The 1145429-nt window shown below is 44.2% G+C and overlaps 28 protein-coding genes, 3 long non-coding RNA genes, 1 other non-coding gene and 1 pseudogene across 69 annotated transcripts; 17 read left to right on the top strand and 16 right to left on the bottom strand.

The window, feature by feature from the left end:
- LOC124503975 (glyceraldehyde-3-phosphate dehydrogenase-like) overlaps positions 1-5370 on the bottom strand; it is a 14613-nt pseudogene extending 9243 nt beyond the window's left edge.
- A 13975-nt stretch (positions 5371-19345) lies between these two features.
- On the bottom strand, positions 19346-31191 carry SLC5A6 (solute carrier family 5 member 6). 6 transcript variants are annotated; one of them, XM_047068235.1, is made up of 18 exons: positions 31063-31191; positions 29955-30021; positions 27565-27648; positions 26246-26917; positions 25830-25895; positions 25443-25494; positions 24999-25066; positions 24526-24680; positions 23964-24104; positions 23629-23758; positions 22974-23062; positions 22433-22545; positions 22020-22087; positions 21520-21606; positions 21191-21372; positions 20872-20975; positions 20504-20622; positions 19346-20155 (listed from the first exon to the last, which is right to left on the bottom strand). In XM_047068235.1, exons 4-18 carry the CDS (start codon positions 26636-26638, stop codon positions 20003-20005), a joined length of 1920 nt encoding a protein of 639 aa, XP_046924191.1. In that variant the 5' UTR covers positions 26639-26917; positions 27565-27648; positions 29955-30021; positions 31063-31191; the 3' UTR covers positions 19346-20002. The 6 variants fall into 6 exon arrangements, with proteins under 6 accessions (XP_046924191.1, XP_046924190.1, XP_046924193.1 ...); XM_047068234.1 differs by lacking the exon at positions 31063-31191 and adding an exon at positions 30203-30568; XM_047068237.1 differs by lacking the exons at positions 27565-27648; positions 31063-31191 and adding an exon at positions 30203-30568.
- ATRAID (all-trans retinoic acid induced differentiation factor) lies at positions 30659-35440 on the top strand. Of its 3 annotated transcripts, none has more exons than XM_047068241.1 (7): positions 30659-30895; positions 31588-31709; positions 33898-33969; positions 34181-34252; positions 34353-34474; positions 34775-34872; positions 35095-35440. In XM_047068241.1, the coding sequence occupies exons 1-7, from the start codon at positions 30797-30799 to the stop codon at positions 35197-35199; spliced, it is 690 nt and encodes a 229-aa protein (XP_046924197.1). In that variant the 5' UTR covers positions 30659-30796; the 3' UTR covers positions 35200-35440. The 3 variants fall into 3 exon arrangements, with proteins under 3 accessions (XP_046924197.1, XP_046924198.1, XP_046924195.1); XM_047068242.1 differs by lacking the exon at positions 30659-30895 and adding an exon at positions 30984-31067; XM_047068239.1 differs by lacking the exon at positions 30659-30895 and adding an exon at positions 31354-31374.
- Positions 35441-35527: 87 nt separating this feature from the next.
- CAD (carbamoyl-phosphate synthetase 2, aspartate transcarbamylase, and dihydroorotase) lies at positions 35528-58539 on the top strand. 3 transcript variants are annotated; one of them, XM_047068231.1, is made up of 45 exons: positions 35528-35948; positions 36202-36341; positions 38187-38316; positions 39399-39538; positions 39710-39851; positions 40056-40227; positions 40431-40616; positions 40800-40912; positions 41249-41394; positions 41658-41789; positions 41929-42162; positions 42296-42517; positions 42722-42910; positions 43194-43318; positions 43493-43623; positions 46378-46490; positions 47174-47418; positions 47630-47876; positions 48238-48336; positions 48525-48749; positions 48830-49012; positions 49207-49425; positions 49740-49907; positions 50504-50686; positions 50815-50919; positions 51344-51583; positions 51814-51895; positions 52184-52350; positions 52518-52682; positions 52855-52986; positions 53197-53398; positions 53759-53949; positions 54051-54191; positions 54418-54519; positions 54969-55065; positions 55352-55402; positions 55691-55735; positions 55840-56009; positions 56121-56195; positions 56718-56930; positions 57107-57232; positions 57429-57584; positions 57672-57773; positions 57983-58077; positions 58175-58539. In XM_047068231.1, exons 1-45 carry the CDS (start codon positions 35867-35869, stop codon positions 58275-58277), a joined length of 6726 nt encoding a protein of 2241 aa, XP_046924187.1. In that variant the 5' UTR covers positions 35528-35866; the 3' UTR covers positions 58278-58539. The 3 variants fall into 3 exon arrangements, with proteins under 3 accessions (XP_046924187.1, XP_046924185.1, XP_046924188.1); XM_047068229.1 differs by having other exon boundaries at positions 39396-39538; XM_047068232.1 differs by lacking the exon at positions 55352-55402 and having other exon boundaries at positions 39396-39538.
- Positions 58540-67628: 9089 nt separating this feature from the next.
- Positions 67629-75519, bottom strand: SLC30A3 (solute carrier family 30 member 3). Its single transcript, XM_047069961.1, has 8 exons — positions 75425-75519; positions 71341-71522; positions 70720-70866; positions 70471-70624; positions 69677-69875; positions 69342-69447; positions 68948-69082; positions 67629-67777 (listed from the first exon to the last, which is right to left on the bottom strand). The coding sequence occupies exons 1-8, from the start codon at positions 75517-75519 to the stop codon at positions 67629-67631; spliced, it is 1167 nt and encodes a 388-aa protein (XP_046925917.1).
- Positions 75520-86253: 10734 nt separating this feature from the next.
- Positions 86254-87998, top strand: DNAJC5G (DnaJ heat shock protein family (Hsp40) member C5 gamma). The gene is given in 5 exon segments (XM_047068096.1): positions 86254-86366; positions 86586-86593; positions 86596-86882; positions 87305-87446; positions 87946-87998. Coding segments are annotated over 5 exon segments (603 nt in total).
- A 2507-nt stretch (positions 87999-90505) lies between these two features.
- On the top strand, positions 90506-112635 carry TRIM54 (tripartite motif containing 54). Its single transcript, XM_047069223.1, has 8 exons — positions 90506-90673; positions 106936-107108; positions 107631-107802; positions 110875-110970; positions 111410-111643; positions 111918-111940; positions 112053-112177; positions 112310-112635. The coding sequence occupies exons 1-8, from the start codon at positions 90506-90508 to the stop codon at positions 112633-112635; spliced, it is 1317 nt and encodes a 438-aa protein (XP_046925179.1).
- A 610-nt stretch (positions 112636-113245) lies between these two features.
- On the bottom strand, positions 113246-115304 carry UCN (urocortin). Its single transcript, XM_047069464.1, has 3 exons — positions 115217-115304; positions 114008-114325; positions 113246-113754 (listed from the first exon to the last, which is right to left on the bottom strand). Exon 3 carries the CDS (start codon positions 113739-113741, stop codon positions 113361-113363), a length of 381 nt encoding a protein of 126 aa, XP_046925420.1. The 5' UTR covers positions 113742-113754; positions 114008-114325; positions 115217-115304; the 3' UTR covers positions 113246-113360.
- MPV17 (mitochondrial inner membrane protein MPV17) lies at positions 114938-125395 on the bottom strand. 3 transcript variants are annotated; one of them, XM_047069461.1, is made up of 8 exons: positions 125374-125395; positions 124797-124871; positions 117938-118053; positions 117625-117717; positions 117435-117530; positions 117145-117177; positions 116854-116906; positions 114938-115861 (listed from the first exon to the last, which is right to left on the bottom strand). In XM_047069461.1, the coding sequence occupies exons 2-8, from the start codon at positions 124864-124866 to the stop codon at positions 115792-115794; spliced, it is 531 nt and encodes a 176-aa protein (XP_046925417.1). In that variant the 5' UTR covers positions 124867-124871; positions 125374-125395; the 3' UTR covers positions 114938-115791. The 3 variants fall into 3 exon arrangements, with proteins under 3 accessions (XP_046925417.1, XP_046925416.1, XP_046925419.1); XM_047069460.1 differs by lacking the exon at positions 125374-125395 and adding an exon at positions 125165-125301 and having other exon boundaries at positions 114938-116701; XM_047069463.1 differs by lacking the exons at positions 124797-124871; positions 125374-125395 and adding an exon at positions 123984-124758 and having other exon boundaries at positions 114938-116701.
- Positions 125396-128133: 2738 nt separating this feature from the next.
- On the bottom strand, positions 128134-151029 carry GTF3C2 (general transcription factor IIIC subunit 2). Its single transcript, XM_047068558.1, has 19 exons — positions 150942-151029; positions 141813-142083; positions 141328-141649; positions 140454-140739; positions 137688-137782; positions 137197-137274; positions 136977-137075; positions 135669-135896; positions 135384-135495; positions 135075-135183; positions 133961-133986; positions 133648-133777; positions 131324-131468; positions 131057-131218; positions 130768-130855; positions 130387-130515; positions 129738-129887; positions 129480-129587; positions 128134-129181 (listed from the first exon to the last, which is right to left on the bottom strand). Exons 2-19 carry the CDS (start codon positions 142057-142059, stop codon positions 128963-128965), a joined length of 2733 nt encoding a protein of 910 aa, XP_046924514.1. The 5' UTR covers positions 142060-142083; positions 150942-151029; the 3' UTR covers positions 128134-128962.
- Positions 151030-155882: 4853 nt separating this feature from the next.
- On the bottom strand, positions 155883-162430 carry EIF2B4 (eukaryotic translation initiation factor 2B subunit delta). Of its 7 annotated transcripts, none has more exons than XM_047067687.1 (13): positions 162282-162430; positions 160921-160964; positions 160464-160599; positions 160061-160267; positions 159705-159787; positions 159447-159538; positions 159097-159211; positions 158814-158890; positions 157524-157626; positions 157155-157282; positions 156839-157016; positions 156252-156432; positions 155883-156130 (listed from the first exon to the last, which is right to left on the bottom strand). In XM_047067687.1, exons 2-13 carry the CDS (start codon positions 160948-160950, stop codon positions 155931-155933), a joined length of 1530 nt encoding a protein of 509 aa, XP_046923643.1. In that variant the 5' UTR covers positions 160951-160964; positions 162282-162430; the 3' UTR covers positions 155883-155930. The 7 variants fall into 7 exon arrangements, with proteins under 7 accessions (XP_046923643.1, XP_046923644.1, XP_046923647.1 ...); XM_047067688.1 differs by having other exon boundaries at positions 160061-160264; XM_047067691.1 differs by lacking the exon at positions 162282-162430 and adding an exon at positions 161346-161451.
- Positions 161639-167324, top strand: SNX17 (sorting nexin 17). Its single transcript, XM_047067697.1, has 15 exons — positions 161639-161831; positions 162300-162374; positions 163385-163502; positions 164026-164090; positions 164369-164479; positions 164586-164676; positions 164841-164928; positions 165169-165238; positions 165522-165614; positions 165710-165913; positions 166033-166158; positions 166322-166399; positions 166528-166602; positions 166694-166735; positions 166829-167324. The coding sequence occupies exons 1-15, from the start codon at positions 161769-161771 to the stop codon at positions 166940-166942; spliced, it is 1413 nt and encodes a 470-aa protein (XP_046923653.1). The 5' UTR covers positions 161639-161768; the 3' UTR covers positions 166943-167324.
- Positions 167325-167430: 106 nt separating this feature from the next.
- On the bottom strand, positions 167431-170800 carry ZNF513 (zinc finger protein 513). Its single transcript, XM_047067695.1, has 4 exons — positions 170670-170800; positions 170266-170427; positions 168697-169284; positions 167431-168601 (listed from the first exon to the last, which is right to left on the bottom strand). The coding sequence occupies exons 1-4, from the start codon at positions 170722-170724 to the stop codon at positions 167775-167777; spliced, it is 1632 nt and encodes a 543-aa protein (XP_046923651.1). The 5' UTR covers positions 170725-170800; the 3' UTR covers positions 167431-167774.
- Positions 170801-171512: 712 nt separating this feature from the next.
- PPM1G (protein phosphatase, Mg2+/Mn2+ dependent 1G) lies at positions 171513-190852 on the bottom strand. The gene is made up of 10 exons (XM_047067694.1): positions 190569-190852; positions 177399-177468; positions 176800-176885; positions 176088-176220; positions 175023-175438; positions 173945-174079; positions 173365-173599; positions 172852-172981; positions 172452-172554; positions 171513-172127 (listed from the first exon to the last, which is right to left on the bottom strand). The coding sequence occupies exons 1-10, from the start codon at positions 190686-190688 to the stop codon at positions 171921-171923; spliced, it is 1635 nt and encodes a 544-aa protein (XP_046923650.1). The 5' UTR covers positions 190689-190852; the 3' UTR covers positions 171513-171920.
- Positions 190853-205616: 14764 nt separating this feature from the next.
- Positions 205617-216554, top strand: NRBP1 (nuclear receptor binding protein 1). The gene is made up of 18 exons (XM_047068224.1): positions 205617-205724; positions 209137-209366; positions 209530-209652; positions 209843-209944; positions 210325-210414; positions 210555-210595; positions 210962-211056; positions 212555-212638; positions 212828-212886; positions 213041-213139; positions 214357-214489; positions 214671-214776; positions 214924-214974; positions 215062-215197; positions 215399-215452; positions 215537-215600; positions 215864-215919; positions 216004-216554. Exons 2-18 carry the CDS (start codon positions 209157-209159, stop codon positions 216106-216108), a joined length of 1608 nt encoding a protein of 535 aa, XP_046924180.1. The 5' UTR covers positions 205617-205724; positions 209137-209156; the 3' UTR covers positions 216109-216554.
- Positions 216555-216661: 107 nt separating this feature from the next.
- On the top strand, positions 216662-218262 carry KRTCAP3 (keratinocyte associated protein 3). 3 transcript variants are annotated; one of them, XM_047068227.1, is made up of 7 exons: positions 216662-216748; positions 216888-217072; positions 217160-217219; positions 217390-217596; positions 217724-217858; positions 217944-218056; positions 218177-218262. In XM_047068227.1, the coding sequence occupies exons 1-6, from the start codon at positions 216721-216723 to the stop codon at positions 218049-218051; spliced, it is 723 nt and encodes a 240-aa protein (XP_046924183.1). In that variant the 5' UTR covers positions 216662-216720; the 3' UTR covers positions 218052-218056; positions 218177-218262. The 3 variants fall into 3 exon arrangements, with proteins under 3 accessions (XP_046924183.1, XP_046924182.1, XP_046924181.1); XM_047068226.1 differs by having other exon boundaries at positions 218172-218262; XM_047068225.1 differs by having other exon boundaries at positions 217944-218262.
- A 5-nt stretch (positions 218263-218267) lies between these two features.
- On the bottom strand, positions 218268-252658 carry IFT172 (intraflagellar transport 172). Its single transcript, XM_047069222.1, has 48 exons — positions 252620-252658; positions 250001-250144; positions 249633-249745; positions 249153-249192; positions 248797-248862; positions 248509-248588; positions 248209-248296; positions 247086-247300; positions 245816-245939; positions 245321-245416; positions 244270-244431; positions 243843-243896; positions 243513-243616; positions 243252-243337; positions 239282-239394; positions 238277-238444; positions 234559-234695; positions 234216-234323; positions 232769-232853; positions 232373-232465; positions 231584-231661; positions 231123-231371; positions 230865-230943; positions 230547-230667; positions 230246-230390; positions 229433-229522; positions 228746-228843; positions 228440-228575; positions 228238-228354; positions 227774-227916; positions 226866-226959; positions 226688-226752; positions 226312-226492; positions 225965-226074; positions 225726-225855; positions 223417-223515; positions 223140-223249; positions 222953-223016; positions 222747-222833; positions 222342-222458; positions 221388-221498; positions 220864-220983; positions 220257-220352; positions 219976-220035; positions 219793-219891; positions 219317-219470; positions 218705-218796; positions 218268-218497 (listed from the first exon to the last, which is right to left on the bottom strand). The coding sequence occupies exons 1-48, from the start codon at positions 252656-252658 to the stop codon at positions 218408-218410; spliced, it is 5250 nt and encodes a 1749-aa protein (XP_046925178.1). The 3' UTR covers positions 218268-218407.
- Positions 252659-255202: 2544 nt separating this feature from the next.
- FNDC4 (fibronectin type III domain containing 4) lies at positions 255203-257107 on the bottom strand. The gene is made up of 6 exons (XM_047067803.1): positions 256987-257107; positions 256794-256909; positions 256360-256564; positions 255819-255908; positions 255402-255526; positions 255203-255238 (listed from the first exon to the last, which is right to left on the bottom strand). The coding sequence occupies exons 1-6, from the start codon at positions 257105-257107 to the stop codon at positions 255203-255205; spliced, it is 693 nt and encodes a 230-aa protein (XP_046923759.1).
- Positions 257108-259347: 2240 nt separating this feature from the next.
- GCKR (glucokinase regulator) lies at positions 259348-270168 on the top strand. The gene is given in 19 exon segments (XM_047069221.1): positions 259348-259407; positions 259737-259757; positions 259759-259893; positions 260084-260150; positions 260768-260844; positions 261146-261222; positions 261578-261644; positions 261824-261877; positions 262855-262949; positions 265231-265336; positions 266434-266497; positions 266779-266884; positions 267539-267649; positions 267934-268031; positions 268420-268496; positions 268871-268967; positions 269160-269257; positions 269349-269432; positions 270031-270168. Coding segments are annotated over 19 exon segments (1632 nt in total).
- A 15740-nt stretch (positions 270169-285908) lies between these two features.
- On the top strand, positions 285909-322087 carry CUNH2orf16 (chromosome unknown C2orf16 homolog). The gene is given in 13 exon segments (XM_047069219.1): positions 285909-286052; positions 302628-302706; positions 303327-303381; positions 303586-303681; positions 304246-306071; positions 307191-307922; positions 308454-311014; positions 311016-312579; positions 312829-314067; positions 314233-314372; positions 314493-315189; positions 315691-321580; positions 321964-322087. Coding segments are annotated over 13 exon segments (15147 nt in total).
- Positions 322088-322556: 469 nt separating this feature from the next.
- ZNF512 (zinc finger protein 512) lies at positions 322557-357124 on the top strand. Of its 2 annotated transcripts, none has more exons than XM_047068817.1 (14): positions 322557-322672; positions 323195-323253; positions 333032-333213; positions 334402-334497; positions 335177-335260; positions 335909-336033; positions 336552-336638; positions 337052-337150; positions 337763-337930; positions 341110-341304; positions 348191-348292; positions 349219-349281; positions 350683-350781; positions 354997-357124. In XM_047068817.1, exons 1-14 carry the CDS (start codon positions 322643-322645, stop codon positions 355303-355305), a joined length of 1698 nt encoding a protein of 565 aa, XP_046924773.1. In that variant the 5' UTR covers positions 322557-322642; the 3' UTR covers positions 355306-357124. The 2 variants fall into 2 exon arrangements, with proteins under 2 accessions (XP_046924773.1, XP_046924772.1); XM_047068816.1 differs by having other exon boundaries at positions 333029-333213.
- A 2795-nt stretch (positions 357125-359919) lies between these two features.
- On the bottom strand, positions 359920-363386 carry CCDC121 (coiled-coil domain containing 121). Its single transcript, XM_047068559.1, has 2 exons — positions 362877-363386; positions 359920-362184 (listed from the first exon to the last, which is right to left on the bottom strand). Exons 1-2 carry the CDS (start codon positions 363344-363346, stop codon positions 361215-361217), a joined length of 1440 nt encoding a protein of 479 aa, XP_046924515.1. The 5' UTR covers positions 363347-363386; the 3' UTR covers positions 359920-361214.
- A 144-nt stretch (positions 363387-363530) lies between these two features.
- On the top strand, positions 363531-383713 carry GPN1 (GPN-loop GTPase 1). 2 transcript variants are annotated; one of them, XM_047068679.1, is made up of 14 exons: positions 363531-363647; positions 364353-364446; positions 366454-366493; positions 367960-368026; positions 368905-368942; positions 371393-371471; positions 371682-371776; positions 372705-372750; positions 373384-373530; positions 374622-374704; positions 376217-376256; positions 376908-376998; positions 381308-381415; positions 382894-383713. In XM_047068679.1, the coding sequence occupies exons 1-14, from the start codon at positions 363537-363539 to the stop codon at positions 382977-382979; spliced, it is 1125 nt and encodes a 374-aa protein (XP_046924635.1). In that variant the 5' UTR covers positions 363531-363536; the 3' UTR covers positions 382980-383713. The 2 variants fall into 2 exon arrangements, with proteins under 2 accessions (XP_046924635.1, XP_046924636.1); XM_047068680.1 differs by lacking the exons at positions 366454-366493; positions 367960-368026 and having other exon boundaries at positions 363558-363647.
- Positions 383714-386055: 2342 nt separating this feature from the next.
- Positions 386056-399389, bottom strand: SUPT7L (SPT7 like, STAGA complex subunit gamma). Of its 2 annotated transcripts, none has more exons than XM_047069352.1 (6): positions 399135-399389; positions 398311-398411; positions 397077-397683; positions 389640-389964; positions 388381-388618; positions 386056-386958 (listed from the first exon to the last, which is right to left on the bottom strand). In XM_047069352.1, exons 3-6 carry the CDS (start codon positions 397487-397489, stop codon positions 386696-386698), a joined length of 1239 nt encoding a protein of 412 aa, XP_046925308.1. In that variant the 5' UTR covers positions 397490-397683; positions 398311-398411; positions 399135-399389; the 3' UTR covers positions 386056-386695. The 2 variants fall into 2 exon arrangements, with proteins under 2 accessions (XP_046925308.1, XP_046925309.1); XM_047069353.1 differs by having other exon boundaries at positions 399160-399389.
- A 157-nt stretch (positions 399390-399546) lies between these two features.
- On the top strand, positions 399547-442658 carry SLC4A1AP (solute carrier family 4 member 1 adaptor protein). 4 transcript variants are annotated; one of them, XR_006960262.1, is made up of 15 exons: positions 399547-400387; positions 400844-401039; positions 403163-403285; positions 404705-404765; positions 405097-405236; positions 411875-412035; positions 414252-414321; positions 414689-414875; positions 418656-418767; positions 420714-420954; positions 423909-423995; positions 425228-425295; positions 426940-427009; positions 429163-429305; positions 442253-442658. XR_006960262.1 is itself a non-coding variant. In XM_047068986.1 (14 exons), the coding sequence occupies exons 1-14, from the start codon at positions 399725-399727 to the stop codon at positions 429210-429212; spliced, it is 2229 nt and encodes a 742-aa protein (XP_046924942.1). In that variant the 5' UTR covers positions 399547-399724; the 3' UTR covers positions 429213-429497. The 4 variants fall into 4 exon arrangements, 1 of the variants encoding a protein (XP_046924942.1); XR_006960261.1 differs by lacking the exon at positions 442253-442658 and adding an exon at positions 435928-436555; XR_006960260.1 differs by lacking the exon at positions 442253-442658 and adding an exon at positions 430083-430991.
- A 51052-nt stretch (positions 442659-493710) lies between these two features.
- On the top strand, positions 493711-505789 carry MRPL33 (mitochondrial ribosomal protein L33). Of its 5 annotated transcripts, XR_006960096.1 has the most exons (7): positions 493711-493868; positions 495846-495941; positions 496799-496817; positions 499039-499145; positions 500655-500754; positions 501354-501450; positions 505484-505789. XR_006960096.1 is itself a non-coding variant. In XM_047067713.1 (5 exons), the coding sequence occupies exons 1-5, from the start codon at positions 493844-493846 to the stop codon at positions 505332-505334; spliced, it is 270 nt and encodes an 89-aa protein (XP_046923669.1). In that variant the 5' UTR covers positions 493711-493843; the 3' UTR covers positions 505335-505477. The 5 variants fall into 5 exon arrangements, 2 of the variants coding, with proteins under 2 accessions (XP_046923669.1, XP_046923668.1); XR_006960095.1 differs by lacking the exons at positions 500655-500754; positions 501354-501450 and adding an exon at positions 500436-500586; XR_006960097.1 differs by lacking the exon at positions 501354-501450 and having other exon boundaries at positions 493712-493868.
- RBKS (ribokinase) lies at positions 500132-600242 on the bottom strand. Of its 4 annotated transcripts, none has more exons than XM_047067708.1 (8): positions 600086-600240; positions 583551-583683; positions 571602-571665; positions 570609-570671; positions 567103-567267; positions 559293-559384; positions 552208-552396; positions 500132-501000 (listed from the first exon to the last, which is right to left on the bottom strand). In XM_047067708.1, the coding sequence occupies exons 1-8, from the start codon at positions 600172-600174 to the stop codon at positions 500884-500886; spliced, it is 912 nt and encodes a 303-aa protein (XP_046923664.1). In that variant the 5' UTR covers positions 600175-600240; the 3' UTR covers positions 500132-500883. The 4 variants fall into 4 exon arrangements, with proteins under 4 accessions (XP_046923664.1, XP_046923663.1, XP_046923666.1 ...); XM_047067707.1 differs by lacking the exon at positions 500132-501000 and adding an exon at positions 507490-508466; XM_047067709.1 differs by lacking the exon at positions 500132-501000 and adding an exon at positions 549774-550974.
- Positions 600243-600594: 352 nt separating this feature from the next.
- On the top strand, positions 600595-1001156 carry BABAM2 (BRISC and BRCA1 A complex member 2). Of its 2 annotated transcripts, XM_047069870.1 has the most exons (13): positions 600595-600672; positions 603982-604133; positions 639777-639853; positions 686668-686762; positions 720802-720996; positions 741026-741100; positions 817406-817515; positions 912999-913098; positions 916643-916713; positions 919271-919353; positions 966965-967118; positions 998318-998494; positions 1000839-1001156. In XM_047069870.1, exons 2-13 carry the CDS (start codon positions 604006-604008, stop codon positions 1000900-1000902), a joined length of 1329 nt encoding a protein of 442 aa, XP_046925826.1. In that variant the 5' UTR covers positions 600595-600672; positions 603982-604005; the 3' UTR covers positions 1000903-1001156. The 2 variants fall into 2 exon arrangements, with proteins under 2 accessions (XP_046925826.1, XP_046925827.1); XM_047069871.1 differs by lacking the exon at positions 998318-998494.
- On the bottom strand, positions 721491-721595 carry LOC124504425 (U6 spliceosomal RNA). Its single transcript, XR_006960407.1, has one exon. It is a non-coding gene; the product is annotated as a U6 spliceosomal RNA (small nuclear RNA).
- Positions 842868-849629, bottom strand: LOC124504382 (uncharacterized). Its single transcript, XR_006960391.1, has 3 exons — positions 849485-849629; positions 843762-843815; positions 842868-843291 (listed from the first exon to the last, which is right to left on the bottom strand). It is a non-coding gene; the product is annotated as an uncharacterized LOC124504382 (long non-coding RNA).
- A 50779-nt stretch (positions 1001157-1051935) lies between the features above and the next one.
- FOSL2 (FOS like 2, AP-1 transcription factor subunit) lies at positions 1051936-1075728 on the top strand. 2 transcript variants are annotated; one of them, XM_047069726.1, is made up of 4 exons: positions 1051936-1052884; positions 1062711-1062962; positions 1068410-1068517; positions 1070942-1075728. In XM_047069726.1, the coding sequence occupies exons 1-4, from the start codon at positions 1052786-1052788 to the stop codon at positions 1071458-1071460; spliced, it is 978 nt and encodes a 325-aa protein (XP_046925682.1). In that variant the 5' UTR covers positions 1051936-1052785; the 3' UTR covers positions 1071461-1075728. The 2 variants fall into 2 exon arrangements, with proteins under 2 accessions (XP_046925682.1, XP_046925683.1); XM_047069727.1 differs by lacking the exon at positions 1051936-1052884 and adding an exon at positions 1052891-1054848.
- Positions 1075729-1085405: 9677 nt separating this feature from the next.
- Positions 1085406-1087165, top strand: LOC124503284 (uncharacterized). The gene is made up of 2 exons (XR_006960144.1): positions 1085406-1086822; positions 1087104-1087165. It is a non-coding gene; the product is annotated as an uncharacterized LOC124503284 (long non-coding RNA).
- Positions 1087166-1087971: 806 nt separating this feature from the next.
- Positions 1087972-1109301, top strand: LOC124503463 (uncharacterized). Of its 4 annotated transcripts, none has more exons than XR_006960180.1 (6): positions 1087972-1091086; positions 1091224-1091382; positions 1093391-1093557; positions 1101343-1101386; positions 1103190-1103478; positions 1109266-1109301. It is a non-coding gene; the product is annotated as an uncharacterized LOC124503463 (long non-coding RNA). The 4 variants fall into 4 exon arrangements; XR_006960179.1 differs by lacking the exon at positions 1109266-1109301 and adding an exon at positions 1104861-1105810 and having other exon boundaries at positions 1103190-1103404; XR_006960177.1 differs by lacking the exon at positions 1109266-1109301 and adding an exon at positions 1105123-1105810.
- The last annotated feature ends 36128 nt before the right edge of the window (positions 1109302-1145429 follow it).

Genomic DNA, 1145429 nt, shown 5'->3' with positions numbered 1-1145429 from the left:
ACCGTGTGTTAACTATAGTGGAATTAACATTTTTTTTAAAAAGGGCAAAGATTTGAACTGACAATTCACCAAAGAAGCTACATGGATGGCAAATAAGTACATGAAAAAATGCTCAAAGTCATTAGTCGCTAGGAAACTGCAAATCCAAATCATAATGGTGGGGGCATCTGGGCATCATAACGGTAGGGGCTCAGTCAGTTAAGCATCCGACTTCGGTTCAGGTCTTGATCTTGAGGTTCATGAGTTCGAGGTTCTGCTGTCGGCCTGTCAGCACAGAGCCCGCTTTGGATCCTCTGTCCCTCTCTCTCTGTACCTCCCCCACTCATGCTCTCCCACACACAAAATAATAAATACTAAAAAAATCATAATAGTATACCACTTCATAACCAATAAAGTGGCTATAATAAAAAAATACAGACAACAACAAGTGCTGATGAGGATGTGGAAACACTGGAACTCCAATACACCACTGATGGGAACGTGAAATGGCCCAGTTGGTGTGGAAAACAGTTTGGCTGTTCCTCAAAAACTTAAACATAAATCACCACACGATCCTGCAAACCTACTCCTAGGTATACACCCAAGAGAACTGAAAACACGTTCACACAAAGACTTACTTGCACTTGAATATTCATAGCAGCATTATTCATACTAGCCAGTGTGTAGAAATAACCTAAATACGTGAGTGATGAATGGATGAACAAAATGTATTTCCACCCCAGGGGATACCACGCGGCCGTGACAAGGAATGAACTATGATGCACACTGCAACATGCATAAGCCTTGAAAGCATTATGCTAGGTGAATGAAGCCAGACACGAAAGGCCACGTGCTGCATGATATGATCCCATTTATATGATTGTCCAGCAGAGGCAAATCTATAGAGACAAAAAGTCGATTAGTTATTGTCAGAGGATGGGTGTAGAGGGGATTAGTAGTGACAGGGCTTCTGCTGTGGGTTATCTTAATCAACTGCAGCTGTCATAGCAAAATACTGTAGATCGGGTGGCCTAAACAACAGAAATTTCTTTTTCATGCATCTAGAGGCTGGGAAGTCTAAGATCAAGGTGCTGGCAAAGTAGGTTTTAGTCTGAGGCTCTTGGTGTGTGCATATGGAGAGAGAATCCTCTCCACCTCTTCTTATAAGTGCACGAATTCCATCAGGGGGGCCCCACCCTCATAACCTCATCTGTCTCTAATTACTTCCCAAAGATCCCAATCTCCAAATACCTTCAACTTGAGGAAGAGGACTTCAACATGAACTTGTGGGTCAATTCAGTCCAAGCAGGGACTGATGGAAATGTTCTAGAATAAGATAGTGGTGGTGGTTGCACAACTTTGTGAATATACTAAAAACTATTGAATTTTATGCTTAAACACACACATACACACACACACACTAAGATGCCACCATCTACCTGTTAGAGTGGCTAAAGTTAAAAAAATAAAGAAATAAAACAAAACACATATGACAATACAGAGGGCTGCTGAGAATGTGGAGGAACCAAAACTGTCACATATTGCTCAGGAGGGTGTAGAATAGTTCAGCCACTCTGGAGAACAGTTCGAAGGTTTTTTACAAACTTAAACACACACATACCACAGAACCCAGAAATCTCACCCCGTGTTATTTGCCCAAGTGAAATAAAAGCCTGTATTTACAGAATAACTGAAAACCACTTCACAAATGTTGACAGTAGCATTGTTTGTCGTCACCAAAACCTGGAAACAGTCCAAAAAATTGTAGCACATCTATAAAATGGGTCGCTAGTCATTAGGAAAATTGCACTGATACCACAACACAAATAACTCTCAAATGCATTATGCTCAATGAAAGAAGCCAGATTCAAAAACTTACAGGGGGCGCCTGGTGGCTCAGTCGGTTAAGCATCCAGCTTTGGCTCAGGTCATGATCTCGCAGTCTGTGGGTTCGAACCCCACGTCGGGCTCTACGCTGACAGCTCAGAGCCTGGAGCCTGCTTCGGATTCTGTGACCCCCCTCTCTCTGCCCCTCCCCCCGCCCCTCGTGCTCTGTCTCCCTCCATCTCTCAAAAATAAATAAGTGTTAAAAAACAATTGAAAAAACCTTACACACGGTATGATTCCATTTACGTAATATCCCGGAAAGGCAAAAGTGTAGGGACAAGACCCAATCAGTGGTTGCAGACAGACACCGTACCTTCGGTTCCTGCTGGCCAATTAGCTTTCTCTTTATTGGTGTGCCCTCCACTCCCCACCTCCACCTGCCGCAGCCCTCCCTCCCATGAGCGCCCTTAGGCTTAAGCTTCTCCGTTCTACTAAATCAGTTATATTACTCCTCCGCCGGCTTTCATTTTCCAGAATTGTGTTGACATTTCTTTTTTTTTTATATAATTTTTTAAAGTTTATTTATTTACTTTGAGAGAGAGAGAGTGCACGCACAAGCAGGGGAGGGACAGAGAGGAGAAACAGAATCCCAAGCAGGCTCCAGGCCATCAGTGGAGAGCCTGCTGTGGAGCTTGAACTCAGAAACCGTGAGATCATGACCTGAGCTGAGATCAAGAGTCAGATGCTAAACCGACTGAGCCACCCAGGAGCCCCTGTGTTGACATTTCTTTTTTTTTTTTTTTTTTTTAATTTTTTTTTTCCAACGTTTATTTATTTTTGGGACAGAGAGAGACAGAGCATGAATGGGGGAGGGGCAGAGAGAGAGGGAGACACAGAATCGGAAGCAGGCTCCAGGCTCTGAGCCATCAGCCCAGAGCCCGACGCGGGGCTCGAACTCCCGGACCGCGAGATCGTGACCTGGCTGAAGTCGGACGCTTAACCGACTGCGCCACCCAGGCGCCCCAACATTTCTTAACTCTTATCATCTCCTCCCCCCTCTTTAGCCCTATAGGTTTATGGTCTTTTTATTTCTTTACTGTTATTACAGTGGGGATTTGGAAGGGAAACGGATAAATGCACAGTCAATCTGTCACGTTAACTGACACAGCTGTTCTTTAATCAAGTCTACAACATAAATACAGTTGAGGAAATGGATACTATTTTCTCATGAATATATATAAAGTTTATCACTAGCCAACCTGAGAAAATATAGATGTTTAGCAGATAGGATCCCAGTAAGGATGTCCATGCAAGCCATTTGATTTTTGACTCCCAGAGGGGACACCCTGAAAAGAGTTGCCTCGTGGTTTCCGGTCTGTCAGCCAGAATTTCCAACAGCTGCCTAGGCTATGGGCCAGAGTTCATGAGAGTCTGGCAAACCAACAGTTTTATACGGGCCTGTGGGAGCTGGGGCAGCCCCCTAGCAGTGGTAAGCTGGTGACTCAGCAAAGGAGTTGTAGGTCTGCGTGTATCTATCAGCAGAGTCCCAGGAATCACACTTAAAATCAAGACCCAGAAATGCCTTTTCATTACTTACATCATAATCATCCCCTCACATAAATGCGTAAAACTTGTGTTGAAATAGCACTGACTCCCAAAGGAAACATTCCTGTTCTCTCTCGTTTCTATGGCACTGTGATCTTCGGTCTCAAGCAGTCTTTGAAAAAGGCAGTAATACTCAAATCTTCCACATCAAGATCACATCAAGTTCCACAAAAACGCCAGAGTCTCAGGAAGCAGCTGGGCTGTTGTTTCCCCCTTCTTTAGATGTCCCACAGAAAAACTGAAGCACACTAGGTGGTGGCTTTTAAACCTTTGGATCCCCCAGATGTCAATTGCAGGTTGTGATTGCATCTTACTCTGTCACTGTTCATCTTTGCCAGCTGACCCTGAAAATTGAGATTTTCCTCTGTAATACTATAAAACTGTGATCTTGTATCTCACTCCAGCACACCACCAATACACAGAAAGAGAGATAGACATACAGACAGAATTGGGTGCCTTTGTGTTTATGTGGAAACTCCGGGCCATGTAAACCAGGGCTTTCTTTTTTACGTGTGAGGGTGTATAGTGTACTTTATTGATGGTACGTGACAGGTAGGGCTCCCTAAATGCCTCCCCTTCTTCAGGGGGTTTGGAATGGAAACTGTGTTGAGGACAAGCGATTTTTCAGTATGTCGAGGGACCCCTGTAGGGCAAGGACACCCCAGCAGCTGAGGGCCTCTCTCTTGCTCACATGCCTCTCCCTGGGGCTGGTGTTCCCAGGGTTCTTATTCCTTGGAGTCCGTGTGTCCATCGCCCTATTGCTAGAGACAGATTCATTTTCATCAAAGGAAATAAGCTTGACAAAATGGTCATTGAAGGCAATGTCAGCCCCAGCACCAAAAGTGGAAGAGTGGGAGGGACGCCTGGGTGGTTCAGTCAGTTAAGCATCCCACTTTGGCTCAGGTCTTGATCTCGCCGTCTGTGAGTTTGAGCCCGGCGTCGGGCTCCGTGCTGACAGCTCAGAGCCTGGAGCCTGCTTCGGATTCTGTGTCTCCCTCTCTCTGCCCCTCCTCCACTCATGCTCTGTCTCTGTCTCTCAAAAATAAATACACATTAAAAGTTTTTGAAAACCACATTAAATAAAGGTGGAAGAGTGGGTGTCACCGTTAAAGCTGCAGGAAACTGGTCCGTAGTGTAGCCCAGGATGCACTTGAGAGGGCCCTCTGATGCCTGCTTCACCGTCTTTTTGATGTTGTCCTATTTGGCAGCTTTCTTCAAATGGTAGGTCAAGTCCATGACCAACACATTGTGGGTGGGGATACAGAAAGTCATGCCAGTGAATTTCCCGTTCAGCTCAGGGATGATCTTGCTCACAGTCTTGGCAATACCAGTAGAAGGAGGGATGATGTTCTGGCTGGCTTCTTAGCCATCATGACATAGCTTCTCAGAAAGGCCATCTATGGTTTTCTGGGTGGCCGTAGCGACATGTACTGTGGTCATGATTCCCTCCGCGATGCCAAAGTTGTTATGGACGATCTTGGCCAGGGGCTCAAGCAGTTAGTGGTGCAAGAGGCGTTGCTGACTATCTTGAGAAAGTTGTCATGCCTCTTTCTCTTGGTTCAAGTCCATCACAAATATGGGGGCATCAGCAGAAGAGGCAGAGATGATGACCCTTTTGGCTCCACCCTTCAAATGAGCCCCAGCCTTCTCCAGAGTAGTGAAGATACCAGTGGGTTCCACAAGAAATTCAGCACCAACCTCACTCCGTGGGATGTTAGTGAGATCTTACTCCAGGGAGACTGAGATAGGCTTTCCATCAATGACAAGTTTCTCATTCTCAGTCTGGACTGTGCCATTGAACTTTCCATGGGTGGAATCATACTGGACCAAGTAGACCATGTAGTTGAGGTCAACGAAGCTGTTATTGGTAGAGACAATATTTACTTTGCCAGAGTTAATAGCAGCCTTGGTGACCAGACACCCAACAGAGTCAAAGTCATTTACTTGGGCCTTCACCATCATGTCTCAGGGACACAGCTGTTGTCAAACAGGGAGGGGCAGAGAGCCAAAAGGAGCCAGGACTTTCTTGAACAGAAGTTAAAGGAAATCTTGTAAAGCAAGGAGGCAGATGGTTGGTTGCTACTCTTAGGCACTACTGTCTTATTCTTGCTAATGAAACGCTGATTTTGCGAAGTATGGTCTGGCAACAGACTCAGGAATGAGGAAGGTGTCACCCAGCAGCATTGCCGGAGTCTCAGAAAAAAAATATAAACACACCCAGTTAAAACTGAATTTCAGACAAACAAGGAATTTGCAGCCCTATTCACCACCTCCTTCCGAGGACGAACTGTGATTGGTTAAGACGAACATGGTAATTCCTTCTCCCCTTGCTAGGGATTGGTTTGGAGGTGGGCATATAGCACACTTCTGACCGATTGCATCTGGGGGAGAAATCTTCTGGGGGCTTCTGGGAAAGATTTTCCTCCCTGATTAAAAACAGGAGAGCTAGGGGCGCCTGGGTGGCTCAGTCAGTTAAGCACTTGACTTCAGCTTCAGGTCATGATCTCACGCTCTGTGAGTTCAAGCCCCACGTCGGGCTCCGTGCTGACAGCTCAGAGCCTGGAGCCTGCTTCAGATTCTGTGTCTCCCTCTCTCTCTGCCCCTCCCCTGCTCATGTTCTGTCTCTCTCTGTCTCAAAAATAAATAAAAACATTAAAAAAAAATTTTTTTTTAAACAGGAGAGCCAGCCTGTGAGCAAGGGAGAGAAAGCACGAGAGCAAGCAATGCGGGAAGCTCTTCATGCTTCGTGCCTTCAGTAACCTCATGTGAGGATATGGTGCTGGGACCAGCAACAGTCACTTTGTCACCATGAAGAAAAAGTCATGAGGAAATCAGAGAGACCGAGCCAGAACTCTGCCATTGTTGAACTTCTGAATGAGGCAGCTCTGGAATTCTCTTTGCCAGACTTCTTGTTTTGTGAAAGAATGAATGTCCTCACTGTTTACGCCTCTTTTAGTTGGGCACTCTGTTTATGCTGCTGGAAGCCTCCCAAACGATTCACCTGAAGGTATTTTGAGTCTCGCTCGGTGTTAAAATGGCTGTGGTTCACAGGCCCAATCTCCTGTCCAGATCAGCAAAACTATCTTGTTATACCATCTACTGGCCTAGCAGTATCGCATGGATCTTTCTCAACTTCTCACAAAAGAATCACAGAAACCCTCCCACGGACTTTGGAGGTGGGCAGGGGACTGTTTCTTGCCTCTTAGGATGGAGTAACTATGAACAGTTCTCTGTGTCCTCAATGTCACTGACAGCTTCAGAGATCTGAACTGGCTGCATGGGGAGTGCTAGCCAGGCAGGCCAATTTTATGGGAAAGACGGATGCTGTTTCACAACTGTGGGTATAAGATAAGTAACCTTTAGCCCAGAAGAAGTTGAGGCTCAGCATCAGTGGCGTTTGTGCTACTACTTTCTTTTTTTTTTTTAAGTTTGTTTGTTTGTTTTGAGACAGGCACACGGGCGCATGCCTGGCCAAAGCAAGTGGGGGAGGGGCAGAGAGAGAGGGAGAGAGAGAGAATCCCAAGTAGGCTCCGCCCCGTCGGCACAGAGCCCTACGATCTCACAAACTGTGAGATCATGATCTGAGCTGAAATCAACAGCTGGACGCTTAACCAACTGAGCCACCCAGGCACCCCACTTTTAATAATACCCACTATTGGTTGGTTCTACTTCCAAACATTCTAAAATTAATACAGTTTATCAAATGTTTGATGGCCACAGTTTGTATAGGTGGCAAACATTTTTACTTTTTAGAATTTTGAGGTGTGCCTGTGTGGCTCAGTCGGTTAAGTGTCCAACTCTTGACTTCTGTCAGGTCACGATCTCATGGTTTGTGGGTTCAAGCCCCACATTGGGCTCTGTGCTGACAGCAAGGCCTGCTTGAGATTCTCTGTCCCCCTCTCTCTCTTCCCCTCCCCCACTCATGTGCACACACGCTGTCTCACTCTCTCTGTCTTTCAAAAATAAACATTAAAAAAAAGTTTTCGAATAGATTATAGATGCATGTGGCATATGTAGAACTCAGACCAGTAAGTTCCCCATCCATCCTCGTCTCCTTTTTCCCTTCTCTAGAAGCAACCATTGTTACCAGTTTCTTGTGTACCTTTCCAGACTTTTGTATACATGGACGAATATATAAATATGTACAGCTCTTTTAAAGTACAAATGATAGAACATAATGCACATTAATTATATCTTGAAGATTCCCCAACACTATTAGTCTTTACACTACCTTACTTTGTTCAAGAACTGCATAGTGTTCTAATGCATGGATGTGCCATAATGTATTAGGTACCTCCAATTGACAGACACTTTAGTGGACATTTGTCATGTTTTCTGGTTTGCCAACTCCTTTGGAATACTTTTCTTATTTATTTATTTATTTATTTGAGAGAGAAGGAGACAGAGTATGAACTGGGGAGGGGTAGAAAGAGAGGGAGACACAGAATCCAAGGCAGACTCCAGGCTCTGTGCTGTCACCACAGAGCTTGACGTGGGGCTCGAACTTGTGAACCATGAGATCGTGACCTGAGCCGAAGTCGGATGCTCAACCAACTGAGCCACCCAGGAGCCCCTGGAATACTTTTCATGTTTGTGGAAATACACATTCTGCAGTCTCTGAAACTCCACCAACCAGTTGCACCCATGCCAGTCTCCAAATCAGAAGTGGACCCCAGGAGGAAACGGGCTTTGTGCAGGACGCCTATTATGCTGGCAAGGGTGCGTCACAGCCTTATGGCCTTGGGGGCAGCATGGGTTACAAAATGAGTTCCTGATGCAAAAGAGACATTAGTGGTGCGGGTCTGAGCGACAGGTGCGATTGCAGTCAAGTTCTTGGGGGCATTGCAAATACAGCATCTAGTTTTTGGTGGCAGCAGAATGTTCTGGGCCTTTTGTTCACCAGGCTATTTATATATGTGGTTTGTGGCTTTAATTCTTGAAGATTGTCATCAAGCCTCTTCTCTAGCCCTCTCAATGGTTTTCTTTATAACAAATGACTTTCTGCTCATCAGCCAGAGTCACTTCTGCTTCTCGCGACCAAGAGCCCAATCTGAGACAAACATTTTGTGTTCTTTCTAATTTGTTGTTTTTATCGTCTAATTTGTTATTTATATTATTTGTCCATATACATCTTTGTACCTGTGTGCAAGTAAACCTGTGGCATAAAGTCCTAAAAATGGAAATGCTCTGGAAAAGCATATTTGCAAAAGATATGTCTGATAAAGGAGTATTATCCAAAGCATACAAAGAACTCTCTTTTTTTAATGTTTGTTTATTTGTTTTTTAGAGAGAGAGAGAGAGAGAGAGAGAGACATAGAGCATGAGTGGGGGAGGGGCAGAGAGAGAGGGAGACACAGAATCCGAAGCAGGCTCCAGGCTCTGAGCTGCCAGCACAGAGCCCAGTGCCGGGCTCAAACTCACGAACTGGGAGATCATGACCTGAGCAGAAGTCAGAGGCTTAACCGACTGAGCCACCCAGGTGCCCCGGAAATGCAAATTAAAACGAGATAACACCACACGCCTATTAGAGTGGCCAAAGTCCAAAAAACTGGCAATACAAAAGCTGAAGAGGATGTAGAGAGTAACAGTAACTCTCACGCCTTGCTGGTCGGGTTGCAAAATGGTACAGCCACCTTGGAAGAGAGTTCGGCAGTTTCTTACACAACTAAACATACAGTCTAGCAATCATGCTCCTTGGTATTTAACCAAATGGGCTGAAAACTTATGTTCACTCAAAAACCTGTGCACGGATGTTTATAGCAGCTCTAATCATAATTGCCAAAATTGGAAGCACCAAGCTATCCTTCAGTAGGAGAATATATAAGCAAACTATGGCCCATCCATACAATGTAGTATCACTTGGCGATACAAAGAAATGAGCTACCTAGCAGCAAAAAAGACATAGAGGACTTTTTTTTTTTTAAGATTTAAAAAAATTTTTTAAAAAGTTTATTTATACATATATTTTTGAGAGAGAGAGAGAGAGTACAAATGGAGAGAGAGAGAGAGAGAGAGAGAGAGAGAGAGAGAGAGAGAGAATCCCAAGCAGGGAGCCCTATGTAGGGCTCGAACGCACAAACTGTGAGATCATGACCTGAGCCGAAACTAAGAGTCCAGCATTTAACCGACTGGGCCACCCCAGGTGTCCCCCCCCCTCCCTTTTTTAAAGTAATCTCTACACCCAACATGGGGCTCAAACCTACAACCCTGAGATCAAGAGTCACGTACTCCACCCACTAAGCCAGCCAGGCCCCCTGACATGGCGGAACTTTAGAAAGTGTGTTGTTAAGTGAAAGAGGCCAATCTGAAAGGGCAATGTACTATAGGATTCCAACTGTATGACATTCCAGAAATGACAAAGCTATGGAAGACAGTAGTAAGATCAGTGGTTGCCAGTTGTTCTGAGGGAGAGAGGGATGACAAGGTGGAACACACGGGATCTTTAGGGCAGTAAAACGATCCTGTATTATACAGTAATGGTAGACACATGTCGTTATACATTTGTCAAAACCCAGAGAATGTACAACACGAAGAGTTAACCCTAATATAAACTATGGACTTAATTAATAATAATGTATCAATATCGTCCATCAATTACATGTATTACACATTGTATTACACATTAATACAAGATGTAAACAATGGAGGAAATTGTGTGCTCAGGGAGAAGGGATATGTGGGAAATTTCTGTACTTTTCAATTTAGATTTGTAAATCTAACGCTGCTCTTCAAAATACCAAAAAAAAAAAAATGGGGTGCCTGGGTAGTTCAGTTGGTTGAGCGTCTGACTCTTGATTTCAGCTCAGGTCATGATCTCATGGTTCGGTTCAAGAGATAGAGCCCTGAATTGTGCTCTGCGCTGACAGTGTGGAGGCTGCTTGGGATTCTCTCTCTCCCTCTCTCTGCCCCTCCCCCAGCTTGCACACATGCTCTGTCTCCCTGTCTCAAAATAAATAAATAAACATTTTTTAAATATCAAACCCCCCCCCCAAAAAAACCCCAATGAAAACTTTCTTACACCTACTAGGATAAAAAAGATGGGCAATAAAACTTGGTTAGGATGTGGAGAAATAGGAGCTCTCATACATTGCTGGTGGGAATGTTCAATTTGCAGCCAGTTTGAAAAACAGTTTGGTAATCCCTTAAAAGTTGAAACATAGAGTTACCGTACGATCCAGCATTTCCACTCCTAGGTATATAACCAAGAGAAATGGAACCATACATCCACATAAAAACTATCCAAAGACAGAGAGGAGCCCACTCTAAGCACCATCTGTGCTTTGGATTTTGAGGCTCCCTTGCAGAAAATTCATACAGAGCATGGCTTCTTGGGATTGCCTGTCAGAGTCGAATGCTAAATATCCACGAAGGAGATTGCATGGAAAGTCACTCACATCCAGTACTTACATCACCCAAGAAAAGCTGTTTCTATGCTGTTGCCATCCAGGACAATCAATCTATAAATGTAATGCAATCCCAACCAAATTTTAAGAGAATTTTAAAATTGGAATTCAAGAATTCTGATTCTTTTCTGGAAGAGAAAATGTTCGATAACAGCCCTCAAAATCTGAACAGGATTATTGAGTGGGAATTCACTCTATATAGATGAAAATATAAATGTAAAAATATATCAAGCTATATGAATATAACCCAAGCAGATTTAACAACATACAATAAAGGGATAATTATAAATCAGTGGAACAGAATAAAGTGCAAACGGATCCATATATCTGCACAAATGAAGCTTACATAGAGGCAACATGTAAAATCAATGAAGGAAGGGTGGCATTTTCAGTAAATCATGTGAGATAATTGACTATCTACTGAGGAAAAATGACATTAGATTGACCCTCCTCCCCCATCACATCAAACACAGCTGGTACAAATAATTAAACACTTAGGGGCCAAAAGTTAAAATACTTTAAAGGTTTTAAAACCAAATTTTAAATAATATTGGGGTGGAAAATGTCTGCCTAAACGATACAAAATCCAAAAGCCGTAAAAAACTGAGAGATTTGTAGGTGTGCCTGGCTAGCTCAGTCAGTACAGCATGTGACTCTTGATGTCAGGGTTGTGAGTTTGAGCCGCCTGTTGGGTGTGGAGTCTATTAAAAAAAAAAAAAAAAAGCAGAGAGATTTGTTCTCAAAATTTAAAACTTCCGTTAAAAGAAACACTATAACAAAAGTTATAAGAAAAGGGAAAGTTGGGGGGGGGATTGTTGCATGGAATTAGTACCCAGAATATATACAGAATTCTGGCAATTATTTAAATCATTTTTTTTTAATTTTTTTTTTAATGTTTATTTATTTTTGAGACAGAGAGAGACAGAGCATGAACGGGGGAGGGTCAGAGAGAGGGAGACACAGAATCTGAAACGGGCTCCAGGCTCTGAGCTGTCAGCACAGAGCCCGACGCGGAGCTCGAACTCACGGAGCGCGAGATCATGACCTGAGCCGAAGTCGGCCGCTTAACCGACTGAGCCACCCAGGCGCCCCGCAATTATTTAAATCAACAAAGGAAATGACCAGGAAACTCACAGAAAAATCCAAACCAAAAAAGAAGGAGGTAGAGAAGGAAAAAAAAAAGGAGGAGAAGAGGAGGAGGGGGAGGGGGAAAGGGGGAGGAGAAGGAGGAGGGAGAGAAGAAAAGAAAAGGTGCTCAAATTCAATAGTAATCAAGAAAAGTAAATAAAATGAGGTGGAGTGTTTTTCCCCCATCAGCTTGTTCAACACTTAACCAACTGAGCCACTTAGGTGCCCCAGATTGTTCAACACTTAAAAGATTGCTTGTCTAATTGCTCTGTAATGCTTTAGTTGCAATATGATTCTAAAATGGTTTATAATTGCCAGTATGATTTTATTTTTAATACAGGTTTATTTAGAAGGGTTATTTAAACTTCCAGATGTATAGGGATTTAAAAAATATTTTAGTATTGGGAATACATGAATTGTTCAAAATGAAAACGTATAAAAAGTGTAGAGAGATGAGACACAAGCTGCCCCCCGCCAACCTGTCTCCTTGTCATCTCATCCCCTCTCAACAGACAGGGAGACTCCCTTCTTCATTGGTGTAAGCTTCTTTTGTGCCCCTTCCAGAGGAAGTTTGTGCATACACAAACAAGTAGGAATGTATTCTTTTCCACATCATTTTACTACAGTGACCTACATTATTCTGCACCTTGCTTTTCTTCTTAATATGTGAGAAGGGAGAGCTATGTCAATGACCATCATATGATATTTAAAATTTTTTACTGAAAAATATACATAGAACATATAAGACATACTTTAATGGATGTTTAAAGTGATCCTTTGTGGGTGCCTGGGTAGCTCAGCGGTTTAATAGCTGACTTGGGCTCAGGTCATGATTTCATGGTTCGTGAGTTCAAGTCCCGTGTCGGGTGAGCTGAAGCCCCGCTTTGGGTGAGCCCTCCTTCTCTCTCTCTTTCTCTCTTTCTGCCCTTCGCTCGCTTGCACCCTCTCTTTCTCTCAAAAAATAAAATAAATAAAAATAAAATGATCCTTTGTGGGGCACCTTGGTGGGTCAGTTGGTTGTGCGACCGACTTTGGCTCTGGTCATGATCTCCCAGTTCATGAGTGCCAGCTCCAAATCAGGCTCCCTACTCTCAGGATGGAGCCTGCTTCGGATCCTCTGTCCCCCTCTCTCTCTGTGTCCCTCCCCCACTCTCTCTCTCTCTCTCTCTTAAAAATAAATAAAACATTAAAAAAAATAATGGAAGTGTGCGTGGGTGGCTCAGTCAGTTAAGCACCCAACTCTTGGTTTGGGCTCAGCTCATGATCTTGCAGCTCATGGGTTCAAGTCCCACATCAGGCTCTGCACTGGCAGTGTGGAACCTGCTTGGAATTCTCTTTCCCTTGCTCTCTGCCCCTCCCCCACTTTCACTGTCTCTGTCTCTCAAAATAAATATACTTAATGAAAATAAATAAGTCATGTGACCCTTTATGATATTCCCACTCAGTGTAGCACTAGAATATTGCAGGTGGCTGCAAGCCCCTTCCTGATCACATCATCCGCTCTCTTCCCTTGAGGTCATCTCTCTTCCTGGCTGTAGGGTTAATCATTTCTTTGCTTTAAAAAAAAAATGGTTTTACCACCTTTGTATGGGTCCATAAACAATAAAGCATAATTTTTTCTGTTTTGAACTTTAACAAATGGAATTACGGTGTTTTCTTCCATGACCTGCTTTCTTTTGATCAACATTTTACTTGTTGATGTGTATGGTTGTGGTTAATTTTTTGTCATTGCTGCACAGCATTCCTGTAAGAATATAACACTAGTTTTTATGGACTTCGGGGTTGTCTCCAGTTTGAGGCCACTATGTTGCTAAGAAAGTTCTTGTACATCTCCTGGTTTAGGGCAACAATTCCCAAAGTGTGGTCCATGAACCCCTAGGAGTGCTGGAATGTTATCAGGGAGTCATTAAAGTTAAAACTATTTTCTTTTACGCTAACACTAAGATGCAATTTACTCTTTTCGCTCTGTGGACATTTGCACTGATGGTACAAAATCAATGATGGATAAAACTGTAGTCACTTAGCACAAATCAAGTCGATAGCGCCAACCTATACCCGGAGTCATTTTTTGCCAGTTTGGTTAAGAACGTAATTGCATATTATTTGGGTTTTAATTGGAATATTCCTGGTTATGAATAATATTGAGTTCCTTTCCACATATCCTTGATTACTAAGAAGACTGAATTCTTTTTCACATATTTGTAGACCATTTGGATTTCCTTATTTATAAACTGTCAATTCAAATCTTTTCCTCAGTTTTAATTATTTGTCCTTTTTACATTGACTCGTAGCTCTTTATGTCATATGTTCTTTAAGTCAGATATATTTGTTGCAAATAGATTTTCCCTACTTTTTGTATGCTTTTTGTTTGTTTGTTTCTTTATTTGTCATGTTAGCCAACATTCAGTGTAGTCTTGGCTTCAGGTGTAGATTCCTATGATTCATCACTTACATCCAACACCCAGTGCTCATCCTAACAAGTGCCCTGCTCAATATCCATCACCCATTTTCTCCACCTCCTCAACACCCCACCCCCATCAAACCTCAGTTTGTTCTCTGTATTTAGGAGTCTCTTATGGTTTGCCTCCCTCTCTGTTTGTATCTTATTTTTCCTTCCCTTCCCCTATGGTCTTCTGTTAAGTTTCTCAGATTCCACATATGAGTAAAATCATATGATATCTTTCCTTCTCTGACTGACTTATTTCACTTATACCCTCGAGTTCTACCCACATTGTTGCAAATGGCAGGATTTCATTCTTTCTCATTGCCAAGCAGTATTCCATTGTATATATAAACCACACCTTCTTTATCCATTCATCAGTTGATGGACATTTGGCCTCTTTCCATAATTTGGTTATTGTTGATAGCACTGCTGTAAACATTGAAGTACATGTGCCCCTACAAATCAGCACTCCTCTACCCTTTGGATAAATTCCTAGCAGTGCTATTGTTGGGTCATAGGGTAATTCTATTTTTAATTTTTTAGGGAATCTCTACACTGTTTTCCAGAGTGGCTGCACCAGTTTGCATTCCCACCAACAGTGCAAGAGGATTCTCCTTTCTCCATATCCTCACCAACATCTGTTGTTTCCTGAGTTGTTAATTTTTAGCTTTGGATTCTGTGCCCCTCTTTCTCTCTGCCCCTCCCCCGTTTGCGCACACACACTCTCTCTCTAAAAAATAAACATTAAAATTTAAAATTTAAAAACAAACAACTTTGATTATAGTTAAAGAAATTAAATTATTTTTCCTTTAATTTTGGTTATAGTTTTAAAAACTTTGTTGTAGACTGTTTTCATAGATACACTTAATCAGGTTGGGGAAGTCCTTCTTAGTGCTAGCTTTTCTCCTAAATGAATGTTGAACTTCATGAAACCTGTTTCTGCATCTGTTGAGATGATAATGAGATTTTTACTTTCATCTGTTAACATGGAGGATCATATTATTTGAGTTTCTATTGTTAAAGCTACCTCCTATTTCCGAGATAAACGCAATGATGATGATATATTATCTTTTTTATATACATTGCTGAATTCAGTTCACTAATATTTCATGATTTTGCAGCTATGTTCATGATAATATTGACCTTTATACTTTTCCTTTCTGCTTATGCTGTCTCTGCCTGGTTTTGATATTGGATTGATGCTATGATAAAAGATACTTAAAATTTCATGCTTTAAATGTCTGTTGCTGCGTGTGCCTTGGTGGCACCAACTTGGTGCCTCGGTTAAGCATCCAACTCTTGATTTCGGCTCAGGTCATGATCTCACGATCAGCCCTGCTTATGGAGCCCTCCATGGGGTCTGCACTGACAGTGGGGAGCCTTCTTGAGATTCTCTCCCTCTCTCTCTGTTCCTCCCCCACTTATGCTCTCCTCTTCCTCTCTCTCAAAATTAAATATTAAAATATTAAAAAACCTTTTTAAGAACTTTAAATGTTTATTGCTGGAAAAGAGAAAATGCATTCAGGAAAGTTCCCTCTTCATCTATACTCTGGAATCGTTTATGTAAATTTAGAATTAGTCATTCCTTGAAAGATTAGAACTCAGCAGTGAAGCCATGTGGGCCCGGGATTTTCCTCACGATTAGAGGTTTTATTTAATATTGTTTCTTTTTACTGGGAATAGGGCTATTCGCATATCCTATTGCTTCCTGAGTCCGTTTTAGTGATATTTTTCTAATAATTTGTCCATTTTCATCTAAAGTTTCATATTTGTTGGCCTAAAGTTGTTCATAATCTGATTACCATGTTAATGTCTACAATATCTGTCATTATGTACCCTTTTTGTTTCTGGAATTATTTGTGTCTTCTCTTTTCTCTTGATAATTTTTGCCAATTGGTTTTATTATTCTTTTCAAAGTCCCAAATTTTGCCTCGTTGAGCAATGTGAAATTGGACTGCAAATCTAATGAGAGCGGATACGAGATTTTCCAGAGATTTTTTTTCACTGCTTTGTTTGGGTCTAATCCAACTCTCCTTGCACTTGGCTGGCCCCTCTGTGGATGTCTTCATCACCCTACTTAGGCTGACACCACGCCCCAGGCTACCTCACCCTTCTTGGGCTCCCATCTGACCACAGGTCTTCCTCCTACACAGATGTCCTCACTTCACTCGGGTTCTAACAGCTCAGGCTGGGCTGCTCACATAGGCAGATACCCTCTTCATTCTGTTTGAGTTCTGCTTCCCCATGTGGGACACATGCAGACACACGTACAGGCTGGCTCTGACAACCCACATCAAGCCACCCTCCTTGAGGATGCCCTCCTCATGCTGCTCAGACTGACGCCCCACATCAAGCTGCCCCTATGCACAGACCCCCTCCTCCCGTTCCACTCCAGCAAACAGCCCACACCAAGTCTTCTTTTGTGGGGGTGTGTGGGGTATGTCTTTTTCATGCTCCAACCCCTCACCAGGCTACCAAACCACACGGACACTTTCCTCTTCCCAACTTGGGCTGTAACACCACACGGCAGGCTGTGCCTCCATGTGGTTGCCCTCCTCATCCTGCTTAGACTATGATGTCTAAGCTGGGCTACTCCCATCCATGGTCTCCATTTCACTTGAGCTCTGACATGCACACCAGACATCCTCCAGCACCGATGCTACTTTGCACTGCTCCACCTAATGGCTTTAGGACTGAATTATGCAGCAAGAGAAGGGAAGAGGAAGAGCTCAGATAACTATACCCAGAGGTATTTTTTCATGAAAGGTCTTAGTAACATAATGCAATATATGAGTGGACTGGATCATAACGTGAACATAGTCCTACTGTGGGTCTGTCAAAGGTTTGAAAGCCACTGATCTACAAAGGTTCTGGAATGATGGCATAGTAGCACCCCACATTTAGTGTGTTATAGTTGTCTGGACTATCTCAAGATTCCCTGTCACCTGTGGACACCCCATCCAAACTGACATTCTTCCATGGCAACAGAGATACAGCTTTGATTCTAGTCCTACAACCTGGGTTCTAGTTCTGCCCCTCAACCTCTCACTAGCCATGTTATGTTACCTTATATATTAAAAATGCAGATGTTACACAATGCACTTCTCTCCCAAGGCATAATACGGGGTAGTACATGAAAAGTGTCTTGAAAACTACAATAAACACGGTCACACTGACATCAAAGGAATGAATAAGTCCTTTACATGCAATGTAACTAAATATTTTTTTGTTTATTTAAGTAATCTACACCCAACGTGGGTCTCAAACCCACAGCCCCAAGATCAAGAACTGCACACTCCATCAACTGAGCCAGCCAGGCGCCCCTGTAACTAAATTGTTAAACAGCTCTGTGAAATTCACATTTAATAGATGAAAAAACTAAAGCTTAAGGAGGTTAAGTGGATGAACCAGCATTTGAACCTAGATCTGTATACTCGACTCCACCATCACCAGTGGTATTTTTAAAGATTCAATTTTTAAGTCATCTCTACTCTCAATGTGGGGGTAGAACTCACAACTCTAAGACCAAGAGTTGCGTGGTCTTCTGAGCCAGCTAGAGGCCCCCTAAGTGGTACTTTAAAAATGTGCAAATAAGTTTACTTTGTTAAAAGCAGAGCATCTTTGTTCTGTTATGGACTTTGAATTATTTACACGGAGTACCAAATGTTTTAACCCTCTCCCCTTAAATGTCATAATCCTTGAAACCTTTGAATCCTGTGGTTTTTCCTCTTTTCTCTGCTAACATGCAAGGGTTTTGGACTGAGGCAACTTTGAAATAATGGTGGCACCTGGTGCAGGGTCCTGAGGTGGCATAGTCATTTTCTTGGATGCAAAATGGCGGTCAACTTTAACGCCCTTGCATGTAGGTGATGGATAAACATGTTGAAAATGAACAAAGCACAGCATGGTTAGATCTAGAACTCTGATAGCTTGGTGCGTGGGGGTAGTCAGCCAGGAGCAGCACCCCCTTTGCCCCCAGGTAGAGGGGCTATCAAGAAGGCAGACCTCAGGGCAGTCAACTTGGCATTTCCTGAAACTGTCCACAGATCTGCCTGAGGGGCCTGGAGAGCTTATGCAGAGTTACTTCTGTGCAGTTGGACAAGGCCAGGCCAACCGAGGGCCTAGGGTACATGGGCTTGAGCTGTGCTCTTCACAAGAGTCCAGCTCCAATGTTCTATTTTTATTATATATTTTTTTAAGTTTATTTATTTTGAGAGAAAGAGCACAAGCAGGTGAGGGGCAGAGAGGAGAGACAACCTCAAGCAGGCTTAACACCACCCAGCAAGTAGCAGCATTCTCCCAACAGCCTCCAAAGTGAAAATTTGAGCAGCGGTGATTGTACCAGTCAAGGACAACATGGGTGGGACAGGAGACGGACTGAGCTGCAGGGAACGAACAGCAGCAGAGGGAGTGTGCATCTTCCACCCAGATAAGCACAATGCTGCTCCCTGAAGACATGACAGCCAGTCTGTGCAGGGGTAAAAGGGGCTCTATCACTGCCATGGACGGGCATGGGGTGAACCAGAGCAGCTGTGAACAAATAGTGCAGGAACCCCGATTCTAGGCCCATTAAGCTTTTATTTCCTAGGAACAAAGATATGTGGGAAAGAAACTCCAAAAGGAAACGAGTACAAACAACAAAATGACACTAGGGTGGTGTGCCAGGTGGGTGGCACACTCCACAGTGGACCTGGTCATGCCCTGGTTTCTTGGATCTACATCTGTCCCGTCCCCAAGTGCCCATTACATAGGTGGAGGGTGCGGGCAGCAAGGTAGAAAGCTTCCCAACTTTATGCAAAGGAGATGAATGTACCGATCCTTTTTGTTTTCTTTTTAATCTTTTTTAAAATGTTGTTTGTTTGTTTTTTTTGAGAGAGAAATTGAAAGCATGAGCAGGGGAGAGACACAGGATCCAAAGCACAATCCACGTTGACAGCAGTGAGCCCATGTGGGGCTCAAACTCATGAACCGCGAGATCATGACCTGAGCCAAAGCCAAGACGCTCAACTGACTGAGCCACCGAGGCACCCCGTACCGGTCTGTTCTGAGAGGACTCTTGGGGACAACTAACCCTCTGCCTCAAGAATGGAGGTAGACAGGTAAGAATGAGAGGAGCCTCAGTGTCACGGACAACCTGAAAGTAGTCACGGGCTCTCTGTGGCTGACAGAAACTATGCTCAAAATAGGACTGCAAGAGAAGTGACAGCTGGCCAAGGCAGCTTTGTATTTAACGGTAAACATGGCCAACCTTGTCAAATCAGGCCCCAGAACAGTGATAACCAGCACTGCAGTTTCTATTCACTTCAAAGGATCCTGACGATGATTAATCAGAAGCCATTACCCACTCCCCAGAGGATTTGCTTCTATACCCTTTGCTAGCAAAATCCTGTCCAATGCAAGCCCGGTCTTCTAGAGAATAGACTGTCAAGGGACAAGTAAAAACCCTGTCCTGCCCTCACACTTCCCATGTTATGATGGCTTCTACTGCAGCCCAAACATCTAAGAACAAGGTCCTTTGGTGGGCTAGGTAATCTAGTCCTTGATTGTCTCTGCATTATGCATCACATAACTCATCACTATACTACAGGCTGCCTCCGGGACTGGGACCGAGCTCAGATCACAGTGAGGTCTCCTGCAGGATGAAGGTGGGGCTGCTCCCCTGGTGGGCTGAACCTTCCTCAGGCACGGCCATGGCCTCCTTGTCTCTGCTATTCTTCAACATCCCATTACTCATCTTTTCTGGAAACGCAGGGGTATCCACCGAGAGATCCTGGAGAACACACAGACCAAAGGGAATGAGACACTGCTTTGATCCTTGCTGGAAGGGAGATCAGCAAGGGGCAGCGGGAGAGAAAGGGAGAAGCAAAGCACACGGTGAGCAGGGAGGCAGGAGAAAGGAAAGGCCAGCATGTTGGGCACCTCTCCGGGCTGAGACCCTTCTGTCCACCAAGCCAGCACTCCCCCATGGGTAGAAGCCGGGGGGTTGCTGGGGGACGGTCCAGGTTCAGGCAAACAATCAGGTTTGCTGGGGAGAAAGGAAAGGGATGGAAGGAAACCTAGAAGGTCTGGTAATAATCTGGAGAGGTAAGGGAGGGTATAATCTGGGCAACATAACTGCTACCTGGCTGTAGCTTTTGCAGTGAAATCGCTTCTGACAAGACAGGGGCAGGAGATCAACAAGTCTTGAAAACACCGGGGAAATGGTCCGAGGGTTCAGGGTCCGGCCCCTCATTCCCCCTGAAGGCAAAGGCAAAGGCACTTCTGAGTCTCCTACTCAGTAACCAGTGCACACCCAACAAGCCATCTGTTCTTGGGGCTCTGAGTTCTCAGCCCCTGACAACCTCCCAGAGCTCAGCCAAGAAGTCTGACTGTTAGACACCCAGGAGCCCAGAGGGCAGGGTCCGTTCTACCCCAGAGTCCAGATTCCCTGATTAGCCTCCCTCAGCCTGTCTTGCTTCTCTGTGCCCCCATCCCACATGCCCTCACCAGTGAGCCAACTGACAATCAGGCCCACCACAATGACTGTGGTGGAGTTGTGAGCGCTGTACCATAAATACGACAAGGAGTAGAACCGTTGCAGTCCTGTAGGCCTGGGGAGAACAGGAATAAGGATAGTTAGCAATTTACTGACAGGGCATTCCTCAGGGACCTGGTTCTACCCACCTACACTGTCCTAGGGTCTTGGGACCCAACTCTCAACACTGCCCTGAGGACTCTGGTGGTCCATCCCTTAGCAAGGCCCCTGGGAAACCCCTCAAAAATGAGCTATTCTCCCCAAGTAGAAAGTGAGTGAACCCCAACTCACCTGGAGCGAGTGGTTGAGGGCATCAGTGTGGTCATGGCAACGGTGGTCAGGTTACTAGGCAGGGAAAAGCTGGATATATTAGAGGGAGAAGGTGCCACGCCAAAGGCCATCTTGGTCACTATGCTCCCAATGCCAATCCAGAAGGCCATGACAAGTCCAGCCAATAGGCCCACAATGGCACCCTGCCCAGAGACACAGCACATTCTCCAGTTATGATGCCAGCCCTAATAAACCTTCACACCAGTTCCCAGAACTCACGGGGAGAGCCTTGCCAAGCCATTCCCCAGGCCCACCCCTGTAAACGACTGTGGAGCCAGACGGTCACTCACAGGAGGGTTGGCACAAGGAAAGAACATCCCAAGACAGAAGAGTCCGAGCAGCGGCCCCCCAACCATGCCAAAGATGCTGAGTGCTGCCTGCGGAGGATAGGGTTGAAGAAAAAAATAACAGAGAATATTCAGGCTCAGAGACCCCCCAGCCTCACCAATGTAGAGTACAGCCACCCGTCAATGGCTCAGCGCCCCCCTTGTCAGATCTGTGTCTTCTACGTGAAAATGTTAGAATGCAGGATTCCAGAAGGCATATGGGTAAGGAAATGTGCTGTGGGTTCTCCTCTGAGGCTAAAATAATCCCCAGATGTCTGAGCCAACAAGGACCTGGGAATGACTCTGGAGAAGGCTACTCACAGCTAAAGGTGGTCCATCAAAGACGAATTTTTGACACCCATCCCTATACCATTCCCTTCACATCAGTGGTATTCCTCAACTTCCCATCTCAATCACCTCCTTATCTCCCTTAACAATTGCTTTCTTTTCTGCACAGTCCTTACCTGCAGCACAGGTCCCATCTGAGAAGAAATATAGGCCATTCCCAGACAAAGTAGCCCATAGCCAAACGCTGGGGGAAAAAAAGGGAGAAAACACGCAGAGGTGAGTAAATAGAACTAAAAGAAGAAAAAGCAGAGGAAAGCTCCTTCCCCAAACCGCTACCTCTGTGTCCCTGGAAACAGGGCATATTACCTCCTGCCCCAGCTCCAGGTCCCTCCCACCCGGTCCTCACGCTTATGGGACTCAGAGACCTTCCCAGGAAATGCCCTGAGATAATAAACAAGGTTGTGTGCTTCATGTGGCAAGCGCCAAGCCAAGGCTAAAGCCGGTGACGTCAAGCAGACTGATTGATGACAGTGCTTCAGGTGTGTCTTAGAAAGAATACAACTGAAAAGATGAGGAAGCATAATCCCACCGAGGATTCTGGAAAGCATGATGGCCTGGACTTCAGAGAACTGAGGGAACCAGGGTCGGATCAGATCTTCCATCGTAACAGTTGCCAATGAATTAAAAGCAGAGGATATGGTGCTGAAAGAAGGAAGAAAAAGATGAGCTGTGTTGACTCTGGGAGCTGAGAGGCAAAACCACCAGGGGCCCTACTAAGGGAGTAGCACTCTAAAGGCAGGAGAAAACATATGCAGCCAGAAGCCATCCTCACAGTTGGCAGCCGAGGAAGAGGCCTGGAAGGCAAGGACACCTGTCCTTTTCTGAGTGGGGTACAGGTTTTGATCAAGTAGAATCAATTCCTGGTGTCGTAAAAAGAAGAATCCTTCACCAAAAGGGGGGCATCTCCTGGAAGATGATATGCTCTCTCCTACACAGATAAGCTGTCCCTCATCATCCACAGATAAAAGGGCACATTGAGAAACTCAGAGAGATCCCCTCCTCCACCTGTCACCTTGTGTCAAGCAGGGATCAGCTGCACCAAGCCTGAGGAAAATGGTCAAAGAAGGTACCTGAGGGAACCACTGAAGAGGCAGGCAACAAAGAGCCCAGGCAGGCCCGGCAGGCCTTTCAGGAGATCCATCACAAAATACAGGACGAACTGCAGGCAGAGCAGAAGTGCATAGCTCTCTTGAGAGAGGAGCCCTTCCCCAGGGCAAGACACGTGAGAAGCCCCCTACATGTGCCCCTGCCAGCCTACAGAAACCCGGTGATTAAGAAGGGCGCTAAGCACTGAAGGTGACCCACAGGAAGTAGAAAAAAACGGGCTCTGGAGACAGAACACAGTTCGCACCCCAGCCATGCCCAATTAGCAGTGTGACGAGCATGTGGGCCACCCTGATGACTTTTTTCCATTCTATAAAATGAGGCTGTTGTGGGGATTAGACGAGACCGGGTACGTGACAGCTCCTAGCAAAGCGCATCACACGGTGCATAGTGGTGAGCCAATAAAGGTAGGTCCCCACCCCAGCAGGGTGAGCACTGTGATTAGGTGATACTGGGAACTGGGACCCTCATGTGCCAGATTGTAGAATCCCACAGTGAAAAGCCACTTACATCCATTTCCTACCCAGGGTGGGAGTCCTTTCTGCAGCCAACCAGACACTCCTCTTGGGGGCCTAGGTTGGCCCTCATGGGCACAGAAGAGTGCCAGGGAGGCCTTCTCACCTGGTCAGGGGCTGCTTGAGCCTGCTGGGTGCTCATGGGATACTTCTGGTAATAGGCAAACATGACCAGGCCAATGAGACAGCTCATGCAGAGGACCACCTGCTGGCAAGGGAAGACTGCATAGCAGGAGCTGCAAGACACCAGTGCCAAGGAAACAGAGACTGTTAATAGACATCTTCAGGCATGTCCCCAAGTTCCAAAAGGCAAACCTGTATCCTGACCCCAATGGGTATGTTTGCGCTCTGGCATCATGCCCCCACCCAACTGCCCCGTAGAACAGGGTCCCACCATCTTCTCTAGCCCCTGCTCCCTGGTCTTCCTGTCCCTGCACTCACAGTATAGCAGCCTTCTCCGTGCGGGAACTGAGGTAGCGCTGCACCTGAGCCTGGTTCACCCCATACAAGGAGAGCATCATGAAGACACCCCCAAAAGCCAACGTCCAGAAAGTGTGCCGTACAAAAGGATCTGGATTCAGCCTGCAACAGATGCCAAATGGTCACTGTGGCATAGCTCCCAACAGTCTCAGCCTTCCTCGCACTCCTACAATGAGGGTCAGAGAAAAGCAGAGCACAGACGCTGCTGCAAGGGCCAAGGAGCTACCGAAGGCAAGAACTGGGTGGACACGAGAGACGGTGCAGCAAGATGGAGGAAGGGTTCTATCCCTCCAACCCACAGCCTCATTCCAAGTACCAAAAACATCCTGCCCCTCCTTACCCTCCAGCCAGATTCCTGTGATCACCCTCAATCTCTGCAGTGCCAGCTTCCCACCCATCTCAGTGATGCCACCTAAGGCTTACACAGCTTGTCCTCTGCTTACTGCAGCCCTGAGTTCAGGTTCTAGGATGGGCTCGGCTCAGAGGCACTACAGACCCCAGCCAGGGGAAGGGGTACACTTACTCAATCCCAGAGATGCGGCCATGCTGGGAAGCCACTTCCCATGCATTCCCCAAGCCGCCCACCCTGGTTGATCCCACAATGATAACCACCAGCTGCCCTAGGAACATGACCAGCGTCTGGAACACATCTGTCCAGATGACTGCCTTCAGACCACCCTGCAGGGAAAAGAAAGCATACCTAACACGGATGTCTTTAAAACCATCCACAAATTAAGACACCTGACCACCAGCAAGGGCACTATACCACCAGGGGCCTAATTCCCACCCCACCCCCTACCTTCAGTATGCCGTCCCCTCTCCTACGTCCCACTTCCCACCAAAGTCCTATCGCATCTCCTACGTATTATTTCATCCCACTCTAAAACTCCATCCCATCTTCCCACCTACATTTTTACCTCATCCCTTCTTTTTCTTCCCATCTCCCCTCCTTACTTGACCTCTTCCTCTCTCTCTTTTAAGATTCACCACACTTACCAAAGCAGTGTAGATAGTACAGACAATGCCTAGGGTCAGCACTGACAGCCACAGATCAAAGCCAGTCACTGCAAACAAGTAAAAACCACAATTCTGTCTCTAGAAGAGGGTTTCCCAGAGACTAGAAAAAAACCCAGTAAGACATGAAACGTGCAGTCATCAAGGATGTAATAAATCATTCACTATAATCGAAAAAAATGTTCGAACCCCACCAAAAGGTACTGATTAACCAATTCAGACGAGACATGGTAATGTCTGATTAGCTTTCAAGTGAGGCGAACCAAGGTGCTTCCACCTCCGGCAGAGACAAGCCAAGGGCCCATGCAGTGAAATAACTCCCCGGCCAAGGTCAGATTCTTTTCTGCACACTCTCCTCTACCTGCCCCTCCCAAAGGTGTTTTCCCAGCCTGCTGTGGCTGACAGCCAGGGGCTGTGACTCCTCACCTGCATTGAGGGCCAACGATGGTGCATAGAGCACAACCCCCATGTAGATCACCTGTCAGGTATGGAAAAGAGAATGTGAGGGGGAGGGGAAATGAGGGTGGGTACGGAAAGGAGAAAAGATGGACCTCAGCTCCTAATGGCCTCCCTTCATCTAGGCTCACTTTCCTTTCCCTTCTTCCAAATTTTAGCTTGCTGCCACCATACTGACTGTGCTGGAACCAGAAGGAATAGGAAACAGGATGCCTCTGGTGGCTTCAGGGACACTGACACCTTGCAGGACCTTTAATCCTGCCTGAGAGCAGAGGAAGCTCAGAGTGCTTCAGAATGCCTGAGTTTGGGTCCCCCTACCAAATCCCAGGCTCAAATTCTATCTTCATTTCCACTTACCATCTGAAAGATGAAGGTCACGGTCCCACAAATCCGCACAGCCTTATTGAAGCGGAGCTCCAGATACTAGATAGAAATATGCAGATATAGATATATAATTGTAGACATCTTTATACATTTAAAGGCATTCCTCCCCACTCTACCCCACAATTCACACACAGCATCCCTCAAGAAGTCCAGGAACATGAGGGAATATTCAACTCCTATCCACTCTGGGCCTCCATTCACAGTACCTTCCTTCTCTCCCCACTCCCACCTGACTTCACCCAGAAAGAACTTGGAAACACATGATGTGTCCCATCGCTCTAATTAGGCAGAAAAGGTCCAGGGGCCCAGATCCCTTGTATGTGCCCTCTTCCTCCTTTCCATCTCTGACCCTGGTGGTCCTATGTGCTCCTCCCTTCCTCTCTGCTCACCTCATAGGCACTGGTGAGATGCAGGCGGTAGAAGACAGGGATGAAGACGTGTGCAGGGATCACCAGCCCCAGGAAATAGCAGCAGCCCAGGAACCAATACTGGGTCCCAAATCGGTAGATCTCGGACGGCACACCCAGAATGGCCACAGCTGACTGGAAGGTGGCCAGCAGCGACAGAGCCACAGGAAGACAGCCCATTTTGCGGTCTGCCATGAGCAGCTGGCCAACAGTATGCTGGCCCCAGCCACGAAAGGCATGGTAGAGCCCAATGGCAAGGGAAAGAACCAGCAGCAGGGCAAACACCACATAGTCCACAAGGGAGAAGGCAGATGTGACCACGTCTGTGTCTGAGGCTGGAAGCAGGGGAGTAGAGGTGCTAACCCCCACACTCATCTTCACTGTGTCTGTGACCTACAGTCACTTGCTGCTCCTGGGCTCTGGGCTGCCACTCAGCTGGGCAACGGCAGGCAAGTGGCTACAACCTGGCTTCCGGCCACGATCTCACAGTCCTTCTCCTCCACCAAGTGACATTGTCCAAGGTGAGTTGCAAAGGAATCAGCTCCTAGTCAGGCCTATCTTGCCTTCATGCGCATCTGCCCTCAGGCCTGTGTATCCAACAACCATCAAACTTGGACCAGCCAGTTCTGTACAGCCCTTGGAGATCTGGAGGTCCTGGTATGGTTTGGTAGGGGAGGAAAGAAGCAACAGAGTGAGACAGCCAGGAGACAACTATTTGGCTAAGACCGTTTTGGGCAGACACAGCTGAGAAATATAAAAACTTTCTTAGGTCTCCACCCCAGTAACAAAAGAAAAATCAACTCGAGCCCACATTTCTTCTCAAAAAATTTCCCTGCCCCCACCTGCAGGCACAGACCCAGTCACTACAATGTACTAAGCCAGCAGACCCCAACCTGGCGCCACAGCCCAGCAGGGAAGAAGAAATGGAGACCGATAACAGCATGGCTTCCTCTATTTCCCCTAGCCTCAGCCCCCACCTCCCATATTCCTAGTGTCAGCTTCCTAACAGGACGCCTTCTTAGCCCTGATCCCTAGTTAGATTACCTTCATGGAAGCCCAAACTCCATTCCAGGCATCCCCAGGCCAACCACTTTGCTCTCTCCTGCCACCCACCTCCCAGCAACTCCCTGTAACACAACAGTCAATAGCAGATCTGGGAAGAGTGATAGAATTCAAAAGTGAGAGGGTAACATGCTGGAGCCAGGAGTTCAACTTATGATTATAGAAAAGCAGATCAGCCAGGGAGCTGGGGCAAGGGCAGCTGGGGAGAGTGCTCCTATCCTCCTGAGGTAGACACCTACCTAGAGAAGTAATCCTGTTCAGAGGCAGCACTGCCTGGAGAAGCTGTGTGTGTCTAGAGCTGGGCAGAAGCTGAGAGTCTGGCTCTGTAAGTGGTGGAGGTGAAATCGGGAATTAGGGGTGAAGTGAAGTTCAGCAGTTATTTGTTCTGGCCGCTTTAAGGAACCAATGTGATCCAAATGGCCCTATCACCCTATGGCCCCCAAACTCTAGCTCAGTCCTAGAGATTCCAGAATGGGGAACAGGGAGCTCACATTCAACAGCATTCCTAGCTGGATTAGGCTTTCGCTGTAAGTCACACTTGGCACTGTGTGCTAAAGGGAATTACAAAGAAGGAGCTGAGAGAAATGGGAAAGTTGCTTTTCTGACTCGTGCACAAAAAATACTAATCCTCAAGAATATAGCATTATCCTCAGAACAAGGACAAGATTATACACTTCAAAACTTAAAGGAATATTAAAAGATCACTATTACGACCCCTCGTTACCAACAAAGACACCGAGGCTCAGTGATTCAAGTGATCTTTCCAAAAACCACAGAGCTAATTATTGTCAGTCCAGATCAGAGCTCAAGTCTGGTGATTCCCATCCAGCCACTCTTCATTTATACCATAATGTCTTCAAAGAATATCTGTGAGATTCTCACTGATATGGAGAAAATACCACAGCATGTCAGATTTTTAGATAGCCTAAATGATGACAGGTAATGTTGTTTTCAGTATCTCTTTTTTACATTTTCTTAGTGAAGCATCTCACTTTTTGTAACCCAGCGGTATGCCGTGAACTTCAAAAACTCCAATAATGATAAATAAGGGAAAAAGTAACCATTACTCTCACTTTTAAAACACCATGCCTCAGTTTATGCACTTTACACAAACATTCTCTGATTCTCAAGGAAGCAGAGTTAGACAAGTTAAATAACTTGCCTAAGGTTACAGGGCACAATACAAAACAAAGGAGAAAGAGCGAGCACTAACTGCAGGTATGACAGGTGATTCACCTGGGGGGAGGGGGACATCCTTACTATTCCTAGAACCAGGGTAGGAGCAGAACATTAATTGCAGTCAGTCATTCGCAGAACAAAGTTTAGATTTAAACTAGTCTAGACACACATTAATATAACCTATGTCTTCTGTGCTTGCCCACTAGGAGAAAGATCAGCCTGGCTGTCTTATGGTTCTCCCACACTGTGTTCTTGGGCAGATGTTGCCTGGCTGGCAAGATACGGCCTTACACAGACCAAACCTGAACTCTGAACCTCGTGGACCCAACAAAGATAGGAAATCAGAGCCGGCAACTCTTGGATCACATGTTCTACGAGTCTCAAATGTTAGTTCCCAAAAAAGCGTTCCCACCAGGTCCCTCTGGTTTAACCTAAAGATTCCCTGTGGCTCCTCTTTGGCAAATTTGACTATGACAGAGGTGATGAAAAATACTAGGAGTAAGAGGGTGTCTGCTGTATGCAAATAAGAATGTGTAGCCTCTGTCTCCCTCTCTCTCTGTCCTGCTTGCTTTCTTCTCTCTCTCTCTCAAATAAGTAAACATTAAAAAAAAAAAAAAAAAAAAAGAACATGTAGGGTTAGTGACAAAGACAGAGCGGTTACAGAAAGGAAAAAAGTCTCGGTATAGACTAGAACACAGACTTACAGAACTGGTGACCCTCTACTTCTGGGGTAAATTGGTGGAGCTTCTTGATAGAATTCTATTAGCATGAGGTGCAGAGAACCTTCCCAGAAGGCTGAAGAGAGGCAGGCAAGACAGGTAAAACCTGACCCAGTGAAGTGTTCCTTAGACAGGATTCTGAGTCTAGGAACAGGAGAGTTAGTGGCTTTCCAAAAACTCTACACCATTGTAAAGCCCATGGACTCGCATCTGAGACAGTGGGAGCCAAAAGTAAGAGCTGAGTTGTGTCACTAAAACTGAAACACACAAGGCACAAATAGTGGACTGTGAGACCCCTTCTTAAAACTATAACACACACAGAAAGGGAAGAGAATCACTTACACCATCCTACACCCCCAACCCCTGCCTGCGCTGAACTGCCTGGACTCCTACAAAAGGCAAATGGGGCCACCGCAGGACCCACTGCCTTAAAAAGATTCCTTCAAAATCTGTCCTTGTGCCTAGAATTCCTCAAGGTCTGAAAGGGTTTAGTACCCTCATTAAAATGCTAATAACTACCAAAGCCTTAGAGAACGTGCCGCCAGCTGAAAGTAAATCCTTTTAGGAGAGTCCACGTGCCCGTGGATAAGTGCAAGGGAAGCCCGGGGGGCCACTCTACAGGAGTCAGCTTTGATGAGCTTTTGCCTGGCCCTCAGCAAAGGCACCACGCAGTCCCTTCGGGCGCGGGGCTCCCCAGGGCCACCCTCGGGGAGCGTTCGCCTTTCCCTTACCTCCGTGGCTCAGCCAGGGCTAAGAGAGTCCAGTCGTTTTTCTCGTGATCAGCATCAGCCCGTTTTTCTGGGAAGGGAAAGGAGATAAGGCAGCGAAGCGCGTGTCCCGCCCCTTCCTCCTCACCAAGCTCCGACAGCCACGCGGTCTCCTGACTGAGGTGACGGGGCCAGGGTGCCCAGGGCGTCCCCAGGCACATCTCCTCCCGCCGGGGTTTGCCCTTCACTTTTCGCTCTTCCATCACCCTTACCCTCTTTATTTGCTGGCTTCCCGCCTTCCCTCCACACGTGAGGTGGCTTAACCACTAGCACCACGAGGCTCGCAACTCAGATCTTCCCGCGCCTCCACGAGGGGGGCCGACTCGCCCCGCCCCTCCCTGCCTCGGCGCCACTCTCGGTAGCCTTTGGGCACTGGCCCCCTGGCGCCGGCCCGCCCCATTTGCCGGGTCTCCACGGTTGAGTGCGGCGGCGGTGGCAAAGCCTGGCCTGCCACCTGCCGGCTGAGTGACAGCGGGGCCCGCCCCCTGGCCGCCTCGCGTGGCGCCGCCATGTTTACTGAGGGCGGCGGGAGCTGCAAGTCGCTGCGGTGACGCGACCTCGGCATCCGGAAGCGAGGAACGCGGAGCTGAGACAGCGGCGGCTGGGAGGCCTTCGCTAACGGGGGAAAGGAGAGGGGGTTGGCCAGTCCTCTCTAACGGGGACTGGGACGCACTGAAAAGAGCTCTGACCTCCTCAACCCGCAGCAATCCCCCAGCCCGCTTCGGGCCGACTGGGCCACACCCGCGGAGGGCGGAGCCACACGCGCAAATCTCGCGAGGCGCTGAGAAGGACAAAGGGAGCGAAAAATGGCTCCTCGCGGGCCGGGTAGTCCTTCGAACCTGGTGCCTTGGGCAGCTGCCGTGCTCCTTGTTGTGGGCGCGAAAAGGGCCCTGGCGCTACCCGAGGTACAGAAACAAGTTAGAGGTCGGACTGCAGCATAGTTCCTGGGCAGCCTTGTTTCGCGCTCGCCCGCCCTGGTCTCTCGGCTCTCCCCAGCCCGCCGGTGGCGACGATTTCGTCCCTGAGGCTTCCCTCGCTGTAGCCCCGCCGGCTCCCGCTCCCGTGTACTCACGCTGCGTAGGTCCCCCAGTGACCTCGCCTTGCTGACGTGGACCTTTAAAATTTGATCTCCTTGCTCTTTTGAATAATTGTAAATTGTTCTTCTACCGACGAGTCCTCTGACTGTACTTCACCCTCGTCACGCGCGAATGCCGTATATCGTGCCCTGGCAGGACTGTACTTTCTGTAATGCTTGATGACTTCTTTGTATACCTGCAGTGCTTTTATACCTGGCCAAACCGGGTCTGTCAGATTGAGAAGTCACTGGATAGGGCATAATAAATATTGTCGAATGGTGATCCTCGAAGACGAGGGCCTGTCCTGGGTGAGCTCTGGTACAGAAAGTCTCTAGTGTGCTGATTTGGCTCCTGGCTCTAGGCGAAGAAATGCATCTCCTAGTCAAACTTGACAGAAAGATAGGAGACCTACCTGCCCATTGTTAAAGGAATTTTGAAGAGTGTACTGGTAGTTAACTTTTGACCCCTGCTTGTTCTTGGTTTTTCTTTCTGGAATCCTAATCGTTTTCTCTCCTCTGCAGATATGCATCCAGTGTCCAGGGAGTGTGCGAAATTTGTCAGAAGTGGCGCTTTATTGTAAGCAGACACCGGAGCTAATGCTGCAGGCCCGCTGCTGCCTGAATCAGAAGGGCACCATCCTGGGGTGAGAGAAGACAACCCTGGATACTGGAAGAGTTCTGGAACTGGATTCTTAAAGGCTTACCTGATTGGCTATTGGGATAAATATTGGTGCATATTTTGGAGTCATCCAAGCCATGATTCTCACACTTTAAAAAAAAAATTTTTTTAAGTTTATTTTGAGAGAGAGACAGAGAGTGAGCCAGGGAGGGGCAGAGAGAAGAGAGAATACCAAGCAGGCTCCACAGTGCATGGGGCTCGAACTCATGAACCGTGTGATTCTCATGCTTTTAAATGTTAGTAGCATTTTTAGCTAAACAACCCTGTTATTCTTCTATGCAGTTGAAACTGCATAGAAGTCATAATTTTTACCCACTTAAAAAAAAAAAAGGCTTTTATGGCTTTCTTTTAAAAGAAGCTTTGTTCTCTTGTTTGTTTTCAACTCTGGATTATTCACTGTGTGTCTCCATGAAATGACTCCCTTAGCCTCCAAGGCACGATGCTAACAGAATTTTCTTCCCTTCCAATTAATTCAAGTTTGTCTTTGAGGCAAATTCCTCTTTCATCCCTTACGAACATTAGTCTCTGTGTTTACTCCCTTTACGCTTTTGAGGCTCCACCTATTCTCATGACTTAAGCTATAACCACCACGCAGGTGTCTCTCAAAACTAGATCTCTTTTAGTATCCTTGGCCTTCTCTCCAAGCTGTACACATGGGCACCTCTAGCTTTCTATTAAGCATTTCCTTTTGAGAGCACCCTCACTTCAAAATCATAAATGTCATCTGTCTTCCATTCTCTTTCTCCTCTAATTACCTAAATACTTCCTTATAGGAAACTATCTGAAAACCATTTTTTCCCCATTATCCCTCCATTTTTAAAATTTAATTGTCTGTTGCCCTCAGGATAAAGTTCAAACCATAAACCACCACAGATTGGTTTCAATCCACCTTCCCAACATTTTTTCCCAATTATTTGTCCACTAAAATCCTTCACAAGGGTCTGGCTTCAGCCAGACTTGCCTACTTACAAAAGCATTCCACTTTTGTTTTCTTTGTTCAGGCCTCTCTCCTTACCTGAAATGTCCTTCCTCCACCAAATTAAAACATATTCATCCTTTAATTCCAGCATCTTCTGTGAATGCTCTCTACTACCAAATACCAGGGTAATATCTCATTTTTTTACTTCCTCTAATCCTTAGTGTTTGTACCACTTAAAGTTATTTATATACTTTCCTGTGATTTCTTTCATATCATACTTTAATGTTTATATTGCTTTTAAATTTTTGGTTATGGTCTTCCTCTGCTACGTTGTAAGCCACTTGAAAGCTAAGATACTGAGGGTTTTCTTTTATTCTCCCAAGTTTTGCAGTTAGTAGGTACTCAATAAATATTTGAAAAATAAAGGAACTAGCAATAGATAGTGAAGAAAAAAATAATGTGACATGGTCCTTAACATCCAGTAATTTATCTCCAATCTATGGTAGAAATGCATTTGGAGGGGCACCTGGGTGCTCAGTAAGTTAAGCATCTGACTTCAGCTCAGGTCATGATCTCACTGTTAGTGGGTTCAAGCCCTGCACTGGGCTCTGTGCTAACAGCTCAGAGCCTGGAGTCTGCTCCAGATTCTGTGTCTCCTGCTCTCTCTGCCCCTACCCTACTTGCACTCTCTCTCTCTTTCTCTCTCAAAAATAAATAAACACTTAAAATTAAAGAAAAGAAAATGCACTTGGAAAAGACTTTCATTTATGTGACTTGCATTTTTTTTCCCATTTGAAGGCCCTTTGTGAATCTGAGAATCATAATACAACGTGAGATTCACTAACCTAGACAAGAAACAAATTTCTTCCAATGCATGCACAGATGCATAGGTATACCGATGAGAACAGCACCGTCCAATAAAACTTTCTGCTATGATGGAACTGGTCCATATCTGTACTTTCCAATACAGTAGTCACTGATCACAAGGGGAGTGGTTACTGAATACTTGAAATGTAGCTAGTGCAAATGAGAAACTGAATTTTTTTCACTTAACTTAAATAGCTACATGTAACTAATGGTGACAATGGGACAGTGCAGATTAAAACATATATCACAGCATCTAGTGTGTGGCCCTGAACACAGCCGTGTTCACTTAATATTAGCTGTAAAAAGGGTTGTATTAGTTTACCATGAATGAAGAAGAGAGACATAATTGTACTGATTATTTCCTCAGGCTGGATCTCCAGAACTGTTCTCTGAAGGACCCTGGTCCAAACTTTCCTCAGGCACAGACTGCTGTCATCATGTAAGTGGTTGGTTATCCTCCCTCCAAAGGGCCAGTATGGTGAAAGGGTGATGGGAAAAGTCTTTAAGGATGAACTTCTAAAAAGATGTTTGAATATTAATGTCAAACGTGGGCAACTCAGAATAAGAACTGGATTGCCAGTCCAGGAAGATGTGTAAATGGAAGCAGAGTGTTTTCCTAGAGCACAGTGCTAACAACGTATGCTTTGCAGAGACCTGCAAGCAAACCCCCTCAAGGATGACTTGGCCAACATTTTCCGTGGCTTTACCCAGCTCCAGACTCTGTGAGTAAGGGTACAGGGTGTGGGAGAGAACCAAAAAGGGACAGTGCTGTGAGCGCAGCAATTTGGGGCTGTGTGTTATGACTGCCTGCGTTGTGTTCAGGATACTGCCACAAGATGTCAGCTGTCCTGGAGGTATTAATGCCTGGAATACTGTCACCTTTTATATGAACAACCAAACCTGTCAAGGACAAAGGAACCTTTGCAACAGCACGGGGGACCAAGGTATGTTGTCTCACTTCCATCCTTCTAGGAACTGCCTTTCTTCACGTCTACTCCCCATTTTAGGTCCAACTGTAAAGTTGCGTACGTGCCTCTTGTTCAAGTTTCTGAAGCTCTAACACCTTGAAAGGAAAGGCCATAAGATGCATTTTATTATTGTTGTTGTGTTCTGTTTATCTGAAATCTTCTTTCTTCTACTTTGACCTAGAAATAATTGAGAGAATGAATCTAAGTTGAAGCAGATATTCGAGAAATCTACATGATGAGATCCAGTGATTTTCTCTGTTTCTCTCTGGCTCCCAGAAATGTGTCCTGAGAATGGATCCTGTGTACCTGATGGTCCAGGTCTCTTGCAATGTGTCTGTGCTGACGGCTTCCATGGCTACAAGTGTATGCGCCAGGTGAGGAATTAGGCCTTCTTATTAGGAATAGGAGAAATGCATAAGGAAGAACCTCTTTGAAAGAAGAGCCATAAGACCAGAACTGATGCAAATCATCTAGAGAAGGAAACTCTAAGAGAATTGCCCTGGGTAAGGGGATTGGTATACTAGGAAAGAAATAGCTGTTAGGATGTAGTCCTTGATGAAACGCTGTATGAAGTTTTTTTGGTCTGTCATTCACAGGGCTCCTTCTCACTGCTTATGTTCTTCGGTATTCTGGGATCCACCACATTATCCGTCTCCATTCTGCTTTGGGGGACCCAACGCCGAAAAGCCAAGGCTTCATGAACTGCATAGGTCTTCCTACTGACTTAAAGATTATCTTGATCTGCCTTAGCCCAGCCAGGGAGATTTTCTACCTAGACAGGCATGGTGGCCAGCAGATCCTCCTCAAGGATGAAGCCGCCATTTGGCAGGAAGATGGGAAGTTGCATAGCTTTGGGGTGTTGTGGACACTGCAGTCCAGGAGTGGACAAGGACCGGTGCCCCATTTGTGCTTGACTATAATAAACATCTTTACTTGTCGTTCTTTTTTTGTTTTTTTAATTTTCTTATTTTTTAGGGAAAGACGTCGTGGATTTGTGTGTTTCTTGGAGTGGGAGAGAGTGCTTTGGACTAGTCGGTTGTTTTTCAGGTTTCCCGGGTCTCTGCGGTGGGGCGGTGTTGGGGAGGGCGGGGACAGGAGACGCCCACCACGCCGAAGTTAATTTGGCCCCGCCCTCTTACGTGCTCGGCCCCGCCCTTCACGCTGCCGGCAGCTCGCGCCGCCGCAGTCTGCGGCTGCCCAGCGCGCCGGGAGCTCCTGCGCCTTCCGCGGCCCGCGCTCCAGCCACCAGCGCGGTTAGCCACGTGGACCGACTCCTGGCGCGCCGACCTCACGTGGTTCTAGCATCGGCTGGGGCTTGCTGCGTTTCCCGCTTCTCTGTGCTCGCCCCCGCCTCTGAGCTCCGTTCCCATGGCGGCCCTGATGTTGGAGGATGGGTCGGTCCTGCGGGGCCAGCCCTTTGGGGCCGCTGTGTCGACTGCCGGTGAAGTGGGTAAGCAAGCTCGGGCCGGCTGCCGACCTCATCCCACTCTCTGCTGCCCCTCTCTGCCCAACCTGCCCTGCCCAAACCCGCCATTTTCCCGCCTGCACACCCAGCCTCCCACCCCCATTTGGTGCCCGTGTCCCCACCCTAGCCCCTTTTATCCCTCAAGGTCAAGGCAGCCTCCGCTGGGGCATTGTCATCGCTCAGGGCAGTGGTGGGAAGGGTGTCCTGCCCAAGCCCCAGCCCTGCCTCTTTCTTGCAGTGTTTCAAACCGGCATGGTCGGCTACCCCGAGGCCCTTACTGACCCTTCCTACAAAGCACAAATCTTAGTGCTGACATATCCTCTGATCGGCAACTATGGCATCCCTGCAGATGAAATGGATGAGTTCGGTCTCAGTAAGGTAGCCACACCCAATGCTTTCTGTACTTTATCTTTTCAAATCAGTGGTTATTAACTGTTAGTCAAGTGAAGACATTGACATTAAGTTAGGCATCCTGGAGAGAACAAAGATACACACTGAAGTGATAATACAAGTACTACCCACAGCTTAAGTACTTTAAGAGGCACAGTGCTGGAGGCCAAGCCAAAGAGTCTGGATTTTGGTAAGGAACCAGTGAAGATTTCTTAACAGTGGTGTGATGGGAGGAATGCTTTAAAATACATAGTAGGAAAGAGACTGGAAATTAGGGCCACACCCTTCTCAGTGGCTGTGGGTCCCAGTTCACCTACCAAACCAAGTTGGTAATCGTCTTGTAAACCTACTTTCCTTGCCTTGACTCATTTTTTGCCACTTTTCAGCGGAGTTCTTATCTCTAGATAAGAAAACTCAGTCTCCTCCCACAGTGAGGTTCCACCTATTCCTCCTCCTCTGGAATTTGGAAACTAAGTTGCGCCGTGAAAATTAAAGTAATGAAAAAAGTCCACAGAGATTAATAGTGGAAATCACCACAGCCTAGATACAGTATTCCTCAAAACTCATTTTGTCCTGGTATTCCACGCTTAGTGGGCCTTTAATTCCTTAATTCACCCTGACATTTAGGAGAGGGAACTCGAGATAAGGAGTGAAAGGACCATTCCTTATCACAGATCTGTAAATACACTGCATTCTAGTTTATAATGCAGTATGTTGGTTAACATATGGCAGTTTTTAGCTTTGTTAGCTGTAGACACACTGACAAAATGAGAGTTTATGAACCTGCAGAATTGAAGCCCATGACAGAACCAGGGTGAGTATGGCCTCCTAGAGCCTCTAGCCCACCATGGATACTTTTGTGGCACGTGTGCTGTGAATGCACCTGTCCACATGCAGACTTGTCTTCCTGGCCACAGAGGGTTCTGCCAAACTCTCCTTCAGATCCGTAAAGAACAGTCTCAACATCCATCTTCTTTTAAACCTCTACCGCTAAACAGATGTGATTTAAATATACCATTCCCTCCCATGTAAATGACCCATTTTTCTCTTTAATTATTAAATGTTTATCTACTGGGTAGCAAATTTATATTAACTTTATTATTATTATTATCCCTTACATGGAGGGGGGTAGAATCATGCCTAGCATTGTACCCTGAACCTTTATTTTTATTTGATGAGGTATTGTGCACCTATCTTATTTTCTGTTTTTACCACATTCTGTAATTGTGATCTTGTGTATTTGCATGTTACTTTATTAATTTTCAGGCTCCCTAAGTAGTAAATTCATATGGTAAGGACAGGGATCTTGTCTTTTTGCATACTCACTGCTCCTCCCCCAACATCTGTTACAATGCCTGAGTGGGCACTCTGTAAATGTTTGTTGACTGCTGCTGTGTGTCAGCCACCTTGTTCTTGCTGAGTTCACAGTTTGGTGAGGAAGACAACACAAACACATATACGATACAATGTAAGTAGCAAGAACAAGAGAAACAGTGAGTTTAGGTGAGCCCCTAAGGAGGAGGCACAAACTACAGTGAGTGAGGGGGTGGTATCTTCACAGAAGTAGGATTTGTAATCTCAGTTTTGGACTAAAGAAAAGGAAGGGAAGGAAAATATTTTCAGTTATTAATCAGGGCCCAGCTTTTGGTGTTTCATATGAGGAACAACACTGTTGGGAAAGGACAAAAGCAGGAGATGCTTGCTGTGTTAAAGGAATGACTGGGTCATTTATTCAGTGTGGGTGAAGTGTAGGGTCTCAGCCGTACGTTGGGAAAAGAAGATAGGAAGATGTGTGGCCCTCGGCCCCTCATGCTCTCTTCGTTCCATCGACAGTGGTTTGAATCCTCAGGGATCCATGTGGCAGGACTGGTGGTGGGAGAGTGCTGCCCCACACCCAGCCACTGGAGCGCCACCCACACCCTGCATCAGTGGCTGGAACAGCATGGCATACCTGGCCTGCAAGGTACGGTGCTAGCACAGTTGTGTCTGGGCAGAACACAGGTGCCTGGATGGAAAGAATCGAGATCGAGGTTGTGATAGAATGTATCAGATTTGGAAGGTTTAGAGTAGGGTCTGGGAATTGGAGAAAGAACTGAGTTCTCACTCAAATGGAAAATTTTGTACATACAAAAGGAAAGAAGAATATAATGAACCCCCAGCTTCTGTAATCATTAACTGAGGACTAAACTGCACCACCATGACTAGAACCCCCCTAATTATTTTGACGCAGGTCTCCATCGTTGTATCATTTCAGCCACAAATAGTTCACTAATCTATGAAAAAGGAGTCCTTTTTAAAAGAGCCACAGGGGCGCCTGGGTGGCTCAGTCGGTTGAGTGACCCACTTCGGCTCAGGTCATGATCTCACGGTTTGTGAGTTCGAGCCCTGCGTCGGGCTCTGTGCTGACGGCTCAGAGCCTGGAGCCTGCTTCAGATTCTGTGTCTCCCTCTCTCTCTCTCTGACCCTCCCCTACTCATGCTCTGTCTCTGTCTCAGAAATAAATAAACATTAAAAAATATTTAAAAAAAATAAAAGAGCCACAATAACATTATGGTACTTTTAAATAAGTAACAATAGTTGCTAAATATTCAGGTGATGTTTATAGATTTCTCTATTATCTAAATGTTTTTTATTGCTTATTTGAATTTGGATCTAAATAAGATTCATATATTGCATTTGGTTGGTATGTCTAATTTATGGGTATTGTAACCCACTTGACAAAAACAAGTCGGTTTTCCTTTAGAGTATCCCACAAGCTGCAATTTGTCAATTACGTTCCTGTAGCGTTGTTTAGTGTGTTCTTTTGTCTCCTGATATTATTTTCTGTAAACAAATCTAGAAGTCATGGTTCAATTCAGATGTGATATTTTTAGCAAGAATACTTCATGGTAGTGTATTTCCATCAGGATGGCCCAGGATTTTGATGCCCATAGAACAGCTGTGTGTGACTCAGGGCTCTGGAATGCAGTGCTCCTGAAAGTCTAACCTCATGCATGACTGAGTTGGGGGAGTGTGATCTCTGAGAGTGTGCTATTTTGACAGGAGTGGATACTCGGGAGCTGACTAAGAAGTTGAGAGAGCAAGGGTCTCTGCTGGGAAAGCTGGTCCAAGATGGAACAGAGCCTTCAGCCCTGCCATTCTTGGACCCCAATGCCCGCCCCCTGGTGCCAGAGGTCTCGATTAAGGTACAGAGGTAGAGTGGGAAAATGTTGCAAGCTATAGCACATCAGTTTTATTCTGTTCCTAATGGGTGAACACTTGAGGGCAAATCAGAAGAGGCCTCAAAGGCAGGGGTTGGTGTGTGTATATCTATACTCATTGATTACAACTGCCTGCTCTTGCCCTTTATTCTTCAGGCTCCACGGGTCTTCAATGCAGGGGGCACCCCTCGGATCCTTGCTTTGGATTGTGGTCTCAAGTACAATCAGATCCGATGTCTGTGCCAGCGTGGAGCTGAGGTCACTGTGGTACCGTGGGACCATGCATTAGACAGCCAGGGTGAGTAGCTGGGGCGTGTATAGGGCTACAGACAGGTAGCTTGGGTGGAAGATCTGTCCCTTGGTCCAGTCGCTGTAAGTCAACATGAATTGCAGGGAAGGAGACAAGAGATCAGGGCTTTTGCTCTGATGGTAAGGAAAGGCTGCAAGTTTGTCTCTCTGGTTAAACTACTGGTTTTGACATCATCTTTTCTGCCCACTCCAGAGTATGAGGGTGTCTTCCTGAGTAATGGCCCTGGTGACCCCGCCTCCTATCCCAGTGTGGTATCCACACTGAGCCGTGTCTTATCTGAGCCTGATCCCCGACCTGTCTTCGGGATCTGTCTGGGACACCAGCTGTTGGCCTTAGCCATTGGGGCCAAGACATACAAGATGAGGTGGGACTTGTGGGGAGAGGAAGGGCCTGAACTACTGACATGAGCGGTGGGGAGTCTTGGGGATGGGAATAGAGTTGGTGTTCGTTAGTGTTGAAACAGGAGCAGGGGCTGGTGAGGGTCCTAAGCTCAACAAAAGCTGGGTTTGGTACAATGGTGAAGGGAGGGTGAAGAGGGCCTGTGACTCAGTGTGCTTCCATCTCCAGATACGGGAACCGAGGCCATAATCAGCCATGCTTGCTAGTGGGCTCTGGGCGCTGCTTTCTGACATCCCAGAACCATGGGTTTGCTGTGGAAACAGACTCACTGCCAGCCGGCTGGCTTCCTCTCTTTACCAACGCCAATGATCGTTCCAATGAAGGCATTGTACATGACAGCCTGCCCTTCTTCAGGTGAGCTAGAGTGATTCCGGCAGGGTGACTGGATCTGTACAGCTTGGAAGCCCCGGGGTCTTGAAGATCAAAAAAGGAAGCGCAACAGTGGGCCCCAATCATCTATCCTGATGCCCGCTTCCAAGACTACCAGTTCCCAAGTCAGGGATAATGGCAGATTTCGTGATCCCATCTCTTCAACAGTGTCCAGTTTCACCCAGAGCACCAAGCTGGTCCTTCAGATATGGAGCTGCTTTTTGATATCTTTCTGGAAACTGTGAAAGAAGCCACAGCTGGGAACCCCGGGGGCCAGACAGGTAAGCCCCTGAGTAGAACTGGGTTTTGTAGAACTAAGTGGAAGTAAGAACAGGGTTGGCTCCAGGATGGGCATAAAATGGGCATGCCCTAGGAAACTGAGATCTGTTTGGGAGGTTAAGGGGATGAGGTGGGAAAGCAACCAAGCCAAGATGATTCATTTACTTCTTCTACTGAAAGGAGCTCCAGAGTCAAGAGTCCTGGGTCGTTGTTCCGCGTCTGCCACTCATTAGAGGCATGACCTGTTTTGAATTCTTCTGTAAAGTGTGGGAGTTAATACAGGTGATCTCTCAGGTCTCGTTCAGCTCTAACATTTATGACTTTCTTTGCCTCCACAGTTCGAGAGCGGCTGGTTGAGCGCCTCTGTCCCCCAGGGATTCCCACCCCAGGCTCTGGGCTTCCACCACCACGAAAGGTTCTGATCCTGGGCTCTGGGGGCCTCTCCATTGGCCAAGCTGGAGAGTTTGACTACTCAGGCTCTCAGGTAAAGCATGTCCATCCCTGCCCCTCTGGGTGTGTGACCCTCAGGAACGGATGGTCTTGAGGAGAGGGCTGAGGCATAAACATTGGTTGTAGGGAGAGAATGAATCAGGAGATCTGGGGAATGTTCAGAAAGGTGAAGTGCTAAGGAAAAGGAGTTGGTTATGAGAGACTGGGAGTACAGGAAGGGAGAGACACGTTGGTGGTTTCAGACTTGGTAGTCTTGCTTCTGTAGGCGAGGCTGGTACGCCATTTTTGTCTCCCTAGGCGATTAAGGCCCTGAAGGAGGAAAACATCCAGACGTTGTTGATAAACCCCAACATTGCCACAGTGCAGACTTCCCAGGGGCTGGCTGACAAAGTCTATTTCCTTCCCATAACGCCTCACTATGTAACCCAGGTATGACTGGCATAAGGCTGGACTGAGGAAGGGACCCACGTGGGCAGGGGTATTCTGTGGTCACTCTGGGTTTCTAAACTTCTTTGATCCACTCTATACCCCCAAGGTCCTAACGTTTGTTATTCCTCTTCTCCCTCAGGTGATCCGTAATGAGCGCCCAGATGGCATTTTACTGACTTTTGGGGGCCAGACAGCTTTGAATTGTGGTGTGGAGCTAACCAAGGCTGGAGTGTTAGCTCGGTATGGGGTCCGGGTCCTGGGCACACCTGTGGAAACCATTGAACTGACTGAAGATCGGCGGGCATTTGCCTCCAGGATGGCAGAGATTGGAGAGCATGTGGCCCCCAGTGAGGCGGCAAATTCTCTTGAACAGGTTCGAGGGGCGGTTGGGGGAAGGTGGAATGATGTCATTTTCTTTGTGTCTTATTTTCTCTGGGGCCAGGAACCCTCTATGCAGCAAGCAGTCGAGGCCTGATGACTGTGTTCATCTCTTCTGCTCGTTACAGGCCCAGGCAGCTGCTGAGCGGCTGGGATATCCTGTGCTGGTTCGTGCGGCCTTTGCCCTGGGTGGCCTGGGCTCTGGCTTTGCCTCCAACAGGGAGGAGCTCTCTGCTCTTGTGGCCCCAGCTTTTGCCCATACTAGCCAAGTGCTGGTAGATAAGTCCCTGAAGGGATGGAAGGAGATTGAGTACGAAGTGGTGAGAGATGCCTATGGCAACTGTGTCACGGTGAGTGATGGAGGTGGGCTGGGAGTAATGTCAGGCAGTATGAGCTCCAGTAAGAGCAGAGGTCATAGCTGAGATCTTTGAGGGTTCGATGTCCCTCAGACCCAGAATGGGTACTGTCCCAAAAGCAACAGGACCCTGGGATGCAGCCTCTTGCCTCTCTTGACTTCCTTTGGCAGTGACCTCCACGGGATCCTTCTTTCACAGGTGTGTAACATGGAGAATTTGGACCCATTGGGCATCCACACCGGAGAATCCATAGTCGTGGCTCCAAGCCAGACACTGAATGACAGGGAATACCAGCTACTGCGGCAGACAGCCATCAAGGTGACCCAGCACCTTGGAATCGTCGGGGAATGCAATGTGCAGTACGCCTTGAACCCCGAGTCTGAGCAGGTGAGACCCTAGGCCCTGGAGCTGATATTCTAGCTGTTGCATCTCCATCCATAATTTTGGGTCTTTGAGGCCAGGGGACTCTTTGGCCCTACAGACCTTGAAGTAGAAGTCAGGACTGTCTGTGGTAAGGTTGGACTGGGATGGGGGTGGTGCTTTTGTTATCTGTGCCTTTGGAGAGGGCTTAGTTTTCTGGCCCTTCTAATACCTCTCCTAGGTGGGCCTTCTGGGCCAGTTATCTGATGTCTTTTTCCCTCTCTCTCTCTCTCTCTCTCTCTCTTTGCAGTATTACATCATTGAAGTGAATGCCAGGCTCTCTCGAAGCTCTGCCCTGGCCAGTAAGGCCACAGGTTATCCACTGGCCTATGTGGCAGCGAAGCTAGCATTGGGCATCCCTCTACCTGAGCTCAGGTACAAGGGTGGGGAAAAGATCACAGAGATGGGGAGGGGAGCTGAAGAAAACATTCATGGGACAAGGAATTTAAAAAAGATATTGGCCTGGATGTGTGGGGTCAGAGGAAGCTATCTGGAAGCTCACTCTGCGTCTCCCACTCTGTCCTGACACCTCCACGTGACGGCTCCCAGGAACTCAGTGACAGGGGGAACAGCGGCTTTTGAACCTAGCCTGGATTATTGTGTGGTAAAGATCCCTCGCTGGGACCTCAGCAAGTTCCTCCGTGTCAGCACAAAGATCGGGAGCTGCATGAAGAGCGTCGGTGAGTGAGCCGTGCCCCAAGAAACCCTTCCCCAGGTCACTCTATGGGGTCCCAGCAGTCCTAAGAATCTAGAATATCATAAAGTTAGTTCCCTGGCATAGGCTTTCAGATCCTATATTAGCGGCAGCTTGGGAACATGGTTTCTTAGAACTCGGACATTTCAAACTCCGTGGTCCTCATCAAGAGCGGGAATCAAAGGCATCTGGAAATCTGTGCCAGAATACACATGCCACCTCCACTCCCCCGCCGTCTGTCAGAATCTCTGTGATGGGGTGATGGCCATCAAACTATCTCCTCTCTCTTGGTTTACAAATAAGTAAACTGAGGTGCCCGCAGAAGGAAGGTGACATGGCCGAGTAGAGGGTAGAGCCAAGAACTGAAAACTAGATCCGGTTGCTAGTTATGTGCACCTCTGTCCTACTATGTTGCCTGTCATCGGCAAGACCAGTTTCATGAAATTCTACCCACAGCCTTGCATTGCATTTTGCCCACGGCCTCATCACTAGGTTGTTAATGCCAGTGACAGTTTGTTCTCCATGTGACTTTAAATACTGATGCTTCGGGGAAATGATGCCTGTTGTTTTGTGAACCCTTGTATATCCAAGTTAGCACAGTGACAGTCGTCGTTAACGCCTATCAGCTTCTCTGGGTACTTTCTGCCATGATCATCCCCCAAATTTTTTAACATGTTTAAGATCAGAGCCGAACATCAGAGCCCTTTTTCATAAAAACAAGGAAATTTAGTAGCGAACAGCATGCAAGCAGTGGTAGAGTATGCTGGAATTGAGTTAATACGCTTCCCTGTAACGTCCCTTTAAGTCACGTTAGGCTGTTCTAAAACGTTTCAACCAAAGCAAGCATTTCACATACCACAGTGCCACCAGCCAAGGATAAGAGCATTTCATTGTGTTGCAAATATCCATTTACAGCAATAGCAGCCTTTATTTATTTTTTTATATATTTTTTAACGTTTATTTATTTTTGAGACAATGCGAGAGACAGAGTGCAAGCAGCCAAGGGGCAGACAGAGGGAGACATAGAATCTGAAGCGGGCTCCAGGCTCTGAGCTGTCAGCCCAGAGCCTGACGCCGGGCTCGAACTCACGAACCGTGAGATCATGACCTGAGCTGGAGTCGGAGGCTTAACCAACTGAGCCACTCAGGCACCCCATCAATAGTAGCCTTTAAACAAGCAAGTCTAAGTAAGCTCAGATATTATTTTGGAATTTTTAGAAATCTTACAAGACTGCCAACTTGTTCCTTCTGGAGATGAATTCCTGTTGTGTGAAAATTACGATAAACATGGGAATAAAGCCATAATTAAATTGTTGGTAAAAGAAGTGGACTGAAATAGGATGAAGATTAATCCCCAGATGAGATGTTTAATGTTTTATATCTATTCAGGTGTTCTTAGAACATGATCTTCTTTGATAACTTTTTGTGACTTTTATCGTGCAAGTAAGATACATGAACCATTGAGAAATTAGTAAAGTAGTTAAACCAAAAAAGAGTAATCCTCTGTAGTCTTGTTACACAGGGATTATTTGGGTATATATATGATTCCAGAATCTTCCTAGGCATGTATATGTGAATATGTTGGGTATCTCTCTTACTCAAAATAAGCATTTACAATAAAACCATACTACAAAGGAATTGAACAAAATCATTTATCATTCTCTTCCTTAACACTGCTATTAGCATTTTAGTGTTTTAAAGTTCTTTTGAAGAAACAATTAGGATTGTAAATAGAAAAATACAGTTAGTAAAAAAAGAAAGAAAGAAAACACAATTGGTAAGATGATCCTAGGGTAAATTGTCAGAGGACATTATAAAACTTTGTGGACGAGGAAATCAATAAGCAAATCTGGGGAGTTATAGGGAGAGGGGAGTTCCCTTTTATTAATAAATAGAAATCTAGCTAAAATGAGCAAATTTAAGAGAAAAATTGTTTAAAACAATTATATGTACTTCTTAGAAGATGGTGAAACTTATACTTGTAACCATAAACTTCTGTGAAGCAAGTAATACTTATTAAGACCCAGAAAATTCTTACCTATTTCTCCTGTACTTCTGCAAGTTTATCCTAAGGAGATAACCCAAAGCACTGAAGAACTCACAGCCTCACTTAGAAGGATGAACACTTCAAAGCTAGGTGTCCTTCCGTAAGTGAGTAGTTAAGTTATGGTAAATCATACAGGAATTAAACTGCCGGTAATAAGGTCACAAAGCAGTGTGGGAACATGATTATGATAAAAGAAAAAGCATGATAGAAATTGTATGTGTACTCTAGTCCTATATAAAACATATATTTGAAAGAAGTCCAGGAAGGAATACTCTAAAATGAGAGTTGTGAATGTGATTATTTCTGGATGGGTTCAAAGAGCAGTGGGATCATCTTCCTATTATTCAGACTGTTGAAAAGTTTTAAAGGATGAGACTGATCCCAGATGGTGTCATCATGATAGGAATAAAGCACATAACTGGATAGCTATCAGTGGTTGGGCCATTGTGATCAGCTGCGCTATTTCTAGTATCCACATGTCCATTTTAGGCATCTTAATTTCATAGTCCGTAATAAACACAAAACAGAAAATGGTAAGGAGAGAAGTTCCAGGTTAAGATTGCTCAATAACAAAACATGATAACATACCACTGCTTTGGTTCTTGTCCTGAGAATCTTCCAGAATCTTGACTAAATCATAGACATAGGAACTTCTACCTCCAGGGCCTCAGTTTTCACATCCTGTTCCTCCAGGTGAAGTCATGGGCATTGGGCGTTCTTTTGAGGAAGCCTTCCAGAAGGCTCTTCGCATGGTAGATGAGAACTGTGTGGGCTTTGATCACACAGTAAAGCCGGTCAGTGACATGGTAAGTGGCTCTCTTCCCCTGGCAACACCCCTGAAATGGACCCTCCTCTGTCCCCAGTCTGTGGACATGTTACCATTAATAGCAGCAGTCATTACTAGACATTTGCATTTTTCACTTGGCTCAGAATTTTGTGGTTCCTCTCATCTATTCTATAAGGATGTATTCTTTTTTTTTTTTTTTTCAGTAATGTTTGTTTATTTTTGAGAGAGACAGACAGACTGTGAGCAAGGGAGGGGCAGAGAGAGGGAGAATCTGAAGCAGGCTCCAGGCTTCGAGCTGTCAGCACAGGGCCTGATGTGGGGCTTGAACTCACAAACCATGAGATCATGACCCGAGCCAAAGTTGGACGCTTAGCTGACTGAGCCACCCAGGCCCCCCTCATAAGGATGTATTCTTAAACTTGTTTCTGTGGACATTGAAACAAGCCTAGAGAGCTTGTGGAACTTGCTACATTAGCTGCACAGCCAGAAAGTGGCAGAGGTAGGATTTATATACAGGTTTTTGCAATTACAGAGTTGCTGCTTTGGCTCCTTTTTTGCAGTGTCTTTTCCTAAAACAGTGTCACTCATGCTCTCAGGCTTTATGAGGTGCTAAAAATAGATTGGGAATGTTTTGCTTAACAATCGTACGTCTCCTCCCTCTGCGCAGTCCTTCCATATCCATCTGTCTGCCCTCCCCATTAGGAGTTGGAGACGCCAACTGATAAGCGGATCTTTGTGGTAGCAGCTGCTCTGTGGGCTGGCTATTCTGTGGAGCGGCTGTATGAACTCACACGCATCGACCGCTGGTTCCTGCACCGGATGAAGCGGATTATAGCACACGCCCAGCTGCTGGAACAGCACCGTGGACAGCCTTTGCCCCCAGACCTGCTACACCAGGCCAAGCGCCTTGGCTTCTCAGACAAGCAGATCGCCCTTGCGGTTCTGAGGTCAGAGGTGGTGGTGAGGGCCTTGGGCTGAGGATGTGGGGCAGAGAATCTTGGTACCAGTGAGGGGCCCTCGGAGAGATTGGGGTGTTTTGGAGGCTTCTGACCTTCATCCCTGGGTTGTTTTCCTCTTAAATTCCTGCCCTGGCATCGCACCCCTTTACTAAGTCTGAACCCCACCAGGGCTATATTTTTGACCCTTCTTCTCCTTTAGCACAGAGCTGGCGGTTCGCAAACTGCGTCAGGAGTTGGGAATCTGCCCAGCAGTGAAACAGATTGACACAGTTGCAGCTGAGTGGCCAGCCCAGACAAATTATTTGTACCTGACATACTGGGGCACCACCCATGATCTCACCTTTCGAACGCCTCACGTCCTGGTCCTTGGCTCTGGCGTCTACCGTATAGGCTCCAGCGTTGAGTTTGACTGGTGTGCTGTGGGCTGCATCCGGCAGCTCCGAAAGGTCCAAGAGCTAGTCTTTCCTACCGTCTTATCTGCTGTTCTATTCTTTTTCAGTTCCAGCAGTTGCCTTACGCCCACATTTAATCCTGGCACTTTCTGTTAATTGCTACGCTTAGAGCTTTGGGAAGAGTGTGGGGGTGGTAGGGGCGGGGGACTCCCCTTAGGCCATCTTGTGCCCCACACAGGGTATGTGTCTTTTCTCCCAATACTTTGTACCTGTCTCTCTAGTGCTTGGCCCCACTTCCCTCCCAAGGCAGGTGTCCCATACAGCTATTTCAGAGAAAGCTTTTTGGCTTTGCCTTAGTTTCTCCATGTTTTTCCTCCCATCTTATAGTTCAATCTCATCTCCCTCCCTCTCGCAGATGGGATATAAGACCATCATGGTGAACTACAACCCAGAGACAGTCAGCACTGACTATGACATGTGTGACCGACTCTACTTTGATGAGATCTCTTTTGAGGTGAGAGAGTTGAAGGCTGCTCGTTAGCCTGGGTGGCCAGGGTCAAGTGGGAATGGCTGGCTGACTTAAGATTCTTTGGGCTCTGTGGGGTTTGAGGGGACGTGGGTAGAGGGTGAGAAGCAGTGAGCAGGAAGGCTCAGATCCCTGACTACCTGCTACCTCCACTTGATTTCTCCTGTTGCACTAAGGTGGTGATGGACATCTATGAGCTAGAGAACCCTGAAGGTGTGATCCTATCTATGGGTGGACAGCTGCCCAACAACATGGCCATGGCTCTGCATCGGCAGCAGTGCCGGGTGCTGGGTACTTCCCCTGAAGCCATCGACTCGGCTGAGAACCGTTTCAAGTTCTCCCGGCTCCTCGACACCATTGGTATCAGCCAACCTCAGTGGAGGGAACTCAGTGACCTAGAGGTGGGCTGGGGCTTGGTTGGGGGCTGGAGGCTAGATGCGGTCAGGGGTGAGTGTGACCAACCCAGCTGCACCCTTCTTAGTCTGCTCGCCAGTTCTGCCAGACAGTGGGGTACCCCTGCGTGGTGCGCCCCTCCTACGTGCTGAGTGGCGCTGCTATGAATGTGGCCTACACTGACGGGGACCTGGAGCGCTTCCTGAGCAGTGCAGCAGCCGTCTCTAAGGAGCACCCTGTGGTCATCTCCAAGTTCATCCAGGAGGCTAAGGTAGGGCCTCAAACAAGTCTCTGAGGGCAGCCTCAGAGGAGACTCCTCTCTCTGGTCCTATAACAATTTCTAGGCACAGAAGGCTGGGAAGGATGGGTTGTATCAAGGCTCTTCAAGGAAGGGAGCCTCCTGGGGCAAGTGGGAGAAGAAAACGGTCCCTGCCCTACATCACATTGCCTTCACGTCCCCACTAGGAGATTGATGTGGATGCTGTGGCCCGTGATGGTGTAGTGGCAGCCATTGCCATCTCTGAGCATGTGGAGAATGCAGGCGTGCATTCAGGCGATGCCACACTGGTGACCCCACCGCAGGACATCACTGCCAAAACCCTGGAGCGGATTAAAGCCATTGTGCACGCTGTGGGTCAGGAGCTGCAGGTCACAGGACCCTTCAATCTGCAGCTCATTGCCAAGGTAGTAAGAGGGGGCTAAAGGAAGAGACTAACGGGCATTAGTACCTTCTTGCTCTGTGCTGGCCACAGTGCCAGTGAGCACTCACTGTCTCCTGCCCTCATCAGAGTAGGCCCAAAAGCTGGAGGGAGGGGGCTCCTAGCTAGAGCCCACAGTGTTGTAATGGTTTGTGACAGTCTGTTCACAGCCTGATCCCTGTTCCCCTGTTCAAGGTTGATTACCCACAGAATGGTAAATGAGGGAAAGAGTCCAGGTCAGTGGAATAGTGTCAGCAAGCCCAGCCTACAGAAAGTCTGACCAATCCCTGTCTGCTCTAGGATGACCAGCTGAAAGTTATCGAATGCAACGTGCGTGTCTCTCGCTCCTTCCCTTTCGTCTCGAAGACACTAGGTGTGGACCTAGTAGCCTTGGCCACACGCGTCATCATGGGGGAAGAAGTGGAACCTGTGGGGCTCATGACTGGCTCCGGAGTCGTGGGGGTAAAGGTACGGAGGATTGAAACCTTGAGGTTAGCAGTCAGAAGCAGGGAGACATAGTGGGAGAAAGTTCACTTACCACACATGTGAGTCCGCATGTAAACTGAGCACCTATCATGGGCCACAAGGGTGATAAGGGTCTTTGTCCTTTAAGAGCTCACACTAGTAATGGAGACAAGGGAAGTTGGGTTAAAAAATAGCTTGTTTCTAGAACAGTCTACGGTAAACCTGCGTAGTAAAGATAAGACTAAAATGCTATAGGAGTTTACAGACAAGAGATGGCACTTCCAAAAGGAGTAACCTAGGAAGGGCTGGGAGAGGTGGTATTTAAATGGAGTCCTGAAGGGTGGTCAGGATGTTTGATTGGCAGAGCTTGTTGAGGAAGTGTTCCAAGGCCAAGGAATTAGCTTGGTGGAAACTGCCGGAAGACCCGAACTATATTTGAGAAGCAGCTCACCTACTGGTGTAGAGCATAGGCAGAGCAGCAGCAGGCAAGGCTAACCCTGCCGTCTGGCTGAGACCACGGGAAAGGAACTGTGGCTGCTGCTTCTGATGAGGGGAAGTGGGCCCTCCTTGCCTTGGTGTCTCATATCCTGCTCCCACAGGTGCCTCAGTTCTCGTTCTCACGCTTGGCGGGTGCTGATGTGGTGTTGGGTGTGGAGATGACCAGTACCGGGGAAGTGGCTGGCTTTGGGGAGAGCCGTTGCGAGGCCTACCTCAAGGCCATGCTAAGCACTGGCTTTAAGATCCCCAAGAAGAACATCTTGCTGACCATTGGCAGCTATAAGGTACAGAATCCAGAGGCAGGGGCTGCCCAGAGAGGTGGGGGCAGATAGCCTTGGTTCTCTGGGCCTGGGCTGACCTTGAAGTGGAAGACAGAAGAGATACAACCACATCCTCCTTCTGCTTGGTTCAGAACAAAAGTGAGCTGCTCCCAACTGTGCGGCTGCTGGAGAGCCTGGGCTACAGCCTCTACGCCAGCCTGGGCACTGCTGACTTCTACACTGAGCATGGCGTCAAGGTACTGGGGCTCCCGCAACCTACCCCTGCTTTGTACCAGAGAATTCTGTGTTCTCTTGCTTTTTCTGTCATTGCATAAATCCTCTATATTTCGCATAGAGCAAATAGAGTATACAGAAAAGCAAAGAAAAATTTTCCTTACAGTCTCTCTACCACTCTTAACATTCTGGTGTATTTCTTTCCAGAATATCATTTCTATATGTACATGTATGGGCTCATATTGCACAGTCCTTGATAACCATAGAGTAGATGTTTTTCCTATCAAGAACGTACTCTGCCGATAATAAATAGAGGCAGCCCTGGTCCCCACCCTATAGGTCCTCAGTCTCTTCCTCATGGGTTCCTGGGCTACCTCTCCTCCCTTTGCTGTCCTTCGTGACTCCTGCCAGGTTCAGGTTGGCCCTGACCTTATCTCTGGGCCACAGGTAACAGCTGTGGACTGGCACTTTGAGGAGGCAGTGGATGGTGAGTGCCCACCGCAGCGAAGCATCTTGGAGCAGCTGGCTGAGAATCACTTTGAGCTAGTGATTAACCTGTCAATGCGTGGGGCTGGGGGCCGGCGTCTCTCTTCCTTTGTCACCAAGGGCTACCGTACCCGACGCCTGGCCGCTGACTTCTCTGTGCCCCTCATCATCGATATCAAGTGCACCAAACTGTTTGTAGAGGTACCTGGGACCTGGGTGCTAGGAGAGCAACAGCCAGTGTTAATGGGACAAGAGGGAGAAGTGAGTGTGCCATGGGGTTGGGAAATCTCAGTATGAAGCAGTTACGGTAATAACCGGGCTTTGGGGCTACAGAGAGAAGTTGGGTATTGAGAGGTAGAGCCTGGTTTATGCAAAACCTACAATTCCTGGGTTGCCCTTAAATCAGAGCTGACTGTGGTTTTCACCTGCAGGCCCTAGGCCAGATTGGGCCAGCCCCTCCTTTGAAGGTGCACGTTGACTGTATGACTTCCCAAAAGCTTGTGCGGCTACCTGGTAAGTGCATCTTCTGGGAGAACCCAGCTTCTGCACACTGGTAGCATCTGGCTCAGAGATCTGGGCTGTGGGACCCACACCCTGCCTGGACTGCATAGAGTGTGGGGGCCAGAATCTTTCTCACTGAGCTCTTTCCTCCCACGATCCTCTGTGCCCTTGACTGAGGAACCTTGCCACCTCTCACCCGTATCAGTGGCTGCTCATTTTCCTACCACCCCAGTTCACATCTTTGATGTCCTTTGTGTCTCTGAACCTTCCTCTAATCTTGCCACATCCATGTTCTCCCAGGACTGATTGACATCCATGTGCACCTGCGGGAACCAGGGGGGACACACAAGGAGGACTTTGCCTCAGGCACAGCTGCTGCCTTGGCTGGGGGCGTGACCATGGTGTGTGCCATGCCTAATACCCGGCCCCCTATCATTGATGCCCCTGCCCTGGCCCTGGCCCAGAAGGTGAGCCCTTGTACTCCTGCTTCACGGTGATCCAGACGTCTCTGCCTGTCTCCCAGACCCATCCTCCTTGTGCCCTCCCAGAAGCCTAGGGGCCTAGGCCACTGGTTCCCAGGCTGGCATGGATGCCAGGGGGTCTTATCTCATTATCTCATATGTATCTTCCCCAGCTGGCAGAGGCTGGCGCACGCTGTGACTTTGCCTTATTTCTTGGGGCCTCGTCAGAAAATGCAGGGACCCTGGGTGCTGTGGCTGGGTCTGCTGCTGGGCTAAAGCTCTACCTCAACGAAACCTTCTCTGAGCTTCGGCTGGACAACGTGGCCCAGTGGATGGAGGTAGGGAGTGGGCATGTGGGAGGAGGCAGCCAGTGTCCTGGCTTGAGGACCACACAGAGTGGGCTAACCAACAACAGTGAGGTGTCAGGAGCTCTGTGAGGGCTCTGGGCTCTGATGAGCTCAGAGAATTAAGGGCTCTGCACGCTCCCCGGTAAATTCTTTCTGTCCCCAGCACTTTGAGACATGGCCATCCCACCTCCCCATTGTCGCCCATGCGGAGCGACAGAGTGTCGCTGCCATCCTCATGGTGGCCCAGCTGACCCAGCGCTCAGTGCACATATGTCATGTGGCACGGAAGGAGGAGGTGAGAGTACACCCGGGATCCCAGTGCCCCTTCTGTTTTCTCAGTGACACCCAGAGGTCAGGGTCTCCTTGGGGGCCGGAGGGGGTGGGAAGCAGGGAGCCAGTACCCTCAGCATGTCTGCCCCGTAACTTTCCTAGAGGGGGTGTTGGCTGCGGAGACTTGGAGGGCAGGGCATGAGGGAGGCCCCTTCTAGATCTCCTGTCCCCCCAGATCCTGCTGATTAAAGCCGCAAAGGCCCGAGGGCTGCCAGTGACCTGTGAGGTGGCGCCCCACCATCTGTTTCTAAGCCGCGATGACCTGGAACGCCTGGGGCCCGGGAAGGGCGAGGTCCGGCCTGAGCTTGGCTCCCGCCAGGATGTGGAGGCCCTGTGGGAGAACATGGCTGTCATCGACTGCTTCGCCTCAGATCATGGTGAGAGGGCCCACAGTGTACCTTTCTGCCCAGCAGGGCTCGTGCCCCAGCTCAGGGCCCCTGGGCTCTGTGAGGATACAAAGGACTTGACCTTTGTAGCACAGTGCCTGGGCTGTGATGGGTGCTTGATAAATGCTCCCTGAAGGAACTAATGAGCAAATGATAAAAATTATAAATGAGAGAACATGGGTAAAAGGTGTAGTCCCCGGAAGGTGGTAGCTGTCATGGTTTATCTGTTTTCCAAATAACCAGAGGAGAGGAGCATTGAGATGTGTAGCGAGGCAGTGCAATCCTGGTGGCCTGTGTGACTCCCCAGATGTGGAGGCGATGGGGCCTGAGGGTGCTGCTCTCTTCCTTCAGCCCCCCACACCTTGGAGGAGAAGTGTGGGCCCAGGCCTCCACCAGGCTTCCCGGGGCTGGAGACCATGCTGCCGCTGCTGCTCACGGCTGTCAGCGAGGGCCGGCTCACTCTGGATGACCTACTGCAGCGGCTGCACCACGGCCCTCGGCGGATCTTCCACCTGCCCCCACAGGAGGACACCTATGTGGAGGTGTGGGCGTGTGGGCGGCTGCGGAGGGTGGGCGGCTCTGTATCCCCCGCAGCTGTCCCAAGGTGTGGCCCTACCCTAGCATCACCCGTGACTCTGGGCAGGTGGATCTGGAGCATGAATGGACCATCCCCAGCCACATGCCCTTCTCCAAGGCCCACTGGACACCCTTCGAAGGGCAGAAGGTCAAGGGCACTGTCCGCCGTGTGGTCCTACGAGGCGAGGTGGCCTATATTGACGGGCAGGTATGTGTGTGGCCTGAACCCCATCCCAGTAGTGACTTCCTTGGTGCCATTGTCAACTTGCTCTGGCACATCTCTGTGGTTCCAGCACCTCCTCCAGCTGCCCTGGACATGGGTGGGCACAGGTCCCCTGAGGCGTGTTTCCTTTTTGCTGGCTTCCGTTGCTTTAGGGTCTCAGTCCAGCTCTTTGCCCCCTGCTCACTCGCCTGCTCCTGCTTTCTGTCTGCAGGTCCTGGTGCCCCCGGGCTATGGACAGGATGTACGCAAGTGGCCTCAGGGCGTTGTTCCCCAGCTCGCACCTCCAGCCCCTGCCACCAGTGAGATAACCACGGTATCCACAGTGCTTTGGGACTGGAGGGGGGTGTTGGGGGATGTGGCCAGGAACAGCCAGCAGCACAGATGTTATAATTAGTGGTTTAGGGGTGGAAGGCTCTGTAGTTGACACTAAAAGTCCCCCACCTATCTCTTTGTCTACTACAAAACATAGACTTAACTCTCAGTTTAGGAGATTACCTACCTAGGGGAAACACAAGCCCCTTATTAACCCAACCAGAGGTTTATCTGAGGGCCTGTCATGGGGCTAGCACACACCTCTAGGAGGCTAGTTGGTCTTCCTGTGCCACAGCAGCATAGCAGAGGGATGAACCTGAGGGGAGATGACGGAGAACGGGGTCCATTCCATTCTCGCTACGGACAGTGAGCAATTTGGCTTTTCTCGAGGAATTAAATTTGAGGAGTTGGGTCAGTACTTTTTAAAATGTGAGGCCTATATCTCTCCAGACACCCGAAAGGCCTCGCCGGGCTATCCCAGGGCTTCCCGATGGCCGCTTCCACCTGCCTCCCCGAATCCACCGAGCCTCTGACCCAGGTCTGCCAGGTAAGAGGAGGGTCCTGTGACACGGAGGATGGGGCCACCTGGACTCAGAGATGTGTAGGGACAGGCTTCTTTTCCCCCAATGTCCCCCTGATGGACTGGGGTCGGGCTCACAGCCCCCCCACCCCCCACCCCCCCAGCACCTCACTTTGGTCCACTTACCCTGTTCTTCCTGCCTTTCCTTCATACTACTAGTCTGACCCGCTGTACCTTCCTTTGCCTAAATCAGTCTGCCCTCTGTGAGGTAGGTACCCCACAGCTTCTCACAGCCCTTTCTTGTTGTGGGCAGCTGTGTTCCTCCGCCCAGGAGCTGGGATCCCACGGGGCAGCAGAACGTGGGGTAAATCCAGGTTACTGGTTGGTGTGAGCCTGGCCGTTCCCCTTGCCTAGGATCCCTTTGCCACTTGGGCGGGCCCTGGGAGGGCACCACTGCTCTCACACAGCAGCCCCCGTGGGAAATCACTGGTGTGTCCCCAGGGCTACTGATCCTTGTTGTCCCCTAACCTGCTATAGCTACTGTTGTGTGAGTTGGTTTAACACAGACGCTATGATCCAGAGTGTGGGGAAATGGGGGTTCTTCACAGACCTTAGTTGCAGGCTTATATCTGTCCTGTTGCCCTATTTGTAGCTGAAGAGCCAAAGGAAAAGTCCTCTCGGAAGGCAGCTGAACCAGGTGAGACTTGCCCAGAGCCCACGCTCACTTTGGGGACCTGTCTGACCTGACCTCTGTAGGAGGAGCCCTCTGACCCACCTCTTCTGCCCCGTCCCTCACTGCAGAGCTCATGGGAACCCTTGATGGCACCTGCTACCCTCCACCACCAGTACCTAGACAGGCGTCACCCCAGAACCTGGGGACCCCTGGCCTGCTGCACCCCCAGACCTCACCCCTGCTGCACTCATTAGTGGGTCAACATATCCTGTCTGTCCAGCAATTCACCAAGGATCAGGTGCCTGGGGGAGGGAGGATGGGGACACCCAGAGCTTTGAGAATCTGAAAAGTTGGGGCTAGGACCCACTGGGGTCCACTGCCTTTCCAGCTGACTTGGGGTCTTTTTTAGATGTCTCACCTGTTCAATGTGGCACACACACTGCGTATGATGGTACAGAAGGAGCGGAGCCTCGACATCCTCAAGGTCAGGGTCAGGGCTGTGGGCTACAGATCCAGGACCCTGTCAGAGGGATCTCCCTCTCCTGCCATAGGTCACCTTGTGTGAGTCCAGGTCCTCCACTATAAGTTGCTCTGCCTTCTTTATTCTGGTAGGTCCTGCTGACCTAGACCCCTGACCCCCACATGTTTGCTCTCCTCTGACCAGTATTTAGCTGATTTGTGAGGCCCTGAGTGCCGGTGCATCAGCCTGCTAATCTGGTCACTTGCTCTGTGCAGATGTATTCAGTGGGATAGATCTGGGGTGTTTCTGTTCCTCCCAGAGAATGAATATTTCATTCAGATATTTACCAGCGGTGTTTCGGAGGCAGAGCCTTTAGCTCAGAGCGATGCTAATAGAAACGTCAGGGTTAGGACAGGTCACAAGGAGGTTTGCAGGGAGTTCTCTCAGTGTCCCTCCTATGTAAGTGGGCGAAGCAAGCAGCAGCCTATACTTTCCCCAAGATGAACACACACTTTCACACTGAATCTTGGCCCTCCCCCCCCACAGGGGAAGGTGATGGCCTCCATGTTCTACGAGGTGAGCACGAGGACCAGCAGCTCCTTTGCGGCAGCCATGGCCCGGCTGGGGGGCGCTGTGCTCAGCTTCTCAGAAGCCACGTCTTCAGTCCAAAAGGGTGAATCCCTGGCTGACTCTGTGCAGACCATGAGCTGCTACGCCGACGTCGTTGTGCTTCGGCATCCCCAGCCTGGAGCCGTGGAGGTGAGGCCAGCTGTCCACTGGACAGGGTTGATTGGGATGGATCCAGGGACATGACTGCAAGTCTCTGGTTGGGCCACATGGGTGAGGGGACCCAAGAAGAGTGGGACTCAGGCAGGGAGCAGGGGCCACTGGGATGCAGAAGATAAGGCTCTCCTTTCTTATTCCCATTTTCACAGCTGGCAGCCAAGCACTGTCGAAGGCCAGTGATCAATGCTGGGGATGGGGTTGGAGAGCATCCCACGCAGGCCCTGCTGGACATCTTCACCATCCGGGAGGAGCTTGGGACTGTCAATGGCATGACGGTGAGCGCAGTGGCAGGGGTTGGGAGCCTGCCCAGGCAGGGTCTGAAGAGGGGGGGCAGTTGGGCAGTACCTTCTCTGTTCCGAGGCATGCTGCATCAGGGAGGCCTGTGTCCTGATCCTGAGACTGAAAGCTTTGAAGTGGGGGGACAAGGTGCTTGATCTGGGGGCCCTCTTGGTGATCGGGTTCCTCCCCTAGATCACAATGGTGGGGGACCTGAAGCATGGACGCACGGTGCATTCCCTGGCCTGCCTGCTCACCCAGTACCGTGTCAGCCTGCGCTACGTGGCACCTCCCAGCCTGCGCATGCCACCCAATGTGCGGGCCTTTGTGGCAGCCCGCGGCACCAAGCAGGTGAGGCCCTGGGAGGCCATGGGGAGCTGCGGGTTGGGCAGTGAGAGCCTGGCACTGCATTCACTCTGACTCTGCCTCCCCCTCCAGGAGGAATTTGAGAGCATTGAGGAAGCGCTGCCCGACACTGATGTGCTCTACATGACTCGAATCCAGAAGGAACGCTTTGACTCTAGTCAGGAGTATGAAGCTGTGAGTACCAGGGCTGAGGCGAGGCCAGGGCTGGAGCCGTGGGGCATCCAGGCTAGTGGCCAAGAAGGCTGGGCCCCAGGAGCTTGATTGGGCCTCTCGGTTGTGATAACTGCATGTGGGTGTGGAAGGAACCCTGGAGGAACCCAGGCTTGTGGCCCTACGGCCACCCTGGCCCTGAGGTGCTGACAGGGCCCCCGTCTGCCTCGCAGTGCTTTGGCCAGTTCATTCTCACTCCCCACATCATGACGCGGGCCAAGAAGAAGATGGTGGTGATGCACCCGATGCCTCGAGTCAATGAGATAAGGTGACACGGCTTCAAAATTGAGGATACACCAGGGGCTGGCTGTGGGAGGACACTTAGTCTTGGACAGGCTGGGGTAACTGTTTTCTTTCTCTTGTAGCGTGGAGGTGGACTCGGACCCCCGAGCAGCCTACTTCCGCCAGGCCGAGAACGGCATGTACATACGCATGGCTCTGTTAGCCACTGTGCTGGGCCGCTTCTAGGGCCCAGCTCCTCAGACTCTTCTCGTCAGGCCCAGCTGCTGGGCACAGATTCTGGTGCCCCCCACGGGGGCAGCACACTTAGGAGATGCTCCGGGGCGTCCAGGCAGCTCACGTGCTCACACATACACATGCAGGCCACACTTGGGCACTGGACTGGACTGGAGCGCTCTAGCATGGGGGTAGGTCCCCATCTCCTTTATTGCACCGCAAACCTGTAAAGTCATTTTTCTACTGACTTAATAAATAGCTAAGCTGCTTGTAAGTGCCTATTTCCTTGCATGTATCCTGGCTTCAGCATAGAACACGAAGTGTAGTGGGCAGGACTTCTGGAAATTTCGAACAGCTGCCCAAATCCAAGAGCAGCCTTGCTGGGCAGGCTCTTGCTCTGGCCAGGGCTGAGCAGCGGGGCTCAGCGTTTTCAGAGTTGTGGCTCTTTGGGGTTCTGGGCGGGGGTGTGCTGTTCTGTTGGTGCTGAGTCCTGTGCTGCACTGACAGGTGTCCAGTGTCCTTCCTCAATTAAGTTGCACTCAGAGTTCTGAGTTATGGGAAAAGGAATGCCAAACAGCTGGGTCCTCTGGTGAGGCCTTCACTCTTCTCTCTTCTGTCTGGTTAGTTCTCTCCTTCAGAGGCTGAGGTGGCCATTGCGTCCTCAAAACCTGGCCTTGGAGTTCAGCTACCATCACTGTTAGGAGCCCCTCCCACCTACTATCCCTGGGAGCCTCTGGCTGACGCTGGACCTTCCAGACTGGACACGGGCAGACGCTATGGAGGCTGAAGAGCACTTGGCTTAGAGACCGTGGGATTGGGGACTGAGGTGGAGTAGATCCTGTGTCTTTGCGGTTCAGGGCTTCTGTGGATCATACAAAGTACGTGAGCTATTCCATTCCGTTCCATTCCATTCCATGCACGTTAGCAGCATTCAAGAAATTTGATCCAGGAGACTCCACCACCCAGGTACAAAGTACCATGTGCAGCGAGAGTGCAAGAACAAACAAGAGAATTCTCACCCTCAGTTTTGAGGCCTCTTAGCCAGTAAGGCATCCAATGACTACCACAGGTCAGACTGCTGCATGCTGGCACATGATGGTCTAAACTGCATTCGCATCATTCAAGAGGAACCTACTTCACACACACAGCTATTAGCACGTCACAGAGATGGGAAAGTGAGAAAGGCACTCATTTTCTGAAAACTGTGAGCACAGAATTTCACATATTCTCATGTAATCTTACACCAACTTTCTAACTATTTTACAGATGTAGGAACTCTGAAAGGTCCCTGGGTGGCTTATTCAAAGTCACGTAGCTAAGATTCATATATAGGACCACTTAACTCCAAACCCATCTCTCCTCTAGTAAGAAGGAAAAAGGAATTTCACGCGTTAAGGGCATCCAAAACCAGTGTGACAGACAAGCCACTCAAATCTAAACAAGGAAAGAAGTCTAAGATGGGAGCCAGTTTTCAGAAGAGAGATCAGCACAAACCTGGACCTCTGTCCACGGAGTGGGGTTTGGGGCTGTTGCCCGAGGAAAGGGCAGGTTGGGTGGGAAGAGAATCCTACTGCCAGCACCGCTTGAACGTAGGAGTGGCAATTCTGTGTCTGCGGCACAGTGAAGGGCTACACCCGGACCCCACAGGGAACACCTGCTTCATACTGTTAGGGATGAGGGTGACAGACCAGACCGAGAGGTCTGGGTGTGCTTTCCAACAGAAACAGGAATTCGTAACCACAGGTGCTGTTGGAGGGTGGAACTGGGTATGACTCTATCTGCTCCTGGAGAGCTGAGACCTCTCGCCCTGCTAATGTTAATCCTTCCAGGCTTCCCAAACCCTGACCCTGACCAGTTCTCCCTCTGGTACCTAGAGGACTTTGTTGGTTGGAAAAGAATATCATTTGGAGAACGCTTCTCCTTCCTAGAGCTCCGGTTACCCTTCTTAGGCTATTCAGACACGTCAAGAGATTATTTTCCCAAGTACCTGGGAATCTGCCACACACAGATTCCCATAGAACTCCGTCTCGGAGCCTCGTCCTCAAGGAGAAGCAGGGTTTGCTGCCAAGCGGCATACACATTCTACTCAGTTGCTAAGTGGTGGGAGGTGTTCCTGCTCTGTTCCTTTCCTTGACTCTCCTGATCATAAAACGGCTCCAAGTTGAATAAACCTCTTTTCCCTACAACCAGAAAGATCTTGGTACATTGGGCAATAAATGAAGCTATCAGCAAAGAATAAAAACAGTCCTTTAAACAAGATATATCTAAGGCTATTCCACATCCACTGAGAAACTTCGTATGTCCCATGTGGTTATCATTAACTATAAAAAGTTAAAAGTTTTCCGGGCTCCTGAGATACTTAAGCAATTTGATCTTTTTTTTTTTTTTAAGTTAACATAGCTCTAATTATGTGCCAAGCACTGTTCCAGCACTTTACAAATATTAACATTTTTTTTCACTTTTACTTTTGGATGAACCCTTTAAATATGCCGCTCTGTGAAAAAAAGGTCTGACCTAATGTGTTCACTCATTATCGTTGCAAAGTCACTTTCCCCAACTCTTCACTGTCTACCCTAGTGAAGAAGAAAATCTCAAAATAGGAAAATAGGTCTTCTTGGAGCTTTGCCACTTTCATCCTATTCCTACCTGTTAGGATTAATGAGCTACAACCATGGCAAGTCGGTGCAGCTTTGGGCTTCAGTTGAAAGCCTAGAGTTGGGAATTCCCAGGGTAACATTGTAGGTGTCTGTAATTGTGTAACGATATCCCATACACGGGGGGGGGGGGGGAGGGTGGGAGGGGGGGACACTGGCTGGAAGAGATGTGGTGCAATGACTGCTAGGATAAGGGAGTGCACAGGAAGACTAACCTGGCAACAGCATCGGGAAGAGTCCACCGTCGGGGAAGCCAATTAGAAGGCTATTGCACTAAAAGCAAATGACGGGTGAAAAGGGTCTGAGTGTTAGAAAATACGAAAATACTAAGGATAGGAAAGACTAGAAAATGACTCCATGGCATGGGACCTCGAAACTGGGAGAATGAGGGCTGATGTAGATCAGAGAGCCAATGTGGGGTAGGGAAGGATGAATCCTGTTTGGGCATGATACTTTTTAGCTGCTGTGGGACATATATGGAGATGTATAGATACTGAAGGTGGGAAGTTGGGGCAACGTGCAAGTTGGGATAAATATGTGTTTACATAACGACCTTACTCATTAATATATCCCAAGCACCAAGAAAAGTATTGAGTCCATAACAGGGGCTCAATCAATATTTGTTGACTGAATCATTAACAGGTAATCAAAGCTCTTCAAATATGTATCTCTGTATTAGTTCACCAAGAGAATGAGAGCAAGGAGAAATGAGCAGAATCTTAGTGTGGAGAAGAACTCTGAAGAAAGCCCTCAGAGTCCCAGGGTTGCAGGTGTGTGAGGTGTGGGGCGAGATGTCAGCGGATCAGATCCTGCAGTAGGTCAATGGGGCAGGGACTTGGTCACAGTAGTTACTCTGACGCTTTGTGGCTGTAAGGTGGACACCACATGTCATGCATGGGCTTAATGAGGGACTAGTCTGGAAGCTGAGGTCATTTGCCAAGAGGTAAGGAAAGATGGGTGTGGCATTAGGACCTGAAAGGTCCAGAAAAAGCTGGGAAAGCTGTGATGAATCCTCGGGAGGGTAATAAAAGGGTCACCGAGTGGGGCTCAATGGAAAGATAGACATCATGAGCTTGTAGTAGGGTTGGGGAAGCAATGTGCAGGGCAGGACCAGAGACAGGCATGTCACCCACCATGGAGGACTCTGGAAATATCAATCACTTCCTCTTTGGGAGGCATCTGATTAGTTACCACCAAATGCTGGTGCAGATTTACCCTGGAGAGTCCACTTGTAAGGCTCATTGGCTCGTGGGCAGGAGCCTAGGGAATTAAGATGGCAGTTTATAGGCTTTGTGTGACCCCGTGTCCATTTGTTTACCATCTTTTCATCCATTCACTCCACCAACACCTATTGCTGAGTATCTACTAAGTGCCAGGCAAAGGTAAGGAAAGCCAGTGCCTTCTTCTCTCCGGGGGGTGTGCGATTTACCGAGCAATCTCACCCCATCACTGTGCTTCCCAGAATTCTGTTCCATGTGACCGAGTCCTGATCTGAACCCTGCTCTGGTGCAGCAGGTGGGCAGGATGGAGAACAGGGAGGCAATCTCCGGGCCAGGGAAAGCAAGTTTGCTATTGTAGGGCCCGAAACCTGCTTATTTTGGTAAGCTTTAGCTGTCTTTTAGTTCCTGGGTTTGGTTCCATTGGTTTCTCCTTAGGCTTCTGGCTCCAGTCCTTTTAAAATTTATAGTGTGTCTTAGTTGAGCCAAAGAGAACAAGAGACTGGAATTGAATGTTCAGACTGTTTGGGTCAGAGAAGATGTCAGGCAGTAAGCCCTGGGAACCAGGTGCCATGGGCATAGCTCCCGATTGGAGAGAAAAAGTCAGAAGGGATTCACCTGGAGACCCCCATGCGGGGCTCTTCTGTTCTATTCTGGGAAGCTTGTATGTTTCCTTTTAAGAATGGAAAAGGAACCTACATAGAGTGCTAAGCTAAGGTGAGAGAGGACATTGCTGGCTGCACTTTCCTTCTCTCCCTCCTGAGGCACCCACTTAGGAATTGACCAGAGAGTCATCCCCAGGGAGTGGAAGATCTGGTGCAGGAGGGGAGGAGGGGAATAGCCCATGAGCGGCCATGGGATGTGCCCTTCCCAGGGTGGCCACCAGGGCCTCTATACTGGTGACTAGTGCAGAGGGTCAGCTCTGACACAAGGGGACCTGTTCTATGAGTGAGCTTCTCCAGGCCCAGTTGCTAGCTGCTTCCTGGAGCTTCAGGATGCTGTAGCCAGAGAGCAGGTGAGGGAGGCTGGGGCAGAGAGAGGGCAGGGAGTGGGGACTGAAGGAGAGAGACACAGGTCTGGCCACCCTGGGCCTATTCTTCCTGGGCATTCTCCCCGCCCACTTTCTCTCACTAGACGTAGCAACAGGGCCCACTTCGTAGGACCATTCGTGATCACCTCAGACTCTGCCCCACTGCCCAGCACCCCTTGTAAGGTATTGATCTAGTGGTGATGGGATGGCTCTGGTGCTCAGATCAGGGACTGAGAGGTCCTGGGCACTCCCAGAGTTGGGGATAAAGAGTCCTTCAAGTACAAAGGAAACTTCCTAAATGCAGTTCTCCACAGGGGTGGGGGAATTTGCCCTGAAGAGGGTGAGGGCTCTTCCCATCTAGCCTTGATTCTGAGATTCCCTCCAGAGCCTTCTGGTCTGGTCGCCTCTGCTGCTTATCATAGCGTGGGCCGCAGGGGGGCGCTGCTCTCCCTCTGATGGTCTGGCTAAAGGCGGCCGGGATGGGCTCCCAGCTCACTGAAGTTCCTGAAAAGACGGCAGGGTCACCAGAGGGAGGAAGATACCAATTTATCACCCAGTGCTTCCTCCCGGCCCGAGACAAGCAGTCCCCCGGTCCGCTGGGTCGTCAGGCCTTCCCCTTGGACAGAGAGGTTCAGCCCCACCCCGCCCAGAGGGCCCCAGGTGAGCCCCACAGTGAGGGGGCGGGGCCTGCCCATGTGCCCGGATGTTCCCACGCCCCCTCCCCACATCCACGCACCCCCATTCTGGCTTCTCCTTCTGACTGCTGGGTCTCATATCTCTCTCGAACGCTCTGACAATGGCACTTCCAGCATCCCGGCCTGTCCCTCTCTCCCCCCTGTCCACCCCATCTTTTTCTGGTCCCTGTCTGCCTCACAGGCGGCCGTCTCCCCTCCCATCCCCTGGTTAACCAGCTGTGTAAAGTGCTGCCAGGGCTGGACTGATGGATGGGCCCTTCCCCAGCCCTGCTCTTGCTCGTGCCTCCCCGGCAAGCCCTTTCTCCTCACCTCTCCCTCCACCACATATTTTATCATCAGGGAAGGACACCAAGAGGAAAGGACGTTCTGGATAAGCAAGTGGAGGTGGGTTGGGCAGATAATGGGGGGATGCGGGCAGCTCTTGCAGATAAGGGTTTCCAAGACTCCCTGGAGAGTGCTGTATGAATGAGGGAGAATGCCCCTGATCCTTCTGTCCTTCCATGACCCTGACTGAGCAAAGCCTGAAGCTGGGAGATGGATGGAAAGGGAGGGTGGTGCGTAAAAGGGCTGGGGATTTAGAGCAGCCAGAAGGGAATTTGCATCTCAACCCCAACAGTTATTAGCTGCAGGACTCCGGGCAGATACACCTCAGTTTCTCCATCGGTAAAGTGGAGGTAAAGCGGTCTATGGTGCCTTGCACCAGTGTAAGCTCAGTAAATGTTGGCTCCTATCCCTGCTATTAGGGTGCTGGGCCACCCTGTTCCCCTGAAATCTCTCTCACCCCTGCATCCTGGATTCCATCCAAGAACACCTATTCCTACATGCCCTTTATATACCAGGAACCTTCACATCCACACTACCATGTAATTCCTCTTTTTATAATTACAAAGGCAGGAACACAGAGAGGTTAGCTGGACCAGTGTATTAATAGAAGCTGAGGCAGAACCAAGAAGCCTGAGTCCAGAGCCCCAGGATCTGCCATGCTGGTGGCAGCAGGTTGCTGAAAAAGAAACTGAGCAAAGGTTTGCTGAGAAACTCCACTGGGCAAGAGCTTCAAAGAGGCCTGAGTGGGAGTGAGAACCCTGGTTCTGCTCCTGCCCCTGTCACTTGCAGGGTGACCTTGAGGAAGTTCTTTTCCCTCTCCAAGCCTCAGCTTCCACTTCCTCATCTCGCCAGGGTGTGGGGCAGAGGTGGGCCACATCCTTTGTGAAATCTCATTCCACCCCGAACACTGTGTTCCCTCCCCTACAAAGGAACCCAGCATTGTGATATATAGTGGGGCTGAGCTCAAGGCTGGTCATAGGGTGAAAATCTAGTCCTCATTTTCCTCACCCTTCCCCACCCCCATCATGTCGCTTGGGGCCTGTAACCAATGAGACGTAAAATGAGAAAGTATCAGGAACTAGCAAAGCATGGAGAGCAGCTGGGGCATCCTCGAGTGTGATGGACTGCCAGCCCTTCACCTCAGCCCAGCCTCCCGTGCCTGACTGACGCAGGCCAGCAGGCCAGCCGAGACTCACCCAGCCTGGGGGCGGCGGGGGGGGGGGGAGTGCAGTTGGAGATCAGAGTGGGGAGGCGTATTTTCAATGAGTCCAAAAGCCTCACCTTAAAAAAAAGCAATGAAATGTGTATGTATTGCCATGGAAAGATACATCCAGCACGTATGTTTGAGTCATAAAAGCAGGTTACGTGATCTCACCTATAAAGTGATCCCATCTATGTTATTACATAGAACTGTTGGTTCATACATAAAAATATGGGCAGAGAGACTCCAAACTGAATAGCAGTTACCTCTGGGAGTAATATAATAGGGGAAACATTCACTTTCTACTTTATACACTTTTCCTTTTTTGGACTCTTAAAGCAATCATATATTGCTCTTATAATAAAAGAAAGATCGTTTTATAATAAAGATATTTCCATTACGCAGAGGAAAGCCTTGCAGAAATATGCACGGGCTAATGAAAATGCTGTTTCTTTGCTTCAGGCTGGAATTGTATTAACCTAGGGTCGCAAGGTGTGAACTGCTGATCCAATGCACTAGATCTAAAATCGAAGCACAAAGAGTTTGATTTTTAAAAGAGAAAATCCACAATCCCTTAAGTTTAAGGGAGGCCTTAATAGTAATAATAATCCTTTAAGTTTGGTTTCTAAGACTAAATCTGTCCAAATATATGATACTTAGGGGCGCCCGTGTGGCTTGGTTGGTTATCTGACATTTGGTTTTGGCTCAGGTCATGACCTCACGGTTGTGGGATCGAGCCCCACGACAGACCAGACTCCATGCTGTAGAGCCTGCTTGGAATTCTCCATCTCTCTCTCTCTCCCTCTGCCCCTCTCCCCCACCCATGCTCTCTCTCTAAAATAAAACAACAACAATAATAATATGTATATGATTCTTAAAGGCAAAGGGAGGATAATTGTAAAAGAGGTGCTTGGTGGGGCACCTGGGTGGCTCTGTCGGTTGAGCGTCTGACTTCAGTTCAGGTTATGATCTTGCAGTTCCTGAGTTCGAGCCCTGGATTGGGCTCTCTGCTGTCAGCCTGTCAGCGCATAGCCCACTTCAGATCCTCTGTCCCCCTCTTTCTGCCCCTCCCCCACTTGTGCTCTCCCCAAAATAATTTTTTTTTTTTTAAAAGAGGTGCTTGGTGTCCACAGCCCAAAACTGGTCTCAGGATGAGGGCCTCTCCCCCTGACAGCTTATACAGCTCAGGAACTAGGCCCACAGCAGCATGTGGTCCAACCACTCTCCCCGGAAGGGACAAAGCTTCTCTATGACCAGCCTGAGGCCATGGTGCCTGCGGGAGTCTTTAGGAACGAGTCTCCAAGATCCCTTGGCTCCCTGCCTCCCAACTTTCTCCTGCAACCAGGCCCGTGGTGTGTGGGGCCTCTCCCTGAGCCAGCGACCCAGGCTGTGAAGTCAGGTAAGGTAATAAAAGGACTGGAGGGTTTTAGCCTACATGGGAATGGATATTGGAGGATAGAGAGGGTGGAGGGGCTGGGTAGGAGGTGGGAGGGCTGTGGAAGGAAGGTCACTGTGGCTTCATAATTCCTTTAACCCCTCCTGAGGAGTCAGTACAAGGGCTGAGAGATGCAGTTAGACACAAGTTTATTGGTGGAGCTGCAGCGGAGTCCTCCCTCTCTCTGGGATAGCCGAGGGCACAGCACCAACAGAGGGACGGACGGACAGACCCCCAAAAGGACACATGGATGGTGCAGACTCAGAGAGACTATAGCACAGCCACATAGGCACAGAGACACACAGGCCACAGCACCAAGAAACACACACACACGGAGACAAAACCACAGGGCTAGAACACACGGACAAAGTGCGGGCTTTGGGGCTCCTGCATAGACAGAGCGAGGGCCACGTGGGGAGGGGGCCCCTGCTGACCTCCCCAGGCATAGGCACACCAACAGCACACAGACAGGCAGATGCCCCCAGCCAGCCAGCCAGCCAGCCTGCCACACAGACAAATGAACTGCATGGAGAGGACGCTTGTGCTCCCCAGACCATAGAGTGGGGACTGAGGGCCTTCTACACACCCCCACCAATTGATTCCCATTCAGCCTGACTCCTGCCCGCCCCCCACACCCACTTTGGTCTTGCCCACTGGGGCTGGGGGCTGGGGCGCCGGCAGGTGGAAGGAGGGAGAGAGGAAGGGGTATGGGCCCAGTTCTGTCCCTTTTCGGAGAGCGGGGAGGCAGGTACTGAGAGTCCAGGGCTGAGCCAGGGCCTGGCAGTGGGGTAAGGGCAGGGCCTCGGCTCAGGCCTGGGGGGGCTCCCGGCAGCGCAGGCACTGGGCCATCTCGGGCTGGTACTGCTCAACCTGCAGGGTACAGCTGGAGAATCCAAACCGGGAGTGGAGCTGGGATGTGGCTTCAGCCAGGACAGCTTCAGGGTCGGCCGTGGAGTCTGTGGGAGAGTGATAAGAGGCAGCAGGTTCCCAGGGGAGTCGGGAATCAGGCAGGGGCCAAGATAAGGCCGGGTGAAGGGGACCCAATGGCTTGCACAGCATTAAAGCCAGGTTTGAATGAGAAGCTTTATTTTCTTTCTGTATTGTATGAACAGCATAAAAATGCCAAAGAAAAGGCTGGGGAGACTCACCCCCTAATCAACCATGCTACCAGGCTAAAACACCAAACCATTCTTATTTTTCTATTCTCTTCTGCTCTTTGAGTATTAACACGCAGCTGTATGTTTCAGCAGCCATAGTACCCGACTTTCCAAGACAATCCAGATGTTAAATATTTTCTCCCATTGTCCCTCTAGAGTTACCATCAACTATCCTACAAAGTATAATATTTTTGGCATCCAAATTGCATGTCTCTGATTGCTTCTTGCATCTGGAAGAAACTCAAAAATCCTTTGTCAGCTTGTGAGTCACCATATATATTTTTAATAGTTGAATCATAATGTAGATATAATTTTACATTCAGCTTTTTTCTCTTAGCTTTATACCATAAACATTTCTCCTAGTTGCCATACAGTGTTCATAATCATCATTTTGAATAGTTCCATGTTACCCCATTGTCATAACTTACCTAACTGTGCCCCGTCACTAGACCTATTGGTACTAGTAATCTGTTTTTTTTTTAAGTTTATGTATTTTTTTTGAAAGAGAGAAAGAGAGAGAGAGAGAAAGTGTGTGTGTGTGTGTTTGTGTGTGTGTGTGTGTGTGTGTGCATGAGCAGGGAGAGGGGTAGAGAGAAAGGGAGAGAGAATCCCAAGCAGGCTCCGCGTTCTCATTGTGGAGCCCCACACAGGGCTCAATCTCAAGAACCGTTAGATCATGACCTGAGCCAAAATCAAGAGTCGGACGCAGAGCCACCCAGGTACTAGTGATCTTTTAAAGGGTTGGTGATTCTCTGCACTACCTCAGAGAGGGGGAAACCTCCCCTCCAGAACACCCTGTCCAGGGTTCCTTGTCTCCAACATGCATGTGTGTGTAAGAGAGATCAAGAAAGAGACAGAAACAGCAATTCAGGCTACCTCCCTAGGTTTGGAAGGGGAGTGTGGGGGGTGGGGTTGGAAGATGGGGGACTGTTTCTAGGAGGTAACTGGCTAGGGCCAGTGAGGACTCACCGATAGCCAGGTGTGCGGAGGCAACATGGTAAGTGAGCGTAAGGGACCACAGGTGCAGCTCATGAGTTGCCCGGACTCCTGGCACTGACAACAGTGTGTCCCGCACGGGCTCAAACCCCACACTTCGGGGGGAACCTGCAAACAGCACCCGCCATGCTTACTGCCAGGGCCACTCCTGCCCAAAGGCAGCCCTCCCCCACCAGACTCTACCTCTCCTACCCTGTACCTGCTTACCATTAACCCCCACAATTCCCCCTGTGCCTGAATCCTCCTTCTAGCAATAGGCCCCAGGGCCCAGACCTTCTCCCAACATTCTCTTCAGGGAAGAGAGGTGGCTCAGAGCTGGAGGGAGATCAGAGAGGGCCCTGGGCAGGGAGAGTGGCATCTGATTTACCTTCCATAAGGACACGAAGAACATCTCGGAGGGTGGGAGCTGTGGATCCAAGGGCACAGATGGAGAAGAGGAAGGTGCTGATGGGGTCAGCTGCCTTGTACTGAGGCTATAGAGAAAGAGATCTCTAAGCCCAGGAAGCAGGATATTCCAGTGGAAGATCTAGGGGTGTCTTGGAAAGACAGGACCCGAGAGGCCCCTGAGAGCCCTGCTAAAGGGGAAGGGACCGTGACCTGGGGAGCTGGGAGTCGGCGGGGAGGGAGGCCAAGGGTCCTGGGAAGGAGGGGACGGATGTGGAGCTGGGGAAGGCAGCTGGGGCAGGCTTGCATGCACAGTACCTTGAAGTAGATGAGGACAGAGGCGGCCAGTACCCCAAGGCTCTGCAGGAGGTCCCCCAGCACATGCACAAAGGCTGCCCGGACGCTGGTGTTCCCCAGGGGCAGGGGCTCCCCCGGCCCCTCCTCCAGCGGTGCATACTCCGCCCCCCTAGACCCGTGGCTGTGGGGGGGCCCGGCCTGGTGCAGCACAAAGGCCATTCTGAGGGGGAAGCAGAGCAGCTCAGCCCAGGTGGCCTGTTTCTGGCCTCCTCTGCCCTATTTCCATGGCTCTCCAACTCACCTCCCCAGGAGCCCTTTCTCCACCTATTGTCTCCCTGTTTTCCCAACCCGGGGAAGAAGACAGCATTGGATAAGAGAGACAAATCGTGCAGCCTGGGGGGAAAAATACCGTACATGGTGCAGGAGACAGGGATTCAGATCCTGACCCTGCTACTTGGACAGCTGTGTGGCCTGGGCAAGTCACCTGACCACTTCTTGGGACCTATTTCATTAACTGTACGCTAAGGGCGACACAGTCTACCTCATAGGGTGGTTGTGGGCCTTAAATGAGACAGTACTGGATGAAAACCCCCCGCAGAGCAGCTGGCACACAGTAGGCCCTTCATAAATGTCCGCTGACTCTGACGTCTAGGTCTCTCTCCTGTCTGTTCTCAGGCAGCCCTGGGGCAGACAGTTGAGAACCGTGTGTGCGTGTTGCATGCCTGTTGGGGAGGGGAGAGAGCCAGCTCTCCCACCCTGGAGGAGGACCCCTTGCCCTGAACCCCGCATGGTGCCTGCTCCATGCTGGAACGTACAGCAGATTGGCACAGACTGCGATGCTGGCGGTCAGCAGCATTGCACCCCCCTCGATGTGGTAGTCGCTGTGCAGCAGGCGGATGAAGGCCAGGTACAGGAGGATGCCAGTGACCATCCAGAGGGAGACCACGGAGGCCAAAGCCCCCAGAGTCTCTGCAGGGGGAGACAAGCTATCAGAGACCCGCCCGGGACCCTAGGAGGTACCTTCTGGTAAGATCAGAGGCTCACTGGGCCACGCAGGGCCTTACCTGAGCGGTGCCAGCCAAAGGTCATGGTGCGGGTGGCTGGACGGGTTGAGAGCCAAAGGGAGAAGAGGCTGCCCATCATGCTGCCCACATCCGCCAGGAGGTGGGCTGCATCCGTCATGATGGCCAGGCTGTGCGCCAAATACCCACCTGCAAGGGCAAAGCAATGGACGGTCTGGGTCCAGTTGGAAGATATCATGCTCCGTGGTAGTGTGTGTACAAGCACGGAAAGATACTGTGGGGACGTGCACCAAAATGTGAACCGTGTTTTTCCCTGGGGATGAGATTACAGGGAGTTTTTATTTCCTTCTTTTCACTCACCCACGTTTTCTAGTTTTCCTATAATGACACATTTTGATATCAAGAAAATAGGACTTTAAAAAGACTAGCTAATGCCAAGAGGCCAGCCCTGGCCCTCTGCCCCCAGACCTCGCCCTAAATATCCCTCGGTGCTATCCCTCACCCTCTCCCACTTCCTGAGCCCCGGGCACCCAACTCCCCACCCCAGCCATCCCTTTCTCTGCTTGTCCACCCAGGAATATTATTGGGATGCTCTCTCTGGGTGGAGAGCGGCCGAGGCAGGTGTCGAGAGGATGGGGTCGGAGGAGCTGCTCTCCAACTTACCGACCACCTCCCCGGCCATGAAGACGCAGCACACAGCACAGGCCGCACACAGCTGCCTCTGCGCCTGCAGCCTCTCGGGGGTGAGGCCCGGCGGGGGCAGGGGGTCCCTGTGGCAATGGTGGAAGGGCATCTCCTCAGGTTTAGGTTCCTCAGGGAGGGGCTCCGAGGGCTCTGTGAAGAGACTGAGGCAGGCAGCACAATTCAACCTGGGGCTTGGCTACAGTTGAATCTGTTCCTCACTCCCAGGCCCTTGGTCCCCCAGACGGCCTTCATCAGCTATGGCCCCGCACTCCCTCTGTCTGTCCCCAGGCTTGCTCAAACCCGGGAGCCTCGGGGACAGAGGGCCACATGAGAGATGGGGGCTAAGCAAACAGCTCGGATCCCAGCTGCCCTTTTCCTTTCATACGCGGAGCCACAGAATCTCACAGCTGCAAAGCACCATAGAGGTAGTCTAGTCTAACATTTTATTACAGAAATTACAAGTCTGAGGCTCAGAGAGGGAGAGGACACATGGAGGCCACACAGCTAGTTCATGGTAGAGAGCCGACTCCACCATAACCAATTGATAGGCACCATAAGGCACACAAAGTCAGCAGGATCATGCTGATCTCTGGGAGCTTTTGGTGCACAAATGTGTACCTAAGTACTATGATATGTAGCAGAAGGTAGCTATCGCCATCAGAGCAGTTAAAACAAAGTGCTATCAGCACTCAGAGGACAGAGGGGTAGAGGAGTCCAAGAGGAACCAGGGAAATAACTGAAGGAGGCACCAAGAGAAGGGCCTTGAAGGATGGGGAAGGTGTTGACAGAGACAGGGTGAACATGCCAAGCAGAGGCAATATGACCAGGTGGTGTCAAAGTGTGAGGCCAGACGAAGCACGTGATCCTGGTCTGAGTGCCTCTCTCCCAGACCCATCTCCTTGTGCCTCCACTCCAGATCCTTCACCTGCTCTATCTAGACATGCAGCTGAAATGTGGCCATTTAAGAGAAGAGTGGAGGGCCGCCTGGGTGGCTCAGGCGGTTGAGTGTCTGACTTCAGCTCAGGTCATGATCTCACAGTTTGTGAGTTCGAGGCTGTCAGTGTGGAGCCCGCTTTGGATCCCCTCTCCCCCTTTCTCTGCCCCTCCCCTGCTCACACTCTCTTTCTCAAAAATAAATAAACATTTTAAAAAAAGAAAGAAAGAAAGAAACAGAGAGGAGGTGGAATGTTGGGACCCAAAAAGTCTGAGGATCCAGGCACAGAGAACTAGTGGCCGGATTCCACACTGAGGTTGTCACGGGGAGGACGAAGGACAGACTGCTGTGGATGGGGAGGCAGTGGTAGGAGCAGTGGATCTGGAGTCTGCTACATGTTAGCTGGACCTCAGTCTGACCATAAATGCCCAGTGGAGGCCGCCTTAACTGTACCGTGCCGTAAGCCTCCCTTGATAAGTGAATGGGGCTGGGTCCTCACCTGGGATGCCAGAGCTTGAGCTCAGGCTGAGTTTTAGGCTCTTTCTGGCCCAATTCTCAACCCTAGTACTACCCAACCTGAACCCCAACAAGGCCAGAACCTTCCACAGAACAAAGAACCTAACTGGAAAACACAGTCCTAGAAATACTCATGGAGGTGTGACAAAAATACCCATGAGTGAAAATGAAGGCTCCAGATAGAAATGTGATCACAGCAGTAAAGTGAGGAGGGATGCCTGGGGCCTTCTGGCTAGGGAGAGCTCTGCCAAGTGGGTGAACTGAGGTGTGAGGGAGGTGGGGGGGACATTTGGTGCTTGTAGGGAAAACTCAAGTGCTGGCAGGTAGATTAATTTCTCGGAATTTTCTTCCAAGACTTAGAATCTTGGTGTGTGTGATTCTGGGTGTGTTTCCAGAGGAGACAAGGAGGTGAGGGTGGCTTTGAAATCCATCCTCATTCTTCAATGAGGTAGACACATAGTTGGGTGCCCAGGACTCAGGTGGCCAGGCAGTGCACACATAGCGAAGCCCAGTCTAGTGGGGGAGATAGATGTGTCACAAATGACTTACTAGGCAAGGAGGGGTTTGGGCCAGGGGGATTTATGAACAAAGGACTTTGGAGCACCAGGCAGGGAATGATGGACTGTAATGGGGGTGAGGAGAACGTCACAGAGGGAGAGATGTTCAACACAAGACCTAGGTGAAGAAGGGGCTCCGGACACATGGAATGCCAATGACAAGATGAGTGGCTGGGAGTTTTAACTGTCAGGAGCCAGGGCAAGGGCTGAGGAGGAAAGTGAGGGCTCAAAGGAACATCAAGGGAGATATACTGATTGATTTCATATATCCTTCCCTAGCCCTGAGATGACCTTGCTGGTGTATATTAGCCTGGGAGGGAGAGAGGAGAGGAGATGGAAGGATCCAGAATAGATCAAGCCACAGAGCCCCTCCAGAGAACTTTAGGGGAGGGGCACGTAGGTAGGGAAGAGCCTCTTTCAGAAAATACTGCAGGATTTGGTGACTAATGGTCATATGAGAATGAAAGTGAGCTGGGAGTCCAAGATGCGGGTCTGGATAGCAAGCAGAGGCTGCGTGGCTTTGGGGCAGTGGGCAAGATGCCTTTTTTGTAAGGCACAGAGTAGCTAGTCATCAAGGTAGCCACCCATCAACAGGCTGCTCCCTTTTGTTATGCATGAATTGGGCACTAAAGAAGCCTCATTGTTGGGGTGCCTGGCTGGCTCTCTCGTTAGAGCATGCGACTCTTAATCTCAGGGTCATGAGTTCAAGCCCCACATTAGGCGTGGAGCCTACTTAAAAAAAAATACATTAAAAAAAAAAAAGAAGCTTCATTGTTGGTGTGGGTGTTGGGGGGGGGTTGTCTACATGCTGTTTAGAGAGAAGGAAAGGCAAGGCAGTTTTCTCTTGCTGGCCCTCTGAAACCCCCAACAAACAACAAATAATAGTGGGGTAGAGGGGAGGGTTAGAGGGGGCGGGTGTGGGCAGGGGACAAAGGCCTGAAGCAGAATCAAAAGGATAGGTGAAGAGACGCCAGTGCCTGGGCTGGAGCCCCCACAGCTGCCCACGTCTGCAGGCCCCTGCAGGAAGGAGTCAGACGGGAAGTCTGTCCTCCCTTCTGTTCATCCACTCCCCCACCCACTCAGGTTTATGGCCCCCACCCAGGGAAAGAGCGAGAAACACACAGAGGCATCACATCAGAGACAAAGGGAAAGGTGCTGGGAGGGAAACAGAACGATTATGAGAAATGAAGAAAGAGGAAAAGCCGGAGAGCCTGTCAAATTTCCGAGACAAACGGACGGTCAGCCAACAGACAAAATGGCCAGTGGAGGTGGCCAGGATGGGCCTGGCGCGGCCGCTCTGAGGGACAAGGCGGACAGAGCTGGCGGGCGCCCGGCGCGGGAGGCCGGCGGGACGCGGAGGAGGTTCTCCGGCCGCCCCCGGCCCGCTGTCCCGGCCGCTCCGCGCGCCTCATTTCACACCTCGCCGCCCCCGGCCCCGTCTGTGCGGAGCCGGGAATACCCCCTGCCGCCCAGACCGCACCTGCTCCTTCCCTGCCACCCCCTCGCTTCCCGGCGGCCGCCGCCCCCCAGGGGCCGGGAAGAACCGCCGTGGAGCCCGGGCCCATGGCCCGGGTGCGCACAGCTGGCCATGGCTGGAGGGGGCGCCCCGAGGCGCACGGAGGGAAGGGCCAGGGGCCTGCAGCGGGGGCTCCGAAGCCTGGGAGGCGAGGTGCTTCCACTGCCAGGGCCCTGGAGCAATGCAGACATCGGGGCACCTGGCGCGGACTCCAGCCCGACGGAGGAGCAGTTACTCGCGGAGAAGTCAGATGCGGCGAGGGCGGCAGAGAGGTCCGGAGGCTTGGGGGACCGGCCGGGGAGCCGTTTTGCGGGACCGAGAGAAAGAAGGTGGCCGGGAGGAGGCAAAGCAGGCTGCTGGGAGGGTCGGGGGGTGCTGGCTATGTAGCCGGAGAGGACAGAGCCGGGCGCCGAGAAGCTGAGGGAGTTGCGGTGCGCCCGGGTGGCCAGCCGGGGCCGCGCCGAGAAAGAGACAAACGAAATGGACGGATGGCATGAGGGTGGCGACCCCGGGCCGAGGGCCGGCCCAGGTCTGTCCTACCTCTTCAAGCGCAGGCCGCCACCGGCGCCGCCGCGGTCCCGGGGGCTCACCAGGCGAGTGGTCTCCGAGCCCCCTGTGGCAGGAGAGGGCTCCATGTCACCGCGGCCCCGACCGTCTAGGCCCCACTGAAGAAGCGAGAGGCGGGGCCGGCTCTGCACCAAGTCCGAGCGTCCAGCCGACCCCCGGACTCCCCGCAGGGCCGCGGGGCCACCACAGTGGAGGGAACTGCAGCGGCTGTGGCGCGGGGACTCCGAACTGCAGATCCCGCGGCCTTTGGAGCCCCGCCCCGCGTGGGGCGAGCTCCCCAAGCCCCGCCTCCAGGCTCCCGGGCCTCTCCCCCAAGCCTAAGCCTCACCCCCCGGAGCCCCGCCCCATTGCCAAGGCCCCATTTCCAGGCGCCAGAGCCAGGTGGGGGCGACGCGAGCCCTCTGCTCCCCAGCAGGGTTCTGGAGAACGCCTTATCTCTATAGCCCCACCCCCTGGGTAAACTAGCTCCGCCCCCACCCAAGCTCCGCCTGCCGGCTCCGAGCGATGTTCCACAAGCCTAGGCACCTCCAGAACAACCGTCTTCTAAGGAACATCCCCCCTTGCAAGCCTGCACGGGGTCGTCGCTCAGCCCCCCACACGGAGGTAGAAACAGGTGTGGGTCCATTATTACCCAGCTCGAGAGAACCAGAAAGTGTGGGGTGAGCAGTGACACATCCGGGAGAACTCCAGGGACTGCGGCCAGAAACCCCTCTGTGGAGGATGTGGGGTCGGAATTTGTAAGCAAAATCTGCTGCCAAGCACTGTACCGCTCATTATCATTTATTTTTATAGAGACATTGGGTGACAAGCTTCCTGCTCTCCTCCAATCCATTACTATCCCTATTTTTCGGATGAGTAAACTGAGTTGCCGAGGAAGAAGCATCTAAGGTCATGCAGCTGGTGAATAAAAGGCTGGGACTGGAGCCCCCTCCTCTTTCCCTCTCCAGTTCTGGGCGCTGCGCTGGCGACTGAAGAGAGCGCGCGTCGCAGTCTTGTCACTCAGGCTGGGGCAACCGGAGGAGGAAGGAGCCATGCCACCTCTCTGGTCACAAGCCACTGTTCTTGGAGGGAAGCTGCAGCTTGTCAGCAGGTGATTCTTTACCTCTGAATCCCTAGCACCTGGCTGGGCATTACCTCATTTTGCCTCATTTTAACGGAAGCCCCAGGGGAAGGAGTGACTTACAGCAAAGTGGGTGGCCAAGCCTGGAGTCAAACCTTCAAACGTTCAATGCTCTCTGCCCCTCACACCTGCGGCCACTGTAGGATGAAATGGGGGTGGGGATTGCAGTGTGCCCTCCAAGCTGTGACACTCTGTGAAGAGTCTGGAGGAGGAGGGAGAAAAGTGAGCTTGGAAGGGGAAGCGTGGAGGGTGGGAGTGGTTGGTGAGTCCGGCAGAGAAACCCATTAATCAATGGGCACCCTTCATGAGGAACACACTGGGGGGTCCGTCATGTAGGATTCTGGGAATAGACACCTAGCCCCGTTATTATCCCAAACATTGCGACCGCGTGTACACCCCCAAATAAACCATCAAACAAACATCAGGAGCACGTGCCAGATAGAGTGGTTGGAAGAGATGGGGTTAACCCGGGAGAGCTTCGCGGAGGAGGTGAGGCTTGAACGGATTAGGCAAGCTGGGCGGCGGGATGGCTGTTCGGGCGGGGGAGAGTGAGGCCCTTGCCAAGGTTTGCGGGCGGCGTGCGCTAAGGGAGCGTAGTGCTCCGGGGAACGGTGCGGAACGTTAGAACCAAAGGGTCTGCACTAGCCCTCGGCGCCGCGTCTCCACCCACGCCGCGCCGAGGGCCAGAGCACCCTCCCCCAGACTCCCCGCGGAAGGCCCAGGCCAAAGCCCACGAGTGAGGGTGGGGGTCCTTTCTCCCTCCAACCTCCCCTAGAGGAGTGGGGCCTCAGCTCCTTCCTAAGGTCGTGGGGGTGCAAACTGAGATAAGCAAGAGGGGAAGCCACCAGCCAAGGTCACCTTGTAGGTCCTTGTTAGAGCGGGGTGGAACTCAAGCCCAGCCCGCCTGGGTCAGGGCCCTGGCACGTCCCTCTTGGCGCCGTCGGTTTTCAAAACTCTGAATCGGGCCTGGGGCTTCCCCATTTCTGAGACCCCCCCGCCCCCCGGAAGTAGGATGCGGAGAGGCCACCGCGCACTCCAGGGCTGGGATGCTGTAGTCTCACCCGAAGCAGCCGGGGCAGGCAAGCTCGAGAATGGGGAGAAACAGCGGACCCCTGGGCGGGGAAGGGGCTTCTTCTAGCCGTGCCTCAGCAGATGACGACAACAGGGGACCTAACAACAATGGCTTCCTCTGGGGGATTTCCCTTCCTGGGCAGTCCACAGTGCGCAGACAGCAGTCCCGGGTTCCCGAGAGGGGGCGCAGACGCCGGCACACGCCCGCCCCGCCACAGGGCAGGGAGCGAGCAGGCGGCGGGGAAAGAAGCGTGGGAGCAGGTGGATTACAGGGCTGCCCTCTGACGCGCGGCTCCCTAGGTGTTGGGCCTTGGAACGTGCCGCCTCCAGAAACCGAGGGCACCAGCGGGGAGAATACCAACAGTTGCCTGTGCTTGGAAATTTATGCAAGAAAAGCCTGGCAGCGAAAGAGACTGCTTGCACCTGTTTCTCAAAGAGCCACCAAGTGGCCCTATGAAAATCTTTGCAAAGGGTCCTCTTGAATGCCAGGTCTGAGAAAGGCATTCTACACCTGGTTAGGAGCTACGAAAATTATGCAGGAGTTAGAAGGGCAGCTTAGGGCTGGCCGTAAGGAACTGAAATCTTGTAAGAACCATTCATTCAACATTTACTGAACACTTATTTCTTGCCATGTACTTTGTTAGGATAACTGAGGAGTCCTGGTGAACAAGATAGGTGCATTTCCTCCCCCTCCTGGCTTTAACGTGATTGCAAGAGATTTCTATTCTGCAGTCTTTGGTTACTGATTTAACCACATGTTCTTAATGTCTGTCCTGTCCTGCCTCAGGTATCAATTTTCTCTAAGGAGATTCCTTAGGCCACTTTGAGTCCCAAAGGGCTGAAGGAGACAGGAACCCCTGGAACTTCCCAGGAGGATAGGTCAGTGGTAGAGCAGAGGGTTGGGAGAACGGGTCAGAAGGCGGCTTCAGGGAACCCAGCCTGGACCAGTTCATACTGAGAGAGAAAGAGAGCAAAGTCCAGCCCTGAAGCCAGGATTTAGGCTGGGCTTGAGATCTCAGACGAGATTTGGAATCCAAGCACGCAGGCAAGGGGTTAATTAACACTTGAAAGGTCCAAGCCAGGCTGAAAGGTATGGGCAGAGGTAAAGAGGGCATCCAAATTCTGCTCAGGTGCTACCTCCAGGAAGCCTTTCGGGCTTCCCCACCAGGCTGAGTTATGTGCTGTTTTCTGGTGCTCTCAAGGGCTGCTGTGCTTCTGTGCTGGCAGCACTCAGCACATTGAAACAAAATGATTTGCTCGTCCGTCTCCTCACTAGAATACAAGCTCCCTAAAGGCAGGAATTATCTTTCTCATCACGGTGTCCCAAGCGCCCCCTAGTGGCTGACACACAGTCCTTGATAAAGCCATCCCAGGAAAAAGGAGCTGGTTGTTGGGAGTGGAAGAAAGCTGGAGAAAGCAGGATTTTAGTTGAAGATAGACAAGATGAACGAGGGCTGCAGCTTAAATGTCACCTCCTCCGGGGGGACTTTCCTGACCCCCAGCCTAGGTTAGTTCTCATGTTACACATTCTCACTGCACACTTCGTTTTCTTCCTCAGCATTTATCAGACTGTAATTACATCTTTATTTGGGAATTGTTTCTTCACTTGGCTTCCAGCGTACCCTATTCTTGTTTTTCTCCTATGTCACTGGCTGTTTATTTTCAGTCTCCTTTGCTTGTTCCTCATCTTCTCAACCCTTTAATGCTGGAGTGGTCCAGGACTTGGTCACCCTCTTCTCTTTCTACACTCCCATAGAGATATCTAGTCTCAAGCCTTAAAAATACTATCTAGAAACCACAGAAAGCAATGGTTGTTGAAGCTCAATGGTAGGTAGATGGGGGATCACTGTGCCATTCTTTTTTCTTTTCTTTTTTTTTTTTTTGAAATTTTCTATTTCAAAGAACTTAAAAAGGGGGCGCCTGGGTGTCTCAGTTGGTTGAGCGTCAGACTTCAGCTCAGGTCATGATCTCGCCATTCCCGGGTTCAAGCCCCATGTCTGGCTCTGTGCTGACAGCTCAGGGCCTGGAGCCTGTTTTGGATTCTGTATCTCCCTCTCTGTCTCTGCCCCTCCCCTACTCGTGCTCTGTCTCTGTCTCTCTCTGTCTCTCAAAAATAAGGAAACATTAAAAAGTTTTTTAATTAAAAGACCTTAAAAAAATAAAATGGCATCTATACGATGATCCCCAGATCTCTCATTGAACTTCAAACTCAAATACCCAAATGTCAACTTGACCTTACCTCCTTAACATCTAATAGGCATCTCCAGTTTCATTGGTCTAAAACCAAATTCCTGATTGTCACCCCATCCCAAACCTTTTCTTTCAGCTGTCCTCCCATGTCTGAACATGGTGGCTCTGTCCTTTCATTTGCTTAGGCCAGAAACCTTAGAATCACTGTTGATGCCTCTATTTTCACCCCACATCCAATCTGTCAGCAAATCCTGCACCCACCCTGGTCCAAACCACCATCATCTATCTTCTTGATTATTGCAGTAGCCTCTTTGGTTGTCTTCCTTTTTCCATCTTTATTGCCCTACAATCTAGTCTCAATCCAGTGACTAGGCACCTAGACCAGATCCATCACCTCCTCACGTCACTCAGTACCAGCCAAAGGTTTTCCAATTGCCTGCAAAGCCCTATAGGCCCCTTGTCTCATTTCATATTACTCCCACCTCCCTCCCCAGCCACTGTGGCATTCACGCAGGTCCTACAATATACCAGGCATTCTTCCACCTCAGGACCTTTGCATTTCCTCATCTATATGTAATGCAATCTGTCAGATGTCTTTATGACCCACCTGAGGACCTGCTTTAGGTCTTGATTCAAATATCACCTTTACCACCTCTCTCTGCTTATCCATTTAAAAACTGCAATCTTGGGGTGCCTGAGTGGCTCAGTCGGTTAAGTGTCTGACTTAGGCTCAGGTCATGATCTCACAGTTCATGAGTTCAAGCCCCGCATCAGCTCTCTGCTGTCAGTGTAAAGCCTGCTTCAGATCCTCTGCCCCCTTTCCCTTCCCCCACCTATGCTCTCTCTCTCTCAAAAATAAAATAAACATTAAAAAAAAAGATTTTATTTTTAAGTAATCTCTACACCCAACATGAGGCTCGAACCTACAACCCCAAGATCAAGAGTTGCCTGCTCCACCGACTGAGCCAGGCAGGCACCGCTGAATTATAGTGTTTTAATCAGACTGCTTTCCACCTAGCCCTTAGGGATGAGCTCATTTTATGGAGGTAATAGTTTTTATTAGAAATACTGAAGGAGAAGAAGTGAGACAGGTAATTTCAGAGTTCTGACTGTTTAGGGAGCCCTGGCAGGGATATTTTGGATAGTGAGAGGGCAGCATGAGGGTACTGTGTAGGGAAACAAGGAAATGGGGTTCTAAGAGGCTGAGAGAAGGATATAGAAAGGGGATAGAATGACAATTTGCAAATCTTCCTAGAGGAAGGATCTTGAGTTTTCCCTTCTTCCCAGAAACAAAATGAAAACCAGCTGCTCTCTTTACAAAACTGGGAGGTGATCAGATGGAAAGGATGATGATGATGGTGGTGACAATGACAATGACAACACAGCACTTACCATGTGCCAAGCACTGTTCAAATTAAATATTTAGTCCTCCTAACAACCCTAAGAGGTACACACTACTATCAAAGTTGTAGAGGTGAGGTGGCTGTGCTCTGTCAGTCTGCCCTTAGGTCTGCAGTCTGGGCACAGAGGACAGGGGTATGCAGCAGCCTCTCTGGCTGGAAGCCCTCCACCTCCCACCCCGGGCTGTCTGCCCCAGGGACGACAGGCAAACAAACTGGGCCAATGATGTTTCTGGGCACATGAAGTGAGCAAGCCTCCAACTGGAGGGAGGTAAAGAAGGACATTACCTGACATCATGAAAGGAGGTGAATGTCAACTACAACTTTGATCTCTCTCTAGACCTCAGTTTTAAAGTGAGAAGGGAGCTGGTGTGTATAAGGAGCAGTCACAGCACAGACACTTAACTTAGAAGACTTAGGTTAGGTCTGGACCTTACTGGTTGACTCTGAGCAGGTCAATCCTTCTCTCTGGGCCACACTTCCCTCAATTACAAAATGAAGGCATTAGATGGGAGTTAAGACTCGAGGTCTTTTCCAGCTCAAAAACTATACAATTCTAGAACCTAGTGGCTGGGTATGACAAATGATGATCTCTCTCTCCCACTGCATATGCTCAAGAGCATGATATTTTGGGTATAAATATGCCAATGTCTGCTGTCTGTCTGTATATGGGTATTCCAGCTATATGACTAAAACTTTAGCTGTTTGTGGGTAAATAAGGGATGGTTCTTGGTTTTCTCCAGGAGAGACCAAATGGCTCTGTGAGATAGTAAACTATAAGATCAGTGACTTAAGGGCAAATGATTCTAGAAAAGGTTTTAGTTTGAAATCATTCTTTAGCATAGTTATTTTTTTGTTTTTGTTTTTTCTGTTCTTTTTACAGCAAGTCTAATTTGGTTTTGACATCAACCCTGTGGAGGCACAGGTTTTAACAGAAGAGGGAAAAGAATCTCAGAGATTAAGTGACTTGTTCAAGATCACACGGCTCACTGGAGCCAGAGCCAAAACCAAGGTCTAAGGCTTCTGATTCTGGGATTGTGTGTTCTTCCTGGTACTGTGCTGGGTGTTAGAAGAGACCATGTGCAGAGAAAAAGAGCCACAAGGGGTCTGTTTCTAGGTGAAGGCAAAGTGAAGAGGCGAAGGATGCCAGGCTGACTTAACTGCTTTATTCCCATTTCTGCAGCCTGCTGGCTGCAGTGTCTTTTCATTCAGAGGAGAGGCTCAGAAGACTTAAAGATAATGGCTATTTCAAGAGCCAGCAAACTATGATTAGAATTAATTAGAATGTCAGAGGGCAATGATAAGAAGTAATAACATTCTGGAGCCTCTGGCAAGATCTGGAAGATATTTACTAACTCTTCTCAGAACCTAATTTGCCCTCTTTCTCCGGGCTCACTTCTACTATGGAGCAGGGATGTGATCACAGCACCTCTCATGGTTGCTGTGAGAATCAAAAGATATTATTAGGTTAAAGTACCTCTGAAAAGACACACAACATTTATTATTCATTCAACCTACCGACATTCATTGAGCACCTACAATATCCCAGGAACTGTGTTAGAAACTGGAGGAAGACTAAGACAAACAAGGACCTCAGAATCACCAATCCTATCTCCCCTGCTGCCTTATTTTTCTTAATTCCTTATGTCTCTTCTTGTCCAGGATCATATGAGGAAAAGAGGCACTGAGTCTTCCAATTCCCCAGCTAAGTGCTTCTGCCCTAGGGAATTCTTGCTATGGCTCAACCTCTAGGCCGACATTGCACCAGCAGAGGGCTCCCCCTACTGTAGCTCATCCAACAAATCATTAACTCACTTGCTGTGAACCAGGCATGGCTCTAGGTGCTGGGGAGACAACGGTGAACAAACATAAGGTCCCTGCCTTCATAGAGTTGTATTTGTTGTATTTTGTACTAGGGAAGGCAGACCTTAAACAAATGAACACACAAATAAACATACATTCACAAATCATGGTGAAGGTATTATGAGGTAGGGAGAGAGAAGTGGAACTCAATTTAGAAGGCCTGAGGATGGCATGCCTGGGTGGCTCAGTCAGTTAAATGTCCGACTGTTGATCTCAGCTCAGGTCTTGATCTCAAGAGTTGTGAGTTTAGGCCCAACCAGTTCTGCAATAGGCATGAAGCCTACTTTAAAAAAAAAAGGGGGTGGGGGGTGGGGGGTGTCTGGGTGGCTCAGTCGGTTAAGTGACCGACTTCAGCTCAGGTCATGATCTCACAGTCTGTGAGTTCGAGCCCCACGTCGGGCTCTGTGCTGACAGCTCGGAGCCTGGAGCCTGCTTCAGATTCTGTGTCTCCCTCTCTCTCTGCCCCTTCCCCACTCATGCTCTGTCTCTCTCCGTCTCAAAAATAAATAAAAATATTAAAAAAAAAAAACCTATCTGAGGATACATGAAGCTGAGATCCTAGAAGGATGAGAACTCAGCTAGCAAATAGCCGGAGGAGGAATCCTCCAGGCAGACTTAGGCCCTTGATGTGGGAAGGAACATGGTGCCTTCAAAGAAATGACAGAAAAGCAGTGCAGCAGAGACCAGAGCAAGCACAACAGTGATGCTTAACAGTGCTTAACAGAGCTAGAGTAAGAGGTGGGGGCCAGACCACGCGGGGCCTGGAAAGTAAGTGCTCTGCACTTCTGGTGCCTTCTCCTGTCTCCCCAGTGTAAAGAAACAGCCTGGGTTGGTCTGCTAGTCCTGACAACCATGACGGTGATGAAAGGCTGGAAGTTAGCTAGGGAAATGTATCGTAGTACGAACCACCAAAAAAAAAAAAAAAAAAAAAAAAAGAAATTGTCAGCCTCAGCTCCTTTGCTTTAGGTGATTAACCTATAAACTCCTCTTACCCAGAATCTATCAACTGGGTAACTGGGTGGTTGATGCCAAAGATTTTCATCCCCACCCCATACTCTGATCACAGATCCACAGAAATAAATTTGTTAATTCACTGGTCATTGTGCCTATAGCATATGGACTCCTTAGTTGACTCGGATGGCTCACATCTCTTGGGACGGATACTGATTTACCACTTAAAACCTAGAAGAGGATGTAAATGTGCACAGAAGACCGTATAAAGGGAAGAGAGTGATAAAAGCCACATGAGGTATAACAGAGAAATATTATTGAAATAACAAAGCTCTTTCAATCACATGTAATGGAAGCCATTGAGTGCTCCTCTGTAAAGAACACCAAAATTAAGAAGTCGTAAATTGTAAGTGGTGGAAAGACTGCCTCCTATAGGAGATCACAGGAAGTGAAGTCAGGTGGAGATTGGTGCTCTCAAGCCCTGCCTGTGGGGATGTAAATTGGTACCTGTGGTACCTTTCTGGGAAGAAAGTTGGCAACAAGGACTAAGAGTCTCAAAAAATTTTGCTTTGACCTATTAATTTCCCTTCCAGGAATCCACCTCAAAGGAGCAGGGAAGAGATTTATTTGAAGATTTATAGATAAGAATTTTCATTATAAGGTTTTTACACTAGCAAATGGCTAGGAACAACTTAAGTATCCAAGCTGGATTATACAAATACATTATGGCACATCCTCATGATATAATAGTATTTATAAATGAAGTTTTTGAAGAACAGTAGTGACTTTTGGAAATGTTCGAGCTATCGTTTTAAGGGAACGTGCAAATTAGTAATTACAATATAGTAATTGCTTTGACAGAGCAAGGTGGGAACAACTGGGGGAATGAAGGAAGGATTCCCAGGAATACCGACCTTCAAGTGGGTCTTAAAGGATGTGTAGGAGTTTCCACGTAGAAGGGAAAGAAAGGACGAAGTGGAGGCCCCTAAATTCTGCCAAAAAAGACTGGGAAGTGAATACACCTCTTGAGAAAGGATTGCAGGAGCCATACCTCTCACACAGCCACAGCGAGCAAGCCCATCATCTTAACCGAGTCGTTAAGCCGATCAGGACTGGTGATCCGCTCCCACGGGAGAAAGGATGGCCCTGGAGGCCACGCCCACCGGAAGAACTGGGGGGCGTCGCGGCCCGCGGGGCTGATCCCTACGCCCAGGCTTCCTTGTGAGTGAAATAAGTCCCAGCCTCCACGCAGCCTCACCTTCCAGATTTTCCGGCGGCGCCAAAAAGCGACCCGGAAGGTTGGCGCGGCGCACAAGCGCGGTTGCCCACTGGACTTCGGCGGTGTGAAGTTTCACACCCGGATGGAGGTTGTGCGAGGCCTCCCCAGCCGAGGAGGGCGACTCTGAGGTAGAAGTAGAGCGCCAGGCCGGGTGCGGAGTCCACACAGAGCCAGAGGGCTCTGGGAACCAGAGCATTACCTTCCGAGCCTGTGGCCTTGGCTGCCTCCCACCCTCTGGGGCCCTGCTCCCTGGTCCCTGTCTGGTCGGCCCCCGCAGCTACTCCTTTCGCTTGGGTCTTCATCCCTGGAGTCACCCCTATGTTCTCCCCGCTGCCCGCGCTCCGAGGTTTGAGAGGGGAGGCTAGGGAGAAGAAGGCCTCTGGCCTAGCTGCAGCAGCGTCCTCCGGCCTGGCTTTTGGGACACCTGACTTCTCAGGTGGCTCAGGCTTTGGTCTGAATTGTTTCTCTCTTGGGAATTGTGCATCTCCCCGATTCCAGACCTAGCCTGCACGACGACTGGGCTGCCGTGGTCTTTCCAACGCCGCAGTGAGCTTGGACAGGGCGTCTCTTCCGGGACTAGTCGTTCTGGATAAAATCCGCTTCTTCCCGTGGTTTGGGCCTTCCCTTGCTTACACCTCTCCGCGACGCGGGGTGTGCCTGGAGGGCTGTGTCGCTGAAGGGAAAGGGCTGTGGCTGGGAAATGTGAGGAGCCGTTTCCTCTTTAAAACTTGAATTTGGATGTCCTTTCTGGTCACCTGCACTCCTGCTAGTCACAGAGCCCGCTCACTGTTGTCTTGCGCTTGTCCCTTTGTAGTCATTTTACTTGACTGGCCAATGAAGGCATTGGGTTTCCTGTCACTAGGAGTCTCACTTCTCCGTGGCCTCCCCTGTGGCAGTTCTCACAAGTGCATCTCCTCTGACCCAGATCATGGCTCATTTGGATGAAGCGGCCCACCGGCTGTCCAAAAGTGGCACAACCCTCTATGCGGTGCTGGAGCTTAAGAAGGGCGCCTCACCCGAAGACATCAAAAAGGCCTACAGGTTTAGACTTCAGCCTCTTTCTAAGCCCTGGGATTTCCCCCCCTTAAACCCTTCTCTTTCTACCTTGCTTTCTGACCCATTTTTAAACCCTCGAGCCCTCACTTTGGGTCAGACAGGGCCATCATCCATTTCATTGTGGCGTGGGACAGAATTTAGACCTGGGTTGCTTGCCTCCATCCTTGGCACCACATCTCATGCATTCTTTCTTCACATCCAAAGGCCTGTCCCTGTGTTCATCCTGCCCTCCCTCCCCAGCCATTCCCTAGCCATCCTCTCCCTCCTTTTGCGTATTGCCTGGGTAGGAACCTGGCCTTGAAGTATCATCCAGATAAGAATCCAGGGGACGCTCAAGCAACAGAAATATTCAAAGAGATCAACACAGCCCACTCCATACTGAGTGACCCCAAGAAGCGGAAAATCTACGACCGGCATGGCTCGTTGGGAATATATATATATGATCACTTTGGCGAAGAAGGCGTCACTTACTATTTTACACTGAATAGTTGTTGGTTCAAGGTATACAATTCTTCTAGTCCTTTAAGAATAAGGAAGGGGGCGCCTGGGTGGCTCAGTTGGTTAAGCGTCCGACTTCAGCTCAGGTCACGATCTTACAGTCTGTGAGTTCAAGCCCTGCGTCGGGCTCTGTGCTGACAGCTCAGAGCCTGGAGCCTGTTTCGGATTCTGTGTCTCCCTCTCTCTCTGCCCCTTCCCCACTCATGCTCTGTCTCTCTCTGTCTCAAAAATAAATAAAAACATTAAAAAAAAAAAAGAATAAGGAAGGAGGGGTGACCCTCCTCTTCTTGGAGAGCTAAGCCTCCTCTCCTAGGACAAATGCTTCTGCTCTCTCTTATTTTCTGGGTGCTGGGGGGATTCAGGGAGGGGAACTGGAATGGAAATCTAAAAGAACTGGGTCAAGGCCATTCTTTCCCACCTTTCAGACACTTGTCCTCCTGTGTGCTCTGCTCACCTGTTGCTGTTGCTGCTGCTGTTGCTGCTTTTGCTGTGGAACACTTAAGCCACCATCTGAGGACGTTGCTAGAAGATATCAGCAGAATGTCCAGAATCAGCCCCACAGGTCAGGTGAGGACCATAGAAAGGGCCTGAGGTAAGAACTGGATTAGGAATGAAAGAATAGTTGGGAGTGAAACCGTGAACTCCTAATATGGGAGACTCAGGTCAATATTGAGGCAAAGTGAAGAAAGAGAAGGGGATACACCCGGTTTCTGAGGGGCTTTTGCCACCGACTGACAATTTGAATGTAATATCGGCCTCTCATGACTGTTAGGCTAAGGAACTGGGAGTCGGGGGGAGTTCAGGTAAGGAATGGGTGGGAGAGTGCCTAGAAAAGGCAATAGTTGGAGACAAGCTAGAGGATGAAGTTTACTGCCTTTACTCTAAAGGAAGATGACGTGCCAGATTATCCCCGCCCCAAGCAGTTAACTTTGTGTGGCTTGACTGAAGTTTACTGTAGTGCCACCTAGTGATGCTGATGAGTAACTGCAAAGTGATGCTTTTCTCACCCCGGGACTAAAAATTGTTATTAATTGTTGATATATGTGTTTTTCAAATTCCACCATAGGAAACAAAAGAAATTTTAGAAGAGAGGACGATGATAATGAATTTCATGGCTAAAAGATTAAGAGGAATGAGGTACATATGAAAACTGAAATGCAGCCAGAATCAAGGGATAAGAAAAGAAACATAGACTAACTTCTGATGAGTCATTAGTAGAAAGTTTATATTTTATACTGTGGATTTCATGTGTTTATATCCTTACCCACAGAGGGCTTGCTTTAAATTCTGGATCATCATTCCTTCTTGTTAGTAAGATGCCAACTTCTTTTGCCCCCAGGTGCTGACCCAGTGAGGGTGCCTTCTGCCACCCAATCCACTGGACACACCGAAGAGAAGAGCAAGTAGCCCTGTCCTGACATTGACCCTGATTTGCCCCTCTTCTTATAAGAATCCAAACTTCAGAAGCATTGATGGCATCTATCCTAGTGACGATGCCACGTCTGTCCTTGATGGTATCACTGACCCTGGCAATACAGGGTCACCCAGCCACTCTTCTTTTTAGCTCCAGTCCCAATTTTGATCTGTTTAGAGAGCAGCCTTTCCGTCCCTACCCTTATGAGGTCTCAGGCAGTGGTGACAGACTTTTCCCCAGCATTCTTTTTCCTGTGCCTTCCTTGGGATTTGAGCCAATTTCAGCCGGTAGGGTCCCTTAGCTGCTTGCAATATCTCCACCAAGATCCTGATAACTGAGCAGGGTGGATCCTTTCCCAGAGCTACTATAGCAGCTAACCTCCTTTGTTGCACCTCTGCACCAAGAACTCTAACCATCAGCCTCATTCCTATGCCAGCACACCTTTCTGGGGCTGGTCTCACGTTCTTCTGGTGCCCATGCACTTGTCGTTGTCAGCCTTATTCCATGCCACCATGAATCAACCCGGGCAAAGTATGAATGCATTTGAGATGTAGGGGTAGTTCTCCCACCTTTGGATTCTCCCTGGACTACACCACAGCACAGCATGCCTTAGCATGGGTCCTATGAGTTAGCTGAAGCTCACATATCAGTGCTTGCTTGCCTTCATTCTTTTTACCATCTTGTGCAGGCTGATCCTCATATATTTTGTTCTTAAAACAGGGGCGTGAAACATGCGATGGGGAGAAGATTATACTTTTCCAGACCCTTTTACCACTCATGCCTCTTCACACTGCCTGTTTGGTATACTCTCCACACCATTTATTTTCCTGTCCACCCAAGGTCAAAGCTAGTAACTCCTCAAACCTCTCTCCTGACTGGGAGAAGGGGTAAAGAATGTCAATAAATAAAAGAGCTTTTGTCCAATCCCAGTGCATCTGTTGGGCCTAAGAAAGACTAATTGTGCCTGGGATCAAGCAAAAGGCCCGGGGAGAAAAAGACAGAGGGCCAGTGCTCACATCTGAGACCAGCCTACCTTGGAGAGGAGGAGGCCAGGACAACTGTAGAGTTGGGGCAGAGACTTCCCGGAGCCTTGTGATTATGATTTTGTCAGTGCTCTAAAATTTCCCCAGAGACCAATTCCCCTGGTACCCAAAATAGGTTCCTGGCACTCAGGTCCCTTCTGCTCAGCTCAACTTCTCTCGATTTCCTAACAAATTTAAAGTCCTTGGAGTGGCTCCAGTGATGTGTTCATGGACCAAATTCCCACACTTTTTCAGAGGCACGCTCATGAGGTCGTTCCAGGCCCTGGTGCGACTGCCAGCTCTAGCCTCCTTAGCTTTTTTTTTTCCTAGGGTGGTATAAGAAGGTTCTGGGCAAGAACAACAATGGACCAGAAGTGTTGGACCAGAGCCTTTCTCTCTAGTCACCGATGCCCCTGTTCTGATTTATAGGGATCAGCAGAAGAAGGCAAAGGTCACTGGCTATGCCTTGGAGGCAGAAACTTTCACTGACTGTAGGTCTGGTGAGATCTTTCCTGCCACCCTGAGTCATGTATGGCTCCTCTCATCCAGGCCAGTTTATATTGTGTATCACTGCCATGGAAGAAGAGCCCAAGGCAGAGCATGGGGGTCAGGGGCTCATAGGAGCCTTCTGAGTGTGAGTGCCTGGCACCTTTGCAGACCCACCTTTCACCATAAACAGTGAAGCTCACCCCTGCTCTTGCTTAAGGGAGTCACCCATTCCCGAGTGAGTCAGGGTCACTCACTTGGTGACAGCTGTGGCTCGCCTTACATGAGCTAAATTGGGAGTTGGAATGTCATGCAGATGCCCCTTGTTCCCTACCCCCATGTTAAAATTAATCTCCTCTCTGGGAAGTAAGGGACAAACAGTGCTGCCCATAGAGGGAACAAGAGTCATTTGGGGAACAAAAGAAATTTCCAGGGACAGAGTCATTCAGGGAGGGAGGGATAGATAAAGCTACATGTGTCTGGCTGGGTTACAGAGCAAAGAATAGAGAAGTGTCTGAAAACAGCTATCTGAGGACGAGGTGAATTGTTGGAGGAGGGGACAGGAGAGATAGCAGAGCTATTTCAAGAGTGAGCAGTAGAAGGGAACAAGAATCCACGGACGGTCTAAGCGAGGAAGGGTCCAGAGGCAGTGAGGGAAGGCCAGGACCAGGGCCGAGGCCAGGGCAGGCACGATCGCTGAGGGGATGAACTTCACAGTGGGTTTCAAGCCGCTGCTAGGGGATGCACACAGCATGGACAACCTGGAGAAGCAGCTCATCTGCCCCATCTGCCTGGAGATGTTCTCCAAACCAGTGGTGATCCTGCCCTGCCAGCACAACCTGTGCCGCAAGTGTGCCAACGACGTCTTCCAGGTGGGCCAGGGATGGGGAGGGGGGAGGGCAGGGCCAGGTGACGCAGTGCGGATTTGCGGGAGACTTGTCATCAGGTCAGAGCTGAGACCCCAGAAGGGGATGGGCAGAGTGCTCCCGTGAGGTGGGTGCTGGCTGTCCTGGTCGAAGAGCAGAAGATTCGGGGTCCTAGTAGATCACAATGTAAGCATGAGTCAGCAGTGGCTCTGCAGGCTGGCTGACAGCCTATGTGTGCACAGACCGCGGCTGGAATGCCGGCATCTGCAGAGGAGAGAAGACCCCCATAGAAACTACAAACTGGGAGGGAGGTGATCCTACACCAGGCTGTGTAATAGTCTGTGCTAGACTCTGCACTCCAGTTTGGAGTTTCAGATTTTGAGAATGGTAGGGAAGATTTGGAGAAAATATCACTGAGATAATGAAACATTAAAAAATAAGCCCTGTGAGAAAAGCTCAGGTTGAAACTATTTGTACTTGAGACAAAGCTCAGCACATCCTCTTTTGGGGCAGAGTTAGTGGGCAGGAGATTGGGAATTCTCCCCAACTAAAAGTTCACACCAGTGCCCCACTCCAGATTGGTTAATAAAAGGGCCTGCTGGTTAGAAAGGATTGTGGTCACTTAAGCAGAAAGAATGCAGAGAAATGCAACCACCTTTGGTTTATGTGAGGTCATGGGGCAAAGCATACATAGCTAATCGAATTCACAAATGTCATTTTAGCTACTGGTTTCAAAAAGAAAAGCAGCATTTACCAAAATGGTTTATAAACGGGTTTTCTTTCTTGCCTTGTGCCACTGGAACAAAGATCACAGATCGTAAAGAGATCATAAAGGGGAAAGTTGTGTGCTCTTCCGTGCACGTGCGCGTGCACATGCACACACACACCTTGCAAGTGAAATAAAATCTCTGAATAGACCAGAGCTGGCTAGCTTAGTAGGCATGGCAGTGAGAAGGAACATTTGAACACGTATCCTTCAACCATATCAGAATTCAGAAGGAAATAATGTTGAACGCAAATGCTTTTTAACCTAATCAAGACTTTTTTTGGTTCTTTCAGGGTAGTGTGTTTGGGAAAAACCAATGGGCTGGCTAAGTCAGCCATTCCACAGCTATGCTCTGTGACCCACCCTTTGCTGTATGCCATCTTCCCATTGAGGCCCATTCTCATCTCCTATTCTGTGTGTCTAAACCTGCCATTACATTATTTGGCCCCAGAGTATCTCAAAGCCAGTGATTGTCTGTCTCTGGGAAAGGCTGACTGCTCTCTGTCTGCTCATCTTGGACATCAAGTCATGTACTAGAGGCTTCGCCTTGCCCACCATCTTAGTTTTCCCCTTGGTCTGAGTACCTTTCCTCCAGGCTGAGATGCCTAGGAGGGAATGGCAACAAGATTTTGCCATCCCTTCTCATTAATTTGTAGTGAAACATCCTGCCATTAAATCTTGAGATACATGAAAGCAAAGAGGAATTTCGAAAGTGAAGGTAATCTGTCCTATGAAAAAAAGTGGTCAGAATATTAAAGTGGGAGGCATATAGTATCAGGCAGAGGGACCCAGAGACAGTTCCCTATCTATAGGGAGGCTAGATGATGTTTAAGTGACCTCTCTTGTTCAAGTCAGTGCTCTGTACTCAGGCACACTGTTTTGGTTCCTTGAAGCTCTGGAATACTGGGACACCTGGGTGGCTCGGTCGGTTGAGCGACCGACTTCAGCTCAGGTCATGATCTCATGGTTTGTGAGTTCGAGCCCCATGTTGGGCCCTGTGCTGACAGCTCAGAGCCTGCAGCCTGCTTCTGATTCTGTGTCTCCCTCTCTCTCTGCCCCTCCCCCCACTCATGCTCTGCCTCTCAGAAATAAATAAACATTAAAAAAATTAAAAAAAAAAAAGGAGAAGCTCTGGAATACTGATTGGGCCCAGAGAGAAAGGGACTGAGTCAAACCCAATGGAGAATATTTAGGAAACAACAGGATTCCCAGAGGTTTGGGATGGTTCTGTGGATCTGGACTGATGTGTCTCTTTTTAAAGTGCAGAGCACCCCTGGGCACCCCCCCACCTCCACCACCAAGGAGAAGAGTGAACAGCTCATTTCCTTGCTCTGCTTTATTTGGGGCAGCCTGGTGGGAGGCTGACCCAGTTCTTTGGCTGCACTTCTGTATATACATCTCAGTAGATCTCCCTCTGAAAGATGAGCATATTTAGTTTTTTCTCACATTGCCTCCACATTTTGACAACTGTAGGCATAATCAGATTGTCTGTTTTCTAAGTATGGGAACAAGCTTAGGACTTTTGGTAATTCTATCTTAAAACCACTTAAGAAGAATACCCTGAGAACATTGCCTAGAAAGTTAATAGAACTTATAAAAGTTATACCGGTATCTCTCTCTCTCACTCTCTCTCGCTCTCTCTCTCTCTCTCTCTCTCACACACACACACACACACTTTTCTTTCAAATAGGAGTTTGTATCATGAAAAGTGGCAACCCCAGGCCCTCAGTTCCCTTCTCCAAATGGAGGTAGCCATTTCCAACTTTCTTGGGTATCCTTCCAGAAATTTTCCATGGATAGCTACATCTGAGTGTGGGGGGTGTGTGTGTTTAGACTCACTGTCCTACATCTGCCTTTGTTTGCTTTCTCTTGGTGGTTGTTCCATCTCTACACATTCAGATACACGTTTTCATTTTTAAATGGCTGAATAGTGCTCTGCTCCATTGTTCTGACTGGACCACAGTCTGTTTCATTGGTCCTCTAAAACATTTAGATGGTGTCCAGTGTTTTGCTGTCTTAACAACTGCTGTGATGAACAACAAACAAGAATTTCAGGGAACTGTGGCGCACCTGGCTGGCTCAGTCTGTGGAGCAGGCGATTCCCGATCCCGGGGTCATAAATTTGAGCAGCACTTTGGGCATAGAGATTACTTAAAAATGTTTAAAAAAAAAAAAAAACTTAGGGAATTGTGACTTTATAACATCAGGTTAACTAGAGAGTCAGGAAGCAAATTTGAATAACTAAAACATGTCATTGAAAATGTTGAATAGTATTAAAGGTTTGGGAGAAAGTCTTCCATTATCGTACTTTCCCAGCACAGTTACTTTCTCCTTTGCATATTACTTTCAAGCCCCTGTTGACATACGTATCTTTACATAGTTGCCATCACAATTTAACTAGTTTCCTTTAGAGCTGTAATACATCTCTCCTTCACCCTGACTTTAAAGAGAAAAGACACCAAAATACCACATTAACCCCCTCTAATTTCTCCCTCCCTCTTTCTCCACACTTGCACCCACTCAACTACCAAGCACTTTGACTAGAGGAAAGCTGTTGGTGTGGGAATTTGACACAAACATCTTCCCATGCGTTTCTGTATTTGTAAACTCTAGTCACTTCTAAACTCCTTTAAGCAGGCCTTCAGTTTATTTTTGTACCTGCCCCCACTTCACTGTGGGCACTCATTTATGAGCTGCAACCTGTTGTAATTTAACAGACAACCAGAGGGTTGTTGAGGAACAGAGTTTCTGGAGGGTGTCCATTTAGGGAGAGATTTACAGATACGGGAATATGAAGAAAGGGGCCGCCGCCGCCTTCTGTAATAAAGGGCAGTCCAGGAAAGACATGCCCTCTGGTTCACTCCACCTTGAAAGCCAGTTCGTTACCAGTTCGTTGTGAGGACCCGCTGTCAGGCCTGCCTCCTCCACCACTTCCCCTGCTCCCGAGGGACCTCCCCAGCCCGACCATGGGTGGGTCTCCTTTGTGAGAAATTGGTCCACTGCAAGTTTGTGAACGGCATTTACCTTATGGCAGTGTTAGGGGTCTTGCTTACTTGACGGGAGAAACTGGGTTAGTGGAGAGCAAAAACCTAGACCGAGACTCAGCTCCCGAGTTCTAGTCCCACCAGCCTCTTCCTTGATTTGCCGTGTGGTGTCAATCAGGCTATTTTACCTCTTCAAGCCTGTTTACACATACGTGGGTTAATAGGATGCTTTAAACTGATCTTTTTTTTTTTTAATTTTTATTTTATTATAGAGAGAGAAGCGGGGTGGGGGGGACACAGAGGATCTGAGGCGGGCTCTGCGCTGACAGCAGAGAGCCTGACGTGGGGCTTGAACTCACAAACCATGAGATCATGACCTTAGCTGAAGTCAGATGCTTAACTGACTGAGCCACCCAGGTACCCCTAAACTGACCTTCCATATCCTTATAATTCTAACAATCTGATTTCGCAAATTCAGGAAATTTTACTATGGATTTCCATTTTTTAAGTGTTTTCTATTCTGTTACCAGTGTCCTGACTTGTCTCTCTTCTGATTTTTGATCTTCCTTCCAGCCAGTCTCCTGCCACAGACCCCTTGTGCCAGGCTCTTTGCTTAAGTTCTGTCAGGCAAAGCTAACCCTCCACTCAGAATCCCTCTCCCACCCACTGGTGGCCAATATCTGGATTCTTCTAAGGCTCTTCAACATTTCTCCAAATGTCTGATCTTCTGTCTACCATTTTGCCATGGTTTCTCCAGTATATTGTGAAGGTGTGGCTCAAGGGACGTGCATGGTCCGCTATTCCTCATTGACGAGGTCACCATTTTGGGGGAAATAGCCTCCAGCAACCCTCTTGAACTCACAGAGCATCTTTCTAGACAGAACATTTCTATTAGATGCTATGGAATATTACAAAGAAAGGAAGCACCATACAGCCTAAAAGAGATAGCTCATGGAACGTATGCCATACAAAAGCTTGGAACATAGCCTAGAATTAAATTCCATTTATTTATTGCATTCCATTGTATCCTCCACAGTGAAGAAGGAACAGTTGTTTCATGACCTGTGGTTCTATGTGGTCATATACTTTTAGGATTGTTAACCACTCTTTGTGAAACGCTCTATAATTTATAAAGTACCTTCACATTCATGATTCCATTTGAGTTAGATAGAATGCATGTTACTTCCATTTTACAGGGACAACCCAAGAAACAGGTTATAGTCTTACAAAGGGACAGAGTAGGGACATAAATGTAGGTCTTCTGTTTCCTAGAGTGATGGAATTTTCTCTACACATCACCTCATTGGCACATGAAATTTTGCTTTATGGGGCTGGCTTTCTTGTGTAAAGGTAAGATTTAAGGAAAGAACAAAATTTAAGTGTGTAATAAAGCCTGTCAGTTATTTTCAGTTATTATTTTTAGTCTTTTTAAAGTACAGGTCTATTGCCATATGCTTCTACACAATTGTTTACAAAAGCTTGTATCTTAAGATACTAATTCAAAGATGCATTATATACAGTGTAGTTTCATTGAGTTAAGAACAGGCCTATTCCCATATGCTTCTACAACAATTGTCTACAAAAACTTGCATCTTTTTTTAGTGTTTTTTTTTTTAATTCCACTTAGTTAACATACAGTGTTATTTCTTAGTTTGAAATACAAAGATAAACAGAAGCAGAAGATAGGATTTTGCTACCTGGATATTAGTCAGCTGAGAAATCTTTAATCCAATGTAGAGACTGTCAGCTATGGAAATGTATTAAGAAAGTTGCCATCTACACCTTAGTGTATAAAATTCCTGTCTGTCATGAGACCATGTAGGACTCACAATCAGGGCAGGAAGTAATCTCTTTTTGGACCATGGACCCCTTTGTCAGTTTGTGAAGCCTGTGGACTCTAAGGGCAATGTGTGTGGTTTATGTGAGAAAAATGCTTTTATTTATTTATATTTTTAACGTTTATTTGTTTCTCTTGCAAGAGCATGAGAGCAGGGAAGGAGCAGAGAGAGAGGGAAAGAGAGAATCTAAAGGAGGCTCCATCTCACGAACAGAACTGTGAGATCATGACCTGAGCCGAAATCAAGAGTCAGACGCTTAATCAACTGAGCCACCTAGGTGCCCCCCAAAAATGTTTTTAAATGCATATGTACTACAAAAAATTATATGTACTATATATGATTATAAAGAAAATGGATTGCATTAGAACACAGCATGCATTCTCATACATTCTCAACGGGGGTGATATTGCCCCAAGAATATCCATGGATTAAAATTTTTTATTGTGATTGTATTTAAAAATTTTTATTTAGTTTTTGCTTTCACGTAAAACTTTTTCCCCCAGCTTCACTGAGATATAATTGACAAAAATTAGACATATTTAAGGTGTGCAACATGATGATTTGATACTGTGAAATGATTACCACGAACTAGTTAACACATCCATCACTTCACGATTACCATTGTGTGCTACTCTCTTAGCAATTGCCAAGTATAAAATATATAACTATTAACTATAGTCACCATACTGGACATCAGCTCCCCAGAATGAACTCATCTTAGAATTGAAAGTTTGTGCCCTTGACCAGCATCTCCTCATTTCCCACACCCCCCACCCCTGGCAACCACCTTTCTACTTCCTGCTTCTATGAGTTTTCACTTTTGTCGATTTTGGGTACTTAAATTTAATGGGGAAGGGATGGCTATTAGGGGCAAAAATGTCTTAAAAGCTTCCTGGAAGGAGCAGTCATGAAAAAAACCTGAGAAACACTGGAATATAATTACCAAAGTAATTAGAACATGTCTGACAGATCTCTGTCTCTCTCAAATCAATCAATCAGTCAATAATAAAGAACACGTTGGATAGAGTAATGTATGTGCTCCTTGATTAACACATTAAATAATGAGATCAAGCAGTGGGCCTAGTAACTACTATAGTTCAGAAGTAGTGATAAGCATAAATTATTTTTGGATGTTCGATCAACAACAATACTGTGATGTGAAAATACCTGTGATTTCTGTTGGTGGCAAAGTGCTCTAAAATTGTGGTTTGTTGCCTACATGTGTAATTGAGGGAAATGTCCAATTTATGCTATTTAATGAAAATAAAAATAAGATTTTTTTTTCTCACCTGAGTTCACAGAATTCTGGTCATGGATCTTTTGGGGCTACGGTCCCCAGATTAAATACTTCTGCATTACAGGCACCAGCATCTTCCCAAGCATCCAGGCTTGAAATGCTAGAATAGTCTTTGACTTTCTCCTCTCCCCACAGCCCACCCACATTTAAGTGATTGGCCAGTCCTACTGATTCCACCTCCGGCATCCCCAGTCTTCCCAAGATTTCTGCCACCACCTGAGGGCAGGCAGGTGACTTGCACTGACTACTGCACTTGCTTCCCAGTTGATCTGTGCCTTTAACCTCTCTCTCCCCACCCATGTATCCAAATTACCTGTGAGATTAATATTCACTCTTTTTTTTTTCATGTTTATTTTTGAGAGAGAGAGAGAGAGCAGGGGAGGGGCAGAGAGAGAGAGGGAGACACAGAACTTGAAGAGGGCTTCAGGCTCGGAGCTGTGAGCACAGAGCCTGATGCAGGGCTCGAACTCACAAACTGCGAAATCATGACCTGAGTGAGCCAAAGTTGGACGCTTAACCAGACTGAGCCACCCAAGCGCCCTGAGATTAATATTTACTCTTATTTTCTCTCCTAGTTCAGAAACCTTGGCTATAAAATTAAGTTCAGATCCTTACCCTTAAATTCAAAGCCCTCTGTGATTTTACCACAATTAAAAAAAAAAAAAATTAAAAGCCCTTCATGGTAAAACCCACCTTTCTAGCCGCCCCCCCCCACCCCCCACCATGACTCCCCTATTTGTAACCTAAAATCCTATAGTCTCTCTGGTCTCCTGAAACTCTTTCCTACCTAACCACCTGCTACCTGTCTACCCTGTCTTCAAATGGTATCTTCTTGGGAGCACCTGAGTGGCTCAGTGGGTTAAACATCCAACTTCAGGTCATGATCTCCCAGTCCGTGTGTTCGAGTCCCACATCAGCCTCTGTGCTGACAGCTCAGAGCCTGGACCCTGCTCAGGATTCTGTGTGTCCCTCCCTCTCTGCCATTTTTTAAAAATGGTATCTTCTTAAACATCCCTTCCTCTGAACTAACAAAGTTTTTTTGCCGCACTCCTGCTGGTTTATCTTCCTGGCGTTTATGGCACTCCAGCGCCCCCTCTCCATTTATGTCAGTACTGAGCATTGCAATTTTAAAAGGTAAAGTGTTTTTCCAAACTCCAAAATCTTTGTACAAAATTTGGAATTTATTAAAAAAAAGAAGAACCGAAAAATCCAAAATTCTATCAGCCAATGACAGTTACTGCAAAAATATTTAACTTTTATATTTATGCGTTTTAAAGGTAATTCAGAGTCCATAGAAATTTGGGAAATGTAAATGACTACAAAGAAAACTTAAATTACCTGTGAATCCCATCACCCATTCCTAAATTAGGACCCTACTGTCTATATTGATTTATGTCTTGCTTTTTTTTCATCTAAAATCATAACATGAAGGGTCCCTTGGTGGCTCAATTGGTTAAGCTTCCAACTCATGGTTTCTGCTCAGGTCATGATCTCACAGTTTGTGGGTTCAAGCCCCACATCGGGCTCTCTGCTGTCAGCACGGAGCCCGCTTCAGATCCTCTGTCTCCCGGTCTCTCTGCCCTACCCTGCTCACACTCTTTTTTTCTCTCTCAAAAATAAACAAACATTAAAAATAATAATGAAATTGTAACATGAGTATCTCTCCATGTTACAAAGAACTCTAAGATAATTACATAATAATTCCATTATAACTCATTTAATTCCTCCTCTGCTGTCAAGCAACCAGAATGTTTCCTATACGAAAAAGAAATTTTATTTATTATGATTACAAAAACAATACAGGTCCATTATATAAAATTCAAACTTCATAGATAATGCAAATGATAGAACGTGTAAATCCATCTAAACACCCTAGAACTAGGGGCTCCTAGCAGCTCATTTGGTAGTGTGACTTGTTTTGTTTTTTTTTTTTAGGTAAGCTCCACCCCAAATGTGGGGCTTGAACTCACAGAGCACTTGACTCTTGATCTCAAGGTTGTGAGTTTGAGCCTCATGTGGAATGTGGAGATTACTTAAGAATAAAATCTTTTTAGGGGCATCTGGGTGGCTCAGTCAGTTAAGCATCTGGCTCTTGACCGGTTCAGTTCACGATCTCACGGTTCGTGGGTTCGAGCCCCGCATTGGGCTCTGTGTTGGCAGTGCAGAGACTCCTTGGGATTCTCTCTCTCTGCCCCTTCCCCACTTGTGTGCTCTGTCTCTCTCGAAGTAAATAAACTTAAAAAAATAAACTCTTTTTTAAAATGTAAAAACAAACAAACACACTAGGACTATTTCAGAGATGGGATTTCAGGAACTGTTTATATCAGGCAGGAAGAGGGCACTCCAGGGCCAGCTGGGGGAGGCACAAACAAGTGAGATACTGAATCACAGGAGTCAAAGTTAAAGAGGGGGATGGTGGCCTGCATGGTGTGAGTGGGGAAGGTTGTTATAAAAACCACCAGCTCCCTTCCTTGTCCGATTAGGGTGTCTGAAACTCTTACCATATTATATCAGTCAATGCCCATTGCTCACAGAACATCAGCCCTTGAAGGGAGCAAGTGCTAAGTACAGATCCCTCTTTTTAGATCTGAGGAAATTGAGACCCTGAGAGAAATTATTTTCCTAAGGTCATAAATGGCAAATCCCAAACCAGATCTTCAGATCATTGCTACTTTCCCTATATAGTGCTGCATTAAATGCCTTCTGTTAAAATGCAGAGATGTTACCAAGAAGGGGTAAACTTTTTTTTAAATGTTTATTTGTTTATTTTGAGAGAGAACATGAACAGGGGAAGGGCAGAGAGAGAATCCCAAGCAGGCCCCACATTCAGCACAAAGCCCATGTGAGGCTTGATCTCATGACCATGAGATCGTGACCTGAGCTGAAATCAGAGTCAGACGTTTAACCGACTGAGCCAGCCAGGTGCCCCAAGGGGTAACCATTTTATCCACATATCCAGTACAGGTGACTTTCTCAAAGTAGCCACCCAGCATTTGCAAAAGGTTTGGGACACAAGACAAATAAGTTTCAATTGAGGAGGATGTCAGGAAAAGAGAGTGACTCCTCAGACTTGCTCTCATTTAGCCTTCCTGATTTTTGCCATAGCTGGGTACCACCTGTGCAATGGTTGATTATTTCCTTTAAAGGGGCTCACTTTTAAAGCTTAAATATTTACTTTATCTTCATTCTAAATGACATAATCCTTGAAAAATCCCTAGTTATATAGGCTGGTTATTTTTTCTAATACGCATTAAAATCAACACACAAAAATTGAAAAAAAAATTTAATGTTTATTTTTCAGAGAGAGAGACAGAGTGTGAGCAGGCGAGGGGTAGAGAGAGAGGGAGACACAGAATCCAAAGCAGGCTCCGGGCTCCAAGCTTTCAGCACAGAGCCCGACGCAGGGCTGGAACCTACAAATCACAAGATCATGATCTGAGCCAAAGTCGGATGCTTAACCGACTGAGCCACCCAGGTGCCCCAACGCACAAAAATTTTATTTTTTTTATTAATTTTTTTTCAACGTTTATTTATTTTTGGGACAGAGAGAGACAGAGCATGAACGGGGGAGGGGCAGAGAGAGAGGGAGACACAGAATCGGAAACAGGCTCCAGGCTCTGAGCCATCAGCCCAGAGCCCGACACGGGGCTCGAACTCACAGACCGCGAGATCGTGACCTGGCTGAAGTCGGACGCTTAACCGACTGCGCCACCCAGGCGCCCCTACGCACAAAAATTTTAAATGTCCATCCTCATACCACCTGAAGTCATCATGCCTTCATCAGTATGTGTACCGTATTTAGGGAAACACTGAGTTAGCTCATGAGGAACACAGAGAGGGCCTCTAAGCAGCATGAGTGCGCCAAGAGTTAAAGAGTCTGGGAAATCCAAAAGATAAACTTAACTATTTCATTACTAGAAATTTAGCCCTAGTACCAAAGGGCACCTTTGATACATATACCACAGACTGACTAGCAAAGGATATGGGGTGTGGAGTTGGAGGCGGGGGCATGGCTGAAGCAGTCACAGAAAAGAGGGGATGCCCTGGAGGTTAAGAGGAAAGCCAGCCAGCCAGAGGTAGGATGTGGCAGAAGGAACTGAGCTTTGGGAGAGGGAGGAGACCATGGGACCAGTGGACGACTGGGAAATCTGCTGTCAGCTGCGGTACCTGCGTCAGCACCAGCCCTTAGCCAAACTGCAAAGAAGGCAGACGTGCAACCCTTCCCTCCCACCTGCCTGCCGATGTCCTCTCCCCAGAAGGGTGCTCTTCAGACAAAGGATTTAGGGGAGACTGCCTGATACTGCTTGCCTCTCAGACCCCTGGGGCCCAGGAGAATGGCAGTGATTAGCCAATGGGATGAGCTGCTAAAATGTCTTTACCTGGTGAGGAAGTGGTGAAGAGGTATTGGGCTTCCCGGTCCACCCAAATCTGCTTCCTTGGCCCAGATGTCCCAAGTCATGATTGCTTTTTTTTTTTTTTTTAACTGTTTTTATATTGTGGTAAAATGCACATAATATAAATTTGTCATCTTAACCATTCTTTTTTTTTTTTTTTAAGTTTATTGATTTTGAGACAGCACGAGTTGGGGAGGGGCAGAGAGAGAGGGAGAGAGAATCTCAAGTAGGGTCTGTGCTGCCAGTGCAGAGCCCGACATGGTGCTTGAACTCAAGAAATCACAATACCATGACCTGAGCCAAAACCAAGTCCGATGCTTAACCGATGGAACCACCCAGGCACCCCAATTATCTTAACCATTCTTACGTGTGCAGTTCAGTGTCATTAAGTATATTCACACTGTTGTGTATCCAGAACTTTTCATCATTCCAAATGGAAATTCTGTACCCATTAAATAATAACCTTCCGCTTCCCTGCCCCTCAGCCCCTGGTAACCACCATTCTACTTTTTATCTCTATGAATTTGACTATTTCAGGTACTTCATATAGAGGGATCATACAGTATTTGTACTTTCGCAGCAGGCTAATTTCAGCTAGCACAAAGTCCTCAAGGTTGATCCACGTTGTAGCACATAGTCCTGATTGCTTTTACCCTGTTATTTTCCACTATGATCTATGTGACTTCTGCCAGTGTCTCCATTCTACTTCCTGCTGTAGTGTCATGAGTGAATTTCGCTTCTATGTTCGTAACATATTTTACTTGATTTCTTAATTCTGCCATTTCCCTTCACTTCTCCCAGCTTTGATCACTTATATCTCTTCTTTAATCAAAGAGACTATGTTTTCTTTCTTTTTAAAAAAAAAATTTTTAACGTTTATTTATTTTTGAGAGAGACAGAGACAGGATGCAAGTGGGTTAGGGGCAGAGAGAGAGGGAGACATAGAATCCGAAGCAGGCTCCGGGTTCTGAGCTGTCAGCACAGAGCCCGACGCGGGGCTCGAACCCACGAGCTGTAGATCATGACCTGAGCCGAAGTCGGACGCTCAACTGACTGAACCACCCAGGTGCCCCTGTTTTCTTTAAAAATGTTAGATTAAAATACTGTGTCTAGAAGCAGTTCTTCTCACAAAGCATATTCTTCGTCTGTCCGCTGCTTGTCATGCTTTCTTTTTCCTTTTTTATTATGTCCGTTTACATCTCCCGTTGGATCCCTTCTGCTTACCATTCCTCTTTGAATCAGGGCAGTTTTATCTGAGGCTGAGTATGAATTCGTTAGTCAACCCCCCGTCCACCTTGGCTTTCTTCCACGGTCCACTTAACTGTAAACTGGCTAGCTGGATGTTCCCATCAGTTTGCATCTCTGTTGCAAGCCCAGTCCTTTGGCTTCTGTGGTGAATTAGAGGGGTATGACCGGGGTTAGCAGGCAGCTGAGTGGCTCAATTTGGTTATATCGCCTCAGTATGTTTTTCACACAGAATCTGGTGAACTAGCTAGTCTGAGGGCATGTGGAGATCCATGGGCGAAGGTCTCCCTGAGATTTGAGCGGTTTCCTTTCCTTTTCACAGAGAAACAGGTTATTCTGGTTGCAAGCCGGACCCCTGTATTGCTTCATGGCACAAGGGGTTTTGGGTTGATGGGTCATATTTTGTTTACCTCAGCTCAAATAATCCACAGTTGCACAGCTCACTTTTAGGTTGTTGTTTCCTTTGTGAAGGGTTGATATTTGGCCTTTTACGACTCTAACTAAAATCTGTTTTACCTGAGATTCAGAGAGGCGAATGTTAGCTCTGGGCATCATCCTTCAGGTGGCCTAAATTATACTCCATCTGACAATGTACTATATTGATTTTTTTTAATGTTTATTCAATTTTGGGAGACAGAGAGAGACAGAGCACGAGCAGGGGAAGGGCAGAGGAGACACAGAATCCTAAGCAGGCTCCAGGCTCCGAGCTGTCAGCACACAGCCCGACACGGGGCTCAAACTCACGAACTGTGAGATCATGACCTGAGCTGGTTGAATGCTTAACTGACCAAGCCACCCAGGCACTTCTAGCATATTGATATTTAGAATGGACCCTGGGGTTAGAGTGCCTGAGTTCAAATGTTGGTTCTGCCATCTATTATCTGATGACCCCGTACAATTTATTTAACACCTTTGGGCTGCAATTTCCTATCTTTGAAATGGGGCTAATAGTAGTACCTATTTCAAGGGTCGATAAGAGGTTTAAATGAGTTAATACAGATAAAAGAGCTTAGAGAAGAACCTGGCATAAAGTATGTGTCCGGTTAGCCATTGTCACTATACTTCCTGTAGTCTTAGTTAGGGGGTTAATGTTCATGTCCTCCACCATATTTACAAGAAGTCCTTGAGGGTTAAATTCAATAATGTCTGGGAAGCCCATATAGCATGGTGCTTGACACATAATTGGCCCTCAAAACATGAGTTGAATGTTAAATAATGAGTATAGAGGAAGGGGGGGCTGTGAGGGAGGAAGGTGGAGGAGAGAGGCTAACTCAGAAGTTTGTGCTCTGGGCTAAGACTTTAGCCCATTCAAACATTCAACCATTTCCTGAGCACTTTTATATGCTAGCCACTAGCGAATCAAAGAGAAGTAAGATCCCTCCAGGAATTTGCAGGCTTGGAGTTCTCCCAACACCTCCTTGCTCACTTGGATTCTAAGTAATGAAAGGTCATTGTATTAAGTAAGCAAAAGCCCAGTGGTCTTACACTTTAACCCACACCCTAAACTCAGCAGGATTTATATACAATTGCAGCTACTGAGAAAGACAAAGGCACAAACGCAGCCTTGGATAATCTCAAAGTAATCGGTTCTGGCCTAATGTGTTAACTTCTTAGGATTCACAAGAAATTCCCCCAAAATGTGAGATTTGTGACATGCCAGTCACTCTCCCCAGTATAGGCTTGCCCACTTCCCAGAGGCCACATTTCCTGCCTTGCCTACATCTGTTGCTTCTAAAGGTTCAAAGAAGACTGCGGACTTGGATGCCCTCTGTGTATCCTGGGTGCTGTTGCACACATAAGGGTCCCTCTGGCTGATGTCCAGCGTGAGGATTTGGAGAATTTCATCAAACTCACCTTCAGGAAATACATCTAAGTTTTCAAAGTCACAGGTGACTATTCTCTTCATTAGTCTCTAGGAGTCCATGGCCTTCCAGCCAGCTAGGACTAAGTTGTGTTTAAGTGACAGAAAACCCAAAGTAGTAATGGCTTAAAGAAGGTAAAAAATGTGTTCTTTCTCTCAAGCAAAAGTATAGGTAGGCAGTCCAGAGACTCCCTCCTTTTATCTTGTTGCCATTCTCATCCTGTGACTACCTCATGGAGCCACATGGCTGCTTCAGCTGGAGCTACTCCATCTTCATTGTAGCCAACAGGAAGGAGAAAAGAGTAGGGCATATGCCCCTTCCATTAAAGATACTTCCTAGAAGTTGCATAAAACATTTCTGTCTACATCCTGTTGGCCAGAATGTAGCCACCTGTTCATACTCAGCCAGAAGGGAGACTTGACACAGAGTCTTGTTTGTTTTATTTATTTGTTTATTTTATTTGAGAGTGAGAGTGAGCGAGTGAGAGAGAGAGCACAAGCAGCGGAGGAACAGGTTGAGAGAAGGACAGAGGATCCAAAGTGGGCTCTATGCTGACAGCAGTGAGCCCTGTGCAGGGCTTGAACTCAGGAACCATGAGATCGTGACCTGAGCTGAAGTCGGAAGCTTAACCAGCTGAGCTACTCAGGCGCCCCGGACACAGAGTCTTTATTCCATGTGTCTTGCTAAAAACTCAGAGGCTCTATTACTGAAGAAGAGAAGGTGAATACTGAGGAACAACAAACAGTCTCTACCAGTTTTTTCTCTCTGCTGCTGTCCACAAGTTGACTTTGTGGTCTCCGAAGACAAGCCTTCCTGTTCATACTTTCTGACCCCTTGGGCTTTCCACTTCCACTTGCACAAGACTGTGTCTTTGCAGTGTCTCCACAATGTCAGCTCTCTGCCCAACTCCACAGGTCTTTTCAGTTTCAGAGCCGCAGGTGGTCTAGCCACCCCCACCTCTGTGTCTCAGTTCTAAATTCCTGGAGAGAAAATGTGATTGGTTCTGCTTGGGTCAGGTGATCACCTCCTCAACTCTGAGCCAGTCATCTGTGGCCTGGGCCATAGTGGGGTCTCCCTTTTAGGATGGGAAGGAGCAAGTTCTCTAAGAGGTATAAGTGATGAACATCTCTCGTACGTCTGCCTTCCAAGCTTGACTCTTGTCATAACCCTGCCTGCCAGATGTAGTTGTCAGTTTGCTTGTCCTCAGGGCAGGGTGGCTTTTGTTCATCTTATCCCCAGAGCCTCGAAATTACCTGGCACCCTCAATATTTGTTGTAGAATAAATAATCCAGTGTAGTCCTTAGTTTTCCAGACATCGAATGCTTGCTCGAATTTACATGGTAGAACAGTGTGAAGGGCAGCACAAGAACACAGGACTCCTGGCTCCCAGTCTCTCGAATGGTTTCCTAGGAATTGCCCGGCACGATGTGGCCTGTGCGCCTCATTATTCAGCACTTGTCTGGGCTTCCCTGCTGAGGGTTACAGAGAATCTCCCCTAGCTGTGGTCTGTGAAAGCCCCAGGAGGACATTGGCTGCACCACACAGAGTCCATTTCCAACCTTAACCTTCCTGCCAATGCCAATGTCTCCCCACACCTGCAAGTTGGGCCCCATTAGGGAGACCATCCTGACTGGGCCTTGACCAAAGTTGGGCTCTGGATGCAGGGACAGTTAAGGAGTAATGAGTCAAAAGTGGGAAAGAAGATCTCCATGGCCACCCACCGTTTTCAGAGGAGGAGGACCTCCCCAAGGAACGGAGCTGATGCCTCCCCTTCCACCATTCTCCTACATTTTATTTCAGCCCCCACAACCTTTCCCCCTGCCTCCTCCCCGTTCCTCCATGCCTCACCGTGCGTGTTCTCTCATGCTACTTGTCCCTACAGGCCTCGAACCCTCTGTGGCAATCCCGGGGCTCCACCACTGTGTCTTCCGGAGGCCGTTTCCGTTGCCCATCTTGCAGGCATGAGGTTGTCCTGGACAGACATGGCGTCTATGGCCTGCAGCGAAACCTGCTAGTGGAGAACATTATCGACATTTACAAACAAGAGTCTTCCCGGTGAGCTGTCAAGACCTCTTGTCTCTCGAAGGGGCAGGGCCTGGGACACAGAACAGAGAGGGGAACCAATCAGCCAGAAGGGAAGGGCTGAAAGGATCAGCCTCTTTAGCGATTAGAGGACTGGACCCTGGGAGGGGGAGGGATTTGCCCCAGGTCACCCAGCTGAGGCATCTCAGATCCTGGGCAGGGCTTCACCTGCACCCGCTCCACCTGGGGGAGGGGCTGGCAGTCCACCAGCAAGGCCCTTGCCAACCTTCTATGGCTTCCTGCCCTGTGGGACTTCCCTGGCCCCCTGGAACAGACGCTGTTCTTGGATCTAGGCCTCCTTTACCCCTTAGCTCTCTGTATTCCTCAAATGAAGGGCACTGTGGAAGTCGCTCACCTGCCCAGCCCCAGCTCCAGCTGTGATTGGTGGTTGGTGAGGGCTGAAGAGAAGGTGTTCATGGGGGCCTGCACTTGTGGGGCCCACCTCCCCCCAGCCTGGCCCCTGACCCTTCCGCCACCCTGCCCGCTCCCCTCCAGACCACTGCACTCCAAGGCTGAGCAGCACCTTATGTGCGAGGAGCATGAAGAGGAGAAGATCAATATCTACTGCCTGAGCTGTGAAGTGCCCACCTGCTCTCTCTGTAAGGTCTTCGGTGCCCACAAGGACTGTGAGGTGGCCCCCCTGCCCACCATTTACAAACGCCAGAAGGTATCAAGCAGCAGAGGGAGCAGGCATGTGGGACCAGAGATAGGACAGCCTTTCAGACTTCATCCTGTCACTCCACTTGGGTTTAAAAGTCACTGCACTTGGTTTTAAAGGCAGGCAGATCAGGGGGCGCCTGGGTGGCTCAGTCAGTTGGGCAACTGACTCTTGATTTTGGCTTAGGTCATGATCGCAGGGTCATGGGATGGAGTCCTCCCTCATGCAGTCTGCTTGGGATTCTCTCTCTCTCTCTTTCTCCCTCTCTCTCCCTCTCCCTTTCTCCACCCCCTGCTTCTCCCCTATTTGCTCACATGGCACTCAAGCCGTCTCCTCTCTCTCTCTCTCTCTCAAAAAAAAAAAAAATTATACACACACACACATGTAAAGGCAGGCAGATCAGGGCTACAGTCCCAGCTCTATGCATGACTCAGTGTGACCTTAGGTAAGTCACTTGGCCTCTCTGGCCCTGACTTTCCTTGCTTGTAAAATGGGGATGAAAATGCCTGCTTCTGAGAGTTGCTGTAAGGACACAATTAGATCATGGAAGATGTGAGCAATTTCAGTTTGGTGGCCTAGATGCTCTCCGGGCCCTCTCACTACCACACAGCTAGATTCGACATAAAACATAATTTAAAAATTATATCAGTGGGCACACAGAAAGTAAAGGAAATCTCCAAGTGGGGGTGGAGTGGGGTGAGGAAGGGGCAGTAAGCTGACCACAGAACCCGGGGTGGTAAGCACAGAAAAGGCCAGACTTCCCACGGGGTAAATGCTGGCAGTATTACTGAGCCAGAGGGATGAGACTACGTTGGGATGAGACTGTGTCTCCAGACCTCTGTAAGGTGGACACCTGAACTGAAGAAACCCAGGTTAAACTGGAATCCCAGGAACTAAGGTAGTCAGTCATGCCACCTGACTTTTGGCAAAAGCGAATGCAGATTCTGCCTGGAGGAAAACACCCTCAATTTAGGTATTTGGGTTTTCCTTAGATTAAGAACAACAAAATATCAATTCAAAAGTGAAGATACAGAAATAAATGTACCGCATGAGTGCAGGCGGTAGAAACAAAGTACAGATCAGACCCCTGAGGAATTCAGATATTGGAATTATTGTTTTTAATTTTTAAAAGTTTTTATTTAAGGGCGCCTGGGTGGCTCAGGGGGCGCCTAGGTGTCTCAGTCGGTTAAGCGTCTGACTTCGGCTCAGGTCGTGATCTCCCGGTTGACAAGTTCGAGCCCTGCATCAGGCTCTGTGCTGACAGCTCGGAGCCTGGAGCCTGCTTCGGATTCTGTGTCTCCCTCTCTTTCTGCCCCTCCCCTGCTCAAGCTCTGTCTCTCTGTGTCTCAAAAATAAACATTAAAAAAAATGGAAAAAAAAAGTTAAAAAAAATTTTTAAATTTATTTTGAGAAAGAGAGAGTGGGGAGGGGCAGAGAGAGAGGAAGAGAGAGAATTCCAAGCAAGCTTCACACTGTCAGCTCAGAGCCCAATGCGGGGCACAAACCCATGAACTGTGAGATTATGCCCTGAGCCGAAATCAAGAGTCAGACGCTTAACTGAGCCACCCAGGCACCCCTCAGATATTGGAATTATTAAAGAATAGAGTATCACTGTGTATAAAATGCTTTTTTAAAAACATGGAATAGGGGCGCCTGGGTGGCGCAGTCGGTTAAGCGTCCGACTTCAGCCAGGTCACGATCTCGCGGTCCGTGAGTTCGAGCCCCGCGTCAGGCTCTGGGCTGATGGCTCAGAGCCTGGAGCCTGTTTCCGATTCTGTGTCTCCCTCTCTCTCTGCCCCTCGCCCGTTCATGCTCTGTCTCTCTCTGTCCCAAAAATAAATAAACGTTGAAAAAAAAAATTTAAAAAAAAAAAAAAAACATGGAATAAAAAGGGTGCCTGGGGTGGCTCAATCGTTTGAGCATCCAACTTTGCCTCGGGTCATGATCTCCCAGTTTGTGGGTTTGAGCCCCGCGTCCGGCTCTGTGCTGACAGATCCGAGCCTGGAGCCTCCTTTGGATTCTGTGTCTCCCTCTCTCTCAGCTCCTCCCCTGCTCTCTCTCTCTCTCTCAAAAATAAATAAACATTTAAAAAATGGAATAAATAGAACAGGCAATAATAGATTATCAAAAATGCTGATTTAACAAAGAACCAAATAGAGATTTTAAAAATGAAACTCTAGGGGCACATGGGTGGTTCAGTTGTTAAGTGTCCAACTCTTGGTTTCAGCTCAGGTCATGATCTCCTGGTTCGTGGGTTTGAGCCCCATGATGAGCTCCAAGCTAACAGCACAGAGCCTGCTTGGGATTCTCTCTCTCCTTCTCTCACTCTGCCCCTTTCCTGTTCGCTCTCTCTGTCTCTCAAAATAAATAAAAATATTTTTTTTAAAAGGAAATTGCTTTAAAAAATGAAAATATAGGGGTGCCTGGGTGGCTCAGTCAGTTAAATGTCCAATTCTTGATTTCATCTCAGGTCTTGATCTCACTGTGCATGGGATGGAGCCCCACATCAGGCTCTGTGCTAACAGCTTGGAGCTTGCTTGGGATTCTCTCTCTCTCTCTCTCTCTCTCTTTCAAAATAAATAAATAAACTTAAAAAAATGAAAATATAATTGTTGAAATTTCACTGAAGAGAGAATTAGCAAACAGGAAGAGAGGCCTAAAAAAATAGCCCAGGATGCAGCACCGGGAGATGAGGATGAGAAGCTCTGACACATGCCTCCTCAGAGTCACAGAAGGAGAAAATAAAAAGAATGGAGAAGAGGCAATAGTATCCTAACAGATCATTACAAAGAATATTTCCAAATTGATGGAAGACACGAATCTACAGATAAAGCACTTAGCCCGAGGCCTGGATGTTTGGCAAATGTCTGCTCCTTTCTCATTTGGTGGTGGAGGGGCTCCTCTCTCCGCCTCCTTCCAGAACCCATGAATGTGCTTCCACACTTCTTAGATGGTTCCAAGCCATCTAGATCTCTGGAATAGCCCTGATGGTGGGGTGGAGGGGGTGCCCTGCCCGGATGGGAGGGGTACGGCTCTAGACAGGGCCCCCCAGTTCTAAGTGCTGGCCTGTGTGTGTGGCAGAGTGAGCTCAGCGATGGAATCGCAATGCTGGTGGCCGGCAACGACCGCGTGCAGGCAGTGATCACACAGATGGAGGAGGTGTGCCAGACCATAGAGGTGAGCCTGGGATGGGAGGGAGGGGAGATTTCTGGGTTCCTGGGGGGTGAATCACAAGTGGTGGGATATGCTTAGCCAAGCTGCTAGGTTTGAGTCCCAGCTGTGCCCCTTGCTAGCTCTGTGACTTTGGCCCAGTCACTTCACTTCTCTGTGCTTTGTAACTATAGTGACGGATGGTAACTAGACTTGTGATCCCTTCACAATATATACAGATGCCGAATCACTACACTGTACACCCGAAACTAATGTAATGTTAAAAGTCAATTATATCTCAATTTTTAAAAATCTTGTAACGGATATTACTGAGAAGACCCTGCCCTTGGCTGCACCTGTAGGTCTGCCGCTATGTGGGGTACTTTCTTGGCCCCGGTGGCTTCCCTTTGGCGGGGAGTGCTCTCCCGACCAAGAAGGAGGTCTCACCCTTGCTCCCCTCTTTCAGGACAACAGCCGGCGGCAGAAGCAGTTACTAACCCAGAGGTTCGAGGCCCTGTGCGCGGTGCTGGAAGAGCGCAAGGCTGAGTTGCTGCAGGCGCTGGCCCGCGAGCAGGAGCAGAAGCTGCAGCGCGTGCGGGGCCTCATCCGCCAGTACGGAGACCACCTGGAGGCTTCCTCTAAGCTCGTGGAGTCGGCCATCCAGTCCATGGAGGAGCCACAGATGGCGCTCTACCTCCAGGTGGGCCCCGGGGGAGGGAGGCAGGTCGCAGAGTGGCTGCCGTGGGGGCCCGGGCACCTGGAGGGCACCACCTGGAGGGCGGGGCTCCCGTCTTACCTCCAGCACCCGTCTGCCCCACTTTGCCTCGGGCGAGTCACCCCCGTCTGAGTCCACCTGCTCCTCAAAGAATTGGGATACGCATCCCCGCCCACCCCGCGGGACTGTGGGCACCAGAAACGGGACTTTGCCAGCGCTTGGCACGGTGCTTACGCTCCCCCTCCTTTCTTCCCTGCAGCAGGCCAAGGAGCTGATCAATAAGTGAGTAGGCCGAGCGGGAAAGGCAAGGAAGGGGCTGCCGGGGCTCCGCCGCCGCGCGGAGGGGGTTGCGGGTGCGGGGGGCGTTTCCAGCTGAGCGGCTGCCGCGCCGCAGGGTCGGGACAATGTCGAAAGTGGAGCTGGCAGGACGGCCAGAGCCGGGCTATGAAAGCATGGATCAGTTCACCGTGAGCGTGGAACACGTGGCCGAAATGCTGAGGACCATCGACTTCCAGGCGGGTGAGGGACGCAGGATGGGAGGGGGCGGCAGGCCGCGGGGACCGGGGGTCCAGAGGGGCGCGGTGGGGGGGGGGGGGTGGGCACGACCAGAGAAGCGGGACTCCCACCTCACCGCGCTTTCCTTGGGGCCAGGCGCTTCCGGGGAGGAAGAGGATGAGGAGGTGGCGTTGGAGGGGGAAGAGGGCAGCGCGGGGCCAGAGGAAGAGCGGCCGGATGGGCCGGAAGGTGAGTGTGGCCTGAAGGGCCTGGCGGGGCTGGCCCTACGCTCCGGTCCCCTCTTCGATGATGGCCTTCCTGTGGCACGGGGATCGCTGGGAGCCTCCCAACCCCCGGCAGGAGGGGCGCGCCCCCTAGCGCGCGTGCAGAAGTACACTTTCCCACCAGCCTTTACTCTGGGGCTTGGGAAGACCGAGTTGGGTCGGGAGGTAGAGGAGAAACCCACTGGGGAAAGTGGGTGAGCTGGGGTCCGGAGCCGCCAAGTACCTTCGGAGCGCCTGCCCACCGAGCTTTCTTTCCCAGGCACCGGCGGGCACTGACCCGCCCCCGCTTTGGGGAGCCCGCGCACCTGGGGCCTGGCGCTCGGGTCGCAGAGGACCTGCGCAGAGACCACCGCGCCACACAGCTCGGCGCCCCGCCGCGGGGGAGGGACTCAATAAAGGGCTAACGAGTCCAAACCCGCAGCTCCTTTCACTGCTCACTCTCAGCCTCGGCTTCGGAGGCGACCCCACCATCATCCCGCCCTTCTCCGGATCTGGGATCATTTGGGGGGGCGGAAGTGGAATGACCCCTGTAGGGCACGGGTTCGCTAGCCCTGTGCCAAGGGAGGAGTGTCGGGGTGGTGCGACGGCACCAGGACTGGAGTTCCTGGGGGCGATGGGGACATGGGGCCCTGGCTGAAAGCCGTTCTGCGGGAGCCCTCATGCAGCGTCTGGTTCCCTCCCGCCGGCATAGGAGGCCGCACTTTCCCCCGGGCTCCCATCCTGCCGTGGCTCCCTGCGCCCCACAACCGAGGCCAAAGGCTCTTCAGCACTTTTATTAAAAACTGGTGACGCACAGAGTGCTCAGGGCATCCCTGGGCCGCTATAGCCCGGCGGGACTGGGTCAGTTCCAGTCGCGCACGTCCCGGCCCAGGGGGTGGAGGACGGGGGTCGAGGTTCTCGTGGCCGCAGACCCACCCCGAAGATCACTTGCCCACGGACTCGAATATAATGCGGTTCTGCTCGGCGCGCTCCCGCTGACTCTGCGTCCGCGCCAGCTCCAGCAGGGTCCGCAGCAGGTGGAAGGTGAGGTCAATGGATAGCGGAGGGTCGTCCCGTCTCGGCCGCTCTCCCGCAGTCCGGGGTCCCCATCCTCCCGGCCCCGCGCGGCGCGGGAAGCGCTCGGCCAGCAGCAAGAGTAGCGCGCGGGCCCCGCCGTCCTGGTTCCGCGCCCCAGGGCTCCAGCGCAGACTCGGGTCCCGGACCCCCGCGACCGCCGCCTCCGGGCTCCACTGGCTGCTCCCCGGGCGCAGCGCCGCCAGGAGCAGCAGCGCCGCCAGCAGCGCCGCGCGTCCCACCTGCCTCATGGTGCCGCCGGCCCTGGACACACAGGCGTAGCGCAGGGTGAGGTGCGCCCGGGGCAGGTGGTGCCACTCCCCTTCCCGCGCTCATCCAGCTCCCCCGCCGGGCCCCTGCGGCTGCCGCCCGTGCCCACAGCCTTCCCTCCAGCCGCAGCCCAGCCCAGCGCCACCCTGTCCTCCCTCCGTCCCTCTGAGCGAGTCGCGATGGGTGAGCTATGCGACGAGTCCGGGTGCTGAGGGAGTCAGGGCGGATGCTCCTCCGAGCCACTCACAGGTTGCCGGGGAGCGTCTGCACGTTGCAGGACGGCGCTCCAGTCTCTGTCCCCCGGGCGGGCTGAGGGCGCCTTGGGGAACACGGGGTCTGTCCCGGGACCGCCGCCAGCCTTATATAGCTCCCGGACAGCTCCTACTGACGTCAGCGAGGAACATGCACTGATTGTAGAAGCAATGACGGCCGCAGCCTCGAGTCCGGCCACTTGCGAGACCCGGAGGGGCGCACCTCAGAACCAGAGACTCTGCGTTCTGGCGCCAGGGCTGGAAGCGGCCCCAGATTTAGGAGAGCGAGAAGCCGGCGGGGCTTAACGACTGCGCTGGGAGCCATGAGAGAGAGAGAGAGAGAGAGAGAGAGAGAGAGTCCTCTACCTGCCGGCAGGGACTAGGGCGATCCCCAGATCAGACCAGTCAGGTAGCCAGTCTCCCGTGGCACACAAAAGAGAGGCTGGACCGCTGGGCTGTCAGTGGCGCCCACCCTGCTGTTTGCCTCTAGAAGGGGCTGGAGGCACTGAGAGGTTGTGCTGCTCAGACCTAGCCCCTAGCCTGGCTAGCAGTTCCGCAACCTAAGGCTATCAGGAGCACAGCTGGCTCCCAGCTAGGACTCTGGTTACCACCCCAGAGGCAGCAAGGCAGGCGGGATTCTTGATCTTATTCCAGTCCCGTGGTCTAAATCCTAGGGCAGTCTAGGTGAGACACCATTAAGAGGAGGGTCTCTGGCCTCTGGGTGCTTTCAGACCACAAAGGTGGGTCCATCTACTGAGTTTGCCCCAAAGTGGTATTTTAGCCATGTGAGTTTTTCTTCTGGGAATCACAGCCACAGTTAAGATCTCCAGTTAAGAGACCTTTGACCTCCAGTTAAGATCACTTAGGAAGTCGGGGAACCTGTCTCAGTCTCTTCACATTGCTACAACAAAAATATCAACTCGGCGTCTTATAAACAAACATTTATTTGTCACAGTTCTAGAAGCTGGGAGGTCCAAGCTGACGGCGCTGGTTCTCTAGTGAGAACCCACTTGCTGACCTGCAGAAAAAGTACCTTCTCACTGTGTCCTCACATGGTGGAAGGGGTGAGGGATCTCTCTGGGGCTGTTTTAGAAGGACATTAATCCCTCATGACCTAATCACCTCCCAAAGGCCCTACCACCTAATGCCATCACTTTGGGCATTAGGTCTTTAACATGAATTTTGGAGGGGATACAAACATTCACCTATAGCATGTGGGTTCAAGTTTCCACTCTGCCACTGGTTGGTGGTACAGACAGGTCACCTCACTTATATGGACCTCGGTGTGCTCATCTGTAAAAGAAGTTCAGGGTTGGTGTCTCTTGACTTCTTTCCAGCTCTAGAAATTCCTACTGCCCCATAGGTTTCTGCTGCGTCCTACTCACCGCTTTTGCAGGTTTCAGACTACATATTTAATAGCATACTTCTGGAGGCACCACATAAAGGGTCTGTGGCCCCCAAAGAGCTGGAGTTACTGTAGGGCTGGGAAGGTTAGAGAACAGACGTGTCTCTGAAGAGTGGGGGGTGAGTGGCACTGCTGGGATATGAGTATAAACGAAGGTTGACAAGACCATACAGTACAACGAACGTTTATGGTGGTGGTTGTACAAAACCATTAGAAGGGTTTTAATGGTTTCAAGAGGAGGCGGGTGCAAAGCCCATTAAGTTCTGAGTGGCACGGAACCCCAGGAAAGCTGATGTGCGCACTCTGAGGAGGCTGTCTGGTGGCTCCAGGGTCAAGCAGCATCCCCACAAGTGCAGGCAATGGAGTGAGGCGGGCCTAGAGCCGGTGAGCCTTCCAGGACAGGTAGGAGTTCCAGAGAACAGCCACACACTGGACAACGGCCAGTCTACGGGACAGGAGGGGCGGTGTGAGGATGGTGAAGAATGGGGAGCAAGCAAGGGGGCGGGGAGAGCTAGGAAAGTGCAACAGAAAAGGAGGGCTTGTCTCTGAGAACGTCCACATTCAGGTCTCCTTCCTTCAGCCCTGGAGGGACGTGTGGCTCAGACCGGAGGACAAGCAGGTTGGGGTCTGGCACTGCCCCAGAGCTCTGTCTGCTGGACAAGAGCCTCAAAGTTGAACACCCTCATCTTGCCAAGTGTGGCTCTGATTCACTCCTGTCCAGGCTCCTTCTGACTACAGGTGTCTGTCTGTCTTATACCAGCTGGGATTTTATCTTCCAAAACTGCGCTGCCTGCCATGTAAAGTGGCACCTCCTTCTCCTTATTGTAAATTTACCTTTCTCTAGTTTCAAAGAGTGTTGCAAAGACTCTAATGTTGAGAATCTGCTCCCCAATTCTTCCTTTAAGCTATGCTATTCATGTCAATGTCGACTCTGTCCCCTCTGAAGAGTTCATATTTTTCCCTGTTCCCCAAATCCCTTCATCCCCAATAGTTTCAACTACTCACCTTGAGTTCCACTATATTTTTACTGTGGTTTCAGCAACTACCTTTATTACTAGGGTAAAGTAATACTCTGCAGTGGACTAACCTGGCCAGGTTCCCACTTGGCTCTTCCGTCTACCCTTCTGTCTAACCTAGGCTGTTGCCTCCCACCCCCACCCCAGGCACTGTCCCTGCAGATATGCCATCAAAGGTGGGAGCTCAGGTGGGACGGAGACAGGGCTGTGGAGCAGGAGCCTCTCCAGGAAGATGAAAGAAGGTCAGTGGGCAGGTGCTGGGACAGGCTCTGTAATGGATAAGAGGTTCTGAATAAAATGCTTGAGAGTGTGAGGCGCTGCGGCTGGGGCAGTGTTCTGGGAGGCTCTAACGTGATTCGAGGTTGAAAGGAGAACCGCCTTATGCATCTTCTTTGATGGGTGGGGGCAGAACCTGTCTTACCTGTAATGAAGGGGGACCAGGTAGAAGTTGGCTAACTGCACAGCAGGCCAGAGCTAGAAGAGAACGAAGGTAAAGGTTGGGGGGCTGCCTCCATCACCCGACCCCCGGACTCACTGCCTGGTCTCACTCCGACTTCTGCAGACAAGAACAAGGTGAGCAGCTGAGTGAGTGCTTCCCTGAGTGTGGTGCCCACTCATCCCAACGGAGGGGCTTCTATGTCAGGAGGACCCCCATCCCGGGCACGTCTGGACTCAAGAAAGCAGGACGGGCAGGGGCGGTGTCATCGCTTACATAGTAGTTGGTGATGAGGGCATCAGGATAGTCCTGAGGAGACAAAGAAGGAACAAACTGACCCTCGCACTTACTTCCAAGCCGCCCCCGCCTCCTGGTCTGCATGTCACACCCCACACAGACTTCTGTTCAAGGAAGTCTGTGCCACACCCCTCAGCTCCTCTTCTCCAGAGCCTGGGACTCTGCCCGGACTCGCACCTGGCTCGTCCCCCTGAAACCTGCCTCGTTCCCCTGGGACTGCCGGGCTGCCGGCCAGAGACCAGAGGCCGCCCCACACCTGCCCTGCTCACCCGCCGTAGCTTGGCCCAGTTGTCCTGGGCTGACAGTCCGTTGAGTGCTCCTACCAGTGGGAGGAAACAGCCTAGAAAACAAGGGGCAAAGCCCCCCTAGGGGAGAAGAATTAAAGGTCTGTGAGCACCTCAACCCCCGCCCTCCCCCAGCACCGCTCACCCCTCCTGAGCCCCTTCTCCTTCGGCTCACCTGATCCAACAGCATCTTCTTCAGCGCATCTACCTTGGTGGTGCCAGGGACGAGCCGGTCCAAAACCCTGTACCAGCCTCCCACTACGGGGCCCTGAAAGTGAACCCCGGGGAGAAGAGAGGGTGTGCAGTGAGGGAAGCACTTGGCTTTTGCATCACAAAGCTCCTCTCTTCAAGGATTAGAAACCAAATCCCAGTGGAAGCACACACTCAAGGTTGGCTTAGATGGAGAGAGGCCAAGGGAAACTAAAGAATGACATGGAACTAAGGCCACCGTCCGATCCTCCAGCAGCCCGGCTGTGGGCGGAACTTACCACAAAGCCACAGCCCACAGAGACCATGGTCAGGGTCCGGCCAGTCTGGTGTTCCCGCAGACCTCGCCTCTCCACCAGCTGCTGTGAGATAATGTCACCCAGGCCCATCAGGGACCCTGTGCAGGGTACACGGGTATTGTCAGGACACTCTTGGACATGGGCTGCCATTCCAGGTAGGGAAGTGAGTCCCTGAATGAGGCTCTGACACTCTGAGCCCAAGAGACTAATTCTGGGGCAAAGAGCCAGTCCTTCACTGCTGCTTCGAAACTCTCCTCTCCCAAAGATGGTGACATCTCCCCTGTGTCCTGTTAGAAACTGGGATGAGCAGCCTTGATCAGGCCAGGGCCCATGGACTCTGCACAGAGTAATAAAGGGAAGTCCCAGTCAGAGACTGCAGCTAGAGGAAGGAGAATTTAAGGTGCTTGGGGCTGAGAACCAAGGACGATCAGAATTGGAAAGGCCTTCCAGATAATCCCATCCAAACTCCTGCTTTACAAGGTATGGAAATGAAGGCCTGGGACCTCCTATAACCAGTAAGGGGCAGAACCAAGGCAAGAACCAGGTGGCCTGATTCCCTAGACAGTGATTTTTCCAGGACGCCACAATACGAAGAGATCATGTGTAGAATGGTAAGGAACCCTGGTTTCTTCCCCCCAGTCCAAGGCAAGACCCTGGACAATGTCCGTCCCCTGAGTCTTGAGGTCTCTACTTGTGGATAACAGCAAAAATAATTCTTTTTCTAAAACATGAGTGTTTAGGGGCGCCTGGGTGGCGCAGTCGGTTAAGCGTCCGACTTCAGCCAGGTCACGATCTCGCGGTCCGTGAGTTCGAGCCCCGCGTCGGGCTCTGGGCTGATGGCTCAGAGCCTGGAGCCTGTTTCCGATTCTGTGTCTCCCTCTCTCTCTGCCCCTCCCCCATTCATGCTCTGTCTCTCTCTGTCCCAAAAATAAATAAACGTTGAAAAAAAAAAAATTAAAACATGAGTGTTTAAATGGTCCCATGAGGGAAGATGAGTGGCTGAGCTGGTAAGAGTCCCCACAAGGAGGAGTCCTGGCTATCTCCTAGCATAATCAGGTAAACCCAGGCACCCACATTCACAACCTCAGACTGAGCTGACAATAGATATTATAGCCATTTTTCTCCCAGGCCTTTGTACCTGCTTCCCCTTCCGGCACTCACACAGACACCCCGCTCCAAGCAGCCTTAGTCAGACACCCACACCCAGAAACTGAGACAGAAATCGTCACTGTTTACAGAGCCCCCGTCAGTTATGGTGGCGTGATGGTTCCTAGCGAACACACACACATAGGGTCACTCGGGAGTGACTGTATGACCTCCAGCTTGCCCGTCCATCTCACTGAGTAATGAGGGCCCCCCCTCCAGTCCCATAGCTACCACTGTCCCTGTGCCCTCAATCAGCACTGGGCAAACACATCCTTTAACCCTATTCCTTCGTCCAGAGCTGGCTCTGACGTCCACACCGGCTGCACCCTCACTACTCTTCCTCTGCACCCTCTGCAAAGCCCTGCCCCTGAGCAGTCTCGTCAGAGGCAGCTGAAGAAGGCGGAGGGCCGGGGCTGTGATCCGCCCCCCCCCCCCCCCCCCCCGCATCACACGGGTGACGGCACTCCCAGGCCCATGGAGCAGCTCTGGGACCCCTGACAAAACCATCAAGGCAACCTCTCCCAGAAACTCTCAAAGTGGTGGAGGCTCTTCCCAGAACATGGCTAGCCACAACCTCCCAGAGGCCAAGGACAGAATCCTAGACATCTCTGTTCTCTTATCCCCTGCCACACCTAACCAACAGGTCCGCTCTGGGAAAGGCATGAAGAACTCCAAGTGTGAGTGCTCCCCAGAGTAGCCCAGCCCGCAGGACCACGTGTCAGGCTCAAGGTGTGAGGACAGGTGGAACTGAAGGCTTGCTCCCCCCTCCCTGCTCCACGCAGTTAGCACTTATCTCCCTACGCCCTCGCTCACACCCCCCCCAGGGAGGGGTTGCTGCTGTGGCCATGCAGAAAGGGAAGGGGACCCTGAGAAGCCCCGGAGAGGGTGGAACAGAAGGCAGTCACTTCTTAAATGAAGAGAGTAACAGTCTGACCTTCTACGTGGGCAAGCTGTTTAACTTACAAACGGCTCTCGCATATTCGATCCTCACGAAAGGTCTGGGATGTAGACTCACACCTCCATTTACCATCTTTGAGAGCTGAGGTGATTTGGTAAGGAGTGGAGTTGGGCTGAACCCAGGCCTTCTCTCAAGAAGGAGCAGGAAGCCAGGGAATCACGGCAGGGGCTGAGACTTGGGCTCAGGGGTCAGCGGGTGCCAAGAGGCCCCTTCGGCTGCTCTGCTACTCGCAGGGGGTTCCTGCCCAAACAAGGCCCCAAAGGCTGCACATCAAAGAGACTTCCTAGACTAATGCACTTCCTTTCTGTCTTCTACTCCCCAGGAGCTGACCCTCTCTGTTCCTTGTCCCCTTGTGGGGAGGGCAAGCAGCAATCTTCCTGGGTCACAAGAGCCACAAAGAGATGAAGGTGTGTGTTTCACTCTTCGTGGCTTGCCAACAGTCACCCAACAAGCTAACGGCAGAGCAGGAATGAAAACCACAGTCCTGGGAGCCAGCAGGACTTTGAGAAAGATGGCTTCCAGGCCCCCAGACCACGCTCATGGAACCCGAGGGACTCCTGAGCAAAGGGCAGCGGCGAGAGGCAGTGGGCACGTAGCTCTGTAGCCCCTGCCAGCTTTGTCCATTTCAGACAAAAAACCGTGCCCAGCAGTTCCTCCTCTGCCCACACATCAGAAGGACTCTGGGCCTGCAGCAACTCCAGGGAGGTGCAAGGCTTTGGTCTGAGCACAGAACAAAGCCTGGTCTCTGGGCCGAGGGAATTTGAGCAAGAAGAGCTGACATTCAGGTTCCTCATTCCACCTTCCCCAGTGCAGAGCCCAAGCAGGCCCCCACCAGGTTCTGGGAGGCCTCCTGGACATACTTGGTTGATCTAGATCTTTCCGTGCTCTGGCTCCCCTTTCCTTGGATTTGTTTCCAGAGGGTCAGGGCAGAGATGTGAAGCCCGAGCCCTGATGGGGCAGGGTGAGGGGCTGCTGGGCAGTGATGCCCCAATGCCAGGCTGGGCGTGGAGCCCAGCAGGCAGACGCTGGCGCAGGTGTGACATCATGCCCCTGGGTAGGTGCCAGTTCTCATGCCGTCACTCACCACCGGATTCAGCGGACTGAGGGGGTTGGGGAGAGGCTGCCTCTGAGCAGAGATCTGTTTGGGACCACCCCCTGCCCACTAGTGGAAAAGCCCCAACTTCTACACCCTCGTCTTAATTCCCCACTTGCCCCACTTTGTTCCCCTCCTGACTTTGTGTATGGGGTCTTAGAGGCAAGAAAATAAAACACTAATGGAAGATGAGAAGGATAAGTGAGGGGCAGGAAGCTGGAGTGAGGAGCAGGAAACGTGTCCTTGAGCGCAGAAGGCCTGGGGCAGCAGGTAGCGCTCCCGGCATGGGGCCCGAGGTGCTGTAGATTCACTCCTCCCCAGAAGTCTTCCACAATTAAATAGCTGCCTGGGCTAGGCTTGGTCTGATAGAGCCCAGAGGCAACTGAAGCTGGGCAGAGAGAGGGGAGAGTGTGTCCTCTGGGACTGGGCTGAATGCTCTCCCCACGCCTGGCCCGAAGCCATCCTACTGCTAGAAAACGAGACAAAATGGAGGGTTCTGCAGCTTTGTCAGGTATGGAAGCCCAGACCAGCTGGGGCTACGCTCCGCAGTCTAAGGCCCCAGAGGTCTTGAGTGCAGAGCACTGCATTGGGAAGCACCTTACGTTCCAATACCAGCTCTACCACCGGCCATGGGGACCTCGGTGCACATCACCCCTGCCCCCTGCCTGCTCTGTGGTATCAGGGGCTGGACTGGATGCTCCAATGCCTTTTGAGCCCTCACATCCTGGTGGAATTCAGATTCTAGGGAAACCAGGGTCTGTAGAAGCTTGGCTGTCTCCATAGCAGGACTAGAGTGGCCGGAGATGGATGGAGCTGGGCCCCGGGCCCACTGGAGACTGGAAGGGCCCTCCAGAAAGGACGGGAAAAGGCTGACTCAGACTCTGTACAACACGCTTCCCAGGCTGCTCTGTTCGTGACTCTGGCTTGGCCAACGCTGGGGGGTATCAGACACTTCTTTTGAACCATTTCAGATCTTGATTCACTTATCCCTTACTCCGGCCACTACTGCGGCTCAACCTGATCGATCCTGCCTCAGGCCTAAGTCATATCTGGGGCTGTGCTGTTGATGCTTTACCTGGGACCACGCACATGTGATCTGGGGGCGCACAGGTGTTGACATCCCATGTGGCAAATATTTGACCAATGTGGGGTGAGAGCTGGTGGGTAAAGGATTCTTCTTGTCTCCAGAAAAGACTATATATATATATATAGTTCTCCCATATAGTTCTAAGAGGCATTTCAAAGAGCTTCTCGGTCCGTTTTAAGGGATGAGGAGACACACGTCCTAAATAGTATGCAATATGATCTTTGTACTGGCTCTCCCTCTTCCCCTTGAGGATTAGTTGCTACTCCCTTACAAAGTACCTGCATCGAAACCCCAGGCTCTGCTATTTGGAGAGCCAAGGGTAAGATAGTCACCCATGATCAAATTTAAGGCAAATGGAACAAACTCAGCTGAAAAACCACTCTAAAAAGAATAGCTTGTCATTTAGGGTTGACAACACTCATGGAAAGGGCCAAGTCCAGGAGGCTTTATGTCTATTGAACTTTTTTTTTTTTCTTCAAATTTCTAAAGCCTTTTCACAGAGATAACTCCTACACTGACTCTGTGAGGTCATATAACTAAACTCAATTCCTAAATAAGGAAACCGAGGCTCCAAGAGGTTTACTGATTTACTTGCCTGGTTCACGCAGCTACTGAGTGCTATGGCTAAGATTCAAAACCTGGTCTTGGGGCGCCTGGGTGGCTCAGTCGGTTAAGCATCTGGCTTTGGCTCAGGTCATGATCTCACAGTCTGTGGGTTCTAGCCCCACATAGGGCTCTGTGCTGACAGCTCAGAGCCTGGAGCCTGCTTCCGACTCTGTGTCTCTCTCTCTCTGCCCCTCCCTTGCTCACGCTTTCTTTCTCAAAAATAAACATTACCAAAAAAAAAAAAAATTTTTTTTAAACAAAAACAAAACCTGGTCTTCTAAGTCCAAGTCTGAAATCTCTCTTCTGTCTTCCAGTGTGATGAGCTACCCCATGGGACCTTAGGAAGCACTGTGCAAGGATCTAAAAACAGCTCAATGAGCTAAACCCACCTCTTCCCTTCATCTGTAGTTTGATCCAAACACATTAGCAGCAGGGAAGGAGATGTCTGAGAAAAGTGCTACCTACAAGGTGCTTCAGGGCTGTGCGGAGACGATGCAGGTATAGAGCCACACACCCAGACGGAGATACAGGGCTCCAGCACCCCAGTCCAGTCACACATATGCACTTGGGCCCCTCTGAACTCTAGCTCCTCCCCTTGTCAATTGCACATCCCTTGGGAAGGGAAACACAGGGACTATCCCTCCCTCTCTATTCTTGATGGCCAGGAGGGGGAACCTTCCTTCCGGCCGTTAAGGGCCCTGAGGGAGTCTGAGGCTGGCAAAGGGCCCAGCGTGTCAGTCCCCATCACAGCCACACAGTCCAGCATGAGTCACCACGCGCGCAACCAGGTGAGTCATGCAGGCTGACGGACACTCTGAGGACAGGACATGGGGTGGTTGGGCACAGAGGTTGGAGAAGGGCCCGGGGAGGGGCAAAAGCGTCCAACCCTTGGCCAGTCACCCGGTGAACTTTCTAGTGCTGATGTGGGGCTATTCCAGTAACAAGACTGCTGTTCCTCCCTGGCTTTCATAGCTTGCCACTCCTCCTGACAGTCTTCGTTCCAGAAGCCCATGGTCCTCACTAGAATCCTGTTCCCTTCCTCTAAACATAGGCAAGACCCCATCTTAACCTGCTCACTCTTGCACTGCTCCAAGAGTCATAGACCTTCTAGTCCTCCCCCCCCCACTATAAAACTTACTTATCTCTGTGCCATCTCTGGATTTCTTAGCTAATGTGCAAAATAAAGATGGTAACAAATGCAGGTGAAGTCACTGGGTTGCCTTTGTGAGGTTGTTATCCAGTCACTGGATTTGGAGTAAACATAAATCCTTGATTAGTATATGGTTTGGGGATATATAAATAGGTAGTAAAACTATAAGAAAAGCAAAAGAGTTGTATAAACAAAACTCATGAAAATGGTCCTCTCGGCTATACAAGTCAAGTTAGGGATAGGTGCTTAAGGGGTCTCGAGCTGGGTACTGATACAAAAGTAATCAATTTTAATACTATTTAAACTGTACACACATCTTAACTATTCTTTTGTATGCTAAGATACATTTTACCAAAAAAAAAAAAAATACCACAAAGAAAATAAACTGGGGTAAAAGTCCTGATCCCAGCACTTATTAGGTGATTTAATGCAGACTCTCAGATCTTTGTGACGACCCTATGAGATAAATGTGTCTTGAAAGTGTTTTGCACACTGTAAGATGTTAGAGGAGCGTTTGCTACTGTTTTCTAAGTTAAGGCCTCCTGGAGCAATGCCTTTATCCCAAAGGGATGACTCCTCAGCTTTCTGAGGACTTTCAGATCCTACTTTACAACTAGGCATACCCTTTCCTTAAGAACAGCCTTGGGGACCCACCTTCCCAAAGACTGGGGACAACTTGGGATGACAGACAGCTAACCCTTCAAGGGGGCTGAATAGAAGGCAACTGAGGGAGGTGTGGTGGGGCGAGCTTTTGCCTCCCAAATCAGCCTGCTCTGGCTCCACTCAGGTCTATTCACTCACCAGCTGTCAGGACCTGTACTTTCCACGGGTGAACAGTCAGGGCTCGCTGGTATGCCCGCCAGAGTGCCATGATTCCTGTCAAGCCAAGAGGAGAGGGGGGGGGTTACCCTCATGGCCTCTCCCCACAATTAAAGAGACGCTTGACTTTCCGTTGTGCCCACTCCCTCTCCCCCTCCCGCTTCCAATATGTCCTAGAGGGGCAGAGGCCTCAGGAGAGATGCTTCCTGGACAACTTCCTGTTATAGGGATCGTCTTAGGCAATCAGGTAATAGAGGAGGGCTGTAAGCGGCTACTGAATGTTAGTGGCAGCTACCAGCCACCCCATCCCCCGCCCTGAAGCAAGGCCACCTGGGGACCTCCTTCCGTACCGAGACACGTAAGGACAGTTTGCTCAGGCTTTTACCCAGAGCTTGGTTGGTCCCCTGAGTCACTCTCGGTTGGAACCAGCCCGCATCCTTCCTGAGTCCAACCGGAAATAGGGCCTATCATTCCCTGGCCTGGAAGAGGTCACAGGCGCTTTAGGCGCTCTCAGCACGCGATGCTTTGAGCCCGGGACGGAGGATCACCAGCCACTCACCTGCTCTCGCGTCCAGCCCCTCACGTGACCCGACAGGAGGCGGGACTTCCGCCGCAAGCCCCGCCCTTCCGCCCGGCTGGCCTCCAAGCTTAACCCGGCTCCCGGGGCTGGAGTGGGAGTGGACTGAGCCACAAATACCCGTGGAGAACGGCTCAGCTCTCAGTCTGTGAGCAAACCCTTTTCCAAGTGTGCGCCCGGTCTCGGTGAGGGCCCCTCCTGCCATGCTTCTCACCTGACCTCTGCCTCCTCCTGACCCCTCTCCCCGTGGCCCGGGCTTCTCAACCTGGGTAGACCCTCACTGCTCCCGCGCCCCGGAACTGGCCAAGGTGCTGACGCCTTGCTCAATCTCGGGCATCAGTTTGGAAACATAGTTAAGTGCGTGTGTTATTTTTTCAGTGTCCTTGGGTTCTTCACTCGCCTTGATTGTGAGCTCCTGAATAGGTGAAACTGCGTCTTGTTTGTATTTGCCATCCTCTTAGCACCTAGTTCAGTCTTTGTCCACGACGGGCCTTTAGAAATGCTGCGCAGGGGCACCTGGGTGGCTCAGTCATTCTGGTCAGGTTGTGATCTCACGGTTGGTGAGTGGTTGGTGAGTTCCAGTCCTGCATGGGGATCTCTGCTGTCAGCGCGAAGCTCTCTGCGGATCATCTGTCCCCTTTGTCTCTGCCCCTCCCCCACCTACACTCTCTCTCAAAAATAAAAAATAAACATTAAAAAAAAGAAAAAGAAAAAGAAAAAGAAAAGCTGTGTAAAGAGGACTCCTCCCTGGAAAGCACAGGATTCCAGAACCTCAGAAGGTCCTTACTGGTTCCATAACTAGTGGTCTCTGCAGCCTTGGTCAGTACTAGATTTAAGATTCCTCATCTGTTTAACTGCTTTTCAAACCCCTCAGTTTTAGGGGTTTATAAGGAGACGTTTTGGGGGATATCACCACAGGTTCTTCTTTACCTCAGCTTTTAAAATGTATTTCTAGGAAAAGCCATTTTTAAACAAAGGGGCCCACAACTAAAAGTGTTTGGAAATCAATAGATTCGGTGATTTCTTAATCCCTTTCCAGCTCTAACATTCTAAAATTTTGTGAATGTAGTGAAACATCCTTTCTAGGGTGGTGGAAACTATGACCAGGTCCCTGGCAGTACATTTGTCAGGCTGGCAGCCTTTAACTATATCCAGGGAGCCCACACTTCAGGGAGCAGCCATACGGGACTCTTTCAGGCTATCTGGCTAGCTCTAGCTCCAGTTTACTCAATTCCTATATGATTAAGGCAGGGAGAATCCTGTCACAGCTACTGGAGAAACACAATGAGGAAGCAAGATAATTGGGTGTCACAAATATTTAACTAAAGGCTCCTATATACAAAACACTGTGCTAGAGTGAATTTACACTGGTAAATATAATAGACCAAATGAGGTAGGTTGGAAACAATTGTCCTCTGAAGTCAGGCTGTCTACATTCAAATCCCAGCATCACTACTTAGTAAACTGACCTTATTCAGACTGCTTAAACTCTCAATAATAGCAAGTAAAATGGGGCAGTACCTACCTCACATGATTAGGTAACATGCAAAATACCTGAAATAGACCAAGTGCTTAATAAACACTTGTTTATCCTTTTTTCTTCCTTTCCTCTTGAGAACACATGGGAGGGAGAATATTTACTAGAGAAATCTATGAAACTCCTTGATGAAAGGTGAGATTTGCATTGGGACCTTGAAGGATGAATAGGGTTTTTGTGGAGATGATGAAAAAGGATGCTCCTGGAGCAGGGAAGTGTGAGCAAACGCACAAAGAAAGAAAAGCACAGGCATCCATGGATAGTATAAAGTGTACACATTGGGAGGGAAGGTTGAAGTGGAACAGCCTGGGGAGAAGAGGGTTTATGGTGAAGAAAGACAGCAAGGGCTGAAAGCAACCTCCTGATTTTCTTTTGGAGGTGGAGACCAAGGCTAGAGTCCACAGGAGGAGCAAGGCTGCCAGCACCGACCTCTAGCCTCAACAGCAAGGGTCCCCAGGTCCCATCTTTTCTGCCACTGAAAGTGGAATCCCATGAGGCAGTGTTAAGGGGCTGCTGTGTAGAATGAACAAAGCTTCTCTGCAATGGAAGGCATTTCCCTGTCAGCTCAAAAACAAAAGTGGCACAACCAGAGCCCGATCACAATGGGACGGTAGAAGACTGGACTCCTTTGCACCGACATGGGTTGTGGTCCCTCTGCTGCTAATAGTCTGGTTGCCTCCAGCTTGTTTCCTCTTCTGTACAGGAAGGAAATTGGAACTGCTTGATTCCTTTCTTCTTCTTGACATACAATAAATTCCCAAATCCAAGAGGCAGAAAGCTATTCACAGATATTTGGCCAACCAGTCTACAGTGCCAGAGGGTTTTGTTCCAGGTAGGTGGTAAACTAATCTCCACTCCCTTCAGTTGGAGCTGGCTGTGTACTTCTTTCTGTCTTCCAAGGTCATCTGACTCCTCCCTCCCCTCCACCCCAAACTTGATTGTACTCCTATACATTCCAAGACTGTGGTTTGCCTATTTCTCATTGCTGGGGTCTGTCTCTGCTTAGGAGGCGGTACTGCAGCCCTAGGAGTCTGCAGCATCCCACAAGAGGACTCTAACAAGAGGAGATACAACAACACATTACTGTATTTGGGTTCTAAACACCTCCTATCTGGAGAGTTGAAATAAAGCAGCTAGACATGTTTAATAACTCAACGATGTGCCAGGATCATGAAGGACCAAAAATGATGACGTGTAAAGAATGGTTAAAGTAACTGAAGATATTTAATCTAGAGAAGAAAAGACTTGGGAAACACATGATAGCTATTTTTAAATATTTAAAAGGGCAATCACAGGGAAGAATGACTAGATTTCCTAATAATCATGGTGAAATGTATAGAAGTATACTCTTTGACTTGATATAAAGGAAGATTTTTTTTTTAAAACATGACTGCCTAGGAGTGTTCGAGTAAGGTCAGACGACCAGTGATTGGGAATATTTCATAAGCAGGAGCAAGTAAGATCTGAGCCACTGTTCTACTGGTAGGGCATTTGTGGTGTTCCTCAGTTAAAGAAGTACTATAAGCCGCTTCAATCCAATAAATTACTGTCACCCCTCATGGGCCTGTGTGTTGGTTACTTTGAAGAGGAAGTTGAGAAGGCAGTAATACTGGATCCTGGAATATAGTCAGACAGGAGCCTTCATACAGATACCCTTTCCAGTTCTCCAAACACCCACTCACGTGTGGTCTCAAAAACACCCAGTACCTTTACTCAGCTTTACCCACTTCACAATATGCTCAATATGAGCAATTTGACTCCCAAGCCTAGGTCAGGCCTGAGTGTTTCTCATGAGCCATAGTTTTAGGTGGAGGAGCCTTGAGAGTTTGTGGAGGGAGAGCCCCCCTGCCCGCAGGGGCCTGTGATGACAGAGTCTGTGGAAGGAGAGGTATCTAAGGAGTCCTGGCAAGGCAGGTCTAAAGGTCCAGGTCTGGCAGCGTCACTATCCAGGAAGACCCCAGTTCCTATGGCCCTGTGGTTGGGGGCCATTTGTTCCTGGCAGATTTCATTCCAAAGGTCCTGTGTGGACCACGACTAGGGACTGGGCAGAAGGCGATGGCTAGTTGGAGGGAAGCCGGGCCCTTTAATAGGGGAGGACGGCTGGAACATAGCAGTGAAGTGGGCTCGGCTTTCAAGCTGCATACGGTGGCCCAGTGGTGAGGTGAGTCCACGGACAAAATGGATCCGAACCAGCCCTGACTGTCCCCCAGATACCAGCCATCCATAGGAATCCAGGTTTGGGCTGAAGCGGACCTGTGCAGAGAACAGAAAACAAAAGAGAGATGCTCACAGTTGGTGCTTTAGGGTGAGTTGTAGCTGTAACAGGAGGAAAAAAAAAAGGGCCACAATCTGAAAGGATAAGACCACGATGGGGTGAGAGAGGTAGAAATGAGGAATGTCTATCATGCTTTGCAGAATGAAGTTGCCAGAGCTGTTTTCCCTTCTCAGCTGTCTCTGTTATGTGTTCATTGCCCATTTCATTGATCCTATGTCCAGAGTTGGGACGAAACGAGAGTGAAGAAAGGTGGAGAAGATGAGACCAGGCTTTTACCTTGTGGATAGCCTCCAGCTGCAGCCTGTCCAGGCAGAGCTGCGAATGCCCCTCTCCTTCCTGCATGCGCAGCATTGGCTCTCTGTGGAGCAGATCGTGGAAGGAACCCTGGGGAGGGGAGTACAACAAGAGAGAGAAAGCCAGGGGCTTCTTAGTCTTCCATCTTTGGGCTACAACTCCTTAGAAAGCCCTACTATACCAGGACTAACATTTTCTACTTTTTCAAATGCCACACCCATTCTCTTGGCCTCAATTTACCAAATCTGTGTCTTGAAAGAGCAAGTAGTGATGGCTGACAGTTTCAGCATAAGTTCGAGCCTTGGGAGGGTTGGGGGCCTCCGATGAAGCAGAACGGTCTCGACCTTCAGGGCTGTCCTGATATGGCATCAGATCTGCTTTATATATAGGCTAGAAAGGAGACCCTGACATTAGGTTCCATAATACTGAAGACGGAATAAAAGTAAAAGAGAAAATTGATTTTGGGTAGGAGAGACTTAAAAGATGGAAGAAGGTAGTATGTTTGAACATATGCTCAGATGCACTAAGGTAGAGAAGATTATGTACAACTCTGTGCTGAGATTTCCAGGGACCAGGCACCTGGGTGGCTGAGTCGGTTAAGCATCTGACTTCGGCTCGGGTCATGATCTCACGGCTTGTGAGCTCGAGCCCCGAGTCAGGCTCTGTGCTGACAGCTCAGAGACTGGAGTCTGCTTCAGATTCTGTGTCTCTCCCTCCCCCTCCCCCCCCTCTCAAAAATAAACATTAAAAAAGACTTCCAGAGACAATTTCAGGTCTGGGAGTCCTCATACAAATTTGTACCCTATTGTTAATTTATAGTTCTAATTTAGGAGATCACGTGGATTAGGACCCAACAGATGGTGCTGCCATTAAATATTCATATACGTACGAATCTTCGCTCTACAGGTCGCTTGACATTTATTGGGTTCAGTGCCATGTCTGGCAATATAGCTGCAATGAGCTCCCCGGATATATCTCCCGCGGCTATTGTCCCAAGCCAGTCGGATCCTGAAAGACTCTAATAAGAAGAGAGACAGATGTCTTTCATTCATTCATTCACTCATTGTTTCAGTTCTGTGAACTGGTAACAACTGCACACAGTCTGAGGTGGGCACACACACACATACAAATGAGCTTATGCATAACCCTTATCCCTGATGATACAGTTACCATACATCTCTCTTTTTCTATCCAAAACTACTGCCTCTTCCTGACCACCAGCAGGTGAGTAAAGTAATCGTTTTCCTGTGTAATGAAGACGGGGGCTCACCCAGACAGTGCCTTTTCGAGGAGCAGTGAAATAGGCCTTGAAACCAAGGTAACCAGCATCAATATAATGAATTCCACAGAGTCCATAACTGTAAGAGGAAGAAAAAAACACTTTCCTTTTTCCAAGATTGGATTCATTCCCCTTCCCCAGTTCCTTCCAGAATGCAGACTACCTCAGTGTTTCCTTCAGTGCCCAACTCTGAACTCCCCTCTCCCCACAACAACCTGGCACACTTTGCACCCCAACCCTTAGGGCCTGTCCCAGAGCCCCTATGTGTATCCTGCCGTACGAGGCATAGCAGTTGTCCTGAGCCACAGTGACACCATTGTAGGGGAGCAGCCAGGCCAGCTCTGTACTCAAGAAGCGCTTGATAGAGTTTATGGGTTCATAAGGTCGTCGAAGATCCCAGAATTTGATTTTGCGGTCACTTCCCGCAGAGACGAGGAAATGACTGTGGAAAGAGGGGAGAAAAGGGAGCAGATCAAATCTGAGCAAGGCTGGGAGCGCCAGCCTGCCCAGGCTTCACCTCCCACGCCACAGCTCTCCTGTCCCGTACCTGTTAGCTTTGCACCACTGAAGGGCACGCACAGCCTGGTCATGGGCTAGGAAACACTGGAAAGGGTAGAGTTTCAAGGAGCCATCAGAGAGCCGTATCCGCTGCAGGGGTGAGCTGGTGGGAAGGTTCCAGAAAACCACCATGCCTGAGGTAGGGATAGAATGTGTAGGTAATAAAGGCAAGTTCTCCCTTCTTTGCTCTAATGTTTTCCTCTGGGTTCCTAGGACCTTTGCCTTTTACCCTCAGATGTGACCCCCTTATGAAAGAATATGTGGATCACGATGATCTAGGCAACATTCCCTCCATGATATTTTAGCTCCAACTCTCATCAACAAAAAAATAACAGCTTAGTGTGGCACTTGCAGTTGAAAGCTGGACTGAATACACCCAGTAGCCTGGACTCCCTACTAAATAAAAGCAAAGGGCTTTTTAAAAGGCATAAACCCTCTAGGACAAGGGTTGACGAACTACAGCCCTTGGGCCAAATACAGCCTGCTGCCTGCTTTGGTAAATAAAGTCTGACTGGAACACGGTCACACCCATTCGTTTACCTCATGTATGGCTGCCTTCAGTTTTCAATGGCAGAGTTGAGCAGTTCCAACAATGGTCAAACAGCCCACAAGACATAAAATATTCACTATCTGGACCTTTAGAGAAATGTCTGCCAACTCTGCTCTAAGACAAAGAGAATAGGCAAGGAGCCAAAAGCAACAAGATGTGGAGAAACATAAAACAAACGAAGAAATAGAAACCAACTCTGCTGACCCAAAAAGCTGCCCCCGACCGGGCTGGCGGAGGAGGAGGTAATCAAAAGTAGAACTCTGATAAAAAGAAAAGAAATTAAGGAACAGTAAGAATTTAATCAACAAAAGCTGGGGAAAATATCTGTAGCTAAAAACTCAGGAAACGTAGCACCTCTGAACCTTTTTTGAAAAAGCTCATTGGCAGGGGCACCTGGGTGGCTCGGTTCAGTGTCCGGCTTCGGCTCAGGTCATGATCTCACGGTCCGTCAGTTCAAGCCCCACATCGGGCTCTGTGCTGACAGCTCAGAGCCTGGAGCCTGTTTCCGATTCTGTGTCTCCCTCTCTCTCTGCCCCTCCCCTGTTCATGCTCTGTCTCTCCCTGTCTCAAAAATAAATAAATGTTAAAAAAAAATTTTTTTTAAAAAAGAAAAAGCTCATTGGCAGTGAACTCCAGCCGAGCCGTATCAGTAATTTGGCAACAACGGCAGCCTGAGGTGAACGGACGGTGGACACACATGATCATTTCAATACAGAGTTAAGGTTAAATAACTGGGAATCAAGACAGCAAAACAGCATCAACAATGACAGCATGCAAATGATGAAAAATCACAGTACCAAAAGAAATACTGAGAAGACCGAGAAGACCAGGAAGAAGCGTGAGAGTGCTAATTTCCTGACCTCTGTAGGCTGAGGCTACTGATGAGGTCTGACCATGAAATTGTCACCTGATAACTCCAACTACTGGACTGCTCTTTATCATTCTTTCCCCCTCTTTTTAACCTCAAGAGGATCCTAAGGAATGGATGTCTCTGTGGTGAAGGAACATTTATGGGAAGCTTAGCCCATCTTTCAGTTTCCAGTCTTTTTCTTTTATAAAATTAAAGTGTAATTAAATTTCATACATTTTCATTTAAAATAGCTTATAGAGGGGCGCCTGGCTGGCTCAGGGGGTAAAGTGTGTGACTCTTGCTCTCAGGGTTGTGAGTCTGAGCCCCACGCTGGGTGTGGAGATTACTTAAAAACAAAATCTTTTTTTTTTTTTAAATTTTTTTTTTTTCAAAAACAAAATCTTTTAAACAGCTTATATAGGGGGCGCCTGGGTGGCTCAGTCGGTTAAGCGTCCGACTTCAGCTCAGGTCATTATCTCATGGTTCATGAGCTCAAGACCCACACTGGGATCTCTGCTGTCAGCATGGAGTCTACTTCAGATCCTGTCTCCCTCTCTCTGCCCCTCTGCCACTTGTGCTCTCTTTCTTTGTCTCTCAAATATAAAAAACATTAAAAAATATTTTTAAAATACATAGAATGATCCTACGGTCATAGAATTCTTTCTCTCGCCATCTGATCTTTTTATCTTTATATATACATACAGAACTCCATGAAATGATCTTCACCGACTCTTAATTATGGTTTTTTGAAAAGAAGATTTCTAGTGACTTTCTTCTTCCTTCTTTGTATTTTTTTTTACACTGCTTGAACATAATGCCCAACACTGAACCAAAAAAGAAACAACCAAAAAACAACAAGCATATATAAACTTTAAGTAGCAACATCCCCTTATGTTTTGTTTTGTTTTGTTACCATTATAGTAGCCAGCAGCCAGGTGGTGGTGGGGCCGGGTGGGCATCCAGGCCAGGCTAAGGCACTGACCACACTCAGAGGGGTCCGAAGCTTGCATAGACCCCACCTGAAGGGTCGCCACACATTGTACCTGCAGAGACAGAAGAGCCGGGCCTAGGGTTAGGAATACCTACCATTTGCCACAAAGGCTCAAATCAGTGTTTAATCCAGCAGGATGGGGGTTTTTCAGTGGCAGAAGGAGACTCACTGTGGAATCAGTAAGGGAGGCTCGAGAAGATGGAGCCTTGGCTAAGGTAGCAGATTCCTCACTCACCTTATAGATGGCGGGCTTCACTGCATCTGTGAGGGAAGAAGAGCGATGCTCTGAGAACAGAGGACTGAAGTCCTGATCTGCCTTGCTCTTACATCAGCACCCCTAATCTGACAATGACCTTCCCTTACGCTCATTTCTCCACCAGCACATTGATGAATCTACCTCTATCTGGCCCCATCCCCTTCCCCCACCCCCTTATAGTGAGCGTGTCCTTCCTCCTATCAGAATGACTAATTGCTCCACTCTGCTCTCTCCCCACTCTCTCACCTTTTCCAGAACTTTGCTCATCTGGTTATCTTTCGTTTCTCCTGAGCGATCTGCTTTCTCTCCCTAATGGATCATTCTCATATGCATATGTAAACATGCACTATAGTCTCCTAACTCAATAAAACAAACACACAAACAAAACCTTTCCTTTACCCCTTATTCACCTCCAGCCACCACCCTCATCCATGTGTTCCTCTTCACGGCCAACCTACTTGAAAGAATCGTCTACGCATCTGTCTTCACTTCCTCACTGCCTGTTCCCTCCTCAGCCCACTCCTCCACCAAACCACCAAGTATGGCATTTCTTGGGGCTCAAAACTGGGTGCCCTCTTCTTTAAATACTCGGGACAGTTGAAAATCAAGTTTGACAAATAGGAGATGTCTTTCCCTAACCCCTTCCTCTTCTTGCTCATCTTCAGCTCTACATTCTCTCCCTCTCTTCCCAATGAAGAAAGGGTGTTTATGTGTACACGGAGAGGCAAGCGTTTATGTGAAGAAAGGAGAGGTGAGTACGGGACTGAGGGAAGGAGAAGAGTGTGGCAGAGGAGATCAGGGGAGATCACGCTCAGCACATAAGCTGTGGCAGCAGGAGGGGAGGGCCTGAGGGCACACAGCAGGCAAGGGGGAGAAAGGGGGTATGTTCAAAGAGCCCAGTGAGAAGACTGCAGGAGAGAGTACCCCTTTTGCAGACTGCTAAAGAGACAGGTGGAGAACAAAAGGTGTGAAGTCAGAGTGGGTAGGATGCCGAGGAAGGCTTGGTCCTAGAGGCTGGGCCAGGAGGGGCTTCAGGGGAGATGGACAGACCCTGCTGCAGCAGCACCACCCCCTCGCCTGCTGCACTACTCACCTGGGGGCTGTTGAGCCAGCAGGGCCTCCGGATGGGGCAGACTGAACAGCAGCACCTTCCCATCTGAGCAGGCAAGAGCCAAGAGGCCCAATCGGGGCAGAAGAGGAGCCTAGAGGGGGAGACCAGATCTGTGCTGAGGCTTGCTGCCTTCAGAGCCTCTCAGAAAACTTTTGAGGTTTTGGCCCCTGGAAATGATATGGGGTTGCCGGGAAAACTCCATCCACCGCTCTCTGTCCCCTCTGAGAACTCGCAGGGCCTCTCTGTTCTGACTCTGAGTCCTAAAGCATCCCACAACCAACAGGGAGGTACCTTCCGAGGGGTGCCTGGAAGTTCCCATGCTCCACTGGGGCAGAACTTGAGGTCCCAGATGCAGCCATGGTCACAAGCAATCCCATAGACAAAGTGGGCCCTGTTGCCAGGACTGAGGAGAGAAAGCATATGGGGAGAATGGGTAGGGAGAAGGGGCCTAGGGCTGCCAGAGCCTGTGCTCTGCCCCATCTCAACCCAATCCAAGCGCCCCAGCGCCCCTGCCCAGCCCCATCCTTCTCTCCTCCTCAACCACCCTCCCACAGCAGCGTTCCAGCCCCACCTCACCAGCTTTCTTGCTGCAAGGTCCCGAGGCCCCAGAGTTGGAGCAGCCCGGGACCCGAATGAAGCTGGCTCAGTGCATGTGTCTCATTCATGTCAGGGCTGGAGAAAAGGGCCACATACTGCGAAGCTGATGCCCCCTCTGGCACTGGGCACCAATCCAGAGCCCAGAGGGGTCCCCCTGTGAAGAAGGACACATCCCAGCGCTCTGGGTGTGCTGTGATCGAGCTAAATCTAGAGAAAAGTCAAAGATGGGATGAAGAAAGGAATTAATAAAAGGTAATAAGGACTTCATAAGGTGAGTGGATAAGCATCCAAACAATGGAATATTATATGGCACTAAAAATAAATGAGCTATCAAACAATGAAAAGGCACGGAGGAACCTTAAATGCATGTTTAAGTGAAAGAAACCCACCTGAAAAAGGCTACACGCTGTATGAACCCAACTATGTAGCATTTTGGAAAAGGCAAAACTATACAGTCAAAAGATCAGTGATAGCCAGGGATTAGAGGGGAGGATGAGTAGCTAGAACACATAGGATTTTTAGGGCAGCAAAACTACTCTGTATGATCCCATCATGACAGAGATATGTCATTATACATTTGTCCAAACCCAAAGAATGTACAACACCAAGAGTGAATCCTGACGTACACTATGGACTTTGAGTGATGATGTGTCAATGTAGGCTCATTCATCGTAACAAATGTACCCTCTGGTGGGGGATGTTGATAATGGGGCAGCTGTATATGTATGGGGGCAGGGGAGTATATGGGAGATCTCTGCACCTTCCTCTCAATTTTGAACCTAAAACTGCTCCAAAAAATTAAGCCTTTAAAAAAAAAAAAAAAAAAAAAAGTAATGAGGACAGAATGGGAGCTCCACCTGGAGCTGGTATGAACTAGCTTAAGCAAGGGCCAGAATATCAAGAACATTCTACAGGTGACAATAGTCCTTAGCCACCATCTGTATCTTCCTCCTTTCGTTCCAAAGCCTGTCTAGCTTTAGTTCACCTTCAAAGATGACAGGCTGTGCATTCTGGTTTACCACAGGACTCTCCAGGGCGAGTGTGCCCAGGTCTATCTGAGTAGATGTGACCTTGTAAACGGGTTTGACCTTCCATCTCCGTAGCTGCCCTCAGTCTGGCCAGCAGTGATAAGCACTGCAAACTACCTGGGTTGACCAGGTCTAGCAAGGCTGCCCACCCTGGGACCAACTGGAATAGCATCAGGGGAAGAAGAGGGCCAATATGTCATCCCTTTCAACATTCATTTGTCCTGTTTCTCCTAGAACCAGAAAGAGATGCAATCTTCACCTGTTTATTCGGTAGAGTGTGCCATCTTCAGGAAGTCCTTCACGCTGTACAGAGAACAGTGGAGACTTCTCCTGCTGGGGCAGGTAGGGCGCCGCCTCACTGGGGGCAGGCAAAGGAAAGAGCATGAATGTGGAAGACTTTCACCCACCCCAGGATTCCCTGTCCCTCTTCTGATCCCAGGAGTGTCACCCCCTCCTCGGCTTCAGAATGTCTAACTTACAGTTCAGACAACAAGTGCCACTTCCAGGCTAATGGAATCCATTCTGCAAACTCCCAGTACGAGTGCTTCTGTTCTCGGCTGGAGGGACAGAAGCAGCGTTAGTGAAGGAGGAGAGAAATTCTTGGGCAGCTCTGTCCAGTAACCTGTGTGCAGTGATGGGAGGGATCTATGATGTGTGCTGTCCAACGGATACATTAGCCGCTAGCTTTAAGTGGCTATTGAAATGTGGCTAGTGCAGCTGTGAAACTGGACTTTTAATTTCATTTTAATTAATTTGAAATTACATTTAAATGGCCACACACACAGCTAGTGGCTTATGTCGGACAGCACGGCTCTGGAGCTCTTGCCTTTAGAGCGGTACCTTTTAATTATGAATGTCTTCAGTGTCCTGCCCCGTGAGTGCCTTCCCTCTTTCCCATGGCCCCACTTCTAGAAGGTCCTCTGCACGCCAACAACACCCCCGCATCCCCAGCCCCCTCCTCAAGCCTCACAGGTCCTTGGTGAGATGGAGGCACTTCCAAACTGGAGCCATGATGTGATTTGGTAAGCCATTGGGAGCCATTCCCCGGCAGTGTGGCTTCTGTTTCTGAGGATCAAATGGAAAAAAAAAAAACATAAGCGAGAGAACTTTACAGACTGGAGAAAGTCCCTGGAAGACAGCTTTCTCAGCTTTTACTTTTCTTGGTACTACCTCCTCTCTAGCCTCTGACCTGTCAGTGTCTTAAAAGATTGATGTTTCCACCATTACTAGGACTTCACCTTCTGCAAAACCTGTTATGTATTTTCTTATTTATTTTTTTGAAGCTTATTTATTTAGAGAGATTGGGGGTTGGGGGGGAGAGACAGCATGCACCAGTGTACACGAGGGAGGGGCAGAGAGAGAGGGAGAGAGAGAAAATCCCAAGCAGGCTCTGTGCTATCAGCGCGGAGCCCAACCCCACAAACCGTGAGATCGTGACTGGAGCCCAAATCAAGAATTGGGACACTCAACCAACTGAGCCACCCAGGTTCCTGGAACCTGTTACGTATTTTCTGTTCACCTTCCTCAGCGTCTCCATGGCATTTGGTTCAGAGGACTCACATTCGCTTCCTCAAACTCCTGCCCTATGGGATAGTGTCTCCTTGTTTCTTCCTGCCTCTCTAATATTCCTCTGCAGGCTCTCCCTCCTCTGACAGGTTTAGTTGATGATGGTATTTCCCCGACTCCCTCTGTCTTCTCCTCAACCCTCCATACACATACTCCAGGTAATCTCACCCCATGCCCATAGCTTTGACTTCCATCATTATGCCTGATTATCAAGTTTATATCTTAGAAAATGTAAGCTTTACTCAGTTTCAGCTTCTCTACAAATTCTAGACTTTTACAGTGATCCCAAGCCATATTACAGAGCCTAAAGCAAAAGGAAAAATCAGTAATACAGTTCCTGTCTTTATTTAAAACCTTGATATTTTTGTTCATCATAAATCTGTTGCATCAATTTTTATTTTTTATTTTTTTTTATTTAAAAAAATTTTTTTTAAATGTTCTTATTTATTTTTGAGACAGAGAGAGACACAGCATGAGCAGGGGAGGGGGAGAGAGAGAGGGAAACACAGAATCCGAAGTAGGCTCCAGGCTCTGAGCTGTCAGCACAGAGCCCGACGCGGGGCTTGAACTCACAGACTGTGAGATCATGACCTGAGCTGAAGTCGGACGCTTAACCGACTGAGCCACCCAGGCACCCCTCAATTTTTATTTTTTAAAATGTTGCATCAAAATATTTTTCTTGATTACTGAGGGTTTAGGACTCCCTTAAATGTTGCACTTGAGACAAGGCAGGCACTGATCCCACATACATGACTGGCTACCAGACATCTCTAGTAGGATGGCCCATGGCCCACAGGCCAATTCAACATGTCAGAAAGTGAGTTCATCATGGGGGGTTATATGTAAATATGAATCACAATTCCACTCCTGAAATCATTATTATACTATATGTTAACTAACTTGGATTTAAATAAAATTTAAAAATTAAGGGATGCCTGGGTGGCTCAGTTGGTTGGGCATCCGACTTTTGGTTTTGGCTCAGGTCATGATCTCACAGTTCATGGGTTCAAGCCCCATGTTGGGCTCTGTGCTGGCAGTGTGGAGCCTGCTTAGGATTCTGTCTCCTCCTCTCTCATTGCCCCTCCCCCAACTCGCGCTCGCTCTTTCTCTCTCTCTCTCTTAAAATAAATTTTGAAAACTTAAAAATAAATTTCAAAAGAAAAGGAAGTGAGCTCATCGCCTCACTGCTCCCCCACCCCCCTCCCCCACCCCCACTGCTCCTCTGTCCTGAAGTCCAGCACAAGAAAGCACCATCTAAGTTAGAAACTCTTACTCCTTCCTTTCCTGTGACTGCCAAGTGCTGTTAACTGTCTCAAACGTCTCTTGCATCCGTCCCCCACCTTCGCTTACTTCATGGCTTGATTCAGACACTCCCTATTACTACCTGGATACCTGAAGCTGTCTTCTAATTGTCCACTGCTGACTGACCTATTGTCCTAACTAATTATATTTCTACTTAAAAACCTTTGTTGTATAGAGTTTCTGTGTGTGATGATGAAAACATTTGGGAAATGGGTGGTGGTGATGGCTGCACAACACCAAGGACACGCTAACACCACTCAATCGTACATTTTTAAATGGCAAATTTTATGTGGTATATTTTACCACAATTCAACAAACGTACAAACACCTGTGTTGGCTCCCTCCAGTGGTCGTCCGGCCATCCTCTCGAGTTTGATCCCACCACTCTCCCCTAGACCCTCCGAGGTCCCGCTGGGCACTTCTGCACCCTTGGGAACTTGCTGAGAGCTCTCAATAGCCCTGCCTGCTCTAGTGTCCTGTCCCGGGAATTTCTGGGAAAAACAACCCCTCTGGCAAACTGCCACTCACCTCTCAAGACCTAGCCCAACCATCACTTCTCTGGGAAGCCTGAGTAGTTCACTGCCTTCCTCTACACGCCCAAAGCACTATGTTCAGTCCCGGTGAAGCACCTATCACACTGTGGACTTAGGCAGAATGCTGTTGCAGTCACATGTGTTTCCTAGTGCAGAGTAGATGCTCGGTATCTGAATGAGTAATCTGATGTACTTACACCCGCAGCCCCCCCGTGCCCCAACTGTTTTTGAGGGTGTCCTTTCTTCCTTTACCTACTTTGGCCATCAGTTACTAGGCACCCTGCAGACCCCCTAATAATCCTCCTATTTCCCCACTTTCTTATTCATTCAGTTACCCCGGAAGTGGATCCTCGTGGGGTGCTCCGAGGCACCGCAGGCTCAGGGTCAGATGAGATCTCGCTTGGAGCCTCGCTTTCATTTCCATCTTCAGCCTCAACCTGGAGAACAAAGTCTTCATCCCGTGCAGTGTTATTCTCTTCCTCTCCACCTTGACAGGCTGCCTGTGGCTGGCTTTTATTTGGTTGGGCAGGGCTGCTCACTTTGGGGCTCTCGGGACGGGGCACTGGAGCAGGCAGGGTTGTTGAGAGCTCTTCAGCCAGTTCCTGAAGGTACAGAAGTGCCCTGTGGCACAGGGCAGAGTCAGAGCCATACTCACAGACACTTAACTGAGAGCCCCTTTTCCAGATACTTAGCTGATTCTTATCTCACTGGATCCTCCCAAGGGCCCCTGCAAAGCAGCTATTAATTTTCCCTTCCCCTTTGATAAAGAACCAGAGATCCAGGGAAGTTACGGACCTGGCCAAGATAAGACTCAGATCATGTTTGTGGAATGTGAACCCAGATCTGCCAACTCTAAGTCCAAAAGCACTTTCACTCTACCACAGAGATCAGTAAGAGCCAAGGGAAGAATGGAAGGACACAGAGAGACTGATATATACTGGGCGGTAAAATTGCAACGAAGACCTGGAGGAAACTGAAAAAGGTGACAGGATACAAGGCACAAAAAGCAACCTCCTAGACAGACAAACTTAGCAACAGGTAGAAGTTGCTGCGGTAAGAGCTAGAAGATGGCTCAAGTCCCCAGAACCCAGACGTTACCCCTGCTTACCTGACGCCTCACCACAGCCTCTCAGCTCTCCAACATCTGTCCCACCCTGATTCCCTTCACCCCGACCCCCCCTCCACCGAGCTGCGCCCCACAATCCTTACACTTGGGCAGCCCTTCGGCGGGGTCGTTCCCCAGGAGGGGTCTCAAAGTCCTCAGGGGGCCTCTTTGGAGGTGGAGACTCTGGCTGATCTAGGTCTTTGGACAACTTCAGCAGTAGCAGCTCTGCCTTGGACCTTCGACCTCGTTTCTTAGGCATGGGGGCAGATAGAGGGCTGGATTGATCTAAGAGACCAGGAACCAGAGGGGCTGACGGAGGATTAGGTTGTTGGGGCCTTTTGGGGCCTTTCCGTGTCCTACCACCTCTCTTCCGGCCAGGCTTTGAGGCCCTAGGTTTTGAGACCTTTGACATCTCTGAAGAAAGATCTGTAGAGAAGAATATGGGTCTGTGAGACGGGACCAGAGCTCAAATCTCTTTGGCAGAGATTATACCATACCCAGGTTGGTAAGATCCTGTGAGCTCACCCTGCTCTCTGTCATCTGAAGCTAAACATGGGGAGATTAAAAGATTAAAGGACAAGGTACATACCTTGCTGTTCAAGTCTGGAGAAGCTTTCTTGTTCTGGAGGGAGCCTGCTCTCATCAAGAGAATCCTCAAATCCAGGCAAAGGTGGAGGTAAAGACATCTCTATGGAAGCCTCAGCACTGGTTATTTCTGAAGAGGCCGTGACATCAAACTGGTTTAGCACCTCTTGTCCAGGAGAGTCTACCACAGTCATGTTCCTCACGGGGCCGGCCTCCCCCAGGGCAACACAGCCGACCCCGCAGGTATCCATCAGCACCCCCTAAAATGGCTGTCCCTGCACAGAGACATACACGTGAGGAGAAGGCAAAAGCTATTTGCACTGGCTCAGATTTTTCTACTTTCCTGTCTTTTCTCTTCCCATCCCACCCACCGCCTCCCACTTCCCCGGGGGAACTATTTAACAATAATTACTAAACATCTTCTGTGTTAGGCACTATTCTAGGAATTGGGAGTATGACAATAAGCAAGACAGCTAAGGGCCCTGCTCTCATGGAACCTACACACTAGTGGAGCTGGCAATGAACGGATAATAAGAAAGTTACCATTTATTTATGTGCTTACTATGTGCCAAGCACTATATTGCTTAGCCAACTTAAAGCTCTTACATTTTCTTGTAAGGATAATGCAGTGAATGAACAATTATCCAACTCCTTGCCCTAAAGCCCAATGAAATAAATCACCCCTTTCCCCTCAAAAAATTTTAAAAAAGAAAGAAAAGAAAGGAAAGAAAGAAAGAAAGAAAGAAAGAAAGAAAGAAAGAAAGAAATCACCTGTTATGAATCCAGGGAAGGGCCACAACTTCCTAAAACAGACTATAAAGAATAGTTGCCAAATGCATAAAATTTAGACTGCATTGAAGGAGGATGCCCAGAGCTAATCCATGTTTGTGAATACTAGTTAAGGAACAAATTTATTTTATAAGTAAGAGTTATCTAGTGGCCTGCCATCAATCTTTCACCTGAATAGGGGAGGCGGATGGCTATGAGACAATTAAGGAACATCCTACTATATTAAGAGACCTTTCCCACATTGAAGAATGGGCTAAAGGTGCTCCTGGCTGGCTCAGTAGGTAAGAGCATGTGACTCTTGCTCTCAGGGGTTGTGAGTTCGAGCCCTATGTTGGGTGTAGAGATTACTTAAGAATAAAATCTTAAAAAAAAAAAAAAAGAATGAACTAAATAATTGTCACAAATCTTCATTTTTTTCAAACTCAGAAAATCAATTGTGTAACCATGGACCAAAGTAAACTGACAGAGATAAACAAAGCATTGACCACCAAACCAAAAAGCTGAGCAACACAGAACTCTGCAAGGGCCCAGTTTTTGGTTAGAATAACATACCTTTTTATGACAAAAAGGGAGAAATACCTCAAATCCTAGGAGGAACCCCCCCATAGGTCTGTACATGCCTTAAGAATAAATAATTCATTGGCCTCAGCTGAAAAGTGTGTTAATACAAAGACCATAGGAAATATACAAATTAAACTTCCCAATTGTCTCTCTTAAAGAAGCTACAGTCTAAACATATTAGAAACATATTAGAAATAGCCAATCCTCTAACTCAGGTGCTAAGGAACACTGTGCTAAAGACACAGTGTTATATCGCCAACGTAAATAGAGGTCAATGAGAATCCATCTACCCTGTTCTTTAGTAAATAGCAAGCCCTGAGAGTACTACTCCATTCAAAATTAGTAATAAACAAAAAGGATCCACATGAAATCTATGCATAGATACTACAGAAAGAATCAAAAGGACACAAACAAATGAAAAAAGATGGAAAGTATCCTTTCAAAGAAAGCCTCCAGAAAACAGAAGAAAATTTGCAACAAAAAATGTCTGTATAATACTTAAAAAAAAAAAAAAAGATACTGTGGAATCCAAGAAGAGATAAAAGAAGACAATGGGGAGGTGGAGACTGAGCAGTCATAAGGAAAGAAACTGAGTAAAATGGATAAGATCATCATGAAATGAAATGAAACCCAGGGGAGAAGCAAAATGTTGAAAACTGTACTGCTATAAAGAGATAAAAGTGATTAGTGAGATGATATAGATGAAAAAGAGGATGGAGGGAGTCAACACATGAATAACTGATGTTCCTAAACAAGAGAGAAGGAAAGGCGAACAGAAGTATTAAAAAAAGAAAGAAAAGAAAAGAAAAGGAAAAAAAACCACTTAACAGAAGAAAATTTCCTGAAATAAAAAACAGAATACTTTCCTGAAATAAATGAAGACCCTGGTCTATCAATCAGAAGAGCTTAAGGTGTAAAAGGCAAGTAAAAGTCAACAAAGAATCATCAAGACCAAGAAATACTTGAGTGAAGATACTAAATTTCTCCCACAAAGAGAAAAGTAAACATCAGGTCAGCCTCAGAGTTCTCGGAAACATTTGATGCCAGAAGATAAAGAAACACAAAGAGGGTCAAGAAAATTCTTTACTTAACTGAGACATCATTCACATAAAGGCAACAGGATGGTATTCTCAATATGCAAGTCTCTAGGAATTATAGTTTTAAAAAAATCAACTTGAAGACCTACTTCAGCCAATGAAAGACAAATCAATACAAAGAACTTTCTAAGGTTTTTAAATTTTTATTTAAGTTTGTTTATTTGAGAGAGAGAACACAAGTGGGGGAGAACGGCAGAGAGGGACAGAGAATCGCAAGCAGGCTCCATGCTTAGAGGCAGGGCTCAATTTCACCAACCGTGAGATCATGACCTGAGCCGAAACCAAGAGTCAAATGCTTAACCAACTGAGCTACCCAGGCAACACAACAACTTTCTAATGGAGAAGCTGTGGTATAAAGATTGCAGTAAGCATTTAACCCAGTGACACATTGAGTTTAAACAACTGTGGTAACTACCACTATAAAACAGACTCTAATTTAAAATTTTGAAAGGCACTGCAATGTAAAAATAAGAATTTTCAGACTGTAGTAGACCAAGACAAAGAAGTATCCTGCTTTTGCTTGTAAGATCGGTAACTGGAGAAGTAAAGGGCTATTAATACCATTTAGATATTTAACAGAACTAAAGGCAGTATACTCTGTTGCTTCCAAAATACCCAGCAGACCACAGAAACCAGAAAAAAAATTGTTTTAAAGGCTGTACAATAAGAGATTGAAAATAAAAGAAACACAAAAAAGAAAAGAAAAAAAAAACCTACAAAGAAGATAAAGATACGTATAACAATGACCAAAAATCAATCCATTCATTAAAAAAAAAAAAAGAATAAAGATTTGGATTGATTTTGAAAAGTCAAACTATATGCTTTGAAGGAGTGTCTAACACAGGGCCACCTGAGTGGCTCAGTCAGTTAAGCATTCAACTCTTGATTTCAGCTCAGGTCATGTTCTTGCAGTTTGTGAGTTCCAGACCTGCACTGGGGTCTACGCGGACAGTGCGAAGACTGCTTGGGATTCTCTCTCTCTCCTTTCTCTCTGTCCCTCCCCCACTTGCTCTCTCTTTCTCTCTCTCAAAATAAATAAATAAACTTAACAAAAAAAGATGTCTAATACAAAGGAACTCAAAAGAGCTGTAAGTCAAAAGATACATTAAAATATATAGGGCAAATGTAAGCACATAGAAAATAGGAGTTTTGGTAATAGCAGAGTTGAGTTCAGGGGGGAAGTATTAAATGAGACAAAGAGGGAATACTTTGTCATAAAACTTCAAATTATATAAAAGATAAATGTCATGAACTGTTAGACGTCAAATGACAGCATCAAAATAAAGCAAAATCTTCAGGAAATACAAGAACTACTTCTTTTAACCATTGACAGATCAAGTAGATAAGGACAGGAAGACATGAATAAAATGATTATTTGACCTCTCTATCGGTCCTGCTTCAGCTGCACAGAACAGAATCCTCTCTAGCCAGTTCAGCTAAAAGGAATTTATTATAGGGTATTACATGGTTCACACCAGTGGTTCCTAAATTGTGGTGGTCCAGGCAGCATCAACATCACTTGGAAATTTGTTAGAGTGCAGATTTCCAGTCCTATCCCAGACCTATTGAATCAGAAACTCTGGGATGGGGCCAGCACTTTGCGTCTTCACAAAGCCCTTCAGATTACGAGGAGGCACCCACAAATCACAAAGCTCCTGCCACAGCTGATGGCTCCATGAATTGCCTCTGCAATGATCAGAAAGTGACCTAACTGAACAGGAAAGACCCTTCTCTGGCTCCCAGATCCAAAATCATACCACTGCCACAATCTGAACCAATAATATGTATTGCCTCCTGGCCTGGCTCTCTCCTCTCTAAACTGAAGTTCAAATTTGAGTTCTTCAAGAGCACATTTAATTGGCAAGACCTCAATCATATTCAAAATCTTGGATGGAAAAAAATTCCAGGAAGTGAAATTTTTAGCTTTCCAGGCTCTCAGTGGAGGTTTTTCCTTCTCTCATGTCCCACTTACCCCAAAGTAGAAAGTGGGATCAGCGTCTTGTCAATTCGTCTCCAATGCCACTTCTAGACGAAGAGTTCTCCCTGTCTTGTAAAAACTGTTCTTGAAGCTCAGAACATTCAGCTAAACCATTGCTACTCACTTGCTGTCTCACAATGGACCCTGTCATCACACAAAACCTTTTAACCTCCAAAATCACAAAGACATCCCACTATCTGATCACAACCTCCCATCTTTATAGCCAGACTGCTCAACTACAATCTATATCTATTCTCCAACCATATCAAGTCACTATCTATTGATCTCTCCAATTTCTCCCTGTGTTGGCCACATCCTATCTAGCTTAGATTCCTTTATTTGAATCAGATTCTTGTTGATATTGTGAAGTTCCTTTCTTATCTTTTTGCTCTGCAAAATTGGCAAAATTTAAGCCCTGGATGAACCAACCATCCTTCTTTTCCATGTGTGCATCTAAGGTGCCGAGTGCTACCACTTACACGTTCTCTCTAGTCAGCCCCCACATTACCTCTCCCCCAATATCTGATGCCCTGGTTCTCAGCAGGTATTTTGCCTCTGATTCCCAAAACAAAACCCAGAAAGTCACTATGTGGGAAATACTTCAATGTCTGGTCAAGAAGCCTACTCTCTCCATCTGAACCCTTTATCTACTTTCTAAGCCCAACCTTCCACCTGTGTTCTAGTTCCATCACCCTACCTCCTAGGGACACTGGAATTGTTTATCCTTTTCCTTTCCATTGGCTATTGTCCAATTGGTTGCTTCCTTCCTTCATTTATTTATAAAGATTTTATTTTTAAGTAATCTCTACACCCAACATGGGGCTCAAACTCACAACCCTGAAAACAAGAGTCGCATGCCCCACTGAAACAGCCAGGTGCCTCCCCAACTGCATTTAAATGTCTGTAATTACTGGGATGCCTGGGTGGCTCAGTTAGTTAAGTGTCTGACTTCGGCTCAGGTCCTGATCTCACAGTTCGTGAGTTTGAGCCCCGCATTGGGCTCTGTGCTGACAGCTCAGAGCCTGGAGCCTGTTTCCGATTCTGTGTCTCCCTCTCTCTCTGTCCCTACCCCACTTGCCCATGTGCACTCTCTCTCTCAAAAATAAACATTAAAAAAAGTAACGTCAATAATTCTCATCTTAACACACATACAACTACCCTTTAACCCATGTTCCTCCTCCCTCTCACAGTCAAACTTTTAAAGAGTTCTCTGCATGTGATGTTTTAATTACCCTGCTTCATTCTGACTAGGATTTTGCCTTCCAACTCATCACTGAAGCTAAAGCCTCCAATAACTGCTGTCAACTAATTCAGTGGACACTTCTGTTTCCTTTAACTTGATCTCTTAGCAGCACTGATGCTATTGATCACTCCTTTCTTGAAACATTGTCTTTTCTTGAGAAGCAATTCAAGTGCAATAAAGTTTCAGATCTTTACAAAATTTCCTCAGTCTTTTAGAGTTGTCTCACCCACACCCATACACCTCTTTGTTTCTTTGCAAATGTACCTCTTTTGCCTTTCCCAAGGGATCAACTTAGTTTCCTTTCTTTTCTGAGTTGTCTTTATAATACTTTTAGTTGAAGTAGAATACTTGTAAATATGTGTAGAATATAAAGAATAATAATAAAGCACCTGTTTATCTGCCACATTACAACTTAGTTTTAATAGAAACAGTAATTCTTTCATACTCAAAATCTTTAAAATTTAAACAAATATCACAATAATATAAATATAATGACAAATTAACTGACATAAAAAATGTTGAGGACCATCACAATGACTCTTGGCAAGCATTCAACTCCACCAGTGAGAACAGTGATCAGGCCTATAGGAGAAAAGCCTATAGGCTTCAGGTATGCAGTGTGCCATGAACATCAGTTTGTATGCTTTACAGAGGAAATGGGGAATGTCAGTTAACACAGGGAGCTAGTTAAATAGGTATCAGTTAAGAGAACTTCTATGTATGTCTTAAAGAATTTCCACATCAGTGCACAAATACGTATCTCATTCTTCTTAGTTACTATCCAGTGTTCCATAGAATTATAGTTCATTCGGATATTCCCCATTTGATGCACAACTGAATCACAACACTATTACAGACAATACTGCAATAAATATCTAAGTACAGATCTCTTCGTTAATGAGAAATTATTTTCCAGAATAATGATATGAAGTGGAATTATTGTACTGGATTAAAGGATATACACATTTCAAAATTTAATAGATACTGCAAACAGCTCACCAAAACAAAAGTCAATTTGTAATCCCACTAACCATGTATCAGTACCCATTTTGCCACACCCTTGCCAATCTGATGGATGAAAGAATTCTTCCCTATTGTATTTATTTGCATTGTCCTGATAATGATTGAGGTTAGCAACTTCTTTTTATATATTGGACATCTATTTTTTTTTATGAATTGCCTGTACTTATAATTTGCCCATATTTCTACACTACAAAGCAATCTTTTCGGGGTGCCTGGGTGGCGCAGTCGGTTAAGCGTCCGACTTCAGCCAGGTCACGATCTCGCAGTCCGTGAGTTCGAGCCCCGCGTCAGGCTCTGGGCTGATGGCTCAGAGCCTGGAGCCTGTTTCCGATTCTGTGTCTCCCTCTCTCTCTGCCCCTCCCCCGTTCATGCTCTGTCTCTCTCTGTCCCAAAAATAATAAATAAAAACAAACAAACAAAAAAAAAAACAAAGCAATCTTTTCCTTATTGATCTGTGAAATTATTTATGTTGCAAATACTGTGTCTCTACTTTTTAAAAAAAACTTTGTTTAGGGGCACCTGGGTGGCTCAGTTGGTGGAGCATGAAAATCTTGATCTCAGGGTTGTGAGTTCAAGCCCCACACTGGATGTGAAGCCTACTTAAAATAAGTAAAATAAAAATAAAATATATTCTTAAAATGTTTATTTATTTTTGAGAGAGACAGAGAGACAGAGCACGAGAGGTGGCGGGTTGGAGACAGAGAGACATAGAATCCAAAACAGGTTCCAGGCTCTGAGCTGCCAGCACAGAGCCCGACGTGGGCTCAAACCCACGAACCCTTAAATTATGACCTGAGGCGAAGTCGGACGCTTAACCAACTGAGCCACCCGGGTGCCCCATAAAATATTTTTAAAAAAACCTTTGTTTATAATGTTTCTTGCTAAACTGAAATTATATTTACTGAGTTAATTTTTTTTCTTTATGACTTTTCCTTTATGACTTGTTTGTGTCTTAAAAAGGCATCTCCTACCCCACTGATATAAACATACCCTATTTTATGTTCTTCTAATACTTTTTCTAGTTTTGAATCTTAAATGTAGCTCTTTAGTCCATGTGGTATTTTCTTATGATAATAAGAGGTATGGGTATTCACTTACTCCATATGTATCTTCCCTGAAAGTTTCATAAGGATCTTGCCTGATTCACTACTGAATCCAGAACCTGGTACATGGTAAGTGCAATAATTAAACTTTGTTAATTGAATGACCACCTTCTCAAGGTGCAAAAATCCCTTCAAGAATTCATTTCTCTAGAAGGCAGCAGCAGGGTATGGTGGTTAATTTCCATTTATGATTTTATAATACAAATCCTAGACATAAGTAAAGGAAGGGATGTTTAATAAATTTTGCTAGAGTTTATAAAAGTTTACATTTGCACCTCAACTTGTTTGGAATGCTGCTTCAAGGCTGCCAGGATTTCCCTAATCAAGGAAAATGATTAGTTAACACAGTTCCTCAACTATGGAATTACTTTAAACACACTGTTTGGTCTAATACCAAAGTGTTCCTATGGTACAGCTGGTGGTATGCAAGATTATTTTAATGATACAAAAATGAGTTTTATTTTGATTGTGTTTTTAACTTGTATAAAAAACTCTAGTCCATGAAACCCATGGTTTCATCTTTCTTGCTTAGATTGAGACTAAAGCACTTAAATTTTAAAAATAAGCCAATTTTAAAAAACTACTAAGAAAACAATACATTTGATAAGAAGGGATGGCAAAAAGTAACCAAGGTACAGGAATGGCTGAAGTGTGTGTAACGATATGCCACTAGGGCGAAGAGGCTTCGCCAAACACTACACCTCTCTAACAAAGTGAGTTACTAGGGTGGGGCTGAAGTCGCCACCTCTGCCTTCCCCAGCAGTCAGCCAACTTGCTGCGGGATAAAAGGACTAGAAGGGAAACATAACTGGCCCTTGGCTGCGCCAATGGGGTTGCAGCGCGCGGGGCACAACCCCGGGGTTAAAAGAGCCTCATCGAGGAAGATGAGACACAGCCGAATGAGAATGACCCGCTACCACTCTAGGGGTGACCGTCTGCCCTTCCTCAGTCATGGGCGTGAAGGCAGCTTCCATCCCTAGCCTGGGCTGGGGGCGAGCCCTGAGTTTTCTGAGGCCGAGGACTACTGTAGGTTTGCTGAGTCCGAGGAATGTAATGTTACCAACGACGCGGCCAGAGCACAGGATGCCGTGTTACCCGCACCGCGTCGAGAAAGAAGGCAAGAGCCATGGTTAGCAGGGATAAGGGATGTCCGGTTGCACTACAGGGAAGGAGGTGGGGAGCGTGATGGTTTCTGCAGCAGCGCGGGGGCTGGAAATCGCGATGCTGTGCAGAGGGAAGAGAGGAGCCGGGAGCTGGTTCCCATTATCTTAGTGCTATGGGAAAAGGAGGAGGAGGAGGAATCGTGGGGCCCCCGCACACCCCGCTGCGGTACACTCACCCTCACCAAAGTCCTTCCGGAAGTCCAAGTTCGAAGATGGCGCCGCCTGTCTGGTCGCGGTTTTATGACGAAATCTGGTAGCTACTCTTTATTGTCCCCCCCTTCCCCTCCTCCTCCCCCCGCCTCCGCCCCTCCGGCCGCCAGTGCACAAGGTAAACACGTGAGCTTGGTGGGGACTTTGTGCCCGAAGACGTTTTCTCAGACTATGTATTCCACAATGCAGTGCGGCGAGAGTCCCGCGCCCTTTCGGAGCGGTTGAAGCTCCAGGGCTTTAGCCGCGCAGGGGACGCTGCGTGGCCTTCTGGGAATTGCAGTGTCAAGAAAGGAAGATTGACGCCTGCGCGGTGATGGTCGTCGCGCCCCGCGGATTCCCAAGGGGCCCGTACTAGAGCCTCGAGTGTGCGGCGCGCCCAGGCCTGGTTGCTGTTCCTGAGCACTGGAAGCCTGCCTAACGGTCAAGGCTGCCTGCCGCGTGGCGAGCCGGGCCAGGCTGGAGTGAAAGTAACTACGCGGCGCAGTCCCAGACGAAGACACAGACTGAGAGATGAGGAATCCCTGCCGCGGCCTGCCAGAGGATGACTGGGGCCTCCGCGAAGGGCAGCCACTTGTGAAGTCAAGGATGGGCCCTACTAAAACACATTAAGGGGGACTGGGCAAAGGACAGGGAAGGGGAGCCAGTAGAAATGTCTGGCGTGGGGACGCTGCTCTCGCCTCAGCCTCAGGCTTGGACCTTGGCCTTGGTTGGGCATAGGCCTTGCCGCATTCCCGGGATGTGGGATGCTGGTAAAGCGCCGCTCTTCGGTTCGGGTCATGATCTCAGGTTTGTGAGTTCAAGGCCCGAAAGAGGCTTTCTGCTGTCAGCAGAGTTGGCTTCAGAACACCTCCCCCCCCCCCCCCCCATCATGCTTTCTCTCTCAAAAATACACCTTAAAAAAACAAAAATGGGGGAGGTGGAATGCTGGTGGACAAAGAAAAAAAGGTAACAAATTTCGGCCCTTTCCTGAGACCTTTAAAGCCATATAAACTTAACAGGTCTCCACCTATCAACTGGGAGAATTCAAGATTTATAAATAGGGACCAGAAGAGGTGGAGTAAACCAGCCTTTCTCTTCCCCCAAAATCTCACCTATTACATTCCCTTGGTTACACAAAACATTTAAGAAAAACGTGGGAGGAGCTAGCTAAGATTTAAAAGCAGGAGTACAGGGACTCCTATCCCAACCCTCTTAGCATCCTAAAGGCAAAGTAAGGCTGCTCTGTGGCTTAGGACTAACTTTGTGAGAACGCAAAATTGGGTGCAGCCAAGGCTACAGTTCCCCGAGTAAATTACATCTGAAATGCTTGTCGGATGGACAGCTCTCAGCTTTAAACACTTCTGTAATCAACAAATGTCTCTCCACTCCTGTTGCCTCAGTTAGGCTATGTTTGACTTTACTGCAAAATCTTTTATATTAGTTGTATTCATTTTTGGAGTAAGATATTCGCATGGCTCAAAATTCAAAGGATACATAGGGTGTAAAGTGAAGGCCTCCACCTGTCTCTACATCCACACAAGCAGTTCCTTGTTACAGATTCAAAATATTTTATATATTCATGCACATATGCAAATGCATATATATCTTTCCCCTTTTAATTCAAACAGCAATTACACACTGTCCTGTATCTGGCTTCTCTTAACTCAGTATACTTTGGAGATTGTTTCATTTCTGTACATAAAACCTTCCTCATTCTTTATCATGACTGCTTAGTAATGATATGAATGTAGTATATCATTGACCTTGAACACAGGGGTTAGGGGTGCCAACACCAGTGTAGTGGTGGAAAAATCTACATGTTAACTTTTTCTTCCCCCAAAACTTAACTACTAAATAGCCTACTGTTGACTGGAAGTCCATACACCATCAATTAACGTGTATTTTGTATGTTAATATGTATTATATACTGTATTACAGTAAAGTAAGCTAGAAAAAGGAAAATGTTAAGAAAATCATAAGAAAATAATTTTATAGTTCTGTACTGTAATGAAGAAAACCCATATATAAGTGGACCCACACAGTTCAAAACTGTTGTTCAAAGGTCAACTTGCTAATATTATTGGATATTTAGGTGGTTTCTAGTCAATGCTGCTATAAATAACCTTGTTACTTCAAACATGAGCAACTATATGGGTAGGTAGCATAAATTCCTAAAGGCAGAGTTGCTGGACCAAAAGTTTAGGTGCAATTGTAATTTTGATTGACAGGCCATCTTTCAACTGATCTGTTCCTCTGCCTCTAATCTCTTATCAGTTACCTTTCTAAAGTATAGAGTTGACCCTGTGGATCTTCTGCTTAATTTTAATGATTAAGATGCTCAATAAATAAAAAACCCACGAGTTAATAATCCTTTAAAAAAGGGAGAGGGAGGGAGAGGGAGAGAAAGCCAACTAACCAAAAACTACTCATTGTATGCCACTGGAAATAGTGATCAATTTTTTGAAACAAGCAAATAAAAGGAAAGAAACATTTGTCTTTCCAAGAAGAACTATAATTCAGGATAACTACTGAAAAGGAATTCTTTTTAGATTACCAGCTAGGAAATATAGAAAGAAGGATAGAATTAGGGGGGAAAGTCATTTTGCAGCCCCTAATGAAATAATTCAGGCAATAACCACCAGTAGATAAAACCACTAAGTGAAAACTTGAGAGACTTTAATATTTAAAACTTTAAAACTGGGGGGTCTCAGTTAAGCGTCCAACTTTGGCTCAGGTCAGGATCTCATGGTTCATGAGTTCAAGCCCCACATCAGACTCTCTTGTTGTCAGTGCAGAGACCGCTTGGGATCCTCTGTTCCCCTCTGTCCCCCCTCCGCCCACCCCACTCTCTCACAAAATAAACTTAAAGGAAAAAAAAAAAGACTAAAACTGGACCTACTCATCACTGAACATGGAACAGCTATTTGCCTCCTGATGTGAGGCAGTATGAAACACAGAACCACCTAAGTATTCTTGCCCAAAAAGTTGAATGGAAATTGAGGGGTTAGAGGAATGAATTAAATGACACCACATGGAAACCAATAGTCAAATCCAGAGTAGGGAATATTTTATAAGATGATCTGATATCTGAACAAGTCAATGTCCTAAGAAGGGAGGTTGAAGAGACTGCTTTTGATTACAAGAAATTGAAGACATAATAACCAAATGTAATGTGTAGATTTGTTTGGATCCTGATTCAAACAAACCAACTGTAAAAAATCCAGTTTTTGAGACAGTCAAGGAAATCTGATTATAGACTGGACAATACTAAATAATTCAGTAAGTGTAACAATACCATGGTAAACTTCCATATTTTTTTTAGAGACACATACTGAGGTTTGTAGGAGTGAATCCCAGATACAATATCTGGGATTTACTGTAAAGGAACTTCAGCAAGGATAAAAAAGGAAAAAGAAAGCAAATGTGGCAAATCTTGGTAACTGTATCTGGGACGGGGATTCTTAGTATGGTTTACTCTATTGCGGAGCTATTTGAAATTTCTCAATAAAACACATGTACACACAAAATGGGTGACTCTCCATTTTTTTAGGCTAACCACAATGGTTAGGCTCACAATCTGGCCCTAACCCAACCTCCTTTGCAGCTTTATCATTCACTCTCCACATAAACCTCAGGTCTAGCCTCACCACACCACCTGACACATTGGAATTGGCCACGCATTTAAAATTTTTTTTTTTAGTATTTATTTCTTGGGAGACAGAGAGACAGAGTGCAAGCAGGGGAGGGGCAGAGAGAGAGGGAGACACAGAATCTGAAGCAGACTCCAGGCTCCGAGCTGTCAGCACAGAACCTGACGCGGGGCTCAAACTCACAAGCCAGGAGATCATGACCTGAGCGCAAGTCAGAAGCCCAACCCACTGAGCCACCCTGGCACGCATTTTAAAGCCTATTCTGTTTTTGTGTTCAAGCTATTCCCTTTGCTGATCTGCCTTCCCATTGTTTCTCAACTGGGAAACTCCCTACCCTCACAGGTCAGATGCTCCCTGTGAAGTCTTCAACCTTATTAGGTCTCTGGGTGTCATCCATGGTTGCCTCCTAGAAACTCTGTTCATGCAACTAGTAGAATTTCTGTCATACTGCAGATATTGTCTGTCTGCCTCCACCATAATGAGTGCCCCTCAATGGCAGACAGCATAAAAGTTAGGGGCAGTCTCTCCATCCAGAATGCCTGAAATCACAAGCTGCTTTTGTGTTACCCTGGACAGTAACTTAGCCTCTCTGTGCCTTAGCTATATTACCTAGGCAGGTAACCTCTCTGTGTCTCAGTTTTCTCACCTGTAAAATTTCTCTTCATAGAGCTATCTTAACCTTCCTAAATGGATCATAAAGGATTAGAGCAGTTTCTGACACAGAACAAGTACTCAATGCTGAGAATACGAAATACTTAATATGTAGTTATTTAAAATATACTAAAATACTAAAGATAACTCTCTAATCTGTCTCTATATTCCTCCTTATATCTAGTTCAGTGTCTGGCATGTACATGCTTGATAAATGGTTGATGACTTGGATCGGTTTTGGTGTCCATACTGACCTTCACTTTGGCCCCAAACTACTGACCTGGAACTAGTTACTGAAGAGGTTCATAAAGGTCTGAGATTGGCACAGGTCGTAAGAGGGGTTACAGCGGCGCCTGCGTGGTTCAGTTGGTTAAGTGTCCAACTCTTGATTTTGGCTCAAATCATGATCTCAAGGTTTAAGGGATTGAGCCCTGCGTCAGGCTCTGCACTGACAGCATGGAGCCTGCCTGGGATTCTGTCCCCTTCTCTCTCTGCCCCTCCCCCACTCACACACATGCTCTTTCTCTCTCAAAATAAATAAATAAAAGAAAATAAAAGAGGGGTTGAAGAGCCTGGACTTCTAACCTAAGTGATGACGATACTAAAATAGATACAAACGCAGCAAAGTTGCTGAATGTAGGGAGCATGTCATTTATTGACCCTGTGTTCCCCCACTCACTGGTCGCTACTCTTGACTCGTAGAACAACAGGTACAGAACTGCAAGGAATCATTCCCAGCTCCGTGATCACCAGATCCACCAGTTCCGGGGGGGTCACATCATAGACTAGATTCAACAACCGTAGGGACGGGTGGTTCTGCCAGTTAGCCAGGGCCACATGTTCTCCTCGCTCACACAGTAGATCGTCAGGGTCATCTGCAATGGGAGATGTATCCATTTATGTCTTTTTAGAGAACAAATCATAGTTCAACCCTCCCTCTCCCTCCCAAGTCTCAAATCTCTAGAATCTTCTCTCCTGCCCTCCTGGGCTCCTTACCTAGCTCATTAGAGACAAAGGCATCAGTCTGCACACGCTCACAGAACTTGTATGTTTCACAGCAGACCAGCACTGGCACATTATGGGCTCGTGCCACCAGGGCCAGCTGGGCTGTCCCTACCCGTGACATCACGGACCCATTGGCCAGGAGTGCATGAGCTCCCAATAGCACCTTAGAAACCTATTTGTTTTGAACAATGGAGAGGGGGAGAAAATGCGGTAAGTGATTAATGCGGAAAAAGGTTCCCCACTCCTGCCCAGGACAGCAATATTGAGTCAGTAACAAAACTTAGCAATGTTTCTTCTTGGAAAACATCTGGCCATTGAGGCATGAACCTCCCACAGGAAAATGAAACTCCAAAGTTACTTTTGTCCTGATTCTTCTTGGTGGCTGCTAGTTTAATATAATGTTCTTACAACAGCTATACTATTAACATGCTGTAGGTGTTTTTCCTATTAAATATAAACAGGCCTATAAAAACAGGGCTAGTATTTTTAAATAATTGTCACCCTAGTAAGATGGGATTATGTCTATACAACTACACCCTTTTACCTCCAACTTTGGAGTCCCTTTCATCTGCCCTCACCTCTGGGAGCACATAGGAGGCTGCAGGAATCAGCAGGTAGGAGGCAGGGACCCCAGCACGGACCAGAGAACGTAGTGTGTGCCTTCCCTCCAGCCGTGGCCGGCTGTCCACCACTACCACCCGAAACCGCCGGCCCCTAGCCCAAGCCTCCTGAAGAATTCGTGATACCAGAGATGAGCTGGAGTGAATGGAGAGGAGGATTCAGTTACAGATTTCACTAACAACCAACCACCTCATTCCTAAAGGGCAAAGGGGCACTCCCTTGTTCAGACTGTTTCACTCCCCAATTTTCTCAGTCATAGGGTCTGGACCATACCATCCATACACAAGGATCACATCTCCGGTATTGATCTTCTCATAAGCAAAGCGGGAAATTGCCTGAGCTGCAAGCACAATCTTCTCTTGCACATACCGGTCAATGGCTGCTTGAAGTTCTGACTTGGCCTAAACGGATTAAGATGTTTAGGGAACAAGAAATGGACATATTTCTTCCTCTGATCATTATGCTAGATGCTTGAATATGTGTATAATGATGGGTTCCAAGGGAGCCCAAGTCAGACAACCCAACCACTTCCTTAACCCTTGACCAGGGCAGAATGACAGCACTGTTCCTCCTGGGAGTCCTGAATGTCTTTCTCAGCTGGACCCTCAGGTGCATGCCTTGCTCATTCCTCATATTCATCACCTCCTCTTCCCGCTTAGAGCTGCTCACACCCGTGATCTCCTTGTTCAGGAACTTGATGGCGTTGTACATGCTTGCTGACAGGGGACGGCACTGAGTCAGGAAGCTACAAAGACAATACCTCACGTTTATGTGACTTTTTACACCTTACATTCACGTTTAAAAAGAAGACAGAAATATGAATGCAAACTGGGGCAGCTACTCTAGAAAACAGTGTGGAGGTTCCTCAAAAAATTAAAAATAGAACTGCCCTACAACCCAGTAATTGCACTACTAGGTATTTATCCAAGGGATACAGGTATGCTGTTTGGAAGGGATACATGCTCCCCAATGTTTATAGCAGCACTATCCACAATAGCCAAAAAGCCCACATGTTCACTGGTAGGATGAATGGATAAAGAAGATGTGTTACATAAATTCAATGGAGTATTACTGGGCAATCAAAAAGAATGAAATCTTGCCATTTCCAACTACGTGGATGGAACTAGAGAGTATTATCCTAAGCAAAATTAGTCAGAGAAAGACAAATATCATATCACTTCACTCATATGAGGACTTTTAACATACAAAACAGATGAACACAAGGGAAGGGAAGCAAAAAATAATACAAAAACAGGAAGGGGAACAAAATTATCATAAGAGACACTTAGATACAGAGAACAAACAGAAGGTTGCTGGAGGGGTTGTGTGGGGAGGGGGAGTGGGCTAAATGGGTAAGGAGCTTAAGGAATCTACTCCTTGCACCATGTGCTAACTAACTTGGATGTAAATTATAAAAAAATAAATTATAGAAAGAAAAAAAGAAAAGAAAGAGAACAAGAGAAGATATAAAAGAAAAAAAAAGCAATAAGAGAAAAAAAGCAATAAAAGAAAAGGGCTTGTCAAGAGGCTTTTGGATGAAAAATAATAATATCGGGACACATGGCTCACTTATTACAATTGTATATGCTTAGGAGACTATGGGCACAGTGTCAGAAATAAGAATTGACCTAAAACATCTCAGATCTGTGGTTACTATTTACGATATACAGCTTTGACAAAACACTCAGAACATTAGACTACTATAGTTCAGAGACCAAAGTGTCACTTTATGTAGTATGTTTTTTCTTCTGTATGTTAACAGAGGTCTTATGTCAAAATCCCACAATTTATTTGGTTTCTAACATTCCCTTTGCGATTTACTTTACAAAATAAAGGTTGGACAGAAAAATGAAACGAGGTAAAAGAGCAAGAGAAAAGGTACAAGAAGAGGACTTGATGACATGGGAGTGGGCTTACAGTGGTCCTTCTTACCTGAAGTAGGGCTTTAGCTTATTCACTAGGTCCCTTGAGAGTTCTTCATTGGGAGGTGTTGTATAATCCTGAATCACCTACAGGGTACACAGGGTGATCGGCAAAACGTCCCCTAATAAAGGTCTCTGAAGGAGGGGCAGGAGGGGAGGGCAAGCTTCACTGGGGAAAGTGTTCTGAGGATGCAGTCATCCCTTCTGTCCCCCAGAGATTACTTTGGGTGACAGAAGCGAACACAGTGTTGGGGAAGGTGGGATTGGGTCCTAGAGGGGACAGGACAACATACCTGCTGCAAGGCACGAAGCAGGGCAATACACCGGGCATTGGAGCCACTGACCAGGCCCTGGGAGTACTGCAGGCCGAGTCGCACCATGGCTGGGTGGATCACAGAGGATGGGATGCTGATGGGATGGCGGTGTCACACACTTTGCAAGGGAGCCTGAGCACCTACTGCCCACCTGCCCCTGATAAAAAGGAACTTCCTTCACTAGCACAGACATCCCCCTTTCCTCGAGAATTTTGCCTTGTGTGTGCGCTTCCTCCCACAGACCCCATCTCAAAGTTTCAGTCACTTTCAATCCTAAGTTACCAAAATTCCTAGAACTTAAAAGTTGTGACAATTTCACAGGGTCTTACCTCATATACTGAGTCAAAGAATTCTGTCTGCTATACTGGGGTAGGTGAGAGAAGAGACTGACTTTGGATCCATAATCATTTCGTGTAGGAACCTTGACAAAATAGGGGAACAGGACAGTGGAAAAAAGTAAACAGTGAGGCTGCCTTGACCCAAATATCCATTCTTCCCCAGGGTCTCACTTCCACCTGAGGACCTTTTCCCCCTCTTTCCCATCTTCCTTAGGCAATTCCTGGCCACACACCGAGACCACTTCCTACCTGTTGTTGCTCTGGTTTTTTAGCAAGCCTTCTCAGAAGTGTGAGGTCATCAACCTGAGTGTGCTCAGGGAGACGCTTCACTCCTAAAAGATAATGATTATGTCTTCAAGATGCTGTACGTGGTAATGAGAAATCTGCTTTTAAGGTATGAGGCACATCAAGAAAAACTGGACAGGGGGAGGGGGAAAATGGGACAAAAGGATAGAAGAAATAGAGACAGGATGAGGTTGAGAGGAAATTTTTGAGCTCTTGGCCCCAAGGCAAAGAATGGGAGAGGAGAGCTGTCTTACCATGGGGAAGCCTGAGCTAACATAAGAATTCGCATCAACAAAGGTCTTGAAATGAAGGGAAGGTACCTGGGAGGGTTTCTCCAGCTGTACTGGGGAAGGCCCTGGGAGGTGGCCCTCCTTGTTCGCCTTTCCTTGCCTGTTTCAGGGCCCGATCCGCCTCCTGCTTAGCCCGCCGTTCAGCACGAAGTTCAGCTTTACTTCGACCAGTTGGAACTTTCCCCCCAGCAGTGGCCTGCTGACTGCCAGGTCCTGCCGGTTCTTTGGTCGGGCCTACTAAAGATAGAACGAAGAGGTGCCCAAGCCCCAGGCAGGTAGTATCTATCTATGCCCCACCCAGTCAAAGCTCCTGTTTATCTAAACTTTTTCGCTCTTCACTTGCTCAAACCAACTTTGTCTTATCTCCCCCTCTGTTCTCCCACACATCCCTCTACCAGTTCCACACCCCAGCCCTTTAAACAAGCTTCGGCACCTTGACACTGGGCTGCAGGTACAGCAGAGCCAGTTTCTGGTTCTGCCCCCTTTTCCTCCTTCCGTTTCTTCTTCTGCTGTTTCTTTTCCTTCCGAAGCTGCAACTTCTCTTCTTGGGTCATCTCCCTTCCCCCTGCCTGAGACACAGACATAGAATATTGCTCTTCCCCAACAATTCCAAAGATGAAAAAACACTACTGGAGTCTTCCAAGATTCCCATAAAGTAAAGCCCCTAATCCTAACTCTAACCAGCTAGCTGTTACAAGCTTTCATCCCATAGGGATCGAAGCTTCTCCTTCAGGATCACAGTCTCATACTGTTAGGGGTCGAAGAATTCTGTAAAATCTGGCTTTCCCGAGAAATAGAGTGAAACGCGGACGGAAGCTGCGTTAGAATGAAGCTGACACAGCCTGCTGCGTAGCGCTTGACAGGGGTTTTGGAAGGGCACTCTCACTTACCCCAGGTCGAGTAGAAAGCTCCGCCTTCATCCTAGACCCCGAGTCTGCATCAGAAAACAGGTCACAAAGTGAGCCAGACAAGGTCCGGGAGGGTTTGGGGGGACCCGTACTCGGCGCGGCTGGCTGCTGGGTCGGCATGAGCAAGGCTCCGCCGCCAGGCGGGAGGCTAGCCAGGGATCCGCGTGGGGACGCAGTGCGCGGCAGGATCAAAAGGAAGGCGGAGGAGGCGGCCGGGAGGGGCCCCTACCCTTCTCTCCAGAGCCAGCCGGTGCGGGGCGCGGGAATGCGCCCCAGGCAGCGCGCACCAGGGCCCGGAGAGGCGCCGGAACGGAACGACAGGACCCAGAGGGACTCAGGGCTCAGTCGCGGGCGTCCAGCGCCCGGAGGCTCGCGTACCTGTTAGTGCGCCCCCGCCCTTCACTCACCCTCGCGAACAGCCACAGCCACGGCAGCCATCACCCTCCGTTCTAGGCTCCGCCCGCCGCGGTCCCTAGGCCTACAGCGCCACCTGGGCCGACACCCATGGCGCGCAGCTCCCAGCGGACTACAATCTCCAACGTGCGCTGGAGCTCCGCCCCGGGCTACGGGCACCGATGAGGGCCCTCTCACCTCGGGGCGCCCAGTCCTGGCAGTCGGCTCTTGCTCTTTAGACTACAGTTCCCAGCATGCCGGGGGTGCCGCGCCCTAGAGCGGACGTCCCACCACCCTTCCACCTCCGATCCCAGCGCCCCCCCCCCCCCCAAAATGGCGAGTGAGACAGCGGGGACGCGCTGAGCGGCGGAGGCGAGCGTGTAAAGCCGCTGCAGCCCTGTCAGTCCGGAGCCCGGCTGGGCCCTGCCGCAGGGAACATGCACTTTTCCATTCCTGAAACCGAGTCCCGCAGCGGGGACAGCGGCGGCTCCGCCTACGTGGTGAGGAGCGGCCGGAGCCGGGCCGGGCAGGGGCGGGGATAACGGGCCGGAGCCCTCTCCGAGCGGCCTCTGAGGCCTGGCCGCCACCCTTGGGGCCTGTTCCCAGGCAGCCGACTCCTGACGGCCTCGCTGGGAGCTTATATCCCGTCTCAGATTCCTCCAAAGGTCGCCCCAGCTCCTTCAGGTCTTTTGTTCGCCTGCGTCGCCTCCCCCCTGGCTGGGCCGCGACTGCTCTGGTGGGCGTCACTGGCCTCTTGGGGAGGGAGACTGCGGCACCAGCGCCCCAGTTGCCCTCGGGCTGGTCCTTCTGCTTTGGGACCTGGCCCTGGGGAGAACAGACGAATAAGCCCTCGGAAGATCTCGGTGCGTTACTCAGGCGGAGTTATGCCAGGCAACTTCTGGCCAGGGTTTTCAAGGGGGTCGCCCAGACTGCGACCCTAAAATGCTTGCCTGCTTTTGTGTCCTCAGGCCTATAATATCCACGTGAATGGAGTCCTTCATTGCCGGGTGCGCTACAGCCAGCTCCTGGGGCTGCACGAGCAGGTGGGACCAGCACCCCTGCCTTGAGGCAGCTTTCAAGCCCTTTCCTACAATTGGGCATCAGTGTCTCCGTTTTTCCCCCCTCGTCGCTTCCTCTAGGCCGTGTAGTTCCCCTTTAACTACTGCCACTGGGGAGGATCTGGTGTTTCATCTTATCGATTGACATTTCCGGGGAACTCCCTAAGAAGCTTACTGTCTGTTACTCTAACTGCTCCTCCTTATACTCACATCCGCCTTTTTGCTTCCTTGTGCCCCGTCTTACTTCAGCCTTTGCCTGTGCATGGAAAAACCGACCTCCCCCCTCTGCTGCTGAAGCACATTCCTTCCGTCATCTGAGCTGCAACTTGAAATTCTCTTCCCTGCTCATACAAACCATTCACCAATACCTTCTGTGCTCTTTAACAACTTTCAGTGGGCCTAGCTGTTCAGTTATCCTTATGTATCTGTGACGCAATGTTTCTATGTTCTCCTCACCAGATTGCAAGCTCTTTTCAACTCAGTACAGAGTCCTGATTCCACTGATAACTAACTGTGCAACCCTGACTAAGTTACCTGATTTCTTTGGGCCTTAGTTTCTAAGACTGAAAAATGGAGTTGTTGCTCTGCAAAGTCCCTTTAAGTTCTAAGACATTTTGTGTACATATTTGTCTATATTTAACCAGGCACATAAATTTTCCTTGTAAAGCCCTTTGCTTCTTGTGAGGGTTCAACGAACAGTCTTGCTAAATAATTAGGGGGCTCCCCAGGCCCCAGACCTATACAAACCGCACCCACACTGTGAAGGGGCTGACTGGTACATAGCAAGATAGGACACAACTTATATTTAGAACAGAGGAACACAGCTCTGTTGGTATGCTACCTTCACCACAGGAATTATTTCTTGGATGACCAGGCTAAATGGGGGAGCAGGGACTAAGGGAAGGGAAGGGAGACCAAGAGAACATTGTGAGTGTGGATTACCTCTTCTCATTTACTGTGTTTATGTGAAGGGTTGTATCTCTTTCTCCAAATAGCTTCGGAAGGAGTATGGGGCCAATGTTCTTCCTGCATTTCCCCCAAAGAAGCTTTTCTCTCTGACACCTGCTGAGGTAGAACAGAGGAGAGAGCAGTTAGAGAAGTACATGCAAGCCGGTGAGTGGTTGGAGGGAACTTTAAGCTAACAGTTGAGAACTATGGGAAGAGACTCAAAACAGCTGGTTCTGTAGACTGTCCTGAATTACTTTCTGGATCTGGGGAGCCTTTTGTTTTATCTGATACTTAATTAAGAAAAGTAAATAGCATACAAGGATGTTGTAGGTATTAACAAAGCAATTTGGTCAATATACTAATACAGTTTGGAAATACTAACATAATGTTAAATAGTCTCAAAGCAGTTCAGATTGGTGGGGAGAGCTTAATTTGTATCTGACGCGCTTTAGATTAACATCATTGTTATTTCCCTAGTTCTATAGACTGGACTCAACTAGATGGCAGCCAAGGGTGGGGCAGGTGAAGAATTTATGCAAACAGTGAGTGAGGTGAGGCCAGCTGGGGGATGTGACAGGCCATCACCAGCCCAGGAAATGGGGTAGGGGGGAAACCTACCAAAAAAAGAACTGGGGGGAGTCAAGAGGGAGCCCAAAGTTACTGCAACATCGTCTTCTTGTCCCCACAGTTCGGCAAGACCCACTGCTTGGGAGCAGTGAGACCTTCAATAGCTTTCTGCGTCGGGCACAACAGGTGAGGCTCTGGGTGCCACCAAGATTTAAGGGAAGGACTTTTCTGTAGGGTCATGTCATTTTAAGGCAGTGGCTACAAGAGTCATCCAGGCACCTTTTTTTATGAGGTAGGGCTTCTACTGTACTAATGAAATCAAGGAAACTCAGCCTGTAATTAAGCAACTGAGAATAAAGATGCTAGAAGGATCTAGAAATAGAGAGTTTAGGATGGGTCAGAGCTAGACACTGGGCAGGTATTAACAAGGCAGTGCCTCCATTCTCATGTATATTCACGACCAGGAGACACAGCAGGTCCCCACAGAGGAAGTTTCCTTGGAAGTGCTGCTCAGCAACGGGCAGAAAGTTCTCGTCAATGTGCTAACTTCAGATCAGACTGAAGATGTCCTAGAGGTGAGGCACTTGTGCTGCCCCTCCTCCCTGGCACCTCAGGGTCCCAGGTTTCGGGGTGATTGGAACCAGCCAGTATGATGAGCTGTACTTCCTTCCCTCTCCCAAGGCTGTGGCTGCAAAGCTGGATCTTCCAGATGACTTGATCGGATACTTCAGTCTCTTTCTAGTTCGAGAGAAAGAGGATGGAACCTTTTCTTGTGAGTTTCTGTGGACTTGACTGCTTCCCTGTGCATCTAGTAGTGAATTTGCCCCCCTAATTCCTCCCAGAATGTAACATTTCCTTACGGTCTCTCTCTTGGCTTTTCTCCCCTTGAGTCTCATGGCGTTTTCCTTTTTTTTTTTTTTTTTTTTAAACCCACAGTCGTACGGAAGTTGCAAGAGTTTGAGCTGCCTTATGTATCTGTCACCAGTCTTCGGAGTCAAGAGTATAAGATTGTGCTAAGGAAGAGGTCAGGGCTGGGTTTGGAGGAGGGGGAAGGGTGCTGGATTAGATTACTGGGCCATGTACTGAGATAGAATAACCTGGACAAGGGAGTAGCGTTGGGTGTTTTCTACCAGGCCTTCCTAGCTTCCTCCCACTGTACCACCATTTGCCCACAAATTCTAGATTGCTCCTGTTTTCTATTCTACCTCTCTTGCCTTACCCCAGCTTAGCCCCATTATCCCCTTTCCACCCCTTGGCCTCACAGTTACTGGGACTCTGCCTATGACGACGATGTCATGGAGAACCGCGTTGGCCTGAACCTGCTTTATGCTCAGGTGAGCTTGGAGCTGCCTCAGAACCCTTCCCCCGAAATGAATACTGGTGTCTCACTCTGCCAAGAAAACTCCGTGTCTTTACTCCCAGTTCACAGGGAAGTTCCTAGAATACTATCAGGGCACCTGGCACAATCTAGTCTCCTTATTTTGTAAGCTGATATAGTCAAGGACTCACTGCAAAGAGGTCACTGCTAAGGGTCAGGATGGACAGAAGTAATTGGACACTTTCCTTGGACCTCTGATTGGGAGCCCCGAACCCCCCCACCCCTTGTCTCTACTATAGACGGTATCAGACATTGAGCGTGGGTGGATTCTGGTCACCAAGGAGCAGCACCGGCAGCTCAAATCTCTGCAAGAGAAGGTCTCCAAGAAGGAGGTAAGTCTGCTTCCCTGTTTTATTTCAAGGGGGGTTGTTTTCTGACTCACCCCACTTCCCTTCCTGACCTGCCCCCTGTGGTGACTGGGTTTCAGTTCCTGCGGCTGGCTCAGACACTGCGGCACTATGGCTACTTGCGCTTCGATGCCTGTGTGGCTGACTTCCCAGAGAAGGACTGTCCCGTGGTAGTGAGTGCAGGCAACAGTGAGCTTAGCCTCCAGCTCCGCCTGCCTGGCCAGCAACTCCGAGAAGGCTCCTTCCGGGTCACCCGCATGCGGTGCTGGCGGGTCACCTCCTCTGTGAGTTGGGGTAGGCCTTTGAGATGGTGCTCTGGCAAGCCTTGAGCTTCAGGAATGGGTGGGTCAAGGACGGAGGCAGACTGGTCAGAATCTCAGCCTAACTCCCCTTTCTCTCCCAGGTGCCACTGCCCAGTGGAGGCACAAGCAGCCCAGGCCGGGGCCGGGGTGAGGTGCGCCTGGAACTGGCTTTTGAATACCTCATGAGCAAGGACCGGCTACAGTGGGTCACCATCACCAGCCCCCAGGTGTGAGCCCACCCTCATGCCTCCTCTGGAGCCCATTGCACCGCTCTCTTAAATACCCAAGTCTAGGGCTTCCAGGACTCCATGTGAGTGGGAGCCCTTGTCTTAGGGGTGCTGGGCTCAGGATGACCACTCTAGTCAGGCTGAGCTCTCTTCTTGCCCTCAGGCTATCATGATGAGTATCTGCTTGCAGTCTATGGTAGATGAACTGATGGTGAAGAAATCTGGTGGCAGCATCAGGAAGGTAAGCGAGAGGTGTGGACCAAGCAGCTGAGTGGTTGTGCTCTCCCTGCCTTTTGTCCTAGGTGGGAGGGAGGGGAAGTGATGGGGATTCCGAAGGGATTCTGCCCTTATCAGCGTCTCCATCCCCAGATGCTTCGTCGGCGAGTAGGGGGCACCCTGAGACGCTCAGACAGCCAGCAAGCAGTGAAGTCCCCACCCCTGCTTGTAAGTATCACTTTCTGATCAGTGCCCCACCTCCTAGCCTTGCCATACCTCCCCAGTGAGCTCTCTGACACCTCTACCTCCTCTTCCCCAGGAGTCACCCGATGCCAGCCGGGAGTCCATGGTCAAACTCTCAGTGAGTTTCCCATGAGGGTTGGTGAGGTTGGTGTTGGTAGGGGAACCTCAGGGAGGCTTGAGCCCTCTGACGCCAACCCTGCCTTTGTTACAGAGCAAGCTGAGTGCCGTGAGCTTGCGGGGGATTGGCAGTCCCAGCACAGATGCCAGTGCCAGTGATGTCCACGGCAATTTTGCCTTCGAGGGCATTGGAGATGAGGATCTGTGATCTCCAGTGCTCAGCTGTCTGCCCTCTGCCCCGGAGGAATGTTCAGAAACTTGCCCTGTGCCTGTATCCCCCAAGCCAGGGGGTCTCTTCCTTCCTTCCCTTCTCTCGGCCAGGGGCTTCCTAACCCACCTTCCTTTCCACTCCCCGGGCTGGCTGCACAAAGGATTGTTCTCTCTTTTCAAAGCCGGCCCTTAATGCCAAATTAGCATTTAGTATTTTGCACAAAGTCCAAGGGACCATGGCTACCTGCCTTGGGGAAGAACTACATCTTCCCCTCCGGCTGCTTCTGGCTTCTCGGGGCCATGGGCCAAGGGGATGGGCAGAGGTCTGTGTATCATCTGGCCCAGCTCCCCATCATTAAACTCAGCCTGATTGCTGCCTACCTCTGTTTCCCTTCACTGCCCCTGCTCCCCCATCACAGCACAGACTGCTGTGCTAAGGGTGAGGCGGAGCTGTGCTTGCCACTGCCAACTCAGCATAGACATGGCTTTGTTAGTGTTTCCTTTATTATAAAGCACTGAAATAAGTTAAATAAACAGGTGGGAGGCTGGGCAGTCCCCCAGCCAGTTCCTCTACTGCCCCTGGGAGCAGTGGAGGTAAATACAGGGCCCTTCTCACTGAGCTCATGAAGTGCATCAGTCAAGGCAAGGCCCCCTGGTCCATATGGGCCCCCCGCCCACAGGGTTTGGGCTGGTCCATATAGCGCCTAGGTTAGTCTGTGGAGCCCCTGGCCAGCGGGGGAGGAAGTAGAAGGTGGCTTCTGGTCCATCTGTATAAAACGTACAGGACAGTCAGGGCTAATCCGTAGGGCCCTGAGGGAGAAGGACCTGGTTCAGGGTGAGTCTGTATGGAGAGCCCGGCTACCAGCGGCACTCAAAGCTGTCGGACCCCGAGGGCTCAACACAGAGGAGGGGCTGTGCGGTGGGGCCCAGCCCTCAGAGGCAGAGAGGCCAGGCCCTCCTGCCCCACCATGGCCATGCACCTTCTGGTGGCGTTTGTAGTTGTCCCAGTGGCCTGTGGTGTAGGCGCAGGTGGCACAGCGGAAGGGCTTCTCGCCTGTGTGCCGCAGCATGTGGCGTTTGAGGTTCATGCTCTGATTGCAGCTGTAGTTGCAAAGGCTACACCGAAAAGGTTTGTCCCCAGAGTGGATGCGACCGTGACGCTTGAGGTTGGCCAGGTTGCCACAGGCATAAGGGCAGAGGGGGCACTTGTAGGGCTTCTCTCCCGTGTGGACGCGCTGGTGCCGTTTCAGATTATCCAGATGAGCAGAGGCATAGGGACAGCGGGCACAGCGAAAGGGCTTCTCGCCACTGTGTGTCTTCATATGCCGGGCCAGGTGGTTGGGATAATGAGTGGCAAAGGGGCAGAGGCTACAGGCAAAGCCTTTGTCACTGGGGCCCTGGGGCCCCCCACTGGCACCCCCTCCAGCCTCTCCTCGCATGCAGCGCCCACACATGGTAGCTCCCAGCCGACCACCCTCCCCCTCCTCCAGCTCTCGTCCACAGTTCCGGCAGGTCCAAGGGAACAGCAGCTCTGGCAGTGGTTCTGATCCAGTCCCACAAAGACCCTCTCCTTCACCCCGCAGCTGCCCACAGTCTGGCAGGAAACTGGCACCACCTGGTGGCACGTGGAGGCTCAAATCTGGAAGCAGCAGAGCATCTGTGGGGACAATGAGGCCTGGTCTATGAATCCAACCAAGTATCCCTAAAGCCACCCACCCATGTCCCAGGTTCTTTTGGTCTCTGGCTTTTTACCTTCAGGTCGCCGGGGCACTGCCCCCTCCTGCTCTGTGGGACTGGGAGGCCGGGTTGGACGTGGAGCACAGCAGCGGAAGCCACAGGTCGGGCAGGGAGGAGTGGGGGGCCCCGCGTGGGTGCGCTGATGCCGCCTCAGGTTGCCCAGGCTGCTGCAGGCAAAGGGGCAGTGGGGACAGCGGTAGGGCTTCTCGCCAGTGTGGGTGCGGGTATGTCGCGTCAGGTTGACGAGCTGGGCTGAGGCGTAGGGGCAGCGGCCACAGCGGAACGGCTTCTCCCCGCTGTGTGTCTGCATGTGCCGCTTCAGGTGGCTCGAGTAGTGGGACACGAAGGCGCAGAGGCGGCATGAGTATAATAGCCGTGGGGGCAGCGGGGGCCCCCCACCCGGCCCTCCTGCCCCACAACACGGCCCCTCACCTGTCGGCCCCCCACACAGCTGGCAGGCTGGGCCTGGCCTCTCACCCCTGGCCTCCCCTGGACCCCTGGCTGGCTCCTCAACTTCACTCTCAGCACTTAGTGGCCGGCCGCCCCCAGACTCGTCATCGCTCAGCCCATAGGGAAGCCCAGGCCTGGCCCCCAGAGAGTCTCCTGGTAAGACAAACGTGAGAAGAAACATCAACATGGAGTACAATCAGGCTCCAAACTTGCTTTCTCACTGGTGTCTCCCCACTTGTTTGGCCCCACTCTTCACTTCAGTGATCCTGAAAATTCAATGTGAATGATCTGCTTCTGAGCCTGGACTAACCTAGTGATGACAGCTGTACCTAATTCCACTGCATGGAAAAGGATCAAAGGCTCACAGTGGACCACAGACTGAAATGAAGAATGTAATTAGGTGATTCTTGGGATAAAAAAAAAAGTAAAAGTACACAAGGCAGAGGCCTGACATCTTATTCTAAGCTCTGTTTTAGTAAGGTCCTTTTTAGTACAGAGCTGATTATAAAATAAAAACTCAAGAGTGAAGCAAAATCTGGAGAGAAGTGAAAACAAAGTAATGTCCCTAAAGGATGGATTATTTTTTACATGGATTCCCCTCAATGACGTTCAGAAACATCCTTAGTACAGGTAGCATTAAGTGGGTAAGTGGTGCAGCAAATTAGGGTGGAGTGATGTTAACATCACAGGGGAAAGGAATGTGCAAGAATACTTGAGGACAGAGACCAAAACCTCAATACAAAAGGTTTATGCTGCAGGTGAAAGGAGTTAGATTAGACATAACTTAATTTGAAATAAATTGTTTTGCTGAACCTTTTCAAGTGAACTTCACATAAGGAATGTGCTAGGCAGAAGGACAAGGTTACTAAAAGGGCATTAACTTTAACCAGTTGCTCTGTCATCCACTGTGCTATTCATGCCGCCTTTGGACCAGGCCCCAAAACTTCACCTCAACAAAGTGATGGAGCTCATCGAACAACTGGGCAAATGAAATCCAGCTCAAATCTAAACTAAATCATCCCTGGGTTGTGGCACTGTTTCGAGTTTAGCTCACTGGCACTAAATCCTAACCTGGATCCTGAAGGGCCGAGGTTCCAGCGGTCACTAATCTTTAATCAAGTCCCTCAAACCCACCTTCAGAGTCTCTCTCGAAGCCCATGAGCTGGTCGCTGTTGCCGTCACCTTCCTCCTCTTCCTCTTCCTCTTCCTCCTCAAACTCCAGATCCTGGCCTAGTAGCAAGTCACTCTCCAATACCAGGGCCCCGGGTCCTTCGTCTAGGGAGTCTTCGGTATCCACTGAAGAGGGGAGGGGGCTTGTAGATTCTCCCTCAGGAACCGTGCCCATCATCCGCACCCCGGGAGCTAGCCTTGGCAGCCCGTACTTCCCGTACTCTCAGACCCTCTCGGGTTCTCTTAGTAGAAGCTAGGAGTCCAGATCGCCCACCCCATCCCTCAGGAGTCCCCCTCTACCCCGACCTGAACCCACTCCACTGACCCCACCCCCGTTCCTCCCCCCCTTGCGGCCCCTGACCCCTGACCTTTGACCCCCTCGCATTTCACGGGCTGCGGGTGGCTCTGCTTCCTTCGGGGCATCGTGACCGGCTCCAGCCCGACGCGCCTCCGGCCTGCGGCCGCCCGGCCCCGCCCCTCCCAGTCCGGCCCGCCCGCCCTTCCTTTCAGGGCCCGCGGGCCGCCCCCATGCAGCGGCGCGGGCCCCGGGCAGCCCCCGGCCCTGGCCCCGGCGCCCAGCTCAGGCCGCTCCCGCCGCCGCCGCCGCGTCCATTCATGGAGCCCCCTACCCCCCCCCTACGGAGACCAGCTGGTACCTCCGTCCTCGCTTCCGCTTCCGCTGCCGCAGAGTCACACGGGACGCGTAGTCCGTGGAAAGAAGCGGCGAAAACGTCCACAGCGTGACCAGGAAGTGATTGTGACGAAAGAAAGCAGCCGAGCCAATCACAGATCAGATAGAAAGCAGGCCGTTGAGGAGGGCAGGAGAAGCCTCGGCCTTGCTTTCAGTCTTAGTTGCCGCCTGGCTTATCCTAACCACCCCTTGCAGTAGCTAGTAAACTATTCCTGACACCAGGAGGGGGTGAGGATGAGCCATGACGCTACGCCAGCCTGCCAGCAGCTCAGGGAGTTGCAATACCTGGGCCCCCTCTGCCCCATATTCTTGGGACGGACGGACGGACGAACGGACACACACACACACACACACACACACACGGACGTGGGGCACATGCACTGTGGAGGGCGCGCGCACACACACACGCACACGAATACGCAGAGGGGCTTGGTAGAGCCATCAATGAGGTTGAGTCTGGGGCCAGGGAACTCTGGGTGGGCCGGACAGAACAGCAGTATTGAAAAAAGGACACCACGGGCACAATTAGGTTTTGGCCTTTAGTCTGAAAAAGTGTTGATTGAAAGTGTACAACAGAGAGCGGGTGCAAGCGGCTGGGGGCCATGGAGCCGCCAATAAAAAAGAATGTCCTTAAATAAAGTTCACAGAGTAAAAACCAGAACCGCCAGTCTTCCCTCCAACACAACAGAGCACAGGCACAGAACCGGTGATGAGCCCCAAGGAGCAAGGAGAAGGCCAGGGAAGACAGCAGAGGCTCCCAGGCTGCTGTGTGGAGGGAGAGCCCTCTTTGGAATGGGCTGAGTAAAGCCACCCAGCTCCCCCTGCACACCTCATAACCACTGCTAAGGCTAAAGGAAAAAGACAAAACTCAGTCTCAGGTCCAGAGGGCTCAGAAAACAGTCTAGGTGGGCAGGGGTCTGGATAACCGTTAGTCCCGCTTGGCTTTCTTCTTATTGTCACTGTTGCCATTTTCTTCAGCCCCCTCAGAAGAGAGCACCTCCTCCAGTTTCCGCTTGCCACTCTCTGGCTGAAGCTCTGCTGTGTTTCGAGGCTTGAAGCAAATGATGATGCAGGTCATGTTGTCACACCCTGTACCGTCCCCAGAAGTATCTGGTGCCAGGCACTGATCCAGCAGCTACAAAAGGGACGGACAGGGCAGCTCAGCTTCAGGGTTTGAATACCCTCCTAGGAACCTAAGCCCCCACAAGAGGGCTGACTGTGCTGAGACAGGGTGGTAGAAGGAGGGGAACAGGCAACAGATGTCCCAAACAGGCCACTTGCTAGCGTAAGAGGCATGAGGATATGTTAGGAAAATGAAGGAAGGTGGAACTTTCTAGTCAGGGTTTGGCATCAGTCGGTAATTAAGGATACTTCCCAGCTCTGGTCTTAGCTCTGGTCCAAAGACAAAACCTTGGCTATGCAGACCAGACACCCTCTTCTCCTCCACCCTGGCACTCACCTCTTCCACAATGGATGACAATAACCGAAGCTCCCCATTTTCATCACGCTGACTGATCTTTGATTGAATAAAGTCTATAACTTCCTGGCTGCTCATCACATTCCTGGGGTCAAAAACAATACTCTTCTTTAGTCCCAACAAAGCAGAATAGAGGAGTGTAGAGAGAGGTGATAGCCCCCCAGGGCCAATGCAAATACCTACAAAGATATCCTTAGCTCTGCCTTAGGCTTGGGGGTTTTGACACCAAGGTGTCTGCCTAGGCTCTAATTCTAGAGCAGCTTGAGAAAAGGTGCTGAATGCAGCCATTAGAGGGATGATAAAACCAAACCAGCTCAGAGACCTGTAAGAGAAGTAATGCTGCATAAAAGAGGGAATTTTAGGGCATTCCGCTGGTGCTCACCATATGCCATCACAGGCAATGACCATGAATTCGTGGTCGTCAGTGAGAGTCAGCACCTTGATGTCAGGAAGGGCTGAAATCATCTGTTCCTCAGGTGGCAAGTTCTTATTTCTCTTGTAGAAGTGGTCTCCTGAAGTAAAGGAACGGCTGGTTGATGAGTAGTTTAGGCACTCCCCACAGACCTGTGCTTAGGGCTGGTCAAGCCTTGCCATTCATTTCCCTTCTTGGCAAAGTTCCATAATCTAAGTGAATGAAAAACTGTGTTCCAGTTTTTCTAGTTGCAGCCCTATTTTCAGGTTGCTAAACCTTAGGTAGGTCACTCACCTTTTTCATCATCCAAAAATGACAGCTATCTTACCTATCTCACGGAGATGTTTTAAGGACAGAGGTAATAATAGATACCAAAGTACTTGGCAAGGTACATGGGCCTATTAAGATTAAAGTTTGCTACTAGGTAGTCTGAAAGAGAGAGTAAGACCCCAGAAGTCTTTCCCATGCTTTCCTGGCCCTTACCAATGGCTCTGGAGAGGTTGAGGCCCCCGTTGACTCGCCCATCCATGGTGACCTTGCCACCAGCATTCTTGATGCGTGCTAGCTCCACTTCATCCTCTGGTTTGTGATCATAGGACATGTCTAAAGCTTTGCCAGCCTCAGACACCACACAACGAGAGTCTCCCGCATTGGCTACAATCAACTGCTTCCCTCGTATCAGGGCCACCACCGCTGTTGTGCCGCTGTCAGAGCCAGGCTTAAGAGGAAGAAAGGAAGCATCATGGGATCTTCTGGACACAAGCTCCTCATTGGTACTCCCCAACCATTCACTTATGCTTTCTTCTCTCACTGGGACCACCAAGAGAGCTTTAACAAACAGGAGTGGCATGAACTTAATCTTTCCAAAGACCAGAGCATGCTCTCTTTCTTTTCTGAGCTAATTTTACCCTGAAGACCTAGTTCCACTTGTAGCATAAATCCCTGCATCACCAGGACTTCAGTACTAAGGCAGCAAGGAGATCCCCTGTCACCAAATGACAATCAGGGGAATTACATTTGCCTCTTGGCTTTTCCAGACTCCTTGCTCCCCTTCCCTACACACCTCCTCTTTGCCTTCCATGCCAGGCACCATCATCTCCTCTTCTTCCTCGTCTTCTTCAGCCTCCTCAGTGTCATCCTCATCTTCCTCATTCTCTGCTTCTTCACTGCTGTAGCCATCCTCTTCCTCACTGCATTCCTGCCAGAGGGATGATCCCAGGCTGCTGATACTGGGATGACCCCCTGCCCCCCTCCCCCCAACTTGTACTCAGAACCAAGAGCCCGGCCTGAACACGGATTCTGAGAACAATGAAAGATGCAACTATATGATCATGATAGAAAAATCCAGGGGAGGGGAGAGGGCCAGATGGGTATAACTGATATCCTAAACTGGGTTCGGAAGTCAGGAATAGTAAGTCCTGCAAAAGGCCAGGGCTCTCAGCCAAAAGCACCTTTCAGGAAACATGGCCAGAAAATAAGTGGCTCAGAGAAGGAAATATCCAAATATCTAAAGTAACAATCCCTACCTTCCTGTTCTCTCTTGGAGACAGACTCTGGGGCGCCTGGGGTGGCTCAGTCGGTTAAGCATCCGACTTCAGCTCAGGTCATGATCTCACAGTTCGTAAGTTTGAGCTCTGCACTGAGCTCTGTGCTGACAGCTCAGAGCCTAGAGCCTGCTTCAGATTCTGTGTCTCCCTCTCTCTCCACCCTTCCCCTGCTCACACTATGTCTGTCTCTCTCTCTCTCTCTCAAAAATAAACATTAAAAAAAATAATAATAATAATAAAAGACAGACTCTGAAAGGCTAGAACTAGATCTGTATGTTATAGTTTCGACAAAGGAAGAGGTTAGAGGGCTAATGGTTCCTATGTTGGTGGAGATAATGAATTCAAGTAAAGCCTGGAATATAGGCCTTGGGGGATCCTGTAAAAATAGGAGAAGATGGTGGGCACCAAGCTTAGTAGAGCATGCAACTCTTGATCTTGGGGTTGTGAGTTTAAGCCCCACGGTGGGTGTAGCAATTACTTAAAAAAAAAGAGAGAGAGAGAGAGAGAGAGAAGGAAAGGAGTTGAAAGCTATGTATGGTAACCACACAGGCCTTTTCTGCAAATTCAGTATCTGTCTGCTCCCACTGCCCTTACCTCACTGTCTTCCTCTTCCTCCTCTGCCTCATCTGACTCATCCTCACTGTCCTCAAAGAACTTGGACTTAGCAATTCGAGGCAGCTTGTCAGAGGCTGAAGAGCAGGAAGGCCCAGCCTCACCAGTGGGAGTGCCAGGTTCGCCACCTTGGCCTGCCTCAGTCCCACGTTCTGAGTTGGAGGAAAGGCCTGTGTGGGCCTTGGCTGTGGGGCCATTTTCCTCTGAAGAAGTTTCCCTAGATGGGTCCTCAGGTCCGGCTTCCCCATTGAGGCCCTGGGACCCTGGTTCCTCGCCTGTCCCAGCTCCAGATTTGCTGTGGGGAGCACCCTTGTGACAGTTCTGCCCGTAGCGCGTGAGCAGCTCTTCAATAGTCATGGTAGCCTCTTCATGCAGCAGCGCAGCTTCCTCATTGTCCACTGCAGGGAAGAGGCTGAATCAGTACCCCCACACCAGACTCTTCATAGGACCAGTCCTTTTTCCTGCCTCCCAGCCTTTGCAGGCCTGAGTTCCAACTTCCCCACTCCCTGGGGTCTCAGAAGACCCCTTTGGTTTCTTCTCAGATAACGTCTGCCTGCATAGACTTCCTTTAGTCTTTGAGTTTCACCCTCTTCTTAGTCAAAGGAACACTAGTTACTATAGTTCTCTTATCACCTCTTATTCTTGATTGATAAGTAGAAAGCTCATTATGGCTGAGGACCCAGGAAGCCCACAATGCTAGTCTTAGGCCTACAGCCCAGGCTTAAGGACTGGCTGCTGAGGCTAATGACAACTCCTGTCTAGAAAAAAGAGGTCACATAAACATTAACAGGAACCAGAGAGACCCTACCACAATGACAAAATATATATAAAATGCTTACAACTATGGACACTAGGCACAAAGGTTAATTTTTTCTCCCTTCATAACCTCATGTAGTGTAGCAGAACATAAGGTTCTCTAATGTGGGGACTCCCCAAGTCCGTATGAAGTCATCCTCTCTTAGAATTGACACTGAAATAATATATATTAAAGAAGAGTTCTTTAAAATGCAGATTTCCTCTCAAACAAGGGATGCCAGCAACACTCACCATCATCTTCATCAGCTACTTTTTCTTTTTCATCCTCATCCTCAGTGGGTCGCCCTGCAATCTGTGCCAACTCCTTTATGACTTCCTCAGTGGTCAGTTTGGCATCAATAGCCAAGAAGGCATCTTCTAGTGCCTGGATGTAAGCAAAAGAGTATAAGGCAAGTGTCAGAAAAAGTACAGGAGGTACAAAATAAATTGCCTATATACAATCTGGGTAAAAAAATGGCATGCAAGTTACAGGGTGATCTGCCACATGAGGAGACACTCACATATAAATAAAAACCAGTTCAGAGACCTGGGAATAATGAGGCAACTCTAAGAAGGCTCAAGTGAGGATAAGCTTGTTTGGGGCATAGAATTCTTTAAGAAATGCAGTAAGCAGGGGCGCCTGGGTGGCTCAGTCGGTTGGGCAGCCGACTTCGGCTCAGGTCATGATCTCGCGGTCCGTGAGTTCGAGCCCCGCGTCGGACTCTGTGCTGATAGCTCAGAGTCTGGAGCCTGTTCCAGATTCTGTGTCTCCCTCTCTCTGACCCTCCCCCGTTCATGCTCTGTCTCTCTCTGTCTCAAAAATAAATAAACGTTAAAAAAAAAAAAAAAAAAAAAGAAATGCAGTAAGCAGCAGCTTACCGGCAACAAGAAAGGAAAAACCACAGGACTGGAAAATAAGGGAGAGCCTACAGAAGTAGAGAAGGAGCATTACGATAAGACAGACCTTTTGTAGCTTGCCTTCTTTGTAGGCCTTCTGATCTTTGATGATATCAGGAAGATATTTGGCACAGTACAAGGCAACTTCCTCCCCTAGGAAACAGGTAAGGTCACCCAGAGCACTGCTTCCCACATATAAAGTTATATAATATTTACATGCCATACTGGACTGAACCCCAAGGGTTGAAGAAATGAATATCTTATACAACTGAAAGACAACTTACACTTTTAACTTATACAATTTGAAAGACAACTGTTTAGGAAGTTCTGATCCAGAAAATGGATTTCACCGTCAACTCTCTCAGGGCTATGTTAATATACCTTTTGTCTTTTCTTACCTGCATACTTAATTCTCAGTGGAAAAAAGATAAATTGTAATATAGGAAGAGGCTTTTCGGATTAAAACAAGGTCTGGTGAGATTATAAACCAATACAATATCCAGTTAGGAAGGTAGAATGGCAGAATAGAGAAAAACAGCACTAGGAATGGAAACGATATCTTACAACCAGAACCTTGGAAAGGAAAAGAACAAAGGACCTGTTCTTGCCCTCTAAAGTCTAGAACTAGGGTTCAAGAATGTCACCAATATGATCTGCTACCATTACCTCCATGTCCATCATAGACAGAAAACATTGCTGTCTCACTGTCCAGCTCAGGAATACAGTTGTGAGCATCCTAGGAAAAAGAGAGCATAATTAGCATTTCTCAAGATCAAAGGATGTTCTTCCTTGTGCCACCTCACTCAGGTCATGAGGATTTCCTTCACACCTTAATCTCACTAACCCTTCCCTGAACTACATGGCCTAGAAATAAGAAAGGAAACGGGATGATAAAATAAGAAAAGAAATACAGGGGAGGGAGAAAGGAAGCAAGGCAAGGGAGGGAAGTAGGGGAGGAAAGGAAGGGAGAGAAATGAATCAGTTCACTTTCTCTGCAGTCTAGCAGCCTCAGCCTAGGAGATCTCAGAGTCCAGATGGCAGAATGTTTGACTGTTGGAACTCTAGACCTGACCCTTTTGGTTTGTGGCAACTATGGGAAGAACCAGAAAAAAGGCTTTAAAGTCTCTTCCAGACCCATTCTATGAATCAGTGAACTTCAAGGAAGAAAATCCTAGGGAAGATAGCAAAAAGAGACCTGAGGGCATTACCAATCTGAAAAGTTTCTGGGAGAATCCTAAAACAGCCTAAGAGAAAGCACTAGGAATTTGTAAAACTATATACACTTATACTGCCACTTTCCCAAAGCACCATCTAAATAAATTATTCCCTCTTCTAAGTTTAACTCACTCATGAAGTTGCCCTCAGGTTAGGCAGAGGATATATTTACAAAAGAATCTTCCCAATAAATAATATTCTTAAAACTATACTGTGCTTAGATTTTGTTAACTAAAATTTACAATGTCCCATATGATCAGCCTTCCCACCTCCTACCCCCAGATGGAAATGACATATCATTCAACACTGATGGCATAGTACACCTGAAGAGAAGTCTGCAATGGCCCTGCTGCAACAACATCATGGTTGGAAGGCTGGAACTGATCAAATTCTTCTAATCACAAAACTCTGCCACCCCAAACAAATATTCTAGTCTGTGCCATAGTTCAAGCCAAGACCACTGAACCTAGGTGAGCATGTGCTGCAGCTTACTCTGCCCCATCTGGGAAAACAACCCCACCTCTCTTTTAGGTACTTTCTACAAACAAAAAGAATGCAATCAGCTATTTACTTTGATTGATTATCCCCGTGTAAGTCAATGGTTCTCCTCCTATTTCTGGCATTTAAAATTTTTCTAGTTGTATCAATACTTAGGAAATCAGTGCAGTGGTTCTTCTGTTGTCCCTGAAATAAGACTATGCCTTCGTTATACAAACGTAGAAAATAAAAGCTATTGTTCTTAAGTTTATTTATTTTGAGAGAGAGAGAGAGGGCATGCGTAGGAGAGGGGCAGAGAGAGAATCCCAAGCAGGCTCTGCGCTGTCAGCACAGAGCCCGATGCGGGAGCTCAAACTCCCAAACCGTGAGATCATGACCTGAGCCGAAATCAAGAGTCGGACACTTAACTGACTGAGCCACCCAGGCACCCTAAAAATAAAAGCTATTTCAAGGTAGTAAATGAGAGAATGGAAAAATAGCTATTTTGTATTTCCCTCTCATTGATTCCAGGAGAAAGTGTCCCAGAATCTAACGGGCTGCCATGGAGGGCACACAATGGCCTATCTAAGGTTGTCAATAACTGCCTCTGAGTCTCATCCCCAGGATCCAGAGAGCACTACCAACCACACATCATCTTCACCCTCTCCCAACCACTCCACCACCAGCCACACTGCCCTCCCTTCCGTCTAAGCCAGGGTTAGACCTTACTGAACCTACTCCTTCTCTCCATCTTTTGACCTATATGACTATCTATTGCTCCAACATCCTCCACCAGTGGTTCTCAGACTTCATTTGTTCATTCACTCATTTCTTCACCAAATATCTGACTATCCGCTATGTGCGAGGATCAGTTCTGGGTATTTGGAATATATCAGTGAATAAAATGAAGATCTGCACTTCATAAAAAACCTTACATTCTCATGAGGGAAATACACATAAACACAATAAATAGGTAAATCATATAGCATTACGATATAACACTTACAGAAAGAGGATGGTGCTATGGAATAAAGAAAAGGCAGAATGGAGGAGGACCGGGTTGGATTATAGAAAAGTGACGGGAGAACTGAATTGGCAAAGGTATGAGTGTGTAAAGGCTTGCTAAAGCCATAAGAAACTATACCTCAGCAGTCACTACCTAAGTCGTGCTGTGAGTGTCTAATGAGTTTGGCAAAACAGTTGTGTCATATTGACGTTGACTTTAATTCTGATGATTTTGTAGTATGGTTTGTTGGCATGGAAGTTATGCCCAGTTCTGTTTGTACACATTTAGGTAACATTAAATTAAAATTGTTTTAGTGAAATCTGGAGTTCCACAAGTATTGCTTTCCTTAAAAAAAAAAAAAAAAAAAATTCATGGAAGATCTCCAAGATATTTTGTTAAATAAAGAAAACAAAGTGCAGAAGGAAATCAAGTACAGAATGCTATATTTAGTAAACTGCTTTTGTGTAAGAAGAGGGAGCATGGAATAGATATTTGTCTTCTCACACTGTAATACCATACGGATACACAGAAAACTAAGAAAAGCAGGTTAACTGTGGGATGGGAGCAAGACTGAGCCATGGGAATGTTTAGCTTTTTCAAAAGTAAATTAAATATTTTTAGGAGACTCAATATTTCACTGAAATTTGAGAAATTAGTCCAACTAATTCCACTTTTTTGATAGGGGAGGGAAGATCAGTCTTCTTGTCCATTGCTTCCCAGTGGAATAGGACAATCAATCGGTCTTTCTCTGTCCTGCAATGCCACTCTAAGTCAAAGCTGCACCATCTCTTTTGAACCCACAACTCTATTCAAATTACCTTTTTCACTTCCTCATCTACTTCTCACAAAAGCATTGAAGTAGATCTAATCTCAGTGAACATATGAAAAAATACTTAACCTCAACAGCAAAGAAATGAACATTAAAAACAAGGAAATATCCTTTTGTGCAAATTAAAATAATGGAAAAGATTAATAATAACCAGTGGTAATAAGAGAGAAGTAGGGGCGCCTGGGTGGCTCAGCTGGTTGAGCGTCCGACTTCAGCTCAGGTCACGATCTCACAGTCTGTGAGTTCAAGCCTCGCATCGGGCTCTGTGCTGACAGCTCAGAGCCTGGAGCCTGCTTCGGATTCTGTGTCTCCCTCTCTCTCTGCCCCTCCCCTGCTCACGCTCTGTCTCTGTCTCTCTCTCTCTCAAAAATAAACATTAAAAAAAAAAAAAAAGTTAAATAAAAACACATTCCCATATCCTGATCAGCAAGAATATAAATAGTACAGCCTTCCTGGAGCACAATTTGGTAATATGTATCAAAATTTCAAATGTGCATGCCCTTTGATACAGTAATTGGACTTCTAAAAGTTTATTTTATGGAAGTAATAAGACAAGGGTACAAGAATATGTATAATAATGTTCATTACAGCATTATTTATAGTAAAGAACAACTATAAACATCGAAATATCCATGAAGAGATTAGATTACAAGTAGTACATCCTTCCAAAAGAATACATGCAGTTATTAGAAACAAATATGGTTGGGGCGCCTGAGTGGCTCAGTCAGTTAAGCGTCCGACTTCAGCTCAGGTCATGATCTCACGGTTTGTGAGTTCGAGCCCCACGTCTGGCTCTGGGCTGACAGCTCAAAGCCTGGAGCCCGCTTCGGATTCTGTGTCTCCCTCTGTCTGCCCCTCTGCTGCTTGCACTCTGTCTCTCGCATTGTCTCAAAAATAAATAAACGTTAGAAATAAATATGCGTTAATTTAGAAATAAGTCCACAATATACTAAGTGACAAAAAGACAGGAAAAAAAACACACATATGCTAGAAATCTGGAAGACCACATTATGTATCAAACTGCATGGAGAGTAAGAGTTGGGTAATAATAATTATTCTGCTTTTCTACATTTAAAATTTTTGTACAATATGCCATATTATTCCAGTTTGAATGCTTATGACAGTAAAACAAACCTATGAACTGTCTTCTGAATTGCCACGCTACAATATACCACATGATCACTGGCCAGTTATCTCTTGGTGTGCCTCCATTTTCTCTTCAATGATAGAGGAATCATCCATAGATGATGCCCAACATAGATTCACCTTATACCTTGAGGTGTCAGTTCCTAGAACTACTCCACACTACCTTCCCTTCTACTGCCTGGTGAGTCTTTGGATCTATATTATCACCTGGAACTACCTTTTCTAAGCACTTTCGTTTCCCCTTTTGCATCTCTGTTCATTGCCTCCATACCTTTACCTACCCTTGCTTTTCTTTCTCTCTGACCCTTTCTGAGCCAGAGCCAAGTCTGTCAACACTGTCTCTTAGCAATCTAGAAAAACTCATCCAACCTCGTATAACCCGACCAACTGCTTTCTTTACACCTGAAATCAGAGCCACTAAGTATTGCTAGTCATAAAATGTCATGAAATCATGTTGGTTGTTTGTGCACCTACTTCCATCATTCAGCATTTTTTTAGTGTTTTGCATTGACACTTAAATATATTGACTGCAGCCAGTCATAAACCTTTCCCACACTGTTCAAGTTCTCAATGCTCTTCTTTCACTCTTAGCAGATGAGCTAACCTCTTGCTTTACTTAGATCAAGGTCATATATCAAGAACTACTTCATCATCTCTATTCTACCTCAAAATTTTTCTACAGCTTTACTTAACCTCTCCTTCACTTCTGCCTCCAAAGCAGTGTTTCTCCCCCCCTTTTTTTTTAATTCAACAAAGCATCCATTAAACCATTTATTGGAAACTGGTTAAAATGATCTCTCTTCTTATTTTTTATTTATGTATTTATTTTTTTTAAATGATCTTTTTAGATTTACATGCTTAAACTCCTGATCTCAAAACCTTTTCCTTCAAGATCTTACTACACAGAGCAGGCAATAACCATAACAGCAACCCAAATAGCTATTTTGCAGGCTTCATTTTTCCCAACTATTGTATATAATTAAACAGTAAAAACCGTGTCAGCTTTCTTGAAAGTTCTCGTGGGTTCTGTGAAGTTCCAGTTGCCTGTTTCTATAGGATGCCTTTCTCCACTTCAAACTTAACATATATAAACAGAAACTCAGCAGTCTTCAAACACTCAGAACTTCCCCTACAGGTCTTATTTCTGTTCATGGAATCTTTCCTAGGCAACACTTAATACCAGACCTCCTTGACTTCCTGGCTCTCTTCCACCATCCATCACCAAGTCCTACTAAGTTTTCCTTCATGACTTTGTTCATGAATTACTTTACTCTTAATAGCATTTTATCTTCTCTCCTGCCTCTACTCTCTGTCCCTGTAGTCCAACCTACATACATCCAGATACCAGATTATACTTCCCAATATTTTATTGCTAGAAGCTTCAATGGATGCTACTGCATATCAGATTAATTCCACATAACTTACAAGCAGTTAAAGGCACTCAGTCATCATTCCTACCCATCTCTATAACCTAATCAATTACCTTTCATACCATTCCCCAAAAGAAACTACTCCACTCTTGAACTGATCGCCCCAACCTAGCAAGGTAGCAAGCATGCCTCAGTCTTCCCTCTTTCTAATATCCTTCTTCTTCTCCTTCCACTTTCCTTTCCTTTTGTCCCATTTTATAAACTCTCCGTAAGGTCCAGTTAGTCTTACCAGCTCTAAGAAATCTTTCTCAGTCACACCAATATTCTGATCATTCCCCTCTCTAAACTCAGAATATACCATCTTGTATTATTATCCAGCATTCCATGGGGGAAAAGAGACTCTTAGGTCCCAAACTAGATTGTAAACCAGCATGAAAGCAAAGATGGCCTTAAATGTTTTTATAGCTTAAAAAAAATAAATAAATAAAAAGTCTTTACAGCTTTTGGGCCTAAAAGTAGGTTCTGCAACATCATAGGACTTCCATGTCTGTTTTTGACAGTGAGTCCCCAGTTGCCTCAGGACAAATATCTTATGGATGCCTCCTCCTTCATTTCCTACTCTAAACCCAGAGATGTATCATAAAACAATAACCACTGATAGTCTGGAGGAGATGACTCAGAACACACAGGTCACCTGAGTCAGGACTCTTAGGCCTTGCCTTACTTAAATCATGTATCACACAGAACCTTTTGATCTTCTAGACAACCAATGGATCTGTATGAATAAAAGCCCGGTTATCCTGCCTGATGTCAATCTCCTAAGGTTATAAATACATCCACAAAAGTTCCTGTTTTCATGGATGACCAGCCATTTAGATTTATGATGCATAAATTTATCTAAATCTTTACAAACTAAGATTAAAAGGCTGAAGGTGGTTGGGAACTACATTTTCGGTTTTAAAAAGTCATGTATTACTATCTGACTTTTAAAATTATATGCATATATTACTTCAGTGCTACAGAATGAATGTTTTGTGTCTCCCTACAATTCCTATGTTGAAATGTAATCCCCAATGTGATGCTGTCTGGAGGTGGGGTGTTTGGGAGGTAATTAGGTCATGAGGGAGGAGCCCTCATGAATGAGATTAGTGCCCTTATAAAGAGACCCCAGAGAGCTCCCTTGCCTTGAAAATACATCTAGAAGGCAGCTATCTATGAACCTGAAAGTGGGTCCTCAGCAGACACCTTAGTCTTGGATTTTGCAGCAGGATCTTGAAGATGTATTTGTATATCCATGTTCACAGCAGCTTTATCCCTAACAGCAAAAAGGTAGAAACAACCTAAGTGTCCACCAACAGATGAATGGATAAAGAAAATGTGGTATACTCATACAATGGATACTATTCGGCCTTAAAAAGGAAGGACATTTTCGGGGCGCCTGGGTGGCGCAGTCGGTTAAGCGTCCGACTTCAGCCAGGTCACGATCTCGCGGTCCGCGAGTTCGAGCCCCGCATCAGGCTCTGGGCTGATGGCTCAGAGCCTGGAGCCTGTTTCCGATTCTGTGTCTCCCTCTCTCTCTGCCCCTCCCCTGTTCATGCTTTGTCTCTCTCTGTCCCCCCAAAAAATAAATAAACGTTGAAAAAAATTAAAAAAAAAAAAAAGGAAGGACATTTTGACACATGCTATAACATGGATGAACCTTGAGGACATTATGCTAAGTGAAACAAACCAGTCAAAAAATAACAAATGTGTCTTTCTATGAGGTACCTAGGATAGTCAAATTCATAGAAACCGGAAGTAGAATGGTTGCCAGGAGCTGGTGGCAAGGGGAATGGGGAGCTGTTTAACTGGTATAGAGTTTCAGTTTTGCAAGATGAAAACACTTCTGGAGACTGGTTGCCCAGCAGTGTGAATACACTTAACACTACTGAACTGTACAATTTTTAAATGGTTAAGATAATAAATTTTGTTATGTTTATTTTATCACAACTTAACATAAAATACACACACACATACACACACACACACACTTCCCACAAAGAAAAGTCCAGTCTCAGATGGCTTCACTGGTAAATTCTACCAGCTATTTTTAAAAGAATGATACCAACTCTTCACAAACTCTTCCAATGTATAGAAAAGGAGGCAACACTTCCCAACTCATTCTATAAGGCCAGTGTTATCCCGATACCAAAGCCACACAGACATTACAAGAAAACTACAGACTTAATATCGTAAAAGGTAGCAATACTCCTCAACTGATTCTACAGATTCAGCACGAGCCCAATCAAAATTCCAAGTGCCTTTTGCACAGAAATTGACAAACTGACCCTAAATTCATACAGAAATACAAGGGACCCAGAAAAGAAGAAACAATAAAAAGAACAAAGTTGAAAAACTCACACTCCTTAACTTTCCTAACTTCAAAACTTAACACAAAGCAATGGTAACCAAGAGAGTGTGGTACTGGCATAATGATAAGTAGATAGATCAATGAAACAGAATTAAGAGTCCAGAAATAAATTCCCATTACTTGTAGTCAAATGATCTTAACAATGATGCCAAGATAATTTAATGAGGGAAAAGAATGACTTTTAAAAAAATAGTTTATGTTTATTTGTTTTTGAAGAGTGGGGGGAGCAGGCAGGGGCAGATAGAGAGGGGAAGACAGAGAATCTGAAGTAGGCTCTGTGCTGAGTCCAACAAAGGCTTGAACTCACAAACCATGGAATCATGACCTGAGCCAAAGTGGGCCACTTAACCGACTAGACCACCCCGGCACCCAAAAGAATGACCTTTTTAACAAATGATGCTGGGACAAGTATATATCCATATGCAAAAGCATGAAACTGGACCTCTTCTTTACACCATTCACAAAAATTAATCTAAAATGGATGTAAGAGCTAAAATTATAAAACTCTTAATAGAGAAACTGGACTTCATCAAAATTGAAAGTTATCGTGCTTCAAAGGACACAAACAAGAAAGCAAAAAGGCACCCCACAGAATAGGAGAAAATCATATCTGATAAGGAAATTGTATCTAAAATATATAAAGAACTCTTACATCTCAATAAAAAGACAACCCAATAAAAATAGACAAAGGATCTGAATAAACATTTCTCAAAAGATATATAAGTGGCAATTAAGACAAGAAAAGATGCTCAAACGTGATAAGCTACCAGGGAAATACAATAACAACCACAATGAGATACCATTTCACACCCACTAAAATGGCTATAATAAAAAAGATGATAACAAGTGTAGGGAGGATGTAGAGAAATTGACACCTTCCTTCCTATATTGCTGGTAAAAATGTAAAAGGGTGCAACCACTTTGCCAAAGAGTTAGGTAGGCATCTCCTCAAAATGTTAAACATGGAGTTACTGTATGATGCAGCAATTCCACTCCTAGTATATATTCAAGAGAAATAAAAACTTATTTCCACGCAAAGAAATTGTAAATGTAAGTTCATACCATCATTATTCATCATAGCCAAAATATGAAAATACAAATATCCATCAACTGATGAATGGATAAACAAAATGTCCACACAATGGAATATTATTCAGTAAAAAGAATGAAGTACCGATTCATGATACAACATGGATGACTCTTAGAAATATTGTTTAGTAAAAGAAGGCAGACATAAAAGGAGACATATGCATAATTCCATTTATGTGAAATGTTAAAAATAGATAAATATATAGAATATCATGTAAATTAGTGGTTGCTAGGGATTAGAGGAAGGGAGATACGGAGTGACTGGTAATAAATTGTTTCTTCTTGGGGTGATAAAACTGTTCTAAGATTGATAGTGGTAATGGTTGTACAACTCTGAATATATTAACCATTGAAATGTACACTTTAAATGGATATGGCATGTGAATTACATCTCAATAAGATTCTTAAAAAAGAAGTCTGCATATAATTTTTTAAAGTTTATTTATTTTGAGAGAGCGTGCGTGTGCAAGTGGAGGAAGGGCAGAGAGAGGGAAAGAGAATCCCAAGCAGGATTCTCCACACTGTCAGCGTGGAGCCCCAATGTGGGGCTCAAACTCACACACTGTGAGATCATGACCTAAGCCAAAGTCGAATGCTTAACCAACTGTGCCATCCAGACACCCATATATACATTTTCAAGTACTATATATGATTAAAAGTTGATAGACTGCATCTTTGAACAGGATCTAAAGGGAAACCAAAAACTCCATTGAAATCAGTACTCCGTTTAAAGCATGTCATTACACATCAGTGATGCTTTAAGTTCAGTTCTAAAGGTTTATGCTTCCAGACAGCACAATTTTAATAACAGCTCACAATGGCAAGAACTACTGACCAGATCTATTAAACTTCCACACTCGAATTCAAAGCACAGTTCCTTACCTTACCTCTCAAAGTACAATTCCAAGATGATAACCCAATAGAGGATCAGGGTGGAGAAGCAGCAGTAACATCTGCTATGTGATTGGGCGATAGAAATAACTTATGTAAAATATTCTTGAAATCTTGAGGAATAAAATCTGATTGTAACTTCCTGTTGCTTAAGAACTTACAAAGGAATCATATAGTAGAAAACAATTTCTCCATATGCGTGGATATGTATTTGATTTCATGTCATACTATCTCTGAATTGTGAAGAATAGTTACGACATGCTAATCAAATGCCCTTTTATAAAAGTTGCTTAACTGCATCCTAGACAAAGGAATTCTGATCTGGTTCAATAAATAAAAAGTGCTTTAAGATACAGAGATGAGGCACTAATCTAAGAATCAAACAATACATGTTCTTCAGCCTCAGATACCCTCTCTTAAGTGGAACCCCACAGCATTCTTGTGGTATCCTATTTTATATTTTGCCCCATTAATACAATTATTGAAACTGTCATGTAGGTATCTTAAGAATTTTCTGCTTAACATGCTCTACATTCAATTCTAGGTGACCCCTGTATGACCACTAATAAGCCAGTTTCTATATGGCAATAAACAGCTAGTCTACTCAAAAGTGTATCCTAGGTATTGATAGTGCCTTTTAAAGAAGGCAAATATATTTCACAGAATTAAAAAGAAAAAAATTTAACTCCCCATAGAAAGCAGTTTTGTCACTTCCAGAGAACCTCACAACCCAAAAGTATCCATGTCCCTTAAAACTACATCAACTCAAACTATTTTCAGATTTGATTTCTCATTAGACACCAAAAACTCAGAGCCTTTCCAAATATATTTCTCAGGCACCCTTCCACAACCTACCTGTTAACCCCCAAAATACATACCTCAACCAGCTTGAGGATCCCTCCAAACCATGGAGAAGGAAGAAGGGAAGGGAACATCAACTGTGGTATTTTGTTTACCCCTCCTCAAAACACCCTGGTTCCACAGCAAGAGGGGCTGGAGAGAGGCAGAAAGTATAAAATGCCAGCTATTGATAGTTGCCATCCTTGCCTCAAGAGAAGGGGTAAAATAGTACTAAGACTGAATCTATTCATCAATCAGGATTTGAGCAACCTCTTGTAATGTGTATTGGCATGAAAAACTTACCTCAAAGGAATCATTAGGACCAAGCAATTAAGGTCAACATACTGAATAAACTGGTGGAATTGAGTCCTAAAGCTTAAGAGGAACAGGTGTGTACACTTTCTGAAAAGATAAGATTCACTAAGAGGCTACAGGTCATAGTTATTTTCTTGCCATAGCGAAGAAACTACGTTATACTTTGGACAGAAAGGAATCAAAGTCAGAAGGAAAACTACTGATGTAGCACAAAACTACTTGATATAGCCCCACACAGGGCTTCAAGAGGGTCTAGTTAAGTATATTTAACCATTCAAACGAAGGTAAATTCAGAAATAGCTTAATAGGAAGATTTTAAAACCCGAACTGGTTACCTCTCAGGAAGACTAGGATCTAAGGAATAGTCTAACAAGATCTCTACAAACCAAACAGCTGGTGATGAAAAAAGTCATTTTCTAATTACCAGAAGAGAAACCAAAAATAAAGGGAAATACCCTGCAGAGAAACAAACAGCACAGAACCACTGAGCAAACAACTTTGAAAACTAAATATCCAAACAACTCAGTTTGTAAAGAAAACTAGAAAGAAGGGTACCCCCAAAACAGAAAAACTGCAGCAGAGAAGAGAGTGGAAAACAAGGACTGAGAAACCTGCCAGAAAAGCCTTTTCACGGTAACATGAGAAGAAAGTCACCTCAGATCTTACAATAGTAACAGAAAATGCCATAGAAATGGGACCTCCAGACTAGCAACTAACCCAAACCCCAACCTTACATTAAGGTTTTCCTTTTGAAGCTATATCCAAATATTTCTAACACTCAGACAATTACATTCACCAAGGACCCAGTAAGCTCAATGCTGAGCACCACACTGGAATGTGAACGCTATGCTTCAGGTTGACACAGACGATAAGTGTCCAATAAGTGTCTTGAACAGTTTCATCCCACAGATTCTTTCCACCAAGAAATAAATGTCCTAACTTTTCTGGGCCTCAGTTTCTGAGCTGTAAAATGCGGGAGCCAAATTAGATGAGCTGAACCATAGGATCCCCTTCCTTCTTGAAATGTTATAACTACTGACAGAATTGTTTAAAGTCTGTTGTGGGTATGAAAGTGGAGTCTGAGAACAAACCATTTAAGTTTATACTGTCATTCCAGAGCTAACCACAGGGAGGAGCGAGGGATTTGAAGAAATTCCCGAGGGAGACACTATTAGGCTGTTAAACTGAAGCCCACCTAGTAAGTGGATAAACCCTTAATCCCAGAAATAATTAGAGCATTTCCCTGGCCCTTCTGCCTAGCTCTCACAACACTCTTCACAAAGACATGTCTTACACATGTCTTTCTACCTTTCCTTTCTACCATGGTTTTTCCTGTTCTCCTTGTAGTGTCACATCCATTTTGCCCAATATTACTCCTTTTTATCCAGAAATTTTCCACCTTTCCCTTTTATCCAGAAGAAATTTTCTAGAAAAGAAAAGTCAGTTCTTTACAGGTTAAAGTTCTTTATAGATTATGATGAAATGATTACAAATCAAGGAAACTATAAACTACAGTCAGCACAGGCAAATGACAATTACAGAGTAAGTTTCAGAAAAATCCCGAGGAAAAAAATATCAAGCATAATAAAAAAGTAATGATACCGAATGACAAAACTCAAGCTTTCCAAAGGTCGTAAAAGGCCCTGAAGAGAATACAAACGAGTGACAATTCTTAGGGGTCAGGGCGAGCTTCTGAAATTAACATTCGGTGCCCAGAGCCAAGTAACTAGGTGTTTAGAATTTCAAACAGACTACTTGCCTAGGCTTCCTTTCACTGTCAAACTCCTCGTCTAAAAAGGCCTCTCACATCACATATTTAAGGCGGGGGGGGGGTAGTCATTCCCGTCTATTCTCTTCGTCCTCGCAAAAGTAAATTAATAAATCGTCCCTCTTTTCATCTTAACTCCCACACTACACCTCACACCGTTTATGAGCCTGGAGGGCTGGGCTGGCAGAAGAGGATGGCGCGAAGGCACGAGGAGAGGGCGGTCAGTGGGCGGAAGGTGCCTCTCCCCACATGGCCGAGCTCTCGCCGCCAAACTGGCCACCGGCACACGGTCCCCAAGCACCGGCAGTTCCCTCTCGGCCCCGGGCCCACTCTCGCTGCCGCCCGTCAAACTGCCGCCGCAGCCAAAGCTGCACGCTCCCGATAAGGACCCTTCCCTGGGGATGACCCCATCCCCCCGCTCCCTTTCTCCGTCAGGTTCCCGCCCTGCAGCGGCCCGCCTCTGGGCCTCTCCCGCCTCACCTCCATGGAGACGCGCCAGCCTTGCATGGCGGAGAAACCGTAGGGCAGCGGCAGGCGCGAGGCGCCGACCCCGTCCCCAGAGCACTTCACCGTGTTGGGTTGGGAGAGGTAGGCACCCATGGCGGCTGCTGGCCAGCGGCCTCAGGAGCAGGCGAGCGGGACGCGACCCGTGCCGGCGCCGGAGCCCCGGGGGCACGCGTGGCAGGAGCGGGCCCGGCAGTACGGCCGACACAAGGTGCCGGTGAAAGGCGCGAGGCCGGCCAGGAGGCGGTAACGGGACGGGAGCAGAGACGGAGCGGAAGCGGAAACGGCGCCGCTCCAGACCCCGCCCGGCCGGCGCGGCGCGGCACGGCGCGGCGCTGCGGGAAGTCATTTCCTTAGCAACTCGCCCCGCCCGCGGGGACAACGGCCCGCCCAACGGCCGCTCCCGCGAGACTGGCGCGGTCACGCCTACCAACGGTGGCTCAGCCTGCCACCCGCGGTTTCGCCAGAGTTTGGCCCCCCGGAGCTGTCCCCTGCTGTCTCCCGCTATCCCCGCCCCACCTTCGCTGCCCTACCCTGGCCTGTCGCGTGTTTGTCTGAAGCTCTTTTGTGTCGGACCCGGCGCTCCGGATCCATCCTCCAGTGTGTCAGCTCCCTCTCCCCATCGCGGGCTCAGACTCCGCAAACCCGCCGGATTGGGCTCAATTAAAGTTTACTAGCATTTGCTCTGAGCGCTTGAAGTACCTGACCCGGCCTTATGAGAGTCTTTTGTGACAAAAGACAATGAAAACCTCGATTTGTAACACCATTCGAGTTAATACAATGCAGAAATGTTTGGCACAGTCTCTGCAGGGTGAGAAGAAACCGAAGGAGAGGAGACCGAGCTGTTGCTTGACGTCCTCAGGATGCCCCAGGAGTGCATTATGCGGGGGAGAAGAGAATAATGTTACAAGATTGCAGGGGTGAGAAAAGAACGTAAACTGCATTTGGGAGGATTTTTGAGGAAGCTGACTGGTCTCTTTGGAAAGGGGTTTTAACTAGTAATGTTACATAGAGTAGAGATTGTCGTAAGCGCCAAGATGGGTGATTTGGGCTTTACTGCTATTCTGGCATAGCATTTTAGGACTTTTGGTGTAGTCTTTGTGTGCAGTGTGGATTGGAGGAAGAAAGTCTGGAGACTAACTGGTTAAAGGGCTCTTAATCTAAGGATGAGATGAGAAGGGCTGGAACTGAGGTGGTGGCAGTGGTAATAGAGAGATGAACAAATGAGACAATAAGAAATCAGGATTTATTAATAGATTGGGTTCAGAGGATGGAAGAGAAAGGGGAAATTGGCCAAACTATGAGCAGATTGGTTCTTTTAAAATACAAAACTAATTATGCTTCTTTCTGCTCTTCAGGTAGTCCAAATTCCTTAACATAGTTTACCAGACCCTTCATGCTTGAACTGGCATATCTGTCCCACTTTCTCTCCATTTCCACTACTGCTCAAAGCCTCAGTAGTACATCTTTGTGTTCCTCCAAAGCCATGCTTTCTCCTCCTATGCCTTTACCTATGAAACACACCTCCGCACCCACCCATCTTCATCCTCCTCCAAGACGTCTTCTCTAATATCCATATATTAGCATGGGTTCCCCATTTGTTTCTCCCTTCATAAAGGCAGAAACCCCATCAAACCTAACCATTGTATACCCCAGCATCCCTAGCACAATTCTTGTATTTGTTCAATATTTTTGTTGAATAACACCAAGGTTTCGACCCTGAATGACAAAAATTGGTGGAGCCATTAATAGAAAATGGTGTGGCATGGGTGGGTGTGTGCTAGTTTGGGGAGAAAATGGTGGGTTCAGTTTAAGGGGACAACTAGATATCTAAACATTGAAAACATTGAAGTTGAACTATGAGGGTAGAGGATGTTACCTAGGCCCATAGGTCATAGTGAACCTAATGAGATCTCTGTACAAGGCAGTGTAACAGGAACACGAAATTGCTCAGCCTCTTTTTCCCCTCCTAAGAATGGAATGTGACATTGTGGGGGGGAAAATGAGTTTTGAAATATATTAACCTATGTGGTCTTTCACAAATTGTTATTCTCTCTCAGGCTCAGTTCTTCAAGGAAAACATACAATATCTACTTTTTCAGATTGCTTTAAGGATAAGAGGAGCTGAATACAAAGTGCTGAGTTTGCATAAATGCTGTATTCAACCACAGACTACATTTATTAAGTATCCATATACACATGCTAAATATGGGATGGAAATGACATTAAGTTATTTGAAATTATTTTTTATTTAGATTAAAAATGATCTGAAACAAAATGAATAGCAGACAAGGAAAAAAGTGGAAAAAATATGACTGAAGGAAAAATCAAGGTACTGGGAAGGTGGTGGTGTCTTAGGGGAAATGGAGATTGTAAAGGGTCTCATGGAAAGACCTGGGAAAACAATATGAAGATCATCTTCTCCCTATTCCATCCCCATCTCCCCCCAAACCACTAAAGTACACTAAGAAATACACAAAGATTTTGTGCTCTAATAAGGAGAGGAAAAGATTTTAACCAAAAATTCCACCCAAATGTTATATTAGTAGATTGATCTTCCTGAGTCTCTAACCTATGAGCTTCAGAAATGTGACTAATCGGGGCGCCTGGGTTGCTCAGTCAGTTAAGCGTCAGACCTCAGCTCAGGTCATGATCTCACGGTTAGTGAGTTGGAGCCCCGCTTCAGGCTCTGCACTGACAACCGGAAGCCTGGAGCCTGCTTTGGATTCTGTGTTTCCCTCTCTCTCTGCCCCTCCCCCACCAGCACTCTGTCTCTTGAAAATAAATGTTTAAAAAAAAATTAAATAAAAAAAGAAATGTGACTAATCAAACATAATAACAGAAGAGCTGAAGATGTACTTTAATGGCTGGCCTGAATGATAAACACTGTCTCTAAAATATATACCAAGTTTATACAACAAGGGATAAAGGCATGGGATTGATTTGCTGTGGATAGAAAAAAACTCTAAGCATTTGGTAATTCCTACACATATTCACTATTGTATGTCCCAGTATCATCTTTGCTTTTTTTTTTTAAGTTTATTTTAGTAATCTCTAGGGGCTTGAACCCATGACCCCAAGATCAAGAGTCACAGGCTCTTCTGACTGGGCCAGCCAGATGCCCCACCTTTGCTTTATTTAAAAAATCACTAGATTCCTTGTATCATCTCTCAAATTGGTCAAGCATTGAAGATAAACAAATACTAGTCATTTTTTAAAGTTTTTGTTTATTTTAGCCTCTCAGCCTCTTTCCAGTTACCTCTCATGAGAGAAGAGGAGAAGGTGGTTTAAGCCAGTGTTTTTCAAACATGAGAAATTGTGAACCACTGAGACATACTTCTGCAGGTCCCAAGAGATTCAAGGGACCACCCCTGCCCTCCCTTGTCCAAGGCCAGGCAACGTTGCCTTAAAATTAAAAGGCTAACTTCAAAGTATAATGTGACACCAGTTCAATTGTTAAACATAAACTCACGATCACTCAAAATATAAAATGTTAATCCAGATAATCCCAAATAGGTTTAACATGCTTATATTATAAAACTAAAAGCACAAAGCTTTAAAATGCGCAAAGTTTTAAAAATGCATAGTGCCTTGGAAATACAAGACCTCCAGAGGGTAGCAGACCACGGGCTGAGAAACTCAACCTGCATATGGAGGATGCTAAATGAGAGAATGAGAGAAGGGTGAGAAGTTGGGAAGTAGGTCTTCCCGGGCTTCCCTGCCCTTCCCAGGAGCTCCTCTGTTTTTGACTCTTTATGTACTTCCTTCAAATCCTGTTTCTGATTATATTTTACTATTCATAAGATATTGTCTTTAGAAGCTCAGCAGTTTTGATGTAGGATTTTATTTTTAAGTCCTCTCCACAACGAACGTGGGGCTTGCAAACCCAAGATCAAGAGTTGCATGCTATACCAGCTGAGCCCGCCAGTCATCCCAGAAGCTCAGCAGGTTTTTTTTTTTTAACTTTTAAATGTTTTTATTTATTTTTGAGAGAGAGACAGAGTGTGAGTGGGGGAGGGGCAGAGAGGGAGACACAGAATCTGAAGCAGGCTCTAGGCTCTGAGCTGGCAGCACAGAGCCTGATGTGGGGCTCAAACCCATGAACCATGAGACCAGGACCTGAGCCAAAGTCAGACACTTAACCAACTGAGCCACCCAGGTGCCCCTCAGAAGTTTTGATACATTCTTTCCCATGTGTGATTAAAGCTAGAATAATGATCCAAGGGAAGGAAAAAAAAAAAGTGTGGGCCAAGATTTAGAGCTATGAAAGAAGGAATGAAGATATTTTGAAGTTATTAGAAAAAAGAGGGGAAAGAGTCCATTCCTGAGGTTCTGGGCCAACCCATAGTCCTCTTTGTATTGTTTTAAAAGGTGGCCAATGGGGTGTGTGAGTGGCTCAGTCAGTTGAGGGGACAACTCTGATTTCGGCTCAGGTCATGATCCAAGGGTTGTGGGATCCAGCTCATGCTCAGCATGGATCCTACTTAAGATTATCTCTCTCTCTTTCTCTCTCTCTTTCTCTCTCCCTTTCCCTTGCTTGCACTGTCTCTCTCTAAAATAAAAAATAAAAAGCTGCCCAATAAATGCATTTTTTAATGTCAAAGAAGTGTTATATTTTAAGTTGGAGTCTTATATTTCTAGAAGGCCAGACATAAGTTCATCTTGCAGCTGTCTACCTTTACTCAGGGAAATCACCACAATGAACCCTCTACACATGCATAAAGGAAATACCTTATCCTAAAGAAAATCCTGAAATGACATTAACCAAAATTCAGATGTTTCAGACTGAGATGCTGGAGTTAATTTATTTATTAGTAATATAAAATGTTTTGCAGGACTATGCCCTTACAGAGAAAAAGAGATTATTTTTCCCCTAAATAAGAATATGGACTGGAATGTCTCTTAAAATCCTTACTTGTTCTTTGGAGACCTATGCATGTTTTTGTCCAACTGTTTGCTCGTAGATGATCACAAAACTGGAGCCACTCTGAGGAGTGTACAAATCTTACCTCTGCACCTCATATTAGAGGACAGGCTGGCCTGAACCACTGGCATATCAAAAAATTATGTTATATATACCCAGATTATCCAAAGTCTGGAAAATGTCAGTGACTCCTGGAATTGTGTTAAGCAGGCCAGCATTGAGCTTTTTCCCCCTAAGGAAAAGGATAGTCCCTCAGTCAAATATTCTAGAGTGGAAATATGCAGGCCTTAAAGTGGAAAAGAATGATTCTCTTTGGACCCATCCCTGTTGCTGGCATTAGGATTCTAGGAAGTGGCATAGCCTGGAGATAACTGCAAGGGGAAATGGGCCAGCTGAGCTGGCTCTGTCTTATCAGGAATCTGAAGAACAGCCACTTCTAGTGGCAGCTGAGGGCTCCTCTTTGTTTCTAATGTCTGACTCTGTGTCTTGTTACATAGTTTGGACTGAGCTAAACTTTAGGGAATAAAGTGAAGAGATCTTCGGTCCAGTGGGTGGAACCACGTGGAGAGCCCAAAGGAGGTGGTGGCAAAGTTCAAGAGCAGCAGTGGTTGGGAGCAGGGACAGCTGGCAAAAGTAATTTCCAGAGAAGATCTGTGGCACACTTACCCATTCCTTAGGGATTCCTCAAAATCCTTTAGTAAAAGATCTCCTTAGCTATATTGGCTATTGAGAATGGAGGACACAAGTTGAGTCTGACAAATTGGCACGTGAAAACCACAATGTTACTTAGAAAAACCCTGCTGCTTCTTGCAGTCACCATGGGGGCAAACATTCTTAACTGAGGCTCACATGCAAAGAAATGAATGACCTCACATTTGTAATCCCTCGGCTCTACAGTCTGCTAGGGACAGACAGCAGTAATAGGAAACCTGCCAGCTGGAATCCTATCATGTCCACCAAAATGGCTTTCTTTCCACTGGTCTGCCTACTCCTCCCAAATGGTTGTTTCCTCAACCCCGAGAGTTTCCTCATGTGTATGTTTAGCTCAGTCCACAGACAAAATCTTGAGAGGATTCTTCTACAAAGCTCCGTAGTTATTTCTCTGTGTAACTCCATCCTTTCTGGCTCTCTGCCCTGGAAATGTTAACTACCTTCGCCTCCCTGAACTCTCAACTCTGTCTTCTCAATGCAATGAGATTTTTAGGCTCTGTGTGGGTTTCCTCTCTCCACAATGTGGCCTGAAAACTCTTTCTAGGTAATAAGCTGGGGGTACTCATAGGATTTACTTAGTTTTCCTTCTCTCAGGGGCTATTATCCTGTGCTGCCTGTTATCCAATATCTGAAAACTGTTGCTTTATATATTTGATCCAGTGTTCTAGATCGCTAAGGCAGTGGTAAATTTGGTTCCTCTTATACCATCACAGCCATGTTTATAAATAGGTCTTTCAGTGAGATTGTGTGTGTGGGTTTCTTTTAATCCCTCAACTGTTAACTGTTTCTGGCATATCAAAATGTATTTTGCCTTCACTCTTTAATGACAATTTGGCTGGAGATAAAATTCTAGGTTTACAGGGAAGTGTTTTATCAGTAGGTTCTGTTGTTCTGTTGTTCTGTAGGTAATCTGTTTCTTTCTCATATTTCTAATAGCTTTTACATTTTCCTCTGTATCCTTGATATTTTGTAAATATCCCTCTGATATGTCTCCACATGTGTTTATTTTATTTGTACTAAAAGCTTTTTTTTTTTTAAGCATCTGACTTTTTTTTTATGTTTATTTTTGAAGGAGAGAGAGAGAGACAGACGTGAGTGGGGAGGAGCAGAGAGAGAGGGAGACACAGAATCTGAAGCAGGCTCCAGGCTCTGAGCTTTCAGCACAGAACCTGATGAGGGGCTCAAACTCACAAACTGTGAGATCATTGCCTGAGCCCAAGTCTGACGTTTAACCAACTGAACCACCCAGGCATCCCAAGCTTGGGTTTTTTTGTTTTCTTTTAGAGTTTATTTTGAGAAAGAGTGAGTGGGGGAGCACGTACACACAGGCAGATGAGGGGAAGAGAGAGACAGAATCCCAAGTAGGCTCTGCACTCTTAGCACATAGCCCTACACAGGGCTCGAACTCACAAACTGTGATACTACAACCTGAGCAGAAATCAAGAGTCAGACACTTAACCAACTGAGAACCCAGGAGCCACTAAAAGCTTGGTTTTTTTTTGTTTTGTTTTGTTTTTTGTTTTTTTTTAAAAAATTTTTAAATGTTTTTATTTATTTTTGAGACAGAGAGAGAGAGAGACAGAGCATGAGCAGGGGAGGGGCAGAGAGAGAGGGAGACACAGAATCCCAAACAGGCTCCAGGCTCTGAGATGTCAGCACAGAGCCCAACGACGCGGGGTTCAAACTCGCAGACTGTGAGATCATGACCCCAGCTGAAGTCAGACGCTTAACCGACTTTGCCACCCAGGTGCCCCTGTTTTTGTTTTTTTTTTGTTTTTTTTTTTTTTTTTAATTTGAGGACGAATGTCTTTCATCAAAACTTAAAAATTTTTATGTTTTCTGGAGCACCTGGGTGGCTCAGTTTGTTGAGCGTCCAATATCGGCTCAGGTCATGATCTCACGGTTTGTGGGTTCCAGCCCTGTGTTGGGCTCTGTGCTGACAGCTCAGAGCCTAGAGCCTGCTTCAGATTCTCTCTCTCTCTCTCTCTCTCTCTCTCTCTCTCTCTGCTTCTCCCCACTCGTGCTCTGTCTCTCAAAAATAAATAAATAAATAAATGTTAAAAAAAGTTAATAAAAGGGGCACCTGGGTGGCTTAGTCGAGCGTCCAACTTCGGCTCAGGTCATGATCTCACAGTCTGTGAGTTCGAGCCCTGCATCGGGCTCTGTGCTGACAGCTCAGAGCCTGGAGCCTGCTTTGGATTCTGTGTCTCCCTCTCTCTCTGCCTCTCCCCTGCACATGCTCTGTCTCTCTCTGTCTCAAAAATGAATAAAAACATTAAATAAATTTTTTTAATTAAAAAAAAATTATGTTTTCAGGGGCACCTGGGTGGCTCAGTTGGTTAAGTGTCTGACTTGGGCTCAGGTCATGATCTCATGGTTCATGGATTTGAGCCCCATGTTGGGCTCTGAGCTGATAGCTTGGAACCTGCTTCAGATTCTCTGTCTCCCTCTTTTTCTGCCCCTCTCCTGCTCATGCTGTCTCTCTCAAAAATAAATAAACATTAAAAAAAATTCTTATGTTTTCAAACACTGTTTAACCATCAATCTCATTATATTTTTCTATATTTTTCTAGAACTCTCATCATACATGTTGGGGCTTTCAATCCAGCCTCCCTCTTTTAACTATATCTGTCTTTGTACTATATTCTGAGTGAATTAACTTACTCTGTCTTCAGTTATACCTGGTTTAGAGTTCTTATTTTTAAAATATTTTATTTATTTATTTATTTATTTATTTATTTATTTATTTATTTATTTATAGCACAAGAAGGAGAGAGAGAGAGAGAGAGAGAGAGAGAGAGAGAGAGAGAGAGAGAGAGGGAAAATCATAAGCAAGCTCCATGCCCAGCACAGACCCTGATGCTGGGCTCCATGTCACTGTCATGAGACCATGACCTGAGTCAAAATTAAGAGTTGGACACTTACCTGACTGAGCCACCCAGGCACCCCTAGAGCTCTTACTTTTTATTTTCACGATTTTATTTCTTTTAGTCCCAAGCAAATCAAGCCAGGAGTTCCTTTACTTGCTTTTGGAGAAGGTTTCGTCATTCTCTGTTCCAAGCGTGCTCCAATAATAAACAAGTGTCCTTATCAGAATCTCTCTCTAGTTTTCTCATTTACTTTCTTAAGAATGTTCTCCCTGGAGAGATTTTTCTTCTTTCCCAGATGTAAGAAACTGTAAAAACAAAGGTCAAATTTCAAAGTGAAAAGCCAGAGGTGAGGTAAAGGGGAAAAAAAATAACACTTACATTGGAAATCTTCAACTCATAACTGCTAAAATGTGAGGCAGATGTCACAAAACTTGGAATGGAAAATCATAGGTTTTATGGTCTAATTCATATCTTCTGAGTCTGGAGAGTCAGAGAAAGGGAGAGTTCAGTCTTCTCTGGACTATTCTTCCCTCCTTTAACTGCAAGTTCAACTCCTATTCCTTTTTTTTTTTTTTACATTTATTTATTTTTGAGAAACAGAGTGAGACAAAGTGTGAGCCGCGGAGGGGCAGACAGAGAAGGAGACACAGAATCTGAAGCAGGCTCCAGGTTCTGAGCAAGCGGTCAGCCCAGAGCCTGATGCAGGGCTCAAACCCGCAAGCTGTGAGATCATGACCTGAGCCTAAGTCGGATGGATGCTCAATCAACTGAGCCACCCAGGTGCCCCTCCTGTTCCTTCTTTAAAATCCAGGTCACGGGGCGCCTGGATGGCTCAGTTGGTTAAGCGGCTGACTTCAGCTCGGGTCACGATCTCGTGGTCTGTGAGTTCGAGCCCCGCGTCAGGCTCTGTGCTGCCAGCTCAGAGCCTGGAGCCTGTTTCAGATTCTGTGTCTCCCTCTCTCTGACCCTCCCCTGTTCATGCTCTGTCTCTCTCTGTCTCAAAAATAAATAAATGTTAAAAAAAAAAAACTTTAAAACCCAGGTCAGACAGGTATTAGTCTTATTTTCTGGGAAACCTTATATTAGTTTCCTATGACTGCCTTAACAAATTATCACAAACTTGGTGACTTAAAACACCACAAATTAATTTACTTACAGTTCTGGAGACCAGATACCTGAAATCAGTTTCACTAGTTTAAAGTTAAGCTATCAGTAATCCTGGTTCCTTCTGGGGACTCTAAGGAAGAATCCATTTCCTTGCCTTTTCTAGCTTCAGGAGGCTGCCTGCGTTCTTTAGTGTCACTCCAACATCTTGCTTCTGTGGTTACATTTCTTTCAGTTCTGTAGTCACATCTCCTTCTGCCTCCCTCTTTTATGAGCACTCGTGATTATTTAGTACCTATCCTGATAATCAGGATAATTTTCCCATCTCAAAATCCGTAATCACATCTGCAAATATGAGGTAACATTTGAAAATTCCAGGGATTAGGATGTGGATATCTTTGGGGGCTATTTACTCAGCCTGCCACATCTTCCCAGGTATTTTTCTTCCATGGAGTCAGTCATGTCCTTCTCTCTTCAGCCTGTGGAACTTTATACATATTTCTGTCGTTGCTCTGTTTAAGTGTTGTGAATGTTTTTGTTTATACAGATATCTTTCCAAATAAATAGGAGCTCTTTGAAGACTGGAACTTTGTCTTTTTCATTTGTTATCCTACTGCCTAGCATGGTGCCTGGCACATAGTAAGCACTAAATAAATATTTAATTAAATTGAATTTTATTCTCAGATTCAAGCCTGGCAGTACAACTATAAGCTATAAAATAATGGAGTCTTAAACTATCAGCGCTAAAAGGGATGTCAAGTCCTTTCCTTGTAGTCTGAATCTATATTTTATCAGGAAATAAGTTTACATTTAGGAGAGTTGTCTTTATTACTACAACAAAGATAAAACAAAACAAAACAGAAAAGGTTACATTAGGGTTTTAGCTCAGAAAAAACTGGAATGACTTGATAATTATTTTATTTTCTTTTTTTTAAATTTTCTTTTTTTTTCAACGTTTTTTATTTATTTTTGGGACAGAGAGAGACAGAGCATGAATGGGGGGAGGGGCAGAGAGAGAGGGAGACACAGAATCGGAAACAGGCTCCAGGCTCCGAGCCATCAGCCCAGAGCCTGACGCGGGGCTCGAACTCACGGACCTCGAGATTGTGACCTGGCTGAAGTCGGACGCTTAACTGACTACGCCACCCAGGCGCCCCAATAATTATTTTATTTTCAAATTTTATTTGTTTTGTAAGAGTGAGTGGGAGGGGCAGAGAGAGAGACAGAGGCAGAATCCCAAGCAGGCAGAGCCCAATTTGGGGCTTGAACTCAGGAGCCATGAGATCATGACCTGAGCCAAAATCAAGAGTCCAACGCTTAACTGACCAAGCCACCCAGGTGCCCCTTGATAATTATTTTAAACTCACAACATTCCTGGGAGATAAGGCAGATAATTACCTTTAGGTCAGTAAAACATGGAGCAAAATATATGACAGATGAATTTGATTTGAGCATAATTGAATACCATTGTGGAAATCAAATAATCTCAGGTGAATTATTGATTTACATGGGATGTCTGGGTTTTTTATTCCCCAGTGCCCCTACTTAATCCATTATGTTTATCTTAGAAGTTGATTCAATTTCTTATGACATGACATAGAGGTAGAGTTAAATAATAATTCCTATTTAATTAGCTCAGAGGCCTAAGTTATGAGGCAATGACCCAAGGAATCATTCCTAGACAGGGATAAGGTTTGAGCTATGGTGATAGTTTTTACCCTTCAGCCTAATGACAGGCCAGGCTACTTGCATCAGAATCACCTGGGAAGATTCTTAAACATACAGATATCCAAATTCTCCTCCTCCCCCCAAATTTGGATCCAGTTGATTCAGGGAAGGTCCTGGGAATGTGTATGTTTTAAAGTACCTCAGATAATTCACAATTATCAAGAAATCTAGGCTTAGTTTTGAGGTCCTTAATTTGAGGTCCTAAAGAAATGTAAATGCCAAGCTTGGAAGAAAGGATCCATATGACCTGAGCCCAAACCAACAGTCGGATGCTTAACCAACAGAGCCAACCAGGCACCCTCAGCCAGGTAGTTTCTTATAAAACTAAAATAATCTTAACAATCCAGAAATTTCACTCCTTGGTATTTATCCAAAGGAGTTGAAAACTTACGTCCACACAAAAATTTGCACACAGATATTTACGGGAGCTTTATTCATAATTGCCAAAAGTTAGAAGCAACCAAGATGTCCTTTGGTAGGTGAACAGATAAAATGAACTGTGGTACATCTAGACCATGGCATATTATTCAGCGCTAAGAAGAAACGAGCTATCAAGTCATGAAAACATACGAAGAATTCTTAAATGCATGTATCATTAAATTAAAGTAGCCAATCTAAAAAGGCTGCATACTATAGGATTCCACCTACATGACATTCTGGAAAAGGCAAAATTATGGAGACAATATTAGTGGTTGCTTGGGATGGGAAGGCAGAGCACAGAGGATTTTCAGGGTATGCTCTGTATGATATAATGCTCTATATGATATATGCCATTATATGACTATCCAAACCTATAGAATGTAAAATACCAAGAGCAAACCTTAAGGTAAACTATGGATTTGGGGTGATTATGATAGGGCACTCTACACTCATCCTTAATAAAATGTATACAGTTCTGGTGAGTGATGTTGATAATGGGGGAGAGGCTATGCATAGGGGGTGCAGTAAATAATATGGGAAATCTCTGTACCTTTTTCTAAATTTTGTTGTAAACCTACAATTGCTCTTAAAAAGTCTTAACTTTACTCCTAGCTAAATGCGAATTAAAATATCTTTTTTTTCTTACTGTATCACCAATGTTGAAAAGATTGATAATATCCAGTGTTAGTAAGACTGTTGGGAAGCAGAAACCTAACAGACCTTTTTTATTTTTAACCCTAACATACTCTTGATAGTATTGTTATTTGATATATTTTTGAAGAGTAACTTGGCAATACCTATTCAAGTTAAAATGGTTTTAGCCCTTGACTTAGCAATTCCACTTTTAAGAATGTATAAAAGTATTTTTCACAAATAGCCAAAGATGTGTGCAAAAGGATTTTATTATAGCTTTGTTTATAATAATGTTGGAAATAATCCTGATGCCTCCTGGTAGTTATTAATTAAATGTTGGATAATGGAATACTCTATAGTGGTTAAAAAATTAAAGCAGTGCTGTATGAGCTATGGAAAAAAGTAACAGTAAATTGAAACAGGTTGTGAAGTATCGGCTTGCTTTCATTTTAAATTACATACTCATATATTAATATATGCATAGAAAAAATGGAGAAATATACATCAAAGTCTTAATTATTTTATTGAAGTAAGATTAGGAGAGATTTTCACATTCTTTTTTTTTTTTTAATTTTGATTTATTTTTGAGACAGAGACAGAGCATGAATGGGGGGAGGGTCAGAGAGAGAGGGAGACACAGAATCTAAGCAGGCTCCAGGCTCCAAGCTGTCAGCACAGAGCCCGATGCGGGGCTCGAACTCACAAACTGTGAAATCATGACCTGAGCCGAAGTCAGACGCTTAACTGACTGAGCCACCCAGGCGCCCCGAGATTTTCACATTCTATAACGATTGTTAATTCACAATATTTCATAGGATTCTTGTGAGGATTAAATGAGTTAATATGCCTAAGGCAATTCAAACAGTGGACCATAGCACATAGAAGCTATTAGATAAATATTGTTATGCTAAATACGTTTATTTTTTTAAAGCAGAAAAAAAATAAATGAGGTTGCAAAATGCAGTATTTGAGCATTTCAAACATGAAAAGTTAAAAATAAAATAAAAGCCAGAGGAGGCCAATGGGTTCTCTATGCATATTTGAAAGAAAGAGCTAGTTGAAAAGCAAAGGTGATAATGGTAAGGATCAGACAGAAGAGAATGGTAAACTATAATGATAATATCAACCAATATTTAATGAAAGTTTATAGTGGACCAGGTGCTCCAATTGATTCTGAACCCCCAAGGAAAAAAGGTTAACCTGGACAGGAGGGGGTACGTCTTTCCTCTGAAGATCAGAACAAAAAATTTTAACCTCAATTCTTCTGAAATTATATGCTGAATTTGGTGGACAAAATAATTTTTTAAATAACCAAAACAAGATTCATAACTTTCCTCAGATTTCTGAGAGTGTGTGAGCCCTCTCAAAGGTAAAAACAAACAAACAAACAAACAAAAACAAAGAAGGATGAAAGATTGGTTTTAAAAATAAGTTATCTTGAGGGGTGCCTGGGTGCCTCAGTCGGTTAAGCGCTTGACTTCAGCTCAGGTCATGATCTCACAGTTTGTGAGTTCGAGCCCAACAACAGGCTCTGTGCTGACAGCTCAGAGCCTGGAGCTGGCTTCTGTCTCCCTCTCTCTGCCACTCGCCCGGTCATGCTCTCTTTCTCTCTCTCAAAAATAAATAAACGTAAAAAAAAAAAAGTATTTTGAGATGAAGAGATGAGAAAATGAGGCTTTTGCCATATACAGTATTCTTCTTTGTATTAAGATTAGACATTCCCTTTAAGGACAGTGAAATTTCATGATTATGACATTCCCAAGTTCTGATGATTAATTCATCTTCCTCCCTTCATATTGTACGTACAATGGCAGAGTTAACTTCTTACCGCTCAGATTCAGCGTTTAGTTTTCGAAGATCAATGCGTTCACCCAGAATCTATCCTCTTTTCTTTCCACTTCCTTGAAGTCAATCCAAATTCTTTCCAAACATCTTTTCAAGTAAGTCTTTGATAAATCTTCCTGTTTAGGGATGCTAGATCTGGCCCTTATCAACTTTTAGTGAATAGCTTATGCCTCGGATTCAGGTTTTTTTTTTGTTGTTGTTGTTGTTTTTTTGCATTTGTCAACTAGCATTGGCATTAGTAATTTCAATTTCTTAGGAGGATCAAAGGAGTTATCTGTGAAAACCTCTTGCAAAGTTTGGGCAAATACCAGTGCTATGCAATCACGAAGCGTTAACTATTAATTTTTAGAATGTGTTCAGGGAATTTTTTACGCTTTCTGAAGAACTGATATCCTGCGCAGTCTCACCCCCAAATAATGAAAGTGGGTGGGCGCTCCTCTCAGATTGAGGCTACGTCTCTCTTTCCTTTTGTCTCTTAGTCGGACTAGAACTGTCATGGCGCCTTCAAGAAGAGAGGGAAGGCCGGCCTTTCGCCTAGCAGAATCATCGGAGGCACCTGGACTGGACGGAGGGGTGGACAGAGAGACCACCCCCAGTTGAGATCCAACACACCGAAGCCTCCAAGAGGTCTCGGCCGGACACGGTGAAGAGGAGGAGACCGTGTTGAAGACTGCCTGCGAGCGACCGTCTCCCCAGGGCACCGCCCATCGTGACCGCCTTATCCAATGGAAACCCAACGGCAGTGCGGCACCGCCCATCTGTTGGTCGGGACGCCGCGAGGGCGGGGCCCGCAGTTCGGTTGCGCTGCGGAGCGCAGCTGTGAGGGAGTCTCTCTGGTCCGCGGCCCCGAATCCGAGCTGGAGCTGAAGCACAGGCTGCGGGGAGCGGAGTCGGGAGGTGAGCACCGAGGGGAATGAGCGGGAGGGAGGGGTTCGGCGAGAAGGCGGAAGGGTCGGCCTCCGCGGCGCAGGGCGCTGGGACCCCGGCCGGCGGGTGTCTGGAGGCGGCCCTGCTCGGTCGGCGGCCGAGGCCCGGCCCGCGGGAGCCGAGAGACCACCTCGGCCCCACGGCCCCTGCCCGGCCCTCCCAGCCTGCCCTGAGTGGCGGCGACCCGGAATTCTGCCGGCGCGGGGCGCGAGGCCCTAGCGTTCGTGTCGAACTGGGGCTGACGAGAGGCGGGGCCGGCGGCGGGGGCGGGGGCGGGGGCGGCGGTGGCGGGCCCCGCGGCCTGCGGAAGCGCAGCGTCGGGGCCGCGCCTGCTGGCTGAGGCCGGCGCGCCGACTGCGCGGGGGCGTGGCCTGCGCCCCTGACGGCGCCGCGGGGCTGGCCTTTGATGAGGTGGCCGCCGCTGGCCCCGGGGCCTGCGGGACTGCCCCCGCTCCCTTGAGGACAGCGGGCTGGGCGACCTGTTGGAGCGTGAAGCCGTCCCCTGCGCTTGCTTGATGTCTGACGGGACACTCCTGTAGGTCCCAGAGGCCCTTTGGTCTGAACCGGGTGCGGGCAGCCTAGAGGCCTGTGGCCTGAGAGCTTTTGCTGAGGAGTTGAAATGCAGAGGGACTGCAGCCCAATAAATGAAAGTCTCGGAGAGAAACTTTGCGCGACGATCTACCCAACTTGCTCTGAAGTGAGCACACTATATTTCTCGGGTGGCTGGAGGTGGCGAGGAGGTTCTCTTTTAGGGGCGTACATGGCCTTTTCCTTCTGTGATCTCTTAAACCTCTGAACGACCCTGAGGCAAAACTCCCAGCAAAGATCTCTTCATCAGTAGGGGAAGTGCTGGGGGATTTTGGGCATTATCTTCATTTTGCCTGCTGGGGAAAGATTGGGAAGGGAGAAGACAAGCACATTCCAAGGACATGCCTATGACTGGTAAAGGTTTGGCTTCTCTTGTGGTGCTCTACTCTCTGTGCCTGGGTCCAGAAATTTCCTTAGAGCCCATTGGCTATATAGGCTTCCTGTATTAGAACTTCACTGGTATTTCCTATTGTAATCTAGCTGGAAATTATACTTAGCTGTTCAGATTCAAGATGCATCCTATAAATGTAGCTGCTCTAGAGAGTAATCCATATGAACTTTATTACCATTTTCTTAGCTACTTTTCAGGGGAACAAAAAGGAAAACAGTCTCTAACTTGTTTTCTGGTAGATTACTAAGACATACAGATAGTAGCTTTCTTGGCTGGTTGAATAAAATCTATTGATAGGCAGGACCTAGAAAATAACAGGGAAAGGAGTACCTGAGTGGTTCAGTTGGTTAAGCATCTGACTCTTGATTTTGGCTCAGGTCATACATGATCTCACGGTTCCTGAGTTTGAGCCCCAGGTTGGACTCCGCGCTGACAGTGTGGAGCCTGCTTGGGATTCTCTTTCTCCCTCCCCTTCCCCTGCTTATGCTCTTCTTTCTCTCTCTCTCTCTCTCTCAAAATAAATAAACATTAAAAAAAAATAACAGGAAAGAATATCTTGCCAGATTTTCTCTTGTGCTTTGTTGTCCTCTGGTATCGACTAGAATGTCATCTAATAAGAATCTCCTGATTCAGGTTAAACATAGTATAGGTTGAGAGCAGAGATGGGCAGAAGTGCGTATCCAAGAGCTGTAAAATAAGGGCTTTTCAGAGGTTTCTGTATTCTGAACTGACTTAGAGGAGCAAATCTACTTTCCAGGATGTCACTTCTTACTAGAACACCCCCTTGAGCCCAGCACACACAGGTTTCAACTCCTTCCCGCCCTTTGTTTTTAGACACATGGCATAACATTCAGTGACTGTCCTGTGACTGTCTGGACATGTTAGTGATGTTTAACTTTTGAGAATTTTTTTCTTCCAAATAGTCATGTGCCTTGAAAAAAATGTTATATAGTACTTTTTCCTGTAACGGCTGTTATCTTGAGTTATTTGTACTTGAGGGAAAATCTCTGTCAGATCTAGTACCTCAGAGGGTGGAGCCTTTGAGCCATGTGAATGAAATGAAAGCTGGAAGCTTAAAGTCCTAGATCTGTTGTTTTTTCTTTAAATTTTTTTAAATCTTTATTTATTTTTGAGAGAGAGAGAGCGTGAGTGGGGGAGGAACAGAGAGAGAGAGGGAGACACAGAATCTGAAGCAGGCTCCAGGCTCCGAGCTGTCAGCACAGAGTCCAACGTGGGGCTCAAATCCACGAGCTGTGAGATCATGACCTGAGCCGAAGTTGGACACTTAACCAACTGAGCTACTCAGGTGCCCTCTAGATCTGTTTTTAATTTGTGGCTCCATGAATGTGGGCATCTTATTTATTTTATTCACTATTATACCTCAAGTACCTAGCTCAGTACATGTGACATATGGTAAATGCTTAATAAACATTTGTTGAATGAGTGAGTGAAAAAAAAATGTTGCTAACCAATACCCATTTGCACGCTCACATCACAGGGAAGGTGAAGTCATCAGGGATGAAGTCACTAATCACTGCCAGTCACCTGGCCCAAGGGTAGCCTCAGCATGGACTGGCAGACTTGATCTGTGTATAGAAGGGCTGGATAGTGAATGCCAGAGTTAGTTCTAGTGATATAAATCAGCTGAGAGTTTCGGCTAGATAAATTGGGTGAGAGTGCTACAGGTCCAGCACTGATTTAGGGCTAAATCAGTAGAACATTTTGGGGTCTGGAGTCATCTGTTCTGAACAGAGCCCATGTAGGTTAGTTCTTGAACACAGTGGAAATAGGGGCAGGTAAGGATTCAAAGGGAAGGCTATTGGGTGAGTATTGCTGAGAAGGAATGCTGTCCCTGATTTTGGGGCGTTCATTTGTTCATTTGGACTTTACCAAGGAGGGGGGTTTCATTGTCCTAAATCTTAGGTTGGCCATTATTGGGTGGGTCATCTTCAACCAAGATAGCTTCCCTTCTCTAGGGGCACCTGGGTGGCTTTTGTTGGTTAAGCATCCAACTCTTGATTTTGGCTCAGGTCATGATCTCACAGTTTGTGAATTCAAGCCTCATGTCAGGATCCGAGCTGACAGTATGGAGCCTGCTTGAGACTCTCTTTCCCTCTCTCTCTGCCCCTCCCCAGCTCGTGTTTGCACACGCACGTACTCTCTCTCAAAATAAGTAAGTTTTAAAAAACAAAATATTAAAAAAAAAAAGATACTTTCTCTTCTCTAGATTAAGAGAGTAGTTAATGTTTCATTTTTCAGACAGGATTAATTTGATTTTGGATTTAAAAGAAACCTGTTTTATTTTCTTTTTAACCCCAGATGAGGTTATTAGGGTTAAATCTTTATACATGTATCCTGACCCACTCTACCTTCTCCCTCCAACTTTGCCCCCAACCAATGCAGGCCTGAGTGTTCGTTCCAGCATGTCGGAAGGGGAGTCCCAGACAGTAGTCAGCAGTGGCTCAGACCCCAAGGTAGAATCCTCATCATCAGCTCCTGGCCTGACGTCAGTGTCACCTCCTGTGACCTCCACAACCTCAGCTGCTTCCCCAGAGGAAGAAGAAGAAAGTGAAGATGAGTCTGAGATCTTGGAAGAGTCACCATGTGGACGCTGGCAGAAGAGGCGAGAAGAGGTAAGGTGGTGGTAATGTCATTCTTGTGGGAGTGAATTCTGAGAGGTGAGAAGTGGAAGGGGAAAGTCTCAGAGGGCAGCCCAAACTTTAACAGATATGTGGAGTATTAAAATGGAGGACTTATAAGGAAACTTTAATTATTCCTTTTCATTTGAATTCTCAGGTGAATCAGCGGAATGTACCAGGTATTGACAGTGCATACCTGGCCATGGATACAGAGGAGGGTGTAGAGGTTGTGTGGAATGAGGTCCAGTTCTCTGAGCGCAAGAACTACAAGCTGCAGGAGGTAGGTAGTGCTGAAAGGATGTAGCCTGTAGGATGTGACAATGCACGTGTTAAAGAGGGATTGGTGGTGGGAAGCTGCTGAGGAGGAGAGTACGTTGGGGTTAGATCATTTCTGGGGAGGGATAGGAATGCCTTTTCAGGATTACAGTGATTTATGAACCCTGTCATCTGACTGTCTCCCCTGCTTTCAGGAGAAGGTCCGCGCTGTGTTTGATAATCTGATTCAGTTGGAACATCTCAACATTGTTAAGTTTCACAAGTATTGGGCTGACATTAAAGAGAACAAGGCCAGGGTAAGAACTTTTTCTTGAGTTTATTGCAGAGAGTCTAGCTACATTTATTGTTCTTTTTACATTTAGAGATGAAAACAAGGTAGTTTTGAAACAAAACTGGAATTAGCTGTTAGGGAGATGAGAGTAGGACATTGCCTACAAACGGTGTCTTTTGTCTTGTTACAGAAGGGGCAGAAATGAGCAAACTTTTGTTTCCTTCCCATAGTTCTAATTGTTCATAATTTTCTTTGTCTTGTTAAATCTAAGGAAGTGGTACCAACAACCATAGGAGGGAAACTTAAAACAATAGCCACCACCACCCAGCTTCCAATGGTGTCTGTGTCACCACATAGGGGATCATTTCTACTGTAAGGCCTTATTTGAGTGCTTTGCCTCTCCAGGTCATTTTTATCACAGAATACATGTCATCTGGGAGTCTTAAGCAATTTCTGAAGAAGACCAAAAAGAACCACAAGACTATGAATGAAAAGGTATGGAGGGAGAGCAGACAAAGCTTTAGGCCGGTTTGGGGGTTTTAAAAAGATTATATTAATTATGAAGCTAATCAGGGGAACTGCTTGGAGGGTTAAGAGAGGGAATTACTGCTGACCTTTTGATCAAACTGTTCCAGGCTTGGAAACGCTGGTGCACGCAAATCCTCTCTGCCCTTAGGTAAGTAGGATCTGGTTAGTGTTTTTCCCCTATTTCCTGATTTAGTTCCTCCAAACAGATTTTAGGGCACTACTCTGCTGTTCTTTTCTGCCTCTGCCCACTTTTTTTGAGTCATATACTTTCAAGATTAGGCCCCTATGGTCTTTTAAAGGGTCTATCCTAATGCCCTAACCACGAAATATCTCCCACCTCTTTCTCCCCGTGCTTATCTGGCTATTTAACTCATCAGGCATAATGGAGATTCAGAGTGTGGGGATTATCTTTGTGGTGACCAGCAGGAGACCAGGCCCTTGCTCCTCTTAACCCTTGGGTTCCCCCTGCCCTTAATTTCCCAGTGGCCCCTCTAACAGCCCAGTGCCCCCACAGCTACCTGCACTCCTGTGACCCCCCCATCATCCATGGGAACCTGACCTGTGACACCATCTTCATCCAGCACAACGGACTCATCAAGATTGGCTCTGGTGAGGGGAGGGAGAGGTTCTGGGCAGGGGAGCCTCGGGAATTTGGGAACCATGGGGGTAAGATGAAAGGAGTGGGGAGAATAGGGCAAAATTCTGAGGTGTGGGCTGGTGGTAAGAGTTAGGACTTTGCTAGGGGTAATTCACAGGGAGAGGCCAGTCAATTAGGGGGCAGGGTCTAAGACCTTTTTGGAGGGAAGTGGGTTAATTTAGAGATCTTGATAGGTTGGGAAAGGGCAAGAGATGGGTCTAAGATCTGACTTGAGCCCCTGGGGCCAGACCCTACCAAAGGAGGTTCCAGGCTGTGCCTGCTGTGAGTGCTTTCATTTGCCGTGTATCTGTGTGCAGTGTATAACATTTCTGTGTGCCGTGTCTGTGTGCGGTTTGTGTGTCCATTTGTCTGGGGCTTGGCTGCTCCATCGCTCACAACTTTTCTCTGTTTTCCTCCCTCCCGCTTACGGGCTGCTCTGTTCCCAACAGTCTTTCATAGGATTTTTGCTAATGGTGAGAGCTCCCTGTTGCCCCACTTGGGGCTCTGTTTGTGCTCCCTCTGCTCCCCTTTGCGGCTGCCCAGTGCATGCAGTCGTGGGAGCAAGCCCTGTTGCCTATCTCCCCTGCCTACTTATGCCTGCTTGGCTTCTCCCTACCAGCCCTCCACCTGCTTGCCCTTCCATAACTTGCTTGTTTCCTGTGGATTCTGCCTGGCTGGCCACTTATGTCCTGGATTCTTATTCCCCTTCATCATCAGGCTGGTTCCCTGAATCATACTGTGCTCCCAGACTCTCTGTGATTTGTAGTCATTGTTTATGACCTGAGTGAGTCCAAACTGGGCCCGGCCCTGGTTCCTCGTTCAGCCCTGTGACAGCAATGTTGAAGAATAAGGGAGTAGAGCAGGAGTCTAAAATTTTGGTAGATCAAAAGTGAGACTGATTCAAGGGTATTGGTTCAACTATGAGCTGTTTTTGAGTTTCGGTCAGCAAAGGTGGGGAAGAAGGAGATTGTCTAATTGGTTGTATGTTAATCCTTCTTATTCTTCTTTATCCAAGTTTCTGTATCCAAGGTCTGTAATTGTTGCAGATTAGGAAGAACTGTCTGGGTCTTTATGCTATTTTGCAGGGTGGCTGAAAGAACTAGACCAAACATATTCATGTGTTCAGGGATTAGATATTCCTGAGCTTTGGGGAAGGTGAACAGGACACAAGCAAAAGTGTTACTTTAGCCTTTATTGCTCTTTCGCCAGCTTCCCCTATATACTCGTTAGTTTAGTGTGGAGTGTTCGTTGGTTCAGAATTCAGGACTTTAAATGAGAAGCGATAGACCTGAGAAAGGCGAAGTAGGTGGTATTCATGTTTAGTCTGTGGTTCATGATGGGAAAGGGACAGTTTTGCGCCTTGAGGGTTAGAGACTTCAGGAGAGAATTTGGCTTTTGGGGACCTCTCTCTGGAGTGAGACTATGCTGTGTTGATGGTGGTCAGATTGTGGGTATCTCCCCTACTCCCAGTGGCTCCTGACACTATCAACAATCATGTGAAGACTTGTCGGGAAGAGCAGAAGAATCTACACTTCTTTGCACCAGAGTACGGAGGTAAGGCATCTCAGTTTTCTCTGCCCTCTCCCTGTTCCCCAGGTTTCCCACCTTATAACCTGAGGCACAGAGGTAATATAACAAACTTCCAGTCCTTGTCTGCTGGCATACAAAAAGTTTTTAAAAGGTATTTCTGCCACTCCCTACCCCCATCCTTTGATTCACCAGAACCTTCTCTGTTTTCCCTAGAAGTCACTAATGTGACAACGGCAGTAGACATCTACTCCTTTGGCATGTGTGCACTGGAGGTGAGGAAACCACAAGCAGTGGTGATGGAAAGGGATCAAATTAGAAGACAGAAGGGGGAGATGGAGGGATGACAAGTAAGTTCTTGAGGGAGTGATTCTGGAGCGCTGAAGTTCTGAAGTTTCTACTTGTCTTCTCTGTTCCCCCTTGCTGCAGATGGCAGTGCTGGAGATTCAGGGCAATGGAGAGTCCTCATATGTGCCACAAGAAGCTATCAGCAGTGCCATCCAGCTTCTAGAAGACCCATTACAGAGGGTAAGAATCTTCTGGATCACTCCCTCCTTAACAGACTTTGAAACGTCTTTACGTTTTTATTCCGTTTTATTTACTGGTAATATTTTTTTTTCTAAGAACAAGAGAACAGAAAGCAGAAAGGACAGGCAAAAGCAGTGAATGTTTCCCTAGGTGGTGCCTACTTTGTTTTTTGTATACACACACACACAGGTTAGGGGTTTAAGATGGGTAGCATTGGGGGTAAAGGTTGTGTGGTAAAGGTCATGTGTTAATTTAGGTGTGTCTGCCTAGAAGTAAACTAACTTAATGTTACCTCAGGTAATTGGTATATGTTCTTCAGACAACCATCTTGATATTTTTAAACAAATTGATCAGTTTTAATTAAATCCATTATCTGGGGTTTTATATTTATATAGTTTTAGATAGGGAAAGTGCCCTAAAAAAACAAGCTAAGGTTTAAAGGGTATAAAGTTATGAATCAGTAGATGGAGTATAGTAAGTAGAGGTTGGACAGGAACGTCCAAAGGATAGTTTGTAAATTATTAGATAGTGTGACAGGAAGACTAGTGTGAAATCCTGAGGCTAGTGTGGATTGAATTTCTAGTTCAGCGTTAGGTTGGGGCATTCAAGTAACAGATTAGGTATATGACCTTGCTGGCTTTTAAGTTTCTAAGTAGGAAAAGCAGGTTAATTGTTATAGGACCTACAGGAGGTGGGAAGGAGGGGTGAGGCTTGGGGAAAACCAGTGAATTTAATAGATGATTATAGGAGACAAAGGAAATTGTAGGGTTGGGAAATAAAGGAATTTAATAAATGATTAATGAATTTAATAAATATAGGAGATAAGGAAATTGTAGGGCTGGGAAATAAAAAGATGGTGAATATTGTTGATCACAACAGAGAAGGTAACTTTGGTGAGAGTTGAGGAGCGTGTGGGCTAATAAAGCAGAGAAGTAGAAAATAAGGGAAAAGAATTCATAAGTTTGAATAGTAAAAGAAGTTTGCAGTTGGGGAACAGAAAAATAATTAAAACCAAAAAAACAGTGAACAGTAGCTTTCATGTTAATACCTTAAGAGTTTTCAAAGCCCTTTCATATACATTTAATAGTTTGCCCCCTTAGTCCGTGCAAACCACCTAGTATGTACAAAGTCTGTGCTAAGTATAGTGAGCGAGATAAAGATGAACCCAGTGGACTGGTTGCCAGATGTCTGTTCTACTTCCTTGTTCCTTTTTCTAGGAGTTCATTCAAAAGTGCCTGCATTCTGAGCCTGCTCGCAGACCAACAGCCAGAGAACTTCTGTTCCACCCAGCACTGTTTGAAGTGCCCTCGCTCAAACTCCTTGCTGCCCACTGCATTGTGGGACACCAGCGTGAGTCCCCTTGGCCCTGCTAGGAATTTTCTTCCCATCTGGAGCCTTAATAACTATCACGAGCATGCTCTTTTCTCTTCCACTTCCAAAAGAATTTTTTATCCCCCTGGGACCCCTGTGCCTTTCTATGACATTAATCTGACTACCCTTCTATAACTTCCCATTTCTTTATGCCCTCCAGACATGATCCCAGAGAATGCTCTGGAGGAGATCACCAAAAACATGGATACCAGTGCTGTACTGGCTGAAATCCCTGCAGGACCAGGAAGAGAACCAGTTCAGACTTTGTGAGTAACTAACTGAGAGGGTCTGAAAGGGACAGATTGGTCACTACAACCCTGAGGGTTGTCAACTGTCCATTCTTTGGTAATTGTTGAATCTGCTATTTTGCTTATTTCCTTCCTTTCACCTGCTTTCTCTCTTTTCTCTTGCAGGTACTCTCAGTCACCAGCTCTGGAATTGGATAAGTTCCTTGAAGATGTCAGGTGAGAGGAAAGGCTTGCTTGAGGAAGCGGGGGTGGCTGTCCTGGGGCATTCACAGAGCCCATGTGACCTGTCTGATCTCCCTCCAGGAATGGGATCTACCCTCTGACAGCCTTTGGGCTACCTAGGCCCCAGCAGCCACAGCAGGAGGAGGTGACATCACCTGTTGTGCCCCCCTCTGTCAAGACTCCAACACCTGAACCAGCTGAGGTGGAGACCCGCAAGGTGGGGCTTTGTGGGTGTGGATGTCTCCATGGTCATGGTAGAAGGGAGAGAGGACATGTCAAATTAGGCTTTGTCCTTTAGAGAAAAGAAGGTGTTTCTGTCTTAGCAGGCTTGTCCTGTGGACTGGAAAGCCTTCCAGCTGTTGGGGCTTTTTATTGACTGGTGTCTACTATAGGGACCCTCTCTGTGCCCTCTCTCTAGGTGGTGCTGATGCAGTGCAACATCGAGTCAGTGGAGGAGGGAGTCAAACACCATGTAAGGCTCAGGGCCAGGGCTGCATAGGGCTGGGTGGGCAGGAGGTGAAGAGGAGCCTCATTTTTTGACTGTCCTGTTTTTCAGCTGACGCTTCTTCTGAAGCTGGAGGACAAACTCAACCGGCACCTGAGCTGTGACCTGATGCCAAGTGAGTGTCTTCTTTCCCTCAGACGATGAGAGTCTGTGAGCCTCATCCGTGAGAAACCTTCATGGGGGTGGGGAAGGTTACAGGGCAGTAACACATGGGCGCACAGAACGAATATCTTAAATAGCTCCTAATACTAGAGGGTGGATCTGACACCATTGCTCGTGGTGTTCTTTCCCAGCCGGGGTAACCCAACTGGGGCTGTTGGAAGGGCTCTGGGCCCCTTGCTCCCACACTGTGCTCACCCTCTCCCGTTTCTCTGTCAGATGAGAACATCCCTGAGTTGGCAGCTGAGCTGGTGCAGCTGGGCTTCATTAGCGAGGTGAGGTTTCTGCCTTCAGCTGCTCTGGCTGCCTCCATTCTTCTCTCCTCTCTCGCCCTGTCTCACCGAGCTCTTCTCTCCCAGGCTGACCAGAGCCGACTGACTTCTCTGCTAGAGGAGACCCTGAACAAGTTCAATTTTGCCAGGAACAGCACCCTCAACTCAGCCGCTGTCACCGTCTCCTCTTAGAGTTCACTCGGGCCAGGCCCCTGATCAGAGCTGTGGCCGTCGCTAGATGTGCAACAGCCTTTCTGCCCCTTCCCCCCAGTCAGTATTACCCTGTGAAGCCCCTTCTCTCCTTTATTATTCAGGAGGGCTTTGGGGCTCCCTGGTTCTGAGCATCACCCTCCCCCTTCCCCCCTCTTCCTCCCCTCTGCACTTTGTTTACTTGTTTTGCACAGACGTGGGCCTGGGCCTTCTCAGCAGCCGCCTTCTAGTTGGGGGCTAGTAGCTGATATGCCGGCTCCCGCCCAGCCTGTGTGGAAGGAGGCCCACGGGCACTGGGGGAGCTGAATTCTACAATCCCGCTGGGGCGGACGGGGCGGGAGAGAAGGGTGGTGCTGCAGTGGTGGCCCTGGGGGGCCATTCGATTCGCCTCAGTTGCTGCTGTAATAAAAGTCTACTTTTTGCTACAAGCGTCGTGTGTGTGTGCGCCTTCCCCGCTAGGGGGAGCGAGCTCGGAGCCCCGCCCGGGGCGTGGGGTTGGGCCTCCAGGTGGCAGCCGGGCGGAACTGGTAGGGAGAGCGAGGGAGGGGCCAGGGCCAGGTAGAGCTGCCCTGCGGCGGGGCGAGGAGGGCCGAGATGAGGTGCTGCCGCCTCTGCAGATTCGGTAACTTCCGGCCCCGGTCTCGTTCCCCTGCGTCCGCCGACGACCCTTCCTACAGCCCCCCCCCCGTTCACGGGGCGGCCACGAGGGGCCCTCCGGTTCCTTTCCCGGCTCAGGCCTGCCCCTCCCCCGTGCTTTGCAGACGCGGCCCGCGGCCCCCGGCGGCTTATGCGCGTGGGCCTGGCGCTGATCCTGGTGGGCCACGTGAACCTGCTCCTGGGGGCCGTGCTGCACGGCACCGTCCTGCGACACGTGGCCAATCCCCGCGGCGCGGTCACCCCGGAGTACACCACGGCCAATGTCATCTCCGTGGGCTCGGGGCTGCTGGTGAGCGCGGCGGGGGGCGGGGCCGCGGCTGTGAGGGAGGGGGGCGGGGCGGAGAGAGGCGCGGGCCTCAGGCATTGTATCTTCCAGAGTGTTTCCGTGGGACTTGTGGCCCTCTTGGCATCCAGGAACCTTCTGCGCCCAAGACTGGTGAGGGGATTTTTGGAGCTTTCATGAGGTCTTGAGTCAGGGAAATGAAGACCTGACTCAGCTTCACCTTCAGGTGGGAGGAGGAGCCTCAAATAGAGAAACCAAGGTGTCTTAGCAGTGGGAGAGTCGGCCACTCACAGCTGCTCACCCTGATCTTCTGTCCCTGCCAGCACTGGGTTCTCCTGGCACTAGCTCTGGTGAACCTCCTCTTGTCTGCTGCCTGCTCCCTGGGCATCCTCCTTGCTGTGTCACTCACTGTGGCCAACGGTGGCCGCCGTCTTATTGCTGACTGCCATCCAGGGCTGCTGGATCCTTTGCTACCGATGGACAAGGGGTCTGGACGCACTGACTGCCCGTTTGACCCTACAAGAATCTATGTGAGTGCATGTTTTTTTCAGCCTTTTTGCAGTCTACAGGGCCTTGGTCCTGCCTTTTCAACCACCCCTACTTGCCACTCCTGCCCTGCTCCCTCTCAGTTCCCCACCCTCCCTCTTCACCTTTTAGGATACAGCCTTGGCTCTCTGGATCCCTTCTTTGGTCATGTCTGCAGGAGAGGCTGCTCTATCTGGTTACTGCTGTGTGGCTGCACTCACCTTACGTGGGGTTGGGCCCTGCAGGAAGGAAGGGCTTCAGGAGCAGGTAAGGAAGAAGAACAGGAAGGGCTCATTCAAAACAGACTGCCTGTAATTCAGGGCAGGAGTACTAACTCCATCCTCCCCTATAGCTGGAGCAACTGACAGAGCTTGAACTTCCTAAGTGTAAAAGACAGGAAAATGAACAGCTACTGGATCAAAATCAAGAAATCCAGGCATCACAGAAAAGCTGGGCTTAGGACAGGTAATCTATGGAGACTGTGGCCTGGGAAGGCGTGGAGGCAGGGAACCACTCTTAGAACTGGGTCATGTCCCCTGCCAGGCTGCTTGCCCTCTGACCCAGGTTCTCCCTTCTGCAGAACAGGTGCTGATCCAGAGGTTCAGTACACAAGGTTTTCCACCTCCCCAGGATGACATAAACAGTTATAATAAAATAACTCTTTTCTTCTACTTGATTATGGTTCCTTTTGGGGGTTAAAGGGCAATGGGCTGATATTGGGGATGACCTTGATCGAAGAACACAATGGTTTGGTCTGTTATCTACAAGTCTTTAATGAGGGAGAGAACCCAATAACTCTTCCTTGAATTCTATCAGTTACTGAAAGGAAAAGCTGGTGCTAGGTAACCCTCCACACCACTGACTAATGAATTTCAGCACATCCTGGCACACTGGGCTGTGGGAGGTCTGTGGACAAACAGAAGAACAGGAGAAGAGCTCAGTGCTAAGAAAAAGCATTCCTTCTATAAGGAAAATCAACCCTATCTTAGTATGGGGAGCAGAGTTCAGGGTTGCACCTGCCTTGTTGACATTCCCACCCACCCTTCTAGTGGTTTCTTATTTTCCTTCAGTGCTATTCTCCCTGCCCCGACCCTTCAAGTCTCCCTCTCTAACCTTGATCGCCATAAGGAACTTATTCCAGTTGTCCTTGTTAGCTGCCTTCCCTGGCCGCTTAAATTCAATTTTGTTCCTCAGAATGGGGTATCCTGTGGGGGAAGAAAAAAAGATGAACTGGCATTTGAGGGGGAAAACAAAGAACAATTTAGGAGCAGGAAGTAGAATGTTCGTGGCACCTGGCTGGCTCAATTGGTTGAGCATCTGAGTCTTGATTTTGGTCCAGGTCATGATTTAAGGGTCATGGGGTCGAGCCCCATGTCAGGCTCCATGCTGGCCATGGAGCCTGCTTAAGATTCTCTTTCTCCCTCTCCCTCTGCTCTTCTCCCCTGTGCATACTCTCTCTCAAAGGAAAAAAAAAAGTTCTGCCTCTTTTACTGAATCACAGTAAGATGTTTTTTTTATTTTTTATTTTTTAACATTTATTCATTTTTTGAAAGACAGAAAGAGAGCACGAGCAGGGGAGGGGCAGAGAGAGGGAGACAAAGAATCCGAAGCAGGTTCCAGGCTCTGAGCTGTCAGCACAGAGTCTGGGAAAACACTTTCTTGAACCTGCTGTTTGCCCCTCCTTTCCACCCACCACAGAACGTTGGGTGCTGTAGGGTTCTGTACCTGTAATGAGGCAGGGTAGTGCCCGAACTCCAGTGCTCGCCGCCACCAGGGAAGCCTCATAGGCACCGCGCTCATCCCGAGGCAGAACCTGCTCCAGCCGCTGGTCCATTGAGACTGTGAGTACCCAGTCTCGAACCTCTTCTCTCTGAGCCTCCTGGGAAGGACAGGGAGCAGCAGCCTCCTCAGCACCAGCTTCCACAGCAGGCAAGTGGAAGGCGGCGAGTTTTACTAAGCTGCTGTCCTGTGCATCATTTTTTACCCATACATGATCCTCCTTGGATGGCGTTCATGATCACCACCTTAGTTTTTTTTCTCTGCTTCTACTTTCGTTGGAGGAACAGTGAGAGCAGAAGCCCTTCCAAAGATGTTGCTAACTCATGGCCATTATAAAGGTTAGGAGGGCCAAATAAAGTGTCCTCCATTCACAACGTCCTAATACCAGTGAGGCCTCCCATTCTCCAATCTTGTGCCCTTACCGGTACGTGCTGCTTGGCTGGGAGTGGCACCTCAAAGGGAATGTCTGTATCCTGAAAGTCACAGTGGTCAAGGGCATCCAGAGTCCCTTCTTCGATTGCCTGTGGAAGAGTGGGCAGCCATGAGATAGACACAACTTGTGACAGGCAAAACTTCCCACCCTCTGGGCACAACTTTATGCTCACATCAGTCAGATCCAGAAAGCGGTTGAGGAAGATGAATGCCATGTTCTCCCAGCCAACTGCCTGCAACAGAGGAAAGTTGCAGGTGGGAGCCAGCAGCTGGGCTTGGATGCTGCTTTTCCAGGATGCAGGGGGAGGAATTCGGGAAGTCACAGGAAAGCGATATCCTCCATAACATCAGCCCCACCCTCAGCTTTGCTCTACCAGAGCACACGGGATAGTCTACCTTCCTTCCTTTTGATTTCCTTAATTCCTCGGCCACACCCTTCCTTGTCCCAGCTCACCTTGGTAGCAATGCCAGCTTCATAGAAGGCCTTGTCTGCAGGTAGTAATTGGGTGTGGCGTAAGAGTGAAACAGAAAGCTGGGCAGCCACAGTTTCCTACAGAGTAAAGTCAAAGCATTATGATCCTGGTATGGAAGGGACTGAGCTACCAGGCCAGTGATCTTATAACTAAGGCAGAACCAGAACCAGAAAACCAACAATCCGTATTAAATTGGTCTGGATCTCAAGCGGTTCTGGGTCTTAGATTTTTTTCATATGCACAAGAGAACTGGGCCTAGATTATTTCTATTATTCAAGTACACACAATAAATATACAATATACTATCATGAGTAGGCCAAAGGTATGTGTATATTTTAAGAGATCAACACAGAAGTTGTGGGATTTGAATGTTTAAGCATAATGAAGGTGGAACTGTGTGGGTAGAGAGCCCTGAGAAGGTCAGAGGAGGAGTCAGGAAGAAAACCATCTCAGCAAGGGTTAAAGATTTCTTTAAACAAGAGAAAGTAGGAAAGAAGTGGATCAAGCTTGAGAATCCAGAATTTGAATTCATTCAACTTCATACATCTAAAGATGTGTCCATAAGACTGGGCGCTACCCCCATCTCACCAGCTGTTTGACACTCTGGGCTGCCGAACGAGTGGCATAGTAGTGAGCAATCAGCAGCATCGTCTCAAACTCCTCATGGGCTGGAGAATTTGCCTCACTAGACTTCACCAGGTTTTCACACTAGAGTAGGAAGACAGCACAGCCTGGGTCAGGGGTCAGAGGAGTGCCAGAGCCACCTGGACAAAGGTGTAGGCCATCTGAAGGTAAAGGTATATGTTATTTATTTATTTTTTATAAATTTTTTTAACGTTTATTTTTGAGAGAGAAAGCCAGAGTGTGGGCGGGGGAGGGGCAGAGAGAGAGGGAGACACAGTATCTGAAGCAGGCTCCAGGCTCTGAGCTGTCAGAACAGAGCCCGACGCAGGGCTCGAACTCACGGACCGCAAGAACATGATCTGAGCCGAAGTCGGTCGCTTAACCGACTGAGCCACCCAGGCGCCCCTAAAGGTATATGTTATAAAAGACGTGAGGACAGGGACAGGCAGAGTGGTTTTTTCACTCTGTTGTGGACCCGACTTCCTCACCAAGTTGAAGAGCACATCCCGAAGATCAGCCCAGTTGTGATAGGCCTCAGCACTGTTGGTCCCTGGTGAGCTCACCATGTCCGTGAAGATCCTTTTGTAGATGTTGAAATTCTAGAGGTAATGGGGAAAGGAGAGCTGAGTGAGAAGGGATAACTAGAAGAGAAAGTACACATGGGCCCAAAAAGGAAACCAGGCTTTAAGTGTGTGGGGGGGAGCGGGGGAGGAGCTAGGGGACAGTGATGAAGAAAGTGTCGATCATTTTCAGAGAAAAGAAGAATAAGAAAATGACTTTCTTACCAATTGGTGCTTTGAGTGTGGGCAAACAGGTGAATGTGAATGCAGTCACGGTGTTAATGGACTGATATTCTAGAGAGCTGGGATGCTCAGACAGGAGAGCAATGTTTAGTCTCTTTAGGAAGTTAATGAGGCCCCAGAGGTGTGTCCAGGATTCATCTCTGAAAGACTGTTCCTGCATTAGCTAATAGTATGAGGATGCTGTTGAATGCTTCCTCAGATGGTAAATCCTGCGAGGCTGTACATTTCAGAAGAGGCTGGCAGGAGAAGGGGGGCTGTCTCTGGGCATGATGCTTTCAAGTTTTTTTGTTTGTTTGTTTGTTTGTTTTAATGTTAATTTTTGAAAGAGACAGAGACAGCATGCAAGTGGGTTAGGGGCAGAGAGAGAGGGAGACACAGAATCCGAAGTGAGCTCCAGGCTCCGAGCTGTCAGCACAGAGCCCGATGTGGGGCTCGAACTCACGAGCTGTGAGATCATGACCTGAGCCAAAGTCGGGGCACTCAACCCCTCAACCGACTGAGCCACCCAGGCACCCCAAGGGCATGACGCTCTCTTAAAAGAATCCTTTGGGAAGACCATTCCTAAGGGAATGGGTGGTTCTGAGGAGAAGGTAACAACTTCCTTGAGGGGAACATTCACCCCAAGAAGCAGGCGGGTACCTGTGGGTTAGCAGGGGCTCCGTGCTGCACATACAGGGCCAGTGCCTGGCCATAGTCACCCTCTCGGATCAGGTGAGTCGCATACAAAGCCACATACTTGTGCAGAATCTTGTAGTTCTGTCCCGGGGATGGAGGAAAAGCATGGGGAAGTTGGGATCAGTAAGAGCAGGCAGTGAGGGTGGGGTGGTGACTTGAGGCCGTGGATTTGTTTAGGAGGCCAAGGCATATGCAAGCCAGGCCCAGCTAGGCCTCTGACCCCAGTTTCAAGAGTGTGGAAGACTGACTCTCTGATGCTGGTTAGGGATCTCTGGGGTTGGGCTTTGGAGGAATTAAGAGAGAGACAGCTCTGGGCAAGTGGAGCCAAGGGAAATGTCTAGAAGGGTTGGGGATGGGAGAAAGCAGTACCTGCTTGGTGGCCGTTTCAATGCACTTGTCCCATTGGCCCTGCTCCACATACAGGTCCAAAGCAGCTACCACATCCACACCCACCAGCTAGGGATCAGTGGAAAAGACAGAGTTAAGAGGCCAGATGACATGAGTGGGGAAAGGAGGGAGAGAATCTCTTGAGTCTCCATGCATTCTCCCTCTTGCTAACTCTCTGCCAGTCTCACCGAGTCCACTTTGCCCTGGTTCTTGAGGAACTCTTTATAATGCTCGTCCACATAGTCTTCGTACCTGTGAAGATGTGCAGAGATCTAGCACTGCATGGTCCCGGGATGCACACCCTTCCCATGAGAACTTCCTCTCTTTACAAAAGGAAGTAAAAGAATTTCCCAGTAGAAGGGGTCAGAAGCTTACCGGGGATCTAACTCCTTGGCCACACGCTTGGCCTTGTTCCACTCCTCACCCTCAATGAAAGCATCGATCGCTTCCTTGACTAAGTCCAAGTTCAGATAGAGCTCTGCAGCCTGCACAGTGGGGAAAATGGAGCTCGGAGACCAGCTTTCTCCTCTGTTGCTGCAGAACTGCATGGGACACTGCCAGGAGCCCACCTCACACACCCTCCTGGGTGTAGCTGGTACTGTTCCACCCCTCTCTGTGGAACCTACTTCTTCAGTCCCAGCGCTCTACTTACTGCACTGTACTTTCTGATTCCAGTCAGCTGGGGTCCCACAGCCCGAACTACTTCCAGACAGCGCGGAGGAGGCAGAAACTTGATGGCGAGTTCAGCTGCCTGAGCGGTTGAACGGAAGATGACAATGGGTAGGAGAGACAAATACTGCTGGGCGCCCTCAGCCTGATCTGTTTTTTCCTTCCAGTTGTCGACGGTCTCTCTAGCACTCGCCTTCACCTTCTACCCTCCTGGGCAAAGCCTGTCTCACGGTCCATCAGAGCCTTTAAATGACCATCAGTGGACTTATTTGTTCCTCTCAGCTCCTGCTCTGTCACATACTCCCTTTGATGTCTGAGGTCACTGCATTTGGTCCTGCCATGTCTGACAAACTGGTTTCTCGAGTTCTTTGTCACAAACAGAATCTTGGTGGTGCAGGTATAGCGAAAGAAGGAATTCTGCAACTGTTTGTGCTGGGCTTTTCTAAGACTCAGTTTCTTCACCCATAAGAGTGATGGTTGGGGGCGCCTGGGTGGCGCAGTCGGTTAAGCGTCCGACTTCAGCCAGGTCACCATCTCGCAGTCCGTGAGTTCGAGCCCCGTGTCGGGCTCTGGGCTGATGGCTCAGAGCCTGGAGCCTGTTTCCGATTCTGTGTCTCCCTCTCTCTCTGCCCCTCCCCCGTTCATGCTCTGTCTCTCTCTGTCCCAAAAAAAAAAAAAAAAAAAAAAAAAAAGAGTGATGGTTGGTCCAGATTTGTATTGTCCAGAACAGAAGCCACTAGTCACATGTGGCTAGTCCCAACTTAGATGTGCTATCAGCTTAAATACACACTGGGACTTAGTATGAAAGAAGGAATGTAAAATATCTCAATAAATTGAGATAAATAAATATCAATAATATAAGCAATCAATAAAATATTGAGTTGAAATGAGTTTAATGTTGAAATGAGTTTAGATATATTTGGTTAGGTAAAATATAATTATTTTCTTGTATTTTTTTTTACTTGAGTATGGCTACTAGGAAATTTTTTTTTTTTTAAACTTTATTCACTTTTGAGACACAGAGTGAGCATGAGCGGGGGAGGGGCAGAGAGAGAGGGGGACACAGAATCCAAAGCAGGCTACAGGCTCTGAGCATTTGGAACAGAGCCTGACGCAGGGCTTGAACCCACAAACCATGAGCTCATGACCTGGGCCGAAGTCAGATGCTCAACCAACTGAGCCACCCAGGCGCCCCGGCTACTAGGAAATTTTAAATTTACATGTGTGATTTACCTTTGTGACTTGCATTTTATTTCTATTGGACAGTGATGCTCTAGATGATCGTGGAGACACCTTCCAACCCTAAAACTCAGTAATTCTACAAATCCGAGCGTTCTATACGTTTACTCTATTTCCACTGTGATGCTGACGTCCTCACCAGATTTTAATTTCCATGTACATAGTCCAGTTTTAGCTACAGTCTATGCTAATCCTCCTGGTCTTTCCCCCACCTATATATGCCTCACTTCACCTGCCAAACCCTTCAAAACTTAAAGTGCCCCATCCAGGAAGCTAATTTGCAGAAGGTATAGCCATGCACAGATGCCAATAAACAATGCTCCAGGGTAAAATATAGCAGATACTTAATAAACACTTGCTGGTTAAATCTGCTAAATTTTGCATAACCAACCATCAGTCCTTTCTACTCCCCCCGCCTCCCCCCGCCAACGTCTAGAGGCTATTCAATTACAAGTCCTCAGAAACCAGAGGGAAATTCTGCAGGAGAATCATCACACCAATTTTATTTAGGAAGCTGAATCAATCTCACCCCATTCACAACTCTGAATCTACGATGCATCATTTAAAACTTCACACGTACCCCAATTTCTAAGATATTAAAATGCAATTATATATGTTTTAGAGTTGATGAAACATACTGGTTTGACTTAATCTGCTAGATGCTTCTCTTCAGGAAATGCTGGGTAGAGGAGGAGCCTCTGCTTTCTTCATGGCCTCCATCCTCCCTCACAGAGCCTACCTGACCCCTCCCAGCCCAGAGGTCCCATCCTTCTCTGAACCCCAACTTGGATCGCACCCTTTAAGTCTTCACTGAGATACACAATTGAGCCGTGTTAGTCTGACTTGCCCAATTTCTGGCCATTAGGGTTCTGCCTTAGAACCCCCCCTTTTACAGCTTTCATTGCTCTAGCATCTCATAAGCACTCAGAAGATCTCTGCTGCTTGAGTAAAAACGAAAGACACAGAAGGAGAAAGAGGAATGTCCGAGGGGGAATGCTGAGTGTGAGGGCGGCCCGGGAAGCGGAAGGCCAGGAAGGGTGTAGTAGGTCTTACCTTCATCCAGCACTTTTCCATCAGGCTGCTGCTTCCTGAGTCCCGCACCTTGAGGTAGCAGTCGACGGCATGGCTATACTCTCCAGCCTGTTCCCACTGTCGAGCTTGTTCCACTAGCCCCTCCATACCCCTGATGAGATGAGAATACACATGACCAGGAACAGGACAGGCAGTGTGGCCTATCCTGTGCATACTGTGTGACCCACCCTGCCAACACCTGCTGCCTCCCGCCTTCATACCTGGCCCCCTTCTTGGTAGCTTCCCGCTCATACTCTTCCTGCAGAGCCTCCAGCTGGCCCGGCACATAATCCTTGCAGATCCGCAGGGCATCGCTCCATAATCCAGCCTCCTGCTCAGATTTCCAGGTATCAGGGAAGCAGAGGCAGGCATGACAGCTTCCCACTGCCACACAGGTGCTATGGGCCACTGATCCCTGGGTCCTTGGACCTCTCTTCTCCTTCTTGTCTCCTTCTTCCTCCCCAGTGCTAACTTCCTGGATCTCTCCTAGTAGCAGGGGTCGGTGTAGTACTCTCTGGGTACTCATACCCTCTCCCCTTCCCTCATGGTTCTGAATCCAGTGCCCCACCTTATAAAAATTGAGGGCCAGGCCCGGTCTCTGGGCCCGAAGCAGCAGCCCTTCTGCTTTCTGAAAGTCCTTCTCCTCCAAGGCCCCCCGGGCCTGCCCCACGAGCACCTCGGCGACGCTGTCTGGATCGTGGGCCTCGGCCACACGCTGAGCTGCCTCCCAATCCTGGTTATGGACAAACCTGCTCCCAGATGAGGACACAGGAGAGGCTAAGTGTAGGACTGAGGCCTCAACAGTGGGAGGCAAACAGCCATGTCACTGAGGGGAGGATAGAAGATTTATCGGTACGCGGTTCAGAGGAAGGTGAAGGGGACCATGCAAGGTCCTGGGACTGCGCCTGGGAGGTCAGGATTAAAGAATTTATGGGGTAACTCACATGAGAACTGCTTCCTTGGGTTTACCAGCCCTGATGAATTCAGCTTCAGCCTCTTCAAATTTACCCTGTAGGGACAGAAGGGCAGCTGTACATGATGAGAAGCAGATTGCCATCACAGGCAGCCACGAGAGGGGAGGAGGTCAGGGTCAAAAGCAATGGAGAGGGATCACATCCATACCTCATCCTCCAGGTACATAGCATATCGGAGATGAATCTCAGGGGTTTTGTGCTTGAGGGCCAGCCGAGAGAGTTCAAAAGCAAATTCAAAGGAGCTGAAATGGAAGGTGCAAATAAGGTCTACCTACTCAGTACTTCATTTTATAAGAGAAAAAGACAAACAGGGCAAGAGAAAACAGAAAGGGCAAGGATGGGGGGAGGAAAAAGGACAAATGAAGAAAGGTAATCCATATGAAGTGGTAGAGAAGCACAGAGAAATGTAAAAGAAGACGTGGATCAGGAGACACTTGGAAAAGCCTGTGTGTCCCGAGACCAGCTGATGTTAGGAGCACGGGACCGGCACGAGGCAGGGGACAGGAGTGAGCTTCACAGCACAACAGCTGCCAGGGTAGCAAGGGCTCCTTGTTCTCCCACCACCTCCTCCCAAGCCACAACTTCATTAGCAGAAAAACAGTCTCTCAAGAATGAGTAAGACGACCCTCAGCAATCTGATTTGATACAGGATTATTACTGGTCTTCCGTAACATTTGCTTAAAAAAAGCGTTTTGCATTTAATAGAATCATACTTCCATTCCTCAAGTAAGTTACTGGCTTACTGCACTTTAGCTTTAAAAGCTGTTCTCTCTGGGGCACCTGGCTGGCTCAGACAGTAGAGTGAGAGACTCTTGATCTCGGGGTTGTGAGACTGAGCCCCATGTTTAGAACAGTTAAACAAACGCTCATCTGAGCCCCCAAGAAATAGGAGCAGAACTACTAATTCATTCTTGCCTCTCCATCAAGTTCTACCAAGGATCTCTTCGCTCTTGCCTCAGTTTTTAGAAATGCTTCTCAGTTATACAACAACTTTTCTTGTCTATACAGAGGATCTGACTGGAATGGGGCCAGTGGAGAGAAGACTTAGGGCCTCACCAGTTGTCAGCAGCGTGGTCAACAGCAGCTTCCAGGAGTCCCAGCTTATTAAGCAGTCTAACTGCAGACTCTCCTCCCAGGCTCTTTGCCCACAGATAGGCCACGTGTTTGTGGGCATTAGTGCCTCCATGAGCCTTGGCCACCTGTGAAGCAAAGCCACTTGGCAATCCTCCCATGCAGGGACACATGGCTGCTCCCTTCTCACCTCTGACCTGACTTCAGCTTTGACAAGGATCAAGTATTTCTACTAGAACAGCAGGGAGAGGCCTAAGTTTCAGGGTCTATTAACCTGCTTAGGGTCCAAGGATGAGTTTTAGGTAGTCTACAAACCCTTCATATTACATGTGAAATTTTGCCGATAGGTGTGGACATTTTTCAAAGATACCCACTACTAGTTCAGAATTAGTTACCTGAGAGTGGGAAAGAGGGGTGGCCATATGCCCAGTGTGAACTGGACTCCTTACCCGGTAGGCCTCCTCCCAAAGCCCATTGGAGCGGTACATGTTCACTGTTGCCTTCCACTCCTGAGCCTCGAGGTAGTGATACTCAGCCTCCTGCAGTCGGCCTTCAGCCTCCAGCTCCTGGGGAAAGGTAGGTCAGGATGGAGAGAGGGGGCCATGGAGCCTGTTTGGGGGAGATATGGGCAGAGACAAGAGAAGGGCTCACCTTGCCCAGGTGGAGGTGTGTGTCACTGAGGAGATCTGGGTGGTGCTTCCCTACCAGGCGGATCATATCATCATACAACTTGTGCTTTTTGAACATGGTGATGGCAAGATCAGGCTCTTCCACTGTCACGTAGAGCCTGGGGATGGGAGATACACCTGGGGCCTCCTAGACCCAGATTCCTGCCGCCAGAGTCATTCCTAAGAGACCCTGTCACTGCCTTCTAGGCAGAGGGCACTTATCCTCAGACACCTTCCTCCCTGCAGCCCTGAAGCCTCCTCCCACACCCGCTCTGGGGCCGCAGCTCACCTTTCGGCCTCACGGTACTTGCCCTGCTTCTCCATCTCCTGAGCCTGGGTGATGTACAGCACTGACACGTCTTCTGGTCTCATGCACTTCATCGCCAGCTGTGCAGACACACAGAGCCAGAGTAGCCTCTGGTGCCAGTTTCCAAGGGAAGCAGAGGGATATGCAGAGCAGCCCGGGAAGCCGGACTCTGGGGCAACGAGTCTTCTCAGGAACTCTGAACTTCCCCAACAACCACAGGAGTTTGGTTACTGTTGCTTTCCTAGTCATTCCAGGGAACTCCAAGTCCATAAGGAGCAAAGTAAGAACTACATTCTGCTCAGGCAGAAGGGTCAGAGATGCCCTGTGCTGGGGGCATCCATCCCCATTCCCATATTCCCACTGTATCCACCGGGTTCAGGAAACAGATGCGAAACAAAGTCGTATGTGTGACCAGGGCTTGGGGAGTGGTGTTTCAGATGCCCCAGCTCCTGAGCCCGTCATGCCCGCTTCAGAATTACAGGTTTGGGAACAAGGGCCTCTTCATCCTTGCCTTTGCCTGTGGCTAGGGATCAAGGTTCTCCTGACTTCATTCTGGTACTCTTTCTCAGCTTTCAGGGAACCCAGTGGAGGAGGAGATCAGAGACCAAAGAAAGTGGCAACAGACGCTGAGAGGTGGGATTCTCTGATGAATGCTACCCCTCCCTCTACCTTGTGGGCTTGCTCCCAGCGGCCAGCCTGAGTGTACATGTCGATTGCATCTTTTGTCCGGTCTCCTTTGATGTAGAGCTCCTCGGCAATCTGTGGTTGAGAGAGGTAGACACAAAAGGCCAAGAGCAACAGAGTTAAAGCAGCCTGCGAGGGAAGGAAAGAACAAGCCTCAGCTGGGATGGAGGAGAGCTGGGGATACTACTATTGTATAATAACAGAGAAGAAAAGATGACAATGGGGGTCTCACACCTTCTACTGTTTTGAAAAAAAACAAGACTAGCCCAAACCAGAATGGGGAAGATGGGAGCTTAAAAGGGCTGTCGGTTAAGCATCCAACTCTTGATTTCAGCTCTGGTCATGATCTCATGGTTCGTGAGATGAGCCCCACATCCGGCTCTGTGCTCCCAGCACGGAGCCTGCTTGGAATTCTCTCTCTTCTCTTTCTGCCCCTCCCCTGCTCTCTGTCTCTCAAAATAAATGAATAAACATAAAAAAAAATAAATAAAAGGGTCTCCCACTTCTGCAATGTAAGGCAATTCTACACTGTAACTATGATGGAGTTACCATGAAGAATCACTCATGCTAGCATAGGAAGAGAGCTGGACACTAGCTTTATATATTTGGGAGAGGAGTCTGTGTCATGATGGAATGAAGGAAGGGCAGTAAACTGCTTTCTTCCCACTCAGGTGGCTGATGCGGCTGGGACCCAGGAAGAAGGACATGATGAGGTAGCCCCCACTTCCTGTTCTGGGTTCTCTCTTTGTTAATCCTGTACTGCGTTGCCTCAGGCTGAAGGAAGGGACTCTTCCTCACCTCATACTCCTGCAGAGATGCATAGTGCTGGGCCACACGGGGATAGTATTTGGACGCAGTGTTCTGGTCCTGTAGATCTAATATATAAATTGCCTTCTTCCACTGGCGGGCACCCAGGGCAGCCTCAATTGCTTTAATGGAGCACCTGGCATAGTTGGGAAAGGCACACGTATGTATGAGAAAAGAGGAAGACAGATGGAGGTAGGGAGACACCTCAAGCATACTCCAACCTACACTTTGTGATCTCTCTTCTTCTAGGCCTGGGTGCCCTTACTTGCCCCATCACCTTGCACCCCTTTACCTGGCTTCAATGTAGTGATTAATGGCTGCATCAAGCTGCTTCTGCTGCACCAAGTGATCCCCCCATGCCTCTTCCAGTCGCACCACTTCCACTGGGAATGCCAACCGAGCCAGCTCCACCGCTGCCAGAGACAGTGTGCTCGGTTAAGACTTCTGGGGATGGGACTCAGGAAAAGAAAGACAGGAAAATGGGGTGTGGAAAACAGGTGAAGTGGAGGAATGGAGAACTGAGCCGGTCGACCTGAACAGATGCACAAAATAGGTGCCAGGGGACCGTCTGAGCAAGTAACACTGAAGACTGGATTGGTGGTGGTAGTACCTTTCATGAATGCATTGCCTTTACAGTAGCACTCCAGGGCCCGCTGTGGATTTCGAATCTTCTCAAAGAGATCACCTGCCTAGTAACACATACCACATTACTACAATGATAGCCCTACCACCCAAAGAATCAAGTATCAGCCCCCAAAGGAGGAGAATCTGCAACCAGTCACAGAGGGCTATGTACTCCAGCACTCCTTGGGTAGGAGGGGGCACTGGGCCCTGGAGATAAGGGACAGGAATGGGAAGCCAGCCATACCCTTTCATACAGTTCCCCCTTGATAAGGGCTGCAGTGATATGTTCTACCAGCTCCGTGTTGGCTAACAGTTCCTCCCGGGTCAGCACCAGTCGAGCAGCTTTGGCAGGGAGCCCAGCTTTGAGGTAGAGGCTGATGGCTGCTAGTCCATCCCCTTGGCTCTCCTGTAGTTCACCTGCTCGCTCCTCTTGCTGAGTGTCCATCAGCCACTGGTAGTAACCCCGGCGCAGCTTCTCCAGGGCTGGGTGCCCCTGGACATGCAACAGAGAGGCAAGAGGAGTCACATCCCTCCTTCCTGCCCTGCTGCCTCCCATGCTTCTACAATCCCACTGTGACAACATCACCAATGTCCTAACTTCCAGCCCCAACCTTGTTCCAGTTGCTATAGCCTCCTTGACGAGAGGTTTCTGATATTGGTGGAACTGAGTTGTGGGCACTGTGGAGAACACAGAGCTGGTAGTACCTTGGCCTGAGCCACTGCGATACACTCATCCCAACGATGTAGCTCCTGGTACATGTCCATGGCCTCCTCAACGGCATTCTAGGGGAACCCGGGCAGAGCAAAGAGGGGCACCAGGAAGACATGAGGATCAGAAATCACAGGCTCTCCTTAGCCTCGCTAAGATGCCAGCCCATGTGAGGGGCGCCTGGGTGGCGCAGTCGGTTGAGCGTCCGACTTCAGCCAGGTCACGATCTCGCGGTCCGTGAGTTCGAGCCCCGCGTCAGGCTCTGGGCTGATGGCTCAGAGCCTGGAGCCTGTTTCTGATTCTGTGTCTCCCTCTCTCTCTGCCCCTCCCCCGTTCATGCTCTGTCTCTCTCTGTCCCAAAAATAAATAAACGTTGAAAAAAAAAAAATTATAAAAGCCTCATCCTCTACTTATGCACAAGCGGAGGTGGGTTTATTATGAAATTAAGAGACGCTTACGCCTCAGGGCACCTTAGTTGCAGAGCCCCCATTCCAAGGTATTTTTTCTTAAAGAGGGCTCCTCAAATTGTGTAAGCTTCAGGCCCCACAAACCTGGATCTACCTCTGTGCGCTAGAATTGCCAGGACAGGCTCTGGAGTACAGGGGGAGATGGCAGACAGTCGATGAAAGAAAAATGTAACTGTAAGGACTAATGCAGAGGGGTAAGTAAGCATTTAACTGTACAAACCTGTCTAAGTGCTCTCCCCCAGTGCTCTTCCCTCAGTTTGTTTTGCTTCCCCCCGACCCTGGTCCCCTCTTCAATCTGGTCCCCCTTCTCCCCATCACCTGTTCCAAGAAGATCATTTCAGCCAGCTTGTAGTTCTTTTCCAGCATGGCTAGGCGTGCTCGGACCTGGTAGAAGTCTGTTCCTTCTCCACCCTATGGGGAGGAAGAAGGTTCTGGTTATTCTGCTGCTGCAGGAGCCATTCTGTCTGCGTGAGCCTAGACAGGAAGGCTAGAGAGATGAGGAAGCTGAAAGATTTAGAAGCTGAAAAACTTCATGGGGCTTAGTGGAAGAGGTCTGGCAAGCAATTCCAGAGTGGTCCGACTCGAGGGTGGAGGTGGGATGGCCGGCCAGAACAGAGGAAAAGAGCCATGGCTGGAAAGCTAGGGATCAGGGTGCTGAGCATGAAGAGAAATCTCAGCTTGAGAGACTGAATGATTCAGGAGGATAATACTTGCATATTCCCGAGACACTTGATCTGCAATCTCATTGGTCTTGTGCAGGAATCGAGCTTTTGCTACATGGCCCAAAGCAGAAAAGCACCTGTAGTATGGAAGCAATAATGGTAATAAGCAGTATTAGTATAGAATCATCATGAATTCACTGGCTCAGCAGATATATACTGAACACTGATTATGTGCCAGACACTATTTTTGCCACTTGAGACACAAGAGGGTAAGATAGATGAGGGCCTTACTCTCAGGGAATTTAGTTTCTAGTGGAAACAAATAATTAGCAAACAAACAAAGGTATTTCAAAGAATGAAAAGGAAAATAAAGTAGTGTGATATCACATATAGACAGTTAAGCTGGTAGTCGGAGAAGGCCTGCGGAGCCGACATTTGAGCTGAGACCTACTATAAGAAAAAGTCACGGTGAGATGGGGAAAAACTATTCCAGGCAGAGGGAACAGTGAGTGTAAAGGTGCGATGGCCGGAGTGAGTTTGGTGTGCTCAACGGGCGGCTGGAGACTAATGAGGAAATAGGTACCTGGTATAAGAAGGAAGCAGAAGCCATATACTGTTGGGCCTTAGGACACGGCAAGGAGTATGGGTCTTATACTAAGTACAACTGGAAGGTTCTGAGCAAAAAAAAAAAAAAAAAAAAAAAAAGACATAATCTAATTTGTGGTTTAAAAAGTCACCTGAGCTCTCACGGGATGATGAATGGATGGTAGGGGTGTAAGAACAGTATCAGTGAGACTAATCAAGAGGCGTCTGCGACACCGCAGGTAGGAGAGGTGTGGTCTGTTCTAGGGTGGAGACAGTAGAGCTGGACAGTGAGAGATCCAGGGTATGTTCTGAAGATGCTGGGTCAGAGCCCCTGGGACTAGCTGGCAGCCTAGCTGGGAAAGAAGGGATACAGGACTCCCACACAAAATGGCAGCAACAGACGTTTACTGTGCACTTTGCACAGATTCTCTTACTTTCTTCTCTGCCACCATGGTTTTCTTTACCACTCAGTGAGGTAAATTCTATTATTACCCCGATTTTACATACAGGAAATTGAGAAACCAAGGCTTGGAAAGGATAACTGAACTGCAGGTTATACAAGCTGGTAACTGGAGACAAGACAACTCGAAGTCTGGAGACCCAAGTCTGTCCTACTAACTACACTCCTAATCCATATTTGTAAATACACAGTGATGCATGGATTGGAGGATATGGGTGTTAAAACTCTGAAAGGGCACCTAGTTACAAGAAGGGGAAGCAAAAGCAGTAAAAGACATACTCTTAGAACCCAGGACAGAAGAATGTTTGGAGTAACTACATGCAAGGGTTCTAGGATGACACTGTTGGCACGGGATGGAAGTGGTGTCTTGGCGCTTGGAGGAGAGGCCCACAGGCAAAATGCCCACTGGCCATCCTTCCTAGCTGCCCAGCACCTCAGTTCTGGTCTACCTCACCTCTCAGCAATGTGGAGCTGCCTTGCCTCTAGTGCCAGTTTGCTCAAGGTTTTCCACATTGCCTCTGTTTCTGGGGTCATTTCCAGAGTCTCCAAGAAGGCTGTTGCCCTGAAGAGAGAAGGAAGCAAAGCAACAGTCCACGGTCAGCAAGACACAGAAGAAGGCTGGTGAGGGGGCAGGGGGAAAGGGATAGGGAGGGTCAGGCAATTGTTTGCCCTTTTTGTCTAATCTCCTCCCACCAGGTTCTTTTTAGATGTGGCCGGTTTTACCACCCATTCCAAGTCCTCCTGCCTCAGAACCAGATTCTCCCACCACCTGGCAGGTTATCAGCCCAGACCCTCACCGGGTGTAGTTGCCGTCATCAATGGCTGTTCCAAACTCGATAAGGCCCTCATCCAGTGTGTAGGCGACTGTAGTCACACCTTCAGTCACCATCACCTCGGTCTTCCCCCCGCCTCGCTCCAGGCCTATGACCTCACCCTGTAAAATTTCAACGTTCCCCCCCACCCAATTCCAGGTTGGTGTTTCCACCGCCTCCACTGCAGAACAGACCCACCCTAACCCAACCCTCCTGCTCACACGTCAAGGGAATTACAGTGGCCCTTGTTTGCCTAACATTTAGTTTCTTTAAAGCAGGTAAAAATTCCTGATCTATGGTAATATCCTTGGGTTAAAGTACACTCATAGCTGTGCCAACACTAATGCCTGGAGGTAAACTGACAAAATGCGCATCCCCCTCTGCTTCTAGCTTGAATCCTCTTGTTAAAATACAACTTCAACCTGGGACATACTTTATAATGCATTAGTTGCTGAGTTCATCTGAAGAAATCACTAGGCATGCTTCCTACCCCATCTCCTACTGGAAGGAAGGAGGGAAAGAAGGAAGGGAACAGGGGAGAAAACAGAGGGAAGGGAAGGAGCAAAGGGAAGAACAGAAAGAAAAGAAGGAAAGAAAAGAAATAAAGAAAGAGATCAGTGTGCTAAAACCTGAGCGGGAAAAAACAGAAGCTGAGCAAGTAAAAGGGTACAGCTGCCCTGAAGGCACACACTTATGGAGAGAATAAATCATGGGTCCTCCAGCAGGATAGGGAGGCTGAATCTGAGACTCCCTCATGAATACTGGGAGCCTCTCTTCAATAAAGGGAACAAAAGTTATTAATATGCCTGATTCTTGCAGAAGCAAACAAATCATCTCTGCAGGAAAACAAATCCATTTTAGGCCCTTAAGATTCTAAAAGTTTATATTCAACATAACATGAGCTCAATAAAAAAAAGTACCAAAATACAAGTTAGCCACTATAAAGGAGGAAATAGTAACTACAGCAGTTTTGGACCTCCAAGGATTTCTGACATAAAAAATAATAGTAGTCATGATGGGGTGCCTGGGTGGCTCAGTCAGTTAAGCATCCAACTTCGGCTCAGGTCATGATCTTGTGGTTTGTGGGTTCAAGCCTTGAATCAGGCTCTGCACTGACAGCATGGAGCTTGCTTGGGATTCTCTCTGTCCCTCTCTCTCTCTGCCCCTCCCCAACTTGTGTGCATACATGCTCGCTCTCTCTCAAAATAAATAAAAATTTAAAAACTTGAAAAAAGATAGTTACGGGAAAAAGTTACGGAATATAAAATAAGTGTAAAACGTTTAAAGACCTAAAAAATGAAATGATAAGTTAAGCAATAAATAAGAGATTATCAAAAATGGCCATGTTGGGCTCACTTTGGTAGCGTATATACTAAAAAAAAATGGCCAGGCAGCCTGGAGAAAGAACCAAATAAAACCTTACGGAAAACTTAATATTTGAAGTAAAAAAACTCAATGGGTGGTTTAAATAGTAAATTAGACAATGATGAAAGTGAATTACTGAACTTTTTTTTTTTAAGTTTATTTATTTGGGGGAGAGAGAGAGTGAGCAGGGGAGGTGCAAAGAGAGAGGGAGAATCCCAAGCTGTCAGCACAGAACCCAACGTGGGACTCAAACCCACAAAACTGTGAGATCATGACTTTAGCTGAAATCAAGAGTTGGATGCTTAACCGACTGAGCCATTCAGGCGCCCCTGAAAGATTTATCTTAAGAAATAATCAGGAATGTAGCCTGGAGTGAGAAAAAGAAAGGGAAATGAAAGAGAGGTTACAGAGGCACAAAGACAGGACACGAAATTGAACATATGCCTAATTAGAGTCCTGAGGGCAAGACTAGACGGAGCAAGAGAAAAAGCAACGTCTGAAGAGATCACGGTTGAGAAACTGCCAAGCTTGATGAAAATACGTGTACTCACAGATATGCCACATACCACACAAATATATGAAGCAGGCTAAGTAAAAGGAAATAGTGAGACATTGTAATGAAACTTCAGAACACTGACGAAAGAAAAGACTTTAAAAGCAACAAGAGAGAAAAGACAGAAAGGGCTATTAATAAACTTCTCAGAAGAAAGGAAATCAGTCAGTGGGATGGTATTTGCAAAAGGCTAAGAAAAACGAACTGTCAATCGGGAATCGGGTACTAAGTCCGAGTATCTTTCAAGAACAGGCCAAATAAATACATTTTCAGATAGGGTTGCCTGGGTGGTTGCCCAGGGAGTATATCTGAACCCTGGGTTTCAGATCCAGGGTTGCCCTGGATCAAGCATCCAAGTCTTGATCTCAGGGTCTGAGTTCAAGCCCTGTCTTTGGCTCCATGCTGGGTGTGAAGCCTATTTAAAAAAAAAAAAAAAAATTTCAGGGATGCCTGGGTGGCTCAGTCGGTTAAGTGACTTCAGCTCAGGTCATGATCTCGCAGTTCGTGAGTTCGAGCCCTGCACCAGGCTCTGCACTGGTGAAGAGTGCTCTCTCTCTCTCTCAAAATAAACTTAACAAAAAATTCAGATAATTACATTTCAGTAATTTTCAGAAACTGAGCATTTATCTTAAAAACACTTTCTTTCAGGGGCTCCTGGGTGGCTCAGTCAGTTAAGCATCTGACTTCAGCTCAGGTCATGATCTCCCAGTTTATGAGTTCGAGCCCCGCATCAGGCTCTGTGCTGACAGCTCAGAGCCTGGAGCCTGCTCTGGATTCTGTGTCTCCCTCTCTCTCTGCCCCTCCCCCACTCACGCTCTGTCTCTCTCAAAAATAAATAAGCATTAAAAAAATAAAAATAAAACGAAACAAAAGAAAAACCACTGTCTTTCAAGAAGAAGAAAAGTAACTCCACAGGGAAGATCAGCAACGCAAAAAGAAAAAGTGAACAGAGAAACTGGTGCCATGATGGCAAATCTAAACAAATTATGGCTGTGTTAAAAGAGTAATGTCTAACTTTGGGGATGACAAAATACTGGACAATAATGGCAGAGGGGAGGTAATCAAAGTTAGGGGCCCTGTATTGTTTGCAGGGGGGGTTTAGATGCTAGATAACTTTAGACTGTTAGTTATATAGCCAACTTCTAAGGGTAACCACTATAGGAATGAAATGTATAACCTCCAAAGTAAAACAGTAAAAAACAAGTGTTTAAAAAAGGACAAAACAACCTAAAAAACCCCAAACTTAATTAGTCTAAAACGGCAAGAAAGGAGAAAAAAGAACAAAAGAGTGTTCTATCCATACCTATACCAATCATCCTAGCCTTACACAGGGGCCTCTTTGGTTTTCACAGGTTCCTCCCAGGTGTTGGGATATCACTGGAATGTGTGTGATGCTGGTGGGATAGGAAGGAGGGTCTGATCTTCAGTCTGATAAAAAAGAAGTTCTTCCTGGCTTACAACAGAGAATCAGCACACAGGAACTGCCCAGAACTGCCCCTCTTATTGGGGCTTTTCCAGCTTAAGAGAACTCCTCATTATGACCTGGTGAATTCCCAGGGCTGTAATAGACAGCCATACTCCAAGGACCTCATATAATGTCAGGAATCTGAACAAGGATGGTTTTGGGGCCTGGCCCGCTGTGGGGGAGTCTAAGCTTTACTTGCCAACTCCATCACAGAGATTATGGGTGGTGGGCCAGAGAAAACCAAATAACCTTTGGAGCTTCCTCAGGGCTCTAATCAGTCAGTCTGACATTATGCCTGAGGCGTCCTGGTGTCGACATACCCTAATAGAGGACATGGTGACCCTCTCGGGTGCCTCAATGTTGTACCACACACACAAGCTGTTTCGGTTCTGAGCTACCAGCACATCACTTCCTGGGACCCACTGCACGTACGAGCAGAAGTTGAGAATCATTGTCTTAGAGCAACCTTCAATATCATATAGATGTAACTGAAGGAGAAAGAGGTAGACAGCACAATTAGAAGGGGATATGGGGTATCTTCTGACCTTGACCATTTCCCTAATGGTGAAACATGGTGAACTAACCCACCAATCAGGTACATTCTGAATTTCAAAGCATTCTAATCTGCTACCCTTGAAATTTATATTGACTTGGTACATCATCACTCTGACGAGTAAGAGATGACCAAATGAGCAAAGATCTACACCCAGAAATTTAAGTTAGGTGATGGTTGGACTTTCAATCTTAAGAGTAACTCTGGGCCAGAGTTGCCACACTGGATCACAAAAGTGAGGCTATCAGGCAAATTAAATGGCCTGGATATTTGTGGTGTGGCTTTCACCTAACAATGGAAATGAAATTAAAAATCACCAGATTGTCTCTTTGCCCCGGATGTTGAACTCTTTGGTGGTACCATATTGAGATTAGAGTCAATAAGGGGCTGAGGGGAGACTATCCTTGAGCCAGTTTCAATGCTGTCAGGTAAGAGTAGCTGAAAAACACTGCAGCAGGTGTGGGTAAAGGTCAGCTAGGCATGCATGGGTGAGGCAGTTTCATGAGGGCATTAGACTTGTAAACAGTAAGAGAAAAAGCAGCTCCCAAATTCCTCTTGACTTTGGTGCCATCATGATACAATCTCATGGGTAATACAGGATGGGCTGTGATATCAGACATAATGTTGATTCTTCTGTGCCTTTTGCTATGTTAATGGCATAGCACCAAGGAACTGTGTCCCATCCTGCCCCCCACAATCCCTGGTGGCAGGCAGGCAGCACTACATCCTCTATGGACCACTCAATGGTTAAGGCTTTAGTAAACCTCCTCACACGAAGTTTCCGGTCTCTGAAGAGAAGCTTGTGTCCAGTTTCATTAAGTTCCAGCCAATCCACACGGCTCTCATGGCTGATGGTGCCAATGTTGTAGCCACCAATCAGATCCACTACAAAGCAAAGGAGATAGGGTTAAGCGAATAGATTCCATATAATCCTACACAGGACATGAGGCAGCCTGCAAAGGTCTTGCCTTCACTCGTCTGTTGGGCTTTACGAACGTTGCATCAGCCTAGAATATGAGGAATGCAAATGGCTAATGCAACATAATTTTGCGAAGATGCTTAAGATGCTAGATTTCTTCTAAAATTGTAGAGGTTTTGTTTAACTCTGTGGTTAACTCAAAGGTCTAGATCCATCAAGAAATGTGATTCTTCTCTGGGACTCCTGGAGTTGTCTCCTAGCAGATCAGATCAGAGCAACTGGCTTCCATTACTCACAAAATCCTCTGGAAGGCAGCACTGAGCACATTAAGGAAGAGCCCCAATTCTAGCACTCCAGTGAGGTAAAACTGATGGATGAAATGACCTTGATGATCCTATTTGCTCCAAGGAGTTACCTGCACTTTGAGTGCCTATGATGTAAGAACACTAAGGGGCAAACAGCGGTGAGGGCACACATACAAACCAGGAGGAACCTCTGACTACAGTTAGGCTGACCACACTGGAGATGGATGTTTGTTCGGTGTGAAGTCTGCAGACAATATGAGAAATGATAACATTTAGCACAGACCACTCAGGATCGACTAGGATGCTTTCAGAGACTCTCCTGAACACAGCCCACTCACAACTCTTCTTTATATATATTAACAACGAGCAACATCCTGTCTTGGTTATACCTGCTGAAGCTAAAGACAAATATCAGCTAATGTCTACAGCTGAGAAGACCAACTTGAAAATGAAATTTGCAGGGGTACCTGGGTGGCTCACTAGGTTAAGTGATCGACTCTTGACTTTGGCTCAGGTCATGAGCTCATGGTTCGTGGGTTCGAGCCCCACATTGGACTCTGTGCTGACAGTACAGAGTCTGCTTGGGATTCTCTCTCTCCCTCTCTTTCTACTCCTCCCACATGCATGCTTTGTCTCAAAATAAACTTAAAAAAATGAAATTTCTTTTAATTAAACAAACAGCAAAATCATAAGGCCATGTTTTAATGTCCCAATTTACATGTAAAATCATAGAACGCTAGAGCTGTGGGGGCCCTATGTCGGTGAACACCCTGAAATTATACACAAAATTATGTGTTTATATATATTCTTCTGGGAAAGGATCTATGATTTTAATTAGATACTCAAAGGGGTCAGGGACCAAAAAAGGTTAAGAGAAGAACTCTGTCATTTTATACACATTGAAGATGAGCCCTACGGAGTGTGGTGACTTGTCCAAAGTTTCATGGCTCATAGGCTACTGGACTATATTATTATTTCCATTACAGTTACTTGCATTTCTGAGGTCAATAATCTGATGTGAAATACAAAATTCATGAGATGTAAAAGTCTCCTAAGAACAGACCCATACATTGGGAATGCAAGCTGGTGCAGCCACTCTGGAAAACAGTATGGAGGTTCCTCAAAAAACTAAAAATAGAACTACCTTACGACCCAGCAACTGCACTACTAGGCATTTATCCAAGGGATACAGGTGTGCTGTTTCAAAGGGACACATGCATCCCCATGTTTATAGCAGCACTATCAACAATAGCCTAAGTATGGAAAGAGCCCAAATGTCCATCGATGGATGAATGGATAAAGAAGATGCGGCATATATATATATATATATATATAAAATGGAGTATTACTCAGCAATCAAAAAGAAGGAAACCTTGCCATTTGCCATGACGTGGATGGAACTGGAGGGTGTTATGCTAAGTGAAATTAGTCAGTCAGAGAAAGACAAAAATCATATGACTTCACTCATATGAGGACTTTAAGAGACAAAACAAAAGAACATAAGGGAAGGGAAACAAAAATAATATAAAAACAGGGAGGGGGACAAAACAGAAGAGACTCATAAACATGGAGAACAAACTGAGGGTTGCTGGAGGGGTTGTGGGGGGGGTGGGCTAAATGGGTCAGGGGCATTAAGGAATCTACTCCTGAAATCATTGCTTCACTATATGCTAACTGATTTGGATGTAAATTTTAAAAAATAAAAAATAAAGTTAAAAAAAAAAGAACAGACCCATACATATATGGAAACTCAATTTATGAGAAGTGATGGTACAAATTAGTGAGTACAGGATGGACTTCTGATAAGTGGTTAAACATGGAAAAAGTAAAATATGATCTATACCCACATTATATACAAAAGTTAATTCCAGGTGAAAAGCAAAATATAGGAGGGAGTTAGAACCTTAAAAAAATTTTTTTTCAATGTTTGTTTATTTTTGAGAGAGAGAAAGACACAGAGCACAAGCAGGGGAGGGGCAGAGAGAGAGGGAGACACAGAATCAGAAGCAGGCTCCAGGCTCTGAGCTGTCAGCACACAGCCCAACATGGGGCTCGAACCCACAAACCGTGACATCATGTCCTGAGCCGAAGTCGGAGGCTTAACTGACTGAGCCACCCAGCGCCCCAGGAGTAAGAAACTTTTTAAATAAGACCTCAAAAATCACCAACTATTTCTTAAAAAGTGATTAAATGAACTACATTAAAATTAAAGAAGTCTGAACACTAAAAGATGCTGAGACAAAGTATCTACAATACAAATAATAAGGTTATCTACACACATATACAGGACTCCTTCAAGTCAAGGAAAAGACAACCTGATTTTAAAAATAGGCAAGGGATAAGAACTGGCAATATGCAGAAGGAGAAATCCAAACAGCCAATAAACAAATGAACAACAAAAAATTAATACAATATTATTTCATATAAACAGATTGAGCCAAATTCGAAGTCAGGCAATTTCAAGTATTGGAGAGGATGAAGAACACTGGGACCTCTAACTGCTGGTGGGAATGTAAATTGGTACAATCTCTTTGGAGAGCAATTTGGAAATATTTAGTGAAATTGCAGATGTACCTCTTCTATGATTCAGCAATTCCACTCTAGGTATAAACCTCAGAGAACAGAAACACTGGAGACAGTGAAAAACCAACAACTTAAATGTTCCTCAATAAGACAAGAGATAAAAGATCCAAAGTAAATACAATGAGAGGTCAGGACATGACAGAACGGGGTGTGGGTACACATGTAATAATATTAATAGCTAACCTTTATTAAGTGCTTATTATGTGCCAGACACTAGTCTAAGTGCTCTTCATATGAGGTAGGTACTATTCTGATCCCCATTTTGTGGATGAGGAAATATGAGATACAGAAAAGTTATGAAACTTACCTAATATCACACAGGTACTAGGTACAGAAATGGGGAGGTTTGACTCCAGACCCTTGTTCTTAACAACTATAGTTCTTAACACTATACGGATATGCTATTCTCTATACTTCTTAGGGAATACTATGCTATTCTATACACATTTTCCTATGCTTGAAACATTTTATAATGCAGAGTTAATTATTAATATGTAGGATAAATTATGTGAACATTTGTGAAACCCAAATAAAGTCTGTCATCACTAGTTACTAATGACAAAATATGCAGAAAACAAGCCCCCTTCCGGTTCTAATAGTCTATTACCCTATGAAGTCTAGACAGGAAGATTCATAAATTTGCTAATGGTTCTTCTCTACAATTCACAATTTCCAGCCCTAAGATACGTGCCTAGAGAACATGAATAATTATATGGGCAGGACTATATATGTAGCAGTGTATCTGTATGCAGATATCTACATATAGACACACACACATACACCTGAACATTTCACATATCCTCTGTAAGAGCGGGGTCACACATTTACCTGGTGCCTCTTAGATTCCTATATTCTCCACTGCACACAATCCTGTGATATGGAAGTGTATATAAATATCTATTCTGTTATTAGAATTATGAGAAAGTCTTACTCACCTATAGCGATAGTCTTAATATCAATAAGATAAGCCAATTTCTTATTATCTTCAATTCCTCGTTGACGTCTCTCATTAATACGGACACTGAAACATGAAGGGTGAGGTAAGGCAAAATGGGCTTAGGCCACTGTAATATTTACCAAGGGCCCTGAAGTACCATACAGAATGAAGTTTTTAGATTAACCCAAGGTTATACGAGTTAGACGTTAAAAAGGAATTCTTTGGGGTTTCAAAAATTTAGAGAACCTTGTGGGGTTACCTGATGAGGTGGGGGTTCATGAATTCGGTACGTACAGAACCCAGGGTATCATTACTCCCGTATTCCACCAGGGTTAGCTCTCCAGCATTGAAGATCATGCACACCTGGGGATGAATGGAATTGTTATATGGTGGAAAGTTTGCAAGAAGAAAGGGACAAACAGTAGAGGGAGGTGTACTGTCAGTTCAAAGTGACTCCCACTTTTCTCTTTATTCTGTTCTTCTGCCTATTTCACCCTCCCCCTTTATCTGCTGCCCCTTTCCATCCTTCTGACACAGGAGCTAGAAGGAGGTTTATTGAGATGGTGATGGTTCATCAAGTTCTACTCACATTTTCATTTTCAAAGAAATACTTCTCATTGCCACCAGATCCCTGCCAAGCTACCTGTCAAGGAGGGAGGAGGGAGAAGACATAAGGAACAATGTGGGTGAGTATCCAAGACCATGCTGAGAGAAAGGGTAGGAGGCAGAGAGATCGAGTTTAGGAAGGCTTTGACATTGCACAAAAGAGGTGCTGTGTCAGATTTTGCCCTAGTCTCTAGGTTTCTGAGAGAGAGCATAAGAACAGTCCAAGAGTCCAATAGTGAGGATTCATATTCCAGGATTCTGGACTTCCTGAGTCTCACTCCCGGATTATCAGTTCCCCAGCACCAGAATGGTAGAGCTTTCCCCAGAGATCTTCCCTCCGGGGACCCTGGCTCGCCTGAAGTAGCAACTCAAGATGCTCCATTCCCCACCCCTCCATTTTTGGTTCTTACCTCACTAAGGCGATTAGTGTTCAGGTCCCCCAGCAGCAGTGTGTCTGATGTGTGGGCCACCAGGTAACGTTCCTTTCCCAGGATTTTCACCTCTTCCACCTCATAGCCATAGTGTGACTTGAGTACCACTCGGGTCCCCGATGACAGGTTCTTCACAATCACCTTGGTAAGGAACAAGTCTTGGTAAGTAACAGGCCTCTTCCAACCCAAACATGCCGTGCCCTTGGCCCACCTCCACAGTGTTAAACAAAGCTAACATCTTATTTTTCATCTGGCCTAGGATATTGTTGGTAAAAATGAAATCTCACATTCACACAGTGCTTTACTATTTATGAAATGCTTTCATATGTTATCTCTTTAGGTGCTCACAATACCTATGACTCTGTAAGTTCCATGGGGTAAAACCAATCACTCTACATTCCTGTACCTCTTTGTAAAAACCTCTATGATGACTTCAACCATGGTGTACTATATTGTTGTTTCATGTGTCTGTCTCCCTTGCTAGAATGATCTTCATTAAGGGACAATGTATTACAAATAATTATCTTGGTGTTCTCAATACCTAATAGTGCTCACACACAGAGAATGGAGAGAAAATAAAAGAATGAAGGAACCAATGAATAATAAATGAAAGGAAAAGGGTATAGAGATAGTGAAAAATGAGCTCAGGGACTAGGAAATTAGCTTGTAATGTCATACACGGTGAGTTCAGAGGCCCTAAAGCAATGTGACATACCCGTGTAATCTTATTGATCAAATTCCCCAGTTGACAGCATACAGGTAGTAAAGTTTTACACCAGGAAGATGTAAGTAGCAATCTCTGTACCTCTTAGGCCCTTAGATATGTTGTTTATAAATATTTTCTTGCAATAAGCTGGAAGAACTACAGCATAAAAGTTGCCAAGCAGTTGCCCTGACACATTCTGTTCTCCAGAACAGTTCTGCCAGGGATTAAGGTTGACACTGTGCCTACGTCCAGAAGGCAGGAAAGCATCACAAGGATGAATGAGCGCAGGCAAGACTGCGGTGAGGCAGGCCATCAGCTGCTTACCTGGCTAGGTCCCACATATGTCAACTCAAACTTGTTCTTGTAAATGCTCCTCCGGAGGCAGCAGTCAAACTGTTCCACTCCACCACAGAGTGTGCCCTAGGAGGAAGAGTGACAGCATAAAAGGTAACAGGTCTGGGGAGAGTATCTAGAGACACCCTCAAAACCTAGGTTCTAGAATCTAGAGAAGAGTTGGCAGTAAAAGGGCTGGCAGTTTTTGGAAGAACCAGATGGAAAGAGGGCAATCACAGGGCTCAAGGGTATCACACAGTGATGGGATGAAAGAGAGAAATCAGCTCTGCCTACAGAACTCTGTCTCTTTTGGCTTCAATAAAGTGTGAATTTCTCTTTCCTGCCTTTAATGTCATATTTTTAGGTTGGAGTCAAAATGGAAGAGGAGATTCTCTAGTTTCAGGAGAGAGTACTTTAGGTAAAGGCAAGATTTTTCCTAGTTTGGAGAAAGTCACCCATGCAGAAAGGGATTACTAGTAAACACACCGCACAGAGTCGTGAGCCATCCCGTTTCCAGGCCAAGGCAGTGACGGTGTATAAGTTGGCAATCTCCTTGGGCTTTGCCTCTTCCCAGATGCTTCTTCGAGGGCTCCAGTTGAGCACCCGAAGTCTGAAATTAAGTAGGTGGCTTTTAGAACAGAGGGAGGCTGAGCAAGAGTGGAAATGGGTGGGTAACTGAAGGAAATGAGTCTTGCTGTATCAGAGAATAAAAGAAGTAAAAAAGAACACACAGTCTAGGGAGTCTTGTAGCAGAGGACAGAAAGGTTCAATAGAAGGAAGTTGGGAAAATCAAGTCAAAAGTAAAGTGGGGTGAGTGATGGGAGTGGAGACAACAAAAGGAGATCGTGGCTGGTGAGAAAAATGAGCTGTCAGCAGCAGAGAAATAAGGAAAAAGGAGAGAGAAATGGTAGGAAACAAAGAAGGAAGAAAGAGATATACATGATATTTTTTTTTTTAATTTTTTTTTTTCAACGTTTATTTATTTTTGGGACAGAGAGAGACAGAGCATGAACGGGGGAGGGGCAGAGAGAGAGGGAGACACAGAATGGGAAACAGGCTCCAGGCTCTGAGCCATCAGCCCAGAGCCCGACGCGGGGCTCGAACTCACGGACCGTGAGATCATGACCTGGCTGAAGTCGGACGCTTAACCGACTGCGCCACCCAGGCGCCCCAGATATACATGATATTAAAGGGGATAGAAAGGTAGGACCGACAAAGCTGAGGTTAAAAGTGTTCTAGGGATATGAGGGGACCCAGACCCAGGGTGTTTATTTACTGTTACATCATTCATTCATTCATTCATTCATTCATTCACCAAACATTTAGGCATGTATTATATACTAGATGCTAATCTAAGCACTGGAGATTTAAAAAGAATTTTTTTGAATAGGCTCCTCTTCTCAAGGGCGTTTCAATTTAGCCAGACAGCTACAAACATCAAAGTGTAATATAGTGTAACAAACACTAAGTTGGTCTGAAAAGGGGCAATGGTAACACAAAGAAAGTAGAGATGAATTCTACTGTGGAGTCCCAGGGAGAGGCACAGAGACACAACAAGATGCTGGTGCATTCTAGAACTGCCAGAGTGCCAACGGATGGTGGGAGCAGGAAGAGGGAAGTGTATGAATTAAAACCTAAGGATCTCTTTCAACATACTCTTGATTCTCATCCAGTCTCCCACTCTGGTTGAGAATAACTGGGCTAAAGCAGAGTGTACACGGAAAGTGTGCTGAAGTGCATGTGAAAGGGGACCCACCTGTCATAACTTCCCAGCACAACAGACTGGCCCCCAGGACTTGCTGCAGCTGTGGTGAACTCCCGCTCCTGAGGGTCACGGCTGTAATCAAAAGTTTGTAGCACATGGCCTTCCTTTCCATAGGCCACAATCCTCCGATCACAGCCTGCAGCCACGATGCTGTTGGTTGCCCAAGCCAAGGCATAGGGTGGGCATGGGTGGTTAACCAACTTCCCCTAAGATAGAAGTAGAGGGTTTCAATCACTCTGACCCTGACAGCTCCAGCACTCTGACCATCCTACTCTGCATAAATCTTCCTCCCAACATTTTCCCACCCTAATAACATCCTAATCTGGAGGACTTCACAAACTTTCTTTCTTTTTTTTTTTTCACAAACTGTCTTTCTGTTGTATACTCTCACACACATACATATGACATATATACACACTTACTGACCTTGTGCTCAAGAGGAAACCTCAAAATACTTGTATGTAGGAGGTCTTAAAACACCTAGAAGGCCCTCCAAAGGGAGATGACCTACACATTAATCAACACTGGGTAGGCCCACAGGGAGCATATGACTTTCTTTTTAGGAGATGTAAATTTAATTATTACAAAAGTACAGTAATTCTTTTTTTTCTTTAAGTTTTAATTACTTAAGTAATCTCTACCTCCAACGTGGGATTTGAACTCACGACTCTGAAATCAAGAGTCACATGTTCTATTGATTGAGATAGCCAGGTGCCCCTACACAAGTAATTCTTAACGTAAGTAATTCAAGCAACAGAGAATTATATACAGTAAAATGTGAACATTTCTTTTATCTCCCATCTTTTTCCTTTTCCCTCTTGAGGGTAAATGGCTTTTTTTCCCTGTGAATTTATACACATAAATATATCTTTTACATAAATGAAAATAATCTCCTTACCCTCGGAATCAATCAACTTGACTCCCCGTTTCCCACAAACACTAAGCTCTGGCCTCCTGAACACAAACCCTGTCTGTGGCTGTATCCAAATGCCTCTCTCAGAAGTCTTGCTCCTATAGCCACATCCCTTGGGCATCTCAATCTGAATGTTCCACTTCCTCTGGGACGGATCTTGGGTTTCCTTACCCCCTATCCCAGAGCCTCCTTTAGTTATACCTGTGACTCTCCAGAGCCTTCATCATCAAAGAAATACCTAACGATGGTGCCATCTGCATGACCAGAGAGAATTCCTTTCCCAGAGCAACTAAAAAAGGAGAAAAGGAGGAAAGAAAAGAAATACAGGAAGAGATTATCGTTTCTCACCAAGAAACTCCCCTTCCCTGTCCCACACTACCCTGCCTGGGGTTCCTGCTACCAGTCCTCCCCAGCTTCCATATTATAGTCTCCCAGTCCTGACATCCCCAATGCTTCTTCATACATTTCCAAGCTCTTGGGGTACCACTCTTCCTTACTCACTTTGTTGTCAGTGATACAACGTAGGAATCTGTCCCATAGATGGTAGATGACTTATTAGTTTTAGTGTTTGCTAAACGAACCTGAAAATGGGAAAATGGACACAAATCTGGTTAGGCTACTTTCAATCTCACCCAGGTCCTAAGGGAAGAAAAAGAAAAAACAAAATGCTGGTCTTTCTGTATTCTCCCCCAACACACAACTTGACCCTAAAGGAGAAGTTTAACCATATTTCTCTCTCCAGAACCATTATCCCCACCCACAACCTCTCCTGTGTTTCTCTTCCTTTACCTTCCCTTCAGCCAGCCCAAAGACAATGATGTGCTCTGCTGGCCATTGCAGACAAGTAACAGCACTCTGTAGGAAGCAAATCATGGAAAGGATAACCTTGTCTATGCAGCTCAGCACAATTACAACAACCTGAACCTCCCTGCCACATGCTACCACCCCAGTTGCCTATAAGGAAGGAGAGGACACAACTAGGCTTTACTGGGGAAAGCAGATGGGGATGAGCAGCCTGGCAGCACCATCCTTGCAGTACAAAGACAGATTCAATGTTAAAAAATACAACACTTGGTTACATTTATAAGTAGATATACTGATACACGTTTGTGTGTTCTAATCTCCCAGATTGGTCTGAACTTTACCGTCTGGATGAACTTGTTACAGATGACTTTCTTGTCACCCCTGCCAAACAAAAGGAGGGAAAGCGTATTAAAAACACTTTCATAAAAATAAATTGCCACACAAGATGCTGGGGGAAGGGAAGAAAGAGCAGATACTTTCCCTGGCCCCGTAGTGTTCCCTACCATTCCATAGGAGCCCTGAAAGGAGGTATAAGAGGGAGCCTGAACAGCTTTGGAACAATAACAAAGATGCTGTATCACCAGGGCTCCCAGGATCTCACAGGGCCTCATGTTGACCTTAGGCTGATTCCTCCAGGGATGTGATGTCAGAACACATGGGGCAAGCAAAGGCAGGAAAGCAACAACAGACTCTGGAAGGCCTTTGCCTTCCATGTCTCAGCCTGGATCATCATCTTTTCTACTCCCCCTCCCTGGTAAGGCATTTCTTCCTGCCTCCCCCTTCTTTTCCAGGTCACCCCACATCCCAGTCTCTATCCTCACCAATCTTCTCCAATCTTGTAAACATAGATGATGTTGTCGGTCTGTCCTATGGCAATTTTAGTGGAATCAGGAGAAAAAGCCATGCCCTTCACCATATAGCTCTTCCTGCCATACTAAGAGTTCAAAAAAAAAAAAAAAAAAAAGAAAAAGAAAGAAAGAAAGAAAAGGAAAAGAAATAATGAGTACACATGGAAGAGAAAAGAGAAGAAAAGGGGCACGCGTGACCATAATGGGCTTGAGGGATTTATCCTGAGAAAAGACGAGGCAGGCCACTTCGCATGCTTATGGCTGGAGAGTCGGTTAGGAAGAATGCCAGGTTTGCAAGGCCCCAGTAACAGGTTAAGGTACACACAGAGTACTCTCTTCACCTTCATGTCAGCTGGTTTGGTGGAGAATTTATCTCTCCGCTCTCCGTGTTCATCATACAGCAACACCACTCGGTCCACTGTGCAGACAGCAAATTTGGCATTGTTCTGGGACCAAGCCATACAGGTCACCTTTGCAGCTCCATCCTGCAGAGGCAGCGGGGGCAAAAACAAACCCAGGCGCTCATTTAGAATGGCAGAAGCAGTTCTAGTTCCTTTAGTTCTAGGGTGACTTTGGTCAATTTTCCTCACCATAGTACTTAAAACAAAGAGATGCCTGTGACGCATCCTGGTCTCCAAGGCTATAAAACCCTGGACCAGGAGAACAGGTGCTTCCAGAAACTCATAATGCAAATACACTAAGAGGTGACAGTGCTAAATCAATTGTACCAATTTGCCCTGCAATGGCCTTGCTTCCTCATATTCCAGGTCTGCTGCTGAAGTAAATTCAATTGGTCCGATAAGTTTTGGTCTTTAGCCATTTTTTCAATATTTTGTTTGAGAAAGGCGCTTGGTCAGGGGCTGAAAAGGAGACAAAGAGCAAAATCTGATTCCTGCCCCAGGCTAAATAATATGGTGCAAAAACAGGAAGAGTCCCATAAAAGCGGCATGTACAAAGCACAATAATAGTTTGGAGAAGTTTGAGATAATTTTATGTTTAAAAGATCAACTTTAAGCTCTGAGGAATGGATCCACAAATGGGGAACTTATGACCAAAGGCAAGTCTGGTCAAGAAACAGTAATTTAATTTAGCTGAAACTATCTTGCAAATAGAATAGAGGAGATAAGGCAAGAAAAACAGAGCAAGGCCAGCTCAGGAAAGGTCTTTGAAGCCTGGCCAAGGAGTGTGGGTTTATTTGGTAGGAAAAGGAGATATGGTGAAAGTTCCAGAATGAGGAGTAAGATAGATAATCAGAGTTGAGACTTAGGATGAACAATGCCACCTGGTTAGTTTTTTGCATTTCTACCCTTCTCCCGTCCCTTAACAGAAGCCCAGGCTAGAAGTGATCATCTCCCAGTGACTTATTCTTGCCACGTCTGCCCACCACGAGTGTTGGTCCTCAATGGTTCTGCACTAGGGACTTCCCTCCTTGAAATAAAAAATTTAGTTTCTGCTCCAATTGTGTGATGAATTACTTGGGTTCTAGAAGTCTGGTTTAAAACTTTGGTACTTTTCACTCCTATCCCACCTACTTCCAAAATCAGAGGTAAAGGGTTAAAAAAAAAAAAAAAGGCCCCCTTTCATCAAGGTCCTCAAACCAGAGGCAGAAAATAGCCATACCACCACTTTTGCCACCCTCCAACTCTTGCTTAAATTCGGTTCCAAGGGTGGAGGATGCCTCAACAACCACTGTTCATCATCTTCATCATTTTGCCCAATCCTGGGCCTTTGCCCTTCCCGGCATCATGACATCTTATTTTGAAAGACTGAGGGAGGTTTTCATTTCCAATTATTCCACTAGGCTAAAGGAATTTTTAAATTACAGTTTTGGGGGCAGTTTACTGAGCAATGAGCACCTCTCTCTTTCATCCCAATTTCCTTCTATCCTCCTAATGCCACATCCTCTGTGAAGCCTTCCTGATTCCTCACAGCACCGTCATGAGGATTAAATGGGGCAGGAAACAATAATAATAGCTAACCTTCAACAAGATCTTACCATAGACTAGGCATTTTGATAAGCACCCGATATGCGTTACCTCATTTTACCCCCGTAAAGCTGACATAGATGCCATTATTATGCATATTTTACAAATGGGGAACCTGAGGTTCAGAAAGGTTAAGTAATTTGCTCAAGCTTACCTACACAGTTAGTAAGTGGCAGAACCATGATTTAAATCCATGTATGCTAGACTCCACAAACCACAATCCTAACTTAACTTATGCTGCCTTGCATAATAAACATATTAAACATACACGGTGGCAGGTATTATTATTAGCTTTGTATAATTTTGTTCTTTGAATTTTGAAAGTTCTCCTCTCTTGTCTATCAGTTTTTACACTGCTTTTCGGTTTACAGTGGACTTTGTGTACATTACTTCAACTCTTCCATCATATCCCCTAAGGTTGCTATTATTGTTACTTCCATTTTCCCAATGAAGTCGTTGGGTGAGTGCTCAGAGAGACTGTGGCCTGGGCTAAAGTCAGCGGTATTGGGTCATGTATTAAAAGTAGAGCTGCCACTAGGATTTAAATTCTGGTCTCCTAGCTCCAAAACCCAGTCTTTCTTCAGCATGGTTTAGGCTTTCTCCCTCAGTGCCCCGCCTCTTCTGAGTCTGAGATCTGCATCATCACAAGGAACGTAAGGTCTCCTACACTCCCTCTTTTGGGCCTGCACCTAAAGCGCTGGTTTATTTGGGTGCAGATTTATGTTCGTTGTTTACATCTGCGCCCAGCACGGGGCCCCGTACACAACTGATGTTAAAGGAAACGGAATGAAAGCTACCGAGGTTAGCGGTCCGTCTCGCCTACTGAACACTATCGGCCGCACACAGTCGGGATCATCGCTAGAGCCTTCGGTCTTCCGCATACAGTAGGCGCTCAACATCATTAAGTTTCCGTTCCCTCACTTTTCTTGGAACGTGAAGGCGGGTGGGGGTGGGAAGAGGCACGCAACTCCTCACCTGAGGGCTCAGCAGGGTCCTCAGGTGCTTCAACTGCATGACGAACACCTGTCTCTCAGATGCCACCAGTCAGCGACAACTCCCGTGGTTACCTGGACAACCCGCCACGCAGCCGCAGCGACTGCCGCTGACGCAGATGCGACCAGAGCGCCACACACTTCGCAAGGTCACCACGTAGGTTCGCGGCGAAGCAAACAGAACGTGCGCAGGCGCAGTGAGATCTAGGGCGGGACTGCGAGTGGAATTGAATCCTCTCAACCAATCCCGTCGTTGCCTGCAAGCCCAGGCTCAAGCCACGCCCACAAGCCCTCAGCAAGTCAGGGAGCTACGTAATCACAGTCTTTCTCGCGCCTTGATGTGAGTAAGTGTACCTGAATGCATTCTTTTAATCATCATAACCCTGATGGAAAGCAGGGCAATTGCTTTCATAGACGTTTTTGCAGCTGATGGAATTCAGCCCAAATACGTTATGTGACTTGCACGGGATCAAAGGCTAATAATGATAGCTAACAGTGAATGCTCAGCATGTTATCTGCCAGGTACTGTGCAAAGTGCTGTACATGCATTATCTCATTTAATCTCAAAGACACTTTTTGAAGGCGATGACATTATTAGTCCCATTTTACATAATAGGAGGCTCGGGATTAGAAGGGTCACGGACCCAAACTAACAGCCAGTAAAGGATGTAACTGGGATTCAACCCAGAGCTGGTGCATTTAAACACCCTTTATATCCCTTCTGAACTCCTGTCCCTCCATCTCCATGCCATGCTTCTATACCCTGTGCCACCCCCATCCCAAGAAATGATGTGTCCAGAGTCTGAGAGATGAGTGTTTTGGAACCCGTATCCAGTGAGAGGTAAGGTACCCTACTTCAGAATTGGGGGGCAGTGGATTAAAGACAGCTGCCCAGATCAGGATGCTTCTATGGTTCAACGTAGAGGGCAAACCGGAGCTTGGCTCACCTGATAGGTTAAGTCTTGTGATACCTGGGGTTGGAGCTTGTTTGAGTAGAAAGGATATTGACTTCTTGATCTCTCTTTGGATTGGGGCCCATTTCAGAATTATTGGTCTAAATTCTTGTAACATACCAGAGAGACTGAGATGCAGAGAAGGAGAGTTATTTATATACCTCCTCTGGAAAGATCCGAAGTTGAGAAGACCTGTACGTCTCCAGAAAATGTAGCATATGCTGTCTACACCAGTTCTGGGTTCTGAATCCTTTCCCCCACAGTGGATGCAAACGTCAACAGCTATTTCTCTCACTGGCACCACACCCCCCCCTTGGAATTTAGGAAAGAGTAGAGGACAGCCCCTATTTTCACAGGAAACAAGTCGCCCCAGAGCCCAAAGTAGAAGTCTTTTGACAGGGGGGATTCCAACCCCTCAGTTTTATTTCTATAATCCTCCTCTGAACATAGTGGCGGAGAGTGAATATAAACTCATTTGCACTTTACAGTTATTATTGACTTTCGACAGAATGAACAGAGACAGAGACGGAGACAAAAGGGAAAGTGAGGGCAGGGAAGAATAGGTACAGGAATGCACAGGATAGGAGCACGTGGCACCAAGGGATCCATTAGTGTAGCTGCTCTTTCATTTGTCCCAAGACACTGTTCAGTCCTTTTCTGAAAATCAACTCGGGGTGATGGAGGAATCAGAGGGATAAATGGTGAAGAGCTTGGGTGTCAACGTGGGCAGCGAACATAAAAAGGTTACTGGCCTTCTCGTGTGGTATAACCTTAGTTTCCACTGGTACGGGAGAACTTATATCCCCTTCTTCACCTTCTCCCCCTTCTCACTGAACAAAACAAAAGGAACTAGGGCTCTAGTTTTCTACACCCATTTCTGGCCTCTCTCCACCCATCCCAGGCTAGAGAATCAAAACAAACACCTAAAAATGATAGTGCTCCTGTCGAGTTGGTGGTGGTGTGAGAGGCCCTTATAGTCAGGGGAGAGGCAGTGGGGAAATGTCTTCAGCATACTATACAGTATACCATACAGTCAGCTCCAGTTTGTCCAAGAACCTTTATTGGAAAAATGTCCAAGGGGTGAGGTCACCAGCAGCTGGAGGGGCTACCGGGTGAGAGGGGGAGCACCCGAGGCTCCATGGAAGACATTGGAGTAGTGCAGTGCGGCATCTGCCTCCAGACCCAGACATTTCCTTTTATTTGCTGGGGGAGGGGGAGTCCCCAAAGAAACACCCCTCTCTGAGACCCAGAGGCAAGATGTAGGGGCAGCTGGGGATGCCGAGAGTCCTGATGCAGGTGAAATGGGGGTCCCGTTTGGGACCTAATGGGATACAGTTGAGTAAGTGACTCTCCCCTGGACCTGGGGGATGGAAGGACGTATCCCATCTGATAGCCATTCCCCAGGTCCAGGGGTGCAGACCCTAAGACCTACCTTCTGGCCCTGCTCACAGTGGAAAGAGGACGGGTACCAGGCCTGAGGTTGTGGGAGTGTCATTACCCTCTAGGAAACTGGGATCCTTCAGTCTTGGGCAGATCACCAGCTGGGGCTCTCCCTGACCCCATCCCCATCCCCAGGTTGCTAGTGCATCTGTTTTCTGGTTCTGTTTCTTCATTCATACATCGATGGTGTTGATGGATGGGGACTTTTTCTGTAAAAGAAAATGGCTTGAGTCTCTAATTGTGGCAAAGTTGTAGCCTTCTCCATCCCAAATATCCATTCTCCTTCTTTTCCTGCCCCTCCTTGCCCTTCTCCCTTTCCATGGCTGCTCCTAGAAGCAAAATCACCTTTCCCTCCCTCAGACCCCACATCACCTGTCTTGTCCCCACTGGCCTTCCCTGAGGACTCTGTTCCGGCCCCTTCCCCTTCTCCTTGGGGTTGTTGTTGGAGTCATTATCCTTGATGATATCATACTGGCGGCAGAATAGCCCAATTACAGCTGAAACACAACAATACAATCTGAGCCTTGATCTTGACCTCCCCACTCACAGCCTTGAAGGGCAGTGAGATAATCATACAGTTTCTAGAAAATCCTTGAATTTCTGGGTCCATGTACAAGCACCACCCTCTTAATCTTCCTCTCCTCCAACTTCTGCTCACCCCCCTCAACTAAGCATCTCCCCACTCCATTTCTCTCCCTGCCTTTTCTCCCAACAACCTTTACCATGTCCCGCCTTCACTGAGCTCCCCACCCCCCAATCCTTGGCCCCCCGGTCCAGCTGCTTACTCACCAGCCCACATGAGCAACACCACCACAATGATGACCACTTCCCCTGTCTGCAGCGGTCGCTCTCCATCCAGACCCTCCACTGTGATGTCACCTAAGAAGGAGGAGATAGACTCCAGGTTATGGGGGAGCAGCTACAGAGTTCTTCTATGATTCTGGACACTAGTGTCAGGGTAGACTTATCACAGGGTTGCCCCCGGTAGCCGCTCTCTAGGAAGCTATTGGTGGGCAGGTAGTTAGCGACCAAAAAACAGGAGGGCTGCATGCGAGTACTCACGCAGGCTGCGGTGGAGGCTGTGAACTGAGGATGGGTAAAAGGAAGCTTAAAAGCCCTTCCCCCAAACGATTCATTAGCAGCCTGTCTATATCCAGTCCCCTGCCAACCTTTTTCCTTCCTTTCTTGGCAGTATGATGAATTAAATCATCCTTTTATTCATCTAAGCTAGAGTGTTGCCGGTTTTGGGGAAATAAACAAGAGGCTAAAGGCCAGGTAAAAAGCCAGAGAATCCAAAGTTTAGGGAATGGAGAATAGCTGAGACCCTCACCTGGGCTTGAGCTGTTTGAGGGTAGCCGGTCAGAACCCTTGAGAGTTCGGAAGTGCACCCGAGGCCCTGGGGGGCTCTCTCCCCGCAGGCCGATGCTCCTGACCTGCACTGTGTAGTCACTGTCTTCAGCCAGGCCCCAGAGGGCACAGGCCCGAGTGGTGGTGTTCACCTCCCGGATCACACGCTGTCCAGGGCCATTCTGTCTCTGCAGGGAGATGATGGGACAGGAAGGCAGTCTCACACCAGTCCCAGGACTCTTGAACATCCAAGCACTCCGCGGAGTAGGGTGAAAAAGGCAGCCTGAGACTGAGGGAACACCAGGTCCCAGCTTCCCCCACCATTGGGAGGGGAGCTTAGTTCTGGGGTGGGGGTAACTGAAGGAATGTTCAGAGATCCAAGGACACAGGTTGAGGGAGCAGAAGGGTGATTCATACTTGCTGGGAAATGGAGTAGCCAATGACGATGTTGCCTTCTGGGACGTCCCAGGACACAGTGGCCGAGTTGGCTCTGAGGTGAGTGACTGTCACATTCACAGGAGAGGGAGGCCGGTCTGTGGGTGCCAGTGAGTTAACAGGTTAACAGGTACCGTCCACAAGCTCTGGTTAACCCCACGCCCCCTTTACTCACCTGCTCGCACAAAGCCCAGGTCACAACTGACCAGCAGGAGGACCGTGGGGCTTAAATATGGGGAGAGGGGCATCAGCGAAGCCATGGTCCCCACCGAGTCCGCTGGGAGGCACTGGGGCATCCGCTTGACATCCAGGCGGGGCTCCTGGAGGTGGCAGGAGTTGGGGGGGGGGTTCAAGGACTGCCCAGAACGCACGGTGGCAGCAGCTCTCCCGGGCTCCCCACCGCCCACAGCATCCCGGGAGCCCCCCTTCCCTCCACGTCTTCTCCGCCCCCGCATCACCCGGGCACCCGGGTGCGCGGCTCTGCCCTGCCCACACCCACCTCCGCCGGTCCTCGCGATCGGTCAGGCCTCGGGGGGCTGCTCGGTGCCCAGAGGGCGGCCCATCGCCCGACTCCGTGGCGCTGCCCCTACCCCATCCCGGCGCGGGCCCGGCGCGGGGGGCAGCGCGGGACCGAGCTGCGGGCAGAGGGCGAGCGGAGGCGTAGCGGGAGCCGGCCGCGGGGCTGCGGGGCCCCCAGAGCTCGGACGGGCCGCGTAGTCTGTCCTCGAGCAGGGGGCGGTGCCGGCGCGGCCTGGCCGCTGGCCTGAGTCCGGGTGCGGGAGGCAGTGCGGCTGCTCCGCCGGCCCCTGCAGCGGGATGTGACCGTCCCGGCCAGCCAGCCGCCGCCTTCTGCAGAGCTGGCCCCGCTCGCTCCGCCGCAGCCCGACCGGGACGTGCCGGCCCGCCCCGCCCCGCTGGGGTTCTCGCAGCCGTCATCCCCCTCCTGCCCCCCCCTTCGACCCCGTTCTCCCGGGGCTCCTCCCACGACCCTCCCATTGGCGGCCTCCCGGGTCCCCATCCCTCCGATCCCGGCTCCGGCCCTGGAGCCTGCGGGGGGCGTGGGGAGAGGCGCAGGTGCGAGGGTCTCCTGCACCTGGGAGGGCCCCTCCCTCCCGCGCTGGAATTAGCCAAGTTGGGAGAAGGAATTGCACCTCCCGTGCGGGAGGGATAGCGTGGCGGAGATAATTGTTTTAACAATCTCCTACTTGTAGACTGCGTCAGCTTTTAAATCTCTTCCCCATTCATAATCTGATATTGATTCTCTTCACTCTCTCATTCATTCTTTCACTTATTAAACAAATATTTATTGAGCGTCACCTATGTGTTCTGGCATGTTAAGAGCTGGAGATACAGTGATTATTAAGATTGCTGGGTGTATAGGGGGAAATCTAAAGAGCAGCGAGCGACCTATGGTTCTTGTTTTAGCTCTGCCACTTACTGCTTGGCATGGAGAAATTGGTCACCTAAGTCTCAGGTTTCCTACCTGCAAATCAGAGGGTCCCGAACTTCATAGGGCTGTTGGGAAGATCGAATGAGAAAATGTTGGGAAATGTCTTTATGAATCTTACAACACTATGTGAGTGAGAGATTATCAGTAATTTGTACTTAATCTGTTAGTTACTTCATTCATTCAACAAATATGTAAATCCTTAAGTTATTTCATGAGATCTGGAGTGACAACCTGGGTGTGAGTTCCAATTGTGTCAGCTATGTGATCTTTAGTAAAACACTTATCTGAGCCTCAGTTTCACCATCTGAAAAATGAGGGTGTCAATACAATCTTCTTAGTGTTAATGTATCCAATGAGATAAGATATGTGAAAAGTGCATTGTTCAGTGTAAATAAATGTTGGCTAATGTATATAGGGCAGATACTTTGGTTTCTAATTCTCATTGCAGCATTTCTATTTCTGTGGCACTTTCTCCTGTAATATCCAGTTCAGTGTGTGTCCCCCTGGGGCTCAGAAGCTTCTGTTGCCTTCCTTCTGAGATGAAAGAGTGAAATGGGGCAAGAGGGAGGACTGGGTGTTCTGAGCATGTGATCAAGCCATGGTCCAGGTCCTCTGACCTCCACTGTCCCTGAAGATCCTGATCTCTGGCCTCCTGATGCATCCTGGTCCCAGAGCACTCTTGCTCAGGGATTCTCACTGCCCTGGGCTTGAGCCTGAGCCTGAGTACTATCCTGCACTTCCAGCCTCCAGGTCATCCAGAGAAGAGGTCATTGTGTCCAAAGGGCAAGGGTAATGAACCTCAGGTTTCCTCTTTAGGGGCAAAGCAGAGGCTGGGCAGTCTGCATGCATGCAAAGAAGGACCCCAGGAGCTCCCCTGAGGTGACGAGTGGGCTGGGGGCCTACTGACCAGGAAAAGGTGCAGGAAGAGGTGCTCAGAGGGGGTGGTACTCAGAGAGGCCAGGGTACTTGGGTTAATCATCACTGTGGCTCAGATAAGGCCCTGCCATCTGGAAGCCGAGTTAGTGTGACAGAAAGGTTTGCGTGGCTGAAGAGGCAGGCATGACAGGGTGTCCACAGCGTGCCACCATGCCGGGCACAAAACGGTTTCAACATGTGATTGAGACCCCAGAGCCTGGCAAGTGGGAGGTGAGACCCCCTTCTCCATGTTGGTCTTCTGCATTGATTCCTAGAATCATTTCTTTTCTGGACTTTCCTCCACCCTTGGTTTCTGTTCTCTCCCTCCTCCTTCCCATCTTCCTTCCTGATCTTTTTTCCCTTATAGGCCCAGAGTACCAAGTGCAGGCTAAATCCTTGGGTGATGTGTGTGTGCATGTGTGTGTGCGTGTGCGTGCGTGTGTGTGTGTGTGTGTGTCCGTGTCCAAGTACTGCGCCTGCTGCCACTCCCACCTCTGGATCAGCAGGCATGAATGAAGCTTCGGCTTCCTGCCTGTATCTTTGTGCCCCCTTCCCTCTAGTTGTCTGGGTATGAGGCAGCCCCTGCCAATCACAGAGAAGTCAAACCCACTGACCCAGGACCTGGACAGAGCAGATGCTGAACAAATTGTTCGATTGCTGGGGCAATGTGATGCTGAGATCTTCCAGGAGAAGGGGCAAGTCATGCCCATGTACCAGGTGACCCAGACCCATTCCCTGGACACTGAAAATAGAGATGCCAACCCCAACCGCACCTTAACCTCTGCTCTCTGAGACCATAGTCCTTAATATTTGAAACCCTGAGAGCCCCTCCACCGCAACATTCATTCTCCCCCACCCCAATCCACTCTCTTTTTCTTGGCTTCTGATTCCTGCGTGTTCCCTATAGCGACTGTATAGTGAATCAGTTCTGACCACCATGGTACAAGTGGCTGGAAAAGTTCAGGAAGTGCTGACTCTTCATCTGCTCCCATCTGAACCTTCTGTTCTCTCCACCTTTCTCTTTTTTTTTTTTTTGGCCTCCACTTCTCATTTCGCTAGATCTCAGTTCTCCTTTCTCCCAGTCCTCCCCCTGGGATCTTTATTGTCATGTTATTAATCCACAGTAATTAAAATAACTATTATCTGCATAATACTTTATAATTGACCATGTACTTTCACACTCATTACCTTTGCAAAAACCTGTGAAATTAGTGTGATTGTCTCCTTTTTTTTTTTTCCAGATAGGAAAATAAAGAATAATCACAGTAGCTTGCCCAAATATATCCAGCTAATAATTGCTGGGTAGTGCTGCGTTACTGATTGATTGATTGGTTGATGACCAAGCTGCTCGGTCCTTTCTGGAATAAGTAAGGGTTGGAATAAGTAGCTAAGCCAGAGTTAGGAGCAGACTGAAGTTTCTTTCTCAAATCCAGGATTTTTTCTGCCACATTGTACTGCTTATGTTCTGTTCACTTTTGTCATAAGAGGCTTAAGAAGACTCCCTAATTCCTGTTCTGCTACTGACAAAGAAAAGAACATGCTTCCCCCAACCTGAGCTAGGCCATGACGACGTAGGCATTTTTCCTTTCTCAGGAGCCTGAGGGGGGGGGGAGGCTGGTGGTGTTGAGTGGAGGGGGCATCTCTGGCAGGATGGTATTCTTCATGTCGGTGAGTGCCCCTATCCCTGATTTTCCTCCCTCTGCCTTCTTGGGGTGACCCTCAGGACCACAAAGCTAATCATAGCTAAGCTCCTAGGTGGACCCCTCTATCCCTGGCTCCCTCTCTTCCAAACTGGATCTCACGCCATATGGAGCCCCATATCTTCTGTCTCTACAGCCCATTCCCCCCACCCCCAATCAATCATCTGCAAGTAGCGTTTTAAGTGCCAGCTTCCAGGCAGTACTGGCTTAAGCACTGGCCTGAGAGAATCCTTACACAGTCTCTACTCTCTAGGTGTCGAAAATCCAAGATAATTGCTCCTTTGCTTTGTCAGAAAGGTTTAGGACAGAAACCTCTTTATACCTACCTCATTGCAGGAGGTGACAGGTAAGCCAAATTGGTCTATGTTGGTCTATGAATATTTTGCTTGGCCTGGATAGTGTTTTTTAGAAATTTAATTTTAAGGCTTTTAGATGGAGATTGTATCCAGTTTGCTTTGGTCCCCATTGTTTCTTATTGCCTTACACTTATTGCCTTCACATACTTAAATTAAATGACTTGCCTTTGTAGGTATTTGAGTTTTTCAGCCCTATAGAGTATCTGTTATGGTGCCAAGCAAATAGTAGGTGTTCAGTCAATGGTAGCTTTCCCTTCATTCCCTTCTCTTAAAGCAGCCTGCCCTAATATACCATAGGCTTCTACTTCCAAACCAGTGCCACTGACCTTGCGTCTGTCCTCTTAGGTCTGTGGTGGCATCTAGGGAGGGGACAGAAGATAGTGCTCTGCACAGGATTGAGGAAATAAAGAAGGTCTGTGTCTTCCACTAAGAGTCAACCAGAGACCTCTGTTCCTTCTCATGATGACACGAAAGCCCCTATCTAGCCAAAGCCCATTCCCTTCCCCAGTCCTGCCCCTGACATTCCCACACGATAGGTTTGCATCCTAGAATCCTCCTGGTGGCACTGCTTCACCCATCCTCCTCTCCTAGGTGGCTACTGGGAAGAAGAGGGTGATTGTCACTGGCATTTCGGTGAGACTCTTTGTGAGTGTGAAGACAGGCTGGGTGGATCTATCCTATGGGGAGAAAGGAAGTGGGAATAGAATAGCATGGAAAATAGATTGATGAAGTGGGTGCTAGACAACAGAGAGGGTTTGCATAAGGAATTTTGATTTTACTCTCACTAATTAAGATCCAGTTGTATGAATGTGGGACAATGGGAAAGGGATCCTATTTCAGAATACCTGTGTATCAATCTGTTCAATAACCAAGATAGATGGACTAGTCCCAGGGTCAGCAGACTACACTGGCAGGTCAATCCTGCCACTGCTTGTTTTTGTAAGTAAAGTTTTATTGAAACACAGCTGTTTGTGTTTACGTAATATCTATGACTACTTCACCCTACAACGGTAGGGTTGAGTATTGCACAGAGATCATAGGGCCCACAAAGCCTAAAATACTTACTCTCTCACTCTTTATAGAAAGAGCTGACCCCTGGACCAGTCCCTTGCTACTTAAGTATGGTCTTCACACAGCGACATCAGTATCTCCTGGGATTTGCTAGAAATGCAGAATCTCAGGTCCCACCCCAGACCTACTGCGTCTGACTCTGCATTTTAACAAGATTTCCAGGTAGCCTGTTTGAGAAGCACTGGACTAGGTGACCCAAATTTTCCCTCACAACTGCAGCTCTCTGATTCTAACAATTCACTAAACAGAAACGAGTTCAGCGATGCCAGATGTGGAAGGAGGCACACAAGGAGGGCAGGACACTGACCTTAAGGAGCATACAGTTTAGTTGAGTAGTTTTTGAAATTTACCGTGCAGAGGACATCCTTGGGGGATCTTGTTAAAAATACAGGCCCTGGGCTCTCCCTTCAAATGTGGATCCAGTAGATCTTAACTGGGCCTGGGAATATGCGTTTCTAACAAGCATTCTGGGGGATTCTGATGCACTTGGGCCTTGGGCAACACTAGAGTAACCCCTCTCATCATGCCTATTTTTCTCTCCCTACCATCAGGCTCCCTTTGTGGCAGGCCAGATGGACTACTGCATGGATAACCCAACCATCTTCTTGCCAGTCCTGGTCGGTTTCAACCCCGTGAACATGGCCAGGTGAGCCTTCCGTGATGAACGGTGATGATTGGCCAACCCCCCAGGGGGAGGCAGAGAGGAACCCTGCCAAAATCCACAAAGGTGAGGGCACGGTTTTTCTGGTCTCATTAATCACATCTCAGAATATTAAAGTAAATATAGACTGTCCCTAAGCTTATGAATTTTGGTTTTTATTTTTGTGTTTTTGGTCAGTTGGTTGATTTATTCTCTTGTTTCAGAAAAGATTAAAAGCAGCTTACAAAGACCACATAAAATTCAATAAAGGATACATTCAAAACAGGGAGGGAAGAGACAAGGAAAACAAGGGCTAGAAGATAGAATAGGGTCAGGGAAATGCGTACCACAAAGTTCTGTACTTTCTTTCAAGTGTCTTTTCAAAGGAGTGTTGGGTACTGACTCCCTTTGCCCAGCTCCCTTATTTTAGCATCCATTCTCTTTTGTCATTCTGGGCACCCCTTCAGTCCCCTCTGGCTACTCAAATCCCTCACCCGGTTCCCCTTTCCTGAGAACTCTGTGCCACCAAATCACCTCCCTCTTATTCTCTAGGTGAACGGTCACTTTGATCTCAGAGAAGGTCAGCATAGGAAACCAATAGTGCTCAGGTGGTTCTGTGAATGTGCTGCCTTGAGAATGTTAAAGCAATAAGAAAGTAGATTCTTAGCCCCTTGTGTGAGAGCTCTGATGTTGTTGGTGTGGGGTAAGGCCCCGAAATATCTATTTTTTAAAAACATCCCTGGAGATTTTGGTGCACAGGCAGGTTTGGGGAACTCTGTAAATTAACCTTTGGAGTGGACGCCCTGATGAAGCTGAAGGCTTCCTTCTCTGGAGCATTCCAGAGAAGGCTTGTTGATTCCTCAAAAGCAGCTTTGCACATTCAATGGTGGTCTTGGAGGGAGGGACAGCTGGGTTCTTTCTGAGGCCCTTTTCTCAACTCCTAGATTCCAGGCTTGTAGTGTAATTCGTATGAACATATAAATGAGTCTGAGATACTTTTAACCCTGATTCTTTTAATGGAGGACTCTCCTTCACCAAAAATGTATCTGCGGCAAATGATGCTAATTTCAGGCACTGTGACTAAGTGAAATGAAGGATTTCAAACAATGTAGGCGTGGACATCTTCCAGTTGTTCCTTAAATCAGTGGCTCCCAAACTTGGCTGATCTTCAGAATCGTCTGGGAAGCATTTTAAAAATACAGATTTTTGGGCTCCTCTCCAGAACTCCTGAAGCTGATTCTCAGGGTGGGCGTGGTACTCAGAAATGGGTAGTTTAAAAAACAAACAAACAAACAAAACTCCCCAGGTGATTTTGATGACTAGCCAAGTTTAAGAATCTCGGTTTTAAACCACCCAGTGAACACTGTCTCCTCTCTCTGGGAGAGGAGTTTCAGAAGTAGCTTGAGGACAAATGATAGGAAACACTTAACACAATGGGTATGTAATATGTGAAACTTGTTTGCCCTCGAAGAAATACAGATGAAAAAATGTAAAAATAGTTCAAGAAGGGGTAGAACTTTTGCAGGGATGGGATGATTAGGGGAGGTTAGGGAGAACTCAAAGGTAACTCTTTGAGCTCCTGCCACAATAGGTGATTCGCTAATTATCTCCTAGCAGAATTGACAAGCAGAGATCAACTACAGAAGAACCCCATTCTTCGGAGATTCCATGGTTACACCTACGCAGCCAACAAGATTGTTACTCTCTTGTCCCATTAGCACATTGTTTTCTTCAGGATTCATTTATTAAAGGTATGTTTGCCAACTGTTAGGTGCTATGCCTCATATCTTGTAATCGGGTTCCTTCAGGAGGAACTGTTGTCTCGTCCCTCAGGTAGTGAGGGGTTTGCTATTTGGGGAGATTTCCCTAATGTATTTCCGGGAATGGGAAGGGCTTCTGATGGACCCTACGACTGAAAATAAGGTGGCAATTTTGACATTCTGATGATAGGTACTCCTCCAGGGGCCTACAGAGAGTGTGGGTAGTATGGTCATGACAGTGGAACATGTGCAAGGACCAGGATACAAGAAAGTTCTGGTCTCAGGCTGGAGTTTTAGGTTTGAGAGTTGGCTATGCTCTGGGATTAAATCGCTGAATGCTTTACAAACCCTTGTCCTTGGGGTTCAGGGACACAGCGCCCCTAAGAGCTCTAAAGCACACCTCTCTAGGAGGTTGTTGTCCTTGGACCCCAATCTCAATGTGGTCTTTGATCCTGACTCCCATCTGAAGCCCTTCGTTGAGATCCTCACAGATAATCTCCCCACCTCTGTCTCTCTGTGGGCCCCAGAAATGACCCCATTGAAGACTGGCGTTCGACATTCTGACAAGTAGCAGAACGGATGCAGAAACTGCAAGAGAAACAGGAAGCTTTTGTGCTCAATCCTGCAATTGGGGTAGGATCCTCCCCACCCCCACCTAGGGAATGCTTGCCACTTCCCAAATGCCTCCAATTTTAGGTTGTTACATCTGGTCTGAATTCCTGGCATTGTGTGTCAACTAAAATGTTGTAAAGCAAATCCTATTTTCCCCTTTCCTTGTTCACCTTAAGATGTGTTTCCATCCTGACCCTGCCTCTTAAATCAGTCATCATCAAATACCTAAGCCATCTAGGTCAGTTTCCTGTTTAAAGAACCTCTTCTTCATCTATCAGTAGAAAGAGTTGTTCTTTTGTGTTTTAATTTCAAAGATGGGCTTTAAAAAATATGGCATTCAGTTTCATTCTTCTGCTTTCTAATCTTCTCCAAAACTGAGTGGGCCTTCCAAGCCTCCTGTGCTCCTGTGCCTTTTTCTCTACATCGAGGATGCATGGCACTGGCATCGTCTATACTCACTTTGACTTGGCAGGAGCCTTGGCTGAATCGCTGTCGCTGCCCCTCCCTGCCTGTGACGGGCACGGCTGTGACGGCTGTGACGTTCTCCTTGATCTTCCTTTGGTGAGATGGGAAGGCAGGAACCCCACGTCACATGTGAGTGCCATATCTTTCATCTCTCAGGAGCTCCCCTCTCCCGCCTGCAGTTGTTTGCTTTTAATCTCCTTTTCTCAGACACTGCCTTTGTCCTGCTTTTTGCAATAATCTCTTTATGTTTGGTGTGTCGTGTTACCTACCTGGACCATTACAATGGCTGCTTCATTGATCTGTCCAAAGAACATGAAATGTGGTGTTTGCATTGAAAAACTGCTCTTTAAAAAATGGGGCCTTGGGGCGCCTGGGTGGCGCAGTCGGTTAAGCGTCCGACTTCAGCCAGGTCACGATCTCGCGGTCCGTGAGTTCGAGCCCCGCGTCAGGCTCTGGGCTGATGGCTCAGAGCCTGGAGCCTGTTTCCGATTCTGTGTCTCCCTCTCTCTCTGCCCCTCCCCCGTTCATGCTCTGTCTCTCTCTCTGTCCCCAAAATAAATAAAAATGTTAAAAAAAAAATGGGGCCTTGAGTGGGGAGAAAGTTCTTGGGGGGAAAAAAAGACCCTCAGTGAAAAACGCTTATCTCTAGCTAGCAGGACATCCAGTCCCTGTGGCTTCCTCCTCAGAGTCCTGAATGTACCATAGAAACGACCAGAGGTGGCCCTTACTCTCTCTCTTCTCCTTCTCTCAGTTAAGCCCTCAACCCAGCACTCCTCATAGCATACTGAGCACCACCAGTACTGCCATATGCATACCGAGTGACCTCTAACCAGACTGCATGCCCAAGAGTCACTACCTAGACTCCATGCCCAAGGGCCACTAACCAGAGCGCATGCCCGGGAGTCACTAACCAGACTGCGTGCCCAGTGATCAGTAACTAGTGAGCTCGGGGATTCTCCTTCCTCCCCAATTCCTCCTGGGTGTCATCACCTCCTCAGTCCCGGGCCTCAGTGGCTCATCCTGGATGAAAGGTGGAAACGCTACCAAGATCCTGTTGGAAACCCTGTTACTGGCAGCGCACAAGACTGTGGACCAGGGGGCATTGCAGCGTCAGAGAGGTAGGGAAGATCTGGACAAGAGAAAGCTCAGAGTCAGGCAGGGAGTGGGATGGTACAGGTTGGGGGGTGGCAGGTCCGGACTCAGAGACTGGCTAGTGGCAGCAAGGGTGAGAGGCGCCAGCAATCCTCCCGTGGGAAAAGAGCTGGCCTGGGGATGCCACTGTTCCCACCACGCAGTCCTAGAGTCTCGATTGTTTCCAGTGGACCCTGGATTCCTCAGGGCCCACTAATCCCTGTGCCCACCTGGAGCACCTAATCCCTGAACCCATCTGGGACATCCAAAACTAACCTAGCTTCGGAGAGTCTGTGACTTAGGGATGATCCAGATCAGGCAGGAAGAGCTCATTCTGCTGGGGGCTTCTTCCCTTACCAGGGTTTCTGGCCTGGCTCCCAGACTCTCCACCTACCTTCTCACCAGCTCTGATCCTATCCTTCTCCCATGTCCTTGTCCTTCTGTCTGGTCTTTGTTTTCTGCTCACTGAAACTTTTTCTGCCCTTCTGGAATGTTGTCGGGGTCCACTCACTGCACTTCCATGAAGGGCCAGTAGAACTTAGTTTTAAGGGAATTGTGCCTTCCCCTGGGCAGGGGTGATACTCATACTTTCTGAGGGGGCACTGGGCCCACCCTGGGAACTGCTAGCCTTTCTCCCAGATGCCTTCTGGAAATCCTGCGGACATTTGAGCGGGCTCATCAGGTGACCTATAGCCAAAGCCCTAAGAGTGCCACCCTGATGAAGCAAGCCAGCACCAGGTGTGTGGAAATGTGTTTGGAGGGGGGAAGTGGTGTGGATGGGGAATGTCCTTAGAACACATGTTAACATGGTGAGGGTAGCAGATCTGCATGGTGGAGGGTCATGGCAGGCTTTCTGTTGGTTTATTCCTGTGCTCTGACATATGCATCTTTCTCTGATCCCTGGCTCTTTCTTTCTTTCTTTCTTTCTTTCTTTCTTTCTTTCTTTCTTTCTTTCTTTCTTTCTTTCTTTCTTTCTTTTTTTACTGTGATCTCTCATGTCTTGACCTCTGGCCCATTCTCAGCCTGGAGAAAAAAGGCTGAGTGTACCTGGTTGGTTGGCAGACCCTTGGCATCATTGCCATCATGGATGGAGTGGAGTGCATCCACACCTTTGGTGCTGGTGGAACCCCAGGCCAGACTCTCTTCCTGGTTCCTCCTGATGCAAACCAGTTGGTCTGCTATCGAAACACTTTCCTACTCCCAACCCATGAGGGTTGCTCATTCAATGTCCATTCTTTTCTATCTGAATAGGCATTTCAGTCAAATACTCTTTCCTTTGAACCCCTACTCCGGCCTTGGTCCCTCAGTTCTCAGCCCTGCTTTAGTTGTGGCCTCTCATGCGTGCTACACTTCACCCTACACCCCACTTGCCACTTTCCTCCAAGCCCCATTAACATCTGCCCCCCCCCCCCAAGTCTGGAACCTTTCTTTCCCATAAAGCCCATTACTCCTCTCTTACTTTCCTTAAACTTACTCCTTAAACTTTCCTTACTCCTTAAACTTTCCAGATTTCCGAGATGTCCGTGGCTTTCTCATTGGTGATCACAGTGATATGTTTAACCAGAAGGCTGAGCTCATCAACCAGGTGGGAGGATGATGGGATGTGGGAGAGGTTGTGAAGGTGACTGGTGAGCAGGGAGTGGGAGGTAAGGAATGGTGGAGACAGGTCGGGGAGTACAACATGGTAGTCATCCAGAGAAGAGAATATGGGTTAGAGGTCAGGAGTCTTTGGGGGAAGCACAGGGAGGGTGGAAGGCTCTGGATTCGCCCTCTAAAGCTGGCTCTAGTCCCATGCTCTTCCCTCAACTTGCTGCATCATCTTGGGCAAAACACTACCTCCTTGAACCTTTCATCTATATACAAGAACACTGTATTAAAGGTCCTCTGAGGCTCTCTGCAGTCTCCAAGCCAATGTGCTGGAGTTTTTCATGGGGGGAACTCTCATCTCCCTCTGCGCAGGGTCCCCAGTTCTCCTTCTCCCAGGAGGACTTCCTGACTTCCATTTTGCCATCCCTCACAGAAATTGACACTGTGGTCTTCATTTTTACCCTGGATGGTAAGAGGGAAGATGGGAGCAGTGGGGTGAGTAGATGGAGGCAGTGGAGTGACTCAGGAACTGTCATTTTTCTGGGTCTTAAGGCACTTGCTCAGAGGCAGGGACAGGGGCATATGTCCTGACTGGACCCCAGGGTAACAGGAAGAACAGCTGAACAGCCAGCCTTTCAACTCCGGTGCCCTCCCCTTCTAGACAACCTCATGGAGGTGCAGATGCTGGTGGAGCAGGTGAAAGAGAAGACTGCCAACATCCAGGCCTTGGCACATAGCACTGTGGGGCAGTCCCTGCTGGTGAGGGTCCAGCCTTTAGGAGGGAACCTTGGGTGGCAGTTACAGCAAGGCCTTCCTGGAGATCTTCTTCTGTTCCTCTTTCTTTCTCCAGACCCCTCTGAAGAAACTCTTCCCCTCCATCATCAGTATCATGTGGCCACTGCTTTTCTTCGAATATGAAGGGCACTTTATCCAGGTATGGAGCATGAGAAAATATTATCTATAGAAAAGAACTCAGAGGAGGAGGGATTCCAGAAATTAGAAAACTCAAGGCTAGTGGGAAGAAAGCTTTGTTGGGCTTCCACAAAGCCAGCTGGGCAAGTTCTTGGGCTACCAGGTCACTGGTCAGAGTTTCCAAGGCAGTGGCTCAGTTTTCTCCAGAAATATGCAAAAAAGAAAAATGCAAAAAAGAAAAATGCAAAAAAGGCCAGACCACCAATCACTTGACAGATACTCATTGGTCCTTTGTTACAGGTTCACTGTCAATACCATAGTCCTCCTCACTATACAAAAGTCTTTATGGTATAGGTTTGCAAGTTTACTATGCTGAATTCACTGCAGGCAATATTACACTGATATGGATCCTGTTTACCAGTAAAATTATAATCTGGTACACCCATGATGATAACCACAGAAATAATAATCACCCTGGGTGCACTTTGCAGTTTAGAGTTTGAAGTGGACATCAGGACATCTGGGTGTCAGTTCAGCTGTGCCTTGTAGCCCAAGAAAGAAAGCAGTTTTATGTCTCTGGCCCTCAGTTTTCTCACTCAACACCTGTTTTCCATCCACAGGGCCCAACGAGGGCCCTGAAGGTTTGCCCTAGAGAGCCATGGTCTCATCCATTATTCAGATCACCTCCTCCAGGAAGTTTCCTAACTCGAGCAGACAACAGCTGGAATGTTGCCTTACCTGTACTCAGAGCTCACTAGAAGCCCTTCTCCCCCTGAGCCAGGGGATGCATGCTCCTTCCAACATGTATCTTTATCTTCCCTTCCAAATGCTGTTCATTCGTCACGTCTTTACTTTTTGGCATACCTTCCACATTCATTGTCTCCTTTGAGATCTCACATCTTCTAAGAAGTCTTCTCTGATTAAACCCACATTGTCTAGGCTCCTCCTTTATGTGATATACCTCTCCACACTTACAGGGTTTATTATACAGTCATCATACCTAATACACATGTAGGCCTCTGCACTTTGCAAGGTATTTCATTTATAATATCAGTTCTTATAACAGTCTCCTAAAGGATGTATGTTTAATGTCCCCCATATCTCAAATAAGGAAGTTGAAACTAAGAGATTAAGGGATTATAATCATGGCCACACAACTAAAGCAGGAGTCAGGACTGGAACCCCAGCCTTGTGACTCTAAGCCCGTGGTTGATTTCGCTGTACAATATACACTTTGGCCATACCTGTGAGTTGAGCCAGATTCTTTTATTATTCATTCAACAAATATTTTTTATACACATATCACATGCCAGGTACTATTCCAGGGTTAGGGGATACAGTAGAGAGTGTTAACCTGTGATCTTTCGAAAGATATCTGTATTTTTAAAGAAAATTGTAATTATAATAGCAATATTTTCATTGTAAAAACTTTAGAAAATACAGAAATCAAAAGAAGGAAAAAAAGTATCCATAACAGCCTTCTTCCCAAAAACCACTTAGACAAATTATGGAGAATGTCCCTCTAGACTTTTTATGCAAATGTAAGTATATTTATACAAAAACAGGACCATATTTGACATGCTGTTTTTAACTTGCTTCTCTTCATTGAAAATTATGAGCACCTTTCTGCACAATTATATCCACATCATCGTTTTTAATGTTAATGTAGTATCCTGCTGTATGGATGTACCATAATTTGTTCACTTTTCCCTCCATTGTTAGACATTGTAGGTAGTTTCGATATCATGGCTTTAATCAAAATACAGCACTGAACATCCTTCTACATGTATTTGACTGTTTCGTGAGGATAAGCCCTGGGATGAACCTCAAAAGTGGAATCACTGGGCCAAAAGGTGTGTAAAATGTTAAGGCTTTTTTTTTAATTAAAAATTTTTTAATGTTTATTTTTTGAGAGAGAGAGAGAGCACAAGCAGGGGAGGGGTGGAGAGAGAGGGAGACAGAATCTGAAGCAGGCACCAGGCACTGACCTGTCAGCGCAGGGCCTGACCCCAGGCTTGACTCGGGGCTCCATGGGACTCGAGCTCTTGGACCTCCTCAAGATCATGACCTGAGCCAGGGTCAGATGCATAACCGACTGAGCCACCCAGGCGCTCCAAGGCTTTTGGATACAGGTTGTCAAAGTGATCTAAAAGGTTTGTAAACAAAGTAGAAAATTGCTTGTTCCCCCATACCCTTTGAATACTGGGTAGCATTGCTCTTTTTAATCTTCACTAATCAGCAAAGAAAGCGAAACAGAACAAAAAGCACTCAGTGTTGTTTTAATTCATATTCCTTTGATGACTATGGGAAAGTGTGTGATGGGCATTGAAGAGGGCACTTGTTGGGATGAGCACTGGGTGTTGTATGTAAGCCAATTTGACAATAAATTATATTAAAAAAAAAGATTAAAGGGCGCCTGGGGGACTCAGTCAGTTGAGCTTCTGAGTCAGAAGCTCAGTCAGTTGAGCTTCTGAGCTGGGGTCATGATCTCATGGTTCTTAAGTTCTAGTCCCGTGTCAGGCTCTGTGCTGCCGGTGGGGATCCTGCTGGGGATCCCGTCTCTCTTTCTCTCTCTTTGTCCTTCCCTGCTTGCTCTCTGTCTCTGTCTCCAAAAAAAAAAAAAGTATATATTGGCCATTGAATTTTTTTTCTTTATTGAATTACTTCTTCATACCTTTTGGGAATATTCACCCATTCTTTTAGAAGTGTCTATTTTTCTTACTAATTATAAGAGGGAGTGTATATAGCAAGGATAGCAGCCATTTTTTCCTGTTCTATATTTTCCCCTAGTTTGTTACTATTTTTTATTTCTATGTTTTTGATGTAGAGATGATTTACATTTTTAGATAGTCACATCTAGCAATATTTTGTGTGTGTGTGTCTATGGCTTCTGTCTTTTGCTTGAATCCAGTTTGTATCTTTCTAAATGTATAGCAATTGTTTGAAATAAGGAGGTTTCTATTAGTAAATCTTTAGTTGCAGAAATATTTTTGATGTAAACTCCCACACATTTTTTCCTCCCACACTTTTATTTTGAAAATTTTCCACCCTACAGAAAAATTGCAAAAATAGGACTGTGAACACCCATACACTTTTCCCTAGATTAACCAGTCTTTAACATTTACCACATCTGTTTCATCCCTCTTTTCCTCTGAATTATTTAAAAGATACTTGGAGATATGATGACAATTGACATAAATTACTGTGTCCCCTAAGAACAAGGACATTTGCATACGTAACTGCAATATAATTATCACACTCACGAAAATGACAGTGAATACTATTATCTAACATGCAGACTGTATTAAAACTTCCCCAATTCTCCCTGTATTATTTTTTATTTCCAGGCCTAGGATTCAATCAGAGACAATGCATTGCATTTAGTCATCAGGTCTCTTTAGTTTCCTTTATTCTACGTGAGTTCTTTAGCTGCTTTTTGTGTCCCTTATGACATTGATAGCATAGAAATCTGGACCAATTTGATTTTAGAATGTGCTTCACCTTGGATTTGCCTGATTGTTTCTTCATTATATTCAGGTGAAGTTTTTTGGCAGGAGTACTGCATAGGAGTACTGATATCCTTTATCAGCCTATCACATTAGGAGGCACCTGATATCAGTTAGTCCCTTTATTGGTGATGCTATGTTTGATCAGTTACTCAAGGTAGTATCAGATTTCTTTGTATCCTGTTCCTTAGCAATCTTTCACCCAATGGTTTTAGCATGCACTGGTGATTCTTGGTTGAATCAATTATTACTATGGTGGTTTTAAAATGGTGATTTTCTATTTCTATACTTATTTCTCCATTTATTAGTTGACATTCTTCTGGAAAGAAAATCTTTCTCTTCTCTATATTTGTTTAGACTCTGTATGGACTCATTAATTTTTTGTTGTTGTTAAATGTGTTTTAATCCATTCCTGTCATTATTGATTTTAATGTTCAAAATGAGAGTTTATTCACGCTGGCCCCTGTGTCCTTGTGACATATCCCCATTAGTGTTTGAACACTCTTTGCTGTGTTTTGTTTAAAAATTTTTTTTTGAGAGAGAGAGAGAAATAGAGACAGAGTGTGAGCGGGGGAGGGGCAGAGAGAGAGAGGGAGACACAGAATCCGAAGCAGGTTCCAGTCTCTGAGCTATGTCAGCACAGAGCCTGACATGGGGCTCAAACTCAAAGGTCGTGAGATCATGATCTGAGCTGAATTTGGACACTTAACCGACTCAGCCACCCAGGCTCCCCATCTATGTTTCTTTTTGGAAAAAAAAAATTACCTTTCTCTTATGCAAAGGGTAGCATATTATAGTCTTCTGTGCCTTGTGTTTTTGCTTAACAAGACATTTTGGAAATCACTTCAGTTTCTAAATCTCTTAATTATTATTAATGTGTGTGTGTGTATGGACAATTGTGTACCCAATCTATGTAGGAGTACAGAAATGTCCCAGGTTCAGCCTGTACTTTCCTTGGTTCCAGCCCTGGCTGGAATCAGTAATTTTCAAGGAGCCCTGGTGGTTGTCAGTGGGGATTGGTACAGCAGTCCCCCCTTCTCCATGGTTTTGCTTTCCACGGTTTCCTTTACCCTAATCAAATAGAGTTCAGAAGCAGATGATCCCGCTGACGGATTGCCAGGAGGTCAGTAGTAGCCTAACGCTACGTTACAATGCCTGGGTGATTCCCCTCTTTCCATCTCATCACATAGCCATTTTATCATCTCACATTGTCACAAGAAGGGGGAACGATGAGTATAGTACAGTAAGATATTTTGAGAGAGAGAGGGAGACCACATTCACATAACTTTTATTAGAGTATATTACAATTGTTCTATTTTGTTATTAGTTATTGTTAATCTCTTACTGTGACTAATGTATAAACTAAATTTTATCATAGGTAGGTATGTATAGGAAAAAACATAGTATGCATATGGTTCGGTACTATCCATGGTGTCAGGCATCCACTGGGGGGTCTGGAACTTATCCTGTGGATAAGTGGGTACTGCTGTATTTAGAAACCTAGGTGCTGGGTAGGCTCACTGCTACTGATGACTTTGCCTCTTGGCCTTTTCAGTAGAAAGAACAAGGAAATACAGTTGACCCTTGAACAATGTGGGGGTTAGGGACACTGACACCCCATGCAGTTGAAAATCTCTATATAACTTTTGACTCCTCAGAAACTTTTCACTAATAGCCTACTGTTCACCAGAAACCTTGCTGATGATATAAACAATTAACCCATATTTTTATGTTATATGTATTATATACTGTATTCTTATAATAATGTAAGCTAGAGAAAAGAATATTAAGAAAATCATATGGAAAATACATTTACAGTACCACAGTGTATTTAAAGAAAAGAATCTACATATAAGCGGAACTGTGCAGTTCAAACCCTTGTTCAAAGGTTAACTGTATATGTTCTTTTCACATATGTACTTATATATACACATAGGAGAATATACATACGGCCTTCTTCTCCTTCCTGTTTTCCCTTGGTGAGAATGTTGATTTCCAACATCATCAAGCCTAGAGCCTGCCCTGCAGTGAACTGGTGTTTCTGGGCAAGTGAAGTGAAGCCCACGGAGGCTTGTTGGGCTAGCAGCACCTGTGGTGGGAGGAGAGGCCCAATCCCAGGGCCACCCGCAGCCCAGGGTGGGGAAAGTTTGGGGGTAGTTCTTGCTTTTGACCCAGTGGTCCCCACTTTCACTGGCATGTTCTGATTCTAGAAATAAAACTAAATGTCTTGTTTTGGAAAGTTAATCTTCCAAGCTCAGTAGATCCGAGTTAATAAATTAGAGGTGGGACAAGATGGGTGGCATGGGTTGGTCTCAAGAGCAGGTTTGTTTCTTTACTTTCCCCTGCCCCCCAAGCCCATTTCATTGGCCACTAATCCAGACCTTACTCCAGCATCTCTGTATCCAACCCCCCCCAACACACATGTAGGCGCGTATGTGCACGCACACGCACGTACGTGCTGCTCCCGCATAGAATCACACAAACGGGGAGAGGTGGGAATTTAGCTAATTCCAGAGGAAAAGGGAAGAAGTTGTGCCCCCAACATAGGCCACTCAGAAAAAGAGTCCCTGTTAGGCATGACAGGATCTTTGTCACTAGAATGCAAACTACATCCACACATTAGACCCTGAAGTGAGAGTTGCATCCCCTGTCCAAGTTTGTAAAGGGAACGAACATAAGGAACCCTGGGGGTGCTGAACAGCCTTTGGTGGCAGGACGCGACAGACACTGGAAACCTCAGTCTGTCCATTTTGCACCTCCGCTGTCATCTGTTTTGACAAATCAAAGGCACCCTTGCTCATCACAGACCCATACCAGCTCTTCAGTGGCTATACATAAGACTCTGATAGTAGACAGTGGGCTCCCCCTTGTGCCTGAGAAGTACCCAACTAAAACCTCTGAAGCTCACTGGAACTTTCAGGCAGTAAGGTGACTTTTAAGAGCCAGATTTGTTTGTTTGTTTTTTTTTTAAGTTTATTTATTTTGAGAGAGAGAGAGAGAGAGAGCACACACAAGTGGGGCAGGAGCAGAGAGAGAGAGAGAGAGAGAGAGAGAGAGAGAGAATCTGAGCAGCCTCTGCCCTGTCAGCACAGAGCCTGATGCAGGGCTTGAACTCACGCAACTGTGAGTCAGACGTCTAACTGATTGAACTACCCATGCGCACCCAGATTTTGGTTTTAGGATAAAGTAATCAACCTTTTAAAGGTAGCCATAAATGCCCTCGAAGTATCTGTGGGCCTCTATCTGAGCTCTCTTTTCCTGTTGTACATCGACATGTACCTGGTACCTTAGATCCTTAACCGGTACCGCTTTCCTCAACCACCACTCCCATGGTGCCTTCTCAGCATCATCCTTTTGGGTTTTATCCTCCACAAATGCTTCTTCCTAAGTCTGCAGCTCAAGATGTGTAAAGTGAGGAAAGGGTCCTTCAGAGGCTCTCTGCTTCTCTTTACCCAGAACTCTCTCCCTTGTGTTTTCATTGGGTAAATTCCTCTCTCTTCTTGGCACCGTGAACAGGGTCAAGTCAGAGAAGATACCCTGCTTTCGAGCACTGGAGAGGGCAGAGTACCCCATGATCCTGTTGATGATGCCAACATGTGCAGTAGTCTCACTCCCACATGTGAAATGGATATGGTGTAAGGTCAGATTTCTCCAAGGTTGGATGCAGGACGGTTCTAGAAGTCCAGAGGTTGTTTTGTTTTGTTTTGTTTTACTTGCCAAGTTCTTGGATGGTACAAAGATAGCGAGTGAATTCAATTCTTGTACAGTTGTGTATGATATTCAGCTGTTATGAACAAGGTGGAGGAGAGGCTGGATGCAGTCTGGCATTAGGAGGTCACAAAGATGGCTACGGTCTGAATCCCCACCCGCTAGGAATTCACAAGCACATATGAGTAATTCCCAAACAAGACAGAGAGAGTCGAAGTAGATTAGAACAGCAGGCTAGGTACAGATTGTTGCCAGAATTATTTGGGGGGAGATTACAGAGTAGGCCAACAGTTAGAAAAATTTGGGGGAAAAGGAGGTCAGGGTGGGGTGAAGGAACATCCAAAGAAAACCTGGGCATGTTTGGAAACTGGTACTTGTGTGTGGTTCCAGTATCAGAGAGTCAGATCATTGTCAATGGAATCTGACCTCAAGGCAGAACTAAAGAGGTTTAAAGATTTTTTTTAGAATTATCCAGAGACAGGGATGCCTGGGTGGCTCAGTCGTTTGAGTATCCGACTTCGGCTCAGGTCATGATCTCATGGTTCCTGAGTTCGGGCCCCACATCAGGCTCTGTGCTGACAGCTCAGAGCCTGGAGCCTGCTTCGGATTCTGTGTCTCCCTCTCTCTCTGCCCCTCCACCACACACTCTCTGCCTCTCAAAAATGAAGAAAACTAATAAAAAAAAATTTAGAATTATCCAGAGACAAATGGTTGGGTGACAACACTTAACATTATTTTGGAGAAAGCAAACTTCTGAGGGTAAGAAAGCTAGAGAGTAATCTATTATCAACACAATGCAGTAATTCTGTTGAAATGACTAAAGGTCAGTTCAGAAGACGAGGTTGGATTGTGGAAGATGAAGGAAACAATTTCCTGCTACACTCATTTGCTGGATCAAAAGTAAGAGAGAAAGGGTACAAGATATTTGGCTATTGCATGTACTTCAAACTTAATATATTAAAAAGTGAAACCCAGGATCTTCCATCCAAATCAGCTGATCTTTCATGAATGGTCTTGAATATTAGACAGGTTGGGTCCGGGCACATGGAACAGTAAGGCTGAAGGAAGATGTTGGGACCAGGTAGGAGATAGAGGGGCCCCAAATCTGGCTCCAGGGATGGGCCCTATGAATACAGCAAAATGTCTAAGATCCAATCCAGACTCAGCTCTGGTATGGACAAGTGGGTCAAATCCTAGGCACTGCATGCATCTAGGTAGTGGGAAATGCTACCATCTTGGAAGAGAGAAGAACTGGGCTTACCTGTCAACTAGTAGCTGTGGTGCTATGACTTGGGTGGAAGAGACAGGAAGGGGAGCCGGGAGCATCTTGTAGTGCCAGAAAGTAAAGAAATGCTCGTAAAAACAAAAGGATGAGGTCATATCAAAGGGACACAAGACCCCACCTAAGAGAGCCTCCCAATGGGCAAAGCTGGAACAATTTGAGCACCAGAATAAATAATACAGTATTGGACTGTAACACAAAGTACAAGATAAGTATGCATGAGTTCATTCGGATATAACAAGATAATTGAATAAATAAGAGGAAGAAACAAATCTTCCCTATACAAGAATTCCAAATAATGCATGTCGATATACCCTACTCCGAGAGATGAAGCTTAACAACCCCTCACTCCCTCCATCCCCACTGTGGGCTACACATAGGGGCTTGCTTCCAAAGAACAGCATATGGAAAGAGAAAAATAGTAGCAACATGGAATACGTGTTGTTACAGGTGGGAGAATCTGTGTTGCATGAATGGAGGTCTTGGTTCTTGGAATCCCCACGAAAGATTTACATGGGGATCTGTGCTTGAATAAAGATAGAAGGAAAGTAGCAAGCACAAAGCAGCGTATCAAGGACAGTACACGCTGAAGGTGGGAGAGCAGGCAGGCCCCCAGGTAGCAACTGCCCTGAGGCTACAGGGATCTTTTCTTTCTATGGGGGGGCAGGGTCTTGGGTGGACAGGGTCTTGGGTGGACAGGGTGAGGTGGTCTCTAAAGGAGGCTGCTTGCAATCTTTTGGGGGACTCCTCCCACAGGTTGGGAGGGGGAGTTTTTGACCCTACAAGGTTTGTACCATAACAGTTAGGGCAGCCTTCCCCTGTGTTTGGGGTGGAGGGAAGGCTAAAACCACAATGCAAATACATTATAATGAGTCTAGGGGTTACCTTGGGGCAGAGGTAGAAGAGGAGAGGGGCCTGTGCTGCACCTGTGGCTCTTGATCTGTTAGCACAGAGGTCTTGGAAGCCACAAAGTCAGGATATTGTTTCTCTAGGCTTCTAATATGTAACCTATTTATCACAGTCCTTGCCCCTAGCACATGTCTAACTAACTGCCTACTCTATCAATGCTCCAGTTAGAATTATTTGTTTTAGTGTTTTTTTTTTTTTTTTAATATTTGAGAGAGAGAGAGACAGAGAGAGAGAACATGAGTGAGGGAGAGGGGCAGAGGGAGAGAGAATCTCAGGCAAGCTCCATGCTGAGCGCAGAGCCTGACATGGGACTGGATCTCATGAACCTAGGATCATGACCTGACCTGAAATCAAGAGTCAGACGCTCAACTGAATGAGCACCCAAGGGGCCCCCAAAACCTATTTGTTTTAGATGTGTCTCTTGAAAATAACATACATTTAGATTTTGTTTATTTATCCAATATTAAAACGAAAAGATATAGAAAGGTTGAAGGTAAAAGAATGAGAAAAGATATACTATGCAAATATCAAACAAAAGAAAATTGCTATAGCAATATCAGTATCGGACAAAAGAACTAAAGGCAAAAAGTATCGTTAGAGATAAGGAGGGTCTTCATAGTAATACAAGATTTAATTCACCAGGAATAACTTATGATTTTAAATAACACTTAAAAATATACAAAGCAGGGGCGCCTGGGTGGCTCAGTCGGTTAAGCGTCCGACTTCGGCTCAGGTCATCAACTTGCTGTTCATGAGTTTGAGCCCCGCGTCCGGCTCTGTGCTGACAGCTCAGAGCCTAGAGCCTGTTTCGGATTCTGTGTCTCCCTCTCTGTTCCTCCCCAGCTCGCACTCTGTATCTCTCTCAAAAATAAAGAATAAAAATATTTTTTTAAAAATACATAAGGTGAGTATCCTCAGTAGTCACAGGAGAAATAAACAAATCCCCAATCATTATGAGAAATTTTACATACTTAGTAATTGGTGGAAAAAAAGCAGACAAAAGTTTAGGGAATAATATAGATTTGAACATCAAGATGAGCAGAATTGGGACGCCTGAGTGGCTCAGCCGGTTGAGCAACCAACTTTTGGTTTCAGCTCAGGTCATGATCCCAGTTTTGTGGGATCCAAACCCATGTTGGTCTGGATAAATAAATAAGTAAATAAATAATGTGCAGAATTGATCAGTCACAGAGACACTTCTGCCCAACCCCTCCCCTGACCCGACACAGGTAGAAGGGAAAACTCTGAAAAGACTATTTTTAACACCTGCAGAATATATCTTATGTTTAAGCACACAAAGAATTTTTTAAATTTATTTTTTATTTTTTATAAGCATTTTAAAAAATATTTACTTATTTTTGAAAGAGAGAGACAGAGACAGAGACAGAGCGTGAGCAGGAGAAGGCAGAGAAAGAGGGAGACACAGAATCTGAAGTGAATTCAGGCTCTGAGCTGTCAGTGCAGAGCCTGACGCAGGGCTCGAACCTATGAACCGTGAGATCATGAACTGAGCCAAGGTTGGATGTTTTTTTTTTTTTTTTTAATTTTTTTTTTCAACGTTTATTTATTTTTGGGACAGAGAGAGAGACAGAGCATGAACGGGGGAGGGCCAGAGAGAGAGGGAGACACAGAATGGGAAACAGGCTCCAGGCTCTGAGCCATCAGCCCTGACCTGACCTGGCTGAAGTCGGACGCTTAACCGACTGCGCCACCCAGGCGCCCCGGTTGGATGTTTAACCAACTGAGCCACCCAGGTGCCCGAAGAATTTTTTAAAATAGGATTTATTTTTTGTAAGCTAGTTTGTTTATTTACTTATTTATTTTTGAGAGAGAAAAAGAGAGTGTGTGTGAGCAGTGGAGGGGCAGAGAGAGAGGGAGAGAGAGAGAATCCCAAGCAGGTTCCACTGTCAATGCCAAGCCTGACATGGGGCCCGATCCTATGAACTGTGAGATCGTGACCTGAGTCGAAAACCAGAGTCATAGGCTTAACCAACTGAGCCACCCCTATTTGTTTTGTTTTGTTTTTTTGTTTTGTTTTTTTGTTTTGTTTTGTTTTAGAGAGACAGCTCAAGCAGGGGAGAGGGGCAGAGGGAGAGAGAGAGTAAGAATCTTGAGTAGGCTCTGTGAGGCGCCCAATGTGGAGCTTGATCCCATAACCCTGGGATCATGATCTGAGCTGAAATCAAGAGTTGGACATTCAACCAACTGAACTACCCAGACATCTCCACAAATAAGCTTTAAAATATTTTTAAAAGTTTATTTATTTTGAGAGAGACAGAGAGCATGTGAGTGTAGAAGGGACAGAGAAAGAGGGAGAGAATCCCAAGCAGGCTCTGTGCTGTCAGTGCCCCAAGAATTTTTTTAACTGACCAGAAACTAGGAATACTAGGATTTTGTGAACAGTTTGGGCCACAGTGCAACTTTGTTAAATAACTAGAAAATCCCCATGTCTGTGATAAAGGGTTAATATCCAAAATCTGTAAAGAACTTATCAAACTCAACACCCCTCCCCCAAAATAATCCAGTGAAGAAATGGGCAGAAGACATGAATAGACACTTTTCCAAAGAAGACATTCAGATGGCTAACAGACACATGAAGAGATGGTCAAGGGGCACGTAGGTGGCTCAGTTGGTTAAGTGTCCAACTCTTGATTTCGGCTCAGATCATGATCTCATGGTTCATGGGATCGAGCCCTGAGTCAGGCTCTGTGCTGACAGTGAGAGATTCTCTCTCTGTGCCCCCCACCATAAATAAACTTAAAAAAAAGATGCTCAATATCACTCATCATCAGGGAAATACAAATCAAAACCATGATGAGATACCACCTCACACCTGTCAGAATGGCCAAAATGAACAACCCAGGAAACAACAGATGTTGACGAGGATGCAGAGAAAGGGGAACCCTCTTGCACTCTTGGTGGAATGCAAACTGGTGCAGCCACTCTGGAGAACAGTATGGAGGTTTGTCAAAAAGTTAAAACTAGAACTACCCTATGATCTAGCAATTGCACTACTAGGTATTTATTCAAAGGATACAAAAATACAGATTTGAAGGGGTACATGCACCCCAATGTTTATAATAGCATTATCAGCAATAGCCAAACTATGGAGAGAGACTGAATGTCTATTGACTGATGAATGGATAAAGAAAACACACACACATACACACACACATACACACGCACACACATGCACAACACAATGGAATATTACTCAGCCATCAAAAAGAATGAAATCTTGCCATTTGCAATGACGTGGATGGAGCTACAGTGTATTATGCTAGGTGAAATAAGTCAGAGAAAGACAAATACTACATGATTTCACTAATATGCAGAATTTTAGAAACAAAACAGATGAACATATGGGAGGAGGGAAAAAAAAGAGAAAGGGAAACAAACCATAAGAGACCTTTAAAGATAGAGAACAAACAGGGTCAATGGAGGGAAGGGGGTGGGAGATGGGCTAGATTAGATGGTTGATGGGTATTAAGGAGGGTACTTGTTGTGATGAGTTCTGGGTGTTTTATGTAAGTGATGAATCACTGAATTCTACTTCTGAAGCCAATATTGCACTGTATGTTAACTGACTAGAATTTAAATAAAAATTTGAAAAGGAAAAAAAAAGAAAATTCCCCATATGTCTAGAAACTTAAAATGAACTACCAAATAACCCATGAATCAAAGAAAAAAATCATCCTGGAAATTAGAAAATAGTTGGAACAGAATGATAAAAATGCTACATATCAGGGGCCGCTGGGTGGCTCAGTCGGTTAAGTATCCAACTTCGGCTCAGGTCATTATCTCACAGTTTGTGGGTTTGAGCCCGGCGTCAGGCTCTGTGTTGACAGCCCCAGAGTCTGGAGCCTGCTTTGGATTCTGTATCTCCCTCTCTCTCTGTCTCTCCCCTGCTTGTGCTCTATCTCTGTCTCTCAAAAATAAATAAACATTAAAAAAATTTTTAAAATTCTACATAACTTGCAGGATGAAACTAAAGTAGTACTTAAGAGGAAATTTATACTTTCAAATGCATATATTAGGGAAAAAGGGTTAAAAGTGCATTTATCTCAGGAAGTTAGAAAAAAATGCAAAGTAAATCCAAAGAAGGTAGAATTGTCAATTATATCTCAATAAAACTGGGACAAGGGAGAAAGTAGAAGTAAGGAAATAATTAAGGCAAAGGGAGAAATTATTGAAATAGAAAGTAAACATACAGAAAGTTGGCTCTTTGAAATAATTAAAATGGACAAATGTCTAGCAAGATAGATCAAGGATAGGGAAAAAAGGAAAGACGAAAGACACAAATAACTAATATAAAAACAAGGAGACAGTACTGCATTTGAGTAATTTTATATCGATACATTTGAAAATGTAGATTAAATGGAAAAATTACTAGAAAATGTAAGTCACCATAGAAGACTCAAAAAAATTTACAAATTCTCTATAGTATTATAACCTTCAAATAAATTGAATATTTAGCCAAAAACCTTCACTCAAAGAAAACTCCAGGCTTTTATGGCTTTGGTGACAAGTTGTACCAAATGTTGAAGAATCAGATAGTTCCAATTTTATGCAAACTTTTTCATAACAATAAAAAAAAAAGAGGGAACATTCCTCAACTCATGAGTCTAGCATGACCTTGATACCGAAAGCCTGACAAAAAACAAGAGAGAAAAATTACAGGATGGTCTCGCTCATGAAAAGAGGTAACAAAAATCCCCAACAAAATATTAGAAACTGGAATGCAGCATTGTGTCTAAAAACAAAATGCCCAATTAACTTGTGAAAATGTGTTCACAAGTTAGTAGTTTAGTAATCAGAGGACTTTAAGTTAAGCAATGAAATACCATTTCCACATATACCAGATTGGCTAAAATTAAACAGCCTGAAAATACCACATGCTGGCATGAAAATGGAACAGGAAGACCTGCCATTCACCACTGGTGGAAATGTTGACGTAACCACTCGGGAAAAAGCAGTTTAGCGCTATCTACTAAAGTTTAAGTTACACATGCTCCATAACCTAGCTACTCCACTCCTTGGTAAATGCCCTAGAGCAGAGAACCTTAAAATGTAGTCGTTGGTCCAGCAGCATCAGCAACGTCTGGAAACTAATTAGAAATGCCAAATTCCAGAGTTCTATTCCAAACTTACTCAACAACTCTAGGGATAGAGACAGCATTCTGTGTTTTAACAAGCCCTTCACATGATTCTGATGCATGTTAAACCTTGAGAACCACTGCCGTAGAGAAATAGGAACAAAGGTGCACCAAGATACATGGACAAGGATGTTTTTAACAGCATTGTTTATAAAAGCCAAACTTGGAAAACAAGCCAAATGTCCATCAATATTGTAATGGATAAATAAGTTATGCAGTGGTTATACAATCCAATGAAATGATAAAAATGAATCTCAGCTGTAGAAAATAGCAGATGACTCAAACATAATGGTGAGTAAATCTTCGAGACACGAAGAACTAACTTTTATGTACATATAGAAAAAGGTGCTTGTAAAACCGTACAAACGTGTTTTAAGAACCAAATCAGGGGCTCCTGGGTGGCTCAGTCGTTAAGGGTCTGACTTCATCTCAGGTCATGATCTCACAGTTCGTGAGTTCGAGCCCCGTGTTGGGCTCTGTGCTAACAGCTCAGAGCCTGGAGCCTGCTTCGGATTGTGTCTCCCTCTCTCTCTGCCCCTCCCCCGCTCACACTCTGTCTCTGTCTCTGTCTCTCTCTGTCTCTCAAAAATAAATAAATTAAAAAAAATTTTTTTAAAGAAAGAAAGGAAAAAAGGAAAAAAGAACCAAAACAGTATCTCCATCCCTAACTTTAGAACTCTAGGCTGGCATATACTAGCACCTGCCATATAGTATGTGCTCCAGCATGACAAGTATAATTCTTTATAATTATGATTTTTATAGTGACTGCAAAGTATTTCATAATATGGACATAGCATGTGTATTTAACCACTTCCTTATTGATGGACTTTTTGAGAATATTACTTTGGCTGCCCCAGTAGACTGAAAATTCTATAAGGTGAGAGACTGAGAGACCGTGATTGTCTTTTTAAAAAAATTTTTTTAAATGTTTTTATTTATTTTTGAGACAGAGAGAGACAGAGCATGAACGGGGGAGGGGCAGAGAGAGGGAGACACAATCTGAAACAGGTTCCAGGCTCTGAGCTGTCAGCACAGAGCCTGACGCGGGGCTCGAACTCACAGACGGCAAGATCATGACCTGAACCGAAGTCGGATGCTTAACCGACTGAGCCACCCAGGCGCTCCACATGATTGTCTTTTTCTAAAACAGTGCCTTTTATTCAGTAGTTATTTAATTGAATTGATTTTCCAGATTAATTTTCCTATAAGAAAAAAAAATGTCCTGGCCAGTTTTATTTCTCTTGATTATAGCACAAGTTAATGCCTTATAAATTTTGTTTACAGTGAATTAACCACAGAGAATCCAGTTAGCTCTGGGTGTAATGACATAATATATGTTCTAGACTTGGAAAATGAGACCATGGATTCTGGAATACAGCAATCCTCTAAGGTGATTTAATTTCCCTATGTGACATCTCTTCTCTGTTTCAATGCTATAGCAACTAAGAAATGTGTCAAACCTTGGAGTTGGGAAACCATATATATCAGATTTTCTGAGAGTATCTACTGAAGATATCCTAGATTTCTTAAATGTACTTGACCCTCTATTCTAATTTGTAACTGGGAACATATGATACCATACCTGGACTCTAGGGAATGACTAGTTCCAGAGAAGATGCTTATAGGGCAAGACAGGCCACATGGAAGGCCTTCTTTAAAATTTTGCTTCCATACTCTTTACTTTATGCCAAGTTGTCCAGCCCAATCTTAGTGGAATTGTAAAGGAGGTCTTCCCTGAGCATTGGCTGTCAGGACAGAGCCTGTGAGCAGCTGCAAAAAGGAGCAGCAGATGGGCATGGCTCAGAAGAGACACTTGGGCAGCGTGCACATTGGCTGGGCCCTGTCAGGTTTACCTTGGAATGTCCATTGTGATGTCATATATAGTCACAACCTTGAGGGAAAACACTGTTTGGCTGAGAGGGGCATGGGGTTGAGTAATGGCGCCGATTTGGGGGCTGGCCATCCCACTGCCATCATATGTCAGCCTTCCACTATTATTTGGCTTCCTTGTTTGGGGGCTTTGGGGGCTGTTTTCTTGGAAACAGAGCACAGAGCATGTGGCAGTCAAGGCAGACTCAGAGGTATGTAATGCAACAGTCCCTTGAAATTCACTGCTCCCTGTCCCTGCCCCTGAAGCCGTGGAAACCCCTACATCTTGGACCATGGGAGGAATTAGGTGGGGGGAAGAGGGGAGTTGAGATAGGGCCTATGGATGTCTTCCTATAAGTCATGCTCAATCCTGTTCCCTTCAGTTTATTTCTTTTTCTTTTAGATATTTATTTATTTTGAGAGAGTGAACACGCATGCATGAGTGGGGGACGGGAAGAGAGAGGGTGAAAGGGAATCCTAAGCAAGCTCTGCAATGTCACTGCAGAGCCCAGTTTGGGACTCCCATCTCACTAACTGTGAGATCATGACCTGAGCCAAGATCAAGAGTCGGATGCTTAATCAACTGAGCTACCCAGGTGCACCCCCTGCTTCAGTTTATTTCAACAAACCTTGAACACCATTTATATATGGCGGTGTACTAGACATTGAGGAAGAATAAAACACCATCCCCACCTTCTAGGAGCTCGAGGTGAAGTGGGGGAGACAGTCAGTCAGATATGTACATAACACAAGGAAAGAGGAAATGATGAATTAATAGAAGTATAAATATTGCTGAAGAGGTGGGAGGTAAAGAGAGTCTTTTGAAGCAGCGTGATCTATAAAATGCCTCTGGGATAGCTCAGGTTTGAGTTGTGCTTCAGAGGAAGGGTAGGGCTTTGAGGGTGGATAGTGTGGATGAAGGAGGGTAGTGAAGACCTTCCAGATGGAAGGAATAGACGGGGGAAAAGCATGGGAAGCTGAAGAGTGTTGGATGTGTTTGAAGAGATGTGCTTGAACTTAAACAGATGGGAGTGTAGAAGTATAGGGAGCACAGTGAGAGAAAAGTTTGGAAAATTGATAGAGATGACATTGTGGAGGGCTTTGAATGCCAAGCTGAACACTTCCTATAAATATTAATTCTGTATGCAGTTGAAAGATGTCGAAGATCTTAGAGCCGGGTAAAAATGTGCTTAGATCCGTGCTTTAGAGCAGTGCTTCTCAAACTGTTACATGCATATGAATCAATCAGCTGGGGGGTCTTGTTAAAAAGTAGAATGGGGGAGTGGTGCCCGGCTCTCAGTTAAGCATCTGACTCTGGATTTCGGCTCAGGTCATGCTCTACCGGTTTGTGAATTTGAGCCCCGCATCGGGCTCTGCACTGACAGTATGAAGCCTGCTAGGGATTCTCTCTCTCTCTGCCTCTCCCCTAGTCATTGTCTCTCTCTCTCTCTCTCTCTCTCTCTCTCAAAATAAATAAATAAATAAATAAATAAATAAATAAACAAACTTAAAAATAAAGAAAAGTAGATTCTGATTTAGTAGCTGTGGGGTAGGGATTGAGATTCTGCCTTTGTAACAAGCTCCCAGGTGATGCTACTGCTGTTGGACCAAGGACCACACTTTTTTTCTTTAAGGAAGAAACATTTTATTTTATTTTATTTTATTTTATTTTATTTTATTTTAGTTAGTTTAGTTTAGTTTTAAATTTTAATTCCAGTATAGTTAACATACAGTATTATATTAGTTTCAAGTATACAATGTAATGATTCAACAATTTTATACATTATCCAGTGCTCATCATGATAAGTGTACTCTTAATCCCCTTCACCTATTTCACCCTCCCCTCCCCACACCTCCCCTCTGATAACCATCTATTTGTTCTCTATAGTTAAGAGTCTGGGGGGGGGCGCCTGGGTGGATCAATCCGTTAAGCATCAGACTTTGGCTCAGGTCATGATCTTGGGGTTCACGAGTTCGAGCCCCATGTGGGGCTGTGTGCTGACAGCTCAGAGCCTGGAGCTTGCTTCAGATTCTGTGTCTCCCTCTCTCTCTGCCTCTCCCCTGCTCACACTGTGTCCCCCCTCTCTCTCAAAAATAAACATTAAAAAAAAACCTTTATACTTGGGTCTGTTTTTTGGTTTGTCCTTTTTTTTTTTCAAAATGTTTATTTATTTTTGGGAGCAGGATGAGGGGCAGAGAGAGGGAGACAGAGGATCTGAAGCAGGCTCTGCACTGTCAGTACAGAGCCCAATGTGGGGCTTGAACTCACAAACTGTGAGATGATGACCTGAACTGAAGTGGGACGCTTAACCAACTGAGCCACTCAAGTGCCCCATGGTTTGTCTTTTTATTTTTCCTTTGTTCTTTTGTTTTGTTTCTTAAGTTCCACATATGAGTGAAATCATGTGGAATTTGTCTTTCTCTGCCTGCTTTATTTCGCCTAGCATTATACTCTCTAGATCCATCCATGTTGTTGCAAACGGCATCATTTCATTCTTTTTTATGCCTGAATTCCATTGTATCTGTATACCACATATTCTTTACCGATTCATCTTTCAATGGACACTTGAGCTGCTTTCGTAATTTGCCTATAGTAAATAATGTTGCTATAAACATAGTCTGCATATACCCTTTCAAATTAGCATTTTCATAGTTTTGGGGTAAATACTCAATAGTACAATTACTGGATTATATGTTAATTCTATTTTTAATTTTTTGAGAGACCTTCATACTGTTTTTCATAGTGGCTGCACCTGTTTGGATTCCCACCATCGGTGCGTGGAGTTCCTTTTTCTCCACATCCTTGCCAATACTTGTTTCTTGTGTTACTGATTTTAGCCATTCTGACAGGTGTGAGGTGATAGCTCATAGTAGTTTTGATTTTCATTTCCCTGATGATGAGTGATTTTGACCATCTTTTCATGTGTCTACTGGCCATCTGTATGTCATCTTTGGAGAAATGTCTATTCATCTCTTCTTCCCGTTTTTAATTGGATTATTTGTGGGTTTTGGTGTTGTGTTTTGTAAGCTATGAATTTTAGATACACTTTATCGGATATGTCATTTGCAAATATCTTCTCCCATTCAGTAGGTTGTCTTTTAGTTTCATTGATTGTTTCCTTCACTGTGCAGAAGCTTTTTGTTTTGATGTAGTCCCAATAGTTTATTTTTGCTTTTGTTTCCCTTGCCTCAGGAGACATATCGAGAAAAATGTCGCTGTGGTCAATGTCAAATTACTGCCTGTGCTTTCTTCAAGGATTTTTCTGGTTTCAGGTTTCACATTCAGGTCCTTAATCCATTTTGAGTTTATTTTTGTGTATGGTGTAAGAAAATGGTCCAGTTTCATTCTTTCACATATAAATGTCCAGTTTTCCCAACACCATTTGTGTAACAGACTGTCTTTTCCCCACTGCATATTCTTGCCTCCTTTGTTGAAGATTACTTGACCATATAATGATGGGTTTATTTCTGAGCTTTCTATTCTGTTCCTTTGATCTCTGTGTCTGTTTTTGGTGCCAATACCACACTGTTTTGATTACTATAGCTTTTTAGTATATCTTGAAATGTGGAATTGTGGTATCTCTAGATTTCTGGGTATGTGGGTGTGTGTGTTTTCAAGATTGCTTTGGCTGTTCGTGGCCTTTTGTGGTTCCATATACATTGCATGATTGTTTATTCTAGTTTTGTGAAAAATGCTATTGGTATTTTGATAGGGATTGCATGAAATCTGTAGATTGCTTTGGGTAGTATGGACATTTTAACAATATTTGTTAACAATTGTTAAAAAATATTTAACAATATTTGTTCTTCTGAGCCATGAGCATGGAATGCCTTTCCATTTGTGCCATCTCCAGTTTTTTCATCAGTGTTTTATAGTTTTCTGAGTGCAGGTCTTTGACCTCCTAAGTTTAATCCTAGGTATTCTATTATTTTTGGTGCAATCGTAAATGGGATTGTTTTCTTAATTTCTCTTTCTACGGTTCATTATTCGTGTATATAAATGTAGTGGATTTCTGTACGGTGATTTTGTATCCTGTAACCTGACTGACTCAGGACCACATTCTGAGAGGAAAGCTTTAAAATAACTCCAGGAAGCATCTATGGCAGTTGCCTGGGTAGCTAAGCCAATCGGAGGCTCTATTAATGATGTAGTGGGAAGAAGGGGAAAGGGAGTTAAAGAATTAGAGCAGAAAGGTAGGAGAGAGGTCTGGATACATTCCTCAAATGTTTATCACCCACTACCACCATATACAAGGTGCTACTGTAGGCACAATGGATACAGCAGTAAATGCAAGGGACAAAAATCTTTGCCCTCAGGGAGGTATTGTGGTGAAAGTTTGGATGTGGAAAGTAAAGCAGAAAGAGAGAGAAGGGAGTGAATCTTTTTTTCCTGATTGGATCTCAAATACAAGAGTTAATTATGAATATTATCATTGTTTTCCTACAAGGACTGTACTTATCTTTGTATCCCCTGTGCCTAGTATGCTGCCTGGCATTTAGTAAGTGCTCCCTATATGTTGGTGAAATGAATAAATGACTTCTCAACTTTAACCCTGAGTGAATGGCAAGATGATGGCATTTTGAACGATGTAGGAAACATTAGACAGAAGTTGTGAGTGTGGTAGGAGGCGGAACATGAACTATTACGTTTGAAGTACTTGTAAAATTTATGTGGAGATAGTCATCTAGCCACTCAAATTAATGGTATAGACCTGTGCTTTCCAATCTGGTATCCACTGACCACCTGTGGCCATTTAAATTTAAATTAATCAAATCACATAAAATTTAAAGTTCAGTTCCTTCATTGCCCTATTGACATTTCACTATCACATGTGGCTAGAGATTATCATATTGGACAGAGCGGAAGTAGAATATGTCCATCATCAGAGAAAAAAAATCTATTGGACAGCACTAGCCTACCTTCCAGATCTTGGAGATAGATATAGTTGTCAATGTATTTGGCCACAAAGTCTTTTCAGTTTTTTTCTCAGAAACATCTCTCAGATACAACAATCCAGATTATTATTGCCTTAACTAGGACTTCATGTATTTACAGTATGCTAGCTTGTCTCCTGCAAACTTTTTCCAGCCTAGTGCATAAAGAGACCCTGACTCTACAAGACAAAAACCACCCACACAAAACTTCCCGCAGCTGATTGCGTCACTCTGCCAAAAGTAACTAACTAAATGAATAAAATCTCTCAGCATCCTCTGCCTGCAACAGCATTTCCCAACCTGGTTTGACCCTCAAACTTCTTTCATTGTCAAAAATTTGTCAACCCCCTTGGGAATTTAAACATAATTTTCATCTCTTTTTCATCATATATGGTAAATGACTTTAGGTAAATAATATTTCATTTTAGACGAGATTGGGCGCGTTCAGGGTGGTATGGCCATAGACAATAATATTTCATTTTAAAACAGCATGGTTTTTAAAATTGCAAAGTTCACTTTAATACCATCTTTAAGAGAAAGAGAAAAGACAAATGTCCACTTTTTCCCCATGTAACAAGTGATGCATGATATCTAATTGACTTGGACAGGTATGAATTGTTCCACAACAATTAGGTATAAAAAAAAGGGCAAATATATTTCCTTGTCTGTTATCAAGTTTAATCTAGTTTAAACCTCCCATCACCTAGGTTGGCAAAAAAGTCCAGTATCAGTTTTAACTCCCCAACCTTTGTATTGTATAAGAACTTTGGAGTTTGTTTTTGTTTTTAATTTTTTTAAATGTTTGTGTATTTTTGAGAGAGAGAGAGAGAGAGAGAGAGAGAGAGAGAGAGAGAGAGAACGTGAGTGGGGGAGGGGCAGAGAGAGAGGGAGACACAGAATCTGAAGCAGGTTCCAGACTCTGAGCTGTCAGCACACAGCCTCACGTAGGGCTTGAACTCATGAACCCCAAGATCATGACCTGAGCCAAAGTCTGAAGCTTAACTGACTGAGCCACCCAGGCGCCCCAAGAACTCTGGAGTTTGTGCCATTTGTCCAAAATGGCAGAGGATCAGGTCCTTAAACCATGGGAATAAGTGTTGCTTTTTTCCTTGCCATCTGAAGGCAAAAACTGTGGCTCAATGCCTTTGTGCCAAGCTTGGTCACAGAGACGTTTGCTAAAGTCCTCAGTATACTACATCTGAGATGTTAACATCAGGAGGGCTAAATCCCACCATGCTCAGGGCCTCACTATTCCGGTGTATCAGCAGCCTCAGTGTTGTTTCCATTTCAGGGAGCCAGCTTCCTTTTCTTCTCAACCCTGAAAGCACTAAACTCTAAGCCTCTGGCACAATTCAGCTTAAAACCCCCCACAGATCTAGTCTTAGATGAGGGGTGTCTCTTACATTCCTGCTAATTTTTTCAGCATGTGAAACTTAACTCCCTGCCATGGATTAGGGGAACCAAGACCTTAAGAACAAAGGCCTAGTTGCCCTCTTTGGTGAGGGGAAACAGCAGTTTCTTTCCCAGAAGGATGTAGCAAGAAAACAAAGTGTAGTGTAAATTACTCAGTGTCACCTTGCTACATAATTAATAAACGTTCTTAGTACCTATGTATGTAAGAAAAAGCTTTTTTGTCAAATATACTTTTCAGTCAAGCATGATGATATACAGCAAAATGCACAGATCTTATGTGTACAGTTTGATGAGTTTTGATAAATTTATATACCCATTAACTAGCACCCCAATCAAGCTTATAATATTGCTATAATCATGGAGAGTTCCTTCATGATCTTTTCTAGTCTGTTTTCCTCCCACTCAGAGGCAACCTCTATTCTGATGTCTATGGTCATGGATTAATTTGCCTCTTCTTGAACCTTGTACAAATAAAATTATACATCTATTGGTATGTGAATGGATCAAGAACATATGTATATACACACTTAACTGACTGAACCACCCCAGACGCCCCTGCTGTGTTTAATTTTAGTAGATGATAGCAAACAGTTCTCTAAAGTAATTATACCAGTTTATACTTCCATTAATAGAGTACGAGAGTTCTAGTTTTTCCACATTCTTGTTAACACCAGCCATAAAACCCCCAAAACCTTGCCATTTGCAACAACATGGATGGATCTAGAGAGTATAATACCTAGTGAAATAAGTCAGTGAGAGTGAGGCGCCTGGGTGACCCAGTCGCTTAGGCGTCCGACTTCAGATCAGGTCATGATCTTGCGGTCTGTGGGTTTGAGCCCTGCATCAGGCTCTGTGCTGACAGCTCAGATCCTGGTGCCTGCTTCGGATTCTGTGTCTCCCTTTTCTCTCTCTCTCTGCCCCTCCCTGCTCACACTCTGTCTCTCAAAAATAAATAAAAATGGTTAATAAAAACAAATTAAAAAAAAACAGAGAAAGACAAATACCTTATGATTTCATTCATATGTGGAATTTAAGAAACAAAACAAAGGAACAAAAAAAAAAAAAAAAAGAAAAGAGAGACAAACCAAAAAACAGACTCTTAACCATAAAGAACAAACCCCGAGGGGAGGTGGGAGGGGATAGGTGAAATAGGTGAAGGGTATTAAGAGTATACTACCTTTTGTTTTGTTTTAAGACTCTATTTCTTTCTCTTTCTTTCTTTCTTTCTTTCTTTCTTTCTTTCTTTCTTTCTTTCTTTCTTTCTTTCTTTCTTTCTTTCTCTTTCTTTTTAAAGTAATCTCTACACCCAACATGGGGCTTGAACCTACAACCCGAAGATTAAGAGTCGTATACTCTACCTACAGAGCCAGCCATACATCCTAAGAGTATACTATCTTGGTGAGCACTGAATAATATACGGAAGTGTTGAATCTCTATACTGCACACCTGAAAGTAATATAACACTGTATATTAACTACACTGGAGTTAAAATTTTTAAAATAAGAATAAAAAATAGAGTAATACAGTATATATTGTTTTGTATCTGGCTTCTTTTGTTGAACATAATGTTTTTGAGATTCACATGTTGTTGACAACAAATTCTTTTTTTTTTTCTTTTTCTTTAATTTGAGAGAGAGAGGTTGAGTATGTGAGTGGGGAAAAGAAGCAGAGGGAGAGAGAGAGAGAATCCCAAGCAGGCCTGACTCAGGACCAATCCCACAACCCTGGGATCATGACCTGAACTGAAACCAAGAGTCAGATGCTCAACTGACTGAGCCACCCAGGCACCCTAGTTGACAACAAATTTTATTTTATTTATTTATTTATTTATTTATTTATTTGACAACAAATTTAAAAAAAAATTTTTTTTAAATGTTTTATTTGTTTTTGAGACAGAGAGAGAGCATGAACAGGGGAGGGGCAGAGAGAGAGGGAGACACAGAATCAGAAGCAGGTTCCAGGCTCTGAGCTGTCAGCACAGATCCTGACGCGGGGCTCGAACTCATGGACCGCCAGATCGTGACCTGAGCCGAAGTCGGACGCTCAACCGACTGAGCCACCCAGGCGCCCCAATTTATTTGACAACAAATTTTAAAGTAACATTAGGTCATGCTTGTTAGTTTGGGACCACAATGTATAAATAAATGTAGAATGAAATTTAACTGCCTGTTGTGGCATAAAAAATAGACAAAAAATTGCCTTTATGATCCAGTGGCTGGCATTCTTGCATACTGCATTTCAAAAAGTCAGGTATTTTTTATAATTAAAAATGTACATACCTGTATGACAAGATAAAGTCTCAAGATGTTAATTGTAAATGATACATTGTTGGTGTGGAACCCTATTTCTAATAGGATAGGAATTGCTTGGCCATATACTATGTTTAATTAAATTAATTAATTAATTAATTTATAAACTTTATTTATTTTGAGAGAGACAGCATGAGCAGGGGAGGAGCAGAGAGAGAGGGAGAGAGAGAATCCGAAGCAGGCTCTGTGCTGACAGCATGAGGCTCAGCACAGGGCTCAATCCCGCAAACCTTGAGATCATGACCTGAGCTCAAATCAAGAGTCCGTCACTTAACTGACTGAACCACCCCAGACGCCCCTGCTGTGTTTAATTTTAGTAGATGATAGCAAACAGTTCTCTAAAGTAATTATACCAGTTTACACTTCCATTAATAGAGTATGAGAGTTCTAGTTTTTCCACATTCTTGTTAACCCTTGACTTTGTCGACCTTATTAATTTTAGACACTCCAGGTATTATGCTTGCGTTGTGGTTTTAATGCACGTTTCCCTGATTGCTAATGATATTGAGAAACTTCCTATGTTTTTTGGCCATTTGAAAATCCTCTTTTGTGATCTGCCTGTCCAATTTGGACACAGAGCCCATTTTTAATGATTGGGTTGTCAGCCTTTTACTTATTAATTTGTGGGAATTCTTTAAATATTATAGATATGAGTTGTTTGTCGGCTATAGGTATGAAAAATAAACACTCCCACTCTGTGGCTTATCTTTTCACTCACAATGGTGTATTAATGAACAGAAGTTCTTAATTTTAATGAAATCCAGTGTATCAGTTTTTACTTTTATGGTGAGGCCTTTTTTGTTGTTGTTTCCAATGTAAGAAATCTTTGCCAGTCCCCAGGCTATGATGATAGTCTTCTAGGTTTCTTTCTTTCTTTTTTTCTTTTACATTAAGGTCTATGATCCATCTCAAGTTACTTTCTGTGTATGGTGTAATTTGTCTATGGTATAATGTATTGAAGTTCTTTTTTTTTTTTTTTTTTTTTTTTTTAAACTCTAGAGAAATATCCAATTCCTTCAGTGGGGCAGAAAGTAGGGTGAGATGAGTGAGGCATTCGCCTTGGGCACACAATTGAAGGGGCACCAAAAAAAACCCTTAGTAATCAAGGTAATCTTTAATACAATGTTATTTACAAATCAAAATTAATGTGGAAAATCTATGATGAACAAAATATCAGAATTTTTAAATCGGACCCTCCACTTGTATGACTCTGCCTCATCAGCTCACTCTAAATCCTAGTACTTTCTCCCAGCAGCATTTATTGAAAATACCATCAATTTTTTTACTTGCATTGTATTAGTCCACATAAATCAGGTAAATGTATACATGTGTGGGTCTGTTTCAGGACTCTTCATTTTGCTACGTTAGTCTATCTTTGCACAATACCTCACTGTATTTATTAATGTGGCTTTGTGGTAAGTCTTGAAATTTGGTTGTGTCTTACCACTTTTATCTTCTTCACAACTGTCTTAGTTATTCTCAGTCATTGGCATTTCTATATAAATTTTTGAATCATCCTGTTAATTGTCACGCAAAAACATGCAGGATTTTGATTGGAATTGCATCAAATTTATGGGTCAGATTAAAGATAATTGACATACTAAAAATAATGAGTCTTCTGTTCACAAATATGTGTGTCTCTCCATTTATTTAAGCCTTCCTAATTTCTCTTAATAAAATTTAGTTTTCAATAAAGAGGGTTTTATGAAGCTATAGTAAATGCTTCTTTTCATCTTTATTAGGGAAATTTTTAAACAAATCAAAAGCATGTAGAAGTGTATAATGAATAGGGGTGCCTGGGTGGCTTAGTTGGTTGTCTGACTGGATTTCAACTCAGGTCATGATCTCACGGTTTGTAAGTTCAAGCCCCACATCAGGCTTCATGTTAACAACATGGAGCTTGCTTGGGATTCTTTCTCTCCCCATCTCTCTACCCCTCCCCAGCTGATGCTCACACGGTCTCTCAAAATAAATAAATAAACTTAAAAAAAAAAAGAAGTGTATAATGAATTCGATAGAATCATGATCCCATCACCCAGCTTCAACTCTGACATTATTTTCAAGCAAATCTCAGATAATATAATTTTATTCATAATTAAATATGTATACCTAAAAGGTAAGGACTCTTTAAAAAGAAATAATCACAATATTTTAATCACAATGTTATTATTATGTCTAAAAACTTAACAATAATCTTTGAATACCATCAAATATCCATCAGTATTCAAATTCCAATTGTCTTATAAATGATATAAATTATTTTTTATAGTTTGTTTGACTCAAGATCTAAATAAGGTTCACATATTGAGATTGGTTGCTGTGTTTATTATTTTTAAAAATTTTTAAATTTAATTTAATTTAAAATTTAAATTTAAAAACATATTTATTTATTTTTGAGAGACAGAGAAAGACAGAGCGCGAGAGGGGGAGGGGCAGAGAAAGAGGGAGACACAGAGTCCAAAGCAGGCTCCAGGCTCCCAGCTGTCAACTTAGAGCCCGATGCCAGGCTGGAACCCACGAACCCGTGAGATCATGACCTGAGCCGAAGTCGGAGGTTTAACCAACTGAGGCACTGAGGCACCCCTAGAAATTTTTTTTTAATGTTTATTTATTTATTTTGAGAGAGAGAAAAAGAGAGTACAAGCTGGGGAGGAGAGAGAGGGAGAGAGAATCCCATCTTACAAAACCCGAGCTGAAATCAAGTCAGATGCTTAACCAACTGAGCCACCCAGGTGCCTCTGTCCTCTAGAGTTTTGTAGGCAGATTTTTACTGATTAAATACCCATGTTGTTATTTAACATGTTCCATTGTCTTCTGTATTTCCTGTAGATGGAGAAGTTGGATCTAAGACTTATCAGAATTACTTTTTTTTGGGGGGGGTGGGATTATTTCATAGGTAATGATGATCATCAGGAGGCACATAATGTCGGCTTTGTATGGTATTTGAAATGTCATTTTCTAGGGGCACATGCCTGGCTCAGTCATTAGAGCATGTGACTTTTGATTTCAGAGTTGTAAGTTCAAGCTCCATGTTGGGTGTAGAGATTACTTAAAAATTAAATCTTTAAATAATAAAAAATGTCATTTTCTAAATAATACCAATAGTTGGAAATAAAATAGATCTTTCGGGGCACCTGGGTGGCTCAGTCAGTTGAGTGTCCAACTGTTGATTTCAGCTTAGGTCATGATTTCCGGGTTGTGGGATGGAGCCCCATGTTGGGCTACACACTGAGGGTGGATCCTGCTTAAGATTCTCTTCTCTCTCTCTCTCTGCCCCTCTGCCTCTCTCCCCCACTCAAGCTCTCTCTCTCTTAAATAAAAAATAAATATTTCTATATTGACCTTTTACCTAAAAATCTTGCTAAATTTGCTTATCAATCCTAAAAATTTATCAGTAGATGCTTTTCCAAAAGCATATTGTGATATTCTACACGATCATATTGTCTGCATATGATAGCTTTATTCCTTCCTTTCTAAGCCTTATTAATTTTATTTCTTTTCTTTGCTCTATTGTACAGGCTAGGATTCCCAGTACGATGTTCAATGGACAGGCTAGGGTTCCCAGTACGATGTTCAATGGATAATGGGGATTTTTATCTTCTTTTATTATTTTTTTTTATTTTTTATTTTTTTACGTAGAGGAAAGTTTTATTTATGTGTAATATTTACTGTGTGGTTTTTGCTAATATTGTTTAGCAGATGAAGGAAGTTCCCTTTTATTTCTGGTTTGCTAAGGATTTTAGCATGTATGTGTATTGGATTTTATCAAGTGCTTTTTCTGCCTCTATTAAGATGTTCAAGGGGTGCCTGGGTGGTTCATTTGGTTAAGTGTCTGACTTCGGCTCAGGTTGTGAGTTCCAGCCCTGCATTGGATTCTCTGCTGTCAGCACAGAGCCTGCTTCAGATCCTCTCTCTGTGTCTGTCTCTGTCTGTCTCTCTCTCTCCCCACCCCTGCCCCTCCCCCACTCACACTGTGTGTGTGTGTGTGTGTGTGTGTGTGTGTGTCTCTCTCTCTCAAAAATAAATAAACATAAAAAAAAATGTTTGTATGGGGGTACCTGGGTGGCTCAGTCAGTTAAGCATCTGACTTGTGATTTTTGCTCAGGTCATGATCTCCAGGTTTGTGAGATGGGACCTCATGTTGAGCTCTGCTCTGACAGCAATGGCCCTGCTTGGGATTCTCTCTCTCTCTCCCTCTCTGCCCCTTCCCCCTATCCTGTCTCTCTCTGTCTCTCAAAAATAATTAAACTTCAAAAAAAAAAAAGAGATGTTCCTATGGTTCTTCTTGTTTATTCTATTAAAGTGCTGAATTACAATGAATTTTTAAAATATTAAGGCAACTGTGAATTCCTGAAATAAACATAACAGGTTTGTGATATTGTTCATGATCCTTTTTATATATTGTTTGATTAAGTTTGCTGGTATTAAGTTTAGGATTTTTGCATCTATGTTCTTGAAAGAGATTGGTCTGTAATTTTCCTTTCTAGTAGTGTCTTTATCAGATTTTAGAAGCAAGTTTATTTCAGTTTCCTAAAGTAAAGGGAGAAGTAACCTTTCTACCTCATTAGTATAACCAAGGCATTCCTATCACTCAGGAAATTTCAAGGGTTTTTAAAGCTCTATGTCAGGAATCTGGGACAAACACCAGTTATGTTCTTTACTATAACAGCACACAGAGACACACATGCACATGAGAGAGAGAGAGGGAGAGAGAGAGAAAAGAGAGAAGAGATTTTGAAGAATTGGCTGATATACTGTGAGAGCTGACAAATCCAAAATCCTTGGGGCAGGCTAGGAACTCAGGCAGGGTTTCTATGTTTTGATCTTTTAAAATAATTAATTAAATTAAATTAAATTAAATTAAATTTTAACTGAAGTATAGTTGACACACAATGTTACGTTAGTTTCAGGTATACAGCATAGTTATTCAACATATGTTTCAATCTTGAGGCAGAATTCCTTCCTTTTCAGAAAACCTCACACAATCTGCTCTAAGGCCAACAACTGATTGGAAGATGCCCGCCTACATTATGGAGGGTAATCTGCTTTGCTTAAAGTCTACTGATTTTGGATGTTAATCACATCTAGGGGCTCTTGGCTGGCTCAGTAGGTAGAGCCTATGACTCTTGATCTTGGGGTTGTGAGTCTGAGCCCCATGTTGTGTGTAGAGTTTACTTGAAAATAAAATCTTTATTTTTATTTATTTATTATTATTTTTTTTAATGTTTATTTTTGAGAGACAGAGAGAGACACAGCATGAATGGGGGAGGAACAGAGAGAGAGACAAAGAGTCCAAGCTCCAAGCTTAACTGACTGAGCCACCCAGGCGCCCCTAAAAATAAAATCTTTTAAAAAATGTTAATCGCATCGATGGGGCGCCTGGGTGGCTCAGTTGGTTGAGCGTCTGACTTTGGCTCAGGTCATGATCTCACCGTTTGTGAGTTTGAGCCCCAAATCGGGCTCCGTGCTGACAGCTCAGAGCCTTGGGGCCTGCTTTGGATTCTGGGTCTCCCTCTCCCTCTACCCCTCCTCTGCTCATGCTCTGTCTCTCTCTGTCTCTCAAAAATAAACATCAAAAAAAATGTTAATCACATCTAAAAAATATGTTCATAGCAACATCTAGACTAGTATTTGGCCACAACTGAATACCATAGCCTCGTACATAAAATTAACTACCACAATGTAAAATTAACATAAAACCAACGATCACATCCCTATAAAACTATAGTTTTAGCTCTTTGGTTTAGCTATTTGATACTTTTTGACTTAATTTTTGTATATAATGCAAAATAAGGGTTCAAATTCATTTTTTTTGCATGTGGCTATTCAGATGTCCCAGCACCATTTGTTGAAAAGACTATTCTTTCCCCATTGAATGGTCTTGATACCCATGAAAATCAATTGATTGCAAATATGAGGATTTATTTCTATTCTCAATTCTATTCCATTGATCTATATGTCTATCCTTATGCTAGTACGCATGATTTTGATTATTGTAGCTTTACCGAAAGTTTTAAAATCAGGAAGTGTGAGTCCTCTAACTTTATTCTTGTTTTTCAGGATTGTTTTTGTTATTCAAGTCCCTTAGAGTTCCATATGAATATTAAGAACAGCTTTTCCATTTCTACAAAAGAGGACATTGGGATTTTGATGGGATTAAACTGAATCTACAAATTGCTTTAGGAATATAACCATCTTAACAACATTAAATCTTCTAATCCATTGTTAAGAGATGTCTTCATTTATTTAGGTCTTCTTTAATCTCTTCAACAATGCTTTATAGTTTTCAGGGTACAAGCCTTACATTTCTTTGATTAAATTTATTTCTAAGTAAAGCAAAATTTATTCCTAAGTATTTTATTCTTTTTGATACTAAAAAAATGGAATTATTTTCTTAAGTTCCTTTTCAGATTATCCACTGTTTGTGTATAGAAATACAACTGATTTTTTATGTGCAGATATTGTATTCTGTAACTTTGCTAAATTCTTTTATTAGCTCTAAAAGAATTGTGTATGTATGTTTATGTGTATTTTTTAGGATTTTCTGTAAATAAGATTATGTTATCTGTGAAGAGAGATTGTTTAACATTTTCCTTTCCCATTTAGATGACTTTTATTTTTATTATTAATTGCTTTGGTTAGAGTTTCCAGTACAATGTTAAAGAGAAGTAGTGAAAATGAGCATCATTGTCTGTTCCCCACCTTGAAGGGAAACCTTTCAATCTTTTATTATTGAGAATGATATTACTTATGGGTTTTTCATAAATGCCCTTTACTATATTGAAGAAGTTTTCTTCTATCCCTAGTTTTGTTGAGTGTTTTCATTTTTAAAAAAATCATGAATGAGCGTTGGATTTTGCCAATGCTTTTTCTCCATCAATTGAGACAATCATTCAGTTTTTCCCCCTTCATATTATTAATGTGGTATATCTCATTTATTTACTTTCTTATGTTGAACCACTCTAGCATTCTTGGAAGAAATCTTGCTTTCAACACTTCCATCCAACACTGCTTAGCTGAACCATTTGGCAATACTGTGGATCATATCGTGTATGCTCTTCTAATACACTCTCAGAGACTGATGTCCTGATTCAAAAGGAAGAAATAAAAATCGTTTTATTTGAAATGGTAACAAATGTCATTTATGCCTTTAAAATGACCTGGAACACCCTTGCAAAACAAAACAAAACAAAACAAAACAAAACAACCCCAGGAGTTTACAAACTACTGATTGGGAAATTCTGACCTACAGGATAAAACAAAAATGCCACTGTTTGGCAAAATCTGGCTTCCATCTACATTTTCAGCTTTGCCTCTCACTACTTAGCAAAAGGGCACCTGACAATCATTACTTTATAATCTTCTTGGTGATGTTCCCACTTGTTTGGAATGCTCTTTCTTTATCCAAAAATCTTCTGCTGATTCTTCAAACTCCAGTACAAATGGCAACTTCTTGAGTAATTTTTCCCTTCTCTCGCAGGCAGTTAATTACTGTCCTCTTTATTCCCTAACACTTATATTTCTTTCTTTCTTTTTTTTTAGCATTTCTTTTTTGTTTTGTTTATTTATTTATTTTGAAAGGGAGAGAGAGAATGAGTGTGCACATGCACACACACACACACACACACACACACACACACACGGGGGAGGGGCAGAGAGAGGGAGAGAATCCCAAGCAGGGTCTGGCTCTGTGCTGTTAGTGTGGAGTCTGGAGCCTGCCTCATGGCTCAATCTCATGAATCATGAGATCATGACCTGAGCTGAAATCAAGAGTCAGATGCTTAACTGACTGAGCCACCTAGGCGCCCCTAACACTTATATTTCTGTTACAGCATTTACCACACAATATTGTAACTTGACTGTTTAGACATCTGTTTTCCCTATTAGTGTGAGTTCTCAGAATACAGGAATTATGTTTATCTTTGTTGTCCCAGCACTGGATATAATACCTAGAACTTAGTAAGTACTCATGAAATGATTCATGAATAAATGAATGGGGTCATAATTGTTGCTGTGGTTATGGATATCCACTGTATTAATATTTGTGTCTATAAGATGGACTGTGCTGTTGATAAATTCTCTAATCTAGAACGTTTTCTGATTTTATTTTTTCTTTTTGTGCCTCTCAAGACTTCAAAGCAGCATAAATTGAAAAAGATCAAGAAATTCACAGGTCAGAAAGATCCTATCCTTTATTCTTCAGCTCAAGGCTCATGACATCAACTATGGGTCTGCTTTAAGATTCTAGCCTTTAATAGTAGGTGGAGAGAAGGAGGTTGAAAGATTATGTAAATGAAAGAAATGTGCCTATTCTTTCCAACGTCTCTAAAGATGCTAGATTCTTTCTAGCAACTTCCAAAGAGATGTAAACAGCTTTATAATTCTATGCTTCCTTTCCTGATCTCCTTTTGTACACAACTCAAAGCACCAGGAAAGAAATTTGGTGAAATTAGAGAATACAGAAGGGGTAACTACCAAGAGTTTGGTGCAGGAAGTTTCAATACCTTTTTTCCCTGTCATGGACACTGGATAGACTCTCTTGGAGTAAAAGATATGTATTATGAATTTTATTTCCCCTATTCCAACTCCCTACTACCATGATTGTTCCTGCTCTTTCCAATGGCTTCCATCTACTACATGGTGAAGGCAACATAGTATAGTTTAAAATAGAAAACCTTGAGACCTAGGTTAAGTCTGAACTCTACCACTAATTAATTTTATGATCCTGGACATCATTTCACCATTGTTTCCTTATTTGTAAAACAAGGGGGCTGAACAAGGTAGTATCAATAATTTTGATGCTGATAGACTCTTTACCCCTACTCCCAGCTTCCCAGTGGGAAGAAAATCTCAGAATGGGTTGCCCTGAAGCTAACCTGACATGGTGAGTAAAGCTGATCTTCACTATCTATTCTTTCTCTCTTCAGCCTACCCTACTGATAAACTCTGTAAAATTAGGAGTAAGCTAGGACTATTTTACTTCACTCACTATGATAGCTGTTTCCTTTACAAGTCACTCTTCTTAATGGTTTCTTTACTAGTACTTTAATATCACTTCAACTGCACTGATACACTCTCTTATATCCAGTTTTTCAGGACTCCCTGTGGGATGGGCCCAGGAATATATACTCTGGTCAATGGAGAGAAGTCTTCAACAGATCTTCCAACACCTGGAATGTGCAAGGTCAGGGAAAGTAGTAGTTTCTAGGTGGGAACTGCAGCAGGTGGTAGAGCCCCCCACCCCCTTTTTTTAAGTAAACTCTTTGGGGCTTGAACTCAACCCTGAGATCAACAGTCACATGCTCTATGGACTGAGCCAGCCAGGTGCTCCAAAGGTGGTAAACTTTTAAGAGGGGGGAAGGAAGGAACTGAAGGAGGGAGAGTAGGAGAGAGGGAAGGAGGGAGGGAAAGAGAGAGGGAAATGGGAGATTGCTAGTTGGTTAGTTGGTTAGTTAGTTGGTTTGTTTGTTTGGCAGTGGGGATAAATTCTGGGTCCAAAGGACATTTAAGAACAACTGGTCTGTGGATCATTTCTGAATGGAATGGAGACAAATGCTTCCCTTTCCTCCTGATGGAGGAATTCTTTCCATAAGTAAATGATGTTGGGGAAAAGCAGCCTCTTTTGCTGTTGTAGTTCTCCTTCAGGCCAAAATATTTTGCATTTGAAATAGCCATTATTTTTCCCTTTTCCTACTTTTCCTACCTTTTTCTGCTTCAAAGCAAATGGAAACTTTTCTTTATTTCTCAGATCAAGTCTTTTGGAATTGTGTTTGCCTGAACCACAAGATAAGATTTCTTCCTCCACCTCCTCTGTGTTTGTGGCTCAGGAGCCTGTTCTACCCTGTTGTGGCTGTAAGAAGGCAAAACCTTCTACTGACCACAGCATCTCCTCTGGATCATTAAGCAACAACTCTAGCCTGTCACACTTTCCTGTCTTTTCTGAAGAAACAACCTGGCAACTCCGGAGCCATAGTTTACCTATTTTACCCAAGAAACAGCCTTCTGTGTTCAGGAGCCAAGGCACATTGCTGTCTACTTTTAGGCTCTCAGAGTTTGGGAAATCAAAACTTTTTCAGAATTTTACAGCACTTTCACCCTTAGGATCTCAAAGTTCTTTTATCAACTCTGTTCTTGAATCCCCAGCTCTCTGCCACCAAGAGAAAACAAAGAATGGAAGGAGGAGCAAGAGTCATTTGACATTGGATCACGGGCCAAATTCTGGCTCCAGGGAGAGACCACGATTCTCAGGGTGGGCTCCAATCCGTCTCTCTCCTTTGGCTAGGTGGGAGTTAGAGGGACATATGGCTTGGAAGGTTTGTACTTTGAGGGAACAAACAGTACCTCTGCCTGTGAGGGAATCATGGGCAATGCTGAATTATTTAATCGATGCACAAGGAGGAGTCCCTGAACCAGAGAAACCTCAAATCCAGGTATCTAAGCCCATTCATCAAAGCAGTAAACAAAGTATCAACAATAAATCCCCAAACTGTCCATCATTTCAGCTCCATGTGAATATTGGAGTGGAATCTGGATTAAAGAGAACAGAAACAAAAATTTCACAGTCACTTATCCCAGGTAAGCAGTCACAACCAGGGGATGGCCCCCAAATTCTTGAATCCAGGCCCTTAGTTACATCACTGGGCACTCCACCTCCCAAAAGTTTAGGAGTTGACATAAATCAAGAGGAAACCACTTTACTGCAGAAGGAGCCAAAACATGTCCTAGAGCTTAGTATAGAGCAGAGAGTCATAGGCCTTCCAGAAAAAAGGATACAGCAGCATAAGACCCAAGTGACTAATGTGGAATTGACCCCAAGGCTACCATACCAAGTTACAGATAACATAAAGGTAACTCCATTGGCATTACTTCAAGTCATGGATTTGATGGGGATGATCCCAGAATCACATTCAGAAGTGATAGAATCTGTGGGTTTGTTCCCACAGCCACCAGATGAAGTTGGGAAACCAATGGAAACCATGAAAAAAGTGAGAGTAAGCCCCAAACCATCATATCAAGTCACTAAATCAGTGGAGGTAATACCAAGTCCTCAGCATCAAGCTATGGAATCAAAGATGACCTCAAGACCACAGAATCAAGTCACAGATAATGTGAAGGTAACTCCTATAGTATTGCTTCAAGTCATGGATTCTATGGGGATGATTAAAAAATCACATCCACATATCACAGAATCAGTGGGAATAACCCCAAGAACACAATATCAAGCCATGAAGTCAGCAGAAATAAACACATCACTAGACCCTCAAGTCATACCACCAGGAAAGATGAGTCCAAAGGCAAAACTTGCAGTTGTAGAAACTGTGGAAGTGACTGAAGGGCCACAGCATGAAGTTACTGAATCAGTGGACATAACCTCAAAGCCACAAAGTCAAGTCATAGAACCATTGAAGTTTCTTCCAGAGCCAATATGTCAAAAAACAAGATCATTGGAAATGATCTCCAGTCCATCTCATCAAGTTATGGATTACATGAAAGTAACTCCAGTGGCACTATTACAAGCTATGGATTTCATGGGGATAATTCCACCAGCACAGCCACATGTTGTAGAATCTGGAAATTCGCAGTCTCAAATCGCAAATTTGACCCCAGGAGCAACTCAGCCAAATGGTTTGACTTCTAGCTCTCCTACTAGTATTGGTCCACCTGAGGTTGTAGAATATGTGGGTTTACCCTCAGAGCCATCACCTAAAGTCAAAGAATCAGTAGGGATAGTTCCAATGTCATCACATCAATCCATACATTCTCTAAAGGTAACTCCAATAACACCGGGGTCACCAATTGGAATGATCATAGCACCACAGTCACAAGTTGTAGAAACTCAGGATTTGACCTCAAGGCCAATATCTCAAGTCAAGGAACCTCTTGAGTTGACTCCTGGTTCATGGATTCAAGTGCTAGACCCTGTGGGGATGACTCCACAACCATATCATGAAGGCACAGAAACTATGGCATTAATCCCAGGGCCACTTCATCAAGTCATGGAATCTTCAAGGTTGACTCCATGGCTTCAAACCCTAGAATCTTCAGAGGTGAGCCCAAGGCAAAGCCATCAAATTACAGAAAATATGGGGTTGGCCTCTGACACATGGTTACAAATGAAGAAATCTGTAGAGTTAACACCATCACATCATCAAATAATGGAATCTTTAGGGACAGTCCCAAGGTCACTGGGTCAAAGTACAGCATCTAAGGGAGTGAGCCAAAAGCCACTGCATCAAGTCACAGAATCTACAGCAAAGACTACTGCATCACTACTTCCAAGTGTAGAGTATTTGGGGGTGCAGCCAATGCCACAACTTAAGGTTGTGGATTCTGTGAAGTTATCCTCAGGATTGCAAAATGCAAAATCTGAGAAACTGACCTTGGGATCAAGAATGCAAAATATAAAATCTATAGATATAACCACAGGTTTAGTCCCACAAGTGGTAAAATATGGAGAGCTGATCCCAACTGTGAATTCTATAGAATTGGTCCCAGAACTTCAACAGCAGACTGTAAAATCTGATGAGTTGTCCCCCATTCCACAGACGAAAAGTAGGAATTCTGTGCAGGTAGCCCCAGGGTCTCAGCTTCAAGGTGTGCAATTTATTCATTTAACCCTAGGAACACAACAACAAAGTAGAAAATCCACTGAGTTAGCCCCAGCACCACAGTTGCAAAATGGGAAATTGAAAGATTTGACCTCCAGTTCACAGTTGCAAGGTCTGGAATATGTTCATTTGGCCCTACCGCCAGAATTTCCAGATATAAAAGGTGTGGAGTTGACCCTAAGACAATTACAGAAAGATAGGAAATCTGTGGATTTGGCCCCCAAACCATGGTTACAAGATAAAAGATCTGAGGAGATAGTCCCGGTACTATTGCTTAAAGATGTGAAAATTCCTCAAATGGTAGAATGTAGAAGGTTGATTCCTGAAACACAGGTAGAAGATATGAAATATGAGGAACCAATCTCAGGGGCACACATTCAAGCAGTAAAATCTGTAGAGTTGAACCTCAAGCCAAATCATCAAGCCACAGAACCTGAAGGATCTACCCCATGGCATCAAACTTTAGAATCTTTAGGAATGATTGTACAGCCAAGATATCCAGGAACAGAAGCAGAGTTGACTTCTGACAATTGTCACTACAGGAAAGAATCTGTGGAGTTGAAACAGTCATCTTTAGGAAATACTCCAGGACCATTGAGTCAAACTTCAGGATCTATTCAGATGAACTCAGTGCCATTACAAGGTACCCGTGAGACAATGCTCCAGGGTGTAAAAGCCTTGGAGACTCCAGTGTCTCAACACTTAATACAAGAATCTCCAGAGTTGGTATCAGGATCAGAGATGCAAGGTATGAACCCACAAATATTGAACCCAGAGTCCCAAGGTATGAAGTTTGTTCATTTGAATCTAGGACCATATTCAGAATTTACGAACTATAAGGAGTTGATCTCAGAACCACAATTTCAAAGTATGAAATATGTCCCATTGACCCCAGAACCACAGCCCAACAGTACAAAACCTGAGGAGTTGACTCTAGGTCCATTAATGCATGGTAATAAATTTGTGGATTTAACCGCACCACTGGAAGAATCTAGAAGGTTAATTCCTGACACACACTTACATGAAGAATCAAGGAAACTGACCATGGAACCACATTTACAAGCAATTAAATCTGTGGGTCCAACTTCTAGACCATGGCATCAAGACACAGTATCTACAGAGTTAGCTTCTGAGATCTGGCCACAAGAGGAGGAATCAGTGAAGTTAATCCCACAGCAAATCATGGAAACTGCTGAGATGATGGCCAGGCCACATTTTAAAAAAATTTCAGAGATGACTCCAGGGCCAGGCTATCAAGACACAGAAGCCATGAGGCTGACTTCTGAGGCATTAACACAAAAACCAACAGGTCAAGTTATAGAATCTGCAGGAATGACTCTAAAACCACATCTTCAAGTTACTGAGCCTTCAGAGATACCTCTAAGGTCAGAAAAGACAGAAACTATGGGGTTGGCATCGTTTCAAGTTGAAAACACCCAAGAGACAATGCCATATTTTAAAAAAGGATCTCTGGAATTTACTTTAGGACCAGGGATGCAATATGAGAAATCAGAGCCACCACTACAAAATTTGAAATCTATGAAGTTAACCCCTGAGTCATCCCCATTAGTGGTAGGATCTAAACAATTTATCACAGGACCAAAACCACATGTTATGGAGTTGACCCCAGGGCCACAGCTCCAGGGAGTAAAGTCTATGCAGTTGGATCCAGAGCCACAATTACAAGACATGAAATATGTTAATTTAATCCAACAGCCAGCTACTACTGGAGTGGTAGAATTTGAGGAGCTGGTACAAGAACCAGTACTACAAAGTGTAGTATCAGAGGAATTGACTAAGGGGGCCCAGCCTCAAGGTGTGAAATTGACCCTAGGGCCACATTTGCAAAGTGTCAGATTTTCAGAGTTATCCCAAGGGCCACTTCTTCAAGGAGAAAAACCTATAGATTTAATTTCAGGGTCTCCACATCATGGTATGAAATGTGATGAACTGACCCCTGGTTCCCCAGTGCAAGAAATCAAATTATCTATCCCAGGGCCAAAGCATCAAAGTGTTATACCCATAAAATTGACTTCAAAACCACAAACTCCAGGTGTGAAATTTGTGGAACAAAACTCAGGACCATGCTTGCAAGATGTCAAATTTTCTGATTTGACCTCAGAACCAAAGCGTCAAGGTTTCAAACATTTGCAGTGTATACCAGGAACACAGCTTCAAGATATGAAGTCTACAGGATTTGTAACAGAATCATCTTTGCAGTCAAGACAAGGACCCTTGGGTGAAAATACAAAATCTCTTCTGTCTACTGAAGGACTACAGTTTCCTAGCACGAAATCCAATGAATTAACCTCAGAACTACAGTTGCAAAGTGTGAAATCTCAGGAACTAAACCTAGGGCCAAGGCAGCAAGATGTCAAATTTTCTGAATTGACTTCAGGGCCAAAGCTTCAAGGTGTCAAATTTGGGAAGCAAACCCCAGGATCTAAGTTTCATGGTGTGAATTCTGTGGAGAAGACTCCAGAGTTAGGGTTTCAAGATTCTAAATTAGCAAAGATGTCACCAGGGCTGCAGGGTATAAAACAAGTGGGGCTTAACCCAGGGCCATGGCTACAAGATGTCAAATTTTGTGATCTGATATCAGGAACTCAACCTCAAGGAGCGAAATCTTCAGAGTTAAACTTGGGACCACAACTACAGTGTGTGAATTTTTTTGAGTTGACCCCAAAGCCAAAGATACAAGGACTAAGATCTATGAGGTTCACCCCACAACCTGGAAAGCAAGTGGTCACGCCTGAGATGTTAGTACCAGAGACACTATTTCAAGGTGTAAAACATTTAGTGATAGACCAAATGTCAAGCTTTGAAGGTAACATTCCTTATAAATTTGTCTCAGAGCCACAGAAACCATATGCAAAACCTATGGAGTTGACTCCCGGGTCACAGTTGCCAAGTGTGAAATATTCTGAGTTGACTAGAAGACCAGAGTTACAAGGTATAAAATCTCCTAAATTGATCCAAGGACCACAGGTGCAAGATATAAAACCTGTGGAGTGGACCCCAATCTCAAAGCTTCGAGGTTTAAAATCTAAGGCACAGCTGGAAGATAGGAAATCTGAGGAGTTAACCCCAGGGCTGCATTTGGGAGGTATGAAATCTATGCAAACACCAAAGCCACAAATGGGAGATGTCAAGTCTATGGTGTTAACCCCTGGGCCACAGGTGGAAGGTGTGAAACCAATGGAGCTGATCCCAGGCTCAAAACTTCAAGGTTTAAAATCTGAGTTGTTAATCTCAGAGTCAGAGCTGAAAGATATGAAATCTGTGGCCTTAATTCCAGGACAGTATCTAAAAGGTATGGAATCCATGTTGCTAACCTCCAGTCCACAGCTGGAAGGTGAGAAATCTGTGGAGATAACCTCAGGGGCTGAAATAGAAGATGTCAAATCTGTGAAAGATACCGCAAATAACAAGCTTCAAGGTGAGAAATCTGAGTTGACTATGCATGCAAGAATTCAAGAATTCAAAACTGTGAAGTTGGTCCCAAGAACACAGCTGCAAGATATGAAAACTGTGGAATTGAAATTTGGGCCAAAGATGCAAGGTGAGAAATCTGTGTCTTTTGCACAAGGGCCATTGCTCCAAGGATCTGAACTGCAAGTTGTGAAACCTGAGGAATTGACTTTAGAGCCACAAATGCAAGATAAGGAACTTGTCGAGAGTACCCCATGTTTAAAGTATCAAAGTTTAAAATCTGTAGAGGAAACTCCAGATTCAGTGCTGCAATGTATAAAATCTGGGAAGTGGATCCCAAGGCCAAAGAAGCAGGAAGTAAAATCTGTGAATGTGACCAGAAGACCAAAGTTTCAAGGAGTAAAATCTGTGGATTTAGCCCCAAGGCAACAATTTCAAGGGATGGCACTTATGAATTTAACTTCTGGGCCAGAACGGGGGTGGCGAGATATCTGTACTCTCACCAAAGCAGCAATGTGTGAATTCAGAGCAATTGAAGAGAGGGTCTAAGTCAGAAGGTGAGATGTCTTTGGAATTAATTCCAGGGCTAAAATTTAAAGATGGAAAATTAGTAGAGTTCAATTTTGAGTTACAGTTTGAAGGTATGAAACCATGTGAACTAACTCCAGAATCAAATATCCAAGGTTTAAAACCTAAAGAGTTTAAACCTGAACCACAGTTGCAAAGCATAGTATCTCCTGAGTTGATCCCAGGACCTCAGCTGCACCAAGTGAAACCCTCAGCATCAGCTTCAGAGCCACAACTCTGTGTAAAAACTGTTGAGTTAAAGCAAGAGCAACTGCTTGAAAGTATGAAATGTATTCAGTGGATACCGGGACCTAAGTTCCAAGCTGTGAAATCTGTAGATTTAAATCTTGGGTCACGATCTCAAGGTGCTAAATCCGGAGGGTTGAAATCTTCAGTACAGTTAAGAGATGTGAAGTCATCTGAATTGACTTTCGGGACAAAAACTCAAGGTGCAACGTATGCAGATTTCAACCGTGGGCCACAGTTGCAGAATGTGAAAACTCCTGAGTTGTTCCCAGGACCACAGCTGCAAAAAGGGAAGACTTTGGCATCAACCTCAGAGCCACAGCTTCAAGATATAAAAACTATGGAGTTTAAACAAAAGCCACAGCTAGAAAGTATGAGATGTGTTCAGTGGATACCAGGACCTGAATTCCAAGCTGTGAAGTCTGTAGAGTTAAATCTTGGATTACAGTCTCAAGGTGTCAAGTCTGTAGAGTTGAAACCTTTAATACAGTTAAGAGATACAAAGTCATCTGCATTGACTCCAAGGCCAAAGCTCCAAGATACGCCATCTTTAGCATCACTCCAGGAACATCAGCCTCAAGGTTTCGATTTGAAACCTTTTCTACAGGTTAGAAGTATGAAATCATGTGACCTGACATCAAGATCAAAGCTCTGTGGTATAAAATCTATGACACTGAAATCTAGGCTTTCCTTGCATGATAAGAAATCTACTAAATTGACTGCAGGACCAAAGCTTCAAGAAGTGAAACCCTTACAGTCATCCCCAGGAACACAACCTCAAGGTGTCAAGTCTCTAGTGCTTACACAAGAGCCACAGCTTCCTGAGGTGAAATCTGGGGTATTAAGCCAAGGGTCACAATTACAAAGTGATAAAACTATAGAGTTGAACTCTCCACTACACTTGAAAAGTAGGAAGTCATCTGAATTGACTCTTCAGACAAAACTTCAAGGTGTGAAATCTGAGAATTTCAACTCTGGGTTACAGTGGCAAGGTCTAAAATCTTCTAAGTTGTCACCTGGGATAGAGTCCCATGATATGACATTTACTGAATTAAATCCAAGTTCACAATTGGAAGGTACAACATTTTCTAAACTGACTGTAGGGACAGAAATTCAAGGTTCCAAATCTACAGATTTCAACCATGGACCGTTGTTACAAGGTGTGAATTCTTCTGAAGGGACCTCAAAGACAAAACTTCAAAATGTAAAACGTAAAGAAAGCAGCCCCAGTCCCCAGGTGCAAGTTGTGAAATCTTCTGACCTGATCCTGGGATCAAAGCTTCAAAATGTGAAATTGGTGTTCAACCCTGAGCCACAATTTCAAGGAGTGAATTGTTCTAAGTTACTCTCAGAAACAAAGTTTCAAGATGTGGAATCTGCAAAGTTCAAACCTGGGTCACAGTTGAGTGGTGTGAAATCTTCTGAATTGATACTAGGGACAAAGCTTCAAAAAGTGGAATCAGTGGATTTCAAGCCAGGCCCACAGTTTCAAGATACGAAGTCTTCTAGGTTGATCATGGGTGTAAAGCTTCCAGATGTAAAATCTACGAATTCCAGGTCTGGGCCACAGTTGCAGGATGTGAAATCTCGAGTGATCACAAGGGAAAAGCTTCAAGGAGTGAAATCTGTAGAATTGAAACCTAGTTCAAAGTTACAAGGTGAGAAATCTTCTGATATGACCCTGGGGAGGAAGTTTTCAGGTGTGAAATCCAGCCCAAAGTTACAAGATATGCAATGTTCAGAGCTGATTATGGGTATAAAGCTTCGAGATATAAAATCTACAGGGTCCAATTCTAGATCACACTTTCAAGGTATGAAATCTTCTGAAATGATCCCAGAGTCAAAGCTTCAAGAAGTGAAATCCTTTGGGTTCAACCATGGTCCAAAGCTACAAGGTGGGAAATCTGATTTAACCCAGAAGAGGAAGCTTCAAGGAGTGAAATCTGTGGAGTTCAACCCTAGACCACAGAGACGAGGTGAGAAATCTGATTTGACGCTACAGTGGAGGCTTCAAGATTTGAAATCTGTTGAGTTAAAACCTGTTCCACAGCTACAAGGTGTGACATCTTCTGAGTTAACACCAGAAACAAAGCTTCAAAGTGGAGGATCTGTGGAATTCATCACCAGGCCCACGTGGCAAGATACGAAATCTCTTGAATTGAATCTAGGTACAAAGGTACAAGATGTGAAATCTTTGGGGTTCAAGTCAGCCCTACAGTTACAAAATAGGAAATTGTCTATGTTGACACCAGGGGCACACTTTCAAGGTATGAAATCTGTGGAATTCAACCCTGGGGCAAAGTTGCAAGGTGCAAAATCTCCTGAGTCCATAAAGCTTCAAATAGTGAAAACTACAGAAGTCAATCATGACCCAGAATTTCGGGTTGCAAACCCCTCTGAGTTAGCCTTGGAATCAAAGATTCACAGTGTGGTATCTTCTGAGTTCAGTGCTGGGAAGCAGTGGCAAGAAGAGAAATCATATAAGTTGAACCCACGGCCAGAGCTTCAAAGTGTAAAATTTATGGTATACAATCCTGGACCACATTTGCAACATAGAAAATCTTCAGAATTATGCAAAGGGACACAGATTCAAGATGTGAAATCTATGGAATTCAATCCTGAGCAACAGTTGCAAGATGTGAAATCTTCTGAGCTGTGCCAGGGAACAAGTGTTCAAGGTATGCAGTCTTTCCAGTTCAATCCTGGGCCACAGTTACAAGTGATAAAATCTGAGTTGTGCAAAGACATGAAGCTTCCATATGAGCAATTTCCGGAATTCAATCATGAGCCTAAATTACAAGGTGGGAAATGCTCTGAGTTGAACCCAGGGCCACAGCTTCAGTGTATAAATGTTATGGCATTCAACACGGGGCCTCAATTGAAAGGTGTAAAATCTTTTGAGTTGAATCCTGGGCCAGAGCTTCAAGCTATAAAACCTAAGTTGTTCTGCCTTGGGCCACATTTGCAAGGTATGAATTCGTCTGCATTTATTTCAAAACCGAACCTTCAGTGTGTAAATGCTGTTGGATGCAGCCCTGAGTCACACTTGCAAGTTGTAAACTCTTCTGAATTAACTTCAGTTTCAAAACTTCAAAGTAGGAAGTCTTCTGAGTTGAATTCAGGGACAGAGTTTCCAAGGAAGACATCTGTAGTGGTCAACCCTGGGATACATTTGCAAGATTTGAAATCTGAACTGATTCCAGGGCCAAAGTTTCTAGGTGTAGCACCTATGGGATGCAACCCTGGGCCACAGATGAACTGTATAAATCCTTCTGAGTTGAATCCAGAGCCAAAATTACAATGTGTAAATTCTATGGGGTGCAAACTGGGGCCACCTTTGCAAAGTGTACCATCTTTTGAGTTGACTTCAGGGACAAAATGTCAAGGTATGGGATCTGAGGTGAATCCAGGGACCAAGAGTCACAGTGAGACATCTGTGGTGTTCAACCCTGAACCACATTTGCAATGTTTGAAATCTGAATTGATTCCCGGGCCAAAGTTTCTAGGTGTAGCACCTATGGGATGCAAACCTGGGCCACAGACGAACTGTGTAAATTCTTCTGAGTTGAATCCAGAGGCAAAATTACAATGTGTAAACGCTGTGGAGTGCAAATTTGAGCCACCTTTGCAAGATATACAATCTTTTGGGTTGACTTCAGAGATAAAATGTCAAGGTATGGGATCTTTTGATTTGAATCTGGGGTCAGAATTTCAAGGTATAAAATCTGCTTTGTTCAACCCTGTGCAACATTCACAAAATATGAAATGTGAATTGACTCCAGGGACAAAGTTTCCAGGTGTAATGTCACAGGAGTTCAACTGTGGCCCACAGCTGCAAGGTGTGAATTCTTCTGATTTGAATTCAGGGTCAGAATTTCAGTGCATGAATTCTGTAAAGTTTAATCCAGGGCCACAGATGCAAAGCACAAAACCCTCTGAATTGAATCCTGGGTTAGAATCTGAAGGTACAAAATCTATTCTGTTCAACCCTGGACAATATTTGCAAGGTATAAAATCTTCTGAGTTAATACCAGGGGCAAAGTTTCCAGAAATCCAGTTTTGGGAGAATCACTGTGGGTCACAGCAACAAGTTGTGCAGTCAGTGTTCACTGTAGGCTCTCCATTAAATGGTATGAAATCTGTCTTATTTTTACCAGAGCCATTGCTTGAAGATGTAAAATCTATGAAGATAAGCAAAGAGCCATTGCTTTGTGGTGCAAATTCTGTGAAATGGATTTCAGGCTCTGAGCTGCAGGACTTGAAATGTGAGATGTTTGCACGAGAGCCATGTTTTAAAATAATGAAATCTGTGGATTTAAATTCAGGGCCACATCCTCAAGGTATGAATTCTGAGGAGTTGCCCTCACACCTCAGGCAGAATAATGTGAGATCCGTGGTGTTTTCACCACATTTTCAAGATGTGAAATCTTTGAAGTCAAACCCATTGCCACAGCCTCAAAGTGCTAATTCTTTAGGGTTGTCATCATGCCTCAGGTCACCATGTGTTAATTCTGAGGTCTTTGCACCAGAGTCATGTTTTCAAGATGTCAAATCCGTAGAGTTGACACCAGGGTCCCAACAGCAAGGTATGAATTGCCAAGAGTTGACTTCAGGATGGCAAGGTATGAAATCAGTGGTGTTGGCACCAGAGCCAGTTAAGAAGTTCATACCAGGACCGATGTTGGCTAGTGTTAAATTTTCAAGTTTGTCTCCAGAATCACAGCAACGAGGTGAGAAATCTTTGGAGTTTACTCCAGAACCAAAGTTGCAAAGTATAAAACATGTGAAATTGTCTTCAGCATCTCTGCAACAAGACATAAAACCTGTAGAGTTACCACCAGGGTCACTGCTTCCAAGAACAAAATCTGAGGAGCTAACTCCAAAAAGAAGGTATCCAATCACAAACTCCTCTGAGATAATCCCTAGGCCAGAGCATCAGTTTGTAGAACATGTGGAGATGATCCCAACGCCAATGCATCAGGTCCCTAAATCTGTGAGTTTGATTTCAATGCCAATTTATCACATCACAGAATCTTCAGCAATGGCACAAAGGTTGGCACACCAAGGCAAAGAAACCATAGAAGAATCTGTAGGGTTGACCCCAAAGCCAACAAGTAAAGCCATGGAATCTTCAGGAATGCCTCTAGGGCTAGATCTCCAAGTACCAGAATCTGTTGATGTGACTCCAGTGCTAAGAAATCGAGGCTCTAAATCCTTAGAATTAACCCTAAAGGAAAGCTACCAAATCCCAAAAACTCTGGAGTTGCTCCCTCAGTCACAGACTCAAGTTAAGGATTTGGAGGAATTACATACAAGGCTACTGCAGCAAGCTGTAGGATCTGAAGAGATGACCCCAGAGCCCAAGCATCACACTACAGAAACTATGGGCTTGACCTCCAAGGCAAGGCCAAAAAGGAAGGAATTCCTTGGAATGACCCCAAAGCCAATACGTAAAACCACTAGATATGCAGAGAGATTTCCAAGGCCCTATCCTCAGGCACTAGAATTTGTGGAGGTGATCTCTGAGAAAAGGCTGCAAAGGGAAGACTCTGAAGCATTGATTACACAGTCATTACATCATGTCCCAGGGTCTTCAGAGATGACACCAGGACTAGGATATCAAGTTCCTGAATCTATGGGTTTCACTTCTAAGCAACGGCTTCAAAGGGAGGAATCTTTAGAGTTGCCCCCAAAGCCGACAGATCAAGTTGCAGGATGTGCAGAATCTGTAAAGCTCATACCCGAGACATGGCAGCAAGGGGATGGATCAGTGGGATTATCATTGTCACAGAATCAAAGGATGAAATATTCAGAGATAGGTCCAGGACTACAAGGTCGAATTACAGAATATATGAGGATTAGTCCAAAGCCACCAGATCAGGTCACAGAATCTACAAAGACACAGCTTCACGTTGCTCAAGGGGTAACCCCGGTAGTTCCCCAAAAAGTTATTGACTATGTGAAAGTGACTTCTGGGCCACCACCTCAAGTTGTGAAATCTGTGGCATTAACACCAGGGCCAATCTCTCAAATGGTAGACTGTCTTGAGTTGACTCCAAAACTGCAAGATGTGAGATCTTCTGAGTTTACCTCAGGGCTATGGTTGCAAAATGTGAAATCTAAGAAATTAGCCACAGAGCCAACACACCAAATTTTGGAAACAATGAAGTTGACAGGGTTTCAAATCGTAAAGACTGTGTTAATCCCATGGCCACCACTTCAAATTGTAAAATCTGAGGAATTAGCACCAGGACCAATTCCTCAGGTTGTAGAACCAATAGGAGTAGCCTTAGGGTCAGCGATTGAAGCACTGGATTGTTTGGATTTATTCCCGAGGCCACAGCTTCAAGAAATGGTAGAACCTGTAGAATTAACTCCAAGGCCAAATACTAAAGTGAAATCTGCAGAATTACTCTCACAGCCAACATCTCCATTTGAGAAACCTACAATGTTCACTCGTGAACAAGGGCTTCAGGCCATGAAATCAGTAGGGACAAAAATAGGGTCTTCTCAAATCAGGGAATCTGAGGATTTGAATCTAGGACAGGTATATCAGATTAGGGAATCTGAGGATTTTACATCAAGAGAGGAGTTACAAATAGATAATTATATCTCTAGATTTCTGCACAACTCTTCAAACTCGCTTATCTCAAGCTCTGCCGAAACATCTGAATTAGGAAGCCTTTGGGATTTTGAGCTGCCGGAAGTATCAAGGACTTTGGATGTAAAAAACCTTGGGACAGATATTTTGGAGCCTGAAGAGTCCTTTATAGACTCTACTATGATACGGTCTTCAACCCTTACCTTGTCCCTTCATAATCAATCGTCTGATAAAATAACTAACATTGTAGAAACCCCACATTTTGAGATCCCAGGAGTGGGTGTCATATCTAAGGAGAGGACTAATAAGAAGCAGGTGGAAGAGCTAGAGAACTTACTCCACGACCTATCCCAACATCCACCACAAAGCTGGAGATCACCATCTAGGACGTTTCAGTCAGGATCGGGAACTCAAAGAGGCCTTACCTGGTCTGTCCTGGGGAGACAACAGAATGTCTGGGAGAATCACTCCTGGAGACAGCGACTACCTAGAAAATATCTCTCCAATATGCTAACGCTGGGGAATGTGTTGGGAGCCACTATGAAAAGGAAGCTCTATTCTCGAACATCTTTAACAGAGAGAGCCACTGCAGATGTCTGTCAGTCTATTCAGAATTTATTTGGGGTTCCAGCTGAACTGATGAAATTTTCCCAGAGTTTGCTAGAGAAGGGTCGAGGTACTATCTCTCAGCCTTCAGTGGTCAAAAACTACATTCAAAGACATACTTCATGTCATGATCATGAGCAAAGAATGGCCTTAAAGATGTGGACACGTGGTTCCATGTCCTCTATAGTACAGCAATACTCTGGGACTAGAATGAGAATAAAGAAAGTGAATTCAAGGCTCAATGATGTATCCAAGGAAGTCATTCAGCCCATTCCTGCTTCATGTACAGGGGGCCAGCCTCCTGCCCCAGTAAAGTTAGAGTCCTCCTTCGATATAGTTTTCACTAGGAAAGATTCTGTTCCAGTGGAAGAGAGTGAGAACTCACAGAGTAATTCACAGACAAGGATTTTTGAATCCCAACACTCTCTCAAGCCAAGTTTTCTTCCCCAGGCCAAAACTGACTTCTCAGAACAGTTCCAGCTGTTACAAGATCTGCAGCTAAAAATAGCAGCAAAACTGTTAAGGAGTCAAATACCCCCAAATGTTCCTCCACCTCTAACTTCAGGTCTGGTTTTAAAATACCCTATCTGCCTACAGTGTGGCCGATGTGCAGGATTTAGTTGCTGTCATAAATTACAGGGCACTCTTGGGCCTTACCTTCTTATTTATCCACAGCTCCACCTTGTAAGCACTCCTAAAGGCCATGGAGAGATTAGGTTGCATCTTGGCTTTAGGCTGCGAACTGGGAAAAGACCCCAAGTTTCAAAGTATCACAGAAGAGACAGACCCATCACACCAAGGAGTCGTATGTCACCATCACTAAGGAAAGCTAATGTCTACACTCGAGCTTCCAAGAGTCCTACTTCTACGATAGATTTCCAGTCTGGATCTTCCCAGGCTCCTGCTTCTCCTGTACAAGTGCACATCAGGCGAAGGCCGTATAGGAGCCCTGACCTAGTAGGAAAGACAGAAATTAGAGACCCTGGGCAATATGAATTTACTCAAGTTCACTCTTTACCAGATAGTGACTCTGAAGATGTTCAGGATGAAAAATGGGCTAACAGGAGAACCCAAAAGACCCATGATTCAAAATATCCAATGAAAGGAACCAAGGGAGGCAGAACACAAAACGCAGAGTTCTACACAAATGGTAGAGCCATGACACAGAGTCCTTCTAGGGAATTACCAGTCCAGTTTAGAAGGAAGAGGAATGGAGCATCTCAGGCAATGACTGCCTCGTTAAAAAGACAACCTAAGAAATCCTCCCAACCCAAATTCATTCAACTGCTTTTTCAAGGCCTAAGGCAAGCATTCCAGATGGCACACAGAATTATGGCTTTTGTTGGGCAGAAGCCTGAGGACAGATCAAGGCCAGACCATTTGTGGTCAAGCAAAAACCAGCATCCAAAACGAAAAGCCAGAGACTATTACTTATCAAGAGATATCAAAAGTGACGGGATGCCAGTTGTCAAGCTAAAGCCAACAGACCTAACCACTAAGCAGGAGAGCACATTAAGGGAAGAAACAGAGCAACTCAGATCAGTTCAACAACCAAAATGGGATAGCTCTTTCAAACCCAGACATACCCAACTGCCCAAGCGCATAGTTTCCCAAAGAAGTACCACTTTCAAAACCACTTCAAGCAGACAGTCTATGGGTGTTGTTCAAAATGACAGTAGCAGCAGAGCTAAGAAAAACTTTGGCAGAAGTGAAATCTCCATCCAGGAGTCCAAGAACTCCAAATCGGGAACCAGAGTTCAGGACCGAGGGAGAATTCTACAAGATTCACTTAAGAGAAACTCACACAGTCACCTTAAAGAGAAACTGACACCCAAGAAACGAAACCACAAAAGCTTCTTAAGGCAGAGAACCCCATGTAATTCCTCTGAAAGGAGCCATGGTAGTCCCTCTCAGAGGAGCCATCACAGTCTCTCTCAAAGGGGCCACCAAAGTCCCTCTGAGAGGAGATGTCGTAGCCCTTCTGAGAGGAGCCATCGAAGTCCTTCTCAGAGGAGCCATCGCAGTCTCTCTGGAAGGAGCCGTCAAAGTCCCTCTGAGAGGAGCCACCGAAGTCCTTCTCAGAGGAGCCATCGCAGTCTCTCCGGAAGGAGCCGTCAAAGTCCCTCTGAGAGGAGCCACCGAAGTCCTTCTCAGAGGAGCCATCGCAGTATCTCCAGAAGGAGCCATCAAAGTCCCTCTGAGAGGAGCCACCGAAGTCCTTCTCAGAGGAGCCATCACGGTCTCTCTGGAAGGAGCCATCAAAGTCCCTCTGAGAGGAGCCACCGAAGTCCTTCTCAGAGGAGCCATCGCAGTATCTCCAGAAGGAGCCGTCAAAGTCCCTCTGAGAGGAGCCACCGAAGTCCTTCTCAGAGGAGCCATCACGGTCTCTCTGGAAGGAGCCATCAAAGTCCCTCTGAGAGGAGCCACCGAAGTCCTTCTCAGAGGAGCCATCACAGTATCTCCGGAAGGAGCCATCAAAGTCCCTCTGAGAGGAGCCACCGAAGTCCTTCTCAGAGAAGCCATCGCAGTCTCTCTGGAAGGAGCCATCAAAGTCCCTCTGAGAGGAGCCACCGAAGTCCTTCTCAGAGAAGCCATCGCAGTCTCTCTGGAAGGAGCCATCAAAGTCCCTCTGAGAGGAGCCACCGAAGTCCTTCTCAGAGGAGCCATCACAGTATCTCCAGAAGGAGCCACCAAAGTCCCTCTCAGAGGAGTCATTGCAGTATCTCCAGAAGGAGCCATCAGAGTCCCTCTGAGAGGATCCATCGAAGTCCTTCTCAGAGGAGCCATCTCGGTCTCTCTGGAAGGAGCCATTGGAGTCCCTCTGAGAGGAGCCACCAAAGTTCTTCTCAGAGGAGCCATCACAGTATCTCCAGAAGGAGCCACCAAGGTCCTTCTCAGAGGAGTCATTGCAGTATCTCCAGAAGGAGCCATCAGAGTCCCTCTGAGAGGATCCATCGAAGTCCTTCTCAGAGGAGCCATCGCGGTCTCTCTGGAAGGAGACATCAGAGTCCCTCTGAGAGGAGATGTCGCAGTCCCTCTGAGAGGAGACATCACAGTCCTTCTCAGAAGAGCCATCGCAGTCTCTCTGAAAGGAGCAATCAAAGTCCTTCTCAGAGGAGCCATCATAGTGTCTCCAAAAGGAGCTGCCAGAGTCCCTCTGAGAGGAGATGTCGCAGTCCTTCTGAGAGGAGATGTCGCAGTCCCTTTCAGAAAATTCATCACAGTCCCTTAGGGAGGAGAGGACACAGCCCTTTTGGGAGAAGACAGCACAGACCCCCTGTGAGGGGTGGTCGCGGTTCCTCAGAGAGAACTCACTGCAGTTTCTCTGAGAGGAGCAGACACAGTCACTTGGACAGAGCAAACACAGTCATTTTAAGAGGGGTCAACACAGTTGGTCTGAGAAAACCCATCACAGTCCCCCTAAGGAGAGACTCAAGCGCAGCTACCCTAGGGAGAGGCTCAGACATAGTGTGTCTAAAGATTTCAAGGGCTACTCAAACACACAAAATACCAAAGCTGGGCAAGTTTAGAGTCCTGAAGCTAACAGATGAGAAGAGATCCGCCCCCCTTATTCACTGACTGGCTCAAGTCTTCACCAAGCTGCCCTTTCCTGGCTTCTTTCCTGCTAAGCCACTGCCTCCAATACCTGCGCCCTCAGCAAAGAGCGTCTCTGCCACTCTTCCTGGGGGAGGGAGGGCGGGAATGGGTCTGTAATATCTCTAAGATAAATAAAGGGGCAATAATTGATCTCCATCCAGAAACACCACTCGTCGTGCTGGGTGGGGAATGGAGGGTGGAGGGATATTTGGTGTCGCGCAAAAGGATGGAACGACAGGAAGGGGTTCTGAGGCCGTGTTGAGGTCCAAACCCCACCTACAGCCTCCTGGGGCGGGGTCTCAGAGGAGGGAGGCACGTCATGTGACTCACTCCAGCCGCAGCCCCCTCGGAAGCCGCCAGGCGGAAGTAGACGTTCAGATCTGGACTCGGCGGCGCCGACTCCACATCCGGGAGAGGAGAGGAGAGCGGAAGTGGCGTTGGTCTGGCCGGAGCCCTTGGGTGGATTTGTTAGGCGTGGAGAGGGAGTGATGTCTTCCAGGCTCGGTGCAGTACCCGCCGTGAGTTTCTCGGTTTGACCGTTATGTTTTAGGGGTAGCGCTGTCGAGCCCGCAACACGCGGTCCCTCGCTTTTGTGCCATGCTCAGAGTTGGTTTTATCAGAGCCCATCGTAGGCCCCACCCTTCTAGGTCAGATCTACCTGTCTCCCTTTTTCCCCCCAGTTACCGCTGACTGTTCCCACCTCCTTGGACTCAGTTCTTCGCTAGATTGCCATTAGTTTCTATTTCTTTTATATCCCCAGTACCTCCCATATCCGTTGTCCTCTCTTTTCGCCTCCCTTTTAGAGCCTCTATCTGGGACGGGGCTTTGAGAATGGGGAAGATGAAGGCTATGGTGTTGTCACCTGCCTTGGCTGGGTAGGAAGACAGGACGACACGCTTTTCCAAAAAAGTCTTGCTTTCTTCCGTTGGAGGTAGTTGCCCCGGGAGAGCTTCATTTCTTCTGGGCACAGGGGGATTCGTCTTTTTGTGGTCAAGGTTCAGCGGTCCCTAGCATTCACTCATGTGCTTGCGATTTGCTAGACTCCGGAACCCACATCCTTTAAGCACCAGAGGAGCACGAAGATCGTGGGAGCTAAGAAGTAAGTGAGATTTTCTGGGGTCCATTTATAATTGTGTCGCCAGCGCTGTCCAATGGAACTTTTGTGATGATGAAAATGTTCTGTATTCCCGCTGTAAAGGACCGTAGCCACGTATGGCTTTTGAGCACTTGAAATGTGGCCAGTGTGATTGAGGAACTGAATTTTAAATTGTATTTGATCTTAACTTAAATAGCCACCTATAGTTAGTGCCTACCTTGATTGGACAGTGCGGGTCTAAACCTAATGTAGGGGAGAAGAACCTAGCTTGCAAAGAAAAGCACGAATTATATTAAAAATGGAAGGTATGACCTCGTGTAGCCTCGCATATCCTCAGACATCAAGTATGTACTCATGAATACATTGATGAACATGGGAAGGATTGATAAAAATGCCTGGAAGAAATCCTTTTCTTTTCAGACTGCTTGGCTTTAAGACTGGTTTATTACTTTGTAGACCGAATGTGCTAACCTTTTTCATATTTGTTATTACAAAATAGATTCTTATTAACTAGATATTCACTGAAAGGGTTAATTCATTCAGATAACATTTACTAAATATCTGGTATGTGCCAGCTCTGTAGTAGGTTAGATATACAGGCAAGAAAAACACAGAACTAATAATCCAGAAGGGAAGATAGGCAAGTACATCAACATGATACAGTGTAATTAAATATTTTTAAACAGGAATTTAATATAGCATTTAGGGAGGGGGAGTGATAGTTCAGAAGGGAAGAGTTGCCAGAGCAAATCACTTCTAAACAGACTTGAAAATCAAGAAATAATGCAGTTAGCATAAGGAAAAGGTATTTTTCATAGAGACAGAATGTGAACAGGTGAAAGCATTTAATGGAATAATAAGTGGGTAATTGCTAAGAGATATAAAGAATAATAGGTCCTCATCTATTAATCTGAGTCAGAATCATTGGAGTTAGGGTATAGGAATCCTTATTTTTAACTGACTTTATAGGAGATTGTGAAGTTTGAGAACCATTGGGGAGAAGTGAGACTAGAAGAGACTACAGGATGAAACCCTGGAGAATGTCAGCATTTAAGGATTGGGTAGAATGAAGGGAGGCTGCAAAAGAAACTGAGATGAACCAAAATAATTTTCTAATGAAATCTAAGTAGTTGCACCTAGAGAGTGAACTACGGTCTTGTAAAAATTTTTGGTAGATCGGAGAGGAGTCCAAAATAGGTTAAACTTTTCTTCCTTGTGATTAGAAGCTGAGACTGAAAAGTAATGCCACAGACAACAAATTATAAAGTCACTACAATTATGATCATACTGTTTGAACTTTTTCTTGCCATAGTTATGGTAAGGGAAGTTTGAGATTAATTGGAGTTTTTGCAAGTAACCAAATACCCTCATTGGACAAGTATTGTAAAATACTTGATAATTGGTTTTGGTGAGTCCTCTAAAAATAAAAGAGGCCTAGAGGGAGGGGTTCTCTAACCACATTGACTTAATTCCCAAGATGCTAATCATGCTGATCATGTGCTTGTACTTATTCGTGAGACGGGATATGCGTCTGAGTCCTACACTGACCGTAAAGAAATTCCTATGAGGACAGTTTACTAAGAGGAGTCACATGGGACTTGACTCTTAATGGCTTGTTGATACTTTCAAGTCTTCCTGGTAGAGATTGGTCCCATTGTTTTGGAGGGTGGGTTTTGGCGCAGAGGACTGCCAATTCTTATTAAAAAAATTTTTTTTAATACTTTTATTGAGGTATCATTGAAGTACAAGGTACCATACATTTACATATTACATACCCACAGTTTACATATTTAAAGTAGACAGTATGATCAACGTTGACATTTGTAAATAACCATAACACTGTCAGCACAATCAAGATAACATTTCCATTTCTCCCAGAAGTTTTTGTGTAATCCGTTCCTTCCTCTGCTCCTGTTCTGGACACCACCGACCTTTTTCTGTCACCGTACAGTGGTTTGCATGTATAAATGCAAATCATATAGTATGTTTTTTATATAAATGAAATTTTTTTTTTTTTTTTTTATAAGAAGGTTTTTTTTTTTTTTTTCAACGTTTATTTATTTTTGGGACAGAGAGAGATAGAGCATGAACGGGGGAGGGGCAGAGAGAGAGGGAGACACAGAATCAGAAACAGGCTCCAGGCTCTGAGCCATCAGCCCAGAGCCTGATGCGGGGCTCGAACTCACGGACCGCAAGATCGTGACCTGGCTGAAGTCGGACGCTTAACCGACTGCGCCACCCAGGCGCCCCTATAAATGAAATTTTATATAAGTTATTTTATATAAATGAAATCATATAGTATGTTTTCTTTTTGCATGATTTCTTTCACTCAATATAATAATTTTTGACTGAAAATTAGTTTTTATTGCTGAATAGAATTCCATTATGGATATACCATGATTTGTTTAGCTATCTACCTTGATAGACATTTGGCTAATTTTATTTTGGGGGTATTAAAGCTGCTGTGAACATCCACATACAAGTCTCTGTGTGGAAAAATGTTTTTTCTCTCTTGATCAATGCCTACGATGGTATTTATTTACTAAGATATACCATTTTAGGTTGGTTGGGCCATATGTCAGGATTATGTTTACCTTTTTAAGAAATTACCTGTTTTCCAAATTGGTGGTATTATTTTATATACCAGCAGTATATGGGAATAAGCCTTAAATTTTGGCCAATTTTATGGGTGTAGAGTGGTGTTTCATTGTGATTTTGATTTGCATTTTCCTGATGAATAATGATGTAGAACATCTGTTCATGTGCTTATTAGCCATTCATGTATCTTCTGCAAAGTGCCTGTTCGTATCTTTTGCCCATTTAAAAAGTTGAGTTGTTTGTCTTACTATGGAATTGTAGTATTTTTAAAAATTCTGTTCTGAGTACAGTTCCTTTATCTGATAGATGTATCTTGAATATTTCCTTCCAGTCTCTGGTTTGCATTTCATTTTTTAATTGTGTCTTTTGAAGACCAAAAATTATAAATTTATCATTAAAAATGATTAAAATGTTATTATTTTTTCCCTTATCCTTCCTGCTTTTTGTATTCTGTTGAGGAAACTTTGCCATCCCTAATTGCAAAGATTTTCTCCTTTGTTTTTTCTAGAAGTTTTCTAGGTTTTACATTTAGGTCTGTGATACATTTAGAGCTAATTTTTTGTGCATGGTGTGTCATAAGAATCAATGTTAATTTCTTTTTATTATTTATACTGTTGTTAATACTTCCCTTTCCCTATTCAGTTACATTGGCACCTTTGTCAGAAATTATTTGAATATATATATGTGTGGGTCTGTTTCTGGACTCCTTATTCTGTTCCACTGATGTATGTATCTATCTTTTTGCCAATACTAAACTGTCTTGTAGGATTAGAGTAAATCTTGAAATCAGATAGGAGAAGTCATCTAACTTTATTGTTCTTTTTTAAAATTTTTTTTAGCTATTCTAGGTTCTTTGTCTTTTTATACAAATTCTAGAATCAGTTTATCAGTTTCTATAAAAAGAAGCATGCTAAAGTATTGATTGGTATTATATGGAATCAGTAGACCAATTGGGGAGAGTTGCCATTTTAACAATACTGAGATTTCTGATTTATGAACATGGTATATTTTTCTGTTTATTTAGATCTTTAACTTCTCTCACCAACATGATGTAGTTTTCATTATAAAATCTTGGTTATCTTTTGTTAGATTTGTTCTTAGGTATTTTATGTGTTTTTCATGTTATTATAAATGATACTATTTTTATAAGTTCATTTCTAGTTTGTTGTTGCTGGTATCTAAGAATACGATTGATTTTATGTGTTAACCTTGTGTCCTGACACTTGCTTAATTCATTTTTAGTTCTAGTAGTTTTTCTATTTTTTGAGATTTTCTTTGTAAACAAACATATAATCTGCAAAAAGGGGCAGTTTTCTTTTCTCCTTTTTTGATCTTTATGCCTCCTCCTCCCCTTTAAAAAGGTTAAAAGGGTGCCTAGGTGTCTCAGTCGATTAAGTGTCCAGCTGGTGATTTCTGCTCACGTCATGATCTCAGAGGTTCCAGATATTGAGCCCTGAGTTGGGCTCTGTGCTGATAGCAAGGAGCCTGCCTGGGATCCTCTCTCTCACTCTCTCTCTGCTCCCCCCCCCCCATAAACAAATAAACTTAAAAAATAAAAAATATATATATAAAGGAAAAAACCTTATTGCAGTGGTATTCAACAGTGGAATCAACCATTCTGGGTCTAGGGGTTTCTTTTTGGGAAATTCTAATGATAAATTAAATTTCTTTAATAGATCTAGAGCTTTTTAGAATTCCAGTTTCATGTTATGTCAGGCTCGATGCAGGGCTCAACCTCACAAACCGAGATCATGACCTGAGCCAAAATCAAGAGTTGGGTGCTTAACTGACTGAGCGACCCAGGTGCCCCAACAATCTGACTTTAATTGGAGTGTTGAGACCATAAACATTTATTTATTTATTTATCCATCTATTTACTTATTTTTAAAGTTTATTTATTTATTTATTTATTTATTTATTTATTTGAGCAATCTCTACACCCAATGGTTAGAACTCATGACCCGAAAATCAAGAGTTGCATGCTCTTCTGACTGAGCCAGCCAGGTGTCCTGACCATAAACATTTAAATTAATTATTGATATGGTTAGATTTAGGTTTGTTATTTTATTATTTGTTCTCTGTACCCTATTTTTTTGTTCCTTTATACATTATTTTGTTTTTAATTTTTTTTTTAGTCTTTATTTATTTTTGAGAGAGAGAGACAGAGAGACAGAGAGACAGAGGGCAAGCAGGAGAGGAACAGAGAGAGAAGGAGACACAGAATCTGAAGCAGGCTCCAGGCTCTGAGCTGTCAGCACAGAGCCCAATGCGGGGCTTGAACTCACAAAGTGTGAGATCATGACCTGAACCGAAGTCAGACGCTTAACCGACTGAGCCACCCAGGCACCCCTATACCTTATTTTGGATTATTTAAATATTTACTGTCTGATTTTAGTTTATATATTTAATTTTTGCTGTTTTCTTTCTTTTTTCTCTTTCTTTCTCTTGTGTGTAGTACTTGCTTTAGGATTTACAGTATACATATCTGTCGTTTCATAGGCTACTTAGAGTTTGCGTACTACCACCTTGCTTAAATGTAAACGCCTTACAACCATGTAAATTCCTTAACCCGGTCTGCTGACCATTAAGTTATAGCTGTCATATGTATTACATCTACCTATGTTGAAAACCTTGCCAGATAATGTTAAAGTTTTGTTTTAAAGAGGGTTTTTGGTTTTTTTTTTTTTTTAAATATGTTTACCCATTTCTTTTGTTCTTTCTTCATTCTTAAAAACCTAGCTTTCTGGTATCATTTTCCTTCAGCTAGAATAATCTCCTTTAGCATTTCTCATAGAGCAGGTCTGCTGACAACAAATTTTCTTTTCTTTTTTTTTTTTCATCTGAAGAAGTATGCCTAAAGGATATTTTCATGGAATACAGAATTTCAGATTGAGAAATTTTTCTCTCAAGATTTTATTTTTTTTTATTTAAAAAAATTTTTTTTAACATTTATTTATTTTTGAGACAGAGAGTGGCAGAGTATGAATGGGGGAGGGTCAGAGAGAGAGGGAGACACAGAATCTGAAACAGGCTCCAGGCTCTGAGCTGTCAGCACAGAGCCCGATGCAGGGCTCGAACTCACGGACCGCGAGATCATGACCTGAGCCGAAGTCGGACACTTAACCCTGAGCCACCCTGGGGCCCCAAGATTTTAAAGATGTTACACTGTTTTCTGTTCTCTTTGGTTTCTTTTTTTTTTTTTTTAAGTTAAAAGAAAATCTTTTTAATGTTTATTTATTTTTGGGAGAGAGCGCACTAGCAGGGGAGAGGCAGAGGGAGTGGGGGACAGAGTATCAGAAGCAGGCTTTGTGCTGACAAGCAGAGAGCCTGATGCAGGGCTTGAACTCACAAACCATGAAATCATGACCTGAGCTGAAGTTGGACACTTAACCAACTGAGCCACTCAGGCGTGCCTGTTCTCTTTGGTTTCTATTCAAAGTTTTGTGGTCATTCAAATCATTGATGTATATATATACACACACATACATATGTATACATATGTACATATGCATATACAGAAATATAATGTTATTTTTTTAAATTGCTTTCTAGATTTTTTTTTAACATTCGTTTTTGAAATTTTTCATTAAGATGTATCTGGGTGTATTTTTCTTCGAGTTTATTTTCTCGAGTGTTTGTTGAGCTCCTAGGATCTGTAAATTAATGTCTCATTAATTTTGGGTGATTTTCCACCATTATTTTTTTCAAATGTATTTTCATGCCACAGACTTTTTTCCTTTCCTTTTGGGATTATGGCTACACTTAAGTTAGACATTTTGATGTTGACCCACAGGTTGTTGGGGCTCTGCTGAGTGTTTTTCAGTCTTTTTTCTCTTTGTTCTTCAGATCGGTTAATTTCTATTGATCTGTCTTCAAGTTCACAGGCTCTTTCCTTTTTCATCTCCATCCTGTTATTGAGCCCATTCTGTTTTTATTTCAAATACTGTATTTTTAGTTCTAAAATTTCAGTTCTTTTTTTTTTTTTTTTTTTGGTTTCTGTTTTCTGCTGATAATTCCTATCTTTTCCTTCACTTCAAGTGTGTTTTCCTTTATTTCATGAAACATAGTTATAATAGCGTCTTTAAATCTTTGGTAGTTCTAACTTCTGGATCATCTTGGGGTGACATTTGTTTGTTATCTGTTCCTTTCAGAATTATTCACATTTTACTGGTTCTTTGTATATTGCATAATTTTGGAATTTATTCCTAATATTGTGAATGTTATTTGTATAGACTTTGGGTCCTTTTAGAATCTTCTGGGAGATCATTGCTGTTTTGTTTTATTTAAAATTTTTTTTTTAATGTTTATTTTTGAGAGAGAGACAGAATACTAGCAGGGGAGGGACAAAGAGAAAAGGAGACAGAATCCAAAGCAGGCTCCAGGCTCTGAGCTATTAGCACAGAACCCGATGCAGGGCTTGAACTTATGAACTGTGAGATCATGACCTGAGCTGAAGTCAGACACCCGACTAACTGAGTCACCCAGGTGCCCCATCATTGCTGTTTTTATTTTAGCAAGTAACCTGTTTACTGTTCAGACCATAAGTTCTGTCTTGTCTTCTGAGGGTATTGGTTCAATCTTAGTTCCATTATTAAAAAAAAAAAAATTTTTTTAATGTTTAATTTTGAGGGAGGGGAGGGGCAGAGAGAGAGAGACACACAAGAATATGAAGCAGGCTCCAGGCTCTGAGCTGTTGGCGCAGAGCCTGATGCAGGGCTCAAACTTAAGAACCGTGAAATCATGACCTAAGCTGAAGTTGGACACTCAACCAACTGAGCCACCCAGGTGCCCCTTAGTTCCACTCTTCTAAGTCTCTGCTATGATAGTTGAAGTCTGTTTTGAATAGTTTAGTGGTTTGTTGGAGACTTTTTCAGGTGTTTCAAGTCTTGATTCATTTCTCCAAGCTTTTGCTACATTGGATTGGGTCTGTCTTTCACTAGTAGCTCAGGGGTTAGTCTGAGGCTTGTGCAATTTGTTAAAATTTGAAGCCTTTGCTAAACTGGCTTGGGTCTGCTCCACACATACATGGCTCAGATTAAGCTGTGATTTGTATGAATTCAGACAGAATTATGCGATTACCTTCTTTGCATGTCTCTTCTTCACAGCTCTCTCACACCTTCTGGTCTATAGAGACCCCTTTTCCTAGTTTCTCTGGTCAGAAAGATAGAGTTTTTGTTGGAATGTAGGCCGCCCATGCTACTCTACAAATGGGCCCACCCTTATTGCAGAGCCACATGTGAGGGAAAACAAAAAAAAAAAGGGGGGGGGAACACATCCCATGGGAGTCACTTCTCCCAGTTTTGACTTCTCTCCACAATCCACCTGCTTTGTTTTCTTTTCAGAATCTAGGATTTTTAGTTGTAATAAGCAGGAGGGATGGGCTGTAGAGGGCTTATGCACCATGGCTGAATCAAGACTTTGCTGTATTAAATTTGTAATTTTGGATCTCATGTGCAGAGAAGTGAAAATCATTCTTCCCTGCTCAGAGTATACTGACATCATCAGTCCCTATTATTTTTTGTTTTACCTGTTTCCATTTCCATCTCCTTCCAGAGACAACCATGTTAGCAAGTGTGACATTTGTCCTTAAATATTTATGAATCTTTGTAAAATAGCTAGTGCTGTTTACACGTATATTTGTTTTTAATTTACGAAATTGACATTAGTCTTGTTCTGTTTCTTCTGTCATTCAACAGTATGCTTTTTGGTTATGTTCATGTCTCTATGTGTAGAAATGGTTTATTGCTTCTAACAACTACATAGTATTCCATAGTAGACATGTATCACATTTTACTTACATATTTCTTATGAATGGTCACCTAGGGGCACCTGGGTGGCTTAGTAGGTTAAGTGGCCAACTCTTGATTTTGGCTGAGGTCATGATCTCACAGTTCACGAGATTGAGCCCCACATCGGTCTCTGTGCTGACGGCATGCCTGCTTGGGATTCTTTCTCTCCCCCTCTCTCTCAGGACCGCTTTTGTGCCTATGTTCACACTCTCTCTTTCGAAATAAATAAGTAAACTTTTAAAGTATTATATTGAATCTGCCAATTTACGTCTACTACAAAACCTTAGTTCAAGTCCTTATCATCTCTTATCTATTCTATTACAATAAACTGCTACCTCTTCTCCCTTTATTCACTTTTCCTCCATGGGTCATCTAATGTATAGCATCCAGAGTGATCTTTCTGAACCATAAACCTAACACATGCCTCACACAGATCTTTAGCTGGAGAAGGATGTCTCAGAGGTTCTCGGACCACACTTTTTTTTTTTTTTCCAACGTTTATTTATTTTTGGGACAGAGAGAGACAGAGCATGAACGGGGGAGGGGCAGAGAGAGAGGGAGACACAGAATCGGAAACAGGCTCCAGGCTCTGAGCCATCAGCCCAGAGCCTGACGTGGGGCTCGAACTCACGGACCGCGAGATTGTGACCTGGCTGAAGTCGAACACTTAACCGACTGCGCCACCCAGGCGCCCCCGGACCACACTTTTGAGAACTGCTGCTCCTCTGTGCATTCTGAGCCTCCTAGAAGATAACTTTGTAATTACTCAGTCATGTTTGTTAACTACATAGTGACTGGTCTTAAATTTGGGAATTTGGATCCAGCTGTGTATCAGACTTGTCTGGCCAGCTTACCTCAGACAAGACAGCACCCTTCCTTTAACTGTGGGAACTAAGAATCATATTGCCTAAATAAGACAGGACAGCCCTGACACCAGGTTTAGGGAGGAGGCTAAGGGAGAGGGAAGAGGGAGCAGACTAGAGCCCTACAAACTGTTTTTTTCCTTCTTTATTCTCAGGGGTACTGTTTAGTTACTGTCCCTCTCTCAGAGAAATAGAGGTGCCTGGTTACAGATCCATGGGATCTTCTGAAGGGTCGTAGAACAGCCTATTACTTTGACTACTTTCTTTTCTTGGATCAATCTAGGAAAGAATGCCTACTTGGACTGCAGAGTGAGCACTAATGTGTACTGCTTTCTCTTATCACAATAAAGTATAATAATAATTTTATATGTTGCCTTTGTTCAACCATTGTAATTGTTAGATTACAACCTAATCCTGTTTTTATTATCAGGCTTCTTAGGTTTTGCATCGGTTACCAACTTCTTATGATATAAAATAATTAATAGGAACTTTACTCTTGTGGTATATATATTTGTGTCATATTAATAGCAGGACCCAGTGCTCCATAAAGGATAATAGTTTCCAGTACACTATTCCTCACGATGACTCCTTAAGCGGCTCGTCGTCTGCTTCTTCATGTGAGCCAGTGAGTGATTTTCCAGCATCCTTCCGAAAGTCTACCTACTGGATGAAGATGAGAAGGGTCAAGGCAGCTGCTGCTTCGCGTGTTGAAGGTACCAGTATCTCTGCTTTATTTCAAAGACAGAGCATTCTCTAGGTAGCTGTTGTAAATGGTTCTTAAAGTATTAAGCATCACCTATGTTTCTCACATCTGTGTTAGGCTGTCACACACTGTTAAGCTTTGTGAACTGTCCTTTTATTTTATTTTTTTAGTTTTTTTTTTTTTTTTTTTTTAATTTACATCCAAATTAGTTAGTATATAGTGCAACACTGATTTCAGGAGTAGATTCCTTAGTGTCCCTTATCCATTTAGCCCATCCCCCCTCCCACCACCCCTCCAGTAACCCTCAGTTTGTTCTCCATATTTATGAGTCTCTTCTGTTTTGTCCCTCTCCCTGTTTTTATATTATTTTTGTTTCCCTTCCCTTATGTTCATCTGTCTCTTAAAGTCCTCATATGAGTGAAGTCATATGATTTTTGTCTTTCTCTGACTAATTTCACTTAGCATAACACCCTCCAGTTCCATCCATGTAGTTGCAAATGGCAAGATTTCATTCTTTTTGATTGCCGAGTAAAACTCCATTGTATATATATACCACATCTTCTTTATCCATTCATCCATCGATGGACATTTGGGCTCTTTCCATACTTAGGCTATTGTTGATAGTGCTGCTATAAACATGGGGGTGCATGTGTCCCTTCGAAACAGCACACCTGTATCCCGTGGATAAATGCCTAGTAGTGCAATTGCTGGGTCGTAGGGTAGTTCTATTTTTAGTTTTGTGAGGAACCTCCATACTGTTTTCCAGAGTGGCTGCGCCAGCTTGCATTCCCAACTGTCCTTTTATTTTAGAGTGAAATTCTTACTCCTCTAGGTTATACGGGTATCAGCCTTTCCTCTTCAAATGATTTGAACTTCTTTCCCATTATACCAATTTCATCCTCTGTTGACGTTTAGAGGCCTTTATTATTCATGGGGAACAATTGATCAGTTGGGATGGAGAACAGTAAAAAAATGAAATGGGGAGGTCGAATGAGTTAGTGACGTTTTACCAACTTCCCTAAAACTGTCACAGACACTTCTGTGGGGCTTGTGTTTGCTGATGATCTGTCCTGTGATGACCTTGTGAGTGGTTTTTTTTTTTTTTTTTTTGGTGAGTGATATTTTGAAGGCTGGCCAGTATGTTCACTTGTAAGCCATACTGAAGGTTTTGTTTGTTTGTTTTTGTGTGGTATTTCAGGGTCAGGTGGAGTATCAACCAAAGGAAAAAGGAAACCCAGGCAGGAAGAAGATGAAGACTATCGAGAATTTCCTCAGAAGAAGCATAAGCTTTATGGTGAGGGAGTAACTTTGCTAATTCTTTTCCCTTGGGTACCTTGGCTTTATTCTTCAGGGGTAAAAGGGAGAGAGACCTGAGGTTTTGGCCCTTGGAGCACTGCTGAACCCTTTGATTTTTTGGCGAGGAATGGCTTTCATCCTACCTGACTTTTTTGTTTTTTTCCTGTCATAACTTTTTTTTTTTTCACATTTGCTCATTTTTGAGAGACAGAGAGAGACAGAGCACAAGTGGGGGAGGGGCAGAGAGAGAAGGAGACATAGAATCCGAAGCAGGCTCCAGGCTCCGAGCTATCAGCACAGAGCCCAATGTGGGGCTCGAACCCACGAACTGCGAGATCATGACCTGAGCCGAAGTCGGATGCTTAACTGGCTGAGCCACCCAGGCGCCCCTATTATTTTTATTTTATTTTTTTTAAATATGGAATGCTTATATGTGCTGCCGAAGCGAGCACTTTTTAAAAAAATTTTTTTTTTACATTTATTCATTTTTGAGAGACAGAGATAGAGCACAAATGGGGCAGGGGCAGAGAGAGAGGGACCCTGTCATAACTTAAGGGAGACGGTTGGTTGAGGGAGTGGGACATAGGGTGTTGAGAAGAGATGGGAGGAAATTTTGATAGTAACAGATTGGATAGCAAAGGTGATATGTTGGGCTTCAAGTTTCTGTCTTGTGTCAGGGAGGAAGCAACGGCCTAAAACTCAACCTAATCCTAAATCCCAGGCTCGTCGTATTCGGAAGGAACCACCAGCTTACGCAGCAGGTATGTTTTCTGTTGGAAGCTTTGGGGTATCAAGGTCTTGCACTCTGTTTTTTTTTTGTTGTTGTTGGTCAAGGAGTGATGTTATAAAGAGTTTCTTTAAGGAGGCAGTTATTAAGGGTATGGGTTTGGAGGCCAGTCAGACCCGCCTTTAAGTTTTGGCTCTTAACTCATTTTCTGGTCTGCCTTCATCTAGTTAACTTCTGCAGGCTTCAGTTACCTTGTCTCTAAATAGGGATAATGAAGGTAGTCAGAATTTTCATGGAGACTAAATGGGGATAAAAACATTTAAGAACATCTCAGACACACAGGAAACAGGAAATTGGCTGTTATATATCTAAGTATCCCATTATTATATGCTGCTGTGAAAATGTTGCCCCATTGTTGGTTATACCTCAGTAAAGCTAGAAAAAAAAATGTTGCCCAGTTCTTTAAGCTGCTGGGCTTTTGAATGGTTCTCAGATGGTTTTTGTCGTGGAGGACTGAGTAGGAGTATCAGAAACTCCTCATTGTCTGAAAAAAAATTACTTCTAGAAAGAGTCTTTTCCCCAGGAAGGAAAAAAAATGATACTTTTACTAAATTCCAGGAATACGTTTTCTGTTTCTAGAGAATTCTGCAAATTATGAAGTGTTTCTTTCTCTGCTTTGTAGGCAGTTTGGAGGAACAATGGTACCTAGAAATTGTGGATAAAGGCAGTGTCTCCTGTCCTACCTGCCAGGCGGTGGGGAGGAAGACCATAGAGGGCTTAAAGAAACACATGGAGACCTGCAAACAGGTTAGAGATTTTGTGGCGTTTCATAAGGGTTATGACCTTTTCCCATACCTCAGACAACTATCGCTGTGTCAGTGTGCTGATTACTGTGGAGAAGCAGCAGCATTGTGTTACAAGGAAAACAGAGGCTTTAGAGTCTGACAGACTTGGGTTTGAATCTTCATTTAGCCACTTGTTGTGTCATTTAGCTTTTTATGTGTGAACCTTGGTTTTCTCATTTATATTACAAATTATACAAATAATTTTATGTAGTCCCTGAGGGGATAAGAAAGAATACATGCTGAGTGCCCACCCCGTTACTCGGCAAATGTTGGCACTCAGTAAATGGTAATTCTTACTCCTTTAAAAATGAGTTACTTTTACTTCTTTACCCTTGAGGATGTGACACTGAGGTTGTGGGGTTTTGAGATTCTTTGGGTTTGGAAATAAAGGAGACACAGACGAGAGCATCCGGGTAGGACTTTGTTACATTCTGTTTCTCTGTTGAACAACTTGACACTGAGCAGTATTTCTTCCTGTAGGAAATGTTTACTTGTCATCATTGTGGGAAACAACTTCGTTCACTGGCAGGGATGAAGTATCACGTGATGGCAAATCATAATAGCTTGGTAAGAGTATCTTCTGTCCTGTATGAGCCTGTGTGTGTTTGGATGTCTTTACTTAGATGAGTGCGGATAACCCAGTGGAGGTGTCTAAGGCTCTGGGGCTTTATAGGGGTGTGAGTAAGAATACCTTTTTGATAGAAGTCATGCACATGAAACCTTTGCGGTGGGTATTTGTGTGTTTAGGTTAGCCCCAAAGGTTCGTCTCCTGGAAGATAGAGGCTCTCAGCTCTTATTTGCATTACATTTGCTTCCTTGTCTGTCTAGGAGAAGATGGAGAAAGCCAGGAGTCAGATAACTAAGCTTCATGGGCATCGGCTTAGGTGCTAGTCCAGTCCTTGATTCTCCTATGATACAATTTTTTTCTGTATCTGTCTTTTCCATGAATCATCTGCTTGTTTGCTTGTCTTGCTTTCTAGCCCATTTTGAAGGCTGGAGATGAAATAGACGAACCAAGTGAGAGAGAACGGCTCCGAACAGTTTTAAAGAGACTGGGAAAGCTCAGGTGCATGCGCGAGGTAAGAGCCCAGGGACAGTGTCTCCTTCTGCCTGGAGTCTTGAATCAATGTCTTTCTGTTATTTTGTTCCATTTCTTCTCTCTTGTAGACCTGGTTCTGTGTCATCTTACAGCGTAAGAGTGGCTCCTGCTTTTCCAGCTGTTTTGAATTCATTAGTAGCTCTTTATTTTCTTTCTCATCTCCACAAACTTATTTCCCCCCTCTTTCCCTTTGTTCAAAGGAGTTTCTTTACCATCCTTTTTTAGTGTGATGAAAAGGATCTTAGTATTCTCACCGTGAGGAGCTTTGCCATTGCTGGGTGTATGATACTGGGGTGGAGTCGAGTCACAGACCAGAGAAGAAGCTCTGCCACAGGGGAGACACACGGATCCAGTTTACTGAATGCCAACTAAACTGATTGACTGTCACGGTTGGTGGTGGACAGGACAGGCGTTCGGCCAGGCACAAGGGCCAAGGAAAGGTTGTGCCAACGGGAAGTGTTGGAGAGGGTCTAGTGATACCAGAGGATCTATTTACGTGAGGTGGTGGTTGAATGCTTTGTGGCTGTTGAGAAATTGAGAAATCATGTCAAAAGATGTAAGATTATAGTTCAGGCCTTTCTCCTGTGTTCAGAGTTGCTCTAGTAGCTTCACCAGCATCATGGGATATCTGTACCATGTCAGAAAATGTGGCAAAGGGGCTGCAGAGCTGGAGGAGATGACCCTGAAATGTCACCACTGTGGAAAGCCATATAAATCGAAGGCTGGACTTGCGTATCACCTGAGGTCAGAGCATGGGCCTGTGAGTACTGATTACTTTCCAGACCCTGTTTGGGGATCTGTTTTTTGGGGACTCCTTACTCCGACATCTTCCCATACATCCGCTGTTCCTTATTTGTATCCCCTTTTAATCTTTGAATACTTTTGTTTTCCTTTCCTTATTTTTCCTTGGTTCTCTTATTTCTGCCTTTTGAACATAATTAGGTTAGAGAAATCAAAGTTCAGCGTGTAATCTGTGCAGAAGTAAACTCATTATTATACTTTTAAAGCTTAAGGCATTCCGATTTAGCTAGAAATTTTGTGGAAATTTCTGTCTGGCTGGTTCTTCCATTCCAATTTTTTTGTCTTGATTTTTTTCCCCCTTGATTACATTTCTAGGCTTCCCCCACCTCATGTTTCTTTTTAGAATTCAGTTTCAAGGTATAATTTACATATGCTAATTAATGTTCACTCTTTTAATTTTTTAATTTTTTATTTTTTTTAATGTTTATTTTTTGAGAGCGAAGACAGTATGGGGGGGGTGGGTGGAGAGAGAGAGGGAGGCACAGAATCCGAAGCAGGCTCCAGGCTCTGAGCTGTCAGCACAGAGCCCGATGCGGGGCTCGAACTCACGAACTGTGAGATCATGACTTGAGCTGAGGTTGGACGCTTAACCGCCTGAGCCACCTAGGCGCCCCAATATTCACCCTTTTTAGTGTGCAGTTACGAGTTTTGACAAATACATAGTCATGTAGTCACCACCACAATCAAGATATAGAACGATTTGACCACTGATTTATTTTCTGTCCCTATAGTTTTGCTTTTTTCACAATGTCCTATAAATGGAGTCATACAATATGTAGCCTTCCTTTTGAGTCTGGCTTCTTTCACTTAGCATAATACATTTGAGACTCATCCATGTGTTGCATGTATCATTAATTTATTTTTTTTTATTTCTGTCTAGGATTCCATTGTATGGATGTTTCACAGTTTCTTTATCCATTCATCAGTTGAAGAACATTTGGGTTGTTCCCATATTTTGGCAATTATGAATAAAGTTGCTATAAACATTCACATAAAAGGCTTTTGTGTGAAAATAAATTTTAATTTCTCTTGGGTAAATACTTAGGAATGGGATAGCTAGGTCATATGATAAATGTATGTTTAACTTTATGAGAAACTGCCAAACTCTTTTTCAGAGTGGCTGTACCATTTTGCATTCTCACTAGTAAAATGTGACAATTCCAGTTGCTTTGTATCCTTGTTAGGATTTGCTATTGTTAATTTCATTTTTTTCTTAGTCCATTCTATTAGGTATGCGGTGGTATTTCACTGAAGTTTAAATTTGCATCTCCCTAGTGACTAATGACATTGACCATCTTTTCATTTGTTTATTGGCAGTGTCAGTTGTTAGTGAAGTATCTTCTTTTTTGAAGTGGCCATTGAAATCCTTTATTATTGGAGTTTTGTTGTCTTACTAGGAAGTTTTGAGAATATTCTGAGTTTTTTATATATTTTGGACAGAAGCCCTTCATTAGATACATGTTTTGCAAATATTTTCTCCCAGTCTATAGTTTGTCTTTTCATTTATTTACAGTGTTCTAAATTTTTTTATAAGTTTATTTATCTTGAGAGGGAGAGAGAGCACCCAAGCAAGGGAGGGGGAGAGGGAGAGAGAGAGAAGCCCAAGCAGGCTCTGCTTAGTGTGGAGCTTGATGTGGGGCTTGATCTCACAGCTGTGAGATCATGACCTGAGCTGATATCAAGAGTCAGATAGATGCTCAACCAACTGAGACACCCAGGCACCCCTATAGTGTTTTTCAAAGAGCATAGTTCTTAAGTTCGATTTATCATTTTTTCCTTTTATGGGTAATGCTTTTTTTGTTGTTGTTTCTAATGTCTCTTTGCCCAACCCAGTTTTCTTTTCTTTTCTTTTCTTTTAAATGTTTTTATTTATTTTTGAGAGAGACAGAGTGAGTGGTGGAGGGGCAGAGAGAGAGAGAGAGGGAGACACAGAATCTGAAACAAGCTCCAGGCTCTGAGCTGTCAGCACAGGGCCAGATACGGGGCTTGAACTCATGAACTGTGAGATCATGAACTGAGCCACCCAGGCACCCCCCAACCCAATTTTCTATTGCTGCTGTAAAAAATCACAAGGGGGCCTGGGTGGCTCAGTCGGTTGAGTGTCGGACTTTGGCTCAGGTCATGATCTCACAGTTCTTGGGTTCCAGCCCTGCATCTGAGCTGTCAGCACAGAGCCTGGAGGCTGCTTCTGATTCTGTGTCTTCCTCTCTCTCTGCCCCTTCCCCACTCACACTCTTGTCTCTCTCTCAGAAAATAAAACATTTAAAAAAAAATCACCACAGAATTAATGGCCTAAATAACACAACTGTATTGTTTAAGTGTGTTAGGCCCGAAGTCCAGGGATAGCACAGCTCAGCTGGCTTCCCTGTGTAGGACCTCACCAGGCTGGCATCAAAATGTCAGTAGGACTGTTCCTTTTTGGAGGCTCAAGGGGAGAATCTGTTTTGAGGCTCGTTAAAATTAAGACTTGAGTTCCATGCAGTTAGTTGTAGGACCTCATTTCCTTGCTTGCTGTAGGCCGAGAGTTGTTCTCTGGTTCTGAAGGCCATCTATGTTCCGTGGCTTGTGGTCCCTTCCTCTTCAAGTCAGCAGCAGTATCAAGTCTCTCTCACACTCTGAATCTCTCCTGCCTTTTCTTCTGTCGCACCTCTCTTACTTAAAATCAACTGATTCTGGACTTTAATTAGATCTACAAAGTACCTTCACAGCAGCACATAGATTAGCGTTTAATTGGATAACTGATGACTGTAGCCTAGCCAGGGTGACACATCAAAAAACCATTACACCCAGGATTACAAAAATGTCCTCCCTTTGTTTCTTCTAGAAGTTTTATAGTTACGTGGTTTACATTTCATTTTGAGTTAATTTTTATATGTAGTATGAGATAGGAATGGGTTGAGGTTCATGTCTTTGCACATGGCTATGTCTTGACCTTTACTTATTAAAATAGAACAGACTTCACCCTAAGAAATTTTTTATATTAGTAAAATACGCATGAAGGTGGTAGAGCTTTATGCTAGTGGTTAGCAAGCCAGTGAAGAGCTTTTGATACTTAGAGCAGGAAGGATAGCCCTTAATCATTGGCTTTGATGGAAGCCACTTCTCAGGCCTGTGTTTTGCTATGTCTCATTCTTGCAGATCTCATTCTTTCCAGAGTCAGGACAGCCAGAGTGCTTAAAGGAGATGAGCCTGGAGCCAAAGAGTGGGGGTCGAGTTCAGAGGCGTTCTGCCAAGATAGCTGTGTACCACCTGCAGGAGCTGGCTTCTGCTGAACTGGCCAAGGAATGGCCTAAGAGGAAGGTGCTTCAGGATTTGGTGCCTGATGATCGGAAGGTAAAGTAGAAATTTGCGTTAATTTTGAACCATGTCTGATGTTGTGCTTAGTACATACGGAAAAGTAAATGCACTTGAGTACGTGATAAACAGTATGTTGCTTCTTTTTTTTTTAATTAATTAATTAATTAATTTTATTTTTTTAAAAATATATGAAATTTATTGTCAAATTGGTTTCCATACAACACTGAGTGCATCCCAAAAGATGCCCTCTTCAATACCCATCACCCACCCTCCCCTCCCTCCCACCCCCCATTAGCCCTCAGTTTGTTCTCAGTTTTTAAGAGTCTCTTATGCTTTGGCTCTCTCCCACTCTACCCTCTCTTTTTTTTTTTTTCCTTCCCCTCTGCATGGGTTCCTGTTAAGTTTCTCAGGATCCACATAAGAGTGAACACATATGGTATCTGTCTTTCTCTGTATGGCTTATTTCACTTAACATCACACTCTCCAGTTCCGTCCACCTTGCTACAAAGGGCCATATGTCATTCTTTCTCATTGCCACATAGTACTCCATTGTGTATATAAACTACAATTTCTTCATCAGTATGTTGTTTCTTAATCCTTAGAGATGGAGTATGTCTGATCCAGCTTCAGTGTTTGGATTCATATGGGTCCTAGAGAGACCGTCTGTTTCAGAAATTCCTTAAGGAACCCTCTTAATTTTGAACTGCTTCTGGAGGGAATCCGAATTCCCAGATTAGTCTTTTTTATTAGTCTTTGTTTCCACTTTGTTAGTTTTTTGTTAGTCTTTTGTTAGTCTCTGTTTCCACTTTGTTAATTTGTATGTAGTAGTTTATATTTAGTTTAGATAAATGATTTCAGTTTGTTTTTCTAGCAACAGAACTCCTCTCCCCACCCACTCTTTTTTTCCAAATGAAAATTATATAAAACACCAATATGTAGAATAACTTAAAATAGAGTCGCTGGGGTGCCTAGGTGGCTCAGCTGGGTAAGTGTCCAACTTCAGCCAAGGTCATGATCTTGTAGTTTGTGAGTTTGAGTCCCATGTTGGGCTATCTGCTGATAGCTCAGAGCTTGGAGCTGCTTCAGATTCTGTGTCTCATTCTCTCTCTGCCCCTCCCCTGCTCATGCTCTGTCTCTCTCTCTCTCTCTCTCTCAAAAATAAATATTAAAAAAAAATTAAAAATGGAGTTTCTCTATGTAACTAGGGGTAGTGAGCCCAAAACTTTGCCTACTTGGCCTTCTCCTTGATACTTTTATCATTCCTTCCATGGCCCCAAGTGTACTTCTCAGGGTTACAGAATCTAGCTTAGAAGCCTTTGGTTTAAAATAGATCATAGACCAAAGGAACATATTTGGCCAAGAGGAGATAAGGAGTATATGACTATGGGGTAGTCATGGGAAGGGCTTGGGAGGATATACGAGTAAAGATTAAGGTTAGAGCTGAGGACCTGTTACTCTCCATGGTATCAAGAAAGATAGTTTAGATTTGGCCTAGGGCTTTGACTCATGAGGGGAATGTCATATATTATAAGAAAATGTCAATTCGTGGAAGTGGATACCTTTTATTTGGTCTAAAAATCAGTCCTACTGGTGTCCAAGGAGTTGGATCCTGTTCTTGAGTATCAGAGCATCCTTTTTTGTTTCAGACTCATTGCTACTTTTTTCCTGCCACAGGCTAAAGTATGTGGTTATCTAAATTCAGTTTAAATGTGAATTTTGTACAGTGGTATGTATCTTATGATATCGTAGTCCGTTTGCTTTCACTGTGTTGATCGGTGGTAGGGAATTAGACATAAATATTTGTTAACTGATTGATAAGGTTTGCTAGTCTTATCTAGCAGATACTCTCCTAAAATCATCAGTTTTATAGTTTGACATTGTGTAGGTTAAAGGCATTATTATTTTGTTTTGTTTTAAACTAAAAATTTAATTGGAATAGATAATATATTCTTGTTCAGAAGTCAAAATGATAATAAACATTGAGATATCTCAGTCTCACCCCATCCTTGTTCTAGCCTGTATCCATGGTAACCATTCTTACTGGTTTCTTGTGTGTCCTTCCAGTGTTTTTTAATGCAAATACAAGCAATATGGTCTAGGAAAAACTCTTGTGTTTTCTTTTACTCACATACTACTACACACTTAACACTTCTGACACCAGATGTGTGGTTTTTTCCCACACAGACTAATTTTCTAACACCACCTGCGTGTCCTACAATTTAATTCAGTCCTGACACTATCTACCTGGAGTTAGTGTCAGGTCCACAAGTTAAGGGCTCAGTCTCACAGGACTGTTCCAATTTCAGGTGCCAGTCACAAGTCCCAGGTTGTCATCTGTACTTCTGACTGACTGGGCTAAAAATTGGGGTTCCCATGCTCCCCTCCTTGGTTTCGGTAATTTGCTAGCATGGCTCACAGAACTCAGGGCAACGTGTTTACTGGTTTGTTATAAAGGATATAATAAAATCTGCAGATGAACAACCAGATGAAGAAATACAGAGTGAGGTCTAGAAGAGTCCCCAGCATAGGAGCTCCTATCCCTGTGGAGTTGGAGGTGTATCACCCTCTTGGTGCATATATATACTCTCTGAACCCCATAATTTTGGGATTTTTATAGAGGCTTCATCACATAGGCATGATTGATTAACTATCCCTAGCCCCTTTCCCTCTCTAGAGAATGGGGAATGTGTCTGAAAGTTCAAAGCTTCTAATCAAGGCTTGGTTTTGCCAGTGGCTAGCCCACCGAGGAGCCCACAGACTATTACCTCATCAAAACAAAAGATACTCCTATCACCCAGGAAATTCCAAGGGATTTATGAACTCTGTCCAAATACTGGTATTATTCAGAAAATTAGTAGGTGTTTTAGGAACTCTCTATCAGGAACCAGGTTCAGAGACTGAGTATTAGCAGGAACTGAGGGCAGAGACCAATAAATATTTTTTCTTGTTTCACAAATATATATTCCTTTCTTTTAAATGTTTCCATTTATTTTGAGAGAGAGAGCACATAAGCTGGGCAAGGGCAGAGAGAGGGAGAGACAGAATCCAACACAGGGCTCGAACTCACAAACCGTGAGACCATGACCTGAGCTGAAATCAAGAGTCAGAAGCTTAACTGACTGAGCCACCAAGACACCCCTATATTCCTTTTTCAAAAATCTTTTTATTTGGAAATAATTTTAGACTTACCGAGTCTTTGCAAAATTAGTACAGAGTTCCCATATGCTCTTTACCTGGCTTCCCCTAATGCCAACATCTTACATAACCAATAACATAGGATCCCATCAAGATCTCACATTTAATTCTCTTCACTGTGTCTCCTTAGTCTCCTCCCATCTGTTATCATCCTTCTGGCTTTATTGATCTTTTGTGCTCTTGACACTTTTTTTTTAATTTTTTTTTTCAACGTTTATTTATTTTTGGGACAGAGAGAGACAGAGCATGAACGGGGGAGGGGCAGAGAGAGAGGGAGACACAGAATCGGAAACAGGCTCCAGGCTCTGAGCCATCAGCCCAGAGCCCGACGCGGGGCTTGAACTCATGGACCGTGAGATCGTGACCTGGCTGAAGTCGGACGCTTAACTGACTGCGCCACCCAGGCGCCCCTGACACTTTTGAAGAGAACAGGCTCGTTGTTTTGTAGAATATCCCTAATATGGATTTGTCTAGTGTTTGCTCAAGATTAGATTGAAAGTTACATGTTTTTGTCAAGATTACCACTGAAGCAGTGTTTGCCTTTCTCAATGTACCATATTAGGAGGTATATGATGTTGATGTGTCTTTTTTACCAGTGATCACTTTGATCACTTGATTAGGGTGTATTGTCCAGTTTTCTCCAAGGCAAAATTACAGTTTTCCTCTCTGTAATTAGTGAACATTTTGTGGGGATAGTGACGCTGTGCAACTACCCTGTGTCTTATCATACCTCTGCCCACTTGCTGTAGCATCTGTCAGTGATTCATTCTTGCCTGCAACAGTTATTATTATGGTTGTTTGCCTAATGATGGTTTGTGTTTCCATTACTTCTTCCATAAATTATTAATTGAAATTCTGTGAGAAAATACGTCCTTTTTTTCTCTTAATCTATATCAGTATGGACTCATGGATATTTTATTGTAGGTGTATAATCCAGTGCTATTATTAATATTCATTTTTTGGCTCAAATTGTTCCAGATTTGGCCATCAAGAGCTCTTTGCAGTGGGCACCTGTGCCTTTTTGACATGCTTCTATCATTTTTTTGAGTACTCTTTGACAACATAAGGTGCTGTAGAGTCATCTTGTGTATTCCCTTCCCCTGCCCTGGAATCAACCATTTCTCTAAAGAATGCTGGTTTCTTTTATTGGAGAATATACTTAAAAAACAAGATTTGAATGCTGGGTGTACTCATTCCTGCTGGGGTGTCATTGCTTCTGGGCCCTCTTGGTGGCTAGAACTAGGATATATATGTATGTCTACTCGTAGATGAAAACACACACTCTGTGTTCATTTTTATGTCTGTCTGTATACATATTTAAAGCCATGATACCTTCATTTCCAGTCCAACACCACAAGTTTCATTCTTGCCTTCCTTTGTGCTTATTTGTAACTCCTTTCTCTAACAGTAGGAAAACCTAGCTCTCACTGTTTGTAATATATTTATTTATTTGCTTAGTCCTAGTATAACATAAAGTAGTTTTACAATTATTAAGCCATACCCCTGTAAAAACAGGTTTATTAGCTGTAGAAGAATATTTGTATATCGTTCTTTACATCTTCAGCCTTACAGTATATAGTCAAAGTACTGTTTTATTTTTTTTTAACTTACCTATTTATTTTGAGAGAGGGAGAGAGAGAGAGAGTGAGGGAAGGGCAGAGAGAGAGGGAGAAAGAGAAGTCCAAGCAGGCTCCACACTAACATGAACTGTGAGATCACGACCTGAGCCAAAGTCAGATGCTCCACTGACTGAGCTTCCCAGGTGTCCCTCAAAGTATTATTTTACGGTTATTTAGATTGGCTTTCTCCCTCGCTCCCTTCATTATGCTTCTCATTTGTAATCCTTAGGTTCATGTGTTACTTTTCTTTACATTTTGAGTTCCCCTACATCCTGTTTAATTGAAACTAGTCATTTCTCTTGGGGGGTATGTGAAACATTACCATAGTTCTAAAAGTCAGACCCCATACAAAAGGTCATCTTATAGAAGGGTCACTGCCCTCTCCCCAGCTTTCCCATTCTGAATACCCTTTTGTTTCCATCCTGTCCCCACCCTGCTCCCTGCAGAGACCACCACACTCAGTTTCTGCTTTGTCCTTCCTGTATTTTTATGGGCTAGATGACCAGATACATGCATATTTTCGTACATCTTTTTCTTTCTCACATAGATACTCTTTTGTAATTTGCTTTATTTCACTTAAAAGTGTATCCTGGAAATCACTCCATATGTGTTCTTAGAGATTATCCTCATTTCTTTTTTTTACAGCTGCGTAAACATGATAGTTTATTATATGAATATAATAGTTTATGCAAATATTCTCTTATCACTGTAAAAGGATTTTAGATGGACCTGTATACCCTAGCTGCAGAAGAGAGGGGTGCTTATAAATAAAGCCAGCTCTGTGCTCTGATTTCTCTTATAGATTTAGCGGAGTTCCTTTAGGCTGCCTTCCTTATTTCCCCTTACCTCTGGGTTTTGGTTCTGTTTTTCTGTCTCAGAAAGAGCATCAGCTTCTTTTCAGATACTTCCATTTTCCAAGCAGGAGGATTGTTTACTCACTGGAAATACAGCTATTACTTGTGGTGGACTTTGTAAGAACTGTCTCTACAGGTGCTAGCTGTCTCTTTTCTGGAAACTATAGTAGTTGTAAGAAGAGACTAACTTAGGGGCACCTGGCTGGCTCAATTGGTGGAGCATGTAACTCTTGATCTTGGGGTTGTGAGTTCGAGCCCCACGTCGGGCTCTAAATAAATAAATAAATAAATAAATAAATAAATCTAAAGAAAAGAGAGAGAGAGACTAACTTGGGTCAAGCATGTGAAGGCAAGTGTGAGGAGTAATTTTGCTTGCGCAGTATAAGTAAAAATCATGTGTTCCATCCCCAAGTTCTCTCACATCTTTGTTTTAGGTTGAACCTTAATTTCTTTGAGTTTTTTTTAAATGTTTATTTTTGAGAGAGAAAATAGAGAGAGACAGAACATGAGCAGGGGAGGGGCAGAGGGAGACAGAAGGGAGACAGAATACAAAGCAGGCTCCAGGCTCTGATGAGCTGTCAGCACAGAGCCTGATACGGGGCTCGAACTCACAAACCACGAGATCACGACCTGAGTCGAAGTCGGATGCTCAATTGACTGAGCCACCCAGGTGCCCCTGAATTTTTTAAATACCAAAAATTAACATGACACCTTTGAAGAAAAAGGAGAAATGCAGATAAGCAGGGAAAAATCATTAAAGCTACTCAAAATTCTACCACCCAGAGAGGACTACTGTTAACATTTTGATGTATAGCCTTCTAGCTTTTCCCCCATCTACATATATTTCTGTTGCATATGTTGTATATATATGTGTATATATGTACCATATTTATGAATATACCTATATTTTACAGTACATATTTGTATCTTTGTCTTTTTCGTAATGAGTATTTTAACTGTGTAAATGCTCTGTCACTAGCTTTTTAAAGCTGTAGATGTGCTATATCTGAAAGTCTCTTCTCCTGCCCTCTGTTAAAAATCAAAACTATTCTAAGATTAAAAAACAGACAGTTATACTTACCAGTTTCAGATAAATTTATATTTAAAGGGTCTTACATACTATAATATTTTTGGCACATGAAAATATGTTTGTCAGACTCCAGAATTACATAACCTAAAGAGTTGGGTATGAACCTTTTGGGGTATTTTGGTTGGAAGTTGGATTCCTCCAATAAAATATTTCTTGTCTTGTAGTTAAAATATACTCGCCCTGGGCTTCCTACCTTCAGCCAGGAAGTACTACACAAATGGAAGTCAGATATCAAGAAATATCATCGCATTCAGTGCCCTAACCAGGTGGTTCTTTCTCATTCATTTTTTCAGTAAATGTTTATCAAGTTTATCAAACTTCTGTCTCAGTTACTGATTCCTTCATGACAAAGTTATCTGAACCTTAGTGGCTTAAAACATTAGTTATTTTATTTGTTCAGAATTCTGTGAGTCAGTAATTCTGTCAGGGCTCAGAGAACCTTCTCCTGCTAAACATGGCGTCAGCTGGGATCACTCATGGGTTGTATTCAGCTGCAAGCTCAGATGGGACCTGAACGTCCAAGATAGCTTCTGTGCAGCTAATTGAGCTGGGAGCTTCGCTCTCCACGTGGCCTCTCTGTCCATGAGGTTGTAGTGGGTTACCAGCAGGGTACATGGCAACTGACTTCTTAGAGTGTTCCAAGAACATGCAGATGAAAGCTGTAGATCTCTCAGGCCTAGCTTCAGAATTTGTTCAGCAATATTTCCATGGCATTCTATTGGTCAAAGGAATCACAGGGTTAACCCAGATTCAAAGGGAGGGTGAATAGACTCCTCTTCTTACAGGGAAGAGTGGCAGAGAATTTCCATTATTTCTTTAATCCACCACAGCTGTATATGCAGTACTTTGGGAAGGAGGATATCTACCAGAAACAGGAGACATATTTATACTGAAGAAGGCAGATTAAAAAAAAAAAAAATCCAACCATGCAATTTTCTGTTTCTCTAAAAGTCAGAGAAAAAGTATCAGGGAAGGGAATATTTTAAGCCCTTCTTTTTTTAAAAAAATACCTTTTCATGGTTTTCCTTTTTCCTTTTGTGGCTTGTGTCTGAATTTTTTCTGTTTGGTTTGTAGTACAATTTATTGGGCTTCTTCCTCTAAATGTAGGGTTGGTCAGTGTGAACGGCCAGATTGCTAAGAGAAGGATGAGGTTTGGTATAATCTTTACATTATTTCTTCTTCTCTCTTTCAGGGTTGTGAGGCTGTCTACAGTAGTGTATCAGGCCTTAAGGCTCACCTGGGCTCTTGTACCTTGGTTTGTAACTTTCTGAATGCTTTATCTTAATGTGATCTCTCAAACAAAAGTCTGACATGGAAGAGAATTCAGTTTAGGCGAACAGCTAGTCACCCTGTTTACTGTTAAGTTCAGAGGCTTGTTTAGTTTTTTATGTCCTAAAGATTCTTTATCTGGTATTGGATGGGATGTCCTGATATGTCCAAGATATAGAAGAAGCCAACATAGCCTTAAGTCTTATCAATTAAAAAAGTTGGAGGAAAAGTATTATTATTAGTTTTGAGTCTATATCAGGGAAGTAACTTTTTCTACCTGAGTCTGTCCTGCCCTGGACCTGCCCTGTTTATTGGGCCTTAAAATTTCTAGAATCAGTTTACGTGTGCTTATCTGGATGATGAAGATCCTCTAATCCCACCTGAATTATATAGCCTCTGGGGATGGGAGGTAGATGCTAGCCCTGGGTGTCAGGCAAACAGATATTCACCTCACTGCATCTTTTCTGTGTTGACCCAGGTGCCCTCTGACTCACAGACATGGGGACTGTTGCCACTTTTTTTTTTTTAAATTTTTTTTTTTTCAACGTTTATTTATTTTTGGGACAGAGAGAGACAGAGCATGAACGGGGGAGGGGCAGAGAGAGAGGGAGACACAGAATAGGAAACAGGCTCCAGGCTCTGAGCCATCAGCCCAGAGCCTGACGCGGGGCTCGAACTCACGGACTGTGAGATCGTGACCTGGCTGAAGTCGGACGCTTAACCGACTGCGCCACCCAGGCGCCCCATGCTGCCACTTTTTAATTCCATTCAGAAATATCTCCTCACACAAAATTAGCACCATGGACACTCAGAGCTTCAGGAGGGGAGAGAAACCTCAGTTCAAAGCAGCAAGGGAGTGTAGGCATCCAACCCAGATCTGGCCACAAGTGCTTAGGAGTTTGTCATCATGATCTTAGTTTCTGAGTCCTTAAACTAGGCATTATGGACAATACACCTCTAATTCTGGATTTGCAAGGCACTCTTTAGAGCAGTGGATTATAGTGGGAAGAATTATACATTGGTGCCTCTGGTGAACTTCAGGAGTTTGATCATGTGGGAAGAGGAACCAAGAGAATCTGGAAGTGAAGTGACAGAAACTAGGGAAGATAGAAAAGGGTGATTTGTTACATAATAAAAGTAGGAATACTTTAGGTTGTGTTGAGGGGGTGGGGGTATTATGTATAGAACTATATTAGGATAGATTTCTAGTGGTAATAGTCTGCCTAAATCTGGTTTTCCCAAGTATATTGCTGTATTGGATTTTCTTCCTTCTTACCTTTGCTGAAGTAAAATCCCCTCTTTTCATCTCTAACAATCCCCACACACGGCCCAGGTACGTGTTCCTGAATTTACCAGTAATTCCCTTTTCTTTCTCTCTTGAAAACAGGGAAACTTTGTGGCTGGAAAATACAAGTGTCTTCTGTGTCAAAAAGAATTTGTGTCAGAGAGTGGTGTCAAGTATCACATCAACTCTGTCCATGCCGAGGTGAGGTCCCTGCTTTTCCCATCATGTTTTTGTAATCCCTGGAACCCATACATGTGCCCCCAAGAAAGGTGGAATTTGTGTGTTGTGTTGGGCTAGGACTGCCAAGGAAAGTAGCTTGAAAGTGGTTACTGGAGACATTGGAGTTAAAATACTTTGTAAAATTAGATGCATAATTATATTTTCTATGAAAGCATTTGTAGTCAGTATAAGTCTGAGCATCCTTGAGCTCTTCTGATTCTTTTAAATTCAGTTAAATCAGGCATGTGGGCAGTAGGCTGAGTTTACACCTTTGCAATTCTTGTTTCCTAGCGTTCTCCATACTTCCGTTTTCTAGTATTCTAATTAATGTTGTGGAGCAACCTGTTTTTAAGGTTGTTTAAAATACCGCAAAGAGGGGCGCCTGGGTGGCTCAGTCGGTTGGGCGACCGACTTCGGCTCAGGTCATGATTTCACCGTCCGTGAGTTTGAGCCCCTCATCGGGCTCTGTGCTGACAGCTCAGAGCCTGGAGCCTGTTTCAGATTCTGTGTCTCCCTGTCTCTCTGACCCTCCCCTGTTCATGCTCTGTCTCTCTCTATCTCAAAAATAAATAAACGTAAAAAAAAAAAAATACTGCAGAGAAACAACTATGAAAGACATTAATGAGACAGCTGGAGTCATTGGAATACAACTCTATTAAATAATCGTAATGAGTCAATGTTAATGTTCCCAAATGTGATCACTGTATTGTTTTGCAGGGGAATGCCCTTGTTCTTAGGTAGATATATGCTGAAATTTTTAGGGATGAAATACGCCTGAAAATAAATTGCAAATGGAAGAAGGAAGAAAGGAAAGAGAGGTTAACGATGGTAAATCTAGGTTTCATTGAACTATTATAACTTTTCTGAAGGTTTGTACATTTTGACAATTAAAAAATAAATTCTGTGTAAAAGTGTTCTAAAGTTCAGGGGTGCCTGGGTGGTTCAGTTGGTTGTGTCCCCGACTTCGGCTTAGGTCATGATCTCGCAGTCTGTGAGTTTGGGCCCCGCGTCGGGCTCTGTGCTGACAGCTTAGAGCCTGGAGCCTGCTTCAGATTTTGTGTCTCCCTCTCTCTCTGCCCCTCCCCTGCTCACGCGCTCTCTCTCTCTCTCTCTCAAAAATAAACATTTGAAAGAAAAATTTCTAAAAATGCTTTAAAGTTCAGAAAGCTGAGTCTTTTTTTTCTCTTAGGGCAAGTTTTTAGTAATATAGGTGAGTAGAGAAATTGTTTCCTGTATAATTAAATACCCGTATTGCAAAAGCTAAAGGAGTAGAGTGCATTCTCTTGGAATATCTGACTGCAGAAACTATTGTTGCCTGATAAGGAAAAATAGCAAGCACCTTCAGCTGTTCTCTGCCCTCACATTTAATAGTTTTTAACAATGTGGGCTGTAGTTAGTGTCATCAAATGTGGTTCTTGTTGTTTTACCAGTTTAAGCTTTGGGAGGCCCTTTCCATGTCTGAGATTTCTTCTGGAATGCAGTCCTATCTTTTTTTATAATAATAGTGTACCTTTTTATGCTTCAGGAAGTACTTAAAAGATAATTATCTCGAGGTCCCTGGGTGGCTCAGTTGGTTAAGTGCCTGATTGTTGATTTTGGCTCAGGTCATGATCTCATGGTTCCTTAGTTTGAGACCCGTGTCAGGTTCTACACTGACAGCTCAGAGCCTGAAGCCTGTTTCGGATTCTGTGTCCTCCTCTCTCTCTCTGCCTCTTCCCCGCTTGTGTACGCGCTCTCCCTCTGTCTCAAAAATAAATAAATAAACATTAAAAAAAAAAAATTATCTCCTGACAAAATCTGGCCTTTATGTAATTAACCAGTTTTCTCCAGTTTCCTCTTAAAAAGTTGGAACCAACAAATTTCACTTAGTTTGGGGCTTGTTCCCCAGGCATTTGTTCAATGATTTGTGCCTGTGTTTATGAATTATATGTGGTGGTAAAACATTTTTATTCTGTTCCTCCCTTTCTGCCTCGCATGTTCTTACACTACTTTTTTTTTTTAAACAGGAATTTTCAAATACATGAAAATGGACAAAATAGTGTAATGAATAGCATTAACAGATATGAATAGCTTTAACAGATTGGCCAACAAGTTTATGGCCAATCTTGTTTTCATTTATAACCACACCTACTTCTCTTGTTCCTTAAAGGCTTATTTTTTTTTTTAAGTTTATTTATTTTGAGAGAGAGTGTGCATGTGCACACAAGCGGGGGAGGGGCAGGGAGAGCAAGAGGGAGAGAGAAACCCAAGCAGGCTCCATGCTGTTAAAGCAGAGCCTGACTCTTGATCCCACCATCCTTGAGATCATGACCTGAGCCAAAATCAATAGTCAGGCACTTAACTGACTGTGCCACCCAGGTGCTCCTTAAAGGCTTATTTTGAACAAATTTCACATACCCTGTCACTGTCACTGCTTCTTTCACTGTGTCTAAAATATAGGAACTTTTAAAAGTATATGACCGCAACCATCATTACACTTAAAAAAAATTAACAATGATTCTTGCATATCATTATATACCTAGTTATTATTTAAATTATTTAAATTTCCCTGATTGCCTCATAATTTTTTTTCAGAGTTGGCTTGTTCAAATCAGGAGCAAAAAAAAAAAAAAAAAAGGTCCATATACTGTATGTTTTAATCTAGAGTGCTATCCAATAGAAATGTAATGTGAATCATGTATGTAATTTAAAATTTTCTAGTAACCACATTTCAAAAGTATAAAGAAAAACAGGTGATATTAATGTTGATAATATATTTTATTTAATCCAGTATACTATCTTTTGAACACGTAGTCAGTAAAAAATTTTTCATACTAAATCTTTGAAATTTCATGTCTATTTGTTATATATTGAAAGCGTAACAGGACGCCTGAGTGGCTCAGTCGGTTGAGCGTCCGACTTCGGCTCGGGTCACGATCTCATAGTCTGTGGGTTCGAGCCCCGCGTCGGGCTCTGTGCTGACAGCTCAGAGCCTGGAGCCTGCTTCCGATTCTGTGTCTCCCTCTCTCTCTGCCCCTTCCCCACTCATGCTCTGTCTCTCTCTGTCTCAAAAATAAAAATAAAAACATTAAAAAAAAAATTTAGAAAGCGCATCTCATTTTGGATTAGTCATTTTTCAAGAGCTCATTAGCCACATGTGGCTAGTGACTATCTCATTGGACAATGCAGGTCTAGAAGTTTCCCTTTCCTTTCCCCCCACCCCAAATTTATTTGTTGAAGAAACAAGGTCATATATGCACATTTTGGATTTTGTTGATTACATTCCTGTGGTGGTGGTCCTCTAGCAGAGTATTTCCTATAAACTGGTTGTTAGACCTAGAAGACTGATCAGATCACTTGATTTATTTATTTTTTTTTATTTTTTTTCAACGTTTTTTATTTATTTTTGGGACAGAGAGAGACAGAGCATGAACGGGGGAGGGGCAGAGAGAGAGAGGGAGACACAGAATTGGAAACAGGCTCCAGGCTCTGAGCCATCAGCCCAGAGCCCGATGCGGGGCTCGAACCCACGGACCGCGAGATCGTGACCTGGCTGAAGTCGGACGCTTAACCGACTGCGCCACCCAGGCGCCCCCAGATCACTTGATTTAGATTGAAGTCTTTCTTTCTTTCTTTCTTTCTTTCTTTCTTTCTTTCTTTCTTTCTTTCTTTCTCTTTCTTTCTTTCTTTCTTTCTTTCTCTCTTTCTTTTTTCCTTTCTTTCTTTTTTTCTGCAAGAATATTTCATAGTTGGAGTCCATGTTCCTTAACTCTTAATTTTTTAAACTGAGTCTTAGAGAAATTAAGTAATTTCCCCATGGTCACAGAGACAGAAACAGAGTTGAGATTTGCACCCAGGTGGTCTGGCTGCATGCAAATACTATCATGAAATAAAAATCTCCTATGACCCAATGCTTTATATCTCATGAGAGTTTTACAAAGGAGATAGATGAGTGGGATGATGCTAAGTGATCAGACTTCGTGGATCACTTATTGAAGTACCCTAAATCATGTCTTACACAATAAATCCTTATAATGACTGCTCATGATGAATTTCTTCAGTTTCAAGTACAGAGTTCTAAGCTATGGTTCCCTATCTGTTTCCTCCTTACTGTGTTCTGCCCTAACCGTGCCTTTTAGAGATTCTTCCCACACCCATTCTTTATGTTCTCTACTGTGTATTGATTGACTGGATGATTTTTCCATTTTGCCTCTGTAGGACTGGTTCGTTGTAAACCCAACCACAACCAAAAGCTTTGAAAAGCTCATGAAGATAAAGCAGCGGCAGCAAGAAGAAGAAAAGCGGAGGCAGCAGCACAGGAGCAGAAGGTCTCTGCGAAGGCTGCAGCAGCCTGGCATCGAGCTTCCTGAGGCAGAGCTGAGTCTTAGAGTAGGGAAGGATCAGAGGAGGAGTAACGAGGAATTGCTAGTGTCGACCTCCTGTAAGGAACCGGAGCAGGAGCCAGTGCCAGCACAATTCCAGAAAGTAAAGGCCCCAAAGACTAATCATAAACGAGGAAGGAAATAGGCAGGCAGTGTGAAAGCTCCTAGGAAAGCGGACATGATGCCATTGTCACGGGGGCCTGTGCTGGGAGGACTGAGTCACGGGGGCTGAGTGAGGAGAAATGTACTCTCTCAGCTGTTTGTGTAAGGCTGTGACTTTCTCAGCTCCTTCCTCCTGTGTAAATTTCACTGTTCTCCCTATTTATTCACTTTGACCCCCACCCCCACCCTCACCCCCTTTTTGGTAGGTTTTCCTGCTATTCCTCATTGGAGTCCTCTTGTTTTTCTCTTATCTTGCCCAAAGAGCTCCCTCTTAAGGCCAACTGTGGGCCCCTCTTGCCCTGTACAAAACTGAGAAACCTGTTTGGTTGTCCTTTTCCTTCCTGGGCTATAGAATGTTCTTGGAAGCTCCATTGATTAGTAGTCATTCCATCATCTTGCTTATAAAACAATTCCAAATTAATTTTTTAAAACCATACTGATTTACCATTTTGTATTTGTGATTTAACAATCCTAGAAACTAGAACTGTTGTCACTCATGTAAAAAGCTTATCCTGTCTCCTTGGGAAGCAGATTTTATGGAGGCTGTTTGTTCTCTCAATATGTAAGAAAATGGATGTAGGATGAAAAAGCTAGAACCTCGCTACACTGGTTTTACTGGGAAATGTTTTGTTTATCCCAAGTAGCAGTGACTGACTAGACCCACAGGCATGAAAAGCAGCCCAAACATTAAAATGTCGCAAACATTAAAATGATTGGAAAGAAGGAAGTAGAAGAAGCAATAAATACTGCCTCATCTTTCCTGGGGCTTGAGGCCTCATTGGTTGCTATGATCAGTGCCCTCCTAAAGCTTGTTTTCTCCCCCAGTTTTATGGATTGAGAAATACCACATTGCACTTGATGTTTTGACACAGAATCCTAGTGTTCCTGGTAATGCCACTAAGACTGGCAGCCAAGGTGCACATTCCTTCTCCCCCGGACTTGACCTTACCTGTTAGTCTATGCCGTGCTAAGTCTATTCCTCCCTTTAGCCAACCTCTGTCTCTTGGAATTCTCTGAGAATATTGTCCTCTATCCTCTTTTATATGTGGAGTTCTATCCTCTTTATATCTTGAGACTTTGTCACCAGATGTAGATATTTATCTGGAGTTGGAAAGAAAAATTCCTTTTCTGTACCTCATGCCTACCTGCTAATGTCTAGTGGGCTACTTCTCTTCAAGGCTGGCTTTCTCTGGAACATTGTTTAGACCAGCTCTGTTGTTGTGTTTCCACATTCTCTTCCCCTTTTCCATAAATATTGGTCTTATATATTCTTGCCAATTTTTGTGGCATATGCCACATAAAAAGCAAGGACCCTTAACCCTGATATGGATAAACACTACCTTTTCAAATTCTGAAAGGCTGTTACTACTCTTTAACTCTGTATTTTGTGCTGCTCCACATAGCTTTAAAATGTGGGCTTTTGTGAAGACCACTTTCAAACGGGAGCATTGAAACCAGATTTGGAGACTGCCAAAATAGATAGTTGTGAAACAAGTGAAGGACATGGTATGTCCACTCTACATTTTCATTGGCAGTTGCACCCTTAAAACCCTTTCAGTAGATGAGGATTGTCAGGGAGGAGAAATGAAGAAGCTATATTAATTTCTGGTGAGTAAGACTTGGGGAATGTTGGGCAATGACAAAAGAAATAAATGACTGTCGGTTAGAATGATGTTTCCAGTTCATTGACTCCAACCTGCTATTTGACTGCTTGCTGACAAAGTGTATGGGGGTAAGAAAACAGCTGAACGTGGGAGTGGGTTTGAAATAAGTTCCAAATGCGGCGTCTTAGTAGTTCTTTAGCTCCTGAAGTCTGCTGGTTAGTGAATAAATTTGTTTGAGATTAAAGTGAATTAGTGTAGAAAACTTGTCCAGTCTCATCCAGGACCCTCGCAGGCACTTTTAAAATTTTTCCTTCCTGAGGCCAGGTCTCACTCAGCAGGAGTATCCTAATCATACTATTGAGTTTTTAAGTTTTTTAAACAAAATTCATTTGAGTAACGAATTTGACAATATCAGGTATAGCCAGGTTGTGTGGAATGTGAACTCTCATGCACGGTTTGGAATTTAAATTGGTACAATTACTTTGGAAACAATTTGGCAGTATCTAGTAGAGCTGAAAATACGCCCCTAAGACTCGACAGTTTTACTCCTGGGTATATACAGAGAAAATCCTCTTGCCCAGGTGTACCAGGAGACATAAACAAGAATGATGTAGCAGGGTCTACTAACTGTCTGCCAAAATCTGCTGTCACTTTGCAGACCCCTAGGATTATAGGACAAATGGCTAAATTATGTTCCTGGCCCTCCAATCCCCTGCCCCTGTAGTGAAGGGTAGCTAACTAACTTCTCTCCAGTAGAACATGAATGGGAGTGATGTGTGATACCTCCAGGGTAGAAGTTTTAAGAAAGGGCACCTCTGTGCTTCTTTTCCCTTCATCGGGCCATATGAAGATAATAAAATGGCTTTAGGGGGTAGTAGAGCACAAAATGGAAAATGGTTGATGCCCTGAATCACCCCATGAAGGACTAATTGCTAGCCAGGAACATCTGAGACTATTAAAGAGAAAAAAAAATCTGTTTTTTGAGACATTATACATGCTTGGGTCGCTTTGTTAGCTTACTCTACTATATAATTTAATTGTCTATCATCAGAAGAGGTAAATACAGTGGAATACTGTATAGCTGTGAAATTAGGGCTTGTATCATGAATACATCTTAAAAATGGGAAAAGCAGGTTACAGAATGCATCAAGCGTACCATTTATGTGAGGTTTAAAAACGTAAAAATATTCCATATTGTTTATGGAAATGTATATGTTATATAATATATATTTAGTGTACGTTTATAGTTTACTATATATTAATATATATGTATATATATATGTACATATATATGTATATATAGCATGAAAACATGCACAGAAATGATAAACACCATATTTAGGACAGTGCTTCTGGGATTCAGAGGGACTACAGTGAATTTGTAAGTTCTTATTTCTTAAGGTGGATAGTGAGTTTGTTGTAGTTTTCTATATCGTGTGTCTGAAATACTTCATTTTATGTATTTCTTTTGAAAGAAAAATTTGAAAAAATTTGAAAAATCATTTGAAAAATCAGCTCTCACAAATTATTGCTCCTCTCCTTTTTAAAAGGGATCACTTTAGAAATTTTACTTGTGCTTCATTCTTTTTTAAAATGTTTATTTATTTGAGAGAGAGGAAGCACAAGTGTGTGGGGGAGGGGCAGAGAGAGAGGGAGAGAGAGAATCCCAACCAGGCTCCAGCACAGATACCAGACTGTGAGTTCATGACCTGAGCCGAAATCAGGAGTCAGATGCTTAACCGACTGAGCCACCCAGGCGCCCCATTTGTGCCTCATTCTTAACCTTTCATTTTCCTCTCCCCTGTAGTCTGCTCTTACCCCTGGCTCCTGTTCACTTTCTATTTCAACCACCCCAGTTCAAACCATCATCACCTCTTGCCTAGACGACAATAGCTTCCTAATTGTTTACTGCTGATTTTTACTGGCTTGGCTACACTTCCCAGAACAGCTGTAGTGAGTTTTTAAAATTGTCAGTCAGACCTCATTCAAGGGCTAAAAGCCTGATAATTTCCCAGTGCTCTTAGAATTCAAGCCACTCCCTTTCCTTGTCCCACAGGGCCTGCCACTCCCACTGCTAACCCGTTTAGCTTCCTCTCCCTCCCCTCCACCTAAATTCTCTGATCATTCCCCAGCTACACCTGAGCCACATTGACCTTTCTCTTCCTGGAGCCTGCTAAGCTCATTCCCATTTTAGGGCCTTTGCACTCACTGTTCCGTTGCCTGAAATGGCTTCTTCCCTGGTTTTTGTCCAGTAGACTTCACTGAATCATTTAGGTCTTAACCTAAATTTCCCCTTGGGGGTCTTTTCCATCTAAGTGCACTTTCTGTAACATCACCCTGTTTTAATTTTCTTCATAGCAAAGCAGACAAAAAGACTGACATGGTACCTGGCCAAGCTATGCTCACTTGCAGGTATGGATTTCAAAATACCTTTATCAGATGATTCACCCTCGAAAGTCTTCAAGCCCTTAAGAGAGGCCTCACTCTGAAAGGGACAGCCATAAAGCAATACACCAGATCCGTTATCTGGGATGATAGGAATTAAAAATAAACATAGGAGATGGAAGTTACCCACTTCCCAATTTGATCATCGGAACAGTAAAGGCAGGAGGGAAATTAACAGCAGAGTAAGATTCTAGATCACTCCTACTTTCCCAACCCCTTTTCAGCCTTAGTATATATTTTTCTGTGGTTTTTTGCATCCACAGAGAATAGGGCTTCAAATTTGTCTTGGTTACCATGTTTTTCAAGTTGAGTCTTTATGTATTTTCAGCTCAAGAACTGAAGTATTCAAGTTAAGGAACCTGCATACTATCTAAAATATTACTCTTCTGCGTTGAAATTGTGGTTTTGTTATGCGCATATTTGTAAGAATAAGACTTGCAGAAGTAGTAGTAAGAGAGAGGAGTGATGGAGTAGAAAATACATTACATTGGAAAAATAAATCAACAGATATATTAATATACATTTTATTTTTAATAACAATACACATTTAACAAAATTGTTAAAGCTAGAGGTAAAAGGCATTGAGGGAGAAAAAAATTTTTAAGCCAATTTTAAGTTCATTTTACATAGGAATAAAACAAAATTCATGAAAATTATTTTGTAGTTTCTTATCACTGACAATTTCTAGAAAACATAAGGTTGGATTATATTTCCCCATAGAGGAGTGATGTTAAAATATGGGGTTATATCCCTGTACTAGGATTTAGCATTCAAATAGTCTAATCATCAATATGTCATAAGTGTAAAAAATGTTTATTTTATATTTTTTAGTGCAAAAAAATTTCAAAAACTAAACGTCTGTACTAATTAAAAATCTTGTTTCCGGTTCTAAATAGACATAAATACAAGGCACATATTAATTACAAAAGGCATTTCATGTACTATCAAGTGCACACAGAATAAGAAAATGTAATAAGTGACCTAAAACTGAAGTACCTATTATAGTTAACTTAATTAAGTGATCTTGTTATCTTAGAATTTAGAATGTTAGGGAAATAGATATAAGACTCTTTAAAAAAGTCTTCCAAATATTTTAACACTTTTCTTGATATCTTTTCCTAAAACAAGCAGAGGCATTCAGAAGTGTTTCTTCACAGAAAAGACTGTCAAAAGTAGTTGACCGAATATACATCCCTTTTGCTCTTCCCTTCTCAATTTACCCAGTTGAGGGGCAGAGCATCAGACAAAAGGTCGTTCTGCCCAGTGCTTTTTTTTCTTCCTAGCTCTTCTCCGACTTGCAGTTTACTTTTTCACTCTTGACAAAACTGGGGGAAGTGCTTGGCCACTGCTTGTGAACTTGAAAAAGCTTAAAAAACACTTTGCCTTTGTGTGGAGCTGGTCAAGAGGCATGAGGATAATTGGTTGTTTAAAGAGCAGAAGGCACTATATAAAGTCAATCTGAAATGCTATTCTTAAAAGGTGTTTTTTATATAAAGAAATCTAATTTAGCTAGATGAAGTCACACAACCCTTTTCCTTTCATTTCCTCAAGGTGGTTTCCTTGAGCTAGTTTGAAGTACAGGTGTTTAGGGAATGGTATCAGGTTATCTGGAGATTTGAGGAACATCCTGTTCATCAACAAGATTAATTAAAGGAAAATCTAATTAAGGGATGCCAGTCACACAAATACCTAGCAGTACTATTGGAAGAAAAATCTTTGTTTCACACCTAATCTTTCACACTAACACATCATGATGGATGTTTTACCATAGCAGTCAGATCCCAAAGCCTTCCTAACCAGGTCTATATAGCACGTGAGAATTCTTACTCCAGTCCTTATATAATCAGTGTTGTTTTGGGAATTGCTTTGGATTAATATTTGATTTGGTGATTAGGAGAGGTGTTATTGTGGTCTTTGGAGCACCCTGTCCTGGGCACGGGTTATGCCTTCCCTGTAGTCGGTTCCTCCCCCGGACTAAGCAGTCCATATACCACTGTTCCTGCTGGAGCTGCCGCTTTTGATTTTTGAGCCAGCTCCTAATAGCCTCCAACTCCTGGCAATGCTGAGTTTGCTGCTGTAATTCCTTCTTTAACCGCTCGTTCTCTCTCCTCATGTCATGGTAGAACTCAAAAGTATACTGCTTTGCTCCTGCCTCCAAGGCCTGGGCCTTCCTTTCAAGCTCTTCTCTTTTTCTTTTTCCCAACTGCCTCGGGTCTGGCTCACTCAGTTGTTTTTCCAGTAATGCTTTTTCCTGGACCATCTGGAGCTGGACTTCCAATTTCTTTGCGTCGATCTCAGCTTGGGCTTCCTTTTTCTTCTCCTGTAACATCTGTATTTCTCTCTCCTGTTTCTCCTTTACTAGGGAAACATCCCTCAGTGCCTGCAACTGCTGCTTTAAATTGGATTGGAGGTTTTCCTTCTGCAAGAGCTCCCCTTTAAACACTGAGGTTTGTTTTGCATATCTGGAGGCTGATTCTTGTCTCCTTTGTTCAATCTCCTCATTTTTTTGTAAATAATGTTCCCATAGCTCTTCAGGCTTCCTTCTGTACTCCTCAATTTCCTTGTCTAGGTATTCCAGAAAGAATTGGTTTTCAGTCTGGACAAGTAACTTTTCATTGTATAGCTGCTCGGTTTCCTGCATTACTGATTCTTGCTGCATTCGAGTTTGTTTTATTCGGCTGTTCACCTTCCTCAGCTCCGTCATGGTCTTTTCTTTAAAGGTCGTCTCTGACTTTGTTAGCATCTGTGGCTTGAAAATTATATTTATTAAACTAACAGACGGTGCAGTGGAACTCCCAGAGTCCTTGGCAAACCTGGAGGAAGAACAAGTGAGGCATTCTCGTATCAATTCTTTTTGCTTTTAATTTTAATTTATTTTTGAGAGAGAGACAGTGCGAGCGGGGAAGGAACAGAGAGAGAGGGAGACACAGAATCTTGGGCAGGCTCCAGGCTCTGAGCTAGCAGCACAGAGCCGGACGCGGGGCTTGAACTCATGAACCATGAGATCATGCCCTGAGCCGAAGTCGGACCCTTAACCGACTGAGCCACCCAGGCGCCCCTCTCCTATCAATTCTTAATGAAAATTTAGTAAATACAAAATGCACAATTGTACTTTAATTCATACAAGAAAATATTTTTGCGTACCTATTATGTTCCTGACACTATGCACGGCAAGAGGGATACAGTTTATGGTAAAGGTAAATGAGTGTCGTTTACAATTTAAGTACACAGTCACTACAACCCTGTCAGGTATCACTTCCATTTTAAAGAGGAGAAAACCGGTTCAGAGACTTTAAATGACGTGGCTACGATTTACACCGCCAGCAAGTGGCAGAGCGTGGGTGTGAAACCCAACCTTGGGAGTTCCTGAACACTATAGCGGCTACGAGGGGGGCCACAGGCACAGTTGGGGTGGTCGGGAGTAACAATAAATTTCCCGGCTTTTCTACCACCTTTCCTGTTTCATGGACACTTCCGTCGAGGGCAGCGCCCCTTCAGTACCTACTTGCTCTGGGAATCCAAGAGTTCATCTCCAAGGTCTTCGTGTGATTCACAGAGGTTGACTGCCGAGGCGGCAGCGCTAGTAGTGCTAGGGTCCTGCGCCACGCGGAAATGGCGTCCCCTTGCGGAAGGTTTTCGCAATTTCTCTATTTTGTGCTCCTTGGGTCTCGGCGCTGCCCAGCAACTCTGGGGGTCGCACCTCACCCCAGCCCCGGCCGGTCCAACTTGGATCGGCTGAACCTTGCCGGTTGCCGAATAAGCCCTAGCTGCCGGTTCCCTTTCGGCTCCCTTCCTCGCTCCTTGGGGGTCCAAAGAGAAACGCACTGTCTTCATTTTCGAACTCTGGGGGCCCCGCTCTGGGGACCTCATTTCGGCTCGCTTTGGGGACAGGAACTCTGCTCTTCCCAGGCCCTTCCCTACAACGGTGAGTGCCTCTCTTTCTGGCCACCTCCTGCCGTCCTCCGAGCCCATCATTTCCCTCCTCCTGTCCCAACTTGGCGCGCAGCCTGGCCGGGAGGGAAGGAATCGCTTGCGCCCGCCCCACCCCATCGCCTTCCCCTTTCGCACTGGTTGGGTTCTAGCCTCTATCTCTGCCCCTCGCGTCACAGAAGCTTCTCTAAGCGCGCAGCGTCACTACGGTAGAGTGGGCGGAGCCAGGAGAAAGATGGCGGAGCCCGTAGGTGAAGCTGAGTCGCAGGCTTCTGGGGGTCTTCGGCCCCCAGTGTGTCTGTTGGTGTTGGGAATGGCGGGATCTGGGAAAACCACCTTTGTACAGGTGACGTACAGGGCGCGGGCGTAATAGGTGCGCGCGAGAGGTTGACAGTGGCAGGCGAAAGGCCAGGGAGAACGGGAGGAAGGTCTCAGGGAGTTGGAGGGGACCCGCGTGCGGCTTTCGAGAACTTGCCAGCAACTCCGGTTCCTTCTTAGGCTAGCCTTTTCGACTCTAGTCTGGTTTAATTAGGGCTAGGGCTCTCATCTGCACACCCTCAGTTCGTGCTTGGTACAACTTACCGCGTTCTGGAATTGTCTTACCGACAAAGTTGTCAGCTCCTCGAAGACAGTCTTACGAGTAACTGGCAATTAATTAATACAGTGCCAACACACGGACTTTTGGTGTAGATTGTTAAAGAATTATTTCTTGCACAGCTGTCATGTTTCAACCACCGCGGACGCAGCGAAATTGAGTTTACTAGGTTCCCGCTTTTTGGAGCTAATGTTTTAGTGGGAGTGCTAGAAAACACACAAATCAAGTAGATAAGTGATCGAGAGTAGGGGGAGGCTGTTAGGTGGGTGATAAAAGGTAGCGTTTCATCTGAGTTGAATGTTGGAGGTGGATATTGGGGGCGAATATTTCAAGTACTGAGAAGGGTAAGTGCAGAAGTCTTCAGGTATGATCATCCACAAAGGAATGGAAGTTCTCTCTTGGCCCCTATCATTCCCTCTTTGTCTCACTACATCCCTCTCCCCATCACCTCTGCAGAGGCTTACGGGACATCTGCATAGCCAAGGGTCTCCACCTTATGTGATTAATCTGGACCCAGCTGTACATGAAGTACCCTTTCCTGCCAATATTGGTGAGTAAACTGTACCAGAACTGGGTGAAGTCCCTCAGAAAATGGAAAACTTCCAGCTTGCCAGACTTCAATGCTTTCGTTTTTCATTTTTCAAAACTGCCAATTTTCATTTTCTGTGAATTTGCTAGAATCTCTAAACAAGTCTTCTCCCTTATGCACATTCTTTTATTTGTTCCCTAACTAAATTTGCTTCCTTCACACTGTTATCTCTCCCCTCTTTCTGACCCTAGGGTGTCAGGCTATTGTTACTTGGGATAGCGAAATGACAGAAAGTCAGTCCTCTCACTTCCAGGTCACTTCAGCAGGCTCTGGTACATAAACCTGTTTTATTTAGTTTCTTTTATCAAAAGTTGAGAGTTTAAGGGTTCTTGTGTGGTAGTTCATGTACTGATCTATAGGAACCTTGCTTCCACTCCCAATATACGCATTGCTTTGGAGAGGGGTTTCCAGTTATCATCAGGCTTTCAGAGGAATCTGTGGCTATGAAAAAAATTAAGAGTGGATATGATTCAGTGTCATAATTCTTGATGGGACCTGCGGGTCTCCTGATTTCTAGGCTGTCACTGTGCTAATTTTCTCCCTCCGTGTCTCTTAATCTTGTTAAGCTGCTCGTACCCTAGTTAAACTAATAAAGGAAAACCTTGTATTAAGCAGAGATCATTTTGGGAAGGGTTTGGGAAAAAATTGACACCTTCTCACTTAAAGGATGGACTTCGGTTGATAGATGAATGGTTCAACAAGATACAGTGTATGTGTGTATATATATATACATGCACCGTGGAAAATGACTCAACCATAAAATAGAATGAAATCTTACCATTCGTGACAACATGGATGGGTCTAGGGGGTGTTATGTTAAGGGAGATAAATCAAGACAGAAAGACAAATACATTATGATTTCATTTATATGTAGAATCTAAAAAACAAAACAAAGGAACAAACAAAACAAAGCAGCAACAGACTCCGATACAGGAAACAAACTGTTGGTTACCAGAGACAGGAGGATTTAGGAGGTGGGTGAAGTAGGTGAAGGGGATTGAGAGGTACAAATGTCCAGTTACACAACAAATTACAGGGATATAACGTACAGCCTAATATAATAACTTTGGTGACAGATGGTAACTGCACTTACTGTGGAGATCATTTTGAAATATGTAAAAATATCTAATCATTATGATATAAACCTGAAACTAAGATACTCTATGTCAATTATACTTAAATTTAGAAAAAGATGGAATTCTAATAGTTGGTGGGGTCTACAGGCTGATAGTTAGATTTAGTTAGATATTACTGGATGCATTAATTTTCCCTTTGAAAAATCATGTCTGCATTACCCTGTTACTAGTAGGCAGTAAGAAAACTTTTTCTTGATTTAGCTTTCTTTCTTTCTTGCTTTCTTGCTTTCTTTCTACTTTTAATTCCAGTATGGTTCAAATATAATGTTACATTAGTTTCAGGTGTACAATATAGTAACTCAACCATTTCATATTTTTTTACCTCTCTTTTTCTATGCATATGGTCACTGATAAGGTATTTAAGTTGTACAGAACTTTTCTCCTTATTTCAGACCATGTCTACCTTAACTTCCAAGCTCCTAGTCTTTGTCATGGGTGCCTTGCCAGTTATCCTTTGTAAGGAAGGAAAGCAGTGTGGAGCCGGAGGTTAGTAGAAGAGAACGCAGGCAAGAGAAGCCTGAAAAGCTGCTTTCAGCTTCTTGCTGGTAGAGAAGGTGCTTGCAGGGTGCCTTCTCCCTTTTTGTTCTCTTCACGATCTTGCTTTTTTCCCTATCACAGTTCATTGACCTTAGCTTGAAAATTTAGAAAACAGATTTGAAAACTAACTGAGATACCAAGAGAGAAACTTATTTCTTCTCCTCAGAGGAAGCAGAGGTGACCTGAGAGGCCTATTGGCTGAGGCTATGATAGGTGGAGGGTCTCAAACTTATTGTTTCTCATGTGTTAAATTCCAGTGAATTCTTTCCCCCCCTTCTCCGCCCCCCCCCCCCAGATATTCGTGACACCGTCAAGTATAAAGAAGTCATGAAACAGTATCCTTTTCTGTATCTGCCTCCTGTGCTGACTCATCACTGGGTAGTTATTGTCCATATTTTGTGGCTTTGAGAGAGTGTTTTTGTATCTTTGTAAAACAATAGTAGCAAAAGCATTTAATTGCTTTAAAGTAATTTTTTAAAGGATTTTTTTAAAGTTTATTTATTTATTTTGAGAGAGAGTGCCCATACGCACATGCAAGCAGGGGAAGGGTGAGAGAGAGGGAGAAACAGAGAATTCCTAGCAAGCTCGGAGCTCCATGTAGGGCTTGAACCCATGAATTGTGAGATAATGACCTGAGTTGAAATCAAGAGTCAGACACTTAACTGAGCCACCCAGACTCCTGTTTCAAAGTAATTGAACTAAGAGGATGGAAAGATGAATGTGAGGAAAGGTATTGTAGGTGATTAGAAATACTATTTCAGCTTGTGATTTCAGTTTTCTTACCATTTTCCTAGAATTATAGGCTGTGGTAAGGAGAGAGCACAGAGTGAGAGAGGCTAGCTGGTGCTGTGCCTGGGTTCCACAAAGTAGTATTTCCTTGGAGGCCACTACCTCCTCTGACTGGGAAACTCAGAAATGAGTAGGTTTAGTAGTAGGATCAACTCATAGTACATTGCTGTGTGAAATGTGTACTTTGAGTGTAGGCACGTCTAAGTGGGTTAACTAATTATAATCAGGTTGCTTGATCAGTAAAGATCAGAGCAAGCAGTGTGATACAGATGGTCTTAATGGCTAATGCCATTAGGCTGTCACTGCCTGATGCATCTATTACATTTTGGTCTCTTTATTTATGTATTTATGTATTTATTTATTTATTTAAAATGTTTATTTATTTTTGAGAGAAAGAGAGCGTGCAGGGAAGGGGCCGAGAGAGAAGAAGACAGAGGGTGTGAAGCAGGCTCTGTGCTGACTGCAGAGAGCCTGATGTGGAGCTTGAACCCATGAACCATGAGATCATGACCCGAGCCGAAGTTGGATGCTTAACTGACTGAGCCACCCAGGCACCTTTATTTATTTATTTTTAATGTTTGTTTATTTTTGAGGGAGAGAGAATACAAGCAGGGGAGGGGCAGAGAGGGAGACAGAGGATTTGAAGCAGGTTCTGCACTGACAGCAGAGAGCCCGATGCAGGGCTTGGACTCAAGAACTGTGAGATTATGACCTGAGCCGAAGTTGGACGCTTAACTGACTGAGCCATCCAGGTGCCCCACATTTTGGTCACTTTAATTACTTCATTTTGCCTAGCCATCCCTAAAATGACAAATGGATGAGGAAGATGTTGATAATGAATATTTCCTTGTGACGTTAGGGTTGTGTGGTATGTACTAGTCAAGGATTAGCTGCCAGTGTCCATTCATGGAACACTTAGTTATAATGCTGTTTGTGTGAATGATACCCTAAGTATGAACTTCATCATCTAAATTGATCTGTAAGTAATTTAAATCCTCAACTTAGTGTCCAGGTATGGACTTGGGCCCAATGGTGGTATAGTGACTTCACTCAATCTCTTTGCTACCAGATTTGATCAGGTATGTCTGTTTCTACTTTTATGACATGGCTGTGTAAAAACCTGTGACTTCTAAATGCTGTAGCTTGCTCACACTGGGAAAGAAGAGCAAGAAGCCTGCATATGCATATAGAAAATAAGTAAGTGTTTTGGTAGACAGAGAAGTGGGTAATGACAATGGTCAGTGATGTGAGATGCTTCATAGCCAGTAAAACAAAAATCCAAGAGACGTAGGTTCTTTTCTTGATCATGTCTTGGACGTTACCTTGAGGTTGGAGTGGAGGGTTGGGGAGTGGGATGGGCTAGTGGGTGTGGAATGGAAAGATAATGGGGCTTTTTGCATGTGACATAATTGTCATTGGTTAGCTTTTTCTCTATTTCTATAAAAGTGTTTTGTAGTTACTAATTAAAAAAAAAATTTTTATAACGTTTATTTGTTATTGAGCGACAGAGCATGAGCATGGGAGGGGCAGAGAGAGGAGGAGACACAGAATCCGACACAGGCTCCAGGCTCTGAGCTGTCAGCACAGAACCTGACGCAGGGCTTGAACTCACGAACCACAAGATCATGACATGAACCAAAGTCGGACGCTTAACTGACTGAGCTACCCAGGTGCCTCATGTAGTTACTAATTTTTTACCCTGATGTCACTCCATGAGACAGGCTATTAATATTTTACCAAAGCACCAAGAGATATGACCTGACAGTGACAGATCATCTTCAGCTTCTCAGGACCTTGCTTGCTGCTGATGTGGCTGTGTTTCTTCAGTTCATTGAGTTCATTAGTTGGTGTCCTAATCGAGAACACAGAGATTGAATAGTTGATAGTGCCTAAAAGGCAGGCCTCCCTGCAGAGGGATTTGTGATTATCTGTTGTAATTGGCATCTTTCTCTTTTAGGTCATGAAATTTATTGAGAAGGCCCAGAACATGTCTAAGTAAGTGATTTCAGCTTAACACCTATTTATTACTCTGTAATTGACACATCTCTAGAATTTCAGGGTACCATCAGGCTCTGAAAGAGTGTAGGTTGGGATAAAACCATTAGAAGTGAAAGAAAAAAGTGGGCTAAAAATCATTAAGATGCTATATAGTGTAGAGCTAAATTTAATAGTATCCTGCCACCGATCACTGTCATATAAGCCCACCACTTCCTAGGAGGCATTGAGACTTTGTCCAAATTCAGTCGTCTGCCTGCCTTCTCTTGGGAGACCACACTTGCTGGCATGAAAGTCTCTAAAACCTTTTTAACCCTCGTTTTAAATGAATATAATTTACGTGATTCAGAGAGAATAATTATTTCTTTAAATTTAAATAGTATCAAAATGTAAAATAAAATAACACTGTTATTATCTACATTTAACTGTCATTAGATGATGATAGGTTCACTTTTTAAAAAAAAAGATGATTCATTATTTTTGTTAAAAAAAAGACTATCTGCTCACTGTGGAGAATTCAAACCACACGTAATATTTAAAAGATGAAACTATCAGGGCGCCTGGGTGGCTCAGTCGGTTGGGCGTCCGACTTTGGCTCAGGTCAGGATCTCGCGGTCCGTGAGTTCGAGCCCCGCGTCAGGCTCTGTGCTGACAGCTCAGAGCCTGGAGCCTGCTCTGGACTTTGTGTCTCCCTCTCTCTCTGCCTCTCCCCTGCTCATGCTCTGTCTCTCTCTGTCTCAAAAATGAATAAACGTTAAAAAAAAATTTAAAAGATGAAACTATCACCCTGATTCCCACTAGAAGTAACTATCATTATTATTAACTGTTACATATTATTTTTTAGTATTTATAGTGTATGATACATATAAAACATTATTACATAATATTATATATGTTGTCATTGCTATCAGTGACTATCATTCCACATGTTTCCATGCGTATATACATAGAAGGATGGATGGATAAGGTGTTTTTACAGAAATGGGATTGTACTAGAGGTAAAAAATAATGGCTTTATTGAGATACAAATACACAAAGTGCACTCTAATTTTAAAGTATACAATGTGGTGGTTTTCAGTGTATTCGTAATGTTATGCATTGATCACCACTATCTAATTCCAGACCTTTTTCTTCATCCTCAAAAGAAATTCCATACTCATTAGCAGTTCCTGTTGTTCCCCCTTCCCACCCCCAGCTCCTGGTGGCTGCACCATTTTCCGTTCTCACCAGCACTGTGTGACGGTTCCTTGTCCACGTCCTTGCCAATTCTTGTTGCTGTCCTTGTTTTTGTTATAGCCATGTCAGTGGGCGTGAAGTGGCATGTGATTGTGGTATCACATTTGGTTTGTATTTCCTCAATGATTAGTGATGTTGAACATCATTTTATATACATTTTAGCCATTGGTGTATATTTGGAGAAATGTCTATTGAAAATTCTTTGCTCATTTTTAAAAATAGGTTTATTTAGATATGTAATTCATATACCATGTAAAGTGTTCATTTCAGTGGCTTTTACAGAATTATGCAATCATAACTACAGTCAATTTTAGAATATTTCTATCACCTCAAGAAGAAACACTGTATTCTTTAGCTGTCACTTCCTTATCCCTCTATTTCTCCTTCCCCTCCACCTTTACCCCACGGCTACCCCAAGAAACCAGATGGTTTCCCAGGATATTTCCCTTCCGGTTTTGCTTATCTCTCATTTTTTTAAAAGGTTTATTTATTTAGTTTGAGAGAGAGCATACGCATGAGAGAGAGAGCGGTGGAGTAGCAGAGGGAGAGGGAGAATCCCAAGCAGGCTCCGAGCTGTCGGTGTGGAGCCTGACACGGGGCTCAAAATCATGAGCCTGTGAAATCATGACCTGAGCCGAAATCAGGAGTCAGATGCTTATCCAACTGAGCCACCCAGACGCCCCTGCTTCTCTCTTCTTTTAATGCAGTGTGTTTCTAAAACTATCACAGTTTCCTCTGTGATCATTTGCCGCAATTTGAGGACCGCTGCTCCTGCTGCCTGGTAGTGTGAATACTGGACATTGAGCAAAGCCTGGGGGAATGTAGTATGCATTTTAAGGGCAATGGGAGGAAGTTACACTTGATAGTGTGAAGAGGTTATTCCAATCTTGGATGATCAGATGTTCAGTGTCTTGTGTGATGGAATCTCTTTCAGCATTGCACAAGTGTAATACTTCTTTAATGGTCTTTTTTTTTTTTTAACTTATTTATTTACTTCAAATGTTTGTTTATTAAGAGAGAGAGAGAGCGAGCAGGGGCAGGTGTAGAGAGAGTGGGAGAGACTCCCAAGCGGACCCTGCACTGTCAGAGCAGGCCCTGACACAGGGCTTGATCTCATCAATGGTGAGATTATGACCTGAGCCAAAATCCAGAGTTGGATGCCTAACTGACTGAGCCACCCAGGTGCCCCCCTTTAATGGTCTTTCTTGGCACAGATATGTCTTGATTGACACACCTGGACAGATTGAGGTGTTCACGTGGTCAGCTTCTGGGACAATCATCACTGAGGCCCTGGTGAGTATTCTAGGATTTGTTACTTAGAGTAACTAGATAACTAGACTGGTTAAGCATCTCTTTATTGCCTGGGACCTTAATGTGGGAGGGAGTTATGGAAGCTCTGTACACCCTGCTTCAAATGACTTTCCCTTGCTAAGGAAGGTTGGGGGGAGTTTGGGGATAGGTTATGAGCCCTTTGACTAAGGCTGTGGTATTTTGTGGCTTTAGGCATCTTCATTTCCAACAGTTGTCATTTATGTCATGGACACATCAAGAAGTACCAACCCAGTAACCTTCATGTCCAATATGCTCTATGCCTGCAGGTAATTGATTATTGGTGGGCATGGTATTACAGCAAGGTATGAAGCCTTCTCTCTCTTTTTTTTTTTTGTATTTGAGTCCTGAGTGCTTACCAACCTGGATTTGTGCTCATCCAAATTTGCTCCTCAGTTTAGTGGTTATGAGTTGGGGAGGGGTTAGAAGGGAAAAGAGGCACATGTGTTGGCATTCTCTATGGGCAACTTATCTTCCTCCCTTGCTTGTTACAGAAATAAGTGGAGTTTCTGGTAGTTGCTCCCAATTGAATGAAAGAAGTCTAAATAGAATAGAGTTCCCTGGTGTAAGTGCTCCTTTTCTGTGTTATGACAGGTAGAGTTAAATTATAATATGAGGGATCATGAACAAAGAGATTCATCTATAATTCCAAAAAGCACAAGTTTGCTCCAGGAATGGTGTCATTAGAGGCAGAAGGACATGCCTCACTCGGGTGTGTGAATGCATTAGACATAGGAGCAAGGCCAACTATTATTAAATCTGAGAGAGTTTGATTTTGGGAGTATACAGAAGCCACTGCCAGTATTCATGCCTCCTAATGTGACTAGGGATGTCCCTTCTAGTTAGACATAAGAAATCCTAATCGAAATAGAGATCGGATGACAGTACTTTTTGTTTGCATATTTATTGTTTAAAAGACAATTATTTGGTAAAAACAAATAACCAGGCAAAAAACATACACAAAAACCAAAATCAGTATTAAAGCATTATTACTCCAAGAAAGCGTGTGTGGTGTTTGCTTGATGGTGGTGATGGTTTTTCCTCTTGGGAGAGGAGAATGTGAGTGCTCTGCAAGAGTGGATACCCGTATGTAGAGTCTGAACCCATCCCCCTTCTCTTTACTCCATTCCAACAGAGTGACACAAGGCAAGCAAGAACTTAAGTGCTTTTACTAATGTCTTGATGTTTGATTTTCAGCATCTTGTACAAAACCAAGCTGCCTTTCATTGTGGTTATGAATAAAGTAAGTGGATCCTTCCTTTTGTGATTCAGTATTTCTTTTTCATCAGAACCTTGTGTTAATGGAAGGTTTGGGTAGGTGAGAAGGATTTTCACATGCTGGAGAACAGATTCAGACTTAGCGGAAACAAAGTCATGAGCACTTCTAGGAAGAAGATTCAGTCAGATTATATGAATATATGAATATGTATCACTGACTCTCATCAAAGTAGTTTTAAGCCAGATAGAGTAGCCCCTCAAGCATAGTGTGTGTTATCCCTCAGACTGTGCACGTGGGGGTGGAAGTAGCAATTAAAACAGATACTAAACTTCCCTGTTGTAGGGTTGATGACTAGTATTTAAAAGACCGTATCACTTCAGAGCTTAGAATGTGCTGGCATCCACTGTGGCCATGGTCACTTGGCTGTGGATAGTGGAGGGTCTGCGTCCATCAAGAGAACACCTATCTTCATTTAATTATTTACAACAGTCTTGGCTCTTTGTGATTTGTTGTAGTGGAGAAGGAAATGGGGGAATCAGAAAGGAACTATATGAATAATTGTTCTTTGTTATTATCACTTAATTAAAATTTTTTTTAGCATCGTTTGATGTCTGAACTCATCTCTGGTTGCTGATAGTTGACTTCTTTCTGGTACAGACTGACATCATCGATCACAGCTTTGCAGTGGAATGGATGCAAGATTTTGAGGCTTTCCAAGATGCCCTGAATCAAGAGACTACATACGTCAGTAACCTCACTCGTTCAATGAGCCTGGTGTTAGATGAGTTCTACAGCTCACTTAGGGTAAACTTTCTCTTCTGCTTATACTGACAGTCCCTTCAGACAACCTCTTAACCCATAGGGCTGGCTTTGAACATATCTTAGAAAAGTTCATTATCTTCATAAAAAAGCATCGAAAGCATTACTTATTGAAAACTGGTGGTTTGAAAGATAAATAAGCCTGGCTGGTTCAATTGGTAGAGCATATGATCTTAATTTTGGGATCATGAGTTTCAGCCCCATGTTGATTATAGAGATTACTTTTAAAAAAAGAGGAAAAAAGATAAGTAAGGTAAAGACCCTGCCTTCAGAGTGTATGGTCTAGTTTGAAGAGAAGGCTACACACATAATTGAAACATGATATATTGTGGTAAGGACGTTACAAAAGATTAGAGGTTGGGCCTGATGCTGGTGAGGGACACATCACTCTTGAAATGAGGGACTTTGGAGGATATAGCATTAGAGGTGTGCTTTGAAGGAAGGTTAAGATTTATATAAGCAAAAGAGGGTAGGTGTGGCAAGCAGTATGGTAATTGTCCAAGCAAAGACATAATTAACATCAGATAATTAACATGAGATACTAATTTTTGTAGAGAACAGACAGTGGTTGAAATTGACAGGGAATAGTGGAGAAGACTTCCTACTGTTCCTGCTAATTCTCTTTCTTTTCCAGTCCTCTCTTTTTCATAGACTTATTTCCATGGTTTTTGAGTATGCATGCTGTTTTGCTTTGTTTTAGCTTTACTCTTTGTAAGAGATATCTTGAAGTATCTAAACTTTTGTGAAGATTTTATGACGTTCGAACAAAGTAATGTATACCATTTAAAAATGTACACTTGTGGGGTGCCTGGGTGGCTCCGTTGGTTGAGTGCTGACTTCAGCTCAGATCATGATCTCGCAGTCTGTGAGTTCGAGCCCCGCGTCAGGCTCTGTGCTGACAGGTCAGAGCCTGGAGCCTGCTTTGGATCCTGTGTCTCCCTCTCTCTCTCTCTGCCCCTCCCCCACTTGTGATGTCTGTCTGTCTGTCTCTGTCTCTCAAAAATAAAATAAACATAAAAAATGTTTTTTTAAATATACACTTATTTCCTCAGTGGCATTAATGATGCTTTTGGCAGGTGGTGGGTGTGTCTGCTGTTCTGGGTACAGGCTTAGATGAACTCTTCATGCAAGTCACCAGTGCTGCAGAAGAGTATGAAAGGTGAGGATAAAGGAAAATCCTGTAGATGACATTCTTAGCAACACACAATCTGATACAACAGCAGTTTTACCGGGCAAAGCATTTTGGTTTTCATAGTGTAAGTATTCTATTTACCACATGTTACGTGTACTGGATCTGTATGTGTACACTTAGGGATAACAAGTCCCATTAACTTTTTTAAAAATAGGAGTATAAGACCTTCGCTATATTGAAAGATGAAGAGCAAGAATCATCAGACCTTTTTGTAAAAAGCCGGATAGTAAATATTTTAGGCTTTGTGGGCCATACAATCTTTGTTGCAACTGCTCAGCTGTCACTGTAGGGCAAAGGTGTCCACAGACAGTTTGTAAACAAATGGGTATGGTTGTGTTCCAATAAGGCTTTATTTACAAAAATACGCAGTGGGCTTGATTTGGCCTATTTGCCACATTGGCTGACCCTGGATTAAGAACGTAGACTTTGGAGGGGCACCGGGCTGGCTCAGTAGAGCATGTGACTCTTGATCTCAGGGTCATGAGTTCAAGCCCCCCTCTGGGCGTAGAGCTTACTTAAAAAAAGAATTACGAACATAGACTTTGGAGTCATACAGGCATGGGTTGGATTTGTTTCCCCCACTTAATAAATGAGTAGCCTTAGCAAGTTTTCATCATTTGTAGATCAGGGATAATAGCACTTACTGTTAAGGTTGTTGTGAGGATTATTTGTGAAAATACATCTGAAGCACCTAGCCCACTTGCTGACACGTAGCAAGCATACTTCATGATAAATGGTTGTTACTACTATTGTGGTAAGTACTGGAATTCTGTCTACCTAAAGGAAAGTGTCATCAGAGCACCTTTCCTTGGGCTCCTGGCATGATCATTGGCTGCTTACTAGTATGTTCCTCTTGGCTTCATACTTAGCAAGATTCTAACAACCACATGGTGGTTCTTATATACATTATTTTGATTTTGATTCATCAGACAAGGGGTCTTTTTGTGTGTTATCAAAGCCTCAGGATGAAGTCTTTTCTGTATCCTGTTGTTGCCCAGATTAGCCACATAATTATATATTGGGCTACCTGAGCCCAATAGGCCTTCCTTCTTTTATTCATTTCAAATGTTTACCCAAATGAGGCATGAGCTTGGGGCACAAGGCTGGCTCGGTCTGTAGGCATCTGACTCTTGATCTCGGGCTTGTGAGTTTAAGCCCCATGTCAGATGTAGCGATTGCTGGGAAAAAAAAAAAAAAAAAAAAAAAAACTTAAAAAAAAAAGATGAGCTCCTGAGTCATGGATGCCAGAGTTCATCTTTCCAGCCCTGCAGTCAGTCTTTTGTATCTTTGCTGGTTACAGGGTGGAGACAAGCACCTTGACTTTAATTCCAAAGGGTTAGAATCTAAGTGACTGAGACTTGTTACATCTAATGTTCAGTGAGGTCAGATCTTCTGTTATTGTCAGAGACCTAGGAAGATAGAGGGCAGATAGGACAGATTAATAAGCAAAAGAATTAAGAAAGCGTTTTCTCTTTCCAGGGAATATCGTCCTGAATATGAACGTCTGAAGAAATCACTGGTAAGAGAGGAGGGTTAGTGTACATTTTGGGCCACTAAAAAAAAATAACTTCAAACCATGTACTAATAATTCTGCCATAAATGCTTTTGTTTTGGCTATCAGGGTATGTTTTAGGTATTTGTTATTTTAAATTAGTAAATGTGTATGTGTGCTGTCTGGATGCAGAAGTGCCCCTTAATTATTTTCCTTCTCTTTATTTGAATTTTTAAAAATCTGATTTTTCTGTTACATTTGCTAAGCACTTCTTATGCCCTCCTTCACTTCTCCAAGGCTCATTTAAAGGCTGGTTATAGAATTTTAAGACAAAAGAGGTGATTCACAGTGTTGATTCCAAATAATTACTTGGCCTGCCCCCTTTGGCTGCACAGGGCCCCTTATCACTGCTGTGTCTTCTTGAGGGTTCTTTTGATGTGTTTTTGTGTCCTATTTCTGAAACCTCTAAATCAGTCTGCAGAGCCCTTCAGTCTGAATTTGTGCTAATCTGGGCCCATGGTATTTAGTGTTTCTGTCCCCGTATCAGCCATCTCTTACCTGCCTCAATGTCTAAATAGCCTTTAGTATTTGTATACTTAATTGTCTCCTGTTAGAAGTCTGGCATCTAACTCGGGGGCTCCTTTTTTAATATGAGGATATTTTTCTCTGTATGTACAGGCCAGTGCACAGAGCCAGCAACAGAAAGAACAACTGGAACGCCTTCGGCAAGATATGGGCTCCGTAGCCTTGGACACAGGGACTGCCACTGGTAATGGGGGGGTCTCTTGGTGTTAGGAACTAAAAGCAGAATATGCTTATTTCCACTGAGCAGGAAGATACTCACATTTAAGAGAGATAAAGAGAAAAGGATGAACATAATGTGGTGTTTTAGATAGATCAATTGATCTGTCACATTTACTTTGTGTGTATATGTATATATATAAGATGGTTTGGAAAGATAAACTCCTGAAAGTTGTATATATAACTATACGACTTTGAATTCTTCCTCTTGAGGTAGTTTTTGCTTTGCTTTGGCAAGATACTTGATATCTTCTCTATTTTCTTAAATACTTTTCACCCTCTACCCCCCTCTTTTTTTTTTTTTCCTTTTCTGTTTATTTTGGCCTGATTTCAGATTAACAGAAAAATTGTGTGGTTAGCATAGGAATTGCTATATGCCATTCATCCAGATTCCAAAAATGTTTATGTTCTACCACATTTACTTTATTCTTTCTTTCTCAATAGGTATGCAGTTATATTTCATATAAGCATATAAGTGTGTTTGTAAACAAAATGTTTATACATTATATATATATTCCCTTTTTTTGGACTCATTTAAGAATAAGTTACAGATTTACTCTTGAATATTGTTCTTGAATACTTTAACATATATTTCCTAACAATAGTATTATTTTATAGAACTCCATTATAGTTAACTAAAAATTAGGAAATTAACACTGATACTGTTGTCTAACGTGTAGTCCTCATTTAGAGGTAGCTGTTTGCCCTGTGTAGCAGGAGAAAATCCTGGATCTGCATTGCATTTAGTTGTCCAGTCTCTTGTTCTCCTTTAATTTGGAATAGTTCTGTAGCCATTTTTTGTATTTCGTGGCAGTGACAATTCTGAAATGTATGGGACAGATGTTTTATAGAATGATGCTCAGTTTGGGTTTGTCTGATGTTCCCTCAGTATTCAATTCAGGTGGCAGAACGTTACACAAGTGAAGTTGAGTTTTTTCCACGCAGAACATCTGGAGGCACACAGTGTAGATTTGTCCCATTACTAGTGATGTTAATTTTGATTACTTGCTTAAGTTGGTGTCTGCCAGATTTTTTTCATTATAAAGTTATTTTTTCCCTTTATGATAAGTATTTTGTTGGGTGATGCTTTGAGACCATATGAATAGCCTTTTAATTTTCACATGTTTACTCACTAGTTTTAATACCCATTAATGTAATAGGGGTAATATCCATTTTTCTGTGATGCAAGTTGGAAGTATTTTCTTCCTAGTTGTCAGGTTTTTTTTAAATGTTTATTTCTGAGACAGAGAGAGACAGAGCATGAGCGGGGAAGGGGCAGAGAGAGGAGATACAAAATCCGAAGCAGACTCCAGGCTCTAAGCTGTCAGCACAGAGCCCGACACGGGGCTCGAACTCACAAACCGCAAGATCATGACCTGAGCCGAAGTGGGTCGCTCAACAGACTGAGCCACCCAGGCGCCCAGTTATCAGTTGTTTTTTGACTTTGTTCATGGTGTTATTTTGCCAGGCGAAAGTTTTTATTTTGTTTTGATATAGTCAAATTTACTTGCTTTCTCTTTTACTGCATCTGGATTTTGTGTCGTAATTGTGAATCCCTTACCCATACTGTGTTAAAGAGGAATTTATTGTAGTTTTTGTTTTATTTTGTAGTTTATATTGTAGTTTTGTTTTATTGTAGTTCTTGTATGGTTTCACTGTCTATGTTTACAAAAATTTTTTTAATGTTTATTTTTGAGAGAGAGAGAGAGCGAGTGAGCAGGGAAAGGGCAGAGAGAGATGGAGACACAGAATCCAGAGCAGGCTCCAGGCTCTGAGCTGTCAACACAGAGCCCAACGCAGGGCTTGAACTCCCGAGTTGTGAGATCACGACCTGAGCCGAAGTCGGACGCTTAATCGACTTACCCACTCAGGTGCCCCTCAGTGTCTACATTTAGATCCCTGATCCATTTAGTTTATTCCTGGATATAGTGTGAAGTATAGCTCTGTATTACCTTTTTCATAAACAATTGTACCACAGTTTCTTTTTTAAAAAAAAAATTTTTTTTAACATTTATTTATTTATTTATTAAATTTTTTTTTTTTCAACATTTATTTATTTTTGGGACAGAGAGAGACAGAGCATGAACGGGGGAGGGGCAGAGAGAGAGGGAGACACAGAATCAGAAACAGGCTCCAGGCTCTGAGCCATCAGCCCAGAGCCTGATGCGGGGCTCGAACTCCTGGACCGCGAGATCGTGACCTGGCTGAAGTCGGACACTTAACCGACTGCGCCACCCAGGCGCCCCAACATTTATTTATTTTTGAGACAGAGCATGAACAGGGGAGGGTCAGAGAAAGAGGGAGACACAGAATCTGAAACAGGCTCCAGGCTCCGAGCCATCAGCCCAGAGCCTGATGCGGGGCGCAAACCCACGGACTGCGAGATCATGACCTGAGCTGAAGTCGGACGCTTTACCGACTGAGCCACCCCCACACTGTTTCTTAAAAAGACTACCTTTGCCTCAGCAATCTGAGATGCCACCTGTATCGTATACTAAAGTTCCATGTGTACTTGGGTATATTTCTGGACTTCTGTTTTATTCTTCTGGATTGTCTGTGTCTTTACCACACTATTATAATTACGTAGAGCCTGTATAAAATGTTTTAATGTCTGACAGGGCTAGTCCCTTTTCATATTTTTCTTTTGTAGTGTTTCCCTGGCTCTTCCTGTCTGTTTGTTTTTCTGTATGAACTTTAGCGTCAACTTATTTAGCTTGCTAAAACAGCTCTTTGGTGTTTTTATTGACATTGCATTATGTTCTTTAATATAGGGCAAACTGACAACTGTCACGTTGAGTCTTCCTGTCCAAGAGCAAGGAGTGTGTTTATATTTGTCAAATGTAACTTGATTTTTCAGGAGTGTTTTCCTCATGTGGTTTTTGCATAGTTCTTGTTAAAATTTTCTAAGAATTTTATCTTCTTTGTTAGTGTTGAAAATGGGATTTTCTGAACCATATCTTCTAACTGGTTATGTTTGTGTATATGAAGGCTTCTAATTTCCATATGTTAGTCTTTTTATGCTGCTACTTTATTGAATTTTTTATTTTTTGAATTAATGTTGTCATTGATTCTTAGGGGTTTCTAGGTTGGTGCTCATATTTAGAATATATGCACCCCCACCCAACCACACTTTTGAGTGGTATGGACTGGACTGGCCTTTAAAAGATTGAAGTTCTGTTGATGAAAGCTATTGCTGTATCTTTAGTAGAGAACAAAGCCACTTGGAGGAGGAAATGCTGGGTTTACCAGGAAACTGCCTAGGTTTACCATTTAAGTGAACTTGCCTGGCCATCCTTGTTGCACACCTTAGCAACGTAAATTTGTGTGCTGTGCTTCTTTGGAATCACTCATGAATATGTGAATCAACAAATGTGAATTAAATCTGCTGCCATATTCTGGTAATCTGTTAAAGGTTGGGGACTTTCAAGAAGTTATTTGGGAAAATCCCAAGTATAGTTGGACACAGAATGAAGCATTGACTGTTAGCATGCCACGTTGTCATCCTTTTTCAGGGCCACAGGCCTGTTGAAATTTGTGTCCCTTGATGTTGCTGCTGATGGCCACCTTTATTCCCCAGCTGATTTCTCTGAGACCAAGCTCCTGAAGAGTGGTCATGTCCTCCCATAGCTCTATGATACTTAGCATGGTTTTAGGTTCTCATAGAGCCCAACTCTCTCAGGCTGAATCCTCTCACAGGAATTACTTGATTAGACGTTTTCCTGATGATTGGCACTTAGTCCTTATTCAGTTTCCCTGAGTAGGGAATTTGGCTCTAAAAATAGATTCGATTTTCCGTTTTCCTCCCTCCCTCTTTTTCTTGAATCATATCCTGGCTCCTTTACTGTGTCATTTCACCCTCTGATCTCTTCAGACCCTCTGAACTTAAATTTCCACCAGGAAACTTCCTTAGTGCTGTACACTTTTACCCTGACTCTCCAGCACATGGCATCTGCTTAAATGTCTTTAGTCTTTGTAGGAAAAACTATAGCCTCTTCTAAGCTGGAAGCTAGTAAAAAGGAATGATGTTACTACCAGGAATTTTCTTAAGCTTGAAAACAGAACCTTTTAGATTCATGAAACATTGTGTGAACTAAACCACTGTAGAAATGTTAAGTGGTATTAACAATACATTTAGAAGAGATAAGATTCTGCATTTATATTTATTGTGACTACTTTCATCCTGCCAGTTTATAATCCTACTTACTCATGGATTGAAAATCACCTTTTTGAGGAGGCATAGGTTCATTACATGGTACTCATAGGTGTTTTCTCTGTAGACAGCTTATCTCCTGCACTCGACCCTTCTGACTTGATCCTGACTCGGGGAACTTTGGATGAAGAGGATGAGGAAGCAGACAGTGATACTGATGATATTGACCACAGAGGTGAGAGGTGGCCCATGAAAAGAGAATAGCTGCTTATCCTCACATTGTATGTTCAGGAGCTTTTTGTTATTGAGAGACACCTTATGTATGCAGCCAGTGACAGGGGAGAGAAGAGATGGCACTGGATACAGCAGCAGGCAAGAGTTCAGTATATTGAGTTCCTGGCCTTTCTACTGAGTAGTTAGTATTACAGGCTTTTTTATTTATTAATCTCATGTCTTCTCATCTTTAGGTCGTAACTCTGAGGAATCCAGGATTTTTGTTTGGTTGCATTTATTGTTTGAAGAATACATGAGAGGAAGGGGCACCTGGGTGGCTCAGTCAGTTAAGGGTCTGACTCTTCATGATTTTGGCTCAGGTCATGATCTCACAGTTTGCGAGATCGAGCCCTACTTCAGGCTCTATCTTGACAGCACGGGGCCTGCTTGAGATTCTCTCTCTCCCTTTCTGCCCCTCCTCCACTCATGTGCATGTGTGTGCACTCTCCCCTTTCTCTTAAAATAAATAAACTTAAAAAAATAAAAGACTACCGGGCGGGGGAGGGGTAAACAAAGAGTACATAAAGAGAGGCCTCGGCAGACTGAAACCAGTTAGAAGGGACTGTACCAGAGGAAACCCAAAAAGGCTCTCCACCTGGCACAGATTTAGGGACTGTGAACAGAATCGATTTCTTGAAACAACTCTTTGAGGTCAAATCAGTGACCAAGAGCAAACCTCTCTTTACCATCCAGTGTACCTCACTGACTCAGATTTATTGAGGTGTAATTTACAAACCATAAAGTCCAACCTTTTTACGTGTCTGGTTTGATGAGTTCTAACAAATATATGTGCACTTGTAAGCAGGCATCATAATCAAGATACAGAACACTTCCATCACCCCCAAAAGTTCCTTATGCTTGTTTGTTCCTTATTCCTTATTCAGTCCTCTTTCTGAACACTTAGTTTTTGGCAATCAGTAATCTGATTTCTGTTCCTGTAATTTTGCTTTTTCCAGAGTGTTGTATAATTGGAATCATAGTATTTAATAGCTTGCTGCATTTGACTTTTTTCAGTCAGTGTAATGCTTTTGGGATCCATCCATGTATCAGAAATACATTCTTTTATTGCTGAATAATGTTCTATTATGTGGCCATACCACAATTTGTTCATTCATTAGCTAATTGACTTTTGGGTTATTTCCAGATTTTAGTTATTAATAAAGCTGCTATATATATTTCTCTTGGTTAAAAATACCTAGGAATGGGACCTCATTCTAGTTACTTTATGAATGAGGTATTCTCATTTACAGATGAGAGAAATTGTGCATTTGGGCAACATGATAAATACAGCATGCTTCTGGGAGGTATTTCCTTACTGGGATTAGTGAACACTTAGTTTATTAGAAACAGAGTACTATTTCTGATGGACTGGTGACAGCAGCTCTAACCACCTATATAATGGGAAAGCTAAAAAGAATTGACCTTCTTTTTTCCTTGCAGTTATGGAAGAAAGCCGTGAAGAGCCAGCATTCCAGAATTTTATGCAAGAATCAATGGCACAATACTGGAAGAGAAACAACAAATAGTTTCTAGAAGTTCAAACGTTTGGAACTCTGTGAAGGAACTATTCTTACCTCTGATTGGGGGCTACTATAAAGGACAATTTTGTTGAGTAGCAGAGTTTCTCTAATAGGGAAATTTGACTCAGATGAAGCCAGGGTTAGGAGACTCTTGGACCTGGCAGGTAGATGCCAGTTCCCCTTGGCCTTTTCCTTGGATTTATGCAAGGAAGGATATGGACTGTCCTTGGATGCTGATACCCCTTCAAGCCTAAAGCTTCCAGTTTTATTGTTTGAACTTACGTACTTTTGCTGCTGATGGATGAAACAGAACTTAAAATTCACTTCAAATCTCTATTAGGCTGGATCTATACTTTACTCTCCCAGCATCTTGCCCTTGATCCTACACCATGAGTTCCCCTCCTTTTAGCAGAAAGGGAGAGAGAAAACATGAGCTTGCCCAGAGTGGCAGTGGAAGTCTCCTTGGCAACCAATCAATGTTGGGTATGAAATGTGTCTCACGTGGGGTAGCTAACATTTTAGGACACCAGTTCGTTGAAGAAATTGAGCAAAACATAAGATTGAGTAAGAATCTTGCTTTTGATGGTGACTTGGATAAAGAGTTTTTAATTTTAATTTTGTTGTAACCCTATCATAATTTCAAATAAGAAAATTATATAATTGCACATAGGTTCACTTTTGTTCAACACAGAGGTTTAAAGCCACCTGTCCAAACCTGTCTCAGTAAAGAGGGATGTTTACTAAAGCCTCCTGTGTATACATACCTAGTAACCAGGTACAGAGCCAGGCTGTTTGTATTGTACTTTATTTTTAAAATTTATATATTTTTTAAAGTAGGTTTCGTGCGCAGCACGGAGCCCAGTGCGAGGCTTGAACTCCCAACCCAGAGATTAAGACCTGAACTGAGATCAAGAGTAGGACTCTTAACCAGCTGAGCCACCCAGGTGCCCCTGTATTGTACTTTAAACTTAAAGTATCCTTGGTGATTTCATCAAAGGCCATGGATTTGGGTCAGGTGCACATTCCATACATAGTAGACATGGTAAGGTTTGCCTTGCTTGCACATTCTTCCTATTAATATAAAACATAGTGCATTTCCTTTAAGGAATTTTATCCCTGCCTAATCTGCATTCTGATTCAGTGGTTCTCAAGTGTGGCCAGTGGACCAGAAGCATCAGCATTACCTGGGAAATTGTTAGAAATACAACACTCAAGACCTCAATCAGAAACTGTGGGGGTGGGACCCAGAAATCTGTTTTAATAAGTCCTCCAGGGGATTCCCATGCATTTAAGTTGGAGAACCACTGCTCTAACTCAAATAGCCTGTGACAGTTCTAGGCCAGGAAAATCTCAGGTATCCACAAAATGACCTGCTTTATTAAGAGTACCCTAACCTTGACCATCTGGTGCTTATTCTCCAATTTAAACGTTCTAAAAGTAAAAATATTTTATTTTGCCATTAAGTATCAATTTCAGTATTCTATACCTATAGGTTATAGACCTATATAGGTCTATAATTTGAACATAGCAGAACTGCCATCTTCCAGTAATTTTCAAAATGACCAACACAAACGGAAAGAGGAGTGGTACCTGCCATGTGTTCTCTAGGCCTTTTAGAAAGCATGGAGTTGTTCTTTGGCCACATAACATGCAAATCTATAAGAAAGGTGATATTGTGGACCTCAAGGGAATAGGCAGTATTCAAAAAGGAACGCCCCACAAATTTTAGCATGGCAAAACTGGAAAAGTCTACAGTGTTGTCCAGTATGCTGCTGCCATTGTTGTAAACAGGGCAAGGTTCTTGCGAAAGGGGATTGTACATATTAATTCTTCAGAGAGCTTCCTGAAACGTGCGAAGGAAAATGATCAGGAAAAGAAGGAAGCCAAAGAAAAAGGTACTTGGATTCGGCTGAAGTGCCAGCCTGCCCCACCCAGAGAAGTACACTTTGAACCAATGGAAAGAAGCATGAGCTGCTGGAGCCCATTCCCTATGAATTCGTGGCATGATAAATGTAAAAAATAAAACGTTAAAAAAATTTTTTGAACCTGTTCAAGAGGAAAACATTTACAAAGCAAACTGAATATATTTGGTTTTTCTGCTTAGTGCCTTTGAATACTTCTTTAAAAAATAACTTGTCTGAAAGCTCCATAAGGACAGGGACACAGTCTTACTCATCTCTGTATCTCTTGCACAGGAACCAGTACATAACAGTTGCTCAATAAATGCCTGCTAATTGAATGGATTAAATACTAGATGGCTACTTTATGGAAACTGCTTGATGTCTACTTTCATAAATAGGGGAAAGTGAAGGTAACTGAGTCTGGAATAGGAGTTTAGATAAGCATGCTAAACGTTGTACAGTTAGCAAATTTGTAAGTTACCTGATAGTTTGTAACCTCATTTTACTGCTGTTGCATTCATTTTTATTCTCAGCACCTGGGACACTTAAGGCATTCAATAATGTACTAATTAAAGCCATGCCTTGATTTTGGTCCCTATTAAAAGAATGTGGTAAATTTCAAAAGACTGTACCCAAAATAACAACCTGTAGCAACAATCGTGTCCTGTAGCAACACGATGCAGATGTGGAATTCTGGCAAAGGAAGGACTGCTGTCCTCTGATGGCCAAGTAGATGCAACAAATGGAATCCGTGCAAGTCTGTCCTTGGACAGGTCATGTTTACTTCATTCCCAATAAAGATAAGAAAACAACTGAAAAGTACATAGTGAAATATTTTTAAAAGCTGCATGGAAATGAGAAAATGACAAAGGATGAGGTAGATGGAGTAAGTCTAAAGAAGGAGAAGGGTGCCTGCTTTTGGTAGAGCATGCGACCCGTGATCTTGGGGTCGTGAGTTCGAGCCCCATTTTGGGGGCAGAGATTAAAAGGAAAAAGGAGGGGTACCTGGGTGGCTCAGTCGGTTGAGCATCTGGCTTTGGGTTGGGTCATGATCTTGTGGTTTGTGAGTTCGAGCCCTGTGTTGGGCTCTGTGCTGACAGCTTGGAGCCTGGAGCCTGCTTCGGATTCTGTGTCTCTCCCTCTCTCTGCCCCTTCCATACTCATGCTCTATCTTTCTCTGTCTCTCAATAATAAATAAATGTTAAAAAAAATTTTTTTTTCCCTAAAGGAAAAAAAAAAAAGCAATGTGGATGAAACACGGCTGCCAAAGAAGCATCACACACCCCTGGGTTCAGGAGACCTCATGGGCAGCAAAAACTGTTCAAAAAAGACCACTAAAAAGGGGATTAGCTATTTTTTGTTAGGTTTTAGTACCGGGTTCCCACTGATTCGACCCCAAAGTGAAGCAAGTTCAGTGAAAAAACTGATATATCAGCATATATTTACTTGTGAGTCTTTGCAAGCACAGCTTGGACGTCTGATAACAATCTCAATCTGTACAATATCCGTGCAGTACAGGGCCAACCAGTATGTACTTCTTAGCTGTGCAATGGTAAGGATGACAGGGACAGTGCTCTGTCTCCTGATTATCATCCCAGTGTCATGAACGGTCTGTAAAAGATGGCTTCGTTGTGGAAAACTACAAAACTGGATGTAAAAGTAAAATGCAAACTTGTTTCGCTAAATCCATCTCCATTGAAATCCAGAAATTGCTCTGTGGTTGAGGGTAAAAGTCAAATCACCTTTTATGGAAATATTTGAATACATCAAGGTTTTCTGTTGGGTCTTATGGATCTGGACAGAACATCTCCCCTTTTCCTTTTATATTTTCCTCATCCTCTTCTTGCAACGCTGGTTGAAAACAGGGGAGGACCCCATGAGGCTATCAGTGGAGTGGGAACCATAGCTGCTGTCTGAGTCATCGGGGCTCTGGGGGATTCCAGCTTCACTCATCCCGGACATGGGCTCCTCGAAGACATCACTGCCCAGCACACCATGCCCAGAGACGTTGCCTTCTTCACTCTCTTGAGGCTCCATTTTCACATGGGCCAGATTCCAAAGAGGGGAAGCATTTACCTCCGTGCCTAGCAATGGAAGAACACACAACTAGTAGAAAGCCAAGGTTGGAACACAGCAAAACAAGTATTTTACCCAGGGCAGCCTTTAAGCTCAGTTTTTACTCTGATTCTGCCTGGCTGGAGAATATGGTTGTTATCTTCTGTTCAAAAAGCTACCAGCTCCAGGGGTGCCTGGGTGGTGGCTTAGTCAGTTAAGTGGCTGACTCTTAATTTCGGCTCAGGTCATGATCTCATGATTTGTGGGTTCGAGCCCCACATTGAGCCTGCTTAGGATTCTCTCTCTCCCTCTCTCTATCCCTCCCCAATCACCTTCTAGCTCTCTCTCTCTCTCAAAAATAAAAATTAAAAAACAAACTACCAATTCTGAATATTTTCCTTTCCACTTCCTCTACTCTCCTTTACCCCACCTCACCCACCCTCCCATTTTCCCTAAACCAGGGAAGTAAAACTACACAGGTACAAAGATTCCCTGTCTCATGGCCCAAAGGCAGGCACAACCATGGTTTCTTGTTCAGGTATTGTTTCTTCTTTTCTTCCTTCTATAAAGCTGTCGTATTTTCCTGCCTTTTGAGTCCCTGGTCCTCTCTCATATTATGAACTTAATGATCACTACAAAATGCTGGCAGCAGTTCCCAGAATGCTGAAAAGAGACATGGTTCCCAAGTCTGCAACAATTTCTCCTCGGCCCTCCTGTCTGTGTTCTAGCAACACTGTTTGTGGTTATTACTTCTTCCATGGTGAAAGGTTCTCTGCTCAACACTTAAAACGATGTGGCCTAATTCTGTTTAGGATTTGTGCATTGATGAAATGGCCATTTATATTTGTAAAAAAAAAAAGACAACACTGAGTATCTCGACTAATTTGCAATCTACCTAACTTAAGAATTGCTCATCCTGGTTCCTAAGGTGATCACAGAGTCTGGAAGAAGAAGCAGGCACCTCTAACTGGATAGCCCTATTTCAATCCCTTTCAGCTACAATTTATTGGGAGCACTCTAGCAAGGAAGCCCAACTATTCAAACAGCCTTGAGCAATTAACATTCCTCTATTTAATCTGGACGTTGTCTAATGAGTAGAAGCATCAGGAAAAAACAGTACAGCATACTAAGTGATAAAGGGGGCATCTGCCCACCCATATGGGTCAGCTAAATTAACTCTGGCAATCAATAGGATAACACATACTGAATCTATATCCTAACTTGGAATGATTTTAAATAATGCCTGTACAGTTGCGTTAGTCCTCCCTTCACTGATTACAAAGAAAAGAATGTTGGTATCACTAGATCAATGAGGCTGTATTTGTTTTTAGACTTTCCAATCTCCTGCCACCCACACTTTTTTTTCCTCTCATCTCCAGAGTTTGATTCCAAAATGCAGAGTGCTGAGATTGGCAGATCTCCCAGAATCAGAGTCGGTTGATTTCTCTTACTTGAAGCCTGTGGCGAAGCCTCGACCTCCAGGTTAGATGGGAAGCGCTCACTCTGAGCCCCGAGGACTCCCATGGGCAGTGACTGGTCTCCAGAAGTAAGGTCAGCCTCCAGCTCCTCACTGACGGGGAAGGTGATGTCACTTACAGGTTCTTCCTTGATCTTTACAGGTTTAGTGTCCTCTGTGGCCTTCTCAGGATTGACAATCCTTTCATACTCCTCAGATAGTTGCTTACTAATCTGTTGGCAAGCAAGAGTCATTTTTCCAAAGGAATGTTAAAAGCAAGGTGGATAGTCAGCTTGTGGCATCCCATGGAAAAAACAACATCATGTGAATATGAATAAAGCAACCACTGCCAATGGAAGGAAATTTTTTTTTTTTTTTGAGCATAGTTGACACATGGAAGGAATTTGTGTAGGGTGTTGAGTTTGCATTTGTAAATGACAGAGACATGTAAAGAAAAGTTGTTTGCAGAGACTTTGTGTGTCATTCATTAAGCTACACAAAGGCAAAAGAGGCTTTGTTAGAGATAAATCAGAATGGGGACAAAAGATTATATTTTTGTCTGTAAAAACTGTTGACATATGCACCGTAGGTGGATAATGAATGGTGCAGGAAATCTGAATCGCTTAGCAAAGACTTTTTTGTTGGGTGTTAAAAAGTCCTTATCATATTTTAGATTTGGGAAAAACAAAACAGTGAACAAATGACTTAAGGCCACATAGGTTAAAGAGATTAGGTATTTCTGGTTCTAACCCAAAATGGTATCTCTGCCCCCTCTTCCACCCTTGGGCAGTATCATCTCATTCTGTTTGGTTCTGTTTTTCACAGCACTTAATGCCAGCTGAAACTGTTTTGATCATTATTTATTTACTTGTTCTTGTTTCCCTCTCAAGAATACAAGCTGAAAGAACTTGTTCACTGTTGTATCCCACAGTGCCTGACTCAAAATAGGACTCAATAAATATCTGTTGAATAAAGCATGCTAACCACATTCTCTCAGACTCTACATACCCGTGTATAATTTCTTCCAGAGGAAGTGTGATCAATAAATGGAGCCACTCATTGGCTAAAGAAGGCCCCTGGCTCTGGCCAGGTCAGTGATGAGGCCGATGGAACACAGCCAGGGCCAGGAGGAGAGCATGTCAAGTCCACTCTGTTCCAAGACCCTGTACCCTGCTCTCTAGGGTAAGTGTTGTGGGATCCTGCTAACACCCCTACATTACACACTTTTACCCACTTCTCATGGGGTCACCTCACCTGTAGCATGTAACTGTGATAGTCCTTGATGCGGTGCTGCCAGAACTTCTGGAGGGAGAGCACACTGCCAATGCCCACTTCATGGAATACTTGCTCCATAACGTCAGGGAAAGGAGTCTGCCCCAGCCGGGCCTCCCGATCCACAGCGAAGCGCAGCAACTTGGTGAATTTAAGGCAGTACTCGTGTGCCACATCAGTGAGGGTCTCCAGGACACTTTCATTAGCACACTCAAAGCCTGCGTGGGCCAGGATTGTGGCCACTGCCTGGTAAAGGAGCTGCCGACAGGAGTGCCAGCTGAGTTCCGTCACAGGTTCCCCCTTCCCACTGAAAGGGGACACATGGCAATGTTATCAGTGCTCTCGCACAGGGGTCACCTGTCCTGTTTCCCTAGGAGTTTTATAATTTCGGTCAAGCCGCTGGCCCAGCTTTCTAGGGGATTCTATGCAGATTACAGAGCCCAGTTTCATCTTGCTGCGGCCAGCGCAGGTCTCAACAACTCACAGTCATCTCTGAGCTCCTCCAAGTACACAAAGCTTTAATAGGCAATACATGTCTATAACAAACAATATAAAAGAGTGTCAGGTAAATAGGAAGCTTCCTTTTACCATCTTGATATTGATCATTTGTAGGAGATAATAAAATTTAACACTAGAGCTGAAATACTGCTCAGTGGTGCTCTAGTTATTTCCCCACAACATAGTTTCCTCATATGCTGGGTGATAAATGGACTTTCAGAAATTCACAGTCCCAATTAGGAGATTCTTCTACAACTAAAATAGACCATTTGTGAAACTGGGAAAGCAACTCAATTTTATAAAAACAATTTAAAATACATACAGTCTCCAAAGCATTTTTATCCTACCCTGTGTAAAGAAATGGGTAGGGTCCCTATTATTCCCATTTGGCAGGTGAGGAAATTGAGGTTCAGAGGGGCTGGCCTGCCAGAAGTTGTACAGGTATTATCAAGAGGTTGAGCTTCTAACTTCAGATCCTATGTTCTTCATAATACTGTGCTTGCTTTGGCAGCATATAGAATATGTTCTTCATGATACACCATTTTGTCCTAATCACTGCTGTAGAAATCTTTTTTTAAATTAAATTAAATTAAGTAATTGTCTGAGAGAGAGAGCGAGAGAGAGAGCGAGAGCGAGAGCACGAGTGAGGGAGAAGGGCAGGGGGAGAAAGAGAGAATACCAAGCAGCCTACACACTTAGCATGGAGCCCAATGCGGGGCTCGATCCCACGACTCTAGGATCATGACCTGAGTCAAAATCCAGGGTCGGATGCTTCACCCACTGAGCCACCCAGGCACCCCTGTAGAGATCTTAATCTGAAAAAAAGAAAAAAAAAAAAAAAAAACAACCAACTTAAAAAAGCTGCCTGGTCTCCTAAAAATAACTTCTAGCAAACTTCTAATTACTTAGAAAAATATAAAATTCCTGTCTTCTGTCTCCCTCTGACAAAGGAAGCAAATGGATAAAATAAGGTACATACTTGGCATGTGTCCCCATGTGCTGTACAAGGGGGCTTGAGGAGCTATCCACCCACTTTACTATCATCTGCTCAGAAGCAACTACTGCAATCCACATAATAGCTGGAAAATGAAACCAACTGCGAAATAACTTTTCATTTACTATTTCCACCATCATTTCCCATGGCCAGGCTCCCTAGGCCAAAAGCTAAAGGCTCAGAAGTACCTAATAAATAGCTAAACCAGTATTGCTTTATTTGAGTAATGCATGGACTTATTTCATTTTTTTTTTTTTTAATTTTTTTTTTTTTCAACGTTTATTTATTTTTGGGACAGAGAGAGACAGAGCATGAACGGGGGAGGGGCAGAGAGAGAGGGAGACACAGAATCCGAAACAGGCTCCAGGCTCCAAGCAGTCAGCACAGAGCCTGACGCGGGGCTCGAACTCACGGACCGCGAGATCGTGACCTGGCTGAAGTCGGACGCTTAACCGACTGCGCCACCCAGGCGCCCCCGCATGGACTTATTTCAAAGGACAATAATTTTTTTAGCACCCCCATAGCTGATGCAAATTATTTCTGTTAAACAGTTTCTTAAGTATGTATAAAACAAACTAGTTATAAGCTTCTGATGGTTACAGCTCTTCCTAACAATTAAAATCAGAAGTTTGAGATTGGAAGAACAAATATTATTAAAATGCCTATACTACACTAAGCAAACTACACATTTAATGCAATCCCTATCAAAACACCACCAGCATTTTTCACAGAGCTAGAACAAAATAATTCTAAAATCCTAAAAAAGACCCTCAATAGCCAAAGCAATCTTCAAAAAGAAAAGCCAAGCCAGAGGATCACAATTCCAGACTTCAAGTTATATTACAAAGATGTAGTGATGAAGACAGTATGGTACTGGCACAAAAATGGAAACAGAGATCAATGGAACTGAACAGAAAACCCAGAAATGGATCCACAACTAGATGGTCAATGAATCTTTGACAAAACATGAAAGAATATCCAATGGAAAAAAAAGACAGTGTCTTCAACAAATGGTGTTGGGAAAACTGGACCACTTTCTTACACCATATACAAAAATAAATTCAAAATGGATGAAAAGACCTAACTGTGAGACAGGAAACCATCAAAATCCTAGAGGAGAACACAGGCAGTATAACATCTTTGACATTGGCCGTAGCAACTTCTTAATAGATACGTCTCCTGAGGCAAAGAAACAAAAGCAAAAATAAACTATTGGGACATCATCAAGATAAAAAGCTGCTGTACAACAACAAGAAACAACAAAACTAAAAGGCAACCTTCAGAATGGGAGAATATTTCAGAATATTGCATATTTGCAAATGACATGATAAAGGGTTAGTATCCATCCAAAATCTATATAAAGAACTTATAAAACTCAACACCCAAAAACCAAACAACCCAGTTAAAAATCGGCAGAGGACATGAATAGACATTTTTCCCAAGAAGACATACAGACGGCTAACAGACACATGAAAAATGCTCAACGTCAGTCATCATCAGGGAAATACAAATCAAAAGTACAATGAGATATCACCTCACACCTGTCAGAACGGCTAAAATTAACAACACAGAAAACAAGAGATGTTGGCGAGGATACAGAGAAAAGGGAACACTCTTAACACTGTTGATGGGAACGCAAACTGGTGCAGCCCGCTTTGGAAGATAGTATAGAGGTTCCTCAGTAAGTTAAAAATAGAATTACCCTACGACCTAGCAATTGCACTACTAGGTATTTACCCAAAGGATACAAAAAACTGATTTGAAGAGTTAAAAGGATACATGCACCCTGATGTTTATAGCAGAATTATCAACAATAGCCAAATTATGGAAAGAGCCCAAATGTCCATCGACTGAGGAATGGATAAGGAAGACATATATATTTTATATATATATATATATATATATATATATTATAATATATACACATAATATATATGTATTATATACATACATAATATATATATATTACATACCTATAGTGGACTATTTCTCAGCCATAAAAAATGAAATCTTGCCGTTTGCAATGACATGAATAGTACTAGAGAGTATTATGCTGAGTGAAAGAGGTCACAAATACCGTATGATTTCACTCATATGTGGAATTTACGAAACATATAGATGAATATAGGGGAAAAAAAGAGAGGCAAACCAGAAAACAGACTCTTAACTATGGAGGGCTCAAACTGAGGGTTGCTGGAGTAGAGGTGGGCAGGGGGATGGGTTAAATGGGTGATGGGTATTAAGGAGGGCACTTGTGATGAGCACGGGGTGTTGTATGTAAGTGATGAATCACTAAATCCTACACCTGAAACTAATATTACCCTGTATGTTAACTAACTGGAATTTAAATAAAAACTTGAGGGATACCTGGGTGGCTAGTCGGTTAGGCGTCTGACTTTGGCTCAGGTCATGATCTCACAGTTCGTGAGTTCAAGACCCACATTGGGCTCTGGGCTAACAGCTGGGAGCCTGATCCTACTTCGGATTTTGTGTGTCCCTCTCTCTCTGCCTCTCTCTGCTCATACTCTGTCTCTCTCTCAAAACTAAATAAATATTTAAAAATTAAAAAAAAAAAACTTGAAAAAGAAAAAAAAATTAGAAGTTTTACACACAACTACAGAATTCTAAATAATAGCATTGGGCACCTGAGTGGTTCAGTCAGTTGAACATCCGAGTCTTGATTTCAGGTCAGGTCATGGTCTCAGGGGATTGAGTCCTGCATCAGGCTCTGTGCTGAGTGTGGAGCCTGTGTGAGATTCTCTATCTCTTTCTCTCTCCCTTTGCCCCACCCCCCTACTCTCTCTCTCTCTCTCACTCTCTAAATTAAAAAAAAAATTTTTAAGTTAAAAATAAGTAACAGCATCAATTTAATAGGATGAACAACATAATTTTGTTAAAGCTAAACTGCCTTCAAAATGTCAATAGGGTACTGATCACCACAGAGCAAGTTTTCTTGTGCCATGCATGTAATGACACAGTTTTCACTATTCCTAGGACTTTAGAACCTTCGATTATACAGTGCCCCAGGACATCATCTGGTCTCCATCTGGCCCAACTGCAACCCTTACTTATTAAGCCTATTTCTGTTCTTTTCTCATTAATTTGGGACAATTAAAATAGTAGTAACTATTATCATCAATAAGCACATGCAATGAGTAATATGCAGTATTATTTATGGGGTTGGTTTTTTTTTTTTTTGGCTAAACACATATTTAACCTGAATCTAATCTCGAGGTAATAATCAGCAAATCCAGTGAGTGGGACATTCTATATTCTAAATGACCTGAACTCTTAAAAAAGATTTATATTGTTTTTTTTTTTTTTTTTTAAAGAGGAAGCTATTCTGGTTTAAAAGACACTAAACAACCAAAGGCAGGGGCGCCTGGGTGGCTTGGTCGGTTAAGCGTCCGACTTCGGCTCAGGTCATGATCTCACGGCCCGTGAGTTCGAGCCCCGCGTTGGGCTCTGTGCTGACCGCTCAGAGCCTGCAGCCTGTTTCAGATTCTGTGTCTCCCTCTGTCTCTGCCCCTCCCCTGTTCATGCTCTGTCTCTCTCTGTCTCAAAAATAAATAAACGTTGAAAAAAATTAAAACAAACAAACAAACAAACAAACAAAAAACAACCAAAGGCAATGCATGAATCTTTGTTAGGTTCTGGATTAGGGAAAAATATATCTACAAAAGGTATTTTGGAGAACTGGAGTAATCTAAACTGGGCTTATATTATTTACTTAGTGTTCATTTGCTTTGGTGTGATAATAGTATTGAAATCACATAGGAAATTTTCCTTATTCTTAGGATAAGGTGAAGAATTTAGAGGTGAAAGAATGCTTAGGAATTAAGGGGTGAGGGGCGCCTGGGTGGCGCAGTCGGTTAAGCGTCCGACTTCAGCCAGGTCACGATCTCACGGTCCGTGAGTTCGAGCCCCGCGTCGGGCTCTGGGCTGATGGCTCAGAGCCTGGAGCCTGTTTCCGATTCTGTGTCTCCCTCTCTCTCTGCCCCTCCCCCGTTCATGCTCTGTCTCTCTCTGTCCCAAAAATAAATAAACGTTGAAAAAAAAAAAAATTAAAAAAAAAAAAAAGAATTAAGGGGTGAAATATTGGGATATGTGCAGCTTTAAAATATTTGACAAAAAAAGTGTGTATGTGTATATGTTACATATATATTTATATGTGTATACACACTTATACATATGTGAGAGAAAATAAATGTAGCAAAATGTTAACAATTGGTAAATCCTGGTAAGGAGTATTTGGGCATTTTTTGTACTATTTAAAATTTTTTTCATGTTTGTTTATATTTGAGAGAGGGAGACAGTCAGAGTGTGAGTGGGGGAGGGGCAGAGGGAGAGGGAGACACAGAATCTGAAGCAGGCTCCAGTCTCTGAGCTGTCAGCACAGAGTCTGCTGTGGGGTTCAAACCCACAAACAATGAGATCATGACCTGAGCCGAAGTCGGATGCTTAACCAACTGACCTACCCAGGCGCCCCTCCTGTACTATTATTTAAACTTTTCTTTGGTCTGACAAACTTCAAAATGAAAACAAAAAGTAATTATTTCGCGCCAAATGCAAACTTACACACTGAAACCTAGTAGTAGCATTAGGTTATAAGGCAGTCATTCAGAGGACTTGGAATAGGGCTTCTCAAACTTAAATATACACACGAATCTTCTGGAGATCTTGTTACAATGAAGATTCTGATTCAGCAGGCTATGTAGGCCCTGAGACTCTGAACTTCTAACAAGCTCCCAGGTGATGTTGATGCTGTTAGTCTCCGCCCAGGTTTTGAGTAACAAGAATCAAGAACATTTTTATATTCTTTCTTAAATGATGTTATCAAAATGAAAATACAGTTGATCCATGAACAATGTGGGAGTTAGTGGTGCCAGCCCCCCGCCCACGCCATGAAGTAGAGAATCTGCATATAGCTTTGACTCCCCCAAAACTTAATGATTAATGGTTTACTTTTTTTTATATTTATTTATTAACGTCTTTTTAGTAATCTCTATACCCAACACAGAGTTCAAACTCACGACCCTGAGATCAAGAGTCACATGCTCTTCTGACTAGGCCAGCCAGGCACCCCAATGACAAATAGCCTGCTATTAACTGGAAGCCTTAGTGATAACATAGAGTCAATTAACACATATTTTGTATATGTATTATATACTATGTTCTTACAATAAAGTAAGCTACAGAAAAGAAAATGTTACTAAGAAAACCATAAGGAAGAGAAAATACATCTACAGTACTGTTCTGTAAAAATATCCGCATGTAAGTGGGCCTGCACGGTTCAAACTGTTGTTCAAGGGTCAACTGTACACAATTTAAACATCTTACATAAAACTTAATGGATTTCTGAGAATATGAGAATAAGTCCATGAACCTAAATTTTAAGACACTGAGCTAAATCCATAATATACATTTTAAATGAAATAGAAAGACTACACTCTGTGGATTGTGAGGCCATGGCTTCTTTCACATACCGGGGTAGTTCCTTGCTCCTAGCAAAGTGGCTGGTATAGAATAAGCACTCAATAAATATTTGTTACCTCAAAAATAAAAGATGCAGGGGAGGCTGTGTGGCTCAGTTGGTTAAACTCAAATTCTTGAATTTGAGCCCCGTTGTCGGGCTCTGTACACTGACTGCATGAAGCCTACCTGGGATTCTCTCTCTGCTCCTCCCCTGCATGTGCTCCGTCTTTCTCAAAATAAATAAATAAATAAACTTAAAAAAAATAAATAAAAGATACAGATTCTGGATTTGAAGATCAGTTCAAGTCTTAGACTTCCTACTAATTACCTGAGCAACTTTGGCCATGTCAATTACTCTTATCCTCAGTTTCTTCACAGGGATGTTATTACATGCTGAACAGTGTTGTGAAGATGTTTTGAGAAAAGTAAGATAGAGCAAAGCCTTGTCTTACCGATAAAAGTCACTCTCTGGATCACTGTGCCGAATCTGGAATGGTGCATTGGGATTCTTACAGTCTAAAGGCAGGAGGTCATCAGGAAGAGGAGGTGACCCAGGGCAAGAGGGAAGAGGTTCATTCTCTTCAGTCTTTACACCTTCTGTCTGCTGCTGACTCTGGGCCTGAGCTGTGGCAATGAGGTTGCGCAGACGTCGGTTGTGCTGGATCAGCTGAATGGTATGGATGGTGAGGCTGCATGGCTCTGAGGGGATGTCCAGCATAGTGGGGGGCTTGGGCTTATTGGCTGAGGGTTGATGCAGGGGTGGGTCATGGACTTCCACAAGACGGAACTCCCGTGGGAGCAAATCAAAGGAACTCCTGTTGGTCTGGCTTGATGAGATTGGTATCTCTCCCCAGTATCTCAACATTTTGGAATAAGAAAGAACTTTCACGTTAAATGTAGTGATAACTGAAAGCAGTGTTCTTAAATCTTAAATCTCTTATAGGCTTCTGAAGTAGAAAAATATGAAGTCTGGCCAGTTATTGACATAAAAAGTAGGCTGTTCAACACGACTTAGAATATGTCAGTGTCAGCAATGCTGTAGGACCAAAGACGTTCTCCCTGAAGAAATTAAGAGAGATACAACTGTTAGATGCCAGTCACCACAGTCACACACTATGACAATTCCTACTGGACTGAGCCATAGGTGGCATTTGGGTCATTAGGAGACTAACAGCTGCAATAGTATTGGGAGCTCTAGTGTCTGTGTTTTCCATCTCACCCCACTAACTCATTACTAGAACTATCGTGCCCAATCTTGAGCAATTTGCAAGGCAAGATACTTAAATGACACCTGGAATATTTCTCAGAGTATCTTGACACATCTGTCCTGAATCAGTAGGAGAAAAGGGAGTAAAGATAGGAAGAGGTGGTTCTTATTCTGTGTATGTCAAAAACATGAGCAACATTTCAATGGATCCTGGTGGAAAAATTTATTGACCAGTAATCTAAATGGTCTTAGGCATTGAACTTCTGACATACATAGGGAAGAATCTGAGTGATTTCTGCTGCCTCCTAATTGGCATCCCTTACTCCAGTCTCTCCTTGTGTCTAATCTATTCTCCAGTGCTGCTAGACTTACTCTTATTACAACTCAGATCTAATGGCTTCTCATTGCCTATTGGAAAAAGTCAGCCAGAATTCTTTGGTCTACCATTGATCAAAATTTGCAATCTGACTTCAACCCACCTTTCCAGATTCATTGCCCATATGTCTCTTTAAGTTGAACACATGTTTACCAAATGCCACGCATTATGGAAGAAGACAAAGACCACTGCCAGATCCCCGACCTGAGGTGAAGGAGAGAAATATAAACAGACTATTTTGATATAAAAATGTGCAGAAAGGGCTGCTCTAGAGACACAGACCTGGTGCAGTGGAATAACAAAGAGGGAGCTTCCTGGAGGAAATTACTACCCTAGTTCTAACATACATCATTCTACTCAGTTTCTTGAGAATGCCATGTATTTCCACAAATTGACTCTTTAAGTTGTGATCTGCCAGAAATGCCCTGCCACCCACTACATTCTTGGCAGACTTTTATTCATTCTTAAGTATAGGTTAAGTTACCACTCCCCATCATCTCCCCAGTAAATCTCCCTTTATTATATTCTCACAGCACTTCTGGTGTTTCCATCACAGCATTTAGGCATGGGTTTAAACTAGTACTTATCTCAATCAATTTTATTCTTTCATCTATCTCCCACAACCATGATCTTTGTACCGTGTCTGGCACACAGTATACCCGGCATTTAGTGAGCGCTTACTATGTGCCAGGCTTTGCCTTTATTGTTTGATTCGGTTTTCCCAACTACCTCAGTTTTTAAGGGTGGAAGCTAAGGCCCACTGTCTTTCCCAATATCACAAATGACCGAGGGAGACAATCCAGATAGGCTCTTAACCACTACACTATACAGTCTCAATAACTGGTTTTGGAAAACAAACAAAAGAATGAACAAAGAAACGGATCAATGAGGGGACACACAAAAAATCGCCCTCTTCCTTAATTTCACCGAAAAGAGGACGAAGAACAGGCACCAAGCTCAAGGAACGTCCAGGTCCCTCGGGGCTCCTCGGTCACGGTCAGCAGGCACAGGCGCCAATCACAGGATCCTGGGGTCTCCTGATGCCCGGAGCAGCCGGGAGACGAGGAGGTCTGGACCTGGACGGAGGCACTATTCACTGCCGCTTCGCAGGAGCTGGGCTGCGCGACTATACGACTCGGAAAGGCCCGAGGCGAGGGTCGCGCCAGGCCCGGAAGACTGGCTTTCGGATTAGAGGTCCCAGGCTGCCGGAAGCGCTTCTGCTCAATCTGGCTGTGCCACAGGAAGTCATTACTATCCGGTTGCAACCTCTAAAGATGTCCCCGTGCTGACAGCTCCTCGGCCGCCTTTTACTGTTTTGTTTTTTGTTTTTGTTTTTCTTATTATGACCTGCCCTTGATATTCATCTCTTCGTAACGTGGCAGGTGGTGAAGGAACAAATCCGCCATCGGGGTTCAGAGAAGCCACCGGGAGCTGGGAGAGCGAGGCGTGGAGAGGAACCTAGAGACCGAAGGGGGAGGTTTCCCAGGAACAGATTCCGAGACCGCACCCGATTGAGGATGGCCGTTAGCTCCTCTAAGTCCGAGCCTCCGGCTTTGCAAGAGCTCAATGACGATTTCAAGAAACCAACCCTGCCGGTGCCCCCGGCTGTGCGGGGCAGGGCTCCCGCCACCAGTCCTTCAGACCCTGAGGAGGTGAAGAAGGAAGGGCCCACGGCACTGCTAGACCCCGATTCCGTGGAGCCTGACGTCCCGCCAGTGCGGCCGGACAGCGGGGACAACAGGAGTCCACCGGAGGAGCAGCCGCGGCCGCCCACAGCGGCTCCATCCCCTGGTGGTCCGGCCCGGGCTCCCCCATACCGAGAGCCGCCGTGGGGCGGCCCCGCCACGGCCCCCTACAGCCTAGAGACACTGAAGAGCGGCACCATCCTTGGCACCTGGAGCTTGAAAGGGACAAGCTACTGCCTTTTCGGGAGGCTGTCTAGCTGCGACGTGTGCCTGGAGCACCCTTCGGTGTCTCGGTACCACGCCGTGCTGCAGCACAGGGTGTCCGGCCTCGAAGGAGAATGCGACGGCCACGGGCCTGGCTTCTACCTTTACGATCTGGGAAGCACCCATGGCACTTTTCTTAACAAAACCCGCATCCCACCCCGCACCTATTGTCGCGTCCACGTCGGGCATGTTCTTCGCTTTGGAGGCAGCACCCGGCTGTTTCTTCTTCAGGTAAGTAGAAAAACCTAGGACTGAAATCTCCGGAGCGCACCGGTCTGGGTTCCAGAGCTCCTTAAGCTTTCGCGGAGGAAGGAGATTCTCCCAGTAAGCGATTACAAAAGTGGGAGAATCTGGCCCCTTTCCAGGCCTCTGTACACATTGCCGTATTTTTTTCTTTTCTTTTACTTTAATGTTTATTTATTTTTGCGAGAGAGCGAGAGCTTGAGCAGGGGAGGAGCATAGAGAGAGGGAGACACCGACTCCGAAGCAGGCTCCAGGCTCCGAGCTGTCAGCGCACAGCCCCACGCGGGACCCGAAGCCACGAACTGAGAGGTTATGACCTGAGAGGAAGTCGGACGCCTAGTCGACTGAGCCACCCAGGCGCCCCCACATTGCCATATTTCTGAAAGTGAGATATGAATTCAGCGATCCTGAACTCTGAAAGAATTCTTTCTCTTGGTTCATCAGGGACCAGAGGAAGACCGAGAAGCAGAATCCGAGTTGACAGTAACGCAATTGAAAGAATTGCGCAAGCAGCAACAAATGATGTTGGAGAAGAAGATGCTAGGAGAAGATTCAGATGAGGAAGAAGAAATGGATACCAATGAAAGGAAGAGAAATACTAGTAGTCAAGATGATGAAATGGGCTGCACCTGGGGAATGGGTAAGAAATTAAAATTGCTGCCAGAGGTTAATATTTTAAATTCATTACTGGTGGTATCTTTAATTGTTTTCTATCATATGCCTTTCATGACTTTTTGAGATAGATGGGACAAATACAATTTGCACACGAGACTACCAAAACCCACAGAGATTCATTAACTTTTCTGATGTCAAAAAGGTGAATTACAGGCACTATGGATTTCTTTTCTTCTTTCTTTCTTTCTTTCTTTCTTTCTGTCTTTCTGTCTTTCTGTCTTTCTGTCTTTCTGTCTTTCAAGATTTTACTTTTAAGTAATCTCTACACTCAGAGTAGGGCTCAAACTTACAACCCAGAGATCAAGAGTTGCCTGCTTTGTGGACTGAGCCAGCCAGGAGCCCAGTCTTTTAATGTATTTTACAGTCCACTCCCTTGTTGTAAACTCTTCCTCAGCATACAACCAATTTATTATTTTTACCATTTAAATGGTACTGGCCTTGACTATTATCATTGGAGAGGATAGAACTATATTCAGTCAAGTAACATGGAATGTTCAATATAGGATAGTCCTTCGAATTTTTGTACTTTGTGTAAATTCCCTGAAATGCGAAATAGCTTAATCAGAGAAACCTCATCCTTTAGCCAGAGGAATAAATTGAACTTTCCATAATACCAGACATTTTGGACAATGGGTATTCAGGGGCTAGGAATATAAAAAAAAGAATGCCTCAATATGTTGTTGGGAAGACTGGATAAATATTATGAAATTACTTTTGTAAGTGCCAAACAAAAGCTATAGAAACCATAAGTATGCTAGAGTAAGGGTTCAGAGAAGGGAGTGATCACTAAGGACTTAGACCCACACTGTCCAGTATTGTAGCCACTACCCACATGTGGTTATTGAACACTTACAGTATGGCTGGTCCAAGCTGACTTGTTTTATAAATGTAAAATACTCACTGGATTTCAAAGACTTAGTGTGAAAAAACAATATAAAATACCACATTCATAGTATTTTTATACTGATTACATGATAATTTTACTGGTTGCTCCTTTTTAATGTGGCTACTAGAAAATGAAAACTTTCATGTATGGCTTTCATTATATTTCTTTTGAGCAACACTGACTTAAAATTTGGGAAAGTTTTTAAGTCTACAAACAGACGGGTCTTGAGTTGGAACTTGAAGGAAAGAAAATTAGCACTTAGGAAGCTGAATATCGAATATTCAGGGTAGGGATTGATGATTTTATTTATTTATTTATTTATTTATTTATTTATTTATTTATTTATTTATTTTAATGTTTATTTTTGAGAGAGACAGAGACAGTGTGAACAGGGGAGGGGCAGAGAGAGGGAAACACAATCCGAAACAGGCTCCAGGCTCTGAGCTATCAGCCCAGAGCCTGATGCGGGGCTCGAACTCACAAGCCATGAGGTCATGACCTGAACCGAAGTCAGACACTTAACCGACTGAGCCACCCAGGCGCCCCGTATTATTTTAAAATGTTTATTTATATTTGAGATTGAGAGAGAGAGAGAGAGAGAGAGAGAGAGAGAGAGGGGCAGTGCATGAGCAGGGGAGGGGCAGAGAGAGATGGAGACAGAATCCGAAGCAGGTTCTAGGCTCTGAGCTGTCAGCACAGAGCCTGACGTGGGGCTCAAACTTACAAGCTGTGAGATCATGACCTGAGCCAAAGCTGGACTCTTAACTGACTGAGCCACCCAGGTGCCCCTAGAGATTGATGATTTTAAAGGGGTAATGAGAAGGCCAGTCCATCTGGCAGATATGGTAAATATTAAGAAATTATATCGGAGACAGAGTATTAGACCCAGGTGATAGAGAATGAGAATGCCAGGCCAAGAAGCTTAGATTTCTTCCCATGGACAATGTGGTAGGTAATTTTGTTTTTGAAATATAGTGATGGGGGAAAAACAAAAGATGCCATGAAAACAAGTTTTAATTTGTCACACGATTTAGGAAACCTAAAGATAATTATATTGGTGGTTTTGTATGCCCCCTTGTCCCCCACCCCCCACCTTTCTTTTCATTGATAACTGTGTCTTTATGCAGGCTAAATGAAAAGTGGGTGTCATTCAGATAGTCTCTTCTTATGTCTGTCTTTTCTTTCTTTACTGTATCCTGTAGGAGAAGATGCTGTAGAGGATGAGGCTGAAGAGAACCCCATTGTCTTAGAGTTTCAGCAGGAAAGGGAGGCCTTCTATATAAAGGATCCAAAAAAGGCTCTCCAAGGTTTTTTTGACCGAGAAGGTATGTAAACAGATTCTGACCCTGCCAGTGAAAGGTTTCCACAGCAGCATTGTCTTGTAGATCTTCAAGGTACTTAGAAATGCTGTGTTTTATCTGCTGCTCTCCTTGCTCAGTTCTTGCCCTTGTGGTCAGTTGCTTCAGGTTTATTTTGAAAACAGTAAAAATCTTGTTAGTCTTTCTTGGAAAGTTGGAAAAAAGGGACTACTTTTTTCCGACTTGTCTGGTCTCATTATTCTCAGAAGATCCTAGACTTGGGTGGTGGGGAGATTGACCTAACTTCTTAAAATTCTTTGTTTCTACTTCATCTCATCTTTTATAATTCTTTTTTTTTTTTTTAATATTTATTTATTTATTTTGAGAGAAAGAGCGTGCGCACAGGCAGGTGAGGGGCAGAGAGAAGGAGACGCAGAATCCCAAGCTGGCTGTATGCCATCAGCGTAGAGCCCAATGAGGGGCTTGAACCCACAAACCACAAGATCATGACCTGAGCTGAGATCAAGTGTCGGAAGCTTAACAAATTGAGCCACGCATGCGCCCCTCATCTTTTGTAATTCTTAACATGGATGTTCACCTTATATAATTTAAAGAATGTTTCCACAGAGGACTGTTTCAGTAGAAATGCTTTGAGAGAACGTGTGTGTGTGTGTGTGTGTGTGTGTGTGAATATATATATGAACTGGTTGCATTCTGCCCTTGATATTTGTGCTTCTAAAAATTTTTTTTTAATGTTTATTCATTTTTTGAGAGACAGAGACAAAACATGAGCAGGGGAGGGGGAGAGAGAGAGGGAGACACAGAATCCAAAGCAGGCTCCAGACTCTGAGCTGTCAGCACAGAGCCTGATGTGGGGCTCAAACTCACAAACTGCGAGATCATGACCTGAGCTCAGGTCAGATGCTTAGCCAACTGAGCCACCCAGGCACCCCAATATTTGTGCTTCTAAAAACCAAAGTGACAACTTACATCTGCACTTATAATAAGTGTAAAAGTTGCTATGTAGTGGACAAAGCTATTTATGGCAAGCTGATTGTTCTGGTCTGAGTTTGCTTTTCTTTGCCTCAAGTTCCCCCTTATTTTATTATCAGATAATAATTCCTGGAAATAAGAAGTGAAATGCTTTGAAATTTAGTGTTAAATGAGGTATGGGAACTTGATATTCTATTTTTTTAAAACGTTTATTTATTTTGAGAGAGAAAATCCCAAGCAGGGACAGCTCAGAGCCTGATGTGGGGCTCAGTCTCATGAATCGTGGGATCATGACCTGAGCTGACATCAAGAGTCAGACACTTAAACTGACTGAGCCACCCAGGTGCCCTGGAACTTGATATTCTTTTATCAACCTTTCCTCTCTTTTCCCTTTGTCTTAACTAGTAATTTTCATATACTGTTAAAATTGTTTTGTCTGTCTTCCTCCCACAGGAGAAGAATTAGAATATGAATTTGATGAACAGGGGCACAGCACTTGGCTCTGTAGGGTGAGGTATGTTCTGTTCTCATTAATGTCCTTTTGTGAAAAGTGGCCAATTTTAGGTAATAGACAGTAGACCCAAAGAATAACTTTAGTCTTATTTTTAGGCTACTCCTGAATTTGGGCCTTGATAGTTTAATAACATATATCATTGGCAGGTGGGGTGGGATGGGTCAGAGGCATTAGGAAAAGATTTAAGGTCCAACCTTGGCAAGATATAACAAAATGAATGGAGAGATTAAAAAGCCATGTCAAAAGAAATGACTATTTTCACTGCATATTAGTTTTTTTCATGAGAATTGGAGCTTAGTACTATGCTATGATTCACTCCAAACCAATACAGATTACCTGTGGATGATTCAACTGGAAAACAACTGGTAGCTGAGGCCATTCATTCGGGAAAGAAAAAAGAAGCAATGATCCAGTGTTCACTGGAGGCTTGTCGAATCCTTGATACTTTGGGGTTGCTGCGGCAGGAGGCAGGTGAGTATATGGGAACACTTTGTTTTTGGAAGGAAGGAAGGAAGGGACAGAGAGAGAAAAAGGGAGAGAGAAAAAGAGAAAGAAAGAAGAAAGGAAGGAAGAATTTAACACAAAAGGCAATGAAATGACTTTTTTTTTTTAAATTTTGTTTTTTTTAACGTTTATTTATTTTTGAGACAGAGAGAGACAGAGCATGAACGGGGAGGGTCAGAGAGAGGGAGACACAGAATCTGAAACAGGCTCCAGGCTCTGAGCTGTCAGCACAGAGCCTGACACGGGGCTCGAACTCACGGACCGCGAAATCATGACCTGAGCCGAAGTTGGCCGCTTAACTGACTGAGCTACCCAGGCGCCCCATGAAATGACTTTTTAGGGAGAAAATGTAAATTGCGTGAAATTCTATGAGCTGAAAAGAAAATATTCCATATCTCAGTACCCAAAGGAAGGCATATTTTCTTTTTTAAAAAAAAAAATTTTTTTTTTTTTATGCATTTTATTTTTTGGAGACAGAGACAGAGCATGAGCAGGGGAGAGGCAGAAAGAGAGGGAGACACAGAATCCGAAGCAGGCTCCAGGCTCCAAGGCATCAGCACAGAGCCAGATGCGGGACTTGAACTCACGAACCACGAGATCATGACCGGAGCCAAAGTCAGACACTCAACCGACTAAGCCACCCAGGCGCCCCTTAGAAGCCATATTTTCTTAGAAATTTTTTATGAGTATAGATATGTGTTTGGAACTAGATACTTTAATAAAAAGCAAACTTCATACACAAATGCATTTATTTATATTATACTCTTTCATGACTTAGAATTTTAATGTAAGAATGTATCATGGATATTGTCTATATAATTGCATTAAATTTATCTCATTTTTTTTTTTAAATTTTTTTTTTCAACGTTTATTTATTTTTAGGACAGAGAGAGACAGAGCATGAACGGGGGAGGGGCAGAGAGAGAGGGAGACACAGAATCGGAAACAGGCTCCAGGCTCTGAGCCATCAGCTCAGAGCCTGACGTGGGCCTCGAACTCACGGACCGCGAGATCGTGACCTGGCTGAAGTCGGACGCTTAACCGACTGCGCCACCCAGGCGCCCCAAATTTATCTCATATTTAAAAGCCTGTCAGGGACACCTGGGTGGCTTAGTCAGTTAAGCATCTGACTCTTGATTTCGGCTCAGGTCATGGTCTCATTGTTCTTTATGGGATCAAGCCCCATGTCGGGCTCTGCACTCTCAGCATGGAGCCTGCTTGGGATTCTCTCTCACTCTCCATCTCTCTCTGCCCTGCTCCCTTGCGTTCATTCCCTCTCTCTCTCTCTCTTTCAAAAATAAACTTCAAAAATAAATAAAAATAAAAAGCCCTTCTGGCTATATCATTTATTAATAAAGGCTTATGTTATATTTGTGTTTATTCTAAAATTAGTTTGTATTATCGCAAAGTAACTTATGTATTATTTAAAACTACCAAAGGCTTGGGGCACCTGGGTGGTTCAATCAATTGATCATTCGACTTTTGATTTCAGCTCAGGTCATGATCCCAGGGTCATGGGATCAAGCCCCATATTAGGCTGTGCACTAATAGCCTGGAGCCTGCTTGAGATTCTCTCTCCTTCTCTCTCTGCCCTTCCACACTCACGTTCTTTCTCTCTCTTTCTCAAAATAAATAAAAATTTTAAAAAACCCAAAAAACTACCAAAGGCTTACACAAAATATACTTGTTCCTTGCCCTGCCTCTCCCCAGTCTTCAATCTTAGAAGGCTTTTAACTCTTTTAATTATTTTTTCTGGCATTTAAAAATATCCGTATTTCCCAAAAGGAAGAGTATGCTGTTTTATTTTGAATATTTTATTTTATTTTATTTTATTTTATTTTATTTTATGATTGAACTTTTTATAAGTTTATTTATTTTGAGAGAGTGCGCAAGCAGGGGAGGAGTAGAGAGAATGGGAATCCCAAGCAGGCTTCCTGCTGTCAGCGTGGAGCCGGACGTGGGACTCAAACCCACTAACCGTGAGATCATGACCTGAACCAAAATCAAGAGTTGGACACTTAACCAACTGAGCCACCCAGGTGCAACTGAATCACTTATTTTATTTTATTTTATTTTAAAAAAAAAAATTTTTTTTTTCAACGTTTATTTATTTTTGGGACAGAGAGAGACAGAGCATGAACGGGGGAGGGGCAGAGAGAGAGGCAGACACAGAATCGGAAACAGGCTCCAGGCTCCGAGCCATCAGCCCAGAGCCTGACGCGGGGCTCGAACTCACGGACCGCGAGATCGTGACCTGGCTGAAGTCGGACGCTTAACCGACTGCGCCACCCAGGCGCCCCTTGAATCACTTATTTTAAACATTATGTACTGACTCTGTTAAATTAGTATTTAATATTTACACGATTATGTTTATGCAAATATTAGTTAAACTGAGGAGTTTTTTCTTTTTGTTTTTCCTAAAGTTAATAATTGTTTGTTTTTCATGTGTGTGGATTTTTTGTAGCTCTGTTCATTCTTTCCACATCTTTCAAGAGCCTTTCAGTATATTTTTCCACATGGTCAATCACATCAAGTAATTGATCAGTTCTGATTTTTTTGGGAAACATTTCTCCTGAAGAGCAATGTTCTTTCAGGGCTCACTATTCTCTGAACCTACTGGAGCACTGTCATCTGGGACCTCATTTTGCTATCATCCTTGACATTTCCTTTGTCTTTCTCCAGGGTTGGAATTTCTGTTTCTTGATTCCCAGATTCTCATGTTTCTTGGTTTATTCCCTTGTTTTAGTGGAGCACATCTTTCTGTAGTTTTGCAGATTAAAAAGCTGGTACAACAGTAGAGGTCATGGATGATGATAGTCTCCAGTGGATTTCACTTCTTTCGTTGTTCTTGGTCTACTCTTTCATTTTGGTGGACATGTAGTGAATTCTTGAGAAAGGATGTATAGCAAGTAAACTATATTAAATTCCCCACTCTGAAAATACAATTATTCTAGCTTTACTCTTGGTTAATTGTTTGGCTAGGAATAGAATTCTAAATGGGAAATAATTTTCCTTCACAGCTTTGAAGGTATTACTGTTACCACCTTATATTCAGTGTTGCTCTTGCAGTCCTAACGGGTTCAGAATCCTTATCTAGTGTGTGTCATTTCCCATCCCCTACACACACACTAGGAGTTTGTAGGAGCTTCCCTTTGTTCTCAAGCTTCTGAAACTTAACTATGATGTACCTTTCTGTGGGTCTATTTTCATCCATTTTTCTAGGTACTTGTTGGGTCCTTTTGATCTGGAAATCTTTGATAGTTAGAAACATTTCTGGAATTATGCCATTAATCATTTCATCCTTCTGTTTTCTCTTTCTCTCTTGAATTTTGTTATTTTGATATTGAACATCTTAGACTGACCATTTAAGTTTCTTATCTTTTTTCTTTCTTTCTTTTTTTTTTTTATCGCTATGTCTTTTTATTCTTTCTGGGAGATTTCTGCAGCTTTATCTTTACACTTTGCAATCAAGATTTTAATTTCCAAGGCTCATTTTTGTCCTTTGGGTATTCATTTTTAAAATATAATATGCTATTGTTGTTTCCTGGATTTTAAGTATCTCATCTTGCTGCTAATCTCTGCCTTTTCTTTTTTGTGTAGTCTCGGTCCTGCATGTTAGAGGTGTTTCCCAGTTTTTGTGTAGTCCTTGGGTGTAGATTCTTATTTGGGGACAAAAAAGGTGATTGACAGCTTGGAATATATAGGTGGGGCTTATTACCTTTGAGTAACACTATAGATTAATGTGGGCCTTTTGTTGGGGAACTCCTCATGTAAGAATCGTTAGGTTTTTTCCTCTTCTGCTGGCGGGATTCTTCAGAGAGTACTCTTCTGACTTCCTGCATGAAATTCTTAGAGCTAAGTGCTGGAAGATGGCTGAGCAGATCCTCAAAATTCAACTATTTTCAGGACAGTACTATTTTTAGAATAAATAAATACATATTTAATATGTAGAATATAGAACATAAACTGGGCAGTCCACAATGCAAAGACTTTTTATCTTACCCTTTCTAGGGATTAACCTCTGGATTTTTTTTCTGGGGATGAGGAGGTAAGTAGTCAGGGAGGAGGATCTTTTTCTCAACCAGCTTTTACTCAGTTCTTTTTATTTTAGCACTATTGTCTATCCCCGGTTCCAGATCCTTTTGAGGATTCTGCAGTATCATCACATTGGTTCTCATCTTTCCCCACTGTTGTTTTAGGATTCATCTTTTTTAGTTCTGCTAAGTTTCCACTTGTCTGTCTGTTTTATAATTTCCAAAAATTAGGTATTGTTATTCCTTCTCCTGTTCTGTCTTTGTAGATTAATGTTTGTTTATTTATTTATTTGTTTGTTTATTTACTTATTTTTAAGTAAGCTCTGTACCTAACATGGGACCCAAACTCACAACCCCAGGATCAAGAGTCCCATGCTGTGCCAGCTAAGCCAGCCAGGTGCCCCAGTAGATTAATGTTTTTAAAACAGATCTCTTTACCACAGCTTTAGTGGGATATGGGGAGTGAGTGAAATTACATATGTATGTTCAGTGTACCATCTTAACCTGGAAATCATGAAGTTTTTTAAATAAGGACTGTTTTGGTTGTAAATAATAGAAACCCAATTCAGACTAGCTTAGGGAGAAAAGTTATTAGCTCCATCTCCACTATTGTCCATCTCTTCTCCAGGTTGAGAAGAATTGCTTACAGGATTGAAGGAGGAACTGTATGAACTAGGACCTTAAGTTCTGGTCCTATCAAACCAGGAGTCTCCGTGTCACAGGACACCATAAAAGCTGTGTGTGTGTATGTGTGTGAGTCTGTCACATGAGCATATGGTTTTATTTTGCAGACAGATTCTTACCCCATGCAAAAGAGCTGGCTGCTCACTGCTTAGATTTGTATCTTCCCTCTTTCATAATCTCATTGGAAAGAGAGCCCTTTTTTGCACGTATCTAAATATAAATATGAGGGAAGGATTCTTACTGATTTGGCTTTGGTCACGTGATGCCCCTAATCCAGATGGAATGGAGGAGGAGTATTCTAGAAGAAAAGGGGTACTTTTAGCATAACAAGAGGAGTAAAATGGCATAGGGTGGACATAAGGTGGACAAAAAAGTAATAGCTAACATAGTTCCCTATTGATGGGCTTTCCAGATTTTCACTGTTACAAATAACAGGGCATTGATACCCATAGGATAAATTCCTATAAGTAGAATTGTTAGATCAATTACATTTGACGGATATTGTGAGGTTGACCATCAAAAAGATTGTGTAACAGGGCACCTGGGTGGCTCAGTCGGTTGAACATCCGACGTCGGCTCAGGTCATGATCTTGAGGTTAGTGAGTTTGAGCCCCTCATCGGGCTCTTGTGCTAACAGCTCAGAGCCTGGAGCCTGAACTCCCCCTCTCTCTCCGCCCCACCCCTGCTTGTGCTCTGTCTCTCTATGTCTTTCAAAAATGAATAAACATAAAAAAAGAAAGAAGATTGTGTATCAATGTATATTCCCATCAGCTGTTTGAGAGTCCATTTCCCCGTACCCTTGCCAAATTGGGCATTATTAACATCTTATAAAGTGTTTTGGCCGTTGTATTTCTTTTTCTGTGAACTGCTTTGATTATTCTTTCCCAAATTTTCTTTTAGATTATTGATCTTTTCCTCATTTATCTTTTTCCTTTTTTACTCATTGATTTTTGAGAGCCTTTTGCTCTTTAAATAAATTAGCCCTTTGTTTAATTTTTCTTAATGTGGTAAAACATACATATCATAAAATTCACCATTGTGAGCATTAAGTGTATTAAATACATTCACATTGTTGTGCAACCATTGCTATGTCCATCTCATTACTTTCTCATCTTCCCATATTGAAACTTTGTACCCATTAAACACTAACTTCTCATTCTTCCTTCCACTAGTCCCTGATAATTACCATTCTACCTTCTGTTTCTCTGAATTTGACTGTTCTAGTTAACTCTTGTAAGTGGAATCGTGTGTCTGGCTTATTTCACTTAGCATAATGTCTTCCAGGTTCAACGCTTTGTTGTTGTTGTTTTTAAGTTTGTTCGTTCGTTTATTTATTTATTTATTTATTTATTTATTTATTTATTTATTTATTTATGAGAGGGAACCAGAGTGTAAGCAGGGGAGGGGAAGAGAGAGAGGGGCAGAGAGAGAATCCCAAGCAGGCTCTGCACTGCCAGCATGGGAGATCATGACCTGAACTGAAATCAAGAATTGGATGCTTTACCGACTAAGCCACACAGGCACCCTAACCCTTTGTTTTTTTTTTTTTTTTTTTTTTAAATTTTTTTTTTCAACGTTTATTTATTTTTGGGACAGAGAGAGACAGAGCATGAACAGGGGAGGGTCAGAGAGAGAGGGAGACACAGAATCGGAAGCAGGCTCCAGGCTCTGAGCCATCAGCCCAGAGCCCGGCGCGGGGCTCGAACTCACGGACCGCGAGATCGTGACCTGGCTGAAGTCGGACGCTTAACCGACTGCGCCACCCAGGCGCCCCTTTAACCCTTTGTTTTTATATGTAGTTTGACAGCTTGTTGAATCTTTCAATAATTGAAAGATTCTTTTTCTTTTTAACTTATTTCATTACCACTTTTTTTTATCTCCTTCTAGTATCTCGGAAAAGGAAAGCCAAGAACTGGGAGGATGAAGACTTTTATGATAGTGATGATGACACATTTCTTGATCGGACTGGCCTGGTTGAAAAGAAGCGTCTGAACCGTATGAAGAAGGCTGGAAAGATTGATGAGAAGCCAGAGACATTTGAATCATTGGCAAGTTTTATTTATAGAAGTAGCTGTGGTAGTTTAATTTTTTTAATAAGATAATATATTATTTAAATTTGTTTTATAATTACAATTTTTAAAGCAGTGGTGTTGAAATCTGGTACTCAAGTATAACTTTCTTGATCTGTAAATTTGATAGTAACAAACAACTAGTCTTACACAAGTTGGAGAAAAGTTTGGCTTGCTGCTAGAGACTCTGTCTGCCTCACAGTGGATCTTGATCCATTCATAAGCATTCTTTGGGTATGATGTTAATCTCACAAAAAGAAAGGAAAAAGTTCCAAATTTGGACATTCTGAGGTGAAATCAACTTTAGACTTCTGGCAGTCAAGAATTGTGAAAGGAATTTTTTTTTTTTTAATATATATATGAAATTTATTGACAAATTGGTTTCCATACAACACCCAGTGCTCATCCCAAAAGGTGCCCTCCTCAATACCCATCACCCACCCTCCCCTCCCTCCCACCCCCCATCAACCCTCAGTTTGTTCTCAGTTTTTAACAGTCTCTTATGCTTTGGCTCTCTCCCACTCTAACCTCTTTTTTTTTTTTTTTTCCTTCCCCTCCCCCATGGGTTCCTGCTAAGTTTCTCAGGATCCACATAAGAGTGAAACCATATGGTATCTGTCTTTCTCTGTATGGCTTATTTCGCTTAGCATCACACTCTCCAGTTCCATCCACGTTGCTACAAAGGGCCATATTTCGTTCTTTCTCATTGCCCTGTAGTACTCCATTGTGTATATATACCACAATTTCTTTATCCATTCATCAGTTGATGGACATTTAGGCTCTTTCCATAATTTGGCTATTGTTGAGAGTGCTGCTATGAACATTGGGGTACAAGTGCCCCTATGCATCAGTACTCCTGTATCCCTTGGATAAATTCCTAGCAGTGCTATTGCTGGGTCATAGGGTAGGTCTATTTTTAATTTTCTGAGGAACCTCCACACTGCTTTCCAGAGCGGCTGCACCAATTTGCATTCCCACCAACAGTGCAAGAGGGTTCCCGTTTCTCCACATGCTCTCCAGCATCTATAGTCTCCTGATTTGTTCATTTTGGCCACTCTGACTGGCGTGAGGTGATACCTGAGTGTGGTTTTGATTTGTATTTCCCTGATAAGGAGCGATGCTGAACATCTTTTCATGTGCCTGTTGGCCATCCGGATGTCTTCTTTAGAGAAGTGTCTATTCATGTTTTCTGCCCATTTCTTCACTGGGTTATTTGTTTTTCGGGTGTGGAGTTTGGTGAGCTCTTTATAGATTTTAGATACTAGCCCTTTGTCCGATATGTCATTTGCAAATATCTTTTCCCATTCCGTTGGTTGCCTTTTAGTTTTGTTGGTTGTTTCCTTTGCTGTGCAGAAGCTTTTTATCTTCATAAGGTCCCAGTAATTCACTTTTGCTTTTAATTCCCTTGCCTTTGGGGATGTGTCGAGTAAGAGATTGCTACGGCTGAGGTCAGAGAGGTCTTTTCCTGCTTTCTCCTCTAAGGTTTTGATGGTTTCCTGTCTCACATTTAGGTCCTTTATCCATTTTGAGTTTATTTTTGTAAATGGTGTGAGAAAGTGGTCTAGTTTCAACCTTCTGCATGTTGCTGTCCAGTTCTCCCAGCACCATTTGTTAAAGAGGCTGTCTTTTTTCCATTGGATGTTCTTTCCTGCTTTGTCAAAGATGAGTTGGCCATACGTTTGTGGGTCTAGTTCTGGGGTTTCTATTCTGTTCCATTGGTCTGTGTGTCTGTTTTTGTGCCAAGGAATTGTGAAAGGAATTTTGAGGAATGTAGTTTGGTAATAGTCTTAAGTAGTATATCCTTCATGAAATCATTATAAGATAGCATGTCTTTTCACTATAATTAGTAGTATTCAGAACTTAAAACATTACCCAACATCTGTTGTTTTTTTGTTTTGTTTTGTTTTGCTTTGTTCTTTGATTCATCAGTGAAAAGAAATGACTTTCTTCTGAGTAAAGTCAAGTCTATGTTCTGTACTTTCATTCTGTTAAATTCTGAATTCAGAAATTAACTCAGCTTGAATCATATAAACGCATGAAAACGTTAACTCCATAAAGAGCACATTTAATTACACTTCTGATTGAATCCTCTTAAACTTGTAACAATAGTGGAAATAAGATGAGGAAGACAGGAAAGCTACCATATTTTGAAAGAAGAAAAACATTTGTTAACCCTGTTAATCTGGGCACTACAGGTTGCAAAGTTAAATGATGCTGAAAGGGAACTCTCTGAAATTTCTGAGAAACTGAAAGCGTCAAGCAAAGGTAAGTTAATGACCCATGAAATAAATATGTATAGGGCATCTCCCATAAGTATTGCACTCTTCCAGGCTAGTTAGTAAGATGTACAGAATATGGAGCCTTTCTAAGGAACAACAGAACATCTTAGAACTATAAGGAACATTATAAATTATTTGGTTTAAACTTTCTATGTAATAGATGAGGGGAATGAAGTGCATTAAGGCAAAGTGATGTCCCAAGGTCTCCAAGCTATAACCTGTTTTCTTATTCCTAATACCAGTAATGTCCTCTGTCCAACTTTAAGTTACTGACTTTTCTACAGAAACTTTGGCTGAGTTTTAAAATATTTGAGGCAATTTTTCTAAACATGTATTATCTTTTTCTTGGACAGCTTTATCAGAGTCGCCATCTCAGGACTCCTTAGATGCGTTCATGTCAGAAATGAAATCAGGGAGTGCATTGGATGGTGTGTCCCGGAAGAAACTTCACCTGAGAACTTTTGAACTGAGGAAAGAACTACAGAGACTTAAAGGGTTGATAAAAATTGTAAAACCAGCAGAGATTCCAGAACTAAAAAAGTAAGTCAGTCTTAGTTATACTTGAAATTTTAAATAAACATGTTTGCACAGATAACATTTTGAATTATATCTTTCTTTTTTTAAAATTGTTTTTAAGTTTATTTATTTTGAGAGAGAGAGAGAAGGTATGAGTGGGGGGTGGGGGGCAGAGAACAAGGGAGAGAGAATCCCAAGCAAGGCTCTCTACTGTAAGCGCAGAGCCCGACTCATGGTTCGAACTCATAAACTATGAGATCATGACCTGAGCCAAAGTTGGATGCTTACCGACTAAGCTACCCAGGAGTCCCATTATATCTTTATTTTCTTAGATAATCATTACAGAATAAAAATAGACTAGGGAGCCCTTTAAAGCACAGAAGGCAGTGATTTCATAGAGTAAAAAGCCATTTCATTTGTGAAATATAGACTGCTGTAGGATTTTTAGAGAAAACTATATTGATTCCTTTTTCATTGGAAAGCTCCGATTTTTTTCTTAATTTTTAATGCAGAGTAAACTTCTTTATTTTTTATTTTTTTATTAAAAAGATTTTTTTTAAATGTTTATTTTTGAGAAAGAGAGAGAGAAAGAGCATGAGAAGGGGAGGGGCAGAGAGAGAGGGAGATGGATTCTGAAGCAGGCTCCAGGCTCCGTGCTGTCAGCACAGAGCCTGACGCAGGACTTGAACTCATGAGCCGTGAGATCATGACCTGAGCTGAAGTCAGATGCTCAACTGGCTGAGCCACCCAGGTGCCCCCAGAGTAAATTTTAAAGAGCAACATGCACAAAAGGCTAATTTCCCTAATCTATAAAGACCTTCGAATAAGTAGACAACCATCTACCAAAGAGAAAAATGGGAAAAGGATATCAACTGACAGGCCACTGAAAAAGAAATACAAATAGCTATATAACTATATAAAATGATGCTCAATCTTGCTCATAAGAGAAAGAGAAAGACAAGTACAACAACGTAATACCATTTTTTTTATCTATGATTTTAAAACCACAGATTGTCATTTTAACACCTGATTTGTCATTCCTAAGAACCAGTTGACAATTTTAATGTATTTAAATACTTTTAAAGTGGAATTTCTTCCTTTAAAATGGGGGAAGGCATAATCCCCTAAAGTTGATTTTGGGGAAATTTTTGGAAGAAAATAACCCAAATCCATTTGTAGAAATCGAGAAGATTTTTTAGTAATTTGTGAACAAAATTTTGGGAATAATTTTTCCCAGACTTGACTAGTATTCATGAATGTATGAATGTGCGTGTCTGTGTGTGTGTGTGTGTGTGTGTGAGAGAGAGAGAGAGAGAGAGAGAGAGAGAGAGAGAGAGAATAAGGTCCAGTCTTTCAACTTGACAATATTTTCAAATTTTGTTCTATGTGGTCTCAACAAATTTTGAAAATGTTGAGTAGGTTGTTGCAGAAATAAGCCACTTTAAGTGAGCGCAATCCAGGACAATCCAGGTGGGCATCTCAAAAAGTGGCTTTGCCCAGATGGGTACACACACTTAAGAAGGTAATTAATTCTAGAAAGTTTCTCATTTTCTTTTGATCTGTGATGTCCTTCCTATATAGTACCCATTAGTCTTATGTGATATTAAAATGAAATGACATTGCAAATTCAGTTCTTCAGACAACTAGCCACATTTTAACTCCTCAGTAGCCACACGTGGATAGTGGCTACTGTATTGGACAGTGCAGATGCAGAGCATTTCCATAATTGCAGAAAATTCTGTTGGACGGCACTGCTTTAGATTGTCAGTATGCGGCGCCTTACCCCTGTGTACAAAACCTGTGACTTGATGCTGGGGGCATTGTATAGATAAACATCTAGGTACTGGGGGACAATTTTTATGTTGAGATGTAAAGATAAAATGTATCTATGTATCTGGAGCCCTTGATTGTACAGAAAATTTGTCCCTAAATTACTAGCAGTTTTGTTAAAAGATTTATGTGTAGTTTGGTTATTTAATGCAGTGATTGATAGGTCAGTCCACAAAGGTCTGTTTGACCCTGGTGGCATTTGATTTACTGATAGTGAGGAGGGGGGTTAGCACTCAAGTTAGACTCCCTAGCTTTCATTCTCAGCTCTATCAATTACTTTTTGGGCATTTGGAGGCAAATTATACAACTTCTTTGACCTTCCCCTTCATCATCTGTCAATTAGAAGTACTGGTGATGTTGCAAAGATGACACGAACAGCACTTGACAAAGTGTCTGTATCATCATTGTGATCATTGTCCTGTTTCTGTTATACCTAGCAGTTATTTGTAACATTGTGTTTGTGGAGAAAGGGTAAAAACTCTGGAGGTATAGCTGAGGGCAAACAAATTAACAGTGAATTTTAATTCCAACTCTGAAATCCTTTCCCTTGCTAAGTCATCCCTTCCAGAGAAGGTATGCCAGTCTCCTCCACAGCCTCCCTTCCTGCTGTCTGTGTGTCTGCTTATTTTCTCCTCCCTCTCCTACTTTATATCCTGGACTTCAGATGTGTGTACCTTGTGCTCATTCAGCAGCACATGTACAGATGTGTGTACCTTCTCCCTCCTCTTCTCACTTTGGTTGACCTTCCAACCTTTCTACCTAACACCCCTCCTGCCCCTGCCCAAGCAGCTCTTGATTGGGATCCTGTCTTCTGCCATTTTGTCTCCTTGGGGTGACTTTGCCCATCTTCCAGACAAGCCAAGCTATTTAATGGAGCTGAAGAATATCTGGGTTGCTCTTGCTTTTGTCTTCTATGCTAGAACCTTCCCGAGACCTGTAGGGAGGGGCTGTGAAGGATAGTATTTGATGAAAAGTCTTTACAGACAAACAGGCAGGATTTTTCTGGTGGCCTTAGCAAGGCAATGGGTCCGTCCATGGTAGAGAGCAAGGTGGTGAGGCTAGGCCCAAGAGCACCACTGAGGGGGTAAGACTTAGGTAGAAGAAGGTAGTAGTGACAAATGGGGCTTCAGTATAGAGCAGCAAGGTCATTTTCTCATATGGCTCACTGTGTGTCTTGAGTGCCAGTGCTGTCCCTGTATTCCAGAATGCAGGCCTGCCCTTCCCTATGTCTCCTCATGCTATCTTGTCATCGTCACCTCTGCCTACTCTCTGAATGTCTTGTCAACTCAACTACATCCTTTTTGTTTTTGCTGTGTCCTTTTTTTTGCCCCTGCTGTTTCCCAATTTCTATAATCTCTTGTTTTTGCTCTTCCTTAGCTTTACCCTAGTGGGCTTAGCTGTTATAACTCTCTCCAGCCAGTGAGACGCTGACAAACTCACCAGTTGTAAGGTCTCTCATTATGTCCTTGTCATTACTCACCACGCAGCGTAGCCCCTTCACAGAGGTTTTTTTGTTTTTGTTTTTTTTAACTTCTGTGATCAGAGCCTTTGTCCATGGTTATGATAAGTGTGGACTCCAGGCAAGACACTGTTGGTCCTCTTGCGAGGTTGGTGGAAAATAGGGCTTTACTTTATGGACCCCTCTCCTGCCACTTAGTGGGAATGGGATCTTGCCCCATTTGCCAGTGACCTTCGTACTGTTAGCATCATTTTATGAAGGTGAAGTCATGTAGCATGTTGGGACTTACTGAAGTTAAGAACCTCATCTCACCCTTAATAGTCCTGTGTCTGTGACAGTCAGCAGTATCATTGTGCATTCAGACTCTGTTGGCCTTTTCCTGTTGGTATATGCTTAGATATTCATTTCGTGGAAATTTTTGTTTCCCAGAAGTTTCTTTGTCAGAGTCCAGAGTGTTTTTAGATAAAATTTTGGCCTCACTGGAATAGACATGTACAATTACTCTTTCTTCTTAGGACTGAAAGTCAGACTACAGATGTGGAAAACAAAGCTAAAAAGCTTACGTTGCCTCTCTTTGGTGCCATGAAAGGAGGAAGCAAATTCAAATTAAAAACGGGAACAGTAGGGGTAAGTTGTGGGTCACGGTGTTAAACTTTTAGCTCTCAAGTCAATTTGCATATAACTGATTTGTACATTGAACATCAGTGTATTAATTTGTGATGGATGTTGCATTTAAGAAGTGTCTCTTTTCCTGGTGGGACTCAACATTTGTTAGTTATATAGTCACTATACCCGGCTCTGCCATGTGGTGTTCCTTACTTCATTTAATCCCTTCAACACTTGCTGACTTGTGGGAATTATTACCTCTCGCAGGTGAGGAAACAGGGTCAGAGAAGTTAATTACGGGACACATCATCATCATTAAGTGACTAGACTGGCAATCAAATCCAGGTCCTCTCTTTTTTGAGTTTTGTGATCTCTCTGTTATCCTCTAACACTTCACTGGTGAATGTTTTTGTTTTATATACATCCCTGTTTACAGGTCCAGCTTTTAGAAGGTTTTCATCACCCCAAAGAGCTGAATCTTGTGTATTAGTGTGCAAGGGCTGCCCTAACCAAATACCACGGACTGAGCGGCTTAGAGGACAGAAATTTATTTTCTCACAGTTCCAAGATCAGCGTGCCAGCAGGGTTGGTTTCCCCTGAGGTCTCTTTCCTAGGCTTGGGGATGGCTGCCCTCTTCCTGCATCTTCACGTGGTCACCTGTCTGTGCACTTGCACCTGTGGTGTCTCCCCTCTCCTCCTCCTCTTATAAGAGTACCAGTCATAGTGGGATGCCTGGGTGACTCAGTTGGTTAAGCGTCTGAATCTAGATTTTGGCTCAGGTCACTATCAAGGTTCGTGAGATTGAGCCCCAGGTGGGGCTGACAGTGCGGAGCCTGTTTGGGAGTCTCTCCCTCCCTCTCTCTCTGCCCCTCCCCTGCTTTTTCCTTCCATGCATGCTCTCTCTCTCTCTCTCTTTCTCTCTCTCACCCTCTCAAAAAAAAAAAAAAAAAAATACCAGCCATATTGGATTAGGGTCCTACTCTAACTGCTTTGTTTTAACTTACCTCTTTAAAGATTTTATCTCTAAATATGGTTACTTCTGAGGTACTAAGGATTGGGACTTCAACGTATGAATTTTGTGGGGACAGAATTCAGCCCCCAGCACCTTCAATTAGGGTAAACTGCCATCTGGGGGAAGAAGCAGCCATGTGGTTGACCTGAGATGGAGGTTTTTCTGTGAGGATGGGGGGACTGGAAATACTTGTGTTTTAGTTAGCGGAAAAACTCTACTTAAAAACTCTCTTTAGGGGTGCCTGGATGGCTCAGTCAGTAGAGCATACAACTCTTAATCTCAGGGTCATAAGTTCAAGGCCCATGTTGGGCATGGAGCCTACTTAAAATAAAATTAAAAAAATAAATAAAATAAAAAGCTCTCTTGAAAGGATTACTGAATTAAATCCTTTATTTAAAAAATGATATGCCCAACGTACACTTTGGTACTTTTTATTTCTTAAGCTGCAATCAACTTTTTCTAGTAATTACTTTTATTGAGAGGTCTTGATCAGAATATTTGACTTTATTCTTCAAGGAATGTCTTTTCTTCAGGATCTGTTTTACCGATTTACATGTCTTATTTCCTTAAATTGAGTTAAATCTAAAGTGAAAAATCTAGGCAAATAATCTGTTTCTTAGATTTTGTGATGAAGATCCTTTAACCCCCTGAGGGGTAACAGGACAGAATTCCTGCAGCAGGTACTCACCTGGAATAAATGTTTTCATTCCCTACAAGCTGTTTCAAGTGTTTTGTACTTAATATTCTTTGGACCCTAGAAACTAATAAAGATATGTGTTAAGGGTCCACAGATGGATAAAAGCTCATGTGCAGGTCCTCCTTCCAGCAGACTTCTGCAGGGTTCATCAACCTGGAGGGGTTAGACATTCTCCACATTTAGCTTAACCTCCTTGAGGAGAGTTGTCTCTTTCTCATTATGTGGAACTCTTCATTCATGGTTTTGTTTCCTTTATAGAAGTTACCCCCCAAACGTCCAGAGCTCCCTCCAGCTCTAATGAGAATGAAGGATGAGCCTGAAGTAGAAGAGGAGGAGGAAGAAGAAGAAGAAGATGTGGGGAAGGAAAAGGAGGAGGATGAAAAGAAAAAAATGGAGGCTGAGAGCAGTAGGTTACAGGCAGAGATAGAGCCGGAAGAAGCAGTGCAGGAAGCGAGGCCTCCCACTGATCTCACATGTTCTAAAGAAACAAAAAACCATGGTAAATCTTTCTTCTCCTTCCTATGCTGTTCAGTGGGGCATTTGCATTAATTGTGCAGAGGTCTAAAAAGCAAAGCCAGTTCTTGCATGTGCATTTTGACTTTGTGGCACTTTATGATATATAACACAGCTGACTCTGTGGAAACATATTTTCTTGGTCTTCCTTTGACTGTCAGTCATTATTTATCCTCATTGCAAAATAAGGGCAGGCATTTCCAGTGTATTCCAGAGTTGTGAAACTTTGAAAGCTGTGGAATCTGAAACCACAGTTGCTATGAGATAACCCTGAGCAGCTGCCACTGTGTGATTGGAGGGCAGTGGACTAGGTTCATGATGAGGCCTGATTAGGTGGTTTAAGGATAAACCTCCTCTTGCTCTTTTTTTCCCCTATCCCTAAAACAGAGGCTAAGCATAATTGTACCCACTGTGCATACTGCTCAGGAAGCATAATGCCTTATTCATCTTTTTGTCCGTGGTACCTAGCAGAACACCTAGCAGAGACCCACCTCAGCAAAGGCTTGATGAAAAAGAGGGAATTGATTGGCTTTTGAATATGTTTTCTTCTGATTATAAGAGGAAGATAAATTCATTTTAGAAACTTCTGATCATACATCAAAGTCTAAAGAAGAAAAGAGAGATCTACTGCAGTCTCACCCCTAGAGATAATTGTTTATCATTTTAGTATCTTTCTCTCCTTGTCCACTGCAGGAGTTACTTTCCTGCAGGGTGGCCAAACTGTCTGGCAATATTAAGACTTCACAGAAAATAGAGAGCTTGACGAAAAACAAAACAAAAACTGACATTAAATATGTGTGGGAAAGTTTGCATGTCTACTTCCAAAACAAACCAGGCTTATCTACATAAAACAACAGGCCTGGTATGTAGACATTCTCTTGAATCATCCTCAGTTGTTTGAGAAAAGAAAAGTTACTGTTTTTTCATCTGCGAGAGATCTTTTGTTTTTGCATTCTCCTTTTGTTTAGTTATTGGCAAAATGCTTAGCCTTTTCAAACAAGGTGCGAAATACATGCTTTTTTAATGAGTCTAGTCTCTGATCCATATATTGTGAGGGTGGCATATAAGCAGGCCAGCAGGAAGGGGAGCAATAAGTATTGTATTTTTTTTTTTTAAAGGAGCAAAGGAAATATGTGTGTGTATAAAAATAGAAGATTTTAGGGGCGCCTGGGTGGCGCAGTCGGTTGAGCGTCCGACTTCAGCCAGGTCACGATCTCGCGGTCCGGGAGTTCGAGCCCCGCGTCAGGCTCTGGGCTGATGGCTCAGAGCCTGGAGCCTGTTTCCGATTCTGTGTCTCCCTCTCTCTCTGCCCCTCCCCCGTTCATGCTCTGTCTCTCTCTGTCCCAAAAATAAATAAACGTTGAAAAAAAAAATAAATAAAAATAGAAGATTTTAAAATTTGGTAAAGATACATTAATTAGTAAATTTGCAGCTGATTAGGGATTACTCTAGGCCTCTTTTTTTTTCACTATTAGGATTATGTTGTACATGCTATTTTATAATCTATTTTTTTCTCTGTCTTGACATGTTCTTTTATTTTTTTAATTAATTAATTTTTTAAATTAATTTTTTGTTTTTAATTTTATTATTAAACAAAATTTTTTTAAAAATTTACATCCAAATTAGTTAGCATATAGTGCAACAATGATTTCAGGAGTAAATTCCTTTTTTTTTTTTTTTTTTTTTAGTTTTTATTTTTTTAATGTTTATTTTTGAGAGAGAGACAGAGACAGGATGCGAGTGGGTTGGGGCAGAGAGGGAGACACAGAATTGGAAGCAGGCTCCAGGCTCTGAGCTGTCAGCACGTGGGGTGCAAACTCACAAGCTGCGAGATCATGAGCTGAGCTGAAGTCGGACGCTCAACTAACTGAGCCACCCAGGCGCCCCTTCAGGAGTAGATTCCTTAATGCCCCTGACCCATTTAGCCCATCCCCCTCCCATAATCCCTCCAGTAACCCTCTGTTTGTTCTTCATATGTAAGAGTCTCTTATGTTTTGTCCCCCTCCCTGTTTTTATATTATTTTTGCTTCCCTTCCCTTATGTTCATCTGTTTTGTCTCTTAAAGTCCTTAAAGTTCCATATGAGTGAAATCATATGATATTTGTCTTTCTCTGACTAATTTCACTTAGCACAATACCCTCCAGTTCCATCCATGTAGCTGCAAATGGCAAGATTTCATTCTTTTTGATTGCCGAGTAATACTCTATTGTATATATATACCACATCTTCTTTATCCATTCATCCATCAATGGACATTTGGGCTCTTTCCATACTTTGGCTATTGTTGATAGTGCTGCTATAAACATTGGGATGCATGTGTCCCTTCGAAACAGCACACCAGTATCCCTTGGATAAATACCTAGTAGTGCAATTGCTGGGTCATAGGGTAGTTCTATTTTTAAGTTTTTGAGGAACCTCCATACTGTTTTCCAGAGTGGCTGCACCAGCTTGCATTCCCATGTCTTAAAATGTTCTTTTAAAATGTGACTTCAATAAGCATAGTGGTCCATCATATGCATGTGCCATGATTGATTTAATCAACTCCATATTGTTAGACCTGTACATTATTTGTTAATTTTTGCTATTATAAACATACTGTATGTAATAAATCTTGGTATTCATCTCTGATTATTTTCTTTGAATCTGTTCCTGGAAGTAGAATTTCTAGGCCAAGGAATATGTACATTTTTAAGGGTTTTGGTAAGTACTGCTGAAAAGTTTTAGCTCAGAGTTGGCCAGTTTTTAAAGTGGAAAATTGGTTTCTCTGTTAGACATATGGAGGTACTTTTTTTTGAAAATCTAATTAAGGTTATTGAAGCTAATGATGGTAAGGCTGGATGATTCTGTATTTACTTAGCTTTTCTTGCTTTTGCCTTTGTTTTCTTGGTTCCCTCCTATGAATTAAATAATAACAGTACACTCTGGTTCTGCATTTTATAGAAAACATGTCTCAACTCAGCCAAGTGCAACAGAATAAAGATTATCAAGAGATTAGTGAAACAGCTGCATCATGTGAGGAACCCTCAGGCAAGTAGCGTAGCCGCCTCCTTAGCTGCTCTGCACATAAGCAACCAGCTGGTGTCAGAGGAGGGGTTGGAGTCGAGCTGAAGCAGCACAGAGCGTGGCCTTTCACAGAGCATGCTGGGGGGAGACGCTGCTGGAACATATGAGAGGTTATGTTTGCTGCCATCCCATTTGCCTTTCTTTATTCCTTTTCTGCCTCTTGGGTTCCATTTTCCTGACCTGCAGAATACCTGATGCCTTCACTCTTCCCATGGCCATGCATAGCCCTCCACAATTTTCCATCTCCCAGAGATGAGTCTGTGCCTATCATGGGAGTGATTCCAAACCTATTAAAAGAAATTGGTTGAAAAGTTGGCCTTTTAATAAAAAGGACTGGTTTTCTACTGCCTTTTTTTTTTTTTTTTTTTAATGTTTATTGGGGTGCCTGGGTGTCTCAGTCGTTTGAGCGTTGACTTCAGCTCAGGTCATCATCTTACCGTTTGTTGTTTTTCATGTTTAATAAACATTAAAAAAATAAATAAACATTTATTTTAATGTTTATTTATTTTTAGAGAGAGAGAGAGAGAGAGAGAGAGCATGAGCAGGGGAGGGGCAGAGAGAGGGAGAACAGAGAGGATACCAAGCAGGCTTGACACCAGCCACCCAGCACAGAGCCTGATGTGGGGCTCGAACCCACAAACCATGAGATCATGACCTGAGCCGAAACCAAGAGTCAGACGCTTAACCAGCTGAGCCATCCAGGCACCCTGCTATATTTTAAAAAAAGTGTTTATTTATTTTTGAGAGAGTGAGGAAGGGACAGAGACAGAATTTCAAGCAGGCTCTGCACTAACAGTACAGATATGGGCTCAAACCCACAAACCGGGAGATCATGACTTGAGCCGAGATCAAAAGTTGGATGCTCACTGACTGAGCCACCTAGGCACCCCTCTACTGCTTTTAACTGTAATGGTTGAACTGTAGAATAGTAAAATCAGCCCATTTTCCTTTCCTTTTTCAAATAGTGCGATTATATTCAAGCTCTAGAACAGCGTTTGGATTTGAAAGCTAGGGTTATTAGCAGAGGGAAAATTCTCTCTTTAATAGAATCTTGACAGTAGAGGGAATTTTTAAGAATTTGATTGTTACGTGTTTTCTTCAATTTTTATAATGTTCTCTAAGGAGGAATTTTTCTTTTCTATTTTACTTATTCTGAAATAGCTATTGCCTCTTTTTTTTTCTTTTTCTCAAATTAGCATCAAAGAATGAATATGAGAAAAACAGAAATGAATTGAAGAAAAAGAAAGCTCCCGGTCCAGGCAAAGTAAGTACCTTAGTCATAATCTTCACGTCTCTAGGAGTAAAAATGAATCCCCTTGTCATGGACCACATTCAGAAGAGTGAATTTTTAGGGATCACCTTAGCAGAGTTCCCAACTGCCTAATACCTCCTCTTCTAGAAGTCTGGGCTCTCTTATTTTTGAATTTTTGTTTTCTGAATTCTCTGTTGTCTTCATCCACACTGTTCCCTATAACTGTGCATATACCTCTTTTATTAATTTGTGAATCTTTGTTCATATCCTTTTATGCCATACAAAGACATTTGAATAATATATTCTTATTTGACCTTTTATTACACGGAAAATAGAATGTAATGTACTGCATTATACATCTTTTTTTTTTTTAACCTATTGTGGAAATCATAATAGGTATTGGTATACCAAGGGCTTCCTACTGTATGGATGTACTATACTTAACCATTTCTCCATAGATTGATGCTGGGTTGTTTCTTCTGTTTTCTTTTTAATTTTTAAAAATGTTTATTTTTGAGAAAGAGATAGAGCACGAGCAGAGAAGGGGCAGAGAGGGAGAGAGAGAGAGAGAGAGGAGACAGAGAATCCAAAGCAGGCTCCAGGCTCTGAGCTGTCAGCACAGAGCCCGACATGGGGCTCGAATCCACAAACTGTGAGATCATCACCTGAGTCGAAGTCAGACACTCAACCGAATGAGCTACCCAGGCGCCCTGACGCTGGGTTGTTTCTAGTCTCTTATTATAACAGTGCTATAAGGACGAATCTTGTGTGTACAAAATTTTGTATGGATACAGTAAGTTTCCAAAAGTGGGATTGCTAGTTGTGTTAGGAGGTCCGTAAGACCACCCTCAGGCTAGATAATTCATAGGAGGCCTCACAGGACTCAGCATGTAGTTGTACTCACAGCCGTGATTTACTACAGTAAAGGATACCAAGCACAGTCAACAGAGGGAAAAGGCACATGGGGCAAAGTCTGAGGAAACCAGGCTAAGCTTCCAAGAGTCCTTTTTCAGTCGAGTCACACAGGATGTGCTTAATTCCCCTAGCAGTGAGTTGTGACATCTTGTGAAATGTTGCTAACCAGCGAGGCCCATTAGAGACTCAGTGCCCACTGGGGACTGATCATATGGGTACCTCCTGCCTGGCATGTACTCCAGTTTCATTCTCCAAGAAGGAAAGTAGATGTTCAGCATGAACCCTATTGTTTTTTACAGACAGTTTAGGCATAGTGAGCCACTTTTATCAGGGTAGTAGGAACTCTCCTGAAATCCAAGTCCCCAGAAACTAGGCGAGGGCCAGCCTTGCAAACAGGCCTTTCAAAGGATAGCAGTTAGGCTTGCTCTGTTAACTCTTTTCTCCACCTAGCTCAAAAGACAAATACCAAAATTCCCTGTATGGAGATCATACCATTAGAACTCATATCTCTGTTAACTGCCTCTTTTAAAAAACCTCACTCACTCTCACTGGCTGAAAATCAACTTGTTGAGGCTTTACAGGAAAAAGTCAAGGTTCAGAGATGTTCTGCCATTTTTTGGTTACTTATGCGAAGGTAATTAATGGAAGCTGCTCTTAGTTTTTGTTTGCTGACAGGCATAGGGATAATAGTTCTTAGAGTTAAAATTATTTTCAGTAAAATAACTTATGTTTTCTTTGCAGCTTCCAGCAACACTTTCCTCCAGATATCCAGAAGATGACCCAGACTACTGTGTGTGGGTCCCACCTGAAGGTAGATTGTATTTACTTTTCTTCTCTTCTGAGACTTATTCTCCTTAAGACTTATTTATATTTCTGAGTAGGTAATGTATGTTTAAGGTTCAAAATGTGAAGTTTTTATAAGAGTATGAAGTGGGAAAATTCTCCCTTCTAGGGGAACAGGTAGAGTAAAACATCTAAAGAGATACATCAACCAAGTATAATTTGTGGATTCTGCTTGGATCCTTATTGGAACAAACCACTATTTTTTTTTTTAATTTTTTAACATTTATTTATTTTTGAGAGACAGAGAGAGATACAGCACAACTAGGGGAGGGACAGGGAGAGAGGGAGACACAGAATCCAAAGCAGGCTCCAGGCCCTGAGCTGTCAGCACAGAGCCTGATGCAGGGACTCAAACTCACGAGCCATGAGGTCATGACCTGAGCCGAAGTCAGACGCTTAACCGACTGAGCCACCCAGGCGCCCCTGGAACAAACAACTATTAAAAAAGTTACATACGAGTTGGATAATTTTGCATACTAGCCAGATGTTTGATACTATTAGGAAATTATTAATTATTTCAAAGTGTGAATTATGTTTTTTAGAAAAAGTTCTTCTAGGACTGTGTACAGAAGGTTCACAGGTGGAATGATAATTGAGATTTGCCTTAAGATAATGCCTGGGTGGCTCAGTCGGTTAAGTGTCTGACTTTGGCTCAGGTCATGATCTCGTTCATGAGTTTGAGCTCCATGTTGAGCTCTGTGCTGACAGCTCAGAGCCTGGAGCCTGCTTTGGATTCTGTGTCTCCACCTCTCTCTGCCCCTCCCTCCCTCCCTCTCTTTCTCTCTCTCAAAAATAAATAAACATTAAAAAAAAAAAAAAAGATAATCCAGTAGAAGCAGAGGATGAAGGAGTAGTAGACAAAGCAGGATTTGCCACATATTGATAATTGTTTTAGCTGGGTGATGAGTACATGGAGGTTCATTGTATTTTTCTCTTCTGCATGTATTTTAAAATTTCTTTCAAGTTAAAAAACAACAACTTCTGGTTCTACCTCAGCTACTCAGTATTTTCCATTAAAGCCAACAAAATATCACTTTCTTATGACTTAAAAAAAAATGTTTATTTACTTATTTTGAGGGGAGGGTAGGGAGAAAGAGAATCCCAAGCAGGCTCCACACTGTCAGCACAGAGCCTGACTCAGGGCTCAATCTCACTGTGAGCTCATGACCTGAGCCGAAATCAAGAGTCAGATGCTTAACAGACAGAGCCACCCAGGAGCCCCTCTGTGACTTCTTATATGTGTCACGTGAAATGCCTGTGTAAACAATAAAATACATGATATTTCACCACCTTTTTTACACAAATAGAAGCATATTCTGTACCTTACTGTTTTGTACTTATCACTCTATGGATATCCTTCCGTATCTATTTATAGATTTCCCTTTCTTTCTTTCTTTTTCTTTCTTTCTTTCTTTCTTTCTTTCTTTCTTTCTTTCTTTCTTTCCTTCCTTCCTTCCTTCCTTCCTTCCTTCCTTCCTTCCTTCCTCTTTCTTTCTTTCTTTCTTTCTTTCTTTCTTTCTTTCTTTCTTTCTTCTTGTAGCATAGTTCTTTTTTATGGTATAGATATACCTTTACTTATTTAACCAGTTCCCTCAGTGAATATTTGCTGTTTTCAAGTTTTGCTATTATAAACAACTCTGCAGTAAGTAGTCTCTAACATAACATAATTTTGCAAGTGTAGAGTTGTGTGTGTAGAAAAAAAAAGTCGTAAAAGTTAACATACTGGATGAGAGACTATAAACATTTTTGAGATTGTGAATTGCATTCTATAGAGAGTATACAGCTTATGTTCATACACACGCACTTAAGGCAGTATATGAGGTGCTTGCTCCCCATAAGCTTATCACAGGTTGCTTTTTCTATGGATCAAGTTTCTCATACACTAGTAGTTAACAGAAATTTTGGTACTAGAAATGTTTGCTTTTTATCAGCTAATAAATGTGAAGGTAGACATGAAAAGACGACCATGTTTTGAAATCATATGCCAAAGGGCAGAGTTCTGGAATAGAAGAAACCTCTTTGTCTGTTTTACTTTTTCGGACACTAATGTCTGGGTATCTTTTCCCTCCTGACTTTGGAGAAGTGAATGTATTTCTTTTTTTTCTTTATACTTTGATCTAGGCCAAAGCGGAGATGGCAGGACCCATCTTAATGACAAGTATGGCTATTGACTGCTTCAGAATCCTAAAGGAAGACTTGTGGACCATGTGACATGGGATATTTAGGATAATATATCAAGTTGAATGTCCAGAGAAGGAGTTCAGGTGATCTTTTGTAAAATCTGGTGACTGGCCTTTTCTCCCATTCTGTGGCTCCAGAAATTTATCTACTCCTCTGCTTCTTTTGAATTTGGCATTTATGTTTAAAAGTGTTTGTGTATGTATGTAAAGAGAAACCATATATTTTGAGAATTGGTAAAGTGAGAGACATGACTCTATTAAAAGAGAAGGTGAAGATGTCTCATGTTTAAGGCCACAGTGTCTTTCATTCGTTAAGTTTTAGGAACTGTGCTTCTGAGGAATAGGGTGCTTCTGGCAGTTGGGCTCTAGGATTCACTGATATGGCCTCCTCCTCCAATAAGTGTTGAGATAGGAGGTCATGCCATGGTGTGACCCTGGGTGTCCCTGTCATTCCTGGAACTGAAAGTAGACACAGAGGGAGAGCTTCCTACCCCCTCACACTGCCAGGTTTGAGGACAGACCCTGATTTATCAGGATGCAGTCCGGGACCGTGGCACACCTTGTGCACTCAGGCACCAGTCCTGATAAAAACTCAGTCCTTTGAATGTCCTGGACTCAGATCAATCAGATTAGTTTCTCTTCCTCCTGTGGAAAGGTGCAAATAAGGTCTTAGAATGGAAAGCTGGGTGTGTTCTGTCCAGTATGGGGCTTCTCACTTCTGTGGAGAGGAGAATAAAATTTCCTTCCTCTCAGAAACACAGAGAAATGCGAGAAGATGTCTTCTCTCCCCCAGTGCATCCCCTGCCCCCAACCACCGCCCCCCCCCCGCCCCCGACATTAACGAATGCCTCCCTTCCACAGGAAGGAAAAGCCTCAGAGTGGAAGCAAGGTGGAGAGTTGGTGGATTAGGCTGGAAGCAGACCCAGTGAGTAGTCAGGAGAAACACTGTGACCGAGCAAGAGAGTGGATGAGGGTGATATTTTCCTTTTTTTATACAGTATATATTATATATTTTGCATTACATGATATGTGTGAGTGAGGCAGGGAGCAGTAACAAGAAATGTCAGTTACCCTGTCAGATGTGGGAAGTCTGGTCTGCTGAAAGTAATGCCTTTCATTTCTCAAAAAACAGTACCTATATTGATATTATGAGAAACTATTCTTTTGGACTTCGTTAAGACCAACAGGGAAGAACTTGATGTAAGAAGTGACAGGAATTTGGGGGCAGAGTGACCTTGCTATCTTGGATTGAAACGGTAAGCAAAGGTCCGAGCCATGTCAGTGGTCTTCAAAGGTGGAACTCTTTATTCACACAATTGTATGTGGGATCCTAATGCTTGAACAGGTAAAAATACACCTGCTCTGGTTTAAGTGAGGGCACAGAGATGGGATCTATAGATATACACCTACATGCATCCTCTCCCCTGACCTGCATCCTTACCCTCTTTCTCTACCCTGACAGTGACCATGACGAATCCTAGTGGCTCTGCAGAGCATAGTCTATTTAGGAAGGCAGGTTTCTAAATGCTCTGGAGACCCTGACAGCAAATAGGACTCCGTATGCCAAAATAAGTCATAAATACGTAACTTGTACAATGAGCATCGGTAATTCAGAAGACATGCACGTGAGTCTTAGCTCCCTCTACTAAATAGGAGACTTAGGGGGACATGACTTAAATCTCCTGAGCCTCGGTTCTGTCATGTGTGAAGCAGGGACAGAAGTGCTTCCTGCTCTTTGAACCTCAGATTTGTCCTAAGAATCAAATGAGAGGCGTGCCTGGGTGGCGCAGTCAGTTAAGCATCTGACTTCGGCTCAGGTCATGATCTCACAGTCTGTGGGTTCAAGCCATGCATTGGACTCTGTGCTGACAGCTCAGAGTCTGGAGCCTGCTTTGGATTCTGTGTCTCCCTCTCTTTCTGCCCCTCCCCTGCTCTCTTTCTCTCTCTCTCTCTCTCTCTCTCAAAAATAAATAAATATTTAAAAAAAAAAAGAGTCAAGTGAGATAATATAGAGGGATGTGCTGTATAGGGCTTTGTAGATATTAGTAGTTGTTGCTCATTACAAACAGGAGACAAATCCTGGCGTATAGGCTTGACTCCTCATCTATGAGACAGGAGACTAGATCAAATCAGTGATTCTCAACTGTGGCTGCATATTAGAGTCACTGAGGGAAATTTTTTGTTTCTAAGTTTTTAATATTAGTGCTTAGATTCCACCTCAAATCAGTTTAATCAGAACCTCTGATGTGAGCCCTTTTAAAAAGCACTCCAGGTGACTTTCACGTGCAGCCCAACCTTTGGAGCATAGTCAGCAAAACTTTTCTGTTAACGGCCAGGTACTTTAAGCTGTGCAAGCCATGCAGTCTCTGTCACAAGCATTTGACTCTGCCATTGGAGTGCAGACAGCATAGTCAGGACACAAACGGGTGAGTGTGACTGTGTTCCAGTAAATATTTATGAAAACAGGTGGCAGGCGTGATTTGGCCCTCAGGCCGTTGTTGGCCAACCCCTGCTCTAGGCTAATTCATCTTCAAGGTTCCATCTGGCTCAGGGTGTTCCTTACAGGAAATTTAAGAAGTAAATATCTCAGTTCATGGATATTTGAAGTTTCTATTCGAAAGGCTAGTTATCCCTTCCTGAACTGGGAGGTTGTAGTTTTATGGTTACTGGGAATCAAGGTGACCCAGTCTCCTTATCATAGAAAGGAAAATAAGGTTATTAGTTATTATAAAAAATACTGTTACAGCAAGAACACAATAGGTTAATTAAAAGCAAAGTATCCCTGGTCAGCTGTCCTGGCCTCCCCAGGAGTTCTGTATCACATCTGCCTTTATATTTAAAAGGCAGCGGGAAGCCATTTGGGTGTTAGTGATGGTGAAATGAGCAGATTTGGGTTTTTATTTTATTATTTTTTTAAATGTTTATTTATTTATTTTTAAGAATAGGAGAGTGAGAGCATGCATGAGAGCAGGTGAGCCGCGGAGGGGCAGAGAGAGAGGGAAAGAGAATCCCAAGCAGGCTCTGTGCTGTTAGCACAAAGCCCGACGCAGAGCTCGAACTCACAATCCATGAGATAATGACTTGAGCAGAAATCAAGAATCTGATACTTAACTAACTGAGCCACTCAGGCACCCCCAGACTTTTTTTTTTTTTTTAATGTTTGTTTATTTATTTATTTATTTATTTATTTATTTATTTATTTTTTTCAACGTTTATTTATTTTTGGGACAGAGAGAGAGACAGAGCATGAACGGGGGAGGGACAGAGAGAGAGGGAGACACAGAATCGGAAACAGGCTCCAGGCTCTGAGCCATCAGCCCAGAGCCCGACGCGGGGCTCGAACTCCCGGACCGCGAGATCGTGACCTGGTTGAAGTCGGACGCTTAACCGACTGCGCCACCCAGGCGCCCCAATGTTTATTTATTTTTGAGAGACACAGAGACAGAGCTTGAGCGGGGCAGGCAGAGAGAGAGGGAGACACAGAATCCGAAGCAGGCTCTAGGCTCTGAGCTGTCAGCACAGAGCCCGACGCGGGGCTTGAGCCCACAAACTGTGAGATCATGACCTGAGCCGAAGTCGGGCGCCCAACCTACTGAGCCACCCAGGCACCCCCAGATTTGGGTTTTTAAAAGAACACCCAAGCTACAGTGCGGAGGAAGGAGGGAAGAGATCAAGAGGATGCAGGAAGCCAGGTTAGAAGCCTGCTACAGAACACCAGGGAGAGATTATGGCAGTTTGTACTAAGTAGAGATTGAAATGCAGAGAGGTAAATGGGTCTTAGCAATATTTTGAAAAGTGCAGTAGCTGAGACTGAGTGACGGATTGCTGGGAGGAGGGGGTAGAGCCAGAGGAGAATAAAAGTTCAGTTTTGGACAAGTCGAGCTTGATGTCCCATTGAGACATCTAAGTAAAGATGTCAGGAAAGTAGTTAGATCTAGAAGTCTGCATCTTAGTAGGAGAGGCTGGAAAACAATTGCAGTCTTCCACTAGATGGACCTAAAAGTCAGGGGGCACCAACAGCAGGTGGGGTTAAAGACCAGGTGGCAGGTGGGAATTTTGCAGGCAGACCCCAGTCTTGAACAGCTAGTTGCCCTTTCTTTGGTATTGGGAGCACTTTTTTGTGGTATGGGGCCTCACTTATTGGAAGAAAAAGATAAAGTAGTGCCATAGTGAGCAGGATTCTGGAGAGAAAAAAAGGGTATATAGTTAACATTAAAACAAGTCTCTTTCTTTGCTTTAGGAAATTTCTAAGGAGCTTGCCCAGTGTCTGGTACATTCAAATGTTTGTTGAGTGGCTGCTATAAATATTTTCCCTGGAACTTCCCCAATCTAGGATAGGAATTATGAAGCCTCACTGTCTCCTTGTAGCCTAAGCCTTTACCCGTTACCACTTCTGGAACTGGATGGAGTTAGCTCTTTTGGGAAATATGACACAATTCTCAACAAACTTTGAAGCTGTTAGCCAGGGCCTCGGCATCTGTTGCTTTACCATTGAAATGCTGCCACCTTCCGGATATGGTGTGACAAGGAGCCAGCAGCTGTGGCCGGCTTCCTGAGAGTGGGAGCCAGAGGGAAGCCCGCCAGCCCAGCCCCATGGTAGTCAAAAGCAGGAATCCAAGCCCCTTGGGCAGGGGGCGGGGGCGGTATTCCCATACAGGGTTTGATCCAACCCTGTTTGGACCCAACCAGGTTTGACAGACTGCTGGGAAATGACATAAAACTCTCCCTGACCTTTGGGAAGTAGGTCACAGCATCAAACTGGCATGGTCTCTTCTGTGACAGGCTGCTCTTTGATCCTGAGATTCTTCACTTGATGTGGGCATTGAGAATAATTTTCAAGATTTCTTCTCTGGTCTTGGAGTGACTTTGGCCTGCTTGGTCTTAGAGGTTTGGCACAACCATGGTCCAGGGTGGGACTGAGGCTTCCATTCCATGGGAGACCAGAAGTTTCCCTTCTTCCAGTAAGACCTGGTGTTGAGAGGTGGGTTGGAGAGCTCAGCATGGGAGGGGACAAGGGTTCCCACCAAAGGTAGTTCCATTTTCTTCATTCCCCCAAGTCAGTCTTAACAATTTCTGGATGTAGAGGTTTTAAGATTCATCTCTTTGCCCTGACCACTGCCCTGATCCCAGCTCCCCTTATCCCATGACTCTTCACAGAGCTCCCTTCCTCTTATCCCCGTATCACCAAGCTCTCCTTCATACATCTGAGTTATCTTAAAATGCATCCCTGAGCAGAATCCTGTGCTCTGAAATCTCAAATGTTCTTCAGTATCCAAAAGCTGAGGTCTAAATTCATTTGAGGCTTTTAAAACCCTTATTACAGGGTTGGTGTACTTTCTAATCATATACCCCATATGCCCTTATCCCTTCCTTTCTGCCACCTGACCCGGTGTACCTGATACTCTAGTAATAATAGACTATTTCCTCAAGTGCACCTTTTGCTTTTATTTCTTCCTATATTTTCTATCAGTTTTGCTGTACATGGTCTTAAGCCTCGGTTTCCTTGTCTATCAAATTGAGAAAATAATGCCTCATAGTCTTGTGGAGATTAAATAACAGATATCTATAAAACCTTTTAGCTGCGCTTGACACATAATCAGTTCCCCCCAAATGTAGCTGTTGTTAGTTTCATTGTGGTTTTCCTTGCTCATGTCTGCTTATGCCTGTCATTTTTATTTTATTTTATTTTTTTAAATTTATTTTTTTTAACATTTTTTTTTTTTTTTTTTGAGACAGAGAGAGAGCATGAACAGGGGAGGGTCAGAGAAAGAGGGAGACACAGAATCCGAAACAGGCCCCAGGCTCTGAGCTGTCAGCACAGAGCCTGACACGGGGCTCGAACCCACGGACTGCGAGATCATGACCTGAGCCGAAGTCGGACGCTTAACCGACTGAGCCACCCAGGCGCCCCTATGCCAGTCATTTTTAAAAAGTCCAGCTTGAGTCCAACTTCAGCTCAGGGCATGATCTCACAGTTTGTGAGTTCCAGCCCCGCGTCGGGCCCTGTGCTGACAGCTCAGAGCCTGGAGCCTGCTTCAGATTCTGTGTCTCCCCTCTCTCTCTCTGCCCTTTCCCTGCTTGTACTCTGTCTCTCCTTCTCTCTCAAAAATAAACATTAAAAAAAAAAAAGTCCAGCTTGAGTCTCACTACCTTCAGAAAACCCTGATCCCCATGGTCGTCATGAATCTCTCCTTCCCTCAGCAGCCTTGTACACGACCCTTACTCCAGTGCCCCAGTGTCTGTTAATTATATGTGTGCTTTGAGTTATTTACACGTGTAAGCTTTATGAGCTTTTGAGAACAGGAATTCTCTATTTTATTTTATACCTCCCCCCCCCCCAAACCCCGTGGCACCTACTCACGAAATGAGGACTCAGTTATCTGTTGCTTTAAATGAGTGGAGTTTGGAAGTTCTAGTCCTGGCCCTTTCTATTCTTGGATCATCTGGGCAGAGAAGGTGATTCAGAGCTGCCTTCATTTCCAACATCTTGCTTCAGACAAACTGGACAATCTAGGAACTGATGGTTTTAGTAGGGTTAATGCAGACAGACCGCCTGGATTCCTGTCCTGTTTGGGGCAAAACCGGGCAGAACTACCCTTTCCCGTCAAGGAGCTCTGGGTTCCAGCAGCTGGCTTTAATTTGGGCTTTAAGTCCTCTGCTGGCCCTGGAAAATCTTGATCTTGAGGGTTGGCTCTGGTTTCCTCAGGCTGTCACGCACACCCCTTCAAAAGTCAATGCAGCTGTGTCTGAGAACAGCCACAAGAGGGCAGTAGAGACCCATTACTATGCAGTCAACTTGCACGCTGGGCAGAAAGCCAGAAGAAAATGTTTCAAAGCAGAAGAAAGACTACAAATCAGAGAAGAAAATAAAGATTCTGCAAGAGATATGCGCAGCGAGCTGGTTCAGTTCACCAATGTTTTCCTGGGCCCGTGATCTGAGAGCAGGAAGTCAGGGATGCTGGTAAGGCTCAAAGGGTGCTCTCCAAATCTCTTCCCCACCTGTCGTTGCTGGTGCTTCACTTCACCTTGAGAAAGTCATTCTCCAGCAGTGATGCCAATTCTATGGAGGAGTTTGGGCATTATCTATTTAGTACTTACACGTTATATTACAGCTTTACGGTTTGTTTTTTTTTAACAGAGGACTTTTCACACCCGTTTCCCCCATCTTTATTGAAGTATAATTGACAAATAAAATTTGTATATGATTAAGGGGCACAGCTTGATGTTTTGATGTGTTTTAAAAAGAAATGAATCTCCTGTTAGTCTTAAGAGGTAAAAAGAAGAGATGTTATCATCTCTGTTTAAGGAAATTGAGGCTCAGAAACAAGAAGTGACTTGCCCAAAGGCATGCCAAGTTCATGGTGGAACCAAGTCTAGAGTTTCTCTGATTCTAGACCCTTTGCTTATTCCTTCTAGTTTTCGGTTGTTTATGTTTGTCAGATCTGAGTTTTTAAGAGCAAGGACCGGGGCGCCTGGGTGTCTCAGTTGGTTAAACATCTGATTTCGGCTCAGGTCATGATCTCATAGTTCGTGGATTCGAGTCCCCCGCCGGGCTTTGTGCTGTCAGCATGTGGGGCCCGCTTCGGATCCTCTATCCCCCTGTCTCTCTGCTACTGCCCAGCTTGTGATCTCTCTCTCTCTCTCTCTCTCAAAAATAAACATTAAAATTTTTTTTTAACAGTCAGGACTACCTCTGATTCATCTTTATGTCTCTGAATGGTGCCCCCTTTCATCTTTAGGGCTGTGACTGGCAGAAGGCCCTGCCCCTTGGGAGTTGGCTTCCATGATCTCTTTCTTATCCTCCATGATTTAGTAACTCTGTGCTTTTGAGGCACGGCCCTAACAACAGTGTGAGCCCTGAGCCATCCCACTGGTGGGGCATTTCAACAAGGGCAGCCACTTGGCTGCCAGCCTGGGAAGATCCGTCCTTAGTAACACAAGGTTGATGGAAGACAGTTGGACAGTTTCTCAAAGAGTGCACTGGCATCCCTGGTGTTATCTAGGAGTTGACTTTTGGGGATGAGGATAAAAATGTTTAATTTTAGCAGTTACACGTACAAATATATACATATATTATTTATACATATATACGGGTGCATACATACTGTTGCTTAGAAGGAAGTCCATTTTTTGAGTTTATCTAAAGAAAATTGTTAAGTAAATAACAGTATGGTGGCATGCAATAGCCAAAAAGCATGAAGCAGGTGTACCAATGACTGAAGGTCAAGGAATTGTCATGAGGTGGGAAGATGGAACTAGAGTCATAAAATTCATTTCAAGTCTGGCTCTGTGACCCTCGAGCCATGTAGCCCTGATTAACTTGCTGACCTTAAATGAGTTTTCTCATCTGCAAAGTCGGAGAAGCATTGCTTTCCGTAACTCAGATGAGAATAGATGAGAGCACACTGAAGCCTGGGAAACGTCTGTGCAAATGTCCAGTGGTGCTAATATCCCAGTTCCCTGTTTTACTGAGGTTTCTCCAGGACCTTCTGTTGACCACTGTAGAAGATGCTTCCTAACTAGCACCCATTTCCCAGGATCCCAAGGACTGAGTTTAGTTCAGTTAGTTGTCCACACCTAGGGCTGCCATTCTGAAGACTGGGAGGAGGGAGGGGCTGGAGAAGCCTGGAATCAGGGCAGGAACAAGTCCTAACACATGTCACTGTTTGCTTTGTCATCCTGATTCAATGACCTCATACAAGGAAGGGAGGGAGCAGAAGGAGCTGTTCTCTTCCAGATACCTAAGGAGGCTTCTGACATCTACTGTTTTCCTTGGCATGGAAGGAGCAGGCGCCGTGCTGTGATTTTTAAGGTCTGAGCTAATCTTGGAAGTGAAGGAGAACAGCACCTCCCACAGCTGGCCAGACTCTGCTTCTTGGGGAGCTGCCTGGAGTAAAAGGGCAGAAAGGGAATGATCCCAGGGGCTAGGGAGTGTCATCATCCTCACACACTCATACATTCAACGAATACTTTCTGAGTATCTACTATGTACCAGGCCTTCGGGGGAAATGAGGCAGCCATGTGTATCAAAGGGCTGCATAGGACCTTAGAGTCACCTTTTTACCATCCGGACTCCTTTTGTCATCCTAGCCCCATCCCCTCTCCCACCCTAGGCTTAATTAAGGTTTCAATAAATTATGTTGTCAGCCAAAAAAGCCCCTGCATTTATTAATTATTCACTTCTAAGTTTTTGGTAATTGATTATTTATGTAACTGCAAATGAATGCTTTTGATCAACACAAGATAAGAACTAGCATTACGACACCGAGTAGGTATCCAGTCAGACAAAAGCAAAGAAATCAGCATCTCGGCTATCTCGTTTGCCACGGTTGGGCTTTTTAAAATTTGGGAAGTGGCTAGCAGACTATGTCGGGAGTCAGTTCGTTTTAGAGATGGCGGCATGACTGCTGCATTTGGAAGGATAAGCTAGAGTCCCCAAGCAGAGAGAAAGAGGACACTGCAGGCAGAGGGGGCAGGTCAGTGCCACTACTGTGCACCTCCTCCATCCTTGGGCTGATCGGGTGCATCAGGCTGTGGCATGAACTCAGTGGGTGGAAGCTGGGTTTTGGAATGGAGCTAATGAGGGTGGAGGTGAGAACTGGAAATGTTATGGTCGAATGTTCTAGTCTTCCCACATCATGGTCCTGGAGAAACTGAGGCGGGAAATCCCACTGGAGTCCCTTTGGTTCCCAAGGCAGGAGGGAAAAAGACAGCAAAGGATAAGCCAGAACTCTGCCCCAGAGCTGGCCTGAAACCTGTCTCCCACCCTGGCTGCCCCGCCCCTTAGCTCCAAGAGCAGACCATTTTTCTGTGATTTTTTGGCTCATCTCATAAATGTTCCAGTGTCAGAACAGGCTGTGCCATGGCTGAAACAAACTTGTTGAACAAATAAACAAGGCAGGCTGAGGGGCTGGGGAAGGCACCAGAACTGGGCCCCCAACCGGGTCTATGGGTTCTGGCAAGTCTGTCCTGAGTCTGGACCTCTGCTCCTTCCTTCCAACTCGAGAGGTGGGAGCGTGGGATTTTTGGGGTCCCTTCCAGCTCTGTGATCTAAGCAAATTGCCCACAGAGGGGTAAATGCCAGAGCTGCAAGTTCAAAAGAAACCTTCCTTTCTGTTACAGGGTACTGCGAAGGGCTGGGAAAGGGTAGATCTCCTCATGGCAAATATTGAAACCCAGGGATACCCATTCCCTTGTTCACTCATCAAACACTAATGGAGGTCCAATCTGTGCCGCGTGCTCCACGGCCCCTCACCTCAAGGAGCTTTCAAGGAGTTCTAAATGCTCTCACAGAGGAGAGAATGTCACAGTTCCTTGCCTGCACTGAGTTCTTGCCCACTCAGGGCCTCTGCCCTTGCTGCTCCCACCACTGTCAACCCCTCCCTCTTAGTTCGTCAGTCTTGGCTTAAGTGCCATTTCCTCAATAAGGCTTTCCCTAACCCCGCACCCCCATATGCGGTACGGTCCCCCAGTTCTCCTGCCACAACTCCATGACCCCCATAGAATGTATGGCAACTTGTAATTATATGTCTGCCTGTTTTGGTTATTTATTTGCCACCTTTTTAACGACAGTAAAAGCTGTGTAGGGGTAAGAATTCTGCTTGTATTTATCACTTCAGGACCCTTAGCAGCATATACTTGCAGAATATGAGAATAATACATTGGCATGCGCCAGATTCATAGACTGCCTCATTTAGTCCTCTCGATAACCCTAAGAGCAAGGCATTATTATTACGTACATTTTGGAGTGAAGAGACAGAGTCGAGGGATTTTAAGTATCTTGCAGTTGGTAGAGCTGGGTTTGAACCTCGTCTCCAAGTCACGGCTCTTTCTACTTCACCATGTAAGGCTCTGTACCTGGCACCCCCCGCCTCTGGCTGTTTTCTCTTCCTTACATTGTATTTTAAAATAATTTCAGCTGATCAAAACCTGCAAGACTAGTACAGAGGACTCCTGTGTACTGTTTTCTCAAGTTCACCGGATGTGAGCATTTGTTTTAATATTCTGTCTCTCTCCTGGCTTGCGTTTTTCCATGTTCATACTGATTTTCTTTTCTTTCTTTTTTTTTTTTTTGAGTGATTTTAGAGTGGGTTGCACACATTGTACATCTTTACCCTTAAATACTTCACTGTGTTTTTTTTGTTTTGTTTTGTTTTCTTTGAGAGAGAGAGAGAGAGAGAGAGAGAGAGTGTGTGTGTGTGTGTGTGTGTGTGTGTGTGTGTGTGTGCATGCGCAGGTGTGCACGAGCAAGGGAGAGGGAGGGAGAGAGCCCAAACAGGCTCCATGCTGTTAGCACAGAGCCCAACGTGGGGAACCATGAGATCATGAACCATGAGATCATGACCTGAGCCGAAATCCAGAGTTGGAGGTTTAACTGGCTAAGCCACCCAGGCGCCCCAACTGTGAATTTCCTAAGAATGAGGATATTCTTTTACACAAAATCAAAATCAGGAAATTTACATCAATACTTAAGGTACAATATGTATTAAATTTATCCAATTGTTCCAATAATATTCTTTATAATACTTTTTTAGTTTAAGATCCAACCCAGGATCACCCATTCCTCTTTAACTATCATATCCCCTTGGTTTTAAATTCAGAACGGTTCCTCAGCCTTTCTTTCTCTTCCATGACATAGATACTTCTCCAGAGTATAGGCCATTTTGTAGAATGTCCGTCAGCTTTGTGTGGTGTGATGTCTTCTTGTGATTAGATTCAGGTTAGGTGTTTGTGGACAGGAGTTTCAGAGAAGTGATGCTTTATCCTTCTTAGTGCATCCTACTGGGAACCACGTGATGTCTGCTTGTTCCAGTATTGGTGACATTAACTTCAAAAACTTGGTTAAGGAGGTGTCTGCCAGGTTTCTCCACTGTGAAGTTACTGGTTTTTTCCCTTTATCATTAACCAGTAATTTAAGGAGAGATACTTTAAGCCTGTGAATACACTGCTCTCACCAAACTTTTCCATCCATTGATGTTCTTGACTGAACCAGTGATTAGTATGGTGGCTGCAAGATGGAAGTGTTGGTTCTGATTGTAAGGCTGGTGTCACTATTTCAGGATGACAGGGCAGGATGGAAGGGAGGAGGGAGCTAGAGACAACATCTAATCTTGTAAACAGTTGGTTTCTCAAATGTCTGTTGTGGAAAGTAGAAGGTGACTGGTATTTACTTTCTAACCCTACTAAGAAAAAAACTAAAGAATCAGAGTGGATTTTAAATGATAAAAGGTGTTACTTCCTAGTAGAATAATGATTTCCATTTAACTAGCACTTAGTAAACTTCAAACACCACGTGAGCCACTTAGCGGACGCTATTTCCCTAGTCCTGTAACAACTCTAGGAGAGGCTGTTGTTCTCTTCAATTTATAGATGAAGAAACTAAGGCTCAGAAAGGTTAAGGTGTTTGCCTGAAGTCATACAGCTAAGAACTGGAAGTCTGGATTCCAACTAAGATCTGTTGGGCTGCAAAGCTCTTACTGTTTTTGGTGGGAAGGCGCTCATGACATTCAGCCTCGACATACATCCCAGGCAGGGCCAATTTTCAACTAAATCCCAGCTTACAGCTGCGGTCTGCTCCCAAAGTGGATGTTAAACTCAGGAGTCCGAGTTTTGCAAAGAAGCTGTGAGGCCTCAGTGTAGTTATCTTCTGGCCTCAGCCACTGGTCCTTGAGCGCTAGCAGCTCCTTGGCTGGGAGTGGCCTGAGAGACCTCCCAGCCTGCTCAGCTGCCGCCCGCATGAGCCCAGGTGGCAGAGTCGCCCCCAGACATTGACTCATCAGTTCCCCTCACCCAGCATTGCTGCATCTCCTGTGCTTAGAAAGGCAGGAAACTGGAGGCCAGTACTTTAGAAAGTCTTACAACAATAAGCTTGATTTAAAGGGGATTTTCCAGTTAACCTTGGAGAATCTCTGTTAACCAATGCCTTATTGTATTCTAGTTCTGTCAAATGTGGTAATCTATGTTCAGTGTGTATTTATGGTAAATCTCATAACCAGACGATTTACTTCAATGGCATTTCCCCCACCATTCAGGATGAACTGAGGAACCACGGAATTACCAAGTTGAAAAGGCTTTGGGGATCATTTAATAGGATCCTTCGTGTACAGATGAGGAAACTGAGGCCCAGACAAAGGAGGTAACTTACCCAAGGTCACACAGCTTCTTACCGACTCAACTGTAACTAGATGCTCCCAGTCCAAAGTGCTTTCTGCCATGTCAAGAATAATTACGATGCAGAAAACCTTTATGTCCAGGGTTACCTACAGGCCGAATTTAGCCTGCGGTGGTGTTGTGTTTGGCTTGCACAGTGTTTTAAAAGTTGGGAAATTTCCCATAAAAATCCACATTTGTTTCTTTTGAAAAGCTGGAAAATCTAGTTATACCTGGCCCAATGGCAATGAAGGAGGACCGAGTAGCAGCCACCCCTCCAACTGGGGACACGGGACCTAGATGCCATCTCCCATCACCCCGTCATTGTATACTTGGCCTGTCTTCATGACCTGCTGGTCCCTCTGGGCATTGGAATTTAGGTTCTCTGCTTTATGGTGAAGGGCATTCCTTGGTTCATAAAAAAGAGGGCTGAAGTGACCCAGACCAAATAGGGGACACACTGAGGAGTCAGAAGCACTCGCGTTAAGTGCCAGGGTGCAACACCAGGGGTCCTGGCTGGTCCTGGGAGAGCTCAGATCAGGGGCTGAGAAAGAGCTCTAGGGGCTTCCAATTTAGGTGAAAAATGTGAGATGCTAAATAACAATAGGAGAGATACCTGGCAAGATCAGATGCCCTGGCAAAGTGACTGGAACAGGCAAGATGAGCTAAAGCAGTTCAGATGGTTGAGAAAGCTATAATGGAGATGGGTCTTGACTCAGAAGTTAACCTACTTAAAAACATTTTTTTTAATATTTATTTTTGAGAGAGAGACAGAGTGCAAGCAGGGGAGGGGCAGAGAGAGAGAGAGGGAGACACAGAAATCTGAAGCAGGCTCCAGGCTCTGAGCTGTCAGCCCAGAGCCCAACGTGGGGCTAGAACCCACGAACCGCAAGGTCATGATCTTGCAGACACTTAACCGACTCTGCCACCCAGGTGCCCCAAAGTTGACCTATTTTAAAGAATGGAGAAACTATGGGTAGAAAAAGTAGCCAGGAAGCTACTACAGCCATCAGAGCTGAGAGCTAGTGAACGGAGGTGGGAAAGGGAAGGAAGGGATGGATGCCAGAGAGATCCCAAAGGGATGGACAAGATTTGGTGCTGGTGTGGAGGTGGGAGGAGAAGGCAGAAGAGTCAAAGTTGATGGCACCTTTGTGCCTGGGTGACCAGGGGGATGTCATACCCCAAACAGAAAAGGGAAGCCAGGAGGGAAAGCTGACTTGGGCGAAGATGAAGAATTCATTTCTAGATATGTTGATTTTGAGATGACAACGGCAGGTGAAGCTGGGATTGCAACTCAAGCTGGCAGCACAGATGAGATAGCTGAAACCACCAGCATCACTGCCACCAAAGGGCAGAGGGCAAAGGGTGGGGGAACTGATGGCAGTGTGATGAGCCCTGGGCATAGCCACCCTTAGAAAGGTGCAGAGGAGAAAGAGAGCCAAGGTAGAGAAAGAGCAATCAGAGAGGCAGAAAGAGAACCAAGTTGGGGTATCGCTGTCGAAGCTCAGGAGAAGAGAGCTTGAGAAGAGCCGTGTCTAATGTCAGGAAACAGGTCCAGAAGTCAAGAGAGCAGGGAACTGAGAAAAGGTCCTTGAACTGGACACTGAGGAGGGCATCACACTGAGAACGCATATTTAGGAAGTAGAGGTGACTCTGGCACTGTAGAGGCATCTCACAGGGCTGGGGGAAGGAACGAAGACAATCGACAGTGGGCACCTTAGGGACCAAGGAAGGGGGGGTAGGGAGGCGGGTCTGTAGGTGGTAGGGAAGGCTTCCGTAGACAGAGGAAGAGAACGAGGGGCCCTTTTAACAGGTGTGGGAAAAGGAGAGCTTCTGAATCCAGAGCCAGATTACAAAGGCTGATTTCCATGCTGGCTGCTCCATTTGCTTGGGGATGGGCTCTTGACTTCTCACTCATCATTCTGGAGCTATCTCACGTCACTTCCTTACTTAGGACTCATTTTTCCCATCAGCATTAAAAACGAAAACAAAAACTTTATTGGGTGCTGCCTACTCTGCAGGGCAGCAGACGAGGTCTGAGTGACTGAGAAGTAAACTGGACCCCGCCCCTCCCTTGACAGAGAAATACCTTTGAGAGCTGCCTCCCTTTGCACCGCCTCACTTAGTCCTGTGAGGGAAACTTTATTAATGGAGTTCCCACTGTGCAAATGAAATGGAGGCTCAGGGACGTCAAGGTACAAAGCTACCAGGTGTTGGATTCCAGTGCAAATCTGCTCAAGTCCAAGTGCCACGTCTCTCCTACCACCACTTAGACAGGACCCAGGAAATAATCTAGACCGGAGATGAGGGGCGAGTCCACTACCCCAAGTAAGCACTTTACAATCTGACCTCCTTTAGCCCATTTGGGGGTGAAATCTTTGCACATACAAAGCCGCCTTTAAAAACACACCTTGATTAAATATAAAGAAGCAGATCACCGAGGAGGAGAGGAAAGGAAGAAGGGAGAAGTGAGTCTGGTTGGGAGGAAACTGGCAAGAGGAGCTGCTCTGTGAGATGCTCTATGGGGGCCTCTGAGCTGGGCTGTTGACCTAGGGTCCTTGGACACCTAGAGTGGCATACCGGACCCTGACATTATGAGAGAATTTCAGGGTCTGTGTGGGGGTGGGGTGGGGGGGGTGGGGTTGCATTGTGGACACTTTCTGGGGAAAGGGTGCATAGCTTTCATCAGATTCCCAAAGGGGCTTTTGTCCAAAAAAGACTTGAAAACCACCGATTCCCAAGCATCTACCGAGACCCAGTGGCATAATTTATACCTGGTCCCTGTCATTTTTTTCTAAACCCTTGCCTAGAGATCTATTCTAGCGAGCCTTTCATCGGTCCCGGGGTGGGGAGGAGGGGGGTGTAAAGCCCTCCTCATAAAGCCTCCTTTGGGGCCGTTGTGGCTGAGTGACTCCCTGAAGTCCCCGGTGCTGCGCAGCGCGGGGCGCAGGGGTGGCCGCCCAGGGAAGGGTCGCATCGCCGCTTCCAGGGGGCGGGAGGGGGGAGGCTGCGGGAGCCGGAGCGGATGTCACGGCTTACCTCAGAGCCCGAATTAGAAGGCTGAAAAAATCACAGCAGGAAATAATGTGGTGCCTAAAATAGAAGCATCAACTGGGAGAGAGGCCGGGGAGTAGGTGGCATTTGAGGCTCCTGCCGAGTCCTCCCCAGCGGCTGCCTGACTAGTGCGTCGGAGGCGCGTGTGGATGCAATCAGGACAGAAAAGGCCAGAATAGGCCAGAAAGGCCGAGGCTGCCTTTCTGCTGAGGAAGGGGGGCTGCTCAGTGAACAGACACTCAGATGGGACGGCGGGGCCGCCCTTTCAGGCCCGCTTGCCTCCCTGCTGGTTCCTTCTCACCTCCTCCTCCTCCTTCCCTCCCCCCTCTCAATATCCCCTCCCCCACGTTGGTCTCCCGCCTTCCCCGCTGCCTCCAGCCTCCTCCTCCACCCACTGCCTTCCTCTTAACCCTCCCCTTTTCCCCCCTCCTCCTCTGTTTTTTCCCACACGAGCCCCTCCATCTCTCCCCTTTCCCCCAAAGCCCTGCCTGCTTTCCTCCTGGTCTCTGGATTGCCAGCAGCTTGACCTCCACACCGGAAGCTGCCGGGAGGCCCTTAGTGCCTTCCTAGGCAATCCAATCAGAGGTCGTTCTAGGAGCAACAACCCTCAAGGTCAGCCTCCCTGGGCCTGACTGCAAGACCCCTCCACCACCCCTGACCCAGTCACCACCCCCCATCTCTGCGAGACTGTCAAAGCCTGGCGCCTGCAAAAAGGCCAGCAGGGTGTGGGTGTTCCTTCACCGGACCACTCTCTCCAGAGGGGTTGAGCCCAAGCAAAAACTCTGCCTGCAGATGGGGGCTGGCCCTCCTTCCGTGGACACCTCCACGGATGGGGACCCTCACAGAGGTTCCCTGACTGGCCGTAGCGTTTGCCAGGCAGGGGGCCGGCTGCTGCAGTAGGGGCTGAGACACACAGCCACATACAAAAATAGTACCTGGCCAGCCTTTACATATTAACTCTCTTAATCCTCACAACAACCCCCTACTAGAAAAGTAGGTACTTTTATTATCCCCATTTTCCACGTGAGGAAACTGAGACACACAGAAATAAATTAAGTTGGCCATGTTCACAGAGCTAGGCCAGTGGAAGGGCCAGGATTTGGGCCCCCAGTGGTCTGACTGCAGGGTCCCTTCTGCTGAACTTCACCTGCTGTTATTGCCTCTTAGCTTAGTGCCCTTCTACTCAGCTTTTCTTTCTAAAAATGATTTTTGTTTTGTTATTTTTTTTCCCTGAAAGTAAGCATAAGATATTTGAGATTCTAAGCGTTATGGGTGCTTTGAGATTTCAGTTCTTAAAAAAATCAGATACTCTTAATTTTTACTTCTCTGGGTGTTTTTCCCCCCAGCTGTTGCTCTACTGAAAATAAGTGCTCTCATTTTTGCCATTTTCAAATGCTGTGCGTCCTTGTCACCATCTGGAATGGAATGGGCATTCATTCGTGCTCAAGTGCGCTGCCCACACACGTACATGAGCCTCTGGTTCCCGCCCTCATTATGCCTTTGCACTGCTCCTGGGTTAATGGCTTATGATTTGCCAAACAGAATTCTCAGGAAAGGTATGTGGCTAATGTGGCTTCAAATGGGCTTTGTTCCCTGGGGCCTGGGAGCTAAGTGGGAATAAGTGGTAAGAAGTGTGGCTAAGGTTGTGGGTTAGGGGACTAAAAGACAAGTCAGAATAAAATAATAATATATAGTTAACATTTTTAATACTTACTAAATGCAAGGCATTGTGCTAAGCAGTCTTACAGGGATGATCTCATTGAAGTGACACAATAGCCTATGTTATTAGTAGTGTCACCCTGCGGCATTCATTAATAGTATCACCACCATTTGACAGAAAAGTCAAGGTTGGGTAACGCTTAGCATGCACTGAACCGGCACTCTGGTTCAGCAGATTAAAAGGAGGTGCTAGTTTTTGCAAGCTTTTTTTCTCTCCGAAATATCCGGAAAGATCTTTGTCATCGTGCTGATTATACAAGTACTACGCTCCCTGTGAAGAATTAAAGCAACAGAGAAGTGTGCAAAGTAAAATATAGAAGTCCTTCCCCATGGCGTGCCTCTGCATAGACTCTGACACAGTTGTACATATCACACTGTCATGCTCTTCAGGGGACATCTTTGTGTGTGTCCGTACACACTTGATTGTCATTTCCAAAAGTCAGCGGGGAGTTGGTGGGCCAGAAGCTTGGAACGCTTATGTTTTGGTCATTCGTTGAAATGGACAAGTTATGATTTCACTTTAAGCCATGATGTGCAATGAAAGGCGAGGATGCAGTGTAAGTAGACCCCTGTGTTAATGAGTACGGTCTTAGAAAAAGCGATTTGTTATTATGTCCTGGGAGACTTACCAATGTTCATGCTTTTTGCCTCAGAGCAGTTCCGCTTATGGGAGTGTGTGTCTGACCCAAGCAAATAAATAAGTGAAAAAGTAATATTTAGCATTAGGAGAGTGAAACTTTGGGCGTAACTTAAATGCCTTTCAGTAAAGAAACGGTTACGTAGTAAGTGGGAAAAAATGATGACCATCTTTTTTTTGAGGGAATATTATATGCTCACTAAAAATGATGGTTATGAAGACTCTAGTAACATGGTGAAAATGCTTAGAAGGTAAAGTCTAATGAAAAAAGTAGTTCGCACAGTTATATGCACGTATGATTACATTTGTCTGAAAAGAAACTGTAAAGAAATAGCAGCAAAATGATACCAATGGTTATATTATAGTGTTGGGATTAATGTGGTTTTCTTTGTCATTCTTTCTGTAATGTGGTTTATTTTTGTAGCAAAAATTATGTTTGTTTAAAGACTGGAAAATGGATGGAAATTGTCAAAGAACTCCGCTTCCTTTCTCCTCCCTGGATTTGAGTTTCAATTTCTGTAAAAGAAGCAGTTAGACTAGAAGGAGAGGACTTCTAACTCTTCCCAGTTCTGATATTGTAGATTCTCTGATATAAGCAGGTGGCTCTTTCTGTTACAGACTCAAAGCCAAAATTCAGTCTTCACACTGAAAACGGACAGATCAGACAAGAACCTGTTTTGTAGCAGTTAGCTTAGGCTATGCTTGCATGTGTAAATGTCTCCATGTTAACTGGGAGAAGAAGAATGTTGTTTAAATCTGTGTAGATGCATCCTTAGGCCGATTGCTTTCATTGGGAGATAGAGGGCCCCAGACTTGGGAGTCCTGGGACTGGATGGTGAGCAGTCATTTCCTGGCTCATCCCAACATTGAGGGGCTGTGTCGGGGCCCAGCTCGCTCATTCCCCCTCCTCTGCAGTGCAGGGCCTGAATGGACACTGTTTCCCCTGCCTGGCAAAGAGGTCCTTTAAGACAAGAACTGGGTTTTTATCCCTGGTATCTGAACTATGAATGAATGAATGAATGAATGAACGAATGAACGAATGAATGAATGGGAGAGAGATAGAGTGAAGAAGGCCCATTATATGGGAGACCCAGGATTTCACTGCAACTTTGAAATAAGTGAGGCTAGCAGTCAGGGGAAGCATGTTATGAGTTCATGTATCTGGAGTGGTGTGTGTGTGTGTGTGTGTGTGTGTGTGTGTGTGTGTGTGTGTAGTGTTTGGAAAGGGGCAAGGCTAGAAGAATGCCTCTCTGCTGGCACAGCCTTCGTCAGAGCCCTGAAAAGGGCTGAGTGGGCTCTGACTCAGCTCTGTGACTCACTTTCTACACTGCTGTCTCCACACTCTGGGCACATCCTCTGGACCATTTCTGCTCAGCCTCGAGTGGAGGAGGGTGAGATTTGGGCCGGTACATTCGGATGACTCATCCTGCTAAGCTGGAAGGAAGGGGCCAAAGCCCCCCTATCCTGCACTCCCATCACCAACCCTGCCTCTCCAGGGGTTCCTCTGAAGCCCAGACCTCATGCATGGGTTATGGCTATTCCACCCAGACACTACGCACCACCCACCCACACCTCCCCGCTTAGATTGCCATAATTTCCTTGGTGCCTTCACTTGGTTGTCCCCTGTGCTTCTTGTGGGCGTCCGAAGTCAGCCTGCAAGGCTCTTCTACACCACCCAACTGCCATTCTGTTCTTTACCTCTCACAAAACTTTCTAGCTCACAAGATAGTTTTACATCCCTCTTCTCACTTGATTCTCTCCAAGACCCTACGAAGCCTGGAAGGGTGACGAGTATCACCACTGTACAGGGAGAGACATTGTAAAAGGATGAGTGAGGGGCATTGAGGGCTGGGGTGGACTGGGGCATGCCGAGGGAGGGGCGGAGCTGGCAAGGGCACTGCCAGGCATTTGGTTGGACAGTGAGCTGGGGAAGAGGGACGGTGCTGGCTGGTTTGTAGTACAACAAGAAATACATCTACATGGGGGCAGAAGATAGACAAGGTGTCTTGACTTTATCTTGAGACCAATGGGAAACCCTTGAGAGATTTTAAGCAGGGGACCCTGGTTTTGGTGTGGCAGGGAATTGGAGCAGGGCAGCTAGGAGGCTCTCTCTGCAGTTCAGTTGAGAGCGGATGGTCCGCCTGTGGACAGCAGCTCCTGGGGTGGCGTCACCTCTGAGTAAATCGTTTATGCTAATTCTATGGTAAAGGGGGCCAGAAGTCTTGATAGACAGTGACCGGAGCAGGGCAGTAGATGAGTGGCTCAGGGAAGAGGGAGGCACACTGGGGCCCCCTACATCTGCTGAGCAAAGGCAGGTGCGGCCCCTGCGACAGTAGTCTCACAGGAGGAGGGCATGGTGTAATGTTAGGGCACCTGCCTGCCCGTGACAAGGCCCTGTGAAGGAGACATGTTACTCTTGTCTCACGGAAGTTCACAGGTAAAAGGACCTGAGAGGACCCTTGGGTCTTCCCTCTGTCGTGATCCTTCTGCTACCCAATGCTGGGCTGCATGGGTCGCCACTCAGGAAGTGAGGACCCGGTCTTGGAAGTGGCCTCTCAGTAGAGTTCCCAGAGCAGCCAGGGGGCTGTAGCTGCAGGCTCTGGGGAGGGACTGGACTCCCTGAGCCCTTTTAGCCCTGGGGAATTCAGAGAGGGTAATGTTTCCAGGTAAAATGTGGGATGCCCAGTTGAATTTGAAAGTCAGATAAATAACAAATAATTTTTAGTATATCTCAAACATTCCATGGGACATACTTACATTTTAAAAGTATGTGATTCTTATCTGAAATTCAAGTCTAACTGGATGTCTGCCCTATATTTTTATTTGCTAAATTTGGCAACCCTTGGTGTGTCCCACTGCTGCAGCCTACCAGGGCCTGGGGATTTTCCTCTGTCTGAGACCATGTTAAGAACAGTCTCTGCATCCCTCACCCTGCCCTGGGACCTCACCTGGGGCTCAGGTCGCCTGGGGAGACAAGCTCTGTCCCTGCTTGCCCTCAACTTCTGGCTCAGGCCAGCAGGCGTCTAACCCAAGCTAGTGTGGCCTTCCACATGCTAGTGGCTCTCCGCCTGGGTGGGGACAGGCTGCTGCTTCTGATTGTGAGACCTAGCTAATGAGGTACCAGGGCTGTCCTCTGGTCAGCAGCGTCTGCCAGGGTGTCACATCCAGGCCCAGCAGGTAGCCCAAGGGGCCTGGGACTAGAGGACTGGAGGAAAAGGGAGATGTCAGCTCTGCCCTGGGTCTATGAATTAAAGGTAGTTGTTTAAAAATGGCAACACCGTGGGGCACCTGGGGGGTTCAGTCAGTTAAGCGTCCGGTATCGGCTGGGGTCGTGATCTTAGCGGTTTGTGAGTTCGAACCCTGCTGTGCTGACAGCTCAGAGCCTGGAGCCTGCTTTGGATTCTGTGTGTTTCTCTCTCTTTCTCTGCCCCTCCCCTGCTTGTACTCTGTCTCTCTCTCTCTCTCTCTCTCTCTCTCTCTCTCTCAAAAATAAGTAAACATTAAAAAAAATTTTTTTTAAACGGCAATGCCACACCTGGCCTGGGCTTTACAGAGTTCAAGAGGCTTTCACATGTCTGACCTCATTTGACGTTTACCATGTCCTTGTCAAGTGAGCAAGGAGGGTATTTGTAGCCACTTTCTCCTTTGTAGGTGAACAAACGGGCTGAGAGATTCAAGTCTGCCCGGAATGCTGAGGCTCCCTGCTAGCCCAGAGCAAGGTGATCAGCCAGGCTGCTGCTCTGAGAAGTATGGGAGTTGGTGCTCTGGGTGAAGTTTCTCCATTTCCACAGCAGGGGGCAGACCTGAGGCCATGCTTTGATGGATGGATGGTTGGGGCCATGGCTCTGCCCCCGGCCACAGGCAGAAGGGGCAGGCAGGCAGCTCTCACTGGAGGAGCTTGGAGAACTTCCTTAGGACACATCTTTTCAGTACCCCTTCCCTGAGCACGGAGTGGACAGCGGAGATGACCTCCCTGGGGCAGCAGAACCCCGGTGCTGAGTGCTGGGAGTGAGGGTGTGGGTCAGTCACAGCAGAGTCTCTGTGAATGTTGAACCAGACTTTGAAGGAGGACGACACAGCGGTGGGTGTGGCTGAAATTGTGCATGTGAGGAGTTGAGTTGTATGTGTTTATTCCAGAAATATTTTCTGAGCATCCACTACATGCCAGACAGTATTCTAGATCTGGGGATACTGCAGGATAGAATAGATGTGATGCCTAGAATACACAGATTGTCTTCTCTCGCTCGTGAGTTGGCTATTTTGACCCCAGCAAATGCAATGCAAAATTTAGCCCCTTTACCAGCTTCCAGAAAAAAAAAAAATCCTTTGCTAGCAAATGTAGAGTAGGGGGCTAATTTTACTGAAGATTTCCTGGGATGGGGTGAGAAGCGATGTGGCTCTTCTCACAGCCTTTCATTCTGTGAATCCTTCTCCCACGTTTCCTTTTGACCCTGCAGTTGTCCTGGGGGCACAGGTCTCTCTCTCCACTCCCCAACCAAAGCTCCCCGTCTGGCCAGCCTTTCTCCCACAGTTTTGCACAGGCTTGGGAGGGAAGGCTTTTTGTCTCATTTCTGTCTCATTGTTTGACCTTGAAGGACACAGCCTTGATCTGCAGGGCTCCTGCTTTCTGACATGGTGGTGTCGTCTCTATCCCATTTCCACTTCTCAGAATTGTTCCAGGGTGAAGTGAGCTCGTATCTGAAAGGACTTTTGCTCAGATCTCTAGCACCATGGGTCATGTCAACCAGAGACACACTTGATGGCGTCTTGCTTTCAGTGTTAGTTCAGGCAGGGGAAGACCAGGCCCTAGAGTTTTACAAACTTGGGAGATGATGTCCCTGTGGGAGTAAAGGTTCCCTTTTATTTTATTTTATTTTATTTTATTTTATTTTATTTTATTTTATTTATTTTTAAAGTTTACTCATTTTAAGAGAGAGAGAGTGTGCAAGCAGGAGAGGGGCAAAGAGAGAGGCAGAGAGAGAATCCCACCAGGCTCCACACTGTCAGCGCGGAGCCCAATGCAGGGCTTGAACTCAGGGATCATGACCTGAGCTGAAACCAGAAGTCCGACGCTTAATTGACTGAGCCACCCAGGCGCCCCCCTTTTATTTTAGATTGGATATAGTTTAGCACTTTGTTCTCACTCTTGTTAATAAAATAAAACAATAAACACTCGCTACCATCAAAAGAACATTGACAGCCTGTGTTTATGTGTTTGTGTTGTGTCTGTCACTAAAGCTGTAACTGCAATGTAGATTTTTAACAAAATGGTTTTCATTCAGTGCTGGGGAGTATGATAATTAAAAACAAAAAGGAGGGCAGATTCTTCTACTGCATCTTTTCAATCCTGCTTTCACTTCCTTTTCCTCTTTTTCATTTCTCCCTTAAAACAGAGGAGTTGATCCCTCTGTTAACATTGACCTTGGCCATCTCTGACAAGACCAAAGCAGAGAAACTGGGTACTAAGAGTGCCTGTGCTCATTCTGTGAAGAGTCCAAGTAGGAAGCCAGGCAAATGCTCTCCTTCCTTCCACTGTTGCCTGTTGCCTGTTGCGGGTGGGTTTGTTTGCTGCTCTGCTCCGCCCTCCCCTCAAAAGTCTGCACTGTGAGCTGGACCGCTGAATGTGGTGCCTCTGGTGAGCGATGTGTGAATGAGGAGAGCAAGGAAAGAGAAGAGGAAAGAAGAGAAAAGGCAAGGAGCAAAGAGAGACTTCTCAGTTGCCTTGTGAGCTCAGGGACAAAGATGACAGACACAACAGTCATGACACATCTTAATCAGGAGTTCAGTTTATTGGCTGAAAGTAACAGGAACAATTCTAATTAGCTTGAGCCTCCAAGGGGAAAGTGTTGGTCTCATAAGCTGACGGTGGAGACAGCAGAGAGGGAACAACTGGGTTCTGGGAGTGGCCACCCTGGGGACTCACCTTCCCCTCTTGGGTGTTAGTACATCCGCAGCTCTCAGGGCTGTGCCAGAAAGAAGAGAGATCTTCCCACCAGCTTCCGGTAGAAGGCTCTGACAAACAGCAACATACCATTTTTTAGTCGTCAGATTTCAAAAATGTTAGACTTCATTAATCTCAACTATCGGCGAAGGGATGGGAAAATAGCGACCTTAACGCTCTGATACACTGCTGGGGGGTGGGGTAAGTTGTCCCTTTGGAGGAAAATGTGACACTTGTATTATGATTTTAAGTGTGGGTACTATTGATCTGATGGTGCCACTTCTTCTCAAAATCCAGATTAGTAAATCTCACACATGTGCATACAGAAATATAGGCAAAGATGTTATTTGAAATGTTCTTTGTAGAACAAAATTAGGAATCACTTAAATGTTCATCTTTAAACCCCGATATGTATATTTTATACTCTGAGTATATGGAAACTGTTAAAAAAATGAAGTATGTACTGACATAAACTCCTAACTTGTCTTGATAAATGAAAAAAGTAATGTGCAGAATGATGCGTACAATATTGCTATTCACTTGAGCATAAACAAAAACAGAAACAAAACCTTGAAATAATTGATATGTCTATGTGTATGTGTATCACATATATTTCAAAGTATATCCAAATGCTTAGAAAAAAATTTGATGAGGGGGGCACCTGGGTGGCTCAGTCCGTTAAACGTCTGACTTCAGCTCAGGTCACGATCTCACCACTTGTGAGTTCGAGCCCCACCTCGGGCTCTGTGCTGACAGCTCAGAGCCTGGAGCCTGCTTTGGATTCTGTGTTTCCCTCTCTCTCTGCCCCTCCCCTGCTCATGCTCTGTCTCTCTCTGTCTTTCAATAATAAACAAACGTTAACAAAAATTAAAAAAAGAAATAAGTTTGATGAGGAATTAAGGAATGGGAATTGAAGGAGACTGTCACGTTTGAATTTTTTGGATGATAACATATCCGTGTATGATTTATGTATTTAGATTTAAGATTGAAGAAGAAAAAATAATGGGAGCATTCTGATTGCTTCAACTTGGGTCATGTGACTATTCCTTGGCCATCAGTGACCAAGGGGCTCCCAGGGCTCTGACTGGCCGTGCCTGGGTTACACATTCACCCCTATGAACACTGGAACAATACTCATGATTGGCAGTTCCTTCCATAATTACACGTTGTTGTGGGGAAGGAGCTGTTCCCTCAAAAAAGGGAGGTGCTGTTCTGGGCAGACAAAATGATACATCTCTGTGGTGAAAATATTTGGGCCAGCATCATCTGTATGGGTTTATGTATGTGTCGTCCAAGGCTGAATGCTTTGTTCAATATGTTTTTATTACAGTACAGGATAAGGATTTGTTTTGCTCACTGCTATATCCCCAGAACCCATGAAGGTTCAGGGTATATAGTAGTTGCTTGGCTTAGCAGATATTGGTTGAATGGAGACACCACTATTTTCATCTATGGTTATTTTAAATTTTTTTTTTCAACGTTTATTTATTTTTGGGACAGAGAGAGACAGAGCATGAACGGGGGAGGGGCAGAGAGAGAGGGAGACACAGAATCGGAAACAGGCTCCAGGCTCCGAGCCATCAGCCCAGAGCCCGACGCGGGGCTCGAACTCACGGACTGCGAGATCGTGACCTGGCTGAAGTCGGACGCTTAACCGACTGCGCCACCCAGGCGCCCCTTTCTATGGTTATTTTAATAGTAATCTGCAAATGGGCCTGCTGACAGAGGCAACTCTTCCCAGATGCTCTCAGTAGGGGCAGTACAGAGAAAGGAAGAGGAAGTCGAATCACCAGCTCAGGACTCCTCCCAAGGCCGGGGAGTCACCAGGACCCACACCTGGGACAGTTTGACAATGACTTGGCCGAGGCATGGGGTTGGGCAGGGGGAGTATCTGCAGCCCAGTCTCTCACAGTTCTCATGACTAAGTGATTCTTCCTTTCTGGGCTACTCATTTGCAAATGCTCCCTTAGCCCGTGTTATAGACTCACCAGCTGTGGAAGATGGAGCCACAGAGGAAGAGAAGGTGGCAAAATGGGCCAGGTCACCTAGGGTGGGTGACCCTTGGGTGAGTCACCTAAGTCGTCTGAATTCTTTCCTTATCTGTAAAGTGAGAATGATATAAAGAATCTCTCCCTTAGCCAGTGGTGAACATGGCCCTCCATTATCCATTGGTAAACACAGAGATATCAACTAAAACCCTGAGATGGCTCATTTTCCTGAGAGCCTACCACAGAGAAAGAAGTCCGAGTCCCAAGGATTGAGCCTTGGGGGTGCCCCCAGCAGGAAAGGGAGGACTTGTAAAGGGCACAGGGAAGTAAGAATAGGTGGTTTTAGAACAACCAGGAGCTTGAGGTCAGGAAAGCTAACAAGGCAGAGGGTTCCAGGAAGGGGGTCACCAGCAGTGTTAACACTGGTACTGTTGGAAGGAGGCCTATGGGATTCTGGCAAGAGAATGGTTCCAGAAAACGGGTGAGGCTGGAAGCCAGCCTGCAGAGGGGAAAGAAGGAAATAGCTTCCAATTATATTCTCCTCCACACTTCCCAAGAAGGGGTAGTCCTTCCCCCTCTCTCTTCCCCCTCCTGGGTGCTGGCCTCTGCCTGGGGAAAGAGCTGATCTGCCCCACTTCTGCAGGGAGGGAAGGCTTAGCTCCAGGTCCCAGGCCTGACCCAGACCTTGTCACTCCCTCTGGAAAGGAACTGGATTCTGCTTCATCCTGCACTCACCAACACCCCCGCCCCCCTACTCCCAATGGGCTGAGATCCTTCCTGGAAGAGACTGACCACTGGAAGCTTTCTTCCCATGCATGACCTCCCTGGGCCCAGTGGCAGAGGAGATTTCTTTAGCCAGGTCCAGGGTGTGTCTGCTCCCAGTCCTCTGTGTCTTGGACCATGCGTTTATCCTCCTTGGGTCTCCCCTACCATGCAGATAACCCCAAGCCCTGTGCCTCCTGTGCTACAGAGTTCCCAGAATGCCTTTCACCTGAGCACATTTACTGAGTGGAGAAATAGGATGTTCTTAAGGCAGCAGACATTATAGCATTATATAAATATATACATAAATGTATAACTTATAAATGGTATAATATAATATACATATTTCTTTTATATTTGGGGGTTGAGGCTTTACTGTAGTGATACAATTTTGTATTCCCCTCCACCCCCCTTTTTTTCACAGAACGCCAAATCACAAGCACTCTTCCAGGTCATAAAAAACGTGTGAAGGCATTTTAATTAAGGCCAGGAGAGACCAGCATGGAAATCTGTGTATGTTTGCTGGCAAAGGAGGAGGTGTGAGTGGAGAGAGAGACTCAAAGATGGGACAGGGTGACGGAGGTCAGCCAGGAGCCCAAGTGGGGCCAGGGCCAGGAGTGGGGGGTGGCGCTGGGGCAGTTAGGGCTGGAGGTGTTCTGGGTGGGGAGGCAAACTGCCCCTTGCTTTCACTCTCACTCCTGTACTAGCTCCAGTGACCCCCAGAGACCAGGCAGCGAGTCCACATTCTTCAGGTTCAGTGGATTTTCTGGTTGGAGAAATGTGAGAATTTAAATTGTGGGGCACCTGGGTGGCTCAGTCGGTTAAGTGTCCGACTTCAGCTCAGGTCATGACTCACGGTTTGTGGGTTCGAGCCCCGCGTCGGGCTCTGTGCTGACCGCTCGGAGCCTGGAGCCCGCTTCAGATTCTGTCTCCCTCTCTCTCTGCCCCTCTGCCACTCATGCTGTCTTTCTCTCAAAAATAAACATTAAAAAATTTTAAAAAGAAAATTAAATGTTGCCACCAAACGATCTAGTTGCTGAACCTTTGAACCTTGAGCTGAGTTTGGCCTGGCTGAGTCGTCCATGAGAACCCAAGGGGAGCTAGAGGTGTGCGTGTCTGGTGGAGACTAGAAATGCAAGCCGGACAGTTCAAAACCGGAACAGATTCCGGGACACATTTCAGACATCTTTCCTTCACCCCCAGGGCCCTGTCCCCTCATCAGCCCCGTAACCATTGGCCACCTTGACTCCCACCGGCAAATGCCTCCACCCTTTCCTATGGTCATTACCTACCATTTATATTTATTGAGTACCTACTGTGTGCCAGATACTACAAGACACTGATGTTACAAGACATATCCTTGTCCTTAAGAGACTTCCGTGTAAACCAGCAGCTTGCTCAGGGGACCCCAGAGATCCCCAAAACTTTTGTCTGTGTGATAGACCTTTCTGTGAACTGATGACGGCTTTGCACAGCTCCCCAGAAAAACACAACCTGCGTGGAAATTTGCATACGGTTGAAGGTGGCACCAGTTTCCTGGAAGCCCGTTTATGACCTAAGTGTCTGTGTTCCCCAAGTCGCAAATGTTTTATCTAATTTAATCCTCTCATTCTGTAGATCAGGAAACTCAGACCTGAGAGAGAGAAATGACTTGTCCAGGGTCACACAGTGGGTTAGGGACTGAGTCAGCCCTTGACACCAGGACTACTGGCTCCCCCAGGCACTGCTCCACCAGGCTTCCTCTGCTTTCCCTGTTGGCTTGGAGAACCTGGCTGGAGAGGGGTCCTGGGCCAGTTCCCTTTTCAGCTGTCAAGTCTGGGGCTGCCCAGCCTACAGGCCTCCTTCTCCACCACCCTACTGTCCCCTCAGGAATGCAGGACCAGTGGTCAGGAGTTCCCTGAACAGTTGCTCTGGCCCTGGCCGCCCCACTGGTTCCCCCCAGACGTCAGGGGAAATGTTCTGTAGAGAACAGGATGTGTTTTCCTGCAAAATCGTTTGTCTCACAAGATGATTTGCATACTGGTAGGGACACAAATGTCATTCCCTGCCCATTTCCTCCCTAGGGAGAAGTGTTCCCATCACAGCTTTCCCCTCAAAGGACAGGCGGCTGTGTGGGCCCAGCCCCAGCCCCAAGGGACAACTTCCTGATAGGAGGGAATCAGATAATAGTGAGGACTCCCGGAAGTAAGGAGCCTCCTTTGTTGCTTTCTCACTTCCAGGGCTTGGCTAGAAGGGGGCTCCAGGCTCCAGCTCTGATAAATGGCCTGCTCCTGTGATCCCCAGGGCTCTGGGCATCTACCTTTATAACACATTCTTGGAGGTAAATTACTGGAAATTCAGCTGCTAGAAGGGAGGCTTGAGGTGCTGTTAGGTGAAAAATAATAACAAATACGTAGTGCTTATTACATGCCAGCATTGCTCTGAGCAACTTACTGTAAATTCATGTAATTCTCACAACATAGTGAGCTCGGTTCTATAATTTTTTTCCATTGTCCATGTGAGAGATCAAGGTTCAGAGAGGTTAAGGGCACAAAGCTGGTAAGCAACACAACCAGAATTTGAACACAGCCAATCTGCCTCATAAGTTGGGATTTTAAGTACTATATTACAAGAGGGAGAATTAGAAGATTGGAGGTCTAGTCTAACCCTTGGAGGCTGTGCCGTAGTCCAGAAGCATTGGCATGGAATTCAGGTTCCCTTATGATCTGGTCTCAGCCCTACTGCTCTCCCTCCTTGCCTCCTACCACCATGATCCACTGCCTCGACAGTCCATGAACATGCCCCAGCTGGTCTGCACATATCTTTCACTCTACCCAGACAGTACTTACCCATTTCTGTCTGAAATGTCTCTTTTTCTACCGAGAACCTCTGAAAAACCCTCCCTGTAGACTGGGGTTAGGAGGGCCTTTCTCTTTTTAAAACTTTTATTATTATTATTACTTACTGTGGCTTTTGTCAGTTTGTCTCCTAATTATTGGCTAATACGTCTCTTTTGCTTCTAGACTTCACTCCTAAGGACTGGATATCTGTCATATCCATTTCAGAATCCTCAGCACTCAATCCAGCACCTTATATGTAGTAAATACTCAGCAGATGTCTGTTATGTACAGTGAACAAAGGATGTCACAAAATAATATGTGCAGTGTGCTAAATATTGTATTATGTATAGTATAAATATATCACCACCCAGAACATCCCAAATGTTAACAATTTTCACAGAATTTGGGGGTTACAGGTGATTTTTCTTTCTTTGCATGTCTGCATTTCCCAAAGTTTCTGTAATGATCATGTGTTACTTTTGTAATACAAATGGAAAAATGAATTATTAGAAAACTGGTTTCGAAAGGATAATCACTAATATTTCTTGAGCACTTACCACATAAATTAAGAACTATACACAGGGGCGCCTGGGTGGCGCAGTCGGTTAAGCGTCCGACTTCAGCCAGGTCACGATCTCGCGGTCCGTGAGTTCGAGCCCCGCGTCAGGCTCTGGGCTGATGGCTCGGAGCCTGGAGCCTGTTTCCGATTCTGTGTCTCCCTCTCTCTCTGCCCCTCCCCCGTTCATGCTCTGTCTCTCTCTGTCCCAAAAATAAATAAATGTTGAAAAAAAAAATTAAAAAAAAAAAAAAGAACTATACACAAAATGAGCTGTATATATACTGTCTCTAATATTCACAACGGTTCTCTTTGATAAATACTATTGACAGAATTACCATTTTACAGATGAGAAAACTGAGGTCCAGAGAGGTCAAGTAATTCACTTACAGTGACACAATTAGTAAACAGTGAACTTGAACTTGGAACCCAGCTTGTTGGACTTCAGAACCCGAACTGCCACCTCTTTGCACTCAGCTTCTAGATGGGTAACTGGGTAAGCTTCTCTAAAAATCCAACCTTTTACTTTGAAATATGTTCAAACTCAGAACAGATGCAAGAATAATACCTTGGGGGCATCTGGCTGGCTCCGTAGGTCAAGCATGTAACTCTTCGTCTCAGGGTTGTGAGTTCAAGCCCCATGTTGGGCATGGAGACTACTGAGAAAAAAAAAATACCATGAACTTTTGAATAGCGTTGTCCCAGATTCAGCAGTCATTAATGTTTTGCCACATTTACTCTTATCACTCATTTTCTCTCTCTTTACATGTATACATATTATTATTATTTTTAAGATTTTAGTTTTAAGCAATCTCTTCAGCCAACACGGGCCTCAAACTCAACCCCGACATTAAGAGTCACATACTGCCCCAAATGAGCCAGCTAGGCACTCCTACATATTATTATTTTCGTAACAGTTTTATTGAGGTATAATTTATATCCCGTACGATTCACCCATGTAAGTTGTACAAGTCAGTGGCTTTTGGTGTATTCACAGATATATGCAGCCATCACCGCGATTTTAGAATACTTTTATCACCTCAGAAAGGAAGCTCTGTACCCTTTAGCTGTCTCCACCCCCTCAAACCCACTCACCCCAGCCCTAAGAAATCATGAATCTTCTCTGTCTCTATAGATTCATTTGCCTATTCTGGACATAGCATATAAATGGAATCATGTATGTCATTTCTGTGACTTGCTTTTTTTAAATGTTTATTTATTTTGAGAAAGAGAGAGAGAGAGAATCCGAAGCAGGCTCCATGCTGTCAGGGCAGAGCCCCACTCAGGGCTCCAACACATGAACCATGAGATCACGACCCCAGCAGAAATTAAGAGTCAGGCATTCAACCGACTGAGCCAGCCAGGTAACCCTGTGGCTTGCTTCTTTCGCTCAGCATAACCTTTTCAAGACTCATGCATATTGTAGTATATATCAGTACTTCATTCCTTTTTATAGCCAAATAACATTCCAGTATATTAGATATATACTACTTTTTATTTACCCATTTACCACTTGAGAGTTCAGTTTCTACATTGTAGCTATTAGGAATAACGCTGCTGTGAACATTGGTGTACAAGTTTCTGTGTGGACATATGTTTTCATTTCTCTTGGGCATATACCTAGGAGTGGAATCGCTGGGCCTATTCTAACTGTATGTTTTGTTTGAGGAATAATAATGCAATTATTATTATTATTATTACTTCTGAACCTTATGAGAATAAGTTGCAGATATGCCCCTTTATCCCTAAATACTTCAGAGAAAACAAACTAAGGACATTTTTGTTTTCATTTTTTTTCAATAATCAAGTTTAGGAAATTTAACGCCAATATAATATTACCGTCTATTATTTAAATGTTGCCAATGGGGTCCTTTATGGCAGTTCCCCCCTGCGGGCCCCCTCCCCCCCAACGCTGTCCAGAGTCACCCATTGCATTTAATGATCATTCTCTTTAGTCTCCTCTAGTCTGGAACAGTCCCTCAGCGCTGTTATCTTTCTGTTGCTCTGTAAAGAGCCCTCAGTTTAACTGTATCTGATGTTTGGGTGGATGAGTTTCCACTGTCCCTTTGGTGGGCGCTGAGGTCAAGTCATGTAGCTGCAGAAGGGAGGAGATGTGGCTGGGCACAGACCTGCCCCTTCTGGCCCCGGGGAGGCTCAGGGGCACGCTGAAGCTGAAGTGACCTAGTCAGACCTGGACACTGGGAGGGGGAACCCTGTGGAAAATTCCTCCCCTGGTGGTTCTGCTGGGAAGTAACACTGGAAAGAAAAGAGGCTCTGTGGGGGCTTCTTCCTCAGCCTTTTCCAGGAGCAGGAGAGAGAGTGAGGGGTGTGGTTCGGGACCTCGTGCGAACGCGTGGCTTCACCGCGGGCTCCAGAGGGCCCACCAGGCCGAGCTCCCCGCCTGGGAAAGACTGCAGTGAGGGACACCGGCATGGCATGTCCGGGAAAGGGCGGGCGGGGGAGACCAGCAGGCCCAGTGCTAGGAAAGACCTGCCCCTTCTGGGAAGGACCCTGATGCAAGTGCCCACCCCCTTCCCTACCCTCTCAGCCTCGCCCTGCACTCCTGCTTCCGGCAGCCCCAGCTTGATTCTCTGGAAGGCTCTGGGGGAGGAGATTGAGGCCTGATTCTAATCAGAACACGAGATGGAGATCAGGAGCTGGAAGGCCGTTTGCTTCACTTGGCTCTGAGCCTGCTTGCTCCACAAGGACTCCCAGCCAAAGGCCCACCAACTTTTGCAAGAGGCCTTCTCAAAGCTCTGTCAACATTATCGAGAAGAGCATAATCTTCAATCCTGCCCCACAGCTGCCAAGCAAAATTCTGTCTGAGGCAGCCCTGGCTCTTTCATTTGTGCTTAGTTCATGCATTCACTCATTCATTCATTCACTCATTCATTTGTTTCGTGATTGAAAATCCCTGTTCCTCATCCTTCCCTCTCCCTCTTGGGAAAGAGGCTTGGTGGGGCTTTATGGTGACCTGCACCCAGCCTGCTTCTGTTGAGAACGTTTGTCCTCTCTCAGCCCCACCCGTGGCCTTGAGTTCAGGCCCCTCCACGGCTGAACTAACCCCGGCTGTTTACAATGTGGGTGACAGACACGACTAGGGGAAAAGCAGAGCCTTAGGGAACCAGGAAGAAAGGAGGAAAACAGGGAGAGGAGGAAGGACACTCATACTTTGAGCACAGTGGGCCGGGAGACCTGTAGGAATGTCATTGTCCTCTGAGTTCACACTCAGCCTGCAGACATGCTCTGTTCTGTCCTCACAGGCTTTTGAAAATTGGGAAAGTTCACATGAAAATCCAGATTTCTGATTTTACTGACAAATAAAAAGATCTGGCAACCCCGAGCCTGTGTTCCACGTGGCAGCCGTGGCTGAATCAGGAAAACTTTTTGTGGAACTTCTCTTCACTAACAGTTCCATTACCTGCCTGTTCTCCAAGGGCACCTGTGATCTCATTCAGGCCTCCCCAGACTCCTGTGAGGAGCATTAACCCCATTTTATACATGAAAAAAAAAAAAACAAGGGGAGAGGTCAATGGCCTCTGACCCAGCGTCATAGCCAGGGAGAGGCAGAGCTGGGAGTCTCACCCAGCTTTTTCCTCATCAGAGAACCGGTACTCCCAGCAGCAGCTGCATGGACTGCAGATGGAGACAGCAAATGAGAACCTTCTGGCCACCCAGGTCTGGGGCCTCCCAGGCCACTGCAGAGTCCTGAGCTGGGCTAAACAGCTCCTGGCTGAGGCTCTGCAGAGGCAACACTTCAGCAGAGCATGGAGCGATAAGGGGTTGGTCAATGGTCCCACAGCGAATGTGGGCAGGCAGGAGGCCCCAGGTACCTTGGCTCGGGGGCAGTGACCTCTCTCTAGTCAGTCTAGGTGGTAGTGTCCTTCCTGGCTTCACTCTCTTCCCTGGAAGCAGGCACCCTCTGGCAGCACTTGGCCTTTCTGCCATTTGGCCTTTCTGCCATTTGGCATTTGGCCTTTCTGCCACGCATGGTGCATCCTGATGGCACAACAGTGCCAGAACCACGGCAGTCTGTAAATCACAGCACAGTCCAGTCCACTCAGGCTTCCTCAAGCAAAGCCCTCTTGCTGGTTCATTGTACGTTCTTCTCTGGAAAGGCTGGCTGACCCTTTTCCTAGACGGGCTTGGCCAGGACTCCCTAGCAGCTTCTAGGAATGAATGGAGGGGCAGCCCCTCAGGGTCACAGGGCATTGGAGGCGGGGTGACTGCTGATAAGAATAGTTCAGCTGCGTATGGCACTCTACAGTTTATAAAAAACCCTTGCACATCCACGTGTATTATTTTTTTTCTCATAACTGTATGAGCCAGACAGAGCAGAACTGGCAAATATGGATCATCTAAGAAAAGGGCACGGACTATTGAGTTACATTCTCTATCCTGCCACTTACCTTGGGCAAGTTCACTTCATCTCTTTTAGCTTTCATTTACTCATTGAATAAAAAAGATACTAATCTCTCCCAGGCAAGGCTACTGTGTTTCCTAACTCCAGGGAGTGCTGTCTATCCACATGGAGGACCAACACGAGGGGTCCCCTTGCCATTGTTCACGGGGTGGAACTCTTCCCGTGCGTGACGTGTGGATGAAATGTCATAATTTGTGTACTAGTAGCACGAGGCCTGGGAGATGGTGATTACCAAATGCTTGTCAAGTGAATGAACTGCTCACTCAGTCATGATGGCTTCTGAGAGGAGCTCGCAGGAAGAAGGAAGTAGTCCTGGCTCCCTGAGGCTGGCGTTGCATTTCCTGCCCATTTTTCTGTGACTCTTGCCAAGTTGCCCTTTGTCCTAGGCCTCTGGGCTCCCAGCCGGCTGGAGGGGCTGGAGGCACAGACTTATCTGTGGGGCCTGGAGAGCTGGGCCTGGGCTGGGTAATGACCAGCCTTCCGCTCACTTGAAGTTTCCGTTGGGGGGCTGGAAGCCACAGCATCCAGATGGCTAATTGCTTTGTGCCTGTTTCTGCAAATCACAGTGATTCACTGTCCCTGCCGAAAACATGCTCTCTTTTCAGAGATTTAATGGTTTCCAAAATTAATTTAGCCTCATCTGTTATCCCCCTGCCCTTGTGCACTGTCCCCTCCTCCCAACACACTCTCCCCACCCCAGGATGGAGCTTTCTGCTCCAGAAAGCCAGCTTTCACTCTGCACGGTATAGTGGAAAGGCTTGGGGAGCACAGAACACTTTCCAGGGTCACCTGAGCACATGCTGAGTGTGGAGTTTCGGGGTAGAAGCCCAGGAGGGAAAGGCTGGTGTGAGGGTCACTTTTCTCATCATCCTCCGTGCTTTTGGCCACCCATTCCAGGTATGACTGACACTCTAGGATCAGGAGCTCCGAAAAGCTCCCATTTACACTGCTTTGCTTATCAAACTCCCAGATACCACCTGTGTTTTACATGTGAGGGACACAGTCGGTTTTGTTTGTTTTAGACAGCTCATTATGGGTCCATGAGACCTTGAAGCCAGAGCCTTGGCTAAGAGACCAAAAGTTGAGGGAGTTTACCTCCAACTGATTCTGACTTGTTTCTTGACCATCTTTGGGCCTTTGTTCTCCTCCGGTAACATAAATCTAATATAATTCCTACCTCTGCCCACTGTTCATTTATTTAATAAACCCTGAGCCTTTTGGGGCAGCTGGGTGGCTCAGGTCATGATCTCACGGTCTGTGGGTTCAAGGTTTGCGTCAGACTCTGCTGACAGCTCAGAGCCTGGAGCCTGCTTCGGATTCTGTGTCTCCCTTTCTCTCTGCCCCTCCCCTGTTCTCTCTCTCTCTCTCTCTCTCTCTAATAAACATTAAAAAAAAAAAGTCTTTCTATATATTAGGCATGTACTAGGGACTGGGGGTACAGTGGTTAAAAAGTACCACAACCCTGCCCTTTCAGGAACTCCATTCACAGTCTAGATGGAGAAAGGCCCAAGGCCAGCGGGTGAATACACGGTGTGTTAGGGAATGTCGGGCATCTAAGGAAGCACCCAGTCTGGTGGAGCCAGAAAGGCTGGTGCCTGAGCTGAATCCTAAATGATTAGAAGGAATTATCTTGAAGAAGAAAGAGGAGGAGGAGAAGGAAAAGGAAAGGAAAAGATGAGCAGTGTTCTAGGCAGAGGAAATAACATATGCAAAAGCCCCAAGGCCGGGACACCATGGTCCGTACTAAGGATCTACAAACCAGTTTAGTGTGACCAGCTTTAAGACAGTGAGAGTGGGAGTGTGGAGAAGGTGGCCAGTGACAAATGTGGGGCCAGAGCAGCAGGGCCTTTTAGCACCTTTTAGCACAGAATCATTGCCGGGTTTTAATCATGCTCCAGTACATGTTTTAGAGAAATCACTCTGCCTTCAGTATGGAGAATTGATTGGATGAGGGAAGACAGAAATAGGAAGGTCAGGTATGCAATGGCTGCATCTAAGAAGTATTCCGACATTCCGGGTGGGATATTGCTAACCATTTTCTATGAAACAAATGAACAAAATATCTTTATGGATGTGTAAAATTCCCTCGGTAACGTTTGGATTTTATCTATTTCAAGGCTGCATTGTTAAATACATTCAAATTCCCAATTATTTTATCTTCTTGGTGAATTGTTCCTTTTATCAGTGTGAAACGTACCACTTTGACCCTTACAATGCTTTTTACCTTAATTTTTATTTTATTTTGCCCTTAAATAAAGGACCACTTGAATCAATTTGGTATATCTACACAATGGAGTACTACGTAGTTGTGAAAAAGAATGAGTGACATCTTCATATGCTTCTATAGAGTGATTTCTAACTTATATTGTTAAGATGAAAAAGCAGAGAGGAGGAAATATATATTGTATGCTGTTTATCTAAAACAAATTATGTGTTTGCCTATATTTTAAAAAGCAGAATGAACCATAACATAAAAAAACAAACTAAAAAATAAAATAGTTCTCTCTGGGAGAGAGACTGAGCAGAGGGGTCATTGATAGATGCCAGACTTCTTTGAATAGGTGATTTTATGGACTTTGGCTTCAGAGCCATACACATATTTACATACTTATAAAACAATTAAAATAGAAGAAAGCAATTTTTAAAAAGGAAATGATATCATGTATCAAACTGGTCATGAGGCACTTGGGTAGCTCAGTTGGTTAAGCGTCCAACCCTTGATTTCAGCTCGTGTGATGATCTCATGGTTCATGAGTTCCAGCCCTGTGTCGAGTCCATGTTGACAGTGGGAAGTCTGCTTGCGATTCTCTCTCTCTGCCCCTCCCCCGTCTCTCTCTCTCTCTCTCAAAATAAATAAGCCAACTTTAAAAAATTGGTTACAAAACTCAGGGAATTGTTTCAAGAGACCTTAAAGCACAGTAATTTGAGGATGTGACTATAGAAGAATGCACCCTATGAAATAATAAAAGAAAACACTATAACCCTATAAATATTAAACTTTTGCTAATCATATTGTTAGTAATATTAATATTATTATTATTAAACTACTATACCTAGGTAAAATGAAGAAAATAAGTGATTGTGTTAACACCATTACAATCCAAGATTTTCCAAGTAAGAGAAAGAAGACAGATACAAATATAAAAATCAGACAAATTAAGCAAAAATCCAAAATTTGCATTGGAAATGTAAGTATGGATTTACAATCAATTTGAAATGATCTCCCAGTGGGGTCACCTGAGAAGTCCTAGAAACAATAACCAACCCAGTAACAATGAGTACCTCTAACTCCCAGACTGTGATTTCTAAATACCACATTTTACAAAGACCGGGCCTCCTTGGGGGAAATGGCTGATTATAGGATAGGGATAATGTACAGTGTGGAAAAATTTGTCAAACCAAATAGAAGGAAGCTGTCAAAGACTATTAGGGTCTTGTCAAAAGAGCTGTAGCAACAACTTGAAGAGGCTCCCACTGGCCCCAAATGGGGTAATTTAAGTGTCAATAAGAATGATAACTTCACTAAGTTAAAACACAGGAAATATCTTAAAGCCCGAATTAATATTATTATTTAAAAAATAGTCATCTTTGGAGGATGTTATGAGCACAGCTCATAATTCTGAAAACTGGCAAAAGGAAAAGATTAAGCAGTTAGCCGCCTTCCTATATGAACTATCTCAGGCTGACTAAAAGGTTGAAGAAGTATTCCAGCTAATAAAAAAGGAGTAACATTTAGAATATCATCATTTTGAAAAACACTGAGATATAACAATGCCCATTATCAATGGCCAATAAAATCACAGAGAGAGACATCAGATATAACATGAGTCCTGATGGATGTATACAACACAATCTATTATTCTTGCCAAAAGCTGAACCTGAATCAATAAAAATGCTACGTATTTATCAATTCACAGGAAATACAGGGTATAAAGAAAGATGTAAACAACACGTAAGTTTGAAGATCTAACTGGCTTTATTAAGTCTTTCAGTGAATTGGGCAGCATCCCATTTAGCAATTAGAGGAGAGCTTCCAGGAGTTGTACAAAATGGAAGGTTTCTTAATTTTATTTTAAAGTTTATTTATTTTGAGATTGAGAGAGAGAGTGAGTGAGTGGGGCAGGGGCAGAGAGAGAAGGAGAGAGAGAGAGAATCCCAAGCCAGACATGGGGCTTGAATTCATGAACCATGAGATCTTGACCTAGAGCCAAAACCAAGAGTCAGACACTTAACCGACTGAGCCACTCAGGTGCCCCCCCATAATGGAAGGTTTTTATAAGGAACATGGGGCAACCAGTTATTAGCAAAAGAAAAGAAAAGCTTGTTTCAGGCAAGGTCACCTTCCCTTAGGGTGAGGTTGGGGAGAGGTCTTATCTTGCACATTACCTCATCTTCCTTTGGAGGATGGACAGGGCCCATGTGACAGATTACCTCATTGGTGCTGACCAGAAAATTCCAGATTGATTGGTTTAAAATTCCACTCCTGGAGAGGTTGAAACTGCAATAAGTCTTGGTTTGCTGTCCTGGGGGCAAGTTACTCCATCTTGGGCCTGTGGTTTTCTTTTTAACACTACACAGAGGCAATCAGCAAAATCCAGACTATGGGAAATTCTATTAAAAAATGACAGTTTCATATATACATATCATATAAAAATATAATTTAAGATTTTATATTTACTGTATAATATTTAATATATACAGAGTATATATAAATATTTATATAAAGAATAAAAAGGGAGGGATCTTACAAATTAAATGAGACTTAAAAGATATATCAAGCAAATATAATTTGTTATTAAAAAACTGTTAAGAACTTTTAAGTGTGATATGGTAGCCAAGAAGTAGAAGCAACCCAAATGTCCATCAATGGATGAATAATGGATAAACAAAATATGATATATACATACAATGGAACTATTCAGCCTTAAAAAGGAAGGAAATCCTGTCACATGCTATATGGATGAATCTTGAAGACATTATTTTCAGTCAAATATGGCAGTCTCAAAAGGACAAATACTGCATCTAAAGTAGTCAAATTCATAGAAACAGAATGTAGACTGATGGTTACCAGGGACTGGGGTGGGGGTGGGGCAGGAAGCAGAGGTGTTTTAATGAGTATAGAGTTTCGGTTTTGCAAAATGAAAAAGTTTTGGAGATCTGTTTCATAACAGTGTGAATATACATAACACTACTGAACTGTATGCTTAAAAATGGTTAAGATGGTAAATTTTATGTTATGTATTTTTTACCACAATTTAAAAAAATAGGTTCAAGGCAAAAAAAAATTTAAGTGTGATAATGACATTGTGGTTATTTTTAAAGAGAGTCTCTTAGCTGTTAGAGACATATACTGAAATATTCACAGTTGAAATGATAAAGAGATCTTGGATTTGCTTCAAAATAATCCAAGACAAAGATGGGGGAATGGGTTGAAATAACATTCCCTAATTATTGAAGTTGAATAATGGCTACAGGGAGTTTCATTATACTATTTTCTCTATTTTGCTATGTTAGAAAATTTCTATAAGGTCAGCTTTTCTGTGTGGATAATTCTCCAAATCTCATTAACAGAATTTAGGGAGGTACTCACTCTCAGGTATGGGACAGTGGCTCAAAGTTCATTTCACATCTCAAGATGCCACAGTTTCTTTTAGCACAGGTTGGTGGCTCTTGTGACAATGCAATTCTTTCAAAACTTTTTTCTTTTTCTTTTTCTTTTTTTTAACTATTTGATTTCAGGGAGCTTTGTGTGTCCATAGCTGTACCCATAATTCTTTTGGAGAATTGCCTCCTTCTAGACTTCATTGCAAGTATTTTGAGTTAATCTGCTTCTGTGGAAACCTGTTATACTCTTTTTGTGTTCAATTGAAAGAATTTACTGGGGGCTATCTTATTCTGTTTAGAGGTAGTTGTTTGTGGGTTTGGTTTTTTTGTTTTTGTTTTGTTATTTTTTGCCTTTTCTTTTAAACAAGTTAGTTGCTTTAGTGTTGTTTCTTCCTCTCTAACTCTAAATGACTCGGGGGCAGAGGTCATGTTATTTATTGCATGTTTCCAATGTGCTATGTGGCCCATGAGAAGGTCTCAGGAAATACTTGCTGTTGAACTAATGACCAGATAAATGAAAACCTACTCAGGTAACCAATTTTACCCTTAGATTGTGAATTTTCTTTTAAAATGAAAATATCCTATAGTTAGCTCAGTACTCAGTGAGGTAGGGGAGCACTTCTTAACCCAAGTCTTTGTTTTGCATGGCAATGTTGGTGGAACAAGATGGGTGGGGATGGCAGGGAGATGATTGTGAAAACGTGGTAGCTATTCAGGACGGTCATGTCCAAACCCATGGCTGTTGTCTCCTAGTCCCAGGCACAAAGATTATCTCTGAGTCTGATATCTCCTGGCCTACCTTCCATGTTAGGATTTCATCCACCCATTCATCTCTCTGGGTGCTGGTTTATTCTGAGACTTCCTATGTGAATAGGTGCTTTGCATCTCTGTAGCTTCTCTTAGTGCTTTGCCTGTGTTCCCCCATGCTCTCTCTATAGGTCTGCCTCAGTTACCAGCATTGCTTCTCGCCCTGATGCAGAGCCATGCACTCTGGCACCGTGGAGCAGGAAGCAAAACAGGCAGAGCAGACCATCAACTGGTGTGGTGGGGTCTCCATCTTCCTCATCCTCCATCTTGGCCTATTGGGCCCAGATGTGGCCTTCAACTCAGATTGAGATCTTGGGGAGTCTCAGAAGGTGGGAGAATGGGTCTGAATACACACTCCTGAACAGTGGCATCGGTTCAGTAGGTGACTTCTGTGACAACTGGGACTCTTCTGTGCCTCCCTTGAGAGAGTAGCTTCTCATGGGGGAGCACGCACAGGGCAAGAGCCAGATCCACTGCACACTCTCTTTGGCAGGGTGGGCTCTTGGTCTAGTTCTATTTAGCAGTTTTAACAAAAATGTTTACCCCAAAGCTGTGTTTTAATTGACCTTGTTGCATGCAGCATTTCTCTGCTTTTCTACTGATCTTTCAACCCTGCAAGTCCCTGAATTCTGAATTCCCTGTTAATCTTTCATCCTTTCTTGAAAACCAGCCAATTATTTTCTAAACCTTCTTCCGTCTTGTAGAACATTGTCAAATGCAGGTAGTACTAACCAGGATACACTACTAAAAATTCTGTTTCAAGTCCTCTTCACTTAAGTCTACAAGTTCAGGGGCGCCTGGGTGGCTCAGACAGTTGAGTGTCTGACTTCGGCTCAGGTCATGATCTCATAGTCTGTGAGTTTAGATCCGCATCGGGCTCTGTGCTGACAGCTCAGAGCCTGGAGCCTGCTCTGGATTCTGTGTCTCCCTCTCTCTCTGCCCCTCCCCTGCTCATGCTCTGTCTCTCTCTGTCTCAAAAATAAGTAAAAACATTAAAAAAAATTAAAAAAAATCTACAAGCTCATTAGGTACCTAAGTCTTTCAAATGATCACACACAAGTTTTTCAAATGTTGCACCACTGCAACACATTGGTCACCATTTTTTCAGCTTCCAGTAAAACTTTCCTCACTACCCTCTGCCCAGCTCCAAAGCCATTACCACATGCTGTACTGTTTTCTTTTTTCCTTTCCCTTTTTCCTTTGGTATGGCAGAGCCTCAATTCTATGTAGCAATTTCTGTGTCGGCTTTATTGGAGTCATAAACATACCACACATAATAAAGAACTAAAGAAAAGAAAGCTCAAAATTATGTTTTATTTTACTTTAACTTTGAATTAAAACTAGCTTTTTATTGGTTAATATTTGCTTGGTATATCTTTTTCGGTGTCTTTATTTGCATGTGTTTTATATTATTGTTTCAAAGCTTGTTCCTCTCTTACCGAGTAGCTGGATTTTGATTAAAAGATCTAATTGGAAGTATTAATTTTAATTAATGTATATTTATTAAGATTCATGGTATAGTGATATACTTGGGCTTTTTTTCCTGACATTTTGTTTTTCTATCCCAGAATTCTCATTATAGGAGTTGTGCTAATTTTTTTTTTAATGCTATCTCTTTGATCTTTCTGGCTATGATCTAGGAGACTTCCTCACTCCTATTTTCCAAATCATTAAAGCATACCTAAGACTAGAGCTGCAGAACATGTAACTGCTTAGCCACAGTCTAGAACTGGCCCCTCAACAACAGGTTTCCTACCGCTCATGTTTTAGTCATCCTGACCCTTTGTTTCAGTGTCATCCTTTTTGGTGTCTGGGACAAGGACCATAGGGAGCTGGCACCTTTGGCTTCTTTTTGTTTTCTATGTGAGTGATTGTCTAAATCTAAGAGTGGCCCATTATATTTTACTGGTTGTATCAGTCAGGCATTTGTCTTGCCTTGTCTTCCTATGCATAGCTTGACACTATCTGTCAATTTCCTCCATGGTAATTGAAGTTATTAGTTTTCTTACATTTTCCTTTCTCCAATGTTCCCATGTAAATGTAATACAATTTAAAAAAATTAAGTCAATAGTCAATGTCTATTTTGACTCTGTAAATTGTATTTACTGCTGAACAATATTATAAATTACATTCCCTCCAACTTTGTGTTTTCCTTGTAGTTAACTGTTGCCATAGTTTTTTTTCTTTTTTTGCCATGGTTTTTCTTTTGCTTAGTTTCTTTTTTAATAACTATTGCTGACATTAAAAAAAAATGTTTTCTATGCATCTGTTAAACATCTAGTGATGTTTCTTTCCAAATGTCCAAATGTATCAAATAATCTATCACTATCTTTCCTGCCCTCCACCCGTGGAGGCCTCCCTTTTAATCCTTCTTTCATCTTACTTCAATTTGGATGGGTTGCCCTTTATACCTGGGGCTCAGGTGTCATCTTAGTACTTCATTTTATCAGTCTTATCCTTTGGATTGTTTCTCTGTTTTCTGGCATCCCTTTGTTTCTTGTTCTTGGCTTAGTCTTTCATTTCACTGAATCATATCCTTCACTATCTTCCTAAGAAAAGATGTGTGGGAGGAAAAAATTTTGAGTTCTTACATATCTGAAAATATCTTTATTTCACACTTATACTTATCCTTTATTTGGATAAGTATAGAATTATAGGATAGAAATAATTTCCACTCAAAACTTTGGGTGTCCAGCACTACTGTCCTCTCGCATCCTGTACTGCTAAGATGTCTGATGCCACAGCTTTTTACACCTTCACACACGGCATGATTTTTCTCTCTAGAAACTGTTAGGTTATGTCTTTTATCCTGGCATTCTGAAGTGTAAAATTATTGCTTTGGTATTTTCCTTCTATTCCACTGGACATTCATAGGATACTTTTAGTTTGGGGATTTATTTCCTTTACTTCTGGGAAATTTTTTTACATTATTATTACTAAAAAATAATGATTTCCTATCTTTTGTTTTCTGAAACTGAATACAGATGTCTGAACACCTTGGATAATTCTCTAAAAGTCTTTCCTCTAAAACTAACTTTCACTGATGTTTTTATTCTACTCTCTTAGATATTTCTTCAACTTTGTTTTTCTGTTATTTTGTTGAATCTTCGAGCTATCACATTTTAAATTTCAAATTGCTCTTGCTCTTCCTTTGATTATTCCTTTTTCAAACCATCCTGTTCTTTCTCATGGAAGTGCATCTTCTTTTAGATGTGAGACCATTAATTAAACAGATACAAAAAATTTTTTTTCTTCATCTCTGTTTCCTTTGAGTTCATTTTCTGTTTTAAATGTTTGTTTTCTTTGGTCTCTCTTTCATGTGGGATACTTTCTGCAAATCTATGGTGATCCTGGGCTATCCAGTCCTATAAACAATGAGGCATCAATGTGGTTGACAACTATGTATGTGCAATGTAGAGAGGTGACAGGATTTGACTGGTGAACTTCACTCTCAGGCCATTTCATTGGGAGATCATGAATAGTCATTGCTTAGAGGATTTCTCTTTGGAGCTAGTACATGTTTTCCAGTGAAGAATCTTCTAATCTTCTACCCAGGGAACATACACCTGACAGTCCCTTTATGGGAATTGGGTAGTGGAAGGTGTCTGGCAGAGGACTCTAATATTAACATGTGAACTTACACTTGATCTCCCTGTTTTCAGCCTGTCAACTTCTCCTCTATTGTTGCTGGAATCCCTGAATTTGGAGGTGCTCTGTTTCAATTTCTCTAGAGAAAAAAACTTCTAGTCTCTTGTAGGGACATAGTTGCCTGATTATGGAATTTAGAGGGCATTTGTCCATATATCTTTTTAAAAAATGTTTATTTATTTATTTATTTTGAGAGGAAGGAGGGGCAGAGAGAGAGGAGAGAGAGAATCCCAAGCAGACTCCACGCTGTTGTTGTGGAGCTGACACAGGGCCTGATCCCACAAACCATGAGATCATGACATAAGCTGAAATCAAGAGTCAGATGCTTAACAGATTGAGACACCCAGGGCCCCTGTCCATATGTCTTTTTCAACCAATTCCCTAGTGTTTAACCCATGCTTCAGACCCACTTCTTGCAACACCCACTGCCTCTGATTTCCCCATCTCTCTGGAATCTATTGGTAGAATCTCTTCTCTCATCACCATCAGTTTCTTCTCCAGGCCCTTCTGAGTCTTAGTTTTACTTACTCTACTAATTCAGTTACCTCTCCTCCAGCCACTTTTAATCATTCCCAAATTGCTTAACTAACTCTCTTGTTCACTAATGTCCTCATTGCTATTCTCTGTATTCCCAGAAAAGTGAGTGAGAGAGAGAGAGAGAGAGAGAGAGAGTGTGAACACAGGGGAGGGGCAGAGAGAGAAGGAGAGAGAGAATCCCAAGCAGGTTCAGCATTGCCAGCGCAGAGCCTGACACAGGGCTTGATCTCATGAACGATGCGATCATGACCTGAGTGAAATGGAGTCAGACGCTTAACTGACTGAGCTACCCAGGTACCCCTATACTTTCAAAAAAATGTTGTGGGCATGTGGAGGGAAAGAAGATAAAGGTATATGATCAATTTTTTGTCTCTAACTAGAAGTTCATACTTATTTAAAAAAAATGTTTCCAAGGGTGCCTTGGTGGCTCAGTTGGTTGAGCATCTAGCTTTGTCTCAGGTCATGGTCTCGCCGCTCATAAGTTCAAGCCCTACATGGGGCTCTGTGCTGACAGCTCAGAGCCTGGAGCCTGCTTCAGACTCTGCGTCTCTTTCTCTCTCTGCCCCTCCCCTCCCCCCCTCCCCACTCACAGTCTTTCTCAAAAATAAAACATTAAAACATTTTTTTAAAAAATGTTTCCAGATTTTATAAATAGTACATTGTAGAAAATTTAAGCAGCACATTAAAGCAAGCACTCGTGATCATACCACCCAGAAATAATCAAATATTAACATTTGGGTGCATGATACAATCACCTACTTTTTAAAAAAATAATCCTTTTATTTTAGAATAGTTTTAGATTTACAGAAAAATTGCCGCGATGGGACAGAATTCTCCACATCCAATTTCTCCTATTACTAATATCTTACATTAGTATGATACATAATAAATGAACCAATATTGACTCATTATTATTAACTAGGTGCAAACTTTATTTAGATTTTTTTTAGTTTTTCCCTAATGTCCTTTTTCTGTTGCAGGGTCACATCCAGGATACTATATTATTTAGTTGTCATGTCTCCTTAGGTTCCTCAGGGCTGTGACAGTTTCTCAGATTTTCTTTGTTGTTGATGACTTTAATAGTGTCAGAGTATTGGTCAGATATTTTGTAGAATGTGTCTTAGCTGGGATTCATCTGATGCCTTTCTCATAATGAAACTTGAGTTATGGATTTTTTTGGAGGAAGACCACTGAGGTGAAGTGCCATTCTTGTCCCATCATATCAAGGGTGCATACCTATCAACATGACTTATTACTGTTGATGTCGACCTTGATTACCTGGCTAAGCTGGCATTTGATAGGTATCTGCACTGTAGAGTTACTTCCACCCCCATTCCTTTCCAAATTTTCCTCTTTTTAAGGAGGTCACTATGGGCAGCCCACAAACACCTAAAGAGTAGGGAGTTATACCACATAACAACATAAATTATTTGGAATTCTTCTGTGAGATTTACCTATTCTTCCTCATTTATTTATTTATTGATATCAGTATAGACTCACGGATATTTATTTTATACTTTGGATTATAATATAATACTACTTTATTTTCTTGCTCAAATTGTTCCAGTTTTGGCCAGTGGGAGCCCTTTCAGTTGGCTCCTGTGTCCCTCTGTGTCCCCCTCTCCCAATCATTGTGAACTTTTGGGGCACTTCCTTACTTTCTGGTACTCTTAGATGCTCCTGGGTCAGCCTGTATATTTCCTGCCCCAGTTCTAGAATCAACCATTTCTCCAAGGTGGCCTAGTCTTTTCATTGGAGAATGGTGTTAGAAACCAAGATCTGGGTACTAGATGTGCTTGTTTCTAGTGGGATGTCATTCACTCTAGGTCTTTTCTTTTGACATAATAAGGAAATAGTATCTATAAATATTTCCAATATCTATATTTCCATATCTATATGGAAATCTATATTTCCATATCTATATTAAGTTAAGCATGGGTTCCCATTGATGTCTTCAACTCTAATTTATTAATACAGAGATCATTCTAGCCTTCTCCCCTTCTTTGTAAATATAAACTAAAAGAAAGAAAGAAAGAAAGAAAGAAAGAAAGAAAGAAAGAAAGAAAGAAATCTGGCTCTCACTATCTGCCAGCCATTGACTTAATCATTCCCAGTATATGTGTATTGTCAATTGCTCACTTTTTAAAGTAGGAATTTGTTTCAATTTTTCTGAAACTGTTTACTTCAAGTGTCTAAAATTCTATGAAGGACTTTATGTCATTTTGTTCTTACAGTCCCTGATCTGTTCCCAGCCTTCGATTTGCCAAACTAAAATGCCAGTTCTCACGTAGATACCCTCTCCAGGCTTTGGGTCATCTTGGTTGTTTTTCTCTAACTTCCCTCCAGTTGAAATATCCTTCTGGAGGTTCGCTGACAAGAAATGTATCCATCTCAGAAAGTCCTTGAGTGACAAACTCTTATTCTGCCAAAATCTGTGCCCTAAACTGTTGAGCAGACAGTGTGTAAAAGGCAGGGCTTGCCTTTGCTGTGGGAGAGGAGTGTGTTCTCCACATATTTCCTCACTCTAGACTCAGTTATCAGAAGCCACTTTGGCTGCAGTGAGAGAGGGAAGTATCCCTTTAATGGTGTGTTCCCATATCACCACACACCACACTGCCCACGGAAACGCTGCTATAAATAGTACTTGGTCTCCTCACCAGTCCACCACAGCCTAGTTAACCCAGATGCAACAGGGACTTGGTGGGATGAGGAGAAAGCAGAAAAACAGATAAAGCAAGGAGAAGAGAAAAAGAAGGATGCCGGGGGGCGGGGGGGGGGGGGGAAGGGCGGTGATACTGATAATAATGTTTATAATCATTGATTTTCATAATGACATTTGCAAAGAGCTTCCACATGCATGGTCTCATTTATCCATTAATTATAAAAACTCAAAAAAGTATACACTAACTTAAACTATCGTGTACATTAAATGGGCTTTTGTGGGTTCTAGACTCTAGACACATGACCCGAGCTGGGCCAGTCAGAGTTGGCCTTGGGATTATTGCTAGAACTATTGAAAAAGGAGCATGTTCTCTTTCTATTTGGATTGTAAAATAAGTGTGGGCGGATGTTCAGTATATCTAGTTATTTGTTGATATGCATGGAGGAAGCTCTGAAGGAGTATCCTAAAATGTTAACATCAATTAATTTTTGGTGGTGGGATAACTGGTGATATTTATGGCTTTTACCATTGATGCATTATTTATATTTTCTATAAAGTGGTGTATTACATTTATGTTAACATGGATTTTTCTGTTAGAAATGATTGTTTTTAATTATTTTATAATATATTTATGCTATAAAATAATATAAACATATAGTAATATATTTATAATCTTTATATTATTATATAAATAATAGATTAGTGTAATTTTTACACTAATATAAGGCAGAAGTGATTTAACCCCCAAATGGCCCTTTATTCCTGCCTTTGGTTATTGCCTTAAACCCAGTTCTGTATGCCTGGCAGGACATGCATCCCTAATCCTGCGAGGATCCAGTTTCCCAGAACTTTTTTCAAAATACAGTATTTTACCTTATCAAACTATAGTATTGAGGAAAAAAGAAATTTTTCAAAGGAAAACATTTAGCAATTCAAAGGTACTACTGGTTTTGTCCATATCCCACCAGACCTGGGGGCCCCTCACGGAACAGAGTTGAAAGAAAGGGAGGTTGTGCTCTCACAGAGGGGCTCCTACTCCACTCTGGGTGGGCTGTGGCAGGGGAACTGGGAGGTGGAGGAGCCAGTTTTACATGTCTCTGTGGTCTTTTCAGAAAGAGCTCAGTGGTTTGGGACTGGCTTTGATGGTCTCAATAGCCCTGCCAGAGAGAGGAACAGATCACAACCCGCAACGAAGAGGAACAACCCGGGGCCTGGCTCAGCCCTTTCCTGGGTTCCCTCCTCCCATGTTTGTGAGGCCTCCTGGGAATCCCACTGGGACTGGGATGCCCTCCCTGCCGACCACCAGCTCAGTCCTCCTCTCTTCTGAAGCCAAGAGGGGTCCCTCCCGCAACTCCTCAAAGCACAGCTAAGGCCAGGCTACAGCATTTAAGAAAATTCCCTCCTAAACCCTGAAGAGATGCCATTCATTCCGAAGGAAAACTACCCTCTACAATTATGATGCAGGGCCTGTAGCTTCACATTGTTCCGAGTTGCTTTGTCTCATTTCCAGAATAGGTTGAAATTTTATCCTTGCATAACCCAAAGACCTATTAAAATGTTTTCCTAAAAACAAAAGGGATTATTCCCGCCAGAGCAATCTGCATCCACCTCCACAGGAGACAGAGGAACTGGCATAAAAACCCAAACCCATGCAGTTCAGAATAGCAGTTTGTCCCCTTTTCTTGCCATTGCCGGTTTCAGAAACAGCAGCGCCCACTTTCCGGGCACACCGCTGTATGCCTATTTGGAAACAGAAGACTGACTCTAAAAGAGGGGCAGGGATCTGGCTGGCCGGGGACTATGCGAGAGACTCAGGAGAGGGGCAGGAGGTCAGTGAGTGGATAAAGAGACCACCAGTTTCCGAAAGACTGGGGCTTTAAATCTTGGTGGGGAGAGGGCTACGAGGTGTCAGCTGGCCAGGATCTCCAGGATCTCAGGCGGCTCACTTGACTTCTGAGTGTAAAGGAGGAATCTGGAGCAGATGACCTTTCAGGGCTCTACCAGCTCCAAATCTGTCCGTAGTTCAGAGAGGTCAGTGAGGCAAGGGGCTTGCTCCCCAGGTGTAGGTTCCCACTGGGCTCTTCCCGGATTGCGTCAGTGCACCGCCACTGCCAGGGTGCTGTTCTCCCACCCCAAGGGCGCCTGCACCTCCCTCCTCCCCTCCCAAGGCTTCTCAGTTTAAGATAACAGTCTTTTGTTCTCCCAGTGACTCCACACCCAAGGGGAGAGGGAATGAGGAAACCTTCGGAAAGTGCCGCCTATCTGATGAAGGTAAGAGGTTAGAGGCTGCTCCTGTGCTCCTGTGCCTTCCAGGGAAGCTCATTCCCAAGGGCCCCCACCCAGTTCAGGAGGCGTTTCTGGGCTTGGCTTCCTGGCAGAGGAGGCTCAGAGGCACTGGGGGTGCAGAGGAGGGTGGTGAAGTACCTTGGCTCATAAATTTTCATCTTGGGGATACGTTAGGGTTTTTTTTTTTTTTTTTTTCCCCAAAGAATCCTCCAAGGAGTAGGTGGGTGTCTTCTAGTGGCTTCCCACCAGACCCATGATCAGGTCCAAACTTCTTAGCGCGGCATCCAGGACTCTGCAGAATCTTGCCTCAGCCTTCTTTGCCAATCCCCTCTTCTGCTATCTCTCCCCAGACCTGGCTGGGCTCTAGCTACATAAAACTACTGTTATCGCCCTGAATATGTTATGCATTTTCACGCCTCTGTGACCTCTTTGCATATGCTTTTCCCTCTGCCTGGAGTGCCCCCTGCCATTTCCCTTTCTTAAAGAACTCCTATTTGTTCTTCAAGACCCTATTCAAAAGTCAGATGCCTCTTCAAATCTTGCTTGACTCCCCAGACAGGGTTGGTTGCTCTGTGCTCCAGGCACAGGGTTCCTTCCCTGGCTCATCACCCAGTAAGTAGTTATTAGGATTTGCATGTTTATCTTCCCCTTAGTCGCTCCTCCAGGGCAGGGACTGTGTCAGTCACCTTTGTAAATCCAGTGCAGGGCCCTAATAATTCCCCAGGCAATATTTGTGTAAGAATGAACCCCATTTCTGCTGGATTTGTGGTATTTTTGAGTGGCATTAAAAGAACACGCTGTCACCGTGGGCATTCCCTGGCCCACAGTGCCATCTTTCCAGACAAGGGTAACGTATTTGTGAATCTGTGTTCACACAGCATCAGTACAGCAATCCTCAGGTAGTTTTACATCTGATTTATTTGTTTTCTACATTAATTCTCTGGGTGGTTATTACAGTTACGATCATAAGATGAAGAGACCGAGATGCCAAGACATTAAGTAACACTGTGTTCAAGGTTACAGCACATCCATAGCAAAGATGGGACTTGAACCCAGGTATTCTGGTGCCAAGATAGAAAAGATCTCTGCCTGCACCATCCTCAGTAAGTGGTTTTTGAATCGGCAGATCAGCATCACCTGGGATCTTGTTGGAGATGCAAATTATTGGGCCCTGGCCCAGACCTACTGAATCAGAGACTCCTAGGATAGGCCCAGCAATCTGTTTTCAGCAGCCATGAGGGTGAATCTGTTGCAGAGTTCAAGGTTCAAGGTCAAGAACCCGGGCCTAGGCAGTAACTGCTCCAGCAGCCCAGAGCCAGAGGAGGGCGCTCCAAGGCAAACTTTCACCTCTAAGCAGTCTGGGCAGCTGGGATGGGAAGGGGTAGTGGGCAGGGTAGAAGGGAAGAAAAGGCACAGACTGAGTTAGGAGACAGAGTTCTAATCCCACCAGTTCTGCAATTCCTGGCTGAGTGATTTTGAGCACTTCTCTAGTTCTCAGTTTTCTCATCTGCAAAATGAGGATGTTGACTAGCTGATTTCAAATTTCCCTTTATGTTCTGTTCTCCAACTCTCCTTCTTTGGAATAATATGTTGTCTATGCAAGGAATGAAATGAAGACAGAGTACCAAGTGCTCGTTTTGAATGGATTTTTCCCATACTTGGAAATTAGCAGCCCCCAATTCCAAATCCTTGGACTAGCTACCTTCTTCCTCATTAGGGGTGAAGAAAGAGAGAGAAAACATTTGAGTCGACTCGTGAAACTTTGTGAGGTGAGAAAATAAAAAACTGTCTGATAGTATTGGTTTGGATCCTCCCTCCACTGTCTGAGGCTCCTCCTGTCACGTGCTCCTCCACTGTGACTCTGCCCAACCCCCTCGCTCACAGGACCATCTCCCTGTCCTCTCCCTCTGCCCAACTCATAGGCTCTGGCTTATCCAACATTCTTTTGAGGAAGGGTGACGTATGACGTGTCAGGATGACTTACTAGGTGTGCCAGGGGTTTCATGGCCTAATGGGGGAGCCCCACGGTCACACTGAAGCCCTATCTTCATGGTTTCATGTGGACCCGAGGGCCCTCCCTGGACCCCCCACATAGCGGGTAGGGCCGTACCCATAGGGTACCTGGTGGGTATCACAGGTATCAGCATTTACTGGCAGCTGGAAACTGTCTACATCAGGCTGAAAAGAAGATGCTTCTTGCCCCTTTGAGATGATTATGAAAATTTGAGACAAGTAATTACATTAAAAAAGTAGAGCCCTGAATCAGAAAGGTGGTTGGTCAGCGGGAGAACATGGCTGAACTCTCAAGTCCAGAGGGGCTATGAGAAGGTGGGCAGGGCTTTTTTTTTATTAAATGTCTATTTATTTTTGAGAGAGAGAGAGAGAGAGAGAAAGGGGAGGGGTATAGAGATAGAGAAACAGAGAATCCCAAGCAGGTGCCACCCTGCCAGCCCAGATCCTGAGGTGGGGCTCGAACCCACACACTGTGAGATCATGACCTGAGCTGAAACCAAGAGTCAGACCCTCATCCGACTGAGCTGCCCAGGTGCCCTGAGATGGTGGGCAGTTTAAAAATCAGTCAAATAATATGTCGTCTTCAGCAAAATCACGTGCCAGATAAACAGCCCGAGTGTCTATCAAATCAGTATCATGCTCCAAGAGAGACTTTCAGTGCGAGAGCTTAAAATGCAGGACGTCAGGTGTTGCCAGAGCCCTTAGGTTAAAAGCCAAAGAAGGTGGTTATTACGCAGACCACAGAAAGAACAGGCGCTCACCGAGGCTGCCCTCCTCAGCTGCAAGTAGCTCCGGGAAGCTGCCTACCTCAGACTGAGCATCAGTGTAATTACAGGTTAATACAGAATATGTGTGTTCACCAAACTCATCAAGTATACATTAAATATTTTCAGCTTGTTATATGTCAATCATACCTAAATAAAGTATTTTTTTAATGTTTATTTTTGAGAGAGAGAGAGAGAGAGCAAGCACGAGCGAGCAAGTGTGAGTGGGGGAGGGGTAGAGAGAGGGGGACAGAGAATGTGAAATAGGCTCTGCACTGACAGCAGTGAGCCTGATGTGGGGCTCGAACTCATGAACCATGAGATCATGACCTGAGCTGAAGTCGGACACTCAACTGACTGAGTCACCCAGGAGCCCCAATAAAGTGTTTTTTTTTTTTTTTAAAGAATACATGCATGAATTTGTGTGTGGTTATAGCTTCTAATGTACCCTTTAAATCAGCACACATCATCTGTAGTTACTGATCTCCACCCAATACTCTGGCGTCCCATGTTAATACCTTCTGGTGATGGCTGATCTTTTCGCGAGCTCTGAGCCCTGCCAAAGTCGGCCTCGTAGTTGAAGTGCAACCTGGAATGTGCCAATCTGCCTCAGTGGCCCTGGCCCTTCCCAGGATCCAGGGGACTTGAGGCCTGGGCAGAGCCAGGCATAGGTTAATCTCACCGAGACTGCTCCAGAATGGGTCCCTCTTCTCCCTCACAATCTCTTTCGCCTGTGCTCAGCCTGATATTGGCCTGTTCTCATGTGAGCTCCCCCCCTCCTCCTCTTCTGCATAATGTGAACAATATATGTCAACCTCATTCCTCAGAATCTTCTAAGCATCCTACTTGCCAGTTTATGTGACTTCTGAACATTCATGTCTGGCGCTGTCTTCCATCCGAAGATTGGCCAAGTCTGAACACTGTGGTTCTTTAGCTGTTCCTGAGGTTATGCAGGAGAGAGGAGGTGCGGGCCGTAGTCAGAGCAAGCAGATGCAATCTAGCTGTGGGCCCCCAGCAAATCACGTTACTTCCCCGGGCCTCACTTTGATCGTCTGTGAAAGGAAAGTGTTGATTCAGGTGCCCTATGGAGCCCACCCTGGCTCAAACAGAAGGCTCAGAGATCCTGCCCACGACCCCGCATATGCCCAAGTGGAGGGAGAAGGGAGCCCATGCAGTTTCAGGCCAGTGGGGAGGACTCTGCACCAGTTGAGTACTTTCCCTTCGTGGGCTTAGGTTTAAGGATCACCCGTTGGGTGGGGCCTGGCTGGAAAGAATGAGCCAGCCTCCCCCAGGTTTCCCCCTGCCTGAGTGGTTGCCTCACAGGCTGTTACTTAACCCTCCTCACCACTTCCCAGGGTGGGGAAGGGAAGGGCAGATGGTAGCAGCTGATGCAATAGCCAGACGCAAGCCCGTGTTGTTCTTCGAAGACTAAGCAAAGGTCAGCTGGGCTGGGCCAGCCCGGGCTGCAGCTGCCAGGCCCTGTTCTTTACAGAGTTTTAGCTTCCTCTTCTTCCTTGACTCTTTCTCCTGGAATGGAGTTTACTCTGTGGTCGTCAGAATCAATAGTTGATACTGTTGTGTTAGAACCTACTCACATCTATTCTCTCGTGGTACTCTAACCTGCAGAGAACATCCTTGCCTGCCAGGAGTGTGCACGATACGGGTGTACACACACGCCCAGTGGGGGCATCCGGACGTGAGATAGGTGTTCTGAGAATGTGCTCCCAGTGCTCCTCTGAGGAAGTGGGTTCAGTCAGAAAGATCAGAGAATGTCAGAAGACCTGGAAATTTCCTGTATAGCCAAAGGCTCAAAATATGGCACAGGGAATGCTATTTCTATTCAAGGCCCCATCTATCAAATATAAATGATGGGCTACTTGCCCATCTCCCAGGGATCTGCATGCCTCGGACATAATATAATTCTTTTAATCTTTAAAGTTAAAACAAAAGCGTGGGAGGGGGAAAAAAGAAGTTGCATCAAGTCCTTTGTCAAGTCCTTGACAAAAGGAAATTGCTAAATATTGCACTCAAACTAGCTTGATAATGAGTAACTATACCTTCAGGATAAATTGCAAAGAACTTTGTCTTACTAAATTCATGCTTCAAGACTGAACATTCTGTGCAATGGGCTCAAGAAGTAAAGTCCAGGTACAGTTAGGCCCTATGCCACTCATAATCATCAATTTAATTTCCATTTACTATGTGCCAGGCCCTGTGCTAAGTGATATACATGAGTTTTCACATTTTGTCCTCAAATCCTATGAGATAGAGTCTGTTATTATCCCCTTTTACGGATTCAGAAACTGAGGCACAGATGTGTAAGTAACTTGCTTAAGGACGTAGAACTAGTAAGTGGTCGAGCTAAGATGTTAGCCTGGTTACCCTGACTCTGAGCTGCTTTCTCTTTTCCTCTTTCTTTCTTTCTTTCTTTCTTTCTTTCTTTCTTTCTTTCTTTCTTTTCTTCTTCTTCTTCTTCTTCTTCTTCTTCTTCTTCTTCTTCTTCTCCTCCTCCTCCTCTTCCTCCTCCTCCTCCTCCTCCTCCCCCTCCTCCCCCTCCTCCTCCTCCTTCTTCTTCCTCTTCTTCTTCTTCTTTTGGTTAAATGCATCTGACAAACTCACATATACAAACAGAGGATTTAAATGGAATAGAATCCTTCAGATTACAAAAGTTACAAAAGGATTCTCCAGAATGGTCTCTAAACCCCAAATTCCCCTGTAACTTCAGTCAGCAAAATCCATGGTTTTATTTTATGGGTTGGTTTGATTCCCAAGTTTTAAGGAAAATAGTTTTTGAATATAACAGACTTTTGCTCTTTGGGAAGGGTCACTACTAAACCTCTCATCAAATTAGTTAATTCCAATACGATTAATTCTGATGCTTGTTAACGATTGACTTATTTTTTTATGGGTATTGAACAGCTAAGTGTAGAAAGGAGCTTTGGGCAAGGTAGTTTATAATTTAAGTATGAATTTTATAATGATACATTTGTATATCTTCACACATAATCAAGGTTAATCAAATAGATAGCCTGAAAGAGTGAAATTATAGTGTTATGGTGTAGCAGGAGTTGGGGGCTTTCTTCTTGAATCAGCCATCAACTTGATTTATAGATGTTTTATCTCATTAACCTTTATGTTGTGGAGCTAATTAGTGATGCTGGGAACTGCAAAACACACTTGAAGCAGTCACATAGCTCTTTAACTCCATTGTGCACCCAATTAAGCCGGACCCAATAATTCTGAATCATAGAAGACATCTTTGGAAAGATGTTGCCTCCTTCGTTTCAAATGGCTTACTGAAATGAAAATCCAACTTGATGTAAACCCTGTTTTTCTCTTTTGGCTGCACATCCTTTTGCATCAAATCCTTCTGAAGCCTTCAAAAGCTCTTCCCAGAGGCAAACACATGCAGATTGTTCTGACTATCCCTGTTTGGGTTAAGTTGTCCCAGGACCCCATGGAAGGTCCTGAGGATTTCACTGCCAGCCTCCCGTGTGCTGGTGAGCACCAGGGCAGCCACATCAGAACCCAGCCCCAGTCAGAAGGCTGCCATCTTGAGGATGGAAAAGGTCCCTCAGGTTCTCACAGTGCTATTGGCATCCTTTTGCTCCTATTCCCCATTCCTACTTCTGGAACTAAGCCCCTGAGGCAGGGGTGGTTACAGTCTTTCTTCCCTTGGCTTCTATGGGAGGATTCTGAGGTGGTTGGCCTTCCATTCTTGTGGCTGGGTTAAGGGGCCAGCTAGAATGGAGGGTTGATGGGAATCAAATAGGCTGCGTTGATATACATAGGAAAAGTGTGGAGCTACTCTCTGGAGAGAGAGAATAGGCTGGGTGTGTAGCTCTTGAGTGTGACTTCGAGAAAAATGGGCACTTCTTCAAGAAGCTTAGCAAAGATTCATATTATGTTTAAGACATTGGGGATTCAACTTGTGTTTCTTTTGAATAGGACGCCACGTGAAGGTGGACCTTCATAAGGGAGGAAGAAGGCTTACATTGATTCACATTGCATTTCAACTAATTTTCTGGGTGAGGGAAGTGGTTTGGGTAGAAAAATCTAGGACAATGGCTTACAGTGGGGTTTTCTGAATTTGCATGGTCTTAGGACAGGACTGTGCGGTGTGGGCAGTCGTAGAGAGGGGCCCATGGGAGGTTATATTATCAGGTGGAGGCCCTTCACCTCCCTTAGATTTGCAGGTGAAGCTGAGGTTTCTTTTGGGGTTGATTTCACACGAAGAGTAAACGCCAGTGCTGGAGTAAGGTGACACCAAACTTCAATTTCTTTTCTTAGTTTGCTTTAAAAATGGACTAGAGGGGCGCCTGGGTGGCTTGGTCGGTTAAGCGTCTGACTTCAGCTCAGGTCATGATCTCACGGTCCGTGAGTTCGAGCCCCGCGTCGGGCTCTGTGCTGACAGCTCAGAGCCTGGAGCCTGTTTCAGATTCTGTGTCTCCCTCTCTCTCTTGCCCCTCCCCTGTTCATGCTCTGTCTCTCTCTGTCTCAAAATTAAATAAACATTAAAAAAAATTAAAAAAAAAAGTTATAAAAATGGACTAGATGGTTAACATACAGAAGAATTTTTGTGTGGGTTCTTGCTCCTTAAATGCCAAACTGATGTTCTAATGCCGTTTGACATGTCTCTTGGGTGAATGACTCAGCCCTGGCCTCATGGACCCTCCACAGGCTCTCCCTCCCTCAGGGGTGCAGGTGTGTCCCCACCTCAGTTGGAGGCCAGGAAACTAACCACAATCTCCTGGCTATGAGACTGTAGGCTCCTGCCTTGGAGGCAAAACAGGGTGAAACACAGGCAGGCAGGAGCCCAAACCACAGAAGCTCAAGTTAGGTCATCTTTGTGAACATGACAACTTGCTGTCTCTCTTAGTCAACAAAAAGAAACATAGACCCATTCAAAAATGGCTTTAAAAGACAGAATTTGCATGACTGTGGCGACTTGCATTGAGTGCTGTTCCAAAGCAGTGGAGAATGAATTCACCAATCTTCTTCACAAGCCAAGAAAGGTGCCAGGGTACATTCACACCAGTTTATAGAAGGACCGTTGAGTACAGGGGTTTAAATCATTTGTCTGGTAGCCAGTGAGTATGTTGTCTGATTTCCTGGTCCCTCCTCACATGCACCTAACAACTTGGGGGACTGTGTGCTGGGCAGGAACCATCTTTCAAAGCCCTTGGAGACATTCATGGGATTGTCCCTCTGTGGGACCAGGCTCATTGGGGCAGTTAGAAATTAGGTTGAGGATCAGGTTAGTGAGGAGGAAGCAGTGACGGAAAATTATTATTCATGGGAACAATAGTTACCAATAACCATGAAAATAGTTATTCATGGGAACTTTGCCATGATTGGTATGGCCATTAACATGGTCATTTCATTTTGCCTTAAACGTGGGATCTAGTCCAAGGTGGAGGTAGACGAACCCTTAGGAATGCATAGTGACTATTTACCCAGTTTACCTGTGGGAATCAAGCACATGAAATTGCCTGAGTGAAACAACACTGCTTTGAAAAGCATTCTCTCGCGGCGCCTGGGTGGCGCAGTCGGTTAAGCGTCCGACTTCAGCCAGGTCACGATCTCGCGGTTCGGGAGTTCGAGCCCCGTGTCAGGCTCTGGGCTGATGGCTCAGAGCCTGGAGCCTGTTTCCGATTCTGTGTCTCCCTCTCTTTCTGCCCCTCCCCCGTTCATGCTCTGTCTCTCTCTGTCCCAAAAATAAATAAACGTTGAAAAAAAAATTAAAAAAAAAAAAGAAAAGCATTCTCTCACATTCACAGTGTATTTAAAATAATCATTAGGAAAAAGGGCCTGGTGTTTTGAGGAATCTATCAGAAATCTTCAGCTCAGTTTGTTCCTAGGGCAGAGTGACAATGGATTTACTTTGCTGAAATCCTAACTGCTACTGTCAGGGTTATCCAGAAAGTCTAGATAATGCTACACATAGGAAAAACAGAAACATTTTCTTTTCTAGACGGACACCCCTGAAGACTAGAGATAAGAATCACTTTAAATATGAGTTATTGATCCATTCCTCTAAGGCTGGGTAATAACGAACACTGTTTGTTCTTTGTAGAATTTAACATCTGCCCAACCCACTTATAGCACATGGAGTTTGGCCTTACCTCACACAGCCATACTGGTTGCTTTTGACCCTGGCATGTATCTTACTGAGATCTATCTTGAGTGGAGGGAAAAGATTAATAGAATTGATTTGGAGTGTACTAAATTCTACCCATGACAGACATGTTTCAGGCAGCTTCATGGAATTACTCACAGAGACCAAAACAGTTATTTCTGCACCTGGGGCTTCTTTGGTCACCTACTTCCCCACTGGTTGGCCCAGTCCCTGATTCCTATAGCAGACCTACTTAAGAAGGCTGGTGTATTTTCTTGGTTGCATTTTTCTGTAGCCTTTTAATCTCCACAGATGAGACAACTTAACATGCTTCTGCCACATGTGGCCAGAGATCTGCTTTGTGACAGCATCAGGACCAATCTTGTCTTGGACAGAGGGCTAGAAAAGACCTTGGACCTAATGTTAGTATCAAGTCATGGTGGTTCCTGGCTCCCCCCTGGCTCCAGAAACTGGACTCTTATCTTGCCCGTTCACTTTATAAATATTGATTGAGCATCTGCTATGTGCCAGGCCCACAAATATGGCGGTAACTAAAATAGATAGAAATCCCTGCCCCCCTTTAACTTCTGTTTCATTTTAAGAAACTACCATTTTGCCCTAAATTTCAATTGTCATTCCCCGGTCAGTAAGTCACTTCTTCTAGAACAGTATTTCTTTTTTCTTTTTTCTTTTTTTTCAGAGAGAGAGAGGGTGCAAGTGAGGGAGGGGCAGAGAGAGAGAGAGAGAGGGAGGGAGAGAGAATCCCATGAGGGGCAGAGAGAGAGAGAGAGAAGCAGGGGTCACCTGAAGCGGGGTTCATGTTCACTTAAAGTGGGACTTGAACTCAGAAACTGTGAGATCATGACCTGAGGCAAAGTCAGATGCTTAACGACTGAGCCACCCAGGTGCCCTAGAACAATATTTCTTAAACTTCAGTGTGCATTCAAATCACTTGGGTAAATGCACATGTTAGATTCTGCACATCTAACAAGCTCCCAAACGATACTGTGAGGATGCTGCCTGGCTTACGTGTTGAGTAGCAAGTATGGGCACCCAGCAGCATTAGCACCACCCATGAATTTGTTAGAAATGCAGATCCTTGGGCCTTGCTTCAGACCTACTGGCTCAGAATCTATCCTTCAACAGGATCCCCAGGAGTTGAGAAACATGGAGAGCACTGATTCCCAAAGCACATGCAACATCAGAAGCTATAGGTGACAGTCACAAAATACCTGTGGGTCTCGTTCCCCCTTCCACAGAATTGGATGACCTGGCAGCGAGCACCCCAGGTGATTCTGATGGATACCAGGTCTGAAAACTCGCAAGAGCATTTTCGGAGGACAATTTCTGAGCTTTGTGGCACTTCCCCATGGAAATAGCCTTAGAGACGACTTCATGATAGTCATCTGAGATTGTGTGCTCCTCTGAAGTTATCCTCACACGAGTCCCAGATAACAAACTGAGGCCAGGTTCTTGTCCAGGGTCACATGGTTATAAATGGCGAAGTCTGGCCTGCAACACACGTGCAGTTCTTCCACCACAGTCCTGCTTCCTACCCACCACAGGAATGCCTCTCCTTGACTGTGACCCAAATCTTTCCCTCCTCCAGCAGAGTTTCAGCCCATTACCTCTAAGCCTCCACACCCTCACAAATTCTTTACTGCTATCCTCTCCCCACCCACATCACCCACCAGCCAAACCACACGTTTAATTGGTTGACTTTCCCCAAAGACGGTTTCTGTCAGCCTTTGATGATCGTGGCTCTTCTTGGGGCAGGTGAAGTATGTGGGTGGGAAGGGTGTTGCCCTCTGGACTTCCATCCATCTTTCAGGAAGGCTGTTCAACTTTCTGCTCTTTGTCTTCTGTTCTGGCGTCTCTCTCAATAAGTGTTCTGCAGCCTTCTGGAATGTATGTGAGCACCTCCTCTCTTTGCTCTCAGCTTCAAGAGTTCCTCACTCTTTCAGATTGGCCGCTTTCTTCCCTCCCTATCCTATTCGGGGAGGTGCTGCTCACCAGTGAAGTTCAATGGACACACTTGGAACTTACGGTCTAAGATAGGGGTCCTAGCTTGGCATCCACATATTCTAACCCAGTACTTTTCAATCTTGAGTGTACCTTAGAGTCTCTTAGGGAGTTTAAAAAACCCCATGTCATGAGGCGCCTGGGTGGCTCAGTCAGTTAAGCGTCCAACTTCAGCTGAGGTCATGATCTCGTGGTTCGTGAGTTCAAGCCCCGCGTCGGGCTCTGTGCTGACAGCTCGGAGCCTGGAGCCTGTTTCAGATTCTGTGTCTCCCTCTCTCTCTCTGACCCTCCCCCGTTCATGCTCTGTCTCTCTCTGTCTCAAAAATAAATAAACATTAAAAAAAATTAAAAAAAAATCCGATGTCTGGACTTCACTCAGATTGATTAATTTAAAAACTCATGTGGGAGATAGGCATCAGTGGTTTATAAAGGTCCCCAGGTGGTTCCAATGTGCAGCCAAGGTTGAGGGCCACTGGAAAATCCAGGTAAAATTGTTTCTGGATAAGTATATGTGCACTTCCTGGAAAAGCTAAGCCATAGCTTTTAGCAGATTCTCAAAGGTGTCCATGGCACCTTCCTCCTTCCCTTTCCCCACCTCAAAAAGGGCTCAGTGACTGGTCTAAGATAATAAATAAGCAGGGAAAACTTGCCAATTTTTAAGGAAACACCAAATACATGTGTTAATTAAATAAGTTAGGCATTAGCATGTAGAGCAGAGAAAGTACCTGTTGTTGCTTCTTGGGAATGTTCCGTTTGGTGGGATGGGAGAGTCCCTATCTCTCCCAATTAGCCGGGAAAACTGTGTGATTTCAGATGCTGCCCCTACACAGGTCTGATCACATCACCTAATTGTCCCACGGCTACAGGACCACAACATCCTGGTTTCTTCATGACCTAGCTCCAGCCACCCTTTCTAGCTCATCTCCCTCACTTCTTCACACACTTGAGCCCCAAGAGGATGCTCACTGTTCAGTTTTCACACACCGTGCCTTTGCTGTTATTCTTTCCCAGGCTCCACCCCCTTCCCCAACTCTGCCTGCCTTGGGATGGGCCTAGGAGGGGAGGAAGATAGAAGAGAATGGCTGGAGGTGGGTTCTCTGGGGACAGAAGGTACTCAGTTACATTTGTCAAAGTGAGTAGGGCAGCGACCTCAGGAGTTTCTGCTTGGGGAGTAGGAGGATGATGTACGGAGATTCAGAGAAGTTCTGGCCTTTGAGAGACTAAGATGCCAGTGTCGGGGAGGTGGACCAGTGATTTGAGGAGTGCAGGGAAGCATACTAGGTGCTCTGAGAGGAATATGTGGAGGGGACCTGTGGGGTGGGAGGAGGAGTGGAGGGTCAGGAAAGACTTCATCTAGAAAGGGACTGATTCCCAGTGTCCCAGAAAGAACCCCAGTGGAGAGAGATGGGCCTAATCAGGAGGCTGAGACTAGATTATAGAGGGCATTGAATGCCAACCTGAGGACACTCACCACACACAGACTGAGCCCAGCTGGTGCCCCCAGGTCTTGCCAGCTTTTAGTCTTGCTCCCTCAGGAAGTCTTTGCTATATGAAGCTGTTGAGGCATAGGAGCTAATTTTGAAGCTGTGCCATCTGCCTAGGGGTGTCTAAACTTGGGAAGGTGCTAGCTTTTTGCAGGGAGCCTCGGCCTTCTGTAGAGTCTCCTTTCCCACACTGCCCATGTTCCCAGGCCCCTAGAACAAGTCAGGGAGCCAGGATCTCTGACCCTATAGATAAGAACAATGACTGTACTTCCCAACCATAAGTCAGGTGGGACATAGGTATGAAAGTGGACTGGAAAATGGGCAGTTAGAGGCCTCTCAGAATAGCAGAGGAGGAGTGGAGTAACCTCCAGATCCTTGGGTTTGAAACCCCGTGCTAAGTACTGGGAATTCAGTGTTGACTGACACCACACAGACAACGCATCTAAAGCTCTGCAAGAGTAGATGTTCAATAAATGTTGAATATTTGCTTTCCTGGGCTGAGAATCCGGGTTAAACAGTTGTACCTCCCCTCCCCCACCTCCCCCTGCAAAGAGGTGGATGCCCCTCCCCTAAGGCCTTCACCCCTTCCACTTGGGCTACCAGGATTCTCTAAGTGTTCTACACTTTAATAAGGCACAGAGGGCTCATTATGTATATCCGGGAAATCCTCCCCTCCAATCCAAATCAGGAATTACATCTGTATTAAAAAACATTTTAATTAACACTTACCAGCTGCCAACAAAGTGTTAGGTGTAAATAACAGGTGGGTGCAGGTTGAAGTAATGAGACTAGACAGTCACTGCTTCCTTTCTATTCCATTCAGAAATTTCAAGAAATAATTCATATGCTATCTCTTTTTAGAAACAAGCTTATAAATTCTCCTGAACCCCGAAACTATTAATACACAAATACTTATCATTGTTTGCCACTTAAACATAAATATTAATAATTTAACTTTGGCATGGTGCCTCTCATCTCAGATTCATTTATTCTTTCACTCAGCAGACAGTCAAAAGGTATTGGAGGCGCTGTTCTTGGTGCCAGGATACAGCAGTGAGTGAATAAGACAAAGTTCCTGATCTTAAGAAGTTTAAATTGTGGTAGGCAAAGACAGATAATAAGGAAGTCAACAAATACACCAAAAAATACTAAATGGTGAGACGTGCTGTAGGAAAATGTAAAGTGGGGTAAGGAGAATAGGGAGGGTGTGTGTGTGTGTGTGTGTGTGTGTGTGTGTGTGTGTTGCTTTCTTTCTGTGGCCAAGGAAGGCTTCACTGATTAGGTAACATTCAAATGACACAATTTACTGGTTTATTACATATAGGTCATGAGAGAACGAGGTGTCTGGTTGGCTCCTGGGCTTTTTACTTGAGCAACTGGAAACATGGAATTGCCACATACTGAGATGGGGGATGCCTTACGGGTACAGACCAAGTTTGGGAAGTTGATTTTGGTCATGTGATATCAAGTAGGCAGTTAAATACACCAATCTGGAATCCAGAGGAAAGGTTGAGACTGGAGATATAAATTTGGAAATCTTCAGCTCCTGGGTTTTTCAAAACCTAAGCTAGGTGTGACCACCAAGGGGATAAGTGTGGACAGAGGAGATTCGAGGACTGAGCCCTGGGCATGCCTCCACTGAAGGGTGAAAATGGTGAGGTGAAAATGGAGAAAGAATTGTTGATGAGGAAGGAGGGAAACCAAGAGAGCGGATACCTGGACACCAAGTGAAGATAGTTTTTCAAGAGGAGGGAGTGAACAACTGTGTAAAAACAATACTGATAGATGCTGAGTATAATGAGGCTCAAGAATTGACCATGAGATTTGGTTGTGTAGGGGTCGAGGCCCTCACCAGAACAGGTTCTATGGAGAGGAGGAAGGAGGGGAGGCAAAAGTTTGATGCCAGATTCTGAGAGAGACAGAGATGTTGTCTTAGTCATTGGGTACTGTTTTTGAAGAAACCAGCTATAAAAGACAGTTTGAATATGGACTAGATACTAGGAAACTATTGTTAATCTTTTAGAAGCGAAAATAGTAGTATAGTTATAATAATCTTAGTCTTGACAGATACCTACTTAAATGTGTAGGGGTGAAGGTTTGTGACGTCTGCAATTTATTTTCACACAGCTTAGCAAAAAACCATATATAAAAATATATTTATTTATTCAAATAGTATACAGAGAGAGTAGAATGTTAACATTGATTGCATTGGGTATATGATGTGTTCATTGCACTATTCTTTCAACTTTTTGATATGTTTGAAATGCCTCTTTATAGAAAATTTGGGAGAAAATACAGACTCTGGGCCTCACTGGTGGCAAAGGGAGCTTTTAAAAGGCCACAGGTGACTCTGCTATACCATCTAGGGATGAGATCCACTGATCCAATGCCCCACTGAGCATAAAACTGAGGTGTAAATAGTTGAAAGACTTTCCAAAGGACAGAACAAAGGCTGAAATTCATGTTTCTTGGCTTCCAGTCCTGTGTTCTTTCTTATATATCCTTTAAAGGAATTTCCTAGATAAGAAACCTTACCCTCTTAAACACCTAAAACTATTTGTCAGCAAACTGCACAAGGTAAGGAAGGATTTGGGCACCTACAGGGTACTCAGTTGTTAAAGTCAGATTATCAAGAGGACTGAAAATTATTAGAGGGTGAAAAAACTATAAGGTACGAAGGGCAAGGGCAGTCCTAGTTTTTACAAACTTGAATTGTATTGAAAAGCTAAATTTTCTCTTTTAAATAATTTTATTACTTTCAGTGAATATAATCCATGAGATTGAATTTTATTTCACACATTTGTTAAGATTTAATATATAGACAAAATCATAGATGAGGAAAAAATCTGAAAGTCTTGATTGTTAGTTGGGGAATGGGGTTACAGATGAAGTTCCTAGTGTTGAAGGAGTTCCTTGCAGAGAGAAGTGAAGAACTGAAGATGCAGATTAGGTCCCAATGTTTAGTGGGAAAGGCATGAGTCTTGGCAGTCAGACAAAATCTGGGTTCGAATTCTGACTCTGCCACTTACTAGTTTTGTCACATTAGGCAAGGTATGTGAGCGCTCCAGATGAGTTATTCAGTCCCTCTTGCAGGCAACTGTGCTGGGTGCTCTAATAAGGCACGTTAACATAAGATACGCAAGGTCGTGCCCTCCTAGAAATCCAACAGATAATTAAGGAACGGGGGATATTCAGGTGGAGGTTCTAACCCTGAAGGGACTAAGAGCAGCTCTTAACCAGGAGGGGATGAAGTTGGGCCGGAAGAAGCAAAAGAAGGCAACATTTTAAGGAAATATGCGGGAGCCTGGTAGTCTGGAGCAGCTGAGAAACACATACATAGCCTGTGGCTTTAATGCAGGTGGTTGCGATTATTTAGTGAAAACAAGTATGGAAAGACCTAACTCTGCCCCGGAAGTAAGAGGCAAGGGTTGGAGCGCGAACCCTGAGCGCTTTTAAACTCCCTCTCTAGTAGAGAAAGGGAGTTCAGCCTCCACCACTACAAAGATAAAACAACTAGCTCATATTGAACACAATCAAGAGACAGCGTCGGGTCTGGAGGTTTATTCGGGAGGGGTGGGGGGCGGCGTGGGGCGTGGCCTGGAGCAAATCATCACGTTCTCTTCCGGAACAGGCCTGTGCCCCGGAAGCAGTTGCTTGTTGAGTGCTTTTGGGCCGATTTCGGAGACTGTTGGGGGAGTTGTCGCCATGTTCCTGTCCGCGGTCACCTGTAAGTGGGGATGGAGGAGGCGGCAGGGACTGCGGCAAGGGCGGGAGGCCGTGACAGGCAGGCTTCGGGACGGTGCGGGTTTGAGGGCGCGCGCCGGTCGGGAACCTGCCGCTGCGACTTGCCAGGCCTTCAGGACTACAGCGTCCGGCATGCTCCGCGGCACTCCTCCGTGGGGCTTGGAGGTCTCTAGTGCTAGTTCTTCATCCCTTTGCGGTCGCAGGGACGGTCGTGTCTGGTCAGCAGGAGTGGGGTGCTTTCCCTGTCCTTCGTAGGGACGTGTCAGCAGAATCTCTGCACGTCCGAACTGGGGGGGAAAAACCTCAGAATTTTTATTCCACTCGTTTCAAACTCTGAAGACGAGGAAATGGCTTGAGAGAGGCAGTGACTAGGTCAATACAGCTGGGCTGGGAAAGAAGTGTTCTGGCTTCCCAAGGCAGCTCTTTTCTGCACCAGGTGAACTGTTCGATTAGATTTAGTTTCCCTCCTCCACCTCATGTGGTTGCTGAAATTTGCATGGGTTAACTTGTCAAACCAGAGGCTTGTTCCAGTGCAAATATTTGCACCTAGAAGAGGAACATGTGGAGCAGATCTTAGAGCGATTTGAAAAGTAACCAGCCCCACTGAAAAGGGATTGTGCAAAGCATTACATCCAGAATTGTGTTGGTTTCATTGGATCTTTGTCTTCTTTCCAGAATCTTAGCGAGATCCCTACAAGCTAGGGAGTAGTTACTTGAGTGACAACCCATGGCGTACTTCTATAACTTACATTATTTATTACAGACATATGAACTTTGCATAAGAAAGATAATAAATTGATATTTTCTTTTCTCTTTCAACCTTTCCTCTCTGCGAAAAAGTTGCCAAGAGCAAGTCAAAGTAAGTAAGGTTTTTCTTTCTTTTTTTTTTTTTTTTAACTTGTTTATGTTAGATTTGGTTTTCTAGCCCCTGCCAATACATCCTTATATTAATTAAACTAAGCATTTGGTTTCAATTTTCTGAAAGTTGATTTGAGGATTACTTGGTGAATCGTTTTGGGTCTATGAACGCTTTCAGAAAATATTTTTCCCCCTGCCCAACTGATCTACTTAAGTGAGCCATTCAGATAATTAAAGGAGCTCTTGCTCCCTTGTTCCTGAACAAACCATCAGGGTTCCCATGCTTTCTTTGGAATACTACCATATTTCTGTTTCTTCAAAGTCAGGTCGAAGGGCCATTTGTTTGGAGGCCACTACAGGAATCTAGCTGAACAAGCTGTGATTTGATTGAACTACAGAGTCAGTTTTGATGAGTTGTGTGATCCTTTGCATTCGTAGAATAAGCATTTCAAAAATAGCAAAGATTAAAGATTCCATGCTGTACCAGAGAGACTATAAATACCAAACTGGCATCTCAAAATAAAATTTGTAGACAATAACTGAAGTAAGATTTTCTGTGTTAAAAATAGGAGAATTATTTTCCAGAAAAAAAAAAAAAAAAAAAAGGAAAATTCTAAAGCAGGCTTTACTTACAACCCAAGACATATCACAAATCTTAAAACTAGGTTTTTGGATTAAAGTTAATGGAAAACATATAAGTTAGTGCTTTCTGCCAAATAGCTTTTATTCATACAGCTTTTCCCACAATCCAGTTTATTTATGTTAGAATTCCCACGTCTAAATTATGTAGGAATCTCCAGTGCCTCTGGTTTCTTTAGAAACCCTGCCTCTCATGTTCTTTGTATCCTTCTTATAACATCTGCCAAATATGTCTTACCTTATAGACTTTGTGTTCACCACTCACCTTCCATACTATACTGTTGGTTCCTGGAAGGGGCAGTTGCAGCCTTATAGAGCTTTGCATTTCCCACAGTGCTTTCCACAGAGTAAGTGCTTAATAGGTATTTGTTAAATCTTTTTGAATGAAGGACTAATAATTGTCTTTCTTTTTTTTTTATGTTTGTTTATTTTTGAGAAAGAGCGTGAGTGGGGGAGGGGCAGAGAGGGAGACACAGAATCTGAAGCAGGTTCCAGGCTCTAAGTGGTTGGCACAGAGCCCGACTTGGGGCTCGAACTCATGAACTGTGAGATCATGACCTGAGCTGAAGTCGGACGCTCAACCGACTGAGCCACCCAGGTGCCCCTATGGCTTTTCTTAATTAACAAATATTGTGTACCTTTTATGTTTGAGGCACTGTGCTAGACATTGAAAGGGATGCAAAGATGTGAACTGTATTTTTTTTTCATTTTACTTTTTTTTTTTTTTTTACATTTATTTATTTTTGAGAGACAGGGAGAGACAGAGTGTGAGCAGGGGAGGGGCAGAGAGAGAGGGAGACACAGAATCAGAAGCAGGCTCCAGGTTCTGAGCTGTCAGCACAGAGCCTGACACGGGGCTTGAACCCACGAACCATGAGATCATGACCTGAGCCAAAGTCGGACACTTAACCGACTGAGCCACCCAGGCGCCCCGATGTGTAATGTATTATAGATGCTACAGAATCTCTTTGGAATAGTTAAGAAATAAGATAGCATGGTCTACATAGGGAAGCCAGACACACGAACAAGTAACAGTACAAGGGATTAAAAGGTCTAGTGAGGCAAAACATGAACTTTATGCTTTGGATGGCTATAACTTAAACACAATATGAGGGGGAACAAGATTTTGCATGTTAATAGTATAAAAGTTACCATCCTTTTATTTTGTCCCTGTCTAATTTTACTCCGATTACACACATCCTGGAAGATAGGGCTCTTTTGTGATAGCCAGCTTTATGATTTCTTGACTAGCCAGCTAGAGTTACCAGCACTTTTGTATTTCCCCCACCTCCTGACTTCTCCTTCTAAGAGGTGAGTGTCTGAGTCTGTTCCACATCGTGGTTTGATTGTTCTTGTTGCTTGGTTAGTTGATTGCCAAGGTATTCTATAATAGAACAGACCTTGGAAATCAGAACCATTGAAATTGTGATTTATGGAAAATGTAGGCTGTCTTAGAACTGAACCTTTTTGGGTTGATATCCCACAGCTAATACTACTGTACAGAGTTCTCAAAATGTGTCGTCCTCCCACGACTGATTTTAGTTTATTTCCTCAGCTTATAATAGCTTATTTTTAAATCTTAGAACCATTCTGGTGAAAATGCTAAGCCAAGCTGGGACAGGTTACTCCTTCAACACTAAGAGAAGCCGACTACGGGAGAAACTGACTCTCTTACATTATGATCCAATTGGTAAGATTCAGATAAATTACTCCACAGTAAATTCAGATGCTTTCAAGGCCTGTTGCCCTTGCCAGACTGATGCTGAATGTCTTTTGGCCATTTTTGTGGCCCCTCTGACACTGTAGCATTCAGTCAGCAAGTATATGTTGAGTGTTTACTATGGTGCCACTTACTATCCCAGGTGGTGGGATACACCAGGACACATTCAGGCCCAGTCCCTGCACTCTTGGTACATACAGTCTGTTTTGGAAGGGAGAGAAAAACAAAAAGAAAAAAAATGACGTTCTGCTGAGTGCTTTGAGAGACACAAGCAGGATCCTGAGATACACGATAAAGTTGGGGAGAGGCAGATTCCACCTTTATCTTATTCTTGAATAGGATAGATCTGGTAAAGAAACCAGCTATGTAAACAGAATAGGTGATACTGTTCTGGAAACGGAAAGAAAAGAGTGTCTTCAGAAGGGGAGGGAATATTCTCCTGGGATCATTTAACAGTGGCAGGCAGTTAGGTCCCGATTTGAATTAAAGGAGTATGGTATCTATATATTGATGGAGGAAGTTAAGAAATGTCATTTGTACTCTCTGCTAAAATGCCATAATAAATGGTAACTTTAAATAGTCTCGGTAGGTAGAAGTATTTGTCCAGAAGAGACAAGTGTTTCCAAGGCAAGATTACCTGCTTACAAAAGACAGCAGCTGATTGCTATTGGTAGAAGCCCAGTTTTGTTTTTGGGTTTTGTGAGCAGAGTTATGTGAAGTAAACTAGCAAACCAATGATTTATTTTAAAACTCCAGGCCATTTGCTTAATTTTTGTGCCCTTGATTCTGAACAGCCTCTTTATAAATGTTTCTTAGTAAGAACTGTACTGGAGCTTCTGGGTTGATGAACACGTATTGACTATGGGAGAGTGACCTGTGCGCCCCTTGCCCACACCTATGCGTCACTTCCATCTGACTGTTCCTGAGTTACTAATAACTGGTAGATCATGTCAGAATTTTCCTTCTTTTTTTAATCATGCTGTATTATCTTTAATTAAGTATAAAGACTTCCAATCATATCACCTACAGACCATTTTATCCACTGCTCTGGCCGCCAGTCTCTTGTTTCTCTCTTCAGCAATGGTGAGGCAGACACCCTTTCCAAGGGGGAGAGAAAGCCACGGTTTGTTGCCTTTGCCAATAACAAAGATGTTGGAGAGCCAAGTGGCAAAGCTCTTGCATTGGCATCTTTCACGTCAGCTACATCAAAAGAACCAGGGTGTCTCTCTCTCTGTTGGTGATTATACCAATTCTTCCCAGGTTGGCATCCCTGGTCACCACTCACAGATTACCAGTGCCAAACTTGATGAAGGCAGTAACCTTTTCAGTCTCCACCATCAGTCTGAATGGTGTCCTTCACCTTGATGAGGGGATCAGCATAGCAGATGATGCAAGCATAATGGGTGACCAGGTGAGGGATTCCTTTTGTTCCCACAAAGATCTTTCTCACTTTGCACAACTTATACTTGGCCTCCTCAGGTGCAATATTATGAACAGCAAAGCAGCTCTTGGTGTGACAGATCAGACAGAAATTCTCCCCACTCTTGTCAATGTTGATGTCATCCATAAAACCAGCAGGGTAGGTTGTTATCAGTTGGGATCTTGCCATCAATCTTGGTAAAATGCTGCATACTGATCTTTACTTTATGTGCTGTGAGGGCATACTCAAGTCTGTTCCTTAGGAAAATGATGAGAGAGAGATATTCTCTCAGCTTATGGGGACCAGTAGATGGACAAGGGGCAAACACATCAGTTTATCCAGCATCCAGTCTTTGGAGCTGCTACGTGCTTCAGATGCTTCTTGGGACCACAAGCCGTGGCTGTACTGGGCATGAAAAGAGAGCAGAATTGAGCTGAATTGTAAGACACCCACTTGGTGATCAAGATTGAATTGGTACCAGAATCTTATTTCCCAAAATTAATCCATTATATAATGAAAGATACTTAACCTCATAATCAACTTTTTCATTAACTAAGAATACGACTCTCACTTCTGGCCAAGATGGAATAATAGGAATCAAATTTCCCTTCCCACTGGAAACAACAACAAAAGGACAATATTTGCAATAAAAGACCATGATCCCTGAAAGAAAGGAAACAGACTAGTGCTTGTGAATAACCAGACAAAATGGAAATTTCTGTCTTCTTTGCTTACCAACACAAGTCTCCTATCTTCAGATGTCATGAACACAAGCACCTATACTCTCCAGGCGATCTCCATGTTCTAGATGAAGAATTTTATGCAAAGGATTTTAATCAAGGACACAAAGCTAAAGTACGTTTCAGAACAAAGATTTGAACTGAAGACTCTCTGACTCTAAACCCCGGGCCCTAAATTATTCTATGTAGGGACCTATGAATGGGAGGTTTTACGGGAGGCTAAAACCTATCTACCATTGCATAACTTCTGGGCAGGCATTAGTGCCAATCCTGACTAGCAGCTACATTCACAGCTGCCTTCAGAGTTTGTACAGAAGGTCTCATGACCGCTGTTGTACCATTCATTATGCTGCATTCATTCATCAATGTCTAAGAAAAATAAAAATAGTATCGCCTGCAAAAAAACCCACAAGGGCCCTTACCAGTGTGAGGATCATATAAAAAAGACTCTTGAGAAGCCCAGTTGTCAGCTTAAAATTGGATGATTTCCATTCTTTAACGGAAATAAAATTCTCTGCTGTTTTTACAGTGTTAAAATTTCTGGTCATTCTTTATCATAATATAAAAGGAGTTCTAGGTTTGTACCTGATGATTGGGAGTCTGAATTCTAGGATGTGACCACATATGGTAGAAAAATTATTACAATGGTAAGGTATGTCTCTTAGTCCTTTTGGGTTGCTATAACAAAATACCACAGACTAGGTGGCTTATAAACAACAGAAATTTATTACTCAGAGTTCTGGGGCCTGGGAAGTCCTAAGTTCAAGGTGCCAGCATGGCTGCTTTCTGGTGAAGGCCCTCTTCCTGGTTCACAGCCTGTGTCGTTGTCTTGTCCTCACATGGAGGACAAGAGCAAGCAAGTATTGTGGGGTCTCCTAATAAAGCATTAATCCTGGTCATGAAAACTCTACCCTCGTGACCAAAGCACCTACCAGAGGCCTTGTCTCCTAATGCCATTGTATTGGGGGTTTAGGATTTCAACATATGAATTTGAGCGGGGGGGGGGGGTACACAAATATTCAGACTATAGCTATATGATAGAGTTGGTGTGATTTTTTTCTCCTGATTTCTTTGTATCAGCTGGTAAAAGCTCAAAGTGATGAACTTTACAGAAAGTAATTGTTTTTCTAGTATTTAGCTCTTTTAGAATTTATATTTAGGAACATGCACAACATTAATAAATGTTAGTTGAATAACCTTTTATGATATTTTCAGCATGAGAATGTATTGGGATTTTCATCCTTAGTACGGAGGTGTTAGGAACTTATTTGTCAAATTGATTTTAAGTTTTGAGATTGGGAAAGAATACTACAATAAACAGTTCTGATCATAAGTTGAAAGTAGGAGAAAACATCCATAAAAGACTGTTAGAACTTTTCTGATAAGGAATGGTCTAAGCCTTCACAGCACAACTTTGTCCTTTTCTGAAGAAGAGAATGTTCTGGGATAGTGGACTGCCTGGCTTTCTGCCCATCTACTAAATGCCCTACAGGCTAGCATGATGATGTTTGCCTTGGGGCCTGCCTCATTGCCCAAGGTACCAAATAGCTTGGCAGTTCTCCCAACATATTTTACTGCAGTGAATAAATGACTAGTTTAAGGGTAATGTTTTGTTAGTCTGCTTTATAAAGGAAATCAGTAAGGAAACAGAAAAGTTCCCAATTATTTGAACATTTCACAGTATACTCTGGCTAGAACCAGCCTGTCTTTTCAGACTCCTTTTCTTCGCTAATTTCCAAGGAGGAAGGACCAAATGCTGAGGCATAAGCTTATTAAACTTTGTTGAATATATGAAGGCTTATCATAAAGAAAATGAAAACTTGTCATTTTTGATTCCTTGGATGACTAAACAAGACAATATAGACTTTAATTGAAGCAGAGTTGATTTAGGTTAGACGTAAGGAAAGAACTTGACAGATTCGTTCTTCTTTGAATTCAGCAGCAAATATTTTGACAGAAAATTAATTTTTGTTTATGATCATGGATAGCAGTGTATTATTTCAGCTCAACTGTGTATCTAGCAGCAACCCCGTGAGGGAGATGGACTTATCCCCCACACAGGGAAGCAAACTGAAAGCAGAACATTTTGAGAAATTTGTCCAGGGACTCACAGCAGATATAAGTGGTAGAGCCAAGGTTGGAACCCAGTCTTTCCGACACCAGGCTCCCTATTTTTTCTAGTACATGGAGCCAAAGTAATCTTCCTATTTTTTTTTTTTTTTTTTTTAATTAGGATCTTCCACTGGGGTCAGCCTAGCATTCAAGGCTATGGAGCCCTACTGTCCTCTTACCTCTTACCACTGTTCCTTGGTACCAGATGTGTATTCCTTTTATAGTTCTTCCAAAGACTGCTCTTTCAGGGACCAAACTTTCCCTGTCCGTGAGGTGTTCCCTTACCGGTCCAGTCCCTTCGATCTTTAGGGTCCTACTTCCTGGACATTCAGGGGCTCTGCTCATACTTCTATAAACTCCACATTGCTTAGCACAGTTCTGTGGACTGAAATATTTATTCTTTGGAGTAAGAGAATGAATTCAGTGAGTGAATCCGAAATTTTTCATGAATAAAGCCTTGTTTTACTGATCTTAGTCACTCCTATTCTGGGTAATTTAAATAGTCTCCTGATTGGGTACCAGTGAGATGGGTTCTGGTTTTCTTTTTAGCCATTTTTTTAGTTCCATGTAGAAAAACATGGAAACATTTTCTGCAGTCAATCATATTGTTTGATGGGAAACTATTGTGGTTTACCATTTTATAATGCTTTGTAGTCCCTCTTAGACTTTGAAGGAGCATCAATACTACTTTTAAAATATTAGATAATTCAGAATATATTAAAAATACCTCTGTACAGTGTAATAATATATTTTTTTTATTAACATAGATAAAATTCTGTTGACCGGTTAATAGTTTTTTTTTTTTAAGTTTTTTAATGTTTGTTTATTTTCGATAGAGAGTGCAAGTGGGGGAGAGGCAGAGAGAGAGGGAGACACAGAATCTGAAGCAGTCTCCAGGTTCTGAACTGTCAGCAGAGTCTGATGCGGGGCTCGAACTCACGAACCGTGAGATCATGACCTGAGCTGAAGACCGACGCTTAACCGACTGAGTCACCCAGGTGCCCCCTGGCTAATCGTTTTTAAATCTGGCTGACCATCAGGATCATCTGAGGTTTTGTAAAAATGTAGATGTTCAGTCCTCACTCTAGATGTATTAGACCAGAATTAGGGTAGGGGTGGAGGTGAGAAGTAGGAACGTATTTTAATTAAGCTCCCTAGCCTATTCTTACTCATAGAGAGCTTGGGAATCTCAAGAAGAAAAACCGTAGTGAAATGTCTGTGTGATCGGGATAAGTGAGGGGTGTTGTGTTGTAGTCCTTTGAGTTCCTGGATCTTCCTGGGTGCATTGTTTGCTTTTGGATTTTTGGCCAGGAATAAGTAGGTGGTGAGAGACCGAGAGACAGAGGGAGAGAGATATATTGGAAGTTAATGGAGTACTATAAAGCATTACACGAACAGTGAAAACCTTACTGCCCAGCATCCAGTCTCTGGTCTTTCATCTGCGCAGTTACTACTTTTGTGTTGGCTTTGTTTCAGAGAACTGTACTGTTTTGATATTTTCAGTAATGAGATTTTGGTTATAATTTTCATTCTTTTACCATACAAGAAAATCAGTTTTTGGGTATATTAAGCCATCTCTGGAAAGTACAAGGTTTAATGTATATTTACTCTTCTGGCCAGACTGCCTTTTGCTTGGTCTGCTCAGTTCTTGCTGCTTTTTTTCCCTCAGTCCAGCTCTTAGTCTCTCTCCTGCAAAAGTGTTCATTAATTGGGTGAAGACATTGGATGTTTTCCATTTTTTGCTCCTAGTTTTGTTTGTTAATGTGGATATTTCACATTGAGTGAGATATGACCTTGTGGTGTCCCAGAGATGCCGCTGATTGGCTGGTGAACCTTCCCTTGATTTCCTTATCATTTTCTCTAGGTTTCTTTGGCCTCTGGGATTGAGGAACCGAGTTTGCAAATCTGCTCCATCCTCATGTGAAAGGAATAGTAAAACAAGAGAAAAGAGAGTGCTTGTGGTCTGACACATATTTTTATTTAAAAATGATGATGATGCTTTTAGTTTTCTGCTACAACCCATTTTTCTCTTACAGTGAAAACAAAAGTCCTCTTTGTGGAACAGAAAAAAATACGCTCCCTCTAAACAATGGATTGAAAATGAACTTGATTTATAAATGAGAAGACTGAGGGCGGGATACTGATTCAGAAATTCTGCAGCGTGTAATAAAAGAAGAGGAAATGGCACGGAATCACTGCCTCCTGTGATTTGAAGGCCATTGTGAAGGAAAACAATGGACTGAAAGAAAGTTCTTCATATTAGGACATATATCATTGCATCACATTTATTTATCTTTCTGGATATTTTTATAGCCCTTAATAAAAAATATTAAAATAGCGTGTACTATTGTCTCTTAGTGATGTTTTCCCCCACTCTTTGAAATGAAAAAAACAACTACATTACTAAAGAATAAGCATTGTTTCATATAAAAGAAAGTTTCCATAATGAAACTTGTGCAAGACTTTCCAGTCTGCTCCTCTTTGTACTTCATAGGAAAGGCAGAGTCATTCTCCAGAGTGATCGTGAAAAAACTGTGTAATAACAGAGGTGGTAAGGGTGAACAGGAATAAGAAGGGGGCCAGCCTTGTAACATAAAAGGAATCATGAGAACTTTCATTTTGTTTTGTGCTTATATAATTAGGAAAAATGCCATTGGTCCATATTCTCAAACTCTGGTCACTGAAACAGTAGTTAGGAGTTTCTAGGAATGCTTTGGACTCCCTTTATCTCCTAGATTTCCTTTTTAAAAACAATTATTTGTTTTTATTTGTTTTAATAAGAAAAGCTAGAGTGTATTTCCACAGAGCTATGACTGGGGCTTCTGGGCTTGGTACCACACAGCTAACCAGCGTGGAAGTTCCACTGATAATCCCTGACATTCACGTAAGGACCCCTGCCCTACCCAGATCCATATACTTTCTCACTCAAGCTATTGTTTCCTACAGATTTTCAGTAAGAAATCTGAGTTGAAATCTGCATTCTTTTCTAGAGATTATTTAGTTTTCTCCTTTATATATCAAATTTCTGACTGAATGTGAGAAGGATCAGCTTTTATTTTGAGCTCTGCTGGTTCATAATCTTACCCCATGTAAAGCATTTATCTAGGAGAATGATAGCGTGCCCACCATGGCCTCAAGCATGACAAAGCCAATGCTATTCCAAAATAACAGGTGTGTCCCCCCCCCACCGCCCCCCGCCCCCACCATGGCTCAGTCTGTGGAGGACGTGCAGGAGTAGCTTTCTGAAAATGGAATTAGATGTAGACAGTTGTTGAGCCTTCGTGGCTTGTGGCATTAAAGTCAATAAACTATTTTCTGGCATCTTTTGTTAAAACTTTCGTTCAAAGCAATAATAGGTGAGATCTTGGCTATTTGTAGGTTGAAACTATACGTAGTGATTTTGGGTTACAAGAAAAATCCTTCACCTGATCCTAGCTAAGTCAGATGTAAAGGGTCTGTGACATGTATGAATCGCCTTTTTTTTTTTAAACCCAAAACAACATAAAATCTGGCTTAACAGATGACTTATCTATTCAGCACATGAGCTGAACATGGCCCACAGGTGGTGTTTACATTTTTAAGTTTTTTTTTGTGAGAGAGAGGAGGTGCAAGTGAGCAAGGGGCAGAGAGAGAGAGAGAGAGAGAGACAGAGAGACAGAGAATCCCAAGAGAGGCAGAGGGAGAGAGAGAAGCAGCACTCACTGGAAGCGGGCTCATGCTAACCCCAAGCAGGGCTCGAGTTCACCTGATGTGGGACTCAAACTCACAAATTGTGAGATCATGACCTGAACTGAAGTCAGATGCTTAACGACTGAGCTACCCAGGTGCCATGTTTGTTTTTTTAAAAGTATGTTTTGTTTTGTTTTTAAGTTTATTTGTTTATTTTGAGAGAGAACAAGTGGGGTAGGGGCAAAGAGAGAGGGGAGAGTGAGAATCCCAAGCAGGCTCCGCACCATCAGTACAGAGCCTGATGCGGGGGCTCGAACTCACAAACCGTGAGACCATGACCTAAGCTGAAATCGACTCAGACGCTTAACCGACTGAGCCACCCAGGCATTCCCCCACGTTTACATTTTTTAAAAAATCAGTTGCTGACCCTTAAACATTGAAAAGATTTCAATAAACATCCAGACTTCTGGCTTCTCTTGCAAAACAGAAGCTTTGACAACTCTAACACTGAATGTCAGCTGTCCTTCTTAGGAACTGCTTGAGGTCCAATTTCTTGTGCCCTCTTCCCTCGTTTAACATTCTCTGCTCTGGAGCTTAAGTTCTGGAGAGACAAATGAACAAACAGGTGGGTAATAACTGATATGCACAACAATGAAGCAGGTGGAGAGAAAGAGGGAGTTGTTGGTGTTGGGTAAAGGGTGTCTAAGGGAGGCCTTTGATAGTAACATTTGCACACGTGAGGGAGTAAGGCACATCAACTTGTGGGGAAAGAGTGTTCTAGGCAGAGGGCACAGTAAGTGCGGAGGCCCTGAAGTGGTTTGAGTTGGGTAAGGAGGCCAGTGTGAAATGAACATAGAGGGGAGAATGGGCGGAAATGGCATGGGAAGGCAGAGGGGTGTAGGATATAGATCATATAGGACCTTGTATACTGACTCTGTGCTGACCGTTCGTGGAGCCTGGAGCCTGCTTCAGATTCTGTCTCTCTCTCTCTCCCAAAAATAAACATTAGAAAAATAATTTAAAAATAATGAAAGCTTGAGTATGACTTCATAAATGAACATATTTGCAAAGAACAGAGAAGAGGATATTTTATAGTAAGCTGCTAGCTAAGAGTGGCCACCCCCTCCCCCAAGTACATTTTATTTCCAAGTACATTTATTTTAGGGTTAGTAGCAATCAAAACAGATCAAGTGGCAGGTCTTTTTTGTATGGATAAGATGACTGTGTTCCTGCAGCCTGGACGCTGACTGCTGCGATGAAATTGGCTCTCTTGAGCATTTCTTCCAAGGACAGATTGGGGTAGTAAGCCAGGTAGAAGGCCAGAGCCCCCACAAAACTGTCACCAGCACCCTGTAATTAAAAGCATAGTTGTGGAGATAAGCATGTAGTCACCTGTTGCCCAAACTGTATTTTAACAATATTTAAGTACACTTTTTGATGTAGAAGATTTTTAGGTAAAAGGATAGTACAGAGGTTTCCATACGCCCCATATCCAGTTCTGTTGTTCGGTAACATCTAGTATTATGGCACATCTTTCATAATGAATGAAATGGTATTGATATTAGCTGAACTCCATACTTGATTTGGATTTCACTAGTTATGCTTAATGTCCTTTTTCTGTCCCAGGATCTCCTCCAGGGTACCCTATTACATTTAGTTGTCATTTCCTTAGACTCTTGTAGGCTGTGACAGTTTCTTGGACAGTGTTTATTTCTGTTTTGAGTCTCTACTTTCTAGAATTGTTTCTAGTTTGTTTCTGTTTCGAGTTTCGAGTTTTGAGGACTGGTCAGATGTTTTGTAGAATATACCTCAGCTGGGACTGGTCTGTTTTTCTTACAGTTAGACTGTGGTTATGGTTTTTGGGAGGAAGACCACAAAGGTGAAGTATCATTCTCTCATCACATTGTATCAAGGGTATATACTGTCAATGTGACTTGCCTCTGATCATGTTAATCTCAATTACTTGGCTAAGGCAGTCTTTGCCAGGTTTCTCCACTGTAAAGTTACTTTCCTCCCTCTTTTCATGCTGCACCCTTTGGAAACAAGTCACTAAGTATAGTCCACATGTAAGGGGTAGGGTAGAGTATTATTTGGAATGCTTCTCTGTGGGAATTTTGTCTTCTCCCCCCAATTCATTACATAATTATATCTGTATAAAAGACCCATGAACTCATGGGTCTTTTGAAAATTTTTAAAAATTTATTCTTTGGGCTATAATCTAGTACTGCATTACTTCTTTGCTCAAATTGTAAGGGACTCTTTCAGTTGGCTCCTGTGTCCCTTTAACATACCCCATGGTTTTGTCTTTTGGGTGCTTTACTTTCTGATACTATAAGATGCTCCAGGCGCATCTTGTATATTCCCTGCTTTAGTTCTAGAATTAGCCATTTCTCCATTAAATGGATGCAGAAAAGTGGGGAGAGCTATGCAGATATTATTTTCAAACTAAATATAGGGACAAAACAGTTTCTTTCCATTTTCTCTGAAGCTCCAAAGACCTGATTTGATAAAGTACATTTACAGACCCACAGAAATAGAAAACACCAAAGAAAGTCTTGACTTCCACCTTCAGGCAGGGTAATACCTAGTCATGTGTTCATCTAACAAATGTATTTAAGATAACTTAAATATGATTATACAGTCTCGCTTGGAAAACCATTTTGAAATAGCTTTCATGGTCATTTTCCAGTTTTTTTCCCAGTTTGTTGTTCCTTAACACCCAAGAGTTTTCACGACAGATCTTGAGGCTATACTTCAGCCTTTGTAAAGAGCCTTGGCATGCAAGATTGTTCCAGATGCATATGCCCAGAACAGTGATGGACACTAGTAAAGGGGTAAAATCCACTGTGGATTAAATGCTAAGTAGTGTGGCAGAATCCATAAATGCTATTGGATGCTAAGAAAGAGTTTGAAGAAAGCCTCCCTGAAGAAGGGAGTTCTTATAGATGACACAGATTTATAGAGAAAGAAGGCCTCAAGGAACAAAGACACAGAGGAGGAAGGAACAGAGTGAGCTCATGAGACAGTGAATGGCTTTAAGGAGAATGACATTTCCCCTTGTTTACATAGATAAAGCAGGCAGTATTCAACTTGCCAAGCAGTCATAGTAATGCAGGTGTGAATTCGACACTTCCCTTCCTCCCATAAATGTTTTCTGAGTGCCCAAAATGTGTCAGGGGCCATGCTAGATGCTTTGCAATTGTTTATGTCAGTCCTTCCTGACGGAAACAATGGAGAGAGATATGCTTTTTGCCTTCCCTTAGTTTATAGCATAGCAATGCAATGGTGTTGATATTTGGTTTTCTTATTTACAAATAATGGAGGCAGTCTTTCCTTTATGTAACTTTTATATTATTGCTTAAGCTTATTGTTACAAGCTTATAATATTTTTCCAAAAAAATTTAAGGGAATAAAAATATTTCATGGATAGATAAGTCATGTTTCTATATCTCCCTCACCTTTAACTTATGTAGCCTGACCAAAGCAAAGGCACAGGGCTGAGGGGAAACGTTCTAGCAACACTGACAGAAATCAGTTATATGTATTCCTGTTGGCTGGTGGGGTATTTAGCTGCAGACCAGATCTTTAAGAAAGTATAAAAAGCATTGTTCTTATATCTGAAAAGGCTATTGAAATAATTTAAATTGCTTCCCATTATAAAAAAGCCAGGGAAACACAGTGTCTAGTAGAACTGTGTGTGTTGGAAGCATTATTTAGGTAACAGTGACTTTCAGAACTTGATTTCCTTTCATTCTTAGAGCTACACTGTGTTGGTAGAGACTGCAAAGGTAAGCTGTTCCTGTATTAAAAATAGTTTCCCCACAAAGAAAACTCTTCAGCTAGATAGCTTCACTGGGAATTCTAGCAAATGTTTAAGTAAGAAATAACACTAATTCTATCCAAATTCTTTCAGAAAATAGAAGAGTCAAGGAAACACTTTCCAAGTCATTTTGTAGGGCCAGCATTAGTGTGATACCAAAACCTGACAATGACAATTCAAGAAAAAAACAAACAAAACAGATCAATACTCTGCAAAACCTTAAAAAATTTTAGTAAACTGTGTGTGTGTGTGTATCTCATGAACAATAGGGTTCATCCCAGGAATGCAAGATTAGTTTGACATTAAAACTACTTACATTTAAAACTAATTAACATTTAAATAATCAGTGTAGTTCACTTTTTTAAAAAAAACTTATAATTTTAGTAGCAGCAGAAGCATTTGACAAAATTCTACATCAATTTATAACAGAAATTCAGCAAATTTGGAATAGAAGGTATAACTTGATCTTCTTGGTAAAGGGCATTTATGAAAACTCTATAGTCAACATCATACTTAATGAGAAAGACTGATGCTTTCCCCTTGATATTGGAAACAAATCAAGGATGTCTATATTCATTACTTCTATTCAGCATCATACTGGATTGCCAGCCAGTGCAGTAAGACAAGAAAAAGAAAAGAAAAGGCATGCGGATATGAAAGAAGTAAAACTCTTAACAGATGCCATAATCACCTATGTAGAAAATCCTAAGAAATCCAGCAAAAAAGTAGATTTAGCAAGGTAACAGGACACAGGATCAATTAAAAAAAATCAACCGTGGGGCGCCCAAGTGGCTTAGTGGTTAAGCGTCCAACTTCGGCTCAGGTCGTGATCTCAGGGTTCATGGGTTCAAGCTCTGTGTCAGGCTTTGCGCTGACAGTTCAGAGCCTGGAGCCTCCTTCAAATTCTGTTTCCCTCTCTTTCTCTGCCCCTCCCCCGCTTGTGCTTTCTGTCTCTCTCAAAAATAAATAAACGTTAAAAAATCAATTGTATTTCTTTCTTTTTTAAAAATTTACATCCAAGTTAGTTAGCATATAGTGCTCTAATGATTTCAGGAGTAGATTCCAGTGATTCATCCCCTAGGTATAACACCCAGTGCTCATCCCAACAAATGTCCTCCCTAATGCCCCTTACCCATTTAGTCCATCCCCCCTCCCACAACCCCTCCAGCAACCCTCAGTTTGTTCTCTTTATTTAAGTGTCTCTTATGTTTTATCCCCCTCCTTGTTTTTATATTATTTTTCCTTCCCTTCCCTTATGTTCATCTGTTTTATATCTTAAATTCCTCATATGAGTGAAGTCATATGATATTTGTCTTTCTCTAATTTCACTTAGCATCATACCTTCTAGTTCTAGCCATGTACTTGCAAATGGCAAGATTTTATTCTTCTTGATTGCCGAGTAATACTCCATTATACACACACACACACACACACACACACACACACACACACACATCTTCTTTATGCATTCAACCATGGATGGACATTGGGTTCTTTCCATAATTTGGCTATTGTTGATAGTGCTGCTGTAAACATTGGGGTGCATGTGCCCCTTCGAAACAGCACACCAGAATCCCTTGGATAAATACCTAGTAGTGCAATTGCTGGGTTGTAGGGTAGTTCTATTTTTTATTTTTTGAGGAACCTGCATATTGTTTTCCAGAGTGGCCGCACCAGTTTGCATTCCCATCAGCAGTGCAAAAGAGATCTTCTTTCTTCCTATCCTTGCCAACATCTGTTGTTGCCTGAGTTGTTTATTTTAGCTATTCTGACAGGTGTGAGGTGGTATCTCATGGTTTTGATTTGTATTTCCCTGATGATGAGTGATGTTGAGCATTTTTTCATGTGTCTGTTAGCCATCTGGATGTCTTCTTTGGAGAAGTGTCTATTCCTGTCTTTTGCCCATTTTTTCACTGGATTATTTATTTTTTGGGTGTTGAGTTTGGTAAGTTCTTTATAGATTTTGGATACTAACCCTATATCTGATATGTCTTTTGCAAGTATCTTCTCCCATTCTGTCGGTTGCCTTTTAGTATTGCTGATTGTTTCCTTTGCTGTGCAGAAGCTTTTTATCTTGATGAGGTCCCAATAGTTCATTTTTGCTTTTGTATCCCTTGACTTTGGGGACATGTTGAGTAAGAAGTTGCTGCGGTCAAGGTCAAAGAGATTTCTGCCTGCTTTCTCCTTGAGGATTTTGATGGCTTCCTGTCTTACATTTAGGTCTTTCATCCATTTTGAGTTTATGTTTGTGTATGGTGTAAGGAAGTGGTCCAGGTTCATTCTTCTGCATGTCGCTGTCCAGTTTTCCCAGCACTATTTGCTGAAGAGACTGTCTTTATTCCATTGGATGTTCTTCCCTGCTTTGTCAAAGATTAGTTGGCCATATGTTTGTGGGTCCATTTCTGGGTTCTCTATTCTGTTCCATTGATCTGAGTGTCTGTTTTTGTGCCAAATTATATTTCTATAGAGTAGCAATGAAGAATAAGGAATTTGAATTATCCAGACATACTACTACAATGGCATCAAAAATATGAAGTAATTAGGGTTAAATGAATCTGTGCAAAATGAATGAATATGTGCAAGATTTATACACTCTTCCTGCGGAAAGCAAAAGAGATTATAGAAAACAAATGGTGAGATCAACCATGTTCATAAATTGGAAAACTCACCATTGTTAACATGCTAGTCCTTCCTAAAATGATACATAGATTCAGTGTAATTCCAATAAAAATCCCACTTGGCAATTTTTAGAAATTGGTAAACTGATTCTAAAATTTATATGGAAATACAAAGGACTTACAATAGATAAAACAATTTTGAAGAAGAACAAAGTTGGAGGATGTAAACTATCTGATTTCACGACTTACCATAAGATATAGTATCAGACATATCAGAATAAGATATCAGACAGGGAGATATTGATGCAAAGATAGACATGTAGATGACTTGAACAGAAAAGAGAATCTGTAAACAAACCAGCAACTTATTTTTAACAAGGTAATTCATTGGAGGAGAGGACAGTCTTTTCAACAAATGGTGCTGGAAGAAATGGATATCCATATGGCAAAACATGAAACTTCACACAATACACAAAAATTAACTCCAAATGGGCCACAGACCCAAATATAAGAATTAAGCAACAAAACATCTAGAAGTAAATAGAGGAGAAAAATCTTTGTAACCCTGTGTTAGGTAGATTTCTTAGGATACCAAAAGCATAAGACATTTAACAAATTGATAAATTGGACTTTATTAAAATTTAAAACATTTGTCCTTTAAAAGAATACCAAAAGACAAACCCACAGACTGGGAGAAAATATTTTTAAAACATATATGTGATAAAGCATTCTAATATTTCAATAGTACAACCCGAAAAGACAAAAACCCCAATAAAAATGGGCAAAATATTTGAATAGAGACTTTATCAAAGAAGATTCACAGATGGCAAACAAGCATATAAGAAGATGCTCAACATCATTAGACCTAGGGAGATGCAGATTAAAAACACAATGAGGGCGTGCGTGGGTGGCCTCAGTCGGTTAAGTGTCTGACTTTGGCTCAGGTCATGATCTCATGGTTCAAGGGTTCGGTCCCTGCGTCAGGCTCTGTGCTGTCAGCTGTCACAGAGCCTGTTTTGGATTCTCTGTCTGTCTGTCTCTCTCTCCCCCTTCCCTCCGCCTCCCTCTCTTTATCAAAAACAAATAATCATTAAAAAACAAAATAAAACACAATGAGATAATACTAAATACCCATTAGAAAGACTACCTTAAAAAGAGTGAAAATACTGGCTTTAGTTCCAGTACTCTTATTTGTTGTGGGAATGAAAAATGATACACTTTGAAAAATAGTTTGGCCATTATTCAACATATACTTATCCTATAGCCTAGCAGTTCTATTCTTAGCTATTGAAGATAAATGAAAGCATATATGCACATAAAGATTTATATGTGACTGTTTATAGCAGCATTATTTATAACTGCTCCACTTGGCAATTTTCCATTTGGAAACAATCCAGATGTCCTTGAACTAATGAATGGGTAAAAAAATTGTGGTACGTCCATGTAGTGGAACACTACTTAGCAACAGAAAGGAGCAAATTGCTAACACAACATGGGAAGAATCTCAAATACATTATCCTAAGTGAAAGAAGCCAGTCACAAAAGACTACATACCATATTGTATGATTTCATTTATATGAAATTCTAGAAAAGGCAAAAGTATACCAACAAAAAGTGGCCAGGGGCTGGAGAATATCACCTCCACAGGGGCTGCACAGGGAACTTTCTGGAGTGTTAGAAGGTTCTATAGTTATGATTGGTGGTTAAATGAGTCTACATTGTCAAAACTCATTGAATCATACACTTAAAATGGGTGAAATCTTATGTATGAAAATGATATTTCAATCAAGTTGATCTTTTAAAAGGCAGGGTTGGGGGAGTGGGGGCACTGAGTCATGCAAGAGTATAATGCAAAGTTTGAAAACTTTGGCAATATTTAAGTGCTCTGGGCTTACTACGGATTTACACTCAAGTGCATGGTTGGGATCATTATTGAGACTTACTGTGGGTCAGGATTAATTAAGTGTTATAATTGGCATATTGGAACCTATGCGGCCTTATACTGTGAGCCCTAATTCTACCTCTGTTCTTTCACTATAAATGTTTCTCTTCTAGTGGTATGGCTTTGAAGTCACATAGATTTGTATATGAATCTTGACTTTACCACTTACTAGCTCTGTGACCTTGGGAAAATGAATGTAAATTCTCTGTGACTTAGTTTTTTCATAAATAATGAAATGACTAACATCTCGTAGGGATTTTTTGAATCTGTCATTCCTTGCCTCTCAGTTTTCTTACCCAATATCAATTTACAGACCTCTCAACACATGTTGCTGCTTTACCTTTCTACCCTAGTCCCCTGACCTCTATGCTCTTCTGCATGCCCATTGTATTTCCCTGCCCTCCCCGCACCCCACTTTGTTCTGCCACATCCCCGTTCCTCTGTGTCTAGTTTGAAAGCACAATTGTGTCAGTCTTCTCTATCTTCTCATGGCTTTCTGCAAAACCCCTTTCCTTCCTTTCTTTAGAAGGGCCTGCTCCCTTATGTTTTCTCAGGGTAGCCCATTTTGCCACAGCTACTCAAAAACACCTTGATAACCTATGTGTTCAACCAAAAATCCCCATAAAAATTCAGTTTTCTATTTCCTGTTTGTCTCTGTAAATAGTGAGGTATAGATTAAATGTTCAAGTCCACATCAAAAAAGAAATCTGCTTGCAATTAGGTTGACCCATCCACAAATGCAGAAGTGTATAATTTATAGAAGGGATGGATAATGGATGTTAACGATCACTTGAAAATTTATTAAAGAATCCACGAGTCTATACTGGTTTTATTTTATTTTTAAAAATTTTTTAATATTTATTTTTTGAGGAGAGAGAGGGGGTGGGAGGGTCAGAGAGAGAGGGAGACACAGAATCTGAGGCAGGCTCCAGGCTCTGAGCTGTCAGCACAGAGCCCGACTCAGGGATCGAACTCACGAACTGCAAGATCATGACCTGAGCTGAAGTCAGACGTTTAACTGCCTGAGCCACCCAGGTGCCCCTATACTGATTTTAAACAGATAAATGAAAAAATAAATAATGAAGAAGGGAGAACTTCCTTAAAATAGAATGCCAATTAGTAAATGTAGAAGTGTGAAAAATCACCGCTTTGCAACTGTCATAGTAATAACTGATTCAGGCAAGAATCATCAATGGATGCATTAAAACTGCTGGAGTAAGGTTTGATGAGGACACAATATTTACAAGTTTGAACGTATCTCCATACAGATTTCCTATTAATAACAAATAGCTCTCTAGTGGAGAAACCTGGTGGACGTCACCTTGATGAAGACAGCAACAAACCAATATGACAAACTGCCATCGCATACTCCCGAGTGTGGGGTCTCAACAAGGACGTAATGTCACTTGTGCGGTGTTTCTGCCTACAAGATTTACTAACTCGGATCATGGGGAAGTGCTGGATAAACCTATATTGAGAAAAATTCCACAAAACAACGAGCCTGTGCTTTTCAAAACTGATCAACATCATGAAAGACAAGGTTGAGGACCTGTTTCATATTAAAGGAGCCTAAAACATCATGGCAATTAAATTCCTTAAATAATCTTGGATTGTCTCCTGGACTGAAAAAAATTATAAAAAACACTACTGAGACATTATTGGATTGTGCATATAGGATTATTTCAGTGTTAAGTGTCTTGACTTTGATAATTATATTGTAGTTTTATTATGTCATTGTTCCAAGGAGATATATCCTGAATTAGTAAGAGGTAAAGAGTCATGATGTCTGCAACTTATTCTCAAATGGTTCATCCAAAAATAAAAAAGCATATTTATGTACTTTGAGAGGCAGCAATAAAACAAATGTGACAAGGGGTGCCTGGGTGGCTCAGTCAGTTGAGCGTCCGACTCTTGATTTCTTTTTTTTTTAATTTTTTTTTTCAACGTTTTTATTTATTTTTGGGACAGAGAGAGACAGAGCATGAACGGGGGAGGGGCAGAGAGAGAGGGAGACACAGAATCGGAAACAGGCTCCAGGCTCCGAGCCATCAGCCCGGAGCCTGACGCGGGGCTCGAACTCACGGACCGCGAGATCGTGACCTGGCTGAAGTCGGACGCTTAACCGATTGCGCCACCCAGGCGCCCCCGACTCTTGATTTCGACTCAGGTCATGATCTCATGGTCATGAGCTCGAGCTCTGTGTCGGGTTCTGTGCTGGGTGTGAAGCCTGCTTAAGATCTCTCTCTCCCTCTCTCTCTGCCCGTCCCCTTCTCACAAGTTCAGTCTCTTAAAAAACAATGACAAAAACAAATGTGACAAAATGCTAATAACTGGTGAAACTCTGTAGAGTATATAGGAGTGCTATAACTTTTCTGTAAGTAAGCAAACATTTCATTCAAATGTTTTTTTAAAAAAAATTTTTTTTAACGTTTATTTATTTTTGAGACAGAGAGAGACAGAGCATGAACGGGGGAGGGGCAGAGAGAGAGGGAGACACAGAATCGGAAACAGGCTCCAGGCTCTGAGCAGTCAGCACAGAGCCCGATGCGGGGCTCGAACTCACATACCGCAAGATCGTGACCTGAGCCGAAGTCGGACACCCAACCGACTGAGCCACCCGGGCGCCCCAAAATGTTTTTAATAAAAGAAATTTTACTAAAGAAGTTTTAAAAATCCACATCAGCCACTCTTTATGAATTTACAAATGAACCAATTTCAGCCTGTGAATAGTTTCCCTTTTTCTTAATTAAATGGACATCTACTCCAAGCCAGGGTGAACTGAATTGAGAGGTGCTCCTTCCTGTATTGAGAATACTCATCTCATCAAAGCAGTTTCCCTTGCAACTAAGGCCTAGGCAGTGACATCCACCTGAATGTCAAGGGGACTGATGGAACTTTTTGGCTGTGACAATGGCCGCAGAAAAACTGAGTTCCAAGATGTGAGTGGCAGCACTGTGGTGACAGCATCTAGGGCCTTATCCCAGTACCACAACTGGTCTGTTGTTTTCAACCAAGAACCTCGATTGAGGTGATACCCATATGTTAAAGTCTGATGAGAGGTCAGAAATCTTGTCTAGTTCTTTCCTTGACTCCTCAGAGTTCTATAATCCTTAAAAGCATTATATGCTCAATTAATGACTGCTGATGGGCCAGATCTCAGCTACCTTCTCACCAGAAGAGACATGGCAGGTGGAGGGGTGTTTCATGTTCTTCTTTACAAAGAGGGCAGCAGCTGGCTCTCTGAGTCCCCAGACACAAAGAAGGAGGGAAATTCTTGGAGGACAGGGGCCGTGAACTCAAAAGACACGAAGACCAGCAAATACTACCTTGAAAATCACATTATATCCAATGATGGAAAAGCTCTTAGAAATGTAAGCATGAAAGGGGTACAAAGGTGAGTACTGCTTAACCTTCACAGAGGAGAAGGGTAGGGAAGGGAGTGATCTTTTATCGTTTGCTCTGCCTCAGGACGCAGCAAAGCTGGGTGCTTCCATACACACACGACTGGCCTCATCTCATCTTTACAACAACAGCCTCCTGCCCCCTGTCACACTTGAGGGGACAGAATCTTAGAGACATTAGATAATTTGTCCAGGGTCACACAGCTAGTATGTGGCAGAGTGGCAGCTTACATCCGGCCCCAGTGGACTCCGTGCTCTGTTCCTGTTACACCACAGAGTAACCGTTTGTGGAGGCAGGGAGAGAAGGAAGGAAATCACCAAGTTCAAAAGAATCTCTCTCCCTACTATCTCCTGTACCTTTGTCCTTCTCTTAGGACACTGTACTGGTGGCTGTTTTGTGTATAGGCCCACAGTCTGGACAGTCTGAAAACTCTTTGAGGACAGAGACCACATCGCTGTCCCCTCCGTCTCCCCCACTGCCTCACCCTGTGCTTTGAGTTGACCTGGCCTGTTGGACCTAGTTCCATTGTGTTCTTTTCCTGTGATCTCTTCCAAGGTGGCCAGATGACTCACTGAACTACATGTGACTTTCTTTCGTGTCAGTGAAAATGGAGGTTAGGTTGCCACAGCCCAGAGTTATTTGAGATTCATTCTCATTGTTGAATCTATTTATATCACAAGGCTTTCAAGTGCCAATAAATTCCTCGGCTGTTGATTCACATCTTCAGTATAACTATTTTTATACACTGGTATGATTTTTTTTTAATGGAAAGTACTTTAAAAGTGGAAGCTGCATTGTATCACTTTGATTTTCCTGTAAGTAAAGTACTTTCCAATCAATCATTCTTGGAATAATGGAACAGTTCTCATTGATACAACATGACGGTTTTAACCTTTTACTGAAAATTATTTTTGTGCTAGAAGGGGTCATGGCATAATTCGTCTTTCTTCAACAAAAACACCCAGGTGGCTACCGTTCGTTGCCTTCTCGCAGCGATTTCCTCTTGAAGAGCCGCTCTTACAGGATGGATGTGGCATTCCGAGGTTCCTGCTCTCCTGAGGGCCTTTGCACTCCTGGGTCTGGAGACGTCCTGGTCTGTGGTACCCATGGAGGCAGTGCAGTGAAAAGAGAGCCAGACATGGCTTGTGGCGCACCCGACCTTCCAGTGGGGTGGGCGGGTGCAGGGGCCCAGGCAATCTGCGGGGCTGGTGGGGTAGGTAGCAGGACACTCCTGAGCAGCTAGTAAGAGGTCCCCAAGGGGAGAATCTGAGAGGTGGGAGCCAAGGGCGGCACCCCAGAGTTGGGGTGTGGGGTTGGGGTGGGCAGCCTTTGCCCCTAGTGCCTGAGGCACTGTTGCCTTCAGGAGGTTGCTGCTCATTTCCCTTCTGCTCCCCTTCAGACCATCCTCTCTGTCTGACTGTCCCAACTCTCTCTTCCCTCCCACTGCCCCTTGCCCGCCTGGAGCCCTTGGCTATGACCAAGGGTCTGTTCCCTCACCTACCAGCTCCCATCCAGTCTCTGAGGGCCCTGCACTCCCTCTCTCTCTCTTTTCTTTAATGTTTACTTATTTTGAGAGAGAGTGAGTGAGAGAGTGGAGGAGGGGCAGAGAGAGAGGGAGAGAGAATTCCCGCTGCCAGCGCAGAGCCTGATGCAGGGCTCTGATTCACGAACCCTGAGATCAGGACCTGAGCTGGAATCAAGAGTCGGACTCTCAACGGACTGAGCACCCCGGGGCCCCAGGGCTCTGCTCTCTTGACGAGAGATGGGGGCGGGCTGATAGCTCCAGCTCATGGAGCTGGCAGAGGTGCCTGAAAGTGGCGGATGGTGCCACCACAGCAGAGCACACCCGCATGTTGAGCCACGTCCAGGTGGTCTACGTTAGCTCCTTTGTCCCAAGTTCTGCTCAGTCAGGCTCTTGGCTGTGCGCTGTGCGAATCATTGCCTTTCTTTCACCAGAGCCTGTAGAGAGGTAGGCGTGGTTGGGGCTGCAGTGTATGGTGATGCAAGGTGGCACTGCACAAGGGCGTCCAGGTGAGGGGGTGACCATGGGTCCACAGGCCACGCTCTGCTCATCAAGCTGTGTGCCTGGCCAAAGGGGCACCTTCTTCTAATTTGCACAAAGTGCCATGGAGGTTGGCAGCGACACTGGAGGGTCCTTATTTGAAAACTGAGGAAACTCGGATTCAAGGAGGTTAAATAACTTGCCCAAGGGAAAAATAAAGGTGGTAAAGGGCAGTCAGGAGTTGTTCCAAGGACATCTGTGTGGACATCCAGCAACAGAGCAGGTGCGGAAGCTATTTTGGGAGAGAGAGATTGGGCTTTTGGCTACTGCTTGAATTTTCCTATTTCCCCACGGGAAGGCTTAGGTTTTCTACTGCAGTGAAGAATGACAGGGAGGGGAGAGTGGAGACGGTGAATCTCTAATGACGTCCCTCTGTCCAGGATCCCAGTTTCCTCAGTGTTCTTGGGGCAGGAGCCGGTAAGAGAATGGGACCTTGAGTTGCCCTGGGCAGGTGTGGGGGAAAGAATTTCAGGAAAGACCATCTCAGATGAACAACCAGATAGTCTAACCTGGCTAAGGAAGGAGGGGAGGTCAGGAGGGAGTCAGCAGGTCAGAAGAAAACAGAGGGAACTAGGAGGACAGTGAGAACAAGGGCAGGAGAAGAGGTGAGAGAGCTGGTTGTGGTCAGAGCGTGGGACGTGAGGCTTATTCCCACATAATGGGAGTGGTGCAGGTATTAGCCATTTCCTGGGAGTCTCGTGGAGGTGGGAGGCTGGCGTGGAGGTGAAGAGTCACTGGAAGTGAGGGCATCCTCATGGCACTGGAGTCATCTGATAGGATGACTGTAGGATGGGGTGGAGGGAAGAATGGTGGTGGAGATGAACGGAATGATCAGGAAAGGAGGTCCAGGCATTGTAAGTAAAGTGCATGGGCCTTGACGATGCAGGACTCTCTACAGGAGGGTCGAGGAGGGAAGGCTGGAAGCTGCGGCCAACGGGCTTTGGGATCAGGAGCAGCTTTCACCTGCAAAGGCCGAATGGGAGTCAAGGATGTAAAGGAGCTTATTTAGGAGGAATGGCAGCCGTAGGGCTTCCGTGGAAGGTTTAGGAGGGGGAGAAGCACAGAGTGGCAAGGGATCCTCCTGGGTCCCGTGTCTCTCTGACCCTCCCTTGTCTCTGTCATGGGGCCCTTTTCCTTCTCCTGCACTAACAATATTGGTGTTCCCTTGCCTTCTGTCCCCGGCCCGCCATCCCTCTCATTCCCCACAATTTCCAGGGTGCCTCTACTGCTGTGTGGTTAGTTTCAACTGCTATCATCGTGATGAGTCCTAAGTCAGTACCTTTAGCGCACCCTCCTCCGTCTCCAGATTCACATATCTAACTACCCCTGAGTCTGCTTAGCCAGCCTCACGTCCCCTGCAGGCAACTCTAACTCAACAGGCCCAAACTGCGCTCACACCTCTGCCGGAACACAGGCCCCTTCTTGTCCTTTCCACACTGACAGTCTGGGGGTCTTCTGCATGTCTCCTCCCATATAACTAATGAGTCACAGGTTGCCAAGTTTAAATCCTAGATGTTTCTCAAGTCTATCCTCTCATCTCCACCCTCTCCTCCCATCATCCTACTTTCTGCTCCCATCACCTCTAGAGGACCACACGACTCCCTGACTAGTCTCCCTGCCTCCAGTCCGGCCCCTTCCAACCCAGCCTCCACACTGCTGTAGTCCTTGGAATGTTTCTCATCTTTCTTAGGATAAAATTTCAGCTCTTCAGCATGGCACGTGAGGTTCTCTAGCACACTCGCCCGGTTTCACGTCTTACACTTTCCTGTTCACCTTTGGCATCTTTGGTCTTCATTCATGGAAATGTCTCGCTTGGACTCTTCCCTAGATTAACTCCTACTCATCTTCTAAGACTCCGACAAGGTATTAACTTAGTCATCACGTAGATACTGACTGGCACCACATATACAGCCCTGTGTTTTCCTCCTGCATGCTCCTGCCCTCCTCCTTAGTCTTCATCCCCTCAAACCTCCATCCCCTCAGACCAGCACAATGCGGGTTCACTGCTGAAAAACGTGTTGACCGAATGGAGGACTGTCTGGAGGGCGGGTGCTGAGTGATCAGGCGAGGAACACACACTGTCCCAAGAATGCCCTGTAGGAGGGATGACAATGAGACAGACTTGTGAAAGTCCTGGTTTGCCAAATTCTAGTTGATAGAAAAGTGGACGAGTTAGAAGGCATGACGGCTATTAAGTGTGGTTGGGAAAAAACCCCATGTGATGAAAATCCCCAAGGTACAAACTTGTCAGGCGGCTCCAACAGATCCCAGACAATCTTGCAACAATGATGTCATCACGAGGCTTCATTTGTTAGGAATCCGTACCCACGCTGGATGACTCATCACCCAAACTGCTGAGGGACCCTAACAGTTAAAACCCTCACATTCCTCCTTGATGTCTTAACACATTCCATCTGACAAGTAGATACCACTTTCCTTTCTTTGCAAAACCTCTCCCTACACAAAGCTATTCAAAGCCCACACTGTGGACCCAAATTCCTCAGCCAGGCTTGTGGTTTGAGAGGCCAGGGAAAAGGCAAATGGGATGAACCATGACTAACTCCCAAGTCAATGCACTGTTTCTTCACCAAAACAGAACACTGCAAAGGGTTCAGGAAGGGGAGGGAGAACCGTGTAAACCCACCAGGGTTCCTGTCACCTTCCTCCCCCACACAGGGTTGCACCAAAGCCGAGGTGGCTCCCCCTCGGGCTAGCCTGGCGGCAAGTCTTGCTCTGCTCTTGCTGCCAGGTTCTAAGAATGGGGCTTCTGCCGCGTTCCTGTCTGCAGGAGGTTGAGGCATGAACATCTGGTTGGGCCCGGGAAGCCGGCGTCATTCTTTCTCCTGAAAGGGCTCATCGTGCACTGGCAGGAGACACAGTGTCATGACCCTCCAGGAAGCAGCACGGAGGGAACAAACAAACCTGATTTTAAATCCTGCCTTCTCGCCTTTTTATTAGCTGTGTGTCATCTTTTAAATATGGTCAATCCACTATTTTTATACCTACAGTGGAGCCCCTCTGGACACAGCTGGGAAAAATGTTTTTCTCAACTGGGAACATGCTTTCTCAGCTGGGACAATGCAGTAAATGGTTTGGAACCAGATGGGCCTGATTAAGTCCTGATTTCACCACTCTGGCAAGTGACTCAACCTCTCTGTGTCTGTCTGTAAAATGGGAACCTACCCCATAGGGCTCCTGTAAACACTGAATTAGATAACGTACGTGAAAAGGCCCAGTACAGAGCCTGGAGGAGAGCAGGTGCCCAACAAGAGTGGGATGCACTAGATGGTATCATCTCAGAGGCCCCTTCATTTGTGAACGTTTTTGGAAACGAAAGCCCATGACCTAGGTCAGGAGGGACCAGACAAGGGTTCTAAGGAACAAAGAGGGTCGTGATCCTAGGGCATGTCCCTAAGGGTCGTAGGGGAAGGAGTTTATGCTGTGACTGGCTTTATTTTCAGGAATGCTCTCTCAGCCAGAAACAGACAGAAGCCAGTGTCCTGGAGCTCTTAATGACAAGGGAGGCCAGGCTCCAGAGAGTTCTAGAAGTGACCTCCTGTATGTGCTGGGGCCTGGGACAGCCATTCCTCTGTGGGGGCAGGGAGATGCTTTATGAGATCTCTAAAGAGGCTTTGAGTAGGAGATTAAAGAAATGTACAGTGAAGAGTATAAAGGTCCCTCTAGTCAGTGTAAGACTGGGGAAACCTGGTAAATCTTATGCTTTCCTTTGAGCCGAAGGAACACAGGGAGAGCGACGAGCGAGGCTTGTGTGAGTGGCCTGCGGCTGGGAGGGGCTGGAGGACAGCACGGGAAGAGGCTGACCCGTTGGCGGGGAAAGCTGCGCACATCGGCCCGCACTGCCACTCTGAGGGAGGGCTGTGTTTTCCCTCACGGCCGAGCCGGCCACTGGGCCGAGGGCTGCTGCCCGGGAGGGGGAGGTGGCGGCAGAGCCTGGAGGATGGCAGGCAGGCCGAACAGACGGTGCAGGGACGACCCTGGAGTATGTTCCTCTGGCTGTGCTGGAGTCTGCAGTCGGGGCCCATCCTGCTTAGTGACGGACGCTGGGTCACCTAATCCATCTTCCCTATGTGACTGCCCTCACCACTCAAGGTGTGAACAGAAAGAGAGAGGCCTGCCTAGACCCTTCACTCCATTCGGGGCGTGCATTCTCAACTGGGGCAGTATCTCCCGACAGGGGGGAAATTCCTGCTTGCATGGTGGGGAGGGGTTGTGGTGAAAATTGTTTTTGACATAGTACAATGATATGTGGTTCTCCAAAGGCACAGTATGGAAACGTATCTATCTAGAAAGAGAGAGTATCTGTGGTACTAAAATTTCACAGGGGGAGATGACAAATAGGAAAAAAAAAATCTTAAAAGGCTCCTTTTAAAGAAAAGAAAGTTGAGAAACCCTGAAGTAGGGCCTGTTGTTCCAAAGAACTGCCAGTGGCCTGACCAGGATCTTCTGGTGCATTAAGAAGCCCTGACCAGCGATCTCCAAGTTCCCTGGCACACGAGGCAGGTGTTGGTAGCTCCCTGCCTTCCTTCTGCTGAGCCAGAAACCCCTGCATCTCCCAGCCAGCTCCTCTCCTGCTGGCCTCAGTCAAGTCTCCGTGGCCACCAGTGAGCCATGGATGGGCAAGCCCCGACTCCCGGTCTGAGGACTTCACAAGGAGATTGGAACCAGGGTTGCCTGGCCTATCTTCCCAAGGCAGGAAAGTGCAAAGGTTCTCTCCTAGGCAGGCAAGAGCGAGTCTGATAAACATACCACGAGATAGGATGCTGCTTACACAAGAGCCCCGTTTCACAGCTCAAATCTGAATATCCCTATTTTCTCTTATCAGTACATATTGACATCAGAAGGATGAGATCACATCCTTTCCAACCTCAACCTTCTGTCTGCCCTAACCAGATCAGCTTAGGAGCATCATGGTGGACAATGAGAATCTAGTTTTCTTATCACTATTGTGTAAGGGCTGCTGATTTTTATTCTAAATAAACCTGTAGGGAACATGGACAAATCATTATGTCAGAAACATCCATGACCGTGGCTTCAACTATTAGCTACCTTCGTTTATTACATTTAAATTTCAATTATTAGGCTGAGAGTAGTCAGATTTTACAACGTTTATTTATTTTTGGGACAGAGAGAGACAGAGCATGAACGGGGGAGGGGCAGAGAGAGAGGGAGACACAGAATCAGAAACAGGCTCCAGGCTCCAAGCCATGAGCCCAGAGCCTGACACGGGGCTCGAACTCCCGGACCGCAAGATCGTGACCTGGCTGAAGTCAGACGCTTAACCGACTGCGCCACCCAGGCGCCCCGAGAGTAGTCAGATTTTAAAACACAGTGTGATTAAAAGAAAAAGTAAATATTTCCTGCCTTAATGTATTTCAAATGATTATTATTTCCGATTAATCAAGTACGAAACTGCATGCAGCAAACTACTGATGTGATTTTTATTCCTGCCTTTCAAATAGGCACAGTGTTTTCCCAGCTCTACACTTTATTAGCTATTTGATTTAAAAAAAAAAAAAAAGCAAAAGCTTTTTTTTTTTTTTTAAGTCAACTATAGGCCCAACATGGGACTCGAACTCACAACCCTGGGACTAAGAGTTGCATACTCCACTGACTGCGCCAGCCAGGTGCCCCTGCCAAAACAGCTTGAGATATAATTCATGTACTATCTAATCTGCCCACTTAAAGTATACAATTCAGTGTTCTTTAATATAGTCACAGTGTTGAACAACCATCACCACAGTCTAATGGTAGAAATTTTTGTCCCCCCTAAAAGAAACCTCCTACCCACTGACAACCACACTTCCTACCTTCCTGAAAAACTCCAGGCTTAGGAACCACTGATTTACTTTTGTCTCTATAGATTTGTTAAATAGGCACATGTTTTTGAGCAAAGTCATTTCATATTCTAATTCCATAATTAACCAACAGCTTATTCTAATCAGACAATAATTTCATCACATTTAACCAATTAGAGTCATACCTAATCTCTTGATTTTGTGTGAAAAGTGAAGCTGACATTGGCCTACTGAGAACTGCCCTGTGTTACTAAAACTACATTCCCAATGGGCACCGAGGCAACAGATTTAGCTTCTTTCCTGTCCAGATATGTTCACCGAACAGTCAGTAAAGATTCGAAGTGAAATAATAAATATACCAGGAGCTTGCCATTAAAGAATTCCTATGGTGAAGGTGTTTGTAAAGGCTAATCTCTAAGGTAAAATCCATCTACACTGTCTCCAGCACAGGCACGTTGACTGGTCGGGTTTTTAACTCATGGTTTCTATAGGTTTGGTTTGCTTGAGGAAGTTTCTTTTTGGTCCTCTCTCCAATGATTACCATGTGGCAATGGACACTTAGCTTCCTTCTCGAAGGTCATGACTCCCTTGCATAGGGCCAAAATGGGTGGTTTTAGTACAGACCCTTCCACTGCCAGTATGTGACAAGTTCCAGTCATGAGAGCTTCAGTGCCTATGTACAGAGTCTGTCCTTACCAATCATCACAAAGCTTTCCATAGAAAACAGCGTGTCTGAAAATGGATATATTTTTCTAGACCTTGCAGCCATTTATCGGGCAGTGGTTTTCCTCTCTTAGCACCAGATAAACTGCTAGGCTGAGTTGGCAGAATCTGAGACACATCCACCAAGACGATGAATCAGTCATTATGTAGGAAAAAAGGTGGATCTGGCCAAGGAAATTAGAACTTTTTCCAAGTCTTTGCCCTGGTATAATGCTCATATTACCAGAATCCTGTCTGCAGAATGACAATGACTTTCACTTTTTCATAGTTCTGTCATGAACATGCATTACAGAGCATGTTTGCAGATGTGATTCATTTGAATCTCATTACAATCCTGTGACATAGGTAGGATGGGTCTTTCATTTTCCAGATGAGAAACCAAGTGTGAGAACTTGGTCAAGGTCAAATGGCTTCGTGGCAGAAGTGGATGCTTCAGTTGAAGGCCAGGGTCTGTTGAAGCAATCCTCTGGAGAGGCCATCCATGTACTCTAACTTCGCTCAAAAAGATTTTGAAAGCTTCTCTTTGGAATACTTTACAAATCTGCAGCACATCTTTGAATACCCTCAGTGGAGGCAATATTTCATCTTCTATGTCAGTGGTTCTCAAACTAGAGCGAGCATCAGAATTACCTGAGGGGCTTGTCAAAACGCAGATTGCTGGGCCTACTTAGCCCAAAGTTTTGGATCCATTAAATCTGAGGTAGGGCCCAGATGACTCTCCCAGGTGATGGTGGTGTAGCTAGTCCAGGGATGCACTTTGAGAACACTATCCTAAGGAATTTATTTCTGGAAAAGGTGAATCATTCAAAAACAAGTGTTGTGACCACAGTGGAGACCAAGCTGGAGAACTCTGCCACTGGCCAAGAACGGTGGACAGCGGGAAAGACCACCACCAGTTCTGAGGGAAATTCGAATAAAGAGAAAGGTGCTACATAATGGCAGTTTGGTTGAACTACACGTGAAGCTTGTTACTTAGATTTTTTTTTAAGCTTACTTATTTTTGAGAGAGAGAGTGAGCGAGGGAGGGGCAGAGAGAGAGGGAGAGAGGGAATCCCAAGCAGGCTCCATGCTATCAGTGTGGAGCCTGATGTGGGGCTTGAACCCATGAACTGTGAAATCATGACCTGAGCTGAATCAAGAGTTGGATGCTTAACCGACTGAACCACCCAGGCATTCCAATATGAAGCCTTTTAATATTACTACTTTAAAGGGGATTTCACTCTTTCAGATGTGTGCTAAAGAATTTTTCTCATGCACAGTAGTACATGTATGGGATGTACTCTTTTATTTCCCAGCTTTAGAAAAAGGAAAGAAACCATGGAGGTGACACCCACATTAGGGAGAATCAGTATTAGGAGAGAATTAATAGCTATTTACAGCAGCTGACTAGTCAGGCTGGTAAAGCGGGGGTCCTTTCTAGGCCGAAAGCATGATGGGTGAGGATGATGAGGGGAAAGCTTGGACTCTTCCTAGCCTGGCTGTTCTGTCCAGATTAGAATGGAAAAAGGTGAAAAGATCTAATTTTGGATGCCAAAGATAAACACGCAACATTTTATGGGGAAAGAAAATTCTAGCAGGAAAGAAGAATGAACTACATTAGGTATTTAAGCTGAGAGTCAATCCTTCGTGTCACAGAAGGGGAAAAGAAAAGAGGCGGAGGACTGCCTAAATATTCATTCTAATTTTATTTTCAATTCTACATTACATTAAACTCTCCTTGTACTCTTTAATTTACAGCAACTGCTGACACAAATTGGTGTGCCTTCTCTTCTTTGACATCAGTATTTCTCTTGAATTATGCATTTCCATCTGGAATGAGGTTTATGGGGCTAAAGCCGTCTTTATTTTAGATGGATGAAGACAGAGAGGGATCAATCGGGGGTTGAGCACAAAACCAAAGTAAGGTGAGGCCGATATATGTTCAAGGCAGCATCTCGCTGTAAGTGGTATTTGAAAATGACACCAGTGTTTCAAATTTCAATATATTAAAATTCATCTACTAGTGGGGCGTCTGGGTGGCTCAGTGGTTTAAGCATCCGACTTTGGCTCAGGTCGTGATCTCACGGTTGGTGAGTTCGAGTTCCGCATTGGGCTCTGTGCTGACAGCTCAGAGCCTGGAGCCTGCTTTGGATTCTGTGTCTTCCTCTCTCTGCCCTTCCCTTGCTCGCTCTCTCTCTCTCTCTCTCTGTCTCTATCAAAAATAAATAAACATTAAAAAAAGTTCAACTACTAGAGAACAAGAAAAACTCTATCAACCTTCATCCCAGGACTTCCAGATTCTTCATTTATTCGTACCCTACAAGTATTTGGTAGCCATTTCTAAGAGGACGGATGATCATAATAACCGTATCACTTCTATTTGATCTAAAATTGAGTTGAAGGCAAAATAAACCACCAGCCTGATGCTGTGTGTTTCGCCCACATGAGTGTCCACGGTTGTGGTGTTCAACCTCAGAGGTCAGCACCGTGGACTCCACTTTTGGTGATAAATGGCTCCTGGTCCAAGTCAACAATTGGTCCACATTGAAGAGGTCATTTGCTGGTTTCAACTGGGGCCTGACTCAGTGTCCACTCTCAGCTTCTGGTTTGTGAGGGTTCTGGGCTGGCCAGTCATACCAGTATTGAAATGGGGCATTTTGATGAAGCCATTCTGAGTTAGCACTTGCATCAAAATGACTATATGAAACATGCAGACACACTGTCTCATATTACCAAGTAATATACGCAACAGACATCCCTGACTCCACACCCTTTCTGCCACCCCATGCCACTCTCAGCCCAAGCCTGGGGTCTACCTGAAAAACAATCCTCAGCCATCTCAGAAAAGTCTCCAGTTTTAATTTTTACCCATCACACATTCCAGCCCAGGAATGGGAATGGGGGATAAAGTGAAGGTCTTTGTTTTGTACACTGCTCGATAGTTTAGAAAAAAGGAGCATTTTATGTTTAATTTTAATAGCTTAATATTCTTGAATCAGTATGGTCACATGAAAACAGCTCGGTCTTAATACTCTTTGGCTAAAATTGGCTGTGCCAAGTAGCCTCGGCATGAAGTCACTTCCTCTCTAGAACAGCCTAATTTGACCAGTGGTTGGCCAGCCTGAAGAACATGTGAGGGCCTGTTGTGAACCTGGGATGTGGCCCTGCTGTGGCAACCTGGAGTGGGTGGGCCACGAGTGCAGGGAGCCAATGGCTGCCCTTGCCCCTCTTCAGGTTCAGGGGCAGGGCCGGCATGTGGTCAGCAGGTGCTGCTGAGTCACAGCCCTCACTGTTCTTCTGTCCGGCTGGCCACAGAGAATGGCCTGTGGAGACTTGCAACTGGTAAAACAAAACAAAACAAAACAAAACAAAAAACCCTTCTGGCCAAAATGTCTGTGGTGGCTTAATTTATTCTATAATTTAAAGAATTCCATTATTGGAAAGGATTAATGAAAGAGAAGTAGAATCCCGAGCATGAGCTAAAACTGGAATAAAAAAGGCCCATTCTTTGGGCAATATTAATGGAAGCTTTGTATAAATAACTTTGTATATTGATGAGTAAATGGCACTTAGAACTAAACTGTCTGTTAGTGATTCACTGGGTTCTAAAGGCTGGCCTTGCCTTCTGTGCTCTGCAATCCTTTTCCTTTGTGACTCCGCTCTTCTAGACAGAAAACAGTTAATCCAATAGGATTTAGTCTCTCACAAAAGATTATGCTAGAACATCTTCTGCCAAATGTTCATCTTCTAGCAGCTGCTTTTTCATTTCGGTGAGAGGTACTTGAAATAAAATCATTGTTCTCTGGGAAAATTGCACGCTAAATAGTGTAGAGCTCCCAGATTATTAAACAGCAAAGACATCTGATAATATTAGCACCAACCACAGGTTCCACTTCTGCTGATGCACAAAATTTTGAGTAGTTAGTCATTGCACAATATCGTATTTATATCCTTTTTTGCTTGAGCTGTTAGGCCACAGAATCCGTAGGCAGTTGCTGTTATAAAAGGGTTCTCTGGGTTATTTATAACGTTTCTGGTTCCTTACGAGTTGCTGGTTCACTCTTGGGTCTTGGGTCGGTTGTACACTGGGAGAATGAAGGGTGGAACTGAACCATCTTTCTGGGAATCTCACTGCTGAAGGCTGGTGTGGATGATTCACAACAACCTGTACGCCTGGGCCCGAATACCTGCTTTGTCTACACAACCAAATTCATCACATACTGGCTGATTTGTCACTTCATCAGGGGGGCAGTGTGTAGTTATGTGAAGGCTGTGTTTGCACCTGTGTTGCAGAAAGCTAGTGTCTCAGGCACAGATGGTAGGGGAGATATCTCAACTAGCATTGTGTTGCAAAAGAGTTTCCTTCACATGCTATTTACTTTAAATGAAGGATACATTTCTGCTCCAAATGCTACTCTGTTGCACAGATCAGTGATTCCCCGAAATGGGGGTGGCAGGCAGCCAGACATGCCCAATGGAAGGGCGTATAGGGATCACCTGAGCATTTCATTTGATTTTCTGTAAATGACACAGGCATCTTCCTGTGCTATCTGCAGAGAATCACCGATGATATGGATTGTTTCCTTAAAAATTTTTTTTTTTAGTCTTTATTTATTTTTGAGAGAGCAAGTAGGGGAGGAACAGAGAGAGAGGGAGACACAGAATCCGAGGCAGGCTCCGGGTTCTGAACTGTCAACACAGAGCCCGACGTGGGGCTTGAATCCACGAGCCGTGAGTTCACGACCTGAGTTGAAGTTGGATGCTTAACCGACTGAGCCACCCAGGCGCCCCTGATGTGGATTGTTTCTAATGGGAGTAGGTCTTACTCCTTAGGTGAGTCAAGGCCCCCAAAATGCTGACAACCACCACGACTGATAGAATGATCTAGTGGTGTTGACCATGAACTAAGCATCTTACTTGGTCCCCCCACCCTTTTATTTTAAAGGAAATGAACTACCATTCTGTCCTCTGAATTCTTGAGTTCCTAAACTCCCTCTCAGTATCCCCACCGCCACCTCCCTAGTCCAGGCTGCCATAATTTGTTACTAGATAGATCAAGACAACAGTCTTTGGGTGGTTCTCCCTGCCTCTGGTATTGTAATCTCCAATTTAGTCTTTATAAGGAGCCATTTAAATTTTTTAATAGAGTACAAATCTGATAAAATCTCTTCCTGCTTAAACTCTTCAGTGGCTCCCCATTGCCCTCAGGAGAACATGCAGATTTCCAGTTGTGGCAAATGAAGCCCTTCACAGCCTGTCCCTGTTAGAGCCACACCTCATCCTGTTCTGTTCTTCCTTGTATCATAAACTCCACACAGAACTACTTAAATTAGAGGCACAAACCTGATACACTCTCTTAGTCCTGCACCTTTCATGAGCTGCTGCCTCTGCCTGGGTGACCCTTCCCCAAGCTGACTTATCCTGTAGCTCGCCCTCCCTTGCCCTCTCAAAAGCAGGGTTAATGGCCCCTCAGGCCAGGTGGGCTCCTCATCTGCTCTCCCACCACACCTGTTTTGTTTCGTTGACGCTGGAACAAGAATAAGGTGACAGGGGCCTCCCCATCATGGTACTCCTCATTCTGAACGTGGGTTACAGACTCTTCCAGACTTAAGCTCTTTGTGGCCAGGGACTGTCTTTTAAGTTTATTTATTTTGGGGTGCCTGGGTGGCTCAGTCGGTTAAGCGTCCGACTTCAGCTCAGGTCACGATCTCGTGGTCCGTGAGTTCGAGCCCCGCGTCGGGCTCTGGGCTGATGGCTCAGAGCCTGGAGCCTGCTTCCGATTCTATGTCTCCCTCTCTCTCTGTCCCTCCCCCGTTCATGCTCTGTCGCTGTCTCAAAAAGAAATAAACGTTAAAAAAAAAATAAAAAAAATAAGTTTATTTATTTAGAGAGAGAGCACACGTGCACAAGTGGGGGAGGGGCAGAGGGAGAGAGAGAATCCCCAGCAGGTTCCATGTTCAGCTCGGAGCCCGACCCAGGGCTCAATCTCACAACTGGGGGATCATGACTCAAACCGAGAGTGGGCTGGCCAACTGACTGAACCACCCAGGCGCCCCGCCAGGGACTATCTTATTACATGAGTGTCCCTATTATACCAGTGCACAGCTGCTGTTTAGCATGCAGAAAATTAAAATACAGTGTGCTGAATAAACGTATGCTCAGTGGGGTGCTCCTCACTTCCTTTTGCCAGAACTTCCCACAGGGATCGTTTCTGTTTCTTAAAGGACAGTGACTTTCTGTGTTTAAGGACTGTGTTTTCTGTTCTAGAGGTCACTTTTGTTTTGTCAACCTTGGAACAAGAATAAGGTGACAGGAAGCCTCCGGATTCCAGACATCTCTCCCTAGCAATGTTAAAAGACACGAAGAATAGAAAAGAGAAGGTCAAATATATACCTTATAGGGGTTCTAGAATGAGGGGATTGAGGACATAGAGGGGAGGCAATAATGACAGAGAGAATGGTTAAGAATTTTTCAGAATTGATGAGAAACACAAATACTGATGTTTATAGCAGCATTGTTAACAACAGCCCAATTATGGAAACAGCCCAAGTGATGAACGGATAAAGATGTGATGTATATATACAATGGAATATTACTCAGCCATAAAAATAGTGAAATATTGCCATTTGCAATGACCTGGATAGAAATGCAGTGTACTACGGTAAGCGAAATAAGTCAGTCAGAGAAAGACAACTACCGTATAGTTCCACTCAAGAAACAAAACAGATGACCATATGGGGGGAAAAAAGAGAGAGAGGCAAAGCAGGAAACAGATTCTTAACTACAGAGGACATGGTTACCAGAGGGGAGGTAGGTGGGGGAATGGGTTAAATAGGTGATGGGGAGGGGTGCCCGGGTGGCTCAGTCGGTTGAGCATCCGACTTCAGCTCAGGTCATGATCTTGCCATCTGTGAGTTTGAGCCCCACGTTGGGCTCTGTGCTGACAGCTCAGAGCCTGGAGCCTGCTTCCGATTCTGTGTCTCCCTCTCTCTCCCTCTGCCCCTCCCCCAACTCAAGCTCTCTCTCTCTCTCTCTCTCTCTCTGTCAAAAATAAACAAACATTAAAAATAGGTGATGGGGATTAAGGAGTCCACCTGTTGTGATGAACACTGGTGTTGTGTATTAAGTAATGAGTCACTAAATTCTACACCTGAAACTAATATTACACTGCACGTTAACTAACTTGAATTTATTTTATTTTATTTTATTTTATTTTATTTTATTTTATTTTATTTTATTTTATTTTATTTTATTTTTAATACAAAGGTTTTATTGATGTACTTTAAGGACGGGATATAAAGCTATTTAACTTACTTTTAAAATGTGAGACTAGTCTCATGTGCTTTTAAAAAAATTATTTGTTTTTTAAATTTACATCTAAGCATATGCTGCAACAGTGATTTCAGGAGTAGATTCTTTAGTGCCCCTTACCCATTTAGCCCATCCCCCTCCCACAACCCCTCCAGTAACCCTCTGTTTGTTCTCCATATTTAAGAGTCTCTTATGTTTTGTCCCCCTCCCTGTTTTTATATTATTTTTGCTTCCCTTCCTTTATGTTCATCTGTTGTGTCTTAAAGTCCTCATATGAGTGAAGTCATATGATATCTTTCTCTGACTAATTTCGCTTAGCATCATACCCTGTAGTTCCATCCACGTAGCTGTGAATGGCAAGACTTCATTCTTTTTGATTGCTGAGTAATACTCCATTGTGTGTGTGTCTGTGTGTACATATATGTACACATCTTTATCCATTCATCCATCAGTGGACATTTGGGCTCTTTCCATACTTTGGCTATTGTCAATAGTGTTGCTATAAACATTGGGGTGCATGTGCCCCTTTGAAACAGCACACCCATATCCCTTGGATAAATACCTAGTGGTGCAGTTGCTGGGTCGTAGGGTAGTTGTATTCTTAATTTTTTGAGGAACCTCCATCCTGTTTTTCCAGAGTGGCTGCACCAGTTTGCATTCTCACCAGCAATGCAAAAGAGATCCTCTTTCTCCACATCCTCGCCAACATCTGTTGTTGCCTGAGTTGTTCATGTTAGCCATTCTGACAGGTGTGAGGTGGTATCTCATTGTGGTTTCGATTTGTATTTCCCTGATGATGAGTGATGTGGAGCATGTTTTCACGTGTCGGTTGGCCATCTGGATGTCTTCTTTGGAGAAGTGTCTATTCCTGTCTTTTGCCCATTTCTTCACTGGATTATTTGTTTTTTGGGTGTTGAGTTTGATAAGTTCTTTATAGACTTTGGATACTAACCCTATATCTGATATGTCATTTGCAAATATCTTCTCCCATTCTGTTGGTTGCCTTTTAGTTTTGCTGATTGTTTCCTTCACTGTGCAGAAGCTTTTTATTTTGATGAGGTTAGTTCATTTCTGCTTTTATTTCCCTTGCCTCTGGAGACGTGTTGAGTAAGAGGTTGCTGCGGCCAAGGACAAAGAGGTTTTTGCTTGCTTTCTCCTCTAGGATTTTGATGGCTTCCTGTCTTACATTTAATTAGGTCTTTCATCCACTTTGAGTTTATTTTTGTGTATAGTGTAAGAAAGTGGTCCAGGTTCATTTTTCTGCATGTCACTGTCCAGTTTTCCCAGCACCACTTGCTGAAGAGACTGTCTTTATTCCACTGGATATTGTTTCCTGCTTTGTCAAAGATTAGTTGGCCATACGTCTGTGGGTCCATTTCTGGGTTCTCTGTTCTGTTCCATTGATCTGAGTGTCTGTTTTTGTGCCAGTACCATACTGTTTTGATTTTTACAGCTTTGTAATACAACTTGAAGTCTGCGATTGTGATGCCTCCTGCTTTGGTTTTCTTTTTCAGGATTGTTTTGGCTATTTGGGGTCTTTTCTGATTCCATACAAATTTTAGGATTGTTTGTTCTAGCTCTGTGAAGAATGCTGGTGTTATTTTGATAGGGATTGCATAGAATATGTAGATTGCTTTGGGTAGTATTTGCATTTTAACAATCTTTGTTCTTCCTAACTAACTTGAATTTAAATAAAAACTTGAAGAAAAAAAATAGAGCATTAGAGTCCCTCCCAGCCCCCCCAAAAAGCTTCAGGAAGAACAGAGCCATCAGCAGTATAAATAAGAATAGGGGCACCTGGGTGGTTCAGTTGGTTAAGTGTCTTTTGATTTCAGCTGAGGTCATGATCTCACCATTCTTGGATACAAGCCCCACATCAGGCTCTGTGCTGACAGTGCAGAGCCTGCTTGGGATTCTCTTTCTCCTTCTCTCTCCCCGTCCCTCCCCTGCTCACTCTTTCTCTCTCTCTCTCAAAATAAATTAAAAAAGTAAAAAAAAATACATAAGAATAAATTCAGATCTGGGCTCATTGTAGTAAAACTGCAGAATGGCAAAGATCAAGAAAAGTTCTTACAAAATCCTACTGTTTTTCTGTTCAAATGTGTTTTTAAAAGCTAGGTCCTGATATAGGTTGCATCTTCATAGCACTCAGCATCTGAAAGCAAAGAGGTCACACTGTGTTTCTAACGTTTTTACCTCTTAAAAACCACCTGAAGCAAAAATAGCAAAATATTAAGAAATAACAAATTATCCGGCTCTCTATACTTTTCAGTATAATTGAAATATTTCACAATTTACAAAGAAGGAAGGAAGGGAGGGCGGCAGGCAATCTGACTGGCCTTGGGATGTTAGTAATCTGACTGAGGGAAGTTAGTAAATGTAAGTATTTGATGCGAATTATATTTCACGTACAACTGAATCCACACAATTAGATACCCACATGCTAAAGCAGACTAAGGAAAGGAAGACAGTTTTCTTGACAGGGAACAGGACAGTCATGGGAAGTCACTTAGCAAATATAACCATGATCTTTCTTTCTCTAATTTTCATTTGTTTTGACCAGGGAAAGAAAAGGATATACAATTTTCAGTTTTCAGAGACTCTTTCAGGGGAGATGTGATTCACTTAACCTCTGGACACCCTCTATCCCCAAATCACATCGCATTTGTAGGGATGTACCACAGTACAGAGCCCTCCTGTAGTTTTAAAAGGAGGAAAGTGTGAATGATGAATCACGCCTTTACCTTCTGTCCCACTGCAGTACATTTTACTGACACGCACATGCATGCATGACATTCATGCCACCAACAATTTATTCACACAGAGCATACCTCCTCAGCACTGAAAATACACAAAGTATCCACACCGTTAAACTACACCACACACATGTTTTCACATGAAGGCAGACAGGTATTTAGCAAGCTATGAACCACACACACCTTCTTCATTTCCTTGTTCACGTCTCTCAGCAGTGATGGGCACTGAGGGCGCTGGGCATGGCTCCAAATCACTGGGCTCTACAGCTTGGCTCCAGATGGTTTCTTCACCTCCTCACAATTTCAGGTCTACCCAAGCAACATCTTCACATACTGGAAGCCACTTTAGAAGCACTATGGTGTAGTCCTGACTGCCACCTCCCAGCCAAGTTATCACCCTGCTATCAAGGACACAAGACACCACGCTGCTCTCCAGGAGTGGGGAAAAGTGGAGGGTAGGGGTAGGACGTCTTCCTTGTGGCTGGATAAGCAAGCTTATACACCCTGAAATTGCCCCTTCCTACCGGGACAGGGACTGTCGCCTGTCCTTTCAGTCAGGGAGCATCGAGGCCCACAGAACACTCTACATCTAGATTTAGAGTTTGCTCTCTTGACTTTTGCTGATGTTTTAACATTATTTTTTCCTCTACATCTTCCTTCCACCTCCATGCCCCTGTTCTCCACTACCATTGCTCTTTTCAATCTCTGGCTGTATTTGAGTTCTGAAGCAGGGCCAGGGATCCCAGCTTCCTGCTCGGGAGCCCCTAAGATGTCTGGCACTAGGCACATGTGCATGCGTGTCCAGGTCCAGCCGTGGGACAGGTGGGACAGTACTTTAGGAAAACGGAAAAGACAGCCTCGTAGTTGGCCCTGGTTCAGTTCCTCCAAGTGAAGATGACATTTCTGGTAAGCAGTTACAATTAGATTTTTAGAGCCCTGTGTTTTCAACGGATCCCATGCAGGATTAAGAAAGATAATTTAAAATATTTAATTCTGCCTGATTAGCCAGTAAATGAGGTGATCTGCTGATATGGAAGTAATGTAATAGAGCTAATATGGACCCCCCGGGCGTGACGGATGTTTTGTGCCTTGTCAATCAGTGTCTTTAGCAATTATCTTGTCCTGCGTCCTTTCTTCATATCCAGTCAACTTTTTTTTTTTCATTTTCATCTTTTCTGGCAGCCAGAGTTGGCATAGTGGTTCAGATATCATGCCCATTTATTGATATCATTCCTAAGATTAAGATGGGTATTTCAGAGCCTCACCTGGGTTTTCTGTATTCTATGATGCTGATTTCAGAGATGCCATTTACTTCTGTAACTTCATTTTTTTTTTGGCCTGGCCTTTCTGCAGGTAAAATAATCTAAAGATAGGTTTTAAAATGGGCACCTGGGTACTTTGTTTTCATAACATTAGAAAAGAGCATTTGTGTCTGAGATTTATTCTTTCCCTTGACATATTCAAGGTAGAACTTAAGGACTATAAGGAATCCTGTCGATCCTCTAGTCCCCTGAGAACACTCAGTGGCTCAGTGAGACCAAGCGGCCCTAATACACACACTACTTACTTTCCCACAAGGAACTAGAACTCTTTCGTTTTTTCAGGAAGGCCTGTTATTATGTGCCAAGCACATAGTAAGCACTGGGATTTCCCAAGAAGAACTCTCTGAGCTGGACCTTGAGGATGGATAGGAGTTTGCTAGGCAGGGAAGGAGTGTTTTTGCCTTTCCTTAAACTAGAGAGCTAGTTTGGGAATGTTAAAAAAGAGGAACTCTATTTTCCCTAGCCTCTCTAGTTAGCAGTTCAGGCCTCTATTTAAAGAAGCCTCATGGAAAGATGATTTGGTTATACTCACGAGGAGTGGTGCACCTCTCCTTCAGAGTTAGTCATTCAATGACAAGAATGAACGGAAGTGATCTATCTGTGCCCAAAACTTTGCAATCTGGACAGGATGATCCTGCCACACACTACTAGCCGTGCAGTCCAGCTCCTTGTCTTGTACAGGAAGATGCTGGAACTGAATGGCAGTGGGACTTGGGTTTCTTTTCTGTAACGTACAGAGCCAAGGTTATGTCCACTCTGTGTACTGGAGAGTGATGCAAGCTCCTGGCGCATACTTCCTGGTACCCCCCGCGTGATCCAGGTTCAATGAACAGACACATGGGGACCTACTAATGAGCACTAAAAGGTACTGAGTATTCACGTGCGCCAGGAACTGTTCTTAGAGCCATACATGGGTCACTGCATTTAAACATTTTTTTACATTTATTTATTTATTTATTTTTGAAGGGGGGGCAGAGAGAGAAGGAGACACACAATCTGAAGCAGCCTCCAGGCTCTGAGAGAGCTGTCAGCACAGAGCCTGACGCGGGCTCGAACCCACGAACCGTGAGATCATGACCTGAGCCCAAGTCAGATGCTCAACCGACTGAGCCACCCAGGCGCCCCTGGGTGCAGTAGCATTTAAGTGAGGCTGCACCGTACGCAGCAGTGCCTTTGCAGGATCTGGTAGCTCCCGAACATCTAGAGGAATGGAGTGATTACAGAAGCCTGTATCTTAACAAGTGACAAGGAAAGTCAGTGCTGGAAGGCCAACTAGGAGGGACTGAAGGCTAGGCAGACTGCCACAAAATCAAGAGGAAGAGGGGTGCAGTAGAGAGTATGTGGATGTTAGAGTCACACAGACAGACCGGCAAGCAGTTCCTGGCTCTGCCAACTTACCAGCTGTATGACCAGGCAGGCTGTTTGCCTTTGGGAGCATTACTTTCCTCCTCTTTAAAATGGGCATTAACCTTGTCTTGTGGGATTGTTCTGAGCATATGGAGTCCAGCACAAAGCCCAGCACAGTGTGGTGCCTGGCTTTCCAGATTAGCCTAAGAATCCTCATGTTCCCAAGAATCTGTAAGAATCATGGAATGTCAGACGTCTAAGATGCCTCAGAGATCACCCACCCCAGACATGTCATGTTTGGATGCACAACCTGAGCCCAAACATAATGAGTCCTTTGCCCAAAGCAGCCTGCTAGTTACTGGCTAGATTAGGGTCTGAGCTCAAGACATCATCTGGCCTTACCCACTGGGACCGATTATTACAGTTGAACCATAAGCAAAACACTCAAGATGGTTTTCACCAAGAGGGTGATTTAGGATGATCCTGTTAGTTCAATTCAGATTATTTCCTCCTCACAAAACAGCTGACTTTTCAGTTTTTGCTTTAGATCACTTCTGAAGTACATTCATTTGCTTTCCTGTTAGTCCTGCTTGGGCCACTGTACAAAAAAAGCCACAGGCTGAGTGGCTTGAACAACAGAAATTTACTTCTCACAGTTCTGGAGGCTGGAAGTCCAAGATCAAGGTGCTCACAAGGTAGGTTTCATTCTGAGGCCTCTTCTCCTGGGCTTGCAGGGTGCCACCATCTTTTTTTCTTTTAATTTTTTAAAATTAATTTTTAAAATTTACATCCAAGTTAGCATATAGTGCAACAATGATTTCAGGAGTAGATTCCTTAGTGCCCCTTACCCATTTAGCCCATCCCCCCTCCCACAACCCTGCTAGTAACTGTTTGTTTTCCATATTTAAGAGTCTCTCATGTTTTGTCCCCCTCCCTGTTTTTGTATTATTTTTGCTTCCCTTCCCTTATGTTCATCTGTTTTGTCTCTTAAAGTCCTCCTATGAGTGAAGTCATAGGATTTTTGTCTTTCTCTGACTAATTTCACTTAGCATAATACCCTCCAGTTCCATCCACGTAGTTGCAAATGGCAAGATTTCATTCTTTTTGATTGCCGAGTCATACTCCATTGTATACATATACCACATCTTCTTTATCTGTTCATCCATCGATGGACATTTGTGCTCTTTCCATACTTTGGCTATTGTTGATAGTGCTGCTATAAACATGGCGGTGCATGTGTCCCTTTGAAACAGCACACCCGTATCCCTTGGATAAATACCTAGTGGTGCAGTTGCTGGGTCGTAGGGTAGTTCTATTTTTAATTTTTTGAGGAACCTCCATCCTGTTTTTCCAGAGTGGCTGCACCAGTTTGCATTCTCACCAGCAATGCAAAAGAGATCCTCTTTCTCCACATCCTCGCCAACATCTGTTGTTGCCTGAGTTGTTCATGTTAGCCATTCTGACAGGTGTGAGGTGGTATCTCATTATGGTTTTGATTTGTATTTCCCTGATGATGAGTGATGTGGAGCATGTTTTCATGTGTCGGTTGGCCATCTGGATGTCTTCTTTGGAGAAGTGTCTATTCCTGTCTTTTGCCCATTTCTTCACTGGATTATTTGTTTTTTGGGTGTTGAGTCTGGTAAGTTCTTTATAGACTTTGGATACTAACCCTATATCTGATATATCACTTGCAAATATCTTCTCCCATTCTGTCGGTTGCCTTTTAGTTTTGCTGATTGTTTCCTTCACTGTGCAGAAGCTTTTTATTTTGATGAGGTCCCAATAGTTCATTTCTGCTTTTATTTCCTTTGCCTCTGGAGACGTGTTGAGTAAGAGCTTGCTGCGGCCAAGGACAAAGAGGTTTTTGCCTGCTTTCTCCTCTAGGATTTTGATGGCTTCCTGTCTTACATTTAATTAGGTCTTTCATCCACTTTGAGTTTATTTTTGTGTATAGTGTAAGAAAGTGGTCCAGGTTCATTTTTCTGCATGTCACTGTCCAGTTTTCCCAGCACCACTTGCTGAAGAGACTGTCTTTATTCCGCTGGATATTGTTTCCTGCTTTGTCAAAGATTAGTTGGCCATACGTCTGTGGGTCCATTTCTGGGTTCTCTGTTCTGTTCCATTGATCTGAGTGTCTGTTTTTGTGCCAGTACCATACTGTTTTGATGATTATAGCTTTGTAATACAGCTTGAAGTCTGCAATTGTGATGCCTCCTGCTTTGGTTTTCTTTTTCAGGATTGCTTTGGCTATTTGGGGTCTTTTCTGATTCCATACAAATTTTAGGATTGTTTGTTCTAGCTCTGTGAAGAATGCTGGTGTTATTTTGATAGGGATCGCACTGGATATGTAGATTGCTTTGGGTGGTATCGACATTTTAACAATATTTTTTCTTCCTATCCAGGAGCATGGAATCTTTTTCCATTTTTTGTGTCTTCTTCAATGTCTTTCATAAACTTTCTATAGTTTTCAGTGTATAGATTTTTGACCTCTTTGGTTAGATTTACTCCTAGGTATTTTATGGGTTTTGGTGCAATTGTAAATGGGACCGATTCCTTGATTTCTCTTTCTATTGCTTCATTGTTGGCATATAGGAATGCAACCGATTTCTGTGCATTGAGTTTATATCCTACAACTTTGCCGAATTCATGAATCAGTGCTAGCAGTTTTTTGGTGGAATCTTTTGGGTTTTCCATATAGAGTATCATGTCATCTGTGAAGAGTGAAAGTTTGACTTCCTCCTGGCTGATCTGGATGCCTTTTATTTCTTTGCGTTGTCTGATGGCTGAGGCTAAGACTTCTGATACTATGTTGAATAACAGTGGCGAGAGTAGACATCCCTGTCTTGTACCTGACCTTAGGGGGAAAGCTCTCAGTTTTTTCCCAGGATGCCACCATCTTGCTGTGTGCTCTAACCTCTGAGCAGACACAGATAGACAGCGAGCTCTCTGGTGTCTTTTCCTAAAAGAACATTAATCCTATGGGATCTAGGCTCCATCCTTATGACCTCGTTCAGCCTTAATTACCTCCTTACTTCAGCATATGAATTTTAGAGGGGACATGCTTCAGTCCAAAGGACTGTGTTCCCTATGTTCCTCCTCCCCCCAGGAGCCATTCCACTCAGGTGTGTTTCAAACCGGAGGTACAGGAATGGTGAAGTATGTGAACTATTAAGTACCTAAACATGAGGTTATCACCTATGGCCTGGCCCCTTTTACAACTCCTTCAGGTCATCGATTAATAGAGACCAAGAGCTGTGGCAAGGCCAAAGTCTAGATCATTCAACCTATTATTAATTGTGGGAATAAGGCTTGAAGAGTTTAAGACATGTAAGCAGACACATTCAGAAAGAAAACCTGATGCTGAGTAAAGCTTCTCTGAAGATAGGCTATGCATTTGAGTGAGGAACAGAAAAATGCAGCTTTGACATTTATTCTGTGATTTCCAAAGGAAACTGTATAAACTAACATATTTTTGAGAGAGATTGTTTCTTTAGAAAGATTAAGGGAAAAAAAGCCTGTCAAAAATGTGTAGTGAAATATCTAGACTTAAAGAGGCTCCAGGGCCTGGATGAGAAGGCAATGCAGATCATTTCCTTGGCATCAAGTGTCTATCCATTCAGAAGTTATTTTAAGTCAAAGTGTTACTCAGCCTACTTACACAGAGATCTTGGGATGGTTGAGAGGTTCTTTAGGAGGCCAAGAGTGAACCTGGCCAATTACTGGCTCCTTTGGGAAGGTAGTGGCAAGTTTTTTGTTTTTTGTTTTTTTTTTTTTTAAAGGTTCAGGCCTCTTAAAAAAAAAAACAATGACTTTTAAAAATGTTTATTTAGTTGAGAGAGAGAGAGAGAGAGAGAGAGAGATGGAGAGATGGAGTGTGAGTGGGGGAAGGGTGGAGAGGGAGGGAGGCACCGAATCCAAAGCAGGCTCCAGACTCTGAGCTGCCAGCACAGAGCCCGACATGGGGCTCAAATGTATGAACCAAGAGATCATGGCCTGAGAAGTCAGACACTCAACTGATTGAGCCACCCAGGCCCCCCCCTCCCCCAGTACACCCTTTGAGAAATGATATCACCTCTCTTATTTGCTAGATGTGGCTCCAAATAGCTTTTTGATGTGTCTCCAAATTGTATTTTCTTCCAAATTTCAAAGTAATGCATGAAAAATAAAGGGTCATGGAAAAACTCAAACAATTCAGAAGAACATGGAGTAGAATGCAGAAGTCCTCCTTTACAACACCTGCCTCCCATCCCCTGGCCCTCCCCATGAGCAATAGTTTGGTGGGTTATTTTTTCCCAGATTTTTAAAATATGCTATGCTTTTATTTATGGATAGCTACAGTTATTTTTAAATAAATGGCACCATATCATTATAATTTGACTTTCTCCTACTGATGATTATATAGATATGTCTGATCTACTTTTGATTATTACAAAGCTGGAATATTCTTATACAAATATTTGTATATATGAGCAGTTCTGCAAGATAGATTCTTAGAAGAGTTACTGGGCCAAATTTAAAAACTGTTAGTCAAATTTCCCTCTGAAAACATTGTACAAATTTACACTCCTACCAGAATTATCTGAGAGCATGTGTTTTCCAATTTATTGGGACTTTGACATTATCAGTCTTTACTTTTTGCCAAACTGATGGGCAATAAAGGGGGATCTCACTGCTATTTTCATTTAAATATTCTGGATTTCTTGTGAGGTTGAACATTATCACATTTCTTTCTTTTTTTGTCTTTCTTTCCTTTTTTTTTTTTTTTTTTGAGAGAGAGTGCACTCAAGCAAGCAGGGAGGGGCAGAAGTGGGGTGGGGGGGGCGAGAATCTTAAGCAGGCTTCATGCCCAGAGCAGAGCCCGAGGTGAGGTTCAATCTCACAACTGTGAGATTATGACCTGAGCTGAAATCAAGAATCAGATGCTTAATAGACTGAGCCACCCAGGTGCCCACACATTTATTTTTTTGCATTTCTTCTTCAGTGAATTGTCCATTTACATTATTCTAGAGAAATGGTTGATATTTTTGAGTTGTAGAGGCTTCCCATAATTACACATATTAATCTCTGCAGGGGCAAATACTCAAATTTTATGTTAAAAGATATTCAAGAGTGCATGAATTGGTATGGAAAAAAAAATGGAAGGATTTATATTAAAAGGATAATAGTAGACGGGGTGCCTTGCTGGCTTGGCCGGTAGAGCATGTGAGTCTTGATCTTGGGGTTATAGGTTTGAGCCCCATGTGGGCTCAAAAAAAAGTCTTATTTAAAAATTACTTAAAAATAAAATCTTTAAAAGGATAACAGTAGTTACATTTGAGTGGTAGACTCATGGGTATTTGACTTTCTTTTTTATACTTTTCTACGTTTTCTGCTTTTTTTCTACTCTTGAATGCTAAGTATGTATTAATTTTATGAATAGAAAGAAAAAACCCCAGTAGACTGGAAAGTAGGGTAAAGGTGCTCTCAAAGCAGTTCCAAAAAAATTTTCCAAGACACTTTGAGTAGCGGCAGTATCAGTAGATATTAATTTTCCTAAGGTCAAAATGTGAAGGAAACAACAATTACTTCTTGCATAATAACTTGGTATGGCAGTTGAAGTTAGCCTTATTATGTAATAATTACCTGTTCAGCACCCCCGATTCTATCATTCTTTACCCACAGTGTTTTATTCTCCCAACCCTTCTTCAAGTACTGGCAATCAACAGTGAGGGGAGCTCAAACTATCTTTGGAGCAGGAAATACCTCAGTTTGCCTGGGCTGAGAAACATCTCTTAAGAGCACCTAAATCCATTTGTTCTAATGACATCTGGCAATGTTGGCTTGGCCTTCCACTGGCTAGGGGGTGAGAGTGGGAAGAGGGTGCAGGTGTAGGATGGGGGTGGGGAAGTCATACCATGATGGGAAAAATGGGTTCAAATCTGGGTTTTCAAATGCTGAACTGTCATTCTGGATGGTGCCTCAGAGGTAAGTTAATGGGAGCCAACCCTTAAGAACAGCCTGGATGGCCGAAGGCCAGACCCCAGGATGAGGGGAATACACTGAGGAGAAGTGACCTTGGAAAGCTGTGGGTAACCCACCAGCCGCAGCAATCACGGTACCTTTAGGAGTGCTTCCATGCAAACTTGAAAAGAAACTATCACCACTTCCTACTGGTACAATTTCTAATTCAGAGCTGAGTCTCCAAGCCCTGAGTCATCTGTTGGGGGCATCCATGCAGCTGGGCTGACATTGCCTAGTGCCACACCTGCAACTTTGAGCACTACAGGATTCAAATATAATGGATAGAAAGAAAGGGGAATAAGGAAGAGGTAAGAGAATCCCCATGCTCCTGGTTTTTGATTACTCTTAGCTTCCTTATATACCCTGAATTATAATGACTTATTATAAGTTGGAAAGGTTTGGAAAGATGGATTTAGCCTATGGGCTAAATTCTTAAGAGTACCAATGCAGATTCTAGGACTCAACCATTTACGTGTAGAAAAACAATTTCTGTGTCAAGAATTTTATACAGCCTGTAGGCCAAGGATAATTAATGATATATCACAGTAGCACAATAACCTAGAAGATGACAGTGCTTAAATGTGTGTGACTCTTGACTACGGGGTGATTATGTAGTGCAATCGACACAAGACGGCAAAGCCCCCTGACCTTCAGGTTGGAGGACTGCACCGAGGACACGAGTGCCGTGGCATTTTGAGGCTGAGATTCAGGTAACACAGAGATGGGAAGAGCGACACGTCTGTCATGTCTTCCCAACTGAGCCGAGGACATCTGCACTACTGCCACCATCTCACTGTTGTACAGCAGGAAAAATGGATGTAAAAATAGAAGTGATACAGCAACTATCAACACGGAGGCAAATGAATGTAGCAGCCTGAGGGAGTACTGACGCGGAGCGGGACCGGCCCCTTCCAGGGCGGGCTGGAAAATGTGCAATCCAGCTAAAGGTGTTTCCACCATCCATGCCATCCCTGACTGACTGATTTTATCTTGGCCAGCTTTGTTGAGGTTAAGGTTGACAAAAATTGTATCCGTTGAGGTTGCACAACATGATTTTTTTTTTTTTTTTGAAGGTGTGCCTCGTAAGGGATTAGGAGAAGGGGAAATGTGAGGTCATAAACCTCCTGAGGGCAAGTAATGCCCTCCTGACAGAAAAGTGAAGAAGCCCATTTGTTCAGAAGAAAATGCCTCCCTGGGAGTTCCTCACCTCGCCATGTGAATTATCTCCTCTTTATTAGACCTATGAAGAGGCCGAACAGGTATGTGCAGAACAGGCAAGGATTTTAATAATGAGAGTGCAGGATGAGAGGACAAAGAGCATAAAAAAGGCTGAGGGAGATTTGGCCCCCGGAAAATAACCACCCTTGTTTCCCGTGTCACCTCTGCTCCTCTGGGGGATGTTGAGAGCCCATTGAGTAGAGTCAGTAGAGCAATGAAGTGGAAGATTCTTTATCACAAGAGTATCCGTCCACGGGTGAAGTGCCTAGGTGGATCTTTTTGTTATTGTTTGACCTTTGTTTTCTAAATTGATATAATTCTAACCTACCACAAAACTCACCCTTTAAAAGTGAACAATTCACTGGTTTTCAGGGTATCCACAAGGTTGTCTATGTATCACCACTATCTAATTCCAGAATGTCTTCCTCACCCCAGAGAGGAACCCCCATACCCATTCATTAGTCTCCTGAGCCCGTCTCCCCCCTGCCAGTGACCATCCATCTACCTTCCGTCTCTATAGATTTACCTATTCTGGACATGGCATATACTTGGAAGCATATAGTATGTGGCCTTTAGGTTTGTCTTCTTTCACTTAGCGTAATGTTCTGGATGTTCATCCACACTGTGGCCTCTATCAGTATTCCATTTTATGGCTGAACAGCAGTCTATTACATGTAGGTGCCTCAATCTGTCTGTCCAGTCGTCTGCTGTTCAAAGTCAGGTTGTTTCCGATGTGGGGCTATCGGGAACAATGCTGCCAGAAACATCTGTGTACAGGTTTTTGTGTGGGCACGTGTTTTCATTTCTCTTGGGCGGAGACCTAGAAGGACAATTGCTGGGTCCTATGGTAACTAGAAAATTAACTTTTCGCAGCCCTTCCAGACTGTTTCCCAAAGCGACTACACTGTTTTACCTTCCCACTGGCATCGTTTGAGGGTTCTAATTTTTCCATGTCCTAGGTACGCTCATTACTGTTTTTGATTCTAGCGGGTGACAAGTGGTATCTCATCGTGTTTTGTCATTTAGGAAAAAAATCAAAGCCATCCATATACATAGTGTAAAAAGACAACGCTTAAGGAGTAAATGCCCCATCTCTCTCTTGAACCATTTCCATGAGGCAAATACTTTAAATTCCCTTTAAGTTTCTTCTGGTATTCATCTTCTCCCTCTGGTAATATGCTTATACTGCTGTTTTTAAAAATCAGTTTCCGATATTCTCTCTTGACTCCCAACTCTGGAGAATGAGCATTCAGCTCTCTTCTCTTCCCCCAGGTGCACACAGACCACACACTCACTTTATCCTTCCATCTTCAAAACAGGATTCTAATCTCTATTTTTGGTTAAATCAAGAATCGGCACTTGCACTGTTAGGACCATGTCTTTACAGCCACGTGGCGTGCGAATAGTTACTTAATCATACTTTTACCCTGAGACTGCAGATGACGTAGAGCAAAAATATTTGCCCCCCCCTTTTTTTTCATTTCCACAGTTTTCAACATAATTAATTGCTACTTCATCCTCAAATTCTGCAAGAAAACTAAAAATCTTTGGTCATATGCCAACACATGGGTATTCTGCTATTTCCTTCTTTGTCCTTTCCTGTTTTTGCTTTTGTTTCTGGGAGTCACTCCTCCAGGGCTCTCCGCTCTCCTGCTCTCTTGGGGACTGGGACCTGCCTGGTTGCGGGCCTGCTGCATAGCTGCTGCCCTGGGACTTCCCTTCACCACCCCGGCTTCTCTCCTCTGTGGCATCGTCTGCTTCCTGGATCCCTTATCTCCCTCCGGCCTAGTTTTATCCCTCAGTTTACAACAGCCTAATCTTCCAGTACCTTCTTTATTCCTCCATTCCGGCCCTCTTTTGTGTTAATTTTTTTTTTTTTTTTTGAGAGAGAGAGACGGGGGGTGGGGGGGGAGAGAGAGAGAGAGAGAGAGAGAGAAAGAGAGAGAGAGAGGGCGAATCCCAGAAGGGGCAGAGAGAGAGGGATTAAGAGAGGGGGAGAGAGAGAAGTGGAGCTCGAGTTCGCCGGATGCAGGGCTTGAACTCACAAACTGTGTGATCATGACCTGAGCAGAAGTCAGATGCTTAATGAATGAGCCATCCAGGTGCCCGTTAAATAGATATTTTGAAGTGTACCATGGTAATTCTTTTGTTTCTTTCAGGTTTAAAAAAAAATTTTTTTTTTAATGTTTATTTATTTTTGAGAGATAGAGACAGAGAGCAAGCAGGGTATGGGCAGGAGAGAGGGAGACACAGAATCCAAAGCAGTCTCCAGGCTCTGAGCTGTCAGCACAGAACCTGACTCGGGACTTGAATCCATGAACCATGTGATCATGACCTGAGTCGAAGTCTTTCGCTTAACCGACTGAGCCACCCACGCACCTTTTTTCTCTTCTTCTTTTTTTGAGTTCTTTTTTTAGTGATTGCACTGGTGATTCCGGTTAACATCTTAACTTAAAACAGTCTAGTTTGGATTAAAACAGTCGTTTTGGATAGCGTACAAAGTTGTTTATGGCTGCTTTCATGCTACAATGGCAGAGGTGAGCAGTTGTGACAGAGCGTGTATGCATAAGGTCCGTGAAACCTAAAACTTTACTGTCTGGCCCTTGATGGAAAAATTCACTGATCCCAATCCAGTGCCCCGATTTTCGTGATCCCGTGCTCTACCTCCTGCCTCCAAGCATTTAAGTAATCTTTTCTCCTCTGAGCTCTGTGTTTCAACTTTCCTGAAACCAAAAACTTAAGTGCACATGCTAAGAAACCAAATGAAAGGGCACAAAACAGTATCAGCAAAGTGTGAAAACCTCCTTGTGCACCCTGCTGTATTTAAGATGCTCAAGATGCAATCCATCACTATCTAGGAAATCCAATCCTTCAACATGAAATGGCTCTGAGGATAATGACTATCGATTCAAATCTGAACATTTCCAAGGCTGGTGTCTTCATCGCTTTGTCCCATGCCCAGGCAGGGCATTTCCACATGTGTGTTCTGTGAGGTTCCCCATTCCAGGCGGGGCTTGTTTTTGTATGACCAGCTCCACTTCCCATCCTCTGATTGATGAGAGTTCTTTGATTTTTATTTGACACCAGGGATGGGGACACGACATGGGGCACTGTGTGGGCAGACAGCTGTCTGGGACCACTCCCAGGAGTGGGCCCACCTGAGCTCAAAGCCCAGCACCGCAAGGCAGGCAGAGCCAACAGGGAGGGGGTGAGTGGGCCCCCATGACATGGCTTCACTTCTGCCCTCGGCCGTACCTTCGGACTCTCAGCCAGATGCACCGAATACATCCCTGTTCCTGTGTAGGCCCATTCCAGTTGTGCTTTGGTGCTTGTGGGCAAAGGAGCTGTGGCTGACACAGACACCCGAAGCAGAGGCTGAGTCTCTTTCGGGGTAGATACGTAGGCCCGACATCTTCATGAGGGTCCTTCATTTTTAGCAACGGAAGAGTAAACTTTTCTGCTGTAGTTCAGGACCTGGACTCGTTTTAGTCTCATGCAGGGTCGATTTCAGAACTAAGAAGGAACCTCTCAAGTTCAGGCGACTGTCCGTGACAGAACAGAAAAAAAACTAGTGGTTTCCAAAATGACTAACTATGAAGAGAATGACACCACTGAGTGCAACTGATCAAATATCTGATCAGCACATTGTGAAAGGCAATCAGGGTGTGATTTCATGTGATAAAAAGCAGTCCTTGTACTTATCTATCTTTCAGAGCGTACTTGCATCCATGACTTCATTACATTTGCTTAGGCTCCTTTTTGATAAATGACCCACATTTTATTTTATTTTATTTATTTAATGACCCACATTTTAAAGCCTTTTCTAAGCATAAAAACCAAAATATATTTTATAAGTAATTACACATTAATTTCTTATAAATAAAAACTCTAAAATGTTTACTCTTCCCCAACTCTAGTTTTAGGTTCCTGGTATTTATCGATTTTGTTTGCTCTTCTCAATTCTAGGTCATAAACAATAATTCTTATTTTCCCAGATTTAGAGGACCTCTGAGCTTTTTTTCTAGCTTGTCTTCCCTTCCACCCCCTTCTCGGTTGTGACTCGTCTATGTAACCTGCTTGTCCTTAATGCATGCCTTACACAAGAAGTGTCTGGAGTCCACAGGCCAAGTTTTGAACCCCCAGCTCTGTTACTTCCTAGCATTATGGTCCTAAGCAAGTGTCTAAATCTGTAAAATGAAGATAATATAGCTCATGTCATTGTTGTAAAGATCACATGAGATGTATGCCAAAGAGACACAGTAAGCGCATAGTAGATGATAGCGGGCATTATCTGATGGCCAAAAGAACGAGTTTTGCCAGCCAGTGATCCTTGCACTTTCATTCCACACAGGAGGCTTGTAAGAACCAGCAGCTGGGCATACTGTCTAAAATCTAAGCCCCACGAGGGCAGAGACTATGTCTTGTTCATCACGATAGCCCCAGAACTTAATAGATGACTGGCATAATAGGTATTCAATACATATTTACTGGATGAATCAATGAATGAATATAGGTGATACAAGTATAGTTTTACTGATATTCTGTTTTTCTGGATGAGGAAACTGAGGCTCAGAGAGGTTAAGTGACTTGTAGAAAGTCCCACAGTGGGTTGGGGAAGGATTAAGATATAGTGCTCCTGCCTGGTTTTTCTTCCCTTCTACCATATCACCTCTTTGGGCCCTTACCTTATGATCCAAAAATTCAGGTGTAGTATCTTTGTTATAAATGATGATTCTCAGGGGGGGCAGAAATGATTCTGAAATTTTAAAACCTACCGTGGTATCCACAGCCTTGACCTTCTCTGTGGGGATGTGCTTTGGGACAGGTTCTGTCTGTGACAGCATCACACAGCCTTCAGCACCTAAGGTGATGATTACGACCTGGCACCCCCTTTCCAAGAGCACCTGTGCAGCCTTCCCAGCGTCTGCAGGGCTGCTGACCGTGAGGCCAGTTAGGATCTCAGCCTGGAATACAGAAAAGTGAAAGGAAACAGCGGTGAGAAAAGTAACCTGGGTCTATTTCCAGATTAGATTTGGTTTTCTAGAAAAATGTCCCCCTTCTTTTGCATAACAACCAATGCAGCGGGGAACTTTGATGGATACTGGCTCAGGAAAATAAATTAAAAACCCTATAACAATGACAAAAACTCGCTATCAATGACATTTTGGGGACAACAGGGGAAATGTGAATGTGGCCTGGATATTAGATGACAGCACAGAATCACTAATAATTTTCTTAGGTGTGAAAATGGTGTTGTGGCTCCTCTTAGGAGATGCACACTGAAGTATTTAGGGGTGAGGTTTCATGTTATGTGCAGCTTACTTTGAAATGACTCAACAAAAACAAAAAGAAATACACACAGTGGAGAGGGGAAGCATATAGCAAATGTTAACAACTGTTTAGGTGGAGAGTATGTCACTCTTCGTTGTGTTGCCCTTCCAGCATTTCTGTGTGTATGTATGATAATTTTCATCATAAAGAGTTAGGGGGAACAAAGAATTCTACAAAAGAAAGGAAGAGGGGAGGGAAGAAAGGAGTAAGGGAGGGGCCGCTGCCAATGACTTTGATATATAAGTCGTGTCTGTAAATTTTACCCCTAAGGTTGTATTTCTTCTAGGCTCCTCTTGGGTCATAATGCCTTTCTCTTATTACTGGTTAGAGCTTTCCATATTTGCACAACACCCATTTCTTTTGTTTGTTTTTGCTCAAGAAATTGGAAGCAGGGTAGGAGGGGCACTGACATGGAGCAGAGAAAGCAACGTGCTGATATATTCAGGAGATGTCCACCATTTACTAACTCTGGGACTTTTTCCAGGTCACGTATAAAATGAGGGGCTTGCACAGGACCACAGTTCTCTCCCAGAATATAAAAAGGGCTCCGGCTGAAGTAGGGGTGAAGGGCTGTAGCCCTGCTTCCTCACCCCCTAGGTACCCCTCTAGCTTCTCTGGGGACCCTCTATGGTTCTGAAATTAGTGGCTGAAAATTCACTGGACCAGATGAATTATATGATACTTTTTGACTCAAAAAGTTTATAACCAAATTCTGTCTTTTCTATATCCTATTTCTTCCTAAGAATGGGTCTATCTCTTCCTGTGCTTGCTCTGAACATGCCCAGATTAACCCTTTTTGTTGCCTATAAGTCACCCCACAGTGTCTGCTCCTTCTGGGGTTTGGTCTTCCCTGGCAGCAAAGGTTTTGTTAACTTGACCATGTGTCCTTCCTGAACCATCTTTTCCACACCCTGTCTGAGTTGGCTATGCCTTAAGGCCACCTTCTGTTTTCTTTTTATAAGTTTTTCACTGATCTTCATTACTGAGATCACTTACATCTGTTGAGTTAGTTGGGTCTATTTTCAGAAACACTGAATTCTTGTGGTTTCTAAAAACCTGTTAAAAAACGATTCTTTGATGAAAGATCCTGAACGTAAAAATAATGCAACAAACACCCATGTACCTACCACCCACTTTAAAAAAAATTTTTTTTTTTTTTACGTTTATTCATTTTTGAAAGACACAGAGAGACAGAGCACAAGCAGGGGTGGGGCGGAGAGAAAGGGGGACACAGAATCTGAAGCAGGCTCCAGGCTCTGAGCTGTCAGCACCAGAGCCTGACATGGGGCTCGAACTCACGAACTGTGAGATCATGACCTGAGCTGGAGTCGGATGCTTAACCGACTGAGCCACCCAGGCACCCCACCTACCACCCACTTTTAATAAGTCTTAACGTTTTATTTTATTTGCCTCAGTTATTTTTCTCTAAAGGAGGTAAATGATGGAGTGCCTGGGTGGCTCAGTTGGTTAAGCATCCAACTTTGGCTCAGGTCATGATCTCAGGGTTCGTGGGTTTGAGCCCCATGTCAGGCTTTGTGCTGACAGCTCAGAGCCTGGAGCGTGCTTCTGATTCTGTGTCTCCCTCTCGCTCTGCCCCTCCTCTTCTCACGCTCTGTTTATCTCTCTCTCAAAAATAAAATAAACAACGGGGCACCTGGGTGGCTCAGTTGGTTAAGTGTCCAACTTCGGCTCAGGTCATGATCTCACGGTTCGTAAGTTCAAGCCCTGCGTCGGGCTCTGTGCTGACAGCTCGGAGCCTGGAGCCTGTTTCAGATTCTGTGTCTCCCCCTCTCTCTGCCCCTCCCATGCTCATGCTCTGTCTCTCAATAATAAATAAACATTAAAAAAACATTAAAAAAAGATAATGTCCTCCATAGATATTATGTATTAATGTGCTTTTCCCCTTAACATTATTTCATTTGTGTTTATATATGTAGCATTCCATATACTGCAAAAATACTGCAAATATATTACAGTTTAAAAAAAATTTATTCTCCTTTTCACGGACACTCATTTTTCCATTTTCCCCTTTTACAAACAATGAAGTATTGGATATTCTTATCATGTATATAAAATCTGTTTTTTTTTTCCTCTGACCATTTAAAAATATTTTTGTTTTGACTTTGGATTTTATGCAGTTCCACTAAAATGTATGTTAGTAGACAGTTGTATCTGTGTATCTCAAGTGGTACTTTTAATACACTTTTGATCTGAAGACTTGTGCCTTTCTTCAGTTCTAGAAAACAACCTGCAGTTTTTTCTCCAATATGGCTTCTCTCCAGTTCTCTCCTTTCTCTTCTTTCACTTCCATTAGATGTATGTTAGAGCCTCTCAACCTATCTTTCTTTTCTCCAATTTCCGCTTTAGTATTAAAAACAAAGTTTCTGTGATATTTCTAGGTGAATTGAGCTTTTCACTTCTGGGTGAATTGATCAAGATTCTTTTTCAATTCACTAATTCTTTGATTCCAGTTTGTTTACCTTCCTAATGAGTATTTTGTAGAAAGATTTTAGTGTTTTTCATCCATTTTGAGTTTGTTTTTTGTGTGTGGTGTAAGAAAGTGGTCCAGGTTCATTCTTCTGCATGTCACCGTCCAGTCTTGCCAACACCATTTGCCGATGAGACTTTTTTCCATTGGATATTCTTTCTTGCTTTGTCAGAGATTAGTTGGCCATACATTTGTGGGTCCACTTCTGGGTTCTCTATTCTGTTCCGTTGATTAGAGTGTCTGTTCTTGTGCCACTGCCATACTGTCTTGATGATTACAGCTTTGTAATCTAGCTCAAAGTCTCGAATTGTAATGCCTCCAGCTTTGGTTTTCTTTTTCAACATTACTTTGGCTATTCAAAGTCTTTTCTGGTTCCATACAAATTTTAGAATTGTTTGTTCTTGCTCTGTGAAGAATGCTGGTGTTATTTTGATAGGGATTGCATTGAATATGTAGATTGCTTTGGGTAGTATCGACATTTTAACAGTATTTCCTCTTCCAATCCATGAACATGGAATGTTTTCCCATTTCTTTGTGTCTTCTTCAGTTTCTTTCATAAGCTTTCTATAGTTTTCAGTGTCATTTTCAAATTTCTAATTGACTGATTTTTATATTCACATATTGTTGCTTTGATTCTGTTTCTCTTTCTCTTTTTTTAATGAATGAGAATCTCAATCATATCTATCTATTTATTGAGAGTGAGTGGGGGGAGAGGAGAGAGAGAGAGAAGGAGAGTCCTAAGCAACTCCATGCTCAGCACAGAGCCCAATGTGGGGCTTGATCCCAACAACGCTGGGATCATGACCTGAGCTGAACTCAAGAGTTGGACGCTCAACTGACTGAGCCACCTGGCATCCCTCAATCATTCTTATTTTAATGTCTTTTTTGCACTGCTTCACTATTTGGATTTCACCCTGGGAAAATTCATCTTGGATTGCTGATTTTATTGGACAACTCTTGAGCATTATGTTTTGTCATCTGAAGGCTCACTTTGCTCTCTGAGAGTTGGAGAATCCCACATTTCAGCTCCCGCTAGGCTTATCCCTGCCTTTCCAGTGGTTTTATGGTTGCATCCATCGGGCCCCAAGGGTCTCTAAACCAGAGCCAGGTGTTATATCGGCAATACGGAGTTCCTGTTCTGCTGTCATTGGCGATATTGCCAATCTCGTCACATTCACGGTCACCACGTTAGCATTGGCTTAATTCCTTCCTGATCAGAGGCAGTACCTCTGTCCTCCTATCTCCTCAGTTTGGGAGCCTTACATATGCTGTAGTCCTGGGCAGTAGGCTTAACAGCTTCCTCTAACATTTTTGGCTAGCAAGGGAGCCTTAGCCCAGCATCTCTGGGTTTGAGCAGGGGGCATTGCCCCAGTCTCCCATGAGTGGCACATTTCTAGTGCTCGTTACCCATTAGAGGTCCCTACCACTTACACCTGCCTCTGGGACTGAAATATAGCACACGCAGGGCTGCATGCTCTAGGATTCTGCTCCCTTTCTGATTTGTGGAGTTGTTTGTTTTTGAGCTTGTGAGTACTTTTTCATTGTCTCTTTGTATCTTTATATATCAATGGTTTGTGTGTGAGCAGAGAGAGTGTCTTAAAGCATGAATTTACATTATTATCGAGATTAGAAGTCATCCATAAAGGGGCGCCTGGGTGGCTCAGCATCTGACTTTGGCTCAGGTCATGATCTCGTGGTTTGCAAGTTCGAGCCCCACATCGGACTCTGTGCTGACAGCTCGGAGCCTGGAGCCTGCTTCAGATTCTGTGTCTCCCTCTCTCTCTACCCCTCCTTCACTTGCACTCTCTCTCTCTCTCTCTCTCAAAAATAAATAAACATTAAAAAAATTTAGACGTCATCCTTAAGAATGTTAGGTTTTTAAAGCTTTTCTTTTTTCCATTATGTGTTTGAGATCAATTTTCTTAAAGACTAGAGTTTGTTCATTTGTTCATCCATTTAAAAAGCATTTACTAGGTGCCAACTATGTGCCAGGTACAACGTAATAGATGGTAATTTCCAAAGATAACTGTATCAATATTTGTCACAGTGTATATGCTCTTTTCACGCTGTGCAATGGCAATCTTCTACTGAGAGGTGGAGTGTGAGGGCAGAGTTTCCTGCCTCAGTCAATAGAATGGGCCAGAAGAAATACTGCGTGACTTCCAAAGCTAAGTCATAAAACCCAACTCTTCTGCTGGGCTCCCCCTCCCTCTCCCTCTGGATACTGTTTCTCGGAACCCAGCTTCTACATTGTGAGGAAGCCCGGGTCACAAGGAGAGGCCTTGTGTAAGTCTGGTCAACAGCCAGCATCAACTAGCAGGCACATGAGTGAAGTAGGCTTCCCATGATTCCAGCTCTCTGCCTTTGAGTCTTCCAGGCCCCAGACATCACCGAGAGAGACAAGCCATGCTGTGCCCCGTCTCAATTCCTGATGCACAGAAACCATGAAGGACAAGAAATAATTACAGCAGGTTCCCTGTATCTGCAGTTTCACTTTCCGTGGTTTTAATTACTCATGGTCAGCCGCAGTCAGTAGGTGATCCTCCTCCTGTCGTATAGTCGGAAGGTTAACAGCAGTTTAACGCTATGTCACGGTGCCTGTGTTGCTGACCTCACTTCATCCCCTCACGCAGGCATTTTATCATCTCACACCATCTCGTAGGGGAGGGGTGGGTACAGTACAGCAAGATATTGAGAGAGAGGGAATGTGATCATTCACAAAACTTCTGACAGTATATTGTTATAACTGCTCTCTTTTATTATTATTGTTGTTACTCTCTTACTGTGCCTACTTTAGGAATACAACAGTGAATAAGACAGATGTCCCTGGCCTCACAAGACTAGTAATTCAATGGAGAAGACAGAAGTACTGAGTAAGTCATTTGAGCTGTGATGAGTGTTTGAAGAATAGTGTTCTGCAAGTATCTAGCAGGGAAATCTACGCCAGTTGGCCGTGGAGGGTAATCTAATTTCTTACTATAAAATGGTTATTACTTCCCACAATTCCTTCCTCCCAGCACAAGGCCTGGCCATAATGGGTGCTCAAAAATACTGCATAGCTTATTGTGATTGGTTAAAATTAGTTTCCTTGTGGCAGTCTTTTTGTTTTTGTTTTTATTTACTTCATGCTCTGAGAGATGAAATTAACAAAAAGGCAGGTCAGGAAATCCTGGAAACATGCATTCAGCCTCTGAACCACATGGAAAATTACTATTACAGTTCTTTAACTGCTAACGTTCTCTCTGCATGTTGCATTGTATAGTATGTCTTTGCCTCCCAACATCGAGAGAGAGAGCTCTGGTCTAAAACTGTCTGACCTATATAAGGGAAAAATATTGAAATTTTCTTCCTAAAATGGTTCAGAATGAATGGCACGATCTGAATGTAACTGAGAGATATTTTACTCAGCTCTATACATTAGGACGCTCAGATGGACTGAGAGAACCCTCTCGTAACAGAGTGGCCCCTGAAGTCCTTCCTGTGGCATCATGGAGAACCTATGTCTGTTCCCCCAGGCAGTCACCGCATCTTCACAAGAGAATGTAGCAAATGTTCCAGGGGTTGCATATTAATTAGGGTCGTTAGACCAGTTGAATTTGAATTTCAGATAAATAACAAACAATTTTGTAGCTTAAGTCCATTTCGTATATTATTTGCTGTTTGTTTGAAATTCAAATTTAACTAGGCATCCTGTATTTTTATTCACTAAATTTGGCAACTCTAATACTAATTATTCCATAGAATGTGGAATAATTAAAAAAGAAAACAAAACACCAATAGTGTGAAGGCAGGGAGGGGACTAAAATTAGCTGAGGTTTGAGAAGTGCCAGATTATGGAGATGACTCAGGGAACCTTTTTCTCCACCTAGGATTCACTAATTTCCTTTTCTCCACACCCCAGTTAGCTGAAAAATGTGTTTTCACTGGGCTCAAGAATTCACATGCAATCAAACTGACATGATTAGTCCTGCCTCTTTGCTTTACCCGTTTGTATGAAAGTCTTTGGTTTCTCATGGAATGAGCAAAACCTTCCATCCTTACCTCAGTTTCATTGCAGCAGAACACATCTGAGAGGGCGTAGAAGCGAGGATCCAGGTCAGCAATGGCAGGAGCTGGATTGAACAATGTTTTCACTGTAAAGGAACGGAAAGGGGCTTCAGTGGTCCTCATTTTTAACATGGTGTGTTGACAGACATTGGGTAAAGGCAATCCCCAAGTGTGACCACTTTCCCCATGAAATGAAAAATCAACTTAGTTACGGGTGTAGAAGTCTAAAATCTCAGTCTCTCTGATGGCCTAGTACCAGCCCCTTCTTATTTCTATTTGCTCTATTTTTCACTCTGCAACACTTCAGCTTCAAGGGCAAGCATCGGTATTACAGTCAAGATGATTACAAAGTTGTGGCAAAGCGCAAGAATATTAAAGAAAATTTTAAGTGCTGTGGCCTGAAAGGGGACATGCATGAATGTGAACATTCAGGCTGGTGAACATTTTTGTTCATAAGTCCATTTTCCAGGAAAGAAAAGAAGTTAGAAAAGAAATAATGAAGAGGTCAAAAATTTCCTGGTAAGAATAGTCAAATAGGAAGTTTATGTACATATGCAGGTTTTGAACACCTATGCATGTATTCCAGATATATCACAAGTACTCATGCAAACATAAGCTTTTTTCTAAGATTTTGTTTTAAGTAATCTCTACACCCAAGGTGGGGCTCGAATCCACAACCCTGAGAGCAGGAGTTACACGCTCCACCGACTAAGCCAGCCAGGCTCCCCAAACATACATTTTCACAGAAGCTAACGTTCTTGGCTTCTGTGAAGAATCTGGGAACATAAAGGAAAGCTTGATTGAGAAAGGAGGAGAAATTCAATCCGAGACTGAGAGCTAGCTCAGACTAGGGACCTACAAGAGAAGGATGGATAGGGATAGCAGAGACAGGGAGAATGAGAATGTCACAGCCAATACAGCATCAGAAGAATTTCTGCATTTTTCAGAGGAGGAACGTGAACCTCAGAGAGATGAGGTCACAGTCTAAGGTCATATGCTGGGACATGGTTAAGCTGGGTGCCCATGTGGGGTCCTCCAGATTTAAGTCCAGTATTTGGTCATCTCTCTAGGCCAGGACTCTGTTTATAGCAACACAAGCCTCCATTCCAATTTACAGTATATTTAAAACAGCCTCTGGTGTGGAACTTGGCAAATAAATTTATTTATTCATTCATTCATTCATTCATTATTTATTTATTTACTATTTTTAAAGAAGTCTTCAGCAATCACAATGACAGGAAGCTTCCCCTTTATCAAAACACTTATCCACCAGAGTACCCAACTAGATTGGCTGGTTTCTTTTTCTCTACCCAGGTCCAATGACTTATGTGTTTAGTAGCCCCAATGGACCCACAGAGTAAACTCCTCTAGCTGCAGTTCTCAGAGACCCGTCTAGAACAGTGACCCACAAACTTCCTTGCACATCAGCATCACTAGGAGAGCTCATTAAAGTGCATGACTTCTGGTCTCCCCCTCGAACCCACTGATCAGAATCTCTTGGGGTAGGAACAGGGACGTGCACATTGAGGAGTTCTTCAGGTGGCTCTTCTGTAGCTGTTGTGGCATCGATCCATTCCACATTCTTGGGGAGATGCTTCTCAGCACGTGGCTAATGGAAACTATCCACTACTTCTGCCTGATAAAGCTAGCTAGTTTGCTTCCATACCTTCCTTGGTCTTAACAGTTTGGTTTGGTCAATGGATCTCGTCCAGTGGTCTACAGACTAATGCTACTCCCACATTTTCATTATTTTAGAATTCAGAATGTCCACCCACAGAGATCCTATGGTATATTTTTGGCTGCTCATATTTTTGCACAGGTTATTGTGCAGCTTAAGTTAGAAAACGGGTGTAAAAGCCCTATGTAAACTGTAGAGTGTTGTACAAACGTAAGGGATTATTACTGTTATTATATTGTCCTTTACACACAGCTCAACACCCCCACCCATCCACCCATCTCTTTTGCCTTCTGTTGAAGTTTGTAGCCTGGCAACAGTCTCTCTCATTGGTTTTGTCGCTTCTGCAAGGTCTTAAGAGATGTCAGTTATGCATAAAGGCCCTCAACGCCCAGCATTCCAACACACCCATTTACTTTTTACCGCTGTAGAACAAATATATTGCTCCCTATTTTCCTTGAAGGGTAAATTGCAAAAGCATTGCTCACATATTATGATCTCTAAATCTGCATGCATCTGAGCACAGGTTAGAGCGAAGTACCAGGATGGAACAACAGCTTTGAGCCATTCTTATAAAAGTGCCATTTCATCTCAAAAGATCCCTGACCCAGCAGTTCCTTTTCCAAACCTATCCTACAGAAATACACAGGCAGGCAAAGATGAGGTACAGTGAGGTTCAGGATGTACAGTGATGTACAGCTCTTTAACAGAAAAAGAGAAAAAGACAAAAAGAAACCTAAGCTTCTATCAGAGAGGACTGGTTAGGAAAAAAAAAAAAACACCTCTAATGGAATGTTCTCCTGCTGTTAAAAAGAACGAAGCAGATTTCTGTTTAGCCACAGAAAGATTTCTATAATTTGTGAGTAAAAAAAGGAAGTTTTGTAATAAAATCCATAATATGACCCTCTCTCTCTTTTTTAAATCAAACAAAGCATACTTATATGCGTATTTACATTTATACACTTGCACAGAAGAGAACAAAGTCTGAGAAGTTACTCACTAAACTAATAAGGGATTAGTTCCAAAGGGTGATTGATGGGCATCAATCTGACCACAGATTACCTGCTATACACCAGGCAAAGACATCATTCTTAAAACATGTATAATATCTTACATCAAAAACCAAGTACATTGTAAATGAAATGATATAATGTCTGGCTGTTGCTTCCAAGGTTGCGGGGGGGGGGAGGTGGGGGAGTAGTGAGTTGGGGTATAGATTCAACAGGATTGGCCACGTGTTGAGAATTATTGAAGCTTAACGACAGTAAATATGGTTTACTGTACTATTCTCTGTATGTCCAGATAGATTTGAAGTTTTCCATCATAAAAAACAAATTTTAAAGAAACCATTACATTGCGTTTTAAGCAATAAAAAGAGTTGCTGGAATGAGACATTCTACAATTTAATCTGACCATAAATATTGTATAAAAACCAATCCAATCTTATTTGCTTGTATTTTGCTGAAGGAAAGCATTCTTACCAAGGCCGGATGGTAACAGGCTGGATATGTAGGCTTAGAGTCTGACTAGTAACTAAATTTAGGGGAAAAAATGAAAATACCATAAAGCAAAGGACTCTCTCTGGCTCGTGCTACCATGAATTAGCATAAATATTTTACCAGGGTGAAAAAACTGTGAAGAATCAGTAGATGTAGTTAATCAAATAAGAACGCACCTTTGTGATAGTTTAGGTGGGAAAAAATAATGTCATCCCGGAACCACACAAAAGCAGAGGACACAAGATGTACCATGGAGTAACTTGGACCTGGAGGGGTGACTGACAGCCCCCAACATAGACGGGCTAAGCTCCCGGTTGTCTTAACAGCATGCCAGTGGCTGGCACAGCGATGCCAGTGAGGAACGGGTGAGCCCTGTGAGGGGGGACGCATAGGTGCAAAGCCAGGAAAACGAGGGGGAAGCGCTTCATGGTGTCACCATGGAGGGCAGGAGCCAGACAGTTAAGAAGGCCCTAATAACAAGCTTGGGGGCGCCTGGGTGGCTCAGTCGGTTAGGCGTCCGACTTCGGCTCAGGTCATGATCTCACAGTTCGTGGGTTTGTGCCCCATATCGGGCTCCATGCTGACAGCTCAGAGCCTGGAGCCTGCTTCGGGTTCTGTGTCTCCCTCTCTGCCCCTCCCCCGCTCGCACTCTGTCTCTTTCTCTCTCAAAAATAAACATGAAAAAATTTTGGAAAAAAACAACTAGCCTGGAGAAATAGGAAGAAAGTCACCCTAAGTAAAGAAACCGGGAGAAGGTTGGGGTAACCAAACACTGGCTTGGCGGCCTCCCTCTAGGGGTTGTTTACTGTGAGTTGATCAGCAGAAACGCTCAAAAGTTGGGCTCTGTGCTCGTGGCTGTGAAAGTCAAGGTGGCCGGCCAAGAAGTTTGCTTTGCCAAATGGAAAAGGACTAAAGTGGCATTAAAAGATATTTTGTGTCCTACCTAGAATTTAATCTTGGCGATCTTACAATCTCAATTATTTATAATTGTTCCTGTAATGTTCCATTTGCTTTGAAATGGATGTAAAGACCAGACCCGGCATGCCTAATTTCATCCCGAGCAGCTGCAGCACCAGCTCTCTGCTGTGGGCCTGCCTCGCAGCGTCCTGACCCACGGAGGAGGGGGCCGGAGGGCGCCACTGGCTCATTTCTGGTGCTGCAGGTGCTGTTTAAGACCACTGCTCTCTTCTTGGTGAAGACACAAAGAGATTTCTGAGATAATCTATTCAAAGATGGAAGGGGGCCTTTTTCCTCTGTATTTTAACAACTATCCCTAACCCAGCTATACAGTGTGTTTAATTCAGAGCTCGTTACTTGTGAGAAGCACAGATAAGGCGGCTGTGATAAACCCACAGAGAAGGGGGAGGGGGATTTTACCACCTTTCTTGCAGGTGGAATACTGCTGATGAGCACACAGGCGATCTCACAGGGCGATGGACAGGACGCCAGGTGCTCACTGCATCTCTAAGACTGCCCGCTCTGCTCTGCCATCAGGACGCTCACACGTCCTGACATTAAACAACCGTGAGAGCTCTAGGCCCAGTTCTCTTGCTTCACCGAGGAAGAAAGTGAGGCCCAGAGCAAAGAGCTGACAGACTTGCATGCGGTCCTCCATTTACTAAGGGTGGATTCTGAATTCAGAGCCAAGCTTCATGACTCCCAAACCAGTGCTCCTTTCATTGTATCGCTCTTTTATGTGAGAAGGAAGACATTAAGTTCACACACACACACACACACACACACACACCTCATGGTATGGTAGCTAAGCTGCTCTGGCTGGTAACTACCAATCGAGGACCAGCTGAGTTCTGGATAGAGGAGTACGTGTGCACATGTGCTTGTGTGTTTGTGTTTTGTGGGAGCGCACAAGGGACGCAGTGCAGAAAGCACTCTAGGATCCCGGAGACGGGAGCAGTGAAAACATTGAGAGTTAGGCTACAGGATGAACAATGTTACAGTTCGTGGATTTTACTTTTCTTCACAAAGGCTCAGTTCCTTGAAATCAACGGGATGTGCAGTTTCTTTATTTGAAGTGTGCTCCAGGACACAGAACTTGGGTCCTGGCGTCTGCAATCCGGGTTTCTACGCTGACCTTGGTTGAACTAAGTACTTAACCTCCCCAAGTCTGTCCCCTCACCGCCAATTTGGGAGAACAACGCCTGCCATATCTTTGTCACAGGTTTTCCTGAGGCTCAGATATATTTGAAAGTGCTTTATAAACTATACAGTACATAATAAAGGTAAGGCATTACTCCTTCCAAAATCACTATATGGGAAAGACCACGTGGAATTGATCCTTAGGCAGGCTGGCTCTTAGTAAAAATGCCAACTTGGCCAGTGCTCTTTGGCCTGCCATCACCTACCCCTGCCCGTCCCTGATGCCCCGGGTCCTCCAGCTCCTCAGCGGGCACAGCTGCCAGGCAGGTGATGGAGGAAGCAGTTTTGGACCCCATCCAAATGACATCCTGAGGTCAGGCTGCCTGCCCTTCTAGATAACTCTAGATCCTCCACCGTGGTACCCTTCTCTGCTCCACACACTGGGTAGGTAACGGGGAACCAGAGCAGGACAGAGGAAACCGTGATCCCTGAGAAGCAAGGGAGGGTAGGAACAGAAGGTGCATGAGGATATGCCTTGACCTATATAAGGAAAGACAGGAGCACGAATGAGGTGGCACGTTGTGTTCACATCACCCGATTCGGATGCGTGGCGTGCAGGCGACGCTTACCACAGGCACGAGACTCTCTCTGTGACACCCCTGAGGAAATGCAACCAAATGGGTTTTGGCTTGGAATTCTCTCTGACAGCTTCGAGTCCATTAAAAGTACATTAAATGTCAGTGAGAATTTGCCACGGCATGTTGTTTTGCCAAGAGAAAAATTTGTTAAATCAGGACATACATTTAAAAATTCTCCACAAAATCATTTCAAGCAACTTACTTTCCATTTACTGCTATTTAAAATGGTGTAGACTTTGGGGAGAAATCACTTATGCAAACACACACACACATACACTTACTGTTCTTTTTCTTCTTTTTAGTTTTGTATCTTGATGAGAACGTTTCATGTGGAAAAGTCAATGTAAATCACAGAACTATGGTCACAATATCAAAAGGAAGCTACTGTCTTGGAGTGGCTACTTTTTATTTTGCTATATATATTTTTGACCAAATGGTGCTGAGATCAGGATATGACCCTAATTTTACTTTCAATTAAAAAAATTTTTTTTAATATTTTTATTTTTGAGAGAGCAAGAGTGAGCAGGGGAGGGGCTGAGAGAGAGGGAGACAGAGGATCTGAAGCAGGCTCTGTGCTGACAGCACGGAGCCCTATGTGGGGCTTGAACCCATGAATCGTGAGATCATGACACAACCTGAAGTTGGATGCTTAATCAGCTAAGCCACCCAGATGCCCTGGATATGACCCTGATTTTACTTTATTTATTTAGTTTTTAAAGTATTTATTCATTTTTGAGAGAGAGAAAGAGAGAGAGCGAGCAAGTGAGCACGAGAGGGGGGGAGGGGCAGAGAGGGAGACAGAATCTGAAGCAGGCCCCAGGCTCTGAGCTGTCAGCACAGACAGTGGGGCTCGAACTCATGAACTGCGAGATCATAACCTGAGCCGAAGTCGGACACTTAACCAACTGAGCCACCCAGGCTCAGTACCCCAATCCTGATTTTACTTTAAAGAGAAAAGTGAAAAGGGGAAGACATTTGGAATTTACTGAGATTCATGACACCAGGCTTGGCATCATGTTTTATTTTATTTTGTTTCATTATTAGAACAATTCTGTCGGGGGGTATTTCTAGATGTATTTAACAGACAAGGCTCGGAAACATCAGATGGTTCTGGAAAGACCACAAAGCTAACAAGGAACAGAAATGGAGTCTAAATAAGAAGATGCTTTGCCTACAAGTCAACGGTGAAACAGAAGCAAACAGAAAGAAACCATTTTTTTAGATTTTTAAAGAGTTTGTTCTTGGCTGGGGGTGGAGTGGGGGGAGTGAGCATGAGGGCAGATGAATCAATGTTAGCCATGTGTTGATAACTGCTGAAGCCAAGTGAAGGGTTTCATTATGCAGTTCTCCCTACCTTTGTATGTTGGAAAATTTCCAAAAGCTAAGGTCAAATGAAACCAAAGACTTAAAAGACCTTGACAACACAGAGAATATTACATACAAATAATCTTCTGTTGTTTATAGAATAGGGATGGAGTTTTACGAAAACGAGAAAGAACGAATCTTCAGCTCCTAGAGACGTTTATCAAAATATACCTAGCTGGGCAGTCATCATACAGGACACGCAGCTTGACCTTGCTTCTCGGAAAAGCGATCATTCCACTGTGGGACCATGGGCTGCTTCTGAGGTACTAGTCGCTACTTGTATTATTTCTGCTAACTAGATTGAAGATTTATATTGCTGGATACCAGAAATGCTACTCAGTTTATTTTGTACCCAATTTATAAGCTTTTCTAACCTTATGAAGAACTATAAGAAGACCGTGAATCTTACAGGCTGGAGAGAGGATATTTTACTACAGGAAAAGTACTGCATTGCTTAACTTGAAAGGTTACCTTTCATTAAAACAGGGATAAATGCTTTTCTAGGAAGAAGAATAAATATGTAAAATCACCTCCATTGCTGTGGGCCATGGTCAGGGCTTCCAAAGAAGTTTCTGGAGTTACTTCTAGCTGGCAGATCATTACTTTGGCTCTGCTGATGGCCTTGGCTGCTTCCCTCAGGTCTTCAGTATTCAAAAGTAAATTCGCTCCGGCCACTATTATGATGATATTCTGGCCTATAAAGAATTTCTACATATTTATATTAAAATCCAAGCAAAGCCAAGCAATGATATTCTGCAATGTTACAATCCCTTACAAAGTCACTATGTTAAATGTGTTGTAAGTATTAATTTTAACATTTCTAGGCAATTTAGGTGAAGTTCTGTATTCCTACTGTATCTTTTTTTACACTATTCCTGCTCTGTAAGATCAATATTATTCTGATAATTTTGAAAAATCTAAAAAATATTTCCCCATTAATATTCTCATATACAAAGAATACTAGCTGGGAAGTGATATATAACATACTTAAAAATGGCTGGTACGATGTATGTGGTAAAGATTCTGAATCCTAGATGACAGATGTGGTAATGATGTGTATAAATAGGAATAAACTTGCCTAACACTAAAAACTAAGGCTCAATAGTATGCAGTCAGTTCATGTACATAACCTAGGGTATCTCCGAAAAGTGATTCTGAAGGTCAACACATAGTTTATAATAGCTAACAGATGGAAAGCTGTACCAGCTAAGGCAGAGAGAGGATATTTGGCCTAGACAGCACCAGATCAAACAGAAGCAGGGGTAAAGGATCTTGAATACTCATCACTTGGACCCACAGTCTATAATCCCACCTAAATGCGGAAGGACTGGGGGTGCATTTATGTTAGTGAACTCTCCAGAGCTGTGCTTTCCATGAGTGTAAGCCACAGGTGGCTGTTGAGCACTTGAAATGTGTCTTGTCTAAATTGACATGTGCTTCAATTGTACAATGAATAGCAGATTTTAAAGACTGAGTACAAAGACGAGAAGGTCAAATCTCTTATTACTTTTTAAGAACATTTTGATTCCGTGTTGAAAAGATAATATTTGAGAGATATTGGGTTAAGCGAGTATATTAAGATTAATCTTACCTGTTTCTTTTTACTTTTTATTTTGTCAAAAAAATTTTTTTTAATGTTTATTTTTGAGAGAGAGAGAGAGAGACACAGAGTACGAGTGGGGGAGGGGCAGAGAGAAAGAGACACAGAATCCGAAGCAGGCTCCAGGCTCCGAGCTGTCAGCGCAGAGCCCAACACGGGGCTTGAACCCACGAACCATGAGATCATGACCCGAGCCGAAGTCGGACACTTAACTGACTGAGCCACCCAGGTACCCGCTACTTTTAATTTTTTTTAAAGCTTATTTATTTACTTTTTGAGAGAGACAGAGACAGCGTGAGTGGGGGAGGGGCAGAGAGAGAGCACGAGAGAGAATCCCAGGCAGGCTCTGCTCTGTCAGCATGGAGCCCGATGCAGGGCTTGAACTCACGAAACCCTGAGACCATGACCTGAGCCAAAACCGAGAGTTGGATGCTTAACTGACTGAGCCACCCAGGCACCCCTCTTTTTCTTTCTTAAAATGTGCCTCATGGAAAACTTAAAATTATGTATGTGGCTTGCATTATATTTCTTTTGGACGGCACGGACCTAGAGAGATGAGTTGTAGCAGCCATTTCTTTGCACTCCAGGCTGCTCGTGCTGATCCTGTATAGACATGACCTAAAATTACCTCTGAACACAGAACACATGCTAGCCTATCATCTTACCGCAGATGTGTCTGTTGGCCGCAAGGAGGACTTAAAAAAGTGGGGATGGTTCAGCATAAACCCAATCTTGGGACTGGAAAAATTCAAAGTACCCACACACACTGAGAGACAACATATCTTCTTCCTTTTCTCCTTCGGTGACCTCATTCTCCCTGCTAGCACCAACTGCTGCTTCTGGGTTGCTGACTCCCAAATCTATGTTTCTGGCCTGGCCTTGGCTGATGAGCAGCAGGACTTAGACTACAGCTGTCTGACAGACACTGCCATTTGGCTGGATCGTTCCGGCCTCAAACTCAACTTGTCAAGACTGCACTCCTGACTTCACCTTGCTATTCATTCCTTCACTTATGGGAGCCGACTGTCCCCTCTCTGGGTATTTGTGTTAGCTCCTCTAAGGCAATCTGTATCCTCAAGGGTATAACCATATCCTATACACAAATCTGACAAGTTCTATCATAACAGGCACTCAATACATCATATAAAACTGTATCTTTGTATGGGAAAGGCAGGAACTTGTTCCATGGATAGGCTAGAAATGGAACTCAAAGATATCCCTAGAACACAAAAGAGAGGTTTAAGACAGGCGGCAATAATTACTTAAGACGTAGCTTAAAGTAATGAACACAGACTATTGTTAGAATGACAAATTTTATCTTCTTTAAGTGGGATACATTATCTTCTTTAAGTGTGATACATTTTTTCATTGTTATTGCAACTTGGGGATCACTGGAGTAGAGCTGAATATTCTGTATCTTCTGTGAGAAATGATTGTGTGAAACTATCCTACATCAACGACCTCATTATGACAGGGGCCGGGCATGGGCCTGGGTGGCTCAGTCGGTTGAGTGGCTCTTGATCTCGGCTCAGGTCATGGTCTCACGGTTCATGAGATTGAGCCCCACGATGGGCTCTGGGCTAGCAGCAGGGAGCCTGCTTGGGATTCTCTCTCTCCCTCTCTCTACCCATCCCCGCTCCCAACCTTTCTTTGTCTCAAAGTAAATAAACTTTAAACAAAAAACAGATGTTACTTTGACAAATCCTAATTTCACACAGTGCACACTGCCCACAATGCACTAGGTTCTGTCCTAGGTGCCCCTTGGAATGCTGGGTCATTCTGAATTCAAGAATCTTATGCAGGTTTTTTTATACTTAAAATAGTGGGAAGAAATTATGAAAACTTTACTTGAGGGTAAAGGGAAGTTACTGTTTTCAAAGACAAATGTTGCAACTGTCGCAAGGCCCTGTGACAGACAGACATGGTTGTATATATAGACTTTTAAGATTTGATTGCCGTTTAAAGAGCAGACAAAATTGAATGCTAATGATAAGTTGGAAGTAATTAGTTGCTGCCATTTGCTCAGTAAATATTCTATAAATATGATTCATCAACTTCCTTGTGCACCTATCTATTTACATTTATTTACCTAGTATAACTGAAATGATGGATGAATACTTAACTGCTTTTAGAGACAAATACCAATTCTGAGTTCACGTGAAGGGTAATGGGACATTATAGGATATAAATATTATTTTGAGGCAACTGTAACACTTCATATGTATTGGATGGACAATTTTATATTTAAATGATCAACCTGGGAAGTACAAATAAAGGGAAACATTTATTTTTTAAACTAAAAACACCATACTTTAGGCCTTAGACTGGTGGGCATAGTAAGAAATCCATAGGATTAGAGTAAAAACTGATGCTTCTGTTCTAGTTCTGGACACGAACTGCTTCCTGAAATGACACTCTAATATGCGAAACACGTACCTTCATTATTGACAATTATAGAAGCAGTTCCTGTAGCAGCATCTTGAGTCTGATATGTAAATTCTAAAAGAAAAAAGAAATTACAATCATGTATATACAGCCTGGCACGGACAATCTATTTTAGCGATTTCAATGCACCACTAATCGCTGGAAAAGCTTTTTAACCTTTAGCCATCTGGGATGATAAAAGAAATAACTAATTACCGCTAATTTATACCCATCACCTATACAACAAGGAAGACAGAAGTCTTTACTTTGTTGCACCTTCGTTCTGCATTAGTAACAACCCAGCAGACCCCCCACCCCCCGCCAAATCACCCAAATTACTCATAGCATATCCACATGCATTTTTCTAGACCACCATTTTTTTTTCTTCAGTGAAAGAAATGATAGGCTTCAGATGAGAGATTAAAGTCAAACCTATGCAATGCACTTGTTTGTGTTTCTTCATAAACTTTGTGTCTCATGAAGCATTATGGTCTGGAGCGTAAATGGAAATGTTGATCAGGCAGCCTCTGGCAGCGGCAAAAAGCCTTGAAATGGACCCAAAGACCTTCATTCTACTCCTGGCTCTAGCTCCAACTAGCTGTGTGCTCTTGGACAAACTGAGAACTGATCTGGCCTTCGTTTCTCTTTTGTGCAACAATGGTATCGGCTTCAGTGGTTTCTAAGATCATTTCCAGCCATGACATTCAATGACTTTTCTTAAAATATCTTTTGTGAACGTAGCACCTGTTTTCTCTTGTCACCTGCTTTAGAAACATTTCCATGAGATGAAGGTTTGTAATCTCCTATCATTTTATTCCCATCTGGAGGAATGTACATGAAAGAATTAACCAAACGACATTTAAGCAAGATGAGACAGAGCTGTGCATAAAAATTCTCTGGCCACCAGAGGAGGATCTAATAATTCTATTCTATATTCAACTTTTCTTGTAACCAGATCCCAGAGGAAAGTCATAAAAACTAACTTTAAAAAAGATGAAATTTTACCTGTAGAAATATCATTCTGTTTTAAGTTTTCTATATAATCATTGCCAAAAGAATCTTTGCCAACCTGTACCAAAGAAATGATGAATGTTAGATCTTTTACATTTAGTAAAATGCTACAATGTAGTTTTTAGAATACTTAGCATTTTAAAAGGGCATATCTGCACAGTACTTTATAAACATTAGCTAATTAATCTTCTTAATGTAAGATGCTAGACTTGATTTCAGCCCAAATAATTGTTATATATTAATGTTCCACTTGCATCCAACCTAAAACGTGAAGCATTAAATGACTGTCCCAAGTTCAATCACTTTGCTCTCATTTTGATCTGTTCCTGTGAAAATCACCACTGTGCTGTCCACCATCAACGGCCCTCATATTTATGAAGAATCTCAGTTGTTTGTACTTCACTATAAATGAGGGCATCTTTGTCATGACTTGCCTGGTGTTTTAGAGTCTTCTTTGACATGGGATGGGGGCAGAGAAGGGGGAATTTAAAAAGCTGTCGCTAACTTGGGTAACTTGGTGTAGTGAAAGTCTGTCGTTCTTGAGTCCCAGCATGCATTCTGCTAGTGATCCTTCAGTTTCTCCTTGGACACTCACTCCTCTTCCATTCATAGGCAACATAATTAGGGTGGCAGATTTGTTACAACCATTGATCCTATGTTGACACATCATTATCACCCAAACTCCATAGTTTACATTAGGGTTCGCTCTGGTGTTGTACATTCTATGGGTTCTGACAAATGTATAGACACTTATCCACCATTACAATCTTATCCGGATGGATTCACTGCCCTGAAAACCTTTCGTGCTCTGCCTATTCATCCCTCTCTCCCTCCAAGTCCTTGGCAACCACTGATCTTTCTACTGTCTCCATAGTTTTGTCTGTTCCAGAATGCCGTATCATTGGAATCATATAATATGTAACCTTTTAAGACGGGCTTCTTTCACTTAGTAAATATATCCGAGTTTCCTGCATGTCTTTTTTATGGCTTGCTCACTCATTTCTTTTTAGTGCTGAAAAATATTCCATGGTATGGACGTTCTGCACTTTATCCATTCACCCACCGAAGGACATCTTGGGTTGCTTCCAAATTTTGGTAATTATAAATTTAGGCTCCTGTGAATGTTCACGTGCAGGTTTTTGTGTGGATGCCCTCCTATTTTTATGCTTTTAATTCCAGTATAGTTGACATACAGTGTTATAGTTGTTTTCTCCTATTGTATTTTAAATTTTAATCAGCTGTCACCAGTTAAGTATTAGGAGGCTTCACAAAAACAAGTTTCCAGGAGGTCCTGAAAATTCAGATGTTCTGGTAACGCTGGGCCCACATTCCTGCAAGGGAACCCAGCTGGATTTGCCCCAAAGGTGAGTCCATGCTGTCTAGTTGACCACAGCCCCTACCAGGCCTATTGCAATTTATGTTACCTTCTTGGCACCCGTAGGCTTTTAGGCTTCACTCCTGAACTACTTTTCTGTCCTGCAGGTGAGCACCATGTCATTGGATCATGTATCTGTCTGGGTCTCAGCCACTCCTGGTGAGTTCTGCCTTTCCACAGAAAATTGTTCCCCTCTGGATATATCGATAGAAAGAAAGCTGGGAGGTTACTTGGGTCAAGTTCCTCAATGAGTGCAGATACAATTTCCTGGTAAGATTTTAGATGGTCTAGATCAGGGGTTGGAACATTTTTTTTTCCATAAAAGGCCAGATGGGTAATAGTTCGGACACTGTTGGTCAGACGGTCTCTTTTGCAGCGATTCAGCTCTGCTGTTGCAGTGTGAAAGCAGCCGAAGAAAATCTGTAAACAAATGGATGTAGCTGTGTTCCAGTAAAACTTTATAAAAACACATGGTAGGCAAGATTTGCTCCATGGGCGGTAGTTTGCTGACCCAATTTAAATGCCTCCTTCGAGAGCTTCTTTCTCAAAGAACACTTTTCCCTGTGCTTTTCTGGTAGAAATGCTGAGTAGGCAATAATCTCAAATAATATATAATAATTTCTTACGAGCAGAATTTCTGTCTCTACAAAGAAGAGTGTCCACTATAAAGCACTGCTGTGGGGGAGAGTGCCCAGTGGAGGGAGGTCATTTGTCAAAGGTTTTCTTGGTGGGAGGCTGGCCATTTATCTACCAAAGCATCCCATTTCTTAGGTCAAAGATTCATACCAGAAACAAACTGTTTTCTCATCTGTTTTCAAACATTATTTAACTCTCTCCCATGGGCAATCAAGATGTGATATAGTTGGGAGGGACGCCTGGGTGGCTCAGTCGGTTAAGCATCTAACTCTTGATTTCAGCTCAGGTCATGATCTCACAGTTCATGGGATCGAGCCCTGCGTCAGGCCCTGTGCTGACCGTGCGGAGCCTGCTTGGGATTCTCTCTCTCCCTCTCTCTCTGCTCCTTACTGCTCTCTGTCTCTAAAAATAAATAAACATTAAAAAAAAAAGATGTGATATAGTTGGGGAAAGCATCACTACAAGAATATTGTAGGGATTAAAGGAAGGCCATTCCTCAGCATGTGGGGCCCGGTACAAATTAGAGCAAAGAAACTTCTTTCTCCCCTTTCCTATCAGTTTAATACAGGCAAAATCTGTTTAAGGTGAACACCAAAGGCATGTCTGATAAATGGTGGTGATGATATAAACATTTGGAAGTGCAGGGATTAGGGAGAATTGTTGGAGAGGAGGAGGCAACCCCAAAACATTTGGCTTTGCCTTCAAGAAACTGGTAATACTGCAGGGAAAAGAAGGCGTACAGAGACACCCGTCACACCAAGTGGAATATCAGGAGCATCCGAGGCATAATGAGGAAGGGACGGCCTGCTCAGACTTGCCGCAGTGGTATTTTAGTGGCTGCAGTAGCTGTCTTCTTCTGCTTGGGGAATCACCTGATGGGCTGCGTCCCTTGCTGACGGTTATGGTTCCAGGTTTATTCCAATAGTGACTTCCTGGCAAACCTGTTGGCTGGTGTTCTAAGCTCTACGTGAGAGGTGAGACAACATACTTTGCTTTTGCCTTCTTTGATATTCCCATGACAAAAATAAAAATCTCGTAACTAAAAAATAATGGAAAAGTAACAGCACTGCTGAGGATTTACAGAAGTCAACCTTAGCCCTGTTAACTTTGCATCTGGGTTGTGGAGATACATTACAAAGTAAAAGGAGTGATAAGAAGCCTGAGAACAGGAAGATGACATTTGCACTTGTGTCATGGAAGTCAGAAGTGCCCTCACACCTCCTGTGTGGTTTTGGGCAAGCCACATTTTTTAAAAAAATGTTTATTTTTGAGAGAGAGAGAGAGAGAGAGAGAGAAACAGAGAGTGCGAGCTGGGGTGGGGCAGAGAGAGGATGGAGGGGACAGAGGATCCAAAGTGGGCTGTGTGCTGACAGCAGAGAGTCCCATGCAGGACTCGAGCTCATGAATCGTTGAGACCATGACCTGAGCCGAAGTTGGACGCTCAACTGACTTAGCCACCGAAGCGCCCCTGGGAAGGTTGCTTTTAACTGCCTCTTGGCCTCAGTTTCCTTATCTGGAAAGTCACAGCACCTGTGAGGATAAAATAACATGCATGAAGTGGGCTTAAAACCGTAAAGGATTAAATAATAGCTTGGTGCTATCACTGTCATTATCATTGTCGTCGCCATCCTCATCATCACCATGGCAGTTACTGCTGCTACCAGGGCTCCTGCTTCTTGGATTCAATCTTATAAACTACTTTCCTGTCCATCTGGTTCTCCCTGATGCTTCCAATTCTTCCTGTTGCTCCCTATTTTCAAACAGAAGAGCACTTGATCATGGAAGCAAGCCTGTGGGTGCATTAAATTATTTAAAAAATAAGACTGTATTACTATTATTATAATAAAAACGTAACATCTCCATTAATGGTGTAACTAATGCTGTTTAATGTAACCATGTATCCTGTTGCTTCCACAAGAATAACAGAGCCAACTGGGAGGATGTCTGTGTCTTAGACATACATATTACATCGAAATGTAGACAAAAAGGCAACAGAGATCTGAGTCCTTTCTTTCTGCATTACAGAGTCGCACAGATGCCTTGTGCTATGTAATACTAAAAGAACGCCATTTTCCCGATTTCCCCATCCTCGAACCTCTTACACAATCATTTATTCTGCTGGATTTCCTTTAAAAAAGGTGGAGCGAAGTGAACACTTTCCCATCCCCTGTGCTTACTTCTGACTTGAATGTAAGCCTCTTCCCCAGTCGCTGGACACTGATAACCAGGAGTCACAGGAACAGAACCCAAGCAGGTGTCCTGCAATGACTACCAATGACAGCTGAGTGAAGCTACCTTGAAAATCACAGTGAATGATGTAAAGGGAAGGTCCTTGAAATAAAAAGAACGTGAAATAATGTCATAAAGGAACCTTCATAGGTGTCTCTGGAGTCTTCCCTGTTTTCCCGGTCACATTTTGCTTATCAACCTGGCAAGAGAACTTGACGTGTAAGTATCTTGGCTGTGAAGCAAAATAGTGCGTGTGGAAGTCAGGAAACTTGGAATCGAATTTCAGTTTCTGCCATTATCGAGCTAATTAAAATTCTTTATATTTTGCTGCAAATTGTTCCACCTGAGCTAGGTAGGGTGGGACGGGGTGAGTTCTCTCTGGCAGGTAGGAAACCGATAGTTCTCAGCCTTCGCTGTGCATCGGTAGCTCCCGAGGAGTTTACAGACATCCGGGTGCTCGGGTTACACGCCACATCAATTGAACCAGGCCCTGTGCAGGTGAGACCGAGGCAGGTGCACCAGGTGATTGCAATGACTGCAGCCTCGGCCCGCTGGGACAGTGTGCGTAAAGCTTTGCGTGGAAGAAATGAAAAGGGAGAGCACAGTCCTGCCTGGCGCTGGGGTGGGAAGTCAGCTAAGTGGGAACACGGAGGAGTGTCGCCTACAGAATCTGCTGGGGGCGAGGGGCCCATCAGGGTCCAACACTGGGAGCAAGGTATCGTAAAGCTACAAAGATTGCTGCGCTCGTGTTTGCTGACTCTGGTCTCATTTTCACGTGGCTAGGCTCGCTCCCCCTTGCTTTGCTGGCTTCTCTTTCTAACACTCTTATTTGGCAAAAGTAGTTGGATTTCTCTGTTCTACAGAGTGGTCAGTAGAAAAGCACTGTTAACTTGGTATGATCATTTGTGTTAAAACACAAGGTGAATACAATTCAGTCGTGTCTATTTCCTTGCCTTCTGAGAACTTGGAAGTCCTTTCCTCTCTCCACCTAATCAAACCTTACCTGTTTTTCAAGCACAACTTAAAGCCTACCTTCTCTATTCTAGCCCTTCTTAATGCTCTCATTTCCTAAACTCCTAGAGCATTCCTAATAGATACCATTAAACATTTAATTGAATATCATCTTATGTTGTTTGCCTAAACAATCTCCCTAAAGGTCTAGCCTTCCTAAAGCTTCTTGGAGACTCTAGCTTAGCAAGACTCAAGCCCTGTACGTGAAATGTGTTCATAAGTATTTGGTCATCTTAGTTGCCTGTTTATTTTCTTGGGCCTATTTTATCATTCTTAAAAATTTTTTTAATGTTTGTTTATTTTTGAGAGAGAGAGAGAGAGAAGGACACAGAATCCGAAGCAGGCTCTAGGCTCTGAGCTGTGAGCGCAGGCTGACAGTGGGGGAGGCTCAAACTCACGAACCGCAAGATCATGACCTGAGCCGAAGTCAGATGCTTAGCCAACTGAGCCACCCAGGCGCCCCTATCTTATCATTCTTAAAGGGATGTGACCACAGGCACTCAGACTCTCCTAGCAGTGGCTGCCAAAAGGGTCTATAGAAGGTTTTGCTCCTAAACAGCCCTCTTGAAGGCACTCCTACACTCCTACACTCTCCTTTCAGATAGTAGCAGTAAAATACTTTTGGGTAAAAGGGTTCTGGGAAAACCACTTTTGGGTAGAAGGATTCTGGGAAAACCATAGTCTGAGGGAGCCTGTTCCAGGTGAAAGAAGCCAGGTCATTAGCAATTATGGACAACTACTTGCACTTATGCTAAGGCAACTCCTAGAACCCGAGAGGCTCTTCAGGAAATCCCAGGCTTAGTTCTACCCTGAAGACTGTAGAGCAATGCAGCTGAATAGAACTTTCTGCAAGGATGAAACGTTCTCTAACTGTGCTGCCCAAAACAGGCACTTGAAATGCAGCCAGTATGATTGAGCAACTCAATTTACACTTTTATTTTAATTACATTTAAATCTAGCTGCACGTGGCTAGTGGCTACCATCTTGGATAATGCAGCTATAGGGAGATGTAAATTAGAATCACGGAAAACAAAAGGGCTGGGTGTATCAGGAGCAAGAACATTTACTCCAGCTAAGGCTACTGAGATATTTCCTTCACTCTTTTCACCGAGAAGGCTCTCTGCATTGAGGGAGAGCCAGTCATGGCTTCCGTAGTCCAGAACCGTGACCTAATGCTGAGGAAGGTAACTTCAGTTAGCACTACATTTATAACAAACATCCACATTTCAAAATGGCTGAGAAATGGGCTTCTTGGAATCCTTGAATGGTAGAAAACATCTAGTAATTCTATCCATCAACACATAGTTGAGGAAAATAAAACCTAGAGGACCAAGATACCGTACTCAAGGTCACATGAAGTTGAATATTCTGCTAAGAAATTTATCACATATATTAAAACAGATTGCCAACTTTCAAAGGTAGAGTGCACAAAAACATAATTAACACTCAAATGAACACAATTTAATATTTGTGACTCAAGACATTCTGTGACATTTCAGTCCCAAAAGTCCTAATGAACAGCAGGTTAGGGATACTAACATGCATTTGTTGTCCTATGACAAAACCTGGCAGTTGCTTTTTTGAATAAGTCCCTCAGAATATTATTTTTTTTAACTTGTTACTTGTGGCTTTGCCTAAAAGAGGAAAGAATATATACGATTCCACTTGTTTAAGCTAGCTCGTGGTTTAAATCCTATCTAAATGGGTGTTTAGCTTCATAATGGCCCTTAACATACAAAATTAATGCTACAATCAGTATTACGAGGCCTGCTTATCCAAGAGTGGAGGTGAGTTGGTGGTAACCCAATTATTTCTTCCATTCTTCCTATATGAGACACATTATTTGGTTAGGGTCATAGGGTACCCTGTGTTTGGACATGTGGCCAAGCATTCCAATCAATATAACCATTAGTTCTAGCCAGTTGTCCTACAGCAGAGCTCAGGAAAGGATAAATTTCACTTCATTCCTGGAATGGGATTACTTGGAAAGGGATGGTGACTAATTTTTGATCTTTGAAAACTAAATCTTACTGCACAGTTGACTGTCCCACAGTAATCTAACTGACAAGGCACCTTTTTGGTTAAGATGATGAGTACTCTAATATATTGCTTTTCAAACCATCTGTAGTGAAGGCTCAGTTTTTTTTTCTTTTTTCATTTTCAATCCATTGTGGACTAATAATTCCATAAAATATAACAAATAAAAACAGAAAAAAATCCTACAAAATACAAGGCTTAATTTATTATTACTATTATATTCAACAGCTATAAAATTCCTCTGTAAAATTGCTATAAATATTTCTAATTGCTTATTCTCAATTTCTGTAATGTCCAGACCACTGACAGTTTGCAGAATGCCTGAGAGTCAGACCTTGAATGCGTGGCTCTAATATACTGCTTCTGTCACAGAGCTTAATATCTGCCCATTCCTCAGGGAAAACACACAGCTGTTTTTATTAGTTTTTTTTTCTTTTACCTTTTTATTTTCATTAAATTTTTTTTAATATTTATTTTCTTTTTGAGGGAGAGAGAGAAAGCGTGAGTTGGGGAGGGGCAGAGAGAGAGGGAGCCACAGGATCTGAAGTAGGCTGTAGGCTCTGAGCTGTCAGCACAGAGCCCGATGTGGGGCTTGAACTCACAAACTGTGAGATCATGACCTGAACTGAAGTCAGCGCTCAACTGACTGAGCTACCCAGGTGCCCTGTCTTTTTTTTTTTTTTTTAAGTAAGCTTTATGCCCAATGTGGGGCTTGAAGTCATGACACCAAGATCAAGAGTCACATGCTCTACCAAATGAGCCAGCCAGATGGATCTAGTGAGTTTTGATAATGTCATGTTTGAGGAAAGCAAGACCAGGGTCCTTGAGGGTCCTCCCAGTTGGCTGATTTGAGATCGGGGTTATTTGGGTCCTTGCCTGCTCAGGGTTCCTTTCCACCGCACAAGAAGCAGGGTCTTTGGGCTCATTCGAGGCAACCACAACTTGAACTCTTTATTCTCCCAAGGTCCTCCCTAGCAGCCAGTTTTGGGTATCTAGAAACAACTTCCTCCTCCAACATTTATCTTCAATGGAATGGTAGAAGAGGAAACACAAAAATCAGGTATTATGAAAGGTATTCTAACAGACTCTGCCCTGCCAAGAAGACTTTTGTTTTCTATGATATCTGCCTAGATTTTTAATCTGAAAATATCATTTCCAGTTATCCTTCGACTGTGGCCTTGGGCCCACGACTCAGTTGAGTACTGACTGTACAACTCTTAACAACTTGAAGTGTTTCATTATTACATGTTGCGCTGGATACATATCGACGGACTCTTGCTTAATAGTCCTCATCACAGTATCTTGGCAAATAATTCCCCTGAGCTCAAAAGAAGATGTTTTGCATGTGCCATCAGTCTTACTTCACCAGAGCTTGAATTTTAGTTTGTTGCAGGGTAGTAGTAGGTAAGTTAATGTTGCTAAGAAAACTGTAGGAAATTTTCTACCTGTTTTTCTTTTGCTCCATCTGTTCATTTTTATCTGGAGTAATGTCATGATTTTGGTTTCCACTTGAAAGTTGTCATCTTTAAAAAACTGCTATACAGCAGGTTGGCTAATTTGCTTAATAAGAAAATACTTCACCAATGGAAAAAAATATCAAGATTAATGGATAATGATACCTTCTACTATAAAAGATATTTTTCTTAAAAAAATTTTTTTTAATGTTTATTTTTGAGAGAGAGAGAGAGAGAGAGAGAGAGAGACAGACAGACAGACAGACAGACATAGCGTGAGCGGGGAAGGGGCACAGAGACAGGGAGGCACAGAATCTGAAGCAGGCTCCAGGCTCTGAGCTGTCAGCACAGAGCCTGATGTGGGGCTCGAATTCACGAACTGTGAGATCATGACCGGAACTGAAGTTGGACACAACCGACTGAGCCACCCAGGCGCACCAATTTTTCTTAAAAAAAAATTTTTTTTAATGTTTGTTTATTTTTAAGAGAAAGAGCATGAGCAGGGGAGGGGCAGAGAGAGAGATGGAGACACAGAGACCAAAGCAGGCTTCAGGCTCTGAGCTGTCAGCACAGAGCTTGAGGCAGGGCTCCAACCCACAAGCTGTGAGATCATGACCTGAGCTGAAGTTGGATGCCCAACCGACTGAGCCACCCAGGCACCCCTAAGATATTTTTCTCTTTAACAGGTCTAAGAATACTGTAAAGTCAGTTAAGTGCCTGACTCTTGGTCTCAGCTCAGGTCTTGATCTCAGAGTTGTGAGTTCAAGCCCCAGGCTGGGCTCCACGCTGGGCATGAAATCTACTTAAAAAAATGTCTATATCTATATATATATCTATATCCATATCTATACCTATATCAAATACATCACCTATCTATCTACATATATCTATAGACATCTACAGATATATAAAGAAGTCTAAGAACATTAAGCTAAAGAAATATGTGTCTAAAGGTTCCAGGTTATCTAAGCAAAGGCACCCCGTATGGGTTTTGGCTGAAGCCATGCTTTCTTATCCTCTCTGTACAGATACCCATGCTGAAGCCTAGCACGGGGCTGGACAGCAGATGACTGCATCAGGGGCACAGTAGATATAAAGCACTTTCCAAACTGCACAGGTGTTAACACAAACTGTCATACACGGACTGGAATAAAACAGCACCACTGCTTTATCAAACTCCTAACTGTAACATTTCCCCAAATACAGCCCTCTGCTGTCTATTCCTCTCACATCCACTCCTGATGGTTGCATGATTCACTTCCCAAGTTCACTTCCACAACTCAAATATTTCTATTTTGCGTTTCTCTTTGCCTCAAATTCAACAGACCCAAAATAACACCAATCTCAATCTTCGAGTTGGATGAGATCCCAGGGGACATCCAATTTTGACTTTCATGGCTACATGAATAGCATTTATGAAGCTTCCAAGAGGGGTTCTCTAATCTCTCCTTTTACGGCTCCGCTCTAGGGAACTCCTCTCTTTCCAGAGCAGCCATTTTTGGTACTTTGCTTCCAATACCCATTCTCTGTCCACGTTTTCCCAGCCAGGAAATATCGTCCTCTTTCCAGTTCCCAAGCCCCCGTTAAGTCAGCACCATCTGATGACTCCCCAAGCCCTTCATTTCTAATCAAGTACAGGAGAGGTCAGGCCTACAGCTCCCTCTCCTTGCCCCACAATTCCTAGCATGTAATGGGTCATCAATAATTCATGGATGGTTGACACTTAAAATCTATCAAGACTTCAACCTTAGCAAACGAGGGTTTCTTACTTTGAATCTTGTGCTTCATGTGATGTTTTTGACCAAACAGCCAGATGAGAATTGTATCGTGTTAATCATAAATTAGAAATAAAACTGCAGCTCATTAGCAGATGAAATGATAATCGCTTATCGTTTGTACATCATTTAAAGGCTCCCATGGAGAGAAGAGTGCTGTGTGCACTGGGAAGTGAAATTTCAGAGACATTTTGGTAAAAATGACCCAGCCTACAGGAGAGGGCTCATTCTTTTAAATTTCTCAGATTCCTCTTATCTTTTACTGTGTAGACCAAGTCTAGCTTTTCTAAAGTAAATTATCTTTTTTGTTACACCAGTGATGCAAGCACCTTAAAATTTCATTAAACATGCAAACATTGAACCTCTGGCAGCCAATTTTGTCTTATTTTCAAATAATTTCAGACAGATGGATAGAAATAGGGGATATTTTACATATCATTTCCTTATATTCCTGCAAAAAGAATTATGCCTAAAAATTAGTTATGGGTAGTTCAGTAAAGCCCAGATTCCTTTCTGATCCAAGGGCTAGCATTAGAAGAAATAACTTAAGAGCTACACGAGTGAATCACAAGTTATTACACCGACTTTCCAAGAGCTGTGTTGCAGCGAAAACTGCTAAAAGCAGGATTAACTTCTGTCGTTCAGAAGCTGGCATACAGAAACTCAGTGGGGCAGGCGAATTCCTCTCACTTCTCATCCTTCACTTGGAAGCCCAGCAAGTTAAAGACGTGCATAATTAAGTTATTTGAGGACTGCTACTTCCCAGAGGACACACTGAGGTAGAAAGCAATCTAAAGGACAAGGAAGATTATCCTCTTCTATTTAAATCTTTAACAAGGAACTACCAAAAAAAACAAAACAAAACAAAACAAAAAACAAACCAGATACTCAAAAGCAAGTACATGTAAATGCATGTTTCCAGCAGCATATTCACAGTAGTCAAGAGGTGGAAACAGCTCAAGTGTCCATCAACAGACAAATGGATAGACAGATAATGGTATGTACAATGGGATATTATTCCTCCACAAAAGGAAAAAAAAATAGTACATGCTATAAGGTAGATGGACTTTGAAAATATTACGTTAGGTGAAATAAGCCAGACACAAAATGTCGCGTATCCTAGGATTCCATTTCTAGGAAATATCCAAATAGATAAATCCACAGAGACAGATGGTGGTTGTGAGGGTCTGGGGGTGGGAGTGGGGTGGGGGGGGGATGGGGAGAAACTGCTTAATGGTAAGGAATTTTACTTTGGAATGATAGAATTGTTCTGGAACTAAAGAGAATAGCGGTTGTCCAACAACACTGGGAATGTACCAAATGGCACTGAATTGTTCACTTTCAAACGGTTAAAAAATAAAAACAACTCAAATCTTAAAAACAGACTCTTGCCTCTAGGAGCCTCTCCACTGTAGTCTACACTTACCTTGCATACCATGGATGTCTTTGCTCCGAGCCTAGCAGCTTGGACACACTGGTTGGCACCTTTCCCTCCAAAGCCAATAAAAAACTTATGTCCATGAATGGTTTCACCAGTTTTGGGCAAACGAGAAGTAAGGCTATCATAATTTAAAAAGAGAAGGAAAAAAAAGGCACATTGGTAACTGCAATCACTTTAAGTTCTTCAGAAGAGAGAAGGAAGGTTCTCTGAAGGAGCTCTAGTCTTAGGAATCAGAAGCAGAGATTATCTTTTCCTTTAAGGTAACGTTCAGGGCGCCTGGGTGGCTCAGTCGGTTCGGCGTCTGACTTCAGCTCACGTCATGATCTCATGGTTCATGAGTTCAAGACCCACACTGGGTTCTCTGCTGTCAGCGCAGAGCCCGCTTCAGATCCTCTGTCTCCCTCTCTCCCTGCCCCTCCCCTGGCTTGCCCTCCCTCTGTCTTTCTCTCTCAAAAATAAACAAACATAAAAAAGCGATAGCACTCAGTGGTTGGCATCACCTTCTAGAACGCATCTGCTGACGGGATTCTTTACTTCCCTACAGCCCCACAACCACGCTACTGAAGCTCCACTTCAGATGACAGTTCCTAGTGTCTGTACTGCATCAGGGGTGTTCATAGGTGCCTTTGTTTTCCATGATGGGGAGCTTTTGGAGGGAGGTTAACTTCAGATTTCTGCTTCTCAGTGCCCCCAGCACAGACCTTAATTCACCATGGGACTTGATAAATGAGACCAAGTTAATGTGTGTTTCTGTACAGATTGATCTGGTCACTTTAACAAGAGGTAGGAAGTGTAGCAGGATTCTGGTACCCATGTTCAGGACCTACGGAGAAGGAGGAAGTTTCAATTCTAGGCACTAAGGAATCACACTTGTTTCCTTGCAGGTGGGGTGGGAGTGGGGCATTTCAGTGACAGGATCAGGTGTTAGCCCCAGTCCCTCCTGTTTACCTCCCATTTCATGTACTGACTCAAAAATAGCATCTATTAAAAAAAACAAACAAAAAACGGAGTCTAAAGAACCTAGTTTAAAATTTTTACCATAGGAACTTTCAAACATACAAAACTAGAGAAAACAGTATATTAACTTCTCTACCCCCATGCACTCATCACCCAGATTCAACTATTGTCAACTCCTAGCCAATCTTGTTTCCGTCTGCATTTTTAGGGACTTCTCCAAGAGCTAAGGATTTTTTTAGTGACCTGTTACTGCCTAATGAGGGTAGTACTAAAGGAGACAAAAAGTCAGGGTAAAAGGTTTTCTCCAGGATATGATTTTCGTAACATCAAAGTGGAAAATGTGAGGAAACAAATCTTTGAAGGACAGAAGACTTGAGAATGGAAAGAGCCCTTGGTATAAGGGCAAGTGAAGAAGATGGGCACCAGTGGCATGAGGACCGGGTGGCCACAAAGAAGTGGGCTAGATGGACCAGATGGGAGGATGGCAGGTGTGACCGAAAAGGTTAATTAGCTTTAGATGGGAAAGAAAGGCCAAGAGAGCAGTTCACGACAGCAAGTCAATTGAGAACCTACTCTGTCCTGGCAGATTTGCAATTTATATTCATTTCCCACCTAGGCTGTGATCTTTCTGAAACCAGTTCTTATTCCTAATTATAGAGTAACAGAACAATGCCAATTCCTACAGGTCACTAACAGCCTGTTTGCAATGGAATGACTGATGGCTAATGCCAAGAACACGTGACTGTGTCGCGAACGACCAAGTTCAACCTGTGCACCTCCTTTATGTGGTTCTAAAAAATCTCAATAAACTGGGCTAAATGACTCCATTCCCAAGCAGTGCAGTGTCAAATATGGTTATTTGAGATTCAAAAGAGACTCATCAATAATTTGAAAACATTCTATTCCACTCCTCCCCTTTCAATTCTATTTTTATCTCCTATTCTAAATGCATTTATAGTACTGATGAAAAAAATCCATCTACAAGGTTCACTTCTGAAAAAGGTACTCAATCAAGAGAAAAATGGTTTTAATGTAATGTTATTATCCTGTCATTTAATTTAGCAATGACAAGTGATGATGAGATTTTGATTTGCATCAGAAATCTTAAACATTTTAGGATTCTGTTATGAACAGGCAATGATGAGTAATCTGTGCGACTGAGTATGTGAATTCTTGGCTTATTGATGCTGCTACAAACAACATCCATAACAACCTCAAAAAGAAAAAAAATATCCAATGTGGCTAAAAACAGGCAAATAACTTAATTAGTAAGACTGTGGGTAAAGAAACTTATGATTTCCACTATATTCATAGTTAGATCTGGGTCACAATTCACTGGTTTGAATCAGGTATATTTTTTTATTATTGACTGTGGGAAATCATGAAAAATATATCAGCAGATGATTATTGGGATGTATATATATGGGACGGAGGAGTGAAATCGGGGGTACAGTGTGTATGTGTTTGACGTGAGAGCAGATGGCTGGGATTTAAACTCCTTTCTAAACAACTTATATTAACACAAGCACTGTACTAATTTAGCCATCACTGAAATTTCTCACTCCTTTGGAACCCTACCCTTTTCTTTCTGCATCTATGCCCTACTCTTCTTTCTTTCTTCCTTTAACTGTGGACTTTCCCTGTGTGAGGACAAGGACCAAGTCTGTCATGTTCTCCATTTTATCCGGAGGGCTCGCCACTTAGCATAGGGTTGATAAAATATTTGAGTGAATTTGTAAAAGAGTTTTCCCTTGTCTCTGAAGGGTGGCAGGAAATGCCACCCCAAAATACGACTGGGGGACAAGACATGCTGCCCAAATACGCCACTTCGGTATATTGATTATGTTCAGCGGTAGGCACGTGAAAAGTAGCAAATGGAGGGAGAGGCTTTCTCTGAACTGCCCTTATCTGCCTACAGACCAGTCCCCCGAAAGGACTCAATGGCCATGAATCCCCTCCCCAGGAGTTTCATCCACCAGCAAGGATGGACTCCTGTCACAGGAGAGGAGGCTAGAAGTCAACATCACACCCAGATAAACGTTGTCACAAATGTTGTCTTATCTATTTGTTCTACTGAGGGCTAGTTCGTCTTTCCTAAACCATTTGCTCTCCCCCTAAGAAGCCTCCTTCCTTCCTCCCCCTTTCCTATTAAGAATCCTGAATTCCTAATCGCCTTGGGAGTTACTCATTTTCCTCTGGGTATTTCCCATGTATACCTGGGGGATGCAGGCCAGTAAACTTGTTTTTCTCCTGTTAATCTTTTATTCCTGGGGTCTCAGCCAAGAACTGAGAAGGGTAGAGGGAAAATTATTTTTCCTCCCCTACCTCTCTTTTCTGTCTCCCCTGTGTAGCATCCATTCTTACTTCTGAACTGTGGACGTGGAGGTGTTGATGAAAGGGAAGGAGACCGGCAGGGATGTTCAATTGTCTGGCAATGACAATTTCATGTTCTACCAGACCTTGCCCACTGCATTCCCAATATTAGCAGCCACTCCTGTCCTCTAAGCAGGAACTGTAACTAGAACTCATAGTATCATTCCTTCATTCATTCAACAAATGTTCTATTTGAAAAAAAAAATCTTTTTTAGATTTATTTATTTTTGAGAGACAGAGCACAAGCGGGGGATGGGCAGAGAGAAAAGGAGACACAGAATCCGAGCCGTCAGCACCGAGCCCGACGCGGGGCTTGAACTCACGAACCTCGAGATCATGACCTGAGCTGAAGTCGGAAGCTCAATCGACGGAGCCACCCCGGCACCCCTCAACAAATGTTCTATTGGTATTTTCCAGTATACCTCTACAGGACAAAATCAACTTCCTGACAATGTAGTAAGACCTAACCCTGATGCAAGTAATACATGAGTGAAAACAAACAAACAAACAAAAACCTGTCGGAGCACGAGGTTAGTATGATCTGATTCATGTTTGTTTGTTTGTTTTTTTTAAGATCAAATTGGCTTTATTAAGCGATTCATGAATCAGGGCAGCATCTAGCAAGTAGAGGGGACCTCCCCAACTCACGATTTTTTAAAATAAAAAGATGTACATGTTCTTACAGGATATGTAAATGTGCAGAAAATGAAATGTTAATGACAAGCATCCATGAAAAGGGTGGAGAGAGGGAGCAAAAGTTCATGTTTTACTTTATATACTTCAACAGAGAGGTATGTGCAACAAGAATATATCTGCGCATTATGGGAGGCCACTGGTTACTACTTCAGATTCATGTGGCGTCCCTGCATCCCTGCCACCACTTCTTCCTGGGCTCCTGCTGGCTTCTTGCAGGTGCCACCTGCCCAACTGAGCCTTGCCCAATGCCAGTCTTTCCATTCCAGGGGTCTGTTTCTTTGTTATGGTTCCCCAGGCTGTCTCGCAGCATCGAGCGACCACTTGAACATGTCAGGTATCTTTGTATAGGCTTTTCTTGCTCCCTGGATTACAGACCCGCATAGTTTATGTGCACTGAAGCCTTTGTCTTGTGCCCTTTCTCTTGAACCCAGACTAAGACAGTTTACTGCTTATTTTTTTAAGGGTAAAGGAACTGGAGCGGAAAGCACTAGAAAGTTAGTTACAGTTGCCGATAGGCAGAAACATTTCTGAATTATAAATCCTCATTTACCTTGGATTAGGCTTTCCTCTCTCTTATGAAATATCATGAAATTAAGGCCTGGTTCAAGAAAGGATCTACACAAGGCATCATCCCCTCGATGAAAGCATTGCTATGATTCGCCCCAATTCAAACATAAGGTTTAGCAGGGCGCCAAAGACAAATTAAATTGCTCAAAGGAAACTAAAGAGGGAGGAGTACTGGTAGTTAATACACCATTGCTACCATTTAAAAATTAAGAACGGTGTATTTCTGAATGGGGGAGAAAACCCAAACAGAGAAAACCAGTCATAAGAAATATATTTGAATTCAAAACAAATTAGTAGCTTTAAAAATGTCACATTTTAAAGTTGCACAGGAGAAAACACTGCTAACTGTTCAGAGATGGCCCCTCAGTCTTCTGGGCCTTGAGAGGCCATGAGGTTAGAGCCTCGTTGTGCAAGGCAGCAGGCCTGAGCCGCTTACTGATGTATTACCTTTGACAGCTTTTCCCTCTTTGAACCAGCTTCTTCTCTTGCAAAACAGGTTTAATAATACTTGTCAACTCCTTAAATGCCTGGGTTTTGTGCTCTGAGTTATTTCACTGACAGGTGTTATCAGAACAACTAATCAATTGCTTTTAGCTTCTTGACAATGATGTGTTTGTTAGATTCTCAGAGATGATTCATACCAAGGGAAGGAATGACCTAGTGAAACAGGGATGAGAAGTCTTTTGACCAAAGAGGTCACCCTATCCGGGCTCCAGCCAAAAGTCAAGGAATATGTCGCTTTTTGGCTTTTTTCGTTCCATTCTTTCGTCTTTTGGCTGCAAGCTTCTGACACACTGGATGCCTCTATCTCTATAACGGGGAATTGTACTATTATTGCCCAATTAAAATTCATTATTTATTATTCCTACTGCCTGTATTCTTCCAACTGTATCTGTTCTTCTCAGCATTTGTGTGGGTCACATTTACAGAAATGAGAGTCATTTCCAAACCAACTTAGTGATATCTCTTTCCAGCTCTGTAAAAAGAACTTAGCCTCCCAACTAAAACTTCATTATGTGGTTCCCAACCCTAAATTTGCAGACAAAGGGCTTATTTAAGGGAATGAAAGCTGAATTATGCTTGAAACTGTTTTTTTTTTTTTTTAACTGATTTTGGCTACTAATCCTGTCTTTTCCTGGTAAACCAGTCTGTGGCTAAAAAGTAGTTTTGCCTGAAGATGTAACTATTCTTGAACGTATAGGATACATATGAAGAATATTGGCCACAAGTGGCCAGCCTTCCAGAATGTCATATTCTTGAACCTTATTTATTTAAATTTTGCTGACGTGTGACAAAGTGTGCCAGGTGCTAGGGGAACCAATGAAGAGAGTATGGTCTCCTGTGTTCTGGTCTTGTGTGGCTTCCTTCCTTCCCATCTCTGCTCAGATGTTTCCTCCTCAGAGAGGTCTTCCCACACCACCTTACAGGAGATGTCCCCATTCCCAATTTTTGTTAAGTACATATTCATTCTGACAAAGAATACTATGTTCCTGGATCAGAGACCCAGCTTTTTAATTACTCACAATTACATTAGTTCTCCGTGTCCCAATCTCCCCCAGGGTGACACGAGAGGAACTTCCAAATGATGAATTATTGGGAGTCTATATAGGAGCCCATACAGCTGCTGTCCCTCTTCCCCCCTGGGGTGGGGGAGGGGGAGAGGAAGAAAACACGACCTAGTGACCTTTGCATTGTAACGTAAACGGATCCTCGCAGGGGGAGCAGGGAGGTCTCTAGATTTACAGTCCCCAGAATGTAAATAAATGTGTCCAAGGGAGAAGTCCCTAAATCTCCCCAGAGGTCTCGGACTTGCAAGGTTTGTTTGCCATTCAAACATTCTTTAATCCTGGCGCTAGAGAGCTTTGCTCAGAAAGTCCCGATCACGCAGAGACGTGAGAACATTTATGGAGCACTGATTTCCAACGATTTTCTTCAGATCAGTATCACTATCTGACATTATAATACTCATTAATTTCTTTCCTCTTTCCCTATCTTGTTTTGGATTAACTGTATTCTACTTCATACTCACTACCGATGTGTTAACTCTCTTTTGTCTATTTTTTAAAAGATTTTAAAGTAATCTCTACACCCAACGTGGGGCTCAAACTTACAACTCTGAGATGCTTAGGAGTTGCATGCTCTCTACCACTTGGGCCAGCCAGGAGCCCCTCCCGTTTTTCTGTTTTTAAAAGTGACAATGAGCATCTTTTAACTTACCACAGCTTATTTTCAAACATTACTATACCACTTTACTTACAAGTGTAATTTACTTTACGATTGTATTTTTTCATTTCTCTTCCTATCCTTTGTGCTATTATTGTTACATATTTTACTTCTATATTATACAAACCTTACAATACTGTTATTTTTGCTTAAACTATCAATTGCCTTTAAAGAAATTAAGAAATAGAAGTAAGTCTTTGTATTTGCCATTTCTGGGCTCTTCATTCCTTTGGGTAGATCTGAGTTTCCATCTAGTATCATTTTGGTTCCACCTAAAGAACTTCAGTATTTATTGCAGTGTGAGTTTCTGGTGATAAGTTCTCTCAGCTATTGTTTTTCTGTCTTTATTTCCCCTTCATATTGGAAAGATACAGAATTCTATGTAGATTATTTTTGAAGCACTTTAGAGTTTTTTTTTTTTTTTGTGGCTTGCATTGTTTCTGACAAGAAGTCTGCATTCAATCTTTGTCCCCTTACATATGTTAATGTCTGTTTCGGAGACTTTTAAGAGTTTCTAATTGGTCTGCAGGAATGTGATTACAATGTGCTTTGTTGTTTACAGTATGCTTATCCTGCTTGGGGTTCACTGAAATTCTTAGATCTATATATTTATAATTTTCATGAAATTTGAAAAAAATTCAGCCATTATGTCTTCAAATATTGTTTTGTGCCTCACCCACTCTTACTCTTAGACTCCAATTACACAAATGACAGATTCCTTGTCTCAAATCACAAAGGCTCTGTGCATTTTGGTCATTTTCTTCTCTATGCTTCAATTTAGATGCTATCTCTTACTATCTTCAAGTATACTGATCCTTTTGTAATGTCTACTCTGCTGATAAGCCCATCAAAAGAATTTTTCATTTCTTAAACTTCTATTTGGTTCTTTTATATATCTTCCACTTTTCTCCTCACTGTATTCGTGTTTTTCTTTAAATCACTGAGCATTTTGTAACGGTTCTTTTAAAATGCCTTTCTGATAATTCCACCATCCCTGCCATTTCTGCAGGTCAATTTTTTTTTTATTTTTTATTTTTTTTTTAAATTTTTTATTTATTTTTTTTTCAACGTTTTTTTTTATTTATTTTTGGGACAGAGAGAGACAGAGCATGAACGGGGGAGGGGCAGAGAGAGAGGGAGACACAGAATCGGAAACAGGCTCCAGGCTCCGAGCCATCAGCCCAGAGCCTGACGCGGGGCTCGAACTCCCGGACCGCGAGATCGTGACCTGGCTGAAGTCGGACGCTTAACCGACTGCGCCACCCAGGCGCCCCTCTGGAGGTCAATTTTGATTGATTTTTTTCCCCCCTTGGTTATGGATTACATTTTCTTGATTCTTTGCATGACTATTGATTTTTGATTGGAGGCTGAATATTTCAAAGGTTACACTGTTGAGTGTCTTAATTCTGTTGTATTTTTCCAAAGGGTTTCCTTTTTTTTTTTGGGCATCTAAATAATTTGTGGATCTGTTTGATCCTTTAAGGATTGTTTTTGTGATTTATTAGGAAGAGTTTAGAGTAGCCTTTACTTTAGGGCACGTTTACCCCTTAAGTTGTGGTCCTTCTGGGATCTCTACTGAATGCTCCAGGGGTTCAATAATGTTTCTGGCTGAATAGAATGTGATACCTGGGAAATGTTCAGCTTAGAGCTCTCCAGTAGTGGCCTGGCTTTGTGGAGTTTCTATGTACGTCCATTTAGTATTTAGACTCAAGGGGACTCCTATGCAGATTTCTGGACCTTTCCCCGATTAGCTCCTTCCTCACTAGTGCATGTTCCCTCAAATTCTAGCTACCTTAGTCTCCCTAAACTATGAAATCCATTTTCTCACCTCACTGATATTTGCCATGCTTTCCCCGGGTTTCTTCTCTCTGTGCCATGGTCAGTAATGTGCCTCCAGGACTCACCTGTTTGTTTCCTTTCTCTTCTGGATAACACGCCTGCTGTCCAATATCCAGCTGCTTCATAGATCTTGTCCCTTATGTACCCCATTTTCTAGTTGTTTATGGTGGGAAGGTTAAGTCTGGTACTAGTTACTCCATCATGGTCACAAGTAAATATTTTTGAATGAATGATCTATACCTTAAAAGACACTTCTAGAAATAGCTGGGATGACAGATGCCTCTGTACATAAATCTTACAATGAGGTGAGAGCAGAGCAAAAGTGCTGTGCATGAGTGTAGCCCAAGGAGAAAAGTAAACTAGTTATTAAACAGGAATCTGGTCAGAATAAAGGAAACAATAAGGGGCCACATCCTCTTCCATCCCTCCAATACAGGATTGAAGACTGAGTACAGATGGCACTGGGAGAGGCTAACAAGTGAAACAGCAAAAACATTATTTAAAAATTAAAATGCCATCTGATGTCAACTAGTCTTTTTGGACAATTACACACAGACCTCCTTACTCCCGGGTGAGCAAAGTTCTGGAGAGAGAATAGAAGCTTGGCTAGAGAGGTACAGAAAGACCTAATCCTGGAGCTAGAACCTGTGAGAGGAGAGGGCAGGAGAACTATGTGTGTGGATGGGGGATTAGTGAGTGGGGACGGGACAACTATAGGACGGCGTAAGGTATGTAGGAAAAGCAGGATGCGGAACAACAGAGCAGAAAAGGAACTGGCGAAGCTAAAGCATTTATCAGAGTTCCTGATGGAAAACATTTTACTTCACTGAAGAAGACAAGCAAAGTATGAATAGTGATAAATAACTACACAACCGGTATTTTGTTTTCTATTTTGCCAATTAGTTATAGTAAACTTTAAATTTCAAAATGACTTCTGTCACCACATTGTAATTATCCAGGCTACTTCTTCCTGCCATCTGCTGGTGTAGGTTAAAGGAATACAAATGGAATTAATTTTATCCTAAGCGAAATATAATTAGAAAGATAAATCAGCGCACAAAAAAAAAATGTATTCTGGAATCAATTATTAAAAATTTTAACTTATCTACTATTTTTGGGTTTTGGTGCTCATGCTTCTCCCACATTCCCATCATCGTGAATAATCAAGAATGGATTATGCTCGAACTTTACATTTGTGAGATAGGTTAGAATAGGCATTATCCTCCCTTTGGCAGCAAGTGAGCTATAGGAATACAAATCTGACCATGTTGTTCCTGTCCTTTGGGCCCTTTGCTAGTTCCCAGGGCCTACAGATAAAAACCCTAGCACTTTAGCATGGCTGATGAGTCCTTTCATCTTTGTTTTTTTTTTTAAGTTTATTTATTCTGCGCGCGCGCGAGAGAGAGACAGTGGGGAAGGGGCAGAGAGAGAAGGGGAGAATCCCAAGCAGGCTCTGTGCTGACATCAGACAGCCCAGTGTGGGGCTTGAACTCATGAACCATGAGATCATGGCCTGAGCCAAAGTCAGACACTTAACCAACTGAGCCACCCAGGCGCCCCTACATCAACATCTTACATGTGACTCTTCATAGCCCAGTAGCCGCTGTCCTCAGCATACCCACATATGCCCACATCTGTGACTTTACTTCTGTGTGTTATCCCAGCTGGCCAGAATGTACTTAATCCTTTCCTCTTTTTTGCTGGGTTAGAACCTGCTTCTTTTCTTTTTTTAAAAGTTTATTTTCAGAGAGAAAACACATGTGTGTGTGCGCGAGTGGGGGAAGGGCAGAGGAGAGAGAGACTCCCAACCAGGCTCTGGGCTGTCAGCGCAGAGCCCGACGACGGTTCCGTCTCACAAATCGTGAGATTATGATCTGAGCTGTAATCAAAAACTGGACGCTTAACTGACTGAGCCACCCAGGCGCTCCTGCGTATTTTCTAAAACTTGGCTCAGGAGGCATCCCATCCAGGCGCTTTTCCCTCTGCTCCTGTAGAAGCTGCGGGCACTTAACCACATCACACTACAGTGATCGATCTTTGTGTCTGCCTTCAGGAGCAATGACCATGTTTTACTAATTGCAGTATCCTTAGCACTTAGCACAGTCTCAGTCTTTGAATGCTGTACACAAGTGACCAAACTTCCGGAGCAACATTCATCATGAAGCCTGCCCGACCTTCCTTTCCCTAGAATACAGACACTAGGGCATGAAGAGCTGACAAAGGAATGGATGACTAAAGGGACTTCTTGGTAATACCACATGGGAGGTGGGCTTGCTTTGTCATATGTAATTTACTTTTTAATACATGTTTTCCTCGAAGGGACCAGAATTAGCAAATTTCCGATGAAAGATTTATTTTGATGTTAGGGAATTTGGTTGACAGAAACATTTACCAAAATACTAACTTTAAAGTTGGTAACTAATAAGCAACTTTCAAGACCAATTAAGGAGCAGAAGGAATAATAAAGGATATTCTATTGCTTTAACATTGGACATGCAGGGTATTCCTCAGATTAACATTCCTCTGGCTTTTACTTTACTGAAAATGTGATGCACAAGAGAGTTTTCTGTTCTAAACATGACAGTCAAGAGGCTTCTGGGGGAATGCAGGTTAGAGGTTACTGTAATACGTTAAACACGTGTAACCTTTTCTAGGTATGGCATACATTTTTGGCTTTTTTTTTTTTTCCCTAAGTAATACATGTCCAACGTTTCATCCACTTTGGATCAAAAAGCTTCTAAATTCACTTATTCTGCCATCCAATTAAAATCTTTTGAGAATTAAGCAATCATTTCCTGACTTGCCAAGGATTAAATTTAGATGCTTGGTTGAACATGAGCCTTATCTCTCAAGCCATCGCCTTTAATTGGAGCATGTAAAAGGATAACATAGGGTTTTAGTTGACATCATAGTCTATTGCCATGGAAATGTAAACATGGGTTTGTATTCAACTTGTCTCAAAGCAAGTTTTAGGGGTACGGAGAGACTGGGAGACAGGAGATAAATTATGTAAAAAAATGTATGCTCTACATGTTTGAGTGCCCTCGGAGCTCAGACCCTCAGTGATCTCATCCTGCCTTACGGCCTCAAATATCATCAATACACTGATGACTCTCAAATTTGTATTTCCAGCTGGACCTATCCTCTGAACTCCAAACTCCTGTATCTGTCTTGACAGTCTCAGTTGGATGTCTAACAGGCACCTCGAATCTCACACATCCACCCTGAGCTCCAGATACTGCCCTCTCTGTACCCAGTTGGCTCTGCTCACAATCTTCTGTATCTCGGCAAAGGTCAGCTTCCCTTTCTACTTGCAAAGGCCACAGAACCTGGGAATAATTCTTGACCTATCTCTAGTCCTCAGCAAATCCTGTCAGCTCTGCCTTCAAAATATAATCAAAAGATGCTCATTTCTTCCCATTGGCACTGCTTTCAAGCTACCATCATTTCTCGCCAGGATTCTTCTGACTCTGAACTGGTCTCCTCTTTTCTGCCCTTGCCTTCCTTCGGTTTATTCTCACACAGTCTCCATAGTGATGATATTAAAATGCAAATCATATTAGGTCATCTCTCTGCTCATCCTCCAGTGGCTTTTCATCTTATTCAGGGTATGACCCAACATCCTCTAATCATTAATTGCCCTCTCCCCTCCTGTTTTTCCTTCTTCAGCCACACTGGACTCGTTGTTGGTCACTGATCATAAGAGGCATGCTCCCACCTCAGGACCTTTGCATATGCTCTTCCCCTGAGTATCTGTATGGCTTGCTTCCTTTCCTCTAGGTTTTGACTCAAAATCACCTTTTTAGTGAGGGTTTCTGTGGGCAATGGTCTGGAATAATTACTACTTCCATCTCCCTTTCATGCTTTATTTTCCTCCTTAGCATTTACCTAACATACTATGCATTTTACTTATTTCTATTGATACTGTCTTTTTCATTGGAATGTAAGCTCCATGAGGGGCACCTGGCTGGCTTAGTCAGTAGAACATGTAACTCTTAATTTCGGGGTTGTGAGTTCAAGCCCCACATTGGCTGATGGACTGATGGACTGTGGGGCCTACTTAAAAAAAAGAATGTAAGCTCCACAAGGCAGGGGTTTTTGGCTGTGTTTTTCATCCCTGCATCCTCTGCACTTAGGGAAATACCTGACTTAGTATAAAGTCAGGAAGTATTTGTTGAATGCACAATTTAAAAAATGCGTGATTCATGTCATAAGAAATAAAGGTTATTAGTGAGAAAGCATGATTAACAAAGATCTCTAAGCTTAATGTCTAAAATCATTCATTTGTTACTGGGTTTTCATGGAAATCTGTCTTTGGAGGAACTCTGACTTAATTTTCCACAAGGACAAGCTTGATATCTCTTAACTTTGCATTGTGGAACTTCAGAGATGACTGTTCAAGAAGAGAATAATGATACACATAGGTGGGTATTAAATAATGTTCATTGTTTACCATGTTGGATGAGCTAATGATATTTTAAAATTATTAGTACACAGAGCTTACTATTCATAGCAAACTGAAATTAGACATGAAAAAAAAAGTGGCTCATTGATTGAATTAGCAGTGTCTGGCACACAGTAATGTAATATAACAAAGTGAGTTGGACTTGGATGCCGTCCAAGAGGGATTAGTTACTGAAGGAGTCTTATTTCCGAAGCGATTCTACGGTATACGCACAGGTGTCCGGGTTGGCTCCAGTTAAACTAAGAAATCAAGTAAGGAACTGTCATGAAGATACTATCTTTAGGCCCGAAAATTAAAAATCCTTGGTTGTTCTTCACCCGCTTACAAAGTAAACAATGAATGCAGAGACTACAAGCCTTCGAGTGAACTGCAGATGGAAAGGGCTATCAATATCAGCCAGAAGTACAGGCAGAATGATATAATGGAAGGATAAAGCTTAGGAAACATGGGTTCCAGCTTTCACTGTGCCACTAACTGGCTGTGTGAGTTGGGGTGAGTCCTCGAAGCTTAGTTACCTCACCTGTTAAATGTGGAGGATGGACTGATGGGCTTCAATGATTCCCCAAGCTCTATTATAAGATTTTTTGACTTTAAGCTTAATCAATGTGGTAGACAGAATAATGTCCCCCCCCGCCCCGGTTCCCCTGCCACCTTGCCCCAAAGACATTCACATCCTAAACCCTGAAACTTGTGAATATTATGTGGCAAGGGAAATTAAGGTTCCTGATAAGCTAACTTAAAATAAGGACATTATCCAGAATTATCCATTTGGGCTCACTATAATCACAAGGGTTCTTACAATGTAGAAGAGGAAGGCAGAAAGTAAGCCTCAGAGTGATGCCATGTGAGAAAGACTTGACTGACCATTGCTTGCTTTGAAGATGTTGGAAGGGGCCATGAGCCAAGGAATGTGGGCAGCCTCTAGAAGCTGGAAAACGCAAGAAAACAGATTTCCTTAGGGCCTCCAGGAACGCAGCCCTACAGACACCTGGATTTTCGCTCAGTGAGATCTGTGTCAGACTTCTGACTTGGAGAACTGTATTACATTTGTATTATTTAAGCCACTAAGTTTGTTAATTTGTTACAGCAGCCATAGGAACTAACACAATCATGATAAGTACCATAACTAGCAAAGTTGGAGCCAAGTTCTCACAGATGCAGGGTTTAAATGAAAATTCTATACTCAGGTATTTTGTAAAGATCTTCAGAGGCAGGAGTAATCAGAAACCATAAAAAGTTTGCAGAAAAGTCATGAGAATAGTCTCTAAGGGAATAAAATTTTTACTAGTGATTCATGGGAAGGGTAGAAACCTGGTTATTTTATTTTATTTTTTTTTTTTACGTTTATTTATTTTTGAGACAGAGAGAGACAGAGCATGAACGGAGGAGGGGCAGAGAGAGAGGGAGACACAGAATCGGAAGCCGGCTCCAGGCTCCGAGCCATCAGCCCAGAGCCCGACGCGGGGCTCGAACTCACAGACCGCGAGATCGTGACCTGAGCTGAAGTCGGACGCTCAACCGACTGAGCCACCCAGGCGCCCCCTGGTTATTTTATAAAGGAAAGAAAATGATGAGAGAAATTAGAAAAGTTATACACCACATAAGAGTTTCTTCTCTGGACCTCACTTTACTCTTTTATGAACTGAAGCGCGGGGATAAATAATCTCTAAATTCTTCTAGCACTTAAAAAAGATTTTAAAATCCTGACGGATGCTAACATGAGATGACAGGTGCCTTTGACACTCCCCCCTCTCCAAAGTATGAAGAGCCCTCATTTTATAAAGTATAATTATCTTTAATATCTGATGGTCAAGCTTCACAGAAAACTCTTAGTTCAAGAAGAAAGTGGCTCTGAATTTTAGCCCTGACATTTATTCAGGTCGAGTGCATGGGAAAATTATTTAGCTTTCTTACTCTTCTGCTACTGCACCTATAAAAGTATTGGTTTTGGGGGGCCCCCGGGTGGCTGATTCGGTTAAGCATCTGACTCTTGGTTTCGGCTGGTCATGATCTCACCATTCGTGAGCTCAAGCCCCACATCAGTCTCTGCACTGATGGTGCAGAGCCTGCTTGGGATTCTCTCCCCCTCTCTCTCTGCCCTTCCTGTACTCTCTCTCTCTCAAAATAAACAAACAACAACATAAAATAAAAGTATGGTTTTTGGCAATCACTACATCTGCCCCTAGCAGTCTCTCCCCCTTTCTACTCTTGGTCTGGAAATTTGATGACCTAGTTTATAAACATTTTAAGCAGTGTAAGACTAAATTGGTTATGTAAAGACCCTAGAACTATTTTCTAAGCAAAACACAGGTTGTGCAGAGATTTGGTGACTTCTTTTGATTGTCCCAAGGCCTTTCTGTTAATTTTCAGGCTCTCTGCTATTGTCTGGAAAAGGAAGGTTGCAGGACAGATGAGGTCTTACTGTTGTATGCGTGACCGTTTTTGATCTTTATAATGTAAAAAATATCATACCTGAAAAGCTATTCACAAAAATGTTAAATGGGAGCAATCTGAATTGGAGGATATTCTTAGCCTATCTGCTTTTATAAAACAATGAAGATGTAGTGTTTTTAATAATCAGAAAACCCTTCCTTCCTTCCTTCCTCCCTCCCTCCCTTCCCGTAGGCTCTACGCCCAAGGTGAACTTGAACCCACAACCCCAAGATCAAGAGTAGCGTACTCTAAGCAATAAACCAACCAGGCACTCCGCCATTTTCATTTCAAATAATGAAAAATTAGAAGGCTCTCTCCATCCTATTTTCATTCAGCATATTTTCATGATCTGATCATTGTTTTTTTAAATGGTTGTAAACACTGTGTTTGTAGGTTTTTGGTTCCCATTTGGGCTATCGTAAGGTAACCTATATACTGACACAAATAATACTAAAAGGCAAGGTGTTAATATGAACTGCAGGAATGCCAACGATCAATACGGTGAAAGGTGATTGATGGACTTTTGACCTCTCTGCTCCACTCATTCAAGTTCAGGCGAATAATATCCAACCTGGTTAATGTCACTGTACAGAAAAGACTTTCCTTCACCTAGTCCTTATAAAAACCCTGCGAGATAGGCACGATCTGAGAGATAAAATGACTTAACCATTACTTAGGCTAGGCAGGGGACAGGTTCAGCAGCCTGGTCAAGAAAACAGGAGCAGCTCTTGCAGAGCCTCTAAAGTAACAGTAAGAGATTTCGTTACATCCTGGCCTCTATGTTCCCCGACCTAAGAGTTACCTTTACAAACTCAAATTCTGCCTCTTCAGCGTCAGGAAGGCAGGCTGCGGGCTGGGGAAACGTGTAGCTCACCCCAAAAGCGAACACTATCGCCAAAGCCCCTGTGCCACGCACGGTCCGCCCATCTCCCGCGACCTCAGACTCGGTGTCCTGAGCCGGACTAACCTGACCAGGTCGGTCATGCAGGAGCCCACCACTACCACCGCCGCCACCTCCTCCTGCCACTGCCGGCCGGGTTCCCCAGACGCCGCCATGGCAAAAAAGGAGGTGCTCTCCAACCAGGAGGCTGACCTTTGCCCTTTGTCCGACCCCGTAACCAGAAACGCCGCTCCTACGCTCCCTAACGACGCGGGCCTTCCAGACGCCCCTGCGGGTCGCCCACCTGACTGCCCGAAATAACCCCAGCCCCCCAACTGCCCTCCGTTCTTCCCGGGATGGTCTCCCTGCACCGCCTCTCGTAACAGGGCGCTTCTGATAGTTCCAGACTCCACGCCACTCGCCACCCACGAGGCCCGCGCGGAGTAAAGACCTTTCAGGCACCGCAGGGACGCCTTTCCGAGTGCCCGGCTCGGTGCGTCCGGGGGCGCGCACGCCTCCCGGCTCGCGGGCGGCAGAGGGGGCGGGGCGGGACGTCCGGGGGCGCGCACGCATCCGGCCCGCGGTGCGCGCGCAGGTCGGTGCGTCAGTCGGGGGCGCGCTCGGGTAACCTGCACCCCACGTAGTCGCCGGTTACCGATCGGACTAAGTTCCAGGTACCTGGACTGGGGCTGGTGCGGGGAGGTTGGATCCCGAGTCGCACAGGTGGCGCTGAGGACCGTGGTTTAAGCATGCCCGGGGCTCGCGGCCTCTTCCTGTAGAGAAGGCCCCCCGTTCTAAAAGATGCCCTGCTCATCCCTATCACGCTGGTCCCCGCAAGAACGAGCCCCCAAGGCCAGAGGCTGCTCTTTTTGCATATTTAGCCCGCCCCCTGGTCCCTCATTAAACTCAGACTCTTTCCTCCTGCCGGCCTGGTGAGGGGATCATACAGTTTGGGAGAGGGAGAGTATCCCTTTTTAGATGGCCCCTAGAATGGGGTGGTCATTCTTTGGGTCTGAGCCGACTTGTTTTTCTTGAATGTTGCCCCTGGACAAATTGCTTCCCCACTTAACTTCCCTCGTGCGCTGTATGACGTTGAGGTGACGCAGCAGGACGCCACCCCTTTCCGTTCCATGACGTCAGCAGGGCACATGTTTCCGTGTTTGTCATCCCATCTTAATTGCGAGATACTGGACGGTGCTTTAGACGTCTTTGTAGTCTACAGCCTGCCCATCAGAGGACCTTGTGTGACCCTATTTTGGGCAGCAGGCACTGTAAAAATTGTATTGCTGCATTTTCCTCCTGTAATACGTCAAAATCAGGAAATACACATTGCACAACTAGCATTCAGAGGAGGCTGGCCACTGTAAATTTTTTGCCTATCTGGGATCTATTATGAGACTATGATGTGAAAAAGCTCATATTGGGGATTATTCCTCATCCATGCTCCTGGCTCAAAAGGATCACACCAAAGAACCATCATCTTTGGCTCTTTGGTGACGTCTGGTTTTGGAGTGTTTATTTCCCTTCTTAGAGAAGTCACTACACCTACGGTTGAAACAGATTTTAATGCTGCAGGATATCTTGCACTGTCAAAAAAAAAAGTGGCATTGTAACTGTTCTGAAACAAATTCATTCCTTCAGGTGTTAGTCTGAGGTCATGACAGTTGCTGAATTGGGATGCATTGTTGTCACCTTAAGTATAGTTTGGCTTCTGGTGCAGGTTTGTTCCCTGTAGGATTTGACTAGTAGATGACTCAGGCCATCTTCCACAGCTGACCAGCCTGTAGTCAAACCTGTTTCTAGTTGTCAAGCAACCATTAATTCAAATTCATGACTTTTTTGTCTGTTCAGATTTTTTAAGGTGTATACTTAAATAGCTCTGATGCTTTTCTCTTGGTGATTGCAATTGTACATTGTTATGTGAGGGGAGATTGGGTATAGTGACTTCGAGGGAGATCTGGATTTGAATTCTGATCTTTATGCTTGCTAGGTTTGTAACTTTGAACAATTTACTTAGTCTTGCTGAGCCTTAGTTTTCCAATAATAATCAGGGAACAGGGTTGTTGTGGGGCAGTAAATGGGATTACATAGTGGTGGGTAATATAGTGCCTGATGCTCAGCAGAGTTTTCAGCATGTGCTGATTGTTTCCATTTTTCATAGAAATGAGAGGTAAAATAATGATAGGTATTATGGGGAAAAGCATGGAAGAATAATTTTGTAATGTAGGTGAGATCCTTTTGCTTTTTTTCCAGATGAGTATTTCTTTGCTTTGCATATGATCTAGATAAGCATCCTTTCAAGAACTGTGACATCAGTGGGTAGAAGTAACAGTGGAAATGTTGCAAAATAGGAAAAAAATTAAGCGTCAAGATGATAATATGGGTTAGTAGACTGTTCAAGGACAAATCACAGAAGTTATTCCTGTCACCTGCAGAGTGGGGATTCTAATACCTGCTTTCCTGCCCAGGATTGTGAAGATCAACTGTAATAATGTATTTGGAAGCTCCTTACAAGTGGTAGTGTTATAAAAATGTACAACATGATTTTTATGGTTGAAAATACAGTGCATTAGATGTTTATTCCTACTTCGTGGGGACATTGAAATGGTGGAGGGAGGTCATCTCCCACCCATAAGTGACTGGTAGGGGAGCTTGTTTTATATTTGCAGAAAGGATGATTTGAGTACAGAAGTATAAAGCCTTTACTGTCTCAAAGGTACTTCTGGGTGTCATCGCTAAATTAAGGTCACCATGTTACTATTTTTTGAAAGATCACTGCAGTCCTTCCCTTTATTACCATCTGAAGTGATTAAGACAGGTACTGGTTTTCAACATTTATTTTGTCAGAGACCTGTAAGTCCTCATATGGTAAAGGAGATGAAAACTAGAACCAGAACATCATTTCCTTGTAGTTGTAACTTGCAGGAAATTAATTTGCCTTTGATGTGGGATCATCCTTTCAGATAGAGGAAGAAAGTGATTATTTAAATGGACTTATTCACCTCTGAAAGTAGAGGTTCTCATTTAGAAATCTATTTAGAGGAATTCATGCATTCCCTTTCCCTTGCCCCATGGGTTTCCAAATAATTTAGATATGATTTATTGGTTTTGCTTTTGCATTTTCAGGTGTAAGTACTTCTTAGTGCCTGAAAGTCAAAGTCTTTTAGATCCATGTTAGTTTGTGTTGCTTAATATCTGGATAAGTGTATATTTTCGTGATTTAATTGTTAAGTAGCTTTTTGCTGCATATATTCCTCAGCTACATTATCCTCTACCAATTTTTTTGAGGGCATATTATCTTCTCTCCATGCCTTAATATTTCTCTAGTTTTTGTCTCTTCACTCATTTACTTATTAAAAGATTTCTATTGGTGCTTAGCGCATGCCAGGTACTTTTGTTAAACACTGGGGATTCAAGACATGGTCCCTGCAGGGGGGAGATCACAAAGCAGGTGGTTAGAACACTGTGGAGGACAGTGGATCAGAAGTAAATAATTTCTAGTAAGTAACAAGTAGGTTATGCTTAGTCACCAATTTTATACAGTTTTATCAAGCCCTTCTTCTCGTGGGGACACAGAGGGAGCAATTCCTAACTTAATGGTGTGTACCTTTTGTGTGTCAGGGGAGAGGATTGTCAGTGAAGGCTTCTTAAGGCCTCAACTGAAGTAGGAAGCGGCTGATTGTAAGATAGCTTTAAGTATAGTATGTGGCAGTGTAGAAATCAGCTTTGGAAAGGAGGAGGGAATTGGATTTGAAGGGTTGCTTCTGTTCCTGAAAAGCATTGATGTAGTCTCTGCGCTGGGGAGGGGAGCAACAGGGGGTTGGTTTCTTCTGGAGGGTCATTAAAAGAGGCTGCTGTATGACAGGAAATGAAGTATTCATTCAAGAGACTGAATACTGTGTGTACTGTGCCAGTTTTCGGGAAACTTGTTATATCTAGTTCCTTTGGATACCCTGACCGCTGTTCTTTCCTTCTGCTTTCAGTGGTGATTTGCAAATCAAGTTAAAATGTCCCCAGAAGTGGCCTTGAACCGAATTTCTCCAATGCTCTCTCCATTCATATCTAGTGTGGTCCGCAATGGAAAAGTGGGACTGGATGCTACAAACTGTTTGAGGATAACTGACTTGAAATCTGGGTATGTACCAGAACTGATTCAACTAATGTATCAGAACCAATCCAGCCTTTACCTAATAATAAACTTTTACCACCAGATTCATAAAAATTGAACACCAGAGAAATTCATCAAGTCATGGCCTTATCGCATGTTGGTGCAGTTGGTTTTGTCCAGTTCTTGACATTTTATGTTTCAAGTTGTTTTATTTGTGTTGCGGACCGTTACTTTATGATCAGAACGTTCATGTCTGGTTTTTTTGTTTGTTTCTTTGTTTTGGGGCATGTCTCTTTGTTAACAGCGTGCCATGTGGTTTTTCATGCATTGACTTGTTTTCTTGTTATGTCTGCTGCAATCCAGAAGGTGCTGTAAGAGTTGGGTTTTGGGATTCTGAATATGACATCATTTGATAATCTCTCCTAATAGGAAAATTATAATAGCTAGCTGGCATGAGTCATTTTTCACAGTGGGCTTAGAACAGTTGACTCTCACACCTGGAAATGTTGCATTAAAAAGCCCCAACTTGTTATTTAGAAATAAATTTAGATTTATAGAGAATTTACAAAATAACCACAGAAAATTAGTGGTGCTATAATGCTGTTAGTTGTTCTACAATCCTTGTTTGGATTTTTCTAGTTTTCCCACCCGTGCATGTCCTTTTTTTTGGTCCAGGATCCAATCCAGGATACAAACTGAATTTAGTTGTCACTTCTTCTTTTTAACCTGTGACTGTCTTTCTTTGTCCTTCATGATTTTGACACCTTTGAAGATAGCACTGGCTAGTTGTTTTATAAAATGTTGCTCAGTATGGGTTTGTCTACTGTTATCCCTTGATTCTGTAATCCCCTTCCTCCCCCGCTCAGGAATACTACAGAATTGTACGATTTTCAGTGCATTAGGTCAGAAAGTACATGATGTTCACATGTGCTGTTACTGGTATGTTAACGTTGACCGCTCAGGTAAGGTTGTATCTGCCAAGTTTCTCCACTGTAAAGTTAACTTGATCTTCCCTTTGTCATTGGTAAGTATCTTGGGGAGTGATGCCTTGAGACTGTGCACATGTTCACTTCCTCATCATACTTTTGCCACTAATTTCTGTGTCTACTGATGGTTCTTGCCTGCAAACGTTATTACTGTGGTGCTGGTTTAAGAGTGATTTTCTATTTTCTTTACTCCCCCCACATTTATTAATTTGAATTCTGCTGTAAGGAAGCACTATCCCTTCTCCCTCACTTACATATTTATTCACTTATTAATTATGTCAGTATGAATTTTTAGGTGTTTATTTTATTCTGTGGGTCATAGCCAAAGATTGTCTTCATTTATTTTGTTGCTCAGTTGTTCTAGCTTTGTCATTGGGAGCTTTGTCACGTTGACTTTCGTGTCTTTTTGACATACCCCCATCAGTTTTTGTGCACTTTCTCACTAGAAATGTTGCATTCTTGATTCTCTTTAAGCTTTTCTTTTTCGGCCCTTTTACCTTCTCTTAAGTCTTGCTGTTTTTTGAGTAAGCTGAAGACTTACATACAAGGGTATATACTTACATTCTTCAGTAGTCAGATAAAGAAGACTGAATTGGATACTTTATTGGAATAGTAGGATGCTTTTTAAAAGATCTGGTATTCTCTTCAATTTAATCATTGGGTATGGGGTTTCTTTTGGAAGTGACAAAAATGTCCTAAAATTGGATAGTGTGATGGTTACACAATTCTGTAAATATGTGAAAAATGACTGAATTGTGCACCTTATAAGGGCGGTTTTTGTGGTATGTTAATTATAGCTTAGAAAAGCTGTCCTCAAAAGAAGCCAGACCCATGAACCAGAGATGTTTACTGTCCCGAATGGGTAAGACATGGAGATAGGTCTTTCTTCTTCATTTGATCACAAATATTATTTTAGAGGTGGTGAGGACCTGATAGAGGACTGGGGACTGACTTATGTAAGGTGATGTGATCTGAATTTTTTACTCCTTGTGTCAGTATCCTGAGAGAACAGTTGGGTTCATCAACAGAAAGTCACTTTGCTTCTTTTCTGCAGACTCCCTCTCCAGTGCTTCCCAATTACTGAATGTTTAGTTGAGTGTTTAAATGCAAATGGTGGATATGATGATACATTGAAATGAATCCACTAGACCTGGCCTGGTCTGGACTAGCTCTGTGAAAAATATTTGAAATGACATTAATGGCATTTAGTACTTAAGGAATGTACTTTCTTTAGATTTAAACAAGGAATGCAAATACCTCTCCCTACATTAACAAAGTTGCTACGTGTAAAATGATGTGGAAAGCCTTAGTAATCTAGAGCATTAGTGATGCCTTTTATGTAGTACTTGTCTGAAAGATTCATGAAAATTCTTTGGAATCTCGTTAACAATTCTTTCTTCAATCCTTACATCAGACTAAGTGTGCATTCCTTAAGTTTCCATAGCAGAACAGTGGCAGGGTTTGGGAAGAGAATGGCTTTTTAATTTTTTTTTTAATTTTTTTTTTTTAGTGTGTCACTTTATGGCATTTCCCTTTCTTTTAGATCAGCAGCACTCATGGTTACAAGAAATGGGGTACACATTTGTGATTTATGTGAACTCAAAAGGGTATACCCTGTAGGACACAGCATATGCAAAAGTTATAAAATGAGGAGACTTGATTTCTAAAGGTGACAAGAACTAGTCTTCTATGTATGGCTACTTGCCCTTGAAGAGATGAGGTCTGGGTATCTATATTCTAGATCTGGCTCATAGGAGAAATAGATAGGTAAACTATTCAAAGTAAGATTTTTTAAAAAAAAATAGAAATTCATCTTTATTTCTCTTATGGCACCTAAATCTTTCTACCTAGTGTATACCTATGTATGTATGTATGTTTCTAAGTTCCATTGCTAGACTGTCACGATCTTAGGACAGGGTTCTTATTGAATTTTTAGGTCTCCTTAAGGTCTGCCATAGTACCTTTCGCATATAGTGTAGTAAGTAGAGGTTGAATGAGTGAATAAGTAAGATGTTTTCCTAGAGAAGTTGTCTGGTTTGGGGATCATAGTGGTTTGGATTTCTGGTTTGGAAACATGTTTTATTGGTCTGGTAGTTTATTGCTTAAATTTTGTTATACGTAATCCTTTAAAACATTATTCCTTGACAGATAAGTGGACATTTTTGAAATGATAGTAAAGTGTTTTATAGTACTGGGTTTACTCTTCTAGGTAGAGGGGGCAAATTTTTATTTTAGGGACTTATTCCATGAGGCTTCTGGATGTTTATTAGCTCTTTGTTCTGTTACTTTGATCACAAGCATGTGCTATTTGTAAGATGCCATATTTTGTCATTTTTAGTGATTTACTAATCTTGAAGATATCTAAATGTTCAGCGTTCTGGAATGATGCCTGGCAAATGTAAGAGAGAGGAAAGCAGAGGGCTCACTGCAACCTGTGGCAGCCAAGCCTTATTATCTTTTTTCAGCATATCACAGTGACTCAACCTTACTGGCACATGGCTGTGTTTGGGGCATCTGCTATGACATCTCATCCGCCCACAACTACCTGTTGCATTTTTTGTTCATGTTCTGAATTTCATTACTTAATTAAAAATAGATGCTCAGTGTACTTGGTTACTAAATAGGAGAACGGTTTTAAAAGATGAGTGCTGTAAGCTTTGAAGACTGATCTCCGTTTGCTGCCTTAGTCCCTCTAGCTGGCAGGCTGAGCCTTTATTATTAGCCTTGTGCCTGGAAGGAAGGTGCTGCGCAGGAGGCATTAGTTTAATTTTGAGGATGGGTGACTTTTAACCATTTAGTATCTAGCTGTTCACTGGGCTTTTCCATTTCACTTTCTTTTCTGTATTCTTTTGTGATCTTTTTCCTTTCTTCATATGCATATCTTTGTACATTCATTATATGAAAATATATCTCTAAACCGTATATAGTATTATTTTGTATATTTAAAAGGTTCATACAAATGGTATCATCCTCTGTGTGTGTGTGTGTGTGTGTGTGTGTGTGTGTGTGTGTGTGTATGTAGTTTTTTTTCTTTTTTTCCTCTGCAGCTTGCTTGTTTTGTTTAGTAGGAAGTTCATGAGATTTACCTGTTAATACCTATGGTTCAAGTTCTTCGGACTGCATTGCTGTATCATATTCCATTGTATAAATATGCCTCCCAATTTTTTATTCATTCTCTGATTGTCTTACATGTTGTTTTAAGTTTCTTTTGATGAAGAATGCATGCCATAGTGAACATTCTCCCACCTTTGTGCAAGAAGATATATATGAGAATATTTTCTGGGGCTTCCGTTTTTTGTATTGGGTGTGTTCATCCATTAGTGGTTATAAAATCAGTTGAGTGAGTCACTCCAACATCTAAAAAATGAATGAGAATAGAATGGAAACTATCAGAATGTGTCACACATAATAAAAATAAGCACTGTTTTGTGGATTTTGCTTTCAGTTAAATAAGTAAGTATGCGGGTACTGGCTCACAATGCAAAATATGTGTGTTTTGATAAAAAAAAGTTTGAAAGCAAAAAAAAAAAAGTTTGAAAGCAAGCTACCCCTCTAGAGTATATTCCTAGGAATAAAATTGCTGGCTCTTAAGGTATATGCATCTTCCATTTTATTAGATATTGCTAGATTGTATCAATTCCCTTTCACCAGAAACGAATGAGAGTTCCCATTGTTCTGTAGCCTTAACAATACTCTGTGTTGTCAGACTTAAATTTTTGTCAAGCTAATGGGTGTGAAAGAGAATCTCATTATGTTTTTAATTTGTATTTTCATGATTATTAGCGTAGTGAAGAATATTTTCCTAATTCAGGTGTTTTTCTTTTAGGAATATCCTTTGCCCATCTTTTAAGTGGGTTGTTTGTAGTTTTATATAGATTTTATTTTATTTTTGAAAAAAATTTTTTACTAAAAGATTTTTTCTAATGTTGATTTTTAAGAGAGAGAGAGAGAGAGCGAGAGTGAGAGAGTGCGCACATAAGTGAGGGAGAGGCAGAGAGAGAGATAGGGAGACACAGAATTTGAAGCAGGCTCCAGGCTCCAATCTGTCAGCACCGAGTTGGACGTGGGGCTTGCTCTCATAAACTGTGAGATCGTGACCTGAGCCAAAATCAAGAGTGAGGTGCTTAACCAACAGAGCCACCCAGGAACCTCTGTATAGATTTTAAATCATTCTTTATGTATTTTGGAAACTAATCTTTCAGCAGTTATATGTATTACAAATATCTTCATGCAGTCTGTGGCTTATATTCTTTTTTTTTTCAACGTTTTTTTTATTTATTTTTCTTGGGACAGAGAGAGACAGAGCATGAACGGGGGAGGGGCAGAGAGAGAGGGAGACACAGAATTGGAAACAGGCTCCAGGCTCTGAGCCATCAGCCCAGAGCCCGACGCGGGGCTCGAACTCACGGACCGCGAGATCGTGACCTGGCTGAAGTCGGACGCTTAACCGACTGCGCCACCCAGGCGCCCCATCTTTTTTAAAAAAGTATATGTTATCTATTTTGAGAGAGAGAGCAAGAGAAAGTGAGAGAGTACGGTAGCGGCAGAGAGAGAGAGAAAGAGAGAAAATCCCAAGCAGGTTGCACCCTGTCAGTGGGGCTCAATCTCATGAACCGTGAGATCGTGACTTGAGTCAAAATCAAGAGTCAGACATTTAACCACCTGACCTACCCAGGCACCCCAGTATTCTTAATTTCATGCTATTGATGTCCAGAAGTTTTAATTTTAATGAAGTCAAATTCATCAGTATTTTCCTTTTTAGATTTGTGCTGTGTGTGTGTGTGTGTGTGTGTGTGTGTGTATGTTTGTGAAAGAGAGGGAGAATTTCAGGAAATTCTGTCACACTCAAAAGTCATACATCTTCCTCCAAGAATTTTAAAGTTTTCCTTTTTGCTCTTCAAATGGAAATTTATTTTTTTCTATAAAACATGTTGTGAGAGATATAGTTTTTTTCTTCAGATGGATAATTGGTTATCCAGCATCATTTATTGAAAAGTCATCCTTTGCCTGTGGATCTACAATGCTACCTCTCTTATTATGTCAAATTTACATCATACATGGATCTGTTTCTAGGCTTTCTGTCATGTTCTGTCAGCCTCATTGTCCTTATGCCAATTGCACACAGTGTTAATGATTACAGTTTTATAGTATGTCATAATATCTGGTAGGAAAACTTTCATCCATCTTGTTCTGATTCTTAAAAATTGCCTTGCTTAACCATATATTCTAGAGACTTTTATGATAACCTCATTTAAATAGTTGCATACTGTTCTATTAGACCATCCCCAAATTCACTTAACAAAGCTCCTCTTCTTAACTCATTGAGAAAAGAAAATAAAGGGAAAATGACCTGGTGAGAAGGGCTAATTGAGAATTAATTGTCGGGAAAGCTCTCTGAGGAAATGGCATTTAAGTTTAATCATGAAAGATAAGAATAATTCGATGTGAAGAGCTGGGGAAGTTGATGTAAAAAGGGAATACTGGGTGTAAAGGCAGGAGAAAGCTTTGCATGTTCAAGGATCTGCAAGGCCGCTGAAAGTTGAAATGTAGTGAGAAAGTGTAAGATGGAAATGAGATGAGATTCTAAAGATAGTCGGGGGCCCGATTATGGAGAGCCTGGTGGGCTATATTAGGAAACTTGGGTTTTATTCTGGGTGGAATAAGGAGTTATTGAAGAATTTTAAGCCGAGTGACATGATCTAATTTATATTAAAAAATCATTGGTTGTTATATAGAAAGAGGCTTGTGCAGGATAAGGTAGTCTAGTTAGCTGTCCATTTGTACAATAGACCAGGTGACAGATGATGGAATGTTAAGAATATGGTGGTGGCAGTGGAGATGGAAGGAGGTGAATAGATTGTAAGCTGTTTAGAAGGTAAAAACATGAGGATGTTGAATTTGGGATTTGATAGAGAATCAAGAATGACTTCTTCCTTCTAAATTTGAGCTAGTGAGTAAGATGGTTATGCCATCTGCCGAGATGAGAAAGATTGGTGGAGGAACGACTTTAATTTTGATTGATTGTTGTCTATGTCTGCCATGCAGTTATCATTGTAGGTTTCCTTTTGCTTCTTTCCTGTGTTGAATCTCTTATCTTACTTTCTTGTTTTACCCTCTTGTTTTGTTGGAGTGTGCACTTCAGTAGCATACTAAGAAACGGAGAAGAGGAGGTTTATTTTTGAGTTCTTGAAAGTCTGAAAATGTATTTATTCTACGTTTAAACTTGATTGATAATTTGGGCAGGTACAGAAGTCTGTTGCAAATTATCTTCCCTTCAGATTTTGAAGGCCTTGGTCTGTAATGTGGGGAACCCTTGACACATATTGTTGTAGTTTCATGGATGCGGTGTCTTCTCTGTAAGGATATTAATTATTGTTTGTTTTTAAAATTGAGGTATAATTGACCATAGTTTTAAAACAGCATTTTTTTCTATACCTTTCACTATCTCAGTTTTGCTCTCTGTCTTTAGTGTTGGTGGCTTTCCTCAAACTGTTGATTCTTGGCTGTCCATGTCTATTAAGGAGGGAAGAAGAAAAATGTGAATTTGAAGATGTTGTACATGGGTGGACTTCTCAGCTACCGAACTTCACTGTAGCGTGATCAGGCAGCACCCTGGCCTCTTTATTAGCTGATAGTCGGATTCATTATTTGCAGATCTTTTCTCTAGGGCTATAAAAAATAGAAGTTTCTCTATTGGGGCGCCTGGGTGGCTCAGTTGGTTAAGCGGCCGACTTCGGCTCAGGTCATGATCTCACGGTCCATGAGTTCAAGCCTGGTGTCAGGCTCTGTGCTGACAGCTTGGAGCCTGGAGCCTGCTTCAGAATCTGTCTCCCTCTCTCTCTGCCCCTCCTCCACTCATGCTCTGTTTCTGTCTCTCAAAAAATGAATAAAAACATTAAAAAAATAAAAAAAGTGTCTATATGGATGCATATAGTCCTGTGTGCCAGCAAAATTCTAACTATTGGGCCAGAGTATGTAAATATTTAGACTTCTGACGTATTTGGTGTATTGTTATATTTATATGTAAGGATATTTAAATATACATATAATTATATGTCTCTTCAGAAATGTATTATCAATTTATATTTTCACTAGCAGTATATGAACATGCCAGTTCCTGTACAGTTTTGATAAAATCGGTATTATAAATTCTGTACGGTTATTGCTAATTCAATAGATGCAAATGGTATTTAATTGCTCTTATATTTTGCTTTATTTATTGATATGCGTGTGTGTAAATTACCACTTCATGATGTCTGTCCCCTTTTCTGATGTGGTATTTGTCTTCTTTGATTTATAAAACTTTTATATATATTATTATATATCGCTATATATGCAGAAGCTCTTAAATATTGCTCATTTTTTGAAGCAATAATAAATGTACAGCACATAAAAAGTAGAATGGTGTTAAGTAGAAAATAAGTCACTTTCCTATTCCTTTCTCCTAATTTTATTCTCTGGAGGTAACTACTCTCAGCAGTTTCTTTTCTTTCTTTCTAGGGGTGTTCTTTGTAGATGTAAGCTCCCCCCCCCACCTTTTTTCCATTTCTGTCTAAATAGTAGATGTGGCAGAGTGTTATGGTAATGGCCCCGAATAAATCATGCCTCTCTTTATCTGGTCTTCTCTGAAGATGATTTTACTCCTCCTTTCATCAACAGGTAGAGAGTCTGTTTCCTCACCCCAGAATCTGGGCTGCCTTTGTGACTTATCGTTACCAGTGGAATGTGGCAAAAATGTCATGTGACTTCTGAGCGTAGGCTCTACCAGGTCTTGTGGTTCTGTTTTCGTGTGGAATACTCCCATCACCATGTTCAGGGGGCTTGGGTCTGGTCTCCTTGAGAGAGACCGGCCCACGGAGCCCAGCTGCCCCGGTTCTGCTTGGCCCCACAGCCAGCCTGTCAGCCAAATGCAGCTGCATGTGCGGGCCATCCAGGGGCTGGCAGAACTGACCAGCCCCCTGACGCAGTGAGGGGAGATAACAAGTTGTTTCCTGAAACCATGAAGTGTTGGGGTAGTTTGTTATGCAGCAGTAGATAATTGAGAGAGTAGCGTATTATGTATTCATCTGACCTGTATATTTTGAAGACTGTTCTGTATTAGTACTGATATAGCTGCTGCCCCTTTTAAATGTCTGCATAATATTCCAGCATCTGAGCGTACTCTAATTTAATCATTTGTTACTGAGACAGGTTCAGTGTCTATCTTTTGTTATAACATGGGGCTGTAGAGAATCTCCTTTACATTTATCTTTGATGTGCCAAAATGTTTACTTTTTATGTTGTCATCAAATCTATTTCCTTCGTGAGTTCTTTTAACATTTTGCAAGATTAATGCCTTTTCCACTTTGAGACACCTGTATTTTTTCCTGAGATACCTATGCTTTCTTGTATTGTAGTTTCATTTTTACTTGAAATTAATCCGGAATTTATTTTGGTATATGATACAATGTAGGAATGGGATATTATTTTTCTAAATAATCGTCTGGTTGTCCTAGCACTATTTATAGAATAAATCTTTCACTTATTCACTATTTTGAAATGCCATCTTATGTGCTAAATTCCTGTATTTATTTCTGACTTTATTTTCAGTGATCTGTATTTGCTTTGTGCAGTTATACAGCTTTTCAATTATTATAGCTGCATACTATGTTTAAATACTCATCATCTCACCTGCTGGGAGTTTGAATAAAACCTTTTTGTTTGCAGAGAATGGATGTCTTTACAACAGGGGTCAGCAAACTTTCTGTGGGGTCAGTTTGTATTTTAGGCATGTAAGTCTTACGGTCTATGTTACAACTATTCAGCTCTTGTAGCATGGGATCTATGACAAAACACAAATGAATACGCGTGTTCCAATAAGATTTGATTTACAAAAAGAAGCAAGCAGCCCTTGGATTGTAGTTTTACAATATTGAGTATACCTGCTTTTAATATTGATACCTCTTCAGGAATGTGGTCAGTCTGTCCTATTTATGCCCACTTCTCTGTCAGTAAAGGTTTGTGTTTTCTTCATTTTGTTCCTGCACATTTACCGTTCACTTTATTCTTAGGTGGTTTATTCTTTGGCTGCTTTCAAGTGGAGATTTTTAGTGGTTTATTGGCATAGATGAAAGCTAATTTAGAAGTTAGATTGAAGTAGAAGGAAAAGATGTATCGGAAAATTTAATAGTTCAATGATCTGTTATCCGAATCACTAAGAATATTTAAGAAGAGTTCGAAGAAAGGAAAAATAGTCGGAACCAGAAGATCTAAAGCAATACTGGGGGAAGGGGCTGGGTGGCATAAGCCAGAAGTCAAGGTAGACAAAGGATGGAACCCAGTGAGCCGCCTTTAGGGGTGTTGGATGGTAGCATGATATAGTGGTAAGCAGGTATAGGGTTTTTAGTCAGTGAGTGTGAATCCTGATTTTGACATTTAATAGCTTAATGAGCTTTGGCAAATTGCATACCCTTTCTGTGCCTCGGTTTTCTCTTACTTGGGGATATTGATAATTGTCTTATTGAGTAGTTAGGGGGAGGAAAGGATATAACTCAATATAAAGTACTTAGAATATTTGTATTCTAACAATACATTTAGTGTGTTGTATGTATGTAATGTAATGTATGTATGCATGTAATGTAATATAATAATACATTTAGTGTGCAATAAATGGTAGCTATTTTTATCTACAACAATAAAAATGCTATTATTATCATATGTGTCTTATATAATATATTTTGCATGGCATCATACATATTATTTCACTGTAACTGTTGTTGGGCAGTTGGTAGAATCACTTTGGCATTTCAGAATCAGGGACTCTTTAAAGAGTGAGTGTCCATGCAGGCGGTATAAGGGAGCTGTCTAAATAAGACTAAGGCAAGCAGAGCAAGATAAGAGGTCACACACGTATAACAAAAGTTAGAAATCATAGAGCAGATAAGGACAGGAGAGCCAGAGACTTCTGTTTCTGGGGTAGCTTTCTGTCTTTGTTCATCGCCTTTTGGAGATCCATGGAAGCAGAAAAAAATATCGGTGTAGCTAACTCAGACCCTTAGGTGGATGTACTTTGAAATATTTGAGTAGGTTGAAGAATGAATGGGCTTGGCGATGCCAACTTCTATTTTAGCAGACAGAACCTAACTGTTTTCAGCAGGTGTTTGAGATTGAACATTGGCTGTCTTGAGCAGAGACATGCAGTTCTCTACACAGGGTTGAAGAAGCTTTCCTGCCAGGACCTCAGAAGATGGTGTACAGACTAATGTGGGGAGCTCTGTGGGAGGGTGGGGAGCTAGTGTGGGCAGTGCGTGGGTGGGGTTGTGGATGTTACAGGGCAGAATTTTGGCTAGGGCTCAAGGTGCTTATCTGGGCACCCGAGCATCTAGAAACACAGTGAATGATGCATAGTGTTGATATTTTGAGTGGTATGACCATTCCTAGGTTGTCCTCTGGGAATTACTTTGTGTGTGTGTGTGTGTGTGTGTGTGTATGTTTTAACTTGGAGAAACACAAGTTCCCCTACTCCTCGTGCTCTAGGCTTTTCTTCTCTTAGATCTTTGACTTGGGTAGCTGCCTGTCTAGCCTTCTTCTGATTATAATAGTATGATACAGTAATGTAAATTTTCATAGGGTGATACAGTAATGTAAATAATGTCAAACAGTTAACTTTTTTTTTTTTTTTTTTAACATTTCAGAGGGCTTTCACTTGTTTTATTTTGTACGTAGGATTTTTGGGAGAAGAAGTCAAAGGATGGTATTGGCTTTGGCCCAGTGAACTCTGACATCATTGACCTTAGGAACTTGTGCTAGGGTTTCACAGTTTTCCTACAGAGACTAGGGTGGTCAATGCTGGGAGAAACCTGGGTCTGGAGGTTAATGATTTTGATTATGAATTATGAATCATATGGGCTTTTCATGCCCTACAGTGACTTCATTTCAGAGTGACTTCATTTGGTATGGAAGTTTGGGTAGGGGAAGAGGTAAAGAGAAGTTGCCAGTCTAATGTGTAAAGGAAAGGAGGTAGAAGATTGATTTAATCTATTCCTAACTCTACTTTGTACTGTTCAGGGGAACAAAAAAATCACTCTTACTGTTATCTTTTGTCCCCTCTATTCTGTGCAATTTTAAGATGGTATTTTTTTGACTGGTTTCTGTTTCATTAGAATGACAAATTTGCAGAGTTCTTTAGAAGATGAGTGGGACTCTTTTAGTTCACATTCATGGGCACATGATAATAAGTTTGTTTCAAGACTGCAAATTAGGGGCACCTGGGTGGCTGTCAGTTAAGCGGCTGACTTTGGCTCAAGTCATGATCTCGGGGTTCTCAGGTGCAAGGCCTGTGTTGGGCTCTGTGCTGACAGTTCAGAGTCTGGAGCCTGCTTCAGATTCTGTCTCCCTCTCTCTCTGCCCCTCCCCCCACTTGCACTCTATCCCTCTGTCTCTATCTCTCTCTTTAAAAAAAATAAAAAAAAAAAGTGCAAATTAACTAGTCCTGTGCTCTCATATGTTAAAGGACTCTAAGGAATCCATGTAGATAGTCCCCTTTTTAACTTACATGATCCCTGAATAATCTTGCTTTCTGGTGCCATATTCTTGAGAAACAATTTTGTAATCTTCCTTTCAGGGCCACATTTCCTGAGTAATTTGGTTATCTTTCTAATGGCATGTTATGAAAGTTGTTTTTCCCATTGACCTTGCTTCTCTTGACTTTTTGAAAAATGTATCCTTTTTTGTTTTCTGAAATAGTTTTCATCTCAACCTTTGCTCTTGCCAACTTATTGATAAGAGCTCTTGAGTCAAGTGGAAGTTTTGGGAGAATGTTTTGAAGTTCCACTGTGAAGTAGGTATAATGCCCTCAGAAGGATTGTTTGTTGTTGTCGTTTTTTAATCTGTGGACTCCTTAGACTTTTTAATTTAAAAACAGCATTTAAAAATTTTGTGCTTCAGTAAATTCTTAATAGGTAAATTCACTTTGGGGCTTGGCACACACTTTGCTTTTAATGTGGTAAAATATACACACCATTTACCACTTTTCACCATTTTTATGTGTACAGTTGAGTGGCATTGAGCACAATGTAGTGCAGCGGCCACCGCCACCCCTCTCCAGAGCTTCATCTTCCCAAACTGAAACCCTGTGCCCGTGAAATGATAACTTCCTGTTCCCCTCTGCCTCCATTTTATTTTCTGTTTATGAATCCGACTGCTTTTGGTACCTCATAGAAGTGGAATTAGGCAGTACTTTTTCCTTTATGAGTGGCTTATTTTACTTTGAGTAATGTCTTCAAGGTTTTTCCTGTAGCACAGCTCAAAATTTCCTTCCTTTTTAATAAGGCTGAGTAATATTCCATTGTGTGTATATAACACATTTGTTTATCCACTTATCCATCCAGATCCAACCATTTGACTATTGTGAATAATGCTGCTATAATCATAGGTGTACAGATATCTGTTGGGAGTCCTGTTTTCAGTTCTTTTGGGGGTATACCCAGAAGTGGAATTAAACATATGGTAATTCTACTTTTAATTTTTTCAGGAGTCACCATATCCACTTCCACAGTGGCTGCATCGTTTTATATTGCCATCAGCAATGCGTGGGCTTCCAAATTTTCCACATCCCCACCAGCACTTGCTGTTTGTTAAATTTTTTCTTTGTTTTTAAATTAAAAAAAAATTAGTACTCATCCTAATGGTATATCCTAATGAAGTGGTATATCATTGTGGTTTTGCATTTTCCTGATGACCATTGACATTGAGCATCTTTTCATGTGCTTAGGGGCAAGTTGCATATCTGCTTTGGAGAAATGTCTATTCAAGGTTTTTGCCCATTTTTTAATTGTGTTGCTGGTGGTGAGTTGTAGGAGTTCTTTATATATATATTCTAGATTCTTTATATATTCTAGATAATCAATTCCTTATAAGATATATGATTTGAAAATATCTTTTCCCATTCCATAGGTTGCCTTTTTGTTTCTGTTCATAGTATCCTTTGATGCACAATGTTTTTACTTTTGATGAAGTATATGTGGTATAAGAGTCCGACTTTTTTTTTTTTTTTTTGCATGTGGATATCCAGTTTTCACAACACTATTTGTTGAAAAGACAATCTTTCCCTCCATTAAATGGGTTTGGCACTATTGTTGAAATTATTTGACCATATATTTGAGGGTTTCTTTCTGGGATCTGTATTCTGTTCACTTGGTCTGTATGTCTGTCTTTATGCCAATACCACATTCTTTTGTTTAGCTTTGTAGTAAGTTTTGAAATTGGGAAGTGTGAGACCTCCACCATTGTTCTTTTTTTTGCAAGATTGCTTTGGCTATTCAGTATTCAGGATCCCTTGAGCTTCCATATGGATTTTAGGATGGCTTTTTCCGTTTCTGCAAAGATTGTTGTAGAGATTTTGATAGGGATTGCTTTGAATTGATAGATTGTTTTTGGGTGGTATCGACATTTGAACAGTATTGAGTCATCAGTGAACACAGGACGTCTTCCCATTTATCTGTGTCCTCTTTAATTTCTTTTGGCAATGTTTTGTAGGTTTTGAGTACAGTAGTCCCTCCTTTTCTGTGGTTTTGCTTTTCATGGTTTCAGTTACCCATGGTCAAGTATGGTCCAGAAGCGGGTGGTCCTCCTCCTGACACATCGTCAGAAGGTCAGTAGTAGCCTAATGCTACCTCATGATGCCTACCTCCTTCACCTCCCTTCATCTCATCGTGCAGGCATTTTATCATCTCCCATGGTCACAAGAAGAGTGAGTACAGTATAGTAAGATAATATGAGAGAGAGAGAGAGACCACATTCGCATAACTTTTATTACAGTATACCATTACAATTGTTCCATTTACTTAATAGTTGTTGTTGTTAATCTCTTACTGTGCCTACTTTATAAACTAAACTTTATCATAGGTATGTATAGGGAAAAACAGAATATACATAGGGTTTGGTACTGTCTGCGGTTTTAGGCATCTGTTGGGGGTCTTGGAATGTGTTTCCTGTGGATAAGTGGGGGACTGCTATATTCAACCCTTGCCTCCTTGGTTAAGTTTATTCCTAAGTATTTTATTCTTTTTAATACTATTATAAATGGGATTGTTTTTTTATAATTTCCTTTCCAGATTGTCCATTGTTAGGGTATAAAAATGCAGCTGATTTTTGCATGATCATGTATCCTGCAATTTTGCTGAACTTATTAGTTCTAATAGTTGTGTGTGCGTGTGTGTGTGTGTAATCTTCAAGGTTTTCTATATATAAGATCATGTCCTCTGCAAACAGATATTTTTTCTTCTTCCTTTTGGATGCCTTTTATTTCTTTTTCTTGCCTCATTGGTCTGGTTAGGAGTTCTAGAACTGTTTTAAGTAGAAATGGTGAAAGCGGGCGTTCTTGTCTTATTCCTGACCTTAGAGAAGAGGCTAGCAATCTTTCACATTTGAGTTTTTTTTTCCCCCCAATTCATGCTTTGATTTAAGCCTTTGGCTGAGGAGGCAAACTAGTTAAGTGAGAAAAGTTAAAATAGTACTGCAATTGTGAACTTATTTTTGAACTGTAAATTCTTATGAAATTAGCTTCTGTAAAGGAGGCTGCCCAAAGGTTTAAGCCAGAATAAATGGGTGGAGCACTTTCATGGTTTTAGAAAAAGTTGAGGGTCTTAAAAGTCAAAGAGGTTTTTTTTACCTTTTCAGGCTGTGCAAGCACATAGATTTGCATTTACACTTTATTTTTACCCTTATACTGTAAATATATCTGAATATATACTGTTTGGTGTAGGGCTGAGGGAATAGCAGTTGGGGAGAACAGGGGGAACCAATATCTGTAGATAGTTTGGGGTATATGTTAGTTGCTTTTATTGGGCTTCTGCCTGTAAAGTAATCACAATAATGACAGCAGTAACAGCTGCTGCACCAGATCCTGCCCCAGCCATATTAGACATATTACCTCCTAAAGCCTCTCATTACTATATGAGGTGTAGTCTTTAGTATCGTCTTGTTACAGGTGAGGAATCAGTCCTCAGAGGTCAAGGTGAGGGTCCTAAGCTATCATGTGGCAGTGCCAGGGTTTGAAACCAAATCTGATTGTATAGCTCTGCAACGTTCCCCTAATTTGTTGTTTTTGTTTTGTTTGTTTGATTTTAATTCTGCAACCATATCTTAAGCTTCTTTATTTTTTAAAGTTTTTTTTTTAAAGATTATTTATTTTGAGAGAGAGAGAGAGAGCGAGTGCACGTGAGCATGAGGGGGAGGGACAGAGATACAGGAAGAAAGAGAATCCCAAGTAGGCTCCATGTTGTCATCACAGAGCCCGACATGGAGCTTGATCCCATGAACCCTGAGATCGTGACCTGAGCCAAAACCAAGAGTTGGACGCTTTGCTGACTGAGCCATCCAGGCATCCCTTAAGCTCCTTTAAATACGGACCTACAGGTGTCTGGGTGGCTCAGTCAGTTGAGCGTCTGACTTAAGCTCAGATCATGATCTCACGGTTCTTGAGTTTGGGCCCTGCGTTGGGCTCTGTGCTGACAGTTCAGAGCCTGGAGCCTGCTTGATTCTGTGTCTCCTTGTCTGTCTTTCTCTCTGCCCCTTCCCCACTCACACTGTTTCTCTGTCTCTTAAAAATAAATAAACATTAAAAAAATTTAAATATAGGCCTAGACTCATTGTTGTCAGTACAAGGAAAGTGCTGATCATCTAATACATTAAGGTAGAATCCTTCACATATATTCTTTGATTGGTTAATTTGATCTCTGAGATGCTGATATCACTTCTCTGGCCAGCCTCTCTCTTAGCACCGTCTCTTTGTGCTTGATTTTCTTTAAAGGCAAGAGAGGGCTGTGCTGAAATTGAGCCAGGACTTTGTATCATTAACACCCCTTTAAAGGGAGAGGAGAGCCATTTATGGGTAGATCTTCTACCCTGAGTAGAAGCCTTTTAATTGAGAATTAGTGACCATTAAATATTACTCATTTTTACTATTACTGTGTTAGTGCATAGATCATGCTGACATTTGGTTAACTCAAGCAACTCTATATTAAGCAGTAAGAACAATAATAGTTATTATCGTGCATAATGCTATCATTGTAATATGATTGCTTTGAAAGATATTATCACATTTGATCCTAAGCAGATGAGGTAGCTGAGACTCAAGTAAGTTAAGTGACTTGTTCAGGGTTGCCTTGCTAGACCATTCCATCAAAAGCAGGGCTCTCATGTTTTTCTCCATCTCAGGATCTGTCCTTTTGTCGCATATACATACATACATGCAGATGTATATATTTGTTTGTTTGTTTCCTCAAAGATGGCAGGGGCCCCATCTGACATCACAGCTGTATCTTTAGTGCCTCGCATAGAACCTGGTACATAGTAGAAGCACAGTAAGCATAAAGCTGGGAATCTGGAAGTAGATTGTATGGTTCCAAGTTCAGGGCTGTATCACAGTTGTCTTTTGGGGTTAAAAAAAATTAGAGGGCACCAGGGAAAAAAAGAAGTGGTTAGATGTTGCTACTCCCTTAACTTGGACATTAAATGTTTGAACTCATTGATTAAAAACATCTTTTTACGGGGCACGTGGGTAGCTCAGTCAGTCGAGCATCCGACTTTGGCTCAGGTCATGATCTCATGGTTTGTGAGTTCCAGCCCTGCGTTGGGTTTGCTGCTGTCAGCCCAGAGCCAGCTTCAGGACCCTCTGCCCTCCCCCTCCCTCCCCTGCTCACACACACTCTCTCAAAGGATAAAAAAATAAAACCAACAAAAACCTTTTTACCTTTTTATTTTTTTTTCAACGTTTTTTTTAAATTTTATTTTATTTTTGGGACAGAGAGAGACAGAGCATGAACGGGGGAGGGGCAGAGAGAGAGGGAGACACAGAATCGGAAACAGGCTCCAGGCTCTGAGCCATCAGCCCAGAGCCTGATGCGGGGCTCGAACTCACGGACCGCGAGATCGTGACCTGGCTGAAGTCGGACGCTTAACCGACTGCGCCACCCAGGCGCCCCGTTACCTTTTTATTGAAGTAGAGTATATGTTTATTATTTTTTTTAAAGTTTATTTATTTGGGAGAGAGAGAGTGAGCGAGAGAGAGTGCCCAGGTGTGTGCATGTGCACAGGGGAGGGGCAGAGAGAAGGAGAGAAGGAGTCCCAAGTAGGCTCTGCACTGTTAGTGCGCGGAGTCCAACACAAGCCTGAACCCACGAACCCTGTGAGTTCATGACTTGAGCCAAAATCAAGAGTCAGATGCTTAACCGACTGAGCCACCTAGGCGCCTCTGGAAGTATAGTATACATTTAGAAAAGTGCACCCAATCATATGTATATTACTCAGAGGATTTCCAGAAACTGAATACATTTGTGTAATTGGGACCTAAAAAAACCTGAACGTTATTAGCACCTCACACATCCTCCGGTGCTCTCCCCTTCCCATCACACATGCACAGAATAACCACCATCCTGCCTTCTAAAAGCAGAAGTTGGTTTTTCCTTTTTAAAAAAACTTAATATAAGTGGAATTTGTAACCCACAAACTGGCATTTTGTGTCTGGCTTCTTTGGTTCCGGCATTGTGTTTGTGAATTTCTGTATTGTTGCGGATATATTCATTCTCCTGGCTGAGCAAGGACTGTTCCATTATGTGAACATACCAGTTTGTCTGTTGTGCTGTTGAAAGACATTTGGGTAATTCCGACTTTTTGTCTAATATGAACAGTGCTGCTGTGAATATTCTAGTACATGTCTTTTGGGGAATGTTATGTATACGTGTCCGAACCCTCTGGATTTTAAATTAAGAATAGGATAAATAAATATTTAAAAATTATTTTAGTTCCATATTGTAATTAAAGGAGAAAGCTAAGGATGGAAGACAGAAGAGGGTAAAGAGGGATAGAAGGGAGGCAGAAGGACAGTGTGACGGGGAGATACAATTAAGGAAGAAGAAAAGAATATAGAGAAGAAAGGATGAAGAGAAACAGAGGCAAACATACAGCCATTGAGAGGGGCCCCTAAATTCAATGTCCTAAAAAACTCTGTCCCAATCTTGAGGATTGGCTTCAAGGTATTATCATTTCCTGAAATGTGCCTCTCTCTACACCCCATCAGCACCTCTCTGAGGCTCTCTGACTTCCAGTCTACTCATTTACCTCCGTCTGTGCGGTGGACTCAGGTCTCCAAACAGACGACAATTGTATATACTTTGTTCTTTTTTTTCTTAAAATTTGTAATGTTTATTTTATTTTTGAAAGAGAGACAGAGCATGAGCAGGGGAGGGGCAGAGAGAGAGGGAGACACAGAATCTGAAGCAGGCTCCAGGCTCTAAGCTGTCAGCACAGAGCCGGACATGGGGCTCGAACCCACGAACCGTGAGATCATGACCCGAGCTGAAGTCGGATGCTTAACTGACTGAGCCACCCAGGCTCCCCTATACTTTTTTCTATAAAGAAATGAGCAGTAAATGAATGTAGCTTTTGTGAATAGTATAAAGCTCTTTTTTCATAGGCTGTCTTTGCCCTCAGTAGATCTGTGAGGAATATTTTTATAACCTCTCCTTAAAAATTGTTTTAAACACATGAGACAACACAAGTCTCAGAGAGACTGAGCATCTCATCCAGGGTTACTTAGCTGACAAGTGGTGGAGGCCAGGACTGGATCCCAGGACTGGATCCCAAGTCTATTCTACCAGACGTTATGTATTTTTTCTAGAGGGCATTGGCCAGGAAAAGATAGGAGTCACTTGTTAATACAGTATACTGTGGAATGGGTTTTCTAGCCATATTTTTGCAACATCTTTAGATACGGACATAAAAAAAGCCTCTGTTACTGGCTAGAATTCAGACAGAAATTTGTTAGGCGATTGAGACTAAAACTTAAACATCAGGAATAGTTCAGTTTTAGAGCTCATTCAGAAAAAGTAGCTATCTAAAATAGCAGTATTTTCTAGGCAATAATTTACTACAAATGGGCTAGATCCCAGATCATTTGACAGGAGTTTGTAGATGCCTGCAAATTAAAGACTGAGGGGAGGGAATCCAATTTCGTAGTGGGTACTGGGACAGAAATTCAACATGTATTTATTTTATGGTCTCTCACTGGATAACTCTTTGACCTAAATTATCAGACTCCATTTATATATATATTTTTTACATTATTTAAGTCATTGAAGAGTTGGAAGCTTGGATGATGTTGCAAATCTTAACTAAAAGTGTATAATTATTGGCATTGTGGAATAATTTCTTATAGCACATCACTGTGTATTTAATTTTTCCTAAGAATATTACATAATGCTTTTGTGTAATAAAAATATCTTTAGGAATTGTTTATTGGCAGGTTTTTACAAATATATTTATTAAGTCCCTCTTTATACATGTTATGTAAGAAATAAAAGAATATGTAAGTCTGAAGACAATTCTGCTGACCAAAATAGTTCAAATGGAGAATTGAAAGTATAGGGGGGTTGGCAGAATTGCTGAGATAAATTATTTTTAATTTTTTAAAAAATTTTTCAAAGTTTATTTATTTTTGAGAGACAGAGAGTGAGTGGGGGAGGGGTAGAGAGAGAGAGACACAGAATCTGAAGTAGGCTCCAGGCTCTGATCTGTCATCACAGAGCCCGATGTGGGGCTTGAACCCATGAAGCATGAGATCATGATCTGAGCTGAAGTCGGACACTTAACTGACTGAGCCGCCCAGGTGCCCCCGAGATTGGCAGTCTTTATGCACGAGTGGAGGCCTGGCATTTAAATCTGTGCTGTACTATCTCTAGACTTTCTTAAAAATTATGACTGACTGCCATGGATTATGCCAGCTGTCATGTTGCAAGATTGGGTGACCCCTCCCAACTAGATCATCAAATTAGTTAATATCTTCTTACGAGGAATGAGTCCAAGAACATGTTGGAGCCACATCTGGGTGCAGATGAAATAGTGTTGCAAATTCTGAGCAGTCAGATAATCTGATGATAAATTTTAAGCAGTGAACTGTGTTGATATTACTGACAATTTAGCAGAGATATCAAAAGAACACTTGAACAAATTAGTAGGGCTTGTTACTGTGATGGGGAAACCAAGGTGAATAGGGAGAATGGGGGACATCAAAGTAAAGCAATTTATCTTCCTATCCAAGGACCTTCAGCATTTAAGGGATCTTTTGAGAAGTTTTCTCAAATCGCCTATGGTGAAAGATCAGAGTTTAAAGATTTTTTGACTCTGTAACCAACTGATACTTTTGTAAAATATAATAGAAATGAATTACTAGAAAAATGAAGTAAAAAAGACCTGAGATACAAGGCCGGGTTTTAAAATACTGGATTCATCAGACTTAATACTGGTCTTACATATTGCTGTGAAAGTTTCTTATTCTCAGCTTCTCTGTTTATCTTATTACAGATTACTAACAGTTTATAGTGTAGCACTAGCCCATGAATCCTACTTTGAACGGCATTGTTCTAGAAGGATTTCTGCATTCTAACAATCCAGAAGTTGGCCTTTGTGGAATTCTGTTTGAGAGTAGAGATAGTTACATTATTTAAGTCATTGAAGACTTAAATAATCACTAGTACATTAGTGATAAGTAATTCCTAACTATACATTAGATAATCTAGGCTATTGCTGTTTTTTTCTTTTTAAACAAATATGGTAGAACAAATATGGTGGATGGTTGTAAGAATGAAGACTTCTCTCAAAATTACTAAACTTTTCAGTTAGTTGGGACAGTAAAAACTGAGAGAGCATCGTTGCTTTGTTTATGTAATTTGCTTGTATTATTTATTTTTGAGAGAGAGAGAGAGAGAGAGCACAAGCAGGGGAGGGACAGAGAGAAAGGGAGACACAGAATTGGAAGCAGGCTCCAGGCTCTGAGCTGTCAGCACAGAGCCTGACGTGGGGCTTGAACCCACAAACTGTGAGATCATGACCTGAGCCGAAGTCGGAGGCTTAACTGACTGAACCACCCAGGCGCTCCTATTCACGCACTTTTTAAAGTTCAAACATTGTTTTGCTATTTGCTTATTAGAGTTGTATGTAGATTTATATTTTCTAAGTTGGTGAGCATCTTATATCAGGTCAGTGACTTGGGTGGCATTTCGGTTTTCCTGAAATTGTAACTGATGAAGATTTAGTGACTGTGCTAGGCACATTAGGTCAACTTTTCTGAGGTTGTTTTTGTTAAAATGTTGTCACCTGCCCTTTCAAGTTGGTTTTATGTAGTTCATGGTAGAGTCCATTTCTTTTTAAAAACTTAGTAAAGAATTGGTGTTGGCTTTAGAATTCATATTATAGTATAACATTGTCTTAATCTAGTTGAGGATTATAGAATTTCAGGATTAGAGGCATTAAACTCTAACGACTACCTTGTGTTAAATGAACCCCTTTTAGGCTTCCCTGACAAGTGACTGTTGAGGCTGCTCCAGAGTATCTTGTCCCAGGGAAGCCCCCTGAAGCCCAAGGCTGCTCGTGGGGCCACTGATACTGTTAGAAACGGCTTTCCTGTGTTGACTGAAACCTTATTGTGTCACTTCTACCTCGTGGTGCGATGTAGAACAAGCTTAATCAATCCCCCTTGTGATAACACTTCAGTAAATAAAGATAGCTATCGTGTCGTATTTTTCTCTTCCGCAGGCTAACATGGAGTCTTTGCTTATAACCATGTAATTTGTGTCCTTTCAACATCCCTGCTGGCTTCTCAGTGAGATCCAGTCAGTCTCTGTCCTTCTTAAAGTGTAACACCTAGAACTGAATGAAGTGAAAAGAAAGAATAAATAAAAAAGGAGAGGATCTGTACGGTTTACTTGGAGAAATGTTAGTAATCAGAAAAGCAAATAGCAGGCTACTGCGTATATTCTGGAAAAAAAGAATAAAGAACATTTCCCATTACATGCAAAAGAAAAATCTAGAATTCTACGTATTTTGTAGAAGATCCCAAGAACAAATTAGATTGAGAGTATCATTTTAAAGAACAATAAGCTTTATGCCAGCTCACCATCACAAAACATTGACCTGCTTCCAGTCTCTTCTTGTCCTGTCTCACACTTGGATAACCCATTGTGATACTATTCTCTTTGTTCTCCTGGGGGTCTCCTGCTCTGTAACATGAGGAGCATTATCAGCTCCATTAGATTTGCTTTAGAACCTAGAAAAATCATTTTACTGCCAGATTCAGTCTCTTACTGGTTAGACTACCTCTGAGAATTTTTGTCTGTGGAATGAAGAAGGTATAGTAGTATGGTGAGGGGGTCAATTGAAGTTCTTTTTGTTTTTTTTTAATATTGGAAATTATTGCCCAAGTGAATTAAGGGTTTCATGAACATAGTATTTGAGATGGACTCTCCGTCATATTTTTGACTTTGCAATTTGTGCTTTTGAATAATCATAATAGAACGTACTTATTATGTGCTAGGCACTCTTCTAAATACTTTATGTGTACCAAGTCACTGGATCCTTATAACAACTCCACGAAGTGGGGCTGTTACCTCCATTTTGTGGATGAGGAAACCAAAGAAGAGACAATTTATTTGCCTTGCACAAGGCTAGAAAATTCATAGTGTATAACAATAGTATCTCAAGGAACAATCGAAGAAAAAAATCCCCCCAAACCATTGAAAAACTGAAAATACGTGGATACATTTATTTAAAAATTTAAAAAAAAAAATTTTTTTTTTTCAACGTTTATTTATTTTTGGGACAGAGAGAGACAGAGCATGAACGGGGGAGGGGCAGAGAGAGAGGGAGACACAGAATCGGAAACAGGCTCCAGGCTCTGAGCCATCAGCCCAGAGCCCGACGCGGGGCTCGAACTCACGGACCGTGAGATCATGACCTGAGCCGAAGTCAGACGCTTAGCCGACCAAGCCACCCAGGCGCCCCGGATACATTTATTTATCCCATTACCCTGTAGTTCCAGGTATGCTCATGTAGCAGATGTCCTTTCGTAATCACTTAAGTAGAAAAATTTGAGGATTTCAAAAATGTTTCTTCCATCTTTAGACAGCACCTTTCACCAACAGGAAAGAGAATCTATTAATTCCCTTCTTCCCTTCTTTTCCACTCCTCCATTCTCTCTCTTTCCCATTTTACCTCCACCTTCTCATGTTTCCACTACAGCTCATTCTTCCACTTTTTTTCTTCTTCTCCCTGTTCTTTCCCTCCACCTCTACCAGTTTTCCATCTACTCTTTTCTGTGCCCTGTGCCTTTGTACTGTTCATATTCACTCGAATATATTTTTCGTAAGAAAAGCATATGCTGACGGGCAGCTCAGTCCATTAAGTGTCTGACTTTGGCTCAGGTCAGGATCTTGCCGTCTGTGGGTTCCAGCCCCGCTTTGGGCTCTGTACTGACAGCTCAGAGCCTGGAGCCTGCTTTGGCCCCTCTCCTGCTTGTGCTCTGTCTCTGTTCCTCAAAAGTAAACATTAAACAAATTTAAAAAAGGAAAAAGAAAAGCATACAACTGAGCTTTTAGTGTGAGGCATTGTGGAGGTACAAACATAAATGCAGCAAGTAACATGAAAGCCAGTAAGGGAATGATCACAGCTCTGCTAGTTCATTCCCTTGAGAGTCTGTGCTACATGCCAAGATACTTTCCAGTCCTTCCCTGTAAGGAGCAGGAATTGAGATTGGGATTTAGATACATAATATACAAGTGGTGTAAAATATAAAGATCCCAGAATGCAGAGATTTGGGAATACATCCATTTAGGATATGTTTTGGGTCAAGGAATGAAAATGGTGACCTAAAAAGTTTACAGAAATATTTTTACGGAACAAATTCAAAGAGTTTAGCATAAAAATTGCCTTTTATGAAATTGTGTTTCTCCTTAAATGTATAGAAATAGTATGTAAGTTGGCCTTGTCCTTGGAGATTTCTCATACTATTTATTAATGAAAGAACTACGGGGCGCTTGGGTGGTTGTTGCTGGGGCGTCCGACTCTTGATTTCGGCGCAGGTCATAATCCCAGGGTCATGAGATCCAGCCCCATGTTGGGCTCTGTGCCACGTGTGGAGCCTGCTTAAGATTCTCTCTCTCTACCTCTCTCCCTCTGCCCCTCTCCCCTGCATGCGTGTGCTCTTTCTCTTAAAAAAAAAAAAAAATAGTAAGAATTACCAACATTCCCACAGTTGAGATAGGAATCAGTCCAGGATATTTATGTAATTTGTTTTGACTTTGACATGACCTTGGAGTGTGCTTGTCATCCCCAGCTCCACTTGTTCACCTGTACTATTTATGGGGCAGTTATCAGGTGCTGCTGTGTGCCAGCAGGTGGGCTATGGGGCACTGGATCCAAGGTTTCATATACTCTGTTTCATTACATAGCTTTCAGTCTAGCTGAGTATCTGTCTCCTTGGTTTTTGTCCCCATTTGAGGACAATTGTAGGTAAATATTTTCATTCCCCTACCTACCAGATCTAACTCATTCTTAGAGGCCAGCTGTATTCCAGTGAACCTTCCTTGATTACCCCAGCTAAAAGTGGTTTCTCCGCTCTGGCAACTTCTATTGTGCTTTTTTTCTTTAACCACTAATTTGGCAATTAATCATGTTAATTGCTTTGTGACTTGTATCTATTGTTGTCTTGAATTGTTATTTAAATTGTGCTTATTTGACTTTCATAGGTTTGATTTTTGTCTTCTGATTTATAGTTGCAGGTTCTTAAGAGTAGGGACTCCTTTCTATACTCTTGTAGCAGTGATTGCCAAACTTTTTTTGATTATACACCTCAATTTAATTATAAACCCTCAATACATGCATACTTATTTAATTATAACCTATATTTATAGGTTATAAAACATATATATAGGATATAAATTAAAAATCATGAGATAAAATAAATAAGCAATATTGTAACAGTAATTCTTATTACATACAATAGGGTATTTTCACCTGTCATTCCTGAAAAAGAAATTTGCAAAAATATATGGATACTAATGAAAGAAGTGCAGCATTGACTGTATACACAATGCCACAAGACCAGTTTTTAATTCCACTTGGTCGTGTCGGTTTGATTTTAACCACCCTGACGGGTGTGTTGTGGGGCCTCATCGTAGATTTAAATTGCGTTTCTCTAGTGACTAATTAGGTTAAGCACCTTTTCACTTTTATTGGCCATTTGGATCCCTTTTTATGAAGTATTCCTTCAGGTCTACTAACATGTCTTTTTCCTATCAATTTATAGGAGTTCTTTATATATTTTAATATCAGTGTTATGTGTTGCGAATATCTTGTCTCACCCCATGGTTTGTCTTTTCACTCTTTAATGTTTTTTTTTGTTGTTGTTGTTGAACAGAAAATCTGATAACAATATAATCCGATTACCCATCTTTTCTTTCATAGTAGTACTTTTGGAATTTTCATGTTTTTTTTTTTTTTAATGTTTATTTTTTATTTTTGAGAGAGAGATATAGTGTGAGTGGGGGAGGAGCAGAGAGAGAGGGAGACACAGAATCTGAAGCAGGCTCCAGGCTCCAGGCTCTGAGCTGTCAGCACAGAGGCTGATGCAGGGCTCGAACTTGAGAACTGTGAGATTATGACCAGAGCCAAAGTTGGACACTTAACTGACTGAGCCACCCAGACATCCCTGTCCACCAAGTTCTTGAACATATTCTGTTTACCCAAATAACCCTCCCCCATTTTCTTTTAAAAATATTTTGCTTTTGCTTTTCCCCTTCAGAGCTTCAATTCACTTGGACTTGATGTTGTGAATGGTATGAGGTAGGGCTCAGGTTTCATATTTTTCCCATAAGTATGTCTAGTTGACTCAGCACCATTTATTGAAAACAATTGCCTTTCCTTAGTGCTGTGCAGAGATGCCTCTGTCATAAATTAAGTGTCCAGATGTGTGGGAATCTGTCTCTCAACTCTATTCTTTGTCTATCTTTGTATCAATATTAATATTTTAATTACTATGATTGATAATAATTTTTGATATTCAGTAGAATAATTTCTCCTATTAAGCTTTTTTCTTACTGTGATAAAATATACATAAAATTTATAATTTTAGCCAACTTTAAGTGTTCATCTCCGGGCATTAAGTACATTCACATTGTTGTGTAACCATCACCATTTATCTCCAGAACTTTTCCTCTTGCAAAATCGAAACTCTGTACCCCTTAACTGCCATTTCTTCCACTGTCCCCTCAGCCCTTGGCAACTACCATTCCACTTTCTGTCTCTGTGAATTTGATAACTCCAGGTACCTCACATGGATGGAATTGTACAGTGCTTGTCCTTTCGTGACCGGCTTATTTCACTTAGCATACTATCTTCACGGTTTATCCATGTTGTAGTGTGCATCAGAATTTCTTTGTTTTTTAAGGCTATTGAATAATATCCCATTATACATGTATGTCACATTTTGTTTATCCATTTGTCAGTCTCTGTTGACCCTGGGTTACTACCAGTTTTTGGCTATTGTGTATAATCCTATCAAGCTTTTCTTCTTCAAGAGAATATGGTCTGTTTTTGGTTCTTGGCATTCCATTTACATTTTAAAATCTACTTTCAGCTTCTGTATCAATTAAGGAGAACTGACATCTTTTTCATTATGTATCTTTTCATTTATGAACATACCTATGTTCATTTATTCGTTTTATTTTCTTCTAATAACAATTTTCTACACAGGGATCTTGCGCATCTTTTGTGACACTTATTTCTATGTATTTGATAGTTTGATGTTACTTTTGATGGCATCTTTCTAAAAGTTTTTATTTTTTAACTGGCTGTTGATGGTGTGCAGATATATGTATACAGTCTACAGTTGATGTTTGTGTATGTCCTTTGTTTAGCAACTTTGCTAAGCTCACATATTTCCAATAATGCCTATGAAGGTTTCAAAAGCTTTCTAATTTTTTTTTTTCAAAGTTTATTTATTTTTGGGACAGAGAGAGACAGAGCATGAACGGGGGAGGGGCAAAGAGAGAGGGAGACACAGAATCGGAAGCAGGCTCCAGGCTCTGGGCCATCATCAGCCCAGAGCCCGACGCGGGGCTCGAACTCACGGACCGCGAGATCGTGACCTGGCTGAAGTCGGACGCTTAACCGACTGCGCCACCCAGGCGCCCCTCAAAAGCTTTCTATATGCACAGTCATATTATCTTCATGCAAGTGTAGTTTTATTTCTTCCTTTCCCATATATATCCCCTTATTTCCCTGTGCTACTCTGTACTTGATAGGACTGTTGGTTTAATGTTGAATTACAGTGGTAAGAGTGGGTGTCATTTCATTCTGTCTCAAAGGGAACAATGTAACATTTTGTTATTAAATGTGATATTGTTGCAGGTTTTTTTGTAGATGGCCTTTATCATAGTAAGGAAGTTACTTTTTATCCCTATTTGCGAAGAGTTTTTAAAATCATGAATGGATGTTTAATTTTATCACACAGGTATCCAGCACTAATTGAGATAATCCTATTAATTTTCTCTTTTATTCTGTTAACAGAGTGAATTAAAAGCACCTATTAGAAAAGAAGAAAGGTTGAACATTAATAAGCGAAGCATCATCTCAAAATATTAAGATTTCCTCCCCTCCTAGTTAACTGTTGAAAATAGTGGGTGAGCCTATCATTCCTACTGGAATCATATTGTACTTTAAATCACATTTTTTGTTATAGGAACACCTACTAACATTTAAAAATACTCCCTCCTTTAGAGTTGAAATCTATCATTTATAAATGGAGATACAGCATATAAACTGGGAACAGCAATTGATGCCACATGAACTGGCAAATACATGTTTTTCTGAATATTTTAATTTTATAATTTTTAAAGCATTCTGAGCTGAGTCACATATTTTGGTGATGGCATTTTGGAATCCTCTGCTAAGAATTGGATCCATCACTTTCTAGTAGGATCTAGAAATAGATTTCAGGCTTTAGAGACGTAGACGATATATGTGGTGTATCGGGAACATCATATGTCATCAAGCACATAGTGCCATTCTTCTGAATGATGTAAAAAATCTATCTCAGTGTAACTTTATTGCCTCCTTTTACCAATTTTAATTCATGAGTCTCCTTGTAGAAAGGCCCCAACTTGACCTAGTGAGTTTTGATGTAGTCAACTAGATGGGCCGTAATTCCCTTTTAAGGCTGAGGGTGTAAAAATCTGTGAATCAGAAGGTCACATGCCTTTGTGGATAAAATGCCTATTTTATAGGTTACTTAGTAGCTGTTCACATAGCCTGTGGCAGTCTCCTAGCTTCTTTGTTGCTGCCTTTCAGTCTATAAACCATGATAATTTTGAAATTGCTTCGGTCTGAGTGGAATCATTGATGATAGGGTTAATTCAGGGAAAATAAATTCTGTATAATGAAAAGGTGGTGAATATGAACTAACAAGAATTCACTCTAACTTATGACTTGAGAGTCATTTACCAGGCAGTTATTGGTCTTTGAGCCTATTTTATTTCACAGTCACCTGTGATTTTAGATTGCCGGAGCTGAAGACTTCCTTCTCAGCTGATGTTGAATATTGTTGGTTAAGCACAAACGTCATTATCAAGAAAACAGGAAGCTATGTAGGAGAACGTGCCAAATGGTAAATTAATAGTGTAAAGGAAACTGACGCAGACTCAGGGAAGGAACCCTGGACTCATCTACTCTGTTCTTTTTAGGTGGCTTGGAGAGTAGAAATGGTTTAAATCATTCTTTCTTTACTTTTTTTCCCAGAAAGCTGATCAAATAATAGGTTTAGTATTAAATTGCAAAGCATATGCTTTACTTATATTTTGCATGATCTTAAAAATGCTAATGTCTTCAAGGTTGTAGAGTATCTTTGTGTAACTTTGTTAATCCAGATTAGTTGTTGGCTGTCACTAAAATCATATAAACTGTAGAGAAATTGTCAACTTTTCCTGTTTATAGTGATACCTTAATAATTGGAGTCAGATCTCAGGGGCTATGAGCAAGTAATAACTTAAAAAGGATTCAAATCCAAATTTACTTTCACTGTTTATTTAAAGAGTTTGCTAAATAAGTCAATAGTGTTACCATGGTAGAGCCTTTTAAAATCAATTTAGGAGGTCCTGTTCCCTCTTTTGCATCATCGATTTACATGTATATAGTTCTTATGCTAATTACTGCGAAATCATTTTCTTTTCACTAAAGCTGGTAGGGGAGAACACTGTTTTTGGCAACAGTTTGTTAGCCTTTACTTTTTATTATTTTGGGTACTTAATAAAATGGCATTTATTGACAGATTTATAATTCACATTTTTTTTTTTTTTTTTTACTAATTCTGATGGTTTCCCCTTTAAATATTGAGGGATTATTTGGAGTGGTGTTTAAGGAAATGGGCCCTGGAGCCAGACATCCTGGGTTTGGATCCAAGTTCTGTCACTAGCAAGATGCCCGTCTTCCCTGTGCCTCAGTTGCCTCATCTGTAAAATGGAAGCAATAATAGCATTTATTTCTGAAGGTTGCTGTGGGTTTAAATAGTTCAATCTAATTAAATAATTTAGAATAGTACCTGCCACATAGCAAATGCTCAACAAATGTTAGTGCCTGTTGTTATTATTTATTGTGAAAACAGTAATTTTAGGAAGTGACTTTAAATATAAATTCTGAGTTACATGTACAGCTCTTCAAAGGGAGGACCTCTTACAAATAATCACACTTTTATCTCAGAGGTGAGGATAAGAGTATCTTCTTAATTCCAGTTAAAGCATTAGTTTTTGTCACGAAAAGAGCACAAGACTGGGAGTCAGTTTATACATTAATTCGGCAAATCTTTATCTCCATACGTAGTTGTTGGAGTATCCGCATCCTGGACACCAGCTATCTATATGCTGGAGATTTGCAGATGATTGAAGGATGCCTGTGTCAGGGAGACACAGATGCCTGTGTCTGGCCAGCGTGTGGCCAGAGTGCTCTGGGAGTGCTTTCCAGTCCCAGTGCTCTCACTGAGTGACTGTGAGATCCTTGACCTTCACTGTCATCGTCTGTAAAATGACAGTTGCTGACTTTAGTTTATGATGATAAGTCTGTACTAAAATGTCATCAGTGCTGGATGCTTAGTACTATGCTAGATGCTATACTAGGACATTTAAAAAAGTATAGAACAGTTTTAGCACCAAGAATCTTATGACATGGTTGGGAAGACAAACCACAGTTGGAAACTAGATAAATAATAATCTTGGGAATCACGTGATTAGATGTAAGCTAAGAGATGGATGCAAGTATGTGGGGGTTGTTATGCTTAGCGTTTTACTGTGTGTGTAGTTAGCTGGCTATAGTTCTGTAATAAGGCACTACAGTCAACTGCCTGGTCTGATGCCTTCGGGAATTCCGACTTGATAATTCCCACGTGCATAACCTGCAGAAGGTGGTTGTTTAACTCCCTTTGTTCTCCCATGTGTTAAACTTTAAAATAGTGCATTCCCAGCACATTGAGGTGATTAGAATTTGGTAAAAGATACATTTTAAGGCATAGTTCTTCATCTAAAAACTTTTTTTTTCAATATAATGCCAAGATGTTTTTTTTGTTGTTGTTGTTCTCATTACTGCTGTGTTCTGTGCACCTAGCACAGTGCCTGACAAATGGTAAGCACTCAGGAAATATAGTTGAGGGACAAATTTGAAATTACATTTAGTTGTCAACAATTTTTAAATCATTCAAAATTATCTTGTTATTAAAAGATACTCAGTTTGGAATACTGTTTTTTTGTTTTTACATTTATTTGTGTTGAGGACGAAGCAGGGAGAGAGAGAGAGAGAGAGAGAGAGAGAGAGAGAGAGAGAGAGAGAGAAGCATGGGGACAGAGAGAGAGAATCCCAAGCAGGCTCCACACTGTCAGCATGGAGCCCAATGTGGGGCTTGAACCCACAGAACCGTGAGATCATGACCTGAGCCCACGTCAAGAACAGGTCACTCAACTGACTGAGCCACACAGGCACCCCTGGAATTTTGGGTTTTAAACCTCAGATCTAACTGTTAGGACAAGTTGCCATTATAAAAATAGAATTTGAATGAAGCCAGCAGCCTTTTAGTAGCTTTTTCATATTCCTGAAAGGAAATGATTTTCTAGATGAATGAACTTCTCCACTGTATTAGTTATCTGTTACTGACATCTGACTGCAACGTCCTGTGGGACTCTATACAACAGCTGCCTAGCCAGGCCATTCCTAAAACTTGACACAGAGAAACTGTGAGGGATAATAAATATCAGCAGTGTGAAGTTTTGTGATATCATAATATAACGACTTTCATATCTATTTTACTTGAAGACTGTTCATCAGTAGATACCCTGCAGTTTTTCAAATATAAAAAGGATCTACTTTTTAAAATATTTATGTAATTATAGAATAGTTCATGTTCATCACAAAAATCAAAATAATGCAGAAAGGTAATCAAAGTTGTAAAAATTACTCCAAATCCTGCCACATTTTGGTGTCTCTCCTGAAATCTGTTTCTATGTGTAGACATACATACACATAGGTCTGTCTTTTCCATAAGTGGAAGCATACCATTCATGTGTGTTTTTCCATCTTTTTAAACTCATGCCCTTGTTTGAGTAACAGAAAAGCTAATGCCCTCCTTGAATGCGATTTGAAATTTCATAGTAAATTAAGTAACGTGACCAAAACCGATTTTAGACAGAGGTAATTTAAGAAAGGGAAATATTTTTAGTTTAATCTTAAAAGAACTCTCAGGTAACATGACCTTGACTTGTTTTCCATGAAGCTGTTGATCCTAGGTAATATGGAAGATAGAGCACAGTAGATATTTTAAATAATTTGCTCAACATTTCATTGGAGAAACTGAGCACTGTTGAGGAGAGAGGCCTGCTAACAGCAGCTTAGTCTTTCCCCTGTTGCCTTGAATGGTTAAGTTCTTGGCCCACATTTGTATATTCCTCTTAGCAAAGCAGAAACCCTGCAGTTCACTGGAGATTAACCATTTTAACTTGGGAATGCTCTTTGGGGAGTGTGACCCCTGCCCTCGTCCCCACTCCAAGTAAGTGATTTTTCCGACAATATACAGCACTCTAAAATGAGTTTTGGCAAATTTTTCTTCTGTCTTTTCCATGATGTTTCCATGGCCCTTATGGATTGGCTAGCACCCCCCCCCCCCGTTACTCGGGCTGTTTCCGCATATGATTTGGCTGTTGTCTCACACTGTATGCTCTCGATTCCCCTTCTTCCTAAACTTGCTCTCCTTCTAGTCGTCCCTAGTCAGTAAATCCATGGCTCCATTGACACCATGGCTCCCCTAGTCCAAGTACCATCTTTCTTTCCTGAAGTGGACTTCTGTTGGTTTCTGTTTGACTTCTTTACAGTCTCTTTTTCCATGCAGTAGACAGGGTGATCTCTTAAAAAGGATAGAATCAGATAATATTACTCTTCTTAAAACCCTCCTTTGAGCTTGGAATAAAACCTGAATTAATTGCCACCACCTACAAGGCTCTGCGCGATCTGTCCCTTGCTTACCCCTGTCCTAATCTTTCTCTGTTCTCTCCCTCATTCACTCTGCTCTAGCTGCATCGCCCAGACATATCAAGATTTCTTCCCCCAGATATATGCAGCTCGTTCCTGCCTTCACGCCTTTGCACCAGCTGCTTCCCCTGCCTGGAGTGCTCTGCCCCAGAACTCGCCTGGGTAGGCCCTAAGCCCGTGGTGTCCTGCAGGTTTCGGATTTCACCTCCTCCGAGGTCTTCCCCAGTCTTCCAGTGTAATGTAGCCCCCGATTCGCTGCCACGCTACTTTATTTCCTTCATGACATGTAGCAGTTTCGAACCATCTTTATATCTTCCTCTCTTGTTTATCGCTTCTTTTTCTTTTGCCAGAATTTTAAGTTCCATGGGACCGTAGACCTTGTCTGCCTTGTCCACCCTGTATTCCTAACACATAGAACAATGCTCAGTAAATCTTACCTAAGTAAAAAAAAAAAAAAAAAAAAAAAAAAATTGGGAGTGAACCACTCAGATGGAGAAATGTGCTTTTTAACACCCTAGGGTGGCTGGAGCCAAGCTGTTCACGTAGGAAGGGAAGAAGGAGGAGGGACAGAGCACAAAGCACTGTTTTAGCCCAAGTTAAAGCATAAAGTAAATAATACAAAATGTGGCCCAACAGTGAATGTAACAATTGAGAAACTAATTTCACGTTGAAGAAGGACTAGTTAGTCAGACAATCTAGAATCCGATTAATCCTCAGGATTTCCTGTGCTGTTAATAACTTCAGTTGCTAGGCTATATAAGATAATATAAGATATTTTGATCTAATATCAGATAATTTGATCTTCATGCCTCAAAGAGGCACTTGATTGTGAATGTTTATTATATTTTGTTATTTATTAAAAAATAATTTTAAGGCATCGTTCATGGAATATGTGCAAGAGAAGAAATTCTTAGTGTTGCTTGTAGGACCATTTCTGTCATTAGACTATATTTTGTAATGCTTTAATTTATGTGTTTTCCATAAGTTTTCAAATAACTGCTGTGCTGTGGTCTAGAAAAGATTGTACTATAAGGGAAATATTTTAGTACCTTTAATAAAATATACCCTGGAGATTTTTTTTTTAAATTGAACAGTAAAGGAAAATGTGTTCTTAAAACCTGTAAGAAATTAAAATCGTTTTACTCTGCAATTACTAGTTTAGCTTTGTTGTTTAGTTTATAAACTGTTGTTTTTTGTTGTCCCCTAAAGATAAGAGGAGAAATCAACCTAGTGATTTATGATTAAATACATCTGAGTTAAGCTTTCTGTCTGCTTCTTTTCTCTGTTTACATTTTGGGAAAAAGTTATGGTAAATCTAATGTGAGATCTGAGTTAGCTTTTTTAGAGTCCACTTTTCTCAAATTTATTTTCACATGACTGTTGCCTTCAAAGTGGCCATCCAGGGAAGTTGTACATTTATTCCAACAATGCTTCCATTCCTTAAAATAACTCTTTTCAGAGATGCTTCATAGTCGGTTTTGGAATTATGAAAGAAACTTAGCATTTTTTGCTTTATTTTATAATTGAAAAACCTCAACTTTTAAAACTAAATGAAGACATATAATTTCCTCAGTTGACTTTGTATTAATATTAATTAATGAAGCCAGTGCTGCTGTCATGCAGTTGAAGTTATGACCTGTGAGATCATGAACGATATCTTGTAAATTTGTTTAAAGAACGAAGAACATTGTTTAACTTTGTGAAGTAATAGATTGAAAAGAAACCAATCACCTGAGTGACCAGTTCACCTCCTTTTAAATTTACACTTTATCTGAAACTGAGGGCAGTGCCTTGTGCCCCTCTGTAGAGGGAAGACAAGGGGGTGCCAAATGGAGAGGAAGCACCTCCCCTTTGGGGAGAAAGAGGATATGACCTGTGTCAGGAAAAAAGGCCAAAGTGGGCTCTTTTTAGTACTGAGTGAAAGCTAAGAGTCTATATTTAAAATCTGCCCCTAAAACTACTCTTCTTTTACAATTCTTGGCATCAAAGAGTACAGACCTGTTTTGGAAGATACACCTACTTTGAAAGCCCAGATACACATATTTGAGAGGAGTAGCTGGAGCTTTGTTGGTGTTTGTTGTTAGAAGGCATTTAAGTTCTATTGTGGGATAAAGGGATCATGCGTTTCAGGGCAGGTCTTAATGTCTTGGCCTCTGTGACCATCAAGGGCTTTTATTTTGTTTTATAAGCCAGTGCTTTAATCTTTTATCTATAAAGATCACTTTTTAATTTACTTTATTAAATATCATAAACGTGTGGGTTTTTTATAAAAAAAAAATCTTTTCTTATCTTTCTTTTTTTTTTTTTTCTAAAGCTGCACATCATTGACTCCTGGACCTAACTGTGACCGATTTAAACTGCACATACCATATGCTGGAGAGACATTAAAATGTAAGTAAATGATGACTATTTTATTGAAAATGTACATTACAGTGCTAGTTATCAGACTTTGTGCTTCAGTTTTTATTTCTGGCAATTAGGTATTATCACTAGGATTTACCACTTAAAAAATAATTTTTTTTAATGTTTATTATTTATTTTTGAGAGATGGAGAGACAGTGTGAGCAGGGGAGGGGCAGAGAGAGAGGGAGACACAATCCAAAGCAGGCTCCAGGCTCTGAGCTGTCAGCACAGAGCCCAACACAGGGCTTGAACTCACGAGCTGTTGAGATCACGACCTGAGCTGAAGTCGGATGCTTAACTGACTGAGCCACCCAGGCACAACTAGGATTTACCACTTTTAAAAAATTTGTCTTTTAATTTGAGTTCTATTCAAAGTAAGGCAGTTGGCAGGGAATAAGCGGTGGTCAAATAGGCATACACTGAAATTCTTAGTTTTTAGGCCTATGCAGTAATTCTTGCATTTTTTTCCCTCTACTGACAGATCTTATGTAATTTGTCAATAAAGAGAGTCCATTGCTTTAAAATACCTGACTATTTAGAAACAGCTTTTAGGCAGGAATGGCTTCTAACTCCCTTCTGGAACTGTTGCTGCCAAGAACCAACTCCTGATTGCCACCTGAGCATAAGAGTCTTCCCTCAGAGACTCTTGGCATAGATTAGGATTGTCAACAGGTTACCTCTTTTATAGTAAGGGTTGGAAATGCAAATGGCTACCGTGGCCAGACTAGTCACAGAAATGAGGGGGACAGGCTAGGTGTGACAGTTGGGCACACCTACCGTCTTGAGGGGACTGCCTCTGTTGACAGGTGGAAATCTGAACTTTTGTATAAATTCTTTCATTTTAGGGTCCCAACTACTTTTTCAAAAATTAGAAACATAGTGTGGGCCAACATAAAGTGGGTCAGACCAAATGTGTGTGGGGCCTGGCTCGAGCTCTTCGACCACTGATTTGTGATCTTGATGAAGAGCAGTCAAGACCTACTGTTGGGTTTAGTCCACCGTCTACAACATCTGCCTACATTGTATCAACCCTTCCCTGCTGTTATTACCAGTGCTGACGCTCTAGTGCAGCATGGAAATGATGGTGGCTTTGGTGGGTTAGTCCCAATCTCATCAGGAATTTTCTCTCTGGAGCCTATTCTTGTGGCAAAGAAGGTATTGAAGTCTCTCTGGTCTTGAACAGAGGAATAAGGAACATAAATGTTAAAGATGGGACAGATGAGTAAATAGTGCCTTTCAGGCTGTGGACTATTTTTATATTTATTTATTTATCTATCTATCTATCTATCTATCTATTTACTTATTTTTATGAAATTTATTGTCAGATTGGTTTCCATACAACACCCAGTGCTCATCCCAACAGGTGCCCTCCTCAGTGCCCATCACCCACCCTCCCCTCCCTCCCACCCCCCATCAACCCTCAGTTTGTTCTCAGTTTTTAAGAGTCTCTTATGTTTTGGCTCCCTCCCTCTCTAACTTTTTTTTTTCCTTCCCCTCCCTCATGGTCTTCTGTTAAGTTTCTCAGGATTGTGGACTCTTTTTAAATTATAGGCCACCAGGGGCTACATCTTAATATTCTGTAGCATCACAAATGCAACATTAAGCAAAAAATATAGGACATGCTGTCTTGTTAACCTGGCGTTACTATTAGATCATTCTCTGGAAACCATTAAAATACATAAGAATTTCACCTGCCTGAGGTAGTGGGACATTCTAGATTGTTTCTGAAAAAATTATTAACTAAATTTAGAAGAAATGATCAAACTAAATCATTCACGTGGCTAAAAATGTAAAAAAGTCCAGAAATTTTTTACACGTGAAAGCTGTAGTCCTCTGTTAGGTTTCTTTCCAAGCCTGGTCCTGTTTCCCGAGGGTGTCACTTACATTTTTTTTTTGTAAAACTGTTTTAGTATGTAGTTCTTCTGGGGCTGTTCTCCATATGTCTAAATAATGTTTATGCCTCTGTTTCTTGACATCAATTGTAGATATTATTATCTTTTGACTCTCTGCTCTGATACATAAAGCATTGGCCTGTCTTCATTGAACTCTGTGTCTTTCTTCTTTCTTCCTCTTCAGTGCAATTATATCGCCACAATTGGTTCCTGTGTTGGTTACTCTGTAGCTTGAACATTTTTCCTTTCTTTCTTAAGGACCACTGTCAGCATTGTATGGCACAGTTAAACGAACAGTTCCTAAAACATTCGTAGCACGTGCCTCGCACGCAGTTAGCATCTCTGCACACTCGTGACAGCTACTTGGTATACTTTTTTTTACTTTCCCCTTAACCATAGAGAGTGTCTTTTGGCTCCCCACTTTGTGAGATGAAGGTATTAGCTCCCGCCCTTCCCTCCATGCCTCTTCTTTCACCTCCCAAGTTTTGTATTCTTTTCCTTTTGCATCATCAAAATTAATAACTTATCGTTTGTTTTAAACCTAGAGTTGTCTTCTGTGCTTCGTTTATAAATTGCTTGAATGCTCCTGTACAGTTATCTCTATGGGATTTGCCTGTAGCCTTCTCTTCCTTTTTCTGTAGTCTGTGTATTGAAAATTCTCTCTTTTGGTAGAATTAAAACATAATTGCTAGAACACAGTAAAATACCTTGCTTAGATTCCACTTCTCTCTCTGCTCTCCTCCCTTTCCTGTAGCCCTTCCTGATCAGTTTTATTTACCATAGTCATAACTAGGTATCTTAATTTCGAAGAGCTCTCTCTTGCTTTTGCTTTCTGTTCCTCTTTCACAACATTTTGTTTTTATTTTATGAATATGGTATCTTGAAAGCTTTCAAAGAATGTGGATTTTTAAAAAAGCTTTCTTAATTATTTTAATTTTCCCCAGGGATTGTATTTTTGTTTGTTTATCATCTTTTCCCCTCTTTACTATTCTGGAGTCTTTCCTTAAATAACAGATGGGTTTCGGTTATCTATGTATGTTTATGACAGACAATAAAACATTGAATAGGACTTCTTTATGGGTAAACCGAGCTTACTGAGTGGTGGATTAATCATGGACGAGCTCTTAGTATGAGGAACTCCTATGTGTCATGTTATGGAGTTCAGCTGTTCTGGCTATCCCCCAAATTGTCCTATTTTTTTAGCAAATCCCCTATCTTTTTTCAAGGGGGCATACACATCTGGCCACCATACCAGTTTTGGGGGATGGGTATCATAGACTCTTCCTCATGGAGCTTGTAGTTAATTTCCCCATCCTTAGCCCCAGTTTTCATTTTTCCCTTTCCTCACCCTGGATGACTACAAGTTTTTATGGGTCCACCAGGACAGAGGGCTTCCCTCTCAGCAGTAGCCTCTTCCTCACATTCCTGCAGCCAAAGCTTTCTCTACCCTGTCTCATCAGTTTCTACTCTTCCATTTGCATTCTGCCTTCTAGGAATTTGCGGAAATTGCTCATCTACTGATTGCTCTTCTCTTCCCTTCCTGTTCACTTAATGTTGTTTTGAATTCTTATTTTCTGTGTTTCATTATCGTTTAATGGAAGGGTGGGTCTTAGGAGGGAGAAGAAATAAATGTGCGTGGTTAGTCCACAGCCTTTTTGCCAAAAATGATGGAACCTCACAAAGATCTTACTAGCTGTATGAGTTTATGCTAGAAAGCGTTTACTAATCTATACCCTTTCATTACTATAAGATTTTCCCAGGGAATCTCTTATAATACTGATGATTAGGGTATTTGCCTGGAATACCCCATATAAGTTAATTATGTCCTCTTAAGCTACTGCTTTATATAATTATTATGTACTAGGGACTTAATTTAGGCTGTAGAATGCTCTATAATGAATAAAAAATGAACTTTGTATATTGAGGTTCTTCCACATTAAGGTGAGTCAAGGTTCTAGCCTGAAACAGCTCACAGCCAAATGAAAGGAAAAGACAATTGATAACTAACTACGCTTATAAAAGTTCATTGAATTTGAAGAATGAGCTTTTTTTTTTCTTCTGAAATTCTTGACATTATTTAGGAAGGCTTTCTGAAGGATGTTGGTCTTATGATCAAGCTAATGTTAGAATCCCTTGCTTTAAAAAAATTATCTGTTAAACTTGAAAAGTGGCATACACTTTGAGGTACCGCAGTGTTTCAGCATGGAAGCCAAACTACAAACCTTTTAAAACTTCCAGATGGAAATTGTTTTTTGATAGCTGTTGAAAATGTGATAGAATTGTCAAAAATAAATCAACTACATAAATTATGAAACATAAGTCACTGTTCTCCTGACAGTACAAAAATGGAAAAATTTACACGAAGAAAATCAAAACAAACCTTTTGAGATGGTTAAAACTTAAGTGATGATCAGCAGAACCATCTTTACTGGACTGGTGTTTTGTAAATCTCCCCACATAAATTTGTTCATGTCAGTGATTACATAGCAAGGTTATTTTACTTTCCTTAGTTTGTATAATATTTAGGTTATAAAGTGTCTTTCTACAAAACAGATGAACATAGGGGAAGTGAAGGAAAAATGAGATAAAAACAGGGAGGGAGGCAAACCGTAAGAGACTTTTAAATACAGGGAACAAACTGAGGGTTGCTGGAGGGGATGTGGGTGGGACGATGGGCTAGATGGGTGATGGGCATTAAGGAGGGCACTTGTTGGGATGAGCACTGGGTGTTGTTGTATGTAAGTGATGAATCATTGGGTTCTACTCCTGCTGTATGTTAACTAACTTGAATTTAAATAAATAAATTTAAAAAAATGAAAAAAGTATCTTTCTTTGTGACTATACTTACTTTAAAATTACAGTATTCCAAAATTAATTGTTTCTAGCTTTTTTTTTTTATATATATAAATGTTCCTTTTTTTTTTTTTTTTTTTTAATTTTTTTTTTTCAACGTTTTTATTTTATTTTTGGGACAGAGAGAGACAGAGCATGAACGGGGGAGGGGCAGAGAGAGAGGGAGACACAGAATCGGAAACAGGCTCCAGGCTCCGAGCCATCAGCCCAGAGCCTGACGCGGGGCTCGAACTCACGGACCGCGAGATCGTGACCTGGCTGAAGTCGGACGCTTAACCGACTGCGCCACCCAGGCGCCCCTATATATATAAATGTTTCTGAGAGGAGTTTGTTGAGACATGATGTGTTGGTAGAAGTAGTAATGCAGAACACTTAGATATTTTATTAACCTCGATAATTAGTATAGGTTTATTCTGTGTGCTTTGAAGTTCATGGAAATAGATAATTTACTGTATCAACCAAATTTATTGTAAAAGAATAAATCATTCAAAGCAAATCATGAATTTGCAAAGAATCTTTTTCCCTCTTGGAGAACACTAAGATTTTGCATTGCTTTAAAATTAATGTTACACTCCGTTTTCTTTTCTTTCTTTCTTTTTTTTTTTTTAACTCCTTCATTTTACTTTTAAAAAACCTGGCAAGGCCAAACACTTTCTACATATGTTTTTACTCCATCCATTTTTATAACCTCAAATATATTATATCCAAGATCAGTAAGGTCATAGTGGTTAGTTATCACAAGACCTGTGATTGAGTTCCACATTCTACAACCAACACAGTGTTCATCTTTACATAATTAGCTATTATTCTGTACAACCAATATTTTAACAAAAGTATTTTTCTAAAACAAATACATACCACTGAAGAGTTACGTAGTTTAACAGTCCTTGGAAAATAACTGTCATTGCAAACAGAAAAGCTCTTTGCCTTGTTGGGGAAACAGACCCAGAATGAAACTTAATTTCGTGGTAGCAAGAGATGAATAAGTATAGATTTAAATTATATTCTGTGGTAACTACTAAATAAATATTGTTTAACTCATACCTTTATCTTTCTAAGCACAGGGTAATGTCTAACCCAGGGCTTTACAGTCTCAAAGCCATTTGTGTAAACAACTTTATCTGAAGTTTCTCATTAAATCCTATTGAAAACTTGCGGTGGGTGGTTTCAAGAATAATTTTAACCAAGGCTGACTCGAGGTATTTGGAGCTTATAGTGATTTTATTTCATAACTTTAAATTCAGTGAAGTTAGAGATGGACACTGCGTTGTTTATTAAATGATATCTCCAGGCCCCAGCATGGTAAAGATACTCAGTTCAATATTTGTTGAAGGAATGGAGTAAATGCATGCATGCAGGAATTAATGAAGCTTAACGTTCAGATTTTTATTGGTTGAAGTATCATGTTATAAAGAATGTGGCGTTCTGTCACTTGTATCTGTCTTTTGCCAAAAGAAACTCAGTCTTTAGAAGTTATTGATTATACAAGGAATTTTTAAATTGGAACAGTGCTGTTAACAATTCAGAAAAAAGCGAGGATCATAGAATACTCCGTAGATTTGGAGTCTGTATCAATTTTGTCTTTATATATTTCACTTTGTCCTCAAAGTAGATTAACGAGAAAAGCATGTAACTCAAATTTATATTTCAGAATATTTTATATATTAGAAAACAGTTATTCTATAAATGTTCCCTCTGTGAACAAAGGAAACTGTGCAGTTAATGATAATGAAAGACAAGGGAGAGGACGTATTTCTCCCACGAATTCGTGCATTGATTCCTACAGAATTACCCACATTCAAAATTAAATCACTGAAATAAAAAAGACCAGAAGATGACAGTACATTAGGAGTGGTGTTCTTGTTTCTTCAGCTCTTTTAATGTGAAGAGACAACCGTTGGTCAGTGCAAGAATTGCCAATTTGGGTAAGATTCTCCTGCAAGATCTCAAAAGATGTCTGAATTAAAGAGAAGTCCTTGAATTTCACGATGGTAGAAGAGACAGCCGGTACTTACTCGAAGAGGATTGGAAAAGTGAATCTTCAGTGATCGAGACTGATTTAAATAAAATACTGGTTAAGAGCTAGGATGATGCCACTAAACTGAGTGAAAATCTACCAATTATAACAAAACTCAGAGGAAGATCGATGAGCTTCCTATAAACACATATTTGTAAATATAGCGGCACTAGTCACTCTGTTTAACACTCTTGAAGAAATTATTGTGTTTGTGTTTTTGTGGACCCAATGAATAGGGCAGGGAGGGAGGGCTGTTTTGCTATTTTATTTCCTTTCCCTAGCTTATTGCCTGGCATTTAGAAGGGCTCCTTTAATAGATGTTAGTGGAATGCATTAACTGTGTTCATTCTTTGGATCTGGCCATGGTGAGGTTTGATGAAGAAGTGAGAGAACTTTGAAGTATTCTCACTTTTACAAGTTCTTTGAATGGCACTGCTTATGTAACTATATAAAGAGATTATTGAAACGTTTTAAGTATATTGAGCAAGTCTGTGGCCAGTACCAAACTGTTTGCTAGCATTGGTTTCAAATTTGAAAATTATCTTTTGTTTAAAATTTGTATTTTTCATACTAACAATTTTTTCTTAATCAGGGACTGTTTGCTTATAAGAAACCCATTGAAAGAAACATAAAGAGGGTGTTTGTCTTTATGAGGAATTAAATGAATTCCACGGTGCCCAAGGGCAGGAAGCACAGCCCAGGCCTCAGAGGGGCTGGAACCTGGGAATAGCAGGAGGTGGACACTATAGAGGCAGTCGGCATTTGTCCTTGTTTGTCTGTCTGTCTCTCCTGCAACACGCTCTGTTGTCACTTGATTCCCATTATTGTTTTTCCCAAGATTTCTCTGTTTCTCCTCACATCGAGTGGAATGGGCTGAGCCCCCTGTGTGGTGACTCAGTTCAGGGCCACCAGAGACAGCCTATGGTCTTTGAGTCTAAATTCCTGGGAGAGAAGGTTTGATTGGCAGCTTGGACTGGGTGCCCACTCTTGATCCAGTGGTTTGGCCAAGAGTTTTGGGTGATGGTTACCAGGGGACACGTTTTAGCACAAGGGAAGCATGAGCTGGGCAGGTACCCTGAGAGGCATCAATTACATTGTTACAGAAATTCTTTCTAAAGAGGTTCCAAATGAAACTATAGACATTTGCCGTTTGTCTTTAACAATCGGAGCAATACAGTTGTTTATCATTTGAGAGGAATGATGAACTTTTCAAAGCCGTTTGCAACAGAGTGAAGAAGTCATGCCAAAAAATTACCCCCAAAGGTTTTGAACTGGAAAGACTTTCCTAGAGGAAAATCCTTATTTTCAGAGGAGAAAGTGAAAAAAAGGATTATGATTTGGATACTCCATTCTCTCCCATGTCCTCAGAGGAACATTGTAAAATTACTGTTCATTTCCAAGGCTTTCATACGACATCACTGATTTTAAATTTGTATTTTTTGGGGAATGATTGCAATGAAATGAAACCAACCTTAGGACTGCTCTTTCAATGGAATGTTTTATTAAACAGTGGTGAAGCATATACAAAGATTTTTGCAGACACGTTGCAAATAGTGTTCCAGAACTTCTACTTTACTGGATCTTGAAACTCAACTTCATTTTTGATTCCATCCCTTTAAGTGGCTTGCCTTTACACAGCACTTCTTGCACCGCAGGTCTGTTACATACTGTTTTGTAGCCAGCTGCATTGTAAACTCAGAATGCTCTTTTTTTCCTGTTCTTCATCCTATAAGATCTTTCTTATGCAGCACTGTGTAGAGACACTCTGGGTCCTGACACTGATGGCTGTCAAACAGAAACTAAACACCAGAGAGGTAGCACCTGAAGGTCCCAGCGGTGTTGTGGCGAATGTTGCACCAGCTGAGAAAGATATTTAGGTCCTGTTGATTTAATCTTATCTGTAAGAATTTTGCACTTTGTTTGCTTTGTTACTATACCTTGTATTTTGAATTTTTACCAGGAGGTCCAGAAGCTGGCTGCAGTGGCTATAGCTGTTGGCCCTTTTGTTGGGATGGCAGTGTGATTTCTTTCTTACGTTGTTTTTTTTTTTTTTTTCTTTTTAAGTTTATTTATTTATTTCAAGTGTGTGCATGAGCGTGAGAGAGAAAGAGAGAGAGAGAGAGTGAGCAGGGGAGGGGCAGAGAGAGGGAGAGAGAGAGAGAGAGAATCCCAAGCAGCGTAGAGCCTGCCTTGGGGCTTGAACCCACGAACTGTGAGATCATGACCTGAGCCGAAACCAAGAGTTGGATGCCTAACCGACCGAGCCACCCAGGCATCTGTTTTTCTTCCACTGTCAAAAATAATCGGTTTGGAAAATGTTAACCGAGTAATCTTTCTGTGTTAACCCTGTCCTCCTCCCCTACAGTATTTTAGTGACTGAATCCCTCAGCCTGGCATTCAACACTATCAACAGCCTGCCATTACCGCCTCTCTGTACCCCCTTGTTGGAGCTCAGCTGACAGCAATCCAAGTCAGAAGCCTACACAACCAATTTGTTCATTGAACTTCTCAAATACCCCACCTTTCCAGTTTCAGCTTTTGTTCACACAGTTTAGTTTGGCTTTAGTAGGATGGACCAAGGACATAATAAAGCATCCTGACTGTTTTTGTGGCGTATTTGGTTCTTCATTTGCACTCACAAATCTGCTACTCTACTGGATGCGCTGTCTATGAGTTTCCTTGGCCAGCTCTCTTCTTGCCTCCGAGATCACCTGCAGGGAGAGGAGGCGTTAACCATTTTCATTCTGACTTTTAACAGTTGAGCAAAGTAAAAAGTTGGACACTCTGTCCAGGGACTTAGTATTTTGCATCATGCTGAGGGGCATTATAATTTGCCTTGGTAGCATAGTTCATTTTACTTTTATTTTTATCCTTTTAAAAGATTCATTTACTTAAAGAATATTATTATCTAGCATTCAGGATATTTTTAGAGGCTCATTAGGGAGGCAGGTCACCTTTGATGTAGTGAATGTTCTAAAAAATGCTCATGAAAGGCAAGTAAGAAGTGCTAATTTTGTGGATTAGACATTATCTCTCCCTTAGATTTTGAGGATTCCTTTGTCCTGGTATTTCGGAACATCTTATTTTCTTGGAATTCATGGAATGTTAGAAAAATTTCTGGTTATAGTTTATTAAAAATAGCTGGTAGATAGAATTGCTAAAATAACTTATTGAACATTTATTTTGTAGAGCATTTGTTTTGTGGCTTATTTATATATGTGATGTCATTTAATCACATGGCACCTCTGAGGTGGAAATGTATATTCCTTTTTTAAATATTAACTTTATTGAGGTATAACTTACATATAATAAAATGTGCGCACACTTCAACACATTTTGTCAGTTGTAAACACTCGAGTAACTAAACCATAGTCAAGATACAGAACATTTCCATCCCCCCAAGATGTAGAACATTTCATTCCGTCTACAGATTGATCTCCTCCATCACCATCCCCGCAAACCCTGAGCCTTCTCTCTGAAACCGTAAACCAGTTGTTCCTGTTTTAGAATTTCATAGAAATGGAATCATATACTATGTAGTTTTTGGTACATGGCTTCTTTCATTAAGCATAATGTTTGGAGATTCATCCATATTTTCCCTTGTATCAGTACTTTGTTTCTTTTATTGCTGCGTAGTATTGCATTGTATCTGTACAAGTGCCACAGTTTTTTTTTTTTTTTCAACGTTTTTTTTTTTTTTTTTTTATTTATTTTTGGGACAGAGAGAGACAGAGCATGAACGGGGGAGGGGCAGAGAGAGAGGGAGACACAGAATCGGAAACAGGCTCCAGGCTCCGAGCCATCAGCCCAGAGCCTGACGCGGGGCTCGAACTCACGGACCGCGAGATCGTGACCTGGCTGAAGTCGGACGCTTAACCGACTGCGCCACCCAGGCGCCCCGTGCCACAGTTTTTTGTATACATTCATCTGTTGAGGACATTTGAGTTTCCAGTTTTTGACTGTTATGAATAAAGCTATCACATTTTTGTACATGTCTTTTGTGGAGATATGTCTTGATTTTCTTGGGTACATAACCTAGGAGTGGTGTTGCTGTGTTGTAAGCTAAGTGTATGTTCATAAATAATTACTAAACTGTTTCCCAAAGTGGTTGTACTGTTTTACATTCCTATTAGCAATTTATGAGCAGTCTAGGTATTCTGTGTTTTTGTCCACACTTGGTATTGTTATTATTTTTAGCTATATTCCTTTTAGTGGATGCGTACTGGTGTCTCATTGTGGTTTTAATTTGCATTTTTGTATGCTTATTGGCTATCCATATATCTTTTGTTGTGAAATACCTATTCACATCTGTTGCTCAACGTTTTGATTGGATTGTCGGGCTTTTTGTTGAGTTGTAGGTAGTCTTTATATAGCCTAGAAAGAAGTTGTTTGTTGCTTTGTCAATATTTTCTTCCAGTCTGTGGCTTCCCTTTTTCTTTTCTTTTTTTTTTTTTCCCTTTTTATTTTCTTAATGATGTCTTTCCAAGAACAGAAGTTTTTAACATTGATGAGGTCCAGTTTGACAGTTTTTTCTTTTATAGTTTATGCTTTTGACTTTTTGTTTACGGAATCTTTTCCTACCTGAAGATCTTGAAGATTTTCTTCTAGAAGTTTTATATTTTTACCTCAGGCATTTTGGTCTATGATTTATTTTGAGTTGATTTTGACCACATATATGTTCATTAATCATTTAAGTGTGAGTCTGTTTCTGGATTTCATATTGTATTCCACTGATATGTCTATCCTCATGTGACTATAACACTGCCTTTATTATTATAGCTTTAGAGTAAGTCTTTAAATCAGTGTTAAGTCCTACAACTTAATTTTTCAAAGCTCTTTTGGCTATTCTAGGTCCTTAGTATATTCATAGAAATTTTAGAATCAGCTTGTCAAATGTCTGCAGAAGTCCTGCTTGGAATTGCATTCAGTCTGAAGATCAGTTTGTAGAGAATTCACATCTTAATATCACCATTAGGTGAAAATGGTAGCCTCTCCATTATTAGGTCTTCTTCAATTTCTTCCAGTATCTTGTAGTTTTTTTTGTGAACAGGTCTTGACAATTTTTCTTAAATCTATCTCAAAGTATTTCATATTTTTGAGGCTAACTTATAGCATATATAGTTTTTTTTGAACTTTATCTAATTCTTTGTTGCTGATCTTGTGAAATATCATTGATTTTAGTACCTTGACCTTGTGTGCTTCTGCATCCTTATAGTCACTTACTAGTTCTAGTAACTTTTGTTTAGGTTCCTTGTATATTTTCTTCAGAAACCATCATATCACTCGTGAAAAAGAGTGTTGCTTCCTCCTTTCCAATCTGTCGAATTTATATTTCTTATTCTAGCTTTATTGCACTGAATGGGCTCTGCAGCACAGTGTTTAAGTAGAAGTGATGAAATCAGATATCCTTGCCTTATTTCCAGTCCTAAGGGGAAGGTGTTTAGTGTTTCATCATTAAGCATAATTGTCAACCGTGGTTTCCCTCCGTCAGTTTGAGAAAGTTGCCATCTCTTTAAACGTGCTGAGGGTTTTTATTACGAGAAGAATGTTAATACGTTAGATGCTTTTTCTCTATTAGGATGATCACATGCTTTATCTCTTTTATCCTATTAATATGATGAATAAACTGACGTTCAAATGTTGAACCATGTTGCATTCCTGGGATTAATCCCACTCGATCATTATGTATTATCCTATGTATTATCCTTCTTATATATTGTTGGATTTGGTTCATTCATATTCTTTTAAGGATGTTTGTGTCCATAGTTGTTGGTATTATTTTTGTACTTCTCTCATAGTACACTATACTACAGTATAGTATAATATATATAAAGTAGTGTGTGTGTATGTATATATATATATACATATATATATAATAGTATAATAAATGCTGTATTGCATATTTGAGAAAATACAAAAAGACAGCCAGTAGTGGCTTTACCCTTCGTATTTCTCTTTTGATACCACTCACATTAATACCATTAGTAACAACCCCACCAAGATAAAACAAAACAAAATAAAAAAATCCTTGTTTTTCTTCTGCCTTTGGCTACAGGACTAGGTTGTAAAAGGAAGAGAACAAAATGTTTTAGTAAGATCGTGTCGTTACTGAGGGGGAATTAGAGCCATTAAAAAAAAATAAACAACTTAACCAAAAATATGGCAAAAGAGGAAAGTGGTGGCTAGAGGGCTTAGGACATTCCAGGGAGTTTTGTAGATTTGGGATTTCAGATGAAGACCAGATACCTCTAATTTGTGAGGGGAATGAAGGACCAAGGGAGGGAATAGCGTTAGCTTGAGGAGAAAGAGAATTGTCTTAAAAAAAATTCTTCCGCAGTCTGAATAAAATTAGTGTTTTTCCCTTGTTTGGGCCTTAGAAATTAGAATCTTCTCCTAGTGCTGTCATGCTATGTGGTAAAGCCTGTTTGATCGTGGTGCTGTAAGCCTAAGTGGATGTGGTTGCGTTCAGTGTATAGAAAAGTTACATACAACTCCTCTCCAGTTAGTTCTTCTCTTGTACTTATGCCGAAACCTCTCCATCTGGAGAAGTGCCAATTTGCCACTAAATTTAAATAAATAAGAACATTTCTCATCAATAGGGGTGGCAAATTTAGCCCCTCTTTAGAGCACTGAGCAATTTATGACCATATGTTAAATACCATAAAACAGCTTTAAAGACTTGGTCCCTGGCCATTGCCAGATTGCACCGTAGGAGTAGAGCCGCGCTGCGAGGGACTGGGAATTCTTCCTCCGGCCCTTGGAGGCCTCAGTAACTCACTGATGTCACAGCCAAAGAGGCCTGTTTTCAAACATTCTCTTTATAAAGGTGAAATACTAAAAGATTCCATTTTGGCATTTGGGTGCAAAGAAGGCAAGACTTCTTTTCGATTCTTAGGGGTCAAAATTAATATGGAAAGTGTTGTGTGGGAGAATGAGTAACTTGGCAGCAGTGAGTCCAGAAGGCAAGTCTAGGAATAGGTAGTAGAGATCCTACTCATTCTTTTTCTTGGAGCATGAACTGGACTTTCATAAGGCATAAGCAAACCAAATATCACATGTTTCGAAATTGTTTTCTTTTCGCCAACTTTTATGGCATTAATATTAATGTTAAAAATGGTTATTAAAATTTCGTCCCATAGGGCTGCCAATAGTAAGTCTTTCTTTTCTTCCAGGAGGATGAGTCATTATTTGGTGAACTCCAAATATTAGTTTTTCTCCTTTCCATCATCACAGGCTGTGAATCATCTATGGCATCCAGGGGGCTCATGGCTGAGGGAATGAAGGGACGTGCGAACATGTGATTTTTTGGTCAAGTAGTGCTGTAGGACCTCAGCTGGACTATCGGCACATGTTAAACCGCTGGTTCAGGCAGGGGGCAGTGTGATTAAATGGGAGTAGGCATCCCAAAGCTCTGTACGAGATTTTTCTGATTGTTCTCTCTGAAGGATAACTCTTCCTACAGAGGAAGATGATGAAATTTGGCTGTCAGAGGTCCAGGATTCCTAGCCTTCTTGCATGTGTAAGTGCCAGCCTGAAGGCTGATTTCCTGTCAGTTCCTGTGTGGTTTGCACTACATCCTCTTTGCAACAGATCAGTATTTTAGGTCATCTATCGTAACTGCTATCCTGTAAATTCTTGGCAATTTGATCTCAGTTTACAGAAGGCAGCTGGCATACTTCTCTAGGAAGTGCAGCTGGGGAGTCCTGTCTCCCTGTTCCTAAGGCCGGGAAGTGTACCATTGTTATTCGTTTGCTGCTTTCTTCCTTTGAAAGAGCAAAAATCTTCAAAATTTGGCAAATTCTGAAAGTGCCCCGAATGGTTTGAAATTACCTTTTCCATTTCATTGATCTAGGGGAAAAACTTGAGTGACCTTTGACATCATTTGTAAATCTTGTCTCGTTTTTCCATAACACAGATCGGTGTATTAGTTTTCCCCCCACTGCAAATGAAGTCATGCTGAAATCTTCAGAGAGTCACATCAGGGTAATTTGTTTTGTTTTGGGTTTTGATTTTCAAGGGTAGTCTAATTACTTAGGCCATGCTGTTGCCTTAGTTATTTCTTCTGTGTTTCTGTCCCTTAACAGTGGGATTTTTCTGGGGCGCCTGGGTGGCTTAGTCGGTTAAGTTCCCGATTTTGGCTCAGGTCACGATCTCGTGGTTCGCGAATTCAAGCCCCTCTTGGGGCTCTGTGCTGACAGCTCAGAGCCTGGAGCATGCCTCGGATTCTGTGTCTCCCTCTCTCTCTGTCCCCCCCCCCCCACCCCCCGCCAAAAATAAATAAACATCAAAAAAATAAAAAAAGAGGGATTTTTTTTCTCTTTCTGTAATCAGCAGCCATTAAGACTATTTACTTTGGGTATGACTTGAGTATTTGCATTGGATTTTTAAACCTTATGGAATACGGAGGTATTTCAGTCACATTTCTTCACTCTTTAATATTAAGATCAAAGTATCAGTTTCGTTTCTCCAAGTTATCATGCCAGAGGGTGAACTCTGTTGTAGAATTTAGAAAGGGAGCAATTTTCCTCTTTTCTTATGACTCAGCAGTCACATTTTGGTAATTTGATTTTATTTACGTAGAACAAGAATTCCTTTAGCCCAGTTCTCCCCTTCATCTGGGAGAAGAACCTGTTTGTAAAGAGAATGCAAACTCATGCACGAGGTATTTTACATGGTACCCTTAACAATCTATTGTGGCACAGATCATTTCTACTACTGATTCTTTTTTCATCTTTATAAAAACCCCATCTTTGGTGAAGTTCAACAACATGGTTAGTGCAGCTCTTGGTTTCCTTTGTGTTCTGGTTCTTAAGATGAATGAAGGGAAAGGAAAGATAAATTGTGCTGCGTTACAGAAAAAAGTGAACGTCGTGAAGATGGAGTTGATGTCCGATTTATGGGCATTAGGCAATATCATCAGAGAAGCAGCCCAGATCCTGCTAGTGCACTGAGGATGGCGTGAAGAAAGAAATTGGGATTCAAGATACGGGAGAATTGGATATGCAGATAATTTGTGTCAAATCGGATCTGTAGTTCCCGAGCTAGTATATTGTTAAACTCTAGGGGTGGGAATCCCTTTGATCTCTAAGGTCTGTATGACCCATGGAGTAGTTGATCAGGAAATGCTTGCTTATTAAATGCATAAAACCAGGGCACTGAAAGATTATGTCTTATGGGGAAAGTCTGACTTGGAAGGATACTAATTTTTGCGACCTGTCAGTGGGACAAGGGGATATCTGAAGATCTGAGGAAGAGCAGCATAGCTTCCTTATTGAAGAAAGGGAGAAATAACTATGAAATATTATATAGATCCACCAGGTTGATACACATATTTAGAAATAACCTGGAAAAAGACTCACAAGAGTAGTTTAGCCCTACTTGGTCTAGAATAGGACTAACCAATTTTATTTTGTAAAGAACAAATCTTAAAAGGTTTATGTCTTATTATAGAAGGGTGAGTATAGTACTAAACCGAGAAGAAACGAATAAGTTGACTCTGTCCCAGGAGTAGCAGGGCTTTTGGTTCTGTCTTTGAAATGGATCCAGTAAGCAGATCATGAAATGATTCATTAGACATAAAATGTGTTGCTTGACAGAATGCTCCAAGTGTCACCACTGAAGAATGAATGCTGCTTAAGGTGGAAATCGGAGAATTCGGTCGTCTTAAAGTAGAGCAGTGCAGATGTAGAGCCACTGTAGAGCAATTGTTCTTCTCCAGTTATTTATTTATTTTTAGTGTTCTTATTCTTGCGTTTTTCCTTCCTGTAATTTCAGTATACTTGGGTAAGACCAGTTCCAGGCAATTGTACTCAGACATCAGATTTTTTTTTTTTTTTTTAACCTGCTTTAGCAGGGTTGGCTGTCTTCCGCAGAAAGGGAAGAAAAGAATCCACAAACGTCAGAACACTTATCACTTCTCCGCCCCACCCGTCCAGTCGTGGAGCACCTACCCAGTCCAAATTCTGGAGCACGGTATCGCAGGGCCTCCATTGTTCGGCACCATCAAAACCCTTCTGGCATCCTCTCTTCTACCAAATCAGAGTCTTTTGACAGTCTGTTCCCTAACCTTTGTTTTCAACTCTGTCTGCTATTCTCCCTTCTGAACATCTTGTTCCTGTCATGCCGTCTACTCGTCGTTCCTGGGGCACATGATTTTCTGCCCCCTAAGTTTTGCTAATTCTTTTACTCTTGCCTGTAATTACCTTCTGTTTCTTTATCTCAGCCTCCTATGGACAGCACAAAGAGTGGACATTTTAAAAAAGAATTGATTAGCCCACACGTGATTTTAGATGAAGTATTCAGTGGAGTAGGAGACTGTGACGGGTTGTCCAGAGGTGGCCGCAGCCAAGTCTCCTGTCCCACGTGCTCTGCTGTACGGAGTGTGACCTTCCCACTGCCCCTTCAGGAGTTGAGTATAGTTTTCCTCTCCTTGCACCTGGGTGGGCTCGTGACGATTTTGACCAGTAGAGTGTCACGCACATGATGTTGCATGACTTCTGAGGCTGTCCAGCTTCTGACTTCTTAGCAGGAACACCTGTGCGTAGAGCCCTGAGCCTCTGCGTAAGGATATGCCCGGCTGCCGTGAGCTTGCCATTCTGCCAGGTAGCTGTGCCACGTGGAGGGGCCACGTGTAGGCATGCGGTTGGCAGTTCTTGGCTTTGAGTTATCGCGGCTCAGGTGCCAGACATGTGAGTGGAACCGTATTGAATCCTGTCCACCAGCTGAATGCCCCTTAGTGCTCTCAGTGCTGCGAGGAGCAACAAAATCACCTGTCTGTGCTCCGCCTGTATCTCTAACCTACAGAATCTGCGAGTATTATAAAATGGATGTTGTTTTTCTAGTTTTGAGGTAGTTTGATAGGTAGCATTAGTAATTAGCACATAGACACTGGAGAACAGGAGTGGAACAGGAGCCCGTAGGAGGGTGGAAGAGATGGCTGTAGGAGCAGACAACTGCTCTGTCTCTCTCTTTCTCAATAATAAATAAACGTTAAAAAAATAAAAAAAAATTGTTTAATGTTGGTTTATCTTTGAGAGACAGAGACAGAATGCCAGCGGGGGAGGGGCAGAGAGAGAGGGAGACACAGAATCTGAAGCAGGCTTCAGGCTTTGAGCTATCAGTACAGGGCCCGATGTGGGGCTCGAACTCACGAGCCGTGAGATCGTGACCTGAGCCGAAGTCGGACGCTTCACCGACTGAGCCACCCAGGCACCCCCTGATGATTAATTAATTATATATATTAATGGAGTTGGGTTGACGTCACCTACCTAGAGGCAGAAGGTCTGGAAAGGGCCTGGTTGCCTGGTAGAGAATGTTGAAGACGATATAGATTATTGGCTTTCAGCTTCTTGCCTTTAGCAAATACTCTTGTGAGGAGAGAGAGAGGTGTGGCATTTTACTGTTATGGTCTCCTTTCCTCAAGAGAGCATAGCATACACCCACAGTGTGAAACACTCTGAGCCCTTCAGAAGAAGTAAAAGTGATTCTTCGCAGACGAGCGCCTCAGACTACCGTGGCTCTCTGTTTATGAGTTCTGAATCTCAACACGACTCTTAAGGGTTCGGATAACCAAAGCTGCTTGTGGTTTTGGGAAATGGAAGGGTTCCTACCTTTTAGAGTGGGGAGTTTGATAAGTAGCAGCTTTCTTGAGGTGGGAGAGGGAACAAATCTCTAGTTCTAGCTATGGCGCTTCAGAGGGCTTTTACCCACATTGAGGACTCAGCAAGTGTTGTTAATTGAATGGTGGAATGGCTTCTATAAAAGAATTGTTTTCTGGAGCATCCAGGGGTCTGGCCACCAGCCACATGCAAGTCAGTTTGTTTCTGTGAAGGATTACATGCTCCACATCTCAGTGTACTCTGAAGAGTCTGGGAATCCTGCAAATCTCAGATGTTTTTAACCATTTAGTAGAATATCTGATTGGCTGTTGACATCTTTTCGTTGATGCTGTACTGAGGAGAGCTGCTCTCAAACCTCACTGAAATACCGTTACTGGATAAAAGATCACTACTTTCATGATAGGGTAACTGTGACGGACCGAACCTTTCCTTCATGTATTAAAGGCAGAATATAATTAAATTCTGTATTACTGCAGAGTTTGTCCTTGTGCTGTAAGAGATTCTACTGTGTTTCAGTTGGTCTCTGTTAGATGCTTTTATTTTCCCTTTTCTTAATATTTTATTATTATTATTTTTTTACTGTGTTGGAGTGACCTTGGCACTTCTGAGCTGTTATGACTTGTATTTTGCGTATTTCTCCACCCCTTCCCTGAAAATTGCGGTACACGTAGATAACTTGCTCTTACAGACGCTGCTTGATTTGTTTCTTTCTGACTTGCGTAATTTTCCTGGCAGGAGCATGACTGTCTTTGTCCTTTGTTATCACCAACTTAAATTTAAATTATCAAACAGAAAAAGTTGCCATTGTGATACCGTTGCTTTTAAAAAACGGCTGATTTTGTGTTGCTTGGGTTTTGATTTTTTTCATATTTTCAGTGAATGTTGGCTAGAGTTTGTGTACCTTTAACTGTTTTCACTCTGGTAGTAGTTTTATTTGTAAAAATTTTTTCATTTACTGTTTCTGAAAAGCATTTTCTGATACCCACTTTTGAAGAAATTTAGTTTATTTATCCTTATTTTTCAGCATCCTCAATTTTCATTCATTTCCATCGATTCCCCCCCCGCCCGCCCGCCCCCCCACTTTAGCTTCTGTGGATTATGGGACTTGCTTTTGTTCATTGTTAGACTTGTTTAGCTCTGTCGTGTGTGAACTCAAAGGATCCTTCATACTTATTTATTTATTTTTTTTAAACATCTTTCTTGGTCCAGCTGCTGGGCATTTCAGAATTACTTGACAGTAGGAAGTATTATTCAGTGTTTTTTTTTTTTTTTTCTTGCATGAATTCCGCAGGCTAAAGCTTGGTTTTCACAGAGTTTCTGAAAGTTTATGAGCGGGCTTTTGCACGCTCTTCCAAGCACTGTTTCTGTGGGAGCTGGAGGACCGAGTCTGGTCTGAGATTGTTCTTTGTGCACCAGTTTGATTCTGCTGCTGGTGCTCTGGCTTGTGCCTTGGTCAGCAGAAGTCACATTGTTCAACAATGAACTCAGAATTGAAAGAAAGATTGGTGTGGTTTCTTTCCCCCCATCTTGCATTCTGTGGTTATTTCTCCTGATTTTTTGGCAAGTGTTAACTTGTCTGTGTCAAGCTGTGCCACATCAGCCTTAAATTTCTGCTTTGTATAATTCAGCTAGGAATTAGAAAGAAGTATTTACAGTCGTATAGCTGTCCGTATTTTCCAAAGTATTTTTACTTAAATGATCTCATTCTAAGCTTCCATATAAGGGAGAGCCCATAGAGTCTAAACGACTAAGCAGCCTGAGGTCGCATAACTGGGAAGTCAGGGACTCAGAACTCAAATCCAGGACTTCGGAGTATAAACCCAATGTTTTTCCCACCGTAACATGCTGGGAAATAAATATCGTTCTTTATTACCGTTATAGTAACAATCCGCTTCTCAGCAGAAGCAGGTAAGAGCAAGTCAACAGGAATAATCCGCTGCGCACACTGAGAAAGTTAGGCAGGAAGTAAAAACAAGCAGTGGCATCCCTGAATAGGAAGTAGACACAACATCAAATGCTACTGCCATCTGCCTGACATCTCTAGGAAAGGTGGTGGTCCGCTGACTAATATCTGATGGGGACATTAACTGACAAACTTCCACTTTTGTGTGCGAATCACTTGGACGCTTGAGGAGTAACAACTTGTGGTTGGTTGTTTTTTTCTGAGGGCAGGATTCACAAGAAGTTCATGAAAATAGGGTGAGAAGTGAATCAGGTTTACAAGAGGCAGAGGCTCAGTTTCAGCTGTGAGAGGTAGGGGCTAGTCTTAAATGCTGTATTTTACTGTATGTGTCTTTAAGAGGAGTTAGCCTGTGATCTTAAGTTACCCTGTAGGCCCTGACCTAGTAGCATTGGCTTTATGATTCCGGTCTGTTATCTTGTCTGATGCATCCTTAATTGTCTTAATTGTGTCTTTCTGATATAATACAAACTATTGTTTAATTTATAGTCAGATTGTAAATTAAACGACATTTTGAACCACTTTGTAAAATCACTTGGATGATTTTTCTTTAATGTGGGAAAGATGAGGGAGGAAAACCTAAAGGGCCAGGTAATAAGGTAGATCAGATTATAGAGATAAATTCTTTGGGCATTTGTGAGCGAAAAAATTGGCTTTTCAGTGAAAAATGTACTTAAAATTTACTTACAAATGAAATTACCAGAGGATTTTAACCTTAGCCTATACTTCAGCATAGAGCCTTAAGTGTCTAGCAGATTAAATAGCCAGTTTGGTTTTTATGAAACAGAAGGGATCTGAAAGAAATTAGATAGGATCAAAAGTAAATGTAATTAAAAGAGAATGTTCTCCCCTCAGCCTGTTAGTCTTGCTACATTTCCTCTTAAGAGACATGGGTTTGTCAGAACATATGTCATCCTAATAATTAACTGAAGCGAAGGGACTCTAATTTTAGAGCTAAAGAGCCTTTGATGCCCACTACTCTACCACCCGTTGTAGCGGCTTCTTTGGTAGTGTCCTTGGTAAGTGGATAGATAGCCACTGTCGTTAATTCGAATCTTACGGGAACCCTCTTGCACTGTTGGTGGGAATTCGAATCTTACTATTCATGAGACAACATTACAGTGCTCATTCAAAAGATATTTTTGTTTTAGGGACAAAACAACTTTATTTCCTCATCCGCATGATAGTTTCATGGTACCGAGAGGAGAGCTCAGCAGAATTCTTGTTTGGGTTAATTAGCCCATACCCATATTCTTTTTATAGTGGTGATCTTTTTGAAAAATGGAATTGCTAGAATTGCCAAATAGCCATCAAGGTGGAGAAATTGTGGATGGTGGCAGCAGACTACGGATGAAGAAAACCATGGTCCCTGTATTTAAAGAAATGGAAGGAGAGATGTGTTCTTAAAATTACAGTCTGATTTATTCTATTGATGTTGGGTAGGATTCAAGAGCTGATTATTACACAAATGGGTTGAGAGCATTTAAAACATGTTATGTCATCAGTAGCCAACAGATTTACTTGGAAGGAAGTTATGTCAAATTAACCTCATTTCTCTTTGGATGATTGATCAGCTGACATAGCAAATCATTTCAGCAGAAAATCTGATAATTTCTCTGTGTTTTTTGCTGGCTATTTTATGCTTTGGACCAAAAAATGCTAAATTGATTAATCATTGCAAAGTTTTTAGGGTCATGTGTTTTACTGTGTTTTATTTAGCATGTTTCTGAATAATACGGCCATACGTGTTCAATTTGTGGAAGAGCACACGTTTAAAGACATTGATACTATGGTATGTGACAAAACTTGAATTTATCCCATCGGAGTAGTACATTGGATCAGAAACAACAGGATGAAATTTAACAGGGAAAGTGTAAAGTCCCTTATTTAGATTTTAAAAATTAGTTGCGTAGGTAGAGGAAAGCAGTTACATGAGGAAAGATCTGGGATGTATAGTATGAACCACTAATGTGATCTAGAAAAAACTAACCATCTTGTGCTGTGTTAGAAACATCCTGTCTGCGGATTGGAGTGAGGTTCCCGTGCTGTGCCTGTGGCATAGCAGACCAAACGTGAGTGCTGTGTTGACATTTGTGCACCATGGTGTAGGAGAAACAGTATCAAACTAGTGTGTGCTTGACACATAATTAAGTGCTTGAAGAAACCAGGGCTACTAGTTTTTAAAGATAGAAAGGATTGGAAGTGGAGTCAGGATTGGAAGGTTAAGTCAGTTGTCCAAGATGGTATTAACCAATGGCAGATCTAGTTTTCTACTCTTAGTACAGGATTCTTTCTACTCATCACACTTCGCTTTTCCAGAAAGTAAAACCAGGACTACCAGGGAGAGGTGATTAGGGAGCAGCTTTTGACTCTGCACAGAGTTTTTAATAATTGGTGTTGTCCTGGGTACCTGGCTGGCTCAGTTGGTTAAAATTTTGGTTGATTAAAAAAAAAGACTGTAGTTAAGAAAAATTGGTGTTGTCCTATAATATAAGGAGCTGCTTTGAGAAATAATGAGTTCTTTGCTATTGGAAGAATTGATATAGATACCATATGACTTCTTTATTGGAGATATTATGTGTTTTAGAGGATAATTCAGAGTTGTCAGGAACTGAGCTGGATATCATATGTATGCACAAAGCAATCAACTATGTTCCTCTTTACATCTCTTGTCCTGGTTAATTATTAATAATGCCCCCTTTCCCATTCTAAGGTGCCCCAGTTTGGATAATAAATTATATGATTGCCTTCATTGTAAGTTCTCTTCCAACTCTGGAAGTCTGCTGAATGAGAATTATTTTAACGTGAATTATCTTGGGGAGCCCGGGTGGCTCAGTTGGTTAAGCGTCCAACTTCAGCTCAGGTCATGATCTCGCGGTTCATGGGTTTGAGCCCCACGTCAGGCTCTGTGCTGACAGCCCAGAGCCTGGAGCCTGCTTTAGATCCTGTGTGTCTCTCTCTCTGCCCTGCTCCTGCTTGCGCTCTGTCTCTGTCTCTCTCTCAAAAAGGAACACTAAAAAAAACCAAACATGTATTATCTTGGTTTGCCATCTGAAATCAAGTCCTGGTGGTATTATGTGGAGTCTCTGAGAAAGTTATCTGAAAAAAAATTTTTTAATGGAAAATTTCAAACATAAAAGTAGAGAGAATGGTATATTGAATTCTTAGGTACTTGTCACCCAGCTTCACGATTATCAACTCATGGTCAGTCATGTTATTTGTGTCCTCTGTCAACTTTTTTCCTGATGATTTTGAAGGCAATCCAAAGTGTCATAACATCTATAAATATTTCAGTATGTATCACTATGAGAAAATGACTTTCTTTCTCTCTTTCTTTCTCTTTTTAAATTTACATCCAAGTTAGTTAGCATATAGAGCAATAATGATTTCAGAAGTAGATTCCAGTGATTCATCCCCTGTGTGTAACACCCAGTGCTCATCCTAACAGGTGTCTTCCTTAATGCCCATCACCCACTTAGCCCATCCACCCCACCCAAAACCCCTCCAGCAACCCTCAGTTTGTCCTCTATATTTAAGAGTCTCTTATGTTTGTCCTCTCCCTGTTTTTATATTATTTTTGCTTCCCTTCCCTTATGTTCATCTGTTTTGTATCTTAAATTCCACATATGAGTGAAATCATATGATATTTGTCTTTCTCTGACTGACTTATTTCACTTAGCATAATACCCTCTAGTTCTATCAACGTTGTTGCAAATGGCGAGATTTCATTCTTTTTGATTGCCGAGTAATACTCAATTGTATATGTATATACCACATCTTCTTTGTCCATTCGTCTGTTGATGGACATTTGGACTCTTTCCATACTTTGGCTGTTGTCGATAGCACTGCTATAAACATGGGGGTGCATGTGCCCCTTCGAAACAGCACACCTGTATCCCCTGGATAAAGACCTAGTAGTGCAATTGCTGGGTCGTAGGGTAGTTTTATTTTTGATTTTTTGAGGAACCTCCATACTGTTTTCCAGAGTGGCTGCACCAGTTTGCATTCCCAACAGCAGTGAGAAAGAGATCCTCTTTCTCTGCATCCTTGCCAACATCTGTTGTTGCTTGAGTTGTTAATTTTAGCCATTCTGACTGGTGTGAGGTGGTATCTCATTGTGGTTTTGATTTGTATTTCCCTGATGATGAGTGTTGTTGAACATTTTTTCATGTGTCTGTTAGCCATCTGGATGGGTAATGACTCTTTTTTAAAACGTAGCTTTAATATCACTGTCACACTTCAGAAGTTAACATTTTTTTTAATGTTTGTTTTTGAGAGAAGGGGGGCGGAGGGGCAGAGAGAGACACACAGAATCCGAAGCGGGCTCCAGTCTCTGAGCTGTCAGCACAGAGCCCAACACGGGGCTGGAACTCACGAACCACGAGATCATGACCTGAGTTGAAGTCGGTGGCCTGAGTCACCTGGGCGCCCCAACACTAACTCTTTTTTTTTTTTTTTAATTTTTATTATTCTATTTATTTAAAAAATTTTTTTTAATGTTTATTTTTGAGACAGAAACAGCATGAACGGGGGAGGGTCAGAGAGAGAGGGAGACACAGAATCTGAAACAGGCTCCAGGCTCTGAGCTGTCAGCACCGAGCCCGACGCGGGGCTCGAACTCACGGACCGTGAGATCATGACCTGAGCCGAGGTTGGACGCTTAACCGACTGAGCCACCCAGGTGTCCCCCAACACTAATTCTGAAATCTATCATTACCAGTCAGTGTTCAGAATTCCCTGGTTGACATATACACACACACACACACACATACATATGTAAAACGTGTGGGTGCACACGTGTGTGTGTGTTTTACAGTTTATTTCAATATGCATAGTGTGTACATTGTAATAGATTGATGTATTACTTAGGTCTCCTATTTATAGTCATCTCAGCCCCCTGTGCCCCCTTCTTTTGTTTGAACTTTTGTTTCTGCTCTTCTTCCTTTTCCTCCTCATATTCTTTTTCCTCCTTTTCTCCTCTTCCTCCTTCATTCTTTTCTCTCTCCTTTTTCTTCTTTGTTTTCAATTTATTTGGGAAGAAACTGGGCCGTTTGTCCTATAGTGTTTCTCCCAGTTTGAATTTTGATGATTTTCACCCCATGGCGTGATTTTATATCTTGCATGATATAAATATCCTGTATGGTATTCTGTATAACCTGTATGAATTGGTAATTTGATCTAGAGGCTTAATCAGATTTAGGGGGGTTTTTTTGGCAAGAATATTTCACGGGGTAACATATTCTTCCATTAGGAGGCCTATAATGTCTGGTTGTCTTGATGTAGCAACCTTTAATGGTCCTTGCTGAGATCCATTAATTTGTTAAGAGTTACAAAATGGTGATATTCTATTATCCCTTCTTTACTTTTTGGTTGAAATACTTCTATAAAAAGAAGTTTTTCCGGGCTCCTGGATGGCTCAGTTGGCTAAGCATCTGACTTGATCTTGGCTCAGGTCATGATCTCATGGTTTATGAGATTGAGCCCTGTGTTGGGCTCTGTGCTGACAGTGTGGAGGCTGCTTGGGATTCTCTCCCCCTGTCTCTGTCCCCCTTTCTCCACTCATGCATGCTCTCACTCTCTCAAAATAAAAAAAATAAACTAAAAAAAAAAAAGAAAAGAAAGGATGTTTTTCCTGATTAACTGTTTGGTAATCCTGAGTACAATTCCTTTAGAAGGAGTGAATGAATGCTTGATTCTTTTTTTTTTTTTTTCTGGTTTTCAAAATATTGAGTATGTTTCTTTGCATATTCCAAAGATAACTATTGACTTTTTAGAGTATTGTTGTTAACTCCTGGGTTTAAAATTTGATGTGTTTTAGCCCATCCCACTTACTATTGTTATTGATGTTTGAAGTGACCCATCTTTGGCCAGGGAGCGCCTCTTCCTGATGTTCCTGAGTCTTGTTTGTTGCTCTGACCCCAAAAGCCTTTGATAGCTTTCGTGCTTTCTGGTGTGACCAGATGTTCCTGGCTCATCTTGTGCTTTTTTCATTCTGGGCCTCAGGCCAGCCCCATCAGTCTTCCTCACCCTCCAGGGAACAAGCCGGGAAACAGTTTCTTGTATGACATTGTTGCATTTTGCAAAGTTGTAGGTCTGTGTTTAGTGAGTTGCTCAACCAGATTCTCTCAGGTCTCAAGCTAATGCTTTGGTTTGACCAAGTTGGTACATCAGGCAGCTTTAATAGCTTGACCCATTCTCCTCTCTTTGAAATAATTTTGTTTGTTCCATCTTTTCTTCCTTTTTCTTGCCTTTTGGGTGCTATATTTCTTTATTGTTGGTGGGATAGAAATGGGATTACTGAAGGCCCGTCTCGTGACACTGACCTTAAGTGGCCGATACTGAGTGCTGCCGTCTTGTGAGGTCATCGCTGAATGGGCAGAACTGTCAGAGATAAGATTTTGGAAAATCACACACAGCCATGGTTCGATATTAGATGTATCATTTCTTCAGGAGCAGCATATATTTCTTCATTCAGCAGCCACACTTTTGCCTTAGTTTGGATCCTAAACACAGAGCTTGAGACAAGGATTTGGGTACATACAACTTATTTGGGGGGTGATCCCTGGAAGCACAGTGAGGGAGTAGGTTAGAGAGACAAGGGAGGGAGAAAAGCCAAAAAAGGGTACATCAATGAGTGGGTTATTAATGTGGTCAGAGAGGTTAAACCCTACTTCTGACTTCCCAACTGTGTGTACCTGGTCTCAGGATTGCCTCAAGGAAGGCAAAGAAATGATTTATATGTTCACTCTCATCATTTGCTCTTAGTGTCATTCACTTTCAGGTCCTCAGGCTCTTTTTCTCCCCGCTCCATGCTGACCAAACTCTTTTAGACCAGGTAGATAAAGTTATTTGAGCTGGGTGGGTGGTCACTGGTTTATAGCTATGGCCAGGAAAGGGATGGGGGTGCATAGGGGTGAGGTAGGCTATAGCAGGATGAGGAGTTGAGGTAGGGGAATGGGAATGGGGAGGTTTTGTTGTTCCCCAGAGATCATTTGTCAGTGTCTGGGGAAAGTTTTGTCACAACTGAGGGAGGAGGAGAGCGTTACTGGCTGGTATCTAGCAGGTCGAAGCCAGGGATACTGGTAAACATTGTACAATCCATAGGGCAGCCCCTTGTGACAATTATCCAGTGTCATATGTCAGTAGTACTGATTTTGAGAAGCTCTGATGTCCAGGAATCCAAGGCTGCAGACCACTGGGATGGGTGGACCAAGGGAAAATGGCTGGGGCACCAATGGCATCTGCTGTTCTTCCATAGATATGTTTTATGTCTCCTGCCACTCTGCTTTTGTTCATAATGTTCCCTTCATATCCTCATTTCTGGTTTTTAAACATTTTTTTTACTAAAAAAAAAATTTTTTTTTAAACTGTATTTATTTTTGAGAGAGAGAGAGACAGAGTGTGAGCAGGGGAGGGGCAGATAGAGAGGGAATCGGAAGCAGGCTCCAGGCTCTGAGCTGTCAACAGAGCCCAATGCAGGGCTCGAATTCTGGACTGTGAGATCATGACCTGAGCGGAAGTCGGACACTTAACCAACTGAGCCACCCAGGCGCCCCTCTGCTTTTTTTTTTTTTTAAATGTTTATTTGTTTTGAGAGAGAGAGAGAGAGAGAGAGAGAGAAAGAGAGAATGAATCCCAAACAGGCTCCATGCCATCACCGCAGAGCCTGATGTGGTGCTTGATCCCATGAACCATGAGACCTAAGCTAAAAATCGAGTCAGATGCTCAACAGACTGAGCGACCCAGACATGCCTCACATCCTCATTTCTAAATCCTTTTTATTCTTTAATTTTGGGGGGTATATATTCTATATTGTTTCACTTTTTATAAAAGAGTATCAATATATTTTATACAATTTTTTTCTTTCAGAATTGGTTGTGTTGACTAACCCCTAGCTCAAGTGCTGCTTCTTTGATGAAGCTGTCTCTTACATTCCTTACTGATTCCTCCATTTTCAGAATTACCATGGCATTTTATTTGTGACATTTCTTGTGGCACTAATCAATTTTTACCTTGTACTATTTTTTCTCTCAAGTTGTTATTTTTAAAAATAACATTTCTCTGATAAAATTTTTGAAAAATTATAAATATACCAAGTATCCATAAACCCATTATCTAGTTTATTGGTTGTTAAAATTTTGCCAGTTTATTTCTCTCTCTGTACTCAACACATATGTGCATATGTATGCCGATAGATATTTTTATCCCTATATCAAAATATTTTTGCTGAACCATTTCAAAGTTAGTTGCAAACATTTTGATACTTCACCTTGAATACTTCAGTATATATTTCCCAAGTAAAGAATATTTTTCTTCTGTAGAATCTCAATTCCATTATCACACTCAGCAATTTAACATTGATAGAATAAGATGATTTAATAAGTGGCCCATATTTATATTTCCACCATTGTCTGTTAATGTCCTTTTAGCACTTTTCCTCTGGTCTGTGATCCGGTGAAAGATCATGCACTGTATTTCCTGTTCATATCTATTGAATTTTCTTTAATCTAGAACAGTTCTCTTAGCCTGTTTTTGGGTGTTGTTTTGTTTTTGTTTTGTCACTCACGGTATCAATGGTTTTGAATGAAGAGTGCAGGCTGTTTTGTAGAATGTCCCACAACTTGTTCTGATTACCTCTTCTCGATTGTATTTCGGCCAAACATGTCTGTCAAACTTTCTAAATAAGTGATGTTCTGTCCTCTGTGTAGTCATCAGAGGGTCCGTGATGTCCATTTGGTCCATTGTTGGTGCTGCTAAGTTTGACCCTGTGGTTAAATTAAGGTGATATTTGCCAGATTTCTCCATTGTAAAGATACCTTTTTGTACTGTGGTGATTGTATTATTGTAGTAATACTATTGTAGTAATAATATTTATGTTATTAATAATCTGTCGGGTGATACTTTGAGACTCTATCCTGCTCCCCAATAACCAAATATTTTTAGTATCCTTTGGCAATTCCTATCCCAAATCAATAATTCATTAGTGCTTATAGTTATTTTTTATAAATGTCTTACCTTGGGGTGCCCGGGTGGCTCAGCCAGTTAAGTGTCTCCCTCTTGATTTCGGCTCAGGTAATGATCTCAAGGTTGTGGGATCCAGCCCTGCCTTGGGTTCTGTGCTGACAGTGCAGAGGCTGTGTGGGATTCTATTCTCTCTTTCTCTCTCACTCTCTCTCTGCCCTTCACCTGCTTGCATGCTCCCTCCTTCTCTCTCAAAATAAAGAAGTAAACTTAAAAAAAAAAAAGATGTAAGCTTATAAAAATGTTTTAATAAAAAAAATCTAACTGTCTTACCTCTGACATCATATCTCTTAGATGGCAAGTTTTATTGGTGGCAGAATCTCTTCATTCTTTTTCTGTTACTGACACGATGTGGAGTGTTGTATATGCTTCATATTTTCTGAGGTATTGGAAGAATTAATAAGTGAAGATTATCTCTGTATAAAAGGAAAGAAGTCTTCTTTTATCTTGTCACCTGAACCCAAATCTTTATAGTCACATACTCCTTTCTGAAGCTTCCTCAAGTGCACAGTAACTGTTACCATTTTGTTTGCATTGCTTCACATTTCCTTTTTCTGCTTTCTGCAGCATCCTCTAAAGGACAGTCTCCTTTTCTTCTCTGTAAATGCAAAGCTGCTTACTCTGTTCACTTAAACCAGCCTTTTTATCCATCTCACTGTCAGTTACTTCCCAGACCGTGACATGTAAATAAATACATGGCTATCCCTGCATTAATGATATGTATATGAAAATCAAGCTTATCTGCTAAGTTTTCCTTTCCTACTGTTTTCCCAGTTTCTCACAACTTCTTGACGCTCATCATTACTGATTTGCTTTCAAATTATATTTAGTTCCTAACTACTTTTTAAAACTACAAAAAAAAAAAATCACAGGAAGGTTGGGAAAGCTTGCTTTCTTTTTATGGTGTCAGATACATTACAGTCATTAAAAAGGAATTGGTAATAAATTGTATTAATGAAACAGTTTGTGAATATGCATTAGAAAATTATTAACTCTAAAATTTTCTGCAGTAGAATATTTATTACTCAATAACGTAATGCTAATTCATAGCATTTGGCTTAAAATATTGTTATTTTATGCACTGAAATCGGTATACAAAAATACAAGGTTAAAGGTTCATTTAAAACATATTATAACATCTGAAGATGGGACTTTTATGCCCCTTTCCTAGTAAGTCCAGATTTCTAAGTATCAGCAACATAGCAAATTCCCTGGTGTACACTTAAGTCATGTAGCTTAATTTCCTGAGAACTGTCTCTTATTATAAACCACTGAAATAACCGGGGATGTTTAACTTGCAGAAGACTAAAAGAAAGGTCATTTGCAGATGAATCTGAGGACTGCTGTGTAGAATAATGCTTAGGGTTAGGACCACCCTTAATAGGTAAAAGTGATTTGTAGGCATATGTTGTTTTCATCATACAAAAGAGCTTTTCCCATCAACTGTTAATTGCCCAGCCACAGAAAGTGCTGCCCAATGAAGTAGTGAGTGCATTTTTACCAGGAAGGAGCCATGGAAGGTTGCATGACATTTCCTTCATTCTCTCTGTGCTCTTCTTTCGTTTGTCCCTCTAGATCTGTGCTGCCTAACATGGTCAGTACTAGCCTCCTGTGGCTATGTAGTAGCTGAAATATGGTGAGTCTGAATTGAGCTGTGCTGTGTGACACATCAGATTCTGAACTCTTCATTCTGAAAATAATTTAAAATACCTCACTAATTACTTAGATACTGATTACGTGTTGAAATGATGCTATTTTAATCTATTGGCTAAATTAATGTATTAATTACTTTTACATATGATATTTATTAAATATTTACTTATTAAGAATAATGATCAGTTCTAGATAAGAAGATGTAAAGACTCTCCACACTATCTATCTATCAGCAGTTACGGTGGAAAACCCTAGAATACTTAAAGAATACATAGAGCGAATATGTGAGGACTCTTGAAAGCAATAGCAGGCATACTAAGAACAAAAATTTGAACTCGAAGCATGACTCATATAGAGGTTAGTTTTCTGTATTGCCCCTCCCCTTTTTTTTCTTTCATTTCTCCTGGTTTAGACCATAGGGCACCCTAGATCCTGGAACTGTGTAGTAAGCATGGACAGAAAAAGCTGTAGTGAAACCCTTTGTCTTAGGTCAGAAGACCAAAAAGAGGGGGGGAGGAGGCTTTAGGATGGAGCTTTTTTAATTTACTCTTGGCCCAAACTCAGCCAAGTTCCAGTGATGCAAATAGACTTCTGCAGCAGCATCTCAAACTTTTCTTTTGCTATTTTACTGCTAGGTGGGCATGGTTATGGGAAGTGTAGCATGGGGAGGCTAAAACTTCCACTTTCTGGCCAGAATTCCAGGAAAAGACACCCCTGGGAGCCAGAAAATATAGGCAGAAATCCTGGAGAGGAGGGAGCTGGAGAAAAGGATCCTTTAATTTGTGTATGAAGTCTCAGGCTTATCCTCAAGCTGCACATGTATGGAACCAGACAGAATCAATGTAGCAAAGGCTTTGAGAATTGATCTGTGGTGTAGCCCAGTGCCAAGATCTCAGACTGGTCCCTGGGTAACATATACTTGGGAAAAATCGGAATAGCATTAAGCGGCTTTGAAAACTATCCTGACATTTGAATCAAGTTTGCAGAAGATGGCTCAGCATTTTCAGTTTGAAAGTAATTGTATGGCAATTCATTCAGCAACTTATTTATTTATTTATTTATTTATTTATTTATTTATTTATTTTATTTTATTTAATTTGAGAGAGAGATCAGGGGAGGAGGGGGCAGAGAGAGAGAGAGAGAGAGAGAGAGAGAGAGAGAATCTTAAGCTCCACGCTCGGTGTGGAGTCTGATGTAGGGCTCGATCCCATGAACCTGGGATCATGACCCGAGCCACAATCAAGAGTCGGCTGCTCTAACTACTGAGCCACCCAGGTGCCCTCATTCTTAATGAAATGGATAAATTCCTTAAAAGACACAAACCGTCACAAGTCTTTCAAGAAGAAACAGATAATCTGAATAGATTTATATCTGTTAGAACAATTGAGTTCATAGTTAAAAACAGGCTTTCAAAAATAAAAATGCTGGCCCAGATGATCTCAGATGAATTTTACTAAAGAAAATGGCACCATTTCTATGCAGTCTCTTCCAGAAATTGAAGTGGACACAAGATTTCCGAATGCATTTTACAAGGTCAGCATCCTCCTGCTGTCAAAACCAGTGAAAGAAAGTACCAGAAAAACAAAATAAGCTATAGATAAGTATCCGTCATTTGAAGAGAGGAGCAAAACTCTTCAAAAAATATTAAGAAATTGAATCTAAGAGAAAAAAATTCATAGGAAATGCATTATGGCCAAGCAGGTTTTATTCTGGGAATAAACCACAGCTAACATCATACATGGTAAAAGACCAGATGCTTTCCTCCTAAGATTGAGAACAAGGCAAGGGTGTTCACGTTTATGACTATATCCCATTATACTGGAAGTCATAGATAGTGTACTGTGGCAAGAAAAAGAAATACAAGATATACATGTTGGAAAGGAAGAGATAAAACTGCCTTTATTCACTTACCACATGTTTGTCTACATAGAAAATCCCAAGGAATTTCCAAGAAACTTCCTGACCCATTGAGTCCAAAGGTATAGGATATAAGGTCAGCATAGGAAAATCAATCCTGTTTCTTTATACTAGCAAGAACGATCAGAAACAACATTTAAAAGTAGTGCCCTTATAATAGCTACCCTACCAAATAAAAAGGGAAAAGAAAAAAATACTCAGTTGTGAATCTATTAAGATATGTTCAGGATCTCTATGTAGGTGAAAGGAATCAAAGACCTCAGTAAATGGAAAGATACCATATTCATGGATTGGAAGACTCAGTATACTTGTTATTTTTTCTAAATTGATCTACAGTTTTAGTGCAATCCCCATCAGGATCCCAATAGGATTTTGTAGATATTAAAAACATTATTTTAAAATTTATTTTAAAAGACGAATCAGAACAGCCAAAAATTTTTGGAGAGAACCAAGTTGGAGGAATCAGACGATTCAGTTTTAAGACTGATTATCAGGGGCAGTGTGGTATTGGCAAAATAATAGATACCACTCAATAAAACAAAATAGTCCAATAATTAAGCCACATAAATATGGTCAATTGATTTTTCACAATTAGGCAAGAGAACTTCGGTGGAAAAAGGATAGTCTTCTCGACAAATAGTGCTAGGACAATTGGGCATTCGTATGCTCTCCCCGCCCCCAAAGAAGGATCTTGACCTATATCTTAAGCAATGTACAAAATATAACTCAAATTACATTCTGAAATGTCAAATTCCAAACTATAAAACTCCGAGAAGAAAACATAGCAGGAAGTCTTGGTGACTTGAGGTAGGCAATGAATTCTTAGATACAACACCAAAAACAGTCCTTAAAAAAAGTTGATGGGGCACCTGGGGTGGCTCAGTCCGTTAAGCCTCCAGCTTCGGCTCAGGTCATGACCTCACAGTCTGTGGGTTCAAGCCCCACGCCAGGCTGTGCTGACAGCTCAGAGCCTGGAGCCTGCTTCGGATTCTGTCTCTTTCTCAAAAGTAAAGAAACGTTAAACAAAAAAAATATATTTTTTTAAGTTGATAAATTGGATTTTTACCAAAATTAAAAACTTTAGTTCTGCAAATGCTTTTGAGACAATGAACAGATAAGACACAGTGGGAGAAAATATTTGCAGATCCCTTATCTGACAGAAGACAAATTTCACCAAAGAAGATATACAGAAAGCAAGTAAGCACATGAAAAGATTTTCACTTCATTGGTCATTAGGGAAATGCAAGTTAAAACCATTGAGAAGCCATGACACGCCTATTAGAAGGACTAAAAACAACACGGACAGTGACAACAGCTACAAACTGACCACATCAAGTGTTGGTGAGAATGTGTGGCAGTTGAAACTCTCTCTCATGCCTTGTTTGTACTACTGTTAAATAGCCCTTCCAGAAAAGCAGTTTGGTAGTATGTTTTTGGGTGAAAGATACACTTTTTCACATGGCCTACTGATCTCACTCTTAAGTATTTGTCTAGAAATTATGATAATAATTTCTGTAGAAATGAACATTTTATGTTCACACAAAACCCTGTACATCGATATTCGTAGTAGCATTGTTCATGATCATCAAAAACTGGAACTATGTCCTTCATTGGGTAAATGGATAAACAAACTGTGTATCCTTAGAATGGAACACTAGTCAGCTATAAAAAGGAACGGACTGTTGATACGTGCACTTAAGTGTATCAGTACATTTGGCCTGATCTCCAATAGCTATGCTAAGTGAAAAACCTTCTAAAAGGTTACAGACTATGTGATTCCTTTGTATAACATTCTGGACAATGTGAAACTGAAGTGACAGAGAACAGATCAGAGGTTGCCAGGGCTGAGGGATGGTGGGAAAGTTTAACTACAAAAGGATAGCACGAGGACATTTTGGAGGATGATAGAATTGTTCTGTATCCTAGTTTTGGTGGTTTACACAGATCTGTGTATGTGAATCTATGCATGTGATAAAAAAACTCATGTAATTAAACACAAAAAAGGAGGGGCGCCTGGGTGGCGCAGTCGGTTAAGCGTCCGACTTCAGCCAGGTCACGATCTCGCGGTCCGTGAGTTCGAGCCCCGCGTCGGGCTCTGGGCTGATGGCTCAGAGCCTGGAGCCTGTTTCCGATTCTGTGTCTCCCTCTCTCTCTCTGCCCCTCCCCCGTTCATGCTCTGTCTCTCTCTGTCCCAAAAATAAATAAACGTTGAAAAAAAATTAAAAAAAAAACAACAAAAAAAAAACACAAAAAAGGAGAACTGTGCTGTATGTAAAATTTTTTTAAATAGTTTAAAATTTAATTTCACCCTTTTCATGTGGTTACTAATAAGTTAAAATTAGGTACATTGCTTGTATTATATTTCTGTTGTACAGCACAGCTTTAGAAATGCAAAGAAGGATAAGATGTGGTCTCAATCTAGAGAGAGGGATCTCTAGATAGAAGGAAGTCTCATGAGGAAAGGTGGCCAATTTAAATTACCTGCTCAGGGGTGCCTGGGTGGCTCAGTTGGTTAGGCATCTGACTTCGGCTCAGGTCATGACTTCATGGTTCAAGCCCCATGTCGAGTTCTGTGCTGACAGCTCAGAGCCTGGAGCCTGCAGCCTGCTTCAGATTCTGTGTCTCCCTCTCCCCTGCTCGCACTCTGTCTCTCTCTCTCTCTCTCTCTCTCTCTCTCTCTCTCAAAAATAAATAAACATTAACATTAAGAAAAAAATAAATTACCTGTTTAATCTGTCTCCACTTTCATTGTTTCTTCTACAGGTAGTTTTTGAGGACATGTTTCATGCAAATTATGCCAACTTTCGGATATGGTAATTCTTTACAGTCTCTTTTCCTTGAGGAAAAGAAATTCTACCTCTCAAAACAAAATGTGTGCTATACAATGGAATCATTGACACTGTCTCTGAATTTGTAGGACAAATGGTGTATCTTTGAGGCACTTGATCAATTTTTTCATGATATCCTTGTGCTGAATGTTTAAGCTCATAGTGTTATTGGGTAAATATTATTTAAATGATCGTACCCAAGAGGTACTGATTAATGGAACTGTGGCTGCCAGAGAGGGAGTTTTCCAGAAGCATGCTTATATCTGTTTATAATGCAGAACTGGGAGTGCCAACCCAAAATTGGAATAGAATCTAAGAATATTATAACGGGCTGTAAATAGATAAATCTAACAAGATTGAAATATAATAGGGATAAATTTAAAATCCTGAAATGGATTCCGAAATTCAGCTGTCCAAATTAAGAATGAGAGATACGTGGCTTAGTGTATATATGAAAGTCTTGGGGCTTTTAGTTGTTAAGAAGCATAATACAAGTCAACACTGATGTGGCTGCCAAAAAAACAGTTTCAATTTGCAGTGGTATTTATTAATAAAAGCTTATCTAAAATGAAGGCATGGATTTTTTTTTTTTTACTTGATTCTGTGTTCTTTAGAACACACTTGTTATCTTATGTGTAGTTCTGGGTTATTATTTTCTAAGAGGGCTATGGACAAACTGATACACATGCAGAGAAGAGAGAGGAGAGGACGATAAAGGAAATTGAAGCCAAGTTATATGAGGAGTAGTGAAAGCAGCTGGGGTATTTAGCCTGGTCAAGAGGTGACTCATGGTGGGGTTGACAGAGAGGTCATAAGAACTGCCTGCAAATAATTGAAGGGCTATGATATTAAAGTGAAACTAGAATTGTTCCATAAATTTTTAAGATCCAGTGGATGAAATTTTTGGAGAGAAAGAGAATTAAATTTAAGTGTAAGGAAACATTATCAAGAGTTGGAGCTAACCGTTGGAAATGAGTCACCTCTCCAAAGTCTTTTGTAAAACTATTGCTTGAACCTACCTTTCTGTTGAAAATCTCCATTACTCTGGCATTCCCACAAGACGTGTTTGACTCTTACTTCCTATACTTGGAGTTTCAGTAAATTAGCATTTTATGCAGCAACTGATAGCAATAATTCTTTGATCATTGACAAAACTCCACTTATTTACCGTTTGAATTGTGTCTTTGACAAGCCAGCATGATACTATTTCAGTGGTTTAAGAATAAGGAAAGGAGCCTGTGGACAAGCTGTGTTCTTTCTGTAACTGGGGAGCAGGACATCTGGTCCACCCTGCAGATCTAAGTAACTGGGCCTTCCGGAGATGGTGCTGATATCTTGTAAAGATTATCAGCTGCATAGGCATGTGAATAAAAACTGTCTTGCACCTGGAATTTATGTGATTTCATGTATATGTAATATTATGAGCCATGGTAGATAATGTATTTTCAAAGGGAGGAACTTCTGCCCCATTGGTCCCATTAGGGACCAATATGGTAGCCTGGCAATTTTTAGGGAGTCATAAAAATAAGACTTGAAACTACCATTTTGTTGTTAGGTGGTCATAACACTTCTAGCCATTCTGTGTGTTTTGTTTCTTTACTTTTTCCTTCTTTTTTTTAACCTCACTTTGTATCACCTCTGATCCTATTTTTATTTCTTTTTCCTCTTACCTACTCTTCCCCCTTTATGAAAAGTTGAACTAAGCAGTATTCAAGTAATGTGTACTCTGTGTTCGTATCATCTTCTCCAGGGTGAAATAAAGGAAATACAGTGTTATTGCTCTCCTATATGATTTGTGTTGGTCTTTTCTTCACCATCCCAGCCTTGAGGTCAGGTACTATGTTTTCGACTTCCTGTATAACTCCCCAGGTGTCCAATATGTGCATCTGTGCGTGGTGGGTTTTTAATAAAAGTCTTTGACTGATTTACTGACTATTCACCCTAGCAAGAAAACAATGCTGCATTTTATTCCAAAGAGGCTATAGAGTATTGAGGCAGAGTGTTTCATGAGTTCTTTGAGGTCGAAGGTAAAGTGTTTGAGAAATTCTGAAATGTAAGTGTGAGATTCTGAAAGATGTTTAAATTACTTCCGTGTTTTGAAAAATATTTGTATAATGTTTTTACTGTATGCAATATAGTAATCTTTCTCTCTCTCTCTCTCAAAAGATTTTCTTTAGTTGAGGGTATGGTAATTTGGTATGCATTGTTTCTTTAAAAAATTATTGTATATTCAAATACTTTTGTCTAACAATTTTTAAAAATCACCAAAAGTTAAAAAAAAAAACAGTATTCCCCAGTATTTTCCTTTAGAAGGAGACATTTGGGAAACTTTTTGAAAAATACAGATCTTTGTTAGTACTTACCTTAATAAAAGTATTCTTTGCTTTTAAAAAGGGCTCATTGGGGCGCCTGGGTGGCGCAGTCAGTTAAGCGTCCGACTTCAGCCAGGTCACGATCTCGCGGTCCGTGAGTTCGAGCCCCGCGTCAGGCTCTGGGCTGATGGCTCAGAGCCTGGAGCCTGTTTCCGATTCTGTGTCTCCCTCTCTCTCTGCCCCTCCCCCGTTCATGCTCTGTCTCTCTCTGTCCCAAAAATAAATAAACGTTGAAAAAAAAAATAAATAAAAAGGGCTCATTGTAGAGTTACTTTAAATGGAAAACTCCCCAACTACATTTTCAAGATGATTTTATTTATAAAAATTAAATTTACTCATAACCATTGAGTAAACACTTTTTTTTTTAATGTTTATTTATTTTGAGGGAGAGAGAGAGAGAGAGGGTGAGTATGGGGAGGGCAGAGAGAGAAGGAGACACAGAATCTGAAGAAGGCTTCAGGCTCCGAGTTATCAGCACAGAGCCCAATAATGGAACTTGAACCCACAAACAGCAAGATCACAACCTGAGCCGAAGTTGGATGCTTAACTGACTGGGCCACCCAGGCGCCCTGAGTAAACACTTTCTAATTTATTTGTGTTTAAGTTAAGATTAAAGTGGAACAGATTTTTACATCAGATTAAAAAACAGCGTTATTGAGATTTAATTCACGTACCATCCAGTTCACTCTTGGAAGTGGATACAATTCATTGGCTTTTAATACATTTCACAAGGCTGTACAACCATCAATATTAATTCCAACATTAATTTTCATCATCACTAAAAGAATCTTTGCACTCATTATCATTAGTGTTCCCTCCCTCTTCCTCTCATCCTGGCCTCTGGTAACTGATAATCTGCTTTCTGTTTCTGTGGATTTACATATTATGGACATTGCATGTAAATGGAATTATACAGTAATCGTATATTATATGTGGCCTTTTGTGTCTGTTTTCATTTAGCATAAAGTTTTCAAGGTCATTCATATTGTAACATATATCAGTGCTTCTTTCTTTGTAGTTGAATGATACTCCATTGTATGTATATACCACATTTTATTTCTACATTGATCAGTTGATGGCCTTTGGGCTGTTCTACTTTTTGGCTGTTTTGCACTGCTGCTGCAAACATTCATGTACAAGCTTTTGTGTGGACATACATTTTCATTTTTCTTAGGTATGTACCTAGCAGTGGAATTGGTGGGTCATAAGTTAACTCTAAATTTAACATTTGGAGGAACTGCCAACCTGCTTTCCAAAGTGATGGCACTGTTTTATATTCCCACCAGCAGAGTGTGAGGGATCCAGTTTTTCCACATCCTCACCAGCACTTACTTTTTGATTCATACCAATCACAGTTGGTATGAAGAGGTATCAAATTGTGGTTTTGGTTTTCATTTCCTTAATGACTAATGATGTTGAGCATGTTTTCATACGCTTATTAATATTAATCTCTTCTGTATCTTCTTTGGAGAAATGTCTATTCAAATATTTTGTCCATTTTCATTTTCAATTACTTAATTTATTAAAGTTAACTTTCTTTCTTTTTTAAAAATTTTAATTCCAGTATAGTTAACATACAGTGTTATATTAGTTTCACGTGTACATTATCGTGATTCAACACCTTGATGCCTCACTCAGTGATCATCTTAAGTGTCCTCTTAATCCCCTTCACCTATTTCACCCATCCCCCACCCACCTTCCCTGCAGTAACCATCTGATTGTACTCTATGGTTAAGTGTCTGTTTTTTGTCTTCCTTTTCCCCCCTTTGTTAGTTTGTTTTGCTTCTTAAATTCCACATGAGTGAAAGCATATGTTTGTCTTTCCTGACTTATTTCATTTAGCATCATACTCTTCAGCTCCATTCATGTTGTTGCAAATGGCAAGATGCCTTTCTTTTTTATGGCTGAGTAGTATCCCGTTGTATGTATACACTACATCTTCCTTAGCCATTTATCTATCACTGGACACTTGGGCTGCTTCCAGAGTTTGGCTATTGTAAATAATGCTGCTTTTGCCCGTTTTTAAGTTGGGTTATTTGTCTTTTTATTGTTGAGGTATAAGAGTTCCTTGTATATTCTAGATAGAAGTCCTTTATCAGATATATGATTTGCCAAATCGTGTATTTCCCCTCTTCAGATTGTCTTTTCACTTTCTAGACAATGAACTTTGAAGGACAAAGTTTAAAATTTTTTGGAGGTTCAGTTTACCTAGTTTTTGTTCTGTTGTTTGGGCTTTTGATTTCATATCTCAGTAAACATTCTTGTTATGAAGGTTTATTCTTATGTTTTCCTCAAAAAGTTTTATAGTTTTTTCTCTTACACTTAGGTCTTTGATCCATTTTGAGTTAATTTTTGTGTACGATGTGAATTAGGGACTCATTCATCCTTTTACATGTGGCTATCCAGTTGGCACAGCACCATTTGTTAAAAAAGACCATCTTAGTCTGTTCAGGCTGTTCTAACAAATTACCCTACATTGGATGACTTAAACAACAATATTTCCCACAGTTCTAGAGACTGGGAAGTCTGAGATGAAGGTGCTGTCCTAATCAGTGTCTGGTAGGTCTGCTTCCTGGTTCATGGTCTGTCTTTTTCACTGTAACATCACATAGCAGAATGGGGCAAGGGAGCTCTCTTGGGTCTTTTTTAAAGGGGATTAATCTCGTTCACGAGGGCTCTGCCCTTATGACCTAATCACCTATCAAAGGCCTTACCTCCGAATACCATCACATTGGGGATTGGGTTTCAACATATGACTTTTAAGGGGGATACATTCAGTCAGTAGCAGACTCTTTCATTTAAAAAAATTTTAATTTGTGGTAAAAATAACATAAAATTTACCATCTTAATAATTTTTTGTGTATATTTCAGTAGTGTTAACAATATTTAGTTGTACAACTAATCTACATAACTTTTTTCATCTTTAAAAACTGAAATTCTGTATCAATTAAACAGCTCCCAAGTCTCTCCTTCTCCCCCCCGCCCTCCCTGCCCCCCAGCTCCTGCTAACCACCATTCTTTCTGTGTCTATGAATTTCACTACTCTTGGTACCTCGTAAAAGTGGACTCATAAACTATTTGTCTTTTTGTGACTGGCTTATTTTCACTTACCATAGCATCCTCAAGTTTCATCCATATTATAGCATATGTCAGAATGTTCTTTTTAAGGGCCGAAGAATATTCCATTGTATGTGTATACCATATTTTGTTTGTCCATTGATGGACACTTGTGTTGTTTCCATTAGGCTATTGTGAATCATGCTGCTGTGAACATGGGTGTACAAATATTTGTTTGAAACACTGATTTCACTTCTTTTAAGTATATACCCCAAAGAGTGGAATTGCTTAGTCATAAGGCAATTCTATTTTTAAATTTTTGAGGTACTGCCATATTGTTTTCCATAGCAGCTGTACCATTTTACATTCTTATCAGTGGTATACAAGGGTTCCCATTTCTCCACACCCTCTCCAACACTTGATATGTTATCTTTCTCTCTCTTTTTTTTTAATAGTAGTCATCTCTTTTTTTAAATAGTAATACTTTTTATGAGTGTGAGGTGGTGAGAACACTCTTTTTGCCTCATTGAATTCTCTTGGCACTCTTGGCAAAAATCAATTGATTATAATAAAATAAGTCACAGGGATGAAAAGTATAATATAGGCAATACAGTCAATAATATTGTAATACACTTATCGTGGTGAGCATTTTGTAATGTGTGTAATGTATATAGTGATTGTTGAATCACTGTGTTGTACACCTGAAACTAATTTAATATACGTCGAGAATACTTCAATTAAAAATAAAAAAAATCAGTTGACTACAAATGTCAGAGCATTTCCAGACTCTGAATTTTATTCCATTGATCAGTATGTCCGTTCTTACGTCAGTACCACACTGTCTTGATTAGCGTGTCTCCATGATAAGTTTTGAAATTGGGAAGCAGGTCTTCCAACTTGTTTTTTTCCAAGATTGCTTTCGGGCCATCCTGGAACCCTTACATTTCTGTATGACATTTAGGATTGGTTTGTCAATTTCTGCAAAAAAAGAGCCAGGACGGATTTTGACAGGGATTGCATGAAATTTGTGGATTAATTTAGGAAGTATTGTCATCTTAACAATATTGAGGCTTCTGATCCATGAACATGAGATGTCTTTCCATTTATGTAGTCCTTCTTCCATATCTTTCCATTGTTTTATAGTTTTCAGTGTACAAGTTTTGCTGGTTTTGCTAAATTTATTCCTAAGTATCTTATTCTTTTTGATGCTGTTGTAAATGGATTTAAGAAAAAATTCATTTCTGGATTTTTCATTGCTAGTGTTATAAAAATGTAATTCTGTACATTAATTTTGTCTCTTGCAACCTTGTTGAACTTGTTTATTTTGGTGTGTTTGTGTGTATGTGTATTCCTTAGGATTTTCTATATGCAAAATCATGTCATCTGTGTATAGAGATAATGTTTTTTCTTTAAATCTGGATGCCATTCATTTCTTTTTCTTGCCTAATTGCCCTGGCTAGAACCTCCAGTCAAATGTTGAGTAGAATTGGCAAGAGTGGATTTCCTTGGATCAGATTTTTAATGTTTAGTGGTTTGGAAATACGTATTACTGACAGTGATACTTTGGGAACTTGAAAATCCAGCTTTATGTCCTCTTGTAGTAACAAAAGTAGTAAAATCTTTTATTTTAAGTTTATTTATTTTGAGAGCGAGTGGGGAAGGGGCAGAGAGAGAGGGAGAGACAGAATCCTAAGCAGGCTCTGTGCTGCGAGCACAGAGCCCGACACGAGGCTCGAATCCATGAAGTGTGAGATCATGACCTGAGCCAAAATCGGATGCTTAACCCACTGAGCCACCCAGGTGCCCCAAAACTTCTGTTGGAATTTAGCATGCTGTTTATTTTTTGAATATTAATATGCACAATAGAGTCTAGCTTGGCTTTTTCCAAAACTTCAATGCCTCTGCTTTGTTAGCCTTATGAATTTGTTTTCTAAATGTCACTGAAGTAGGCCAACTATGGGACTTCTAAAAACATTATCTCTGATGTATATGTCCTAAGGAATTGTGTGTACTGAGTGGAGTTGAATAAGAATGAGTAATCAGGATGTTCATATTGTCTCTATTAGTGCTACTTAGTCTTAGTTTGGGTTAATAATGCTTTACAGTTAGCACATTTGAAGTAAGTTTATAATTTGTAATAGATACAGTTGACAAGCAGAGATAATGATAGTGGGAAGATGATGAGGAGGTAGTGATTATACTACTTTTGATAATTTAATTCTACATCCAACTTCTGAAAAGCATATTTTCCTTTTTAACCCTTTTAAAAAATTCCAGTATAATTAATATGCAGTGTTATATTAGTTTCAGGTGTACAGTGTAATAATTCAATAATTCTATACATTTCTCAGTGCTCATCAAAATAAGTGCATTCTAGGGGCGCCTCGGTGACTCAGTTGGTTAAGTGTTCGACTCTTGATTGTGGCTCAGGTCATGATCTCACAGTTTGTCAGTTTGAGAATCCCTCCTCAGGAGTCTTTCTCCCTCCTTCTCTCTCTGCCCCTCCCCCGTTCATGCACACACACGTGCTTTCTCTCTGTCTCTCTCTCTAAGTAAAAAACTTAAAAAAATAAGTGTACTCTTAATCTCCTTTATCTATTTCCCCCATCTGCCCAGCCACCTCCCCTCTGGCAACCACCAGTTTGTTCTCTAATTTGTTCTCTGTATTTAAGAATGTGGTTTTTTTTTTGTTTCTTTTTTTCTTTGTTTTGTTTCTTAAATTCCACACGTTAAGTGAAATCATATGATATTTGTCTTTCTCTGACTAACTTATTTCACTTAGCATTATAACATCTAGGTCTATCCATGTTGTTGCATATCGCATTCTTTTTTTATGGCCGAGTCATAATTCATCATGTGTATATACCACATCTTTTTTTTAAAAAAAATTTCTTAACGTTTATTTATTATTGAGGGACAGAGAGAGACAGAGCATGAGCATGGGAGGGGCAGAGAGAGGGGGAGACACAGAATCTGAAGCAGGCTCCAGGCTCTGAGCTGTCAGCACAGAGCCTGATGCGGGGCTCAAACTCACAAACCATGAGATCATGACCTGAGCTGAAGTTGGACGCTTAACCGACTGAGCCACCCAGGTACCCCTATATACCACATCTTCTTTATCCATTTATCTATCGATGGGCACTTGTGTTGCTTCTTTATCTTCGCTTTATAAATAATGCTACAGTAAACATAGGGGTGCATATAGCTTTCTGAAGTAGTGTTTTTGTTCTCTTTGAGTAAATATGAAGGGTATGTTTTCTTGCTCATATTTATTCTCTATAGAAAGAGGTGGAAGTAACTCTTCTGTACTTTATTCCTTATTGTAGATTGTTAGTACTTAGATATCCAATTCAGAAAATAGAATTTTGTTAAATATATTGAACATTTCTTGAATATATTCTGTATGTTACACTTTGCCCCATTGGAAACACCAAATAAGTATAAGCCTGTTCATTCTCTGAATGCTTGCAAGATATTTAGGAAAATCAAATGTTTGTCCTTGTACTGCTCTGTATTTGTGGTTCTGTGTGTATATCCCGTCTCCCTGACTAAATGTAAGCTCCTTGAGGAGAACCATCCTTATATTGACACAGTGTGTATCACAGTGCCTCACATATACCATGTGTTTATTATGAATTTTTGAAATCAGTAGAACAGGAAAAAAACAATATAATACTACAACTAAATACTCAAGTGAATGGCGTCACTAGTCAGTATTGTTGAATGTGAGGCAATGATGATTGGCGTGTACTGGATTTATCAGGAAAGTCTTCATGCAAGGCAGGATTATTAAGTGGACTTATAAAGTCCACTTATAAAGGATAGGTAAGAACTGAGCAAGGCGAAAGGGCATTTCAAGTAGGTGTCATAGTTTGGAGGTCAGTAAGCAGATCATATCGACTGGAATGGAAGGTTGGTATTGGCTTGTAGATAGAAGGGTGAACCAATAAGTAGGAACGTCATATTTCAGAGGCCTTTAAGGCTAGTTTGAAAGATTTGCCCTTTACTCCATTTGACATTAGCAAATCATTGAAGTTTTTGGAGCTAGAAAGTTTTGGGGCAAAGCATTACTTTAAGAATGTTTACTTGGTGATAGCATATATTATGGGCTGGAGGGAAACTTGTACCAGGAGACCACTTAGGAGGGTATGAAAATAATTGAGTTCTTCTAGTCTGTCGATTCTTAAAGAGCAGAGTTTTTTCTTTTATCTTTAGTGGCTAGCATAGTGGCTACAGCAGAATTCAATTTTACTTTTTTTGTTGGATGCATGAATGCATGAACTAGGTCATCTGGGCCTGGAGAGAGCTGTTAGCAGCAGGAAATACCCATGTGAGAAACATTTTGGAGGGAGAATTGAGGTGACTTGTTTTCTAATAGTATAAAGAGTGTGCGTAAGGTCAAAGAGGACACTCAAGTCACAGCATGGAGGATTAAGGAATCTCTAGAAATAGGAAAATCAGCTAGGGGAAGTGAGGAGCGAGAAAAGGGAGAGTCAGAGCATGTTTTTAGACTTGCAGAGTTTGAGACTGAAACACATAGTGCGTAGAGGTAGAGAGGCTCAAGTGAGAACTGAAGTCTAAGTGTATTAATTTGGATATTACTATGAAGATCCTGTCTGAGCAGGAAAAATGATTGGACTGATGAAACTCTGTGCGTGGGTACAGAGGTTGTGTGCATGTGCACATGTATACACACTCATACGCTAGAACCTGGTACGTGTGTTCAATTGCCCATACACTAATGTGCTGGTTGGTATTAGCAGAATGATGAGTACTGGTTCTTGGGGTGGGCAGAGGGGCAAAAAAAAAAAAAATGCTAAAGAAGGAGACAGGAAAGGAACAGAGGTGGAAGAACTTAGCAACACAAATTTGTTAAGGAGACTTTGTAATTTGTCTTGTGTTTCAAGACGGTGTCAGCTAATAAATAATTAGGATACATTGTAGATATAAACCTGACCTTTTTGATTCCAAGCCAAATATTCTTTCCATTATACCAAAAGTTTGCATGTTTAATTTTTTCAAGGCAAGGTCCTTATCTTTAGAGAAACAGTCTTCAGGAAAGGCTTCTTAATTAGCAGGCAGTGATTGGACGGTAACATTTCTTATAGAAAAATCTTCATGTGCTTTGGATGTGGATGCTTCCACTTTTCTGCTTGGGTATTTATATTTGTAGTGTGGTAGGAGACAAAACTTCTGATTGCGTGTTGTAGATAGGAATTTAAAAGATGATATCATTTCTTCCATTTGAAGAATTAATCATTTAGAAGATGCTTTTCAAAAATTTATTCATTTATTTATTTATTTTGAGAGAGCGAGAGAACGCTCGGTAGGGGCAGAGAGAGAGGTGAGAGAGAATCCCAAGCAGAGAGAATCTGACAGCGCAGAGCCTGATGCGAGGCTTGAACTCATGAACCGTGAGATCATGACCTGAACCGGAATCAAGAGTCAGACGCTTAGCCGACAGTCACCCAGGCGTCCCTCAGAATTTTTTCTTTTTGTTAAAGTAAATGTAAACTCCTTTCTTTTTTTTTCAGAAGTGTTTTTGATGCATTCCTCAGAACATTCATAAATTAGCAAGGAAATACAAAAGGCCTGATGTTTTCTTTTCTTTCAGGGGATATCATTTTCAATGCCCAATACCCAGAGCTGCCCCCTGATTTTATCTTTGGAGAAGATGCTGAATTCCTGCCAGATCCCTCGGCTCTGCATGTGAGTACTGCAGGCTCGTTTTGGATGATCTTTATTTGTTGAAGGAAAATAAAATTAGCTTTTGACAATTGCTTGACAGATAAATTTGCCAAACATGTGGGGTTTTTTCCACCCCTTTTTTCCTCTGTCCTCTGAAATAAGTACAACTCTTCATGTGCCAACATAGTTTAAAGATTTTTTTTCATTGCAGTTTTACTTGCAGACTATTTTGAATTAAAATCTGTAGCATATTGGTTAAAATATTTTTACTTCAGCTTAAAGAGACATGTTGAAGAGATTTCTTTATTTTAACTTAATATTTCATGCCTGCAATCAATTTTCTAATGTTTACTAACACTTCATCACAGAGCTTGTTAGGGGAGTGTTTCTTGGCTCTTCAAGAGGCCTTTTTTGTATAGAAGTGAAAGTGGCAAATTTGGACTTGTATCCATATTATCTCAGTATTATTATCAGAAGGGTAAAGATCAGATTAAGTGTTCTTTATTAAGCAAGACCAAAAACTTTGTAGTTAAAGTAAAATATTTCTGGGGTTAAAGCAGGGAAAGGAGCTGTGGTACTTGTCAGAGCACATGTGGTTTACATAAAAAATTGTGTGTTTCACATTGCTCGTGGAGAAAAACATGTGCCATTTTGTTTAAAAGGTCTGACCAGACAAAATGTCTCTTTCTTTCCCTTCTCAAGTTCAGTTTTGCCATGATGCCTATACTATAAGAGGGTTTTATTGTTCAAAACTATGTCCTTTCTTTGGTCTTTTTTGTCTCAAAGTTTTGTAATTAAAAATTTTGATGACTTTGAAATCTTGTCCCCCCCCTCCCTTTTTAAAAAGGGAAGTGTTAAACAGGAAGTTTTAACCCAAACCTAAAGAATTATCTTAAATTTTGGAACACAGCCGTAAAAATGCGATTGGCAAGAGTAGGCTGGGTTTGTTGCAAAATTTCTAATAATTACACTCAAACTGCTAGTTGATTTTCAAAAATGTGTAGTTTAAGCATGGTCCCTTTAGATGCTACGTGTTACACATTGACCCCATATTGAAGCGGAGGGGCTTACCTGGAATTAAAGAGTTAGAAGTATCTCTACAGACCTCTTCTGTGTTAAATCTGTCCAGTGGAGGGTAACATATGCGAAATGCCAAAGATGTATTACAGGCTAAGTGCTCCAGGAATTTAAAGAAGGTTGTCGGAAAAGGCTTTGTAGTAGAGGTGACACTTGGACTCACTCTCAAAGAATGGAGCCTAAGTAGGGAGTATGGCAGAGAGAATTTCAAACGGGGGGCATGACATAAGCAAATGAAATGTACAATGTATTGTAGCGCTACTGACAGGTTTGCTGAAGTGTAAGTTAATATAAGGAAGGGCTGGAAAAGGTTAGAGAGGGAAGTTGGGACAAGATTGTGGAGAACATTGAATGCTAGGTTAAGAGCCACTGAAGGAAATGATAATAACAGAATCATTCAGTAGCAATGTGGTCAGTATAATGGATCAAGGAAAGGGTAAGGAGCAGAACTGAGGACTGTTGCCAAAATCTGGGGGAGGGCGAAGAAAGGGGCTTTGAGCTAGGATGATACAAGAGAGAATACCATGAAGGAAAGGATAAGAAATATTTACAACTTCTTTTTTGGGAATTGCCTTTAAAATTTGCAAGGCACATCTTCAATATTGAAAAGTATTGTGAGAGTGTAGAATTTAAAACCCAAAAGGACCTCGAGGTTCAGCTTATTCCACTTTTCTGTTTCATTTTATTTTGTATGGGTTTTGAAATTCTTTTTATTTTAGTATTTTTTGAGAGAGAGAGCGCCTGTGCAAGGGTGAGTGTGCAAGCAGGGGAGGGGCAGAGAGGGCGGGAGAGAGAATCCCAAGCGGACTGAACACCCAGTGCCTAGTGTGATGTGGGGCTCGATCCCTCCACCCTGAGATCATGACCTAAGCCAGAATCCAGAGTCAGATGCTTAACCGACTGAGCCACCCAGGCACCCCACTATTTTTCTATTCTAATACTGAGAAAATGGACCTAGAATTGTATAATTGTGTCAGAGTTGATATTATAACGCTACTCTTCTTATATTTAGTCCCTGAGTGAAGTTTTTGCAGGTGTTTTTGAGAAATTAGCTGAAGAGGAACAGCCAAAAAAAATCAAAGCACTATGTCTAAGAGGACAATTACAAATCTAGGGGAATGCTTTCTTCAGCTATAGTCAATCTGAGGACTCAGGCAGGCTACCCAGTGCTTCTTCCGGCACCAGTGGTTTAGGCAAGTCTAGAAAAGCAACCAGGGGACACCGTCTACCAGCTGGTGAGGTCCACCCAGCCCTTGAGGTACTCTGGATGTTCATTGTCATCTGGCTAAAACCCTAGGACGGGATAAATGTCAGCAGACGTCTCCCTGAGCGTAGCATGCCTCCAAAGGACTTTTCCCTCACCTGTTAACAGGTTATGGTTTAATTCTTCAATTCAGGTCAGCCTTTTTTCCTTCCTTCCTGCAGTGTGCAGAACACAGTCACTAATAACCTGATTAGTCCGTATGAAGTTCTGAATGAAGGAGGGATTACATATTTCATCACCTATGGAGCGGAGAACAGAATGTCTAGAGATTTTGGATTTTCCCCTTGAAGTACTAATTGCAGGAGGGAATGAATAGGTACCCTTAGATTCTGGGAGTGTAGTCCAAAGTAGTCGCTGTGGCAAATATGGAATTTCCCTGAAGTTACTGGGTTTTATCTTCAAAATTAATAAAAATTATTTTGCATTTGATTCCATAATATGCTTGTGCTCTTTAATAAAAAGTGTATTAAATTACAAATATTTGAGACAAAAATGTGTTCCACTTTGAGAAATACAGTTTTTGAGAATATTTTATTTATTCAATTTGTTTAAACTGGCTTCTTTCCATGAAAGGATTTGAAGTAAATTAAATAAAGGATGCACATAAAGCCAATAAAAATATGTGAGGTGCTCTAATCCATCAGATGAAGTCACCTCTTTCCACACTCAAGCTCTTTATTCACAGAGATGAGTTTCATTAAGGACTTTGAGATCCTCAGATGAATGCAAACTACTAGATAGAGATACCAGATCCAGATAAATACTAGATAGACACCAGAGACAAGTATCTCATGGACACCAGAGTCATAAAATCATGGAGTTATAAATGTAGTTGTCCAGTGGTTCCCACTTCTGGCTATCCATTAGAATAATTTAGGAAGCCTGTTAAAAATACAGATTCCTGGATCCCACTGGAATAGCGAATTACACCTGTTAGGGAGCTGAAGAGTCATTAAATTCTCTGGGCCATTTCTATATATTAGTTTGTGAACTGCTATTGGGAATCACTCATTGAACCCATCTTTTATAGTAACGTCTCCAACAGAAGGTCATTTGTCTTTGCTTGACATTGTTTCCAGTGAGGTATCATTTTCCATTTTGGGGACAGCTTCATTTCATTTCTTTTCTTTTTTTTTTAATTACCAGCTTTATTGAGACATAGTTTATGTGCCATGCAATCCGCCCATTTAAAGTGTATAATTCAGTGGTTTTTAGTATATTGACAGAGTTGTGTAACCATTGCCAGAGTTGAATTTACATTTTTAAAAACTGAAGTATAATTGACATTGTAACATTATTTGCTTTCAAGGGTACAACATAATGATTTGATATTTGTATTTATTGTGAAGTGATCACCACAGTGTCTAGTTAACATCTGTCACTATCAAAGTCAAATTTAAACATTAGCAGTCACTTCCCTATCCTCCCCACTCCTACCTGTATCCACTCTAAGCAGTAACTATTCTGCATTCTGTCTCTGTGGATTTGCCTGTTCTGGACAGTTCCTATAAATGGAATCGTACAATATGTGATCCTTTGTGACTGACCAGTTTCATCAGCATACAGTTTTCAACGTGTCATGTATCACTACTTCATTATTTATTGCTAAATAATATTACATTGTGTGCATATACCACATTTTATGTATCCATCATCAGTTGATAAACATTTGGGTTGTTTTTATGTTTTGGCTATTATAAGGACTGTTTTAATTGTTCTTGGATATATCCCTAGGAGTAGAATTGCTGTGTCAAATGGTGACTATGTTTAGCTTCCTGAGAAACTCCCAGGCTGCTTTCCAAAGTGGCTATACCATTTTACATGCCCACCAGCAATATAAGTGTTCCAGTTTCTCCACACCCAAATAACCAAAATTTGTTATTATCTGTGTTTTTTATTATAGCGTGTGAAGTGGTATCTCATTGTGGTTGTGGTTTGTGTTTTGCTGATGGCTAATGGTGTTTTGCATCTTTTCATGTCCTTATTGGCCATTTTTATAACTTCTTTGGAGAAGTGTCTGTTCAAATCCTTTGCCCATTTTTTAAATTGCGTTATTTGCCTTCTGTTGTTGAGGTGTAAGAGTTCATTGTATATTCCGGATATAAGGTATATGACTTGTCACAATTTTCTTCCATTCTGTGGATTGTCTTTTAACTTTCTAGGTAGCATTGTTTGAAGGACAAAAAATATTTAAGTCTAACTTCTCTACATTTTATTTTGTTGTGTGTGCTTTCGATTTCACATCTAAGAAACCATCGCCTAGCCCAAGGTTATGAAATCTTACCATTATCCTTTCCTTAAAAACTTCTGGAATTTTTTTGCTGACATTTAGGTATTTGATCCATTTGGGGTTAATTTTTGTGTATTGTGTGAGATAGGGGCCCTATTTCATTGTTTTATAAGTGGAGATCCAGATGTCTAAATATGATTTATTGGAAAAACTGTTTTTTCCTGTTGAGTTCTTTTGGCATTCTTGCTGAAACTCAGTTGACTGTAAATGTGAGGGTGTATTTCTGAACTTGCCTTTCTATTGATTTGATCTGTATTTTAACCTTATACAGTACCACACTGTCTTGACTGCTGTGACTTTGTAATAAGTTTTGAAGTGTGAAATATGAGTTTTCCAACTTTGTTCTTCTTTTCCAAGAATCCTTTGATTGTTGTGGGTCCCTTGCATTTCCTAGGATCAGCTTGTCAGTTTCTTCTGAGAGCCCAGCTGGGATTTTGATAGGAATTGCGTTGAATCTAGATCCAGCTAGAGAATTGCTATTCACCGCTTTCATTCATAACTCTCTTCCCCCATTTATCTGAATGGCTTGCTTCCCTCCTATTTTCAAATGTCATTGTATCGGAGAGGCCTTTCCTGGTGTCCTTATACAAAGTAGTAGTAACACCGTCCCCATTAGGCTGTCATTTTTATTTTATTTTATTTTTTTAAAAATTTTTTTAACATTTATTTATTTTTGAGACAGAGAGAGACAGAGCGTGAACAGGGGAGGGGCAGAGAGGGAGGGAGACACAGAATCTGAAACAGGCTTCAGGCTCTGAGCTGTCAGCACAGAGCCCGACGCGGGGCTCGAGCTCACAGACCGTGAGATCGTGACCTGAGCCGAAGTCGGACGCTTAACCGACCGAGCCACCCAGGCGCCCCTACGCTGTCATTTTTAAATCATGCTTTGTTTTCTTCTTTGCACTTAACTACTATTTGATAAATTTTTGGTTGCTTATTTGTTTGGTACCTCTGTCCCAGGGTGACCAATGGCCCTGGTGTGCCTGAGGCTGATGGGTTTTCTGGAATGTAGTGCCTTCAGTGCTGAAACTGGGTAGTCCCAGGCAAATTGGGATAGAGGGTTCCCCTTGTTTCTTCACTGGAATGAAAGCCTCTTGAGAGAATGAATTCATTTTCTTCACTGCCGTGTCCTAGTATCTAGAAAAGTGTCTGGTGTGTGGAGGTGCACAATATACGTTTGTTAGATGAACAGGTCTCCCCTAAGTTTGTGTATTTCTTAAGGGACTTGTTGGTTTCCAAGACTCGAAAAGATGTTTTAGATGAAAATTTCAAAATAGAAGAAGAGATTCAGTTTTAGAGAAACTGGGAGATAAAAATCAGTTAGCAGAATCTCTGAGGCAGTGATTTTCAGCCTCAGTTTTGCAATGCCCTGTGGTATGTTTGGCTACCCAGAGGGCATTGTGAAATTCTTTCCCCAAAAGTAATAATGATAATTCCCTTTAATTTAAAATAAAATTGCACCAAGGAGGAAGGGTGGTTCAGAAGTTTAAATGAGAAGGACATGTTGCAATTATAGCAAAAGTGGAAGCCACTGATATCTGACTTCCTAGTTTGAAGAAGGTAAGAGCGGTCTTGGGTTTGGGACAAGCACCTTCACAGTAGGGAATCTAATGTTACTCATTCCTTCACTGATTTTTCTGCTCATATGGAATGTAAGTGTAGAAAGAAGGATTGTGCTGACACCTTGTCACTGCTCCCCTGCTCGCTCTTCACTGTGCCTTCCGAAGGACATCTTTTGAATGTGTCCTTGCAAAACAGTGCCCGTCCCGTGTGTACATGAAATGTATGTGAAGAATGCGCTTTGCTGAGATGGACTGCATGGCCCATGGCTGCAAAATGCCGTCCAGGTGTGTGGTGCTCCTATTCCGAGACACTTCCCTGTGCCATGGCCTACAGCACATTTTAAAACCGCAATCTCTTTCATTTTTCAAATATTTATTTACTGCCTCATTTGAGACCCTTAAAAGACTCCTCTTTAGCCCTAAAGCTGGACATAATGCTCAAGACAGAGAAGTGAATGAAACTGCAGCCTGAGGCGATACGTGCAGGGATGGGGGTGTGTGCCCATGATGCCGTGGGGATAATTGGAGGAGTGCTCTACCAGCTCCGAGCACAGGAAGTGTTGAGACTAAGGAACAGATTCTTTGATCATTTATAAAAGATCCACATTTTTATATAACTTATAGAAGAATGATGTATCTACAGGAGAGTTTGCAAATCACAAGTGTCTTACATGGAGAATTTCCAAAAAATAAACATACCATGTAACCAGCACTTAGATCAGGATCGGTTCGATGCGGGGCTCAAATTCATGAACTATGAGATTGTGACCTGAGCCGAAATCAGGAGTCGACTGAGCCACCCGGGCGCCCCATTACCCCACATTTATTTGTGAGCTTCACCCCTGTAGTTTGTTATTGTTGTTTGCTCATTCCATTGCATGAGCGCAGAGCAGTTTATTTATTCATTCTAGTATTGATCGACATTTGGATTCTTTTTAGGATTTTGCTGTTGTGAATAGTGCTATCATGAATATCCTTGTGCCTGTCTCAGTGAGCATGTGTGTGCATTTCTGAGGGGTATATACGGAAGGGCTATCTTGCTGGGCCACGTGGTGTAGAGGGTTAAGGAGAGGATTAATAAACACGCGTGCACGCGCACATGTTTAATTTTGAAGGTATGTGTTATAACTAGGCTTTAAAAGCCCAGTTGTAGGAAAACAGAACATCTTGAAAGTACAAACAAGGTACCCTTAAAAGGAAACTTGACCAGTTTATCATTTGGAGTTTAGTCAGGAGCAGAAACCATACCAGTAACTCAAATAGGGAAAATTGAGTAACGAGAATTATTAGCTACTTAACGGAGTAGAAGAGCACTCTAGAGAATGCAAAGCACAGCGGTTGTAGAAAGCAGCTACTCCGTGGCTGAGAGAGAATACCCAAGAGGGAACAAACTTGGAAGGCTCCTTCCCTGGGTCTCCGTTCCCTGCCCCGGGCTGACATTCTGTCCTCCTTGTTGGAGATGGTGTGACTGCAGCCCACTGGATTATGGAGATTTGCACTTGGGGGTGCCGCAGACCAGAACTGGTGTGGCCTACTGGGTGCTGGTGGGCCAGGGTGGCGAGTGGAAATGGGCTGGGTGCCGGTTAAACAGGCTGGAGGGTGGCACTACTGGGTCTCCTGCATGCCTCTGGCAGTGGCACCATAGGGGCAACTATGGAAAGTGCCTCAGAACCGGGATTAGAAGCTCCTCCCTCTGTTATGCCTTGCGCTGTCCCTCCATCACTTTCTACTGACCAGCTAAACATTGCACCAGCTGGCAAAGAAAAAGTGTTTGCAGGGTCCAGTCCCAGTTTCATAAACAGGACAAACGAGTAGATTGGGAAGAGGAGCGGCAGTAAATGAATAGCACAACTAGACAATGCCAAACTTCTCTTCCAGTGTATTGTTTTCTGTTGTGTCTACTCTACTGTTAAGTCCACTTAATGAGTTCTTATTTTTAGTAATATGTTTTTCAATTCCACAATGCTTTGGTGAATTTATCTTTTTATCTATAGTTTTGCCATTTTATTGCACATGCTAATCCTATTTATTTTCCAGTCCTGTGAGCCAGTTGTAATATCTGGACTATCCTAGGGTCTGTTTATTTTGCCTGCTTTTTTCTTTAGTTATCAGTCACGTGGTTCTGTATTTGCCGTCTTTCGTAGTTTTGAGTGAATGTCAGACATTCCTGTTTAAAAAAAAAAAAAAAAAGCAACCATAGAGGCTTCAGATGATGTGATCATCTTATAGAGAGAGGGTTCATTGTCCCCTCTCCTAGGCAGAGAGTGTTGATTCATCACCTGAAGCTATATAGGACTCTGCTGGGTTGAGGCTGGTTTATGTCTTTGGTAAGGGTCGTCTACCTGTGGTTCACTATGATTTCTGAGGTAGAGTTCTTCAGGGCTTTTTTGTGAAAGTCTGGAGTGGTCAGTGTTCTCAGACACTTCTAAGATCCTTGGCTCATGAAATATTTTAAAGTAGAATTCCACATCATTTACCAAATATTCAAATACCTAGCATGGATCTTTGCCCCAATAGATTTGAAATTCTAAATTTTCGATTATAAGACTGTTGATAGCTCGGCTCTGCTTTTCAGAGGTACTTGCTTAATTTTAGCTTCTTGCCCATGGGCGGCCACAGAATTCATCAAATATCTTGAGGATAACTGGCTACATGTTTGATGTCTCTAAAGGCTCTGCCAAAAGTTCTAAATGATTTTTCTGAGTCCAGCAGCAGCTTTGTGACTGTGCAAAGCCTGGATTCTCAGCCTCCCTCTTGTGCCTGGAATTTGCAAATGTCCCCAGGGTAAAAGCAGAAGTCAGTTGTTTTGCATTTTTGAGAACATATAATTTTACCCTTTACTTTCATAGCAAAAACACACAAAACTTTAGTGGACCATAAAATACTACTCGCTTTGTTGGCAAGAATACAGAATTAATACAAAGTATTAATTAAAAATATTTGACGTTAATAAAAATGTTAAGTAACATTAATTAGTAAGATGTTTGAAAACAGTGTACTTCTTCCTTTTTTATGAAAACCTAGACTTTAAGTTCCAGTAGGTTTTTCTAAGGTAGAAATAAGGGTGAATGTTATTTAGAGGTGGCATCTCATGCTCTCTCGAGTTGAATGCAGCTTGGATTCAAAGGATGCATTTATGTATGATCCAAGTGAATACGAGAGAATTACTAGAAATTTTGATGCAAAATTGGTTTATGTGCTGATGAGTTAAAAACTCAATTTGTACTTCTACCCAATATCACTGTTTTTACTTATCAGCCATGGAAACATTTGATGAGGTAGGAGGGATGTCAATGTTATTCTTTGTAAAATGTACCTCCTAAGGGGAGATGGTGGAAGGCTTTGGTTTAAAAACGTTGATTTGTGATTTCATCTATTTTTCCAAAGGCATTGCTGTTACAACTAACTGTAGATTAAGGAGTGGAGTATTAACATATACACATGTCTATATACACGTATAATTTTGAAGGCGTGTGTTATAAACAGGGCTTTAAAAGCACAGTTGTAGAAAAACAGAGCATCTTGAAAGTACAAACAAGGGACATTTAAGATGTTCACTCTCATAAGACAAATGAAAAAAAAAAGGCAAACCAAGTTATTTTTTGAAATCCAATGGCAAATATAACATTTAGCAGATGTTACCAGTTTTGATTTACTCGATTGAATTTGCAAAAATGCTTTTGGGAAAATGAGGTACTGAGTTGCATGTGACGCATTTCAGCTTAAGAATTTGCTCTCCCAGAGCAAGAGGAGTTAGTTCATGATCAGTGTTTGGAGATTGCTCATTGTCGTTGGTTGGTTGATTTCCTTTGTTATCCTCTCTTTATCACCTTCTACCCTCTCCAGCATTGTCCTCTGAGAGTTGGGTTTTAAAGTTATGATAACATATTTTTATTATTATTAACATATAAAATATAGGCAAATGCCAAGAAAACAAATCTATAATTGTGCACAATTTAGAGATGAGTGTTAATGTATAATGAAGTTAATGTCTTTACTCCTAGTGTTTTTCTGCATCTGTGTCACCTGTACGTATGTCCTCCACAGTTGTCAGTGATTTTTACTTTATATATTATCGTAAGCATGTCTCTGATGACATTACAGATTGATCTGAAACATCTTTTAAAATTGGCTTCTATTCTTTTGACCTGTTCTGATGGTTAGTACTTACCCAGGCAAATAAAAGGTGTATCGGAAACCAGTCCTTTTTCTTTAAATTTCTCATAAAAAACGCTGACTGCCTGCCGCTTAAGGCTGTTAACTAAGTGAAATGATAATTTGTGAATTCTTAGTAACTAATAGTAGTTTATGGTTAATAACTTAACTAAAAACAGTCTTAATTCATCGTTGTAAGTCTTATGGCTATGAACAGGGATTCTGCCCATGTTTCTCTTAAGAAAATAAGAGTGGAACGAAAGTTTTAGTGAAACTGCATCAGAATTGTTTCTGGCTAGCATACACACAACATTGAGTTGGAGATGAAGAACTCTGCCTTTCAAGAGGACCTTGGCTTGTTTGGAGAAACAGGACTTAAACTTAAAAAGAGAAATATTGTAGCAAATTGTAGTATACTGTCATGGCACCCTAATACTATCTCTGGAGCACTACTATTTTGTCCAGTAATTGTGTGTTTCCATTTTTGTCTTTTCTACCATTCCCTGAGCACCTTGAAGCAGAGACCGTATCTTATTCATCTTTAATTTATAACACTTACGTGTGGTAAAGGGACTTAGTAAGTACACACCAATACATATATTTTTTTAAATGCATCGATATGCTAAGTACCACATTAATGGCACCGGAGTTCTGATGGGGTAGTGATTGTGGAGTCTGTGGTGATCTGAGGCTTCATGGAGGTAGGAGGGTTTTACCTGGGTCTTCAAGCAGGGGATAGGATTTAGAAAATGAACAGAGGGGATGGCGCTGTGGGCAGGGGGACAGAGCTTCCAGAGAAGCATCACGAACCAAGGATAACATATTGGAAGCACTGAGCAGCAAACCGGTTTTATTGGGGGAGAGTTTGCATGGGCAAATATTAGAAAATACAGTTACAGAGGTAGATTGAGGTGAAATTGTAAGGGGTTTGGAATCCAAAGCTAAAGATTACTCATTACTAGCATAGCCTCTGATTTTAAGGAACTACTGCAGACTTATTAGGTTTTGTTTTCCTTTTTAGAAAAAGACATTGAAGCTTTTGTGAGATGTTCATGATCTAGGTAATTTTTTCCCCCCTGTGGTATTGAGGATTACAGAAATTTTTGGTATCTTTACTTTGTAGCCACCTGCGGTTAAGTGCACTTCTGGAAATTGTTATGAACTTCATGTACGCGCATTAGTTTTTCAGAGGAGTCAAATTTTTATTATATATTTTTAAAGAAAAATGTGCGGTTAACTGTTGATTATATTCCTTCAGAATTTTGAAATTGATTATTTCACATTCTCCACTTGTTTCCGAGGCTGGTCTTCCAATTTGCTTGATTTGTGTGCTTTTGGTATACAGGGCCTGATGAGTGAATAACCCTAACAGAGTTTTAATTTTAGAACTTTTAGAATTTTTAGGTTTAGATTTACGGAATTATCGCAAAGATAGTGCAGTGTTTCTGCATGCCCCACGTTCAGTTTCCCCTGGTGTTATTAACATCTTACATGACTGTGATTCATATGTGAACATTAATGAACCAATATTGATACAGTATTATTAACTAAAGCCCTTACTTTATTCAGATTCTCTTAGTTTGTTTTTTTTTTTTTTTTTTAATAATGTTCTTTTTCTGTTCAGGATCCTGTCCAAGATACCACATTACGTTAGTCTTGCATAATCTTCATGTCTGTTTAGGTTGTGGCAGTTTCTCAGACTTCCCTTGTTTTTGATGACCTTGACAGTTTGGATGAGTACTGGTCAGCTCTGTTGATTACGGGATGGATTATGCTGGCCAAGGCACCTAGTACCTATGCCTATATTTATTGATAAAACTCTTAATATTATTCCCAGTGTCACAAGGCTGTTGTGGGAGGAAGGAAAGTAATATTTGAGTGGAAAAATAGAAATAAAATTGTGGGTGTGGAAACCAAAATGACCAAGGGCAACATAATAATGATAAGTACAGAGAGCTTGGCAAATATTTGTATTTTCAAAGAAGTCCCCTTGTTTCCCTATATAATTGGAAGCAGCTTATTCTGCTTTTTGAGCTTACATTTGAACTCATATAAATGTGAGGTTTTGTACTTTATTTGAAAGTCTTTAGGTTTGGGATTATTTTGCTGTACTTGGGTTATCTGTGGGGATGGGAACATTTTAAAAAGGAGAAGAGCCTCATAAATTTGAACCTGGTTCTAATGTATGCTTTCTCCAACATTTTAAAAAAGCTAAAAAAAAAAAAACAAAAAAAAAAAACCTCTTAGCCATTTAAAAACATTTTTCGGAGAAATTATCTGCATCCGGCTGAGAATTTTATGCCAAACTGCAGCCCCCACACAGGCTTTGGAGAGCCAAGATATTTAAACCTGCAAAGTGCCAGCTCAACCCTTACGCTGGTCTGATGTAATCAGTTAACCACAGAGTGGTTTGTAGCCTTGAACTGACAATGACTCAGTAGACCTTGTATACATTAAAAAATGTTTTTAAGTTATTGGGATTATGAAAATACCATAGAAGCACAATATTATTATAAGCAAAACATTCAACACATTTATAATGTAGTTTCTTGACTGTATTTCAAGAACATTTATGAAGAAGCCATATTGAAAAGTAAAAAGTCTGGATTATTATAGATTTTTTAAAAGAAAGGAAGCAAATTACTTATAGGATCTAAAATTGTCTACCAGAGATCATCACTCATTTGAAATCAAAGGGGTCCTTTAGGAGATTTGAAAAAATTCATCGGTAAGGACTAATATAACAATTGTATATCATTTGTATGTTCAAAGGACATTTTAAAAGGATTTATTTATTTTATTGATTTGGAGGTACTTGGAAGGTTACCATGGACTTTAGCTCAGTAAGCCCCTGTAGGAAGTATTTTAAAAATGCAAAATTTGTCCCAAGGAAGTTTGATTTTAATTTAAAAACTAATATATTAAAAGTGTGAGTTAATCATTTGTTTTACTTTCAACCCTACCTCAGTACTGCTCCTGAGCCCAAATTCACTAAATCCACTCATATTAAGTTAAAAGCATTTTAGAGTCAGGAAAAGATGAAATAACTATTTTAGACATTTGGGTTTGTGTGTTTGTATTGATACATGAATAGAACTGAACAGAAATGATTTTGAGATATTAGCTGTAGATTTATGTTGAAAATGTATCTTTTCTGGGGCGCCTGGGTGGCTCAGTCAGTTGGGCGTCTGACTTTGCCTCAGGTCATGATCTCATGGTCCGTGAGTTCGAGCCCCACGTCGGCTGTGTGCTGACAGCTCGGAGCCTGGAGCCTGCTTTGGATTCTGTGTCTCCCTCTCTCTCTGTTCCTCCCCTGCTCATGTTCTGTCTCTCTCTGTCTCAAAAATAAATAAAAACATTAAAAAAATTTTTAAAAACTGTGCCTTTTCTAGCTTAAAGTGAATAAATTGACACCCTTAATATATTTTGAATGAGAAAATCTATTAATAGTAATTTACAAACTTTGAAGACTAAAAATAAATCCATTAACATGACTTTAACTTCCTGAAGAGAGGCTAGGCACCATTTCTTTTGTTAGTACTTTTTAGACCTTTTTATTTATAATCATTAAAGTTGTAATGTAAATGTGCTGTTTTACAGCATGTCCTGTGAGAATTTTGTTTTCTAAGAAAATAATGCAATAGAAGATGTTTATAAAATCTAAGGTAGGGGCACCTGGGTGGCCCAGTCAGTTAAGCATCTGACTCTTGATTTCAGCTTAGGTCATGATCTCACGATTGTGAGATCGACTCCCACGTTGGGCTCCATGCTGAGCATAGAGCCTGCTTGAGACTCACTCACTCTCTCTCTCTCTCTCTCTCTCTCTCTCTCTCTCTCTCTGTCTCTCTGTCTCTTTCTCCCCCTCTCCCTCTCTCTCCCTCTCTCCCTCCCCCCTCCCCTTTCCCTCCCCCTCTCCCCCACCCTCTTTCTCTCTCCCACTCCCTCTCCCTTCCTCTGCTCCTCCCCATGTGCACTCTCTTTCCACACACAAAAAAAAGAAAGAAATTAAGGAAAAGGATTAATGAAAAGTTTGAAAATTGAGAAACCTTAGTCGATTAAAAAATTAAGATCAGTTTAATGATAGAGCTTTTTAAAATGTTTAACATCAATTTATGACTGTAAATTTGTAACTAGCCATTTTTAGACACAAAAACATAATTCTTAGATAGTTTTTAGAAATCAGAGCGAAACAATATTCTTTGTAACCATAGAATTGATTCATTTTTAAAGACTTTGTATTATGGAGAATTTCAAACATATATAAAAGTAAACAGTATTGTATAATGAGTCTTCATGGCTCTGTCACTTAGCTTCAAGAATTGTCAACTCATATTCTGTCTTGTTTCATCTGTATCTACATTCACTTATCTCTTACCATATTATTTAGAAGCAAATCCCATACATTATGTCATTTCATCTGTAAATACTTTTGTATTTACTCAAAAAGATAAGGAATCTTTGGGGTGCCTGCATGGCTCAGTCAGTTGAACGTCCGACTTTGGCTCAGGTCATGATCTCATGGTTCGTGAGTTCGAGCCCTGAGTCGGGCTCTGGGCTGACAGCTCAGAGCCTGGAGCCTGCTTCAGATTCTGTGTCTCCCTCTCTTTCTGTCTCTCCCCTCCTTGCACTCTTGTCTCTGTCTCTCTCAAAAATAAATAAACATTAAAAAAATTAATAAAAAGATAAGGAATCATTATTTATATATTATAGTTATTATCTTATTATCATTAACATACAGTGTTTTATTAGTTTCAGGTTAGTTAACATACAGTGTAATATTAGTTTCAGGTGTACAATGTAGTGATTCAACACTTTCATACATTACCCGGTACTCATCACAACAAGTGCACTCCTGAATCCCCATCACCAAATTTAACCTGTCCCCCACCCACCTCATCTCTGGTAGCCATCAGTTTGTGGTTAGACTCTATAATTAAGAGTCTGTTTCTTGGTTTGTTTCTCTTTCTCTTTTTTTTTTCTCGCCCTTTGCTTGTTTGTTCTGTTTCTTAAATTCCACATATGAGTGAAATCATACAGTACTCGTCTTTCTCTGACTGACTTATCTCACTTAGCATAATACTCTCTAGGTCTATCCATGTCGTTGCAAATAGCAAGATTTCATTCTTTTTTATGGCTGAATAATATTCCGTTGTGTGTGTGTATACGTACACACACAGACACACATATGTATACACCACATCTTCTTTATCCATGCATTCATTCGTTGATGGACACTTGTGCTGCTTTCATAATTGTATTTTCATAAATAATGCTGCTATAAACATAGGGGTGCAGCTATCCCTTTGAATTAGTGTTCCTCTATCTTTTGGGTAAATACTCACTAGTGTGATTGCTGGATCATAAGGTAACTCTATTTTTAACTTCCTGAGGAACTTCTGCACAGTCTGCCACAGTGGCTGCGCCAGTTTGCATTCCCACCGGCAGTGCACGAGTGTTTGTTTTTCTCCACATCCTCGCCCACACCTGTTGTGTCTAGTGTTTTTAATTTCAGCCATTCTGACAGGTGTGAGGTGATAAGAAGTCTTTTAAGAGACATAGCCAAAATACTGTTATCTTGCCTAAAAACATTGCCAGGAATTCCCTAGCATCACCAATAACCAGTGTTCAAATTTCAAATTGTTTGAGCCAAAATCTACATGCTGTGATTAATTGTTAGGTCTTTTAGCTGCTAAGTTTCTTGGAGCTGATAAGTTTTCTCCATCTTCATTTTCTCCCATGTGCAGTTTGTGGTTGAAGAAGTAGGGCCATTGTCTTTTGAAATTACCACACACTGGATTTTGTTGATTGTATGCCTGTGGCATAGTTTAACATGTTCCTTTGTTCCTCTGAATTTCCTATAAATTGGTAGGTAGATACATGTCTCAGATTTCATGTACCTTTAACCATTTGGTCATAGTCACAAACCAAAAATAAGCCCCACCCCTCAAAAAAATAAGAGGTTCTTAATTTTGTAACAGCCGTCATAGGGACTATGTGCTCTATTTTATACATGAGATATATAAAGGCATTTTAGTTTTTACTTAGGTAATTGTATATAATGCATGATTAAAGATTAAGATTGATAATGACACAGGATATAGCAAAATGAGACAAATATCGTGTATAGTAATTTGAAGAGAATTGTCAGAAACAACAGAAGGATTATAAAGATGCATTATCCTAGAGTTATTTAAAGACAGATAACCCTATTCACTTAACCCCCTACTGATACCATTTTTTTAAAAAGGCAGCATTATAATACATTCTCATAATAATGACCTTGATGCATCAGGAAAGGTGAATTATATTTAATGTGGCTTAGTTTTAAAGAATAACAACAACTAGAGAGTCAACAGTTTGGCACTTCAAGGATTGAAGAATTATAGATCATAGTTGTAAAATGTGATGTGGTTAATCTGTAATCCCTGTTAATAGTATGTAATATGTGCACTTTAAATATAGGAGCCATATGTTAAAAATCACAGAAATTCTACTTTATCAAGAATAATTGGGAAATAAGGTATACTGATTAATCAAATATTTAGACTCTAAAAGTTTACTGGATAAGCCATATATGGGTCACCAATTCTTTTAAAATAATTGAATTTTGATAAAATGCCCTTTACTCTAAAAGTGGAACATGATGTGATCTTTCTTTAATGATTCAGAAAATTTTAAGGGACTATTTATCACATCAGCATTATTATTATTAACCTTGATTATCATTATGTTTAGCTGCATAGTAGAATTGATTAATGCAGATTTACAAAGTAATGTTAGTTACCAGAGAATTCTTACTGGATCAAGGAAGTCTGAACGGGCTTTGTGACTGTGGTATTCACAGAGCATCAAATAGAGAGATGTATAGGAATTGGTATGCATGGATATGTATGTGTGACTGCATGTGTGGGTACGTCCAACTGTGTGCACATGTGTACATATTACTATTAAATTTGTAATGTATATTGTTACACACACACACACACACACACACACACACACACACACACACACTAACTTGTGACATGTGCAGCCATTACCAGTACTAAGGAAGTTGCAAATTGAAGGAATTTGATCAAAATTTACCAAAAGGAAATTGGCTCCAAGGCATTATGATTTTGGCTAGAGAAGATAGTGATCCTGGCACAGTATACTCTCTATTTCCTTGTGAGAGCTCCAAGATTAAATGAATTAGCTACATAGAGGCAGATGCTTGGTAGTTTTCTGGAAGCGCAATTATAAGGTTTATGAAAAACAGGAAGATCAACATCTCATGCAGGTTTTTTTTTTTTTTTTGAACTGGGAACTGATTTAATGTGCTATTTTGTATCCCTTAGACCTTGTCTATTGAGGCATGATAATTTGATTTTGTTTTTATAGCTGTGTTTTTTTTACATTCTTATTTTAAGTGTGCTAACCTTTGGAAAGAAATTCTATCTTGAAATGCTTTTAAGATAATATTTTTCAGACTGTTCAAACTTTTAATGATTGATGACTATAATTAGTCATATTGCAATATTGTATTTTCAGAATTGCTGTTCAGTTTCCCTTGTCTACTTCTGCTTATAACCGCAGATTAGTTTAGCTCCCAGTAGCCAGTATCTTTCTTGACCCTGGAAAAGTTTTGAATCCTTTAATATATTTAACGTAGTTTATAATTAATTGAATAGTAGTGATCATTCACTTGACAAATAGTTGGAGTGTCCACGTTGAATAGCCGGTGTCCAGCCCAACCCTTGCACAAAGAGGAATGGTACCACTATCCCTGTTCTCATACCGTTTATAGTCTAATAGAGGGAAGGTAATGTGAAGTAACTATATCACCCAGACAGTCATTTGCTTTACAAACATTAGTGGGCACATTGAATAGGAGAATTTTCTTTTTATCTTTCATTTTCAGTGCCTGAGAAACCTTAGCCATTTTTTTTTTCTGTTGCATTTTGCTTACACTAATAAACACCTTATGTATCTACTACAAATGAAGGAACTGTGGAGGGAACTAAAAATATCTTGAGGAAATGCCCTAAAATCTTAATTCAGGTGTTGCAAACTCAGATGCCTAAAGGAACCAGCCAAGTAATAAAAATAAGTGAAAAAGATAGGTCCAAAGGCACTTGTAATTGGTGGGGATTGTGACCTCTGAAGTGTGTATGCTTTGTCTGAAGGTTTTAAAGTAAAAAATGTGTGTGGCTTGAAGAAAGCATGCCTGCACTCTGAGGCTGCCGATTGCAACCCCTCTTTGATTCCTTCATATTAATGGAAGCATCACAAAAACATTTAAGGGAAAAGTTGGTGATTTAAAGTTAAATATGTCCAATTTAAGAATGATCATACAATTTAGTAAGCTATTTGGTGCTTTTTTTTTCTGGAGCATAGGTGACATTAAATTAGGGATGATGGGATTCTAGGAGGAGCCTGGAATATACTATTGATCTAGGCAGGTGAGGGGATCAAGTTTAGAAGAATTATTACTAGCAGGAGAAACAGAAATTAGTAAGAATGATGTTGACTCCTCATTTCTGAAGACTTTTTTTTTCTGGATATAGAGTGCCCTGAATTCCATGTGTTAATTACTAGAGGCAGGCAGAGGTCTGGAGACCATTCTGTTACTACCTGGGAAATGTGTGAGGCAACTTGAATGGAAAACTTTAGTGGATGGAGCATTTTGCCATCATTTAGGCAGTGGATCTTATGTGAAGGCCTAATGAGTTTATGTGAAATTACTTGGGTCTTTGATCTCAGGGAGAGAACTCATCAGAAAGATGATCAGATTTTCTGGCTTCTGCCTTGCATTGGAATGCCTGAATGTGGCTCCAAAAATCACGAAACAAATTTTCTAGGGCCAGGGAGTATGTATCATTCCAGGTCTGCTGAATCAGTGTCTCAGCGGGTAGGACCCAAGAATCTGTCTTTTTCAGATGCCTCCATGGTTACTCTGATGATAACCAGGATGAGAGCTACAGCTGTAGGTAGATATCAGGCTTTCTTGGTCAATGAAGATTGTATATTGATAGCCCTCTGTTAAAGGAATTTTTAAAAATGGTATTTAGGGGTAAAAAGAGCCTCATTCTGTTGGATGGTAGTGAGCTGTTGGCATTAGAAATTGGTAGCTCTGTATGTTAGGGCTTTGTTAAGATTCTTGAGGCATTTCATTGGAGGGGTACACGTGATTAAATAATTGAGGTCCAGGGATGGCTGTTTGGATGGCACATTTGAAACAGATGCTTTTCTTTGGTTGGCTGTGAGGGCCACCACAGCTTTGAAAGGACTGATGAGGAATGGCTTTGGGGGCTAGAGAGGGATGGTGAGTTTAAGAAAGGGAAAATTGATACAACTAAGTAATTGCTGTGTATTGCTCAGTTTACAAATGGTTCAAAGGCAGTCACTGTGGCTGCTTTGTGGGGGCCCTGTTTTCGTGTCTCTGCAGAGAGAGAACGTGTGCAAAAGATGTAAAGGCTTACTGGTCAAAGGTGCACATTTCAAGCTTGGCACGGAGCCAGCATTCATGAGCTGCCATAGTACAGTTCGTACGTGCTGGTTATGTTTCAGTCAACTGGAGGGAAGGTAGAAATATCTCCTGGGCACAGGACCATGAAGCCAGAGAAGACCTCCTCTCTAAGCTCAGTGCTGAGGAAGTGACATGCTGCTGCTTGTCAGATACAACCTCCGAATACACGTCAGTAACCAGAGCGTCTTTATCTGGTCTAGAACAGTTGCTCATTTTTCTCTTCTATGCCCTTCAGCGGCACTGTTGGCTTCTACAAGAAGTCTCACTTTATTCCCCCCTCCCCCCCCCAATCCAATACCTGACTGGTGTGTGAAAAGCTCTACCTCAGGTCCATTTTAACTTGGTTTCTTTGAATGAGTTGTAATATACAAGGGTAGAGTCTTCCATATTTCCCTCCTTCCTTCCCTTTCATTATTTTTCCCCTAAGAGAAATGATTGTAATCATTATTGGCTTAGTGGAAATAGATTAAACCCTCTGCATAGATTTTTCTGCAAATAGCATAAGGAGCTACTTAACTTTTTTCTCTGGCAGAAAACATCACACCCAAACTGAGGCAATACTTTGGGGTTAAAGATCTCTTGAATAGTTATATGGCCTCATAAGAGTTCATGTACCTCTTCGTCTGTTCTTTTCTCCTGGAGGAGGTATGGAGATACGGTGTTATGATGTATCAGCTTTCTTTTATTCCTCCCCCCTCTTCTCACTTTTTCCTTCTCTTCTTGCTCTTTCACAGAAAATCTGATTGAAGCTGGCTTAAACAATAAAGGGAATCCATTGGCTTACAGAACTTAAAAGACCAAAGGTGGGCTTCAGATAAGGCTTGGTCCAATGGCTGAAATAATGTAATTTCAGGACCTAGTTTCTTCCTGTTTCTGTTTCTTTTCTGCTCTGCCTTTCACTGTGCGGACTTTATTCTTAGTCTCTATATCCATCCAGCAGCTCAGTCCCTTCCCTTGTGAATACAGAGTTGTTGCTCCGGTTCAGACTTTATATTCTCCTACTGCGGAAGGAAAGAACGCTTTTATTTCTCGGAAGTCTCAACTGATGTCTTCATTTATCTCACTGGGTTTGATTGGATATGTGCCCATAGTTGAATCAAATGTAGGTACTAAGTGCGGAGGAAATGTTGATAGGGTTAGGCGGTCAGGACCCATGGAGCTTGGAGTGGAGGTTCTTACTCAAAACCCATGCCTGAGAATGGGGAGGAGTGGTTTCCCAAAGGAAACTTGTGTTACCAAAAGGAGGGAAATGGGTGTTGGACATCAAACAATACATGTCTTCTAAATGTGGATTTAGAACAAGGACATTATATGGACCTGTGGCTAAGAGGTAGAGTTTTTAGGGGGAAGGATAAAGATACTGAAAGCTTTTCCTATCCCATGTATTATATTTTGTGGCTATCTTTTCATTTGGTCGGTGTTACTTTGAATCGTTTTTTTCTTTCTTTTAGCTGCTTGTGGCTGGTATAAGAAGAAGAGCTTGGGGTAGCTTCTTTTTTAGCTGACGTTTCCTCTAGTCTTTTACACAAAAATTGTGTTACTAGGACAAATGGTGACTTTAAGACCACTGGCCAGGAAGGTCCAAGACTGGGATTTTGACTAAGAGGAGGAGTATCTGGCAAGTCCATAGGTCTGGAATTCAGTCCTGGAAGCTCAGCTAAGGTCAGGAGAAACAGTTGTATAATATAAATCATTGTAGCCCAGAGGCCAAGTCCAGCTAGGGAAATCCTCTAGGGCAGGGGTCAGAAACCAGGTGTCAGAGCCTGCAGGTGTTTCTCTAGTTAAAAATAACTTGGTTGAAGCTCTTTGTTCTGTTTTTTTTTCCATACTGCCCATTCCTATGGGTCTCCTTGTGATTATCATAGCTGGAAAGAAATGAGAATTGACCCCGAGGTCTGGTTCTGGCTGAGGCAGGCAAAGGATTACTGTTTTGATTTGGGAGAATGGATAGGACTCCTAGGATATTGCGGCTCATGTATGGCTAAAAAACACAGTGCCACAAAGGATCACTAGGCTTGAATGATCTTTCCCTGTGATGTAAATAATTTGCTTCAAGCTTAAAATCTACAAGCAGAAGTTGGGATTCTTAATCTTCTAAGTTTAAAAGACTCCTGAAGACATTTTCTGATGAAAAACGAAACCCTAACAAAGTGTTTGCTTTAACTAAATGATTGCAGTTAATTTCTTGTAAAGAAACACAGAAGCACACATTAACTTAAAATAAGCTCACACTGTTGTTTCTTGTAGTACAGCCAGGAAAACCAGTAACAAGCTGTCTCCTTCAAAATCACATCCCTGGATGATATTCGAGCAACCTGGACAATTTAAATACATCCCCAGGAAAAACAATTTGAATTAAGTTAGAAATCACATTTGCCAATTTTCTTTCTGCCATTGCGGTGTTGCCTTTTATTCTTAGAATTGAGTAACATCGATTGAGAAGGGGTGTGGTGTTAGTGACTCAGGTAAATAGCAACATTCATTTCAGGGGCACAACTAATTTGGGCCACAGAGGATTGTGTGTGTGTGTGTGTGTGTGTGTGTATGTGTGTGTGAGATTGTTGGGGCCTTGGTGAGCTGGATGTGTGCTCAGCTTAAAGGAATTTAAATTTAAATTCTTTAAAACACTTTGTTGGCCACACAAAAGGATTTTTAGTGCTTAGGGTTTATTTACACTGGCATTTTATGCAAAATTGAATTTAATAATAATATTACTTATTCATACTTTTTTGATCAACAGTGGGAATAAAACCTGAGCATATTAGCTCCTAATAGATTTGATTTTATATTTAAAGGTAGCACCTTGCTAGAGTGGATTTAGTTATTATTCAAGTCCGTATTCTCCAAAGTGCTTCTATTCAGTGATGTTAGTGTTCCCAGTCTTAGCTCTTTATATTCAAGATGTCAGGGAAAAGCTACCATTACTATTCTTTAAGTGATTATACTATTGAGAGAAGAAAGGCTGGGAAAGGTTCTGTGGACAGTACTCTGTCCCTTCTTTTCAACTCTATTGCACCTAAGGGGGTTTCTAAGCTAGAAAGGAATCTGCTCTCTGTTTTCTTCCTCTTAATAAAAAGGAAGGCTGGGCCAAGGGATGTGGCTTGAGATTCCTTCCCTCCCCTGTTCCCTCCAACCCTTGTTTCCTATCATCTATCTACCTCCAATTCCAAAGAAACAGTACTTTCTTTCCAAAGAAACAGAACTTAGAAGTGTGCCCTATGTGAAGGGATACTTCAACATGACCTGGGCCTGCATGCTGGTCACCTTTTAAGAAAAGTTGACAGGTAATTTTACAGTAATTTCTGATGGGCAAGAAGGGATAATTTTTTGAATTTTCTAAATGGAGCCAAATATCTAATTTTAGATATTTTTGTATATTTTAGATTAAAAGCATGTTTAGCTGTGGAAGAAACTAAATAAGTCAAGTGCACCATTTTGACACCCAAGCACAAAATTGGGATGATAGAAAATTCTGGTGTGATGCACTGATAGGTTATTTCATTGTAGATGTTTGAAGATTCCCCAGACATCCTCTGTTAATTGGAAGTTTTGCTTACCTATCAACTGTGGGTGGGGCTGCCTACTGAATGGCATTTCAAAGTTCAGATTTAAGATTCCTTGTTTTGCTTTTTTTTTTCTATTATGAGTCTGGCAATTCTATCATTGGGGAAATCACATGGAAAAGTGATTTTTCAGCTACTAAGGTTAATTGTGGATTTTGTTCAGGACTTTACCTTTGTCCTTCTTAAAGATACGTATTGTCCCTGTTCTGTACTGATGTACAGTCAGGATCACTTTACCATTAGTAGCCAGGAGGTTTTATTGATTGTAAGCCAGGGAATGGACTGCTGTATTTTATCCTGCAGGGCAACAAAAAAGCCCTTTTAGAAAGATCCTAGGTCACAAAAAGTTTAAAAAAAAAAAAAGAATTCGGGGAAGTTGGATTTTGGTTGAGAGGCAGGTCAGAACCTTGGAGAGCTCTAGAGAAAGCTGAGGGAGAAATCACAGCCAGAAGCTTTCATGGATGACCCAAATAGATTAGAGTTTTTGAGAAGATACCAATCCCATTTTGCTTATTATCAAGATATGTATGATTTAAGGTGACAAATCCCTTTTACTCTAAGCATGAGCTGTGTATTTGTACATTGATTGAGACTTGGGGCTGATGTCTTAAACTAGAGAAAATGCTTTTCTTCAGCACCTCTTCTTGTGGGTCCTCCAAGTCATCTAATGGGTCTGGCTTCCCTGGCTTCCTCTTATCAGGGATTCTGGTATCAAGATGAAGATGGTCACAGATAGGAAGGGCAAAAGGAGCATGAAATTTCACTAAAGTATTTACTGTGTATTAGATGAGACCCATTTTCCCAGCAGTATTTTTTTCAGATGATGTCTTAGGTAAAACTTCAACAAAACCAAAGCCAGAGCCAAACCCAACCCAACCCAACCCAACCAAACAAAAACCAGAATGGCAGCGGTGTTCTGGTTAAAGCAGGATTTAAAAGGTCTGGAGTGCCTTCTCCTCCTCCCTCAGTAGCCCCTGAACACAGGCGGCACCGTCACCTTGTTTCACCAGTGTATATTCAATTTACTTGTCATATACAGTTCCTAAGTAGATATGAAGATTTAATCTAACTGTTTCTAGGAGTATCTTTTAAAGCTCATATTAACTCCAGAAATGGTCTTATATTGGTTGTCTCCTTACCTGTTCATTTGGATGTCAGAGATTTGTATCTTTTCAGTTAGCTCTTCTGTACTTCCCAGAACCCATTGAGTTTTCAGAGACCGTCATTAACAACAACTTCAAATATCATGGCAACAATCTCAAATCTCAGACTCAATAGGCCCTGCTTATAAGGATGAAGATAATTATTAGAGTATTTGAAAATAAAGCCACTGAGGATTACAAAATGACCCTATTTAATTTTTTTGCCTTACCAATACTTATTTTTGTGGTACCCTACAAATTTTAGTGGAACAGAATGCAACTGCGGGGTACTCTCCCCTACCACCTACCCCGTTTTGTTCTTAACGCGTGAATTTTCTCAAAAGATAGAAGTTAAACAGGAACTACAAGTTAACTGTAAGGGATATGCTCGTGAGTGCTGTGTTGTCTTTTTTGTTAGCCACATGACTATAAATGTGTGGAGGGTAGTTCTATGTAGGTAGAAGTAGACTTGCTCTGCGTAGTCCCAGAGTTAGCTTCTCTTAATTCAGCTTCCCTGTCACCCACCGTTAAACGTCATGCTATGTTAACTCTACTTTAAAAAGTTGCTGTATTTTAAAAAAAGTACTGGGGCACCTGGGTGGCGCAGTCGGTTAAGCGTCCGACTTCAGCCAGGTCACGATCTCACGGTCCGTGAGTTCGAGCCCCGCGTCAGGCTTTGGGCTGATGGCTCGGAGCCTGGAGCCTGTTTCCGATTCTGTGTCTCCCTCTCTCTCTGCCCCTCCCCCGTTCATGCTCTGTCTCTCTCTGTCCCAAAAATAAATAAAAAACGTTGAAAAAAATTTTAAAAAAAGTATTAAAAAAGTTTAAAATAATTTCATTTAAGTCATTGTAGGTGATGTGTTAGAGGAGCTATTGTACACAGTGTAGACATTCATTTTTGATAATATGTGGTCCTCTTACAAATAGGTCAGTTAGAAGATTTATTTCTATCTTTTGTATCCCCTAGATGAAATGATATTTTAAAAATTCATGCTGTCCAGTTACAGTTCTTGTTAGAAATGTAAAATGTCACCGGTCATTTCCTAAGACTTCCATTCAGAGGAATGTTAACACAAAAGAGTTTTGGTTGAGAGAAGCATAATGAATTCCTACAACTGTTGCCATTACATTATAGCATATTGCAGTAGCTTTCTGGAAATGTTGTGTGAGGTTTGGAATTTAAGAAACAGTTCAAGGTTACTTAAAGCATATTTATCTAGGGTTAAGCGATGCAAGATTTGTTCTCCAGAAGGCTGTGGAACTGGGTAACTTTGAGTTGATAAAAAGAGACAATTGAAGTCTGACCTCATAAAATTTGTAAATGGCAAGTGGAATTTCTTCAACTTGAGATTGGAAGACAGTTTGAAATGAGATATTTGAAGTATATTAATTATTTTTTTAAAATGTTTAGTTATTTAATTTGAGTAAGAGAGGGATAGTGAGCAAGCAGGGGAGGAGCAGAGAGAGAGGGAGACAGAGAATAATCCCAAGCAGGCTCTGCACTGTCAGCATGGAGCTTGACGGAAAGCTCGAACCCATGAACTGTGAGATCATGACCTGACCTGGAACCACGAGTCAGACCCCTTAACCAACTGAGCCACGTGGGCTCCCTACTATTTCAAATTTGTAGTTTTCCATTATGAAAATACGTGCATGTGTTATTTATGTGCACATACACACATTTATTTATTTTATTATTTTATTTTTTTTAACGTTTATTTATTTAAAAAAATTTCTTTTTTAATGTTTATTTATTTTTGAGACAGAGAGAGACAGAGCATGAACAGGGGAGGGGCAGAGAGAGAGGGAGACACAGAATCTGAAACAGGCTCCAGGCTCTGAGCTGTCAGCACAGAGCCCGATGCAGGGCTCGAACTCACGGACCGCGAGATCATGACCTGAGCTGAAGTTGGCAGCTTAACCGACTGAGCCACCAAGGCGCCCCATATACACACATTTATATAAATTTGGAAAGTATAGAACATTTAGAAGAAGGAAAAAAGAACTCTTCTAAATAGCTCCCAACTGTAGACATCAGTTGTTAACATTTCTTCTAAATAATTTTTTTATGCACAGGTGGTTTTTGGTGTGTAGGGGCTTAGGAGGGGATGGGGACAATCAAGTCAAGATCTTAATGTATATGTAGTTTTGTATCTGTCTTCATTTAATATTTTGCCAGTATTTAATAGTATTTTCTGTGCTCTTGCACAGTATTTGTAAACATACTGGCTGTGTATTCCTTTGAATGACTATAACAGTTTTTCAACTATTATTATCAGGCACGTAGGTTATTTGCAGTTGCATGATATTTTAAATGACCGTATATTTTTTGTCTATGATACTTTCCCCTTATTTTTTTTTCTTAGATAGATTCCCAGAAATAGGACTTCTAGGGGGTTTTGAGAATGAAACTGCTTATATCAATTTTCACTCTCATGTGTGAAAGTGTCCATTAAACTGCATCCTCACTAGCATTAGCTGGTTGCTTAAAAAGTGATGGGCTGGCCGAATCATGAGTCCCATGAGAGAGCAAGAAACAATTTATGGGACCAAGGACCCATCTTGGAGTAAAAGTCAGGCTACTGAGTTCACATTAACAACTGATTCAAGGGAAGCTAGTGGAACCAGGGGAGCTAGGGTATGTAGCCTAAGAGAGTGGGGGAGAAGGTGCAGCGGTAGCAGAGCTAGAGGTGATCTAGAAATACCCAAGAAGGGTCAAATGTTGGTGCCTTACACAGTCCCAGTGTTGCTTTTTCTGGGGGATAAGAGTAGTCTACTTGGGGAATGGGGAAATCTACTTGGGGAATCTGTTAAGTTGTGAGGGAGACTTAACTTTTGTTGTTGATACTCTTTTATGCTATTGGAAAAGTGCTGTTTCTTTTACCATGTGTATATATTATTTTTTTCAATGAAAAGTTAGTTAACAAAAAAGAACCCAGGAATATTACATTTCTTTGATTATTAATAAGGTTGCATGCTTTTCATACGCTGTCAATCAGTTTTGATTTCCATTTTATCTGATTGCCAGACAGCGCAAAATTTTGTAGTATGAAGTGTCAGGTAATTCCTTTATTAATGGAAATTTTTCATTATAAGATTTTTGTTTTTAAAGAAAAAAATTTCCCCTTCAATTTCTTTTCTCTCCATTATTAGGCAGTGATGGGCCCCAGGGCTCATTTGCTAATTTGCTTATTTTTCTCCTTTAGCCCCCCAAAGATATGAACTTTAGCACATCGTTTCCCAACTTTTTTCATTAATTGATGTGTCTAAATTTGCCTCAGTATGGCTGAGAAGCCATGTTTTCAGTGAGATGTGAATCGAGGGTGAGCTAGGCCTCCGAAAACAGTATCCATCACTGTGTTGCTGACATAAGGAAGCTGACAAGGAACTGAGGATTTGTTGGGCATGTTCAAGGTCGTGGAGCCATTGGTTTGGGAGTATACATGTGCGGTGGAGTGTGTTGATGAGAGAGAAATGTGAGATGGTTGAGGGTCCCATGAGCAGGAACATCTCTCACATCTGGCAGCCCCAGCAGGGGAGCCAAAGTGGGGAATCCAGAATTAGCACCAGGTGTGAGATGGGTCACGGCTATAGAGAGGCAGGTGCGAACTGTTTGGTTAGCAGCCGATGTTTCAGGGAACTGAAGAGAGGATTGGCAGATTTACATTCTGCACTGTCACTGTCCGCCCCTGAGTATTACCAGAGTTAGCCAGCCTCTCTGCTTAACCTGTCTTTAAAAAGAACTGACATCACACCTTCCCTGAGCTGCTTCATCAGTGTTTAGTGAGAGTGAATAAAGTGTCATAATAGTAGTTAATTCTCTGCTTTTGTCTGTTTACTTTCATTGTATTTTATTGCTTTTTTCTAATGGGGTTTTCATTCCTCATTTTTTAAAAGTTTGTTTGTTTATTTATTTATTTAGAGCGTGAGCAGGGGAGGGGCATAGAGAGAGGGAGAGAGAGAATCCCAAGCTGGCTCTGTGCTGTCAGCTCACAGACGGATGTGAGGCTCGAACTACGGTGAGATTGTGACCTGAGCCAAAATCAAGAGTTGTCTGTTTAACAGGCTAAGCCACCCAGGCACCCCTCATTCCTCATTTTTGATATCTCTTTTCTCTTTTCTTTGGTAGTGTGTGTCCTATGCTTACTCTTCATGACCATCCTCATTTCAGATTTTTTCTTTCATGCATTACCAAAAGTAAGTAGAATAAGAACTTAATATACATAGAATTATACATATTATATATACATATGTATATATCTAGACATACCTATTTCTCTTTTTTCTAAAGAGGCCTCTTAATTTATGCCTTGACTGCACCATCCACCTAGGCCCTGTTCCCAAGTGCTGGCCTGCACACTTCCCTGAAGAAACCTTTGGACATCTAACTTGACTCGAGAGTGGAAAGCGCCAACATCCTCCATTGTTAGACCATTTAAAAAATATGTCCTAGAGTTAGGAAGTGATCACAATCTTGTAATATTTTCTGTGTTCTCCTCTTCTAAACAAAGTGGTTCTAACCACAAATTACCTAAGTAAAAATGGTCATATAGCAATAATGGGAGGATTTTTATCTTGTTGAGCCTATCTTTACCTCCCCTGATGAGGATGTTTTTTTGGCTAAGTCATTTCACGGTGAAGTATGCACTGAATGGCCAAAGAGGTCAAATGCATTTCCATGCATTGGGAGATTATATTTTAATGGAAAGGGACTTGTTGGCATATCTTTATGCATTTAACAATTAGGTTGAATTACTTGACATGAATTGAAATTGGTAAGAGATGTTTGCCAGTTTAGATGCTTTTAGAATTTTTCTTTCTTTCTTTCTTTCTTTCTTTCTTTCTTTCTTTCTTTCTTTCTTTTTCTTCTTCTTCTTCTTCTTCTTCTTCTTCTTCTTCTTCTTCTCCTCCTCCTTCTCCTTCTCCTCCTCCTCCTCCTCCTCCTCCTCCTCCTCCTTCTCCTTCTCCTTCTCCTTCTCCTTCTCCTTCTCCTTCTCCTCCTTCTTCTCCTTCTCCTCCTCCTCCTTCTTTTCTTCTTCTTCTTCTTCTTCTTCTTCTTCTTCTTCTTCTTCTTCTTCATTGTGGGATATAGGCTTGTAACTTGCCAAACAGCTAAAGAAAATGATAGAATAGGGGCGCCTGGGTGGCGCAGTCGGTTAAGCGTCCGACTTCAGCCAGGTCACGATCTCGCGGTCTGGGAGTTCGAGCCCCGCGTCGGGCTCTGGGCTGATGGCTCAGAGCCTGGAGCCTGTTTCCAATTCTGTGTCTCCCTCTCTCTCTGCCCCTCCCCCGTTCATGCTCTGTCTCTCTCTGTCCCAAAAATAAATAAACGTTGAAAAAAAAAAATTAAAAAAAAAAAAAAAGAAAATGATAGAATTGAAAAAAATAGAAGTTGAAGTAACTAAAGTTTTTTCCTTTTGTCCTTGAATAGGGACTTGACTACTTGACCAAGAAATGGAAGGTTGCATATTTTTCCTATTAATGTTTAATGATAATCTCTGGAGGAAATGCATAGCAAGCTACATACTGATCATTTTAAGTTTTATACTGTGTTGTTTTATCCTATTGGTACTTTGTGTTCCTTAGTAGCTCAAAAGGAATTTTCAGAATCTTGAAGTCAAGAGATTTGCCAGTGAAGACTTTGTACTCTTCTTATCAAATCAGTTCATAGTTAGGGCTGCCCTTCATTCACTGTATGATGCTGAAGATCTTACTTTTCTTCTGTTCATCAAGTCTTTATTTGAACTTCCCTTAAGACCTATCTATCCTGTAAATAAAAGAGCATTTTGTGATTTCCCCATTGTCATTTAGTGCCTGTAAATCAACCCATTTAGTAGACCAGAATAATTGCTATCCTTTTAAAGGATGCATTTCTTTACTTTTTGTTTGTTTTCTTTTGATAGACTTTTCTGGTGAGATTAGTTATGGTATTAATGAATGTGACTGTTTGGTATTATATAAATGAAACGTGTCACAGTTTGGAAGATTTACGTAACTCAGTGAGTCAGTATTTTCTAAATGACCACATCATGATGGTACAAAATCATATATAAGTAAATGATATGTTTAAAGTGCAGGATAGATGGATGGAATTTGATGTAAGAGTATGAAACATTTATGAATATAGTTTCAGATTCCACATTGTAACTAACCTTTAAGAAACTACCACTTGTTGAGTTTTGGTATAGTATCCAAGAAGAATATATCCAGAATTATTTGTGAAGGCTATTAAAATACTCCTCTCTTTTTAAAGTACATATTTGAGTGAAGTTGGATTTTTTTTCATATATTTCAGCCAAAACAACATATCGCAACATTGAATGTAAAAGCAGGTATGAGAATTCAGCTCTTTTATTAAGCCAGACATTCAAGAGATTTGCAAGAATATAAAACAATGCCATGCTCTGTTTTTTTTTAAATCATAGTGATTTCATTAAAAATGTTTTTTTATGTTAACATGTAGTAGGTTTGTTATTTTAACATGAATTAATAAATATTTTTAAAATTTCTTGGTTTTCATATTTAATATAGTAAATGTGATCCCTATAACTCATATAAACAAAAGCTCTTTGGTGTTCTCAGGACTTTTTTTTTAAAGAGTGTAAAAGGTTTCCAAGACCAAAATGTGTAAGGACCTCTGGTGTAGTACTTAAGCAGGGACTTGGAGCCAAATTGCTTAAGTTTGAAATTCAACTTGATTTATTGTTTAATAACTCTTTGACCTTGGACAAGATATTAAACTACTTTTTGCCTCATGTGTAAAGTGGTTAATATAACTTGTAAGGTTGTGATGTCGATTAACTTGAACGTATGAAAAGTTCTTAGAATTTATATAGCACTTGGCAAGCTATATAATTATCACTTATTGAACATTCATAGTATAATATGTATTCTCTTTCTTGATGCTAAATTTCTAGATTTCTGGAGATTGAGTGTTTTGGGGGTATTAACATGGTCTGTTATCAGTAGAGTCCTAGATACCTGCAACCTCTTCTGTAATTCTTTTTCCTCCAAGTCAGTGGTTCTCAGCCTTTCTTGTGCATTCGAATCACCCGGGAAGCTGTAATTAAACACCCCAATACCCCAGACACACCTGAGATTATCCCACTTGAAACAGAATCTGGAGGTACAGGAGGTGTTTTTCTTGCTCTTTGGTGCTGCTACCAATACCAAGGAAATTTGTAGCATTCCCTTTTCCCCAAATTCCCCAAATATATGGTTTAATATTCACATAAATGATTCTTCGAGCCAGGCGCACTCTCGGTAGTACTCCATACCTTGTCAGTACCAGTTAACAGATTCATCTCTGTTCTCCCAGTTGCAACCATCCTATCCTCTGACCATACCTCCCATCCTTCCAGTTCAATCTTTTTAGTGTTTCATCTCCAGCAACTCTTCTATTCTATTCGTTCCTATGTTAGTAGGTATCAAGACCGTTAGTGTTCATTCAGCCAGTAGCACCGGCTGTGGGATTAACTGCCAGTGTTACTGCCGGACACCTAGTGATTGACCTAATTGGAGGAGCAAACCTCACCCTAATGAGCGCCAGCCTACCAGGCTTTTATTTCATTTGTCATTCTCATTCTGCTTACTGTCCTTGGAGTTGCAGTAGCCCTAGTTCAAGCTTATGTATCTTCCCTATTTATTAGTAAGCCTTTCCCCGTGTGATGATACCTAATGACCCACGAAACGCAGGACCGTTGGTCCTGCCACCCTTTCACTAACCCACCTCCTTTACAGACTTGCTTGGCCTTTTCCTGACTTAACAGCCATGGCCCATAATTGTGATCATTCTTTTGCAAACCCTCTCAGATCTTTTGCCTCTCTTCCTTTCTATTGTGCTTTTCTGGCAAGGTCCCAAGCTTTGTTAAATCCAAATTCCTCTCACTCCACCTTTGCACCCAGGCAACGAAATTTATGCTAATTTGTCTCACTTAAAAACTGTACCTCTAACCCCAGTGGGGCTTTTAGTGCTGTCTGGAATTCCTCCTACATTTTTCCAGTCCATTTATTCTTCTGAATGACTCTTCCAAATGACTGGTTCACACTTCCTTCTCAAACTTCCAATATCATTTCCTTCTTCCTAACTCCCAGCTGATGACCATCCTTCGTGTTTCAAGGAGAACATATAAACTCTAAGGAGAGAAGTTGGCCCCAAGCTCCTGTCACCTCACACAACAACCTACCTGTGCTCCTCCTCCTTCACTAGTCTTTTCCTCCTGTTCCTATGGATGGGCTCTCTGTGCTCATTTCTAAAGCCAGCCCTCTTAGAGATCCCATCCTTATCTACCTGTTGGCTTTCTTTCCTCTTGCTCTTCTGCACCCAGCCCCTTAATGCCCCCCCCCCTCTTTTTCTACATGGACATTCCAGCAGGCTACAAACATCTGAGCAGAACTTTCCCTTGACCCCACACTCCTCCCTAGTTACCAGTTTGAATTGTCTATACTAGCTATGTGCACTTTCTACCCATTCTCTCTTAAATGCTTGACAGTCATGCTTTACCTCACCAAAGAGTGCTTTTTGAGGACGCTGTTGATGGGTGTGTCACTGGACCTAACAGTCAACTCTCAGACCTCCTTACTCACCGTGTCAGCACCATTTCACACAAGCTGATCACCTCTTTCTCCTTGTGCCACTCCCTTCACTAGGCTTCCGAGATACATGCTGTTTGGTCCTCAGTAGCATTTATTACTATCTGATGTAGTTCATTGTTTGTTGCTTATTTTGGCCCTCTAAAATGTAAGCTTCTGGAGAGCAAGGCCTTGGTTTGTTTTCTTTACTGCCTAGAACAGTGGCTGAAGCTTAATAATAGGCATCTGATAGCTGTTGTTGAATGAATGAATGAATGAATGTGAGCTTAACAAGGACTGCATGCTTACCAAATCTCTCCCCATTCCCAGCTCCTTTCCTTGTCGTCAGCTCTCACAGCCATTTCCTTCCTCTCTCTCAACCTTGTATTTCCTAACTTATTTTCCCTCTTCCCTACTCCGTTCCTATCATTTCCAGACCAAACCATCATCGGTGTGCTTGTGTTTCTGTGGGGTTCCAGTGTTTACGGAACATTTATTTATATCTGGTATAGGTGCAGATGGTCTATGGATCTGGGTTGAATGATGTTAGCATATAATGCTGAATTTATGTGCAGATTGAAAAAAATTAAAATTGTAAAAGAATAAGAGGAAATTAAGTCTCCCAGGGCTAAAATGATGATCTTCTAGGGTATCTAGGTTTCTCATTTTGTTACTACCCGGCTTCACACTTTACTGTCTCTGCCTCCTTCTAATGGAATTTCTCCTTCATTTTCTGCAAGGATTTTTAGAAGACAAGGAGAAGTCACCAAGCTCAAAAGACCCTTGTAACTTCAGTTCTGAGTTTATGGCTAATTAAGAGTAATCTTAGATTTTCATCACGGTTTTCCTCTGTGTCGATGTGCTGATGGGATGCTGGATGTGTATGAAAATTCCTTTTCAACTGGTCTTTTATTTATGGCTTCTACAGAACCTTGCCTCCTGGAATCCTTCAAATCCTGAATGTCTGTTGCTTGTGGTGAAGGAGCTTGTGCAACAGTATCACCAGTTCCAGTGCAGCCGCCTTCGTGAGAGCTCCCGCCTCATGTTTGAGTATCAGACGTTACTGGAAGAGCCGCAGTATGGAGAGAACATGGAAATTTATGCTGGGAAAAAAAACAACTGGGTAAGGATTTTCGAGAATGGGGAAAAAAAGGCACTTCATCTGTAATAAAATAATCAATTCAGCTATTCATTTATAGTAAACCCCAGCCATTTCCCTAGACAAGCGTGGTTTTAGTTGCCTGTATACTTTCTCATAATTCAGAGTTTGAAGGGACTTGAATGTTCATCTGGTTCATTGTGTTTCTCAAGTCATCTCCTGGGAAGTGTGTAAAATTCCGTCTCCCGTCCTCAGAGCCAGGTGTTCACACATCAGAGGTGGAACTTCAGGACCTGCCTGTATAACAGACCCCCCTGGACTGGGGTCTGGTGCAGGTCACAGAGGCCACGTTTTGAGATACAAGCGTCCCCTCCTTTTCAGTGTAGAACGTGTCAGTATCCCAGTCAGATCAGAGAGGTCAGTAACTCTGGCGGTAGCTAGCTTGTATGGAGCCTTTTATCATCTCTTTTTATAATTTTCCTACTTTGTAGGATCTTTTCATTTTTATATTTAGTTATAAAAATAGGGACCGCTTCAGGAGCTTGTGTCATCCTTGCCCAGGGGCCATGCTAATCTTCTCTGTATCGTTCCGGTTTTAGTGTTTGTGCTGCCCAGGCGTGCCCTGTAGGATCTTTTTAAAATGCAAGTCAGGTCACATCTCTCCTCTGCGCACAACTTTCATCTCTTCTCCCTTTCTCGTGTCGCAAAAGCCCACGTCTTTCCCGTGGACGTGCAGAGGCCCTACGTGCTGCCGTCACCACCGTCCTCTACCCATCCTTGCTTCTCCCGCTTCATCTCTCACTCTCCCACCTAAAACTTTTCAAGTCCAGCCACACTGACACCCTTGCTGTGCTGCGCACACACAGGTGCGCTGCTGCCCTGGGGTCTTTGTGTACTTTTCCCTCCTCTGCCTTCTTTCCCCTAGATGTTCTCACGGCTGAACCCTTCCTTTTCGTTTTTCCCCTTGTGTCCTATTCTCTGCGTGCCTGTATTAACACCGCCTGTTTTTTTGAAAAGCAGCTTTCTTGAGGTACAGTTTCCTTAACCATAAATTCACCTGTTTTAAGTGTACAATTCAGTGATTTATAATACGTTTACCAAGTTGAGCAACCACGGTCTGGTTTGAGACTGGTTCCTTCACCCCGGTAAGATCCCTCACACCCATTTATGGGTAGTCCTTTTCCTACCCCAACCCCAGGAACTACTAAACTACTTTGTTTCTGTATAGACTTTCTTTTCATACAGTGGTATCGCACAATATGTAGACTTTTGTGACTGGCTTCTTAGGATGATATGTTTGGGATTCTTCCATATATCACTGGTTCATGTCTTTTTATGGCTAGGTAATTTTCCATTTTAGACATGCCGCGTTATGTTTATCCATTCACCTGTTGATGGACATTTGAGTCGTTGCCACTTTTTGACTATTATTATTATTATTATTTTGGATGCAAAAAGGTGGTTTTATTAAAGCATGGGGACAGGACCCGTGGGCAGAAAGAGCTGCTCCACTTTTTGACCATTATGAATAATGCTGCTGTAAACATTCACATGCAAGTTTTTGTAACACCCCATTTTTAAATCACATCTCACACACCCCCACCTTTACTCTGCTCTACTTTTTTTTTTTTTGGCAACTCTTTTTAACATACCACGTGATTAACATGTTGTGTTAATATATGTTGCTGCATAAAGTAATCGTTCCAGAATTTAGTGGCTTAAAGCAACCACATTTATTATCATTGTCTTTGTTTGTCAGGAATCTGTGTAGACCCTGTGCTTCAGGGTCTCTCAGAAGCTGAACCCAAGGTGGTGGTCAGGGCTGCAGTCACCTCGAGGCTCAACTGGAGATGGATCCATTCCGAGTTCACTCATGTGGCCGTTGGTACCATTCAGTTCCTTGCAGGCCGTTGGATTGAGGGTCTTGGTTCAGTGCTGGCTGTTGGCCGGGACCGCCCTCAGTTCCTCACCTCTTCACAAGGCCTCTCCACAGGGCAGCTCATAAGGTGGCAGCTGGCTTCACCAGAGCAAGCAAGCAGGAGAGATCAAGAGTGTGTGAGCAAGACAGACGTCATAGTCTTTATAACCTGATCTTGGAAGTGACATCTTATCACGTTTTCTATGTTCTGTTAAGTCCAGTCCACACACAGGGAAGGAATTACCCGAGAGTGTGAATACCCGGAACCATTGGGAGACACTTAGAAATAGTCTACCGCACTCATTTATTACGCTTATTGTTTGTGCGTCTTTCCCCACCGACATGTAGAATTTCATGAAGGCAAGGATCTTTGCTCTGTTCACTGTTGTATCAGAAACACCTGGAACAGTGCCGACCACATTGTTTACATTCTATAAACATTGTTGAATGAGTGAGTTAATAAAGTTGGTTTAGTTAAGCATAAAATAACTTGCAGGTTCCCTTCTCTGCGTTTGTTCTTTTAGGTTTCACTTAGCCTGCCTTTTCTTATTAAATATGGCTCCTCCCCTTTTATTCTTTAGCCTTTTCTTAAAGGACGTGTTTCCCAAGGTCTTATGCCATGATTATTGCCTTTGAATCAGTAGGTCTAAAATTTATTCTTGTTGCAAACCATCTTTTTTGTTCTGTCCAAAGTTTAATAAAAAACCTATTTTGCTTATTTTATTGTGGTAAAAGACACATCAAATTTAATTTACCATCTTCACCATTTCTAAGTATACGGTTTAACAGTGTGGAGTATATTTGCCTTGTTTTGCAACGGATTTCTAGAACTTTTTCATCTTATAAAACTGAAACTCTATACTCATTAAGTACCAGTTTCCTTTCCTTCTAGCCCTTGGCAACTGCCTTTCTACTTTCTGTTTCTATCATTCTGAGTCTTTTAGATTCTTCAAATAAGTGGAGTCATGCAGCATGTGTCCTTTTGTGACTGGCTTATTTCATTTAGCATGGTGTCTCTGAGGTTCATGCAGCTTGTAGTGTGTTTAAATTGCATCCCTTTTTAAGATCGAATAGTGTTCCATTGTAAGTATGTACACATTTTGTTTATCCATATACCCGTTGATGGACGTTTATGTTGCTTCCACCCCTTGGCTATTGTGAATAAAGCTGTATTGTATAAGGGCATGCTCATATCTTTTCACTGCTTTGAATTGTTTTGATTATATCCCCAAGGGTGGCATTGCTGGACCATCTTGCTAATGTTATCTTTAAGTCTTGAAAAACCGCCTTACTGTTTTTCATAAAGGCTGCACCATTTTCAGTTTCCATCAACATTGCGGAGTTTAAGGTTTTAAACTATTGGTTATTTTGAAATTTGAATCTGTTCACGTGGATAGTAAGGAAAACTTTGTTGAAGTTAGTTTATCCTCTAGTCCTAGCATTTCTTCTTATTGAGTAATCATCATATTTCTCTTCTCAAAAACAGATGTTAGGTTAATTTGGCATGACTTCTTCGTGAACCTGTGTTGTCTTTAGTGCTGATAGACTCATTTGAAAATGAGAATCACTTCAGACTTTAGTTTTTTTAGTCTTTGGTTTTTAGGATTTTCCTTCCCACCCAATTCACCCTCTGAATATTAACGTTGAATTTAAATATATCTAGTTTTATGGCACCTTTTCTGATCCAAAAGGTTTTTAAATTATAGTTGACCTTTAAACAACACGTAGTTAGGGTCACCGTCTTTCTTCCCCTCCCCCCATGCAGTCACAAATCTGTGTGTAACTTTGGACCTCTCCAGAACTTAACTACTAATAGCCTCCTGTTGACCAGAAGCTTCACTGCTAACATAAACAGTCAATTAACACATACTTTGTATGTTATATGTATTATGTACTGTATTCTTATGATGAAGTAAGCTAGAAAAAAGAAGATATTAAGAAAATCATAAGGAAGAGAAAATACATTTATAGTCCTGTACTGTATTTATTGAAAAATATCTCCATGTAAGTGGACCCATGCCGTTCAAACCTGTGTTCAAGGGTCAACTGTGTATTCACTGGCTCAGCTAATACTCAACTTGTAGTCCATGTAGCTATTGGAGTTTAAATTCATTTAAAGCAGCTAGACAGTTTGAATTTATAGTGTTTTAAAAACTCTGTATTTAATGTTACTGATTCTCCATTCTTCACTTAAAAAACCTACTACTGCTCTACTCACCCCAGTTTATTTTGATTTATTATTGAGTACTTTGTAAGCATTAGGGCAATGGGTATGGATTTAGGGAAAGTAAAGAAACTGAGAATCCCATGACAAGGCAAGGTGGGTAGTTAGAGGTCAAGCTTACAGCAAAGCAGACCTAGAGAAGGCCTAGTAGAAGTGGGAGCTGAGACTATAAAATAAATATATAGGCATATGAGTTAGTTACTGGTCAAGGAACAGAATATAAGGTGTCTTGAGGGATGAAACACACTGAAGTTTGGCATACTGGTTCAGGAATGCATTAAAGGACAGTCTGCTAATGGAATCCAAAACTAGACCAAGAATCTGGACAATAAACACAAGGCCCTGGCAGAAAGAAAGGAACTTGATTTTGAGCCAAGATTTTTTGAATCAGGGATTGTATGAGTTTCCTATTGCTACTGTAAAAAATTTCTATAAACTTGGTGGCTTAAAACTACACAAATGTATTATGTTCTAGTTCTGGAGGTCAAAAGTAGGAAATGGGTCTCCATGGGCTAAAGTCAAGGTATTGGCAAGGCTGTGTTCCATTTGGAGATGGAACACAGTCTCTACAGGAGACTGTTTCAGGGTACTTAAGAAACTGGCAGATGTGCTCTCAGAGATATCTCGGAGATACTATGGAGAAGCAGAAAGATCTTAGAAGACTGCAGAAAGAAAAAACATTCTGTTGATTTTTGAAAGAAATGACACTCAGGTCTTTAATGACACTCAGGATGATTTGCAGACATTTACATAAGAACGCGATAGTCCCTTGGAACAAAAGTTGGGTAACCAAGAAATAGTCATGGCAATTTGTTTTACCCTTTTAAGGAAGGTGGATGTCATTGACTTAGATTATCTCATTTTTCTTTTTTTTTTTTAATTTTTTCAATGTTTATTTATTTTTAAGAGACAGGGACACAACATGAGTGGGGGAGGGGCAGAGAGAGATGGAGACACAGAATCCGAAGCAGGCTCCAGGCTCTGAGCCCAGCTCGCGGGGCTCGAACTCACGAGCCGTGAGATCATGACCTGAGCCGAAGTCGGATGCTCAACCAAATGAGCCACCCAGGTGCCCTTCATTTTTCATTCTCCCTTAATATTCTACTGACAGCATGTTCCTTTCTTAGGCATTTGAATATGTGGAAGAACTACACCTAAAAGATTGGATATAACTCTTGTCAGCCATCAGGTGTCTTGTGGAATGTCACAGGGATTCTCTTTTGGGCCTATTTTCTCACTGTTTTATTAGGACATTGAAAGGCACGCTTTTTAGGCTTTCTCATAACACAGAGTTTGAAAAGGTGGTTGCTCTGAAAGACTACAGAATCTATTTAAAATTATTTTTAGGCACTGAATGCTGTACCGGCCCCACAAGATGCAATTTTAATAGGGCTAAGCCAGTGCAGGACTGATGTACATTTATGGAAAGTCTGCTCTGCTAGTTTTGGGCTACAAGGGCCGTATACCAGCCACAGCTTTTGCTCTTGAAGGTGTTAAAATCCAATTGAGAAGGCTCTGTACATATTTGTGAAAAATGAAGGAGCAGTGCCGGATAGATGGTCTCAAGTGTAAGAATTTAGAAGACCCGACCACTGAGGAGCAGAGTGACTGTGGAAAGCTGTCACTGATGAACTGGAACTGGCCAAGCCCACAAGGGACAGTGGGCACAGCATGATAGGTAGAGGAGGTCAGTGAATGGTTGGAGAACAACTTAGGAGCATGACATACATGAGGAACAAGAATTGTAAGCACACATTCTGGTTTACTGGTCAGTAAATCCGATCTATTATCGCTTAGTGCAATACTGAAGCGTGAAGACTTTTGTATGAAATACATTGATGTTGGGGCGCCTGGGTGGCGCAGTCGGTTAAGCGTCCGACTTCGGCCAGGTCACGATCTTGCGGTCCGTGAGTTCGAGCCCCGCGTCGGGCTCTGGGCTGATGGCTCAGAGCCTGGAGCCTGTTTCCGATTCTGTGTCTCCCTCTCTCTCTGCCCCTCCCCCGTTCATGCTCTGTCTCTCTCTGTCCCAAAAATAAATAAACGTTAAAAAAAAAAAAAAATGAAATACATTGATGTTTATTAATTAAAACATTAATATTAATATGCTCTCTAACTAAACCACCATAAGATTGATATATTCTTCCTGGCCTAAATATAAGTCCATTTATTTTGGTTCTCCTGATCCGACTGTCCATCTGATAAGTACCCTCTGTAATGAATCCAAGAGTATATGTAAGTATTTAATACCTTTGGATTACAAGATCCTGTATTCTTTTGAGAGGATGGTGACTGCTTGCCTTCACCGTTGTCATCATTGAACTTTTCTTTCTGCCACATAATTTACATTCTTAACTTTCCATTTCTGTTATTAAAGTGTGAGGCTCTTAAAAACCTGAGATGCCTCCTCCATTTTATTGTCATCTGGCAAAAAGAAAATTTCAGTAGCCATGTAGAAGAGGGAGAGGGTTCTAATTTCTCATCAACATTCTGGCAAGTCTGATAATTTGAAATACAGTGTTCCCTCCATATCACCTCAAAGATGGTCTCCCCCCCCCCGCCCCAAACTTCCATTTAGAAGGTTTCAGCAACTGCACACTTGGAGGTAAACATTTGAAAGAAAACCAACAAAAACCCTCTGCTCTTTGCCTTTGTCTTTTTATGAAGCCCTTTCTCTTATTGCCTTGCCCATCTCCTTTAATGAATGAGTAGATGTTAGTTTTGAACATTGCATTCTTTGTCTATGGTGGTTTTGTAATTTTTAGTAAACACTTTTTTTAAATCTGGAGAAAACAGAGGATACATTAGAATGTAAGCTTATGTGTTCAGAATAAACAATTCTTTTTTTAAAAAAGTTTATTTACTTATTAGAGAGAGGGGTGGGGGGAGGGACAGAGAGGATGAGAGAGAGTCCCAAGCAGCTCTGCACTGTCAGCACAGAGCCCAGCGAGGGGCTTGAACTCACAAACCGTGAGATCATGACCTGAGCCGATATCAAGAGTCAGATGCTTAACTGACTGAGCCACCCAAGCATCCCCAGAATAAACAACTCTTATATGTGCCTGCATGGTCAGAGTTTTTTTTAAAGGTTTGTTTGTTTGTTTGTTTGTTTATTTATGACTATAAATTCACAAGAGGGTATAAAATAGTAGAGAGATCTTGCATACCCTTCACTGAGTTTCCTCCAGTGGTTACATTTTACATAATGATAGTAAAGTATGGAAACTAAGAAATTGACGTTGGTACAATGTATGTGTTTGCCATTTTACCACATGCATCATTTCCTGGTAACTACCAGTGCAGTCAAGAGGCAAAACTATTCCTCACCACAAAGATCTCCCTTCTGCTACCTCTTTAAGCAGAGTTAGTGTTAAGATTAGAATTTTAATTTTGATGAATGCCACAACATAAGCCACAGGTATAAAATCATATATACTGTTTTGATACAGTATATCAAAATAAAGGTACATTATACATTTTCTCATTGGGTAAAGCCTAAGGTCTCATTTTAAATTATGTATATTGACTGCCTTGTCAGTATTTCCTGCATGGGTCTGTTGTGTCTAAAGAACCAGTGTTTGTTAACTTTAACAAAGCACCATAAAGAAGTTTGTGAATTTTTCTTTGACTAATTCCCAGAACTCAAAGTTAGTTATCGTACCTCATATTTTTATCAAAGACATTTTTCTTTCCTGCTATGAAATGAATGTTTTGAGATGTTCTGCAACCACTTATTTTAACATAGTTTACATATTAAAGAATACCAGTGGGTGATCTGTGAGATAAAAGTTTTTTGGCAACAGATTTTTTTTCCTTTTGTGGGTATTTTCTTAATAATGGCATATACTTACATAATGGAGAATGTGAAGCAATTATTTTTTTTTTCGTTATTATAGTTGACCCCAAATGCCAGTAAGATTTTAGGAATCTGTGGCTTATAAATTAAACTCTGGCAGCATTTAAAACTACCGTGCAGAAAAGAAAGGAGCTGTTCTAGGAGGAGCTCCTCATTTGAGTTAATGACCTAGGCTTCTGTCATCTCATCCTGCTGTGATGTTACGTTTGAAGGGAAAGTATGTGAGCAGTGTTAAAAAATAAACAGGGATATTAAAACTTTTGAGAGTTTATTTGAGTAAACATCAACTTGACGTGGTTAGGAGCATTCTACTGACAAAAGCTAGGGGCAGGGTTTTTGTAGAGAAAACACCGAAGCAAAGCAGGGAATTTGGCTATAGCCTAAGTGCTCGCATTATCTGGGAAAGCCTAGTTGGCTGTTTGTGACTGATTGTTCCTGATAATTTTGAGGCATTTCTAGGAAATGACTGGCTGAGATTTCAGTTTGCTTAAGTCACCTACCAAGGTGTTAGAACCACCTCAGTCTAATGGCCTCCTTGTTTGGTTACTTTTATAGCAGTATGTGTTGGAGTTTCAGGTCCTTCTGGGCAGAGGCCATTTGGAAGTGTGTTGGAGAGAGAGTGATCTGGGAGGTGGGAGCTTCAGATTCTAATCCTGTCATTAGTTTTGTGTACGTGTGACTATAGATTTTCTCTTTGTCACTTTCCTGGAGTAACTTCCCTGTCACCCAGCCTTGGGACAAAGGTAAATTAGATCCTGTGCGTAGGAAGCAAACAGAATTGAGCAAACATGGGGTTATGTAATACAAAGTATTGTTATTATTAGCCTTCTTTTGTAAATAGTTGAAATGAATTATGATAGTAGGGGCTCAATACATTCTAGGTTAGTGATTGTTCCTGTATTATCTCTGAATATGCTGTTCATCATAAAGTACCATATGTGGACCAGTAGAAGTTGATGCCACTAAGATGCAGGTAAGGAATGGAAAGTAAGGTGAGAGGGAAAATTAGTTTTTAAATTTTTTTTTTTAACGTTTGTTTATTATCGAGAGACAGAGAGACACAGAGCGTGAGCAGAGGAGGGGCAGAGAGAGGGGGAAACACAGAATCCGAAGCAGGCTCCAGGCTCTGAGCCGTCAGCACAGAGCCCGACGTGGGGCTCGAACTCACAAACTGCGAGATCATGACCTGAGCCGAAGTTGGTCTCTCAACCAACTGAGCCACCCAGGCGCCCCCAAAATTAGTTTTTAATAGAGACAGAGGTGCTTATGTTTCCGGGAGCAGTTCTGATGGCATTCGGAGCAGAGGAGAGCACATTGCAGGGTGTCAGGAATGCAGGTGGAGAAAACGAAGTAGGGACAGTAGGTTTAGGCAGCATTTGGTGGAGGAAAAAACGAATCATCTGGAAGAGGCAGTGGGGTCCCATGATCACTCCCCGCTGACCGGACGACAGGTGTCAGCCTTCCTGTTAGGAACGTTTGGTAGCTCAAGCAGATCTTCAGGTATTTGTCACAGAGAGAATCTAACTTGACGTGGAGGTTAGTATTGGAAAAATGTCTGGGACGGCTCGGCCCAACACGAGAGCTGCCAGCCAGCCATACACACGTGGCTGTTGAGCACCTGCAGTGTTACTCGGAACTGGGATGGAAGCAAATGCAAGATATAAACCAGAATTTGAAGAATTTCGTACCCCAAAATGATCTCATTACCAATTTTTATATTGATTCCATGTGGAAATGGGAGTATTTTAGATATATTGGGATATGGCATTAAAATTGATCTCGCTTGTTTCCCTTACCTTTTTATTTTTATTATTTAAAAAAATTTTTTTAACGTTTATTTATTTTTGAGACAGAGAGAGACCGAGCATGAACGGGAGGGGCAGAGAGAGAGGGAGACACAGGCTCCAGGCTCTGAGCCGTCAGCACAGAGCCCGACGCGGGGCTCGAACTCACGGACCGCGAGATCATGACCTGGGCCGAAGTCGGCCGCTTAACCGACTGAGCCACCCAGGCACCCCTCTCTTAACCTTTTTAAATGTGGCTATTAGAAAATACTAAAAATCTTACACATGCATGTGTAGCTTACGTTTGTGTGTTGTGTCTCCCTTCTCTTGGATAGCACTGGTCTAGAATGGTGGAAGAGGAGGGCCAGAGTGCTACGAGGGGGATCAAAATATCTGGAGGGTCAGAAAGCGCGTGGCCCTTTTACCTTGGCGGTGAGGATGGAGTAGGTGTTCTGGTGATGCTCGTCAGCAGGGGATCCTTCTCTCATAATCGTCTTTCAATTTATTCTGCTTGGGAGTTATGCCCTGGCGGCACTTGACTTGGAGACAGGGATAAACTTGTGCTCCTTTGAAAAGGGTGTGGTGTGGGTATCAGCTGTGTTACACACACTTCTAGGAAGTGACAGATTTGTTTGTTTTTGTTTTTAACCACATGGAACTATTATGAGTTGAACATTATTTAAAATAAATGAACCCATGACAGGGGCTCACATTTTTATTGTTTTTGTAATGGATTTGTTAATATCGAATTCTGACCTGAATGTCAGTAGGAGTACTTGGGATCTTGCCCTCAGTAGTGTTCTTGCCCTCTATCTGATCTTGCCCTCAGATTTTGACTCGATTCCTAAGAAGTGGTATGTGTGTGCCCCTAAATTACTTTATACCTGTAGACGTTAAAGGTGAGTGTGAATAGCTTTTTCAGTTTTACTGACATTTGAAAGGAATTTTATTTTGTTTTTTAAATAATAGAACTGTCAGTAGGAAGTTCACATTTCTTTTAGCAGCAGGATGCATTAAGTGGAGAAGACCTGGTTTTATGGAAGCAGATGAAGCACAGAGGAAATCCTTTCCATTTCCTTTGCCTGTACCTTGGAGAGCAGCGTGTGAGGAAGGACGGGGATCGTGCCACGTGCCTCTGTTTGGGAGGCCACTTGTTTGTTCTGAAATGTTGGGTGCCTTGCCCTGTTTCCTAGGTGGCCACTTAGATGTAGGGAGCACCCTTTGCACAGATTTCTCAGCGTAAAGGGGTCTGCGGGGGACATCAGAGAACCAGCTGCCCCGGATTTTTTTTTTTTTTTTGAGTAGGCTTCACGCCCAGCGTGGAGCCCAGCACAGGGCTTGAACTCACAAGGCTGAGATCAAGACCTTGGCTGAGATCCAGGGTACGACGCTTAACTGACTGAGCCACCCAGGCGACCCTTCCCGAGTTGTTAATGCTTTTTTTCCGTGTAGTAAAAGGGAAAAGGTGAAGGATCCTGTGTTCGAAGTGTTCTGTGAGACAACCCCTCAGATCGTCTTATGGCTTTGGGGGAGAGTGCACATAACTTAATCCCCCCACTCCTAAAAGGTTTCCTAGTTTTTCAGTTATTTCTAGTGAATTTATGGTGTCCCTAGCTGTTTTACCGTGAAGAACTCTGGAGGTAGTGCTGATTAGTTCAGAAGGCGCATAAACCAAACAGAATTCTTGCCTGGGAATGTGGAGATGGCACTGAGAGAGTGAGCTTAGCCTCCTTGTGAGTAACTGGTGTGTCACATGTAAATTTTTTCTCATATTATCTAGTCAAAGGAATGAGAAAGTGGTAGTTGGAGAGAAGGATGAAGCACAGAGTAGAGATAAGACCAGGACAAACAGCTCAAGGTGTTCAAGTCTTTCGAACTGAGGCTGGGCTGCGTTTTAGCCTTAGATTCCATGAGAAACCTCAGATCCTTGTAAGAAATTATCTTTCATTTGCTCAGTGAGTTTGAAATGGAATTCTGTTACCTAAAATGAGGAGTCCTAACTCCATGACTTCCACAGGATCCAGTGAATATCTGTCAGAACATCACATCGTAATATTTTGTTTGTCTCGTCAAAATAGACTTTAAGCTCCATGAGGACAGAGGCTGTATTTTGTTTGTCTTAAGATCTCCATCACCTGACCTGGCACTTGGCACAGTAGGTGTTCAGGAAATGTTTGTTGAATGAATGAATGGATGGATGGATGGATGGATGGATGAGTGAAGGCATGAATTAGGAGCATCTCATTATGCACACTTTGGACTGTAAATTTCTTTTTAAAAGTTTTTGAGTGAATAATATATTCATATTGTTGAAACATCAAAATCTGTTAAAAGATATGTAGGGAAAAGTCTCTCTCCCATCATTGTCCAATATCCACCCAAATCAGGACCGTCTTCCTTTCCTTTCCCATCCCACGTAAGCACTGCTATAGCTTTCTTCTAGTGTACCTTTTGAGTTCCTTTATGCGCGTAGAAGCAAATACAAATACAGACACTTGTATATATGTGTGTATGTGTGTATATATGTGTGTATATATATGTGTATATATGTGTGTATGTGTGTATATATGTGTGTATATATATGTGTATATATGTGTGTATGTGTGTATATATGTGTGTATATATATGTGTATATACACACACATTCCCCCCTTTCAATGCAAGTGGTAACATGTATCACACACCGTGCTTGGCAGCTTTGCTTTTGATTTGATACAGCTCCGAGTTTCTTTCCTGAATAAGCACACAGAGAGCGCCTTCATCCTTGTACCCGTCATCCTTGTACCCGCCATTTTGTGTGTGTCCAAGTATGTCTGTAAGATAAATAATTAGAAGGGGAATGGCTGGATCCAGGTTTATGTGTGTTTATAATTTTGTCTGTAAAATGCCCTCCATGCAGTTCATTCTAGTTTATTAACCCAGCAGCAGTACATAACGTTAGGTGGTTGTTTCTCCACACTGTTGCCAACAGTGTGTTAACATATTCGAAGATTTCTGTCAAGCTCCACTTTGCAGAATGGCCTGGTAGCTCCTCTTGGACTAACCCTTCCACAAGTAGCAGCTGTCAGCTCTGGGCAGAACATAAAGCCATGTGCCTCAAGGTGCTGGGTAGTGATTGAAAGCAGTCAGATACCGGATGGGGGTTGATACTTGGAAGAGGCAAAGGCAGAGCTAACAGGACAACATCAAAACATCGAACATACATGAATGTGGAGTCCCAAAGGAGAGGAGAGGAGAAAAAGAGGGAGCAGGGAAATATTTGATGAAATAATGCCTAGGTATATCCAAGTATGGCAAAAGACATACATTTACAGATTCAAGAATCTCAACAAACCCTAACTAACCAAGACAAATGCAAGTCAGAATACTGAAAACCACACATAAAGGGAAAATCTTAAGTGGTCACAGAAAACTGGCACTTTATTTGTAGGTGAGTAGTTAACTTGAGTCAACGCTGACTTTTCATCAAAAACAGCGGAGGTGAGAACACAGTGCAGCGACATCTATGAAGTGCTGATGGATTTCTGCCAAGCTGTTTGGTAAAAAATGATAATTTGTATTCCTTTTGTTATGAATAAGGGTATGCATTTTTTCATGTTTCAGACTGTATTTCTTTTCTGTATATTCTTTGCTTGTTTTTCTTGGGGTTTTCATCTTTTTTTCTTCATTAAGGTCATTAGCTTTTTGTGGTAGAGTCACAAAGACATTTTCCTCTGTCAGTTGTCTTCTGACTTCGCTGATGGTGGTTATTTGCCATCCACGAAATCTTTCTATTCAGGCTGTCAAGCTTATTTGTCTTTTCCCTTTTGGCTTCTGAATTTGGAGTCGGATTTGAAAGGCATTCCCTACTGCAAGGTTATAAAGATACTCATCAGTGTTTTCCTCCTTAAGGTTTCAGCTTTTACACTGAAATTCTTAATCTACTTGGGCTTTATCCTCATCTATGATATGAGATGTGGATCTAACTTTATTCCTAGATGATGATGCAGTTGTCCCACATCACCAATCATAACACTAAATGTATTTGGCTTATTTCTGGACTTATTTTCTGTTTGATTTAGCTACAGTATTACCCTGCTGTAATTACTGTGTTCTCACTCTCCGGTGTAGTTAGCCCTTCTGCTTTGCTTCCTTGAAGTTTTCCTAGCTGGTATTAATTGCTTATTTTTCTGTGGGGTCTAAGGACCTGGCTTTCTAAGAGTTCCCTCAGAGTAATGAGCCCCAAAGTGTAGACAGAGTTTTCACAGGTTGTAATTTATAAAAGCATTATTTTGATGAGTTTCTGAGTCGCTCCCTAGATGATAAGCTGTAAGAGGGCAGGGGCCATGTCTCTTTTCCTCATTATATTTGCAGTACCTAATATAGGGCCTGACACATTTTAGGCTCTTAACCCATAGTGATGAATGGGGAATGAATCTTGAGCTCTGACTCTTTATTGCTCTTTCAAAGGCTGTAGGCAAGTTTCTTGACTGTTTTAGGCCTAAATTTTCTCATTTCTAAAATAGGAACAAGTGAATTATATCTATAGAACAGGGTTTTGGGATAATTAAATAATATAGCTTAGAAAACATTTGGTAAAGAATGAGATGTTATGAAATCCTCGTTAGACTGGCTTTGGCTTTCCTTTTCACGTGCGATGAGTAATTATGCATTTGCCAAGGAATAGTCTCCAGACTTAGGCTATTCGTTGTCAGAGTCCATTTGAAGAATCGCCATCAGACTGTCATCCTGTTAAAGTTGTAGTCCTTCTCTTCCTCCTCCTCTTCCTCTTCTTCCTCCCTCTCCTCTTCCTCCTCCTCCTCCTCCTTCTTTTTTGATGTTTATTTATTTATTTTGAGAGACAGAGAACACAAGCAGGGGAGGAGCAGAGAGAGGGGGAGAGAGAATTTCAAGAAGGATCTGTGCCATCAGCGCAGTGCCCGATGCAGGGCTCAATCTCATGACCCATGAGATCATGACCTGAGCTGAAATCAAGAGTTGGGCGCCCAACTGACTGAGCCATCCGGGTGCTCCAAAGTCATAGTCATTCTTGAGTGTTTCTTAGCTTTTAGCTGTCTAAGTGATAGAAGCAGTCAATTTCAGATGACAGCTTGTTTGTTGACAAAGGAACAACCTCTAAGAAAGGAAGTCAAATTTCCCTTTACATAGCAACCTGGGTTTGGAGCCCATTCTGCACAAGATGTCTGCCTGTCACTACCTGTCACACGACATAGCCGCTATTACCAGAAGAAAAGTTAGATTTAATAAATTGCCAAAACTCAGAGTCTTATTAGTTTAAGTTACTTGCCAGTGTACTACAACTTGAAAAAAAAGGAAGGATGCACATATTTATTGCTAAACTGGGGAAATTGCCATGAAGGCAGTTGGCAGAACGGCTGACATTTTCACAGTCAGAGGTCAGATAATTTTCTACATCTATCCAAGAGAAGGTTTGACCAAGGACTGACAAAAAAATCAAATTATTCTGTTCACTTGGCTGCATCTAAATGTCTCATTTTCAGCTTACAGGAAAGATTGCTATGGAAGCAATCTTTGACGTGACAACAGCGTGACCGTAAATTGCTTGAATAACTGTTGGAACTTCGAATATAAAAACACAGAAAAAGTCATCTGAGGTAGAACTCAGAAAGGATTTTTCACTTATGGTTTACTCCTTATATAATTTATGGTTCAAATTTTATATTAAGGTATGTTTTAAATCAGCATTTACTTAGTTACACAGAAAGAGATGACGTCCAGGTTACAAGGAAAATCAGTGGCAGAACTGAAAGCTGAATTCTTGAGTTGTAGTTTCCAGCACTTCCAACACTGTGAGAAACAAGTGCTAAGCTTTCTTTCTTCTCTCAATGGCAAAATAAAGACTGTACGGTCAGCTTGAAAGTTGGAGATCAAAAAACGCTTTCTGCGGTTTGCAGAGAGCCAAATTTCCTTTCACAGTCTCAAGTTTCTCGTGTTACGAGTTTAGTTGTGCAAATCAGCCCATTGCTGATAAACACAAACTCCTCTTAGTCCTTGGACCCACATGCCTTTTATTATTAATTTAGTCGTGTAAATCAGTCTTTTGCCAATAAACATAAATTTATATTAGCTCTAGGATCAACATTTTGAGAGGGGATAAAGTAGGGATTGTCTGAGCGTTTTAAAAGGAATGTTGGTCTAAAATAGCTGGTAGAATAAAAATATATTGTACAAACTAAAATAGGGCAAAAGAGCTAAAATGCAGTGCATGGACTAAAATAACTAGCAGTTCACATGAGTCCAAGTGCTAAATACGTAATTATATTTCCCATTACCTTATATGTACAAGACTTGTTTTAATTTTTAAATCGTACATTTTATTCCTTTCATTGTTTTTTTTCCCCTAAATATAGATGAGCCATTGGGTGTAACAATGTGAACATTTTGAGATCGCCATTTTAACTTGGCTATCGCCATTTTAACAATGGCTATTTCTTGATTGGTTTGCTTCTCTAAACTGAAAATGAAGATGAATTGAGTTTGATTTATTATTGCCTATCCAGCCACCTCCCTTCCCCGACCTCTTCTAATCCCTTAGTACTTCTAAAAAACCTCTCTCTCTCAACATCCCCAGAAATGACTTACCCAATGTTCCACATAGATGAAGTAGTCACTTTAGTGTTCACTAATTTTATGAGCGATTGTTGCACGTCCTACTGGGGTTAGGAAAAGAGAGTTTCTGCATGAGCTTTGATCAGTATTAGTACTTGTTTGCTCCAGTAACATTGTCCTTCTTGTTCTTTCTCGAACATCTAGGGCCGCATCACCCCTTTTTATACTTCCTGTTTCCCTTGCCTGGGATGTTTTTCCCCCACATCCCACATGATTTTCTTCCTCACCTCTTTCACGGCTCTGCTCAGTTGTTACTTTGTCAGATTATTCTATAAAGAAGCTATACTTAACCGTCTGAGAGTTTTGAGCAAAGGGGGATCGTGATCTGACTAACATGTGAAAAGGGTTGCTGTGTGTATAGCGATGGAAGCAGACTGCTGGCAAACAAGGGCTGAGGCAGTTGGGGGTGATTGCAACTGTCTAGGCTAGAGGTAGCTGTGGCTCAGATCACGTGGTTGTGTGGTGGCGAGAAGGGGTTGGGGCTCAGGATCTCTTTTGAAGGCAGAGTCAGCAGGATTTGCTTGGATGTAGGACCTTGGATGTAGGACCTTGGATGTAGCACCTTGGATGTAGGACAAGCGAGAAAGAGAGGAGTCAAGATCTTGAGGTTTTTTGGCCTGAGGGATTGAAAGAATGGAATTGCCGTTTACTAAAATGAAGAATAAATATCAAAGGAGGGAAACCAAGGGTTTGGTTTTACTCACGATCGTTGGATACATGAAACAAGTTAGGAAAAGGTCTGGGCAGAGATAGAAAATTTGGGAATCATCAGCATGTAAAAGGTATTGAAAATCTTGAGCCTGGATGAGATCACCAAGGAAGTGTCAAGGAAGGAGAGAGATCTTGATCTGAGCTGTGGTGGTGTGCACCAGAGTTCAGAGGCCAGGAGACCGTAGGGGAGGCCAGTGAAGTAAAGAAGAACCAAGAGAGTGGGATCCTGGAAAGAAAGGGAAGAATGTAAGGAGTAATAATCAGCTATGTCAAAATGCCGCAGAGAGAACAAGTAATAAAATGAGGACAGAGAGATGACCATTGGGTTTGGCAGTGGGGAGGTCATTGGTGACCCTGATGGGCTGTGGGGGTTGGCTGGTGGGAAGGAAGGGCTGACAGGAGAGGGTTCCAGAGAGCATAGTAAAAGAAGAAATGTGTACGTTGAGTATAGACCAGTTCTTTACAGGAGATTGTTTTGTGAAGTTCAACAGAGAAATGAGATGGGACCTGAAGTGAGGTATGAAGTTAAGAAAGATTTTTTTTTTTTTTCAGAGAGAGGGCGCAAGTGAGCGGGGGGCAGAGAGAGGGAGAGAGAGAGAATCCCATGAGGGGCAGAGAGAGAGAGGGGGAGAGAGAGAAGCGGGGCTCACCGGAAGCAGGGCTTGGGCTCATCCAGTGCGGGGCCCAAACTAACGAGCTGTGAGACCATGACCGCGAGATCATGATGTTAGCTGAAGTTGGATGCTGAACTGACTGAGCCACCCAGGCACCCCCGGAAAGACTTTTTAAATGATGTTTGCATGCTGGTGGGAGTGAGTGGGTAAAGAGGGGAGAATTGCTTATATAGGAGAAAGAATGGGGATAGTGGTTGGGAATTTGTCTTCTTTGATGAATGTCCCTTACCCTGTGGCGCTCTACCAGCACCAAAGGAAGACTTTTCATTCTTCCCATAACCCCAAATTCCCACTGGGCCAGATACCCCTCTAATAAGCTCTCGTAGAAATCTGTAGTGTTACACGTTATCCCTATACTCACCTCTTTCAATGTAGGAGCCCCTGTGCTTAGGTCCAAAGAATCCCACTGACCAGGTGGTATTAATTGTAGAGTCCTCCAGTTGCTTAACAAAACACCAAGACCATACCTTTCTGGTCATCTTGGACTGTGATAAAATGTAAGAGTTTTAATAGGCTCTTTCACAAACCTTTTCCTTCCACCTACTGTGATGCAAGCTGTTTGTAGATCCTTAGGTGACTCTTAACTATTCTTTCAAGTAGCCTGCGTGTATTGGCATTGGGTACTGAGGATAGCTGCTCAGCACCAATGATTTTCCTTGTTTCTCACCACTGACATTTCTGGCGGCACAGTGGCTGCTGTGAGTCTATCTGGCTTGCCTCAGCTTTGAGTCTGTCCATTCAGTTCTCTCATTTCTGCTTTTTGTGTCATGGGGTTAGGCTTGTGGCAATGAGGAAGTGCTCCGTCCTTAGCTGGAGGTTGATGTAAGTTAAAAGATGTTATAAGCGGCAAAACAACAACTCCCATGTAGATGGTCGTTATCACTTTTATCTTTTGAGCTCAAGGTTTATATTTCTGTTTGCGTTTTCAAGGTTTTAGGTCAGAGTTTAAAAATTGCACCCAGTTGCTAGGGTCATTATAGAAAGGTGTGGTGACTGATGTGCAGTCTTCTGTAAGAGCTGTGCATGTGTGCTTGTGTGCCTTCATTCACTGACCCATAAAAAAATATTTGTAAATGCTTGCTATGTCTAAAGATGTGTTTTAGTAACCTGAGGTGCTTTTTTTTTTTTTTTTTTTTTTTAAGGGGGAAGGCAGTGGAGACATTGGGAGCTGTTTAGTGTTCACAAAATATAAAAAGGATAGAGACCCACTCTTTAGAGTAGTTCTAGATCATCCCTGGAGTTCTTTGTTCAGACAAGTTGTTATAGTGAAACCCAGTATGTCAAAATCCCAAGCTGAACTGCAGGCATGTAGTGAGAGAGGTTGAAAGACCCAGGATACCACCAGCTCAGCGCCCTTCCTTGTGACCTTTGCAGACAGGTTCCTTGGAACCCCGAGGTGTCAGCCCAACTGGAAAGACCCTTCTCCATACTGTGACAAAGTGTTTTTAAAAAAATGTGATGCCTTAGACTTTCCCGTCGTAAACAAAACAAAACAAAACAAACAAAAAACCCAAAAAAGAAAAAAACAACAACTTTGATTTCCCATCATCACAAAGTGAGAGGAACACTTTTTTCTTTTACATGATTTTTTTTTCTTTAAAGAAAAGTAAAAGCTATTTTTAGGCTTGGCTAAATGTTTTAATTCTGTAAACCTCTGTACATCTTTCCTATGGAAAGAGAATTGAGAGAATTACTGAAAAGTTATTAGTTGATGATGGATGCTAATAGACTGTCCAGGAGATTAGAATCTTATTTGGGGTACCTACTGATAGATTGCTTTATATTATAAGGGTAGAAGTTTGACCTATGTATGTATTTCCAGACATACTATAAGGCATGGTGATACATGTCAGTCATCCGTGAGTTATAAGTCTTAGCGAATTGGTCTGAATGCTTTAGTAAAAAGAAATGAATCAAAGGGACAGGTCTGTCTTTTTTGCTTGGATTAAAAAAAAATCATATATTCATGTATTTTTTTTTACACTTAAAAAAACCAAAAAGGTAATGCTACCTTGTAATTGTATTGCACATTAAAAATGCAGATTTAAAAAATTCTGATTGTGCTTTTAGTAGCTAATAATTTAATAATTCTTTTTGATCTTTCCCTACTTTTCCAACCTTCTTTTCTTGCTTGATGTTAGGAAACCCAAACTGAAAATGCCTCCAGTTTGAACAGGTTGAACTTGTGGCCTTGGTGATAATTGTTACTTTATAATCCATTTTTATTTTAATCTTATTATTATACCTTTTGTCCTACAGACTGGTGAATTTTCAGCTCGTTTCCTCTTGAAGTTGCCAGTGGATTTCAGCAATATTCCCACCTACCTTCTCAAGGTAAAAACATACGATATCAGTGTGAGAATGTAAATGAGCTTTTAAAGTAATTATTTGACTCTGAATATTTGTATGATTGGCTTGCCTGCATTTTGTTCAGATGATGAATTTATTAAAAATATTTACTATACAAAGATTACTGAGTTTGTTATCAAAAAGCTAAAATAGTAGCCCTAAAAGTAATTTCAAAATGAATTTTCCTTACAAAATAAAATCCATAATAAGTGAACTAAATTTGGGGAAAACAATCACTGTTAGTAATCTTATTGGGAGGAGAGACTGTCATGGAAGTTGTCTAAAAGGCATTCTTTGGGTAGGATTGCATATTAATTATTGTGTGCTAAAGGGCATCTCATTTTCCTTATTTATGTCAGTAGTTCATCTTAGGCACCTTCATTGTTGGGCTGTCCAGAATTGATTTAGACCAGTGTATATGGCATTCTTTTTTTTTTTTAATGTTTTTATTTATTTTTGAGAGACAGAGAGACAGCACAAGTCGGGGAGGGGCAGACAGAGGGAGACACAGAACCCGAAGCAGGCTCCAGGCTCTGAGCTGTCAGCACAGAGCCCAGTGTGGGGCTAGAATGCATGAACTGTGAGAACATGACCCGAGCTTAAGTCAGATGCTTAACTGACTGAGCCACCCAGGTGCCCCTATATGGCGTTCTTTAAAATGTGTTGCAGGCAAGGTGTGGCTGGGGGAGAGTCACTTTGGGCTGGGGTCTGCAGATGCTTTGCACATAAGAGGCAGAATCCCAGTGACTAGGTTGTGGTTAGCATGAAAGAAACCAAATGGACCAGGGAGCAGGTTTGAACAGAAAGTCGTAACACAAGGCCTAGGTTCATCACAAATGAGGATCTGGGTTGGGATTTAAGATATAGCTAGCTGCCCTCAGCCCTGTATTTCAGTGTGTAGTTGTATAGCTTTAGTCTAATGGAAGAGAAATGTCTGCCTTCCTAATTTGATCTTGTGCAGAGAGTTAATGGTATTTACAATCATTTAGAGAGAAAGAAACCTTGTACAAGTTTCCTGGTATATTGTAGCCATAAATAATACTAGATACTAATCTTGATTGGAAGTATGGTTTGGTGGAATATAAGCTATAGACCACAGAAGAGATTACAGAACACTTTTTATTTTTTATTTTTGAGAGAGAGACAGAGTATGAGCAGGGGGTGGGGGCAGGGTGGGCAGGCAGGAGAGAGGGAGACACAGAATCCAAAGCAAGTTCTAGGCTCTGAGCTGTCAGCACATAGCCCTACACGGGACACTAACTCATGAACTGTGACATTGTGACCTGAGCTGAAGTCAGATGCTTAACCGACTGAGCCACCCAGGTGCCCCAAGGGAACGCTTTTTAAAATACATTCTACTTGGGGCGCCTGGATGGCTCAGTCAGTTGAGCGTCTGACTTGGGCTCAGGTCACGATTTCATGATTCATGAGTTTCAGCCCTGCATAGGGCTCTGTGCTGACAGCTCAGAGCCTGGAACCAGCTTTGGATTCTGTGTCTCCCTCTCTGTCTGCCTCCACCCCCCTGCTTGTACTCTGTCTCTCTCTCTCTCAAAAATAAATGAAACATTAAAAAAAAATACCTTTCACTCAAGGTGGGGAAATTATTTTCTTTCACCCTAAGTAAAACATGGGAGTTTTGTGCTTCATTAAACTTTCATTTTTAATTTCTCATTGACTAGTTTTCCACTCTGTGTCTAAGGGTTATGAAGTCCAAGTAAGAATGGAAGTCAGCAATTTATATCAGTTTCTCCACACTCCTGTTGTGGAAAATATGCATATTATATCTGTGATTACCAAGCATAATTAATTTGGTTTTAGCAATTACTATGCTCTGTTCGAGTAGCAAGCAGTCTCCTTGGAAACTTAGATCACAGACTCATCGACCTGCGTGGATTCCAGTTAAAACTCTATTTCAGCTCATTTAAAGCCAAATTCAATAGTATATGAGAGAACGTTATTTCTATAATCACGTCAATCCATTATTTATAGTGACAGTATCTGTTTTGATTTGTTGGGCCTTATCAGTTGGATGGGTTGTCTTGTTTATTTGAATCTAATGTTGCCCCTGCTCATGTTCTTGAGGGTCAAGGCAAAAAATATATCTTGTATTATAATCTAATTTTTTTCTTTTCAAAATCAAATTTCCATATTTTCTACTCTAAGAGTCCTAACTTTGTATTATTATGTCCTTACTTTCCTTGCCAGTCAGATAGGAAAAAGGTGGAAACTATTTGGCAAAACCGGAAAGCTTCCCCCCAACCCCCACACCCCCAAGGTACTATGAAATGGTGTTTCTACCATAGATGAAATGCCTACATTGCAGCACTGATGTCTTTCTGGGTCTTTAATCCATGCAAAAAGAATAAAGCCACAAGGACAGAAAAAGGAAAGAAGGAAGGAAGGAAGGAAGGAAGGAAGGAAGGAAGGAAGGAAGGAAGGAAGGAAGGAAGAAAAGGAGGGAAGGAAGGAAAGAAAGAAAGAAAAAAGAAAAAGAAAAAACTTTCTTGTATGACACAAAACAACCAGGAAAAAAATACCTGCCTAGCGGAAGTAATCCAGAATGCCCATTGAAGGTTTTAAAATCTAAGTTTCTGAAGTTTTTGTATCATAACCTTGGGACATTTGGCTGTACTACTCTAAAAACTGAGTTTGCATTAGGAACTGATTTACATATTATTAGCATTTAGATGCTCCTAATCTGATTACCAGGCTGCTATCTGATAGTCTCAGTCCCAAAATAAAGTCTTCAGTTTCTTAGGATGAGGATACTGTTCAGCATCAATGTAGTTTTGCCTCACCATCCCAAAGAAATGAAAAGTGAAGTAGAATTTTAAATATTGAAATAACATGGAGTTTGACGACATACTGATTTGCTACAGTGAAATTTCTTTGTACCATGATGAAGCCATCATCCACGTAATAAGTTTATATTTCCAAGCATACTTCTTTTATCCATGAAAAGAATTTTTTCATGTGAGAATGAAAAATCCATTAAATATTCGATGATATGATTTTACTTAATGTTATACTTTCGGCATATATGGTTCTTACGTGGACTAGAGTGAATTTATTCTGAGAATGAGTCCTGACTTCAGTGTCTAAATTTTATTCTTGGATGAGGTAAGTTCAGTGGGTCAGATAAATCACTTACATAAAAACTCAGGAAAAAAAATACTTCTGTATTAATTAGGATTCTTTATTTGTGGGTGGTGGAAATCCAGCACAAACTACCAGAAATGAAATGGGAGATGTAGTACAAATCCCCTGTTTCTGTAGTCCACATAGCAGGATAATCTACAGATAGACATAGATCAGCTTTCCCGTGTCCGTCCCACTTGGGCCAGGTATGCACCCTTGAACTTCTCAACTGGTGTGTTTATGTTGAGAAATTGTGGTCCCAGAATAAAGGGCAGATTACTGAAATGACAAAAGTGTAAGAGTCACTCTGGTTACTAAACCAGAGAAGGTTGTATGTTATCTCACTATGGAGTATGGCTTCCCTGAAAAAGAAAAACTGCTTTCCAGCCTCATATACTCAGGTTTAATAATTCTGAGACCCAAGAATAAAGACAAGAACATACACAAGTCAGTTTTCACCACATCCTAAAGGAAATCAAGAGCAGCAACTTCTTTTTTTTTTTTTTTTATAAATTTTTTTTTTTCAACGTTTTTTTTATTTTTATTTTTGGGACAGAGAGAGACAGAGCATGAACGGGGGAGGGGCAGAGAGAGAGGGAGACACAGAATCAGAAACAGGCTCCAGGCTCTGAGCCATCAGCCCAGAGCCTGACGCGGGGCTCGAACTCACGGACCGCGAGATCGTGACCTGGTTGAAGTCGGATGCTTAACCGACTGCGCCACCCAGGCGCCCCAAGAGCAGCAACTTCTAATGACTAGGATTCAGCCTTGTGACCTGTTCTTTGAGAAAAAACATACACTAAAAATTCATTTTATGGCATTTGTGTAAGCGGTTACTGGAGTGTCTCTACACTAGGTTCCATTGAGCCCTAGCCCAGCCCAGAGGTAGTACCATAACCAACTTACTGCGACTGAAGTACTTGGACTTCTGGTTTCTACAGTAATCTTCTCAGCATCATTTAACTTGACACAGTCTGAAGGATTGCTTGCTACAGTTTAGTCCCACTGTGGTGTCTGAATCATAACGCTGTATGGAAATGAATTGAAGGTGAAAAAGCTGCATTGGGCCGTGTGTGTTGGGAGATGAGGTGCTCAACCTTCTTACCCTTCAGAAGCCACCATGGCTGATCATTTAGGGCACAGTCAGCGCAGGGTAGTGGAACACAGGTCACTCTGCCAAACAGAAGCAGACAGCAGGAATTAAGGTCAGGTTATCCAGACAGCTTCCAGGGCCCAGGACAGGTAGAGAGTCTCAGGCAGATATCCAGACTGAAATCCTACATGGTGTAAGAAGGTCATTAACATGGGGGAGAGTCCAAGACTACTTGTGTGGGAAGGAGCTGCCTCCGAAGCCTGACATTGACTGGCGGGTTCACCTGCTTAGTCATCCTTTTCTCTTATCACATGTAGGTTAGCAACTGCAGGTGCTCTCAGGGCCAGGCAGGTACTGAGGAGGCATGAATCTGGCTGGATGTATATAACACAGTAAGAAATGGTGAGAGCCGTAGAGAGCCGGCACGTGTGTGCTTCATGTAGAGCAGCAGCTGCTACTCAGCTACAGAGTTGTTGCCTGTGAAAGTGTGGGCCTCCTGCTGCCAGATATACAGATGTTATGAAAAGGAGCCTAGATTCTCAGGGGTTTTTATCTGGAAAAAATGGCTGCTTTTTAAGTGACGGCAACGGATAAATATTTTTTTTAAACACTGCTGGCCAAACAGAATACTTTGTGTGTTGGCCATGGCAGTCTGATATAGCCAGGTAGGCTGTAGAAGGGTGTTCTGGAGAAAATCTCAGGCAGATAAGGCACCACGCCCCAGGGCATAGGGTGGTCATCCGTTGCCGGACTATGAGAGCAGTAGATGGATTGGCACCACGTTTCGCCTTCAGATGTACAGACACTGATTCTGAACTAGGGAACCATTTTGTATTTGTCAGTGTTCTCCAGAGAAACAGAAAAAACAGAACACTTATGAGAGGATATTTATTACAAGAATTGGTTTACAAGGTCACGGAGGCCAAGAAGTCCACAGTGTGCCGTCTGCAAGCTAGAGAACCAGGGGAGGAGAGGAGGCCCTGGTGTAAATCATGGAGTGTGAAGGCGAGCGAGCCAGGAGTTCTGATGTCAAGGGCAGGAGAAAATGGACTTTCTGGCTCAAGGGAGGAGAGGAAGAAGGGGAAAGGAGGAGAGCAGGAGGAGAGGGGAGGAGACAGAGACAGAGATGGAGACAAAGAGGGAGAGAGAGAATTCATCCTCAACCTTTGTGTTCTGTTGGGGCCCTCAAGGAGTGGACGATGCCCTCCCTCGTTGGTGAGCGTGGATCTTCTTGACGAAGTCTCCTGGTTCAAGTGCTAATCTCTTCCCGAAATGCCCTCAAAGAAACACCCAGAGATCGTGTTTCAGGAGCTATCTGGGCACTACTTAGCCCTGTCAAGTTGACACATAGATTTAACCATCACACACGCACCCTGTTCATAAGGCTGGTGAATTCGTGACTGGAGCCACTAACTAAAATATAACTAATGTATAATTTCATAGAGAAAGCAGTTTAGACCTAGATTTTTGGGTATTCTAGGGCATAGAAAGTACATTTTAAAATTATCTCCTGAGGTGTGTATTGTGTTTTCCTTTGGGATATGTGGTACACCAAAATTCTATTGCATATTTATTGGATACTTTTCCACTTTGATTGATATCATATTACATGACAGAGATCCATATGAAGCGGCTTGGTACCCTGAGATTATTTTAGGAGCCTACGGAACCAAAGTAAATTTGGGGAGATTGCATCTGTTTAGCATGGTCTTGTCTGGGAGAACTTATAGAAGTTGGCATGAAGTTCCAAGGGTCCTTGGATTCCATTTAACTCCAGATGATGCCAGTTAGTTTTAGTCAGTGGTTCTCATGCTGGGCTGCACTGATTGCTGGCCCTCCTCAGGCCAATGAAACTGGAATTTTTGGAGGTGAAGCCCAAATATTATATTTTAAAAGTTCCCCAGGTAATCCTGATGTGCACCCAGGGTTAAGAGCTACTGCTCTAAGTAAGAGCTATGGATTTCTATTTTGGCTTAATAGACTCAGACGTAAATGGATTTATTGGCACAGTGATGGCATGACTGCGGCCCTCCTTGGTGCCTCCAGCCTCATTTATTAATGGGCTGGCAGTGATAAGCTTAGAATGGTGGGAGTGAGGAGAGGGAACCAATTGGTATTGAATAAATACTGTTTGTAAGAACCAGACTAGGTACTTTATATATATGATCTCATTTAATATTCTCACCAACTCTGCAAGGTAACTTTTTCCCTTCATGTTTTTAAATAGATAAGGACTCTGGAGGCAACATTATATAAGTGATCCAGGTAGCAATTTGTGGAACTGGGATTTGGATGCAGGTTCCTTGGCTCTAAAGCCAGTGGTCTTTCCAGCACACCACACTGCAGCAAGAAACACTTTGTATTGCTAGATTATTTTCACTTTAGCTGTCAGAATGGGAAGCTAGGCCTCCTTACATCTGTTTTGCAGTAGAAGGAATAAATCAGATTGAGGAAGGACACTAAAGTGAGAGCTGCAGTGGTCTGTGTTCCAAGGTAAATCTATCCGGAGTGGTTTTCAGAGGTGAGATGTTGATGTGCTCTGTGAAGCCCTAAAATGGGCAGGACAAAGGAGGAGAGTGACATGGGTGTCCCTGGATAAGATGAAGGTGGGAGATGCAGTGCACAGGGACTCCGGGGACACCATGAAGAAGAGAAAAGGTAGTCAGAAAGGGCTTAAATGGAAGTGACAGTGGAAAAGAGGTGAGACATGGGGGAGCCCAAGACAGCCTTTTGTTCTTTGTGATGTGGAGTTAAGGTGGTTGGAGATCTGACCTGCAGGGATGCTGAAACTCCCTGCCCCTGGGGAGAGTTTAATTGTGTTAACACATGAATCATTTTGTTTTAACTCAGGAGGTCAGGCCGACTTGGAAATGGGAATGATGCTGGATCAGGTAGAGTCTGAGAAGTTAGTGAGGAGGAAGAGATGGGATCCAGGCCCTTCTTCTCTTTCCTTGACTTACACCGTAGAGTGACGTTAGGGGGATCTTAGTGGGACCCAGCAGGTGACAGAAGGAAGACCTGGAACTGGGGTAGCTCCAGAACCCCTCTACCCTCCTCCCTAGTGTCCTCAGCTGCTTATAACAACTGAAGCAGAGTGTACAGAATGGGCGTGGCTTCACTCTATCTATCTATCTATCCATCCTTCTCTCTCTCTCTCCATCCTGTAACCCTGACCCTGACCCGGACCCTGACCCAGACCATATTGACTTGGCTTGTTTGGTCTTCAGTGCAATACTACTGTGCAGAACCCTGAAGTATTGATTTTGACTTAAAGTGATTTTGATTTAAAGTGATACTGGAATCTGTAGAGGATTAGACAAGCCAAAAAAAAAAAGGAATACAAGGATAATTATGGTTCCCAAATATCTTATACTATAGTTGGTAAAATATAGTTAAAAACATTAATTAAAAAAAATTAAGCACTAAAAAATAAAATAAAAAAATAAGCACTAATTTGCATGCTACACGTACAGTAGGCCTTTAAAGATGTACAGATTGTTACAGGTTGGAATTGTTAGAGAAACCTTTGTGACCAAGTTTAGGCATAAACTAGACCCTGAAAGAGGCATAGCTTTTAAAGACTGGAAAGGGAAGAGAGACAGCTAAGATGTCGTTGATCAAGTCATTCTTGGTGGGACAGTGGGCACACTTGATTTAGGGAGCAGGGAATAATAATCTAGGCTGGAAGAGAAATTTCTTGCAGAGCATGAGAGAGAAAACTGGAAAGATGCCTTGGAAAGATCTTGAATGCTTGAAGAATGATTTCAGACGTCATTAAGCAGGTAGTCCTAATCTCTTTACCCCTGGATTATCATGGTAATGGCTTCCTATTTTATTTCTTTGGCTTCATTCCCTCCCTTGTCCAATTTCTCTGCAATATTACTGCTAGGGTAGTCTTCTTTAATCTTCCCTTGAAACAAATAATGGTTTCTTGGATCCTGCTTCCAGAGCCTAGCCATGCGTGCAGTGCTGTTTTATACTATTCCCCAACTGTGCTATTAATCTGAGATGGGAGGCTCCCCTCCTTGTCCTGCCAGTGTTGTGAGAATTCACAGTACTGTCACTTTGCTTATATTCCCCCTCACAGCTCTGAAACCCCTCCTCTAATCTTTTCCTAGGGAATTTACTTAATTGACCTAAGAATAAAGTGAGGCCCTAAGAAGTTTCATTTACTTGCCCAAGACTGTTAAGTGTTTATTTGGAGCTGTTGACAGAATATCTAGTCTTCATTATTGACAGCTGGGACTAGAGAGGAGCTAAGTGATCAAAGTAGAGAAGAGGATCATGAAACCAAAATGAGGAAGTGTAACATACAACTATGGGGAAGCCAAGGCCTGAACTTGGAGGGCCCAATGGAAGAGAGTTGTCATCTAGGTAGAAGCCCAGAGTTGTGTAAGCCAAAGATTTAAAAATGTTAAATGAAGAAGGGAATGCTCAAATGCCATTGAATGAACAAGATTAGACCCAAGAAAAAAACATTTGCTTTGCCTGGAGCCATAGGGAGGGTGAGAATAGAGAACACTGCAGTATAATGGTCAGGGAGAGACCAGATTGTTGGTGGTCATGAGAGTGCAGGTGAGTAGGAAATATACCCAGTGGGTATTTGGCAAAATGAGTTTGGGAGATGGGATGGAAACTTGAAAAACTGAAAAGACCAAGTGAAATTGTCAAGAAGAAACAACTGAAATGATAGCATACTAGCCAAAACAGTCATGGAGAAGGCTTTTCAGGCAACAGCTTTAATTCATGACAGACTTGAATATGATAATCTTACTGGTGTTCTCTCTGGAAAGTTTCAAGGGAATATGGCTGGGGAAACCAATTTTAAGTGGTACTCTCGTTCTTTCATATAGTCAGGGAAAATAGGTAATGGCATGCATGTCAAAAAAGTGTGTGTGACAGTCACATTTTGTGACTTATCAAAGATTGAGTTTTAGTAAATTTGCAGTTTTGAAATTTCTCATTCTTCTCACCTTCCCTTAGAAACAGGAGAGGATTTTACATTCTGTGCACCCATAAGAAGAGTTAGGCCAATGAATTTCTCTGGGATTTTTTTTTTTTTTTGATGAATTCTTGCACTGTCCTTTGTTATTTGGAATTGTGTGAAAGTTTATTTAGTTTTACGTATTTGCTGGGAAGGAAACTGATAATTTCCCCAAAATATTCTCTTTATTTGAAATCCAGCAAGCTTGTTAGGGTGATATATACTGACTATAGTCATTTCTCTGCAAGCATAAGATAGCAAACATTAAAAAGGTTTCTGATCCTGATAAATGACTACAAATTCAAAGGATGACCTCACAAAGATTTTTCTCTAAACCACAGATTAAATGATGCCTCAGAATTTGAGACCTTTTAGTTTAGGGAATTTCTTGGATCCAGTAAAGTCACGCTTTTAGAAATAAAGATTGCTTTAACTCATTCTTGTGAAATCTGGTTTTAAGGCAAAACAGTTGTCTGGTGCTTGAAAGGCCATAAAGAATTCATAGGGAACCCTCATCTTATCTCAAAGGAAACAGTTTCTCTCTAGTCAAATAGGAGAGGGCATACTTTTATAAAAGTGGGAGTGTGTACCTGGAAGAAAGTACCATAAAAGCAGGGTGCTGTTTATTCTTGTAATGAGTCTGATTTATCATTGCTAAATTTGAGCCAAATTTAGCATTTGAGACTTAATCGCAAAGAAGGTAGTGAGATGATCTGAAAACTTACTCTTCAGGGACTTCCCTTTCTTCCTTCATGAAGTAGGGGACCCATGGCTGCTTTTAGTTCATTGTCCTTGTTCCACCTCCCTCCTCTAGAGAGAGAAGCGGGGCTTAGAGAAAAATACACTCTAAATCAGGGGCCCCAAACGTCTTCTCTAAAGGGCAAGATAGTAAAATTTTAGGCTTGCAGGCCATATGGTCTCTTTCACAACTACTCAGTTCTGCTGTCACAGCATGAAAGCAGCTACAGACAATATGTGAATGAATGAGTGTGGCTGGGTTCCAATAAAACTTTATTTTCAAAAACAGGCACTGGGCTGGATTTGGCCTGTCGGCAGTTGTTTGCCAATCCCTTTTCTAGACTATGGAGGGGAATATTTCTTCACAAAACCCTGGGGACATCACAGAAAGATAAGTAAAGGGATTTGGTTCAGTGAGGTTGAGTGGTTTTTAATACCATGATCTCTCAGTTTATATTACTAGAATCTTCAGTGTGGTTGAAGACTCCCTCCTCTTCCTTCCTCCTTGTTTCCTTTCCTTCCTTGCTTTCATCCTTCCTTTATTCCATCTTCTCTTTTATTTTTAAATAATCTGTTAGTAACATGTACTTTACTAAATTCTCTTCTGAGTCTTAGTCTCCCTGTTAAAATGTGGTCAGGCTCTCCCTCCAATATTATTAATGAGATAATGAATATGATGGTACTTAATATATGTCTGAGCTTGCAGTAGACGAGGAATAGAAATGGTTTTGATTTTATTTAGTCATTTAATTTGTATTTCAAAGTATCGAATTTATTGTGGACTAGGAAGAAAGTAAGTATTCTGTTGAAAGTAAGATAAACTATATTTGTTGCTTCTTGTTTCCTCTGTCCTGACTTCCCCCATCTAGAATTCAAAGCCCAAATTTACACTTGCCCTAGATTTCCAGATATAATGTATGGTAATTCTGACAGCAATATATTTTCCTACTAAAAATGAAGAACAATCACAGGTAGTTTCTGTGAACTTCCTTTTTTTGGGGTGTTCTTTCATTTTATTTTGCTCTTATTTTTTATGGCATGCTTGTGTTTTCATTTTCTAAGTGAGAATTTTAGAATATAGATGTATCTCAAATGACGGTTAGCTGACCTGCTTTGCTACGCTGTCCCTGTATATGGTGATAGTCCTTCAAGTACAGTCTGTTCTTCGAAACAGCATGCTTCAATAACATGAAACAATTCGTGCATGATTGGTAGTGGACACATGTCAGTATCATACAAAAGTTACCATGGTTTATAGTTGAGTTTTCCTATCACGTTAATTTTTGACCATTAAATAACATCAGCTGAATCCAAAGTATACCAATACCGATGAACGTAGCAAGCTGTGGAGGGACATTGTGTTGCACAAAATGTCCATTCATTCACTCCATATCCTCCCATTTGGCTCAGTTTTGCCATACGACTTGTATTTAAATATTTATTGCATGATTTCCCCTGATCTTTGTGAAAAGAAACAAACTCAAGACAATGAGCCAGAGCTATCCCTATTTGGGGTCATTACTTTGTCCCCAGCCTGCTTCTCCACTGTAACTTGTGATGCTGTCCCCTCACCCCTGCACCCGACTCTTCCCAATAACTCAGCCATCCAACCTCCTTGTAGCACCTTTCATTAAGCTATCTCTGTGTTTTCAGAAGTCTTATATTTACTGTAATAATTCCTTATTTATTAGGAATATGGCATGGCAGTTTAAGTACGTTAATATTTTTAACTGGAGTTACTTTGGTCATTTTGCTAATGCTTTGGTTACAGAGTTATACAGGCCTTACCATATTTTTCTCATAAACCTCTTATTCTTAATATGTAATTTACTAGAATTCAGTTTTTTTTTTTTAAGGAATGCATATGTCGCATTGTAACAGAAACACCTGTATTTTCAACTAGAGATTCTCTTCTTTATAGGTTATGCATTCTTTATCCTTTACACTTTAAATATCTATTATAAGTTTTAAATCCTTCTCTATCCTCATGCTTTTCTTCAAGAAATGTTCCAGATTGCCAGCATCTCTCTTAAACTGTGGTGCCCAGAAATAAGCACAAAACTTCAGATAGGATTGATCAGGTCAGTTTTCCATTAGAACCCTTCACCATTAGTTAGTATACACCGAATTTGTAAACATCCCAACCTCCTTGTTTTACTAATCTTAGTTTGTTTTTATTTTATTTTATTTTTTTTTTAATTTTTTTTTTCAACGTTTATTTATTTTTGGGACAGAGAGAGACAGAGCATGAACGGGGGAGGGGCAGAGAGAGAGGGAGACACAGAATCAGAAACAGGCTCCAGGCTCTGAGCCATCAGCCCAGAGCCTGACGCGGGGCTCGAACTCACAGACCGTGAGATCGTGACCTGGCTGAAGTCGGACGCTTAACCGACTGCGCCACCCAGGCGCCCCTCTTAGTTTGTTTTTAAAGGCAAACTATAGACTAATTCCGTCATGTTGTCTTTTTGAATTTGCCTGCATCTGGGGAGGTATTGCCACCTTTGACCACAAAGTGGGGAGGTAGAGGTTGGAACCAAGTAGCCCAGGGATTATAGGATGTGATCATTATAGGTGACCGTTTCTTAATGTGGAGCTTCTTTTCTCTATGATGACATTTTCTCCACCCACATCATAAAGGCACCACTTGGCACCTGACAGAGGTCAGTTTATCACTGCCCTCTGTTCTCGTTAAACCGTTTGCATCAATTAGCAAACTTATACTTCAGAATAAAAGTAAAATCCGGTTAGGAGCATAAGATGACTACACAGACAACAGTAATGCAGTTCATAATAAGTTCGGTACCACAAGAGAAGCACCAGGTTCTTTAGTGGGTTGGTGAGAGATTACATCTGGTTAGGAAAGATCTTTATAAAGGAGGTGACATTTGGGATGGGCCCTGGAAGAATGTTAGCATCGATAGGAGCTAGAGACAAAGAATGAGCATGATTTTGGCTAGCAATAGTAGCACATTTGGAGAACAATAGAACAGTGCAGTTTGTCTAAATCATAGACCACGTGTATGAAGTAGTAGGAGATAAGTAAGTGAAGGCGTTTTAAAGATACAGTGATACAGGTAGAGCCTTATATATTCAGCTGAGAAGTTTATTGTTTTTAGTAGCGCTATGATTGGGTTTGTATTTAGGAAAAGAAATCTGCCAGGAAACAATATATAAAATGACTGGGGGGAAGAAGAAGGGAAAAGGGCCTGATTGGGTTCAAAAGATGTGAAACTGAATATTAAAGCTCTAGGTGACCCATGTTTCAGACTGGCTGAAGTTTTCACACGTGTAGCTAATGTGCTTGCTCATCTAGCTCAATGATCAACCTGGGAAAATGAGGGAGAGGAAAGGGGGCAGTCAGAACCTTCTCCTAGTCAGTGCTACCCAAAGTGTATCTCTTCAGTTAATGGTAAGTTCAGAATTGAGAGTCTTCAGAAACATTTAAAGCAGTTTGACAGAATAATCCTATGCCTCTTGTATTGATAAAAATATTGGTTTGCATTTTGATGTTGGGCTCTGTGCTGTGAACACAGAGCCTGCTTGGGATTCTCTATCTCCCTCTCTCTGCCCCTTCCCCACTCATGTGCTGTCTCTCTCTCTCTCTCTCTCTAAAGAGAGAGAGAATAATATTTATTTATTATTTATAAATAAATAATATTTATTTATTATAAAGAAATAAAACTAAAAAGCGTCTTCAAACAATGAGCTATTAGAAATAGAAAAAATTTTTTTAAATGCTTATTTATTACTTTGATAGAGAGAGAGAATCCTAAGCATACTTCACGCCCCCCTTTGTGGGTCTGACATGGGGCTCGATCTCACAACCATGAAATCATGACCTGAGCTGAAATCAAGAGTTGGATGCTAGACCAACTGAGCCACCCAGGTGACCCTCTAATAACTCATTTTTAATGTTTTGTATGAAGCCATAAATCTATGAAGGATTAGGAAAAACAAAACCAAAGAAACAGTAACTGCTCTTTCACTGTAGATAGTTTGAAAAGCCATGTTGTAGCCTACTCTCTGTTTTCTGTGGCCCCTGGGTGCTGTTGCTTCCCCTATCCTGGAATACAATAGACTTTTAAGTATCTTTGGGGTTTTTCAGTTTTGTTCTTTTTGCTGAGCTGGGTTTTATATTCACTGTTACCCAGTGTTCCCTTGCCCTTTTTCTTACTGTAAATGCATTCCTAGGATTTGGAGTAGGAGAAATAACCTGCAGCCCTTGATTAGAATGACATTTAATATAGACCCAGAAGAGAGGGATTTTTCCTTTTAAAAATATTTTAAACATATTTTAGCAACATATGTATATTTTTATCTAGTTTCATGATAAAATAATGTCACAATCATTTCCATCCTCTTTCTCCCATTTTTTCTGGACCCATTTCCTTTCTTTTAAAAAATTTTTTTAGGTTTATTTATTTTGAGAGAGAGAGAGTGAGAGAGCAGGAGTGGGGTAGGGGCAGAGAGAGAGAAAGAGAGAGAATTCTAAGCAGGCTCTGTGCTGTCAGCATAGATCCTGATGTGGGACTCAAACTCACAAACCATAAGATCATGACTTGAGCTGAGATCAAGAGTCGGACACTTAACCGACTAAGCCACCCTGGTGCTCCATGACCCCCGACCCCCGCCATTTCCTTTCTTGAATCCATTTGCTATAGCTTTGTTTTTACATTCAGACCATATTGTTGGAAGGGGTGATACCCAGAAATAAGGTTGGTGTCATTGTCTGTTCTAGGGTTGCTTATAAAAGGTTTTGGCTCTCTTGAAACAGGATGAAAGGATGATTTAGGATTTTCAAGCTTTGTGCTAACTCTAAAAGTAGTCTACAATAGCTTGAATGTCTGTTCAGTATGTGGGCACTTCATACACATTAGCATAATAAGGTCCTGAATACTGCTAGTGATGGTATTCTTAATCTCTGTTCCATAGACCAGCGCTTCACAGAGTTTGGTCCTGGCACTCCAGTATGTCCAAGACCCTTTCAGAGTGTCCATAAAGTAAAGACTATTTGCAAAATCAAGTTAAGAGTTTATTTACCTTAGAAGTGAATGGGGGAATTTTCCAGAGGGTACACGGTGTGTTAGTATGTTATCGTCACACTGATAGCCAATCACATGTTGGCTTGTGTGTTCTCATATTTTAGAAATTTCTCACTTTTTACCTTAGTGTGTTCAAGAAGAAACAGAAAGCTTGAATAGTCTTCTATTCCTCATAGTTAAATACTTTCCCAGAAAGAAAACTCCTGGCACAGATGACTTCATTGGTAAGTTTTACCAATCCTTTAAGGAAGAAATAATACACAAATCCTACATACATTCTTTGGAAAATCAAAAAAGAGGGAATACTTTTCTGACTGATTCTATGAGGACAGCATTACCTTACACAAAACCCAGACAATTCTAAGAATGCTGCAGATGAGTCTCTCTCATGAGTATACATGTAAAATTCAAAATGAAGTCTTAACAAATTCGATACAATATTATATAAAAGGGATGATACTTCATGATGAAGTGGGTTTATCTTAGGGATGCAAGGTGACTGAATATTAAAAATCAATATGATTCACCAAATTAACAAATTAAAAGGAAAGATCATACGATCATCTTAATAGACACAGAGAAAACATTTGACACTTGGTAAAAACTCTCAGCAAACTAGAACTGGAAAGGAACTTCCTCAGCCTGATGGCATGCATCTGTGAAAATCCTGTGGCTAATATCATACTTAATGATGAAGACCAGGCTTTATCTCTACGGTTAACAGCTGTTTACTCTCAGGGTGCCTGGGTGGCTCAGTTGGTTGAGTGTCTGACTTCGGGTCAGGTCGTGATCTTGCACTCTGTGAGTTTGAGCCCTGCGTTGGGCTCTGTGCTGACAGCTCAGAGCCTGGAGCCTGCTTCAGATTCTGTGTCTCTCTGTCTGCCTCTCCCCTGCTCATGCTCTGTCTCTCTCTGTCGAAAATAAATAAACATTAAAAAAAAATAGATGTTTACTCTCATCAGTTCTATTCAATACTGGAGGTTCTGGCCAGTGCAATAAGGCAAGAAAAAGGAATAAAAGGCACTCAGAGCAGAAAGAAAGAAGCAAAACTGTTTTTATTCACAGATGGTATAATAATTTATGTAGAAAAGCCCAATGAATCTACAGAAAACCTTTTGGAATTTGTAAGTGAGTGTTTTTAATGTTGCAGGATACAAGGTCAATAATTAAAAACAGCTGTATTTTTATATGCTAACAACAAATAATCTGAAATTGAAATTTTAAAAATATCATTTATAATAGCATCAAAAATAGGCAATACTTAGGGATAAATCTAATAAAAGATATGAAAGACCTGTATGCTAAAAACTACAAAACCTTGCTGAGGGACACTAAAGGAGACCTAAACTGATAGGTATAACATGTTTATTTGTTAGAAGGCTCAATATTGTAAGGCATCAGTTTCTTCCCAAATGGATATATGTATCTGACCCAATCCTAGCAGGTCAAAACTCAGCCAGCTTTTTTTTTTTTTTTCCAGTAGAGATTAATAAAATCTGATTCTAAAATTTATTTTGAAATACCAAGGGCCTAGAATAGCCAAAACAATTTTGAAAGAGAAGAACAAAATTAGAAGACTTACACTGCCTGATTTCAAGACTTATGATGAAACTGCAGTAATTAAGACAGGTGATAATGGTTTTAAAAAGACACATAGATCAGTATATATCAATGTAACAGAATAGAGTATCCAGAAATAGACTTACACCTGCATAGACAACTGATTTTTGACAAATGTGGAAATATAATTCAGAAGAAAAAGAATGGTCTTTGCAACAAATGGTGCTAGAACAATTGAACATCTATACCAAAAAGGAACTTCAGTCCATACCTTTGAATGATACAAAATTTGACTCCAAATGGATCAACTTAAATGTAAAACCTAAAACTCAAAATTTCTAGAGGAAAACATATGATAAAACCACAAGAAAGCTGCTTTTTTTTTTATCTCAGTTTTAATTTCTGATACATGAAGTATCAAAATAGATAACCTACATAAACAAGAGCTGTTTGGAATTCTCAATACATGAGAAAAAAGGGTCCTGAGACCAAAATGTTTGAGAGCTGCTGCTATATACTTTATAGCCTGTTGGATTTCCGAGTGGATTCACAGCATAATATAAATATTCTTCATAAAACTTCTGCATTATCAGTCAAGATACTTGTACTAATAAGTATTATAAGCTCATAGCAATGTAGAGTAAACCTGAGATTGTTGCAAATTGCTCTTTAAAATCAATCCTACTCATAAGCTGCCAGCTTCTAGGGTTTAGCAAAAGTATGGTCGATTTAGGTACATTTAATGAATACTCAAGTGTAGAAATCCAGAGTGCTTATCCTCTTAATTTTCTATGTCTGCCATTCTGCGTTATGACTCACAGCCACCTATTTATTCAGAGAGTATGTGGTTTAATGTTACAGTCAGCATTCAGAGAGGGATTTTGGTCAGAATCTTGCCATTGGTAGAGAGGGCAGTGCTACATATGTTTATATTTAATCCTCCCTGCTTCCATACAAGGTGGCATAGTGGAGATCTGTTGTTATCTGCCTAGCATGTGTCTTCCCCTTCTTGTAATAGTATTCCATGTTCTTCTTTTCCCCGTGCCATCCCTGTGATTCTGGTGGGCTGTACATTATAGTTCCTCTGCTGCCTGGAAGGGATTAGTCCAAGGGGTAGATAAATCATCCATTCTGGCTCAGTCAGAGTCTTCCCTAGAACATTTGAAAATTGAAGTAGGAAGAGGAGAACTTTTTCTGTGCTGTGATGTTTGTAGGCTGGGATGAATTGAGTCCAGAACTGTAGGCAGCCATGTTCCTCCCCATGTGGAAAAGCTCTAGATCAGCACTGCCCAGGAGAAATATAATGCAAGCCACAAATGTGAGCCACATGTAATTTCTAGTAGCTACATTTTAAAAGCTAAGAAGAAACAGGTGAAATTAGTTTTAATGATGTTTTATTTAACTTATTGTATTCAAAATATTTCAATATATAATAAAAATTAATGAGATCTTATACAGATGCATATTTTTTTGTACCAGAGATATTTTTTATACTAAGTCTTTGATATCTGGTGTGTATTTTACTCTGCACCACCTCTCAATTTAGACTTTTACTATTTGAAGTGCTCTATAGCGATATTTGGTTAATGGCTACCATGTTGGACAGCACAGCTCTACACAGTGGGAGTGAGGAAAGCCAACACGGAAAAAGAGATAAAGATGAGAGATGAAGACTTAGAAAGAATGTTGTCAATGGTGAGGTTTTGGTTTCAGTTCTTGAGTTTTGAGGAGGTGTCTTGGCTTTAACTCCTACTGTAAGCTGTCTTTTGGAGTCTGAGCTTCTCTCATAGTTTCCCAAGAAATAATCTTTTTAGCTTAAGTGACTATGATTTGGGTTTTTGTCATTTATCATTGGAAAAATCTTGACTCCTACAGGAAGGCATGTTATCTCCATTTTTTCCTTCCTTCCTTCTTTCTTTCTTTCTTTCTTTCTTTCTTTCTTTCTTTCTTTCTTTCTTTCTTTCTTTTCCTTCCTTCCTTCCTTCCTTCCTTCCTTCCTTCCTTCCTTCCTTCCTTCCTTCCTTCCTTCCTTCCTTCCTAAATGAGTTGAGAGAAGTTAAATGTGTCCTGCCGGATTATCTTGACTATGTACAGCAGCACACAGGCTTCAGTACAGGTTTGTCTCTCTCAAAAGCACATGCGCTTTCCACCACAACAGATTGCCGTGGAAGTTAGGTGTAGAGCAGGTCCTTTGCTTTGGGGAAAGGGATGGAACTTTATTCTTACACATGCAGTGCCCAACATAGTTCTTTCTAGCTTCTGGTATAATGGAATTATGAAAATACTTCTTTTTTTGAGAGGAACTTCTTGGTGGGAATGCATAGTAGTCTTGTCAACACATTCTACCTCCACCCGTTTCTAAAAAGTGACTTCAGCAAGTCACTTGGCAGTGAGTGGAACCTACTTCAGCCCTGCATATCCTGTGATCACATCCATGCTGCCTTGTAGATTGGTGGAGTAATACAATCTTGTTTCTTTTGAAATATATTGTAGCCTGTCCAGGAAACTTTATTAGCACCGGTAAATAACTACGTCAGTGAAGAGCAGGACATATGAGCCCTGTTAAGGCCAAGATCTGTTTTCCACCCTGAATAAAATTAAGCAAGTTTTCACAATAATTTTAGAATGATTCAGTCTTCTCTAGTTGCTATAACTGATGTTGAAAAAAACTGGAAATCAACAAGAGGGTCTTCTTTTCTGTATTTGAGTCATTCTTCCGAATGATTACAATACTCTGATAACTGAGTTAATAGCTGATCCATTTTAGCAAATTGTCACAAACCCATATACTGAGAAGTAACATGACTGAGGCTTGAGGTTTTATGCTAGGACACCCAGGCAGTCCATAATTGCAGTAAAAAATTTGTACTTGATAGCACATAGCTAAAAGTTCAAGTTAGTTTATTCGCCTCATTAGCACACTGTCAAATGTTTCGTTATTAGACAATAACATAATGATTCAAGGAAGTTTAACTCAATAGGGCAGCATAACGTAAAGCTGCCCCACATTAAGATCTACAAAGCAAGTGTGTCGCCTGGTCTACAAGGCTGAGGTGTGAGCCTGCCATCCCCCTCACACTTCTCACTCAGACATTCCATCCATGCTTCTTTTATGCCATGTATTAAAAGAAAAAAAAATGATGACTTCATATTGAGAGTCTTCCCATTCATGATCCTGTTGTACTGTTCTTGCTTCTCACCCACAGTTGCCACAGCTGGCAGCCAGTTCTTGGTGTCCTAGGGAATCTGCTCATGAGGTCCCGCCATAACAAGAGTCCCCTTCAAAATTGGTTCTCGTTTAGTCTCCGATTTTCTAGGGCTACGTAGTCGGTTCTTTCCTTTCTTAGTTGTAGGGCGTAGGAAGGGAAACTACATCTTCACATATACCAGTTTGGAGGGGCTTCTAAAATTATTATTTTAAATAATAAAAATAAAAGTAATATATTGATTATAGAGAGTTTTAAGGAATTATATTTTTCTATTTATTTTGCCTTAGTCTTGTCTTTTGCTAAGAAACCCAAGGCTGTGATAGCTGTAATATTGTAAGAAAATATCCTTCGGAGCCATCCTTAGAAGTCCATTCATCCAGCCAACAAATATTTATTGAGTTGTTACTATGAATCAGGGACTGTAATTGATGCCAAAGATATATATGGTGTATATATTTATATTTGGTAAACATGATAAATATGATCTGTGTCCTTACTGTGCTTTTTAATTATGTCAGTGATACCACAAGTTGAAAGGCTATTTATTCTTTAGTATACTGTTTGGGAATATTGTCATGATGATTTATATTTATATCTGAAGCCATCGACATTCTTGGTAGACATTTATTGATAGGTAGCATGGTAGTTATCTACTGCTGCATAATAAATTACTACAAAAACTTTTAGAGGCTTAAAACAGTAAATATTCATTATGTCATAGTTTCTCTGGGTGAGGAATTTAGGAGTGACTTAGCTGGGGGCGTTCCAGCTCAGAGTTTTTCACGTGGTTGTAGTCAGGATATTGGCAGTGACTGTGGTCATCTGAAGGTTTAGCTGGGCTAGAGGATCCAAGATGGCTTCCCCCATGGCTGTTGGCAGGAGGGCTTAAGTCCTTATCACATGGGCCTTTCTAGAGGCTGCTTGAGTATCCTCAAAACATGGCACCTGACTTTCCAGAGCAAGCAGTCTGGGAGCATGAGTATGAAGGAAGCCGTATTGCTTTTTAAGATCTAGATTCTGAAGGCTTTACACTGCCACTTCCTTTTATTTACTTCGTTAGAAGTGGCTTAAGTCCTGTGCACACTTGAGGGAAAGAGAATTAGGCTTTACTTCTTAAAGGCAGGAGTATCAAAGAATTTGTAGACATATTTTAAAAACCATTACAGGTAGTAAGTAGGTAAATGGGTAGAGAGATAGATAAACACTAGGGTCTAAAAGCTCATGAGCATTATATTGTCTTTGTATCCCTCTACTTACTAGAAAATTAGTCTAAACATTTCTTACTCTTTCTGGTTTTGTGTCTCCCTCCATCTGGAATACTTTACATTATAATTTCTGTTAAAGTCTTACCCATCATATGTGGCTTTCTACTGCTATCATGTCTGGGGGGAGTGAATATTTGAGGGAAGGCCTGGGGTGGTCAAGTTTGAATTCTGTTCAAGGAAAAACAAGATTGTTGAATAGGGATTGGCAGATTAAAGGACTTGAACTTCATTTAGTTCATAATGAAAAACCACTTGAAGTTTGAAAACAGAGGCAAGATACAGTCAAGATTTCACTGGGGGTGGCACAGGGAGGCAAGGGGCCTAGGTTAAAGGAGACTGCAGTAGTCTAGAAGCGAAGTGATACAGATAGAAAGGAAAGGCTAATGTTTGCAAGAGTTTGAGTTCCTTCTGGCAGAATTAGTCTAATTCACCTCTGAATTTCCCTATGTTGTAGCACAGTGCCCTGAACAGAATACATGCCCAATAAGATTTCACTTGGAGTATGTGTGTGTGTGTGTGTGTGTGTGTGTGTGTGTGTGTGTGTGTCTGTGGATATAGGACATATAAAATGATTGAATGATAATATAGATAAGTTCTTATATTTTTCAAGCGAGCCCTACTTTTTGAACTGATTTTTAAAAAAGAAACATGGTCCATAATTACAGCCATTAAAATCCCAAATCTAAAGAAAACATAAAAGGAAATACAATTCTAGAAGTCATTCTATTTTTATTCAGAGCCTATATTTTATTTGGTGTGATGAGACTAGCCTAATAAAGAATAGAAACAGACTTCTGATTATGTAATAGCCTGCAATTATTTTTATGGCTATTGCATTCCAATCTTCTTATGCAATATTTACAATGTACATGTGTAGCAAGGGCACAAAATACAAGTTCTAACAATCTTAACAGTAAATCAGAATCAAGTCACGCAATGTAACATTTGTGAACTTGCTTGGCTGATGCAGACAACCTTTGTTAAGAGTGCATAAAATACCAAGTTATAACTCTGTGGGAAATTGGAGTTTTAAGTTTTAAGTTCTAAAATTTAATTATCCCCCCACCCCATAATTAATTCTGCCAAGACATTTTGATATTGTTTTAATTGTGAAGATGGGGGAAAACTCACATTTTGAAAAAAAAAAACAAAATGTTTTAAATATTATATGAATGTGATGAGAATTTCAGCAGATTATGGCTACAAAAGATTATGATTCAGCCTGAAAACATAACCTATGGAGAATCATCAACTGTTCAGAATGAGCTCTTCCAGATGACAGATCTTACGAAGAAAACCTGCCAATAAAAGAGAGAATGCTAGAAGAAAAAGAATCCCGTTGACTTTCAACATATGGCCCCGACACTGACATATTTTATAGTTTTTAGTGAATAGCAACCCAAAATAACTAGGTTGATAAAAACCAAAAAAAAAAAAAAATGAATGCGTGAATTAAAAAAATTCTGCTCTGATTTTTTTTTTCACTTTTATTTTAGAGGATTTTTTAATGGAGTGTGTATGTGTCTGTGTACAGGGTTAATGAAGGGGCACCTCTTAATTATATTTTCACCTTTCAGGATAATAAAGCCTCCTAGCAAACTGAAAATAAAGACACATATCCATGTAAATTTATGCATTAGTGAGAAAATTGCCATCACTGTCCATTATCCTCATTCTTGGTTCTCTCAGCTACATAGTACCTGCATTTGTTCATGTCTTCTCCCCTATTCTCTCCAGAGACCCCTCGTCTTATCCCTTTCTTTAGTGAAACCTTTCAACTGCTACTTAGAAAGGGACCACTAGAGATTATCTGGTTTACTTCCTTGGTGTCAGGTAGATTATATAGCATGTCTGCATGCTCTGTGATGTGATCTCATGTGTTCATTTTTACTTTCATTTGATAAATATTGGGTACCTGCTATGTGCCAGGCACTATACTAGAGAAACTTAGAGTTTACTGTCTGAATCCTGTCTGATGTATTTCCAGATGTCTTTGGAATATGATGGGTCATAGAATTATGGTGAGTGTAATTTGTAGGTCAAGTTTGCAGGTAAAGTTTATTTCTACTATTTCCTTTCCTGAAATGGAACGGATTCAGATAGATGCTCCCTCTTCAGAGCTCTTAGTTTCTCCCAAATTCCCCTAAGATGGCCCCATGGGAACTGTGATGCTAACTTTGAGCTGGATTGGCCAAACAGGGAGACTAACTGCCAAGTAACTGCAAAGCAGCGGATAAATGCAAACACACCAAAATATCACTGCTTAATAGTTCTGTGCCTTGCTTCCTTCATCAGGCAAAAAAAAAAAAAAAAAAAAAAAAAAATGAGCCTTATACCTACCTCTTTCTGAGTGTTCCTGGGAAGATTAAGTGAGTTAATACATGTAACCCGTTAGTCCAGTGACTATCACAGAGCACTCTGTAAATGATACCTGTTATTGTTCCCGTTACCATGATTGTTATCAAAATTAACCTTTAAATTTTTTCTTAATGTTTATTTATTTTTGAGAGTGAGAGACAGAGCGTGAGCAGGGGAGGGGCATAGAGAGAGGGAGACACAAAATCTGAAGCAAGTTCCAGGCTCTGAGCTGTCAGCACAGAGCCCGATGCGAGGCTTGAACCCACAAACCATGAGATCATGACCTGAGCCGAAATGGGACGCTTAACCGATGGAGCTGCCCAGGTGCCCCCAAAATTAATCCTTAAAATAACAGGACAGGTATATTCTAATTGCCATTACTAATGATTACAATTTACAAAACAAATCCAAGTCTAGATGTTACATGGAATAAACTTAAAAGGGCTGCACTTTAAGGCATGGTTTCAAACAGCTTCATTAAACCTAACATCGTCAAATTGCTTTTGCACTCTGGTTTTCTTTATTGCTTTAAAAAAATCTTTCAATTCCCACAAAACTTTTAATGTCTTCTTCTGCCTGGTCTGGGGTGCTCTGCAAGCTTTCCCCTTTGTTAGCTTCTCTGACAGGTTTCATCTACGGGGAGCTCCCATTCTAATTCACCCTCACACACTCTCTTTTTCTTTGGAGAGGGGCTCCTTCGTCGTCATGTCCCACCTCCAGTGGCCATACCTTAGCTGCCTTCAAAAATCCCAATGGAAGTTTTTATTTTGGTCAGTAGAAAAAGAAAACTAAAGCACTAGATCACGATAAGAAGCGTCATTCCTGATTGTCCTATCCTCAGTTCCAGGAAAGCCTTGCTTACTACTGCAGCCTTTGAAGTACCTTCCTTATCAGTCTTAAGTTGCCAACAACTGGGCTTGGCATGAAGATGTTATCTTAAAGAGATGATGCATTTCTCTCTTTATATGGGCATTTAAAACCATCAGAGCAAAACAGTGTTTCACATATGAAGTTTGTGGAACTTTACTCCTGTGTAAAGTTACACTCAAGATTTGTGCACATTACTTTTTGTGACTTATACCTCAAGGGAAAAAAGGTGTTAAATCTGAGTTAAAATCTGGGTAAGAGTTTGAGCTTGTAGTCAGATTGCTTATGTCTGGACACACCCGCCATTTGTTGTGTAGCATTGGAAAATTACTCAAACCCTCCAAGCCTCAGTTTCCTTAATTATAAAATGAAAAGAGTAATCTCTGCCTAAATGTCACCGTGTCAGTGCTCTCTCTTGACTTCACCTGCCCCATCCTACTCACAGCCACCTTTCTCCCAAAGTCACCACTACCCTGAAAGGTTTTAGAAAGAAACCCTGAGATTTTTTCTAGATTCATCACCCAAGTGTGCATCCCTTAACTATAACTGAGTCTTACCTATTGTTTTAAAATTTGATGTGTCTTTTAAGTATCTTTCCATCTACAGATCCTTCCTTCCTTCCTCCCTTCCCTCCCTCCCTTCCTTCCTTCCTTCCTTCCTTCCTTCCTTCCTTCCTTCCTTCCTTCTTCCCCTTACAATTATATGTTGAAGAACCTGGGTCATTTACTTGAGTTTCCCCTAGTCTAGATTTTGCTGATTGCACACTTATTGTGAAGTTCAGCGTGTTCCTATGTATTTCCTGCTAACTGGCAGCTGAATGGAAAGGCTTAATCAGATCTGGGTTCAGTGCCTTTGGCAAGATTATAGGTGGTGGTGGTGTGTTCTTTGATCAAGAGGCAGGTAAATGTCTGGTTGTTGCTCTTTCCATGATGTCAGCAGGCATTGGTGCTTAATGCGCAGATCCCTTAATTCATTGGGGGCTACAAAATGGTGATGCTATAATTTTATCATTCTATTTTTATTTATTGGCTGGAATAATTTTATAAGAAGAGGATTTCTCTCATCTTCTATTTGGTTATCCAGTGGTACGGTACATATAGGAAAGGCAGGATAAATACTTAATTCTTTCCTATTATTTGCCTAGCCTTTAAGATAATGAATTGGTCTGTCACTCTTAGAAGTTGACTAATTAATTGTGTGTATTCAAATTCATTTTGAACTCATGAATATTTTTGTTGGGTTGAAATTAAAATGGTCCCATCTTTGGTCAGCAGTAACCTTTTCAAGTGGGCTCCTGAGTCCTTTTGATATGACCCTAGTATGATGTAACAAGATGTTTGAAACTCATCTTGAATATTTCCTGACCCACATCTGAAGTCAACCATTTTTTTTTAAAGAGACTCTGATTTCATTTAGCGGGAAATATTTCACTCTCGTGTTAGGCTCTTGGGACGTTCATTGCTACTGGGTTGATTGTAGATTTTAGGCCTTTTTGTGTGTGTGTGGTATGGAGCTAAGACATACATATTCAACATGCCTAAGAAAGTTTGGTTATAAAAGTTTCAAATGTATACGAAGGTAGAGAGGATACTATATTGCATCATCATGTAACCCATTACCTAGTTTCAATAATCATAAACAGAAAGCTAATCTATTTTAATTATATTTTTCTCCTTTCCTGTCCCCCACATTGGATTATTTGGACACAAATTCCATACATCATGTAATTTTACTTACAAATGCTGTTGAATTCATGTTTGTTTTTTTCTGGTGTGCTCTGTGTCTCCTTCTCTTCACCTTTCTTACTGACTTGGCTCTGCCACTTAGCAGGTGGGACTTAAACTCTCTAATCTTTCATCTTCTCAAAAAAGCCACGATTTAACTAATGGCCCAGCGCTAAGCATAAGATTGTTTTCATCTTTTTCAGGGTAGTAAGGGGTGGGACTCTTAGTGCTTCTGTGAAAATCTCTGAACACGTGTGCATGGAATCTAATTGCTAACGTAGGATAAAGTCTTAGAAGCTAGCTCAAGGAATAGAGAGAGAGAAAGAGAATCTCTCTATATTTTTAATATTTAATATTTATTTATATTTATATTTACTTTGTATTATATGTGTTTTTTTCTTCCAGAAGATTATTTACTCTCCCTCTAATTTTTATGATTGGTGCTCTAAGGCATGGTTACACTTGGGTGCAAATTGCTGGGACCATTAGGAGTTGGGACAATTACTAAGAGTAGACATGGACTTATGGGGACAGATTGCCATTTAGCTTTCTTCAACCCCAGCACTACTGACATTTTTGTCAGACGGTTCTTTTTTGTGAGGGGCTGTCTTATGTATCGTAGGATGTTTAGGATGTTTAGTAGCCTCCCTGGCCTCCACCCACTGAATGCCAGTAGAACTTTCCTCCTGTCCCCCCCACCCCTCGTTGTCACAACCAGAGATGTCTCTAGATATTGCCAAATGTCCCCCGGAGGGCAAACTTGCCCCCAGTTGGAAAAACCACTGCAGTTCCCCCCGCCCCAGTTTTGTTTCTATAATGGAAATCTGTTCGTTAAATTTAATTCATCATCCCTGCATACCAATAATTAAATTCCTATAAAGTAGTTAAGAAGTATTTTCTCTTTTTTGTTACAGTAGATTGAGGGGGAAAAATAGTCTGGGTACAGTTCCTTTGGTAAAACTGTGGGTGTTCTTGCCTTATTCCTCTGACAATAAAGAAAATTTGTGGGAAATGGAATATGTTGAAGACTTGTTTGTGAATCACAGTATTTTTTGTTCCATTTTGGTCATTCACACTTTCTCTAACCATGGCAGTGTTGCCCTGCTGTGTCCTGCCCATGCCTTCTCTCTGTGAAGCTGCCTGACAGGGTTTGCCATCCTCCCTGGTCCTTTTTAGTGCACTGAGGACCTGTTTTACTCCAGCGGTGATGGCCCTTTGCTTCTTCTTTATCTGACCATCATTTCGCTTAAGAGTTTAACACCCTCCCCCTCTCCCCTCCCAGTCATAAATGAATTCAGAGTGCATTATCTTGGAACTTTATTTTAGCTTTTAGAAAATTGCATTTGTGGTGTTTCCATTGGAGGTGAAGCTGGTGAGTTTGATAGAGACCAGATCTGAAATGTTGCAGGGAGCAGACTGCATTCTGCCAGTTTTACTTTTTAAACCTGTTTGAAGTAGTATGTAAATAAATCAGAATCATTTGTTACCAGGGCTGTGCTTTTGTGACGGGAGCCCTGACAACAGAGCCCTTCTCTGACCCTGATTTCCTCTCCAGGACTCTACCCTCTGCTTTAACTCTGTTCTTTATGTGGGATTTAGGATTGCAAATGCATCTTCTTTTTTTTTTTTAATTTTTTTTTTTTTCAACGTTTATTTATTTTTGGGACAGAGAGAGACAGAGCATGAACGGGGGAGGGGCAGAGAGAGAGGGAGACACAGAATCGGAAACAGGCTCCAGGCTCTGAGCCATCAGCCCAGAGCCCGACGCGGGGCTCGAACTCACGGACTGCGAGATCGTGACCTGGCTGAAGTCGGACGCTTAACCGACTGCGCCACCCAGGCGCCCCGCAAATGCATCTTCTAATGAACAGCCACTTACAGACTCGGGGAGGTGCTTGAACTGGGTGAAAGGCTATGCCTTCAGTCCTATGGTGTTCCCAAATGATCAAGCCCCCTTGACCTTCAGATTCTTCCTTGCAGTCACTGTAAGAAAACTTGATAGTCAGCTGTGCTTTGAAGTTTGTGTTTCTCCTTATTGATTTATGCATAAACTCAAATTTAGAACTTTTTGTTATTGTTGTTAGGTTAGCATCTCTTGGTTCACACCGAGTTTTCTCTAGTCTGTTCTAATATCAGATGCCACTGGTATCATTTATATTCCTTCGTTCAGCGGATATAGAGTGCTGTAATTCTCAGAGAAAAGGCTAGGGTCAGGGCTTCTGGAGCAAATCCAGTTAGCCTTTTGTAGCTTCATGTGTATGTTCATGAATAAAACAGGATTTTGGATTTCCTAACTCTTCCTAAGAAACCTTGCATTATACTATTGGTAAATCTTCAGGAGACTGATTTCCCTTTCTGTGGACTTTTTAATCCTCTGTTTTCTTTACTTTCTCCTTGTTATTAGTAGGGGTGAGGGAAGATGAAAAGCGTGGAGAACTTACTGGAGGGAATGGTCACCCCAGCCATGGTCACACCTAGTCCCATGGAAGGTACCTGTTCACTACCCAGAATCTCTCCATTGATTTGGATTAATTTGGAATTTCAGTCTCTTGTTTGAGATGTAAATTTTCCTTGAATAGTAAACTTTTCTTTATACTTTTAGTGTACATTTGACTAAATAGATATTTGAGACCATGCTTCTGTCAAGATTTTTTGGGGGAATAGGAGGTTTGATACAGACCAGGGGAGAGGACAGCAAGTTTTAAAGAAATCCCCCAGGGATCTACCTAAGGCAGTCACAGATTTTCTCAATTCGTGGACTCTTGGGACAACACCTGCATTGAACCCTGAAGATTTTCCACATCACTGAATTAAGAAGCCAGCTGTTGCCTTTGCCTGCCTCCACTTTTAATACAAAGTGCACCCAATACAGCTAATACAAGTTCTAACAAGTAAGCCTTTTTCTTGATCACAACGGAAACTGTTTGGATCTAGCAGAGGATTGCTGGGACAATTGTCTGGATTGGACCACACCTCTGCTTGAAAGCTGAGAGGGCTGTTTTTTTGTTTTTTTGGGTTTTTTTTTTTTAAATGCAGATTAACTTGGCCTTCAAGCTCCTAACAAGTTGAAATGGAGCTGTACCATGGTGGGCCCCACCCCTGTAGTAAACAGTGGCTCCTGATTCATAATGGCTTTCCCTTCTAGGCAGGGAAAATTTGTACTTAGTTAAAAAAGGATAAAAGTAAGGTTAAATTTGAAAGAGTGTTATACCTTCCTATTACCATTTCAAATTATAGCTACTGTCAAAGACTGCGTGTGTGTGCGTGCATGTGTGCACAGGGTATCTATTTAGGGGCTACCCCCTGCTTTTCTTTACTGTACAGGTCTTTGTGTTCTGAAGTTTTCGGCAGGTATGGACAATCATTTTAACTAATTATTTGAATGTAGGGTACAGTGTTTGCTATTTGTACTTCAGAGATCTCTAGTAGGCACCTACCTCAAATAGAAAGTTCTTTAGCATTTCTGATTGCTGTAATATAATAAAATCATTATTTTTACTTCATTTGAATAAGACTATTTCCATATCGCCTCATGTACTTTCCCTCATTTACTGTATACATTTTATATTTATATATTTATTTTATGTTGTGTAAATTGTATAATGTAGATTATTAAATATAATTAAATTTATTTGAGGCAGAAAATTTCATCCCTGTTTTTATAAAATTTGAGATTAAAAATGTTTGTGTGGAGGGGCGCCTGGGTGGCTCAGTCAGTTAAGCGTCTGACTTCGGCTCAGGTAGTGATCTGGCAGTTTGTGGGTTCGAGCCCCGCGTCGGGCTGTGTGCTGACAGCTCCGAGCCTGGAGCCTGCTCTGGATTCTATGTCTCCCTCTCTCTCTCTGCCCCTCCCCTATTTGCATTCTCTCACTCTCTCTCTCAAAAATAAATAAACATTAAAAAAGTTTTTAAAAATGTTTGTGGAAACAACTCCTGTTTCAGTAATTTAATGTATAGTTTGAGGTCATTTAAATCCTATTTGACCACTTAAACATTTTTAATAGAGAGTTTGTCATCTCAAATTTTTTGTTTTGTTTTGTTTTGTTTTTTTACTTTGTACGAAGGTTTGTCTATACTACTGAGCTCCTCAAAGACAGATTCAGTGTCTTATTCATCTTTGTATCATCAATACTTAACCTTAGGTGATCAGTAATGTTTATCAACTTGACATATTTTTTCATTAATTGGAAATTGGTAGTGGGAGAAATGACTTAGCAAATCTCTAAGTATTCTCTCAAATGCCTTCATTTTGAGAGGCTAAGCAGACCACCAAGCCTTTAGGTTTTAGAGACAAACTCTAAAATTATCCAGAGTTTTGCCGACTTACTGGCAATGGAATTAAATATAATTAATGGGGGTGGAGAGACTGGCTAGTTATAAAAGGACATAAATGTTTGTAACAACAAAGCACGACCTTCTATATTTGAATATCTTCTTACAGCATGTGTAAGTAAAGTTTTTCCTCTTTAGGGACTGAAGCTTTAAGAGAAGACTGCTGCTCTTTGTTCCTATGTGTTTTATGAATTTAAAATATTTTTATAGAGTGTATAAGATGCTATTAAAATTGTAGTAACTTTGGGCTTTTATTCCATAGTATAATTATCCTTGATTACAGACTTCAGAAAAGGTAATGTACGGAAGAGCTGTTTATCTCACAAAAAAATTCACATAAGATTCTAGAACTTACATTCTAGGAATAAAGACTGTTCTTTTTGAGGTAATTTAAGCTTTTGGTTGTTTGTTTTTTTCGGTTTTTTTTTTTGGACAACAGTCTTTGGTTTTGAAGAATAAATATTTTTTAGCAATTCTTCAGCATGGTTTATTGTGAACACACAGAATGTCTAGTAGTATCTTATTTGATCATATCACTTCAATTCCTTTCTTAACCTCCCTCCCACTCCTTCAACCCCACCCCAAAGCTAGTGCTTAGGAAACACAACAAAGGCACCATATTATGTTATCAGATTTCCTTTCTGTAGTTCTCTAGAGTGCCAATGTCTTGGGAAGATAGAACAATGTTAAATGTAGTTTTCAAGAAAGCCATTTTATGTCAAGAAAATTAAATACTAACAGGTTGATGACTTGAGTAACTGGATAGATGGTGGGCTGTTTACTTAGATGGGGAGGATGGGGACTGGAGAAGGATACATGTTTGGGATGAGGGAGTAGGTTGAAGGGTTGATCAAGCATTCCAATTTGGACATGTTAACTTGGAGCTATCTGGTAGACATTTAGGTGGAAATGTCCAGTAGATAAGATATGAAAGTCTGCAGTTCAGAAAAGGGTTGATGTAGAAATGTAAACTTGGAAGTGTTTATCATGAAGGCATTTTTCATATCCATTGGAATGCCTGAAGTTGCTCGAGGAGAAGGTAGAGAGTGAAGAGCCCCGAGTCCTGGAGGAATATTTAGAGGTCGTGTAGAGATGAAGCAGTCAGTAAAGGAGCCTGACAAAGATGCTTGTTAAAATGGTATTAAAACCAGGAGAGAGTAGCTTTGCAGAAGCCAAGAGAGATGTTCCAGAAGAGAGCATGGTCAGCTGTGTCTCAGGCTGCTGTGCGCTGACTGAGAGGAAAACAGTGTTAAAAGTGTGGTGGCTAAACTTGTTTTTCTTCATTCGTTCCTTCATTTGTTTGTTCTGTATTAGTTATTCATTAAACAAGTGGTTCTCAGCTTAGATCTTACAGTTAATTAATGTTTTGTAACATGGACCGATTTTTCATCTCATTTTTATGTCAATTGAATATGCAAATTAAGATCCTCTCAAATAACTTGGGGGATATTGATTTCAGCTTTTCTAAATAAGAGAAATGTGCAGAGGGAAAATACAACAATAAAAAGCATTTCTCAAAAAGCCATCAAGTGTGCCAAATTAGTATCAGAGCAGAAATTTCAGGATGGTGGATAATTGGGAAGGGGGTGTAATGCAGTAAGGAACCCACAGACACTTCTTTTGTATTTAATGTATTTCTTTATCTGCATGGTGAATAGGTTGGTATTAATTATATCTGTCTGGACTAAACCTATCTCTTGAGAAAGTTGTCAGAGTTTGATGATTCCAGTGAGAGTGTTTCTTAATTTTCTTTTTGTTGGATTACAAGTAAGGCAGGAATTGGAAAGAGGTAAAATAAAACTCTTTGCTTTCTTTAATAGGAAATGTAGCTTGCTACAGAAAGGTTTTATGATTAATTATGGAATTGCAGTATTATTTATGTAAATTTATTCTATGTAGTGAATTAATATATTACTGTTGATAGGTACGGCCATTGTATATGTTTTTAAATAAAATTTTGATCTCTAGGCCCTTGGTTAGGTATTTTTCCTTCAAAATTCTTTTCATGGGAAATTCAGAGTCTCATTATATTATTTGGATTTACAGTGCTTATTAAGCTATAGTTCTTTGTAAATGTAAGCATTACCTTTGATTTAAAGTAAAGGTGGGTGGATTTTATTTTATTGATTGAAACAGTGTCTCAAAGGCATTAGAACGTAAACTGTTTACATTTTTGTTTTCAAATGGACCTTTTTTGAAGAAGGCAGAATTATCCTAAAGTTTTATTGATAGTGGCATAAACAGTAAAAGTTACTTTATACTGTTTTACAAATATGTTATCTAAAAATCAGTCATGAATTCAGGCTTCTAGTTAACTTTTAATGCTACAGATATATTTCCACAGATTTTTTTTCAAGTTGTTATTTAAATTCCAGTTCCTTAACATACAGTGTAACATTAGTTTCAGGTGCAGAATCTAGTGATTCATCACTTACATACAAAAAAAAAAAGATGTATTTCTACAAATTTAGTATACATTATTTTGCATAGGGTAAACTATGGGAGCTCATTATTTTTTTTTTTTTAAATTTTTTTTTTTTCAACGTGTATTTATTTTTGGGACAGAGAGAGACAGAGCATGAACAGGGGAGGGGCAGAGAGAGAGAGGGAGACACAGAATCGGAAACAGGCTCCAGGCTCCGAGCCATCAGCCCAGAGCCTGACGCGGGGCTCGAACTCACAGACCGCGAGATCGTGACCTGGCTGAAGTCGGACGCTTAACCGACTGCGCCACCCAGGCGCCCCAAGGGAGCTCATTATTTAAGAAACTGTTCAACCAACCCTTTTATTTATTTATTTTAAAAATTTATTTATTTTGAGAGAGAGAGAGAGAGAGAGAATGTGCAGGAGAGAGAGCAGGAGAGGGGCAGAGAGAGAGGGAGAGAAGAAAATCTCTGTCAGCACAGAGCCCCATGTGGGGCTCGAATTCATGAACCCTGAGATCATGACCTGAGCTGAAATCAAGAGTTGGTCACTTAACTGACTCAGCCACCCAGGTGACCCAGCCAACCCTTTTATAAAGCAAATAACTTGTTGTAAGTTGAAATTTTTAGATTAGATTTTTCAAAGTAGTTAATTTTGGGTATCCTTTATTTGTCCTTAAGTAATGGTGTGACTCCAGAGAAGTTAAGAGACCTCTCTGAGTTTCAGCCTTCTTATCTTTAATTCCAGAATTAGGTTAGCTTAGTCCCTGAGGTTCAGCCTTGAAATTCTGTGATGCTCATCTTAAAAATACCTGTACCATACAGCATTAACAAAAAAAAATTATTAAGAGCTTGTGTATCCTCTAATGAAAGCAGTATTATTAGAGTATTGGGAAATTTTTTTTAAAAGTGGGATTGATCTCAGTCACATAGATTTGTCTTTTGGGCAGACTAATTGAGTAAGGCAGAAGAACCCACAGACCACTTGCCTCAACCTGAGGAGAAAAACATATCCAGAAATAATGGGGAAGATAGTACCACTTTAGATAAGCTACCCGTCGGCTGATGGGTTTTTTAAAAAATGGTACTAAAAAGTATGTAACATAAAATTTACCATTTTAAACCACTTTCAAATGGTGGTTTAAATATATTGATGTTGTTATGCAACCATCACCACCGTCCATCTTCATAACTCTTTACATCTTGTTAAACTGAAACTCTGTACCCATTAATCAACAGCTCCCCATCCTCCCCTCACTCCACCACCTGGAAACCACCATTGTACTTTCTGTCTATATGATTTTGATTATTCTAATACGTCATATACATGCAAGCATATAATATTTGTCTTTTTGCGATTGGCTTGTGTCATGTAGCGTGATGTCATCAAGGTTCATCTGTATTGTAGCATTTGCAGAATTTCCTTTCATTTTAAGGCCGAATAGGATTCCATTATATGCATATATCGTATTTTGCTCATCCATTCATCTGTCGATGGACACTTGGGTTGCCTCCACGTTTTAGTTATTGTGGATAATGCTGCTATAAACATAGGTGTACATGTATCTTCTCAAGACCTTGCTTTCAGTTCTTTTCGATATATACCCAGAAGTGGAATTGCTTTATCATATGGTAATACTGTTTTGAATTTTTTGAGGAACTGTCACACTGTTTTGCACAGTGGCTGTACTGTTTTGCATTCCTGCTAACAGTGTACAAGGGTTTCTAATGGTAAGAGGTGGTGGTATCTCATTGCTTTGATTGGCATTTCACTAGTGATGAGTGCTTATTGGCCTTTCATAGATCTTTGGAGAAACGTCTATTCATTCAAGTCCTTTGCACGTTTTTGAATTGGGTTGTTAATTTTGTTGTTGCTGAGTTTGGGGAGTTCTTTATATAGTCTAGACATGAATCCCTGAGTAGATGTATGATTTGCAAGTATTTTTTTTCCTTCTGTGGGCTGCCTTATTACTCAGTTGATACTGTCTTTTGATGCACAAAATTTTAGAATTTTTATTAAGTCCAACTTACTAGTTTTGTTGTTGTTGTTGTTGTTGTTGTTACCAGTGCCTTTGGTATCATAGCCAAGAAATCACTGCCAAATCACGTTGTAAAGCTTTTGCCCTGTGTTTTCTTCTAAGTTTTATTGTTTTAGGTCTTACATTTATGTCCTTGATCCATGTTGAGTTAACTTTTGTATATGTTATTAGGTAAGGGTCCAGCTTCATTCTTTTGCATGTGAATATCCAGTTTCCCCAGCACTTTTTGTGGTGATGGTTGTTGAATACAGTGAACAAAACAAGTAATCATGCTGTGAGAGACCAACCCATGCCCTTAAGTGTTTAGGGCTTTATAGACCACATTGTTCAGAGCATGGTGCAAATAGAAAGAAAGTTGCTTTTTTTTTTTTTAATTTTTTTTTCAACGTTTATTTATTTTTGGGACAGAGAGAGACAGAGCATGAACGGGGGAGGGGCAGAGAGAGAGGGAGACACAGAATCGGAAACAGGCTCCAGGCTCTGAGCCATCAGCCCAGAGCCCGACGCGGGGCTCAAACTCACGGACCGCGAGATCGTGACCTGGCTGAAGTCGGACGCTTAACCAACTGCGCCTGAAGTCGGACGCTTAACCAACTGCGCCACCCAGGCGCCCCGAAAGAAAGTTGCTTTTAAAAGCATGTAAAATTACCTTGACTTTCTCATTTTAAGTAGCCCTCTATAAGCCTATTAATTTCATTGAACTCCTTATTTGATTAACTAGTGACCTGATTTAGTAAACATTTGTCAAGATACGGCTTCCCTGGAGATATATTAAGCCTGGAGCACGTAAGGCATCTTTTCCCCTTCAGTGTTAAGTTAGGGAGGTATTGCGGTGATACTGTGATTACAATTGTCTAGGAACATTAAGAACCTTAGTCTGGATCTTTTGTAACCATAAAAGGCAATGTGTCATGCTTTCCTGTTTTGCATGGATGAGAAGGGAGTAAAAAACACCAAAAGAATTTTTATTGCATAGAAATATTTCCTTCCTAGCAGTGTGTGAAGCAATAACGAGCCTAAAAAACAATCTTCTATAGTGGTGGGAGAGGAAAGCGGGGAAACACGGTGCAGTCACACTGACTGGAGGGCTGGCCATGCAGCGCCGGATTCCGGCCAGGTTCGTGTCTCCATCTCTGCACAGCACTTTCTCCTGGGCGTGGTGCCGCCAGGTGCTCCTCCTCACGGCCCGCTGAGAGGGGGAGGGCAAGTAATAACTTCCTCTCTTCTAGAAGAGGAACTTGTCAAAGTCTGTGGTACAGATAATTGGTGAAGACAAGCTACAGCCACACTTCCCTAATTGCCAATCCGTGGCTAAGACCAGAATATCGTGGCCATTGTGTTGGGATATTTTTGGTGAGGCACATTACTCCGAACAGAAAATGTGGCCTTTAGCGTACCCAGTGGTAACTTGAACATGGTCGACCATCACCGCCACGTAAGGTTGATGCGTCTGCGCTGTGGATTTGAGGACAGCCTACGGTGGTTGTCAAACTTCAGCATATCTTAAGAGCCCACGTTTTCCACCAGCCTAATTTACCTTGGGTCCTCTCACATTTTTAATACCATCCCACCCCTATTTCTTTTCCCAGCAACTCCCTCTGCCATCCCTAAAACAATCTAGATTGCTGAACAGAAATGGAACAGAAACAGAACAGAAACTTGTTAAGCCAGATTAAAAGAGACCCACCATTTCTTTAGTTTGTGTCCCACACCTGCTTCATTCGCTGGTGTGGACATGATACTGCTACCGAAAAGGCACAGCAATATGTTTCATCAAATGCTCTTCTAAAGATGTTTTTACATGCAGTTTCATTTTTAAACCGTTCTGTGCAATGTAGAAGAATTAAATTAGTAATGCATAATATGTCTTGTGCTTTTTAGTAATGGGTTAATAGTGACAATGTGGAGACAGCCTAGAGTTGTGCATTTTCTTCGGAGGCGAGGAAACGAATATCGAGACAAAACAACAGCTGCGTGAGATTTCACGATGTGACCGTGGCCCATTGCTGCCGAGGGAAGGAGAACCCAAGCCATTCACTGGGATATCGGTGATCTGAAAGTGAAGGGCAGTTGTTCTTCAGCCAGATGTGGTTTTTCGTTTTTCGTTTTTCGCTTGTAGGTGAAAAGTGTTGCATTCCTGGGAAGACACCACAGGGCGTTCTGGGTACAACGCAAATGAATGTGTGGCGCTAGGTCTTTGATGCGGTGGAGAATTGGTATTGCATAGCTTTAGATGAAATGATTTAAAGATGAAAGGATGAAGAGCAGAAATGCAGGAGGAGGGAATCCTTTATACCATCTGAAGTCCATCAGTGGTTAAGAATAGGAAGGGCTGTCACGTCACTGCTAGCTTCCAGTCCCAGCTTTGTCGCCGACTCTGACCTTGGACTGGCGTTTGACTCGTTTATGCCTCAGTATCCTCTTCTCAAAAATGAGTACAACACCTTTCTCATGGTCTAGTGTAAGGATGAAATAAAATAATGCATGTACCATTTCACGCAGTGCCTACTGTTTAATACAAAGGCCTCAGAAAATAATAGCCAAGGAATTTGATAGTGGTCATTTTTGTGGTAGCTTTTAAAGACTTCCAGAGTATTTTACTAATAGTCTCTAAGCTTGATTAATTAATCCAACCAACATTACAGGCGTACTTAAATGCTTTTCTAAAGATGTTTTTATATATAGTTTAATTTTTAAACAATTCTGTACATGTATAAGAATTAAAGTAACGCGTAATACGTTTTGTGCTTTTTAGTAATGTTGATAATAACAACGTGGAGACAGCCCAGAGTTGCTTATGTTCTTTGTTAGTTTTTCATTTGGACACATACCTCCTCAGTCTTGAGTCATTTCTCTACTCCTTTATATAGCTTCTTCTCTTGTCCTTAATGAAAATTGATTCTTCCCTCTTCTGTGAAGGCCTCCCCTTTTCCCACTTCTTCCGATTCACTGAGAAAATATGAAAACGTAATCCTTTGTCTGCTTGCATCATGGTCTTCAAGTAAATCATTGCTCTCTCCACCCTAGGACCCATTCTTACTTTACTTGTGACCTTAGTACCTGGGACACACATTTTCTCCATCCCCTGCCCTCCTTACAGATTCTGGCCTGATCCTGTGACTCGAGGGTCCATTCATTACTCTTCAGCCTGCTGGGCTCTTTCCACCTCCATCTCTATTCTCCACCTCCCCCTGGGGGTACCTTGTACTTCATCAGCACTGCTCTGCTTTTTTATTTTTTTTAAATGAAATTTATGGTCAAATTGGTTTCCATACAACACCCAGTGTTCATCCCAACAGGTGCCCTCCTCAATACCCATCACCCTCCCCCCCATAAACCCTCAGTTCTCAGTTTTTAGGAGTCTCTTTTTAAGATGGCATTACTCTCCTTTGTTTGCAAAGTCCTGCACTTTGCATCCAGATCTGTGGAGCTGGGTCTTTGCCGTGGGCCATTCACTCCTAGACACTGCAGATTCCCTACTCAGCTTGTCCCAGAAACCTGCTGCTTCAGCACCACCTCAGTGGCCCTCCTAACACGCTTGGTCCTCTGCCATAGCCACAACGTGCTTTTTCTCTTTTGGCAATCTGATGATAGGACCTTTTAGAAGAAATTCCTGGAACCATACTGATTTGGTCCACTACAAATTTGTGATTCTGATTGCATTTTAGGCCCTTATTATGACTTAACGGTAGTATCTTATCAGTCCTTTAGCACATTTTCTTTAATGACTAATAAATATTTTCTATTCTCCCTATGCTTCCAGGCCTAACTAGGCCACCCTCCCTCTTGGGAGGTGATCTTCCCTCTTACTTTACTGAGATTATTGATGTTTTTTGCTGCTGTGCATGTACTTGCGTTGTCCCTGGGAACTTGATGAACAAAATGTTACACAGCAGCACTGTGTCCCTGAGGTCTGATCAAGTTTTTAAGTAACCATATAGTAAGGAAAATAAGAGAGTAAAACACATAGCCCATCCTCTCTGTCTCTGAATTGATAATGAAGGAGACAAACCTACCTAATTTAAGTAAAACCTCATTAATATGCACTTGACTGTCACCATAAGTTTGGTTACCTTCAAGGTGTCCTCTGCCTTGTGGTGTAGGGTAGAGCAGGATGTGACTTAATGGGTAGCACGGCTGTCTTTTTCTGCTTCCAGGGCTATGATAGAGACACACTAACAATCATTCAGAATTTGTACACCTGTGCTAAAGAAAGACTCAGAGGGTCTAAAGGCAGGAAAGTAGTAGCAGTTATAAAATTGATTAGAGTAATAGGCCCGGGAAGGCCTCCATAGGGTGTGTTTAGAGGGAAAGCAGAGCCAGGCTCGGAGGGGAGAGGTATCATTTGATGAGGTAGTGTGCAATGAACATCTCAGGGATGCAAGTGGTGATCTTGGCTGCAACAGCCAGAGAGCTGGCCTTGACTCTGACGAGAGATGAGGGAATAGGGCATTTCTCTAGAGTGAAATGTAAATGTCAACCATCATAGAAGATTATGGATACAATTTACCCATCATTTTATTTTTGTGTTGAAGTGTATTTGAAAGTAGAGCTTGGATGGGATCTATAACTCAGGTGACTTCTTTCCTCCTTTTTGTAGTCATGGGTCTTGAAGGAGCCAGTGGGCATGTGGAAGGAAAGAGTTTTATCGTGCAAGAGCCCGTGTATGTCTCCTTTTTTGGTAGTTTCCTGAAGAGATAGTGCTGATGCCTTGTACATGTGCTGTAGGCATTTTAGTCTGTTGCCAGAGAGAATGATCCTAGAGATTTCATTCATTGGAGGAATCCAGGGGGCCAAGTTGTGGCTTCTGACAGGTCTGGGACAATAGTTTAGGGGCCATGGTCCATGGTCCATCAAAACGTGGCCTGAGAAGCCCTTCTTCCTTCTTATAGATGGTTAGGACATCACAATAAAGAGAGAAACCTAATGTAACCTTAAGTGTTCCTATTTTTTGACACTTCCCCAGTCCCGTGTAATTTACTTAAAAGGTCAGAATGTGCATTCAGGCACTCCCCAGTGTCACTTTACGTAGTGCAGTGTTAGAAGCAAATGGAACTAATTTCTTCTTTATTTTTATTAAAAAAAAAACAGAAAGAAGATTGCTCTTAGAGAATGAAGGATAACAGTAGAAACAATACAAGGAAATATTAACCAATCCATTTTTACAAGAAGTAACACTTTTCAGCCTCTCCCCTTTGTGCGTTTCCTAACTCGAATACTGCTTTTAAATGTCATTTATAATCAGACATAACATAAGGAATGTTTTAAATACCAAATTTCAGAACATTATTTGTGTTGTGTCAACAAATACAGAAATATAAATTGTTTTAAGGTGCATATTAAGCTTTATTGGGCAAAGAGATAAATATTTTGTCTCTGTTATTGCTTAGCTCAAGTAACAGTAAATCTTTTAAGTCCACCAAAACATGAATCATTGCACAATGCATGGTACATTATAAGTGTATTCTTCAGAAGAGATTTATGCATCTGACTTTTATGGCACTGAATTTCAAAACCTCATAAAGAAGTCATTTTAGAGAAATGTCATGCTGACCTGTGTTGAGGGAGAGGTAAAACTTGCCCATGTGACCAACTTCATTCCAACTTGACTTGCAGAGTTATAGATATGGTTGAAAATTTACACACTGCAGATACTCTGTAAATGTTTGCTACATGAATATTTAACACATGATTCGAGTTATGTATTAGCGATTCCTCTAAAATTCTACATTTTTAGTTCCATTGACTGAAAGTTTATTTCTTGTGTATCTTGTTATCAATACTTCCTTTTGGGCTACCAAAGAGGACTTTAATTTTTCGAGGACATTGCCCCAGCAACATCACAAACTACTTGTATTTGCTTTAAAAATTCATATGATAGCATCTTTAATATATGGCAGTTTTAATATTTTGGCATCTCCTACACATTGACTTATCAAGGAAGATTATGTCTTTATTTTACTTTAAATGAAGTACTGTTTTCAGAGATGATTTCCTTAAATCCATCTGCACTGAAAAAATGTAATTAATCTGACATTTTGTAAAGGTTTCATTGAATTATATTCTTGTCTTATGCTGTACAAGGATAAGCACATATACATTTTCAACTAAGATTAGCTTTAGGATGTGTTAAGGGAAAAAGATAACAGTACATATTTTATGATCAATATATTTTAATTAGTCAATTTTCAAATGAGCGTGTCCATCTGTAAATTGTAGATGGGATATGCCCAAGTGCAGAGAAGAAAAAAAAAAAAGATTTAGAGCTTAGACAAATAGAAGAAAGAATTTTGAATCTGTGTAAAAGCTCATATCTAAGAATAGGCTGGTTGGTATGTGACCCAGTGTACTAATACATTGACACAGTCCCCAAGTTCAGGGAAAAACTTGACTAGGGTTTTGAAACCCTTTTGAGTCTATAGAACAGGTTTTATTTTTTATTAATTAATTTAATTATTTTATTATTTCTTAGCCATAGTGAGTTAATTTAGACCCCAAAGTAAACATGCCTCATGTTGGATAAGTTTATCTATAAATATTTGTTTCATGCATGTGGACACGTGTTTCCAGGTTAATTTTTTTTTTTTTTGATCTAGCATGGCATATCGCTACTTTTGTGGCCAAGTAAGGTGTTCTTTTGCCTAAAAAAAGGAGAATGTTGAAATATGTTTTCAAGGGCCTTATGTATTTTTCTAGTCCTACGATTCTGTTATTTAACTACTGTAAAACTTCACTTAGAAATAGCAATATAAGAACTTTTTTAAGGTGTATTTTTCCCTCTTCAAATTAATAATTTCAGAAAGGTTCTTAAGATAAGCACAAAAATGTTGCTGTAAGTCTCCAATAAACGTATCTTCCTTGATTCCAAAATAGTTTCCTGAATTGTTTCTAAGGGCTTTCATATATCTTCAAAATATCTGTAAGGGTCAACTCTTAAATCACCTCCCTTCTCAATTAGGAAAAAACAAATGTTTACCTTGACTTGGTTGTCCTCTGCTCTGTCACCATACTTCAGCAGCCTCCTGATAGGTTTTAGTTTTAAGAATACAAAATTAGTGTTTGCTTCGGCAGCCTATACACTAAGAATACAAAATTAATCTTAATATCAGTTGAAGCAAATCTTAATTATCAGGGAAGCAACCCTGCTGTTAAAAAAAAACACAACTCAGGGGCGCCTGGGTGGCGCAGTCGGTTAAGCGTCCGACTTCAGCCAGGTCACGATCTCGCGGTCTGTGAGTTCGAGCCCCGCGTCGGGCTCTGGGCTGATGGCTCAGAGCCTGGAGCATGTTTCCGATTCTGTGTCTCCCTCTCTCTCTGCCCCTCCCCCGTTCATGCTCTGTCTCTCTCTGTCCCAAAAAATAAATAAACGTTGAAAAAAAAAAAAACACAACTCATATAATTCATTATAGTCTATTGACCTGTTAATTTTTTTCTTCTTTAGTGTGAATCAACAGAAGGTGACTGTGTAGATAGATGGTTTGGATCCTTTCAATATGGAGACTCCTGCCTTTCAGTTCTAGGACATTATCATATATTTTTCCTTTGAAAATTTACTCCATTCCATTTTCATTGCTCTCTTTCTTTAGAACTCCATTTTGTCTATGATATTGGACTACTGGATTTGATTTTTTTTCCCCTTTGTTTTCTTATATGTCCCCTAGTTCTCTTTGCTTATTGATGCTGCTCTCTGGAAGATTTCTTTGACTTTATCTTCAATTTTTCCATTGGATTTTTAAAATTTTGCTATCATTTTTAATATATCAACTCAGTTTTTTAATTTTAATTTTTCTCTGTTTTCGAGTTTCTTCTTTTTGTGTGTGTTGGAGGCTTTCCTCAAAAGCCTGATGGTTCTTTTATATCTAGGAGTGAGATACTGAAAGTCTGAATAGAGGCTGTGTGTGTGCACGCGCGTGTGTGTGTGTGTGTGTGTGATAGAAGGATCAAGATTGTGTGTTCGTGGAGAATGCTTGTTAACTGAGGGTTTAACTATGGAAAGATTAGGCAGTGAGCTGTCTTTTTCATTGGGAGACCCTCAACTAGCAGTATTAGGTCTTTTGTGGGGGGGAATTCTAAAAGTCTGCAGAGAATAAGTTTTTGGTCTCTTGCCTGGGGGTGGAGAGTGGAGTATAATAAGATATATAGGCCTGGCTGCTTATATCCTAGGAGTGAATTTCTGGCATCAGCTCTGTGATGTGAAGAGCTGGAACAACATAAGTCCCATCCTTACCACAGGAAAACAGCTGGACAGACAGATTTTTGTGAACTCATCAAAGAACTGAAGTCACAGAACAAAAAGGCCATCCCAAAGTCCGGAAAGAGACAGAGGCCCTTAGTGAGACCCATGACATAAACATTTGCTTACCTGAAATAGAATTGCTGGATGCTTGTAGAAGATTCAACTAGAAGTGTTGGTGAATTGCTGGAGGCCAAGGCTCTTGAGAACATAAGGGGGCTCTCACTCTTTTGTGGTTTATACACACAGAGATCCTGCCCCTCACCTCAACTGCCGTGGAACCGAGTGCCTCTGTCTTGCCCTTGGTGGCTTTCTCTGTGCGAAAAAGTGAATCGGAACTTCTCATCCATATCCCCTTCTGTGGTTTAATCTGTCATGTAAGCTGGAAGTCTCCATCATGGTATGTTATTACTTGAAAATGGCCCGTGATTAAGGAGAAGACACAGTATGGATCTCCCTTTCTAAAACAAGTATGACTTCCATATACATAGGTCATAGACTGCGTGTGATGTTTTTCTTCTATTTCTATTTAAATTTTTTTCTGAAATGCTACAAATAAATATTTAAGAGAATGCAGCCAATAGAAATATGTACTGTAATTACTCACTCCTACTTTAAAGACTGTCTTTTGCTTGTTTTCTCCTAGCTTGCTCTCCTCTAAGTGTCTAGAATAGTAAACACCTAGCATTCCAGTACAACTTGCCATTTGGATGTAGGAGGTGGTGACATCAGTAGTTCTTTATAGCAGGACTCACTGTTAGGGTCCCCTGCTTCACCCCAGCGCTTTCAGTTGAATCGCTCTGGAGCTGCAGGTGTGGATGAAGATAGTCCTTGGGCTTGTGCACTTATTCTGTTCTCCCGGGTGAGGAGACTTTTGTAGGACAAGGTGGTTACTGAATTCCCAGGAAATTCTGAGCTGCTCTCAACCATGGCTGTACTTGGGGAACTTTAAAAACTCCCGGCACTTAGGTTGCACTCCATGCCAATTAAATCAGAATCTCTGGGGAAGGGACCCAGGCATCTATAGTTTTTAAAACTCTCTAGATGATTACAGCTGATATTTGCAAGTCACTGCTCTAAAGGGCAGATTAAACGTTTTCATTCCTAAGTAGCCATCTGGATGTTCAGGAGCAGCCTGAAAAAGTAATCTCTGTGCTTACTGTAATCAGAATGTATACCTTGTGGGATTCTATAGACGCTTTCTGGTCTTTGACTAGCAGGGCACCCTTGTGTGTGCATCTGCCTTAATGGGACAAATCTTAAGTACTAAGAGGAAAGGCAGTCTTTTTCTTTTGTTTATCATTGTATCCCAAGTGTCTAGAACAGTCCCTGATGTTCTAGTAGATTATCAAAAGATATTTGTACAATTAATGACTTCAGCTCTCTTTTTACTGAAAAGGGACAGAGAGTATTAAATGGTCGAAACGTCATTCCGCATTCCTTGCTTTTTAAGAACTCCGCCAGCCCCAAGTGTCTGACATTCTTCTTTCCTTTAATGTGTGTATAGAGGATCCTCATGGTTTGCACAGGCACTGCGCCTAGATAGACGTAAAGCCTGGAGAGCCAAACCTACGGAGAAATCACAAATGTCTCAATACAAAAGTGCAAACCACTGTATTCACTTTTCCATTTCATGCAGGTGGCTTGGCCGGTCACTGTTCTTAGTGCAGGAAGCCCCAAGATGAGTTTCACACATTCCCTGATATTGTGAAGTCATTTTCAAGAACAACTTTAGGGCCTGATTTTCACTTTTTTCACATTTAGATTTTTGGCCAGAGCCCAAATGATAGATTTCTAGGTATTATAACAGATGACAAAATCCATAATTACATTTGAGGTTTACAGTAAACAACCTGATGGGGAAAAAAAGGGAGTTATTTTTATTGCACTTATTTTACAGATGAGGAAACACTTTTAATCACTTTGAGCAGTTTGCTCATAACTGGTAGTCGCTCAGCTGGGACTTTGTTCTGGGTCCTCTGACTTCAAATCTTATGAGTAAGAAGGGTTAATATTCCACTTGTTACGTAATGGCAGACTGGGTTGATTTTGTACTTAGTGCCGTGAGGCACTGTTAAAAACTTTAGTCACAATAAATTAGGTTAATGCCATTTTGTTTTAAAATTACCTGCCAGTTACCGTTGTTAAATTAAAAAAAATTTTTTTTAACATGTATTTATTTTTGAGAGACAGAGCATGAGTGGGGGAGGGGCAGAGAGCGAGGGGGACACAGAATCCAAAGCAGGCTCCAGGCTCTGAGCTGTCAGCACAGAGCCCAATGTGGGGCTTGAACCCCACGAACCGTGAGATCATGACCTGAGTTGAAGTCAGCTGCTTAACTGACTGAGCCACCCAGGCACCCTCTAAACTCTGGGTTTTTAAAATTTGTTTGTTTAATTTTGTTTTTGGTGTGCGTGTGTATGTGGGGTGTGTGTGTGTGTGTGTGTGTGTGTGTGTGTGTGTGTGTATGTGTGTGTGTGTGTGTGTGTGTGTGTTTAATGGGTCAGCATTATTTTATAGAAAGATATGGGGACTTGGGGCTTAGATGAGTTGGCAGAGCCTCACATATTACACATTAGGCTGGGTTTTTCAGTCTCCAGTTTTCAGATAATCTTAGAATAATTTTTACCTGTCTTTGTTAATAGGAATTATACTTATAGCTTCTTAACTCCTAATGCATGAGTAAAAGGTAGTAATCAAGAGATGGCCAGATGACAGAGTGCTTATTGCTATGTCCTGTACTAAGAACATAGATCCTTGAGAAAAGGAAATTATCTCTTGTAATTTCTATTCTAGCTCTTATTTTCATGTCTTTTTTGTCTTTCCTGTGGATATCACCTATCGGGATATTTAATTTTGGGCTTGAAATAGATAGGTTTGCTTCCAGTTCAGGGTCACTCCAAGGGGGTTCTACTTCTTTAAGGTCTCATTTGTTAAGATAGATTTATCTTCTGGTTTACCTCTGGACTTATTCATGTGTAAATTATATGTATAGCCAACCAAAGGGACCATGGCAGAGTAGGGTGATTTTGTTATCTGGAATTATAGGACAGCGTTAAAGTCCAGATTTAACCATTTGCCATTAGCAAATTTAACCATTTGCCATTAGCTTTCTGAACTTGTTTTCTCACCATGAAAATCAGGGTAGTACAATTTATCTTTCTAGTTTCCTGGGTTTGGAAGGAAGACTCAAATGAGACATGTGTAAAACATATTCTTAACTGCCAAGTGCTTATATAAATAATAGATATCATTGTTTTTTCATTTACCATAATGATGTTATTTTCCTCATTCTTGAGCCTTAATAATATATTTTGCCCTTGTACTACTTTTATAAATTTAATTTTCCAGTATCATATTTTATGTGAAGATAGGAAAGTCAGTTTATTTTCACATTACCTTTAACATCCATCAGAACCTCTTGTTTTCCAACCCTAAAACAATTAAAATGGAGGCTTATGCCAATCAGGACCTTGGTTTGATTAAAAGTGGTGTGGAAAAAAAATACTAGCTCCTTTAATGCAGAATCTTTTTTTTTTTTAATTTTTTTTTTCTTTTCAATGTTTTTTTTTTTTTTTGGGGACAGAGAGAGACAGAGCATGAACGGGGGAGGGTCAGAGAGAGAGGGAGACACAGAATCGGAAACAGGCTCCAGGCTCTGAGCCATCAGCCCAGAGCCCGACGCGGGGCTCGAACTCACGGACCGCGAGATCGTGACCTGGCTGAAGTCGGACGCTCAACTGACTGCGCCACCCAGGCGCCCCAATGCAGAATCTTTTAACCAAATGGATACGTGATGCTTAGATGTTACTGGCTCAGGGTTTCACAGTGTTTTCCATTGAACTTGCATGGGAAAGTAGGAGTGCCTGTCCTGGTAGGGGTATCCCTGGGGCAGGGAGAGCAGAGTATTTGGATGATTCTAGGATGGGAAGGAGTAGAGATCTCAGTTCCATCTCTGCTTGTGTTTGTATATGGTCTGGATGATGTAGGAAAAGTCATTTCTCACTTTGGGGCCTAATTACTCATCTTTTAAAATTTGAAGATGTTAAAATTGATGATCCCCAAAGCTCCTTTCAGCTTTAGACTTCATTGAGTATGTGACTCAGTTCAGGGAAGTGAACTGAAAATAATAATGAACTTGGGGTAGTTTTCCTTCTCAGAATCAGGGAAATATAAAGATGTAAAAGATAAATATAAATATTTGATGTTTAACACCACCCGAAATAATTACCTCCTTGTCTCTGAAAGGTAAATGATTAGCACCAGGGAATAGGGAGTTAAAGTGAAATATGGCCTAATTTTCTCCTCATGCTAAATAATATTTTGTCAATCAATACTTTGCATATAATGTGCTTATATAATAGTTTCTCCAGTTTTCTTATACATAAAATTTAGCAACCATTCTCTGGGCTGGGCATTTGCAGTATAGACATTGCTAAAATCAGCTGTAAATTTCAGCCCGTCAGAGTAGTTCAGTAGAACTGATTAATATGAGGTCAGGATAACTCTAATACCAAACCTACCTAGGATAGTGAAAGAATAGAAAATTACAAACCATTATCCCTCATGTATGAACATAGATGTAGAAAGCTTTAATAAAATATTAGCAAATAAAATTGAATGTTATATGTAAAAAGGTAAATAATACATCATGAGCAAGTGGAGTTTTGCCCTGGAATGCAAAGTTGGTTTAATTTTCTTTTAAACTTTATTTTTTGTGTGTTAAAGTTGATTTAATTTTCAAAAATGAATGTAACTACATTAGTAAAATAAAGAGGAAAAATCATATGATCACCTCAGAAGAAATGGGAAAAACATTTGATGAAATTCAACACCCCCACTCACAGTATAAGAAAAGAGAAACTCTAAGCAAACTGTAAATAGAAGTGAATGTTCTCAACCTGATTAAGGGCATCTGCAGTAAACCCAAAATGATCATCATACATAATGATGACATATTGATCACCTTTTCCCTAAGGTTAGGACAAAGGCACAGATCTGTCTGCTCTATTTGTATTCCGGGCTGTACTGGATGTGCTAATGAGTGCAGTGGGGCAAGAAAAATAAATAAAAGACAATGATTGGCAAGGAAGAAGTAAAACTGTCTTTACAGACATTATAATTGTATATGTAGAAAATCAAACGAAATCTACTAAAAGGCTATTAGAACAAAGGGTAAATTTAGTATAGGCACAGGATGCAAGGTTACTATTAGAAATAATTTATTGTATTTATATATACCAACAGAAAAACTGGAAAATGTAATTAAGAGCAATACCATTTAAAATAGCATCAAAAAACATCAAATATTTAGGAACACATATAATAAAAGATGTGGAAGATCTCTACACTGAAATCTACAATGTATTACTGAGAGAAATTATAGACATAAGTAAATAGATATACCATGGTGTGGGGCCCAGGAATCGTCAGAATACCCCCTGGATGGTTTGAAACAGGGGCCTGGTTAAAGAATAGGATAGAATGGGTTTGTAATTCTCCTGTAGTATTTCATACCTAATTAATCCGTTTGAATAATTATATCAAATATCCCTCCCTCCCTTTTTTCCTTTCCTTCTTTTCTTTTATACACACACACACACACACACACACACACACACACACACACAGCACCCTGATCACTTGTTCTTATTTCTGCCACCCTCACTAGACTGTGAGTCCTCTTAGGGACAGGATCATAGGATCACGTCTTTGTGTTCATATTCTCAACATCTGGCATAGTCTCTGTCTGGCACATGGACACTGAGTAGGCTATGTAGGACCATTGCCTTTTTGTGGGTTTTATCTTTGGGTCATTCCTTACGGTTACCATCAAAGTATGACAAGGTAACTTTGGAGGAACTGACACTTTAGTTAAGATATAATTTTTCCTTATTATATTTTGTCTCATTGAGTTTTAGTCATTAACAAATCTTTGATCCAGATTTGAAGAATAATCAGTCTTGTCCTTTCAATTTGTGTACTGTCACAAAACTCTCATGAAGAGTGTTTTATTTGGTCACCCCAACAATTCCACGTAGTATATATATTTACATATATGTATATGTAATATACATATATGTAATATATGTATATATGTATATACATATATATACATACATATACACACACGTATACACACACATACACACACATATATTTCCCTGCCCCCCCCTTTCTTAGAGGAGGAAATTGTGTCAGAAATATTAAGCAGCTTGCTCAGGGTCTTATAGCTAGTAAGTAAAGCTGGGGCCTGAACCCCTGTCTTTCTATTTCAATCTTATTTTTCTTTACCACATCACTCACTGCCTTCTTGGTTGAGATGTTTGCCTCTCTTTGGGAGACAGCATGTTATCAGCATAGTGTCAGCATTCTGCCACCACTGTTCTCTGAATGGCCACACCCTGCCTTTGGGGCAAAGAGCTGGCTACCACGTATACTTGTAATGGGAATAAATATAGAACATTAATTTCTTTTTGGTTTCTTTGTTCCTTTTCAGTTTTTAATTTGCCCTTAATTTAGTTTTGTGGTGATTCCTTCATTCACTTGTTCATTCTTTTATTCCTCTAGCAAGTGTTTATTGACCATCTACTATGAATAAGACTGAATAGGCACTGAATAAGACTGGGACTGAGCTCTCAAAGTGCTCACAGTTAGTGGGGAAACAGATAAGAAATCAGTTATTATGATAATTAAGGCAAAAGTACATACTATCTTGTATGTTTCTCTGTAGTTTCAGAGGGGAGGACTGGAGCTAGTAAGTCAAGACTTAGAGATTTGCAGATTTTGACTCAATTATAATTGAGTCCAAAAGGGAATGCACTGCCTTGTGAAATGTCACAAAAGTTTGGCCTTTGGATTTTCTTCATGAGGAAGACCAAGTCAAGACTTGTGCAGAGTGGGGACCAGCCCAGCTAACATGAGGACTGTACCCCCCTTAAGACAGAGACCTCTTTTCCAGGGAGAGACTACCAGAAGCATAGTGTTGATTTCTTTGAAGTCCATTCCAAGGGATTGCAACATCAGGGAAGAGTTTCTGAGGAAATGCAAGAGATGTTGGAGATAGGGTCAGGTTCTGTGAGTGAAGAATTCAGCACCCCTGTCCATGATTGGAGGTTCAGAGCTAGGTTTTAGTTTCAGGAGCTAACTAGCGTGAGAACCAGTCATACTCTTGGCCACATATTGAAAGGTTGCACAGAATAAGTATAGTCTGATGCCTATGTGGATATTGAAGGCTGAATCCATATTGAATACTGGATGCAAATAATAAGAACAGTAATTAAGAAAGAATATCACTTATTGAGCATTTATTTTGTGCTAGGCACTTAATGCTCCCAATAGTCCAAAGAAGTAGATATTAGTGTTCCCTTTTTATAGATAAGGAATCTGTGCATCAAGAAATCAAAATAATTTGTTAGAGTTAGATATCAAGTGGTGGAGTCTGGATTCAAACCCAGATCTGTCCTCTTACTCTCTGCACTCATTGCCTTTCCCTACATTGTTCACTGCCTGGGGAAGGACCTCCGAATATGCCAGGGCAGGCGCCCATTGATTCAGGCGCCCTGAGTGGGTTTGAACCTTTCCTACCAGGAGAGTATTTGGGCAAACCAGAGGTTGAATGTCTGACATCTGTCAAAAATACCACTGTTTTAAAAATTGAACTGTGCAAATCTTGGAAACCTAATTGATGTAAATTTAGATACTCGTTTAGAAGCAGGGGACTTACAACAATTTTAAGGTATTGTTGATCTGAAAAAAAAAGTAAACTGCAGTGGGAAAAAGAAAACCTTTTTCTCCTCGGTGGGGGTGGAGGGAGGGTACAGAAAGACTCCTAGATAGTCTAAGCTTTGGGGTGAGCATGGGGGTTCAGGCAACCAATTTCTAAGTCCTTTCACTTCTAATATTGCTGAACCATTCCTCCAACTGTTTCCATGCACATATGGTTTACATAGTTGCCATTTTAAAGTAGTTCTAGCACATTCCATTATGTTAATATTTCATGGTTATATCAGCCATTCTGCTCATAACAGATATTTAAATTCTCTTTCCTTCTTCCCTACTTCCTCTTCCTCCCTCTATCTCACTCACTTCTTCTTTCTTCCCTTCCTTTGCTTTCTCTCTTATTTTTCATAATACTGCCTTGAACATTTTGTACTAATTTCTGTTATTTTCTTTTGGATTATTTCCTTGGAATAATTCCCAAAAATAGAGTTATCGGGTTAAAGGATAAGTACAGTTTGTTACATATTTCCAGGATACATTCAAGAAAGATTATACCAATTTATAGTATAGATGACCTTTGAACAACATGGCTTTGAACTGTGCAGGTCACTTACATGCAGATGTTTTCCTGATAAATACAGGACAGTACTGTAGATGTATTTTCTTTTCCTTATGATTTTCTCAGTAACATTTTCTTTTCTCTAGCTTACTGTATTATAAGAATACAGTTTGTAAGAGATATATAACATACAAAATACGTGTTAACTGACTATGTTGTCAGTAAGTCTTCTGGTCAACAATGGGTTATTAGTAGTTACTGTTTGGGGGAGTCAAGGTTATACATACACGGATTTTTGACCACGGAAGGGCTTGGCACCCTAACCCCTGTGTGGTTCGAGGGTCAACTGTATTTCTACCAGTGTGGAAATTATCTCCATGATTCATTAAGATTCTGTTTTCTGTGGGATGGGTCAGGCCTTGGAAACTAAACTGATCCATTGGGTGGGATGGTAATCCAGGAGTTTAGCAGTCTCAGGTAACCGCAAGGCATTCAAGGTGGCAGAAAGAGAGACCAGTTACAATAATTGAGCTTTTATTTCATTTCCTGAGAGCGTGGGCAAGAGCATGGTAGGGCCATAGTTGTACGAGATCTGTGATGCCTGGCAGCAAAGCACCTAGGGACAGGAAAGTAGAACTCAGATTCACTTACTGGAATGCATGGAAAGTAAATTGTTGATCATGTAACCAGATAAATCTCACAAAAATAACCAGAAAATCTGAAACTAGCTGGGGAGATGGGTGGGATTATTGGAATAGGAGGCAAAGCTTTGTGTACTCCAACCCTGGCCTAATTGGATGTCTGTCATTTTTACTTATTCTTGCTAAGTTAATAGTTACATGATAAGGCCTTAGAATGATTTTTCATTGCCTTCTCAAGTTGTACATTTTTCCAGGGTTCATGTTCTTGGACCACTTTTTCAAGTAAAATGTGGTTATTGATTTTTTTTACTTATATGCCATGGATAGTAACATTATATCACATTAACTATTCTGCTCTGTTAGTTATATATTATATTGGTATATTTGGTATATTTGGGGTGATAGATGTTTTTTAATATTTGAAAACATCTTGCCTCTGATGATATTCTACCTTTTTTGACTTCCATAGTTGGAATAAATATATTGTCCTATTTTCTTGTATATATATATCCTCACTCTTTGGCCTGCACGTATGGCATGAGCTTAAACTCTTAACTTATTTCTTTGCATCGCTGTTCACTCTTCAGTTGTTCGCTTGCACTCTTTCTTCAGCAATAAGATTGCTTCTGGCTTATCATGTACTAACACTTTGTATTTATTTATGAATTCTGTTTTGAGTTTCTTCTATTTCAGTCAATACCGTTATCTCTTTTAAAAAGTAATTTTTCTTTCGTTACAATTTAAAATTTGATAGTTTGAAACCAGTGTCATGACTTCATTGTTTTTGGTATTTTTCTACTTTTCAAACACTTTTTTTTTTTTAAGCCTTGAGTAGTTGTATATTTCCTTGTGCCAGGATATATGTTTCTCATCACACCATCAAAGCAGGAAATTACAAGTGGTGGGGTGAGTTGCCATTTGACTCGAGCACCCTAATTGCTGCGCACACACACGCTTAAAAATGTTGCTCTGAAATTCTCAGTGTTGATTCCATTTCATGCTGATCACGTGATGGCACAGAATTGAAGACAACTAGAAACTATTGTTTTTCATCATCGCTTTCACACTTCTCTGAGGAACCTTGTGAGACTTTTAAAGAATTAATCTGATGATAATGATGATGGTGGTGGTGATAGTGGTGGTGGTAATAGCTCTTTCCACTGTTTCTTTTGGACAGAATTCACTATTCAGCATTCAAACATGGAAGTGTATCATTTGTGTTTCTCAAAGGAAGCCAATATCAGGTTCTGTAAAATCAGTACTTTATTTAATCTACATAATAATTTAGGGAATGTTGTCATCTTTACTATATTTAGTTTCCCCAGCATGGAGCAAATTATATTTCTCCATTTATCTATCTTTCTGCCATCAGACTTTATGTCATCTTTGAATAAGCCTCTAATTTTCTGATTTAAATTAATACCCACTTAGAGAATTTTTTGTCAGCATTGTACATGGGGTCTCTTCCACTATATTTCCTAGCTGAGGGCCATAGGCTGGTAGTAGTTTGAAATGGATTTTTATCCTGTGACTTTGCTGAAGTCATTTAACATTAGTTACTGAAAATTGATTTTATGGGGGTGCCTGGGTGGCTCAGTCGGTTAAGTGGCAGACTTTGGCTCAGGTCGTGATCTCACGGTTCATGAGTTCGAGCCCCACATCAGGCTCTGTCCTGACAGCTCAGAGCCTGGAGCCTGCTTCGGATTCTGTGTCTCCCTCTCTCTCTGTCCCTCCCCTGCTCACGTTCTGTGTCTCTCTCTCTCAAAAAAATGAATACACATTAAAAAAAATTAATTTAAAAAAAAAGAAAATTGATTTTGTGGAGTTGTATAAGTATGTAACTTTTTAACTTAATGACCTAGAGATATGTCATATATAAAATGTTTTTTTCTGTCCTTTCTGTGGTCATACTTTTTAATTCTTTTCCTTTCAAATACCTGCTGGCCCATTCAGTGAAGGAACTTCTCTTGCTTTCCTAAGAACTAGGTAAAAAGGCAGTCAGATTACCCTGTGAAAGTTGAAGCCAGCACATAATGGCTAAAGATATATATCTATCTATATCTATCTATATATCTGTCTATATCTATATCTATCTATGTAAAGATATATATCTATCTTAGTTTGTCAGTTTCTTTTTTTTAAGATTTATTTATTATTAAAATTATTATTAAAAATGTTAAATTTTTTTAACGTTTATTCATTTTTGAGAGATGGATAGCGAGCAGGGGAGGGACAGAGAGAGAGAGAGAGAGAGAGGGAGACACAGAATCTGAAGCAGTCTCCAGGCTCTGAGCTGTCAGCACAGAGCCCCACGTGGGGCTCGAACCCACGAACCGTGAGATCATGACCTGAGGTGAAGTCGGATGCTTAACTGACTGAGCCAGCCAGGCACCCCTAAGATTTATTTATTTTTGAGAGAGAGAGAGAAAAAGAGAGAGAGAGCAAGGGAGGGGCAGAGAGAGAGAGAGAGAGAGAGAGAGAGAGAGAGACAGAAGATCTGAAGCAGGCTCTGTGCTGACAGCAGTGAGCCCCATGTGGGCTCACTTGCGAGATCATGACCTGAGCTCAAGTGAAACACTCAATCAACTGAGCCACTGAGGTCCCCCCCGTAAATGGCTAAAGATATTATCGTGTGGTTTTCTCTTTGGGAGAGAAAATGGGTCCCAGGTGATTAATATTAGGTCTGTTTGAATGTGCTCATGTACCTGAAGAAAGAAAGTGTCAAACCCAAACCAGGGAAAGAATAGAAAAAAGAATGTTAAAGTTTGTCGGTAGCTATTCCAACATTAACCAGAATAAAGGATGGGTTAGCCAGTTACAAAGTTATCCCAAGAGTGAGATTGGCGTACCAGCCTTTATTAAAATGTACTTCTTCTAACTCCCTTCCTCTGACCCCTTTGCTCACCTAGCAACCCAGGTGGATTGTCCTCATAGAAAGAGAAGGCACAGATCTTAGGGGCTTGGACTAGTCCTTTCCCTGTGACTATGATCTGTCATTATAATGTAATAGACTGACATTGTGAGAAAGAATGCACTAACCATCTGAACTTAGAATATTTTAGTACCTAATTAATTTCCCATAGTACACTAATGAGTTAGCATTCTGGTTGTATGTCACCTACCCTTGGGGAGTGGCTGTGCAGTTGGTGTGCACACAGAATTGTTTCTGAGCTCAGAAGGCTCACCAAGAAAGTCAGCTACACTCCTGAGGCCTCTTGGAGAGAGCCTGACAACCTGATTGTAGTGTTTGCATTGCCAAAGGGCTTAACAATGGGAATTTTAGTTTTCTGTGAGCACTTACTGCAATAATAATAATAATAATAATAATAATAAATAATAATAAGATTCTTACTACTTCTCCTCTTAATGTGATGAATTATATTGTTTTCTTTATGTCTAGTCATGCAGTCAGGTATAAATTCTGCTTATTCATATTGGAAAATTATTTCAATGTGATTTTGTATTTTATTTATTAAGATTTTTTTTTTATTTATCAGAACCATACTTCTAAAAAACCATTTGTGGGGGGCACATGGCTGGTTTGGTCGGTGGAGTGTGCAACTCTTGATCTTGGGATTGTGAGTTCAAGCCCTACATTGGGGGATTACTTAAAAATAAAAAATCTTTAAAAAAAACATTGTGAATGTTTGTGTGTTTATGGAAAATAAAACTATATTTGCCTAACAAAGTAGGCAAAGTAGCTTGAAAAGCACAACATTCTTATCTATTTTTGGAAAGTTTAGAAACATTCTTCCAACAAACTTACTGGCTATAGGCATTTTTTAAAAAACAGTAATTCTTAATAAAATAGCATTTCTTTTTGTTGTAAGCTGTTAGTTTAATTTTGCTATTTCCTGATACTTCTCTTTTATTCTCTTATAATTTTGAATTTTTATCTATTTCTATTTAATTACTAAATTTATTAGCAGACATCTAAAATTTATAATGCCCTAATTTAAAAAAAAAACCCTATTTTCTAACTAATAGTTCTGATTTAATAATATAGATTTTTCTCTCTTTTGGATTAGTTGCAGGTGCTAAACTCGTTTGTTATGTTTTTCCTCCTCCTAGTTTTATTTTTTGCCCTTTCTAATTTTAGTTTGATACTGCCTCTTTGCTATTTGTAAAAATTCTTTCAGAGAGATTCTTGATTGTTTTATTTTTCTTTCCTTAGTAATCTAGGCAGTTGGAAAATCTTTTAAGAGACCTGATTTCCTTAAGATGGCTGCCTGACTTTTAAAAGCCCTATTAGTTATCATTTAAATAAAGATGCTTGCCAACATATCTTTAAAAAAAAAAAAGGTCCTAGTAGTTGAAAACATCTCCTTATGAGGGTATGTGTATGGCCATTCCAGCAGTCAGGAGTAATCATTTGAGTATTGCCTTTTGATCTTCAAACTCGGATGATTTCATGCCGTGAAACTATTTGCATGGTAATCATAGGAAGCACGAGAAGATGCTGGCATGGAGACCGTGCCTGGAAGAGAGAAGCTATTACCTGTTAGGATTTTGTGCCAGCAGAGAAACAGCCAGGAAGTTAGTTGCCAAAGGAAAGGGCACATGATGTCTGTTGGTCTGTGAAGTGTGACACTGAATTCAGAGTCCAGAGGCCGTGTGTAGGCCTGGCCAAGCAGGGTGTGGGTTCTGAGGGGGTGACAGCTGTGGTGCCACTCATTCATCACAGTCAGGAGGGACCAAACGAGAAACTGACTCTGCATGGACAGGTCAGGATTTGCCAACAAAGAGTTCACACACAGAGATGGCAATAGACCGCTACCGTTTCCAGGGAAGTGGGCCAGGCTCAGTGTGCATAGAGAACAGGACACAGGTGGGCTAGATATCCCAAGGTGATGTGAGATTACAGCGACAATGATGGTAGCCCTAGTGACTGCTACCCTTTACACATGTTGTTACTGATACAATAGTTTTATAACGTTTCCCATTTTACAGTTGAGGAAACAGAAGCTCATCCCGGTTTTAAATGATTCACCCAGGCAAGTCGACATAGTGCGTAAGCAGTGGAGCCATGATCCTGACTAGTCTGACTCCAAAGCCTGTGATCTCTCTACTGTACCACATTGCCTGGGATCTAATGTGCAGAAACGCATTCACACATGATTCTCACAACTGCTGCACCTAGGACGGAGCTTATACATTTCCCAGGTCTGGTTTTTCCATACTTTATTTAGTGTGTGTTAACAAGAACTGGCAGGTCTATGTTAGCAGGTCAAGTGAGGCAGGATCTCCCGAATTCCTGTCACTGAGATGATTATAAATCTCATGCTCCTCTGCCTAATTCTCTCACCTGTACTAGAAGTGATATTTTTTGCAAGCTGATGGAACAGAGTGAGGGCTGGGATAAAGTCTGCCTCCCCAGGCTGTGAATCATGGGGCCTCCCCTGTGGTTGTCCTACTTGCTCATCCATATGAGGAACCTGTAAGCCTCCTGGAGTGCTCCATGTAGTGAGCAACAGCCTGGGCAGGCAGCCACCGGATTGGGACAAATATTTGTTTTTCTCCCACCCTCTTAGAATTTCTGCAGTTAGCGCGTGTTTCATGATACTCAACAGTTAGAGGTTGATGTGTAGGGCTTATAAGTAAATCCATACAGACATATTGACTTGGAGCTCAGTGTTTACTGATGGGATGCGGTTTTATTTTATTTTATGTTTTTAATGTTTATTTTTGAGAGAGAGAGAGTGTGAATGGGGGAGGGGCAGAGAGAGAGGGAGAGAGGGGATGTGATTTTAAATATTGGAGATCAGTACTCTAGGGCAATAGACCCCAAAGCTGGCTGGGCAGCTCAGTCTCACGGTATGTTAAAAAAAGCTCAGAATTCCTGACCCACCCACACTTACTGAAGCCTGATCTCCAGGGGTAGGGTCCAGGAATATGATTTTGAACAAATGTCAGAACTTGAACCACTCTTCTAGGGTATGGTCCCTCAAAACTAGTAGTTGCTGGAACAAATCTTGGGGCCCACTGTTACAAATAGACTTTTGGAAATTGGAAATGCTTTGGCTTATTTGTTTATTAGTCCTGTTGAAAGGTAAGCTCCAGGAGGAGGGGCTGCTACCAGCTTGGTCACCACTTGTTCCTAGAATAGTGTCTGACGTACAGAAGTGCTCAGGAAATATTTGTCAAATGAATGAATGAATGAATGAATGAATGGTGAAACCCTTTTGCCACTGTGTTTGGGCAATACATGTCGCTCCTTTCCTCAAGTAGCAAAGAAAGAATTAGTTTCAGCTGTGCTGCTGTAAATGTGAATGCTCTGATGACGTCTTTGGTCATTCCACTGAGCTGACTACAATTGTTTACTGTTCAAAAATTATATTAATTCTCTTACGTATTGTATTTTAATACCATCAAAGAAAGTAGTGGAAGTTGGAAGATGATGTAGAGATCTGCTTGTATTTCATTCTCATTTCAAGTCCCTGTGTCTTTAAGGAAAGGGCCAAGCTACAACTTGGTCATTCTCCAGGTCCGAGAGGAAATGGATTGTAGCAGTTGTGCCTTTGTAGAGCAGATGTTTTGGTTGGAAAGGCTATCAACCATCTGACTCATAATAAATCTTCAATTCCAGTAAATTCCCAGTTTTTAGTTACAGTAGGTAGGATGCAGGAAAACAACATCTTCCACTTTGGGATCTTTGAACTTGTCTCACACATTACCACTATTCCCCGTGCATCACTCTGTGTGAAAGGATGGAATTCTAGGGGAGGTTAGAGCAATTCCAGGAATAGGCTCTGTCAGTTTTTAGGAGAGACCGTTGGAGGTGAACTAAAGCCACTGCCCTCCTTGACGTGGTATCGACGACAAGAAACACAACGGTATTGAGTTTTTCTAGAACTTTCGGTGTTCAAATCATTTCTGAGTTAATTGGAGTAATCTGTAAACAAGCCTATAGTTTTGTTTTGTTCGTTTTATGGAGAGGGTTTCCTTTTTCCTTTTCCCTAAACTTTGAAAGTAATTATAAGGTCCTTGTATGATGTCTTTCATTTTAGAATATTTGTTGTATGGAGAAAATTTACTCAGTACATGTAAACTTCTCAAAATTCTAGCAAGACCTTATGCCCAGTGTTCCATCCAGTCTTATATCAAGTGCTCCAGGTGGATAAATCAGAGTTACAGAAATCTTAAATATATCATATTTTGTGTTGTGATCTTGGCTGAGAGTGTTCATTATTGACCTGGTAAAGTGCCATCTTACTCTCCTTCCTCTGCCTTTATCTGGTGCTCAGCTTCTTTTTAACCATCATGGAACCATAATCTGCACTGAGATGATTAAAACCTTTGAGGCTTCAGAGGGCAGCAGTTCCACTGCTTCTAGTCAGGGGCCTGGCTCTGATTGTGGAGAGATTCTCAGAGACATGTTCCACCAAGTGGAACATTGGAGGTTTGAGAGTAAGCAGTTCACTGGCCAGCACTCCTAACATTTCCTGGGTTGGTCTTTGGCTTTCTTGTCCAACATCAGATCATTCAGAAATAATACTATTCTCTGTATACTCCTTCTATGTCATTTGTTCTTTCCAATTTTAGTTAATGAAATGGTCAATATATACTCAGTAAGCTCATTTAGCCCAGCACATTAAGAGAGCATCTTTTTACCCTCATATTCTAAGGCACATTTGTACATCTTCAGAATTGCTGTAGTGTCTCTTCACTGAGGGAAAAGGTAGAATAAATAGTGTCCCTGAGTTCATCACGTATTACATTCAGTTTGATGAAAACCGCGGTGTAGGAGAGTCATGGCAGGAGGTGAGAGGTGGAAGATTCCGACTACAGCATAAAAGGGGGAGGGCAGCGGGGCACCTTGGTGGCTCAGTCGGTTGAGCGAACGACTTCGGCTCAGGTCACGATCTCGCGGTCCATGAGTTCGAGCCCTGCGTCGGGCTCTGTGCTGACAGCTCAGAGCCTGGAGCCTGTTTCATATTCTGTGTCTCCCTCTCTCTGCCACTCCCCCGTTCATGCTCTGTCTCTCTCTGTCTCAAAAATAAATAAACGTTAAAAAAAAATTTTTTTTTAAAAAAGGGGAGGGCAGGAATGGTCGGTTCTCTGAAAATGGGTCTCATTCTCCTTGTCATTCCCAATGGCATGGTGCCATGTGTCTAGGGAGCTCCTGGATCCCAGTGGGAAAAGCATGGGCTTTGAGTTAGGACAGAATTTGTGTCCTAATGCTCCATTTTCTAGTTGAAGACTCTGGACATTCTGCTTAATCTCTTTTAGAAACCTTTAGATCTGCAAAGTGGAGATGATAACAGTGTCTATCTTAAAGGGTTGTTGGTGATGTCAGTTTTGGTGTGATACACAGCACCCAGACGCAAGCCTTATTAAGACATTTTCTGTAAGGAGCACTGCTAACCTAGGTTCAACTATTTTAGACATCAGATCTCGACTCCAGATCAGGTGGAGGCCAGCCATTCCACATAGATAGCTGTAGACAAATCTAGCAAGATTCCTTAACTTGGTGAAAATAGTAATACTGGGGGAAGATAGCGGTTTTGGGTGAATTACTAAACCCATGTTATGATTTGAGAATTATGCACATTTTATTACGCAATTAAGTATAAATATGTACCATAAAAATTTGAAGTATATATAATGGGTTTCTGATTTAAAATTCCAGCTTCTCTCTTCCCTTTTGTTCCTGAGTAAGAGAACAGGGTCTTTATATAGTCCAGTCTGGATTTTATCATCTTCTAATTCTTTCCTTTCATTTTTTTTTCAATTTTGAAACAATATCAAATTTATAATAGAAATATAAGAACAGTACAAAGCTCTTTTTTTTTAATCATTTCAGGGTGAGCTGTTGATGTGATGCCCTTCACCTCCAAATACTTTAGTGTCTATTTCTTGTAAGTAAGGACATTCTCTGACAGAATTATAATATTTGCCGTAATTATAATGTAGTCCTACAAATCAGGAAGACATTGCTACGCAACTACTTACCATCCAATTCTGAGACCCCAGTGAAATTTCACCAATTTTTCTAGTGGTTTCCTGATAGCAGACACATTCCATTTGGAATCATGTGTTCCATTCAGTTATAGCTCTTTAGTCTCTAATATTTCCTAGGTTTTCCCTTGATGTTTACAACATTTTTGCAGATTATAGGCAAATTGCCTTATAAAATGTCTGTCAATTTGTGTTTGGCTGATGTTCCATCGTGATTGGATTTTGCCTGTGCGTCTGTGGCGGGAACATCACCGAAGCGATGCTGTCTCTGTCTCATGGCCCCCGAAGGTGGCACAGCCTGTCTGACTCGTCAGTGATGATGTGTTCACATGCACTGCCTGTTTCAGGAGGTGACTGTAAGGTTCACTCTGAAGTTACTTTTTCCCCCTTTGTAATTGGTACCTACTTTGTGGGGCAGTCCGTTGATATTAATAAGTATCCCATTTTCATCAAACTTTATGTATTTGTAGCAGTATGGAGTTGTAACTTCTGTATTTAATGGACTATAGTCAGTTGCTATCATTTATTTTGATGTTCAATATTATCTCTCTGTCTGTATCTATTGAACAACCATGTTCGTATAGACACCTGCGATTCCAGGTCAGTACCCTGGGTTTATTGTTTTTCTCTTCACACATACTTATAACTTCCTTCTCTGACTGCGATAGAGCCAGTTCCCGTTATTTTTAATATTCCTTAATATATTACATATGTTACATGTATTATAATGCACAACATATGTATTATATCCATCCCGCTGCATGTGACCAATCTCCTGTTGTTGCTGCCGCCACTCCCCTGTGTGGGCACCCTCCTCACTCTGCTCGGGCTCTGACACCTGCACCAATTGCCTTTCTATGAGGACATCCTCCTCGCTCTTGTTCTGGACCACTGTAGACCTCCCTCCCCCTCCCCTGCATTCAGCCTTGCCCCTTTCAATCCATCTTTCTCAGGCTATTAGAATACTCTAAAATGATCTGATTGTGTCATTAACCTGTTTGCAATCCCTTCTCACATTCCTCTTAAAACAAGCTCCTTGCCTTAAACGCATCAGGGTTGTTTACGATTGGGCCTCCAAACCTGTCCAGCTTCATCTTTAACCTCTCTTCACAAGTGCCACTATTTCAGCCTCCTGGAACAGTGCCCTGAATGGGCCACATGCTCTTATTCTCTTATCCTTTCAGTCACTTGGAGTCCTTCCAACGAAAAACATCTTCTGCTTGAAACGTCTTCTGTAACAGTGATCAGTTCTGCCTTCTCTTTAGGACCCCTCTGTTACCCTGCCAAAGGTGCTCACCTCTCTTTTAACATACCTCTATTGTAACCATATTAACATAATGGTCACGTTACTCATTTATTTTTTTACACTCGACTGTCAAAGTTTTGATGGCTGTTTTTCCTAGTGCCTCCTAGGTGGCACCTAACATGTAGGGGGGTGTTAACGCATGTTTGTAGAATGAATGATTGAATGAATCCCGAGGTTAGTTGCAAAAATATACTCAGTATAGTAGTGAAATGGAAGTAGTTGAGGACAGAAGAAAATTTTTAAAAATCTGCAGCGTATTTTGTCCACACTGCACAGGCAGCAGGTCCAGCCATGGCCTGTCTGTTTGGGAGGAAAACCTAGTTTTATTGAGGCATTGGGAAGTTTTTTTGCTCTTGTATTGGTTTTTTTAGCATAGTTCATGAAACCTGTTTTGGATAGTTACACACATTTTCTCGTACATTGCCAACATTTAATTCAGTAAGTAATAGACCCAAGAAACCCAAGGAGGGAAAGGCCCCCAACCCAGTCCACTATCTTAATTGCATTCTTTCATGCTTATTTAGTATAAACTTTTTTCAGTAAGTTGAATCCACATTCCAATGTGAGCTAAAATGTTAAGCTGTTAATAGCTTCCCTGGAGAATTGCAACTTGCTAGAACGCTTCAGTACTTTCATCATCATTTATGCATCGTGAAATGTCACAATTTCTGTTCATAAGCACCAAACTGTAAATGTTCGTTAATTGGTCTGTCGTAAACCTGTTATTAGTTTAGAAATTAAAGAATATTCCTCACTAACTCAAGTCAATGATAAAGGCTAACTCAATTTAGAGTTCCTGTAAATCTGGTCATCAGCACTTCTATAATTAGTAAAGTTCTTACAAAGCCACCTACTCAATAGTTATGCTAAATCCAACATTTATAGTTTTACATTTTGGGAACTTTTAATATAACATATTCTTCCTCATAGGAATCTTTCCACTCTTCGTAACTCCCTCCTCTCTGGGATCTTACAGTTCCTTTTTAGTTCACACGAGCTTCATTTAGTAAGTGACAAAGAGTTTTCAAAGCAAATTTGGATATAGCAGAATGACGGAGTGAAAAAAGGCATGATGCACAAATCAGCAGTCATGGGTTTTGGTTTCAGCCCTGTGACTAATTAGCTCTGCACATTAGACAAATCACTTCCCTTATCTCAGTTTCTCCATTTGTAAATCTGTGAGGTGTGGGTGTTGAAATCAAAGGTTACATTTTTAATATGTTGGAAACATTGTTACAAATGCAGTCTTCCTCCCACTGCCCAGTATACAAAACAGGGAATTAGTAGCTGCTCTTCAGACAGAGTCTTAAGGTACACACGATCTCTAGTTCTTCCTAGAACACAGGGTAACGACCACTGGAACTTATCTCTAAGGGGCTTTTTACCTTTCTATGTTTACCTTTAATGTTTTCTGATTTGTTTACCGTCCACCCATATCATCATACCTAAGCACATTTCGCCATAATCATTGCCCCAAAGGGACCAGGCTCATCAGTGCCGGCTCTCTCCTGCATGTGTGGCCAGTATGGAAGTGGCCAGTTAGAAGAATGTTTGTACTTTTCAGCTTCCTCTATCATTCATTGTTCCATTTAGCCCTGGGTTTTTGGAATATGTCTAGATACTTTTTTTAAGTCCTAAACTTCGTCTGAGAGACCTTCCACTCTCCTTGTCCAGCGGAAACATCACAGGGTGTGCTCTCCTCCTGTTTAATCACAGGATGGCTCTCTCTGCATTGCTTTTCTGTTCTTCCTTCATCTTCTGATGCATTTTCTTTTCCTTAAGTGCCAGTTCCCTTAGCCAGTGCTTCTTAAACTCAAACTGCATAGAAATCACCTAGGAATTTAAGTGTCCCCTAGGTGAAGCTGATGTCCTTGGCCTGAGTGGCAAGGCTCCCTTCATTCAGGCTTCAGCTGCCTGCTGTTCACAAATGTTGTGCCTCATCTGCATGTCCGGTGTGGTACTGGCCCTCCGTCCCTATGCATTTTGAACTAGGTAGTTGGAAATACGGGAGAGGGAGAACTGTCTTTGTTGAAAAACATCCAAAGCTGCAGGCTGGGAAAGTTACCACTGAGCCACTTTTAGAAGTTTTGCCTTTTTCCTGTTGGTGTACCCATTACTTTCCTGCTTTCCCTATCTCCTCTCTTGTAAAAGCCTAATGCCAGGAAGGATGGAGTCATTCTTGATACACAGAAACAACTGATGAGTTTTTCTGCCTTTCCTTATAGGGCTTTTGAGGATTAGTCACGCACTACCTTATAGGATCTCTTATTGAAGGAGAAGAAAAAAACTTTTCTTACCTTTGTGTGTTTACATCTGCCTCTTTGAGTGGAGGACTGATTCTTGCAATTCCCCTCCCCCCCATTGTGTTTACCAAAGTGTCTTGCACATGCTAAGTACATCACAAATGAGTATTGGCTTAGTGACAGCACACAGTATATTGTTTGGAAATTTATTAGAAATGCCAAAAGTATTTTTCTTGCCTTCTCTGTTCTGTAGAGTTTGATCTCTCTGCTTAGTATTTGAACTTGAATTTTCCTCTTATTCCTGAGGTGATCCTGAACTCAGCAGTTAACGGCTCATTCTGCCCAAACATACTTCCACTGATGAATATTGGAAAGTCAAGTTAATAATTATCTACATAGGCTTTTTGACTAGGGAAATCTACTTGGGAACCCATGTTTGGATCAGTGGCACGCATACGTAGTTACTCTTTCATATATGTATTCATTTGTTCATCAGATATTTATTGGGTGCCTGTTTTTGTGGTACGCACTGTACTAGGCACTGGGAATACAAAAAGGAATGGCACAGTCATTGCTCTTAAAGAACTCAATCAGTTAAATAACAGCACCTATGTATATAACTTTAAAATACAAAAGAAACAGCAGAATGTTACCATATAAAGGGGGTAGCTTAAAGACCTGTAGGATTTCAGAGGAGAATCCATTACATCGGAGGGTGGGATTAAGGACATCTCAGGGCAGGATATGGCATTCCAATGGGACTTTAAGGAATAGGTAGAGTTGGAAAAGTTGGGAGTTAGAAAAAGGCATCCAGGATCAAGAGGCAGAGTAGAGACAGGATGGAGAGACAGGATGGAGTATGGGCACCCGCTGCAGTTAGGGTGTATCAGCAGGGATGGGGGAAGAGAGCTTGGAGGGGCTTGAATGCCAGGCCACTGTAGACACGAGCCGGCTTTGGAGGCTGGGAGAAGGTGCACTATTTACTCTGCTTCTCAGAGCTCTGCTTCCTCCCTGAACCTTTCCTCTGGCCAGTTCTAGAGGGGTAGGGCTCCAGACTTTTCGCAAGTGTTTTACAGAGCTCCTCTGCCCTTCAGATTCTGTGGATAACACCAATATGCCCATCAGAAGATCTCTGATTACTTCGCCAGTAGGCTCCATTCTCTGTTTTAACACCTGTGGTTTGTGATTGTCTTCAGTTAATGAGGGTGTGGTGCCAGGTGGCTGAAAGAACTTGGAAGTAACCACTTGCCTAGTTGCCATGGGCACCAGGCAGTTTGAGCCAAGTGACTTGCTGGGTGGGTGGGTGCAAAGGTGTTATGCACGTCTAGGGTGTCTTTTCCTTCTGTCTCGTATGCAGAACCACCTGGGAGGAATCTCTAAACCCTATAACTCAAAGCAACTTGGAGAGGAAGGGGTAGGGTGTAGCTTTAATAGTAGGAAGAATAGCATGGTAATGGTAACGGTAATGGAAATGACATCAGGCCAAGAGTCTGGAAGGAGTAAGGAAAGTGCAAGTAACATTTATTGAGCACCTTCCTCACGCCTCCGTCTGTGCGTGGCACTTCCACATATACTTGCCAAAGCTGTGCAAACCTGTTGCTTTCCATAATGCCTACATTTAGCATATCGTACGGAGAAAACAAAAACATGTAAACTCATTGCAAAAAAATTTTTATTTCTATCGCTAAAAACAGTCACCATTTTTATGTAGTTCAGTTGCCTGCCACACTTGCAAAGCATTCCATGTATTCAAATGGCAGGCCGCTGTGGATTTTCCGCCTTTAGAATTGGCACGTCCAGTACCTTCTGTTCACTGGTGAGGTCCAGGGGTCTGTAGAGCAGGGAGTGCATGACCCAGGATGGGTTAACGGGACTGTTTCAAGTCCACCAGGATGGGAAGCGTTAAATCCGGAGAAGTAGCCTCACTGCAACCAGAGCCTGGTGCGGCTGGCAGACTGCTCTAGCAGAGCTTTCTTCCGGCATGTATGGAAGCATGCCACTCAGCTTTGTCCTAAGAGGCTTTGTCCTAAGAGGCTTTGTCCTAAAGGGGTTCTGATTAGGGCCTGGCATTCCAAGGTATGTAACAAGCATTCCAATAAGCCAGGGATGAGAGTCTCCTTTTAGCACTTAATTCTGTAGCTATTGATTTGCCCGTGGTTATCATCTATATTAGCTTCATAATTGACAAGAGAAAATGTTAGTTATAAGTCAAGGAAAGCCACTTCAAACCGGCTTAAGGAGATCAGGCAATTTTGTTAGCTTTCCAAAGCTGGAAGAAAGTTGAGTAGCCAAAGCACAGTAGAGCAGGACACAGCTGGACCAAGAGCCTGGGACCTAGGGGTGTGAATACCATGCCAGGACTCTCTTGTCGTTCGTCCCTACTTCTTTCCACACGTTGGCTTTTTTCTCTCACACTGCAGCCTCGCCTCATCCGCGTACGGGGAACATGACCGCTGACAGCTTCTTTTGCCTCTGCAGAGGGACTGGCCTGCATTTGGCTCCCAAGTTCACAATTTTTTAAAAAATTTTATTTATTTATTTTTGAGAGAGAGAGAGAGAGACCAAGAAAGAAAGAAAGTGAACTCAGGGGGGTGGCAGAGAGAGGGAGAGAATCCCAATGCAGGGCTTGATTCCGTGAACCGTGGGATCATGACCTGAGCCTAAATCAAGAGTCAGATGCTTAACCGACTGAGCCACGCAGGTGTCCCCCAGGCTTACAACTCTGGAGACAAGAACCAGCCCCTCCCTGGACCCATCAGCTGTTCCAGGGGGTAGGAACAGGCTGCTTGGTCAGGAGCACTAAGGGTTGGTTCTAGAAGAGAGAGGGTCTTCCCAGGAGAAGAGACGGTGCCAGGCAAGCATTATTGTGGATGTCCGCTGTATCAGCTACCACTTTAAATCTGTGCTTCTCTCTCTTAGAAAGAGCTATGTAGAGGCACCTGGGTGGCTCAGTCGGATGAGCGTCCGACTTCGGCTCAGGTCATGATCTTGTGGTCTGTGAGTTCGAGCCCCGCGTCGGGCCCTGTGCTGACAGCTCAGAGCCCGGAGCCTGCTTCGGATTCTGTGTCTCCCTCTGTCTCTGCCCCTCCCCTGCTCATGATCTGTCTGTGTCAAAAATAAAGAAACATTAAAAAAAATTAAAAGAAAGAGCTATGTAACCTATGTAAAAGCTGTATCTACCTTTTCCTTAAGGTATGGAGACATACAGGGGATGTGGTGTTCATATTTGTTCCACACGTGCTTTAGTAAAACTATTATTTTTAACTTGTTTTCTTGGGCTCTTGGATAAAAGTCTGGCACAAGGTTTATATCAGCAGGTGTGTGCAAAATCACAACTCAGGGGATGTTTGAATATGTGGTTCAGTGTGATTTGTAAAATAGTTGCAAAAAATGGATGTTTATTTAAATGAGCTCAGCTTCTTATTGGGCTCATTAAGAATACAGTTGTGAGGACAACAGAGGAAATCCCATACTCCAGATTCTTTCTCTGAAAATGTTGGTGGGGAGAGAAGGAGGCGGAAGCAAAGAAACATTGGTTGCTTCAAGTGAGGACCCTGGCTGTCCTGCAGAGGCTCTCCTCCACCTCTGTGGCCTATTCTGGAGAAAAGGCTTTATTTCACACACTTTTTAGAGTGACACTGTGGCTATTCAGAGAAAGTTGGTGGATCTCAAGGCTGTATCTGTTAGGTATAGTAACTGATGGGATGGTACTTGACCAGTGAAATCTTGATCATTATTCTTTTAAAAGAGTCAGGACTTTTTTCTCCCAAAGTTTATTTGTACAACATGTGTTTCAACTTAGCTTTATAAACAGAAGCTATAACCAACATATTAAGGGTAAGTACAGCTTTGCAAGCAGATTCCTGCATAAATGAGAGCAGTGAAATGGTCTTTGTTTATGAAAATAATAAGCAAGATATAAATTAAAAAAAAAAAAAACCCTAACCCCATACTGTATCATGACATCTAGTAGTAATGAACTCAAGATGTCACTTTTAGAAAACATGGGTAGGTGACAGCAGCTCTGTCCTGGTGTCCTGGGCTCACCCTCTACAAGCTGGCTATTTCCAGAACATTGCAGTTTTCCTTTCCTGACCTGACAATCAGCTCTTCCTATTTTCACCGAGTATAGTTAGTTAATCATAGAATGTGCCTAACCATACATAATTGAAGGAAGGTTGATATTATGGCCTAGAAATCCACAGGCCTCATCCGTGTTCTTAGAGAAGGCATCCTTCCTTCTTAACCGGGTCTGTGTAAAGATGTCAAATGAATACATTTTATTTGGCATAGTGACCTTTATAGCTTTTAGTTTTTATCCTCTTAAGGATTTTAATGTCTTGCTCCATAGTTTTTAAAAGTAAACATTAAAACACATAAAGCATATGCTCCTTAAATTTTTTAATTTTTTTTTATTTTTTTAAAATTTTTTTTTTCAACGTTTATTTATTTTTGGGACAGAGAGAGACAGAGCATGAACGGGGGAGGGGCAGAGAGAGAGGGAGACACAGAATCGGAAACAGGCTCCAGGCTCCGAGCCATCAGCCCAGAGCCTGACGCGGGGCTCGAACTCCCGGACCGTGAGATCGTGACCTGGCTGAAGTCGGACGCTTAACCGACTGCGCTACCCAGGCGCCCCTCCTTAAATTTTTTAAATGTTTGTTTATTTATTTTGAAAGAGGGAGAGAGTGCGTGAGCAGGGAAGGGGCAGAGAGAAGGAATGAGAGAATCCTCGCTGTCAGTGCAGAGCCTGATGTGGGGCTCGATCCCGTGAACCGTGAGATCATGACCTGAGCTGAAATCAAGAGTGGGACACTTAACCAGCTGAGCCACCCAGGTGCCCCTTTCTTAGTTTGTTTTGAATACCCATTATGTGCCTGGTGTAGGTGGGGTAGTCTCTTTGGGTAAAAAAGGCATAATGGTTCCTTGAGATGCTCATGGTCTTTTGGAACATACAGGATTTAGACACTAAATAGAGAACAAGTGTTTAGTGAATCTCTGATATCTTTTCTGCATATAGATTTTCAAGTTTTTCATACCTTTCTCTGGGCATTGATACGAGTCCATTCTTTGTGCCCAGCAACATGCCAGGGGGTGTAGCATTGTGATTAAGAGTCCAGGTTTCAAGTCAATAAACACGGGTTCAAAACTCATCTTCTCCATTTAATCTTCCTCAGTCCCAGTTTCTTTATTTGCAAATATATAGTAATAGTACCTACCTTTCAAGGTTGGTATGATGATTATGTGAGGTCATGCATATAAAGTACTAAACAAAATGAGTAATCAATGAATAAATATCAGGTCTTAATATTATGCATAATAGGAAGTAGGAGATCTCTACCCTGCCCTCAGGAAATTCACAATCTATTTGCAATATAAAGTACATATGGCTTAAATCACATGGGAAGTTCATGAAGCAACCTGGTGAAATTGCCAAGGGCAGACATAGATTGCATTGCTGTTGAAAGGATTCTTAATGGAGCAAGTGAATTTACAATGAGAGTTAAATTAAAACTGTGTCAATTAAAAGGAGAGAAAGAGCTTTTCCGTAAAGGAATGGCTAATGTCAAAGTGTCAGTCAAGATCTGGTAAAATAGGAGCGCCTGGGCGGCTCAGTCAGTTAAGCAGCCAACTCTTGATTTTGGCTCAGGTCACCATCTCACCGTTTGTTAAGTTCGAGCCCCACGATGGGCTCCACGCTGACCGCATGGAGCCTGCTTGGGATTCTCTCTGCCCCTCTCCTGCTTGCGTGTGTGCGTGCTCTCTCTGTCTCTCAAAATGAATAAATAAACATTAAAAAAAAGGTTTAATTAAAGATCTGGCAAAATATATGGGAAGTGGCCCAGTTTGACTGGACTACGCAGGGAGAGTCTTTTTACTCCCATTTCCATTTGGAGAAACCAAATCGGAAATAACTCTCTTAAGTGCTACCTTCATCAGAGATATCAAAATATCAAGGGAGTTTTTAGCCAGGAACTCAGTATTTGGTGGAGATAGGCTGTAACGAGGCTCTCAGAACCTCTACCTGGGTTCTGCACCCCCTGCCATCTGGAAAGGAGGAGGCTCAGGCTTGGGAGATACACGAAAGGCAAAAGGGGCAGACGTGGCCCCGCGTCTTCCTCTTCCTCATCTATTTGGCTTGGCTTCCTCACTCTGGTAGCACTAAGACTCTGCTTGGGATTCTCTCTCTTCCCCTCACTTTCTGCCTCTCCCCTGGTTGTGCTCTCTCTCTCTCTCTCTCTTAAAAAGAAATAAGCTGAAAAGAAATAAACTGAACTCAAAATGGTTCTTATCTGGGTTTTGACATGCTGTATCATGGCTTATTTATAGTCCTTATGACTGCAAACTGGTTTTGCTAGTAATAGTTACAGCTTTGCCTTATGCCTTTTTGAATTGAGAAATACAGTGGCTTTTTTACAGTCTTCCTATGTGACGTACAGTTTATAATATTTATTGTTCGGCTAATGTCTATCAGCAATAGTTAATTGGTAGTTTGTACCTCTACCGACCTTCAACATACAGGGGCTTGTTTCATGGCTTCTAGATTCACTTGGAAATTAGTGCATCAAAGGGGTACCGCATAATGACAAATTGTGCTTGTGTTTACTTTCATTTCCAAGGTGAATTGTTTTTTTTTTCTTCCCCCTTCTGATATTTGCAAAGAGCCCCAGTTGAGAACAGTTATGTGAATAAGTCATCATGACCTAAACAAAATGTTAACTCTTATTAGTAGGTGCATCTTTTGCTTATGTATGGTTCAGATTTGAGTTTTCTTTACCAAAATCTTTTTTTTTTTTTTTAATTTTTTTTTCAACGTTTATTTATTTTTGGGACAGAGAGAGACAGAGCATGAATGGGGGAGGGGCAGAGAGAGAGAGGGAGACACAGAATCGGAAACAGGCTCCAGGCTCTGAGCCATCAGCCCAGAGCCCGACGCGGGGCTCGAACTCACGGACCGCGAGATCGTGACCTGGCTGAAGTCGGACGCTCAACCGACTGCGCCACCCAGGCGCCCTCTTTACCAAAATCTTAAGTAGTCATAGATTTACGGAAAAGTGAGATAAATATTGAGAGTCTAACTAAAAGTACTTTCTATTTAACTCCGTCATTTACTTATTCATCCTTATAGTCTTTCCTGCATTAACTCAGTTTTTTTTTCTAACCAGTTTGCCATGTATGTGCAGTTTCCGACATTGGGTATATAAAAACAAATAGGAAGAGCTCCCAGCCTGAGAGGAACTCACTACCTAGTGAATATTCACTATAAGCCATAAGAACCCCTTTCTGTTCTATAGCCAAATGTTGAGCCAAATCTATTGCTAAATCTCAGCAAAATAGCATGGCCATTATTGCCTCGCCATATGTATGTCAGCGCCTGACACGCTTTTATAAAAGGTAGGAGGCAATTCTCTTTTTTGCTTCAGCAGATTTGACATCTTTCCCCCCATTTTAGCCTGCTGCAGATTCAGATGGTACAGATAGAAAGCCCTGAAAGTGTATACTTGTGCATTTTTAAATGTCCCCTACTACACTCTAACCTCCCCCTGCTTTCCAAATGTTGCCATTAGTGGTTACAATAATCATCTGTAATGTTAGCTTCTAAGAACCACAGTACAAGAGCTTCTTTTCTAATTCCCCAGATGGGAAGGAACACATGTACAAGCCTGTTAGAGTTGCAGAAACTAGAAACAGTACTGTGTGGATTTGTATTTTTGGAACTCTTTGGGCTTATTTAAGCACTCCAAGTCAAACTTAGATATCCATTAGGAATCAAATACCAATTCAGGGGAAACTCATGTGCCACACCAAGGCAAGTAAATTATATTAAAAGTAGTCCATAAAAGGAACTCCTGGAAACAACTATTTTCCTATTCAGACTACAGTTTCATGTACTCTTTGCAGGATGCCAGATGATAAATGTTGATTATATAAACCGGGGTCATTCCATTTGTTTAGAGGACTGTCTCCGAGCATTTTTGTTTTTTGCTTAAATAGAGCAGTGAAATGAGAAGTTAGAGAGTAGGAAAGAGAAATAATTATAAATTATCCATAGGTGTATGGAGTGAAGCTGCTAATTAAAAAGGGTTTCAGTTGTCCCTAGTTTTTTGCAGTGTCTTGTTTTGTTTTGTTTTGTTTTTTAACCAGGTTTTGTGACTTGTAGTTAGAGCCTTGACCTTTAACAGGGAAATGCAGTCACTGAGGGAAGATATCTGACAATCAATGTTAGTTCTTTTTTTATCATCTTACTTTGAGGTGAACAATCTAACTCTAAAGAGAACTACTCGTATACTTAGATCATAAAATGAATGTCTCTCTGAATGTGAATTTTTTCAGCTTCAACTTTAGTTTTAGATATTTTATGAGTTTTAGGGTTGTATTATATAATTACATAGTTTCTGTTTGTTGCGACTGTATTTTTTAAAATTTCCATCCTCATTTTACAGAAAGGAATATTCAAGGTTGAATACTTTATCATCTGTAAAAGAGTTAGTAATGATAGATAATTTCAGATTCCCAATCTTGATTTTCCTTTTGAAACCACTAGTTCTAGGGACCTCGGTATATTATGGGGGACAGGAGCAGGGAGTCAGTACTGAGTTTCCAGATATCACTGGTGAAACGTTTGTAAAGCTGGTTCCTGAAAACCGCTAGGTGTGGAGAATAAAGGTTAGAAGTTAACATTAATTTGTTTACTGCTGTACTCATTTAGCAAACATCGAGTGATTTCTATGTTCTGGGCACTGTGCTGAGGTCCTCCTCTTACATACTTCCTAAGTCATACTACCTAAAACTACATTCCAGAGGTATTACAAATCTACATGTAAAAATACAATGTTAGATGAAATGCTAGGGAAATAGTTATATAACCTCAGAGTTGCTGACCAGATTTAACTCTGTAGAAAGCTCAGTTTTCTCAGGGGCGCCTGCGTGGCTTAGTCAGTTAAGCATCTGACTTCAGCTCAGGTCACAATCTCACAGTCCGTGAGTTTGAGCCCCATGTCGGGCTCGTGCTGACAGCTTGGAGCCTGGAACCTGCTTCAGATTCTGTGTCTCCCCCTCTCTCTCTGCCCCTGCCCCACTCATGCTGTCTCTCTCTCTCTGTCTCAAAAATAATAAACATTAAAGAAAAAAATTTAAAAAAGAAAGCTATATTTTCTGTGCTGTTGTGAGTCCCTAGACAAAGTAAAATGTCAAAAGCTGGGCTGAGAGAAAATATTTATAACACATGTGATAGACAAGGGTTAACGAACCTAACAGACACCAATAACAAGAAAAGTCCAAGAGTCTTTAAGCAAAATGGGCAAAGGATTTGATCAGAAGAAATGACCAGTAAGCAAGTAAAAAGTTGCTCATCTTTAGTCATTGAATCTCAGCTGAGCTACCATTTTCTGGCAGTCAGACCGCCAACATTAAATTGAAGAGTGACAACAGCTAGTATTATCAGGTTATTCAGGATGAGCAGAAACAGGTTCTCTCTCTCATGCTGATGCAAATTCCTGGTCCAAATGTAAATTGCTGTACAGATTTTAGAAAAATAACCCTACACTGTTAAAGTGTAAAATGTTCATAACCTTTGATCCAACAAACTCGGTTTTAGTTCTTAATTCAGAAATATATGTCCCACTGGAAAAGAATATACATATCTTTATCCGAGGATATTTATTGTAACACTGTCAAATGGCTAAGAAGTACAGACAACCTGAATGTCTGTTGCTAGGGGAATGGTTAAAAAAAAAAAGAACGAAATCCATGCCATGGAATATTATGTGGCTATTTGGGAAGCAGTTGGTAGAGTGATAGGTGTAATACAATTCCATTAAGGGAAACAAAACAGAAGGTTAAAGAGCTATTTATTTGCACGTGTATGTATGTGTGTATGTTTTTGTGCGCCTAGAAAAAGCTGTTTGAGGCCACATACACAGCTAGTATCGGTCACCTTTAAAAGGGAGGGTAGAAGAGCTTTCTTCTTTCTAAACTTCTGTATGGCTTGACTTGTTACAACAAGCCTAAATTTTGTAATGTAAAACCAAAAAACAACTGGGAAGTAAAAGAGGAAAAAAAAAAAAAAGAAGAAGAATGAAAAGGGAGGGGGGCGTGTCACAGAGATAGAAAATCAGGAGAGCATAGTTTCTTACAAGTAAGAAACTGAGTATTTCCAGAGGAAAAGACATCATCCATGTCAAATACTGTTTGGAGATCAAGTAAGATAAGGCCAGAGAAGCATTTGCTGTGTTTCGTGGATGCCTTGGTGGGGGCAGTCTTGATGGGCTGGGGGGTGGGGGGAGGTCAGAAGGTTAATCTCATGTGCTAAGGGATGAGTGGGAGGGAAGGGAGTAGAGACCAGGAGTGCAGACCATTCCTTCAAGCAGTCTGTGATGGAGAGGAGAGAGGAGAGAGAGGAGAGAATGCAAGGGGTTGTATGTTGTATGGTAGAGACCAGCACGGTTCTTTTCTTTCTTTTTTAAAATTCTTATTCTAAATGGGAGAGACTTCTGGTTCTTGTCCCTTTGTATCCCTGCCACACGTGCATACTGTAGGCACAATAAAAGGCAGAGCAAGGATGATGTCAGAGCTGAGCTGGCTGGGTGAGATGACCAGCTCCCCACGATGCAGGAAAGGAAGGGGTAAGGTTAGTTTAGGACCGAAGGAAGGACATCATATCTGAGGTTCTCAATGCTCATGGGCAGTAATTCTCGAAGTCTAGTTTGGGACCCTCCTAGGATGGCTGCTGAGCCCTCCAGAGGACCTTGAACCAATCCAGAAATACAGGCCAGTTCTTACCAGTCCTTATGGGTGAAAGATGTGTAATCCTATTAAGTTTTTAAAAAATTTGTATTTGACTTAGAGCCAATACCAACCAAAAGTAAAATTGTCAAGGGTTACTAAAATCTGATATTCACGAAGTAAAACCAGCATGCTACTAGAGTTTATTCTAATTCAGTAGTTTATTCAGAAGTCTGGCAAACACTTGGTGCTTGGCAATAATCGCAAATCTGTAAAACCCACAGTTTTGAGTCAGGACACTTCATCAGTGTTGGATTGAGTTGGTTATGACATTCAATTATCACTATTCTTGCTTTTTGATTATAAATTACAGGAAGTTTAGCTTTATCATTATCAGTTTTGTTTATTGTGGGTTGTTAACCTCTCAGTGTTTCTTGGTGCATATTTGGATCAACAGTGTTTTTGTCTTATATTATTCTTATAACCAGGCTTTTAAAATATGCAAGTCTTGTGGTTCATGTATGAATCATCCATAATCGTTTTGCAAAGGAGATGCGTATGTAACCCCCTGCCATTTGCTTGTATGGTGGCACAGTTCATAGTGATGTGTTTCTTGGGAACTTTTGCTATTTAAATAACTTACGACATACTACCAAGGTATATACAATAAAATTACTGGGCATTTTAAGATTTTGTTGTGGTCTTATGATATAAATCATGTTCATAACTCCTGTTTTTCCTATAAAAAGAAAATTACAAGCCATCTACGTGTATTGTAGGAATTATGAGCTGTTACACATATTTTTAGCAAAATGTTTACTATGACTTTTTAGCTATGTTTTTGACTAATTCTTGGTTATCACCAGATTCACTTTTCCCCTCTTGGAATGTGGGAACAAATGAGAAGGTGGGAGTCTTTTCCTCACCATGGTGGGCTTTGATCAGAAAGGCTGAGAGCCATCACTCTAGGGGAGTGACTGGCACATGGTGAAGGATGTACAAAGCTGCTTAATCCGAATCCAGGTAACCCACACGCTGTGGCCTCAATGCCAGTGGGCTGTGAGCTCAGCACCAGGAAGATGTTCCAAGAGTAGGCACTGATGACATCGTGTTTTTCACTCCCTACTCAAGGATGTAAACGAAGACCCTGGAGAAGATGTGGCCCTCCTTTCTGTCAGTTTTGAGGACACTGAAGCCACTCAGGTGTATCCCAAGCTGTACTTGTCACCCCGAATTGAACAGTAAGTATCAATGCCATTAATTTTCCGCAGCCTGGTGTTTCTCCCTGTTAGCCAAACATGTCTCGCTAATTCTTTTGCCCCTTTGGAACTCTTAAAATGATTTCTCTTTACTGACTTCTGTTTCCTTAAACATGACTCGTATCAGGAGGTTAGATTGCAGAGTAAATGTAGTCAGTATCTGCCACTGCAATCTTTGGATGAGTCTTAGTTGTGCAACTTGTGATATGAATACTGTACCTTTGTAGAGAGAGATGAGTAGGCAGACTGAATCCGAAATTGCGACTCCTTCCAAATGTTCCCTGGGTACATATGGTTATAGCCTAAAGAGGACTACTGAACAGCATCCTATCCAGTTTCTTACGTTTTTGTACTAATATAGTTATTGGTAAAAATGTAACTCGTCTCCTGAAAATATTAAGCAAAAACATATTCAGAAGTTAATAAAGGTAATACTAAAAGCAGATAGCTTAAGAAGATGACACGTTTGAATTACTTTTCTGTGTCTAAATAGCGCTGTGTCATTTTACACAACTTTCAGGCTCTGTGGTACAAGTAGTTTGATAGCACATTTGTGTTTTAACTAAGTAACTTTACTCGTCGGGAATGAATTTTACAAGGACTGGCCTCACAATGTGCTTATTGTTGGCTCACATGCTTCAGAAGCTTATTCTACTTCAAAGGAAGCTGAGGCTCATTGAAAATAGATTGTAAGCAGATTTGGTTGGAAACTTCTGACAGGATAGATTTCTCATCAGCAGAGAGAGTTTTTAACAGACTCTGATTGAAATGTATTATTAAAAGTCAGTCAGGGTTGGCAGATTTCTGTCTGTGAGATGTGGTCGCCATCCAGCATTCATATACTGAGTCATTTTTACCCCTCTGGCCCTCGTTGCTCTACTTCATGAATCATGGCCATCCTATCTTACACACTGATACAAGATACAGGTGTTTCTACTCAAATACGGATGACTGTGAGCATCAGGCATGCTCTCATTTATTTATATACCACTGAGAGCACCTAAGACAGGATTTTACAGTAGCAGGTGTTCACTGAATGTTTTAACTTGTAATCGAAAATACTAACCCACGTTGGTAAGAGGCCAAAGAATGTTGGAGGCAGTACAGTGAACTGCCAATAGGCAAGGGCTCTCGAGTCAAGCATACCTGCTTTAAACCCAGGTCATGCCACTTACCAGTTGGCAGAATATTTTGCACCTTTGAACTTGCCTCCATATAGGGATGGCGATACCTATTTCAGAGTGATATTTTGAGGATTATATTAAACACTGTTCTTAAGGCATTAATTGCAGTGCCTGGCACTATAGCAAGTGGGAGCTATTAATGTTATTATGATTATCAATACAGTTCACAAGAGAAGAATGAGTGAGTGAGAGTGCGTGGTTAGGACAAGTTGGGGCCGAAAAGGAGAGGATGGGTAATAAATGAGCAGATACCAGCTATAAAGTAGTCACTCTGTATGTACATGCTAAGTTAAATTCAGAGGGTATTTTGGTGATGAGAAAAGAGATCTCAATGAAACAATCGCAAGATGTAGGTAATAAGAATCTATCAGTTAAGCTGCAGACAGGAATTTGCCAGCTCAGAAGAATGATTTTCCCAACACCTACATTACTTTTCTTTTAAGTTACTGTACCCGTTTGCAAATAAACTTGCTAATAAAATATTTCTCCCTCTAAAATCTAAGATATGATGTGATGAATTATCAGTGAAGGTTATATTTTAAAAGTTAATTCCTCTAAAATCTAGCTTTCTGCATGTGTGAGTGGGGGAGGGGCAGAGAGAGAGGGGGAGAGAGAGAGAGAGAGAGAGAGAGAGAATCCCAAGGAGGCTCTGCACCATCAGTGCACAGCCGGATGTGGGCTTGAACTCACAGAACTGTGAGATCATGACATCAGCCGAAATCGAGAGTCAGACGCTCAACTGACTGAGCCACCCAGACGCTCCACTGACTGAACTCACTTGAACTTCTCTTAGCTTACTGTGCACTCCCGGCCATGTGCCTTTGCTAAAGCTATTACCTCCATGTACAGTGTCTTCTCTAACACCCTTTTTCTGTTGAAATAGACCTCTCCAAATGCCGTCTGTACCATTTTTCCTGAGCACCATTGGGCTGCCTTCTCTGGCCATTCCCTGAACTCTTAGAATACTGAATTTATACCCATTAGAATCTGCTCAACACAGATTTAGTTAGTGATGTGTATTTGTTTTCCCATCTTTTGCTAAACTGCAAGTTACTCAAGGGCAGGAACAAGTCTTTTCGTTTCATTAATGGTTTTACAGAAAGGTGGCACATGGGGAACAGTAGCCTGGTTGGCAGTATTTTAAAGGCTCAACATGTAATTCTTACAAGAAAAATGGAAAATGCTACACTGAGAGCTCTTACATTTTTTTCCAGTTGATACAGATTAACTTAGTAGAACTGCCTTCGTAATACCATTGAAAACTGCCAAAAGTTCTGACATCCTTGAGTAGAAGTTTTAAAAATGAGTTTTTTAGAAAAAGGTTAAAATGGAAAGTGGTCAAATTGTGGTATGACTTTCTGAGGGCTTCCATTGTTACTTAAAGTTTTTAATATCTTTGGTTAACTCTTGCAGAGTTGACAGTACACATAGAACAGAAGTGGTGTCATTTCAGTAAGGCCAGCATCGTAGGATAGATTTTAAGAACTGAACGAGGAGAGGTTGGTACTGGTCTTCGATACTGTGTGAAGCTCTCGTTAGTTTTCCATGGTTCGTACCATCCTGTCAACTCTGAGCCGTCCAAACATTAAGTATGGCCTCGGACTTGGAGAGTGCTCTCAGGAGTCATGAGGAAAGCATCCCGTGTGGACCCGCCCAGAACCGGTGCCAGACGCTCGCCCTGAGCTGAGGTTTGTTACTCCTTTTGGCTGCTGCTATGGTTCTTTCTAGGAAGTCCCAAGCCCCATGCAGTGCGTGTGACAGACACGGATCTGGGCAGGACCAGTGGCCTGGTCCACATTAGGTAAAAATTGGCAAGAAGAGACTTGCATTCTTACCACTCTGTGGGCCTGGAAAGATACGTTGAGCCTGGGACATAGTGCCTTTCAGTCTGGCTGATGTCCCTCTGCCCCTGCATGCAATGGGCAGGGACACTGTGCTTACACTAACTAGTCTTAGAAAAGGGAAAGGCCTCTTTGGGTCTTGTCTTCATATGTGCGAAAAGGGATCAGTTTGCTGTACCCTAAAGATTTCTAGGGACATGGTTCCCAAATGGCCCCACGTTAGACAATCCCCACAAAAGGGAACATCTGTCAGAGACATCGGGTGGAAAACTTCCTGAGTGTATTATAATTAATGAGGCTCTGAAATGCAATCCCACTTCAGAAGCCTGTCTTTTTGCCCAAGGCCTGGAAGAGCGGTCTGGTGTTTCTGGCAGCACTGGAACATGACTGCACGCCTTTATGGTGTTTAGATGTATGTTGTTTCCTGATCTCCCACCGCGCACGTATATGTTGTTTCCTGATCTCCCACCGCACACGTATATGGCTTGCAAAAGTAAACCTTCCGAGAACTTCGTGTTCTTCTCGCACACGGGACATTTATGAAATACGCATATTTCAGGCTCTCTATCTATACATTTGTTTTCCCAGGAACCCAGACCAATCAGTTAAATGAGACACTAAGTACTGTTCCTTAAACAAAACAGAACAAAAAAGCTAGTGGTCAGTTATGCAAAGTAGACTTTGGTTGAAGATGAAGAGAGGGGAAGGAACGTGCTTTCTAAACCAGTTGCCTTTTTTTCCTGGCAGAAAAGCTGGACGTGTGAAGTTACATCCTCGGAGCCGGCACCAATCTGTTCCACCTTTCCCTCCTCCTCACGCTGCCGGCTCCCAGCAGCGACAGCAAGGGTTAAACGGGCGGCAGAGGCTGCCCAATTCTCTTTGCCGAAAGGTGTGGGCCCATTTTTTGGCTTGAGCCAGTTGGTGGGAGTGGTTTGAAGAAAACCAGCTTGTCACTCCCTGTGCTGTTCCCACTCGGTGCATAAAAAGAGGATTTCAGCCCCTGAGGCAGACCAGGTGGCATCTTTCACAAGTACAGAATTTGTTTTTAGAACTTTTTGTTGTTAAGTTACAGTCCGCCTTAGAAGTAAGTACTCAAAGCTTACCAGCCCACAAACACTCCCCATTAGGGAGGCCTGTGTGCCTGCAAGGATCCACGCATTGATTCTTTCAGGCCGCGAAAGCACAGTGAGGACTTGACCAGGCGTCAGGCCCTTGGCTGGGTGCTTCAGAGGATAGCAAGATAAGTGAGATGTGGCTCGTCCCTTCGTTTGCTTACAGATTATAAGGGAAATAAGAACAAATACGGCAAGTTCCAACATGTGTTTTAGTAGAAAAGGCACGATGCACTTTGGCATCAGAAGCTCTCGGTTCCTCTACTCACTAGCTGGTGGCCTGGCTGAAGATACTTAGCCTTTTTGAGCCTCACTCATTTCCTCCTCTGCAAAGGCAGGTAACTCCTAACTTTCTGTTTCGTCTCCTCCAAGGGGGCGTGTATGAAAGCAGCTCCCGTAGTGTTGGCACATGGGGGGTGCCCAGGTCATGCTGCTGGAACGTCTAAATACCAGAAATAGACTTTTTAAGTACTGTGAGAGTCCAAGGCGGGAGGAGGGCACATTTCCATTGGACTTGGTGGAGAGGGGACTTTGTGGAAGATTTTGGGAAGCCTGGCTCTTCTGACGTAATATGGCTTTTCTAGAGATTAAACATATGCTACTGTAACAATAATAAAAATGTATTTGTTTAGTACTTTAAAATGTTTAAACCACTTTCACTGTACCATCCCATCAGATCCTGACGATAATATTGCTAACGTGTTCCAGAATACATCTCTTTTCCTCTATATTATATTCCTCTATATCCCGTGATTTCATCCCCAGAGCCTTACCTCTCTGTGGATGTTCCCCTAAGTCCCCATTTCTTTCTTTTTTTTTTTTTAAAGTTTATTTATTTTAAGAGAGAGAGTGTGCACGCAAGCTGGCGAGGAGTAGAGAGAGAGAGGGAGAGAGAGAATCCCGAGCAGGATCCGCACTGCCAGTGCAGAGCCCAACGTGGGGCTCAGTCCCATGCACCGTGAGATCATGACCTGAGCCGAGATCAAGAGTTGGATGCTTAACCACCTGAGCCACCCGGACTCCCCTCAGTCCCCATTTCTAATCCCAGCTCTTCTCCCTGCTTGCAGATTTGCCTTCCCAGCCACTTGATAGACATATCTGTCTGTGTGTTCAGTTGACCCTGAAATTGGAAGTGTCTGCAGCCAGACTCCTCATTCCTCCAGTGAACTCAGGTTCCTTCCTCACAGCCCTGCTTCTGTTCAGGACATTCTGTTTCTGAGGTGCCCAGATGCTGCATCTGAAAGGCATCAGCCAACCCCTGTTTTGTACTGGAAATCCTCTCTCCGTTGTATCTGTCCTTCTTGTCATTCCTACTGGCGTTTCTTAGTTCAGTCCTTCAGTTGCTATGTCTCCTGATGGCCTTTTAACCTTTCTTCCTATGTTAGTTTATCCAGCACAGAGCTGTCACTGTCTTCCTGAAGAAAGTTCTGATAATGTAATGTTCTTTCCTTGCTCATCACCATCAGTGGCCCCTGTCACCAACTGAATTAAGTACACATCTCTCAATTTGACATCCAAAGCATTTTCTGTTGTCATCCCAGCTGACCTTTCTGCCCCAATCTGGGTTCTGTATGTATCCCATTGTTCAAGCCAAACCGTTTTCTGGGATTTCCTGTGGACACACCTTATTTCACTTCCATACCTTTGCTTGGGCTGCTTCTTCTATGAGATCATTGAATTCTATTTCCTCTCCTGTAGAATCTGTCACAGTTTTGTCTATCGTCATATATCTTCTCAGTCCCGAAAGTCACCACCACCTGCCTCCCCAGCAAGACTGCACTTTTCCTTCTTATGTTTTTGCCTCTGTTGTTATATTGTTGCCCTGGACTGTAAACTCCTTAAGGCTGCGTCTCTGCTGCCATCCATTGAGGGCTGGTGAGCCACAGCCCATGTTCTGCCAAGCTCGCCCTGCCCTCAGGCCATGCCAGAGCTCAGCCACAGTTCCCTCTGACTGGACTCCCTGGTGGGTCAGAAGGCTTTGAACTTGTTGGATCCCTGTGCTACAGATGCGAGTGGTCTCCTAAGGCCATGTGTCTTCTGGCCCAGCCAGCAAGCTTGTTTCCCTTATGGACCCCTGTTTCCTAGAGGTGGAGCTTTATTTCGTAGGAGTGGCTTAACAGCTGAGTCCTGAAGGTGGTAAATGTGCTTTTGATCTTATGTGCCCTGTCATCTACTCCTGTTGTGGCCTTTCCAGCCTCCTTTTTCCCTGCCTTTACCCCACAGTGAACCTGGCCACAGACATGGTCATTTGGAACATTTGGATAGCTTGGAATCCACAAAGGCTGGGCTAAACTGAAACTTGGCTAAAGGGCCTAGGAAAAGGGTAGGGAAGAGCTGAAAATTACAATACTACTACTTAGAATTATGGGTGACATTTAATGAAATTATGGATTAAATTCAGATAAATCAGGGGGGCCTGGGTGGCTCAGTCGGTTGAGCATCTGACTTTAGATCGTGTTGTGATCTTGCGGTTCGTGGTTTTGGGCCCCACATCAGGCTCTGTGCTGACGGCTCAGAGCCTGGGGCCTGCTTCGGATTCTGTGTCTCCCTCTCTCTCTCCCCCTCCCCTGCGTGTGCTCTGTCTCTCTCTGTCTCTCAAAAATAAATAAACGTTAAAAAAAAACGTTTTTTTTAACGTTTATTTATTTTTGAGAGACAGAGAGAGACAGAGCATGAACGGGGGAGGGTCAGAGAGAGGGAGACACAGAATCGGAAACAGGCTCCAGGCTCTGAGCCGTCAGCCCAGAGCCCGACGCGGGGTTCAAACTCACGGACCGTGAGATCGTGACCTGAGCTGAAGTCGGACGCTTAACCGACTGAGCCACCCAGGCGCCCCAAACATTAAAAAATTTTTTAAAAATTCAGATAAATCAGATAAAGTTTTTAGAGCAATGAGCAAATTCAATAATTTGTGATTTTATTTAAATTAAATACTGAATTCAGTATCATAACAGGATGGAAAATTTTTGTTTTAGGTGCTCAAGAGATTTTTTTCTAGAATAATTAGAAAAATTGTGTAACTAAACACAGATTTGAAAGAAAAGATAGTTGCCTTTTTTTTTTTTTTAAACCTGTATCAATTGTCTTAATAAATAAGACCCCAAATCTCTTCGGGTGATTTTGTGTCAGGATTTAAGTAATAGAACATCATAGTAAACATGGTTTAATTTAGCCTTACTCATGTTTACTTGAGTCACTGAGATAATCCTATAATAAATATTGTGCTTCTACAGTTTTTTTTTTTTTTTCCTTTGATAAATATATAGTCCTGAGTATGCTAAGACAACCAGCTGTCAGGAGAAGATGTGTATTTGGTTTTAGTGGAACAGGCTATCTTAGCCTCTAGGGATTTGAGATGTTCGTTTTACTAGTCTGGGAGCAGGGCCAAAAGGGTTCTTCGTGACTTCGGCTGGAATTCTGAAAAGTAAGTTCAGCAAGTTTTCATTAGTGAGTTTGGCCCTTTGTTTTGCCTGTGCCTCCCAAAAGATCAAGAGCTCAGCCTGCACTTTGAAACATTACCAAAAAGAACCAGAACGGAATTTAGTTGGGGGAGAAAATCAATCAGCCCCCAAATAGCACATTTTTGGAAACATTCTGGTGTAGAACTCCCACCTCCCCAGCTGCCTGAGTTGGTGGTGTATCAATGTTTTTATCTAGCTTTCTTTTTAGGCAGAAAATATACATTTAGAAAGAAGATGTATATAATAAGTCTGTGATAAATCTCACTGGTACATGTTTCTTAAACTTGTTTGACCCTTAAGCTCTAGTCTTGGATTTATTTTGTGTCTGTGGGCAGTTCTGTGCCTTGTTTCTCTTAAGCACTATTCTCCTGACTACAGCATACTGATTAGCTTTCGACTGTAAGATATAATGTGTCTCCGTTTAAAAAAATCAACCTAGCACCTTTCTGCTAAACATCTCGAGGATTATGTGCAGTGTTTTTTCTGCAGTGAAGATGAGAAGTTCATGATTTTCAGTTTTACCCTATATTTCGGCAGCAAAGCTCTGTGCTATTTTATGCAGTGTTCATTTGTATTTATTCACAAGTAGGAAGATATTCCTCAATGGAAGGTCTGCAATGAAAGAGTGATAGTTAACACAAACATTAGGCTGTGTTATAGGTAGGAGCAGAGAAATTAGAAAATGGAAGAGAAGATGTCATAGAATGTTCCAGAACTGATGGAAGATACCAATCCTCAGATAGAGGAAATACAGCAAGTCTCAAACAGGCTAAATAAAAAGAAGTTGACACCTAGTCATATCATCTGAAACTGCAGAACACCAAAAATTAAAATATCCAAAGTTGACACATTATGTTTAAAGGAATAGTCGGTTGACACAGACCTCTTTGGAAATCTGATGAGAGCCACGGACCTTTCCCCAGAAAAATATACAGATTTAATATTTATAGAGGAAATTATAATCCAATACTACCCACCCCCCCCTCCCCCAAATCTACCGCTGCCTTGTGTTCTTTATTTTCATTAATTGTTTGACTAGCGTAGTGCCTCCTGGCCATGGAACCTAAGCATACTGTTTTTGACCTTCCTTTGACCATTGTTGCCCATACGTACACAACTGCTGGTTGATTTTGCCTGAATGGTGTCTCACATTCATCTGCTCACCCTTTCCCTACCCCTGTTTCAAGCCTCTGTATTTTGCCATTTGCCACATTAATCTTTTGAAAGCAGAGCCGGATCCATGTCAGTCCCTTGCTTAAACACTCTCAGTGTCACTTTTCAAGATGGGGAAGAAAACTGCATGTTATGCTGTCCTGTCTGAGAAGCCTCAGTGCTCAGCACACTCATAGCCACCTGTATACCATGTATCTAACAACTTTATCCAACATGTTTAAGCGTTTTATAGCCGGAGGACTCTAGGTTATCGCGTTGGTCACATTGTGAGATATGCTGCACTATATCTTGATCGTTTCAGTTTTCTATAAGGATTGACTGTGATTGTAGCTGTTCTTTGAATGATATTCCAGTAATATTCCACTGCATTTTCCTGTTCTTTACCTCTTGTGGTTTTTAGTAAACCTCTCCCTTTGAGATAACTTATCTGAGCTACTGTTGTCTCTCAGCTGGACTATTGAAATACTCTTCTAACTGGTCTCCCACGCCCACTCTTTCCCCCACTCCTTAACTAGTTGCCAAACTGCAGGCAGAGTGGGCTTTCTAAATAAATCAGATCTCATCACTTAAAAAAAATTCATTCCCTTTGATCACCAATGATCACTTACCAGCTTTATCTCACTCAAGGCTTTTTCCTGTATCTCCCAGCATATATATGTATGTGTGTGTGTATATATATGTATATATATGTGTATATATATATATATATATATACATATATATATATAATAAAATCTATGTATATACATACATAAACATATGTATATAATACTACGCATTATAGTCTGTCATCAAGTTCTAGCATTTTTTCCTTCATACTGGCTTGAAGTCTGAACTCTTCTAAGTCTCCGTTTCCTCCTATCCTGTTATTTCAGTTTCCTTCCCCTTTAATCCTTATTTTTGTCAAACACTGGGTGGAGGTAGAAACAGATGTGTAAAAAAAGGTGGCCTTCGATGCTCTGGGGTAGTTCTTCCCATCTCTTTCAAGTATGAGGACCAGTTTTCAGTCAAAACATTTTCTATGAGTGTGGAAGGAGGGCTTGACTACAAGGGGGCAGCACAAGGGGATTTTTTAGGATTATTTTAGAATGATGGAATTGTTCTGTATCATAGTTGTGGTGGTGGATACACAACTCTGCACATTTGTCAAAATTTAGAGAATGGTGCGTTGTAAAGAGTACATTTTACCATGGTCAAAAAGTAAATTGAAAAACGTTTCACAGATCCGTACAGATAAAAAATAATACTTTTTAGTATTTCTTGTGAATTAATGATGAATTCAAATACCTCTTAAATGAACCTGCATTCTATTAATCACAAGAGTGTGTGCACATATTTGAAAAAATGGATACATATACATGCTTCTCTGTGCTGTAGGTATGTGTATGCATATATGTATACACACGTTCCTGTATCTGTTCTTATATGTATGATATATTACACGCACAACATTTATTCGGTCTTCAGATGCTTGGTATCCAATAAATTAGGAAAGCTGTTATGTCATAGTGTCCTGAAGACAGCAGATTGGGAACATTAGTAATAAGGGATGTTTAATAAATGACCATTTTCCCACGAATTCTGTTGTTTATATGTATTGATATTTGTTTAAAGAGCACATTTTAACTTCTTGCTCTCAAAATAGCTAACATAATTACTACGTTTGGAAGCAGTTTTTAACCTTATTGTTTTGTCTCATAGTGGAATGACGGATTCACCAAGAGCCTTGCCATTCTGGCTCTTCTCTGCCCAACACAAACACCTGGGTTTCTTAGTTTAGCTCACGGTGGGGACGGAGGAACTCCAGAAGGAACAAGTCTCCAGGGTATTGAAACCAACACTTGGGAGCTCTCCTCTTGTGCTTGGGCCTTGGCCTGTGTGCAGCTCCCATGGCTCACGGCGCTTCTTTTTCTAGGGCTCCCAGCTCTCAGCTGTTCCATGTTTTTCTCAGACCAGTATGCTAGCTACACAGTGATCTCTGAATTGGGCCATTACATTCAAATAACATCTTCCACTTAGTGTTCAGAGCAGTGTGTGGATGTAGATAGGGAAATAGGGCAGTTGGGTTATAAAAGAAATCATCCTGCCTCATTTTCTTCTTAAAAAAGTGTACGGTTTGTTACGTCCACAACATAACAAAGGGTACTTATTTAGTCCCGAAAGCAATGGCTTGGTTCTTGGTTACAAGTGTTTGGTGTAAGTAGGTAATGACTAAGTCTCTTAATGTATAAAATTCACATATAAAGTGGAACCCCTTATACTGTTGTTGGAGGAAAGGTCCAACAGCAATGATGTTGTCAGATTTTACTGTGTGAAGTTGTATTAAAGAGCATGTAATTTGATCCTGATATGTCTGATTTTGATTCTCATAATATAGGGCTCATAATTATGTTGGAGTTTTTCTGTACTTGTTAAAATTCAGACACGCTGTCTTTCACTAATGACTTTAATGAATGGAGAAGCCTTTAGTTTAAAACAAAACAAATGATGAGTTAACATAATATTGTAAATAGGACCATAACAGGGAATGAACATCCTGTCTATGAACATTATCTTTTACAGACAGCTTCAACAAAATAGAGGCCATTCTTGAAAAAGACTAAAATCTGCTACCTTGCCAGATTTTAGCTAAACCAAACCATTAATTTGAAGAAGTTATGCATCAGTGGAAAACTTACTTTACTGACAGCCTTTCTCTCTTTTTTTCCTACACGCGAAGAACTTTCCCCTCCTACTTTTTAATCCCTCCCTTCCCTACTCCACCCCAACCTTTAAAAAGTATGATGTAAGATTGGGTTGTTTTGTGCCAAGTTTTCATCCTGGAACAGATTTTTATTGCCATGTTTCTCTGAGAAGAGGAGTTTATGACCAAATGGTGATAACAGTTCCGTGTTTTCATTGCCTCCTCTGACCTAGTACTATTTTCCCAGTTTTGTTGGAGTTTAACGTGATCAATCCAATATGTGTGTTAAAGCCAAAGGAAATTATTTTGAAAGCTTTTAAATTTTCATTAACTATAATATCATATATGATTCTCTGGAAAAAAAAACATATTATGGAGCATATGATTATTTTTAAATTTTAGATTTTTCTGTTCATACCATAAGGAAACCCTTCAAAATATTTGTTTGTGGATATTATTTGTTTTGGTGACTGATCTTTATTATTCCACTCTGTTAGGGGTATTGACCAGTGGCTGTTCATTTACTCTTGGAATACTCTTCCTCAAAAACACAGATAAACTTGTGCCTGTTTGGTTCTGGTCAGTGGAGAATTTAACTTTGGGAGTCCAAATAGTAGAAACGACTGAAATTATCCTCACTAGCGATATGACTTGAAATGCTTTGGCATAGAATGAAGCTATAAAGAAGTAGATAGATTTCTCTGTTCTCCATGGAAAGGTTTCTGAGTTGAAGAAAAGGGGTAAATATCAGAAAGATGAGCAGAAATCTACATTTTTATGTTAAAATAAAAAGCTAGGCCTCAACCCCATAGGATATATTTTCTACAGGAGAGAGAGAGAGAGAGAGATTGAGAGAGAGAGAGAGAGAGAGAGAGAGAGAGAGAGAGAGAGTGTGTGTGTGCGTGCGCTGGGTACTAGCAATAGCAAACACTTGATGAGCACTTAAGTCACATGTTTTAAGTACACTCTACCCATTAACTCATTCGGTCCTCACAACAACCCTTTAATCGAAATTGGTTACTACTGTTGTCCCTATTTTATAGATGATGAGGCTGAAATTCAGAGAGGGCCAGAAACTTGCCTGAGTCACTTCCCCAGTGAGTGGTGGCACCACCATTTGCATCTGGGTGGTTTGACTCCAACAAGATTTAGGGTAGAGATCAAAGGGAACTTTAGCTTCCTGGTAGTGTTTTAATTTTGTTCAGGGTGAATTTAGGCATTTTAATTATGAAATTAAAATTCATAAAAAAATTGAAAAGAATCTGATTGGAAATAAATATCCTGGAGATTTGATGACCTACATACTTTTCGGTGGAACCTGTGTTCTGTGTGTGATAAATGCTATTATTCGTGGGGCTTCTGAACATGTGGTGATTGTCTGATACTATGCTGTAATCCCTCTCATCTACTACAGGGTCTCTCAGCTTTGGCACTGTTGACATTTTGAGCTGGATGGTTCTTTTCTGTAGGGGACTTTCCTGTTCAACATATTTAGCAGCATCCCTGACCTCTACACACAAGATGTCAGTAGTATCCACCAAACCCCCCCCCCATCTTGACAGCCAACAATGTCTGTAGTGTCCCCTGGAGAAAAGGTGGCGGGGGATACAAAATCGTCCCCAGTTGAGAACCACCTGTCTACTATCAGTGCCCTTCAGGAACCTTCCAGGAGTCTATTTGTACCCGTGCTGCTAAGCTTTAGTAATACCTTTCTTTCATATCGTCAAACTGTTTTCCTTTAGTGTGTGTGTAATGATTGTCATACCAAGGTCATGCAGAACAATTAGAAGTTGAAATAATGGACCCTTCAGTACTGTTCATATTACCCTATTCCTGTCTTACCCCTAAACTCGTAGCCTCTAGTCTTTCCATATGTCCTGTGTGACGTACAGCCAAGTGACTTTTAGAGTCTCTCCAATTCACTGTCTGCCTCCTATCTTCCCTTAATCTCAGGAAGGAAGGCCACAGCTCTCCACTTGGTACCATATTTAAGGTGTGTTTTTCCATTTGTATCTTTGATTTTTTCCCCTCCTTTCCATTCCACAGATGAGTATTTCCTAGTCAAGTTCTCGGTTTTCTCACAGACTTTGGTGACAGAACACTTCTGCATGTTTACACTTTTGGGCTGGTTTTTATAACCTTATTGGAAGGGTCACTCAGCATCTTAGTTCGAAAGGACAAATATATCTCAAAGATCAACAGGACACAAAGCTCAATTCTGCCTTTTGCCCAAATTCCCAACATTCGGGAGATAAATGTAGTGAAGCCAGAAACAGAGTCTTCACCTCTGTTCTCAACAGCTGCTTTACCCTTCATCCTGGCCCACTAGGCCCTCCCATCAAGATTAAGTATTTAGTGAAATACAGAGGTAGGTATTGGCTAAGAGTACTGCTTTGCAATAAGACAGATTTGGGATTAAGTCTGACTGCCACTCTCTGGTATGTGAGCCAGTGCAGTTGCTTAACCTGTGTGACAGTTTCTTCATCTATAATCCTCAGAGTTTTTGTCAGGATTGAATGAGAGAATGTGTACAAAGTGCTCAGCATAGTGCCTGGCACTTCATAAACCCCAGACACGTGGTAAGTTGCTGTACTTATTATTACATTGTCATTGTCATCAACATCAACCTCATCTTCCTCCTCCTCCTGAAATGTTCAGAGACCCCAGTTTTTGAAAATTCCACTGTAGGTGCCATGCACCAGGACCTTGAGGTATTGTCAGTCCCCTGAATTCATTTAGGGTAAGCTAGTGGGGAAAACGTAAGAACAGACATCTGAAGTTGGAGACAGAAATGAACTAAAGATTTCTATAAGGGAGCAGCTTTTGACTTTTTTGGGCTACCACCCTCCTCCAAACTTGAGAACCCCATGATAACTATGACAGCCCCAGCCTCTGCTACTACAGTTAGTTGCGCCTATTCTTTTACTTTTTAATTTTTTTAATGTTTTTTATTTATTTTTGAGAGACAGAGAGGGACAGAGCACGAGTGGGGCAGAGAGAGAGGGAGACACAGAATCCGAGGCAGGCTCCAGGCTCTGAGCTGTCAGCACAGAGTCCGATGCGGGGCTCGAACCCACAAACCGTGAGATCGTGACCTGAGCCGCTCAGGCACCCCCTAATGTTGCATATTCTTCAGAGGATTCACAGACTTCTTACATACAAGCCCAGGCCCTTTAGGGATCCACTACTCTCAATTAAGAATCCTTTCCCTAAAGTTTCTTCCTGAGATACCATCCAGTGAGATGTCCACTGGCCACTGCAGTGGGTCAGCCGGCTAAGGACAAAAATCAGACAAGAGCAGTCCAGCAGCCCCTGAGCACCGGCCGTGACAGACACCGTGCTGAACACATTGCAAACATTACTTTACTCAGTTTGCATGACAGGAATTGCTGGCTCACAATTACACGTGTGGATTTTGAGGCACGGAAGGGTTAAGTAACTGCCAAAGGTCAACAATGAGTATGTGGCGGCAAGACGACTCCAACTCTGATCTGTCATTTTCCACAGCCTTTGCTCATACACCCTACCTACTGCTTCATTAAAGGGGGCCACAGTCCACTGCGGGCAGTGAGTGCTGTGCTTCAGAGTGTGGTCCTCGGAACGTCTGCGTCAGGGAGGTGATGAGTTTGGGAGGTGGTGAGCTTGGGAGTTAGTTAAAATTGGATTCCTGAGGTCACTCACATTCTGAACCTAAGGTCTGGGAGTGGGTTCAGGAACCTGTGCTTTTAGCAAGTACCAGAGGATTCTTATGCTCACGAAATATTTTGGGAGTCACTGGTCATTCTGATGTGATGTGGCTTAGAGTGTTGGACAGAACGGAAATGAAGGACTATGAAGGGCAGACAGAAAGAGCTAAGGGTTTGCCCTGTATGTGCCCATATCTTTGAATACATACTGCTTTTGTTTTAGCTTGACCCTGACTGTTTTAATCTGGACCCATTTAATTGTCAATTAATTTAATCCAGCCTTTCTTTTGCTGGAAGTTTGGCTTCCTACACTAGCTTCTCTTCCTGACTTTTATCACTTCTTTTTTTTTTAATGTTTATTATTTTTGAGAGTGAGAGAGCACGTGCAGAGTGGGGGAGGGGCAGGGAGAGAGGGGGACAGAGGATCTGAAGTAGGCTCTGTGCTGATAGCAGAGAGCCCGATGTGGGGCTTGAACTCACAAACCATGAGATCATGATCTGAGCCAAAGTCAGATGCTTAACCGACTGAGCCACCCAGGAGCCCCAGGGACTTCCATAACTTCTTAAAAGTTGTGTGTTTCTACCCACTTCTTAATGGTACTTACCTCTCCTAAGGCCCACAGGAGAATGCACCATGACTGAAGCCTGGAAGTGTCACCCTGAGTTTCAGGCATTCTGTCATTCTTTTCTTCTACTTTGCCTTGCTATTTTTAATTTTTTTTTTATTTTAATTTTTTAAAGTTTATTTATCTTGAGAGAGAAAGAGCACACACATGCAAGCTGGGGAGGGGCAGAAAGAGAGGGAGAGAGAGAATCTCAAGCAGGCTGTGCACTGTGAGTGCAGAGCTCGACGTGGGGCTTGATCCCACAAACCAGGAGGTCATGACCTGAGCTGAAATCAAGAGTCAGGCGCTTAACTGACTAAGCCACCCAGGCACGCCTGCCTTGCTATTTTTTAAATAACAGCTTTGTTGACATATAATTTATATACCATACAGTTCATCTATTTAAAATACTTAAGCGTTTTTTAGTATATTTACAGAGCTGTGCAACCATCACCGCAATTTTAGAACATTTTTATCACCTAAAAGAAACTCCATACCTGTTAGCAATTGCTCCCCATTTCCCCCAGCCCCCAGCAGCCACCAATCTCCACCAAATCTCTGTAGATTTGCCTCTTCTGGACATTTCATATAAATGGAATCACGTAATATGTGCTGCTTTGTGACTGACTTCTTTCACTTAGCATAATGTCTTCAGGGTTCATCTGTGTTTATCATGTACCAGAACGTCATTCCTCTTTATTGATTAATAACACTCCATTGTATGGACTCATTTTATTTATCCATCCTTCAGTTAATGGGCATTTGGGTTGTATTTACCTTTTGTCTATTATGAGTGATGCTGCTGCAAACATTCGTATTACAAATTTTTGTGTGGACGAATGTTTTTGAACCCCTTGGGAAGAACGTTTACTCAGGTCTTTCCTCCATTTCTTAATTGGGTTATTTTTCTTTTAATTATTGAATTGTAAGAATTCTTTATATTCTGAGTACTAGACCCTTATCAGATGTATGATTTACAAATATTTTTTCCCATTCAATGGGTTGTCTTTTCACTTTCCTGTTGGTGTCCTTTGAATTCAGCCACTTATTGAAGTTCTTTTGGCTGGTATTTTTATCTACTTCCTACTATAATCGTAATTTATAATTTTCCCATGTGCATATTTTAACCTTTTCTACATTAGATCATTTATTTCCCTGGTTGAAGATCCAAATAGCCATTTCTTCATTTTATAGCATTTAAATATATAAATTATAAACCTAAAATAATGGATATGAGCTTCATATCCAGAATAAGAAACTTAATTAGAAGATGGGGAAAAAAATCTTATAGAAAAATGGGCAAAAAGCATGAACAGTTACTTCACAGACAAGGAAACATGACTAATAAAATATGAACAGATATCTCATCAGTAGGCCACTGTAGATTGTTGAATGGCTGGAACTATTGAGTGACTCTGGACTTTTCTCAGCCTCTGAGATCTTAAGGCTGAATTGGGCTTTTGGTCAGAATTAAAGGCCTGGAAACTTTTCAACACTTTAGTGAAGGCATCCTGATCCTGGTTTGGAACCTAATCTTAGGAACTCTTAACATGGATTAAATTCCTAGCATTTCGAGGAATTTTAAGAAAAGCCAATATAGGTATTTAAATTCAGTTTTAAAGGTGTTCAGGACCTCCCTGGAGGGAGTTCTAGGATTAAGGAAGCCTTCCCATTTTAGCAGATTGTCTTGGACTTGAAATTGGACCAGCAGCAGAATATAGTAACATCTGGAGGGTCTGCTCATCCCAGACCTAAACATCTTGATCATTTCTGGAGATCTGAAAGGAGGGATTTTGCATTTAATGACTGTCCTTTACATTGTCACTAACTGCTCCTTTGCAAGATAACTAGAAAGTCTCAGTCAGCTGCAGGGTGAAAAGAAGACCTATGTAGACCTTACCCTTGGGACACAGGGTTCTGCAGATTTACCCTACAGAGCTGAGCCCGCCTGGAGCCTCTGCTCCCACCTGTTTTTTGGAGGATTGTCCTTTCTTAGAAATAAAGTTGCTTTCTTTTTCATTTTAACAAACCATTTAAAAATTTTCTTTCATGTCATTTGCTTAAGTTCCCATCTTTGTGATACAACATCCTCATTAAACAGATTAAGAACTTTAAAAATATTATTTTGTTTGCCCGCTCCCTTTTTATTTTTTGTTTTTAAAGAATAAAGACAAGTGGCAGTGCATTAAAAACTGATCATTTTTCCCATTAGGGAATTCTTTTGGTAATAGGACGTATTTTCCAACATAGATTAAACTCCTTTTGTTGTGTGGTGCTGTCCTGTGCAGCGTAGGCCATTTAATGTTCTTGGTCCCTACGTCCTGCATGAATAATCCCCTCAGTAATGGAGGCCACTTAACACGTTCCCATACATTTCCAAATACCCCCTGAAGGGGTGCTGTCACCCTAGTTGAGAAATAAAATAATAGCTTTTTTCCCTCTGAGTGCCAGATGATAAACTGAACACCTCAATAGGTTGTTTATTTGAGAATCGTATTCCTCTTCTTAGAAGAGATTTCTAGGAATCCCAGAAGTACTTTGCTCTTATTCTGTAGTTGTCTGGCCTGTTGGTTTCAGATCAGGATCTCATTCCTTGGAGCCCAGTTCACTGCAGAAAATGTCACATGGCTCGAGCTGGCTCTTCATGCCCTGGCCCTTCCTCAGTAGAGTGCCCTTCGGATCTGGCTGCATAGACACACCTGCTTTGGTACCGCAATCAGGTTGTCGGGGCTGTTCTCTAAGCTTACTAAGTTTTCCAAGTGTGGGCAGTCCCCCCCTACTAATCAGTTACATTTCAAATTGTGTGTGTATGTTGATCATTTAGACTCCGGAATGTGTTTTGCCATGGAAACCATTCAGTACATAGTTAGGTTACCAAGGAAACTGGAGGTACCGAAGGAGTCCTTCAAGCCATAGTGCCTGCCATGTATATCACCACATTTTGAGGGACAGAACCCAGCCCTTTTGCTTTCTCTTCATTGGCTGTCAGTTGTCCAGCTTCCTTGTTGGGGGATGGCAGGGAGCCAGCAGCGATCCAGCCATGGCCGATTGGGCAGGCTTGGTTCACCCAACAGAAGTCCATAGAGCAAGAGGTCCCCAAAGCCCAGGCATATCTTCTTTCTGTAAAGTGTAAGTGCAGAGCAACCAGCACCTGAGCTGTCCCTTGGTTCTGGCTTTCATCTGGAACAGTGCTAAGCAGTTTTCCCTCATTGCTTATGAAACCCACTCCACGTCCCAGAGCCAGGAGAGCTGGAGCCAGAGTGAGCACAGAGTGGGTGGCGTACTTTGCTTTTCTTCCTTATGTTTTCCGGTGCCCTTGCAATACACAGTTGTCTCTATGAGTCGCCTGTGTGGACCCTGTGTCACCCGGAGAAGGCCAGCCAGCCTAAACCGGATAGGAGGCCTTTCCACAAATGCTTATTACCCCACGATCTAGGTTCTTGAGGATTAATTGCAAAGCATTTCCCTGTTATATGTCACTTATTATAGTAAAGATAGGAATTGAGAGAACAGTAGGCCCATTGTACTGTTCTAAAGACAGGAATGGGAACAGCATTATTGCTGCTGTGTTCTTACTGTCTTTGTTGAAATGAGGGTGAGTGTAACCTAAATGTTAATCGAGCCTGTTTCTCACCTGGCCTGTCCCCTGGCTTGGTGGGTTACCATCGGCCTGCCAAGCACTGGATACGTGGCACTCAGCCTTTCGGTGTTACTTCCTTGGAATTTTCACCCAGTACCCTCCAGGTCAGGGTGATGGCTTCCAGCTCCTGTCTGGTCCTCACCCTTCGGGGGCATCCTTATTTTCATCTTTCCTTTTCCATCTCTGGGTGCTGGTTAGTGGCAGTCATTTAACTTCCATGCCTTTTGCACTTCCTACTTTAGAAGCGTGCCCTCCACTCTTACTTTTGCAAGCTGCGGAGCGCTGGTAACGTCACTCCTGTTTTCCAGGGTTAAAGTCAACACTCCGGTACCTTACACGCCCTGCCCAGCTCTGGCAGCCCTCCCGGCTGGTCTGCAGCCCGAGCGCAGCCCTGCGCCTGATCTTTGCGTGGCACCTCACTGCACGCCGCGCCCTGGCTGCCTCCTTTAGCTCTGCTTGTTCTTTGCTGGTGGCTCTCTTCAGACGTCTTTCCCCCCAGTGTGAGCCATCTCTAGCAGAGACCTAAGCTCCCCGCTCTGGCTGTTCCAGTCAGTGTTCCTTGGCACTTGGGCCCTAGTCTGCCTCGTACTTCAGCAAATTGGCACCTTAGGACAAGCTCCTGCTGTAGCATATTTATTAGTGAATTGGCACCTTTGCATATTTTATAAAGTGAATTAATGCCTTCAGGTGTTCATCTTGGTGTTTAATAATCATACTTTGTTTTATATAGTGTCTTTTCATCAGAAGCCTGTATTATCTTCTATTATAAGGAAGTTAACTAGTTAAATTGCTTGTCTAAAATCTTAACAGTAACAGCAGAAAAGGGAAGAAGGCAACTAATTTCTTTGAGAAGCTCATGTGAACTAGACACTGTACTAGGGGCTTTAAATATATGATCTCATTTCATCCTGGCTGTGAGGCAGGTAGTGTGTTTTGCAGGTGAAGAAACCATAGTTCAGACAAGCGGAGTGACTTACACTGCAAATAAAAAGCAGAGGGAATATTAAAATCTGGCCTTCTCTGGTTGCAAGGCTTGTATTCCATCTGCTTGGCCACACACCTTCCCTTGGGCAAAGAGCACCGTTTGCGAGCCTTATAGTAACAGAGGCGCGCCTTGGACATACGGTGATACGGTGGCAGGGAGAAGCTGAGCTACAGGCCTTTCCTGACCACCGCCAGAAAGGAGCCAACTCCCTCCTTCCTCTTTCCTCTAAAGATCATGGGTCTGTTGACAGATGCTCTCATATAAGTTTGAACTTGTAACTTCGTTGAATAAGGTAAACCAACCAAGGGCAATCTGTAAGTATTTGAGTGGTGGTTAAGGGAGCGCCCTTCATAGACATCACCCACGCTGAGCAGCTAGAAGTTGCTTGGAGAGGCAGTGAGATCCGGGAAGGAGGAGCAGCTGGAAGCAGGGGGTGGGGGTGGGGTGGGTTGGGTGCTGTGTTCTGGCCCCGCTTTTCTGCCTCTAACACTAGCTGTGTGACCTCCCTGGGTTCCAGTTCCTTCACCTGTAAAACAGGGGGACTGAGCACCCAGCAACTGCAGCGTTACCCTCATCCATGGAAAATTCTTTGTCACGTTAGTAGGAAAACCAGCCTTAGAAAACAAGACCGTGAGAATGATGGCAAACTCAGACTGCTCGGTGTCTTTGCCAATTACAGCTTCTGAAAGGGCACCGAGTGTGAATGACTCCTAGAGGTTTGAGTCTTTTAGGGGAAATAGAGGCTGTAGAAGGTAGTGTTGTAATCAGATCGGTGAGTAGGATAGTTATTGATCAGTGAGTGAATGAGTGGTGAATAGTGTTGAAGGTATTTATTTATTTTTTTTTTATTTTTTTTTTTTCAACGTTTATTTATTTTTGGGACAGAGAGAGACAGAGCATGAACGGGGGAGGGGCAGAGAGAGAGGGAGACACAGAATCGGAAACAGGCTCCAGGCTCTGAGCCATCAGCCCAGAGCCTGACGTGGGGCTCGAACTCACGGACTGCGAGATCGTGACCTGGCTGAAGTCGGACGCTTAACCAACTGCGCCACCCAGGCGCCCCGTGTTGAAGGTATTTAAAGGTACCTCAGATTTTTTGGTTTTATTGTTGCCTGCATGCTTCAGGCAGATTGGCTGCTTTTGAGGCAATGACGAACGTTTCCATCATACAGACTTTGCTGTGATAGTACTTAAATAGTGAGCTCAAGCTAATAACTATATTTATATAATAAAATGAGAAAAACCGTAGTTTAGAGCAAGATAGTTTAAAATACTTTGGTGCAATTTTGTCCCTTCCTTAATACACTAAAATTCTAAACATTTGCTACTTCATCTACCTCTGGATCTCCCCAGGTAGAGTATTCAATTTAAATCTTTTCTTGGAGAGAGCTTCCAGGTCTTTCTCGGGACACCAGTCCCATTTTCGGTGTCAGTGGTTTTCACACACACAGTTTTCTCCCTTCTCATGAGCGCTGAACACCTCAAGAGAGCGGGCAGGTTTGTGCGGTGTGACGACCAGATTATTTGCACAGCCTGTAAATAAGCGATAAACCTAATCCTTCCAGGGGCTGTTTCTATTTTAAAAGAATGATTTTAGAAGGAGTAACCCAAATGAATCTATCATGCTAGAACATATAAGAGCTTTCTGAGTAGGTGTGTTTTCCGGAAGCATTTTCGCTGTAACATACTGCCCGTGGCATCACTCCTCTGTGTGCTCAGAAGACCCACACTTACGTACAGCAACTCGCCTCTTAAAGGATTTAAACTTTTGCTTTCAACAATTTAGATTGAAGATCCACGGGCCCCTAGGGTTTTGACTCCAGCCCCTTTGCCCTGGCATCAAGTCACGTGCATAGGGCTTTGGGACTTTCTTGCCATGTTTTAAGTGCCTCTGAGTGGACCTTTCAGGAACCCCACCGTACACTGGGCAGCTTCCCAGCTCTGGCCAGTGGCCTTAATACCAGCTTCGATTTCTCTTGAGGCCAGCCCTTGCCCAGGGAAGAGCTCCCTCAACTTTAGGGGATCTTCCCCCTTCCCAGTGTCTAGCTTGAGCCTTTTTGTTTGGGGCAAGAGGTGGGAAATTGCAGGAGCTGGGTGGTAAGGAGGAACGGGGAGGCTTTACCTGCTTCACAATGAAGGTGTCTGGAGTGAGTGGCTGGGAAGGCAGGAGTGGGGGCGGGGCAACAGCAGCTGGAGAGAACCGACAATTGGAGAGAGCCCAGGGTGAATGAAGCTGGTCCCCCAGTCTGAAGTCATGCTATTACACCAACAGAAATATCAGTATTTTGGGTTGTGAAAATAGTATGATACCAGAATGCCAAAAACCAGTATTAAAATCACTAGTAAGTTTCTCTTGCTAGGGTGAGGAAGGGGTGTGATTCGAGCTGCCTTAGACAGTCACCAGCTACTAGTTACTGAGCCCTAATTACAGATCCAGTTGATTTGGCTGGTGGCTATTCCAGGAGTTTAGCATAAAGTTTATGCATTATCTTTGCTGATAGTTCAGTCTGTAATTTAGTAGGGGGGTGGGGTGTATAGATAGTTCTGTTGTTCTGCAAAGCCATTCTTTGCTTCATTCAGCTACATCTCTTCTACCCCTACTTGTCTTTGTAATAAAAGCTTCCAGGAATCACTTGAGCAGTTTTGTGTGTTATTCTTAGTGGGTAACACTGTGAAACATTAACACCTCATAACATTTCACTGGGAGTTGTTTTTTTTTTTTTTTTCTCCCCCATGACTTTAGCATTTAAGAATGTAAAGACACATTAGGATTTTGGATCCTGTTTCTTGGATGCTCCTCCTTACAGAGGCTTATTCACAAATGGCTTTTTTCCCCCCTCATGGTTTTCTTTTAATGGGCATTAAACTGGTCCATTGTTAGTCACACCTGTTCCCTAAGCTGCTGGTTGGTGGTTTTGAAAATACAAAGTGTATAACAATCACTTTTGCTATCTAAAAGGTTTTTTTTTTTTTCTGTTCCTTTACACGTGGATTTCTTGATACTGCATTTTTGGAACAGTTTCTCAATTCAGCTTTTTTATTCAAGACTTCAGAGTGAGTGGAATAAATCTTAGCCACTTAAATTGCTGTTTAATTGAAACTGTGTTAAAAAATTGATTGATAGGTTCCACTCTGTGCTGCCATCTTTGAGACTTCTATCTAAATCTTTGTTGAATGTGTTGAATCAGAATTTTATTGTTTTATCAGATGCCTTTCTGGAACCCCAAAACAGTGCTTGTCAAGTGTGTGGTCAGCAGACCACTTGCACCAGCCTTGGAACTTGTTAGCAGTGTAGATTCCTTGAACCCATTCCAGACCTACCAAGTCAGAATCCTCAGGCTGAGAAACCTGCATTTTTATGAACTTTATAAAAGTTCATGCTATTATAGGTGGCTATGTGCACACAAAGTTGGAGAACTTCTGCCTTGAAGTTGGCTCAGCACTCACTTATTTGGGATGTACTACCTAAATTTCTTCAAGACATGCACGATTGGGTTTTGGTTTTTGTACAGTCTCGCTTTGGTTTGAATTCTATGAAGAACAGTCTGAGGAAGGAGTAGGGTCATCCTTTCCCTGGTATTCAGTAGAGTTGCAGAGATTAGGTTCCAACACTATTGTCAATGCCCAAGTTCAGCTGGACCCTCTTAGACCTATTGTGTGCGGTTTGGAGGTACACAAGAGCAATGGACCTACACGTGATGCTTGGACATCACCTGCCTGGGCCATAGAGGACTACTTAGTACGTTAGATATTAGACTGTAGCTAATCTAAGTTCTGGAGCCTTATAATAATAGTAATTCACATAATGACCCTTTGTATTTCTCTAATGCCTTTAAGCTGAAGGCCTTAAAGTGCCATATTAAACACAGTGTACAGCCCGCAACTGAATACGGAAGTTCTGCTTAGACACTTGGATAATGGCACGGCCGACTTGGAGAAATGGGAATGTTTCAAAGGAAACATTTGTGCTTTTCATGGGAGGTGAGGTGGTGGTAGTGGTAGGGTGGTAGCTATTTTGACATTCCAGGCTCTATCCTGGGTGAAAATAACCATTTTTGGTTACTTTAATTAGTGCCTCTAATAATAAGAGGTGTTGAGCTAGAAAACACCATCATTTTTCTTATTAGCATTTCTGTGCATATTCCTTCTAGCTCCTTCATCTGCCTTTCCTTTCCTTGGCCCTCTTGGTTTTTTAATCATTTGTAAGGTCAGAGAATGTTAAAACAACAACAACAATAACCACCACCGTACAGCCTTCTAGAGGGGACATTAAAGATCTTATCATCAGACCCCTTTATTTTACAGGGCAAGCTAATTAAGACTGGAAAAAATGAAGTGAAAGACTCACCCAAAATGGCCCAGAAAGTGTGGGTAGGAAGATGTGAGCATTTAAGTTCTACTCTCTTAGCAAATTAAAGTTGTGCAATACAGTGTTAACATCTATGCAGCACCGTGGTTTTCATTAGATCCTCAGACCTTACTTATCCTTCAGCGTGAGTCTGGGCCCTTTTACCAGTCTCTCCATATTTCCTCTACCTCTCAGCCCCTGGCACCTTTTTTGGTCTGCTTTCAGAGTTCTTACAAACATTTGTGTGTTTATTTGTGTGTCTTTTCTCAACCGAGCTGGAGTATATATTAAATGAATACAGTTTAAAGTTGAGACTCGGTTTGGGTCTTTTAGAGACCCTGTTTCATTGTTACCATTTTGTCTTTCCATTTTTCTTTCTTTTGTATTCTTTTTTTTTTTTAAAAAAAAGTTTATTCATTTTGAGAGTGAGAGAGAGACAGCAGGCACTCACAAGTGGGGAAGGGGCAGAGAGAGAGAGAGAGGGAGAGAGAGAGTCTGAAGCAGGATCCACGCTGGTAGCACAGAGCCCAGTGTGGGGCTGGATCTCATGAGCTGTGAGATCATGACCTGAGCCCGAATTGAGAGTCGGATGCTTACCCAGACTGAGCCACCCATGTGCCCCTATATTCTTTTTTTTTAACCTCCACTTTTGACCCTAGGTATTTCCTTGCTATTACTGCCTTTTAATTTGGCTTACATTTGCTCTTTCTGTATGCTTCCTAATCCTTCTTCTCTCCTTCTGCTTTTCATAAGCTAATGCTGTTGGAACCTAGTAATTAAGTATCCCTGAAAAATAAAATTGAATAAGTTTTTAAAAATCCTAAAGATCACCATTTTAGAAAAGGCAGACTTAATTAGAAGATAAAGAAAAAGAAACTGGTAGACTTCTGGAATATTTGAAATTTTTTTTTATACGGACTCCAACAGCTCTATGGAAATAGAGAATTCTTTATTATCACAATCTTCAGCCTCCATTTGCTCAGCCTTAAGTGCATGCATAACCAGCACTGTTCTTATCGGTGGTTTGTGGTGACCTTTGCCTTACAAATAAAATGAAAAACAGTTTCTAAGATAACAGATTAAGAATTCGAGGATGGAAAATTTAATCATTTCTTCATCAAACAATTAATTAATAGAAAGGGATCATCTCCTTATAGATTACACTGTATCTTAATTCTTAATGCAGGCTGATGAGAATCCTGGTGGTTTATGCGACACTGTTCTTCATAGTAAGATGACTGAGGTAAAGGTACATGTGACAGTGCTGGGGAAGCACTGGAAGATGGAAGGGGCTATACAAAGCCTTGTGATTTCTTATTCAAAACAGCTCAGTTCTGTAAATATTTACCGGGAATCTAGAAACAACCATTTGTGTACTAAAGGCCAGGTGCTGGAGGTACTGAGCTATAGAGAGAAAGGTCGACACAGTAGGGGAACATAGCATATTCATTTCTCTGGGGAAGAAAAGTAGAGTGACAGAAACACTAACCATGTAGTTCCCCATACTAACCACCAGATGGGGCTGTCAGCCATAGGCAGCTCAGTTGCTCTTCCAGTGGGCTTCCTGTTGGATAATAGAGGAAGGAAGAAGTAGGAAACTGGTTGTTGGATATGTGGGTAATTCATAACATGAGGCACCTGTATGGCTGGCAAAATATTTATTGTTTTTACCCTTCTATCTGAGAAGAAAATTAGAGTAATCAGATTAGATTTGTTTATGAAATGATGCTAGTTACTTTTCTGATATTTACAAATTTAGTTCTGGCGCAAATACAGATACGTTTTTCTGAGTATATGTATCCAGAGTTAAGAGAGCACGAGAAAAGTTATTTTCTATCTTCTCTGCCTGTAATCTTGCCTTTCTAGTTAAGACCTATTCCTTTAAGGCTCAGCTCAAATGTCCTCTCTTCTCCAAAACCTTTCTTGGCAACTTTTTACCAAAAAGAGTAAAGAATGCTCCCTTTTGTACTCCTACATGGCTGTTTTGCTTTATAACAGTTCTTATCTCATTGAATTATTTTTTTAATGATATTATCTTTGCCACTAATTAGGAGAGTCCTGAGACCATTTATTATTTCTATTTCTATATCCACTGCTGAGTACAAACCTGAGTGCAAAACCTGGCAGGTAGTAGTCACAGAATAACCGGGTTTTAAATATTTGTAAACTATAGTTATTACAGACCATTTAAAGAATATTAAGCTATTAATTGTTACTGAGAAGTCTTCCCCAGGATTATAAATAGGCTGTCAGGAGTCAGCTTACAAAATAATTGATTTTAGAAGACTTTTAGAAAGAAGCATTTATCTTAAGAGGGAAAGGGTTAGAGGATTAGTTCTAAGGACCATGCAATACAAAAGGCTAAAAGCAGACTTTTGGGTCTGCTCCTCATGCAGCAGATGTATGGAATTTTAAGACTTATTTGGAATTTTAATTTTGTGGCTTATTTGGCATGCATTTTCTTATTACCTTAATTGAAAAAAAAATAGGTCTTTTCCTTAAATGAGTTTAAGTAGTTCAGGGACATCTTTGAGTGATAGGCCAAATTTGATTCTATATTATAAATTTTTAAGAGGAACTTAATGGGAAAATGTGATTCACTCCAATCAATTCAATTGATACAAATCTGTTTCACAGCCGACTCTTCTTTAAAGTGAACTATGTATTTCTCTTTAGAAAACAAACATATTGGCCTATAATTTTTAGAACTCTGTGAGAATGAAAATAGCTCTTTAACTTAAAGAAAACTGTAAGATTTTTCCTTATAAAAATAACATCCCAATTATTTCCCTGTGTATGGAAAATTTCCATTTCTCTAATCTCGCCTGGAAAAGTTTCTCCAGGGCAATTTAGAAAACTAAAGAAAAAAGTATTTCATCATCTTCAGCAAACATTTATCAAGTGCCTGCTATGGGAAAGTCATATTACCAGTTCCTTGGAAAAACCCCACTTATCCAAAGGTGAGACTCCTGGCAACTCCCTGGAAAAGAGCCTTGATCCCTGAGCTCAGAGAAGGGGAGTCTGAGCATCTAGAGAACCTAGCTGAAAAATACACACAGCTGTTTTGTTTTGTACTGACCTGGAAACTTGGTTAATCTATATTGAAACCCATAGTATGTACGAAACAGCCGCTCAGAAGGTAGGTAGGCTGCTATGGGTAGATATGCTGTGATAACAGCAAAAAGGACGGCTATACGAAGCAAAAACAAGCAAACAAACAAACAAACAAAAAACAAAACAAAAAACCCAGAATACAATATGGTAGCTGACAATATGGTTAACTGTATGGTAGCCTCAGCAGTGGCTCCACACCATCGATAGAGTTTGTACTAAAATTCCTGAATTCTGTTAAGCAAATTATTTAAGGATGTGGGTTGTGGGACCAGACAGGCCTGGGTTCTAGTCTCAGATACACTACCTATTGATGACACAATCATGAGTAATTTACCCACCATTTGAACCAAGCTTTTCTTCTGTGTCAACAATACCACAAAACCAATTAACAAACAAACCAGAACGATATCTATTACACATGTAACAAAAGCTAACATTTTTGTGTGTGTAATAATTGGTCAGAAGAACACTCTATCCTTTTGAAAAAGGATACAGAATAATGCCATTTCGTTTACAAAAGAAGAAATAAAGCAACTAATGAATATGGAACATTCACCCTCATCCAATGACCCAAGAATGCAAAATGTAAAGGACACAATACTTGCATCAGGTTTAAATCAGCAGGACAGTAAAACTATACATTAGCCCTAAATGAAGAAGCTTAGTTAGGAAGAAAAGACAGAGATCCAAAGGAAAAACAAAAATGGCTGCTTGTATAACAGGAAAGTTAACCAATGCTGACATACACACTATTCTCCAAATAAGGTAGCTCCTGCTTTATGGCTCACAGTGGCCCTAAAGCTGTATCCCTAGCAAAGATGGTTCCCGGTAAGGGACTCCCGTCACCGTTCTGGATCTCTGTGTTTGACCCCCATTAAAGCTTCCAGGAGCAGTCCTCTCTCAGGACTGACAATCTTCACACTCAGATTTGTGTTCTCCATTTCTTGGACCTTTTTGTTCTATCTCCATTATTCAGAAGCCAAATTCTTACTCCTTCAACCTTATCAAAAGGCAGTATAACATGGCTTGAGACTTTCACCTCACATCTTGATTCTACTTGCCTAATGCAGCTTTTGCCTGCGTTACTCTTGCCGCATGATTTATACTTTGAATTTTTACATAGGGATCGTGGGAGGTTTTTTAAATGGAAAAAAAAACGAAAGTTGGCAGAGTAGGACACTTTTGTTTATTTTCATTAATGCCTTTGTCATTTCTTGCTCTGTTTCAAGTTATCACCTGTGGCTTAAGCTGTCTGGCAGACTCAGTTCTGTTTTAGTTCATGCCTGGAAATCACACAGGTTTGGAAAGCAATTTGTGGAGCTTTCGAATCATCAGTAAGATTCTCTCTTCACTTGAATGGCTGGAGGAGAAAGCATTTGACCTGAAATTCCTATATTCCGAGGGAATTGATCGTGTCTGAGCATTTCAGGAGTTTGTTATGAAAAAACGTAAAGTAGAATTCTTCATTCATTCAACCAACATTTTTTGAGTGCCCGTGACATGCCAGGCACTCTCCTAACACTGTTTGGGTGGAGGTAGGGAGCCGTGGAATAAGGATAAAGACGTCCAACCCTCAAGAAGAATGCAGTCTACTGGTAGAGACAAGCACAGGAGTTACTAGCTGGAACAGTGGTGAATTCTATGCTGGAGGTGTGCCCACAGAACCAGAGGAACCCAGCTGACAGTGCTACTAAAGGGTCTAAGGACTCATACAAGGGGTATTGAAGGAAGAGTAACGTTTTTCCAGGAGGTGAAGGAGAGGACAGGCATTCCAGGCAGAAAGGACCTGTTGAACTAGGCCCAGAGGGAAGCGTGTGCCCACCGTTTGTGGATGTGGTGATGGGAGCAGCGTGGATGTTTAATCATGAGTGATCCTGGCTGTAGTTCAGTCACGTGCTGGAATTTAGTTCGGTAAAAGGTAATGATCCGGAAGGATTTCCTATCATCCAGAAAAACAAAACCCAAACAGAAAGTTGTTGGGTTTTCGTATGCTCTTTGTTGCTGGATCCTGTGCACAGAGCTTACCGTGTGTTTAGACGACAGTGGCTGCCCCTCTGGGTCCCTCAGCTCCCCCTAGCCAGCTTTGTTCATGTCAACCTTCACGTGTTATATCGAGAACATTTCCCTGTTCCCTCAGCCACCGTGCTGGGCTGCAGAGGCAGCGATTTAAAGGAGCCCGTACCTGTGCATCTCTGCGTGATTACCACCCGCACACAGTCACACAAATGTGCTCTTTTGCCTTTCCTTCCATTATTCCTAATAAAAAGTTGAGCCCTGCAAGTCACTCTCTAAGTATTTGATGGCTTTGGGGCACAAGCACTAGCATGTAGCGCAAGCAAATATTACATGCACATTTATCAAGAGAACTGAATTAAATGAATGTGGAAAGGGACACAATAAATTGCTTTCTTAAAAAAAAAATGTAGGTAGGTGGGACCTCCTGTGCAACAGTGTAGGCAAGTGAGCAAAGGCTGTGATTCGGTGGGTGTTAGAAAGTGACAGTGGTGAATCAGGGAGTTTGGAAAGTGGAGAGACTTGTGGTCTGAGCGTGTCAGAATTGGGCACATGAAAGATCTCTACCGTCCATGTTTTGTTTTGTTTTGTTTTTTTAATGTAATGTTACTTAGTCAAAGTTTTGGAGACTACTACAAAGTTAAAATTATTAGAGTGGTTCTCTTTGAATTTGTTAATGGTGGTTTATAATCATGATGATCCCCAATTTTCCAGTTGTGAAGAGCCAGAGCCAGCTTTCCAACAGATTCCCATTAGAGGGAAGGCTCATAACTGAGGAATTGTTTCAACCGTCTGGACATCGTCAGGGAATCATGGGTAGGCAGTTTCCTTTTCAAGTGGCTTATAAAGCATTTGAAAAATGCCGTTATGGGGCAGAGAGCACACATCCAACCGTTGTCCTTTTTTGGGGAGGGACACTAGTTGGCACATTCTTATTTTAAATCGCCTGACCCCCAGGGCTTCTGTATGTCCCCTCGGGGGCTTGGGATGGCTCCCGGGATCTGGGCTGCTGCTGGAGGAAGCCAGTAATCTTATCAGGGCCTGGAGGTTTAGAGTGCCGGTGACTCTAGAGCTTGGGCATGAGGATGGGGACCAGATTGGGCTGGGACCGGTGGAAAGCAGAAATTACATGTAGATCAGATAAGGATGGACCATTTATTTTCTCATTCTCAGGGAGTTTCTGGTTTGGGCCAACCTCCCAAAGTGTCTCAGAGGGCCCTTCCTTTTCTTTTCTGCTTTTCTTTAAATCTTATTTATTTATTTTTGGGCCAGGGGAGAGAGAAGGAGAGAGAGAAAGCATGAGTGAGGGGAAGAGCAGAAAGCGGGGGGTAGGGGAGGGGAGGGGGTGGTGGGGAGAGAATCCCAAGCAGGCTCCACATTGCCAGCGCACAGCCTGATGCGAGGCTCGAACTCACGAATCTGGAGTTCATGACCTGAGCCAAAACCAAGAGTCGGACGCTTAACTGACTCAGGCGCCCCAGGCCTTCTTCCTTTAACTCTGGAACTACTTGGCACCCAAACTCTCCTACTTTTCAAGCAAGGCTTAGCCAGAGCTCTGCAGCAGACCTGCCCAGGATCTTATCCTGAAGCCCCGTGAGCAGTGCTGAGCCCTGCATTCAGAGTATAAAAGGGAACACAAGTGGGGTGTGTCCTTTTTGGCACTGCTCCCCCTGCAGTTTGCTCTTTTGCGGTCAGAGAACCTTGCACAGCAGTTACACAATGTCAGGCTGGCACAGCTGCGGCTAATTTAACCACGCATCTGTTGAGTGGGGTACTCTTTCCATTTTACAGTTGGGGTAAACTGAGGGACGAGATCTTTATTTGATTTAAAGCTAGAGATAGACTCCGGTGGAACCAGGACTGCACATTTGGACGTCCTTCCTTTGCTTTCAACTTCAAGCATAGTTCACTAGATCATTCCGTTTCCTGTACCCTTGATTAGCGTAAATGTAAATTTTAGCTCTTGCGACCATCTCTTCAGGCCAATTACCAATTCCTAAAATGAGTACCAATTCAACTGAGGCCTTTTGAACTTACGGTCAAGTGCCTAGGAGTTGCAGTTGTTTAAAGATAAATTATTTAGAAATGTGAAACGTCATACTTTACCTTTTTTCACGCTCCGTCCGGGAGGTGTTTAGGCCCTGATGAAGAAAGTCCCATCTTTGGGCTGTGAGGGCAGGAGTCACACCTGGCGGGTAAAGATAAAGGGCACAGGAGACTGACTCCACTCTGCAGAAGGACGCACGTGAGAAACGGGAACTTGCATAATGGTTCAAGGATAGGCCTCAGAGCCTGACAGAACCGCCTTTGAATCCCGCCCACCACACTTTTTAGCTGGGTCATACCGGACACGCTCCTCAAGTTCTCTGTGTGTCAGTTTGTCCCCCGTGAACTGGGCCTGAGGACAGTTGGGAGGGTTCAGTGAGTTACTGCTCGTGAAGCCCTGCACGGTGGCCGGCAGGCACTGCTGCACGTGGGACGCACCCAGGGATCGAGCACTCTGCCCGGTGTGGCCTCCTCAGGGCCCAGCTGCTCACCAGGTGCTGGTACGCACACTCCTCATTTTATTTTCCCCACCAGCCAGCCAGGTAATCCTTTTCCTTTCACGGCTAGAACAGTGGTAGTCAAACATGTGATTTTTAAGCATCTTGACTGAATATGACACTGCATTGGTGACATTTTGATAGCTGTCATTGCATGGTTTAGTTCCAGCATCTTTCAGCACATTCAGAAGCATCAACCTTTACATGTTGGGGCTTCTCCAGCAGCAATTATAGCCACAAATGAAGAAAAGCTATACATGTTCCCATCAAATATCATTGAGATTTGTGTCACAGGCCTCTAGTGACAAAGACTTATTTAGCTGCTAGATGTCAGCTCTTTTTTCCTCCAGATAAAATTAAACTGTGGGGTAACCATTCAATCCATGAGAATAAATTGGCTTTTCAATCACAGCTCTGTAGAAAATCAGAGCTGGTATCAAATATCTTTATTTATATACGTGTTTCAAATTGTGAGTATACGGACAGATAGGGTGGGATTGCCCCAAAGAGAAGATGTCCGAATTGTGTTCTTTGACCAGCTGATGGCATTCTCCTGTGCTGAAATCCTTGATCTCACCCGCATGCCTTCTCAGCCCATGGCTTGCTCTGTTTTCTCAATGACCTTCATCTGAATGTGAAGTTCTGGATGCTGGTACTTGTTCCAGCCAACCCAGTAGGTGGACGAGGATAAGTTTTATAATTAGTTTCCTTAACAGCCCCAACCGGCCACTCTCAAAATAATTCTGTTAAATGTGGCCTCTTGTGTTATATGGGATACGTCAATAGCTGGCTATCTGGGAGGCTTTAGAGATGTAGAGAGGTATAGAAGAAAGAGCATTTTTCTGGACTTGAGGCAGGTCACAAAAAATGTACATCTGGAAAATAATCACATGTGACTTAGATGATCAAGGCACCCGTTATCTCGACTTAAACCCCTTGTGTAGATCACACAGAGCTAGGAACAGAGGTCTGGGAAAGGCACATAAGGCAGTCACCCCTGCCTGGTAGTTAGTAAAATGCCAGATTTAGACTTTAATGACATGAGAATAATGAAACACTGAGATGCTGGGCCTTCGAAAGGGAAAAGCAAAGTGAATCAGAGGACAGAGCAAGAGGAATTTTGATCACAGCTACAAAGAAGGATGAAGGGAGTGGCAGAGTCTGTTCCCCGCACTCCTCCCCCACCCCCCACCCCCCCACCCCCCCGATATGGTACACTCCTAGGAGTGGGACTTGGGTTTGGACTGTCTGGGCTGATGGCTCCCAGGCCTCTAAGGTAAGGTGGTCTAGAGCCATGAGAATGAGAATTAAGGCCACCCACCCCTTGGGGATGTTTCCCTCAGGGACACTGCCCATTGAAAATTGCTAGATCATTCCCACCTAGCTTCATCTCTAGGCCCACAGCTGCTCACCTTTGTGCAGTCAGGGAGGCCTGAGATTGGAGCAGAATTTTCCCTGGAGATCTCTTCTTCTTTTTTTTTTTTCTTAATGTTTATTTTTGAGAGAGAAAGAGAGAGAGAGGGAGGAAGGGAGGGACAGAGAGAGAGGAGACACAGAATCCTGAGGCAGGCTCCAGGCCCTGAGCTGTCAGCACAGAGCCCAATAGGGGGCTCAAACTCAGGGACCACAAGACCATGACCTGAGCCGAAGTTGGAAGCTTAACCGACTGAGCCACCCAGGCGCCCCCCTGGAGATCTCTTAACAGAAAGTCCTAGGCTCAGTGACAGATTGCAAGGGCACGTCTGGCACAAGGACGCAGATGCATTCAAACTATTGTACTTCCTGTCTTATACTAAACATCGTAGGGATGGGACACAAATGCGAATCTCTCTTGATATGACATGTCTGACCGCTTCCACACAAGCAGTAAAAATACAGTGTTGGTGGAAACGTGGGCAAATAGAGCAAGGTGGGTCTGCATGTCTGGACGATTGGTATTTACTCTGTTCCTCTATGTGGTTTTTGTTGTGTCAGACACAGCAGAACGAGGGGTACCTCTCACAGCCCCAACTGGAGTTAGCGCAGTGCACCCTGGCCTGGAATAGGCCTCTTTCTGGGCCACTCTCTGGGCTGCCTGCGCACTGGAAGCACAAATATAAACCTCGGGCACATAAGGACACGCACAGGCCACAGACCCTGTCAAGGGCTCTGTCATGTTCCGAACGAACAGATGTTTATCCCACAACATTTTTCTTCTTGGGGTTTGTCCAATGCATTAAAAAAAAAAAAAAAACTGTTTACACTAATTATTCCCTTTTGCTGCCTTTGCTTGTTTTGCTTTGCTCTTTTCTTTTTCCCATACATTAAGGACTATTCGTGTGAGGAAATTCTGCCCAGCTGCTTTCTGGAACAGGCCATTCCATAGCTTAAACCAGGAACCCTTTGTTCTTGGATCGGAGTGGAGCTCAGATTGCCTTGTCACATGTAGCTTGGCGTGTCTTTCCTGCAGTTTATAGGCTTTTTAAAATCCATTTCCTTTCTGCCCCAAGATGATCAGCTTCCATAACTTTTCTGAACGTAAGTATCTCCAGATCCCTTCCTTGTTTCAGGTTTTCTCCTCTGGCTCAGTCAGTATCTTAATCAGCTCTTTATTAAGCACATACCAAGTTTCTGAATACATTGGCACTGTACTGGGTATTAAACGAGAAATTAAGGGCACCTGGTGGCTCAGTTGGTTAAGTGTCCAACTCTTGATTCCGGCTCAGGTCATGATTTCATGGTTCGTGAGATTGAGCCCCACTTTGGGATTCTCTCTCTCCCTCTCTATCACCACTCCCTGCTTATTCTCCCCCCACCTCAAAAGAAATAAACATTTAGAAAAATAAAAGAGAAATTAAATTCTTTTCTCATTCATTGGTTTGTTTGTATTTCCACTTATTTATTTGTTTCCTTTATTCAAGAAATGTTTTTTTAGCTCCTACTATGTACCAGGTGTGTGCTGGGCACAGAGGAGTCAGCAATGAGCAAAACACACATGGTCCTTGCCTTCAGGGATTAACCAGTATATATAGTGGGGGAGACATGTAAAGAAGTAATTGCAACTCAGGGAGATACATGCTATAAAAGTAGGGTGTTCAAGGTGCTTTGAAGAGTGGGAAGAGTGTGCTTGGCCCTGCCTCAGGCATCAAAAATAGCTTCACAGAGTACCTGACATGTGAGAGTGTTCTGGACAGAGAGAGCCGCATGCCCAGAGACAAGGAGATACGAAAGTGTGTTTGGAAAATGATAGTTGGTTCAGCGGGCTCAGTGTCTAGAGTGCAAAAAGAGAGGATAGAGGAGCTGGGGCTGGAAAAGTTAACACGGGCAGCCAGGAGGTGCTGAAGGTCATACGGCATCTAGAGTTTGTCTTACAGAAAATGGGAGCGTTGGGGGATAGTGAAGGCTTTTAAGCAGAGAAACTACATACTTAGTGTTAGGAGTTGAATTGTGTTCACCCCAAATTCATATGTTGAAGACCTAACCCCTAGGATGTCAGAAGGCAACTATATTTGGAAATAGGGTTTTTAAAACAAAGTTTACTTATTTTGTGTGCACACGCGTGTGCGAGAGAGAATGAGCAGGGTGGGTGCAGAGAGAGGGGGAGAGAGAGGATTCCAAACAGGCTCCATGCTGAAGAGCACGAAGCTCAGTCTCATGAAGTGTGAGATCACGACCTGAGCCGAAGTCAAGAGTCAGACGCTTAACTGGCTGAGCCACCCGTGTGCCCTGGAAATAGGGTTTTTAAAGAAGTTAATTCAGTTAAAATGAGGTCCTGAGGGTAGGCCAATCCAATATGACTGTTGTCCTTCTAAAAAAGAGGAGATCGGGACACAGACAACACAGAGGGAAGACCCACGTGAAGACACAGGGAGAGGAAGGCCATCTACCAGCCAAGAAGAGAGGCTTCAGAGACAGCCAGCCATACGTACGGCGTCTTGAGCTCAGACTTCTGTCCTCCAGAACTGTGAGAAAATGAAGTTCTGTTGTTTAAGCCAGTGATTAATGAGATAATTTTAAAGAGAATATTTAAGCTATATCCTTAAGGACCTCAGAAATACATTTGTTTACAAGTAATCTGTGTTATTTAACGACAGGCCACTTTTATCTGTTAACCAGTTTGCTGAGTCCTTTTGGTAGACAGCGCTTTGTTGGCTGAGATTCCAAAGTAGTTAAACTGCAGTACCTATAAAATCAAGAAGATAATAAGGGGCACCTGGGTGGCTCAGCCAGTTAGGTTTCCGACTTCCGCTCGGGTTATGATCTCCTGGCTCATGAGTTGGAGCCCCGCATCAGGCTCTGTGCTGACAGCTCGGAACCTGGATCCTGCTTCGGATTCCGTATCTTCCTCTCTCTCCCTCTTCCCCTCCCCTGCTTGCACTCTGTCTCTGTCTCTCTTAAAAATAAGTAAACATTGGGGCACCTGGGTGGCGCAGTCGGTTAAGCGTCCGACTTCAGCCAGGTCACGATCTCGCGGTCCGTGAGTTCGAGCCCCGCGTCAGGCTCTGGGCTGATGGCTCGGAGCCTGGAGCCTGCTTCCGATTCTGTGTCTCCTTCTCTCTCTGCCCCTCCCCCGTTCATGCTCTGTCTCTCTCTGTCCCAAAAATAAATAAAAACGTTGAAAAAAAAATTTAAAATAAAAAAAAAAATAAGTAAACATTAAAGGGGCGCCTGGGTGGCGCAGTCGGTTAAGCGTCCGACTTCAGCCAGGTCACGATCTCGCGGTCCGTGGGTTCGAGCCCCGTGTCAGGCTCTGGGCTGATGGCTCAGAGCCTGGAGCCTGTTTCCGATTCTGTGTCTCCCTCTCTCTCTGCCCCTCCCCCGTTCATGCTCTGTCTCTCTCTGTCCCAAAAATAAATAAACGTTGAAAAAAAAAATTAAAAAAAAAATAAGTAAACATTAAAAACAAAATTAAAAAAAAGAATAATGTTCTGATGGTTTTTCCTGCACTGTCTCATGTAATCTGCATTTCTGCCCCCATGAAGTGGGTACCGTTAATAATCTTCCTCATTGCCAATGGTGAAATAGAGACTTAGAGAAGTTGCTAATTTTCTCAAGACCACACGGTTAGTAAACGTCAGAGCCAAATTCTACTATTTATCTGAATAAATGAGAGTTTTCATTAATACTTGGAAAGACCTTCTTGGACCCCATTCTAGGGCTTTTTGTTACAGAAGAACTCCAGGAACCCAGTGTGACACGCTTGCATCTAAAAGGTGTGTTTCTGCGGTCTGGACTCAGGAAGATATCTTTAAAGAAGGTCCGAATTAAAAATAATAATAATAAAAAAATAAAGAAGGTCCAGCACAGAGTTGAACTGTTTTATTATAGAGGGCCAGAATTGCCCAGGCAGTATGGATAAAATGCATCCTTTCTATCTTTGGCTAGTATAAAAGTTATATCCCTTGTAACAAATTAAATAATTTCACCAGAATCTGATTTCCTTGGAAGGCTGTCAGTCACAGGCATGCATATGTGTAATCAGAGTGCACTTAGGACTTTTATAAGCTGTGGCCTCCTACTTCTGGGAGTCTGCACGTGGCTTGGTGTGGTCCCATGGGAGTTTACCAGTCTGCTTTGTACAGGTAATGATCACCCCTAGCGGCTATGAGCTTTTTCATTTCACTTATTTAAAATTCTCCCGCCCCCCTCTTGAGGTTTTGAAAGTTTGGGGGGCATGTATAAATGAAATGGCTTATGGCCCAAGGTTCGTGCTACCTTTTTGTGCAGTGCGTGGTTGAAGATGGTCAGTATATTTTATGATTCTTAGGATAAGAAGCGTAGTTCTGAACAAGTGTCTAATCTCTGAAGCTAGTATCTTAAACGGATTTGAAGAATTTCTCTAAAAGTTGAATGGTTTCAAGTCAGACCTGAAATGGAGACAGGAAGATGTTAGTATCTTCACGTTTCTTTTTGTTATGTCCTATCTTGACAGAGACCTGGTAGCTTTCCCTATGGTCCAGGATAGTCTCAGTTTTGCTCCTCAAATCCGTCAATTCAACCAGCCTTTCAGAAAGACAGTGACATTTAGAGTGTACGTTCTGAGCAAACTGATGAAAGATTTAGCTTAACTTCAGTATGTGGGGTTCTAACCATCTTACTACTCATATTGAAGACCTGCCTAACTGTATTTTATTATGGTTTTATCTTATTTAAAACTTTATTTCTTTTTAAACCCCAGTAAGGATTGTGGGTCATTTTTTAAGGGCTCTTTGGCACAATAGTAAATGAAATTTTATTTCAAGCTGTGGTAACAAAGTAAACCTGAAACCTATTACTTTAATTATTATTGTAGGGGCGCCTGGGTGGCGCAGTCGGTTGGGCGTCCGACTTCAGCCAGGTCACGATCTCGCAGTCCGGGAGTTCGAGCCCCGCGTCAGGCTCTGGGCTGATGGCTCGGAGCCTGGAGTCTGTTTCCGATTCTGTGTCTCCCTCTCTCTCTGCCCCTCCCCCGTTCATGCTCTGTCTCTCTCTGTCCCAAAAATAAATTAAAAAAAAAAATTATTATTGTAGATATCTTTGGGTGAGCGGGGAAAATCACTTCTATTTTTCAAGACATTTTTATTTTACTCTAAGTGTGCCCAATTATCAATGACATTGTTGCTTGTTACCCATTCTGGAAGATAACTTGACAATATGTGTTAAGAACTTCTAAAAGATACGTACCTATTACTCTAGGATTTCAGTATATTAATAGAATTCTAACCTGGGTGGGCCCTTTTTGGCTTAAGGCATTTAGTCACCTAACTTTATGAGCTCTTCAAAGAAAATAGTCTAAATATCCAATAAGAAGGGGTCAGAGAATTGTATTTTGACATATCAGTATAACAGAATCCTGTCAGCCATTTTTAAAAATAACTAATGGCATGGAGATATATTTATAATACAGGGCATTCCAGAAGTCCTGGTGCAGTGTTAAGCTTTAATAACTTCAGAAGTACAAATGCCTCAAATTTTCAAAAAAGCCATTATTTGAAAATAAGATTCTTCAAATTTCTTTTATGCTTCACTGTGGGAATTTGAAGTGATTTTTATTTTTTTATTTTTATTTTTTATTTGTTTTTTGGTTTCAATTAACATTTGTCAGAGAGGATGAAATAAAAAAATTAAAAATTTATCTGTTTGAAATTTTATAAGTAATGTATATTTTATAATCATAAGCACAAAAATTATAAAACAAAACATAAGTAGGGTGATAATTTATAAAGCAGACTTTTTTTTTTTTTTTAATTTTTTCAACCTTTTTTTTTTTATTTTCGGGACAGAGAGAGACAGAGCATGAACGGGCGAGGGGCAGAGAGAGAGGGAGACACAGAATCGGAAACAGGCTCCAGGCTCCGAGCCAACAGCCCAGAGCCTGACGCGGGACTCGAACTCACGGACCGCGAGATCATGACCTGGTTGAAGTCGGACGCTTAACCGACTGCGCCACCCAGGCGCCCCTATAAAGCAGACTTTTGATACAGTATGTGCAGCTTAATTCCAGTTTTGTAAAAAAAAAAAAAATTTACATGTATACATTGGAAATAAACAAGGAATAAAATTAATCAAAATTAATAGAGGTTTTCTCTGGGGTGGTGGGATAATGAATTGATTTAATTTTCATCTGTGCTTTTCTCTACTTTTCAAGTTTTCTACAATGAACATGCACTACTTTTTATTCAGAAAAATTATTTAAATACTTTAAAGAAGAGCCGGTATCTTGACTTTGCTGATACCCAAAGTCTCAGAATTAGTGTGTATAAAAACCTAGGAATATTAAGTCCATCCAATTGCCATTAAAGTAATTAACTTAGCTATTAATACTGAAAATGAAGAACAATTAAAATATAAGAAATATTCCTCCCTATACCTAAAAGTCATGTTTCTGTTTGATTGATAGTATCACATTTTTTAGAAGTTATTTTGAGATGTTTGTGAAGTACAACAGAATCATAAGATCTTCAACAGAATTATATAAATGTAAAAGGGAGATTAGAGGGCTTTTTTGTTATTATTGTTTTGTATTTTATGGTTCTAAGCAATTAAACAAAGATTCATGAGTACAAGTAATAAAAGAATTTAACTTTATAGGAAATTTGATTCTCCCTCACAATTTTATTTATTTATTTGTTTATTTTTAAATGTTTATGTATTTATTATGAAAGGGAGAGAGAGCATGCACTAACAGGGGAACGGCAGAGAGAGAGGGAGAGAGAATCCCAACCAGGCTCTATGCAGAGCCTGATGCAGGGCTCAATCTCACACACCATGAGATCATGACCTGAGCTGAAGTCAGGAGTCAGGAGCTTAACCAACTGAGCCACCCAGGTGCCCCTGTCCCTCACAATTTTAAAACATTGTTAAAAGAAAAACCAGACTGTGTATCCATTAAAGGATATATAAATTAGAAAAAAATTAAGTGAAGTAAAAGATATAAAGGGATTTACAATGCAGAGTACATTTGTACAACCCCATATCCCCTAGATTTGTAGTCCCTCACCCCCAAAATAGCCAGTCTCTGTGCCCTTCAGGAATATACAGGGTACACAAATGTACCCTGTTACTTATATGGCATCCAGCTATGCACAGTATACTGTAGCCTTCCCTTTTTCATTAATTGAAAAATATATCGTCATAAAGTTCATATACATGAGATCCACAGCTAATATCATCCTCAATGGGGAAAAACTGAGAGCCTTTCCTCTGTGGTCAGGAACAAGACAAGGATGTCCACTCTCATCATTTGTATTTAACATAGTACTGGAAGTCTCAGCCTCCCACAGTAATCAGACAGCAAAAGGAAATAAAGGGAATACAGATCAGCAAGGAAGAAGTCAGGCTTTCACTATTCGCAGATAGCATGATACTCTATACAGAAAATCTAGAAGATTCCACCAAAGAATTGCTAGAACTAGTTAGATGAATTCAGCAAAGTCGCAGGATATAAAATCAATGTGCAGAAATCTCTTGCATTTCTATATACCAATAACAAAGAAGCAGAAAAAAGAAATCAAGGAATCCATCCCATTTGCAACTGCACCAAAAATAGTAAGATACCTAGGAATAAACCTAACTAAAGAGGAAGAAGATCCTGTACTCTGAAAACTTAGAAGACTTATAAAGGAAATTGAAGAGGACACAAAGAAATGGAAAAGCATTCCATGCTCATGGATTAGAAGAACAAACATTACTAAAATGTCTGTACTACTCAAAACAATCTACACATTTAATGCAATCCCTGTCAAAATACCACTAGCATTCTTCACAGAGCTAGATCAAACAATTCTAAAATTTGTGTGGAGCCACAAAGACCCCAAATAGCCAAAGGAATACTGAAAAAGAAAAAAAATAACTGGAGGCATCACAAAATTCTGGATTTCAAGTTATATTACAAAGCTGTAGTCATCAAACAATATGGTACTGGCATTAAAACAGGCACATAGATCAATGGAACAGAATAGAAAATGGACCCACAACCATATGGTCAACTCATCTACAACAAAGCAGAAAAGAGTATCCAATGGAAAAAGACAGTCTCTTCAACAAATGGTGTTGGGAAGCTTGGCAGCAATATGCAGAAGAATGAAACTGGATTACTTTCTTACACCATACACAAAAATAAATTCAAAATGGATGAAAGACCTAAATCTGACACAGGAAGCCATCAAAATCCTAGAGGAGAACACAGTCAACAACCTCTTTGACCTCGGCCAGAGCAACTTCTTACTAGACACGTTGTCGAAGGCAAGCAAAATGAAAGCAAACATGAACTATTGAGACCTCATCAAGATAAAAAGCTGCCGCACAGTGAAGGAAACAATCAACAAAACTAAAGGCAGCCTATGGGATGGGAGAAGATATTTGCAAATGACCTGTCTGATACAGGGTTAGTATCCAAAATCTGTAATAAAAGAACTTATCAAACTCAACACCCAAAAACAAACAACCCAGTTAAGAAATGGGCAGAAGGCATGAACAGACACTTTTCCAAAGAAGACATCCAATGGCTAACAGACACATAAAACGATGTGCAACATCACTCTTCATTAGGGAAATACAAATCAAAACCATGATGAGATACCACCTCACACCTTCTAGAATAGCTAAAAGTAACAACACAGAAAACAACAGGTGTTGGTGAGAATGTGGGAAAGGGGAGCCCTCTTCCACTGCTGGTGGGAATGCAAACTGGTACAGCCACTCTGGAGAGCAGTATGGAGGTTCCTCAAAAAACTAAAAATAGAACTACCCTATGATCCAGCAACTGCACTACTAGGTGTTTACCCAAAGGATACAAAAATACAGATTCAGAGGGGTACATGCACCCCAATATTTATAGCAGCATTATCAACAATAGCCAAACTATGGAGAGAGCCTGAATGTCCATTGACTGATGAGTGGATAAAGAAGATGTGATTGATACGTGTGTGTGTGTGTGTGTGTGTGTGTGTGTGTGTGTGTGTGTGTGAGTGTGTGTGTGTGTGAGTGTGTGTGTGTGAGAGAGAGAGAGAGAGAGAGAGAGGGTTTAGACTTAGGGTTTAGGGCTAGGTCTAGGGGTTAGTGGTTAGAGTTGGGGTTGGGGTTAGGGTTTAGGGTTTAGGATTAGTGGTTAGAGTTAGGGGTTAGGGTTAGTTTAGGGTTAGTGGGATGGATACATATACACACATATAAATATGTGTTTACCCTTTATGTATATACACACGTATATATGTAATGGAATATTACTCAGCCATCAAAAGGAATGAAATCTTGCCATTTGCAAGGATGTGGATGGAGTAAAATGTATTATGCTAAGTGAAATAAGTCAGTCAGAAAAGACAAATACCATATGATTTCAATCATTGTGGAATTTAAGAAACAAAACAGATGAACCTACGGTAAGGATAGAAAGAAAGGAAAGGGAAACAAACTACAAGAGACTCTTAATGATAGAGAACAAACTGAGGGTTAATGGAGGGAGGTGGGGGATGGGCTAGATTGGTGCTGGGTACTAAAGAGGGCACTTGTGATGAGCACTGGATGTTGTATGTAACTGATCAATTACCGAATTCTACTTCTGAAACTAGTATTGCACCATATGGTAACTACCTAAAATTTATATTAAAATGTATCATGGAATTGTTTCATATTAAGCCTGGTAGGTCCATTGGATGGTTATAGCATAAAATATTTAACGCAATTGTTGGTGATGGATATATGAGTTTTTGTTTCCAGTCTCTTGCCACTGTCACTAGACAGAAATAACTTTGTGCTTACACTGAGGAGTACTATTACAATTGTCACATCTCTCAAATGATCAGAGATGTTGGTGGGTCTCTCAGATTCCTATGGTGCTTGATAGTTTTTAAAGCTTTTCTTCTGCGTACCTTATTTGCCTCTTTTGTTTGCCTTCACAAATGGTTACTTCTCGCTGTTGGAGGTGATCAACTATCAGAGGCATTTGCAAGGTTGCTGTGGAGACAGAGCCATTCACTTAATGGTCTGGGGTGCCTTGTGGCCAGGGAGCAGAGAGGTGAGACAGTCCATTTGTGCTTTCCTGTCCAATAGGTCTTTCCATAATAAAGGGGTGTGTGTGTGTGTGTGTGTGTGTGTGTGTGTGTGTATTTTTAGCAGTTTGAGTTTTCTTACTAATACTGACTGAAAATGGGAAAGAGGAGGGAAATCTCATTGTATTCCAGTTTTTTTTTCACATTTCATGCCGTATGCTCATTTTTATTGGACTGCTGTGGTTAAGAATTTATTCACCCCTTGCTTGGGGCATTTCTCATTTCCCTTTTAATTAATAAATTATATCATTGATAACATTGCTGGCTTTCCAGGGCTATGTGCAACACATGGACTGTCTACTGATTTTTAAGAGGCATGTCAGAGAAATCTGTAGATTGGGACCTTGTTTTCTTCAGATTTTAGAGTTAATTTCATTTTCTTCTCTTCAGCTTCAGGTAGGAAACAATGGCTACCTGATTTGTTTTGTGTGTCTAATTTTAGAACAAAGGACCTCCTTAAGTTATATGCTCTTCAGAGTTTAGTTTAGGAATGTGATCAAAGGGAATGGAAAAGTCAGAGAAAGTCAAGGAATGAAACACTGCTAAAAATTACCTACTTTTTCTGTATTTGTTTTATTTTGCTTTGAGGTGTGTGTGCATGTGCGTGTACGTGTGTGTGTGTGTGTGTGTGTGTGTGTGTGTGTGTGTGTGTGTTTACATTATCCAACATACTATCCTTAATGGAATTGACCATTCCTTTTCTTTCTGGCATCTGATGGTATGATCAGATGAGTACATTTGTTCAGGGCTTTGGAGAACAACATCTGTGATAATATTCATGGATTTGTTCTATTTTTAGTTGTTTGATATCCATTGCATTAACTTTTCTTATCAAAAAGACAGTAACAGAGGTGCCTACGCGGCTCAGTCACTTAAGTGTCCGACTTTGGCTCAGGTCATGATTTCATGGTTTGTCGGTTTGAGCCCATGTCAGGCTCTGTGCTGACAGCTCAGAGCCTGAAGCTGCTTTGGATTATGTGACTTCCTCTCTCTCTGCCCCTCCCCTGCTCACGCTCTGTCTCTCTCTCTGTCAAAAATAAATAGACATTAAAAAAGAAAGACAAAAACAGGTTTTTATAAGAGTTTGGAGGATCTCCTCTGAATGGTTATAGAACAGGGAAGATGCGTAGTATTTCATGGCCTCCACCTACATTTAGCCCCAACACACCTACACTGCATGTGTCTGCTTCCCTGTTCTGCTTCGTTGGCTCCTTTGGACAGGAAGAACACTGGAAGGGGACTGGGCCAGAAGTCTGGGGCTGTGGTACTCTGCTTTGACATGTCTTTTTTCCCCAGGACATCTTGGGTCTGTTCTTTCTATCAGCATAAACTTCCTTGCAAAGAAAACCTTGTCTCAGCAAGGTGTGGCTGCTCTCAGAGTACTGTGTGTGTGTGTGTGTGTGTGTGTGTGTGTGTGTGATGGGGATGGACAAATGTTCCTGTATTCTCGTGTTGAGTAGAAGAAGAAATCAAGTTTAGAGTATTATCAACAGAGCATTCCAACTGTGCTTTCTGGGACTTGACAATTTAAATCAACTTTTAAAATCCAAATCTTCATGTATTAGCTCAGGCTGCCGTAACAAAATGATACAGAATGGATGCCTTAAACAACAGAAATTAATTTATCACAGTTCTGGAGGCTGGGAAGTCCAAGTTCAGTGCGGTTGGGTCTCTTTCTGGCAAGGACTCTTCTTGACTTGCAGACAGCTACCTTCTTGCCATCTTCCTCACATGACAGAGAACAAGCTCTCCAGGTCTCTTTTTTAGGGCACTAATCCCATTGGACCTGGGCTTTGCCCTCATAACTTCATCTCGTCAAATTACCTCCCAAAGACCCCATCTCCAAATACCATCACTTTGAGAGTTAGAGCTTCAACCCATGAATTGGAATGGGACACAGACATTCAGTTCCCCCTTGAGTGAGCTTTGTTTTCCTGGTACAGGTTATCATGTACATATTACAAGGCCCTAATTGAGCAACAACTAATGATATATAAACATGTGACTCTGTTTACTTTTACCCCCTTTGGTGTGTACATTTCACAAGCCTGTAGGCCTCATAAGACTTCAGGTGAAGAGCAGGTAGAAGACCAGACCCTCCAGATCTAAACAGCCCCAGGAAGGGGTGAGACTTTTTAAAATTAGCTATCTGAGATGTGCTAGTGTTCAGAACAGCAGGAGGGTGTACTTGAGTCATTAAAAGCAGCCACAGTGACCCAGCCCAGCTCTGGTGATCTGCTCCCAGGTCATTGAGTGCAGCAGGGAGCAAGGCTTTCGGGTCACGCTGTGTGGCTTTAACGTGTGCAGACTGACTTCATGCTGAGACCACGGTGTCCCTGGTCTTTTCTTGCTGGTTTTAGATTTTTTAACTCAGGTCTAGCTGTTGGATTGCCGTGATATTGTCATTTCTGTTTGATTTATAAGTGCATCATTTGATGATGTACTGCCAAGAAATCAATCACAGCGCTGTATTGCCAATGAAAATTCTTGGCAGCTGAAAGCATTCTGTGGTGCAGGTTGGTACATGACCTTTGGGTTTGCAAGTCTTGGATATAATCCAGGAGAAACGAAAACTGAGGACAAGATTGAGAAATAGGATTTATAAAGGTTAAGAGAATTGGGAGGATGAAGAGAAAGATGAACAATAAACTCCCTTGCATACAGGTATTTGAGTGAAAAACAAATTATTAAGAAACAGGATCCCTTGCTTTAGATTAGAATGGTACCTTCCAACCAATTTGTCTATGAAGCACATTTCACTAAGGAGTTTTAATTTTCCCATTAAATCTTCATATTGAAATCAGAAATGTGGTTTTCCATAGGACTGTATTCTAAGGCCATTTAAAGTCTTGACACTGGATGAGCTTATGTAGCAAGCAAGTGCAAGGTGGAGAAGACTGAATCTGAGCCCTGGAGTTCCCGCATGAACCAGCTCAGGGCAAAAGTGAATGTCTAAGTCAGGGGCCAGCATACTTTTGCTGTAAAGGACTGTATAGTAAATACTTTATGCTTTGTGAGCCAACTATTCAACTCTGCCAGTGTAGTGCAAAGTAACCATAGACAATGTATAAACTAATGAACATGCCTATGTTCAGTAAACCTTTACAGATACAGGAAGCAGGCTGGATTTGGCCCATAGGCCATAATTTGTTGACCATTGGTGTATTCCAGAACTTACCTTTGTGCTGAGACTTTTCCTACCTTCTTAGACTGTAGGACTATCTTTTATTCTAGCTGTCTCTTTTGATTAGATAGCCATAGCATGTGATAGAGCCAGTATGTAACCTGATATATTAAATTGGTCTGGCCTGATCCGAGCAGAGAAGTCCTATATTTCAAGATTTTACTTTAAGTTCTGTTTCTTACTATATTGTAACTCACTTATATGGGGAGAATGCATAACAATTACTGGAGATAGGGACACATATAATCAACACAGGTCAGTAAAGAGGCCGGTTTGCAGCAAGATAGATTTAGGTTGAATGTAAGTAATAACTTGATGGTCACAGGTGTTAAATATTTTGCCCAAGATAGTTCATGGGATAACTGCCTTAAAAGGTGTTAGTTTTCTTTTAATTTGGGGTTTTTTAAAGGTTATTTCTATAATTTGGGGGTAACTTGTGTGCATTTTATAATCGGAGGACAAAGGCATAAATACATGGCACTGAGTTCTCTTTTCGACCATCGATAGCAAGTATCCCTTCACTTAGGAATATGCCTTTAAGGTTTCTTCATGTCTTGTCATGGCCTGATAGATCATTTTGTTTTATTGCTAACTAATATTCCATAGTCTGGATGTACTACAGTTTATTTATCCATTACCATACTTAAGAACGTCTTAGTTGCCTCCAAGTTTTGGCAATTATGAATAAAGCTGCTATAGAGAGCCGTGTGCAGGTGTTTGTGTGGACACCAGCTTTCAACTCTTTTGGATTAATACCAAGGAGAGTTGCGGGATTGTATGGTTAACAGTATGTTTAGTTTGTAAGACATTGCCGAACTCTTTACTAGAATGGCTGTACTATTTTCATTCCCACCAGCAATAGTATTGTCGGTGCTCTAGACTTGGGGTCTTCTAATAGGTATGTAGTGGTGTCCCTTTCTCTGATGACATGTCACATGGAGCATCTTTTCATATGCTTATTTTCGGGCTCATCTCTTCTTTGGTGAGGTATCTGTTAAGGTCTTTGGCCCACTTTTTTATTTGAGTGGTTGGTTGGCTGGTTGGTTGGTGGAAAGGGCGGGATCAGGAATGTACTTCCAAAGAATTGTCATTGAAGTATAGAGGAGCCTTGAAACTATCTAAAGAACTTTGAGTAATAGTAATAGATGTTGAGTAGTAGAAGTTTGCTGAGGGCAAAAAGATTCTGTTTATGCAGCCTTGCCTTGTGTCATTTTTGAGAAATTGGTCTGTTAAGATGGCTCTAGCATAACTGTATTTGTCTCTGTGTATTGCTTGTCCAAACAGCAAATATGTATCCATTGACAGTTAGTATCTAGATATACTGATGCCAATAATAAAGTTCCCAAGGACTGTGAAGGCCATCTGGGTTGATCTGGGATTCTACTTCTGGCCTCGTTATTCTAGGGCCTCAAAAGATTCAGTGATACTGGGAACCTTAGAATCTCTTTTGAACTGTTGGAGAAAGAACCATTGTAAACCTGCTTTGTGTTTTATAACCACTTCCTCACTCCTCCCTTCAGCTTTTTCTGTTTCACCCAGAGCTCCAGCTTTTCTGGAGTGTGGTGCCCCGAGATGTTGTCTCAGGTTCAGAGAGATTGTCCTCCCAGAATCTGTCTCTCTTGGCTTTAGGGGAAGGTAGGATTTGTGGGAGTGTGTCAGAACTGATGGCCTCCCACTTGGGAACAGGGATTCATTCTCCTTCTACTGGAAGATATGGCAGAGTCTGTGTAGAAGCACATTCCAGGGCCCTGGAAGAGTTGGGTGATTATGTTACATTTTAGTAGGGCTTCTCTCCTGAGGGTCTCTAGGTTTCTGCTAAAACATGACACACATCGAATCATGGTTCACAGTGCCATGTGACCCATACGGCACCCTCCTCACCCCCACACAGGTGAGAAAACTCTGGAACAGAAACATCTTTCCTATGTCCAGAGTCACAGCGCATACAAAATGTCAGTGGTAGGACTAGAATTATGGCGAGCCAGTGTCAGAAAGGATTTGGAGACTCTGTATTTTAGTTCAGGGTTCCCAGCTTTTAAACAGAGGACCAAGTTGAGATAAGGGGATCTGCTATGGAGTTATCGCAAAGACTGCAAACTCATACGTACCCCAACTGCTGTTTACAGACTAAATAAATGCCTAACATCTGCGTACCATTACTGTAAAAATCAGTGCAGACTCTGCTGTGATTAATATATTGGAATTTTATTTTCAACCGTCACTGCATCAAAAGTATCTTTTTTATCATTGTATATTTTTAATTGCACACATTCTTAAAATATAACTGCTGTTATTTGATTAGGCGAGAGGTTTTGATGTGTTAAAACGTCCCTTACGCTTGAAAAGGTTGGGAAACGCAAATCTAGCACAACCCTCCAACTTACTTTATGGGCTGGGGCACTGAAATCCAGGGGAAATGGTCAGTAATAAAGTAGGGACCAGATCCTAGTTCTTATGGATCCAAAAGTGAGTGTTGTTTTGGTGGTGTTTTTTTTAATGTTTATTTATTTTTGAGAGAGAGAGAGACAGAGACAGAGAACGAGTTGGGAGGGGCAGAAAGAAGGAGACACAGAATCTGAAGCAGGCTCCAGGCTCCCAGCTGTCAGTGCAGACCCCGACACAGGGCTCGAACCCATGAACTGTGAGATCATGACCTGAGCCAAAGTCAGACGCTCAACCGACTGAGCCACCCTGGCGCCCCATTGTGTTGGTTTTTTTAAAAAAGTATGTCATTTATGGTTCCCACTAATCCAAAACATTCCTAAGAATTAGGAAAATTCCTAAAATACACTTCTTCCCTCAGCAGAAGTGGAGGTCATATAATAAGGCACAAAGCAAGCAAGCAGTAGCAACACATCATGACAAATGATGGTGCCTGGCTTTACTGTAGAGACACTGAACATTTCTCCAGCCCAGCAGCTGCCTTATCATGGAGCCAATCACCGGTTCAGACAGCAGCTAAACAAGCCTGACAGGTGTTTGCTCCGTTATAATTCTTACACGGATTCTGCAGACACACTGTCAACCTGGCCACACAGCTTTTCATGTTACTTTTGGATAGAAGATGCTACACAAAAATAAAGTACATTGATTTGTTTGTGAGAGTTGAGGGTAGATGCCAACATCTGTTAACCAAATGGTGGTGGTGTACAAAATGCATCTGTGTGTGTGTGTGTGTGTGTGTGTGTGTGTGTGTTTTAAAGAAAGGATTTGTTTTTCTTGGGAAGGCCTACTTTCAGAGAGTTACAATATAGTTATTTGCTCACAGAGACACACACATAACTCTCTTTCCCTTGTGCTCTTAATCACACAAAACTTCACTCCTAGTCTGTTGAGCCCTGGGTTGCATCTGGGTTCAGGAGATAAGTGCATGCTTGCTCCGTTGAATAGTAACTCCTTTATTCTTTTGTAAATGAAATAAATCTCCGGTTTACTGAAAACCTTAACCAACAATCCAGGGCCATGACTTGTGAAGATTACCTGGACTGACTTCTATTCAATTCATCCCACTCCCCTTATTGTAAGTAGTTTCAAGCTTCATGAAACAATTAGTGTGTAATGTCTTACATATAAGAGACGTTGAATATTCAATCGATCATTGGATGTATTGCACACACTACTTTGTGAGGTGGCTTTGATTAAGTCACTTATTTTCTTAAGACTTTATTTGGATAATTTTCTTTTGTGCTTCATAACGAGTTGGAAGAGATTTATGCCTCTGCTGTCCTAAAGCTTTTGTGCTACTCTCTTATGTTTATTTAGGCTGAAAAGGATAAGGCTATTTAAATCATGGGTGACTGACTACAATTCATTTATGTTGAGAAATGGGTCTCAACATTTATGTTGAGAAATAGGATAAAAAAGAATATAAAGACAGGTGTGTAAGGTGCTTGTCAGCTAAAAAGACCCACCCAGTTTAAGATAACATTAATGTATCAAGATTTCATTTCTTATCAGAACATAATTATATTAGAACAAAACTCCAGAGATAAATTCATCTGCCTGCAGACAGAGCCATACACCTGAGCCCCAGGTGGGTGTTTGTGTTTGGGTCTGTTTCTAGGTGCAATGATCTCATGTTCTGCTCTTACCGCAGAATTGTGCAACACTGACACACACCTGTGTTTTGATCTTTAAAATCTGTCGTGGTTACATGTCAAGCAATTTTAAATAGCTTCATGGATGCTCCAGAATGCACGTCTGCCAGAAACCTCATTAGGCACAGTTTTGTAACTGACTTGGGCATATTAAACTTTACGTATTTAAATATGAAACCTGTAATATTAAACTTCAGTTATATTGACAATATAGTCGGTCTCTAATTCCAGTCATATGCCTGGGACTTTTGTCTGAATGCATATTGGTACCCAATAATCCCCTGGGCAGGGGTCAGTGCGTGGGGTCTTTCCAGTTATTATTAAAGAGTGGACAAGCTACTTAGGAAGTAAAGCAGATTATGTGGATCACCACATTTCTTGTATTTTCAATACTTAAATATTTGAAGCATTCTTTTGCCCCTTTAAACATATCTTTTTCATAAAACTTATTTTAGAATGGGACAGTATACAGTGCCCACTAGATGAGTCACTCTTACGTGGAATATCACTGATTTCTTTCTTTAAAGGCTAGTACATACCTCAAGGTGGGGTCGTGTGGGAAATGCTAAAGAGGAATGAAAGAGGGAGAGCCCAAGACAGGGCCTCCTTTCTTTCAAAGGGGGTGAGTCATGAATGCAAATTAAGGCATTTCTGTCTTGTCTGCACATCCATGGTTAATTCCTGCCTTAACCTCCCACCATATTTTCAAGGTAAAATGTTGATGTGGTTAAGTGTTTGAAAAATTATCTGTTTTACTTTTACTCTTTTGTGGGCAATTTCAAACATATACAAAAGTAGAATAGTATCATGAACCTCAGGTGCCCATCAGGCTGCTACTTCTCTCTGTGGGCAGTCTTGTACCCCACTCACTTCCCAGTCCCAGCTTTCCCTCCCCCACTGGATTCTTTTGAAACAAATCCAAACATGTGTGGTAAAAATGATTGTCTACAGGAACATTTTGGAAGACATTATTGTCACACAGAGAGAGCAAAAGGGAGATGAGACTGGAGAAAAGAGTGGAAAGAAGAGAGGAAGAGAGGCAGATCAAATTGGAACAGTTGTGAGGAAACGTGGCAGCCTATGTATCCCATTATTCTGTACCATTTATTGTAACATCGTGGATCATGAGGACTTCAACATTTTCAAGATGGGGAAATAGGTTTTGACTGTGCATGTCACTGGCTCTCTGGTAGGTGAGCCTTGACTGTTGACTGTTTTCCTCTCTCTCATGAGTACACTGCATCTCAGCCCAAGTCCTGCCTAAGAAAGTGGCAGGGCAAGATGCGAAGCTCCTAAAGGCCTGTGGAGAATGGCCACTACACTGGGAATCTTGGGGGCAGGAGCCATGACTGTTTTGCATGGCACTGTTGTGGCTTCCACAGTGCCTGGAAGGTATCTGTTGAATGAGTGAATTCTTCCATCTGGAGAGCCCTTTCCACATACAGTTCCCCTTTACAATGCTTTAAACACAGCCGAGTCCCAGGAACAGGTTGTGGGATTCTTTGTGCTTTGAGTCTTTTAGTGTAAAGTTCTATCTATCCTATCCATTTATCTGTCTATCTGAAATCTAAAAAAATTCTAGATGATGGCCTCTGGCTTTTACCAACAGTACTGAAACACACATTCATTATATAGTTACAACCATTCTTATAGAACAGGACCATTGGGATTATTTTTAAAGATACTTCTTTACTACTTTTGTAATTTAAAAGGACATCCTTCCTTCCTCCACATCCCTACCCCAGGCAGTAGACATGTATGGATTCTTTGGGATTGAACCTGAAAGTTGCTTGGTAACAGAAATAAAATGCAAATCCACCATTGATCGTCATGTCATTGGGTCCATAAATATCAGCAGATTTTATAATGAGGCTTGGTGGATGTTGAACTAATATTTCTTAATTAACTTAGTGACACTGTTTATTTCTCCCATTTACACCTGTTTATTACTATATATTTTTATTCCTGTTTTGCAGAGAATACTAGATGGGATACCCCTAGCACTCTGTAGTGAGCTTGAGTTAGGCAGTGGTCCGTCAGATGCAGCATTACGTGTAACTGCCACAGCCCTTCAGTTACACAGTCTGTTATCTGCAGCTTGTAATGTGGACTGAGATGGTTGACATGGAGAAACTCAGAAAAGTTAAGACTTGCAGAAGACAGTAAATTGCAAGCACAGACCAGATTCAAAGTATCTTATTTGCAAGTTTGATGTTTTAATCTCTGGACGACATGAACTCTGAGACATAAGTCACTGTAGGGTCCGCAACACAATGCCTGCCTCATATATGTGCTCCTCATGCCTCTCACGCTATCATTTCTGGGCATATATCACTTTCTCCGTTCTACCTACACATCTCTGTAACAGCAGCAAAACATCCCAGTCATCTGACTGGCTTGCCACTCAAAATATACTGTTGATGCCTTCCTTAAACTATCTTCTATTCTTTGTGGTGAATAAGCTTGAAAGTGATTTCTTTGGAAGAGAGAGAGGAACACTACAGTTGGGAGCTTGAAAACAAGTTAGTTACAGTCTTATATTATACTGAAAAATGGTTAGTGCCAGAATCCAGAATCCAATAATGGACCTGAAATCACTGAAAATAATTCTTGGATATGGATAGGTAGAATTTGGCTAGTGTCTTATAAATAGCCGCCTGTATCTTATAAACAGATTCAATCAAATGCCAACAGCTATTTGCCAGAATTGCACATACCAAGAGACTGAAATGGAAAGTGGACAGAAGCCATCATGGAACTAGGCTTCCCCTACTAACAGGCCCTGGGCTCTTTGACAGTTGCCAGTTAGATCTGTAGGAGATGGTCTCTGTCTTGCTTTCCCTCCTTATGAGCTCCCTAAGGACAGAGAAGCAAATCCACAGTTCCTTGAACTCCTTACTCCCCAGGCTACAGTTGAACACATAAACACATATTTAATATTTTTTTTTAATTTTTTTTTTCAACGTTTATTTATTTTTGGGACAGAGAGAGACAGAGCATGAACAGGGGAGGGGCAGAGAGAGAGGGAGACACAGAATCGGAAACAGGCTCCAGGCTCTGAGCCATCAGCCCAGAGCCTGATGCGGGGCTCGACTCACGGACCGCGAGATCGTGACCTGGCTGAAGTCGGACGCTTAACCGACTGCGCCACCCAGGCGCCCCTATTTGTTTTTTTTTTTTTAATTAATTCCAAGTTAGTACCGAATGCAGACAGACTAGAGTTTCAAACAGGTTTTATTTGCTGAACTTTATGAGTCCTTTTATTAAAAAAAGATTTATTTCCTGTTTGTTTATCAATATTCTAAGCATTGTGGTTTTTACTGGATTACAGTTTTTACTCCCAAGGGGCTTGCAAGTTAGGTGGACAGATAAGACACAAACAAGAAACAATAAAAGGACACAGCAGCATATGTGATGTTAAGTTGTATGATACAGTCAGAGTAGATGTGCTGGTTAAGTATTACAGTCAGTGAGAGCGAAGGGGGAAGAGATCGTCATGGGCCAGAGTCTTCAGATCCTGGCATACGGTAGTTACACAGAAAATGCCGGATGACAGATGGCCAACAGACATATGGAAAGATGCTCAACATCACTCATCATCAGGGAAATACAAATCAAAGCCACACTGAGATACCACCTCACACTGGTCAGAGTGGCTAAAATGAACAAATCAGGAAACTACAGATGCTGGTGAGGATGTGGGGAAATGGGAACCGTCTTGCACTGTTGGTGGGAATGCAAACTGGTGCACTGCTCTAGAAAACATTTCCTCAAAAAATTAAAAATAGAACTACCCTACAACCCAGCAATAGCACTACTAGGAATTTACCCTAGGGATACAGGAGTGCTGATGCATAGGGGCATATGTACCCTAATGTTTATAGGAGCACCTTCAACAATAGCCAAATCATGGAAAGAGCCTAAATGTTCATCAACTGATGAATGGATAAAGATGATGTGGTTTATATATACAATGGAATACTAATTGGCAACGAGAAAGAATGAAATCATGCCATTTGCAGCAACGTGGATGGAACTGGAAGGTATTATGCTGAGTGAAATAAGTCAGTCAGAGGAGGACAGATAACATATGTTTTCACTCATATGTGGATCTTGAGAAACTTAACAGAAGTCCATGGGGGAAGGGAAGGGGAAAAAATAGTTACAAACAGAGAGGGAGGGAGGCAAACCACAAGAGACTCTTAAATACAGAGAACAAACAGAGGGTGGATGAGGGGAGGGTGGGGAGAGGTAAAAATGGGTGATGGGCATTGAGGAGGGCACTGGTTGGGATGAGCACTGGGTGTTGTATGGAAGCCAATTTGACAATAAATCATATATAGAAAATAAATAAAAAGGAAATTAAAAAAAAAAAGAAAATGCTGGATGAACAGAAGATTCACTAGGAGATTAGAGATAGAACAGAAGGAAAAGTTCACAGCTTTCCTTTGAAAAAGGATCATTTTCATTAATGCCACGTATGATAGCATCAAAAATAGGAAGTGCTCAAGGAGTGTTTGGCAAAAGAGGCACAAAACCCGTGTGCCAAAAACTGTACAAGAGAAATGAAAGGAGACCTAAATAAGTGGGGAATATATTGTCCATGGATTATAAGGTTCAATAGGAAGATGTTAGTTCTTCCCAATTGATCTAGAGTCAAGGCAATCCCAGTCAAAATCTCAGCAGACTTTTTTTTTTAGTAGGAATTGACAAGTTGGTCCTAAAATAGGTGTGTAAATGCAACAGACCAAGAATAGCCATAACAGTTTTTAAGAAGTGCATAGTTGGAGTAGGGACTTGCACTACCTGATTCCAAGACTTAGTAGAATGTTATAATAATTGAGGCAGGGTGATATTCATATAAAGAGATAAAAATAGATCAATGGAATAGAACATTGAGTCCAGAAATAGATCCACATATATATGGACAATTGATTTTTGAAAAAGGTGCTAAGGTGGTCCGAGAGTGAAAGGGTAATCATTTCAAAAAGTGATGTGGAACAGCTGGATAGCATGAGCAAAAAGATGAAACTCGATCGTTTCCCCATACCATGTGCAGAATTAACTCAAAATAGATTGTAGACCAAAATGTAAGAGTGAAACGAACATCTAGAAGGAAAAAAACATAGGGAAAAAGAATCTTACAGACTTTGGGCTTGACAAAGATTTCTTGAGTAGGATACACAAAAGTACAAAATGGAAGATAAAAAAAAATCAATAAATTGGGCTGCACCAGAATGTTTGCTCTTTAAAGGCACTGTTATGAAAACAAAATGGCAAACCAACAGACTCGAGAGAAAACAGTTTCAAAATGTGTATGACAAAACTTTTATCCAGAGACCTCTTACAGGTCCTCTGTACAGACCTGTACAGAGTCTCTTACAGAGACCTCTTACAACTGAAGAATAAGAAGACAGCTCAATAAAATACAGGCTAAAAAGATCTGAACAGATATGCAGTCATTAGGGAAATGCAAATTAGAACCACAATAATATAGCACTACCCGCCCACTGTAATGACTGAAATTAAAAAGACAGACCAGACCAAGTGTTGACAAGGATATAGAGGAATTGGAACATTAATGAGAATATAAAATGGTACATCCACTTTGCAAGGCAGTTTGGCAGTTTCTTACAGAATTAAACATACACCTGCCATGTGACCCAGTCATTCTCTTCCCAGGTACTTAGCCAAAATAAATGGAAGCATATGTCCACACAAGTATTTGCAGATGCATTTTCATAGCAGCTTTATTTATAATAGTCATAGGTGGAAACAATCCAAATGTCCATCCATAGGTGATTGGATAAATTGTGTTATATATATACAATGGAATACTACTTACTCAGCAATAAAAATGAGAGTATTTTTGATACATACAACAGTGGATGATTCTCCAAATAATCATGTTGAGGGAAAGAAACTAGACAAAGAAGAGTACATGCCATTTATATAAAATGTAAAGAATGCAAACTAATCTCTAATGGCAGAAAGCAGATCAGTGGTTGCCTGGGGGTAGGAGTGGTAGAGTTGGTGGAGGGAGAGATGACAAAGTGTAAGAGGAAACTTTTGGGAATGATGGATATGCTCATTATCTTGATTTTGGTGATGGTTTGTTGGGTGTATACATATGTCAAAAGTCATTAACATTGTTCACTTTAAAGATGTGCGGTTTATTATATGTCAGTTACTCCTCAAAGCTATAAAAAAAAGTATTGATAGCTTATTATGGTCATTTTCATTTGTCTGATAACATCAATCAAAGAGATACTTCCAACAGGAGCTCAATGTCCCATTGATGTTGGCAGCAGATTATACATTACGCCAGGTACAAAGCTAAAGCAATCACAATTTGTGAGTCGTTGTTAGCTCGACTGTGTTTCTAGTTCCTGTTTTTCACTTGTGTTTGCCTTTGTTTTGAAGAAACTGCTCTAGAGCAATAGTTTTGTTTATGGTACCTGTGGAGAATGAATTAGGCACATAATAAAATTACACTTTGATTAGATTTAATTTGTTCAAGATAGAAGTTAATAATCATGCACTCTTAAGCCCCTGGCCCTCAGGTGTTAGGCAAGAGGCTCTGTGCTAAGTGGATTTATGCCCCGTGCTGAGTGGACCCAAGTCAACTCCTCAGCGAGGAGTCTGAAGGCCTGGTCTCTGGCTCTGGCTCTGCCATTTAAAAAACTAATGACATTGGCAAGTCATGTGTTGCAGAGTCCCGGTTTCCTCATGCGCAAAATGAGAGTACTAATAATGCTTGTCTTGCCTGCCTTCCAGAATTGATAGGAGAGTTACATGACCACTCTTTAAAAGCTGTAAAATGGCATAAAAATGCAAAAGGTTTTTGTTACCTCTGTTGTTATCTTGCCTAGGATCTCAATGTCTGCTTATTCATTGCTCAAGGAAACCATATTACATAATCTTTGTAATTAACAAGAAGGAAAAGAATGCTATGTCATAATATATGTTCTGTGTGGAAACAGATGACGTCACTCACACGTATGACACTATTGCAATGGACACTCCACCCTGTTCCTTCAAAAGCAATTCTTTCTCATGTCCCTTTTTTCTCTTCCCTCCTCTGCTTCCTTCGTTTAGTCAACAGATATTTGCTAAGCACCTGCCAGGTGTCAGGTCTTGTAGGCAATTGAAATAAAACAAGGAAGAAAACAGATGAGTCACTGCCTTCAAGAAGCAGACATTCCAGTGAGGGGCTGTGGTGCAGTGTGATGAGTGCTATGACAGGAAAAACAGGGGGTGCTCAGGAGCACTTGAGAGGACTTCTTACCCAAATCTGGGGAGTCAGGGGAAGGGATGTCTAAGCTGAGACCTGAGGATAAGTGAGGATTAGCCATGCGAAGAATGAGAAGGAGCGCCCTACTCAAAAGGAACAGCATGTGCAAAGGTGTAGGGGAGAACACTGGTGTGAATGGAGATTAGAGGGGAAGGAGGGTGGTCAAGAGATGGAGTCAAGGGCTTCCTGGGGACAGATTGGGTTGGGGCCTGGAAACCCATGGTAAGAGCCGCCGGGAGCCTCCTTCCCGGTCTCTGTGGGAGGCTCCCAGCTCCCAGGTTCCCGGGGAAGTCCTGCTGGTTGGTGCTCCTCAAGATTAAGGAGGCCATGAACCTCTGTCTGGGCGAGGTTTTCTTGGACCAAACTGACTTGTTTACCTTCCAAGAAAACAGAAACCTCCCCAAATAAGTAGTGACTGTTTCTTATACTGGTTACCAAAACATACTTTTCAGTGTTTCCCTCACAATTTGTTGTGTGGTTGCGACAGAGACGTTTTAAATGGGAATTCTCTACCAGAGAGAAAACTGTGCTCTAGCAGAGAAGACCAGAAAGATTTGAATATAGGGGAAACACTCTGAGGTCAAATGCAATGAGATTTTATTTTAACGGTAGGATGATTAATTCTGTTCCCTTTGCCTCAAATGTCACATTGGCATTTTTAAAACAACTTGGGGAAAGTGTGCTGGCTTTTGCAGGCCTCGGGGATACTATTAAGAATGTGTCGTCTGCAGTTCTTGCTTATTTGGACCTATGTTGGTCTTCCTTTTGTCTTTCTGTTTTATAGCTGTAGGTTTCTTTGGACAAGAACTTTTCAGATTCCTTGGTCTCTTATAGCTAATAATAACATGTAATCTTTGCAGAATTTTCCCCCGGTGCCAGGATAGCTTATTGCTTATTTGTTTTTATATTCAGAAAAAAATCTCTATAACATGAGAATTCCAAAGGACAAAGGGCTTGGGCCCTATTAGCGTGGGAGCACAGTTTCCCTCCTTTTGGGTCGAGGGCGTCCATCAAGAAGGCCGGAGTCTTCAGGGACACCAGTGAATTGTTATTGAACAAAATGTTGGTATCTGTTTAATATATGTGTGTATTTGTGTATATATGCATTTGTGTGTAGAGATACAGACGTGGATAGTACAGTTCAGACGTGAACAGTCTGTGTGTGTAAAAGGGCTGTCATTGGATATAAGGTCTCAGGAAGCATATTTGACACAGGCCATTAGTTAACGTAGCAGCAGAAGTGGAAGTGCCAGCTTGAACGTAACACACTTTTTACACAAAATAGTTGAAAATTCAAGTCTGGATTGTATGGAAGTAGCTTTGGGCAAGTCTAACAACACACGTAAAATGTTAGCTTGAGCAAGCGAAAAACAGTATCCCATGTTGTATCCCAAATATACTGCTGGGGCCGCCACTGATGCCTAACGAGTTGGAAGTTGGTTCACTGTAAGCTTTCATCCTTTATAGTGTCAGCCTCCACCATGGTGAGCATTGTGCTCCTCACAAGAGCGAATGGTCCAAAATTAAGACATTTTCACACAAAAAGTTTTTAAATTTTTTAAGGTTAAGCATGCTCACTGTCTACTCTGCCATTAACTTGACCAGTGTTTGTGAGGTTGTCATCAGCTATTTTTTTTAACCCCATTTTCTTCATCTCTGAATTAGCTCCAGGGGGACATGAGCTATATTCTGTACTTCTGAGAAACAGCCTTGTAGATAGAGGAGAAAAAAAATTTTTGAGTCACGCTGACTTTTGATTCAAAGCTTCAGTGCATATGGGTCCTTGACCAATTTATTTAGCCTCTCTGAGCTTATGATGTTATTATAAAAGTACAGCTTATAAAACCTAATTTACTAGGCAGAAAGAAGTAAATAGTGTGTGTGAAATCACAAAACCGAGGACTTTGTGCTTTTCAAGTACCAAAAACACTTGTTATGGAAAACGGGCTTGGTGCATCAGCGTAGAACATTTCTTTTTTACAGTTATTTGCATGCCCTACCCTTAAACCTACACGGGAGGCAAAGATGGGGTAAAAGAGATTAATTAGCTAAGTGCTGTGTTTGTTAGAAGGAATCAGGAAACCATGTCTACTACAGTCATCGTTTTAGAGCACTAGTAACCAAACTTGATTCCATATCAGAATCATGTGAGGAACTTGCTCATGAAAAATGTATGTTCCAACTTCTGTTTCTCTTAGTAGGTAAGATTAAGTACCTAAACAAAAGCTCTGTGACTAAAAACTCTGGAAATGAAGTAAGAGAAAATTAAAGCCAAAAGAAAGTAACACAGCCTCAAAGGCCAGAAATATGTTTAGGCAGGAGTCCAGTGGAATAGGTTAGCACTAAAGTCAGCTTTCAACCAAAGACATTTACTTAACCATGATGTCCTTGGACTTAGGTTCTGATAACTTACTGGATGTTGAGAACAGAAGCCAAATACAAGGTTTTGCCCAAGGTGGGGAGTCTAATAAAAAGAATTCATGTAAAATTGGGACCCTAAAATGCAATACCCTCCATGTAAGGTATAAATTGGAAAGGAAGCTGTACTACAGAAGGGGATGGCAAAGAAACATGCCCGCCTTGACCTTGGTGTTGGGTAGAAGGGAGCAAAAGCTCTCTCCTAAAAATTAACAACCACAGGCAGCCTTCCAACAAGTTTATAGCCTGCGTTCATACTCTCTGAGAGTCTGAAAACCTTCAACCAGAGTCTTCTTTAGCATAGTTTTGGAATGTCGGTACCCATGCTGACTTTTTGCTCCACATCCAAGCACCTGCCCCCTCCTTACCTTCTTTGCCTTAGTTTTAGTGACTGAATACCAGGAAAGCCAAAGACTGGGTCTTCTTTCTTTCAGCCTTCAGTTATTAGAGTTTATAATTGGTTGAAATATTCTTCATTAATACCACTTTTAGCTCGGGCCATTAGGTAAGCAGAGACCCAATACGGCATCCACAATCTTTGTTCTTGACCTACAGAATATGTGTGGGAAGGGGGAAAGAAAAGAACTTTTTAATGCCCTAACTGTATTAAAAATCAATCCTAACCATAATAAGTCCCCCCCACCTCCCCAAAAGCAATCCTAAATAAAGCAAGCCCTTTGTGGGCTTTGAAAGTGGAAGTCAGAGGGTGTGGATTAAGAGTGTGGTGATTTTGGCAACAGGACTGAGAGGAGAGCATCTGACCAAGGTGAGACCCATAGGGCAGCCAAAGAGAAAGTAGGTAGGTAACTGGGCTGTAGAGTTCCCTACAGGGCCTGTCACACCAAGTACCCTGGGAATGCAGGCTTAGGAAGGCCACTGCTTGGGTAAGATTATTAAAAGGTAGAATTTGTGGTTGGTTGGCTTGAATCTGTGTACCTGTTTCCATAGTTCTGTCCCAGCATATTTTTTAGTGCCTTCCTTGTTTTTGTGCTTCTTGGGTTCATTTTTGTAATGCAATGCTAATCCCTGTGCTGGGTCAGCATCGAGGGCAGACAATTGATTTTGGAATCATTGTGCCAATTGGTGTAATCCCAGAAGCAAGGTGACGTGTGTTACATTACATGCTGAATTGACGTCTTGGCCGACACACAACCCCTGCTCTTTTATTACGCGCTTGTAGCAAGTTGCATGTTTTACGTGCATATTCTTGGCTAGGATGGCACAGATAAGTGTCACCCAGCTCTTCCCTTTCCTGAGCCTGTATTTGCTGTTTGTTTGGCTGTGGGTTTTCCTACCAGATGACAGTCTTCATTTCTAAATTTAAAAATGTCACAAATGACTTTGTTCACTACTACACACCCAACCCCTAGAATTGTGTTTGGCAAATAGTAGATGCTCAGTAAATTTTTTGAACGGATTATTATTTTGTACACACTACAGTTAACATCTAGAAGATAAAACTGAGAGTCGGTGTTAGCTAAGAAGAGAAGGAAGGTTAAGCCAAGGTTGTGTAAGCCAAGGTTATAGAAGGGTTCAGGAGTTGTGTTGTCCATTTAGTTGGCAGTAAAGCAGGTGAGGAGCAGAGAGCTGACTAGTGTGTTGGGTTGGCGTCCACAGACACGTCTGTAGGAAGGCAGCAGTTGACGTTTGAAGAGCCTGCAGATCGAGTTTCTGGCCAGGATTTGGGAGCCATCGTCAGTAGGTATAGAACCAGATACCATGGGCTGTAAGACCTAAGTTAAGTGCTCTTGATCTGGGATTGACACGAATGCAGAGTGTGGGTAGAGCCGGACCGTCCCTAACACCCTGTTATTTTGCAAAGGAAATATTAGGAGCTCCTGTTTATTCTATCTGTGTTAATAAAAGCGAACTGCTAATCACAGTTTGCACTGGTATCTTCTCTCCTAAATGTGTGAAATGTGCCTTTTAGGGAAATGCAAAACACATCTCACTCTCTTTGACCTTCATAGTTGATTTAGTATCTACTTTCCAAACAACCTTTCCTAGCTACTGTGCTGTTGACAGTGAGCAATACTTAGAGGAGAAGGCAGGACCAAAGATTGGATCTTCACACTAAATTTCTTACCCTCATTAGTCATCGCTCAGTCTTCTGTATTCCTTTTACATGGATCATCATTGGCCATTGGCCTCTCACTAAGTCCAAGTGTCTCTGTTGAATATGTTTGTACCTTATTGCCCTCTACTAATGGAAGGCTAACAAGATTAATTTGTTAGAGGAGTGAACGAAATATAATGTTATCTATAGATATTAACCCTCTTCTTTACTCCTGTTGATAATAGCACTATGTCATTTCAGATGGAAGAAAGCACCACGAGCTTCCCATTTGTGACTATAGTGTGCACATGCTCAGTCAGCCATAGGGTCAAGTGCATGTTCGTAGGCGGCTGGGAGTTTGCTGAAGCAATTAATCAGCCTCGTCATCTATAAATAATAGTTTAAATAACTTCTTCTCTCACTTGACTGAAACGGCCCATCAAATTCAAACAATAGATAACATGCTTGACCTTTCCAAAAATAGACTGAGACTACAAAGTTTGTCTTTCCAGATTGAAAACTCTAAGCTGTTTACATGTTTACCAAGTTTGTGGGTTTTTTGTTTTTTTTTATGGGACAGGGAGTAGATTTCTGTAATAACCAAGGAGCTATGTCTTATGTCCCAATGAAAAAAAAAAGCAGTATGCTATTTCATATTAAAGTGTCATCTTTTTTTTAAATTTTGTTTTTGAGGATTTAACGATAAGGAAAGAAGTCCTAGTATACAACACGATAGCAGAAATAAACAAGATGCCAGATTTTAGAGATGAATTTGAATTTCATATTCTTTGGTCCTAATATCACATAATGATTGTTTTTACCAAAAAATACCATATGGCTAATGTGGACTTCATCTCCTCAACATTTGTTTGCTGCCTTACGCACACATTTTCATTTATATTGCTTTTTTTTTTTTTTATGTATGGAGCTTCGAGTAAGATGCCAAGAGAGATGATATGTTTGCGGAAGCCAGTGCCCACTCAAAGAGGATGTGATATTGGCCTGGGTGTTACATGGCACTCCGAATCTCTCTGTGCATAAGGAGCAGGCTTTCATTTATGGCTGTAGTTGTCACCAAGAGATCACTGTTAATTTTCCTTAAAAACTCTTCTGTTGCAAATTTTCAATATGAAGAGAAGGAAAAAAAAAATCATCACGGACAAATGTGGCCAAACTTTTAAGATTTGGCTGTATCAGGAGTTTCATCTCCAGTTTGTAGCCTCAACTAATCCTCCACAGTTTCTTGCCAGGGATTTCTTAAGTCTTAAGACTTCCAAAGAAGCTGGCAAGCAAGTGCCGTGCATCAGCAGGAACAGGTTGCAAAATGAAGACAAAGCTTCTGGCAAGGCACAGAGGATTGATAGAGGCCAGGCCACAAAATGGAGCTGGAGCCCCGGGTGATGAAAGACCACTGTGGCCACCATACAGATGCAGAGACGGGTTGTCCCTTCATCTGGGTGGTCATGTGGGGTGAGCCGTCATGCCCAGGTGGCCAGGGGAACAATTGGGAACAGCAGGCCAGGGGCATCCTTTGCCAGAGGAAGTGAAAAGCTTTTAGAACTGAGGGTGCTCAGAAGTCTCTGGGTGCAGTTCTCACCTCTGCTCTGATAAGGATTGTAAGACCAGCTGGAAGAGCACTGCAGGGTCAGAAGATGAAAATAAATCCTAGAGAAGATAACAGGGAGATTTGGATCCATACTACTGTATGGAGTACAATTCATGACCAGGATACTTACAGTATCCCTAATAATTGGAATAACTACGTTAGCCTTGCTCTGTCAGTAGTCCTCAACTTGGACCCTCCTCCGTTCATCCCTGTGTGCTCCCTCACACCTGCCCCCTGCTTCCTAGTGCCTCCTCTCCCTCCATCCTTCCCTTTCCCACTTGTGCCCCCTCCTTCCCTTGTCTTCCTCTTCCCTGTCCCCTCTCCCTTCTCCTCTGATTTAAGAAGTAACTTCTCTCAGTAGCTTTATCAAGGACTGCTTATATTCTTGCAAGGCTGAGTACAAAGTTCCTCAGAGGACAGAAAATTCTACTGTAATTCCAGCATCTGGTTGCATCAAAAACACCAGGGTGAATTGGATTTGTCAAAGCAGGACTTGGTAATGTTGCCCTAGTTTATGTGATGGGACCATTTTAGTTGGGGCTTTTATTAATTTCATACATGCAGCTGGGAGGAGAATAGGACGTGCATTAGTTGACTTGCCCATAACATTATCTTTATCTGCCCCCAGAATTGAACACGTGAATACAAATAATCAGGACTTTCATCCTTTCTTAAGATGTGATGAAAAAAGGAGAGCAAGAGAGAAAATAAAAGAAAAAGAATAAAAAGAGACAAATATAGTAAAAAATCTTCAACGGTTAATATATAATAAAGTCTATAAAACACACAACACAAATATATATGCTGTTAGTGCTTTAAACATGGGAGAAAACTACTCCCATTTTTTATTGCAGTCAATTATGGCAAAGTATCAGCATGTATTTTGTACCTTCACCTCACCTGTGTCCTTACACCCCCACAGAGAGAATACATTCTTATTGATGAATCACTGTGGGACACATCCTGTCTCGTGTGTAGGGTAATGATGTGCCAAAATTAACATGTACCAAAATTGGGAAAGTCAGAATGAAATAACAGAGTGAGCTTAGGTGACAGGTAGTACTTTGACCTTTATAACGAATTCACTGAATTTCACTTTTTTTAAGTCTCTGACTGTGTTCTGCCAGGGCTGCCTTATATTTTAGGATCCGGGTTTCTTGCTTTGGAAGATTTATCAATTAATTCCACACAAAAAGGGCTCACTTCTTCCTTTTAAAACCTCCTCTGGAGAAATTTTGATCTACTCTGGCAGTTAAACAACAAGTAACAACATCAGTATTTTTTATTTGCTTCGAAGTCTTTTCTGTTTAGATCCCTGTCTAAACAGGGATAGCTTATTTTATCCCATTTGTCTACATACATTAGTTGGTAACTTTAGGAAGAACTTCATGGATGAATAACAACTAATTCCTGCCATTGCTTCTCTACCTTTTTGTGTGGGTGTGAGTATCTGTGGAACCTTGGGGTAGAGACTTCAATTCTTCATACCGGTTAGTTAATAGAGGGCATAATCATCACCACTGGTTGGAGGAAGGCCCTGCTTTTGCTTTTTTCTTTTCTTTCTTCACCTCCCTATCTCTGTTCTGTTTCCATTCTCCTTGACAATGTTCTTGATATGCCCTTAAAAATATATAGTGCTGTTTTGGGGACTTTACATAAGTGATGTTTTTCATGGACATAGATGATGTACTCAGGTTCTCATTCTGTTTCTCACGTTGGCTAGGCTTTATGCCTTTCAGGTCTTTCCTCTATGTACAGAGGTGATTGAACCTTGTTGCCATGTGGGGTTCCATCCCAGGCATGCAGTACATTTTTCTTTTCATTCCCATCGTGATCAACAGCTAAATTGTCTCAACGTACTGTGCGAGACACCCTCACAGCACGAACGGATGCCCTTCTGGAAAGGAAGGCCAGTTTAGAATCTCAGTGGAGATGCTTGGGGAGGCTCATTTTCCCATGTCCCTGCCAACACTTTGCATTATACAGATTTTTCATTTTTGTCAATCTTTATGGCATCGCTAATTTTTATTTCTCTGATTACTAGTAGGCTGCTCATCACTTTATTTGCTTTTACCTATTTAAGTTCCCCCTTCTATGAATTGCCTGTTCATATATTCTGCCCACTTCCACCTTTTTTCTTATTGATTTGCTGGAGTTCCTGATATATGTTAGATATTAATTCCCTGATTTAGTCTTTGCTATTATCTTCTCCCTGTAAGTTACCTGTATGTTCATTTTGTCTGTTATACCCATCTTTGAGCAGAAATCCTTATGTATCTACTTAAAATTTTGCAGCTTTTTCAGAAAAAAATTTTTTTGTGTTTGCTTGGAGCTAGCAATTGGCAGTAGATGGTATGAAAATTACAAAGTTGAGGCCAACGTTTAGAGAACTCAAGAACCAGCATGATCTTTGAGACTGAAGCAGTGTGCAGAGTGCATTCCCCAAGAACTTTCCAGGAAGCATGAGCACGGGGAGTGCTCAGCAGTCACTTACGGTGCACACCAGCATTGAGTCATCTATGGGGATTCCTGGCTCTTTGGAGTATCTTTCCTCGGCGTACTCAGGAACAGGATCATTTCAAATACCAATATAAGTAAGTACAGAGCGATCAGTCATTAAATTCTAACTCAGACTGAATTTTCACTCTGTAAGAAATTTTTAAATATAACGATCTTTTGTTCATTGGCCTGGACCATGTAACTACTTCTTGCCAGTCACATATGAGCAGAGTCGACAGTGCCTCTTCCAGGTTGGGTTGGTAAAAAAACAAAAACAAAATCTCTTTTTTTTTTTTTTTTTTTTTTTTTTTTTTTACCAAATTCTCCCGTGCCTCTCTTCTTCGGTCAGCCTGGATCACTGAGCTTTGAAGTGAAGATAGATGTCCGGGACAATCACTCGTGCATGGAGCCAACTTCCCATGAGCTTTTGCTGCGATAAGACACTAACGTGTGCAGATTATGACATGTGCAGCATTTCCTACTTCACCCTAACCAAGTATGGTAATAGCATTATCCCTCACTTTGTAGGTGAAGAAGGCACCAGAAATTAGCTTGTCCAGGTTTCTCACTAGTCAGTCTCTGACTCCAAAGCTCAACATCTTTAGTTTCAGTGCAGTTCTTGTTGTGAAGTGAATGTCTTATTGTGAAATTAATGTGTGCCGAGCACAGTACTCAGTGCTGTCCATACATCATCACCTGACCCTCAGGCTCCCCGTGGGGCAAATGCTAATACTATCTCTCTAAGTGGCAGAATGGGGGCCGAAGCCCATCTTTCTGACTCCAGACCTGAGGGCTGACCCACTATATTAGATCTCCCCTGAGTACTTAAGGATGAAGTAACTCAGAAAACAAAATCGCTGTCCTGTTAGATATCAAGTAAAACAGCAACAACAGCAACAACAACAGATTTTTAAAGCAACAAACGAGCAGGGGATAGCATTAGGCCAGCAGTCTGCCGTGGCAGGTGCTCAGCAAACGTTTCCCATGGTTTGTGCACACTACTATTGTTGAATGCTGGCACTTAAGGCGGGGGAAGAGGTTAAATTAGAGGACAGTGTAAATGTAGCTAAAGATTGTTGTGAACATTCTAATGGTGGTTTCTTGACACTCCCAAGAGAACTTAAGTTTGATGGGATTGTCTGACTGTTAATCAGATCTAATTTCACTTCCTTTTCTGTACCATGAGTATGTGTCTGGTTCATTACTAATTCCTGGTAGGCCTCTCGTCAGTGATTTAGGTCCCTGGTTTCTGCTGCTACTGTTTTGCATTTCTGTTTTGTCTTGTTTCTTTGCTTCACAATGGGACAAGAAGAGAGAATACATTTTTTCCTGAGACAGTTCATCAGAAATTCATCAGTCGGTGAGGGGGGAAGGTGTTTAAGGCCGTGCACACACATCCCTATGAGAATGGGATCGCTCAGCGGCAGCAGACCTCACTGGGCTATGATAGGAAGGTACTTGTAGGCAGGTGGTTTGCCCCGGAGACTGCTTCCTGGGGTTAGCAGCAGTCCAGAAGAGCCAGCTGTCATCAGTACAAGACTCAGAGTGTGAGAGGGAGTCCAGCTCAAGGTGCCATGTCTGTAGCAGGCCATTTATACTTATACTAGGCCATTTCCTAACTGGGTGTTGCTATTCAAAAAGAAGAAGAAGAAGAAGAAGAAGCAGCAGCTAAATCATTGAATTGGGTTTTTAAGTACTGTAGGGCGATGGTTTTGAGACCTTTAAAAATTTTTGTAAGTTAGCAGAAACGCCCCCCTTGGCAATCCCAGGTGGTACAACTTAGAATCAAAAGCCAGCTTGGTGGACCTCTGTTTGCTTATTCAGTCTTTCTGACGTCCAGAAGCGGCCCCTGAGGCACCGCCTTGTAGACAAATCTTTCTCTTAGTGTACCTTTCCTACACTTTCAGTTCCTTTTTCTCCTTGTGTACCTGCTTGAGGGCTCCCCCTGTCTCTGATTCTTCAGGCCATTTTCTAAGTTCTTGAGCAGTTCTGTCCAGCCGACGGCTTTCCCCTCTCAGTACTTGCATAGGGTTCGGTAGAACTGCCCGGGTGTGCAGGGCTCTGGGGTGATGGGCTCACAGCCTCTGACCAGGTGTATTAACTGCATCAGCTCCCAATGAACTGATTATTCACTCCTTGTGTTTCTCTTTGCCTCTTGGTCCCCTTTCTTTGCTGGGAGACCAGAAACACAAAGTAGATGGTTCTAGTCACAGCTGCTTTCACTGGCTGTGTTCTCAGGCAGGTCTTTTACTGTGTCTGGCCTCGGTTTCCTGTACAGCGAGGCTAAATTAGGTCTGAGGATCCCTAATAAGTTCTTTGCAATAAGAAGTTTTGAGATTCAAAGCCAGTTGAGTTGGTCACAGTTTCTGTCACACCCCTTGCCTGCAGCTCAGAGATTCTTTTCTGGCCCAAAGTGGGCACCAGAGCAAGAAGTCAGCATTCTCTCCTGGCTCTTCCTCAGAGTGGAGGTACAGTTTGCGGGGGGAGGTGGTGGTTACTTTATCTATCTCCGAGGCCGTGCTGTTTTCTGTAGTAGCCTCATTGGGTGGAGAAGGTTCTGATTACCTGTTAGCAATCTGCTAAGATTGGCATCCCACAAATTGGGGGTGGGGACTTTGCCAATAATAGAAACTTTGGACTTTAGCCGATGTTCAGATTCCTTGTAGAAGGTGTGGCCTGGGGGAAAAGGATTAACTTGATAAGGAACAGTAAAAATTGTTAAGTTTCTAGACACTAAATTATAAGCATTGCCAACTGGGAGAAAGGAGGGAAGGCCTGCCAGATGAATAGAAGATGATGTATGTGCTCTAATTGTATTGTTGTTATTGTCATGTTACTCATTGATTCTTTCATTCAACATACATTCACTGAAGAGCCACGTATCGGGTACTTGACTAGCCACTACGGGTTCTTTATTCCTTAGGGCCGCTACTGAAGACTGTTTTCAGACTTTTGGCCTAAGTTAGGGTTGCCTGCCATTAGAAGCTAGTGACTTTAAAAAAAAAATTTTTTTTTAACATTTATTCATCTTTTGAGAGACAGAGAGAGACAGGGTGTGAATGGGGGAGGGGCAGAGAGAGAGGGAGACACAGAATCCGATGCAGTCTCCAGGCTCTGAACTGACAGCACAGAGCCCAACGTGGGGCTCGAACTCATGGACCATGAGATCATGACCTGAGCCGAAGTCAGATACTTAACCAACTGAGCCACCCAGGTGCCCCAGAAGCTAGTGACTTTTTTGATCATACTGCATAGTCCAGTCCTAGGGATTGAGATATAGACATAGTTTTCTTGAGGTAAACATTCTGATGTGACTTTCCTTTATAGAAATATAATTATCTCTTTTTTTTTTTTATTTTTTTTTCAACGTTTATTTATTTTTGGGACAGAGAGAGACAGAGCATGAACGGGGGAGGGGCAGAGAGAGAGGGAGACACAGAATCGGAAACAGGCTCCAGGCTCCGAGCCATCAGCCCAGAGCCCGACGCGGGGCTCGAACTCACGGACCGCGAGATCGTGACCTGGCTGAAGTCGGACGCTTAACCGACTGTGCCACCCAGGCGCCCCAAGAAATATAATTATTTCCTAACATAAATTAATCTTAAATTCTAAGGGTACATATCTGTATTTCAAATTAATTGATATAGAGAAATCCAGAAGAAAGCAGAAGTCTCGGTATAATTAATTACCTTCTTCACATACCTTTAACTGTTCTAATTGTTAACCCTGTGGTTTCATTTCCGTAATGTCACCATTCTTTTCTTGTACTTCCTTCCTTAGCTGTAGAAATCTCTGGGCTTATCCATGGCTCACTGGCTCTGCAGCCTCCCACAATGTCATTCCATCTCCTTAACATTAAAGTCTCTTGAAAAAGAAAAGCCTGCAGGGGGAGCTGGGGTAGGGGAAAGCCTCTCTGGTTCTTTCCTGCTTTCCTGTCTTTTATTAATGTATAAGGTATTCAGTACCTAGTACGTGCCTGGGCTGGAGCCAAGTCCTGTAGCTACAAAGATAAATAAGAAAGATGTGTTTCCACCCTTGAGCTGCTCACAGTCTAGGGAGGGAGAACAGCATATGAAATAGTAAATTATACTATACTGTGGAAAGTGCTGGGTCTGAGTTATGAACAAAGTACACTAGAAGAATACAAGAGAGTGCTATGCTAGTAACTTCCCAAAAGGGCATAGGGGTTTCACCAAGATATGATGATGGTTGAGCTAGGTATCAAAGAAAGCTGTAGAATTTGCCAGGTGGCAAAGGTGGCAGCAGGAGATAGTATTTCACCTTTATACCACAAGGAAACAGAAGGATAGCATGTGCTACAGTGACTTTTTTCCCAATAAAAAACGGAATTATTTTGCTTTTTCCCTTAAGAGAGAGAGGGAAGGCAGGGAGGGAGAATGCAAGAGAAAGGAAGAACAAGGCAAGCAAGCCTCCCTCTTCCTACCAGTGTCAGTTAAAGCTCCTGGATTAGGTGTTCCATGAAACTGAAGTACAGTAGCAGAGCTCAGTCATTAAATAATTTTGGCCAGTCCCTTTGAAATGAATATCTAAAAGGAAAGGAAAAACAAAGAAACTTCCTCAGAGCAGATTTCTTGAAATAATTATGTTTCTTCTAAACAAAGCATTTTAAACATGCAAGCAGAACACTTAGCAGAGATTTTGGATCAGAGATATAAAGTGATTCCATCTCAGTGTTAACTCTTAATTCCTTATACAAATGGAGGACAGTGGTATAAGACAATTCAAGTATTTTTAATCTATTTTCAGAATGCAGCCTATATCATTTGCAGCTCCAAGTTTACCATGATACCTTTCTTGGATCAATGATAGAATGATTTTGCATCTCCTCAGCATATAGTAGCTAAAACCTTCAGAGGGTACCGCAGACTTTTATGCTAATGTCTTCTGAATTTCCTATTGGTCATCAAAAAGGAGAGTCATCGGGTTGGTTCTGGAAACTGCTGTCTTTATGTTGAGTTAGGTTGGGACTTCAAAATACTTTTTTAAGAAAGTTTTCAAGCATACACAAAGCCAGGAAAACATAGTATAATGGACTCCAGATAATCATCCTTCATATTTAACAACATTTTGTTATATACTACATTCATCTATTTCTCTTCAGCATCTTTTGAACCTGCATTCATTTGCATGTTTTTATGCATGTGTGTGTATAGCTGTATGTGATTTTATCTTATGTAGTTTCATGTAACCACCACCACAATCATGAGCCAGGGCTGTTGTATCACTGCAAAAGAACGTGTTTGTATGGTCTCTTTGTTTTTGCATTATACTTAGGAAGGTAGGTAGGTTTTCATTTGTTTTGTGGGAGTCATTATAAATGGTACCATGCTTTTAATTTTGGTTTGCATATGTTTGTTGCTAGTAGATAGTAATATGATTAATTTTTTTGTGGTGATCTTGTATCCTACAATCTTGCGAAATTGGTCTGTTAGTTCTACTGGCTTTTTGTAGTTCCTTGGGATTTTCTACCTAGACTATCATGACATCTGCAAATAAGGACAGTTTTATTTTTTCTTTCTGATATATATGCCTATTATTTTATTTTCTTGCCTTATTGCATTGGCTAGGACTTCTACTTCTATGTTGAATAAGGGTGGTGAGCAGCAACATTCTTGCCTTGTTCCTGATCCTAGGTGGGAAGGCATTCAGTCTTTTACTTCTAAGTATGATGTTAGGATTTTTGTAGATATTCTTTATCAAATTGGGGAGGTTCCCCTTTATTCTTAGTTTTCTAGGAGTTTTTATCATGAATGATTGTTGGACATGGTAAAATATTTTTTCTGCATCTATTGATGTGCTTATTTGGTTTAGCAATTGATATCTGTCCTGAACTGCTGCCTTCCCCAAACACTCATGGCAGGCCCCTTATTGCCAGTGGTAAAATAATCTAAAGAAGAAGAATATTCCAGAGAAAGCAATTTGGGATATGAATGCATGTTACTGATAGATCTACACTGATGAATATCGAAAGGAATTGATCAGATACTTGTTGAAAATCTGGCTTTTGAAGTTCTTTCCTTTCTTAGCATTGCCGTAATATATACCGAGGCAGGTACAGAGCAGAGAGGTTAAGAATAAGACTTTGTTCTTTTTTTTTTTTTTTTGATTTAACTTTATTTTTTATTTTTTAAAATTTACATCCAAATTAGTTAGTATATAGTGAAGCAATGATTTCAGTAGATTCCTTAATGCCCCTTACCCATTTAGCCCATCCCCCCTCCCACAACCCCTCCAGCAGCCCTCAGTTTGTTCTCCATATTTATGAGTCTCTTTTGTCCCTCTCCATGTTTTTATATTATTCTTGTTTCCCTTCCCTTATGTTCATCTGCTTTGTCTCTTAAAGTCCTCATGAGTGAAGTCATATGATTTTTGTCTTTCTCTGACTAATTTCACTTAGCATAATACCCTCCAGTTCCATCCACGTAGTTGCAGATGGCAAGATTTCATTCTTTTTGATTGCCGAGTAATACTCCATTGTATATATATACCACATTTTCTTTATCCATTCATCCATCAATGGACATTTGGGCTCTTTCCATACTTCGGCTATGGTGGATAGTGCTGCTATAAACATGGGGGTGCACGTGTCCCTTCATAACAGCACACCTGTATCCCTTATATAAATACCTAGTGGTGCAATTGCTGGGTCATAGGGTAGTTGTATTCTTAATTTTTTGAGGAACCTCCATACTGCTTTCCAGAGTGGCTGCACCAGTTTGCATTCTCACCAGCAATGCAAAAGGGTTCCTCTTTCTCCACATCCTCGCCAACATCTGTTGTTGCCTGAGTTGTTCATGTTAGCCATTCTGACAGGTGTGAGGTGGTGTCTCGTTGTGGTTTTGATTTGTATTTCCCTGATGATGAGTGATGTGGAGCATTTTTTCATGTGTAAGACTTTGTTCTAAAGCGGCCCTCATCATTTACTAACTATATGTGACTTTAAGCAAACCACTTACCTTATCTAAGCCTCAGCTTCCTCATCTGTAAAATAGGGCTGATAACTATCTCATGTTGTTGTGAGGATTAAACAAGATGGCACATATAAAATGCTTAACATGTAATAGGCATTTAATAGGTATCAGCTGCTGCAGTATTCACGTATTTAACAAGAATTTATTAAACTGTCTCACATACAAAGCATTGTGCTGTATTTTGGTTGAGACACAGTTACATGAAGTGCAGATTCAATCTTAGAAGAATGTGCCATTCAATTTTCAAACATCCCATATGTTTGAGTAAGTGAATGAAAACTTTCCTCTCTTGCACCCATCCAAGACCAGTCAGTCTTTGGTCCTTAACTTCCCACCCCTGCCCCTTGGCACCTGTCCTGTCTTTCTCACTCTCCCCTTTTTCCTCTCTCCTCCTCACCTCACTGGTTTTTGGTAGCAATCAAGCTGTTTTAGGTGAACCAGTTTCTGTTGCTGACTCTCGTGGGGATTCCTTTTTTCTTTCTCCCTCATTTTACTTTTCCAGTTTTTCAGAGCTTCCCTAATTATGTTTGGGGCCATCTTTCTCTTAAATCTTTCTATTTCCTTAGAGAATCTCAAGACAGCTGAAAACCTCAGGGCAGCCCCTCTTCACAGGTTATTCTTGTATTTCTAAGCCCAAAATGCCCATGATTATGACTAAGCTGAGAGACGCCTGAATCCAAAGTAATAATAATGAAAAAATTAGTGACATTAACCTCTAAAAGCCTTGATGGCGCCCAGAATTCCTTAATAGAATCTGCACTGAATTTCCCACTTCTCTCCTCATTTCATTCTGATTAAACCTTCTTTTCCTCAGATAAGAGCATGAAGATAAATTAAAAGCTCCAACCTAATTTTTGTTTAATTGCTACATTTCAAAAGAACTCACTTCTATTATTTTCTCATTGCAGATCTACAGTATTTCTGCTACTCTGTGGATTTGTAAAAGCTTTAGTGGTTTGGCCTAAGAGTATCACCTCCTTCACAACATTATTTCTAAAGGAAAATGCATCCCCTGAATTCGCAAACAAGCTGACTTTGGGAACCCGCTTTGTTGGTACACGGGGCACTCCCTGTGCTAAGTGTTCCAACTTGTAGAGGGTTGCAGTCCTTTCAGATATTTTAGAGAGCCAAACCAGCCTGTAAGTGCAGCATTTGGTTCATCCTCCTTGGAAAGAAAACCACCTAATTAGGGTTGCCATGACAACTCTGTTTTCCTGCAGTATAACAGACCTATTGACCTGAAGTTAAGGTTGATGGAGCACATGTGCATGTTGATGACAGAAAGCATCATCCAAAATCTAAGAATATTGGCTCCATTTCCCTGCTAGCTTCTTTTGTAATTTATGCCCCTAGCAAACATTTATTAAGCACCTTTTGTGTGGAGAGCTTATATAAACCCATGAAATATCTACATAAGAAGAAAGAAATGGTAAAAAAACCCTCTCATGGAGATTGAATAAAATCCAGACACCTGCCCATCACCTTCATAAGCTGGCCCCTGCCAGCACATTTAGCCCCTCTCCTCCCACCCACTCCGGAGGCTCTCTGTTTTGGCCATATCGACCTCTTCCTGATCTGCAAGCACTCCAGGCTCATTGCCACCTTTGGGCTTTTGCACGTGCTGTTCCCTCTACCACAAAGATGTTGCTGCCATGTGTTTACTTATTTGGCTCCACTCCACCCTTAGGGTCTATTTGAATATATTTCCCCAAGAGAGGCTTTTCCTGATTGCTGTAAAGTTGCCTCCCACTACCTTCCCACGTAACCTAATTAAGCTCTTTGGCATTATATTTTGTTTCCTTCTTAAGTGCTTTTTGTTCTTTTCGGTGTCTGTATTTTATTAGAATGTCTCTTATTAGAAACTCTATGAGAGCAAGAATGGTATTTGTCTTGTTTCCTGTCACACCTATTAATATTTGTTGAGTGAATGAAGAGGAGAGTGATGGACCATCATGGTAGTCAAGAACGGCTCCAGATCACCTCTGGTACGCAGCAAGTGAAAGAGCACAGTTGTTTGTTTGTTTTTAATTATCCTTCTCTATTTTTAATAGATTAAGAGCAAATCGCTTGTTTATTATACAGTTCTCTAATGAGCCCCCCCCCAAATGAATGCATTACTGAAAAATGCAAACAGAATAAGGTGATTAAAAAGGAAAAAGAAAGAAAAGAAAGACTTCATGGACTGGCACTCATGTAAGTGTTTTGGATGATGGACATGGTTGGGTAGCAATAATGGCCAGAAGGCATTTTATGTGTGAGGAATGCCCTATATTCATAAGTGCTGTGTTGAGGTCAAATAGGCATTAAGATAATCAATAAGAGCATGTTTGAGTGACCAGCTGAACTGTAGGGAAGGCACCACTTGGAGAGGAAGCATGAAAGAAGCAGACACGTGGAATTCAGAATGTTTAGGAAGCGGTTCAGTTGGCCCGAGCATTACAGGGGCCATCCTGCATTCAGAAAAATAAACAGTGGGCCTGAAGTAGAAAAAAACAGAATGTCTACCATGAGGAAGCAATTCTCTATTTGAAGAAACATATCTAAAGTTGTAGAGTCTCGGGTTGGGGGCAGGCAGGGGGCTGGATAGGGAGAAGGAAAGTTTAAAAGGGCCACTTAGCTGCCCTTTTACTTTAGCTGTGTTTTAACTTTCGTCCAGGGCAAATTTGTTTCTTAGGTGCATTAAAAGTGTGGCTTTTCAAGCATTTGACAGTAGATACCCACTAAATGAATTTATTTTTTAGTTTGGTTTGAATGTTGATTCTCTTTCTTGTAAGAGAAACAAACGAGTACCTAAGTATTAGAACCCAATGGTAGTAAGAAGTAACATTTAAAACTATGTGTGAGCCACTTGCTAAATACCTCACATAATTCTTTAATTCACTTTTCACAGTAGCCCTGGGAGCTTTGTTATGGTCCCCATTTCATAGATGAGCAAACTGAGGCTCAGGGAAGTTTTAAACAGCTTGTCCCAAGGTCATTATTCTGTGTGGCCAAGTTGGCTCTCAGATGCTCATGGTCCATCTGATTCCAGAGCAAGGGCTCTTAACCACCTCATTTTTCTGGCTCATTCACACTTCAGTCTAGCTTTTGTTATGTTTTTATTTCGTATCATGTTATACATCTCCATGCTTTTATTTGAGATGCTGACCTGTTCAAACTAAATTACTTGATGCTCGTTGCACAGTTATTTATTACTTGCCTACGATACACAAGGTATTATATAGCATATTAATAACATTAATTGAAAAATCACCTAGCCAGTTATATATTGCATTACATTAAAGAAAATTAAACTCATCAAAGTCATTTTTTCTTTCCCTGAAATTCTCTTTGTGTGTCATATATCAGTGGATCAAATATGAGCATAACAATTGAAAGGATAATTATTAGGGCTTCTTGGGTAACTTTCTATGTTGATATTTAAATGGAAGAAGGAAAGTTACAAGAATAGAATGGTGAGCTGCCTTCTATCTTTTACCCAGTTTCACCCATTATTTACATTTTGCCCCATTTGCCTTGTCATTCTGTATAATTTATAGTTGTATATTATGATTATTTTTTAACTCAGCCAGTGAAGAGTTGGGCACATGAGGCACTTTACCCTAACTGCTTCAGAAAGTATTTCCTAAGAGCACGGACATTCTCTCCCACCACTGCGGTGCAGGTCTCAAATCAGGAAATGTATCGGTGACACAGTACGATTATCTAATCCACAATCTGTATTCTAATTCTGTCAATTGTTCCGCTAATATCCCTGTTCGCTATTTTTTACCCTGGTCCAGGACCCAAGCCAGGATCACACATTGTCTTTAGTCGTCGTGTCTATTTTTCTTTAGTCTAGAGCGGTTTCTCATCTTTCTTTATCTTTCTTAACCTTGACACTTTTAAGGAGTTCAGGCCAATTATTTTGTTGCTCAACTTGGGTTCGTTTGATGCTTCCTCATGATTAGATTCAGGTTAATGGATTTTTGGCAGCGGCGCACGTACCTGGTGTGTGTCCCGAGGGCACGTGATGCCAGCGTGATCACTTGGCTAAGGTAATGTCCACAAGGTTTCTTTAACGTTACTAATTTTCTCTTTGTAATTAATGAAAAACTTATGGGGAGATATGTTGAGACTATTAAAACATCCTCATCGGACTTCTACCCGCTAGTTTTAACATCCATTGATGATTTTTCTAGCTTCTTTCCTTCTACATTTATTAGTTGGCTTTCTATTACAAAGAAGAGCTGCCCTTGTGTGTTTATTTACCCATTAACCTCTTTGTATCAGAAAATTTGTATTTGTCTATTTGTATCTATTTGTATTACTGATTCTGTTTTATTCAGTGGGGCATATGCCATTGCTATCATTATTTTGTTGCATAAAGATAACCCCGTCTCCAAAAAAAGGATTGTTCTTTGGAGTGCTGTATTAGATTTCTGTTACTGCTGTAACAGATCACTGCAATTTTAGCAGCTTAAAACAACACAGATTTATTGTCCTACAGTTCTGTAGGTCGGAAGTTCAGTGTAAGTTTCACTGGGTTAAAATCAAGGTGGTAGGGAGCCATATTCCTTTCTGGAGAATCTAGTGGAGAATCTGCCCCTGTGTTCACTCGGGTTGTTGGAAGAATCCGGTGTCCTTGCTGGAGATCACCCAATGATCTTTCCCGGCTTCTGTGGGCTGCCTGCCTCCCTTGGCTTGTGGCCATCTTCCTCCATCTTCAGAGCCAGCAACAGGTCCCTCTTGCTTCCAGTGTTTCCTGTCTCTTCTGATGGCACGTCTCTTATTTACTCCTCTGTTTCCTTCTTCTGCTTTTAAGGACTCGTGTGATTAGATCCAGCCCAGCCAGGTAATGCAAGATAATTATGTCAAGGTCTTTAACCTTCTGGGAAGTCCGTTTTACCATGTAAGGTAACATATTCACAGGTTCTGAAGACTATTCTGCCTATTATTCTGCCATTATCCTGCCTGTCACAAATGCCTAACCCTGTTCAAGGCTGGTGCTAGGAACTTGCTTCTGTTTAATCAGAAAAAGACATCAGGCAGAGAATTACAAGCAAAAAAACTGTTCAGTGAGAGATTGTTTCATATTTTGTTAAAAGGAATAGGCTTATAGTCAGGAGCAGGGGCTGAGAAGAACATAGAGTATTAACAGGGCCTCAGTCACAGTTCCTGAAGGGTTGGGCAGGCTGCGGAGAAACCACGCAAGCATGGAGGGCTTAGTGTCCAGGTGTCCCTGTTGCAAACTGAAACTGTGGTACTATTGGCTGTAGGAACTTCCATGCATGCAGGGCTGGTGAGAAAGCACATATGGGGGACAGGCATGGCTCAGAGTTCCTACTTCCCGCATGGAGCACCCTCCCTTTTCACAGCACCTAACACGCCTGTCTCTTAATCATGTGCTTTCACTATTTTTTTAATTTTGTGCCAAGAAAGTTTATGTGCTGAGATTGGATCTCTCAGTTGTTCCAGGATTTCTAAAGCTTTCTTTAATAAGACAGGCTTCTAGGGTTCTGAACCCAAAAAAACTACCTTCCTGTCTACATCACTGCACTAGACCAGGGGATAACGAGAGAACCAAAGGGGATTTGAGAGTGGTTGGCCCCATCCTCACTGTGCATATAAGAAGACAATACCAAGAAAGCTAAGTGATCACTAGAGCCCCCACAGCCAGATGGTCTGTGGTGCGAGGCAGGGTTTCGAGCAATGGTGAAATACATGGCTTCAGGAATTGAATGGCTCGATTCAACCCAGTGTCTTTCATTTACTGGATGAGTTAACGGAGTCAGTTACCCAACCTGCCACGCCTTACTGTGTATCTGTAGAACATGTCAACCTCATAGGTCTCTTATAAGGAGTAAAGAAAGCTAATGAATGAAAGCTTTCAGTACAATCCCTGGCGCATGGAAAGTGCTCAGTATGTGGTACCTGTCGTTACTGATCTTCTGACAGTAGTAGAATGTAGATCAATAATGTAGAACCCCAAAGCCCTTGGGATTTTAGGGTCCCAACCCTGGTACTAAACTATGTAAATACTCTGCACACCTCTCAGGTACTTCATCCATTTGGTTGGCCATTGCCCTTCCCATTACGCCTTTGCTTACCAAGTTCAACACCTTCTATGCTTTGCATTCACTTATTTTTATACCTTGGCTTCTCTGTCTTTCTTTCTTTTTCTCCCTACTACCGAGGTAGTATGTGCCAGTTATAGCCACCAATACCAATTCCAGTACCACCAAAGAACAAAGTATACAAGGTAAAATGTCTTCATTTTGTCCTACAATAGCTCCCCCCTTACCCTGGAAGTTACTTGACATCATGATCTCCTCATTCCCAAGTGGGCAGCGGAATTAAAAACCCCTGTCGGTTGGATTTCCCTCCGTTAATCTAGAATTTCTGTCTCTCCACCACCACTGGTTTGTGTTCTCGCTCTATTGCTCTCTGTCCCCTCTGAGGCCCAAAGAAGGCCTCTGAGATGCTCCGGAAGCCCCTGTTCTCTCTGACTCTGTCCCCTTTCTGCCTCTGTGTCTTTCCGTTCCTGTCTGGGGGATGTACTCCCCAGTGATGTGTCCACCCTTCTTCTTCCCCATGCTGGGGCCAACGCTGACCTATGTGGGACCACCCTCTTCCTCGGGACAATGAGCCTCAAGCTTTCACCTCGATGAAAAGGGAGAGGGGAAATATGACTTACTAGGAAATGCACGATATGTAGATGTAGTGTTTTCAAACTGTTGTCCCTATTAGCTCAGCTTGGGGTTTTGTTGTTGCTGTTTTAATTTAGATGTAAAAATGGTGTCATCTATTACATACCATTCGGCAACTTGCTTTTTCTTTTAACAATATATCATGGTCATTTTTCTAAACCATGACCTATAGGTCACTGTCATTCTTCCCAGTGGGTACGTTGTACTCCACTGGAAGGTTCTCTCAAATGTATTCAGCTCCTCGGTCGGCATATGTTTCCCTTTGAAACCTGTTTACGTTTGTGATTTGGTTCTACCTGTGTGAACAAGCCGTACATTCTCTCTGAGCACTGGCTCAGTCCTCACCCTTCTAAGGAGGCTCCTGTCTCCAAATATGCCCAAGTCATGTGTTGAGTCTGGAGGACAGTTAGAGCGTTTGCTGCTCAGGTGATGAGCATGGCTGCAGCTCGAGTTTGAGGAGGTGATGTGAGTGAGCTTCAGGGCTCCTCCTGCTCTGAAGTGACCCTGAGCCCCTGTTCATTCCTAGCGAAATGAGGAAGCACGCACGGAAGTGAGTTGTCCTCCATTTGCCACAGCTCATACTGAGAAACCTTCTTGGTCTGATTGAGAGAGAGGGACACTGATGTGAGCCTGGGGCCTTTCCTCTGAGTGGCCGAGTGGCAGGGGTGGACTGCTGAGCCCTGCAGACTTCGATGCTCAGGGTTTGCCAGACGTCCTGGAAGTTGTGGACCCCTCCCTGCCTTTCTCCTCAAAGACTGCAAATGTCCACAGACATCTGTGGGATTATTAGCTGGGGAAAGTACCAGGACTCCTGAGAGTTAAGAGTGTCTGCACCTGCCTCCTGACACCAAGAGGTCTGGTCAGCATGTTCTTCTTCCATGTGAGTCTGGGTGAAATTGCTTCGGGTCCGTCGATGCCAGTGATGCAATTGTGCTACAGAGTCAGGACTCGGTGGCTGTGGTTCAGCCACCCAACTTTTTAAGTAAGTTGTGTTTGCATTCCCCTGTCTGCTATTAATATTGCTCTTTTAATAATGTTTCAGTTTTGAAAGCAGAAGAAAATCATAATTCTGCAGCAGTCACGAAAGTTTCAATAAACAAATTATTAGGCCAAACTCAATTATATTTGGCCAATTAAGTTGGCGTTCTCCTTGTCTGCATTTACCAGAACCCATTCCCTGCCTGACTAAACCTTTCTCCTTGTGTTGTGTCTGTGCCACGGGGTTGAAGAAAGCAAACGCACCTGCCTTGTGGGGTAAGCAAGCACCCCACAAGCCCAGACTTCCCAGAGCTGCCTGGGCCCCTGCGTGCCTCCTGGGCCCCCTGCTGCTTCTCCTCAGTCCTGCCCCACAATCTTGGCCCAGGAGTGTGCAGGCCCTTGTTGACTGGCATGGCTGTTTTGAATAATCTATTTTAGAGAATTTGATAAAAATAGTGCTTAAACCAATGGATATATATATATATATATATATATTTTTTTTTTTTTTTTTTTTAAGTGAAAGACACAGGTGAGTAAATTGTGATACTCAGAAACAGGCTCCCGGTTCTGCCAGATGGGTATTAACAGAACTGAACTCCCACTTTCTCCATTAGTACATAAACAATTTATTTAGTAAGATAAAATGCTTTTTACATGATGAGCATCTACTGAATGTGTGTTTTTTCTGTTAGAATTCCGATGGTGCGCATAGCCTGCTCAACCCTCATGTCTGCAGATTCCCTCCTCCGTCATCTTTTCCGTCCTCCCTGTCCCCAGTGTGCTCCAGAAAATGGCTCCCTCTGCTTCCCAGGTGACTTCCGGAGCATGCCGCCCTGGGGGCGGGGAGGATGGAGGGTTCTGGGGAGGGGGGCAGTACTCCCATCGGGTGTCTGTGTCCTGCTTTGGTGCGCTGGTGACATCCTGTGCGCACACCTGTGGGCATTTCCTGGGGCAGTAGCTGGCAGCGGGGCCAGGCATCTCTGCCGTGGCAGCGGAGTAGAGGGCGTGCTTCTCAGCAAGCAGTGGCCTGCGGTTCCCGCCCCTCTGCATCCACTGCCTTGATTTTATCATACTCTCGGTCACGGCGGGCAGCCGTGGCATTGCGGTGGGGAGGAGGAGCTAGAAAGGCGGCGAGAAAATCGGTGGACGTCCGGAATGACGTGGGTGATTTGGCTCATAAAGGTGGAGCCGGGGCTGGGCTGGACGCTGCCAACATTGGAAGACCAATGTGATTTTGCCCGCAAGCTGAGAAGATCTTCCACTCCTAAGGATAGAAGACTTCTCCTTCTGTGTGTTCAGTACAGTGATTCTCATGTTGGGTTGGGGCAGTTGGAAAATCTGTGCTGTTAGTGCATATCAGAAGCAGCTGCAAGGTGTTTTGTTTTGTTTTATTCAAATCACACATTTCTTCACCCTGAGATTCTAGATTCTAGATTCTACCCTAGAATGGGGATGAGAGAAGAGATATTTTTTTCTTCTCCACCTTCCCTTCTCCCCAAGAGAATCGCTAGAGGGACACCACAGTATGTGTGTGTGCTGGGGCGGATGAAGGTGGAGAATCACTGCCTACTGGCTTGTCTGTCGACTGTTTATATATGCTGTAGAGGGTGTTCAAGAATAAGCTGATTCCTTGGGGTGTCTGGGTGGCTCAGCTGTTTAAGCATCTGACTCTTGTTGTGGGCACAGGTCATGATCTCAGGGTCGTGGGATCAAGTCCCGCATCGGGCTCTGTGCTGACAGCATGGAGCCTGCTTGGGATTCTCTGTCTCCCTCTCTCTCTGCCCCTCCCCGCTCAAAATAAATAAATAAACTTAAAAAAAAAAAAGGAATAAGCTAATTTCCAACATTAACCAAAATGGCATGTGCCTTTTCCATGTGAACCAAACCAAAATAACAACTGAAATACTTACTTACCTGAATGTTATGGACAATTTAGTTTACCAAGTTAGTCACAAGAGATAAAATCACTACATCAAACGTATTCAGCCTCTAACTGGTGTTTTCATTTATGGTGAATATTATTCACCGGCTGTTGTTAAACATTAACTATAACACATATATCCTGAGGGAATGAAATAGTGACTCGCAAAAGTTTTGGAATTGTGGCATCTCATTGTTATCCGTAAATAGTTTATGTGTTGGACACGTGTTTTTAATTACTTAATTGATTTATTTTTAATGTTTATTTATTTTCGAGACGGAGACAGCGTGAGAGCGGGGGAGGGGCAGAAAGCCAGGGAGACACAGAATCCGAAACAGGCTCCAGGCTCCGAGCTGTCAGCACAGAGCCCAACATGGGGCTTGAACTCATGAACCGTGAGCTCATGACCTGAGCCCCAGTCAGATGCTTAACCGACTGAGCCACCCAGGCACCCCACATGTGTTTTTAATTTAAAACAAGTACAAAACAACACTTGAACTTTACACAATCCCGTTTGTGATAACTCTGGACATGAGCGTGTCCCAGAGCCAGACCCAGGAGTTGCTGCCACTCAGCTCAACAGGTCATTTATTTATTGAGATTGACTATTTTGTTACTTTTTATTCCTAAATTGTAGGTCCATTTCATCTACCTAGACTATTCTCCTGCCTCTCCCTGCCCCCGCCAAATGCCTTTTAAATCCCTGCAGGTGAATTCCGTCTAAACTTTGTCTGGCTTACAAAAATTGGGGGTGTTTCACGCTTCAGTCAGTGTACTCGGAGTGGGTGTCCCTCTTGTGATGGCAGAAGCATGCCCATACAATGCCCAAGACGCTGGCTTAGGCCTCTGCCAACAACCCTGAGCTCTCACAAAGCGTTGAAGGTTTGGCCCGCATACCGTCAAGAAGCCAACATCCCCATCCTGAGTACAGGCCAGGCCTAAGGTTAGCAGTAAGACCAGCATTTCATTGCTTCATTTTCCTATTAAGCTCTGGGTTGCTGATGGAAGCAAAATTCCAATGTATTGACACACTACCACATTGTTAACACGATAGGGAGGATTTGATTATGGGAGAACAAGTCCAAAAACGGTAAATTGACAAAAAAAAAAAAAAAAAAAAAAAATCCGAGGCCTTCCCTCTCCAGGCAGCTTTTGCGGTTGCATTCCTTTATTTGATGTGGTCCCTCCTTCTCGTGTGCCAAACGGTGCAGTGTGTAAAAGTGATGATGTTGCAGAAAAGGGCAAGGGAGGGGCCAGGAGGAGATAGGGAGTGAGCTGTTTAGTAACAAGAGAAAGAAAGCAGAGCTTAGGGATCAAAGACAGAAATACCTGTTTCTCCAAGCAGGAAGAAGAAAGAAACGTGGGATTCCTTGCCCTGCCTGTGCTTGGGTCCAGACTGAGCCCGCTGTCAGCTGGCACCTCTCAGGCCAACCCAGAGCAGGAGACAGGGAGGCCACAAGCTGCCTGTAGGTGAGAAGAACGGCACAAGTCCGAGCTGAGTGCCGGGGGTTACCAAGGGCAGCAGCGTTAGCCGGGGAGGGCCCCAGGGAAGAGGGGTGGAGAACAAAGGCTGCCTTCCATCATCAGATTATGGGACTGAACACGTTTTAACACCAGCCAACCTTGGAGGCAAGTCCTAAGACAAGCATTGGAATCTAAATGAGGAAAATGTTTCCATGCAAGAACAGGATTTTATTTATTTACAATTTTCAGGCTGGGCAGCTTTTCTAATTGTACGGTTTGTGACTACCCAAAGTGACATTTTCTGAGTTTTAAAATTATCTCTTTTTGCGCTGTGAAAAGAGCATATATGATTCATCTTAATATTTCTGAGGATCAGTCACCAACTAACAGCTAGTATTTTGGGTGGGAGGAAGGCTTTTGTAGGCAGCTTTTTCACCTAGCATAGACGTAGAAAGCACCAGAATATGCCTCAAGCTTCATTTGAGATCATATAAATAGCTCTCTTGCACAGTGTTCCAATCCAGTGTCATTATGAAACTCCCACAGCGCACGAGTTGCTGCTTAACGTCCACCTCACCCTCGCCTGAGAAAGACCAATGCTTGTGGTTTCCCTGCTGGTCGAATATGGTTTGTAAGAGGTTTGACCAAAGGGGCTTCTTTTCAATTTTGCTAACCTGATCCAGGTCTCTTTGGCTCTATTTCTTCTTGGATAGATATACTTCTTCTCAGCACCCCTAGAACTGTCAAATGACCTAGGATCCTAGATCAAGAGTCCGCAAACTACAGCCTACTTTGTCCGGCTCGTGAGCTAAGAAAGATGGTTTACATTTCTAAAATGGCTAGAGAAGCACTTAAAGAATAATATTTTGTACTTTGTAAAAATGGTATGAAATCCACATTTCAGTGGCTCTGAATAATTTCGTTGGAGCACAGCTGCGTCATTCGTTTACAAATTGTCAACGGCTGCTTTCATGCCGTGGCGTCGGAGTTGAGTAGTTGCAACAGAGATGTTATGGACACAGAGCCGACACCATTTACTGCCTGGCCCTTTACTGACCAAGTTTGACGACCCCTGTCCCGGACCCTTGAAACCTTCCTTTTCATAATGACTATTTCAGAAAATATGTATACGTTTTACTGACTTTTAATGTCCATTTTGGAAATTTGACTCCTGTATCTTTCCCTACATTCATTTGACTTTAATACCACAGATATTTATTGAGTGCCTACTAGGAACTTGGCACTATTCTTTGTTTCTGGTGTAACAGCAGGGACCAAAACAGACCAAAACAGACAGAAGTCCCCATTCTAGTGAAGGGTGGTGGGGGGAGACGGTAAACAGATACAGTATGTAGAACGTTTTATGGACATATAGGCCATAGAGCAGGTAAAACAAAGACGAGGAGATACCCAGGCTGGATGGAGGTGGCTTGTTTTAAATAGGTTGTTCAAGAAGCCTTACTAAGAAGGTGATATCTGAGTAAGACCTGAAGCGGGTGAGGAAGCAGGCCCTGCAGACGGCGGGGAAGAGTGTTCCAGGCAGAGAAAAGACCAGAAGGACTGGCCACGTGTCCGAGGCAGAAACACTGAGGTAGGAGCAGCCCCGGCTTACCCATGGGGGCAGGAATCCAGATGAGAAGGTACGGGAGATTGGACAAGGCTGACTGAATGTGGAATGTGAGGGAGAAGAGTCAAGGATGACTGGGGAGCCAGTAGGCTGGAGCTGCCATTGGCTGCAAAGGGCTGAGGGCAGGAGCAGGAGGTTTGCAGGCAGCGTTTGCTTGTGCAGGTTGAGTTGGAAGTGCCCTTGAGACATCCAGGCAGAGGCATGGAGTAAGCGGTCGGCTGAGTCCCTAGTTGAGGAAAGGTCTGGGCTAGAGTATAAATTTGGAAGTTGTCAGTGTAAAAGTTACGTTAAGCAATGAGGTTCATTATCCAACCTCAGACGTTCCCTTATCTCCAGGACATCTCTCACTCTGTGACTAAACAGAACTTCTTTTCTAACCTCTAATTTTCTTTACTGCCCAGGTCACCACTGGCATGCACCAGGATCTACTCTTGTCTCTTCTTACCTCCTCCAGACAGATGCCCTTTCAGCAGTAGCTGAAGTATGAAATATGCTTTTCTCATAGGGGCAGAAGCTGTTCGCTGTGGTCCAGGCCCCACGGTCTGCTGTCTGCACAGTCCCTGGCCTTTGATCTTGTGCCTTGCCTTCTTGTAAAGTAGAATCTCTGTCCTTACTTCCGGCCCAGTCCTGATTTCACTGCTCCTCTGCCTTGCCTTCTGGTTACCTGCAGGTAACTACACTGCCTTTTGTCCATGTGTAAACTCAGTGCTAATCACCCTTTTCTAGTTGTTTCCAGAAACATATTCTACTTCCACGCTAAGCCTTAAAGTCCTTGAGAGCACGTCTAGGTTTTCTTCACCTTCTTGTCCGCAGTGCCTTTCAAATTGTCAGTGACCTAATGCACCAGGGATGGGGTGCAAGTTTGCTTTTCCTGCACCTTCCACATTCTCAGTCCCAGTTGTGCATCCTCAGCATCATGTACAGAGCAGTGGTGTGAGGACTGCCTGCACCTACATCCGTTAGAGAATCTTAAAATGCAGATTCCAAGGTCCCATCTCAGACCTGCTGAACCTAATAAATCAGCTTCTCTGGGGTGATGCCTGGGTATCTGAGTTTTTAACAGGCTCCCCAGATTATTCTCACACAATCATGACAACTACTAGTGCAGAGAAAAGATCGCGATCCCATTTTCACGGTTTCCAGCTTTAAGACCTTGGGCAAGTCCCCCATCTCAAGTCGTAGTCTTCTTATCTCTGTAATGGGTATAACAACACTTGCTACCTACTTTGTAAGGCTGTTGTAAAAAAAAAAAAAAAAATGAGCACTTTGGAAACAAATTGTAAAGTGTTATGTTCTGGCACCCTGGCTAATCTCATCTTCTGGTATCTCTGCTTGATTTTGTGTGGGCAAGCCCAGCTGCAGCTTCTACAGATTAGCTCTTTGAGCACAGAGACCAGTAATGTGCACATGAAGTTGCCTAATGCTGTTTATGTGCCTGAGCCTTTAGTGACTAACAGTAAACAGGAATCAGGTGGATACCCTTCTCTGCCCTGGCCAGGCAGAGGCATTGTTTCCCCCTCGTTCTCTGTGTCTGCCATTGACCATCATTAAAACCAGCGTGCCATGAGGGAGTTGTAAAAATGCTTGTGGGTTTCGTCGAGGGTAACTGTGGTGTGCGCTGATGTTTTACTAGCTTTATTGATGTATACTTGACAAAATTGTAAGATATTCAAAGCATACAGTGTCACGATGTGATACATGTAGGTATTGAACTTTTCGCAGTAAATATGTTATAAAAGTACGCCATAGGAGGAGGAACCTCTGCCTGTGTAATAGCAGAGCGGTAAAGCCATTCATTGGAACCTCAGGGTTGTAAATTTATAACAAACTCATAGTCACTTTACACATTCCTGATGACTGGTCTTTGAAAACAGTTCCATTTCTTAAAGAAGTTGTGGTGGAGTCAACTGCAGATACGCGGCGAGGGATCAAAAGGCAAGAGGGAGAAAACTTTTCTTTTGCCCGGTCTGTTCATGTCTCGTGTGGCCAGGCATCACTGTAAGTAGTTCAGACCAAATTTTAATACAACATCTGCCGAGTCCGTTGTTGTTTTGGGGGATTTACTTTAAATGCTTTTCCCCATGCTAACAGAATCCTGATGGTGGACAGCTGTTAAGATTACCGTCGCTTGAAGGCTTTTTTAAAGATGTTAACAAACTTAAAAAACACATTTCCGAACAAAAACTTGGTTAGCTTTCATGTCGTGAGACATGTTCTGTCTGCAATCACCATATTCCATCTTTTGTATTTCTGTAAGCGTGAAGTCTCTTGGCTTGCATGCCACCTCCTATCTGCTGAAACTGTCCATCGTGTCCTCCGGACCTCAGAGTGCTTCTGGGTTTCCTGGGGTTCGCTTGCCTACAATGAGAAAGGCCTTAATTGCTTCTTCAGGTACCTAAAGCAGTTGAATAAATGTTCCTGGAAGCAGCCTCAGTGGCTCAGTCAACCCAGGCATCTGCCTGAACCACCCAAGCCAGAAGGAGCCCGATAAAGCTGATACACGTGGAACCGATATCCGGTCTGCAGACAGGGATTCAGAAATCACAGAAGTGATAACCTGAGGGTGGGGTAGATTTAGGTCAGAGACGCCTGGATTTAGTTGACTCTGCCATTTACTATATATGTGACCTTGGAGAGGTTCCGGAACTTCTCTGAGCTCCGGCCTTCCCGTCTGTAAAATGGGATAACGCTTCTGGCGCAGCTTGGTGTGAAGCAGAGTTGATGTCATATAGGAGGGCACTGAGTATAGTGCCTGACACCTACCGCTTCTCAGATGGACCTATTATTCCCTCTTCGTCCTGTGGAAAATTCACTCACTGTACCAACGAAATCCGTCATATTTTAAACTCTTCGTGTATACGGTGCCCAAGCAAGGAACCACTGATTCAAATTGTCCATATAGTATGTCTTCACATTCTTAAGTTACTCTAGTTAATAATTCCATAACCTTCTAAATAATTTTAGTTAACAATTTCAGCTTCTTTTTAGACTTTTCCTCCAGAGGGACATTTTCTAAGTATTCAGTCATATTTGTCATTGTCTCAGAACATTTCCATTTTCGTATGTCCCTCCAAAAATGGGAAACAAGAAATGGAATACAGTACTCTAATAAAGACCTGATTTATGCTGAATAGAAACATTGGGTTAGTCACAAATGTAGTGTGGCCAGCCCTCCATCGGTGCTCAGTGAACCCCTCATCCAGTTTGACCCCCCATGTTTTCTTCTACTTGTAAACTTGTCTCTGTGATCTCTTTGTTTTCTCCTGTTATACTTGCTGAGATTTTTTTTTTTTAATTATACCCTGATTTTGTTTAACTGAGGTATCCAGAGATTCTTGAGACGGCTCAGAGTTGAATCTATGAAATGAGACAAGAACTAACAATAGCACTAGAAAATGCTTTGCTAGGAAAAAAGAAAATCCCGTTGGGAACAACAAACAAACAAATAAACCAGGGTCTCTCCTTAATGTACTATTTGTGTGCTTGTGGGTTTTCAGAAGCTATACGTGACTGTTTTTCTCTATCCTGCAAGTTAACTTGTTGTGACATATGATATCTTAAGAACAAGTGAGACGGCACAGTGATGAGTTTCATGGATACAAGCTTTTTTGAGGATAATTTCAGCCACTTACACCGCTGTTTCAGGACATAGGGGGGTGAGAGTTTCAAATTTCTCACACCTCTTTCTATGAAAGAATTTCTGATGAAAAAGGACGTAGACTTTGGAACCCAGAAGACTCTGCAGCTCGCTCGCCTGGGTAACCTTGGAAAGATACTTAGACCCTAAGACCCTTGGTTTCCCCTTCTGTAAATTGGACTCATTAGGTCCACTTGGCTGGGTTGTTATGAGGTTTAGAGATAGTGAAGTGCCTGGTAGGGTGCCTGGCAAAAGTGGATACTCAGTAAATACCAGTGACTTCTGTTTTGCTGTAATGGCCCTCCTGGCGGGCCACCAGGAAACATACTCTGGCATTATAGAGTGCTCCAGATTCTTGAGGTCCCCTGGCATCCCTCTACCGTGAAGGGAATTAGCAGTGGTGCCTTAATCACATATCCAGAATGGGAAACTAAAGTCCTTAAACACAGTTAGGCATACAGTTAGTGTTTGTTGAATTGAATTGAAGGCTCACCTTTCCTTAGGATGTCTCTTAGCCTTGGGGCTTAGTGGCAGCTTGTGTCCGTCTGACATCCTGGAAGTTCCCCATGTCAGTGCTTGACCCTCCAGCACTCCCCAGAATCATATTGTGGAGGAGGCAATGTCCTCTCCCTTGGAATCCCATCCAAAGGCAAAAGCTGGATGATAACGCTGAGCCAAGTGTCTCTGAAGGGCCTTGACATAACCCTTGACCACAGCATGCTCCAAGAGGAGGCGGTTTAGAATGAAGTCTCTCTTGGAGTGCTTGGTGCTATTTTAATATTAACGTGATTGTGATTGTTATTTCTCCCTTGAGAGAGATGGGTCTTTTTGGGAGGAGTGTTACCCCACTGCACTGATGGGAGCATTGAGTAGAGCCAAGCAGAATAAACTTGGCAGAAGCAAGAATTATAATTGAAAACCACTGGCCCTTCTTGCTTTCTCCAGTGCCAAGTCATGCTTTGCTCGGGCCAGTAAGGTAAAACGCCACCTGGAGAGGAAGAGTTACTGTTCCATAATGGGTTAAAATCAAACCCCATTGTCCCAAGTCAGGCCTTCAGACAGGCTGACTCCCTGCATTTTTCCATGTCAAAATGCTCAAAAGTATTTCCTTTGTGTTGTTGCACTGTAGCCAAGTCAAGTCTTCAGTATTAGAAGTGCTCTGAGTATTTGCAGACAGAGCCAGGTTCGCAAAGGGCTCTCTTGGCTGTATTTGCATGGAAAACCATTGTATCAATACATTTAACACAGACAGTTCTTGTATTTGACTTTTACATCCAGTGAGACGGACCTGGAAATGCTTTTCTGGCTACCTTTTGGTCTGTTCAACTCCATTGTTGGACAGATTTCTCAGACTCTGGTCTTGTCCTAATTTGTATCCACAGATTCAGTTTCAGTTCTAAGAATTACCAGCTAATTTCATGGCGCATTTCAGTCAATAAAGAGATAGATGGTATTTTCTCATCAGAACAGCCCCTTCACCTCTTTCTCCTCCTAATTTCAACCTGAGATGCCCCCCCAGTAGTTGATTTTCCATCACTTTGTACCCTGCTTCCTCACCTCACCGGTCTGAAGATCAGAAGAATCAACAGCAGTGGTCCCCTCCACCCCCTTCTCACCCTGTCCTCAGCCCCTTCCCGCCGCTAAGCCAACCGGTCCAGCCCTGCCTTCTCCAGCCAGACCTGCATTCCTGGGAAGAGCTCCGTGAGCCCTGGAATCTGCACAGGCTGACCCTTCTGTTGTACGTGCTCAACCCAGTAGTTTTTGATTCATGAATATTAAATAATTAGAGATCACAAGGCCTTACCTCCATCTTGCACCTTTTAAAAACATAATAGCTTTTTTATTTCATGGCACTTGACTTTGTTTATTGAGCATGATCAGGGCAGCATTCAGGCTATAGCAAACCTGTTAAATATTTACCCACGAGGCGGATATTTATACATGAATCAGCAGCACTTATCAGTGTGTGACGCTGGAAGTCAGGTTCAGTACGCTCACAAGCTAAGGAACTCCCGAGTTAAAGAAAGGGTGCAGTAAGTGCCATTTTAAAACATAAACTCTCACTTAAAGCAATCCTTCGTAGTATCGGAAGCACTTCACCCACTGAGGCTCACCCTGTGCAGCCAACTCGGTCACCCACAGTGAGACATGGCAGAGAGGTTGGCTCCTCGCATGTGAGATCCAGTGAATCTGGTTGTTTGGTGGTTGGGGTGGGAGAGACTGAAGTACGAACAAAATCGACAGGAATGCTTGCTCAGCTGCTGTGTGGAGGAACGTCAGGAGAGATGGTGGGCTGTACAACACAGTGCCTGCTTCAGGGGTAGTCGGAGTGCTTCTGGAAGCCCTACAGCATCCCTGGAATCCTGGTCCCACTCACTGGTAGCCAGACCCACTGTTTCTTCCCGTCCCTGCAGCCCTTTCAAGAGTAAAAGCCCCCTGCTCTCAGGGAGGCATGGAATTCAGCAGTAACAGCCTGGACTCTGGCAGTAGGCAGGCCTGAGCTCAGATCTTGACTTTATCATTTTCTGGCTGTGTGAATGAACCCAAGGAAATTTCTTCTGCTCTCTGAGCCTCAGTTTCTTCACCTGTAAAATTACACTGATAATTGTCACCTCATTGAATTGTGGGGAAGATTAAGTTCGATCATGAGAAAGCACCTAGCAACAAGTGTTAGTTCCCGACGATCACAGAAGCAGAGTGGAGAGAGACGGGCCTGGCGGCCAAGCAGACGGCCTTTGGATTTCTCCACACCTCTGCTTCTTTCCATCATCACAGGTAATTTTGGTTTAATGGCTGTATTTCAGAAGCAGAGAGAGTCTCAAGTTTAGAGGATTACCCACAGACTATTTTCATTTTTTGTATTCAATTTAATGAATGATTAAGAACTTATCCTGTAATATTTTATACAGGTCAAAGCCCACTATAATCAATTCCAGGAAACTGTCCAAATTATTTTTTGGAATTTTATCATGCCAAAGATTGTTCCCCTAAGCAATGAGAAGCTGGATCTTGGTATTTTCTGTGTTACACAGATATTTCCCCCAGTAACTACGGTATATAAATATTGGATTTGTTACTCGTGCTACAGAATTTTCTTCTGGATCAGTTTCCATCCTAATGGAACCAGTAGAACCTTCCGGTTTGAAGTGTGCCCTCTGTGTACATTTGCATACAAAAGAGGGGACAAAAAGCCTTCTTCCAGTTCACAAGAAGTCATAGGAATTTTCCTAGCCTTCTTCAGAGTTTAGAGTAAATCTAAGCCAGTGTCTGCTCTGAGAGTAGCAAACGGAAATGATGTTCTTGCTGATTCTGTGCAGTTGCAGGCTGTAGATGATTCATTAATGTCATACTTAGTCAAATGCTGTCTCATAATTTTCTCAGTTGTCAGAGTTGTTGTGCTTTTTAGGTATCATCTGAATAGAAAAAAGTCAACAGCAAATATTTCCACCCGATGTTGACTTCCTCATATCACCTGGGGTTTTATTTGTGTGTTGGGACGTTTTCATTCCATAAATAAATAAACAAAATATTCATTCCTACCAGAAAAATTAATTTCAGAAATCTGTAGTCAATAGGGAGACAGGCTGGGTCTGGAACCCTTTCAGTAGTTCTATGTATTGTTCTCTGTATCGCAAACCCTCGGCTAAGTCTTTCTGCTCTAAACTATTTAGGAACGATTTTCTAGACTGTTATTGTGAAGCACTTTGCTTCCGTTTACTGCCTTGTAACTGTGGGGACTTGGTTAATGAATTATCACAGCATTAACAGATCTTAGGGGTCTTTTTACACCCCATCATATTACAGAGATGGTTCAAGGGGCTTACAGCAGAAAACCTACACATTAAGCTAAAATTCAAATAAGAAAAACAAATTAGGACCAAAGGAAACTGAGAGAGGAAAGAAGATAAAATCAAGATTGGATGATTACGAGAGGCGCCTGCTTGGGTGGCTCAGTCGGTTAAGTGTCCAATTTCAACTCAGGTCATGATCTCAGTTCGTGAGTTCGATCCCCGCATCGGGCTCTGCACTCACAGCTCAGAACCTGGAGCCTGCCTTGGATTCTGTGTGTATCTCTCTCTCTCTGCCCCTGCCCCACTTGTGCTCTGTTTCTCTCTCTCTCTCTCTCAAAAATAAATAAACATTAAAAAAAAATAAAAACAGTTTAAAAGAATGAGATATGAACTGTATACTGCTCAGGACCTGGAAACTGTTTCTGGATCGGTGTTGTGTCGTAGTGCTTGGTTTGGTGATTTTTGACTGTACCTTCTTGTTTAGATGGATTGGATGTCAGTGTTGACTTGGACTAGTTACAGACTTCCCACCCATATTGGTCCAGAGACACAGGACCGGGCGGCATGGTGTTCCCAGAAGGTGTTTAATTAGTTGCCACCGTTTAAAACTTGAGACGTTAAATATTCTGGATTTCTGGCTTCACGTGAAAAATTGAGCTCCTATAAGACCGAGCCTGTGTTCCCACATGGCAGAGGTCAGCTGAAGAGAAGAGGTGGAGGGCCCTTTCCACTGGGCAGAAACTCCAGTTCTCTGTGCTCGTTTCCATCACCTACCTGGGCCAGGTAGACCCTGGAGTCTGCAGCCCCTGTCCTAGGCCACCTGCCTCACACTAAACATGAGGACGCTAAAGCCCAAGGAGGCTTCCCAGGGCCCCCAAGCTGGTGAGGGCAAAACTGGTCCCTCTGGTACACTGTTGGGAGCGCTGCAGCAACTCAGTTCAGTTCAATTCAGGGGTTTAAGGAATGACTTCTGACTTCTCTTTGCCTGGCACGTAACGAAGGGGATGAAAAAAATGTGTTTCCATACTAGGTCCAACCCATTACTATTGGTAAGACGTTTACCCCTGCCAATCAGAATGTGCTAATTTGTACTCTTGTGTGACAGAATCATTCGTTGTTATTCATCGGTAACATGAACACGCTGAATTAACAAAGTGGATTAAAATAAATCTAATCGTAAAGTGAAGCCCGTATTCCCGTTGTCATCATTCCAAGCGGTTCGTGGGCAGACCTTGGTAAGAGAAGCCAAGTCTGTGAGGGTACCACTTCTACCTTGTCAGAGCCCTAAGACAAGTGTCCCTTGTCCTCTTGTCCTTTCAGTGCGCTTGGAGGCTCCTCAGCTCTTCATATCCCAGCTTTCCCAGGAGGAGGATGTCTCATTGATTATGTGCCTCAAGTATGCCACCTGCTCACCAACAAGGTAAAAGCAAGTCTCCTGACCCTCCCCTCGCCCCTTGTAAGGCTCCTCTCTCCAGCGTGGCACCTACACGGCCTTGTGTGCAGGCGCCAGCTTCTTCACCCCATCTTAGAGTCAGTCTCCACCTGACGTCGGCCTTTCTTACTGTGAATTACAGCTCATCCGTTTCTCTCCCTAGTTCTTCGCCCTCCTTCCTTTTCGAAGGATTCTGACCTCCTGCTCCAGCCTTATCTTCATCTTTTAAACTTCTGTCTCCTTCTTCTGAAATTTCCTTTGTGTCCTGAGTTTTTGCTAGATCGTTCACCTTTGAACTCCTCCATTTCCCAGTTATCTGATGCATGCATGCATGGCTTTGGGGGGGGCGCGGGTTGCCACTGGCTAGCATCAAGGTAATTCACTAGAGCTGCCTTCAGCTCTTTCTGTTTTTCTGTACCTCACTTTTTAGTAGTGAGTTCCTGGTTGTCCGTGTCCTGTCCAGGAGCAGTTTGCCAGAGCCCCGCTCCTCAGGGCGAGATCTCCAGGTCAGCCGGTCCGATAACCCAGCACATCAGATTATCGAAAGCTTTCCCTGAGCTGCATTTATGAACCATTACACTGTCAAGTAGCTGAGTTTACGTTAATGGCTATTGTTAGATACTTTTAGAAAGGCATAAGAATATGCTCGTTCATGTCCAGCCAGTGTATTTAGCTAAATACTGGACGTGTTAATCCACAAGCAATACTGATTTACTCTCTTCTTCTACATGGACTGACTCAGTTCACTTAAGTTCCAAAGTACTGTTTTCTGTGCCCCTATTGACTTGTTCGCATTGGCTTGGAAAATAAATCTTTTGTTTGTCTCTTTCTTTCAAAAGATGGCTCATCTCTATATAGAAAATATTTTAAAAGTACAATAATATTTCAGAGTCTTCAGTATTAGTTTTTAAATGTCAGAGAACCTAAAATCTGGCAACTCTGCAGTCCGTGGGCTTGGCACAGATTCCAGGGCATCTAACTCTCGTGAAGTGGACGCTTCTCATTGGACCAAATTCCCCCAGCCACTGCCCTCCTTGAGGACTGATCGGAGGATAGAATTCTTATTTACATTGTGGGACTTTACACTGCCTTCAAATCTGTGTCCCAGTATTTTAGAGAAACATGCAAATTTGGTCTTCCAGAATTGAGAAGAAAAGCCTTTTTTTAAAGCTCTCCAATTGAGATTAATTTCTAGTCATACATTTTTCTCCAAAAAATTGTATTACCATTTTCCCAGAAATATAAGAATCGGTTTGTTTTTCTTATCTGGTTCCCTTTCATTAATTTTACTTGTCTTTTAAAATTGATGTTCTTATGCTTGCTACAAACGAGGACAGTATGGGCTGCTTTTAGAAACAATCTCTTCAAATGAATTTCCATAATTACATGGGAATCTATCTTTATAGCCAGTTTTGTTGTGGGTTTCTGTTAAAATGGTTTTCTGTTTTTAAAATCAAGTACACAGAACTGTTTTCATCCCCTTTTTAAACAAAGCCACTTAAGCAAACTTATCATCTGTTTTTCTTTTCCCAAAATAACATTTCTGATCCTGCATTAAGCCTGCAAAGTAAGCACTGTTTTTATAAATTGACATAAACCCCTATTATATAAATAGAATTGTTTTACTTTTAAAGGGTACAAAATGGCTATCACTACCAATTGTGTCAAGGTTATTTCAAGCACTTTATCTCGAGCTTTTGTTAGCCATGGAAACTCATTGTGGCTATAGCCAATAAAAACAATTTGGGGGGCCGCTTCCCCCCGCCCCGCCCCGTTTCTTTGAGCCGCTGTGAGGACATTATAAGGAATGAATTTTTGGGTTAGTAGCTGATGGGTAAATGACTAACTTTCAGATGCCCAGCTTAATAAGTTCACAATTTTTTTAAAAATAAAAACGGTCATGGGGCGCCTGGGTGGCGCAGTCGGTTAAGCGTCCGACTTCAGCCAGGTCACGATCTCGCGGTCCGTGAGTTCGAGCCCCGCGTCGGGCTCTGGGCAGATGGCTCAGAGCCTGGAGCCTGTTTCCGATTCTGTGTCTCCCTCTCTCTCTGCCCCTCCCCCGTTCATGCTCTGTCTCTCTCTGTCCCAAAAATAAATAAATGTTGAAAAAAAAAAATTAAAAAAAAAAAATAAATAAAAACGGTCATTTGGTGATAATAAGAAAATCTGAAAAGGCAAAATAAAATCTATTGTAACACTCCTTCTTCTGAATACTAGGAATTTGAAAAGAAAGAATTAAGCATTATCCTGCCTTTTCAATAGGAGTCGTAATTCAGGATAAAATAGCCCCCATTAGATGTGAGGAAACTCTTCTTTACAGAGAATTCCAGATGGTAAGTACACAAGGAGGGTTAGAATTTTTAAAAATCACCACTTTTCGGCTCCTAATGAAAAATCTGATTCAGACAAGGATCTCCAACAGGTATCGAAACCGTGAGGTAAAAGATCGAGAGGGGACTAGGTCTTCTCATGCCTCGAGAAGCATACCCAGGGGTCACTGCCGGCTGCAGCAAAGGGGGAACCTCCCTTTACGATGGATTAGTCCTGCTGTCATCCTGCTGTCGTCATCTAAATCAGTGATCAAGCCCACCATCACTTATGGAGTTGTTTTGCCAAAAATATTTAACCTGAATCTAGTCTAGACACATTATTTTTTAAGTTTATTTATTTTGAGAGAGAGAGGGAGGGAGGGAGAGAGAGAATGCACAGGCACACGTGATTAGGGAAGGGGCAGAGAGAGAGGGAGCAAGAGAATCCCAAGCAGACCTCATGCTGTCAGTGCAGAGCCCTACACGGGGCTCAATCTCATGACCCTGAGATCATGACCTGAGCCAAAATCAAGAGTTGGACGCTTAGCCAACTGAGCCACCCAGGCACCCCCAATCTAGTCACACCTTTAGTCTAACTTCCAATTAATAGGAAATACAGGGAGTAGAGGACAAATACAGGGAGTAAGGAAACAATCAGAGAGTCTAGAATGCAGAACATTCTGTAAGACAATTAGCCCAATCTCTTTGAAAAGTCAGAATCATATATGTGCATGCAGGCATGGACACATGCACACACGGTCCTATTAATCTACATTAATAGACTTTCTAGATTAAATGCCTGATCCTTGAGTATGCCCTGTCTTTTAAAAGAACATTTTGGAGACAATTGGGATATTTTGAAAACGCCCGGGGCACTAGATAAAGTCAGGAAATGGCTGATAATTTGTTGGGTACGATCATAACATTGTGGCTATGTAGGAAAATATCTTATTTTTTGGAGGTACATGCCCAAGTATCTAGGGAGAAACTTCCATGGTGTCTCTAAGTTCCTTTGAAATGTTTCAGCAAGATTGACTGATAGCTTGTTAGGGAGGTAGATGGCTGGATGAAGCAACCAGACAAAATACTCATAGTTGTTGAATACAGGTGGCAGGAATATGGACATTCATTTAACCATTCTTTCTACTCCCTGAATCTTCGAAATGCTTTGTAAAATAGCATTTGAAAACTCCCTATTCCTCAGCTTTGGGTTCCTGTTTCAGGTGCAGTATGTGATTCAAGGATACCACAAAAGAAGGGAGTATATTGCTGCCTTCCTCAGTCACTTCGGCACGTAAGTTCCTCTGTGCTTAAACCATGTACCAACAATGTCCTCCCGTCCTGATGGCCCTAACGCGAGAGCTTGATTGAGAAAATGGCAGCTTGCTCTTGTACGGAATAGCTTTTCAGTGCCACTTTGATTCTTTTTGGTATGTTGCTTAAGCTAAAGCTCCCAGGAAGACATTTTTTAGGATTTTGCTACATATCAGAATCGCGTTATTGATTGTGGAGCAGAATTTGGATCAGCCTCACGACTAACCCCAAGCCCAGCAGTAACGAGGGCAGCGAGGCCTGCTTGTTCTTGAGCTCTCTGCAGTGTGCACAGCACACACCTCCAGCTGCTCCCTGGAGTTGTGAGGGAGGGAGCCACGTGGGCATTATTGGCACGTTTGACTGAAGAAAGCCCTGGACCTTTGAGAAGTCTTGTGACCTGCCCGGAAGAGACAGGGCCAGGGCGGGAACCCTGGTTCTCGGGACTCAGGCAGGCTTTTCTCAGGGACGAAAGCCGGCGTTAGACGCAAAAGCAGCGACTCACACTCGGGATTAGGGGTTGGAAGAAGGCACAGAGAGGGGAAAGCAGGCGTGGGTCTGGGGAGTGCGTCTCCTCCTGCTGCCGCCCCTGTGGCTGGCCCCCTCCTTCAGGTTGCCGGTGGCCTGATGTTCTGCAGCTCTGTTTTCCTAAATGGCATCTGAGGCCTGGTTGAGCTTCTGCCCAGGGCTTAGCTCAAGGGTAGAGGGACCGTGTTTTCCCCACAGTCTTCTTCAAAAGATGGAGCGCTCTACCCATTCAGGGGGGCTGAGCACTAAGGGTGTTAGCGATCTGCTTATAGCCCACCTTGTTCCAGAGAAGGTTTATAAAGATAGAAAGATATATATAGTCACACAAAGTTAAGATTTTAAACAAGGAAGTGAAGAAATTGGGACCAAAAAAATTGGGACTAGGCAGGAGCGGGCAAAACAAAGAATAAGGTTGGCCATTCCCAGGGATGTAATTTTATAAACTGTAGCATAATTATGGGCAAAATTTCTGACTCCTCAAAACAATTTTAAGAAATTTTCTCATTATACATAGTGGAATTTTTTATGTCTCCAAAATAGAACTGTCAATATCTAAACAGTGTGACTGTCTCTCACATAAGCCTTTAATACTCAACGATTTTTTTTCAGCTTTACTTATGAACATTTTGAAAAAGTTCTTATGATACAAACAGTGGTTAGTAAATGGCACCATTGGACTTCTAATTTTTGAGGAAATTATCTTAAGAATATAGAATGAGAAATGAAGGAGCTAACACAGTAACCTCCCAAGTAGGGGGCACACACCCCACCTCACTCATAACCATTCGCACCCAAGAAAAATCGGAAAATTCGCATTTACATCTTTTTTGAAAATCTCTTTTTTAATATACATTTTGTGTATGTTTTATTATGCATATAATACAGTAATATAGTAGTAGTTGTATACAACTACTAAATCCTGTGCAAATACTATTCTATTACTGTACTGTATGCATAATGGAAAGGATTCTGTGCTTGTTTTTATGTACAGCATGCAGGATCTAAAAAGCTTAGATAGCGGTGCTTAACATGTTGAGTTGATTATAAATTCACGAAAAGAAATATAAACCGGTGACTAAAATTATTGACCTAAGTCATCTGAATGATGTGCCAACAGTCTTTGAGCAAATCACTCAGTCTTTAGTGTCCTAATTCCCTTTGCCCTTATGATGAGTTCACCCTTCCTACTGAAACTGGCAGGCCATTGGTATCGACAGTCTGATTGGCCTGACTCAGCCAGGGAGATAGCACACACCACTGGTGGATGACAGAGAAGATTATGCCTGTCCTCTGTGTGGTTAGTATTGTCACCTTATGGTCACGTCTCCCAAGCACTCAGCTCTTGAGGGGAACGGGGGAGGCTAGCCTATCAGGATTCTGGTCAGGCCCTTAGCAGTCGGGGGCTGTTCTCCTTGACACCCGTCCTGTGCATCTCCCACCTGAACCAGTGTCCACCCAGCTAACATGGCTACTTTGTCTTGAGCCCGGTGGGGAGGACAGGGGACACAAGTGAAAGGGTTCCAAGTACTTTGGAAGAAACTAACATAAACTCCCAGACTTAGTAATGTTGTCACTGCTCATTGCTTTTTAGTGCCCAAATGAAAGTGGGTCTTAATCACCATCCAGACAGCAGTGTCCCTGTTGACCTGATTGCTTAATTTGTCCTTTTACTCATAACCAGCATTTGCATAGCATTGTATGGTCTATCTTACTTGTTTTTCACGACCCTCTAATGAAGCTCGAAAATATTGTTCTATTTGTCTTACAGATGAGGAAATCGAGGCTCCAAAGGTTAAGTGATTTGCCTGGAGTCGTGATAGGTAGTAAATGGCAAAGCTGTAACATAAATGTAGATGCTGCCATTCCAAATCCCACGTCCTTTCTGTGGTAACACTCACCTTAAATGCCTCTTGGATTCAGTCACCGTGACTCTAGGAATCTATTCTTTACATCTCTTTTCTGCCTTGTTTTTATGAGGGTTTCTTCTTTGTGTGTGTGTTCTTATCATCCAGAGGTGTCGTGGAATATGATGCAGAAGGCTTTACAAAACTCACTCTGCTGCTGATGTGGAAAGATTTCTGTTTTCTTGTACACAGTGAGTATACTTTTGCTATGAGCACGTCAGCCTACATTCATTTGCATGTACATCCATGTACTAAACCGTATGTAATAATGGCTGTGAAAACCTTTAGTGCCCTGCTGTGATTCCTTTTACTTTAGTATATTTACCGCGTGGTCTGAAAGAGAAAATATCTCTAGACCAGTGGTTCTCAACCACGTATAATTTGCCCCTCGGCAGATGTTTGGCGGTGTCCGTAGACATTTTTGATTGTCACGATTGAGCAGGAGGGGAGTGGGGATGGTGGTTGTTGCTACTGGCATTTCGTGGGTAGAGAGCTGGGAGGTTGCCTAAACATCCTACAATGCACAGAACAGCACTCCAACAACAACAAAATCATTTGGGTATAAACTGTCAATAGTGCTGAGTTTGAGAAACCCGGAGTTTAAGAACTCAGGGTTCCAGATTCCTATTTCAAAGCATCTTTCCAGCATGAGGTTCCAAAACTTTCAGGATTATTCAAAACATACTTGTTTTGGTCATGTGGTTATCATCCTTGTTAAGGGAAAAGACTACATCTTTGATAACACATAATAGATATGTAAAAGGTGAGACAAGTTGGAATGTATCCCCGGTGTCACTTTTCATTTTTATTCCACAGATAGGCATATTTAAATGCTTATTGTGTTACATTAATCAGCGAGTCAGTAAACTTTGGTCCACCTTTCTCCTGATGGATAATTTGAAGTCTCTCTCATTTATTTTTGGTTATATAAAAATTATTAACCCATGGTGCCAGGTTTGCTCTGCAAAATGCCCAGTCTTTAAGCCGAAGACACGTAGTTCCAGCTCTCACAAATCAAATTACAGAAAAGCAGCGGGCTTGGCTTGACTTCATTCAGTGGATAAAACTACCCTAGACCTTAATAAACTATTCCAGGAAGAGGAGCCTTGGCCCTATTTAACCAGGCCATCAGACAATATAAAGCCATTGACTTGGGGATTTTTGTTTCCCCAGCAGACGGACATTCTTGGTTGCGATTTGCTTAGACTAAAAAATAGTTTTTAAATTCCTTTGTCTTACCCCATTTCACACCAACAGACAGTAAGAGACAGAGACAGAAAGCCTCGAATACCATGGTATAATCTGCATAGAGATAACTGAGCCTTGGCTCTGATTTTGAGGTGTTTCCCAATGATAAACACCTCGTCATGAAGTGCTTCACATTGGGCTTCTACTCTATAGCTAGTCCTGCATTGGGATCATCTCTTTAAATGCACCTGAGGAATGCAAGCATATCGCAGTGTATTCATTCTATGCACAGATAAAAAGAGATTTTAATCTTGGGTGTTCCTCCAACTAGTTACATGATGTTCAGATCACTGGGACTAGCCTCCCTCTGCTTTCGTTTCCTCATATGTACCCTGGGGATCTGGTTGTTAAGTCCTGTGGAGACATTCGCATATGGAGCTTAACCCGTAATACAGGGCCAGGTGGAAGAGGAAGCCTCACAGTCAAGGCCTCCTGGCAATCTCCTCTCTGCTGGTCATCTTACGTGGCCCTACTGGTTCTTCCAGCCACCACTTTTGGTTCTCACCTTATGTGTTGCCGTTTTGTTTTTTTCATTCTGAGTCCTAATTCCCTTGTGAGATCCCATTTCCTATTTGCCACATTCACTTTGCACACCATCTTGATCCCAGCGAGTCTGCTTCTAGCCTGGTAACCCGACCCCAGATCCTGATTACGTTCTTGGTTCGTCTCTCATGACCCTGGACAGGTGCCTGGGTGATTTGGTTGGCGCAGTTCCCCTAGCCCAGCCCAGCAAGAGGGGCCTGTACCCTGCCTTGAATGGTGGTGGTGACAGTCAGAAAGCCACCCAGAGTGGCTGTGAGAAAAGAACACAGAAGGAGGGACGCACAGAAGGATAATTGCAAACATGAAATTAGAGGAATCCTCAACCGCAGTGGCATGAAATCTCAGCTCTTTAAATGAAACTTATTTCGGTTTTCCAGCCATGATTCTACTTCCCAAAATCTTGATGTCAGATCCTATCAGATATAAAGGGACAAAAGATACTCTTGCCATTGTTCATTCTCACCTGTGTCTTCCACATGCGACTCAACAATGACTCTTCTGGTGGCGGTGAGCAGGAGGGCTGCACGGGGCTGAGGGAGAACTCACCTGCCAGCTCCTGCCCTCCCTCATCTGTACACGTGGTGTTAGAGCGGTTCCTGTTCCTTTGGAAGGTCTGTTCCCCAAAGAATATTTCCCCTGGTACCGCGGGTCCGGTGTTTCTTACAGCTCCTTCTCCACCTTCCTGTCTTCGCTTTTCCAAGTCAGATGTGCAACATGAAGTCCCAGAGTCACATTTCCACTTAGTTGTGGTTCTCTTCTTCAGAAATGTAGAACCCACAGGCACTCTTTACAACAGCTACTAGGGCTTTGGGATTCGTTTAATTTACTTTTTCCGGAGTGTTTTCCTCAGGCCGTTACTCTCTTCCTCCCCAGGCTGCTTGCCCCTTGTCTCTTAGCATTACTGCCTGCACTCGTGGCTCCTTGGCGGATATGACCTCGTCTGTGAATCATGGGGCTAGATGCTGTTTCCTGCTCCATCATCAACACGCAGCCTGCCTTTACATATATTATTCTCACCCTTCTGCTTCTTTCTTGTGTCTAAAACAAACGTAGGACTTGCTGCATCAAAGTGAAGCTTGGTTGGACAATGTGTTTTGTTCTGTCACGCAGTTAAGCATCTGACACTCACCTTTTTTCAGTGTCTGCCTGCTTGGTTACAGCACCCAAGGGGCCACTTGTTCCCTTTTTTCTTTCCGTGAAGACAGGGAAGCGAATACAGGGTGGCAGAGACTTACTGAAAGAACATTGCAGTGAATTATTCTGAGATCTCAAGAACATGAACAAGGAAGGAAGTGCCTAGGGATGGAGCCAGTCTTCCATGGCTGGCCCCGCTGCTCCATGGAGGGTGAGCACCTGGCAGGACACCGGATGACATCCCTGCTCTCCTTCCTTTCTCCCCCTTTCCCAGGCCCGGGAAGAACTCGGTCACTAGGGCAGGTGCTGGTAATAATTCTGAGCATTTTGGATGCCAGAGGAAAGAGGCACTTCTCTCTCGAGGCAGGCGGCTCTGACCTCACACTTTGCTAGAGTGTGCGGAAGCAAGAATGTCCTCGGGGAAAACATTGTACATATTCTGGGTTCTCTCAGGAGCCTCTGCAACCTCCCAGCATTCTGACGGTTTCAGGAGTGGGGACGGGGCCATGATCATGGCTGTGGAGAGTTTTTGTCCACTTCTTCCTTCTTTCTTTCCTTCCTTCATCCATATCAGCATACTGCAAGACTTGGAACCATGCAAGAATCAGGGAGTGCTCCCATCCAAAAACTGTGTTCAGGAAGGTTTCCCGGCCAACATGTGAGAATTATCTGTAGTGGTTATGGAGGTAATTCTGTGTTTGCCGAGCTCTGGAAGGACATGTCACCTTTAAGCCAGCACCTTCTGAGAATGCTGGGTGACAAGAGAACCAGACAGCAAAGCACGGTAACACAGGATAAAAGCAACCACTGGGAAAAACATCAGCTCTTCTTCATGGTCCCAGGCAGTGGCACTCTAAGTAGATATGAGAGGAGGCACCGGCCCACGGTAGTAGGATCGCTGCTCGGAAGTGGGGGGTATTGAGGTCTGTGACTCCCAAGGCAAGCGAGGGAGCGTGTGATCGTATGAGAAGCTGTCTTTTCTCATTAGCCGTAAATCCTTGGTAAGCGACCCTTTGAGTCATCCGGCCTGGACCGCAAGCCAGGTCTCCGTGGCAAAATATCTGTTGCTCTAAATCTGACCATTTGGGCTGTTCCATTTAATTTTTTATCTTCTCTGCCCCTGACCTAATCACTTTAACCCAATGCAATTGAGTTCTGGGTTTATTGAGAACCTGTATGAGCTTAGGACTATGATAGGTCCCAGGGGACAGAAATGGGTCCATAACTCAGGCTTGCTCTGAAGACACTTAGAGCCTGGCATAAGAGTTGGCAAATGCTACCCTGCAGGCCAAATCCCACCCTCAGCCTGTTTTCATACGGCCCTAAGCTAAAAGTGGTTTTTGTGTTTTTAAAGAGTTATTGGAAGTGGGAGGAGAAAGAATAGGCAACAGAGGTGGTAAAATATTGACTCGTTGACCCTGTACCAAAAATGTGTGCAACCCCTGGTCTGGTTGATGAGAAAGGAGGTCAGATAATGGTGAATCACGGTGGTGTATCTTTTTAAGACAACTAGCTTGTGAGCGTGCCTACCATATGCCAGGCACAAAGAGCGGGCAGGGAGAGAGCTTCATACGTTTTATACGTAAGAGAGAGATGTAGAAAAAGAGAGACCCTCCCTAATCAAGTCTGGTGAGAGAGACAGACAATAAAGAACTAAAACTATCAACTGTATAAATTTCAAAGGCTGACAAGTGATATAACGGAACAAAGCAGGGGGCTGCAAAAGAGACCGAGGGAAGGTGGTGTTAGGCCGGTCGGGAAAGACTAGTTCCTCAGCAAAGTGGGGTGGGCTCATGTCCTCGCCACAGAATCAACATCGTGTCTTTATAGCGACAAGCGAGATGGCTACTAATTCGGTAAAAACCAACATCGTGTGGTTTTTCAAAACTTGCTTACTTTTTGGATACAAGTCACATTGTTATATAAATAAATAGATTGAAGAACAAATCAGAATCACTAAAGTGATTAAAATTGGAACCACAATGTTAGAATTCATTTCAGTGTTAGAATTCATTTCAAAGTGAATCTAGAGAAAGTGTAATATTATTGTAGAATTAATATGATTACCTCAGATGAGGCATCTATGAAGATTTGTGGCTTAATTTTCTCATTTCTAGTAGGAATGATAGCTATCAAAGTAGCAGGAGCTAAAATTGATTATGAATAAAAAGTAAAATTAATCAGGTCTCTATTGTTCAAAGAGATAAAAGAATATGGAAAAAGATAAAAGAAAATCTACTTTCTAAATGCCTTTTTGCTTTGATTAAGAGAACTATTAGTCCTTCAGATACTTTAAACATTTTGGTTAATTTTTTTCCCGGACTTCCTTGAAAGTGGTTAGCTGTGGTGGGTAAAGCGGTTTTCATCTTTTGATTATATACAGAAGCACACCCTGTTCACAGTTTACAACCTGAAAACTCTAGAACTTTAGCGACCACTGTCACCATTTTGATTCAAATTGAAAGTCCGGTTTCATCTTCAGAGTCTACTTCTTTCTAGAAAAGTCTTTTTCTGTAATTTCTGGCTCTGGTTTGAGCATTTATTTCATTAATCTTTAAAATATTCTTGGGAATATCCTTTTCATTCTAATACCTCGGATTTATGTGACTCCTTTTTAATGACCTTGAAGGACTTCTCATAAGGAAGGAGGTTGAAATCGGATGCACGATCACCATGCGGTGATTTCTTTCCCTATTCTCTCTCATATATATTGTGTGAGTCCTCTCAGTTGTAATTGTTGGATTAAAGTAATTGCTAAGGTGAGTTTATCCAGTCAGAGAAAGGGCATTAAAATTCAGTGATTTTGACTTAAAATTGTATGCAGCTGCTTTGAAATGAACACATGGTAACCCAAGAAGGCATGTAACTCAGTGAAAGGAAGTGGTTTACAAAGAATAACTTTTAGAGTATTGATCCAGCTCAGTATCATCTTTTCTTAGAATTAATTTTAAAGTATTACTGACATTGGTGAAACAGGGGCATTATTTTGGGGGTAAAACTTTTGCTGTTGTTAAAGATAATATTTACAGTAATAACAGTTAGCAAGTGTTGAGCATATACCATGCTCCAGACACTTCTCTCAGTGTTTTGCATATATGGTATTATGTGGCTTAATCCACATAACACTGTTCTGAGGATAATTACAAGTATTACTGCATTTTACAAATGACAAAACTGTGGCACAGAAGGAGTAAATACACTCACTGTGACAGAGCTAGGGTTTGAAATCCAGGCATTGATTCCAGAGCCCACGTGCTAGACTGCATTACTGTACTATTTTAGATGATTGGTTGGCAGTATCCCCAAGTATGTGTTGAATTTTGAAAGCTTTTGGAGCTTCCCAGAGACCCTGTAAGCCCCAGGAACAGAAGTGTTCACCCAGGCATGGGGAGATACGTGTAGACAGTGGACATCGCACCAAAGACAGTACCGATCTGAAGGCAGCAAGGCAGCAAGCTGGTGTCGCTCCTCAGTGGTGATGACAGTTTGTCCAGCTATAAACCCCTGGCCAGTGGCGCAAACATGCCGGCTTGAGTAGGGTTTCACTCTGTGGCTATAGAAAGACATAACTAATGAGTTAATTAGAGAATTAACCGGCTATTGGCTATCAAAGACTAGATTTAACCTGCTTTTAGATATAGTTAATGCGGTCAGTTATAATGGCTGCTTATACAAAGTGCTGCAAATGCAAACCTACAAGGTTGGAGCCAAATGGGCACTGGAAGTGTGAGAGCAGCTCAGGTTCTAAGACAAGAAGGAGTGATAGGAACTCCATGCTCCTTTGCAGGATTTTTGTTTCTTTTTTTAAACAGAGTACAATCTAAACATTCCTGTGGCCAGGATTTATCCTGATGGCTTATGAATCTTCTTTTAAAAAACACTTTTGGGGCACCTGGGTGGCTCAGTCAGTTAAGCTTCTGACTCTTGGTTTCAGCTCAGGTCATGATCCCACGGGTTTTTAAGCTCGAGCCCCATGTCGGGCTCTGCGTTGGCAGCGCTGAGCCTGCTTAGGGTTCTCTGTCTCCCTCTCTCTCTGCCCTCCCCCAATCATGCTGTCTCTGTTTCTCTCAAAATAAATAAATAAACTTAGAAAAAAACCTTTTTATTATAAAAATTTCAAACACAGGGGCACCTGGGTGGCTCAGTCAGTTAAGCATCCGACTTTGGCTCAGGTCATGATCTTGCAGTTTCTGAGTTCAGGCCTCACATCTGTGTGCTGATAGCTCAGAGCCTGGATCCTGCTTCAGATCCTGTGTCTCCCTCTCTCTCTGCTCCTCCCCTGCTCACACACACACCCACACACACACACTCTCTCTCTCTCAAAAATAAACATTAAAAAAATTTCAAACACAAAAATAGAAAAATATCATAAACCCCTATGTGCCCATCACCCATGTTGCATCTTTGTCTATCTTGTTTCATTGATCCCTTCCTCCTTTTTAATTTAATTTAAAATTTTTTTCTGGAATATTTTGAAGCAAATGTGAAATATCATTTCACCTATAAATACTTCAGTGTGTATCTCGAACAGTTAAGGATTTTTTAAAAATTGTTTTTTAAGTTTATTTATTTATTTTTAGAGAGACAGAGAGAGCACAAGCAGGGGAGGGGCAGAGAGAGGGAGAGAGAATACCACGCAGGCTCCTCACTGTCAGCACACAGCCCGATGCGGGGCTTGAACTCACGAACCGTGAGGTCATGACCTGAGCCTAAATCGAGTCAGATGCCCAACTGAGCCACCCAGGTGCCCCAGGAGTTTTGAGAAGATGTATCCAAAACAACAATATTAGAATGTTACAATACAGTAACAAATTATAATGTTGTTTAATATCATCTAATAACAGTCTGTGTTCAAATTTCCCCATTTGTCTCATATATGTTTTTTTTTTCTTTTCCAATTGGTTTGTTCAAATTAGAATCCAAATAAGTCAGGACCCATGAATCTTGAAAATCCCTGGAAAAGAAGAGATGTGGACCCAAATAATGGATATCACCACCCATTTTCTTTCCCCATAATTTAGCTAAGAAAATATGGAGTGAAATTATTAAAACATCACTTCACCCATGGGCCTGTAGAAGATAAGGTCTGACGTTTGCTTATCACCTTCGTTTCAAAGTGCTTTTAATTATCGCATTTAGAATATGAGTCATTGAGTCTCTCTGTCAGTTTTGAATAGAATTCTTAGCACTAGAACGAATGGTTAGAGATCATCTAGCCCAGGGAGGGACTTTTAACATTTTTGTGCCAAAGACCCCTTTGAAAAACCCTGTGGATCCATTCTTCAAACAGTGTTTTAAAATGTATAAAATAAAATATATAGTACTGCAAAGGAAGCTGATTCTATTAAAAAATATTATCAAGTCATTAAAAGTGATTTAATCATACACTTAAAAACGTATGACACAGAATATGAGCTTCTTTGATAACAACCTTAAATAACAATATCCAGTGGCAAATCTAATAACCCTTGTAATTTGGAAATAGTGATGAGCATTGAAGAACACTTTAAGATCTGGGCAACACCTGCCATGTGCTATAAAAGTATCTGCAATGTCTTATGACAACAAAGGCAAGGTACTGCTAATACTGCTGTAGATTGTTACCTGCATTCATAACTGGAGGAAACGCTAAATTTCAGTTCAAGGCAGTGAGTGTAGAGATCCACATTCTTCCTGTGCAAGTTCCCAGATACCCAAATTCGATCCAAGACCTTGCGGAGTGGGAGGTGAAGGGAGGTGTACAGATCTCTGACTGAGAATCTCGGAAAACTCCGTGTTACAGAGCTCAGATGTGTCTGAGTACCTCACCCTCAGCCATGCATAACGTCAGGGGAGAATAGGACTAGAAGCCAGGTTTCTGCAGTCCAATTAAGTATTTTTCCTATGTTTGAATGGCTGAAGTCTAAGACTCCTAGGCAAGGGAAATACTTTTGCAGCAATATGTGTGAACGCTGGCCTGAAGAACTGTTCAACATAAGGAAAATACCGGAAAACAGTGCTCAGATTTAAGGATTAATGACCTGTCTTTTGCATATTATATGCTCCCTGATAAACACAGATTCAACTCTCATAAGTCCATGAGACATTTTTTCCCTGTCTTTTCTGAGGTATCACTTACTATAACTTTACTATAACTTACAGTAGAACTCACCCTTATTAAGTGAATAATAAATTTTGGCAACCACATAGAGACGCAGAACTAGCGCCACAGTCAGGACGTGACACATTTTTCATCACCCTAAAAAGTGTTTCATCTTTAAAACGTTTGTGCAGCGGATCCCCCCTGTTGACCTTCAGCCCCAGGTAGTCACTGACCATTTTCTGTTACTGTAGCTTATTCTTTCATAGAATGTATAGAGTTCATAAAAATGGAATCAAGTTGTATTTGACCGCTTTCACTTAACGTAATGTTTTTGAGATCCATCCATGTTGTGCATGTGCCGGTACTTCATTCTTGTTTATTGCTGAGTAGTATTCCATTTTCCCATTCTACTATTTATCCATTTACCATGCAGTGGACATTTTATGTGTTTCCGGTTTCTGGCCAGTAAGAACAATGCTTCTGGCTCAGTCAGTTGAGGGTCCAACGCTAGATTTTTGGCTCAGGTCACAATCTCGTACTTCATGAGATTGAGCCCCACATCAGGCTCTGTGCTGTGTGGAGCCTGCTCGGGTTTCTCTTCTCCCTCTCTCTCTGCCCCTCCCCCTGCTCATGTTCTCTCTCTCTCTCTCTCTCTCTCTCTCTCTCTCTCTCAAAAAAATCAACATTAAAAAAAAAGAATACTCCTATGAACATAATTTAAGTGCAAGTCTTTGTGTGGACATAATATTTTGTTTCTCTTGGGTAAAAAGAATACTGGATCATATAGTAAATATGTGTTTAACTCAGTTTTGTAGTACTATATTGCTTTTCAGAGGGCGGTAACTTGTTACATTCTCACTAACAACATATGAGAGTTCTGGTTCTTCCACATCCTCTCCAGCCCTTGCCATTATCAATCCTTTTAATTTCAGCCATTGTAAGGTACGTAGTATTATCTCATTGTGGTTTTAATGTACAATGAAACTATGGCTCAACATCACTCATGACTAGTGATGTTGGGCACCACCTTTTCATGTGCTTATTTGCCAAGTAAGTTATTTTGTGAAATGTCTGTTCAAATCTTTTTCCTGATTTTAAATGGGTTGTTATCTTCTATTTGAGTCATGAATTCTTTATACATATTAGATGCCAGCCGTTTGTCAGTTATATGCTCTACACATTTTTTTTCCAGCCTGTGGCTTGCCTTTTCATTTTCTCAACTGTTTTTTTCCAAAGAGCAAAAAGTTTTAATTTTGATGAAGTTCATTTTGTCACTTTTTTATTTATGGATGTACTTTTTAAAAAATTTTTAATTCCAGTATAGTTAACATATCATGTTATATTAGTTTCAGGTGTATAATATAGTGATTCAACAATTCTGTACATTACTCAGTGCTCATCGTGATAAGTGTACTCTTAATACCCTGCACCTGTTTCACTCATCCCACCCCCCCCCACCCCAACCCATCTCCCATCTGGTAACTTATACTTTAAGAGTCTGTTTATTGGTTTGTTTCTTTTTTGTTTTCTTAATTCCACATATGAATGAAATCATATGGTATTTATCTTTCTCTGACTGACTTATTTCACTTAGCATTATATACTCTAGATCCATCCATGTTGTTACACATGGCAAGATTTCATTCTTTTTTATGGCTGAGTAGTATTCCAGTGTGTGTGTGTGTGTGTGTGTGTGTGTGTGTGTGTGTGTGTGTGTGTGTTACATCTTTATCCATTCATCTATCGATGGGCACTTGGGCTGCTTCCATAATTTGGCTATTGTAAATAATACTGCAGTAAACATAGGGGTGCATATATCTTTTTGAATTAGTGTTTCCGTATTCTTTGGGTACATACCAATAGTGGAATTGTTGGATCATATGATAATTCTGTTTTTAATTTTCTGAGGAAACTCCATAATGTTTTCCACAGTGGCTGCACCACTTTGCATTCTTACAGGCTGTACTTTTAGTGTCCTGCTTGAGATATTTTTGCCTAATCTAGTTCAGGAAGAATTTCTACGTTGTTTTCTTCTGTACATTCATAGTTTTAGCTCTTAAATGTAGGTCTCTGGTCCATTTCAAGTTAATTTTTGTGTATGGTGTGAGGTAAGGGAGGTATTTTTGTGTATGGTGTGAGGTAAGGTAATATATAATGGTTTATATATTTTTTCTATGCTAATATCCATTTGTTCCTGCACCATTTGTTGAAAAGACTATCCTTTCCTCTTTGAATTACCTTGGCACTTTTGTCAAAAATCAGCTGAACATATAAGTGTAGATCTGTTTCTGTACCTATACTCTGCTCCATTGATCTGCATGTCTGTGCCTTCACTTTATAGTAAGTCTTGAATTCAGAGAGTATAAGTCCTTTAATCTTACGAATATTTATTTGGAATTGTTTTCTCTGTTTAGGTCCTTTGCCTTTCCATATACATTTTAATTAGGTTGTCAATTATTTTCACTAAAAACTTGATTAAGATTGCATTCAAACTGTGACTCAATTTGGAGGGAATTGCCATGTTAGAAATATTGAATCCCCCGATTCATGAACATGTTTTATGTTCTCATTTATTTAGATCTTCTTTAGTTTCCCATAGCAGTGTTTTATAGTTTTCAGTATACAGGTCTTATACATCTCTTGTTAAATTAATTCCTAAGTATATTTTAAGCTATTATGAATGGAGTTCTTTTAAAATTTTTCATTTTCTACTTGTTTATTGTTAGTATATAGAAATACCACTGATTTTTGCATATTGACCTTTAGTGGATTTCTTAGAAGTTTTATTTACATGATCATGTCATCTGCAAATAAAAACGGTTTTACTGGGGCGCCTGGGTGGCTCAGTCGGTTAAGTGTCCGACTTCAGCTCAGGTCACGATCTCACAGTCCGTGAGTTCGAGCCCCGCGTCGGGCTCTGTGCTGACAGCTCAGAGCCTGGAGCCTGTTTCGGATTCTGTGTCTCCCTCTCTCTCTGCTCCTCCCCTGTTCATGCTCTGTCTCTCTCTGTCTCAAAAATAAATAAACGTTAAAAAAAAAAATTAAAAAAAAAAAACGGTTTTACTTCTTCCTTTCCAACATGTATTTCCTTCCTACCCCCCCTTCCTTCCTCCCTTCCTTCCTTCCTTTGTTCCTCCCTCCCTCCCTCCCTCTTTTCCTTCCTTCCTTCCTTCCTTCCTTCCTTCCTTCCTTCCTTCCTTCCTTCCAGTGGCCTCCAGATCTGACCTATGCAATAATTTGTTGATTTAATTCTTCATGTACCATATGTTGAGTACCTGCTCTGGTTGAGGCAGTCAAGACTCAAGGGATAACAAGAGGAATGCCACCCACTCTAAAATGCCTCACAGTCTATTAAGGAAGATGAACATAGAAAAACAACAATGCAACATTTCAAATGTAGTGCTAGGCAACCACCAGGTGTTATGGGAACACAGAGAAGGGGCACCCAGCCCAGTAGCACAGGAGGGCTGCAAGAGCATTTCAGGCAAGGGGCTCGCATCAACAAATGTACCGAGGGGAGAAACAGAGTGAGGAGAAGTAAGCCGTTTAGAATTTCTCAAATGTGTATTGGATCCTGGGGAGTTGTGAGAGATTGAGTTAGAGGCAGTCAGAGACCAGAACTCAGAGAGTTGTATACCAGGCTAATGAATATGGACTCTCTCCTGAGGATAGCTAGGAGTTATTGAAGTGTGCTCAGTAGAGAAGTGGCATAATTTGCTTTTTAAAGAAAGGGACTATTTTGGTATTATGTTGAAGATGATTTGGAATGGGGACCAGGACACCTAAAAAGATATTTTAGGCAAAAGATGATTAGACCTGAATGAGAACAATCATAACAGGGATGGAGGGAAAGGAACTGTTTCAAGAAATACTTTGGAAGTGGAACTGGCAAAATTTAGTGATTGATCCCAACCAAGGTGAAGGTCTAAAGGAAAATTAGGATGATTCCCAGGTTTGTTGATTAGGCATCCAGACTGCTAATGATGCCATCATTTGAAGTAGGGACTGCATTAGGAGGAACAGATTTGGAAATGTTGAGCCCAGTTTGGGATACGTTGAGTTTTATGAGCCAATGGAAATCCAAGCGAAGAATGAGTGAATGAACATTCACACAGAACAAATGTGTGGTAGAGGCTGTCATCAAACAGCTTATTGGCCTGGAGTCTATTCCTGGAGTCTGTACAAACCCCCAGCCATCCCCAGTTCAGATGATTCAGAACTATTTGGCCCAACTGAACCTTTAATGAAAGGATTCAGTCATGCTTCACGGTGGACAGGATCTGGTTTGGAACTTGGACCTTATTGATATAGTTTTCCTCCCATAAATATGGTTCAGATTCTTGACATGGTCTGACCTAGGATGTCCTGAAAGAGGCTTTTGGGCTTCTGGACTGAGAATGACCCTTGGCTAAAGTTAAGCCATTGCCTTCAGTCAGGTGCGGGCAAAGGGAATGAATGTCAAAACACGTCATAAAAGGACAAACACTGTGTGATTCCACGTATTTGAGGTACCTAGAGTAGTGAAATTCATAGAGACAGAAAGTAGAATAGAGGTGACTAGGGGCTGAGGAGACAAGGAGTGGGGAATTGTTGGTTCATGGGGACAGAGTTTCCGTTTGGGAAGATGAGACAGTTCTGGAGATAGATGATGGTGATGGTTGCACAACAAAGGAATGTACTTAATACTTCTCAACTGTACACTTAAAAATGGTTTAAATAGTAATTTTTATGTTACTGTATACTTTACCACAATAAAAAAAAAGACACAATTCATTTGTAGGCAGGCATCTTAAATTTTTTTTTTTCAACGTTTATTTATTTTTGGGACAGAGAGAGACAGAGCATGAACAGGGGAGGGGCAGAGAGAGAGGGAGACACAGAATCCGAAACAGGCTCCAGGCTCTGAGCCATCAGCCCAAAGCCTGACACGGGGCTCGAACTCACGGACCGCGAGATCGTGACCTAGCTGAAGTCGGACGCTTAACCGACTGCGCCACCCAGGCGCCTCTGTAGGCAGGCATCTTATTGGCAAACTTTCGTCAGTCTCAGTCAACCTGGTGTTTTTCTCTAATTCATTGTCAGTCAGAGGTTACTGGTGATAAGAAGTGACCTCTAATAAATAATAGGTAACAATAATAATAGTAATGCCATTGTTGAATATATTATTTGCTGAGTGATCATTGTGTGCAAATTACTGTGTTAAGTACATTCATAATTCCATAGAATTCTCTCAGCCGCCCTATAAAACAGATCCCTATTTTACACTAAAGGAAACTAGTTGTCAGGTGTCCCATAGCTAGTAGTTGAAGGAAACAGCATTGGAACGAAGACCTTTTCATTCCAAACTCTCATTCTCAACAGTTCACTAGAGCTTCCCAGTCTACGTGCTGGGGCACACCACTGGCTTGGGAAGAGGCTACTAATCACTGTAGTTCTTATGGAAGCTGGATCCCATGTCGGCAACCTCTGCTGGCCTCACGCATTTTTCCCAGCGTGCCAAAACATCACACCATTTCTCTGATGATGCCATGATTTGAAAGAAGTGGGGAAATGGTGGGACACTATATTGCGTTTTCTAAAACAATTAGAAGACCCTAGATAGGCATACGACCAGTCTACATGATGGGGAGGGATCCTAATTCCTAGTTCCTTTCTGCACACGAGGTCCTACAGGGTTCTCCCGGTGTTACTTCTGATGTGCCCAGCTGTGAATCTGTCTCTTTGTACTCTGAGTCTTTTGAGCTCTCCGGGGTGTTGAAAAGGTGGATTAGGATTCCCTGTCTCCAGGGAAACCATAGTGCCTGCCAGCAATCAGCAAACTTTGCATACAGGTGAGCCTAGTGAAGATAATTGCAGAAAGGAATCTGAGTGTGATTGAGGCCAGGGAACTAACACTCACTTTTTAAACAACCCCTGCAATTTCTGACCTAAACCATTGTTCCCACCCGGTTTGTTTCCCAGTGAAGAGACAAATTTAGTTCCTTGCATTTACCCAGTTAGCCTTTCAAGTTAGACGCAGAGTCTCATTCAGCTTTATAGTCCTGAACATTTGTAGGAATGGGGTTTGCCTTTTTATGTACTCCCAGGTGACAGGTGCATTTGACTCCAATGAGCATTTAAGCATATTCTTTGTGCCAGGCACCATGCTGAATACTAAAGATATAGGGCCGAATGGGACATGTTCTTTTTCTAAAGAAACTTACAGTCTAGTGTACTCAGATTCCAGGAGGCTTTTCCCAGTGAACATTGTCTTTAAAGAAAAATCTCTTTAGCTATGCTTAAATTTCCTATTTTTCATTTGGCTGCAGCTTGGAAACCTCACATGTATTGTAAACTGTCTTCTGTGTCAGACAAATTAAAAAGAATTTGCAAAGTTTATCCTTAAGCTCTTGTTTGATTGAGACCTCAGAAATGAACTGTGGTCTGAACAAAGCATCTCCAAATGGTGCATAGCCTTTGTTTTATGTCGGAAGAATAGAGTGGGCCAGAACCCTCAGTTCAGACTGTTCCACCACAGTCGGTCAATGAGAAGGTAGAACCTATTTGATGGGAAGCACTTGAACACTGTATTTACAAGAAGATGAAAACATGCTCAGCTGGCCTCCACCCAAGAGGACGGAATACTTCAAAAGACCCATTATTCTGGGAGATGAACAGCCCAAGATCGAAGACTCCGTGGACTCCACAGAGAGTAAACAAAAAGAGACTGTATGCTGTAACGTTCAGAGACCGTTTACTCCAGCATCATTCACTGTTTCCATTATTCCAGAGATCATGGGGGCTGCAGAAAACCAACACAGTCAGAAAGAGTGACTTCTTGATTGCAGTTTTCCAAATGTGGTGATTTTAACAACTACAAAGTACTTTGAAACAACCCAGATTTCACTTTGGTACCTTGAGAACGTTAGTTTTTTTAAGCCACGTAGGAACCAAGGCAGTACTGGCCAGTGGCTGTAGTGCAGAAGTGGGGGTGAAGACCTCAGTGTCTATTTCGGACCCCATTTTGTCCTGTCCAGTGAGCTAGGTCCGCTTCAATCTCCCCATGTAAGGTAATAATATAATTAAATTGGTGGTTCTTTAAAAATTTTTTTTTTCAACGTTTATTTTTTTGGGGGACAGAGAGAGACAGAGCATGAACGGGGGAGGCGCAGAGAGAGAGGGAGACACAGAATCGGAAGCAGGCTCCAGGCTCTGAGCCATCAGCCCAGAGCCTGACGCGGGGCTCGAACTCATGGACCGCGAGATCATGACCTGGCTGAAGCTGGACGCTTAACCGACTGCGCCACCCAGGCGCCCCAAAATTGGTGGTTCTTAAAGTGAGCTACGGGACACACAATTGGAAAGCAGGGGGTAGCTGCTGTGGTGATTCACCTTCCACGATCCTTGGGTATTTCCAGTTTGGGAGAACAGGAAGCAGGTAGGGCTTGGCCAAAATTTTCAAGCATGTGCAGGCTTGTTCTTGCACACACGCACATACACACACCCTTCAGTGATAACACTCAGCCACCCTAACACTCCTGGAACTACTAAGGCTTCAAGAAAAACCAAAAGTGTCCCTCCCACACACAAAATAGAGGGACTCTCCCTAAGAATCTTCCCTTTAAAATTTTTTTTAATGTTTATTTTTGAGAGAGACAGAGAGATAGAGAGCTAGCGGGGGAGGGGCGGAGAACGAGGGAGACACAGAATCTGAAGCGGGCTCCAGGCTCTGAGCTGTCAGCACAGAGCCTGACACGGGGCCCAAACCCACAAACCAACTGAGCCACCCAGGCACCCCCTCCTTTTAAAATTTTTTATTTTATTGTTTGAATAGGCAGTATATTCACCTAATTTTTTAAAAAAATGCACACTGTGAAAAAAATCTCTCTTTCACCCCTGCTCAATCCGTTTCTCTTCTTATCACTTCTTTTTGAAGTATAATTGACATACAGTGTTAAAGTCATTTCAGGTGTGTGACATATTCTTGTCACTTTTGTTAGTTTTTCAATTCAGCCTTTCAGAGTTTTTTCAGGTGGATAAAATAAATATAAGAATATATTCTTAATTTTCCTCCGTCTTACATGAAAAGAAGCACATGCCACACCTTATCTGCACCTAAAACAAGAAATTTTGATGTCTTGTTGCCACGGATGTGCAATTCCTAACCTCCCCTCAGTCATGGTTACTGAGTTAACACAAAGGCTGAGAACGTACAGCTTTCCAGCTATTGTAAATTTAGGTGGGATTTATATAATGCCTCTGTCAATCCCAAGTTGTTATTAGAAATGTCTCTTCAATATCCAGTATAAGACTTCACAATATTTCAAAGTACTTTCTCATTTATCGTCTCCTTTAATTTGAGTCTCCCAAAACCTCATGGAGTTGGGAGGGCAAGTATTATCCTTGTTTTTAAAGTGAGGAAGGTAAGGGTAAAGGGTTTGCGTTGGGTCACACGTCTGGGTCTAGGGCCGTCCTCTATGCCTTACGCCACTTTCCTGTTTTCCAAAACAAGGGAGAAACCGCCTTCCCTAGTTCTGTTTATACTTCTCCATATCTACCACATAGTCTTTCATGGTTTCTCAACACTTCTTGTTCTGAGATAATTGTATAGTCACGCATCAGTGTAACAAATAATACGGAGAGATCCTGTGTCCCTTCTACCCAGTTTCCTCCAGTGGCGACATCTTGAACAACCTTAGCACAGTAGCAACAACCAGGATATTCACATTGGCACTGTCAAAATGCAGAACATCCCCATCACCATGAGGATCCCTGGTGCCCAGCTCAGAACCCGTCTTGCTCTCCTGCAGTTTTCGTGAATTTCCCCTGCAGTTCCCACTAAATCAGTCACGCTCGCCCACTGACTCCGTGGTCTTCATACTCGTCAGTGAGTAATGTGACTTGATGTCTCCTGTGGAGATAACTCCCCGCAGAGAAATCCTGCAAAGTTATACCTTGATCCTTCCCCACAAAGGGCAAGTTTTGTGTATCTAAATGTACTAAATACCGTTCCTTTAAAAGTATCTCAGACCTACAAAGATGTGACCAGGTCCAGCATTTCAGCAAACAAAAGCTGAGGCTTGTAACAAGCAGGAGTCATTGCCATACATTTATCGGCATAGGTACATACTCAACTTCCAGGGCAACCAAAGTACTTAATAAACATGCCACCTCTTCTTTATCTTAAAATGAGAGACCTAAAGGAAGCACCACAGTAATAGTTGCCAGCCAGGATCCACCCCTTATCTGGCTGCTGTCAAACAGTCTGTAAATGATCAATCCAGAACAGTCCTCTGGGTTGTTGTTTTCTCTCCCACTTCTCTTCTTCTGAACATTTCGCCTTTGCAGTCTCTGCCTTCTGGACGGGATCCTGTGTTCTCTCCACCTGGAAGGACTCAGTATGTGGAAACATACCTGCATTTCCAGGGAAATGGACTGAGGTTATCAAAAAAAAAACCCCATCTGTCCAACCCTAGATCAAGATCAAGGCATTTTATAGCAACCCAAAGAGCCACACTCTGGAACACACAGTACAGCTCCTTTGGGAAATACCTGACTGGGGAGTGACTTTTGGTCTCCCGGGCAAAATGTTCACTTCTCAGACAGCAAATCCTTTGTAGAAGGGCAACAGACTCAAACCTGGGTGGTGACCAGATAAAGGCGGGCCACTCCTGTTTGAATGTTTGTCGTCTTGGTGGGGAGTGTGTTTAACAAGGTTTCTGCCTTATCTGTCTTCTTTTAGATTTATAGCTCCAGAGCCCATGAACGGGAGGCCACAGATGTGAACACAGGCTATGGAAAGATTAAAAACAAACCTGGGCTGCCCGATAAAAAGAATCTTGAGATATTTTGGATTTTGTTCTTTGTGTTGTCATTTTGTTACAGGAAGAGCACGTTAGAGGCTCTAACAGAGCCTGAGAGTATTTAGCAGTACTTGGCTAAGTGTACGTATTACAGAATGCTGGAAGGAATGTTGCCTTGGCATTATATGTAGTAAGTATACTATTTCCCATTACTCGGTCCCTGGAAAACAGGGTTCAACCCAGTGTTTTAATTCCATTAAAAACTATTGAACCCTCATCTTGGACCATCCACTATATCGGGGACGTGAATAAGATGTGGTCCCTCCCTTATGGAGCTTAAAATGAGAAGATCATCAATATACCCTGCTGTTCCAGAAATTAACATTAAAGTCTCTAAGAAAGGGCCAGACCGAAGAACAAGCCCTTTAGGAGGTGGTGTGTGGCACCTGCTTTGTGGCCTTTGTGCCGTGGAGGGGGTCTTGGCCACCACTGCTGTCGGTCGTGTATTTCCTTGTACCTAAACCACCTTTGCCTTCTACTCCTGAACAAAGAGTCAACCCGCTGTCCACCCAGATGGCATGGTTATTCCTTCAGTCTGTTGATACCTTCTGCTGTTTCTGTGGAAGAGAAAGTGTCTGGGCCCTCAATTCAAATCAACACTAGTCATTGTCATTTGTGGAACACTCATTGTGAGATAATCACTGCACTAGACGGCTTATGTGTATTATCTCATGTATTCCTTACAATCCTACCAGATAAAAATCATGATTGCCATTCTACAGATGGGAAAGTAGAGAGCAGAGAGGCAGTAACCTGCCTAAGATCCCACCGGTGATAAATGCAGAATGATTTCAATGAGTCCCAAGTGTTCAAACTCTGAGCCCTTTCTGCTCTGCCTTCCTTCCTTGCTTTATTTTTTACAATGATAAAATGGTATTATTTCTTGATTCATTGAAAAGAATTTTTTAAAGTTTATTTCTTTTGTGAGAGAGCATGGGGAAGGGGCAGAGAGAGAGAGAGAGAGAGAGAGAGAGAGAGAATCCCAAGCAGGTTAGGCACTGTCAGTGCTGAGCCCTGTGCAGGGTTTGAACTCACGGACCGTGAGATCATGATCTGAGCCGAAACCACGAGCTGGATGCTTAACTGACTGAGCTACACAGGCGCCCCCTTGATTCTTACAGTGATGTGATGTGGGAGTCTGTTGTGCAGAGGGTGCACGAATAAGGGCTCAACGTACACACATTATGTTCCAGAGCCTCGGGTGCAAAAAAGGATGGAGAACATCTTATTTGGCTTTTCCAGTTGAAAGATGGGAAGGATAGAAGATGGCCATCTACAGCCGGGTTGCAGTGGAGTGCTTAACTTGTCTGATAGTGTTTGAGATGAAAGGAGGCTACTTCACATGTATAGAATTCTTCAGAAGAACACAGACCCAGGGGCTTAGAGTTTTCACCCATCACCCATCACCTAACGTTTTGTAAACGCAAGGTGGTTGCATGTGTTTAATTTGGTTGGGCCTCAAGCTGGACCAGAGCCACCACCTGCCACCGGGGCCACTTCCTGCTGCATCCGGAAGATCGTTCTTTCAAGGTCTCCCCTACCCAGGCAGTGCCCCAGCATGACCTCCTCCTCTCGTGATATGGGCCCCATGGGGATAGCCATCCTTCCAAATGCAGTGATGTGACCTCAGATAGTTCCTGGTTTTCTTTCTTTTTTTCTTTTTTTTTAAACCAATCAAAAAAAATTTTTTTAAGATTTATTTATTTTTGAGAGAGACAGAGCATGACTGGGGAAGGGGCAGAGAGAGAGAGGGAGACATAGAATCCAAAGCAGGCTCCAGGTTCCAAGCTGTCGGCACAGAGCCCAACGCGGGGCTCAAACTCATGAACCATGAAATCATGACCTGAGCTGAAGTCAGACACTCAACCGACTGAGCCACCCAGGCACCCCTCTGGTTTCCTTTTTCAAAGAAAGAGAGATCAACCTGTCAATACACCGTGAAGGAAACAAGCCTCTTAAATGTCCTGCCCTTCTTCCAGCTTGGTTGAGCTATAATTGAATATTTAAAGTTTCATATACATTGGACCCTTGAGCCATGTTGGGTCAGTGGTGCTGACCCCCCCTATGGTCAAAAATCCACGCAGAACTTTTGACTCCTCCAGAACTTAACAATGAATAGCCTACTGTTGAGCAGAAGCCTTATTGACATTATAAACAATCAACATATTTAGTATGTTTTATGTATTGTATACTGTATTCTTATAATAAATTAAGCTAGAAAAAGAAAATGTTATTAAGAAAATCATAAGAGAAAGTACATTTGCAGTACTATACTGTATTGAAAAAAAATCTGCATATAAGTGAATTCACACAGTTCGAACCCATGTTGTTCAGGGGTCAGCTATATTTAAGGTGTACAACTTGATGTTTAGATATACATATGCACTGTGAAATCACAAGCAAGCTAATTGATCACATACTCATCACACCACAGTTACCATTTTTTTCTGTGTGTGTGTGTGTGTGTGTGTGTGTGTGTGTGTGTGTGTGGTGAGAACACAAGATGGAGTCTTCTGGCAGGTTTCAAGTATATACTTTGTTAACTGTAATCACCATGCTGTACATTAGATCTCCAGAACTTATTTATCTTGCATAACTGAAGATTTGTGCTCTTTGGCCAGCATCTCCCTATTTCCTACCCTCCCCACCCTAGTCCCTGGCAACCACCATTCTACTTTCTGCCTCTACGAGTTTGACTATTTTAGATTCCTCATATAAGATCACGCAATATTTGTCTTTCCATATCTGACTTATTTCAGGTAGCCTAGTGTCCTCGGGGCTCATTCATTTAGTCACAAATGGCAGGATTTCCTTCTTTTCGAAGGCTGAATAATATTCCATTGTGTGTATGTGTGTGTGTGTGTGTGTGTGTGTGTGTGTGTATGTGTATATATATATATATATATATATATACTAAATTTTCTTGATCCATTCACCTATTAACAGGTATTTAGATTGTCTGTCTTGGCCAATGTGAATGATGCTACAGTGAACATGGGGGTGCAGACCCCTCTTCAAGGTACTGCTTTCATTTCCTTTGCATATATCCGCAGAGGTGAGATTGCTGGATCCTGTGGTAGTTCTGTTTTTAATTTTCTGATACAATCCCACTTGTCTATTTTTTCTTGAGTTACCTGTGCTTTTGCTGTCACATCTAAAAATATTGCCCAGACCAGTGTCAGGAAGATTTTCCCTTATGTTTTCTTGTAGCAGTTTTACAGTTTTCTGGTCATACATTCAGGTCTTTAATCCATTTTGAGTTGATTTTTGTGTATGATTTGATAAAAGTCCCAATTTCATTCTTCTGCATGTGGATGTCCAGTTTTCCCAGCAGCATTTATTAAAGAGACTGGCCTTTCCTCGTTGTATGTTGTTGGTAACCTTGTCAAGGACCAGTTGACTGTAAATGGGTGGATTTATTTCTAGGCTCTCTGTTCTGTTCCATCGGTCCATGTGTCTGTTTTTATGTTAGTACCATACTATTTTGATTACTAGAGCTTTGTAATATATTTTGAAATCAGGATGTGTGATGCCCCCAGCTTTGTTCTTCTGGCTCAAGATTGCTTCAACTATTCAGGGTCTTCTGTGGTTTCATATGAATTTTAGGATTTTAAAACATGTCTGTAAAGAGTGCCATTGTGATTTTGATAGGAATTGCATTGAATTTCTAGATCACTTTGGGTAGTATGGTAAATGTCCATGCCCTTACGGCAAGAATTCCACTAACATATTGAAACTGAAACAACGCTATGGTATTGGAAAAGATTGTAGATAAATACAAAAAGCACGTGTCACCCCAAATCTGTCCTTTCTGGGGCCACTGGTTACAAGGGAAACAGCCAACCTTGTAGGTTACCTAAAAAATGTAATACTGGAAGATTCTGCTTGTCACTTTGAAAATGGCAGGTTTGAAATGGGTTTTCAAGCTTCACAAATGTGTGCTCGGGCTTGGTGATTACTCATAGCTTATGACATTTGTGTTAATTGGTAACATTTAATAATCTTAGATGATCGCTCATCCTGTTCTAAGAACATGGTAGATGTTGGAGGTGATTCCTATCGTTAAAGGCATTAACTTTCAGTAGGCATGTGTGCAGAGAGTGTACAGAAAGCATAGGTACAAATATATTTTAAGAGGGGAAGAGAAGGCAGAATTGGGAGCATTCTTTTGGGAAAACGTGGAGGTTTCAAGATTCTACTTTGAAGGAAGGGTGTCATGTGATGAGCAGGAGACCAAGAGATTCTTTCTAATAGTTGGTCCAGTTTACTTTTCACAAAAGCGGCAATGGAGGTCTATGACCGAACTGTGCTCAGAGCTGTAAATCACAAAGCTTAATAGAAATCAAACTTTTGTCCCTGATAAAATCGTACAAGCTAAATGAAATACTAAAATTTTTGCTTTGGTCTAGAATTGTGTCACCTTGGTTTAGTAATGTGGATATCTCCTGGGGAAACGGCCGTTAAGGCAAAATCTTTTAAAACTTGTAGCTTTGGGGAGAAAAGTGGAGTAGAGTGTGAACCCCACATAACAAAGAGGTGAACTGTTGCTTAGGCAAAGGCTCAGAGATCAGGGGAAAGCTGACCGGGCTCAACTCCAGGATTCTGGCCTCAGTGTAAGTCAGAATAGTCAAGTGAAGGTGTGGCTTGATAGAAGTTTACTTTTAGTCCAGAGGATGGTTAGGGGTTATAAAAAGCTGAGACTTGGACAGAGGTTTATTCAGTTTGGTTCAGATTCAGTGGCCACCACACAGAGTAAACAAATAGGTACTGAGCCTCTCAGACTTGGGAGTCCGAAATGGTACTCCGTGGTGCCTGCCGTCAAGTTGCTCGCTGTCTAGTGCCGAAGTCTGTGAGACCAAGAAAGCCCGCAGTGGGATAGAGACTGCCAAGTTCTGTGGAACACTGAAGAAGATTCTGAGGAAGCTTGGAGAAGGCTTCACAAAGACGCACGAAGTGGGGACCAGCATGGCTGAGGCAGCACGTGGAGTAATGAGAGCTTTGGAGACAGGAGACCGGGAAGGCCCAGCAGCACCCATGCCCACTCGGAGCGGGGAGAGCAATGGTCCCCAGCACAGGAAGTCATCTTCACAGCGACTGCTCTCAGCACGGTCTCCTGGAATGCTGCAAAACTTCTTTTACTCTGGCTGGCGAAGATAAAAGATAGCTGATACGACACCCCAGTGTAGGAGACAGTTTTCACCAGATTCCCGGGATTGAACATCTGCTTCACCCAGCTTTTAATGGAAGAACCAGACGTGTGAACTGAGGCTCCAAACCATGGAATGGTGTGTGATTTCTTCTTCTCTTTTACCCCCTTTGTCCACTTGGGCCCCACGTAATGCAGCACAGTGTAGCCTGTGGTTCCAGCCCTGACCCTGCCTCCAAACCCCTCCAGAACCTTGAAAAGGTCTGCCGTCTCCACACCTCCCTGCCTTTCTCTTCTCCCAGCCCCTCTCCGTTATTGCGTCAGAATTAGAGGGAGGGGCATGGTTGCTGAACTTGTGTATTTTTTTTTTTTGGTGTTGTTTATTTATTTATTTTGAGAGAGAGAGAGCAGGGGAGGGGCAGAGAGAGAGGCGGGGAGAGAGAACCCCAAGCAGGTTCCTTGCTGTCATCACAGAGCCCGACCCCGGGCACAATCTCACAAACCCTGAGATCATGACCTGAGCCGAAATCAAGAGTTGGACGCTTAACCGATTGAGCCCGCCCCCCCCCCCCCCCCGCCCGGTGCCCCTGAACTGTTGTATTTTAAAAACAGCTTCCTTGGAAAGTCTGAGGCACAGCTAGTCTTGCTTGACAGCTGCACGGATAGTGGAAGGAACCCACCTCACAGCCAGAAAATCTGGCTTGCGTTTCCACACTCACCACATACTGGCCCCCAGACTGTTCTGCATCTGTGAAATGGGATTGGTGCTTATCCCACACTTCACAGGGATTTTGTGAGGATTAAATCACATGGGCGCAAATTAGAAACCATCATTGCTATAAAAATGTAAGGGGTTATTTATCCCTGTGTTTGCCACTCCCATGCCCCCACCCTAGATTATATAACCACTCCACGCCAGGACTGTTTCATTGGCCAGCTGGTTTGTCTCTTGCCCTCGCACCCTGCCACCAAGTTATCGTATTGAAATACCACTTCCGTTTTATTTCTTCTCTGCTCAGATGCACCCGCTAGTCTCTCCAGTAGACAGGCTCCCTTTGTCCATCAGACTTTCTCTTCCCTCAGCCTTGGCCTGTTTGTTGTCCCTTTTTGTGGTCTCTCCTTGACCTCCATGTCTTTCTTACACCATTTCTTTTTTAAAAAATAATTTTTTCTAAGTTTATTTTTATTTATTTTGAGAGATAGATAGCAAGCAGGGGAGGGGCAGAAGAGAGAGGGAGACAGAATCCCAAGCAGGCTCCGTGCTGACAGCAGAGTCTGATACAGGGCTCGAACTCACAAACTGTGAGGTCACGACCTGACCCAAAATCAAGAGTCGGACGCTCAACTGACTGAACCACCCAGGTGCCCCATCTTGCACCACCTCTCAAAAACTGTCCCTACTTTTCTCTCTAAACTGATCACCCCCATCTTAGATCCAAATAATATAATTATGAGACTTTAACATATATTTTCTAGGATGATTCTGTAATTGTCACATGTATTTGCTTTATTATTCTAGTTAATTTTCTTGCCAAGGCCCAAGACTACACCTAAGTGATGTTTTACATTGTGATGCAGTTGTGCCCAGTGCCCCTCAAGGTATTAGGCATGTGGTAGGGCTCAGCGGCCGTGTGCTGAGGCTGAGGGGGCAGAGGTGGAGGCAGGGACCTGGTAGAGCACGCTTGCAGCCTGTGGCACACTTTCACTTCCAGGGTCACTTTTCATCATCACTACCCTGGAAGGCAGTGGTTATTCACCCCGTTTCACATGAGAGAAGAGAGCCTCAGGTTAAGTAACATCAGTTTTGCGGGGTGAAAGGAAGACGAGGGGCACTGTGTCCTAGAGAGGAGCCAGGGTGTAGCAGAGCCCATAGGTGGTGTGGAGGCGAAGGAGAGCTCCTGCAGGTTGTGGTCAGGTCTCAGCCGGGCCGGGACTGAGGCCGAATTAGTGAAGACCTAGCAGGAGTGACCGGAGCAGACAGGCCTCAGTGGGCCCTCTGTGGGGCTGGCCGCTCACCAGGGGGAAGAGCAGAGTCAGGATGACTCCAGCTGGCCCCCTGATCGGGAGTCGGGAGGGATGTAGGTGACTCAGCCTCTGCGCTGGTCGGAGCCAGGCAGTGGGCTTAGCAGGCCATTTCCTGGGGACTTTTCAAATGGACCAGTGATTTCATCTTTCTCTTCTAAAGCACCTCCATTCCCTGGGAGCTGTTATTTATGGGGTCAAGGGACTGAGGCCACGTGGTCTGATTTCTTAAAGGAGAAGCTGAAATAGCTCTGGGAACTTTCTAGGCCTAGAGCTTTCAGTAATTCCATTCCTGACCAACACTGATGAGAAACCCTTCCAGTCTCCTCTGGCTTCAGCCGGCCTGTAGATAAATAGTGCTTTGACATTTCAGTATCGCTGCCTAATTTATGAAGGCATGAGCTCCACGCAGGTAACTGGCTCCTGCCTCTGGTTGAAGTCATTGTACTTACTGCCTAACTGGGACAGGCCTGGGGCAGGGCTGGGGAGGGCTGGCAACACCAGGCCCAGAAAGGCAAGCCGAAGACCAGCAGGCAGGCCTGAGGGTTGGACAGCCACCCAGCAGATGGGTGGAGACCAAAGCTGAGTTACATAGCTAGAGAATCCAGGGCGTGGTGAGGGAAATCAGCCACTGCGACAGTAAAAATTAATGTTGAATACGTATGCGTTTATTAGCGTGGCTGTACTTTCGTCAGAAATGTCATAAATTCACAGTTCGGGATTTTAAGGTAAATAAGATCACTGATACTTCTCTCTCAACAGTCAACAGCACCCCTAAGAGAAAAGTGCAGAGTGTTCGATTAATCTTTAACCTGAAATATTAAAACTTTTGTTTTTATAAGCTGTTAGAAATGGCTTCCAAAGAATTCCTTCCCCCCTCCACCTCAAACCCCTGCCCATGTCGAAGGTTAAGAGCAAACCATATTTTCTTTAAAACATTTGATGAAACCCTCCTTCCTTCCCTAAGTCTACCAAATTTTGATTTAAAAAAAAAAAAAAAAAGAAAGAAAGAAAGAAAAAATGGGGCTAATATGACAGTAAGATTTGTCCCTTCACAAGTAAATATTACAGTTTAGCTGGGTAACTTGTGGAAGCTTGTCAGGTCGAAGTGACTCACTTGCATAGATGAAGTTATTTTTAGAGATGTAATTTGTACTGTTTAGAAAAGAATAAAGAGATGGTAAAAGGCTAGATCACTCATTATAGTTTACAGAGCTCATGAACCCAGCATCCATGCAAAAGATGACTCAGCAACGGGTCGGTTGGTACTTTCTCTCAGAATTTTACAGATGTGAGTCACCCACATTAGACTGCAGACACAGCATTGAGGTACCTGTGACTCAGCTCCCATTTAGAAAGAGCACTCGAATTCAATTCTGATATACTTTTATAGTTAAGTACCAAGGAAATTACATACCAGAGCAAAATACGTCTTTGTACCACACAGTCATCGGATGTTTTTAGCAAGGATTGATGTATCTTTGTCTCTGGCCTTTGAAAGAATCCGTTTGTGGTCCACGCTGGCTAATGTGCCCCTTCAGTCTGTTGCTGTCCATTGCTGTGCACCTTGATGTTTGGGTCCCTTACTCTGGTGCACGACTGTCCTCAGTAGAAATGTCGGCCTGCCCCTTTCTGCACTATCATGTCCGGCATTCTGGCCCACGTTCCTTTAACCAAATGTTTGTGAGTGAGTGAGTGAGTGAGTGAGTGAGTGAGTGAGTGAGTGAGTGAAATCTCTAGCCTACCGTATTAAAAATCTGGTTTTTATGAACTGGCAGAACTTTCACAGGCTTGCTCCCAGCCACACTGTGCCCATGGCAGGGATTAGAAGAAATAAAATCACATTTTCTTGAAGTGTGTTCTTAGGGTTTTTCTTTTAATACCCTACATACGTGTGTGGACACACGTTGATAAAAATAATCTCTGTATGTAGACACACGTGTTGAAGCAAATGCCTTGTTCTCTCTACAGGGCTGCCTAGTGGTTCTCGGTGCTGGGCTTTACTGGCCAGGTGCCCCTGCAGGTGCCCCAGCACAGCAGGCTTACCCCCCAGTTGTTGGCACACGCTGATTATGCAGCCCGATTGGAGTTAAGCCCTCAGAACATGACCTGTCCCTTCAAATATACAGAAAATACAGTTTGTGGCTTGTAGACATTATCAATAGACTGTTCCTAACCAACAAAGAGCCTTGTATTTATTATGTTTATCAAAGAAACACGAACATGGTTACAAAAGCAAATACTCCAGAAAGACCTATAATGAAAAGCAAAAGTACTCTGTCCCACGCCTGCTTAATAACCATCACTTTTAACCCCTTCGGTCAACTGGCGTTTACCTCTGTAACTGCCTTCATTCCTCACCTGCTGTGCATGTAGCGCTATTACTAAGAACATCAGGGCAGGCAGAGGTTAAAAACCATGTTCTGTTGTCAAAGAGAAAAGCCGTGTGTACACTCTAGTCAAGTCAGCAAACATTTGAGTATCTACACACCGACTCCTGTGTTAGGCCCCATAGTCCCATAAACGGGTAGGTGCACTAAGGAGTTTGCAGTCAGGTCAGGGAGCCAGGTACGCAGATACGTGAAGGCGACGACTGTGTGGAAGCCGTGTCATACAGATGTATGATGCAGGTGTGTCAGACCCCTGTGTTCTACAGAAATGTCCTGGAGCTGGGTCTGTACGTGCTAGTAGAAATCTTCTAGGGAGAAAACAAGGAAGAGATATCCCAGACGGAGAGGACAGTGAGCTCATGCACCGATGGCGGCACACTCAGAAGACAGGGAATGATAATGAAGTCGCATTTGCAGGGTAGTTGAGTGAAGGGAGTAGTGGGAGATGAGGTGGGAAAGAATGTGCCTGGTTAAGAAGGGCTTTGTGTGTGAGGAGTTCAGAGTGCATCCTATTACTATTCGAGAGCCTTGGGAGGATTTTAAATATGTGACATTATCTCAGTGATGTTACAGGTCTGATGGCGGAGGGGAGGATGAATTCAAGTGGGAGAAAGCCGGGGAGAGCAAAACCATTTGGGATAACCAGTCCAGACAGGGGTATGTGAGGTACTGAAACAGGGGGAGGCAAGAGGGAGAGGAGGGCCAGACCCTAGAACGATTTCAGAGGTAGAATCAGCAGGCCTCAGTGAACACACAGATTTAAGGAGGGAGAGAGGAGGAATTGTAATTCCTGGCTAGGCTAGCTGAGTGGTGAGCAGACACTTAAGAAGAGGACCAGAATGTAAGGGGAAAGACAATGAGTTTGAATATATTGAGTTTGAGGTGTTAATAGGATAAGCAGGTGGAGATATTCAAAATATTCAGCCTCCAAAAATGTGAGGCTGAAATTCAGAAGAGCCATCCTGGCGAATGCAGGCGTGTGGGCCACGTGGCTGGGGGCTGGTGGTCCGCTCCAGGCGGTGTCTGTAATGAGAGGGGACGGGGTGGAGGCCGAGGAGCAGCCCAGAGGGAGGATGAGAACTGGGCGAGAGGGGCACCGGGAAGGCAGGGTGGTGGGGGAGCCAAGGATGAAAAGCATCTGCTTTGGTAATTAATGTCCCGGTGCACAGTGTTCGACTAGTAAAGGAAACATCCACACGTTAGTGTAGGCGGAAGCCGGGTGTCAGTGGGTTAGGGGATTCATCGACAATGAAGGAGTTGAGCCAGTTCTCTTACAGAGTTTGGAAAAAGAGAGAAGAGCAAACGGGAAGTAGGCGGCCCGGGTGGTGGTCAAAGGAGTGCTTTGCGGAATAAGGGATTCTGCAGCATAGTGAGATGGAACCAGTGGAAGAGGTTGAAATTTAGAGAGAAGAGAGTTGAAAGAGCGAAACCCTATGTGACTTAAGAGTATGGAGCATGGGGGCGCCTGGGTGGCTCGGTCGGTTGAGCGTCCGGCTTCGGCTCAGGTCATGATCTCATGGTTTGTGAGTTCGAGCCCCGTGTCGGGCGCTGTGCTGACAGCTCAGAGCCTGGAGCCTGTCAGATTCTGTGTCTCCCTCTCTCTGTGCTCCTCCCCTGCTTGTGCGCGTGCTCGCTCTCTCTCTCTCTCTCTCTCTCTCTCAAAAATAAATAAACATTAAAAAAATTAAAAAAAGAGTATGGAGCATGGGACACAGTCAAGGAATAAGCTTTGCGCAAGAAGGAACTCGCCTCCTCTGAGACAGGAGGAAAGAGTGCAGACAGATATTGCTAAATAAGAGGTGTGGGAAGGGAGGAAGGGCCAGAAATGGAGATATTTACCCCGAGTGTCCATTTTCTCTAAGTAGTTGGAAGCAGGCTTGTCTCCTGAGTGAAGGTGTCAGAGGAGGGATTAACGTCTTTGAAGAGACAGGAAGTTGTGGCAAAGCCATCAGAGCCAACAGCGCTGCAAACCAAGAGGTGTTTCATTCATCTCACTATTACTAGCACCTGACAGTACCTGGAACCTAATCGGCACGCACAACTGTCTCTGAATCAGTGAATTTTTAAATTGGGTCAGAGGCGAGGGTTTCAGAAGTTATAATTTTGTGACTAGAGCACGAATAGATGATGAGAAGGTTCAGGGTGTGGTCTCAGGGAAGCGGGTGCTGGGTGGGTTGCCCTTGCACGTGATGAAGTTACACTGGATGATTACGGAGATCAGAACGGAGAGGAGTCTTGGAGCAGGTGGAGAGGTTCTCAAGAGCATTAGTGTGTAACCAGGAGCCCGAGTAGGTAACAGCAAAGGGGATCGACAGAGGTCATGTAGCCAAATGGTAGGGGCTTCGAAATGGGGATGCTTTTCTCGGAGGTGAGGCTTGAGTATGTAGGCAAGTCTGGGAAGACCAGTGGCTTCTATCCAGGCGGTGGTCACGAGAGAAAGCCAGGTTTCACTTGAGATAGGAGGTAGCAAGAACGCTCTGAGAAGAAGTGAGAAGGTGACTCCTGGAGCAGAAGCAGAGGGTGTGGTACAGACTGTTTGTCCTATGAGGTGACAGACGGCATTAGGCAGAGTCATGAGGACAGGTGTTTTTTTTAGCAGAAAATGAGCCTCACTGAAAGGAACTGGTCAGCTAGGGAGGAGAAAAGAGGTATCTAAGGTCTGCACAGGGCCAGCTCCAGCCACACGGAAAGGTGTGGTGGACAGCTCGTTACCATTCGGACAGCCCCTCAGGGAGCCACGGTTAGCCTGGTGGCCAGATGCCCAGTGGGCGGGTAGCACAAGCAAAAGCGTGCCAGGAGACCTGCTCCAGAGGCTCAAAGTGTGGGCTACGGATTGTTGCTCTTGACCCGACTGTGAAGAGACACAGAGAAATAGAGAGGAAACATTTACAAACTTGTATAGCAGTTTGACATTGCTGTGACATCCCAACACATAATTGTTTTTTCAGTTACTCAGTTTTAGTTTATCAGTGACATACTGCAAATGAAAACAGAATAAAACTGGTCATTCACCTCAGCAAATTTATGAGGCACGGGAATGCTCTACAGCATTCCTACCTCAGCCTGAGCCCTGATACAGAAACACCCACTCCTCAGACCAGGCCCCGTGGCCTGTCACCCTGATCTGGTCCTGCAGGTCCCAATGACCAGCACAGCCTGTTTAACCACGGGATTTCTTGGCCATAGAGTCTGGCCGCTCATGAGCAAAAGATATAGACAAGAGTAATACACTGAGCTGGCACCCCTCACTCTCCTGCCCGAGTGCCCCTCAGAGCCACTGAAGGGTTCGCACCCTGTTTCTCTGCCATGGCCAGGTGAACAGGCAGCTTGAGAAATAAAATCGAGTTGTCCCTGGACCTGAGGTTTAGTCCACCAGAAACCTCAGCACAATTCAGCAGGGATGCATGTCAGCAAAGCCAAGCCATCGGTCTCTTGCTTTACTTTTTATTGTCTGCTAAAGAAAGATGGCGCGTTTTGAGGCAAAAAGAAAACAAAGCCTGAGTAGCAGGTAGTTCATCTAGAGTCTCTTCATCTGAACTCCAGACCATGTAATGCAGCCTCCTACTTCAGACTTCTCACACTGTATTGTGAATACTTGGTTTACTGACCTTTCCCAGTGATGAACTTTTTAGGGCAGAGGTCATTTCTCTTTCGTCTCGAAATCCCCTTCCCTTAGCGTAGGAGTTAGGGCAGCTCAGACACTTGATAAATCAATGTACAAACTCACATACTCTTTCCTTATTTGACTAATAATAATGCATTTGGTCCTACTCTCATACCAAATCATAACTGATTTTTTTTTTTTAATCATTAAAACGCCATAGGTGGTACTATCCTAAAAGATGCCTTAACTCCCACTGGCCAGGACCAGTCCCATGGTCAGGAATGCTCATGGTCACTGTCTCTGAGGTTCAGACAAGAAGCTCTCCCACCTCTTTTTGTACAAGTCTGAAATTGTCCTGCTGCTTAAACCAAATACACACACATATACACAAAGGTGTAAACTTAGATAGCAGTGTGTGTGTGTGTGTGTGTGTGTGTGTGTGCACACACGCACACGAGATACGCCACCACTTGTTACAGCATTCGTCTAGACCTGGGATTCCCACACCTCTCCTCCGAAGCAATATTGGGGCCTGCTCACACACTCCGTTGCAGATTTCCATTTCACTTTCCCACAAGCTGAGATTGGTTGAGTGATAACTTAGTAAGTTGAACATTTAAAGACTCAAACCTGTTTTTCCATGGAACCAATTAATGATATACCTCAAGTGAGCCACTCGGCTTATAGAAACAGAGCGTTTTCCATCACACAGAGTGCTGGTAAGGGGTTCTGAATAAGAGGGGAGCAGGTTAGAAGAGCTGTTTCATTGTAAGGGCAGCAGGCGGGCTCAGCGAGAAGGGGCTGACTGTTGAGTCCACGTCAGGCTCTGCCGAGGTGTGACCAGGTTTAAGGCACTTTATTTTAAAGCTCTTTGGAACTTCCCTCTCTTTTTTATTCCTATCTGATTCTTTTCATCTGTCCTTAAATGCTCTGTGTATATGAGTTTCAACTTTCAGGTCTCAGTGTTTTAACCAGAAGCTGATGGCCGTCCCATGCCTTCTTTAGGAGGAACAGCTAGATAGGCCTCATCTGAGCTGCTCCCCAGTAGCATTCAAAAGTTCTATTTTTATCCAAGAGACCTTGGTTAGTCCCCATGGGCTAGAACAAGGGGTGGAATTAAGGTAATTAAGCTGGCATCACTGTGTAGGACAGGCAGAAAAGTGATTCCTGGAGGCAGAGAAAACATAGTGAATGACTTCAGGTGTGAATGATGAGTATTTGCAGCAGACCTAAATTGGTGGGCATGGGAGGCCTAATACAAAGTGTATTCAGCTGTGTAAAGTGGGGTGCTGTTTTTTAATATATATGCCCACTTGTGTTTGTCCACGTTGGGAGTAGACATGGCCCCCAGCCCTCTCCTGTCCCCTCTCGATAGTACCGTGCCTTGTGGACAGTCCTCTACAGGGTACGCTGTCAACGGCGAGGCTCTCCAGAGATGGAAACAGAATAAAGAGTCTCGGGTGACAGAATATGGATGGAATATCAGACCCAACCTGGATGCGAGTGAATGGGGAGCATGCAGTGGCTTTTGTTTCACATGTGTGGTATGATTCTTCCCCAGTCGACAGCAGAACATCCTAATGGCATCAAGACCACTGGGTTCGGAACCTGAAGGCCTGAATTTGAGGTCCAGCTCCGTCCTATAACTGTTATTCTGAACAGACTGCTTTCTGTTTCCAAGTGGCCGTGTTCTGACCTATAAATGGAGTTATATGCCCAGCTTAAAAAGTACACGTGAGACGGTATATGTGAAAACATATTTAAGCCATAAAACTTCTGTTCCGACATCCAGCAGGCGTCTGGAATTATCAGACTGAAGTGCAGGCGAGCAGTCAGGGAACAATATGGAGATTTTGAAGTCATCAGAGGGTATCAATAAATGAGACTTTTCTGCAGCTTTCTAAAGGAGGGAAACTGAGGGCCACACCTTCAGGGTTAACAAGCCCCTCAGTTGAGCTTTGGGAATGAGGGGCTGTTAAGCAGACAGAGAAAAGGCAGTAAACATTTTAAAAGGAAAGGAAGTAGCAGATCAATACAGTGTTATGGAAACCATGGGAGAAGAACAGAAATGAGTAACAATGTCAGATGCCATTAAAACCCCATAGATATGAACATAAAATGCTTTCCCAGTCAAAAGGAAGAAAACAAGGAGATTGAAACGTCAAAAATAAAAATCCACGAAAGCCTGAGATCGTTGTACCCTTGAGAATAATTTTTAAGGTCTGAAAGACAAACACTTCCTATTCCTCCTCTAGGTCTGTTGTGACTGTGCATGCCAGTCTCTCTTCTTCCTTTCTTGCACACCTTCTTGGTCAATGGCCAGAGAACTTACTTGCCAATAGCCACCCCGGGCTGAGATGGCAGATGAGCCAAAATGGCCCTGAGGAGAAACTCCTTCCAGAATGTCAGAAACAATCAGTAAATATAATCTGTAGCCTTTGCAGTGGAAGAAACATGGACTCTAGACCCAGATGGGCTGGGAGTAGCCCGTCTTCTTCATGGCTGCAAGCAAGTTCTCATGCTTGCCCCAGGGACAGGCTTGTTCCCTGGGGACAACGGGCAAGAGAGAATCATGTGGCACAAAGTACCCAGCACATTGTAGGCATTCAATAAATGTTAATTTCCTTCCTGTTTCTTAGCATTCTTAGCATAAATATATTTATTTAGGAATGCCTGGATGGCTCAGTCAGTTAAGCATCCGACTTTGACTCAGGTCATGATCTCGCAGTTCATGGGTTCGAACCCCACATCGGGCTCTGTGCTGACAGCTCAGAGCCTGGAGCCTGCTCCGAGGTCTGGGTCTCCCTATCTCTCTGCCCCTCCCCACCACCCCCCCCACACGCTCTGTCTCTCTCTCTCTCTCTCAAAAATAAATAAACATTAAAAAAAATTATATATATATATATATATATATTTATTTATTAGAATGAGACACAAAACAAAAAACCACCACAAAAACAAAAGACTGCCTACGCCTAACTGTTGTCTGTAGCAAGAGATTTTTCCGAACTGGGGTAATGAAGAACCCAAAGTCTTAACTACTGTAAAAGCACCTGCTGGGAGATGCACCAGGTTGTAAGTGGCACACACAGTAACGTGTGGCTTGCTGGGTGTGGGGGTCCGTCCTCAGTGTGGCTGCTCAAGCAGTTCACCCCTCTATACTGCAGGCTGCTCAGTTATCACCCGCATAGATGATTCCCAAGACCCCTTTCTGTACTGTTGTTTAACGAGTGTGTCCTCTATTTGACAAGACATGGAGATTTTAAAGTAAATATCTCACCTATCTGCAGCTCAGCTCTACCCTGTGAGCACACCTGTCAAAACATAGCCGAGAGGAAGGGAGTTGGCTAAAGAGGGGTCACAAAGTCTGTGTATTTTACTCACAAAGAGCCTTCCAGGCCTGGCTCTTATCCCTTGTAATAAGCTGGCATGCTAGTTCCCAAGTCCCTAGCAGCCTAACTGCCCATAGATGGTCTGTAGCATATAGATGTACAAACGAAATAGCCCGAGCTAGGAGGTAGGGGTGGAGGGAACCAAGAAATGCAGGTGACAGATACCAATTAGTGTAGGGGCTGGTGTGATGTCATGACCATATATACAGTCCACTCTAAGAGTTGATATTTATAATTTTCACTTTGAGTCATTTAAAAAGGGATATGAGAGAAGTAAATGTGAAGTCTACTTTAGAAAGATTCCTATCAAATCAGTAAAAAGGAAGAAAGTTTTGGAGCTTCCAAGAAAAAACCCTCAGCTTGAATGTGAATATGCTTGTCTTCCTTAGGTAACACGGCTCTAAGTACCTTTGCTTGAAAATTACCTTATTCCTTTAAGTTTGAATGTACTGTCCAAGCAACTCACTTGAGGTCTTGCCTCCACATGATCACCTCTGTTTACATAGTTACTCTCTTTGAAGTCATTAGATAGGAGAACAGGACCACTTAAAAACATCCTTTTAGATGTTTTAGATGGCAATCATACCTTCTTCTCAGATGAAACTCCTAATTAGAACTGCTATCAAGGAAGCATTTGTTTCCGTTCCCCTACTGTCTCCCCCACCAATTCTCACAGAAGAAATAATGACCTAGGAGCTGGGCCCAAAATGATAACCACTAAACAAAAACTTGGAAATTCACAGACCAAATATAATCTCTAAATATATGAAGACTGGTTATATTTCTGATCTTTTTTTTTTTCCTTTTTTTTCTTTTCCCCAAAGAGCAAAACCACTCATGAATAGTTTAGCAAGAAAATAAAAAAGCCTTTAACTTACAGGAAGCACCTATGAGAATAAAGAGTATCTCAGTATCCAAGCACAAAAGAAAACCGTCTGGCCAAGTTTTCTTCAGGCTTCCTCCCTCTTTCCTCCCTCTTTCGCTGTTCTCTGGTCCGTGGTCAACTTTTGCTGCAAAACCCCATTTGACCTTAGATTCTCCAGATTTTTTTTTTTTTGAAGGAAGGAGATTATGGAATTCAAAATGAAGAGTTCCTAAGGACTCCTGAATTTGCCTCAAATATAAATAGTGGCAGAACTAAGTTGGAAGCTTACCTGAAAGAATTTGGCTACTTTTAATCCATAGGTTGTATTTTCTCAGCTGAAAGTCCAGTTGGAAAAGGAATTCTATAGACTCAGGTTTGTTTGGTTTTTTTTAATTGCTTCTAAGGAAAAGGTGAGTAATCATAGGTCTCATTTATGGATGTCTTCTATGTGGCAAGTATTCCGTATATATTTATTATATCATGTAAACCACTCAAAAGTCTTGCAAGGTAGGTATTATCCCATTTTAAAGATTAGGAAACCTAGGCTCAGGGAGTTCAGTAAATTGCCTGAGGGCACCCACGGTGTAACTGGGAAAGTAGAAATCAAGCCCAGATCTGTCAAATTCCAAAGATCGTATACTTTCCTGTTCTTGATTCCTTTTAGGCTCCAACCTGTATTTATCAAGCACTTCCTATGTGCCAGCTACTGTGCTGCATGCTTTATTTCCAACCCAGAGGTTAGAGTTTTTCTTGTTTGGTAGATAAGGAGAGAGGCTCGGAGGGACCAGTTAATATGCCAAAATTGTACAGCTACTAAGTAGAGGCTGGTTCACCACATACAGAACACGTGCCTTCTTCACCTGAACCTTCAACTTCACCTAGATAAGCAATTTCCTGTCCTTCTCACCAGACAGAACTGAACCAACAGCAACCCAAGAATGCAGTGGCTTATGTTTGAACATTTCCAGGGAAAATACCCCATAGCACCAAATCTAGTGGGTCAGACATTCTCCTGTAATTTTAACATCCTAGCACAATATAAATCTGTAGTGGAAAATGCTGGGAAAGTGCAATACACAAATAAAAATAGGCAAGTGGAGGTTTCTTAGAGCAGAATGACATGGTGACCCGAGCTTCTGCCCCATCTTACAAGGAAGCACATAGTCACTCTTGAGGGGCATGGTTTCCAACATGGTCAGATATTTGACTTCAACTACTCCCATCCCAATCTTAAATCCAGTACCAAATCTTAGGCCCTACTGTATGGATTGTCCATATAGGAAGTCAGAGTTGTTTGAGAGAAAATGGAGGACTCCCATAAATGGCCAACAGCCTGTTACCATCAGCCTTTTCCTTCAGAGCCTCCTGTGACTATAAAGGATGCACAAGTAAGTTTTAAGAGAGGTTTTATAAAGAGGAATCAATCCCATACTGAGGAGTACATGACAGCTCTCTTCTAAGAAGAAATAAAATTTATTCTTGATTTGTGTATTATACTCTCCATTCTGGAGGATTTATACTATGCTGGGGGTACTTATTATTTTTTTTATTATTTATTTTTGAGAAAGAGACAGAGCGTGAGCAGGGGAGGGCAGAGAGAGAAGGAGACACAGAATTCCAAGCAGGCTCCGAACTGTTAGCACTGAGCCTGACGTGGGGCTTGAACTCACGAACTGTGAGTTCATGACCCGAGCCAAAGTCGGATGCCTAACAGACTGAGCCACCCAGGCCCTCCTGTGCTGGGGGTATTTAAATTATAGGAAAACTTCTGACCCACTGGAATGGGTGGTATGGGATATTTCCCCTAGGAATGTTCAAGGCTAACACTGCTCATAGAAAAGTATCCACACTTCTTTGCTTTGTGTTTACAACTCTCCACAGTTTGCCATCTTGATCCAGAGCCCCTCTGCACCGGCATGCTGTCCTCCAGGCCTGTCTTCCCTTTACCCTGACCACCCCTCATTCCCTCACTCTTCTCTGTTCTGACTGCTCAATACTGTTCCCTCTGCCTGGCATCCCCTCTGTTCCCCCTCCCAGTCAAAATCCCCCTGCTGCACCCACCTGTCACAATCCCACTTGTCCTTCAAGGCCCTGCCCATCTACTAAGCCTTCTGGAATAGAGCTTCTCTTTCCAACACATACCCCATGGTGGTTACTACCTCTTCTATAGCTCTCATCACCATCTCCCTTCCTGAGAACAGTGAGAGTCAAGGGCATGCTGCCACTGTCACAAGGAGGACCCAGCTTTGGTCACCGTGGCCTCCCAGAGCTGGCTCATAGTAAATGCTCGAGAAATTCCTGTCAAATTGGATACTTATTGCTGTTTTCTCTAGAGTATAAAGCTCATAATTAGATCCTTTAAGAAAACGAGATTAGGGGCGCGTGGGTGGCTCAGTCAGTTGAGCATCTGACTCTTGATTTGGGTTCAGGTCATGATCTCACAGTTCATGGGTTTGAGCCCTGGGTCGGGCTTTGTGCTCACAGTGCCTAGCCTGCTTGGGATTCTCCCTCTCTCTCTGCTCCTCCCCCATATTCTCTCTGGCTTTGGCTTTTTTATAAAATAAAATAAGATGAGGTTAGTTTCAGACTTTTTTTTTCTTCATAAAACTACATGAGTCATCCGCTGTGGCACAGTCACAGTACTTGCAGATTCGTACCTGGCAGCATGTTCCGATTTTTCAAGACTGGAACTTAAACTGACCAGTGTCAGTCCCTCTACTTTAACTATTTTAAATGTATCCTTTTTCTTCTAATCATCTACATTTGGTACTGTGTCCATGAGTTTTTAAAATTAAAACCTTACAGGGGTGCCTGGGTGGCTCAGTCAGTTAAACATCCAACTTCAGCTTAGTCATGCTCACGGTTTATGAGTTCAAGCCCCACGTCCGGCTCTGTGCCGACAGCTCAGAGCCTGGAGCCTGCTTCGGACTCTGTGTCTCCCTTTCTCTCTACCTCTACCCCACTTGTGCATGCACATGCACTCTCTCTCTCTCTCTCTCTCCCCCTTGCTCTCTCTCTCAAAAATAAACATAAAAAGGTTTTAAAAAATCTTTAAAATTAAAATTAATTTTCAGTTAATTTTAAAATTAAAATTAAAACGTCTTTGGGGCGCCTGGGTGGCGCAGTCGGTTAAGCGTCCGACTTCAGCCAGGTCACGATCTCGCGGCCCGTGAGTTCGAGCCCCGCGTCGGGCTCTGGGCTGACAGCTCAGAGCCTGGAGCCTGTTTCCGATTCTGTGTCTCCCTCTCTCTCTGCCCCTCCCCCGTTCATGCTCTGTCTCTCTCTGTCCCAAAAATAAATAAATAAACGTTGAAAAAAAAAAAAACGTCTTTAAAGACTTTGCCTAGTTTTTAAGTGCCAACACCTTTGCATTTGAATACATTTTAACTTCTTTAAGGATTCCTTTCATCATATTCTTCCCTAATGTAGCCAGGTTTCTTTTTTAATCCTCCCAGGCCAGGAATTTATTGTGACTAAGTTCTTTTAAAGATAAAGTTAAAACAGGGGCGCCTGGGTGGCTCAGTTGCGCTCGCATCAGGCTCCCTGCTGTCAGTCAGCAAAGAGCCTGCGTCAGATACTCTGCTGGCCTCCTCTGCCCCTCCCCTCTTCTCTCTCTCTCTCAAAATTAAATAAACATTTTTAAAAATTGAGAAAAAAAGTTAAAGCAGTATTAAATGCTACTTTTGATGTTCTCTGTTGCTTGATTTCTTTCTGCATCTCATAAAAACATGTTTCCTTTTTTATACATCTAGTGCAATCAACATTTCCTCACTTTCATGATCTATGCCAGTCAGTCACTGGTTATATATCAACAAACTACTGTGTCCAGCCCAGTGTTACACGTGTGGAGGATATAAAATAACAAGTACACTGAATTATTAGCAGTTCAGCTACAACTCGATTACGTGGCCACGGAGGATGGAGAAATCACTGAGGGACAGAGCAGGCAAGAAAAGCTTCCTGCAAGAAGGTGGGGACTTGGACTGTGTCACAGAAGCAAGAGATAGTTGAGGGATTGAACAAGGAGCCAGGCCTGAAGAAAGGTTTTTTTTTTTTCTTAATGTTTATTTTTGAGAGAGAGAAAGAGAGAGACAGAGCATGAGCAGGGGAGGGGCAGAGAGAGGGGGAGATACAGAATCCGAAGCAGGCTCCAAGCTCTGAGCTGTCGGCACAGAGCCCGACATGGGGCTCGAGCTCACGAACTGCAAGATCATGACCTGAGCTGAAGTCGGACGCTTAAACCCACTGAGCCACCCAGGCGCCCCAAGGAAATGCTTTTCTGAATTGAATGTAAATGCTATAGGGTATTCCATTGAAGAACATAGGACAATGTATTGATCTAATCTCGTGTTGCTGGACACTTCACATGTTTCCTATTTCTGTTACCACAAAGAATGCTGTAGCAAACTTTCTCCTATGTGTCTTCTCATGCACAGGTGATAATATTTTAGGAGTGGAATTGCTGAGTCTTGAAGTATGTACATCTTTACTTTTATTGTACAAGAGGTTATAGAAATTTATAGTCTCATCCGTGAATGAGAATTCCCACCACCTTGACAACACTTGAGCATTGTTGGGTTTTAAAATGTTTGTCTATCTAATGGGTATGAAATGGGATCTCCTTGAGGTTTTAATTTGCAGTTCTCTTACATGCCCCTTTCCTGTAGTTCAACAAGCATCTATTAAGAGTCTCTCCTATGTCACAAACTGTTCCGAATACTAGGAATACTGAGATAGCTAATCCCTGGCCCCTACCCTTAGCAGCTTACAGTCTGAGCGATTCTTTCCTGGGGAGACCTATCAGAATCATTTAAGGTGCATTTTCGAAAATGAGAGGTCTGAGGCAGGGCTCACATAGCCGCACTATGTGATTCCACTGTGATGCCAATGCTTACTTCCAGTTCTGAACCTCTGATCTCGTGGGAGGAGAAGCCTACTGTATTCAGTCTGGGCTCGTCTGTGTGGGCAGGGTGAGAGAGCCCAGCTCTTCGCCGGCCAGCACTATGGCATCCCTTTCATCCTGAGGTTCTTCTTACAATTTTATGTGAATGTCTCACTGGGTGTTGGAATGATTCATTTGTATCTATAAAGTACCTCAAAAGCAAACGCTAAACAAAATATAAGCAGAGACCAGATTTCCTGTAACTCCCAACTATCTGGGACAGCCGTAAACCTGGAAGGAAACAAACACAGAAAAGGAGGGGGAGATGCTCACTGAGCGGTGCTGGAGGAAGGCACCCCGGGACTCCACACCACATCACCTCCCTCCCGTTAGTGCAGCCCCTGCCCCGTGCCGCGTTCTGGTCTCAGGATGGATAGTCGGCTGGACCCGACTTTTCAGAGGCTGACACACAACACACATGGAATGAAGTAGACGAAGAAAGAGAAGAGGGAAGATAGAGAGAGGACATTGAGAGTGGGCCTTGATGAGAAGTGGCAAAGGGGGAAAAAGGAAACAAAGTAGAGAAAGTTTGCGATCAGGGGGCAGAGAGCATGTCATAGCGCGGTAGTCCTGGGGGCCTCCGTGTGCCGCTCTAAGAGCACATCACCTCTTACCAGTGGACAGTTGAGGAGGCGTGGCCCTTGTGTAGGAGGCATTGGGAAAGGGCAAACTAAATCTTCCTTAACCCTGGAGGCCGTCATGTGTAATGGGTTTTTGGTGTGTTTTCTGTCATCAAGAAAAGGCTAGCCTATTTTCAGTATACTATACACTGGGATGTGAAGGTATGTGCAAGGTTTAGAAGGTTTCATCAAAGTAATTAAAACTTAAGCACTGTGAACATTTCTGCTCTAGTTAGAAATTTCGCATATACGGGACAGTGTATAAAGCCAGATTGAAAACAAAGCAAAGAAGAAAGGAGGAAGGGGAAGGGAATTCATATTTATTTATTACCTGCTCTGTTTTTGTCCAGTCCTGTCAGCAGTGCTGAGCTAAAAATTATCCTCATTTTGCAGATGAGAACATCAGGATTTACAGAGCTAAAATATTTTGCCTATGGCCTCACCACTAATAAATGGTGGCGCTAGGAATTAAACCCATTTTTATCTGACTCCAAAGGCTGCACTTTTTTCCACCATACCATACTGTCCTCTACCGTATTAGAATGTTTAGAATTTACAGCAAAATTCAAGAATCTCCAGGCTTTATTTTGGTAAGATTAAAACCCCAAAAGTAATCTGTCTACCTGGTCAGATCTACAAAAGGCAATGAAAATTTGAAGGCAGTTCAACAAAATCTGGTAAGGCAGGGATGGTAAGCGGAGATACCATTCTATTTTTAACGCCTTAAATAGGGGGGTACTTCTGAATTGGAAAACTTTGCTTTTATATTTCTTGTAGGCAAGTCCTTTGGATGTGTGGTGTTTCACTTTCTAGTGGTTAGATTCCATGTGTCTCAAGGGTTTTGTGTGTAGTTAGTAAGATGGTATAAGTAAGGGGTGGTCCAGTAATAAATGGCAGGCTTCCCTAGGTGGTTGGTATGCTCACTGTGGGGGCAGCCTGGGAATGAGATGTGAGCAAAATGCTTTTAGGAAGAGTTGACCTCAAATGGAGTCATAGTTGGAGGGGGAGTTTTCAGCAAGTCGACATGGAGTTAAGACTCTCTGCTAATAAGGCTTCTAGGAACTGGAGAGTCTGCAGAGGACTGAAAATGGAAACACAACTGTAACCACCACGAAGCCAAGGCGTGAGTATCTTCCCTACTAACCCAAGGACACAGCAATATATCGTTTGGAAGGTTTGGAGAAATGAAGTAATGGCTGACTGGTGAATAAGGATGAAAATATCTGATGATGTGACTCCCAGAGAAGCAATTATGGTTAACCCCTCATTTGTTTGGCATTTTCAAGGATTGAACTGTCCCACATAACTGAATTTTCCTGACAACTAAAACTTTCCTATTTATGTGCCTTGAATGTTTTCAACCATGCTTGGTGGAAATACTTCTGAAATTGGTTATCCAATTATCCTGCCTTCTTGAACAGAAGCTGCAAGAAATAACATTTCTTTAGATGCCTCTGAGTGCAAGTCTGAGGAGACCTGATTAAAAGAAGTTTAAGTAGTTAGGACCTGTAACGGTCTCACATAGCAAGGACTCCAGAGCTGGACATTCCAGGGCTGATGAATTCAACAGCTCAGTGTTGCCAGGCTGACTTTCCCCTTATGGTCACAAGGTGGGGTGCACAGCTCCAAGCCTCGAGATCTCACATGATAAGATCTAGGCACGAATGCAACGGGGGCTTCTCCTTACACGTGTCTTTACTCAGAGAGGAAAATATTTCTCAGAAGACCCCTAGCCGACTTCCCCTTGGGCCTCATTGGCAGGACTGAGTCACATTTCTATGCCTTGGTCTCATGGAAGGCTGAGAGAGCAAATACCCAGCACTTTTGGGCTCTAGAGTGGGAGGAGGGCTCTGCCCATGGAGAATGGCTGTTGGTAGGAAACCAAGAGTGTCTGCCAGGTTACCAAGATGGGGAGTGAACGTCACTTACAGTATGGTAATAGCTTGAGGGATGGCTGGGCTTTTTGTTCTATGCTGAATGGCCCCAGGCTGGGATTATTTTTTATTTTCTAAGTCTGTTTATATTTATTATTCTCTCTCCTTCCTTTGTGCCAGACTGCTAGTTATCATTACTTGCTGTCAGTATACCTTGTCCTAATCTTGCCATAATTAGGGGTTTTTTTCTGGAAAGGTCATATAATCAAACTTGTTAGAACTATGCCTGAAATGTTCTGAATGAGTATCTGGCAGCTGTCCTATGGATCCCATACATGGTGTGGCGTCGCTTTGGCCGTTCAAGGTCATTCTTCCATCGTGGAGGTCTTTGGAGAAGTGACAGATTTCTAGAGTGGCTTAGGAATTCAGATGCAACTTTAGTGAAGTCATCTTATGTGAAAGGATGAGCACTTGGGGACACTTAACGCTTGTTTACTAGGGAAAGCGAAACTGCATCTGTCCCGTGTGAACCCCAGCATGGTTTGGAGAGAGGCAGCAAAAAATTTACTGATGCATATTCAGCTCCCTCTCCACGCCGCATGGCTGCCGGGCGCTTGGAGAACACCACTAGCTCTGGGACTGTATGCAGTGGAGCTCATCACGGCAGTGACTATCCACCATGAAGCAAGCCGGTACAGAGCCTCATGGTGCCTTCCTGCGCTCTGGCAGGGGGTGCCCTGTGAATGAATCCTGTGAAATGCCCAGGTTGTACACAATTGGAAGTGTTTGGCAGTGACTTGTTTCAACAAGTTCTTGAAGAAAGCAATGCTTTGGAAAGTGGTTATTGACATTATACTGAACAAGCGAGGGCCATCCTTTCCGTGGTTAGAGAGCTGACCAAAATTCAGTCTCTGTATACAGGAAGAAGGAAATAGGCAGCAGTTGTCCAACTAATACTGACGAGTAACTGAACCAAATGGAGGGGTTCTACCCTGGGAATCAAACTTGAGCCGGTAGGTGGGTTGGGTTCAAAGGAAGCCAATAGTTAAAATACTCAATTCCGATATAGCTAATATGAGCCCAAACTGCGTAGAGCCCTGGGAGTACCTTCAGAACAAGTTAGCTGTGCGAAGGCCTGCCGTCATTATTTTACTATGCGTCAGAAAATCACGAGTGAGGGGTGCCTGCCTGGCTCAGTCAGTAGAGCATGTGACTCTTGATCTCAGGGTTGTGAGTTCAAGCCCCACGTTGGGTGCGGAGATTACTTAAACGTGAAATCTTTTTAAAAAATCATGAGTTAGCCTATAGGCAAGTGTTAAGTGAGAAGAACATTTGGAGATAAGGAAAACAAACTTTGTTGTGTTTTTTTTTTAATTCTGACTAATTTGTACCATCCAAAGCATTCTTTCAAGAAAAATGCAAAGCATTTCTCATAAATATTTTAGTTATTAACTCCTTCTTATGCATAGAACATTTTCAAAGAATCCATCCTTTTATTGATTCCTGACCGATACAGGCAGGGTATGGTTTAGTTCAGTTGAGCAAGATAATTATATTTTTTGAATTTTATTTTCTCATGTGGATTATCGATTTTATGTCTCAAGTACTCTGACCATTCCTGCTTCACTGTTCATCTAGCTACTGTGTTCAGATTTTAATATTGGCTTCAACTATACTTTTTTAGAAAAAGCTCCATGGAGAAATAATCATGCAATCAGTGTTGTTTTTTCTGGGAATCGTGGTACATATCAGCATATAGCTGGCTGGAAATTTTTTTTTTTTTTTAATCAGAACAATTCACTTGCCTGGGTAAATAAATTTACATTCACATTTTGAATTGTTTCTGATCTTAATTGGGCATTTAGGGGGTCAAAGTGGATGGTTCAGAACTAGGTGGGAAAATCATTTTTCAGCATGTCAAAATACCAGCAACTCATTTTCTACAAAACAAAATAACAGGAACAAAAAATATAACGTTTTCCAAAGCCCAGTAAGCTGATAGCTTGACAATCATGAAGCCTGTGGTGTTCTCTGTATTACTTTGATACGAAATATGACTATACTTACTTTAAATTGGTAAATTATTGCCATTGAATTCTGTTATTCAAAATCACTGCATTTTTTAAGGGAGGCTCATGCATGTTAAATACTTTTCACCAGTGCTGTTGGTGATTGCTTTGGGGGTTAATGTGAATCTCGTTTTATACTTGGAAATGTATATGTAATATAAACAATTGAAGCCAAATTAAACTATGTGTAAATAGGCATGCTTTCTAAAATTAGAGGAGATGAAATGAGTAATCAGAAAAGATATAAACTTAATTTTAGAAAGCAATATTTATTCAAAATGACTGAAGATGTTACAAATCCTGCTTCATAATATAAAGGGACTCAAAGGGGCTTTCTGAATCAAATTATTTATAATTTAAGTTTGTTTTTCCTATTTTGTATTGTTTCCTATACGTTACTAAATCTCTGCTTTGGCACAAACAGGCATGTGCTGGCACCACACGGAGGCCCATGGAAAATGTGACTAACGAGTGGACATTCAAAGTCTTGCCACTTTTCTTGGGTTGTGGTGATTCATATGTAGAAACCCCCTGCAGCACTGAGTCAGAGTCAAATATATGCAGTGGTCTAAGACACTGAACAATTTTTTTTTTTTGTTTCTTGTTTTCTGGGTTTTTTAAAAAGTTTGCTGCAAACCTGACTTTTGGATGCTTAGAGGGCCTAGCCCAAGTCAAATGTCACCCTACGCCGGCATGATGACAGATGTGTAGCTATCTAGTATGTATTTTCTTTTCATATATTTGCCTCGTGTAGCCAGAAAGATGAATCTTGTACGTTCTTCACAGTAGAGACTTCAGAGAATGGTAACAGTGACACAATGAATGTGTTGTGAGCAGGTTGCACCAGTATCATTAAGAGCAGGAGGCAATGGGGCCCAGTAGAGAGAGCTCAGGATTTACACCATGGGACTAGATTCGAGCCCCACCTCCACCTAGCTGGGGCGTGAGCAAGTTAATAAACCTCTTGGAGTCTCAAGTTTGTCTGTCTGCTAAATGCACATGGTAAAAATAATGTCTCCTACATGGAATTATAACTATCAAATGAGATAAAGTATATAAAAGTACTCTGTAAAGCTAGGAAATTCTATACACATTTTTTCTCATTATCGTATTTTCGTAAGTTGATGTCCCTGTCTGTTCTTTGCCCTAGAAGTGGTAACGTTCATACAAATACACATTATATGCCTTGAGGAATGTGCTGCTGAAACAGTCTGTGTTTATAATGTTGCTTTGCCTCAAACTAAAAAGGAGTCATTTTATTTTTAAAAATTGAGTTAAAGGACCCCAAAATGAACAGACAAAGCACATAATACTTGTTAGCAGCAAACACTGGAATCAGGCTACCCTCAGTAGACATATGCAGTGTTCAGATTAGTCCCTGTTGCGTTCCATTAAGGAGCCCCCACTGGTTTAGGAACTATATGTGGTAACACATCTGGAGATGCTTCAAACTGCTGAGTAGCAGAATTCACTGCTTGATTGGAAGTAAAGTGATAACTTTATTTTTTCTGGTAGTCCAGTGGCCGTATCCTATAAAATGTAAAGATTATCACCTGCCCCTCTTGCTCCCCATTCCAAATCCATTTTTTAAGGACAGCCTCCATCCCACCCCCTCCATCAAATTCTAGATGAGGAAGATACTGCCTGACCTTTGAAGAGTTTGTGATTTAATAGAGACTTTAAAAAAATAATCAACTAACTTCCCTACTAAATACTAGACAAGGTAAATGCCATAGGAGGAATTCACATGGCTGGGAGTGCCCAGCTTCTGTGACCATTTCATAGCAGCAGCCACACATCATGCCTCATATTGGTTAAATTTATTTTTATGTGTGATTTTCACTTATGTGCCTAGATTGTAAACTCCTTGAAGTCAGGGAAGGCACTTTGGTATTTCTTGGCCCCTCCCTCCATATGTTTTACCTAAATCTCAAACCGTTTGTAGTTCAGATAGAGTCCTGTACCCAACATTCAAGTTTAACCCATACGTTGAAACCATAACTTTTTTTCCTTTCTTTTGTCTTTGCAGTCGACCTGCCCCTGTTTTTCCCTCGAGACCAGCCGACTCTCACATTCCAGTCTGTCTATCACTTTACCAACAGTGGACAGCTTTATTCCCAGGCCCAAAAAAATTATCCATACAGCCCCAGATGGGATGGAAATGAGATGGCCAAAAGAGCAAAGTAAGTGAATCCGTTGCTATTTCCTATAAATAGGAGCATTTTGTTTATCTAGTCCAGGGGTTGGCAAACTATTGCTTACAGGCTAAATTCCGTCCTATGCCTGTTTTTGTAAATAAAGTTTTATTGAAACATTGCCATGCCCATTTCTTTACTTATTTTGCGTGGCTGTTCACATGGCTGCTAACGTGGCAGAGTGAGAAATTACAACAGATCACATAGGACCTGCAGAGCAAAAAGTATTTGCTATTTGTCCCTTTACAGAAAAAGTTTGCCAACCCCTTATCTAGCCTCATCAGGTAGATTGTTTTTCTTTTTTTAATGGGTTACAGGATGTTTCTGAAATCTGTTTAGATTGGAGAAAAAGTACTAGATAGAAGTTAGAATAGCGGATAAATGAGGTCGATGATGAAAATGTTAGCAACTACTTTCATATATTTTTTTTTTAATGGAAAATTTCACCTGATGGTAAACAAATAGGATTTTTGCAGTGATTACATGAATCCAGTACTGAGTTTTTCACGTGGAACTGTAATGTCTGAAGGAACAAAGTGATTATATACCTCATTGTGTCTCTACAGCCATTGCCCAAAATAGGGCCTGTGTGTTCCTCGACTCAATAAATGGCTACACAAATAGCTTAGAACTATTAGAATCCACAGGGATGGAAGTAAGTTGGAAATTCGATAGAGGTTGAAGTTAGCTAGAGTTTGGAGTTTAGGGATTTAAGTACTGCACATGAACCTATCTGTGGAAAGCATTCACGAGTCATATGGAGTATGTAAATGTGAAAGTATGTTGAGTGTTCCTTGTGGATAAGACTTCAGTGTCTGGAACCCCAGTCTTGTTGAACCATGGCCTCCTAGACTGAAGCAACAGTGGCTTAAAATCATAGTTTCCAAGAATCAATCATGGTTAGAGTGGCAGGTGGCTATTACTTTATCACTCACTCTGAACCACCATATGATCATACCTGTGAGCCCAGCTGAAGGATGATGAAATTCACAGAATCACACAAATGAAGAATACTTATTAAGCATCCTTTTCCTTCACTCCTTCTCTGTTTATTGAGCATCCCCCATGGCAGTGAGCTCCATGCTGGGGATACAGCGATAAACAAATTGAAAGTTGTCCACGTCTTCATGGAATTTGTAGCCCAGCAAGAGAGATCAAAGTCTTTATCATACCAAACTTCTGACAGTTTTAAGTACTGACAAAACCTGGCCTTCCAGACCTAGAATGTTCCCAATTAGTAGGACTTGTCGCTCTTGCTTCCCCTCCCTGACACCCTCCCCAGGGTGCCTACTGGCATCCCCTGTACTTTCTGTAGTACAAAGCCTCCACCTAATCAGGATTGGGGCTCTGTTAAATAATGACAGGGCTGCTTTCTGTAGAAACACACACCTTCCCAGACTCATGTGGAATCCAGAATTGTTGTTATCTGAAACTTGAGTGTGCCCTTTCTCCCTGTATTTTCCCTTTTTATCCATGATGTCCAAGTCTGAAATTGTGTTTAAGGAAAACAACAGGCATAATCAAATGTACCTAAGAACAATCATTGAGACTTTGGTATCTTGAAATAGACTTGAAGAAAGGGATTAAAAAGTAAGCTTTATGTTTGAGGTATTGCAGTTGTTTAATTGTCTGGGCTTTCCCTGTGTATATACAAGATCTGCCCTTAGAAGATGGGCTGTTATTTGTGGTACGTGCTATGGACTCTGAACCAGACATGTCCTTGTGGTTTCCATGGCAAAGCTGTGTGTGTGTGTGTGTGTGTGTGTGTGTGTGTGTGTGTGTGTGTGTGTTTCTGAACTAGACCTTTTAGCATGTATGAATTGAGTCTTTAAGGAGTTGCAGACCACAAGCCTATGATTTCAGTATAGGAATATCGTAAGTGAAGCCTGTTTATCTTAACAGATTGGTTCAGAGATGCAAGAGACATTTGCTTTATGTTAACACCAGTCTAAAGAAAACATCTGAAGTAACGTTAAAAAAATCTGCTTTCTACTGTAGGGAAGATGGATTCATTTTAAATGTAATAAAAGAGAAAGCCAGCCACTCATCCTAGGAAGAAGAAATAGTTTAAAAGCTCGCTCCTTAAATTGAAGTGAGTAACTTTCCTGGGTTGTGTCAGAAAGGCAGGTAATGGATAAACACAATCAGAGAACTGTCCATGCAGGATAGGCTTAAGATTGCTGGAGAAGGTTGGAGAGAAAGGACAGAAAGAGAGAAAGGTCAACTGTAGCATTCCTTCCACGCCCTGTTTCTTTGTCCTCTGAAAATATTGTATGTGCTCAGTGCGTAAAAGGCTATAATTCACTTGGAGAGCTCTGCCCATGACATAAACACTCTCACGGTTTATGAACAGCAGTAGAGCTCTCTGAGTGGAGTCAGCTGTTTATTCCCTCCTGTAGAGCAAAGTTCTAAACATGTGAACTCAGAAAGGACGCTTTCTGGCACTGATCCGAGCTTTTCCTATGACATGTGCTTCTTGCGCATGGCTGTCCGGCAAATTCTGTCCTCACAAGAAAAATGCCCTCTAATGACGGCGCACAGGCTCTGGGGTCACGCATGCCCAGCTCCTATCACAGGTTCTAATCGAATAAGCTCTGCGGCCTTGGGCAGGGCCATTAATCTTTCTGAACTTCATCCTGTAAAACAAGACTGTACTCCTCCCTATTGGATGGACCTGATATGAAGGGTCAGTCAACGAGTGGACATATGAAAGACTCTTGTGTTTAGCTTCTGCTTTGTTCCACTGCTGCCTTTGCTCACCCCTTCCCCTCGCCCTCTTTCTGCTCCTTCAGATCCTTCAGTGTTCTTCCCTATGGTTTTCCCCATCCATGCTAATACACAGGCAGCTTCTTCCACTCTTCCTAGTCTCAGTTGACTGTTGGTCATGTACAGATCTTCCTTAACTTACGAAAGGGTCATGTCCCTATAAACCCATCATTATAGTTGAAAATATCATTCGTAAATAGAAAATGCATTACTACGCCTAACCTACCCAACATCCTAGCTTAGCCCTGCACTTCCTTCAATGTGCTCAGGACACTTATATTAGCCACGGTTGGGCAAGATCATTGAACGCAAAGCTTATTTCATAATATAGTGTTGAATATATCACATAATTTACTGAATACTGTACTGAAAGTGAAAGACAATATGGTTGTGTGAGGACAGAATGCTCGTATAAGTGTATCAGTTGTTCACCTTCATGATCGAGGGGTGGACTTGGTGCTACAGCTCACTGCCTCTGCCCAGCATCACAAGAATCCTACCACCTGTCACTAGCCTGGGAAGAGATCAAAATTCAGAACTCAAAAGTACGGTTTCTACTGAATGCATGTTGCTTTTGCACCATCGTAAAGTCAAAAGATTGTTAAGTGGAACCATTGTAAGTCAGGGACCAGGTGTACTGCTGTGAAATCTCTTTTGTATTATCCTTTGATTTTTCACATCTTTATATTGTTTCCTTTCCTTAAATTGTGAGTTCTTTGAAGGCAGGGGCTTTGTGTATATATCTTTTGAAAGATATTTATTGCAGTGTAATTTACATACAGTGTCATGTACATGCAACGAAGTGGACAGGTTTAAGACTGTCTTTTGATGGAGTTTTGACAAAGTTACCTTCTATCCTTTCCAATTAGTCTCCTCATCGCCAGGACAGACACTGTCTGATTTCTATCACATGTCTTAGTTTTTTCTTTTCTAGATACTTCTTATAAATGGAATAGTACAGATCATACTCTTTTGTGTGTTTTTTTGTATTTAGTATAATTATTTTAAAATTATTGGTTATGGCATTCCTTTTTTACTGCTGAGGAATTTCCATTATAGAAATATATCATAATTTGCTAATCCATTCGTCTGCATATATATATTTGGGTTGTTTCCAGTTTGGGGACTTTATGAATTAAGCTGCTAAAGAACATTCTTATATAAGCCTTTTTCATAGACATATGGTTTCAATTCTTGAGTAAATAACTGGGGTTGGGAGTATGTGTATGACTAACTTTATAAGAAACTGACAAATTTTTTATGAAGTCTTTATACCACTTTACACTCCCATGGGCAATATACAGGGTTCCATTTGTTCCATATCCTCTCCAACACTTGGTATTGTCAGTCTTTTTATTTTTGGCTATTCCAGAGGGGATGAAATGAGATTTCATTGTGTTTTTTTAATCTTGATTTCCTGATGATTAATGATGTTGATCATCTTTTCATGTGCTTATTGGTATGCCTTCTTTTAAGTAGCATCTGTTCAAATTTTGCCTATATTTAATTGGGTTGTTGGTCTTTTTATTATTGAGTTTTAGGCGTTATTTATATATTTGTCAGATTTATGTATTACAAGTATTTTCTCCCAATCTGTAGCTTGCCTTTTCATTTTCTTAATGATGTCTTTTGATGACAAGAAAGGTTTTATTTTTAATGAAATTTATTTTATTAGTGTTTTCTTTTTATGTTAATGCTTTTCATAGCCTCATAATTATTTGTCTACCACGAGGTCATGAAGAGATTCTTCAACATTTTTTTCTTAGAAGCTTTCATTTTGGCTTGATATTGAGGTCTCTGATCCATCTCATCCCAAGTTAAGTTCTGTGTATGGTATGAGGTAAAGGCTGAAGTTAATTGTTTATATATATCCAGGTATTCCAGCAACATGTGTTGAAAAAAACTTTTCTTTCTCTATTGAATCACCTTCATGCTTTTGTCAAAATAAATTGACTACATATGAGTGGGTCTATTTCTGGATACTCTGTTCTGTTTCATTGGTCTGTTTTTCTGTTTGGATACCAATACCAATATTTCTTAAAATCAGGAAACGTAAATTCTTCAACTTTGTCCTTTTCGAAGATTGTTTTGGCTATTCTGGGTTCTTTGCATTTCCACATACGTTTTATTTAAAATTAGTTTGCCAATTCCAACTCCATTTTCCCCTTAAAAAAAAAAAACCACTGAGGTTTTGGTTGAGATGGTGTTAAATCTATAGATCAACCAGGGGAAAATTGGCGTTTTAGCAATATCGAACCTTCCAGTCAATGAATGGGGTTTTATTTAGGTCTTCTTTAATTTTTCTAAAAAGTGTTTTGAGATTTCAGTGTAGAAAGCTTGTGTATTTTTTTAGTGATTTTACTTTTATTGCAAATGATAGTTTTTTTAGATTTTATTTCTGTCTTACTGCTAGTATATAGGAATACAGACAATTTTCTGTGTTGACCTGGTGTCCTGTCACATTGCTAAATTCACAATTAGTACTAAATTCTAGTAGCTTTTTTGTAGTTTTCTTAGCATTTTTTACATAAACAATCATATCACTTCTTACAGCTTTACTTTTTATTTTCAATCTTTATAATTTTTATGGCTTTAAATTTCTTTTCCTTACCTAATTGCACTGGCTGGGATCTGCAGTTTAGTACACAGTGGTAAGATCAGGTATCTGGCCTTATGTCTCCACATTAGGGTTGATGTTAGCAGTAAGTTTTATATAGATGTCTCTATCACACGAAGAAGTCCTCTTATATTCCCACTTTGCTAAGAGTTTTTATCATGAATGGGGTGTTGAATTCTGTAGAATGCTTTTTCTGTATCTATTGGCCTGATCCTATGGTTTTGCTTTATTCTATTAAAGTGATAAATTACCTTAATTAGTTTTTGAATATTGGACCAACCTTGCATTCCAGGGGTATACAAGCCTTCTCAGTCATGATATTTTATCCTTTTTTAGATTATTAGATTTGATTTGCTAACAGTGTGTTAAAATTTTTTACATGTTCGTGAATGATACTGATTTGAAATTTCTTCTGTTGTCCTTGTCAGATTTTGATAAAAGCACCATGCTGGCTTCATAAAATGAACTGGCAATTTTTCCTTCCACCTTTGTTTTCTGAAAGAGTCTGTGTAGGTTTGGCACTGTTTTTTTTTTAAATGTTTGATAGAGTTTTATTTATGGGAAGAAATTCAAAGAAATCCTTACTAAATACAGGGATATTCACCATTTTTTCTTGTGTTGGTTTTAGCAAGTAGTGTTTCCTTTAAGTAAGTTGTCTAAGTTGTTGAAATGATTGGCGTGAGATTGTTGATAATATTCCCTCATTTTTCTTTTAATATCTGTGGGCTCTAGTGATAGAACTTCTTTCAGTCCTTATAGTGAAAGTTTCTATTCTTTTCTCTCCCCTTTTCTTAGAACAGTCTAGCTAGGGATTTATCATTTTTACTGATCTTTACAAAGAAAGCTATTTATTTTATTAATCTATGCTTTTCTCTTGGTTACTTCTACTATTTATTTTCAGTTTAATTTGTTCTCCTTTTTCAAGCTTCTTAAGATGGAAGCTGAAGTCAAAGCTGTGCCTGCATGTGCCATCCAGGCACCTTTGCCTGCCCTGTGGACCTCACCATTCTCAGTGCACCCTCACACACCTTCATGGGATCATCTCAGCAGCCCCGTGGGGGGGGGGGTACAGTGTAGAAATCCTCACTGTCCTTCATGCAGATAAAGAAACTTAGGCTCAGAGTGATTAAGTGTCTTTCCTGAGGGCACACAGCTAGCTTCTAATAGAGTCAGGGCTCAACACAGGGCCTCTGACTTTCTGTACATCTGTCCCCAGGCAGACAGATACAGTTCCCTTTCTCTTTACCACTTGTCTGACTCAACCCCCTCAGAAGCCTGGCACTTAAATAACATAAATACAGAGAGGAAATGCATGTGGCAGTTAAGAGCACTGACCCTGAAGTCAGGACAGCTGGGTTGAAACCTGTCTCTGCCACTCACTATCTGTGTGACTTTGGGCAAATTCATAATCTCCCTGAAGTCTGTCCCCTTATCTATTAAATGGGGAATCTAGTTTTAGAGGGTGATTATGAGTATCAAATGGTGTGTATGGTGTTCCATTATTAACTAAGAGATTACCACACACTTAACAACTTAGAACAGCACAAATTATTATCTCATAGTTTCTATGGATTAGGAGTCTGGTACAACCTTCCTGGGTCTCTTTTCAGGGTCCCAAATGACTAAAGTCAAGGTGTTGGCTGGGGCTGCTTTCTCATCTGAGGCCCAGGGCCTCTTCCACACGCATTCAGGTTGTTGGCAGAGTTTAGTTCCTTGTGGTTGTAGGACTGAGGTGTTGGTTGCTTTACAGGCTGTCAGCTGGAGGCCATTTCCTGCCATGTGGCCCCTCCACATCATCAAGCCAGCAGTGGTGCATCAAATCCTGCTGTTTCTAATCTCTGACTTTGGTGTCACTGACTTCTGGACTCAGATCATTCAAAGGGTTCATTTGATTAGGTCAGTCCTACTGTTAATCTCCCTTTCTTAAAGTCATCTCTTTCATGTAGCATAACATGAAACCATAGAAATGAAATCCAACATTTTCATAGTCCTGGGGATTATTATACAAGGGGTGAGAAATCTCAGGGGCCATCTTAGAATTCTGCTTCCCACACAGGGTAGTGTAGGTGAGTTGTCCAGCGTAGGGTCTGGCATGTCGTGAGCATTCAGTCGATGTTCACTATTAATGTCACTATCCCTGTAGGGAAAAAGATTTTTAATTAAAGGATAGCAGAGTCAGCACTGCACCCAACTAAACAGTCCCCTGGCCTCAGTGACTTGGCCAGAGATTCTTAGATTCTAGGCTGCCCCGTCTATGCACACCATCACCTATGGCTGTCTCTTCTTGGTGCCAGCCAGGCCAGCTTAGAAAGTTGGAAAAATCCATACTTCAGTTGTTTAATCTACATAAAACCAACTGTCACTTTAAAAAAAAACAAACAAACTGAACTTACTAGTTACCTACATTGATATCTTGTATACAGCTTTAGATCTGTCTAGATGAATGAATCAGATGATTTTTTTTGTAATCCTTTCTAGTCTGATAAATCTGTGAGTAGATGGAGTGAGTTTTCCATGAGCTTCATTGTGTAAAACATCAGGTTGATTCTAGAGGCCTAAGTAGTATCTGAGAATAGGATTTAACCCCAAACCACTCACTGCAATGGCTTGTCACAAATAAAACCCGTTATATAAATGGAATCACTTAAAGAATATTTCAAAAAATAGCTTCTCAGTCAACACATGGGAGTAATTCATGAACCTCCTAAAACCATTTGTTGTTTCCCTTCTTGCCTCAAGGTCAGAGAGTTGTTATTTTCTTATTTAGAAACCTATCCAAATGGTCCCAAAGCAGTCCGTAATTCACCATATGTTCTTCGCCATGCACACTTTTATAATTTGTCATCCAGTTGTCTTTGCAGAATAATTTTCTCTTTCAAGGGTTTTTAAAAGATTGTACATTCTGGACTATTTCAGGAATCTTTCACTGTTAATACCTATATATTCCCAAAGATACAGTTTTCTCCAAACTTGTCATTAGCTGCCAAATGCTTCAATCAGTCTTGGGCATCCGTCCTTTAAATACACCCAATAAAAATAGATCTCCTCTCCTTGATTCAAGAGAAGGGGGTTAGATGTCCCCACCTGATTTGCTGCCCATCCCCACCCTTACTGTGGCTCGAGGCCTCTTCGGGTCCCTCAGATGCTATGGAACTCAGTGTGGAAACCCCAGTTCAAAGAGGTTAGTACATGGTGTGGTCGCAGGAGCCCTGAGGCCTGAGAATTCTTTGGGACTAGGGGAAGACTCAGGGAGGGGTGTTGGTGAAGTGTAAGTGGTTATAATGTCAGCCTGTTATATGTGTTTGTCTTTCCAGAAATTAATCACTTACTTCTTTGCTTCCTTGTGGGTAGCTCCTTAAGGCAGCTCAAATTATGCTTTGTTCCTATTGAGATTTCACTGCAGAGTCAGGCCTCTCTCTGCAGTCCCCGTGCTTGGTCGGCTGGCCAGAGGGACACCCTGACATGTGTGACACCCATCAGTGTTATGGAAAACCCTGATGGGGACATTGCCACCCTCCCTCTCCCTGGACCGCTACCTCCCCTTCTCCCCCCTGCCTCCCTGGGCCCCATCCCTCCTCCTGTTTATAGCCATATTTCTGGAACCCCCATCTGCACCCAAGGGTAGGGAGATGACCAGAAAGGTAAGGGTTGTGCCCAATTGTGATTGCTCACCCCCACAGCCCTTCTGCAAGGCGGAGCAGCTACAGAAGCGAGCTGCTCTGGGCCGAAAGAGTCATTGGCAGAAGGGAGGGCACCGAGGCAGGCAAAGCTACCAGGTTCGGCCTCTCAGGGTGCTGTGCCACAGTGATAGAACCTGCAGTTCCAATGTTGCTATGATTCATGGGTTTTCTTTATTCTTTTATTTTGCCTTAAGTTCCCTTGGAAGAATTCCCTTTAAAAAATCCCAAACCCAGTCTCATCTTAGCTGAACTCCCCTCTGAAGAGAAGAGGGAATTTTCTGGTCCAGCCGGCACAGCTTGGGCCATCAGAGTGCCCTGGGAAGACAGGGACAGAACCAGGCTGGAACTGAGGAAGGCCGAGGTCCCCGAGCCTTCCCCTCACCCACATGCCCTGGGTTCCTGCGTGGGCGAGCACGCCTTTCCCTCCAGGGGTTTAGAAACGTAGACGCTGTGAAGAGAAAAGTAAAGCAAATAAATAACATGGAATTATTGGATCCTTGAACTCTCAGAGAGAATCATTTTGAAAAGTTATCTTCAAGGGATTTGGTTTGTTTTTCCTTTCAGAAGAGAGAGCAACGGAGATGGAGAGGAATCCAGATCTGCCTGACGTCCAGGCATCCTCTCCAAATTGCGTAGGTCAGAGAGAACATGTTATTTATTAGAACCTGACATCTGTTGCTGTGAAATGATAAGCTCCCTTAAAAATCCTGGCCATCAATTACTGCTAATACAGCCCTCATCCCGACGGAGCTGTTTTACCATCCTTCCAGCCTTCACGAACCAGGCCGTACCAGGAACAGAGCAATTACAGCCCAGCTCAGCCTCCTTACTCCCCTCGGGCAGGACCCCTCAGGCCATCTTTTACAGGCCCTGCATCTGTGTCCCTGGCTTCTTTTGATTCCACTCTTTGGCCCGTCTGAGGTCTGCTTTAAGGACTGAACCCCACCCCACCCCCTTCGGATCCGTCCTTCCATCCTGCTTTCTCAGTGGAAAACAGGGTTAGGGTTTACTTTCTGGTCTCATCGTGTAAGCCAGAAGAAACTGCACATGAGAAGAATAGCTGGAAGATCAGTTCATCTTTGTCATGGACGTGAACTTTGTTATACTGTTCGAATGCTACCAAGCGCTCAGGCGAGGATTCTGATGATCCCACCCAGCCATTGTGAAAATCTGATAACCAAGGACAGCTACCTCCTTGTTTGTGAGTTATGGTCACATATTTTTCTTCCTTGGAAAAATAGATGTCTTACAGAGCTGAAAGCAAAGGATAGGAGAATTGGTTTGGGATTTTTATAGAATATCAAAGTAGAAACATACACTTAGCACTGGAAGCAGAGTTGCCTTTGAACTGTTGGAAGAAGAAATGTAACAGTAAGTAAAGACCATGCAAAAAAAGAGTGGCCTGTGAGCTAGGAGACCTGGGTCTGATCTGGGCACTCTCATCAATTGCCCGTGTGATCTTGGGAAGGAAACTTCACCTTGGCCTCAGTACCCTCATCTAAAAGCACTGGGCTGGTAACTGATGGTCACCAAGTTCCAGCATATTTTTTGGATTTTAAGTGAAAATTGTGTGTAAATTATGTGCTTAGCATACTTTTTTATTCATGTTGAGAAAATTCCACCTCTGTTGCCAGAGGTCAGACACAAATTGAAAACATTACTAAATGGAATTAAGTACGCTCTGTACGTGATGCTTTTTTCTACAACCCATATCTGGTATTTATAGAACACCTCAGTTGCAGAACGTGCACACATATGCCCTGAACACACACCCAGTAAAATACTTCTAGATGTAATACATTTTCAGAGGTCAAGTTAAAACAGCTTCTTGGGAATTAGGCCTGACTGTTCAGATGTGTGTGTTGGTTTCTGACAGGTGCCGCCAGGGCCGCTCAGGGCTGTCACGTGTGATGTGGAGTCCAGCCAAGGCAGGAGGGCCAAGCTGCTTGTTTCTATCACTTCACATTAAGGCATGAGTTCTAGAAAAAAAAAGGAAGCAGCAAAGAACAGTCAGGACCATCCATTCTGGGCACATCGTTAATGACAAGCAGAGGCCTTGTTTCTTCAGAAGTGGGATTCTGTCTTGTCTGTTGTCAGATCATTCTGGACAGGGGCCACCTGTGAAAATAAGACTCATGACTTGTTGAAGTAGCAGATTTATAGAGGTGAGCAGAAACAAGGAGCAGATACTGGGGCAGTCACCACTGCTCAGAGACTGGCAAAATTGCCAAGAGTGGAGCAAAGTTGGGCAGCCAAGCAGAAGTGTATCCAGGAAGGTAGGTGTGACAGTGGGGACCAGTCTCGGCACACGGAGCTTGGAAGGAACCTTAGAAACCATCTCGTACAGCTAAGGTTGAGTACAGTAGGCATGAACCACAGTGCTGGGAATTAAATGAAATAATTGGTATAAAACGCTTGGCACAGCAGCGGGCATGGACTTGGCAGTTCAGTTCATCTTTCTCATTTCCTGGAAGCAGTTGTTCAAGACCATACAGTACCATGATTAGAACGCTGTGCCCCAAGCCACCTCTGACCTCTCGCCTTTACTCAGTCTGTTTCCTGCTTCCTTGCTCACAGGAGCCGTGTAGTGACATCAAGGGCTGGAGGTTAGCATGCCTGCATGCACACACCCAGCCACCTACCCTGTGTGTGGCCTGGCCTTCTTCCTCACGGCTCACTTGGGGGCTGAGGGATGCTGTGGCCATGGGGAAAGCCTAGGGTATTCTTTTTCTGGTTGTTTTGTTTTGTTTTGTTTTGTTTAAGGTTTACTTAGTTTTGAGAGATAGAGAGACAGAGCATGAGCAGGAGAGGGGCAGAGAGAGAGGGAGACACAGAATCCAAAGCAGGCTCCAGGCTCTGAGCTGTCAGCACACAGCCTGATGTGGGGCCCAAACTCATGAACCACGAGATCGTGACCTGAGCCGAAGTTGGACGCTTAACCGACTGAGCCACCCAAGTGCTCCAGAAAGCCCAGGGTATTCTTGAGCAGAAATAGTTCTTCTGGGAGGATAAAGACCTGGCACTGAGTACCTTTAAGGGAACTAAATATTCCTGTGGCCAAACGTATCACGAGAATCAGTGGACGAAAGAAGAAAGGGGGTGTCTTAATGGAGCGGGCCAAAGAATAGATGCTGCTTCTTGGCCTCCAAACTAGCAGGAAGGCTGCACATGGAGAAGAGGATGAAAAATTCCAGTGACTCTTATCTTCCCAGACAGACAGAACTGCTGGCACTTAGTCATGCCTAATGGAAAATGGAAGCCAAGAAAGCAGAAGCGAAGCTGGAGTGATCGAGGGTCGCCCTTAATCCAGAGTCGCTTCTGAGGAGAAAAAGGGGCTTGTCTCCTTGTGTGCCCTGGATGGTCAGGGCTGGGCTTCCAGGTAGAGATGCTGTGGCTGTCAGGAGAGCAGGCTTCAGAGTAGCCATGATTGTAAGAACCCAGCGTAACGGTGGTTTCTGCCGTTAAGTTATTGCTGGTACTTCATTTGGAAAACACTTAGGAGTTATATATATGACATACAGAGTATGTGCAAAGCACAAGAGACACACAACACACCCAGTTTGAAAAGCCCCAACTACAAAGCCTGCTGGTCAATCTTGGAGCGGTTCATCACCAGTTGAGATTCCATTCTGGCAGTGGGGCCACCCGTGGCATTAACTACTTAGCACACTGAGTGTGAGTCAGAATTGCAAAGCAGGAAGCTCTGTCGCTCTTCTACAAATCAAAAATCAAAATTTAGGAGACCAGAATTTTCCATTATTGATCATTTTAAGGAGCATATCCTCTTTAAATGGTCATTATTCCTGTCATCCAAAAAAAAGTGAAATTTACAAGAACATATATGTAAACGCGTGACTGTTGTTGTCTCAGCATAAATGATAGCGGATCACGCAGTTTCTTCTGATCATCTTATAGATGATGAGGAGGAGGAGGGTAAATGTGTACTGGCTGCCTACACTGTACCAGCATAACTCCAAATGCTTCATATATGTTAATTCCTATAATTCTCTTAACAACCCTGTGAGAGCAATACTGCCATTATACCTAGTTGATAGATTATGAAGCTGAGGCCCTGCAACGTGAAAATGACTCGTCCAAGGTCACAGGGTAACATGGTATGGGGACTGAGACTTCACCTCGGGTTTCCTGACTTTTCGACTACATTCTGGCCTCTAATACTACCCTGCCTCTCTTCCTCAGATTGACTGCCTGAGTTATCCCAAATCTGCCAGGCAGCTGAGCTCAGCATTCTGTTTAGAACTGTAGAGTTTCTAGGCTGTCAGCCTTGGTTGACGCTCAGGTTCGGTCTGCCCCAGTGTGGATTTATAGTGGCAGATGGTCTGATTCGGTTCTCTCCAGATCACCGGTGCCCTTTGATTCATTCATTCACTCATCCAGCAAATATTTACTGAACTCAAAGTAGGTATCATGCACCTTGATAAGTGATGTGTGGGACTCAATCCCTGCCTTCACTGAACCGAGGTAAGGTGGAAATTCTACATAAATAGCTGTCTTATAAGGCAGCAACATGTGCAATGTGCAGGTGGAATGCAGTAGGAGAGGGAAGGATGTCTGTTGCCCAAGATCGAGGAGGCTGACATTGGAGTATGGGTAACAGTGCGACAAAGGGAGGACGTTCCTGCCAGAGGGAACAGACTTGCCAGAGGCCAGGAAGCAGGCGGGTTCGGGGTAGCATGTAGCACCATATACACCGGTACACCCCGTATACACTGTATACACAGAAGAGGGTAGCAGTAGATGAGGCAGGAGAGAAAGAAAGAGAGAAAGAGAGAAAGAGAGAGAGAGAGAGAGAGAGAGGGAGGGAGGGAGGGAGGGAGGAAGGAAGGAAGGAAAGAAAGAGGCAGGTAGCAGAGTTCTGCAGGGTGGAGGGAACATGTGCTCTGGAATCAGACCCACCAGGATTCAAATCCTGGTTCTGCCACATTGTAGTAGTATTTTCTTACCGCTGTAGATGGTTTTCTCATCTGTACATTAAGGTTAACAGTTCTCTCTCACAGAGGAATGTGAATGTTAAACGGGAGCCCGATTATAGAATGGCTGGAATATTGTTGGTGTTCACCTAATGATAACCGTTGTTATTAACCACCCTAAGACAGGTAACTCTTTGTACAGTGGTCTGCCTTGTTGTAGATGTAGAAGTCATAATAGAACCTTCTTGGTCTTGGAAACAATAACAAAGGCAGTAGACCCTAAGCTCTATGGTCACGTTGGAGGAACACAGTAGAGGAATGTTTGTCTTGGGTCTTTGCACCCCTTCTTTGCCACTTCAGCACCCAGGGATTTCAGAGACCAAATAATTTAGTGTTAAGTGCATCCTGTGCAACATTTAGGACACACTTATACTAAAAAGTTATTTGTTGCTTATCTGAAATTTAAATCCCATTGGCAATCCTGTGTGGAGGGACAGCCCAAGAACCAGTCAGAACAGGCTGTGTGCCTTATTGGGGAAAGGGAATCCACTGGTCTTCTAGGCTTCTCTCTTGGGTAGCGTAGGCTTGCGCAGCAGGCTGTAGGCAGTGCCTTCAAGTCGCTTCCTGGGTAGAGATGTTAAATGTTGGCAGGTGTCCCTGTGTGTGTTTGGGAGTGGGAGTAGGGGTGATGTGGGGAAAGGTGTCTTGGACCAGTCTTCTCATATTCCCACCCTCTTTCTTCAGAACATTCTCGAGGACCGTTGGCAGAGTGAAGACCGCCTCCGTGGTCTGAGAACTTGTATCACCAAATAAGAGCAAGCCCTCTTTTAGAGAGTTTTTCTTCCAGGAGCATTGCTAAAAGTGGGAACTTCAGCTGTCCCTTGTGGTGTGACTTGAGATGGCCATGGCAGGTGTGATGGTAACTGACCAAATACTCCCTGCTCTGGTGAGTCTGAGGACCACAGCATTGGAGCTGGAAGGCAATCCAGCTGCCTGGCTTTGAAAGTGAAGCAAAGAAGACCCAAGAAAGGAAGCCCAAGGTCACACAAATATTCAGAATTTGAGTCTAAACTTAAGTCTGGGTCTGTGCTCCTGGGCTCTTCAGGAATAATTTAGGGGATGTGAAATTCCCAGCAGACTTGTTTAGTTGAACATTCGCTCTGGGTGCTTGATCACAGTCGTCTCCAGGTCTCCATCTGGCTGTGTGTCCTTTGGTGCTGCCATACCCAGCTTTATGCTTGACTCATTCTCTCCTTGAGGCAGAGTTTGTTAAGCCCCTGAGAGCAAGATCACCACTGGTAGGGAGTTAGTGGCACTATCTTAGGCCAGTTTGATCTTGGCCCTCCCCGTTGGTGCCTCCTTGCTGATCTCTTTGCCCCACCCTTGCCAAGTGTTCTGTGGTTGAGATGGAAAAATCCACCTTAGAGCAGATGGCTTTTAACCTCAGTTTCAGAAGAATAATTTGTCCACGGAACATGAGGTGAAATTTAAAACAACGCAGGGCGTAGGTTTGAGCAGAACAGCACCCTTGGGCTTAAGAGTGACTTTGACCTATTCCTCCCAGACTAGAATGATTATCCAGCTGCCAGAGAGTTCTTAGAGGAATCACTTTATTAAATGGTGTCACTGGTGAAGTGGTATTAGCCCTAAGACCAGCTTTATCTGCACACTCTAAAAGCAAACCTGACCGTGCAGGCTGAGCTTGCCCACGTGGAAGCTGGGAGCAGCGATCATGGGATCTTCCACTCTTTTTATTTTCTTGTTCTTGCCACAACCTGTCATGAGACCAAGAAAACTTGTTTTGAAAATGCTTGACAGCCAAAACAACCTGTTCCCAAGCCCTGGACCAGAGGGTTTGCCCTCTCTGACCATTTATGTACTGTTAGAGGTTTGACTAGCTGCTGCCTGGAAAAAATGAATATGCTGTTTTCTTCTCGTATTGTTCACAGACAAGTGCCAGTGGCTTCACGGGTCCTTTTTTCCCTTTTTTCCCAGCCCTTCACCAGAGACATTTTAAAACCGTGCCTGAGTCTCACTGATGAATGAACCTTAGCAGCATATACTTATGAGGATATAACCAATGGTTACCTGTCTGCAAGCCGAGCTTGATATGTGGGTTGTGTTTCCCAGTCCTATTAGACTTTAACCTGTGATTTTCCACTTGCATTTTGGTCCTCTTTGGAGTTAAATGTGAGAGTCAGACTCTCCAGTTACCCCAAGGGCTAGTTTGTCCTTTCACACTGGTGACTCTGAGGTCTGCAGGAGCATCTCTGTTCCTCCCCACAAACCGTGCAGGTCTTGGTCTTGGGTGGTCTTGGGTGGGTCCCGTGACTGTGAAGGAGTCACGTCACTCCTCCTCTGAAAATACAGGGGTGGGACTAGAACAAGAATTGGCAGACAACAGCCAGCTGCCTGTTTTTACAAATAAAGTTTTATTGGAACACAGCCACATCCATTCATTTACATATCGTCCGGGGGGCTCCTATCACTACAAGGGCAGAGGCAGATTGTAGAAACAGAGCATATGGCCTGCAAAACAAACTTTTTACTATCTGGCCCTTTACAGGAAAAGTTTGCTGGCCCCTGGACTAGATGATCTTTAGGGTTTTCAAATCCAACTCCCCATGACTTTTGAACTTGTGGCAGGCAGTGCTTTTATAGCATGAGCTGCTGAAGTAACTAATAAGGGTCTTAACTCTCTCTTCCCTGTAGTAGTTAAAAGCATGTTTTGAGATTGTTGAAATCTACAACGGGTGGGGACTCATTCTGTTTATTTTTACAGTTTATTTTGCTGTACGTCTGAGTTTGCTTATTGGTCTGATGTCTCTGGCACCCACGGTGTTCACCAATTTTGGAAAAAGACACCCAGCTGCAGGTCTGACTGCATTCAGTGGCATGGTTCAAGGTGGGCCATCTGTACCCCATGGAAAGGAACACAGATTCGTCAACTTGATAACCATGACAGGAAAAGGGAGCCAGACACTGTCTTGAGAGCCTGTGTGGCTGCCCAAACCCACCCACCTGTGTTCTGTCCCTGAGTCTGAGCTACATGTAGGATGGGGTGGGAATAGCCCGGAGTGGTGGGGTAGGTTGGTGGCTGTGGTAAGAAAAACAGAAATGAGTCCTGAAGATGCCTTAAAAAATTCAGAGACCAGGGAAAAACTACATCTTCTTCCCCCATTAGCAGTCCAAACAAGATTCTCTTTTTTTTATGTTGATTTATTTTTGAGAGAAAGAGAGCACGTAAGCAGGGGAGGGGCAGAGAGAGAGAGAGGGAGACAGAGAATCCCAAGCAGGCTCCATGCTGTCAGCAAAGAGCCTGGTGCATGGCTCAAACTCATGAACCGTGAGATCATGACCTGAGCCGAGATCAAGAGTTGGATGTTTAACCGACTGAGCCACCCAGGCGCCCCAAGATCCTAATTTATAAAATTTGCGTCCTAGTGACATGCATCCCCTATGCACATGCCAGATGCACAAGAGAGAACCCAAAGTACAGAAATGAATGGTTCTCTTCTCAGGGCCACTCTGGTCTATAAAGAATTTTTGTGCAGACTAGAAAAGGTGTCCCCTTTGCATTGGTTCAGAGCAGAGTTCGACTAATAGCTTTGAGTTAAAAACAAACAAACAAACAAACAAACAAAACCCACAGTAGTCTGTTTCTCTGGGCACATAGCCCCTGGAGCACACAGCTTACAAATAGAGCAGGAGTGAACTTCCAGTCCCCACTTGCTCGCTCAGCTGGATGTCTTTGTGCAGAGTAGAAGCTGCACTCCCAAATGCATCAGCCACTCCTGATCCCTGGTATCCTAGAAGTCTGCGGGGTCTTCTCCCAGGGGCCTTGCTGGCCAGTGACACATTCATGCTGCTTGGCGTTGGTTTCTTTTTTTTTTTTTTTTTTAATTTTTTTTTCAACGTTTTTTATTTATTTTTGGGACAGAGAGAGACAGAGCATGAACGGGGGAGGGGCAGAGAGAGAGGGAGACACAGAATCGGAAACAGGCTCCAGGCTCTGAGCCATCAGCCCAGAGCCTGACGCGGGGCTCGAACTCACGGAGCGCGAGATCGTGACCTGGCTGAAGTCGGATACTTAACCGACTGCGCCACCCAGGCACCCCTTGGCGTTGGTTTCTGAGACCACAGCGGCCTCAGCTGGCCCCTAGCCTGCCCATTAATACCTGTCCCTGTCAGCAGTGCCCAGGCCAAGGGTGGCTCAGAGTCTCGGGGCTGGCAGAGGGGCGCCCCACGGCCAGAAGCACTAAGACTTGGTCTCCTCCCAACAGACACCAGAGACCCTGATCTATGTTAGGCACTGCTTTTGGAGAGCCCACGTCCTGGCTCTTCTTTGGCAATTTCTGACCCGAAACTGGCCGTCAACTTCAGGAATGCACATAATTTTCCAGAGCTATAGCTCACAGGTGATACGCTAGCAGCACAAATGGGTGAGGCGGTCCAGAATAGACAAGCTCACAGTGGTGGGAGCTGACCTCACTCCCGAGGCATTGGGTTACGCGTTGCCCAGTGTGCGCGGTGACGCCGTTCCGGGACACCCCTCCTGCAGAGGGTGTGCTGTCAGAGTGGTTTTCAGTAGGCTGTTATGAACTCCCCATGGGTGAGACGGCTTTGTGGTCAGATATGATTTCCAGCTCTCAGCTCACAGTGGGAATTGCATTTGGGCCAGCTGTGTGGGCAAATTTTGAAAGATTCCTAACCTACCCTTTTCATTTCATATCTAGCAGCGGCCCCCAGCAGTTTGGAAGCTGGAGAATTGGGAAGAAAGAGAGGCTGGGAGCCCACAGTAGCCAAGAACTTAATATCTACTTCCTGCCCCCTTTCTTGGTTCTGAAAGGCCACTGGGAACAAGAGGAAATGTAGTTTGTCAGTGTTCTGAGCCCCTAAAGCGTGCAGAGCACCGTGCTAAGGAACAGAGGCCTGCGTACAAGGGCACTTCTCTCTGTGCCCTAGAAAGATGCCCTAGGGAGGAAAAGGGTGGGGTGTGGGCATCAGTGCCACCACTCCTTGCGGGGAAGGGTGATGGTAGCCCAGTGAAGCCGGCACTGGGGAAGAGCCCTATGGTTACCTTGGGACCAGAGGCCTGGGAACTGAGAGAAAGAAAGCTGGCAGTTAACAAATGTTTTTGATTTTTAAAACATACTGCTTCAAATCACCAGGCACACGATGATGCCCCTCACTTTTCGCTACAGATGCTGTGGGTAAACATAGGGCCCTTCCAGTGGACTGTGAGTGCCTCAGAGCCGTGGCCATCCTGCTCCAAGCCTGTGGGCACACAAAGCGCAGGAGGCCTCCCAGGGAAAGTGCTGTGCTGCCACAGGGCACTAGCTTGTTCCACATCCCCCTCCGCCTTGACCACACAGCTGACCTTGGGCCAGCTACCTGTTCTCTCCAAGTCTGTTTCTTCATGTATCCAGTGGCAGGAGAGCAGTGGTATCTATTTTCATACACTTGATTGTTGCTTGCATTAAAATGAAGGGTTTTTTTTTTTTTTAATGTTTATTTAGTTAGTTTTGAGAGAAAGACAGCGTGAGCAGGGTTGGGCAGAGAGGGGGAGAATCCCAAGCAGGTCAGCGCACATCCTGACGCGGGGCTCAATCCCACAAACCACAAGATCGTGACCTGAGCCGAAATCAAGAGTCAGACACTTAACCGACTGAACCACGCAGGCACCCAAAATGAGGTTATTTTAAAAGCATATTATAAACTAGAAAATACCAAGTATCAAGTTAGTTCATTCATTTATTCAACAAATATTAAATGCCTACTAGGTACAGGCACTATGTAGTCAACAGTCCCAGGTATTCCAGACCCTCTTATAAACAGAAGCTGTTCCATCGATGTTTCTTTTTTTTTTTTTTTTTAACATTTACTATTGAGAGACAGAGCATGAGCATGGGAGGGGTGGAGAGAGGAGGAGACACAGAATCTGAAGGAGGCTCCAGGCCTTGTGTAGTTGGCACAGAGCCCGACGCGGGGCTCGAACTCAAAAACCGCGAGATCATGACCTGAGCCAAAGTCAGACGCTTAACCGACTGAGCCACCCGGGCGCCCCTATCGATGTTTCTTGAATTAAAGTGAAGCAGGAGTTGCCTGGAGTGTGTTCATGCAGCCGTGTGGTGGGAGCAGAGGGCAGGCGGAAAGGAAACTAAGATGGTTTGAGTTCTTACCACGTGCCTGGCACGGGTTCCTCACAGCAGCCACGTGAGTCCTATGGGAACTCCATGGAGACCCAGGATGGTTAAGTAGCTTCCCCAGAGACACACAGGTACTAAGTGACAGATGCATATTTAAACTCAGTTCTGACTCCAAAATCCACCTCTTCCCTCTGGGCAGTAAGAGTGGTTGCAGAGTGCTCTTCTTGCCGCAGAATGAGACCAGCCTGTTCTCTCTCTAACCTCTCTGATTTTCCTTCTCCCAAATATCCCCCAGATCAATGACTCAGGCCAGATCCTAGCCAAAAATGGTCACTCTTGCTTCTAGGCCAGAAAGTGGGACTCGTGTGAAAGCAAAGCAGGGTGAGGCTCTATGACCACAGGCCAAAACCTCATGTTCACAAGGGCACAGGTTTTAGGAAAACAATAGCCTTTGATGCCTGCTCAGGATTCCTTCAATGGTAAGGCCCCAGGAGGCAACTCTCACCCAAACAACGTACTCTTGGCAAAGGGAGGGTGGGTGTCTTTTCAGGCATAAAGCTACCAGCAAGGACCCAGAAATCACTCAAGGGAGTTGTTGATTTCCCCAGGGGATCTAGCTTTTGGAAATAAACTTAGCAAAGGATTCCATTGGCCTCCATCCTGAGGCCTGTCTTGCCTCTAACACCTTGGAGGGGAGGGAGATCATGGAAGTTTTGTCCTTATGTAGGTTACCAGCTCAGCAACTGAGGCGTCCTTTTCTCAAGTTTAGCACCAGCTATTTATTCTCATAAAGAATTGGTAACAAAACAAAACAAAACAAAACTAGTGAGGTTACTGTTTGGCTTGGTTTCCAAAAACCAGTCCCTGCAATTGGCAGTTATTTCCTAGACTTAATAGGTGTAGGAAAAAAGGACCTTTGTTGATGGTCAAGCATTTGACAGAAAATGAGAGTATTTCTGTGTTACTGAGGTACAGCTCCCAAAAATGAACAGAGGCATCCAGGTGGGGTGGATCGTCAGAAGGACAGGGAATCTACAAGGCTGCGTTCAAAGCTGGGCAGACCCAGGGCTCCAGAGCCAGCAACACCAGAGAACTCCTGCCCACAGTGCTCAGGAAGGCAGCCTGACCTTGGGGCCCGGGGCACGTGGTGGAGGCCTCGGCTGCCCCCACCATTCAGTTCACAAGGCCTCAAACATCTCCTCCCCCTGAGAGTGATCGCAGAGGCAGACAATGACATGGCTACAAGAGACATCAACCTGCAACCCCAACACTGTTTAGGTAGGGTGTTTTGTTCCAGAAGACACAAGTAGCACCCATGGGTGGGGGTTCCCAGGGGGTAGATTTCAGTTTAGAATGAGGCAAAACACTGTAACTATTAGACATGCCTTTAGGTAATGTGCTGTCCCTCATGAAAGGTATTCAGGCCAGCACTAGAGGGTCACCCCCTCAGAAGTACTGTTAGGGCAAGCCCTGCCTTGCGCAGGATCCTAAGATCTCCTCCACTGTGTCTCTGGTTAGTACCGAATGAGCGGCTCCACAGTCGGAGCTTTAGAGACCGGACACATGCCGTGGCTGGGGGTGGCAGCAGCAGGCTTTGTGGAGGGCCTGATGCTGATGCCAGGCCTTGAGGGCAGGTGGGTAGGTTTGGGTAGGAAGGGAGGGCTCCATTATGTTGCAGGGTCCAGGAAAGTTCCCTTTACCTGCAAAGCAAATGCACTTCTACTTAACTGGCTCCCAGAGTTGCAAAGGGGAATTAATTATTGTTTGTGATACACTTTAAGATTCCCCGATGAAAGACCTTGTATAAATGCAAATTATTATTATTGTCATTAAAGGTGCTAGACGTCTGGCCTGCTGGCTAATGCCCTGGTATAGCTCTGAGAAGAAAAGAAAGCAAACTCCCAGCAGAACATTTGCTCTGGTTGCTCCAGAGCGCTAGAAGTGAGGAGAAGCAGGTCAAGGAGGGCTTGGCCCATGACTGCGAAAGTGAAGCCATCCAACCCTGACCAGAATTAGCATGCAGCTCTCTGCTCTAAGAGTCAAGTGTCTGTGTACCTCCGAGGGCCAGGGCCCCGCTCAGATTCATTCCCTGATCGCCGCAGAATCCGGCCTGTTACTAGAGCAGGAGCTATCCATGACTGAGTGAGTGTTTGCTTGTCTACTGGTCTGAAGGATGGAAGGAAGGTGGCCAGGATAGATGCTGGCCACCCAATGTTGGGGTCCTATGTCAGATCTAGAGACAAAGGGAGAGATCTAGAAACCTCAGACATGTGTGATATCCCTGACAATACTTATTAAGGCTTTGAGAGAACCCCTCTAGCAAAGCACAGGGAGAGGTCATTCATTAATTACTGTTTCCACGTAAGCCACTGTCTCTGGCTAAAGTGGTTGGATTGCTACCAAAGTAATAATAATAATAATAATAATAATAATAATAATAAGTGGATAGTAGTGTTTTAGACCTGGAAGTGAACTCAGAAGCCATCCCTTCACTTTCCAGATGAGGCAGTGTGGGGTGCGGAGAGGTGAGGTGGCCCATCCCAAGTCGCATAGCCAGTAAGAAGCAGAGCCAGGATCACACTTCAGGCCTCCCCATTCCTAGTCTACAGCTCAATTATGTCAAGATAATAATACCTCCCATTTTATAGCATTTTCCAGACATTGTACTTCTCAACAACCCTGGAGATTTTAAGATCCCAAATGACCTTACTATTAAAGGACCTTCTGCCCTCTGCTCTTCTGGGGCTCATTATTTGGAGAACATTTATGATGCCTCTTATGTGCACCTGGGTAGATTGCACAGGTCCTCCCCGTACTTTCTTTTCCTTCTCGCGGACATTCAGAGTAGGCCTCCTTCTTCACGCAGGTGCTTTAGTACTTCCGGGAACCCGAGGGACAAGCGAGAGGGAGGCCAAGCTCATCCCTTTGTCCCTTGTCATTGCAGTCATGATTCTACTGAAAAGCCACCCGATGCAGGTCCCTAGAGGGGGACTAAAGATACCAGTCAACGCCTCTAGACACATAAACCTACAAGAGGGAGGGCCATTTAGCAGGGGTTTGTAAGAACGAATGTGAGCTGGCAGTAAGTAACTCTCTGAATTCGTTCCTGGGCTGTCGGCCGTTCGGTGTTAATGGAGGAGACCCAAATGTAGCTAACCTGGTGCTTGGGAGGGGAGGATCGCCAAAGCAGAGCACTGGAGAAACCCCCGAACGCAAAGAGGAGTCCGAGTGACTCGGTGTCACACGGCAGCCCCAGAGGTAGGGCCCCGGCCTCCACACGCCATCTCCAGCTCTCTCTCCTCTGGAAACCATGGCGGTGTGGAAAAAACGTGTCCTTTGGAGTCCAGCAGCTAGCAGCTCTGGATTTATAAATAGCATTGCCACCAGTTACCTGCGTGATCTTAGAAAGCTGCTTTGCGTCTCTGAATCATAGATTTCTCATTGGCAGAAACAGAGATAATAATACCTCCCCGGCAGTAGGCCCATCAGGAGAAGTAAACGTAAAATAATATAGATGGAAACAAATAGCATGAAGTCTAGCACGTAGCAGGCACCCTCCCTCCTTTATACTTATGGCTTCCAGGTTTTTTGTTTTTGTTTTTTTTTAACCGCAATCCACGGGAAGATATTTATTTTATAACCTAATTCTGTCTTTATAACTAAAACAAAAGTTTCGTGAAAAACTGTTTCCCCTCGCCACATGTGATACACTCTGACTTTATTTTGTTTCATGTTAATGCTGCTTGGGACCCACTAAATTGATTTCACAACGCACTGCAACCGTGATACCAATCATTTGAACCAGCCCGTTTGATACCGCGTGTGGATCTCATTTACTCACGTTGTGTGTCCTTCATTTCCTTCCAGCCCTGGCTCTCTCTAACTGGCACACAGGGCCAGAGCTGCCCGTGCACAGCATGCACAGGGCCCCGGGCTTGGTGCAGGGTGCAAAGAGCCCTACGGAGCAGGTGGGCTCCTCCCCCGTGCTCCTCCCCACCCTCCGCGGTGCCCCTCAGAATGACTGAGAGGACCCATAAGGCTCCCTGCCTGCCACGGTTCTGCCTCCTGCCAGCCTACTGGAGAAGTTCGCTACACTCCCAGCCCAGCATAGCCCACCTGAAGTTTCTGTCAAGGCCCCTGGAGCCCAGCAGGGAGGGTGGGTCTCGGGCAGCCTCTCCCATTGAATAGTTCCTTCCTTTGGAATCGCTGCTCTCCCATCTGTGAGCCCCGAGAGCCAGATGTCTGCGGATCTTATTTCAGCTGCCAGGCAGAGGGATTAGAATAGAAAGAAGAGGGACCCTGGCCATCCTTGCTGCCCCTCCCCTCGGTCTGCAAGGGGTACCTGTGAACACCCAGCTTGGGGAGGGGGTGCGAATACTCAGAGAGCTGGAGCGACGAAAAGCTGGGCCCAGAAGCAGCAGGCAGGGGCCCGGGCATCCACGGAAGACATGAACTGCAGCCTCCAGATGCCGAGTCTAAGTGGAGAACCCAAATTCACAGCCAGGCAAACACCACTTTAAAGCTCCAGGGAGACTCTCTAGGGAGGACAGGATTGTTTATGCCCCAAAGAGTCCATCTCCTAAGTGTTGCCCTGGCACTGTGGGGGTCTGGCACTCTCCTGCGGAGGCTGATGCCTGGCAGTGCTGAGCGGGAGCCTTGAGGCACAATCCCCACTGGAGTGTGACTTGGGGCCTCGGACACACACTCCCACTCCACATGGCCAGCTCGGCTGGGACCCTGAGCACTTCCTCTTCGAGGTCTATCCTTTGGTTTTTCCCCCTTCGCTGACTAAGAAGGGGAGAGTAATCTGTGACCTTGGCAGTGACTCACTGCCATCAGATGGGCGGTCAGCGTCTCCCCAGCACAGGTGAGCGTAGCAGTAGCTCTCGTCCTGGCCAGGCCTGTGGAGGGATCCCGACACCCTTCACGGGCATCCACACAGCCATCCACGGGAGCAGTGCTCAGCTCCTATTCATGCAGCCCTGGGCAGAGGGAGCAGAAGACCGGTGCCCGCCACCGAGGCACCTGCCATCTGAGGCACAGTGAGGGAAACAGGATGAGCACAGGACTGTGGCTCTGCTCTGGGTCCCCAGGCAGTGCCACACTCCCTAGCCCCCCCCCCCACCGCCCCCAACACCCGCTGTCTGGCTTCAGCCCAACCAGGTGCACCCCTTCATCTCAGCCCCCTCCCCACCCAGGGGCCCAGGCCTTTCTCAGTGGCCACAAGGTACTAGAGTTCCTCTAGAGTTCCTAGAGTTCCTCTAGGAACCACGTGGGTTCCTAGAGCCCACGCCAGAGATGTTTTGGAACCCTCCTCCCAGCCTCTCATCGAATAGGTTCAGGATGCAAACAGCATCAGGCTGAGAGGAATGCGAGTGCTGCCCCTAGCTCCAGGGCCTCCAGCTGGCCGTGGGCACTTCATTCACTCATGCACCAAGTTAGCATTCACTTGCTGTGAGGCCCGAAGGAAGTTGAGCACTACTGGGCAGTAAGGACGAACCATCCCTAAATTCTGCTGTCCAGAGACTTACAGAGAAAACCTGTACTGGGGCGCCTGGGTGGCGCAGTCGGTTAAGCGTCCGACTTCAGCCAGGTCACGATCTCGCGGTCCGGGAGTTCGAGCCCCGCGTCGGGCTCTGGGCTGACGGCTCAGAGCCTGGAGCCTGCTTCCAATTCTGTGTCTCCCTCTCTCTCTGCCCCTCCCCCGTTCATGCTCTGTCTCTCTCTGTCCCAAAAATAAATAAACGTTGAAAAAAAAAAAAAAGAAAGAAAACCTGTACTAACAGCCGTGACTGTCGTGTGCTGTGTTAGAGGAGCCACCATTTTCTCCGGCTCTCAGTTTTCCCTTCCCTGTAGTGATTGGACTGTATGACCTCTGAGATTTCCTTTTGTTCCAAAATGTTATAATTCTAAAGTACGTCTTTAAGCCAAATGTCTACGTTCGTTAGAAATATTTATTGCATTGCTGTGTGTTGAGCCCCACACCAAACCTGGGATGCCAAAAGGCGGTTGAATATGACCATCTTGCCGTCGAGGAGTGTGTGGTGGCTATGGAAGAACGGTTGGAATGTGGCGGATGTGTGCCCCCAGAGATGGGGCCCAGTGGAGGATGGGAGCCCTGTGGCTGGGCTCAGGAGCCCATAAGGACTACCCATCCCTCCCTCTCGTTTGGCCAGCTGACCTCTGCTGTCCTCCTTGGCCGCCTTCTCATGCACTGTGCCAGAGGGTTCCAAGGGGGCAGAGATACCTGCAGCCCTGGGGACAAGGCCTCACTCCTGCAGTTGCAGAAGCTGGCTGCAAGCTTCTGTAGCCCAAAGGAACTGGCCAGGCTCCAGAGGGCCTCCTTGGAGGGCCTCAGAAGGAGAGAGAACCACTAGGTAATTTTGATCATTTTAGTAAGCATTTAAAAATACCCTGTGATTTAGAGGGAGCCAGATTCCATCCCAATACTTTGATGTCTAGAAATGGATCTCGGTTGGTTGGTTGTTGAAGTCCTCCTAAAACAGCATTTGATTTAATTCAACACATACTGAGACTACAGTCTCAGCCCGTCGGCAGTCTCACAGGCGAGGAGCCCGAGCTGCACAAGACATCGTCTAGACACCAATCTAAACATTCCAGACTCGAGTCAGACCATGGCTGGGCCTGAGGTTGGAGGCCCGGTGTGCCGTGGAATCCAGCGGAGGGGAGATTGCTTCCAGCTGGGGGTGGGGGCTGCCACCCGAAGCTGTGAGCTCGTGATGCTGTGTTCCCAGCAAGATATCAAGCCTTTGCATCTCAAGCGTGTTGATTTTCTTGTTTTGCAAGTTCGGACCCCCTAAAAACGAAGCAGCCGTGCACAAGGATCGACACATTTAGGGAGATTGTGTGAACCAGTTACAACCACTTGTTTGTTCCTAGAGCCCACGCCAGAGAGCCAGGCGGACATCGCCTGGGGCGCAGCTACAAAATAAGCTTCCATTGTGCCAGTCACTTGCCCACCAAGGCGCCCGGAGTCTGATGGGCAGACTTCACAGGGGCCTTTGGAGGGTTTGGGGTGAAGGGCATTGGAGTAGACGCAGGTCTCTTTGTAGAGATCCTATTTTAAGGTTGACTCCTCTGACACGAGGAGAGTAACCTCAGATGAGTCAGTATTTACAGTGGCCCATCCAGGACAATGAGGACCAGGCAAGACCACGAGAAATGATTAGCAGGACTTTGTCTCACTATTTACAGGACTGCTTTGATTTTCAGACCACAATCGGTTTTCATATGACTGATTAAAAACATGTGCCAGTTGAAGTCACAGCTGCAGCAGAAAAGTGGGGAAAGAAATGGGCCTTAGATGTTTTGGAACTTGCCTCTCTTTGCAAAAATGCATTCTGACTTGATTTATATTTCCTTGATTTCCTGACAACGAGGGTCGTGTCCCCAAACCACTTCTCCCACCCCGCCCCTCTCCACCACCACGTTGGCCTGACTCTGGCAGACATCCTAAGGCTCATCTCATGATTGCCCAGAGAAAAAAGATTTTCGAATTCCAAAAAGAGACTACCAAGCCCTGTTTTGGAAGAAGATAATCGTTTAGGCTTTTATACAATACAAAGTCCCAAGTAAGCAAGGCTGAAGGCAGCAAGACCCCAGGGTCTCCGGCCTGTGGGAAGATGTACCCCAGTGGCACCAGGATCAGGGCACCACTGGGCACGTGAACTCACTAAGCCTGCGTTTTCCTGCCTGCAGACAGAGAGCGGGGCTTCCTGCCACACTGACAGCCACGCTTCACCCGCTCCACGGGGCCCCTTCCCCTTCTCCAGAGTCCCCAACCCGTTTGGGCCTTGTTTTCTGTTTCTGCTAGAATTTTCTTAAAGCCATATCAGTTCACACGTTCAAATGTGGATTTTTATTCGTTTGAAAATATCCATTGAATAAATACAGAACTGCAATTCCCGTAGGGAAAACCCCTATAGATGAGCCCTTTTTGGACACAGTTCCTAAATGCCTTCACCCGAAGGCGTCTGCAGATTTCCCTAATGGTCCCTGTCATAACTTTCCAGAACCCCTTCCCCAGAACACGCCGGTTACTAACAACTTGCTGTGGAGCCTCCCCTCGGTGGGACGGCACAGGGACGGCTGGGGAACTGGTCTTCCGTCCCTGTCGTGCGCTGCCTGTGGTGCCACTAAACGTCTCCTCAGGGCCCTGCAGTGTTCATCGCTGACCCTGTCTTGTTTGTGAAAAGGCACCGTGGATGGTAACAGCCACCACTACCGCCTTTCCGCACTGCCACCACCTGTGACACGCTGGGCCCCGGGCTTGGCCGGGGCCCTCACTGAACAGGTGAAGGATCAAGACCCAAAGAAGTTAAATGGCTTGCTCAAGGTCACGTGGGCGTCTCAGAACCATAAGTAGGTGGCACTAAGAGACCATCAGGTATAAATCTTCCTGCTCCGGGTGAGGACACTGAGTCCCGGTTCCGGATGACACAACAAGCCAAGGCCTGCACTAGAATCCATGTCTCCATGGTTCGGTACTCTTTCCACCTGACCCACGGACTGCCCCTTACGATACCTGGTGACCTGAACAGAAGGCCTGTGTGGGGACCCAGCCAACTTGGGCGCCCCCATCACGGGCCGCCAGAGCCCTGTGATTCTTAAACATCCCTCTAGTTCACGGCTGCAGCTTCCTCCCTGACCAAGCCTTTGACCAGAGCTACACACAGGAACACGGCCAGCAGCTCGGGCAGAAGACAAAGAGGGTGCCGGTGGCTGTGACCGCACAGCCCATCCTCAGATAACCCAAGCGTGCCGCTGGCACCTCCGGACTGGATTTTAAGAGATGCGCCGTGTCCTGAAAAGTTTGGCTGGGTGTCCCCCCCCCCCCCCCGCCCCGAGACTGGCCATCTCTGTCCCTCCGACTGCCCCGCTCAATGTGATAGGCGAGAGATCATCCAACAAGCCGTGACAGAAAGGATGAACCGAGGGCAAGGACCCTATGTCCTCTTCCACACAGGGGCTCCCTCTTCTGCTGCCCCCACAGACTCAGAGCCTCTCCCCTCGGACCCAGCTTCGTCCCCACGGTAACCGTTGACATCTATTGATCATCTATGACGCCAGGCACCAGGCCAAGTGCTCACTTGGGCCATCTCATTGAACCCTCACGAGGATTACCCTTTAAGGCAATTGAAGGTTACTTTTCCCCTTTTGTAGTTGAAGAAATTAAAGCCGGAGAGGTGAGTCACTTGCCCAAGCGATAGAGCCAGTAAAGAGCAGCGTCGGCCCTCGAGCCCAGGTGTGCTGGCTCTGGAGCGCACACGACACTCACCCCCGCGGCCTTCACAGCCCACGGCCTACAGGGCTCCGCTCTGTACATGAAGGATCTGACTCCTCGAGAAGGGAAGAGATTTCCTGCCGAGCGCCCGCTCCCTGACTCCTGGACCGAGGGGTCTGTCTGCCGCACTCCCTGTCGGCCCGGGAGCCGAGGCCTGGCCGGTAGCCACTCCTGCTCTGAATTCATGGAAAACCTACCCAGCTGCAGCCTGGGGTCCGTTCTTCAAGCTTCATTCTTCCTACTTGAGACTCTGGGATTGGACCGAGCTGTGATTTTATAAAACCCGGAGCAGAGGGACTGAGACCAGTGAAGAAGGTCAGAACCTTACTTTGTCCTAAGGCATATTCAGCTCGAATTTGGTCTAAATATAAATTCCCTTCCAGCGTGAATAGAAATGATGAGTTTGACTGACTCAAGGCCTCTCTCCCCACGGGTCCTCCCGGCCAGTTAGCGCGGAGGTGAGGAGACCTCCCCTCCCCCACCCTGCCGCACACTTACACTTTAAAGCGTGCCATACGTTTTGTCTTTGGGTCAAAGAGTTTTTCAAAAGGTGATAGATGACTAGTGCCTTTGGCAAGCTATACCCTGGGCACTTCTCCATTTTCTCTGATAAGAAGTGAAATAAATGAAAACAGCACTTTAAAAAAAATAAATCTATAAATGGGTGGGAGCCAGTTGTCATTTTCCCCTTCCTCCTCCTCCCTCTCCCTGAACTGGCTTCGTGAGGAGCCCAGTGGGGCAGCGCCCGCTGACAACAGCCGAGAGCCTCATGCCTTTAAATAGCCCTTCTCCACACTGCTTCCCCTTCGCGTCACACAGCTCGCCCTGGAGGGAAAGCCCAGGACAGAACAGGAAACTTTAGAACTTTCTGAAGAAGGAAAGAACTTAACTCTAAAGCTTGCTCCCTCTTGCCAAGACCTTTTGGTCTAAGGAGCTGGTAGTGTTGCAGCCCCTACCCCAGAAGTTTCCGAGGAAGAACAGCCGATCAGATTTGTTTGGGGACCCGTGGGACTCTGGGCCTGAAGCGAGAGGGAGGGAGGGGGCGGGCCCCAGGCCCAGCCAGCGTCGTCCACTCATCGGGTGCCTATCGGGGGGCCGACTTGTAACTTGGGGAGGGGGCACCACCCTGCCCAGTGGTTCTGGGGTCGGCCGTGCTCCACAGGACACCTCAGGCAGCAAAGCAAGTACAGTGGACGTCGGCAGCCGCCTGTCAGTCGCTGACTGTCGAGAATGGGCCACCAGGCTGTCCTCCAGTGAACACATGCATGTCGCTGGGCGAACAGCAGCCAATGAAACATGGGTGGGGAAGGAGTGGCCCACACACTGGGTGGCTGCAGACAGTTGACGAGATCCCTTCCTACACTGTCCCGTGCAAGCGTCACGTGGGGTTGGACTCGTCACCCCTGCTCGCGGTGGGAGACACAGCCCAGGGCCTCGCATGCCCTGCCAGCCTCGCTCTAGGTCTGTGGCTCTCTGGACCCCACGCAGCCCCTCCTGTCCATCAGGACAACTGTGGTGGTGCAACTGGCTGGAAAGGGCTTTGAGGTCACGGGTCCCAGAGACGGTGACAGCGTGGCCGGCTCAGGCCCGTGTTAAGCAGGATGTGGATGGAGGAGGCTGCTCTATCCTTCAAAGTGTTGGCATAATTGGAAGTCTGAGAACGGACTGCAGCCTCTTCTTCGGTGCCTGCGTGTCACATTTGTCTGCCTTCTGAGGCTACTCTCTCACCTTCTTGAACAGCGTGCAATGGACATGCGTTAACGCCTCCTGCAACCCGGTGGCCATCCGTAGTTACCTTAATTACAGCCGTGAAGGTCTCGCTGAGGGGCCAGCTGAGGATGCTGTCGACGGGATGGCCTGTGGGGTCACTGAAAGATGTGCTCCCTGCTTTCCAGGGCCCACCGCGCAGCCCGGCAAGTATGACATGTAGCATACGTGACAGATGCTGGGAGAAGTGCAAAGGGAGAGAACCTCTTGGTAGCCAGGGAGGACTTGACATTTGACCTGAGCACGAGTAAAGCCCAGAGGTGGAAAATGGCATGTGTGAGGAAGAGCAGGGGGCCAGATTGGAGCGGGGGGCTTGCGTCCTGGGCCATGCGTGGGCGTCGGGGAGTCTGTGACCTCCCCCAATTCCAGGAGGCTGGAGGGCATACCTGCAATTTTTCTGGAAGAGGATCCTTAGCTTTCTTAGCTTCCCAGGGGAGCGGTGCATGCGCCCCAAAATGGAAGGGCAAACACAGCTTTTTTAACATGTCGGAGCCAGATAGTGACAATCGTGGAGTGCCAGGCTGCAAGTCCGGGGAACATGCAGGGTCGTGGTTGGGGTAGCGACAGGGATGCGCACTCGAAGAAAAGGTCTCTACTTGTAGCAGAAGGGTGAAGCAAGCCCGTGCCCGGGGGGAGAAACAGCCTTGTGCAGCAGCTCTGTTGAAAGGTAGTAAGACCTGGAGCCAGGGGGTGTCACAAAGGACGGAGGGACGTTGTGGAGGAGGAGGAAGAACATCAGGATGAATTCACCGCAGGGCTTTAGGGAGCCATGGGAGCCGTGGAAACAGGGTTCTGTTACGGAAGCACAGATGGGCCAAAGCAAGTTCAAAGACCTAATATTGGGGAGCCCTTCATTCGGAGCACACTGGTTTGAATTACAGAGACATCCAGATCGCAGTGTCCCGCAGGTGGCTGGAACGTGGGGCCGGAAGTCTGGGAGGGAAATGAGGGCGGAGGGGCCCAGATCGCGTGCTTCTGTGCTAAGGAGGCCGAGGCTGAGAACGGCGCCGGGTGTGAGGGGCTGGGGCGGTGAGGGGGGCGGGGGGGGGCCAAGATGGGAGGGTCCCGGTGAGAGAGCTCATCCGGGGAGCACAGCAAGGAGAAGGGAGGTAGGAGACCTAGGATGTGGGATGTCACGCCGGAGAAGAGCTTCCTGAGAGAGGAGGCAGCACATAAAGGCCACACTGAGGCCACGGAGGCCAGGCCTGCAAAAGCCAGACACAGTGGCGACATTGGAAAGAAGTTTCAGTTGACTTGGTATTGGGGCAGCGGGAGGGCAGTCGGGTGTCATTGTAACTGCACTGTGGGACCCCAGGGCCTGTTGAATCGTGTAGGGCCACTCACCCCTGCACCATGGGAGCCCTGTTTGCGGCCTTTGTGGTACTGGTGGTGACAGGGCCTCTCGGTGGCCCGTCCTAGTTCATGTTATGATTCTGAATGAGCCGCTCTGGATAAGTAAGATGTGACTACCCTGCCCTCATGTGAGCCGGGGGTGGGGAGAGAGAAGTAGGAGGCAAGCCTGGGTGACCAGGGGCCGAGGGCGCCTACCCCGCCCCTCCACTTCCTACCTCACCTTTTGTCTTACGGCAGAGCTTTGAGTTTCCCAGCTCACCGCAAGCCACCCCTTGCCCCCTGTCCCTGCTCCGGCTGTTTCTTGCCTAGAACACCCCTAATGCCTACTCCACCTCCACCATCACTGATGGTGCGAGCCTGGTGCCTCACGGTGCCTCCACAGGAGCCCTTACCGCCTCGGCTGGCACCGATTATGTGTTTGTCTTCTCCTCTAAACTGGGATCTCCTGTGCGGCAGGGGCCCCGTCTAGGTCACCTCGAAGCCCCTTGCACCGCATACCGTGCCTGGCAGGGTGGGCCCATGTAGGACGTGGAGCCTGTCTCTACAGATTCGAATCTGGGTTCCAGAAAGGCCAGACGGTCTGCCCCAGATCCCGTCGCCAGTCTGTGACTGACCAAGGAACGCTCTCTTGGTACCCAGCCTGGCTTTCTTTCCAGTAGACCAAACTGCACATATATTTGGAAATAAGTGGAGACCATGGAACGCTTAGAAATCCTTTTTCTTAGACCCTCTTTGTCTCATCCAACTGAATGAAGAGTACAATTCTCTTTATACTTCAGGTCACAGAAACGACTGGGTGGCTGGCTTGGCCACTGTCTGGCTTGTCGCGGGGATCAGGCCCGTCTTTGGCCCGGGAAAAGCAGAGGGAGACTGAGCACTGATGTCTAATAGGAACTGGCCGCCAGGAAGGTCTACATACGGGCCCTTGAAATGTCCACACAAGATAGCACAGTAGTGAACTGTGTGTACCTCCCTTGGAAAAATCCAGAGGGCTTTGCATCAGCAGGGAAGGGAAATCCAACCCCAGATGCACGAACAATAAATAACAACTGTTCTGAGTTAGGTTGAAAGCTCTGAGTTGCACTTTTTTTCAAGTTGTTTGTGCTAACCACAACTTTTTTCTCCCCCTCTTTCCCACCAGGGCTTATTTCAAAACCTTTGTCCCTCAGTTCCAGGAGGCAGCGTTTGCCAATGGAAAGCTCTAGGAAACACCAGTCTTGAGAAGCGGCCAGCCAGACTGCTCTGTCCACATGCGTGTCAGCACATATGGCGGCTTCCTGGAAGCCACTTGGAATGCCTTCATGGCAGCGTTTTGCTCACACAGCGGCTTTGCACGCCCCGCCTGGGACCCAAACTGAAGCTGGCCGGCGGCAACCTGGCCCCCACCTCCAGCTGCTCCCTCTTTGTTTCCTTCAGTATATTTCTAGTTGGAAGAAATAAAATCACAAATTATGACAAACTATTTTTCCGGGGAAAGGAAGACACCACAAATGCACACACCCTTATTCCAGGAAAGCCTTTGTCTCCAAGACCTTGTCTAAGTTTTAACATTAAACCCCCCTTTGCTTTTATTTGTCCCTAAAACTAGTGTCACGAGTGTGTGTGTGTGTGTGTGTGTGTGTGTGTGTGTTTTACACCCAACATTTCCCACTTGGGGCAGTTCTCCATCGAGAAAGGTGCTGCCTGAATGAATCTGACCACCCTGCGTGGTTTCAGCCACCCAGCAAGCCAGGCCCAAGACTGGGGCTCAGGAACAACTGGGTCCAGCACCCCCACCCCCCCAGCTCCCTGAGTGGGCGCCCTGTGCAGAGTTTGCTGAATCAGCCAGTGAATCCGTCCTTCCCTCTCTCACGTCACCCCTCCCTAGGCTGATAGGAGGCCTACTTGGGCTCATGCGGCCTGGTGTAAATCCTACCAGGAAGACAAAGGTTGGGTGCTGTGGGCCATCACTGGCGTATGTTTGATATCCAGGCTCAGGCCTGGCGGCTGGGGAAGATACCCTGAGCAAGTTCCGTTTTTCCTATGTTTATGGATTATGGATTGTCAGGACTCCTCTTGTTTCCACCCCCAGCCCCTCACCCCTGCCGCCCCCTTAAGTACACAGAGAGAACTATGACCCAAGAGCTACAGAAACTCTCCCAGCAAATTGGGATGGGAGCAAGCCTGGAGTTGGGGGCCAGGCCTCTCCATACCATCACACGACTTCTCTTAGCTCCCTCACAAGTTGAGTACAGCCACCCTGACCACTTTATAAGATTGCCACTTTCGCTTAGCATTGTCCCATCCTGAAGGCTTTCAGCACGGGACGTCGGACCTACGCACTGAGGTGAGAGAAGCCAGCAGCTGGCCTGCAGGGCCTGTACCCGTACTTCACCCACCTGCCTTCCCAGGCGAAGGTGAAGCCCCAGCCCACCTGTAGGGTTTCACGGGGCCTCGCACTGTTCCCCTTGGTTCCCCTTTTATCATGTGAGCCTGAAAGGGGACCAGCCCAGGGCCCTCGTGGGGGCCCGTGAGGGATCTCTCTCCTTCCTGTATTCTCCAGCTCCCAGGAGGGAGGGGAATGGCTGGGACAGAGCCCCCGCCCCGGCCAGCCACCAGCTGGAGGACCGCCCAGCTCCGGGTTCTTACACCGCGTGGGTGCTTTGCCCCCTGCCCTGAAACCTTGGGAACTCCCATGACAGAGAAGAGCCCAGTGCCCTGTGTCCACACCCCAGCTCTGCCAGCAGCTGGCTGTGTGACCTTGAGTAAGTCCCTTCTGTACGTAATACAAAGACTTGGCTCATCAGGACCCCCCGGGGAGCTTTTTTCAGAGCCGCTGCTCTGGACGCCACTGCAGTTCTGGATCAGTTCTCACCCATCGGGGCCGGGACATCTGGATTGTGATAAAACTCCCCTGATGATTATTCTGAGCCCAAAGCCAGCCGACCACTCTGGAGCCTCTTCTGCCCCTGGCCGGCCAACAGTCCACTCTACCTCCGTGCCACCGGGGGCCAAGCCTCATTCTCTCTGCTCCGTGACGCTGTCGCCCAGGATTGCTGTGGCTGTGTCCCCCCCCCCCCCCGTGGAGGGGCATGGGTAGGGCTCACTGCCCACAGAGCCAAGAGTCGACTGAGTCAGGGCTTCAGACCCAGTTGGGGGATTCAGCGCCGGTTCCAGCAGAGGGTGGTTGGTAGTTGTGGGGCGGGGTCAGGTCACGTGGCCTGGACCCTCGGCACTTCAAGCGGCCAGTCAGTAGTGACACCAGCCGGTAGCGGGCCGTGTGATCTGGGAATGGCCCTCCCGCCCCTGCCAACCTCTAGGGGTGCATATCTGCTCAGGCCCACCAGGCTGCTGACGATACACCCACACGCTTGCCAAGCAAGGCACGGCGTGCCTGGGAAGTGCTGTCACACACTTGGTCTCAGCATCTCCACCGCAGACCTGTGAAGTAAGCCCCTGAGTAGAGGTTTCCACAGATGAGGAAACAAGAACAGAGAGGTTCGGTGAGTTGCCCACAACCACCAGCCAGTCAGTGCCAGGGTCAGGATTCGACCCAGGCTCCCGGCTCTGGACCCGCAGTGCCGCGTCTCACGTATGTCGCCATCTCTCTCGTAAAACAAACACACTTTTTTCTTTCCCAGAGAAGGATGATGTGCCATGTATAGGTCTGTGAGCACGAGGAGTATATGAATCTTAAAAAGGCTTGCGTCTCAGGGGGAGGGTTTGGGCTGATTTTCTTAGGAGGAACCAAACAACCGAAGGTGACAATAGCCACTTCGTGTGGCAAATGCTAAGGATTCAAAACCAGCATCTGTGAGTTTCCCCTCTGCCCTGACAGCAACAGGAGCAAGCGGTGCTTGTAAATGGATGACAGTCACCTGTGTGTTTTTAAACACTGCTTGCTAGTTCAGCCAATCGTCACGCGTTGTACGTGCGTACAGAGTACAGCCCGGGACTAATTAGTAAATGGCCATAAAACGCTTTGAAGAAGAAAAGTGCCATTTATAAGAGCACATTATTATTACCTCATAAAACCCGTCTCCAGCTTAGTCAGCCCTTGTCATTTCGGTTGAATCTTTAGCTCCGCACGGACAAGGAAAAGGACTCCGATGTGTTGACTAGCAATACCCGGGCTTCTCCCCGGAGGTCCGGGACGGAGGTGCAAGAGACCTGGGCTGTCCGTGTTCAGCCTTCTCTCAGCCGCTCGGCTTCCTGAGGACCCACTGCCTCCAGCCCGATGTCATGGGGCTCCATGACAGAGCCCGTTTGCTCCTGGGAATGAATTGGAAAGAGCGTGAACTTGAGGAGAGAGACTTTTTTTTTTTAATATTTATTTTTGAGAGAGAGTGTGTGTGTGTATGTGTGTCAACAGGAGAGGAACAGAGAGAGGGAGACACAGAATCAGAAGCAGGCTCCAGGCTCTGAGCTGTCAGCACAGAGCCCGACGCGGGGCTCGAATTCTTGAACCGCAAGATCATGACCTGAGCTGAAGTTGGACGCTTAACCGACTGAGCCACCCAGGCGCCCTGAGGAGAGAGACTTCTATTTGACTCCTGGCTCTGCCCACTTGGTGGCTGGCAAATATTTGACAGGCAGTTCTTCAGCGGTTTTTAAAAGGACGAGAAAAACAGGAGGGGCGTGACTTGCACTGTTTGCCAGTTTCCATGGTGTAAATACCCCTACTGTGATCGATTTCAAGCTACCAACCTGAGGTCCCTGGATGCAGACGGGGGAGAAGCAGGGAGGGTGCTTGTGGGAGCCTCGGCCGGGGTAAACAGACCCCAGGGTGGGTCTTCCCTTAATCTCTGGGAGTTCTGTTTTCTCATCTGTAAAATGGGAGTAAACACCTGCCTCCTAGGGTTGTGAAGACACAATGTACCTAAAGCACCACTACGGTGCTCGGCCCACGGAAAGGTTTGATAAAAAGCAGCTATTATTATTATTGCAGACCAGAAAGATGATTTTCTGATGTTGACTTTGGCCTTTTTCTGAAAAGTCAGAATGCCCCTATTGAGCAGTCCTGCCCAACGAATGTGGCCTTCGGAAGAGTGGCCCTGTCTGGATCACTGGGAAGACAAAATCATGAGTCCTCTTGATCGTAACGAGCGAGCGATGGGAAGTGTCTGTGGGCGCCCCCACCCCCCGCCACGCTGGGTCAGCGTGCTGCTCTGCGTAGCGCTTGAGAACAAACACCCGCGTGACCTGCTTATCCGCCCTGGAGCCTGCTCTGTCACAGGCAGGAAAATCAGAGCAGCACAGGTCACTTTTGCTTCTGACTCAGTTTCGGTTCCTGACGGCCACAGACTCTTGTTTTGCAGGCACGGCCTTGGTAGAGAAATCACCACATTCGGCTCGCCTCTTGCTTGAGCCTATAAATAGTGCCAGCCCCAGAAACTGCCCCAGTTCACGGGGACTGGCCCGTCCCACGTTCTCCTTCACGCGAATGTTAAAAACACCATCTCACGGTCAGATGGCGTCTCACGCTATTCATGGCATCATAACCAAGTCGATGATGCTTTTTGAAATGAAAGCAAGAGAAGAAGCCTCACCTTTTTGTTTATGCATCTGTAGTAATTATGCACAGTGAGTAAAGGAGAGGGGACCAGATGCCAAGTAGAAATGGGTCCTGGGCAGGGGGTAATGGTGGTGGCTATCCCCATAGAGCTATAAATAACGTTCCGTGCTAGCTACTTTTTGTACATTGTCTTTTTTAATCCTCAAAACAAGTAAATGAGGTAGGCGTTCTTATCCCCATTTCGTAGATCCAGAAACTGAGCCTCAAGGAAGCTAAATAACTCACCTGAGGACAGGAAGCTGGTATATTTACCTATTCATTCATCCCTGCTGCTTTCTGTCCCTCCTTCCCTCCTTCCTTCCCTTTCTCCCCCTCTCCCTGTCCATCCCCGGTCCTCATTACACAAAGGCAATGAGCCCAGGGCTTGGTTTCTTTCGACTTCCCTTATCAAGCTTCTCCACATGGAGAGAGATTTATTGAGCATCTATCGTATACGAGACGTTCATATCCTGGTTTCTGCCATTTTCCGCAGGAGGAGAGGGGCTTGGGGTGGTCGGGCCTGGGCCAGGTCAGGTGGAAGCCGGGGTTGGCCCTAGGTCTGCTGGTTCCAAGGCTTCACCACCGGGGGTTCTGTGTGTCCGTGTGCCCTCTACTGCAGGGTGCTCTGAAGCAGTCCTTGTGCAGGCAGATGGGCCTGTGTGGCTACAGAAATCCATAGAAATACCAACTGACTTGCAGATGACTGAGCCAGGGCCAGCCCACTGTGGGAAAAAAATCTGAGTTTGTGCCACATTCTCAGGTTAAAGCCCAGGACACACTTGGTTGAAACGATGGCCTGACATCTGGGGAAAACTAGATGGGAATGGTTGTGGCGGTTATTAAGGAAGGGCACCAGGCTATTTCCAAAAGCACAGGATCCCAGGGCAAGTAAGAAAGAACTCCAAGGATTATTTCCTAACATGACTCGTGTTCTCCTGCTTCAGGGCTCCCATGTCACTCCTCCATTCATCTCTGACCCTTTTGGAAGAGCCACGCTTTATAAGTCTGAGAGGTCAAGCTTGGGGTTATGATGAATTATGACTAATTGTGGCAATAAAAGTAACCCCACAGGCAACCCAGGAATGACCAGAATGACCCTCCCTGGGCTGGGCCAGTTGCCACGTTGGGATGAGCCGCATGGCATGTGGAAGGTGTGACAGATACGTGTTCCTCCAGAATAGAGCCCATCACCCACTTCTTCAACACCAGCTAGGAGCTGTCCCTCTACAGAAGTCTCCTCACTCTATCCCCTGTGAGCCCAGTTAGGAGTCACCCAAGAGAACTCATCCCTTTCGACTCCGCGATCGTACTTTTGCTGCAAAATAGGACTCCCCAGCTGGCAATGACCTTTGGCTGTCTGAGCAGGTGGTGGTGGGGGGTATTAATAGTGACGAAAACCCTCTCAAGCATCATGCATGAGATCCCAGGCCCTGTTCTGGGTCCTTTGCATCCATTGCCTTCTTGGCCCTTCAGAGAGCTGATAGGCCACCACTGCAGAGAGCCGAAGGCAGGCATCGGGGCTCTGAGGGCAATTCCTGGGCAGGCCAGAAACCATTTGGGTATAACAATGCCTGCAGAATAGGAGTGCCACCTCCCCAGGGTACAGCTTTGGAGTCAGTGGTCATCTGGGTGCATAAGTTCAAGTAGGTTGACGGAGGGATTTTACCTTGGGCTCATTTCATAGCCCAGCTGGGGGCCCGTGTCACGCCTGGGGACACGAGGCCTGGGGGCAAGGATCGGCCCGGGGGGGGGGGGGGGGGCCAGATTGACTTGGGGGAAGACTCCTCAGGGGCTCATTCCTTCACTCCCACACACAGCCTGGGCTTCAGATGACTCCACTGCCCCTTATCCTGCCTCAGTGTCCCCTCCTGATGCTCAAGCACAGGCTCAGGTGGGGTAAGGAGTCCTCCGCACACCGGGGGCCGTCAGCCTGCGTGGGCTGGCGGATTGCCCAACCCGGACAGCTGCCTCCACCTGTCTCCCCGACCTTTCCACCCGCACCGCACCGACACCTCGGGCTGCCCCCTGGGGCACCTCCTCTGCTTTCCCTTCTGTCACCCCAGGACCAGCAGCCCCCCAACCTTGCCCATTCCAGGTGCCGGCAGTCAGCAGTCGGCATCCATAGGGGAATCACAGAAATGGCGCAGAACTCTCCCGACGGGAGCACGCTTCGGTGAACCCAAGCCCTTGGCTAATTGGCTTGTTGTGGGAGATGAGGCCCGTGGGCTTTGGAGCCAGTCAGCCTGAGTCAAATGCCGTTTCCACCACTTAGTAGAGGCATGAACTTGAGCAAGCCACTTGACCTCAGTTTTTTTCTCTGCAAAATGGGACTCCTGCCTCCATCGCAGGCCTGGCAGAAGGGCTCCGTGAATTGGGACATGTGAAACGCTTAGACCAGCACCGGCAGGTAGTGAGTGCTCAGAAAGGTCTGAAGTCTCTCTTGTCACTCAGATTTTGCCCAGGTTAAGCCTTGCCTGTTCTTTAGTCCTTCTTTCCCTTTCCCATCCCTGCTCTTAAGCTTCGGCTGACTACAAAAATAATCCTTTTCTGCCCCTGCCTTACAGGCATTCAGATGCCACCCCCTCCGTGTATTTGACACTCCTGGGGCCAGCGGTCACGGTCACCGCCTCTGCCAGCCCCACCAGGCCCACAGCCCTCCTCCTGTACTCCCTCCTCCCCTTCTCCCCTTCCCCCTCCTTTTCTTCCCTATTCCTCCTCTCCCCTTCTCCCCTTCCCCTTCCCCTCCTCCCTCCTCCTTCCCCCTCCTCCTTCCCCCTCCTCCCCTCCTTCCCCCTCCCCCCTCCTCCCCTCCTTCCCCCTCCCCCCTCCTCCCCTCCCCCTTCCTTCCCCCTCCCTCTCCCTCCCCTTCTCCCCTCAGTGAGCCCATGCTGAGCACCTTGGCCTGCAGTTCCCAACTCTTCACTTCTGTCAAGACCCCTGCTTTCAGAAGGTTTTGTTTATTAAACTGCAGTTATTAAGTAATCATTTATTTCCCCCCCTTTTGACCAATGACATATGCTTGCTTGCTAGAGATTCCAAAGAATACTAGGGACTGGAAATTACCTCACTCAATGGGCATGTTTCCAGACAAAACTAGAACACTTTATTAGCCTGGGGTTCCTCCTCTGTGGTAAACATACAGTAAACATTAGCCTCCCTTAAAATCTTGAGTGTCAGTCACGGACCCCCTTGATGGCTTTCTAGGCCCCTGGTTAGAAAGCCTGGTCTGCCCAAGCCAGACCCTGGGCTGAGGGCCGGGGGGGGGGGGGGGGGGGTGGCGTTCGCAGCTGATCTGGAGAAGCAGGATGAAGGCCCAGCGTTAACCGTCCGCAGCTGTGGAGAGACACGAAGCCCCTTCTCAGTACCTCTGCCTCCCACGTGCCCACACGTGAGCTACCCGGGTCGTGAAGGGCGGCCCTGAGAGCGAGAAGCAGGTTTCCAGGGCTGGAGAGGGTAGCGTCATCCAGAAACTTTGCGTGTCCCACACCCCTGGGAGGGTGGCCAGGCCTGCAGAGGCTGCAGGAAGAGACACCGGAGCCATCCTAAGCCAGAAGGCCTTGACCGAGGCGGGTCTAGCGTGAACAGGACACAGGTGAGCCCACGTGTCTGGGCTCAAACAGGTGGGGCCAGACCAAACAGGTGGAAAACAGCGGAAGAGCAGTACCGAACCAGGCAGGCCTCCGGCCTTTCCACGTGTTTTTTGAGCACTTTCTGTGTGCCTGGATGTGGGAGCTGCTCCCAGGGAGAAGCAGGGATTGAACCCCACTTAGGCATTCGACAGACAAATGTTGAGCACCCTCTCTTCCTGGCCCTGGGACTGTACAGATGATAAGACCAACCCTGCCCCCAAAGAGCCGGAAAGATAAGCCGGAAAGATAACACTGCTCACAGGGGAGGCGGTGATATGCCCTGCGGGAGAGCAGCAGATCCACACTGCTTACCAGGCAAATCAGGGAGGGCTTCCTAGAGGAGGGGTCAGCTGGGCCCAGATTCAGCCTCTTGGCCCTCAAAATATTTTATTCCTTTGCCTCGTTGTGGTGGTTGGGCTTCCTGGTGGGGTCTGCGGCTGGGCTGAGGAGAACAGGATGCCTAGTTCACAGGCATTCAGGTATTTACTGAGCACCTACTTGGTGCCAGGCACTGGAAATGGCGGCAGTGAATAAGGCATAAGGACGCCTACCTTCCTGGAGCTTCCAATCCCGCCGGAGAGAGACAGCATGAACAGGACGCACAGTGAGTACACTGGGGGGTGTAAAGCAGGGAGGAGTGGGGGGGGGACCGTGACCAGGGCGCTCAGGGAAGACCGGAAGGAGGCAAGGCACACTTGTTCTCCTTCCCCTTCCAGAACCTGCTTCATTCCCAGGCCCCAGTGTGGGCTTGCCGTTGGCCCCTGGAGACCCCCCCTGCCCCCCGCCAACCCCGAGTGGCGTCGGTCGCTGACCCCAGAGCTTCCAGACGGGGCAGGCGAAAATCGTGAAGCGGGAAGGCAGGGCTGAGTCCTGGCCCGCCGCCCTCTGACCACACGGGGCGTTAACTGTCCCTCATGTGTGCAACAGGAGACCTCCTCACGGGCTGCTCATGAGAACAAGGCAGACAGGGCTTGGGGATAGCACAGCTGTGTGAGCAGTCTGCCACTGCCACCACCTAACGCAGAGTCGCTGTTGCCGCCAGGCAGGGGCCCTGGGGGGGGGGGTTGCCCCGAGGACGTGGTGAAATGGGTGCCGGTGGCCCTGCCGCCTACACTCCCCCGGGCTCCGCCCACCCCCAGAGCCGCCCTGGCTGGCCGCCTGCGCCTCCCATTCAGTTCCAGAGGACCCAAGGTGGGCGAACAGGGTCCCGTGGGGTGCCCGAGATGAGTCCTGTCTGAAAGCCCTGCGTTCTGGATCCTGGATCCTTCCGAGGTGGGTGTGACCTGGAAGGCGGGCACCTGGACGGGTGTCATAGCCAAACCTCCCCGTCATTGCCATCAAAACTGCTTGTATCGACGCCTTTTTCCCATTATGAGAGGAGCAAGGCACAGAAATGATCCACAACCCATCCTCCTGACATAACTGCGTTTAGCGTGGTGTTTAACAGCGGGCAACACGTACCGTGCGCCGATTCTGTGATGGGGAATGCTATCCCAGCCATTCGGTTGTCACAGGTTCAGAACCAACATGATACAGTTTTGCGTCCGGTTTTGCTTTTTACTTAACATTATTTCCTAAGTCTGAGCCATCTTGCCACGGTCTTCACAGCCATCTTTGGAAGATCTCCCTCCTGTTTCTCCGGGGTTCGCATAGCGCCTCCCCTTTTGGCCATTTGAATTAGCTCATGAGTTTCCCTATTGTAAGTATGTTCCGTGAAACATACTTCATGGCAATGGACCAGTTCATGCAGTGGGAAATGGGAGAGTGTGCTAGAATATTGTGGCAGGGGAGGAGGAAGCACTGAGGTAGGTAAGACAATGAGGAGGGTGTTGGGCCTCCAGGCTGAGCTGAGGTGGGATGTGAGGAGAAGTAAGACAGAGAAACGGTCAGCTCAGGAAGGGCTTCCCAGGAAGTGAGGTGTCTAGCTGCTGCAGGAGGAAGAGGGAGCCCTTGAAGGCTTGTGAGCAGGGGAGGGACAGGATCAAAGTGATATTTAAGGAGGTTCCCGGAGTGGTGGCTGGAGGCCAAAGGGTAGAGGCAGCCTAAGGTGGAACTTGTAAAGGAATCGGACCCTCAGGTGGGGCAGGGGAGGGCCCTGGGGCAGGAAGCGGTGAACTAGAAGAGCTGGAAAATGGGAAAACACCCCCTCAAGTTTTGACAGCAGAGGGCACAGAGCGTGAGAAGCAAGGGTGCTGATGCTCAGGCCGCAGCGGGGAGCCTGAGTCCTGCCTTCCCCACGTGGCCTCAAGCCCTGGGAATGGAAGCAGCCTGGGGAGGTGGCATTGGGCAGGCCTGGGTGGGGGCCCCAGGGAGAGCCTGAAACCTGCATCTGTCCAGACATGTGTGGGCGTGGAGGTGGGAGGAAGCCTGAGACCAAAGGGAAGGTGTCAGCGCCTCAGAGAATGCTGGAGCTGCCCTCCTCTGCCAGCCTCCCACCAGCCTGGGCTGGTGGGAGGCACGGGGGCCTGAACACGGCCCGGAATCCCCCAGTTGGGGCTAGAAGCCCAGGTCTGGAGCCAGAAATAAAAATCCTCACTAAGCTACTTAGTGGTTACCTGACCTTCACCTCTCCGAACCTCAGTTTCTTTGTCTATAAAATGGGATGATAATAGCACCTACTTAACAGGCTGGTTATGCCGATCTGGCGAGTGATGGACATAACATGCCTGCGATATAATAAGCAGCCACGGATGGGAGCTGCTGTTACTATTATTACTGTCATTAAGGAGCCCTCAGCCCACCGCAAGTCTAGCCCAGCCACACCTGGCCAGTGTGGGAGGCTGCAGGGGGCGGCTTGCCTCGCCGCTGGCCGGCTCACTCGGGGCCAGGGCACCATCCACGGGCCCAGCCCCTTGGCCAGGTTTCCCTGAGCTTCCCCTGTGAAGGGCCCGGCCACAGGCCTCAATGTTAGGGCATTTCACACTGTCTTCTAGAACACCTACTATGTGCCAGCCTCTGTGAGAAATCACCTCCAAGAGGCCTCACGCCCAGCGTGTCTCCAGTGCCCACACACTATGTTCCAAGGATGTTCTGAAAGACAGAGTGTCTGTGGTGGAGGTGAAGGGGGCTCTTGAGACATACTCTGGCTAGGGGATCGGAAAGTGTTACTTGGGAGAGGTGGCACCTGCCTGCCCACGGGCTCTGAGTGGCAGGAGCCAGGAAGGGCATCCCAGGGGGAGAGAATGGCAGGGGACTCATCTGCCCTAAGGCAGGGACCAGGGTGAGGGGTGAGGTGGGAAGGAAGATCTCAAAGGCCCCATAACAGCAGAAGCATCCTGGATTGGCAGGGGACCATCCAGGTGAGGGTCACCCTGTATAGTCAGGAAAGGGGATGGGGTTAAAATGTAGCCCCAGCCGCCATCTACGCAGCAAACCCGTGCCTAGGGCTACAGCTGCCCAGATGGGGGCATCTTTTTACCATTTGCTCACAGGCCCCATAGGGACCACCTGCAACCTTGATGCACATCACTTGCCCCAGTTCTGGAAAGGATCACTGGCCAGCTGGGGTAGGGGCCGCAGCACAGACTGCTGGAGAGACCCCCCCCCCCACCACCACCCCTCGCTTAGGGCAGCACTGGCCCTGCTCTGGGCTGATTTCCTCTTCCCTCCCACCTGGTCTGGGAGCTGAGATTCTGTTTTTGTGTCCAGAGGCTGGTCTGCCCTCCTGGACTGTTTCCTCACATTGTGCTCATTCCTGGGAGGGCCACTGGCACCTACTTTGGGCTCCTGCGTCTTCCCACCTGGTCCTTGGCCCTGGTCCATGCAGAGCCCCCCCCCCCCCCGCACTGGGGCTGCTTTTACCCTATGTGGGGGGTAGCCACACCTGTTCAGCCACAGTGAGCCAGGACTCACCTCCCAGGACCCTGCCCTGGCTCTGAGCCCCCGTGGACCTGAGAGCCTCCTCACCATGCTGTTTGTGCATCGTGTTCCAGGGCCTGGAGGCCAGCGAGACGCCACATACTTGGCCTCCTGCTTTTCTGTCTGTGTGGCAGTTCACTTGTGTTAATGGCCACCCCTCTTGCTCACAGGATGCCATGAGCAAGTGTCACGGCATGTCTTCTGCCCAGTATGCCTGGACACCCCCTCCACCTCCTCCCCTCTCTCCCCTCTCTCCCCTCTCTCCCCTTCCCCTTGCCCTTCCCTCCCTCCTCCATTGTGAGGCTCAGAGCCTCCCTGGCCACCTGACAGTGACCGAAGGCTAGGGAATGAAGCTTCGTGTTTGGTGTCTCCTTTCTTCAGGGGCTCAAAGCACTTTTATAAGCATTAGTCTCCTTAATCCACCCCTGCTGTTGTCTTGTTTGCTCTTTATATTTTATTAGCTGAGGTGTTGTGTTTAACCCTCGGGAGCAGACAGAGGATGCCTCCCCTGCCAGTGTGGCCAGGACGCGGGGGCCAGGTCCCCCCGGGGCCAGGGCCCAACTCTTCGCCGGCACCTGCCTTTGGCCAGGAATTTGCCCCCGGCACCCACTATAGCCAGCAGGGAAGCCATCTCGGGAAGGCCACAGACCAGCTGTGAGGTGGGGGCCCAGAGGCACTGAGGTGTGGCATGGAAAACACTAAACAGGCAGGAAATATGGGCTCCGCCAACTGCTGCCATGTGACCTTGGGCCAGTCACTTCGCCTCTGAACCTGGCTTTATTGAGACGTGAGACAGGGGTAATGAATGGTCCTTGTGAATATCAGATTGGAGTCTATGGAAGGGATCTGGAAATGCTAACACTCTGTGCAAATGTCCAGGGCATTGCTCCCACCTCTAGGACAGGGGCCTGATGACCCCATGGGGACGTCAGCCCAGGATTCTCACTCGGATTCTGAGATGAAAGGAACTCGTTCCCTCTTCCCCGCACAGCCCTGAGCCTGTGACTCTTGGCCCAAGTGGCCCAAGTTGGCAGGGTAGGGGGAGGTGGCGGAGAGGGGCAGATGAGTCAGAAATCAACTTCCAGTGCCTGAGGATAGATGGCCTGATCTGAAGGAGCTCCTTCCACTGCTCCACTCCATGGGCAGCTTGTGTTCTTGGTGACCTCTCAGGCCTTCAGAGCACATCCACATGGGGTCAGGAGGGTGCCAGCTGCCCATCAGCTGCAGGGCCACCCTGCGAGGCTGGTGCTTTGCTCGTCTGGTGTCAGCCTGCCCAGAGGAAGAGACGCCTTTCCCGCGTAGAGTTGCTCTCTAGTTGCCAAGCTTTATCTCCAGGTGCTGAGGCTGCGAGGAGCCTGCCTTATTCTAATTCATACAAAGGCGCTGGGTGGAGGCCCTCTGTGCCGGGGACACTGTGCAGGGCGGGCCCCGGTGGGCAGCCCAGAGGGGCAGGAGGAGGCGCCCAGCCACCCTTCTCCACAGTGGGCTCGCAAGGGGAACCATTTCCGTACTCCCTCCTAAACAAGTGTTGCAATAACAATCCCAGCTCCCCAGTTCCTTGTCTGCAAGTCCAAACTTCCCAAAGTCCTAAAACCCCCAACATTTTGGAGTAACTTAATTGGCAGCAAAACGTGGCCTGATCACACATGAGGCTGCCTGTGGTCTTTCCTTTTCCCGCTTAGGGTGACTACTCGTAGCTGTGAGTGAGGAAATGCTAATGCGTTTGGCCATGGCAAGCTGCCAAGACCTCGCTGGATCACATGTGCTATCGGAACACGCATATTACGTTTCTAAAAATTCAAAGACATATAAACGTAAACTCTGAGATGCGAAAGGCCAAAGGTTTCAGATAAGAAATTACGGCTGTGTAATAACCGGTGCTTAGTAGGGGCCTTGCAATATATCCCAGACACTGTGCTAAGCACTTCACAGGTGTTGACTCCTGCAATCCCAACAGCTCAACTTATTTCCATTTTATAGATGAAGAATGGGAGGTCCGGTAACTTTGCCAAAGTGACATAGTTTACTACGGGTGGTGCCAGGATTTGCACGCAGGCAGTCTGGTTGCCTGGCATTAGCCCTGCTCTGTGTAGATGAGGAGATGCAGGCCCAGAAGGGAAAAAGGAACAGGCTCAGGGTCCCCCCCCCCCCCCCCCCCGCCTCCGCAAGCCTGAGGGGGGGATGGGTCTGAATCCCGCAGCCGCCCCAGCCACGCTTGCTCCTGCTGACAGGCCGGCTGGGGGCGGCGACTCCCCAGCCGCTGCTCAGGAGCTCACAGCCTGCTCGGAGTTAGTCCATCCAGCCCATCCGGGAGGAGTTCAAAATAGAAGAAGTTCCCGTGGAAAGTTTTAAGATTTCACTGGATTGAAACCAGATGACCATGTGCAAACAGACCCCACCAGCAGGCGCGGGGTCTGGGCATGCGCTGAGCTCCCCGTGCGTGTTTCCAGCCTGACCCGGGGAGGGAAACTGCCCTGGGGGTGTTCAGAGAGCCAGTGACACGGGACACTAGACAGCTCAGGCCTCACTGATGGGAAGGGGCAGGAGATCCTCTGCTCTGCTGGGAGAGAAGCGGCTCCACCACTCGCTGGCTCCAACTGTTTTCCAGCTTCTGAAGATGGACGGAGGGCTCTGGAAGAGCACCCCCCATTCCCATGTGTTCCCAGCTGTTTCTCTGTTCTTCCACCAACCGGTTCTCCTTCAAATTCACTCCTTCACTTGCACACCCAGGTCATACAACAAGCATACAGAATCTCCCGATGTGGAGGGCTGGCTGTGTATGGAACACTAGGGACCCAGTTCTGCCCTTTGGAAAACCCCAGACACACGAAACAGTCATTACAGCAGGGACGGGAGTTTATGCTGGGAACACAGGAGCAACCCTGGGCTGGTCACAGAAGAGGCACTGAGCAGGAGCCTGGAGGGAGGGAGGGAGAAAAAGAGACATTCCGGGCCAAGGGACAGGATTGGTCATTCCAGCAGGCTGGTGCATAGGCACATGGAAACGGGGGTGGGAGGAAATGGGGAGAAAGAGACCAGGGGTAGGCATGGGCCTTGTGAAAGGGCCTCTGAGCCTCATGAGTTGATTCCAAGGATTCTGGGAGGCAGGAGAGGATTTCGTGTCTTCCTGGATCCAGGCTGGTCTAGAAGACTCTTCTCCTGGCAGTGGCCACGTTGAGCTCCTGTGTGACAGGGCCTGTCTCTGTCACCTATGTAGCTTAGCCCCTGGCATGGGGCTGAGAGCTTTAGGAAGAGCTTGCTGAGCCAAGCTGACCTGAAGGCTATGATGTGATCTGCTGTGACAATCTCCCCTGTCTTAGGAATCGGTGTGCTGGCACTAGAAGGATGAGGCCACCAGAGAAATGGGAGCCTGAGCGGGGTTTTATGTGACACTCCGTTAACTTTTACCAACAGTTGCTAAGACTCGGCCTTGTGGTTATGTAAAACAGACACACTCAATCTGTTGGAGATAAAAACTGCAGTATTTATGGGAAAAATTGTCTGATGTCTGGTATTGTTTTAAAATACAAAAAAAAAAAGGCGGGGGGGATGGGAAATAGGAAAGATTAGAAAAGGCTGATGAGTGTGGAGGCTGAGTGGTGGGATCCTCAGGGGTTGTGAGACTCTCTTGTTCTCCCTTTAGTGTGTTTGGACTTTTTCATAATTCTCATGACAAGCAGAGAGAGTGTGAGTTTCTAGAGCAGTTGAGCCAGGCAGACATGAGCTCACTGCTCCCGCCTTGGCGGTGGACGGGGTCGGGGATCCTCTGCCTCTGGGAGGTAAGAGCACGGGCCCAAGTTGACAGAACCCCGAGTTGCCCGAGACACAACCCAACACTCTTTCTAATCCCCACATCCAGCCAGTCGCTGCTCTGATTTGTTCCCCCTCCAAATCCTGCCTACTGGCCGCATCCTCTCTGCCACCCCCACTGCAGTCCCTGGCCCTGCCTGCTCCGCCCTCGTCCACCCCAGGCCCACACTTGGCAAAGTCAACAAACGGACACTTAGCCAGTCTGTAGGCTTGCCACTTCGGAGGGCGATGAGGTGAACAGATGAGGCCCAGGCCCCGGGGCTCCCAAGTTGAAAGACGGGACAGTGGAGCTGCGAGCGATGCCGGGGGATGTGGCTCCACAGGGGAGCTCATGCTCTTTGAGAGCAGATCTCAGGCAGCAGTCCTGCCAGGATGCAGAGCACTGGGTGGCTTTCGGAGCAGTCAAGGGGCTGATCGTTGGTGGCCGTCTTGGCCACCTGGGGGTGTCACTGCAGCCACAGCAGCCATGGCGCATAAGCCACGATGGCCACATCTCTGGCTCCTCTGTTACCCATGCTCGGCTTGGGAGCTGGCCCAGAGCAGGGACGCTGACTGTATCCTGGGACCTTGCTCATCCCAGGTTCCAGAGCCAGGGGCAGCAGCGGGCAGGTGGATGGCAGGGCAGTATGGAAAACACCGCCCACCGCCCCTGAGCAGCCCTGATTAATTACCACTCCAGAAGGAAGAGCAAGGGACATTGGAAAGGACCGAGGGAGTCAAACCTGCTTCCCCTGGGGCCCGGCCACCAGCCCGAGTCTGGATAATTGGCAAGGCATTCCTGCTGATTCCTGCAGTCTCCACCCAGATGCTTAATGAAGAAAATGGCTTTCCCGGGCCTCCTGAGCCGCCACACACAGCCTGGGCAGGCCCCACAGGGCCATGAAGGCCCAACAACTTGGTTTTCCCAGGCCCCTCCCACCTAGAGCAGGGCCCAGGAGGCAGTTTCTCAGTCACGAATCAGCCTGTGAGGCCGGCTCTGAGCCTGGGCCTCCTGCCAGGAGCGTGAGCAAGGGGGAGCTGGGCTCACAAACCGTCCCGGCGCCTTTGCTCAAGGCTCGCTGCCCTTGGCCTGGCCCCTTCTCCACCTCTGAGCCACCCTCAGGCCTGGCAGCCCGGCTCAGGGTCCTGCCTGCCTCCACTCTGGGGCCCCAGAGAGCCACTTAGTGGAGACCCACCTCCTGATGGTAAAGGAGCAGAAGATGGGTGGATGACAGAAGAAGGGAGGTGAGGCCAGAGGCAGAAGGCAGCTGCCAGAATTCTGACTGTGGAATGGAACCCAGGAGTGCAGGAAAGGTCCCGCCACCCCCGCCAAGGGGCACAGGCAGAGTGGGCGGGCAGGCAGCTGTGGCCGCCATGATGCCCGGCGATGGCTTTGGGGACAGTGTCTGGGGCCTCTGGAGGCCTGTAACCAGCCCAGCATGCAACATGGACGCCAAGCCTATTCTGACTGAGTTGCCGGTGTCCAGGCCAGGGACAGAGCCAGCCCCGTTGGCTCCCTCCCAGGCTCTAGGGGAGACCACCCACACCGGCTCTATCAGTTCAGATCATTCTCCAGGTCTCAGGCTCCACCCACAAACCCAGCCGTCTCTGAGCTGCTCAGGCCTCTCTGGAACTGCTTGGTCTCAACAGCTGACGAAGGAAGGCATCCGGACCGGACCGCAGGGAGGGGTGCGAAGTTGATGTAGAGAGCAGAGGGGTGGGGCACGGTGCCGGAGAAGCTCTGGCCTGAACAGGCCTTTGACCTCAAGGACACGGCCTTCCGTGAGGAGCCCAAGGCTAAACAAAGATGGAAGCTCTCACCCAGCACCAGTTTGCCCCACTCTGGCCTTGATCTCTGTTTCCCAAAGCGCCCCCTTCCCAAGGGCCTGGCCTCTGTCCCAAAGGAACTACTGGCTGCTCCTCACGAGGCTTATGTGCTCCATGAGCCCCACCCGTCAGCCCTGGCTGGCACTGGTGCCCTTTGCCCCGTCCCTGCCCGCCGAACCCTGCCTGCCTTCCACAGGGCCCCGGGTTCCCCTGCATCCCTTTTCTGCACACTCAGCACAGTTGTGTGGAATGTGTGTCCTTCTGCCTTGGGTCCAAGTTATTGGTGTTCTGTGGTCAGGACCACGGTCCTGTAGTCTGACAGTCCCAGATTCAAATCCCAGCTTTGCCACTTCCTACCTCGTCACCTTGGGCAAGGGACCAAAACTCAGTTGCCTCATCTATAAAATGGGAACGATGCCCACTTCACAGGTTGTTTTTAACAGGCATTAAATGAGACATATGTGTGACACGCTTTATGGGGCTTGGTACGTAGTAATGCTGGATAAATACAGTGATTAAGAACACTGGGGTGGTGGTGGTGGCCATTGTTCCTGTCATCATTCCTAAAGAGAGTGTAGGTTCCCTGAGGACAGGAACCCTGTCATTTTGTCTCTGTTTTATTTCCCCTCTGGCCAGGCTATCTGATCCCCAAAGGGCCCTGCAGAGTGAGCCTGATTGGCACGGATAGTGGCCCAACAAGAATTTGGGTCAAGTCGAAGGAGATGGAGCCCCACTGCGAAGGCAGAAGGGCCATCACGTTCTCCAGCATTGGATGGATCTGGATTGAGTTGGGTCTGTGATGCTCTGGCCATCCACAGCCCCAGCCTGACATCCAAGCTCCTGAGGAGGCCCTGGCCCAGTCAGGGCCCCTTCCCTGGGGGGTGCCAGCTCCCTCAGAACAGAAACAGTCTTGTCCCGTGCGCCCTGAGACATCTGCTTCTCTGAGAAAAGGTAGCATCTTGGCCCCTTTCTACGTGACAAACATTCCTGAACACCGACCACATGCAAGACCTAATGCTAACTGGGGCCTCAGGCAAATCCCAAACATCTTTGAGCCTTGGGTCTGTCATCGGTCAACTGAGCACTCTGTGAATTACCTACTTCAAAGAGTCGTTGGAACCTTAAATGAGAGCACAGAGCCTGGGACAGGCATAAGCTACCCCTTCCCATTCCCCAGCCCTGGCATACCCACCCCTTCTGGGCTGGCAGCAAGAGAGACTGGGGAGGGGGTACGGCCCTGATCTGAAAACGGGGGTCTGCTCTGTCTTCCTGCTCTGTGTGGATAGTGGCTTGGAGTCGGGTGCTGTGTCGCGTGGGACCCATGAGGTCCAGCGCCTGACCTGTGCCTGATTCCCACGTTTAGAGAGCCCTGCCTGAGCCTACACTAACCAGAGGCCTGCGAGAGGTGCCGGAAGAGCCCCTGCAGCCCCCCCGGAGCCTAGGCACCCTGCAGATGCCTTCCCTGGTGGAGCCACTACCCAGCTGCCCTCTCTGAACCTTCAAACGGCGAGTTGGAGCAGGCACCATTTCCCCCCGGGGACCTGTGACACTTGGAGCAGTGAAGTCTCTTCTGGTTTATCTGGAGGAAGGAAGATGACGTCATGAGGTAAACCACACAGCCTGAAACCACGAGGCCGGGTGCCCCAGTGATGTTTGCTTTTCAGCAAAAGTCACTCTTGTGCACAGAGGGGCAGAGAGCCTGGACCTTTCTGGTCAGAGGGTGGCCGGGAAGACAGAGGGAGATTTTCGAACACGGAACCACAAGAAAGGAGAGGGCTCCCAGACAGGACGAACGTCAGAGCCCAGGCAGGGCGGTTTCCTGGGTCCTGTGGGAAGGTCACCCGCTGGGTGGGGCTGCTCTGCCGGCCTCTCATGAGGACCTGGGCTTGACACCTGAAGTTCTGAGGATCCTGTTTACTGTGGTGGTCGTCCTAAGTGACAACAGCATTGAAGATAAGTCCCGTCAATGTGGGTCCCTCACCCTGTTAGCTCAACAGCACGGCATGAGATGAGCCCCCATGAGGGTGGCCCGATCCCCAAGCGCAGATGAGCGAGAGGAGGCTGGCGGGCCTCTGCTCTCTACTTTTAACCTCACAGCCATAAAGCTTATAGGCCAAGAGGCTGGCTGTTTGTCTGCCCCAAGGCCCTGGTTTAAGCCCCAACCCCACCTTCTGGGACCTGGAGGAAGCCCCTTACCCTCTGCAAGCCTCCGTTTCTTCATCTACCCAATGTCCTGACTCACAGTTAAGGGATTTCCTAAAGGGAACCCTATTCTTCACCCATGCCATTATTTTATCAATGCTTTGAGCAGTTTTCTCTGAGGAACCTGGCTCTGGCATAGGTCTGGGCACTGGTTCTGGTGGGTTGGTGGCTGGGGCTGGAGGGGTGTCCTCAGTATAGTCGGGGCCAGTGGACAGCTTGAATGGGGACAGACAGCCATCTATGGAGACCGGAAGACTTGATTCTCTCAAGAATTAAGGGCTGTGTGAGTCGGTGGGGGTGGGGGTGCCTGAAGGAAATTCTCTGTGTGTCCGGGTGGGACTGTAAGGACAGATGTGATGCCCACAGGGCTGGGCGAGATCCTTGATCCTACAGCCAAAGCTATCCGTGTGCTGTGCGCGCTGACCTGCCCCAGGCCCTGGCCCCTCAGCTCAGCGACCGGCCCCAGGCCCTGGCCCCTCAGCTCAGCGACCGGCCCGCGGCTCCAGGGGCGACCGGCCCCGAGGGCCCACAGAGCCTGCGGGACTCAGTGCAGGTTGTGGGCCCAACTCCTCCCCTTCACAGGCCTCCTGACGCCTGACGGCACAACCGTTTGGGCTGAGGCTTGCCCTTTTTTTGATGATATGGGTACCCCGTGGAGAGGCAGCACCTTGTAATCCTCTCAGGGTGCAGAGAAACCTAGAGACACCCAACACAAGCCCCTCATTTTACAGAGCAAAAAACGGAGACCAGAGAGAGGAAAGGATTTGTTCACGGCCACACGATTAGCTGACAGCAGTGCAGGAACAAGAACACAGGTTGTCCTCGCTCTGCTCTGGGGTTTCCCCTCCCCGCACTGCTGTACCCGTCCTCCTATGAACTCCCATCAGAGGCTTTCCCAGATGTCACCGGCTGCAAGCAGAGGGCAAGCTTGGGGTTGGGGAGCACCGGTATGTGGGTATGGAGTTGAGGGAGGGCCCCGCGGGGCCAAGGGAGGCTTCTAAAGACACTTGGCCTCTTTTGCCACTTTCCCAGGGCCGACTCGGCACCTTGTGTGTGAGGATTAGTCATGAGCAACTGCTTGACCCCAAAAGTCATAGTTCACTGGGTTGGTGTCACAGTGAAACTTTTCTGACTCATGGCCTAGGACAACACAAAGCCCTAAGGGACCAGCTAGCAATCCTGCTGGCCCCACCGGATGCTCTGGGGGTCCCTCTTGCCTGGTGGCTGGGACTTTAAGGAAGGAGAGCAATAGGCAGGCCGAGAGGCAGGCAGGCAAGCGGGCTCCAGCCTTTCATGCGCCCCAGGCCTCTCTCTCCTTCCCCGCCTGTTTCCTTGTCCATAAGGTGGAAGGTCGGATTGGATGGTCTCTGAGTTTCTTCCCAGCCCGGTTCAGCCTCAGCTGTTCTTGGGGAGGACAGGGGGTTTGGCCAGGGGGTTTGCGCCCGGCCCCTGGCCCGAAGAACTTCCGGAGCTTGGGGCCCTCCCACCCTGACTTCTCATGCCCTCTGAGGCTCCCTGGGGCCCAGCTGCCCGCCCCGCCAAGCTTTTGTGCACCATCAGCAGCAGAGCAACCCAAATCCCCAGATCCCACTGACTCGGTCCCGAATGAGCAGAGCGAGGCCAGGGGAGGGCAAGGGACTTATCCATGGCCACAAAAGAGCCAGGGACCGGGACCTTCCCAGCGCACCAGCTGCCTCAGTGCCTGAAGGAACCCTCTCGTAGGGGAGCTGGAAGTCACCAGCTGAGGACTCCTCAGCACCCCCTTCCCTGTCACCTTCACCCCATGGGCACCGGCATCAGCCCTGACCCTCCAGCACCTGGCTTTCGTCCTCTTCCTTGGCGCTTGTGGGCTTTTCTCACTCACTCGTTCCCAGAGGCAGCCAGCAGAGAGGATGCTAGAGGCCGGCAGCCTGCGTGACCAGGGCTAAACTTTTATTCTTGTTGTGCTTTCGTCTCTTGGCAGGAAAATGGGGATGCTAGTAAGGCTTCTCGCAGGGTTGTTGGGAGGCTTCAATGCATTGATACGATAACGTGCTTGGACCACGGCCTGGCACGAGAGTACTCAGTAAATGCTATCATTCATTCATGCACTCATTCATTCAGTGATCCTATCCTGTCTGTTTCTAAAAAGCTTTGCGATGACTCACAATGGCAAAGACAGATATTATAGGCCTTTGAAGTAGGGTTTTATTTTTATTTATTTTTAAAATTTTTTAACACTTAATTCATTTTTGAGAGACAGAGACAGGGTGGGCGTGGCGGAAGGGCAGAGAGAGAGGCAGACACAGAATCCGAAGCAGGCTCCGGGCTCTGAGCTGTCAGCACAGGGCCCGATGTGGGGCTTGAACCCACGAACCCGCGAGATCATGACCTGAACCAACTGAGCCACCCAGGCGCCCCTAAGGTGGGGTTTTAAAAATATGAGCCTAGACGTGAGGAGGAGAGAGTTGTCCCAGAACGTTGGGCTGGTGGTGCTATTGCCTCTGAACACAACTTCCTGGTAGTCTTATCCAAAACATAATGCTGGTGGTTATCAAGCTCTCCTTTTCTGATAAAAGGGAGCATATCAGCTCTTCACAAGAACAGATTTTTCCGATCCAAACTTTGTAAATACATTAAACGAGCTTTGGTCAGAGTTCTCCTCCTCCCTACCCCGTGCTCTTGAACCGATCCCTGAGGAACTTGGAGTCTCCTCATCAATTACATGCCCACCTCTAGGACCTGCGGAGCCTGCGACCTGGGGAGGCAGAGCCACCGTGCGGGAGCCAAGCTCTGTGCTGGCCCGGGAGAAGTGGGGGCCGGAGGTGGCCGTTTCTGGCACCAGTGGGAACTCTGGGAAAAAGCCAGGCCGCTGAGACATGAGGGGCCTTCCCTCTGATGCAAGTGAGCCCCCTCCCAGGGGCCACTTCCCAGCAGCCAGAGCAGCAAGTGCCCCGGGAGGGGGCCTGGGAATGGTTACTGAGAAATCCCTGGGCTGCCCACACACTTCCCCTTCTGTCAAATGCCAGGAGGATTCCTCCCGCAGGCGAGGGGAAAGGTGAGCAAGGTTCACCCCATACTGAGTCACTGGAAAGATTAGGGGACCCAGTGGAGAGGGGTGTCATTCCGTCTCCTCTAGAACTCCTGAGGGGGACCGTAATTCCAGGCTTGGCCTGAGACGATCTCCACAGACTTAGGGAGCACTGGAGAATGGAGCCTTGAAGCCTCCCCCTCCCCTGCTTCCTGCAAGGGCACTGCGGCCTGGTTCCTGGGACAGTGGGAATCTCCTTCCTGTCCTTGTCCCATTATGCTCTGCCTCACCGGCCAAGGACTTGTGGAACCCACACTCTCACCCACCTCTTAGGCCTGGGATTCCACCTGAGGGACCCCCACAGCCCCCTTCCCAGTCCAGGCCCCTGGGGTGCTTTCCCAGCAGCCTGTCGGCTTCCATCCTTAGCTGTGGGCCTTGGCGCAGTGGGAGGAATCTCCCTGCTTGCGTGCCTCACTACAGAGAGCAGGCCAAGGAGCCCACTGCAAAGTGCACCCCTCCTGAGACCACCGTCCACTGGAACTCTGGGGTGCAGCTGCCCCCAGCCCCCCAGCCCCGTTCCCCAAGTCAGCTGGAGGAAGCAGAGAAGCTGGCCCAGGGCTGGCCTGGTAGTCCGCCCCCCACCTCCACCCCCCCAACCCCTCATCGTTGCCTTTGGCAGCAGAATTGGAACGAGCCGGGATGTGATGATTCGCCCACGAGGAGGTCTGCCCATACGCTAGTCATGAGAACAGTTTGCCCAGAGGGGTTTTTGAGGGCCCAGGCCAGACATGAGTGTGAGGGAAGTCCCAGCTGGTCCTTGAACCCATCTTTTAAGGCTGGTATCACCAGGCAAGGCCGTAATGGGGCAGGGGTGGGGACCAGGTTGGGACAGGGTTGGACTTGGTCTTGGGGCTAGTTATGGAGGGAGGTGGGTGGAGTCACCAATTCCTCCTCTCCAGCCCCAGGTGGTCCTTATCACCGCTTACCTGGACCGTGGCAACAGTCTCCTCAGGACCTCCCTGCCCAAGCCTTGCGCCTCTAATCCTTCCTCCCGAAGGACCCTTAGACCTGCCCTGTGAGCTGATCAAGGGCCAAGTCTCTCTCTGGCTCATAAATCTTCAATGGCTCCCAATAGCTAGTGGGAAGCAGAAGACTCTCAAGGCCTTGCAGTTGACTTCAGCCATACTTCCAACCACCCTTCTCACCATGCCCTGAGAGAACGTTGTGCCTCAACCAAAGAGAGAACCATGCCTCTTCAGGCTCCAGGCGTCACCTTCCCCTGGACAGTCTTCCTTTCCCTCTCTTCAAGGTACAGCCCAAGTCCCACTGCCTCCACAAGGCTTTGCCTGACTATCCCATTGTGATAGAGAACATTCTTTGAACTCTTGGCCTTTGTTTGTTGGGGAAAGAGCTCATTTTTGGAGCCATAAAGGCCTGGGTTAGGGTGTCAGCTCAGTACTAATCCCATTAGCTAGCTGCAAGTCATTTAACTTTTCTGAGCTCCCATCCTTCTCTCAGTAAATCGTAATGCAGCCCTTCAGGACACCTGGGAGTACACAGGGCTGAGGACCCTCTGTCATTTGGGTCTTCTCAATGCCCATTCCTCTTTCTTTTGGTGCTATTATTTGGATTTGCTGTTGGACACGTGATCCAGGTAGGTCTGACCTTACTTTCTGGTTCCAGTGTGAGCTCATGACCCAGGCCCGGCCACTGAGAATATTCCATTGGCCAGGCCATAGAAACAGGTTCCCAGAAATGGGGCATGTGACTCAGAGCAGGCCAGCGGGAATCCTACTTGGGAGTTTAGCTGGAGTCACTAAGACTTTCTTTCCATCAGAGTTACTAGTTGGAGCGTTTAGCCACCGTGTGGGTTGAACTGTGTCCTCCAAAAAGGTATGTTCAAATCCTAACCCCCTTCGAATGTGATCTTATTTGGACATAGGGTCTTTGCAGATGCAAGCAAGTTAAGACAAAGCCACACTACATTAGGGTGGACCCTGATCCAATGACTGGTGTCTTTATCAAAAGAGGGAACGGACACACAAAGGGCAAGGGCCACGTGGAAACAGAAGTGGAGGTGAGAGGGATGCATCCACAAGCCAAGGAGCCAAGGATTTTGCCAGTCACTGCGGGGAGCCGGGCAAGAAGCACGGGACCCTTTCTCCCTCAGAGCCTCCAGAAGGAACCGACCTTCCGACACCATGATTTCTGGCCTCCACACCTGGGAGAGAATAACTTTCTGTGTGGTAAGCCACCCAAATTTGTGGTGATTTGTTATGGCAGCCCCAGGAAACTAATACAGCGCCCGAACAGAGAGACCGCCTGCGATGGAAGCCGACGCTGGGGAAATGAGGGCCATGGACTTGGACTCTTGGCACTCTGACAACACTTGGATCCAGCGGTGGCTGAAGCAAGGGGTCTACATGAGCTGATATGTTCTCAATTTTACTTACGCCATTTTGGCTGAGTTTCTGTCTGGTTCAACAGAGAGAGGCCTGACTAATACAGAGATAATGTAAAATGCATAGCTTGGTGCCTGACCAATGGGAAGTGCCATGTGGTGATTATTGCTGTTGTTTCTATCCCCAACTGGAGCAAACGGTCTTGAGAGCAAGGACCACTGTCTTGTTTGTGTCGCAGGCTGGGTTCCCTGGAAGCAGACTCGAGATGGAGCTAGCACTCAGGTGTTTCTTAGGAAGTGGCCTTGCGATCAAGCCCTGTGGACAAGGGGACAAGGAAGCAGGATGGGGCAGAGGGAAGCTGAATTGGGATGCCCAACGGCAGCCTCAGCCAGTATCATGACAGTTCTGGAACTAGATCTGCTCTCAGAGTCATCCACTTGGGTCTTTAAGCTCTCGATTCCATCTGTCACCGAATCGGCCCTGCCCTGGTAAAGAGCAAGACCATGGGAGAGGCGGGTCCCTGCAGCTGAGGCCATCAGTGGAGGGGCAGATGGCTGACCAGCACTGCCCGCGGCCAGGGCAACAAGTCCTTCACCAAAGGGGACCTGGGTGGTCATCACAGAGCCCATCACACTCGGGGCATAACTCATAGCCCAGCACCCAATATCTATTCATTATTGAAAACATTCATTCACTCATTCATTGATTCATTCATTCATGCAAAACCCAAGGTTGATGTGGGGCAGTCAGGTGGCCTGGTGGTCTGAGTTGATGGAGTCCTTCAGGAGGAGGGTCCTGGCAGTGGTTAGGATGGGGTCAGAGCATGATGGAAGCACCATGATAGCACTGGAGGGGCCACAGTCAGGTTGGGTGTGATCGGTGTGGCCTTGCCTAATGCCTGGCACTGGGCATATCCAAGTCACTGGGGAACAAACTAGTGGCTGATTAGGGTTCTGTGGGCAACGGTTTCAGTACCTTCTCCTAAGAAGTTTAGGCTCCTGAGGCCGCAAAGTTTCTTTTTGATGTTGATTTCTGGAGGAGGCTGGCTAACCCTTTAAAGTCTCCTTTCTTGAGTCTCTCCTGCCTCCCCAGTCAGCTCTTCCTACAGCTGTGGTGTCCCCCCCTGTGCCAGCCCCAAATAGGGGTTCCTGCACATTGCTGCCCAGACCCAGGGCCCAGGGACCTGTGCTGGCTCCTACCCTGGCTGGGCCAGCCCCCAGCCCCACCCACCCGAGAAGTCAGGCCCTCCCTCTTATAGGATGAGAAACCAAGATTTATCGAGAGGAAGCTCGTTGTTCAAAGTAACAGTCAGTGGTTGAGCCAGGAAGCAGGACCCACTTCTCCCTCCTCGGCCTTCCTCGTGTGCAGTGTAAACCGCAGCTCAGAGCATACTGCTCTAAGGAGTGCCCGGCCCCTCTGCCTGCAGCTGCCCCGTGCACAGGGTCGCCTGGGCATCCGAGAGCCAGCGAGGCAGCAGGTGCCACAGGGGTTAGTGCAGTTGCCCCTCCCAGGGCTTCTCCAGGAAGCAGAGGAGGAGGAGCCGGAGGGCCTTCCGTGTTATCTTGCCCCGCCCCTTCCCCCTCTCCCAGGTGAGTGGAAAGTGGAGGCCACACAGCCAGTGGGGGTGGAGCCCGGTGGCTGGCCTCTGTTCTCTAAATTGCTCCCCTCCCTGAGTTTACAAAAAGCCCTTAACTGTATTTGATTTTGTCTTCTTTCCAAATGGTCTTCACAAAGAACAACACAAGGATTGGTTTTATTACACCGCTTGACCATAAACTTCTTAGGGGCACGTTTCCAGCCAGGAAGGATGCTGGTGATGGGAAAGGCAAATCACTTCACCTGGACCCACCCCTCACCTTTTAAGATAATCCAGACTGCTATTTAAGAAGGTAGTTCCATTAGAAGAAGGGCATTTTGTTCTGTGAGCACCTGGCTGACTTGGGTGTGCAGAGAAGGGTCTAGAAGAAGTCAGGCAGGAGGAAATGGGGAGCTGATTGGACTACCTAACAGAAGGAGAGGGCTGGAGAGGGCCAACAGGGAGCGGGGAGGGGGCACAGAGGGAGAGGGGAGGGGAGAGGGTACATAGGGTCGGAGGAGGGGAGGAGGGGAGGAGGGGAGAGGGGCTGGAGAAGCCTTGAGAACCTGTGAAGCTAAGGCCTGGGAGTCTGGGGCCGGCAGGGGGGAGGGCAGGTGCAAGTCTCCCAACAGTGGGGTGACTGAGGGGCATTTGAAGAAACTCAGTGTGCTGCGTTCAAGGTGAAGCTGTTTGCTCCTCTGTCCTCCCGTCCACTAGGCAGTAAGAACCTCCACGTGCTGCCCCCAGACCCTGGGAATGAGAGAGGGATTTGGATGGAAAGAGAGGAAGGGGCAGGTGCCAGGCCTGGGTTATCCCAGGGTGGTGGGAGACAGAAACGAGGGGCAGGGCCAGAGGCCGAAGGGTCCCCCCATCTCACCTTGCTCTGGGTGGTCTGCAGGAATCCTGGGGAGGGCTCTGCATTCCTTGGGGCCCGGTGTGGGGGTTCCCACTGCTCCCGTGTAGACTTTGGGGGCTGGAGCACCCAGCTGACTCTGGGGCACACCTGTTTTCTGGTTTGCTCTTTTGTTGGTTTGTTTGTTTTTGTATCTCCCCTTGGGGACTACTGTTACCCCCATTTGCCACCAGAAGCACCTGGGGCCCAGAGTGGTGAAGTAATTCACATCAGACCCCAGACGGTTTGGTCAAACTGGGATTGAGTCCAGTCTGTGCCCCTGGAGTCCAGGCTCTGCACTCAGCTGCCTGACCTCACCCCTGGCCGACGCTGGGCTCACCTTAGCTGCTCACTACCGTGTCCTGCATGGGGAGTGGGGCGGTGGGGGCGGGGAACCATAACACAAAGCACTGAGGTGCCATAGGTTTGGGTTCAAATCCTGCCCTGTGATTCTGCTACTTCAGGTAAATCAGACTCTGAGCTTGTCTACTCATCTGTACAATGGGGGTTTTGCTGCAGGTACATGCTGGATGCTGAAGGAGTCTTCATATCATCATCGTTATCACTCACCAATCAGAGCCCCCACGGAAGCCCTCCCCTAGGAAAGGCTCATCGTGCTGGGATCGCCCACTTCCTACCCTCCCTTCCTTCCCCCTCTCCCCCAGCTCTGTGATAAGGGGCTTTTAGAATAAAGCTCCAAGTTCACCCTGGCTTTTCCTGCATGCTCTGTCCCTTGAGGAGGGAGGGTCCCTCCCAAGGGGAGAGGCAGCCCTGGCAGGGACCCCGGGAAGGACCTGTGACCACACCAGCATCCAGGAGGGCCCTTTGGGGTGAGGACCTCGGCCGGAAATGGGCGGGACGAAGGCATGTGGTAGCGCTGGTGGCTTGGTTCCCAGTGTAAATGGGGAACTGCAGAGACCACCCACCTAACCACACGCCAAGGACCTGCGCCTTCCCCTGCTTTCCATGCTCTTCCGCCACAAAGTTCCCAGGGTCTGGATAGTGTTTCCGGATCTTAGATGGCTAATTACAGCCTGTACGGACTGAAAAATCCAGCTCTCCACCCCCTTTTCCTTCTTGGTCCTCTGTCCGGGCCGTAGGAACCCAGGCCCTGACTGAGGACCCCTCGCTCTTCCCCTTTCTGCCCCGGGATCCACTCAGCCTCTATGCAGTCACCCTGCTGCGCGGTCCCGGGCTGAGCTCGCCAGCAGGAATTCGGCCAGGCCTGTGGCTTCAGCACTGACGCCCTTCTCCGCCTCCGGGAGGCGTGGCTACCCATTTTACAGCCAGGCCCAAGTTTGCCTGAGTCCGTGCAGCTTGACAGTGGGCACCGGACTCGGAGCCCGGACGCTGGCTGATGCCAAAGACTGCCCGAAGGATCTGGAAATGAGGGAGAGGGAGGAAGGGGGAAAAGATACCCAGTTCTGCCTATAAGCAGAAAATGTGTCAATCACGTTTCTTGGGCAGTGTCTGCAAACACCCTTCAGCGTCACTTGAAAAGCTTTAATTACTTGGGACAAATAAGAGTAACAGTAGTGCCTCTATTGGTCTCGCTTTGTGCCAGGCACGGCTAGTAACTCATTGAACGGAATTGGTCCTCAGGTTGGGATTAGAGAAGCCCCCCCCCCCCCCCACCGTCGCTCTAGCAGCAGTCTGGGTCATCCCATCGCCCTGCATGCCACACCAGCCTCTCCAGGCCACGACCCTGCTGGCCCTGGCACTGACTCTTTGCCCTCTGCTTGGCCCCCACCTGGGGATATTTCAACACCCAGGTGGGCAGTCCATCCAGATCCTTGCCTCACACTTTCTTGACCTCGCCAACCCCTGGGACTGTCAGCTCGTCTTCAGTAAGCCACCCCCTGGCCAAAATCTGAGCCCGGATCCTTCCTGGAAGGGCTCTGTTCTTGAAAATCCCCCTTCAGACTGCAATTTGCTGTGCATCTCCCTCTCCCATGCGCCTCACTGGGGACCGCCTCTACCTCCTTGTCTTCTACTTCTCCTCCCTTCTCCGGGGAGCTCCAGAACCCCTCACTTCTGACACACACTCCCTTGTACTCTGTTTCCAGCCCACGGACACTGCAAGCATCCAACCAAGATCATAAAACAGGGGAATTCCAGGTTCTTCTCACTTATGAATATTGATATACCATTTCGAAATAAAATATTAGCACGTTGAATCAAGGACTATATTGTAAAAAGCACATCTTGACCAAATAGAGTTTATTCAGGGAGAGTGATATGGCTTAATACTGTTAAATTTTATACTATAACTCATATTACATATCTAAAGAGGAAAAGCAACTTGGCTGTTTAGATGGATGCCAAAAAAATGTATTTTATAAAATACAATACATACCTGCTTAAAGAAATGAGGCCTTAGAAAAACTGAAATAGAACAGTCCTTCCTTGATATGGTTTTAAAATATCTATGTCAAATCAGTAGCCAGAACCACGTGTGATTCAGAAACCCCAGAGATATTGTTACTAAAGGCAGGCTCAAGAAGAGGGTGCCAGGCTGTGCCACTTTTCAGTATCACTCTGGAACTAACAATCAGTGCTATGGTTAGAGGCAATGATACCCCAGTAGCAATAAGGCATCGAGAGAAAAAAAAAATCAGGCATCAAGAGCCCAGATCCTAGTTTTAAGATACCATTCTCCACTCTAAGGAACCAGAATAATGGCTTATCCCGGGGCTACGACAGGGAAAATACAAGATGATAAAGAAACATCTTTTGGTGCAAGAAAGGATAATGGGGACATAGCACAACAACACAGGAGTCTGCCTGAAGGCTGAATCTGGGGCAGTGTGAGGATCAAAATAAATAATTATGGTAACCGATCATAACCTTTTGATTAAAATAGGAATCCATGAGTCCACACTGATACGAGTGAATGGGTGACAGAAGGAAGGAAAACGCTTCTGTACAGTAGAGTCCGGCTAATAAACACAGGATGAATGGCAGAAATAGATACCATTTGGCAACCATCGTAGCTGTGGTTGAAGAAAGCTGGAGTCATCAGAGAACGCTAAGACCGGTGGGCAGAGATTTGACAAGGAGCAGCATATTGGTGTAGCCTCAGAGTGTCTCCCTACCACGTACTTATCTAAGACAAAGGAAGACATAGTGAGTTCATGGTGCAGAAAGCTGACAGGCACCAACCTGACCTGGTCATCAGGGTTACCATCATTATTGGTAGGACCGGTCAGGAACGCGTGCCCAGATGTGACGTCCCGAGAAGAGCTCAGCATCATTTCGGTTGTATTCTTGCCAAGGACACACAGCCTGAGAGTGGACGCGAGGAGACACTGGAGAGACCCCGGTTAGGGGACATCCTAAGACAGTCAAGGTCGATAAAGACAGGGAATGATTGAAGACTTGTTCCAGACTGAAGGAAACTAATGAGGCATGACAACTAAATGCAGCTAGGAATCCCGACTTGGATCCTGGACCAGAAAGGCAAAGGAGGCATTGTTGGGACAGTTGGAGAAGTTTGGAGGACTGAATGATAGTAATGATGAGAGGGGGCCGTTTGGGGAGAATACACACTGGGGCATTTAGGGGTCATGAGGCATCCTAGATCTACAATTTATTCTCAAATGGTTCAGGGGAAAAAAGGTACGTCTATATATACGTTTATAGAGACACAGAGAGATGGTGCAAATATGCTAACATATTAACAGAGAATCTGGGTGACGGGATATAGAAGTTCCTTGCAACTGTTTTCGGAATGTTCCTGTAAGTTTGAGGTTATTTCAAAATAAATCATTAGTGAATGAACCCAACACCCCGGACACGGCTTTCACACAGCTCTGCCAACAGGTGGCCAGCAAATGCATGGCACTGATTCTCAGGTGTTCTTGACTTCCTGTTAACTGCTCCTTTCATTCTGAGACACAATTGCCAAACTTGCACCACGGGGGCTCAGGCCTCTGGCTGTCTGTTTCCCCTCCCCTTTTGTCAGATGATCTATCTCCCCCCCCCCCATTCGTTAGAGAGATTACAGGCCCTCACGAAGAGTCTCTTCAATTCCCCTAACTTATCACTTCTTTTCACCACTGACTTGTTTAGATCTCTGGTTTCCTAGATTCCCCCCCCCCTCCCTTTTCCCTTTGTTTTTGGGGGAAGTACACTAAATAACAGCTTCTAGGGAATCCTTTTTTTTTTTTTTGAGATCGGGCATGTCTGAGATTCTGCATCTATTTTTCTACCCTCACACTCAGTTGTTAGTTTTCCTGAGTAGAGGCTGGAGATCATTTCCCTTCGTAATTAAAAAAAAAATTTTTTTAATGTTTATTTATTTTTGAGAGACAGAGAGAGACAGCATGAGCAGGGGAGGGGCAGAGGGAGAGGGAGAGGGAGACACAGAATCTGAAGCAGGCTCCAGGCTCTGAGCTGTCAGCACAGAGCCCGATGAGGGACTCAAGCTCACGAGCCGTGAGATCATGACCTGAGCCGAGGTCGGACGCTTAACCGACTGAGCCACCCAGGCGCCCCTCCCTTCATAATTTTAAAAACATAACTTCCATTGTCCCTCTTGCATTTGGCATTCTTGTTGAGAAGCCTGATTTCATTCTCATTCCAGATCCTTGGCATGGGTCTGTTTTCTTTCCATTTGGGAAGTTTTTCGGTACTTCTCTTTGTGTCCATTCTGAAATTTCACCATCATGTTCCCTGGTGCAGGCCTTGTTTAATTTACCGTGCGAGGCACTTGGCGAGGGCAGGGGGGTCCTTTTATGTTGGTCACTCATGTCATTAGTCCTAGGGAATTTTTCTTGTGTTACTTATTTCTTTGACTATTTCTCCCTTACAATTTCTCCACTTTTTCTGGAATTATTTATAGGCAGATGTTGGAACTTTGGGATTCATTCTCTAATTTTTTAATCTTTTGATTTTCCTTCTTTTCTGACTTTTTGCCTTTTCATTCAGTTTTCTGGGCAAGTTCCCCAACTTTATCTTCTGACTTTTCTATTGGATTTTTAAGGATTGTCTAGCACCTTAACTTCAAAGAGCTCTTCCGGGTTTTCCGATGGCCCCTCTGGATATCATCTCGTTCTTATTTCATGGATGCAGTAGCCTCTGTCATTTTTCTGAATATGATAGGTCATTTGACAAAGGTTTCTGGTCCTCCCTGAATAGCCTGGGGTTTTTCTCTTGTTAGGCTGAGAATGGGACAGGCTTCAAGCCAGGCTTCAAGCCAGAACCTCCGTCCTGCGGCCTCTCACTTTGACCTACCTGGCTTATGCCCCTTTCCTTAGCAACCTGCTGCCACTTCTCAAGGAAACCTCCAGAGAAAGATTCATACATGATCCAATTCTTGGAGCAGAGAACTCAGCCCTCCTTCTTTCCGTCCATGTCAGGGTTCTGTTGCACACAAGGTTCCTTAGGAATTTCCGGTGACCAAGAAAAACCAATGAAGCAAGTACTTTGGGGGAGACAGCTCCCTCTCTATGATACCGGGTACCCCTCTCTCCTTGGAGAAACAGGTCTCAGGGGAGAGAAATGTGCAGGAGCTGGCTTGAACCAGCTTACGAGAGCCACCTGTCAGAGTTTCAAGAATTTGGTGAGTCGGTTGACGCCACATGGGTAGCTCGAAGTCAGCCATGGTAAGAGTATTTCCACCATGGAAATTGGCAAATGCTGCCTGTGAGGGCTTTTTTTGGTTTCGTTTTGTTTTTTGAGAGCTTGTTATTAAACATACCAGCACACCACTGAATATCGGTGTTCCTCATTTGGTGCTCTGGTTCCTAGCGAGTGGGGTTGAGAAGCAGGACAAGCACCTGGAATTGCACAATCTGGCAGCCTTGCTGGGGATTCATGCTCTGAGGTTGGGTTTGCTATCGAACACGTCTGCAGCTTGCTACCTTAATGCATTGATTTTTACTTTATGTACTCGGAACCATGCCTTATTATGCAAACAATCGCAACCTATCCTCAAATTACGAGCTCTGCGGCCCTTTTTAAAAAATAATAAGCACAGTATCCACATAGCAGAGCACTAGGGAGCCAACCACAAGCACCAGGGGCTCCTGATTGTCCCCAGAGAGATAATGGACCTCATCCAGAAAAGGCAGGCTGTGGACTGTCTGTCCGTCGAGCCCTAAATGGGTCTGACCACCTGGCACCATCCACCTTGTCGGTGTTGGAGCCTTGTGCTTCTTCCCCCTCTTGAAGCTCCCTGTAGGAATAGCTTGGCAGGCTGGGTTAGTCTTGGTTACCCCAGCCTGAATGTGATCCTGCCCCCAAGGGGACAAGAGGAGCTTGGGAGCTTGGGAAGCTAAGGAAGAAAGGGAGAGTGTGTGCCTAGCGCCCCATAGCAATGAGCTGCTCTGGGTCTTGACTTTCCTCCCTGTCCCTTCATGTCCTCTCTTTCATCTCCTACTGCTGTCCTCCTTCCAGCCCTGACTCCCCGCCCAGTGCCAGCTTCTGCTGCCCAGCCAGACTGGAGATGGGCTGCCCTGGGCACCCTCCCTGGGGACAGCACGACAGGGAGGGAAGAGTTGGGGAAACAGGCGATGAGGTGCCAGCTCTGACCCCCACCAGCCCCCGGAGACCCTGGCTGCCTGGTGTAAAGGAAGATGGCCAAGTGTACCCTGTGGGGCCTGAGGGTACAAGGGCCAGGGTGGCAACAGATTCTAGGAATAGTGAGCTAGTTCTTACCCCTCCTGCCCTGCTCTGACTTAACTACTCTCTGTGTCTTGGTTTTCCCATATGTGAAATGGGACTAATCACCCTCAAAACACCCCTGCAAGGTACTAATTACTGTCTGTAAGAGACTTTGAGATCTTTGGATGGAATATAACAGTACTAATAATGGATAATAACACTCTGTCCTTCTCCAGTGCCTTTCATCCCTGGATCTCAAAGCCTTTTACAAACCTTAATTAATTCTCACAACACCCCGGTGCAGGAGGCTGATGGTCATTAGCCCTCTTTTACTGGTGGGGAAACCGAGAGAACCCAGGAGATTGGCTTGGGGCCACACAATAAGTTGGCAGCCCCACGGGGGTTGGAACTCACAGCCCCCGGCTGCTCGGAGAAGCTCAGACATCATGAGTTTCCACCCTGCCCGGCAAGGAGGCTGATGGGGCAGCAGCCGAGCCTCTGGGTCCGCCAGGCCACAGAGTGGCTGCCGGAGGGAGTCTGGGCCACTGAGCTCTGGAGAGACTTGGGAAAATCGAGGGAGGCCCATAGGCATGGTTTTGCCGGTTTGACCTAGTGATTTGGGAAGAGAAGTAATGTTTATAGGGCACCCAGTGTATACAAGGCACTTGGGCTATTTAGCCTCATCCTAAATCTGAGGGAAATGTGAGGTAGGGCATATTTGTTCCCATTTCACAGGTGAGGACACTGGCTTGTTGAAGAAGCCACCATTTCTTCTCCTCCGCCATGGTCGAAGCAACATGCTTCCGCCTTCTTTGTCACTGATTATGCCGAGTCATCCAGGTAACATTAGGTATTACTGGTCACCATTTTAGAGACGAGGAAACTGATGTACCCAGAGGAAAACTGACTTGCTCAAGTGTGTGACCTTCGACAAGTTCTTCCACAACTTCTCCCTTCCCCCACCCCACCCCCAAGTCCAGAGTCCCCGAAGCCCTGACTCCCTCCCAACCCACTGTGGGCAGGTGAGGTTGAATGAGATCATGTCAGGAAGGGCTTTGAAGGCTGGAGGCAGCAGCCCAGGGGAAGATGAAAAGCCTCCTGTCCTGGGTTCTGTGCCATCCCACAGGGAAGTTCTCAGAATGGAAACGGCAGGTCACCTGGGATGACAGGGTATCATCTGGGGACAGTGGCCCCTTGGACTTCCCTCCAGGCTCTGGGGCAGCCTCCCATGTCCGCCCTGGGGGTCTCTCTGGAAAGGACCATGCTTCTTGGGACAGAGGCCTGAGCGGTGAACCTCCCCACCAGTAGAGGACAGGGAGAGGTTGAGGCCAGGTCATGTGACTGAGCAGCTCGTCCCTGTCCTGGGACCAGTTCTCGAGGGGGTTACCATAAAGACCTCTGAGGTCCCTTCCAGTTCTGACAGTTCCCTGTGCCCTGACTCGGTGCCACACTCCCCAGAATCTTGTCTGTTTTCCATGATTGCCCCTGCGCGAGCTCAAAGAATTCGTTAGAAAGCAGATTCATTCCAGTGACAGCGGCAGACCTTTGGGATAGAGCAGGGGGTCGAGAAACCTAGCTCTGGCTCCTGGCCCTCACAAACGTGCTGTGTGGTCTAGACAAGGGCCTCAGTTTCCCTGTTGGTAAAAACAGCAGTAAGGAATGCCAATGAAGTAACACCTGTGGGGGCTCTTGGAGCCTGAGGAAAGAGATGCAGGGAACAGCAAGATCGGCTTCTGTCTTGGCAAGGGGGTGAGCGTGCAGAGAACACGGTGCTCGTGGAATAGACCGGGTGGGGTGCAGGACATAGGGGAGAGAAGGATGAAGCGATCTTCAGGAGGAAATGCTAAGAGCTCCATTAGTGGTTTTGCTCACAGCCTGCTTAACCTCGACAGAAACCCTGTCTAAGATGTGTATAACCTTTTACCTAACTTATCAAAAAGCTTTTGCTTCTATGTTGTCTCTTTTAACCCCCTCCACACCTGTGGGAGAGGTCTAGCACTCCCAATTTACAGATGAGGAAACAGAGGCTTGGAAAGATGAAATAATCTGCTCAAGGACACATGGGTAGTAAGGGGGTAGACCCAGGCCTTTAACCCAGGTATCTCTCTGAGATTCTCTAGAAATTTCTAGAATTCTCTAGAAATTTCTGTACCATGGGGCCCCTTCTGGAATCAGTGCAAGGCAGGCCCATCCTAGGGGTTGAGGGCCTAGATCTCAGAGCCCACTTCTGGAGCTCTCCCTCCCGCTGAGGCTTTTTGGGGTGGGGGCCTGGCCCCTTTGGAGGAATCTCAGATGGTGAGTTCAGGGTGCGGCCAGCAGTGGGTGGGAGGTGCTGGAGGCTGCTGGCTGGGTAGGGCAGGGCGGGCACGGAGAACAGTGTGACCTGGACAGTGTGACCTGTGATAATTGAGTGGCAAGCAGTGGCAGCGGCAGCAGGGAGGCCCCTCTGCCTGCGGGCAGCCTCACCGAGGCTGGGGGCCTCCGTGCCTCCTGCTCTGCTGGTTCCCCTTTGGCCACTGCTCTGCAGCTTCTAGAAGGCGATGTTCTTTCTCCCTCCCAGCAGATCTTTACCCGGGAGCCTGCTCAGACCTGCCCTCCTCGAAAAGCACGGTAGCAACTCCCTGGGGCAGAAAATGTCTCTTCTGAAAGCAAGACAAGAGTTTAATTAAGCCCTAAATGTGCACAGTTGAGCCTGAAATTAGGGTGGTGAAGGGGGGGGCGAAGGCAATTGAGGACAGGGGGGGCTTCAGCCCAACCTTGCCCCAGCTGAGCAAAACAACCCTGCAAGCAAACATTTACAGAGCCCAAGGGCTTGGTTACAAAACATTTCTGACCTAGAAAGGGGCGAACACCACGTTCCCTTCCCCCTGAACTTAGATATTGGGGTCTGGAGAATTTGGAAAGTGGAGAAGAGGAACCAGGAAGTAAAGAGAGGCCACCTCAGAGACCATCCGGGGTCTGGGGTGTGGGGGTGGGGGCTTTCAGGGGCTCTGCTGTGACCAGAACCGGGCAGGTGGGAACCCTTCCCACCCCTGAGGGCCAGCTGGGCTCTGGGCGAGCCAGTCAGACCACACCTGCAGGTGTTCCAGGTGGGCAGAGCCCATTGTGCTCCCCAAGGAGGAGGGTAGAGCCGCCAGCCCTGATGTGCCCAGCTGGCTGGGCTCTTGGCTTTGGGGACAAAGCAGCTGAGACTTGCTTTATAAACGACTACAGGCGTTTGAGCAGTCAGTAGCTTTGAGGCAGACACTGGCTTCAGCTCCTCTCCTGTCCTCAGATCTCCCCAGATTGCTGCTGAGACAGTCAAACGTAGCCTCCTCCAACTTTACCTGGCAACTGGTCCTCCTTTGCCCTGCAACTTGGGTTTGGCCTCACTCTGCCAGGGACTGAAGGCAAGATGAGCCGGGCAGACGGGCGTGTTCTCGCTTGTCTCAGGGCACAAGCAGTTGCGACAGAGCCCCTGAGTGCATGTAAAAGTGCACGAGTGTAGCAGAGTGAGGGAACAGGCTGTACGTGGGGCTGCGTGCCTGGCCCTCCTTCCGTGTGTGTGTGTGTGTGTGTGTGTGTTGGGGGGAGCATCAGGCTGATTTCTGTCACCGAGGCAGAGGACCCAAGGGCAGAGGGCACAGCCAGCTTGGTTGACTCGGAAGCTGCTCTCATGATCCTGTTTGTTAGGCCATCTGATCACTTAGTGGAGATGGCCTGACTTACGAGGGTTTGGAGGCTGCTCACAGGTTCCTTGCCTTTAAGGGACACTCTGCTTAAGAGGCCAAAGTGGGAGCCGTAGCTGGTGACCACAGGAAGCACCAGCCAGGGTTCAGCCACTAAACTGCCTCCATTTGCTTTTCCTAACTCGGGTCTTATACCCTGGTGGCTTCCCCTTCCTGGGACAGATGGGAAACCCTGGCAGAGCCTTCCTAGTACTAAATCACAGGTACCACGGGGGGTGATGACCCGTGGGCAGAGGGTCAGGAGAGAACCTACCCTGAGGATCGTTCAGTGAAGCATCCCTCACCCATCTGTGCCAATATCCCCTCGATGGCATCCTCACCTCTATTAGTCTCCTGCGGCTGCTGCAACAAATGACCACAAACGTGGTGGTCTTACACAATAGAAAATTTATCGTCTCAGTTCTGCAGATCTGAAGTCTGAAATCAAAATGGCGGCATGGCCTCTTCCTGCTTCGGGTGGCCATGGCATTCCTTAGCTTTGGTGACTTCACATCGCCTTCTCCCCTGTGTGTGTATGATCTCCCTCTGCCTCACTCTTGTAAGGACAGTTGTCATTGGATTTCAAGCCCCCCCGGATACTCTTGGATGACCTCCTTATCTTGAGGTCCTAAACTTCATTCATTACTTTTTCCAAGTAAGACCACATTCGCAGGCTCCAGGGATTCAGTTATGGACATTTCTTTGGGAGGGGCAGAGGAAGGGTACCACTCAACCCTCTACACCATCCAGTGGCCAGTTGGCTATGGATGGCTTGCACACCTCCAGTGGTGGGAAGCTCACTACCTCATGAGTTGGCTCAATTCACATCCAGACAGGTCTAATGACCCTAAAGTTCTTACTAGGTGGAGGTGAAATTCTACTCAGCAGGAACCTCTACCCGTTGGCCCTAGCTCTGGCATTTGGAGCACATAAAATACATCTAAATAAATTCACTTACTATTCCCATTACCTCCTGCCCCCAATTGCAGTGTAAGAACAAAAATCAGAAAAACTGTGAGCTAGCTTAGTCTTGATGTCAGGGGCAGTTATACAGACTCTGGGGTCAGGACACCTTGACTCACTGGTGGCTCTGTCCCTAGGACCTTGTGCCTCAGTTTCCTCACCATAATGCCAGAGGGCTGGCTGAATCACTCCTTCCACGGGACACTTTTGGGAAATGCATCCCGGCTACTCACAATTCACACTGGCATATTAAAGGTTCTGAGAAGCCCTGAGTAGAGATACCCTAATTTAAGTCAGTATTTTCCAAACTTCTTTGAAAATGGAGTCCCTTTATCGACTACCATCTTCTATTATCACCCTGCAGAACTTCCGTGCTGCCTTGTGGTCTCTGTGATGCCTGGGGGTCTTTTCCAGCTTTCACAGTCTGTGGAGGTCAAACTAAATGGTTGAGTTCAAGTTCATGGTCTTTGGTTCCCATCCCCAGAATCGTTGCTAAGCGTTTTGCTGGAGGTAACAGACGATCCATTACAGGATGAGAGGCAAGAATCTGGAACATGAGAGGCCCCTCCCTCAAGCCGCAGACAGCTGGCCGAGGTTGTGGGTCATGGCTTCCTCCCAGGGGCCCCAGGCCTCTCCTGCCGCTGCCTGGCTCCGCAGAGATGGGGCCTGTGGGAGGAAGCCAGGGGAGGAAGAAGCATTTCTGTTGCTCTGCCTTGCAGGACCTGCTTATCCCCAGAATCCAGATCTCACCTGACCTCAGACTTCACCTGCTCAGCTCTCCTTCTCTATTTAGGTGACTACCTCTGAACCTAGCTCTGCCAGAAGCTTCTGCTGAAGGTCCCAGCTAAATCCCTCCTAACTTGGCTGCAGGGAAAACAAAATCTCAAAGAAGTTGGATCTTATGAAACGGGAGCGAAAAGTAACTCTGGGCCTTCCCAGGAAAAGATGCTGCTGGTCAGGGAAGAGAAGAGCCCGAAGGAGGTGTCCCCAGGGAAACGGTGGAGACGGGATGGGTGGGGACAGGGAGCCCCAACTCCGGGCCCAAGAGAAAGACAGAAACGTTGACATGGAAGCTAAAGAATTGGGTGAATAAAGTGGACGGAAAAGACCACCAGGTTTAGTCCCCTGCTTCCAGGTGAGATACACGTGGGCCTCTAACCTCTCCTGTTTTTAAGACCCCAGAAGGGGCAGCCTGGCTTGGATCCACCTTGTACAGAGCCCTTTAGGTGACAGGTTCGCTGTAGTCTCACACACAGCTTTGGGACTGCTTATTAAGTACCCATGTATTAGCCACTCTGCTAACTACTTTCACACGTATATGATTTAATCCTCACAACCTCTAAAATTCTACAGGTGTAAATACTGGGCCCCAGGGAGGTTTAGGATGCTGCCAAAAGTCAAGAGGCAAAGCGAGAAACAGGCCCAGCTCTGTCTAGCTCCCAGTCCCACCCCACAGCTTTTGACATTATTTAGTAACACGGCCTCTGTATCCTGATGGTGTGCCCAGTTCTCCCTACCCTCGCCTGGAGTTGGATTCCATGGAAGGACCTTGTAAGTAGGTTGGGTCTGCTCCCAGCCCAGCCTGGAGAGACATCGTCTGTCCTCTGGTACAGGTAGTAAGTAGCCTTCCAGTTACTGGGGTGGGGAATGTTTGCCTTCTGTTAATGAAAAGAAATAGATGTGATAATAAATAAATGCCCAGCCCAGTGCAGTAATCAGTGTCCCTAACAATAAGGCTCTGTGTTTGCTCTCAGCTGTGGGTTATACTCATTGGCTACAGTCCCTTCTCAGGAGCCCCTGCGCACGTCATCCAGGGCAGGTCCCCAGGCACCCTTACCAGAGGAGGGGAGCAAGCCTTCCTGTCTTAAGCTCCCAGAATCCATCCTGGGTAGTGACACTCGTGCAGACCAGCTTCGGGGAGCCCTAGACCAGCGCGAGGGAAATGCACCAGGCTCCAGAGCTCCTGGGGCAGTGACCATGGTGCCTTCCACTTGGCATCAGAAAATGAGTCTGGTCCCAGCTCTGCCTCTGCTGCCCTGGGTGACCTGAGGCAAGCCTGTTTCCCTCTCTGGAACCTCAGTTTCCACATCTGTGTAATGGTGGCTGCCAGGGAGGGGTGAGTGGAGCAAATGATCTCTCACGTTCCTTCCAGCTCTGACATTACAGGACCCTGCAGCCGTAGGTCGTTAAAGCTTTGCGCTTTAAGTGTACGGGCGCCTAGCCGGTTCTGGGCACCAAGAACTCAAGCTCTTCTTCTGTGTTGGTGGCTGGATGTCCATTCCTGCCTCGGTTTCCCCAAAACCTTCTCTTTTTTCCCCACTTTCTCTAGCTCCCACATGTATGGAAACTCCCAGTTTGTGGGACATTTTCAGAGACGTTATCCCATTTGAGCCGCACCACAGCCCTGCGAGACTGACATAGAAAGGAATGCTCTGCTTCCAGCATTAACCATGAGCCAGGCCCTTCCCGTGCTGTTTCACTGCATCTCCCCCATAGCCTCGGAAACTCTTTTGGGAGTAAGGCAGAGCATAAATAAATAGACGGCGGATGGATATTTATGTAAATGCATACACGCATAACCCTCACCATGGCCCTGAGGTTATTACCGTCACCACATCACAAGGGAGGAAAGTGAGGCTCAGAGGGGATTCAGTTACTCCCAGGGCCCCTTGGCTCTAGAAGAATCAGGGTTCGAACCCAGGTTTCTTTGATCTAAGCCCATGGCCTTTTCCGTCACCTTGAGCTAGGCACAAATCGGCAGCCATCCCCCCACTTTGCAGATGAGTGAATTAGCTGTCTAGCGACAAAGAGACTTTGTCAAGTTGTGGCAGCTCCGTGTAGCAGAGGCAAGAATCAAACCCTGCCTTTTGTCTAAAAACCTAGGGCTGTTTCTGGAAACATCACAGCTGCCTCAAAACAAACCTCCCTCCTTTCCTTCCTTCCTTCCTTCCTTCCTCCCTCGACTCCTTCTTTCCAGGAACATCTCCTACCCTCTTAAGTGCTTTCATGTCCCAGGCAGGAAATTGCATGCCGTGCTCACGTGTACAGAGAGCAGAGCCACCACTCCCCAGGCTCCGTGTGTCCTTAGAGACGCAGGTCCCACGAGGCAGCCCATGTGTCCAGTGACCCACAGCAGCTACTCTGTGAGCACCAGGGTGACATGCGCTGACACCCACGGGGGGTGCCCAGTAGGGGCTCTGGCAGCACGTGGCCCCTTCTGTATGTGTTGTTCTCAGGGTATCTGGCTGAGTCTGTGCGGTTTCTGGCCTCTCCATGTGAGCGCACCCCAGACAGCTGGAGCAGTGGGCACTGCCCAGCTGGGAGCATTGAACTTGGGCTCTGCCTTCCCATCCCCTGACCTGCTGCGGTCCCTTCCTAGCTCTCTCTCGTTGGTCTCTACCCTGGGTCCTTCCTGCCCCCTTTCATCTTCTCTCCCCTGCCACCAGGGTGATCAGCTTTGTTAGATTTTTCAAATTCAAGGCTGCAGCCCATGACGTGGGTCCCTTGATTCATGGGGGACAAAAGTGCTACCCTGAGGGGAGCATTCAAAATTGTTTGAAAGACTCATGCTTAAGGCATAGCTTAGATCATGTCTTCTCTCTCTTCTCAAGAAACTGCCAGCGGAGGAGTCATGAGTGCTTCAGATTGTTCTCCGTCTCACATGTATATCACCATTCAATCTCTCTCCCTCTCATACGTGCGTGCGCGTGCGTGTGTGTGTGTGTGTAGGAGGTAGCATTTTGGGGTAAATTTATTGAAGTAGAAGACATACATCCAGTAGAGTGCACGCATGGTATGCACAGCTCACTGAGTTTTTGCAAAGGGAACACACCTTTGTAAGTCCGCTGCGGCCAAGAGACAGAACTGGGCCAGAGCCAGGGACCCTCATGCCCCTCCAGCCTGCCTGACCCTGTGAGGACAACCACTGTCTTGACTTCTAACATCACAGACTCATTTTGCCTTAAAAAAAAATTTTTTTTTAAATAATGGAGCCATACAGTATCATTTTGTGTCTGGTTTCTTTTGACCAACATTATATTTGCCAACTATGTATATTTGTGTCGTATACGTATACACACACAGAGATGTATGTGTGTATATATATACATAAGTCTGTGTGTGAAAAATATATAATTGCCCTTTTCTTGCTGAAATATCATAAGAATTTTTAACTGAAGTACAGTTGACATGCAAGGTTATGTTACTTTCAAGCGTACCCCACGGCGAGTGGTTCTATACGTTTCGCTATACTCACCACTAGTGTCTTGCTGAAATACTTTAAATCAAAATGCAAACATCATGCCAATCATCCCTGTGTTCTTCAATATGCATCTAAAACCTCTGGATATTCTCTTACATAAGCACAGTGGATGCCATTATCCCACCTAAACATTTTTTATAAAAATCCTAGGCACCGTCCACTATCCAGTCTATATTAAATTCCCAAAATGTGTACTTATAAAAGAAATTCAGATGTGCAGGGGAAGCTCTGACCCCATCACGGCACCTGCCCCCTTTCCTCACTCTTCAAGTTGGTGCGTATCAGCCCTGCTTTTGGAACGAAATCCAAAGCGCTCCAAGGCCAGCCACAGGACATTTCCAAGTCTGGCGTGGAACTCACAGAATCACCAGGGTCCGCTGATTCACACTCCCATCTGGTTTGCGAATCCCTTTTACAACACCCACCAAGTCCCAGTCTCTTTCTGAACATCTCTCCCAAACTTCCCGTGCTATTTTCAGGCAGTGCTGCTTCCTGAAGCTGAGGTCAACTCTGCCTCCCCCAGTACTAGCCCTTAGCCCTAGCCATACCCTTTGGGGCCATAGGGAACAGCCACAAGCCTGGGTCCTTTTCCACAGGGAATACCTGCAGATATTTGGAGCACATGCCCCAGGTCTCGGTCAACCCCATAAATTTATTCCTGCTCCTGCACACATGTACTTTCCCGAACCTGGGCCCTTCGCATGCTGTCTGCTCTGCACGCTCCCTGGCCTTGGCCTTGGCAACATCCCACCAGACTCCTGTGGGCAGTGTCACTGCCACCACCTTCATGAGAGCTTTTCTTATCGTTTCTATCCGGTGTGTTCGCACCCTCGGCATTAACTAGAGAACCCTGGGAGCTCCCTTGTGGCGTTTATTGTGTTATGACTTGTTGTAAAGCTATTCGAGAATCTTTCTCATCCCTCACCAGACTCCAAACTCTTTGAAGACAGCCACTTCCTTACCTGCCTCTGTTTTTCTTGAAGTGTCTAGCAAACGGTGAGTGCTAACGGTCAGGTGCTCTCTGTGTGCTCACTGCCGCGTGAGTCCACTCTCTTAGTTGCAAGATACAGATCCCCAACTCAGTTGCCCTGGAAAAGCAACTAGGCCTCCTGTTCCTGGTCTCTCAATGGACTCCACTTACGTCCCCTGCGGGCCCAGTATACAGAAGAGAAAAGCAGAAAGCCCGGCACACGGGAGTCAGGAGACCTGGGGACACCCCTGCTCCGCATCAAGGTTGGTGCGACCTTGAGCCCATGACTTACCTTACCTGAACCTCAGTTTCTTTTTTTGGAAGGTAGGACCGGTAATGTGGGCCCTGTCTGCCGCACAGACTGTTGAGAAGATCAGATAAAACCCTACTGGGTGACGCATCTGTGTGTGTAGAGATGGCCTGTGATGGCCCAGCGCCATGCTAATGGGAAGATTCATTTAATACCTTCGGTACCAAGAGTCTGCGGCCTGGGTGCACATGTTCAAATCCCAGCTCTGTTTCTGTTTTGCTCTGGACATCCGGGTGAGTTTACCCCTCTTGACTTCAAGTTTCCTCATCTGTTGATTGGGAATAATAATTGTAACTGCCTCATAGAGTACTTGTGAATATTAACTGAGTTAATATAAAGGACTCCATTAAAAGACTGTCTGGTACAAGGTAAGGCCTATAAAAGGTTTTTATGGGTGTCACTATTGTTCCTGCCTCATGCCCCCACTAATGTGTGTGTTAGTTCTTATTCTTCTAGCTAGATTGTAAGCCGCCTGAGGGCAGGGCCCATCCACGCTTCAGGTTTCTCTGATGCTCTCCTTTTCCCAGCACAGGCTAGGCAAATCCTGGGGCCAGCTGATGGATGGCTGTGACAGACAGCCTGGCAGGGTCCTGGGCTCTGACTGAATTAGAAGTGGGTGGAACTTGCCTGGAGCCTCCTGGCCTGGGCAGGGCACAGCAGGGGAAAAGATCACGCTGGGGCCAAATCGCCCCTTTCCCCTGGACTTCTGGGTCCTCAGAACCCAGAAGGGGACGCCATGGAGAGCTATGTTTCCAAGAAGAGCTTGAAGATGCCTGACGGGAGTCTCATCTCGGACAGAGGAGTGGCAGGGAAAGAGTTTCTTCTATACCTCCTTTTGCCCTAAGACAGACCCTATGTTCAGTCCAGTTTCTTGGTAGCAGATGAGGAAGCGGAGGCCTGGAGATGTCAAGCACCTTACTCCGGTCACACAGCCAGCCATAGCAGGGTCATCCTTGGATCTCGGTTTCCCAACTGGAAGCCCAACCCTGAGCCATCTCTCCTAGTGCAGTTCTGAGACCCAGAAGGAGAAGCGAGGGAAGTTGTCCCGTTCCTCCTCTGCAGACCCCACAAACATTCCTACCCGGGGTAACTTCTGTTCTAACTCATAAAGATATTTCTGAATAATAGCGCTGGGCACTTATCTCTGGAATGTATCCGGCTTAAAAAAAAAAGAAAGAAAAAGAAAACAGCTGGGGAAGTACCCTCTTCCTGCCCGAAGCTTTCTGGGGCATTGACTATTCAGAGTCTCCCAGTGGCCGAAAGCAGGTGGCCAGAAAGCCACCAACCTGCTGAAAAATCTCATACAAACTTCAATAGAACTCTAAATGTGGTCTAAGGCAACAAAAAGCTTTTGTTGTTGTGGTTGTTTGCTTTTTTTGTGTTATTGAACGCAAAATACAGTAAAAAAAAAAAAAAAAAAGTGCCCCAATCTTAGGGTAGAGCTTGATGAATTTTTAACACGTGACCATCAGCCTGATGCAGGACATTCAGGGTTTTCTGTTTGTCTTTCGTTTTTTTTCTTTTTTTAGAGAGAGAGATAGAGCAGAGCACTAGCATGCACAAGCAGGGGAGGGGCAGGGGGAGAAGGAGAGAGAGAATCCAAGCGAGCTCCATGCTGTCAGCGCAGAGCCCGATGCAGGACTCCATCCCATGAACCATGATATCATGACCTGAGCCGAAACCAAGAGTCGGACGCTTAACCAACTGAGCCACCCAGGCGCCCTTATTTCTTGTCTTTTTTAAGCAGGCTTCACACCCGGCAAGGAGCCCAAGTCAAGGCTTGAACTCACGCCCCTGAGACCAAGACCTGAGCTGAGATCAAGAATCAGATGTTTAACCAGCTGAGCCACCCAGGTGCCCCAAACATTCAGTTTTAATATTATTATGATGATTGCCTCTAGAGTGAGGGTTTCTGTAACTCCTTGTTTTCATTTCTTCTCATTCGTGTATGTCCTACACCTGAAACAGGAATCATGGTGGGCAGAGGTACAGGCCACATCTCAGAACACTTTAGCTGGGAGGGTCGCCCTTGGAATTTAAAGGAGGCCCCAGGGGAGGGAGTCAGCATCGCTTATTCACTCAGCTCTCTCCCCTGGATCCTGATATCTTTTGATTTGTGGTTCCCAACTTGTCTTCTGCTCCCACACCTGAGGGATAGGACACATTCCCTTGGGATTAGTGGCTCAGCGTATCCGTAAAGTTTAAAGGGAGGGCAAGTGCAATTTGAAAAAGATGCGCAGGTTATTCTGACACTCACCCCCACTCAGGTGTGAGACCCACTGACTGAGTCACATTTCCCCCCTTCCTGAAATGTCACCCATGAGAAGATGCAGCTATACTAGCTCCTGCCCAATATGCTGGGCGTGCCTCCCCCACCCCCACCAAATCCACTGTTCGCCCTTCTTTGCCCTTCTGTATGTCCTGGAGGGGCTGACCTCAGTAGCCTGCCTTTAGCTAGAGATGGGGAGAGGGGATGAGAGATGGGTCTGGCATCCCTCCCCAGCCCCACCCCCTCCAGCACTCACTGGCCGTGGCGCCTTCTGTCTGTCCTGCTCCATGGCCCTTTTCCATGGCCCAGTGCACACCAGGCTCTAATAACACTGTTTCTTCCCCTTTGCAATCTTAGGGGAGGTCACAGTTTCCAGCTGTTGCTAGGTCCTGGGTGCCAAGGTCCCTTGTTCTCTTAGCCATGCCCCCATCTCTGTATGGAGATTCTCCATTAAAGCCTCTTCCTTTGAGCCAGCTGGGCTGAAGTCTGGTTCCTGGTTGACTCCTGACTGATCCAGAGATCTCTGGGCAAACACCAACACTTCCATATTAGTCACTGGTGATAAGATGCAGTGGCTTTCAGAAGTGTTCAAAGATTATCAAAACGTGTGGCTTCCTACAGAGAAATGATGGCAGATTTGCTTAGGCAGGATGCAGAGAGGACCATTTATCACTGAGACGTGGAGTTTGCTTCTGGCCTGTCAAGGCGGGGAGCATAGGTGATGGGGAAGAGCACTGGGTGCAAAGTCAGATGGCATGGCTCTGAGCTCAGGCTCTGACACCCACAGTCTGGGAAATCTTGAGTAGGCTGCCTTGCCATTCTGTTCTTTGGTCTCGTCTTTGGCAATCCAGAGTCACCTCCACTGCTGTCACATCCGTGGCAGGGAGGTTGTGTGAGGGCAAGTGAGGCTATGTATATGAAAGGCTTCACGAACTTTCCAGCGCTCAGATGTGTGGGCCAGTGCAGCCCAGAGCAGGCAGCCATTCTGGGATTCAAGTAAGGGACCAAACATTGGGCTGAAGGGACAAAGGAGGAGACGCAACTGCCAGGCAGACCCAGAGAGGCAGCAAGAAAAAAGTCCTAGGCTATCCTTTTCTTCCCCAACCCTTTTCCTCTCTCCTCTGTTCCCTTCACCTGACATGACCTTTCCCAAAGCTGAGCCGTGATGCCAGGCTGTTTATTTATTCAGCTGAGAATTTAGGAGCACCTCTAAGTGTAGGACAAAGTCACGCACAAAATGAAGTCCATGCTTTCTGGAGACCAGTAAGAGACAAACAAGGACCTTCCAGTAGGAGGCAGGTCATCCAGTGTCCTGGATAAGAGGAAGAACCTGGTGTCATAGAGGTTCAGCTGCATTTCCAACTGGATCACCAACCCACCAACCAAATCTCCTGGACAAGCTACTTAATCTCACTTTCTTGACCTGCAACCAGGGGATAATATCCACCTCAAACGTTTGTTGGGAGGACTGCATGAGACAATGCGTGCAATCAGCCTGACTCTTGCTAAGCACTCCGTGAAGGTTGGCCTCTATTCTTCTTAGTCTATTATTCCAGGGAGCCAGGGGACCCTTTCTAACTGGGATCGGAAATGATTCCCCAAGAAGCAGGCAAGAAACTGGGCCTGGAGGCTGAATCCTCGGCTTGGCATTCACAGTCTGGCGGAGGCACCAGCATACGGCCGGTCCCCGCAGCACCAGGCGCAGCTCTGTGCGTCTGGCGCCTCGGGAAACCGAAAGGTGAGGGCCGGCCGCAGAACGCAGGCCTCCCGGCGGGCAGAGGGAGCCAACACAAGTTCTGGAGCTGGGGAAGACCGGGATCAAAGCGCTCCGAGGCAGGCCGGGCGCACCAAAGGGAGGCTAGCGACTTGCATCAGCACAGATTCCGTGATGCTCTGCAGACGTCTCGGTGCTGCTGGGCTTTACGGGAACCCACAAGAAAGGAAAAGGCCGGGGAGCAGGCAGGGCGGGGGCGGGAGAGGGCGCGAGGGTGCGCTCGCCCGCCCGCGCGCTCCCGGCGGCGCCGGCCGGGGCCTGGGCGCGCCCGGGACGGCGGAGGCAGCGCAGGAAGCTCCCTCTCCTTTCCCCCTCCTCCTTTCCCCTCGCATTACTGGAAGAACTGTGTGGGAGAGACCCAGAAGCACCCGGATTTTCGAACGCGGGGTGGGGGAGGGCCAGGCAGCCGCTGGTGCTCAAAGGAAAACCAAAAGTGCATCTGTTCGCGCCGCTTCAACACGCGGCTGCCCTCGGGAGGGTCTTGGGTGCCCCAGCCGCGCCTCCCCTTGCAGCCCCCCAAGATCTCGCTAAGGCACCCGGGGGGCCGTGTGGCGCAGGAGGGGACGGAGAGGCGAGTGAGAAAGTGTCACGATTTCTTTTCCTGCGCTCTCCCCGACACCGCCCCCGCCCCCAGTTTTCTGGTTTTGCCACTGCCGCTGGGGAAAGGGCTGATGGGTTTTGCGTCAAAGAACTGCATTTACTCAGTCCTGCTGGGAGAGGCACGTAAACACCCAGGCAGACAGGACTCAGGGATGAAACAACAACAAAACAAAAATCCCCAGTCCCCGGCGGCCTGGGTGCACATCCGCCGGCCGCACACCTCGCCGGGGCCGGCGGAGTTAAGGACTCTGCCCGGAGGGCGGCGGCGGAGGTGCGAGGGGTCGGGCCCGCCTCGCCTCGCTGCGCGCGTCCTTGGGGATGGAGCTCAGGACAGAATGTGTTTTATAGCTGTAAACAATGACCCCGAGTATTGTTTGGGATTACCGTATCTTGGGGCCATTGGGGCGGCCAGATGCCGCCAGCCGTCCCGGAAACGCCAGCGCTTTATATAGTGCCCCGGGAAAGCTTTGAGTTCCCAGCTCTATTTTTCTTTCCTAGCAACTCCCCCCACTTTACAGATAAGGAAACTGAGGACCGGATCTGTGACGTGTTGCAACGCACAGCGCTTCACAGCGTACGCAGCCTTCACATAGCTTCCCGTTGGGTCCTCACAAGGACCCTGTGCGGGTACAGATGGTGCCGCTTAAAAGTTGGGCAAACCGAGACTAAAGCAGAGCCTGGACCAGAACCCAAGTTCCTTGACTCCTAGTACAGTGCTCCTCCGGATCGTCTTTGCACAACAATTGAAGTACCAGAGCTGGCAAGGGCCTTAGAAGGTCATCCGTCCCAACCCCTTCATTTTATAGGAAGAAACCGAAGCCCAGAATGGTTAAGGGACTCGCCCAAAGTCTTACAGCTCGTAAATAGCACAGCCTGGCGTTCGTACTCCGAGGTCTGTGCTCTTTACCCCGGGCGAGGCGGGAAGACCCAGGAGTACAGACTCCTTGCTCCCCGAACTTCCCTCCAAAACAGCTGAAGACTTGGTTGGGGCACACCCTCGCCCGGTCTTCCCTCCCTCTCTGTTTTTTAAAAAATTCTTAACAGTCGAGTTTGCTTCTAACGCCCTATTACTATTAGATGCATCCTAATTGTCCCGCACGGAGGGCGGCCGGAATGTCCTGACTGGTTAATTTTTTGTCTTCAGGGTTACCCCTAACAGATTAATTGTAGGGCCGAACCCCCCCCAAAACAAACAAACAAACAAACAAAAACCAAGAAGCGTATTGGGGGTGGGGGGAAGCAGTGGGCAGCCAGCCAGGCCGGGAAAAATAGGCAGGTCTGCCCCGCTGGGCGGCGCCGCGCCCCGCCAAGGCCTGGCCGCAGGGCGGCGCGGGCACCCCGCGCGCCCAGGACTCCCGCTGCACCGGGCGGCGCCGCGGAGGGCGCCGACGACCGCGCTTGGCCGCGCCCTCCCTGAGAGCGGCTCTGCGCGCCCGGCTCCCGGCCTCGCGGTGGCGCCGCACTGAACCGCCCGTCTCGCTCTTCAGGCTGTGATTATTTTGTAAAACCCGGCGCCGAGGCCCGAGCGGCCGCTCTCCGGGGCCCCGCCCCGCGCCCCTTCCCCGGGCGGTGGAGGGAGGAGGCCGCGGCGCGCTCGGGAGCCAGCGAGGGAATCCCTCTCCCTCCACGTCACCCGAAAGCGAGGGAACCCGCACTCGCGTCCTCTAACGCAAATGACCATCTTTGGCAACGTGCGCCAATGGAACAGACCAAGGGCGCTGGGCTCGGGGGTGCGCGGGGGTAGAGAAAGGCCAGGGCCAGGGCCGCCTCGGCGCCCCCAAGCAGCGCCCGCGGTCCGCTCCTGCCCAGCCACCGCCTTTCTTCCCCGCGCGGGGAGTGCGGCTGGCGTCAGCGCCGCCGGGAGCCTGGGCACCGAGGGGAGCGCTGTGCCCGCCTCCTCCCGCGCCTCTTCCTCCTCCTCCCCCTCCTCCTCCTCCTCCCCCTCCTCCTCCTCCTCCCCCTCCTCCTCCTCCTCCTCCCCCCGCCTCCCCGTGCGCTCCTCCCCGCAAGGTGGAGTCTGGGGTTGACGTGAGTGAATCCACATGGTACAGGGGCTGGAGAATAAAGAGTGGAGTTGAACTCGTGCCATTGTAGTGACTCATCTCGGGCAGAGCGCAGGGGCTCCGAGCGAAGCGACGAGCAAGTGAGCGGCGCTCGGCGGGCCCGGGAGAGAGGGAGAGAGGCGCGGCCGGGCGAGGCGGCCCGTCCGGGAGCGGGCGCCGGGGAAGGGGTGCAGTCGGGCGCCGGAGCGGCGGCAAGAGCAGCGGGGCTGCGTCCCTCTCAGCGCCGGCTCAGCTGGAGCCCCACGGGCCCCCCCCCTCCCCCGGGCGCAGGCTGCTTTCTCCCGGCAAGTGTCCGAGCCGCTCCGAAACTCCGGCGGCGAGTCGACCACAGGAAGTTTATTCTCAGCTCCTTTTCTAAAAGGAGGAAATAGAAGTTTCTCCCAGCCGGCAGTCTTTTCTTTTCGCCTTTTTCGCCCTGTCTGAAATCGGGGGGCCCCCGGACCTGGCAGGCGTGACCCGCCGGGCTCCTGCTCTTTTTTAATTTCCAGTTTTTGACCCGGCCAGCCGTCCCGGCCGGGCTCCGGCTGCGCGCGGGAGCGGGAGGGCGCGCGCAGGGGAGGGACAGAGGGACGCGCGGACTTTTAGAGGGAGGGACTGGGTGGCCCGCCGGTCCCGCGGCGCTCGCAGAGCAGGAAAGAAGTGCGGCGCGAGGCGCTCGGGAGGCACCGTCCCCGGGCTGTCGCCGCCCCCCGTCCGCGCCCGCCACCGTCGGGGAGAAGCCCGGGAGTGAAGATTAGAGCCCGAGGCGCGGCCGGCAGGGAGCGAGCGCGCAGCAGCCGGTGCGCGGCCGCGGCGAGGGCGGGGGAAGAAAAACACCCTGTTTCCTCTCGGGCCCCCACCGCGGATCATGTACCAGGATTATCCCGGGAACTTTGACACCTCGTCCCGGGGCAGCAGCGGCTCACCTGCGCACGCCGAGTCCTACACCAGCGGCGGCGGCCAGCAGGTAGGTGCGGGCCCTGGGTGCACCTGGCGGCGCGGGTGGACCCCCGCCCTCCTCTCTCCGCCACTGCCTCTTTTGCTTTCTTTTCCCATTTTTGGCTTGGCGAGAAAATTCCTGCGGGGTCACCGTTGTAGGTTCTGGATTTTCGTGTTGTCCGCCCACCGTTCCCCCCCATCACTTAAAAAACAAACCAACAAACAAAACTGGAGCGGGGAGTGGGCTTGAAGAGCCGGCCAACCTTTTCCCTCACGCTACACCTTATCCAGACGAGCTCCTGGAATTGCAGCCTTCCTTCCCGGGAGCCTGTTAACTCCTCTCCCAGAAATCGTTCCCCTCTCCCCCTTCACTTCTCCGTGGTGGGTAAAAAAAAAAAAAAAAAAAAAAAAATCTTTGCACTCACTGGCCCCTCCCGACATCCAAGGACTCTTGCTGTGGGAAAGCCCTCTCCCTCTCTGCCCCTGCTCCCCATCAGTCTTAATTTCTGAAAGAGGTTGGGGATTCGGAAACATGGTTGGGCTCCTTCAAGTAATCCAGAGTGAGAGCGAGGGTTGTCGCCCTGGGAATAGGGTGCGAAGGTCAGGAAGGAGGAGGTCAGCCTTGATAGGCTCCGGGCCTGCGCCTTTGTGCCCCCGTGCCCATCCATCTTCTGTTCGGGTCAGAGAAGGAGCTTGTACTGCCACCAGAAGGGGCGCCTTGAGGGTCTGGGAGGGTACCTGGGGCAAGGACGCCTGCAGAGAAAAGTGGGGGTGGGGGAAGAAGAGGCCTTGCTTAGGCTCTTGGGTGGTTCTGGAAGAGGAAAAACAACTTGTTTCTAAAGCAGCCGGACTGGTTTGCGCTGGAAGGATTGTGCCTGCGATCTGTGTCTATAAATACCAGAAAGGTGCTGCTGGGGTGGGGGTGCCAGTGGGGTGCCTGCACTGGGCAGCAGCCACTCCCCCCCCCCAGCCCACCCCCAGGCTTCAGAGGGAGCTGGCTTAACAAACAAGGCCACTACTACCTGAAGCCCATCTCCCTCAGGATCTGTGGAGTCTCTAGCCAAGTTGGCTGCAGCCAAGAGTTGGTCCGGTAAGGCAGTGGCCTTGGCCTCCAGAAGCCAGCCAGCCAGGAGGGGCTGGGGTTGGCTCCTGGGAGGGGTGGACCCTGCCAGAAAATAAAATGGAAACATGGCTCTCTTTCGGATCTGAAGAGGGATACCTTGTTCCAAAGTGATTCCCAATACTTGGTGAGTCCCCCAAATGGCTTTTCTGTGTCTTTCCTCTATCTCCCCTGGTGTCTCCCTAAGCACCGGCTGAAGAAGACCTAGTCTGTGCATTGAGGGCACATTCAGTGCACCTTTAATAATGAGCACCAAGGCGATGAGTTTTCAGTCTTGTCCCAAAGGTGATTTTGTTTGCTTTCCCTTCCCAGTGGTGGTTTTTATTGAATCCAAATAGCATTAAGCCACGGTTTGGAGCCGTATATGCCCATTGCCTCACTCTTTAATTCAACAAACGTCAAAACATCCCTCTCCTCCTCCCGGAATCCCAAAGAGGTCTTTTGATATCTTGTCTGTTCCTCTTGCTGCTGTTTTTGTGACAGTCATCGCCGCAATATTACAGTCTCGCCGCCTGGCTTTGCTCAGACCCTGGGGCCTGAATGGGAAGTCAGACCGGACATCAGTGCCCCGATTGAATAATCTGTGTCACTAGGGCTTTGAGCCCAGGATGTGAGCAGAGGCAATTCCCTGTTTTGGAAGAAAATCAGACAGGAAACCAGTGCGAGGAAGAAGGAAGAGAACTCGGTCCGGCAGGGTGTAATGGGGCCTCATTACTGAAGCAAAAAGCAGCTGTTGGCTAATTCCTAGCATGCTGTAACACATGAGAATTTTGCAATTAGTAATAACTAGTGCATGGGTTCTCGCATATACGCCTGCCTGTTTGGCCCAGCAGCTTGAGTGAAGTGCCTTTCAAACCAGAGGGATTGGCAAGGTAATGCCGCTTTGGACAAGTCTTTCAGCCTGTCCACCTCTGGGGGGAGGGGGGGAGAGAGGGGTCTTGTGGAGGGGGGAGGTTTTTCCATCATCTCTCCAGCTTGGAGCAAAGCTGTTCTGTGGTCCTCAGGACTGACTTGAGAGGCTTTTGTTACTTCACAAGTCTGTGCTATGACCCTACGGGCTCAAGGTAACTTTATTACATACCAGATACAACTTGTAATCACTTTATTTCCCTCAGCTTCCTTTATGGGGAGGCTTTCCTGGCATTTAGTGGGGTCTTCCTCCTTTGTGGTATCTCAGTAGACCACTCAGTAGAAGAGGGTTCTCTGGTTTTCCTTTGGGCAAGTGAATATTATTTTTTCCTGCTCTGCTTGTGGGGTCTAATATTCCTGATAAGTTTGTTGCTGTCTTTTCAACCCAGAACCTTATCTCTGGCTTCATAAAGCTTGATTTTAACACATGGCCATGAGTTCCAGGGACTTCAGAGGGGTGGGGGGGCAGATAATTCTTTGTTAAAACCACTCTTCGTGTATATGACAGGAACTCGAAGCATGAAAAATATTTCCTGTTCCAGTTATAGTTTTAATCTCAAAACATTGGTGATTTTGTTTTGTCAATAATAGTTGCACACGCCTCCCCCTCCTGGCCTTTTCTTTTTATTGTTGTTGTTTTCTCTCTCCCTTAACTTTCCTAGGAAAACACCTCCCAGATATATGCCCTGCCTGGCTGCTCGACTATTACGGTTTCAGGACCTGAGCATTACGCAACCAGCCAGTTACACAAACATAGGTCATTTCATAACTTGTTTTCATCAGCTGGGCCCCCTTTTAATGAAAAAAAAAAAAAACAAAACAAAAACAAGATCTAGGACTTTTCCAAGGCTGCCATTTGTCTGTTCCTCAGATAACGTGAAAATAAACCAAGAGGGACAGTTCCTCTTTGGAATCAAGGAATACCAGACTTGCTCTCTTCTTTGGCAACCGCCCTTTCCCAAGAGACAGACAGACAGACACACATACACGCACACATGCACACACACAAAATTCCCCGGAGTGAACTTTTGCCAACTGTACCAGGCTGGGACATTCCTCACATCAAAGAACTTTTACCAGAAATGACTGTGATTCCCAAGTCAGTCCCAATCACACCTCTCTACTGCCCCCTACGGGACATTCTTAGAAGAACTGTCTGGGGAATGTATTTTTCCAGCCCCAGACAGTGTTAACTTGGTGAGTTTTCGGAATTCTTAGGATTTTTTTCTTTTTAATTCAGGACAAATAAATGCCATATATTTAAAAGCGGTTAACTAGGAACTGCCTGACTTTGACATGCAGTTTTCTTAAGAAATTTTGTTTTGTTCTAAATAAAACCTGGTTGAAAAAGGAGTGCATTTTTTTCTTTCCCTGTCTTGATGTTTGTCTGATCTTTTGGGTAACCAGGAACAATGTCTTCAAATTCCCACGGCGTGTTTTCTTGCTGTGTTTGTATCAGGACACTGGGAATTTTTTGGGGGGGAGGTGGTCTTCAGAATTGGCTGGAAGGTGGGAGGTGTATATATGAAGGGTTTGGTGCCCCCCCCCTTTGTCTTTGATCTTGTAGATGTTGTAGATTAGGATCAAACGAAATGTTATCCCAGGAATTTGTCTGTTCTACTGATTCTTGATGGTGGAAGTCAGCGTCAGTTTTTCATCAAAGCGAACGGGGTGAAATAGCAGTCATGTATTGTCTGAGAGGGTAGCTGAATTTTTCTGTCCAGGCCCCTGAGTGCATTGCCATTACTTTATTTCTGCCTGCCTTATTATTCAAAGTGAGTGTAAAGTTAGGGGCCTCATTTTCTTTTTTTCGTTTGTATCTTGATGCAAACACACCAGAAGCACACATCCAAATCCCTGTGGTCCCCTTCATAATTATTCACTGAGGAGACTAAATACTTCTTTGAGTGCCATGGCTCTTAGACTCACGTTTTACAATGCCCCTCTTTTGGAATTGCCTTCAGCAAATCCTTTTGAAAACCCTCCCTGCTAACAAATCTTTGTCCTTTGAGGGTGAGCTTGATATTTGGAAGTTAGCAAAAGATGTGACATGTAAGGAATCAAGTCTGACATAGAAGGTTGGGTGATCCAGCTGGGTCCAAAGCACAGTACGACCCAGAGTTGTCTCGATCTTGATCTCAAGAGTCTTCCTGTGAGAGCAGGCACCACGAGAGGGCACACCAAAGTAGGCACTTTGGCCATCTATCACTTTAGATTTTCCTCCCCTCTATTAAACAGGAATAAGGTGTTGGTTTTTGAGAACTCAGGAAGCTAACTTTGTGGTCTATTTGTTGAAAGAAAGAAAAAAAATAGCATCATTACTTTGTGGACATGTCTCATCCATGTTGCATGTGGTATCTTTTGATGGCCACAGCATTTCAACATGACGGCAGCTGCTTTGATTGAGGCAAATAGATCTGTTCCAAACCCCACTTGGTAACTCTATCCCTCTTCAACTCACTGGGCCAAAAAGAGAAGATATGCGTTCTCTTGCCCAGCACCATCTCACTGGCAGTGACTTGGCCATACTCACCCTGCTGGAGTTAAAGGGAATATCAGATGCCATGCCCTTCCACTGAGTGCAGAAGGGGTACGTGGAATAGTGGGCATTACCCTTCCCACCCTCACCCGGTGCTTTGGAGTGGGGGGTTCTGGCCAGAAGGGCCCTGGGAGGAAAGAAACTGGGGACGCTGACAGGTAACTCGGCATCAGTCGCTTTCTCCTGTCCCTTGTTTTTCTTCTCTCCCTTGTTTGCTTCACCCTGGCAGTTCAGAGGAGGAAGGGGAGAGTGTGGTTCCTTTGAGCGAGCCTGGGAAAGAGAGGAAGCTGACGGGAGGCAAATCACCTGAGAGAGTGTTCATGTAAAATGTGGGGAAATCATGAGTTATTAGCAACCATTTCCATCGTGACACAAATGGCTTTCTTCAGAGAGGAAAGGTCAAAGTGATACCAAATGCAGAATCTGTGAAGATTGATTGAATTCCATATAGAAGGCTTTGGAGAAAATGACACGTTTAATAAAAATAGAGAGCATTTGGGTCCAGCTGGACCTCAGTTGTGCTGTGGGGTGTATGAGGTAACATTTGCCCTCACTCTGTCCTCTTCCCCTGAGCCAGTCTCTGGAGATTTTGGAATTTTTCTTTTCCCATGCTGGGGATGTAAAGAAAAGAAAAAGGGGGAGGGTGGTTCTTAAGAGAAAGAACCCAGTCCATTTCCAGGTATGCACAGTCCTACCTGTCTGCCTGCTGAGACAGGTCACAGGTATTCACGGGCTTCGTGGCTTGAGTGGTTGGGGGCCCAGTTGAGAATCAATGTGATGGTGGAATACCTGGCCGACAACACCGCCCCTGACTTCCGTCTCAAATGCCCTTTGTGCCCAGCTCAGGAGTTTCTGAGATAAGCTCAACCCCATCCGTGTCTTCAGGAAAATGGGAATCCACACCCTGCTTCCTAGACCCTTGTGCTTCCTAGATCCTAGACTGCTCTTGACCCTCATTTCTGAATCCAAGGCCTAGCTGTAAAATTCAGGAAGGTCATTTTCCCAAATCAGAAAGTGCTAGGCTGCAGGGACCCCTCTGACCCGACGAAGCTTGGTGGCCGTAGGGCGCTGTGTTCTGACCTGTCTTTCTTAAACAGGCTGTGGGAGCGGGACTGAACAGCCCCGTGGCATCCTTAAATATAGGTGCTTCGGGATAAAGAAGGGTCTTTATGACGCCAGAGACACACAACAAATCTTGTAAGGGCTCGAACTCCAGCTTCAGGGTCTGAGTGAGACTCCCTGGGTTAAAGGAAGAGTTCTAATTGTGTTTGGCTTTTTTTGTTCCCTCTCTTTATTCCCCCCCCCCCACCCCGAGCATTTGGAGAGGGGATGGGCCTCTAGAACAGGGGGCGCCAAACTATGACCCACGTGTCTTTGTAAATAAGGTTTAATGGAACATGGGCGCACCTATTTGTTTACATATCGTCTGTGACTGCTTCCACGCTATAATGGCAGAGTTGAGTAGTTGCGACAGAGACCGCATGACCCACAAAGCCTAAAATATTTACTATCTGGCCTTTTACAGCAAACGTTCGTCAGACTGTGCTCTAGGAGGTCGGTGGGGGCAGTTTGTCCTTTTATAGGCATTCTTGCCCACCCAGAAGTCAACAGGATGACACAGTCAAATAAAGCATCTGGAGGCTTTGCCAGGCTGGAATGCCACACAGCCGTCCAGCATCTTTGATCCCGTCCCTGGAGGAGGAGCTCCCAAGGGGGCTGGAGAGCCCCCCCCCCCCCGGGGACTCAAGTGACGTCCTGGGTTCCCTGCTGTATCCCCCACGCCTCCCAGCACACGCTTGGTGCTGCAGCAAGGCTCGTGGTGTTCCAGTGCTCACAGCTGGGAAACCCCGTGTTGGTTTCTGCTCAGTATTAACCCTTCCAGAGAGCACCATGACTTATCCCCAACACGATGTTTGACTGATGGTCGGGTCTGCTGGCAGAGAAGACTGTCAGGCTGACTGCTGGGACCACGGACCCCCTAGCCTCACCTCATCTCTCCTACTCCGGTGTAGCTTTCTGAGTAATACCTTTGGAGCTGAGACAAGTCACATCGGCCAGAACCCATTTAAACTTGTGTGAGTGTCTCAGAGAGGCTCCTCTAGGAGACAAAAGCCTTCTTTATCACAGCCCCAGTCCCCTGTGGGGACGGGACATTGTTTTCCTAGGGCCAGTGTGTTATCCAGATGGCTTTCCCTCCCTCTGAAACAAGTTGTACATGCGTTTCGAGGCAGTCATTACCTAGTGCCTTGTTTTTATGGCTGTCTTGTTTTGTCTAGACCAAGCCATTGCTGCAAGCAATCTGGTTGTTGGCCGGGGAGCACATTCTGTTGAACCAGAGCGAGGGGACCGAGAGCCCCCAGAGGGGCTGAGAGTCGTCCACTTACTCCCAAGGAGTCTCAGTCTCCGAGCTGTGCTTTAGGGTTTTTGCTTGCTTCCCATGGGCTGAGAGAGGAGCTTTTTGTTTGTCTGTTGGAATGAGGAGTGGATTTCTTGGATGCCGTCCAGAAGGAGAAGCTGACAGTTCCCTCACAGAGGTGGAGGGTCCCATCGAAGCATCATGCTGGATGCCTCAGGTGCCCTTCAGACCCAGAACCTGACCTGAAGAGAGACATGGAATAAAAATGCCGGGTGCCTCCCAGGAGTGGGAAGCTGGCCGTCTTTCCCGGAGCCGCCCCAAGCAGAGTGCACGGGCACCGTGGTGATGTGTGACCGCGGCGGCGGAGCTGCTCCTGATGACGATGCCGCCTTCCATTGGTTCAGAGCGGCGGTTCTCCACCCTGGCTGCACGTTAGAATCTCCCCAGGCATTTAAAAAAAAAACACCTTATCAGAACCCCACCCCGGACGTGTTATTTTAGAACCCTAATGGCGAGGCTGGCTCCGGCCTTGGTGTTTTTAGAAAGCTCCCCAGAATGTGCTAACGCGCAGCCTCGGTGGAGAACCACCGGAGTGCCTTTTATAGCCAGCGATTCTAAGGAGCTACTTGTTTAATCGTGACAGTGATTTGCGAGTTTGGTGTTCAGATTCTTCTTCACAGACAGGAGAACTAAGTCCTCAGTGATTTCGCGAAGGTGTCCATCCGGGCCTCCTGGCTCCAGGTGGAGGGTTTCCTGCCACCTGCCACCACCTTCCTCTCTCCCCGCAACCCCCCCCAGCTCCCCTCCAGCAGCCCAAGAGAAGCGTAGCTGTCTGGGCCTTGCGTGCCTCTGCGCACGCTCAGCCACGCGCACGCGTTCTCCATCCTCTGCCTCCTCAGAGGCCCAGCTGAGTTGTCCATTTTCTTCTCCTTGAAGATCATTTCCCACTTGGAGTCTTCCTTGTTCACTGCATCCTTCCTTCCTTCACACACACACACACGCACGCACACACACACACACGCACACCCAGCTCAGGCAGCTCCTGATAAAAAGCCAAATCGTCTTTGCCTTCCAAGGTGACTCAGAATCCATTGTACTGGACAGCTCTTCTCGTAGCATCCCAGAATCCACTGGTAACTTCACCGAGTCTCACGATCCATCCCACTGGGGCTCTCCTCGCCCAATCCCAGAATCCATCGTGCTGGGTCATGCTGTCTTCACAAAACGCCCTTGCCCCGGGTCCCCAGGGCAGTCTGGGAAGGGAGGCAGAGACGTGCCACCACCCAGACTGGGGTCAGGCAGCCGGCAGGGGAGTGAGCAAGGAGGGGTCCCCAGCTCCCCCAGTTACAGTGAGGTGCTCTAAGCTCCACTTATTTGCATAACAGGAACCCAGGTGTCATCACCGGGGACAAAGGCAACGGTGGTGGCAGCCGCCATTGCTGCTAATACTTGTACTCCTGGTTGGTCTGACCAGGCCAAGATAGGAAGGGAAGCTATAGCACCTGTGCCAGCGATAGCACGATTTCATCTGGGATCGGACCTGTGGGGCCTCCTGGGTGAGAGGGGCGGTCGACAGGGATGAGCTGACACCCTGAGGGCAGCAGGGGTGGCTACGGCACTTAGGTCTGGATTTCAAGGAAGAAAAAAGCAACACCACCGAAGCTTGCGTAGCACCGTGTTTGAGAGCCTCTTTGAATCCTGACCCCCCTGCGTATGAGCCATGTGGCCTTGGATAAGTTACTCAATCTCTCTAAGCCTAAATTTCTGCCTCTAAAGTGGAGATAATGGTCGTTCTTACCTCAGAGGGAGAATGAAGGAGATAATTTAGGTCAAACACTACCATGGTGCCTGTCGTTTAGTAAGTGCTCAGCAGGTGCTCTTATTGCTTTCATCTCGTCACCCACCAGATTAGGGAAGGAAGGAGCTGCAGAACTCCTTTGTGTGGAGATGGGGGTCACCCGAGGATGACGGCTTCATTAGGGGAGATTTCCCCTGAGGAGCTGGAAGCCGTGGGGTGCGGGGACAGGGAGGCCCTTCCTTTCTCCCCTCACTTTCTAGTAGTCGCTCTGAAGAAAGAGGAGCTTGACCCATTTTAGTGTTTGTACTCTGTCATCATCTTATATTCTAAATAGGATGCTTCCTGCAGCACGTTCCAGAGAGTTCTGCAACTTGGTCTGGGCATGAATTAAGAGACAGGGAGAAAACGCTGAGCTAGCAGCACAAGAGTTTCCCACAGACACAAACATGAACACAGATAGATATGTAGGTAGGTAGGGAGAGACGCAGTGTGTCTGCCCCAAGCAAGATGGCGGTTAAGGGCGAGGAGAAGGAAGGTCTGGCCACAGATGCTACCACTTTTCAGTCTCATTAGTTGGAGGACACCTTTTCCTGGACCTGGTCTCACCCTGATGGGGTCACAGCCCCATCCTGAACCTATTCAAAAAGTAACAAAAGCAGGCACAATAAGTTTCCTGGTGATCTTTGTTGCCCCCCCACCCACCCAACCCGTGGGTGAGCCAATGTCCTCAGAGGGTCCCGAGCCCCAGTACCCTGGGGACTAATTGGAGGTGACCCAGAGGCTCGTGAGGCCGGGTAGGAGGCCTGCGCTCCTGCAGGTGCAGGCAGAGCTAGCCTGCTGAGTGTTGAGTGGCTAGGGGCCGCATCTGTCCTTTAAGTCATTTGGGGTATGACCACACCCTTACGAGCCACCTGGGGAGCGAGTTGCCAGGATCTCCGGGGAGCGGATCTGACGTGGGGCCTCAGGAGTAGTTAAGATCCCACTGATTCTTGGGTTGTTGGGTGTCCAGGGAAGCCCACCCAGTGTTCCGACCTCGGCCCCCCCAAGCACTGACTCTGCTTCGCCTCCTGGCTCCGCTTGTCCTGTTCCATTATGCACCTGTTGGCTCAATACTGTTTTTTCCTCATTTCAGAAGTTCCGGGTAGATATGCCTGGCTCAGGCAGCGCCTTCATCCCCACCATCAACGCCATCACCACCAGCCAGGACCTGCAGTGGATGGTACAGCCCACAGTGATCACCTCCATGTCCAACCCGTACCCCCGCTCGCACCCCTACAGCCCCCTGCCGGGCCTGGCCTCCGTCCCTGGGCACATGGCGCTCCCGAGACCTGGCGTGATCAAGACCATTGGCACCACCGTGGGCCGCAGGAGGAGAGATGAGCAGGTACGGCTCAGATCAGTGTAAAGGAGCCTCGTCAGTGGCTTTCCGGGCCTCAAAACGCACAGTGTTTTTCTGTGGAATGGTGGGGAGCTGGGGGAGTGGTCTGGGAGCGAGCACTGGGGAGAAGACGGAGCTGGGGACCGGGAGCGCGCGACCCTCCCCATTGGAAGCAGAGCTGGGGGCCGGGGAGTCAGGCCCGGCTCTGTCATCTTGCTCATGTCCCTTAGAATCTCCGAGTCTCCGTTTCTTCAGTTGCAAAATGGGGATCATGGTACCTGCCAGCCAGGACTTGTTGCCATGCAAATGAGATCACAATTGTGAAAACACATTGCATGTGGTAAGGTATCGGCAAATGGGAAGGACTGTTAGGACCTGCCTACAGTGGTGTCCTTCCCTGATCCTTGGCAGCGAAGCCACAGGACAAGCAGCCAACGAAACTCTGGCCGGGAGCTTTTTTTGGATTAGCCCTTGATCGTCCCCTAGGGTCTGTGGCAGGTGAAACACTCAGCTGACCTGCAGGGTCGCCCTCCAGGCCCACTCGGTGTCCGGGGCCTCCGGCTCGCAGCAGGAGCCCATTTCGGGTGCCTGGAATCCCCGTCCCAGAAGCACAGGGACGCTGGGGTCTTTGGGGTTCGCTCAGCTGCTTTAGCTGACTGCGTGTGAGGGGAGGAAGTCAGGCATCAGCTTTTTTTATTCTCAAAGGGTTCAGCTTTGAGAAGGAGTCAGCCTGGCAGGGAGGGACACCAGAAAGTGTCGGGCCCGTGCTCTCTAGACACCATCTACCCATACCGAAAAGGCATGTCGTCCGTATCAATAGTGAACCAGGGTAGTGATGGGCCCCCCGATTCCCCAAAGAGAGGTCAGAATCGTGCATAAAAAGAGGGAGTGAGCCTTCCAAGAGCCCCATCGGTCCCCCTTCACAGATGACACAACCGAAGCCTCAGACAAACATGCCTGGGGCCATTTGGCAAGAGAATAGGGAAGTCTGGACAGGAACCCATTCCCTGGATTCCCTGTGCAGTGCTCTCTTACCAATACCATGCCACCATGGATCCAGGGAAGGGAGGATACTTTAGCGGTGAAATCCCTTTTTCAAATGAGATATCAGCCTGGAGGATCAATCCTATCCATTTCCACCACTGTCCACCTCCACTCTGAGACCCCAGGTCCACAGTGTTCCAATACAAGGACCTTCAAACATGGTGCCCTGTGGATAATCATGGATCCAGTTCCAGCAGTCCCCAGGGTACTTAGAATTACAAGGGTCGCCACTCCGAGACACTGGAAGCATTCACGGGCTCTCTGTTCCTCTGAGGACAAAGCGGGGCCTTGCGCCCACTACATGCTGGTTTGTTCTGCTAATGGTAGGAGTCAGCCCAGGGCGACATGGAGAGTAATAGACACTGTAATAGATGCAGCTCTCCGTTGCTGTGGGGGCAGATGGCCAATATCCCCCTCACTGTTGCTTTCCGTAATTGTAGATACTGCAGTAGCAGTGATCATAATGTCCTTTATGAAATACGCTTCCTTCAGGAGCCCAAGGTGTCAAGCTTTCTAGTCACCGATGAGTCGGATCCCCCCCTTATGTAAGTGACCCCGAAGTAAGAGCTGGTCTTGCGAGGGATTCCTGAACTAGCAGGACACAAAGCAAGATGTGCTGAGCACTCTTCCTTCTTTTCTGGGCCTCACCCACACTAAATTTAGAAGCTTCTATCTGGAAGGGACTTTGGAGACCAGCTTTTCCAGTTTCCCCTCTGTCCCCATTTTACAGATGAGGAAACAGAAGTCCAGAAAGGAGAAGGGGCCTGTCTCCTCTCACTAAAGTGAGTTAGTGGCAGAGCCAGGACTGGAATCTACCTCCTTTGACCTTCAGCCCTGTGGTTTTCCCACCGCACTACCCTAGGCATGCCTTTAGGACAATCTGTCTGGAGGATTTCCTTCCTTTTCAGCGAGGGAGGGAGAGAGCCAGGAGCATTTTGTCCCACATCAGTTAGGAATTCAGACAATCATCTGGCAGCTTGGAGGAAGCCTGGGGAGTAGCATCCTAGAACCGTGGCTCTTTGGGTTCCTAGCCCTAGGGTCTTTTCTCCGAAGCTGATTTCCTCCTTCCTGACTTCCCCCAGGGGGAGGAGTCTGTGACCCAGAGCCAACATGGTGCCTCACTGCCCTGCTCCAAGCCTGCCCAGAGGCTGCCTCTTAGGCCAGTGGCAGTGACCCGAGGAGGCCGGGAGCAGAGGGTGTGTGGCTTGTGGGTGGGAACTTGGTGGTGCTGACACACTCAAGCTTTAACCGCGTTGAAGTCACCACCCCTGAACACTTCCTATGCTGACAGCTCCCCCATGTTGCCCCATACCTTACAGATAGCGGAGAGACTTCTGGGCTAATCAGGAGGCCAAAAGCGGTCCGGAAGCAGCCAAAGGGGGAGGGAGGCTGAAATGTACCACAACAAGGTCTTCATCTTTTCTGCCCCTCGTCAGTGAGGGATGAAGGCCTTATCTGGGCCTCAGGGGGAGCCCGGTAGCCCTTTGCGTGATGAATCCTGAACGCAGGGCTGCGGCGGGGCCAGCAGGCCCTCGGTAACTCTGCTGGGCTCAGGTTGAGACAAGTTTAGAAGCAGCAAGTATTCAGAGCCGCAGCCAAGTGGCCTCATGACCTCAGCTGGGCAGCCAGTCCCCACACAGGGCCAAGGTGCCAGGTTTGTGCACTGTGGATCTCTGGTTCATCTGGATTCTTCCAGGGCTCAGAAAAAGCTTCAGAGAGGAACCTCGGAATTCCATCTTCTTTCTAGCACTTTCTAGGTTAGAGAGGGCCCTCACACTGAATCTTTTTGTTTGTTTTTAATTCTTTTTTGTTTTTATTTATTTTTGAGAGAGAGAGAGATAGAGAGAGAGAGACAGAGCACGAGTAGGGAAGGGACAGAGAGAGAGGGAGACACAGAATCCAAAGACAGGCTCCAGGCTCTGAGCTGTCAGCACAGAGCCCAACACAGGGCTCAAACCCACGAACCGTGTGACCTGAGTCGAAGTCCGACCCTTAACTGACTGAGCCACCCAGGCGCCCCTCACACAGAGTCTTCATCTGATCACCACAGAAACTTTTTGGAAGGCAGGGCAGGCCCCAATAATTCCATTTTCTAAATGGGAAATCTGAGGCTTAGAAGGTTTGGTGATTTGTCCATGGCAACACAGAAATGTCATATCAGGGTTTTGTGTTTTTTTTTTTTTTTTAAGTTTATTTATTTAGAGAGACAGCATGAGCGGGGGAGGGCCAGAGAGAGGGTGAGAGGGAGAATCCTAAGCAGGCTCTGCACCAACAGCACAGAGCCCGACTCGGGGCTCCAACTCACCAACTGGGAGATCATGACCTGAGCTGAAACCAAGAGTCGGATGCTTAACCGACTGAGCCACCCGGGCGCCCCCATATCCGTGTTTTGCTTCCAGTCTGCCTTAGACCTCTCAGAAGAGAGAATGTGGAGCCTTTGGCTCTCTAGGGGAGGCAGAGGATTTCAGAAGCCGGGGCTGAAGACAGGGCTTGAGGACGGAGGTGGAGGTGGGACGAGGTATGGGACCCTGAGACCAGGTCTTTGGAAGGGGCCTGGGGACTCCCAGAGGCAGACCCTGTGCTCTCTGTGTCCCACCTGGAGACCACTGCAGGGGGCAGAGGCACAATGAGGGTGGGGCTGATGCGGGAGGGGAGCTGGGTCTGGTTCTTAATCGCTTGAGGTGAGGTCGTGGAGGAGGTGAAGGAACATGAGGAGGATATCCCGGGTGTGAAGGAGGTCCCCGGGACAGATGCAGGACGAGGCGGGGCTCAGCCGAAGCCCTGGGAGATCTGAGGTGCCAGGAGGCTGGTAGGTCTCCCTAGCGTGCCAGGCTTCCTGCCTCCCCCCTGAGCCACACACCTTGACTGCTGGAGGGTGGGCAGTGGATTTGAAAGTTGAGAAGGTGTGACGAGCCTCTCTGTGCTCAGGTGGCCTGATGCCTCAGAGGGACTTCATGTCCAAGGAGTTGACTGGCACGTTTTCGTGCCAACGCTTGGAGAATTTGATGTGGGGCTCTGGCACCTTGGTTGGGCCCATAGGGTTACCTCAGTGTAGACAGAGATGGGATTGTCCTCTCCGATGCTGTGCCCTGCTTTGCTGTTCAGGATATCACAGCAACAGACCTGCAGGGTTGTGGGGAGCCCTGGGGACTCTGACCTGGGCCCAGTCAGGTCCGTGACTCCCTCCCTCTCTCAGTGGGGACAGTTTCTCTCACCCCTCCAAAAGTGGCTTCGGCTTTTTTCCCATGTTGTCCCTTAGGGTAGGACCCAGATCTTACTCCTCTAAGAATCTTCTAAGCCTTCAGTACTGAGCTTGGCACGTAGTAGGTGTGCTATCAGTGTCTGAGAACTGCGCAGAATGGTCTTTCTTTCGGAATTACTTTCGGCCTTGGCCCAAAATTACTTTCGGCTCCTCCTGTCACCTCTGCCTGCACTGAGGAGCACTGGGGTCACAGGAAGGGCTGTATGTAAACAGAGTCTCAGCCCTATGTAGTGGAGCAGAGTTCTTGCCCAGGGGGGCATGAGTCACAGGCCCCCAACCAGCCTCCTTGCAAGAAGCTAGATGAAACGCTCTGCGGAGGGATTTTTGTTCATTTCGTTTTCTGATAAATCTCCAACCTCTCAAACCACGCCCGGCACATGGAAGGTTCTCATTTGTTGAATGAATGCGGGTGGTGGGCAGCAGGATTTAATGTGCCTGGGGGGTCCCTTCTCCTTTTTGCCTGTCCTGTCCAGCCTAGCATTGTGCCGGGCACACTAGTGAGCCCTCCAGGTTGAACTGTGAGCCACTGGCACGCTGGGGCTGGTAGAGGAATTGGAAGCCGGGTGGTATCCATGGCCCACCTTCTGGCAATAGAACATCCCCCCCAGCCCCCTCCCCCCTCCCCCCCCCCCCCCCCCCCCCCGCCAGTGGTTCTTACTCTGGTCCGAGCTACTTAACCAAATGGGGATAATGAGGCTTGCAGAGTAGGCAGAGTGGTGGGGAGGAGTAATTGGCCAGGGTTTGGGAGAAGCTGTGTAAGTGGGTGGGGCCAGGCCTGGCTGGTATGAAGGGACTCTGGGAGGAGCAACCCCAGCTTCTCCTCTCTGGCCTTAGCCCTGGATCAGGGCTGACATGATAAATGCTACCATCTTGTCTGGGCTGTTGAGTCCTTGACACGTTGCTGCCCTGTTCTCCCCCTCAAACCTGGGACTGTCACTTTCCAGGGTGGGCTCAGCTCTAAGTGCCCTCCCGGGTGGCCACAGCAGGGAGCGCATATTCTAGAATTGCTGAGCCCAACCACACTCCTCTCGCCTCTCTCCCTTCCCCCCATACCCATCCCAGAAGAGTTTCTTAAAATGTAGTTAGGAAACAAAGCTGGGGAGCCATTTACCCAAACCTAATCATGATCCTTGACCTTGGCCTCTAGCTGTCCCCGGAAGAGGAGGAGAAACGTCGAATCCGAAGGGAGAGGAACAAGCTGGCTGCAGCCAAGTGCAGAAACCGACGCCGGGAGCTGACGGAGAAGCTGCAGGCGGTAAGGAGCTCCGCAGGGGCCGGGGGCCCTTCTGGGTGGGCACGTGCTAGGGCCGCAGGCCTCCTGGCCTCCCACCCTCTCCTTGCCCACCAGTGGCCTGTATAGATGAGTCAGTGCAGACAGAAACATTCCTTCCTTTGAGCACATAGGTTTAGCATTGCCCTGATTAAAGTAGAGATTGGGGGAGAGTGCTCGCCTTTGGCACCAGCCTGGGCCCAGAGAGGGAGTTCAACAGCCTGCAGGGACCTAACACCTGTGCGTCAGCTGCTCTCAGACCTGCTGGGGCCCCTGGGTGAGGGATGGCACAGAGTGTTGGTATTGCTAGGCCCTGAGAGCCCTCGCAGGCCCAGACCTGCCCCCTCTGGGGCTACTTCCCAGCCTTCCAGCCGCCCCCATGCCTACCACCAGCAGGAATGATCCAAGCTAGCTGGTGTGGACAGGGGGAGACTGCAGTCTGAGGGGGTCTCGAAGCTCTCTGCGTCTCATGGAGATGGTCGTGTGCCAGCTGAGTCGTACTGTGTTGGGGTTTTCTCGTATCCTTCGTGGGCAGGAGGATTCCTAATCTCTGCTATGAGCCTGAAGCTGTCACCTTGGTACCTCATTCTGCCCTGTGAGTCACTCTCCCCTGCTGCCTAATTGCCCACACCTGGGGGCTGTGGCCCTGCCCTTCCCTCTCAAAAGCCTGACCTGACCGACGTCACGTAACTCCCTCCAGAGCCTAGCCCTGCAAGATGCGCTGAATGGCATGTGGAGGAAGCCCAAAGTCAGGACTAACTCTCCTGAGCAGAATGTTAGAGGGAGACTGTTGGCAGTCCTTAACAATGACCAGCCAGGGACGGGCTCTGGAAATCACAAATTACCTTACACATCCCATGACGTTCTCGAATGCTCCCAGGTACCATCCACCTGCTTCAGGTCCCCTTTGTCCAAGAGTGAGAGCTCTTGGGGATTGAATGTGTACTGTGTGAATTCCACGTAGCCTGTAGTGATGTCCCGTGGAGGTGTGTGTGAGCATCGGGAGGGAGACCGGGAGCTCTCCGTCACTAGGTGAAGAGATCCCTTAGTGATCAGTACTCCCTGGGTAGACTCCCCCAGGAGAGTCCTCCCTACCACTAACCTTCTAAGGGGCCAGGTCCTCTTGAGTCTACCCTGGGTGCTCCCTACCACTAGCCCCAGAATAGCCCCTCCTCCCCCGGGCCGCCTGCTTTCCTCCCCTCCCTCCCTCCCCCAGAAGCCTCACACCCTACTCCCCCGCCGCCCCACCCACCCCAGCCACCCAGGCCCCTGAGCCACATCCTCCACAGGAAACCTCTCATAAGCTCATGACGTTCGTCAGACCCTTGAGACAGATGGAAACTTTTTTTCACTGTGGAATATGCTGTACTCTGCTCAGCGAAGCTCTGGCCCACATCATCTCATTCTTGAACGGGAATCTGTGTTAGGGGAAAAGTGGGGAGGAGGCCGTGACACACGCCTTTTCACCTTTCATACCTGCTCCTTCCATGTGCTTTGCTGCTTCTCTGGCTTTGTACCAAAGGGAGGGGGCCGAGCTCCTCGCCACGGGACCCTGCCACCCTCCTCGCCTGCTCAGGCTGTCAGGTTCCTCATCTGTTAAAGCACGGGGACTGAACGGAATATTCTCCCAGGGTTCTGTGAGTCCCGAAGCACGTGCTTCAGAAATTAGAGTAAAAAAGGGAAGTGGGGCGGTGACGATTTAGCGGGGACTAATGGAGAACTTCCTGCCAGGCTGGCAGTGTCCAAAGCTTGTGTGTGCAGCGTGGAGTTTAGTGTTTATGCATCCACAGGCAGGCTGGGCAGGGGTGAAGGGGTATGAGAAGGACTGGCGGGGGGGGGTTGCGGTGCAGGGAACTGCATGCTGCTCTCCCTTCCCCTCCAGACCTCACTGTTCCCCCCTCCTGGGAAACTGCAGTCCTGGCAGGGGGGCAGTAGAGCCTGGTAGCATATGGACTCTGGAGTAGATACATCAGGGTCAAGTCTGGGCTACCCTGTAACCTGCTTGCTCTGTGACACTGGGCAAATGACAAGACCTCTCTGAATCTCAGTTTCCTCATCTGCAAAGTGAGGTGATTGATGATGCCTGCTTTAGAAATCTCCTGGAGGATTGATCTGCAGTGCCTGGCACAAAGTAAGCCCTCGGTCGTGGTGTCATTTCAGCCTTCCTCCGAGCCTACTTTCCTCCTTTCTCAGGAGCTTTGGACATAAAAGGAATCTTGAGCCACCAGGTGACTCAGAGCCAGTGGGGTCCGTGGCCAGGGGTGTGAGCGGGCTGCTTTCACAGTTGGTCCTCTGGGGACAGCTCTGGTTTTCCTCTTCTCACCTGGATTGGAAGCCAACCCCACCCCCACCCCAAGCAGGTCTCCCCGGCAGGCTCCTATCCCTCACACACCTCTCTTCCCCCTGCAGGAGACAGAGGAGCTGGAGGAGGAGAAGTCAGGCCTGCAGAAGGAGATCGCTGAGCTGCAGAAGGAGAAGGAAAAGCTGGAGTTCATGTTAGTGGCCCACGGGCCCGTGTGCAAGATCAGCCCCGAGGAGCGCCGATCCCCCCCAGCCTCTGGGCTCCAGCCCCTGCGCGGTGGAGGCGGCGGAGTGGGTGCCGTCGTGGTGAAGCAGGAGCCCCTGGAAGAGGACAGCCCCTCATCCTCATCGGCCGGGCTGGACAAGGGCCAGCGCTCTGTCATCAAGCCCATCAGCATTGCTGGGGGCTTCTACGGGGAGGAGCCCCTGCACACCCCCATCGTGGTGACCTCCACGCCTGCCATCACTCCGGGCACCTCGAACCTCGTCTTCACCTACCCCAGCGTCCTGGAGCAGGAGTCGCCTGCGTCACCCTCCGAGTCCTGCTCCAAGGCACACCGCAGAAGCAGTAGCAGTGGGGACCAGTCATCAGACTCCTTGAACTCCCCCACTCTGCTGGCTCTGTAACCCAGCTCCCAGGGGGTCCTCGTCACTGCCTCCTTCCCAGGGACCAGCACCTTCAAGCACTCCGGGGCCGTGAGGGCAAGAGGGGGACCCTACCAGAGAAGAGAGCTTCCCGGCTCTGGGGACACCCAGGTGGGATTTGGTGGTGAGGTGTTGAGGACTTTTGGTGATCTCTTAGAACTCACGGGACCTCCTCCCTCGTTCATCTTGCAAAGTGAATCCTGTGTCTTGAAAAGCCTTGGAGAACTTGGTTCAGTGGACTCAGGCATCTCTCTGGCTTCTGAAGAGCCTGAAGCTGGTGTGGACCCTTCCTGTCCCTTTGTTACGATCTGTCTCTGGAGTGATGGTGTCCTTCCCCGCCCCACCAAGCATGCTCAGTGCCTTTTGGTTTCACCTTCCCTCTATTCGCCCCTTCCTCTCCCCAGTGTCGATTTTACTTCCTCTTGGTTTTTACCAAAGTTGCCATGACATTTCATCGGGGTGGTCTGAATATTAAAGCTCTTCATTTCTGGAGATGGGGCAGCAGGTGACTGACTCTTCTGCTGGGGCCGACTTGTCCAGAAGGGGACAGTCAATGTGCAATACAGAACCTTCCCTCCCTTGACACTCCCCGGTCCACCACCATCTCCAGAACCACCAGCAGGGCTCCCTGAGCTCTCAAGGAGATACTGCCATCACTGGGAGGCCTGGAGGACCCTTCCTGCCCATCCTTGGAGACAACTTTTGGAGGAGCGGCTTGGCCAGAAGACAGGGTGTGAGTGAGACAGCCGGGGCACAGGTTGGGTTTGCCAAATGCCTAATTACCAGGCCAGGAATAGTGCCAACAAGCCACACAGGTGTGTCCCAGCCAGCTTCCCTTGACCTGGTGTCTTGAGCAGGACGTCTCCTGTAATTACTGCCTCGCCATCCTGCCCCTGGACCCTTCTACTAGACCAGGGAGGTGTCCCTCCCTAGGAACCGCACAGCACTCCCAAGTCTCTATTGGCTCTGCCATCCCCGGTCTGGCTCTCAGGGTGACGCCACCCACAGAAATTTAATGAGCGTGGGCCTGGGCCCTCCCCAGATTGCTGCCCGGGGCGGGGAGGGGGAGGGCACCTCCCCAAGCCTTGAAGGCACCTTTGCTGTGAAGGGAAAGGTCGGGGAGGAAGCAGGGGAGGCAGAGTGGGATTCGCCTCTCAGTGAGATGTCAGGCCTTTTCTGCCCTCTGTGGTCATCATCTGCTACCTGATGGAGTGCTTTCTCCCTTCCACACCGTGTCCTCCCAGTGTGCTCCTCAGGTCCAGCCAGCCAGCTGTGGACCTCTGGCCCAGAGCTGTTGCTAAGGCTTGGGGCTTTCATGCCCTTCCTGGGGGCTGCTGAAATCAGAGATGAGGTGTATTGCTTCCCACTGCAGGGGGCGGGGCGTGGGGGCCGGGGGTCCTCCTGGCCTCTTGCAAGAGCACAGCTGAGCGAGGGCCCTGCCTCCCACCCCTCTGAGCCTTTTTCTCCCTCAGGCAAAGCTCTGGCTGATCTTCTAGAATTGGCCTCTGCTGGGCTAGTGCTTTGGGGGAGACCCCACTGTTGTGATTCCGCTCTAGAGATCATTGTATGATAATTTAAAATTATATAGATATTATTTAAATCAAACCCAGTGGGGGTTAAATTTCAAGGTTAGTCTCGGGAGAGAGAGAGAGAGAGAGAGAGCTGTGACACATTAGCTCACTTGTTCCTTTCACACACCCAGGCCTCGAGGGCGGGTCCTGACTTAATGCCCCTGACCCTCCTCTGTGCACTAAAATGGGACACGCAGAATGGAGCCGCCAAATGCTTAAAACATGCAGCCCGCTCTGACTGGAAGTGATGTGGGGAAGGATAAGCCATGCAGAGAATGGAGTTTAAAAGAAAAAGGATTTTTTTTCCCCCCAAAAACCTTAAAAATGTTATTTCCCACATTCCTTGGCTATGATGCTGCCCTCCCGATTTCCCAGAGGTTCTGGGCGGGGCATTAGATTGGGCAATTGAGTTTCTGGCTTTGGATTAACCAAAGAAATAGCAGTCAGCCTGGAAACGCAGGAGGTGGGCAAAGAAAACTGGGGTGCGCTCTGCTCTGAAGGGCTTAATCATCTCAAGTGGTATTTGTGGCCAATTGGGAGCTATTTGCTTCTTTTTGCATATATATATATATATATATATATATAATATACATATATTATATATATTTCCTAAATGAAGCTGCTTTTTGGTGTTTTATTTCTGAAAGTCCCTTTGTGCCCCCCTTTGCACAGCACTGATCCCAAGGCAGGCCGTAATCTGTGACTTGGGGCCAGGCGGGACATTCCTGGGATAGCGTTTGGCCTTAGTACAGATTTCAAGCTGTGTTGGCTTTGGGACCAGCAGAAGGGAAAAACCACCACCTCACAGGGCTTTAGAGGCCTCTAAGCTGCGTTCCCATTCAGGACCCCCGGCTTCGTTCTTGGAGGTGGTTTGGCTTCCCCAAAGCCAGAGGTTATTTGGGGGAAGGCTGACCATTCACACCTAACTCATGAGCATATCCTCAGTTAGCTGAGGCTTCTTCTGGCTTGTTCTTGAAGTTCCTGCACACACCCCATTGTTCCAGAATCACCGGACTCCAGGCCTGCTTTCTCCTCCCGTGGCTCCGACTAAAGGAACAGCTGCAGTGGGGGCGCCTTGGTGCTTAAGCTGGGAACTGCTGGGCCTCCCCTGTGTCCCCAGCCGCGAGGCAGCTGGTGTGGACTCCAGTTGGGCTGCAGGCAGCTCTGGGACGGCATAGGGCAGGCGCGCCTCGACAGGCTAGTGTGAAACACACGGTCCTCGTGGCCACCTGGCTGGCCTCTCTGGGATCCGTCCTCTTCCTGGCTGAGTGGAGGGACACAGCTGCTGACACAGGAAAGAGAGGAGATCCCAGGTGAAGCTTAGGAAATAGCCGGGGCCAGCTGCACGCAGAGCTTTCGTGGGGAAGTTTGCAGAAAGACATCATTGTTCTGCCTGTGAGAAAGGCCAGGTGCGCCCACCGGCCAGTCACACAAGCATCTCGGCCAGGAGCCATCAGAGGCTATGGCTTCCTTTCCTCAGGCTTTGGGGACAAGAGTCTCTTCTCTGCTCCCACTGGGCTCTGAGTCTAAGGGAGGGCTCGACGCCATAGGCAATGGAACTTTTCTCCCCTTGATGGACCAACAAATGTTCCTGCAATCTCATGTTTACCTTTCAGGTTGATCTCCTTTCCTGATCAGATATCACACAGCCCCCCGAAGAAGGAAAAGAATAAGCACCTACTATGTGCCAGGCACTGTATTAGGCACTTTTATAAATATACCCTCTTTAGGATGAGACTAAGGGGCGAGGGTATCCCCTGTTAAAGGCCCCCAAGTAATGGATAAACAAAAACACTTAGAGGTGAGAAGGTCCGTCTTCAAAGATCTCAGGCAAGGTTGCCCTCAGTCGGAGGTTTGTTCTCAAAGACCCATCCCCCACGGTACCCTCCCACCTCCAAACTTCTTTTCCCTCTCCCTTGTCATGTGCTCCTTTGCACTCCTCAGATGGTTGGAGGGGTAACCTGAGTCCTTCTAGAATTTGTGGACCAATAGGATACGTGATGTGTGTAACTTCCTTTAAAAACTTAAGTAAAAGGGTCTTGCTACTTTCTGCTTGTTGAGTCTTCTTGGCATTTATCTTAAAAGCCAGCATCTCACTATTTATTGACAGGTTGGGTGTGTGTGTGTGTGTGTGTGTGTGTGCACGTGCACATGTGCGTGCGTGCCTACATTTCCAAGTGTGCCTCCTGCAGCTTTTAAAAAGAAAACTCAGTCATCCCACTACTAATTTGACATCTCATGCTTCTAGTGTTTGGGCCATACATTAACAGAGGGTTTTAATTGGCCAGTGCTGATGTGTTCAGGAAAGGCTGGGTCAATTTGAGCGGGGCATGGGAAGGGGAGGGGGAGAAGAAATTGACATTTATTTTATTATTTATTTAAAATGTTTACATCTTTGTGTTGTACCAAGCCTGAATAGAAACAGCATTAAAGTACTCAGTTCCTCTCTCCCTCTCTTTCTTCATTTTTGTTTTTAAATTTAGGCTAATGATGCTTTTTTTTTTTGTTTCTAAAATGACTTGTGACATGTGCTGTATAAACTGTATAAAAAGGTTCTGTTCTTAAAGACGGATGGTCATTCCTCTGGGGACAGTGGTCACCAAGAAGTCTATATTGTAAGAGAATACGACGTTCCTCAAAAATTATTTTCTCTGTGTGATTAAACGTTTATTCCATTTATTTTAGTTTGTGGTTACTTGATATCGAGGAAGAAAATATTTGCCTTTGTATAAAGAATAGGTGTCAGGGTGTCTTTTCTGCAGCGAGAGATGTATATATCGTATTTTGGTATATAGTGGAAAACCATAAATTTCGTGCATCTGTATTTGAGATCTGTCAATGATGTGGAGTAAAGTCTGCTATAAGATCCTGGAGGAAACAGGTTGTACAAGAGTCATAGCTCTATGGGGAATTTAATTACCTTTCTGAGCATCCTTTTTTTTTTTTCTTTTTCTTTTTCTTTTGTTTTTCTTTTCTTTTTTTTCTTTTTCTTTTTTTTTTTTTTTTTTTTTGTTTAAGTATTGGTGAAATGGTCACATTGGAAAGGCTTCTAAATAGGCCTCTCCAGGCAGGACTGCGAGCTCAAAAATCTTTGTGTAGTTTTGAAAATTGAGGAGTAGTTCTGCTCTGAAGCATCTCTGGTGGTATTTTCTGTTGTTTTGTTATTTTACTGTAATCCAAGCCTACAGTATTTGCACTAAAGAAAGCTTGTTAGGAAAAGCTTGCTGCTATGGAAGAAAGAACATATTAAACTTTTTTTTTTTTTTTTTTTTTTTGGTTAGCTTTCCCACTTTCAATTGAGTAGTTTTTGTAGAATAAAATGATTAAGATTGAAGAGCCTCTGATGGTTGGTTTATTCCATCTTTTCTTCCCGTCTCTCCTGTCCCTTCTCTTTTTCTTCTAGACTTTTCTACCTTTGGCCTTGGGGTAGAATTGGTCTCTCTGGTGGGTGGGCAAGGCAGGGAAATGGCCCTCCTAGGACCTCTTTCTGCAAAACGGTGAGGTGGGCCTCTGGCCCCGGCTCACAGCTGCCCCCATTTCCTTTCTCCTGCTTCTCCTCTCGAACCTCCCCCAACTCCTCCCAATCCTGTTCCCGTTTCTCAGGGCCTGATTCTCAGCTAGCTGCCAACTACTGCCAAGGTGTGAGCCAATAAAAGTTCAAGGTGCTGTCCCTTCCTGGAGGTAGTTTGTTTGAACAGGTTGGTCCTGGAAACCCACGAATCTTCAAAGAACCAATTAAACGTGTCGCGAACATTGTCCAGGTGGTCGAATGAGATCACGTGTGGGAAAGGCCTCGGAAAACAACTGAGGGGTGCGCCTAAGTGGATGATCACGTCTCCAGATTTTCTCCCTGGAAAGACACAGGTTGTTAGGTGTGAAACTGAGAAGCGTCAGCCCAGACCCCATTGCCCTGTAGACCAGGAAACCCCGGGGTAAATGGGCAACATCTGTTTGGGGCTGCTTATGCCTTGCAGCATAAGTGCTAGGGTGGCCAGGCTTTCATTAGTTAGTGCTTGTGGTTGGCAGCTGGCTGAGAATTAGCCCCTGAAATTACACCAGGCACTGCAAGTCTGCTTCCGACAAGCTCCGCATGCAGGCTCCCTTCTCTGGAGGACCCGAGAGCAGCGGACCGTGAGTCAGAAGGGCCTGCCCTCACTACTCAGTGGCTGTTGAGTTCTGGAGGAAGCCATGTAACCTCTCTGAGCCTTAGTCTCCTCCTCTGTAGAGGGGGAGGGTCATGATAGTATACTCAGAGCACCCACACCACAAGGATTAGGGTAGCTCCCCCTTTCCGTTTTGAGAGGGCCTGCGGCATTAGGGGACGGGGCACTCCCAAGTCTCAGCGTGGGACCTCCCGGGGACCTCCTCTGCCCCAGCAGACACCACAGAAAAGAGGTGTCTTCCTGAACAGCGAATGTGTCCCTTGGCGGTGTTAAGTGTCGGATGCTGGGAGTGTTCACACGGGCTTCCGTAGGCTCTGGGGACTGTGCCGCCCAGAGAGAAGCCTGTGCTCACGTGTCTATGCGCACCTCTCATGCCCAGGCACTTCCGTAACACCTTTCATCTTTCAATAACACTTGGAAATCTACTTCGTTTAAATTCCACCTCTTCGCCCACATGGCAATTAGAGAGGTCGATGATTGCCGGGCACTTAGGAGATGGAGTCGTAAGCAGGCCTGCCTCTTTGGGCGCCTCTAAATGCCTTAAAAGCATCCGGACAGATCTTCAGTCTCTTGTTTGTTTTTTGTTTTTGTTTTTGTTTTGAGGAAAACCAAAAGGGGCTGCCACAGTTGGGTCCCTAGACCTACCTCTGTCAGGGAACTTTTCAGTCACTGCTAAGTCTAGGCTATCCTGGTCCAAACCCGTTGGAGTGGCCTGGGTTATGGCAAATTGTACTGATGACATCTCCAACAAGGTTGGAGTTTCAAGGGTTAGGTAGAGGAAGGATGTGTTGGCGAGAGACTCCTGGGACTCCCCTCTTTTGTTGGACCTAGAGTTCCCCAGGTGCACAGAACTTTGTCACCAGGCTTTCTTTGTTCATTGCACTGCCACTGCGTGAGAGAGAAGGAATTTTTCCGGAGCCGGTATTTTCCAAGACGTTCGGCAGCATTTGTCTCTTGGGCTACTGAATGACACCCTGTGTGTGAAGCCATGTGACAAGGTACGAAGTGCTAAAATCAGGAGGAGACGTAAGTGATTAAAACCCATAGACCTTGGTTATAAAGTTGACTAAGGCCATCTGATTATAGTTCAGCCACTGGGCTCTGGGCTCCAGCGCCATGTTTGAAATGGAAAGGTGTGATTTCCCTTTGGGCCCCACGAATTTAAAGGACGGATGGGATATTTGTGCACGGGCAGCTCAGCCCTCGCTGGCCCAGGGCCCCAGCAAGGAGGAGGGCTGATGGCCTCCCCTCCGGGTCCACCTCACTCCTGATCCGCGACGCTGTTCTTACATCCTGGCAGTAGGTTCCTCCTTGGACAAGACAATGAAAGGACTGTTTCCTGAGAAACCGTGAGCTGTTAGGACAAGTCCACCCACCCCTTTTACAGTCAGCCCTTGCCTTTGCAGAACCTGCCCCAAGTGGAGGGAAACTGTTAGCCCACGACTCTGCCCCGTGGGCAGGCTCCTCCCCCTTCCTCTCCTCTGGGCGCTGGTGGACAGATGGCCCAGCAAAGTGTCCGGGGCTTGATCCACCGTCTGTGGGTTGTTGTCACTGGAAAATTCCACTCGTTTAAAGGAAAAAATAAAATCTGCTTTGGGCTCCACCTCTGGAGCTAGAAAACTCCTTAATCAAACTAAACACCTTAACAAGCCCCAGTGTCAGCCAAAGGAGAAACAGATGAAAATACAAACCCTCAGCAGCATTTGGCCTGGTTTGTAGTGGCATCTGTACCGGTGCTCGGCAGTGTGTCTCTGAGGACGCTTTGAGGACGTGGCCCTGCTTGTACACGGCGGGACCCCATTCCTTATCCAGAGGTGAGGTACAGGGTGCTACGGAGCCTTCCATCTGGGGCTGTTCTAGAATACAGCACTGCCTTCTCTTGTAGGACCTTCAGAAAAATATTCAGTATTATGTAAGTGATATGTGACTTTTGTATTAAAGTGGAGTCCACATAACCTAAAAGTAACCCTTTTATTTAAACAAATTTTTTTAATAGTTTGTTCATTTTTCAGAGACAGAGCATGAGTGGGGGAGGGGCAGAGGGAGAGAGGGAGATATAGGATCGGAAGCAGGCTCCAGGCTCTGAGCTGTCAGCACAGAGCCCAACGTGGGGCTCGAGCTCACAAACCTTGAGATCATGACCTGAGCTGAAGTTGGATGCTTAACCAATTGAGCTACCCAGACACCCCTCTTTTAAATTTTTTAATGTTTTTGAGAGAGAGAGAGAGAGAGAGAGAGAGAGAGAGATGAAGAGTGGGGGAGGGGCAGAGAGAGGGAGACCCAGAATCCGAAGCAGGCTCCAGGCTCTGAGCTGTCAGCACACAGCCTGACATGGGGCTTGAACACACAAACCATGAGATCATGACCTGAGCCGAAGTCGGACGCTTAACCGACAGAGCCACCCAGGCACCCCTGAAAGTAACCCTTTTATTTAAAAAAAAAACTTTTTTTTTAACATTTATTTATTTTTGAGACAGAGACAGAGCACGAACGGGAGAGGGTCAGAGAGAGGGAGACACAGAATCTGAAACAGGCTCCAGGTTCTGAGCCATCAGCCCAGAGCCCGACACGGGGCTCGAACTCACAGACCGTGAGATCATGACCTGAGCTGAAGTCGGCCGCTTAACTGACTGAGCCACCCAGGCGCCCCTAAAAGTAACCCTTTTAGAGTGAACAATTCAGTTGCATGTAGTACCTTCACCGTGTTGTGCAACACGGATTCCTGTCTAGTTCCAAAACATTTCATCAGCCCAAAAGGAAACCCTGACCCATCAAGCAATTGCTCCCTGTTCCCTCCCCACCCCACCCCCCCCCCCCGTTCCTGGCAAGCACCAATCTGCTTTCTGTCTCCATGGATTTATAGCTAGGCAGTACTTTTCAGAATCCCAATGAGTCCGTTTTCTGAACTAAAAAAACCATCCTGAAACATCAGCACAGAAAATAAGCTCATATATATGGATAGCAATATAGTTTCCCCCTTATTTTAGTGTTTTGTAGATTTCAGGCACCTACACATTCATGGTCTCGTTCAGAAGCCCGAGAGACAAACGTTACTGAACGTGTTGGAAATTATCAGCTCTGGGAGAAATTCCTTTTCCCTTACGCAGTGGTGTGTCTGGTATACTGGTGAATACAGTCACCACCTTGATCCGCTGCACAAGGCATGCGTTTGTTTCTCAAGTAAAGATGGAATAAACCTGAAAAGACAGACTTTGTTCCCTGATGAAAACAGACATCCTTTTCACGTTGTAAACACGGGACACCTGCGTTTAAATTAATTTTCAAAATGAATGCGTAGGTGGAGACTGTCGCCACCATATTCCTACACATATGAGGGAGAAAATATCATCTGCATTTAAGAATATTTTTGTGTCCCTACTAAGTGTGTGGCACCATGAAAGTCACCATCGGGGACAGAGTTGCATAGGACACTAGTTAGACGAGTGTTTTGTAGAAGATGGCTCTTGGCTTCACAAGCAAACGTTTTCATTGTTCATGTGTTATCGATTAACTACAAACTGGAAGCTTCCCTCAAGGTTCGAGTCTGGTGGGGGTGAAATGTTGACGAAGGCAGGCATTCCAGGAGCTGACGTTCTGGGGTTCAGCCTGTGGCGGGTGGGGGTTTCAGAGAAGATTCTGCAGTGGAATCCGCAGTGGAAGGGCCCTGGGCCAGAAGGAGGGCATGTCTGTACGAGAGGGAGCAGTTGGAGCAAAGACCCCTGGTGAGGGAGGAAAGTGGGGGGCAGCTTCGGGGACTGGAAAGGAGTCCCCAGTATCTGGAGCATGGATTGACTTATGGGGTGATGGAAATTTAACCTGAGACCCCCAGGGCCTTACTGACAGGCTCGGTTCTTTTTATCAGTCATCAGGCAGGCAATGTGCTCGTGCTGGGGAGATAGAGGTGATAAGGGAGCATGTGTCTGTGCACGCGCGTGCGCGCACACGCGCTCACACTCCTTGCCATCGTTAATGAGGGGAGGATCAAGTAATTATGGAGTGTCTCAGAGAAGACTTATAAGGTGTCGCAGGTGCAGGGACCACTGACACTTTCCCTAGTCTAGGAAAGCTTCCCAGAACTAGGGGCTTTCAAGCCAAGATCCCAAAAGTAAGCGGAAACGAGAGCTTTTATTTTGAAGTATCGGGAGCTGCAGAGTGGTTTTGAATGGGGAGTGACACAGTGACAGTCACACTCAGAAGTTGAATGCATTAGAATGCGGGCCAGGGGTGGGCGGTGAAGGGGAGAAAGGAAGCCGAGACGGGGGGGTCCCTGAGGAGGCCCTGCCCACAGCCCAGGAGACGGCCAGAGCTTGCAGTGAGTTCAGAGAGGCAAGAAGGTGCTCCTGGGGATCCAAGACCTCTGGTCGCAGGAATAAAAACCAGAGGAGCAAGAGGGCAAGCGGAGGAGCTGGGCGGGGAGGCGCGTTAATTCGAGGAGGGTCCGGGATTTGCAGGTGCACACGCTCTGCTGAGTGTGAAGCCAGATTCGGGATTTCCTTCTGGAGAAAACCAGCCAGGCTTGCAGATTGGTGCCGCCACCAGTTCATGGCTCCAGCCCGGCCGGAGCCTCGACCCTTTGTGCTCCTGGCCAGTTCTCTCTCTTGTTTCCCAGAAGGGGTGCTCACGCTGCCTCCTGTCTCTCCCAAATCTTCTCCTGCCACCGCACTTACCACGGATGACATCACGGCCACTTGGCAGAAAGCGTGTGGGCCATCCATAGGGGATCTCCTCGTCCTGCCATCGCTAAATCGACAGCCTGCCTGCCACCTTCCCTCCTCTGCCTGCTTTCACAGAGAAGCCCCAGGCTCCCCCAGGCTCCCTGTAGTGCCAGCTCCGGGTCTTACATGGTCCTTGTGCTTGGGGAACCTCGTGAGCCAGTGTCCTCCCCTTCCTCTTCTGTCCTGGACCTTTACCTCTCCAAGGGGCCCTTCCTTTCCCATCAGCGTTCAACTAGGTTAAATCTCACCCATCTTAAAAGTGCCAAGAACCAGGGGCATCTGGGTGACTCAGTCGGTTAAGCGTCTGACTCTTGATTTCGGCTCAGGTCATGACCTCATGGTCGTGAGATCAAGCCTCGTGTCCGGCTCTGCACTGGACACGGAGCCTGATTGAGATTCTCTCTCTCCTTTTCCCTCTGCCCTTCCCCAGCTTCTGCACACACACACACACACTCTCTCTCTCTAAAAAAAAAAAAAAAAAAAAAAAAAAAAAAAAAATGCCAAGAACCTTCCTAGACCCCTCCTCCAGTTTTAGCTTCCTAGTCAAGGAGAGCCTCGGAGGAGTTCTCTCCACTCGCTGGGCCACTTCCTCCCCAACTCACCCCCTGCAGCTGGCTGCCACCCCCACGGCCCTGACACCACTTCCCTGTGACCAAATCCCACACATCACAGCCTGCATCTCCTTGCCCACTGCACAGCGGCCAGCACCGCTAACTGCTCCTTGGACGTGCCATTTTCTTTGCTTCCCTCTTCCTGCCCATGACCCTCATCTCTGCCTCACCGCCCGTCTCAGTGCAGGGCACTGCCTCACCTCCTAACTATGTTTCAAATCTGAATGTTCCATCCAGCCCCACTGCCGCCATCCTGGTCCCCGCCCCATCACCCCTCCCCGGCGACAACTGCGGCCACCTCCCCTACCCCCACGCTGCTGCCCGGACTGCTTTTGTATGTTCAACACTCTGCTTCCTGCTGCTGCAGGTTCTGGGGCCCTACCCCCAGACGGATTATGTTAGCCTCCTGTGCTCAAAACCCACCCTAGAGATAGATCAGTTAGGATTCCTTTCAGCTGCCTGTGACAGAAAACCCAAACGAACAGAACCTTAAACACACCGGGTTTTATTCTCCCCTATAAAAGTCTGGAGCTGGAGTTTAAGGGCTCGTCTCATGGTTTCATGAGGTTGTCAGGGGCCAGGGCCCTCGAGCCGTTCTTTCTCGTCCGATCCCAAAGTGTGACCCTAAATCCCATGACCCAATTCTCAGCAACCCCAGGCCATTACATTTGCTTTCCAAGAAGCAGGATAGAGGAATGGCCCCCTTTTATTTTGACTCCTTCCCTGAAAAATCTTAGGACGCTTCTGTTTCTATTTTATTAGCTAGAACTTACAATCCTGAGGCCAGAGCTAGGTAGCTGCAAGGGAGTCTGAGATACACAATCTTAAATACAGTCTTAGTAATAAAACGAGGGGTTATGTTCGTAAGGAAAAAGGGGAGAATGGATACTGGAGTAAACAACTAGCTGTTTCTGCTGGAGTCGGCCCTTTGGCCACCTAAAAATTCATATGCTCCCCTCTTCCCATGTACTGAATTATCTCCTCCCCTCCCAGGGGAGACCATCCCAAAACCTCATGCGGATCCGAGCCCAGGATTATCAGGCGATGTGCAGTCCTCTCCGTGGGCTTCAAGTTTAGCTCCACTCGAAAACAATAAGCTCAAAGACGCCACCCTACACCAGGTGGAAGGGGGACGTGGTAATTGCAGCGAAGACCTCCATTCAGAAAAGGGAAGCATGGGAACACATCAGGCCCTGGTTTGTAGCAAGCATCCAGTGCTAATAGGCCGAAGGAGTAAAGACCTCCCTCCTGAGCAGTGGAGTTAAATTCTTGGTTAGCCCCTTTTCTGTTCACTGGGAAGAATTCTTTTCGTTCACTGTCTGTCTCTGGGCTTTTCCTTCCGGAAGGTTCTTCCTGGTCCATCACCCCTCAAGCTATGCTTGAAATGGGCATTGGGAGCTTCAGGGGGTTCGTAGTCTACTTCCTGCTGTTCTGGGGCCCAAGCATTTTACTAGGAAATAGCTGTTAAATGACAGGACTTTGTCAATGCTTGTTGTTCAATGCATTTTTTTTTTTTTTTTAATCTTAGGCTTTCGAACTATCCGCTTCTGGTTAGTTTCTTATGCAAAACCCACAGCTAAACCTCTAGTGTTGCCATCATTTTAACACCATATGGGAACCAGAGTGGCTTGAGAAGGTGACATTTACCCAACATGGGGCTCGAACTCACAACTCCAAGAGAGAAGGCTAAATTCAAACCTTCCCTGTGCCTAACCACACTGAAGTGTACTTTGGTGTGACGACCTCTAGAGAGATATGTACAGAAATCGCCTCTCAGGGCCTGAGAAACCACCACCCCCTCCCCCATCAAACACACCTCCACTTGGGACTTGCAAGATGGATGATTAGGACACACACCTGACTTCCTTCCACACCTCCTTCCTCTCTTGCCTCCTCCCCAATATTTTCCAAACCTAAGAGCGGGGCTTTCTTCTCGGTTTTCTTCCTGAAGTAAAGCTCTACCAGCAGGCGTACTTCTTGATATCTTTTAAAGAGGAAGTTACAGACATCTAGAATACCCCATTTCCTAACAATGATGAACTTTCAAGACTACTGTCTGGCTGAAAAAAAAAAAATCTGTCGTGGATGTCAGAAGCTAAACATTACTTATCTTCCCAGCATTTTTTGTCTTCGATAATCCTAACTTCACTTCCAAAGCAAGCACATAATTGCAGTGACCAGGAAGAAGGTCACATGCACAGAAACACAAAAGAGAAATGCCAGTTATCCCATTTTTCAAAATAGGATCCTGCTTACATCATTCAAGACTTCCTATTTGACTTAGGGTAAGTCCAAAATGTGTAAGACTGTTCTTTGGGGTCTGAGCCTCACGTATCCCTTAGCCTCAGCTGATCCAACTCCCAGCCTCACACCATGCACGGCAAACACACTAGACCTTTCTCAGTCCTCTTAGCACATTTTGCTCAGGACCTTCCTAATAGCTTCCGGGTGGTCTGGAAAGCTCTTTGCCTCTCTCTTGAATTGACCAAATCTTGTTCATTTCTCAGGTTTCGATTTAAAGGTCGCTGTCTTCAAGAGGATTTCCCTGACCCATGGCATCCCTCAGAACACCTTGTGCCCTTATGACTTTTGAATTAATTATTTTATATGATGTATCAAGTACCTCTGTTTCCCATGGAAACATCAGCTGGAGGAGGGCGAGAACGATGTCTGTCTGTCCTGGCACGTCATCAGATCATCCTAATCTCTAATCTGGATTAGAAAGATGCGTTCCTAAGGGTGCCTGGGTGGCTCTGTCGGTTAAGTGTCTGACTGGATTTTGGTCACCATCAGGTCACCATCTCGCGGTTTGTGAGTTCGAGCCCCACATGGGGCTCTGCGCTATCCATGCGGAGCCTGCTTGGGATTCTCTCTCCCTTTCTCTCTTCCTCTCCCTCTCTGTCAAAAAAAGATAAATTAAAAAAAAAAAAAAAGAAAGATGAGTTTCTAAAATGCAAGTGTGCTTAAAATTCTTCCTCTTCACACTCAGGTTAAAGTCAAGCTACTCCATGTAGCCTCCAAGGCCCTGCATGCTCTGGCCCCATCTCCCACCTGCCTCCCCTTCAGTGTCCATCTAGACACTATGTCTTTCAGTGTATTAAAGCGGCTGAACCTTTGCCTCCAAGGTTTCAGATATGAAATGATGAAATGATATGCTTTGCAGATTTGTATCCATCCTTCAGCTCTTAGCTGAGAGCTCTATTGATTGGTTGACTGGCTTGTTCATTCATCCTGGTTCTATGTGCCAGGAACTCTCTTAAGTCCTAAGGAAACGGATGAATCAGACAGATGCGGGTCCCCATCCCCCTGGTCTCTTCCCTGACCACCCAAACCCTGAGGCTCAGTGATGTGTCTCTTCTACGGCTCCCCTGCCTCTCTGAAAAATCCACAGTATTGCCTGATCACACGTCGTAATGACGGTTCCCCTGTCTCCCCTGCTAGCTCATGAGCTATTCGTTGAATGAATTTATGAACAAAGTCCTTTGCTCACAATAGTTCAAAGAAATAGGAAATGCCATAGAGTGGATTCGCTGGACCACAAATACCGTGAGCAGGAGGCACAGGGCACCATGGACAAGGGGGTGGGGCCAGAGGCAAAGGCAGCAAGAGAGGTCTCCTCCTCCTCCTCCTTCCTCAGGAAGTTACAGAAAGTGTGGTCTGAGAAATGTGTGTGGAACCGGACACAGATTCTGTTTATTCTATAACCAGAATAGGTAAACCCAAAGGGGCTGAATGGTTGGCGGTTGCCAGGAGCGAGGGAGAAAGAGGAAAGGGGAGTGATAGCTTCGTGGGGTTTTCTTTGGGGATAATGCAAATGTTTCAAAAGTAGGTACAGGTAGTGGTTACACAACATCGTGAATGTACTGAATGCCACTGAACTCTATACCCTTTTAAGATGATTAATGCTGTTCTGTGAATTTCACCTCAGGAAGGAAGGAAGGAAGGACAGGCAGACGTGTAGCTGGAGTGAGAGGTGGGTGTGTGGGGGCAGTTTCTCTTCCTCTGCCAGTCCCTGATGGGGGCACGGTGACGCCTAGGACTCTGGGGCTGGCTGAGTCGGCTCTGAAAGGAGGAAGGGCTTCCCAGAGCCACCTGGTTCTCCTCCAGGTACAGGTAAGCTTGGGACGCCTGGACACTGGCCCCTGTACGCACTTGGGCACTGTGCAAGAGCATCACAAGCCTCTCAGCTGCAGGGACCAGATGGCGGCCTTTCCCGGATGGGGCGGAAAAGGAATGCTTTGGGACACATCCGCACCAAGAATCAGTTCTCAAAAGCAATGGCGAGTAAGTGTGAATGTGTTTGTGAGGGCCTGTCTAGCGGATGGGCAATGCCGCCAGAGGAAACCGCCCATAATTTGGAACCAGAAGGACTGCTTGTTGGTCCCTGCTCTGCCAACTAATGGCTACGTAGTCATAAGTAAGGCACTTTTTAGTTCTGAGTAAAAAAATTAAAGCCACACGATTACTGGTGGAGAGACAAAATGGTAGAGCCACTTTGGAAGACAATTTGACAGTTTCTCACAAAACTAAACCTGCTCTTTATAAACCTGCAATGGTGTTCCTAGGTATTCATCCAAAAGAGTTGAAAACCCTGCGCGCAGATGTTTATAGCGGCTTTATTCATAAATGCCAACCAAGACGTCCTTCAGTGGATGGATGGGTAAATGAACCGTGGTCCATCTGGACACTGGAATATTCTTCAGCACTAAAGAAATGAGCTGCCAAGCCATGAAAAGATATGGAAGAACCTTACATGCCTATTCCTCTGTGGAAAGAAGCCAAACCACAAAGGCTACAGCACTGTACGATTCCGACTACGTGACATTCTGGAAGAGGAAAAACTACAGAGACAATAAAAAGATCAGTTGCCAAGGGTTAGAGGGGAGGGAGGGCTGAATGGGCAGAGCACAGAGGATTTCTAGGCGGTGAAACTACTCTGTACGATACCACAATGATGGAGAGAGGGCATTATGCATTTGCTTGAGCCCACAGAATGTACGACACCTGGAGTGAGCGCTAATGTAAATGATGGGCTTTGGGTGATAATGACGGGTCGTTGGTGGGCCCACGTGACTGAATGCAGGTTTGTGGACCGTCAGCTGTACGGCTCTGGTGGGGATGTGGACAGTGAGGGGCCGTGGGCTTATATGGGAAATTTTTGCATACCCCTCTCAACGTTGCTGTCATCCTAACACTGCTCTAAAAAAATAGTTTATTTAAAGAAAAAGGGACTGGAGGGGTGCCTGGGTGGCTCAATCGGTTAAGCGTCCGACTTTGGCTCAGGTCATGATCTCACGGTTTGTGGGTTTGAGCCCTGCATCAGGCTCTGAGCGGACAGCTCAGAGCCTGGACCCTGCTTCGGATTCTGTGTCTTCCTCTCTCTCTCTCTCTCTCGGCTCTTCCCTGCTCACACTGTGTCTCTCTCTCTCTCAAAAATAACTAAACATTTAAAAAAATAATTTAAAAAAATAAAAAAGGGACTTGAAAAAAAAAAAGCTCTCACTGTCAAGGGCTCGCTCTTCAGGAGCAGGGCTCTGAGCATTGCACATCCGTGTGGCATTTAGTCCTTATAACCATCAGATGGCTGACGTGTCCAAGTCCCAACCAGCTGGTCATTGAAGAGCCACAAGTGACTCTGGAGCACCCGCTCCTGGCCACCTCTCTGCCCAGCTGAGTGTGGAAATGATGATGATGCCCTCCCCTGCCTGGGTGGTTATGAGCAGTAAATGGGCCTGGGTGGAAAGGTCCTTTGGAGAGGCTTCCAGAGAAGCTATTATTTGATGGAGTGGAAGAGGAGGAAGTTGCTGTGTAAAGGGTATGCGTGGAAGGCTCTTGGAAAGAGGAGCTCAGTTTAAACTCAAGGCAGTCACCGTTCTCAGGCCTGTGAGAACCAAGCATGTGGATTGTGGGGGTGCCAGGCTCTGGCCTCTTACCCTGGCGCTCCGGGGTCCTGGGGGCAGGCCGGGGCCATCCCCACCCATCCCCTGCACTCCTGGCCGGGAGCCCGGTCCTCGTGGCCTCTCCGGCCTGGCAGTGAGGCGATGCGTAACGAAACCCTGGTGGCTTCCCCTGATTTTTCCCGCTGAGGATGGAGTGCAGAGCAGACCCGGAGGGGTCTAGAGCCGCGTTAGCGGCCATTCAAGCCTTTCAGTTGCGCCGGGTCACTCGTTAGCTGCATGGCCTTGGACAAATGGAAAATGGAATTTCCAAAATGAGGATTCAAATACCGACCACGCAGGGTTGTTGTAGGATTACATGAGATAATGTGCGTAAGGTGACTCAGATGCAGTAAACCTTGCATAATGATTAATGCTATCATTAGGCAGCCGTCCTTCCTTATTACAACATGAGGGACAGGGACCCAGACGAGGGATGGGGACCCAGAGATTAGAAGCAAGTCATTCAAGGCCTCGCAGCCAGTTCGCGGCAGGTCTGGGCTTCCTCTGCAATCATCTCCACCCCTGCCTTGGTCAAGCCTTTTCTGAGAATCCCTCACCCAGGGGTGAATTGACAGGAGTGCATTTCACACCTGAACGATGCCCCCTCGCTCGCTCGCTTGGGCAATGGGATTACAAAGCTGCAGGCTGTTACTGTTTCCCAGCTCTGCCACTGATTTGCAAACCGGGATGATTTGGTTGAGCTCCTCTGGACTGAGGCTCTACCCGGCTTCCTGGGAGACGGGCCTCCTGTGGGAGACAGCTGGGCTCCAAGGGATCAGCACCTCTCTCTCTCTCTCTCTCTCTCTCTCTCTCCTTCCCCTTCCTTGAGTGAGTTTAGCATTCCAGAGCCCCCGGCCTGCAGCCGGAATCAGTATCCAGATACCACCCACTCCCAGCTCTCCCGAATGGACCCGGACTCATCAACATTTCTCTGACTTGGTGACACTTGCCCCGCCTCTGAAAAGTGCAGCCTGGGATACAGATCTTCTGTCCAGTTAAAGTGACTTAAAAGTAATTCTTTTTGGAAATCTTCACAGCCATTCCAGAGTTCATGACGGACACCTCGGCCCCGTGAAACAGAGCTGAGGAGTTCTGGCTCCCATAAAGCTGTCTCTGACACCCCAAAGCCAGGCATTGACTGACCAACAGTCTTTGCCCCCCGGGGCAAACCTTCCCGCTGGTGTCTCCGCCCCTCTGGAACCCCCGCTTCCTCCTTGTCCTCCTCCCACCCGGGAGGCCATGGCTACGGTCATTCCCCACTCCCCAGAGCCAGCTCTCCTTTGGCGCCCCTGTGCCCTGCTCCCAGAGCCACCCCAGGAGCAGGGGTGAGGTTAGAGACATGGTAGCATGGGACCCTGAAGGGGCCCTCTGCCTGCCAAGCCCAGCTGGGGCATCCATGGAGAGTCCACACGAATGACCCCCAGCACTTAAGCAGCGGGCCTCCAATGCTCCGGCTGTTCCAAACACTTACCAGATGGTAATCCATGAGGCAGATACTATCATTACTCCCCTTTAGAGATGGGGAGATTGAGACCCAGAGAGGCGAAGTAACTTGTCCAATGCCACACAGCTTGAAACTGGCAGATTTGAGATTTGAGCCCATCATCTGGGCCAGTGTGCCACTGGAACACCGGAGACGGCCACCCCCTTACTTAATTCCACTCACCCGTCACCTCTTCCCTCGGCCACTGACAGGTGCCTTCTGTCATGTCTGCAGCCACATCCTCGGGACACGGCTGTGTTCTCGCTGCAAGAAAGGACAAGTGCCCGGGGCGGAGGGCCCCAGGTTGAAGCCCCTCTGCCTGCTTTCCCTGCCCCGCAGGCCCAGTCTCCTCTCCACCTGGGAACCCTTCAGGGATGCTATGATCTGAACGTTTGTGTCCCCCCGCCAAATTCATGTGTTGAAAGCTAACCCCCAAGGTGATGGCATTAGGAACTGGGGCCTTTCGGAGGTGATTAGGTCATACACGGGTTTAGCGCCTTTATAAAAATGGCCCCAGAGAGATCCCTCGCCCCGCTTCTAGCATGTGAAGACACAACAAGAAATCAGCAGCCTGCAACCCAGAGGACCCTCAGCCGGCCATACTGCCACCCTGACCTTGGACTTCCAGCCTCCAGCCTCCAGAAATGTGACAAATAAATTCTCGGGTTTATAAGCCACTGACCTGGTCTGTGCCATTTTGTTATAGTGGCCCCAAAGGACTAAGAGAAGTGGCTTAGTGTGGCCACTTCGCTGCCAGGACGATCTGAGGCAGCAGGTCTGGGGGCAGGTCTGGAAGCACTCTCAGCTCGGAGGGGCCGCCTGAGACCGTGGCCTGCAAACCTGCACCTGCTTCCGGGCTGAGGATGTGAATGGGACACCCAGAAGTGGGGGGGCGGGAGGGGGTGAGGGAAGGAATTGCCTCCAGCGCCGGCCCTACCTGTCTCCTTCTTCACCCCTCCTTGTCTGCATCAGCTGCTCTAGGAGCAGACCCTGCCCAGCCCCCTGCCACCTTCTCCTTGCCTTTTCTCCTCCAGCCCGGACCCTCTTCCATCAACACACACAGCCTTGGTTCACTTCCATCCAATGAGGAAATGCCCACAACACCGCTCGGCACAGGGCCCGGCAGGTAGGGGCTCAATAGGTGCGAGCTTCCTTTCCTTTTGCCCGTCAGCTCCCCTGGGCCTGGCCGCGGCCATGCAGCCGGGTCATTCGCCTTTAGGCCTGCTGTCATGGGTGACACTCTTCTCCCTCCTCTCCACCTAGGAAACTCTTTCTCCTCCTTCAGAACTCAGCAGAGGTGTCGCTTCAGGCAGTGAGGGGCCCCCACCCCGGCTGCCACAGTGCTCTGCTCACGTTTCTCAGAAAACTTTCCTAGAGGTTCTGATGCTGTGGGTTTGGTGTCTCTAGACCCAGCTCCAAAGGGTGAATACACATCTCTTCCTTTTGTCTTTGACTTACTTAAAATTCCTAAAAATTTCACAAGTAATTCATGAGTGTGTGCATACTGTAAAAAAAAAAAAAAAAGGCACAATGCACAAAAATATAAGCCCCAATCCCTCCCCAGAAAATACCACAGTTAATAGCTTTGTGAGTATAAATCTGTATAAATTGATTTAGTATCTTCTTACATAAATGACATTAACCTACGTACATTGTTCTATGGCTTGCTTTTGTCATTTAATAATAGATTGTATGGCGGCGCCTGGGCGGCTTAGTCCGTTGAGCGTCTGACTTCGGTTCAGGTCCTGATATCCCGGTTCGTGAGTTCAAGCCTGGTATCAGGCTCGCTGCCAGCACAGAGCCAGATTTGTATCCTCTGTCCCCCTCTCTCTGCTCCTCCCCATCTAGTGCTCTCTCAAAAAAAATTTTGTTTTAAATAATAGATTGTATGTGTGGTAGGCAGAATAATGCCCCTTCTCCCAAAAATGTACATGTTCTAATCCCCCAAATCTGTGAATATGTGACCTTGTATGGTAAAAGGGACTTTGCAGAAAAGTCCTGAGGAAAAAAAGGTTATTTATGCTGGATCATCTGGACGGTCTCAATGTAAGCATAAGGATCTTTGAATTTTTTTTTTCAACGTTTATTTATTTTTGGGACAGAGAGAGACAGAGCATGAACGGGGGAGGAGCAGAGAGAGAGAGGGAGACACAGAATTGGAAACAGGCTCCAGGCTCCGAGCCATCAGCCCAGAGCCTGACGCGGGGCTCGAACTCATGGACCGCGAGATCGTGACCTGGCTGAAGTCGGACGCTTAACCGACTGCGCCACCCAGGCGCCCCAAGCATAAGGATCTTTGTAAGAGGGAGGTAGGAGGGCCAGAAAAAGACAGATTTGAAGATGCTACTCTGTTGGCTTTAAAATGGAGAAGCAGTGGGGGTGCTGGGTGCTCAGGTGGTTAAGCGTCCGACTCTTGGTTTCGGCTCAGGTCGCGATGTCACAGTTCATGAGTTTGAGCTACGCATTGGGCTTTGAGCTGACAGCGTGGAGCCTGCTTGGGATTCTCTCTCTCCCTCTCTCTCTCTCTCCCCCTCCTGTGCTCATTCTCTCTCTCTCTCTCTCAAAATAAATAAATAAACTTAAAAAAAATAAAATAAAATGAAGGAAAAGGACACAGACAAGGAAGGCGGGTATCTTCTAAAAGCTGGAGAAGGCAAGGAAATGGATTCTCTGGAGCCCTCAGAAGGGAATACAGCTCAGCAGACCCCATGTTTTTAGCCCGGTGGGATTTTTGACCTACGGAACCGTAAGATAATAAATTTGTGTTATCTTAAGCCAATAAATTTGTGGTAACTTGTTATAGCAGCAACAGAAAACTAATGTGTGCTTGAGGTGGTGTATTAGATTGCCAGGGATGCCATAGCAAAATGGCACAGACTGGATGGCTTAAAACAACAGAAATTTATTTTCTCATAGCCCCAGAGGCTAGGAGTCCAAGATCAGGTGCCCACAAAGTTAGTTTCTCCAGACGGCCTCTCTCCTCATGCAGATGGCCATCTTCTTGTTACCTCTTCACGTGTCCTTTTCTCTGTGTGCCCATCTTTTTGTCTCTTCCTTTTATAAGGATACCAGCCAGATTGGATTAGAGTCCCACCCTAATGGCCTCCTTTTAACTTAATCACTCCATTAAAGGCCTTATTTCCAAGTAAATTCCAATTCCGAGGGATTGGGAACTAGGCTTCCGCAGTATGAATTTGCAAGAGACGCAATTCCACCCATAATGTGTGGACAATCTCATTCACTTTCCAAAGTCACCCAGTGAATTAGGACCATGATTATCATAATTTTATAGGTAAGGAAACAGGCACAGAAAGGTTAAGTTACTCACCCAAATTTACACAGCAAGTAAGTGGCAAGGCCAGTCTGGGAATTGACTGTTTATATACTTCACCCATTTTTCTATGAGGTGATTTTTCTTTTTGGTTTGCAGGTGCACAGGTGTTCAGTAAGCATTGATTGATTGAAGGAATGAGTGGGAGCAGTTCCCAGGACTCCTAGAAGAACATGGGCCAGGCTGGGCCAAGCTTGGGTTTCCCTTCCTACCTCTCCAGGCTAGCAATACTTACCTCCAGGAGAAAACCAAAAGACAAGCAGGAGGTGGGTGTCCACAGAGGATGGTGGGAGTGGGAAGGTACCACTCTCTATTCATCAACTGAACACAATCCCGGGAGACTTTCTGGAGGAGGGCGATGGTCTGGTGTCTCCTAACCCTCGGGGAACCATGGCAGACAATTTTGTAGCTTGGGGTATCCCATGGACAGTCCTGGGGTGCTAGTGCCGAATCTCTCCACCTCCAATTCCGCATTCCAGGTTCCAGGTACTCAGGTGTCTCAAGAGAGCTCTTCCTCAATATGAAAAATCTAGGCCAGCTGCAAAGAAAAGATGGTAGATGTCTCTGCCAGCTGTCTCCTGGACGTTGGCAGGTGGCCAACACTCACAACCCAGGCAGGGCTTGCCTTGACCTGGCCTGACAATTCATTCTGGTCACTGTGGCAAAGGGGATAGCTACCCAGGAGGCTTAGGCAGGTCTGTGGCTAGCTGCCCAAATCAATGGGAATGCCCCAGTTACCTCTCAGGGAGGGCAAATGATGATGGCCTCAACACACTCAGCCCTCAGATCAGAGCTCCAGAAGAACTTCCCATGTCAGACCTTGCAATGGTTCGGGGGCTACTATACTCACCCACAGCCCTGCTTCTTGACCCCTTCTCTCTACTCCATCCTAGTCTGACATGGATTAGATAGTAGAGACACTCAGCAAAAACTCTGTCTTGATCCAATATGGCGCTCAGAGTGGGGAATCTGGGGTCCAAATAGAAGCTGGATGATTCCCATGTCTGCATAGGCTCTTGGTGTGAAGAAGTGTCAATATCATGGAGTCCATTCTTCCTACTTGGTATTCTAAGGGTTGAGTTTCCTATATAACATTTCCAGAGCAGAGTGGTTACTCAGCCTTTGCGTGAACTCCTCCAGTGATAGGGACCTTACCACCTTACAAAGCAGCTAGTTTCATCCCCCGGCAGTTCTCATTGCTGGAGAGTTCACCCTTACATGATCCTTCCTTACACCGTGTTGCATCTGTTTCCTGCTCTCTCCGTCTACGGTCCCCACAGAAGATGGCCATTCCCTGTTCTTCATGGCTTTTCAGAGATTTGAAGGTAGCTACTGGGTCACTTCCTCTAAGAAAGAACATCATGGGGATTAACAGGAGGAAAATCCAGTCCTTTCAGACCTCAGGGAGGGTTTGCCCTGCTACAGAGAAACTGCTTTTCTATCCTTCTCTATGGGCCTGTGCACGGGCCCAGGGCAACAATATGGTGAGTCTCTAGGCTCTTTGGACTACAGACACATAGCAAGCACATAGCCTTGCTAGGTGGGAGAACCTCAGCCTACTGTCTTCGTCCCAGCAGAGTGTTTCTGGGTCCCGGGAACCTGGCGATAAGGACATGGTGTCCTAGAGAGAGAGAGCTCTGTACTCAGAATTTGACCACAAGGCCCCCAGTCTTGGTTCCACCCCTTCCTGGTTGGGATCCTATAAGCAGGTTGCTTAAATTCTGAGCTTTAGTTTTGCCCTTTGTAAAATGGGAAAATATCTCATTGTGTTGGTGATGCTATGAGGATCAAATGACATCATATATAGGAAGATGCTTTGTCAACCAAAACATACTCTACAAATGATTAGCCAATTCAAGTGGTTAGTAAAAGGGCTTGCAGAGCTTAGAGCTTCTTTGGTCTGGGCCTTCCTAGCGGATGAGTGTCTGGAGCACAGCTGGTTTTAAGAAGGCTTCTGACTCCTTCTCAAACCCCATGGCTGGTCTATGGCACCTGGAGGGGCTCTCTACTGAGGGTTCATGGCCCCCATCCTGTATGACTCCTGCAGGGCCACTGTGCCCACATCTCCAGAGAGGACTCCGGCCCAAGTACCTTAGCCCAGGCTTTGGAGACCCGGAAAGAGTGGGTAAGCGTCACAAAGTCAAGGTTTGGGGTTGGGACTGGGCAGGAGGTGCAAGGCAGGGTCTCTGGGCTTGTAACTGGCTCTTCATCCTTCTCAGAGGCCCCAGGGCTGCCTGCCCAGAGCTGTGTCTGCCCGGCCTCTGCCATCACTCCCTGCCTAGCCTTTAATTTAGACAGAGTTTAATTCTAACCCCCCAAACTTGAATGGGTTTTATTGAGACCAGCAGTGGAGGGACTGAGAGTCAGGGAACACAGCCTAATGACAGTGGAGGAATTACAAAGCGAGAGGGTCTCATTTAATCCAACCCCCTCATTGGGCAGATGAGGCCCCAGGAGGGGAAGGCTGCCCCAGGCGGGTGGTGGCCAGGTCGGGTTTTCTGTGTTTCTGCGTGGGGTCTCCTGTGTCCCAAGCCAGGGCTCTTTCCTGAAAGCTTCCTTGGCTCTGTGCAGACTCTGTGCCTCCAGCCTGTGGCCCGTGACTCCATCTGGGCTCCCTGACAGGCCTGAGTCCATGACCGGGCAAAGATGGATGCCGCCCTCACCCTCCCGGTGTCATGGGAGCAGAAAGGCCAGGAGCCTCCACAAATAGCAGCATGTTGCCACCTGCCTAACCCCAATCCGGTTTATCCTGAGTTAGCAGAAGCCCGTGAGGTGTACTTCCCAGGCGGGGCTGGGCTGGGCAGCCCGTCCTTCCTCATGCCACACGGGGCCCCGAGGGTGGCAGTGCTGCAAATGGGGGGAGGGGGGATCCTGGAGGAAGGGGAGCCAGGTCTGGATTATCTAGGGGGTGCAAGCTGAGGTGGGGCTGGGGGGCAGGCAGACTGTTTCAGGGGGCACGTCCCTACCCACAGGGGGCAGCACCTACCCCAGGGGGCAGGAACATGGGCCAGTGGGGGCATTTGCCCAGCTGTAGTCACATACTGGGCAGGCTAGGCTATGCCGGGGTCCTCCTCTCTCTGGCTGCCCATCCTCTCTGCTTGGGCTCCCAGCTATAAAGCAGGAACAAGTCCCATCCCTTACCTGCCTGGGGGGACATTGAGCAGGAGTGAGATAATGTCTGCAGGCTCAGCCCTCCACGGAGGGAGGCAGCCTCTAAACACAGGTCTACTTTTACTGCCTAGAGCTCTGCCTGGCTCCCTCTGGGGGCCCCTGCTGCTCCCTGACCCCCAAGGAGACGGGAGCCTGGCCAGTGTGTAGGCCCCATGGACCCATCCTAGACATAGTGGAGGGAGCCCCCGAGCTCCAGCACCCAGTTCTTAGAGCCGTGGGCCTGGATTAACTCCTCACAGCCCATTGTTCAGGGTTCAAGGAGCCACCGCCCCCTCCTGGCATTCTGGTTCCACCAGGAGTCTGGGCGGCTGGGCGTGGCTGGGGCCTAATGAGCAGGGTGTGCCCCGAGGACTTGTTAGGAGCTGGGTGACAGCTGTAGGCAGGTCCCCACCCACGGCCGGTGGGCGGGCCGTCTTGCACAACCGTCACCTGCGCGAGGCACCACATGGCATCTTTGCCAAGGGTTTATTTTTAAAAAACAAACGCTCGTCTTTGGTGGTAGGGCTGGGAAATGTTTCTAAATACTTAAAAGGCATCTCGCTAACACTTTTTAACACCCAAATCTACTGTTCAGGAAAGCGATGCAAGTTCATAGGGTTTCCAGCCCATTACAGAGATGCTAGAATGCCCAAGCCATAACTGGGTTCTTGTCTCCTCCAGCTAAGCCCTTGCCCGGGACTTTCAAAAGCAAGAAGCTTCTGCAGTCACTGGGGAATCATGGGCAGGGGCCTCACACCTTGGCCATCCCCCATGTCTGTGTCAGGATGAGTTCCTTGCTCTCTGGCTCCGTGTGGGCAGACACAACTGCTGCTGGGCCACCTTGTCCTTCCGAGGGCTGAGCATCGTTGGCAGGAGACAGGGCTTCCTGCGCCTGCCTGGTTTCCATAAGCAGCGCCGTCACCTAAGATCTCCAGCAGACCATGGAGTTCTGGACGAAATCAGTCCTCCAAGGAACGACCAGCCAGATGCAAGGGGCTGTCCATTTGCTACTGAGAGTCTTTAGGGGACACTGCACTGTTGTGGAGATGCCGGTCTCCCGTGCCTTTCAGCACAGGTTGGTTTTGTGGGTATGTGGGAGTGGGTCCGTCGAGGACCATTGCTGAAATACCTGCGCATTTCACCATTGCGTGTGCACCTGGAGTCTTGCCTTCCGGGTTCTGCCTGTCGCTGGGAGGCCTCCAGTTTTGAAATGGGGTTGGGGGATCAGAGGCCTCCAGGGGAAGGCTACAGAGAAGACAAGGGCAGACAGGCCTGAGGAGCTGTGGTGCTAAGAACGTGCTCTGGGACCTCTGGTGGATGCTGCTGGGTCCAGCAACACAGGGTGAGCATCTGGGGACACCAGACTTGTGGGAGGTGTGCGGCAGGGCCCAGAATCAAGGTTGTTCCTCTGGACTCTCTTTCCCATATCACAAGCGCCCAGCTTTGCAGTTCGCTGTGGCAGGCTCTGAGGTATTGAGATCAAACCTCCTTTGGGGGAGCTCTTGTCAGCCCAACTTCTGATCTAGCTCCAGCCCAGTTCTCTCTTCCGAGTCCCAGACCCGGTAGAGCTGCCCACCTGACTTCTCTTGCCTCGTCTTCTCAGGGCCGTGGGTGGGCACCATCGCCCCTAAGGAAAATGCCCATGGAATACAACGCATACCTCTTCCCTGTCTGCGCCCCACGCCCCAGTCCCTGTACTCCAGACACAATGGCCCCCTGGGCTTCTAGGACAGTCTATGCTCATTCTGCCAGATATCTCTGCCATTCATGGTAGTTGCTGTTCTTACCTCTATTTTTCCAATTTATTTCAGAAAGATTAAAATCCCACCTTCCCTCTTCTGGGGAGTACTCTTCATCTAGGCCATTAAAAGCTGTCTCTGTGGAGAAAGTTTCCATTTCCAGCAAGGGAAGGGGATTGTTGGAAAGACTCAGAGGCTGATTCTCAGGGCAGGTGACAGCCATAATTGGAGGCGTCGAGAATAGAAAATCTAGAAGTATCTTCAGTCTTACGAGTAAGACAGTTCTATATTGTGATGAAAGCAATGAGGTGATGGGGGAAGAGGCTATGCCTAATTTAGTAGGAGAACTTGGGCAAGTCCACTCTCCATTCTGAGTCTCAGTTTCCCCATCTGCAAAGTGAGAATGATGAATCCCACCTCTCAGGGTATTGTGAGGACCAAATGAGGTACAACCCTTGCGAAAACTTTAACACAGACCCGGCATGCGGGGGATGCTTAATAAATGCCAGCTCTCTTTCCCCTTCTCACAAGGCAGCCATCCACGCCAAGCACCCCGAAAGCATGTACTTCCCCCCAGGCACTCAGGACCGGTGAGAAGGTAGGGGGCCCCATCAGCAGGATGATGGGGATGGTAAAAACTGGGGCCCTCATGCTTGCCTCCTAATGAGCCTGAGTTAATGAACAGCATGATTCACGATTCGCTGCTTCTCCAGGGTGCCCTTTCTGTGTGCCTTCCTCCCATCTGGGCTCCACAGCTGCTGCCACCCCCATTCCACTGACAACATCACTCCTCAGCCACGCAGCGGGCCTGGACGTTAGCCACATGTGGGGGGTCGACTCTCGTTCGGCCCTGCCCCAGCCTGGCTCCCAGACAGGCAGAGCCAGAGGGGAGTCCTAGCCAGTGCTGAGGACCTCAGCACAAAAAGTCCTGTGCTCATGTCTGCCATACATATATGTATATTTTTTTAACAGATGACAGACTTGGCCAAGGCCACGTAGGGTGTTACCTGTGGAGTCCAGGCTCATCACGCCCCCTCACCTTCTTCCTTCCTTGGGCCCTGCCACAGACGACACACACCCGAGGCAGGGCCTGCTCCTCTTGGCACACGCAAACCTCTAGGATACTGACTGGGCTTGTGGGGCCAGCTTCTCAGGAAATGGATTCATAGGAGAGGTCTCCTGAACCTTCCAGCTAATTCTCTCTCTGTCCCCTGGGGAGTCAAGGTGGGCAGAGACTGAAATTTAAACGGTCCATGATGTTCTTTAGCCCCAGAGCCAGGCAGCCCTACAGAGAGGACTTCACGTCCACAGGGGCACCCGCTCACTTCTCCACTGTCCCCAGCACACCGCCCATGTCTGCCACCATGACACTGGGCTGATGGAGAAGATGCATGCTGAGTGCAGAGGCATAGCAATGACGGAAGTAGAGAGCAAGGTCACGACCTCTGGAATATTCGAGACCCCCTCTCCCAACCGCACTTTCTCCTGAATGTCTGCCAAGTGAGCAGGATGTTGGGCATTGAGGCCAGGCTTGCAGAGTGACCTTGTCCTCTGCCTGGGACAGAGGGGAGGATGGGCAGGACCCTCCCCATCCGGGAGGATGGCAAGCATGTCACATGATAAGCATGGACCACAGGGCTTCAGGGCTCAGGGTCCCCACCAGCCAGCCCCACCACTGAGCAGGCCTGCAGGGCCCAGAGGGCCGGATGTGGGAGGAGCCCAGTCACCTTGACCAACCCCCCCTGACTGTGTGAGGTGGGGTCTGGGCCCAGGGAGTGGGGTGGAAATGAGAGAGACCCTAAAGACCCAATATGAATACACAAGAAATGAGGCTCTTTAGGGTAGGATTCATCAGAAAGTTGTTCCGGAACTTCTCTTCCCTAGTAGTACGAGCAATATCAGCATTTGAGACCTTCCCTTCAAAACCCATCATGGTGCAATCTGGAAAGCCAGGACACTGTTGGGGGACACTCACTGCCAACAGTCAGATAGCAGGTGCCCCGAGAGCAGGATCATGGCAATACTTGCAGGTTATATTTTATTTCCTATTGTACTGTTTTGTGATCCAATATAACCTGTGATTTACCTTGGCCCTTCTGTTTCAAGAGGCCACATAAATATTATATTAAGAAGTTAAGGGGCTCCTGGGTGGCTCAGTTGGTTAAGTCATGATCTCATGGTTCGTGGGTTCTAGCCCCACGTCGGGCTCTCTGTGTTCTGTCGGCTCGGAGCCAGCTTTGGATCTTCTGTCCACCTCTCTCTCTGCCCCTCCTATGCTTGTTCTCTCCCCACCCCCCAAAATAAATAATACTTTTAAAAAGAAAGAAAGAAATTAAGCTGTTTGTGTTTGAATCTTCATGAACAAGGTTTGCTAGGTTGTGGTAGCATGTTGTGTTCATTTTTATTGTAAAATACACATAACATAAAATTTACCTTATTAAGTTCAGTCGTGTTAAGTATATTCATATTGTTGTCCAACTGATCTCTATAATTTTTCGTTTTGCAAAACTGAAACTCCATACCCATTAAACACAACTCCCCAATTCGCCCGCTCCCTGGCCCCTGGCAACTGTTTTTTTTTTTTTTTAATTGAGGTGTAGTCTACATACTGTGAATGCATAGATCTTAAGTGTAAAACCTGATGAGTTTTGACAGATGACCATACATACCTATGTAATCATGTATCTAATGAAGGTACAGCATATTTCCATCATCACACAAAGTTGCCATATTTCTCATTTTTTTTGTTTTTCAGTCTTAATTATAATCATAGTCACCTTGTGATAATGATTTCCAGAACATTAGATCCCCAGAACTTTTCTGTCAACACCCACCCCCCTGTCTCAAGGCCACCAATGTCTTGATTTCTATCTTCATGGATTGGCTTTGCCTGTTCTAGATCTCATAAAAGTGGAATCACCCCCTATGTACGCTTTGTGCTTCTCTTTCTTTCAATATAATATTGAGGTTCAGCCATGTAGCATCTATCAGTAGTTTATTCATTTCTACTGCTGAGTAGCATACCATTATACGAAGATAACATAATTTGTTTATGTGCCCACCTGTGGATGGACATTTGGGTCATTTCTAGTGTTTTGCTGCTATGAACAAAACTGCTATGAAACTTTTTGGACAATTTTTCTTGTGAATATGCATTTTCAGGTTTCTTGGATAAATACTTGGGAATGGCATCAGTGAATCATAAGGTAGGTGTATATTTCACTTTGTAAGAAACTGCTAGTTTTCCAAGATGGTTGTACCATTTTATGCTCCCGCCAACAATGTATGAGTTCCAGTTGCTCCATGTCCTTACCAGTGTTAGGTACTGTTGCCCTTTTTAAGTGTGGCCATTCCAGTGGGTGTGAAATGTTATTGCACATTTCCTAACACAAAGATGTTGAGCAATTTTCATTTGGTTATTGGCTACTTGTAATCTTTTGTGACCTGTCAGGTCAAGTCTTTTGCTCTCCTTCATTTATTGGGTTGATTTTTTAAAAAAAATCTTTTTATTATTGATTTGTTGGCATTCTTTATATATTCTGGATACCAGCACTTTGTCAGATATATATATTGTGAATATTTCTTTGCAGACTGGCTTGTCTGTTTTCTTAACAGAGTCTTTGGATTGCAAAAACAATTTTTTTTGATGAAGTCCAATTGATTTTTTTGTAATAGTTTGTGATTTTATGACCTGTTTAAGAAAACTTGGCCTTCTGTCAGGTCATGAAAATTTCTGTCTCTGTTCCCTTTTAGAAGCTTTATAGTTTTAGTTTGTGTGTTTAGGTCTGTGATCCACCTTAAAGAAATTTTTGAGTATGATGTGAGGTAAGGGTGATTGCTCATTTTTAAATATATGACTATCAAATTGTTCCAGCACCATGGAAAATTAAAAAAAAACTTTGCTTTACCCATTGAATTACTATGGTGTCTTTGTTGGCAATCAGTTGGCCACACCTGTGTGCGTCTACTTCTGGACTCTTCCCTTGATCCCATTGTCCATTCTTATGCCAATACTGTATGTACTACCTTGATTGCTGTAGCTTAACTGCAGGTCCTAAATCATGTAGTGAAAATCCTCTATGGGGTAGCAAGTTTTTGAAATACCAACTCATTCCTTCCAGTATTTATCCTTCGCGCTTTTCACCACTCAAGCAATTATTTGCTGACTGCCAAGGGGAAGTGAGCACAATCCCAAGACACAGGGAAGGAATAAAGGGAGACTTTTTGGCTTTGGTTCTGAAAATCTAAGTCCTTAGGGGAATAGAGACATAAAGTTTGGGGAAAACAGCATGCTAGAGAGCACCACCCCCCATCCCTACCCTCTACTTCCAGTTAATAGCACTTCTAAGACTACAGAAAAATCCCCTAGGCTGTGTAGAAGGAATTAGAGCAATTACACACCTTTAAATCTGGGGTTAGGATCTCAGGAGCCATGGAGACCTCAAGGAGGCATGGGGCAGCCTTGTAGAGCCCCCCATCTCTGATGGCCCAGGAACAGCAGAATGAATGCTGGACCCTCAATGTGGCCTGGGGAGAGCTGCACCCGGAAGGGGCTGTGGGTCAGAATGATGACCCTCCCAGGAGAGGTTTGGACAGGTGGCCCTGCGGGAAGTCACCCCAGTGCTTTGACTCTCTGTAAAACTCTAGAAAATCAGTCTTGATGCTAAGAAAAGGGGGAGGGGTCACGAATCCACGGCAATTAATGTTTTGCCACTCTGGTGGCAAAGATGTTTCAGCTGAGAAGAAAGAAATGTCTCTTAAACATCTCTGAGTTTACTGCTGAAGGCTTATTCTGGCTTTATATGGATCTTCTAACAAACTGTATTTAAATGACTAAGTCTAATGTTAATAAGAAGTGGGGAGGGGGCAGAAGACCCATCCTTTCTGATGGGAGAGGAGCTGGCTGAGAAGGATCGGGCGCCTGCCTCACTTGTGTTCCAGCCCCTGCCTTTAGGATCTCAGACTTCATCAAACAAATCATCCTCACAATATGTTCTTCTGCGTTCTAGTTTCTCCGTCCTGAAACACCCTAATAAAGTCCTTACATGTAATGCATCACTCTTGAGCAATCTGAAGGACATCACGGTGGATCCCAAGCAACATGTTGATATCCTCACGGAGCCAAGCTCGAGGGTGAGCCCTGTTCCCCACACAGGAGTGATCGTCTGGCAGCAGAGGCTCAGGGTGAGGACGCCATCTTGCCCTGGTTGCAAAGGACATTGAGGTGAGGCTGCCTCAGCCTTCACTGTCCTGGCCTTCCTTTCCACGCCATCCATGCCCCGACTCCACCCGTATTAGGTATGGGGAAACTGATGCTTCAGCCCTATTTATTAAGTGCCAGGACAGTCCAGTTTGTGTGCTGCTTTGCTTATATTAGAATGTTGAGCCCTTACCTTAACTCCAAGAATGTGAAAATTGGCATTTCAAGACGCGTCGAGTTAACACACCCCTTTGCTGTGATCCCATTTCCACCAAAGGCTCAGAAATGGGACACACGGAAAATGGAAAACAGACCAAAAATGCCTGCTTGACTGGCACCACGGATTAGGGTGTGCAGGAAAGAATAAACACACAAGCACACTGTAGGTCGGGCCCTGGATTAGGGCCCTTTCAAAGCAGTCCAGGCTAGGCTGCCAAGTTCAGGTCGCCCTGGGCCATGCTGTGCTGTGGTGAGGCCAGGGGTGCTTGGGTCAGAGAAACACAGTGTCCTAGAGCTCAGTGTGAGCCCCTGCCCCCACTGCCCAGGCCTCCCAGAGAGGCATTGGGGCAGTCACCCCAAGCTGAGAAGGCGGTCATCACTCAGGGGTTGGAAACAGGGAAATCGGTCAAAGGACTTCTGGCTCATTGCTAAATCAAGCCGAGCTGCTCTTAGGGTCCCGTGACCCCTTTCCCCCAGAATGGACTCTTGGCACATGTCTAAGTGGCCCTGCTCAAGGGAGCACTGAACTCATTTACCCTGCCAGCAGTTGGGCCATGACGTGCTCGGCCTCTTACTCATCCTGAAGTCATCAGTCATGTTTCCAGGAGTGTGAGTAATTTGGGGAGGGTGGGGGAGGGGGAGAGGGCTCCCAGGTGGGGGTGGGAGATGTCGAAGCGGCCATGTGGCCCAGATGAGCCCTCAGCCCTCTTACTCCGAAGCTGGATATGCATCCTTAATCTGCTTTCATGAGTGGAGTGTGTGTGTGTAACTGTGGGCAGTTTAAGGAAACTAGAAACCAGAGCAACAGGGACTTCCCCCTTCAGCCCCAGGCAGCTGAGAAAGTGTGGTAGCCCAGAGGAGGGTGCCGGTTCAGTGCCTTTTGGACTTCTTAATAATATATAAACTCACATCAGTCTAACACTCTATTCCATTTGTCCCTCTGTGGGGACTGAAGCTCAGAGAGGTCTGGTGGGTGCAAATGTCCCACCACTGGGAAATATCAGAGATGGGAGTAGAATCCAGATGACTCGACTGGTCTAGACTCTACACCTCTGGACCGTGAAGGCTTCCTTTGACCAGAGGGCTTTGTCAGCCTTTGGGCTTTGTTGTTTTCTGCAAGATCAGTTTTCCATAGCCGGGCTCAGCCCGGACCTGATATTTGTCCCCTGCTACTTTCCGACACCACATTCTCACAGAGGTCCCAGCAGTGGGGGTTACGGGTGAGGTCCAATCCCGGATCGTTTCTCCCTCCTGCTCTCAGGTTTGGCTGTCTTAAGGGTGGAATGTGTTCCAAGGCAGTGACAACCCTGTGCCCGAGTTTCTTACATTTCCTGGCATACTCCGCCTGCCCGAGAATGGTTGTGATACATCCTTCATTCTCTGGTAGAAGAAACCTGGCAGAAAACACACCTGGAAAAGAAACTTCCATTTTGTGAGCACCTACTATGCTCCTGGGCATGGTGCTATGTTTTCCATGTATTATCTTTTTGGATCTTCACAAAAATTCCCTGTGTACTACACAGGTAATATTATCCACGTTACACAAATGAGGAAACTGAGGCTTCAGAGGTTTATAACTTGGGCTCCATCACCCGACTAGTGAGCGAGGGAGGCAAACTTCGAATCCAGATCTGACAGCTGGCTCCATGCTCTCCACTGGATCATCCTGCCGCGGAAAGTCTACACCAGCCTGGGGATTACAGCCTAGAACACCTCATCTGGGCTGCTAACCTCAGATAGAGATCAAAGAGACATTGTCATGGGAGAATGGCTTTTTGAGATCAGAGCCTCTTATCAGCTGAATTGTATTTCACCCCCCTTCCCCAAATTCATATGTTGAAGTCCTAATGTGACTGAATTTGGAGACAGGGTCTTTAAAGAGCTAATTAAGTTAAAACGAGGTCATCTGGGCCCTAATCCCATGTGACCGGTATCCTTATAAGAAGAGATCAGAACACAGCCACAGGGAAGGCCATGTGAAGACACAGAGAGAAGGCAGCCATAGGGAAAACCAAGGGGAGGGCCTTCAAAACTCCTGAAGACACCTTGATCTTGGGCATCTCTCTCCAGAACTGTGAGAAAATAAATATCTGTGTTTAAGCCATCCGGTCGGTTATGGCAGCCCTTCAAATTAATTCAGAGCCCCTTTTAAAAATCATCTTTGTGGGGCGCCTGGGTGGCTCAGTCAGTTAAGCGTCCAACTTCAGCTTGGGTCATGAACTCGAAGTTCGTGAGTTTGAGCCCCACGTCGGACTCTGCTGACAGCTCAGAGCCTGGAACCTGCTTTGGATTCTCTGTCTCCCTCTCTCTCTGTTCCTCCCCTACTTGTACTCTGTCTCTCTCTCAAAAATAAAGATTTAAAAAAAAACTTTTTAAAAATCATCTTTGTGGGGCGCCTGGGTGGCTCAGTCAGTTAAGCGTCCAACTTCAGCTTGGGTCATGAACTCGCGGTTCGTGAGTTTGAGCCCCACGTCGGACTCTGCTGACAGCTCAGAGCCTGGAACCTGCTTTGGATTCTCTGTCTCCCTCTCTGTCTGTTCCTCCCCCACTTGTACTCTGTCTCTCTCTCAAAAATAAATAAAGATTTAAAAAAACTTTTTAAAAATCGTCGTTGTGTTTCTAGCTGCTGCACACAGCAGGCATCGAATCCATGTGTGTTGATTGGCTGAAGGAAGGAAATGCCATGAACCCTGTGCCTCTCCAATAGTCAGAAAGAATTCAAATTTTGATTTTTGTACCAGCCTCTGTCCTCCTGTTGAAACTTCCTGTTTCTGAGGAACAGAGATTTTTACAGATCCCAGAGGACATCCAGTAAACCCAACAGCTATTACCAAATAATTCTGGTTTTGATGAGCTCAGCGGGTATGAATCAGAAACAGGCAGAGTGGCGTTTCCTTTGAAATATACCCAAGGTTTAACGTTAGAGGGGAGAAGCAAAAATATATTTGGGAATTTATTGCCAGCAAGGAAATATTGGCAATGTTGGCACCCCAGGCCAGCTGGAAATGGTCTTTCCTTCCTTCTGTGTGGACAGGAACCACCATGGGCCTGAACAAGGGAGATGTGGCTATTGCTCACACAGAAACAATCCCTTGGTATCCAGGGGCCCATCCTCATGGTTCTTACCTGGATCTCCTTTTCTCAAAAGAGAATTCCAATGGGGACGGTCCTCCCTGGGAGCCCTCATCATCTTGGTGAGGACGTGGCCTCACCTCCCTCAGGAGGACCCCCCCCCCGGTAGCTTCCCCCCAGACATGGAGGTTCGAGACTGAGGGAGCACATAGCTAGGAGCTGCCCAGCCCTTGACTAGGGAGCCAGGATTTCTGGATCTGTGATGGGATCAGACAGGGCATGGCTGAGAGGGCCCAGGCTGAGTGGACCCTACATCACAGGGAAGCCTGGCTGTTGTTAAGGGCACCCTGTGAAACTGGCTGTGGCCCAGAAGGAGCTGTAAAATATCCTGGAAAGTGAGTTCAGCCAGGAGGTCGTAAGGAGGCCTCGTGGTGGCCAGCTTCGGAAGCTGTGACAGCCCTGGCTTCTGATCCTGGCTCTGCCCGCTTCTTGGCTGAGAAACCAGGGCCAGCTCATTGCCTCAAGTGCCTCGGCCTTTCCGTCCGGCCACTGGGGGACACCTCCGAGGGTCGCTGGAGGTGGTGTGGGGGATGCTTGGTGGCACCTCCAGCACAGGCCAGACCCCTGTAAGAGGTCCATCCCTGAAACCCGTCCTGTCTCCTGAGCAAGCCAGGCATCGGTCTATCAGTCACTTGCGGAACCGCATGAAGAGTCTCCTCTCCCAAGGAGGGGGATCTGACCACACTCTCCCAGGTTTTCCCCGTCAGGGGGCCTCGCCACCTGGAGACGGCCTCTGAACTCCTTTAGGACTTACTTCTTACCTCTTCCTTCTTACCTCTTCCAGCTCATTTCTCGCTGCCTCTCCCTTCACCCTCTCAGGAACTACTTACAGTTCCCCAAACCTTCCCTCCCACCCTCCGTGCCTTCAAGCACGAATCTCCTTCCTGTGCCTGAAACTCCCTACCCCTCCCTCCTTCCCCTTCCTCCGTCTGGCTTCTGCCTACTCCTCCCACGGGGACTTATCCCAGCCGGCTGGCCCTTCCCTGGCCACTCCCTCTGAGAGGAGACTTGCCTCCCCCCACCACCCTGCATACCTACACCCTGCAGGGGAACTTCCCTTCCTGCCAGGCCTGGATCCCCCAGCACCCTCCCCCCCTCCCAACAGCTCGCTCTCCCTCCCTGCTGCCTAGTCCAGTGTCTCAAACATAATAACAGCTCCATAAACGTGTGTTGACAGAATTAATGACTTACTAAATGAAGGACTTCTGGATACAGGGGCCAGGCTCATAACTGAGTCACAGGGCCCCAGTCACCATGCTTTGCCCCCACCCACTGACCTGGGTGAAACACTCCCCGTGGTGACGTCACTAGCTACCCTCAATTCTCAGAATCACCTATGCCTTCTTTCTTCTCCTTTCACTCCCGTCTGCTTCTCAGCCCCCTCCCCCTCCTTCCGCCTCTTCCTCCTCTGGGGGCGGCACATCTAAATAAGGCCACACTCCCCCAGGATCCGTGAATTGTCATGATTTTCACCCAGTCACGACTCTCGGGTAATGGGGACGTAGAGCCATGAGATGTATCCCCAGATGAGAGATGGGACAGATAGGATTGCTGTGGGACACCTACGGTTGGACAGACACAGACCCCGTTGTAAACATGGGGCTCTCGTGCTCTCCGGCTAACGGAGGGGGCACCCAGGAGGACATAGGTGGGGGAAGGAGGAGGATGTTTGACATGGGGTGTGGCCTCTTAAAGCCTCCACATTCCAAGGCATGTCTGGTTCTGGCATGGGTGTGGGGGGACACCACCCTCGCCCACACACTCACGCCTGGCTGCCTACTGCCCCTCGGGGAGGGCGGTCACCCTGCCCCAACACCACACAGATGATCAGGCAGGAGCCCAGAGGTGACTGCTCCGGCCACGGGCCCCAGCCATCCTCGGGAGACATCTGTCTCTTTCATTTCCTTTTGCCCCTCCTTTCCTTTTCCTTAAGACTCCCCCCATTTCATAAAATGTTGGGTTGTGTTTTGGCGTAAGTTATGAGGGGCTGGCCATTCAGAGTGTGCCTCTAGATCACTGTCGTGTTCTACGATCCCATAGAACAGATGGGATATTTGTAACTCTTTTTTTTTTTAATGTTTATTTAGTTTTGAGGTAGAGAGCATGAGTGGGGGGGGGATAGAGAGAGAGTGGAACAGAGGATTCGAAGCAGGCTCTACGCTGATAGCAGAGAGCCTGATGCGGGGCTCGAACTCACAGACCGTGAGATCACGAGCTGAGCCAAAGTCAGACGCTCAACCGACTGAGCCACCCAGCCCCACTTTTCACACTGCATTCCAGAGTCTCCGTGGAGGGAGCCCTGGAGGGCAGGGGGAGTGCCCATCATCCCTCTCCCAATCTCCAGTGCCTAGCCCAGGATCTGGCAAAGTAGGGCGATCACATAATTTATCATCCAAACTGGGACACTTCAAGAATGAAAGGAGGCTATTAATAATTATGTCAGGACAACAGTTGTAATCTGGGACGAAAGAATGAGTGAATGAATGAATGAATGATCCTTTTTCTTTTTGAAATGCTTCTTTATTTCTTTTCAGAGGGAGAGGGAGGAAGAAAGAGAATCTCAAGCAGGCTCCATTCTGTCAGCACGGAAACCGATGCGGGGCTCCGTCCCACAAACTGTGAGATCATGACCTGAGCCGAAATCAAGAATTGGATGCTTAACCGACTGAGCCACCCAGGCGCCCCTGAATGAGTGATTCTTGAAAAGGTTGAAACTGTTGGCATGGAGGCATCCATGGCTTCCTACATCCATCAATGTCACTGTCAAACAGAAGGTTCAGCTGTGTGTATCACGCGTACCACATTGCATTGCAAGGTCCGTCTTTGTTCTTCTCTCACGGACAAGGACTCCTGTGACAGAGGGAAAGCTGGGCTGAGGCTAAAGGGCCACGCTGGCGCTGCTCTGGGCGTCCTCCACTGTGAGCACTGCTCACTGTTCACTTGGGTGCCAGGCCCTGAGCTGTGCACTTTATGTTCGTCATTGCATTTAATCTTACACCAGCCTTACGAAATAGATCTTCTGAGTACCTTTTGCAGGTGAGTCATCTGAGGCTTAGAGAAGTTAAATGACTCGCCAACCGTCACCCAGCTACCAACATCAGAGCTGCAACCCATGCCCAAGTCTGTTGGGCACCAAAGCACTTCTAACATTCCCCAGGCCTGCCCTTGGTGCAGCCTTCTCAGGGAGAGGACTGAAGATAGATGCCTGGGGGCGTCCGGTTTAAGGAAGCAGACGTGCTCGCCCCTGCTCTGGGCCTCGGTGCCCCAGCAATCTCAGACTCACTGCTGGAGAGGAGTCATCTGGGCCGGGGCCAGGGTTTTGTCTGAACGGGAACAGTTTGTCCCCCTGGAGACCAATCTTGTGTCTGATTGTGATTGCAGGGCAGAGTGCTGGGTGGGGCAGTGGCCAGGCCAGGATGGTGAGCTGTGGGCTCTTTGTGGGCCACAAGCCTTCTGACCCCTCCACGGGAGAGGACACTGAGGCCTGAGCATTGTGCCTGAGTTCTCAAGGCTAGTGAGAGTGGGTTAAGGAGGAGAAGGCCGGTCCCACCCCCCCCCCACACACACACACACAACCAACCAAGTGCTCTATCAGCCCTTCTACCTCCTGTCCCCTGTCCTCCTCACTCCCACACCCACCTCTTGGAGGGCTGAGGAGTTTCCTTGATACCTGGCCTGCTCGTTATTTTTTCCAGAACGACCACCTGCAGCCCAGTCCCAGGGCTCATGGTCTGAGGCCTCCAGCCCAGGGTGAACCATACTGGATCCGACATCCTGGGGAAGAGGCTGGCAGGGGCCTGGCCAGGCTGAAATGGAAGAGACGGAAACAGTGCCGGGACCCCTCCTCCCTCATAGGATTCCCAGGTCCCTGGAGGGAGAGGGCTCTGTCTGCTCAGGAGCTGGGCTGGGTGGATGGGGGGTGGAAGAGGAGGTGGGCCAGGCTGGATCTAGGCCAGGAAGGGGCTCAGCCAGGGCTCTGTTGGGTACTCTCCCAGCTCACCCCCCACCTGCCGCCTCTGCTTTCCCAAGACTGGCCTTGCAGGGCTGCTGGGCCCTCTGGAGATGCAAAGGCCAAGCACAACTGACTGGCGCCCTCTAGTGTCCGCCTGGCAACGCCCGGGTGGCTCTCTGGGGAACAGGTGCATCACACACAGCTCCCCGGCGCCAGGCCAGGGAGAGTCCCCCAAACCCATCATTTATCTCCTCATCAGGTCACTTCTGTGAGAGGTGGCTCTGTTGATGGTGATACTGGGACAACAGACATATAACGGGACTGTCCAGGGCAAGTCAGGGCATCTGGTCACCCCACCCAGGTTGGATTCGCCCCCTCCCCACAGGAGCCAACAGAATCATCTGCGGGAGCCACCCCACTAAGTAAATGAGAATGCGTGTGAAGTCCTTAGCACGAGGCCCGGGAGAGTAGGCAATCAACGAACATGTGATCAATAAATAACTATTAGCTACACTTGGCGGTAATAACCGTCTGTTTGGTGGAGCTCTGGCGCCCGTTTCCAGAGTGGCAGGCAGGGAAACCTGCGTCCCAAGCTCCATCTGAAGCCAGAAGGTAGAATCTAAGTTCTAGGGTCTGGCACACAGCAGGAGGGGAGGCCACGGGGCCCAGCCCATATTGACTGATGGAGCAAACCCAAAGTATAGCCTGTGATTGATCAAGACATCCTCTTCTTGCTATTTCGAGTCTTACTGTGGAGTCCGGAAGGAAAACTGTCCCTCCCGCAAGAGAAGGACATTTTGACCCAGTGCGTCTTCCCACCGGTTTTGCAGATGGGCCCTCCCTCTTCCCACCTGTCCTGCTTGCACCAGCTTTAGAGATGACTTCGGCTCGGCTGCGTGCCCTCGGTGACTAACACAGGCAGGTGTGTGGGCTCTCATTTGTTCCGGCCTCTACCCCACCTCCCATTTCCTCATCGCTGCCTGGTGGCTTCTGGGGAAAAGTCCTCAGGGATGTGTGATGGCCTCTGACCCCCCCCCCGGGGCTCCCTGCCGTGGGCTGGTGCAAGGTGACCGCTTCTGTGACCCCTGTGCCAGGTCGGGCCCAGCCCGGGGGCTTGAGTTTTACCCACGGGGGTTGGGGGGGTTGGGGGGTTGGGTTGACAGCTGCGGAGGGGAAGTAGTCACACATATGCATTAACGGTGTGGAAGGCTCCAGTGGTAGGAGCCAGGGCAGAGGGCCTGCCGCAGGCTTTGGCATACAGGAGAGGGCAGGCACTTTAGGCCCAGAAAGCAGAGAAGATTCTGCAAAGTCAGATTTGGAGGTGGGTAAATGTCATTTTGAAGAGTTCTCCTTGGCGTAGGGGTGAGGGGCAGGTACGTGCATCGTGCGGGAAAGGGAAGAAGCTTTCAGTTGGCTTTTGTGTTCCTCAAACCAGTTTGCCCACATCCTTGGCTTCTGTGCCCTGTGAAGGACCTTTCTGGAGCCGTGCGTGTCTGGGCCTGAGGGGCAGTGGAGGCTACGTGAGGCTAGCAGTCTCTCTAGCAGCTCCCTGCATGGGGTCATCGGCCTCTGTTGGAGGGGGGTCTCTGCCCCGTCCCCCTGCTGCTCACTTAGCCTCCACCCCAGCCAGTACACCGTGGGCTCAGCCTCATGAACTCTCCGGGGCTCGTAGCACTTCTCTCTGTTCCTCTTTTTCTCTCTTCAGGGCCTGGCTGTAACACCAGGCTTCCTTCTCCTGCTCACACTCAGGGCTTTGCGTGACCAGCAACACACCCAAGCGCTGGGTCCGGAACAAAAGAAAGCCTGGGTCCGAGATCAGGCTCTGCCATTTACCAGCTATGTGGCCTTGAGCAGGTCAAATTCCTTGAGCCTCAGTTAGCTCATCCGTAAATTGGGGATAATAACACTTAATGGGACTAATCTCGTGGGGTTGTCATGAGGCGCACATGAGATGATGCAGGTGCAGACACTTTGCAGAGGGCTCCGCCAATGGGAGGGACGATCATTGCTATTTTCATCCCACACATGACCCAGACAATACTCACCCGGGAAGGGAGTATTGCACCTGCACTGTGTATGCTTCACTCACGCACTATGGAGACTACTGTGTGCCAGGCACTGTTCTCGGCACGTGGGATAGACAAACACAAGATCCTTGCTGTCTTGGAGTTTACGTTCTAGGGGACTCCTAGAATGTACTTCTAGGGACTCCCCCGAGCCTCAAATCATCCGGCACCCCTTTTTTAAAAAACTATTTATATTTGAAAGAGAGCATGCAAGCACAAGCAGGGGAGCAGCAGAAAGAGGTGGGGGGGGGGGAGAGAGAATCGCAAGCAGTCCCCGTGCTGTCAGCGCAGAGCCCAACACGGGGCTCAATCCCACAACCGTGAAATCACGACCTGAGCCAAAATAGAGAGTCAGATGCTTAACTGACTGAGCCACCCAGGCGCCCCCACCCAGCACACATTTGGACCTCTCCACCCACACACCTAGCCCGGGGAGGTCAGGCAATGTTGGGTCGCTAGGAATTCTCTCCCTAAATACCTCGCAGTCACCCCGTGGCCTGGCAGAAGCCCTCAAGTGGAATAACAAGGCCATTCTGACGCTTGCTGGAATGCTCAGAGCACTGCAGCAAGAAGAGATGATGATCATTAAGTCTAATTGCCCATTTTACAGATGAGGAGACTGGGGTCCGGAGAAGTTTAACTGCCTTGCCCCAGGTTATGCAGCTGGTCGGTAACACAACTATTCAGTCCGTCAACAAGCCTTTTTGAGCTCTTACTCTGTGCCACCCACTGTTCTGAGCACTAGGGACAGTGCCTGCCTTGGTGGGGCTTATATTCTGTCATGGGGCAATGTAAAAGAAATGTGTAAGTGAGTAGCTAATTTGAGGTAGTGATGAGGGCTGGGCCCAAAACAGATGGGATGGGCAGAGGCTGGGGGTCAGGGTGGTCAAGGAAGACCTCACGAGGAGGTGACATTTAAGCTGGAATAGAACAGAGGACTTGAAGCGACTCTAGAGAGCTTCTTCCTACACTTCGCGAAAAAGGTGAAGGAGTGGCTGTTGTCCCTGCCCATGGGGAAAAGGCACCAGGAGAGAGAGAGGGGCTGTGAGGGCTCCTGGGGGACAGCAGGGCTTTCTGAGTCTGGAACTGAGTGACTGACTGCTGTGAGGATCAAAGTGGCCCTCCTTGTGACACAGCACAGAGTTTGGTTTTGTAGACTTTATATTTTAGAGCGGTTTCAGGTTCACAACAAAACTGAACAGCTAGTACAGAGAGTTCCCATATCCCCCCCTGCCCACCCCCACCCCCGGCCTCTAGCACCACCAACACCCGCCTCCAGAGGGGAGCATCGGTTCCATTCCGTGAGCCTGTACTGACACATCACAATCACCCCGAGTCCATTGTTTTCATTAAGGATCACTCCCAGTGTTGCACATTCCCTGGGTTTTGACAAATGTATGACAGCGTGTATCCACCATTATAGTACCCTACCGAGTGGTCTCACTGCTCCAGAAATGCCCTGTGCTCAGCCTACTCATTCTTCTCTCCCTCCCTGCCCCCACAACCCCTGGCTACAACTGATCTTTTTATTGTCTCCAGTTTTACCTTTTCCAGAATGTTCTATCTTTGGAATCACACAGTATGTAGCCTGTTCAGATTGGCTGCCTTCACTTAGCAATTTGCATTTAAGTTTCCTGTGTCTTTTTAAGCTTGATCGCTCATTTCTTTTTTAGCGCTGAATTAAATTCCATTGTCTGGATGTAGGGGCTGCTTTTGTTTTTTATTTTTGCTTTTTATCTAGCTTCTCCAGAAACAATTTCAGCCTGCAAGCCCTTTCCTTCCCCAGTGATGGCATAGAGCCGGGATCCCTGTGTGGACCTTGTGGCCTCTCTGGGCCCCAAGGCTGCAGCACCCCCGGTGCCCAACAGGTGGCCACACCACCCTGTTCTGGCATTTAGTGGGCAGTGGCTACGCAGGATGGAGGGTTCTTGGGAGATTGTGTGAGGGAACAGGGGAAAAACTGTGACTGTTCCCCACGGGCCACCTTTCTCTCACTCCCTGGCCCAGGCAATTTGAGCAGCTGGGCTACATTTCTGAGTTTGGGGAAGGAAGAGGAACTGGAATATTTTGCCATTTCTATTCTTCAAGGAAAGGGAAGTTCTAGTGCCTGGCCCTTGCACAGTACTGTCTTCTAGAAGTCTAGAAACTCCTGGGAAGTCTGGTCCTCACAATGGGATCTGATCCCAAGTAGGTAATTCTCTGTGCAAATAGCCCTGCTTGCATGGGGGGGTGGGGGTAGGAGGAGCTTCCCTGGGGTAAGGAGATAGTATGCTGGTATATTTTGATCTTAGGACTGGCAGCCTAAAGAAAAATATTTCTGATGAAGGAGGCTGCGGTCTTTTGTCAGCAAGACTGAACCATGGCAACAATGAAAAAATACCAAAATGTGGTAAAAATATATGATGAATATCATTCAGGCTTAAAAAGGAGTGAAATTCTGATAAATGCCACAAAACATTTTGCCAAGTGAATTAAGCCAGACACAAGAGGACAAATATTGTATTTGTACTCTTACGAGGTACCCAGAACAGTTACATTCATAGAGACAGAAAGTAGAATGATAGTTTTCAGGAGAACGGAGAGTTATTGTTTAATGGATACAGAGTTTTAGTTTGGGATGACAAAAAAAATTCTGAAAACAGTGGTGATGGTTGCACAACATTGTGAATGCACTTAATGTCACTGAACTGTACATTTAAAAATGATTACTGGGGCGCCTGGGTGGCTCAGTCGGTTAAGCATCCGACTTCGGCTCAGGTCATGATCTCGCGGTCCGCGAGTTCGAGCCCCGTGTCAGACTCTGTGCTGACAGCTCAGAGCCTGGAGCCTGTTTCAGATTCTGTGTCTCCCTCTTTTTCTGACCCTCCCCCGTTCATGCGGTCTCTTCCTGTCTCAAAAATAAATAAATGTTAAACATTTTTTTTTTAATGATTACAATGTTAAATTTTATGTTACACAGATCTTCCTCCATTCGCAATCAGATTATGTTCTGACAGACTCACCATAAATTAAAAATATCGTAAGGTGGGGCACCTGGGTGGCTCAGTCGGTTGAGCGTCTCTTGATTTCTGCTCAGGTCATGATCCCAGGGTCATGGGATCGAGCCCCATGTCAGACTCTGCACTGAGCATGGAGCCTGCTTAAGATTCTCTCTTTCTCTCCCTCTGCCCCTCTCCCCTGCTTGTGCACGCTCTCTCAAGCACATGCTTGAAAAAATAAAATTAAAAAATTAAAGAAAATATCGTAAGTTGAAAATGCTGAATATCATAGCTTAGCCTAGCTGAGCTTAAATGTGCCGAGAACACTTATGTGAGCCTACAGTTGGGCAAAATCATCGAACACAGAAACGATTTCGTAACAGTGTTGAATATCTTATGTAATTTATTGAATGCTATACTGAAGGTCAAAAACAGAACAGGTGTATGGTTACAGAGGACTGTAAGTGTGTTGACTGTTCATCTCATGATCACGTGGCTGACTGGGAGCTGCAGCTTGATGCCAGTGCTCAGGGTCAGAAGAGGGTATGTGCATATCACTGGCCTGGGAAAAGACCAATATTCAAAACTCGAAGTACAGTGTCTACTGTGTATCACTTTCACACCATCATAAAGTAAGAAAATCATAAACCGTCATAAGTCTGGGACCATCTGTATATATTTTATCATAAATACTTGTTTATAAAACTGATTGAACCAGGATCATGAAGTCCACAGTTTGTCTTGTTCTTTTACCATTGTTCACACACACACACACACACACACACACACACACCCCAATCTGACATGGAGTCCTGTGTCTTCCACCAAACACTTCAAGGCTAGAGATCTCACTACCTTGAAAGAGCACTGACCCTCAAGTGGAAAGACCTGTGTTGGTGTCTAATAACTGAGCCTTCACTTCCTCATATATGAAATGGGGAAGATAATACTTGCCCTATCCTAGTTACAGAACTGTCACAGGATCAATGAGGTAGTATATGTGAAAGTACTTTGTAAACTCTAAAGTAATCTATAAGGATAAGAGATCATTAGATTATCATCCTGTTGACCTTAGAAGTAAAACAGCCAGGGGGCACCTGGGTGGCTCAGTCGGTTGAGTGTTGACTTCAGCTCAGGTCATGATCTCCCGGTCTGTGAGTTCAAGCCCTGCATCGGGCTCTGTGCTGACTGCTCAGAGCCTAAAGCCTGCCCCAGATTCTGTGTCTCCTCTCTCTGCTTCTCCCCTGTTCATGCTCTGTCTCTCTCAAAATAATAAATAAACATTAAAACAAACTAACAAAAAAAGGAAGTGAAACAGCCAGTCTTTTTCCCAGCAAAACGGGTTTATTCAGGAATCACAGAGGAATTGCAATTCGGGACAAGCCAGCTACAGCAAAAGCCATAGGCAAGTGGGGAGCACAAAGGAGAGGAACACTGCTACACAGAGTAGAAGGGGGAAGTTGGGAGGGGCTGTTGTAAATGAAAAGTCCATTGGAGTAAAATGGGAGTTGTAGTGGCTTTTCATTGGCTGAGTTGTGAGTCTCTCATTGGCTGGTTTGTTGCCAGGCAAGGAGAAAATCTTCCTTTCTCTTTCTGAGGCAGTAAAATAGGCTTTTCCTGGTTGGGTTGCGAATTCAAGATACAACTCTATCTGTTGGGTCTGAGAAGTGCTGTGGGTGGTACAGTGTGAGAGCTCCCCCTTCTGGCCTCCTGGCTCCACTTTATTCAGTTTCACAATCCTTACTGTCTAGGTCACTGGCTCAACTGTAATTGTTGAGAAATTTAGGCAGAATTGTGAAGCAGAAAGAGTTGCTCTCGGTATCACCTCATCTCTTACATAATATGTCTTAGAACGTCCCTTTCCTTTTAGCAAATTTATACTCCATCCAACTCCTTGTAAGCGTGAGCAATGCTAACCTCTTGCCTATACCTAATCCCTTGGAACTATGTTAGGAGAAAATTTCCTATGTGTCTCCTTTACTCATACTATTATCACACTTGCAACACTTCTGACACCAGATGTGTGGGTTTTTCCCCACACCTAGCAATTCTGAGACATCAGCTGGGTGTCCTAACTTAATTCAGACGTTGTCTACCTGGAGGTAGCATCAGGTCCCACAGGTTAAGGGCTCAGTCCTACAAGACTGTCCCCCACCCCCTCACTTCAGATTCCAGTTGAAAGTCCAGGTTGTCACCCATGCTTCTAACTGATCAGCTATAAATTGGAGGTTCCCACAACCCCCTTTTCAGGTTTGATTAATTTGCTAAAGTGGCCCACAGAACTCAGGAAAACACTTTAATGCTTATATTTATTTTAAATGGATATGATAGAGGTTACAGATGAACATCCAGATGGAAGAGATGTATCGGGCAGGATACATGGGAAAGGATGAGAAGCTTCCATGCCCTCTCTGAGCACTCCACTCTCCCAGAACCTCCACATGTTTACCAACCTGGAAGCTCTCCAAACCCCATACAATTGGGATTTTGTGGAAGCTTCATCATGTAGGTGTAATCAAGTTATTAAGTCCATTTCCAGCCCGTCCTCCCTCTCTGGAGAATGGGGGCATAGGGCTGAAAATTCCAAGCTTCTCATTATGGCTTTGTCATTCTGGTGACCGGCCCTCATCCAGAAGCCCACCAAGAGTCACCTCAATAGAACAAAAGATACTGCTGTCATCCAGGAAATTCCAAGGGATTTAGAAGCCCTGTGTCAGGAACTAGGGTCAAAGACCAAATATTAGAACAAAAGATGCTTCTAGTGCTCTTATCACTTAGGGAATTACAAGGGTTTTAGCAGTTCTGTGCTAGGAACCAGGGACAGACTAATAGATACTTTTTTTATTATCTCACAGGAACCAAGGTGCCACCTCTTCCAGGAAACTGTTCCAGATACTTCCTCCCTCTTCCCTCACCTGCACCAGATACGGTTCAGGGAGCTGAGTTATGAAATGAATATCTAAATGAAATTATAAAGATCTAGGTTTGAATTCTGCCACCATTTACTATGCACGTAACCTTGGCAATCTCTTTACCTCTCTGGGCCTCAATATCTCTCTCTAAATTAATGACAACAAATTAGTTAACAGGATGGTCATGAAGATCAAATGATATAACTTAGCCAACAGTGCTAGAAACGGGTGATGCTCAATAAATACTTGTTTCCTCCTTTGAGCTCTCTTAGGCCTTTATCTGAGCCTTCAGCCTTGTATTCTAGGTATTTGGGCCATTCATTTGTTCAACAAACATTTAAATATGAAGACAATAAGTGTTATGCAGAAAACTAACATAAGACACGGGAGGAAGAGAATGTATGTTGTATCGTTGGTTTATTTAGGATGGTTAGGATGGATAAGGCATCATGTAGACAGAGAAGTGAAGGAGTGAGCCTGCTCTTACATATCAGAAAAGAGTAGTGGGGAGAGAAGTGAGTCCCGGAGGCAGGAGTATGCTAATGTGTTTGTGGAACAGCAAGGAAGCCAAGGTGGCCAGATCAGAGTAAGCAAGGAGAGGGGGTGGGGGAAGAAGGGCAGAGAAGTGGCAGGGGTCATACCACATGGGGACTTTGTAGACTGTGACAAGAATTCTGTTCTTTTCTGGGAGAGGTGGGAAGCCAATGGAGAGTGTTGACCAGCAGAGTGACTGTGTCGTGTGCCATTTACTGTATGGTAGCAAGGGTAAATTAGGGAGGATTGATGAACAGACTATTGCAGTAATCCAGGTGAGAGATAGCAGGGGCTTGGACCAGGAAGGTAAATAGGGATAAAAAGAATGGTCAGATTCTAAATATATATTGATTGGAAAGTAGAGCCAAGAACACTTGCTGGGATGTGAGAGGAAGAAGAGCTCATGCCAAGGCTTTGTTTTTGTTTTTTTGCCTGGGAAACTGTGAAAATGGAGTTTTAATCACTGAGATAAGTAAACCTACTGGAAAAGCAGGCTTGGGTGGAGCAGAGTGGGGATGAGAGATTTGATTTTGTATTTACCTAGCTGTTTACCATTTCCTATCCTCTTCCTTTGTTTCTAATGATCCAAATTTCCCCTCTTACATTATTTGGCTTCAGCCTGAGAACTTTAACATTTTTTGCACTAAGATCTGCTAATGGTGAATTTTTTAAGTTTCCCTTTATCTGGAAATACCTTTATTTTACCTTTGTTTTTAAAGGATAGTTTTGCTGGATATAGAATGCTGGTTTGAAAAGTTTTTACTTTCAGTTCTTTAGAGATGTTGGCCCACTGGTTTCTGGCCTCAATTATTTGTTTTCTTTCTTTCAGTTTTATTGAGGTATAATTGACAACATTGATAAGGTATTTAAAGTGTACAACATGTGATTTTATACACACACACACACACACACACACACACACACACACATTGTGAAAGGATTCCCCCCATTGAGTTAATTAACACATCTATCACCTCATATATTTACCTTTTGTGGGGGTGGGTGATGAGAACATTTAAATTCTTCTCTTTTAGAAACAGTCAATTATACAATGCAGTGTTCTCAACTATAGTTACTGTGCTATACATGAGATCCTCAGACCTTATTCATCTTATAGCTGAAGTTTGTAGTCTTTTACCAACCTATTTTCCTTATCCTCTAGCCCCCTGGCAACCACTTTTCTCCTCTGTTTCTATACATTTGACTTTTTCTTTTTTTTTTAAGATTCCACATATAAGTGATACCATGCAGTATTTGTCTTTCTCTCTTTCTCTGACTTATTTCACTTAGCATAATGCCCTCAAGGTCCATCCATGTTGTTGTAAGTGACAGGATTTCCTCTCTAAGACTGAATGGCATCTCATTGTATAAATATATCACATTTTCTTGATTCACCTGTTCTCGGACACTTAGGTTGTTTCCATGCTTTGGCTATTGTGAATAGTGCTACAATGAACATGGAAGTACAGATACCTCTTTGAGATAATGGTTTCACTTCCTTTGGACATACACCCAGAAGTGGGACTTACAGATCGTATGGTGATTCTATCTTTAATTTCTTGAGAAAGCTTGACTGTTTTCCATAGTGGTCATACCACTTTACTTCCACCAACAGTGTACGAGCATTCCCTTTTCTCCACATCCTCACTAACATTTTTCTCTTGTCTTTTTGATAGTAGCCATTCTAACAAGCATGAGGTGATATCTCATTGTGGTTTTGATTTGCATCTAATTGATGATCAGTTATGTTGAACACCTTTTCATGTACCAGTATGTCTTTTTCAGAAAAATGTCTATTTAGGTCTTTTACCCATTTTTTAATTGGGTTGTTTTTCTGCTATTGAGTTTATGAGTTCCTTGTATAGTTTGGATATTAACCCTTTATCAGATATTGGCCTCCATTGTTTCTGATGAGAATTCAGGATCATTTGAGTTATTCCTCCTATTCTCATATGAAATGTAATTTTTTTTTTCTGGCTACCTTCAAGATTTTCCCTTTATCTTTGATTTTCAGCAGTTTGACTACAGTGTGTCTAAGGGAAGTTTTCTTTGTATTTATGCTACTTGGAATATACTGGGCTTCTTGAATCTGCAAATGCATGTCTTTTACTAAATTTGGGCTATTGTTTCTTCAAAAAAATTTTATTCTCTTTGGTAGTTTCTCCCCTTCAAGAGAAGAGTCAGTTACATGTGTTAGACATTTTGGGATTGTTTCATAGCTTTCTGAGTCTCTGTTCATTTTTTTTTCCTCAAGCTTTTTTCTCTTTGTTCTTCAGACTAGATACTTTCTACTGATCTAACTTCAAGGTCTTTGACTTTTTTTTAATGTTTATTCTTGAGAGAGAGAGACATACACACAGAATGTGAGTGGGGGAGGGGCAGAAAGATCGAGACACAGAATCCAAAGCAGGCTCCAGGCTCTGAGCCGTCAGCACAGAGCCTGACGTGGGGCTCAAACTCATGAACCGTGAGATCATGATATCAGCTGAAGTCAGACGCCCAACTGACTGAGCCACCCAGGTGCCCCAAGGTCTTTGATTTTTTTCCTTTGGTGTCTTCATTCTGTTGTTAAGCCTACCCACTAAATTTTTAATTTCAAATATTAATTTTTTTCTGTTCTAGAATTGCCATTTCGTTTTTTTAAATAGTTTATTTCTCTTTTCATTTATTATAAACATGTAATCCCTTACTTCATGAAGCATAGTTATAACAGCCACTTTAAAATTATGATCTGCTACGGGAAGAGTTAAGATGGTGAAGAAATAGGGGGACCCTGGACTTTCCTCATTTCTCAAACACAGCTGTAGTGCAGTCAGATCACTTTGAACATCCAGGAAATTGATCTGTGGAGTGGCAGAAGTATTTCCAAGGTTGGAGGGAGACAGTGTGGCAGGTGCAAGGTGCATGGAAGTGAGCTGAGGGAGAGAAAACAGCAGTGCTGCAGAGAGGAGGGAACCCTTTCCATGAAGAGACAAAAGGGAGAGAAAGAGAGAGGAATGTGAGAATGTGGCATTGGATTCACACAAAAGGAAAACCTCTCTGGACCATGAACTGGGGAGTGAGAGATACTGAGTGTGGCAGGGTTTTTTTTGCAGACCGCTTGTAGAGCTCACGCTGAGGTTTTGGAAGTGCACGACTTTCTCCAGAGTGGAGCTGTGGTGCATGCTCCTGGGGAAGAGGGTGCTGGCCCTGGAGTACATAACATGGTGTAGGAATATCCAGGCACAGTGGCAGAGAACATTCCCCTTCCTGGAGTACTTTTGGAAGAGGGTATATTGCCTCTCCAAGGACAAAAGATCCCATAGGCACCAGCAAAAGACCTATCATCAGCAGGGGACAGAGGCACACACAGAGGGCATACAACCTTTTTGCTGCTCTTAGATGTGCTACACCATAGATTCCACACACTGTGCAGGGTTAGGATTGTTTTTCTGGGACAAAGGACATCAGATGCAGAGTGGAGAGGCTCTACTCTGGAGAAGGGGGCAGGTCTGCATGATGCTGGGCCCCTTAAGACTTTGAGTTTTGAATCCCAGCAGCATGCCAAAGAAAAAATACAGGAGAGCTATGGTGCAGGGCAAGCTGACTGCCCTTCCTATCTGTGAGGGCTAGCTGAACAGTAGGGGCATGTGAGATCCCCTGTCTAGGGCCGAGAGATTAGAGTTGCAACATTTCCCCCCTAACACTAGCATGGTGGGATTTCAGAGAGCAACACAGTGGCTCCCAGTGGAGGCAGACCAACTTATACCAACTCTCCCCTCTTCCCAACCCTGTGCCTGGCAAACAAAAACTAAAGGAGTTCATGACCCTAATCCAGTCCTGCAAGACATTTTTAGGGGGACTCTTTGAGTGGAGGAAAAAAAAAAGACCAAAGCAACAAAGGCTACAAAGGACCAAAGAACATTACCAGAAACACCATCTCAACAGGTAACACAGTGGCACTAAATTCATATCTTTCAATAATCACTCTGAATGTAAATGGACTAAATGCTCCAATCAAAAGACATAGGGTATCAGAATGGATAAAAAAAACCCCCACATCCATCTATATGCTGCATACAAGAGACTCATTCTAGACCTAAAGACACTTGCAGATTGAAAGAGAACCATTTATCATGCTAATGGATGTCAAAAGAAAGCCAGAGTAGCCATACTTCTATCAGGCAAACTAGATTTTAAAACAAAGAATGTAACAAGAGATGAAAAAGGGCATTATATCATAATTAAAGGGTCTATCCACCGGGAAGATCTAACAATTGTAAATATTTATGCCCCCAACTTGGAACACCCAAATATATAAATCATTTAATCACAAACATGAAGAAACTCATTGACCATAATGCCATCATAGTAGGGGACTGTAACCCTCCACTTACAGCAATGGACAGATCATCTAAGCAGAGAATCAACAAGGAAACAATGCTCTGAGTGACACACTGGACCAGATAGGCTTAACATTTTATCCTAAAGTAGCAGAATACACATTCTTCTCAAGTGCACATGGAACATTCCCCAGAATAGATCACATACTGGCTCACAGCGCAGCCCTCAACAGGTACCAAAAGATCAAGATCATACCATGCATATTTTCACACCACGATGAAAATGCTATGAAACTTGAAATCAACCACAAGAAAAAAATTGGAAAGACCACAAATACTTGGAGGTTAAAGAAAATTCTAAGGAATGAATGAGTTAACCAAAAAATTAAAGGGTAAATAAAAAAGTACATGGAAGCCAATGAAATGAAAACATGGCAGTGCAAACCCTTTGGGTTGCAGCAAAGGCAGTCATAAGAGGGAAGTATATAGCAATCCAGGCCTTCCTAAGGAAGGAAGAAAGGTCTCAAATAAAAAACCTAACCGTAGACCTAAAAGAGCTGGAAAAATAACAGCAAATAAAGCCCAAAACTAGCAAAGTTTAGAGCAGAAATCAATGATATTAACATAAAATTAAAAAACAGTAGAACAGATCAATGAAATTAGGAGCTGGTTCTTTGAAAGAATTAGCAAAATTGACAACCCCCTAGTCACACTTATCAAAGAGGAAAAGGGGAGCACCTAGGGTGGCTCTGTCAGTTAAGTGTTGGACTTTTGCTCAGGTCATGATCTTACAGTTCATGAGTTTGTGCCCCATGTTGGGCTCTGTGCTGACAGCTCAGAGCCTGAAGCCTACTTTAGATTCTGTGTCTCCCTCTCTCTCTGCCTCTCCCCTACTCACACTCTATAAAAAAAATAAATAAACTTTAAAAAAGAAAAGAAAAGGAAAAGGAAAGGACCCAAATAAATAAAGTCACTAATGAAAGAAGAGAGATCACAACCAACACCACAGAAATACAAAATTATAGAGAATACTATGAAAAATTCTATGCCAACAAACTAGGCAATCTGGGGGAAATGGACAAATTCCTAGAAACTCACAAACTACCAAAACTGAAACAGGAAGAAATAGAAAATTTGAACAGATCCATAACCTCCAAAGAAATTGAATCAGTAATCAAAAATCTCCCAACAAACAAGAGTCCTGGGCCAGATGACTTGCCAGGGGAATTCTACCAGACATTTAAAGTTAATATCTATCCTTCTCAAATTGTTCCAAAAAATAGAAATAGAAGGAAAACTTCCAAACTCATTCTGTGAAGACACCATTACCTTGATTCCAAAACCAGACAAAGACCCCACTAAAAAGGAGAATTATAGACCAATATCCTTGATTAATCTGGATGCAAAAATTTTCAACAAGATACTAGCAAATCAAATTCAACAATACATTAAAAGAACTATTCATCATGATCAAGTGGGATTTATTCCTGGACTGTAGGGCTGGTTCAATATTTGCAAATCAATCAACATGATACTCCACATTAATGAAAGAAAGAAATATATGACCCATGGGATGCCTGAGTGGCTCAGTCACTTATGCTGCTGACTTTGGTGTAGGTCATGGCGTCACAGCTTGTGAGTTGGAGCCCTGCATTGGGCTCTGTGCTGAAAGCTCAGAGCCTGGAGCCTGCTTCAGATTCTGTGTCTCTGTGTCCCCATCTCTCTCTGCCCATCCCCTGCTTGTGCATTCTCTCTCTCTCTCTCTCTCTGTCTCAAATATAAACATTTTTTAAAAAGAACCATATTATCCTGTCAATAGATTCAGAAAAAAAACATTTGACAAAATATAGCATCCATTCTTGATAAAAAACCCTCAACAAAATAGGGATAGATGGAACATACCTCAACATCATAAAGGCTATATATGAAACACTCACAGTTAATATTATTCTAAGTGAGGAAAAACTAAGCCTTTCCCCTATGGTCAGGAACAAGACAAGGGTACCCATTCTCACCATTACTATTTAACATAGTACTAAAAGTCTTAGCCTTAGCAATAAGACAACAAAAAGAAATAAAGGGCATACAAATCAACAAAGAAGTAAAACTTTCACTATTTGCATAAGACAAGATACTCTATGTAGAAAACCTGAAAGACTCTGCAAATAATAATTTCTAGAACTAATACATGAATTCAACAAAGTCACAGGATATAAAATCAACATGCAGAAATCTGTTGCATTTCTATACACCAATAACAAAGCAGCAGAAAAATAAGTTAAGGAATCAATCCCATTTACATTTGCACCAAAACCAAGAAGATACCTAGGAATAAATGTAAATAAAGAGGTAAAAGATCTGTACTCTGAAAATTATACAAAACTTATGAAAGAAATTGAAGAGGACACCAAGAAATAGAAAAACATTTCATGCTCATGGATTGTAGGAACAAATATTATTAAAATGTGTATACCACCCAAAGCTTAAGCTTTGTGTATACTACACATTTAATGCAATCCCTATCAAAATGCTACCCACATTCTTCACAGAGCTAATTCTAAAATTTGTATGTAACCACAAAAGACCCCAAATGGCCAAAGCAATCCTGAAAAAGAAAAACAAAACTGGAGACGTCACGATTCTGGATTTCAAGCTATATTACAAAGCTATAGTCATCAAGACACTATGGTACTGGCACAAAAATAGACAAGTAGATCAATGGCACAGAATAGAAAACCCAGAAGTGGACCCACAACTATATGGTCAACTCTTCTTCAACAAAGCAGGGAAGAATATCCAACGGAAAAAGACAGTCTCTTCAACAAATGGTGTTGGGAAACTGGATGGTGACATGCAAAAGAATGAAACTGGACCACTTTCTTACACCACACACGATAATAAATTCAAAATGGATGAAAGACGTAAATGTGAGACAGGAAACCATCAAAATCCTAGAGGAGAGCACAGGCAGCAACCTCTTTGACCTTGGCCGGAGCAACTTCTTACTAAACATGTCACCGAAGGCAAGGGAAATGAAAGCAAACATGAGCTATTGGGACCTCATCAAGATAAAAAGCTTCTGCACAGCAAAGGAAACAATCAACAAAAGTACAAGGCAGTCTATAGAATAGCAGAAATTGTTTGCAAATGACATATCTGATAAAGATTTAGTATCCAAAATCTATAATAAAAGAACTTATCAAACTCAACACCCAAAAAACAACCCAGTTAAGAAATGAACAGAAGACATAAATAGACACCTTTCCAAAGAAGACATCCAGATGGCCAACAGACACATGAAAAGATGGTCAACATCACTCATCATCAGGGAAACACAAATCAAAACCATGATGAGATACTACCTCACACTTGTTAGAATGGCTAAAAATTAACAACACAAGAAACAACAGGCATTGGCAAGGATGCGGAGAATGGGAAACCCTCTTGCACTTCTGGTGGGAATGCAAACTGGTGTAGCCACTCCAGAGAACAGTATGGAGTTTCCTCAAAAGACTAAAAATAGAATTACCCTATGATCCAGCAATTGCACTACTAGGTATTTACCCAAAGGATACAAAAATACTGATTTGAAGGAGTAAATGCATCCCAATGTTTATAGCAGCATTATTGCCAATAGCCAAACTATGGAGACAGCTCAAATGTCCATTGACTGATGAATGGATAAAGATGTGGTGTATATACACAATGGAATATTACTCATCCATCAAAAAGAATGGAATCTTGTCAGTTGCAATGATGTGGATGGAACTAGAATGTATTATTCTAAGTGAAATAAGTCAATAAGAGAAAGACAAATACCATATTATTTCATTCATGTGGAATTTAAGAAACAAAGAAAATGAACCTATGGGAAGGGGGGAAAGAGAAGAAACCACAAGAGACTCTTAACAATAGAGAACAAACTGAGGGTTGTTGGAGGGAGGTGGGTGGGAGATGGGCTATATGAGGGATGGATATTAAAGAGGGCACTTGTTGTGATGAGCACTGGGTGTTGTGTGTAAATGATGAATCAGTGAATTCTACAGAACAAATATTGTACTGTGTATTAACTAAAATTTTAAAAATAAAATTATGATCTGCTAATTCTAACATCTGGGTCATCTCATGGTCAGTCTCTGTTGATTATCTTTTCTCTTGAGAATGGATCACAAATTCCATTGTCTTCATATGGTGAGTAATTTGGGGGTATTTTTGACATTGTAATTGTTAAGTTATAGAGGCTCTGGATTCTGTTTTATAGTTTTCCTCCAAATGCTGAATTTGGGGTTGGTTATTTGTTTGTTTGAGACAGCAATAAACTTGGTTGGATAAAACTGTAACTCGTCTCCTGGGACACAGCTCAAACCTCAGCTTAGTACTTTTGTTCTTATCTGGGTCGCTGGAGCCTGACTTATGTGTGTACAGTTCAGAGGTTGACCAGAGATTTGGACAGAGTTTATACACAGAGTGTGTGGTTCTTCCTTTCTGGCTCTCTTTTCCTGGATTCCTCCCCTCACTTTCCAAAGGCTATGGTTGTCTCAAACTCTATCCTTTGATTCTTCAGGCCAGAAGGACTGTAGGTTTTCTATCATTTTATCTGCCCTGTATGAACCTACTGTGGCAGCATTTAATACAGTAACCTTCAGGTTAAAAGCCATTAAAAAAAAAAAAGGAAAGTCATCCTGTGCATTCATTTTTACAAGTATTGACTCCTCTCCAGAAACCCCATGTTGTTGTTCACTCTCTAGGGCCTTCAGGTAGTTGTGTTTTTTAATGTTTTGTTTTGTTTTGTTTTAATGTTCATCATTGTTATCTGCAGGAGTTTGTCTAATTGAAGCTTACTGAGCTACCCTGGAACCAGAACTGTTAGTATTTTTGTTTCAGACACATCAAGTTTGAGGTGTCCATTAGACATCCAAGTGGAAGTGTTCACTAGCCAGTTGGATATGCACCCGGAGTTCTGGGGAGAAATAATTTAACATTTGACAGGATATAGATGGTGCATAGTCATGGGAGTGGATAAATCATGATACGAGTATACTTGTACAAGAGAAGAAGCCCAGAACCAAACCCAGTTATACTCCAGTATGCATGGTGAGGAAGAATTAGCAAAGCAGATCAAGAAAAAGTGGACAGTGAGGGGCAAAAACAAAAACTAAAAACCAACCAAACAAAAAAACCCAAGAGAGTGTTGTCTTGAAGTCCAATTGAAGAAAGTATTTCCAAAAAAGGACAAGTAGTTAACTGTATTAAATGCTGCCAAAGGTTAAGATAACAATTGAAAACTCACTACTGGACTTAGCAATATGAAGGTCACTGGTAAACCTGAGGATATTTTTGTTCAGGTGTTTGAGTCAGAACTCACTGAAATGAAGCAAAGAGTTGGAGTCCAGGAGCATGGAGAATTCTCTCCAGGAATTTGACCCTCAAAGAGGAAAGAAAAATGGGATTGCAGCTGGAGGGGGATATGAAGTGAAGAGAAGTTTTGACATTGGGAAAAATCACGCAATGTTGGCATGCTAAAGGGGGCATAGCTGAGAGGGAATAATTGGTGCGGGAAGAGAGAGAGAGGAGACAGGATCCTGTGCACAAGTGGAGAGTTGGCCCTAAATGGAATTATGAGCAGCTCACCCATAGCAGCTGGCGGCAAGTGGAGAAGCTGTTGCATATTGGATGTGATGAGGGTGAGGAGGGGACCATGAGGGGACCTAGCCTAGCACTGAAAAGAGGCAGCAGGCCAAAAAGAAATCCCTTTATTTCTTAAACCAGTTTGTATTGGATTTTTTGTGGCTCAGAACCAAAAACTTTTTAAATGATAAATATGGTTTTTGTATATGTTTCAAAAATGAATTATCATAGAACAGAGTGCTGTTATTTATAAGAAATGGCTACAAAGTAATGAAACTTCATTCTCATAGACCAGAAGTTCTGAGTCCAAATGGTTATTTGCTGGGCAGCTGGGTGGCTCAGCCGGTTGAGTGTCTGACTCTTGATATCAGCTCAGGTCATGATCTCACAGTTTATGAGTTCTAGCCCCATGTTGGGCAATGCGCTGACAGTGTGGAGGCTGCTTGGGATTCTCTCTCTCCCTCTCTCTCTCTGCCTCTCCCTTGTTCAAGTGCACGCATGCACACGTGCTCTCTCTCTCTCAAAACAAACAAAAACTTTTTTAAAAACCCCAAAATTGGGTATTTGCCATTCTTTCAATTAGTTCTAGGGAACTATTCCAAAGAACATTGCCATAACTCAAAATATTTTTGGACACAGTTTTGCTTTGAATTGCTTTTATTTTTTTATTATTTTTTTAATGTTTATTTTTGAGTGAGAGAGTGAGTGGGGGAGAGGCACAGAGAGAGGGAGACAGAATCTGAAGCAGGCTCTGAGCTGTCAGCACAGAGTCCAATGTGGGGCTCAAACTCACAAGCCGTAAGGTCATGACCTGAGCTGAAGTCAGATGCTTAACCGACTGAGCCACCCAGGCGCCCCTTGAATTGCTTTTAAAATCTGAGTTACATGTTTTGAGTACCCTCAAAGACAACAAATCATGGTCTTTTGTTGGTGGATTTGATATTGGATATAGACAAAACTAGTTGGAGTTGAGTCTAGCAAATACCCATTTTAGGTCAAAACTTGTTCCAGAAGAAGTCCAATGTACTCCAGAGCCTGAGCATGGAAGAGAAAAGAGAGCTCATCCTTTGGAGTAAAACGGCATCCCTTGGATTCCTCTTGGTAAGCCTGACTGTTCAACCTCATGGAATATTTGCAGCAGAAACCATTCTGCTGATTGCAAGGAAAATAGTCTCTGTAAACTTCATTTCTGATGTGCAGGAAGTTAAAATTTCTACCTGAGGATGTTTTTCAAAGTCTCAGCGGAGACACTGATAATCAGCTCAGATGTGTGTGAGGCAAGAGAGCCATGGAAGAGCCACCTCACCTTACTTATCTTTCACAGCAAGCCTGCATGTTTAGATAAACTAAAGCCATAGCAACCATTTGTACTGCTAATTTTCCCCAAAACTTTGTATACTTCTGAAGAGACTACTCAGGCAGCATTGGGAAGTATGGAATGGGAATTAGACTGGGTCCGAAAATACAGGCTCAGTTTCGGCTCTTCTGTTTATCTGCCGTGCAACCTTGGATGAGAAACACATCTGAGCCTCAACTTCCTCATCTGTAGACGCTACTAATTCATATTCTACCCAACAAGATTAAAAGGGGAAAGGTTTACAAAAGTGCCTTGTCAAGGGTTGTAGTAATAGTCACGTAGTAATAGTCAAAGGGTTGGTTGGGTGAGAAAGGGGAGGGAGGGAGACTTGTTGTTTCACCCCCAGTGGGAAGGGTCTACACCCTTTAGTTCTCTGAATTTTGTAATGTGCCCATATATTACCTATTCCAAAACATAGAAAAAGGTAAGGGTTTTTGAAGAATTTGTTGATTTATTATTTGCATTCGACCACAAGACAAACCCATCCTGGGGTCAAGCTGCATGATCTCTACAGCATCCTGTTTTTCATGCCCATTCAGGGCACTCACTATAAATCAGAGTGGGTAAGAAATGGGCTTTTGACAGAACAAATTCCAATGCGAAAGACCAAAAGGTGTTGTGCCTAGCTCTGGTTTTTGTAAAATGAAGTCTAAAAGACTGCTACAGCACTCAGGTGAGCTACAAGAGGGTACAGCTGCCATACAAACACTGATGGCCAAGGCGTCTTCCAGAAGCTTCCTTCCGGAAGGGTCGGGGAAGCTACTCCTGGTAAGGCAGATTTGGCCCGCAGAACAGGGTTGCTCCCATTCTGACATAGTAGCTTTCAAACTTTTTTTCCCCACCAATTTTACATCATCATTCAGCACACACACCCCTGTGATATTTACGCTCACACATTATTGAAACAAAACTTTAATGAAAGAGTTATTACTGATTAATTGTGATGAACTCTGATAGTTTTCTATTGTGTGTGTTTTTTTTTAATGATAGCTACAACCAACCAAACTGATTATGTAACTCACTAGTGGGTTCTAACCAGTAATTTGGAAAACATACAAGCTAGTCAGCTTTGGTCTGTCTGATTCTCACACAGTGGTGAGCCGTGTAAGGGTCCCGAGAAGTCTCAATAACAATTGATTACTCAACCTACCTATCCATTCCCATATATCTACATATACAAACTTCAGAATGCACTTATATAAATGTATACTTCATCCTCCTTGAGCTGCTGTCAAACACATGTACTTTTCTGCACACTGAGGGCCACAGAGCTGAGCTCCCCGCTTCATTCCTCGGTTCTCTGATCTTTCGCTCTCACTGATCCAACTCAGTTCCTGTGGGAGGTCCCTGAAGTTAAAATATTTGAATCAAAGAATGCCAGGGGCGAAAGAGACCTTACGAATCATTTAATACAACCACCCCTTTGATGACTTTCAGTCTCTAGTCTCTGCTTACACTCCTCCAGAGGCAGAGAGCTCACTATTTACTGTGGCAACCTCTTCCTGTGGCTTCTATTTCTTAGTTTTTGTGTCAAAATTAGTGAGTCAATACGTATTCTTGGAGTAATGCTTGGCATATAGTAAGCACTCAAGATTTCTCACTAGTATTGTTAGTAATGGTTGTATTAGTGTTATTAACAGTAATAACTTATATCACCCCTTTTCACATGACTGCCCTTCATGTTTAAGGGAGAGAATCACATCTCCTGGGTCTTCTCTTTGTCTGCTAAACACCCCCAGTTCTATCAATCCTTCCTGCTGTAGTGTGGTTTCCTGACCCTTCCCATCTAGCTAACTGCCCTCTAGATGCAGGCAGGTCTCTAACGGGTTTGATGCTTCTCTGAAAATACCAGCCTTCAGACCTGGGCGCCAGACTCCGCATACGGGGCATCAGGGCAGAGAACAGAGACCCTCGCCTCCCATGACCTGGAGCGTGGAGGCTAATAATGCTGCCCAAGGTTATTAATAGCCCACATCAGAGCAGGAAGAGAGACCTGTAAGCACAAATAATGGAGGAGCAGGAGGGGCGGCGTCCCTCTCTTCAGAGCGGATGCCTTGTGGGGAAATTAACAAGCTGCCATCCTGGGAGGACTCAGGCCTGCAGGAATGTGGCTAGCCCTCCAGGAAGAGCTGACTATCCAATGGCTGGATGAAGTGTCTCAGAATCAAGCAGCTACAGGGAGACAAGAGGGAGTAGAGGGGCTCTGACAAGCCTGGGCGGTCCATCTTCCAACTAAGCAACGAAGCATTTACTCGTGGGCCCCTGAGTGTTTTGAGATCCTCCACGTTTTCCAAAAAAGCCAGAAATGTGAACTTTTAAAATATAGAATCATCCCATTTTAAAATGTCAACTAATTCATTTTTTTTCCCTCAAAATATTGTATGAGGGAGCAGTGTCTAAGATAAGCCAGACCACTGTGACCCTTGGTTCTCCTTTTGGGCCCCTGTTCTCTACCTATAGCGCTGGCCTTTTACTCCAGTCTCTCCAGACAGTTCTCAAGTTACCGCTGCAGCCAGGGCCAAATTCAGGAAGACAGCTATGTTATCTAAGCAGCCAGAGAGAGCCTGCCTAGTGCTTTCTGGGCAGGTGGAAAGAGCAGTTGAGCCTGCAGTATCTTGTGGAGGAAAGGCTTTGAGTGGAATCCAATCCCCCACCCCCTGAAGGAACGTTAGTATCTACCCGCTTATTGGAGGAGGAAGACATCAGATGTTCCTTGGCCTCTGGCTTCCTGGGTGACTTCATTCTCTCCTTCCCAAAGACTCTGCTTATCTCTTTGCAAAACAGTGAACCTATAAATGCTTTGTGTGTCTTCAGCTGTAAAACATGCACTGAGAAGGTAAAATGTAGTTGCTCATAAAAGTTTAGACTCATTATGGGATCCACAGACTCAAACTTTTAGAACCACAAGGAAGCTTTCAACCAGCTAGCTGGCCAGATCAGGTAAACTGAGGCAGAGACTAATTTGCCTAGAGTCTTGCCCAGGTTCACTGGTTCCTCTTTTTCATATAATCCTCCCAGTGCCTTGGGAAAATGAACCGCAATGGCCCCTCACCCCAACCCAACCACCCACACATTTACAACTGGCCAGATCAACTCACTTTAGAGACAGTATCGTATTTTAATGTGAAGTGGGAACTTGGGGATAATAAATAAAGAGATAATAAACAATAAATAATTAAAAAGTTGAAAATTTTTCTGAAATTTAAAAAAAATTTGAGGTTATTTTATTTCAAAATATCAATGAAAATATTAATAAAGCCTCCATTTGTAAGCAATGCATGAAATCATGTGAGTCCCCAAAAGTTTTAAAAATTTGTCACAAGTTGCATAATTTGAAACCTCTGGCAGGCAAAGGGAATTGTCAAATGTTTATGCCAACTGTTTACCTATCAACTGTCATATAGTTGATACAACGTTACCTAGTAACAGAAACTACTACCATACATTGTCAGGATTGGTTTGAATTTACATGAGCTTTAAAATGTGCAGGTTTTGAAAATGCATCTTTTTTAATGTTTATTTATTTTTGAGAGAGAGAGAGAGAGCGAGAGAGAGCAAGAGAGAGAGAGAGAGAGAGGATCTGAAGCAGGATCTGTGCTGACGGCAGAGAGCCCAGTGTGGGGCTCAAACTCAAGAACTGTGAGCTCATGACCTGAGCCGAAGTCGGAGGCTTAACCGACTGAGTCACCCAGGTGCCCCTCAGAATGCATCTTTTACATAAAATGAACTGCCCCAAACTCCAATGAACAGGTTTTATTGTTCTCTCCATTGGACAGAGGCTGCTCTGGTCAGAGATCTCCTGGTGATGTGAGAGATATTGCTGGCTGCTTTCCCAACACAGCTATTCCGTCTTCCTACCTTGTGAATAGAATCTCAGTTTTGTTTAGATATTGATCAACAATATGCCCAAGGAAGGTGTTATCAGCCCTAGGAGGTGAGTCATGTTTGGTCTAGGTCAGTCGTGATAATTCTGTCTCCTTTGCCAGTAACTGGTTTAGGAGAGGTGATAATGTGACCCAGTTCTGCCTAGTGAGACCTAGTGAGAAAGTGTTTGCTGGAGATCTTTGGGAAAGATTTCCTCCTACAAAGACAGAAAGACACACACACACACACACACACACACACACACACACCTGCATTTTCTTCCTACCTTTGGTCATTGTTATGTAAAAACAGGATGCTTACAGATGTAGCAGCCATTTTGTAACCATGAGGGAAGCAAAGAGAATCATTGAGAAGACCTACTATATGCCAGACTGAAACATGTGTTTCATAGTAACAATAAAAGGGACAAAGGAGAAGAAGAATCTAGGCACAGAGAGGTGAGGCATATTGAGCCAGACATCCCAGCAAGCCAAGACCTGGGATGATATCAGGCTCCCAACTCTTGACCCTTGGGCTCTTTCTCCTACACTAGATTGTGAAAGAAAGAGGGGCAGAGGGCACTCAGAAGATGTGGGATGTGGGGGACTCAGAATGTCCCATTCACACAGAGAGGTGTGTGTGGAACACTGCATGTGTCATGTGCCATAGGCCATAGCAAGTATGTTCTGGAGAAGACACAAGGGTACACTGCCCCACGGGTATGTACGGAGCTTTGTGATAATGTGAAACACCCCTTGGGAATTAGGTCATTCATCAATTCACTCCATCATTTTCACGCCATCATTTTTACTAATTTGCAAAATGCTGACTTTGGCCCATACCCTGTGCTGCTGCTTTGGGGGATGCAAAGAATCAGAACATAGGCATGTTGCCTTTTTGAAGCTTGCAGAAGCCTAGATAGGGAGGGGAATCATGCCTGCAAAGAGTTAGGAACCAAGACAGAACAGAGCAAATACCAGGTGAAGGGACCAGGCAGCCAGGGCTCAGGGATTTAGAGAGGGGAATGGTCCCTGGGACGTGGCCAGTCAAAAAGGGCTTCATGAAGGCAGAGGACAAGAAAATGAAGGAGTCAGATGATGGAGGTTTGGGGCCTGGAAGACAGGGAGAATGAAAGACAGAGTTTGGGTTGTCAGGAAAAGGAGACTTCATCTTACTTCTTCCCCACACCAACGGAAGAGGTTTAAATTCTAAGTCTTCATCTACATTCTAATCCATGGTTTCATTCATTTCAACCCATTTTTACTGAATGTGCTGGTACATACAGGCAATTTACAGCTACAAAGAGGCAAATCCCACAAGGAGCTCTGCCTCCATGTTAAGACAGACCTGTGATCGGCCAATGACTGGAGATAAGTGTTGTCACAGGGGTAGACACAGGGTGCCGCCATGCCTGGCCAGAGAAGGGACACGGCAAGATGGTTTTTCAGGGACACAGATTGAAATCTATCTTGGGGCTCTAGGGAGTCCTCTAGGCTTGGTGCGGGGACTGCTGGCCTGCTGATTAACTCACCCCCGACTCAACTTTCTATTACCATCCAGTTCCCTTGGAAAAGAGCTCACCCTTGTCTCTTTGTGTGGATGACACCCTTGATCGGTCCAATTATTTTGGTCTCTCATCCCAAGGAAGGAGGCTGAATGAGGAGAGACTCTGTTTCACCACCCTGAGCAGATTCTCTTTGCTTAGAGTTGTATGGACATCTGTTAAGTAGACACCTATTGTCCTGGGGTGAGAAAGGGTGTGATAGGACAGTGTGGGTCTGTCCCCCTCACACATTCCTTTGTAGGCAGAGCTTGAAGTTTGCTGGGAGGAGGCAGGCAGTTGTTCAGTGGCCCCGTGCTGCCTTGGGAACCTGCCCCTGGCTCGCTGAAGATCATCAACACTAATATCTCTAATGGATGGAGGTGGCTCCATGTGTGGGGAACAGGTGGGAGAGAATGTCAGGGACCTTGGGAAGGAAACGCTCGGAGTCTGGCATTCAGTTTGCAGAGTGTGAAGAGACGAGGCCATGTTGAGTGGTCAGGCTGGTGAGGCGGGATCCATCAGGGCACAGCTTCTTCTCTGGGCATTGTTGGAGGTCATCTCTGCTCAGCCAGGCCCATTCGTGCCTAACATCATTGTCTAAGATGGACAGGAGGAACCAGGAAGTGGCCAAAGTGGTCCGCTGCACTGAGATAAGGTGTCGAACGAGAAGGTGAGCTGGTCCCGGGGTTCGAAGTTCAGGTGCTGGCCTTAACTGGCTTCAGGGCATCTTTCACCACAGGAAAGTGTTTGTTCTTCCCAGGACAAGTCGTTACAGGTCTGTCAACAATTTCCATTTCCATTCAACAAATATCTTTTGTGTGAGACTCAAAGGGGTACAAAGGAGCTCTTGCTTGAGAGGAGTTTGCTGCCAATTTGGGTGCTGAGAGAGAAACCCAAAATGTTCAGGAGCCTCACAGGAGGATGAGAGCACAGCTGGTGGGAGGGGCCTGGAAACAAGCCGTATAGTGAGCATTTCTGAGAACCTGCCAGCAGCCAGGTGCCATGCTGAGCACTTCACATAGAGAATTTCATTTTATCGTCCCCTCCTTTTATAGATTGGGAAACAGGCTCAGAAGACATGAGGTAACTTGCCCAGGGACACAGAGCTGGAAAAAGGCCAAACAGAGATGAAGGTCAGATATCTCTGAGTCCAAAGTACACTCTCTTATGCATTTTGCTTGGCTGCCATGTGGGACAGATGGGTTTGAAATGAATCTGGAGGGTGGGAAGGAGCTTGTCAGATGGAGCCTTGTCAGGAGGAAAGTGCAGCCTGAGGAAAGGTGCGGAGGCAGTGTGGTACCAGAAATGTGCTCAAAGGGCATCTTTGAGGATAAGGCCAGAGGGAAAGTTTAGGTATGCAGGGCCCTGGGCCTGGGGCTGGTGCCCCTTCCAGAGGCCACAGGAACCACTGGTGGAGGGAAGAGGCCTGATGACAAAGAAAGGAAATGAGGACAGAGGAGGGAAGAAGCAAACCAAGACTGGAGGAAGGAGAACATTCTGGAGATGTGAGCTGGAGGCAGGAAGAAAGGGGAGGAGCTGCCCCTTCATGTGGGCAGTGGAGTTTCTTAGAGACGAGCCGCCCAGAGAAGCTTGTCCTGGCCTGAAGGTGCAGCCGGCAGACCTCAGGGAGGAGCCTGCAGCCCCCACCACCTCGGGGAGGAGAGAGACAGGCCAGGAGTGGGGCCGAGGAGAAGAGGAAGAAGGGCCCGTGGATGGTCAAGGTGAGAAACGACTTTCTGTTGGGTTGGTCGGAGGGACGAAGAAGGGACAGGGTCTGGTGAGAACCACACCATCAGTACTCAGAGGGTTCCCTCAGACCCAGTCCTGCCCGTGATGTGTTGTGTCTGTGAGTCTGTGCTTCTTGGTCACAGCAGAAGTGACTCTGGGGAACAGGTTCCTACAGGATGATACCTGCTTTTGCTTGTCCTGTGTGGCACTGGATCTGCAGTGCTGGAGAACCACTGGGCCAGCACCCTTGACCCAGATGGGAGCAGCCATGCCCACACCACCCCATCTCCGGAATCCCCATCCCACACAGTCAGACCTGCCAGGCCAAGCCCTTATCCGTCCGCTCCTGGCTGACCTCCATGCCGTAGCTCACACTCCTCCGGTTAGCACACTCAGCACACCTTTCTCTGCCTGCTCCAAGCAGCTTTCCCTTGCGGGTCTGCTGCCTGCTCCTTTGCCTGATGGCTTAGTGTGCATCTATGCAGTCCTTCCCCTCACTTAGAGTCTCTAGATTTTATTTGTTGTACGTGTTCATCTTATGTCCCCACAGAGATGATAAGGTCTCTGAGGACAGGGATCACATCTTACATTTTCCCGTCTCTGACATGACACCTGAAGTTGGTTCACAGAAGGAATTTCCCTTCCCCCCCGCACACAGGCCCTGTGGCTCCAGGACTGTAGCCCCCAAACCGACCCAGAAGACACGGCCGAGCATGGGAGGGGAGTTGGGCGCAGAGAGGCTGAAGCATGCCTCCACCTTGATGGTTCTCTGGAACAGTTCTAAGCTGTGGGGACCGTGGTGCTGACCCAACCTCCTTACTCCACTGTCGGGCAAATGGCAGTCCCTGGGTGGGGCACAGGTGCCCGGAGTCCCTCAGAAACACCACTATGACCAACAATGACCCCCTTTTGCTACAACTCAGTTTTCCAGGCCTCAGACCCCACCGTCTGTAGCATTCCCCATTTTGGAAACGCCTCTCTCCCAGACCCAAACCTACTTCTCTGGCCAGTCTTTCCTTATCTCCTTTGCAGGTGTTTTTCCTCTCTATCTAGCCCTCAGAGTGCCTCAGGATGCAGTCACCTGGTTTTTTTCTCCCTCTCCTCCCCCCTTCCTTGGCAGACGAAGCCACCGGCCACGGGAAGGACCACTTCTGATTCCTGCAGAGCTCTGGCTCCCCGTTCTCTTCTGAGTTTCCAAACCGCCTAATTTCCTGCCTCTTGGGTGCCTCTTGCGCGTGTGTCCTAAAGGCACCTCACGCTCAGTACATCCAGACCTGAATTTGTGACTTCCCTCAACACTCTTCCCCAAACCCTGTCCCTGCCCAGTGATCCCTGCTCAGCACATCATCTGCCGTCCAGGCCCGGGGAAGGGCCCAGGCTGGAAACCCAGCACCGCCTCTCCTCCCTTCTTACGCAGTTTTACCCTGAGCACCTCTTTACCCACATCTCTGCACCTCCCACCACTGCCAGCCTGCTTCAAGTCCCCTCCACCTCCCGCTCAGAGGGACTGGGCTCCCAGCTCCCTCCCTTTTCTCCCTGCCATCCACTCTCCAAAGAGCATCAGTCACCTTTTTAAAACAGTAAGCAGATCCTGTCACACACCTCCCCTCCTCCCAATCCCTTAAAACACTTTATTGGCTTCTGGTTTCTCTTAGGACAAAGGCCCAGATGCTACCAAGGCCTACCTCTCCCACCTACCTCTGCCTTCGCTCTGCATTGTGGCCACCTGGCCTTTCCCTTCCTGGATTTCCCCCGAGATCCTGCCAACCACAGAGCCTTGAAACGAGCCTGGGAGAGGGCATCTGGTCACCTGTCTCTATACTGTCATTCACATCCATTTGTGAAACTAATGCCCCCTGCCTGCCTAGAATATAAGCTTCTTGAGGTCAGGGGCCTCACCTGGCACGTAGATGTAGCTCAGGAAATATGTGCTGACCCTTGGGCCTTACTCGGGGATAACACTCCTGGGTTCCGGTCACCACGCTATGCAGGGGCGGATGCGTATCGTTCCTGTGATAGGCAAGGTGTGAGCCGCGGGACCCAGCATCCAGGGCAGTGGAGGTGGAGTGAAGGCCTGGAGCACAAGGCTCCGGGGAGGTTCTGGTCACAGGGGAAGAAGATGATGGCCTAGGGACTTGGCCTTGAATTGAGGGAAAAACAATATTTCCTACCCGTATGAGAAAGGAAGAGGGAAAGTCTGTGTGGAGCCCTTATTACAAGGTGGGTGGCCCTTAGTTCTCTAGCTAAATCGTGTCACACATTGGAGACTCAGTCACATCTTCCTTCAAGACACCCGCCTACTAGGACAATTACAGGGAGCCTTGGGGCCTTTCAGCGGGTGGGGACTTACTGGCAGAAGAGGCTGAGGGGGGCTACAGGAGAGAGGCTCAGCATGGCCAGGGCAGGGAGGGGAAAGGTCTCCAGGTGCTGTCGGTGCAGAGGCCGTTGGGCTGGCCGGGTTCCTAGGCGGCACACTGCGCGGGGTCTGGTACCTGGAAGACTTGCGGGGCCGGTCCGGCGCTTTTGTGACACCCGATTTTAAACTCTTCAAATGGGACAGGGAAAAATGTTCAGATCACTCCAGCTGGGCTGCGGCATGGAACCACAAGAGATAAAGGCCCAGGTTTGACACCTGGAGGAAGCTCAGTTCGTGTTCATGTTCGCTGAAGCGCAGGCTGCTAACCCAAGTTAGCAGGTGAAAACCCAGGGAGAACGCTTTGCTGAGCGAGCGAGCAGGGACACATGACACGAGGGGATAGTACCTTCATCTTCTCTTCTGAGCCCCAGCAAACATTTCTCTGGATCCGTTTTTCCCCGCAGGGAAACTCAGGCAAGCACCGGTCGCCGTTCTGGCCATTGTCTTGTGATAAATACCTTGCCGGTGGGATCTCACAACTCCAAGCTCCTTTTCCTCCAAAGTGTCTCCCTCACGGAGTCAGGCAGGGGAAGTTGCAGGTGCAGAGGAAAACAAGCTAGTTCTCCCGCGTCCATCCCCTGCGTGCCTAGGACGGCAAGCCTGCTCCTGGGTGGAGGTCAGAGCCGGAAGGGCTGAGGGCAGGGAAGGGCCTGCCTGACGTTTCACAGCCGTGTGTGGCATTGGGGCCCGAAGGTCCGGCCGAATGCAGAGCCAGGTCCCCTTGTGGGGGAGTCTGTGGTCACTTTAGAGCGTCTCTTGTCACTGAGGCTCTTTTATATGTGGTTTCCTGACATTGGGCCAGGTCTCCTGGCCGGTCACGCAGGATCTCTGTGGCTCCACCAGTCCTCACCTCATCCCTTCGTGGTCCTCTTCCGTGGGATCCAAAGCCTGCGCGATATTGTGATTTATAATAAGAAACACAGATTTAGTCTTCATCGCCATTACTGGCACAGGGCTCCTAAACCCCTTGGAATTCCCTAAGTGTGGTGAGGGATTAAGGGTTAGCTTTTGTTATGTTAACGAGGTGAGTTTTGGAGAGCCCCTAGGTCCCCTTAGGCTGGGGGCTGGTTGCCATGGGAAACCGATCACGTGATCAGGGGGTTGGCACTTTCACTTCCCGCCGGCCGCCCCACCTCTCGGGAGAGGAGAAGGGCTGGAAACTGAGTTCAGTTACCAACGACCAATGATTTAATCAATTGTGTCTGTATCCTGAAGCCTCCGTAAAAATGCAAAAGGATGGGGGTCTGGAGAGCTTCCAGGTTGGTGAGAACATGGCAATTTGGGGAAAGTGGTGTGCCCAGAGAGGGCATGGAAGTTCCGCACCCTCTTCCCTCTGGCGGTTCCTCTGCTTGGTGTGGGAACGCCCCTGCCCCACACCGGGTGTCGGAAGTGTGCCATAGGCAGAATCAAGGAGACACTGGGAGAAGTGAGGTTTTCCAACATCCTGGAAACACACCTCTCCCAGGCACCTCGCTCACACTGAGGCTTTTCAGGGGTTACATACCACTTCTTGTGCTCCTCAAATCCAGGAGACACCTGTCAAATTCTTTGAGGCCCCCTACCCCCGGGCTGGAAAGTGGGGGTGATGCACAACCCAGAGATGACTGCCCTTCCGGGAAAGCCTGGCGATGTGACCGTCAATCTCCGGAGGGCCTGGAGGTGGGGCACGGGCTGATAAGTGGCACGATTGATTTCAGACTCTTTCTCAAACGGCAGAGGTGGTCCCCAAGTTAGGAAGTGGCATGTTTGGCACCTGCTCAGTTATTCTTGGCAATTGGGGGCTCTGCCCAAATGTCAAGACATATGGAAGAGTCCCAGGTATCCTCCTATTCCACGAACGTCATAACAGGCAGGGATGTATAAAAAAGTTGAGGCAGGAGGTAAGGAAAGTAGAGTCGGGAGCAAGAGGCACAAGCTCTTTCTCTCTCTCTACTCCTCCTCCCACTCACTCTCACACTCTCTCTCTCCAAATAAATACATAAACTTAAAACATGATCAATAAATGGGGCACCTGGGTGGCTCAATCGGTTGAGCATGCGACTTCGGCTCAGGTCATGATCTCTCAGTGAGTTCCAGCGCCCCCCGCCTCACCCCCTCACCACCACCCGCCCCTCAGGCTTTGTGCTAACAGCTCAGAGTCTGGAGCCTGCTTCAGATTCTGTGTCTCCCTCTCTCTCTGCCCCTTCCCTGTTTATGTGCTTTCTTTCTCTCTCTCTCTCACTTTCTCTCTCTCTCAAAAATAAACATATAAATAAATAAATAAATATAAATAAATAAATAAATAAATAAAAGATTGAGAGAAATGTGTGGGTTATAGTCTCATCACAGATCATCAGGAACATGGTGGGATGAACCACTGGCCTTTGTGGGCCCTCGATGGTCCCCGAGCCTCATTCCTCACCAGTGTGGGTGACAGCATTCCAGAGTGGAGTGCCTCAGCCTCCGCCATGGAGATGCCCCTGAGATCCAGATGACCAGGGCGAGGCTGAGCCGGGGGCTTCGCAGGGACCTGTCCTGGGATGTGGACAGTGTGTTAGCTGTAGATGTTCCTCAGGCAAAATGGAATGGCCACGCATGTTTCCGGAAAATCCAGAACTGCTGGCCACTGGCGTGCTTTGGAGCATCAGACCTGTCTCAGGTAGGGAAAGTCCTTCAGGCGCAAAATATTCACTCTTTTAGAGGAGATATAGTCCGTTAATTGACTAGTAAGAAAGAAACACTCTCAGGGCACCTGGATGGCTCAGTCAGCTAAGCGTCCGACTTCAGCTCAGGTCACGATCTCACAGTCCATGAGTTCGAGCCCCGCGTCTGGCTCTGTGCCGACAGCTCAGAGCCTGGAGCCTGCTTTGGATTCTGTGTCTCCCTCTCTCTCTGCCCTTCCCCTGCTCATGCTCTGTTGTCTCTCTCTCTCTAATAAACATAAAAAAAAATTTTTTTAATCAATAAAAATAAAATAAAATTTTTAAAAAGATAAATAAAACTGTAATAAAGATAATGACCCCTTGGACCACCAAGCCTCATGTAGTACTGATGTAACTTGGTATGAGTTTTAAAATATCCTTATAGGCCTTTTCCTCTATATTTAATACATATCCACACTCACATACATGTGCGTATATGGTTTCCCATAGGAAACCCATATCATATTTTGTTGGTTATTTTTGTTTGTTTATTCTTTTTAGAAGAAAGATCTCTCACTGTACATACCTTTGGGCTCCTCACTTTCTTCACTCAACATTACACCTTGAAAAGCTCGGTTGGTAGGTGTGGGTCACCCCATCCTTTCGATTGCTCTGTCGTATTCGGTAGTGTGGCCGTACCATACCTTTTTCAGCCGTGCCCTTACTGATGGACGATTTTAAATTTCCAGTACTTTCACAAGGGACACATTGCTGAAAAGACCGGAATGCTGCAGGATCTACCTGGCAGGTGTCAGTACTCAAGAGGGCCTAGGGACAATCGAGGCAGTGAGGACAGCTTGCATTAGCTGTCAGGATCCCTGGGTTTGACCACAGTCCTGTCTCTGAGCAAACCCACCTCCTCCCTCCTTTCTGTTTCCCCTTGTCGAAAACAAAAGGGGTGAGAAGCCAGTAGTTCTCAACTCTGGTTGCTCAGCTGAATCACCTCCTCAATAAGACAAACAAAAGATAGACAACAATGAAAACAGTGCCTGGGCCCCACTCCTAGGTCTTCTGATTCCATCGGTCTGGGACAGGGCTCTTCCACCTGTTTATTTATTATTTCAGGAGGGGGGTGGGGTGCATTTGTGGGGGCGTGCCTGCGAGGGGGAAGGGCAGAGAGAGAGAAAGAATCCCGGGCAGGCTCTGAACTGTCAGCATGGGCCCGACTTGACCCACGAATCACTTGACCCACGAATCATGGGTTCATGACCTGAGCCGGAATCGAGAGTCAGAGGCTTAACCAACTGAGCCACCACACACACCCTCCCCCATCTGTCATTTTTTTTTTAAAGAGCCCCGGGACATTCCGATAGGGAGCAATGGTTGAGAACCATTGTTCTCAACTGCAGTGTGCACACAAAACTGATCCAGGCTGTCTGGGCCAGCCTGCAATTCCACCTTTCTAACAAGCTCCCAGGTGGCTCCACTGTGGCTAGCCTGTGTTTTGAGTAGTAGCTCCTCACGTTCTCTTTCAATTCTTTAAAAAAAAAAAAGTTTTTTTACATTTATTTATTTTTGAGAGACAGAGCACAAGTGGGGGAGGAGCAGAGAGAGGAGGAGACACAGAATCCAAGGCAGGCTCCAGGGTCTGAGCTGTCAGCACAGAGCCCAACACGGGGCTCAAACTCACGAACCATGAGATCATGACCTGAGCCGAAGTCAGACACTTAATCGACTGAGCCACCCAGGCACTCCTTGTTGTCTTTCAGTTCTAATGTCCCTTTTGACCCCCCTATTTCCATGCTAACCTTCAGCCAACTAGTGCTCAACTGAGGTCGGTCTGAGAGGGTGCCTGGAAACTCAGGTGCAAAGCAGCCCGGTGTGCCAGGGCCGTGCAGGGCCACTGGGGAGGTCTGGGGGCATCGTCCCAGCCCAGAGTGCCTTGAGCCCAGATGCCAGCAGGCAGAGGGCTGGCCGGGCCTCTGAGGTTCAGCCTCAGAGCAGGCGCTCCTGTGTAATTTCGTAATTTCAGCAACAGTTGGCCCAGGGTGATTCCAACGGGAGGCTGCAGTTTCCACGTCTGCCTCCAGACCTTTTCCAGGTTTGAGCCAAGCCTTGAGGAATTTAGGGCAGGAAGCTGTCACCTGGGAACATGCCTGCCTCTAGGCAACTGAATTAGATCGGAGGAAGGGCATTTCCTCTAACAAGACAGGGTAGATAAGCTCAGTCTTTTTTCTTTTTTCCAGTGTCCCTGCTGTTTACAGTATTTACAGGCATCTTGATCGACAGGGGGGGTTAGTTAGAATTAGGAGCACCTAATTGTTTTATCTGCAAAGTCACGCATTTTTAAAATTACGTTTTATGTTGTTTCTATTTTACTTATTTTTTAATTTTTTATTATTTTTTATGAATATAATTTGTCAAAGTGGCTTATGTACGACACCCACTGCTCATCCCAACAAGTGCCCTCCTCAGTGCCCATCACCCATTTTCCCTCTCCCCCTCCATCCACTCTTAGTTTGTTCTCTATATTTAATAGTCTCTTGTGGTTTGCCTCCCTCCCTCCCTCCGTGTTTGTATCTATTTTTTCCCATTTCCTTCCCCCTTTTAAAATATTCAGCTGTGTGTTTTAATTTAGACAGTGGGGCTATCGCCCAGTCTGCTTTTGTTTGCAAACCAGGTCTCTGATTTCAGGTTTAATCTATTTACAGAATAAGATGAGAGGACGCGGCTCTGAAAGGGACTCCTGAACCTTGTTGAAAGGTCATTTCATGTCT

The sequence above is a fragment of the Lynx rufus genome, unplaced genomic scaffold, assembly GCF_022079265.1.
Source record: "Lynx rufus isolate CCGP_SWC_20201006 ecotype Redwood Valley unplaced genomic scaffold, mLynRuf1.p SCAF_8, whole genome shotgun sequence".
NCBI classification, from domain to species: domain Eukaryota; kingdom Metazoa; phylum Chordata; class Mammalia; order Carnivora; family Felidae; genus Lynx; species Lynx rufus.
The sequence above is the reverse complement of the archived record's forward strand: the minus strand, read 5'-3'. Positions and strand labels throughout refer to the sequence as shown.

Bases quoted from the DNA above. Each gene is read 5' to 3' on its own strand.
- SNX17 (XM_047067697.1), top strand. From the start codon at position 161,769: ATGCACTTTTCCATTCCTGAAACCGAGTCCCGCAGCGGGGACAGCGGC. The intron at 162,375-163,384 runs GTGGGACCAGCA...TTCTCCAAATAG, and splicing joins TCCTGGGGCTGCACGAGCAG to CTTCGGAAGGAGTATGGGGC. The intron at 166,159-166,321 runs GTGTGAGCCCAC...TCTTGCCCTCAG, and splicing joins TCACCATCACCAGCCCCCAG to GCTATCATGATGAGTATCTG.
- PPM1G (XM_047067694.1), bottom strand. From the start codon at position 190,688: ATGGGTGCCTACCTCTCCCAACCCAACACGGTGAAGTGCTCTGGGGAC. The intron at 176,886-177,398 runs GTAATGGTAGCA...CCTGTTTCCTAG, and splicing joins TGTCTATGATGGACATGGAG to GGGAGGAAGTTGCCTTGTAC. The intron at 173,600-173,944 runs GTGTGTAGGGAA...CTTCCTCTTAAG, and splicing joins GCATGGAAGGCAAAGAGGAG to CCTGGCTCTGACAGCGGCAC.
- FNDC4 (XM_047067803.1), bottom strand. From the start codon at position 257,107: ATGCCCCAGTGCCTCCCAGCGGACTCGGTGGGGACCATGGCTTCGCTG. The intron at 256,910-256,986 runs GTGAGTAAAGGG...TGGCACCCACAG, and splicing joins CCTGGGCTTTGTGCGAGCAG to ACCGGCCTCCCTCTCCTGTG. The intron at 255,527-255,818 runs GTGAGTAAGCAG...GTTGTGTTTCAG, and splicing joins GGTGTTGCTCATGTGGGCTG to CTGTAATTGGGCTATTCTGC.
- ZNF513 (XM_047067695.1), bottom strand. From the start codon at position 170,724: ATGCCCCGAAGGAAGCAGAGCCACCCGCAGCCCGTGAAATGCGAGGGG. The intron at 169,285-170,265 runs GTGGGTTTGAGG...TTGTCTTACCAG, and splicing joins CTTCGAGAGAGACTCTGAAG to GAGACTCTCTGGGGGCCAGG. The intron at 168,602-168,696 runs GTAAAAAGCCAG...TTGTCCCCACAG, and splicing joins AGTGCCCCGGCGACCTGAAG to ATGCTCTGCTGCTTCCAGAT.
- EIF2B4 (XM_047067689.1), bottom strand. From the start codon at position 161,058: ATGCCGACCCAGCAGCCAGCCGCGCCGAGTACGGGTCCCCCCAAACCC. The intron at 160,268-160,463 runs GTGCCGAAGCTT...TTCTATCTTTAG, and splicing joins ACCTGCAGCCCAGTGTCAAG to TAGGCCCGACCAAAGAACCG. The intron at 157,283-157,523 runs GTGATGAATATG...TAATCCGTTTAG, and splicing joins GCTCTAAGCGGGAAGAGGAG to GCCAAGTCAGAACTTCAAGC.
- CCDC121 (XM_047068559.1), bottom strand. From the start codon at position 363,346: ATGATGGGCTCGGAGGACGGCAGGAGGTGGCCAGAAAGAGAGGCACTC. The intron at 362,185-362,876 runs GTAGGTACTGAA...TTCTTCCTCCAG, and splicing joins CTCTTGGATTCCCAGAGCAA to GTTTGCCAAGGACTCTGGGA.
- BABAM2 (XM_047069870.1), top strand. From the start codon at position 604,006: ATGTCCCCAGAAGTGGCCTTGAACCGAATTTCTCCAATGCTCTCTCCA. The intron at 639,854-686,667 runs GTAAGTAAATGA...CTTTTCTTTCAG, and splicing joins TGCTGGAGAGACATTAAAAT to GGGATATCATTTTCAATGCC. The intron at 741,101-817,405 runs GTAAAAACATAC...TCCCTACTCAAG, and splicing joins TTCCCACCTACCTTCTCAAG to GATGTAAACGAAGACCCTGG.
- CAD (XM_047068229.1), top strand. From the start codon at position 35,867: ATGGCGGCCCTGATGTTGGAGGATGGGTCGGTCCTGCGGGGCCAGCCC. The intron at 47,419-47,629 runs GTCAGAGGTGGT...CTTCTCCTTTAG, and splicing joins ATCGCCCTTGCGGTTCTGAG to CACAGAGCTGGCGGTTCGCA. The intron at 55,736-55,839 runs GTGAGACTTGCC...CCCTCACTGCAG, and splicing joins TCGGAAGGCAGCTGAACCAG to AGCTCATGGGAACCCTTGAT.
- ZNF512 (XM_047068816.1), top strand. From the start codon at position 322,643: ATGTCTTCCAGGCTCGGTGCAGTACCCGCC. The intron at 322,673-323,194 runs GTGAGTTTCTCG...GCGATTTGCTAG, and splicing joins GGCTCGGTGCAGTACCCGCC to ACTCCGGAACCCACATCCTT. The intron at 333,214-334,401 runs GTACCAGTATCT...GTGGTATTTCAG, and splicing joins TGCTGCTTCGCGTGTTGAAG to GGTCAGGTGGAGTATCAACC.
- MRPL33 (XM_047067712.1), top strand. From the start codon at position 493,844: ATGCCTCCACTGAAGGGTGAAAATG. The intron at 493,869-495,845 runs GTGAGGTGAAAA...CTTCCGGAACAG, and splicing joins TCCACTGAAGGGTGAAAATG to GCCTGTGCCCCGGAAGCAGT. The intron at 499,146-505,483 runs GTAAGATTCAGA...TTTCTCTTACAG, and splicing joins CTTACATTATGATCCAATTG to TGAAAACAAAAGTCCTCTTT.
- SLC5A6 (XM_047068235.1), bottom strand. From the start codon at position 26,638: ATGAGTGTGGGGGTTAGCACCTCTACTCCCCTGCTTCCAGCCTCAGAC. The intron at 23,063-23,628 runs GTGAGAAGGCCT...CTCTGCCTGCAG, and splicing joins CTCAAGCAGCCCCTGACCAG to TTCGTCCTGTATTTTGTGAT. The intron at 20,976-21,190 runs GTGAGTTGGGGT...TGTTCTCCCCAG, and splicing joins CCCTCAACCACTCGCTCCAG to GCCTACAGGACTGCAACGGT.
- FOSL2 (XM_047069726.1), top strand. From the start codon at position 1,052,786: ATGTACCAGGATTATCCCGGGAACTTTGACACCTCGTCCCGGGGCAGC. The intron at 1,062,963-1,068,409 runs GTACGGCTCAGA...CTTGGCCTCTAG, and splicing joins GCAGGAGGAGAGATGAGCAG to CTGTCCCCGGAAGAGGAGGA. The intron at 1,068,518-1,070,941 runs GTAAGGAGCTCC...TTCCCCCTGCAG, and splicing joins TGACGGAGAAGCTGCAGGCG to GAGACAGAGGAGCTGGAGGA.
- KRTCAP3 (XM_047068227.1), top strand. From the start codon at position 216,721: ATGAGGTGCTGCCGCCTCTGCAGATTCG. The intron at 216,749-216,887 runs GTAACTTCCGGC...CGTGCTTTGCAG, and splicing joins CTGCCGCCTCTGCAGATTCG to ACGCGGCCCGCGGCCCCCGG. The intron at 217,597-217,723 runs GTGAGTGCATGT...TTCACCTTTTAG, and splicing joins TTGACCCTACAAGAATCTAT to GATACAGCCTTGGCTCTCTG.
- SLC30A3 (XM_047069961.1), bottom strand. From the start codon at position 75,519: ATGGAGCCCTCTCCTGCCACAGGGGGCTCGGAGACCACTCGCCTGGTG. The intron at 70,867-71,340 runs GTAAGTTGGAGA...TTGCCCTTGCAG, and splicing joins CATGGCCGGGGAGGTGGTCG to GTGGGTATTTGGCGCACAGC. The intron at 67,778-68,947 runs GTGAGTCCTCAC...ACTCTCCCACAG, and splicing joins CTCCGCACACCTGGCTATCG to ACTCCACGGCCGACCCTGAA.
- TRIM54 (XM_047069223.1), top strand. From the start codon at position 90,506: ATGAACTTCACAGTGGGTTTCAAGCCGCTGCTAGGGGATGCACACAGC. The intron at 111,941-112,052 runs GTGAGTAGGCCG...GCCGCGCCGCAG, and splicing joins GCCAAGGAGCTGATCAATAA to GGTCGGGACAATGTCGAAAG. The intron at 112,178-112,309 runs GTGAGGGACGCA...CCTTGGGGCCAG, and splicing joins GACCATCGACTTCCAGGCGG to GCGCTTCCGGGGAGGAAGAG.
- SLC4A1AP (XM_047068986.1), top strand. From the start codon at position 399,725: ATGGCCGTTAGCTCCTCTAAGTCCGAGCCTCCGGCTTTGCAAGAGCTC. The intron at 401,040-403,162 runs GTAAGAAATTAA...TGTATCCTGTAG, and splicing joins GGGCTGCACCTGGGGAATGG to GAGAAGATGCTGTAGAGGAT. The intron at 418,768-420,713 runs GTAAGTTGTGGG...TTTCCTTTATAG, and splicing joins TAAAAACGGGAACAGTAGGG to AAGTTACCCCCCAAACGTCC.
- UCN (XM_047069464.1), bottom strand. From the start codon at position 113,741: ATGAGGCAGGTGGGACGCGCGGCGCTGCTGGCGGCGCTGCTGCTCCTG.
- GTF3C2 (XM_047068558.1), bottom strand. From the start codon at position 142,059: ATGGATACCTGCGGGGTCGGCTGTGTTGCCCTGGGGGAGGCCGGCCCC. The intron at 137,076-137,196 runs GTAAGTTAGACA...GCCTGCCCCCAG, and splicing joins TGGCACTTGTTGTCTGAACT to TGAGGCGGCGCCCTACCTGC. The intron at 129,588-129,737 runs GTAAATTGAGGC...TCCCCTCCCCAG, and splicing joins TCTTTCAAGACACAGATTTG to GGTTCCTTCCACGATCTGCT.
- GPN1 (XM_047068679.1), top strand. From the start codon at position 363,537: ATGGCGGAGCCCGTAGGTGAAGCTGAGTCGCAGGCTTCTGGGGGTCTT. The intron at 376,257-376,907 runs GTAAGAGAGGAG...CTGTATGTACAG, and splicing joins AACGTCTGAAGAAATCACTG to GCCAGTGCACAGAGCCAGCA. The intron at 381,416-382,893 runs GTGAGAGGTGGC...TTTTCCTTGCAG, and splicing joins TGATGATATTGACCACAGAG to TTATGGAAGAAAGCCGTGAA.
- IFT172 (XM_047069222.1), bottom strand. From the start codon at position 252,658: ATGCAGTTGAAGCACCTGAGGACCCTGCTGAGCCCTCAG. The intron at 239,395-243,251 runs GTGAGTAAGACT...TTTGCTTTGTAG, and splicing joins TATTAAGACTATCGCTATAG to TGGATCTGATTGGTGGCTAC. The intron at 231,662-232,372 runs GTGATGGGGAGA...GGGTTCCCCTAG, and splicing joins AAATGATCTTCTTGGAACAG to AATGCCGTTGAGGAGGCCAT.
- ATRAID (XM_047068241.1), top strand. From the start codon at position 30,797: ATGGCTCCTCGCGGGCCGGGTAGTCCTTCGAACCTGGTGCCTTGGGCA. The intron at 33,970-34,180 runs GTAAGTGGTTGG...TATGCTTTGCAG, and splicing joins GCACAGACTGCTGTCATCAT to AGACCTGCAAGCAAACCCCC. The intron at 34,253-34,352 runs GTGAGTAAGGGT...CGTTGTGTTCAG, and splicing joins TTTACCCAGCTCCAGACTCT to GATACTGCCACAAGATGTCA.
- SUPT7L (XM_047069352.1), bottom strand. From the start codon at position 397,489: ATGTTGAGATACTGGGGAGAGATACCAATCTCATCAAGCCAGACCAAC. The intron at 389,965-397,076 runs GTAAGACAAGGC...GTCCCCTTTCAG, and splicing joins CCAGAGAGTGACTTTTATCG to TGGGAAGGGGGAACCTGTGA. The intron at 388,619-389,639 runs GTGAGGTGACCC...GCTTGCCAACAG, and splicing joins ATCACAGTTACATGCTACAG to ATTAGTAAGCAACTATCTGA.
- NRBP1 (XM_047068224.1), top strand. From the start codon at position 209,157: ATGTCGGAAGGGGAGTCCCAGACAGTAGTCAGCAGTGGCTCAGACCCC. The intron at 209,945-210,324 runs GTAAGAACTTTT...TTGCCTCTCCAG, and splicing joins TTAAAGAGAACAAGGCCAGG to GTCATTTTTATCACAGAATA. The intron at 215,920-216,003 runs GTGAGGTTTCTG...CTTCTCTCCCAG, and splicing joins AGCTGGGCTTCATTAGCGAG to GCTGACCAGAGCCGACTGAC.
- RBKS (XM_047067707.1), bottom strand. From the start codon at position 600,174: ATGGCGGCGTCTGGGGAACCCGGCCGGCAGTGGCAGGAGGAGGTGGCG. The intron at 567,268-570,608 runs GTACGTGTTTCG...AATTCTTTATAG, and splicing joins TATAATTGTCAATAATGAAG to GCCAGAATATCATCATAATA. The intron at 559,385-567,102 runs GTGATTTTACAT...GTTCCTTTACAG, and splicing joins CATGGCCCACAGCAATGGAG to TGAAAACATTGTTCAATCCA.
- MPV17 (XM_047069460.1), bottom strand. From the start codon at position 124,866: ATGGCACTCTGGCGGGCATACCAGCGAGCCCTGACTGTTCACCCGTGG. The intron at 117,178-117,434 runs GTGAGCAGGGCA...TTGTCTCCTCAG, and splicing joins ACTGGGCCAAGCTACGGCGG to GACTATCCTGATGCCCTCAT. The intron at 116,907-117,144 runs GTAAGCGATGAC...GTTCTCTTCTAG, and splicing joins CCCTCATCACCAACTACTAT to CTCTGGCCTGCTGTGCAGTT.